Here is a 1,096,376-nt window from a genome sequence, read left to right on the forward strand (position 1 = left end):
CCTGCCTGGTTCTCAGCATTGCCTCTTTGACCACTCGCAGGCTCCTGGAAATGCAAACACAGCCCGTGCGTGATCCGCGCGCTACCAAAAGCCGAGCGCACACCTCCCGCCCCCGCCCCACTTGCCATCGCTCACACTAACACGCACACATGCTCGTGCAAACGCGCACGCACGGAACCGCGCGCCCCCTCACATCCAGCCGCGCTCCCGGCCCGGCTCAGCCAGGTGCCCCCACGCGGCAGCGCCCGGTCGGCCCGCCAGCCCCCTGCGAACCCCTCGCCTCACGCCCGCCTGCCTGCGCGCACGCACGCGCACGCACGCATTCCCCACGCCCCCGCGCGGGGGCGCAGGCCTCGGGTGGCGGGGTTTGGCCGGGAGCCGGCCGGGCCGGGGAGCAGCGAGCAGAGTCCCGGGTGCATCCCGCGCTTGGCTTCCGTGCGCAGCCTCCCCGCGCGGAGGCACCTGGCTCCCCCTCGGCTCTAGAACGCAAACAGTTGGCGTTGAGCACACAACTCCTCCTCCTTCTCCCCCGAGACCCCTGTACCCTCCCCGCGCGCCATCTCCCGCCCCTCATAATAGGCCCGAAGAGTAAACCCCCAAACGCGTCCAGAAGCGGCTCCCAACTCTTCGCCGGGAGCACGTTGGAGGCTGGATTTCGGAGAGACTCGGGATTGGGGTCTATTGCCGGCCCCTCCTGGATCCGGCTTGATTTTCATATTTTAAGAAGATTTTCTTATTACCTTTGATTACTCCTTTTTACCAAATTTCTGGAGGAACTCAGTGGGGAGGAATGGGGGGAATCTGATTTTAAGAAAGAAAGCACCGAAGGGGCAATTATTAATTTTCCTCGGGTTTGGAATCACCCTCTGGACGAGAGAACGGGCGAGCGGGAGCTAGGAGGGAAGACTGGAGAGGACCGGCGAGGCGCGCCAGCCGGAGCCACCTCCTTCCCGGCCGCCCCCTCCCCACTCCCCCTACACACGCTCGCTCGCTCGCCGGCGCGCGCACACCCCCCGCGCCGGACCCGCACCTCGGCGGGCGCCACACACTCGGCAGCCCGAGCCGCGGTAGCCGCAGCGGGATGGAGGCGGCGCGCACGGAGCGCCCCGCAGGCTGGCCGGGGACGCCGCTTGTCCGGACGGGGCTCCTACTCTTGTCGACGTGGGTCCTGGCAGGCGCCGAGATCACTTGGGACGCGACAGGCGGTCCCGGACGCCCGGCGGCCCCGGCTTCCCGGCCACCGGCGTTGTCTCCACTCTCGCCGCGGGCAGTGGCCAGCCAGTGGCCGGAGGAGCTGGCGACGGCGCGGAGAGCCGCCGTGCTGGGGCGCCGGGCCGGACCAGAGCTGCTGCCCCAGCAGGGCGGCGGCAGAGGCGGTGAGATGCAGGTTGAAGCCGGAGAGACATCGCCGGCAGGCGAGCGGCGGGGCCGGGGCATCCCAGCTCCTGCCAAGCTTGGCGGCGCGAGGAGGAGTCGCCGGGCGCAGCCCCCAAGCACCCAGGAACGCGGGGACGCCTGGGCCACTGCTCCGGCAGATGGTTCCAGAGGAAGCCGTCCCCTGGCTAAGGGTTCCCGGGAGGAGGTGAAGGCGCCGCGGGCTGGGGGGTCGGCGACTGAAGACCTCCGGCTGCCCAGCACCTCCTTCGCGCTGACCGGCGACTCGGCCCACAACCAAGCCATGGTGCACTGGTCGGGACACAACAGCAGCGTGAGTACCCACCCGGCGGCGGGTCCACCTGTTTCCTGACACCGAAGGGGAATCGCGGGGGGCGGGTGGGAGCGAGGGACAGATAGTTGCTCGGGGGTCGAGGCGGGGGACGACTCGACTTTTCGAGATAACAGGTTTGTCCGATTCCCCCCACGCCCCCAACAGGTTAACGGAGTTTGTTGTTAGACGCTGTGTGCGTTTATTTACTGGAGACCCTAGGCTTCGGGCCCCCGGGAGGGGAGTGGAGGAAGGGGCTTCTTAAAGATGAGTGGGGGAGGGATCTATGCTCGCTTTCTCCCATACTTGGCTTGGAGGGTCAGTTTTCCTCTTTGCGGGGTGCCTGAATTCTTGGATGAGAAAAAGGGCTGACTTGGGGCGGAAGCCGCAGAACAGACCGATTCCTGCGACTGCCCGGGCTCCCCCTACCCCCACCCCCCCTCCCCCGCTCCCGTCACGCGAAAGGGAACCCGGAAGGCCATTCGAACTCGCGGCCTCCTGCTCGCCTCGGGGTCGCTGCTTTCCGCTCCAGGCGCGCAGTCCTCCAGCCCAAGAGGGAGGCTCGGCCAAGTCGGCCCCCAGCCTTGGCCTTCAGGTAACCCCGGTTCCTCCTTCAAAGTCCAGGGAGCGGCCCTGGAAAGCCGTAGCAGAGGCCGTAAAAAAAAGTTTAAAGCGTGAAGCGAAATTCCACACCCATCCAGCGCCCATGCCACACCGCTCGCCCTCACGCACGCACAGGCACACGGAAGTCGCTGAGCAGAAAACTCTCGCCTTCAACATTGCGTCCTGCGCCACAAACGGCTCCCTGAGCGGAGTTGGGTGCCTGAGCTTCCTGCACACCTCTCCCCCCGCTTTTCCCCGCCACCGGGTTCTCCTGGACAAGGATGTACCGAGAGGTGGCGTCGTTGAGCCCGGTCTGGCAGACTCCGGCGTTCCGGACTGGGCGCCCGACTGAGCATCGCGCCTGCCTGGCAGCAGCAGCGGCCCGCAGCGCGTGCCCGGAGGGGCTCCCCCTACCTCGCCTGCACCCAGCGCTGTGCAGCCAAGCAAAGAAAAGGCGGGGGACAGGTTTCCACCATCTCCCCCACTTCCCTCCTTCCCCCGGTCCCTACCTGAGCCAGATTTGGAAAATCTTTTCCTCTTCTCTGGCTCCATGGTTCGGATCAGAACCTGGCGTTGGGTAGGGTGCACGCTCCAGGCGGAGGATGACGGGTGTCTGTACAAGCAGCCTTGGGGAATTGATTTGATAGGAACTCACCCCGCAACTCCCTGCCGTTTTGTATTTCTCTTCATGACCGGTGTTTGACAAAATTTCTCTGGGAAATTTTTGCCTTATTTTAACAGAGCCTGGGATGTCCAGGATTGGGTATCTAATAAGAGGAAAGCGAGGGGTCCACAGAAGGTAGCACATAAGCAATACCAAAGTGCAGATTTCTTGGTTTCTAATGATGCACAGCTCGGGCAGCCCAGCCTGGGTAGCCCATGCTGGGCTTGAAGGACCAGTGAAGACCAGCTTCGCAGCAGCGCGATGGCGGGCTTCATCTGCCTTGGATGAAGACCCCCATAGCCTCGGGCTGACAGCTCTGGCGAGAGGGGTGGACAATGTGTGCCTTTGCAGGGCTGGGTGGTTGAAGACTTCAAGTCCCTTCCAAGAGGACTTGGATATGTGTGTGCTGGGGGGAGATTCTCTGACCTCAGGGTTGATTCTCTGACAGCAGGGGTTGTGAATCCCAACTTCATTTTAGTTTGATAATTAGGGTGTGTGTGTGTGTGTGTGTGTGTGTGTGTTGGGGTTCTTACTTGGTGAGGAGGATGGATGGATGGATAGGATGTGTGGAAGTAAATATATCCTAGGAAGAGGAGGATGTAATGTCTTTACATCTGTGGCTTCACTACTGCCTCATTAGGACAATATAAATTCACCCTCCCTGAAGAGTTTTTCTGTGTCTCTGCTTTTATTTTAAGGATTATTTTTGAGTATTTACAAAGCCTCTGAAGATGGGACTTTAGAGAAAATGCTTCCTGCAAATAGCAGTTAACTGTGCATGGCCTTCTTTGCTCATCTTCAAAGCAGTTGTGCAGCAGAAGAGGTGAGGGGCAGGTCTGGCCTGTGCTCCCTGGGGAAATGACTCTTCAGTCAAATGACGGCCAAAGGGGCTTGGGGACTGGAGCAGTTGGGCTTGGAGACCTTGGTGACAGCAATGAGATTGGACAATGTATGAACAGCCCACAGGGACTTATTGGTTGTGCTCTTGGCCAGCCTTACTGCCCGTGCAAGAGCACCACAGGTGGATGTAGGGCCACACACTGTCCTCTCTCTCCAATCTGGGGAAGAACTGCCTCTTTAGCCCCTAGGCTGGACCTGTCTTTTCTGACCACATTTTGTAGGCAATACGAGAGAGACATCCTTGATTATCAGGTCTGTGAGCCTCTGTAAAGAAGATGGAGAGGCATACTCACATGGCCCTGTCTTTGAGACTTTAAGGAAATCTCCTGGAGAGTCACTGGGAAACCAGTTTCAGCAACATTTACCCAGTTGGTTTTTCTCCTGTCCCCCTTTCCTGATGGCAGGAAAAGAAGGTGTTGTAAATAAGACAGGGTGAAGAGTGATGGGGATGAGAACACTTTGGGAAGATTCTTTCATCGTTGGTTTCAAAGTGGAGGGAAATGTCCATAAAACAGAGAACATGGGGCCTAGCTCCAGGCTCTTCTGACATGGAAAGAGAATTTTATCTTTTCTTCTGGCTTCTGGAGTATTAGACATGTCCTTCTTCAGGAGGCCACCAGTTTAATTTTTAACACAATGAGGGTTTCCTTGCTCTTCTTCCAAGTGTCTCTGATGCACCTGATTACTTGATATGAGTTCCCTTTTGGGGAGCGTTTTCAGTAACCCTATGAAATTGAAAATTGAACTCCATTCTGACTGAGTTTACAGTCAGAGATGCAGGGTGGGACATGAAGGAGAAGGGCCCTCAGCCCACCCCATTGGTCCAGTGTGTGCCCCAGGTGGTTGAAGGTACAGGAGGAGACCCTTGACCAAGGCTTCGGGTGGGTATTTGCCTTGGTCCCAGGACTGAGAAGAGATGGCTTTGGGGGCAAAGGAGAAGGAGTGCAACTGGCTTTGGGCAAAGGAATCAGGAGGGCATGGGGTCTGGGCACCACCTCTGACCATGTTGCCTGCCAGGTGTTCTGGCTGGAAAGTGAGTGGACTTGGCCTTGGAGCCTTTACTCTGGAGGAGCGATTTGCTATTTTTTCTCTCCAGTTGCCTCCAGCTGGAATCCTGGTGATTAATGGGTTAGAGAGTGTTTCACAAACACCCAGAGGGAGCCCAGTCCCCGTGGCTTACAGGGAAACAGAAAAACACATTATTCTGTCCTTTTCCTTCAAATGAAAGAAGAAGCCTCCCTGCTTGCTCAGTGAGTTGGCAAATGGCTCTGGAGAGTGGAAAGTTGTGAAGGCACAGTCCACTTCTCCACACCCCCTCCTCCTTGGATTAACCCTTCATGGGGCCCCCCATTCCTGGTGCCGAGGTGAAAACACTGCATCTGCCCTAACATTGATCTTCATTTCCTTCCAGCAGCGCACTCGAAGTGGCAGCAGTTTGCAGGCTGCTGCCCCTGCAGTGTGTCTGCTTGGAATACTTGCCAGGTAGTTCTCAATTAATGTGCCCAACACTGCATCTTGGTGAAGAGAAATGGGGAGATGCTGATATTCCTAGGCCCTCCCAGATCACCCTGCCCTGAGCATACCAGTAGGTGTAACACAGAGATTATCCCAGGCAGGATTTCCTACCCTTAACTAATTCAGCTGGACTGTGTTCTAAAATATTTACTCCTAATGTGCAAAATAGTGACAGATTTGATCACATTAATTGTATTTCACTCACTGGATCATCTAATTGTGGCTCCCAAACAGATTTTTCAAATAGCTTTTGGCTGGATTGCCTTGTCTTCATCGTCCCTGCTCACAGTTCCTGTGTCACAATATCTTAATGCATTCTGCCTTTTTCGAGGCTTAATAAAGAAGCCTGCCACAGAAGCCATTCTTCAGGGTTTTGCCAAAAAAAATTGTTTTCAATTAGTATTACATGGGGAAACCATCTCACTTGAGATGTAGCTGGGAAATGCATGGGGACATAACAGCACTAATTGCTCCTGGTCATTGTTGGTCTGAGGGGCCGTGGGGAGAGGAGGAGCTGGGCACAGGTTATTTATCTGCTCTGTGATTTCTCTGATGGCTGGATTACAGGGTGTGATTTCCTTCTCAGATCCTTCAGTGATTTCCAAGGTGAGCAGAAGTTGCAGACTCCTTAATTGGGAGGTCTGATTTAGTGATTACAGAGATGCAGTGGCTGGAACTTGCTTTGTAGCTGGCAAAGAAGGAATGCCCAGAAGCAGCTTCTCCAGTGGTGCTGGATTTAAGGGAAAGGGAGTTGGTGACTTCAGTGGCAGGAAGGCTCAGTGGACAGAAGGGAAAATTGCTTTTTCCTTGGACTGTGTAAATCTATTGTCAGTGAAGGAATCCTGGAACTGGATGATCTGTGGGCCCTGAATCATCTCATAAGGAGCAGAGAGGTGCGACAAAGCAGACACTCTGTGATAGAAAGATTTGGCTGGAGACTAGTGGTTTATCCAAGGCTAGGTACAGATTGGCTAAGTCACTTAAGGCCTGTGGCTTGACCTACCTGTTGATTTCCTGCTTTCTGCCTTTTTTGGCCTCTTGGCTGGTTTGAGATACTTCCCTTAAAGGGAGAAAATGTCAAAGGATGATTCTGCAGTAAGTTTGAAGGAGAAAAGAGGCCTTGTGGAGGAGGAGGTGGGAAATATAGAATGTGAATGCCTAGTGGGTCACTAGGCAGTTCTGGTAAGCAGAACTGGCTCTGTGGGATGGATCGAATTTGGCTAACCAAGTTTATTCTCCTGGTGTTGTGGGTAACTGAGAAAAGGCTCTGGATAGGGCTCTGACTTTGTTGGTAGTCACTGGAGATGAGGGAGCTTTGCCTTACACATGGTTGGCACTTGATAATGTTTGACTGAGTGAATGAAAGACAGTCTCAAGTCTCATCAAGCAGAAGCTATAAAGGAATTAGAAATTGTTGTTGCCTGGGATAGCAATGATTTCAGAACTTGACAGCTACTGTAGCCAGGAGTGTTTCATCTGGTGTGTCTGCATTCTGGCTTGAGGAACTTTGGTTTCTTAAATTCAGATCCAGAGTCCATTAGCCTGGCATTCAAGGCTATGTATGTCCCGGGTCTACTTCTCCAACTTTGGATTTGACTCTTCCCTGATTGAGTCCTGCATTCTGGCCGGGGCAGCGCCTTCATTGTCCCAAGCACCTTGAGGTCTGTTCCACTTGGGGTACCCTTCTTTCTTGATGAAAGGGCACCTGTTATTCATAGCTCAGTTCAACATTCAGACTCAGTGGCTCTGTGAAACTTTCCTTGGAAGCATTTATTTCTCTTTTCCCCTACTTGTTTATAGAATTTGCAGAATGCACCACACATTTGGTCATATTTAGTTTAGTACTTACTTTAGTCTTATATTATTTGGTGAGTGTTTTGAGGGTAAGAGCTGAAATAATTAAAACAGCACCCCCTCCCTCCAATCACCATCAAGTGTGAGTTCTGTTCTTCTCATCCATGCCTGGCAGCATGTGCCGTAGGGTAGTACATAGCTCAGTAATACTGAACTCACCTGGGGAGTTGGACCGTGCCTTAGCTGCAGGGTAAGAGGAGAGGAAAGAAGATCATTTTGCCCTAAGATAAGTAGCAGGTTAACACTGTCTCTTAATAACACTGAGTTTAGACAACTGGTGTATTATTTAATGTATGAATGTTACCATAAGATTCAGAGGGATCTCTATGCTACTTAGTAAGAGGATAGAAATAAGGACTAGTTAACAATCCTGGCTTCTCATGCACTTCAAAGATCAGATGGACACCCCCATAAGACATTCATCCATTTTCTGAGTGTTTCCTATGTATGTGGCATTCTCCTAGAAACTGTGGGGTTGGTAGAAGTGTGATGGAGAGGAGACAAAGAAGGATGAGACAGCATTTGCCTCGTAGTCGTGCTGACATGCTTTGGATGTGAGACTGCTCTTCTGTAAAGTTAAATAACACATGACAAGACGACAGATGCCATGGGGTGATATGTGGTTAATTGTCAAGTGATCGTTTCAGGCTATGAGCTCACAGAAGAGAGGATCCCTGTGGGACATACTACAGGAATTTGAGACTTGCAGAATGTCAAGGCTGGAAGTGCACTTGGGAATTGTCTTCATCAAATCACTCATGATAGAGATGAGGATATGAGGCTCAGACAGAAACGTGGCAGCCGACCTTGGACCCTGCTTATGTTTTTTCTCTTGGAAGAGCCATCCCCTCTTCCCACCCATTTTTCTCCTTTCTTCTCAGGTTAATAGAGCATTTTCCTTCTAAGAGGATTTGTGTGTTTTCACTCTGGTGAGGTGCCCATTTTATAGGTAGGGTAGACTGAGGCCCCAGGATGGGTATCATATGAGGCTAGTCAGAGAGATTTAGGAATAGATTCTTTCCTTCTGTTCTGGGGCCATGCTCTATAGTCACCCTGCCCATCCACCGCGGTGGCTGCAGACAATGAATAACAAGCTAGTTAATGTTGGACAAGCTGTATCTTACTAACCATTGTTAATGGGGGCCTCTTGTGAGTCACCTTGTTATTTGAGTTAGTGAGTGAATCAAGCCTGGTTACATCACAACCAGGAATATTTTGCTCATTTATTTTGATCAGTGTAGTTTGGATTTAATTATTTATGGAAATACTGTTGTTTATAGTACACTAATAAATGTTCTATAGTAAATTTGGAAAAAATAATGGAGTCTAAGAACCTCAGGATTGCACAGATTGTTTTCTGCTATTGAGTGCATGCAGGGAATCAGAGGAAGCCATCCCTGCTTGGTTGAGATGAGAGGGACCTGCAGCAGAGTGGGGCCAGCAGGGTTCTTGGTCAGTAAAACTGTGCCCTTGGCTAGGTAGGGGACTGTTACTTGGCATGCATTGGAGAGAGAAAAAACCTAATTAGGGGAAAAACTGGAAATAAAGCTATGTAGGATAATCAAGGATTCTATTGGGTTGTGGGATTATTTAGTATGGGTGTATGGTACAACTTGTGTGAATTCGTATTTGTGGAGAGATTTCATCATGAATGCAATCCTCTTCCGGATTTGTTGAGAACAGATAGACTGGGAACCTGAAACAGGCCACATACTAAATAAGATCATGGATTTTGCAGCCAGGTGCCTGGGTTCAAGTCCTGCCTCTGTTTCTTAATAGCTGTGTGACATTGGGCAAGTTGTTACCCTCTCTGCTGTTTCTTCATCTGAAAAAAGGGGGTGATGATATAGTATCTCTACCTTGGGCTGTTGTAAGAATTAAGTGAGACTGTACAGGGCAGAGCGCTTAAAAGAAGTGCCTGACCCATTTGTAGCAAGCACTCAAGATACTTTAGTTTAGTTATTATTTTTATATCTGGAAGGGGCCTTCCCTTAATTTTCAGATGGAAATGTTGAAGCAGAGGAAGGAGGCACTTGCTCAAAGTTTCCCAGTGAGCTGATGGCAAGGCCTTGGCTAGAACCCAGTTCTCATCAAGATGCTCATTTCAACCACCTCCCATAGTTCATGTCCCCAGTCAATGAGTTTTTGCCATGTCTACCTTTTATGTCATGCTAAAGTAGATGTTGAAAAGGATCTAGAATTGAATAACTGGGGACCTGTATTCTTGAAATTCATACTCAGAATTTGTAATAGAAACAGAATCATATTCGTTAGATGATTACACTAATAAGCTATGAATAAGTTTAACATTATTACAGGGCTTTTATTGCATGGAGAGTTAAGGGATCCAGAAAGATGAAGAGTAGCTTCTCTCAGATTGGGCATCCATGATACAACTCACAGCTAATCAAGGGAGACTTCTTGAGGGAAGTGAGTAAAGTGTGTAGCTTCTAGAACATTGGAGAACACTGGGTTGCTGGGGCTGGTTGACAAGCAGATCCCATTGTGCCAAAAACTCATCTATGCCAAAGTCATGGCCTAGACCTCAATGTTACATTTTTCCTCTCCTCTTCTGTATTTGTGCCTGCTGTGAAATGGGCATATCACATGGATTGGAGCTATCTGTAGAATATCTGCAGCCTGTTCCCCAGAATTATCACACTGGTACAATCCACTACTTTGTGGTGATCTATACCCATAGAGTTGTAGGCTTGAGTTCCCTTTTTGCCTTCACCCTATGTACCAAGACTGGAACCTGAGAGCCCTACGTAGACACTAGAGGGAGTGTTGCCCTGGGAAAGAAGTGAAAATAAATAGGATGAAATAACAAGACAATGCTGTACCAGGAATTGTTCTGAAGGAGGGAAGATGAAAAGTAGCCTGTAAGTGAATTGTGTAGGGGTTGTATGATGATCCATAGATGAATAGTCATTTGGCAGCAGGACAGTTTTCAATCCTTGGGGGCTGATCATTCAGCCTCTTCCTACAGAAAAAAGGGGAGTAGATACAAACACGTTCATTCAGCAGTTAGATACTCAGACCATTAATGACTGAACTAACACTCTACAAATAGATTCAGCTGGAAGTGATGCTTAGGCTGGGTTCTCACATCTCTTCTGTATTTCCTTCCTTGCTCTCTTGTTTCTGGTGGTTAGTCAATATGTGCTTATTGAGTTGAACAGAATAAATACTTGCTTAAATACTTAAAAGTGCCTGGGTAAAGAACAGGTGTCTTGGGGATGGAGTAGTGTCTGGCCTGCTGTTGCTGGCCTGGGGTCTGCACCCTGGGACATTGCAGTTGTCTCTCACAGGCTCTCAGGTCCCACATGCCTGACATCCTCCCAAAAGCCTTTTTGACATCTATGGTGAGGTAGGCAGTTTCTCATTCAGATGGTTAGAATCAGGTTAAAGATTACACTGCTGCATAAGAAATAAACTTTTTCTTTTAAAAATCTGTTCTCAGTGGGAGATGAAGAACAATTACTGAGTTGAACATTTTCAAGACTAGAAAAATAGCTCAAGCTGCCATATCTGAATGTGATTACACATAGTGGGGGAACTTGTCTACAATAAGAGTTCTGAGACAATGAAGCTGGTGACACAGAGAAACTTGTTTTCCAGAGTGGTGGTGGAAGAGGAGGGTATCCTTACTGGTGAAAGAGTTGCTTATCTCACTGTGTTGCTTTCAGTGTTATTCATGCTTGAAAGCAAACTTTTGTTTGAAAGATTTCTCAAAACTCTAAAGCGTCTTTTCTGTCATGAGAAGGTCCCTAAGCCACAGCAACCTTGAACAAGTCTCTAAGCCTTAGTTTCACTGCCTGTAAAATGATGATAATACTGGACTTGCAGGATTGTTGTGAATCTTAGAGATGATGCCTATAAAGGGCCTAGCATAATAGGCTATTTTAACATAAGAATGTTAATTTTTGTAATTCCAGTACTTTGGGAGGCTGAGGCGGGCAGATCACTTGAGGTCAGGAGTTCGAGACCAGCCTGGCCAACACAGTGAAACCTCTGGGCTCTACTAAAAAAAAAAATACAAAAATTAGCTGGTGGCACATGCCTTTAATCCCAGCTACACGGGAGGCTGAGGCTGGAGAATCTCTTGAACTCAGGAGGCAGGGGTTGCAGTGAGCCAAGATGGTGCCACTGCATTCCCCAGCCTGGGTGACAGAGTGAGACTCCGTCTCAAAAAAAAAGAATGTTAATTCTTATTTGGAGATCTGTTGGTACTCTATCCGCATTCCCGGGATGTTCCTTTGCTCTGCATGCTGGCTTGATTTCCAACCACCAGCACCAGGGACCAGCTTTCCCTGGCCACTGTAGCTTGCTTTGATCACACAAGCTACAGGCTGGAAGAGTCAAGGAATTAGTGCCTGTGAGGGTGCAGGGAGCAGCCACTACCAATGACTGGTAGGAGTTGATGGATAAATATCCAGCCCCCTTGACCACTGGGGTTGGCTAACTCTGAGACATGTTTCTTTCATGGTTTCCCAGAGCTCCCCGTGGGATTAAACCCCAGTTTTAAATATATTTTAAATGTGTGTGTTTGTGTTTTAAATGGGTGCATTATTAGTAAGGAGAGAGCCTGCAAGTATGATTTTAAAAAATGGAAAATGCTTCTTTCAAGCATGCCTAGATTTGGTCTTACTTCAAGCACATGTATTTTCATTCATTCTTTCACTCATTCATTCAATAATTTGTTTGCTTAGTATGATGCCAGTTAAGTTATTTGAATTTTCTGGGATTCAGTTTCCTCACCTGTAAAATGAAAAAGTTGCAAAAATTGGTGCAGCCCATCTCACCACAAAGTAGATGTGGTATTAGGTCAGTCATTTCTTGGTGGGTGAAATGGGCATAATCCTATTTGCTCCCTTTATGTCACAGTTAAAAAATGAGATGGTGCACATGGAAGCATTTTGAAAAGAATAGGGGGTGATATGAACTCAAGTTGTTAGTTTACCTCACCTCTCCTTTATTCCTTAAGGAGCTAGAGACCCTTTGACAACAGATTTGAGACCAGGTGCAGCTCTTGCCTTCTTCTGCCTTCTCTCAGTACAAATGAACACTTCCATTAACACGCATACCATGGTAGTAAACCCAAGATTCTTATTCCAGGCATGATGTGCAATTTATTTCAAGGCACGTCTGATATAATAAAATTCTCAGATGGGAGGGTAATTTGGATGTTTTAACAGAACATTTGCCCCAGGTCATGACCTGTATTGATTGCTGTGCCTTACTCTTTTCAGATCATGTGAAGTGTTTAGAGAGCACCTAGTATATGCCTAGTGAGGCAGCATGTGCAAAAAAATCTATGTGATGCAGACTAGACACCCAAGAAAACTTACAATTTTGTGTGTGGTAAACATATATTGGACAGCTATTGCAGAGAACAGTGTGAGATAGCATAAGACGTGCTAATTGGAGCATGCTTAGGAAATAACTTGAACATAAGACCACAGTGAATGAAAATTAATGAAATTATTAAAAAATTCTGGTTGTTTTTATTATCTGCAACAAAATCTACTAGCACAATAAGAAATAGATGTCGTACTCTATCACCAAACCTGGGTCACTTGACAAGGAATGTTCTGAGCTTTGAGGTCAAATAGATTACCTGTTGTTCTAGCAATTGTTCAGAATTCTGCTATGTCAGTGTGGTGTGTAAATTTCTTGTAGAGAACTCTGTTTTACCATGTGTTTCTACTTGTTTTATTTTTTTTTATAGGAAGATAAAGAATATGCTATTTCACCATAGTACTATGATATTCCAACTTTTTAGTTGTATTATTATTAGATATTCTAATTTGTACTGATTTCTTTCTTTCTAGGCCTGTTTCCCTTCTGTCATCTTGAGATTTCTATTTATTTTACTCTTGGATTAGTGCCTCTGTTTTTTGGATCCCATTCCTCTGTTGTGGGCTGCTTTTCATTTTTCTGTGGCATATCCTCAAGTAATCTTTCTCAGAGAATGCATGGGAATGTCTTGGTTTATACCTCTTGTCCTGATAGAATATGAATAGATGTATTTTGACTCTCAAAAGATCCAGGCTTAGATGATGAATCATATGATCACCCAGTGCTTGGGAGATATTAATGCTTTAAAAATTTTTAATTAAAAAAATTTTTTGTGGGTGCATAGTAGGTGTATATATTTATGGGGTACATGAGATGTTTTGGTACAGATATGCATTGCATAATAATCACATCATGGAAGATGGGATATCTATCCATTCAAGCACTTATCATTTGTGTTACAAATAATCCAGATTATACTCTTTTAGTTATTTTAAAATGTACAATTAAAATTATTATTGACCCTAGTCACCCTTTTGTGCTATCAAATACTAGGCGTTATTCATTCATCTTACTTTTTGTACCCATTAATAATCCCCACCTCCCCCTCTCCCCCACTACCCTTCCTGCCTCTGGTAATCATTCTTTTACTCTATGCCCATGGGTTCAGTTGTTTTCATTTTTAGATCCCACAAATAAGTGAGAACCTGCCATGTGTGTCTTTTGGTGCCTGGCTTATTTCACTTAACATAATGACCTCTACTTCCATCCATGTTTTTGCAAATGACTGAATCTCATTCGTTTTTATGGCTGAATAGTACTCCATTGTGTATATGTACCACATTTTCTTTATCCATTCATCTGTTGATGGACAGTTAGGTTGCTTCCAAATCTTGGCTATTGTGAATAGTACTGCAGCAAACATGGGAGTGCAGATATCTCTTTGATATATTGATTTCCTTTCTTTGAGTATATACCCAGCAGTGGGATTGCTGGATTGTATGATAGCTCTATTTTTAGTTTTTTGAGAAACCTCCAAACTGTTCTCCATAGTAGTTGCACTAATTTACATTCCCACCAACAGTGTACAAGGGTTCCCTTTTCTCCATGTCCTCACCAGCATTTGTTATTGCCTGTCTTTTGGATATAAGCCATTATAACTGGGGTGAGATGATATGTTATTGTAGTTTTGATTTGCATTTCTCTGATGATCAGGAGATCCACTTTTTAAAAAGATTCTTGGCATGTCTAAAATTTTGTTTTGCTCTCACATTGGCATGGTGGTTCCTCTGGACATAGAAATCTAGGGTCAAAAAAAGTTTTTCTTGGATTTGGGAAGTACTTAGGTTACTTGATGATTTTGTATCATGTGCTATTTGGCATTATATGTGTCTCCCCTTCTACTCATGGACTGATGAAGGTGGGAAAAGGAGGTACATAACATCAGATACCTGTGACTTTGTTCAAATTAGTGATGTGCAACCCTTGAGGAAGCCTGATGCATTAAAACTGGATTTACACAAAATCGGTAGTATAAGGTGGGGGATTAAACGCTCTGCAGAACCATTTGCTATTGACACTCATTATACAAATACCTTCAATGTAAAACTCAACCAAAAGAAGTAGTTTTAGGCAGGGTGTGGTGGCTCATGCCTGTAATCCCAGCACTTTGGGAGACCGAGGCAGGCAGATTACCTGAGGTTGGGAGTTTGAGACCAGCCTGACCAACATGGTGGAACCTTGTCTCTAGTAAAAATTCAAAAATTAGCCAGGTGTGGTGGCACACACCTGTAGTCCCAGCTACTTGGGAGGCTGAGGCAGGAGAATCACTTGAACCGGGGAGGCAGAGGTTGCAGTGAGCAGAGATCACATCACTGCACTCCAGCTTGGTTAACAGAGCTCTGTCTCAAAAAAAAAAAAAAAAGGAGTAGTTTTATTTATTTAATTTTAGCTTCGGGGGTACATGTGAAGGTTTGTTATGTAGGTAAACTCATTTCATGGGGGCTTGTTGTACAGATTATTTTGTCACTCAGGTATTTAAGCCTAGTACTCAATAGTTATTTTTTCTGCTGCTGCCATCCTCCACTCTCAAATAGCCCCCAGTGTCTGTTGTTCCTTCCTTTGTGTTCATGAGTTCTCATCATTTAGCTCCCACTTGTAAGTGAGGACATGTGATATTTGGTTTCTTTTTATTTAAAAAAATTTAAAATCATTTTTAAAAACCACAGCAATAGCCAATTAATATGGTTTGGAACTGTGTTCTTGCCCAAATCTCATGTTAAATTGTAATCCCCATTGTTGGAGGTGAGGCATGGTGGGAGGTGATGGGATTGTGGAGACAGATTTCTCATGAGTGGTTTAGCACCATCCTCTTGGTACTGTCCTTGTGACAGTGAGTGAGTTCTCATAAGATCTGGTTGGTTAAAAGTGTGCCGTGCCTCCTGCCCCCACCCCGCCTTGCTCCTGCTCCTGCCGTGTAAGACATCTGCTCCCCCTTTGCCTTCTGCCATGATTGGAAGTTTCCTGAGGTCTCCCCAGAAGCAGAAGCCAATGTGTTTCCTGTACAGCCTGCAGAACCATGAGCCAATTAAACTTCTTTTATTAAATATAAAATACACTGTCCTAGGTATTTCTTTATAGCAATGTGAGAATGGACTAACACATCAGTATTCAATATATATTTGTGGAGTCCCCTCTATGTGCCAGGTGCTGCTGGATTCTGAGTCTGTAATGGTGAGCAGTGCATGACAACACTAGGGACATTTAACTTAGGAAGGGCAGAGAGGGAGATGCAGATGAGTGGAGATTGCAAAGATGTGTGGGGTGGATTAGGTGCAGAGGAGAGGGCATAGTGTTCTGGGCATAGGGCTTCTGTGGCAGGGAGGAGCAAGTGGAAAGGAAGGACAGTGTGGCTGGAGCAGAGAGGCTGGGGGATGGTGAGAGATGAGATGAAGCTAGACAGGCAGGCATGGGCAGGACTAAGCAAGGGTTTAGTTCTTTATCCCAACAGCAAAGGGATGGCCTGTCTTGGTGGCTTATGCGTGCAATTCTAGCACTTTGGGAGGCTGAGGAAGGCAGATCCCCTGAGCCCAGGAGTTTGAAAGGCAACATGGAGAAACTCCGTCTCTACAAAAAATACACACACAAACAAAATTAGCTGGGCATGGTGGCATGCACCTGTGGTCCCAGCTACTCAGGTGGCTGAGGCTGAGGTGGGAGGATCACTTGAGCCCAGGAGATTGAGGCTGCAGTGAGCTGTGATCATGCCACTGCACTCTAACCTGGATGACAGAGTGAGACCTTGTCAAAAAAAAAAAAAAAAAGAAAAAGAAAAAAAAGAGGTGAGCCATGAAAAGTTTTATAGTAGGAGAGTGATAAAATGATAAAATTAAATGTATATTAAAAAATCACTCTGATCACCCTGTGGGTTAAAGGGAAAAAAGGATGAATGCTAAGAGGATGTAGCTGAAGAGGATGATGGCTTGGATGGTGGCAGTGGGGGTAGATAAGAAGGAGTCCACTGAAGAAATATTTGGCAGATGTAGTTGATTGTGTCGTTAGCTCCTGTTCTTAATTTCTCTTTATAACTCCCTTTGTATGGGACCTTTGCAGTGCCCTCTCTCTGAATGGGACCTTCTTCCCCATCTTCTAACTTTTGGTTTGGCCTTGTGACTTGCTTGGCCAATAGAGAGTTGGAAGTGATAGTGTGCCAGTTCTAAGCTCAGTTATCAAGAAGGATGTGTGTTTCTACCTGTTTTCTTGTGCCTTTGGGGTGGCCATGAGAAAAACATAGCCTATTGGTCTCAGGAAGAGGATGAGAGACAACTAGTACATAGCCATTCCCAGCCAAGCCCACGCTAGACCAGCCCAACCCAGCTAGAACCACCTAGCTGAGCCCAGTTATGATCAGCCAACCCCAAGCTGCCCTGAATATTTCTGAGAATAAAGTGATTGATTGTTGTGAGAATAAGTGATTGAGATTTAGGTGGTTTATTTTGCAGCATTTTTGCAGCAGGTAAAATCAATAGAACTTGAGAGATTGGATGTAGCAAATTTGTGGGAACATAATTATAGTATAAAGTGAGGTTCACCTATATTTCGAGATCATTAGCCTGCTACATACATGCTCAGGGATGGACTTAGGAGTGTTTTTTTGGTGGTTGCCTGCCCCTTGCCTCTCTTTACAATTCATGGTTTCTTTTTCTGGAGCTGAATGCGGTAGGCCAGATTTATAGTCCGAAAGAATTAATTGTCTACTCTTTTTCCTTCTCACTCTCCTTCTGGCAGGCTAATCAGATTCCAGCAGAGCCTGAGAGCTGAGTAATCCTCAGTTCCCTCAATAGGGGCCTTCAGACCCTAACATTTAGTGTATTCTTGTTGGAGTTGAAATCAATTTTAGCTCTAACTGTGAAGATGGAATTTCACTTGAAGGGGTGAGAAATACAGGGCCAGGGATTTTCTTGGTTTTGACTGATTATTTAAAATATATTAGTTCTGATAAAATATTGAGCTTTTAAACAACAAATTTAATATAGGGAATTGTACTTTATTTGTTAATGGAAGTTGCAGGGAGATTGGTAGGAGTTGTGCTAAAGGGCACTGTGGTGATTTTGCAAAGTATAGTAATTACTGTAATATTTTGTTGAATTATTAATATCTACTATGCCTACAGGAACATAAGATTCTGCAGTCGAATTCATTTTAAAATTGCCTTTCTCCCTTCTGGTTTTGTTTTGTGTTTTGTTTCTTGTGCACTTACTAATTTTTAAAGAAATGGGGTAGGGCAGTGTTAATTATATTGTATGAAACACTGTTGTCACATGCTAACTGAATATATGCTTCTTCCAAACCGGTTTGCAGTGGCAGATTGAGGGATGCTGAAAGAATCATGTCTGGGGAGAAAGGGCTCATCCGTGTGTTTTTTTCAGGAGCTGAGATGAGGAGAGAAAAATAGCAGAGAGGTCACATGTATGCACATGAGTATTTTGTCTTCATGCTTCTAAGCAGAGCTGGTCCTACCTGTAGATGAAATTGGTAGGTGTTTAGGCATGTGTGATGAAACAGCACAAGTCTCCTTTTTTATTTTGAGATGGAGTTCACTCTTGTTGCTCAGGCTGGAGTATGCAATGGCATGATCTTGGCTCACTTGGCTCAGTTTGTATTTGTATTTTTAGTATAGGCAACATTTCATTATGTTGGCCATGGTGGTCTCGAACTCCTGACTTCAGGTGATCCACCCACCTTGGCCTCCCAAAGTGGTGGGATTACAGGTGTGAGCCACAGCGCCTGACCTCAAGTCCCCTTTCTTAATTGCCTTGACAGTGATTACTTAGTGTCTATTATGTGCTCAAATGAGATTATTGTGCATGATGATGATGATGATGATGATGATGGTCATAGCTTACAGGTTGTTACCTGAGTGGGCTCATGCTGCAATAGGACTCTGGATGGAGTGCAGGGTTATAAATAAGCACTTTTTTTGTTGTTGTTGTTTGTTTGTTTTTTGGTTGTGGCTAAATTGAAATTGCAGGACTAGACTTCACATGAATATCTGCCAGCTTTATGAAATGGTGTAAGTCAGTCAACATCTGAGACTTAAGTTTCCTCATCTGTTTAATAGTTGCAAGGATCAAAATGAAATCATGTTTTGAAAGGGCATTATAAACTATAAATGTACAGATATTTTTAAGGAAATATCATTGTAATTAAATTGTGGAAGAAGTTGCTCATACTCATGTTGTGATTTTGAAGGGGAGCAAGGAGGACTTTTTTCTTGATTTTATTTTTTCCTTTCCAGAATCTTCACAATTAGAGGACCATTTTTCATGTTGAACGTTGTTCCCTCTGAGGTCCTCTTAAAATATAAATAATTCAGAGACAATATTTAGAGCTGGAAAGAACACATAATGACCTAACTACATCTTTTTTCTGACGTAGAAAATGTGGGCAAGAGAGATTGTATAGTGCCCAAATTCATCCAGATAGTAGAAACACCCGCATCAATGTCCAGTTCTCTGACTTTTAGTCCAGTGCTCTTTCTGTAACACTCTGATGCCCATTAGTATTCCATTAGTCCAGAGAATTTCCCCCCAGAATGTAGCCTTGGGAAGAATAAATAAATAGATGACTAGTGGGGAGATATCAGGTTTGGGATCCCTTTAGGTGGAAGAGTAGTGCTTGGGTCGGAAGGACCTGGTCTTGAATCTTAGCTCCACCCCTGACTAGGTAGCTGTGACCTGGGCAAGGTACTTTTCTGAGACCTACTTCTCTCCTTTATAAAATCAGGATATAATCCCATTTTGCCTGGTCTTTGTGAGGATTTAGTGAGTTTAAAGTGCTTGCCAAGGTGCCTGTCCTGTGGTAGAAGATACTCTAAAATGAGTAGGAAATGGTTATTGTTAGATAAGAGGTCCTGGAGATTAGCTTGATCTCCCTCACAGCTGGTCTGCCTTCTGCCAGCCATTCTTTCACCCCCCTGTGAGGGTGTGTGTTTTTTAAGAGGAGAGGAAGCTGCACCCTCCAACATTGCTGGTTCCCTTCCCCAGGATGGGGGAGGGAGGACTATGTGAAAGGCCCCTGCAGAGATGCCTGCACAGTGGGGGACACTCCTGCACTGGCCAGAGGATGAGCTGGGACTTAGTAATAGCCCTTCCTTTCTCTTTTTTTCTCAGACAGCAGCAGCTCCAGCCTGATTTAAATTTCCTTTAAAGGAGCTGAGGATGATAGGAGGGTGGAGATGTGCGTCTTCAAAGAACGGCAGGTGACTCTAAAAATGAGACAAATCAAAGCACCTGCATCTATAGCTGCACATTGCTGTGTCTTAGGTGGCTCTGCTTCTTATTTTAAGTTACTAAGGTGGCTTCCTGAAAAGTGGGTTTCAATTTTTTAACTGAGAGTTTATTATCCTGCATGTAACTGTGCGTGCTGCCGATCTGTGAGCTGGGTAGGACCTATTGTTTCTAGTGAACTTACAGCAAGTAAAGCATGACCACCTATGGGTTAACATTTAGGTAGAGGAGGAACTTCTAGGAACAGAAGAAAACAGGAAACACCCCAGAGTCTGAGTCCCTTCTCAGGTATGGGGGCTGGGTCAGCCTTTACCTGAAATAAAATAAGAGCAAGGGATGAAGGGAAGCGAGCTCCTGTGGCCCTCACTCTCCCCTCTACCCAGCACCCTCCACTTTCCTTCTGACCTAGGGAAAATGGTCTAATACTGGTCCTTTGTGTCTTCACTTTTTTTTCTGAGCACTTCACATTTTAAATCTGATATCCTAATGGTGAATGAGTTGGGGATGGTTTGGGAAGGCGTTTTAGGGATGGTGACTCTTGAAATCAGAGCCTGTGCTGTTTGCCTAATTTTTCCAATTTTTAGGGCTGGCATCAGGGAGAGGTAGGCCAGTCCAGACATCTTTCTGGTCCAGAGACGCCTATTTCCTGTCTGACTCATGCCTGAGCCTCAAAAAGCTCCCATGAGATGAGAGCCATGGGCTCTGGCCAAAGACTGGCTCTTCTCTCTGTGTTGGTCAAGTACTTACAGTGATGGATTTTTCTTGGTTTAAGCGGAGGGGCAATTGGGGAGAGCTTTGCTCTGTACCTTTTTTTTCCTTTTTAAATTTTATTTATTTATTTAAAATACATATGACATGAAATTTGCCATTAGAATCATTTTTACTGCTACAACTCAGTGCATATTAATGAAGAACCACTTAAACAGTGACTTCCTCTTGCTCTGTTCTTCACACAATTAAATTCTCTTCTTCAGCATCTGAGCAAATATGGGGATTTCTAGTTTATTCCCCTCTTCTGCCTTCTCCTGTCCCATCTCTAACAATTTTCTCTTCTTTCTTCCCAGAACAGGGGCCCATGGAGTTGGGAATGAGGACAAGTCTTGTAATCTTCAGGGATAAGAAATACGGGAGTATTTTTCATCTCCCCCTTGACAGCTATGTTATTTATTTGTAAAGATAATCATACCTGCTATCACCCAGAGAAAGATATGTGTCTTGCTCCACCACCCTAACTTGTTCTCCTGAAGCAGGGATGGTAATGCCAAATTATCTGCTCCTTGACCATCATGGGCATCCTAGCAATCAGTGACATACCTCAACAGGCAAGCTGCCTTTGTCCAGTACAGTCTTGACATTGTGACTTAGTCTTGGCTAAGCCTTTTTAAGAGGAGACTTGCTTGTACATAGCTGAGATCAAACACACTTCATAGTTGAGTTGTTATTACCTATATATTTATTAATATCATTGTTGTTTAAGGTAGTATGATTTGGGAATATAGATAGATAGATAGATAGATACATATCATCCTGCAATAAATAGTTTTAAAAATATCTTGAACAAATTCCTGATTGCACTTCAGTACTGTGATTGATGATGAACAAGAAACAGTTCAGACTTGATCTCGGCCTTCTGGGAACTTAAAATCTAAGAGAAGTATGTGTAGGTGGAAGGATGGAAATCCAAATCAATATTGGAATCAAAAGTGAAGCCTCTGGGGATGGGATCCAGCATTTACTGAAGATCTGCTGTGTGCCGGGTGCCAGTCTTGGGTGCTTTATTTGTGTCATTTCATTTTCCCCTCATAACTTTATGAGTTGGAGGTTATTATTATCTCTCTTTAACAGAAAACTGTGATGAAGAGAAGTTAGATTATCAAGCTCACATGGCTAATAAGCTTCGGAGTGGGTAATGAAATAGAGGAAAATACAGATATAAGGTAGTTGAGTCTACTGTATTATTAATGTTGAAATCAGGATATTACAGAGTTTGTGAGTGCGGATAGGCTGAGAGTATCACAGCAAAAGGGTGGGAGAAGGTAAAGACATCAGCTTTTATTTCATTTTAAAATTACATAATTTTGCAAAAATAATAGACCACAATTAGGATACTCTTACTGTGTGCCAAACACTGAGCTGTAACCTTTGCATTCAGCATCTTGTTTAATCTTCATGGTGACTTGATGAAGTTTCTACTATTACGAGCCACATTGTAAAGATGAGTAAATAAAAGCATGATGGGGTTCAATACCTGACCCAGGTCACAAAGCTGGTGAGTGACAGATCTGCAAGTCCCACGTGGACCATCTGACTTGAGAGCTCCTCACTTGATGAGTTACAGAGCCCACTTCTCCAATTCATACCAGCAAGGGAAGCAAGGCCTCAGCAATACAAGGTTGAACTGCTGACCCCATGAGGGCTAAGATGGGTTTTCAACTTCTGGGCCTTTTTTCAATTAGGCTGGCATGTTCTTTTCTAGAAGCCTTCATTGAATATTTGTACTTAAGCTCTGGTGTTTCCAGGCAAAGAGCAAGATGAGTAAAGGCTTGGAGATGAGAAGTAATAGGGTGTTTTTGGGAACTAGGAGAGGCAGGAAGAGATAGGTCCAGATCACACAGGCATTGCATAGCCCACTGGCAAACTTGCATGCTATTTTTATAGGCACTGGGAACCCTTAGTAATTTTGAGCAAGAGAAACATGTAATTAGCAATGGCATCAATTGTCCTCAAAACACCACAAAATCCATTCTCCCTACTTCATGGGAGGAAAAAGAAAGGCTCAGAGAGGCTGAGTTTTTGCCTGGAGTCACTCAGCAACTTGTTAGTGGAAGGAGCAGCAGAAGCCCACACTGCCGTCTCTCCTTCCAGCTCTGGGAGCTGCCGGCTGCCTTCCTTTCACTCTGCCTGTTCCCTTCCCACCTCTTGCCTGCTCCCTCCTGGCACAGTGGAGTCCTCTCCATCATTAGAGCAGCCAGTGGGGTTCTGTTGTAATTAAAGGAAGCCAACAGGGAGAAGGAAAACAGAGCAAGGGAAAAAAGCAACCACCAACACCACACAAACTCCCTAACAAGTGCTGTCTATCGCCTTTCATGGGCACTTGCTTGCTTTAAATACAGCAGAGGGAAACCCCATAGGATGGTGTGGGAAAGCAGGTTATTAAGTTGCCTTCAGGCTGGCAGAGTGGGGATTTACTCCTTTTCTTGTCCTCCCTACCCTGCAGTGCAAAACTGATCAAATATTAAAAGTTGAAAGAGACTTCGAAGGCCATTTAGTTCAACTTTTCCTCTAAGGCAGGGCTTCCTCCATTGCTTTCCTCTCTCCACATAGCACCTCTGATATGTTGTTACGTGGTGGCTCCCTCGCTCCCCAGCTCCCCACATTTTCTGGATCAAAGCTCAGGTAGGGATGGGAAGACATTTTCACTAGCAAAATACTGGCCGCACAAGCCTGTTATCATTTACGGCAATGACTTCAGAAATGTCTAATTAATTCATTTATCCAATTAGCCTCTTGCTCTCTGAAATGCTTTTTCTGGGTTGCTGAGCAACTAGGACAGACTTCGAACACATGCATGCTGCTGCTGAATGAACCAGGAGCTTTTTCCTTCACCCTGGTAGCCCCCCACTCCTCTTTCTTCTTTTATTTTTCTGACGCACAGTAAAGAACATCTCTATCATCCCCCATCCTTCTCGACTTCCCCCCCGCCGGCCTCTCTGAATGTGCATGCTGCCTGCCTTAACACATTTCCAAAGGTAACTTTTATGCCAAGCATTTGTCATGGACAAGGAGAATGACAGGATATATGGGCACACAGAGATGCCTTTGTAAAATAATGAAATTATCTGGGCTCAGGCATGACTTGGGAAGAGCTTTGCTGGTTGTTGGGGGAGGCAGGGGTGAGGGCTGGCTAAGGGTAGGCTCAGACGCATTGGGGAAGAGGGTGCAGTCTGTCTTGGGGTGACGTTGCATTAAGTGCAGCTTGACTAGGCAGCAGTTCCATCTGTTTTTATAGTGTGTCCTTCATGGGGGAATTGTCAGCCATCCCCAGTCTGGAGTGCATTGTGAGCAATAAACAGGAGCGGGGCTTAAGGTGAAAATGAAAGGAAAAATATCAACCCAGGAGGGCAGCAAAGTGCCTTGAGGAATCATCCTTGAAGTGTAACACATTTCCGTTTAAGGATGTGAAAATGCCACAGGCTGCTTCACTGAGTTAGAATGTTAGAGATGGACTTTGAGCTCAAACTTCCACCATTCTTCATTTTTACAGATGAGAAAATTGAAGCTCAGGGAGGATAAACTGTTTACTCAGTGTCTCACAGCCCTGTCCTGCTTATGTCACCACATTCCTCCTAGATTTCATTAAGGGTTCCTTGTCCATAAAATTAGTCACTTGAGTCATCAAAGCTTACTTTTAAAATTTTGACTTTATTTTGGAGTAGTTGAAGTTGGCAGTGAAGATTTGCAGCGCTCAAGGATCTTGGCATCTGTCTCCCCATTCACCTTGACATGTGTGTATTGCAGATGCTAGGGGCACGTGCTTGGGCCCAGTATTCAAATATGAATGAGGAAGAGTCCCTTGTCTTCAAAGAGCTCCCCCAAACCCCTCATGTGGTGGAAGAGATGGACAGTAAAGGAGGAAGGAACTTCTCAGAGACATAAAAGAAGCATTCAGAGAAGAGGAGCTGGGCAATTTGCTGGGCCCAGACCTTACAGTGAAGGGGGCTATGGGGATGGGATGGGGGTGGAGGACATTCCTGGGCAAGGGGACAGCATGGGCCCAGTAAGGAGGCATGAGAGATGGTGACATGTTTGGGGACTGGAGAGTGGGCTGGGAATGGAGCCTTCTAGCTGTCTGGCTTTTCTCTGATACATGGTGGATGGTTTGGTGCTGCCCGCACCAACTTCTGGAAGATACTGCGTCTTGCTCTCTGGAATAATAAGAAAGCACAGTTATCTCTACGTATGTGTCAGTATGAAAAAGCATATGCCAGGTTTCCTGGATGGAAATGACTTCCCTTTTAAGTTAGTTCATAAATAATGATGAAGACCATAAAAGTACACATGCACTGCACACATTTAGCTACTGCTGTGGACTGTGCTCGCTGGGAGCAGAGCCTTTAGGAAAACCAGCTGCCCAGAGAAAGAATGAGGGACTATACATTCGCTAAAGCATGGGCTCCCAGAGCCTCCTGCAGGACCAAGGGAGACCTTTTATGGAACAGGGTCTATTCCATGGCACTCACAATTGTAGCAATCACTTAGTCACTCTGAAATTCCAAGAGATAGTCAGAGAAAAAAAGTGGCCTGTGACAATGATTGCCCTGACCAAGCCTTTCCAAGGCAGCAGATGCTTCTTTACTTCCAAGCATTGCCCGTCATGATCAAGTTCTTCCTCCAGCAGTGCAGCCACGTTTCCCTGGTGGCAGACATTCCTTTTCCAAGGTTGGGCTTGCTTTTAGAGGGCCCAGAGATGGCAAACAGCATTGTGCAGTGCTCCTTAGTATAAACTCTTCTCTGGGAATGTTCTTAACAAGGTGGTTTGAGTTTCTCTAGGAATTAAGCTGGGGCTGGCTATTATTTTTCTGGTAAGACTTGTTACTCTAAAATGCATACAGGGTCGAAATCACAATAGTCTGTCTTTGGAGCAATCAGACACACATGGCAATCTAAGGCTCTGGTAAGGAAAAGTCCGTGGGTTCTTATTCAATAAGTATTTGATACACTGGGCTTTGATGGATGTAGACACTGCCTGCTTGGGTTTTCCTAGACCAAAAGGTGAAGTCTCCGGTGGTCACTGCCTCTTGTTTGTTCCTTTGATTTCCTTTGACGAAAAACAATTCTTGTCTTGGTGAGGTCTATTAAATCTGTTCTTTTCCAAAATGGGGCTGGTAGTGCATGGTGGACAGAACTGGAACTTTCCCTCTGGTCATTCCTTGCCATCCCCTGGGTGATTCGGTTTCCCATTTTCTGGGATGTGCTGATAGGGCTTGTCTCCCGCCCCCTCTTATATAAGGAGGCAGGGTGCATCTAGTGCCAGATTTTATTCAACCCTGTAACAATCCCCCCTTTATGACATCATTGCTCATCACCATGGAAACATTTCCTCCGAGTCACAGAGACTGGATTGTGGCATCATAGCATCAGGCAGGAGGAGGAGAAGAGGAAAGGGGAGAGGATTGAAACTGCCTGGAGGGATGAAATACCAATAAAATAGGATGCAGTCACAGAAATAGGATTTTTCTGTCTGGATCCTTGAATGGAGAATCTAACCATGGGCCGCAGGAATAAACCTTATCTAGCATAAGGAGGAAGAGCTTTTGTGGAATGTAGACCTGGGACCTTTTGTTCCTGTGCAGTATTTCTTCAGGGAAATGGAATAATTTTAATGAGAGCTATCCTGTATTTTGTTTTATTTTAGAGACAGGGTCTTGCTCTGATGCCCAGACTGGAGTGCAGTGATGTGATCATAGCTCATTGTAACCTCAAACTCCTGGGCTCAAGTGATCCTTCTGCCTCAGTTTCCTAAGTAGCTGGGACTATAGGTGCATGCCTCCATACCCAACTATTTTTTTAAATTTTTTATAGAGATGGGGTCTCACTGTGTTTCTCAGGCTGGTCTATCCTGTATTTTATAAGCATTTCTTATTTGATCCTCACAAAGTCTCTTTGGACTATTGGATCAGAGAGGTTAAATAACCTGCCTAAGGTAACACGGCTAGAAAATGGCAGAGCTGAAAATTATTAGGGGCATAAGATGTAAACTGTGTTCTCTTGCAGCTTAGCGTTGGGAGAGAGAGAGAGAGAGAAGAGAGAAGAGAGAGAGTATGTTGGAGACAATTATCAAGTTAATAACATATACATAGTTAAAACTGTGGTAGGTGTCATGAAGAGAACAGACATGATGCTTTCAGTAAGGAGATACTGGAGTGTGCATAGGAACTACTTGTGTTTGTATGTTATTAAATTTGAGACAAGGCTCTGAACCTAGTTGGTATGGACTTAGCCAGGCAAAGTGCTGTGCTCACATAGGTACTGACTTTCCCGAGCTCACCTGCTGGGCCCCACAACCAATACCCTTCTCCTCAGCTGCTTTTCTCTGCCTATGCCCCATCTTCTTGCTTCTCCATTTGTCTTCTCCCTTCTCCTGAGATCTTCCTGCCTGCCCTCCTCTCTTGATCCTGTTTCTTCCTACTGATCTCTGATCTTCTCTTTCTCTAGACTATAAACTCCTCAAGAGAGAGAAAACTGTTCCCCTGTTTTATATCTTGGTTTACCCAAGGATCAGGCTGTAGCCTGATCTAGGTCTGCTTCTATGGTCTGCTACAGAAATAAATGAGCAATGTCCCTTTTTAAAGAAAAAAAAATGACTACATTTTTCACAGTTAAAAAATATTGTCTAGTAGACTTTTCTTAACAAACGCCGGCTGATAAATGAATGAACAAGTAACAAGTGAGCATTAAAAGGGAACAAAACCCCAGAGTAAATGGCCAATCCTGTGTTGTTCTACAGCTTGTTTGCCATTGTTGTTTGCATAGGTTCATTCTGATTGTGATTTCAAGTTGTATTCATGTGATCTAGCCACCTTTTCTCTTAATACAACTGGTCCTAGTCTGTAGGATGGTGTCAGCTTAGTGCTTCACAGGGTTCTAAGAGCTGGGGGTGCTTAGCCACGGACCTCCTCTGGGAGCTGCTGTCCTGGTGCCCCATCTGGCAATAGATGGACGTAAGGAAGCCTCATACTTTCCATTTGTGTCACCTTGCTGAGCTTTCCTTGATTCATCTGAGTTTCAGGAGTGTTTGCCACTTGAGTTCAAGGCGCCTTCATGGCACTCCTAGGATTTAAAGTGGGCAGGTTGGTCTCAATTTGGTCTCCAGTGTCTGGGCTGCCCAACTCAGATGAGCACCTTACTGGTTGGAGGTCTGGAATTAAACTTTATTGGAACAGCTGTGTGTGTGTGCGCGCACGTGCGTGTGTGTGCACACGCATTAGTAAACCATATAAAGTGCCTTTACTATCCAACCTTGTTCTTTCCAGGGCCTACAGTAACTTGATCTGACTTCTAAGGGGGCCCTTCTGGACCTGCTTTGTTGATTCTGTCAGAACCATTTATGACGGGCACATCTAGAACTACTAAGTGCCTTTTTTTCCTCTTTTTCTTTGTTGAATGTTACATGGGGAGTGAATAGTGAATTAATTAAGATCACAGGGTTTGGAGTGAGAGAGACAAGAGTTTGATCCTGGTTTAGCCTCTTACTAGCTATATGGTCTTGGGCAAGTTACTTATATTCCCTACATTTAAATGTCTTCATTTACAAAATAGGTATGAATATATATTAGTACCTACTTCATAATGTTGATGTTCAGATTCAGTGAGATACACTTGTATTGTCTTACCATGATGTCTGTCTCACCAAAGTTAACTATGATTAAGTGGGCCAAATGTACCATTTGCATATTTTCCCCCAAAATTATGCAAATACTTTTTGAACTCAGCATAAAACTTTAACTATAGCACAGATCATATCTAGACTTTCTCATGTTTGAATTAGAAGGGTCAGAATAATTGGCATTTTAATTGTTCACCATTTACAGGCACCATAGGTGAAGGGAGTCTAGGAAGAATAACTCTTAGTTGGAACTAATTCCCGAGAGCTTTATCAGATATTAGAGATATTTTCCCCAAGTGTGATTCTGACATTAGGACTGTTAAAGCAAATTAAACAGGTGCAGTCCCCTCCCTCTGAGAGCAAAGAGTTATCTTGCAGCGGGGAAGTTAGTTCAGCTGGACATGTGTCTGTGTTCATATGCAATACACTTCAGCAGAGAGAAGTGTTAAGAACAAGCACTGCCACTCAAAAGTGGCTCTGTGACTTTAGGAAGTCAGTTCATCTTTCTGGGCCTCCAAATCTTTAGTATAGAAGGAGAAAGGTTAGTAGCTACTATATCCTTTTTCCCTTCAGCATGTTTATTGATATATAATATACATGTACTAGAGTGCACAGGTTTAAAACATTTATTATTTTTATTGTGGCAAAATACACATAACATAAAAGTTTACCATCTTAACCATTTTAAAGTGTACAGTTCAGTAGCTTTAAGTACATTCATAATGTTGTACCAGCGTCACTGCCATTCATCTCCAGAACACTTTTCAGGTTGCAAAACAAACTCCGCACCCATTAAATAATTACTCCCCATTCTACCCTGCTTCCAGCCCTGACAACTGTCGTTCTACTTTGTGTCTCTATGATGTTGATTACTCTAGCTACCTTAATAAGTGGAATCATATAGCATTTGCCTTTGGAATATTTCACTTAGCGTGATGTCCTCAAGGTTCATCCATGTTGTAATATGCGTCAGAATGTCCTCCCTTTTCAAAGCTGAATAATATTCCATTGTATGTATTTACCATGTTTTGTTTATCCATTCGTCTGTTGATGAACGCTTGGGTTGCTTTCATATTTCAGCTATTTGGAATAATGTTGCTATGAACATGGGTATATGGTATACCAGTATCTCTTTGAGATCCTGCTTTCACTTCTTTTGGGGAAATGCCCATAAGTGGAATTGCTATATTATGTTGTAATTCTACGTTTAGTTTTTTGAGGAAACATCACATTGTTTTCAATAGTAGCTGTACCAATAGAACACAAGTCTTCCAATTTCTCCATGTCCTCACCAACACTTTGTTTTTTTTTTTATAGTAGTCATCTGAATGGAAGAAGTAGTAGCTCATCGTAGTTTTTATTTTTATTCCTCTAGTGATTAGTGATATTGAACATCTTTTCATGTGCTTATTAGTCATTTGTATATCTCCTTTGGAGAAATGTTTATTCAAGTCCTTTGCCCATTTTTGAAATTGAGTTGCTTGTTTTGTTGTTGAGTTTTGGGAGTTCTCTATATATTCTGCATGCCAACTCCTTATCAGATGTATGATTTGCAAATATTTTCTTCCATTCTGCAGGTTGCCTTTTTACTTGGCTGATGGAATCTTTTGATATATAAAATTTTTTAATTTTCATGAACTCCAATTTTTCTCTTTTGTTGGCTATGCCTTTGGTGTTGTATCTAAGAAATCCAATGTAGTGAAACTTTTCCCATAAATTTTCTTCTAAGAGCATTATGGTTTTAGGTCTTACATTTAGGTCTTTTATTCATTTTGAGTTAATTTTTATATATGGTGTTAGGTATTTAATTGTTTTCTATCAAGTTTTCTCAGCACCGTTTATTGAAAAGACCGTCCTTTCTCCATTGAATGGTCTTGGCACCTTTGTCAAAATTCATTTGACCATTTATATGAAGGTTTATTTCTGGGTTCTATTCTATTGGTTTATGCATCTGTCTTTAGGCTAGTGCCACACTGTTTTGATTACTGTAGCTTTGTAGTAAGATTTTATTCAGGAAGTATAAGTCTTCTAGATTTGTTTTGCTTTTTCAGGGCCATTTTAGCTATTCAGGCTCCCTTGAGATTCCATATGAATTTTAGGATGGGCCTTTCTATTTCTGCAAAAAACATCATTGGGATTTTGATAGAGATTGCATTGAATCTGTAAGTTGCTTTGGATAGTATTGACATTTTGACAATATTAAGTCTCTCGTTCATGAACATGGGGTGTTTCCATTTATTTATGTCTTTAATTTCTTTCAGCAGTATTTTATAATTTTCATTGACAACTCTTTTCTGTCCTTTGATAATTCCTAAGTATTTTATTATTTTTACTGCTATTATAAATGAAATTATTTTTATAATTTTCTTTTCCAATTGTTCCTTGTTAATGTAATGATATGCAACTGATTATTGTCTGTATCCTGCTACTTTGCTGAATTTATTAGTTCCAATCTTTTTTTAAACTTTAGAGTGTTCTACATACTACATCATATCATCTGTAAATGAAATAATTTACTTCTTTCTTTCCAATTTGTATGCCTTTTTTTTTCTTGCCTAATTGCTCTGGTCAGAACTTTCAGTACTGTGTTGAACAGTATTGGTAAAAGCCAGCTTCCTTGACTTGTTCCTGATCCTAGAGGAAAAGTTTTCAGTCTTTTATGATTGAGTATGATGTTAACTGTGGGGTTTTTTTTTTTTATATGGCTCCTATTGTGTTAAGGTAGTTTCATTCTTTTACTTTTTTTTTTTTTCTTTTTTTCGAGACAGAGTCTTGTTCTGTTGCCCAGGCTGGAGTACAGTGGCACAATCTCAGCTCATTGCAGCCTCCGCCTTCCAGGTTCAAGCAATCCTCCTACCTCAGTCTCCCAAGTATCTGGGACTACAGGTGTGTGCCACCATGCTTGGCTAACTTAAATATATATATATATTTTTTTTTTGTAGAGATGAGGTCTTACTATATTGCCCATGATCTTGAACTCCTGGGCTCATTTTTTCTGCCTCAGGCTCTCAAAGTGCTGGGATCACAGGTGTGAGCCACCATGCCTGGCTAGGGTAGTTTCCTTCTATTCCTAGTTTGTTGAGTGTTTTTATCATGAAAGGGTTGGTGGATTTTGTCAAATGCTTTTTCTGCATCAACTAAGATGATCATGTGTTTTTTTCTGTTTCATTCTGTTAATGTGGTATACTGGTCAATTTTCATATGTTGAACCATCCTTGTATTCCAGGAATAAATACCACTTGTCATGGCGTATAATCCTGCTAAGATGCTGCCAAATTTGGTTTACTTGTATTTTGTTGAGGATTTTTCCAGCTGTGTCAATAAGGAATACTGGTCTATAGTTTTCTTTTCTTATAGTGTCTTTGACTGGCTTTGGTATCAAGGTAATTAATACTGGCTTCATAAAATGAGTTAAAGAGCTTCTCCTCCTCTTCAGTTTTTTGGAAAAGTTTAAGAAGGATTGGTGATTGTTCTTTAAATATTTGGTAGAATTCACTGGTGAAACCATCAGGTCCAGGGTTTTTATTTTTTGGAAGATTTTTGGCTACTTAATTTCCTTACTGTTATAGGTCTATTCTGATTATCTACTTCTTCATCATTTGGTGTTGGTAGGTTTTGTGTTTCTAGGAATTTGTCCATTTTATCTAAGTTTTCCAACTTGTTGGCATACAATTGTTCATAGTACTCATTTATAGTCCTTTTTATTTCTGTAGAATCAATAGTAATGTTTCCAGTTTCATTTTTTATTTTAGTGATTTGAGTCTTCTCTCTTTTTTTCTTAGTCTAGTGAGGTAAATATTTGTCAATCTCATTGATCTTTTCAAATAACCAACTTTTGGTTTCATTGATTTTCTCTAGTGTTTTTCTGTTCTCTGATCTCTGTTCTGACCTTTTTTTTTTCCTGTCTGCTAGCTTTGGGTTTAGTTTTCTTATTTTTCTAGATTCTTAAGTTAGGTTATTGATTTGAGATCTTTCCTGTTTTTTAATTGTAAGTGTTTATAGCTATAAATTTCCCCCTTAGGACTGCTTTTGCTGCATCCCATAAGATTTGGTATTTTGTGTTTTTGTTTTCATTCATCTCTAAGTATTTTCTAATTTCTGTTTTGATGTTTTCTTTGCTGCATTGTTTGTTTAAGAGTGTGCTGTTTAATTTTCATTGTTGCTGAATAGAATGTTCTGTATATGTTTATATCTAAGTGGTTTATTGTATTAATTCTTTTATTTCCTTATATTTGGTCTAGTTGTTTTATCCATTTTTTGAGGGTAAAGTATTAAAATCTTCAACTGTTATTATGAAGCTATTTCTCCCTTCAATTTTGTAATGCTTTTACTTGATATATTTTCATGGTCTGTCATTAAGTATTCATAACTGTTGCATTTTCCTGCTGTTTTGAACCTTTTATTAATGTATATTGTCCTTCTTTGTCTCTTGTTTGCAACTTTTTTTGATTTAAAGTCGATTTTGTTAGATATTAGTATAGTCACCTTTGTTCGCTTTTGGTTAATGTTTGCATGGAATATTTTTCTCATCTTTTCACTTTCAATGTGTTTGCATGTTTGGATCTAAACTGAGTCTCTTATAGACAGCATATAATTGGATCATGTCTTTTAACAATCCATTCTTCCAATCTCTGCTTTTGACTGGAGAATTTAGTCCATTTACATTTATAGTTAATTACTGATAAGGAGGTACTTACTTCTGACGTGTTGATATTTGTTTTCTATATATGCCTTACAGTCTTTTTGTCCCCCATTTCCTGCATTACTGTTCTCTTTTGTGTGTGTTTAGTTGATATTTTTTGTAGTAAAAAAATGTAAGTTTATTTCTTATTTCCTTTTGTGTGTGTGTGTGTGTGTGTGTGTGTGTGTATTTTTTGATGTTGTTGTTTGTTCATGTGTTTTTGAGGCAGAGTCTCACTGTGTTGCCCAGGCTGGAGTGCAGTGGTGTGATCATAGCTCACTGCAGCCTTGAATTCCTGGGGACAAGTGATCCTCCTGCCTCAACCTCCTAGGTGCGTGCCACGATGCCCAGCTAATTTTTAAATTTTTTTGGTAGACACAGGGTCTTGCTATGTTGCCCAGGCTGATCTCAAATTCCTGGGCTCAAGCAGTCCTCCTGCCTTGGCCTCTATAGTGTTGAGACTACAGGCATGAGCCACTGCACCCAGTCTCCTTTTGTATATATTCTATAGCTATTTTCTTTGTGGTTACCATAGGGATTATATTTAACATCTTAAAGTTATAACAACTAACTTAAATTTATACCAGCCTAACTTCAATAACATAAAAAACTCTGCTCCTTTAACAGCTCTATCTTCATCCCTTTTGGTTGGTGATGCCATAATTACATCTTTATACATCGTGTGCCCAAAAATGTAAATTAATAATTCTTTGAAATACATTAGCTAGCTAGCATACATTTTCAGTGTCCATTTCAATGAAGTTTCAACACATGATTACACTGATGTTACTCACCACCCAAACAAGATCAAGACATAGAACATTTATAGCACCGCAGAAAGCTCCTTTATGTTCCCTGTAGACCAGTAGTCTCTCCCCCTGGGAATAATCAATGTTCTTACTTCTATTAAGTTTTGCCTGTTCTTGAAAATCATATAAATGGAATAAGATAGCATGGTAGATGGCCACTATATGCAGCTCTAATGTGGTTCTAGCAGCCTTTGCCTTCTAATATTCCTATCCTTGTACAGTCTCCTCCCCTGGGGTGTGGACTGGACTCAGTAACTTGCTTGTAGTGAATAGTATTCGGCAAAAGTGATGGGGTATCACTTCTAAGATTAGGTTACAAAAGACTTTGGCTATCATTTTGATTTCGTGGTCTCTGGCTCTCCTCATTTGCTCTGATGAAAAGCCTTTGTGTTTTTAGCTGCCTTATTGGCAACAACCAATGAAGAATTAAGGCCCTTGGCCCTATATCTGTAGTGAGTGAGGGAAGCAAATCTTCCCTCAGTTGAGCCTTGAGATTACTGTAGCCTGGCTGACATCTTTTGTAATGCCTTGTGAAAAATTGTGAGGTGGAAGACCCAGGTAAGATGTACCTGCATTCCTGACCCACAAAAATTGTGAAACAATAAATATCTGTTGTTTTAAACTGTTCAGTTTTGGAATAATTTGTTACACAGCAATAGATAGCTAATATGTGTAATCCTTGTATTCTCTTTTTTGTTAAGGTTTTTTTTTTCAGTTAACATTATGTCTGTGAGATTTAACACTGTGGATATATGTAACTTTAGTTTGTTCTTTTTATTTCTCCATAGTACAGGAATATATCCAAATTATCTATCTATTCTGTAATTCATGGACATCTGACTTGTTTCCAGTTTTTGGCTATATGAACATTCCTGTGTATTTTTTGGATATATGTACTCATTTCTTTGGCGTATATACCCAAGGGTAGACTAGCTGGGTCACAAAGTAGATTTTAGTAGATACCACCAAGTAATTTTCCAGAGTGGTTGTACCGATTCTACTCCCTCCAGCAATGGATGAGATTTCTAATCATTTCACTTCCTTGCCAATGCCTAATTTTTTTTTAACATTTTTCATTTTAGTCATTCTGTTGGGTATGGTGATAAATCCCATTGTGGTTTTTAATTCAATTACTGAGATGCTGAGCATTTTTCATATGCCTAATGGCCATTTGGATATATTCTTTAGTAAAATGCCTGTTCAAGTATTTTGTCCATTTTATATTGCATTGTGTATTTTTAAGTTAGATTTGTAAGTTCCTTATTTTCTGGACTTGACTTCTTTGTCAGATATATTTATTGTAGATATCTTCTTACAGTCTGTTCTTAATTTTAATGAAATACAATTGAGTATTTTTTTCTTTTAAGATTATAAAATCTTTGTCTATCAAAGGGCTAATATCCAGAATCTACAATGAACTCCAACAAATTTACAAGAAAAAAACAAACAACCCCGTCAAAAAGTGGGCGAAGGACATGAACAGACACTTCTCAAAAGAAGACATTTATGCAGCCAAAAAACACATGAAAAAATGCTCACCATCACTGGCCATCAGAGAAATGCAAATCAAAACCACAATGAGATACCATCTCACACCAGTTAGAATGGCAATCATTCAAAAGTCAGGAAACAACAGGTGCTGGAGAGGATATGGAGAAATAGGAACACTTTTACACTGTTGGTGGGACTGTAAACTAGTTCAACCATTGTGGAAGTCAGTGTGGCGATTCCTCAGGGATCTAGAACTAGAAATACCATTTGACCCAGCCATCCCATTACTGGGTATATACCCAAAGGACTATAAATCATGCTGCTATAAAGACACATGCACACGTATGTTTATTGCGGCATTATTCACAATAGCAAAAGATTTGGAACCAACTCAAATGTCCAACAATGATAGACTGGATTAAGAAAATGTGGCACATATACACCATGGAATACTATGCAGCCATAAAAAATGATGAGTTCATGTCCTTTGTAGGGACATGGATGAAATTGGAAATCATCATTCTCAGTAAACTATTGCAAGAACAAAAAACCAAACACCGCATATTCTCTCTCATAGGTGGGAAGTGAACAATGAGAACACATGGACACAGGAAGGGGAACATCACACTCTGGGGACTGTTGTGGGGTAGGGGGAGGGGGGAGGGATAGCATTGGGAGATATACCTAAAGTATAATAATAATAAATAAATAAAATAAATAAAATCTTTGTCTATTCCAAGGTCAGGGAGATAGTCTCCTATGTTTTATTCTAGAAGTTTTATTGTTTTAATGTTCACATTTAGGCCTGTGATTCTTCCAGAATTTGTTTTATGTGTTGAGTATCTGGTGTGACGAAGGGGGCCAATTTCATTTTCTTTTCTCATATAGAATTCCAAATGGCCCAGCACTATTTACTGGAAAGATGTCTTTGTTGCAAATCAGGCGTCTTACTTGTGTGTCCATTTGTGAACTTTCTATTTGGTTCCATTGGTCTATTTTCCTATCCTAATACCAACATCACACTGTATTAATACTGTAGCTTTATAATCAATCTTATTATTTGGTAATCTAAGTTTGCCAATCTTATCTTTTTTTCCCTCATGATTGTCTTAGCTCTTTTGGACTGTTTGTGTTTTCATAAACATTTTAGAATCACTTGCCAGTTTCCACAAAAAATCCTGCTAGGATTTTAGGGTAGGATTATATCAGTCAGTAAGCTTGAGGAAGATGAACCTTTTAAAATTTTCCTTAATTTCTCTCAGCAGTGTTTCATACTTTTCAGTTGAAAGGTCTTGTACATCTTTCAATAGATTTATTCCCAGGGATCTGATGCTTTGTGATACCTTAAGTGGGAATTTAAAATTTTTCATTTTCTAATTTTTGTTCCTAGTATAATCTTTAAATTGGATTTTCATTATGTCATCTGTGAACAAAGGTGTTTTGTGTCTTCATATCTTTTATTTAATACCTTTTATTTCATTTTCTTGCCTTATTGCACAGGTTATGACCTACCCACAGTGTTGAATAGAAGTGGTGGTAGACATAATTCTCTTGTTCCTGAGTTCAGGTGAAAACATTCAATATTTCTCTATGAATCATCGTGTTTGCTATAGGTGGTTACGGATACTTTTTACTAGGTTATGGATAAAAGCCTCTTTTTCAAGTCTAACTTTCGTTGACATCCTCTAATTGTATGGAAAAAAGGAAAAGCTAATATGTAGAAGGAATAATGATGATAACATGGGTAAGAACAAGAGAAGCAAGAGAGAAAATGAGGTAAAGGAGTATGTAAAACAGGAGAATAAAAGAAGAATTTCTTGGGTGCCTCCTATGTTCCAGGTGCTCTGAGAGCCAAGTTAACTTGTGATAGGGCACAGGGCTAGTGAGGACTGGCGGCTGGAGGAGAACCCAGATCTTCTGAGAATCAGGGCTTATTCTTTCTACTGCACTCAGAGGGAGAGTAAACAAAGGGGAAGATTTGTAAGGAAGAGAACAGTTACTCCCAAATCCTCCTGTAAGCCTAGGGAATTGTGTCTTTTTTCTGTCTCTTTCATCCCTTTTTTTTAATGTTTCTTTCTCAGTCACGTGATTTCTAGGTCTTGACCTTGATCTTGAATTTTAACTTGATTTCATTCTGTCTCCAGTGGCCGAATGGTAGTGTGTGCCTTCTCTCCACTTCCATCCAGATCATATGAGGTTCTTGTGCTCTGAGACATCTCTTATTTTAATTCAGCTTTTGAGACACCCATTACATAATGCCAGTTGACCCTGGTCACTCAGATCGCAATGGCTGGGGCATGAGATTAATGGTCATGTCTGGATCCTCTTTGGTGTCATTGTTAGCACTCTGCAAATCATGGTTATCCAGTGGTCACTGGGACACACAGAATAAGCGGGTTGAGCAAGGTTCAGGCTGCAGTGAAGGCTGTAACTACCCCTGAGAAGTCCAACCTTTTGTGGTGACAAGTGACATTTATCTCCTGTGGCTGTGGCCTCCATTTCAAACCCAATCTGGGCATGTTTGGGAGAGAGGCTGCTCCCCTGTTGCCTGAGCTTTTGGCAGCTGGGCCAGCTCCCCTGTCGGGTTTGCTTTCTCTTTTGCAAAGTCTATCCTGAGGCTATTATTTGGTTTTCTAGTCTTGACTGAATTAGGATGGTTCCATTTAAAGTGAAAACAATATAACACAACCTTAAAAAAGGACTGAAGAAGAAACAGAATAAAGAGAGGTTGAATGCAAATGTGTTTTGCAGTGTTTTAATGTATTCGGGATGTTCCTCTAACATTAGCCAGCCTGTCGCAGCCTGCCCAGGAACCTGGTGCATTTGTTGTGTGGCAGAAAAGGTTGCTGAAGAAGAGGCTGAGGTTTGGGCTGAGAAGTTGCCTGAGGCCTCCTGAACCATCATCTTCATTATTGAAACATTAAACACCCTTTTGTCCCCAGGGCTTGCTATCAGAGCAGTTGGCTCAGAGGATGAAATGTGGCAGGAATGAGGCCATTATCTGCCATTATCCTGTTGTTCTGTAAGATATCCCTATATCCCACCTATATCCCACCCCAGTAGCCAGTTGTTTCTGAGTGTGACTTTCTGGAGAAAGTGTGGATAAATCAAGATCATCCATCTTCATTCCTTGAAACATAGGGGGTGGGGAGAGAGAGAGAGAGAGACTGACTGCATATGCTTAGCAAAGAGGACCAATCTCATTATTACATTTAAAATATTTGTTTCCTCTCTTTTGCAGTGTTTTAAAGTATGAAGGATGATGACCAGACATTTGTTTAAAGCAGGAGGCACACCCACTTCCCAGGAGCTTGCATTCTAGTGATGACAGAGTCCATGTCAATATTAGACACATGTGTGCATGGTCTGGCCTTCAAACAATTAAACAATTGTGAGGATGCCAAAGTTAAATTTCTTTTTTTCTTTATTATTATTATTATTATTATTATTATTATTATCATACTTTAGGCTCTATGGTACATATGCGCAACGTGCCGGTAAGTTACATATGTATACATGTGCCATGCTGGTGCGCTGCACCCACCAACTCGTCATCTAGCATTAGGTATATCTCCCAATGCTATCCCTCCCCCCTCCCCCCACCCCACAACAGTCCCCAAAGTGTGATGTTCCCCTTCCTGTGTCCATGTGTTCTCATTGTTCAATTCCCACCTATGAGTGAGAATATGCGGTGTTTGGTTTTTTGTTCTTGCGATAGTTTACTGAGAATGATGATTTCCAATTTCATCCATGTCCCTACAAAGGACATGAACTCATCATTTTTTATGGCTGCATAGTATTCCATGGTGTATATGTGCCACATTTTCTTAATCCAGTCTATCATTGTTGGACATTTGGGTTGGTTCCAAGTCTTTGCTATTGTGAATAATGCCGCAATAAACATACGTGTGCATGTGTCTTTATAGCAGCATGATTTATAGTCCTTTGGGTATATACCCAGTAATGGGATGGCTGGGTCAAATGGAATTTCTAGTTCTAGATCCCTGAGGAATCGCCACACTGACTTCCACAATGGTTGAACTAGTTTACAGTCCCACCAACAGTGTAAAAGTGTTCCTATTTCTCCACATCCTCTCCAGCACCTGTTGTTTCCTGACTTTTGAATGATTGCCATTCTAACTGGTGTGAGATGGTATCTCATTGTGGTTTTGATTTGCATTTCTCTGATGGCCAGTGATGGTGAGCATTTTTTCATGTGTTTTTCGGCTGCATAAATGTCTTCTTTTGAGAAGTGTCTGTTCATGTCCTTCGCCCACTTTTTGATGGGGTTGTTTGTTTTTTTCTTGTAAATTTGTTTGAGTTCATTGTAGATTCTGGATATTAGCCCTTTGTCAGATGAGTAGGTTGCGAAAATTTTCTCCCATTTTGTAGGTTGCCTGTTCACTCTGATGGTAGTTTCCTTTGCTGTGCAGAAGCTCTTTAGTTTAATGAGATCCCATTTGTCAATTTTGGCTTTTGTTGCCATTGCTTTTGGTGTTTTAGACATGAAGTCTTTGCCCATGCCTATGTCCTGAATGGTAATGCCTAGGTTTTCTTCTAGGGTTTTTATGGTTTTAGGTCTAACATTTAAGTCTTTAATCCATCTTGAATTAATTTTTGTATAAGGTGTAAGGAAGGGATCCAGTTTCAGCTTTCTACATATGGCTAGCCAGTTTTCCCAGCACCATTTATTAAATAGGGAATCCTTTCCCCATTTCTTGTTTTTGTCAGGTTTGTCAAAGATCAGATAGTTGTAGATATGTGGCATTATTTCTGACAGCTCTGTTCTGTTCCATTGATCTATATCTCTGTTTTGGTACCAGTACCATGCTGTTTTGGTTACTGTAGCCTTGTAGTATAGTTTGAAGTCAGGTAGTGTGATGCCTCCAGCTTTGTTCTTTTGGCTTAGGATTGACTTGGCAATGCGGGCTCTTTTTTGGTTCCATATGAACTTGAAAGTAGTTTTTTTCAATTCTGTGAAGAAAGTCATTGGTAGCTTGATGGGGATGGCATTGAATCTGTAAATGACCTTGGGAAGGATGGCCATTTTCACGATATTGATTCTTCCTACCCATGAGCATGGAATGTTCTTCCATTTGTTTGTATCCTCTTTTATTTACTTGAGCAGTGGTTTGTAGTTCTCCTTGAAGAGGTCCTTCACATCCCTTGTAAGTTGGATTCCTAGGTATTTTTTTCTCTTTGAAGCAATTGTGAATGGGAGTTCACTCATGATTTGGCTCTCTGTTTGTCTGTTATTGATGTATAAGAATGCTTGTGATTTTTGTACATTGATTTTGTATCCTGAGACTTTGCTGAAGTTGCTTATCAGCTTAAGGAGATTTTGGGCTGAGACAATGGGGTTTTCTAGATATACTATCATGTCATCTGCAAACAGGGACAATTTGACTTCCTCTTTTCCTACTTGAATACCCTTGATTTCCTTCTCCTGCCTAATTGCCCTGGCCAGAACTTCCAACACTATGTTGAATAGAAGTGGTGAGAGAGGGCATCCCTGTCTTGTGCCAGTTTTCAAAGGGAATGCTTCCAGTTTTTGCCCATTCAGTATGATATTGGCTGTGGGTTTGTCATAGATAGCTCTTATTATTTTGAGATACGTCCCATTAATACCTAATTTATTGAGAGTTTTTAGCATGAAGGTTGCTGAATTTTGTCAAAGGCCTTTTCTGCATCTATTGAGATAATCATGTGGTTTTTTTCTTTGGTCCTGTTTATATGCTGGATTACATTTATTGATTTGTGTATATTGAACCAGCCTTGCATCCCAGGGATGAAGCCCACTTGATCATGGTGGATAAGCTTTTTGATGTGCTGCTGGATTCAGTTTGCCAGTATTTTATTGAGGATTTTTGCATTGACGTTCATCAGGGATATTGGTCTAAAATTCTCTTTTTTTGTTGTGTCTCTGCCAGGCTTTGGTATCAGGATGATGCTGGCCTCATAAAATGAGTTAGGGAGGATTCCCTCTTTTTCTATTGATTGGAATAGTTTCAGAAGGAATGGTACCAGCTCCTCCTTGTACCTCTGGTAGAATTCGGCTGTGAACCCATCTGGTCCTGGACTTTTTTTGGTTGGTAAGCTATTGATTATTGCCACAATTTCAGCTCCTGTTATTGGTCTATTCAGAGATTCAACTTCTTCCTGGTTTAGTCTTGGGAGGGTGTATGTGTTCAGGAATATATCCATTTCTTCTAGATTTTCTAGTTTATTTGCGTAGAGGTGTTTGTAATATTCTCTGATGGTAGTTTGTATTTCTGTGGGATCGGTGGTGATATCCCCTTTATCATTTTTTATTGCATCTATTTGATTCTTCTCTCTTTTTTTCTTTATTAATCTTGCTAGCAGTCTATCAATTTTGTTGATCCTTTCAAAAAACCAGCTCCTGGATTCATTTATTTTTTGAAGGGTTTTTTGTGTCTCTATTTCCTTCAGTTCTGCTCTGATTTTAGTTATTTCTTGCCTTCTGCTAGCTTTTGAATGTGTTTGCTCTTGCTTTTCTAGTTCTTTTAATTGTGATGTTAGGGTGTCAATTTTGGATCTTTCCTGCTTTCTCTTGTGGGCATTTAGTGCTATAAATTTCCCTCTACACACTGCTTTGAATGCATCCCAGAGATTCTGGTATGTTGTGTCTTGGTTCTCATTGGTTTCAAAGAACATCTTTATTTCTGCCTTCATTTCGTTATGTACCCAGTAGTCATTCAGGAGCAGGTTGTTCAGTTTCCATGTAGTTGAGTGGTTTTGAGTGAGATTCTTAATCCTGAGTTCTAGCTTGATTGCACTGTGATCTGAGAGATAGTTTGTTATAATTTCTGTTCTTTTACATTTATTGAGGAGAGCTTTACTTCCAAGTATATGGTCAATTTTGGAATAGGTGTGGTGTGGTGCTGAAAAAAATGTATATTCTGTTGATTTGGGGTGGAGAGTTCTGTAGATGTCTATTAGGTCCGCTTGGTGCAGAGCTGAGTTTAATTCCTGGGTATCCTTGTTGACTTTCTGTCTTGTTGATCTGTCTAATGTTGACAGTGGGGTGTTAAAGTCTCCCATTATTAATGTGTGGGAGTCTAAGTCTCTTTGTAGTCACTCAGGACTTGCTTTATGAATCTGGGTGCTCCTGTATTGGGTGCATATATATTTAGGATAGTTAGCTCTTCTTGTTGAATTAATCCCTTTACCATTATGTAATGGCCTTCTTTGTCTCTTTTGATCTTTGTTGGTTTAAAGTCTGTTTTATCAGAGACTAGGATTGCAACCCCTGCCTTTTTTTGTTTTCCATTTGCTTGGTAGATCTTCCTCCATCCTTTTATTTTGAGCCTATGTGTGTCTCTGCATGTGAGATGGGTTTCCTGAATACAGCACACTGATGGGTCTTGAGTCTTTATCCAATTTGCCAGTCTGTGTCTTTTAATTGGAGCATTTAGTCCATTTACATTTAAAGTTAATATTGTTATGTGTGCATTTGATCCTGTCATTATGATGTTAGCTGGATATTTTGCTCGTTAGTTGATGCAGTCTCTTCCTAGTCTCGATGGTCTTTACATTTCGGTATGATTTTGCAGTGGCTGGTACCGGTTGTGCCTTTCCATGTTTAGCGCTTCCTTCAGGAGCTCTTTTAGGGCAGGCCTGGTGGTGACAAAATCTCTCAGCATTTGCTTGTCTGTAAAGTATTTTATTTTTCCTTCACTTATGAAGCTTAGTTTGGCTGGATATGAAATTCTGGGTTGAAAATTCTTTTCTTTAAGAATGTTGAATATTGGCCCCCACTCTCTTCTGGCTTGTAGGGTTTCTGCCGAGAGATCCGCTGTTAGTCTGATGGGCTTCCCTTTGATGGTAACCCGACCTTTCTCTCTGGCTGCCCTGAACATTTTTTCCTTCATTTCAACTTTGGTGAATCTGACAATTATGTGTCTTGGAGTTGCTCTTCTCGAGGAGTATCTTTGTGGCGTTCTCTGTATTTCCTGAATCTGAATGTTGGCCTGCCTTGCTAGATTGGGGAAGTTCTCCTGGATAATATCCTGCAGAGTGTTTTCCAACTTGTTTCCATTCTCCCCGTCACTTTCAGGTACACCAATAAGACGTAGATTTGGTCTTTTCACATAGTCCCACATTTCTTGGAGGCTTTGCTCGTTTCTTTTTATTCTTTTTTCTCTAAACTTCCCTTCTCGCTTCATTTCATTCATTTCATCTTCCAGGGCTGATACCCTTTCTTCCATTTGATCGCATCGGCTCCTGAGGCTTCTGCATTCTTCACGTAGTTCTCGAGCCTTGGTTTTCAGCTCCATCAGCTCCTTTAAGCACTTCTCTGTATTGGTTATTCTAGTTATACATTCTTCTAAATTTTTTTCAAAGTTTTCAACTTCTTTGCCTTTGGTTTGAATATCCTCCCGTAGCTCGGAGTAATTTGATCGTCTGAAGCCTTCTTCTCTCAGCTCGTCAAAGTCATTCTCCGTCCAGCTTTGTTCCGTTGCTGGTGAGGAACTGCGTTCCTTTGGAGGAGGAGAGGTATTCTGCTTTTTAGAGCTTCCAGTTTTTCTGCTCTGTTTTTTCCCCATCTTTGTGGTTTTATCTACTTTTGGTCTTTGATGATGGTGATGTACAGATGGGTTTTGGGTATGGATGTCCTTTCTGTTAGTTTTCCTTCTAACAGACAGGACCCTCAGCTGCAGGTCTGTTGGAGTACCTGGCCGGCTGTGTGAGGTGTCAGTCTGCCCCTGCTGGGGGGTGCCTCCCTGTTAGGCTGCTCGGGGGTCAGGGGTCGGGGACCCACTTGAGGAGGCAGTCAGCCCGTTCTCAGATCTCCAGCTGCGTGCTGGGAGAACCACTGCTCTCAAAGCTGTCAGACAGGGACATTTAAGTCTGCAGAGGTTACTGCTGTCTTTTTGTTTGTCTGTGCCCTGCCCCCAGAGGTGGAGCCTACAGAGGCAGGCAGGCCTCCTTGAGCTGTGGTGGCCTCCACCCAGTTCAAGCTTCCACGCTGCTTTGTTTACCTAAGCGAGCCTGGGCAATGGCGGGCGCCCCTCCCCCAGCCTCGCTGCCGACTTGCTGTTTGATCTCAGACTGCTGTGCTAGCAATCAGCGAGACTCCGTGGGCGTAGGACCCTCTGAGCCAGGTGTGGGCTATACTCTCCTGGGGCACCATTTCCTAAGCCCGTCGGAAAAGCACAGTATTCGGGTGGGAGTGTCCCGATTTTCCAGGTGCCGTCTGTCACCCCTGGAAAGGGAACTCCCTGACCCCTTGCGCTTCCCGAGTGAGGCAATGCCTCGCCCCTGCTTCGGCTGGCGCACGGTGCACTCACCCACTGACCTGCGCCCACTGTCTGGCACTCCCTAGTGAGATGAACACGGTACCTCAGATGGAAATGCAGAAATCACCCGTCTTCTCCGTCCCTCGCGCTGGGAGCTGTAGACCGGAGCTGTTCCTATTCGGCCATCTTGGCTCCTCCGCCAAAGTTAAATTTCTTACCTGGGCATAGACCCATTGAATCAACAATAAAGAGAGTGTACTTTAAGAATACACATGGAAGACATCTTTAGGCTTTAGTAATAAAAAGCCCTGTTTAATCAAGGAGGTTCTCGTTATTTGGTATTGACTGGTTGGGTGAACTAGACCCAGTTCACACACGTGACTTATAGAGAGTTCAGAGCTGAGAAAGCAGCTGTTAAGTGTATTCCTATGTGTAAGCACATACACATCCCTGACACACAGTAAGTGTTCTGTCAATATTAGTGAATATGACTATTATTGATGAAACAGAAGTAAAGATTAAAAACCATCTGAGTCTGGTAACCAAATCCCTAGGGTCAGAGTTTCTTTCATTTAGGATAAAAGACACTGGCCAGTGCTGGAAAGTGAGTTAGACTGGATGTGTCCACATGTTTGTAAATGTTTTACCTGCCTCTTTGATTATTCTTCTTGGCCTAACCTAATGGGGCATGTGCTCAGGACTTGCTGCCCCTACTGTTAGCCTCCTGAGGGCAGGGACCACATCTGTCCCAGTAGTTCCTAGCCAGTAGAGTATGATATGCTCAAAATATATTGTTGCAATAATTGAATGATATTTTCAAAATGAGTCAGCGACATCTGTGGTATCCCTCATAGTTGATACTATGGAGGTTTAAAGAAATAATAGGAACATGCCCATCACAAAGCCCTGCTCTGTTTCCTCCCCTCCCAGTGTTATGTTCAGGTCTTGGAGCCCAAGCCAAACAAGAGAATCATTCACTGAGGGAGAGCAGGATAGGGAAGGATACTGGCACCCTATTGTAAAATAAACCATTACAAATATAGGTTCATTTTCTCTGGAGGAGAGAAGACTTTGGGAATGAAAGTTCTAAACATTTGAAGGGCTTTTATACAGAAGAAGGATAGAAATTGTTCTCTCTGGCCTCAGAGGACAAAAGTTAGAATGTGGATGAGAAGTTGCAAGGAGGTAGACTTTCTTGCACCATAAAGAGGAACTATGCCATGGAGAGAAGTGGTTGGCAGAGTCCTGGGATCTGTTTGGGCACCTGCTGAGTGGTTAATGTGTGTGCAGGACTTTGGAATCTACCTTCAGAATTTCTTATAAAGTAGAAATTAAATAAGATGAGAACTGGGGTCTCTTTCTTGTGGGGAGGGAAGTAAAAGCTGTTGTAGTGGCCCAGGTAGACCAATTAGGGCTGCTGAGAACGTTGTCCACTTTGAAAGAGAAATGAAGGGACCCACCAGTTACTATGAATCAGGAATATTACCAGATGCTTTCTTTACATAGAGTTACTCATCTCATAACACTGGGAGGTTAGTATTGAAGGAAACATACTCACAGAGATAGAGTAACCAGTCCAGGGCTCACTTTTCCTGTCTTAATCCTCTCCTGAAACACTGTGTTGTCAATTGGATCCCCTTTACACCAAATCCACTTTTTCTTCATCTAAATAAATGACTTGTGGGTAGAACAACCCTGCCTCAAACTGTTCTGGAACTTTCTTCAGGGACTTGGATGGCCTTCTAAGCACTGGATTTTGCCTTGTCAGTCAAGACCTTCTTCTCTTTCCTGCAGAGTCCTTGCCGAGGGCTCTTGATTGCAGCATTCCATTTCTTTCCCTCTGCCTTGGTGGAGGGTTTCAGAGAGCCTTCTGTTGACCTTCTTTTAATTGCTAATAATTATACAATTTTATATAGCCCACAGTGATAAATATTCATGAAAAGTACAGTGTATCAAGATCCAACACTTTAAGCTATTGTGTTTTTTTATTTAAACTGAAACATGGGATTAAATGCAATAAAACGAAAAAAAGAGAGAGCATATATTGTTATCTATTTCAGTCCTGCTGTGAGACTGCATGGGAGGCAGATAGGAAACCTTGACCTGGGTGCTGCAGTGTTCTGTCCTAAAGTATGTAAAGGAGACCTCTAAAACATCTGGACCGGCTGGATTTATTCATTCATTCACACATTTATTCATTAATTCACTCAACACACGTTTACTGATTGCTACCATGAGCCTTCCTAGTGCCTCTTAGAGGGATACAAATAGACTAGAACAGGGACCCCAAGGAGCTCACTGTTGAGTCCTAGATGAGGCAGCTACATGAATCAGCCATGCCAGAGTTGCATAGTAAATACAAGTAAGCACATAAAACAGCATTCACATGGGGTCAGTCATCAGCTGCCTGGGGTGGTAGATGTGGTGTTGCAGAGGTGGTGGTCCCCATCAGGACTTAATACTTTATTAGTCCTGCCTTCAGTGCATCTTTTCTCAACCTAGTGAGTCTCATCTCTAGGCGTGTGCCAGAAGCAGGCCACCGACCTTCTCCTCTTCCCCTGGAGAGGCTGTCGCCCGTGTGGACTCTGAAGTCAGGCTGCATGGGTTCAAATCCCAGCTCTGCCACTTCCCAACTGCATAACCTTGGGTGAGTCATTTAACCTCTCCATGCCTTAGTTTCCTTATCTGTAAAATGGGGATAATTCATAGAACCTAGTGTACAGGATTGTTGTGAGGGCTAAACTAGTAACAGCACGTGAGGGGCACAGACCAGTGTCTGGCACACTCGAAGTGCCAAAATGCTGACACGCGTTATTATTATTTGTGCCGAGGCCTTGGCCCATGACTTCCAGGTTCTCTGGAGGGCTCTTGTGAGGTTTTGCTCTGTAGGAAGCAGGCAAGCTGCAGGTGTGCCCTTGTGGAGAGTTCTGAATCGCTCCTGAGAGCTTCTCTCAAGCACCAGCAAGAAGGAGGGTAGGAAAAGCCTTAGCAAATACCTCCCAGACCACCAGCCTTCAGAAGGAGCAGGAGGCCAGGCAGGCCCTGCGGGGAACAGAGAGCAGGAGGGACAGGCACCAGGGCAGAGGGCAAACTCCCTACGACCCCACCTTCCGCAGAGCTCCGCCTTGGTTCCCTTCTCTCCTGGGAAGCAGACGAGCTCGCGCATGCGCCGGTCTCCCTGCTTTCCCACTTTAAAACGGGAAATGTATGTTATTTATTTGCAGCGCAGGCATGGGGAGACGCTCATGAATCAGCATGGGAATTTTCTCCAAGTAAACAAACCCACTTTCTGGAGAGGCGGTTGCTTTTTCCAGCCTGAGAGATGAGGGAGAGCTGGAGAGCGCAGCAGCGCCGCAGGGTTCCTGGCACCCTGGAGTCCCTTCCCGGGCCGACTCCGTCATCCTCCCCCGCCCTTGCCTGCAGTGTGGGGGCTGCTGAGCGAACCCAGGCCCCAGCCCTCCCACGGAACACCACCAGGCTCGTCTTTTTGCGTCAGTTCACCCCGTAGCTGTTTGAAGTCCAAGATGGGCTGCCAGGGGCTGTGGGCTGAGGAAGAGGCTCTGGGGCACTGCTTGCTGGGATGAACAGTTCAGGTTGATTTTGCTTAGGGGCCTTGGTTTGCACTTTAGCCCTGTGCGGCTTTTAGGGAATCACCAGCCCTTTCTGAGCCTAGGTTCTTTCTCCATCACTAGGGGATTGATCAGAGTTGAAGCCAGAGTCTTTCCCATGGCCAGTTGCACCCTCACCTCATTCCTGTCTGCTCCTTTAGCTTCCTGGGTCCATCTACACCAGCCTCTCTGTTCTCCAATACCCCAGTGAAGCTCCTGCCCCAGGCCTTTGCATGGACGGCTCCCTTTCTTGGAATGCTCTGTCGCCTGATAGCTGCATGGTTCATTCTCTCCTCTTCTGGTTTTTACTTAAATGTGTCTTCTCAGTCCTGTCCTGGCCACCCAGTCTAATATTGTGTTCCCCTCCACATAACTTCCCTTTTTTCCCTGCCTTAGTTTTCCTTCTGTAAATGTCCTTCATATTGTATATTTTAATGATTTATCTATTGATTGCTTGTCCTCTGGTGGGAATGCAGTCTCCATGAAGACAGATTTTGTCTGTTTTGTTTCCACGCTGCCATGTGATACTGTGAAGGGGCTGGTGGAGGGAGTATTATAGAGGGGGGAAACTTAGCAAGGCAAGGTTGTAGAAACATTTTGCGATTGTGTGCTTTCTGGCTCTCTTTTATTTCCAGAGCTGTGAAATTTAGTGGCCTCTCCAGAAAGCAGTTTGTTTACTTGGAAGAAATCTTCATGCTAGTTCATGAGCATCTCACCTGGCACACCTGGCCCAAAGTAGGTGTCTAATAGTTGGTGAATGAATGAATATGAGGCCAGGTCCTGGGGCTGCATGGCCTGGACTCTTGCACCTATCACCTTTGTGAAGCTGGGCCAGTTTCTTAGCCTCTCTGGCTTTGGCTCCCTTTCCTGCAGAAAGGGGTTAATGATGTAACTACCTTGTAAGGTTGTTGGAGGAGTCTGTGTGAATCTGAATAAGGCCTGAACCTTATAAGTCCTCAGCAGGTTAGCTTTTATTTTTAAAAGTACTTTCAGCTCTAATATTCTAATTCCAGGCAGAGGGGTGCCTCCTATGGAACTTGGGTCAAGTCCTTAAGGAATGACTTCTGTAGGCAATAGGATGGTTAATGCATCCTGCCTCCCAGGCTGCTCTGGAAGAGGTTGGGGGCTGCTGGTCAAATTGCAGGAGATGCAGCTTTCTCCAGCATATTTATTTGCTAAAATCATTGAAGAAACACATCTAGGCAGAAAAGTATTCCAAAATGACACCTGCGTTAGGAAACTTGGAGGCTGTGGGTCTGGTACCAGGAGGAAGGTTGGGATGGATGGGTCTGGTCCTGGCTCCTGAAGCAAACCATGAACTGCTCTTGAGGGCAGATGCGGCAGCCTCTGAAGCTCTCTGCTTTCTGCTCCTGAGTCTTGCTTAGTCCTGGTCCAGGATTTTATCTAGTTATTCAGCTCTTCCCTAGCATCATGGCCATTGTGGGGGCCATTGGCTTTTAGCCAGTACTCTGGGACCTCTACCTACCCTTGATATCTAAGCGTGCTTTGGCTCAGGGCCTCACAGACCTCAGAAGCAGGCCCTAAATGTCCTAGGAGTAGGGACACTTGTCCTCAACCTGGTGCATCCCCAGCCAACTTTACTGTGGACCATTCAAGTCAAGGTAACATTGGACTTGGGTCGTGAAGAGTCCAGGGAACAAAAGAAGACTTTGAGAAGGAGAAAGCCTTTTTAAATTTGGGGCACAGTACTCAAATAGGAAGTATGAGTACAAGTCTGTGTTTGCCTCTTGGTCTTAGAGACAGGATACACTTCTCAGGGCTAGAGTGCCCAAGACTCCGGGTACTTTGGATTCAGAGAAAGCAGATGCTTGGAAATGAATCCTCACTGCCCACTTCTGTTCCTCATAATTGTTCTTTATGGGGAAGATAAAAGAAGTTGCCAGCTAAGACCTATCTGGTGAGTCAGTGTATCTTCCAGGATGATTTTTGCCCTCAGCATGAAGCCTTGAGTAAGAGAGGCGTGAGCAGGAGAGAAAGGTATTTTTACTCTCTTGCCTTGATGCTATCTTGATGGCTCATTGTATAGATGCTGTGGGTAATTTTTAGTGCCAGGTGGTATTTGTCACCTGATTTTTGTCCCAGCCAAACAGCAGCTTGGAGAGGGGAAGCTAGGTATGGGAGGGATTGGCCTTAGGACTTAGAAGTGACAGGCTCGCTGGTTGGCTCACTGGCAGCACCAGTGGCTGGCAAGGCCTGGAATGGGTCCCACCACATCCATGAAAAGTCTTATTGTCCAGCCAACCAAACAATTTGCTTATTCCTGCTGCATGTGTTTGATGAGCACCTTCTATATGCTGGGCTCAGGGCTCTATGCTGGGGAAACAAGATAGTAAGACCAAGGCCCTCTCATTGAGTTATAACCATCTCAGAGGAGAGCCTTAGAAAGCCTGCAGAGCTCTCTAATAGGGGTCTATAGAAAGTTCTATAGTAACAGAGAATGTTGTCTACATTTACATGCTATCACCTCCACCAGGAGAGTTCACAGAAGTGACACAGGAACTGTATCTTGAAGGTTCCAGGAATCAAGGTGGTAATTCTGCTATGGCTCAGGAATGGCTCTGGCACGAGGCACCCCTGGTCTTGACACTCTCCAGGGATGTGACCCTGGACTGGTAAAGGGCTGTGAGTCTCAGCTTCCTCAGCTCTAACCCAGGAAGCATGGTACCACCTTATAGGGTGGCTGCGAGGATTAAAGGAGGTGCCATTCATAAAGCATGCCTGGCATGTGGCAGGGAATGGAGCTGTTATCATTCTCTAAGCACTATGGTGCTTTGCTTCATTTCTTGTTCCTGTCTTTAGTTGGTGATTTGGTTGCATTCTCTGGAATAGTGACACACAGAATAGGGGAATCCCATTCATTCATTCAGTTAATTCCTCCAATTGTTCAACAGTTTTTGAGCACCCACTGTGTGCCCGGCACGGGAGCCACCCCTGGGACACAGATGTAGGTAAGGCTGACTCCTTGCCCTTGAACATTGGCAGGGGCTGCGGTGTGTTTGTGGCTCCTCACTGGACCCTGCTGTTGCTCAGGCCTGTTCCACCACTGGCCCACTCGTGGGATCTGTGGGCAGTTTTTTTTCACTGCTTCTGTTCTTCAGGTATCTCAACTGAAGAATGAGGATAATGATAATATCAGTTTTATGATATAGTTGAGGGGATTAAATGAGCTACTAAATATAAAGAACACAATGTCAGGCATTGGTTGGAAAGTCCTCAGTGTTGTTTTTTTTTTTTTTTTGTGAGACAGAGTCTCACTCTGTCACCCAGGCTGCAGTGCAGTGGCATGATCTCAGCTCACTGCAACCTCTGCCTCCTGGGTTTCAGCAATTCTCCTGCCTCAGCCTCCTGAGTAGCTGGAACTACAGGTGGCTATCACCACACCTGGCTAATTTTTGTATTTTTAGTAGAGACAGGGTTTTGTCATATTGGCAAGGCTAGTCTCAAACTCCTGGCCTCAAGTGATCCACCTGCCTTGGCCTCCAAAAGTGCTGGGATTACAGGTGTGTACCACCAAGCCTGGCCTGAAAGTACTCAATAGATATTGATGTTGATGAATAGTTGGAATACAGACAAATAAATAGATAGCAGACATGCAATGCAAAAAGCCCTGAAAGAAGACTGAACTAAGCATTGTAGGAGCACAGAGGAAGCACAGACCCTTCCTACAAGGCAGAGAGAAAGGATGCTGCTCTGTGTCCAAGAATGAGCTCATTGGTCACCCTGGGTTGCTTCTAACACCCAGGCTGCTACTCCCTGGTTCCGCTGGAATCCTGCAGTGGGCAGGAGCTCCTAGGACCATCTACCAGTGTTCTTCTGGAGTGAGATCATGGGGCCACGAAGCTGGGATCAGCTCTCCCTGCCCATCCAGGAGGAAGAGGCAGCAGCTGCAAACGTTGCCTGCATGAGGTGCCCTAGCATATCCTGACCCAGGTCACATCCCTCCTGTCTGTTTGAACAGTTTCTAAACCCCTCAGCCAAGCAGTGCCTCTCCCAGTTTATTGAATTGCGTTAGTTTTCTGGCCCAAGCCCTGGCCCACGTGCCCATCTTTAAGCCCTTAAAAAAAAACTTACATATGCTTGGAACTAAGGCCCAGTTCTGTATGGTGATTTCCAGTAGGAGCAACGATTAGTGTTTTGGGAAGGTAGAACATTCTTTGTGGTGCATGACTATCATGTGCATTGTAGGACTTAGCATCCCTAGTTCTACCCTTTAAATGTCATTGGTTCCGTCTTCCCTTTTTCCCCACAAATGTTTTCTAGGGAGTGGAACATCCCCTGGTGAGACCCAGTAGAGCTGAGATAGGATAAGTTTTTGTGTCTATTCTGAGTTTCTTTGCTGACATTCCTTCCACTTTGGGATTGCCTGGCTCCCTCTTGCCTAACCCTTTTGTCTGCCCCTTACTGGCAGTAAGATCCTGCAGTCCTGGGGTGGGAGAGAGGGAACTCATGGGAGGAATGGTGTGGTAGGGGAAGTGAGTGAAGTGGAATGAAAATAGGTAGCACAGGCATCTCTTTAGGGACATCTACTGTAATTTCTCTTGCAGGCCACCATCAGTATCTCTGTGGTGGCAGAAGGTCAGGTTGGAAGGTATGGCCTGTTCTTTGGAAGTGAGGCTCTGAGCAGGGGTTTGGCTTTCCTTGAGGCAACCAGGAGCTCTGTAGGTATGTTCTCTGGTCTTGGTTTTGGGAGGGTGGTAATTTTTGTTGGGGGAGTGGGACAACAGGAGCAGTGGTGACCAGCTGGGGCATGGGGGCGGGAGCACAGGGAATGGTGGAAGGGAGTCACCAACTGCTGCAGGCTCAGACTGGAGTGACTTCAGCCTCCTGACTCACCCCTGCACCAGCCTCCTGGATAAATAAAGTAACAAATAACCAATCGTCGTGAGCTCTGGACACCCACAGTTGGTAAATTGCAGATTTGAAAAGCCAGGGTCCCTGTGAGACCATTTCTACTCTGAGGTAATAGCCAGGAAGACTCACGAACCCTGGGGGAGAGCCATTTGGATTCAGAAGTCCACACGACTCTTCCCTCTCCCCCATTTTTTCCTCCTTTGCTCTTTCTCCTTACCCATTCCTATCTGTCCAGTACCCATCCTTCCCTCTTCCCTCCTTGTCATCAAAATCTCTCACTCCACATGATGGAAAAGATCCAGGATCCTGGGAGGAGCCCTGTGTAGTTGGTGGTCCCTCTTAGAACCACAAACCCACCCCTTCTCAGGATCCTCATACATCTGTTTGTCCATGTATCCATTCATTCGTCCATGTACCCATCCCTGCATCCATTTGTCAGTCCACCCATGCATCCATCCATGCATCTGTCTTTCCATCTGTCAATCCATCTATCAATCCATCTATCCATCCATCCATCCATCCATCCATCCATCCATCCATGTATCCATGCATTCATCTTTCCATTCATCTATCCATCCATCCATGTACCCATCCTTCCATCTATCTATTCATCCATCCATGCATCCATGCATGAATTCATCCATCCATCTATGCATCCATCCAGTCATCCATCCGTGCATCCATGCATTCATCTTTCCATCCATTTATCCACCCATCCATACATCCATGCATTCATCCATGCATCCATCCATTCCAGCCCTGCCTTACATCCCCTGTCCACCAAGGTGGCCTTGTCTTTCCAGCTGGACAGTAAGCTCCTTAGATCAGGGCTCGTGACTCAGACTTTTAAAAAATCATCCAACCAATCTGGCTTGGAGAATGGGATGCTGCCTAATATACTTTGATGCTTTCTGAGCTCCTTACCTCTTGCAGCTGCCTCCATGCAGAGGGCAACTGGATGAATGGAAAAACCCTTTCCTGATACCAAATACCAGTGACTGAGCTTCCTTTAATGATGAGCAATGTCTTTATTCTCTAAAATAAGACAACCCCACATTCAAATGCCTGGGAGAGGCCACCCCAAACATAAATACACACTAAGGTGTAAATGATCTATGTGAATTTCTTCCCTGAGTGTGTTTGTGCACTGGGGGTAGGGGATAGGAGAGAGCCTGAAGTGTGGGTGAGTACCATGCAGGAGCAGGGTAGAAGAGAAGAAGCCCTCAGGTTTCAAGCTGAAGGGCAATAATTTGAGCATGAGAACTCTGTTGCACTGGTATGTCTGGATCCACTGCCTGTTTTGAGAGGGTGGTGGGGAGTGGAGGGCTGGAAGGCACAGGCTCTGCAGTCAGACTCTGGTGGTTCCAGTCTCAGTCCCCGCTTCCTAACTGTGTGCCCTAAGTTCTAAGCCTCAACTTCTTCATCTGTAAAGGGGGGACAATAATAGTACTGAAAACATGTGGTTTTCATGAGGATTTGCTGAAATAAAGCCTGTGCTTTGCTTTCACAGTGCCTGGCACGTAACAGCCCAAGACTTTAGTGATCATCATCATCCACATCTCTAGCTTTGAGAGAAGGATTTGGAGCAAAAAGAAGAGGGATTTTCATACTTTGACCATAAATCATAGCATTGTCAGATTTAGCAAATGAAAATACAAATACATTTATGTGTTGTTTATCTGAAATTCAAATTTAACTGGGTCTCCTGCACTTAGTATGGCAACCCTATGGAGTCTCCCAGAAGCGGGTCTGGATTGCCTCCTCCATCTTGGTCCCAAACTAGAACAGTTGCAGGGTCAGGGAGGTCTCCAAGGAAGCAGGGTTGCGGGGGCAAGGAAGCCCTGCACCCTGGCTGGCCACTCGCCCAGTAGCCTGGAGGCTGAAAGCTCTGAAGGAGGGACGATTCAGGTGAAGGGAGCTGCCCAGGCAGAGGCTACATGTGTGTGGGGGCAGTTGGAGGGGGGAACCCAGCCATGGTGCAGAAGCTTTGAGCTTGGTGGATGCAGAGGGCGTTGTGAATCAGAGCACGTTGACTCCAGCGCCTGCCAGCCAGCCGTGGGCAGAGAGAGTAGCAGCGTGTGTGGATACGTGCAGGAGCGCAGCGGTGGGGACCGCTTCTGTTTTCTTCTTGAAAGAAGCAGCCTGCGGAGCTCTGAGCATTCTCACCCCTAATGGGTGGATTGTTCGGCCTCAACTCCAGTTTTCTCCCTTTCTTGCTCTTTTTCTCTACTCTCTTTCCTCTTTTTTTCCTCCCCTATCATTTTCTTCTCTTCTTTTCACCCTCTCTCTCAGATTCCTTCCACACCAGCCATTCAGGAAGTGCCTCTGTGGGTGGGATTCTGACGCATCCTTAGTTACCTGCTGTTCCATACCCGCAGGCTCTATTCCCTCCACGTGCCGTCTCCCAGGAACCTGCCCAACGTGGCCAGTTATTGGCAGTAAGTCCTTGAGTCCTCACTGACAAGGAGATGCCCAGGGCAGGTTCTGTGTGACCCGTGGGAGATGAGCCCTGGCCCCTTCAGATGGGCATGCATGCCAAGGAAGTGAGAATGTGCCACCCAGAAGTGCCTGAGGTAGAGTATAGCTCAGAGTGGCCTCTTACTCAGTTAACACCCTGCTGCTCCACCTACTTAGGGCACTCACACTTTGGCTCCTGTTCTTCTTGCCTTGGCATATGAGGCCCTGCATGACTTGCCCTCTTTAGGCATTCTTGCTTCACTTTCTATCACTCCTCTCCTCCCACCTAGAGCTCCAGGTAAATAAAACTGCTTGTAGTTTCAAGAAAGCTCTGTGCCCTGCACACCTCCAGGACTGTGTACCTTCTGTGTCTCTCCTGACTCAGCAAGATCCACTCATCCTTCAGTGTGCAGCTCAGATACCTCTTCCTCCAGGAAGCCCTCCTGACAGCCACTGGCCAACTTCGCCTTCAGGACTCTTTCTCTTAAGTTCTGCTTACTTTGTCCGTGTTGCCATTCACATTCCACGATGTGTGGACTTGTGGTTGTTTGTTTGCTTGTCTGTCTCTTCATGTAGACTAGAAGTTCCATGAATTATATCTTTTAATCATTCATGCCTCAGGGCCTTTGCACAAGCTGTTGGTTCTACATGGGACACTTTCATCTTCTCACTGTTCACGAGATCTCAGCTTAAATGTCACCTTTTCAGAGTAGCCCTCCTTGACTCCCCTTACACTGGAAAACTACTTTATTTATATTAGCACCTGTTTTATCTCTCAGTGGTTTATTACAACTTGACATTTTTTTCATTTTGTCAGTCTTCACCACTGGATCATAACATCTTGGAGGGCAGGTGGCTTATCAGCTGCTTCATCATCATATACCCAACACCTGTCCCAGTGCCATTTCCTGATGGGCTGGACAGTGAGGCATGGAGAACAGAAACACTGAAGGCCTGGATAAAAGGAATTCCAGCTCGGGATTTTCTGAACTTGCAGACTGATTTCTCTGTAAACTGTACCATCCCATCTTGTCTGTGGCTAACTGGTTAATTACAGAGCAGGTACTTCCATTGTGTAGCATCATCAGCCTCTCTTTTGGCATGCTTTAATCTTAATGTATGTTTATATTTGAAATTCTTCAGTTTGGTTGCTGTCCAACCAACAGGAGGGTTCATTTTCTGGAAGCATGAGGGATGTTTAAGGGAGAGCGGCTGCAGTGCCTGGGTCGGCTCTGGGTCTGGCTCACCGAGGAACTGAAGTTTTCTTTATCCCTTGCCTGTAGCTGGGAAGCTGGGAGACTCCCTTATGCATAGATCTGGCCTGCGTGGCAGTACCTGCAAAGGCAAATTCTTGGGGTTGAAGCACTTCTCTGGACCCTGGGACTCCTCAAGGTGGGGGAGTGGGATGTGGATTTGAGGGTTCAGTCCTCAGTAACCCATATTCTGCTGCTGTGCTCCTCTCAGGAGTGATGACTCAGAAGTCCCCATCCCTGGAGTCTCCCACTGAGCGGTGAAGAATGTCAGTTTGGAAACAGCCTGGAGAGATGATCTTCTCAGAGCCCCATACTTTACAGATGAGAAAACCAAGGCTCATGGAGAAGAAATGCTTTGCCCAAAGTCACAGGGTCGAGGCAAGACTGGAACCCAGGTTTCCTACCACTTCACCTGGAGTGCTTCACCCTCAGGCATAGGCAGACCTTCATGTAATCCAGAAGGTAGATTCAGAGGTGTGGACTTTTGTGTTGCAGGAACCTTTATATTTATGTTCACTGTACAAACAGAAGCCCTCTTTTTTTTCACTTCCTCCTTTTCCCTCCTTGTTCATCATCATGAGAACATTGAGTTGATGAGGACAAGGTCTTGGGTTTCAGGGTAGTGGACAACAGGCATTCTCCTATGGATCCATGATCCAAAGAAGGTCTGCTGACCCCTGACTGTGCATCGAGGGACCAGGCAAGACCCTGATAGCAATAACTCAGTGCTTCCTTTATGGAAGAGAGCCCCCATGTGTGTTCAGAGCACTTTGTGTTTGGATACAGATTTTACAAAGCTGTTTCTATGTGTTTGACCTTTTGAAGGGTCCACTGGAAAACTCTTCTGCAGCTTGGCTTAGTTCAGGTGTGTGATTACAGCTGGCTCAGGCTCAGACCATTGCATACTTTAGGACAGTGTCCAGGGGGATGGGCTTTGCCAGCACCCGTGGGCAGCTTGTCCTGCAGTGCTGTTGCCCTCCTGACATGCAATAAAAGATGGGGAAGGAAGGATTCCATGGTAACAAGGCTGAAGAGCTCTAGCACCATGGTGTCATAGCAACCAAATGGAGGAATTCCATCCACATGGTGACAAGGAGACCCCTGGACCTATCAGACTCAGACCAGCCCACTGCATTAGCAACCAGGCTGGGCCCCCTATGATGGGGGTGAGGGTGGGAGGAAAATGAAAAAGACTACCGTGGGAGGATTGGAAGAAGTTGTTTGTGAGGGTTTAGAAAACTTAAAAACAAAATTATTAAAAGAGACAGAAATAGAGAAGTCTTTGCTGGATTAGCACCAACTAAAGAGAAAAAAAATCAGGCCAAGCTTTAAATCACCTCTTCTGGGAAGTGTTTCCGGATTCATTCTCCCAGTGTGGGCCATTTAGTTTTCATCTTCCCTGTCTGGTCTGGACCATTTGACCCTGGCTCTGGGGACAACATTCACTTCCAGTTCTCCTCCTTTGTTTTTCTCTGTTCCTTTTGCTAACTCAAGACATGGAGCAGATGCTAAAATAATAATTGGCTGCTCTGTCCCTCCCTCACCATCTATATTCTTATTGTGTGGCATGTAATTGTTTATGTGTCCATTTTGGTTAATTAAATGAACTATATAATGTGTGTTTGATTTCCTTTTTTCTTTTTCTTTTTTGAGGCAGGGTCTTGCTCTGCCACCCAGGCTGGAGTGCAGTAGTGTGATCATAGCTCACCATAACTTCAAACTCCTGGGCTCAAGTGATCCTCCCACCTCAGCCTCCTGAGTAGCTAGGACTATAGGTGTGGACCACCACACCTGGCTAATTTTTTGTTATTGTTGAGATGAGATCTTGCTATGTTGTCCAAGCTTGATTTCCTTTTATATTTTACCTTCCACCCCAGACAAGGGTATGTTTTTTTTTACCCTGCAATGTGGACACATACAGGTATTCATGAGCTGATCAGGACTTGATTTGGGGTTAGGTAACTGTCTATAGGCTCTTGTGGCTGGTGTCTGTCAGCAACCTGGCAGCCTTTCTGAGATGGGATCATCTCAACAAGGATCCGGGGAAGGGATTGAGCCTTTTTCCTCCTCCCTTCTCAGTTGGGGAAGGGAAGGGAAGGGGGGATGCAGAGTGTGGGAGGCCTTGGGGAGAAGTAACAGAGGGAAGAATGGATGAGGGAGATCTGTGCCTGCAGCAGCAGAGGAAAGAAACTGGCTGTCAGCCTTCTCGTCATGTGTCTGTGCCACAGTGCCTCAGTGGTCAAGGGCAGCTTTAGATGCAGAATGTCTCTGAGGCTTTGGGGCAAAAGATGGACTGAGTTTTCTGTATATACACAATCAGTTCCTACAAAGTTGGACCATGGCTTATATTACTTTCAATGGCAAAAACTGCAATTACTCTTGCACCAGCCTAATACTTCTCTATCCTCCATGGTGCCTGCACTGGGATGGGCATACAGTAGGTGCTCCATATTTGTTGAATAAGTCATCATTCTTGTCTTTGTCCAGCTTACACTCTAACTGGGAAAATGAAATATTTCTCCATGGATCACCAAACTTCAGAGACATTAATAGACTACACATTTTCGAGTGTTACATAAGAATTTATTGACCATTGAGTAAATATTTGGCAGTAGGGCTTGGGGTTGGGGAAGTTCAGAAACAATTCATGGTAGCCAAGGTTGGTGGTCTAGGCTATAAAGAAAAAGCATGTCTGTCTTCTCTAAGCAGGGCTGTCATTGCAGCCCAGTGAGAAAACTCTGTATCTCTGGGGGCCTCAAACTTCAGTTGAATCAGAATCATCTGGAAATCTGTTTAAATCTGCAGCTGCTGAGGGCTGGCCCAAAGATCTGATTCAGCAGTCCTGGAAATCTGCATTTTTAACAAGCTACCCATATACTTTTGATGGGAGTCCCTTGGGGACTACACACTTAGAAACACTAGTCTACCCCAGGGGCATTCCTCATACAGTGAAGACTCTTTGAGCCACATAAGCTTCAGGGATTGCAATTCTTAGGGGATTCACAACTAGTTTTAATAGCAGTGAGGTAGCCTCTGTGGGGCTGGCAGATCCAGGAACCTTGCTTTCCCCAGCAGAAGAGAAAGCATCAATCTAGTCTTTCGTTATCCTTCACTTGTGCAGCCAGGAGGCAGATTGGCTGAGCTCCAGTGTATGGAATGGAAAGTGAGGATGCCCTCACGGATGTGTGAGGTTTACACACAGGTGATGAGGGTGAGCTGGCATTTCAGCAAGCCACACCATGGGAGCTGTGAAATGCACCAGAGGATAGAGAGTATCCGAGAGATGACTTGCCATGTTAGGGGATGTCTTTAAAGACAGGAAAGCAAAACTATTTATAAGCCAACATACTTTGCAGAGAATTCAGAAAAACCCAACCAATATACTGCACTTTCTTTCATTCTGACTTTTCCTGCTGCGTTTTGGCTCTTGGGTGGGTGTTGAGGATTATGACAGCAACCCTGACAGTAATAACCAAGAGCTGACTCCATACGGACACAGTGCTAAGCCCTGAATACTCCTTGTCTCATCTAATCTTCGCAAGGACCCTGTGATGTCTGTGTACCACCACTCTCCATTTAACAATTGAGGAAACTGAGGCTTCAGGAATAACATGTCCAGGGATCTATAGCTGGTAATTGATGGATCCAAGATTTGCTCTCAGTCCCTAGGTTGGAAACATTATCCAAGGAGGAGATTCTTTTATTTACCTCCCTTCTCTCTCTCTTGTTCTCTTCCCCCATGTGCCAAAATGTGCACTCCTCTCTCATCCAATTTATCCTATATAGCTTCTATTTTTGGTAGTTTGTTATAGGACATGGGGAGTGGAAATGTAATAGAAAATAGATTTTTTTAAAGCATCCATTTGAAACCAAACCTCTCTTCAGCAAGACACATAGGATGAGTACAGGTTTCTATGCAGGACACTTGATAGCTGACATCATTACAGAACAACAGAGCCTTGATTTGTGTGGTTGTTAGCAAAGCCCCTCTCCTGTGATTGTGAGAGATGTCTTCTGCTTGATAGATTCCTTTTCACATTAGATTCAAGAATTCTTTTCTCCCCTTCTTCTTGGTGGACAGAGGGACATGCTTACCAACATAAAATTTAGCCCAAGTTTTAAAGGTGAGATGCAGAGCCAGAAACTGCCCTTCTCTGAGACAGGCCCCCGAGTGAGCTGTTGTTGGTTTGGGGAAGTGACAGGTTATTAGGGAAGGAGCTTTGGAAGCAGATGGTTCAAATCCTACCTCTCCAGCTCACCTTGGGCCAGTTACTTTATTTCTCTCAGTTGCTGTGTCCTGATTCCTAGAACATGGATATTAGGGTTTTGAAGGTAGTGGATGCTGAGGTACATCCCCAGGATCCCTTCCTCAGGACGAGCCTTCATTCCCCAGCTGCTTTAAGTATTGGCAGCTAAGCTTCTCCCTAGGAATTGCACTCAGATATAAAGGGTTGCGTAGCCCAAAGTTATCCCACTCCCTGGGGCAGCCTGTGTCCATGTCAAAGGTGAAAAGGCCTGGCCATCTTGTCTTAAGGCAGGATGGATGCAGAGCTCCCCATAGGTGGGCATGTGCCTCTGTTATGGCTGCATCATAGCTTAACTCCTTCTGCCTAGCCTTCATTCCCACACAGGAGTTTGTCCTTCAGATACTCCCACACTAATTTACCTCCTACATGCACATTTCTGTCTCAGAGTCCTGCATACGCAACTGAAGACACCTCACTTACAAGATTTTGTGATGATTATATGAGATTATTGATATAAGTGCCTACTGTAGGTCTTGGAATACAGTAGTCCTCTGAAAATGTAGCTTGTATTTTATTAGTTTTAAAATTTCATAGAAACTCTTAGACCAAACAGCTTTTCTGTATTTTGGGAAAGTATTGAGTATGCAGTCATGATCAGGGCTCGATAAATTTCAGCGAAAATAGGAATCTTTTGGAGCTATGATGGAAGGCCTCCTGTCGATTCATGTCAAACTTCATTATCAGAAGTGGTTTGGGACATTCAGATCAGCTTTGTGTAATGGAATTTTATCATGATGATTTTTGTCTATTTTACAAGAAATCATATACTCTCTGAAGGAGAATCTTCCCAGAGATATTTTCACTTATAGGAGGAGATTAAGCAAACTCAATCTTTTAGTGAGGAATTAATGGGGAGAAGAAATGTTGTAAATCCAGTAGTGGGGAGGGGTGTGTGTGTGTCCCTAAGGATGTATTGGTGGTTTTTTATTTGCTGGGGGGTTAGGAAACTTAGTCAATGGTTACCAGTGGGAGTGGTCAGGATATTGGAGGCTCCATGGAGGGAAGAGGATCTAGTATACCATTTAAAAAGAACATTTCTTGTAGGTGGTTATAAAAGAAGTAGAAAAGAAATGGGAAGAAATGCACATATTACTGAAATGGATAAGATAAAAAATGAAAGGCCATTCTTTATCCCTGCCTCCCAACATGAGTTCCATTCCTCAGAGGTAACCACCCTCACAAGTTTAGTGCTTATCTCCCTCAGCTTTCCTCTCTACATGTGTGATCATATGCATGCAAATTTGTAATATGGGTATGTACATATATACCTTTTTGAAAATAAATGGGTTCCATCATGCATTCTACTGTGTAATTTGCTTTTTTTTCACCCACTGTATTGGATATTTTTCTAGATCCGTATATATAGATCAACTTCATCCTTTTTAATATTTGTGCATAATACTCCATTAAATAGCTGCACTCAAATTTATTCAAAATGACCACCATTGCATTAATTCACAATAGTCAAAATATTGAAACAGCTTCAGTGTCCAATGGTGGCTGAATGGATAAAGAAATTGTGATGTATATATATCATATATATATATATATAAAATGGAATATTATTCAGCTATAAAATGGAAGGAAATCCTGCTATTTGTGACAGCATGGATAACCTGGAGGACGTTATACCGAGTGAAATAAGCTGGACACAGAAAGACAAATACTGCATAATCTCACTTACATGTGGAATCTAAAAAAGTTGAACTCATAGAAGCAAGGAGTACCAGGGACTGGCGGGTGGAGGATATGGAGATACGTTGCACAAAGTATACAAAATTTCAGTTATAAGCTGAACGATTTCTGGGGATCTAATGTCCAGCATGGGTGGTGATGGATGTATTAATTTGATTTTGGTAATCATCACATTGAATACCTTGAAAATATTCAATTTTTGTTTGACAAGTATTTTAAAATAAATAAATGAATAAATAAATAAACTATCCCTGATAGATATCCACGTTGTTTCCAGCTGTTTGATGTTGTAAACAATGCTGCAAGTGAATATCCTTGTTCACACATCCATGATACCATTTAAACATATGACCGTGACTTGCATAGGGTTGGATGCACAGTAGGTGTGGAGTCAATAATTGTTAAATTGGATTGAAGGCTATGTGCATGCAGCTTGCTGAGAGACCAAAGAGGCATATCTCTGCTTAGCACACCACTAGAGGCTAATTTTTCAGGAGAGATTGACTATCATGTAGATTTGGACGAGGAAAGGGCCTGGTGCACTGAAGTTCTCCTGGGTGAGAAATTGCTTAGGTCTGATGGTGTACTTACTGGGTCTTCTTGTCATTCTTCATGTCACAGAAGACCTTTTCTTTACATCGGAGTTAGCCTGTGCACTGATGCTAGGAGAGTTGGTGTTTTCTTCCTTTGTAGTTTTGGGGCATGGGCTTTGAGCTGAGTGCATTTATGGATGATCACAGGGCTGTCGCCCAAGCCTGTTAAAATGTTCGCAGGTGCTTCTGGCTTTACATGACAAGGGGGCCTATTCAAAGATAACATTTGGCTGGTGCTGAGCCTCCAACATGTAAATAAGCATTGAATATGATCACTTATGAATAGTTAATTTTATGTTGCATCTAGAACATGCTCTATGACATAGTAGTTGATCCACAGACCCATTAATGCATCTAAGTGAAGGGTCTGGTTTAATGAGGCTATTCAGCATATTCATGGTCCTGCCTCTGATTTAATTCTGTCACTCAGGAATCCAAGCAAGCCCAGCACCATGGATGCTGCCTGCACCTGTTGTGCTTTATTAAAGAGTGACTTTAAAGTTTTTTGTACTATATTACCAAATGTTCAGAGAAGGAAGTTTTCATGAGGGCCGTGGAATAATTGGAACAACTCTTTCTAGGAAGTCATGGACCACGTGAGTTCATTCTGTAGCATTCTTATTTTTTCAAAGCACTCTCTCATTTCTTTTGTATAGCATTCTTGTGAAGTAAGGAAGGCAGGCATTCCCAGTCCCATTTTACAGATGTGGAATCTGAGAATCAGAGTTTAGTGGCTTGTACAGAGTCACATGGGCCCTGAGACCCAAGGCCTGAGACCCAAGCCCAGATTTCCTGTTTTGTGGTCATTGCACTCTTTTTTGCAAATAACAACTCAATGGACATGTCAAAGTGGTGTACACACAGACTGAGTACACTTACATATAGCACACTGAGCACACAATGAGTTTAATATGTGCAAATTCCTGAGTAAGAGTTGTTAGGATTTAGTTTTGATTTGATACTCAACAGCCCTCTTTACTGCCACACCCATGTTTCAACCTGTTGCTGACCGTTCTCTTTAACAGAGGCACACACACACAAATATGCATTTAAGGATGATCACAGCGCTCCCACAAATTAAATAAAAAGTTATTTTGGAAGAAAGAGGGATGATTTCATTCATAATTAGACCCATTATTGAACAAATGGCTATCTTGTGTAACTCTAGGCTGGACATAGAGAAGGACAGAACTTTGCAAAAGAATTGTCCCTACCCTGAGAAGCTGGCATTATAGTTGGGGAGATGAGAAGATGCAATTAGATAACACAGGGAAGTGTCTAATCAGTTGTCCATCATGAGCTATGAAAACCTTTATTTCCCTAGGATTTTGGGGAAAGTAGTCACTGTCACTGCGGGATGGAGGAGTCAAGGAAGCAGCATGGGTCCTTAAGTTCTCGTAACAAAGGATCTTAGGTGCTAGGTGGAATTTGGATGAAGGGAATGGGAAAAGGAAGACGATTCTATCACACTATAAGCTCAAAAAATTTGGGTTCAGAGAGGAAACATCAGATAGCTGTAAACAGAAGGGATCCATCATCTTCTGATTATATTTGTTAGTTTCCAGAGGAACTTACAGAGTGCCCAAATCACTGATTCCTGGGACGTTTTGCAAAGAAAAGTCCCAAGGGTTTAGGTATAAAAGGATAAAAGCCTGGACCACCAAATGTCTTGCAGACTCAATACTTTGGACGTTAGCTGTGGGTGTCCCAGATTTCCTAGTTGTCATTGCTATGTCATCACCATCATCATTATCCCCATGTGACATGTTTGCAGAGCTCTTGACGGGGGAGGTTCTGGTGGTATTAGAAAACTTGTTTCCCTGGAGTCTCCTTAAGAATATAAAACTGATCCTAAATATGAATCAGTATTTTACCAAGTAATTGCCAAACAGAAGACAAGTATGAGCTCAGAGGGAAGAGTTAACTTTGGGCTAAGATATCTAGGATGGTTTCAAAGATGAGATGGGACCCAACTGGCTTTTGACAAGTATGTGGGCTCAGCATGTTAGATGAATGAGTAGAAGATGAATGGCAAGACCATTGCAGATCTTTGAAAAGACCTTAGAAAACTACCTTTGGAGATGTGTGGAAGTAGGAATATGATGGCATGTTTGGGAAAGGGTAGACCAGCTTTTTTGAAGAGCCGGGTCCTTGTGGGTTATTAGGTAAAAGGAGGAGAAAGGGGCTATGATATGGGGTCTTTAATGTCAGTTTGAAATCTCTAAGAATTTAGATACAAAGTATTAAAAAACCACAAAAGTAATCAGGAAATTCTAGATTGTCGGAAAATCATAGGAGCTAATAGATTTTTTAAAATATGAATGATTTTAAAAGATGGATGATTTGCTGTTACCCGTTATGGTAACTGCATCTGGATGCAATGTGAGCTTTGTTCTAGTAGCAATTCATTATGAGATACTTACAGATTATTTTCTCACCTAGTCTCAAATAAAAATGTAATAAATACCCATCCAAGGGGCTGTTGACAAATTGCAAACGTAATATGCCACAGACCAGAATTAAGTCAAAGCATTGCCTAAGGTTGGGCTTCAGAGTCACAAGTGGTTGCTTGGACACTGAGCTGTGATTTTAGGAGTGGTTGGTTTGCCCTGAGCCATCGGCATTCTGCTTCCTGATCACTTTGTGTAGGAAAATAAGGTGGCCTGAGGTGTGCATTCCCTGTACTGGTCAGGAAGCTTTGAGTGACAAGTGAAAGAAATGAAACTCAAACCTTAACCAAATGAAAAACTTAACTAAAAATCCAGCATGGAAGTAGCTTCAGTCATGGCTGGAGCCAGAGGCTCAGTGTGGTTATGAGTCTGGCTTTTTCTCTCTCTGTTTCCAATGCTGCTTTCCTCATTGTTAGATTCATGTTCCAGCAGACTCCATGTGATGGGAAACGTGTGTTCTGGCAATTTAGAGCTTGCATTGACCAAAGGAGAGTAGGTATCTCTTCTCTTTCTCTTCCTTTCTTCATTTTATCCCTGAAATTGTTGACCCCACTTGGATCATGTGTGTACCCCACCTCTGGACCAATTACTGGTCAGCTTGAGGAGGCAGAACTCTCTAATTGACAGCCTCATCAGAATAAAATGGAGTCAGGAGAGCAGTTTCCGAAGGAAGGGACATGGGCCAGACTAAAGTGGGGGTGGGTAGGGAGGGAGAGATCAAAGTGTGATACCAACTGATGCTGACTGTCACAGGGTGGGGCTTTATGGTCTTTTGGCTTTAGGTGCTCTCCGGTCCACACAGCCAGCCTCATGCCTAGAATAAAAGGCAGGGGCTCAGCCTTAGCGTGGAGTACAACAAAGGATGTGAATATCAGAGACAGGGACCTATTGGATCTCACAGCCAACCATAACCCAAGCTTTTTAAGTCTGTAGAAAGTGACTTACCTCTTTGAGTTTTTATTCCAAATTCCAGTTAAAGTTATTCATACTGATAGAAGACTATTATTGCTTAGCCTTCAGAAGAAGAGGTTGAAGTTCTTCCCTTAGAAGTTACCAGAATTTAATTCGTGGAAAGTTTTCCATCTTGCATTTGCTGTACTTGGACTAAGGCTCTTGTAGGAGATAAAATCCCTGGCTTTTGTTCCTATTTACTGTGAGTTCCACCTCTCTGGAAAACAATCTGGGCTTGGAGAAAATATACATAAGCAATGTTTAGCATTTACCTGTTAGGGTCTTATAAAAATCTCATAGCAAGTGTGGTTAATACATCCTTTCCAAATCATTGGTTTGGAGAAAGAGGACAAGGGGTAGGAGATGGATCCGATTTTCTCCATTTGGTCTATACAGGAAGTAGTACATAAGAGGGTTAAGAGATTTTCAAAGGAATATTAGTGGCAAAACTGAAAGACAGAAAATGGCACTCTTAATTACAAATCAGTTTTCTTAACAATCGGTCTTTGTCTTTTCTGATTCTAGTATGTTATTTCCTTTCAAAACGGTGGCGCCTTCAACAGTCACTTTCACTGGAGAGCCCATTCAAATCCATTGGTGAGCTGAATGGATCGTAGCCTAGAAATCATTTAATGAGATCTAGACCATTTTACAAGGCATGCTGAGTTTCCATTTATTGTAGCACAGCATTCAATGTGCATTTCTCTGATTTTTCTTTCAAAATAGAGTGAAAAAACTTTGTTTTCTGTAGCTTTCTCACTGATTGCTAATCCTAAGTGCAGTGGTAATGAAGGGAGTAGCTGTCTGGTTCAAGAGTTCAGGCAAGAGTAGATATTATTGACAAGAGGCTTCTAAGCAGGTATCAAGTATTGAATAAATTTGTTTTGTGATTTTTTTTCGGTATTGGGTAGAAAAATTATCCTTTCCAGCTTTCTGAACATCAGTAATATTTTATTTAATTTCGGCTGCTATTGTTGATGCTCATGTTGTTATTATGTGAGTTTGTGCGAGGAGCTGGTAAATTTCTTTTGTAAAAGGGCATATTGTAAATATTTTGGTTTTGTGAGCCACCGGGTGAGCTACTGGACTCTGCTATTGTGTGAAAGCAACCATACACAATGCATACATGAATGAGTGGGCCTGTGTTCCAATAAAGCTTTATTTACTGAAACAGATGGAGGGTCAGACTTGGCTCATGGGCAGTAGTGTGCAGACTGCTGGTGTATACAGGCTATTGGATTCTGACTGCTCTGTTTGAGCACAATGGAAACACACTGTGTTTTCATATGGTTTCTGCAGCTGCCATCAGTTCCTTTCCATTTCCCTTCAGACCTGTGTTACAGGATACAATTAATATCACTATTGCTTTTTGAGACCTAGTCTCTCTTTGTCGCCCAGGCTAGAGTTCAGTGGCACGATTTCAGCTCACTGCAACCTCTGCCTCCCAAGTTAAAGTGATTCTGCTGCCTCAGCTTCCTGAGTAGCTGGGAATACAGGTACTTGCCCACCACCATGCCCGGCAAATTTTTATATTTTTAGTAGAGACGGGGTTTTACCATGTTGGCCAGGCTGGTCTTAAACTCCTGACCTCAAGTGATCCGCCTGCCTTGGCCTTCCAAAGTGTTGGAATTACAAGTGTGAGCCACTGCGCCTGGCAGGATACAATTTTTAAGTGGTGTTTCCAAGAGCTCCATTTCCAATGTTTGCATTTTCATCTTAAGAGCTATGGACCTTGGACTCTACTCAGGGGCCTGATTTTAGTTCTTCAGAAGCAAAGACTGTAAAAATCTTCCTGTTCTGGTGCTGGGATTCAGGTACATGGTCTAGTGAAATGGCACTAGACAAACGATAATAGAGTGCTAGACTGGGTGACCCTGAGCAAACCACTTAATCTCACTGAGTCTGGTCTCAACTGTAAGAATATCTAGCTTGCTCATTCCACAGGGTTGTTGTGAGGATCATTCATTCATTCAGTTTCTCTTTAGTGAGCACCTACTTCCTACCCTGGCTTTTGCTAGGCATTGGAGAAATAATGGCAAACAAAACAGGGAAAGGCCTACCCTTATAGAGCTTACTTTCAAGTGATCAAATTTGTTGACGTAAGGGAGAGAACACTTCAAATTGATTGATTATACAAGAGATTAGATTTCCTGACCATTTTAAACAAATAGCATCCCAAAGTCCAAAGGAAATTTTGGTCATTTTATTAAGAAGTTGAATTCTCAAGAAAGCCAGTTGGATGGCAGCTTAGATAAAATGATTAGGGTTGAGGGCCAGGGCAGGGAAGGAATGAAAACCAAGTTTAAAAGTGGCCTGATAGGTCAAATGGTATTTCTGGTTCTAGATCCTCGAGGAATCATCATACTATCTTCCACAATGGTTGAACTAATTTACATTCCCAACAACAGTGTACAAGCATTCCTATTTCTACACAGCCTCGCCAGCATCTATTGTTTCCTGAATTTTTAATAATGGCCATTCTGACTGGTGTGAGATCGTATCTCATTGTGTTTTTGATTTGCATTTCTCTGATGATCAGTGCCATCATCCTCAGCAAACTAACACAGGAACAGAAAACCAAACACCGCATGTTCTCACTCATAAGTAGGAGTTGAACATTGAAAACACATGGACACAGAGAGAAGAACAATACACCGGGCCCTGCTGGAGGGTGGGGGGTGAGGGGAGGGAACTTAGAGGATGGGTAAATAGGTGCATCAAATCACCATGGCAAACGTATACCTATGTAACAAACCTGCACATTCTGCACATGTATCCTGTTTTTTTTTTTTAAGAAGAAATAAAGAAAAAAAAGTGGCCTTATAGAGCTGCTTTCTACTGAAGTTCACTTCTGAAAGAAATCAGAGAGGTTTTTGTCTCCATCAGGGTTCCAAACCTGAGGAGATTACCATTAAAGTCAGCTAGTCAAGGGTAAAAATTAGAGTGTAGGAGGATTCATTTTGAAACATTGTCAGCAACCAGCTGGAAAAAAATAGCAGCGACTGTGATTACTAGGAAATTTCTTGGAGGGTGTAGAAGTGTATCAGGTAATCTGTCACCTACTTCAGTGGCCTTTGGGTGGTTGGATAAGCATTTCAGTTTAGAAGTAAATATCACTGAACAGGAGGGAGAATAACATGGTTATTTAAAACTCTGAGGCCTTTTGGCCAGTTTTGGATTTGTTGTCAGCCAGACCTGATAGCTCATCCCAGTTTCCTTCTATGACTTTTTTTTTTGGACGAGGTCTCTCACTGTCGCCCAGGCTGGAGTGCAGTGGCAATGATCCTGGCTCAGTGCAGCCTTGACTTCCTAGACTCAAGTGATCCTCCCACCTCAGCTTACTGAGTTGCTGAGACCACAGGTGTGCACCACCATGCCCAGCTATTTTTGTTTGTTTGTTTTAATTTTTGTAGGCATGATATCTCCCTATGTTGCCCAGGCTAGTCTCAAACTCCTGGGCTCAAGCAATCCTCTGGCTTCAGCCTCCCAAAAAGCTGGGATTACAGGAATGAGTCACCATGCCCCAGCTGACTTCTACAGGTTCAACTACAATATTTACAGAGGGAGATCTTTGGGTCCTGGGTGAGGAGGGAAACTGGGGATGGGGTAGGGATGGGTAAAGGGGTCAACAAATCAGAGGCAGACCTGCTTACGGCCTTCTGAAGGTAGACTTTCTGCAGAATGAATGTGAAAAGGTTTTGTAAAGTGTAATGGACCAATTTTTCCCTAGTGCTCTAGGGAATGTGTGTTCTATCCATGCAGATCCTTGCATGGTGACTGTAAAATAGCAAACATGCAAGTAGCTGTGGAAAGGATCACCTTTGCCATACGTTCAGTGTCCCAGCCATACCAACTCATTTGCAGATCCCCAAATGCACTATGTGCCTTTATAGATGCTGTTTTGGTGCTTGGCCTACTCTCCCCCTCTACTTTGCCTTGCTAGCTCTTGCATCCTCTCTAAGAGTGTACACAGGTGCCCTTTCCTTCCTGGAGGTTTTATTCTCTCCTCCTCCACCACAAGTCTGGTTCAAATGCTCCACCTTAACCCCCTCTTCCCTCATTTCCCAACGCCAGATATGTCTATTATAGCCCATGTCTCAATAAATTGTAGTCGTTTGTATTTTATGATGGAGACCAATTCTTGGTAATTGAAAAATTTGTCTGAACTTTAGGGGAATCATTAAAAAATACATAATGCCCTGGACATGTTATTTTAACTTAAAGTTTAGAGATGTGTATTTATTTGCTCATCTTTTGATATGGGCAGGCCCTAGGTTGTTTTTTTTTTTTTTTTTTTTCCATATTGGTCTGCTGATTAGAGTTCCGGATTATCTTTCTTGTTTAACTCACATCCGTAATACATCATCTATGGTTTCCAGTGCCTGATTTTTTTTTTCATGGAGTAGAAACCAACTGGGAAAGCAATTTAAAGACTCTAGATTCTCCCTACTCCCTGTATTTTATACTTTTCCCACTCACACCGAATTAGGTTCAACTACATTTTTAAGTGACTTACCTTTATCAGGTCTTTGCAAAACATTTAACTAAACTTTGACAAACTTTTTTTGGTACTCATCTTCTGTTGATTTACATATTACTTAATTAAACAATGTAACTATAATGACATGTAATGACAATGATAAATGGTTTTGAGAATGGACACTGTTGGCTCCTGTAAACACATACCTCAGCTGTGGGAGAAGCAGTGCTTGTGTATACGAGAATGGAATAACAGGTGACCCGACTGGTAGGAGTAGCATGGAGTAGGCATCAGAAGCAATGGAGAATCCCAGTTAATCCAGCAGCTCAGTGGAGCACAAGTTAAGGGAGCAACATAGATTGAGCTAGCCCAGTGCCTGTTCGAGTGGATGTTCAATAATTTGTTAAATAAATGTGAGAACTATCCAGGAAGTCGAGAACTTTTGGGGATATGAGCTTCAGGACCACTGGAGTTGAACTCATAATTGGCCATCTCCTCTACCTAGAGGGGTGCTGGGCCCGAGTGAAAAGAGTAGAACTTAACCACTGTCTGCAAAATGAGACTGTGAAGAGAAATCTCTCTCCAATAACAGGGCGCAGATTTCTTGCCGAGGCTGCCAGCTGTTGCTGACGAGTGAGTATGAAAGTCTCCCTCCTTGCTCCCTGGGTGACCTCTTTGCCATTCCGTCTTGTTTAAGCTCCCCTTCTTTGGCTCTGAAACCTGTGAAATGTTTGGAGACTAGAGTTTCTTTTCTTCTTTTTTTTTTTCTGAGAAGGAGTCTTGCTCTGTGGCCAGGCTGGAGTGCAGTGGCACCATCTCAGCTCACTGCAACCCCTGCCTCCCGGGTTCAGGTGATTCTCCTGTCTCAGCCTCCGGAGTAGCTGGGACTACATGCGTGCACCACCATGCCCAGGTAATTTTTGTATTTTTAGTAGAGACGGGCTTTCACCATTTTGGCCGGGATGGTCTCCATCTCTTGACCTCGTGATCCGCCCACCTCGGCCTCCCAAAGTGCTGGGATTACAGGTGTGAGCCACTGTGCCCGGGCCAGAGACTAGAGTTTCTTGAGAGATATACGACTGAAAGAAGCTATCTGTATTAAAATTCAGTATGTGTAAACTACTTTAATGAACCCGGTTCCACCATAGCATATGGGAAGTCAGATGGTAAGGGGTGCAATGTATGCATCAGTGTCCCTCTCCTGGTATAGTCCCACTTCCCTGTGGATAATTTTACCTTACCTATAGGGAGGCACTCACAAGAAGCTTATACACACACACATACACATATGTACATTTATGTGTTTATACCTACATAAACATGTATATGCACACATACATAATGTATACATGTACATCTATAAGCTATAGGTCTATAATGACTTTTTCTTCTAAACGTGAGAAGAAAAATGATCTTTTCTTTTAAACGTTAAGTGTGGGCATGTGGAAGATTGCTGTGGTTACCAGGTCAGCTCTTGCAATCTAGGAACTGTGGAGAGAGACAGAGACTAAAGTTTTTCGTGTGTGTGTGGTATTGGAGTGGGGGTTGCTTAAATTAATAAGTTAATGGAGAGAAGTGTGAGCTATCTGAGGCATCGCACAGAGACAGGGCAGTCAGGCTTATCCGCAAGAAGGAGCAGTGGGAATTGAGTCCAAGAGCCAGAAAAACATACTGATGTAGTGGCTAAGAGCACGTTTCCTAGTTTCAAATAGTTCTGGGTACAAAATCTGGCTCTGCTACTTACTAGCTGTATATCTAGGCAACTTGCCTTAGGGCTTCATACTTTAGTCCATAAGAAAGAGAATAATAGGACTTCCTTCACAGGGCTGGTATGATAATTAGATTTTATATGTAAAGTAATATACACAGTGCCAGCCATTCAGTAAGACACTTAAAAATGTGATATTCTTATAAATATAATTGTATCTGGGGACAGCACAGGAACCTGCTATGGGGGTACTTTTCGGCACTAATTGAGATCAAAAGACCTTCACTGAACCAGACTCTCTGATTAACACTGTGTAGTAAAGTGTATTTCTAGGTACTTTGGGGCAAGGGGGAATCAACAAAGTAGATTTCTGGACCACCGCAATGCAGGTTTGCATATAATAGGAGAGAGGTGGCCAACATCCATGGAGGAGGACCTGAGTCACATTCGAGGAAAATATATAAATGAATATCAGTGATGAGATCCTATCCCATGCAGGGGTTGAGATACCCTGGGCAGTTTGTTTCACCTGCCTTTAATCACTGCAATTAACACTCAAAGGCTGAGAGCTAGTTAAAGTGTATCTGCCTCCTGCCTATTTCGGAAACCAGAATAGAATGCCTGTTGCTTCCCTTCCTCCATCACCAGCCCACTCCAAGCCTGCTCTTCTTTATCCCTTATATTAGGAAGGATTTGCCCATGACAGTCTTGAGACCTAATGTCAGAAACACTTGGGATGCAGATCTTTTATTGCAGAGAAGGCTGGACTTGACACGTGAGAGGGGTTGAGATGAATGAGTTTCCATTGTATTTATAGAAACTCAGTGCAATATCTCTCAAGGTATAAATAGAACAATGGAGTGTTGACAAAGGGGCTGGTTTTCTGTAACTGTGGAAACCCTGCAATTATTCCTGGAACTACACTCATTGTTTATCTGCATCTGAATTTTAATAAACAGGGCTCTTGCTGTTTATTCATGAATTTTCAAATGGAAATATCTCTCCCATTATTATCCCCTTCTTGTGAGTCAGGCCCCATCTTGCAAATTTGCAGCTGAGTAAATATACGGAACATTAGCAGCAATTAGATAATTGGTGCCCCGGATCAGCCCACCCACAGCTGTGAATGAATATGGGCTGCATGAATGTCACCTGGTGCAGCCTTCCTGATGGCACTGCATGCCACCACAGTCTTGCAATTAAGCGCAGAATTTTACCAGCCCTAGTCCTGGCCCTTCTTTCTCCCAAGAGACCCAGACTAGCAAGGTAAGTGAGGTTCCCTGTTCTTCCAGCTGTCATTGTACAATGAGAGATGTTAGGCCAAAGAAGTTGGTAAAGAAGAGAAAGTCCATGTATCTTCGCTTAGCTGATTGCTAAATTGCCTCTGATAAATTGTTTGGTGCATATAGCCAGCAAAAATTCATGTTTGGATCTGGGCTGGGGAGTTGGGTCATAAATCCTGTTTTTCTGTACATCTCCCGAAACTTGCTAACTCTGGGCTGGCCACATTTTTTCCCCCCATCATCAGTTTTTTGGCCTCCGGCATTAACTTGGGATTCCTTTTAGCAGCCATATTTTAATCTCTCTTTCCTTTGGATAATATTTCTTCCAGGCCTCAGGCTGCATTGGGTGCCTTTGCCAGCTCATGCGTTGCTCCTGTTCCTCAGGCAATCACAAAGCCCTTTTGAGGCATATAGATTTTGTTTTTTAATTGCTAGAGACTTCAGGAAAACAGAGTACTATTGCAAAAGGGAAAGTGGCAAGAGGGCTGCGCCTGCTATTATGCCATTATGATGGAGGCTCATTAGCGTGCAGTGGAGCCACTTCTTTTCCTCCTCTGCCTTGGCCACCTGGCCCATCTCCTTGCTTTTGCTTTTGGTTACACAGCAATTCTGTCTAGCCCTCCAGTCTCTCACACTCATTCTCCAGCCTCACACTCCCTGGAAGCTTTCCCAGGTTACTTCTTTCCTTTTTTATTGCATCCACCTTCTGTGTGTTTGGGAGGAGGCGGGTAGAGAGGGAGTTGGAAATAGTGAGGTAGAGGGGGAGATTTGGGTTGGGTGTTTGGATCTGGGAATGCGTCACATGGAATTCATTCATCTCCTGGAGATCCTTCCAGGCCACCTCACTGTGTCCCTGCATAGCAGGAGTGTCATATTGGGCATTGAACAGAGGTCTCCAAGGAAAGCTCCAGAAGAAGTTGAAGTCTGGGTGGGATTTTGTGCCAATTCTCCCCTGTTTTTTTGATATGTACTATCCCTTTATAGGCATGGGATACATTATCTTTTATATTTATTATTAGTATTTTTTTACATTAATATTTAACATCATTCATATAATAATAAAAGTACATTTCCTATACTGAGCACCTACTCTGCTTTATGTACAATTATATATCTTTTCAGCACCCCATGAGATTAATCTTATGATGTCCATTTGACAGCTGAGGAACTCAGATTCAGAGAAGTTTAGGAAACATTACAAGGTCACAACAGCTAGTATGTGGCAAAGATGGAGCCACACCTAGGCTTAACTAATTGCAAAGCCCATACTCTGAAACTCTGTGCTAAATTGCAGGACTCAAGTAATTTTGGGATACAATTAATGTCTGAATTGTTCTTTGCTTGAGAGTGAGATGTTATCTGTATAGCCTGCACTCTGGTTCTTTAAATAATGTGTCCAATTTGGTGAAGGCATTAAAAACACAAACTCAGGCAGCGGTGTTGGTTGTTTTTTTTTTTTTAATTAAAAAAATTGTTTTTAACCAAAAAAATTGTTTTTAACCTTTGCTGAATTTTCCCTTCTAGCTAGAAACTAGTTTTCCCAGTACTGTCTTGGTTCTTACTGCTGCCAACACATCAGATGTATCAACCACCTGAAACTGGGCTGCAGGGGTAGAATTTATTTGCAAACATTTTAATTTCCCTGGTGATAAGCAAATTAATTTTGTTGCAACTCTTTAACATTCTAATTGAATGATGGAATGTCACTGAGTGTATTTTACAGATCAAAGACAGCCAACATCTTCCCATCTTTCAGAAAAAACAGAGCTGAGACCTGAGTCTGCATTTTCCTTTGCCCTATAGCCCAACCCAGCTCATCCTCCTGAGCTTGAGAAAAGTCATTTGGCTGAGGCTGTCAAACCTGCAATCCAGCCAAAGTGCTGGCAGTCGCCTGTGCTGGGGAAAGACCTTTGCTTCATTTATTCATGTATCACATATTTCTTAGGTGTCTACTATGTATGTCCCAGGCACTGTTCTGGCTCAGTAGTGAACAAAACGGGCAAGTTTCTTTGCTGTTCTCTCGGGGGAGGCAGAGGATAAACTAATGAACAAATGCAATGTACAATCCTATGAAGAAAAGCAAAGCAACATAATACATACAGAATGCTGGGGTTGCTGTTTGAGAGGGCTTCTCTGGGGAGGTGATATTTGAGAAAAGCCAGAATGAAGTGAGGAAGAACATTTCAGCCAGAGGGAACAGCACATCCATGAGGTTTATGCTCATCTTCAGATCAAACCCCCACCCCCACCCCATCTAGAGCAATGAACTGTCCTGAACTGAATATTCTGTAGTTGTCCATTCTTGTGGCACATAAGAGCTTCCTCCAGACCAACTCCTTTGGAAAATGCTTATTTCATCTGCGTTCCTCTCTCATTAAGAAGTTTAGGGAAAAGTAGACAGCATCACCATAAAAAGGCAACATGTGAAGCATGAGGAGGAGGGGACAGTAACATGGATTTGCGATTTCTGCCTCTGTTGGCCAAGTAGCGGCATTTGTGAGTAGATGGAACAAAATGTTGGGAGATTAGATGGAAATTTCCAGGATCATCCATTGCAAATATTTATCAATTTCTTATTATGTGCTAGAGCCTGTGAGATGGGGTGGAACCACTTTGGTATACAAATCCCTTCATCAATAATTTATTATTGTTATTTATTTTTATTGAACAAATCTTAGCTATCATTATTCTTGAGCACTTACAATACGCCAGGTACTGTTCTAACCACTTTACATGAATTAACTAATTTAATCCTCACAACAAGCCTAGCTTCTTTTATTGTCCATGTTTTATGATTGAGAAAGAGGAAGCACAGAGAGGTTGATAATTGCCCAGGGCTGCACATTGATGTCTGATCCAGGTTTTAAACTTGGACAGTCTGGGAATGAATATCTGTAATTTACTGTGGGCCATGCACTGTGGTGAGAGCTGTCAGCTTAGTGCTTTTAAGTGGTAACAGCTGTCAGCTTAGTGCGCTTATCTTTACATGAGAAAACTGAGGCTGGAAGGGTCAAGCGTCTTACTGGAGGCCACATAGTTGGGCAGCTGCAGAATCCAGAATCTGACATGAAATCTAATCTTTCTGGCCATAAGGCTGTGTTTTAAGGGCTCTGTTAAGCTACCCTTCCTAGCAATCCAGCTCAGGCCACACTCACTTTCTGGGAGTGCAGGGAGGACCAGAGCTAGCTCCTGCCTTGGGCAGTTTCCCAGCACCAAGTTGTGGCCCTTCCTCTGCCTTGCATTTCTGTAGAGACAGATTCAAGGTGAGAACTGGCCTCTGGGGGTGATGGTGAAGTTGTACTGGAAGGACTTTTGGAAGCATCACAGGCTACTGAGTCCAGGGTATTGTGGCTCTGGGATACCTTGAGGAAAGTTCAGAGTTGGGGATATTTGAGCTAAGGGTGTTGTCCTGTGAGTTCTGTGCCTGGAGGACATGGGAAGGGAAGGGAAGGGAAGGGAAGGGAAGGGAAGGGAAGGGAAGGGAAGGGAAGGAGGACGGAACTAGTTTAGGCCAAGTTAATCACCACTGCCTGCCCTGCTTTTCCATATCTCTCATGATGTTTCTATGGCACCCTTCCAATAACCAAGTTACCATTAGTTTTTAGGTTTTTGTTCTTAATGTACTGCATCCTCAACACGCAAGTTTCTCTCCTTTCCTACTCTCATGATTCTTCCAGATAATAACAACAATCAAAAGTAGCAACAAATAATTTGGCTCATTCTTCCCACTTTACAAAGTACTTTATGTATGCATCATCTCCTTGAATCCAGTTAACAACCTTGTGATATATCATTATTTCAGACCTGTACCAGTATGAGGAAATGGGGATTCAGAAAGGTTCCTTGACCTGCCTGTTGCCACACAGCTACTAAGTAACTGCCAGAGCCCAATTCTAGTTGCTTAACTCTTCCCCTCTCTGCCATGCAGCCTCTCCAAATAATTTCCTAATTAGTCTATTTAATGATTCTCTGTCAAGCTGGCTTCAGTTGCCCTTGCAAAGACAAGCTTGAGTGAAATCAAATGATTTTACTGCTGAATGAAAACATTTGCATGATGCTGTTTTCTAAGCCATCCTCACATATGGGTCTCTTGGCTCGGGAAGCCAATCCAGGTTGGGGGAGAGCTGTAGAAGCTGAGGAGGGATGGGATTCCTTTCTTGTCGTAGGTGAGCTAGTTAGAATTCCCAGAGCCTGGCAGCGTGTTCCTTGAAGGGCCAGTATGTCTAGGGAAGGAAGAGACAGAGGAGGCCTCCATCTTGTAACAACAGTAAGTGTCCCTCTTGCTGAGAAAATGCTCACAGCTGAAGGATAGCTGTGGACCTACTGCTTCCAACATAGGAACCCTCTTTCCAAGTGTTCTTGGCCCCTAAGTAACCCAGATGAGAACAAACTGGATAATTCAGTCAAGGAAAATTAACAAGCACCTACTGTGTGATGGGGATCTAGCAATTTATAACCTATGGTCTTAAGGGGTTTGCTTTCCAGTGGGTGATAGTCAGTAAACAAAATAAATTATTCAGTATGTTAGAAAATGCTATGGAGAAAAATAAAACAGGGTATGGGATGTGCTATGGGTGGGATTTCAGATAAACAGGATTTAAAGTAACTGGGCAGATTTTATTTATTTTCAAGATGTGCATTCAGTTTATTAAAAAACCCCAAACACCAAAATTTGCACAGGGCCAGGCAGTGCAATATACCAGCCTTTCTCAAGTGTGTGTGTGTGTGTGTGTGTGTGTGTGTGTAGTGTGTGTGCATGCGTGCATATAAAATGAAACTTCAAAGTGACAAGAAAGCTTTTACTCCAGGCAGGTGCTATGTCACCTTTCCTCATCTGTGCTCTTAACACAAGGTTGTCATCTTTGTTGCATGTGGGTGGTGATAACAAAGAAGAAGTCCCAACCCTCCTCAACCTCAGCAGCCTCCTGTAAACCTGAGGGAAAAATCAGCTTTCACCTTTTGTCCTGTTCTGTAGGATGTTTCTCTTTTTCTTAGCTCATGTCATATGCTAGCTGTACGTTTTTTGGGTGGATATTCTTTACTAAACTGAGGAAGTTCCCCTCTGTTTCTAGTTTGCTGAGAGTTTTTATCATGGTAGATGTTGGATTTTGTCAAGTCCTTTTCCCCCATTGATTAATGTGATCACAGGGGTTTTCTTCTATAGTCTGTTGATGTAGCGGCTTACACTGGTTGATTTTCATATTGAACCAACCTTGCATATCTGGGATAAATCCCATTTGGTTGCATTATATAATTCTTTTTATATATTGTTGGGTTTGATTTGCTAATATTGGTTGAGGATTTTTACATGTGTGTTCATGAGAGATAATTCGTCTGTAGTTTTCCTGTCTTACAATGCTGTTATCTGGTTTGGGGATATTATGGAATGCTTCTGTTTTCTAGAAGAGATTGTAGAAAATTGGAATCATTTCTTTCTTCAGTGATTGGTAGAATTCATAGGTGAAAGCATGAGGCCTGGTGATTTCTTTTTTGGAAGGTTTATTATTGACTCAATTTCTTTAACAGAAATAGGGATATTCAAGTTATTTATTTCTCCTTGTGTGAGTTATGCTAGTTTGTGTCGTTCAATGAATTGGTCCATTTTATATGAAGTATCAAATTTGTAAGCATAGTTATCTGTAGTAGTAATTTATTATCCTTTTAATGTCAGCAGAATCCATAATGATGACTAGTCTTTTATTTCCGATATTGGTAATTCGTGTCTTTTTTCTTTTTTTCCTGGTTATCTTCATGAGATATTTGTCATTTTTATTGATCTTTTCAAAGAACCAGCATTAGGTTTAATTAATTTTCTCTATTTTTTTTTCTGTTTTCAAGTTCACTGAATTTTGCTCAAATTTTTTTTCTTTCTTTTTTTCTCACCTGCTTTAAGCTTAAATTACTATTTTTCCTCTAGTTCCCTAAGGTGTAATCTTAGGTTTATTGATTTTATAGCTTTCTTATTTTCTAACATATGCATTTAATGCTATACTTTTCCTGTTAGGCACTATTTTTCTGCATCTGACATATTTTGATAAGTTGTGTTTTAATTTTAATTTTGTTAGAAATATTTAAAAACTTGTCTTCATTTTTGACCCAAAGTTATTTAGAAATGTGTTGTTTAATTTCCAAATATTTGGGAATTTTTACAACTATGTTTTTTTGGTTATTGGTTTCTAGTCTAATTCCATTGTGGTCTGAGGACATACTTTGAAGGATTTCTATTCTTTTAAACTTGTGAAGATGTATTTTATTGCTCAAAATGTGGTCTATCTTGGTGAATATTCCATGCCAGCTTGAGAAGAAACACATATTCTGCTGTTGTTAGATGGTGGATTTTGGAGTTTCATGGCGGTTTTAGATTCAGATCAAGACCACAGACTTCCCCACCTTTCTCTCTGAGCCCATACAATGCTGCCTTCCCAGTAGGGAAGCTTCCAGCATGGCTGAAAGTTAAATGAGGGTAACTTTCAATCAGACAAGCAACCACGTTACAGGCATTATTAGGAAGACCAGAGTCAAGAGGACAGGGAGGAGCTGGGTGATGGGTCATAGGCTAAATTATATGTGGGGTTGGCAGGAATGAGTATAATTTAAGCTCGTGTTGTATTACCACCTGTGCTTGGTACTCTACACCAATTATTTTGTGTAAGCTACCTTAGTACACTCCAAAGTAGGTGGGATGGCTAATTTTGTGTGTCAACTTGACTGGGTTAAGGGATGCCCAGATAGCTGGGAAAACATTATTTCTGGGTGTGTCTGTGAGGGTGTTTCTGGAAGGGACCAGCATTTGAATCAGTAGACTGAGTAAGGAAGATCCACCCTCACCACGGTGGATGGGCATCATCCAATCTGTTGCAGGCCCAAATAGAACAAAAAGGAGGAGGAAGGGAGAATTCACTCTCTCTCTTCTTAAAGCTGGGACATCCATCTTCTCCTGTCTTTGGACGTTGGAGTTTCTGGTTCTCGAGCCTTTGGATTCCAGGAGTTACACCATCAGCTCCCCTGGTTATCAGGCCATCAGACTTGGACTGAATTACCTATTGGCTTTCCTGGTTCTTCATCTTGCAGACGGCAGATCATGGGACTTCTCAGCCTCCATAATTGCGTGAGCCAATTCTCATAATAAATCTCTTTTTGTATATCTCTGTATATCCTATTGTTTCTGTTTGTCTGGAGAACTCTAATACAGTACAGTACATCGAAGGGGTAGGTGAAATACTAGATCTTCTGTTTTTGTTTTTGAATCACATCTTTTTACTATTCCTGTTTCTAGGTGTATTTTAAAATGTATGGAACATAGTAGTAGAAAACTATAAAGCAGATAAGGACTAGTTCTTATCACCTCCACTGGTAAAACCCTGGTGTAGTCACCTTGATCTCTCACTAGTATTATTGCAGTAGCCTTAGATCTATTCTCCCTGATTTCAGCCTTCTTGCAGTGTGATCACACCAGGTGATTCTCTTACACACAGGTCAGGCCATGCCACCCTCTTCTCTGGCTTTCTGGTGTATGCCAAGTAGAGCCAAAGTTCTTACTGCTTATCTTTTCCCGTGCTGCTCTCACCTCTCTCCTGACCACCCATTTACAGGAGTCTCCTTGCTGCTTCCACCTCAGAGCTCTTGCAGTGGAGTTCCCTCTGCCTGAATCCTCTTTCCCCAAATCTATTCAACTTGCTTCCTCAATTTCTTCAAGTCTTTTAAATTTGTACCCTGCTGCATTTCCCAGTCCCCCTTCCTGCATGATTTTTTTCTCATAACATTTTCACTGTCGGACACGTAATTTACTTATTTATTTTATGTATTGATTATCTTTCCCGAACTAGAATATAAGATACACGAGGACAAGGTTTTTGTTTTGGTACTGCTGCATTTCTGGAGTCTGATATCTACACGGAAGGTCCTCAGTGAACATTTGTTGACTACATGAAAGAATAAATATTGCAGGAGATGTTAAACTTTGTTGAGTGATGGGGTGCATAATGAAAACATTAGGTAGTCTCAGAGAAGTAAGGCTGAGTTCATGCTGCTGCTAGAAAAGAGGGAGAGCTGAGTTTCAAATTCAGGGCTTCCTGATGCCAAAGCTCACACTAACCCAAGATGCCAGGGGGGTGGGGGGGGGCAAGAGAGAGAGAGAGAGAGACAGGGAGACAAGGAGAGGGGGAGAGAGAAGAATGAGGATGAGAATATGAATGAGAATAAGAATTGAACTTAAAAGAAATCATTAGAACCAAGGAGAGCAAATAGGACCCACATTTAGTCAGCAGGCAGTCCTTTTGGGACAAGAAGTCATCATAATTCCTCCAGGACCTTTAAGATCTGGTTGTCTGTGGAATGTTTTGGGGTTGAGGGAGAGTTTCTTTATCTCCCCCAAGTTCCCTGAAGTTGAGTCTCAGGTCAGTGGAGACAGATCTCCCTCCATGGTGGACCATTGTCATCTCTATTTGTAGGGTTTCACTTAGTGAGTTAGATGTCAGCTGGCACTGCAGTTCTGACTGGAAGAGAGAAAGCACTTGAAGAGCTTCCCTACCATTGAAGGAGAAATCATCTTTCTAATTGTCTTCTCCACCAAAAAAGAAGTATATTCTAGCCTTGAAAATGGCAGCATGGGCCAGGCACAGTGGCTCATGCCTGTAATTCCCACCTTTGGAAGGCCAAGGCAGAAGAATATCTTGAGACCAAGATTTCAGGACCAGCCCAGGCAGCATAGCAAGGCCTCTTCTCTATAAAAAACAAATGAGTCAGGCATGGTGGCTCACACTTGTAATCCCAGTTTCTTAGAAGGCTGAGATGGGAGTATCACTTGAGCCTAGGAGTTTGAGGCTGCATTGAATTGTGATTGTATGTACCACTGCAGTCCAGCCTGGGTGACAGAGGGGAGACCCTACCTGTAAGAAAAGAAAATGTAAAAAAAAAGAAAAAAAAAAGAAAAAGAAAATGATGTCAGCATGCAGTAAAACAAAAAGAAAGATGGTCTGTTTTGACCTCCTTCAGGTGTCCTTCTGTTCTCCAGTTCCTATTCCTACTCAGAGCATTATTTCTTCCTTTCCAGTCCTGGACACCTAGAGCTCACCCACAAAGCGCCCAGCATTGTTGCCTGCTGTCTGTGAGAGCTGATCCTCTCCATGGGCTCTTTGTGGGTCCTTCTCTTTTTCCCTTTCAGTTGCTACCTTTGTTTATGAGTGTCTTCTACCTGATGATCACATACAAAACCCTGGGGCAGTGACAAGTAGGAGACCTCTGAGGGCACCACTTGCATATTGTGCTTGTGAGATAGTCACATCATCCAAGGAAAACAATTATAGCAGAAAACAGAGGGTCAGAGCTGGGCAGTTTGATGAAATTTAAGATTTAAAAAGCCTCAGGATATTGAATTGTGTTAATCATAAGTCTTAGTCCATTTGGGCTGCTATAACAGTATACCACAGACTGAGTAATTTATAAAAAAGCAAAAAAAGTGTATTTGGGCCGGGCATGGTGGCTCACGCCTGTAATCCCAGCACTTTGAGAGGCTGAGGCAGGTGGATCATCTGAGGTCAGGAGTTCGAGACCAACCTGTCCAACATGGTGAAACCCTATCTCTATTAAAAACACAAAAATAAAATTAGCCAGGCATGGTGGCAGGTGCCTGTAATCCCAGCTACTCAGGAGACTGAGGCAGGAGAATTGCTTGAACCTGGGAGGCAGAAGTTGTGGTGAGCTGAGATTGCACCACTGCATTCCAGCCTGGGCGACAGAGTGAGACTCCGTCCTCAAAAAAAAAAAATAAATAAAATAAAAATAAATAAATAAATAAATAAATAAATAAATAAGAGAAAGAAGTGTATTTGGCTCAAGTTTTGGAGGCTGAAAAGCTCAAGATCAAGGGGCCCCTACCTGGTGTGGGCCTTTTTGCTGTGTCATCCTATGGCAGAAGGTGGAAAGGCAAGATAGCATGAGAGAGCAAGAGAGGGCGAAACTTGCCTTTATAACAAACTCACCCTTACAGTGATGAACCCGTTCCCTCCATAACGACATTCATCCATTCATGAGGGCTCTGACCTTCATGACATAATCACCTCTTAAAGATAACCACCTCTCAACACTGTCGTATTGGGGGTTAAGTTTCCAACACATGTGCTTTGGGAGACACGTTCAAACTGCAGCACTGTAGAAGAAAGATTTGTGTAGGGGGGTGCCTCTGAAGTATAATTAGAGTCTGAGAAATCTGATCCCACCCTGACCCTTCCCTGTGGCATCTACTGCAGGAAATAAATCTGGAGGCTATCCAAGGAGGAATAGACTTCAGTAATGGGCCCCTGCTTTGAGGAATTAGGTGTGTTGAGTGTGAGAATTTCGGTAAAGACCATAACAGAAGGAAACTCAGTTCTGAGGTCAATGTGATAAGCAAAGTAGGCCCGAGGGACTGGGGGAAGTCCAGGAAAGTGGGAGAAATGTCAGGAATATGCCATTATGGAAATGACTATTTATCTACAGTTATTAAGAATGTTGGAAAAAAGAAAAAGTCTAGTTTTATTTCATAAAAATAAAGAAGGAAACTAAGACAGTGCTGTACAATTGAAATATAACATGAGCCACATCTGCAATTTAAAGTTTCTCATAGCCAAGTTAAAAAAGGAAAAAGAAACAAGTGAAATTAATTTGAATGATATATTTTAATTTATTCAGTATATCCAAATCTTATTTGAATGTGTAATTACTATAAAAATAATAATATATATATTTTCCATACTAAGTATTTGAAATCCTGTATTTGACACCTAAGCCCATCTCAATTCTGACTAGCCACCTTCCAAGTGCTCCGTAATTACACGTAGCTAATGGCTGCCGTATTGGACAGCACGGGTCTAGAAGGTCCTTTTTTCTTTTCTAAAATTCTGATTATTTTATTCCTTCCTCATTATAAGCATACCCTGGTTTTTCTTGTCCTTCATGCTTCAGTGTCTAGCGTGTCTGTGCTGCATGTGTCTTTGGTTAATGGTTTTAGGGGTATAGGTTTGTCAATGTGATTGAATATAAGTAATTCGAGAATGGAGCTATGTCTTTTTACTTCCGTATTCCTTGACTCTGAAAGAATTCCTCGACTTCTGTATTCCTCTGAAAGAATGGAAAGGTTGTGGAGAATGGATGGTGGATGCCCAGGGAAAGACATTACTCCGTATCTCTATCTGATCTTAGACTAAATTGCTTCGCTTCTCTGCTCCTCTCCTTCTCCGTTAAATGGGAATCGTGGGATCATTTATACCTGCCTCCAGAATTGTTTTGAGGCTAAAGGAACACTGAATATAAAAGACACTTGGAAAAACACCATGCATGTATGTGAGGATGTATTTATTACTTTAAGATCATTGAAATCAGCTGGTTTGTCTGTCTCTCTTCATGTGACGGTAATTTATTTGCCAGCAGGAAACCATGAGAATTATGTGAATGAGAATTATGCTCTTGCCGAGATTGGAAGGGTGTGTTTATATATGTGTTGGGGTGAGGGGGAACAAATGGATATGGATCTGAAAGTTGTCTGATGAAAGATTTCCCCACTTTGTGTGTAAGTCCATGTTGGAAAGCTAATTAGAAAGCCAGGTGAGCTTTCTGCTTATAGGTTTTTTTTTGTGTTTTTTTTTTTATACTTTAAGTTTTAGGGTAAATGTGCACAACGTGCAGGTTTGTTACATATGTATACATGTGCCATGTTGGTGTGCTGCACCAATTAACTGGTCATTTAACGATAGGTATATCTCCTAATGCTATCCCTCCCCACTCCCCCCACCCCACAACGGGCCCCGGTGTGTGATGTTCCCCTTCCTGTGTCCATGTGTTCTCATTGTTCAATTCCCACCTATGAGTGAGAACATGGGGTGTTTGGTTTTTTGTCCTTGAGATAGTTTGCTGAGAATGGTGATTTCCAGCTTCATCCATGCCCTACAAAGGATATGAACTCATCATTTTTTCTGGCTGCATAGTATTCCATGGTGTATATGTGCCACATTTTCTTAATCCAGTCTATCATTGTTGGACATTTGGGTTGGTTCCAAGTCTTTGCTATTATGAATAGTGCCGCAATAAACATATGTGTGCATGTGTCTTTATAGCAGCATGATTTATAATCCTTTGGGTATATACCGAGTAATGGGATGGCTGGGTCAAATGGTATTTCTAGTTCTAGATCCCTGAGGAATGGCCACACTGACTTCCACAATGGTTGAACTAGTTTACAGTCCCACCAACATTGTAAAAGTGTTCCTATTTCTCCACATCCTCTCCAGCACCTGTTGTTTCCTGACTTTTTAATGATCGCCATTCTAACTGGTGTGAGATGGTATCTCATTGTGGTTTTGATTTGCATTTCTCTGATGGCCAGTGATGGTGAGCATTTTTTCATGTGTCTTTTGGCTGCATAAATGTCTTCTTTTGAGAAATGTCCGTTCATATCCTTTGCCCACTTGTTGATGGGGTTATTTGTTTTTTTCTTGTAAATTTGTTTGAGTTCATTGTAGATTCTGGATATTAGCCCTTTGTCAGATGAGTAGGCTGCGAAAATTTTCTCCCATTTTGTAGGTTGCCTGTTCACTCTGATGGTAGTTTCTTTTGCTGTGCAGAAGCTCTTTAGTTTAATTAGATCCCATTTGTCAATTTTGGCTTTTGTTGCCATTGCTTTTGGTGTTTTAGACAGGAAGTCTTTGCCCATGCCTATGTCCTGAATGGTATTGCCTAGGTTTTCTTCTAGGGTTTTTATGGTTTTAGGTCTAACATTTAAGTCTTTAATCCATCTTGAATTAATTTTTGTGTAAGGTGTAAGGAAGGGATCCAGTTTCAGCTTTCTACATATGGCTAGCCAGTTTTCCCAGCACCATTTATTAAATAGGGAATCCTTTCCCCATTGCTTGTTTTTCTCAGGTTTCTCAAAGATGAGATAGTTGTGGATATGCGGCGTTATTTCTGAGGGCTCTGTTCTGTTCCATTGATCTATATCTCTGTTTTGGTACCAGTACCATGCTGTTTTGGTTACTGTAGCCTTGTAGTATAGTTTGAAGTCAGGTAGTGTGATGCCTCCAGCTTTGTTCTTTTGGCTTAGGATTGACTTGGCGATGCGGGCTCTTTTTTGGTTCCATATGAACTTGAAAGTAGTTTTTTCCAATTCTGTGAAGAAAGTCATTGGTAGCTTGATGGGGATGGCATTGAATCTATAAATTACCCTGGGCAGTATGGCCATTTTCACGATATTGATTCTTCCTACCCATGAGCATGGAATGTTCTTCCATTTGTTTGTATCCTCTTTTATTTCATTGAGCAGTGGTTTGTAGTTCTCCTTGAAGAGATCCTTCACGTCCCTTGTTAAGTTGGATTCCTAGGTATTTTATTCTCTTTGAAGCAATTGTGAATGGGAGTTCACTCGTGATTTGGCTCTGTGTTTGTCTGTTATTGGTGTATAAGAATGCTTGTGATTTTTGCACATTGATTTTGTATCCTGAGACTTCGCTGAAGTTGCTTATCAGCTTAAGGAGATTTTGGGCTGAGACTGGGTTTTCTAGACATACAGTCATGTCATCTACAAACAGGAACAATTTGACTTCCTCTTTTCCTAATTGAATACCCTTTATTTCCTTCTCCTTCCTGATTGCCCTGGCCAGAACTTCCAACACTATGTTGAATAGGAGTGGTGAGAGAGGGCATCCCTGTCTTGTGCCAGTTTTCAAAGGGAATGCTTCCAGTTTTTGCCCATTCAGTATGATATTGGCTGTGGGTCTGTCATAGATAGCTCTTAGGAGATACGTCCTATCAATACCTAATTTATTGAGAGTTTTTAGTGTGAAGTGTTGTTGAATTTTGTCAAAGGCCTTTTCTGCATCTATTGAGATAATCATGTGGTTTTTGTCCTTGGTTGTGTTTATATGCTGGATTATGTTTATTGATTTGTGTATGTTGAACCAGCCTTGCATCCCAGGGATGAAGCCCACTTGATCATGGTGGATAAGCTTTTTGATGTGCTGCTGGATTCAGTTTGCCAGTATTTTATTGAGGATTTTTGCATTGACGTTCATCAGGGATATTGGTCTAAAATTATCTTTTTTTGTTGTGTCTCTGCCAGGCTTTGGTATCAGGATGATGCTGGCATCATAAAATGAGTTAGGGAGGATTCCCTCTTTTTCTGTTGATTGGAATAGTTTCAGAAGGAATGGTACCAGCTCCTCCTTGTACCTCTGGTAGAATTCAGCTGTGAATCCATCTGGTCCTGGACTTTTTTTGGTTGGTAAGCTATTAATTATTGCCTCAATTTCAGCTCCTGTTATTGGTCTATTCAGAGATTCAACTTCTTCCTGGTTTAGTCTTGGGAGGGTGTATGTTTCTAGGAATTTATCCATTTCTTCTAGGTTTTCTGGTTTATTTGCATAGAGGTGTTTATAGTATTTTCTGATGGTAGTTTGTATTTCTGTGGGATTGGTGGTGATATCCCCTTTATCATTTTTTATTGCATCTATTTGATTCTTCTCTCTTTTCTTCTTTATTAATCTTGCTAGCAGTCTATCAATTTTGTTGATCTTTTCAAAAAACCAGCTCCTGGATTCATTTATTTTTTGAAGGGTTTTTTGTGTCTCTATTTCCTTCAGTTCTGCTCTGATCTTAGTTATTTCTTGCCTTCTGCTAGCTTTTAAATGTGATTGCTCATTCTTCTCTACTTCTTTTAATGGTGATGTTAGGGTATCAATTTTAGATCTTTCCTGCTTTCTCTTGTGGGCATTCAGTGCTATAAATTTCCCTCTACACATTGCTTTGAATGTGTCCCAGAGATTCTGGTATGTTGTGTCTTTGTTCTCGTTGGTTTCAAAGAACATCTTTATTTCTGCCTTCATTTCATTATGTACCCAGTAGTCATTCAGGAGCAGGTTGTTCAGTTTCTATGTAGTTCAGCGGTTTTGAGTGAGTTTCTTAATCCTGAGTTCTAGTTTGATTGCACTGTGGTCTGACAGATAGTTAGTTATAATTTCTTTTCTTTTACATTTGCTGAGGAGTGTTTTACTTCCCACTATATGGTCAGTTTTGGAATAGGTGTGGTGTGGTGCTGAGAAGAATGTATATTCTGTTGATTTGGGGTGGAGAGTTCTGTAGATGTCTATTAGGTCCGCTTGGTGCAGAGCTGAGTTCAATTCCTGTATATCCTTGTTAACTTTCTGTCTCATTGATCTGTCTAATGTTGACAGTGGGATGTTAAAATCTCCCATTATTATTGTGTGGGAGTCTAAGTCTCTTTGTAGGTCTCTAAAGACTTGCTTTATGAATCTGGGTGTTTCTGTATTAGGTGGATATATATTTAGGATAGTTAGCGCTTCTTGTTGAATTGATCCCTTTACCATTGTGTAATGGCTTTCTTTGTCTCTTTTGATCTTTGTTTGTTTAAAGTCTGTTTTATCAGAGACTAGGATTGCAACCCCTGCCTTTTTTTGTTTTCCATTTGCTTGGTAGATCTTCCTCCATCCCTTTATTTGGAGCCTATGTGTGTCTGTGAACGTGAGATGTGTTTCCTGAATACAGCATACTGATGGGTCTTGACTCTATCCAATTTGCCAGTCTATGTCTTTTAATTGGAGCATTTAGTCCATTTACATTTAAGGTTAATATTGTTATGTGTGAATTTGATCCTGTCATTATCGTGTTAGCTGGTTATTTTGCTCGTTAGTTGATGCAGTTTCTTCCTAGCCTCGATAGTCTTTACAATTTGGCATGTTTTTGCAGTGGCTGGTACCGGTTGTTCCTTTCCATGTTTAGTGCCTCCTTCAGGAGCTCCTTTAGGGCAGGCCTGGTGGTGACAGAATCTCTCAGCATTTGCTTGTCTGTAAAGGATTTTATTTCTCCTTCACTTCTGAAGCTTAGTTTGGCTGGATATGAAATTCTGGTTTGAAAATTCTTTTCTTTAAGAATGTTGAATATTGACCCCTACTCTTTTGTGGCTTGTAGAGTTTCTGCTGAGAGATCAACTGTTAGTCTGATGGGCTTCCCTTTGTGGGTAACCCGACCTTTCTCTCTGGCTGCCCTTAACACTTTTTCCTTCATTACGACTTTGGTGAATCTGACAATTATGTGTCTTGGAGTTGCCGTTCTCGAGGAGTATCTTTGTGGCATTCTCTGTATTTCCTGAATTTGAATGTTGGCCTGCCTTGCTAGATTGGGGAAGTTCTCCTGGATAATATCCTGCAGAGTGTTTTCCAAGTTGGTTCCATTCTCCCCATCACTTTCAGGTACACCAATCAGACGTAGATTTGGTCTTTTCACATAGTCCCATATTTCTTGGAAGTTTTGTTCATTTCTTTTTATTCTTTTTTCTCTAAGCTTCTTGCTTCATTTCATTTATTTGATCTTCCATCACTGATACCCTTTCTTCCAGTTGATCGAATCAGCTACTGAGGCTTGTGCATTCATCCCGTAGTTCTCGTGCCATGGTTTTCAGCTCCATCAGGTCCTTTAAGGACTTCTTTGCATTGGTTATTCTAGTTAGCCATTCGTCTAATTTTTTTTCAAGGTTTTTAACTTCTTTGCCATGAATTCGAACTTCCTCCTTTAGCTCGGAGTAGTTTGATCGTCTGAAGCCTTCTTCTCTCAACTCGTCAAAGTCATTCTCCATCCAGCTTTGTTCCGTTGCTGTTGAGGAGCTGCGTTCCTTTGGAGGAGGAGAGGTGCTCTGCTTTTTAGTTTCCAGTTTTTCTGCTCTGTTTTTTTCCCCATCTTTGTGGTTTTATCTACCTTTGGTCTTTGGTGATGGTGACGTACAGATGGAGTTTTGGTGTGGATGTCCTTTCTGTTTGTTAGTTTCCTTTCTAACAGTCAGGACCCTCAGCTGCAGGTCTGTTGGAGTTTGCTAGAGGTCCACTCCAGACCCTGTTTGCCTGGGTATCAGCAGCGGAGGCTGCAGAACAGCAGATATTGGTGAACAGCAAATGTTGCTGCCTGATCATTCCTGTGGAAGTTTTGTCTCAGAGGAGTACCCGGCCATGTGAGGTGTCAGTCTGCCCCTACTGGGGGTTGCCTCCCAGTTAGGCTACTTGGGGATCGGGGACCCACTTGAGGAGGCAGTCTGTCCGTTCTCAGATCTCCAGCTGCATGCTGGGAGTACCACTACTCTCTTCAAAGCTGTCAGACAGGGACATTTAAGTCTGCAGAGGTTTCTGCTGCCTTTTTTTGGCTATGCCCTGCCCCCAGAGGTGGAGTCTACAGAGGCAGGCAGGCCTCCTTGAGCTGAGGTGTGCTCCACCCAGTTCGAGCTTCCTGGCTGCTTTGTTTACCTACTCAAGCCTTGGCAATGGTGGGCGCCCCTCCCCCAGCCTCGCTGCCACCTTGCAGTTTGATCTCAGACTGCTGTGCTAGCAATGAGTGAGGCTCCATGGGCATAGGACCCTCTGAGCCAGGCGTGGGATATAATCTGGTGTGCCGTTTGCTAAGACCTTTGGAAAAGCGCAGTATTAGGGTAGGAGTGACCCGGTTTTCCAGGTGCTGGCTGTCACCCCTTTCTTTGACTAGGAAAGGGAATTCCCTGACCCCTTGTGCTTCCCGGGTGAGGCGATGCCTCGCCCTGCTTCAGCTCATGCTCAGTGCACTGCACCCACTGTCCTGCACCCATTGTCCGACACTCCCCAGTGAGATGAACCCAGTACCTCAGTTGGAAATGCAGAATCACCCGTCTTCTGTGTCGCTCACGCTGGGTGCTGTAGACTGGAGCTGTTCCTATTCGGCCATCTTGGATCCACCCCACTCTGCTCATAGGTCTTTAAAGTAAACAAGTCTGGCATCAGAGGCAAATTCCCCTTATCCAAGTGTTCAGTGGCTCTGAATTCCAAGAGCTCACGGCATTGTGTTATTAACCTGTACCCAGGAGAACGGACGCCTTCCCCTCTGGGAGCCTTAGAGGAACATCTGGTCTTGTCTTCTCCTGAGTGTTCATGCTTGGCCTTTCTTCCTGACTATGAGGGCACTTGTTTATAGATGGTTTTACACTTTATTAAACAATCAGTTTTTGCTTGGAACTAAACTTGTGCTAATTTACCTGGATTAATGCTGTAGGCTGACATGGTGGGTGATGAGGGTTGGGTAGAGCCTGCGTGTGCCATGAGAGTGGGGAAGTCTGACCTAAACCCCAGGACCAACCCAAGCTTCTCCTGTCTCATGCATGTTCCATGTGGAAGGCATTTGTGCCATCCCACCATATCACGGCCCCCAGGGGTCTCTCCCTTGGACACCCCTTTATTCCTTTTCTCCCCATCTAGTTTGCTCAATTGCTGTTCCAAAGTTGCTCCTCCTCTGAAATCTTCAATAGCTCTCTGTTGTCACTGGGACTTCAGAGGCATCTGTAGTCTGGTTCCTATTTATACATCCTGTGGGTAAAAAACTGCCCTCTTCCCACTGAATGAGCCTTGCCTGCCCCATCTCCATTCCTCTACCCTTTTCCCTCCAGTGCTTCTTCCCCAGAATAGGACCAGCAGTCCCAGTTGACCTGGGACTAGTGCTGCTTGGGATGCAAGACTTCCAGTGTTCAATCTGGTATGTTCCCTGCTCCAATACCATCTCTAGTTATTGACATTTGCCTGTTTTTAGGGTACTGCTGAACTCCCTGTTGGGCCTCTGAGCTTTAGCTCTGATTGTCTGTCCATCCATATGGTGCAGGCATTGCCTGTTGCCATAAGTATTTGTGTTCACTTATTGTCTCCCAATCTGAATTGTAATTAATTTGAGGATGAGGATCATGTCATATTCTGTGGATCCTTTCAAACACCTAGCACAGGCCTTTCATGTGGTAGATGTTGAGATATTATTTGCAGCATGAAGGAATGGTGAATAAATCACCATTGAATAAATTACATAGTTGTAATGAGAGAATGTATTGTAACTATGTTGATGGATTTTTATTGTTTTATTGATTGCAAAAGAATAAACATTCATTGTACTTTTGTGGAAAGTTTGGGAAAAATAGAAAAGCATGCATATATCTCTTGTAAACCCACTATCCAGAAATACATAACTACTATTAATATCTTTGTGTGCGTCCCTCCAACATCTTCCCTCCTTCCTATCTAGCTGTCTGTCCAGTCATCATCTGCATATTTCCATGTCTTTAAAAAAACTTGGATCTTATAGTACATATAGTTTTGTATATTCTTAGAAGGGATATATGTGTGTGTGTATATATATATGTAAAAGATGCACACACGCTCACCTATATATGCATATACTTATATATATACATATATCCCTTCTAAGAATATACGTGTGTGTGTGTGTGTGTGTGTATGTGTGTGTGTGTATCTCCTTTTTAGGGGACTCCAACCCCTGGGCTGTAGACCAGTATCAGTTCGTGGCCTGTTAGGAACTGGGCCAGATAGCAGGAGGTAGGTGAGCAGTGTGCAAGAGAGCATTACTGCCTGAGCTCTGCCTTCAGTCAGATCAGCAGTGGCATTAGATTATTATAGGAGCATGAACCTCATTGTGAACTGTGCAGGCAAGGGATTTAGGTTGCATCCTTCTTATGAGAATCTAATGCCTAATGATCTGAGATGGACTAGTTTCATCCTGAAACCATCCGCCACCCCACCTCCCCATCGATGGAAAAATTGTCTTCCACAAAACCGGTCCCTGGTGCCAAAAAGACTGGGGACCACTGCTTTATATATATAACAGTTCTATCTATCTATCTATCTATCTATCTATCTATCTATCTATCTATCTATCATCTATCTAATCTATCTGTCATCTATTTTTTTCCATTTGTGTCCATACCATCAGGTTTTTTTCTTTTTTAACCAATCCACCATTGTTGAACATTTAAGTTTGTTTCAGAAATTTTGCTCTTATGGCTCTTTATTCCATCCCTCATTATTTCCTTAAGATAAATTCTTAGAAGTAGAATTTCTGCTTCTAAGATTAAAGGCTTCTGAGTGATTTTTAAGAGTCAGGATGCTGCTTGTATTTTGCAGGTCAGCTTAACCTGTGATCTTGCAATTCTGGTGCTGTTCTAAGACTTGGGCAGTGGAGGTTTGAGGAGACTTAGTTCTACTGCAGGGCTGAGAAAACCTAGGCAAGACTGAGAATTAACTTGGTTTATGGTTGATCTGGATTCTGGGAGTTTGTCTGTGTCAGGGATGATAATAGGAAGTTGATTGAAGCCAAGAAAATGGTTGGGAACCAGGTTAGGGCAGTGGGAGTAGAAAGATTAGGTGATGTCAGGACAAAGACCTGGGGATATACTGCACTAAATATGAGGACCTTGAAGCTGGGATAAATCCTGCCTCAGTCTCAAGGCCTTTTACACTTGACCTACCAGAAATCAAAGGCTAATTTCTGTGATGGGGCTCTCCTAGGGCCTGCAGACCCAAAGAGCATCTCTATATAACCCCTGGAAAAATCCTAGTATCTGGCTAATCTTTTCTAGCTCTAGATTTTCTGAGTTCAGCAAATGATGGTGGAAGTCCAGGCTCACTGGGAGACTAGTTCTATAAGTCACAAACCTGGGGTAGATTAGGAATAATGAGTACAAATGACCAGTTCTGGTGACCCAGTTATAAGAGGACTCCATCTGCCTTAAGTCTCTTAATCTCAACAATTACATCCCAGGCCAGATGTCACACCATAATGTAATATAATATTGCTAGTAATATTTGAGGAAATCATTGCAGAGTGGGAATGTTCTGGAAGCCTGGAGACAAGCAATTATTCCTATTTTCAAAATAGTTTTATGAACTCAGATTCATGAGCTGGTTTAAAATCCTGGGCGAAAGATTCTATAATAGATTATTTAAAAAATGGTATGTGTAACTTTGGAAAAGCAAATAGTAGTCACTAGGAATCATCATGGGATAAACAAGAAGCACATGTTGTTCAGCTAACCTCATTTTCTGTTTTGTGGTACACGTGTGTATCCTACTTTCAGCAAGGCATTTGAAAAGTCTCTCTAGATTACCCCAGGCTCAAGACTGAGACCTTTGGGCTGGATCAGTTATTCATGGAATGATATGCCCAGAGTACATTTTTAATGAAGCATTCTTAAGCCAGCTACAGGTTTCCAGAGTTATAAAGTTCTATTCTTGATCCTGCATTGTTAACATTTCCTTTAATCAGTGACAAAGAAAGAAATATGTAGGTGACATGAAGATGGGAGAGACAATGGATATGCTGGATGAAAGACTTCAGATCCAAAATGATTAGTTCAGGCTTGAAGAAATGAACTTAATTTATCAAAACGGTGGTTAATAGGGTCATATGCTAGGTTTTATCCTTGCGTTAAAAAAGTAAAACAACCACACAAATGTGTGATAGGGAGGTTTGGCGTATCCATATTTCAGAAAATATTAAGTGTCAAGTGCTGTATGTGTCAGGCTGCACGAGTGGAACTATAGAACCTGTCATGATAGAGAGTCCTGCCCTGGCACTGCTTCTACCGCCCCTGTCAGGAGGTGACTCGTTTTGGGCCCAGAACTTGGAGATAAAACAAAAGGCAGACAGTGTGCTGTAGGGGAAAGCACATGACAACTTCCAAATCTGCCAACAGACTATGTGTAGCTTGGGGAGTGAGTGTACTTAATCTCTCTGAGCATCAGTTTTCTTATCAGTAAAATGGGCCAAGAGAACTTGACTTTATCAAGTTTTCTGAGAATTATGTAATTTATGAGCATTGCTTAGAAAATCACCTTGCTCAGACTTGGTGCTCAGCAAATCTTGAATTTCTTTTGGTTGTCCCTGCTATCGGGAATGAACAAGATTCTAAGAAGAGTCGAAATTCATGTTAAGTGAAGATTTGCAGTCTGGAGAAGAGTGGACGTCGGAGCATGTGAGATGTATGCATATACTCTGCCAGACATTGTTCTGAACAATTTATGTGATTCTCTCATTTACCTTTCTGAATAGTCCAATGAAGTAGATACTGTTTGTGTCGGCATTTTACGGATTAGGAAACTGAGGCTCAGGGAATCTGTGTGTAGAACAAGGCATCACAGCTAATCAGGGACACAGCTGGGACCAGAACCTGATCTTCTGCCTCCCCATCTGTACTACTACGCTGCATCTCTTGCATTCTAGAAGAATATTGAAAATTGGCAAGTGTTAGAGGAGGTGTTTGTGGTGAATGGAGGGCTCCAACTGGGTTGGTTCCTAGGAGCTGTCAGTGTAAGTCCTATACCAGCCACTGACCAGATGGGACATCTCTTTTCATTCCCTGCTTCTATCTCCCACTTTTCTCTCCATGTTGTCCTCAGCTGGGCCCTTAGGGCATTTTTGTGAACAACTGCTATATTAGTCTTTTCTCACGCTGCTATGAACAGAAAAGAGGTTTAATTGACTCACAGTTCCACGTGGCTGGGGAGGCCTCAGGAAACTTATAATCATGTTAGAAGGCACCTCTTCACAGGGCAGGCAGGAGAGATAATGAGAGCCAAGCGAAGGGGGAATCCCCCTATAAAACCACCAGATCTCTTGAGAACTCACTCACTATTGCCAGAACAATTTGGGGGAAACCGACCCCATGATTCCATTATCTCCACCTGGTCCTGCCCTTGATACATGGGGATTATTACAATTCGAGGTGAGGTTTGGGTGGGGACACAGAGCCAAATGCTGAGTTTAGGCTTTCTGTTCTACCCTGTGTATCACCCTATGGTCTGGGGCCAGGGGGCCGAGGTTGAATTGGATGCAGAGTGTATTTATCATGGTTGGAAGGGCAGGGACTGAGTAGGGTTTAACTGTGTGAGTGAATGCATTTCCAAAGAGAGCCAGAATCTGTCTGGTTGTCTGGTGTCTCCGCTGAGCCCACATTCCCTTGCCTAGTTTCTGCTGACATGACCTTCTTCTGAGGACCCTGGAGGGAACTTTTGAGAAACACCATCACTCTCCATTCATTCACATCTGCTCCAGACGGCTACTTCTCTGGCATGGGGCAAAATAAATGATCTTTGGGGATATCATGGCTATCTTTTCAAAGGTTTTTCTTAGATCCCAGCCCGAGGCAGAGATGCAAATTGATGTGTCTTCTTAATCTGCATCTTCATTTACTGAGTCATGTTCCTTCTGGGAGAAAGAGCAGGGCTTGTGATTTAACTCTAAATCATCTCTATCCCAGAAGTCACTGCTGGGGACACTTCCAGAAGAGGCTACCTAATCCCTGACTGTCCCCACTCTGACATTCCCCTTCAACTTTCTTGGGACCCTCAGTTTCCCTGTCACGTTTAGTCTACCTTCCAGACTCTAGGCTTTGGATCACACTGCGTTGCCCACTGTGATGTGTCTGTATGTCCTCTGTACATCTGGAACTTACATGCTTTTCCAGTTTACAAATCAACCCTGCTCCACGGAGCTGCCCAGGTTATTGAGCCTGTGTAGATTTACCGAGCTGTGAGTAACTTAAGGACAGGAACACTCATCCCTGTATCTAGAATTTGCCTGATGCTCAGTAGACACTGTTCAAAGCATGAGTGAGGACAAATGAAGGGAGGAACATCAGTTGGCACCATTTAGCCCTTCATTCATCTCTGGTTGTTTCATGGTGGTGACTTATTGATCCCACCTTCCAGCTATGGGCTCAGAAGTCAGAGGCCTGGTTTCAAATCTCAGCCCTTCCAATAACTTGGGAACACTTGGTAAATTCTCTAAACTTCAGTTTCTTTAACACTGAGGAATGTCTCATAGGGTTAGAAGGAATAAATGAGATTATGGACACAGTACTCTTACTGATCACAACAAACATTCCAGAAATATGCGTTAGCTCTCATGTAAATATCTGGAGGACAGAACATCATCTTATATTACTGCTGCTGGTTTGGTGTTTAATTGGCCCTCAGTTAAGTCCATCTTGAGTGCTTATTGGATAAGAGCTCCAACATGTGCAAAGTAAGCAAGAAGGGGCTTAGGCAAGGGGGCTGCCACATTTATAATAAAACAGGATCGTGCTAGCTTGGAGGCTTAATAGCAGACATTTTGTGTACAAAATGAGAAACAGAAGTACGAGGTCAGGGCCATTGTTACATCAGTGTTCTCTGTTGTCTTTGAACACGATGTTCCTAAACCGTGGTGCTTGCGTTTGAAAGGCAGGTCACTCTAGGACGACACTGCTTTTAAAGATTATAATAGATACTGGCAAGAGAAGAACACTCAGAACCAGGCTCTGCTGCAGAAAGTTAAAAATGCCAAATGCCAGTGCCTTTGCTGTGCCCCCAAGGGGGTGGGGGCAGTATGAAATTTACTAGAAAGATGAACTCCCATGTCAGTCTCCTTAAATGGGATGAGCTTCTGCTCTTGCACGCGTGCATGCTGCTGCTGCTGTTTAAAAGCCTTTATCTTGGGCTAAAATGTGCATATTGTGGGCAGAGCTATCTCCACTTCGCTGAAAAAAATCACCATGCTAACAGGCAGGGATGGGAAAGGGGTCTGCCACATCTGTGCTTTAACATCTAGATGGCCTGTTTAGCTGGGGAGCTTGTGTATGTGTGCTGGGTATAGCCTGGTGTATCTAGAATGAGGGTCAGCCTAGGGGTGGGGGTAGCTGGACCCATGTAGGCTCAGTCCTCAGGGGAGAAGGAGGGCCTCTTTCAGGCTCCATTCATGGTCTCTGGTATCTGAAGGTCAAGGGGCTGAGCAAACAGTGGAGGTGGGAGCCCAGAGGCAGAGTCGGGGCAATCAGCTTGCAGTACATAAGCTGATAAATCAGTGATAGATTTGATTTCCATGCAAGAACTGATGTCATGGGCATAAGCAAAAAAATAATAACCCGTGAACTTACAGAATGCTTTATGCTGCTGAAAATGCTCTGGGGCCCATGAGTTCCTCTGATGCCCCCAGGAGCCCCGAGAAGTGGGGAAGGCAGGTACTACTCTCCCTTAGCAGAGGTGCAGAGGGTCAAGGGACCTGCACAAGGCCACCAAGCTAGTTCTCAAATAGCTGGACCTGATGTCCATACTAATTTCTGTGATTTCTTCATTTGTGCATTCACTCATTCATCAAATCTTTGAGAAATTTTTTTTTATTTTTTAGAGACAGGGTCTTACTCTTGCCCAGACTGGAGTACAGTGGCGAGATCAGAGCTCACTGCAGCCTTGAACTCCTAGGTTGAAGTGGTCTTCCTGCCACAGCATCCCAAGTAGCTGGGACTACAGATGCGCATCACCATGCCCTGATGATTAAATTTTTTTTTTTTTTTGTAGAAATAAGGTCTCGCTATGTTGACCAAACGCTTTGAGCCATTATTTTTGATGCCAAGCACTGAGTTAGGTTTAAGAAATACAGAGATCAGAGACTTGCCTTCAAAGTGATCCCTATAGTTTATGTGTTTAAATAAAGCAGCTTTGGAGTGTTTTTCCCTCAGCTTTCCTCTGGGAAGCTCCAGGTTTTTTTTTTGTTTTATTTTTTTTATTTTTTTTATTTTTTATTTTTTTAATTTATGAAGTATTTATTGATCGTTCTTGGGTGTTTCTCGGAGAGGGGGATATGGGAGGGTCATAGGATAATAGCGGAGAGAAGGTCAGGAGATAAACACATGAACAAAGGTCTCTGGTTTTCCTAGGCAGAGGTCCCTGCGGCCTTCTGCAGTGTTTGTGTCCCTGGGTACTTGAGATTAGGGAGTGGTGATGACTCTTAAAGAGCATGCTGCCTTCAAGCATCTGTTTAACAAAGCACATCTTGCACCGCCCTTAATCCATTTAACCCTAAGTTGACACAGCATATGTTTCAGAGAGCATGGGGCTGGGGGAAAGGCCATAGATCAACAGCACCCCAAGGCAGAAGAATTTCTCCTAGTCAGAACAAAATGGAGTCTCCTATGCCCACCCCATTCTACACAGACACAGCAACAATCTGATCTCTCCTTCCTTTCCCCACACTTCCTCCCCTTCTCTTCAACAAAACCGCCATCGTCCTCATGGCCCGCTCCCGATGGTCGCTGTCTCTTTGGAGCTGTTGGGTACACCTCCCAGACAGGGCAGCCGGGCAGAGGCGCTCCTCGCTTCCCAGACGGGGCCGCCCGGGCAGAGGCGCTCCTCTCCTCCCAGACGGAGCGGCCGGGCAGAGGCGCTCCTCACTTCCCCGACGGGGCCGCCCGGGCAGAGGCGCTCCTCGTTTCCCAGAAGGGGCCGCCCGGGCAGAGGCGCTCCTCGCTTCCCAGACGGGGCTGCCCGGGCAGAGGTGCTCCTCACTTCCCAGACGGGGCCGCCCGGGCAGAGGCGCTCCTCACTTCCTCCCAGACCGGGTGGCAGCCGGGCAGAGGTGCTCCTCACTTCCTCCCAGACGGGGTGGCAGCCGGGCAGAGGCACTCCTCACCTCCCAGACGGGGCAGCCGGGCAGAGGTGCTCCTCATCTCCCAGACGGGGCGGCCGGGCAGAGGTGCTCCTCATCTCCCAGACAGGGCAGCCGGGCAGAGGTGCTCCACACTTCCTCCCAGACGGGGTGACGGCCGGGCAGAGGCACTCCTCACCTCCCAGACGGGGCGGCCGGGCAGAGGTGCTCCTCACCTCCCAGACGGAGTGGTCAGGCAGAGGCGCTCCTCACTTCCCATATGGGGTGGCGGCCGGGCAGAGGCGCTCCTCACTTCCCAGATGGGGCAGCCGGGCAGAGGCGCTCCTCACTTCCTCCCAGATGGGGTGGCGGCCAGGCAGAGGCACTCCTCACCTCCCAGACGGGGCGGCCGGGCAGAGGTGCTCCTCATCTCCCAGACGGGGCAGCCGGGCAGAGGTGCTCCTCACTTCCTCCCAGATGGGGTGGCAGCCGGACAGAGGCACTCCTCACCTCCCAGACGGGGCGGCCGGGCAGAGGCGCTCCTCACTTCCCATACGGGGTGGCAGCCGGGCAGAGGCGCTCCTCACTTCCTCCCAGACGGGGTGGCAGCCAGGCAGAGGCGCTCCTCACTTCCCAGACGGGGTGGCCGGGCAGAGGCGCTCCTCACTACCCAGACGGGGTGGCCAGGCAGAGGCACTCCTCACCTCCCAGACGGGGCGGCCGGGCAGAGGTGCTCCTCACTTCCTCCCAGACGGGGTGGCGGCCGGGCAGAGGTGCTCCTCACCTCCCAGACGGGGCGGCCGGGCAGAGGCGCTCCTCCCTTCCCAGACGGAGTGGCCAGGCAGAGGCGCTCCTCACCTCCCAGAGTGGGCGGCCGGGCAGAGGCGCTCCTCACTTCCCAGAGTGGGCGGCCGGGCAGAGGCGCTCCTCACTTCCTCCCAGACGGGGTGGCGGCCAGGCAGAGGCGCTCCTCACCTCCCAGACGGGGCGGCCGGGCAGAGGCACTCCTCACCTCCCAGAGTGGGAGGCCGGGCAGAGGCGCTCCTCACTTCCCATAGGGGGTGGCAGCCGGGCAGAGGCGCTCCTCACTTCCCAGATGGGGCAGCTGGGCAGAGATGCTCCTCACTTCCTCCCAGATGGGGTGGCGGCCAGGCAGAGGCGCTCCTCACCACCCTGACGGGGCGGCCGGGCAGAGGCACTCCTCACCTCCCAGAGTGGGCGGCCGGGCAGAGGCGCTCCTCACTTCCCAGAGTGGGCGGCCAGGCAGAGGCGCTCCTCACTTCCCAGAGTGGGCGGCCGGGCAGAGGCGCTCATCACTTCCCATAGGGGGTGGCAGCCGGGCAGAGGCGCTCCTCACTTCCCAGATGGGGCAGCTGGGCAGAGGTGCTCCTCACTTCCTCCCAGACGGGGTGGTGGCCAGGCAGAGGCGCTCCTCACCTCCCAGGCGGGGCGGCCGGGCAGAGGCACTCCTCACCTCCCAGACGGGGCGGCTGGGCAGAGGCGCTCCTCACCTCCCAGAAGGGGTGGCTGGGCAGAGGCGCTCCTCACTTCCCACATGGGGTGGCAGCCGGGCAGAGGCGCTCCTCACTTCCCAGACGGGGTGGCGGCCAGGCAGAGGCGCTCCTTACTTCCCAGATGGGGCAACCGGGCAGAGGCGCTCCTCACTTCCTCCCAGACGGGGTGGCGGCCAGGCAGAGGCGCTCCTCACCTCCCAGACGGGGCGGCCGGGCAGAGGTGCTCCTCATCTCCCAGACGGGGCAGCCGGGCAGAGGCGCTCCTCACTTCCTCCCAGACGGGGTGGCAGCCGGGCAGAGGTGCTCCTCACATCCCAGACGATGAGCGGCCGGGCAGAGGCGCTCCTCACTTCCCAGATAGGGCGGCCGGGCAGACGGGCTCCTCACATCCCAGACGATGGGCGGCCAGGCAGAGACGCTCCTCACTTCCTAGACGGGGTGGCGGCGGGGCAGAGGCTGTAATTTTAGCACTTTAAGAGGCCAAGGCAGGAGGCTGGTAGGTGGAGGTTGCAGCGAGCCGAGATCACACCACTGCACTCCAGCCTGAGCACCATTGAGCGTTGAGTTAGCGAGACTCCGTCTGCAATGCCAGCACCTCGGGAGGCCGAGGCAGGCAGATCACTAGAGGCCGGGAGCTGGAGACCAGCCCGGTCAACACGGCGAAACCCCGTCTCCACCAAAAATACAAAAACCATTCAGGCGTGGCGGCGCTCGCCTGCAATCCCAGGCACTCGGCAGGCCGAGGCAGGAGAATCACAGGAGCCCGAGGCAGGGAGGTTGCAGCGAGCCGAGATCATGGCAGTACAGTCCAGCTTGGGCAACAGAGGGAGACCGAAAAAAGTGGGAGAGGGAGACCGAAGAAAGGGGAGAGGGAGACCGAAGAAAGGGGAGAGGGAGAGGGAGAGGGAGAGGGAGAGGGAGAGGGAGAGGGAGAGCGAGAGCCATCTGTACCACTTTTTAGTTCATGGATACTTTTTTTTAACCTCCTCAAATTTATTTACATACTTTTTTTTTTTTTTTTAAGACAGAGTCTTGCTCTGTCACCCAGGCTGGAGTACAGTGGCATGATCACAACTCACTGCAGCCTCAACTTCCTAAGCTCAAAAAATCCTCTTGCTTCAGCCTCCTGAGTATCTGGGGCTACAGGCACGTGCCACCATGCTTGGCTAATTATCTTTTATTTTTTGTAGAGATGGGATCTCACTGTGTTGCCCAGGCTAATTTCAAACTCCTGGCTAACTACTGGGATTACAGGTGTGAGCCACCTCACCCAACCTATTTACATACCTTTTTTGTTGTTGTTTTTTGAGACATGGTCTCACTCTGTCACCCAGGCTGGAGTGCAGTGGTGCAATCTCAGCTCACTGCAACCTCTGCCTCCTGGGTTCAAGTGATTCTCCTGCGTCAGCCTCCTGAGTAGCTGGGATTACAGGCATGTACCACCATGCCCAGCTACCTTTTGTATTTTTAGTAGAGATGGGGTTTCACCATGTTGGCCAGGCTGGTCTTGAACTCCTGACCTCAGGTGATCTGCCTGCCTCAGCTTCCTAAAGTGCTGGGATTAAAGGCATGAGCCACTGTGCCCAGCCCCTATTTACATACTTTTTGACTCCTCTACATAACTTTCAGCATCTTAAGAATCTGAGGTTCATTTTATGTTGTGCACGCCTTGACTATAACACATGCTAAGTACACATTTATTGACTATCTGACATAAGACAGTGGGGTTAGCTGGGAAGGGTCCAGAGTTCTGCATCAGGTAGACTGAGGTTGAATCTTGAACACTGATCATGGGATCTTGGGAAAACTATGAAACTTATCCAAGACTCGGTGTAGTAACCTATAAAACAGGAATATTATCTTAGGATCAATGAGAGGAACTGCAAACTGCCTAGCTTTTGATAGTTATTCTATAAGTACTTTTTTATTGTCCTGGTTGTTTTAAAAAATGAAGTGAATGATCACTGTAACTGTCATCACCTTGTAAGTGCATCTTTAAAACAGGTTGTAAAGATTCTGATGGATGGTTTCAGTATTTTAGGTGGAGTTTACAGGCTGTAGATGAGCTTGGCTTGTTCTCTATAGTGTGATTAGACATGTCTGCCTGTTTTGGCCATTGGTAGACTGAGAGTCTATTGGAAGGAGAGCTCATTACTGGCTAGTGGTGATGCAGGGAAGTTGGATTCAGGCAGGCATCAACAAAGATGTTGCTCAAGATAACTCATTAAGACATAAAGTTGCTTTGTGTAATTTTTGGTATCTGTGTTTTACTTAACAATAGAAAACAAAATAAAAGAAGCAATCTGAAAACCAAGACAAAATAAAACTCCAAGTCTAACTAGGATGTGGCAGGCTGAATCCAGGCTGTGCCCCTGAGCCTGAGGGGCAACCAATCAGAAGAGGAAGATAAAGACAAAGCAGGAGGTGGCAGGGACCAATTGCTGGCCAGGTTGATGACATAGGTCAGATCTAGGCTTGCCAGGCCTGTGAAGGGGACCATAATATGTCACCCTGAAATATGCCTTTTGGACTAAGGGTTATTGTGAGCTGAAGGCAATTAAGAAACATCAGATGCAGAAAGAAAAAAAAAAGGCTTACTGTCCTTCCCCTATCTGGCTAAAAACAGAACATAAATTTCCATTTGTAAAAGTGTCTCCCTCTCCCATACCAGAAAAAGCAAAATAACTCTTCGTCACCTAAGATGACTAGAGTCTTATCAGCCCAGAGCACTGAGTGGAGCCTGCATGACAAGCCTTACAAAAGCAGCCTTATCTTCCATTAATTTCCCCACATATTTACCCTCCCCCAATTTACTGCCCTTAGAAGCCTTCCCTTTTCCTTTGTCTTGTCATGGCTTCACAATTTATCATTCTTTGTTGAAGTAGTATGTAAGCTCTCTAGCCTATGTACTTCTTTGGGTCTCTCTATATATACATACAAAGATTCTATGTCTTCCTAAAACTATGACCATCAAATAAAATTTGCATGTCTTTTCTTCTCTTCATTTGTCTTTTGTCAGTTTGATTAGCAGGGCCCTTGCTGCTGAACCTAGGATAGTAGAGGGGCAGGGTTTTTCACCCACTATTGGCATCTTCTGGTCATCCCTCAGTAGGCTGCTGGTCCATCTGCAATGTGTCCACTTAGTTACCAAAGCCAGAGATCTTGTCTTAGGCCTGAGAGGGCTTCTGTCTTTTTAAAAAAAGGCCTTGAGACTCTGCTTGTCATCCTCACCTTCAGTTCTGTGGCTTGTAGGTGTCAAGGGAAAGCTTTCCCTTCGCCCTCTGAAAGTTTGCTGAAAAAATCTACTCAGAAAAGCCAGATTACTTGGAGAAAAGGCATACACATTTATTAACGTATACATGGGAGCCTTGAGAATAAAGACCAAAAGACAAAGGAAAATTGTCCATTTTTATGCTTAGGTTTAACAAAGTATGGAGAGCCAGGAACAGATGATTGGACAGAAAAGGTGTAATCATAGCTCACTGCAGCCTTGAACTCCTGGGCTCAAACGATCCTCCCAGCTCAGTCTACTGAGTAGCTAGAACTACAGGCATGTGCCACCATGCTTGGCTGATTTTTGAATTTTTTTGTAGAGATGAGGTCTTGCTATGTTGCTCAGGGGTGTCTCAAACCCCTGGCCTCAAGTGATCGCCCTGCCTCAGTCTTCAAAAGTGCTAGAATTACAGGCAGGAGCCACTGTGTCTGGCTGATCCAATTTTTCTTTCTTTTTTTTTGACGGAGTCTCACTCAGTCCCCAGGCTGGAGTGCAGTGTCGTAATCTCAGCTCACTGCTACCTCCATCTCCTGGGTTCAAGAGATTTTCCTGCCTCAGCTTCCTGAGTAGCTGGGACTACAGGTGTGCATCATCATGCCCAGCTAATTTTTTTATTTTTAGTAGAGAGGGGGTTTCACCATGTTGGCCAGGATGGTCTTGATCTCCTGACCTCGTGGCCTGCCTGCCTTGGCCTCCCAAAGTGCTGAGATTACAGGCGTGAGCCACTGTGCCCAGCCCTGATCCAATGTTAACAGACTGAGTGGGGGAAACCCAGCAAGGCCTGTCTCTCTGGATTCTTCTCGGCCTCTTGGAGCAGCCTATCTTCCTTCTTGGTGTGGAGTGGGATCCTCTCTGCAATGAGGAACTTAGGGCCTACAGTCAAACAAGGTAGGTCAGATAACTTTTTTATGGCCAGTTTTTACACAGAAAGAGGAAAAGTTATTAGAGTGCTTTTTTTAGGTTTTATGGCTGGCCTTGGGGAAAAGGGGTTCTAATTTCTATGACCTGCCTTGAAGAAGAGGGATTCTAGTTTTTATGGCTAGCCTGGGGGATAATGGGACTGAGAGACAATAGGGCAAAAGAAGGTCAGAGAGAAACTTTTGCTTCTGAGGCCTTGATTTTAGGGTATTGTTTTCTCAGTCCCAGCCAGCTTCTGTCCTCTTGCCTCTAGGAACATGGCCTAATTTGCCCTTGACTCCGGGTAGCCTGCAATCATGAGGATGCTCTTGGGGGCATTATTATCTTCATGTTCCCAATCTTTGCTCTCACGAACTCTATTTTGGGGCTGGAAATTTCATGTTTTTAACACTGACTCTTAGTTGTCGATGAGCGCCTGCCACTAGCAAGTATGCATTTCCTTTCCTTTCTACTTTCAGGCTTCTCAGACACATCTATCGTGGGGAGGACTCTAAAAACTTTGCCAATATATGCAATGTTATCAATCCACTGGCATGACTGTGGTGAGACAGAACACTCACACAGCAAGCTTTCAGCAAAGCAGCTTTATTACTCACAGATAGGCAGCAAGAGATGGTAGAAGCCTGGGCCCATGGCGGGCCAGTCCCTCACGGTTCAGGAAAGCGGCCCAAGGCAGATGGAGTCTTGTCTTTGGCACCAAAGGTGTGCTCCTTGGTGGGGGTGGGGGTGGCTGATTTCACTGGGTTAAATAAAGCCTTGCTGGACATCCTGTTCCAGGAAGATGGGAACAGAGCCTAGGCTGTTATGGTCAGTGCCTCCTTATCTCAGGTTGTCACATTCCCAGCACATTCTCCAGTTGTCCTTAGGAACTACCAGTGAGAAGGAGGGGAAGAGGTGGGTCTCCAAGGCCCTCCAGACAGTTGTCCTATAGCACCTTAGAAAAAGGCTTGTCTCCTTCTTATAGGACCTTGTGAAAGTCCACTTGAATTATCAAAACCATCAATATACTGATATTTTTCTATCAAGTCATAAAACACCAGCCTCTATGAACAAGTGGTTGAAATCCTGTGATGCTCAGGTCCCTTTCAGCCTGCCTACTCTGCTGCCGCTGGCCCATGACCACAACTTCCTAATAAGGTGTGGAGGGGTCCTCTCTGCTCCTCACCCACCTTGACTCAGTGCATAGTCACACTCCAGGACCGGCCGCTTGCAATATGGGTCCATTTCTGGGGAACAATTTTTCTCTTCATTGGGAAACCCTGAGAATTTTCCTTTACTATTAGTCATTATACTTTGTTGAGGAAAAAAGCCAGACTCTAAAATATTTGAAAAGGTTTATTCTGAGCCAAATGTGAGGATCATGACCTGTGACAGCCTCATCAGGTCCTGAGAACATGTGCCCAAGGTGGCTGGGTTACAGCTTGATTTTATGCATTTTAGGGAGCTAGAAGATATAGGCAAAGGCATAAACCAATACATATAAGGTGTACATCGGTTTGGCCAAGAAAGCTGGGACATCTCAAAGTGGGGGCTTCCAAGTCATAGGTGGATTCAAAGATTTCCTGATTGGCAATTGGTTGAAAGAGTTAAGCTTTGCCTGAACTGTTGAAGGCAGCAGGAAGAAATGCATGGGTTAAGATAAGGGGGATCGTGGAAGCCAAGGTCCTGTTATGTAGATGAAGCCTCCAGGTAGCAGCCTTCAGGGAGAATAGATGGTAAATGTCTCTTATCAGAACTTAAAAGGTGTCAGACTCTTAGTTAATCTCTTGGATCAGGAAAAGACCTGGAAATGGAAGGAGATTCCTTACAGAATGTAAATTTTCCCCACATGAGATGGCTTTGCAGGGCCATTCCAAAATATGTCAAATAAACACATTTTGGGGTAAATACTTTGATTTCCTTTAGAGCCTGTTATCTGTCATGTGATGCTACACCAGAGCAGACCGGAGTTGGGGTCTTATTGCTACAAAGAGTCTATTTTGTCAGTCTTCGGATCTCTACTTTAATGTTAATGATGGTCAATTGCGCCTAAACATCAAAAGAGAGAATGTATAATGAGGTATGTCTGACCCCTCTCCTTCCTATTGTGGCCTGAGCTAGTTTTTCAGGACTTCTTTGGAATCCCCTTGGTTTGGAGGGGATCCATTCAGTCGGTCGGGGAACTTATAATTTTATTTTGGGGTTACAGCTTTCATATGTACAATTACCCAGTTGTCATCACTGTGGGCCATCTGGTACGTGGGGGCAGCCCTTGCCCCCTCTGGCTCACTGCTGTGTCCCTAGTGCTAGACATACAGTAGATGCTAATAAACATCGTTGACTACATGCCCTGTGCTAAAACTTCTGGAAACACAAATTTGAATGAGACTTAGTCCCTGTCCTTGAGGAACTCAGGAGGGGAGGAAGGTGTCTGCAGAATTATTTCCAATACAACATGATAAGCTCTGTTAAGAGCTATGAGTGAGATTGAGAAGTGGCAGGAAAGAGAAGAGCATCCTTCTCACCAGGTATGAGGGTGACCAAGAAAGACTTCATGAGAGAAAAGGGTGCTGTCTGCCATAAAATGTGCATCCATAACTGAAGTAATGCATATGAAAAAAAATAAGACAGGTGGCAGACATTATAAATTTCAGGCTCTGTACATACGTATAATAAGATATTTTTACTATTATTACTCTTTTCCTCTACTTGAAAATTTGCTGCAATTTACAACAGTGATCACCAAATGCCAATTTGTGGACTGGCAGAGGCACGATCCCAGAAGGCAGAACCTGGGTATCTAATCTGCATGTGTAACCAGCTCTCAGGAGGATGTGATATACCACCCAGTGTGGGGACTGCTGGGCATGGCAGTGGTTCTTACACTGAAGCATGCACTGGAGTCACTTGGAGGCTTATTAACATGCAGGTGGCTGTTTCCCACCCTCAGAAGTTCTGATTCAGGAAGTCTGGGATGGGACCAAGAATTCGCATTTCTCACAAATTCTCAGGGGATGCTGCTGCTACTGTTGCTGGTCTGTGGCACACTTTGAGAATCACTGGTGTATAGTAAGATCCTGATTTCTTAGTGGTTCTTCTTTTTCTTGTCCTTCCTCTTCCTCCTTCTCCTCTTCCTCCTTCTCTTCCTCCTCCTCCTCTTTTTCTTCTTCTTGTTCTCCTTCTTCTCCTTCTTCTTCTTCTTCTTCCCCTTCCTCCCCCCCTCCTTCTCCCTCCTCTTCCTTCTCCTTTTCTCCTTCTTCTTCTTCTTTCTTCTTCTCTTTCTTACTCTTCCTCTTCTTCTCTTTCTTCCCCCTCCTCCTTCATCTTCTTCTTCTTCCTCTTCCTCCTCCTCTTATTCTTCTCCTCCTTCTTCTTCTCCTCCTTTTTCTTCTTCCTTTTCTCCTTCTTCTTCTCTTTCTCCTTTTTCCTTTTCTTCTTTCTTCTTCCTTTTTTGAGACTGGATCTTGCTCTTTCAGCCAGGCTGGAGTGCAGTGGTGCCACCACAGCTCACTGCAGCATTGAACTCTTGAGCTTAAGCCATCCTCCCACCTCAGCCTCCCAAGTAGCTGGGTCTACAGGCACACACTGCCACGCCCAGCTAATTTTAATTTTTCTGTAGAGATAGGGTGTTCCTATGTTGCCCAGGATAGTGTGTGAACTCCTGGGCTCAAGAGATTCTCCCACGTCAGCCTCCCAAAGTGGCTGGGATGAGAGGTGTGAGCCACCACACCTGGTTTCTTGGTGCTTCTGAGGAACACAGCAGTCCACATAAATGACTTATCTGGATAACTAAAGGTTATCTCTCCAAATGCCAAATCTTTGTTTCTTCGGGTCATATTAAAAGAACATTTACTGAAATAAATTTTCCACTTCTTTGCTTTCTTTTTTTCTTTTATTGATACATAATATTTTACATATTTATGGGGTACATGCGAGTGTTTGTTACTTGCATAGAATGTGTGATGATCTCTGTTTGGAACTAACCCAAATGTCCAACAATGATAGACTGGATTAAGAAAATGTGGCACATATACACCATGGAATACTATGCAGCCATAAAAAACGATGAGTTCATGTCCTTTGTAGGGACATGGATGAAATTGGAAATCATCATTCTCAGTAAACTATTGCAAGAACAAAAAACCAAACACCGCATATTCTCACTCATAGGTGGGAATTGAACAACGAGAACACATGGACACAGGAAGGGGAACATCACACTCTGGGGACTGTTGTGGGGTGGGGGGAGGGGAGAGGGATAGCATTAGGAGATATATCTAATGCTAAATGACGAGTTAATGGGTGCAGCACACCAGCATGGCACATGTATACATATGTAACTAACCTGCACATTGTGCACATGTGCCCTAAAACTTAAAGTATAATAATAATTAAAAAAAAAAAAGAATGTGTAATGATCAAGTCAGGGCATTTGGGTTCTTCAACACCTTGAATGTTTGTCATTTCTATGTGTTAGTATCATTTCAAGTCCTCTCTAGTTATTTTGAAATATACACAATATTGTTGCTAACACTTCTTTGCTTTCTTAACCAGAGGATTCTGAACACCATTGAATCCTTTCCCGATGACTCTGGATTATTCTAATGCACATCCATTATGGTTCTGCACAGTAATACATAGGGTGGGTATTTAAACCATTTAACACCAGACAGCATGAGGTCACACCAGTGAACACAGACTCTTGCTGTAATGGTGCAGAAAGGTTCTTGGGCCTCCTATGCTGTGGCAGTTGCTGGCTTACAGGAAGGCCTTGAGGGTTGTGGGAAAGGGTCTGAGAAGGCCGGCATTGTGGGGCCACAGAAGGCCTTGGGACAGTGGCTATTTATCACTAAGTGGAAGCATTTTGATATTTCAACAACAGGAAGGATGTATTATGGATGTCAACCCTGAATACACATCGGTTCTGTGACTGCCCACTTAACAGGAAGTTTTTGTCTAGTGTTTCTTTATTACCAAGTCCTGGGGAATCACTTATAGCTAACTTCTTCTCTTCATTCATAGAATAACTGCCAGGCACTCTGGGTTTAGAGGAAAATGAACCAGATGTGCAGTGAGTGTGCGGCACAGCTCGGAAATGAGACACGGTCCTTAACTCCTCCGAGACGCAGCACTCTCAGTAAAATTTGAATACATTCTTGTCCTTCCAATATTGCAGCATAGTGCGGATAGAAGTGAAAGACGATGCAAAAGCCCTTTAAAATGTGCCATTTAAAATGAGTATTGGGCAAATGGAAAGGATTGTTATGATTTTTGCTGAAGGTGTTAAAAAGAAGTGGCATTTCTTAAGTATTTTCAACCTGAAATAGTATACTGTAGCAAATGCTGATATCAATCGAGTTATAAATTGAATCTGAAGAAAGAGCTAGCAGCAAGATTACTAATAAATGTTTGTTCTCGGGCTGTGGTAAGAAGGCTCTTGTTTCCTTTGAGTGGCAGCCAAAACTTTTTTTCTCTGAAAATAACCATTTTTCATTATTATTCTCCTGCTTCAAGCTGTTCTTTTTTTTAGCAATGAATACGATCAGGCTAGGTTGTGAGTGACAGAAATAAGTGCTTGTTTGTTCAGGAGGGAAAAAGCAGTAGATGTGTCCAGTATTCATGGGGTGCACATTCCAAGACACTCAGTAGGTACCGGAAACCTCGGATGGTACCGAAATCTATAAACACTATGCTTTTTCCTGTACATACATACCTATGATAAAGTTTAATTTATAAATTAGGCACATTAAGAGATTAATAACAACAATAATAAAATAGAACAATGATAATAATATACCAGCATCACTACTGTTGTACTTTGGGGCTATTATTATTATTTAGAGAAATAATAATTAAGAGATTAATAATAATAAGAGAGTAATAATAATTAAGAGATTAATAACAAGAAATAATAATTAAGAGATTAATAATAATAAGAGATTAATAATAATTAACCAACATCACTACTGTTGTGCTTTGGGGCTATTATTATTATTTCACTCTGTCGCCCAGGCTGGAGTGCAGTGGCATGATCATAGCTCTCTGTAGCCTTGAACTCCTGGGCTCAAACAATCCTCCCTCCTCAGCCTCCCAAAATACAGAATACGAACATGAGCCACTGCACCCAGCCTGGGGCCATTAGTAAGTCAAATAAGGGCTACTTGAATCCGAGCACTGTGATACCACGACACTCAATCCGCCAAGAAGACTCCTAAGTGACTAAATGGGCTGGCTGGGAGCATCCTTATGGTGAATTCGCTGGATAAAGGGATGATTCACACCCTAGGTGGGAAGGAGCAGGATGGTGCGAGGTTTCATCATGCCACTCAGAACAGCATGCAGTTTAAAACTTATGAGTTGTTTATTTCTGGCATTTTTCATTTAATAGTTTCAGACCATGGTTTACTGCAAGGAACTGAAACTGCAGAAAGCAAAACGGTGGGTCAAGGAGGCTCTTGTATATGAGAACAAGGTGTCAGACACAAACAGGCTTCATGGACACCTGGCCCTGCGTGTGTTAGGGTGTGAGTGTCTTTCTGCATGGATGAAAGGACAGGATGATTTTAAAGGTCCTTTAAAAATAGCATCGTTTCTTTTATTCTGTGCTGGTGGGCCCTGGCACTGGCTCCTGGGTCAGCACCAAATCAAACATATGATTTATTCGTTCAGTCTAATTCTTTTTTTGCCTGTTCAGCAGGGTATAGCTGAGTCAGGCTGGGCTCCAGTGAAAAAGACCCTCATGGAAATATGGTTGCTATAGTTTGAATATTTGTGTCCCCAGTGCAACAGTATTAAGAGGTGGGATATTTAGGAGATGATTTGGCCCTGAAGGCTCCACCTTTGAGAATGGGATTAGTGCCCTTATGAAATGGCTTGAGGGAGCAAGTTTGCCCTGTCTTAGTCTGGTTGAGCTGCTATAATGAAATACCTTAGACTAAGTAATTTATAAGTAATAGAAATTAATTTCCCACAGTTCTGGAAGCTAGGAAGTCCCAGATCAAGGCACAGCCAGATTCAGTTTCCGATGAGGTCCCTGTGTCTGCTTCAAAGATGGTGCCTCATTGCCATGTCATCACATGAAAGAGATAGAAAGGAAAATAGGATGGACTCATTCCCTGAATCCCTTTTATAAGGGCACCAATCCTCTCCATGAGAACAGAGACCTCATGACCTAACTATCTCCTACAGGCCCCACCTTTTAATACTGCTGCATTGGGGATTACATTTCAATATGAATTGTGGAGGGGACACAAACATTCCAACCACAGCACCTCTTTTTGCCTTTCCATCATGAGAGGATGTGGCAAACAAGGCACCACCTTGGAAGCAGAGAGCAGCCCTCACCAGACACTGAATCTGCAGGTGCCTTGATCTTGATCTTCCCTGCCTCCATTACTGTGAGACCTAGGTTTCTATTTGTAAATTACCCAGCCTGTGGTATTTTGTTAGAGCAGGAGGAAGAGACTAAGACAAAGGTCCCAGATGGGTTTGCCTGGGAAAATGGTTGTTCCCAGGCCAGCCCAGCTTAGTTTATAATATTGAGTTAAATCAGGCTTGGAAAGTACAGTAACGTACTGTGCTAGAGAAAAGTACAGAAAATTCTTTAAAAAGAGAATCCAAGTTGAGTTGTGGATCCTATCTCCAGCTTCACTGGGACCTCAGTGAATGACCTCAAATACATTTTCAATTCCTCTGCATCCAGACTTTTCATTCTAGGCCAGCTTTCCAGATCAGGAGATTAGGTGGTTGCCTCTATCTGTGTGGCAGCCATACTTTTTCTAGAATACAATAGGAACATATGGTCTTGAAATATTTTTTCTAACGTATATTTATTTTGAATGGAATGTTGCCTGCCAACTTAATTCCTTGGTCCCTCGTTGCAGCTATGGCACTTGGAGATCAGTGGTTTAAAAGAGTAGATGACTTGAAGTTGGGACTGTCCATGAAAATCCAATGCAGATAGTTGCTATAATCAATACAAAAATTATCAGTTTGCTTTATTTATCCCAGGTAAGATAAATCCTAGAAGTATGAAGGAGGGAGGGGGCTGCAGGAAGGGATCCATGCATTCATTCACTCATCCATCCATTTGAATGTTTATTGAATACCTGTTCTATGCCAGGCACCGTGTTAAGTGCTGAAGATGTACTGGTGCATTAGGTATAATCCTTGCTCTCATGGAACTTATGGCTCAGTGGGAGACATAGGCTGATTGGTAAGTGCTTCGGTAGGGAAAGTAGAAGAAGCACATAGGAAAATCACCCAGACTCAGAGGCCAGAGCAGGCTTCTTGAGGGGAGTGGTCTTAAGACTGAAGCCTCAGTTATGCAGATAAGGAAGCTGGGGGTGGCAAGCATGACCAAAGCCAAGGTGACCAGAAGCCTGGAGATGTGTGAGAGCTGGGGAGGAGAGCTGGAAGCATCCACCTGGCTGGCATTTGTGGAGCGAGGCAGAATTGACTGAAAAGCTCAGCCTGGTTAAAGGATTTGAACTTCACCTGCAGGGTGGTGGAGATCCTTTGGAGGATGTGACTATGCCACAGTGAGATTCACACTTGAGGATTTTGGCCCTGGTTCACTGTGGAGAGTGGCTTGGAGAGGAGAGTGGTCACAGTGAGGAAAGCATTCGAGGAGAGGAATAAGCGGGGAAACACCCAGGGGAGTGGCAGTGAGGGTGTTGGGCAGTGGATGTGCATCTGAGAAACTTGATCCATGTAGAAAGGAGGGAGAAAGAGGAGGCGAGTGTGCTGCTCAGATTTCTGGTTTGCGCAACTGGGTGGGTGCAGAACGTGGGAGGAAGAGCAGGGTTGTGTAGGGATAATCATTTTTCTTTTTTGGCTGTGTTGATTGAGGTGTCTGTGTGGGGGAGGGCAGGTGCCCAGCAGGCAGCTGGATCTGAGGGTGTGGTGCTGGAAGGTGAGAGACTGGAGAGTCATCAATGGGCACTCGTGGGAACTGATGTTCTAGTGATGGAGGAGTAGTTCTGGGAACAGGGGAGGCGAGGAAAAAGTGCCCTGACCAGAATTCGGTGAAACGTCAACATCTAGGGGACAAGCAGAGAGCGGAGGAGAAAGCTAGAAATGCCACTGAGAAGTGGCCAGAGCGCTGGGGGAAAGCAGAAGAGGGTTGTCTCTCGGAAGCACAGGGATGGCCGAATTTCAAGTCGATTGTGCTCAGCAGGGCCAAATGCTGCTGGGCTCGTCAGATGAAGTCTGGCAAAGGGTGTTTGGGTTCAGCAGCAAGAGGCTGTTGGAGACCTTGACGAGAGCAGCTCCATGGAAGGCTCAGGACAGAGGCCTGATTGCAGTGCAGAAGGAGAAGAGGAGGGAAGGCGCAGACGCGAAAGTGTAGACAGCACTTTCCAAAAGCTCAGCTTCAAGGAGAGGGGTGGGAAGAGGCTGCTGAAAAGTTGATCTGAGTCCAGCAAATGGAATCCTGAAGAGAAATGTGATCTACCGTATATGATGAGTCATGGATGCCCTTACGTATCCAGTTAAATTAGAATACACAGACATTTAGCATTAAAGCCCATCTCCCTTCATTCATTTTTTTCTAGGACTCCCCCAGGTCTTCTTTCTGAGTATGGCCCACATATCTCAGCTTCCCAGCAAGTGTATCCTCCTTTGCTTCGGACCTCTCTCCTTGGGGCACTCCCAGCGTGCTCTCTTGAGACCCTAAAGAGCTTATACAGGACCGGCTCCCTGGGCAGTGAGGTACTGCCCAAACTTGTAACCTGCCACTCCAGGAGAGTTTGACAAACCAACAAATAAAGCTCATTCAGCACCACACCTTCCAGATCATGAGTTTTGAAAAAATGGACAAAATCCTAGATATCATGTATTAGATAGAAATGAAGCGTTAAGATATAGCATTATATACACTATCGTGCTATGTTTTTAGGCTAGACAGTGCCTTGCACTTCAAAGTGCACGTCCTAGGCAGGAACATTCTGGGGGAAATGGAAAAAGTGATTTATCCACAGGCACACAGCCTTCTCTGCTTCACCTTTAACTCTTTTTTTATTCTCCTACCCCGTCTTCTCTCAACCTAGCTTCTGGCATGTTGAGTCATTCGTCCATTCACTCATTCATTTATTCATTCATCAAACATATTTTGAGGACTCACCTTCCAGGACGTGATTGGCACTAAGAACTCAAAGATGGGTAAACCAAGAGTTTTGCCTGATAAGGGCAATATGACCTGTTCCAGTGGTCAGGTCTATGCAAACCTACCCCCAAATTCTGAGGAAGCAGAGAGGCTGAAGAAAGAGGCTGACATACACAGTTTCTCAGAAAGAAACATTTCACAGGGACTTACGAACAGGAGCCATGCCTCTGTCTCAGCTGGCAGAGAGATGGTGGAATCCTGGTGCTATTACCCTTCAAATCCAGGGCTTACACACTATAGGGGAGTGGTGGTTCAGAAGGGAGGTGTAGACAATTGAAGTATGATAACATAAGGTTGCTTTGACTTAAGGGCAAGATTTATGGTAACTACCTGCTCTTACAGAAGAAACAACAGGTAAACTGGAAATCTTAGAGGCCTTGCCTGAACAGGAGTTAATCAAAAGCCAACATGGTAGGTTAGCTCCCAAGGTGGAGTTGGAGTTGCTTTTGCTTCCATAAATGGCCAATGCTCTCACAGGACTGTGCATATACTACAGTGAGAGCCCAACAGAGGGCACTCATATATCTGCCTGGGAATGCAGAAAGGACAAGGAGGGCTCACAGAGGAGGTGACATCTGAGTCTAGCCTGGAGTTGGCTCTCTCCAGGTGGCTGGCATTGAGACCATGTTTGGGGTTGGAATCTCCTGCCTCATCTCCCTCCTGGGGACCCACCTCACTTCCAGAAGGCCAGCTCTTGGTTAGGGATTGCTGAACCAGTTTTGTTACTCTTCCCAGAAAATATGTTATCTCTTCCAGGTCAGATATTTTTATTTCACAAACCACTGTATAGCTAATGCCTCAGCCCAAGTGGTGGCTTTCATGTGGGCCACGTTCTTAGGCTGGCAGATGGCCATGTCTCTCAGATCATCAGGACACCAAGATAGCGTCCCCTCTCCATTGGCTCCAGCCTGTTACCGCTGCTTCCAGATTCTGGAGACAGCAACAGCATTGCTGAGAAAGGACACTTACCTGGCAGTGGTGATTTTAAGGGCCACTTAAAGATACCATGATTGGGTTGAATTAAGAACCACAGAAGAGACTGCCTAGATCTCAGATGTTGTGATGAGAGTCTCAGTGTCCACCCAAGGTTTCATGAAAGAAAAGATTCTATCATTAAATGTAATCAAACTAGGAAAACTGCTGACTTGAGAAGAGAATGGATGTCCTATCATCCTGAATATATATTTTTCCTTACAGGGTAATTTAAAGAGAAAACAAAACTTAGGCATTCTTTCTGGATGGTATATTTCAGATAAAAGGAAGAATGTCTTTGAATTCTGATATAGGGGCTTGTTTCTAGACTATATTTTGCGTGTTTGTTTCAATGAGGAGAGAAATGGATTTTCACAAAAGGTAATTTGTAAGCCGTTGCATTGCCCATGCGTGTAAGGATTTCAGGACATAACAGGTGCACGATAAATATTCGTTATACGCATAAATGAAGGAAAGAATAAACAGAAGTTTCCCTCTGATTGCAATGACCACATTACTGTGAAAGTTTAAGGTTACTGTAGCAGTTGCAGTTTTCTGCTTTTGAGTTAAGGCTGGGGACTGTCTCTCTCAATTAGTACTTACAAAAGTACAATAAATAAACTGAGCAGCAGCTGCTGATGTCCCCTCTTCTTCAATTTTAACTATTCTTCTCATCTTAGGACTTAGTGAAATCTGTCTTTGTAGACAGGATTGATTATTTTCACTACCCAGAAATATCTGGAAATCGTACATCCTCAAGTAACCGAAGGAAACCCCCAGTGAGAAATCTAGACTGTCTTCCTGTCCATTTAGATGCAACTCTGGCTTCTTCTTTCAGGCTGTATTTGCCTGGTGTGCACGCTGATAGTTTAGGAACTGGTCCCCATGAAGAGAGGAAACACCCTGTTTCACAAGAAGCTTTGGGGGACGCTGATGTCCAGACAGGCCAATGTCCTGATCAAGCGTTGGTGTGGCCAGAGGACAGGCTGGGCTTCTTCTCAGCATTCTTTTAGATCCAGGGTTTCTTATGGAAATGCAAGTACTTCTGAAAGAATCGGTCCCACTTCAGCACAGATCAGTTGGTTGTAACTCAGAGGACTCTCCGGGAATGTGTCGCACTGGTAAGTACCAAGGCCTGCAAGCCAAGGAGGAAAGCTGTGCAGTTTGGGGGAGGCAAGACAGATGAATTCTTAAAGCTTCATCATTTGGCTTCTTTCCCAGCCTGTACCCAGAATCTTGAGGAAGAAAAAGGCTAATTGAATTTTTGCTCCCTATGAAGACCCTTCCTCACTAGTAAGAGTTAAAACCCAGCAGACAAGGAAGCAATTTTAAAAAGCCAAACTCTTCCAACTGTATGTATTTTGGAAAGTGCAATTTGCATCAGTTATGGTAATAATGAAACATAATCTAAATGAGAAACTCATATCCCAAATATTCAGTGAAGTCAGTAAAAAGTAAGTAAAAAGTTCTATCATCTCACTGCCTAGAATTTTCCTCCATATTGAGGCCTAGGGAAGTGGTTATGAGCTTGACAAGTAGGGATTATTTGATTTTTAGGAGGATTATAAAAGAGCTTTATGAGGAAAATGATGAGCAGCTATTAAGAGACTGCACATGAGGAAACAATGGAAAGACCTAGAAGAAAGTGGATTAAAACTGAAGAGGATATTTGAGGGGTTAAGAAAGACTCCCTCCCTGGGTTTTGCTGGGGAGATCTACATGGGTTTCCAAAGGCGATTGCAGTCTGTCCTCCTGTAAGTTGAATAAATCAGCAAACATGCCTTGGATGGCATCACATCAGTTCTGTGGGAGATGCCAGGGAGCATAAGACATGAACTCCCACCTACGGGAGGCAAGGGGAGGGACAGCATTAGGACAAATACATAATGCATGTGGGGCTTAAAACCTAGATGATGGGTTGGTCAGTGCAGCAAACCACCACAGCACATGTATACCTATGTAACAAGCCTGCACATTCTGCACATGTGTCCTGGAACTTAAAGTAAAAAAAAAAAAAGTATATTTGACATTTAAAAAAAAAATGTGGCTGGGCGCAGTGGCTCATGCCTGTAATCCCAGCACTTTGGGAGGCCAAGGCAGGCAGATGACGAAGTCAGGAGACCAAGACAATTCTGGCCAACATGGTGAAACCCCGTCTCTATTAAAATACAAAAAATTAACCGGGCATGGTGGCTCGCTCCTGCAGTCCTAGCTACTTGGGAGGCTGAGGCAGGGGGTTTGCTTGAACCCAGGAGGCGGAGGTTGCAGTGAGCCGAGATTGTGCCACTGCACTCCAGCCTGGTGACAGAGCAAGACTCCATCTAAAAAAAAAAAAACTTGTGCAGGATCCCAGGTGAGTTGGCCCTGCCCTTCTGGGTTCCCACAGACAGGATGGTGAGCAGTGAAGAATCGTACACAGTTCACTGTGGCAGGCTCATGCACAGTGTTGTGTTAATCTTGTTGAAAGATGCTTTTCTTCTGTCTTCTGACAGTGGGTGTTTATTCGGTAACTAGGTTTTAATATAATGAGGTAAAAATTTGCAAAGTATCGTAGTAATGTCTTATTAATGAGTTCTATTTATAGGTGATCTACACTAAGCCCTTACCTTCAACTCTTTACTTTCCCAAAATAATCTTGGCCTTATTTTAAAAGACTGTTTATAGTTAGACTCCTCAGATCTCTTATGCTTTGGGACCACTTTCTTGGTTCCTTGCTCAGCTAGTTTAAGGAAACTAATTTTACATCCAATAATTTTAATTTCTGGTTGTAGATGCAGAACAATATTATGATCCTCTTGGAATGCTGCGAAAGGAGCAGCTTAAATATGGAAATAATGAGTGTTCTGCAAACATGCAAAGAATTATAATAATACTTAGAGAAATAAAGCATTGTTGTGATGCTTGATTTTAGTACCTTCAATTATAGTTTGCAAATTCATAGGTCATTTCATGGAATTGTTATTTGAACATCTTTCTTCTTTATTTTTCTGTATTAGTGTATGCCCTTTTCTATTTTGATCTTTCTGTAAAGCCCTCTTTTTCTGCAAACAACAACTTCTGAAAATAACACTATTGGTAAGACCAGCAGGCCTGCTTTCATCTCTTCTCAGCCCTGGTACATGCTGTCTACTGAGTATTGACTTAAAGTCTGCAGGCTCAGTAATAATGTCTATTGTGTCTATTTATGGAAAATGAATTTTCTCGACCTCATTTCCTTTCAGGGAGAAAGGGAATAATTATGGACATTTATATATCACCCTGAGCATAATTGTGTTGAAGCAGGAAAAATAGAAAACAAAAAGACGAGATCCTGGACATCCAGGGCTCAAGATCTAAGATGTAATATTCCAAATATCACAGCAAATAGCCAAGCCAAAATACGAAAGACTGGGCAAAACAGGTAACTTGGAAGAGTACATGGAAAAAGTGATTCAAGAGAATGATAATATCTTCTTTCAGATTCTTCTATGGATTCATCATGAGCTTCAGACAGAGCAAAAACACTGTATCAGGCACCATGAAGCTTAGTCAAGTGTGGTACCTCCCCAGTGAGGATAACTAGGGAAAATATTGAGAATCTTTAAAAAGTTGATGTACATCAATGAAACAGGAGATACAGCCTTGCAGTCAGAAAGGATCACCTGCCTTTCAAGTTTTGCCAGTAGAGGTAATAGAATTTTTGTATTGCAATGACACCTAATTTTGTACTGCAATGACACCATAATTACTTTTATGGCCGGTAGTCGTATTTAGGGTGTAGTCTGACTCCAATCAGCCATTAGAGAAATGTAGATATCAGAAATGAGATGAAATGATATTAACTCTCCAATGACATTGCACTCACAGTTGTGTGTGCTGCCTTCCAGTATCAGTCGCTTTTTAATGTTTGTATGTATATATAAATATATATGTGCATGTATTTGTATACACAAATATACATATTTTTGTATGTCATGTATTCAGAAAATCATTCTCCTAATGGGGTCAGCCCATACAACGTGTGCTCAGCCTTCTGCACGGCTCTTGCTGTAGTGGTTTGGTTTACCACATAAACCCCATTAGCTTCTCCCATCAGCCATGGCACTTACAAGTGTAAATGAATTTGTGTAGACAGTCCTTAGTGGTTTTTTTTCCCCTTATGGTAAAATGTTCTCCCTCCGGTTTCTGATTATTGAATTCATGTTTGTCTTTAAGACCTTCATCAAATGCTATTTGTTCTGGGAAGGTTTTCACCTTGTGTTCTGTCAGAATGAATTTAACATTTCCTCAAAGCCCCAGTGGTGTCTATTCCTACACAGAAGTTAATTCACTTTCTTCTGCTGTCATTACATACCTGCTTCTCTCACTGAATTTTAAGTTATTTGAACTCAGTGACCATATCTTATTCTTATTTGTAATCTCAGTGCACAACACTGTGCATGGTGCATGTCAATTCATTCTAAACAAAGTAAAAGGATTAGTACCTTGTACAGCAGATCTCTTTAAATCAACACAGTTTTTCAGCACTCCTGTGAGCAAGGCCCTGCATAAGGGTCAGGTGTTCTGCTAAGCTTTGCAGTAAGGGCTGGAAGAACGTGCACAGAAAGCTTCCTCATCCGTAAATGGGATGGTCTGAAGATCAAGTCACTTGTATGTTCAGTGTCTAATGTGGGATAGGTGCTCAGTCTACAGTAACCATAGCTATCACTTGGAAATTTCTCTGTTGGCTGTTGACTGAGCCAACATCATCCCTGGAATTTCACTTTGAGAGTTTCTCTGAACTGGTTCTACTCCCTTCTAGGCCTGCAGCCTGCTTCCAAGTTTTCACAACCACTCCTTTAACCATTTTCCTTTGTTCTTGCTATCAAAACCTTCATATAACCAATCCTGTTATGTTCATCCAGTTTTTCTGCTCTGTTTTTAACATCTCTGTTCTCCTACTAACTGTACTCCAGGAGTTCTGGGCTCTTAATCTCTCAGGTAGATCCTTCCCTCTTCCTTTCTCCTGGAAGCAATTCATTACGACAATATTAGCAAAAGATGATGGTTTATTTATAATGTTGTCAAACTTATACAATTTTTACAATCTTCTTTTAAAACTAGCTCTATACTAGGGATATACCATACTATTCATAAGTTTTAAGGAGGGTGATCTCTTTTGCAAAGACTAAAGGTTTTTCCCCTGCGGCAGCTCGTGCTTTGTCCTACTCAGCCAGAAGGAGACTATCAGGTGTGTTTCCACATGGTTGCTGGTTCCTGAGAGGTGGCTAGTACTGTGAGAGGAGACCTGGATGAAGAGGGAGAATCTAATGTTTGCTTCATGGCTCCCCACTTATCAGATTACATGAGTTTTCACAAATCACTTAGCTTTCTCAGAGCCTTAATTTTCTGATACATAAAGCAGGAATAATAGTCCCTGCCAATCTCAGAGAGTTGTCTATCTTGTCAGCAAAAATGTTTTATACTGTTATCAGGAGACTGAGAAGACTGGCTTAACAAATTAAGTGTAGCCATATAATGAGGTGGCATAGCTCTGTAGTTCACTGCTCTGGGAAGATGCTCAGAATGTAATATTTTAAAAAAATACTGCATAATTCCATTTTATGTTAAGTGCATGTTTATTTGTGTATACATATACATATACATATTTATATATACGTACATGCATTAAAAAGTGGCTGATACTGGAAGGCAGCACACATAACTGTGGGTGCAATGTAATTGGAGAGTTAATATCATTTCATCTCATTTCTGATATCTACATTTCTCTAAGTGGTGGGATTCTGGGTGACTTTTACTTTTTCTTTTGCAGTATTGAAAACAAATTAATAAAAAGAACTTTAAATCTTCCTGTCCAAACTCTTTTCCTCCTAAAACTATCTAAATAAAAATGCAGTTTTTGTCTGCCTGTAGTTCTGTCTCTTCCTGCATCAGACCCGTACAGATTTCTTTTTAGCTGTAAAGATTTGTAGGGAATGTTGGCAATAGTCTGGATGAAAATACAGACTACTTTGTAAACAGAAAGTTCCTTTGGCAGGGGGTGGTGGGTGCCCCTCTCAGAGACAGGCAGGCATCCTCCAGGAGGGGGACAGGTATAGGCTGGGTTGAGCTGCTTGGATCATGTAAATGAACAACTTTATATAGGGATGCTTCAGTGGCAGAAGTACCAGGGAGTTATTTAATGATGGGCAGCAGTTTATCTAATGATTCCTGCAGGACACCTAGGATGCCATAAAGCAGTGTTCAAGAGTGAGAAATTGCTTATTCTGTAAGGTCTACAGCTTAGGCGACCATATTTGGGGACAGGAGGCTAAAGGGATTTATCTTCCAAGCAATAACTTTGTTTCTGATGGAGGGCACACATCTGATTGTTTGGAGATCATCTGTCTTCTATAGCCACAGGCTGTGCTCAAACTATATTAGATGCTAAAATAATCCAGTTAAGGAAAGCAGAGCTCAAAACACCTGCTATCCACAGAACCACTGGCCAGGTGGCTGCCGAAGGACTTATAAGAAGGGCCTTCAGTCTTCTTGGAAGACTTCTTTGGGAGCAAAAGGTGGAGAACATCTCCCCTTAGGCCTCGTGCATCTAGTTATAATGGTAAGAAGGAGGTAGGGGCCTAGGAAATAGGGGAATCATAGATTCATCACAGAACAGCAAAGCCAGCTTGTCACCCACCAGCCTGTTCCTTATCTGACCCCACAGTGTCCAGGTAGGACCTACATGGGCATGCCCCAGTAATACCAAATGGATCAGTTTTTTTTGGTTTTTTTTTTTTTGAGATGGAGTCTTGCTCTGTTGCCCAGGCTGGAGTGCAGTAGCATGATCTTGGCTCACTGCAACCTCCACCTCCCAGGTTCAAGCAATTCTGCCTCAGCCTCCTGAGTAGCTGGGAATACAGGTGTGTGCCACCACACCTGAATAATTTTTGTATTTTCAGTGGAGACGGGGTTTCACCATGTTGGCCAGGCTGGTCTTGAACTTCTTACCTCAAGTGATCCACCCACCTCGATCTCCCAAAGTGCTGGGATTACAGGCGTGAGCCACCGTGCTGGCCCCAAAGGGATCAGTTTGTAAATTCAGTAAACCAAAACAAAAATCTAATTTTGTGCTTAATTTTTTGTTGCAGTACTGCAATAGAAGTAATTCTTCTATTAGTTTTGGTTAGAACATCTTTTATACTTGTAGTCAGACTTCTTTTTCTTTTTCTTTCTCTTTTTTTTTTTTTTTTTTTTTTTTGAGATGGAGTTTCACTCTTGTCGCCTTGGCTGGAGTACATTGGCACGGTCTTGACTCACTGCAATGTCCACCTCCCAGGTTCAAGTGATTCTCCTGCCTCAGCCTCCCGGGTAGCTGGGATTATAGGCACCCGCCCCCACACCTGGCTAATTTTTGTATTTCTAGTAGAGATGGGGTTTTGCCATGTTGGCCAGGCTGGTCTCGAACTCCTGACCTCAGGTGATCTGCCCGCCTCAGCCTCCCAAAGTGTTATCTTTCCAAAGGCTTACAACCTTTATTGATAATATGATAACCTAAGTTAAAATCTAAGTGAGCCTAGTTGCTATTTCTGATTCTAATTTATGCTTAAGTGTAGTGTGGAGTTCAAGCCATTCTGTTTTTTCCTTTTTAATGGGAATCTAGAGGCCAGAAGGGTAAGTTACCAGTGATTTAGAGGCCAAGCAGGTGCAGGGCAAAGGTCTTCTTCTCTGGAGTCTGTCTTCCATCGCTGGCCAAAGAACTTGTCATCATTTCAGGAGGGCTCTTTATTCCCTTAAAAGCTGCTCTGTTTTATTCTTTAACAATCCCCTGTTTTTTTATTTCTTTGATGACTAATGAGGTTTATCATTTTTCCATGGATTGACTGAAAATCTTTAATAGTTGGTGGCTCTTTTCTTGCCTTCATGAGGGGAGCAGAGCGAGCATGAGGCGTGGTCAGTATCTGCCATGTGGGGTGATGATGATCAGAGAGTAGAACCATGGAGGAACCTTGGTGATCCCTAAGCCTGACTTTCATTCCCAGATTAGGAAACTGGGACCCACAGAGATCAGATGACTTGTCAATAACTAGAACCGTGATTACAACTTGGCACTTGACTCCGTGACTATCTTATCACAAGGGCTGTGGTTTTGTTTTGCTTTTTTTTGGTTTGTTTGTTTTTTTTTTTTGAGTCGGAGTCTCGCTCTGTCACCCAGGCTGGAGTGCAGTGATGCAATCTCAGCTCACTGCAATCTCTGCCTCCTGGGTTCAAGCGATTTTCCTGCCCCAGCCTCCCGAGCAGCTGGGATTACAAGTATGTGCCACCACACTCAGCTAATTTTTTGTATTTTTAGTAGAGATAGGGTTTCACCATGTTGGCCAGGCTGGTCTTGAACTCCTTGGCCTCCCAAAGTGCTGGGATTACAGGTCTGAGCCACCGTGCCCAGCCAGGCTGTGTTTCTTAAACAGAAGTACCCATCATAATAAACTATATAAGTAAATGTAATAAATTTTAGGAGATTAAGTTGGCTGTTCTCAACTAGAGGACCTAGTCTGGAACGTCATACTAACCAGTCCCTGGATGTACTTTATGTGTGTGTCACTTTCCCACAAGTTGAGTGCCTTCATCTATTCAACTGAGGCTTCTTACATATTAATAATCCCACTCATAGTATTAATTCCAAGCTGCAAAGTCTCAGAAGCACACATGATGCTGAATTTCATTGCCCAAGTTGTGGTTAATTACCTAATGTATACTTCATTCTGAGAGAATTGCCCTTCATTGCTATTTGCTTATTTTCCCTTCTTTTGTGCTCGCCCCATAACCCAGCTATCATTCATCTCTTCATTAGTTCCTGTCCCGTGCTTGTGGCACAGGGTCATGCAGAGCAGGTGCTGGATAAATACTTTACCAGGGGAGCACACACGTTGCCCATTTGCCAGAGAAGAAGCAAAAGAGCATGGTGCTTTTGCTCAGGGAGATGGTATAGAGAGATGGTTTCGGAGAAAAGTGGCACTGAAAGCCAACTGAGACTGTGACAGCTATGAGAGTTTCTAAGCTTTTGCATTAGAATAACATTTTCACCACTACAGATCCAATAGCACAGAATGTTATTCACTGTCACGTTTGCCTATGAACATTGTTGGATGTCTTGTGGGTATATTACAGTTAGCATATCCTCCTCCCCATGTACTCTCCATGCATCCAGTATGTGGCCCCAAATCTTGGGGCAATGCTTGACTGCCCTTTCTCTCACCTCGTCCTTCAGCAAATCCTGCTGCCTCTGCCTTTGAAACAGGTCCCCAATAGAACCACTTCCCACCATCTGCACAACTAAGGCCCTGGGCCAAGCCACTGTCATCACTCAACTGGAGTCTGCACTGATCCTCTACCCTGCTCCCTTCCTCAACCGTTTATTCTCTAGCCTACAGCAGATTGAGCCTTTGAAGATTTCATCAGATCAAATGACACTCCCACTGGAATTGCAAAGTGGCTTTTTTAGTTCTATGTAGACATAAACCAGAGCTCAACAGGGTAAATGCTCTATGTGGTCCAGCTCTTGAGCCCTAACTGACATCCTGAGTCTCTACCTCTTGACTTGCACACACGCACACTGGCTTCCTGCTGTTCTTCAAAAGCAGTGAGCACATCCCTGTCTCAGTACTCTCATTGGGTTTGTCTCCTCATCTCAATCAATTATCTGATCAAATGTCACCTCTTCAGAAATGCCTACTTGGCCTCCACATCTAAAGGTGATCTCCTTAATCACTTGGTCCCTCTCTATCCCCCTATGTTTTTTTTCTGAGACAGGATCTCGCTCTGCCACCCAGGCTGGAGTGTAGAGGCCCAATTGTAGCTCACTGCAGCCTCAGACTCCTGGGCTCAAGGGATCCTCCTGCTTCAGCCTCTCAAGTAGTTGAGACCACAGGTGTTCACCACCACTCTGGCTATTTTTAAAATTTTTTGTAGAGATGGGGTCTCACAAAGTTGAGTTGCCTGGGCTCGTCTCAAACTTCCAGCCTCAAGCAGTCCTCCTTCCTTGGACTCCCAAAGTGTTGGGATAGCAGGCATGAGCCACTACACCTGGCCTCTTTTTCTTTGTTGAATACGTTATACATTCATTCATTTATCATGCGCCCACCCCCACCCACCCCCTAGACTGCAGCCTCCATGAGACAGGCATTGGGTTTCACTGTTTCTACTATAGAAAATAAACATTTGTTGTATGAATTACTGGGATTGTCTGAGAACTGTATTTCAGTGATTAAAATTCCTGTTAAAACCCATAAAACTGAAAGGGCATTGGCAGCCTGCAGATGGTAAGACACTAGGGCTTGTCCTGTCATTGCCATTGGACTTGTTTGTGCTGCTGTTCCCCTGCTCTCACCCCTACCCCCATTTAAAATAAAATGTTATCAATAGATTTCACTTGAAAGTCTCTTGGAAGACTCCAGATTAGTCCTGGCACCAGGGTTAGAAGATGAGAGCCCTAGATGATGTGTTTTCAGGGCAAGCGCAGACAGTGTGCATAGACTCTGGACGGCATTAATGTCTGCATATTTATCTCCTTTACAGAAATTCAAGAATCCGTGTTACTCTCCCACCCAGTCCTCTCAAAATGGACAAATTCCAAAGCCCTCAGGAAACATTAGCTGTAATTTGTTGTATCACATGACTTATAAATTGCCCAGGAGAAGCATAAATTGTCAATACTACTTCCAGAAGGATTAACTTTATTAATATTTATGATTAGCCTCTGAATGGTATCGTTCAGCTTTTTGACTTTCTTTTATTCATGGGAGATACACAAAGCAACTTCTTTTCAGGTTGAAAATACTAAGGCATATACAAAGTAAAGATATTTGAATGGAGCAATAAGCCAAACCATATTTTGTGCTTGTGACTTGTGTTTCTTCATGAGTGACGTACAGTCTTGAGCACTTTTGCTGCTTGAAATTGCCATGTGGTTGAAAACTTGGGCTATCTCGGGGGTGGTTTAGAACACTGGATTCCAGATCAAGTCAAGCCATTTATCAGAACTTTAATTATGAAGTACTGAGGTATTGAGTTTCTTTCACTTGCTTGTCATCTTTGCATCCTGAGACCTTCTTTTGTTCCCAGTTTCCCATTAATTCTTGGCCATTTATGGAGACAGGTGTGGTTTAGTTTCCCCCAGTTTAGGCTGAGCCAGGTGTTTCATTCCTCTTCAGCCTGTTGGTGTAACTGAGTCCCTACCCTCTACAAAGTTGGGTCCTAACTACCCAGGAACGTTTGCTCTTATTTGACTTCATTTCTCCCATTTCCCCAAATGCCTGGCTTCTAAGTCCTGCCTTTTTGGTCTGGGCTTGACACTGGCCAGTTTCTTTACCATTTTGGGTTCCGTCTTCTTCATCCATAGATGAGATAGTTGTATTGGACAACCTGTAAGTCTATTCATTTATGAGCTGATACTTATGGACTGTCATCTCAGATGCTGGATAAGTTTTCATTGATTCATGGACCCATACTCTAATTTGTTTCAGAAAGAATTTAAGACAGCTGGATAATTTTTTACTTCATTAGCTTACAAAGCACTTTAGCATGTATTATACCATTTGATTATCCTAATAGTCCTGTGAGACAGGTGAAAGTCTGATATTATTAACTTCATGGTACAGATGGGATTAAAGCCTCTTTAACACTCCAAATTTGATAATTCTGTAGCCCAGTTGTTCAATTTAGACTTGTTAGGATAATTATTCTAGCTCACTGATTCTGAAACTTCGGTGCATAGGACTGGAAATTTGTTTACAGTAGAGATTTCTGACTCACTATATTTGGGGTGGAGCCCAGGAATCTGCATTTCTCACAAGCAATAGCACGATTCTGATCAGGAGGCTGCTGTCTACGCCTCTGTGCTTACACAGTGCCTGCCTCAGCAGGGATGTTCACCAAATGTTCATTGACTTAACTTATGCGTAGCAAATCTCACGTCAGTATTAAAACCTTTAAGCATAAACAGATATACAATGGACACAATATGCAGTCAGTTTTACTGTGGAATCGGTTGATTGGCACTCAAGTGTCTGAAAGTAAAATTAACTGGTGCTCTATATACCATGCTCCCAGGTCTCCTTGTTAATGCTGTAAGCTTCAAATTTTACCTCTTACACTTCTCATACCCATATGTCCAATAAACTCTCATTTCCCCCTGTTAACAGACTCTCTCAACCCACCTTTTCCTTCAGTGGCTTGCTTCAGGAAGCCCATTAATTCTCCCATTAGCAATTAGGGAGCCAAGGTGTCTCCCTGACCAGGACATAGCTCCCAATGAATACATACCCTCAGATGTGGAATATCGGGACCCTGTGTCAAAAGATCCCCACTGTCCTGTAATAATGCCCCTAACATTTGCACGGAACTAGGAGAGGCTCTGTGTTAAAGCGGCATCAGCTGACGTTTTCTTGCAGTCTTTTAAAGTCTATGGATAAATGGCAGTACCCTATAGAAGGTAACAAATAGGGTTTTAAGCCTTGCAGTACCCTATAGAAGGTAACAAATAGGGTTTTAAGCCTTGCAGTGCCAGACCTTCACTGAGAAACTGTGGTCTCCTTGGGGACAAGGCTACTCTGCCTCCTCTAGATCTAGTACCATGTTAAAGGATTTTTTTTTTTCAAAAAGTTAAATCATAACTCTCATAGACATAGTGTTAAAGAGAGAACTGGGAAGATGTTACAATCGATTCCAGGCAGAATGCAAAGAGCAGATGCATTTGTAGATCAAAAAGAATGAAATGAATGTGCAAATAGAGGCCGAACTGGCATCTTCCATAGTATGGTGGGAGCAATGAGCTGAGCTGCTACCTGACAGCATTTCCATGTCTACAGACAAGGATGATTTTGTATCGCCTTCCGAGATCCACAATTCACAGAGCTCAGACAATGAAATGCTAGAATCAAATATCTCAGAAGGGTGTGAGTTCAACAGTTCATCATTTTCTTTTGAAGCACCAATTTTCCTTGCCTTGACTGTATGTACTTGTGTTTAACAGTCAGTTTGTAAGAAGGAATTCATCCTAAGTTCGGCTGCTCTGAGATTTCTCATCTGGGTCTTTGTATCAAAAACAGAACCACATCCTCAAATGAAGGGATTCTTAAGGTAGTTGGCTGGAAGAGGGGGAAAAAGGAAGAGAAGGGAGGGGGAAGAAGGATGTGTCAGAATCATCTTAGAACCAGGGCCATATGTGTGCGTGTGTGTGTGTGTCTGCGTGCATGTGTGTGCACGCATGTGTTTAGGAAAAGCTCCACATACCCTTTCTGAGATATATGACTGCTCTGAAGTTTTAGGTTCCCATCGTCATCATTCAGTGCAGTGACTCCAGGCACTTGGCCCTGGAAACTTTAGTTCTAGTCTTGGTCAGTGACTTGCACCCTTGGGGCTTTGGTCTAATCACTTAACTCCAAATACCCTCATCTAAAACATGGAGAAATACTGATGTTGCTATTGTAGGAGAGTAAATCTACTTTCTTTTCCTCCCCCATCACTAGGCTCATGGCTGAGGCCCCTATCTGTAACGAAAGGCAGATTAATAAGAGAAAAGCATACAGGTTTCATGTAAGTTTTCTGTAACCTGGGAACTTTCAGGAGTGAAGACCCAAAGAAACAAGGAAATATATTTTTATGCTGTTTTAGCATTTTTTATGCTATTTTTAGGCCATTTTGACTAATGCCCAATGCACTCACTCACTGGGCAGCTGGAGTTTCCAGGAACACAAGAAGTGCCATGATGCAAACAGGGAAGAGCCCCTGAGAACCAGCAGTGAGGTTTTTATTTGTTTTCATCAACCATAATGTTTTAGTACAAGTGTTGATTCTGTGCAGGCATCTAAAGAATTGATATAATATCTTGCTTTAGGGAATTTATATCAAATTGGAAATATAAGATTAATGATTAGGAAACAGCAAGTGTGAGAGTGAAATATAATCAAGGGCTATTAAGTGGTGCAATGTGAATAGATGATCATTGCTCTAAGTCGTCAGGAAACAGTGCTCTGCAAAGAACCCTGGCCCTTAATTTATATTTTCTGACAATGCACATGCAGGCAGTTGTGGCTCTGATTCTGCTGACAATTGAAAGGAACAGAGAATTGAGGCAGGTGGATGAATAGTTCTAGAAAGGAATACGATACGTACTTCATGGAAAAATGTGTATACTGATGGTGGGTACATTATCTTCCCAGAACTCTAGGCGCTTTTATTGAAGGGTTTCTGTGTAAAATCAGTCACAGACTCAGCGTTCAGACTTAAGATTGGGAGCATCTCAGATTTTGATTTCGTTTGGAAAGATAGGGAGAGGGCCCAAAGGGAATCCTCCTTGTCCTTTCAGGCTTATTTCTTTCTGTAATTTACAAATTCTTCACTTGTATTTTTTTAAAAAACCACTTGAAAAGAACCATTTTAGAATGAATTGGCCAGAAGAAGGTTAATACAGACAGGAAGGTGGCACAGCGGGGCTCTGTTGCCATCAAAGACAAAGATGAAGTGGGACCAGGTGGCCAGGAGTGGTTTTGGCTAGAGCAGACTCAAAGCTTTGGAAGAGGCTATGCCTCCCTGGTTAGCATTTTAAAAACTGTTCTCTGGGAAATGTGACATCCTTGAGCTTATTACATTGAACAATAGACAGGCTTTTAGATGCAATTTGGTGACTACAAAATAAAATTTTTGGTGATAATTGAAATGAGCTTCATATTTGATTTGTAAAATTCAATGCTTTCAATAGCTAATGCATGCAGGGCTTAATACCTAGGTGATGGGTTGATCTGTGCAGCAAAACATCATGGCACATGTTTACCTGTGTAACAAGCCTGCACATCCTGCACATGTATCGCAGAACTTAAAAAAGAAAAGAGTTCAATGCTCTCATTCGCATGGTCACAGATAGTTACCTATAAATATTTCCGGAATATTGATGGCAGGAATCGATATCCAAGCAGACAACTTGAACACAAGAAGCTCAGCTTGATTTGAAGACCCTGTTCTGTTCTTCGTAAGCTCAAGCATTAAATGACAAATTTAACTGGTGTGGCTATAAACAGCTCTGTACAAACCTCCACCTACTTTAAAAAATTACTTCCATGGGATGTCTTCCCGAGGTTATTTTGCTTCAACCATGCCTTCCCTTTATTTCTAAAGCTTTGATTGAGGTTCTAAGACTGCACATGAAATATTTAGGATTTTGTCTGTTGTGTAAAGTGTGACATAACTCTAGATCAACAGAGAGCTCACATTCTTTAGAAATATTACTAATCACTTTGACATAGAAAGCACAGATTAAAAATCATTTCTCATAGAGTATTCCCATAGTGGTTCTAGCATTGCAGTGGATATCCAGATACTTACTTAAGAGTACATTTTGTTTTCTAGGTCCTTCCAGAGCTCCATTCTTTACTATGTGTGAGACACAGAAACTGTCCTTTTCACATTTTTAAACATGTTTCTCTAAAACTTGTAGTCTCTCCTCTTTTAAATTTTTTTTAGAGTCAGGGTCTCTCTCTGTTGCCCAGGCTCAAGTGCGGTGGCATGATCATAGCTCACTGTAGCCTCGAACTTCTGGACTCAAATCATCCTCCCACCTCAGCCCCCCAAGTAGCTAGGACTACATGCCCATGCCACTGCACCTGGGTATTTTAAAAATTTTTTGTAGAGACAGGGTCTCAATGTGTTGCCCAGGCTGGTCTTGAACTCCAGGGCTCAAGTGATTCTCCTGCCTCAGCCTCCCAAGGACTGGGATTACAGGGATGAACCACCGTGCCTGGCCCTTTTCTCCTTTTAAAAGAGAAGTAAACTATATGGAAACTTGAAAATTACACAAGCAACTATTAGTTTTTACTTGTACAGGACTGGAAGTAGACACTAGAGAAAAGAAAACAAACATGGAGTTTGATCTATATAGCCTGCAGTGGCTCTACATGGTGCCATGCAAATTGCTGCAGATGAAGCAACCGTGTGTATGTATTTGATGCCAAATTCCGCAGCTTGGCAGGACTGATAAAGGCAACATCTGATGAAAGTTCCGTTTGAGGATATTTCCATTTCTTTCCTTTTTTTGCTTCTCCTAAATTCATCAGCATTTTTCCATATCGTGCAGTACCTAGAACAGATCTGCTCGTTACATCCTCTCTACCTCAGTTCCACCAGTTATGAAATGGTGATAAGAAACAACGCTTGAAAGTGATAAAAAGAGGCATAGGGCTCAAACCCTGAGCTCTGGTTTTCAGAAAAGACAAAGCAGTATCATTGCCCCCTCTTTTTTTTCTGGCTTGTTCCTATAGTATTGTTTAAACAGACAAAAACACTTATGAATCAAGAGTAATAATATAAATAATTTCTTAAGGACTTAGTAAATACATACAGAGGCATTTTTGAAAGCAAGTATGATTGATCTTAGTAATATATTTTGGCACAAGCATTTGCTTAATAGACTAAGAAGTGTTTATTTTTAAATCATTGACCTGTTTGTAAGGCTTCATGTCAGGCCAAATGTGAGGTTTGAGAGCACACACTTGGAAGGCTCCACTGGCTCTATTTAGAGATTTTTAAAAGGTCCCCATTAGACCAATGAGTTAAAATCCCCATTGTCATTGTAGTCTTCTGTCAATAAACATCCTTGCCTTCCCTGTTTTGTTCTCAGTACAGCCTTTTTAAAAAATTACCAAAAGATACTTGCATATATTGTCATAAGAAACTCCCATTACTATTCATGCTTTTAATAAAACAATGAACTTGACTTTCACACGAGTCAACCTGCATAACACACACAGAGAGGCTCTCTACAAGGAAGGATGTTTATTTAGAAATAGGCATTGCAGTGGGGATGTACATGCCATAGTGAAAACTGTGTGTGTATTCAGAGAGGTAAAGGGAAACCAAAGTTTTTAAAGGAAAAAATGAGGAGGATTACATAATTGTTTGAAATAGTTATCCTTGGCTACAAAGATCAGTAACAAGAGTGCTACCAGTCTGAGGTTGCACAGGCTGTTGCTGGGGCAAATGTCCTTACAAAAGTATTTGTTGTGTCAGGTTTTGATAGCCTTTGTGCATGGTTGTGGTTTTTACAGTTTTTGGTAATCATTTTTGTTATCAGGCGTACATGAATGACAGCCCTCTCTTCATGGCCTTCCTTGGCTCTATTTGTCAGGGTTATCTTAACATTAGTGACTCCATTTTGGTTCCGACAACTTTCACTCATCTTGTTTCACTCCTCTACCCCCACCATAGCATTGTGACAGAAGGCATCAACTTCCACCCTCTGACTCTTGGACAGATGGGCACTGGCATCACTTGAGCTTCACTTTCAGTGCTCTTTCTAGGCCTTTTTACCCACACATAGCCTTCCTTCCTTTTTTAAAAAAAAAATAATTAGATCAGATTAAACATTATTAGCAACTTCCTTTTTCTCTTAATGTATCTTCGATAGCTTTCCTTATTTGTATAAGTCTACCCTATCTTAAAGCAGTGTAATATATCTCATAGTATGTGTGTACCAAGGCAATGAAATGAATCTGCATTAATAAACTTTTAGGATGTCTGGCTTTTACAAAGCTTGCTGAGTGATCCTTGGCCATGTGCATTTTTGTGTACATTTTCGAATATTTTTGTATGATAGAATTCTAAGGGTGGAATCGGGTTTTGAATTTTGTAGTACACTTCCATGTGATTTTTTTCTAAAAGCTGTACCAGTCTATATTTACATGACAATCTATGAGAGTACCCATTTCCACTTAGACAAAGCAGCAATGAATATCATCAGTCTTTTTAGGTTGTGCAATCTAAAGGATGTCAAATGTGTTTTTAATTCTTATAATTTGTGTATTACTGACTACTATTAAGTTGTGCATCTTTTTATAAGTTCTTGGTCAATTTTATTAGTTGGAGATCAGATGTTTGGCACAGATCTTTCCTTACAACAATATAATTTAAAGTCTACTAAGGACTAGTCAGTGCTTGGGATTTAGAGATTAAGGAGGTTAAATGTCTCCCTTTAAGGAATCAACAAGCTAGTGAACAGCAGTGAGGTGTGCACAAATAATCCTAACAATGTGAGTTGTGTCCGTTGACGGCGTGGGCAAAGTTTAAAGAGGGATGTGAGGATGAGGATTTCAGAGGGTCAGGTTTGAGCCAGGTTTGAAGATTTCCCCAGGTGGCAGATGGGGAGGGCCATCAATAATGTGAAATTGTTGGCACACGGTGTCTTAGAAAGGCAAGTTGTCCTGCAGGGCTTGGTGTGGGAAATGGAGCTGGGAAGGGGATCGTGGACCTTCTGTGACATGCTCAGAAGAAACCTCTTCCATGGGCCCAGCAGAGGGTCTGGGAATCCTGTTCTCACTGCATAAAATGCTTATTATTATCTGTTATAAATATGTGTTGACTGAAGGTAATGGTTCCATGTTTTCACTCACCTGCTTGGCCCAATATCCTTTCTTCCCATTCTTGTGACCTTTCTTCTGTAGAAGATCATTCTAACACGTGGCAATGTTGTTTCAGCCTTAGGTTCTCTGTAATCACATCATCAACACAGGTGGGTTGGCGTTCCAGCCACCTTCCAATATAGAAGGAAGTTAATTGGTGATTCCCTTCTTCTCTTCTCTGAGTACTGCTCATGATCTCTGCAGGGACCTCTGAGCAGGATGTCTCAGTCATAGGCATATATTTAAGTCTAACTGCCGTTATGCTTAATAGAAAGTGGCTTGTAAAACACATTAAAATATTCACAGGGTTCCTTTGAAACATAGTGATAAAACACTCAGCCAAACTTCTTTTTGGAAACAAGTTCACTTAAGCTATTCAATAAAGATGGCTTGGCCAGGTGTGGTGGCTCATGCCTATAATCCCAGCATTTTGGGAAGTGCAGGTGAGCAGATCACCTGAGGTCAGGAGTTCAAGACCATCCTGGCCAACATGGTGAAACCCTGTCTCTACTAAAAATACAAAAATTAGCCAGGCGTGGTGGTGGGTGCCTGTAGTCCCAGCTACTTGGGAAGCTGAGGCAGGAGAACTGCTTGAACATGGGAGGCAGAGGTTGTAGTGAGCCAAGATTACACCATTACACTCCAGCCTGGGCGACAAGAGCAAAACTTGTTCTCAAATAAATAAATAAATAAAGATGGCTTGATTTATGTCATTAAAGATGTTTCCTGCAAGTTTTCCTGATAGATCATGTGCATTTCAGTGATGATAGTGGAGATTCATTTTGTTTTCTAGCTACTAGTGGTTTTTTAAAGAGGTAACGACATGGCACCTGACTTAAAAATGAAGCAATTGACTGAAGTACACACCCTGAAATATATACTCTGTGTGTAAGTCTCAGCACATGGGCTACCACTATCATTAGAGCACTTGGGTTCCATTACTCCTGTGTTTTGTATATACATTTTGCTTTTTACAGTGCCTCCAACTACTGCTCAAGATCAATTTGCTCCTATTTTAATGCTAGAAGCTCCCCCCAGCAACCCCCAACGCCTGACAAAAATTAACTAGGAAACAACATCAGCTTCTAGTACTAGATCTCTAGTACTTGCAAGATGTCATACATTTGAAATCATACAGTATGCAGCCTTTTCAGATTGGCTTCTTTCACTTAGCACCATGCATTTAAGGTTCCCCTATGTCTTTTCATAGCTTGATAGCTCAGTCTTTTTATTGTGGACTAGTACTTCTTTGTCTGAATGGATGACAGTTTGTTTATCCATTCACCTACTGAAGGACATCTTGCAAGAAGCAACACCATGTAGACTGTAGAAAGATCAGTGGTTGCCAGGGGTTGGGGGAGGGAGAGACGAATGGGTGGAGCATTGTGTTAGGCTGTTCTGGTGTTGCTATAAAGAAACACCTGAGACTGGGTAATTTATAGATAAAAGAGGTTTAACTGGCTCACAGATCTGCACACAGTACTAGAAGCATGGTGCCAGCATCTGCTTCTGGTGAGGCCTCAGGGATCTGTGACTCACGGCAGAAGGAGGAGCAGGAGCTTGCCCATCACATGACAAGAGTAGGAGCAAGAGACAGAGTGGTGGGGGAGGTGCCACACACGTTTAAACGACTAGTTTCACATGAACTCGCTCATTAGCATGAGGGCAGCACCAAGCTATGAGAGATCCGCACCCCCAGACCCAAAGACTTCCCACCAGGCCCCACCTCCAGCACTGGGGATTGTATTTCAACATGAGATTTGAGGGGACAAATATCCAAACTTTATCAAGCATGGAGGATTTTGAGAGCAGTAGAACTACTCTGTGTGATACCATTATGGTGGCTACATGTCATTATACACTTGTTCAGACCATAGCCTGTAAAACATAGAGTGAACCCTAATGCCAACTGTGGACTTCAGTTAATAATAATGTATCAGGGCCAGGCATGGTGGCTCATGCCTGTAATCCCAGTACTTTGGGAGGCTGATGTGGGTGGATCACCTGAGGTCAAGAGTTTGAGACCAGCCTGGCCAACATGGTGAAGCCCTGTCTCTACCAAAAATATAAAAAAAATTAGCTGGGCACAATGGCACATGCCTGTAATCCCAGCTACTCGGGAGGCTGAGAGAGGAGAATCGATTGAATCTGGGAGGCAGAGGTTGCAATGAGGTGAGATCACTCCACTGCACTCTAGCCTGGGCGACAGAGCCAGACTCCCTCTAGGAAAATAATAATAATAACAATAATAATATATCAGTATCAGTTCATCACTTGTAACAAATGTAAAACACCAGTGCAAGATGTTAATAAAGGGGGAAAGCCAGAGGGGGTGTGAGGGAGTATGTGGGAACTCTCTACACCAGGGGTTCCCCCAACATAGGAACCAGGCTGCAGAGCAGGAGGTGAGCAGTGGGCGAGCTAGCAAGTGAAGCTTTATCTGTATTTACAGCCACTCCCCATAGCTCCCCATTACTGCCTGAGCTCCGCCTCCTGTCAGATCAGCAGCAGCATTAGACTGTGCATGTGAGGGATCTAGGTTGTGTGCACCTTATGAAAATCTAATGCCTGATGATCTGTCACTGTCTCCCATCACTGCCAGATGGGACCATCTAGTTGCAGGAAAGCAAGCTCAAGGCTCCCACTGATTCTACATTATGGTGATTTGTATAATTAATTCATTATATAGCACAATGTAATAATAATAGAAATAAGGTGCACAATAAATGTAATGTGCTTGAATCATCCTGAAACTATCCCTCCACCCCTGGGCCATGGGAAAATTGTCTTCCATGAAACTGGTCCCTGGTGCCAAAAAGGTGGGCAACTACTACTCTACACTAACTGCTCATTTTCCTGGGAGCCTAAAAGTTCTCTAAAAAAAAAAACAGCTGAGCTCAGTGGCTCATGCCTGTAATCCCAGCACTTTGGGAGGCTAAGGCAGGTGGAACATGAGGTCAAGAGATCGAGACCATGCTGGCCAACATGGTGAAACCCCATCTCTGCTAAAAATGTGAAAATTAGTTGAGTGTGGTGGTGGGCGCCTGTAGTCCCAGCTACTTGGGAGACTGAGGCAGGTGAATCGTTTGAACCTGAGAGGCAGAGGTTGCAGTGAGCCGAGATCGAGCCACTGCACTCCAGCCTGATGACAGAGTGAGGCTCTGTCTCAAAAAAAAAAGAAAAAGCAAGTTGGCAGGGTGCAGTGGCTCATGCCTGTAATTCCAGCACTTGAGGGGCAGAGGAAAGCAAATCACTTCAGCCTAGTCCTTGGCAGCATGGCAAAACCCCATCTCTACAAAAATTACAAAAATTAGCCAGGCATGGTGATGGGCGACTGTAGTCCCAGCTACTCAGCAGGCTTAGGTGGGAGGATCGCTTGAACCTGGGAGGTTGAGCCTGCAGTCAGCTGTGATGGTACCACTGCACTTCAGCCTGGGTGACAGAGTAAGACCCCATCTCAAGAAAAAAAAGTCTGTTAATTAACAAAATTAAAACTTAAAAGAAGTGGGCACATTTAACTGGTCCTGTGACAAAAATATTTATGAAGCATGCCTCAGTTTCCAATCTTTACTTCCTACAGAGTTCTGCACACTTGGTGCCACCATTTACGACACCGACCACTACTTCTTGGTGTTAACTTGTTCTTTCAGTAAATGCGAATGGAGCACCTAATGCTAGATGTGCTGGGTTCGAGGATGAGCCATAGTGTCTACTCCTTGAGATCTTAGTCTATTGTGGGAAAGAGACATATGAACAGATGAATGGCACTTAAACCCCTGGGTGTGATATTTAAAGATATGAACAAAGTGCTGTGGGACCACAGGGAACACTGTCTCACCCTCCCTGCAGGAGTCAAGAGGAGCCTCTGAGAGGAGGGCATGTCTGACCTAGGTGTGTTTTAAGTGTGAGGAGGTGGCAAGGTGTGTGTTTGTTGGGGCACTGCTCGCAAGTATAACAAACTCCCAAATATATAATGGCTCAAACACGGCAGCCTTACATGTTGCTCATAGAATGGCTCAGCAGGCAGCCCACTTGCAAGAAGGATTTGGGACCCCAGGGTCCTTCCAATGTTGCCTCATTTCTCTGCATCAGCTGGAGAAAAAGGGAGAGAAGTGGAGGCAGCACAGAGGCTTGATGGCCTCTGTCCAGCCTGGACACGTGCCACTTCTGCTCAAGTCCCCTTAGCAAGAGCTCATAGCATGACACCAGAACAGGTCTGGGAAATGCCCCCCAGCTAGGCAGCTGGTGACACTGCTCCAGGCCATGGAAAGGGAGGCTGAAGGTTCTTAAGAGATAGTGAGTGCTCCCTGCCATACCAGGGGAAGTAGAGAGTTAAGTCTAAAGAAATAATCTAGTGGCCGGGCACCGTGGCTCATGCCTGTAATCCCAGCACTTTGGGAGGCCGAGGCGGTTGGATCACCTGAGGTCACGTGTTCGAGACCAGGCTGGCCAACATAGTGAAACCTCGTCTCTACTAAAAATACAAAAAAATTAGTCCGGTGTGGTGGCGGGTATCTGTAATCTTAGCAATTCGGGAGGCTGAGGCAGGAGAATTGCTGGAACCTGGGAGGCGGAGGTTGCAGTGTGCCGAGATTGAGCCATTGCACTCCAGCCTGAGCCCATAACAGTGTGACTCCATCTTAAAAAAAAAAAAGAAAAAAAAAGAAGTAATCTTGCATGTTCACTCTTTGGAAGGACTCTCCCAATTCTGGGGGATTCACCCCATTCTCCCCAAGAAGGAAAATGGTCAGCTGGATGGCTGGGTGGGTGGAGTGGGATAGTTCTTCATGCTGCAGTCATTTGTACCCTTGAATGTTTCCCTTTCAAGTGTATTAATTATTAAATAAATGAGTCACCTTAATAGACTGCCACATAACGTGTGGGAAACCTGGTGGTTCCTCAGGCACGGGGTACCAGTGGGGAGATACATATTCCTCACAAGCTTGGGTGAAATTGTTATTTCAGGAGGCAGGAGATGCCCCTTTGAGCCTGGCTAGGAAAGGCCTTGTCTGATGCACTGAGGCATTTAGGCTTCCTCGTGTGGGCCAGGAGGAGGCCACAGCACTGGGCAGGGAGCACTCTCCAGGGCTTGGAGCCAGGGGTAAGGCATTGGTGACAGGGAGGTGGCCTGGGCAGGAGTCAGCAGGGTGCAGTGGTCCAGGCTGGGAGGATGAGGTTCTGGAGGAGAGGGATGGCTGTGGGGATTTTGAGGAGGGGTTGGGTGTTTAGACAGTTTGGCAGTGAAACAAGGAAGGTTTAGGAGCCAGTTATCACAGAGGGAGAAAATTAGTCATCGCTCTGATGTTTGGGTTTTGAGCCCTTAGATAAATAGTAGATTTGCAGAAAGGTAAACAATTCCATTCCAGTTTTAGAGAGCTGGAGAAGCAGTCAGGACCTCCAGGTGGAGATGTCTAGTAAACAGCTATAAATGTGGGCTCGGGTCCATGAGAGAGGTCCAGGCCCCAGCCTACCTCAGAAAAGGAGGCTGTGACCTTGGGCGAATGTGCAGCCTGAGCAGGGGGCTGAAATGCAACTGTGGGGGGGTCTCCGGTAAGGGATAGACATGGGGGAGCCTGTGTGGAGGCACAGGAAGGAAACAACCATAGCGTGAATTCCTAGAAGCCCAAATAGGGATTGCTGCAAGAATGGGGGATGCCAGATGCTGCAGGAGTTTTGTAGGAGCAGGAGTGGTTGTGCACGGCTGGATTTGGCAAAGACTTTTCATTGACCTCGGCAGAGCAATTTCAGAAGATGGTAGCAGAAGGCCACTGTAATCGACTGAGGAATGAATGATGATCAGACTAGAGGACAGTTTGAGATGTTTTGAGAGGCAAATGAGGGGATAGGTTTTTGTTGTTGTTGTTTCTTTGTTTTGTTTGTTTTTTTGAGACATAGTCTCACTGTTGCCCAGACTGGAGTGAAGCAGCAAAATCTTGGCTCACTGTAACCTCCGCCTCCCGGGTTCAAGCGATTCTCCTACCTCAGCCTCCTGAGTAGCTGGGATTACAGGCGCCCACCACCATGCCCAGTAAATTTTTGTATTTTTAGTAGAGACAGGGTTTCACCATGTTGGTAAGGCTGGTCTCAAACTCCTGACCTTAGATGATCCATCCGCCTCGGCCTCCCAAAGTGCTGGGATTACAGTCATGAGACACTACACCCTGCCAAGGTAGTTTATAATGGTCTCTTAAGCATGATTATAAGTCAAGAGAAGAAACTGGTTAATATTGTCACTCCTTGTTTAAGTGGCTATTGCTTCCTAAAACACACACATACACACACACACACACACACACACATACACACACACATAATGAGTGTGTGTATATGGTCTGTCTTCTGGTTATTTTGATAACATAGCCTTTGAATGGATTAGAAAACCTCAGCATTGTTAAGTACATATGCTTTCTCTAAACAGATTTTATTTTATTTTATTTATTTATTTTTTTTTGAGACTGAGTTTCACTCTTGTTGCCCAGGCTAGAGTGCAATGGCGTGATCTCAGCTCACCGCAACCTCTGCCTCCCAGATTCAAGTGATTCTTCTGCCTCAGCCTCCCGAGTAGCTGGGATTAGAGGCATGCGCCACCATGCCTGGCTAATTTTATATTTTTTAGTAGAGATGGGGTTTCTCCATGTTGGTCAGGCTGGTCTCGAACTCCCGACCTCAAGTGATCTGCTCGCCTTGGCCTCCCAAAGTGCTGGGATTACAGGCGTGAGCCACCGCACCCGGCTTCTCTTAACAGATTTTAATTGATGAATTCTAATAGTAACTTTTACTTTGGCGTGGGGGGGAATCTCATACAATTATGATGGAATGGAAATTGATTTTCTTTCCCCTGAGCTCTGGAAAACAATTTGAGATTATAAAGTTCTAGTACTAGCTTGATTTCTTCTAACTAAGCAAACTTTTTTTTTTAATATGAAAAAATTAATATGAATTCTTCTCTGTAAAGTGTGGGCTTGTATTATTTTTTAAAGCTTACCTCTTGATTAAAATATAAGCTACATACAGAAAATTACAAGAATTATTTTTTTTTGTTTACTGAGCTATAAATTATATACATTAAATTCATTTTAGTATATTCACAAAGTTGTGCAGCCATCACAATTATCTAATTCCAGAACATTTTCCTCACCCCTCAAAATAACCCCATACCTGTTAACAGTCACTCTCCTTCTCCCTGTCTCCCAGCTCCTGAAAATCACTAACCAACTGTCTGTCTCTAAGGATTTACCTATTCTGGGCATTTCCTTTGAATTGAGTCATATGCTGTGTGGCCTTTGTGCTTGGTTTCTTTTACTAGCACAATCTTTTCAGGGATCATCTGTGTAGTAGCTTGCATTAGAACCTTATTCTTTTATTTACTTCTGAATAATATTCCATTTTACAAATATCCCACATTTTTTTAATCCATGCATCAATTAATGACCATAATTGCTTTTTAACATTTTCATTTTAAAGATCTGGGGCTTGATTTGTGCATGAAGAACGCTATGGTAGCCAGTATGAGCCCACCTCATTCAGCACAGGAGCCAGGGCAGGGACGGCACTGGGGAGTTTGCCAGTTTACCTCGGAGGTCCTTGTGTGTCCACGTGTTTGGGTGCTCATGGCCAGAAGACAACTTTTGTGCCTCATCTACAGTGCTCCCCTAGGGAATAGGATGTCTCTGGGGACCCCAGCATAGAACAGAAACCCCAGCCACTGCATGTCAGGTGACATTCTTTCCTTGGGGATCTTTAGATTTGCATAAACATGGAGTGAGCGTTTTCTTCTTCTAAAACCTGACTTCTTTAGTTTGGGGGCTTTGATGGTTTCTACCAAAATCCTAGGGGTGTGCTTGTGGGCTAGTGAGAGGGCTCAGAGCTCCTAGGCAGGGCACCCCAGTTTTGTGATGTTCCACGAATTGCTGCAAGCATCTAGCCTGCTCATTTTCTTCCTGTCATTTTTTTTTCTGCAGATGATACAACCATGTTTACACTTCTCAAAGGGAAGCAGTCCCAGAAAAAACTCCCTTAGGATGCATAACTAGGTGAACTCCTGGATGTTTACATGTTCTTAAGTGGTAGATGTTCTTTCATGGAGCCTGGCTGTTTTTTTCAATGTATGCGTTTTATTTCTACTAGAACAGAGTTCATGAGTGGGTCAGTCTGTGACCCGTGCACATGTGTTGTCTAAAGAGACACAGCCACACATGGGGTTTTCTTGGTTCTGTGTGGAATGGGGAGTAGTTAGCTTCAGTGAGGCTCCTTATGTACTTTTCCACAGTTTGGAGAAATCTGAGTTAGTCTGCAGAATGGCTTCTATTTCTTTTAAATCTGATCTGTGGGAGTTGAGTTGTTGCAAGGTCTGTCTGTGCTCGTAAGCCTTGGCAGTGTGTCTTTCCACGATCACAAGTCAAAGGCATTTTCCCACAGGTTTCTTCCTGGATGAGTAGGGGATGGGAAAGGAGAGAAGGAAGTGTTACGGACTATCTCTGAAAATCACAGTTGTGTCCTGAAATTCATTTCAGGTCTGTTTTTCTTTTCCTTTTGTTTTGTTTTGTTTTTGAGACAGGCTTTCTTTCTGTCTCCCAGGCTGGAGTGCAGTGGTGTGATCATAGCTCACTGCAACCTTGAATTCCTGGGCTCAACTGATCTTCTCACCTCAGCTTCCCAAGTAGCTGGGACTGCAGGCGTGTGCCACCACTCCTGGCTAATTTTTGTATTTTCTGTAGAGACGGGGGTCTTGCTTTGTTGCTGAGGCTGGTCTTGAGCTTCTGGGCTCGAGCAATCCTCCTGCCTCAGCCTCCCAAAATGTTGGGATTACAGGTGTGAGCCACGGATCCTGACCTCAGGTCTGTTTTTCAAGTGTTGTTTGTATACATGGAAGTGAGTGCACATACTTCATTCTTGTGTTTCAGATGAAATGCTTAGTTCCACACATGACTATCCTGCATTAGAAATCACATGCTTCTTGTTCACAGTAGCAAAGTCATAGAACCAACCTAAGTGCCCATCAGCGGTTGACTGGAAAAGGAAATGTGGTATTTATACACCATGGAATACTACACAGCCATAAAACACAATGACATCATGTCTTTTGCAGCAACATGAATGGAGCTGGAAACCATTATCCTAAGCAAACTAACTCAGAAACAGAAAATATTGCATGTTCTCACTGACAAGCGGGAGCTAAACAGTGGGTACGCATGGACATAAAGATGGAAATAATAGATTCTGGGGGCTCCAAAAGAGTGGGAGTGCTGAGGCTTGAGAGAGTTCCTGTCAAGTACAATGTTTACTATTTGGGTAATGGGTATACTAGGAACCCAGTCCCCACCAGGATGCAATATACCCATGTAACAGACAAGCACATGTACCCCCGAATCTAAAAAAGAAGAAATCTCGTGCTTGTTTGGAGCAGAAGGGGAATATTGGTCATCCACTCTGTGGTGCAAGGAATTCTTCAGAGATGGTTAGCACTGAGGCTCTTGGTGCCTGTAGGTTGCATTCAGGACACGACCCACAGTTTGTCATTTATTCAGGACTCATACCTGGGCTCCCTGCCTAAGGTGTGATGAGAAGCATGAGCCTCTTTTTCTTAACCACTTTTTTCTTTTCTCTTTTTTTTTTTTTTTTTTTTGAGACAGTGTCTCTCTGTGTTGCCCAGGTTGGAATGCAAAGGCATTATCTTGGCTCACTGCAACCTCTGCCTCCCAGGTTCAAGTGTTTCTCGTGCCTCAGCCATCCAAGTAGTTGGGATTACAGGCAAGTGTCACCACACCTGGCTAATTTTTGTATTTTTAGTAGAGGTAGGGTTTTGCCATGTTGGCCAGTCTGGTCTCGAACTCCTGGCCTCAAGTGATCCACCTGCTTCAGCCTTCCAAAGTGCTGGGATTACAGGCATGAGCCACTGTGCCTGGCCCCACTTTCTTTTCAAGCACAGTAGCTGCCCCATCACAGAATTAAAATACAATTGTTTTTTATTTTCCCCTATGTTCCTCAGCACCCAGCCCCGTGCATTTTATTGATGACTTGTCTCTCACTCCTTTTTCATTTTTGCACCACATGCAATAAGAGGTATGAAGTGCAAATGGGCTTGCTGCATACTTGGTATTTTCTCCAGCATGCACGTGTTCTATTGGTATGGACATATCACTGCATTACTGACGCAAGTATGGCTTGTGTAGCATTTTACACCTCATCTTGTCTCATCCCTGGGTGATGATGGCGTTAATCAGAAAGAAACCACAGAAGTGCTTCTTGCCCTCTGCTTTTCTTGGGATCTATGCATCCATTCTGTGCTGGGGCACCTTGAGTTCTTCTGTGTTCATCTGCTGGAGCCTGATAGAAAACAGCAGAAGCCTTCTGAACTCTAGGAGTTCCTGAGCATAGGAAAACTTTTTTTTTTTTTTTTTTTGAGATGGAATTTTGCTCTTTTGCCCAGTCCGGAGTGCAGTGGCACAATCTCGGCTCACTGCAACCTCCACCTCCCAGTTTCAAGTGATTCTCCTGCCTCAACCTCCCAAGTAGCTGGGATTACAGGCACCCGCCACCATACCTGGGTAATTTTTGTATTTTCAGTAGAGACGGAGTTTCACCATGTTGGTCAGGCTGGTCTCGAACTCCTAACTTCGTGATCTGCTTGCCTCGGCCTCCCGAAGTCCTGAGATTACAGGCATGAGCCACTGTGCCCGGCTGGAAATCTTTGATTATACAATCAATTAAATGATGTGGGCTATATCTGCAGGGAGAGAAAGCCAGTAAAGCTTAAGTTTTGTTTTTATCAACATAATCTTCGTAGGTTCTTTCTTCTGGAATCATCTAGCCTCAAGTGCAATGTAGTACTTCTTGGGTGTAAATGTCACTGGAATTGATGGCATAAGTTACTTCTTGTTTTTTGTTGGGTTTTACTTGTTGTTCCTTTTATTTTCTTTCTTTTTTTTTTTTGCCTTATTTGCACAGTTAACGGATCTTGTGGTTTTTTTTCTCCACTGAGATATACAGTTATTGTATTATATTGATTTATGTCCCTGCTCTTCTTCAAGAGGCCTGCATAAGGAAAATATAATGTAGACTATTAATTTTAGAAGCAATCATGGAACAAGAATCTTATTTATGCTTCCCCTAAATTTTATTTTAAACTGTAGACTGAAAAGATCTTATGAAAAATGTTGCACAGTTAAGAAAAAGCAGCGTGTGTGTGTGTGTGTATGTGTCTTTCGGACTAAATTTAAGCCACTGGCAATCTTTTTATTGGGTTATAGCCATAAAGCTTTATCTTTTTTTTTTTGGCTTGTTAATAGATTTTACTTTTATTTTTTATTTAAAAAAATAATTTCAACTTTTATTTTAGACTCAGGGGGTATATGTGCAGGTCTGTCACATGGGAACACTGTGTGAAGCTGAGGTTTGGGGTATGGATGATCCTGTTACCCAGACAGTGAGCACAGCACCCATTAGGCAGTCCCTCAGCCCCTACCCCATCCCCCATCCAGCAGTCCCAGTATCCATTGCTCCCATATTTATGTCCACGTGTACTCAATGTTTAGCTCTCCCTTATAAATGAGAAGGTATGGTAATTGGTTTTCTGTTCCTGGTTAATTCACTTCAGATAAGGGCCTCCAGCTGCATCCATGTTGCTGCAAAGAACATTATCTCATTCTTTTTTATGGCTACGTAGTATTCCGTGGTGTATATGTATCACATTTTCTTTATCCAGGCCACCGTTGATGGGCATTTAGGTTGATTCCATGTCTTTGCTGGAAATTATTCCATGTTATAAAACTATTTCCATGTAAATAGTACTGTGATGAACATAAGTGTGTATGTGTCTGTTTGGTAGAATGATTTATTTTCCTTGGGGTATATACTCACTAATGGGATTGTTGGGTTGAATGGTAGTTCTGTTTTAAGCTCTTTGAGAAATCTCCAAACTGCTTTCCATAGTGGCTGAACTAATTTACATTCCCTCCAGCAGTGTATAAGCACTCCCCTTTTTCTGCAGCCTTGCCAACATCTGTTGTTTTTTGACTGTTTTTTTTTTTTTTGGAACAGAGTCTCACTCTGTCACCTAGGCTGGAGTCCAGTGGCACAATCACAGCTCCACTGCAGCCTTGGCCTCTGAGGGTTAGGTGATCCTCCCACCTCAGCCTCCTGAGTAGCTGGGATTACAGGTGCCCACCACCACGCCCAGCTAATTTTTGTATTTTTTGTAGAGATGAGGTTTCACCGTGTTGCCCAGGCTGGTCTTTAATTCCTAAGCTCAAGTGACTCACCAGCCTTGGCTTCCCAAAGTGCTGGAATTATAGGAGTGAGCCACCATGCCCAGCTGTTTTTTGCCTCTTTAGTAATAGCCATTCTGACTAGTGTGAGATAGTATCTTATTGTGGTTTTGATTTGCATTTCTCTGATGATTAGTGATAATGAGCATTTTTTCATATGCTCGTTTGCTACTTATATGTCTTCTTTTGAGAAGTTTCTGTTCATGTTCTTTGACCACTTTTTAATGAGGTTATTTGGAATACTTCATCTTAGCACCAGAGCTTTCAAAGATGCCTTAAGTCAAATTCCAAGATGACTTGGAAGGTGTGCCCATAACCTTCTCAATCAGATTCAGAATTAATCAATTGATGGATTCGGAACGAGGTTTCCATGGTCTTGACATTGCTACTTCAATAGAAACCCTAATGTTTACATATTTTGCTCCCTCCTCCTCCAGGGATATGTTCTTGCTAGGAAATCTGATGACTTTTCAACAGATCAAAGCTCTTATATAAAGTCAGTTTTCAAAGCTTTTGAAGCTGTGTTAGGTTCAGGAAATCAATGTAAATAAAATCAATATGACTATTTTAAAATAAAGCTTTTCCTTGTATTGCTGGAGATTGTATTTAGCATTTCTAAAAGATTCTTGATGGTAACACCTTACCATCAAACAGACTTAAAGAGTCATGTATCTTTTAGAGTCAGTATTACAAATGGATTTTAAATAAAATATGTTAAGGGAAGCTCCTGCTTTATCTGAAGTCTAAAGAATAAGTAGGGAGAAAGGGTGAGAGCATGTATACGCTGCTTTGGAGAAGGAGTCAGACAAGTTTTAAACAAATTGATATCCTGGAATCTTTATAATACCCAAAAGGATTCTTTGCCACTGGACAACCTCCAGTTTAGATATAATACTATATGTTGATGATTAGATAAGGCAGCCTTATTTATTAAGGCTTTAGAAAACAAGCTTTAGAAAACAACCCTTTCCCTTTTAGTCTTTTTCTAATTACAAACTATGTTCATAATTATTTTTATTGTGTTTGTATTGTTTTAAAGTCTTAAATCAGTGAATGTCCTTAGGGCGTTCTGTGACCTTTAGTAGATTTTTAATTGTGAGATGGTTCAACTATGAGGGCAGAGGAGAAATGAGGAAGGGTCTGGGTAGGAGGTTGACAAGCCAGAGATGTCCAGTGAATGTGAGAGAGGAGCCTACCTCTAAAAACCGCCCTCTCTTATTTTCAAAAAAGCTTTAAAATATATTATCAACCATTCATGATGATTTCCATAGAAAGATTTTCACTTTCTACAAATGATCAAAGACAGTAAGAGATGAATTAGAAAATGTAATCTCTGCTGGGCACCGTGGCTCACTCTTGCAATCCCAGCACTTTGAGAGGCCAAGGAGGGAGGATTGCTTGAGGCCAGGAGTTTAGATGAGCCTGAGCAACAGAGACCTGCATCTCTACAAAAAAATACAAAAATTAGCTTGGCATGGTGGTGTGCACCTGTAGTCCTAGCTACTCTGGAGGCTGAGGTGGGCGGTTCACTTGAGCCCAGGATTTGGAGGCTACAATGAGCTATGGTTGCACCAGTGCACTCCAGCCTGGGCAACAGAGCAAGATCCTGTCTCCAAAAGAAAAGAAAAAAAAAAGAGAGATAAGAAAAGAAGAAAAGAAAAGAGAAAGAAAAGAACATACAATCCCCATTTCCCAGCTTTGAACCAAGTTTGTTAGTAAATTCAGCCTAGTTGGCTGGGTTTTTATTTCTATGTTACTTGTTTTATTTTATTTCACTCTAGACCTTTTTATGGAAGAATTTTTTACCCCATATACCTGTGTGACACAGTATGTCATAAATGAAAATAAATGAGAAAACAAAGGATAGGAGAAAATAGGAGTAAAGGACAGGAAGACAAAATCAGAGGTCAGAGAGAATATATTTGGCTCAGACCCTTTAAGAATTCAAAATGGAAAGGAGGCATGATCCCTCACGAGAATTAGTGTCCATTAGAGGAGATAAATTCTGCTCCAGAGACATCGAGCTATTTCTGATACTGAGCCCAGTATTGAACTTCTCCCTTAGGAATCCAAAAAGGTGCCGTGATACAGGACCACATCTCCCACAACATCCCTGAAGAAAACCTAGCGACAGCCTGCCTGGGGCGTGCCACAGGACCTGGCAAGGGCAGTTCCGGGCAATTCCTGCCAGTGTTTCAACTCAGGGGCTGTCAGCCAGGCTGGTGGCCTTGGTGCCTGCAGGGTCTCCCTAATAGGGAGGCGCCTGAAATCTTCCCAGGAGGCAGGAAATGCTTCAGGATGAAAAAAAGGACATCATGGAGCTTTGCTCACCCTCCTGTAGATCTCCATAAATGTCTTTGTATGGGGGCTCCAGACTCTATTAGGGCATTTTAAAAGAAAAAAGAGTCTGTTATTTTGCCATCACGTTCAAGGATAATGTATGTCGTCAGCTTTGCACACCTCTTTGCTGCTTGTCAGACTTTTAAAGTTTCTACCACTTGTTTTGTTGGTTTTAACTAGACACATTTGCCACATATGGTTTTGTTAAACATACTGAGTTTGGGGACTTATATATGTTTTCTATGTAAATGTTAACCAAGGCCAGGCACAGCGGCTCATGCCTGTAATCCCAGTGCTCTGAGAGGCCAAGGGCAGAAGGGTCGCTTGAGCCCAGAAGTTTGAGATCAGCCTGGGAAACATTGTGAGACTTTGTCTAATTTTTTTCAAAAATTAGCCGGTCATGATGGTGTGCACCTGTAGTCCTCAGCTACTTGGGAAGCTGAGGCAGGAGGATTGCTTGGGCCCAGGAGTTTGTGGTTATGGTAAGCTATGATTGTGCCACTGTACTCCAGCCTGGGCAGTAGAGCAAAACCCTGTCTCTAAAAAAAAAAAAATTAAAAGTTAACCAAAAGTTATCATATTGAGAGGTCATTGCAGTCTATGGAGTTTGAGTATTAAAATCCAAAGGTCATTTTATGAGAGAAGGTTAGCAAGGGAGAAGTTATGTGGGGTGCATGTGCCATCCATCTGTCCTTCTTCTTATATGATCTGGAGGGGGTTGCTAGTGTTGGCGTAACTTAATTCTGCATGAAGATGCGGGTCAGCAGAAAGAGCTCTACACAGATGCTGGGGAAGCCTGGCTCTCAGAGGTGGTTCTCTCCAGTAATTTTCTCACAGGCTCTAGGAATGAATCATCTGGTGTTACTGGGAAAGTAAGCAAGCCAAGGAGAGGTCCCATTAGTTTAGAAATTGTGCTGTCAGGATATACCACTGAGTGTTTCTTCCTTCCCCTTTTTCCTTTGCTAATTTGGTAGGTGAAAGCCCCTCCCTGCCATTAGACATTGCTCTCCCTCGTCCTGTATAACTCTCTACCATCCATCCTATGTTACTTGTACTCAAGAACTATGCCAGGTGAACTAGAACAGGGCAGTCGCAGGGCATAATATAATTCCCCCAGATTATCACAGGATCAGCCTTCAGATCTCTTAATACTTAGAAACATCACTGCTGCTTTGTCTTCATGTAAAGGGTGTAAAGGACCGAACACCATGCCTCTCACCCACGGCTGGAGAAGATATTGCACCACAGGTAATAGACACGTCTACAAAGTTTTAAAAAATATATAGATGCAACCCACACAAGGCATGGGTGAAAGAGGATAATGTGACAAGCAGTGATTTTTTTGAGCAGATAGTTACCTATAGCTAACAATTTTTCAATCCGATGCATTCTAGATATGGATTATAGGTCATATAGCTTAGAAAAAAGCAAAAACAGCCTAGATGATTATTTATGGAGTTCTTTTTCAGTTTGTAAATGTTAGCCAGATATATTTTCAATATGTTGAGACCCTTGACGTAGCTTTTGGCATTAAAATTATTTAGAAGAATACTTAAAAGGATTAAATGATATGTAGACAGCAGGAAATCCAGCAATTATATGTGAAAATGGTCTAATAGTATTCTATGGTCTTGGAAAAGGTTCTCTGCCTCAGGAGTCATCAAAAGGAAAACTATAAGCTCCTGATTGGCGATCAGGATGTTTCTGTTACTTTAAAATTATTTTTCTCCCCCCCAGTTTGTTTTCAGGCTATTTATTTCAGTTTAAATACCCCGCTTAATTTTTGTTAGGTATTTAATTTGCTCTTACAGCTTAGAACAGTGATAAAATGGCTGCTAAAGTATAGAAATCCAAAGAACATAAATGGAATTCTGAATTTCTAGACAACTTCTTGTACTTGGTGAAAGTCGTAACTGATGAAAATTCTAGTTAGGAGAAAAATCTAAAGCACTGTGTGTCAAGAGGTATTGCTTTTGGCGATTGAATGCTTTTGTCCCAACCTTACCGTTGGAAAAACAATGTCACAGACTTGAGCACAGAAGAACTGACAGTGATTTATATCAAATCCATGTCATGAGAGGAAGGCTTGAGGAAGTCAGTGCGGCGTGGACTGTGAAATACTTGACCGTTCTGGGCTTCTCCTGGCCTCTCAATTCATTCATTTATCAACCTACCTATAACTTGAGGCTCAGGTTTTTGCAATCTAGATACAAATTATGATTCTTTTAGATATACTTTTTATAAACATTGTTGTATTTCCAGGAAAATTGCCATAGTAAACAAACACCCAACCCTACAACATCCTGATTTGCATATATAGTTTAACAATTAGACTGTTTGCTTTTTCCTCAAATTTTTATTGCAGTAAAATACACATAACATAGAATTTACTCTCTCATCATTTTCAGGTATACAGTTCAGTGGACTGAAGTACCTTCCCATTGTTGTGTAACTATCACCACCATCCACCTCCAGGACTTTTTTCATCTGTAAAACTAAAACTCTGTGCCCATTTAACACCAGCTCTCCATTCCTGTCTTCTCCCAGCCTTTGCCAACCAGAATTCCACTTTCTGTCTCTAAGATTTTGACTACTCTAAGTACCTCTTAGAAGTGGAATCACTTTTTGCTTGTTTCACTTAGCACAATGTCCTCCAGCTTCATCCATGTGGAAGCATTTGTCAGAATTTCTTTTCCTTTAAGGCTGAATAATGTTTCATTGTATGTATAGACCACATTTTGCTTATCCATTTATCCATGGATAAGCAAACCAACTTGGGTTGCTTCCACGTCGTAGCTGCTGTTTGAATAGTGCTGCTCTAAACATGGGTGTACAAATGTATCTTTGAACCCTGCTTTCAATTCTTTTGGGTACATATATACTCAGAAGTGAAATTGCTGGATCAGATGATAACTCTACTTTTATTTTTTTAAGGAACTGCCATACTGTTTTCCATAGCAGCTGCACCATTTTATATTCCCACCAACAATGCCCAAAGGTTCCACTCTCACCACATCCTACACAACACTTGTTGTTTTCTATTTTTTTCTTTTTGACAGAGTCTTGCTCTGTCACCCACGTTGAAGTGCAGCGGTGCAATTATAACTGGCTGCAGCCTCAAACTCCTGGGCTCATGTGATCTCCCTGCCTCAGCCTCCTGAGTAGCTGGGACTACAGGTGCACACCACCATACCTGCCTAATTAAATAATTTTTTTGTAGAGATGGGAGGAGTCTTGCTATGTTGTCCAGACTGTTCTTGAACTCCTAGGCTCAAGTGGTCCTCCAGCCTCGGCGTCCCTAAGTGCTGTGGGTGTGAGGTGGTATCTCATTGTAGTTTTGACTTGCATTTCCCTGATTATTAGTTCATGTTGAGCATCTTTTCATGTGCCTTTTGGCCATTTACTTGCATATCTTCTTTGGAAAAATGTCTATGCAAGTCCTTTGCCCATTTTAAAATCTACTGTGAAATATTTGACCATTCAAGTATTGTGACAGAGCAAGATTCTGCCAATTTGTTGTTGTTGTTGTTACTTTTTAGGAGTTCTCTGTATAGTCTAGATACTAATCCTTTATCAGATGTGGGATTTGCAAATATTTTCTCTCATTCTGGGGTTGCCTTTTTCTTCTGTTTATAGTATTAATCGATGCACAATTTTTTGAACTTTGATGAAGTCCAATTTGTCTATTTTTCTTTTGTTGACTGTGCCTTTTGTATCATATCTAAGAAATCATTGCCAAATTCAATAGACTATTTTTTACAGTTTAATTTCATCCTTATAACTATGAGATGGATTATTTTTCTTGTCGTGCCATTATGTATAGCAAATGAAACCTACTGAATAAAAGTTGAGTTTGAAGTGATAGCAATCTATGGTGATTAATCTTAACTTCAGATGGAATTTTATATTTACTTTAACATGAAAAGTTTCCTAGGAAGAAGTATTGACATCTCCTTGAGATATGGTGAAGGGTAAACATGAGCTTTATTGGATTTTTCCTCCCTTGAGTGCTTCATAAATAATAGAAACTCTGTCTTACAAAGTAAAAAAGAAAGAAGGATAGTAAGTTAGTTTTAGATAAAGGTAATATGGAACGTGAGACAACTGCTGTTCTAAGTATATAATGTGAGTGGATCATATTTCACAATGGTCAAATAGAAATGCAATTTTAAAAAGCAAACTACACGTGGAATGTGTTGTACGCGCCTATCATGATTCAAGTTAAACAGCCATTTACGTGGGCAATGCTGAGATTGCAGTCTACATTCCCTATCCCCATTCCCTTTTGGGATTTTTTGTTCTTTACTTTTCTCTTTATAAAATACTGCATAAATTATTTGTTTATTTTGTTTATTGTCTCTCTTTCCTCCCTAAAACATAAGCTATATGAGGGCAGGGAATTATATCTGTTTTGTTGCCTGCTGTAGCTCTCATGCCTAGAAGGGTGCCTGGCACCCAGTAGGTGATTAACAAATATCCATTGAGTGATAGACTATTGTAAGTAAAATAAGCCACTTAAATGACAAATGCATTTGACATATTTTATTTTTATTTTTAAATGTCTTTTATTTTTGAGATTAGCATAAAATATATAAATGTAAGGTACATACTTGAATGAATTTTTATATACCTGTGACTAACACCCAAATAAAAATATAGCCTAGTTCCATTTATCCCTTCTAGGTTAGATCTTCTAGATCTCTCTTGCTCCTTCACAGACAATCCCCTTCCTGCCAAGTGCAATCACTGTTCCGATTTTTCTCATCCATAGATTAGTTTTCCTTTGAACGTCATATAAATGGAATTGTACAATATGCACTTTTTTGGTCTGACTTCTTTTGGTCAGCAGATTCATTCTGTGAGATCAGTGGCATGTGGTATTCTGCTGCGTGATTGATCCCCACCTGTTTATCCATTCCCCTGCTGATGGACATGTAGGTTGCTTCCTTTTTTTTTTCTTTGCTAATGTGAATAAAGTTCTTGTATGAATTTTTGTGGATGTAACTTTTAGTTTACCTTGGATAAAACACCTAGAAGTAGAATTAACTCAATCATAAGGTAGATGTACACTTTACTCTTAGAAACTGCCAAAGAGTGTTCTAAAGTGGCTGAACTAATTTATATTCTCTCCAGCATCTGTTGCACATTCTGGAGAACGTGAGGAGTTGCTCTTCTTTTTAAGCCATATTTATGGGTATGCAGTGGTATCTCTTTATAGCTTCAACTTGCATTTTTTTTTTTTGAGACAGAGTCTCGCTCTGTTGCCCAGGCTGCAGTGCAATGCTGTGATCTCAGCTCACTGCAACATCTGTCTCCTGGGTTCAAGCATTTCTCCTGTCTCAGCCTCCCAAGTAGCTTGGATTACAGGCACCTGCCACCATAACTGGCTAATTTTTGTATTTTTAGTAAAGATGGGGTTTCACCATATTGGTCAGGCTGGTCTCGAACTCCTGAACTCAGATGATCCACCTGCCTTGGCCTCCCAAAGTGCTGGGATTACAGGTGTGAGCCACCACACCTGGCCCCGAGCATCTTTTCATGTGTTTGTTGGTCATTTGGCTATCTTCTTGTGAAGAACACGTTGAACCCTTTTGCACATTTGCTTTTCACATTCTTTATTGTTTTACATGTGTTCTTTATTGTGGATGCAAGCATCAGATACATATATTGCAAATATCTTTTTCCAGCCTGTGATTTCCCTACTCCTCTTCCTACTATCTTTCAACAAACAGAAGTTTTTGATTTTAATGAAGTCAAATGTATCAAATATTCTTTCTTTATTGCTTTTGTGTTGTGTTTAAGAAAACTTTGCCTCCCTTGGAATGATTTTAAAGGCATCAATACAGTTAGCTCAATTAAAATAGGTTGAATTAAATGCTTTTATTTGAAAGAATAAAAGCATTAAGTCTAAACAACTTTGAAATCTAAACCCCTCCTGTGGTACCTAAGCTCCTGGTAGCACCTGGCATTCTCTTTGGAAATTACTTGCAGCCTTGTCTCCTTTATCCCTGCCCTGAAGGATCGGTGAAGGACAGCAGCCGTCTCATTCATCTTTGTCTTCAGGCGCTACACTATTCCTAGCACAAAGTAGCCAGTGGTTTTATTGACTGAATTCAGGAATGCTGACTTTACTCAAATATTGATTTTTTAAAAAAATTTTAGCCAAAATATACCTCTTTATGTCGTGATGTAAACTCTTACTATGCTTCTTAAATAGAGACTATGTGAGAAAAATACCATTTGAATTTTACAGGGGCTGCAGAGAAGGTTATAGAGGAGGACTCATTGGCATCAAATAATGATGAAGATTCTTATAGTTGGTGGCTGGGTGTGGGGAGGAGACTTTGGGCAGACTAGGAGTAAATGCATGCACGGGCTTGGTGGATTAGCGAAGACCAAGAAGTGTAATGGGGTGAGATTGATGCCTGCAGATGAGAACCCAGTGGTGGTCATCCAATGAGGGTACAAGACAGGCAGTGATGAGGAGCTTGAAGACTGACCTCCTTCACAGCACTACTACTTATTGGGAACCTGGACCGGTTAATCAACTTACAGATTCCTATCTATGAAATGAAGTTTATGTGTACACCATGGGATTGCTGTAAATGATAGCTTGTGTGGAGTGTGCGTGAGAGAAACAGGGAGACAGAGAGAGATATGGGACGTGGAATTATCCATAGAGTGCCGTAAGTGCTCTGAATGTCAGTGATGGTCTTCCTGAGACTTCAGTTTCACCCTTTGGGGCTGTCCTATCAGTCTCTGCTCCCCTGGCTGTCCATCCAGGCCTGCCATCATTGTCTCCTGTCCACCCCCAATTCAGAGAAAGACCAGCTGTGCTATTTCTGAATGCATGGCTCATAACTCTAATGGTGCTTGGAATGCCACAAATAATGTATATTTACGTATACCACTTATCTTTCACCTAGCCCCCTCTTCCCCAAATGAGCGCAGAATTTGTTTTAAATATCTTTATGTATCTGTTCCTCAGACTGCTGCCTGCCCCTCCCTCACCCTCAAATGAGAGGATTAGTTCACTGTCATAGGCATTCAGATATGCTGAGTAAGTTAATTTATAACTTGTGTAACTGATCAGGACAAATGCTTCTGCCTAGGGTTCCAAAGCCTGGAACCACGCCCGCAGTACATTGAGTTTTTTGTTCATTCCATTATCTTTTTTGGAACTAAATCACTTTGCCAACCCCAGATCTTCTTCTAATGAGACTGCAGTACTGAATCATTTGGTATTTTTATGAAGTTTCTCATTGAATGAAATATTTATTGTGAGAAGAACATTACAAATCCAAAGTTTATCTAAAATAAATCTGGCTACAGCTGAGCAAAATATTTTTTGCTAAGCGGAAAAGAATAATAAAAATTTCCCGTAAATGTCATACAGAAGTCTTAGAGGTTTATATAAGAGAACTTTGATTTTTATAAACCTAGCATTTTGTTTTGTTTTGTTTTGTTGAGGCAAGGTCTTGCTCTGTCACCCAGGCTGGAGTGCAATGGCACAATCATGGCTCATGGCACCCTTGACCTCCCATGCTCAAGCAGTCTTCCCACCTCAGCCACCCAAAGTGTTGGGATTACAGGCGTGAACCACCACACCTGGCCTTAAACCTAGTTCTTAAGAACAATAAAACAATTAGAACATTACTAATTGTGTTAAATGTTAACTTCAAATTGCTTTTTAGACTAAGCAAACAAACTAAAATTTTCATCTTTGTTCTAAATAATATCTTTCTTTCTCAGTAAAATAGCAGAGATATTTAGATTTTGACAAATAAATAATTTTTGGGGGGTTAACCTGGAGTTTGCACGCTAGATCATCTCACCTTAATGGTTAAAACTTTTTTTCTTTTTTTAATCGATACATAATTGTACGTATTTATGGGGTACATGTTATTTTGATATATGCACACAATGGGTAATGAACAAATCATGGTAATTAACATATCTATCACCTCTAACATTTATCATTTCTCTGTGTTGGTGAGATGGGAGAGCTCCCTTGACCCCCTCATGGGACTTGTGATGGGGGTGGCTCATTTACTTGGCTGCCATGCTGAAGCCCCTTGCAGAATGGGAAGCACACAGGGAGCAGGTGCAGGAGCTGGGGTGAGTACCTTTGGGCACCAGTAGGAACAAATCCAGTACCAGCCATGGCAGTGTCTAGGGGTCACCTGCAACCTCTGGAGCACCAGAGGGCGTGTGTTACAATCAGTGCTCTTTTAGCACTTGCTGTCCACAGATGGCTAAGTGTTAAATCAGCTCAGTGGAGGATCAGGGTGACAGCCTTTTATACCCTGCCATTTCAGTACATGGGTTCTTGTCCAGTGTCCAGGAAGAATCAGGTCACATGAACTCGAAGGATGGTGAATGTGGAGATTTTACTGAGCAGTGGAAGTGGCTCTCAGTGGTATGGGGAGCTGGAGAGGGGATGGAGTGGGAAGATAATTTTCCCCTGGAGAGGGAAGAAGTCCTCTCAGACTATCCCTAGCCAAACTCCTCTCCAACCGTAGTCTTTGATGTCCAGCTGCCTCTCAACGTTCAGATGCTTCTTTTCTTGCCTTCTCTGCCATGCTGTTTTGTTCCTCTACCAGTGGATCTTGGGGACTTTATGGGCACAGGATGGGGTGTGGTGTGCCAAAAGATGACATTTGGGCTGGAAAACGGGTATGTGAAGCCCTCATTTAGGGCCACGGGTCCAGGCTTGAGGGTGGAACCCTTGCCAGGGACTCTGTCCTTTTCTACCTAGTATTCCCCTGCTTCCTGTCCGTATTATTGGGAACCTTCAAAATCTACTCTTCTAGCTATTTTGAAATATACAATAAATTATTGTTAACTATAGTCACCCTACTGTGCTGTCAAACACTAGAGCTCATTTTAATGGAACACTTCAGAGGGAAACTTAAAGCTTAGTTTTTGTTTGAAGAGTTTTGACTAATATTTAGAGTAAAGTTAATTTTGTAATTTAAAAATACACATAAAGTCAACAGAAAAAAACTGAGGGAGATACACATAAGGAAAATAAATCACTCTGAATAAGCCTAGATCATTCTGATATTTAATCTGCCCAAATAACCTTTTTGTAAAAGTGGGGGAAATGGTGTCATATTTTATAACCTGTTTTATTTGTCTACAGTCTCATGAATATTTTCCAAGTTTATTACATATTCTTTTGTAACATTTTAAATAGCTGCATAGTAGTCTCATGAAGACAGAGGATAATTTAATAAAGTTCTTTTTATTTTATTTATTTTTTTGAGACAGAGTCTCACTCTGTTACCCAGGCTGGAGTGCAGTGGCATGATCTTGGCTCACTGCCACCTCTGCCTCCCAGGTTCAAGTGATTGTCCTTTCTCAGCCTCCTGAGTAGCCGGGAATACAGGCACCTGCCACCACCCCTGGCTAATTTTTGTATTTTTTTAATTTTTATTTTTAGTAGAGAAGGGATTTCACCATGTTGGTCAGGCTGGTCTCAAATTCCTGACCTCAGGTGAGCCACCTGCTTCAGCCTCCCAAAGTGCTGGGACTACAGGCATGAGCCACCGTGCCCAGCCAATAAAGTTCTTAAAGTTCTTAGTAATTTCTGCCTTTTTGCTATTATAAACAATACTGCCAAAAAAATCCTCATGATTTCCCTAAGATAAATCTATTTAGAAAGATCTTTTCAAAGAACCAATTCTGACTTTAATTTTCTTGTTTGCTCCTTTTCTTACTGGCTTCCCTTCTCATCTTTCTCTCTTTTTGCTCTCCTTTGTGTTTATAATTTGTTCTTCTTTTTCTAGTTTTTAAAGAAAGCATCTTTATTTTAGACCTTTCTATTTCTCTAATGTAAGCATTTAAGCTATAGATTTCTAAGTTATATCACACAAAATTTTGATATTTATTTTTACTCAGTTCGAAATATTTCCTGATTTTTAAAAATCCTCTTTGTTTACCCTACAGTTTAGAAACGTGTTGTTTAATTTTCAAAGGACGGAGATTCCCCAGAGAGCTTTCTACTATTGATTTGTGATTGTGGTTAGAGGCCATATGTTATTTCAGTTCCTTTAAATGTGCTGAGACTTGCTGTATGCTATAGATTGTGGTGTATCTTGTGGAGGGGTCCATGTGCATCTTCACTTGTGGGATGGAGTGTTCCCTAAGTGTCAGCTGTGTCCAGGGGCTTCAGAGTCTTGCTCACATCTTGTATATCATTATTTTCTTTCTCCGTGTTGTATCAATTACTGAGAAAGAAGTATTGAAGTCTCCAAGTATAATTGCAGATTTTTCTATTTCAGCTTGCAGATCTGTTAGTTTTCCATTATATATCTGTTATTAAATGCATAAATGCTTAGGGTTGTCAATTCCTGTTGGTGAGTTGACCCCTTTATCATTATGAAATGTGCTTTTTTACCCTTGTAATATTTCTGTTTTTTTAAACTTTTATTTTAAATTCAGGGGTACAAGTGCAGGTTTGTTACATAGGTAAACTTGTGTCATGGGAGTTTGTTGTACAGATTATTTTATCACCCAGGTATTAAGCCTGGTACCCACTAGCTATTTTTCCTGATCCTGTCTCTCCTCCCACCCTCCACCCTCCTAAAGGCCCCAGTGTGTGCTGTTCCTCTCTGTGTCCATGTGTTCTCATCATTTAGCTCCCACTTATAAGTGAGAACATGCAGTATTTGGTTTTCTGTTCTTGTGTTAGTCTGCTAAGGATAATGGCCTCAAGCTCTATCCATGTTCCTGCAAAAGACATGATCTAATTTTTTGGTGGTGCATAGTATTTCATGGTATATATGTACCACATTTTCTTTATCCATTCTACTATTGATAAGCATTTAGGTTGATTCCATATCTTTACTATTGTGAACAGTGCTGCATGTGTCTTTCTAATGCGTGAACATGCGTGCATGTGTCTTCATAATAAAATGATATGAATTCCTTTGGGTATATACCCAGTAATGGGATTTCTTGGTTGAATGGTATTTCTGTCTTTAGTTCTTTGAGGAATCACGACACTGGCTTCCACAATGGCTGAACTAATTTACACTTCAACCAAAAGTGTATAAGTGTTCCTTCTTCTCCACAACTTTGCAAGGATCTGTTATTTTTTTACTTTTTACCAAGAGCCATTCTGACTGGTCCTTTTTTTTTTTTTTTTTTGAGACGGAGTCTTGCTCTGTTGCCCAGGCTGGAGTGCAGTGGCATGATCTCGGCTCACTGCAAGCTCCGCCTCCTGGGTTCATGCCATTCTCCTGCCTCAGCCTCCCAAGTAGCTGGGACTACAGGTGCCAGCCACCACACCCAGCTAATTTTTTGTATTTTTAGTAGAGACGGGGTTTCACCGTGTTAGCCAGGACGGTCTCAATCTCCTGACCTCGTAATCTGCCCACCTCGGCCTCCCAAAGTGCTAGGATTACAGGCTTGAGCCACCGCGCCCGGCCCTGACTGGTCTTAAACCCCTGGGCTCAAGTGATCCTCCTGCCTCAGCCTCCCAAAGTGCTGAGATTATAGGTTTGAGCCACTGTGCTGGGCCTTGATGTGTTTTTAAAAAATATTTTGTTTGGTGATCATTGAGCTTCTGGACCTTTGGGTTTATGGTTTTCAGCAAATTTGGAAGTATTTTTCCACATTTCTTCTTCAGATATTTATATCCTTTTCCTCTTGGAGCTTCTGGACCTTTGGGTTTATGGGTTTCAGCAAATTTGGAAATATTTTTCCACATTGCTTCTTCAGATATTTATGTCCTTTTCCTCTCTAACCCCTTTTTCCCTTGGGACTTCAATTATGTAATGCATTAGACCCCCATGAGGTTGTCTCATAGGTCACGGATGCTCTGTTACTATTTTTCTTCTTGTGCTTCTTTTTGGAGAGTTTCTATTGCTGTCTTCAAATTCATGCATCCTTCCCTTTGCAGTGCCTAATCTGCTATTAATCCCACCTAGTGTCATTTTCATTTCAGGTGTTCTAGTTTCCATTACAAATTCAATTCAGCAAGACTGCGAGGCTTTTGTTTGAGTTTCCTGCTCACTGTACTTTGGCTCAGAAATCATTTTCAGCTAGAAAGAGAGTGCAATCCTAGTGGTCATTTTGTTTGTTTCTCCTATCGGGGATTGCTTTTCTATCCTGCCTATTGTTTGATATCAGAAAATAGTTGTTTCCTATCCCTTTTTGTGTTTTCTGGTTGTTAGAGTGGAATGGCTAGTCTATACCTCCTTACACCCTCATGGTCAGAAACAGAAATCCAATCAGTATTTACTTTGTCGATTTGTGTGGTAAGATCATGTCATTTTAATTCTATTTCCTTGGTAATTGATGTGCAATTTTTTTTTGTCTTTTAAGTTAGCTTAGACTTCGTAGGTTCACCACAGTATAGGTTGAGGGAGTCAGTTGCTTGGATGTCACCTAACATGGAGTTTTGTTTTGTTTTGTTTTGTTTTACAATAGCGAAAAGTCACCCCAGACCAAAACCACAGGTGTCCCACTGAGTTCAGTTTTCAGAATCTCAATGTAGAGTTTAAAAGGGGAAAAGATATCCTTTCCTAAAAGCAAATATACCTTCGTGGTTTGTTTTTTTGTTTTGTTTTGTTTTGTTTTTTGAGATGGAGTCTCACTCTTTTGCCCAGGCTGGAGTGCAGTGGCGCGATCTCGGCTCACTGCAACCTCCGCCTCCTGGGTTCACGCCATTCTCCTGCCTCAGCCTCCCAAGTAGCTGGGATTACAGGCACCCACCACCACACCTGGTTATTTTTTGTATTTTTAGTAGAGATGGGGTTTTACCGTGTTAGCCAGGATGGTCTCGATCTCCTGACCTCGTGATCCGCCCACCTCAGCCTCCCAAAGTGCTGGGATTACAGGCGTGAGCCACTGTGTCCGGCCTAACCTCCATGAGTTTAAAAAAGTCCACAGGTTTGAGTGAGAGAACTTGGAGAGCAGGAAGGTCACAACCCAGCTCAGATGGTGGACACAGGGAATGGAAAAGCGGGTGACCATCCACATTCCCCTCCGGCATCGTCCCACCACCACGGGCTGAGCGCACACCGAGAGGAAGTCATGTTCTGTTCCTTAGGTGCAACAGGGTTGAAGGATTCTCAATCTCTCCTTCACCAAAATACTTCTTTTTCTATTTAGATGCTTTCCCCTCCTTGTAACATTATGACTGTTTTTTATTTCCACTTGGCTGTGATATTTTTGTGTAAGTCAAATATCAATATAGTTTTCTTGAGAAAAGCGCTGTTAAAGATTGATACCCCGTTTCAGGCTGTAGTAAGTATACATTAGTAATTCACTGGCTATAAAAGCACTTATAGACACAGATGTATTTAAGATACATCATTGTATGTTATATCAGACATTTTATATTTCTGGGAAGATCTCAAATATTTGAAACAGTAAATATATTTTTTAGCTTCATCAATAGGTACTGAATTAAGTAGGTAAGGTTGAGGCTTGAAAATGCAACTTTAAACTTTTGAAATTAAATGTTTAATTTTTAAAAACATAAGAGGAAACTTTTGAATTAAAAATAACTTAGGGTAGGCTGGGAGGATCGCTCACATCTGTAATCCCAGCACTTTGGGAGGCTGAGGCAGGAGGTTCACTTGAGGCCAGGTGTTTGAGACCAGCCTGGGCAACAGGGGGAAACCTTGTCTGTACTAAAAATACAAAAATTAGCCATGCATGGTGGTGGGTGCCGGTAATTCCAGCTACTCAAGAGGCTGAGGCAGGAGAATCGCTTGAACCCAGGAGGCGGAGGTTGCAGTAGCCGAGATCATGCCACTGCACTCCAGCCTGGGTGACAGAGTGAGACTCTGTCTTTAAAAAACAAAAAATGATGTTATATGAACTTTTCTTTTCTTTTCTTTCTGAGACAGAGTTTTCGCTCTTGTTGCCCAGGCTGGAGTGCAATGGTGTGATCTCGGCTCACTGCAACCTCCACCTCCTGGGTTCAAATGATTCTCCTGCCTCAGCCTCCCGAGTAGCTGGGATTACAGGCGCCTGCCACCACGCCCAGCTAATTTTTGTATTTTTAGTAGACAGGGGTTTCCTTACGTTGGCCAGACTGGTCTCAAACTCCTGACCTCAAGCGATCCATCCGCCTCGGCCTCCCAAAGTACTGGGAGAACTTTTCTTAATGACTCAAGATGGTAAGTGTGAATGCCAGGGATTACATTGTGTCTAAGCAGGGCTGCCTTCATGGCTGGGGTTTTAGGGCTTATGGCCTCGGGATTTGCTTGTGCGCTTTTGTTCTTCTGTGCTGGTTCTTGCCTGAGTTGTCATTTCTGACTAGTGACTAGTGTGCCTGCCTGCAGCCGTTTATTTTCCTCTATTCATCCCTAATCTGAGGTGGGGTTGTATCTAGCCTGTTAATCTTATTAGAAACAAGTGTAAACTAAATATGTGCTTTGCTTCTAAAGAAAGACTAATGTTCTATAAGAAAGTGTTTTGATTTTGTGAAGAACTTTCTGAAATGAACTAAATTTCTCTACAGGGTTTTTGATTCCTAAGTCCCAGGAGGTTGGGGAAAGTTTGCCAGAGGGCTAAGAAATAGGCAGGTGAGGTGTTAATACTTAGCTTTAGGGTACAGTGAATTTGGGTACGGATCTGTGTTTTTTGATAGATTTTCCTGAAGCTGGTACTGAAATTCTGTTTCCTTGTTTAGGTACAAGCTATGGGTTTCACTGATGAGTGGGGAGGGCTGTGGCGGGAGGAAAGGAACTGGTTTGGTAGTTGGCAGCAAAGAAATAGATGAACGGTAGGATGGTTAGTCATAATGAGGTTGCGACTGCTAAACTGGCACTGTGGAATGTGTCACTCAGGGGTGAACTGCGTGGTCTCTTTGCGTCTGGCTCCCTGTGTTGTTTGTGGCTGGGCTCTCTCTTGGCAGAAGTGATGTGTACTTTACTTGCTTTGCCATCGGCATGGCTGTCATCAACCCACCATCTAGCAGTTGCTCAAGTGCTGTTGTCATTATTCAAATCAAACTAGAAACTGTCTTTTCATGAATGTGAACATGTCAGCCGGAGCTAGAGGAGAAGCATCAACTCAGGTCCTCTGCCGAGCAGACAGAGATGGAGTTAGGAGTAAGAGAGGTTTACTGGGGACAACCTCTCTGAACGACGAAGACGGGGAGGGGCTGGGATTGGGCCCAGAAAGCCTTCATGTGGCGATGTGGATCTGACGGCTGTGACAGAAACGAGAGAAGCAAGCAGAGCTGGGCAGGGCAGGTCTCAGACCGCACTGCCCATCGGATGGGACCCTCTCATACTGGGGTTGGCAGCGTAGAGCCAGTGGCCCAGTTGCCTTCTTAACAATGGCTTTGGCTGGGCGCGGTGGCTTATGCCTGTAATCCCAGCACTTTGGGAGGCCGAGGTGGGTGAATCACGAGGTCATGAGATCGAGACCAGCCTGACCAACATGGTGAAACCCCGTCTCTACTAAAAATACAAAAATTAGCCAGGCGTGGTGGCACATACCTGTAATCCCAGCTACTCGGGAGGCTGAGGCAGGAGAATCGCTTGAAGGTTGCAGTGAGCCGAGATCACGCCACTGTACTCCAGCCTGGCCGACAGAGTGAGACTCCATCTCAAAAAACAAAAACGAACAAAACAATGGCTTTAACTACTTGTAGAATTTTAAGAGATACTCTGGTCTTAGGAGCATCACATTTACTGATCTTCTGTTAGAGTGGCTGGTGTTTCGCATTTTATAAGCAAATCCATTTTGTCTGTTGTTTGCATGGAGTTCAGTTTCAGAGGGTGTTCCTAAACTCTGGAGGGATATGATCCCTTGATTACTGCTTCTCCCCCTCACTGTCCCCCACAGCAATGTCTCCTGATACAGGGGTGTGGCCCAGCATCTGACTGTCAGCACAGAAAAAGGGAGCTCTGGACCTAGTATGAGACTCCTTGATTGTGGCCCTCCTTGCTGCTAGTGCGTTGGCAGCATGTGTACAGTCGAGTGTGCCATAGACACTCAGCTATGATTCAAGATTGTATGTCAGACATTACTGAGAGCTTGGCACAGTTCCATGAGGGTTCTGTAATACTTGGCTCATTTGTAAGCAGTGCCTTTGGCAGAATGGTGAGCTCTGCCCAGGAGCAGCACAATGCTTTTATTACTTAGGCCTATAATACCTTATCTTCACGGAATTATGGGTCATAAGGATATCACACTGTACAGGTAGTATATTTGGTTGTATTAACTTATACATTTCATTTCATAGCTCATTGATATTAAAAGCCTTTCATTCAAGGGGAGAGCTAATAATTTAGACAGCTAGAAATTCAATAAATTCAGGAAGAGTGCCAAGAATGCCAGGCCTCTTGTCTTTCCTATCCCTGCCAAGCAGTCACCTGCCAGACTCCGTTCGTTCATTCCTTTGATCTGCCTCTGAGGTCAATTGCTGCCCCCTTGGCATCCCAGACCCTCTGACTCATAATTAGAGACCCTTCCTTTGTGGGAACACCTTACCTGATTTGTATCTGTTATAACACATCTTATTCTACTTTCTTGTAATTTTGTACAAGTTTCCACTACTAGATCATTTTGGCTTGTTATAGTTGGTCTATCAATATAGTTTTTCCATTCTCTACTCTTTGCGCTCCTCTTCAGAGAAGTGTCATGCAGGGAAGCAGAGCTAGGAGGGTTTGTCTTTATTGTGTGTCTATCTGGCTATGGGGTGGAGGAGAGCACAAACTCAAAGGAGGGGGCACTCTGGGAAGTCCAGACCATAGCTGTTCATGTTGCAGCATATGTGCTCACGGCTTTGTCTCACTGCACGGGATGTTCTTCTCCATCTTTACCCTCTGCTTTGGAAGCTTTTAGATGAATCCCAGCTGCTGACTTTACAGAGGAAGGCATCTTAAATCTCTCCAACCAATCACCCTTTTCCCCAGCTGGAAGTACTCGTCTTTCTCTTAGACTCTGAACATCCATAGCTCTCACTGTCTCCACTTCTTCCACTCTCACAGGTGCTGAGAATGGTAATATCAGTAGGGCACGGTCCACCCTTACACAAGTGGACACCTTGTTAACTGGGAAGGCAGACACAAAAGCAGAATAATTCTAATGTGGAAAATGCACAGACTGGACCACTGCACGTGGTTACGTTGGTCGTGTGAGACTAAGAAATGTGCTTTCTGGAATTGCTGTCTACCCACCTGTGCCTGGGGGCCCTATGCATAGAGGAGGGGGATCTAACTCAACCCGAGAGTGTGCGACGAGGGAAGACATCTCAGAGGAGAGAAAGCCTGGGCTGTGTCTTAAGGGGTGAGTAGTAGGCAGGCAGAGAACTGGCGGAGAGGAAGCAAGTCCAGGTGAAAGGAAACACTCCACATTCGAAGCTGTCTTAGTTATTTCCACATTGGTCTGTTTCCTCTCCAGACTACAGGTGCTTTGAAGGCAGGGAGAGGGTTTTTTAACTTCTGCGTTATGCACACAGAATGCCCAAAATTTTTGGTGATGGAATGACTTCCTGTCTGCTTTAGCCTTTTTGCCTGCCTCCTTGACTTACTGAATTCTTATACATGTTCCTATCTTAAACTGGGGTGTCCAATCTTTTGGCTTCCCTGGGCCACATTGGAAAGAGAAGGACCATCTTGGGCCACCCATAAAATACACTAACACTAACGGTAGCTGATGAGCTGAAAAAAGAAAATAATCCCCCAAAAACTCATCATGTTTTAAGAAAGTTTACAAATTTGTGTAGGGCCACGTTCAAAGCCATTCTGGGCTGCATGTGGCTTGTGGGCCACGAGTTGGACAAGCTTGCTCTAGAATATGTTAATCTTTAGTATTTGGGACTTGGCTTTTCCTGGCTTAAGCACCCGGTACCATCACTGCTACCACCGCTAAAGCCTGTGAGTCTGGAATGGCTATTGGGATTTCTTTTTAATGCATAGACTCTAGGAGTATACTTTTATTTTTAACAACCCCACAAAACCTAATAAAGATAAAAGATTCAGTTAGTCAACAGATATTTTATTGTCTATTTCAGGAAACTCTTTGAAATGCCACTCTCATTTATATAAAGGTCAGATAGATGATTTATGTAGGTAAAAGGTCATATCGATGATCATATAGATAAGGGTTATATTAATGATTCTTATAGTAACAAACAAAAAAAAAATGCACCTGTGGGCATTGAGCTGGTTGCTTAATTACTCCTTGCCCCATTTTTATTATCTTTAAAAAATTATCTGTAAAAATAAGCATGCTCCTCATATGATTGTTCTGAGGATTGGATGGATTTACACATACAGAATGCTTAGAACAGTGGTAGGCTCAACAATAGTTGTGCTTTTTATCACACTTGTCTATGGCACCTTAGTGACATGGCAAAGACAACAAATCGACCTGGCAACCCTGAGTCGGTTGTGGAGGCCTTGGATTCAGATGATTGCATATGCATCTCTTTGGCAGTGCTCTTGCTTTTTAAAGATTTTCTCATATTTTAAACTTTCTCATTTCTGTGTCTGAGAAGAAAACATGATACACAAAATGTCAACTCAACAAGAGAGTCAGGAAAAGCCATCCTACTGGGGAAGTCTATTTTGTGTCAGTGGAGTTGGGAACAAAAGTGAATGAGCTGGCCTCCGTAGTGACTTGCTCAAATCTGACTGCATGTATTTAGTGGGTTAAGACTGCTGATGGAAGTAGAGCATTGGGTTCATATGACCAGTGATTGTAAGCAAACAGGACAGGCTGATTGGCATGAGAAACTGGGGCGATAGTTGAAGCAAATGAATGTGTTTTTCTCTTGTACTTAACTGCTGACTTCCATCTGCTTGGAGCCTCCACCTCCCCAAGAAAGATTAGAAGGAATGTCAAGAGAAACATCAAGACGTTTTCATTGTTTGTCTTTCAAAAATAGCAGGATTAGGCAAGCCAGCCTTTTGTTTACTAGGAGACTTTGTAGACTAATTCTTCTTTGTAATACATACAATACTTAATTGTATATATTAATCTGCATTATATAGTTATATTATAAATATCTCACACTTACAAGAGTTGGATGGCTTGACTCTCAATATTTTCCACATTGAAGAAGAGATACCTGAGCAGGTTTTTTGATTTTGAGATGAGGGTCTTGCTATGTTGCCCATGCTGGCCTTAAACTCTTGGGCTCAAGCAATCCTCCCGCCTCAGCCTCCTGAGTAGCTGGAATTTATAGGTGCACTCACCATGCCCTGCAGAAGCTGCATGTGTTGGGGTGCACCTGCAATTCCAGCCACTGTAATTTTAAGGAGTGTTTGGAATCCGGAAGAATGGCATGAGGGAAGTGCATTAAAACACTTGCCTGTTTTTGATTTCCAGAAGATGGAGTGGAAGGCAGGAGGAGGAAAGAAAGCAATGTAATGAGATACGCCTTGATGTTTCTCTCCCTGGGGAAAGTTTTCCCAGTCGGAGAGATGAGGTGTGTGGGATAAGTGACGATAATACTGAGGAGCAACAGGGAGGTCCCGTTTTTTTGAACTGCCCACTTGTGCTTCCCATGTGGTCTAGGAGCTAATCTGAAAGCTCCTGGGGCCTCTCTGGGGCCTGGCTTGGTAGGGTTGTGGAATGAGGCTGACAGAAGGTGGCAGAGAGAGCACAGCAGATGCTGTAGTCTCTGCAGAGGGAGCCCAGGTGAGGCAGAGCCATCTAGGGAACACAGATGCCCTTTGACAAAGCCAAGCCAGACCAGTCACAGACATAACCCAAATGCCAGCAAGGGGACTAGGGATGTCATTCTGCAGACCAGTGGAGGCAGAAGGCATTTATGTGTAAGGATCCCAACTATTCCCCATGCCCCCATCTCTACCCTCCATGGATCCAGCACCATTTTCAAGAGAGAAGCCAGAGGAGGATGAAGTGATTTGGGAGCTAAAGTGTCCTTATTCAAGGAAGACTGAATACCCCTTACTTAAACTTTTCACATTGGACTGAGCTGCAAACAAAACTGGACATTTCCATTTTTTCCCAGCTATCTATACAGGATGATGCCTTAAGAGGTGGGTCAGATTAGTTGCAGACTAAATTTAAAGAATTGCATTTTTCTCTGTCCACTTAAGACAGAATGTGAAATTTTGTGTTCGCTTGATTCACTCATCAAACATGTTTACTGAATGACTTCTGCATCCCATTTCCTGGGGATACAGAGGTGATGAAGATGAGCATGGGTCCTGCCCTCCTGGAGCTCCTAGAGAATGCTGGAAGACAGAAAATGAACAGACACATTTTATGGAGTGGTATGTGCCATGGAAGAAATAATGTGTGGTGTTAGGGAATAAGTGAGAAGGGGAATGCTGTAGCTAGGGCGTGGTCACAAAGTGCTTCTGTGGGGAAGTGACATTTAAGCTGATGCCTGAGTGACAGGAAGAAGTGAGTTAGCAAAGACTAGGGAATGACAGTCTAGGTGAAGGAAAAGCAAGTACCAGGTCTCTGGAGAAGGAACAGAGCTGACATCTTGAGGAAAGAAGGTCATCATGGGTGGGGTTCAGGAGCAGCAGGAGAGGGGTCACTGATGTCACTGAGGAGGTGGGCTGGCTATGGGGTTGGTTGCAGTGAAGCCATGTGCCTTTGGCCAAGCTGTGTGGGTCTTCAAAATGCTTAGGACAAGGCTGGATGCAGTGGCTCATGCCTGTAATCCCAGCACTTTGGGAAGCTGAGGTGGGCGGATCACCTGAGGTCAGGAGTTCAAGACCAGCCTGGCCAATATGGTGAAACCCCATCTCTACAAAAATACAAAAATTAGCCGGGCATGATGGTGGGTGCCTATAATCCCAGCTACTTGGGAGGCTGAGGTGGGAGAATTGCTTGAATCTGGGAGGCAGAGGTTGCAGTGAGCCTAGATTGCACCATTGCACTCTAGCCTGGGCAACGGGGCGAGACTCTGTCTCAAACAAACAAAAACAAACAAAATATGCTTAGGACAGGCAAACCACAACTTCAAAGGAAATCGCGCCTCTCCTAGATTAGCTGTTCAAAGATGGTGTTCATGCATATTGAATCAGCAATGAGATTTTAAAATTGGTGTCCCTAACTTGGGCCAGTGTTGGGGTCCTAGGAGCAATGGAGAATGTCTATCCTAGCAACAGAGGAAGTTGCTAAGGAGAAGTAACTGGACTTGTATTTTTAAACCTTGACCAATCCAATTCACATGAAAAATTACTCTGAGTTGAGTGTTTGAGACATAGCTTTTCTTTTTTTTGGTTTTAGATATGAAATACATTTCCTTAAAAGCACATTTGTCTTCATTTAATTTACAGGATAAATTTAATACATCTAAGGTATAAAATGGGTTTTGAGGAACAGAAGCCAGTGTATATTGCTGTACTTATTGGAAACAAGGCTTCAAATTACAGTGGCTCAACTTTCACCCACTATGCTAGAGCCAACTAGGTTGTAAATAAAGTATCACCAGCACGTGTCCCTGCTCACACACAATTACACCTGCAATGCTCTGCTCTTTCTCTGCACAGCCAAATCATAATCATTCTTATAAGCCTACTTCAAATGGCTTCCTGAATGAAATCGCCCTGTTTCTTTGGCCCCCATTGAGACTGGCAGCCATCTTTTGTGCTTTGAATTTCCACATTTCTTGCTCTCTGTTGCTGTAAAAATGGAAGCTTATGCCCCTCTCCCTACCCACTACTTCACAAAATGCCTTCTATCTAGGAGGTGCTCAATAACTGAATGCATTCCATACCCAACAATATTTTAAATCATAAAGAATCCATGGCCTGTTACTTCTCTTTTCATCTTCTCTGATCTGAAAAAAAGAAAGAAACCAACAAGTATTTGCAGTAATAAGAAATCTTGACCCATCAGTGTCACTTTCCCTTTGTGTTTATTTCTTTTGAATTCTTGGATAGAAGTGGATTGCAGATGCTATATTTGGAGAGATGCGGTTTGTGCAAAGGAGGGTCTTGAAAAGGCCTTCAAAATGTGTCTGCCAAGGCTAAAATAATCACATTTTGCATTTACACAGCATTTTCATTGTGTCTGTTTGATTAGGAGAAATAATCAGCCCAGTGCTTCCCCAGTGGCTGAACTGCTTTTGATGTGCCTGTGTTCTGAAGGATTATAAAACATCTTTGTAAATATGGGGTAGAGGCCATAGTTGAACTTGAAACTCTTGAGGAGCAGAACGTATGGGTATATGCATGCACACGTGCTTCATGTTATGAAGGTTTTGCAATGACTGCACTGTTTTCCTAGAGATTTTTCTGGGGGCAAGGAGAAAACTACCTTTACATACTTTTCAAGTACCTAAAACATTGGAAAAAGACATAACTAACTTCTTAACTCATGTAGTAACAGTTTGAATACCTATGTTTACCAGGAAATTTCAGCTAATAGAAATTTAAGTGATTATTTCCTTGAGATGGGAGTTGGGATATAATCAGGTTGTGAACTGCAAAAGAACTTCGTTTATATAAGGGCTCAGCAAACCATGGCCTGTAAAGTAAGACTGGTTTTTACGTTTTTAAAGATGTGTGAGGAAGGAGAAGAAGGAGAAGAAGAAGAGGAAGAGGAAGAGGAAGAAGAAGAAGAAGAAGAAGAAGACGAAGAGGAGGAGGAGGAGGAGGGGAAAGAAGAAGGAGACTATGAGACAGAGACCATATGTGGCCCACAAAGCCTAAAATATTAACCAACTGACACTTTACAGAAAAATTTGCCAACCCTTGATTTATGTAATCGATTTCTATTTTGCAGATGAAGAAACCAAGGCTCAGATGGTAGCCTGCTTACCTAAGCTCACAAGAAGCAGCCTGTTCTATTAAAGGAGAATCGGATTCAAGTTTCTGCAGATCTGGCTTCTAATCATATCTTTCATTTGAGCTAATATGGTTTTGTGACTGATAATAAGGTTTCCCTTTTGGCTCTATCGTTCTAGAGTTCACAGAGAAATGTGTGCAATGCAGTTCTAACACCAACTACCTGGAGTGAGGTCAGACTTTACAGGTTAAGGGCGCAGTCCTCTAGAAGACTGTCCATGCTTCAACAACCAGCTGCAGGCTGTGGGGTTCCCAGACCACCTGCACATCTGACCAACTGGCTACACATTCAAAGGTTCCTACTACTCCTCAAAGAACTCAGAAAAAATGCTACACTTATGGTTACAGTTTTATTACAAAGGATACAAGTCAGGACCAGCCAATTGGAGACACAGAGGTTGAGATCTGGGAAGGTCCTGAACATGAAGCTTCTGTGTCTTCAAGATGTGTCACTTCCTGGCATATTGATGTGAATCACCAACCTGGGAGGCTCCCCTGAGTTTCAGTGTCCACAAGTTTTTTATTGGGGTTTCATTATGTAGGCATTATTAATTGGATCATCAGTCACATGAATTCAACCTCCATCCCCCTTTCCCCTCCCCAGAGGTTGGAAGGTCAGGCTGAATCACCCGGCTGAAACCCCCAACCCTCTAACCACATGATTGGCCTTTCTGGGATGGCTGGACCCCATTCTTAAACCATCTAGCAATCCACCATGAGTCATCATCTTAGCAGGAACTCAGGAGCGCACAGAGGGACCCACCATGAATAGCAAAGATGCTCCTATCACTGCGAAATTCCAGGGATTTAGAGGCTCCCTTACAGAAACTGAAGACAAAGACCAGACATATTATTGCACAAGTGTCCGAGCCGGGTCTGACTCCACCTTGACTTTTCATTCTGTGCGTATGGAGCACAGTTACAGACTGACTGACGTGGGACGGCCTGTGTGACTGGCGTTGGGAGGAAGACGAGGGTGGCCTGTGTGACTGGCATTGGGAAGAAGATGAAGGTGGCCTGTGTGACTGGTGTCGAGAGGAAGATGAGGGTGGCCTGTGTGACTGGCATTGGGAGGATGATGAGGGTGGCCTGTGTGGCTGGTGTAAGAAGGAAGATGAAGGTATTTCTTTCCGAAGTTGTTTTTTTTTTTTTTTTTGAGATAGTGAAACTTCTTTGCCAGGGAAATGGACTAGATATGTCTCAAGCATCTTTTGGAGTTTTAAACATTTTGAATTAAGTTAGGGTGAAAATACTGCAGTTTGGAGTGAAGGATTTTGTTTCTGTGTTACTTAAGGCAATGAAACAATAATAATTTGCCCTTATGTTAACCCTTCTTTCGTGTTTACTCCCTTATTTGAAGTTCTTAACTCCCTGACCTTTTTAGTTTATGCTTTTATTTATGTATGTTACATAAAAGTTATCATAAATAAATACATACATATTATTATAATATTTAATATATTGAAACAAATTTCAAAAACCTGTCAGCATTTTTCATTTTCTTCCCCAAAACCATCTCCATGGAATTTGTTTATGTAATGGATAGAAATTAGGTGTTGTCCTCACTTTTACCTGCTCCCCTGACAATGTGAGGTCCATCATTGTCCTTGCTTCCTCACCAGTGACTTCCACATTCTTATTGCCACACACACATTCCAAGTGAGTGAAACGATGAGGAATTTGAGTCATTCAGTAAAATGAAAAACATGACCAATCATGTGGTTAGAGGGTTGAAAATATGAAAATATACGTTTTGTACAATGAAGTGAACAAAGTGCATGGAGGAGACATCAACCAGAGAGCTAGAGCTGGCGGAAGGTGAGCTGCTGAGTGCGTGTCCCTCCCCTTCCACCCCCTCATGCTTCTGTGGGTCACTGGTGTATCTACTGTAACTGATCTGCTCTCCTCTGCCCTTCCCTGTTCTTCACCTGTCCTCTTATTGCTGGTCTCTGGTGGGCATTCTCTACCATCTCTCTTCATTTCCTAACATTCTGTTCTTTCTCCAACCCTGGGCAGAAACTCTGAAGGCAGGAGGAGGAGGACAGGGGTGCTTATCTCATTAGTCCTGCACTTCCCACCCACTTTGGGGCTTCATCAAAACCTACTGGCCCAGATGTTGCTGTGAAGACTTTCCTCTGCCAGATTCAGCCTCCTGGGTCTGGGTTGTAGCATTTAACAGCATCTGTGCTAGATTATCTAAAATCCTGGGCACCTGGTGGTGATCTACAGATGAATAGGAGTTTGTCCCTCCTCTTTAACCCTTCTTGCTTTTCCATCTTATAGGGAAAAACAGGTTCTCTGCATACTGCTTTACCATACTAGTTAAGATACGTGGTTATGAGAAGTTTATAGAATGATCCAGTGGTGGCTCATGGAACCCAAACCCCCTAATGCAGCTGGGATCTCGGAGAGGACTGGACCTAGGACCCAAAAAACTGCTGCCTCATCTCTATCTCAAAAAAAAAAAAAAAAAATCCTTTCTCTGTCTCCTGGTCCACTCAGAGGGTAGAAGACGGCCATCTAGAGACCTGGTGTGTATATGTTAATAGGCCAGCCACATGCAGAAATGGTCCCTACTAGTTCCCATGTCAAAGTTCCCAGAAGAGAGACCCTTGGTGGCCCAATTTGGACCAAGTAACCATCCCTGGTCCAAAGAGCTGTAACAAGTAGATGGGATTGCACGGTATGACCCAGCTGATGGGCTCCCTGGCTTGTATGAGGAAAGAGGTCTGGTTCAAGGGAGACAGACAAGGGAGCAGCTGGTTCAGCGGCTGGGTAGGTGCCTTTAAAAGGCACCTACTACATTAGCCTCTTATGTATTCATTTGACATATTCTTTCAGACTGTCTACTGTGTGCTAGGCATGATCCAGGGCACTCTATCCAGGGATAGAGCTGTGAACAAGAGGAAGTCTCTGCCCTCACGGCCTTGACCTTCCACTGTCTTGTCTGCATTTCCACTTTGCAGGGTGGGGGCAAATTTAGTGCTTTTCTCTTTGCTTACTCTTGTTCTCTCAGTTCTTTCCCTTCCCTTTGGTTTCTTTCTCAACTAATAGATATTTATTGAACTCCCACTCTCTGCTGACACAGCGCCTGTTTAAATGGTGGAGGTGTAAGCATATACTCATTTTCTGTGGTAGTATTTGCAAAATGCATTAACTCACAATTATCTCATGAAACCTTAGTCATAATGTGCTTTGCTGTAGATGGTATAATGTTTCCTTAGGCAATATGTTTTCCACAAATTTTTTTGGAAAATATTTTTTTTCTAATACAGGGTTAGGTCGAGATGAGGCCACTGAGGTAGAAAAAATTTATCTGAATCTTAGGGACAGGTGCGGGGTGGTATAACTATTTCTACCCAGGAAGAAAATCCCAAGGTTTTCCCTGTTGTGGTATAGAAAGCTGTGTTGGCCTGAAGCATGCTAGGTAGGTAAGTGGGAGACATTATTCCACTTCATTCTGTCATCACTATTTACTCGTGTCAATAATTTTTTTCACTCCAATATTTGTTATCCAACATCTAAATTCTTGTTTGGAAAAGTTATTGTTCTGGTTATTATTTCTATCAGTGATTTTTTTTTTCTGTCCCAGTCTTCTTCAAACCTCAGTGGTCTCGTGTTTCTTCCTTTTCTGGTGCACACATTTAAACCTCACCTCCCCAGAAATCTTGCAGAGTTTTCTTTCTTTCTTTTTTTTTTTTTTTTTTTGGTAGGGCTGAGGTCTTGCTATGTTGCCTAGGCTGGACTCGAACTCCTGGGCTCAAGGCATCCTCCCAACTTGGCCTCCCAAAGTGTTGGGATTACAGGCATGAGCCACCATGCCCAGCTCAGGGTTTTCTCTTCAGATGTTTCTCATGTCCATCCTTTTATCCCAACTTCCATTTAATTCAGGCTTTTATCATCTTGCTTCTAGATTGTAGAATTAATTTCCTACCTGGTCCCCTTATCTAAAAATTCTCTCCTGCTGTTGCCCCTTTGCCGTCACTGTCAGATGCTCTTCTCTCCTGCTCAGAAACTTCCTGCGACCTCCTGTGACCTTCAGGATGAAGTTCAAGCTTCTTTGCTTGGCATAGTCATCCACAGTCTGGCCACAGGCTATTTTTTTGGTGAACTTTTTTTCTACTTTTTCCCAATTTGGACCCTCAGGGTTGATTCGTTTTTTTAGTTGGCCCCGATACAATTTTGTCTGCTTGGGCCTTTGCTTAAGCTCTTCTTGCCCTTGCCCACAATGCCCTTCCCTTTCCTCCAATGCCCTTCCCTTTCCTAGTCCACACCTCACCCACATTGCCAGGCTCTTCTGTCTGTACTCAGAATCTATTCCACCACCTGCCCTCCCAGCACAAAGAGGCTGCTGACCTCTGAGCCTCCTTAGCACCTTTGGGCCCACTCTTAGTCACACACTGGTAAGTAACCATGGTTACACCTTCATGCCTTAATTGAGGGAACATTTTCAAGGGCAGGAACCTGATCTTTTGTTTTTGTGTTCTCAGTGGCATCTAACAAGTGATCCTGACTGGGTGCTCATCAGCATCACTTAGTGAGCTTTAGAAACAAAACACAGTGACCACAGAATCCGAGAGGGTAGGGCCCAGGAACTAATACATTGTGAAAGTTGCATTGGTAATACTAATGCACAGGGGAACTGAGAGCCACTAGGTGAGCAATGAACCACTTTGACCATGCACTGTTCAGTGAACCCAGCCTGTCCCTACTGTGCTGGAGCTTGGGCTCCTGGGTGCAGTGAGACAGAGCCTCCATAAATAAAATCAGGTAATGATGATATCTGGTACTGTGGAGGACGACAAGGCAGGGTAAGTGGGCAGAGAGAAAAGCAGTACTTCCATATAGGCTAGTTTCAAAAATATTCTCCATCTGTCTTACATCAGCAAATGCTCCAACACCTGGCCTTCCCTGATTGAAGTCCGGGAGCCCCAGCTGGCGGGCCAGACAGTCTGGAAGAAGGGATTCTGGCTCTCTGCTGCCGCTTGTTGTTGAGTAGACGACCAAGCAGTGTCCCATGGAGCCAGAAAGACCCCAGAGAGTGGGAGGTTGGAGGGAAGGAGATGAGGGATCCTGTCTGAGTGAGGAATAGCCAGGGTGCTGTGGGCACACGCAAAAAGCAAGAGGAAAACTGGAGTGTGCCTGACCTGTGACCAGGGACCTGGCTTGAGCCCCGGAGCCTGCACCCACTAGGCGTCCCCATCTAGGTGAAGGGAGAAGCCTTAGCCCACTTCAGACTTAACTCTTACTTAATATTCAGAATAATATGTCAGCTTTCAGTAAACCAGTTTACATTTTGCTTGTCCCTTTCTTAGGATAAGGATTATCATCCTTCTAATCACTTTAAAAAGATGATGTAGCCAAAACTTTCTCTTTAAAAGTGTTTCTCTATGACAGTGAAAAGTATTCTTTGTAAGAGGGAAGTGAAGGTTTACTTGCGTAAGATGTTAGTTTTTTTTTTGTTTTTTTTTTTGAGACGAGTCTCGCTGTCGCCCAGGCTGGAGTGCAGTGGCGCGATCTCAGCTCACTGCAGGCTCCAACCCCCGGGGTTCTCGCCATTCTCCTGCCTCAGCTTCCCGCGTAGCTGGGCCTACAGGCGCCCTCCACCTTGCCCGGCTAATTTTTTGTATTTTTAGTAGAGATGGGGTTTCACCGTGTTAGCCAGGATGGTCTCGATCTCCTGACCTCGTGATCCGCCCGCCTTGGCCTCCCAGAGTGCTGGGATTACAGGCGTGAGCCACCGTGCCCGGCCAAGACGTCAGTTTTTTAATGATGTGCAACGTCCGTTTCTTTGATAGTTGGAAAGCGCGGCAGGTATTAGAGGGCGAATGTATATTTAAGAAAAACAAGATAAGGCTTCATCTGTAGAGTATTAATTTTTCTGTGATCTTTTACCTCAGACGCCTCTCCTCTGAAGGTCACTTCTCAAGCTGGGCAGCCCCTTCTAACAAGGGATGCTGCCTTGGAGTTGGAGATGAGGTTAAGATCTATGTGCGGGTACCAGTTTCAGTAATAACTGGATCCTTCTCTAGGTCTAGGCTGGAATGTCTCAAGTGAAGGTTATTGGGGGGCAGGGGTTTGGGTCCACCCAAAAAGTCTTGACCCATAGGACTGAAATCAAATCTTGAGCTAGGCTGGCTTGCCACGTAACCACTGAAACAGTAATTTAAGCAATAAAACGAAAGCTCGCGCGCTGGTCCAGAGCTGGGTTTGGGACAGCTACTGCACTCAGGTCTCCAGGTGCATGTAGGGAGAAGAGCGGCGGATCCCTTGCAGACAATGGTGGGAGCGAGCTCTTCACCCTGGGGTCTGGGAAGCCCATTTTTAGCGCCCAGAGGTGTGCTTTCGCCATCTCCTTCTGCGGTGGCTGCTTGCAGGGCGCATTCCCATTGCTGCTGTCTCTGTTCCTAAGGAAGATCAAAGGATCCCAGAAAACCCAGTTCCAGAGCTCAGTTCCCGGGACTAGAGGGTACGCTCGGCCAGATGGCTGGGGGTGCCGCTGGCCTTTGCGACCCCGCCGTCCCCGCGCGGTCGCCCTCCCCAGCCCGGCAAGCAGCTTGGGCGTCCAGCCCGGCCCAGTCCCTGCAGGGAGGGAGCGCAGGAGCTGGGGGCCGCTCTCCCGGGGCGGGGCTCGCTCCACAAGCGCCGGGGCGGCGCGGGGCGTGGACGTGGGCGTGGGCGGGGCCGGGGGCGGGGCCGGCCGTGGCTGCGGCGGGGGCGGCGGCGGCGTCTCCAGGGGGAGCCAAGGTACGTAGGCGGCGCCCGCCTCACCCGAGCATCCTTCCCCGCCGGTGGCCGCCCGCCCGCGGCCGGCGCTCGCAGCCTCCCGCCTGGCGGTTGACTTCTTTGTGTCGTATTCTCTGCCTGCGCCCTGTCTCTGCAGGACCTGTTCGTTCTTCTTTGGGCTATAAGAAGGCAGAGGATGAGATGTCCCGGGCCACGTCTGTTGGAGACCAGCTGGAGGCACCCGCCCGCACCATTTACCTCAACCAACCGCATCTCAACAAATTCCGCGACAACCAGATCAGGTAGGAGAAGGCGGCCGCTCGCGCGGAAGGCGGTGGAGTCACAGCTGGGAAGGGGCTCGTCCTCGTGCGCGGGGCTTGGCCGCGCACCTGGCCGGCCCCCATCCATCTCCCCCAGAGCCTTCGCCTGCCCCCTCCCCACCCCACTAGCCCGCGGTGCAGCCCCGCGCTTCCAGTAGGGTCATGCGAATGCAGCCCTCACCATCCTCTCCTGCGCATCCGTTCTGCGCCCAGCCTGCCTCTGAGCCCTGAGAAGTTTTCACTCTAATGTCACCAACAAAAATGAGGTCTCTGCTCTTTTCATCCCTGGGCTTCCTTCCTGGAACCCCCTTCTAGCCTTGTTTTAAGCCAGTTGATAGCCCTCTTTAGCAATTTTTAGACCATATTATGGGGGACGTGCTTCATAAGGGAATCCCACAAGTCACAAGGACTCACATTCAGTTCTCAGTGGTCCACAATTGTTAAGAGGTCTTCATTTGCTGGGAAATTTTGCCCAGAGTTAGCAGAAAGATGGACAGAAGCTAGCGTTTAAATGTCTACTTTTGCTGGCCGCTATGTCACACACCCTAACTATAGCAGCTTAGTGAATCTTCATAACCTCTTGAAGCAGGCCAGGAGACTGGAATATAGAGATGCTAAATAATGTACCTATCGTCATACAGCTCCTAAATGGCAGGGCTGGAAATTGAACCCAGCCCATCTGACTACTAAGGGTAAAATTTTTTTCTGCTGTGCAAAGCTAGTTCTTTAGCACGGGTGTTCGTACATTTTCAAATTTCATTAAACTTTCAGGCTTAAACAACTTTGTATCTGGGAGAGACTTCAGAGGATGTAGTTCTGTGAGCTGCTCAGAACACCATGCTTGGGTATAGAGAAGTTCAGTGATTTATCAGGTTACACATAGATTATTGACAAACCTGAGTTCCAATCCAGTGTTCTTTTTTGGAAGACAAAAACTTTGTTGTTATATGTTTAAGTATTCCACTACTGCACTAACACTTGTACAAATGACTTAGCCTGACATCTTTATTTAGAAAGGTCAGGCTGTTGGACATTATTGGGGTATAATAATGGTGCATATTATATGGAGGTGGAATTTTCACTTATTAAAGGAGTGTTAGATTATGCAGCTTTATTTTGGGTTTTAAGAATGACAGTTGGGCATATTTTATACTTAAAAGTGTAACTTGGAAGAATAGCTGAGTCCCCATTTCAGAATGTGTGGGCTTCGTTTAAGATACAGAGCATCAGCCACAGTGAGTTACCACTTCACAAACTAGGATGGCTCCAATCAAAAAGACAAATAACAAGTATTGGCAATGATTTAGAGAACTTGGTACCCTCATGCATTGCTGATGGGGATGAAAAACGATGGAGCTGCTTTGGAAAACAGTAAAAATGATGGAGCTGCCTTGGGAAACAGTTTGATAGTTCTTCAAAAGGTTCAATGTAAAGTTACCATATGACCTAGCCGTTCTACTCCTGGGTATATCTCCCCAAGAGAAATGAAAACCTACCTCCACACAAAAACTTGTACACATATATTTCACAGCAGCATTATTATGAATAGCCCCAAAGTAGAAATAATCTAAATGTCCATCAGCTGATGAATGAATAAATAAGATGAAGTATATCCATACAGTGGAATATTATTGGGCCATAAAAAGGAATGAAATATTGACACATTCTACAACATGGATGAGACTTGAAAGCATTATGCTAAGTGGAAGAAGCCAGTCACAAAAGGCCTCACAGTACATGATTCCATTTATATGAAGTATCCAGAAGAGGCAAATTTATAGAGTTATGAGGTAGATTAGTGGTTCCTGGGGCTGAGGAAGAGAGAAAAGGTTGGAGGGAAATGGGGAATGACTGTGAATGTGGATGGGGTTTCATTTGGGGTGATGGTTGCACAACTGTGAATTTACCTAAACCATTTGGAATCCTGCACTGCTCATGTAGTTCCATTTCTTCACACCTTCTCATATGTGTTTCTATTGAATTGCTTTCAAAAAGATGATTTTCTAAAAGATATGTACTGTATAAGGATATGGGATTTGAAGAGCTACTTTTCTTTTTAAACTTTAGTGTGTTTTCAAGTTGTATTTTTGCTTAATTTCTATTAATTCCTTTAATTTTGTTATCCATTTGTGCATGCTTAAGACTGGGAGAAAAAAAATAGAGGCCTTTGTTTTTCTCTAAATTCTTTTGTTTTAATGGAAGGTAAAGTTTTTTTTTTTTTTGGAGATGGAGTCTTGCTCTGTCCCCCAGGCTGGAGTGCAGTGGTATGATCTTGGCTAACTGCACCCTCCGCCTCCTGGGTTCAAGTGATTCTCCTGCTTCAGCCTCCCAGATAGCTGGGATTACAGGCGCCTGCCCAGCTAATTTTTGTATTTTTAGTAGAGACGGGGCTTTGCCATGTTGGCCAGGCTGGTCTCAAACTACTGACCTCAGGCGATCCACCTGCCTCAGCCTCCCAAAATGCTGGAATTACAGGCATGAACCACCATGCCCAGCTGGAAGGTAAAGATTTTTAAGAGCACTGATAATGGAGCTTTACTACCTGTTCTGTAATCAAGACTGAAAGCTGACCCAGACTGATTGTATTATTAGTCAGAGGGATTCCGAGTAGCTGCCTGCTGTGCAGTTTCATCTGTACTGTTTTGAGAGAGGCAGAGTAAGTTGGGGATGTACAGTGGGTTGGTGAGGAATAAAGTAGGCAGTTACCAACTATTGTATTTAAAGCTTTATATAAGTATATAATTGAATTAGTTGAAATACATTAAAATTCATATAATTTCTGAGTTCATGGCTTATACTGTGAGTGTAAGTTTCCGCATGCACTGGATAGGGTCTAAAAAATTAAAATGTGGTCCTTGATGTTCTTTAAAATGGCCTTTGAGTATTTGGTTCGCCTTGACTCTGTGTCTAAATAGGAATTACTAATGGTTATCAGTGACTTGTAGTTCATTAAAAAATTGATTATAGGCCAGATGCAGTGGCTAACACCTATAATCCCAGCACTTTGGGAGGCCAAGGTGGGTGGATCACTTGAGGCCAGGAGTTTGAGACCAGCCTGGCCAACATGGCAAAACCCCATCTCTACCAAAAATACAAAAATCAGCCAGGCGTGGTGGTGCTTGCCTGTAGTCCCAGCTACTCGAGAGACTGAGGCACAAGAATCGCTTGAGTCCAGGAGGCAGAGATTGCAATGAGCCCAAATCACACCACTGCACTCTAGCCTGGGTGACAGAGCAAGACTCCGTCTCAAAAAAAAAATTGATTGTAAAGCTTCTTAGCATTATGGTTTAAGGATTTTAGAAAACGTCAAGCCATGTTATTTTAGCACTTTAATGTTACCAAACTCAAGTTTTATGACAATATTGATTTTTAAAAATAAGGCCTTTTATCTTGGCCATGAATGTTTGCTAAAAGTTAGTGAAGCTATTCAAAGGAATATTTTTATAAAAGGATAAATAATTTGTTTTTTAATATAATTTTTCTGGAGAAAAGGTTAATGGTTTTGTTAGAGTCAGGGGCATGGAGAGTTTATCCCAGTTCCTTTGCCCCTAAATTGAGCTTTTGGAAAAGAAGGGACCACATGGGATAGATGAGGCTCAGACTAGTCTGCTGACTCAAGGCTGTCTGACTTACCTTGTTGTACCCCTTGGCAGGCCTGTCCTCTCTGGAACAGAGTTCTCTCCCCTACTTTCCTCAACCCTAAGCCAGTTTTGGTTTGAAACCCTCTGGATTATAGCAGTTGCTCTGCGCTTGCCTTTCTGGGCAGCTGGCGTTTGACTAGGAGTGGGAGTTTGAAGCAGAGGAAGGGAGGGCAGTGAGGGGCGGCATGCTATCATTCAGGACAGGAATTCTATGGGCCAAGGTTACTGGAATGGAATTGACGTGACTGAAGAAAGAGGGTGGGTCTGGGGAAATGCCTAGAAAGCAGGAGTGAGGTCCCCTCTGGGGTCCACTGTGGCCTTAGCACCCCCAGGGGAATGCACTACATGAGAACTCCAAATTCTGGCCAATTCGTTGAATTTTTGGGAGGGACTGTGCTATGTATATAGATGTCTCACCAAACCTTGTTCTTGTTCTTGACACTGAAAATACCACCAGTGTTTGATCTGAAGTCTGTGGTAGGTTTATTAAGTCTTTCATTATTGAAGTCAATGAATTCAGATTACCATCATGATGGAGAATTATGAAGTAGTCTTTTTCTACTAGGGATTGATTTTCTAGGACCTTAACAATGAGGATAATAACTTCCTTCATCCTCTAGAAATGAATAGTAATTAATGGGATTCAATGTTTATATACATATGTAAGATTATGTATGTGTCCACCTAACAAGATCTCCTTTTCCTGAAGTGTACAATCTTATCTCCTTTCAAATGTTTTAAAGGTTTTAGTGCATAATTCAGCCATCTAAAGTATACAATTCAGTGATTTTTAATATATTCATAGAGTTGTGCAACTATTATCACAGTCAATTTTGGAACATTTTCATCGCCTCCAAAAGAAATATTATACTCTAGCTATCATCTCCCATCCCTTCCTCCCCCCACCCCTAAGGAACCACAAATTTACTTTGTATTTCTGTAGATTTCCCTGGACATTTTGTATAAATAGCCTCATATCCTTTTAAGTTAAATATTAAATACTTACAAAAGCTCACTATTTAGAGGAAACTGGTGGTGAATTTTTAATTTTATATATCTAAATTTTCAAAAATGTTTAAAGTTATAATGTTTTTTTCCCCCAGAAAAATCTTGAAATAATGTGCTGATCAAAGGAATGAGCAATACTTATGTCATCACTATCAGACATATGTAATCTTTCTATGTGATTATCAGCATACCATTTGAAATAGTGAATTTCAAAGCCATAAGGCAGTTTTCTTCAATATTTGAAATGAGATCTTCAAAGCTAGTTAGGAATGTTTACAGTTACTCAGTTTTGAATGACTCATTCATTTCAGGTGGGCGTTTTAGCTAGCAAAAACTTCATTACAGTGATAACTCGAGCTTTGTCAAGTTACTGCATTTCTTCAGGTTGGTTTGCCTTAAAGGAAAATTACTTCATATAAATTTTTGATAAATTTTTGTTGGCTTTGCCAAGGTACATTTTAAATAGAATATTACCTTTACAGGGCCGGGCGCGGTGGCTCACGCCTGTAATCCCAGCACTTTGGGAGGCCGAGGTGGGCAGATCACGAGGTCAGGAGATCGAGACTGTCCTGGCTAACACGGTGAAACCCCGTCTCTACTAAAAATACAAAAAATTAGCTGGGCGTGGTGGTGGGCGCCTGTAGTCCCAGCTACTCAGGACGCTGAGGCAGGAGAATGGTGTGAACCCGGGAGGCGGAGCTTGCAGTGAGCCGAGATCGTGCCACTGCACTCCAGCCTGGGCGACAGAGCAAGACTCTGTCTCAAAAAAAAAAAAAAAGAATATTACCTTTACAGAAAAAGGAATTGAGCACTGTATGCTAGGTTGGTACAGTATCATTGTTTATAATATTAATGCTGAGATCCTAATTTTTTTTAACCTTGTTTTTTGGTTGTTTTGTTTTAACTTATATTTTAGGTTCGGGGTGTGTGTTCAGGTTTGTTATATAGGTAAACTCATGTCATAGGGGTTTGTTGTACAGATTATTTCATCACCCAGATACTAAGCCTAGTACTCAATAGTTATCATTATTATTATTATTATCTGAGACATAGTCTCACTCTGTCGCCCAGCCTGGAGTGCAGTGGTGCAATCTCAGCTCACTGCAACCTCTGCCTCCTGGGTTCAAGCCTCAGCCTCCTGAGTAGCTAGGATTGCAGGCATGTGCCACCATGCCTGGCTAATTTTTGTATTTTTAGTAGAGATGGGGTTTCACCATGTTCGCCAGGCTGGTCTCAAACTCCTGACCTCAGGTGATCCACCCGCCTTGGCCTCCCAAAGTGCTGAGATTACAGGTGTGAGCCACTGTGCCCGGCCTCAGTAGTTGTTTTTTCTGCACCTCTTCCTTCTCCCACCCTCCACCCTCAAGTAGGCCTCAGTGTCTGTTGTTTCCTTCTTTGTGTTCGTGAGTTCTCATCATTTAGCTCCCTCTTGTAAGTGAGAATGTGCGGTATTTGATTTTCTGTTCCTGTTAGTTTGCTAAGGATAATGGTCTCCCCCTCATTCCATGTTCCCACAAAAGACATGATCTCATTCTTTTTTATGGCTGCATAGTATTCCATAGTGTATATGTACATTTTCTTTATCCAGTCTGTTGTTGATGGACATTTAGGTTGATTCCATGTCATTGCTATTGTGAATAGTGCTTCAGTGAGCATTCGAGTCCATATGCCTTTATGGTAGTAGGACTTATGTTCCTCTTGGTGTATACCCAGTAATAGGATTGCTGAGTTGAATGGTAGTTCGGTTATTAGCTCTTTGAAAAACTTCCAAACTGCTTTTCACCATAGTTGAACTAATTTACGCTCTCACCAACAGTGTTTAATTGTTCCCTTTTCTCTGCAACCTCACCAGCGTATGTTATATTTTGGCTTTTTAAATAGCCATGGTGGTGGTGTGAGATAGTATCTCATTGTGGTTTTAATTTGCGTTTCTCTAATGATTAGTGATAGTGAGCATTTTTTTCATATGTTTGTTGGCGGCATGTGTGTCTTCTTTAGAAAAGTGTTTGTTCATATCTTTTGTCCACTTTTTAATGTGGTTGTTAGTATTTTGTTCTTATAAATTTGTTTCAGTTCCTTATAGGTGCTGGATATTAGACCTTTGTCAGATGCATAGTTTGCATGTATTTTCTCCCATTCTGCAGGTTGTCTGTTCACTCTGTTGATAGTTTATTTTGCTGTGCAGAAGCCCTTAAGTTTAATTAGATGGGATCATAATTCTAAAAGAATATTTTTGTCTTAAAGAATAAAAAGAACAAAATAATCTTCAATAACCAATTTGTCCATGAATAGTGGGGAGAGATTATATATGTGGTACTAGATCCAATGTCATTGAGTACTGTGAGGATGAAGAATTCTCCTCTAAATGTTTTAATGCTACAGAATTTATGTAGGATCTGGTCTTAATGCACAAGCTGCTTACAATTTAGCAAACAAGCAATACCAGCATCCTAGCTAGAATCATAACTTTTTTTTTTTTTGAGATGGAGTCTCACTCTATTGGCCAGGCTAGAGTGCAGTGGCGTGAACTCCACTCACTGCAAACCTCTGCCTCCTGGGTTCAAGCGATTCTCCTGCCCCTCAGACTCTCGAGTAGCTGGGATTATAGGCACCCGCCACCACGGCCAGCTAATTTTTGAATTTTTGGTAGAGAACGGGGTTTCACCACGTGGGCCAGGTGGTCTTGAACTCCTGACCTCAAGTGATCCATCTGCCCTGGCCTCCCAAAGTGCTGGGATTATAGGCATCAGCCATGACACCTGGCAGAATCATAACTTTTTTTGGTTTATGTAAAGATCATTATCTTAAAAACCAAGGTTACATAATCTCTGATTTGAGACTGCTGTCTTTATCAAGTTTGGCAAAGGTAAAAGTATTCCTTATCAAGAGTAATTGCTGATGTTGAAAACAATCTCAAGATTTTCCTTCTGGGTGTGCTGCTTTTTGTTTAGAAGCAGATATACTTGGTTAATTTCCAAGCCAGGCACTGTATTTTCTGAACGTGAATGGCACAACAATCCTGAGTTCTTATTTTCGATGTACCAGCAGCAATTAATGCCATAGAAGAGTCTTGTAATGAGAACTGTTATCAGCTTTACACCCCTGGACAAGTCTTTTGAGGAATCCTGCAGACGAAAATATTGGAATTGGGGGAGCTTTGGCATAGTACATTCCAGGTAACCATTGAATGTGTGAGCTTTCTTGAAGAGTATTTTTAGAAACAGAAAAGCCTGTCAGCATTGGGCCAGTTTTATATTTGGTGTTTCTAAGGAAACGGCAAATGTCTAAGAGGACAGACTTTCATGGTGATTTCTTTATCAAGTTGACCCCTGTGTGGGTGGATAATGGAGCCCAGTTTGAATTTGACCAAAAAAACATCTGTGCCATTCCCCCTGTTTAAAGTAGGTAAAGGCATTTGGTTTGAGAATTTTGGTCAGTAATTTATTTCTCCTCTCTCCTCTTCCCAAATTCTGTTAACTCTTATTGTCTGCTGTGAACTTGGAAGCATTGATGATTCTTTGATTAAAAAGAATTAAGCATCAGGATTTGTGAGACAAATTAAAATTCAACCAGAATTGGAAGAGACCCAAGACGTGACAAGTAAGTACTGTGTTGGTCCCTGAATTGGATTCTGGAACAGAAAAGATACATTGGTGGAAAAACTGGTGAATCTTGAATAAAGTCTGTAATTGGATTAGTGTTGTGCCAGTGTTACTTTCTTAGTTTTGAGAATTGTGCTGTGGTGATGTAAGATGCTAATATTGTGGGGAAACTGGGTGAAGGATAGATGTCAACTCTATTATTTTTGCAACTCTTCTATAAGTATACAATTTTTGGCCAAGTGTGGTGGCTCACACCTGTAATCCCAGCACTTTGGGAGGCCAAGGCAGGCAGATCACCTGAGGTCAGGAGTTCCAGACCAGCCTGGCGAACATGCTGAAACCCCATCTCTACTAAAAATACAAAAGTTAGCCAGGCACGGTGGCGGGTGCCTGTAATCCCAGCTACTCAGGAGGCTGAGGATGGAGAATCGCTTGAACCCAGGAGGCGGAGGTTGCAATCAGCAGAGATCGCACCATTGCGCTCCAGCCTGGGTGAAGAGAGTGAAACTCCATCTCAAAAAAGAAATAAGTATACTATTTTCTCAAAATTAAACAAATCTTAAAATCAACTAGAAGTATCTGAGAATAGGAACAAAATGCTAAACTCTTGTTTTTCTGTTGAGTACTTTAGTAAATGTTTGGGTCTTTAATTGGAAACAGACATGATTTTGAAGGGAGGATGGTCAGAGGAAAAAAGGATCAATATCTTCATATGTTTGTTGTAATGAGTAGATGGGAAAACCCTTGCTCTCGGGGCATCAAAGAACATTCCCTATGCTCACAAACAGCACCAAGGGTTTGTTTGCATAATGTCTGATCTAGTTGCTTAAATTGAAAAAGTAGGTAGCTGTTTCTGCTCAGTTTAGTCATGTGAACTTCTGTGTCCTTATCCAGAAAGTTGCATCTAAGTGTTTGTTCTACTACTTATAGCTGAGTCACTCAACAGACAGCAAAAGCTTACTCAGAAATGCTAATCAGCAACCCTTTCAAGAGGAACAATGCTTAGAGAGAACAAAAGGAGAGGTCTGACCATTGTGGGGATGTAGGGATGTTTAACAAAGAAATTTCCTGAAATCCATGAGGTTGGGTTTGGTCATTCAAATGCTGACCCATTCTTTTCTCTTAAATGAAAGCCAGCTCTTCAAAACTGAAATCACAGGTTTTAAGCCTTTACTATTTTCTATTAGATGTCATTAAAAATGATTTGGGTTGAGTTTGGGATGGTGTTAGTCACTCTGATGGATTATTCTATGTATCTTCAGTCTATGTATAACGTATACCATATGAAAGGCTTTTGGAGAGTGTTGGCAGGTTTCAGCTTAGAAAAGACTTCGGCTTGAGAGTGGACCTAACTCTCATGTAAGTTCTCTGTCTATATCAGTGGTCTCCAAAACTTTTTCATTGGATGTCCCATTTGTAACACTTTTTTTTTTTTTTTCTTTTTGGAGTCTTGCTGTGTCGCCAGGCTGGAGTGTAGTGGCGTGATCTCGGCTCACTGCAACCTCTGCCTCCTGGGTTCAAGTGATTCCCCTGCCTCAGCCTCCCAAGTAGCTGGGACTACAGGCACGTGCCACCATGCCCGGCTAATTTTTTGTATTTTAGTAGAGACAGGGTTTCACCATTTTGGCCAGGATGGTCTCGATCTCCTGACCCCATGATCTGCCCTCCTCGGCCTCCCAAAGTGCTGGGGTTACAGGCATGAGCCACCACACTCAGCCCATAAAATTTTTTAGCGTGAACCTTTGATATGTATATTTAAAACATTCGTATACATGTGCTATCATTGTTAGTTATTATCTGAAGACCCAGTATGTATTTACCAAGATTCTCCGTTAAGAGTTGTGGATGTAAGTACATATTGTTCACAGTCTTCTCTATTATTTTGAATGCTTTTGGCCGATTTGTCAGATTTGATTAAATTACCCTAATGTTTAACCTAGTAAAATGGTTTTAAAGAGCTTTTACTAGGAATGTGTCAATTCTGCTGCTTTTTATTCTCTTGTAATTGCATTATTAATAAGTATAATTTCCAATTTGTGGTTTTGTTGTATGATTCTTAAGCCATTTTTTTCTTTTGGGAGGGTTAATTTAGTTTAAATTAGATAAAGTGATCCATGACTCCACCTAGCTGGGACCTGGAAATTGAAATGTGTAGTAGTAAGGAGAGAGACAGACAGGGAGGGTACCACTGTTATCCCTGTATTAGCTCAGGCTGCCATAGCAAAATACGTAGACCAGTGGGCATAAGCAGGTGTTCATCTTCTCATAGTTCTAGAGGCTGGAAGTCCAAGATCAGGGTGCCAGCATGATCCGGTTCTGGTGTGGGCTCTCCCCTGGCTTGCAGATAGCTGCCTTCTTGCTATGTCCTCCCAGAACAGAGAGAGTGAGCAAGAGCAAGAGCAAGAGCGAGAGTGAGGGAGTGACAGAGTGAGAGCTCTCTGTCTCTAATAAGGGCACTAATCCCATCTTGAGGGTCCCACCCTCATGACCTCATCTGATCCTAATTATCTGCAAAAGGGCCCAACAGTGGCATCCCATCACATTGGGGGTTAGGGCTTCAACATATGAATTTTAGGAAGGACACAGTTCAGTCCATAGCACCACCCACCCTTCCCATTTAAGGAGGTTCCTCTCCAGCCACATTACGTAGAATTATGTTGGGACACCAGTGTCAGTGCATTTAATAAATGTTTCTGAAAGCTTATTTTTTGGAGGTATATATAAATATAAGCTCTGATAGTGTCTTCCCAAACCCCACTTGGGAGCTACCTGCTTTAAATTCAGTTGATTAGGGCCCGCCTTAGAGGAAAGCCATCTGGTCAGACCCAGTCTGACTTTTACTTTAGGCCCTAGGAACTCTGAGACTGATCGTGATCAGTACTATTCATAATCGTATATTTGGTATATGTGAGGTAAGCATTGCAGTCCCTCTCTGTCAAGAATTGGGGGTGCGTGGTTAGTGGCAGCACTGCAGGAAAAGTAGAAGGATGGGGCAAAGCTGCTGGTAGAGACCAATAAGCTGGGCCTGAAAGATGAGTAGGAGTCAGCCTGGAAACTTGGGTGAGGCTTGGTGGGGAGGGCAGGCCAGACATGGGGAACCCCATGTGCAGAGGTGCAGAAGAGTGTAATGGCCAGGTGTGTGTCTTTCCAGAAAAGATGTGGAAGAAGAAAGTGATGTGGTTTGGCTCTGGGTCCCTACCCAAATCTCATCTTGAATTGTAGCTCCCATAATTCCCATGTGTTGTGGGAGGGACCTGGTGGGAGATGATTGGTTTCCCCCATACTGTTCTTGTGGCAGTGAATAAATCTTATGAGAGCTGATGGTTTTATCAGGGGTTCCAGTTTTGCATCTTCCTCATTCTCTCTTTGCCTGCTGCCGTCCGTGTAAGACGGGACTTGCTCCTCCTTGCCTTCCACCATGATTGTGAGGCTTCCTCAGCCATGTGGAACTGTAATCCAATTAAATCTCTTTCTTTTGTAAATTGCCCAGTCTGGGGTATGTCTTTATCAGCAGCGTGAAAACGGACTAATACAGAAGGGGGATGATGGACAAAGTGCTGTGAAAGGCCAGGCTACTGGAGACGGGCTGCTGTAGTCGGGAAAAGCTTTTATGGGCCAAGTGACAAAGGCATAGTACTTGGGTTTGATGTGCACAGCCACCTGCTCTGCATTTAGAATAAGCACATGAGGCTGCCGTCATTGCCCAGGAAGAGGTGCAGGGCTATACTGCTGCAGGAGAAGAGAAGCACTTGGGATGGTTAGCAGTGGAGCTGTAAGTGGACAGAGCACTAGGCAAGTGTGATTTCCAGGTTCCAGTGTTAGTGACGGAGAAGGTGTTGATGCTATTTCTTGAGTTTTGTTTTGAACTATTTTGAACTGTGGATTGGGGCAAGGTGATTGACCTCAGAATAGCAGAAAGCCCCTTTCACCCCAGTATGAGACCACCCCAGAGGAGCAGAGATACACATGTAGGGGGTGATCTTTGTTGGTTGCGTCATGATGGAGCTCCTTCCTCCAGCAAGGTGGGGGCAACACTGGCTCTCTTGGAGAGACACCAAACTTTTGACAGATCTTTCCCTACCTCTAGATCTGTTTGGTTTCAAGATACTGCAGTTAGTAAACTGGAAGTAGAATAATGTCATAGCTTATAGCATGATGAGAATTAGATGAGAACAGCTGGGCACAGTGGCTCATGCCTGTAATCCCAGCACTTTGGGAGGCCAAGGCAGGAAGATTGTTTGAGGCCAGGAGTTTGAAACCAGCCTGGGCAACATAGTGAGACCCTATCTCTACAAGAAAAAAATAATTAGATGAGAATGTACCTGTTTAAGGCCACACTGTATAAGAGCTCACAGACTCACACAGAGTTGCTCATTGACACCAGTTATCTGGTTATTACGGATGTTGTTCTTCTTTGCCACTCATTTTGCTTTCTAATTCTTTGATAACCAAAACAATCAATTATAAGCTGTAACTTGGGGAAAAGGGAAGTGGACTTGTGTATTACTCTGCCCAAGAGTTACACATTGCCAAGGGGAGAAATGTGCAGGCTGAAGAATCACAAGGTACGTTTTGGGCATTAGGGTCTTTTGTACATATATGTTTTCTAGCCTGTAACTGCTAGGGACAAGCAGGCTGGACTGCGAGCATAAGACGAGTCTAAAACGTGTTTGAGAGTGTGCATGTGTGGATTGGTGTTAAATCAAGAAACTGGCTTCTCCTTTTGGTGTCGTGAAAGAACACAGTTGCATATAAATTCACATTAAATTCACTGACACCTCCTCCTGCAAACAAACACCAAGATTCTTTACCATAGAATGGTTAAAACGTTAAACTTGGTCCACATGTGTGACTAGAGTTGTACTGAATTGTGACTATAAAGTCTGCATCTGTATCTTTCTACCCTCCCTCCTTTTTTCCCTTCCATCTTGTTTGAGACCATCAACTTTTTGGCTCTGTGGGGCTCTGCTTTGAATATCTCTGAGGAACTTGGCACTGTGCATAATATGGAAACTGAATACTTAACTGTAGATTCAATGATATAAAGGAATATTTCTTATTTATTTATTTTTAAAAATTTTTTCTTTTTTTGAGACAGAGTCTCGCCGTTGCCCAGGCTGGAGTGCAGTGGCGTGATCTTGGCTTACTGCAACCTCGCACTCCCAGGTTCAGGTGATTCTCCTGCCTCAGCTTCCTGTGTAGCTGGGACTACAGGCACCCACCAGCAGGCCTGGCTAATTTTTTTTGTATTTTTAGTAGAGATGGGATTTCGCTATGTTGGCCAGGCTAGTCTCGAACTCCTGACCTCAAGTGATCCGCTTGCCTCAGCCTCCCAAAGTGTTGGGATTACAGGCATGAGCCACTGCACCCGGCAGGAATATTCTTTAAATTATTGAATAAAAAATATGACTCTTTTGTTTTTATTCCAGTGAAAGGTGGAAGTTCTGAAAGTATTGCTGTCTAGCATATGAAACATGTTACCAAGCTCTGATAGTTTAAAAATAGAGCTCTTTATTTTAAAACAGTAAGGCCATTTGCTGAATAGTGTCACAATTATTTCTCTAATACTCAGCTTTGTTAAAACTGCCTCATAGTCATTTTTTACTGTTACCTTTACAAATTAGAATGCATTAACCGTTCTAACATCGATGTACCAGAGTAAATTGAATAATTTCACATAATGACGATGCCTTGGTAAGGCAGAAACGTGAACTTCTCTCAGTATCACTGTTTTGACTGTCAGCTGTCATGCAGTTTCAACACTACACCTATTTCAACAAAGTTTTGTTCACTGTATAAGATTAGACATAGCAGAGGAAGTAATTTTAAGTACAGGATAGTGCATGTGTGTGTGTGTGTGTTGGGGAGGTACCACCATTATTCTCTGTACATGGGTTAGTCATATTTGTAAGCCAAACATTGTGGACATTGGAAAGTCAAAAAACTCCAAGACAGAAAATAACATAAGGGAAGATTTCTTTTCGTACTTTTACCAGCCTCCTTCCACTGCTTGTCTAAATGTGTACACACATAGGCGCATGCCATATATTTTAACGCTTATAATTCACTGGGCCTACACATGAACATCTGTCTTCCTGGGGGACACACCATTTCACCTGGAAACCATTCTAGTCCACAGTGAGCTGGTGTTGAAAGTTCTTCCTCTGAATCGAGGCTTCCTGTGAGTCCCAGACAATGGTTCTAGACTGTGGCCAACACATAAGCGGCAGTCGACCCATAACAACTGCAAACATGTTTAATCACTATAACAAAACGTTAATTCTCACATTATATTTGAGTTAGTATTGGACTGTCAGGAATTTAGTAGTTCTCTTCATGTTTAGTTTGATAGTCACAGACCCATTTATAGAGATGACTCTTCAGGGCTGTCCCAGGGAGCATATGTGGCCTCTTCATATGTTGTTGGGTCTTCTATCACATCGTTGGGAAAGAGTGAATTTTCTTATTTCACCAATTGACAACATTGCTCCTATACTCAACAAAAATTTAAATGAGGGTCGGAAAAGCTTTCAATTTTTTGCCCCTAAAATTGTACCCCCAAACTCCAATACTCCATATTAGTATGTACGAACTCTGAGGAAATGCGGAGAAAGCTGGGGACTATCTGTTACCTGCTGACAGTCTTTTCCTGTGTCTAGTTCACTTTCTGAGGTCCTTCTATGTCTAGTTTTATGGTCCCTTTGCTAGTATTTTGTATGGATGGTTGATGGGTGCAATGTGCAATGCAGTATTCCAAACATTTTTTTTTTATCATGTGTCATGCACTTAAGTAGACAAGAAGCTATTCTCAATTCAGTGCTGGTGTTTGCTATAGAGTTAAATACTTTTTTAATAGAAATCAACCTGTGATATTTTTAAAGATTTAGAATAGTAGATTATAAGACATTTAACTGACTTGGATTTTAAACCATAGTACTTTTTATATAAATAGTTTAAAGATATTGATTTAGCATTCTTCACAGCCAAGTATGTTTTCTTATATACCCTGAAGATAAATTGATTATGCGTCATTTTTTTGAACTATTATGTTAAGGGGCATGATGAATTTTGATATTTTGAGATACTACCATTAGAAAAAAATGAAGACGTCAGAATATGTAGCCCTTTAAAAGAAACTTATGTGCTGCTTACTGTTTGAAATACATTGAATATTTTAAAATTAGGACAGCATCAACATGGCTGCACATATACCCGTGGAATAATTGTTACAACAAATAGAGGCTGAGCGTGGTAGCTCACACCTGTAATTCCATCACTTTGGGAGGCTGAGGCAGGTGCTTCGCCTGAGCTCAGGAGTTTGAGACCAGCGGGGGGCAGCATGGTGAAACCCCATCTCTATCAAAAGTGCAAAAAATTAGCTGAGCATGGTGATGCATGCCTGTGGTCCCAGCTACTTGGGAAGCTGAGGTGGAGGATCGCTTGAGCCTGGGAGGTGGAGGTTAAAGTGAGCTGAGATTGCACCGCCGCACTCCAGCCTGTGTGATGGAGCAACACCCTGTCTCAATTAAAAATATTAATAGTAATAATATAACGAATAGAGCTGTGGTTGAGTTCTGCAGAAGTCATGAGCTAAGATGTATGATCTGCTTAGTAAGACTTGAAAGACAGTCTCTAACTAAAAAGGTGAATTGTTTTGTAAAACCTTTTTGCCAAGGTTTATGTTCTCCGTAAAATTCTCAAATACAATTTTGCGGAGTCTTTGCAGAATGATGTCAGTGGTAGTATTTACTTGTGCTTTCCAGTTCTCATTCTTGGCATGTTTGTATTCCACAGGCTGTCATGTACCTCTCATTTCCTGTTTTGTGCATATAAAGGTAACTTGGTTGGCGAATCCATGATATATAGGTCAGGTATTTTAGTTTTAGCCTTACATTGCATAAGAAAAATCTAGGTTCATTTCATCTGGGGCAGGCTCTGATTTCTGTTTGCAGCCAGCACTCCTGGGGATTTTGTTGAAGATGGTCCTCATTTGTCACCCTCATGCAACAATGTATAGTTCATAGGAATTTTTTGAAGATTAAATGAGTTAATATGCATGAGGCACTTTAAACAGCACCTCACTGAGTGATTTATAAATTTTGCGTTGCTGTTGTTGCATTTTAGATAGTGTGTTTGACAATAACTCTCCCATCAATTTTGGAATGTACCACTTGGGTTTTACAAAAAAAAAAACAACAGGTTTTGACTTGCATTAGTAGAGATTAAAAGGTAAGGTGCATATCGAATAGGAAGAATGCGTTTTAGGAACAAACTAGAAATGTTTTCTTTTTGCACTAACCTGATTTTGAAGATTAATTCTAGTTTGCCTGAGGTTATCATGGAGAACTTTAAATTATTAAACATGTAATGGAAAAAACTTGCAGTGTAATCTTTCTCTTTCTTTTTTATTTTTTTTGTAATAGCCTGAGTGGGAGGGTAATTAGCTATAGTATAAGGAACAAAACATAACAAGTACACGAGTCTTGGCTCTACCAGGGACCAACTGAATGACCTTAGGTCAAGTACATGATTTCGCTGAGCCTGACTTTCCTTGTTTGTTTGATGGAAACACACTTCCCTAGAAAGCATGTCGGGAAGCTAAATGAGATTTCAGATGCAAAAATGCCTAGGACACAGTACAGTGGCCGTAGACATCATATATCCCATCCTGTTTGACAGGTTGGGTAGGCTTGTTGCTCTTTTTTCTTTCTTTTTTCTCTTTTTTTGTGGTAAAATACACAACATGAAATTTATCTTCTTTATTATATTTAAGTATACGAGTCAGTAGTGTTAAGGATAGTCACACTGGTGTGCAACCAGTCTCCAGAAAGCTTTTCATCTTGCAAAACTGAAACTCTGTCCCTGTTAAACAACTCCCTGTTCTTCCTGCCCCTGCCCCTGAGAATCACCATTCTACTTTCTGTCCCTGTGTATTTGACTTCTCCAGGTCCCTCATGTAATAGTCTTATTGCTCGTTGATATAGTAATTACAACTTTACCATTACAAGGAGTCTTGCCTGGGCATGGTGGCTCATGCCTGTAATCCCAGCACTCTGGGAGGCTGAGGTGGGAGGATTGCTTGAGCTCAGGAGTTTGAGACCAGGGCAACATGGCAAAACCCTTTCTTTATGAAAAATACAAAAATTAGCCAGATGTGGTGGCATGCGCCTGTAGTCCCAGCTACTTGGGAGGTGGAGGTTGCAGTGAGCCAAAATCATGCCACTGCACTCCAGCCTGGGCATCAGAGCCATACCCGTCTCAAGAAGAAAAAAACCAAAAGGAGTCTTAGTACTCTATCACACGGTCATTTTTGGTGGTGTTTTTGTCCTTTTTCTATGCTTTATCTCATGTCTTGCTGTGTACCACAGTAAGCACCACTTTTTAAAAAATAGGTATAAACGTTTAAAGGAAATTCAGATGACTCCCCCACCCCCCACCCCCCATTTTTGCTGTCTGGTTGACTTTACCATTTGCATCTTTCCCTGACAACCCTGGCTAGGTTGGGATACACCAGGACCAGGGTACAGAGTCATAGTGCCCAGGAGGATGCTTGGTGGGGTGGGTATAGATTTTAAACCAGATCTACTTTTTTGTTGAGTGGATCATTTTCATGGCACTGGTGCTGGTTCAGTCTCTCTTGTCTCCACCTGTAACAGGGTTTCCCTTTCACCTTCCCGATTGCTGGTGGTTATCGTTCTAAAACAGCCAAGGCACTGTGATTCTCCCTGTTGAGGGACCATCGCTACTTCTCTTTTGTCTCCAGTAAGATACACAAGGCCACTCTCGTTCTATTCCCGGCTTACCGCACCATCTCCCCAGGCTCCTCTTCCTGTGTCTGGCTGCAGCCTTTAATCATGGCACTTTCCCTGGAACACTGTCTCCTAACCTACTCAAGTTTGTCCTCCTGGAGGGCCCTGTTTTTCAGGCTCAGGTCGCATCTCTGTAAGCAAGCATTTTCTTCCTCATCCTGCATCTCCACCATTTGCAGGCGGAGGCAACCCCTCTGTGCCGCAGCATTTCTCAGACTCTTTTGCTCTGGAACTTAGCATGCTGCACCACATCTATTTTTATCCATCTCTGACTCTCCTACTCTGCTGTGTCATCCTTGATGACAAAGTCTGTCTGTTTCCCCTCGCATCCTCCCCAGCACGACGCACAATTCCTGCCAATGGGAAGTGGAAAACCTTTGCTGAAGGACTGCGCTCTGCAAGCGAAGGTCAGAATTGAACAGAAAATGCGAATTGGCTTAATGTGTTGTTCTCAGATATCCCTTCACACTTAATTGCTTATTGAACAAAGTAGAACCTCCATGGTGATGTGCAGTTACTTATGCCTCGGAAATTGATGTATTGTGTAGTGTTGATATTGTACTTTCATATGTAAACTACTCCTAAAAGGGGGCTGCCGAGGTAAATGCTTTTAATGCCAATTTCTTCAGACTTGGCAGATGGATGTCTGCCCTCAAATGGAGGTACATTTGGGATTTAATGTGACAGCTGGCATCCTTAGTCATTTATGTTGGTCAAGGTTTAAAACTTGTGTGTCAGACAAATTCATTTGTAGTAGCTGGTGTATACTGTCTTGGTGCTTGGTGTTGCGGCACAGTGGTGGAAAATCGAGGGCTCTGCCTGCAAGGTTACTCCTTAGCTTTTCGGGTATATTTGAGCAAGGGAAGTGTAGTAGAACACACATGTTGAACGATCCATTTCCATGGCTAAGTTCGTGGCCCCTTTTTCCTCCCTGCTCTCTGGCTCATGTCCTTAGCCTCTTAAAGAAGAGCTACGGGAGAGAAACTCTGAGCAGCCTCCTGACCTGTTTTTCCTGAGCCATAAGGTGGGTGCTTCACTCTTCATAGGGCTGCCACCGTATAGCTTTAATTCCCACAGCACTTTCCTTAGAAGCTCTCCTCGCAGAGCACACCACGGACGGACCAGGAGCCGGGGCTCCCACACCTGAGGCTGCAGTCCTCCAGGAGCCTCAGATGTGAGGCAGAGCCAGTCCCAGCTGGCATCTCCATGGCACAGATAAGGACACACACCAGAGAGAGTTACATAACTTGCCTGAGTTCGTACAGTCGGTGAGCATCACAGGCTGTGTGGGATGCATTGGGGAGTGATCTGCCTGAGGTGCAGGCAATAAGAAGGTCCACACAATTAAACCCACTAAAAGTCCATCTGCTTTTAATCATCCCCATGTACCAGCAGTAACATTCTCTTCCCTGCAAAAGCCTTCATTTGGACTAAATTCTAAATAATTGCCATGACTACTATTTAGTTGTTGTTGTTGTTGTTTTTTTTTTTTTTTAGAGCGGAGGTCTTACTCTGTGGGCCAGGCTGGAGTGCAGTGGTACAATCATAGTTCATTACAGCCTCAGATTCTCCCACCTCAGCCTCGCAAGTAGCTGGGAATATAGGCACACGTCACCATGCGTGACTAATTAAAAAAAAATTTAGAGACAGGGTCTTGCTGTGTTGCTGTGTTGCCCAGGCTGGTCTCAAACTCCTGCCCCTAAGTGATCCTCCCACCTCAGCCTCCCAAGTTGCTGGGATTACAGTCACAAGCCTGGCTACTTTTAAAGATTTCACATATGTATATAGCAGATATAGTGTGTATATATATAAAATATACACATATTCTTCAATGTAGCACATATTTATTTTATTTACGTTTTCTTTTTTTTTAAAGTGCTGTTGGACTTGATTTATTTCTTTTAAGTGACCATTATATTCTACATGGAAATTCATTAGGAGCACTCCCAGTTAACCCTCTGTCTCCATTGCCCACAACCAACTGAACTGTATGTGTGCATTTTGAGAGCAAGGTCCTAAGAGTTAGGACAGCTCCGGAGTTCCCTTTGGACACAGTGCTCTCCAGGAGCCCCATGGTGCTACATATTCTGGAGTTAGTTAGTTTATGTACTTATTTATGATTATTTCGTAGAGATGGGGTCTCGCTATGTTGCCCAGGCTGGTCTTGAACTCCTGGCCTCAAGTGATCCTTCCAGCAGAGACTCTCAAAGTGCCGGGATTACAAGTGTGAGTCACCATGCCCAGTGCTTGAGTTTAAATAATAGCGATGAAATAGTGACAGTACAGCGTTTATAAACACTAAGAAAGTAGAACTTGAGTGACTTCGATTCTGTCATTTTATGTGACCACGTGGGGGTTTTTACATCTAACATTTAAGACAGCAAAACAGAATATGAACTGCAGGGTATGATATTTTGTTTGGTAAGCTCACATTTTAGTTTGGTAAATTTTTCCTAGATTCTTAAAATTGAAATTCATTCATAATTATTCATTGTTTTAAAATTGAAGACCAAGTCAAGAAAAGAAAATGTGACATTAGTGGTATGATTTAGTAGATGTTTATACCTTTGACAGAGCATTGGTTTTGTTAAATTTCACTTATTAGTTACTTGCCAATTAATGACATAAATATTGTATCAGTCTGTAACCAAAGGATCAAAATTCAAGTTGTTACATAGATAGATATGAAAACCATTGAATAAATACTTGTGCTTTTTTCTCTTTTTTTTGGACTGTAAAAATTTTTATTATTTTATTTACTGGCATGATTAGATGCAGTTTTATTTTTTTGTTTTTGAGACGGAGTCTCACTCTGTTTTCCAGGCTGGAGTGCCGTAGTGTGATTTCGGCTCACTGCAACCTTTGCCTCCTGGGTTCAAGCGATTCTCCTGCCTCAGCCTCCCAAGTAACTGGGTTTACAGGCACCTGCCACCATGCCTGGCTAATTTTTGTATTTTTGTAGAGATGGGGTTTCACCATGTTGGCCAGGCTGGTCTTGAACTCCTGACTTCAGGTGATCCACCCGCCTCAGCCTCCCAGAGTGCTGGGATTACAGGCATGAGCCACCGTGCCTGGCCTAGATGCAAGTTCAATAAAGACTATTTTTGCTGTTTGTTTCTTTTTTGGTCAATTTTATGTTCTTTATAGTTATCACTGAAAGAAATTTTGCCACATAGAGAAGGGGGTTGCTTACAAAAAAAATTCTCTTGGTGTGAAACACACTGGGGACATCACCGCCCTCAGCCATCATCACAAGATGCCCAGCCTTGACCCCGTCTGGACCCTCCCACTGTTTCTAACCTTTGAGTGCAGCTCCTCCCACCCTGTGTAGTCGTGTTTCTGTAGATGTAGCACTGTGTCTTACAAGCCCTCAGTTTCCTACTGTGTGAAGGGAAGGGCTTTAATGAGAGTTTTCAAGGTTTCCCTCAATTCTGAAATCCTGTGGTTGAATGGACCCTAAGCTGTGCTCTGATCGTGGTGGGGAAAGTGTTTCCATTACCTGTTGGCTCATTATTACAGTGACCGCAGCCCCTGCTGTTTGAAGTGTCTGAGGCAGGTGGGGCCCAGTTTCCTTTGGCAAAAGAAGAAACTGGCAAGACATGGAGGTGGTCCAAGGATGTGGGGTCCATTCCCTGTTGCTTCAGTGCCTGCACGAGGAGCGAGGGACTTATTCCAGGTTTCCCTTTGTGCTTGGAAGGAAGATGTATTCTCCATAGGCTCCAAAATTCATTTGTTTAGACATTTTAATTACATTTTTTGAATCTGTATTTTTAGCCTGTCCAATTAGTCAGTTTGATAATAGCATCAATCTCCTGTTACAGCTTTCTTGGTCCATTTGCTTGTGAATGTTATTTTACATGTTTTCATGTAAAACATAATTTACATTTTGAGTAAAATTTAATTTTATGTAAAATAAAGTGTACCACACTGGTGGTAATGTGGCTGTAATTTTTACTCTGGCCTTATGCTCATTAATTATTTCTGTCTTAAACTTGGTGGTGATGTTACTATTTTAGCCTTTCCTTTCTTTTTGCTCATGTTTGTGTTATATGACTACTCATAACTTTGTTTTTAATTTTTTGAAGTTACATAAGAAAATCCCCACAGAGATCCTTTTTCATTTGATGGGGACGCTTAAACCATTTGTTGGTGTAACTTTTTGGTAGGATATTTTTTGTTTTATGCTTCTTATTTTTGCTTCCTTGGTGTTTTCTCAACTCTTTGGCTTGGTTGAGAAAGCTCATTGTGGGATTACTAAACATACGCAGGAACCGGAAGTGAAGACATCAGTTGTCATCACGTTGATCTTGCAGAGTCTGTGGACATTCAGGTAGGTGTATCCAGAGAAGTTAAATATGTTGGTCTAGACAGAGCTTGTGGTAGACATCCAAGCTGGGGGTGAATTTGATAACCCATTTGATGAGTACACTGGTGCTAATTTCAGCCATACATGGAAAAGATGGTTCAGTGCATTGAATAAAGACCAAAGGCAGAAAACCTCAGGGATGATCTCTGTTTCAGGGTCAGGAAAAGGAATGTGGAGGGGAGGTTGCACAGGGGCCTTGGGAGGTGTAGGGGCTAACCAGGAAAGGAGGGCTGCCAGTAGGTGAGCTCAGGTGCAATGTTTATTGATTTGGGCAAGAATAAGAGAGACTTCTTTGTCAATAGGGTGGAAAGAGCTTTGGGAGTCGGTTTGTGTGTGTGGGTGTCAAGGTGAATCACGTCCACTCTAAAGCTTCAGTGTACCCCATGAAATGGGGAGGAGGCAGAGTGCTCAAAGTGAAGGGGCTGGGGTAGGGTGGAGAGTTTGAGGAGAGAGAAGGGTTAGAAGAGCCAGGGTGGTGCATGGGAGAGGGAGCTGTCCAAGGTCTGTGGCAACGAGAACCTAGGTGACATCAGAAAACACATGTGGGTCAATGTCTGTTAAGGGACCCACTTAGAATTGCTGTGTTGAATAATGTACTTCTGTTTCTTAATCCTTTGGTGATTAAAAAAATTACAAGGAAAAGATCAGTCTGGGTCTGCTGCATTTAATTGTGTGTATAGTAGATGTAATCTCCAAGGCGGGCGGTGGGGGTAGTTGGAGGGATCGCTTTGACCTTTCTGCCACTGCAGAGACTCCTGCTGCCAACTCTGCTGCCAATATTGAAACATTCATAAATATCTTATTAGGTTTCCTGGGAACAAAGCCATGCTGCAAAGTGTATGAAAGCCTGTTTGGCAGGGATGAAGGTAGGAAGGATTATATGAAAAGAGAGGAGACTGTGGGGACACAGCCCGCTTTTCTGTTTGTTTGCCTGCTTGTTTGTTTTTATGAGGGGCAGGCTCTGTGGTATCTGCATCTATATTTTAGAAGTGCTTTGCTGTTGTTCTGATATTCACAGGGCCATCATCTGTGTTTAAAAAACTGAAAACATAAGGATACAAACTGATTTGAAGCTTCTGACATTTTTATAATTGTTTTCAAACGCAGTTAACAGCATCTTCCCTTTTACTGTTTTGGACACCTTCTGTCCGAATCCTTCTAGCTGTGAGCGAATTCGACTTTGTAATAATTTCTTTTTTCACAGTGATGTCAGCAAAATCACACAGACCTAGGGGTCTAGCCCGGAGCTTTGCAATATCCTTCTAGTTCCCTGGAGGCCCTCTGCTGGCTAGCAGCCCTTGGGTGACAGCTTGCTTTCTCTTCACATCTCTTGCCTCTCAAATCTGTTTAAGATTCTGCTTCTTAAACTGTCTGAATTAGGTGTCTCTGCAGATTTCCCTGTGGCCAACTACCTCCCAAACCAAACACCTATGTAAGCCCACCTTGGTTGTTGTTCCTGAGCACGTTGAGGACATTTGGGCAAACGCAACAAGAACAGGAAGTCGACAACGTTCCAGTTATAACCTCCTGCTGCTGTCCTTCCAGGGTGGGGCTGGACTTCTTCCAACCCACTTTACCACCTGTCTTTGTTCAGGAAAGGCCAGAGTGTGCCATTGCCTTGGAAATGGCCTGTGTAAGAGGCTGAGAAGGGGTTTGAATGAGTCCAAGAAGCAGCAGAATTGGATCTGGAAGGGTTGATGAGGACTGGGTGAGGTGTTGTGGGGTTGTGAGTCTTGTGTGGAAAGAGCTGGAAAGCACAGATGGAGGTGGAGGGACCCTTTCTTACCTTTTCTCTGCTCTCTCTTCCCACCTATCTGGTTTTTTGGTTTTATTTTTGCTTTTTAAGAGACAGAGTCTTGCTCTGTTACCCAGGCTGGAGTGCAGTGGCATGATCATAGCTCATTGCAGGCTCCAACTCCTGGCTTCAAGCCCTCCTCCTGCTTCAGCCTCCCAAGAAGCTGGGACCACAGGCATGCACCACCATGCATGCCTTCCTTTTTTTTTTTTTTTTTTTTTTAAGAGATGGGGTCTCACTGTGTTGCCCAGTCTGGTCTCAAACTCCTGACTTCAGGAGATCCTCTTGCCTTGGCCTCTGAAATTGCTGGGATTATAGACATGAGCCACTGCTCTAGACCCCTGTCTATTTTTATAGCTTAAAGTCACTTTTGTACTTCCCATGGCTGTTCTGACAGTTTCATACTGTGTATACCTTGATCTGAGCTGTACACCTCAAGCTGCTTGGTTTGAATATATTTCATCTTTCTGGATTAAAACCCTTTGAACAAAGAGAACAGGATTCTTGTTCATCTTTATACAGGCAGCACTAACTGAGCAGTTTATCCACCAGAACTGTCATCACTGGGGCTCATGCACATTCAGGCTGGATGCTCCAACACTAGATGTTCCCCGTGAAACACCCGAGGGTAACCTGGCTGTATTGTCTGACTTCTTTGAAAGGTGCTGTCCTGTGGAAGGAGTGAGGGTGTGGGCTTTCTTTGCTTGACTATTTTATCAAGTTTAATTGTAGGAAGCCATTCCTGCAATTGATGACTTTATGTAATTATGTAATTAAAATGAATCATTGTTGAAGAGGAGACTGGGTGGGAAAAAAAGGATTGGGAGCATCTTGGCACATGGAAGCAGCTCTTGGGAAACTGAGAGTCTCACACCCCTGGCTCATGTGCCACCTCCAGCTTGGATGTTAGACCACCTGATCATTTTCCTATTGCGTCTGGCTTATTTTGAACCCCTGCATGAAATCTACATTGAAGAGGAGAGAGTACTTTCTTTCTTTTCACATTATAGTTAATTGCTGAAAGAAACAGTTTAGTTAGGAAATTTGAAAAAAATAAATAGTGACTTAATCTAAATGGGCCTCGATTTCCTCACTGGCAAAAAGGAGTGGATATTTGAAGGCTAAATAAAGGATGCAAAAAAACAAAATACATGTGAACAAACACATGATGAGCGTAGTGCCCAGAACACTTCGGGTTTTCAGGAAATGTTGTCTTCCTTATCAGTAAATTGAAAGGTAACAGGGCTTGATGATTATCAGGTGCTCTGATCTCTAATAGCCCAGGATTTTTTAAAAAGTCCTGTTTACTAGAGGAACACTTTGTTCTCTTAGAGAGGCACAGGTGGAGTTGACCTTTGTATGCAGGTCACATTTTGGATTAATGCATTGCTGTGCTTTTGTACTAGAGTATTTAATATTCTTATTAAAATATCAGGAGGAAATGGGAAATCTCAGTATTATAATCTGCTTGCATGGGTTGATGTGTTAATTCAGCCCTTTGGATGTAAAGCTGCTCTGGGCATGGCTTATGTTTGGCTGGCACAGTGCTGAAGTGTTGAGACCATCGTGCTAATGAGACCAAGGTGCAGGGTCTGACTCCCTCGGCAGGCTGCGGGGCCCTCAGAGGACCAGTCACCTCCTGCAGGTGCGTGTTCTTCATGTGAACAGGTGGTGGGGCGTCCACAATATGTGATGTATCATGATCAACACAGGTTAATCACCTGATTTGAGAAATTCTTTGAAGTTTGAGGTGGGCCATTAGTAGTATCAAAAACAGAAGGAATATTATGTGTGATTAAAGTCGTGAAAGGAGCTATTATTTCTGTGAAATTTGTAGGCTTCATATTTTACTCCAACACATTTTAGACTGAGTTAAACACAGAGTAGTTTTTAGGTTTAATTTAACCATTCAAAAGAATGGTTAGTTTTAGGACTGATTGCCTATTAAATTCCTGACTATTGAGGGAAATAAAACGTTTAATAGCTGAATGAAAATTGAGTTTGCACTATCTAATTTGGTTTAGATAACACTTTTTCAGATTTCAGGGGAAAATAAAGGCTGTTTTAATGTATGAATGCGCATGAATGTTTATTTGATTCTGCAGTGTTAGTTTATTTTTCTGTTAATGGGAGAATTTGAAGGTGTTTTAAGCCAACCTAAGCAAATATCTATCATTTAGACCACTGCTTTTTCCTAGTGTATCTCCCTCTTGAAGATAACTATTTAAAAATAGGATTTTCAGCCGGGCACGGTGGCTCACGCCTGTAATTGCAGCACTTTGGGAGGCCGAGGCAGGCGGATCACGAGGTCAGGAGATCGAGACCATCTGGCTAACACGGTGAAACCCCGTCTCTACTAAAAATACAAAAAATATATATATATATTAGCCGGGCATGGTGGCGGGTGCCTGTAGTCCCAGCTACTTGGGAGGCTGAGGCAGGAGAATGGCATGAACCCGGGAGGCAGAGGTTGCAGTGAGCCGAGATCGCGCCACTGCACTCCAGCCTGGGCAACAGAGAGAGAGACTCCGTCTCAAAATAATAATAATAATAATAATAATAATAAAAGTAAGATTTTCATTGTCTAGCACTTGTTCATTATAATTGTTGCCTGTCTCACCTGATCCGTATGCTGTATACCCATATATGTGGACACACGTGCTCCAGATATGAGTTGAAAATTTTGGGCACCCAATACGGGGCAGGTGTCATGCTCGTTGTTAGGATTTAATGGTCAATAGGGTGAGACTTGCAGTGCTGGAGACATGAACAGGTGCTCATACTATGAATGATGCATATTTGTGAGGAAAACATCAGTATCAAGGCAGTAAATACAGCAGCAATATTTGTGTGCCTGCTTGGATTTTCACATAGTGGATTCTCACTAATAGAATTTGATATTTCACCTTTAAAATTTCTCATGATAGAAATAAATCAGTAAGCTCTGCCTTATAAAGGGACTCGAGTCCTTCCATGATCACCCATTCTACAGAATGCTTGTTTTACATGTGCACATCTATTTCTGGTTGTCACAAATTCTCCAATGATACTACACATTCAGTCTGTCAGACGTGGAGTCTACCTTTTTCTTGCTACTGATGATGTGCTTAACAGGTAAGCTCGTCTTTTTGGTCATGGAATTGGCCAATGTGGATAATCCTGTTAATACCCTACCTCCACCAAGCTCATAGGATGATATTAGATAGCATGAATCTAGTCTGAAAAGTTTTTTTTTTAACACCCTGCAGATGTATTCAAGTAAAAATGAAGGTAGGGGTTTAAATAATATTAGGAAGAGCTAACATTTGTTGAGAACATACTATGTCCCCAATGCCATTATAAACATTTTATTTCTATTAACTCAATATTTGACTTCCGTTTTGCAGATGATGAAAGTGAAGCATGGACTGATTAAATAACAAGCCTGGGGCTCATGGCAGACCCAAGAGTGCAGTGGCAGAGCTCATGCTTTAGCCACTGTGCTTCATCTTCGGTGGCAGGATACTGAGTCCTGTACCCGGAGACTGTTTATATACAGAATAGTGCTAATGTGTTTTCCTAATCAGTACATAGGAGGAAATGGACACTTTGGTTAAGGAAAGTAAAACCGAGATTCCTTATATTTGACAATAAAATAGAATCTCCGTGTGGCAGGGGATAACTGCCCCCAAGATCCATTCTCTGTCCTGAGCCCATTGTTGCCCTATATTCTGGCCTAATTACCTGTTAGTACTCCCTCAGGCCAACTATGGGCCCAGACCCTAGTGTATAGTAACCCTCACTAAATTGAGTGCAGCATTTAAGGAAGACTTGGCAAAGGTGAATGTGTTACTCACAGAAACAAACCTAGAGGGAGGTGAGTCTTGAGTGTGACTTGCAGGTAGAGCTATATATAAGACCCTACTTCACAAATAATGCCTAGTTCTGAATCTGTATCCGGTGGAATGTTTCAGAACATGAGATCTGGAGCCAGACACACTTGGCCCTGATGACACAGACACCTTGGTGAACCATGTGTTGTCATGTTTGGGGGGTTGAATCTTGGTTTAGCTATTGCCTAGCTACGTGAGCCTGGGCCGGTCAGCACCTTCTTCGAGAGCGTTTCCACCTCTGTAAGTTGGTGCTTATCTAGCAGATTTGTTTAAAGGTCAATTGCCTGACATATATTAATTACCAGGTTGGATGCCAATAATTTCTCGTTGGGGACATCATATTCTATTCATTCAGGAATGGTGTGGCTATTACCTCAAACTCTGCCAAGACACGTACTGGTTCTCCTCTCCAGTGTACTCTTTTATTTAATATTTGTGGAGTACTTACCTGAGCTGGTTCAGTTAGGAAAACAGACAGTAAACACAAGAACTAGATAACTTCAGATTATAATAAGGGCTGTTAAAATAAACAGGAGACATAAGGAAAAGTTGGGATAGGGTGGGGGAAGACCAACGGGCAACTCACTGTGGAAGTGATGATGTGTTAAGGTGTGAGAAAGAGGAGGTAGAGCAGGGTGGGAGGAAGATACCAGGCAGAGAAGACAGCAAGGGCAGAGGACAGCTATGCTACCCTCTAGTCCTAGGGTAGCACAGCTGAAACTCCCCAAACATGACAACCCCACAGTTCACCAAGGCGTGTGTGTCATGGGGGAAGAGTAGATTATTTCCTCATAAATCCTTCATTTTATAGTTACCAAAGTGCCCTCCATAAATGTATTGCCTGCTCCCTTCTTATCTTGAAGTATGGTATAGATCACTAAGATTCCTGTTTCCCTGGACTTGGAAGGAAGGCACAATAGGGTGAGCGAGGTGCCACACAAGTTATTAGAAACTGCTGGGGAGAGAGGGCTCTTGTTTGCCCTAGAGAATTCAAGTGAACTCAATTATGTTATTGTAGAGCTTTTCTGAAGGTGTAATTGAAACATTCAGGTGTAACATCATAGGATATGCAGGTAAGATTTGTCTCATTAAAATAACACCTTTAAACTTACTGAAGGTTTTAAATGTCTTAGTCAATTAAAACAATGCATTAGTGTTACACTGCAGACATGGATTAACTCCATAATATTGTGTGGAGTGCTCATACAGTGTTAGAGAAATGAACTAAAGTGAAATGAAATTAAAGCAGAATATAAAGACCATGAGATTAATAACAGTGGTAAACTGAGGCCCAATATATAATTTTTTTTTTGAGACAGGGTCTCACTTGTTGCCCAGTCTGGAGTGCAGTGGTGCGATCTTGGCTTACCACAACCTCCACGGCTCAGGTGATCCTCCCACCTCAGCCTCCCGAGTAGCTGGGACCACAGGCATGCATCACCACACTCGACTAATTTTTTTTGTCCTTTTTGTAGAGGTGGGGTTTTGCCACATTGCACCAGCTGTCCTCAAACTCCTGGACTCAAGTGATCCACCTGCCCTAGCCTCTCAAAGTGCTGGGATTACAGGCATGAGCCACCTGGCACCAATATATATAATTTTAAGTTAAAACTTGTTTGTGTATTTTTACATTTTTGAGGCATGTAAATATATTCCCTGTGCATTTTTTTATTTGTACGCCTTATGTATTTTTTCACTTTTGAAAAACTAAACCTGAATGCCTGTCTTCTTCAACCCATGTTTGTATTTCTTTGACATACTTGACTTCTACTCGATGATGTAATACTATTTTAGAAGTATGGTTGGGCAGAAAGCGGGAGGCATGAAAGAGATGCAGAGGTCATGTGTTTAAAAATGTACCTGGGATTGGTTTTAATCAAGGATGGTAAGACCTGCAGACACAGAAAGGAGCATCATCAAGAAGTTTGTACTCACAGTTCCCTAGAAACAGGAGGCTGGCACACCACCCAGGGCCACACACGGAAGCTCCAGGTGGCTTAGGAAGCGTGGACAGTGGCCTTCCCTGTGGTTTCCATGAGAAGGGCAAGGCGGGATGAGCAGGTTTAGAATTGGCTGGTACGGATAATTTCAGTGAGCTCTGGACATAAGGGCTTCTCTGGTTGTCTGGCATCTGGCTCTGGAATGATCAGGGCAGGCTTGATGAGTGAGAGTTTCTTAAGGGAGGCAGCTGGGAGGCACAGCACAGACTGGATTGTTTGGTTTGCATGTGAAAGACATATTCCCTGGCAAGTTGTTTGCTATTTCTAGGAATTAGCCCTAGAAGGGGCAGTGCCCTCCCAGGGTCAGTGAAGCCCCAGGGGCCAGAGTGTAGGGTAGGGAAAATAAGAAAACATAGTTATTACACTATAATATGTTATGGGAAGTCTTCTGTTATTTATAATCAAATGCAGACAAGACACACATCCATGGTTAACTTGTAATGGAAGGTAGCATAAAGCTCAATGCTGAAGGGCGAGGTAATTTTCCCAGACTTCAGGGAAGGGAGGGTTTGTCCCCTGGAGCTCTGAGGAGATGTCTTAGTGGATGGTAGAACAGCCCAGGTTTTCCAGAAATGAGTAGGACTAGAAGAAAGGAGGGTGAGTTCAGGACACAGAAAGACATGCGTGTCTGAAGCAGAGGTTTGCACTGGAGGGGGAGGAACCATTGGAAAGACATGCGTGGAAGCAAATGTTGAACCCTTTAATTACAGGCTGGGGAGCTCAAGAGAGGCATTATGAATTTATTAACAATGCAAGTTCAGATCCCATACCCTGTCTTCGCTTCCTAACTCTTAGTTAGAAAGCAACCCTCTGAAGTAATGTCAAGTGCCTCAAAAATAAATTCTCAAATGCTGGCTATGATTTGGATCACGGGGTGTGTGGCATGTCAGACAGCAGTCATGTGTCATTGTGGATAGATTCAGGCAATTAGGAGGTGTGATGTGGTGAGGATTTCCAATAAGCCATGATGGCACTGGCAATGAAAAAGGAGAAATAAACGGGAGCTATTTGGCTATGTAGTTTAATTCAGAAAAATCCTCATTGAGCCTCATTATAACCTCATCATCATGTCATTGGGAAAATGAATTTACTGTCAAGTATTGAAGCTTAGAATGCTGCCAGTGGGCATATGTTCATTTCTTCTGTGGAGGGTGTCCATTATTGTCATCTGATTCCCACAGGGTACTAGAACCCAACGAAAGTGATTTAGAGTCTGGGGTAGGGCAAACAGGAGTGTGAAGCATGCCTCTGTCACTTGCTTTTTGGGTGATACAGGGCAAGTTAACTTTTTAAGCTGCTAATAGTAAGCTACAAATAGTAACTGCTATGATAATATTCAGAAGAACAGTGGTAGCAGGTGGATCCTCTACCTAGAACACTGACGAATTCACTCCTACTTGTCCTTTGGACTCAGATATGACTGTGTGCGCGTGTCGTATCACCTGCTTGTTATGGCTGTCGTGCTTGGCACTGCACGGTGTCATGGTCTGTGTGCCGTGCTCTAGACTGACACACCTGGAGGCTGGCATTGTGTGGGTTCTGGTTTCTAGTCTGTAGGTATGGTGGGTGTTTCATGGATGTTGTTTTGCTATGTATTTTAAGAGGCATTGTCAAACCCGAGTGGTGGTTTTGTTTATTAGCTTGAGAAGAGACCACTTGGGGAAGACTTGACCGAGCTTTTGGGCATTGAGAGCTGTCCAGGTGAGAGTGCTGTCGTGGAGGTGTCCAAGCGGGGGCAGAATGTCCAGGACTAGGCAGGTGGGATCAGTGTGCTGCTTGGGTGGAAGCGCCTCTCTGATATTGGGTCTAGAAGAGACATGAGCTGCCACTTGGCTTCGCTCCTCACCCCTCACTGTATAGTTGAAACAGGGACTTACGCAAAGTTGTGTGATGAGTTGGTGACTGCTGGTTGCCCTATGCAGCATCGAGACCTAGTCCAAGTCTCCTTCTGTGGAAATGGGTACTGGTTGAGAAGAAATCAATGACATACCCAAGCAGAGAAGCCTATTAGAGAGCTGAATGAAAAGGGAAATAGCCCTACTATTCGTGAGGTTGGAAAGGGTGGTCAGCATGCTGACAAGGAACAAAGCCATGAAGCGGCGTTCATACAGAACTTTCCAGCTGCAGAAGTTGTGCTGAGATGGGAATTTGCATTCTGGGTGAGACGCTTGGCACTGGTGCTACCCTTGGGCATTTGGAGGATCCAAATCCACAAGAACTCAGCCTCCATTTGCACATGGGGCCAGGACAAGACCTCATGTGCTCAGTAGAAAGAAATAACTCCTTCTTGGAAGGAGTAAGATGTTGGAAAAATAATTAAACACTCTGTATATTTTCTCTTGTGGATCTTTCAGTTTGATTAGGTGCCATACACTCTGATGCTGAAAAGGATAGTCATACAGTCATTTGTGAAGAAAATTAAGGTCCTTGGGTTAAAAAAACAAGCCACAGGATAAAGCCTGAATCCTTAATGGCAAGTTTGGTGTGGCATGTGACTCTGAGCCTGTTGCCGGCATTCGGTAGGTAGAGGCATAAAGATGTGTGTGCACACACACTGGGTGCAAGATAGCAGCTCAGAGCCAAACAAGGTATGTAGATCTTTAAATAAAACTTCTCCAGTAGGATTTGGAGATTGTCCTTTGCTAATGGTTATCCAAATGTTTACAAGCACTGTAAAGTAACATTCTATGTCTGAACTCCTCGAGCTGCAAGAGATGATTCTGTCATGTACACGGGTATGCAGTGCACTGGAGAGCACGTTGGAAGGAATCTAGTGGGGGCTTGCAGTCCACTTCCCTCTGCCTCATTCCAGTGGAAAGTTGCACATTGGTATTTTTGTGCCCCACTACCCTGCTACCCCAGTTCAGTTTTGCATTGAATACCGTTAGTATTCAGTATTGTCTATATAAATGGTATGAGGATTAGGTATTATGTTGATAGAATTATTTGTGGATTGGTAATTGGTATAGGATTTTGAAGAGATAGAACTGATTGGTACCCTATTATTTTAAAATCGTTTTTCATCTAACATCTATTTCGTATGTTTTTTTCAGAAGTTGTAGTTAGATTGTTTATTGAGAACAATTTTTAAAAATCCTTTCCTTTTTTTTTTTTTTTAAAAAAAAAAAAAGTATACAGTTCTCAGACAGAGTCACTTTATAGTGTGATGGGAAAGGTCACATATAATGATCTATGGTCCCCTTGCTAGTGAGTGCATACCCCTAAACCAGGCTGTTGTTCTCATTACTTCTAAATCTTTGCTTGGGTCAGCGGGCTTGAGGCCATCGGATGCTATTAACTTTGGTTTGTATTCTCAGAATTGTATTTTTTTAGTGAGAATTTACAGTTATTGTTTAGTTGTTGGGGAAATTACTGCTCTTACCTGTCTTCCTCTTTCTTATGTGAGATATCTTGATAGTAGTCACTTTACCAAAAATAGTGTATGTGTTGGTTTTAGAATTATTGGATTGAATGGGTCTGAAATTGCTTTGACTCCAGTCTCAAGTTTGCTGATGATAAAACTTCTATTAGACTTGTTAAGTAGGATTTGTTTTTTCGGGGGGGGGGGTGGTGGTCACAACTCATTGGAAATACCTGTTAATCAGTCTCTCTCTCTCTCTCTCTCTCTCTCAAGAGATCTATTGACATATACCCTTTATTCTTCCAGTTTCTTTTCTCAAAACCACATAAACCCCCTTGATTTATTTTTCCTTTTATAAGACCATTATTTTCTTTCTTGCTTTTCATATAACCTTAATGTCTGATATTAGTTTTAAAGTCTGATTAGTAAAATCATTTTGTGTTTTATAACTGTTATACGTGTTAAAGTCACCTTCACATGTATAATTTAACTTCATAGACTTCTTAAAACACGACCTGATATAAGTGCCTTCACTTTTTATCACATCCTCAACCCTTTATATTTTTTATTCTCAGTGTATCTGACCTAGAGACTCTATCTCTCTAGAGATATTATAGTTCTGAATCTGTATCCAGAAAGACATACACATCCCTGTTTCGCTCCGCAGGTCTGGTGGACATTACCAGGAGAGCCTGCTCACTTATTTCCCTTTCAAAACTGTTGCCAGCTGGCTACCATGTTGATGTCTCTACATGACTTAACATTATTATTATATACAATATATGCTATATCATATTCTATGATAATATTAAATATTAACGAGGTATTATTAATATCTGACATATTCTTGCCTTCCTTTATATTCTCCTATACAGGCATTCTTTCTTGCTCTAGAATTATAAATTAACTGCAACTTCGCAAGATCTGCGATAGAGAAAGGAAAATGATGGCCTCCACTGCAGAGTGTAGAGCTAGAGGTGTGGAAAGGTCAAGCAGCTTCTCCAAGCTGACACTGGGATTACAAACCAGCTTTCTGTGTCCCCGACCAGGCTTTGGTTATTCTGAGGAAATTGGATCTAACAAGTGTTTGGTTACAGCTTCCTATAAAGACCGTTATGTTTAGCTTTGTTGAAAATCCAATTTTATATTTCTCCTAGATAATACCGAATGATGAGAGAGCTCTTCCGCTCTCCCTGCTGAAAGTTGTTGATTTTCTAGTTGAGCGGGGCTCATTTGAGGGGAGCTGACGGATTTTTAGCTCCTGATTCTAGGTCATTCATTTCTATGGATGCTATAATGGGTACATGCTTTTTTTGTCATGCCTCAGACACAAACCATTAATATTTCTGCTCTTTCCTATTTATGCAAGGTATAGAATAGTCCCAGTTTGACTCCCTTACAGGGGTGGATTAGGGCCAAATGTACCATCTGGCCGACCTCCCGTATGGGAACCAGGAGGCCATGTCTTGGACATTTGCTTATTTCAGAAAAAGCCATCAAGGCAGATATTGCCCACCAATTTTGTTCCAGATGTGCCCAGTTGGAAACCCTTGAAACTAGAAACATTCATGAGATAGAGTTCTGGCCAATGAGACAGGAGCTGAGGGCATCTGAGGAAGCCCCACTTCCCGTATTGAGGTGCCTAGTTCTCTGTTTCTCCTCGTGTGGAACACGGCTGTGGATCTGAAGGGGAGCAGCATCTGTGACACTGTGACGCTATAATCCCAAAATGCTGGGATTATAGGTGTGAGCCACCATGCCTGGCCTGAAGGTTATTTTATACAATATTTTCAATAATTTTGTACATAAAACAAAGTTTGTGTACATTGAACCATCAGAAAGCAGAGGTGTCATGTCAGTGCTCAAAAAGGTTTGGATTTTAGAGCAGTTCAAATTTCAGATTTTTGGATTAGGGATATTTAACCTGCGTGTGTATATATACAGTACAGTATATATATATATATATATGTGTATATATATATATATATCTTATTTTACATATAAAACTTATAAATAGGAAACTAAATGTGAGTGTGTATATCTGTATATCTATATATCTCTATATAAATTTTGGTAAGGAATAATACTGTGTAGAGGGAGATATTACCTTACCAAGAGTCAGAACAGGTATAAAACTACTGTAAATCAATTGGTTGGGAATTGACATAGAACTAAATATATGCCAATATATTGAAGAGTGATATCTCAGTTAAGTGGAGTGGATAATTGTGCTGGTACCATTCTTCGTGTGTGTGTGTGTGTGTGTGTTTTGCTGTTGTTGTTTTTTTGAGAAGGAGTTTTGTTCTGTTACCCAGGCTGGAGTGTAGTGGTGTGATCTTGGCTCACTGCAGCCTCTGCCTCCCAGGTTCCAGTGATTCTCCTGCTCCAGCCTCCTGGGTAGCTGGGATTACAGGCATGTGCCACCATGCCCGGCTAATTTTTGTATTTTTAGTAGAGACAGAGTTTCACCATGTTGGCCAGGCTGGTCACGAACTCCTGACCTGAGGTGATCCTCCCTCCTTGGCCTCCCAAAGTGCTAGGATTACAGGTGTCAGCCACTGCGCCCGGCTATGCTGGTACCATTTTTAAATAAGTGGCTATGTGTCAGGATGAACACAGAACTGAACTCTATCCTTTATCACATGTGAAAATAAATTCTGATTGCAGAAATTAAAGACTGACATAAAAAAGTCAGTAAAGACAATCTTAGCCATTACATATATAATGAGGTTGGTGAAGAACTTCTTAATACTAAACCAAGGTGCTATAAATATTTTGGAACATTTCCAATGTCCAGGACCTCTTTGTATGTCAAAGGTGCCATTAAAAACTTGCTATACAAATGAATAGTCTAGAAAACTACTAAATGTAAACTACATAATATAAAATAGAGTTAACAGACAATTCCAAGAGGCTTTTCAAAGGGACACTGGAAAGATCAACAAACCAGTAGGAAAATGGGCAAAGTATATGAGGAGATGATATGGCTCACAAATGTATGAAAATATATTTAACTTGATTAGCAGTCAAGGAAATGCAAATTAATGTGACAGTGATGTCTTACTTGACATAAGACTGAGTACTGTAAAAAAAAAAAACTGTTAATATCTGTTGCTGGCAGGAATATGCATGCAAATAATACACCAACACATTGCTGGTTGGAATGTGAAGTTTGAAAATCCTTTTAGCATGTTGTCTACTATATATTAAAATTTATGCTCCTCTAGGAACAGAAACAAGACATTAGGTAGGAACTTAGGAAATCTGAATGCAGTGTGGACTTTAGTTTAATTTTTAACAACCACGTGACCCTTAGACTCATTAATTCCACTTCAGGCAATCGATCTCCTAGAATTAAACTCACCAGTATTCATGGACATATGAACATGGGTCTTTATTGTGACATGTCTCATAGCATACAAAGCCTGGAAATAAAGTAAATGCTTATCATAGAAGAATGGCTGAATAAATTATGGAATATTATATCACCATTAAAAAGGATGAATTAGAATTATACAATTGGGTTGCAAGGATTTTGCAATATTATTGAGAAAGAAAAAAAATTCAGAAAATGGCATAATGTCTAATACTTGTGGAACTTTGGCAACCCTCTGATTGTGAATATGTGTGTTGAGACATCTATGTAAGATTGTATAAACTTGGAGAAAAGTTTGGAAACATATATAGGTTGTTATTAAAACAACCATGTGTAAATCACTTACATATTTGTATTAGATGATGCATATATCCACAGAAGCAGATTTTCTGGGAGCTAATGGTATTTACGCTTCAGAACGTCTGCCCCAGGGCCCCAGGGAGGACCCTACCAATGTAGACATGGCCAATTATTTTTGCATAATTTAATAGACTTGAGCCTTGCTTGGGGTAAGAACACAGTGTCTTTTCACCCAAACTTCCACCCTCTCGCCCTTCTTCTGTTAGGAGGCATGTTTTGGGGACCTGGGTAAGGGAAAGTTGAGTTGGAAATAATAGAGATGTATTTACATGGTGTGCAGTCACTTTTGTGAACAGGTAAATTTTTAGCTCTCCCAGCATAGAAATAAGGACCAGAAATATTCTTCCTGGCCACCTCTGCACCTGAGGTTATGATATGGTGTAGCATTTCTAGAAGTATCAAAATATCAGTGTGGTATATTATGCTTGAAGTATGTGAGTCATATTGGAGAGACAGTGTTTGAAATGTGTGGAGCCAGAAGCTAGATTTTAAGTTTCACTTATGAAGGAAATTTCATGGCAATTCCTCTAAATTTGACAACCATCATAAAAATTTACATGACATATATTGATAAGTTGTGGAGCTGAAAGAAGCTTTACCAAAAGATCAATTAAAAATAATTGATCAATTATAGCTAGAGGAAAAATAAATTATCTGTTCTTTCTATACAAACTATTTACAAAACTTTCTAAGAAACTATCCACACAAATAAAATTAAAAATATGGAGGGGAAAGTATTATAGACTGTTAATATTAATATTATAGTATTTAATAAAAATAGTATGTTTTCTGAATAACATGATGTATTTTTCAGCCTTCATGAATTTGTAATATGTTGTGTTTTCTTCATTATAAGTAAACTTCACTTCTGTGCCCAATTTTGTTTTCGTAATACTGTATTTTTCTTAAAGCAAGATTCCCAAATTGTATACGTGTTGTATACAAATTGCATCCAGTCCCCACAAAATTTAATATTCTCCTTCTCTGATTTCTGGGTAAACTAATGAGTAAATTAAATGAAAAGATGACTAAACATTTTAGAATTGCTTAGGAATGAATACTAGTACTTTGTGTTTTTATATTAAATGGATATAAGTGAATATGCAAGAACCAAATGCAATACGGCTATTACAGTTCTTCCTTAGACATCGGTTCTCTGAAGATTCTTATTAGATAATTGATAAAGAACTTGAACTTCATCTGGCACACGCCCCAAATGTTGTTTACTTTGCAGAAAACACTGCTATGCTGGCTGGCCAGTAGAGGGCACTGTGTTGTTGGTGTGAGTTGTACAACGAGCGTTCAACCTGCAAGGCGTGGAGAGGTGGTTAAGATAATAAATATTTTATGTGACCAGCCTAGAGCTCACAGTACAAGACAAGAAATTTCTTTCTCTCTCTGACTCCCTGCCTTTGTCTGTCCCCGTCTCTCTGTCTCTAACACACTCTCTGTCTCTCTCACAAACACACACACACACACACACACACACACACAGAATGTTGAAATAAATGGATGGATTACAGATTGTACACTTTGGGTAGACATGAATAGAGAAAAGCTTGTTAAAGAAGATGACCCCTTGGGCTATTGGCTCAGAAAAGGAGAAGGATGTGGTTTGATGAAAAGAAGAAAGAAAGATGTTCTAGGAATTTGGCAGAGGATGAAAGGAAGCAAGAGAACTTAATAAGAGCAAATACTTTTTAGAATAAAGTGATTTCCATTTAAAGGGGGAGAACTGGACTGTTCGATTTCCCTGTGGGGTGAGTTTTAGGGTAAAGACTCCTGTGCTGAAAGCCAGCCTGCTCATCTCAAAGGAATACATACAAATGTTGCACTCTGAGTGCTGTACTCATGTTTGTTTCTTGTTAGACTCTTACGGGGCAGATGACAGTTTCCCCTTCTTTTATCCATGATCTAGGTGTCAATTGCCGCTGGCAAAAGGAAGTGATCGTGGGGAGTGATATCAGATATGAGCAGTTACTAGCTCTTTTGTGGTGGAAGCAGTATAGAAACAAACTGGGTCTTTAGTCTGATTTCATGTTCTAAAAAAAAGCTCCTTATGTATGACCAGTCCTAAACTTAGCTAAAATAATCAGCTGTCCCTTGACAGTTATATCTGGATACTACTTTTTTATATTAAAGTATTATTACAACAACACATGTAGGTAGTTAAAAGTTCAAATAGTTTAGAAGTTGCTTCTCGTGAAAATCAATACTCTTCTGCCCCTCTCTCCCATCCCAGTCCTGTTCCACCAAAGGCAACTACTTTCAACTCTGTGTGTTTTTCATTCTTTGGAGGTTTCTACCATATTTCAAAATTAAGTTTAGAAATGTGGTTTTCTCGACATTGTGAAATACAGTTTAGAAATGATCTCTCTGAACTCTCTTATAGATGCAGATTTCAGTTATTTACTTCAGGTCCAAGTAGTGAGGCAGTATATCATGTTTGCCTCTTTTCTAGTATAACTTGCTTTTCCTGCCTTGTTCTTCTCCTTAAATAATTTTTTTGCATATTAATTTTTATCGTTTCCGTTAGATCAATACACATTTATATTATATAACCTCTCTATATATTTTAAAATAAATATCCCAGAATAATCTCTTGGTTTTACTCCTTCCCCTCCACACCCCGCCATCTTCTTGCCAGATAAACTGGCTGCCTTGTAGATGTGTTGCTGTAAAGTGGTCATCCCAGAACTTTCTCACTGCTTTCTTGAGTTGTATTCCCTGATATTTAGACACTGTCGGGGAGTGGGGTGGGGGGTTGCTTTCTTGATTACTGTTTTGTATTGTTGAAGAACGTCTTGCAGTAAGAGGCTTCCTAGAAAAGCTTATGTGAAAAGTAGATTTGAGTGTCTGATAGCTTGGCTGGGTATAGAAATCTAAAGTGTCACTTTAGTGGTCTGTGTTGCTATTAAGAGGCTCAATTTCATCTTGATTTTTTTCTCTTTATAAATAGGCTCTTTTTAATATCTTTATGGTTTAGAAATAGCTAGCATTCTATAATGAAAAATATTTAGTATTCTATAATGAAAAATTTTGGTATGTGTCTCATTGTTTTGGGTACTTGGTGTACCCTTTCAATCAGAAATCTTTGTTCTTAGAGTTCTAGCAACTTTTTCTGTATAACTTGTTAATATTATCTTTCTCTGGTTTCTGTGGAACTCTTAATAGTCTTGTATTTTGGTCTTGTATTTGTACTATTAAGTCTCTTTTATTTTGCATCTTGTGTTTTTGGTTTTACTTTTTGGGAAATTTGCTTAGCTTTATTCTTCACTTCCTTTTTTTTTGCAATATTTTAGTTAGGCTAGCATACTTTCAATTGCCAATAGCTATTTTATTCCGTTTCCTTTTTAGAAATACCATCTTATTCTTGTTTCATGTGAATGTGTTATCATCTTATGACTCTGAGGATATTAGCATTAGCATTACTCCAAACTCTAAAATATTCTTTTAAAGTTTGCTGTACTGTTTCCTCAGGTCTCCCCTTTCTTCTGTATTCATTTAAAGTCTCTTTTTCGTGGTGGAGGCTTTCTACACATATTTGGTAATTTTTCAAAGAGGAAGTGTAGCAGGATGATGGGGTGCTCTGTGAGTGCAGGCCAGATAGCAAGACTCACTTCTCGGTGAAGGACTTTTAGACATGAGTGTATGAGGTTTGTATGGGTGCCCTGGGAATACTCCTTGGCTGTGGGTGTAGCAGCCTGGCTGTGTAAGATTTTGGTGTAACCAGAAGAAGGGGGCTTGTGAGAGAGGAACCATGTTTCTTTTATGAAGTCTTTTGCTTTGAACTCTTTATAGTTTATCTTGTGTGGTTCCTCCAGACTCCTAGCCCTGATTTCCTGTGTGAGCTCCTCTGTGTATGGACTTCAAATACCTCCTTTTGCTTTCTATGCTTGCCGCAGACCCTTTTCCATCATTGGTGTCTCATGAGTCTCCTGAACTCTGCAGGCTGAAACTGTTCCCCTCCTGTCCACAGGCTCCCCTGTCTCCAATGCACTGGGCTTGTGCCTGCCTCTGCCCTGCCTAATATATGATTGTGATAGTCAAGTTAATGTGTCAACTCGACAGGGCTATGGGGTGCCCAAGCATCCGGTTGAACATTATTCTGAGTGTCTGAGAGGGCATTTCTGGATGAGGTTAGCATCTGTATCAGTAGAGTGAGGAAAGCAGGTGGCCTTCCTAGTGTGGGCGGCCCCATCAAACAGTTGAAGTCCTGACCAGAACAACCCTCTGCCGAGTAAGAGGTAGCTCCTCCTGCCCGACAAGCTTCAAACTGGCACATTAGCTTTTCCCGCCTTCAGGGCTACTGAAGCAATGTCTCTTCCTGAGTTTCCAACCCGCCGGCCTTTGGACTGGAACCATACCATTGGCCCTCTTGCCCATTCCCACTGCTGGTGTTGGGGTTTGCCAGACTCCATAGTTGTGTGAGCCAATTCCTTATCATAAATATGTCACCTAGTGGCTCTGTTTCTTTGACACAATGACACTTATTACAACTGCATTATTATTTTAAAAATGGATTGACATATCTTCTGAGATACCATTTGTGAAGGTAGAGCCCGTTCTTCCTGCCTCGCAGGCCAGGGCCCTTGCTTAGGCGGCAGCCCCTCTTGTGGGCTTCTCTCTCGCTGCAGCTCATACTCGGAAGGCGTCTTGGAGGCACGTTCAACTTGTCTGGCGAAAGCAGAAAGAAGTCTATTTTAGAAAAAAGACAACCCCACATCTTAGCTAATGATTCAATTCCTAGTTGTGTGTGTGTGTGTGTTTTAAACTGACTGCATATTTTTACATTCCTTTCTAGTATGGTAGTGGTGTCCCTGTAGGCAGAAGCGGTAAATGTGTTTACATTTTACAATTGTCGTCTGAAGCTAGGCAGCCTTTAGATCGGGTCTTTACTGCTGTTAGAATCCTGCACATAACAGACCTATTTAACTCATGTCTCTATGTTGGATTTCAGTTAGACACCTACAGGGATGGGTCCACTTTATGAAAATGTGAGCTGTACACTTTGGTTTTGTGCACTTTGCTCTATATGCGTGATAAACATAAAAATGTCAGTTAGAATTAAACACTTGAATAAAGTTTGACAATTATGTGAGAAATCCAGAAAGATAGAATAATATAGCTCGCCCCAGATTTTTAACTCTACAACATGAGGGACGGATAGATATGGCTTTCTACCCAGACCTAAATCAAACATTTGTGTTTTCCATACTAGAAATCTCTGTGTACCAATCATCTCAGCTCCCGATGTTCTCCCAGCTTGACTACTTTGGTTTAGCTTTCCATCCAGATGTTTGATGTTGTAGTTCCTGAACCTGTCTCCTTGGGAAGTGTCTTTTCTGACAAGGTATGTCCTCCCCAAGAGCCAGTGCACCCTTGACTGAGGGCAGAGGCGTTTGGGACCTGAAAAGGATGGGTTTAGGCCCTTGCATTTGGATAACTCGATCTCAGGGTGGCTGCTGCTCCTTACTTGGTTTGCAGCATGCCAACACTTAGGACAGCCTTAAACCTTTCCTTGTAGTAGGGATTATTTCCCTCTGTTTGGAAAGAATATACTGAGTTCTGAATGAAAGGCCAAATGTGGTATACTTAAATGCAATACGTTTTAGTATTAGAGTTTCACACACTGACCTGTTGCATTTCTTTTGGGGCAATGGCTGCATGGGGCCTGAATTGTAATGATTCCTGTACTTGTTGAGGCCAGATATTTTTATAACAAATAGTTGTTGTTTCTTTTAATTGAAAATTGAGAAGAATCTCATTAAAAATGATCCTTCCCTTGCAGTGCAAAATTAAATAAATCTCATAACTCATTTTTTTTTGTTTTTGTACCATAAAGTTCACATCATTTTTTCTTTCTTTTTTTTTTTTTTTTTTGAGATGGAGTTTCACTCTCTCGCCCAGGCTGAAGTGCAGTGGAGCAATCTCAGCTCACTGCAACCTCTGCTTTCTGGGTTCAAGAGATTCTCCCGCCTCAGCCTTCCAGGTAGCTCGGATTACAGGTGCCTGCTACCACGCTCAGCTAATTTTTGTATTTTATTTATTTATTTATTTATTTATTTTGAGACGGAGTCTTGCTCTGTCACCCAGGCTGGAGTGCAGTGGCACGACCTCGGCTCACTGAAAGCTCCACCTCCTGGGTTCACGCCATTCTCTTGCCTCAGCCTCCCAAGTAGCTGCGACTACAGGCGCCCGCCACCACGCCCGGCTAATTTTTTGTATTTTTAGTAGAGACGGAGTTTCACCATGGTCTCGATCTCCTGACCTCGTGATCCGCCTGCCTCGGCCTCCCAAAGTACTGGGATTACAGGCGTGAGCCACCATGCCTGGCCAATTTTTGTATTTTTAATAGAGACAGGGTTTCACCATGTTGGTCAGGCTGGCATCGAACTGCTGACCTCAAGCAATCCACCCACCTCGCCCTCCCAAAGTTCTGGGATTACAGGCATGAGCCACCGTGCCTGGCCACATTTTTTTTTTTTTTTTCATAAAGCACCTGGGCATGCTTACTTTGGCAGCACACAGACTACAATTGGAATGATACAGAGAAAGTTAGGATGATCCCTCCGCAAGGATGACACACACATTCATGAAGTGTTCTATGTTTTTAAAGTTAAAAAAAAGAAAGAATAAATCACCTGGGTAAAACCTGCTTTTCAATAATGTCACATTTAATTATATTAGCCATAAATATCTGATGTCTTGCATTTGGAATTGGTTATCTAAGAGTTGTTCTCACTAGAAGATCTTCCTGGCAGCATGCTCAGTGGTCAAAATGTTATCTTCTCCTCAGCTCATGTTTCCATCTAGGTGTTGAGATAAAGTGTTTCATGTCCATAGTTATTTATTGAATAATGCATTGAGTAATAGAACAGATTTGGAAATCTGATAGGAGCAGGACAGTTGCACTATTTAATAGGAATTATAGGTAGACTCTAATTTATGAACTTACCTTCAAAGGTGTATTGTAAGTTGATTGGTCAGCAGTCAACTTCTATTTCACTCCTTGGATGTGTTTTGTGACAGATAGTCTAAAAGAGCCTATGTGAGCCATAATAAAGGGCTGTATAGAGTTATAGCACTAATACCTCTCCTGGTCCAATTACTACATTCTGGGAACAGGCTATGAGATAAAGCAGTATCTGACACCCATTTTTCCTGCTGTAGACTAAGAATTAGGAACATGTTTAAAATATAAATGGCAGTGTTTTAAAATGAACTTATTGACCTTTTATTTGTAACTGGTGAGATTTCAGTAGTTTAGCATTAATAAAATGAAGTGAAAATTTCTTGTAAGGTGCTCATATGTTACCACTGACAGGCTCTATTTATCAGTGGGAATTCTTGTATTTAAGGTTATTTCCAGAATACAATTTGGGAGGGATGGTTGGCAAAGCCTCAGGAATTGATGCCAGATGTGGAAGGCCATGGGCTTTGCCATCCATTGGAATGTCCTCTGGGGTGGCTCCCAGGTATGCGATGATGTCCATCAAGAGAAATGGCAGAGGGCCACTGGGGAGGGCTTTTGAATTTGGTGGTGTTGCTCTTGTTCTTTCCCTTGATTGGTTGAATGCACTGCTAAGGAATCAGTGAATTAAACTGCTTAATGTTTAGTGTTATCATCTTGTCCTCAACTTCCAATCATCTAGAACTCCTTGCTGAGTGACTATTTGGGAGGAGGAAGGTGAATGATATCCTATTGGGAGCCTGCTAGGATGGAAGGCTTCCAGAACATGGTCATGGAATGCTGGCCCTGTTCACAAAGTCAGCTTCCAGTGGGGAGGCTTAAAGCCTCCTTTATTCTTTCAGTAAATATTGAATGCTTACTGTATGTTGGGAAGATATAAGAAATTTGTTTTTCCATGGAAAGCAGTAGAATAAGGCAATTGTTTTTAACTGTCTTTACACCTTAACATGGATTTACTGTTTCCATTTTGGTGATGAGTGTTAAGCTTTAGCTTAATTTCTGTGTTTCTGGAGGCTTGCTTGAAGGGGAAGTTACACTTTGAGCAGCTACTGAACTTTGCCTCTTTTAGATCGGTCTCTGGAGAAGAGCTGTCAACTTCAATTTTTCTCATAGCTGGAAAATCAGACTCTGGCGTTGTCTGTGGGTTCTTGCTTTCTGCCACATTTCTGGAGGTCAGACTCCTGTGGTGCCTTGTGATTTGTGAGGATCAGGTAGACCCAGATCCATATTTTGCCAGACCCTATTTTCTAATGGATTGTTTCCCGTATGCGCCTAATTATGAGTTATGGAGTGGAGCGTGTCCAACATACATGTAACAAGATCCACCCCGTGAGTCGGGCTCCTCAGAGGAGCGTTTGCGAATAGATGTTATTGTCAGGTTTTGTCCTCTCCTGGGAAGCCTCCAGATCTTCCCATCTCTCGAAAGGAGAAAGGCCAGTGTGTCAACATGAGTGACAAGGCCAATGCGTTGGCCCTTTGCCATGTTCATTTCAGTTCTCTTCATACTTCTCCACCTCTGTTTGCCCAAATTGGGCTCTTTACTGTCCCTCCTACAGGTGGAGCAACAGGAGCTCTCCCACCTGGGCGTTTCTGCACTTGCTGTCCCCTCCCTCTGCAAAGCTCTTCCCCTGTGTATCTGTGAGACTTGCTCCTGCTCCTTCACCTCCTTTAGGGCTTAGTTCACAGGTCACCTTCTCAGTGAAACTTTCCCTCGCCACTCTGTTGAAAATAATCCTTCTCCCAGCCCCAGCCAGTGTACCCTTCTGTATCCTCCTTCCCTGATCTGTTTTCCTCTGCAGTGTTCATCACCATCTATGCTGGTATGTGTTCTATTTTTTTTTTTAATCTCGTTTCTCCTCTAGAGTGCAATTTCCTTGAGGGTGTGCGTTTTTGACCACCTGGTTCCCTTCAGTATCTCCAGGGCCTGGCACACTGCCCTAGTGCATAATTAGGGCTGAGGAAGTATCTATTGCACATGATGGATGGATGGATGGATGGATGGGTGGATGGATGGATGGATGGATTTTTGATAAATCCCAGTCATCTTCCTGTCACCCAGTTTCAGAAAACACTGGCCTCATGTTTAGAGGAAGACTGAGTGAATCATAGAGAAATGTTCCTGTTTGTTCCTGGTCACTTATCTCCAGCACCCAAGCTCTAAGGTCTTCGGTTTCCATGCAGCTAAAGCCCCTCCTTGCTGTGACTAGCCAGGAGGACAGTGATGCTGGCACATGCATTTCATCCCATGAGTAGGAATGTCTTTAGGGGAGGGGTGGCTTATTTACTTGGGTGAATAAACTCTCCTGTTGGAAAGTTCTGTCATTCACCCATTTACCCCTGGAGATGTTTTTCCCCTGGCAGAGTGAATGGTAAAACATCTCCCATCTTATTACATTTTTAAAAAGTTGCTACATAATAGTTGTATTAACACATATTTTAAAGGTACATGTGATAATTTGATACATTCATATAATGTGTAAGGGTCAAATCAAGGTAATTGGGCTATCCAATGCCTTAAATCTCTTCTAGATATTTTGAAGTGTACAACAGATTATTGTAAACTATAGTCACCCTGCTGATCTTTCAAATACCAGCTCTTATTTTCTCTACCTAACTGTGTATTTGTACCCATTAATCAACCTCTCTTCATCTCTTCCTCCGTGCTACCACTCCTAGCCTCTGGTAACCACCAGTCTGCCCTCTCTCTTCATGAGATCCACTTTTCTGGCTCTCACATATGAGTGAGAACATGTGATATTAGTCTTTTTATGCCTGGCTTATTTCACTTAATATAATGACCTCCAGTTCCATTTATGTTGCTGCAAATGACAGAATCTCATTCATTTTTTGTGGCTGAATAAGTACTCCATTGTGTATATATGACACATTTTCTTTATCCATTCATTCACTGATGGCCACTTAGGTTGATTCTATATTTTGGCTATTGTAAACATTCTGAATAGTGCTGCAATAAATATGACAGTGCAGACAGATATCTCTTTGACATATTGATTTTCTTTCTTTTGGATCTATAGCCAGCAGTGAAATTGCTGGATTATATGGCATTCCTATTTTTAGTTTGTTTTTTTTTTTTGGGGATGGAGTCTTGCTCTGTCTCCCAGGCTGGAGTGCAGTGGCACGATCTCGGCTCACTGCAAGCTCCACCTCTCAGGTTCCACACCATTCTCCTGCCTCAGTCTCCCAAGTAGCTGGGACTACAGGTGCCCGCCACCACGCCTGGCTAATTTTTTGTGTGTATATATATATATATATTTTTTTTTTTTTAGTAGAGATGAGGTTTCACCATGTTAGCCAGGATGGTCTCGATCTCCTGACCTCGTGATTTACCCACCTCGGCCTCCCAAAGTGTTGGGATCACGGGCATGAGCCACCGTGCTGGCCCTATTTTTAATTTTTTGAGGAACCTCCATGCTGTTTTCTATACTGGCTGTACTAATTTACTTTCCCACCATCAGTGTACAAGGCTTCTGCTTTTTGCATATCCTTGCCAACATTCAATCTTTCCTGTCTTTTTTATAATAGCCATTTACACTGCAGTGAGATGATATCTCATTATGGTTTTGATTTACATTTTTCTGATAATTAGTTATGTTGCGCATTTTCCTGTTGGTCATTTGTATGTCTCTTTTGAGAAATGTCTATTCAGATATTTTATGCGTTTTTAAAACATATTATTTTATTTATTTATTTATTTTTGCTGTTGAGTTGTTTGAGATCCTTATTATATTCTGGTTATATTCTCCTTATATATCCCTTGTCAGATGGATAGCTTGTAAGTATTTTCTCCCATTCTCTGGGTTGTCTCTTTGTTGATGTTTTCTTCATTCTGCAGAAGGTTTTTAGCTTGATGTAAAAACCTTGCTTTTAAGGTCTTATACAAAAAAATCTTTGTCTAGACCAATGTCCTGGAGTATTTCCCCAATGTCTTATTTTAATAATTCCCAGTTTCAGGTCTTAGATTTGAGCCTTTAATCTATTTTTATTTGATTTTTGTATAATGAGAGATAGGGGTCTACATTTATTCTTTGATATGTAATTACCAGTTTTCCCAGCATCATTTATTGAAGAAACTGTCCTTTCCCCACTGTATGTTCTTAGCGACTTTGTTAAAATGAATTGACTATAAATGCATGGCTTTATATCTGGGTTCTCTCTATTTCTTTTTTTTTTAAGAGATAGGGGTCTCACAATGTTGCTGATCTCAAACTCCAGGCTTCAAGTGGTTCTCCCACCTTGGCCTCCCAATGACTTCTCTATTCTGTTCCATTGGTCTGTGTGTCTATTTTTATGCCAGTACCATGCTGATTTGATTACTACAGCTTTGTAGTGTGTTTTGAAGTCAGGTAGTGTAATGCCTCCAGCTTTGTTCTTTTTGCTCGGGATTGCTTTGGCTATTCAAGATTTGTGGTTCCATATAAACTTTTTCTGTTTCTGTGAAGAATATCATTGGTATTTTTATAGGGATTATATTGAATCTGTAATTTGCTTTGGGTAGTGTTGTCACTTGAATAATATTAATTCTAATCCATGAGCATGGAATATCTTTCCATTCTTTGGTGTCCTCTTCAATTTATTTCATCAGTGTATTAATAGTTTTTCTTATATAGATCTTTCACTTCTCTGGTGAAATTGATTCCTAGGTATTTTACGTTCTTTGTAGCTATTGTAAATGAGATTGTTTTCTTGATTTCTTTTTTCAGATTGTTTGCTGTTGGCATATAGAAATGCTACTGATTTTTATATGTTGATTTTGTATCCTGCAACTTACAATCATGTCCTTTGTGAACAAGGCTAATTTGACTTTTTCCTTTCCAGTTTGGATGCCCTTTATTTATTTCTCTTGCCTAATTTCACTATCCAGGACTTCCAATACTATGTTTAATAACAGTGGTGAAAGTGGGCATCCTTATCATGTTCCAGATCTTAGAGGAAAGGCTTTCAATTTTTCCCAATTGAGTATGATGTTGGTTGTGGGTTTGTCATGTATGGCCATTATTATTTTGAAGTACGTTCCATCTATATCTAGTTTGTTGAGGATCTTTATCATAAAGAGATATTGAATTTTGTCAAATACTTTTTTCAGCGTCTACTAAAATGATCACATGGTTTTTGTTCTTGGTTCTGTTAATGTCATATATCACATTTATAGATTTGTATATGTTGAACCATCCTTACATCCCTGAGAAGAATTCCACTTGATCATGGTGAATGATCTTTTTAATATGTTGGTGAATTCATTTTGCTAGTATTTGGTTAAGAATTTTTGCATCTACTAGCTGGGCATGGTGGCTCATGCCTGTAATCCCAGCACTTTGGGAGGCCAAGGTGGATGAATCACTTGAGGTCAGGAGTTCAAGACCAGCTTGGCCAACATGGTGAAACCCCATCTCTACTAAAAATACAAAAAGATAGCCAGGCGTAGTGGCACATGCCTGTAATCCCAGTTACTCTGGAGGCTGAGACTACCTTGAACCCAAGAGGCGCAAGTTGTGGTGAGCTGAGATCACAGTACTGCCCTCCAGCCTGGGCAACAGGGCTAGACTCTGTCTCAAAAAAAAAAAAAAAAAAAAAAAGAATTTTTTTATCTATGTTCATCAGTGATATTGGCCTATAATTTTCTTGCCTGGTTTTATTATCAGGGTAATGCTGGCCTCATAGAATGAGTTTGGAAGTATTCCGTGATCTTCAATTTTTTCTCAAGGCTTTAGGGGAACTTTTTTTTTTTTTTTTTTGAGCCAGAGTTTCACTCTCATTGCCCAGGCTGGAGTGCAGTGCCGCAATCTTGGCTCACGGCAACCTTGACTTCTGGGGCTTAGATTCTTCCACCTCAGCAATGTCCTGAGTAGCTAAGACTTCAGGTACACACCACCTTGCCTGGCTAGGTATTAGTTCTTCTTTAAATGTTTCATAGAAATCAGCAGTGAAACCATCTGGTCCTGGACTTTTCTTTAATGGGAGGCTTCTTATTATGGCTTTGATTTAGTTACTTGTTATTGATTGGTTGAGATTTTCTGTCTCTTTACGGTTCAGTCTTGGTAGGTTTTATGTGCCCGAGAATTTTTTCATTTCTTCTTGGTTTCCAATTTGTTGGTGCATAATTGTTCATAGTAGTCTCTAATGATTTTTTTTTTTTTGTATTTCTGTGGTCTTAGTTTTTATGTTGCATTTTCATTCCTGGTTTTATTTGAGTCTTCTCTTTTCTTCCTAGTTAGCTAAGGGTTTGCCAATTTTGCTTATCTTTTCAAAAATTCAAGTTTTTGTTTCATTGATCTTTTGTACTTTTTTTAGTCTCAATTTTATTTCTGCTCTTACCTTTATTATTTCTTTTCTTCTACTAATTTTGGGTTTCATTTGTTCTTGTTTTTCTGATCTCTTAAGGTGCTTTATTAAGTTATTTGAAGTCTTTCTACTTTTTTGATGTAGGTGTTTATTACTACAAACTTTCCCTCTTACCATTGCTTTTGCTGTATCCCATAGATTTTGGTATGTTATATTTCCATATCCATTTGTTTCAAGAAATTTAAAATTTTCCTTCTTAATTTCTTCATTGACCTATCAGTTGTTGAGGAACATATTATTTAATTTCCATGGGTTTGTGTAGTTTCCAGGGTTCTTATTGTTATTGATTTCTAGTTTATTTCATTGTGGTCAGAAAAAAATAGTTGATATGATTTCTACCTTTTTGAATGTGCTGGGACTTGATTTATAGCCTAAGATATGGTCTATTCTAAAGAATGTTCTGTATACCAATGAAAAGAACATGCATTCTGTAGCAGTTGGGTGAAATATTCTGTAAATGTGAGTTAGTCTTGTTTTGTCTAGTATACAATTTAACTCCGGTGTTCTTTGCTGATTTTCTGTCTAGATGATCTGTCCATTACTGACAGTGGGAAGCTGAGGTCCCCTACTACTATTGTATTGCAGTCTATCTCTTGCTTTAGATATATTAATATTTGCTTTATATTTTTGGGTGCTCTGGTGTTGAGTGCATAGATATTTATAATTGCCTTTATCATTATAAAATGACCTTCTTTGTCTTTGACTTGTAGTCTGTTTTGTGTAGTATAAGAATAGACAATCCTACTATTTTTTGGTTTTCACTTGCATGGAATATCTTCTTCCATCTCTTTCATTCTATGTGTGTCTGTATAGGTGATATCAGTTTCTTGTAGGCAGCATATAGCTGAGTCTTGTTTCTTTATCCATTCAGCTATATATATTTTTTAATTAGAGAATTAAGTTCATTTACATGCAGCATTATCATTGATAAGTAAGGACTTACTACTGCCATTTTTCTGCTTGTTTTCTCATTGTTTGGTAACTTCCTTCCTTCTTGCCTTCCTTCTTTCAGTCCTTCTTTTCTTTTTTCCATCTTCCTTTGTGGTTAAGTGATTTTCTCAGGTAATAGGTTTTAATTTGTTGTTTTTTATTTTTAGTGTATCTATTATAGGTTTTTGCATTGTGGTCATCACAAGGCTTGCAAAAACATCTTGTAGATATAACAAGTTATTTTTAAAGAGATGACAACTTATCTTAGATCACAGAAAGGAATAGAAACAATAAACTAAAAAAACCTCTGTGTTTTAACTCCATCTCCCCTACATATTGATTTTTTTGTTACTTCAATTTGGATATATTTATACTGCCTATTTCTTAGCAGGTTGCTGTATGTGTTTTTGTTTTTGATAGATTTGTCTTTTGGGCTTCATACTAGAGTTATGAGTGGATTGCACACCACAATTACAGTATTAGAGTATTCTGGGTATGTCTATATGCTTAATTTTACTCGTGGATTTTATACCTTCAAATGTTTTCTATTTGCATGTTAGTGTTTTTTTTTTCTTTCAAATTGAAGAACCTCTTTTGGTATTTCTTGTAAGATGGATCTGGTGATGGTAAATTCTCTCAGCTTTTGTTTTTCTGGGAAAGCCTTTATTTCTCCTTCATAGTTGAAGGACAGCTTTGCTGGATACAGTATTCTTGGATGAAAATTTTTTTCTTTTAGCACTTTGAAAATTTTGTTCCACTCCCTTCTGGCCTGTTTGGTTTCCATTGATAAGTCTGTTGCCAGATGAATTGGAGGTTCTTTATACGTTATTTGCTTCTTTTCTTTTGCTGCTTTTAGGATCCTCTTTGTCTTTGATCTTTGAGAATGTGATTATTACATGCCTTCGGGAAGTCTTATTTGGGTCAGATCTGTTTGTTGTTCTCTGACATTCCTGTACCTGGATGTTTATCTCTTTCTCAAGTTTTGGAAAGTTTTCTGTTATTTTTTTGAGTAAGCTTTCTACTCCTTGCTCTTGTTTAACTCCCTCTTGAACACCAGTGATTCTTAGACTTTGTCTTTTGAGGTAATTTCCTTTATCTTGTTGACAATCTTTGTTCCTTTTTATTCTTTTTTCTTCTCTGTGTATTTTCAAATTGCCTGTCTTTGAGCTCATTTATTCTTACTTCTGCTTGATTCATTCTCCTACTGACAGCCTCTAATGAGTTTTTCAGTTCCTCAAATACATTTCTCAGTTTGAAGATTTCTGTTTGTTTTTATTATTATTTCAATCTCTTCATGAAATTTCTCTGATACATTTTTGAGTTGCTTTTCTGTGTTATCTTGAAAATCACTGAGTTCCCTTAAAACTGCTATTTTGAATTCTTGTTCAGAGAGCTCACATATCAACATCTTGTTAGGGTTAGTCACTGGATCCTTGCTTCACTTGTTCAGGGAAGTCATGGTTCCCTGTTTGCTGCTGTCACTTATGAATGTATGTATATATGTTTGCATTGGAGAATTAGTTATTTCAGTCTTCTCTGTCTGGATTCTTTTGTTTTTTATTGGATATGTTTGCTTAGAGATTCATTGTAATTTACCTGTTGAATTTCTTTCTTTTCCCATTAGGTCACTGCCTCCTTTTCAGCATTAGATGGTGCCTTAAGCCCAGGTTTGTCTCCACTCTAATAAACGATTGGAGCACTGCCCATCCCAAATAGAAATGGTGCCAAAGGGGATAGCCTAGCAGTGTGGGAAGGTGAATTAGGGGTTTGTGCTCAGGGGACCTGTGGGATGAACCTCCTACAGCATGGTGCTGCTAAGCAGACACTCCAATTTGGTATCTCTTTTGGCCAACTTATAGAGCAAAGTTTCCAGAGTTGGGGATAGTAGTCCTGCCTCCTCACTTTGGCTCTGGCTGTCCCCAGGGATATTTCTTCCTTCAGGCACTCCCCATGCTTCTTGTGAGTTGAGGTAGGAACAGGTATCCTGCCAGGGAACTCAAGATGATGGGGAAGCTGCCTGTCACCTTGATTTCCCTTTTTCCAGTGTTAAACTAAGAGTCGGGGGAGATTTTCCACATGTTTGGTGCCGGCAGATTGGGGAGAGGGGTGTCTTGGCTGTGGATGTCCCCTTCTCTTACCATCTACTTGGAGCTTTTTTACTTCTCTGTGGCACTGAGAACTGTCTCATCCTCATATTTTAGTTTTGGAATATTTGTGGTGATAACCTTAGTGCTGTAAATTTGGTTTTTGTTTTCTGTGTGGGGAATGAAGCCAGCTTGCTTCCATGCCACCATTTTGGAACCAGAAACCTCATTGTATTACACCTTATAGTGCTCTGCTGAATTAAATTCAAATAGGAAGTTTGAACAAATTTACCTCCTCAGCAATTATCCTAAATCCCTGCTACTCAAAGTGTGGTCATTGTACCAGTAGCATTGAACTCACCTGGGAACTTGTTAGAAATGTGGAATCTCAGGCCCACCCCAGACCTACTGAATCAGAATCTGCATTTTAATAAGCTCTCCAGGAGACTGGTGTGTTCGAGAAGTACTGTCCTGCAATATTCTGGTAGACTCATTTTGATAGGTGCTGCCTTTAGCTGTTTGTAGTGTTATATCTTTAATTCTGTAACATGACAGCTAATGGCTATATATTTTGGCAATTATTTTAATGCCACACAATAACCTTTTCCTGGATGAATGTTAATTTCTCTGAATTATTGATCATGCTTACTCTATCTCAGGATGCAAGCATCTGGGCTCATTTTTCTAGTTCTAGTAGAGTAAAAGTTAGCATGCATTTCCCTCTACACTTCTACCCTCTTATATTTCATTTCTTGCCACAAGCAAGATTCCTTTCCTCCTCAACTCTCCATCTTCATGGTTCTCAGGGATATGTAGGTCCTTAAGCACAGTCAGCATTTTGCTCAAGTGGAAAACGTTCATATATAGCTGGGGTAATGTGCCAACTGTGTGCATGTGTATCTGGTTTATACAGATGGAATCTCAGGTTCAAATTTTATAATCAAGCTATCTTGCAAGATAGTTTCTACACTCTTATTTTACAGTATGTGAACTTTCTTTTTGTTTTTTGCTGACAAATGTTGATTGCTTTATTTCAGTGGTCAGGATTGCTATAGAGGTATGCATGATATTCCATTTGATTTTGTCCTCTAAGCCATAGTTAAGAAGACTGTGTATTGTGAGCTATCACATACATGAGTTTTGTGTATTTTCCCTACTTTTTAATGAGCTTAATGTCAGCTGTTGATTCTGGCCAAATTTCACAGTGACATCCTGTTACGCCACAGGTCCATGTAAACAAGGAGGAGATCCATGTCAGCAAATTTCTAGCTAATTCAGGGATAGTCTTTCAAGTTATATATTGTTTAAGTTTTGACTCTTTAAAAAGTGGTCTTTGTATAATATCACATACATTTTTAGCACCTTAGGTAGAAGGTGTATACATATGTATACATATGTAGTGTGCTGCATGTAGTGTGCTGCACCCATTAACTCATCATTTATATTAGGTGTATCTCCTAATGCTATCCCTCCCCCCTTCCCCCACCCCACAATAGGCCCCAGTGTGTGATGTTCCCCTTCCTGTGTCCATGTGTTCTCATTGTTCAATTCCCACCTATGAGTGAGAACATGCGGTGTTTGGTTTTCTGTCCTTGCTATAGTTTGCTCAGAATGATGAAAACCTGCTGGATAATCTTGCTACAATATATTATAATTAAGAATAGGCTCAGAGTGATGTCTTCAGAGGGTGAGCTAGGAATCATATAGGTACTTTTATGGTGCAAACTTGAATGAAACGTGTGAGCAGCCACAGCTGGTTTGGTTCATTTTGCCTTTGGGTTATTTCACTGTTCACTCACTATCTGCTATGTGCTAGGAACATATGGAATTGAAGTAAACATTCTTGTTGTTCCCATAATCTGTTCTGGGGATAGATAAAATACTAAGCAAAGCATTACACCTATATGATATAGGTGTAAACACTGTACTGTAGGCTTGCATGAGGAATGTCATTATAAATTTGACCAGACTTACTGAAAGATGTAAGATTGGGTGGAAAGAAGGACACTTTAGTCATGGAGAGACAGGTAGGGTGTAAGGGAGAGGATGTCCTAGGTGGAAGCAAAAGTGTGAGCAAACATGATCAAATAAAGGGTGTGTGGAAGGAATGGAATTTATTTGGGTGTGGTTGAAGCATGAAACGTCTGTGGTGGGTACCCAGAGGGAACATCGAATTGTTATTCACATGCCTGCTGTTCATAGCATATAGCTCCTAGAAGGTGGGTAGATGTCTCTGCTTATGTTGTGTGAAAATTAAAGAAGCACATGTATATCTTCCAATGTGGAAAACAAAGACCACATTGGAAGATTTTCTCATCGGGGCGCCATTTTACAAACTAAAGCTCTTTAGGAGAAGAGACACAGCAATTTCCTTGTCTCGAGTTTTGAAACATTTTTTTTTAAACCATTTGTAAAACTTTCTAAACTTCTTGTCTTGTTTTTGTGTTTTAGAGTTTAAATCTATAACTGATAGTATTATTTTTCTTTGCACTTACAGTACGGCCAAGTACAGCGTGTTGACATTTCTACCTCCATTCTTGTATGAGCAGATTAGAAGAGCTGCTAATGCCTTCTTTCTCTTCATTGCCTTATTACAGGTAATGGTTTTTTAACAGTTCCTTGGAATTCACTTTAATTACATGTAAAATGAGATTTTGCTAAAAGTTCCTTAACTGCTAAAGTGTTATAATCTTGGAATATAGTTTGTTTCCCTCCTCCAGTCATTGTTTGATAGAGTGAACAAGCCTGACTTTGTATACAGGGAGATTTCTTTTGGTATGGCCTTAAGGATGATTGCAGTGACTGAAAGAGGCATTGAAAAGTGGCCTTAGGGCCATACTTTTAAGCCTTTTTCTGTTCCAAACACATAACCAATGTTGGATAAAATTTTTAAAAATATGTAAAATATATAGCTAGTTTTTAAAGTAAGGTAATTATTTTTGAGTAACAGAAATGGAACAGAACTGCAAAAGTGTGAACCGTGCGTGACTGCCATAATTTTCTGTTCATGGAGAGGATTTTTAATGTGCCAACTTCCTACTTGTGGTCTCTTATCTTCCAGCAAATTCCAGATGTATCTCCAACAGGAAGATATACCACCCTGGTGCCATTGATCATTATTTTAACAATTGCAGGCATCAAAGAGATTGTAGAAGATTTTGTAAGTTTTTGCTTTTGGATAATGAAATCATTGTATGCAGTAGATAATAACTTATGTGTTGCCTCGGGTGATATACTCAAGGCAGGAAATTGGGCTATAGTTTAACCAGCCTCTTTAGATGCCTGATGGTATTTTTGCGGGGAGGGAATGTATACTCAGAGTGTCCTAAATACCTGTACAGTGACACTAAACAGTTCAAACTTTGTTTTCAAATATTAGGTCTCTGGAGGCCCATTGATTTTTATCACTGATGTTCCTTATAGCCTGCTTTAGAGCTTGCCAATTTGGGCAGCAAATGAAGGATTGCTATGTTGTCTAGGATGGCAGCATTGTCTCGCTCTGCCTGAGGCAACTTTACAAGAATCTTCTCCCCTCACAATCATCCTAGTGTATCTCCATGTTCACTGGCTTCAACAACTATATTCCTTTTCCCTCTCTTTCTTGCTCTGTCTCCCCATATATATTTGTGTGTATGTGTGTGTGTGTATATATATATATGTTTGCGTGTGCTGTCTCTCTGTCTCTGGATCTTCCTCTCCTCCCTTACATACACACACACCTTGATTTCACAAACATATATGCATCTTTCTGGGAATAGGTATGTAAATAAATATAATACAAGTTAAGCATCCCTAAATCCAAAAACCCCAAATCTGAAATGCTTCAAAATCCAAAACTTTTTACATGCCGACATGATGCCACAAGTGGAAAACTCCACACCTGACCTCATGTGATGGCTGCACAAAATTATTATAAACACTGTATGAAGTTACCTTCAGGTTATGTGCATAAAGTGAATATGAAACATAAATAAATTTCATGTTTAGACTTCGGTCCCATCCTGGAGATACCTCATTGGGTATATGCAAATACTCCAAGATCTGAAACAATCTGAAATATGAAACACTTCTGGTCCTGAGCATGTCAGATAAGGGATCTTCAACCTGTACACGTCAAAGCGAATTTACTTTATCAGTAAAATGAAGTTGGCTGTTTTTTGCTGGGTTTATCACACTGAATAATCATTTCAGTCTGATCTAAAGCAAGGAGTAAAAAGTTTTGTACTTCCAAGTGCTAGAACCAAAATAAAATAATTGAAACTGGAGGAGACCACTTCTAAACTTAGGGAGTGCTGATAGATCACAAAATTATCTAACTGAATTTTACAGCATGAGCATTATTGGCAGTTAGTTTCCTTGTCCCCTGTAATTTCCTGATTGTTTTGTTTGCTATTTCAATTATTCATGTGGAACTTTTGAATGTTAGAACTTTTTTTTCTTTCTGTAACAGAAGCGACACAAGGCAGACAATGCAGTTAACAAAAAGAAAACAATAGGTAAGCTCCCAGGTTGAATCACTTTTTCCAGTGGAAAACTTAAGAATAAGGCCTGCATTTAAGGAATTTTAAATAAGTAGTGAATGGTATTGAGATAAATTGGCAAGATGATCTATAAAATACTTTAAAGAAATAGTAAAATAACAAAAAAATTGAACGTAATTTTAGTTCTAATAATTAAGTTTGAACAGCATTTGTGCATTTTAGAATGTTAGAAAAGGTTGTAATTTTCAGGAACTAGACAGTTTTTATGTCCATAAAAAGTCTAAGCATTCACGTCCTTCATTTATAATCTCTCCTTACTTCCCTCTTTTAGTTTTCATTGTTTTATTTCTACAACATCAATTTTTTGTTTGTTTGTTTAATTTTTTGAGACAGGGTCTCACTCCTGTTGCCCAGGCTGGAGTGCAGTGGCATGATCATGGCTCACTGTAGCTTTGACCTCCCAGGCTCAGGTGATCCTCCCACCTCAGGCTCTTGAGTAGCTGGGGCTACAGGCACGCACCACCACCCCCGACTAATTTTTGTATTTTTGGTAAAGATAGGTTTCACCTTGTTGCCCAGGCTAGTCTCAAACTTCTGGGCTCAAGCAATCTGCCTGCCTTGGCTTCCCAAAGTGTTAGGATTACAGGTATGAGCCACTGCGCCCAGCTGTTTAGTTTTTTTTAAATTGTGGAACAGCAGGCTTTTTTTTTCTTCTGGACTGAAAATAAGTAGATTTCACTTACATACATACATAAACATTTATGTGTATGCATTAATGTATATATGTTACAGAGGTACATACCATACATTGGTGTTCCATTTTGAGGTAGGGGTGCTGATGTTATGCCATCGTGGCTAAAGATAGGGTATGTTAGAATTAATAAATGGAATTCTAAAAGAAAGCTTTTGGATTTTAGGAAGCTGATTCAATTTATTACCAGTATTAACGAATATTTTATTTTTCTCTTTTTCAGTGTTACGAAATGGTATGTGGCATACCATTATGTGGAAAGAGGTAAAAACTAATTTTAAAGATGTACCAGTACTATTGGTTTGAAGACGTGTAATGAATTGCTGGTCTTGATTGCAGTATAAAGTTTGTGTTAGTCATAGTAGAGTTTTCTATGAGGTCTGCTGAGACCTGATGCATGTTTATTCTGTCCCTTGCCCCTTCTAGTAAGGGCCCAATGTGTCACTTCAAGCTATGAACTTCATTGCTCCTGATTGACATTTCTGAAATCTCAAAGTATTTTCTAGTTTCTAAATCCAATTTGAGAAACATTTTCCCTGGTCCTCTGTTGTCTTAACCTAAGTTAAAGTTTATTTTTGTTTTTAGCATTTGTGATTCTCACTTTTAACATTTTTGGGTGGAAAGGTCATTAACTACAGAGTGGTGGAAAGGGGGTAAGAAACCACCCCGTTTCTTTCTGTTCTAGCACAGCAGTTAGCTGCTCTTAATAGTAGCAAGGAAAGCTTTGCTTCCACGTCCCTGGAAGTATGAGGTTTAGAAGTTTGAAGAATGGTGTGGTTTTTTGGTTGTTTATGGTGATGAGTAGAAAATTTAGAAGAGATCTGCCATACCATCTAGGTATTTTATATCTGATAAAATTAGCTTTTTAAATGAGTGTTTTAGCTGGACCTTCTTAATGGACACAAGATGTGTTGGGGGATGACTCTCATTAGTCCAGCATTCAAAGCTGATTAATATGATTTTAAAAGAAAACGGCTTTTTAGAAGGGTAACTTGAAATAGCTTTTCTTGCTAAACATTTAGTAAACAATGTTTTTAAATGCCTCTTGCAGTCTTTTACATCTGAAAAATGCCCGTGATATGGTAACTGCAGCATTTGCTTTAGTTTTCGTTTTACTTTACTTTGTTTTAGGAGAATCCGCCACCCTTTAAAGAAATTTCTCCTTTACAGTGTTTTACAGTAACGCCTTAACCTTTGCCGCAATCTTAAAGTCCTATGCTGCAAACGTTCATCAACTGCACATTTGGAAAGGTCATGGTTCTTGGTCAGGAGGTTGGGAATTCTTGACTCACAGTGGGAGAAATGGTCCCAATGCTGAAGGAATTCAGGGGTTCTCCCAGTGGGAAATTGCCCCTCTATTTCTCTAGGGTGCCTCTTGTTACTCACTCCCCAGAAAGGTATCAGTATCAGCTAGAGTGAAGAATGATTTGGATTCAGAGGGCCTGACGTTACTTGAAACAGCAGAAAATGGAGTGATGGTCTCTGATTGATGGTCTTCTGTGGTCCAGGAGCTGACGGCTTTGCAGACTCCTAAAACTCATGACTGTTTCCATTGTTCATTTGGGAGAAAAACAACAATAACAAAGAAACACCGGTTATATACTGTACCACACGCATTTTTATTTCCATTTAAAATGTATTTACTTGGTTTATTTCAGTGGAGCTCCTGGCATGTGCCAGGGATTGTACTAGGCATGGGAAGAATGAAGCGCAGCGCTTCCCTGAAGGAGTTTCAAACTTCAGTGGGCATCCCAGTCACCGTCCACAGGGCTGCTAGAACCCAGATGGCTGGGTCCACTCCCAGGCTATCTGATTCACTGGGTCTCAGGTGGGGGCCCTAGAATTTGCACGTTTAAGCAAATTATTAGTTGAGGCTGATGCCGATGGTGTAGGGAGCACTCTCAAGAACCACAGTTGTCCTGGGAGAGAGAGGCAACTAACCTAATACAGTGCAGTTGCTGAGCTTTGTGTAGGAGAAAGCTTCCACTTTGGGAAGAACTGGGAGGGGCCACCTACCTAGACCCAGTGGTTCAGATCAGGAAAGTCTGCCCTCCAGAGATGCTCTATTGCTCTCTTGAAGGGTGAATCGGGGGTAACTAGCTGCGGAACTGTGAGTAGTTCAGTGTGAGGATGAGAATACAGGAGAGGGCAGAGATGTCAGGCAAGGGGAAGCTGGCTGTCCTTAAGGTCCCCAAAATGATAATAATCTAATCTGAAGTGCTGAAGCTCAGATCTGCTGTCCCCTGGGCTGTAGCTGAGTCACTGGTGAGCGCCAAGAGGCAGCTCTCAGGTGGATCTCGGTGGCTTTGATTGACTTCGAGAAGATCTTTCAGCTACTTCTTCAAAATTAAGAGACTTGAGGAACTCTCTGAGGCTAGAGTGGATTCAGGGATCTGGAGAATTTCTGTTCCCACTGTACTAATTCTTTGAGGGAGTATTGCACACACAAGGAACAATCATGTAAGAACATTAAAACCATTTCCAGGCCGGGCACGCTCATGCCTGCAATCCTAGCACTGTGGGAGGCTGAGGCGGCTGGATCACTTTAGCTCAAGTAGCTCAAGATCAGCCTGGGCAACATGGCCAAAACCCATCTCTACAAAAAAATACAAAAATCAGCCGGGCGTGGTGGTGCATGTCTGTAATCCCAGCTACTCAGGAGGATGAGGTGGGAGGATCACTTGAGGGTGGGAGGTGGAGGTTGCAGTGAGCCTTGATCGCGCCACTGCACTCCAGCCTGGGTGACAGAGCGAGACCCTGTCTCAAAAACAGAAAACAAATAACCAAAAAAAAAATTTTTTTTTTCAAGCAAAATCCAAGTAAGTCGTTTCTTATGTACACAAAACTTCTCAGTACTTGGTTACTGGGATAGGAATGTTTCTTTATTTAGAGAGTAAAGATGAGAGAAAGCCATAATTTCTCTTCTCCTCCCACTTTGAATTTAAAAAAATCCACTGCCTTTTTTAATTTGAAAACATGACAAATTTTCTTGTCTAGTGTTTTTTCTTTACTAATTACTTCTTCTGATTTTTATATGTAATTAAACTATTCATATGAAATAGTTTTAATTTAATTTTATTCTTTTTAGATGGAGTCTCGCTCTGTTGCCCAGGCTGGAGTGCAGTGGTGCCATCTTGGCTCACTGCAACCTCTGCCTCCTGGGTTCAAGTGATTCTCCTGCCTCAGCCTCCCAAGTAGCTGGGACTACAGGTACCCACCACCACGCCCCGTTAATTTTTTTTTTTTTTTTTTAGTGAGTTGGGAATTTCACCGTGTTGGCCAGGCTGGTCTTGAACTCCTGACCTCAAGTGATCTGCCTGCTTTGGCCTCCCAAAGTGTTGGGATTATAGGCATGAGCCACTGCACCTGGCCAAAATATTTTTTACTTTTAAAAAACACTTTCAATTCACATAACATCCATTGCTTTTGTACTGGTGGTTGTTAAAACAGCTTTGTGGCATTTTCCCCAGACACTTTAATAAACAACGTAAAGCACCAATAGGATACTTTTCAGTAGATTTACCTTTTTCCCAACAGAAAATTAAACATGGGCACCTGCTAGCTTATAAGATCCGGCAGTTTTTCACAAGTATCGTATCACTTGAAATTCCTGGTTTCTAAGAGAACAGTAACATGGTTAGAATAGGAAATAGAAAGCATAAATGCCCACTTTGAACTTTGCAATTATTACTGTACTAGGAATGGTCTTCTGGTATCATCAGAGAATTCTAATGTCCTTGACCTTCACACTCATGATGTCCTTTCAATTATACTCCCACTGATGGAGACTGACATTTATATGGCCCTGTTTTATGCCAGGTGCCATGTATACTTCCTTAGTCACTGCGTTCACCTTACAAGGCCGGTGGCACTGTTTTCCTGTTTCAGACGTGAGACGCTGGGGCGCTGAGAGGCGAAGCAGCTTGCCGAGATCACAAAGCTAGTACACGGCTATAAAGCTAGGATTGGAGTTAGGCTTGCCTGATTTGAAAGCCCCCGTTCTTTCCACCCTAGTGCTTTCTGCGATGTTACTGAAAGGATCTGTGGACACTTGGCCATGGTGCCATTTTGGAGACTACAGCCCTTTTCCTTGGCTTGAGATCTTCTGTCTAGTGGAGTCTGTTCCCCAAGGTGCTCTCTGACTTTGGCCATGATCCTTTTTCTGGGAATTTCTTGAGGCTGTACAAATCTTCTCCATTTTATGTGGTATATTTCCAGGGGGACTTTTAGGTGCACTTTTCATGGGTGAATTTACTGTTGCCTTTTAATCAGAGGATTGGCCTTCTGTGCAGCTTGCCCAGTTTTGAATCCTGGTTCTAACACTCAGTGGCTGTATTACTGTGATCAAGTTATTTTGTTTTCTGCACCTCAATTTGTGAAACAGAGAAAAATTTATGTGTGTTAACTCAGTTGATATCCTTGTAGTCACTCTATGAAATATGTGCCTTTATCCTCATTATATAGATGAGGAAACTGAGGCACACAGAGTTTACATAACGTTCATCGTTACACAGCTCGTCAGGGGTGCAGTGGGGATTGAGCCCAGGCATTAGGCTGGCTCTGGTGGTGTGTGCATGACCCTTCTACCCTACTGTGTGCAGCTATGGAAATGCTCAAGTATTTGTAAATGGATGGATAACTGTAAGAAAACGAGATCTTTGTAGCTGTTCTGACTTAGCCCTTTTCTCCCTCTCCCTTTCCTTTTTTATTAAACATCATTGCAAAAAAAGGCAACATTACCAGTGTCTGCATGGAAGCACTTTCCTTTTGTTCTTGTCAAGGAAAATAATTTGGGCTTCTCCATCTTAAACTTCATGGCTTAGTTATATAATAATTTTTTCTCCAAATATTTAAGCACCTTTTTCACCATGTGTGTTTTGTTTCTTTTCTTTCGTGCCCCTCTGTCCTCGTCCCTGTCTCTCTAGGTGGCAGTGGGAGACATTGTGAAGGTCGTCAATGGGCAGTATCTTCCAGCAGATGTGGTCCTGCTGTCCTCCAGGTTAGCTGTGCTAGTGGGCACCTTTTTTGCAATCAATGTTAAGAACAATAAAATATTAAGCAGCGCCTGGGGCAATCTTGAGCAGCCTCTTCCCTTCTACCATCTTCTCTCTGTCCCATTCTTCCATTTCTTGTCATTTGCCTTCTCCTGCCGTGACCCTTGGTTTCTTTCTCACATTCATTCCTTTGTGCTTTTTCTGAACTCTTTTATGTGTATTGACTCCACTTACTCTCCTGGCTATTTGGGGGGTTTTTCTTATTTATAGGGATACTGAGTCAAGAGCAGTGGAGTGGTCCATTCATTAATGTCAGGTTGCAGAATATCTGAGATTTCAGAATCTGTATCCTGATGGGCCCTGCCAGCAGTCTGTCCTGCAGAACCCAGTGCTACACGTTGATAGCTGTTCAAGAACCACAGGTGTTTTCTCAGCGTAATCGTGACCAGCAGATGGTGTTTGCTCTTCATCCACCCATGTTTTGCCCCTTTTCTGTCCAAGTATCATTTTCACATTCTCTAGGTAGTTTTATTCTAGGAAGGAATCATCACTCAGTGCAGTTCTTGACTTTTTTTGGGCTTGGTACACGAAAGTACATAGCTAGGAAAGAAAACCAAAATTAGGGCAAGAATTGACATCTATTCTTGAATTCAAGATTAAATTGTATGACGTTAGGACTATAACTTCCTATATTTATACACTGTTGGGAATCATAGATATGCATGCTGTTTGCATTTTCTTTGATTGCAGACAGCGTTTCTTGTATTGAAGTTAATCACTCATTGGATTTTAAGCCTAAGCATTAATTTTCTGCTTGAGATAATAGATTTAAAAATAGGACTCCAGGCCTATGGAGGGGGAAAAAGAACCAATAACACAGGGCAAGATTTATGTTTGTCCATATTGATTGACAACAAAGAAACTCTTAGAAATATTAAAATATTGATCACTTGATAGTTCAGGCTTTAAGTCTTGGCTGTGACCCTAGAAAATTGAGTGTGTGTGTGTGTGTGTGTGTGTGTGTGTGTTGTTTTGGAGACAAGGTCTTACTCTGTCACCCAGGCTGGAGTGCAGTGGCTCAATCATAGCTCACTGTAAGTTCAAACTCCTGGGCTCAAGTGATCCTCCCATCTCAGCCTCCTGAGTAGCTGGGACTACAGGTGCATGCCACCATGCCTGGCTAATTTTTAAAATTTTTTTGTAGAGGCTAATTTTTAAAATTTTTTTGTAGATGTTGCCCAAGCTGGTTCTGGAACTCCTGGCCTCAAGCAATCCTCCCGCCTCGGCGTCTCAAAGTGCTGGGGTTACAAGCGTGAGCCACAGTGCCCAGCCAGTTTTTTTTTTTAACTTGGTCTTAATACCGGATTGCTTTAGCTGACGTCATGTTTCCAGCGTGCTCATTATTAGTGTCTGAGTATGTGCTGTGTGCCGAACAACGTGTTGAGGAGGTTGTCCCACTTAATCTTCCCAATAACCCTGGATAGCCTTCCTTTGTACATGACAAGATTGAGATACGGAGAGACTAAACAATTTGCCAAGGCCATATAGCCCATAAAGGTAGTGCTAGGGGATTTTTACCTAAACTAGTGGTTTTTTAGTTGGAAGAGTCAGGGGGCGGTTAATCACTAACTGTGTGAACTTAGCTAAACTCAAAGATTAGAAATAGGATTATAATATCTGTTATGCTTATTTTTATTCTTCGAGTTTTCTGTCCTTAATGCTAGGTGTTTTGATTAGAAAGTTGGCCTTGAGATTGTAAAAATGGCAGAGAATTAAAGCCTTGCCAAGCCTGTGCCTCGATCCTTCAACTCCTCTGGCTGTTGTTTTCTTCAAAAAATGTGTGTTTCTACTGGCCATGCCTTGGGCAGCCTTTTTGGTCAGGCCCAGCCCCAGACTTGAAGGACTGCCTGAACCCAGTAGTTGGGTCTGAGTGGGGACATCACATGTTTCCCCTTCTCTTTCATCTTCAGTTCATTCCTGTCTTCTTGAGGTTCAGCAGTCATTATGTGGGGCTTACAAAGGCAGATCATCTGGGCAAATCACTCTCTACTGGTGCTGAGTCCCAAAGATGAGTGTGTGTTTCCTTTTTCATCCACTACTCTACTATCGTGGTTATTTATAACAATTTATTTTGAAGGGCCAATCAGCAGACACAGATTCCATAATAGAGATTTTCTAAGCTGTGAACTTGTGGAAAGGACCTTATGAAACTTGGCTCTTTTTTTCTCTCTCCTTAGTGAACCTCAGGCAATGTGTTATGTTGAAACAGCTAATCTGGATGGGGAGACGAACCTTAAAATACGTCAGGTAAAGTCACCTCTGATGACTTGTGTTGTTACGGTAGACACAACTGCAAATGTGGTCCCCACATATCTTTTTCTAGAGAAATAAAATATTCAGCCACAAAGGGTTATGCCTTAGCCCTAATGGAATCTGTGGGAAGAATATGCCATTTATGATGAGGGAGAATGTATCTGGAAAAAGCAGGCTGCAGCAAACTCTAGGTCATGCAGGGTGCCAGGCCTTCATATAGCATCTTATTGTGCTCTCTGCTGTGATGCTGGAGAGAGGGGACATCTTGATGAAGCTGAGTGGCTGGGAAGGACACAGCTTAGCGGACAAATGGAGCAGAAAAGCTCCAGGTACCCCAGTGTACATCATTGTTGTAATAAAGATTCTAATCCTAGAGGGTGATATAATTAGACACAAAACTTCCATGCCTTAAAGAAAACTATTCTTACCATATATTTAATTCTAGGATGAAGAATAGTCTTTTTTGTTTTTTTTGGTTTTTTTTTTTTTTTGTGAGATGGAGCCTTGCTCTGTTGCCCAGGCTGGAGTGCAGTGATGCGATCTCGGCTCACTACAACCTCTGCCTCCCGGGTTCAGGCGATTCTCCCACCTTAGCCTCCCGAGTAGCTGGGACTACAGGTGCATGCTACTACACCTGGCTTAATTTTTATATTTTTAAAGTAGAGATGGGGTTTCACCATGTTGGCCAGGCTGGTCTCAAACTCCTGAACTCAAGTTATCTGCTTGCTTTGGCCTCCCAAAGTGCTGGGATTACAGGCATGAGTCACTGCACCCGGCCAAGAATGAAGAATGGTCTTTAACATATAAACATTTTAAGCATTTTGACACTTAAAAAAATTTTTGCTGCTTAAAGTTGAATTCAGCAATTCTGTCCGTATTCTTTCTTTTCTACTGTAGATATTTGCTTTAGACTTTTTTTCCATTAAAAGAACAGTTACAGCCTGGGCAACATAGCAAGACCCTATCTCTACAAAAAACTTAAAAAATAGCTGGGCATGATGGCACATACCTGTAGTCCCAGCTACTTAGGAGGCTGAGGTGGGAGGATCACTTGAGCTCAGGATTTTGAGGCTTCAGTGAACCATGATTGCACCACTGCACTCCAGCCTGGAGGACGGAGTAAGACCCTGTCTCTTAAAGAAAAAGTGAAGAGCGCTAGATAATGTAAAATATTGAAGGGCTACTCTATTCTATCTTTATGACCAGTGTTAGAGTACAGCTAGTGGATTATGCTTGCTGTAAGGTGCTGGGGTATGTTAATTATTACTTATGCACGGATGTTTCCAGTACAGTGGTGGAATCTTAACTTTTAGCTTCATTACATTCTTTTGCCACTTTCGCATTAGATCGTTGTGGCAAAAGCTACTGGAAAAGTCTGCCTTGAGGGGCTGACAGTTTGACTTGTTAGCCCCCCAAATTATTGTACTAGAGATGCCTTATTTTTCCTTTTGATTAACCATAGGGATGCTGAATGGTGTCCCTAAGCACAGAAGATTGTGTTTGACTTCCTCTTTTGGTTTAATCTTTCAGGGTTTGAGTCACACTGCTGACATGCAAACACGTGAAGTTCTGATGAAGTTATCTGGAACTATAGAGTGTGAAGGGCCCAACCGCCACCTCTATGACTTCACTGGAAACTTGAACTTAGATGGGAAAAGGTATTATATGCCTTTTCTTCACTGTCTTTTAAACTATGTGACTAAGAATTACTGGAGCTTTGGAAAATATGTTTGTTTCCTAGTTTTGTAATATTTTAAAACAGTGAAATTTCATACCCTTTCAATTAATTTAAAGCCTTCCTTAGATTTAAGAAAAAAACCCTGAGCCCAAGGGCCTCAGATGAGGCTCAAAGCATGTGGCATATTCTTTCTGTGCCTACTCTCTGCCAGGCAGGAGAAATGGTTTTAGCTGCATAAAATTGTCCAGAAAAGCAGAGGAGAGTTATCTGAGGTGTATACAAGCTAATACACTTGTTACAGAAATGTGTGCGTGTGTATGTTTTTTTTTTTTTTTTGCTAACCTACTTCTAAGAAGCATTTGTTTGTTTTTAGAAAGTTGAATGAAATGAACACTTATTCTTCCTTTAGAATATTCAGTGCCCTCCTGTCTATATTCTGTTATCTTTGTTCTTCTGGCATTTATTATGTTGTTCTGGAGTTGTCTTTTGTTCTGATGTTGGAGAGCAGTTTCTACCTTCTGGCCATGTTTGTCTTGAGCCTCTTGCCAATGCCCCCTCCAACCCTGTAACCCAGCCTCTTGCAATGTCCTTTATATTTTGACGACCCAAGGCTTGGAAGGACCTGATCATAGGAATCAACCCAAATTATTATAAATATGACAACTAAGTGTGACTGCTTCTTGGTTTCATTTAGCATACATAGCTATACTACAGGCTCCCCATTTTGAATTTCTAAATTGTCACTCAGGTCTTTATTTACTCATTAAGTCATCCTTAAAAAAATTCATATAATAGGTTGCTGCTTTTTAAAATTTTACTCCTTTCTAATAGTCTGTAAAATACACTAGATTTATTTTACAAATAACAATAATAATAATACTTCCAATAATAATACTTACTACAAATGAGTAAGCTTCGGTTGTTATTTTAGCAACTTCCTTTCTGGGTATTTTCATAACAGGATCATGAGAGATATAATCCCCTGTAACATTTTATAGAAAAAGCATTTTTTTCTGTAGTGATGAGTGTAAAATAAAGCTTTCTGTGGGTTCTTTTGGGGTAGATTAAGCCAATGGTAACCTTTGTTGTCTGTGTTTCTCAGTGAAGTAGTTCAAATTGGAGGAAAGGGAACATTTGATTTATTGTGGGTTCGTGTTTAAGGGAAAAACTCATGCTTATTTTCCAGACTATCATTAAATATCATTGTTGTTTTTTATTTTTAGCCTTTTTGCCCTTGGGCCTGACCAGATCTTATTAAGAGGCACACAGCTTAGAAATACTCAGTGGGTCTTTGGCATAGTTGTTTATACTGGACATGACACCAAACTCATGCAGGTAAAACATTTCTATGCTGATTTCAGTCTTTTTTTTCTTTCTGCTTTTATTGACTAGAAGGTGGAAAATGCAGATGTTGCATTTAGGAAGTTCAAGTTTGTCTATGAACCTAAATTTGGAAAGAACTGCCTTTATTTTAGTTCCTTAGGTAGTTTTTTCTAGATTTCTGTTCTGTTATCTGATATTTGTTACCGTATGCCTGAACTACAAATGGCCTTTGTTTTCTGGATTAGGGGAACAATCAATTCTAACTTATTCTATCTTCTGGACTTAAGCGGGAATTAGTTCTAACTTTTAAATTTCTCTTTCTACTTCTCCTCTTTATCCCATTAATTAGGATTTTATAACAAATTATCTTATTTAACTGAACTTTAGACACTTTAAAATCAGTTATTTTTGAACTGTTTAGTTTTCATAGACTGAAGAAAAAAGTGAAGTTAAAATGATTTTGCTCTTTTTCCTGTTAATGTTTTTTAAATAATTGTTTGTGAATTTATAAGTCACATTGCTATTATGACATATTTTGCCAGACAGCTTTTGAAATTCTACAGAAATCAGTGTGCCTGTATGTCATTTCTTACATTTGTTTGGTATCACTTGGCATCTTATTTTTGCTAATGGTGGCTATTAATGAGAATTGGATTTTCAGCTTGTCTGTTCTTTTGTATAACTTCTAAAATGCACATTTGGCTGTATTTCTTGATTTAAAAATATTTAGTGACCACGTACCAAGTCTAGTGCTAGACCACATGGTTGCAATAGTGAAAGGCCCAGGCTTATCCTCAGGGAGCCAGTCAGGCTAAGGAGTAATATAGAATGACAAAATAGAGAGAGAGAGATACTGGAATGTGTGTCATTACTAAGTGCTGTCAGTGTCTATAGGAGGGTCATTCAACCTAGGCTGGAAGCCAGTCGACTACATGCTAAGAATGATTCCCCTGGCAGAAGCACATTTTAGATATTGAGCTAGGGAAAGGAGACTGTTGTGTTGGTCTCCTCTTTGAGGTCAAATGATAGTCAGATGAAAGAGGTAAGTATTAGAGGAGTTGAAGCAGTAGACCTTGGTGGCCATCCCAGCTAGTAAACACATTGGAGACAGAGAGGAGAGATGGGATTAGAAGGGTTGAGAGACTCCCTGAAGTTGAAGAGGATTGTTGGAGTTGCTGAGTGACAGGCTGATCAGTGGGTGGAGTCTCGTCTTTGTATTTCTGGGGTAGAGAGTTTCTAGCATGGGAGACCTGGGAGTGACCCGTGCGAGTAGGAAGACAAAGGCAGAGCTGTTGAAGGCCATTCGACGTTGACAAGTAAGGAACTGAGAGATTAAGGCATTTGATGGGCCAGCGCTGTGATTTTGAAGATACCATAATGGTGAGGCTGGGCCAGAGAGGAATGCCATGAGCCAGTTGTCAAGTCTTCAGTGAGTGACAGGGAGCAACCGAGAGGTCGGTGGCCTGGCTACAGGGGAGGGACAGAAGGTAGTGTAGCCAAAAGGCGTGAATTTTATGAGTGAGTTTTTTTTTTTTTTTTAACATGGCATCCAAGGAATAAAGGTCCAGAAGTATTACCAGGTCTTGAATATACATCCAGTAATGCTACCTTCAGAGGCCAAAGGATGCAGATGTCTACTGGCGCACCCTCTGCTTGGGGGTACTCAAGGGAGTTGTGTCCTTGACTGTGTGAGGCAAGGAGGAGAGAGCTCTTGAGGGAGTGGGAGTACAGAGGGAAGTTCAGGAGCTGGAAAGGTAGGGGCCCAGGTGCAGTGGCCTGTTGCAGAGCTTGTGTGTTGAAGCAAGGTGGGAGGGCTCCATGGCAGCTAGAAAAATGAAGAGTTGGTGAATGCTGAGAGGCAGGTCTTGGGTGGATCAGGATTATTTAGTGTATCTGAGGTGTGCCTTATCCATCCCCCCTGCTAGGTCCTTATCCATTCACAAGGGCTGACTGCAATGCTGTAAGTTTATTGTTTCTGAGCAGCCTGCATATGAAGACTTTATCTTGATGAATAGTTTAGTGCTCTAGCCATGCAAGAACTCAGGAGGCTGAGATGGGTGGATCACTTGGGACCAGGAGTTTGAGACCAGCCTGGGTGACTTAGTGAGACCCCATTTCAAAAAAAAAAAAATAGTTTAGTACCCTGCCACCTAGAAAGTATCCTTTAACTCCCATAGTGCAGTGTCAGTAACCCTTGTTGAACGCTTTGGGAGCTCCACTAACCACAAATCACTACTTCTGGCTTTTGTTTTTTTTTTTTTTTTTTGAGACAGGGTCTGGCTTTGTTGCCCAGGCTGGAGTGTGGTGGTGAACTCTTGGCTCACTGCAACCTCAGCCTCCCAGGCTCAAGCCATCCTCCCACCTCAGCCTCCTGAGTAGCTGGGACTGTAGTCACACGCCACCATGCCCGGCTAATTTTTGTATTTTTTGTAGAGACGGGGTTTCACCATGTTGCCCAGGCTGGTCTTGAACTTCTGAACTCAAGCGATCCACCCACCTCGGCTTCCCAAAGTGTTGGGATTACAGGCATGAGCCACAGTTCCCAGCCTACTTCTGTTTTTTATGATGAAGTGGCAGACAGATCGTGGGTAGCTAGCTCACATTTGGTCAAGGCCCCAAAACTAGTTTTAAGATTGTGCATATTATAAATTTAAGCACTTTCCAATGTTTCTTATACACTGGGTTTTTTTTTTTTTTTTTTACAGATTGTAATATTGTTTTTCTAGAGCATACATTGGTAATATAGCTTTTGCTCTAGAAAACCAATATTACATGAGTTAATTAAACTATCCTTTAAAACGCTCCAGTCTTCTCTTCAGTGAGTAAGGCATGCACTGAGTTTGCATTATGTGAGTGTGAGAGGCACTTTTCCTTGCCCCTAGGTGTGAGAAACCTCTTTGCAAGGCTTCTTGCTTGTTGACTGCTCACGTGTAAAATGATGGAAAACCCCAGAAACATCTGTGCTAGACCTGCTGTGCCTTTAGGGCTGAAACAACAGGTAAAAATAATGAGCTTTCAAAAGGAATATAACACACATAGCTGGAAGCCATCCTGTTTGTGAAATAACATTGTTTGTCTGTGCTTGTGCTGCTTGACCACAGAGAGGAGACTCAATTGCTGTCGGGTTCTTCTACCTTTTTTTTTTTTTTTTTAAAGTCTCTCACCTCAATGCTTTTTGCCCTTCAAGGTTCCTTCAGTTCATGTTTAGTTTACTTGCTTGTAGAAATATTTATGTCTATTATTTCTATTGGTTGATTTAATGGGAAAAAGAGAGATTATCACACTAATTACAGCAAACATAATTACAACAAATCATGCACTATTCTGAGTGATGCACATGTATCAACTCATGATTCCTCACAACGGCTGGGTAGTATGTGCTCATTTTACGGATGAGGAGGTTTGCGGCATAGAGTGTCCTAGTAACCCAAGCTTACAAAACCAGTAGGATTCAAAACACAGGCAGTCCGGCCAGGGGCAGTGGCTCACGCCTGTAATCCCAGCACTTTGGGAGGCCGAGGCGGGTGGATCACTTGAGGTCAGGAGTTTGAGACCAGCCTGGCCAACATGGTGAAACCCCATCTCTACTAAAACTACAAAAATTAGCTGAGCATGGTGATGCACGCCTGTAATCCCAGCTACTCAGGAGGCTGAGGCAGGAGAATTGCCTGAACCCAGGAGGCAGAAGTTGCAGTGAGCCAAGATTGTGCTGCTGCCCTCCAGCCTGGGTGACAGAGCCAGACTCCGTCTCAAAATAAATAAATTAATTAATTAAAAATAAAAAAAAAGAACAAATAAACAAAACACAGGCAGTCAAACTCCAGAGTCAATGTAACCCAGGGGTCCCCAAGCCCCAAGCCACAGACTGGTACCAGTCAGTGGCTGTGAAGAACCAGGCCCTACAGCAGGAGGAGAGAGCCAAGCAAGCTAGCGAAGCTTCATCTGTATTTACAACAGCTCCTCATCCCTCACATTACTGCCTGAGCTCCGCCTCCTGTCAATCAGCGGTGGCATTAGATTCTCATAGGAGCGTGAACTCAGTTGTGAACTGCGCATACAACGGATGTAGGTTGCTCATTCCTTATGAGAATCTAATGCCCAGTGATCTGCCACTGTCTCCCATCACCCGCAGATGGGACTGTCTAGTTGCAGGAAAACAAGGTCAGGGCTCCCACTGATTCTACGTTATGGTGAGTTGTATAATTATTTCATTACACACTACAATGTAAGAGTAATAGAATTAAAGTACACAATAAATGTAATGCACTTGAGTCACCCCAAAACCATCCCCACCCAAGTCTGTGGAAAAATTGTCTTCCACGAAACCATTACCTGGTGCCAAAAAGGTTAGGCACAGCTGCTCTAACTAGAATTCCATGGCCTGTTTTCTCAGGAGGGAATAAAATATCTAAGATACAGGTCTGATTTCAGCTTTTTCAAAATCTGACATTTTGACCTGTTTCTATTTATAAGTCCATTACACTGAAGTAGCTGGGTTCTTTAAGAATTTAATGGAAGAATTTATAATGCCTGTAGGAATTTAACATTAAAAGCTCATCATTGGGCCTGGTGTGGTGGCTCACACCTGTAATCCTAGCACATTGGGAGGCCGAGGTGGGCAGATTGCCTGACCTCAGGAGTTCAGGACCACCCTGGGCAACATGGTGAGACCCCTGTCTCTACTAAAAATACAAAAAATTAGCTGGGCGTGGTGGTGTGCACCTGTGGTTCCAGCTACTATGGAGGCTGAGGCACAAGAATCACTTGAACCTGGGAGTCGGAGGTTGCAGTAAACCAAGATCATGCCACTGCACTCCAGCCCAGGTGACAGAGTGAGACTCTGTCTCCAAAAAACAAACAAACAAACAAAACAAAAGAAAACTCATCATTGATCATTGCAAGTAAAAATGTTCAGGGGGTGGGAGTCAGTAGGCCAAGGTTGGCTTTCCACAAAGTGCACATGTTGAAGTTTGAAGTTTTGGGATTGTTCCTCCTCTGTTAGATGAAAGATAAAGTTTTCTAATCCTCCTAATTGGCCAGAATTCAGCCACTGAAAAAGATCAGAAGTCAATAACAAATGGGGTATAGAAATGAGGTTTATGATAATTTTTTTCCTGCCTGTACATTTAGTGAATATTTATTAAGAATGATGAGATCATGCTTAGTTTTTAAGAGTTAGGATGACCAGTCCTGGACCTGGCCTGCTGGCCCTTACGATGAGGCCAGACCTGGATGTGTCGTCTCAGTTGTCCTTGATACAGTATTTGATTGATGATAAGCTGGCCTTTACTAATGGATTTCCATTTAGACTCCTGAGGATTTTTAAGTCCATAAAGGATGAATAATTTAGAGAAATAAAGTAAAAGGGAAAAAAATGGAAATAAAGGAAAAAGCTGCTGTGTTGTTTAGATATTTAAAGGACTTAGCTTTTCAAAATCACCAGTACAATCCCCCAACTCCTCTGCCCCCAAAGAAAACTGTGGGGAAATAGTATTTTTGGTTTGCCAATAGAATTCAAATAACAATTTCAGTGATGTGGTATAAATTTTTCTTGGAGCTTAGGAGTGAATTGCCTTATGTTTTCATCTCAGTTTTATTTTCACATTGTGACTTTATTTGTATTCTTATCTTTGGAGACATTTTCATCCTAGCTCTTTTAATGATCAGATCAATGGAGACTAGTGAAGGAGAATGCTGACTTAAGTTTGGCACAAGGTACCATTTTTATGGTTAGTGCCTTACAAACTCTCAGATTATCCAAACTTGGCAAATCGGTGTTGTCTCTTAAAAGTCCGGGCCCAGCCGGGCATGGTGGCTCACGCCTGTAATCCTCCCACTTTGGGAGGCCAAGACGGGCAGATCACGAGGTCAGGAGATTGAGACCATCCTGGCTAACATGGTGAAACCCCATCTCTACTAAAAATACAAAAAAATTAGTCAGGCATGGTGGCACACACTTGTAATCCCAGCTACTCGGGAGGCTGAGGCAGGAGAATCACTTGAATCCAGGAGGCAGAGGTTGCAGTGAGCTGAGATCATGCCACTGCACTCCAGCCTGGGCAACACAGTGAGACTCTGTCTGAAAAAAAAAAGCCTGGGCCCATGACTCATGGAAGGAGACCTGCAGGCTGACACTCCTGTGTGAGCCTCTCCCTGTCCAATTCCTGACTTCTGATTTAAGTCAGGAATTATTTCACCTCCAGGAATGGATTACAAATAATTCCCCTGTGGCTTTCCCCTCTTCAGTGTCTCCTTCCCCCACCTGCTGTTATTACTGTACTGGTTTCCTCTGGCTGCTGGGACAGATTTCCACAGTTTTAGTGACTTAAAAAAACATGAGTTATTATGCTGCAGTTCTATAGGTGAGAAGTCTACTATGAGTGGTAGACTCCCTACACTAAAACTCGAGATGTTGGCTGCTCTTTTCTGCAGGCTTCAGAGGGGACTCTGATCATTTCTCTGTCTCCACCTCTCCCTCTGAGCACAATTCGGAAAGGTTCTCCCTTTTGATGACCCTTGTGGTTAGATTGGGTCCATTTGGGTAATCCAGAATAATCTCTCCCTGTCTCACAGTTGTTAATTTAATTTAATCCCATCCGCAAAGTCCCTTTTGCTGTATAAAATAGCACACTCAGGCCAGGCATGGTGGCTCACGCCTGTAATCCCAGCACTTTGGGAGGCCGAGGAGGGTGGATCACCTGAGGTCAGGAGTTTGAGACCAGCCTGGCCAACATGGTGAAACCCCATCTCTACTAAAAATACAAAAAATTAGCCGGGCGTGATGGTGGGCGCCTGTAGTCCCAGCTACTTGGGAGGCGAGGCACGAGAATTGCTTGAACCCGGGCGGAGGTTGCAGTGAGCTGAGATCACGCCACTGGACTCCAGCCTGGGCGAGAGAGTGAGACTCCATCTCAAAAAATAAAATAACATACTTGCAGTGCCCCACAAGTAGGATGTGGGCATTACTGGTTGGGCGGAGGGGTAGTCATTAGTTTGCCCACCATAAGTACCTTCAGATATTTTTTAATAAAATGACTTCAGGTGCATAACTGCCTTGCTCAGACAGTTCTGTTGACTTTCCCATGGCTGAGAGGATCTAGTCCCAAATGTTCCACCTGAACTGGAGTGATTCTTGAATCCAGCTTTAATGAATCTTTCTATACTCTCCTGCTAACACTGGCCTCGGCTCCAGCTGGGCTGGTTTCCCCCCAGCAGTGAGAAGGCAGGTGCTAAGCCTGTGATAAGGTTGCCGTTCTCCTTCCATTTCTCCTTTGCTGTCTCCATCATTCAGGATGCCACTCAGCTTTCTCCTGCCCAGGCCCTTCCTGACTCTTCCTGGTCCTGCTTCTTGTTCACAGTTCTCCAAATGAACTTTTTATCCATCCACTTATTTTGAAACCCATTAATGTTCTGTTTTGCATTATTGATATGTATGTGTTTGTGTATGTCTTTTTTATTCCTCAAATTCTGAGCTCCAGGAGGAAAAATATGTGCTTTAGAAATATCTCTGTATATTTATTGTAGAGCTGTGCTATTACCGTGAAGGTCTTCTCTAGATTTTTATGGTATGGAATGTCTAAGTTTCTCTTGGATTACGAGTGTTCTGATTTCTTTGAAACTGGACTATATTTAGAACCTGTTGTGTTCTAAGATAAGGAGAGTGACAATTTTATGCTAAGATATAATCATAAGAAGGACAGAATGAATCATGTAATGTTGGAATGTGTTCTTTAAACTGGTAGAGTGTGTCATCTTTCTTCATTACTTAAAACTAGCTATTGATTCAGGAGCATGGTACACTTTTGAATTGCATTGATTATTTGGCAAAAAAAATAGTCTTTTACTTGTTGGTTGTTAAATATGGTTGTTTTACCTCCTTCCCCCCAACCCCTTGCCCCAAATCTGTTCTGTGACCCTTACTGACTTTCAATGCTGTTGTGTAGAATTCAACCAAAGCACCTCTCAAGAGATCAAACGTTGAGAAGGTGACTAACGTGCAGATCCTGGTGTTGTTTGTCATCCTCTTGGTCATGGCCTTGGTGAGCTCGGCGGGGGCCCTGTACTGGAACAGGTCTCACAGCGAAAAGAACTGGTACATCAAGAAGATGGGTAAGTGTCGGGGTGAGTTGCTTGTTCCAGTGGAAGAAAACCATTCTTGATACGTTCTTGCAGGCATGGTTGATGTGTGGTGTCCCTGCCGTCCTTCTGTTCCCTTTGGTTACTGTACATAATGCCAGCTTCTCAAGGAGAATTGAGATTAGGATCATGTGATCAAGAGAAGATGGGAACATTTGGGAATTGTTTTATACTCAAATAGTTATTTTTAAACTCTTTGTTAAAGTATTTTCTTAGTGGTTGCCCTAGGAATTACAATGTATTTCCCAATTTATCCAAATCTACTTTTGATTAATACTAACAATTCTAGTCAAACACAGAAATGTCACTCCAGTGTACCTCCATTTCATCTCCTGCTTGGTGCTGTCATTGTTACATTCCATTTATCTGTGTTGTCAGCTCCAAAATACAGTGTTATAATAATCTGTGTCTCTTAAAGAAGCTAAAGGAAAAAAGAAAAAAAGTATATTGATAGTGTTTTTTGTTGTTGTCGTTGTTGTTTTGAGATGGAGTCTTGCTCTGTCGCCCAGGCTGGAGTGCAGTGGCGTGATCTCGGCTCACTGTACCCTCCACCTTCTGGGTTCAAGCAATTCTCCTGCCTCAGCCTCCTGAGTAGCTGGGACTACAGGTATGTGCTAACATGCCTGGCTAATTTTTGTATATTTAGTAGAGACGGGGTTTTACCATGCTGGACAGGCTAGCCTCGAACTCCTGACCTCAGGCAATCCACCCGCCTTGGCCTCCCGAAGTGCTAGGATTACAGGCGTGAGTCACCACGCCTGGCCAGGGTTGTTTTATATTAACATATTTACTTACCATTTCCAGGTCTTGCTCTTCATTTCTTCCTTTGGATTTAACAGCAGTGTCATTTCTTTGCTTCATGTATCTTCATTCTCTCCTCACTCCTTTGCACTGTCGTATATGTTACAAATATATAAGTTCAACAATGCAATTTTATGATGCTTTTAGCAATTGCTTTTTTAAAATTGAGAATATATAATTATACTACCTTTTATAAATCCTACAGAATTATTACTAGTGTCCTTTGTTTACGTGGATTTTAATTACTGTCTGGTATCTCTTTCATCCTGGAGAACTTCTTTAGTATTTCTTGTATTTGTAATTGTCAGGTAGATATTTGTTTGTACCTTAGAGATATTTGTAACTATTGGAACTTAGAGATCCTATGTAGAAACTCCTTAATTCTACAGGAGAACAGGAGAGCAAAGTAATATGTCAGGAAGAAAAGCAACCAACAGGAAAAGTGGAAGGGTTGGTAGTGAGTAGGAAGTGAAGGGATTGTGGAAAGGTAAAATTACTGGCCAGCATATGCCTGCTCCCCCTGTACGTTCCCTGCTTCTTGTCTTTCCATCACAGCCACGCTTCAGAACTCTAAATCGGAATCAGACTACCACCATTTGATGTAATTTCCTGGGAAAAAACCTAATAACTATGGTTTGGAGCCATTACAAATTCTCAATCTCCCTCCAATCCTAGCCTTCTGCTATCTTTATTCTCATTCTGGTTCCCTTCACAGACAGCTTTAATATCAGTTAAACCCTGTTGCAGCCTTCTCCTTAAGCCTCTTGCTGAGTTAAGAAGATCTCACTACTTTACCCTTCAAGCAGAAGATCATGGCTGTCAAGGAAAGAACTTTCCCTTTGATACCCCCAGACCTTGTCCCCCTCTCCCTCCCCCATTCTCTGTTCCTCCTGGAGCTGATGCTTCCTCTGCTGTGGATTTCATCCCCTAGGGTCCTGTTCCATCCTTAGGGATCTTGTTCCCTCCAGATAACCCTTCTCTTATCTTTAGTTGGGCTCAAGCCTTCTCTCTCTTGGTCTGCTTCTCTTGTTCACACTTTTGTCCATCTTTCCAGCTCTTTGGAGTATCCCCAATATACATGTTACCTTAGTGAGCTTGTAAGTGTTCCTTACAACCATTTCAAAGGCCTGTCTTCTTTTCTACATTCTTTAAAGTTTGCTTCTTTTCTCTGTTCTTCAAAACTTGAAACCAGCATTTCTTCTTCTGGATTGCCTTCAATGACCATACTTTCCCATTAGAAAGCCTTCTGTGTTGGTTCCCGCTACGTCTTGTGAGCCTCTCTTTAGTAGACGCATCCTGCTGTGCAGTTGCATTGTGGGGCCTGTGTGCCTCCTACAGAAAGCAGCCTTTGAACTCACAGTTCCTGACATACAGGAGGTGCTCAATAACTATTTTAACATGAATCTCTAAATGAGCCAATAGACTTTGGTTGTGAACACCTTTCAGATACTCTGGTTTCCTTCCACAGACACCACCTCAGATAATTTTGGATACAACCTGCTGACGTTCATCATCTTATACAACAATCTTATTCCCATCAGTCTGCTGGTGACTCTTGAGGTTGTGAAGTATACCCAAGCCCTTTTCATAAACTGGGTGAGTATTAAAGTGAGTTGAATCACTATTTTCCAATGCTATTTCAGAGCCTTTGGCATTTAATTGAGTGCTCAAAAAAGAACTATATTCGGGGGGAGGAGCCAAGATGGCCGAATAGGAACAGCTCCGGTCTACAGCTCCCCGCGTGAGCGACGCAGAAGACGGGTGATTTCTGCATTTCCATCTGAGGTACCGTGTTCATCTCACTAGGGAGTAGCAGACAGTGGGCGCAGGTCAGTGGGCGCAGGTCAGTGGGTGAGTGCACCGCGCACCAGCCAAAGCAGGGGCGAGGCATTGCCTCACTCGGGAAGCGCAAGGGGTCAGGGAGTTCCCTTTCCAGGGGTGACAGACGGCACCTGGAAAATCGGGCCACTCCCACCCAAATACTGTGCTTTTCCGACGGGCTTAGGAAACGGTGCCCCAGGAGATTATAGCCCGCATCTGGCTCAGACGGTCCTACGCCCACGGGGTCTCCCTGTTTGCTAGCACAGCAGTCTGAGATCAAACAGCAAGTCGGCAGCGAGGCTGGGGGAGGGGCGCCCGCCATTGCCCAGGCTCACTTAGGTAAACAAAGCAGCCGGGAAGCTTGAACTGGGTGGAGCCCACCACAGCTCAAGGAGGCCTGCCTGCCTCTGTAGGCTCCACCTCTGGGGGCAGGGCACAGACAAACAAAAAGACAGCAGTAACCTCTGCAGACTTAAATGTCCCTGTCTGACAGCTTTGAGGAGAGCAGTGGTTCTCCCAGCACACAGCTGGAGATCTGAGAACGGGCAGACTGCCTCTTCAAGTGGGTCCCTGACCCCTGACCCCCAAGCAGCCTAACTGGGAGGCACCCCCCAGCAGGGGCAGACTGACACCTCACACGGCCGGCCAGGTACTCCAACAGACCTGCAGCTGAAGATCCTGTCTGTTAGAAGGAAAACTAACAGAAAGGACATCCACACCAAAAACCCATCTGTACATCACCATCATCAAAGACCAAAAGTAGATAAAACCACAAAGATGGGGAAAAAACAGAGCAGAAAAACTGGAAACTCTAAAAAGCAGAGTACCTCTCCTCCTCCAAAGGAACGCAGTTCCTCACCAGCAACGGAACAAAGCTGGACGAAGAATGACTTTGACGAGCTGAGAGAAGAAGGCTTCAGACGATCAAATTACTCCGAGCTACGGGAGGATATTCAAACCAAAGGCAAAGAAGTTGAAAACCTTGAAAAAAAATTTAGAAGATTGTATAACTAGAATAACCAATACAGAGAAGTGCTTAAAGGAGCTGATGGAGCTGAAAACCAAGGCTCGAGAACTACGTGAAGAATGCAGAAGCCTCAGGAGCCCATGCGATCAAATGGAAGAAAGGGTGTCAGCCCTGGAAGATGAAATGAATGAAATGAAGCAAGAAGGGAAGTTTAGAGAGAAAAGAATAGAAAGAAACAAGCAAAGCCTCCAAGAAATGTGGGGCTGTGTGAAAAGACCAAATCTACGTCTGATTGGTGTACCTGAAAGTGAAGGGGAGAATGGAAACAAGTTGGAAAACACTCTGCAGGATATTATCCAGGAGAACTTCCCCAATCTAGCAAGGCAGGCCAACATTCAGATTCAGGAAATACAGAGAACGCCACAAAGATACTCCTCGAGAAGAGCAACTCCAAGACACATAATTGTCAGATTCACCAAAGTTGAAATGAAGGAAAAAATGTTAAGGGCAGCCAGAGAGAAAGGTTGGGTTACCATCAAAGGGAAGCCCATCAGACTAACAGCGGATCTCTCGGCAGAAACCCTACAAGCCAGAAGAGAGTGGGGGCCAATATTCAACATTCTTAAAGAAAAGAATTTTCAATCCAGAATTTCATATCCTGCCAAACTAAGCTTCATAAGTGAAGGAGAAATAAAATCCTTTACAGACAAGCAAATGCTGAGAGATTTTGTCACCACCAGATCTGCCCTAAAAGAGCTCCTGAAGGAAGCTCTAAACATGGAAAGGCACAACCAGTACCAGCCACTGCAAAATCATGCCAAAATGTAAAGACCATCGAGACTAGGAAGAGACTGCATCAACTAATGAGCAAAATAACCAGCTAACATCATAATGACAGGATCAAATTCACACATAACAATATTAAGTTTAAATGTAAATGGACTAAATGCTCCAATTAAAAGACACAGACTGGCAAATTGGATAAAGACTCAAGACCCATCAGTGTGCTGTATTCAGGAAACCCATCTCACGTGCAGAGACACACATAGGCTCAAAATAAAAGGATGGAGGAAGATCTACCAAGAAAATGGAAAACAAAAAAAGGCAGGGGGTGCAATCCTAGTCTCTGATAAAACAGACTTTAAACCAACAAAGACCAAAAGAGACAAAGAAGGCCATTACATAATGGTAAAGGGATTAATTCAACAAGAAGAGCTAACTATCCTAAATATATATGCACCCAATACAGGAGCACCCAGATTCATAAAGCAAGTCCTGAGTGACCTACAAAGAGACTTAGACTCCCACACATTAATAATGGGAGACTTTAACACCCCACTGTCAACATTAGACAGATCAACGAGACAGAAAGTCAACAAGGATACCCAGGAATTGAACTCAGCTCTGCACCAAGCAGACCTAATAGACATCTACAGAACTCTCCACCCCAAATCAACAGAATATACATTTTTTTCAGCACCACACCACACCTATTCCAAAATTGACCACATACTTGGAAGTAAAGCTCTCCTCAGTAAATGTAAAAGAACAGAAATTATAACAAACTATCTCTCAGATCACAGTGCAATCAAGCTAGAACTCAGGATTAAGAATCTCACTCAAAACCACTCAACTACATGGAAACTGAACAACCTGCTCCTGAATGACTACTGGGTACATAACGAAATGAAGGCAGAAATAAAGATGTTCTTTGAAACCAACGAGAACCAAGACACAACATACCAGAATCTCTGGGATGCATTCAAAGCAGTGTGTAGAGGGAAATTTATAGCACTAAATGCCCACAAGAGAAAGCAGGAAAGATCCAAAATTGACACCCTAACATCACAATTAAAAGAACTAGAAAAGCAAGAGCAAACACATTCAAAAGCTAGCAGAAGGCAAGAAATAACTAAAATCAGAGCAGAACTGAAGGAAATAGAGACACAAAAAACCCTTCAAAAAATTAATGAATCCAGGAGCTGGCTTTTTGAAAGGATCAACAAAATTGATAGACTGCTAGCAAGATTAATAAAGAAAAAAAGAGAGAAGAATCAAATAGACGCAATAAAAAATGATAAAGGGGATATCACCACCGATCCCACAGAAATACAAACTACCATCAGAGAATATTACAAACACCTCTATGCAAATAAACTAGAAAATCTAGAAGAAATGGATAAATTCCTCAACACATACACCCTCCCAAGACTAAACCAGGAAGAAGTTGAATCTCTGAATAGACCAATAACAGGAGCTGAAATTGTGGCAATAATCAATAGCTTACCAACCAAAAAAAGTCCAGGACCAGATGGGTTCACAGCCGAATTCTACCAGAGGTGCAAGGAGGAGCTGGTACCATTCCTTCTGAAACTATTCCAATCAATAGAAAAAGAGGGAATCCTCCCTAACTCATTTTATGAGGCCAGCATCATCCTGATACCAAAGCCGGGCAGAGACACAACAAAAAAAGAGAATTTTAGACCAATATCCTTGATGAACATTGATGCAAAAATCCTCAATAAAATACTGGCAAACAGAATCCAGCAGCACATGAAAAAGCTTATCCACCATGATCAAGTGGGCTTCATCCCTGGGATGCAAGGCTGGTTCAATATACGCAAATCAATCAATGTAATCCAGCATATAAACAGAACCAAAGACAAAAACCACATGATTATCTCAATAGATGCAGAAAAGGCCTTTGACAAAATTCAACAACCCTTCATGCTAAAAACTCTCAATAAATTAGGTACTGATGGGACGTATCTCAAAATAATAAGAGCTATCTATGACAAACCCACAGCCAATATCATACTGAATGGGCAAAAACTGGAAGCATTCCCTTTGAAAACTGGCACAAGACAGGGATGCCCTCTCTCACCACTCCTATTCAACATAGTGTTGGAAGTTCTGGCCAGGGCAATCAGGCAGGAGAAGGAAATCAAGGGTATTCAATTAGGAAAAAAGGAAGTCAAATTGTCCCTGTTTGCAGACGACATGATTGTATATCTAGAAAACCCCATTGTCTCAGCCCAAAATCTCCTTAAGCTGATAAGCAACTTCAGCAAAGTCTCAGGATACAAAATCAATGTACAAAAATCACAAGCATTCTTATACATCAATAACAGACAAACAGAGAGCCAAATCATGAGTGAACTCCCATTCACAATTGCTTCAAAGAGAATAAAATACCTAGGAATCCAACTTACAAGGGATGTGAAGGACCTCTTCAAGGAGAACTACAAACCACTGCTCAAGGAAATAAAAGAGGATACAAAGAAATGGAAGAACATTCCATGCTCATGGGTAGGAAGAATCAATATTGTGAAAATGGCCATCCTTCCCAAGGTAATTTACAGATTCAATGCCATCCCCATCAAGCTACCAATGACTTTCTTCACAGAATTGGAAAAAACTACTTTAAAGTTCATATGGAACCAAAAAAGAGCCCGCATCGCCAAGTCAATCCTAAGCCAAAAGAACAAAGCTGGAGGCATCACACTACCTGACTTCAAACTATACTACAAGGCTACAGTAACCAAAACAGCATGATACTGGTACCAAAACAGAGATATAGATCAATGGAACAGAACAGAGCCGTCAGAAATAATGTCACATATCTACAACTATCTGATCTTTGACAAACCTGAGAAAAACAAGAAATAGGGAAAGGATTCCCTATTTAATAAATGGTGCTGGGAAAACTGGCTAGCCATATGGAGAAAGCTGAAACTGGATCCCTTCCTTACACCTCATACAAAAATCAATTCAAGATGGATTAAAGACTTAAATGTTAGACCTAAAACCATAAAAACCCTAGAAGAAAACCTAGGCATTACCATTCAGGACATAGGCATGGGCAAGGACTTCATGTCTAAAACACCAAAAGCAATGGCAACAAAAGCCAAAATTGACAAATGGGATCTAATTAAACTAAAGAGCTTCTGCACAGCAAAGGAAACTACCATCAGAGTGAACAGGCAACCTACAAAATGGGAGAAAATTTTCGCAACCTACTCATCTGAAAAAGGGCTAATATCCAGAATCTACAATGAACTCCAACAAATTTACAAGAAAAAAACAAACAACCCCATCAAAAAGTGGGCGAAGGACATGAACAGACACTTCTCAAAAGAAGACATTTATGCAGCCAAAAAACACATGAAAAAATGCTCACCATCACTGGCCATCAGAGAAATGCAAATCAAAACCACAATGAGATACCATCTCACACCAGTTAGAATGGCAATCATTAAAAAGTCAGGAAACAACAGGTGCTGGAGAGGATGTGGAGAAATAGGAACACTTTTACACTGTTGGTGGGACTGTAAACTAGTTCAACCCTTGTGGAAGTCAGTGTGGCGATTCCTCAGGGATCTGGAACTAGAAATTCCATTCAACCCAGCCATCCCATTACTGGGTATATACCCAAAGGACTATAAATCATGCTGCTATAAAGACACATGCACACGTATGTTTATTGCGGCATTATTCACAATAGCAAAGACTTGGAACCAACCCAAATGTCCAACAATGATAGACTGGATTAAGAAAATGTGGCACATATACACCATGGAATACTATGCAGCCATCAAAAATGATGAGTTCATGTCCTTTGTAGGGACATGGATGAAATTGGAAAGCATCATTCTCAGTAAACTATCACAAGAACAAAAAACCAAACACCTCATATTCTCACTCATAGGTGGGAATTGAACAATGAGAACACATGGACACAGGAAGGGGAACATCACACTCTGGGGACTGTTGTGGGGTGGGGGGAGGGGGGAGGGATAGCATTGGGAGATATACCTAATGCTAGATGACGAGTTAGTGGGTGCAGCGCACCAGCATGGCACATGTATACATATGTAACTTACCTGCACATTGCGCACATGTACCATAAAACCTAAAGTATAATAATAAAAAATAATAATAATAAATAAAAAAATAATAATAATAAAAAGAAAAAAAAAAAAAGAACTATATTCATTTACCGTTAGGTCCAGGGGCTTAAACTGGCCATACAAAGAACTGGCCAGGGATCACCAGTGAGGGTGTTTTTGGGGAATGGAAGGGCAGTGGTACCTATTCAAGGGGTTGTTGTGAGGATTGGTCAGAGAATGGGGTGGAATGCTGAGCCGGTGCCTGTCATCTGGCTGCACCTGCTATTCACGCTTTTAACATCTAATTAGGGCTGAAGAAAAGGCCTCTTGGGTGTGTTTACTATAGTGGTCACTCGCATATGAAAATTCATTGTGATAGTCAACTTGGATTTGATTGTAAGGGTGGAGATAAGATTTTTGAAGGACTGCCATGGCTCTTAAGCGGTAGACTTCAGCAGCCAGTATTTGTAGACCAGGCACTTTGATGTGCATTTTTATTTGATCTTCACAGCAATCCCGTCAGCAAGGTCAGAATCGTGAGTTAGTCTAGGTTGTGAAATGATTATCTTGAAATCAAATCATATATATATAAATATAAATCATGTGTGTGTATGTATATATATATGCGTGTGTATATGTGTGTGTATATATATATTTCTTTTTTGAGATGAAGTCTTGTGCTGTCACCCAGGCTGGAGTGAAGTGATGTGATCTCAGCTCACTGCAACCTCCATCTCTTGGGTTCAAGCGATTCTCATGTCAGCCTCTCTGAGTAGCTGGGATTACAGACATGCACCACCATGCCTGGCTAATTTCTGTATTTTGAGTAAAGACAGGGTTTCACCATGTTGGCCAGGCTGGTCTCGAACTCCTGACTTCAAGTGATCTGCCCACCTCGGCCTCCCAAAATGCTGGGATTACAGGCATGAGCCACTGTGCCCAGCCAATTTTCTGTATATTAATTCTATGCTTCCCCTCAAATCACTGGGCTTCTCTATCCTAGTTGCCACTGTTTTTCACCCAAAATTTAAAATTAGCATTTCTTTTCTTTTCTTGTTTCTTTTCTTTTCTTTTCTTTTTGAGACAGTCTCGCTCTGTCGCCCAGGCTGGAGTGCAGTGGCGCTATCTCAGCTCACTGCAAGCTCCGCCCCCCAGGTTCATGCTGTATATAATCTTTTGGGATTTTCTTTTTCACTTATATTTACAACTAGGGTTTAGAATTTCAAACCCAGTTGTGGTCCCCTAGAGAAGAATGGAGGTGGAAGTGGGGTGAGGGGAGATGTCCTAAGGCTACAAGATGGACATCACCTTTCACCTTGGTTCACACCCCTACAGAGGCATCCTCGTTGCACTTTGAATAAAATCCAGCTCCCACCTTGACGGCCTCACTGACCTTTTCTTTCCCTGCACTCCCCCTCCTCACTATGCCCAGCAAGGGGCTTCTCCTGCCATCCCCAGAACATTCCCTGTGAGCTCTTGCCGTCAAGCCTGGGCTGGCTGTCCCAGTCGACCTGCTCTTAAGTTTCAGCTTCAACGTCACTGCCTCCACAGCCTTTCATGGCCATCCAACCTGAAATAGCCCCTCTGTCACAGTGCACTGCTTTATTTTGGTTACAGCACCCCCGGTGTATTTTATTTATTATCTGTCTTCCACCTTTGCAAGAAAAAAGTCTGGTCTATGTCAAACTGTATATCTAGTGGGGAGTTTTAAAAGACTGTTCTACAGACCTGTGGGGGTCTCCCAAACTCCTTCAGGGATTTGTAAGGTCAAATCATTTTCATACTATTAAGACTTTATTTGCCCCTCTTTGTTGTATTGACACTTATACCTTTGGTGCAAAAGCAACAGTGGGTAAAACTGCGGGTGCCTTAGCCGGGATCAAGGTAGTGGCATCAGCTTATACTGGTAGTCACTGCATTTTCTTTACCATCTCACACTTGCAGGGAAAAAAAGCAATAATTTGTTTCATCCATTAAAGCTGGAAAAAAAGAGAATATTTAAAAAGTCATTAAAAAGCACTAAAAATTATTACCGTTACTAAGTTTCAACCCTTGAGTATGTCTTTTTTATATTCTGTGTGACTCAGTGGGAAACACACACAGAGAACCCATGGTACACACTGAAGCACAAGGTTTTCCCAATGAAATGTGCATCTGAGATTCAACTGTGAGCTGAACCAGCAACTCTTTTTCATGGAACGTTATCTTTACATGAAAGAAGTGCTGACAGACCAAAGATGGCAGAGATAATAAATGCAGTGAGCCTGACGGTTCAAGAACTGACAGTATTTTTGGCCAATGATAAAATTCAAGCAAATTTGGAAAATTCTCAGCGTTGGAAAATGTGTCTACATATTTCCCAGTACTTAAGGCATTCCTGATAGGATTGGTGATGACACTAATGAATGTGGTTTTTTTATCTTAGATAATGAAATGTGTCAACGCTCAAAAGAGTTACATAACTCAGTGAACCAATAGTTCTAATTGAATGATGCATGATTTCACACAATCATGCAAGAGTAAGACTAATGGATTTCAATGTAACAAGTGAAAAATTATATCAGTCATTGATATAATTTCAGATTTCACAATGCAACTAACTTTTAAAAAACTACTACTGGTCCAGTTTTGGTAGAATGTCAAAGAATGAATAGGCACGATTTTCTCCAAAGGCTATTAACACACTTTTTCCTTTTCTAACAAAATATCTGGGGTAACCGAAACAACTTAGAGCATCAGATTGAATACAGAAGCTGATATAAGAAGCTAGCTGTCTTCTTAGACCAGACCCGACAAAAGATTTGCAAAAACGTAAATCAATGCCGTTCCTTTCATAAAAGTTTTTATAGCTATTTTTCATAAAATTATATTAGGTTAACATACAATGGTTTTATTATTGAAGTGTTTAAATAAATTAATAAAATCTTTTAAAATGTTTTACTTAAAACATTTAACTTTATTTTTTTTTAAAGAGACAGGTTTCACTATGTCACCCAGGCTGGAGTGTAGTGGTATAATCACAGCTCACTGCAGCCTTGACCTCCTAGGCTCAACCAATCCTTTCACCTCAGCCTCCTGAGTGACTGGTACTACAGGCGTGTGCTACCATGTTCAGCTAATTAAAAAAATTTTTTTTTATTGATATGGGGGTCTTGCTATGTCGCCCAGGCTGGTCTTGAACTCCTAGCCTCAAGCAGTTCTTCTGCCTCCACCTCCCAAAGTTCTGGGATTATAGGCATGAGCTACTATGCCCAGCCAAAACATTTAAACATTTATATACAGTTTTAATTTTTAATATGGTCAATATCAGTAGATATAACCCCAAATAAACAAAAACTCTCTGGGGTCCTCAATAATTTTTAAGAATGTAAAGGGGATCTTGAGGCTATTTAAATTTAATAATCTTGAGACTATTATGAATGGAAAGGGGATCTAGAAAACTAGTGGTCTGAGAATGCTGCTGTAGTGCCTAGTGCATGCTAGGTACTCACTAAGTGCTGAGTGAATGTTGTAAAGACACATTCTCTTTAACATTTGTCTGCCTTCTGAAGCTTCTGTCTTTCAAAACATCTCCAATTAACATCTGGAAAACTGATCTGTTTGTTTTATTTTCTTGGGAGCCATAGTGCTTTAACTGTGGTTCATACATGTTCGAGTAGCGCTGCTTAGATGAAGACCTAATGACTAGAGTGCAAGCCCCAGAACTCAGACGTTACCCTCAGAATCACTGTGTCTCCAACTATTTTTTATCCTTTCCTTTTTCTTAAGTGCCTACATCAAGATAAAAATTTAAAACTAGTTTGCAGTGTGTTTCATGCAATTGCTTTTATTTTAACTGTTGGTATTGCAGCAGTGTTGTTTTTTTTTTTTTTTTTTTTTTACTGTTAAGCATTGTGAATGCAGGGTGATCTAGCTGCACTGCATACCAAACAGGAGCCTAAACCACCATTTAAACAGTGGTTTTTAATAGGAAAGCACAGGCCAAGTTTTAAAAGTGACTCTTAAGTGTCCTTCTGGAAGACAATAGACGTGGTTATAACAATTTCTGTGGTAAAATAGAGAGTCCACAACGGGTTTGTGTCACACTAAACGGAAGCCACATTGGAAGCTGTCTCATGTTTAAGCAAACACTATGCTTTACAAGATTATTTTTGAATGGGCTGCAATATGTAAAATCAACTACAAGCTTTCAGATGAGCTGAATGATGCTACAGAACCTGAACTTGGAACTACCTTGTCTTGGTAAGATGTACATTCTCTCTGTTAGTGTCACATCAATGACAAATTGGTGACAGCCACAGCTCTTAGCTGGCCACATCCCCAGAACTTCTGGTAAAGTCCACATAAAGCTCATCTTTGTGTGAGGCCCCAGAGATTTGAGGCCTCACGAGGGCATTGAGTTGTGCCCTCGCAACTGCCTTGCCTGAGTTTTCTGAAAAAAGGTCTCCTGCTTTCAAAATTCCACGTTAGCATCTAAGTGCTATCTTTCAGCTACAGCGGGCAGCTCTTTTCTTTTCTTTCCTTCTTCCTTTCTTTTCTTTTCTTTCCTTCTTCCTTTCTTTTCTTTTCTTTCTTTCTTTCTTTCTTTCTTCCTTTCTTTCTTTCTTCTCTTTCTTTCTCTTCTTTCTTTCTCTTTTGCTTCCTTTCTCTCTTTCTTTCCTTTCTTTTTCTTTCTTCTTTCTTCTTTTTTCTTTTTCTGAGACATGATCTTGCCTCACTCTGTCACCCAGGCTGTAGTGCAGTGGTGTGATGACAGCTCACTGCAGCCTTGACAATTCAGCTCAAGAGATCCCCCCACCTCAGCCTCCCAAGTAGCTGGGACCATAGGTGTGTGCCTCCAGGCCCAGCTAATTTTTAAGTTTTTTGTAGAGAGGGGATCTCATCTTGTTGCCGGGGCTGGTCTTGAACTCCTGGGCTCAAGCCGTCCTCTTGCCTCAGCCTCCCAAAGTGCTGGGATTATAGGCATGAGCCACTGCACCCAGTCAGGCAGGCTTTACTTCAGATGAGCATAACTAAATCAGTAGGAGAGGGAGTGAGATGAGAGGTGAATCTCAGATGGTGACTATGATATGAATTGTGATTTTTTCTGCATAAGCTGCAAGCACTCAGGCTCAAAATGGGATTAGAAACATTCCCGCCATCTTCCATAGGAAGACTGGTGAGACACAGTGGCTCAGAAGAACCAAAGATTCAGTATTAGCAGGAAGATGCTAGATAACATTTCCCTGTTTTGCAACACATCTAACCTGAATTTAATAAATCAGGATTAAATAAAAGCATTTTCTTTTCAGATCCAAAATATGAAGCCACACAGCCTTGGGCTGAGAGTCAGATTTCACAAGCTGAGCAGGAACAGGCCCCATCTTCCATTAGCTACTCAGTTAGTCAAGGAGAACTGGAGCTACACATTGGGAGGGAAAAGGGCCACATATTTTCTGGTTCAATTAGGGAAAAGAGGCTTTGTTTAAAAAAAAAAAAAAATGAGCTTGCATTCTGAATTGCCAGGCTTGAATTTGATATTTCAAATGTCTCTTGTGTGTATATCTAAGTTACGGCCTGTTTCACCTAGTTTACTGTTGAACAGTGGCATCGTCTGAAAATAGGGAAGTTGTTGAAAAGCTATAAGCAAAAATGCCACCAACACTTGTATCACAGGAAATCTTCAAAGAGTGTATACTGTAACAAGTTCCTGATAGTCATTCACTTACTGAACAACTGCTTACCAAGATCCTACCATGGACCCAGTTGGGGGTGGGGGGGCACTGAGAACTAGCAAAATAGACTTAGTGCCTGCCCTTGGGAAGTTTTCAGTCTAGCATGGAAGGATTAAGTACCTTATTACATAATTAATACAAAAATAAAATGGCCCTTTAATAGCTGATACTGGCCAGGCAGGGTGGCTCACACCTGTAATCCCAGCACTTTGGGAGGCTGAGGCAGGAGGATCTCTTGAGGTCAGGAGTTCAAGACCAACCTCGCCAACATGGTGAAACCTCATCTTTACTAAAAATACAAAAATTAGCCAGGCGTGGTGGTACACGCTTGTAATCCCATTACTGGGGAGGCTGAGGTGTGAGAATCACTTGAACCTGGGAGATGGAGGTTGCAGTGAGCAGAAATCACATCACTGCACTCCAGCCTGGGTGACAGAGTGAGACTCCGTCTCAAAAAAAAAAATAGCCGATACCTTCTCATTTTCATGACTTTGCAACATGAGGGAAGTAGGGCGTGATAGAAGAAGCACTGTTGCACTCTTAAGAGGCATTTACTAGAGTTATGAGGAAAGCCAGCTCCTTGATGGATAATGGACTTAGGCAGTGCTCATCAATGGCTATGGAATGTATTAGGTAAAAAGCTGATGGGGGAATTTTATAATTATATATATTCAGTTAACAACACCTGAATCTATTGATCAATCTCAATAGCATGAAAGGAGAGACATGTGGAAGTAAGTAGAGGCACCACTCATGAAGTAGTCTTGCCAAAACCCAAACCAAATGAACTTAAATCTGATCAATCCTCTAGATTCAGCTACTAGTTTTCAGGAAATACAGAGGACAGAAGAACATGTTAAATGACACCATGGGGATACAACTGGCAAAATTCCAAACATGGGAAATTGCACAGGGCCAACAACCCAGTTTCTTCAAAAACAACAGAATGACCAGAGAGGGGGTTGTGAGAGAGATATACATAGACACACACACATACACATATGTACATATGTATGTTTCTATCCACAGTTCCTGGCTTATAACTCCCATGACCTTTGTTACACTCTTTTGTTACAACTTTGGGGGCACTTTAGGTCTCAGAAGCAGGCCTCAGAAAACAGAATCTCTTTCTGACCTTCTCCTACCTTCTTTTCCCCTGCTCCTTTTTGTCCCCAATGCAGGACTCTAATCTTCCCCATGTTTCTCTGATCTACCTTGTCTGACGGTAGGTCCTAAGTTCCCCATTTCTGAAGGGGCCCTGCCTCATCCCAGGAGGAAGGAATGCTGTACAGAGAGACCAAGAAGAATCTGAAGAGACAGGACTTGCTGGGTTCCCCACTCAGTCTATTAGTATTAGGTCATACCCTTTTTGTCCAAACACATATCTACATGGTTGTCCATGCTTCAAAATGCCTATCCAATGAAGTCTCCATACAAGCTTTAGGAGAACAGTGTATAGAGAGCCTCCAGAGAGCTGAGCATGTGGAGGCTCCTGGAGGGTAGTGCACCCAGGAAGGGCATGGAAGCCCCATTCCCCCTCCCCCATATTTTTCCCTCTGCACTTCTTCATCTGTATCCTTTGTTATATCCTTCATAATAAATCGGTAGATGTCGGCACATGTTTCTGAGTTCTGTGAGCTGCTCTAGCAAATTAATCAAACCCAAGGAGGGAGTTGTGGGTTCCCTGAATTATAGCTGGCTGAGGCTTGTGAAAGCATCTTAAGTGGAAGCAGTCTGGTGAGATGGAGCCCTCAACCTGTGGGCTCTCCAGGTAGACAGTGTCAGAACTGAATTGGAGGACACCTGCTGGTGTCTGCTGCAGAACTGATTCCTTGCTTGTTGGTGAGGAGAAATCCCTGCACATCTAGCCACAGAAGTCTTCTGTGTTGATTGTTGTGGAATGAGAGCAGAGGAACAACATTTCGGGATTTGTTTTCTTTTTTTCCAGCTCAGGGGAATGGGTCCCCCCATCATCCATTTCCCTGAGCTGGAAAAAAACAAACAAGACCCCCAAGAGAAATATTAACCAAATGTAAGTGTGGGCCTTCTTTGGATCTAGATTAAACCAATTAATTTTTTTAAGCATGAGACAAACATGGAAAACAAGAAAATCTGAGGACTCTATATGTAATAATTAAAGACATTTTTTAGGTAGTGATAGCAATATTGTGGTTATGTTCTTTAAAAGTGTCTTTATCCTGCTATAGGTATACTATATGAGTATTTATTGATGAAATGACATCCCAAATTAGTTTCAAAAGAATAGCTGGAAAAATAAGCACATGAAAAATGCTCAATATTACTGGCCATCAGGGAAATGCAAATCAAAATTAGAATGAGGTAGCACTTTGTACCAACAAGGATGGCTATAAAAAAAAGAGATAATAACAAGTGTTGGTGAGGATGTGGAGAAATTTGAACCCTCATACACTCTAGTACAAATGTACAACGCTGTGGCCACTTTGGAAAACAGTTTGGTAATTCCTTAAATGGTTAAACACAGTTATCATGTGTAACTCAGCAATTGCACTCCTAGGTGTACACCCAAGAGAAATTAAAATGAGTCTACAGAAAAACACATATAAATGTTCATAGCAGAATTATAAATGGCCAAAATGTGAAAGCAGTCCAAATGTCCATCAAATAATGAATGGATAAGTATGGCTTATTCATACAATAAACTACTACACCACAATATAAAGAAATGACATATTGATACACGCTGTAATATAAATGAACCTTGACATCATTATGCTGAGTAAAAGAAACCAGTCACAAGACACCACATATTATATGATTCCTTATATATGAATGTCCAGAACAGGTAAGTTGTAGAAACAGAAAGTAGATCAGGGTTTCCTAGGGCTGCGGTGTCAGGAAAAAGGAGACTGGGGGCAGTGGCAGGGAAAGGACGGTGATTGCTAAGGGGTCTTGGGTTTCTTTTGGGGGTAATGAAAACATTTTAAAATCAGCCGTGGTGATGAATGCACAACTCTGTGACTATACGAAAAGCCAGTGAATTGTATGCTTTGAAAAAAGCACGCTGGGGAGGGTGTGGGCAGGGGTACAGGTGAAATATAACATGCCATGTGTTGAAAGTTTTTAAATGTGTAGGCTTTATCATCAGACCCCCCGGATCAAATCCTCACTCTCAAACTTATGAGCCGTGTGACCTTGGGCAAGATATTTAACGAGTTTGAACCTTAGTTCCCTCAAATGTAACATGAGGATAGTGATATAGGCGTGCACAAGTTAAATGAAGTTGATATATTTAATGCACATAGAACAGTGCCCTGCACATGTAAAATGTCCACTGGACATCAAGTTGTTTTTATTTTTCTATTTTTGAGACAAAATCTCACTCTGTCGCCCAGGCTAGAGTGCAGTGGCGTGATCTCGGCTCACTGCAAACTCTACCTCTTGGGTTCAAGCGACTCTCCCATCTCAGCCTCCCCAGCAGCTGGGATTACAGGTGCCCACCACCACACCCAGCTAATTTTTGTATTTTTAGTAGACACAGGGTTTTACCATGTTAGCCAGAGTGGTCTTGAGCTCCTGACCTCAGGTGATCCACCCACTTCGGCCTCCCAAAGTGTTGGGATTACAGGCATGAGCCACCACATCCGGCCAGATGTGAAGTTTTGTTACTCTCATCTGCTTGCTTTGGCTCGGCTCCTTCAGGAGTGCCCATTTCTTCAGCATCTCCCTCAGAACCACAGTCGTGAGGGACACCTAGTAAGGGCTCACAAAAGTCTTCCTTTGTTGGCTCTGACCTTTTTAGTGTTTATGATGCTCCTTACCAAGGCATTATCTTCAAAAGGTTCTGTTTTTTGTGACTTAGTAAGTTTGTTTTCTCTTTGATTTTAGGCTATAGATGAAAATGTAGGAGCAGCAGCAAGAGATGGAAGAAGGAGACCAACTGAGCCACATTCATGGACTCTGTGCCAGAGGGCCTGACTCCTCCATCCCAGGGCCACACATATGGGGACAGCAAAGGATAATAAATCCCACGGATTGTCCTTCCAGACCCCTCCCATTGGTGATGCCATTGAAGACTGGCTCAACCTGGAGGCAGCTGCATGCTGTTCCTGACATTACCAGACCTGCCCACTCTCCCCTGGATCCCAACATCGCCATCTGCCTGGGTCCTCACTCTTGCAACCCAAGGAGGGCCTCCTAAATTAGGAAAGTGCTTTGGCTCCTTGTCAATAACAAAGGATCTTTTTGAACCTCATCAGTGGAAGCACAGCTCAACACACACATGCTCACACACACACACACAATGGCGTGTTTAGATGCTCACATGTGCTTTCTGCACAGGGCTACATCATTTTCTCCCCTTCAAGTTTGCTCCCAAACAGATTTATTTTCTAATTTTTATTTTGTTGTACTGTATGTATCAACTGCACAAGGCAATCAGCCAAAGAGAGATTTAAACATATGGACTAAATTTCATGTCTTTGGAAAACATGGTAGAGCAAGACAGCAATATGCTCTTCCACTCTGCTCTCTGGGGCTGCCACTTGGCTGGGGAGGGGCCATGTTACACCTGGGCCAAATCATCCCGGGGCTCCCGCTCAAAGCACCACCCTCATGTCTGCAACAGCCTGTGCAAATATGCAAAGCCCTCTTTGAAAGCTCTGCGGTGCTGCTTAGTGGTGTTCTTTGCACCTTGAGCAACGCTCACTCACATGCAAGACCTGCCCATGGACATACCAGGATTAGCAAAGCAATCCATAGCCCTGAATTTCTGTGGGTGCCTGCATTTGCTGTGCTACAAGGGGAAGAGATTGTCATTTACAGTGAAAAATAAAGGTGGTGTTAATTAAATTTATATTTCTAAGTGTCAACGTCTCCAGACCTCTATTCCTTTTGTAAGGTGAGCAAGTATGTCTTACAAAAGAATGAGCCAGAAATGAACTTCATTTTACTGTTATAATATCCAGAATTCACACATTTTTAAGCATTTGCTAAAATAAATAGTGTTTTTACAATTGACTTGCATAGGCTCTTTGTATTCCTCTGGTTTGGAAACTGAAATAGAACTGTGTACTGTATTACTTTGCCCAGATACAACATTGACACTGATGTTTTACAACCAAAATGCTACCACCTCTAGGTACATAGTGTAACCTGACAGACACTGTGTATAACTTGCCTTCTTCCCTGTCAGATGTATCCATTTCCAGGCCAAGTTGAAGAGAGTAAAATTTAAAGACAAAATCACTAATCAGCGGCTCCACCATAATGCCAAATTGCCAGGACCATTAAAGGTTTGTGATTGCACCCTGAAGGCAAAGGTCAGGATAAGCTAGGGCACACACTGTACATTGCAACATAGCTCTTTCTCTTACTTCCAGAAACCTTATCAGATGGAAGGATCACAATGGTGACAGTGAAAGTTCTACAGGTAAGCTTTTTGTACACTCCATTTTACATACAGGTAGGTGCATCTACTGTGTGAGCTTCAGGACTAAGCATTAGTTACAGGTTCCTCTGTGCATGCCTGACTGTGTGTCTGTGTGACCGCAGCAGCTGCAGAGCGGTGATTTGGCAGTGTGAGTGCAGGAGCTCCCTAGGCCAAGCCATTCAGGATTACAAAGCAAGGACGGCAAGGACTGGGACAGGTGGGCAGGGAGCTGGAAGACAGGTGCTGCAGCAGAAAGACTGCGGGCTTTATGATCAGACGTGCCTTAGTTGGAAGCTTGGCTCTGCCGCTTTCCAGCTTTGTGAGTAGGGGAGTGAATTCACTTCTCCTAGTCCTACGTGTCTCACATGAGAAACAGGAACCGTCTACATTTCCGAGTTGCCGAGGAGATGGAAAGTGAACAGCAGGTGCACAGTAGGGGTAACGGTGGTTGTAAAAGGTGGGTGCAGAAGCCGTGGAGGTCCATGCCACGTATCCAGCCCTACCCACTCCATCATGGACACCTGCCACTCACAAGAGACTGGGAGGTCTGGAAAACAGAAGGGTCCTAGACGGGCTGATGGCTTATCTCAAGGGATAGCTCAACCTGAAGGCATTGAGTGGCCTGATTTATTTTTGTAATGAAGTAACTCAGGTTTTTAAATCTAAATTATACACTACATTATGTTACTCTATGAAGCCACTAACATCACTTGTGGTGTCAGGAATGGCTGTCATAGTGAGGATGGGAAGGAGAAGGAGGGAAAGAAGAAGGGGGAAGTAGCTACTTCAGCTGTTCTGGATATTTTGTTTTGGTCCCTTTTTAATATTTAAAATAATCTGGTAAAGTGAACGCTTTAAAAATATGTATTGCCTTTGTTTTAAATATTATGTAATTAAGTTTATATAATTACTTTTTAATAAACTTTTTATTTTAGAAGCTTTAGATTTACAGAAAAATTGTACAAAATTTACAATACTTCAGAGTCCTCATATTCCCCCCACCCAGTTTCCCCTGATATTAACATCACACATTAGCCTGGTACACGAGTATGTTAGTCACAAGGAGTGAACCAATGTCACTGCATTATTTTCACCAGCATCCACACTTTATTCAGATTTCCTTACTTTTCCCCTGCTGTCCTCTTCCTGTCCAGGATCCCACACTGCAATTAGTTGCCATGCCTCCTCGGAATCCCTTGGCTCTGACACTTTCTCAGACTTCTCTTGTTTAGGGTGGCATTGACTACTTTGAGGAGCATTTGTCAGGAATGTTGCATAATGGCCCTCCATTGATGTGTCTGACTTTTCCCCTCATGATTAGAAAGGGGTTACGGTATTCTTTTCTGTGGAAGATCACAGAGATTGAGTACCATTCTCATCACACTATATCAAGGGGACATGCTGTCAGCATGGCTTCACTCTCGACGTTGGCTTTGGTCACGTGGCAGAAGTGGTGATCATTAGCTTCCTCCACCGTGAAGTTATTCTCCTTCCTCCCTTTCCAACCCATCCTCTGGAAGGAAGCTGCTACGTACAGCCCACACCAAAGGGTGGAGAGTTATGTTCCACCTCGCTGAGGGAAGAGCATGAATTACTTGGAATTCCTCTGCATGGAAGATTTCTCCATTCATTCATTCATTTGGGATTCATTTATATCGGTATAAACAAATGGATTTTTATTTTGTACCTTGTGTTGTAATCCAACACCCCATTGTTTATTTTGCTTCTTACATGTTCCAGCTCTGGCTGTTGAAACTCTTTCAGTTGGGTCCTGTTCCCCTTTGACATCCCCCCACCCCCCAACATTGTGGCCTTTTTTGAGCCCTTTCTTATTTTCTGGCATTATATATATATATATATATATATATATATATATATATATATATATATATATATTTTTTTTTTTTTTTTTTTTTTTTTTTTTTTTTTTGAGGCCGAGTCTCACTGTTGCCCAGGCTAGAATGCAGTGATGCGACCTCGGCTCACTGCAGGCTCCGCCCCCCGGGGTTCATGCCATTCTCCTGCCTCAGCCTCACAAGTAGCTGGGACTACAGGTGCCCGCCACCACACCCGGCTAATTTGGCATTATATTATTATTACATTAATTATTGGCTCATGTATTTCCTGGCCCAGTTCTAGAATCAATCAAGTCTCCAAGAAGACTTGTAGACTTGCTTTTTAAGCTGTTAGCAGCTTTCAGTCCAGGGCTGTTTGTTCTCCACCATTGAAGTAATACCCTTCTGAGTATCGTACCCAAAGTTTATCCTCCTGTGGCTGCTGGGAGCACAAACTATTCCCTAATGCACATGAGCTCAGAGACTTTTCTGCCTGTCCTTTCTGGAGTTCTTTCTGCAGCTGCCATGGGAGCCCCTATGCTCACACACATGTGTCCATCAGTGCCCAGCTGAGGACTGGGGCATCCTCTCCGGAATTCCAGAGCTCTCTCTCTGGGCAGCTCTTGCCCGTCTGGCACTCTGCGTTGAGAGTTACAGCTGCTTTGGTGTCCCAGATTCCTATCTCTGTCTCATGAATTTAGAGACTCCTGGGCTTTGTGTGGGGTCCCCTCCCCATGCTGTGGCCTAGGAAGCCCCCAAGGCCGTGAGCGGGGGAAGCTGCAGGGCTCACCTCCACTGCTCTCCCTCTCAGGGACCACCGTCCTGCACGACTCTATGTCCAATGTCTGAAAACCCTTGTTGCATTTATTTTGCCTAGTTTTTTGTTGTTTAAGATAGGAAGGTAAATCTAGTCCTTATGACTCTATCTTGGCCTGAGTAGAACTTCTAATTGACCCCAACATTTACCAAACAAAGGGTCCCATTTAGCAAGGAGATTGACTTTCCTGGGATGCTAAGTAGTCTCGTCATAGTCAGTGACCCACAGTGAATCACCTGACCAAGGGAGGGACGCAGCTTGGACAGTGCAGCTGCGCTCATCTGTCTCTGTCACATATGAGGTTGCTGGTGGTGCAAAATGGGAATGGATTAGACTGAGAGGCTCTGAAAGCCAAAGGCCTTCCTACTTGCTCTACAGGACCATCAGAAGGTGGCTGCAGGGAGGACTGCTGGGCAGGTCCAACCACTCTTCTCAGGAGACAAGGGCCTGCACTGGTCAGCAGCCATCACCACCATTTTAATGAAAATGGCCCATAGAAGTGGTATGCATGGTGGCACAAGTGGCCTCAAGAGCCCAGGAGATTGATTGGTTTCACAGGAGTTCCCCTCATCCTGGGCAAGCTAAGAAGTGCTGCTTAATATGAGCACTCACCAAGAGCTTGAAAACCCACTTGGCTAACAAGGGTGGAAGGTGGAGAAAAGGGCTGCAAATGACCCCCTGGACCTCTGCTCAGCATCTTTCCTTCAGCTCCACTACATCAGAATCACACACACACACATACCCCACAACCCCCCCACATGCATACTCACACACATACACACATCCCCCACAACCCCCCCACATGCACACTCACACACATACACACACACCTCACAACCCCCCCACATGCACACTCACATACCCACCCACACACACACACACACATATCCTCTTGGAACATCAACAGGGGACCATAATTTTCTTCTTGGTCTCAATTTCATTGTCTTCAGATCTTAGAAACTTTCCTTCTAAAACAATGAGGCAGGCTTTAAAGATTTGCAAACAACACTTTTTTTTTTAATCCAGGAATCTTATACTAAATGAAAGAATGCTTTCCACGGGTGAGTGCAAAGGAAATTTTCTTCAGGCAGCTCACTGTATACATCAGAGTTCCTCCAGCTGGGAGATTTACCTGTAGTTTGCAACAAGAACCACAAAGCTATCACCAAGTGAGTTAATGAGACCACATTCTCTGTCTTTCAACCAGCTGTGAGGGCAGGTGCAGCTGGGTTGGAGAAGCTGCCAAGGAGTGGCACTGCCCTCCTCTGCTCGGGCCCACCTGCCAGGCCTCAACTATCCTGAGGGTGAGGTCCACTCTCAGCATCTATGGCCTCACCCCCACCTTTGGTCTCATTCCACACCTCCCACCAACCACAAAGCAAGAAAGCCCTTAGAGAAATGAAAATGTTTCTTCTCATTAAAAAGACTCCTAATTAGTGAAGCAACCATAAATGACCATGGAACTCCTTGTTTCAGACATGGAGCTTCTTCAAGACCTGCTTCTTGTCATTCACAACAAGTGAGGAAGTGTTCCATTAAGACAGATGAGGGCCAGCAACCCTGGCTTTAGAGTTAATTAATATATTCATCTTTAAAAAGGGAAAGGGTCTCAGTGATTTGGGAAGATGAGGCAGGATGATCATGTGAGGTTAGGATTTCAAGACCAGCCTGGGCAACATAGTGAGTCCCTGTCTCTACAAAAAATAATTTAAAAATTAGCTGGGTGTGGTGGTACATGCCTGTAGTCCCAGCTACTCAGGAGGCTGAGGTGGGAGAATGGCTTGAGCCCAGGAGGTCACAGCTACAGTGAGCTATGATAGTGCCACTGTACTCCAGTCTGGGCAACAGAGCAAAACTCTCTCTCTAAAAACCATAAAGTGGGGGAAGGGTGTGTGGGGGTGTAGAAGGATTTGAGGGGATTGGCATGAGCTCAGCTTCAGTATGAAGCCTGCTTTGAGTGGTGTGACCAGAGGCTTTACACTCGGTTGGCACTCACAGATCTGTCCTGGATGAAACTGAAGTAGTTTCCATGAGCGAACCCCCTTTTCACCTGATTCCCTTCAGGACATCTGCCTGGAGCCATAGCTGTGGACTCCTACCGCCTAGGGAACCACAGGACAAACTAGAGCTCACTGACCACCTAGGACTTCCTGAGTAATGGTGTGAGCTGGCCCGTGACAGGTCCCCTTGGATCTCACATCCTGATAAGAGAGTAGAATGAAGCCAAAACAAAGAAAAAAGAAAAATCCATCTAATGCAAAATTTAGGATCAACCCATAAGGAAATCTCATCTCCCCGGCAAATCTAAGGAATGAAAATTTCTCACAAAATTAAGCTGCTATTTTCTACAATAACTGGTCATTACCTCCAGGACAATGTTGGTACAAAGGTCTGCTACCCGGCCCTTCTACCACCCAGACAATTCACTGTTCTACAATCACACCACGACTTTGAGGCCCAAATGTTTTCATTCCACCCACAACAGCCCCCCTAACCTGCTCCACCTGGGGGAATTCTTGCTTATTCTCCAAGGTTCAATTCCAATGGCACCTTCCGTGTGAGGCAGTCCCTAAGATCCCATGATATTTGCCACAGCCATAAGGAATTAGTAGCCAAGCCTTTCTTCTCTGGGCTCTCACAGCTGCACCCCACTGCTTGTCCAACTCCTGCCTTCTGTTTTGGACTGTGAGGCCCCCTGATGGCAGGGTCTGAGATTCATCCTGTCTGGGGCCCCGAGGCTACCCAAGGGCTCTGCGAGATGTGCACCAGGGGATGGACACACGGATGGAAGGACGTGGCTGCTCCACAGTGGCAGTGTAGGGCTTCAGGATTTTCAAAGTAGACTGGCATGTGCACTCTGATTTGCCCTTCCTCTCCTGGGGAGGCAGAAAAAGTATTATTCATGCTCCACTCACAAGGACACGAGTGTTGGAAAATGTGGAACAAGAGGGAGCCTGATGCTGCCCGGAGACCTAAACTAGACCCACAGACTTGGGCTGTAGCTTTGGCTTTTCTCCAGGGTATTCTGAGTGACTGTGAGCAAGTCTGTGGGCCTGGGCTGTAAGGAATTACCTACGTTATCTCTGATCCAGTTGCAATCGTCTACACCTCCCCTTAGGCCATGTGTTCCTAAGTGGTGACACCTGAACTAGCATCAAGGTTTTCAGATGCTTAGCAGCTTGTGAAAGGTCCTGGGGCTACTTCATTCTCAGGTGCTGAATTTGTTTTTCAAATCCATGTAATATTGGAATAATGGCTGGTCCTCAACTGGTAATGAGAAGTTGTTTTTATGGTGAAACCTGCATCGCCAGCACAGCTTGGGGTAGGTCCATGCTGCTAACTCCAGACAGGGATCAACGGGAAACTGCATGGACACATTCATTCCTTTCAGCAAATATGGCAACAAGATGATGATATCCAATAGGTTTCTAATAAAGGAATGCAGGAAAAGCACATACAGAAGAATAGAATTGAGTGAGAACAAGCAAGTGCTTACAGGTTCTGTGCTGATCATGCCTTTGCTAAAACAAAAACAAAACATTTTGGTTCATCAAGGCACACTGGAGAAAGCTGAGCTGCTGCTGCTCAGACTCTATCACAGCTCTGCTGACTGTGACATGGAAACGACAGGAGCCCCATCTACGGATGGAAAGATTGTAATTTCTCAGACCACATCAAAGTCTTACAAAGCCTTGTCTAAATGCTGTTCTGAGTGTTTCATTGAGCAACATTTGGCAAATCTCAAGGCTGGAGATGTAGCAATAGGATTAAAAAAAGGAGGAGTTGCTGAATGCATTTCTCAGTCCAAACACAAGGAGCAACAACACAGAAAGTTAAAATGAGGCCAGTGATTCGCAGCTGGCTTGCTCGGGGTGGCAGCCAAAGGCCTCCTTCAAAAGCTAATATAGTCTTCCTTGTAGAGAACCCAACAGTCGATGTAGTCATGAGTTTAAAAGAACCTCCCTGGGCTACTGTCAGGACTCCCAGGCAGGGTAAGTAGCACCTGCCAGCCAGGCTCAGTGAGCCTCCGGTCCATAAGAAGTCAGCAATGCTGCCATGGAACGGGGAGGGGCCCTGGAGTAATGGGGATAGCACCAGCCAACTTCAACTTTAGAACTACTGCCCACCAGCCTACTATGTGGGAGAGACATGATGGTGATCAAGACATAGCCCCTGCCCTCAGAGAGCTGTCATCTAACACAAAAGTCCCCAACCCCCAGGCAGTGGACCAGGACCAGTCTGTGTCCTGTTAGGAACATGCCAGGCTGCATGGCAGAAAGTGAGTGCTGGGTGAGTGAGCATAACCACCTGAGCTCTGCCTCCTATCGGACCAGTGGAGGCATTCGATTCTCATAGGAGCGAGAACCCTATTGTGAACTGTGCGGGCAAGGGATCTAGGTTGTGTGCTCCTTATGAGAATCCGATGCCTGATGATCTGAGGTGGAACAGTTTCATCCTGAAACCATCCCTACCCACCCCAACCATGGAAAAATGGTCTTCCATGAAACTGGTCCCTGGTGCCAAAAAGGTTGGGGGCTGCTGCTGTAACAGATGGAGTAAAACAAATATGCCACTGCTGAACACAGAGGACTGAGATAATGATCACCAACGAGGAGAAAATGGCAAAGTGAGATTGAGATTGAGGTTCAGAGGAGGTAGGGAGCACAGGCAACTGGGAAAGAAGGGGTGGCTTTGTGTGTGCGGTTGCACTGGAGATGGGCAAGGAAAGACGGGCATGAGCTCAAAAAGTGGAGATGGGGAGACACGGGGGGGTGAGCTGAGGGATGGGTGCATGGAGGTGTTCAAGAAATGGGAACATGCCAGATGGCTCGAGCAAAGACTATGCAACTAGGCAAACAAGAGGAAATAACACTGGGAATAGATGGGACTAAAAGGGCAGTGAGCCACAGGCGAGGCCCCTGGGTTTCAGTGGGGAGACTGGGGAAGCACTGTGCCCTCTTTAGCGGCCAGGTGTCAAGGCTGTCATTGAAGGGGCTGGCTGCACAGCAAGTTCAGGGTGAATCTAGGTAAGGAGGCAGGCACAGGAAACCAGTTACTGGCACTTACTGAGCGCCTCTTCAGGCCCTCAACCCACCTGTGTGAAGAACCATGGTCTGTGGCTTCAGCAGAATGCAGAGCAGGCCATCTGCCAACTCACGCACCGGAACCGCTCTTCACGGCGCATGCAACTCAGGTCGCACAGCCTCCACGCTGTCGCTTAGCAGAGGAATTTTGCCAGCAGCTCACTCTGATTTTCCTCTGAGTATGGAGTCAAGAAGAAACATGGGGGTTTTCTAGTATTTCACTACCTGGGACTATTAAAAGATGGCAATTTCATGGTTTGAACTGTATTTTCCATTTACTTTACGGCTTATTTGGTCAGATTGTAACTTGGACCAACTTTTACAACTATTCATGGTACTGCCACAGTTTTGGTTATTTCTCCACCTTTGATGACAAAACATAGCATTTCTGTAACAAAGCACCGTTATTGTAATTCACTCTGGAAAAACCTAATAGGTTTAGAGAGATGGCTGTGTTTTATGTTAATAATAATAATTTCGATAACTATAATAATGACAGCTCAGACAGCACATAGACATGTACACAAGCATGCCACATGTGTTACCTCATTTATGCCTCACAATCACTCTGAAGTAAGTTCTATTATCACCTCCATTTACAGATGAGGAGACTATTTAATGGAATTCCATAACAGACAACTACCAAAGGCCAGAGTTCAGTGCCTCCGAGTGCAAATAAGTTCAAATTTTCAGATGTTCCTTGTTATACTTCCGATTTGTATTTTCCTTTTTGGGCTGCTTTTATAAAATCATCACACTTGTAGATTCACAATCCACAGGCACAGTAGAAGCTTAATTATTACCACTTGCGTATGTCTTGAGTTCTAGGATTTATGCATTATTTTCACTTTTTTTCGGACATCAATGAACCACTTTGAACTGATCCAATCATTGTTGCAAAGGGAAACCTAGCACATGTATTTATTAACACGTGAATGAGACAAAACACAGTTGCAGAGAATTACACTCTTTTAATTAAATGTTAGCTGAAAAGTGACCAAGACAGTCCTTGTAGCATATGGGCAATATACTTTATCATTACTCTGAAGTGAGTGTTTATGTTATCTCCAAATTCATGTTAAAATCCTAACCCCTGGCTAGGCGCAGTGGCTCACGTCTGCAATCCTAGCACTTTGGGAGCCCTAGATCGGTGGATCCCCTGAGGTCGGGAGTTTGAGACCAGCCTGACCAACATGAAGAAATACTGTCTCTACTAAAAATACAAAATTAGCTGGGTGTGGTGGTGCATGCCTGTAATCCCAGCTACTCGGGAGGCTGAGTCAGGAGAATCACTGGAACCCGGGAGGCGGAGGTTGTGGTGAGCCGAGATCATGCCACTGCACTCCAACCTGGGCAACCAGAGTAAGACTCCATCTGAAAACAAAAGCACACACACACACACAAAAAAAACCTAACCCCCAAGGTGATGGTCTGAGGAGGTGGGTCCTTAGGGAGGTGATTAGGTCAGGAGGGCAGAGCCCTTATGAAGGGATTGGTGTCCTTATAAACAGGCCCTAGAGAGCTGTTGCCCCTGTGACATGTGAAGATGCAGCAAGAAGAAAACCATCTACAAGCAAAGAGGTGGGCCCTCACAGACACCAAATCTGCTGGTGCCTTGACCTTGGCTTTCCCAGGCTCCAGAACTGTGAGGAATATGTTTCTGTTGTTCCAGCCTATGGTGCTTTGTTACAGCAGCCAGCATGGACTAAGATGATCATCATGAAAACTAAGCTGACCAGCGTTGGTATCTCACCCCATCTCCACCACCGTAGGAAGGAGAACCCAGCATTATGTTTCTAAAGCTCACTAAAGGGAGGAGGTGACACAAGAAGCAGGAAGAGGGAGGAAGGAGCTCAGAGAGGGAGGAGAAACAGCTGGATCAGGGGCAGTTTAGGAGGCACAAGCCGGGAAGGCAACAGAGGTTGGAGGATCCTAAGAGAAGGAGAAGCCAGGAACCCAGGCCTGTACAGCATTTTCCAGGGGTGGCAGGGCCTCTGTGGGAGAGCTCTGGGATACAGGGCTGACTGAACATCAAGAGCTGGAGCTTCTGGGGCCCTAGTGAAAAGCCCCCGTGTCCACCTTTTCACAGAAGCAGAGGAGCTGTCTGCCTTGAAGAGACTCTCAGGCCAAGATGGTAGGTTGAGAGGGCATTTTCCCAAATGTTCCCAAGGCCTTCCCCAAATCTGGTCTGTGTGTGGGTGGAGGGAGGAAGAGGTAGTGTGAAGTAGACGAAATCAAATTTAGACAAATAGAAGGTGGCAACACTTCTCACACCCAGAGTTATGGGATAAAATGTATACTTGCTATAAATCTGTTGCTAAGAATACAATGGGATAGCTACAAAAATCACAATTGATCTTATACTTCATATTTCCTCTAAAATTACCAAGCTGCCAGCAGATCCACTAGTTAGCCCACAGAGACCACTAGGGACCCACAAACCTTATTTTCTACAATAATATACTGGATCTTAAGCAACACACAGGCTAGGGCTTTTCAGCACCCAGCGGATAGTAAGCAGTCAGAAGGCACTGAACAGCACTGATTTTGTTTGGTTCTAGTTGTTAAGTTGGTGTCTTCAGAATCACAACAGTGTGAAAATCTCCCATTCCTGGGGCTACCAGAGGTTCATCATTCTTTGGAACCAAAACATATAATCCACAAGGCTTGGAAGCTATATTTGCTTTTGACAAATGTCTGAATTTTACTTAATGAGGATAAAAAAATATTTTGTTTCCATGAAAAGTTTTGCCTATGGAAGTTTTTGAGCTTGAAAATTTCAGACCTAGTTTCACTTTGAAGCAGAAGGATCCCATAACATTGAAAAGCCGATATCCATAAAATCAAAGCAATGCCTGCGGGAGTTCCCTTCATATGAAATTTCCTGGTATCCCCAAAGGTGAACACAGTGACACACCAGGTAGTACAGGAAAGACAAGTGCCCCTCAAGACCCTGTCCAGGAGCCCTCCAGCCTGGGCCTCCCACCTCATTCTCTTAGTCCTAAACATTTGGGGACATCTCTTAGTCCTAAACATTTCCCACATGAAAGGGAAAGGAAAACCAAAATAAAGTCTTAGTTAGCTATAAAACCCAAGTAACCAGAATCCTTGGATGAGTTTTATTTTGCTGCCTTATTTCATTTTTAGGAAATGTGAGATGAATGTTTTTACAAAATAAAACAAAAACTCCCTAAATATGACTTACGGACAAGTTCCAATCTAGCCTGGAGTTCTTATACCTTTTCAAGTTTACAGTTAGAACTGACCTACACTAATCCATTAAATTAGTGAATTGACTTTCCACCAAATTCTAGAAACATTATGGATTACAGCCCATTAGAAAAACATTTTAATTATCCAAGAAAAATTAAAGCTATATTTTATCTATTCTAAACAGGGCAAAAAGTACATAAATCACTTATGGAAGGATAAGAAGAATAGAAAGTAAAAGTTTAAAAAGGTCGCCTTTTTTAAACATTCAAGAAAAGTGCTACTAGAAATCTGGTTGAGTATATGTAGTTTGCTAAAGGAACACTTTGAAATACTTTGCTTTCTGGTATCCTAGTTAAAAAGCACAAAACAATCTCTAACAGGGAGAAAAATACTAAAATGTGTTTTTCCCTTGCTGTTGCTCATTTGCTTACCCTGAATGAAACATCTTAAAAAGATACATATCATTGGCTGTCAAAGTCCTAGCTTTTGGGATTTTGCACTTTTATAAGCCACACCAAAATTTCAATTTGGTGTCGGGGGCGGGGGTGGTGGGAATGTCAAGAACAGCAGTACAGTAAAACAGAAGTCAGAGAAAGGCTTGACAAAGTTTAAAAATAGCCAATATAAATTTGAAAATGGCATGAGAACACATCTGTAAGTATGCTGCTGTATTTTGTATCTGAAAAGCCACCCATCATTTTCTACCTATGTTATCGCTCCCAAGGTCTATTTTAATAGTTACTGTATGTGTTAATAAAAATGAGTAATGGAAAGCATCAAGACTCTGCCACATGCCACAAGCGGCCCATTAAAGCACAAATAACTTACTAATAAAAAGTTCTCATTAGAATACAGAGAATTCCAATTAGCCTTTTTATTTACTAACATTATCTTAGAGTCGACATAAAGTTAACTGCTTTCTGCTTTTAATTTAGTTCATTCTAATGACTATTTCTCTGCATCTCTAAACAAAAGTCCTGCCAGCACTAGCATTGTCAAGCCTTGATATCGGCACTTAAAACAACCGTTTGTGAGAGAAAACCTGGTATCTGGCATCTGACGTTTCAGCACAATCTTCTATTCTGCACCTCGATGACATCACTGTTGTGTGTGAGTCCTCCGTCCCAATAATAGCCCAGCACAGAGGCGCCAGGGCATGCTTTCATATTCACATTCATATGGACATAACAGGACTCCTGAGTTGCATGTTTCCCCCAGTGACACACGTCCCATGCCTCCAGGCTGTGCATAGGCAATGCAGTGGCAGCCCAGAGGGAGAGGTGATTTACGGTGGCTCAGGCAGACACCACTAATACTGGCTTTTCATGTCTTTGAACAACAGCCTTTGCAGAGATGTGCACACAGGGCCCTAACTCTCTGGGAGCTGCTAGGGGCAGAGCCCAGTAATCCCGACGACTTAGTGGATCCTGTGCCTCCCAAGGATGGTGCCCACGGTGACTGCACACTTGTCACAGACTGGCAGGCCATTTGTCTGCTGCAGCCCACCAAATCCCACAGATCCTTCTGGATACTTTGCAGCAGGCTTTTCATACCTTGAGTCTTATTTAATGTTCACATGAAAAAGCAACTACTGTTTGCTGTGCTCATAAAAGTCTTGTTAGAAATTAACATCTTGCGTGAATAAAAACATCAAGTAAGTATTTATCTGAGGTGGTTTGGAAAAAACACTCCCATGGGTAAGGTTTTACAAACATAGGCACTGTAGTGACAGAGGAGTGCTCCCCAAAACGATGGGACTCTGTGAACTGCCAGTGAGCAGCAAAGCGCGGCCCACCTGTGCAGCACAGCGTGGCCCATGGGTGCAACCTCATTCCATTAGGAAAGGTAATAAAGAGGTCAAGGATCCTGACTTCTGTCTCCAAAGCCAGGTGTCTCTCAAACATACGTCACTGATCACAAGTGGAGGAGAAGCAGTGAGAGTAACGAAAAGCAGTTGCAGACAGGCACAGTGGCTCATGCCTATAATCCCAGCACTTTGGGAGGCAGAGGTGGGCAGACCACGAGGTCAGGAGTTCAAGATCAGCCTGGACAACTGGTGAAACGCCGTCTCTACTAAAAACACAGAAATTATCCTGGGCATGGTGGCGTGTGCCTGTAATCCCAGCTACTCGAGAGGCTGAGGCAGGAGAACCTGGGAGGTGGAGGTTGCATTGAGCTGAGATTGCGCCATTGCACTTCAGCCTGGGCAACAGAGCAAGACTTCTCTCAAAAAAAAAAAAAAAAAGAAAAACAGTTGCCACTGCTACTGCAATATATATATCTTTAAAAGCTCCTCAGTTTATAACCCCCAAAGTTAACTCAATGAAACAAGCATATTCTTCCAATTACCCATCATAATGTTGATGTTCAATAAGACTAAAACAGTTAAGATACCTAGTACCATAGTAAGCTGTCATCTGGAGGAATCAGGTCTTACATTTTATTAATCAGGAAAACTAAATGTACAATTGAGTAAATGCGTGTATTTATGTCTCCGTGCCTTGTAGTCATGGCATTTTCAATGATAAATTTATATGCAGTCATCCTAGACCCTCTCCAGTCATGAGAAGAAGGCGTGTACAATGTCTGGTGACTTCTGGTAATAGGCTAAAACACATTATATAAAAGCATAGGGTGTTCGGGGACTGGAGGTCAGCCTGATATAGTTAGAGTGAAAGATGGCACAGGGAAGGTTTGGGAGCCACACTATGGGTGGTTGGGAGTGTCACCTGAGTTCCCAAACTCCAGAGTTCTCAAATTCTCACCCACAATAGTCACCTGAGAGCTTTAAAAGATCTCGGTGCAAGGCGCCATTCCAGACCTGGAAAGTGGGAATTAGCAGTTTTTAAAGCTTTCCAGATAATTCAACTCTGCTGCCAAATTTGAGACCCAATACTAGGCATAAGTGCTTTTCAAACTTTAATATTTGAAATCTCGACCAGCCTGGCCAGCATGTGAAACCTTGTCTCGACTAAAAATACAAAAAATTAGCCTGGTATGGTAACGTGCACCTGAAGTCTCAGCTACTCGGGAGGCTGAGGCAGAATTGCTTGAACCTGGCAGGCAGGGGTTACAGTGAGCTGAGATCGTGCCACTGCACTCCAGCCTGGGTGACAGAGTGAGACTCCAACAAAAAAGAAAAGAAAAGGGAAGAAAAGAAATCTCCTGTGATCCTGTTAAGATGCAGACTCTGATTCTTCAGTTCTCGGGTGGGGCCCGAGAGGCTGCATTTTAGCAAGACCCCAGCTGATGTTGATACTGTTGGTCTACGGACAAGTTTGAGTTGCAAAACTGTAGAGAATGGGAAACCTCCAAACATTTCTGTGTGAGGGAGTGATGTAACCCAAGCTGAACTCTGCAAAGAATCAAGCATCCCTTAGCAGAAGTAGACTTAAAGGGGAAGGAATGAGGTAGGAGACCATTAAAGAAGTTAATGAGAGAGAACAAGAAATGGGCTTGGAGAAGTCTGAATGATTCCTGGTAGCAGGCTCCCTGCGGAGAAGTAACCCTATCACATTCAACGCCACTCTACAGGGGGCTGTTGCTATGGGGTGGGCTTGTAAAAAGCCCTACCAGGATCCCAAAGACCCTGTGAACTGTAGTCTACTTTGATATACAGTCTTTCCCGGCAGTCTGAGTTACCTGCACAACACAGTGCCTTCCCTCTGCTTCCAGGCACATGGGGGAATTGCCTGTGCCCGCCCCTTAGCAGTTGGCAGGGCACGCAGGTGGTGTGGCTTTGTTCCCTGCAGCCCAGCAGCCCCAGGAACAACTGAGAGAGTAGATCCCCCACAGACCAGCTCTGTGTGTGAGAATGATGCAGAGGGCACCCCACCCACACATGGCCAGAGTGAGAAACACACTTCAGTTGGGTGAATTCACAGAGATTCTCAGGTGATTTGTTACTGCAACACAAGCCTGGCTGACCTTGACTGATACACTAATCAGCTGGACCCACACCCTGTGGGCCTGTTCCAGGAACCTGGCAGAGGTGATCTGAGGCCTGGCAAACCTGCTGGAGAACTGCCCAGATTCCATTTATATGGGGGATATTGCTTGAGGATCTTGATCCTAGTAACTCACCTAATCTCCAGGACCACTGGCGAAACTTGGCAAGACCCCACATGTTAGAAGGGTTGCCTCAGCTCCTGAAGCTTTCCTTGTGATACAGTTTGGATACTGGTCCCTGCCCAAATCTCATGCTGAATTATAATCCCCAATGCTGGAGGTGGGGCCTGGTGGGAACTGTTTGGATCATGGGGGTGGATCCGTCCTGGAGCGGTGCTGTTTTCGGGACAGTGAGTTCTCATGAGTTCTGGTGTGTGTGGCTCCTCCCTCCCCCTACTCTCTCTCACTTGCTCCTGCTTTCACCACGTGACTTGCCTGCAGCCCCTCTGCCTTCCACCACGATTGTAAGCTTCCCGAGGCCTCCCTAGAAGCCGAGCAGATGCCAGCATCATGCTTCCTGTACAGCCTGCAGAACTAAGAGCCAATTAAACCTCTTTCTTTGTAAATTATTTAGTCTCAGGTATTTCTTTATAGCAATGCAAGAACAGCCTAATAAACTTTGTGAGTAAGATATTTCCTCAATCAGTGCTGTTGGCTGTGGTGCTTTACCTTTTCTTCCCTTGTCCTCCCATATCACAGCGAGTTGGAATCGGATATCTTTATTTGGCTTTCACTTCTGCTGTCTACTTCAACCCATGCTCCATTTTCTATATTGAGTTCTAACTGAAGAGCATGACACAATCTGTCATTAAGAAAATTGAAATAATATTGGATTTTTTAAATTAAAAAAACAAGTGTTGCTTTTAAGTTGAGCATTTAGCTTGATATTCTTTTCAGACCTCTCACTTCATGCCAAACCAAAGAGAGTTCAGAGGGCTCTACTGTCACTCAGCTAAACTTCACCCTGAAATGAGTTATTTGAAGTCTGCAAATGAATGTAAAACAGGTTCTGTGTGAACAAGGTATTAAAATAATGACCTGAAACTTCTTCAAAAGTGAATCATCAATTTTAGTTATATCTCATGATTTTGCCTTTGTTTGTTGAAAGCCATACTTATTCCTCAAGTGAATAATGAGCAATGTCCTAGAAAAATATTCTTCTTGTATCAGACAAGATCAGGAAGTGGAAAGAGTATTGCATTGGATACTTGTTATTTTAAAATTGAATTAATGAAAAAATTAGACACCAATTTTTCTTTGTAAAATGAAGGAGTAAGAAGTCTTTCATCTCCAAAGTTTTATGCAATGATGGTTTAAGATTCCCTTCAATGGTGGATGAGACTCTATGTTGGCTGGAAATTTGAATATTTTTCAAAAGAATTCTCAGATTCTCTTATACATGGTCAAATTCTCCAGCCATCAGTCTGTTTCCTTTACCTCTTATATAACTCAATTTTAAAAAGACAAAAGTCATTCTAATCAATCATCAGTTCAGCCATCAATTTCCTCTCTTTGCTTAGACATAATCTTGCAATTGCTATCTGTATTTAAATTTGTAGCCTGTTAAAAATAAAGCCCATGTGAGCTTACTGGTATTTTCCAAATTTTGACAATGAATGTGTCACTTCGGTAAATAGAAAAAAAAGGTATTAACATATACAGAGAATTGGATAAGATTTCAGAAACTATCTTTCCAAAAAAACTATTTTCTCCTATTTCTGCTAGGCTGAAGAACTCATCTAGCTAGAGAAACTCACTCCCAAGAGGTTCTAGTTGGTTTTGCTAAAATTTTTATTATCTTTACTGCTTATTAAGTCATTGATATCTGTTCTCTATGGTTGGATAAGTTCTATCTGTCAACATGGGATGATTTACTTATGCTGCTTCCTGCAAATAGGGCCCTAATAAATGAATGTCTTCTACACTGTATTTTTAGAAATTAGCATTTTATTATAAAAGATGATACATGTTCATGGTAAAAAATTTAAATTGTATGCATATGAACTGCAAAGTAGACAATACCCCCAATTCCAGTCCTCAGTAGATAATAATTGTTAACGATTTCCCTTGTATCTTTATAGATATTTCCTATGCACAAAAGTCTACATGTTTATACAAACAAAAAATGGAATAATTTATAGAATATTGTATACCTTAGTTCTTTCAACATATCTTTGTCTTCTTTACTTAAAGGTGTATAGAACACTTTATAATGGCTACTTAGGGGGCATACCTACTGTGGAATATTTAATTTCATATCTCTACTTGCTACACATGAGATCCAGAGCAAAAATAAAAGGAAACAAAACAAAATATATGTGCCATGCCCTATAAAAAAAATCTTAGCTGGGTGATACTCAATGAGACAAGCTGTATAAAGTGCTAAAATAAAAAACAAGATTCAAGTAAAAAATAATAATAATAATGGCTACTAGTGTTCGGTAGTATAAACATTCTACAATTTATTTAATCAGTCTTCTATTGATGAAGTTTCTGGCATGGCAATGAATAGAGCAGTGCCCTTATCTTTGAATACCTATATTAAAATACTTGTGGGATAAATAAATGCTGAATCAAAGAGTATGTGTATTTTCCATTTTAATATAGAGTTGTACCGATTTGCATGTCCACAGATAATGGAGATGGAGGGTACCTGTTGTCCTGCACACTTGACGGCACTGAACATTATCCACTTCTAAAATCCTTGTCAAACCTACAGCTGAAAATGTAATTTGCAGCAAATAATTTGTATTTCTCTAATCACGAGCGAAGCTGAGCATCCTGTCCCATGTTCACAGCAGTCTGTATGTCTCGTGCTCACTGACTGTTAAAAAGTTCTTTGTTATGTTTTAAAAATTGGCCTTTTATCACAGCTTGGCAGTCTCCTTCCCCACCCCACTAGTTTGTTATACATCCCTGATCCAAGTTTTTGGTGCAGTTTGTTGAGCAGAAGCCTTCGATTTTTATGTGGCTAAATTAATCACTCTTTTCCTTTATGGCTTCTGAGTTTCCCATTAGGTTTACTTTTCCAAGAAAGGAAGAACTGCTTCTAATTTAATCTCTATAATCAGCTGAGAGTAGTTGGAGAGGCTGGGTCCATTACTCACATACGGTGTGACCTTCTACAAGTTACTCATCCTCCCAGAACTTCAATTTCCTCATGTGTAAAAGTGGGATAATAAAAGCTCCTTTAAAGGATTATCGTCAAGATGAAATAAAATAATGTGGTTACAAGTGTACAAGTGAGTGCACAGCACACAGGAAGTGTTCAGTAAGTGGTGGCTTTACTTCCCTGAGATTTTAAACCATCATCACTTAACAGCTCCAGCAAATGAGTCACAGATGTGTGGCAAATTCCTGTTTCTCTGGAAGGCAGAGAGAGCACTGGGAATGAGAGCGTACCGCCCATGGGCCAGTCCCTGGCTTGCTGTGGCACTGCCACAAATGCTGCTGTTGTGTAACTTCCTACAAAGCAGGATTAATTCTTAACATGGTTCTTAAGTCACTTTGGGATCTAAGAGATGTTTCAATCATTCTAGGATTTGAGCTTCTTGAAAAGGCTGAGGACAAATGGCAGTGAAGGCTATGTGAATACACAGTTTGTGGGTAATTGTATGTGTATGAACTGCAAAGTAGACAATACCCCCAATTCCAGTCCTCAGTAGATAATAATTGTTAATGATTTCCCTTGTATCTTTATAGATATTTCCTATATCTATAAAATATCATCACCTTAACTTTCATGAGAATGAAAAAAAGAAATTGCTCAAGAAAAAAAACCAGAATTGAGACAAGAAATAAAAGTGTAAAATATTACATGGCACTTACATATATATATCTGTTTTTTTCTTTTAGAGATGGGGTCTTGCTCTATCACCCAAGCTGTAATGCAATGGTGTGATCATAGCTCACTGCGGACTCGAACTCTTCCAGGGCTCAAACGATCCTCACACCTCAGCCTCCCCAGTGACCAGGACTACAGACATGTGCCACCAAGTCTGGCTAATTTTTTTTTTTTTGTAGAGGTGTGTGTGTGTGTGGGGAGGGGTCTCACTATGTTACCAGGCTGGTCTCAAACTCCCGGCCTGAAGCGATCCTCCTGCCTAGGCCACCAAAGGGCTGGGATTATAGGCATGAGCCACCGCGCCTGGCCATTACATGTCATTCCACATAGGAGTCCTCCTCTGTCAAATGAGAACTCATAAGCACTACACATTGCTGAGTCCTTTAGAACATAGAGAGAAATACATACATACACCTGGTTAAAGGTTGTGCTGAATATTCACACTTGTTCTCTTATCTGATTCTATTTATCGTGGCTAAACAGGTAAAAAATATAAAAATTCCTTCAAGGAACCCAATTATTTAAAAAGCTTCTTACTTTAACAGAGAATAGAGTCAAACTTTAATCAATTTTTATATGACAGAATCTACTTTCCGCATAATTTCTAATCAATGTAACCTTCTATTATTCAGGAAAAAAGGTAGCCTAGATCTAAGGTATCATGATGTAACTGATGCAGAGCGACAGTAGCTTTTTTGGTTGAATTTCAGTTTCCAAATAGCTAGAAAACACTCCTTTTGGCTACCTGTTGTTAACTTAGCATCAAGACTACTGCTTAGGTACACTGACCTTAGCTACTACAAGAAATGCTAAGGATTAGCTATATTCCTGTTAACACGTTTTCAGATGTGTTTTCACCAGAGAACTTAGCTTGTTTATTTCCTACAGAAAGCACTACATAGAGCACAGCACAATCTCTCAAATATAGCAGCAATGCTGTCTTCCAACTTACATGATCTTCCAGTGCGGCTTTGACAATCCTCCCTTTGAGAGGTGCAGGCTATGTCCTCTTGCCTTGAAAATGGGTGGGCTTTTATGACTGTTCCCACCAGTAGAGGGCAGTGGAAGTGAGGCTATGTGACTTCTGAGGCTAGGTGACAAAGACAGCAGAGCTTCCACCTGCAGACTCGCACACTTGCTGTCATATAAGGCAGCTAACAATTCAGAGGTCACTGCAATGAGGAAGGCCAGGCCGCTTGGAGAGGTCAAATGTTCTCCAGCCATCACCCCAGCAGGTCCCAGCAGACAGCCAGTGTCCAGTGCCAGATGTGTAAGTAAAGATGCCTCATCCCAGCCCAGCCAAGCAGTCACTCCCAGTCTTTGAGTCTTCCCAGACAAGGCCCCAGTATCACAGAATGGAGACAGGGACACATGAGCATAATAAAATCAGTGCTTTATGTCACAAAGTTTTGAGACAGTTTGTTACCTGGCAATAGCCAGATAACACAGCCCTGCACTCTGATTGGCACAGGACTCTCCCGCTGTTCTCTTGTCCCCACGGCTTCTCCATTGCCCTGAAATGCCATAAGAAATTCATCCTGAGCCTGAATAAAATGGAATCAAACATTTTCCTACAGACTATTTTTTTTAATAACTTCCTACCCAAATAACCCAAGGATTCAAAATGGTTTGCAGAGCCTCACCATTGTCCTCACTTGATAGGAAATATGTAGACATTCTTTGTTCCCATGGAAAGTGTGAAGAACCTGAATCTGACAAACCACACAGGAGGTAACTTCCTCTTGGCAGAGTTTTCCACAGGTGCTGAATTTCTTTAATTTATTTATTTTTGTGGAGAGGGAGGTGGAAGAGGATAGGCATCAAAAGATGACTACTGGCTCATCATTTCAGTTGGAGGGGTTTCTCTGCAACATTTTCTCTAGCTTTCTCTGCTACACCTTCTCTTAGAGGTATCACTTTTTCCCTGCACTGTCAAGATAACTGTTTGCTGGCTACGGTGGAGCGCCTCTGTGTTTGGAAAGGTGGCAACAGAGGCTGAGGGGCGGGAGGTGCGGTTCCTTTCTGGAGGAGCCATGGGGGTAACCTTCCAAGAGACGCGGCTTCGCGTGAGCTGGAAAACCTTGCATGGATACGCTTATTACTCACTCATGGTTGGCAGGATCCTGTCTGTTCTGTCCACCCCTACTCACTTGTTCTGTGTGCTGCTAATGAACCAGAACCATGGCAGTGCTCAGGACGGCTTTGGTCGGCTCACCCTTTCTAGTACTGTGACAAGGAGATAAGACAGAAAGCAGAGATGGGAGGAGGGTGAGGGCCAGAGGGAAGATTTGTGGGATGAAGCAGAGAGAGGAGAAGAGCCGATCGCCTTAAGAGGCTGGGCCAGGAGCAGGCTGCAACCAGGCGCTGTGTGGTCTGGTGTAATGGATGGTTGGTCCCTCACGCCACCAGCTGTGACTTCGAGAGGCCTGGGTACCTGCTAGGTCCTCCTTTCTGGGCTTTTCTCGCTCCGGGCCTGGTGGCAGGCAAGGAGTACTGACTGTGCTGTGAATATGAAACATTTCCTTGCTAAGGGAAAGCAAGGGGAGACAAAGCAGGATATGTCAACATCAGAGACAGTGTCTGCCGTCTTCCCCATTCTTATTGGCTATCGGTTGTTTTGAAATACAGGATCTCTCCAGGTGACTAGCATATGTCCTCTCAGCTCTAAAGCAAAGGCACTAGATAAATCCAATAAACAAAGAAAGAGTCTGGGGTAGAGGGTCAATCTATTTCAGGGTTGGCAGGTTGGTGAATTTTCCACTGTAAGATCACACCACTGTTTTCAAGGGATTTAAAATATTACAAGTGATAATAGAGGCTGTGTCTCTAAAGATTTGAACCAATCAAAGTAAATATGGCAGTGTTGTTTTTCTTGTTGTTGTTTTGGTGGGTTTTTTTTGTTTTTTTTTTTTTTCTATTTTTTTGGAGACAACCTCTCCCTCTGTCACACAAGCTGGAGTACAGTGGTAGTGGATCACGGATCACTACAGCCTCAACCTCCTGGGCTCAACCCCCTGGGCTCAAGTGATTCCCTGACCTCAGCCTCCCAGGTAGCTGGGACTACAAGCATACACCACTATGCCTGGCTAATTTTTGTATTTTTTTTTTAGAGATTTTTTTTTAGAGTTTTTCCATGTTGCCCAGGCTGGTCTCAAACTCCTGAGCTCAAGCAGTCTTCCCACCTTGGCCTCCTAAAGTGCTGGGATTACAGGTGTGAGCCACCATGCCCGGCCAAATATGGCATATTTTAAAAGGCTAGAGCAGCAATATAAAAATATGAGCATCTACAAAATGTATTGTCTGCAAACACTTTGGCATCAATTGACCCATCTTAGACAGTCTTCCTTTTCTCTTCACTCATTCATTCAACAAATATTTATAGTACGCTATGTGCAAAGAAACATGAAAGGCACACAAGATTAGTAAGATAGTCTTTTTCCACAAGACATTTACAAAGTGATGGGGAAGTAAGTATGGGTTAAATACATTTAAATATTTAATTTAAACATCGGTTACACTAAGTTAAGAAATGAAGTACAAACATAGTACTATAGGAATCCAAAGCGCAATCATGATCTGTTGGGAGGATCACAGAGTGAGGGGCTATGTGAATTGATGATTGTATAATGGCAGGAGTGGAAAGGGAAAGGATCCTCAGGGCAAGAAGAAATGGGTCTGGCAACAATATTCCATCAGCAAACCCTGGGAGGTAAAGCTGAGTTTCCTTCAAGCTCCACATGCCATTGTATAGATGAATGAGGTTTAGTATGTCAAATGTGAAACACAACAGGTCATCCCAGTGGACATGCCAGCAGGCACCTGGATTGCCTATATCTCGAGGAGGTGTTCAGGCCAGAGGCAAACCTCGTGAGAGCAGAAGTCACGTCTTGTGTTTCTGTGATCTTCCCCACAGAATCCAACAGAGTGTCACAATTGTGCTCAGAGAGGCTGATGTAAGTTGTGAAGGGGACATAACATTTCTTCTCATATTCAATCAACTCTCAAATACAGAAAACTGACCACCTCATCTAGGACCACTTGGTTCTAGTGTTTTCCCTTGTTCCTGCTGTTACTTGGCCTTAGTGTGACTTTCAGATACCTAAACTTCATTTAAGTATGGTATTCTTTTCTCTAAGTTCCAGGAAATTAATTGATAACTTTGTCATAAAAGATGAAAAGGTATGGTTTTCTTATCCAAGACTCAATGGCATTAACACCAAAAGATTCCCTCATCCATTCCCAAAGGTCCAATAAACAGAAGTCTGGGTTTATTGTGAAAGTGTAATGTACTTTTTTTTTTTTTTTTTTGAGATGAAGTCTCACTCTATCGCCCAGGCTGGAGTGCAATGGCACGATCTCGGCTCACTCCAAGCTATGCCTCCCAGGTTCATGTCATTCTCCTGCCTCAGCCTCCTGGGTAGCTGGGACTACAGGCGCCTGCTACCACACCTGGCTAATTTTTTTGTATTTTTAGTAGAGACTGGGTTTCACCGTGTTAGCCAGGATGGTCTTGATCTCCTGATCTCATGATCCGCCTGCCTTGGCCTCCCAAAGTGCTGGGATTACAGGCATAAGCTACCGTGCCCGGCCTTATTTTCTTAAATCTACATGTTTTTATATGTGATTGCTATGGATAATTTACACCATATCACCAGAATACATTTTCACAGCTCATCTCCATGACTGCTTAGTAATTTCTCATGGTTAATCCATTTCCCAGGAATTTCACTCTAAGCTTGCAATGTGCATAGCAATGAGCCGTTAGGAAATTTAAAATAAGTAAGACGTAGGTATTCTTCAAGAGGAGTTTGAAATTTAGAGAAAGAGAAAGGCCTAGAAATGTTTATAACATAAGACATGATAGGCCAAATGCAAAAATGGAGCAAAATGTCTCTTCCCTCAAAAAGTTAAAGTGCTGGCCAGCTTCAGTACAATGTACAAAGCTGTACTTCCACTCACTAATATAAAGTCTACTGGGATGAGGACTGCACATATGGGATTGAGGGGTAAAAGATGAATGTGAATAATGCGTGAGGCTTATTTCCTACTCAAATCCATATCAACAGATGCTATGTTGGGAATCTTTTTCTCAGAGATGGGGATGGATCTGAATGAATGTTCAGATCCCCAGCCTGTCTCTTCTCAAACAACGAACACCTCTGTGCTAGACGACACCAAGGAACAGCTGGTAGCTATGACCTCAGTAACTGCAGAGCACTGTGCTGGAGCCAGAGGGCTCTCAACCGGGCTGGGTGGGTGCCTGAGACTCTTTTCAAGTGAATCTACATCTCCAGGAATAGTACTGGGCATCAGTCTCCTCTGAAAGCTCCACAGAGAACTTGGATACATATGGAGCATGGGGAAGCCCTGCTCCAGCCTCATGCAATGTGTTTATCTCACTCTATAAAATGCCACTGGTCATCTATGAATCATTCTTCACTCTCACATTTGCCTGCACTGAGATCCAGTCCAGTAGCACCATCAACTTTAAATATATTGTCTAACATTACTGAGCACTTAGAGTATGCCAGGTACTGAACTGAGGGCCTTACATACATTTTCATATATAATCTTCAAAAACCACCTTAGGAGTTAAGTACTATATTGGTTTCCCAATTTATAGATGCAGAAACTGTAACTTGAAGTTAGGTGACTGTGCAGTCACATAGCTATGCAGAATGGAGCTGGGGATGGAAATTCTCTCTGCTCGGCATCCGAGTTTATGCTTCTAATCACTAGGATATAGCAGCTCATTTATATGTATGGAATATTCAGGTTTTTAATGTGCTCTGCACCTATGAACAAAAAGCTAGTTGACACATATTTATCCATAAAATAGAGAAAAATAAAGCATCTACTTGGAAATGATTTACCAAAAGGTTATATATTCAGCATTTATTTTCATAAAATATTTTGCCACTTATCTCTGTCCAATCTCAGCATCCAGACTCTTAGCAGGATACCATTGGCGTTCCCAGATATGGCAGGTTGCAATGTGCTTCATCTAACACTTAAGGAATCAGTGCAGTGAACCTGCTGCATTACAGCACATCGGCAGAAGTAGCCGCACTCAGTGTACAAATCAAGCAGGCTCTGAAAAACATGGCACTGCCAAAGTGAAGCTACGGGGATCTTGCTGTCTTCAAAATAAAAGATGATTCTTATGTCGTTCAAGAGAAGATTACTGCCAAAGACAAACTAGTTTTCTGAGCTCTGTCCTCTGATAAGCATGTACTGCAGTCCTGCCACATGAATACTAACCACTAAGGGTAGCTCTAGCTACCTGCCAAGTGCTGTCTTGGGGCTTTCTGTTAATCCTCACACCAACCCCTCATCAGAGCTGAGGAGACTGAGGCACAGCGAGGCTAAGAAACTTGCCCAGGGTTAAGTTAGGAAGTAGCCGGACTGGGGCTGGGGGACCTGGGTGGGAGGAGCTGGCTCTAGCTACCCCCTTCCTACAGACCAGGCTGTGTGACAGGCCTTGGGAGTAGAATGATATCAGAGATGCAGTTCCTTGAGAAGCGGAGAAACACATCCATCACCGTGGAGCTGGAACATGGAGGGCCAGTTGTCTGTTTAAGTCTAAAGGAGCGACATTGTGAAGACTAACCTAAAACTGTTAAGAAAGACTATCAGGAAAAGTTCCCTTTCATAGGTATTAATTCCTGGAAAATGGTCCGAAAGAGCTGATTGCCTATGGCAATGATGTGAATATAGAGAAAGGCATAGAGAAACAGGCAGGTGTGGCCTTAGGATGAAAACAGAACTGAAGGCTGTAATGTCAGGTTGCCTGGGGATCACAGATGAGGCAGCTGGATCCCCACAAAGAATTGCACGCGAAAGAACCTAGCAAGTCTGGAGCTTGGTGGACAATCAAATAAACAGTGATTACTGGATAGGAAACACTTAGAGAAAGAGTCCTGTGATGGAAACAGGCCTGGAGTGATCTGCCCACCTCGGCCTCCCGAGGTGCTGGGATGGCAGATGGAGTCTCGCTCACTCAATGCTCAATGTTGCTCAGGCTGGAGTGCAGTGGCATGATCTCAGCTCGCTACAACCTCCACCTCCCAGCCGCCTGCCTTGGCCTCCTAAAGTGCTAAGATTACAGCCTCTGCCCCGCCACCACCGAGTCTAGGAAGTGAGGAGCATCTCTGCCTGGCCGCCCATCGTCTGGGATGTGAGGAGCCCCTCTGCCTGGCTGCCCCGTCTGGGAAGTGAGGAGCGCCTCTGCCCGGCCGCCATCCTGTATAGGAAGTGAGGAGCGTCTCTGCCTGGCTGCCCATCGTCTGGGATGTGAGGAGCGCCTCTGCCCGGCTGCCCCGTCGGGGAAGTGAGGAGCACCTTTTTGGCCGCCCCGTCTGGAAAGTGAGGAGCGCTTCTGCCCGGCTGCCTCCTCTGGGAAGTGAGGAGGACCTCTGCCTGGCCGCCCTGTCGGGGAGAAGAGGAGCGCCTCTGCCTGGCCACCCAACGTCTGGGAAGTGAGGAGCGCCTCTGCCCGGCCGCCCTGTCTGGGAGATGAGGAGCACCTCTGTCTGGCCGCCCTGTCTGGGAGATGAGGAGCACCTCTGTCTGGCCGCCCCATCTGGGAGGTGAGGAGCGCCTCTGCCTGGCCACCACCTCATCTGGGAGGAAGTGAGGAGCACCTCTGCCCGGCCACCCCATCTGGGAGGTGAGGGGCGTCTCTGCCCGGCCACCCCATCTGGGAAGTGAGGAGCGCCTCTGCCTGGCTGCCACCCCGTCTGGGAGGAAGTGAGGAGCGCCTCTGTCCGGCTGTCCCGTCTGGGAAGTGAGGAGCGCCTCTGCCTGGCCGCCCATCGTCTGGGAGGTGAGGAGCACCTCTGCCCGGCCACCCCGTTTGGGAATTGAGGAGCGCCTCTGCCCGGCAGCCCCATCTGGGAAGTGAGGAGCGCCTCTGCCTGGCTGCCACCCTGTCTGGGAGGAAGTGAGGAGCGCCTCTGTCCGGCTGCCCCTTCTGGGAAGTGAGGAGCGCCTCTGCCCGGCCGCCCCATCTGGGAAGTGAGGAGTGCCTCTGCCCGGCCGCCTATCATCTGGGAGGTGAGGAGCACCTCTGCCCAGCCACCCCGTCTGGGAAGTGAGGAGTGCCTCTGCCCGGCAGCCCCATCTGGGAGGTGAGGAGCGCCTCTGCCTGGCTGCCACCCCATCTGGGAGGAAGTGAGGAGCGCCTCTGCCCAGCTGCCCCATCTGGGAAGTGAGGAGCACCTCTGCCCGGCCGCCCATCGTCTGGGAGGTGAGGAGCGCCTCTGCCCAGCCACCCTGTCTGGGAAGTGAGGACTGCCTCTGCCCGGCAACCCCATCTGGGAGGTGAGGAGCGCCTCTGCCTGGCTGCCACCCCATCTGGGAGGAAGTGAGGAGCGCCTCTGCCCGGCAGCCCCGTCTGGGAAGTGAGGAGCGCCTCTGCCTGGCTGCCACCCCGTCTGGGAGGAAGTGAGGAGCGCCTCTGCCCGGCCGCCCTGTCTGGGAAGTGAGGAGCGCCTCTGCCCGGCCGCCCCATCTGGGAAGTGAGGAGCGCCTCTGCCCGGCCGCCCTGTCTGGGATGTGAGGAGCGCCTCTACTCGGCCACCCATCATCTGGGATGTGAGGAGCGCCTCTGCCCGGCTGCCCCATCTGGGATGTGAGGAGTGCCTCTACCCGGCCACCCATCATATGGGATGTGAGGAGCGCCTCTGCCCAGCCTCCCCATCTGGGAAGTGAGGAGCCCCTCTGCCCGGCCGCCCTGTCTGGGAGGTGAGGAGCGCCTCTGCCCAGCCACCCTGTCTGGGAGGTGTACCCAACAGCTCCGAAGAGACAGCGAACATCGGGAGCGGGCCATGAGGATGATGGCGGTTTTGTTGAAGAGAAGGGAGGGAAGTGTGGGGAAAGGAAGGAGAGATCAGATTGTTGCTGTGTCTGTGTAGAAAGAGGTGGGCATAGGAGACTCCATTTTGTTCTGACTAGGAGAAATTCTTCTGCCTTGGGATGCTGTTGATCTATGGCCTTTCCCCCAGCCCCCTGCTCTCTGAAACAGGGGTTTCAGAGAGCCCCCTGCTCTATGATCTATGGCCTTTCCCCCAGCCCCCTGCTCTCTGAAACAGCTGTGTCAACTCAGGGTTAAATGGATTAAGGGTGGTGCAAGATGTGCTTTGTTAAACAGATGCTTGAAGGCAGCATGCTCTTTAAGAGTCATCACCACTCCCTAATCTCAAGTACCCAGGGACACAAACACTGCAGAAGGCCGCAGGGACCTCTGCCTAGGAAAACCAGAGACCTTTGTTCATGTGTTTATCTCCTGACCTTCTCTCCACTATCATCCTATGACCCTGCCATATCCCCCTCTCCGAAAAACACCCAAGAATCATCAATAAATACTTCATAAAAAAAAATTTTTTCTGGAATTCACATTTTAAAAGTAAAAAACCAAACAGGTGAATTTAACTTTTATTTAACTCAATATATCCAAAATACCAAATATCATTTCAATATATAATAAATATAAAATTACTAGACTATTTTACAGTTTTTGGCCTTATGGCTTTGAAACGTGGTGTGTAATTTAAGCTTATAGCACATCTCAATTTGGACTATCGCATTTCAAGGCTCGGTAGTCACCTGTCATTAATGGCTACTGTATTGGGCATTAAAAGTCTAAGAACTTGTCTTCTGTAGTTTTCCTACATAGGGAGATAATTTCTGGGCAGTCTGTGGTCAGTATATGGCCCTTTGAAAATGATGCCTAGTTGTTATTGAAACAGAATAAATTGGCCATTGGGCATTTGGTACCAAAAAAAAAAAAAAAAGCTTACTCTATACAGGCATTGGGGGCTAAGCAGTGAAAAAAATCTAAGCACCTACACTAAAGGAGTTTATAGTCAAAGTGACTGAAATACAAATAAACTAGCAGTTCTAACAGTGAGAAAAGCTTAGGGTTCTGGGAGTGGGGGAGTGATGAAAAAATGCGTATCATATGATAGGTGCACAATCAATACTTAAATGAATTTATGTGTTGTAAAAATGATCAATAAATTGAATCAACAACACACCAGGCCCCTTCCTGCCACAGAATAAAAAAAAAAAAAAACAAAAAAACAAAAACAACAAAACAAAACAAAAAACAGTCAAAACAGTCAGGAGGTTTCTTGAGTCTCCTGATATCATCAGCTCGATGAAATGGTACAGGTCTCAGGTGACACTGGACGGGAGGTGTTTGTGGTCTCAGAAAATCATCAACTGGAGAAGGTGGAACAGGTACCAGAAGACACTCGGGAGGTGTCTTGAGGCTCAGAGAATCATCAACTGGAGAAGGTGGAAGGGGTGCGAAAAAACACTCAGGAGGTTCCTTGGGTCTCCTAAAATCATCAGCTTGAGGAAATGCTACAGGTCCCAGGCGACGCTCAATGGGAGGTGCCTGTGGTGTGAGAAAATCATCAACTGGAGAAGGTGGAAGGGGTACCAGAAGACACTTGGGAGGTGTCTTCAGGCTCAGAGAATCATCAACTGGAGAAGGTGGAAGGGGTGCGGAAAGACACTCGGGAGGTTCCTTGGGTCTCCTAAAATCATCAGCTCAAGGAAATGCTACAGGTCCCAGGCGACGACGCTTGATGGGAGGTGCCTGTGGTGTGAGAAAATCATCAACTGGAGGTGGAAGGGGTACCAGAAGACACTCGGGAGGTGTCTTCAGGCTCAGAGAATCATCAACTGGAGAAGGTGGAAGGCGTGCAAAAAAACAGTCAGGAGGTTCCTTGGGTCTCCTAAAATCATCAGCTCGAGGAAATGCTACAGGTCCCAGGCGACAACGCTTGATGGGAGGTGCCTCTGTTGTGAGAAAATCATCAACTGGAGGTGGAAGGGGTACCAGAAGACACTCGGGAGGTGTCTTGAGGCTCAGAGAATCATCAACTGGAGAAGGTGGAAGTGGCACGAAAAAACAGTCGGGAGGTTCCTTGGGTCTCCTAAAATCATCAGCTCGAGGAAATGCTACAGGTCCCAGGCGACGACGCTTGATGGGAGGTGCCTGTGGTGTGAGAAAATCATCAACTGGAGGTGGAAGGGGTACCAGAAGACACTCGGGAGGTGTCTTCAGGCTCAGAGAATCATCAACTGGAGAAGGTGAAAGGCGTGCAAAAAAACAGTCAGGAGGTTCCTTGGGTCTCCTAAAATCATCAGCTCGAGGAAATGCTACAGGTCCCAGGCGACGACGCTTGATGGGAGGTGCCTGTGGTGTGAGAAAATCATCAACTGGAGAAGGTGGGAGGGGTACCAGAAGACATTCGGGAGGTGTCTTGAGGCTCAGAGAATCATCAACTGGAGAAGGTGGAAGGCGTGCAAAAAAACAGTCAGGAGGTTCCTTGGGTCTCCTAAAATCATCAGCTCGAGGAAATGCTACAGGTCCCAGGCGATGACGCTTGATGGGAGGTGCCTGTGGTGTGAGAAAATCATCAACTGGAGAAGGTGGAAGGGGTACCAGAAGACACTCAGGAGGGGTCTTGAGGCTCAGAGAATCATCAACTGGAGAAGGGGAAATTGGTATGAAAAGACCCTCGGGAGGTGTCTTGAGTCTCGGAAAATCATCAGCTCGAGGAAGTGGATCAGGTCCCAGGGCACACTCATCTTGAGGTGTCTCTCTTCTCAGAAAATCATCAGTTGTAGAATGTGGTTGAGGTCCTAGTGGACACTGTAGTCGAGAAAGAGTCAGCGGTCTCAGACATCCTTTAACTGATGGACGTGGTTGACCTCTCAGATCACACTGAATAGGAGGACGTGGCTTGCGGCCTATCCTTTTTCTTAAAGTTTCAGCCGGGAGGTAGGGCCGGTAGCGCAATCCTGAGGAATGATGGTGCTCCACTGCCACCATCCTGACCTGTAGGGCCAAAGGAGGATATATTCACACATATTCATTTGATGGACAAAATTACCGCCACCAACACAGGCTGCATCTTCTGTTGCTGGTGATAGATTTTTGCACCTTTCCACCCTCCAGGTTTCAAAATAGCAGTATCAGTGTCATAATATCACCCTTCCACTGAGTACTGCCCACAGCTGGGGAGTAAAGAAAAGTCATTGGGACACACTGTTGTCTCCACATGCCACTGTGTCTGTTTGCAAATGTAGGCAGGCTGGGGTCCTGCCCCAGGGAAGACAGAGTCATGACAGATTCATAACAGATTAATAAAGAAGCATGTTTGAGACACAGGAGTGTCTATGTCTATCCTCATTCCTCCCTCACAGCCAGCACCAGAGCATGTTTCTTGCACCAGGTCAACAGAGAGTAAGAGAGGCATGAAAAGCCCATTGTCCACACATGTTGCAGCTTCTTTTTGGAGAATGTTTTCCAGGCCTTTTATGTTCTGTCTCTGATTCTCAGAACTCTGCAAGGTCAGTGTGACCACCCTGCTCCAAATCTAAGAAAACAGAGGTTTCCAGAGGAAGGAGAATTTGTGCCCAGGGTCACACAGCTTGCAAGAGGCAGAGTGGAAGTAGATTCCAGCTCTGACTGCGGGACCCTCTCATTTCCCCTCTGTTTCCCTTCTTGACAAAGGATCTTCTTCACTCTGGAGGTGCCACCCATGAGAATAAAGAGCTCTGGAGAGATGTGGATTCCTGAAGAGCTTCAGGGGAGCTGGGAGAGGGATTTCTGACAGAACAATCTTACCTCAAGAAGTCAGTTAGACATGGCTGTAATATTTCTTTTCACTCCCAGGTAATACCAAATTGTAAGTGCACTAGGACATAAAGAATACTTTTTTCCATGGAAAAATGAGTGAGAATTCTAAACAAAGCAAGTTTGAAAACTGTGTTTCACTTCAAGTGTACAAGTCCCATCATGTGGAATCATAGGACTCGGCAGCTTTTCAAGGTACAGAGGCCACAGAAGAACCAGCTTAGCTGAGCATCATTTAAGGCCTTCATTTGGAATTGTCCCTGTAGGTAATAAGTTACATTCACTCTTCACTAATTTACAGTCAGGGCCTATTTGCTATTACAAATATGGAACCTCTGACACTTAGAATATTAGATCAGGGGCCCCATTGGGTGGGTATGAAGGTGTTTTTGCACAACACGGTTACCAACAGGGATGGGACTGTGATGAACTATGGAATTGGCCTTGTCAAAGAGCATTCAAAATTGCACAAAGCACAAATTAATGTTAGATTAATGCGTTTTCACTATTTTCACTTCTGGGAATACAGCAGATATTTCAAACGTTAATCACCTACATTATAGCAGAATGCAAACAAAATCACAGCAAAAGAAAATCCCACATATTTCGGAAATAAGACCCCACAACATCTTGGGTAAGGTGGATCAGTCAGAGTTCACCGCGCCATGAGACCTACAGTACTGGAGGTCAGTGGTGCCTCCTCGTGTTATTTCTGGAAACAGAACAGTAAAAGCCCTTCAGCCCTCGGTCCCTGAGCTTTTATGGATCCTGGAGGTGCCACCAACGATGATCAGCTGGGAATGGAGAAGCCTGAAAGCTCATGGAGAAGATTTTGCTTCTCAAGAAGTCGAGACAGAAAAGACACCACAGAACCCACAGAGCAGAGGCCAGGCCAGGAGAGGGCATTGTCGGAAAAGACCAAAGTGTCCTGATATAAGAAGAGTGAAAACGTCCCCAGCATTTACCTTTGTCTTCTCTGTGTTTTCAGCTGGGACGCCGTTGCTGTTCCTCATGGGAACCGAATGAGGTCCTGAATCTGCTAAGGGCCAGAGAAGGGAATGGGGCTAAATCTGGCTTGCATGTTCTGTGCAGAATAACAAACCCTCCACACCCTCCGCTGCCATCTCACTCTCTGCCACACAGGTCCCTTACCAGAGGCACAGGGTTTATTGACCACATGCCTCAGAGGACTCTGGAGCCCTCTGGACCCTCATCCTTGAGGAAGATAACACAGAGCCCTGGTCCAGGGGTATTCTTAACTCTCAACAGGCTGTGAACAGGTCGGGCTCTAACCAGCTGGAAATGAGCTCTAAATCAGTACATATCAGAGGAAATCACTCATCATGTGAGCACAGACTCAAAATTAAAATAGGAACAGCCATGGTTGGAAGAATATCAATAAACCCTGGACAGGAACAGCACTGCTCCTCTTCTTCAAGCCATAGGGACATTTAAAATTCTGTGGATTCGTAGTTAATCTAACTTTCATACCTGGCCAGGTATTATCAATACTTATGAACAGAAATGGACATAAAGAGATGAACAGTCATGAGAAAAGGTAAGAGCTACAGAAATTAACTGGAAAGTTTTAGGGTTACACTTCAAATGTTAGGGGAGTAGGATTACATAGAAATTTAACTTACTAATGGAGTTATATAGTTGACAATAAACAACTTAAACAAAAAGAATGAAGGAAGTTCCAAGAAGTGTAAATAAATGCTTCTTTTCTTAAAGCAGATCTCAAGCTACAATATTGATCCATGAAGACATGGCCAGAAAATCTCTGCTCTCATCAGCACATGTGGCTCCCATTCTAAAGTGCTATTCTTGTTTTCTCAAGTGAAAGAAAAATAAATCCTTCACACTGAAACAAGGTGGAAATGGGAGCTGGCCCATCTGCCTTCTGGGTTCATCTCCTCAGTTAAAAGTAACCAAGACATCAGGGTGGGGCAATGTCCACAGTCAGTGGAGCGGCCTGAGCTCCACCATTCACAGGGGACTAGCCAAGAGCCATTCAGCTCGGGCACCTGAGAAAAATAGGGTCCTGCCACCCAGCGAGACAACTATTCTCTTTATAAGTGCTTGGAATTGTTTCCAGGAAACATAACAATCACCCCACCCGAGCCCTCATCCCCAAAAGGAGAAGCAGGGTGTGTGGGTTGTGCAGCAGAAATTAAGCGGCTGCCTTCACAGCAAGCTCCTACCCATCCAGAAAGGGTTCTCTAGGCCCAGTCGTCCCTGGACTGGCTCCTGACTCATGTGTCTCTCTGGGACTCTCTGCTTTTGCCTCATTTGACACCTAGAAGACAGAGAAAGAATTGACTTGAAGAATTAAAACACCAAGTTCTTTACTAGATGCTCAAAGCTTTATCTCAAAACAAAAACATCCTTTAAAATGTCCATCACAATGACCTACCTGTGCTGCTTGTAGGCAGCCTTCCTCTCTGCCTTCCCCCTTTGCAAGGCTTGAGCACAGAGCTGTGGGGAGAAAAATACATCCATGTCCTGTCCTGGCAGACTATGTCCAAAAGCAAGGAAAACAAACAAACTTACTGAGTTGGCAAGAGGCTTTCTTGCAGAACGGGTGATCTGAAAAAGCCAACACATGAGAAATTGAATGTTGAGAGAGTCTAAGGGCCATGGCATCATCTGCATCAGCACTGAACTATCGTGCAACTGCGGGGAGGAAGCTCCTTACTTTGCATCTGTAGTAGTCCTCTGCCCGCCGCCGCAACTCTTGCATGCGTTGAAACAGTTTCCTATGGATTACAATCACTTTCATCAGATAAAGCACCACTTTCAGGATGATTTTAAATAATCTGCCATGTTTCTGTTATCCTCACAACTGTACCCTTACACAATCTATCTATACCTAGAAAACGTATTTCAGATGGCTATAAGAGTACAGTCTGAGCCGGTCGCGGTGGCTGACGCCTGTAATCCCAGCACTCTGGGAGGCCGAGGCGGGTGGATCATGAGGTCAGGAGATTGAGAACATCATGGCTAATACAGTGAAACCCCATCTCTACTAAAAATACAAAAAATTAGCCGGGCATGGTGGCAGGCACCTGTCATCCCAGCTACTCGGGAGGCTGAGGCAGGGGAATCACTTGAACCTGGGAGGCGGAGGTTGCAGTGAGCCAAGATCACGTCATTGCACTCCAGGCTGGGTGACAGAGCGAGACTCCACCTCAGAAAAAATAACAAAAACAAAAACAAAAACAAAAACAAAAACAGTAGAGTCTGATCCAAACTGTTGCTGTATTGATTCGTCCTCTTTTGCTTACTGCCTGCTGACTTCTGAGTTGACAATTTCCTTCCCCATTCTCAGTATATCCCTAATTCATCCTTCATTGAGCATCTTTTATCAGAAAGCTCTATTCTCTTTGTATTAATATCCTTGCCGTGTTTCACAGGGCAGAAACAGCTGGGCTTATAAACAGGCATAGTCCTTTTGAAGGATGTGGTTGATCCTACAACAACACACTTTCCTAAGGATGACAACAACTCACTCCACCCCTAGAATGGCTGGTAACCGAGTTTCCACACAGTCTAGCTGGCAATGGGGTCAGGAGATGTTTTGCTACTTCACATCTTTTGGTCACTGGTAAACCTTAAGGTACTTTGTTTTCTGTTTTGTCAACTCTCTCTCTCTCTCTCGATATGTCTTCTGACCATTTGTTTCTATTTCTGCATTTACTGGGTCTAAACATTCTACAAAGGTTAAAAACAACATTCCAATGGGGGTTTCCCAAGAGGGGGGGTTCCCAAGAGGGGGGTTTCCCAAGAGGGTGGGGTTCAGTTTCTGAACTCAAGGTAGGTATGTATTTCTTTCATCTCCAATTTCCCATTCTCCTCTGCCTCTGATAGCTGCCTCTCATTTTCTGCTTGCTCACATTCTTTCATGTTTTGTTTCCTGAGATTAGAAGGGAGGGAAATGCACACTCAAGCTCCACCAGCCCATGTGGGATTCCCTCTGCCCTTCTGGCATCTGAAGGCTGTGATTCAAAGAGCCCCCCTGCAACCTTCCCATAAATGAACCAACTGATTCTCACAACCAAAGGGAGAATTGACACCTCCCATTGAGGGACAAAGAAAAATCACACTCTGGCCTGCTGGCAAGTCACCTGTCATTTCCAGCTCATCTTCATAGTTCTATAGTTAGTCCTATTCTTTAGTAAATAAAGACTATTAAAAGCTTCTATGAGGTGCACTATGTGTGTCTCTGGGGTCAGTCTTGTGCTTGACACAGCAAAAGCTCATTTTACTTCAGTGTGAAAAACCAGACCTCACCAACTCATCACAACTAACTCCATCGGAAGCAGAGGATTGCTCCTCATCTGACTCCTCCTGTGGGAGACCTGATTCTCAGTCAGAGGATGATGGTGGAACTGAGACCATCAGCCATAGAGAGATCCTTCCAGAATATGGTGTCATTAACCCTGCAGTTCACTACTGCACTTTGCCATGATTCAGGACTGGAACTCTTGTCATCGACTTTAAAGATCCTGGTTGAGAGAAAAGGCAATCTGAATGCTGGGCACAGCTATTGAATTAGAAATGATTGGAATGGCTCCTAAGTCAGGGTGTTATGTCCTGAAAATAGATGACAACTGCAAACCATCCACCCTGGTGTTGACCGACTGTAACAAGGTTCCGTTCACAGAGAGTGAGGGCAGAAAAAGGAAATGACCTAAAAAGGCAAGCTTGCTGTGTTGCCCTCACACCACTTGATTCATGGTCCTGATCCTAAGGACCTCACCTGATACTTGGTTTTATAGGAAGGATGTGTAAAATTCCCAGAATGCTAGGAAACAGGGACAAAAACACTTCAAAGAGAAAGTTAATAAACTTGTTTCTGACCACAGGGCATCCTTCAGCACATGCTGTCTGGAGTGGCCTCAAACAAGGAGTGTGTGGTGAGGTGCTGAGAATGCAATGGGAGCAGGGTCCTGTCCCCACGCTAAATGAGCTCACAGATTAATGCAAATGAGAAGCCAGTGAGGACCTCACTACTCCTGCTGTGCACTTGGGAACTACAAACACAAAACCTGACTCTGGAGGGAAGCTAAGGAAGCATTCTAATCTTGAGTTGGCATAAGTGCATCTGAAGCTTCCAATCTCTGATGAGAACAATGGGGGACACCAAACAGAATATAAAACCCATGATTGAATACATCAAATTGCTAACATGGCAGTAAACAGACATGAGGTCAAGATGGAGAAGAAGGAAACCCAGGACGAAAGACATCCTCGCATTTGGAACCCATTTCCCTGAGTTTCATTGCTGAATTCCAGAAGGGACTACTGAGATGCAAAGAAGCAGAGCAGCTTTTGCACACATGCATGCGATTAGATGAAAACCAAGTGGATTGAGGGTCTGCCAATGAAAGCGACCCGTACTGAAGTCCACTGGCTCTGGTTGAGACCCAGAAGAGTCACACATCAGAACAGAGGTGGATAGGAAATACCTGGCCTTTGTAGGGACTGAGCCTGCACTGATGACCTCAATTGCAGCCTGTATGGAGGACCCCTGACCATCCCCCAGAAGTAGACTCCCATCTCTTCTGCAGCAAGATAACATGCTACTAGGTCTCAATTCATTGCTAAATATTTTTTAACAAGTATCTCACATTTAACAAAAAAAGATCAGTCATATGGCAGCAAAATACAATGTAATATGACCAAAATGTGAAAGACTGTGAAAATGAATCTGGAGGTGACCCAAGCATTGAATTCAACAATCCAGGCTGGGTGCGGTGGCTCACGCTGGGAGGCTGAGGCAGGCGGATCACCTGAGGTCAGGAGTTCAAGACTAGCCTGGCCAACATGGTGAACCCCTGTCTCTACTAAAAATACAAAAATTGGGCTGGGCACAGTGGCTCACGCCTGTAATCCCAGCACATTGGGAGGCCGAGGTGTGTGGATCATGACGTCAGGAGTTCTAGACCAGCCTGGCCAATATGGTGAAACTCCGCCTCTACTAAAAATACAAAAATTATCCGGGCGTGGTGGCATATGCCTGTAGTCCCAGCTACTCAAGAGGCTAAGGGATAAGAATCGCTTGAACCTGGGAGGCGGAGGTTGCAGTGAGCCAAGATCACCCCACTGCACTCTAGCCTGGGTGACAGAGTGAGACTCTGTCTCAAAAACAAAAAAAAAAAATTGGCTGAGTGTGGTGGCACACACCTGTAATCCAAGCTACTTGGGAGGCTGAGGCAGAATTGCTTCAACCTGAGAGGCAGAGGTTGCAGTGAGCCAAGATTGTGCCATAGCACTCCAGCCTGGGCAACAGAGCGAGACTCTATCTCAAAATTTAAAAAAAAAAAAAAAAGGCTGGGTGTGGTGGCTCACACCTCTAATCCCAGCACTTTGGGAGGCTGAGGCAGGTGGATCACCTGAGGTCAGAAGTTCGAGACCAGCCTGAACAACATGGCGAAACCCCATCTCTAGTAAAAATACAAAAATTAGCTGGGTGTGGTGGTGGGCTCCTGTAATCCCAGCTACTTGGGAGGCTGAGGCAGGAGAATTGCTTGAACCCAAAAGGCAGTGAGCTGAGATTGTGCCATTGCACTACAGCCTGGGCAACAAGAGCAAAGCTCCGTCTCAGGAAAAAAAAAAAAAAGAGAGAGAAAGGAAAACCAATGCCAGTACTAGCACCTCCTCTTCCCCCGAAAAAATTACAAACAAGAATGTAGGAAGGGAAAGGAATTATACAGATTAAACTAATCAAGCAGAAAGGACAAACTCAATTTTGAACCCACTGAATTTGCCACAAATATTGTAGAAAATATTCTCAAGGACTTTACAGTTGTCTACTTTGATTGGCACATGGTTCATACAACAGTATTTCTGTCAAGGCACATCTTACTTTTTTTTGGCAGTCTTCCTATGTCCATTGATTTTGTAATGACTGTTGACATTCTTTGTCACCTTATGGACTTCAGCTCGAACTTTGGCTTCCATATGTCTCTGTGAAGTAAAGAGGTCTTCTAGGCCAATTTTAATTCCTGGAAAGGAAGAAACCCCTTTCTTTGTGTGCATACAGATGGACCTCAGCCCTTGGTGAGAGTGAGGAGAGGAGAAGGTGAGAAACCTGAGGGCAAGAAGCTGTTCTTTCCCTTTCCAGGGCAAACTCATTTCCACACTATGGGGACTCCAACAGAGCCATACCTTCCTGGCTATGGCTATTGGACCTCCAGGCTTTCCGCTGTACATCCGTGGATCCGTCATGTACATTTTGTGACTTTAAGACAGTCTTGAGGAAAGACACCTAGGAAATAATAATTTAAGAATGATGGCTGGGCACGCTGGCTCATGCCTATAATCCCAGCACTTTGGGAGGCCGAGGCGGGTGGACCACGGGGTCAGGAGTTCAAGACCAGCCTGGCCAAGATGGTGAAACCCCGTCTCTACTAAAAATACCAAAATTAGCTGGGCATGGCAGCTGGCGCCTGTAATCCGAGCTACTCGGGAGGCTGAGGCAGAGAACCATTTGAAGCCAGGAGGCGGAGGTTGCAGTGAGCCGAGATCACCAAGAGGTGGTGCATGCCTGTAATCCCAACTAGTCGGGAGGCTAAGGCAGGAGAATCACTTGAACCCAGGAGGAAAGTGTTGTAGTGAGCTGAGATTGTGCCATTGCACTCCAACCTGGGCAACAAGATTGAAACTCTGTCTCAAAAAAAAAAAAAAAAAAAAAATAGGCCAGGTGCGGTAGCTCACGCCTGTAATCCCAGCACTTTGGGAGGCCGAGGCAGGTGAATCACAAGATCAAGAGATGGTGACCATCCTGGCCAACATGGTGAAACCCCGTCTCTACTAAAAATGCAAAAATTAGCTGAGCATGGTGGTGCATGCCTGTAGTCCCAGCTACTCCGGAGGCTGAGGCAGGAGAACTGCTTGAACCCGGGAGGCAGAGGTTGCAGTAAGTCGAGATCACACCACTGCACTCCAGCCTGGTGACAGAGTGAGACTCCGTCTCAAAAAAAAAAAAAAAAAAAAAAAAAAAGACATGAATATACTTCACACAACTGAACTGTACACTTCAACACGGTTAGATGGTAATTATCATGTTGTAAGTATTTTACCACAGGTTAACATGTTTCACAACTTGAAAAGGAAGTAATTACCTTTAGATCTCCGAGTTCTAGAATTTGTAACATTTCACCCCCTGCTCCTTCCTGATCTGCACTGGAGCATCTTCCTTCTATCCCTGCTCTACTCAGAGTCCACTTTCCCTTCCCTCACATCAGCTTCATTGAGGCTGGTTTGAACCTAACGCAAAACATTCTCAATAACGACTGAATTCCCACCAAGATTTCCATATTATCACAGTATGCTTTTAATCTTCTAAGATATTAAATATTTGTTCTCATCATAGCTAAAATGCAATGAAAATCTCATCTCAGATGTGGGTCAGATACCTATGAATCTCCTGAGGTAGTCATTGAAATAACTTTTTTTTTTTTTGAGACGGAGTGTCACTCTCACCCATGCTGAAGTGCAGTGGCGCTACCTTGGCTCATGGCAACCTCCACCTCCCAGATTCAAGCGGTTCTTGTGCCTCAGCCTCCCAAGTAGCTGGGATTACGGGTGCCCGCTACCATGCCTGGCTAATTTTTGTCTTTTTAGTAGAGATGGGGTTTCACCATGTTGGCCCATCTGGTCTTGAACTCCTGACCTCAAGTGATCCACCTGCCTCAGCCTCCCAAAGTGCTGGGATTACCGGCATGAGCCACCACACCTGGCCTGAAATAATATCTTTCAAATTCTTTGCAGAATTTGTTCTTTTCTGATTTCTGCACATAGGATAAAAAACAAAACATGTACTAGGATTTCGAGAGAAGCATGGGTAATCTAAAAAGATGAAAGAGCAACCACATCTATCCCACAGCTACTGCTAGATTTCATAGGAAAGGTAGCTGGCCCAGTTTGGAGCTAGGAGGAATGTCAAACACATGAAGAAATGAGAAGCAAGGAAATGCCATCATGCATGAATGCTTCATGGCACCCATGATGTCCCTGCTTAGGAGGTAGTGGTATAGATGACTAGATGATAAGGACAAAGATGAGAAGGTGTGAAGTTGTCCAAGTCCAACAGCTCAACTGAACTTTCCTAAATGGAATTTTTAAAAAGTGGTGAATTTAAAAACTTTCCCCGGCTCACGTGGTGGCTGACGCTTGTAATCCCAGCACTTTGGGAGGCTGAGGCGGGCGGATCATTTGAGGTCGGGTTTTGAGACTAGCCTGGCCAACATGGTAAAACCCCGACTCTACTAAAAATACAAAAATTAGCTGGGCATGGTGGTGGGCACCTGTAATCCCAGCTACCTGAGAGGCTGAGGCAGGGGAATCACTTGAAGCCAGGAGGTGGAGGTTGCAGTGAGCCAAGATCACACCATTATACTCCAGCCTGGGCAACACAGGGAGACTCGTCTTGGGGCTGGGGAAAAAAAAAAAAATCTTCCTCCAATTTATACCAAAAATTCCCTCTTCAGGACTAAGTGGCATAGAGAATGTTAAACGTTCCTCGATATCTTCATAACTCATATATTTTCTGTTTTCTACATATCTTGAAAGGCAGTGCCAAATGACGTGTAATTATCTAGGTGGTAAAACTGAAACATACTTCCTCTTCCCTTGAATATAAAAAAGCATTGTGGTATTAGTACTTTTATCTTGGATCATTGTTCAGAAGGAGGTTCAGCCCCCAGACAACCACATTTTTACTGCCATGAATGGCAAGAGGAAATGTAGAGCTCAACTTACCCAATGGAAAAAAGGCTCAAAAGACAAATTATGGCACAACTTAGCAGCCAAATTCTTACCAAGTACAGACTTTTGACATACTGATCTCTCTCCAGTTGCAACTGGGAACATGCACCTTGAATGATGTCATTCAAAATTACCCTGCCCAGACACACTTTTCATTGATTCTCTGGAGGGCAGTTCTAAGAGATTCTCTGGGGCTTTCTCTGCATCATGAGATGCAGTGCAGTTCTGCCCTTCACCTTCTGGCAGTTTGTCACCTCATCCCTATGACCTCAGAGGAACTTTGTCTCAGGCCAATTGTTTGTTCCTTGAGCTCTTCCATTTCCCCTAAAAATCATTTGCTGCCCCTCTAAATGGCCTACATCTCCATCTATCTCCCTCTTCCCTCAGAAGAGGGTGCTCTTTAAGCATCAACCATCCAGCCCTTCTAGCAGTCTCATTTTTCAGCTGGTTCCCATGTTTATGCCTGTTCTATGTTTTTCTTCTCCTGTTAAGCTGTCTGTTGTCAGCTCATTTCTGCAGTGAATCTTCAGAGAGGAGACTGGAAGCTTTCCTTCCACCCTTATGGTAGAACTATAGAGCGGAAGAGTTTAGAAAGAATTTCCTATTTAAGTGATGAAACCTCATACTCCATTTCTGATAAATAACACTAAGGTTAAAAAAAGTTATTTTTGACCAAAAGCTCTGTTGACATTTTATTAAACAAACACCAACCTATTTAATTTTCATAATGTAAATGGCAGATATTTTCATAATTCTTATGCTAATAGATCATTTCCCTGATTTTTTGGGTAAAACCACATATTCATAATGAAGTCCAGAAACGTGAATTGTTTTAAATAATTTCTTCTTATTTTTGATTACAAGTATACCTCTACAGAAAGTTAGTATACTCACACAAAGGCTAGTTTTCCAGAGGAAAATAGCAAGTGTAGAAATTCCCAGAAACACAATAATGATAACTATCCAAGGAATTCCACAAAAGTCAGTCCCAGGATGAAAATGATCAGGTGGAGAATTGATAACCTGGAATAATAATAGTTGAAATAATGAAAAGGTCAATGACACTGACAATATTTCACTCAGAAAGAATCATCCTTAGAAACCGTCAACCTCCTCCAAAAGGTAACCACATCCCTCAGATATCACCGTGGGATTCCATTGCTACAAAAAAGAACAGAAGTTAGAAGTCTCGTGTTTTTCAGATGGCTGGTAGTGTTTTTAGGCATTGCAAATGTGGGGTGTCATCTTTCTTGGTATAAAGCAGGGATATCCAATCTTTTGGCTTCCCTGGCTATATTAAAAGAAGCAAAGTTGTCTTGAGCCACACATAACATACACTAACACTAACAATAGCTGATGATCTAAAAAAATCTCCCGTTTTTTTTTTTTTTTTTTTTGGAGACAGTGTTCCGCTCCGCTCAGTCGTCCAGGCTGGAGTGCAGTGGTGCAATCTCGGCTCACTGCAACCTCCAGCTCCTGGGCTCAAGCCATTCTCCTCCCTCAGCCTCCCGAGTAGCTGAGATTACAGGTCTCTGCCACCATGCCCGACTAATTTTTGTATTTTTAGTAGAGATGAGGTTTCACCATGTTGGCCAGGCTGGTCTCAAACTCCTGACAGGCGATCTGCCTGCCTCGGCCTCCCAAACTGCTGGAGGGAATACAGGTGTGAGCCACCATGCCCGGCCATTTTTTTGCTTTTGTTTTTGTTTGTTGTTTGTTTTTGAGATGGGGTCTCACTCTGTCACCCAGGCTGGAGTGCAGTGGTGTGCTCTCGGCTCATTGCAACCTCTGCCTCTCAGGTTCAAGTGATTCTCCTGCCTCAGCCTCCTGAGTAGCTGGGAGTACAGGTGCCTGACAGTGCACTCAGCAAATTTTTGTATTTTTTGTGGAGATAGGGTTTTGCCATGTTGGCCAGGGTGGTCTCAAACTCCTGACCTCAGGTAATCTGCCCGCCTCAGCCTCCCAAAGTGCTGGGATTACAGGCAAGAGCCACTGCGCCTGGCCAAAATCTCATAATGTTTTAAGAAAGTTTACAAATTTGTGTTGAACTGCATTCAAAACTGTCCTGGGCCACACGCAGCCCATCACTCATGGGTAAGACAAGCTAAGTATAAAGTAATTATCTTATCTTTTCTTTTCTGTTTTGAGACAAAGTCTTGCTCTGTTACCCAGGCTAGATTGCAGTGGCATGATCTCAGGTCACTGCAACCTCTGCCTCCTGGGTTCAAGCGATTCTCCTGCCTCAGCCTACTGAGTAACTGGGATTACAGGTGCCTGCCACCGTGCTTGGCTAATTTTTGTATTTTTAGTAGAGACAGGGTTTCACCATCTTGGCCAGGCTGGTCTCCAACTCCTGACCTCATGATCTACCTGCCTGGGCCTCCCAAAGTGCTGGGAATACAGGTGTGAGCCACTGGGCCTGGCCAGTAGTTATCTTTTCTTTAAAGTTATTTACTTGTTTTTTAAATTGATGTGTAACATTGGATGCATTTATTATATATCACATGATAAAAGAATCTCTCTAAATAATACTTCCCTCTTGGATTATGTGAATCTTTGTCATTTAAAGCTCAGCATAAGTAAAAAAAAAAAAAAAGAAAAAAAAATGAAGGGATTACTTCATTCACAAATAAGTATCAAATTTTAGTGCTTAAAAATTAACAAGGTGGGCCGGGCACAGTGGCTCATGCTTGTAATCCCAGCAATTTGGGAAGCCGAGGTGGGTGGATCATGAGATCAGGAGATTGAGACCATCCTGGCTAACACGGTGAAATCCCATCTCTACTAAAAATACAAAAAATTAGCAGGGCCTGGTTGCACGTGCCTATAGTTCTAGCTATTCAGGAGGCTGAGGCAGAAGAATCACTTGAACCGGGGAGGCAGAGGTTGCAGTGAGCCGAGATCACACCACTGCACTTCAGCCTGGGTGACAGAGTGAGACTCCATCTCAAAAAAAAAAAAAAAATTACCATGGAGATCATGAAAATGGCACGAATAATGTGGGATTTCTCTAAGATTGTTGATATTAATTCCATTAGACTCTTATGTGAGTGAAGACGAAGACTTCCCCTGAGTAAGTTCAGACAGTTTGTGATAGCGTTTCTACATCGATTCCTCAGGATTTAACTATATATTTTTGAAAACATCTCAATTTTAAATGTTTCTTTCAAGATGGTGAATTAAACAGAGATAGCCCTTCAACAGGTTGAACTCAGCATATGCTGAGTCTGAAATGCAAATGATGGAGTTAGAGAACCATACAACAATGGTAATGATTCAGAAACATGGTGTTGAGCAGAATAAGGCAGACACAAAAGAGTACCTATGGCATGGCATGCATCTGTATACGCGAAATTCCAGAATAAACAAGCTAACCCATGATAAGAAAGAGACTGGCCGGGAAGAGTGAGAGTTCACTTTCTGGGGTGACATAATAGTTAGATCTTGGCTGGGCACGGTGGTTTACGCCTGTAATCCCAACGCTTTGGGAGGCGGAGGCGGGCAGATCACCTGAGGTCAGGAGTTCAAAACCAGCCTGACCAACATGGAGAAACCCTATCTCTACTAAAAATACAAAATTAGCTGGGCGTGGTGGCACACGGCTGTAATCCCAGCCACTCGGGAGGCTGAGGCAGGAGAATTGCTCGAACCTGGGAAGCAGAGGTTGCGGTGACCTGATATTGTGCCACTGCACTCCAATGGGCAACAAGGGATATTGTGCCATTGCACTCCAGCCTGGGCAACAAGGGAGAAACTCTGTCTCAAAAATAATAATAAAATAAAAATAAAAATAAAATAATGTAGATCTTGAACGGAGGTTGGGTTATGCTGGGGTATGTACTTTCCAAAGTTAGTAAACTTACACTTAAGGTTACATATTTTGGCCAGGCGCGGTGGCTCACGCCTGTAATCCCAGCACTTTGGGAGACTGAGGCAGGCAGATCACGAGGTCGAGAGATGGAGACTATCCTGGCGAACATGGTGAAACCCTGTCTATACTAAAAATACAAAAATTAGCCAGGCGTGGTGGTCTGTGCTTGTAATCCCAGCTACTCAGGAGGCTGAGGCAGGACAATTGCTTGAACCCCGGAAGCGGAGGTTGCAGTGAGCCGAGATCTTGCCACTGCACTCCAGCCTGGGTGACAGAGTGAGACTCTGTCTTAAAAAAAAAAAAAAAAAAAAAAAGTCAAACCAGATGACACAAATCAAATGATATTTCACTTTGTTTTGGTCCATTTTGTTTTTTTGAGACAAGAGTGCAGCGGGGCCATCTCAGCTAACTGCAACTTCCAGCTCTTAGGCCCAAGCGATCCTCCCACCTCAGCCTCTCCGGTAACTGGGATAACAGGTACGCACCACCAGGCCCGACTAATCTTTTTTGGAATTTTTTGTAGAGATGGGGTTTCGCTATGATGCCCTGGCTAGTCTTCAACTCCTGGACTCAAGTGATCTGCCCACCTCGGCCCCCTAAAGTGCTGGGATTACAGGCCTGAGCTGTGTAATTTCATGCCGTGTGACACAGCCCGGTAACAAGGAAGAAACCCCGCGGGTCCAGCGTCTACTCACATAGGTGGGGTGATGGCTGATAAATCCCAGCAGGAGGAGCCAAAAGAGCAGCCACCACACCGGCATGTCCTGGTCCTCTCAGGGCGCCCTGAGGCGGCCAGGACAGAGGCGGGGGTGGCTTAGGGCAGGGGGAGGGAAGTGGACGGGGATGGGGAGGTGGAGGGAAGGGGGAGGGGAGGGAAGGGAAGGGAAAGGAGGAGAAGGGGGCTGTTGGGCACCTGGAGGTGGAAGAGGAGGAGGAGGAGGAGGAGAAAGGGGTCTGGGAAAGGATCCGGTTCAAATTAAGTTCTCAAGCGCTGGTGAAAGGTTTAGCTACAGGTCACGGAGAAAGTCAATCAGGGAAGCAACAGGACGCGCAGGGCAAGGGAGCGTGAGGCTTAGGAGCAGTTAGTTGGAGACCAAGGTTCTGCTTTCCACCAAACCTTCTTTGGTCTGGGCCCTCTCTTAGCAACCCTGAGATTTTATACTCCCTCTCCACCAATCCCTGATGCCAGTGGTGCGGCCTCACAATGGACATTCCATGAGTGCCCCACCATGCCAATGCCCCCTCCCCCATCTCAGCCCCCAACACTCCTCCCAAGGACAGGTCCTCTCTGGAACCTTCACAAACCTGATTTCTGGTCCTCCCCAACCAGCTCCCAGTCCCTGCTTCTGGGCACTCCTTCCTTCCTGAGCTCACAGGGTTCCTCAAGGTCAAACATGGAGAAACCCTATCTCTACTAAAAATACAAAATTAACTGGGCGTGGTGGCACACGGCTGTAATCCCAGCCACTCAGGAGGCTGAGGCAGGAGAATTGCTCGAACCTGTGAAGCAGAGGTTGCGGTGACCTGATATTGTGCCACTGCACTCCAATGGGCAACAAGGGATATTTTGCCATTGCACTCCACCCTGGGCAACAAGGGAAAAACTCTGTCTCAAAAATAATAATAATAATAAAATAAAAATAAAATAATGTAGATCTTGAACGGGGGTTGGGTTATGCTGGGGTATGTACTTTCCAAAGTTAGTAAACTTACACTTAAGGTTATATATTTTGGCCGGGAGCGGTGGCTCATGCCTGTAATCCCAGGACTTTGGGAGACTGAGGCAGGCGGATCACGAGGTCAAGAGATGGAGACTATCCTGGCGAACATGGTGAAACCCCGTCTATACTAAAAATACTAAAATTAGCCAGGCGTGGTGGTCTGCGCTTGTAATCCCAGCTACTCAGGAGGCTGAGGCAGGACAATTGCTTGAACCCCAGAAGCAGAGGTTGCAGTGAGCCGAGATCTTGCCACTGCACTCCAGCCTGGGCGACAGAGTGAGACTCTGTCTTAAAAAAAAAAAAAAAAAAAAAAAAAAGTCGTCAAACCAGATGACACAAATCAAATGATATTTCACTTTGTTTTGGTCCATTTTGTTTTTTTGAGACAAGAGTGCAGGGGGCCATCTCGGCTAACTGCAACTTCCAGCTCTTAGGCCCAAGTGATCCTCCCACCTCAGCCTCTCCAGTAACTGGGATAACAGGTACGCACCACCAGGCCCGACTAATCTTTTTTGGAATTTTTTGTAGAGATGGGGTTTCGCTATGATGCCCCGGCTAGTCTTCAACTCCTGGACTCAAGTGATCTGCCCACCTCGGCCCCCTAAAGTGCTGGGATTACAGGCCTGAGCTGTGTAATTTCATGCCGTGTGACACAGCCCAGTAACAAGGAAGAAACCCCGCGGGTCCAGCGTCTACTCACATAGGTGGGGTGATGGCTGATAAATCCCAGCAGGAGGAGCCAAAAGAGCAGCCACCACACCGGCATGTCCTGGTCCTCTCAGGGCGCCCTGAGGCGGCCAGGACAGAGGCGGGGGTGGCTTAGGGTGGGGGGAGGGAAGGGGATGGGGAGGCGGAGGGAAGGGGGAGGGGAGGGGAGGGAAGGGAAGGGAAGGGAAAGGAGGAGAAGGGGGCTGTTGGGCACCTGGAGGTGGAAGAGGAGGAGGAGGAGGAGGAGAAAGGGGTCTGGGAAAGGATCCGGTTCAAATTAAGTTCTCAAGCGCTGGTGGAAGGTTTAGCTACAGGTCACGGAGAAGGTCAATCAGGGAAGCAACAGGATGCGCAGGGCAAGGGAACGTGAGGCTTAGGAGCAGTTAGATGGAGACCAAGGTTCTGCTTTCCACCAAACCTTCTTCGGTATGGGCCCTCTCTTAGCAACCCCGGGATTTTGTACTCCCTCTCCACCAATCCCTGATGCCGGTGGTGCGGCCTCACAATGGACATCCCATGAGTGCCCCAACATGCCAATGCCCCCTCCCCCATCTCAGCCCCCAACACTCCTCCCAAGGACAGGTCCTCTCTGGAACCTTCACAAACCTGATTTCTGGTCCTCCCCAACCAGCTCCCTGTCCCTGCTTCTGGGCACTCCTTCCTTCCTGAGCTCCCAGGATTCCTCAAGGTCACTCTTGGCGACAAAACATAAAAAACAAATGATGGCAGGATGGCAGGAAGAACCTCATACCCAAGCAGAGTGCTAGGTTTTACAACCCCCGCTCAGCCATTCATATCCTAAGCAACAAAACATCAGCAGGATGTGGAAGGTCCCAATAGTAAACCATCTCCATCACATCCATGTAGCCATCAGGCCATCAACCTGTATCTCAGGGACAAATGTTGTAGATACACTCATTTTAAGCATGCATGGTACATTTACAAAAATTAACCTGACTTATTTTGTTCCAGCAAATCTCAATATATTTTAGAGCAATTAAATCACACAGCATGTTTCTGATCATATAACTGTGCTAGAAGTCAATGATTAAAAGCTAACTCAAAATTATTATTTGCTTGGAAATTCAAAGTGCCCTTATAAGATATAAATATAAGAAAGAATCCAAAATGAAACAAGATTGCCTTTAAACTCAATGATAAGATCATAACATGGCAAGAAAATGTCTCCCTCTGGCCTGGGAATTCCACTTTGTGGCACAAGGTTGTGTGATCTCACATCACCCCTAACCCACCTAGACATGTTAACATCTGAAACAGAGTGATGATGTCACTTATCTATATCATCTTACTGCCTGTGTGCGTGGACTTTAAATTCTGAACCCAAATGAGGGGGAGAAAACCAAGTTGACTTTCATGATTGACCTTTCAGGGATGTCCAAGAAATCTGCATTTCAAGAAACAAAGTTCATCAGCTTCTCTCCTAGGGTATTTGGCCACAATACCCAGTGGGCTTGGCAGCATCATGAGTGATGGGTGGGGAGCACCAAGCAGGTGGGCAGGACCCAGGGCCTGGTGACCAGGACAGACCCCCACTATCCGTCACCTTTGCAGGCCCTGTCCTCAGCTAAACTTCCCAAAGGCCTTCTTCTGCCCAATCACACAGAGTGTGCCCAAACTCACTCAGGCCTCTGGCAGTTGGACACAATGGCTCATGCCTGTAATCACAGCACTTTGAGAGGCCGAGGCGGGTGGATTATGAGGTCAGGAGTTCAAGACCAGCCTGGCCAAGATAGTGAAACCCCATCTCTACTAAAAATGCAAAATTAGCCAGCGTAGTGGCAGACGCCTGTAATTCCAGCTACTCAGGAGGCTGAGACAGAGAATTGCTTGAACCCAGGAGGCAAAGGTTTCAGTGAGCTGAGATCGTGCCACTACAATCCAGTCTGGGTGACAGAGCAAAATTCAAAAAAATAAATAAATAAAATAAGGGGCCGGGCACCATGACTCATGCCTATAATCCCAGCAATTTGGGAAGCTGTAGTAGGTGGATCATCTGAGGTCAGGAGTTGGAGACCAGCCTGAGCAACAGGGTGAAACCCTGTCTCTACTAAAAAGACAAAAAATAAATCAGGCATGGTGGTGCACACCTGTAATCCCAGCTACTCGTGAGGCTGAGGCAGGAGAAGCGCTTGAACCTGGGAGGCGGAGGTTGCAGTGAGCTGAGATCGCACCATTGCACTTCAGCCTGGGCAACAAGAGCGATCACTTTGGGATTGTGATTTTTGAGATTTTAGATGTGAGGGATTTTGATCTTTCAGGATTTAACCTATTTTACAGTTGAGCAGACTGAGCCACAGAGAGGGGATGTGAACTGCCCAAGGTCTCACAGGTGGTGAATGTTTGTAGCTGGAACCTGAACTAAGGAAGGAGACCACTACTACTGCTGCCCTCCTTCCACCATCTTGCCTAGTTCACAAGACAGGAGGAAAGAGAGAAAGCAAAAATTTAGAAACAAAAGTGAGATAAACAGCCAGACAACCTTGGCACCACCACCTGCCATAGGAGTTAAAAATAATAATAATGACATCAACCCCGGACCTAAACTACTTGTGTTATCTGTAAATTCCAGACATTGTATGAAAAAGCATTGCAAAACTTTCTGTTCTGTTAGCTGATGCATGTAGCCCCCAGTCATGTTCACCATGCTTGCTCGATTTATCATGACCCTTTCACGTGGATCCTTTAAAGTTGTAAGCCTTTAAAAAGGCCAAGAATTTCTTTTTCAGGGAGCTTGGCTCTTAAGACACAAATCTGCCAGTGCTCCCGGACAAATAAGCCTTTTGCTTCTTTAATCCGGTGTCTGAGGAGATTTGTCTGTGGCTCGTCCTGCTACAGAACCAGGGTCTACCTTGGCAAGGGATTCCACACTGAGTCTCCTCCTGAGAAGCCTGCTCTCAGGGGTTTTGAGGAAATTCATGGTCAGTAAACTGTGTCTCAGGAAATTGTTCCTCTCATGCCATTAGTACCTCTAATGCATCAGTCAGGATAAACAAGATTATGATGCAATAACAAGCAACCTCCATTCTCCCTCACTTTGTTTTGTTTTGTTTTTTGGAGATAAGAATCTTGCTCTGTTGCCCAGGCAGGAGGGCAGTGGTGTGACCTTGGCTCACTACAACCTCTGCCTCTTGGTTCAAGCAATTTTCCTGCCTCAGCCTCCTGAGTAGCTGGGATTACAGGCATGCCCCACCACACCTGGCTAATTTTTGTATTTTTAGTAGAGACGGGGTTTCACTATGTTAGCCAGGCTGGTCTTGAACTCCTGGCCTGAAGTGATCCACCAGCCTTGGGCTCCCAAAGTGCTGGAATTACAGGCATGAGTCATTCTGCCTGGTGCACCCCCCGTTCTCCATAGAGAAATCAACACAACGCATCCACAACAGCCTTGGATTAGTCTGCACTGGAAACATCCAGAGTCCTGTGGCACAAAGAAAAGAGACATGCCCGGCCACTTACTGACTCTGAAAGTTTCTGCTAAATAATGACACGGGTTCAGGCTGGTCGTGGTGGCTCACGCCTGTAATCCCAGCACTTTGGGAGGCCGAGGTGGAGAGATCACGAGATCAGGAGATCGAGATCATCCTGGCTAACACAGTGAAACCCCGTCTCTACGAAAAATACAAAAAATCAGCCAGGCGCGGTGGCAGATGCCTGTAGTCCCAGCTACTCAGGAGGCTGAGGCAGAAGAATGGCATGAACCTGGGAGGTAGAGCTTGCAGTGAGCTGAGATCGCGCCACTGCACTCCAGCCTGGGTGACAGAGCAAGACTCCCGTCTCCGAAAAAACAAAAACAAAAATTAGCCGGGCGTGTTGGCATGTGCCTGTAGTCCCAGCTACTCGAGAGGCTGAGGCAAGAGAATCACTTGAACCAGGGGGACGGAGGTTGCGGTGAGCTGAGACTGCGCTACTGCACTTCAGCCTGGGAGGCAGAATGAGACTCCATCTCAGAAAAAATGCTTTCTTCCAACTTACACAAGCCGGAAGAAGAAAATGTCATTTATTTTCATGGTAGGAGATTTATGCCAAGATTTTACACCAGGTGGAGACCTGTACCAGCTCCCTCTGCTCCCATCTCCCAGAGTTCTAGGAATTTACTCTTGCACACTGGCTCTTTCATGTCTCTTGGACTTTGCCTACGGAGGTCTCTCTGCCTAGCACTCCTTCTCTCCATGTCTCACTGTTATCCTCCCACTTTATTTATTTATTTATTTATTTATTTTTATTGTTTGAGAAAGTGTCTGACTTTGCCACCCAGGCTGGAGTGCAGTGGCGTGGTCACTGTTGAGTGCAGCCTCAAATTCCTGGGCTCAAGAAATCCTCCCGTCTCAGCCTCCCAAGTAGGTATGCGTCACCACACCCAACTAGTTTTTTAATTTGTGTGTGTGTGTTTGGTAGAGATGGTAGAGATGTTGCCCAGGCTGGTCTCAAACTCCTGGGCTCCACTGATCCTCCCACCTAAGCCTCCCAAAGTGCAGAGATTACAGGTATGAGCCACCACACACACCCAGCCTCTCCATCTATTTTATTTATTTATTTATTTCTGAGACACAGTCTCCCTCTGTGCCCCACACTGGTGTGCAGTGGCGCAATCTTGGATTCACCGCAACCTTTGACTCCTGGGTTCAAGTGATTCTCCTGCCTCAGCTTCCAGAGTAGCTGAGATTACAGGCGTGCACCATCACGCCCAGCTAATTTTTGTATTTTTAGTAGAGATGGGGTTTTGCCATATTGGCCAGGCTGGTCTCAAACTCCTGACCTCAAGGGATGCACCTGCCTCAGCCTCCCAAAGTGCTGAGATTACAGGCCTGAGCCACCATGCCCTGCTACTGCACCCAGCTACTCAAGGCAAATATGGAGCCAACATACTTGACTATCTGCAAGGGTCCACCCAGGGTAGGGGAGATGTGAGCACTGGCGTCGGAGGGAGCCCAGCTTATTGGCCCAACTCAGAGATAGACCCATTTCCTGGTGGGCATAGCACTCCAAGGCTTGTCACTCACAGCCTCTGCAACTCCAAGTCTTGGTATGCCTGAAACCCATACTCCACAAGAGCAAGCCTTCACTGAGCACCTAGGGTGGGACAGATAGGCCAGGGCTGAGCACGCAAGAGGAAGGAGACCCAGACCTTGCCTTGAGGAGATCACATTCAGCCAGGGACAGAATTACTCCAGAGTGTCGCAGACAAAGGGACCAAAGCCTCTGATTTTCTTTTCTTTTGTTTTTCTAATTTTTTGGAGGTGGAGTTTCACTCTTTTTCCCAGGCTGGAGTGCAATGGCATGATCTCAGCTCACTGCAACCTCTGCCTCCTGGATTCAAGCGATTCTCCTGCCTCAGCCTCCCATGTAGCTGGGATTACAGGCACCCGCCACCACACTCAGCTAATTTTTTGTATTTTGAGTAGAGACAGGGTTTCACCATATTGCCCAGGCTGGTCTCAAACTCCTGACCTCAGGTGATCCACCCACCTAGGCCTCCTAAAGTGCTGGGATCACAGGTGTGAGCCACCGTGCCTAGCCGTCTCCAATAGAAGGAGGCAGAGAGAGGTTTGGCACCCAACAGAAATGAGTTTAAATCTTGGTTCCCCTGGTTCTTGGCTCAAGCTTCTTTGGTGCCCAGTGTCTTCCTATGAAAGGGAATGAGAGGGGTCTGGGGTTGTGACAAAATCATGTTTCTAGTGCTGGGCAAGGTGATATGCACCTGTAATATCAGCAACTCAGGAGCCTGAGGAGGGAGGATTGCTTGAGGTCAGAAATTCCAGCCCAGGCCGGGCGCAGTGGCACACGACTGTAATCCTAGCACTTTGGGAGGCCGAGGTGGGCAGATCACCTAAGGTCAGGAGTTTGAGACCAGCCTGGCCAACGTGGTGAAATTCCGGCTCTACTAAACATACAAAAAGTAGCTGGGCATAGTGGCGGGCAGCTGTAGTCCCAGCTACTCCCAACCTGGGAGGCAGAGGTTGCAGTGAGCCGAGATCGTGCCACTGCACTGCAGCCTGGGCGACAAGAGCAAAACTCCATCTCAAAAAATAAAAAAATAAATAAAATAAATGAAAAAATAAAATAAAAATAAAAATAAAAATAAATTCAAGCTTAGCCTGGGCAACATAGGGAGACCCCATCTCAAAAAAAAAAAAAAGGCCAGGCACGGTGGCTCACACCTGTAATCCCAGCACTTTGGGAAGCCAAGGCGGGTGGATCACCTGAGGTCAGGAGTTCGAGACGAGCCTGGCCAACATGGTAAAATCCTATCTCTACTAAAAATACAAAAACTGGCTGGACGTGGTGGCACATGCCTGTAGTCCCAGCTACTTGGGAGGCTGAGGCAGGAGAATTGCTTGAACCTGGAGGCAGAGGTTGCAATGAGCTGAGATCACACCACTGCACTCCAGCCTGGGCATCAGAGTGAGACTCTTATCTCCAAAAAAAAAAAAAGTAGTCAGGAAGAGACATCAACAAAAATTGGTGATGAATGGGGTAGCAGTGGCACTGGGGAACAAAAGGGAACAGATATTTTGCACTGCAATTGTCATCTCATTTCTTTTCTTTTTTTTTTTTGAGATGGAGTCTCCTTCTGTTGCCAGGCTGGAATACAGTGGTGTGATCTCGGCTCACTGCAACCTCTGCCTCCCGGGTTCAAGCGATTCTCCTGCCTTAGCCTCCCAAATAGCTGACACTACAAGCACATGCCACCATGTCCAGCTAATTTTTTTATTTTTAGTAGACACAGGGTTTCACCATTTCAGTTAGGATTGTCTTGATCTCTTGACCTTCTGATCTGCCCACTTCATCCTCCCAAAGTGCTGGGATTACAGGTGTGAGCCATCATGCCTGGCCAATTGTCATCTCTTTTCAATATTGAGCACATATGGGTATGCTGTAAAGGAAATTTTAAAATCTCAGGATCCCAGCCCCCCATCTTCTTATGCAAAAGAGAAAGTCATTGCAACACCCTTTTCCAAATGAATAGCTGTTCCTAAGATCATGTAACAGCCAGATAGATGTCTACTCAGCAAGAAAAGGCCTCAGGCATCTGGGAAGGGCTGCACCCCATAGATCATTCATAAGTAAATTATGTGCTGGCCTCCTATAATCAAGGACATGACAATGTTAATGTTAGGTCTACAAACTTTTTTTTCTTTCAGATGGAGTCTCCCTCTGTCACCCAGGCTGGAGTGTAGTTGCGCAATCTGGGCTCACTGCAAACTCTGCCTCTCAGGCTCAAGCAATTCTCTTGCCTCAGCCACCCGAGTAGCTGGGATTATGGGCGTGTGCCTCCACACTGGGCTAATTTTTGTATTTTTAGTACAGATGGGGTTTTGCCATGTTGGCCAGGCTGTTTTTGAACTCCTGACCTCAGGTGATCCACCCGCCTTGGCCTCCCAAAGTGCTGCAATTACAGGTGTGAGCCACTGCACCCAGCTGAGTAAATTTCTTGATTGCACAGAATGTATGGTGATATTGGTGGACTTAAGGACATTGAATTGTTTATCAGGAATAAAGTATTATTGTGTTTTCTGGGGTCCTGGATAATGCTGTAGCATTCAGGGTAGATTGAGTAAAAAAAATGTAGAAATGGTTTCCTAGTTACTTGTTTTTGCTTCTAATTTTCATTCGTTTGCTATTTATTCTCTTCTGGCTTTGCTTGTGTATGCATATATATAAAATCATTATGATTATTATTATTTTTAGTTTCTAGTGGAAGGCTTTTATTTGGTTCTGTGAATAGTCATTTTATTTCCTATGTATTTCTAGCAAGTTGTATTCATTCCATTGATCTAGAATTCCTAGGCTGCCTTTGTTGGGCCTGCAGGAATTAATGGAGCATAGCAGCTTTTTATTTTTTATATTTATTTTTTGAGACAGAGTCTCACTCTGCCACCCAGGCTGGAGTGCAATGGTGCAATCTCAGCTCACTGCAGCCTCTGCCTCAGAGGTTCAAGTGATTCTCTTGCCTCAGCCTCTGGAACAGCTGGGACTACAGGTGCCCACTACCACACCTGGCTAACTTTTTGTATTTTTAGTGGAGATGGGGTTTCATCATGTTGGCCAAGCTGGTCTCAAACTCCTGACCTCAGGTGATCCATCTGCCTTGGCCTCCCAAAGTGCTGGGAGTACAGGCATGAGCCACCCCATCCAGCAAGCATACTTTCATAAATAGAATTTGAGTCATATTTCTGTCTCTGCCTAATTTCTCCAAAATTTGTAAACTATTTGTGAATATTCTTAATTCATGACAATGTGTTTGTTGGCATACAGTTGAACAGGGTCCCCAGGGCCGATCAGGGAGAGAGAGCCCAGAAACTTGACATGTTAGCACTACTGTAACTGCTCAAGGGGTTGACATTGCCCACTGCCTAGACAGAGCCGATTCATGAAGACAGGTGAATTGTAATTGACCAACATGGTGAAATCCTGTCTCTACTAAAAAAATACAAAATTAGCTGAGCATGGTGGCGGGCACCTCTAATCCCAGCTACTTGGGAGCCTGAGGCAGGAGAACCAGTTGAACTCGGGAGGCGGAGATTGCAGTGAGCCAGGATCGTGCCATTGCACTTCAGCCTGGGTGACAGAAAGAAATAAAGAAAGAAAGAAAGAAGAAAGGAAGGAAGGAAGGGGAGAAAGAGAGAAAGAAAGAAAAGTATCAGTGCTAACCCAAGCGGGACAAAAAATTAATTGAATACCAAAAAAATACTTTGCTAAATTTTTATGTTAAAACAGCTGATACCGAAATTGTTTAGATAAACAGTTTGGTTTTTGTTGTTGTTGTTTGTTTTTGTTATTTGCTTATTGCTTTTTTGAGACGGAGTCTCAATCTGTCACCCAGGCTGGAGTGCAATGGCGTGATTTTGGCTCACTGCAACCTCTGCCTCCCGGGTTCAAGTGATTCTCGTACCTCAGCCTTCTAAGTAGCTGGGATTACAGGCGCCCACCACTATGCCTGGCTAATTTTTTTGAATTTTTAGTAGAGACGGGGTTTCACCATGTTGGTAAGGCTGTTCTTGAACTCCCAACCTCAGGTGATCCACCTGCCTCAGCCTCCCAAAGTGCTGGGATTACAGGCATGAGCCACCATTCCCTGCTAATTTTGTATTTTTTAGTAGAGACAGGGTTTCTCCATGTTGGTCAGGCTGCTCTGGAAATCCCCACCTCAGTTGATCTGCCAGCCTCGGCCTCCCAAAGTGCTGGGATTACAGGCATGAGCCACCACGCCTTTTTTGTTGTTTTTGAAACAGGGTCTCACTCTGTCGCCCAGGCTGGAGTGCAGTGGAGCAATCTCCCCTCACTGCAACCTCCTCCTCCTGGGTTCAAGGGATTCTCCCATCTCCTCCCAAGTAACTGGGATTGCAGGCTTGTGCCACCATCCCCAGCTAATTTTTTGTGGGCTCGCCCAGCCTAGATATACAATTTGAATGAACTCCAAGGTCTAAGTCAAATTACCTATGATTACCCATTAGGTATCAGTGCTATGTACGTAAACTGGAGAAACAACTGATATTCAACAGCACGTAAGTCCGATGTTAACCATGGACTCATGGAGAATCAAGATGGTCACCTTGTCCTTCCTGACTCCTTAAAGTGTTTGTTATTAAAGGTTCTGCAGTTGGGCGTGATGGCTCACACCTGTAATCCCAGCACTTTGGGAGGCCGAGGCGGGTGAATCACCTGAGGTCGGGAGTTCGATATCAGCCTCACCAACATGGAGAAACCCCATCTCTACTAAAAATACAAAAAATTAGCCGGGTGTGGTGGCTCATGCCTGTAATCCCAGCTACTCGGGAGCCTGAAGCAGGAGAGTCGCTTGAACCCAGGAGGCGGAGGTTGTGGTGAGCCGAGATAGCATCATTGCACTCCAACCTGGGCAACAAGAATGAAACTCTGTCTAAAAACAAAAAACAAAGGGCTCTGCCTTCCATGACTCATCATGGAAAAGATAAAATGATCTAAATTAAGTATGTATTGGTGTGCTGACTTATAAATTGCTAAAATAGTTCACAACCAATGTTTCGTTTGTCAAATCCATGTTCCTGGGAAGACAATCAAAGCTTCAGGTGCATTTGGCTACCTCATGGGCCGTTTGAACATTTCAGTTGTCAATTGTCATTTTCGATGCATGTTTTCTGGTTGCTTTCCCATGCAGGAGGGCTGATATTACAACAGTAGATCATTATGGTACAGAGTATTTTCACCAGGTACTGAAAGCTTTTTATGGCTCACTGACTGGGGACAATCAATTCCTTCACAATCTAGAACCTGAAGATTGGATCTTCTGAGAACATCAGAGAAAGAATGTCCTTGCCATCCACACTACAGCAAAACTTTAGGACCTTGAACTTTGGGTTCATAATCTCACAAAAGGGAAGTTTTTCACCGGAAGAAGATGGCATCCTTGATGTGAGCAGCTTTTCCCAAGATCACAGATCAAGACTTCTCGTTTTTTTTTTTTGAGACAGAGTCTTTTTTTTTTTTTTTTTGAGACAGAGTCTCGGTCTTGTTGCTCAGGTTGGAGTGGAATAGCGCGATCTTGGCTCAATGCAACCTCCACCTCCTGGGTTCAAATAATTCTGCTGACTCAGCCTCCTGAGTAGCTGGGATTACAGGTGCCCACCACCATGCCCGGCTAATTTTTTTGTATTTTTAGTGGAGACAGTGTTTCACCATGTTGGCCAGGCTGGTTTCGAACTCCTGACCTCAGGTGATCCACCTACCTCGGCCTCCCAAATCGCTAGGATTACAGGCATGCGTCACCGTGCCCGGCCTTGTGATAGTGTCTTACACTGTCACCCAGGCTGGAGTGCAGTGGTGCAATCTTGGCTCACTGCAACCTTTGCCTCCCAGATTCAAGCGATTCTTGTACCTCAGCCTCCTGAGCCGCTGAGACTACAGGCACGTGCCACCGTGCCTGGTTAATTTTTTTTTTGTGTGTGTGTGTGTATGTGTTTGTGTGTGATGGAGTTTCGCTCTTGTTGCCCAGGCTGGAGTGCAGTGGTGCAATCTTCGCTCACTGCAACATCTGCCTCCTGGGTTCAAGCGATTCTCCTGCCTCGGGCTCCTGAGTAGTTGGGATTATAGGCACCCAACACCATACCCGGGGAATTTTTTGTATTTTTAGTAGAGACGGAGTTTCATCATGTTGGCCAGGCTGGTCTCGAACTCCTGACCTCAGGTGATCCACCCGCCTCGGTGTCCCAAAGTGCTGGGATTACAGGCGTGAGACCTGTGCCCAGCCTCTGTCTCTCTCTCTCTCTCTCTCTCGACTAGAGAGACTGACCGGGGACAATCAACCCTCTCCAGACTGACAGAGAGAGAGAGGGAGAGAGAGAGAGAGCGAGAAAGAGACAGAGTCTGGCTCTCACCCAGGCTGGAATGCAGTGGTGTGATCTTGGCTCACTGCAACCTCCGCCTTCCGTGTTCAAGCGATTCCTGTGTCTCAGCCTCCCAAGTAGCTGGGATTGTAGGTCCGCACCACCATGCCCGGCTAATTTTTGTATTTTTAGTAGAGAGGGCTTTGCCATATTGGCCAGGCTGGTTTTGAACTCCTGACCTCAGGTGATCCGCCAGCCTGCGCCTTCCAAAGTGCTGGGATTACAGGCGTGAGTCACCGCGCCCGGCCAAATAAAATAAAATGTTAAAGTAAATTCAGGACTACCCCTCCTCCAAGTCTTCTGTCCCCTTTGGGCGCCCACGTGAGCGGGGGAGGGGCTGGGGGAATAATAACATCAAAAGAGCGCCTTTTCCTCCCTTATTCCGAGGAGACTTCCCTGGGCCTGACTCCCGGTCCTGTCCTCAGCGCCCCGCGGCCTCTCCAGCCCCTTCAGTGGCCAAGATGCAGAGATCAGGACGCCTTTGCGCCGCCCCAGGTGCCCGCCCCTAGCTGCCTCCGCCTGGGCCCCGACGGAAGGTGAAGTCGGGGGCCGGGCCGGGGCGTGGCAGCCGGGGTGTGTGTACCCTGGGCTTGGTGCCTCCGGTGGCCCGGCAGCACCGTCCCACCTCTGCCACCCTCCGATGGGTCCACTACCTGTGTGCCTGCCAATCATGCTGCTCCTGCTGCTGCCGTCGCTGCTGCTGCTGCTGCTTCGACCTGGCCCCCGGTCCGGCGAGGGTGAGTGAGGAAGGGGCTTTCCCGGAACTCAGGCGTTCCGGGATTCCTCCAGCCCTTCCTAGGGACCCAGCAGCCCTGCCTCCCATCCCTCTCCAAGTTCCTAGTTGCCCTAGAGCCCCCAGCTCGCTCTTCTAATGCTCACCCACACTGTGCGCCCCAGCCTTCTGCAGGGCGCCCCACTCACTCCTCCCAGGGACCCAGAACTAGCCCAGTCCTTCCCCAGGGGTGCAGAGTCCTCTCCTGGCTCCCTCCCCTAACCGGCTGTGACCCTCTCCGGCAGCCCGGGACCCTCCCGGTTGTCCTGATCTGGGGTCCGCGAACTTATCCTTCATTTCACCTGTCCCTGAGATGTGAGACACCAGAGGGTGGGAGGAGCAGGGGCAGAAAGGCCCGGCTTGGTGGTGGGAGAAGAATATATCGTGCCCCTGTACAAGAAACCCCTGTGACAAAAAAAAAAAAAAAAAAAAAATAGAACATACTGCCCCTATCTCACTATCCATCCTTTGGGGTCACTGTAGAGAGGTCCCCTGGGTGACTGCCTATTTCTGGGGTGCACAGATACATGTACCTGCAGAGTACTATGCAGACACTGCCAGCACACAGATGCGGAGGCACAGCACCAGCCCCAGACTCACCTGGCCCTCAGGTGTGCAGCTCGCCGTGTGCGGCTCCCACAGGCAAAAATACTGAGATACCGCTAGGGGGACACAAGCACACACAGCTCAAGGATACCCGGGACCGCACTCAGGACAATTCAGATGAGCCGTGTACACACACACACACACACACACAGAGCCGCACAGACACACATATGTGCACATAGACCCAGGGGCTCACAGGATGCACAGACAACCCTGGCCCTCCCCGAGGAGGCTGCAGCGGGCAGACAGGGCAAACAGACCCTAGCGTGACCTGCCCCACCTATGTTGGCACAGAGGGAGTGTTTGGCTTGGTTATAAGCACAGTGCTGGATGCCCGCCCCGTGCCTAGAACCCTCCCTCTATAGGGCTGTTGCTAGGGCTCTGAGATACCAGAGAGTGGTCAGGGAGGGTGGCAGGGGAACCTTTGGGGACAGCTTCAGGGTATGGTGTTGGGACTGGGACATTGTCAGGGTGCTCAGAGAGGGTGTGTTCCCTGGGTCTTGATGGATTTAGAGGTCAAGGGACCATTTCTGGAAGCTCACTGTGTGCCAGGGCAGCTTATATCAGAGCTCAGCATTTTTTTTTTTTTTTTTTGAGACAGAGTCTCACTCTTGCCCAGGCTGGAGTGCAGTGGCACGATTTCGGCTCACTGCAACCTCCACCTCCCGGGTTCAAGAGATTCTCCTGCCTCAGCCTCCTGAGTAGCTGGGACTACAGGCATGCGCCACCACACCTGGCTAATTTTTGTATTTTTAGTAGAGACAGGGTTTCACCATGTTAGCAAGGCTGGTCTCGAACTCCTGACCTCAGGTGATCCACCTGCCTTGGCCTCCGATTGTGCTGAGATTACAGGCATGAGCCACTGCGCTTGGCCAGAGATCTGCTCTGGAAGACACCCCATGCCGGAGGGCACTGCCACAAGCAGACAGTATGGCGAGGGTCCCTATGGCCACCTGGCAGGCAAGGTGGATTCTGAAGGGAGGTGGCCTGGGAGCAGGCTGAGGATGGGGTGAGGGCATTTGAGCAGCAGAGTGTCTGCATGAGGGGGCATAACTGGAGGAAGAGTAAATGACTCTTGTGTGAGAGGATGAGGGAGGGGTGAGAGGGGCTGACTACCCCCAGGACTTGGGGTGCATTGAGACTCCTTAGCTTTATCCAGACTCGTGGGAGCCATGGAGGTTTGAGGCAGAGGCGTGGGCTGCTGGGAGAGTGACGATCCAGAGAGGAAGGCAAAGCTTTCAACTGCAAATGCCATTTTATTTTCATGTGTTTTTTTTGTTTTTGTTTTTGTTTTTTGAGACGGAGTTTCACTCTTGTTGCCCAGGCTGGAGTGCAACGGCACCATCTCGGCTCACTGCAACCTCTGCCTCCCGGGTTCAAGCGAGTCTCCTGCCTCAGCCTCCCAAGTAGCTGGGATTACAGGCATGCACCACCGTGCCCAGCTAATTTTGTATTTTTAGTAGAAAAAGGTTTCTCCATGTTGGTCAGGTTGGTCTGGAACTGCTCACTTCAGGTGATCTGCCTGCCTCAGCCTCCCAAAGTGCTGGGATTAGAGGCATGAGCCACCGCGCCTGGCCCCAAATGTGTTTTACATTTTCTTCCTCTTTGATTCATCTTTGTCCTCCAACATAAATATGCCACTTTTTCCACTGATTAAAAAACAAAATGGAATTTAAATCTGGCCTGGACTTCTCAAAAAAGTCAGTGTGATGAAAACTGTTCAAGATAAAACAGAAATGAGACTGGGCATGGTGGTTCATGCCTGGAATCCCAGCACCTTGGGAGGCCAAGGCAGGAGAATCACTTGAGGCCAGGAGTTTGTGAACAGCCTGGGCAACATAGTGAGACCCCGTATCTACTAAAAATTTAAAAATTAGCTGGGCATGGTGGTGCATGCCCGTATGTCTGGAGGCTGAGGCAGGAGGATCGCTTGAGCCCAGGATTTGGAGGCTGCAGTGAACTATGATTGTGCCACGGCCCTCCAGTGTTGGTGACAAAGTAAGACCCTGTCTCTAAAAAAAAAGAGAGACAAGATGATCAGGATGAGCGTAGAGGCTCATGCCTATAATCCTAGCACTTTGGGAGGCCAAAGCAGGTGGATCATATGAGGTCAGGAGTTTGAGACCAGCCTGGCCAAGATGGTGAAACCCCGTTTCTACTAAAAATACAAAAATTAGCTGGGCGTGGTAGTGCACGCCTGTGATCCCAGCTACTTGGGAGGCTAAGGCAGGAGAATTGCTTGAACCTGGGAGGCAGAAGTTGCTGCGAGCAAGATTACACCACTATGCTCCAGCCTGGGCAACAAGAATGAGACTCTGCCTAAAAAAAAAAAAAAAAAAAAAAAAAAGATCAAACACAATGCATCAACTTCCCGGAGCCGTATAAACCCTAACCCTAACCCAGGAAGCAGGCAAGCCTGTGTGTGAGTGTTTCCACTCTATTGCTGGTACCACTCAGCTCTGGCAACCCCGAAGGCCACCTTCCCCTAATGTTACTGTGTAAGGAGGAAGAAGCACTGGTTTGCAAGTCAGAAACCTGGGTTGAAGCCTCTGCTTGAGATCCTGCTGGCTGTGGGAATGTGGGGTTACATTTCCCGGCTGGCCTCCTTTCCTACATGTCCAGTGCAGGGGTTCCAGTCACATGCATTAGGCACCATTACATGTCCGAGCTGTGCCAAGATCTAGAAAAATGGCTGGGCTCAGGCCAAGGGGCCTTCTTGTCTGGCAGTGAAAATAAGAGGAGATACCAAGGGCCCTGAGCCTGAGTCTGGAGGGGAAGTCATGAGCACAGGGCAGTGCCAGGGCCCGGGAGCTGCCACAGAGGAGCCCACCTTGGTGACAGACACCTGTAGGGTCATCCGTGATGCCCAGTGCCCAACACAGGGAACTGGACAAACGTTTCATGCATGACTCTTTTTTCCCTTCTTGGCTACCTTGAGGACGTTGATTATAATAGTTAGCCTTTTTTTTTTTCTTTTTTTGAAAGTCTTGCTCTGTCGCCCAGGTTGGAATGCAGTGGCAAAATCTTGGCTCACTGCAACCTTCCCCTCTCAGGTTCAAGTGACTCTTCTTCCTCAGCCTCCCTAGTAGCTGGGATTACAGGAGTGCACCACTATGCTCGGCTAATTTTTGTATTTTTACTACAGGCGGGGTTTCACCATGTTGGCCAGGCTGATCTTGAACTCCTGACCTCAGGTGATCTGCCCGCCTGGGCCTCCCAAAATGTTGGGATTACAGGTGTGAGCCACTGAGCCCAGCTGGATTATAATAGCCTTTTCATGCACCAGGGGCTTTATACTCATTATCTCATTTCGTTCATATGAGTTGAAGTCAGCTTATCTGCCATTTCACAGGTGAGGAAACCAAGGCCCAGAGAGGTTAGGAATTTGTCCAAGGTCACACAGCTAGGAAGTAGGATTCAAACCCAGACAGCCAGGCTGTAACACCTAGGCTCTTCTCACGCTAATGCCCTTCCCAGGGGTCTGGGAAGCCCTGACCTGCAGCCTGTCACCTTTGTTTACCCCCCAGCCTCCAGGATATTACATGTGTACCGGCGTGGGATCCTGGAACTGGCAGGAACTGTGGGTTGTGTTGGTCCCCGAACCCCCATCGCCTATATGAAATATGGTTGCTTTTGTGGCTTGGGAGGCCATGGCCAGCCCCGTGATGCCATTGACTGGTGAGTGCATGCCTGGGACCAGGCCACAAAATCCCTCACACTCTGGGGTAGTCAACGCTTATGAGGAAGTACCCAAAACTGAAGCTGGGATTTGGTCCAGGGAGATCCCAGTGTGCAGTACTACTTTGCAGGCAGGCAGAGGCCTCTTGGATAACATGGCCAATGAGGCCAGATCTTGGTACCAGCTGCCCCTTGCCCTGGACTTGGGCTGATTACATTGCCTTAAAAAATTGGCCAGGAGCGGTGGCTTACTCCTCTAATCCCAGCACTTCAGGAGGCCGAGGCGGGCAGATCACTTGAGGTCAGGAGTTCAAGACCAGCCTGGCCAATATGGTGAAACCCCATCTCTACTAAAAATGCAAAAATTAGCTGTGTGTGGTGGCAGGCATCTGTAATCCCAGCTACTCGGGAGACTGAGGCAGGAGAATTGCTTGAACCCAGGAGGCGGAGTTTGCAGTGAGTTGAGATTGCACCACTGCATTCCAACCTGGGCGACAGTGCGAGACCCTGTCTCAAAAGAAAAAAATAATAATAATATAAAGTGACCAGGTGTGGTGACTCACACCTGTAATGCCACCACTTTGGGCCGAAGCAGGAGGATCACTGGAGACCAGGAGTTTGAAACCAGCCTAGGCAACATAGTGAGACCCTGTCTCTATATTAAACACACACACAAACACACACACAAAGGCAGCCAAACTATGCACTAGGAACTGCCCTGGGAATCCCTTTGCATTCTCACAAGAATCCCATTTCGCAGATGAAGAAACCAAGGCACAGAAATATTAAGTAATGTGTCCAGGTGTGGGGGCTCACGCCTGTAATCCCAGTACTTTGGGAGGCTGAGGCAGGCAGATCATGAGGTCAGGAGTTCGAGACCATCCTGGCCAACATGGTGAAACCCTGTCTCTACCAAAAATACAAAAATTAGCTGGGTGTGGTGGCAGGCACCTGTAGTCCCAGCTACTCAGGAAGCTGAGGCAGGAGAATCGCTTGAACCTGGGAGGCGGAGGTTGCAGTAACCTGAAATCACGCCACTGCACTCTAGCCTGGGGTCTCACTTTTGCCCAGGTTAGAGTGCAGTGGCATAATCATAGTGGCTCACTGCAGCCTCAAATTCTTGGGCTGAAGGGAATCCTCCCACCTCAGCCTCCCAAGTAGCTAGGACTATAGGCATGTGCCATCATGGTGAGCTAATTTTTTGTGTGTTTTTATTTTCTCGAGACAGAGTCTTGCTCTGTTGCTCAGGCTGGAGTGCAATGGCACAAACTTGGCTCACTGCAACCTCCATCTCCTGGGTTCAAGTGATTCTCCTGCCTCAGCCTCCCAAGTAGCTGGGATTACAGGCATGCACCACCATGCCTGGCTAATTTTGTATTTTTAGTAGAGACAGGGTTTTGCCGTGTTGGCCAGGCTGTTCTCGAACTCCTGACCTTGTGATCCACCTGCCTCGGCCTCTCAAAGTGTTGGGATTACAGGCATGAGCCACTGAGCCTGGCCTGGTGAGCTAATTTTTAAATTTGTTATAGAGACAAGAGAGACAAGAGTCTCCTTATGTTGCCCAGGCTGGTCTCGACCCCCTGGCCTCAAGTGATCATCCACCTCAGCCTCCCAAAGTGCTGGGATTACAGATGGGTGTCACCGCACCTGGCCTTTAAGGAGGGTTTCATTATAAACCTACCCTGAAGGGAGGGAATCTGATTTTACGAGAGGGTATAGCCTGGTGAGGCCTGGATGACCTCTGGAGGTAGGGGCTTGTGCCTGGGCTGAGACCTAAGGGACAAAGGGCAGACATGAAGTTGCCCCAGGCAGAGGGCACAGTGTGGGCAAAGTCAGGAAGTGGCAGGGCTTGGATCACTCCAGGAAGAGAGAGGAGTCATGTCACAGGAGCTCGAGACCCAGACAGTGAGGCAGGCAGGCAGGGACCAAGTTTGGGCACAGCCAGGGAGGCAGGACAGGGCATGGTGGGGCCAATGGAATCATTACCCAAGACGGGGATTTTCAGAGAAACAGCTTAGATAAGGCCAGGCGTACAGTAGCTCCCACCTGTAATCCCAGCATTTGGGGAGGCTGAGGTAGGAGGACTGCTTGAGCCTGGGAGTTCAAGACCAGCCTAGGCAACATAGTGAGACCCCATATCTACAAAAACTTTAAAAAAGGAGTTTGTGTTCCTGTAGTAGCATATTTGGGAGGTTGAGGTGGCAGTATCATTTGAGCCCGGGAGTTCAAGGCTAAAGTGAGATGATTGAGCCATTGCACTCCAGCCTGAGTGGCAGAGAGATATGCTGTCTCAAAGGAAATATAAATTAAAAATCCAGCTGGGCTTGCTGGAGTGTGCCTGTAGTCTCAGCTACTTGGGACACTGAGGTGGGAGGATCGCTTGAGCCCAGGATTTCAAGGCTGCCGTGAGCTATGAATGTGCCACTGCACTCCAACCTGGGTGGCAAAGAAAGACCCTGTCCCTTAAATAAAAAAGGTATTGCTAGCAGTACCAAAGCAGGCTGGGATCCTGCACATAACCAAGACTTCATTGTTCCGGAGGCTCAGGATAAAGTCAAGACAGGAAGAACCCTCCAACTGTAGTCTTATCTGTATTTTGGATATCTGCTGTTAACCACCACCAGAAATTACCTGTGTGAAGTCACCCGGTAAAAGGGAGCTCTTAGCAGAAGGTAGTAAAAAGGAATTGAGTTTTAGTCCTGATTCAGTTACAGCCTCTCTCTCTGACCTAGGGCAAGAAATGCCCTTCTGCTAAAACTCAGTGTAGTTCTCTGCAAAAAGAGGGAGTTGGCCAGCTGGGCCTTTTTTGATCTTTTTTTTTTTTTTTTTTTTTTAGGAGACAGGGTCTTGCTCTGTTGCTCAGGCTGGAGGGCAGTGGCATGATCATAGCTCACTGCAGCCTCGGACTCACAGGCTCAAGTGATCCTTTTGCCTCAGCCTCCTGAGTAGCTGGGACTACAGGCATGCACCACCACACCCAGCTTGCTCATACCTTTTTACTGCAAAGGTGAAATCTACACCATTCAGGGGCGAGAACTGCTGCTGCCCCATGCTGTGCATTTGTTGTGTCTACTATGATTGTCTTGGTTGTGTGTGTTGCATGCATGTGAAGTTATACGACATGATGAAGGTAGGAAAGTTATACCAAAGCTTCTGGAAGCCAAGTGAGTAGGAAGAGCTAGAAAACAAAGTTCCAGCTCTTCTCTCTGGATGCCTGAAATACCCTTGCATGGGGCCTGAGATGCGGCTTAGAGGTAGGGATAGACCTGCAACCATTCCTGTACCATTTTCTCTGGCCTCTTACGTTTCCTGTACATACATGATCAGCTCTAGAGAAGGAGGCACAACTCTGTTAAGCCTTCCTGCTGTTAGCACCATGTTTCGCTGCACCTGGTTGGAGGATGTTTTCCTTGGATAGAGGTGAGAAAATGGTGGAGATTTCTGCAGGTTTGTGCCTGAAGAGTGCTCAGGAAGGATGAGCTTGAGGTTCCTTGGCCCAATGGGGACCTCGATGTTCAGGGCAGAGGGAGTCCCTGCAGTCTTCAGTTGTAGGATGGGGATAACAGAGATACAGATGTACCTGTATACTCTTACCTTACAAAGAATGACTCCAATTTCAGGAACAGTGAACCAACTAGATCATCCACCTACCTTGAAATTCTTTCTAGAATCTTCTTGCCTTCTTGTATTGAATTAGAAAGAGGATTGTCCATGGAGTTGGGCACTCAGGATTCTCTCCTCATTCAATTTAAAAACACCTAACGGCCTGATCTATAACTGTTCCTGAAATTCCATTGCTCTTGCCTTAATCTCTTTTTGTTGAGGCATTGCTAGCTTTAGGTTCCTTTTTAAAGACAAAATATTCTGTACCTCAAAAGGAATATAGACATTTATAAGTCTATAACACTTCCACATAAATTAGATTATCAAGTACTTTTTTCTGGCTTGCTGAGAATGTGCCCCAAGAGAATAGTAATTGTAAAGAGTCAAATGTCAGAGGGCACCGATCTCTTTGCAGCATGAAATGCTGCTCTGTACCAGGCCTGGTGGTATTCATGGAGAATCTGGGCAACTAGTGGCAACATTAATTGTGTGGGCATGGGGGAGAGATGTGCAGTGGATGGGCCATGAAGGTAAGGTGGGTAATTGCTGACATTTATTGAATATGTAATGTGTCTAGGAACTAAACCACACACTCATATATACATTCGCTCATTTAATTCCCAGAGCACTTCTGTGACAGAAGCAGTACTACTATTATCTCCATTTTATTAATGCATATCGTGAGGCATGGAGAAATTAAATAACTTGCTCAAGGTCATACAACTAAAAAGTGCCAGGGTCAGGATTCAAACACAGGCACTGTCACCCCAGAGCCTGCACTATCTTTTTCTGCAAAGTTCACAAATGCAGGACTGTGTGAATAAATAAATGTATGGAAAATACCTATGACTATAATATTCTATTTGAGGCTTTCCTTCATACAGTAATGATGATACCTTGCATTTCACATCTCTTTAAAGTATTTCCACATTCACTGACTTTGTGGGATGGGCTGGGAGTGGGTAGGGTCTACAGAACTTGCTGGACCCTTTGAATCCTTTGGGCCTTTGAATTCTGTACTATCAGAAGGAACATCTTCACTAAAGGACAGCTGACCCTCCAGAGGGAGTGTTACCCCTGTCCCATAGCATTTTAGGAGGCCTCCACATGCTTTCCCCAAGCCTCATCATCCATTTCTCTCCCTCTGGGGTTCAGCTATGCATGTGGACCAGAGCCTAGAGAGTTTCCTTCCAGGATAAAGGGACCCCAGATGATTAGCAGCCAAGCCAGAGCTAAGGGAGGTTTGGGATTTTAGGTTAAGTGTTCATTTTAAAAAAGTCATAGTCTGATCATTTTGGTACCAGCCTAAATTCCACTGGGTCAAGTTGGAGTGGCAACTTGATGGAGAGGGGCGGAATGGAGCTGGCCTCTGTGTTCTTACCGCCCTGGCTTCAGTCATTTCTTGCTGAAATCATTCATCACATCAATCACTCATGTATTCAAAAATGTTTTGAGTGGTCCTTACAAGCCTTATCCTGTGTGGATAGGTACAGGAATCAGGACAGGGAGAAGATGCCATTTCTGGCCTCGAAGAGCTTACAGGCCTGTTGGGGAGAGAAGACTCACAGCAGAAGCAATGGATTGATGTCCAGAGCTGTGTCAGGGCAGAGAGTGAGAGACAGCAGGCTCTTGGGGTGAGAGAAAGCTGCTGGAGAGTGGCAGGTGCCTTTCTGTCCATTCTACCAGTCTGCTAGGACCTGACCCATAGGCCTCCTGATTTCCAAAGCCTTCTGTGCTTTTGCACGTATGTGGATCTCTCTACTTTCTGGCAGCAGACGTTTCTGTCTCTTACATGCCTTAGCATTGTTCTTTGCTTGATTTCCCCCCATGTATTCCTCATTTGGATTGTGGCAGAGCTTACTGCTATTCCCATCTTCTGTCTACTTTCTAGCAGCACTTTTCAAGGTCATTGTAAAAACGAATCACCTGGGGAACTTGTTAAAATGCAGACTTGGATTCAATAAGTCTTGTGTGGAGTCTGAGGTTCTGAATTTCTAACAATATTCCAGCAGATGCTGACCCTGTTGGTCTGTGGACCTCACTTTGTGTGGCAAGGTTCTGTAGTATTAAACACAAATCAAATCTTCTAAGCTAACTTGTGGATTTATTGAACTGGTTAATGGGCACATCATGTCCTTTCTCTGGGTCTTTTTTTCTCATAGTCCAGATGAGGAAATTTTTTTTAGGACTGACAAATGCTAGGCTTCTGTATCATCATTTCTCTCTTCTTCTCCCTGAGCTAACATTGATAATTGAGCATGGTATTTTTTCCCACTGAGCTTGGACATGACCTGTTGAGAAGGATTTCTCAATACAGTACCGTGAGGACCCACTTCTGGCCCAACAGAGTTGGCTTGGAAGATGAATCCTATTTGCTACTCTGGACAAAATATACCTTAAGCTCTTTTCTAATGGAATAATTGGGGGGTTGGCAGGGAGCCATCCTTGGCACTGCATAGAGATGCCCCCAAACCTGGCACCTGCCCTGAGAGATGAAGGGTGCCTCCAGAACCTCTTGTGCTAGAAAAGCCCCTTGGTCTAGGTCTGGGAAATGAGAGGAGAGGCAGGAAGATTGAGAACAGGTGCTGGAATGGAGTGATTAGCTCAGTGGTTCTCAACCATGTCTGCGCTTTAGAATTACCAGAAAGTTTTAATGAATAGTAATGCTTGAAGCCACCCCTAGATATTACATTCAATTGGGCTGGGGAATGACCAGGCATTAACATTTAAAAATCTCCCAGGTGAATCTAATGTGCAATTGGGGATGAGAACCAGTCATTTGGCCCATCCAGACACACTTAGCAAGTGGTGAGGCACTGAGGTGCTTGCTTCATTTTTCAATTCACAGGGCTCAGAGAGAAGCAGAGCCCTTACTCCCTTCCCCTAACTGGCCACTTCCATGGCTGAGATAAGCACTTGGAAGTAGCTCCTGCTGAAAGAGTTTTCTGGCTAGAACTGATTCTATCTCTAGGGACCAAGTTAAAGGTAGAAGGTTTGAAGAAGGACAGCAACCCCCAGCCATTTTTTGCTCAAAATGGCTTCACCTTCAAAAAAAAAAAAAAATAGGTAAGGCAACCTCTTTTTGAACATGATAATTTCTTGGAGGGATGTTATTGGCTCTGTCAATCTAGATTGGTTTTTTCACATTGTCTAGCTTTTGTGTTGGGGGGCGGGGATCTCCTCTCCTTCCTGGTTGAGGGGTTGGAGCAGGGCAGCAGCCCTGTTCACATTTATGTTCCCTTGATTCTCAGTCTTCAATATGGCCCTTCTCCTCTCATTTGCTTTTTTGAAATGCACACCTCCTGCCCTCCAGGTTCCAGTTCTGCAGAGCTCAGCTAGTTCAGACAAAAAGTTTTGATCAAACTGATTCCCATTAAGGCGTGGACAACTGACACTTGCCCCTACCCTAGTCCTCTTGGATTTAAAAAGAGGCTGCTTGTTGTCCAAGTATCTTTAGTATATAGAATTCCAGGTAATAGATGAAGAGAATTGAACCATTCTCCTGATCACAGCTGGGGGAGTTTGGTGGGGCTTTTTAAAGGGAGAAGGGGGGGAAGGAGTGGCTATTCCTATGCTCACTTGTAATGTCTCCTCAAACGGTGAGAACAGGGCATTGTTCAAGAACAAGCCAGATACCTGATGAAGAGCAGTCTATGCCTCTTCCCTCCTAAAAAAAAAGACAAAGGGTAGGGAGAGGGGTCTGCTTTAGGCAGCTTCAGTATATTTCTAATTATAGTGCCCATTTGTAACCAATACTTTGGCCTTCCAAGAAGGCTTGATTATGACATTCATAATTCATTGGCAGTCAGTCTATTACAGATTCAATGATTCCTCCAGCCAGGGAGAGAATCTTGATCCTTTAAAAACTGATTTCTCACATTAGAATAGCAAAAGCAATTAGTTTTATTTTTAGCTCAGTTAAGCAAGAGCTCTAATGAAGCCAAAAGGAAGGTTTTTCCCTTCTTTCTTTCTCCCATTCTTTTCCTTGAGAGAATTTGCCCTGGGTGTTTGTCTCCTGCTGCCACTGGGTCTTTGTAGGATGCCTCTGGCTGCTTTAGGAAACCTGCATGATGAGGGCTTTGTGAAGGCTGAGGGTGGCTTTCAGAACTTTGTACTTAGCCTTGTATTTCCTGAGGCCTAGATCTTCACTCCAACTCCTGTTATGAAGGTGAGGGTGGAAGTGTATGCAGGGATGAGCTTGGCAGCCTTAGTCCCTAAACCCCACATTACATCTGGAGTTTCTGGTGTGAAAGCAGAGAAAAATATTACCTGGCATTGAGGGCCCTTCTTCCCACAGTTTGAGCTCAACTTACCATTCTCAGCCTTGTCCCCACCAGTTCACCTGCACAAACTCGCACTCTAGCCAGAAAGGTTTACTCATGGGCCCGCAGTAGGACTACACACATTTCTCACTCACTTCCTGAACAGCTTCCTTCCCAATGCCCTGGAGCTCTCTTTCCTCTGGATTCTTGGGTTCCATCTTGTGCCTATACCTGTAAATCTCACAGCACTGTCGGGCACACGCTGCCTTGGACCACTGGTTAACCTGGTCAGGTTTATTAACCAGCCAGATGCCTACAGGCTCCAGAGAGTTGGCCTAAATGAGGAAAGCTGGTTATGGTAGGAACTGTGGTGACCAGAGAGCACAGGCCCAGTCTAAAGGATGCAGCCAATCTTCAATGGCGAAAGACTGTTTTCATGTTCAGCTTCTGATCCAGCATTGTCAGATTTTCTGATAGTTTTCAAAGGGAGCTGGACATCTAGATTTTAAAATGTATATAGTATCCTAATTTTTAAAAATTGGAATGAATTCAATTTTCTTTAAAACCGTATGTGGGCCAAAACCCATGTCTGGGGGCCACCATTTTGTTTCCTCTGTTGTAGACTTTGAGAGCTGAACCCACAGATCCCAGCTCAGAACCCTGATTTTAAAGCCTCATGGAGCTCTTGCTGCCTCTCGGGTCCTGATCTGTCAGGTAGAGGAGCCAGCTTTACGTGGCACCAGGATCAGAGAGGCCCAGGGGCCTCACAATCACACAGTGACCTAGGAGAGAGCCAGCATGAACTTGTAGCCTCTGGCCCAGAATCCGTTTTGCTAGTTCCACACAATGAATGGTGATACTGACTAAGGGCATGGTGCCAATTTCTATTGATCTTTACTGTTGTCCAAGCTTAATGAAAAATGAGGAAAACACCATTCCCTTCAGAATGGATTAGATAAGGGAAAAGAATAAAAAAATTCACTCCTGTTGGTTTCCACATCATTTTTGTATGAAAGATGCTTGTGAAATTTAGATCTGAAAAGACAGTTCTTGAGAAGCTGTATACCAGCCACTGTGGAACCCATGACCTAGTTCCTATCCTTGGTAGGCTTATAGTCACAGGCTCAAGACTATGAGCTCCTAGAGAAGGAACTCAGCCATACTCTGCATTGAGTGTCTCCCAGCCCTCAGCAATCTGCCCAGCATGTAACCGGGACTTAACAAATTGAATATAAACATGGCAACACAGGTGACACAAAATGAAGGAGAGGCAATACAGACCTTCCAACTAAACCATTCAAAAGTTTCATCTCAATGTAAGAATTTTATTCCTCATATGAATCTCGTCTTGCATGTCATGGCATCATTTTCTCTCGGTGAGCATTTTCTCTTGTGATAGAGCAGTATCCTGAACTGATACTAAATAATATACCATTATTCAAGGTGATATTGCCTAGAAACCTGGCATGGGGCTGGGGGGAGTGATGGCATGAGCAAGAATGGTAGAAAATAGGTAAAAGACTGTAGTTAATGCATTCCTTCTAAATCCTCCTCTCTGTTTCCCTCTTCTTAGTTTATTCTGCCTCCAACCTCTAAGAAATTCCCAGGAAAAATGGAGCATTAGGGTGTGTCTTCCCATTTCCAGGACCTGAAAGATTGCTTGCCATTCTCAGAGAGAGGGTATAAAAATTAGACCCTGGTGGAGGCCAGCTTGGGGTGTTGGATGAGCCTCTGACAGAGGATATGAATCTTGGCTGCAGGTGCTGGTGAAGGATGGTGGGGTTGACAAACCTACATCAAACAAGCCTCCATTCTAGGGGAGCCATCACTCACCTCTCTGCACTCTGGTGGCCAATGCTAATGAGATCCCAGGTCATATACAACCCCTGTCCAAAAGCTGGGGCCCAGCCTTTCAGCAGACAGAGACAGAGTAGTCCTTGGAGGAACTATGAAGGAGACCGCGCTCAGCTGTATCTCCTCTCTACTCTCCAGTCCTCATTTGGAGTGGCGCTTCTGCTATCTTCCTCTGCCTCTGCATCATCTTCTTAATTCCTTGCCTAGGGTATGGCCTCTCTCAAATAACTAAATGAATGTGGTTGAGTATTGCATCATGTGTTCTTCATTCCTCCTGGTGGCTGTTATATTTACAAGGAGACCCCAGGCATAAGACAAATGCCTGGGAAAAACCTAAGGAATAAATGTTTGATTGTCATGTTTCAAGCACCTACTAGGAGGTGGTTTGGAAGGCGTCTTGACAGCCCTTTTGAAAATGGAAGTTCCATCATCCATTTATCGATAAGTGGTCCTGACCATCAGCTGAAAGGAAACTGAGTATAGATGATGATGATGAGGATGATGATGATGATGATGAAGAAACAGTGACAGCAATGATGATGACGAGATGATGATACAAGCTAACGTCTGACAAGTGCTTGCCAAACACCAGGCACGACATTAAGAGTTTACATCTACATGGGCGCAGTGGTTCACGCCTGTAATCCCAGCAATTTGGGAGGCCAAGGCGGGTGGATCATGAGATCAAGAGATTGAGACCATCCTGGCTAACACGGTGAAACCCCATCTCTACTAAAAATACAAAAAATTAGCCGGGCGTGGTGGCGGGCGCCTGTAGTCCCAGCTACTCGGGAGGCTGAGGCAGGAGAATGGCATGAACCCAAGAGGTGGAGCTTGCTGTGAGCTGAGATTGCGCCATTGCACTCCAGCCTGGGCAACAGAGTGAGACTTCATCTCAGAAACAAACAAACAAAAACAGTTTACATCTACAAGCTCATCTACTCCCATCAGCTCTGTTGGTGGGCACTCTTGTTATTCAGAAATGAAGACACCTCAGAGTCTTCAGAGAGGTTCAATAACTTACATGGAGTTAAGAGCAATGACTTAAGTCCCGGGTTTGAATCCTGTCTCTGCCACTTAGAAGCTATGAGATTGAAGGCAGATTCTCTGAGACTGCTTCCCACTTTATAAAGTGGGATCAGCCTCATGGGCGGCTGTAATGATTCCATGGGGAACGCAGGCAGAGCCCTTTGCACATCCTCTGGCACATGCTGAACACATGGTATCATCACTCACTTCTGTTACACAGTGCATCACAGGCAGCCCCCACTTTCCTCTCCCCAATATTTTATGCATGTATTCATCTTCCCCATAAGTCTGTATCTGGGGGAAATTTTCATGTTTTATTCCTCTTTGAAAATACTTCCCTAGGAACTTTAAATATAGTCAGTTAGATGGCTAGAATTGGAATAATAACAACAAACAGGTATTGAATGCATACAACATGCTATGCACAGTTCTAAGTCCTTCCAACAACTGTGTTGTGTAGGTACTATTATGCTTGCTTTGCAATTGAGAGTATCATGGCATAGACAGATTAAGTAACTCTCCTGAGTTCCTGCTACTGGCAAGCAGTGGATTCAGGAGTGGCTCCAGGAGGTCTGGATCCTGAGCCTGTGCCTATGATCTGTATTCCATAAATATCCTCTTTGCCAATTCTCATTGCCATTTAAATGTTTCAAAGCAGTAGGAGCTTGAGGCTCCCACAGGGTGGGCCACTTGCTCTACGTCACACAGTTAATTTAGTAGTGGAGCTGGGGCTGAAACTGAGCTCCCTGGACTGCCAGCCCGGTGCTCCTGATACGAGGTGTGCCCTGTCATATGGTATGGTGATTCACTGGGAGAGAAGCTGTAGGAGGCTGACATTTTCCCAGCCTCATCTGTGTTTGCTGCCCACACGTCAAGCCCTGAATGTCAAAGTCCCCCACGCTGCTATGCTGGAGGGGAGGAGGGAAGCCCACTCACTATTATTAAGCAATTAAAAATATGAGCAGAGCGAATGTGGGACAGTCCCACTTCTCTGACGTGTTGGGCAACAAGGTAGCTGGCTGCGTCTCACTCACACAGAGAGACATTTAAGGGACTAAATGAAAAATAGCTGTCTTGGCTCCCAGGGAAAGTGGTTTTGAGTGCTGTGGATCATCACTGTCCCAGCTCTGCAACCCAAACGGTCTGGGGGACAGTGGAGGAGTGGGGATGAAAGAGTGGTCCATGACCTCTGAAGCACCATGGTTATATCACAAAAGTGGGGTGAGATCTGACAGCTTTCTCTGGGTCCATGGGTCTGTCTCTAAGCTGATGTGTTCCTCATTCTTCTCTCCTACAGAAATAAAAAAAAGTTACATGTCAGGTTGGACCCAAATCATTGCTATTTTTAATCTCTACCTATGGATGGGTACAAGATTTAATCTCTTACAGGAAGAAACAGGAACTGAGTTTGGTTGGTGAAAAGGCCTCCTTGGTGTCAGATCTGGGGTTCCTGCTGGAATCTGAACTCAGGTATTTAAAAGCAGGACCAGAGGATGGACTCCATGATTCTCTCCTATTCTCCTTCCAGACACCTTATCTGGAATATCCGATTAATAACTATGTTTTTGTTCATTCCTCTAAAATCTCTCTGACATCAGTCCTAACCTTTGCTCTCCGTGTATCTGTGCGTGCACAGTAATCCTGTGGGTTGAGAGTAAAACCAGATGCCTTGATGGGTCATGGAATGGCATCAAAGACGGTTCACCTACTCTGTGCCATAGAAGGCAGGATTGGAAATAAATCATTTGCATTGCTCCACATTGCCTGACACACAGAAGTTTTCAATACGTATTTATTGAATGAATGAGATGTGGGAGATAGGAGTTTGTTGGAAGTCCCTTGCTTTTTGCTACCCACAATTAACTTGATTTCAACTTAACAAATATCATCAAAACATTAGCTTGAATATGGCTTGTTGATATAAAAATTGAACAGTCTAAGTAGAAAATTACTTGTATTGGTGCATGCATGCACACACGTGTGCACACGCACACATGTGGTACACAAAGTACACCACTGCCATCTGGGATGACGGCAGAAAATGTCAAGCTTAAGTTCGGCAGTGTTAGGGTTGGAACAGGAAGGAGGAATAAGTCTTCTGAAACACTAAGAACTGTGTGCCTAGTAGGGCCCCTGCATACAGAGAGGATGAGTGATTGGCTATGTAGACAGACAGGAGAGCAAGGGCTCCCCACGTGCATGGCGAGTTTGACCAATGAGACCAATTGTCCATGTTCCTATATCAGGATACAGCTAAATCCATGGGAACGTGAATTTCAGCCAACTATTCAAGATGGAGCATCTTGGAATTCCAAGAAGAGCTCACTCTCTGCTGGTCATCTGGCTCTGAGCCCCTAAAGCTACTTGGAGCTGTCCAGATCCACTTTGCTTTAGGGTTGGTTGCTTCTATCTTTGTAACTCTAAAGGAGCTAGAAAGATTCTGTGTCTTTTCCTCTCTCCCTTTCCAGGTAAATAGAGGTGGGGAGAACAAGGAAAACACACATCATTTTTTTAACCTTTAATTTTAAACTAACTTTAGACTTACAGAAAAAATTACAAAAATAGTAGAGTTTTTCTGTACTCTTATAGTTTTTTTAATATCAACAAATTTCATAGTCATAGAACAATTATCACAACTAAGAAACTAACATTGATATAATACTATTAACTAAACTATAGACTTTGAATGTTGTTTTTTCACTAATGTTCTTTCTTTTTTTATTCCCCAACTTTTATTTTAGAATCAGTGGTACATGTGCAGGTTTGTTACAAAGGTATATTGTGTGATACTCAAGTTTGGAGTACGAATGAATTTTTTATCCAGGTACTGAGCATAGAACCTGATAAAGCAGTTTTTCAATCCTTGCGCTCCTCCTTCCCTCCCTCTTTTTGTATCCCTCAGTGTCTATTGTTCCCGTCTTTATGTCCATGTGTACCCAATATTTAACTCCCACTTTTAAGTGAGAACATGCAGTATTTGGTTTTCTGTTTCTGTGCTAGTTCGCTTAGCATGATGACCTCTAGCTGCATACATGTTGGTGCAAAAGACATAATTTCATTCCTTTTTTATAGCTGTGTAGTATTCCATGGTATATATGTCCCACATTTTCTTTATCCAACCCACTGTTGGATAAAGGCACCTGGGTCAATTCCATGTCTTAGCTATTGTGAATAGTGCTGTGATGAAGATATGGGTGCAAGTGACTTTTTAGTAGGACTATTAATTTTCCTTTGGGTACATACCCAGTAATGGCATTGCTGGGTCAAATGGTAGTCCTGCTCTTAGTTCTTTGAGAAATCTGCAAACTGCTCTTCATAGTGGCTGAACTAATTTACATTCCCACTAACAGTATTAATATTCTTTCTCAGTTCCAGCACTCTATCCAGGGTCCCATATTATATTTAGTTGTTATTTCTTCATCTTCTGCAGTCTCTAACAATTCCTTAGTCTTTTCTTGTCTTTTATGACCATGACACTTTTAAAGATTATTGCACTAAGAATACAACTTCACAGCTGTGGTATTTTTCCCCCAAAATGCATAACTTCAGTTCAGTCATGAGAAAACATCAGACAAACCCAAATAGAGGGACATTCAACAAAACGGCTGATCAACCAACATTTTTTGAAGAAAACTCGAGCATCTGCTTTTGTATTCTATTGTTCCTAAAATAGCTTGGGGAAAACTGCCTGCTGAGGTAGAAAATTAGGGTTTTAAAATGTAACCTCATGAGGGAAAAATGGTGCTTCTCTCTGGCCATGGAGACAGTCTTGAGCAAGCAGTTGAAGACATGAATTCTGATCTCAGCTCCCTCATGTCACACAGAGGGCTCCCCAATGCCTTCCTGTAAAATGGAATGACCCTTTCTTATCTCTCCCAAAGGATGGCCTAAGGACCCGGTGATGCTGTGTGGAGGGGCTTAGTGATTCTCAAGGGGTGATGCTCATGGAGGGTCTTATCTCTCAACTCCACCAGCGATCCAACAAGATGAGAAGCTGGGAGACCCAGGCAAGCCAGAGCCTTGTTGGTCAATCAACTCCCCATCCCTCTTAATTAGCTGTCATCTTCATGAGAAACCAGGAAGGAGAGGAGAGAGAAAAAATGTTCCAGATTTCTACCCCAGCCTTATCTAAAAGCCTAAAAGAAAAGATCTTGTAGAATTTCATTCAACAAGTATTTTTGACCACCCGCTGTGTACCACGCACATTCAAGGGCTGGGCACCTGTGAGTGAAGGAATAGACCAAAATCTCTGGCCCTTGGAGGTAATATGTTAGTGAAGGAGGCAGACAGTAAACAAAATAAGTACATAAATTAAGTAAATATTTGAAGGTGATGAAATTCCATCTTTGAACTGGTAAAAGTTGAAATGCTTTCTGATAAAATCCCTGCTGGGAGGCAGATGGTCTCTGCTGATGAATGGGGATGGTTACAAAATAACACATAGCATACATTAGGGGCGGGAGTATGGGTGTTGCCAAATGTCTCACCCACTGAAGCTTTCTCATTTTAAGTTTCAAATCAAACTCCTACTCTTTGTAATTAGACAATGCATATAGCAGTTGAAATGTCATTCCTTTAACCTGGGAAAATGCCTCTTAATCATGCCCTCTGGCCCCCAGCATCTCAGGGGAGAATATCAAAGAGTAAAAACACATGGGAGTAATTCACCTTAGGAATACTAATTGTGGGATAGTAACCACGAGGTGGATTGCACACATCATTTGGAGGATATTTGAATAAGTATGAAAAAAAGAGGGAAAAGATACACACCAGACTGTTAATCTGTTAATATCGGAACCTCAGTTGTGAGAGTGCAGCGGTGTGGCGTTGGGAGTGGAGAGGGCAGTTGCTGGGAATTCTTTGTCTACTTGTCTGCTACTGGCTTGTAGGAAGTAGTGAGTATTGCTTTTCTAGTTGGAAAAAGAAAATCCAAGGAAGCATTTAAAGAAACAATAGGGGCGAATGAAAGATGAAGATCTTCTAGGATTTCTAAATCCCTCAAATTTATATGTAGCTTTTCTTTAGATGTATGGGTTTATTTCTGGATTCTCAATTCTATTCCACTGGCAAGTATGTCTTTCCTTATACAAGTTCCATACTATTTTGATGACTGTACTTTTGTAGCAAGTTTTGAAATTGGAAAATGTGAGTACACCAACTTTGCTCTTGTTTTTCAATATAATTTTGGCTATTCAAGGACCTTGGAAAATTTCATATGAGTTTGAGGACTGGCTTTTTCTTCTCTTTGAGATGGAGTCTCACTCTGTTGCCCAGGCTGCTGGAGTGTGGTGTCATGATCTCAGCTCACTGCAACCTCTGCCTCCCAGGTTCAAGCAATTCTCATGCCTCAGCTTCCCGAGTAGCTGGGACTACAGGCGTGCCACCATGCCCAGCTATTTTTTTTGTGTGTGTGTGTTTTTAGTAGAGACAGGGTTTCACCATGTTGCCCAGGCTGTTCTCAAATTCCTGAACTCAGGCAATCTGCTTGCCTTGGCCTCCCAAAGTGTTAGGATTACAGGCGTGAGCCACCACCCCAGCTGACATTTTCGTTTCTGTAAAAAAGGCTGTTAGAATTTTGATAAGGATTGCATTTGTAGATCACTTTGGGTAGGTTATTCATCCATCCAGGCAAACACTATTCATTTTCTGTCTTTATGTGTCATCCTGTGCTAAAGGTCATGGGAGCAAGGGTGTATAAGGATGATTGACATTTGATTTCTATTTCCAGGTAACTTCGTTTTTTAACAAACTTCTTTTTTTTTTTTTTTTTAAGTGGCTTTTCTGGTTTATTCTTTCTTTTTAATTGAGATGAAATCCACATGACATAAAATTAACCATTTTAAAGTGAACAATTCACTGGCATTTAGTACATTCACAATGTTGTGTAAACACCGCCTACCTCTGCCTAGTTCTAAAACATTTGCCTCATCCCCTATGAAAGTAAAGTAAAGAAAGTAGTTACTCCCTATTCCTCCCTCCCCCAGCCCTTGGCAACCACCAATGTGCTTTCTGTTTCTATGGATTTACCTATTCTAGATATTTCATATAAATGGAATCATACAATAAGCTACTGTGCCTGGCCGGCATTTTCATTTCTGTGAAAAAGCTGCTAGAATTTCGATAAAGATTTCATTTGTAGATCACTTCGAGTAGTATTGCCATCTTAACAATATTAAGTCTTCCAGCTCATGAACATGAGGTATCTTAACACTTATTTAGGTCTTTCAACAATGTTTTGTGGTTTTCAGCATACAGGTTATCCGTCCTGGTTAAATTTATTTGTAGGTATTTTATTCTTTTCACACTATAGTAAATGAAATTGTTTTTCTTAATTCACTTTTCAGATTGTTTATTGCTGGTGTATCAAAGCACAACTGATTTTTGTATCTTATACTTTGAAATTGTTGAATTGGTTTATTAGCTCTACTAGTTTATTTTGTGGATTCTCTGAGATTTCTTATATGTAAGATAATGTCACCTGTGAATAGAACTAGGTTTACTTCTTTTTTCCAATTTGGATACTTTTTTTAAAGATTCAAATTTATCTATTTATTTTAATTGACAAATAAAAATTATATGTATTTATTGTGTACAACATGACATGTAAAAATATGTATACATGGTGGAATGGCTCAGTTGAGCTAATTAGTGTATGCAGTACTATACAAACTTATTTTTTTATGGTAAGAACACTTAAAATTTACTCTCTTGGGAAGTTTCAAGGGTACATTATTATTCATTATGATCACCATGTGGTACAATAAATCTCTTGAACTTATTTCTCCCATCTAACTGACATTTTGTATGTTTTGACCAACATCTCCTCAATCCCTACCCCACAGCACCTGGTAGCTACCATTCTACTCTTTGCTTCTATGAGTTTAACTTTTTTAGATTCTACATGTAAGTGAGATTATGCCGTATTTGTCTTTCTGTGCCTGGCTTATTTCACTTAACATAATATCCTCCGGATTCATTCATGTCATCACAAATGACAGGATTTTTTTCTTTTTAAAGGCTGAATAGTATTCCATCATGTATATATATACCACATTTTATTTATCCGTTGATGAACATGTAGGTTAATTCCATATCTTGGCTGTTGTGAATAATGCTGCAGTGAACATAGGAGTACAGATATCTCTTCAACATACTGATTTTATTTCCTTTGGATATATACCTGGCAGTGGAGTGGTTGGATTATAGAGTAATTCTATTTTTAATTTTTTGGGGAACCTCCATACTATTTTCCATAATATCTGTACTAATGTACATTCTTACCAGCAGTATACAGAGGTTTTCTTTTCTCCACATCCTTGCCAGCACTTGTTATCTTTTATCTTTTTGATATAATCATTCTAACAGGTGTGAGGTGATACCTCATTGTGGTTTTAATTTGTATTTTGCTGATGCTATGGTCTGAATGTTCATGTGTGCCCCAACATTTATATGTTAGAATCTAAAACCCACTGTGATAGTATTAAGAAGTGGGGTTTTTGGGAAATGAGTAAGTCATGAGGGCTTCACCCTCATGAATGGGATTAGTGGCCTCATAAAAGAGAATCAAAGGACCGCCCTTACCCCTTTCTTCATGTGAGCACACAGCAAGAAAAGGTGCCATTTTTGAAGCAGAGAACAAGTCTTCATCAGACACAGAATTTGCTGGCACCAGGATTTTGGACTTTCCAGTCTTATGAACTGTGAGCCATACATTTCTGTTGTTTATAAATTATTCAGTCTAAGGTATTCTGTTACAGCAGTAGGAACAGACTAAGACATCTAATGATTACTGATGTTGAACATGTTTTTCATATACATGTTGACCATTCATATGTCTTATTTTGAGAAATGTCTATTTAGGTCCTTTGGCTCACTTTAAAATCAGTCACTGGTTCTCTTACTATAGAGTTGTTTGAGTTTTTTATATATTTGGGATGTCAATTCCTTATCAGGTGTACGGTTTGCAAATACATTCTTCCAATTCATGGGTTGTCTCATCATTCTGTTGATTGTTTCCTTAGCTGTGCAGAAACTTTTTAGTTTGATGTAATCCTGTCTATTTTTGCTTTTGTTGCCTGTGCTTTTAGGGTCATATGTAAAATATAATTGCCCATGCTGATGTCATGAAATTCTACCCCTATGTTTTCATCTAGTAGTCTTACAGTTTCAAGTCTTATGATTAAGTCTTAATCCATTTTCAGTTAGTTTTTATATATGGTATAAGATAGGATCTAATTTCATTCTTCTGCATGTGGCTATGCTCTTGTGACAACACCACTTATTGAAAGGTCTGTCGTTTCCCACTGTGTGTTCTTGGCACCTTTGTCAAAAATTAATTGACCATACATATGTGGATTTATTTCTGGATTATCTAATTCTGCTTCAGTTATCTATTTGTCAGTTTTTACACTAGTACTATGCTGTTTTGACTACTATAGCTTTGTAGTATATTTTAAAGTCAGGTAGTGTGATGCCTCCAGCTTTGTTTATTGTGCTCAACATTGCTTTGGTTATTCAGGCTCTTTTGTGGTTCAATATACATTTTAGAACTTTTGTTTCTATTCCTGTGAAGAATGTCATTGGTATTTTGATATGAACTGCACTAAATCTGTAGATTGCTTTGGGTATTACAGCATGCACATTTTAACAATATTAATTCTTCCAATCCATGGACATAGGATATCTTTCCATTTATTTGTGCCTTCTTCAATTTCTTTCATCAATGTTTGATAGTTTTCAGTGAATAATTCACTTCTTTGGTGAAATTTTTTCTTAGGTATTATATTTTATTTTGTAACTATTATAAAGGGGATTGCCCTCTTGATTTATTTCTTGGAAAGTTCATTGTTAGTGTATAGAACTGCTATTGATGGTTATGCTTTATTTCTTTTATAATTGGTGTGTATAGAACTTCCAGTACAATATCAAATGACAGTAGTAAAAGTAGGAGTCTTTGTATTGTTCTTGATCTTAGGAGTAAAGATTTCAGTTTCTCGTCATTGAGTATGATGTTAGCTGTGGTTTTCTCATAAATGCCCTTTATTATGTTGAGGATGTTCTTTCTATTCCTACCTTTCTGTGAGTATTTTCTTAAAAATCAAAAATGTTAGATTTTGTCAACTACTTTTTCTGCATCAGTTAGGATGACTAAATGGTTCAGTTTTTTTGTTGTTGTTCTATTAATGTGTATTACATTGATTGATTTTCTTATGTTGAATCACCTTTGTATTCCTGGGATAAATCCCATTTGGTCATGGAATTTTTATAATTATTTAAATATGCTATTTGATTCAGTTTGATAGTATCTTAAAGATTTTTGAATCTATGTTCATAAGAGTTATTAGTCTATAGTTTTCTTGTGGTGTCTTTCTGACTTTGGTATAAGGGTAATGCTAGCCTCATAGAATGAGTTAGAAAGTGGTCTCTCCTCTTGTATTTTCTATAGATGTTTGAGAAAGATTGCTGTTAATTCTTTTTTAAATGTTTGATTGAATTGACAAGCAAAGCCCATCTGGTCCTGAATTTTTCTTCTGGGGAGTATTGTTTTATTTATTCCTTTAAAATTACTGATTCAATTTTTACTTTTTATAGGTCTGATTAGATTCTATTTCTTCTGGAGTCAGTTTTGGCAATTTGTGTGTTTCTAAGAATTTGTCCTTTATGTTAAGTTTATCTATTTGTTGGTATCAAATTGTTCATAGTATTTTTTTTTATTTCCATAAGGTCTGTGGTAATGTCTTTACTTTCTATTTTCAGTTATTTGGGTCTTCTCTTCTTTCCTTTTAGTTGGTCTAGCTGAAAGATTGTCAATTTTGTTGATGTTTTCAAAAACCAATTTTTGGTTTTGCTGATTCTCTCTTATTTTTCTATTCTCTATGTTGTTTATCTTAACTTTAATCTTTACTTCTTTCTGGTTTGGGGTTTAGTGTTCTCTTCTTTTTCTAGTTACTTAAGATGTAAATTTAGGTTATTGATTTGAGATGTTTCTTTTTTTAATGTAAACACTTACAGCTATAAATTTCCTGTTGAGCACTGCTTAACTATATCCTATAAGTTTGGGTAAGTTGTCTTTCCATTTTAATTTAACTGTAAGTGTTTTCTAATTTCTCTTGTTATTTCTTCTTTGGCCTATTGGTTAAGGGTATGTTGTTTTCCACGTATTTGTGAATTTTCCAGGTTTCTTTCTGTTATTCTGGCATCATTTCATTGTGGTTAGAAACAATATTTTGTATGATTTCAATCCTTATAAATTTATTGAGACTTGTTTTGTGGCCCAACATGTGGTCTATACTTGAGAATTTTCTATGTGCACTTGAGAAGATGATACATTTTGCTGTTGTTGAGGGAAGCGTTCTATCCGCGTCTATTCAGTCGAGCTCTTTGTAGTTTTGTTTAAGCCCCCTATTTTCTTACTGATTTTATGTCTAGCTGTTCCATTCACTACTGAAAATGGTATATTGATGTCTCCTACTATTATTGTAGGATTGTCTATTTCTTCTCATTCTGTCAATGCTTGGTCATGTATTTTGGAGCTCTGTTGTTTGGTGTGTGTATGTTTATAATTGCTACGTATTCTTGATGCATTGACTCCTTTATCAATATATAATGTCCTTCTTTGTCTCTTGTAATGGTTTTTGACTTAAAATCTATTTTGTTAGATATTAGTATAACCTCCTTAACTTTCTTTTGGTTACTATTTGCTTAAAATATTATTTTTCCATCCTTTCACTTTCAAGCTATTTGTGTCTTTGAATCTAAAGTGAGTCACTTGTAGACAGCATATAGTTGGATTTTTTTAAAAAAATCTATTTGGTCAATCTCTGCCTTTTGATTATAGAATTTAACCCATTTATATTTAAAGTAATTAACTACAAGGGAGGACCTACTTCTGCCAATTTGCTATTTTTCTGTATGTCTTATGTCTTTGTGGTTCCTCATTTTCTTTATTACTGTCTTCTTTTGTGTTTAATTGATTCTTTACACTGTAACATTTTGATCCCCTTCACATTTCTTTTTGTGTATTTTAAAAAAGATATTTTCTGAGTGATTACCATAGAATTATGATTAACATTATACATTTATAAAAATATAGTAACAGTATGGTTAAAATTGATATCAACTTAGCTTCAATAGAATATAAAATCTCTGCTTCTAAACATCTCTGTCCCCACCTTATGTTGTTGTTGTCATTAAATACATTTTTTATTCATTACATTCATTTGGTGTGTTCAATAATGTAGATTTATAATTATTGTTTTATGCGTTTGTCTTTTAAATTATGTAGGAAATAAAAAGAGGGGTTATAAACCAAAATCCAGTATATTGGCTTTTATATTTACTTTCTAGTTAACTTTTCTGCAGTTCCTTACATTTTCATACTGCTTTGAGTTACTGTCTAGTGCCCTTTCATTTAAGCCTCAAGATCTACCTTCATCATTTCTTAAAGGGCAACTCTGCTAGCAACAAACCCTCTCAGATTTTGGTTATCAGAGAATGCCTTAATTTTTCATTGCTGGATATAGAATTCTTGGTTGATAGGGGATTTTTTTTTTTTTTTTTCCTTTCAGCATTAAAAAAAAGTTATTTCATTCCCTTCTGATCTCCCTAGCTTCTAATAAGAAATTATGTGTTAATTCTACTGAGGATATATTGTACATGATGAGTCACTTTTCTCTTTCTGCTTTTAAGATTCTCTCCTTGTCTATCTTTGGCAATTTGATTATAGTGTATCTTAGTGGGAATCTCTTTGCATTTATCCTTCTTAGATTCACCGAGCTTCTTAAACATGTAGATTTTTGTCTTTTTACCAATTTTGGAATGTTTTGGGATGTTATTTCCTTAAATATACTTTCAGCTGCCTTTTTTTCTCTTTTCTCGTGGAATTTCTATTTTGTGTATATTGTTGCACTTGAATATTTCTCTTAGGCTCTGTTAATTTTTTTTTCCAATTTTTTTCTTGCTTTTTAAACTAGATAATTTCAAATGATCTATCTTCAAGTTTGCTAATTCTTCCTTTTGCTTGCTGAAACCTGCTATTGAAACCCTCTAGTATGTTTTTTGTTTTAATTATTGCACTTTTCAGCTCCAGAATTTCTTTTTGGTTCCTTTTTATAATTTCTGTCTCTATTGATTTCTCTTTCATGCATTGTTCTCCTAGTTTCCTTTAGCTCTTTGTCTATTAATTCCTTTAGTTCTTTGAGCATATTTAACACAGTTGCTTTAAAGTCTTTGTCTAATAAGTTCAATGTCTTTGCCTCAGGGAAAGTTGCTGCTCATTTCTTTTGTAAGTGGGCCATACTTGTTTCCTTAAATGTCTCATAATTTTTAGTTAAAACTGGACAATTTGAATACTGTAATCTGGTAATTCTGGAAATCTCAATCTTAATTCTCCTTAGAATTTGTTTTTATTGCTTGTTGTAGGCTTTAGCTATTTGTTCAGTGATTTTTCTAAACTATTTTTGTAAAGTTTGTATTCTTTGTCATGTATGGTCTCTGAAGTCTTTGTTCCTTGCTTGCATTGAGCTAGTGTTTTGATAAAGATTTCCTTGAATGCCAGGAGCCAAAAGGTGTGAAGGGAGGGGCAAGAGAGAAGGAGAGAAAGGGCATGAGGGAGAGACAGGGAGCGGGAGAGAAGAGAAAAGCAAAGAAACAAAAAATAAAAAATATCTCTCCTATTCTTTGCAGATTGTTTCTGTACTAGGACATTCCTTCAATGTTTAGTCAGGCCATTTAAAATTTTACATTAGCCTTAAGTACTTGCCTGCACTGATCTTAAGAGACTGGCCAAAATAAAAACTTAGGGTCTTCTCAGGTTTTTTCTGAGCATGAGTTTTACTCTGGGAACGTGTGTGGTTTTCTTAAATACCCAATACGCATGGAGCTTTTGAATGTCCTAATTTCCCAGAGAAATGCTCTCCCCAGCTTTTCTTTCCAGGCTTTAGGCACTCTGTTGTATGCATCAACTGAAATCTTTTGCCCCAGGTGGCTGCAGGTTCTTCATTTGTCTTACAATATTTCCAGTAAATGACCACTGTCTTTTCCACACTGAGTGAGTTCCAAGTTAGGCTAAACAAAGACAAGCACCTTGCTTCAGTCCTTCATGTAGCTCCGAGACAGGATAGAAGAGACAAACACGGTTCTTTGTGAGTAAGGTCTGCTCTCCTCCCTCAGAACCAGGGACTAGGGCCCCATACCGGGAACACAGAACTAATGTCTTCAGGATCGCTGCCAAGCTGGGGAGAGGGTGGAGCAAGCACAAGTAAAAAGTCACAAAGCTGGCTAGGTGTGGTGGCTCATGCCTGTAATCCTAGCACTTTGGGAGGCTGAGGCAGGCACATCACCCGAGGTCAGGAGCTTGAGACCAGCATGGCCAACATGGCGAAACCCTGTCTCTACTAAAAATACAAAAATTAGCCAGGTGTGGTGGCATGTGCCTGTATTCCCACTACTCGGGAGGCTGAGGCAAGAGAATCGCTTGAACCCTCCAGCCTGGGCAACAGAGTGAGGCTCCGTCTCAAAAAAAAAAAAAATCACAAGGCCTTTCTGCAACTTTAAAATTGCCTTTCTCTTTATTCCACATTTACCTGGTTGCTATAAAGTTTGGATTGTTTTTCAACTTTCTAACAAAATAACTCTGATGGTTTTTCCTTGATTTTTTTGATATTTCTGTAGAGGGATGAGCTCTTAGAGATACCTACTCCATCAGTTTTGCTTTTTAATAAATGTTTAAATTGAAGTATAACATGCATTCATAAAGGTATATAATTCATAAGTGTGTAGCTGTATGAATTTCTGCATTTCATAAGGCATACACACTTTGTGACCACTCTCTAAATATTTTTATTTTTTAAAACATTTGTATCTCATTTCAAAAATTACTTGTTGTGACTTACAAAAATGCATATTATGCCAATAAGAGAAAAAATATTTTAAGTGAGGAAAGTAGGGGTAGGAGGAGGGAAGTAATAAAAGTAAAAAGAAAAACCAGTTTTCTATTTTTGTTACATGGCAATTACATGGCAGAATGTCTTGCACACTTTGCTAGAAGAAGTGGGATAGAAGTTTATCCCTAAGTTTCCTAGCTGCTAATGCAAAAAGGAAAATCTCATCAGTTTTAGGTTTTTGTAATTCTGAAGATAAAAAAGAAACTAATTGCTCAATAGACATGCAGCTATATTAGGTACTGAGGCTGGAAAGAATTTCTCCTATTCTTACTATAAAGAAGGCCTTACTGAAGGTAGTGGGAGATGTGACTTTTAACTTCTCCTGTAGCAGATAAATACCACAGCAGAGTCCAGGTCTTCCTATCTGCATATATCATGGGATGCCACTGCCACAGTGATCCAAATGAAGAGTAGTGACAGCAAGTCTAAGAGTGGCTGAAGCACTGCTATTTGAGTGGGTCAGGGAGAGGGCTATGAAAATAAGGGTGAATAAATTAACTGCCCTAAACCTCAGCTTTTCTACCAGTAAAATAAGAATAAAAGCAATTACCCTAGGATACTACCAATAAAGGAGAGATTGTGTATGTGTCTCGTGTGTAATAAGTGCTTGCTAAATCTAGTGATTATTATAATTCCAAGGTTTGTATAGAGACTATTGATGGCCTCTAGTTCCTTAGTTGAGTAAGCCTGTTTCTTTTTGCCTGTTCTATTTCTAACCCTGGGTCATACCACCAAGGCTTTCAAATGGTTAAAATGTACTCACTGCATTTTGATCCTGTGAACCAAGGTGGAGTGGGGGGGTGTGTGAAACTTAGGATCTTCCTAGTTCTGGAGAACCCAGGCCTGTGATGGATCACTCCCAGGACTCACAGGGGGCAATATGCACGCTTGATAGGGAAGAGGAGAAGGTGACTATGTCTGTCCTACTCCACCCTGCTACCCTAACACCAGGCCCAGCTGCTTGAGGTCTGCATCCCACCTAGTATACAAATCAGGCTTAAAACAAAACAGAATGACAATATATGTACTGAGTGCTGTTACACTAAGAAAGCAGGTCTTTATTCAGCAGCACAGCCCATGGTTGCTTTCAGGTTTTGATAAATGCACATGGCATTGTACTTTTCCTTGGATGCTGACCACTGTCCAGATGGTCATGACTTCTGTGGCCCTGATGTGGTACGGCCTGAAGGACAGCAAGGTGCCCTCCGACGTCTGGTAGGATGAGCATCCATCTACAATTACAGTGAAACCCTTGCTAGTGTCTCAGGAAGAAGCACCTCTTTATAGCCAGTCATGAGTCTTTAATATATTACCCTTAAATCATTTAAAACTGGACTAGCCTGAGCAGCAGTGAATATGCCAATGCAGCTGGGAGAAATCTTAGGCAGGCCCAGTGAAATGGCCAAGATGATCTAATAGATCTTGCTTCATCTCTAGAAGTCTGTCACCCTGCCTCTCTCCTCCTTATTAAACCAAAGCTCCCCACTCCCAGGAAATAAAACTGCTACCTGATATTTATATATCTTCAGAGAGTAGTGTGATTCAGAAACCAGGGAGAATGGTTTAAAACTATTTATTGAAAAGGAGACTGTTTCTTGCATGGAATAATCTTATTGGAAAAGTTACCTTATTTCTTCTACTGCACTTGAAAAATCTAGATCGTTTGTAAAAAGCAAAGGGCAAAAGAGAAATTGATTTTTGTCAGCATGAGGTCGTTTTTTTGTACTCTGATTAGTGGCTTGAAGCTGGTGGTGAGTCATGTGACAGTGCTGGTGTTTTGGGGCAGGGTATTCAGACTGAGATCATAATAGCTATTTCTGACCTTGACTTTGAGCAGAACGTTGCAGGAAGTCTTATGTCACCCTGAAGTCTCCAGCTATTTGCAACCTTCTGATATCTCTGATTGACTGCTTGTATTAAGCAGTCCCCTTCTCCTCCCTCACTGTGCCATCCCTAGACTCTAAAGTTCTGAATGTATTAACAATATCTACATGGTGAAGCCCATGCTCCCTGCTCTAGCATTGGAGGCCTTCTAAGGACTGACCCAATCCAACTTTGCCTCCAGCCAATCTGTCTCCTGCTTCCACGGTATGAACGCTCTGCTGCTATCAGTAGCTCTAGCTTCTGAGCACACACACACCTGGGCACATCCCAGGCACTCAATAATTTCTGCTCCTCTATGCACTGTCCACTGTGGTAGGAGGTCTACACCTTTCTCATATGTGCCCCCAGAAGTCACACCTGCCATTGTGCCTACCAGTCGGCCTTCTCGGTTCTCTGTGCACTCACCGTCCTCTGAATGTGAGCCATTTACCATACCTGCCGTCTAGTCAGCATGGGCCTTGTGCCTTGAAATAGCCCATATTTTTGGTGTGTGCATTGACCTTTCAGCAATGCAATGCTACCTGCTGGAGAGAGAGAAGAGGGAGAGGGAAGAGGAGAGGGGGAGAGAGAGATTTTTGCCTATCTCCCCAAAATTTGTAAATTGAAACCCTAACCTCAGTATATTAGAATGTGACTCCATTTGGAGGCAAGGCATTAAAGAGGCAATTCAGTTAAAATGAGGTCCTTAGGGTGAGCTCTAATGCACCCTGACAGGTGCCCTTATAAGAAGAGGATATTTGGACACACAAAGAGATACCAGGGATGCATGTGGACAGACAAAAGACCAGGTGAGCACACAGTGAGAGGGCAGCTGTCTGCAAGCCAAGGAGAGAGGCCTCAGGAGAAACAAACCCTGCTGACACCTTTGTCTTAGGCTTCCAGAATGGTGAAAGAAGAGATTTCTGTTGTGTAAGCCACCCAGTCCTGGCATTTTGTGATGACAGCCCAAGCCGATTAATGCACTCACAGAGAATGTACCCTGCAGTGAATGTGAAATCAAAGGTGTGAATCTGCTGTTCCTTGCTCAGGCTTGGTTCCCACAGCCTTCCAGGCGGGGGATCATCTCTCCAAGCTGGATGAGAACCAAGTGTTCAACCATTAGCTAGCTAGCTTATCTAATCTATATCTTACAACCTCGACCCCAAACGCAGATACCTTAATCGGGGGCTCCATCAAAGAATCGGTGATCGATTCCAATGCTGGCTGGCCTGGGCCTACTGGAGATGTCACTTTACTGATTTTTAATGGCTAAGGAATTTTTGAGGATAATGTTAATTTTTTTTTTTTTTTTTTTTTTTTTTTTTTTTTTTGATGTGAAAGACCTCTTCAAGGAGAACTACAAACCACTGCTCAAGGAAATAAAAGAGGATACAAACAAATGGAAGAACATTCCATGCTCATGGGTAGGAAGAATCAATATCATGAAAATGGCCATCCTTCCCAAGGTAATTTACAGATTCAATGCCATCCCCATCAAGCTACCAATGACTTTCTTCACAGAATTGGAAAAAACTACTTTAAAGTTCATATGGAACCAAAAAAGAGCCCGCATCGCCAAGTCAATCCTAAGCCAAAAGAACAAAGCTGGAGGCATCACAGTACCTGACTTCAAACTATACTACAAGGCTACAGTAACCAAAACAGCATGGTACTGGTACCAAAACAGAGATATAGATCAATGGAACAGAACAGAGCCGTCAGAAATAATGCCACATATCTACAACTATCTGATCTTTGACAAACCTGACAAAAACAAGAAATGGGGAAAGGATTCCCTATTTAATAAATGGTGCTGGGAAAACTGGCTAGCCATATGTAGAAAGCTGAAACTTGATCCCTTCCTTACACCTTATACAAAAATCAATTCAAGATGGATTAAAGACTTAAATGTTAGACCTAAAACCATAAAAACCCTAGAAGAAAACCTAGGCATTACCATTCAGGACATAGGCATGGGCAAGGACTTCATGTCTAAAACACCAAAAGCAATGGCAACAAAAGCCAAAATTGACAAATGGGATCTCATTAAACTAAAGAGCTTCTGCACAGCAAAGGAAACTACCATCAGAGTGAACAGGCAACCTACAAAATGGGAGAAAATTTTCGCAACCTACTCATCTGACAAAGGGCTAATATCCAGAATCTACAATGAACTCCAACAAATTTACAAGAAAAAAACAAACAACCCCGTCAAAAAGTGGGCGAAGGACATGAACAGACACTTCTCAAAAGAAGACATTTATGCAGCCAAAAAACACATGAAAAAATGCTCACCATCACTGGCCATCAGAGAAATGCAAATCAAAACCACAATGAGATACCATCTCACACCAGTTAGAATGGCGATCATTAAAAAGTCAGGAAACAACAGGTGCTGGAGAGGATGTGGAGAAATAGGAACACTTTTACACTGTTGGTGGGACTGTAAACTAGTTCAACCCTTGTGGAAGTCAGTGTGGCGATTCCTCAGGGATCTAGAACTAGAAATTCCATTCGACCCAGCCATCCCATTACTGGGTATATACCCAAAGGACTATAAATCATGCTGCTATAAAGACACATGCACACGTATGTTTATTGCCGCATTATTCACAATAGCAAAGACTTGGAACCAACCCAAATGTCCAACAATGATAGACTGGATTAAGAAAATGTGGCACATATACACCATGGAATACTATGCAGCCATAAAAAATGATGAGTTCACGTCCTTTGTAGGGACATGGATGAAATTGGAAATCATCATTCTCAGTAAACTATCGCAAGAACAAAAAACCAAACACCGCATATTCTCACTCATAGGTGGGAATTGAACAATGAGAACACATGGACACAGGAAGGGGAACATCACACTTCGGGGACTGTTGTGGGGTGGGGGGAGGGGGGAGGGATAGCATTGGGAGATATACCTAATGCTAGATGACAAGTTGGTGGGTGCAGCGCACCAGCATGGCACATGTATACATATGTAACTTACCTGCACATTGCGCACATGTACCATAAAACCTAAAGTATAATAATGATGATAATAATAATAATAATAATAAAAGAAAAAAAAAAAAAAAAAGTTTTTCATCAAATTCTACAAAAAAAAAAAAAAAAAAAAAAAAGGATAATGTTAATTATGTGTGATTTTCATCTTCAGTGATTACCTAAAAGGCCAGCTCCCAACTCCACTTAATGGTTACATAAATGGAACCCCTGTCCTGGCTGGCCCACATCATTGTGGCCTCTTCCCATCCACTCTCCAAGCAGCAGAGTCATCTTTTCTAAAAACAGTTCTGATTAGGTTACCTCCAATACCCACTTCTGCACCTTTTCCCCAATAAAAACCTAACGTTATTCCCTTAGGAGAGAATCCCCAACTACTTTTACAAGACTTGTAAGGGCCTTCGGGGTCCGGGTCTCACCAGCTTTCCTTGCCTCACTGGCGGCCCCTCTGCATAGTGCCCCAAGTTCCGGTGTAGATGGTTCCCACTGCCTGGAACATCGTCTCAACCCCTCTCACCATATTATCTCCATTTCATCCTTTAGACCTTTGTTCAAGTGTCCTTTGCCTGGGGTTCTGCTGAGCGCCTGGCCAGGCCCCATGTCCGTGTCATGGGCACCTCTCACTGGGCCCCAGCTCCGTGTCATGGACACTTCTTACCTGGCTCCATCTGCCTGTCATGGGCGCTTCTAACCGGGTGCATCTCCCTTTTCACATTTGCCTCGGAAGCAGTTTCACAGTTGTCTGTGAGATGAGTGGATTCCTTTGTGTTTCCATAAATTCTAAATTTGATGTGGTAGAGACCGTGTCTGTTTTGTGCCTGGCACACAGCAGATATTCGGTAGGTGCTTTATTGAGCAAATAAACAAACACCCATCTTTTCCATCTCCACGTTAGTTCTTCCAAAGTAGAGACCACCTCCTGTTCATCTTTGTCTTCCTGTCTTAGAGATTTCTTCACTAAATCCCATTCTTTGGTAGAAGAAGGAAGTGGAAGAATTACCAGGACTTACACATAGGAGGCTTTCACTCACTGAACCGTTTAATCACAAGGGCGGTGCCAAGACTCCTGCTCCCCACTCTGGGGCCTCAGGGCCATTCAGCCATGTGCAGACAGTGCTTCAGCAATGCCTGTTTTCTTCACTCTTTAGGGAGTTTGTGATTGTTTAAGATTGAGTGCTTACAGTGAGTAAAAGCGTTCTGGACAAAAAATCTTCCCATAAAAGAAGAGAATGTATGCTGCATTTCTTTCTCTCTTGTTTTATGGGTTAGATTTCTTTCTTTTTTTATTTTAAAACAGGGTCTCTGTCTCCCAGGCTGGAGTGCAGTGGCACCATCACAACTCACTGTGGCTTTGACCTCCTGGGCTCAAACGATCCTCTCACCTCAGTCTACTGAGTAGTCGGTGTGCACCACCACGCCTGGCTAATTTTTGTATTTTTTGAAGAGACAGAGTCTTGACATGTTGCCCAGGCTGGTCTTGAACTCCTGGTTTCAAGCAATCTGCCCTCCTTGGCCTCCCAAAGTGCTGGGATTACAGGTGTGAACCACCGCACCCTGTCTGGGTTAGCTTTCTAATGGAGGGTTGTTTATTTGCGATTTGGGAACTTTGCTACAAATGTTTATTGAGTGTCCTCTATGTGTCAGGCACTTGTGAAGGACAGAGGGGGAAGTAGGTGAGGATGGGGAGTTGAGGGTGAGACAGAGGGAAGTGATGCTTTTTGAAAGCCCAGGCTATTTTGCAGTAGATCCCAGTGACGAGCTCTCAGAAAATCAGTGTTAGTGACTGTAACTTACTCTTCGCTGTGGTCAAAAGTTCGTCTGAAGGCCTTGCCCTGTGTGGGACACTCAGGCTCAGAGCACTTGCTTGGATCTGGCTGATGCAATCACAAGAAACTCCAGTCAGCGTTCTCTCCCTTTGAGCCAGTGCCTCCACTTCCGTGAGCCTGTCTCCTTCATGTTTCCATCAGACACAAAGGACCGGTCTGTCGATACTCCTGTCTGTCAGTGACAAGCAATTGGTACCCGAGCCTGGGGTGGGACTTTTGATCTCGGCTTGGGGCTTGTTGATGAAGCGGGGACTGCTGTTCTTTCGGAGCACCACCAGGACGCCGCTCAGATCACTGAGCACAGTAAAGGGATGAATCGTGCTCATGTTTATTCTGCAATTTCAAAGGCTGCCATCTAATGTTTAAGAGCACAGAGACTTTAAATGAACAAACGGTTTGGTGGAAAATAGGAGATGGACGTTGCCATGATTTGCTACCTGGTAGATGGACTTTATTTTATGTGGTTCAGGTGCAGAGCTTAGAAGGCTCTTCAAGTACAGGTAAGATTTGGAAAGTCACCACTGGGCTCTAAATTTGGGGAGCAGTGCCTTATGCTAATGATGTTTTTGTAAAAAGATGGTCTCCTCTTCATCACCAGATTGTCCCTTAAATTAGCTAAAGCCCCGAGGCCCTAAATTAAAAGCAAGAAATTACAATGTAGCAGATTGAATTTAGGTTTATGTGCCATGTGTGAAATATATGAGTGGCTTTTGAAAGCATAATTGTAAATGAACAGTGGGTTCCTTATGCACAGGCAGCATACCCTGAATGTCTGGCTATTTGCGTTGAAAGCCCAGTCTCCACCCAGTTAGTGCCCCCACACCCACCCTCCCTTCCCCATCGCCATGACGCAAGCCAGACTGCACTGTCACGACCACACTGAAGCCTATGCTGACGCCATCACATCTGCTGGAACCTGCTCCCAAATTACTGTCTCTGTTCAACCTGGTCAAGGCAGATCCAGCTTTTTGGGGTCCCCTCCCCTTCTTGGCCATTAACAAGCAAGATATCCAAGAAGGAGTGAACACCGAACTCTTTATCACTCCTGGGATAGAGAATCTTCCTTTTTTTCTTTGCTTGGGCCTGAGGTTGCCTAGGAGGCAACATAAAATCTTGCTTTTGTTTCATTTATAATTGGTGAGTCTGTGCTCTCTGGGCAAAGGCCAGCGCATTCTTGGAAGGGGTTTTTAATCCTGGATGCACATTAGAACAAGCTAAGGAGATTTCAAAAATGCCGATGCCCAGGTCCTGAGCCATAGAGATTTTAATTTAATAGGTCTGGGATGGGGCCTGGCTGTTGGGGTGTGTGTGTGTGTGTGTGTGTGTGTGTGTGTGTATGTGTGTGTGTGTTTATGTGGTACAAGCTTTCCAGCCCATTGTAACGGTCGGCCAGAGTTAAGAACTACTTATTTGGAAGAAAAAGTTGTCCATTTTCACTGTTACTGTTAGGCAGATTTCTTTAATCAGATTAAAACCATGTGATAGGCAGACAATGCAAAATTAGCTATGCAGAGAGAGGGATTTAAAGGTTCCAGGCATTTATGACAAAATCAGTCATGATCCTTTTTTTACTGTACTCAAAATAAGACATATAGAAAAAGCTGAGCCTTACAGGAGACAGATACAGTGTCCTTGGGCTTGGGTAGGGCTAGAAAGTAAGCAGCTTCAGGGCCAGGTGCAGTAGCTCACGCCTGTAATCCCAGAACTTTGGGAGGCCAAGGCAGGCAGATCACTTCAGGTCAGGAGTTCGAGGCCAGCCTGGCCAACATGGTGAAACCCCATCTCTATTAAAAATACAAAAATTAGCCAGGTGTGATGGCAAGTGCCTGTAATCCCAGCTTCTTGGGAGGTTGAGGCAGGAGAATTGCTTGAACCCTGGAGCCGGAAGTTGCAGTGAGCTGAGATCATGCCACTGCACTCCAGACTGGGTGACAGAGACTCCAAAAAAAAAAAAAAAAAAAAAAAAGAAAAAAAGAAAGAAAAAGAAATAAGCAGCTTCAGAGTGGGAGGCTGTAGACATCGCCAACCTTTCCTTGAAATCAGGTTTATACACTCATTTATTAACTCATTCATTCACACATTGCCTCTTTATTAAGTACCTCTTTGGTACAAACACTTCGGTAGGCTTGGGTGCAAAGGTGAATATGTCTTCCAGATAGGAATTCTAAAAGAGTTGGAAACTCAGGAGATTAGGGTTAATTTTCGTAATCACAGATACTTGACTTTTCACCCGGCCTCCCATTCCTTTGTCGATGCCAGAAGCCAGTGTCTGCTCTCGAGCTTTCCGGCGCGGTGTGAGGGAGGAGGAGATGGCAGCACCCCCACTTTCTGCCTCATCACTTGCCGAGTCTTGCTGCTGACATTTTCTCCGGTACATTTTCGTATGACGCCGAGCAGCATATGGCACCTCTTTGTCAGACACATTATCTCAAGCACGTCCTCACTCCCATCCTGCCTGACTCATTTGGGGATTACAGAAAGTTCGTAGGAACAGACAAGGGTGCAGAGGCAGGAGAAACATTGTAGAATTTGTGAAGACTGAGTACTGGAATACACTTTTTTTTTTTTTTAAAGCAACAGAAAAAGTACAGATCTCATGGTATAGCTTCACAATACCCTTCCTCGGATGGCTGGGCAGGAATCATTATACTCATTTTAACAATCAGGAATCTGAGACTTAGAGAAGTTGACTGTCAAGCATTTCTACCTGGATGCCTCTTCCTGGGTGTGGAGGATGTACATCTCTAAGACTGGCACCTGGAAGGACTTCTTTTTCCAGCTTCAGGCACCGCTCTGCAGAGACCCTAGAGCAGCCTACAGTCCCGTCTCCGCAGGCTAACTAGACATGACCACAAGGGGGCACCAAAGAGTTTTCATTACTTCCGCAGGTCTTGCTTTGCCTGCTTTTTCTGCGGTGTGGTGGCACATAGGTGCACAATGAAAAGAAAACAGTGTGAACTTAGAAGAACGGACGATGTTGGAAGACAAAGCTTAAGCCCTAGGTAGAAAACTGTGACTAGCAGTGGTGGCGATGACCCTAATTTTTCCATTGATCAGGGAGGTGGGGAAGTGTCGCAGGGTGGGATAAACTTCAGATCCCTATCAGGACAACCCTGAGGTGCCATATGAATGTTTTCATTTTTCTTCGAGAAAGCAAAGGAAGATGGAAACTAATGCGTGTTAGGCAGGCATTTGTTTAATCAGTCCTTCACGGAGTGTGTGGCAGGACATCAAGTCTGGAAGTTAGGCTGAGGCTTAGTAGGACCTCGGTAGGACTGTGGAGGTCACGGAAGGGGGTCTGGGTTTTATTCCAAGTGCCATGAGGAGTCCAAGCCAGCGGGTAGTGTTACCTGTCTTACATTGGGATGCTCTGTGAGAAACAGGCCATGGAGCATAGGTGTGGGTGCAGTAGAGGGAGGGGCCATTGCAAAGTCCAGAGAGCCTAGGGTGGCCTTGGTGGAGATGGAAGGAAGCAAATGGACTTAGGACATCATTGGAGTTGGGACTGGCAGGGCTACTAGTGGACTGATACTGGCAATGTGGGTGAGAAAGGGGGGAATCAAAGGACCCTCAGGTTTGGGGTGTGGATGGTGATGAGACTGAATGAGAGGAGAAGGGTTGTGGGAGGACCAGGCTCAGAAGGAAACTGGCATCTCTTTTGGCCATGGCAAGTGTGTGATGCTGCAGGCTCCCACCTGGGGAGGCCTGGCAGGCAGCTGGATTTACCAGTCAGAGCTCAGGGGAGAGGCCAGGGCTACAGGTAGGAATTTGGCACTTTCATTTTTTTTTTCATTTAATACTCACATCAGCCCTATGTTTCAGATATTGTTGCTCCCATTTCATAGTCAGGGAAACTGAGACTTAGGAAAGAGGAGGTAACGTGGCTCGAAAGTAGTAGAGCTGAAATTTAAACTGGGTCTGTGTGATTCAGTCGCTGTTTCCAAGGTGTCTCCCACATTCTTAACTGATTACCATTAGGGAAAAATCTAGGTCTTATCCTGCCTCATACAGGCATTCATTAAGTATTGGTCATCCCTGGTTACCCCATTATACTTTAGCCTTCCTTCTCTTATGAAAAAAAAAGCATTAGTCAACCCAAGTGTCTAGTTCTTTAAAAAATCATTTTAATCCAATAGATCTTGTTTTTTTTTTTTTCCAACTAAATAATAGATTCTCTGAGGGAAGAAAAAAAATCATGCAGATCCCAGGCAACATATGGTAGAGCACCTCACACCCAGGCAGGGAGGCCAGTGAGGTCACCCACTGAGTGCCAGCCACCGTCATAGCGGCTGCCAGGAGTGCAGTGCCGGAAAGAATACTGAGCTAGGAGAATGTGCTGAGATCCATTAGTGATGTCTGTTTCAGGCACTGGAGGGGTGAGAGGCAGCCTCTGAATCCTATACTCGCCATTCCTGAGACAGATCCTTCAGTCAAAGGAGAAATCAGGGCTCCAATTAGAACCTGATCAATAAGACCCTCCCCATTCACAACTCACCAGTCAATGGAGACTCCACAGCAAGGGCTTGAGGTCTTCCTTTCATAATTACTCAGAACCCAATGAAACCAGGGGAGTGCAGAGGCTCAATTAGCGGGAGTTATGGGTGAGTCAGCCTCCCCTGCACCTGCTGTGAGAATGGGCCTTCAGGGCAGACCCGTCTTGAGCGATTGCAGGTGCTGGCTACAAACCACTCTCCAGGAGTTGCTGAGGCAGCTGCAGGAACAGACAGCAGCTCCCCAGAAGGGGAGACCTGAGAGGGAGGCAGAGGGCTATGAGTGAGCTGGTCCACGGCTGGCTGGAAGTGGAAGGCATGAGGGAGACTGGTAGGGCATGCTCAGATCACCCTGGGCTTTGTTCTAAGCTGTTCTGGAGGAGAGCTGAGATGATGAGACGCTGAAGGAAAACTGCTCACTGTGCTCACTGCTTGTGTGACTGGAGGGCCTCCTCCAGCCTGCTGAGAACCCAGACAGGTACTCCTTGGTGGTACCAGGGTGATGGGGTAATGGGCACACTCTCAACAAGGGTAGGAGCTGTTTTGGACACCTGAACATCAGATGGGGCTGTCATCAGTTTGGAGAAAGCAGGTGATATGGTTTGGCTGTGTCCCCACCCAAATCTCATCTTGAATTGTAGCTCCCATAATTCCCTTGTGTTGTGGGAGGGATCCAGTGAGAGATAATTGCATCATGGGGGCAGTTTCCCCCATACTGTTCTCGTGGTAGTGAATAAATCTCATGAGATCTGATGGTTTTATAAGGGGAAACCCCTTTCACTTTGTTCTCATTCTTTGCTTGCCTGCCACCATGTAAAACATTCCTTTCCCTCTCCGCTGTGATTGTCAGGCCTCCCTAGCCATGTGGAACTGTGAGTCCATTAAACCTGTTTTTCTTTATAAATACCCAGTCTCAGGTATGTCTTTATCAGCAGCATGAAAATGGACTAATACAGCAGGGGTGCAGGACTGGCCCCTGGTATTCCAGAGATGGTTGCCATGCCTCCCAGTCAGAGGGTTCTGGGTAATGGGGATGGAGGCATGGAGCTGGAGGTATCAACAAAGGCAGAAAAGCCCTAGTTAGAGGGCACAGAGGCCAGAAACTCCTTAGACACTTATTCTCATTATGGGCTAACAATTAGGTGGAGAGGGGGTTTGTTGGGAAGAGAGCCCTGGCTGGAGGGAGAAGAGGAGGATCAGACAGAGGTCTATAGGAGATAGGTGTCCATTCATCAAGAAGTCACACAGGGAAGGAAACTTTAGACAGAATCCGGGAGAAGTTTCCTAGGCTCTTTCTATTTGCAATGTTGGGTTGGTGATTTTCCTTTGCCTTGTGTTATATTCGCTGATGGGGCTGTTAAAAAAACCCCAGCAAGAAACTACCTTGTTTATCCTGAGAACACTCAGTAGGACACAAGCAAGGAGCAAAGCTGTGGGAAGTGGGAATTGGAGTCCAGGGTACAATTTGAATGCAAGGGAGAGGACCTGTAGTGGGGTTCCCGAGTAGAGAGCAGAGCCATGGGCAGCTTTTAGAAAGGTGGGAAGGTTGGTGTGTCCTCTGCAAATACCTAGGAGGGCTGTCTTCTCTTTCCATTTATGGTCACCTTGATACAAGCTGGTTTGCGCCCACCTCAGTGGGTCAGTGATGGAGACTGAAGAGGGAGCAGAGACACTCTGCACCTGAAAGATGACTTGGGGATGTCAAAGAGCCATCTTGCAGCCACATCCAGATGTCTGCTGCTCTCAAAAGAATGGGAGCAGCAAACATCACAGCAAATGGCATTTTTTTCAAGAGAATGTCATCTCCATTACTGCTAACTGGGGCCCATCGTGCACCCAAAGAAGAAGTAAGGAGGATAAATATTTTGGAGGAATGAGTGTGTGGGAGATAAGTGGGCAGGTCACACAAACATTGGGTAAAATGGACCTTGTGTTGCTCATGGTTCTCCCCCAACTCAGTAACAAGACCCAAGTCTGAGTTTCATGAAACTCCCCAGCTCATCCATGTCCACTGAGTTCCTGCTAATCAATGTCACCTGGGGAGGGAAAGGTGAGCCAGAGCAGGATAGCAGATTTCCTCTGTTGAGGGAGACGAGGTGGGTCTCCTGCTTTACGAGTCTCGATGGGCTGTCCCATCTAAGGGACACAGAGCAGAAGGGTTAAGGGAGATAAGCAGACATATCAGGTGGCCTTTGTATAGAAGATATGGGCTGGGTGCGATGGCTCACACCTGTAATCCCAGCACTTTGGGAGCCGAGGTGGGTGGATCGAGGTCAGGAGATTGAGACCATCCTGGCTAACATGGTGAAACCCCGTCTCTACTTAAAAAAAAGAAAATTAGCCAGGGAGGTAGAGCTTGCAGTGAGCTGAGATCGTGCCACTGCACTCCAGCCTGGGCGACAGAGCGAGACTCTGTCTCAAAAAAAAAAAAAAAAAAAAAAGGAGCAGTCAAGAATGGGGGATTTCAACCCATTTGTTAATTTTTATCAACTAATCTCTTCGAATCTTTGCAACTTTCCGTTTTCTGTTCTTATTTTTAATGAGGTATACTTCACATACCCATAAAATTCCTCCACTGTGCATGTACGATTCAGCGAGTTTTAGTAAAGGTATAGAATTATACAACCCATGACTCCAATCCTATTTTAGAACAGTTGTTATTATTGTTTCTCTTCTCCAAAGGATTAGCTCAAATTCTTCTTGGAAGGGCTTACAAGGTTTGCAGGAGGGTGCACAGTCAATCTGGGAGAGAAGTAAACACAAGCAATGAAGATAGTGGAGTGGCCTGGATGGGAAGCTTCTTTTACAAAGGAAGGATGACAAGAGCCCGCAGTTCTTATTGTGTAGGTAAAATGAGTCAGGGGCCATGCCAACCCCATCACATGGATTATCACCTTGGATTTTAACAGTAAGCCAAAGTGACAGGTAAACATGTTATTCCCATTTTACAGATGGAAAAATGGAAGTTTACAGAGGTGCAGTGGCTTCTACAAGGTCTCTCTGAACCCATACCTTTCCAACTGCAGAATTTGCATGCTCAAACCATTACACTAGGATACGTTTGACAACTTTGCTCCAGAGTCTAGACTGTACTGTAAGATGACTTACAATGCAGCAGCTCCTGACTGCATGCTCAAGACCTTGATTTCTGCAACTCTGAATCCATTTGAGTTTATAAAATGAAAAATGAGCCCCTACTCCCTATTGATCCTAATCCTCACTCATCCCTAGTTTCGCTCATTTTGGCTTAGGCTCCACCTGGAAAACAAAACATTAACCACTGGGCTTTGTTTGCTCTGATGATCCTGCTCTGACCCTCACATAGCACGAGGCACCAAATGTCTGGCGCCCTCCCTTGTGCAGAGGAATAAAGAAACCTGAAAACACACTATCATTTCAAAAAGAGCCTGCCTGCCACGAAAGTAACAGTGTTCGATGATGCCATTGTATTTCTTCCTCCCTTTCAAAATCAATCTTTAGATTTTAGGCCTGAAAAGTAGGTGCCACTATCTTCTAATGATCTGCCAGGGGTTAGAAACGGAATGCTACACACCACTTAACATGTGAAATATGATTTATCTGTCAGGGCATATATGAAAAAAATGAAGAGAAATATCTAACAACAACCCTTCTGTTGAGTTTTGAAATGTAAATGTTTGCTAATGCTTTGCCGAAGACAGCTTCACTTGGGCTGAGAGCTATGTGTAAAGAAACATTAAAATGCATCATTTGCTCAGGGCTAAAAGTCATCAGCCTGCAATATTAATGCCCTTTAAAAAATAATTTGACGGCATGAAATCAGAGCATGCCTTGTGCAAAGGATTGGCTCTTGTCAATTTTCTTGTGGATCTACTGAGCTATAATTGCATTTAGATCTTGCCAAAAATGAAAGTGTTCTTTTTTTAAATTTTCTCCATCTCTTTCATTTGCTGGAAGAAAGGTAAGGGGGTTAACTTTGATTTCATCTAGTGTGAAAGACCCCTGCCCTATAGGCTGGAACACGCTGGTCAGCTAGAGGTCATGGGTTGTTGTTGTTGTCTTTTCCTCCATCCTCAGCTCACAGGCTCCCAGCAGGGCTCATCTGGCTTAGGGGACCTGGGAGAGCCCAGTAACTAGATTAAGGCCACTTTGGCTGCAAGTGACAAAACCCTTCTCAAATTGGCTTAAGCAACAAATAGGAAATGTTTAAGGACACAAAGGATATCTTACAGAGTCAGGGGATGGGAATGAGGTCGAACCTTAGCCCACCTGGAAGCAGGGGCTGCCATGCATGTGTGCCTCCCGGGTGTGTCTGGGGTGGGCTGTGGCTGCTAGTGGCTCCTGGGATGGGGCTGGGCCTAGTGGGGAGACGGGGAAGATGAGGAGGAGGTGGATTCTATCCAGCTCTGGTCTTCTCTTCCTGCCTCATCTAGGGCAAGACCTCACTTTCTCCTGCAAGGGTGTAAGGGTTCCATTTGAAATAATGGTTTTGTGGTGAAGAAAGAAATTGGAAATAACTAGATAATTTCTTGGCCTCTTCACAAATTGTATAGCTTTGAGGATTACAGCCACTTGATAGTCACAAGTGACAGGAGCGGTGCTTGAAGAATAAGCTATTTCTTCACTCTGTGATCATTTACCCAACAAAGGGGAGCAGCTGAGGGTCGCAAGGGTAACAGATGAGCAAGGTACAGCAATGGCTGTGAAGGTGCCGCCTGTCTGGTTGCTATTCTGGAGGCTGGGTGTTCCAGGATGTAGTTTTTCACTCAAGGTCTCTGTACTTTCCTTTTATCTTTCTATTAAAATTTTTTTGATAGAATCTTTATATATTCATACATACACACACACACACACACACACACACACACACACAGATATACATTGATGCATTTATTTCAGCCATTTGTTCGACACATACTTATTGAGTGCCTACCAGGGGTTCCAGGCTCTGGAGATAGAGCAGTGAACAAAACAGAATTGGTGCGCTGTTCTCCTGGAACTAACTGGTGGGGATGGGGTGTGATTGCTTCTGCTTGATGCCGGTATTCCCACTTTCTCATCAGCAGTAAAGTGCCATGGCCATTTGACTCCTCAACAAGCTCAGCCCTGATCTTTAACAGGCTTGTCAGTCCTTTAAATTAGTTTGGAAGGTTTCAAGTAGTGATTCTTAAAGTGTGTTCTGGAAACTCATATGGGTTATTTTTTATCATAATGCCAAAACACTTGTCTTTTAAAAATCTCTGTCATGAGTGAAGAGTGGAGTTATCCAAAGGCTACACGATGTGTGAAATCAAAACAGATTGAATGGAGAAGCAGGCATATGACTCCAATTGACTTCTATTAAGCCAGCCAATAAAGAGATTTGCAAATAACAAAACAATGCTACTCAATTCACTAGTTTTTTAAATTTTTGAAAATATAGTTATTTTTTAAAAAAACACCTAATTTATATTAACATGTTACATGTTTATGTTAAGGTACAATAAGTTTATTGTTTTTAATGAATTAATGTCTTCTAAAAATGCTTCAGTTTTAATTTCAAATATGGTAAATATCAATAGATATAATCCACACAAAATTCTTTGAGGTTCTTAATTTTTAAGAGTGTAAAGGGGCCTGGGCACAGTAGCTCATGGCTGTGATCCCAGCACTTTGGGAAGCCAAGGCAGGTGGATCACCTGAGGTCAGGAGTTTGAGACTAGCCTGGCCAACATGGTGAAACACCGTCTCTACTAAAAAAACAAAAATTAGCCAGGCGTGGTGGCGGGTGCCTGTAATCCCAGCTACTCAGGAGGCTGAGGCAGGAGGATCGCTGGAAACCAGGAGGTGGAGGTTGCAGTGAGATTGCGCCACTGCACTCCAGCCTGGGCGACAGAGCCAGATTATGTCTCAAAAAAACAAGAGTGTAAAGGGGTCTTGAGACCAAAAAGTTTGACAACTGCTAATTTAGAGGCAATGGGTATTGCATGTGATGGGAGTCAGCATTCTCAGTAGCAATGAAATTGATTTAAGGCATATTAGAGAAAGAACTGTAAGGAGGCTCTAGAACCAGCCTCAGAAAGCTACCAGGATCTAGGAAAACTAGGAGGTCAGTTGCTGCCAATGTCACAGAACCAGGCTGGTGAGGAAACCACTGTGCACTGCTGAGCACAGGACACCACAGTTTCTCCTCGCTAACCCTGGAGGCACCACCACCCCGGAAACTAGAGGCTGCTCCTGCCGCCAAACCCTCTGCCAGTCCTGATTCTTTTTGTTCCCGGCTCACGTATGAGGTCTGGGATGGATACATCTCACTGTGGGCCTAGGTCATGGTCCAAGGCCTGGCAGCCACAGAGCCGAGGGAAATCAGTGTGACTGTGTGGGCTCCTGCAGAGGGAGGTGGGCCCAATCTCTCACCCAGAGCCAGATGTAGAAAGTGATGGGCAGCCTGACAAAGTTCCCTTCAACCTGGTATGTTTCAGAGAATGTCCTGGGGCTCTGTTTGCCCTTTCTAACCACATCCCTTGAGAAATCAGGGGAGCTAGAGATGGAGGGCAGTCAGTGTTACTGCTTCTGGCTCAGTCTCCTGTGTACTTTTGTTGCTAAGCCTCGGAAGCTTAGGGATCTTTTGTGGCTGGATGATGGCAAGGTGCATGGAATATAGAAAGAGGTAAGGAGAGTCTGTTATACTCCTGGGTCTGCCTCCTTCCTCAGTGAGGGGGAGGATGGAACTTAAGAGTATAGTGCAGCAATTAAGAGCTCAGTTTCTGGAATCAGACAGTTTAGGGGTCCCAATCTTGGAGGTGCATTCTGCCTCCCTGGAGACAGCTGTTTCTGGACAGGGGCCAGCGGGCCACGTCAGGGAGACATGAGAGAGGGAGGAAGGAGACAGGAGGCAGCAGGAGCAGAGCTGGCTGGACAGAGCTTTGTCCACTTGATAAAGCAGGCATGTTCCTTGCAGCTGTCCCTGTGATGCTCGCCTATGTCTGGTTTTCTCATGACTCAGAGCCACAGGGCAGGCCCCTCCAGCAGTAGGGAGAATTTGGATTTGGACATGGTTTGAGATGAAATGAGGTAGAAGACTCTCTCCCTTTGCTGCCACCCACCACAACTCCCCAGGCCAGTGCTGTATCCCTTCTGGTGATCAGTGAGCCTGGGGACAGCCCGCCAGTTAGAGCTGGTGACCACTTTGGCTGGAGGTATGCAGGAGTTTACAGGACCCAAGAGCCAGAGAATCATCCCCTTCTCCTAGGAAGAGGCAATGAGAAGCCAGAGAGAAAAATCATAGACAACAGCGTGGGCAATGGGATCCTGGGACCAAATGACTCCTGACAAGAGTAAGTGAGGCTTTGAGCTCCTGGAGGGCAGGGAGAATACTCATCTCTGACTCATTTCCCTGGCGTCTGGTGGACTGCCTCTCAGGATGGATAACCGCAGCTTGCAGGGAGCCCAATCAGGTTCTGGCTCCCCCTTCCCTTCCCAGTACCCTCTTCCTCACCCAGTGTGCTCCTGCTAACACGTGGCCCTCCGATCTGCAAGAAATTGCCTCCTAAACAAGTTCCTACGAAGGTGTCAGGCTGAATGTGCTCCTGTGTTAAGGATACTTGAATTTTAAAGGAAACAATAAGGAGGGCAATGCTTTATCCAAATTGGCGATTCTCTAATGCGTGTTTTTACCTGTTTCCCCAAGAATGTAACAGATGTTTTGTAAAATTCTTTATTAAATTCTTTGTCAAGTGAATTTGGGAAATCTTGGATGTTATAGCTCCTCCTCAAAGATTTAAAATGCACAATGTTGGCCAAGCATGGTGGCTCATGCCTGTAATCCCAGCACTTTGGGAGGCTGAAGCAGGCAGATCACTTGAAGTCAGGAGTTCGAGACAATCCTGGCCAACATGGAGAAACACTGTCTCTACTAAAAATACAAAAATTAGCTGGACGTGGTAGGTGCCTGTAGTCCCACCTACTTGGGAGGCTGAAGCATGAGAATCGCTTGAACCTGGGAGGTGGAGATTGCAGTGGGCCAATCTCATGCCACTGCACTCCAGCCTGGGCAATAGAGTGAGACTCTGTCTCAAAATAAATATAAATAAATAATTAAATAAGTAAAATGCATAATGTCATATTAAAGGCCCTAGGAGGTCCTGTGAGTTTTAACCTGTTGGATTTTTAAAAAATAAGTCTTATTGAGGTATGGTTTACATACAATAAAACTTGCTCATTTTAATGGTGCAGTCTAATCAGTTTTGATGTACACACTCAGGTAACCAACATGACAATTGAGGTCTAGGACATTTCTATCAGCTCAAAAACTCCCTCATGACCCTTCATAGTCAATTCTCTTTCTCAACGTGCAACCTCTGGCAGCCACTGATCTGTATCCTATAACTAGAGTTGAGCCTTTTCTAGAATTTCACAACAATTGGAGTCATCCAGGAGGTTGTCTTTTGTGTCTCTGGTTTCTTTCCTTAGCATGATGTTTTCTGAAGTTGAGCTGTGTTGTGTTTATCAGTAGTTTCTTCCTTTTTATTGCCAAGTAGTATTTCACTGCACGGATGTGTCACTGTGAATCCACTCCCCAAGTCTGAGTGGTTTCCAGTTTTAGGTGATCAAGAATAAAACCACTATGAATATTTGTGTACAAGTGCTTGTGTGGCTGTGTATTTTCGTTTCCCTTGGGTAAACAAGTATGAGTGGAATTGCTTAATTTTATTTGATCAAGGGACACTTAAACTGAACATCTGTTAATGAATATTCTGAAAAACACAATTTGGAAAACATGGCTAAAATATTGGGCCTGTCAACAGCATCCAGGCCGCCACCCTCACTGTCCTTGGGCAAATGCCAAGCTTATGGTGCCAGGCCCCTTGCTCTGCAGACATTTGAAAGGGGGAATGGGGTGGCCATGGCCTTGTCAGACAGAGCTCAGCTGGAGAGGGGACTCAGGAGCTGAAGCCAGTGAGTGGAGTTGGCCTCAGGACTGTGGTATCTTTTCTTATATAATAGTAAAACCCCAGATGCTAGTTAGCCCGGGTCCCCTATGGTGAAGAAGCAGTGAGTCTGGTCTGGAGCCCAGGTCCTACATCTCCTTCTCATTGGTTTTAAGTAAAGAGGGAAAAGAGGCTATGTAGCTGCTTTTCACAAATGTCGTCATTCTCATCAGCAGATGGTAGAGGAGAGAGGCTAATTGAGAACTCCTGTAGCATATAAAACAAAAACCAGCCAAAGGAACCCGCAAGGTAAATGTTATCATTATAAGGGAGGTAAAGGAAACAGCATCTGTCCCTGCTGTGGCAGGAACCAGAGCTAGGATGCTGGAGAGGTGCCTGCTCCCTGGGCCTTGCGGGGAAGTGGTTCTCACTCAGTGGCAAGCGGAGCTGACGGCTCAGCAAATGCTCTATTAATCCCACCTGAAGAGAAGAACAGTTCGGGAGGACTGGGCTAGGTCCCGATTTTAAATGTTTAATGCACATCTTAATCTTCCTTTTATTTGTTGTTGGACTGTCTGGACAGACTCTTGTGATTTTCCAGGTTTGTTGATCAATTAAAGTTGGAGAAGACACATGGTTTATCCCACCGCATGCCTTCTGATAGGGCATAGTATGTTGAAACATCCAGGGATAAGTTTATCTGATTGTGGGCTTAGCTGATGTAGGGGCTGAGGGTGCGGAAGGTACCTGCCTTTTGCAGCAGCCTGAACAAATAATTTAAAAACTCCGTTCCTTGCCTTTAGCTCCACTGGGCTCTCAGGCCCCACTGGAGAAGAACAGGGAAGAAACAGCTCTTTTCTGCAGCCACCTTCCTAGGCATTCCGTGGTTTTGCTGAAAGAGCAAAGGCTTCTGGAAACAGACCCATGTTCCCGATCCTGGCTCTGACACTGACGAGCTAAGGCCAGAGCCCTCTCTTATGTCTTAGTCTCCTTGTCTGTAAAATGAGGGCATGTACCTACTTCAGAGGTGTTAGGAGGAGTATATACACATGATGCCTTGTGTGGGTACAGTAGTGCCTAGCACAGTATTAGCTGTAGAATAAATGGGAATTCATAACCCCTCATTCCTGGATCAACCCCTGTAAGTCCACCCAAGAACACTGTGTGCCTGAATAAAAGGCAGGTAGGAGGAAGGCAGGGAGGAGAGTGCTTGGGTAAAAAGACACTGTGGTGAAGCATTCCTCTACTGGAGCCCCTCTCTCAGAATCCTAGACTCCTAAAACACCAGGCTTGGAAGTTTCTTTGGAGGTCTTTTATTCAACTGTTCACTTCATGCAGGGGATAACTTTCCAAAGTCCTTGCCAAATGTCATCCAATTTTCCCTGGAACATCTTCAAAATAGTGTAGTGGGTGCAGAAATAGTCTCCACCACTTCCTAACCCTAACCCTGGGCTAGTTCCTTAGCCTCTCCCTGCCTCAGTTCCCTCAACTGTAAAGTGAGAACAATGATAGTAGGATTACTCTAAGGACGAGTTAATACCTGTGCCTAAAGTGGTCTTTGGAAAGTGCAACCTCTCAAAAAAAATACCAACTTTAAACATGATTATTATTGCTATAACCTTTTCAGGGCCGAGGACAAAGCTATGGCTGGTTACACCCTGTAACCTCCCTGGCACCTCAGGGCAGCTTTGGTCCAGAAAAGGAAGCTCTCTCTGTCTTCATGAAATTTCCACTTGGGCATCCATTGATTATCCTTCTGTTCAGATTTTAATTTTTTTTTTTTTTTGGAGAGCTATCATCTCTTCCCTGGATCTCTTCCTCTTTCATACTTAGTGCTTTATACCCAAGAGAATATTATTGCATCGAATATGAAATTGTGGTTTTGGAGGTCAAAAACTGTCAGGTGTTTCATACGATTCAACCTGCACAGAAGCAGTGTCATCTTTGGGTCCCTGGAGTCACAATCACCACAGTTACTTTGGGCACCTGATTCCAGGTCCCTAAAGAAGATCTGAGAGGAGTGCCTAGAAATCTGCATTTCTAACAAGGTCTCCACTGACACAGTAGAAAGAACACCGGCCTGGGAACAGGAAACCCAAGTTTGAGGACCAGTCCTGTTTCTAGCTGGCCACATAATCTTGGGAAAGTCACTTCAGTCTCTAGGTCTCTGCTCTCTTTTATCGCCACAATAGGAATTGTGAGAAAGTGATCTCTAAGATTACCCCCAAGCCTGAATTTGTATGGTTTATAAAACACTTACTGGGTGCCTACTAGGAACTGAAGGTCACAAAAGATATAGTTCAAGCCTGCAAGGAGATTACTCTTGTTGGGAAGATTCAAACCAGATGAAGAGGCAGAGCAATACAACGTGGAAGATAATACAGTACGGTGGCATCAGTGATATCACCGTGGAGAAAACAGTTAACTGCAAATGTGTATTACTGCTATAGAAGCAGTGAAGTGAAGCCTCTGTGGATAGCATAAGCTTCCTGAGGGAAAGGGCAAATTTGAGCAGCGTCTTAGGTTGAGAGAAGGAAGAGTCAGCTTATCATCTTTTCTCTTTGATAGTCCCAGCACTGGCTCCTACAATTTCAGCAGTCTTTAAGGTACTACCTATGTTCATTTGCTCATTCATTCATTCATTCATTATCTATCCATGAACATATATTGGGTGCTTACATATGGTGAACAAGATCAAATTAGTCCCTACTCTTAGAGAGCTTAACATTGTAATGAAGGATATGACAAATATTAAACAGATTAAACAAAGTGATGTAATGCTATGAAGAGAATTAAAGCAGGATGAAATAGGAACTGTGGTTTCTTCGGTTTGGGGGTGATGGTCAGAAAAGATCTCTCAGAAGACTGAGAAGCTGTGACCTGAAAGTCAAGAAGAAGCCAAACAGGGCACGATCAGGGAAAGAATGCTTCAGGTAGAGGAAACTGCCAGTGCTGAGTATCTACGGTGGGAATTTACAGGAATGAAAGGAACGCAGGAGAAGAAGGGAGAAAGGCAGGAGAGGGTACAAGATATATCTGGTACAGTAGGCAGGGGTAAGATTGTAAAACGCTTCATAAACCAGAATAAGGATTTTATATTTTATGCTTAATTCTATGTGCAATAGGGAACCATTGAATGGCTTTAAGAAGAGGAACAACATGATTTGACTTAGGTTTTTGAGGGATCGCTCCATCTACAGAATGAAGAATGATTGTAAAGAGGGTGAGTGGAAATAGGAGGCCTGGAGGATGTTATTGCAGAATGGTCCAATGAGAGACAGTGATGGAGCAGACTAGTGAGGGAGCAGGTAGGGAACAGGCACAGGTGTTTAATCACTCAGGGTAGAGAGGGTGGGGGAGAGGCACACAAGGAGATAAGGGAAGGGCTCAATATTTAAAGCAAAGTTTCTTAAACATTTTTTCCTGCTCTAGTGGGAAAATCATGCACTAGCAAGAACAGTGTATCAATTCAATGGTGATTCTCAATGGGGGTTCTCCTGGAAGGTGTGACAGCATATTGTTGCTGGAGGAATGTGGGGGGCATGCCCTACGCATGCACCCCAGCAATTGCCACAAGGTTTATGTCATGACTATGACACAAATCCTAATTTTGAGAGAGGACCCAGGGTAGCTGCTCGAAATGATAGGAAACATTGACAAATCCCAGCCCACTTTGACTTATTGAAAGCTTGTTCCTTGCTATTTTGACCCCAAGTACATTTTGATTTCAGGTTTGTAAATAAAATTATTTGTATTAGAATAATAAAAACATTTTTTTTTGTTAAGATGATTTTATAGAGCAAATTCTAATAAGTAAATTTAATTCTTTGATCATTTTTTATCTGATGCACCTAAAAATTTCCAGCCAAAACTGGACCTGGTGGCTCATGCCTGCAATCTCAGCACTTTGGGAGGCTGAGGTGGGAGAATCTCTTGAGGCCAGGAGTTTGAGACTAGCCTGGGCAACATAGTGAGACCCCATGACTGCAAAAATTTTAAAAATTAGCTGGGTACAGTGGCATGAGCCTGTAGTCCCAGCTACTCAGAAGGCTGAGGTAGGAGGATTGCTTGAGTCCAGAAGTTGGAGGCTACAGTGAGCTATGATTGTGCCACTGCACTCCAGCTTGGGTGACAGAACAAGACCCTGTCTCTTAAAAAAAATTCAATCATTTTGGTTTTCATTTCCATTTTCATTATGAGAAATTCTATTCCATATAACCAGTTTTTTTTGGAAGAGTTTGAGAAGGATTAGTTCTTCAAATTTTTGGTAGAATTCAGTCATCACTCAAGGTATTTTTTTTTCCATAATGACGTTTTTAAGTTCAATTTCCTTAGGCTTGATTTTGCAAATTTAAATTTTTTCAGACATATGATTCTTTAGTAAGTTTTACTGATAATGATAATGAATATGTTTGAGGTTCACCCTCTCAACTCTCTGTGTCCAGTCAAAATTTGCAATGCCAACAACACAATAGTTTCTAGTCCCATGATCCACTGAGAAAAACACGGATTCTTTAAAAGGTAAAATACATATTCAACATGATGCTGCACTCTCTTCCCCTCCCCCCTCAAAGGCTGACAGTACTAATTCACTGCTGGCACTTCCCATGGATTGGGAGACAGCTGTAGCTGATATTGAGCTTAGAATCAGATGGTTCAGACATCGAACCATTTCTGCATCAGTTGGTAAACAGCTGTGGCCTGGTGGGCTCCTTTTGGACCTCCCTACGCTGACCCAGCAACTAAAGAGTTAACACCCAAACCATCAGGGCACCTGGAAGATCCCAGAAGAGTTGGGGTGAGGGTGAGGGTTGGGCAGGGCAGGGTTGGCCAGCACTGCAGCTGGCCATTTGTGCTGATTGGTGGATTGTTAACCGTTTTGAATATCACTCTGGGGAACAGTTTAAGAATCTTTCTCAGTACAAGGCTCCAGGCAGACATTACTGAATTGATCAAAGTTGGTAGTTTAGATGAAACCTATTTATCACCCCTGGATTAAGGTCTTATCTCCCTTAGGGATATTTGGTTATAAACAGTGTGCTCTGAAGGTTAAAGAACCTCCAGGGCTCCAGGAACTGGACTTCTACTGCTGTAACTTCAAGTACCCTCCTTGGACAGAACTGGGGGCTGAGGCCAAATCACAGTTCGTGATCTGGATTGGCCCTGACCTTTGAACATGAGATAGGGCAATCAATGGGGATAGGCACTAAAATGAACCCTAAGACCCTCCCCGCATTGCCAAGGCTTCTAGCACAACAGGGATGGCTTGTTCAGGCCTGCATTCAGTCTTGACATTCTGCAGTGTAGAAGCCAGGGGCGTCAATGGTTTCTCTGCTACATGTTTTCATTTTTGTAGAAATCACGTTGCCTATAGATGGCAAAACTAGCTTAGTATAAAAACAGCATGACTTGTGCCCTTAAAAATATTAAGTAAAAATAATTTGCCAGCCAGGTGCTGTGGCTCACTCCTGTAATCCCAGCATTTTGGGAGGCCGAGGTGGGTGGATCACCTGAAGTCAGGAGTTTGAGACCAGCCTGGCCAACCATGGCGAAACCCCGTCTCTATTTAAAATACAAAAAAATTAGCCAAGTGTGGTGGTGCATGCCTGTGATCCCAGCTACTTGGGAGGCTGAGGCAGGGGAGTTGCTTGAACCTGGGAGGTGGAGGTTGCAGTGAGCCGAGGTTGCGCCATTGCACTCCAGCCTGGGCAACAAGAGGGAAACTCTATCTAAAAAAAAAAATAATAATTCTCATAGTAATATATATTTTTCCTTTTTAGTAAGTGGCAAAGTACCCCTGATTTTGAAACATGTATGGTCATGATATCAAGAGTGACAACCTGGGCAAAAGAGAGCTATTGCAAAGAAGAAGGGCCTTTAGGGAAATGGAGCAGAAAGAGGAAGCAGTAAGATATTGTCTTTAGAGCCTACAACCATATATGGATTGGGTGGTCCAGAAGGAAGAATGTGGCAACCTTCCACAAGGGCTGTCGGCACTGCTGTGGTGGGATGGGCAGGAATGATTTCTCCCTCCAGGATCACTCTGTTTCCAATGAAAGACTTTTAGACTTGTCACAGCTCTTATTTTTTCAGTGAGGTGATTGAAGTCCAGAGGAATTAACTGACTTGTGCAAGACCACACAGCTAGCCCAAGATCCATTCAGAACCAAGAAAGAGAGTCCTGACAGTACATTCTAGTTACCTTAGACAACATGTCAGTGCAATTCATCAATTTCTTGATAATCCAGAAGTATCATTAGAAACACTAACCATATAACACTGTAATATGGGGCTGGGTGAGGATATAGATCTATTTGCTTCTACACTAAGTGGCCTCATTTAGTGCTATTTTGGGGTCTGCTCTTGGTACTTCCTAGGCTGTCTTTATCATCGTCAATCACCTACTGTGCCTGCTTCAAACAAATCTTCCAACATCTGCTTCCCCACACACTGTTGAAAGTACATTAGTAATTTAATTTTATGTAACACTTCTTCCAACTTGCTAGAAATCTTGCCAATGCAGTCTTGCCCGCTCCCCCTGAGGAGCCACTTTCTCTTCCGCATTCTCTGGACCTTCTGTATCCCTTGTGGACAATGCATTGTTCTAGGAGGAAGCCACCTACTGTTTTGCAAAGAGCAGGGCCCAAATCCTGTTACTAACAGTGTGGCTGTGGACAAAGTCCTTTGCCTCTCTGAGCCTGAGTTAACTCTTTGCGCTAACATGTGTCTTTCAGGGAGAGTGGGAGTCTTAAATGCCTGCATAGAGCTGTCTTTTAACAAATGCTAGTTTCCTGTCTTTGTTTAGAGGCATGCTCCACCTTCTGCCTTACATTGTGGTTGGTTCCAGGCATGTTTGTGCTCTTCAGTAGGATCCAGAATCCTTAGGTTGGTGACTATGTTTCCTAATTCGGGATCCCCCTGTGCCAGGCATAGGCTTGCTGCAGGCTCTCCATTAGTGCTTGTAAAGTAGATAATATTGTAAGTCATTAAGTTCTGGTCTGAGGCAGGTGTGTAATGGCCATGTACTCTCTTGCAGGCTCAAGGTTACAGGTCCTCGGGGCCTTTTTTCTTCTGTGTCCTGGGAGGCATAGTGACTGCAGCTCTGACCTCCATACAGGTGGACTTTTTTTTTTTTGAGACGGAGTCTCACTTTGTCACTCAGGCTGGAGTGCAGTGGCATGATCTCTGCTCACTGCAACCTCCGCCTCCCAGGTTCAAGTGATTCTCCTGCCTCAGCCTCCTGAGTAGCTAGGATTACGGGCGCACGCCAGCACACCCGGCTAATTTGTGTATTTTTAGTAGAGACAGGGTTCTCCATGTTGGCCAGGCTGGTCTCAAATTCCTGATCTTGTGACTCTCCTGCCTCAGCCTCCCAAAGCACTGGGATTACAGGCATGAGCCATCGCGCCTGGCCTGACATTTCTATAAATGATGATCCCTCTTTGGAAAGTAGCCTCTTTGCAGAAGGCCCTTCTCCCAAGAGGGAATAAGATTCAGGGAACCAACTTCAAAGCCCATGCAAAATGAGCCAGTCTGCTCCATCCCTGTGGGCACAGTCAATGGGGCAAGAGCCCCCAGGGCTGCATCTCCTTCCTTCCCAGGGAAGCCATAATTTTGAGTGACTTTCAGTGTTTCTTAGCATTTGGGCAGTCTCTTGATTCCTTTGCAGAAGGTTTTGTTGTCAGATCAAGAGCACCTGCTCCCTTTATGCCCAATTGGTTGTATTGATGCAGAGGGGGCAGGTGGAGGGAGAAAGAAGTGGTGAGAGAAGCCTTGAGAATGGAGATGAGGGTGCTCCCAGAGAGAGGGAAAAGTGGATAAAAGCCTGGCTGTGCTCCCTGCACCTAAGTTCCTTAAGATTCTTCCCTTCCTGACAACAAATCTTCTTTCTCCTTGAATCAATTGGGGTGGGCCTTGGTGCCTGTCAATAAATAGGCTCCAACTAACTTCTGTTTTAAATCCATTGGGGTCACATGGTAAGTTTTTTGAGAGTGGAACCACATTTCTGTTCTTATCTTCCCCTGAACACACAAGTAATGCTGGAGGCATAGTATTTGTTGATTTAATGAATAATGTGCCTGAGTAGCACTGCGCTGGGTGCAAGGAGAGTGTCTGCCCCCAGAAATTTCAAGAATTGCCAGAATATTGGAAGCAGAAAGGCTGGTCCTTTAAATATGTCATAAGCCCCATTTATGGTGTGTTCTGCAGCAGTTTTGCAAACACAGAAAAATCCATTTGAATCCAATATTCTCAGATTGCCCTGTTCATTTGGTAGTTAGAATATATTATCCTCATAGATTATTTGAGCTCCTGGTTTTTAGCCGTCTCTGAACCTCCTTCAGATCACTGCTAGTGAGACATTTGGGTAAAGTTGTAAATGCATTTGCTGTATCTTTTTGCCTAAGTATTTCCAGCAGGCTTTATGGAGCTTGTAAATATGAACTGATTTTCTTTTACATATGTGAGTCAGCCTTATTTTTGTCTAAAGTGGACTTTATGAACCTGCACGAATTAGAATAAACACTGAACCCAGTAATCAGTTCTATATTTAGTTCTTAATAGCTAGGCCGTGTGTGTGTGTGCGCGCTCACGCGCATGTATGCGCATACAGAATATTAAGAAAAAAATTAAAGGTGAGTGCTTCTGTGATGTGTGAAGCTGGTTAACCCATATATGTGGCCTGGAGAGAATTCCTGGTCAGGTAGAACTAGGGCCAATGGCTGAGGGATCTCTTTCTCTGCTGAAAGTCACTGTTTCTTTATTTGAATATAGGGGAAAATAATACTAAATCTCAGGATAAATGTGCAGATCAAAGGAAGCAGGGAATGTGGAAGGACCCTGCATAGTTACTAGGGTCTAGCTGGTATTCAGTAGACATGTAGCACTTACAGAATCTCAGCCCTGAATGGACTTTAAGGTTCTAAAAGGCTAAGGTACCTGTCTCCTGCTATGTCCCTGACAATTCCTACGAAGCCATGGACCAAATAAGTAATAGTAAAATAAGAGTTTATTACATTGAATGAAAGACAGTGTCTGCTTGAATGTTAATTTGATCAGAGTCCTGCCAGAGAATTCCCAGCCAAACAATGTTGTCTTGGTTCATCATAAGTAACAGAGCAGCAAGGTTGAGAGACAGCAGAAGGGTGGCATAGGATGAGTCTCCAAACCCAACTGCTTGGGTTGGTATCTCACTCAGGTATTTAAGAGTTGTGTGACCTTGGACATGTCAATTAGCCTCTCTGAGCTGTGGTCTCTTCACCTGTAAAGGGGATAGAATGGTAACACTAATGCCCCAGGGACAATATAGGTCTATAGAATATATATAAAATGCTTGGAACTGTGCCTGGTGCACAGTGTTTGTTGTTGTTGTTATTATTGTCATTACCATTTACTTATTATTGTTCTTAGTGGTTAAAAGTGTAGACTTTGGTTTGAGTCTTGGCGTTGCCACTTACCACTAACTTTGTCACCTTGGACAGTCTCTCAACTTTTCAAAGCCTCTATTTCCTCATCTGTTATTTGAGGATGTCTCTTACTTCCTGGGGTTACTGTGAGGATCAAATGAGACAATATGTGCAAAGCACTTAGCATGGTATCCATCACAGAGAAAGCACTTCATCGACGTTATCTGTTTTATGATCTTGAGAACACTATTCATTCATCAAATATTTCTGAAGCCTGTGCTGAGTGTAGGCTTGGTACCGGAATAAAATTTCTTCCTTCTTTAATGAGGAAATGTTCACATCTTTTCTGTTTGGGAGGAACATTTACTTCCTCTATCATAATCAAAAGCATTGTAATATTGTACAAAAATCTGGAGGAGGGTAAGGGGTGGGGAATCCCCTACAGGGATTTGGCTCTAGGAGTCACCACACTCATGAAGAAGCCCCAGCAACAAAGCATTTGCATACCCAGGACCTGGGACTGCAGCTGATGGACAAGTGGCCACAATCACCTCTGGGGTAGCCACCCATCCCAGTCTTTGAATGCCATCTGGCAATATTCTTAACTGTGCCCCCCTTTCCCCTGAAAACTGTCCTGGGCTAGATGTTAAATTATATGGTTCCTGATACTTGATTTCCTTAAGACAAACACTCCCCTCTAGCTCAAAGGAATGTGGCTGCAAGTGCCATTTGGCTACGTCTCGCATTTGGGAAGGGTGCCTGGCACCTTGTGGATTGAGAAGGCAAGGGGGCCTCTCTGGTGTTGTCAGGGGGTGTCACACAGGGAAGGCCAGGGAGAAAACTCTCCTTCCTTCTCCTGGAAAAGTTATAGGTGTTTATTTCTTTCTGTCTTTTTCCAGGTCATCACACTTTATAGAAACTTTGTCATCTTTGAAGACTCTGAAAGTGAGTGGCTATTTACTGAGAGAGAGCAGCACAGAGAGGCCAAATTAAAACAACAACAACCACCCCCGCCCCAGAAAACAAGCAACCAACCAGTGCCACAGAAAAAACTCTCACCTTAATTTCAATTCTGTTCTCCGTTGGTTGTGTGTTGTTGTTGATGGAGAAGTGTGTATCTGTCCCTGTGTTCTAACTTGTACAACTTTATGACAGCCTGGTGAGAGGGAGCATGGTACTATTGAGAGGAGGCATTGGTTGAATATTTTAGAGCTGTGTTCACTATAACTCATTAAAAAAACAATTAACTAGAAAGGGAAAGATAGAGATTTCCCAGGATTTCTACAATGCTGATGTGTTAATTTTATTAGCAGATCAAAAAATATATTTTTAGAAATAATGACTATCACAGTAAAACTTACACAGTGATTATTGCATGCCAGATTTTTAAAAAAAATTCTTCCTACATATTAACTTCTTTAATCCTAACAACCAGATTCTGGTTAAAAGATACTATCATTATCTCCAGTTTTCAGATATGGATACTGTGGCACAGAAATGTTGACTATTAATAACTTGCCCAAGATCAATGTCTGGCCAATGGTAGAGATTCTGCCCAAGAAGTCACGTGCTAGAGTCTAATTCTTTTTAGCCAAATTCCGTATCTCTTTCTAGACTTAAAGCCTGGGATAGGGAGATTGAGACACAGAAAGGTTAAGTAACTTGCTGAAGTCACACAGCTAAGAAGCAAGGGAGCAGGGAATCAAACTCAGCTCTTTCTAGGTCCAATGACTGTACCCTTAGGAGTTATTCATGTTTTTTCTCTTTCCTCATTGAGTTTCCTAAAAGATTATCATGAAGGCTCAGTGAGACAAGGTATGTGGGTATGTTTAGCAAACTATAAAGCACCATACAAGCTGTCGTTTGTAAATTAGATTCAAGAACTAGAGGGGAAACTGGAAGAACCTCACCTTGCATTTGAGGTGCAGAAGACAGACCCACACCCTTGCAGTGAGGAGATAAAACAGTAGAGATGCAAAGGAAAATCAGGTGGGATCTTAAAACCAGACAGAGTGGAAGAAGGGAACATTTATCTTTTAGTGCTAAATGTGCTAAGTGATAAAAGCAACAGACCCAGCACTTTGTTCTCTGTGACCACGGCTCAGAACCCAATGCTGTTAAAATGTCTTCAGCAACAACAGTAGCAACTTCATTTTAGCCAAAGACATTTTACCTCCTTCCTCTCACCGAACTTTCCTTTCTTCAAACAGTTTCCGAGCACTTCTCCAAGTGATTGGCTCTTTTCAGACACCTCTGCAGAAGGGTTTTAATTTGCATCACCATATGGAAATCTTCATCTTGAGCTACATGGCTCCTCTGGGCTGTAATAAGCCCACAGAATCGCACTTACTGATGATCTGAAAGTGGTACAAAGACTGACAGCTCTTCCCTCCCAATTTTAGCCCCTCTTTCCCAAAATACTGGCATCTGCCAAAGGCCCAGTTGTTTTCCATGGGGGCAAAATTGCCTGTCTCTCTCTTCAAGCTAACTTTAATTGTACATTCCTTTCATCTGTTCAAAATCTGATTTAAATATGAATTCCTAGAACAGAAATATCCAGCACTCAAAAGATTGTAACCTTGTTACAGTTTGTCCAGCTACACAGTGGTCATATTGTTCTCCTCTATTTGGTGATGTCCCGGCAAAAGAGACTAAATGACAACGTTTGGTAAAATAGCAACATTAATCACAGTGAAAGTGATTTATTATTAATCTACCATTCTGTGGCTGTCCCTTGGTTATTTGTGAATACGTATCAAGCCCAAACTTTGAAAATTTGATGATTGGTTTCTTGCAGTTTCATTATTTCTCCCTTCTCTATGAGTTTGATGTGTGTGGAAAGTTTCTCAAATACGTGTCCAGTAAATGAATCTTGGACTCAAAAACAGGCAGAGCAAGAAAAAAAGTCTGGTTATTAATTTAACAAATAGTTACTGAATGTCTTAACTGTCTTAGGTATAGCCCAATGTGCTGAGAGTATAGCAGTGAACAAGGACATAGTCTTTGTCCTCACAAACTTACATGCTAGTGGGGCAAAAGCCAATGAAAGAACAAGAAAAGACATATACATTTTATACATTGCAATAAATGCTTAGAATGAAAAAAGCAGGGGTATTGCAAAAGAAAATTATGGAGGAAAAACTTAGAGAATGCTCCATGATGACTCAACTCCAAAACTTAGTGTTGTGGATGAAAAAAAACGTCAGACATAACGCCCACGTGTTTGGCCAACCCACAGTTGAAGCAGGTGCTGCTTCTTCAACAATATGCTAGTAGATATAGCAGTAAAATATACCGTACTCTTGTAGTGAATTTTCTGAGAGAATTTGTCTTGAAGATATGTGATATGTATACAGTTAATATGTGTACAGAATACGTTCCTGGGAAAATGCTAAAAAACATTCTGGTACTCTTTTTTGGATTGCTATGGCCAGGATGCTGTGGAAGCATGGAGTTCTTCTCCCTTCTCCTAGACGCTAACTCCGAATTCTTACAGTGAAACTCATTTTCATGCATTGGGTAGATAAGTCCCCTAAACTTGCGATCTGATGCCTCTTAGACTCAATATCCAGGAGAAGAAATATCCATAGATGTAGAAAAGTAGGATAGCATGCTCCTGACAAAGTAGGAAGAAGTGCTCCATCACTTTCCTCAGCAGGTACACTAGCTCAGTGACTAGTCTCAATTCACTAGTGAAGACTCACCCACAATTTCCCTACGTTTCCTGTTTCTGCTCATGATTCTCTTTCCATGAGGGAATCCCTAAGGATGGAGCTCACTTCTATTATCTTTGTGGTTTGGTCTTATTTTGCAGGTGGTAGTTTCTAGCAGCTTGTTACAAAACTTTGAGGTGTCATCCCTGAACTGACTCAGGTGCCACAAACCCCTCATAAATCCCATGTTGTATTGTCAGAGTGCTTATCACACAAGAGCAATGGTTATTCTCTTACATAAAACCCCATCAAGGGTCTCCTATAACTTGTTATACTAAGATCAAGCTAGATATAACAAGAGTTTCAATTTTCTACTGCTCTGTAACAAACTATCCTAAAACTCAGTAACTTAAAATAATGATTTATTATTATATCTCATGATTCTGGAATTGATGGGCTCAGCTGGGTTGTTCTTGTTTGTAATCCTTTATATGGGTCCACCCAGAAGTTGTCATCTGAAAGCTTCTTCACTCACACGTCTGGTGCCTGGACTAGGATGGCTGGATCATCTGGGGCTGGTCAGACATCAGTTACTTTATGCAGCACCTCTATGTGGCTAGCATAGGCATCCTCATAGCATGGTGGTCATAGTGTAGGCAGGCTTCTAATATGGCCACTGGCTGCATCAGAATTGGTGTTGCCAGTGAATATGGAATATGGAATATGGAAGCTGCCAGTCTCTTAAGGCCTGGGCCTGGAAACTGGCATAAGGTCACTTGTGTCACAGTCTGTTGATCAGAGACCATTCACATTCAAAGGGAGGGGATATATATTCTCACCTTTTAAGGGAATGAGTGTCAAAGAATTTGTGGCCATCGTCAATCTGTCACAAACCTATTGCTCCTTTTATACGAGAGCCTTTAATGCATATGAAGAAAGCAAATGTAGACCATTATATTTTTTCTTTACAGGCCATACTCACCAGTTCCTTTAACCTTCAGATCCTTCACATCCTTGCCAACTCCCATATGCGTTCCAAATTGTCAAAGTCCCATGTAAAACATGGTTTTCAGGTCTTGATTCATTATCCCTGATGTAGTTGTTCTAGTACAGAGGAATGAACTGATCAACATCTCTTTTCTGGAAAATATAATTCTATGTATGCAGCCTAAGTTTGCATTTCTTTTGTTTTTATTAGCTATGTTATAGTTTTGATCCATATCAAGCTAAAATGACATTTTAATTATAAAAAGTAATTGCAGCAAACATGTAAAATATGAAACAACACAAAGAAAAATAAGATCATCTGTATTCTCACCACTGAGAATTAACCACTGCTACCTCTCTGGCCTTTTTTCCTATTAATATCTGTGCATAAGTGTGTGTATTCTGTGCCCTGGTTGTTATCCACTTAACAAAATAGTATGGGCATTTTCCTCACATGAGTAAATCTACATTGTCCTCTGTAGTGGCGGCATTATATCATATTTTGCGGTCAAGTGAAACACTTACATCTTTTTTGGTTGAAATGCAGTTAATCCAGATTGTCTTCATTCTGTACTTGTGTAGTTTTAAAAATTAACCTAAATGTATGACTTTACCTTTTTTTTTGTTAAAAATTATATTGTTGCTTTTAAGGTAAATTATTACAGCCGGTTATAACCTTTTAAGTTCTGATTTTATCAACAAAGCTTTCCCAGATTTATGTAATTTAAAAATCAGTAAGTATTATAATCACTGCTATATAATTAAAAATAGGATAGAGCCTCCTAGCATTTCCCTGGAGACTGCCCTCCAAGTTTCATTACTCCATTGATCAAACACTCTTTGGCTCTGATCAATTAATCATCTGAGTAGTACTATCATGTGACTTGTTTCTCCATTTGAAAACGAGAATTTTCAACACTAGGAGAAAAGACTGCCAACCATTTTGCCATTTGAATACATTCTATCTGTCACGTTCCCTTTTATGTCCATCTCATAATTTTATTAAAGAAAACAGATTGGAGTGGTTTGTCCTAACTTCTTTTTGGATCCATGCTGTTGTCTTTTTCTATTGTGTTTAACAACCAACAGTTTAATTTTTCAATGATTAAATATATATCCTTGGACTATAGATAACAAAACCTATTTTTAAAAATCCAGATGCATTTCCAATTACCCATAATCCTTCAAAGTGTACCCCCTGTGGCTTGACATTCTCATCCTTAAGTCCTTTAAGTTCACTTCAATGTGGCTCAGTCAAGCGATTTGGACTCACTCAAAGCAGTGATGAGCTTTCTTCTATCTTATTTATCTCAGATTTCTGAACCCTGCAAAAACATTTGTTCTACCCTCTTTGTATGAAGGTTATTTTCACTGAAAGGGTCAAGGCAAAATAGAAGTTGAAGAAGTAGAGTAGTTGTGTTTTCTCTCTATCTCCTGTTCCTATTACACCCTCTGCTTCAAGTAATGGATCCATTTTTTTCCCTCTCTATACTACCTGAGAGCTCACACATCTTGAGATTCTCCAGAGTGACTAACATCTTGCCTTACTTGTTATAGGTGTATTAGAACTCTTTTTGTTGCAAGGGACAGAAATCCAACTCAAACTTGCTGAAACCAGAAAACCTTTTAGAAACAGAAGTATACAGCAACTTGATTCAATATCAGACAAGCTTTCAATCCAGCTAGCTGTAGAGATGCAAATAACACCATCAGGACTTGGATTCTCTCTCTCCATCTCTCTAAAGTGCATCTCCCTCTGATTTCACTTGGAGAAAGTCTCCCTCCACATAGGAGCTCCAGAATTATATCTTCACAGTGCCAAGCCCTGGGAAAAACAAAATTATTCTTACTTGGTTGCCCAAGCACAAGTCCCAGGGTCAGCTCTATTTGACTCCATTGGCTTGAATTATGTCATGTGGCCATTCCTGAGCCAATCACCATGACCCTGAGCTTGTTACTCTCTGATTGGCCTGACCTTGGTCACTTGCCTACCATAGTGCTTGGGCTACAATGAACTCCACAATAAAGAATAGTGAGAGAGTGAACTGGATGAACAACAAAGAGGAACTGGATGGACAACAGAAACTGCCTACTGTGAACTAGGACCATGGAGGAGATGCCAATCAAAGCAGAAATAAGGGGAGAAATTCCCTGACTGCTGTCTCTTAGTCCTCCAATCTCCCAATATTGCCTCTCATTGGCTAGTCCAGAAGGCAGCTGGCAAGAAGTCTGGAAAATGTCATATTCAGGACAAAAGAGAGGAATGTATCTGACACCAAGGAGGCAAATGAATGACACCCTCCTTGTAGCAAGAAATAAAGATTGAGATTACTTTCCCATGGAAAATTAACAGCTTCATCTTGATCCTTTTCTTTGCTATAGTAGAAGAATTTGAAGCCTTTCTGCTATTGAGGAAACGGAGGCTCAGTTTTCCAGATTTTGGCCATAGGTCCTAGAGGCTACTGAGACAGCCAGGTGGGAGGGGGTCCCCAGAGAAACTCCAGCCAGCTTGTGCACTGCGATGGAGCCTCAGGAAGTTCGCAGCTTGCAGCAGGAAGGAGCCTGGCTGCTCCTCTTCCTGTGTGGAACCTGGGATTAGAACAGCTGACAGGAAGTGCTCTAGCAGGGACTCTGGCCTAGTGAGAGTCCTTGTTTCCCCCTTTCTTCCTTTTCACTCAATAAAGCCCTGTCTTACTCACCATTCAAATTGTCTGCAAGCCTGAATTTTCATGGCTGTGGGACAAAGAACCCTATTTTTAGCTGAACTAAGGAAAAGTCCTGCAACATTTTTGGCACCCAATGTGGGACTCGAGAAGCGGTGAGTGAAATGGGGACTCAAAACCTCTCACTGTTGCTTCTAAACCTTTTCATCCTCAGACTTCTGAACGTGAGGGAACCATGCCCCCACCCCCTGTCATTCCTGGGCCTTTTCATGGCCTTTTCCTTCCTTTTTCAGGAGCTAACCAGCAAGCAGCAGCTCCCCGCCACTTCCCACTCCCTGCCAGTGCAGGGACACATGGCCCAAGGGTCCCACACAGTTGGCTGGCTGGTTCCCAGCCACAAGCTGCCAGAGCCTACCCCTTCCCCAGTCAACAGGTTTTACTCCATCAGACAGTAATTAAGCTTAAACTTTTCTCCCTGGTGGAGGAACCTGTTGCATAAGTATAAGAGGTTCTTCCCCAGGCATTTTTAAACTGTTTCTTTTCTTTCCTCTTTTCCACCCTGTCGGCAGTTAACTTTTAGATTTTTTTTTAGGAGATGTTTTACTGGCCAGCTCTCATCAACTATCACTGTGTGTAGTCTCTGCAAAGTTTTGGTTGTGAAATCAAGCCTCCATCTTGTTTTACATCCTGAGGGCATGGCTTGTAATTCCTGTGGCAAGGCTTTGTTTAGCAATTCTGCCTTAGGGAATAAGTTTCTTTCTGGTTCGATATCTGCATGTTTTCCTAGCTCTGTCTCTTAAGGGAACCCACCCAGTGACTGGGTTTTCTTCTGCCTGACTGTGTATGTACTGTGTGTGATGTCTGTGAAAAGAGCTTTAATAATTTGGCCTAAAGGAAAAAAAGTGCTTGGATCTAATATTTTTTAAAGGGAATATAAAATATGTGGTACCTTTCAGTTCATGTGACTTTAAATTTTGAGAAATAAAAGCAGCACTAAAGACTATCGGTAAAACGCAGGTCAGATGCAAGGTTTTGAGGTTACAAACTGCTTTTTGGGTTTTGAGAACTATTTGACTTGTGGACTTCACAGATGGTAAGGCTTGGGGACATATGGAATTAACCATGCCCTTAACTAAGAAGGCAAACCTTGGCTGCAGTTAGCACACAATTAAAGCAACTTACCAAGTTTTACCTCAAAGTTAAAAATTGCTAGGAGTTAATTAAAACTACTAGAAATAGATTTACATGCAAGGTGTGTAAGAGCAGTAAAATGTGTTTTTTAGTAAACAGTTATAAGAAGGCATGGAAATGTAAACTATTGCCTAGGGTTAAAGGATTGTTTTGAGTTAAATTAGGAAAAAGCTGAAGGTTCAAAGAAGTAGTGGAAGAATTGTGGAAATTAATCTTACGGAAGAGGTTCTCTGTGTGAAGATATTGACTAAATTCAAAAAGGGCTATTATATGGTTTTTCTGTTAATTGAACATTAAAGTAAACGCATAATGAGGTTTTCTTAAGGTGCTAACCTGCTCTTTGGCAAAATTTGTAAAGGGTTATAAAAGGTTTTTTCTTCTTTAAAATTTCTGAGTCATCATTTTGGCAAAATAAATAACTTATGGTAATCTGTAATTCTATTTCATAATATCAAGTGTTTTAAACTTCAAAGATATTTAACAGGCTTCCCCAAATCAAACTTCAGTTTCAAAATTGTCTTTCCTGATGCCTGGCTGTTTGGATGTTTCAGAGGGCCCCTGAAACATTCAGAAAAAAGAGGTAAACAGGATTATTTGACATGTTTAGGTACACGGGATTGCCAAAATGATGCTCAATCTTCTTTAGGCTGTATTTTTGTGAGTAAGGCTAATATATGTTCCAAAATTTTATGGGATTTAAAAAATTCTAATGTCCAAAGTATGTGCTGTCAATCATAATTAAGGTTGTTATGTTAAGTTATTGTAAACCATGGAGATAACCAAACTTCTTTGTCAATTGTGTTTCTAACTGTAACTACCCTGGACATTTTGCTATTCATATACAATTGTTGTCTTGTTTTAATCCTTTTTGAAGATGGTTTATAATGAGCTATAGAACTTTAACAGGTGCTGTCAAGTACAGGCTTCTGATAACTTTAGAGATTGTAACATTGGAATAAAGGAAAATGTACAGGCCTCATAAAGAGCTGAAATGTTCACAAATATCAAGCAAAACAAGATTTAACTAAATGGACTGAACTCAGGAAGCTGAAGCAAATCTTTTTGACTTTTGCTTAGAATATTGCTGATCCTTGTTTTGTTTTTCAGAGTCAAAGAAACCTATTTTGAATTATTTATGGCCTTTAATAAGTAATGTATATACACTCCTGCAATTAAAATTTGGAGCATCTTTCTTTCTCTCTTCCTGGTTTCTCTAGAATTTGGAAACTATTTGTGAGTATTCTTATGGCAATGTAGTTGTTTGCCTCAGTGCAATAAGAATCCATTTTTCTTTTGCAACAGAACACAGTTGGAGAAAGTGGTTATTTTGCCAAGGCTTTTACTGGAAGGGTATGCTTCCCTTTAAGGAGTCAAGCTTGACTTTCAGAGCTGATAAAAGCCCTGTGGGGAAATTGACCTCATACTCTTGCCTACAGAGTCCCTGTACAGGGTTCCTGACCTGTGAGCTGTAAAGAATGTCACTTTCTAACAGGTCTAGGAGCTCCAATTTTATCTTGGGACCTTAAGAGAAGAGAAACACCCACTCATAGGTGTTTGAGGATGCAAACCCATGGTTGGGCTCAGCTTTAAAAGGTCTTATCTGAGATTCCTTGTGGAACAAATTTCCATTAAAGCCAATCCAAAAGGCCTATGTAGAAATAATTGTTCTTGCTGCACTTTATTCAAATAATCAGGCCAAGTATAAGACTAATGTCTATTTTTCAAACCACTCAGTTCTATGATGATTTGTGTTTTTAACAAACATGAGGACTGTAGAGAGAGAAATTATGTTCCAAAACTTACCACACATTTGTCATTAAATCCTAAACTAATTAGTTGTTTGTAAGTTTTCACCTACATTTTAGCCTAACCCTGCTTGTCCTGTGAACCAACCAGCAATCCCTGGCTGCAGCTCAAAAATAACAAAAAGGATGGGTAATGCAAAAATCTGGGTCAATATTCTAGTTCTGAGCAATTATCATGCAAATCCTGCCAGGTGATGGGAATAAATAGGATACCCATCACTCGGAGGTTTCCTTTTTCGGAAAGTAAGACCAAGGGAGCTAATCAAAGCCAAGCACCATGCACCCAAATCTTAGCAAGCATAACTATAGCCACCAATTATCTGGGTATATCACAAGGCATCCTTTCCTCTCCCTTGTTGGAGGAGGACTCACTTCCACAGTTTCACCTTCGCATTTGGCTTATGACAAGGAGTCCACGCAACCCCCTTAGAGGCACATTTTTGTCCCAAACTTAATTCCAAGCTTCGGGTCAAAACCCTAGGAAGGATAACTGGATCTAAGGGATCCAGAGGCAGATGACAACAGAGGTTAAAAGGCACAGTGCAGGTGAGTGTGGCTGATTGCTGCCGATTAAGCCAAGCCCAAGCTTCCTGCTTCATGGCTAAAGGCCATGTTAATATCCATGGCATAAATGAGGTCTAGGGAACTCCAAGGCTACTGACAGTAGGCGGGATAGAGGCACAGGTGAGAGCCAATAATTCCTATTCTCAAGGCCCTCCCTGCTTCATGAGTGCAAGCCACTTTAGCACTCATGACGGGACCAGCCAAGGTCACCAGGACTCAGGGATGCAAAGATGGGAGAGTGAAAGAGGATGCTCTTTCCTCTCTCCCTCATGTACCCTGGGTATCTGCTAGGAGTATCTGCTAGGGAGAAAAGGAAACCAGGGACGCCTGCCCCCCTCTTTCTAGATAGGTAGCCATTCATCTTCAGTCTGTACCCCTTTAGAATGCATCCTGAACCCCTGGGGCTCCTTTGAAAAAATACCCTTTTTCCCCTCTCTCTTCCTCTGTCCTCTCTTCACAGATAGGTAATTGTGTCTCTATACTATGGGACACTCCCCTCAGATGCATCCTCCAAATTGGAAAGAGTTAATTTTCCAAACCTTAAACTGATTGGCTTAGGATTTGGCTCAGAGGAAGGGAATCTGGAAGCCCAACATTCCAGCAAAAGGGTAAAGTTTTTTTTGACAGTCAGGCTTTTGGCTGCCCTCTCCCTGTGCAAACTGGTAAAAGGCCTCAGAATTTTTGAGCTGTCTTTACCCTGCTCCTTGTTTCATTTTGATACATGTGTTCTAATAACCTGGTTTGTCTGTCCTTGCCTTCAGGCCATCAAACTCTGAACAGTCATGCAACTGGAGCCTCTGATGATGGCCCCTTCTGCTGGGAACCCTTAGATAGGCCTCTAGGGAAGCTCTGACTGCCATTTCCCCAAAACAGAGCCCTCTATCAGCAGGAAGCAGTTAAGATTGGACTTCATCCTTATCCTTAATCTAACAGCAGTTAGATGTACTTCTTTAGGGTGGGTAATGAGACAGCCAGGTGGGAGGGGGTCCCCAGAGAAACTCCAGCCAGCCTGAGCACTGGGGTGGAGCTTCACGAAGTTTATGCTGTTTGCAGTGGGAAGGAGCATAGCCCCTCCTCTTCCTGTGTGGAACCTGGGATTTGAAAGGCTGGTGGGAAGTGCTCTAGCAGGGTCTCTGGCCTAGTGAGAGTCCCTGTTTCCCCGTTTCTTCCTTTTCACCTAGTAAAACCCTGTCTTACTCACCATTCAAATTGTCTGAGAGCCTGAATTTTCACGGCTGTGGGACAAAGAACCCTGTCTTTAGCTGAACTAAGGAAAAGTCCTGCAACACTACTGGTGGTCCAGGAGTGACTGTTTTGTTTCTTAGAGCATGGAAAGGTCTGAGGGGTCCTGAAGGAAAGGTCAAGCCAGCTGTGGTGATGGAGGTCTACTTGGGGTGCTCAGGGAAGGGGCATTTTATCTTCTAAAACAGAAGTGCAAGTCTTGACTTGGTTCCTGAGTGTGAATAGTGTGAGTTATATAGTGGGTTCAGGTAACGAGGGGGAACAGAATTGTCTTTTTTATTTTTGAGTGCAGTATAGCAAGAGTCTGAACAGTGAAAGAATCCTGTAATTCAACATTTCAATAGCTGGCATCACCAAACTGGTATGTTTTAATTGAGTGTCAGCTCTGCTCATAATCCTCCTTCTCCAGGAATTCTTCAGACATTTTGGCGACCCACAGACATTCTACTAGATCCAAGGCTGCTCTGTGAAATCACTTGTGTTGGGATTATTTACTGAGAGTTCAATTTGTGCTTCATGTTGTAGTTATATCTTACCACAGAGCATCCAAAAACCTCTTTCAAGAACACATAGCCAACTCTTTGAGTTCCTTTGCCTCAGGAACTTTTGTGTTGCCAAAATAAAGCAGACTCTTGTATTGGAAAGCCCAGGCTCTCTGAAAGGGGAATGTTAGAGGTGCCTCACAAGCAGCCCAGGGCTGAAAGCAGAAAAGAGATGTGTCTGGTTTGGTCTTGAACAGTATTAGTCAGTACAGAGTTTAAGTCTAAATGTTGCTAACATTTAAAAATGAAGACATTCGACAAATAAACCCAGATTTCAGGGTTTTACCAGAAAATTGAATGCTTAGTCAATACTGGTTCCACATTGCAGTGCCAACAATGGTGTTGTCCCCTTTAGAAAGCATGCATTTGGCCAGGCGTGGTGGCTCACACCTGTAATTCCAACACTTTGGGAGGATGAGACCGGCAGATCACGAGGTCAGGAGTTCAAGACCAGCCTGACCAATATGGTGAAACCCCATCTCTACTAAAAATACAAAAATTAGCCGGGCATGGTGGCGTGCACCTGTAGTCCCAGCTACTTGGGAGGCTGAGGCAGGAGAACCACTTGAACCCAGGAGGCAGAGGTTGCAGTGAGCTGAGATTGCGCCACTGCACTCAGCCTGGACAACAGAGCAAGACTCAAAAAAAAAAAAAAAAAAAGCATGCATTTCTGGTTAGCCACAGTCTTTACCACTCTCTCTTGTCTTGCTGACCCAGACTTGAGAGTCAGTTGCCATTTAATCATGTTGTCCAGTGGGCAGGTGCTGCTCATTGGCACCACCTGCTGGGCATCTTAGGTATTTAAGTTTCTGACTCAGGCTAGACGCAGCTAGGGAGAAAATAGCCACTATTTTTCTACAAGCCACTGATTTTTGTGGGCCCTGTGAGGGGAAGAGTCCAACTCCCCACTTTGGTACTTCTGTGAGGTGACTTGTGGATGACTGGGAGACCAGATACTGCGCTCTTGGTTGTTGTGATAGAAGATCTCTGGGCTCAAGCCTGGATCGTCTCCCTCAAAGGACCAGACTAGCTTAGACCAGGATCACTCAGCTGTAATAAATGAAGACAGAAGACATGGGGATTTCTCTCTAAAAATTTAGGGTGTGCAAGAACCCTAGTGCTTTTGAACAGCATTAGAAGGCAGGCTTATAGGATTATAGAACTGAATATCCCTCCTGCAATGTGGGAGAGAGTTCAGAGAAAAGTATTGATTAAGAGACATAATATTAATATACAGACACAGTTATATAATAGCTGGAAAGATGTTTGGCTGTGCCTTCAGCTATTAGTCACAGTTCTTCTGGGAAACAGAACCAACAGAATCAGTCAATCTATCTAGGTATCTGTGTCTATCTATCTACCTATCTGTCTATCTATCTATCCATCCATCCATCCAGTCTTTCTGTCTAGAGAGATGCCGGAGACCTGGGAGAGACAATGAATAACTACTGTCTGAGTCTGAGTTGGAGCTAGAGTCTACAGCCAAAAGCAGAAGACCCATGTCCTATCTCAAAGACCATTAGGCATAGAGAGCGAATTCTTTCTTACTCAGCCTTTTGTTATATTCAGGCCTTCAATGAATTGAATGAGGCCCACCTACTTTGGGGAAGAAACTGCTTTACTCAGTCTACTGATTTAAATGTTAATCTCATCCAGAAACACTCTCACAGACACACCCAGAATAATGCTTCACCACATATCTTGGGCTCCCTGTGGCCCAGTCAAGTTGACATATGAAATTAACCATCACTCCTCATGCCTACCTATAGCAAGAGCTGGGATGAATCCCATCCTCCCATCTGAAGGGCTGGCTGCATGTGTTTGCTTATGTGCTGTCACCAAGGAACAGTTTCTCTTTGTTTTGTCATCGTATGAAGCTGCATGTCTGAAATGATCTGATGATGATTTTTCAAAAAGCCTTCAGTACAGAGCTGCTTTTTTTGTTGTTGTTGTTTTTATGTTTGTTAAGAGCAGATGCTCTAATAGCCTGTCTCTTATTGCATGGGAAAGTACAAAGGAAGTGATGGAGCCACCATATATTTCCAAATTTCTGCTGACATTCCTGGGGGATGCTGCAGTAACTCCTAAGGCTGCCTTTATTTTATCTGCATAGCCCAGCCCATGCACTACCTTCAGAGTTATTTTCCCAGATCCTGAGCCTAATCATGCTTCACTCATTTATAGTCTATCTCTGGGTCCCATGCCTTCCTCTGGAGCCTGGACTCTTTGACAGGGCATTCTGGCATTCGAGACTCTTCCTGCATTGCCAGCTTCATCTCTCCATCACCATGTGCTCTGTCCAATTTCCCAAATATTCTGTTCCCTGCTTCTTTCCAGGTCTCTGTTTACCCTGCTCCTCCAGCCTGAGTTCCTTTTCTTTTTCTGTTCTGCTTGTTGAACTCCTGCCAAACTCCGATTTTGACATCAAAGCCCACCTTGAATGCTGCTTGTCTCTAAAGCCATCACTGGCATTTCCAGTAGGTATTGCAGTACTTTGGATCTCTATCCTAGCACCTTCCCTGAATTACTGTGTGCATGCTCCACTTCCCCGACTAGAACCAATACTTCTCAAGGGCCACAGAGCCATCCCCTACAAGAGAATTTGGACAAGAGGAAAATGAGGTGAATCTTCTCAGTGTTAAATTATCAAATCAACCCAATAGGCCAGAAAAGTCATATACAAAGACCACTTAAGTAGTCAGAATAATTCTTGGTTCAGAGTGCAACTTGATTTAAGTTGTTTTTAAAGCAGCATTCATCACCCTGTAATCTAGAGGTGAGGGAGGTGTGTTTGTTTGGAAGAGTTCATTATCCTGTCATATCTTCCCTTTGTTGGTTTGCATGATGAGTTAGCATATTCAAGTCTCTGAGAAGTGCTGTAATAATGAGCCCTTTTCACTTTTTTGAATCTAATATTTCTTAAATTTATGACATTCTTTTATTTTTCATAGAACACTGTGAAACTTTTATTTTTTTCATAGGACATTGTCAATATCTACTGGACTAAAGAAATTCTCTACTAAGCAGAAAAGGAATTGGTCTGTATTGAAGCTGGAAAAAAGAAAATCAGAGGAGCCAATGCTGTCAGAGTCCATCCAAGGGCCATTTAAAGATGTCCTGGAAGGAGGTCTGGGCTGTCAGGTCCTGCCAGCAGGTAGATTCCTTCCAGAGACATTCCTTGACCTGATACCATCAAATCACTTTAGTAGGACAAGTAACTTTCCTTATTCTCATTTCATGCTTGCTAGACAACCTGATTATACTTTAGTTTTGGAAGTAAATTTCTTACATGAAGGAAATAATCTGGCCTCAGGATGGGATGTTTAAACCCCTTGCAGTTCTAGTAAGGTAATAAATTGGCATTCTGGGCTGTACATCAGTCCCCTGTGACCTTGATTAGTGAGACTCCATCCCTGAGATCCTTATTCATTCTTAGTGGAACAAAACAAAATCATATTTCACAACCTGTGAGGCTGTGAATGATATCCTATTACTGTGGCGAATAATAATAATGGCAATAACTAGCATTCATAAAGCATTGCTTTGGTTATCTGTTGCTGGATAGCAAATCACCACTTAGTGGCCTAAATCAGAAACAATCATTTTATTATTTCCCACTGTTTCTGTGGATCAGGAGTTTGAGAAGGGCTGTGGCTGAGCACTTCTGGCTTGGGTTGCAGTCAGACAATGACTGGAGCAGCTGAGGGCTACTGGCATCTCTCTCTCCATTGTAGACTTGAGGCCTCCATATGTTCCCTCCATGTGAGCTGGTTAGGGCTTCCTCCAAATATGACGGCCCTAAGACTCCAAAAGCAAGATTCCAAGTGAACCAGGTGTAAGATCTATCAAATTTTCTGGTTTATCCTCAGCTTCAAAGGGAAGGGAAATAGACTTCACCTCTTGGCAAGAAAATGCCAAAGTTTTAAAGAACGTATGGGATGGGAGATAATGTTTTGGAGTTTGGAAATACAACCTGCTGCAAGCACTGCTTATATGCAATGCCTTTACTAAATCTCTCTCTCTCTCCCTCACACACACAGACCTTATTAATTCCTCACGACAGATCAGTGAGGTAATTCTTATCATTCCCCATTTTTACAGATGATGAAACTGAGGCTCAGAGAGGTTAGGTCATTTGTCCAGGGACTTGCAGTCCTCTAGTTGTAAGGTTGGGTTTCGAAATCAATGTACATTCTTAAACAGTACACTCCACTGCCTCCTGACACACCGAGGTAAATGCCACGCTGGGAAGTTACTGGAAGCCTGTCAGTCAGTCTTCTTAGTGACTCCCACGTTACCATACATAGTAAGTGTGGTGGGAGAATATTTCAAAGTATTAACCAGCATGCCTTCCTCCTTAAACCATCACATTCTTTTACTTGTGCCCCGAGGGTCTTTCCCTCATGGATACCCTGCCTGCTTCCTGCCTCCTCTGGTCCAGATAATGAGACATGAGCCACCAATTTATAAAACCAGAAAGCAAAGGCCAAAGCTACTTGTTTATTAAGTGTCTAAACTGCTTTTTGACTCCATAAAACTGTCCTAGTGAGACTGACACTTGGACAGTCTCTTGATGCTTTGCCCAGGTGCCCCTGGATCCCTTGTCACCATTGTATGCCCCAACCCCATCAGTGTTCCTGAGCTTCTAACAGGCAGCACCTGTGGCTCCTTTTTGCATATGTTTGAGTCCACTCTGCCCAACCACATGAGAAGATAAGGAGCCTGGGCACTTAGGCCTCCCTGGCTGGTCCTTAGCCAGTGCGTGAGGGTGTGGGAGTGTGAGGGTTCAGCTGCCCATCGTCTGGTTGGGACAACTCTGTGGGTGACACCCTCCAGAGCATTCCTGTGGGATTGGGAGAAGCTCCCCTCTGTGGGACTTTTCATGAAACTGCACCTTTGATCAGCTTCCTCCCCTTCTTTCCCGTGATTCCCTGCCTCCCTTATGGGTTTCTCTGGTTGCACCATCTTTGGCAAGCCACTTAGAGCCTGCTTCTGAGGAGCCTGAGCTAAGACATCAAGGATGGGAAAAGAGAGGAGGGAGGTGCTGGAGAAACTTCTTCAGTACAGGCCAGGTCCTGTGCCAGATCAGGGGGCTACAGGGAAGTCGAGCCAGCCTGGCCATTCTCACTGTGCGTCAGAGAGTAGAACCACTTCCTGCCCTTATAACAGCAGTGGCCAGTCACCTGTCAGCCTCAATTGAGGAGTCTCTCCTCAATTTTCAGTGTAACCTTCCTTCTATGGACACACTTGCCTCCCACCCTGTTAGTGGTACCGGCTCCCTGGAATGGAGATTGGACCCAAGCTACTTAAAGGAGGGCGGTGGTCTGAGGGTAAGTCCCCCACAACTTACTCCTCCTAACACTCTCTCACTCATGCCTGACTAAAATGATACTTGATAGAACTCATTCAAAATCTCCCAGAGCAGATGCAGAAGCTCACACCTGTAATCCTAGTGTTTTGGGAGACCAGTGCAGGAGGATCACTCCAGGATAGGAGTTCAATACCAGCCTGGGAAACATAATGAGACCCTGTCTCTACCAAAAAAAAAAAAAAAAAAAAAAAAAGCAAGGCATGGTGGCCTGCACCTGTAGTCCTAACTACTTGGGAGGCTGTGGCAACAGGATTGCTTGAGCCCAGGAATTTGAGGCTGCAGTGAGCCAGGATTGCACCTCCAGACTGGGGAACAAAACAACACCCTGTCTCTACAAAAATAAAAAAACAAACAAAATCATCAACAACAACAACAACAACAATTCCACAGACCTGGGACAGGGTTGGAACCCACAATGAACTAAGAGTTAGAATTCTTGAGCACTAGTGCCAGCTTAGCCCCCGACTAGCTGTGTAACCTGTTTTCTCATCTGCAGTATAGTATCTGAGATCCCTCCAGCTCTAAATGGCTGCGCTTTCATATCACATGTTCAGTGCCTCCTGAGAGCTTATAATCTTGTTAGGGGGACACAACACAATTAGAAGGCTGTATATGACAGACCGGAGCACAAAGCTGAAATCAGTCCAATTAAGAGAGAAAACACTTGGTGCAGAAAACAAGTACTGTACAGTGGCTGATTAGGATGGGAGGATTTCTGTGGGACAGAGTCTTCAGGAAAGGATTCAAAGAATAATTTGAGAAGAGCTTTGGAGGATGACTATTGCTTATGGGGAATGGGGAAAGCCACCATAGTCTTGTGCATACAATTGTTACCTGGGCGTGAAATGAGGGCAGAGACAAGGGAGAGCAGAGAATGGAATCCTGGTTATCATTTAATTGCTGCTCTAACTCTAAGTGAATACAAGAGCACACACTGCTCCAGTTATAATATGCTACTTATTTACAGGGCTGTATTTCTATTCTCCCAGGCTTCACACACGTCACTGGAAATCTGACATTCAGAACTAACATTTCCAACCCCCTAAATTTTAATTAAAGTAATTATGTTACTAACAGAAGCTATAATTTATCTTCTCCTTGTGTTCACAAACAGGAAAAGGCAACTTTGGCCAAGCATGTTTTCCCTGACTCTTATTCCTGGTTTGTTTCTTTTGGTGGTGGAGATGGGGGCGTCTTTCTTTGGTCTGGGTGGTCCAGAGATCACACTGCTTATTGCACTGCACTTTCTATAGTGCAGAGGCCTGTTCTGGCTATTTGGAATAACTGTGGTACTGAGACCCAAATGGGTTGTCTTTCCATTCAGGAGCAGCCATGAGCTAAGGGAAAGTCCTTCTGGCAAAGCTCTTATTGGCATAAGACAGTTTATGTGTGTGTGTGTGTGTGTGTGTGTGTGTGTGTGTGTGTGTGTGTGTGTTTTCCTGGCATTGTTGGGGATAAGAAACTCAGTGATTTAGATGAAAACTTTCCATGCAATTAACTTCTTCCAGACTAAAGCAGGTGCTGAAGGGAACTACTGGGCCAGTCTGCTTAGTAAATAAATATCTGTCCCCAGATGTAGAGCAATTCAATGGAAATAATTACACCAGGTCAATTAAGCAGAACTCAGACCTCCTCCTGTTAGCCCTTCTGAATTTTTTATTTCCATGAGCCAGATTTCCTCAGGATTTAAACTGCTTTACCTCTAGAAAGAGGGTGTCTCTGGGGAAATCTTATTGATTTGTGTGGTGGTGGTTGCTGCTGAAGAAGGTGGCCCCACTCCCCAGGCAAGAGCCCTGGGCTGGGCCTCCAACAGGCCTGGGTTGGAATGCTGGCTCCAACACAGTGTAGCCTTATAACCTTAATCAAGTTATGGAATTCTCTAAACCTTAGTTTTCTCATTAGAAAAATGGGAATAGTGAGAGGGCCTGTATGTCAGCTCTTTCATAAGGATTAATTGAGAAAATGCTGGTAAAGCTTTGGAAAAAGGGCCGGTATATAGTAAATGCTCCACAAACAGACACTTTTGTTATTATTATGATGATAGTTATCAACAGAGAAAAGGGATATTATTATACCTGTGCCACCTACAATGATCCAATGGAAAGCTTGTATAAAATGTAGCATGTAGATGTAAGAGCTAATTATGCTCAATTCCAAACATGCAGAATTCAAGAAACAAATATGTGAGTTTATAAAATGGAACAATTAGGGGGTGATGTAAGTGCTGAACAAAAGAAAGAACAACAGAATTCAATGAATTCTAAAGACCCTTAGCTGCACCAACTGCCAGTCCATTTGTAGATTACCGATGGCTTGTCACAAAGGCCATGAGGAAGGCTGAGAAACTAAGCATTGGGGACCATGCTAAGTTGAAAATGAGTCAGAAATGAAGTGACATCACCTCTAGAATGATAAGACAAATCAGTAAGAAATGGAATCCAACTGACAAAAATTCAGCTTTTTGTACAATAATGGTATTTATTGAGAGCTTACAACTTGACAGAGGTATTTCCAAGTGCTTATGTGGATTCCTTATTTAATCCTTACCACAACCTATGATGTTGGTTCTATGATTGCCTCAACTTGACAGATACACAAATCTTCAGGGATGCACCTGCTACAGAAAATGAAAGTCACTTAATTCTTAAAGGAGCCCCTTTATAGACTAGGAGAGAGCCTAGATCCACCAAAAAGCTTACATGCGGAAGAGGCTTACTTAAATCCTGGGAGAATTTGGATTTAGTTGTGTTCATTGATTCTAATGAATCTAACAACTATTTACACAGGGTCTTCTACTCTGCACCAGAAACTTGGTTTGCTGTTGAAGATATAATGGTAAACAAAAATAGATATGATCAGTTCTGGGAAGATGGAATAGATGTACTTTTCTTTACTCCTTCTGCTATGTACAATAAACCCCCGGACATTGTCTATAAAACAAACATAAAAGGACTCTGAAAAATGGAAAGAAGGCAGATTTTCTGGGGACCTTAAGACCCAATGAAATGACACAGTGGTGAGTTCCCTGGGTTTTCTTAGAGATGAAGAAACCAGTGACCAAGAAATGCCAATGGGTGCAGACAATACAATTCCTGCTCTCTGTAGCCAAAGGACCAGGAAAGAGGCAGCCTAACAAGACAGGGGACTTTCAGACACTAATGGCTCTACTCTAGCCAAACACCACAGAAAAAACTGTGGCTACCCCCAACCCCCATACTTGCAATGGCTACATGGGAGGCTAGACCTCCACCCTCTTGAGGCTGTAAGGAGGTGCTGCACTCCTCTGCAGGAATGGTGTCAGAGAGGACCAGGTAGAAAGCTGAGACTTTCTTCTGCTCCAGGTGGTGATGAGGCATCCCTGCCTGCAGTGTCAGTAGAAAGCTCCTGTACTCCCACCCAGCAATAATGAAGCCACCCTGTGCATCCCTGCTGGGGTGGTGTCAGAGGAGGCCTGGTGGAGAGTCAGGACATTCACACCTGCCCAGTGGTAATGAAACCAACGCCCCCTGCCACTTTCTACCCGTTTGTGTCAGTGCCCCCCCAGCCCCCACTTCTACCCATTTGTGTCAGTGGAGGCCAATTGGGAAGCAGTAATGAGCACCTTTCTACCCCTCCCAGCCAGAAAGTTATGAATGGAGGTTTGGTGGGGACAGAGGACTCTCACCTCTGTCCAGCCCCACCTACCTAGGTGCCAATGGAGGCCCAGGAGGCAATGTGGACATATACCCCCACCTGGTGGTAACAAGGTGACACCCTCCCCTTCCCCTGCCAGAGCTGAACAGAATTCAGCTGAAACAGAAGGCTCAAATAAGATCCAGCATCTTATATACTAAGTATATCCAGGTTTTAACCAGAACCCATTTGACACACTAAGAGCCAGGAAGATACCTAATGAAATGCAAAAAGACAATTAATAGATACCAACACCGAGAAGACAGAGATGTTAGAAATACCTGATGAAGAGTTTTAAGCAGTTATTGTAAAAATACTTCAAAGAGTAATTACAAATGTGCTTGAAACAAATGAAAATATAGAAAGTTCAAGCAAGAAAATTAAAGATATAAAGAAGAGCCAAATGGAAGTTTTAGACATGAAAAGCGTAATCACTGAAAATAAAAATCTCAGAGGATATATTCAACAACAAAACAGAGGGACAGAGGAAAGATTCATTGAACTTGCAGGTTGAAAAGTAGAAATTACCCAATTTGAAAAACAGAGAGAAAGTTGACTGAAACCAATAAAGAGAACAGTCTCAGGTGCTTGTGGGATTGTAACAATGATCTAGCATAAATGTTCTAGGAGTCCCAGAAGAAGAAAGAGAAAGGACAGGAATGGAAAAGTACTTGGAAAAATAATGGCTGAAACCTTCCCAAATTTGGCAAACCACATACCTACAAAAAAGAAAGACAGGGGTAACTATCTGAAATGAGGAATATGTTAATTAGTTTAAGGTGAATTTATATATATATACACACATATATATTAAATCCTTAAATGTATACAGTCTTTGTCAAATATACTTCAATTTGAAAAATTAGTTTAAAAAAGACATACTTACATATTCAAGAAGCTGAGTTAATAATAGAAATCATCTCCCCCAAAATCTATAAATCTCCAAAATAGAATAATCTCTCCAAAAATCTATAGCAAGGCATGTCACAAGCAAACTTCTGAAAACTTAACACAGAAGATCTCCTTTTTTTTGTTTGCTTTTGTTTTGAAGAGACAGAGTCTCACTCTGTTGCCCAGGTTGGAGTACAGTGATGTATCATAGCTCACTGTAACCTCAAACTCTTGGACTCAAGCCATCCTCCTGCCCCAGCCTCCTGAGTAGCAAGGACCACAGGCACACACAACCACACCCAGCTGATTTTTTTTTTTTTTTGTGGAGACAGGATCTCACTGCTGGTCTCGAACTCCTGGATGCAAGCAATCTTCCCAACTTGGCCTCCCAAGGTGCTGGGATTATAGCCGTGAGCCACCGCAACTGGCCAGAAATATCTTTAAAGCAGGAAGAAGGAAATGATGCATTACCTATGGGAAGAAAATGATTCAAATGACAACTGATTTCTCATTGTCTGCACATAAGAAACCAGCACAATGTATTTCAAGTGCTGAATACAAAGAAATGCCAAGCTAGAATTCCATCATCAATAAAAATATCCTTCAAGAATGAAGGGGATAAGCCAGACACAGAAATACAACTACTGCATATTCTCATTTATATGTGGAATCTAAAACAATTAAAATAATAGGAATAGAGAGCAGAATGATAGTTATCAGAGTCTGCGGTTTGGGAATATGGGAAGATGTTGGTTAAAACATACAATGGTTCAGTTAGGAGGAATAAATAATAAGTATTTGAGGTGATGAATATATTAATTAGCTTAACTCAATCATTCCATATTGTATACATACATCATAGCATCACTTTGTACTTCATAAATATATACAATTATAATTTGTCAATATTCAATTAAAAACAGAATGAAGAGGACATGGAGGCATTTTCAGATGAAGAGAAACTAACAGGATTTGCCAGCAGACTTACTCTAAATAAATGGCTACAGGAAATACTATACAAATAAAGGAAATGATAAAAGAAGAAACTTTGTAACATCAAGAAAGAAGGAAGAACACCAGTAAACAAAAATATGGGTAAATAAAATAAATTTTTTTATCTTCTTTAGTTTTCTCTATTATCTTTGTTGGTTGAAACAAAAATTGTAACACTATCTGATGCGGTTCTAAACGTATGTACAGGAAATACTCAAGATAACTATATCATAAGTGGGGGAGGGTAAAAGAACATAAAGGAAAGTAAGGTTTCTGTACTTTACTCAAACTGGTAAATGAAAAACTGGCAGGTTGTGATAAATTACATGTATTTAATGCGATACCCAGAGCAATCACTAAAAAAAAAAAAGCTATGCAAAGAGATACACTCAAATGCTATGGAAAAATAAAAATGAAATTTAAAAAATGTTCAAGAAAGCCATAGGGAGGTAAGAAAAACCAAACAGAAAAATGGAAAGCAAAGAGGATAAATAGAAAACAAAAAAGAAAATGGCAGAACTAAGCTCTAACACACAATTAATTACATTAACTATAAATGGTCTAGATATACAAAATAAAAGAGATTGGCAGGGTTGTTTAACAAACATTACTAAACTATATTCTATCTGAAGGAAACTCTCTTCAAATAGAATTGTAAATGTATGATAAAGGATATATTATGCAAATATTAATCAAAAGAAAACAAGAGTAACTATATCAATGGTAGATAAAGTATACTTCAGAACAAAGACAATTACCAGAGATCGAGATATTATATAATGACAAAAGGGTCAATCTATTAAGAATAGCAATTTTAAATGTGTATGCATCAAACAAAAAAGCTGCAAAGCATGTGAAGCAAAAACTGATACAATTGAAGGGAGAAATTTTAAAAAGTCCACAAGTATAGTTAGACACATCAACCCCTCTCTTGACAAATAATAGAATAACTAGACAGAAAATTAGCAAGAATATAGAGGAACTCAACACCACCATCAACCAACAGGATCTAGTCAATACTTACAGAATATCCAAACCAACAATAGTAGAATATATTTTGTTTCCAAGTGCTCACAGAACATATGCAAGATAGACCATATCCTCAGCTACACAACAAACCTCAACACATTAAAAAACGGAAAGCATACAAAATTTATTCTCCCATAGCAATGGAATCACACTAGAAATCAATAACAGAAAGACAATAGGAAAATCTCTAAACACTTGGCAACAAAAAGACATACTCCAAAATAATTCATGGGTCAAAGAGGGAGTCTCATGGGAAATTAAAAAAAAGTTTCAGCTGAATGAAAGTGAAAACAACGTATCAAAATTTGTGGGATACAGCTAAAGTAATGCTGGGAGAGCAATTTATAGCACAAAATGCATATGTTAGAAAAGAGGAAAGGTCTCAAGTCAATAATTTAAGCTCCTACCTTCAGAATCTAGAAAAAGAAGAGCAAAATAAACCTAAAGCAAGCAGGAGGAAAGAAATAATAAAGAAAACAGCTGAAATCAATGAAACTGAAAACAGAAAAACAAATGAGAAAATCATTGAAATGAAGAGCTGGTTCTTTGAAATGAGAAATAAAGTTGACAAACTTCTAGCATGACTGACAAAATAAAAAGAAGATAGCAATATTTGGAATGGAGGATATCACTGCACATTCTGCAGACATCAAAAGGATAATTAGGGCATTTTACACCACAGATTTGACAACATACACAAAATAGACCAATTTTCTTTAAAAAAAAAAACACCAGTGACTTCAACTTACCCAATATGAAATGGATAATTTGAATAGTAGTATAATGATTAAAAAATTAAATTGATAACTGAAAAAACCCACAAAACAAATTTCCAGGCCCAAATGGTTTCACTGGAGAATTTTATAAAATATTTAATGAATTAAGACCAATTCTTTTGGGAGGCTGAGGTGGGCAGATCACAAGGTCAGGAGATCGAGACCATCCTGGCCAACATGGTGAAACCCCATCTCTACTAAAAAAAAACACAAAAATTAGCTGGGCGTTGTGGCATGCGCCTGTAATCCCAGCCACTTGGGACGCTGAGGCAGGAGAATCACTTGAACCCGGGAGTCAGAAGTTGCAGTGGGCCGGGATCGCGCCACTGCACTCCAGCCTGGAGACAATCGCGCCAGTGCACTCCAGCCTGGCGACAGAGTGAGACTCCGTCTGAAAACAAACAAACAAACAAACAAACAAAAATTCTATGCAATCTCTTGCAGACAGAATAAGAGGAGGGAATATAATATAGCCCAATTCATTTTATGATGTTTGGATTATCATAATAGTAAAACTGCATAGATAGGAAAGGAAAGAAAGAAAGAAGGAAAGCAGGGAAAGATGGCAGGCAGGCAGGAAGGAAACCACAGGCCAATATTACTCATGAATATAGACACAAAAATCTTTAACAAAATATTAGCAAATAGAATTCAGCAATATATGAAAAGGATTTTATATACCATGACTAAGTGGGGTTTATTGCAGGAATGCAAGGCTGGTGTAATATTAGGAAGCCAATCCATATCAATAAGTTAAAGAATAACAATCAACTGATATGTCAATTGGAGCAGAAAAATAATTTGACAAAATTTAACACCAATTTATGGTAAAAAAAATCAGAAAAATAGGAATAGAGGAGACCTTTATTACTTAGTAAAGAGTACCTACGAAAAAGCAACAATTTACATGATACCTACTGGTGAAAAACTGAGTGCTTTCCCCCTAAGATCAGGAACAATGCAAAGATATCCACTCACTACTTTTATTCAACGTATTTTGGAATTTCTTGCTAGTGCAATTTAGAAAGTAAGGTAAATAATACGGATACAGTTTGAAAAGGAAGAGATAAAACTGTCCCTATTTGCAGAGGACATGACCATTACATACAAAATCCCAAAATGTTATACAAAAATAATCCTGGAATAAGTGAGTTCAGCAAGGTCACAGGATACAAGATATAAAAGATAAATATATAAAATTCAATTGTATTTCTATATGCTAGTGATGAACTCGTGGGCACAAAAATTTAAAACTATAATACCATTTACAATCACTCAAAAAATGAAATGCTTAGGTGTAAATCTAACAAAACATGTATAGGATTTGCATGTTAAAAATCACACCACACTGATAAAAAACACAACAGAGCTATAAATATTTAAGAGACATACTTTGTTCATGGAATGGTAGATTCATCATAGTAAATAAGTCAGTTCTCTCCAAATTGATGTACAGGTTCAACACAACTCTTATCAAAACAACAACAAGATTTTCTTTATAGGTATTGACAAGTTTACTCTAAAATTTATATCAAAAGGCAAAACATTTATTTCAAAAGAATTAAAATAGCCAAAACAATTTTGAAAAGAGAAATAAAGTGGAAGGAACTAGTCTACCCAATTTCAAGATTTAATATATAGCTACTATAATGAAATCTGTGTTGTCTTGGTAGAGGGGCAGAACTATAGATCAAGGCAACAGAAAGGGGAACTCAGGCATAAACTCACACAAAATCACAAATATGTCCAACTGATTGTTGATGAAGGTACAAATGCAATTCAACGGACAAAAGATAGCTTGTTCAACAAATGGTACTGGAGTAATTGGAAATCTATAGGCCAAGAAAATAAACCTTGACCTGACTTACACCTAATATAAAAATTAAGTCAAAATGGTTCATGGGCTTAAATGTAAAATGTAAACTCTAAAACGTATAGAAAAAAATCATAGGTGAAAATTGTCGAGATTTAGAGCTAGGCAAAATGGTTTTTGTTTTGTTTTGTTTTGTTTGAGACGGAGTCTCGCTCTGTTGTCCAGGCTGGAGTGTAGTGGCATGATCTCGGCTTAGTGCAAGCTCTGCCTCCTGGGTTTATGCCATTCTCCTGCCTCAGCCTCCCTAGTAGCTAGGACTACAGGCACCTACCACCATGCCCAGCTAATTTTTTTTTTTAATTTTTAGTAAAGACGGGGTTTCACCATGTTAGCCAGGATGGTCTCGATCTCCTAACCTTGTGATCTGCCTGCCTCAGCCTCCCAAAGTGCTGGGATTACAGGTGTGAGCCACCGTGCCAGGCCGCAAAATGTACTTAATGACACCCAAACATTGATCTATAAAAGGTAAAATTTATAAATTGGACTTCATCACAATTAAAAAATTCTGCTCTGTGAGAAACCCCATTAAGAGGAAGAAGAAACAAGTTATCACCTGGAGAAAATATTTTCAAACCAAAAACCCAACAAGGACTATTTTTTAGAATATATAAAGCACTGTCAAACTCAACAGAAAAAACAACCCAATCAGAACATTGGTCAAATATATGAAGAGGCATTTTACTCTAAGAGGATATATGGATGGCAAATAGACATGAAAAGACGTTCAACTTCATTAGCCAATGGGACAATGCAAATTAAAGCCACAATGAAATTTCACTACACACCTATCAGAATGGCTAAAATTGAAGAAAAGTAATAACACTAAATTCTGAAGACGATTCAGAGAAATTTGACCACTAATACTTTGCTGATGGGAATGCAAAATGGTACAGCCACTCTGAAAAAAATAGTTTGGCAGTTTGTTAAAAAAACTAAACAGGGAACTACCATATCACCTAGCAATTACACTCTTGGATATTTATGCTAGAGAAATAAAAACATATTCATGGAAACACCTGTCTGTAAATGTTTATGGCAACTTTGTTCATAACAGTTAAAAACTGGAAACATCTCAGATGTCCCTCAACAGGTAAACATCTGTACCATAAAATCCAGCTCAGCAATAGCGTAGAACAGATTAATGATACACGCAACCTAGATGAATCTCCAGAGAATTATGCTGAGCGAGAAAAGCCAACGCCAAAAGGTTATAAACTGTATGATTCTTTTTATATAACATTCTTGAAATGGCAAAATTATAGAAATGGAGAACAGATTAGTGGTTGCCAGAGATTAAGGAGAAGGGGAAAGGTGGGAAGTGGGCATGGCTATAAAAGGGTCATATGAGGGATTCTTGAAATGATGGGAGGGCTCTGTAGCTTTGTCAATATTCTGGTTGTGACATTGTGCTGTATTTCTGCAAGATGTTACCACTGGAGGAAATGATAAATGGTACATCTGATCTCTTTGTTTCTTTTCTTTTCTTTTCCTTTCCTTTCTCTCTCTCTCTCTCTCTCTCTCTCTCTTTCTTTCTTTCTTTCTTCCCTTTCTTTCCCTTTAAGAGACACGGTCTTGCTCTGTTGCTGAGGCTGGAGTGCAGTGGCACCATCGTAGCTCATTGCAACCTTGAACTCCTGAGCTCAAGCCATACTCCCACCTAGTCTCCAAGTAGCTAGAACTACAGGCATGCATCAGCACGTCTGGCTAATTTTTTAATTTTATTTTTTGTAGAGATGGGGACTTGCTAGGTTGTCTAGGCTGATCTCCAACTCCTGGACTCAAGCGATCCTCCTGTCTTGGACTCCCAAAGGGCTGAGATTAAGGTGTGAGCCACCATGCCTGGCCTTTTTGTATTTCTTTATTTTATTTTATTTTATTATTATTATACTTTAAGTTTTAGGGTACATGTGCACAATGTGCAGGTTAGTTACATATGTATACATGTGCCATGCTTGTGTGCTGCACCCATTAACTCGTCATTTAGCATTAGGTATATCTCCTAATGCTATCCCTCCCCCCTCCCCCAACCCCACAACAGTCCCCAGAGTGTGATGTTCCCCTTCCTGTGACCATGAGTTCTCATTGTTCAATTCCCTCCTATGAGTGAGAATATGCAGTGTTTGGTTTTTTGTTCTTGTGATAGTTTACTGAGAATGATGATTTCCAATTTCATCCATGTCCCTACAAAGGACATGAACTCATCATTTTTTTCTGGCTGCATAGTATTCCATGGTGTATATGTGCCACATTTTCTTAATCCAGTCTATCATTGTTGGACATTTGAGTTGGTTCCAAGTCTTTGCTATTGTGAATAATGCCGCAATAAACATACGTGTGCATGTGTCTTTATAGCAGCATGATTTATAGTCCTTTGGGTATATACCCAGTAATGGGATGGCTGGGTCAAATAGTATTTCTAGTTCTAGATCCCTGAGGAATGGCCACACTGACTTCCACAATGGTTGAACTAGTTTACAGTCCCACCAACAGTGTAAAAGTGTTCCTATTTCTCCACATCCTCTCCAGCACCTGTTGTTTCCTGACTTTTGAATGATTGCCATTCTAACTGGTGTGAGATGGTATCTCATTGTGGTTTTGATTTGCATTTCTCTGATGGCCAGTGATGGTGAGCATTTGTTCATGTGTTTTTTGGCTGCATAAATGTCTTCTTTTGAGAAGTGTCTGTTCATGTCCTTTGCCCACTTTTTGATGGGGTTGTTTGTTTTTTTCTTGTAAGTTTGTTGGAGTTCATTGTAGATTCTGGATATTAGCCCTTTGTCAGATAAGTAGGTTGCGAAGATTTTCTCCCATTTTGTAGGTTGCCTGTTCACTCTGATGGTAGTTTCTTTTGCTGTGCAGAAGCTCTTTAGTTTAATTAGATCCCATTTGTCAATTTTGGCTTTTGTTGCCATTGCTTTTGGTGTTTTAGACATGAAGTCCTTGCCCATGCCTATGTCCTGAATGGTAATGCCTAGGTTCTCTTCTAGGGTTTTTATGATTTTAGGTCTAATGTTTAAGTCTTTAATCCATCTTGAATTAATTTTTGTATAAGGTGTAAGGAAGGGATCCAGTTTCAGCTTTCTACATATGGCTAGCCAGTTTTCCCAGCACCATTTATTAAACAGGGAATCCTTTCCCCATTGCTTGTTTTTCTCAGGTTTGTCAAAGATCAGATAGTTGTAGATATAAGGCATTATTTCTGACGGCTCTGTTCTGTTCCATTGATCTATATCTCTGTTTGGGTACCAGTACCATGCTGTTTTGGTTACTATAGCCTTGTGGTATAGTTTGAAGTCAGGTAGCGTGACACCTCCAGCTTTGTTCTTTTGGCTTAGGATTGACTTGGTGATGCGGGCTCTTTTCTGGTTCCATATGAACTTTAAAGTAGTTTTTTCCAATTCTGTGAAGAAAGTCATTGGTAGCTTGATGGGGATGGCATTGAATCTATAAATTACCTTGGGCAGTATGGCCATTTTCACGATATTGATTCTTCCTACCCATGAGCATGGAATGTTCTTCCATTTGTTTGTATCCTCTTTTATTTCATTGAGCAGTGGTTTGTTGTTCTCCGTGAAGAGGTCCTTCACGTCCCTTGTAAGTTGGATTCCTAGGTATTTTATTCTCTTTGAAGCAATTGTGAATGGGAGTTCACTCATGATTTGGCTCTCTGTTTGTCTGTTATTGGTGTATAAGAATGCTTGTGATTTTTGTACATTGATTTTGTATCCTGAGACTTTGCTGAAGTTGCTTATCAGCTTAAGGAGATTTTTGGCTGAGACAATGGGGTTTTCTAGATATAAACTGCATGTGAATCAACAATTATTTCAAAATAAGAAGTTTAATTAAAATAGGTATGACCTCTTTGCCGATGAAGTTTATAATAGACTGGAGGAGAGAGGCATTAATTAAACCTCTAGGCAAACATATTTAGAAATTCAACTATAAGAATGCTTTTAAGAAGAAGTGTATGGTACCAGGAGAACATATAGTAGATGGGGTGATCACATGATTTAGTGCTCAAAATGGGATACTGTTGAGAGTGAAAGGGGATGCCATTAGTAAGTACACTGGGAAAATGAACCTAAACTGGGACATGCAGTCACCTTAATAACAGGGGAGGAGAATGCGTCCTGACTCATTCAGTGGGGCCAAGGGAGGCTCCCTGAAGGAGGTGAAGATAGACTGAGGACGGGAAGGAAGATAACAGTGAATCAGGCAAGGTGGAGGAGAAGAGCAATACAAGCAAAAGTCCCATGCCAGAGGGGCACCCGGACCTGTGGAAAGAGGAGTTTGGAGTTGGAGCTGCTGATGGATTCTGCCCGACTCCCAGGGCCGAGAAGCCCCTGCGTGGTTTCCAGCAGGAAAGCCCTCATCCGGGCTCTGGCTCTGATTTCTGTGACCTGGCCGCACTCTCCCTTCTGCTGCCCTGACTAGGGGGTGTTCCGTCGTAGACCGCGTGTTTGTTTTGAGGCTATATTTAGTTTCCTCTTTGCTCTCTCTGCCACGCTTGAACAACTTGCCAAGGATGCCGTCTCTCTTAGGTCCGCCATGGTGCTCCAGATGCTGACTCATTCGGGCGAACGGGTCCGGGTCGCGGAACCTGCGTGAGCGGCTGGTCACAGACGCGTCCACGATACATCTTCCTCTCCATCCTGCAGCTGCTGAAGTGGCCTCGGGCCATTCCTGAAGGTTTTCTCCTGTTCCTTTGCCCAGTCCCACGCTTCTTCTGAGCTGCAGCCCCATCTTTACTTGGCTGTTCTTGCTCCTCTGGGGAGCTCCTCCTTCCTCTTGGTTTCTCGACCCCGGGTCCTCTTTCTTGCTCTTAGGAACGTCCCCTGCCACATCATTCGCCCTGGACGGTGGGTTTAACTCTCTGAGCATCAGAGTCTCAGCCTGTAGAATAGAGATACTGGCCCGGGCGCTGCGCTTCTCCAGGACACTGGGAAGATTAAATGGAGGAGATGGACACATATTCACCTCTTGTTCAGAGCCATAGCATTGAAGCCAGGCATCAAGGCGATTTCTATGAAGTTATTTGCTCTTGAAGGCTAATCCCACCTGGGGAAATTAAAAGCTTTGCTCTCTCATGAAGGAAATCCTGCATCATTGGGCAGAGGAAGACACTTCTTTTGGGGGGTGGTGGAGTTAGGGATGGATGGTAAAAGGGGGTCTAATAATTATTTATTAAGTCTTTCTTATGTACCAGACACTATTCAAACATTCTGTCATTGGATCCTCAAAAAACTCTTTGAGAGAGGGACAACCGATATCTTCATTTTACAGGTGGGGAAACTGACGCTCAGATGGGTTAGACACCAGGTAACATAGCTGGTAAGGCAGAACTAGGATTTGAACACCACTCTTTCTGAATCCAGAATCTTTGTGTTTGACCACTAGGCTCTGCAGTCTCCCTGGAGATCATGTCTCATTTCTACTCCCTGAAAACACATCTGTCTGCATTTTCTCTCTTCTGCCCGACACAACTATAACTACCACCTAGGCACCTCTACTCTTTCTCCTTCTCTCATCCCTCTCTCTTCTTCCTTTTGCTTTAACCACTTTTCCCCCCAGTTGTATTTTCTTCTCTGTTATGCAGGCCTTAACCTGCCACTGGCACCTGGGGGGAAGAGGTCAATTCTGCTTGGGTCTCACTGTCATTGCTGCCTGGAGTTGCCCATGGTTGTCTAATCTCTTTGTTAAACTTGGTGTAGCAAGTTGGTGATGCCTTTTTAAATGCAAATATTGTACTCCTGGGGAAGGGTACATTAAGGCGTCACCATTTAGGTATGAATTAGATGCTTCCTTGTCTATGAACTTCAATGGGGAAGCACAGAATAAAGAGTGTGAACAGGAAAGGGAGATTGGGTGCAACAGACTCACTTTCAGTGTATACTGGCTTCTAGAAATCAGAACTGTAGCTTGCTTGGGTTAGGAAGATGCCAAATCAAAGGAGATGAAATGTGTAACTATACTGATGGCAACTAAAACAACACACCCATGCCTTCTTTTATGTAGCTCTTTAAAGTTTGCTTAGCGTTTCCTTGTAAACTGCCTCCTTTAATCCTCAAGCCCAGTTACAACCCTGTTACAACAATAAGACTTGTTAGAACCTCTCAAGTAACACCGGTGAAGCCAGGACTAGACTTCCCTCTCTTCATATTCACCTCTTCTAGATAACCTCCTGCTTTTTATTAAGGATATTCTAACTAAATTGCCCAAATCTTCTTTCTGTTTTCTGTACAAGTTCATTCTTTCCATTACTCTTTCATTCAGTTGACAAGCACTTATTGAGGATCTGTCATTAGGTTAAGCTTTTGCATATATTCTTCATTTACTTCTTGAAAACGACATTATGGGGAAGATGTTACAATGCTTTCTTTTAGTATGGGAAAATGGAATAATGTATCTCTCTCTGCCTGACTGACCAATGTCTCCCACTGTGAACCTCTGAAGACCATCACCATTAGTATCAAGGCCATGCTTTCCTTAGCCAGCGATGGAGTGTAGTAGGGATACCAGGAAGGCCCATTCGTGGAGGACAGGGGACTTTTCCGATAGTGACTTTGACTCAGAAGGGGACTCCTTGGATAGTAAATGACTTTGACTCAAGAACTTCCCGTTAGCTTTGCCAAACTTTCTTAGAACTTCCTGGAAATCCATTATAATTTAAGAGCCATGCTGTAAAAGACAGACTTTTCTCTAAGAAATGCGGCTTTGCATTGTGAATCATTAGGGAGAAGAATAAAATGAAAAACTATTTTCCTGCAAAACTTCTTTCCCAACTACCTCCACCTCATTAGATTGATGTCTTCCTTTTCTTTTGGAGATGTGACTAGAGGGAAAATGTCAACTAAGTTGCTGATGACTTTCGGCAGCTTAATGAGTATGTTCTTTCCCAGAGCTTGTTAAGTTTCCATTGTTGACTTTACTTCTTTAGCCCAACCTCGCAACTTGAACACAGGTCTGGAATTCACCAACCATAATTTTCTTTTCTTTAGGAGGTAAATGGCATCTAAAGAGAAGGATGTCACCAACTAAATCATCAACCTCTTCCCAAATTGTAAGGCATGTTGTGGAAGCCATGTGCCCAGCGAGGACCAGCCATCAGCATTAGTCCTGGTGATAAGTTCCTGGGTGGCAAGACAGAGGATGCAGCAGGAAGAACTCTGACTTCAGAGCCAAATAGACCAAAATGTAAATATTACCTGGGGCATGCTGTGGGATGTAGGTCAGGAAGACAGTGTAGACCACTGTGTGAGAGCTGTCTGTCTGGATCAGACAGATCCTTTAGTTTGGTTACTCGCAAGCTATGCAATCCAACCTCTCTCACTCAAAGTTTCCTTATCTGTAAAATGGGGACAAAGTACTAGCCTCCACAGGACTGTTCAGGAGAATAAGAACATTTGTAGCCAAATTTATCTAGCACTTAATCTTCGCTAGACCTTGTTCCAAGTGCTTTATGCCATTGATTCATTTAATCTTAATTGTGACCCCCTATATTAAGTATTGTCACCATCTCCATTTACCCATGAGGAATTGAAGTATAGAGAGATTGATTTATCGAAGGTCACACAACTGGTAGTTGGTAGGGCTGGAATTGAAACATAGGTAATTTTTCTCTAAAGTATGGACTCTCAGTCACTCCAATAGCATGATGGTGGGTCCTTACCATATTTCTAGTCAAGAGTTAGTGCACAGCATAAATTATCACTCATCATTATCTCCTACATTATCTCCCCTAGCATCACTGCTTCAACTGTATATATTTGTTTCTTAATCTACTGATTGGAACCAAGAAATGACTTTGTCTGGATTAAGTGATGCAATGGCCATAGAAGACGTATTGCCTGACTTAAAGGAAGTCCTTATTAAGTGTGTTTTCCAGGTAGCTATTTCCTGCTCTCCTCTTCTTTCTGCTGCCTTTTTTTCTTCCACTTTTCCTTCATCATGAAGTATTTGGCGCCTTGTGGACAGGATTCTTAATGTTACTTCCTATACCTATAACCACTGGGCAGATGGTCACCCCTCCCCTATTCTCCCCTTCTCCATGGGAGAAGTGTTTCCCTAGTTAAGCATCCAATTCCACATAGGTGTTGTGTGAAATGTTGCCTCGTCAGGATTTTGTTTTAGTTTGGTTTTCTACAAGAAGTTCAAGATGAAGGCAAACAGTGTCGCTTTCTTTCTCTAAGAAATATTTTTTTTGGTGATGGGTGTAGTGGACATTTATCTTGCTTCATCCTGTGGCTACCCAACATCTGAACTCCCTTCTGTGTGTGTGGGAGACTTTCCCACCTCAGGAGGCAGATCTGCTTCCTCATTGCATCTCTAGAGTAGGGGTTAGTGATCTAGGCTTGGCCAATCAATGCTAGTGATACAAAAAAGCAAGCAGAAGGCTAGCTGGTGACAATGGAGGTGGCAGCAACATTCAGCATTCAACTCTTGTGGTGCTTGTTAAAGCTGTAGCATCTAGGCTTAGTGATGCTGGTAATAGGGTCCTTATAGGACCAATTCCGTGGTGTGATTTCAGGAGTCATTCTGCCTGCAGAACCCCTGAGCCTAGCTTTCCAGCCCGCCCAGCAATTTTGAGAGTTACTCAATATCATTTTCATAAGATAATTTTCTTTTTTTTTTTTGACACAGAGTCTCACTCTGTCACCCAGGCTGTAGTGCAGTAGTGTGATCTTGGCTCACTGCAGCCTCTGCCTCCTGGGTTCAAGCAATTCTCCTACCTCAGCCTCCTGAGTAGCTGGGATTACAGGCGCTCACCACAACATCTGGCTAATTTTTTGTATTTTTAGTAGAGACTGGGTTTCGCCATGTTGGCCAGGCTGGTCTGGAACTCCTGAGTTCAAGTGATCTGCCTGCCTTGACCTTCCAAAGTGCTGGGATTACAGGCATGAGCCATCATGCCCGGCTGCTTTTCATAAGATAATTTTCTCCAAATTTGTGTTGGAGAATTGTTTTCTGTGGCTTACAATAAGAACATTGATACCATGCAATAAGGTGTGGTGGAAAGTAGTGTCAATCAAGTCCTAGAGCTTTTGCCTCTTTAGAAAGTTGACATGCTAAAAAGAACAGGTGGTTAGTAGCTGCAGCGGAGGTATTATTATTTACATTCATCTGTTTTGTTTTTTATTGCACATTTATTGAGGGTCATCGCTGTGCCAGGCATTGGGCCAGGTGCTAAGGATACAGTATTGAGCAAAACAGACACTTCACGGACACACAGTGACAGGAAGTCCTAATTGCAGTGATCATCTGGCTGGTTTTGTCCGCATTTCAGGTTTTGTTTCATAATCATTTGCCTCCTTAGAAATTCAGAGAGTTACAATGTAGACTGTTGTTTGATGTTAATCAATTAATTAATTTCCTATTTAGTTCTAAAAAGAATGTGAAGTGGCTTATCAAAAATATACAGATATAGTAAGATCAAAGAGTATCAAACAATGAAAACAGCATTTAGTAAAAAGGGAGCAGAGGATAAAAATCTTGACTGAAGACCATTAGAACAAGTTAACTCGGTACTCAGCGTGACTATTGAGACAAGAGGAAGACAAAGTGAGAAGACAGAGCCAGTTAAAAGAGCCTTTAAGAAAGGATGTCAGTTTCACAGGAGAAATACAAGTTTTAAGAGAAATTTGCTTTTAGGTCCTCATGTAAGAGGTGCTGAACATTTTATAAAATATGGAAATAGGGCTGGGCGTGGTGGCTCACACCTGTAATCCCAGCACTTTGGGAGGCCGAGGGGGTCGGATCATCTGAGATCAGGAGTTTGAGACCAGCCTGACCAACATGGGGAAATCCCGCCTTTACTAAAAAAAAAATACAAAAATTAGCTGGGCATGGTGGCGTGCACCTGTAATCCCAGCTACTCAGGAGGCTGAGGCAGGAGAATCGATTGAACCCGGGAGGCGGAAGTTGCAGTGAGCCGAGATTGCACCACTGCACTCCAGCGTGGGCGACAGAGCGAGACTCCATCTCAAAAAAAAAAGGAAAGGAAATAGGCATCATTTGAATGCTTCTCTATCTGTGCCTGCTGTGAGTGCTGATGGCAAAATATCTATTAGATTATTGAGGGTCTGGAAGGGTAAGGGGGTGGGTGGGTGTGTGTGTGTGTGTGTGTGTGTGTGTGTGTGTGTGTGTGTCTGTCTGTGTCTGTGTGTATTTGTGATGTCAGGGAGAAGAAGCAGTTTCCCAAAGTGTTATTTCACTGTGATGGTAAAAAAAAAAAAAAAAAAAGCAACCGGAAAGATTTATTTGGGTGACATTTAGTGTAATCTCATGGATAACTTACAGTATACAGTTTGCTTTCTCCAGTTGTTTTTAACAGGGACAGAAGCCCTGGTGAGAAAATGCATTCCCAGTGGGCATTTGTTGCCAACCCTATGGGGACTGTGTGAGGGCTAATCCTCACTCTCAACCTGCCTTTCCCAGCTGAAGTAGGTATTATGTCAGCAAGGGAAATCGAAGCCCCCTTTAACCTTAGTCCTCTCTTTTAAGTTCCAAATTGACATGGGACAGCTCCTATCTTATAGGAAAACAAAGAATTTGATGATGACATGATGATGGTGATAATAATGATATAATAACAAGTACTACGAGGCTGTGGAGGCAAGCTCCATGGAAGAGGATTCTTCCATGAAGAAGGGTTCTTACCATGAAGCTCCTTCCATGTTGAAAACTGTGGCAGAGGACACATTCAAGGCTTAAGAAATACAGTAAGAAAGTTCATGGAGGTGGGGCAAGTACATGGAGCTTTGGATACCATTCTGTTTGGATTTTATAAAAATGGTAGGTCGTTGAAAAATTTTGAGGAGGGCAATTCATGATATAATCTTCCTTATGTTCTAAGAGGCTATTTCTGTCAACAGTGTGGAGCTGTGTTGTTTAAAACAGTAGCCACTAGTCACATGTGGTTGTGAAATGTGGTAGTGAAAAAATGTGGGTGGTCTGAATGGAAATGTGCTGTAAGTATAAAATACACACTGGATTTTGAAGACTTGGTGCAAAAATATGTAAAAATACATCAATAATTTTTATGTTGATTACAAATTGAAACTATTTTTGGTATCTTCAGTTCAATAAAAATTAAAGTTAATTTCATTGGTTCCTTTTTATTTCAATAAAGCTACTAGAAAGTTTAAAATTTCCTATGTGGCTTACATTACATTTCTATTTGAAGGTGCCAGTGTGGAGGCTGGCTAGGAGAAGGAAAGAAACGAAGACCAGGAGAAGAGAGGAAACTATTGCAAAACCTTAGGCAAGAGATGTTGAGGGTCAGATCTAAGGCAGTGGCTCTAGGAATGAACAGGAGAGGAGTGGTAACAAAAAAAAAAAAAAAAAAAAAAAAAGGCTTTTAAAAATAGGACGAGACAAGAGTTTTTAGGGGTGTGTGGATCCAAAAGAGGGAGTCAAGCTTGCAAGTCAAGTGTCTAGGTGACTAAGAAGATGTTGGGGTGATGGTTTTAGGTTTTGCTGCATATGGGTTTCAAGGTGAACACATAACACGTATGAAGCAATGAGGAAGTCAGGTGTGAAGCTCAAGAGGGGATGTGGTGAAGGTGTAGATCCAGGAGTCAACAGCAGGAAACGGTATAGAAGGACAGAAATGGGCCTGATCACTGGGCTCATTCAGACAAGGAGAAAGGGAAAACAGAATGAGAGCCAAGCACGGAGAACTGGGGGAAATGATGGAGGTTGGGGCTCAGAATTTAAGATGTGGATAAAAGAAGACAAGCTTGACTGAGGCTGGCCAGGGAGGACCCAGAAGATCCTGGTACCATGTAGACCAAAGGAGACCTTTTCAGATGGGACAAGTTTACACATGCAGGAAGAAGAGGTTGTTGAGTGAGGCTGTCAGGCGTGTTGGGGTAGGCCTTTGACTGAGTCGCCTAAAAGCAGATGTCAAATTGCAAAAAGTCCAGGAGTGAGGAAGAGGATACTGTGGGTACAGGTGAGAACTACTGGGAGAAGTTTGGGCACTAGAGAAGGCTAATGGGGACTCAGAAGCAGGGGGTTGGAGGCAGGGGGCTGGGGGTGGGGGCGGGGACAGAGGCAGCTCAGGGCTGAGGGCAAGGATTTTCAGGCAAAGGGTAAAGGAGGGAGAGGCTGCAGGTGGAAGAAGACTATAATTGATGGGAGCAAGGCCACGAAAACGGACTGGTGCAGGAGGCATGTGAAAATGTCACACTTGCGGGAGTCTTTCCTTTTTTGTTTGTTTTCAAACAAAAGCTTTTAAGCTACATCTCCTCAAGCCCATCCCAAGGATCCAGCTCTGCCCGGGTTCCATCTGGGTAGGGCCTTCTTCAGACAGGAGAGAGAGAAGGAGGCCCCTCTCAGAGCGTCTGCCTCTTTTGCACCCGACTGCTCCTGCTCAGAGGCCGCGGGAAGCTGCGGAGACCGGATGGTGCACCTCCCCAGGGCGCATAGGACTTGGGAGACCACACTCCTCCGGGCTGTGTGAGCCTCGGGTCCGCCCAGATCTCTAATACTGTGGCACCTCCGCCCAGAGCCTGAAGAGAAGAGCAGCACCGCGTCCCTCCCGAATCCCGAGCTTCGGCTCGGGCTGCAGCGCCAGGCCTCCTCCGGCAGGGGCGCTGGGAACTCGCGGATAGCCGGCTCTCGTCCAGCGCCCGGTCCCGCGCCCACCTGGGCCTGCGGCGCTGGAACTTTTCTTGGGACTACCCGCTACGCCCTGTCTTTGGAAACCCACAGATGCCAGGACCCGCCCCATTCTGGGCCGGACGTTGTCGCTGGCTTGGTTCTTCGGCCCAGCCTTCCCCGCTGCTAATTGCCATTTTGGCACCGGGTGGAAAGGCAAGTTCAAGAGGGCGGGGGCTCTCGGGAATCGCTGGATGTCTTCCTCTTTGGCCAGCTTAGATTCTCAGGCGCCTCTTCTGCCTCCTCCAGCCCTCTTGGCTCTTACCTGGCGCCCTTTCGCCTCCTCTTCTATCTCCCTCTTCCTTTTGCACCATTCTCTCGCCCCTTTTCTCCTTCATCTTGTCTTTCCTCTCTTCTCCCTCTCCCCCTTTCCCTCTATTTTCTCCTTCATTCCTTCCTCTCACCTTTCTTTCCTCTCCGCGCATTCCCCTCACTCTCGATCCACTTTAACCATCTTCCAGAGAGGAGGAACTCTATCTACTCCCGAAGGGGAAGAGCAGGGCTGGAGGCTGTCTCTCTCTCCCTAAGCCTCCTCCCTCCTGCCTGCTCCTTTCTTAATAGCTCCTCCTCTAGCTCCTCTAGTCTCAGACTTTTCAACCCCCAGAAATCCCAGGGGCTTCTCGGAGGCGGCGGGCTACACCACATGTCCTGGGGCCTGTAAACCGCAGCTGGAGGTCGTCTTTGGGTTTAGCTCACTTCCCTTCAGCCCACCTAAAGTCTTCGTCTTCCTACGGTCACGAAGGGTCTCAGCTGCAGCAAGCGCGCAGGCTACACTCCTGCAGTCGCGGATTGGGGACCAGATAAGCCCACGCGGCTCCCGCCCGAGTACCCTCTTAACTGGCGGCCGACACTTTGAAACAATTGAGTCCGTTCAGAAACGGACTGGGGAGAGTGAGGGCACGACCTCAAAATCCTAGCAGCAAAATGAGGTCCGGATCCTCCCTGGAAGAGCAGACATCTCGACTACTCTCTCGCCCCACCTCTGGTCGGGAGGTCCGGGCAAGGAGCATCCCTCAACCGAGAAGATCTGGCAAGTCCCCGATCCCACCGGGGCCTTCCGCCTCTTTTCCCTCATCCCCTAGGAGGCTTTATCAGGTTCTAACCGCTAGTAGTGGGGGCCGTGGGTGCTCGGGGCGCCAAGAGGAGGGGGCTGCCGAGAGCGGCCTGCCTGGTTCTCAGCATTGCCTCTTTGACCACTCGCAGGCTCCTGGAAATGCAAACACAGCCCGTGCGTGATCCGCGCGCTACCAAAAGCCGAGCGCACACCTCCCGCCCCCGCCCCACTTGCCATCGCTCACACTAACACGCACACATGCTCGTGCAAACGCGCACGCACGGAACCGCGCGCCCCCTCACATCCAGCCGCGCTCCCGGCCCGGCTCAGCCAGGTGCCCCCACGCGGCAGCGCCCGGTCGGCCCGCCAGCCCCCTGCGAACCCCTCGCCTCACGCCCGCCTGCCTGCGCGCACGCACGCGCACGCACGCATTCCCCACGCCCCCGCGCGGGGGCGCAGGCCTCGGGTGGCGGGGTTTGGCCGGGAGCCGGCCGGGCCGGGGAGCAGCGAGCAGAGTCCCGGGTGCATCCCGCGCTTGGCTTCCGTGCGCAGCCTCCCCGCGCGGAGGCACCTGGCTCCCCCTCGGCTCTAGAACGCAAACAGTTGGCGTTGAGCACACAACTCCTCCTCCTTCTCCCCCGAGACCCCTGTACCCTCCCCGCGCGCCATCTCCCGCCCCTCATAATAGGCCCGAAGAGTAAACCCCCAAACGCGTCCAGAAGCGGCTCCCAACTCTTCGCCGGGAGCACGTTGGAGGCTGGATTTCGGAGAGACTCGGGATTGGGGTCTATTGCCGGCCCCTCCTGGATCCGGCTTGATTTTCATATTTTAAGAAGATTTTCTTATTACCTTTGATTACTCCTTTTTACCAAATTTCTGGAGGAACTCAGTGGGGAGGAATGGGGGGAATCTGATTTTAAGAAAGAAAGCACCGAAGGGGCAATTATTAATTTTCCTCGGGTTTGGAATCACCCTCTGGACGAGAGAACGGGCGAGCGGGAGCTAGGAGGGAAGACTGGAGAGGACCGGCGAGGCGCGCCAGCCGGAGCCACCTCCTTCCCGGCCGCCCCCTCCCCACTCCCCCTACACACGCTCGCTCGCTCGCCGGCGCGCGCACACCCCCCGCGCCGGACCCGCACCTCGGCGGGCGCCACACACTCGGCAGCCCGAGCCGCGGTAGCCGCAGCGGGATGGAGGCGGCGCGCACGGAGCGCCCCGCAGGCTGGCCGGGGACGCCGCTTGTCCGGACGGGGCTCCTACTCTTGTCGACGTGGGTCCTGGCAGGCGCCGAGATCACTTGGGACGCGACAGGCGGTCCCGGACGCCCGGCGGCCCCGGCTTCCCGGCCACCGGCGTTGTCTCCACTCTCGCCGCGGGCAGTGGCCAGCCAGTGGCCGGAGGAGCTGGCGACGGCGCGGAGAGCCGCCGTGCTGGGGCGCCGGGCCGGACCAGAGCTGCTGCCCCAGCAGGGCGGCGGCAGAGGCGGTGAGATGCAGGTTGAAGCCGGAGAGACATCGCCGGCAGGCGAGCGGCGGGGCCGGGGCATCCCAGCTCCTGCCAAGCTTGGCGGCGCGAGGAGGAGTCGCCGGGCGCAGCCCCCAAGCACCCAGGAACGCGGGGACGCCTGGGCCACTGCTCCGGCAGATGGTTCCAGAGGAAGCCGTCCCCTGGCTAAGGGTTCCCGGGAGGAGGTGAAGGCGCCGCGGGCTGGGGGGTCGGCGACTGAAGACCTCCGGCTGCCCAGCACCTCCTTCGCGCTGACCGGCGACTCGGCCCACAACCAAGCCATGGTGCACTGGTCGGGACACAACAGCAGCGTGAGTACCCACCCGGCGGCGGGTCCACCTGTTTCCTGACACCGAAGGGGAATCGCGGGGGGCGGGTGGGAGCGAGGGACAGATAGTTGCTCGGGGGTCGAGGCGGGGGACGACTCGACTTTTCGAGATAACAGGTTTGTCCGATTCCCCCCACGCCCCCAACAGGTTAACGGAGTTTGTTGTTAGACGCTGTGTGCGTTTATTTACTGGAGACCCTAGGCTTCGGGCCCCCGGGAGGGGAGTGGAGGAAGGGGCTTCTTAAAGATGAGTGGGGGAGGGATCTATGCTCGCTTTCTCCCATACTTGGCTTGGAGGGTCAGTTTTCCTCTTTGCGGGGTGCCTGAATTCTTGGATGAGAAAAAGGGCTGACTTGGGGCGGAAGCCGCAGAACAGACCGATTCCTGCGACTGCCCGGGCTCCCCCTACCCCCACCCCCCCTCCCCCGCTCCCGTCACGCGAAAGGGAACCCGGAAGGCCATTCGAACTCGCAGCCTCCTGCTCGCCTCGGGGTCGCTGCTTTCCGCTCCAGGCGCGCAGTCCTCCAGCCCAAGAGGGAGGCTCGGCCAAGTCGGCCCCCAGCCTTGGCCTTCAGGTAACCCCGGTTCCTCCTTCAAAGTCCAGGGAGCGGCCCTGGAAAGCCGTAGCAGAGGCCGTAAAAAAAAGTTTAAAGCGTGAAGCGAAATTCCACACCCATCCAGCGCCCATGCCACACCGCTCGCCCTCACGCACGCACAGGCACACGGAAGTCGCTGAGCAGAAAACTCTCGCCTTCAACATTGCGTCCTGCGCCACAAACGGCTCCCTGAGCGGAGTTGGGTGCCTGAGCTTCCTGCACACCTCTCCCCCCGCTTTTCCCCGCCACCGGGTTCTCCTGGACAAGGATGTACCGAGAGGTGGCGTCGTTGAGCCCGGTCTGGCAGACTCCGGCGTTCCGGACTGGGCGCCCGACTGAGCATCGCGCCTGCCTGGCAGCAGCAGCGGCCCGCAGCGCGTGCCCGGAGGGGCTCCCCCTACCTCGCCTGCACCCAGCGCTGTGCAGCCAAGCAAAGAAAAGGCGGGGGACAGGTTTCCACCATCTCCCCCACTTCCCTCCTTCCCCCGGTCCCTACCTGAGCCAGATTTGGAAAATCTTTTCCTCTTCTCTGGCTCCATGGTTCGGATCAGAACCTGGCGTTGGGTAGGGTGCACGCTCCAGGCGGAGGATGACGGGTGTCTGTACAAGCAGCCTTGGGGAATTGATTTGATAGGAACTCACCCCGCAACTCCCTGCCGTTTTGTATTTCTCTTCATGACCGGTGTTTGACAAAATTTCTCTGGGAAATTTTTGCCTTATTTTAACAGAGCCTGGGATGTCCAGGATTGGGTATCTAATAAGAGGAAAGCGAGGGGTCCACAGAAGGTAGCACATAAGCAATACCAAAGTGCAGATTTCTTGGTTTCTAATGATGCACAGCTCGGGCAGCCCAGCCTGGGTAGCCCATGCTGGGCTTGAAGGACCAGTGAAGACCAGCTTCGCAGCAGCGCGATGGCGGGCTTCATCTGCCTTGGATGAAGACCCCCATAGCCTCGGGCTGACAGCTCTGGCGAGAGGGGTGGACAATGTGTGCCTTTGCAGGGCTGGGTGGTTGAAGACTTCAAGTCCCTTCCAAGAGGACTTGGATATGTGTGTGCTGGGGGGAGATTCTCTGACCTCAGGGTTGATTCTCTGACAGCAGGGGTTGTGAATCCCAACTTCATTTTAGTTTGATAATTAGGGTGTGTGTGTGTGTGTGTGTGTGTGTGTGTTGGGGTTCTTACTTGGTGAGGAGGATGGATGGATGGATAGGATGTGTGGAAGTAAATATATCCTAGGAAGAGGAGGATGTAATGTCTTTACATCTGTGGCTTCACTACTGCCTCATTAGGACAATATAAATTCACCCTCCCTGAAGAGTTTTTCTGTGTCTCTGCTTTTATTTTAAGGATTATTTTTGAGTATTTACAAAGCCTCTGAAGATGGGACTTTAGAGAAAATGCTTCCTGCAAATAGCAGTTAACTGTGCATGGCCTTCTTTGCTCATCTTCAAAGCAGTTGTGCAGCAGAAGAGGTGAGGGGCAGGTCTGGCCTGTGCTCCCTGGGGAAATGACTCTTCAGTCAAATGACGGCCAAAGGGGCTTGGGGACTGGAGCAGTTGGGCTTGGAGACCTTGGTGACAGCAATGAGATTGGACAATGTATGAACAGCCCACAGGGACTTATTGGTTGTGCTCTTGGCCAGCCTTACTGCCCGTGCAAGAGCACCACAGGTGGATGTAGGGCCACACACTGTCCTCTCTCTCCAATCTGGGGAAGAACTGCCTCTTTAGCCCCTAGGCTGGACCTGTCTTTTCTGACCACATTTTGTAGGCAATACGAGAGAGACATCCTTGATTATCAGGTCTGTGAGCCTCTGTAAAGAAGATGGAGAGGCATACTCACATGGCCCTGTCTTTGAGACTTTAAGGAAATCTCCTGGAGAGTCACTGGGAAACCAGTTTCAGCAACATTTACCCAGTTGGTTTTTCTCCTGTCCCCCTTTCCTGATGGCAGGAAAAGAAGGTGTTGTAAATAAGACAGGGTGAAGAGTGATGGGGATGAGAACACTTTGGGAAGATTCTTTCATCGTTGGTTTCAAAGTGGAGGGAAATGTCCATAAAACAGAGAACATGGGGCCTAGCTCCAGGCTCTTCTGACATGGAAAGAGAATTTTATCTTTTCTTCTGGCTTCTGGAGTATTAGACATGTCCTTCTTCAGGAGGCCACCAGTTTAATTTTTAACACAATGAGGGTTTCCTTGCTCTTCTTCCAAGTGTCTCTGATGCACCTGATTACTTGATATGAGTTCCCTTTTGGGGAGCGTTTTCAGTAACCCTATGAAATTGAAAATTGAACTCCATTCTGACTGAGTTTACAGTCAGAGATGCAGGGTGGGACATGAAGGAGAAGGGCCCTCAGCCCACCCCATTGGTCCAGTGTGTGCCCCAGGTGGTTGAAGGTACAGGAGGAGACCCTTGACCAAGGCTTCGGGTGGGTATTTGCCTTGGTCCCAGGACTGAGAAGAGATGGCTTTGGAGGCAAAGGAGAAGGAGTGCAACTGGCTTTGGGCAAAGGAATCAGGAGGGCATGGGGTCTGGGCACCACCTCTGACCATGTTGCCTGCCAGGTGTTCTGGCTGGAAAGTGAGTGGACTTGGCCTTGGAGCCTTTACTCTGGAGGAGCGATTTGCTATTTTTTCTCTCCAGTTGCCTGCAGCTGGAATCCTGGTGATTAATGGGTTAGAGAGTGTTTCACAAACACCCAGAGGGAGCCCAGTCCCCGTGGCTTACAGGGAAACAGAAAAACACATTATTCTGTCCTTTTCCTTCAAATGAAAGAAGAAGCCTCCCTGCTTGCTCAGTGAGTTGGCAAATGGCTCTGGAGAGTGGAAAGTTGTGAAGGCACAGTCCACTTCTCCACACCCCCTCCTCCTTGGATTAACCCTTCATGGGGCCCCCCATTCCTGGTGCCGAGGTGAAAACACTGCATCTGCCCTAACATTGATCTTCATTTCCTTCCAGCAGCGCACTCGAAGTGGCAGCAGTTTGCAGGCTGCTGCCCCTGCAGTGTGTCTGCTTGGAATACTTGCCAGGTAGTTCTCAATTAATGTGCCCAACACTGCATCTTGGTGAAGAGAAATGGGGAGATGCTGATATTTCTAGGCCCTCCCAGATCACCCTGCCCTGAGCATACCAGTAGGTGTAACACAGAGATTATCCCAGGCAGGATTTCCTACCCTTAACTAATTCAGCTGGACTGTGTTCTAAAATATTTACTCCTAATGTGCAAAATAGTGACAGATTTGATCACATTAATTGTATTTCACTCACTGGATCATCTAATTGTGGCTCCCAAACAGATTTTTCAAATAGCTTTTGGCTGGATTGCCTTGTCTTCATCGTCCCTGCTCACAGTTCCTGTGTCACAATATCTTAATGCATTCTGCCTTTTTCGAGGCTTAATAAAGAAGCCTGCCACAGAAGCCATTCTTCAGGGTTTTGCAAAAAAAAATTGTTTTCAATTAGTATTACATGGGGAAACCATCTCACTTGAGATGTAGCTGGGAAATGCATGGGGACATAACAGCACTAATTGCTCCTGGTCATTGTTGGTCTGAGGGGCCGTGGGGAGAGGAGGAGCTGGGCACAGGTTATTTATCTGCTCTGTGATTTCTCTGATGGCTGGATTACAGGGTGTGATTTCCTTCTCAGATCCTTCAGTGATTTCCAAGGTGAGCAGAAGTTGCAGACTCCTTAATTGGGAGGTCTGATTTAGTGATTACAGAGATGCAGTGGCTGGAACTTGCTTTGTAGCTGGCAAAGAAGGAATGCCCAGAAGCAGCTTCTCCAGTGGTGCTGGATTTAAGGGAAAGGGAGTTGGTGACTTCAGTGGCAGGAAGGCTCAGTGGACAGAAGGGAAAATTGCTTTTTCCTTGGACTGTGTAAATCTATTGTCAGTGAAGGAATCCTGGAACTGGATGATCTGTGGGCCCTGAATCATCTCATAAGGAGCAGAGAGGTGCGACAAAGCAGACACTCTGTGATAGAAAGATTTGGCTGGAGACTAGTGGTTTATCCAAGGCTAGGTACAGATTGGCTAAGTCACTTAAGGCCTGTGGCTTGACCTACCTGTTGATTTCCTGCTTTCTGCCTTTTTTGGCCTCTTGGCTGGTTTGAGATACTTCCCTTAAAGGGAGAAAATGTCAAAGGATGATTCTGCAGTAAGTTTGAAGGAGAAAAGAGGCCTTGTGGAGGAGGAGGTGGGAAATATAGAATGTGAATGCCTAGTGGATCACTAGGCAGTTCTGGTAAGCAGAACTGGCTCTGTGGGATGGATCGAATTTGGCTAACCAAGTTTATTCTCCTGGTGTTGTGGGTAACTGAGAAAAGGCTCTGGATAGGGCTCTGACTTTGTTGGTAGTCACTGGAGATGAGGGAGCTTTGCCTTACACATGGTTGGCACTTGATAATGTTTGACTGAGTGAATGAAAGACAGTCTCAAGTCTCATCAAGCAGAAGCTATAAAGGAATTAGAAATTGTTGTTGCCTGGGATAGCAATGATTTCAGAACTTGACAGCTACTGTAGCCAGGAGTGTTTCATCTGGTGTGTCTGCATTCTGGCTTGAGGAACTTTGGTTTCTTAAATTCAGATCCAGAGTCCATTAGCCTGGCATTCAAGGCTATGTATGTCCCGGGTCTACTTCTCCAACTTTGGATTTGACTCTTCCCTGATTGAGTCCTGCATTCTGGCCGGGGCAGCGCCTTCATTGTCCCAAGCACCTTGAGGTCTGTTCCACTTGGGGTACCCTTCTTTCTTGATGAAAGGGCACCTGTTATTCATAGCTCAGTTCAACATTCAGACTCAGTGGCTCTGTGAAACTTTCCTTGGAAGCATTTATTTCTCTTTTCCCCTACTTGTTTATAGAATTTGCAGAATGCACCACACATTTGGTCATATTTAGTTTAGTACTTACTTTAGTCTTATATTATTTGGTGAGTGTTTTGAGGGTAAGAGCTGAAATAATTAAAACAGCACCCCCTCCCTCCAATCACCATCAAGTGTGAGTTCTGTTCTTCTCATCCATGCCTGGCAGCATGTGCCGTAGGGTAGTACATAGCTCAGTAATACTGAACTCACCTGGGGAGTTGGACCGTGCCTTAGCTGCAGGGTAAGAGGAGAGGAAAGAAGATCATTTTGCCCTAAGATAAGTAGCAGGTTAACACTGTCTCTTAATAACACTGAGTTTAGACAACTGGTGTATTATTTAATGTATGAATGTTACCATAAGATTCAGAGGGATCTCTATGCTACTTAGTAAGAGGATAGAAATAAGGACTAGTTAACAATCCTGGCTTCTCATGCACTTCAAAGATCAGATGGACACCCCCATAAGACATTCATCCATTTTCTGAGTGTTTCCTATGTATGTGGCATTCTCCTAGAAACTGTGGGGTTGGTAGAAGTGTGATGGAGAGGAGACAAAGAAGGATGAGACAGCATTTGCCTCGTAGTCGTGCTGACATGCTTTGGATGTGAGACTGCTCTTCTGTAAAGTTAAATAACACATGACAAGACGACAGATGCCATGGGGTGATATGTGGTTAATTGTCAAGTGATCGTTTCAGGCTATGAGCTCACAGAAGAGAGGATCCCTGTGGGACATACTACAGGAATTTGAGACTTGCAGAATGTCAAGGCTGGAAGTGCACTTGGGAATTGTCTTCATCAAATCACTCATGATAGAGATGAGGATATGAGGCTCAGACAGAAACGTGGCAGCCGACCTTGGACCCTGCTTATGTTTTTTCTCTTGGAAGAGCCATCCCCTCTTCCCACCCATTTTTCTCCTTTCTTCTCAGGTTAATAGAGCATTTTCCTTCTAAGAGGATTTGTGTGTTTTCACTCTGGTGAGGTGCCCATTTTATAGGTAGGGTAGACTGAGGCCCCAGGATGGGTATCATATGAGGCTAGTCAGAGAGATTTAGGAATAGATTCTTTCCTTCTGTTCTGGGGCCATGCTCTATAGTCACCCTGCCCATCCACCGCGGTGGCTGCAGACAATGAATAACAAGCTAGTTAATGTTGGACAAGCTGTATCTTACTAACCATTGTTAATGGGGGCCTCTTGTGAGTCACCTTGTTATTTGAGTTAGTGAGTGAATCAAGCCTGGTTACATCACAACCAGGAATATTTTGCTCATTTATTTTGATCAGTGTAGTTTGGATTTAATTATTTATGGAAATACTGTTGTTTATAGTACACTAATAAATGTTCTATAGTAAATTTGGAAAAAATAATGGAGTCTAAGAACCTCAGGATTGCACAGATTGTTTTCTGCTATTGAGTGCATGCAGGGAATCAGAGGAAGCCATCCCTGCTTGGTTGAGATGAGAGGGACCTGCAGCAGAGTGGGGCCAGCAGGGTTCTTGGTCAGTAAAACTGTGCCCTTGGCTAGGTAGGGGACTGTTACTTGGCATGCATTGGAGAGAGAAAAAACCTAATTAGGGGAAAAACTGGAAATAAAGCTATGTAGGATAATCAAGGATTCTATTGGGTTGTGGGATTATTTAGTATGGGTGTATGGTACAACTTGTGTGAATTCGTATTTGTGGAGAGATTTCATCATGAATGCAATCCTCTTCCGGATTTGTTGAGAACAGATAGACTGGGAACCTGAAACAGGCCACATACTAAATAAGATCATGGATTTTGCAGCCAGGTGCCTGGGTTCAAGTCCTGCCTCTGTTTCTTAATAGCTGTGTGACATTGGGCAAGTTGTTACCCTCTCTGCTGTTTCTTCATCTGAAAAAAGGGGGTGATGATATAGTATCTCTACCTTGGGCTGTTGTAAGAATTAAGTGAGACTGTACAGGGCAGAGCGCTTAAAAGAAGTGCCTGACCCATTTGTAGCAAGCACTCAAGATACTTTAGTTTAGTTATTATTTTTATATCTGGAAGGGGCCTTCCCTTAATTTTCAGATGGAAATGTTGAAGCAGAGGAAGGAGGCACTTGCTCAAAGTTTCCCAGTGAGCTGATGGCAAGGCCTTGGCTAGAACCCAGTTCTCATCAAGATGCTCATTTCAACCACCTCCCATAGTTCATGTCCCCAGTCAATGAGTTTTTGCCATGTCTACCTTTTATGTCATGCTAAAGTAGATGTTGAAAAGGATCTAGAATTGAATAACTGGGGACCTGTATTCTTGAAATTCATACTCAGAATTTGTAATAGAAACAGAATCATATTCGTTAGATGATTACACTAATAAGCTATGAATAAGTTTAACATTATTACAGGGCTTTTATTGCATGGAGAGTTAAGGGATCCAGAAAGATGAAGAGTAGCTTCTCTCAGATTGGGCATCCATGATACAACTCACAGCTAATCAAGGGAGACTTCTTGAGGGAAGTGAGTAAAGTGTGTAGCTTCTAGAACATTGGAGAACACTGGGTTGCTGGGGCTGGTTGACAAGCAGATCCCATTGTGCCAAAAACTCATCTATGCCAAAGTCATGGCCTAGACCTCAATGTTACATTTTTCCTCTCCTCTTCTGTATTTGTGCCTGCTGTGAAATGGGCATATCACATGGATTGGAGCTATCTGTAGAATATCTGCAGCCTGTTCCCCAGAATTATCACACTGGTACAATCCACTACTTTGTGGTGATCTATACCCATAGAGTTGTAGGCTTGAGTTCCCTTTTTGCCTTCACCCTATGTACCAAGACTGGAACCTGAGAGCCCTACGTAGACACTAGAGGGAGTGTTGCCCTGGGAAAGAAGTGAAAATAAATAGGATGAAATAACAAGACAATGCTGTACCAGGAATTGTTCTGAAGGAGGGAAGATGAAAAGTAGCCTGTAAGTGAATTGTGTAGGGGTTGTATGATGATCCATAGATGAATAGTCATTTGGCAGCAGGACAGTTTTCAATCCTTGGGGGCTGATCATTCAGCCTCTTCCTACAGAAAAAAAGGGGAGTAGATACAAACACGTTCATTCAGCAGTTAGATACTCAGACCATTAATGACTGAACTAACACTCTACAAATAGATTCAGCTGGAAGTGATGCTTAGGCTGGGTTCTCACATCTCTTCTGTATTTCCTTCCTTGCTCTCTTGTTTCTGGTGGTTAGTCAATATGTGCTTATTGAGTTGAACAGAATAAATACTTGCTTAAATACTTAAAAGTGCCTGGGTAAAGAACAGGTGTCTTGGGGATGGAGTAGTGTCTGGCCTGCTGTTGCTGGCCTGGGGTCTGCACCCTGGGACATTGCAGTTGTCTCTCACAGGCTCTCAGGTCCCACATGCCTGACATCCTCCCAAAAGCCTTTTTGACATCTATGGTGAGGTAGGCAGTTTCTCATTCAGATGGTTAGAATCAGGTTAAAGATTACACTGCTGCATAAGAAATAAACTTTTTCTTTTAAAAATCTGTTCTCAGTGGGAGATGAAGAACAATTACTGAGTTGAACATTTTCAAGACTAGAAAAATAGCTCAAGCTGCCATATCTGAATGTGATTACACATAGTGGGGGAACTTGTCTACAATAAGAGTTCTGAGACAATGAAGCTGGTGACACAGAGAAACTTGTTTTCCAGAGTGGTGGTGGAAGAGGAGGGTATCCTTACTGGTGAAAGAGTTGCTTATCTCACTGTGTTGCTTTCAGTGTTATTCATGCTTGAAAGCAAACTTTTGTTTGAAAGATTTCTCAAAACTCTAAAGCGTCTTTTCTGTCATGAGAAGGTCCCTAAGCCACAGCAACCTTGAACAAGTCTCTAAGCCTTAGTTTCACTGCCTGTAAAATGATGATAATACTGGACTTGCAGGATTGTTGTGAATCTTAGAGATGATGCCTATAAAGGGCCTAGCATAATAGGCTATTTTAACATAAGAATGTTAATTTTTGTAATTCCAGTACTTTGGGAGGCTGAGGCGGGCAGATCACTTGAGGTCAGGAGTTCGAGACCAGCCTGGCCAACACAGTGAAACCTCTGGGCTCTACTAAAAAAAAAAATACAAAAATTAGCTGGTGGCACATGCCTTTAATCCCAGCTACACGGGAGGCTGAGGCTGGAGAATCTCTTGAACTCAGGAGGCAGGGGTTGCAGTGAGCCAAGATGGTGCCACTGCATTCCCCAGCCTGGGTGACAGAGTGAGACTCCGTCTCAAAAAAAAAGAATGTTAATTCTTATTTGGAGATCTGTTGGTACTCTATCCGCATTCCCGGGATGTTCCTTTGCTCTGCATGCTGGCTTGATTTCCAACCACCAGCACCAGGGACCAGCTTTCCCTGGCCACTGTAGCTTGCTTTGATCACACAAGCTACAGGCTGGAAGAGTCAAGGAATTAGTGCCTGTGAGGGTGCAGGGAGCAGCCACTACCAATGACTGGTAGGAGTTGATGGATAAATATCCAGCCCCCTTGACCACTGGGGTTGGCTAACTCTGAGACATGTTTCTTTCATGGTTTCCCAGAGCTCCCCGTGGGATTAAACCCCAGTTTTAAATATATTTTAAATGTGTGTGTTTGTGTTTTAAATGGGTGCATTATTAGTAAGGAGAGAGCCTGCAAGTATGATTTTAAAAAATGGAAAATGCTTCTTTCAAGCATGCCTAGATTTGGTCTTACTTCAAGCACATGTATTTTCATTCATTCTTTCACTCATTCATTCAATAATTTGTTTGCTTAGTATGATGCCAGTTAAGTTATTTGAATTTTCTGGGATTCAGTTTCCTCACCTGTAAAATGAAAAAGTTGCAAAAATTGGTGCAGCCCATCTCACCACAAAGTAGATGTGGTATTAGGTCAGTCATTTCTTGGTGGGTGAAATGGGCATAATCCTATTTGCTCCCTTTATGTCACAGTTAAAAAATGAGATGGTGCACATGGAAGCATTTTGAAAAGAATAGGGGGTGATATGAACTCAAGTTGTTAGTTTACCTCACCTCTCCTTTATTCCTTAAGGAGCTAGAGACCCTTTGACAACAGATTTGAGACCAGGTGCAGCTCTTGCCTTCTTCTGCCTTCTCTCAGTACAAATGAACACTTCCATTAACACGCATACCATGGTAGTAAACCCAAGATTCTTATTCCAGGCATGATGTGCAATTTATTTCAAGGCACGTCTGATATAATAAAATTCTCAGATGGGAGGGTAATTTGGATGTTTTAACAGAACATTTGCCCCAGGTCATGACCTGTATTGATTGCTGTGCCTTACTCTTTTCAGATCATGTGAAGTGTTTAGAGAGCACCTAGTATATGCCTAGTGAGGCAGCATGTGCAAAAAAATCTATGTGATGCAGACTAGACACCCAAGAAAACTTACAATTTTGTGTGTGGTAAACATATATTGGACAGCTATTGCAGAGAACAGTGTGAGATAGCATAAGACGTGCTAATTGGAGCATGCTTAGGAAATAACTTGAACATAAGACCACAGTGAATGAAAATTAATGAAATTATTAAAAAATTCTGGTTGTTTTTATTATCTGCAACAAAATCTACTAGCACAATAAGAAATAGATGTCGTACTCTATCACCAAACCTGGGTCACTTGACAAGGAATGTTCTGAGCTTTGAGGTCAAATAGATTACCTGTTGTTCTAGCAATTGTTCAGAATTCTGCTATGTCAGTGTGGTGTGTAAATTTCTTGTAGAGAACTCTGTTTTACCATGTGTTTCTACTTGTTTTATTTTTTTTTATAGGAAGATAAAGAATATGCTATTTCACCATAGTACTATGATATTCCAACTTTTTAGTTGTATTATTATTAGATATTCTAATTTGTACTGATTTCTTTCTTTCTAGGCCTGTTTCCCTTCTGTCATCTTGAGATTTCTATTTATTTTACTCTTGGATTAGTGCCTCTGTTTTTTGGATCCCATTCCTCTGTTGTGGGCTGCTTTTCATTTTTCTGTGGCATATCCTCAAGTAATCTTTCTCAGAGAATGCATGGGAATGTCTTGGTTTATACCTCTTGTCCTGATAGAATATGAATAGATGTATTTTGACTCTCAAAAGATCCAGGCTTAGATGATGAATCATATGATCACCCAGTGCTTGGGAGATATTAATGCTTTAAAAATTTTTAATTTAAAAAATTTTTTGTGGGTGCATAGTAGGTGTATATATTTATGGGGTACATGAGATGTTTTGGTACAGATATGCATTGCATAATAATCACATCATGGAAGATGGGATATCTATCCATTCAAGCACTTATCATTTGTGTTACAAATAATCCAGATTATACTCTTTTAGTTATTTTAAAATGTACAATTAAAATTATTATTGACCCTAGTCACCCTTTTGTGCTTTCAAATACTAGGCGTTATTCATTCATCTTACTTTTTGTACCCATTAATAATCCCCACCTCCCCCTCTCCCCCACTACCCTTCCTGCCTCTGGTAATCATTCTTTTACTCTATGCCCATGGGTTCAGTTGTTTTCATTTTTAGATCCCACAAATAAGTGAGAACCTGCCATGTGTGTCTTTTGGTGCCTGGCTTATTTCACTTAACATAATGACCTCTACTTCCATCCATGTTTTTGCAAATGACTGAATCTCATTCGTTTTTATGGCTGAATAGTACTCCATTGTGTATATGTACCACATTTTCTTTATCCATTCATCTGTTGATGGACAGTTAGGTTGCTTCCAAATCTTGGCTATTGTGAATAGTACTGCAGCAAACATGGGAGTGCAGATATCTCTTTGATATATTGATTTCCTTTCTTTGAGTATATACCCAGCAGTGGGATTGCTGGATTGTATGATAGCTCTATTTTTAGTTTTTTGAGAAACCTCCAAACTGTTCTCCATAGTAGTTGCACTAATTTACATTCCCACCAACAGTGTACAAGGGTTCCCTTTTCTCCATGTCCTCACCAGCATTTGTTATTGCCTGTCTTTTGGATATAAGCCATTATAACTGGGGTGAGATGATATGTTATTGTAGTTTTGATTTGCATTTCTCTGATGATCAGGAGATCCACTTTTTAAAAAGATTCTTGGCATGTCTAAAATTTTGTTTTGCTCTCACATTGGCATGGTGGTTCCTCTGGACATAGAAATCTAGGGTCAAAAAAAGTTTTTCTTGGATTTGGGAAGTACTTAGGTTACTTGATGATTTTGTATCATGTGCTATTTGGCATTATATGTGTCTCCCCTTCTACTCATGGACTGATGAAGGTGGGAAAAGGAGGTACATAACATCAGATACCTGTGACTTTGTTCAAATTAGTGATGTGCAACCCTTGAGGAAGCCTGATGCATTAAAACTGGATTTACACAAAATCGGTAGTATAAGGTGGGGGATTAAACGCTCTGCAGAACCATTTGCTATTGACACTCATTATACAAATACCTTCAATGTAAAACTCAACCAAAAGAAGTAGTTTTAGGCAGGGTGCGGTGGCTCATGCCTGTAATCCCAGCACTTTGGGAGACCGAGGCAGGCAGATTACCTGAGGTTGGGAGTTTGAGACCAGCCTGACCAACATGGTGGAACCTTGTCTCTAGTAAAAATTCAAAAATTAGCCAGGTGTGGTGGCACACACCTGTAGTCCCAGCTACTTGGGAGGCTGAGGCAGGAGAATCACTTGAACCGGGGAGGCAGAGGTTGCAGTGAGCAGAGATCACATCACTGCACTCCAGCTTGGTTAACAGAGCTCTGTCTCAAAAAAAAAAAAAAAAGGAGTAGTTTTATTTATTTAATTTTAGCTTCGGGGGTACATGTGAAGGTTTGTTATGTAGGTAAACTCATTTCATGGGGACTTGTTGTACAGATTATTTTGTCACTCAGGTATTTAAGCCTAGTACTCAATAGTTATTTTTTCTGCTGCTGCCATCCTCCACTCTCAAATAGCCCCCAGTGTCTGTTGTTCCTTCCTTTGTGTTCATGAGTTCTCATCATTTAGCTCCCACTTGTAAGTGAGGACATGTGATATTTGGTTTCTTTTTATTTAAAAAAATTTAAAATCATTTTTAAAAACCACAGCAATAGCCAATTAATATGGTTTGGAACTGTGTTCTTGCCCAAATCTCATGTTAAATTGTAATCCCCATTGTTGGAGGTGAGGCATGGTGGGAGGTGATGGGATTGTGGAGACAGATTTCTCATGAGTGGTTTAGCACCATCCTCTTGGTACTGTCCTTGTGACAGTGAGTGAGTTCTCATAAGATCTGGTTGGTTAAAAGTGTGCCGTGCCTCCTGCCCCCACCCCGCCTTGCTCCTGCTCCTGCCGTGTAAGACATCTGCTCCCCCTTTGCCTTCTGCCATGATTGGAAGTTTCCTGAGGTCTCCCCAGAAGCAGAAGCCAATGTGTTTCCTGTACAGCCTGCAGAACCATGAGCCAATTAAACTTCTTTTATTAAATATAAAATACACTGTCCTAGGTATTTCTTTATAGCAATGTGAGAATGGACTAACACATCAGTATTCAATATATATTTGTGGAGTCCCCTCTATGTGCCAGGTGCTGCTGGATTCTGAGTCTGTAATGGTGAGCAGTACATGACAACACTAGGGACATTTAACTTAGGAAGGGCAGAGAGGGAGATGCAGATGAGTGGAGATTGCAAAGATGTGTGGGGTGGATTAGGTGCAGAGGAGAGGGCATAGTGTTCTGGGCATAGGGCTTCTGTGGCAGGGAGGAGCAAGTGGAAAGGAAGGACAGTGTGGCTGGAGCAGAGAGGCTGGGGGATGGTGAGAGATGAGATGAAGCTAGACAGGCAGGCATGGGCAGGACTAAGCAAGGGTTTAGTTCTTTATCCCAACAGCAAAGGGATGGCCTGTCTTGGTGGCTTATGCGTGCAATTCTAGCACTTTGGGAGGCTGAGGAAGGCAGATCCCCTGAGCCCAGGAGTTTGAAAGGCAACATGGAGAAACTCCGTCTCTACAAAAAATACACACACAAACAAAATTAGCTGGGCATGGTGGCATGCACCTGTGGTCCCAGCTACTCAGGTGGCTGAGGCTGAGGTGGGAGGATCACTTGAGCCCAGGAGATTGAGGCTGCAGTGAGCTGTGATCATGCCACTGCACTCTAACCTGGATGACAGAGTGAGACCTTGTCAAAAAAAAAAAAAAAAAGAAAAAGAAAAAAAAGAGGTGAGCCATGAAAAGTTTTATAGTAGGAGAGTGATAAAATGATAAAATTAAATGTATATTAAAAAATCACTCTGATCACCCTGTGGGTTAAAGGGAAAAAAGGATGAATGCTAAGAGGATGTAGCTGAAGAGGATGATGGCTTGGATGGTGGCAGTGGGGGTAGATAAGAAGGAGTCCACTGAAGAAATATTTGGCAGATGTAGTTGATTGTGTCGTTAGCTCCTGTTCTTAATTTCTCTTTATAACTCCCTTTGTATGGGACCTTTGCAGTGCCCTTTCTCTGAATGGGACCTTCTTCCCCATCTTCTAACTTTTGGTTTGGCCTTGTGACTTGCTTGGCCAATAGAGAGTTGGAAGTGATAGTGTGCCAGTTCTAAGCTCAGTTATCAAGAAGGATGTGTGTTTCTACCTGTTTTCTTGTGCCTTTGGGGTGGCCATGAGAAAAACATAGCCTATTGGTCTCAGGAAGAGGATGAGAGACAACTAGTACATAGCCATTCCCAGCCAAGCCCACGCTAGACCAGCCCAGCCCAGCTAGAACCACCTAGCTGAGCCCAGTTATGATCAGCCAACCCCAAGCTGCCCTGAATATTTCTGAGAATAAAGTGATTGATTGTTGTGAGAATAAGTGATTGAGATTTAGGTGGTTTATTTTGCAGCATTTTTGCAGCAGGTAAAATCAATAGAACTTGAGAGATTGGATGTAGCAAATTTGTGGGAACATAATTATAGTATAAAGTGAGGTTCACCTATATTTCGAGATCATTAGCCTGCTACATACATGCTCAGGGATGGACTTAGGAGTGTTTTTTTGGTGGTTGCCTGCCCCTTGCCTCTCTTTACAATTCATGGTTTCTTTTTCTGGAGCTGAATGCGGTAGGCCAGATTTATAGTCTGAAAGAATTAATTGTCTACTCTTTTTCCTTCTCACTCTCCTTCTGGCAGGCTAATCAGATTCCAGCAGAGCCTGAGAGCTGAGTAATCCTCAGTTCCCTCAATAGGGGCCTTCAGACCCTAACATTTAGTGTATTCTTGTTGGAGTTGAAATCAATTTTAGCTCTAACTGTGAAGATGGAATTTCACTTGAAGGGGTGAGAAATACAGGGCCAGGGATTTTCTTGGTTTTGACTGATTATTTAAAATATATTAGTTCTGATAAAATATTGAGCTTTTAAACAACAAATTTAATATAGGGAATTGTACTTTATTTGTTAATGGAAGTTGCAGGGAGATTGGTAGGAGTTGTGCTAAAGGGCACTGTGGTGATTTTGCAAAGTATAGTAATTACTGTAATATTTTGTTGAATTATTAATATCTACTATGCCTACAGGAACATAAGATTCTGCAGTCGAATTCATTTTAAAATTGCCTTTCTCCCTTCTGGTTTTGTTTTGTGTTTTGTTTCTTGTGCACTTACTAATTTTTAAAGAAATGGGGTAGGGCAGTGTTAATTATATTGTATGAAACACTGTTGTCACATGCTAACTGAATATATGCTTCTTCCAAACCGGTTTGCAGTGGCAGATTGAGGGATGCTGAAAGAATCATGTCTGGGGAGAAAGGGCTCATCCGTGTGTTTTTTTCAGGAGCTGAGATGAGGAGAGAAAAATAGCAGAGAGGTCACATGTATGCACATGAGTATTTTGTCTTCATGCTTCTAAGCAGAGCTGGTCCTACCTGTAGATGAAATTGGTAGGTGTTTAGGCATGTGTGATGAAACAGCACAAGTCTCCTTTTTTATTTTGAGATGGAGTTCACTCTTGTTGCTCAGGCTGGAGTATGCAATGGCATGATCTTGGCTCACTTGGCTCAGTTTGTATTTGTATTTTTAGTATAGGCAACATTTCATTATGTTGGCCATGGTGGTCTCGAACTCCTGACTTCAGGTGATCCACCCACCTTGGCCTCCCAAAGTGGTGGGATTACAGGTGTGAGCCACAGCGCCTGACCTCAAGTCCCCTTTCTTAATTGCCTTGACAGTGATTACTTAGTGTCTATTATGTGCTCAAATGAGATTATTGTGCATGATGATGATGATGATGATGATGATGGTCATAGCTTACAGGTTGTTACCTGAGTGGGCTCATGCTGCAATAGGACTCTGGATGGAGTGCAGGGTTATAAATAAGCACTTTTTTTTGTTGTTGTTGTTTGTTTGTTTTTTGGTTGTGGCTAAATTGAAATTGCAGGACTAGACTTCACATGAATATCTGCCAGCTTTATGAAATGGTGTAAGTCAGTCAACATCTGAGACTTAAGTTTCCTCATCTGTTTAATAGTTGCAAGGATCAAAATGAAATCATGTTTTGAAAGGGCATTATAAACTATAAATGTACAGATATTTTTAAGGAAATATCATTGTAATTAAATTGTGGAAGAAGTTGCTCATACTCATGTTGTGATTTTGAAGGGGAGCAAGGAGGACTTTTTTCTTGATTTTATTTTTTCCTTTCCAGAATCTTCACAATTAGAGGACCATTTTTCATGTTGAACGTTGTTCCCTCTGAGGTCCTCTTAAAATATAAATAATTCAGAGACAATATTTAGAGCTGGAAAGAACACATAATGACCTAACTACATCTTTTTTCTGACGTAGAAAATGTGGGCAAGAGAGATTGTATAGTGCCCAAATTCATCCAGATAGTAGAAACACCCGCATCAATGTCCAGTTCTCTGACTTTTAGTCCAGTGCTCTTTCTGTAACACTCTGATGCCCATTAGTATTCCATTAGTCCAGAGAATTTCCCCCCAGAATGTAGCCTTGGGAAGAATAAATAAATAGATGACTAGTGGGGAGATATCAGGTTTGGGATCCCTTTAGGTGGAAGAGTAGTGCTTGGGTCGGAAGGACCTGGTCTTGAATCTTAGCTCCACCCCTGACTAGGTAGCTGTGACCTGGGCAAGGTACTTTTCTGAGACCTACTTCTCTCCTTTATAAAATCAGGATATAATCCCATTTTGCCTGGTCTTTGTGAGGATTTAGTGAGTTTAAAGTGCTTGCCAAGGTGCCTGTCCTGTGGTAGAAGATACTCTAAAATGAGTAGGAAATGGTTATTGTTAGATAAGAGGTCCTGGAGATTAGCTTGATCTCCCTCACAGCTGGTCTGCCTTCTGCCAGCCATTCTTTCACCCCCCTGTGAGGGTGTGTGTTTTTTAAGAGGAGAGGAAGCTGCACCCTCCAACATTGCTGGTTCCCTTCCCCAGGATGGGGGAGGGAGGACTATGTGAAAGGCTCCTGCAGAGATGCCTGCACAGTGGGGGACACTCCTGCACTGGCCAGAGGATGAGCTGGGACTTAGTAATAGCCCTTCCTTTCTCTTTTTTTCTCAGACAGCAGCAGCTCCAGCCTGATTTAAATTTCCTTTAAAGGAGCTGAGGATGATAGGAGGGTGGAGATGTGCGTCTTCAAAGAACGGCAGGTGACTCTAAAAATGAGACAAATCAAAGCACCTGCATCTATAGCTGCACATTGCTGTGTCTTAGGTGGCTCTGCTTCTTATTTTAAGTTACTAAGGTGGCTTCCTGAAAAGTGGGTTTCAATTTTTTAACTGAGAGTTTATTATCCTGCATGTAACTGTGCGTGCTGCCGATCTGTGAGCTGGGTAGGACCTATTGTTTCTAGTGAACTTACAGCAAGTAAAGCATGACCACCTATGGGTTAACATTTAGGTAGAGGAGGAACTTCTAGGAACAGAAGAAAACAGGAAACACCCCAGAGTCTGAGTCCCTTCTCAGGTATGGGGGCTGGGTCAGCCTTTACCTGAAATAAAATAAGAGCAAGGGATGAAGGGAAGCAAGCTCCTGTGGCCCTCACTCTCCCCTCTACCCAGCACCCTCCACTTTCCTTCTGACCTAGGGAAAATGGTCTAATACTGGTCCTTTGTGTCTTCACTTTTTTTTCTGAGCACTTCACATTTTAAATCTGATATCCTAATGGTGAATGAGTTGGGGATGGTTTGGGAAGGCGTTTTAGGGATGGTGACTCTTGAAATCAGAGCCTGTGCTGTTTGCCTAATTTTTCCAATTTTTAGGGCTGGCATCAGGGAGAGGTAGGCCAGTCCAGACATCTTTCTGGTCCAGAGACGCCTATTTCCTGTCTGACTCATGCCTGAGCCTCAAAAAGCTCCCATGAGATGAGAGCCATGGGCTCTGGCCAAAGACTGGCTCTTCTCTCTGTGTTGGTCAAGTACTTACAGTGATGGATTTTTCTTGGTTTAAGCGGAGGGGCAATTGGGGAGAGCTTTGCTCTGTACCTTTTTTTTCCTTTTTAAATTTTATTTATTTATTTAAAATACATATGACATGAAATTTGCCATTAGAATCATTTTTACTGCTACAACTCAGTGCATATTAATGAAGAACCACTTAAACAGTGACTTCCTCTTGCTCTGTTCTTCACACAATTAAATTCTCTTCTTCAGCATCTGAGCAAATATGGGGATTTCTAGTTTATTCCCCTCTTCTGCCTTCTCCTGTCCCATCTCTAACAATTTTCTCTTCTTTCTTCCCAGAACAGGGGCCCATGGAGTTGGGAATGAGGACGAGTCTTGTAATCTTCAGGGATAAGAAATACGGGAGTATTTTTCATCTCCCCCTTGACAGCTATGTTATTTATTTGTAAAGATAATCATACCTGCTATCACCCAGAGAAAGATATGTGTCTTGCTCCACCACCCTAACTTGTTCTCCTGAAGCAGGGATGGTAATGCCAAATTATCTGCTCCTTGACCATCATGGGCATCCTAGCAATCAGTGACATACCTCAACAGGCAAGCTGCCTTTGTCCAGTACAGTCTTGACATTGTGACTTAGTCTTGGCTAAGCCTTTTTAAGAGGAGACTTGCTTGTACATAGCTGAGATCAAACACACTTCATAGTTGAGTTGTTATTACCTATATATTTATTAATATCATTGTTATTTAAGGTAGTATGATTTGGGAATATAGATAGATAGATAGATAGATACATATCATCCTGCAATAAATAGTTTTAAAAATATCTTGAACAAATTCCTGATTGCACTTCAGTACTGTGATTGATGATGAACAAGAAACAGTTCAGACTTGATCTCGGCCTTCTGGGAACTTAAAATCTAAGAGAAGTATGTGTAGGTGGAAGGATGGAAATCCAAATCAATATTGGAATCAAAAGTGAAGCCTCTGGGGATGGGATCCAGCATTTACTGAAGATCTGCTGTGTGCCGGGTGCCAGTCTTGGGTGCTTTATTTGTGTCATTTCATTTTCCCCTCATAACTTTATGAGTTGGAGGTTATTATTATCTCTCTTTAACAGAAAACTGTGATGAAGAGAAGTTAGATTATCAAGCTCACATGGCTAATAAGCTTCGGAGTGGGTAATGAAATAGAGGAAAATACAGATATAAGGTAGTTGAGTCTACTGTATTATTAATGTTGAAATCAGGATATTACAGAGTTTGTGAGTGCGGATAGGCTGAGAGTATCACAGCAAAAGGGTGGGAGAAGGTAAAGACATCAGCTTTTATTTCATTTTAAAATTACATAATTTTGCAAAAATAATAGACCACAATTAGGATACTCTTACTGTGTGCCAAACACTGAGCTGTAACCTTTGCATTCAGCATCTTGTTTAATCTTCATGGTGACTTGATGAAGTTTCTACTATTACGAGCCACATTGTAAAGATGAGTAAATAAAAGCATGGTGGGGTTCAATACCTGACCCAGGTCACAAAGCTGGTGAGTGACAGATCTGCAAGTCCCACGTGGACCATCTGACTTGAGAGCTCCTCACTTGATGAGTTACAGAGCCCACTTCTCCAATTCATACCAGCAAGGGAAGCAAGGCCTCAGCAATACAAGGTTGAACTGCTGACCCCATAAGGGCTAAGATGGGTTTTCAACTTCTGGGCCTTTTTTCAATTAGGCTGGCACGTTCTTTTCTAGAAGCCTTCATTGAATATTTGTACTTAAGCTCTGGTGTTTCCAGGCAAAGAGCAAGATGAGTAAAGGCTTGGAGATGAGAAGTAATAGGGTGTTTTTGGGAACTAGGAGAGGCAGGAAGAGATAGGTCCAGATCACACAGGCATTGCATAGCCCACTGGCAAACTTGCATGCTATTTTTATAGGCACTGGGAACCCTTAGTAATTTTGAGCAAGAGAAACATGTAATTAGCAATGGCATCAATTGTCCTCAAAACACCACAAAATCCATTCTCCCTACTTCATGGGAGGAAAAAGAAAGGCTCAGAGAGGCTGAGTTTTTGCCTGGAGTCACTCAGCAACTTGTTAGTGGAAGGAGCAGCAGAAGCCCACACTGCCGTCTCTCCTTCCAGCTCTGGGAGCTGCCGGCTGCCTTCCTTTCACTCTGCCTGTTCCCTTCCCACCTCTTGCCTGCTCCCTCCTGGCACAGTGGAGTCCTCTCCATCATTAGAGCAGCCAGTGGGGTTCTGTTGTAATTAAAGGAAGCCAACAGGGAGAAGGAAAACAGAGCAAGGGAAAAAAGCAACCACCAACACCACACAAACTCCCTAACAAGTGCTGTCTATCGCCTTTCATGGGCACTTGCTTGCTTTAAATACAGCAGAGGGAAACCCCATAGGATGGTGTGGGAAAGCAGGTTATTAAGTTGCCTTCAGGCTGGCAGAGTGGGGATTTACTCCTTTTCTTGTCCTCCCTACCCTGCAGTGCAAAACTGATCAAATATTAAAAGTTGAAAGAGACTTCGAAGGCCATTTAGTTCAACTTTTCCTCTAAGGCAGGGCTTCCTCCATTGCTTTCCTCTCTCCACATAGCACCTCTGATATGTTGTTACGTGGTGGCTCCCTCGCTCCCCAGCTCCCCACATTTTCTGGATCAAAGCTCAGGTAGGGATGGGAAGACATTTTCACTAGCAAAATACTGGCCGCACAAGCCTGTTATCATTTACGGCAATGACTTCAGAAATGTCTAATTAATTCATTTATCCAATTAGCCTCTTGCTCTCTGAAATGCTTTTTCTGGGTTGCTGAGCAACTAGGACAGACTTCGAACACATGCATGCTGCTGCTGAATGAACCAGGAGCTTTTTCCTTCACCCTGGTAGCCCCCCACTCCTCTTTCTTCTTTTATTTTTCTGACGCACAGTAAAGAACATCTCTATCATCCCCCATCCTTCTCGACTTCCCCCCCGCCGGCCTCTCTGAATGTGCATGCTGCCTGCCTTAACACATTTCCAAAGGTAACTTTTATGCCAAGCATTTGTCATGGACAAGGAGAATGACAGGATATATGGGCACACAGAGATGCCTTTGTAAAATAATGAAATTATCTGGGCTCAGGCATGACTTGGGAAGAGCTTTGCTGGTTGTTGGGGGAGGCAGGGGTGAGGGCTGGCTAAGGGTAGGCTCAGACGCATTGGGGAAGAGGGTGCAGTCTGTCTTGGGGTGACGTTGCATTAAGTGCAGCTTGACTAGGCAGCAGTTCCATCTGTTTTTATAGTGTGTCCTTCATGGGGGAATTGTCAGCCATCCCCAGTCTGGAGTGCATTGTGAGCAATAAACAGGAGCGGGGCTTAAGGTGAAAATGAAAGGAAAAATATCAACCCAGGAGGGCAGCAAAGTGCCTTGAGGAATCATCCTTGAAGTGTAACACATTTCCGTTTAAGGATGTGAAAATGCCACAGGCTGCTTCACTGAGTTAGAATGTTAGAGATGGACTTTGAGCTCAAACTTCCACCATTCTTCATTTTTACAGATGAGAAAATTGAAGCTCAGGGAGGATAAACTGTTTGCTCAGTGTCTCACAGCCCTGTCCTGCTTATGTCACCACATTCCTCCTAGATTTCATTAAGGGTTCCTTGTCCATAAAATTAGTCACTTGAGTCATCAAAGCTTACTTTTAAAATTTTGACTTTATTTTGGAGTAGTTGAAGTTGGCAGTGAAGATTTGCAGCGCTCAAGGATCTTGGCATCTGTCTCCCCATTCACCTTGACATGTGTGTATTGCAGATGCTAGGGGCACGTGCTTGGGCCCAGTATTCAAATATGAATGAGGAAGAGTCCCTTGTCTTCAAAGAGCTCCCCCAAACCCCTCATGTGGTGGAAGAGATGGACAGTAAAGGAGGAAGGAACTCCTTCTCAGAGACATAAAAGAAGCATTCAGAGAAGAGGAGCTGGGCAATTTGCTGGGCCCAGACCTTACAGTGAAGGGGGCTATGGGGATGGGATGGGGGTGGAGGACATTCCTGGGCAAGGGGACAGCATGGGCCCAGTAAGGAGGCATGAGAGATGGTGACATGTTTGGGGACTGGAGAGTGGGCTGGGAATGGAGCCTTCTAGCTGTCTGGCTTTTCTCTGATACATGGTGGATGGTTTGGTGCTGCCCACACCAACTTCTGGAAGATACTGCGTCTTGCTCTCTGGAATAATAAGAAAGCACAGTTATCTCTACGTATGTGTCAGTATGAAAAAGCATATGCCAGGTTTCCTGGATGGAAATGACTTCCCTTTTAAGTTAGTTCATAAATAATGATGAAGACCATAAAAGTACACATGCACTGCACACATTTAGCTACTGCTGTGGACTGTGCTCGCTGGGAGCAGAGCCTTTAGGAAAACCAGCTGCCCAGAGAAAGAATGAGGGACTATACATTCGCTAAAGCATGGGCTCCCAGAGCCTCCTGCAGGACCAAGGGAGACCTTTTATGGAACAGGGTCTATTCCATGGCACTCACAATTGTAGCAATCACTTAGTCACTCTGAAATTCCAAGAGATAGTCAGAGAAAAAAAGTGGCCTGTGACAATGATTGCCCTGACCAAGCCTTTCCAAGGCAGCAGATGCTTCTTTACTTCCAAGCATTGCCCGTCATGATCAAGTTCTTCCTCCAGCAGTGCAGCCACGTTTCCCTGGTGGCAGACATTCCTTTTCCAAGGTTGGGCTTGCTTTTAGAGGGCCCAGAGATGGCAAACAGCATTGTGCAGTGCTCCTTAGTATAAACTCTTCTCTGGGAATGTTCTTAACAAGGTGGTTTGAGTTTCTCTAGGAATTAAGCTGGGGCTGGCTATTATTTTTCTGGTAAGACTTGTTACTCTAAAATGCATACAGGGTCGAAATCACAATAGTCTGTCTTTGGAGCAGTCAGACACACATGGCAATCTAAGGCTCTGGTAAGGAAAAGTCCGTGGGTTCTTATTCAATAAGTATTTGATACACTGGGCTTTGATGGATGTAGACACTGCCTGCTTGGGTTTTCCTAGACCAAAAGGTGAAGTCTCCGGTGGTCACTGCCTCTTGTTTGTTCCTTTGATTTCCTTTGACGAAAAACAATTCTTGTCTTGGTGAGGTCTATTAAATCTGTTCTTTTCCAAAATGGGGCTGGTAGTGCATGGTGGACAGAACTGGAACTTTCCCTCTGGTCATTCCTTGCCATCCCCTGGGTGATTCGGTTTCCCATTTTCTGGGATGTGCTGATAGGGCTTGTCTCCCGCCCCCTCTTATATAAGGAGGCAGGGTGCATCTAGTGCCAGATTTTATTCAACCCTGTAACAATCCCCCCTTTATGACATCATTGCTCATCACCATGGAAACATTTCCTCCGAGTCACAGAGACTGGATTGTGGCATCATAGCATCAGGCAGGAGGAGGAGAAGAGGAAAGGGGAGAGGATTGAAACTGCCTGGAGGGATGAAATACCAATAAAATAGGATGCAGTCACAGAAATAGGATTTTTCTGTCTGGATCCTTGAATGGAGAATCTAACCATGGGCCGCAGGAATAAACCTTATCTAGCATAAGGAGGAAGAGCTTTTGTGGAATGTAGACCTGGGACCTTTTGTTCCTGTGCAGTATTTCTTCAGGGAAATGGAATAATTTTAATGAGAGCTATCCTGTATTTTGTTTTATTTTAGAGACAGGGTCTTGCTCTGATGCCCAGACTGGAGTGCAGTGATGTGATCATAGCTCATTGTAACCTCAAACTCCTGGGCTCAAGTGATCCTTCTGCCTCAGTTTCCTAAGTAGCTGGGACTATAGGTGCATGCCTCCATACCCAACTATTTTTTTTAATTTTTTATAGAGATGGGGTCTCACTGTGTTTCTCAGGCTGGTCTATCCTGTATTTTATAAGCATTTCTTATTTGATCCTCACAAAGTCTCTTTGGACTATTGGATCAGAGAGGTTAAATAACCTGCCTAAGGTAACACGGCTAGAAAATGGCAGAGCTGAAAATTATTAGGGGCATAAGATGTAAACTGTGTTCTCTTGCAGCTTAGCGTTGGGAGAGAGAGAGAGAGAGAAGAGAGAAGAGAGAGAGTATGTTGGAGACAATTATCAAGTTAATAACATATACATAGTTAAAACTGTGGTAGGTGTCATGAAGAGAACAGACATGATGCTTTCAGTAAGGAGATACTGGAGTGTGCATAGGAACTACTTGTGTTTGTATGTTATTAAATTTGAGACAAGGCTCTGAACCTAGTTGGTATGGACTTAGCCAGGCAAAGCGCTGTGCTCACATAGGTACTGACTTTCCCGAGCTCACCTGCTGGGCCCCACAACCAATACCCTTCTCCTCAGCTGCTTTTCTCTGCCTATGCCCCATCTTCTTGCTTCTCCATTTGTCTTCTCCCTTCTCCTGAGATCTTCCTGCCTGCCCTCCTCTCTTGATCCTGTTTCTTCCTACTGATCTCTGATCTTCTCTTTCTCTAGACTATAAACTCCTCAAGAGAGAGAAAACTGTTCCCCTGTTTTATATCTTGGTTTACCCAAGGATCAGGCTGTAGCCTGATCTAGGTCTGCTTCTATGGTCTGCTACAGAAATAAATGAGCAATGTCCCTTTTTAAAGAAAAAAAAATGACTACATTTTTCACAGTTAAAAAATATTGTCTAGTAGACTTTTCTTAACAAACGCCGGCTGATAAATGAATGAACAAGTAACAAGTGAGCATTAAAAGGGAACAAAACCCCAGAGTAAATGGCCAATCCGGTGTTGTTCTACAGCTTGTTTGCCATTGTTGTTTGCATAGGTTCATTCTGATTGTGATTTCAAGTTGTATTCATGTGATCTAGCCACCTTTTCTCTTAATACAACTGGTCCTAGTCTGTAGGATGGTGTCAGCTTAGTGCTTCACAGGGTTCTAAGAGCTGGGGGTGCTTAGCCACGGACCTCCTCTGGGAGCTGCTGTCCTGGTGCCCCATCTGGCAATAGATGGACGTAAGGAAGCCTCATACTTTCCATTTGTGTCACCTTGCTGAGCTTTCCTTGATTCATCTGAGTTTCAGGAGTGTTTGCCACTTGAGTTCAAGGCGCCTTCATGGCACTCCTAGGATTTAAAGTGGGCAGGTTGGTCTCAATTTGGTCTCCAGTGTCTGGGCTGCCCAACTCAGATGAGCACCTTACTGGTTGGAGGTCTGGAATTAGACTTTATTGGAACAGCTGTGTGTGTGTGCGCGCACGTGCGTGTGTGTGCACACGCATTAGTAAACCATATAAAGTGCCTTTACTATCCAACCTTGTTCTTTCCAGGGCCTACAGTAACTTGATCTGACTTCTAAGGGGGCCCTTCTGGACCTGCTTTGTTGATTCTGTCAGAACCATTTATGACGGGCACATCTAGAACTACTAAGTGCCTTTTTTTCCTCTTTTTCTTTGTTGAATGTTACATGGGGAGTGAATAGTGAATTAATTAAGATCACAGGGTTTGGAGTGAGAGAGACAAGAGTTTGATCCTGGTTTAGCCTCTTACTAGCTATATGGTCTTGGGCAAGTTACTTATATTCCCTACATTTAAATGTCTTCATTTACAAAATAGGTATGAATATATATTAGTACCTACTTCATAATGTTGATGTTCAGATTCAGTGAGATACACTTGTATTGTCTTACCATGATGTCTGTCTCACCAAAGTTAACTATGATTAAGTGGGCCAAATGTACCATTTGCATATTTTCCCCCAAAATTATGCAAATACTTTTTGAACTCAGCATAAAACTTTAACTATAGCACAGATCATATCTAGACTTTCTCATGTTTGAATTAGAAGGGTCAGAATAATTGGCATTTTAATTGTTCACCATTTACAGGCACCATAGGTGAAGGGAGTCTAGGAAGAATAACTCTTAGTTGGAACTAATTCCCGAGAGCTTTATCAGATATTAGAGATATTTTCCCCAAGTGTGATTCTGACATTAGGACTGTTAAAGCAAATTAAACAGGTGCAGTCCCCTCCCTCTGAGAGCAAAGAGTTATCTTGCAGCGGGGAAGTTAGTTCAGCTGGACATGTGTCTGTGTTCATATGCAATACACTTCAGCAGAGAGAAGTATTAAGAACAAGCACTGCCACTCAAAAGTGGCTCTGTGACTTTAGGAAGTCAGTTCATCTTTCTGGGCCTCCAAATCTTTAGTATAGAAGGAGAAAGGTTAGTAGCTACTATATCCTTTTTCCCTTCAGCATGTTTATTGATATATAATATACATGTACTAGAGTGCACAGGTTTAAAACATTTATTATTTTTATTGTGGCAAAATACACATAACATAAAAGTTTACCATCTTAACCATTTTAAAGTGTACAGTTCAGTAGCTTTAAGTACATTCATAATGTTGTACCAGCGTCACTGCCATTCATCTCCAGAACACTTTTCAGGTTGCAAAACAAACTCCGCACCCATTAAATAATTACTCCCCATTCTACCCTGCTTCCAGCCCTGACAACTGTCGTTCTACTTTGTGTCTCTATGATGTTGATTACTCTAGCTACCTTAATAAGTGGAATCATATAGCATTTGCCTTTGGAATATTTCACTTAGCGTGATGTCCTCAAGGTTCATCCATGTTGTAATATGCGTCAGAATGTCCTCCCTTTTCAAAGCTGAATAATATTCCATTGTATGTATTTACCATGTTTTGTTTATCCATTCGTCTGTTGATGAACGCTTGGGTTGCTTTCATATTTCAGCTATTTGGAATAATGTTGCTATGAACATGGGTATATGGTATACCAGTATCTCTTTGAGATCCTGCTTTCACTTCTTTTGGGGAAATGCCCATAAGTGGAATTGCTATATTATGTTGTAATTCTACGTTTAGTTTTTTGAGGAAACATCACATTGTTTTCAATAGTAGCTGTACCAATAGAACACAAGTCTTCCAATTTCTCCATGTCCTCACCAACACTTTGTTTTTTTTTTTTATAGTAGTCATCTGAATGGAAGAAGTAGTAGCTCATCGTAGTTTTTATTTTTATTCCTCTAGTGATTAGTGATATTGAACATCTTTTCATGTGCTTATTAGTCATTTGTATATCTCCTTTGGAGAAATGTTTATTCAAGTCCTTTGCCCATTTTTGAAATTGAGTTGCTTGTTTTGTTGTTGAGTTTTGGGAGTTCTCTATATATTCTGCATGCCAACTCCTTATCAGATGTATGATTTGCAAATATTTTCTTCCATTCTGCAGGTTGCCTTTTTACTTGGCTGATGGAATCTTTTGATATATAAAATTTTTTAATTTTCATGAACTCCAATTTTTCTCTTTTGTTGGCTATGCCTTTGGTGTTGTATCTAAGAAATCCAATGTAGTGAAACTTTTCCCATAAATTTTCTTCTAAGAGCATTATGGTTTTAGGTCTTACATTTAGGTCTTTTATTCATTTTGAGTTAATTTTTATATATGGTGTTAGGTATTTAATTGTTTTCTATCAAGTTTTCTCAGCACTGTTTATTGAAAAGACCGTCCTTTCTCCATTGAATGGTCTTGGCACCTTTGTCAAAATTCATTTGACCATTTATATGAAGGTTTATTTCTGGGTTCTATTCTATTGGTTTATGCATCTGTCTTTAGGCTAGTGCCACACTGTTTTGATTACTGTAGCTTTGTAGTAAGATTTTATTCAGGAAGTATAAGTCTTCTAGATTTGTTTTGCTTTTTCAGGGCCATTTTAGCTATTCAGGCTCCCTTGAGATTCCATATGAATTTTAGGATGGGCCTTTCTATTTCTGCAAAAAACATCATTGGGATTTTGATAGAGATTGCATTGAATCTGTAGGTTGCTTTGGATAGTATTGACATTTTGACAATATTAAGTCTCTCGTTCATGAACATGGGGTGTTTCCATTTATTTATGTCTTTAATTTCTTTCAGCAGTATTTTATAATTTTCATTGACAACTCTTTTCTGTCCTTTGATAATTCCTAAGTATTTTATTATTTTTACTGCTATTATAAATGAAATTATTTTTATAATTTTCTTTTCCAATTGTTCCTTGTTAATGTAATGATATGCAACTGATTATTGTCTGTATCCTGCTACTTTGCTGAATTTATTAGTTCCAATCTTTTTTTAAACTTTAGAGTGTTCTACATACTACATCATATCATCTGTAAATGAAATAATTTACTTCTTTCTTTCCAATTTGTATGCCTTTTTTTTTCTTGCCTAATTGCTCTGGTCAGAACTTTCAGTACTGTGTTGAACAGTATTGGTAAAAGCCAGCTTCCTTGACTTGTTCCTGATCCTAGAGGAAAAGTTTTCAGTCTTTTATGATTGAGTATGATGTTAACTGTGGGGTTTTTTTTTTTTATATGGCTCCTATTGTGTTAAGGTAGTTTCATTCTTTTACTTTTTTTTTTTTTCTTTTTTTCGAGACAGAGTCTTGTTCTGTTGCCCAGGCTGGAGTACAGTGGCACAATCTCAGCTCATTGCAGCCTCCGCCTTCCAGGTTCAAGCAATCCTCCTACCTCAGTCTCCCAAGTATCTGGGACTACAGGTGTGTGCCACCATGCTTGGCTAACTTAAATATATATATATATATTTTTTTGTAGAGATGAGGTCTTACTATATTGCCCATGATCTTGAACTCCTGGGCTCATTTTTTCTGCCTCAGGCTCTCAAAGTGCTGGGATCACAGGTGTGAGCCACCATGCCTGGCTAGGGTAGTTTCCTTCTATTCCTAGTTTGTTGAGTGTTTTTATCATGAAAGGGTTGGTGGATTTTGTCAAATGCTTTTTCTGCATCAACTAAGATGATCATGTGTTTTTTTCTGTTTCATTCTGTTAATGTGGTATACTGGTCAATTTTCATATGTTGAACCATCCTTGTATTCCAGGAATAAATACCACTTGTCATGGCGTATAATCCTGCTAAGATGCTGCCAAATTTGGTTTACTTGTATTTTGTTGAGGATTTTTCCAGCTGTGTCAATAAGGAATACTGGTCTATAGTTTTCTTTTCTTATAGTGTCTTTGACTGGCTTTGGTATCAAGGTAATTAATACTGGCTTCATAAAATGAGTTAAAGAGCTTCTCCTCCTCTTCAGTTTTTTGGAAAAGTTTAAGAAGGATTGGTGATTGTTCTTTAAATATTTGGTAGAATTCACTGGTGAAACCATCAGGTCCAGGGTTTTTATTTTTTGGAAGATTTTTGGCTACTTAATTTCCTTACTGTTATAGGTCTATTCTGATTATCTACTTCTTCATCATTTGGTGTTGGTAGGTTTTGTGTTTCTAGGAATTTGTCCATTTTATCTAAGTTTTCCAACTTGTTGGCATACAATTGTTCATAGTACTCATTTATAGTCCTTTTTATTTCTGTAGAATCAATAGTAATGTTTCCAGTTTCATTTTTTATTTTAGTGATTTGAGTCTTCTCTCTTTTTTTCTTAGTCTAGTGAGGTAAATATTTGTCAATCTCATTGATCTTTTCAAATAACCAACTTTTGGTTTCATTGATTTTCTCTAGTGTTTTTCTGTTCTCTGATCTCTGTTCTGACCTTTTTTTTTTCCTGTCTGCTAGCTTTGGGTTTAGTTTTCTTATTTTTCTAGATTCTTAAGTTAGGTTATTGATTTGAGATCTTTCCTGTTTTTTAATTGTAAGTGTTTATAGCTATAAATTTCCCCCTTAGGACTGCTTTTGCTGCATCCCATAAGATTTGGTATTTTGTGTTTTTGTTTTCATTCATCTCTAAGTATTTTCTAATTTCTGTTTTGATGTTTTCTTTGCTGCATTGTTTGTTTAAGAGTGTGCTGTTTAATTTTCATTGTTGCTGAATAGAATGTTCTGTATATGTTTATATCTAAGTGGTTTATTGTATTAATTCTTTTATTTCCTTATATTTGGTCTAGTTGTTTTATCCATTTTTTGAGGGTAAAGTATTAAAATCTTCAACTGTTATTATGAAGCTATTTCTCCCTTCAATTTTGTAATGCTTTTACTTGATATATTTTCGTGGTCTGTCATTAAGTATTCATAACTGTTGCATTTTCCTGCTGTTTTGAACCTTTTATTAATGTATATTGTCCTTCTTTGTCTCTTGTTTGCAACTTTTTTTGATTTAAAGTCGATTTTGTTAGATATTAGTATAGTCACCTTTGTTCGCTTTTGGTTAATGTTTGCATGGAATATTTTTCTCATCTTTTCACTTTCAATGTGTTTGCATGTTTGGATCTAAACTGAGTCTCTTATAGACAGCATATAATTGGATCATGTCTTTTAACAATCCATTCTTCCAATCTCTGCTTTTGATTGGAGAATTTAGTCCATTTACATTTATAGTTAATTACTGATAAGGAGGTACTTACTTCTGACGTGTTGATATTTGTTTTCTATATATGCCTTACAGTCTTTTTGTCCCCCATTTCCTGCATTACTGTTCTCTTTTGTGTGTGTTTAGTTGATATTTTTTGTAGTAAAAAAATGTAAGTTTATTTCTTATTTCCTTTTGTGTGTGTGTGTGTGTGTGTGTGTGTGTGTATTTTTTGATGTTGTTGTTTGTTCATGTGTTTTTGAGGCAGAGTCTCACTGTGTTGCCCAGGCTGGAGTGCAGTGGTGTGATCATAGCTCACTGCAGCCTTGAATTCCTGGGGACAAGTGATCCTCCTGCCTCAACCTCCTAGGTGCGTGCCACGATGCCCAGCTAATTTTTAAATTTTTTTGGTAGACACAGGGTCTTGCTATGTTGCCCAGGCTGATCTCAAATTCCTGGGCTCAAGCAGTCCTCCTGCCTTGGCCTCTATAGTGTTGAGACTACAGGCATGAGCCACTGCACCCAGTCTCCTTTTGTATATATTCTATAGCTATTTTCTTTGTGGTTACCATAGGGATTATATTTAACATCTTAAAGTTATAACAACTAACTTAAATTTATACCAGCCTAACTTCAATAACAGAAAAAACTCTGCTCCTTTAACAGCTCTATCTTCATCCCTTTTGGTTGGTGATGCCATAATTACATCTTTATACATCGTGTGCCCAAAAATGTAAATTAATAATTCTTTGAAATACATTAGCTAGCTAGCATACATTTTCAGTGTCCATTTCAATGAAGTTTCAACACATGATTACACTGATGTTACTCACCACCCAAACAAGATCAAGACATAGAACATTTATAGCACCGCAGAAAGCTCCTTTATGTTCCCTGTAGACCAGTAGTCTCTCCCCCTGGGAATAATCAATGTTCTTACTTCTATTAAGTTTTGCCTGTTCTTGAAAATCATATAAATGGAATAAGATAGCATGGTAGATGGCCACTATATGCAGCTCTAATGTGGTTCTAGCAGCCTTTGCCTTCTAATATTCCTATCCTTGTACAGTCTCCTCCCCTGGGGTGTGGACTGGACTCAGTAACTTGCTTGTAGTGAATAGTATTCGGCAAAAGTGATGGGGTATCACTTCTAAGATTAGGTTACAAAAGACTTTGGCTATCATTTTGATTTCGTGGTCTCTGGCTCTCCTCATTTGCTCTGATGAAAAGCCTTTGTGTTTTTAGCTGCCTTATTGGCAACAACCAATGAAGAATTAAGGCCCTTGGCCCTATATCTGTAGTGAGTGAGGGAAGCAAATCTTCCCTCAGTTGAGCCTTGAGATTACTGTAGCCTGGCTGACATCTTTTGTAATGCCTTGTGAAAAATTGTGAGGTGGAAGACCCAGGTAAGATGTACCTGCATTCCTGACCCACAAAAATTGTGAAACAATAAATATCTGTTGTTTTAAACTGTTCAGTTTTGGAATAATTTGTTACACAGCAATAGATAGCTAATATGTGTAATCCTTGTATTCTCTTTTTTGTTAAGGTTTTTTTTTTCAGTTAACATTATGTCTGTGAGATTTAACACTGTGGATATATGTAACTTTAGTTTGTTCTTTTTATTTCTCCATAGTACAGGAATATATCCAAATTATCTATCTATTCTGTAATTCATGGACATCTGACTTGTTTCCAGTTTTTGGCTATATGAACATTCCTGTGTATTTTTTGGATATATGTACTCATTTCTTTGGCGTATATACCCAAGGGTAGACTAGCTGGGTCACAAAGTAGATTTTAGTAGATACCACCAAGTAATTTTCCAGAGTGGTTGTACCGATTCTACTCCCTCCAGCAATGGATGAGATTTCTAATCATTTCACTTCCTTGCCAATGCCTAATTTTTTTTTAACATTTTTCATTTTAGTCATTCTGTTGGGTATGGTGATAAATCCCATTGTGGTTTTTAATTCAATTACTGAGATGCTGAGCATTTTTCATATGCCTAATGGCCATTTGGATATATTCTTTAGTAAAATGCCTGTTCAAGTATTTTGTCCATTTTATATTGCATTGTGTATTTTTAAGTTAGATTTGTAAGTTCCTTATTTTCTGGACTTGACTTCTTTGTCAGATATATTTATTGTAGATATCTTCTTACAGTCTGTTCTTAATTTTAATGAAATACAATTGAGTATTTTTTTCTTTTAAGATTATAAAATCTTTGTCTATCAAAGGGCTAATATCCAGAATCTACAATGAACTCCAACAAATTTACAAGAAAAAAACAAACAACCCCGTCAAAAAGTGGGCGAAGGACATGAACAGACACTTCTCAAAAGAAGACATTTATGCAGCCAAAAAACACATGAAAAAATGCTCACCATCACTGGCCATCAGAGAAATGCAAATCAAAACCACAATGAGATACCATCTCACACCAGTTAGAATGGCAATCATTCAAAAGTCAGGAAACAACAGGTGCTGGAGAGGATATGGAGAAATAGGAACACTTTTACACTGTTGGTGGGACTGTAAACTAGTTCAACCATTGTGGAAGTCAGTGTGGCGATTCCTCAGGGATCTAGAACTAGAAATACCATTTGACCCAGCCATCCCATTACTGGGTATATACCCAAAGGACTATAAATCATGCTGCTATAAAGACACATGCACACGTATGTTTATTGCGGCATTATTCACAATAGCAAAAGATTTGGAACCAACTCAAATGTCCAACAATGATAGACTGGATTAAGAAAATGTGGCACATATACACCATGGAATACTATGCAGCCATAAAAAATGATGAGTTCATGTCCTTTGTAGGGACATGGATGAAATTGGAAATCATCATTCTCAGTAAACTATTGCAAGAACAAAAAACCAAACACCGCATATTCTCTCTCATAGGTGGGAAGTGAACAATGAGAACACATGGACACAGGAAGGGGAACATCACACTCTGGGGACTGTTGTGGGGTAGGGGGAGGGGGGAGGGATAGCATTGGGAGATATACCTAAAGTATAATAATAATAAATAAATAAAATAAATAAAATCTTTGTCTATTCCAAGGTCAGGGAGATAGTCTCCTATGTTTTATTCTAGAAGTTTTATTGTTTTAATGTTCACATTTAGGCCTGTGATTCTTCCAGAATTTGTTTTATGTGTTGAGTATCTGGTGTGACGAAGGGGGCCAATTTCATTTTCTTTTCTCATATAGAATTCCAAATGGCCCAGCACTATTTACTGGAAAGATGTCTTTGTTGCAAATCAGGCGTCTTACTTGTGTGTCCATTTGTGAACTTTCTATTTGGTTCCATTGGTCTATTTTCCTATCCTAATACCAACATCACACTGTATTAATACTGTAGCTTTATAATCAATCTTATTATTTGGTAATCTAAGTTTGCCAATCTTATCTTTTTTTCCCTCATGATTGTCTTAGCTCTTTTGGACTGTTTGTGTTTTCATAAACATTTTAGAATCACTTGCCAGTTTCCACAAAAAATCCTGCTAGGATTTTAGGGTAGGATTATATCAGTCAGTAAGCTTGAGGAAGATGAACCTTTTAAAATTTTCCTTAATTTCTCTCAGCAGTGTTTCATACTTTTCAGTTGAAAGGTCTTGTACATCTTTCAATAGATTTATTCCCAGGGATCTGATGCTTTGTGATACCTTAAGTGGGAATTTAAAATTTTTCATTTTCTAATTTTTGTTCCTAGTATAATCTTTAAATTGGATTTTCATTATGTCATCTGTGAACAAAGGTGTTTTGTGTCTTCATATCTTTTATTTAATACCTTTTATTTCATTTTCTTGCCTTATTGCACAGGTTATGACCTACCCACAGTGTTGAATAGAAGTGGTGGTAGACATAATTCTCTTGTTCCTGAGTTCAGGTGAAAACATTCAATATTTCTCTATGAATCATCGTGTTTGCTATAGGTGGTTACGGATACTTTTTACTAGGTTATGGATAAAAGCCTCTTTTTCAAGTCTAACTTTCGTTGACATCCTCTAATTGTATGGAAAAAAGGAAAAGCTAATATGTAGAAGGAATAATGATGATAACATGGGTAAGAACAAGAGAAGCAAGAGAGAAAATGAGGTAAAGGAGTATGTAAAACAGGAGAATAAAAGAAGAATTTCTTGGGTGCCTCCTATGTTCCAGGTGCTCTGAGAGCCAAGTTAACTTGTGATAGGGCACAGGGCTAGTGAGGACTGGCGGCTGGAGGAGAACCCAGATCTTCTGAGAATCAGGGCTTATTCTTTCTACTGCACTCAGAGGGAGAGTAAACAAAGGGGAAGATTTGTAAGGAAGAGAACAGTTACTCCCAAATCCTCCTGTAAGCCTAGGGAATTGTGTCTTTTTTCTGTCTCTTTCATCCCTTTTTTTTAATGTTTCTTTCTCAGTCACGTGATTTCTAGGTCTTGACCTTGATCTTGAATTTTAACTTGATTTCATTCTGTCTCCAGTGGCCGAATGGTAGTGTGTGCCTTCTCTCCACTTCCATCCAGATCATATGAGGTTCTTGTGCTCTGAGACATCTCTTATTTTAATTCAGCTTTTGAGACACCCATTACATAATGCCAGTTGACCCTGGTCACTCAGATCGCAATGGCTGGGGCATGAGATTAATGGTCATGTCTGGATCCTCTTTGGTGTCATTGTTAGCACTCTGCAAATCATGGTTATCCAGTGGTCACTGGGACACACAGAATAAGCGGGTTGAGCAAGGTTCAGGCTGCAGTGAAGGCTGTAACTACCCCTGAGAAGTCCAACCTTTTGTGGTGACAAGTGACATTTATCTCCTGTGGCTGTGGCCTCCATTTCAAACCCAATCTGGGCATGTTTGGGAGAGAGGCTGCTCCCCTGTTGCCTGAGCTTTTGGCAGCTGGGCCAGCTCCCCTGTCGGGTTTGCTTTCTCTTTTGCAAAGTCTATCCTGAGGCTATTATTTGGTTTTCTAGTCTTGACTGAATTAGGATGGTTCCATTTAAAGTGAAAACAATATAACACAACCTTAAAAAAGGACTGAAGAAGAAACAGAATAAAGAGAGGTTGAATGCAAATGTGTTTTGCAGTGTTTTAATGTATTCGGGATGTTCCTCTAACATTAGCCAGCCTGTCGCAGCCTGCCCAGGAACCTGGTGCATTTGTTGTGTGGCAGAAAAGGTTGCTGAAGAAGAGGCTGAGGTTTGGGCTGAGAAGTTGCCTGAGGCCTCCTGAACCATCATCTTCATTATTGAAACATTAAACACCCTTTTGTCCCCAGGGCTTGCTATCAGAGCAGTTGGCTCAGAGGATGAAATGTGGCAGGAATGAGGCCATTATCTGCCATTATCCTGTTGTTCTGTAAGATATCCCTATATCCCACCTATATCCCACCCCAGTAGCCAGTTGTTTCTGAGTGTGACTTTCTGGAGAAAGTGTGGATAAATCAAGATCATCCATCTTCATTCCTTGAAACATAGGGGGTGGGGAGAGAGAGAGAGAGAGACTGACTGCATATGCTTAGCAAAGAGGACCAATCTCATTATTACATTTAAAATATTTGTTTCCTCTCTTTTGCAGTGTTTTAAAGTATGAAGGATGATGACCAGACATTTGTTTAAAGCAGGAGGCACACCCACTTCCCAGGAGCTTGCATTCTAGTGATGACAGAGTCCATGTCAATATTAGACACATGTGTGCATGGTCTGGCCTTCAAACAATTAAACAATTGTGAGGATGCCAAAGTTAAATTTCTTTTTTTTCTTTATTATTATTATTATTATTATTATTATTATTATCATACTTTAGGCTCTATGGTACATATGCGCAACGTGCCGGTAAGTTACATATGTATACATGTGCCATGCTGGTGCGTGCACCCACCAACTCGTCATCTAGCATTAGGTATATCTCCCAATGCTATCCCTCCCCCCTCCCCCCACCCCACAACAGTCCCCAAAGTGTGATGTTCCCCTTCCTGTGTCCATGTGTTCTCATTGTTCAATTCCCACCTATGAGTGAGAATATGCGGTGTTTGGTTTTTTGTTCTTGCGATAGTTTACTGAGAATGATGATTTCCAATTTCATCCATGTCCCTACAAAGGACATGAACTCATCATTTTTTATGGCTGCATAGTATTCCATGGTGTATATGTGCCACATTTTCTTAATCCAGTCTATCATTGTTGGACATTTGGGTTGGTTCCAAGTCTTTGCTATTGTGAATAATGCCGCAATAAACATACGTGTGCATGTGTCTTTATAGCAGCATGATTTATAGTCCTTTGGGTATATACCCAGTAATGGGATGGCTGGGTCAAATGGAATTTCTAGTTCTAGATCCCTGAGGAATCGCCACACTGACTTCCACAATGGTTGAACTAGTTTACAGTCCCACCAACAGTGTAAAAGTGTTCCTATTTCTCCACATCCTCTCCAGCACCTGTTGTTTCCTGACTTTTGAATGATTGCCATTCTAACTGGTGTGAGATGGTATCTCATTGTGGTTTTGATTTGCATTTCTCTGATGGCCAGTGATGGTGAGCATTTTTTCATGTGTTTTTTGGCTGCATAAATGTTTTCTTTTGAGAAGTGTCTGTTCATGTCCTTCGCCCACTTTTTGATGGGGTTGTTTGTTTTTTTCTTGTAAATTTGTTTGAGTTCATTGTAGATTCTGGATATTAGCCCTTTGTCAGATGAGTAGGTTGCGAAAATTTTCTCCCATTTTGTAGGTTGCCTGTTCACTCTGATGGTAGTTTCCTTTGCTGTGCAGAAGCTCTTTAGTTTAATGAGATCCCATTTGTCAATTTTGGCTTTTGTTGCCATTGCTTTTGGTGTTTTAGACATGAAGTCTTTGCCCATGCCTATGTCCTGAATGGTAATGCCTAGGTTTTCTTCTAGGGTTTTTATGGTTTTAGGTCTAACATTTAAGTCTTTAATCCATCTTGAATTAATTTTTGTATAAGGTGTAAGGAAGGGATCCAGTTTCAGCTTTCTACATATGGCTAGCCAGTTTTCCCAGCACCATTTATTAAATAGGGAATCCTTTCCCCATTTCTTGTTTTTGTCAGGTTTGTCAAAGATCAGATAGTTGTAGATATGTGGCATTATTTCTGACAGCTCTGTTCTGTTCCATTGATCTATATCTCTGTTTTGGTACCAGTACCATGCTGTTTTGGTTACTGTAGCCTTGTAGTATAGTTTGAAGTCAGGTAGTGTGATGCCTCCAGCTTTGTTCTTTTGGCTTAGGATTGACTTGGCAATGCGGGCTCTTTTTTGGTTCCATATGAACTTGAAAGTAGTTTTTTTCAATTCTGTGAAGAAAGTCATTGGTAGCTTGATGGGGATGGCATTGAATCTGTAAATGACCTTGGGCAGTATGGCCATTTTCACGATATTGATTCTTCCTACCCATGAGCATGGAATGTTCTTCCATTTGTTTGTATCCTCTTTTATTTACTTGAGCAGTGGTTTGTAGTTCTCCTTGAAGAGGTCCTTCACATCCCTTGTAAGTTGGATTCCTAGGTATTTTTTTCTCTTTGAAGCAATTGTGAATGGGAGTTCACTCATGATTTGGCTCTCTGTTTGTCTGTTATTGATGTATAAGAATGCTTGTGATTTTTGTACATTGATTTTGTATCCTGAGACTTTGCTGAAGTTGCTTATCAGCTTAAGGAGATTTTGGGCTGAGACAATGGGGTTTTCTAGATATACTATCATGTCATCTGCAAACAGGGACAATTTGACTTCCTCTTTTCCTACTTGAATACCCTTGATTTCCTTCTCCTGCCTAATTGCCCTGGCCAGAACTTCCAACACTATGTTGAATAGGAGTGGTGAGAGAGGGCATCCCTGTCTTGTGCCAGTTTTCAAAGGGAATGCTTCCAGTTTTTGCCCATTCAGTATGATATTGGCTGTGGGTTTGTCATAGATAGCTCTTATTATTTTGAGATACGTCCCATTAATACCTAATTTATTGAGAGTTTTTAGCATGAAGGTTGCTGAATTTTGTCAAAGGCCTTTTCTGCATCTATTGAGATAATCATGTGGTTTTTTTCTTTGGTCCTGTTTATATGCTGGATTACATTTATTGATTTGTGTATATTGAACCAGCCTTGCATCCCAGGGATGAAGCCCACTTGATCATGGTGGATAAGCTTTTTGATGTGCTGCTGGATTCAGTTTGCCAGTATTTTATTGAGGATTTTTGCATTGACGTTCATCAGGGATATTGGTCTAAAATTCTCTTTTTTTGTTGTGTCTCTGCCAGGCTTTGGTATCAGGATGATGCTGGCCTCATAAAATGAGTTAGGGAGGATTCCCTCTTTTTCTATTGATTGGAATAGTTTCAGAAGGAATGGTACCAGCTCCTCCTTGTACCTCTGGTAGAATTCGGCTGTGAACCCATCTGGTCCTGGACTTTTTTTGGTTGGTAAGCTATTGATTATTGCCACAATTTCAGCTCCTGTTATTGGTCTATTCAGAGATTCAACTTCTTCCTGGTTTAGTCTTGGGAGGGTGTATGTGTTCAGGAATATATCCATTTCTTCTAGATTTTCTAGTTTATTTGCGTAGAGGTGTTTGTAATATTCTCTGATGGTAGTTTGTATTTCTGTGGGATCGGTGGTGATATCCCCTTTATCATTTTTTATTGCATCTATTTGATTCTTCTCTCTTTTTTTCTTTATTAATCTTGCTAGCAGTCTATCAATTTTGTTGATCCTTTCAAAAAACCAGCTCCTGGATTCATTTATTTTTTGAAGGGTTTTTTGTGTCTCTATTTCCTTCAGTTCTGCTCTGATTTTAGTTATTTCTTGCCTTCTGCTAGCTTTTGAATGTGTTTGCTCTTGCTTTTCTAGTTCTTTTAATTGTGATGTTAGGGTGTCAGTTTTGGATCTTTCCTGCTTTCTCTTGTGGGCATTTAGTGCTATAAATTTCCCTCTACACACTGCTTTGAATGCATCCCAGAGATTCTGGTATGTTGTGTCTTGGTTCTCATTGGTTTCAAAGAACATCTTTATTTCTGCCTTCATTTCGTTATGTACCCAGTAGTCATTCAGGAGCAGGTTGTTCAGTTTCCATGTAGTTGAGTGGTTTTGAGTGAGATTCTTAATCCTGAGTTCTAGCTTGATTGCACTGTGATCTGAGAGATAGTTTGTTATAATTTCTGTTCTTTTACATTTATTGAGGAGAGCTTTACTTCCAAGTATATGGTCAATTTTGGAATAGGTGTGGTGTGGTGCTGAAAAAAATGTATATTCTGTTGATTTGGGGTGGAGAGTTCTGTAGATGTCTATTAGGTCCGCTTGGTGCAGAGCTGAGTTTAATTCCTGGGTATCCTTGTTGACTTTCTGTCTTGTTGATCTGTCTAATGTTGACAGTGGGGTGTTAAAGTCTCCCATTATTAATGTGTGGGAGTCTAAGTCTCTTTGTAGTCACTCAGGACTTGCTTTATGAATCTGGGTGCTCCTGTATTGGGTGCATATATATTTAGGATAGTTAGCTCTTCTTGTTGAATTAATCCCTTTACCATTATGTAATGGCCTTCTTTGTCTCTTTTGATCTTTGTTGGTTTAAAGTCTGTTTTATCAGAGACTAGGATTGCAACCCCTGCCTTTTTTTGTTTTCCATTTGCTTGGTAGATCTTCCTCCATCCTTTTATTTTGAGCCTATGTGTGTCTCTGCATGTGAGATGGGTTTCCTGAATACAGCACACTGATGGGTCTTGAGTCTTTATCCAATTTGCCAGTCTGTGTCTTTTAATTGGAGCATTTAGTCCATTTACATTTAAAGTTAATATTGTTATGTGTGCATTTGATCCTGTCATTATCATGTTAGCTGGATATTTTGCTCGTTAGTTGATGCAGTCTCTTCCTAGTCTCGATGGTCTTTACATTTCGGTATGATTTTGCAGTGGCTGGTACCGGTTGTGCCTTTCCATGTTTAGCGCTTCCTTCAGGAGCTCTTTTAGGGCAGGCCTGGTGGTGACAAAATCTCTCAGCATTTGCTTGTCTGTAAAGTATTTTATTTTTCCTTCACTTATGAAGCTTAGTTTGGCTGGATATGAAATTCTGGGTTGAAAATTCTTTTCTTTAAGAATGTTGAATATTGGCCCCCACTCTCTTCTGGCTTGTAGGGTTTCTGCCGAGAGATCCGCTGTTAGTCTGATGGGCTTCCCTTTGATGGTAACCCGACCTTTCTCTCTGGCTGCCCTGAACATTTTTTCCTTCATTTCAACTTTGGTGAATCTGACAATTATGTGTCTTGGAGTTGCTCTTCTCGAGGAGTATCTTTGTGGCGTTCTCTGTATTTCCTGAATCTGAATGTTGGCCTGCCTTGCTAGATTGGGGAAGTTCTCCTGGATAATATCCTGCAGAGTGTTTTCCAACTTGTTTCCATTCTCCCCGTCACTTTCAGGTACACCAATAAGACGTAGATTTGGTCTTTTCACATAGTCCCACATTTCTTGGAGGCTTTGCTCGTTTCTTTTTATTCTTTTTTCTCTAAACTTCCCTTCTCGCTTCATTTCATTCATTTCATCTTCCAGGGCTGATACCCTTTCTTCCATTTGATCGCATCGGCTCCTGAGGCTTCTGCATTCTTCACGTAGTTCTCGAGCCTTGGTTTTCAGCTCCATCAGCTCCTTTAAGCACTTCTCTGTATTGGTTATTCTAGTTATACATTCTTCTAAATTTTTTTCAAAGTTTTCAACTTCTTTGCCTTTGGTTTGAATATCCTCCCGTAGCTCGGAGTAATTTGATCGTCTGAAGCCTTCTTCTCTCAGCTCGTCAAAGTCATTCTCCGTCCAGCTTTGTTCCGTTGCTGGTGAGGAACTGCGTTCCTTTGGAGGAGGAGAGGTATTCTGCTTTTTAGAGCTTCCAGTTTTTCTGCTCTGTTTTTTCCCCATCTTTGTGGTTTTATCTACTTTTGGTCTTTGATGATGGTGATGTACAGATGGGTTTTTGGTGTGGATGTCCTTTCTGTTAGTTTTCCTTCTAACAGACAGGACCCTCAGCTGCAGGTCTGTTGGAGTACCTGGCCGGCTGTGTGAGGTGTCAGTCTGCCCCTGCTGGGGGGTGCCTCCCTGTTAGGCTGCTCGGGGGTCAGGGGTCGGGGACCCACTTGAGGAGGCAGTCAGCCCGTTCTCAGATCTCCAGCTGCGTGCTGGGAGAACCACTGCTCTCAAAGCTGTCAGACAGGGACATTTAAGTCTGCAGAGGTTACTGCTGTCTTTTTGTTTGTCTGTGCCCTGCCCCCAGAGGTGGAGCCTACAGAGGCAGGCAGGCCTCCTTGAGCTGTGGTGGCCTCCACCCAGTTCAAGCTTCCACGCTGCTTTGTTTACCTAAGCGAGCCTGGGCAATGGCGGGCGCCCCTCCCCCAGCCTCGCTGCCGACTTGCTGTTTGATCTCAGACTGCTGTGCTAGCAATCAGCGAGACTCCGTGGGCGTAGGACCCTCTGAGCCAGGTGTGGGCTATACTCTCCTGGGGCACCATTTCCTAAGCCCGTCGGAAAAGCACAGTATTCGGGTGGGAGTGTCCCGATTTTCCAGGTGCCGTCTGTCACCCCTGGAAAGGGAACTCCCTGACCCCTTGCGCTTCCCGAGTGAGGCAATGCCTCGCCCCTGCTTCGGCTGGCGCACGGTGCACTCACCCACTGACCTGCGCCCACTGTCTGGCACTCCCTAGTGAGATGAACACGGTACCTCAGATGGAAATGCAGAAATCACCCGTCTTCTCCGTCCCTCGCGCTGGGAGCTGTAGACCGGAGCTGTTCCTATTCGGCCATCTTGGCTCCTCCGCCAAAGTTAAATTTCTTACCTGGGCATAGACCCATTGAATCAACAATAAAGAGAGTGTACTTTAAGAATACACATGGAAGACATCTTTAGGCTTTAGTAATAAAAAGCCCTGTTTAATCAAGGAGGTTCTCGTTATTTGGTATTGACTGGTTGGGTGAACTAGACCCAGTTCACACACGTGACTTATAGAGAGTTCAGAGCTGAGAAAGCAGCTGTTAAGTGTATTCCTATGTGTAAGCACATACACATCCCTGACACACAGTAAGTGTTCTGTCAATATTAGTGAATATGACTATTATTGATGAAACAGAAGTAAAGATTAAAAACCATCTGAGTCTGGTAACCAAATCCCTAGGGTCAGAGTTTCTTTCATTTAGGATAAAAGACACTGGCCAGTGCTGGAAAGTGAGTTAGACTGGATGTGTCCACATGTTTGTAAATGTTTTACCTGCCTCTTTGATTATTCTTCTTGGCCTAACCTAATGGGGCATGTGCTCAGGACTTGCTGCCCCTACTGTTAGCCTCCTGAGGGCAGGGACCACATCTGTCCCAGTAGTTCCTAGCCAGTAGAGTATGATATGCTCAAAATATATTGTTGCAATAATTGAATGATATTTTCAAAATGAGTCAGCGACATCTGTGGTATCCCTCATAGTTGATACTATGGAGGTTTAAAGAAATAATAGGAACATGCCCATCACAAAGCCCTGCTCTGTTTCCTCCCCTCCCAGTGTTATGTTCAGGTCTTGGAGCCCAAGCCAAACAAGAGAATCATTCACTGAGGGAGAGCAGGATAGGGAAGGATACTGGCACCCTATTGTAAAATAAACCATTACAAATATAGGTTCATTTTCTCTGGAGGAGAGAAGACTTTGGGAATGAAAGTTCTAAACATTTGAAGGGCTTTTATACAGAAGAAGGATAGAAATTGTTCTCTCTGGCCTCAGAGGACAAAAGTTAGAATGTGGATGAGAAGTTGCAAGGAGGTAGACTTTCTTGCACCATAAAGAGGAACTATGCCATGGAGAGAAGTGGTTGGCAGAGTCCTGGGATCTGTTTGGGCACCTGCTGAGTGGTTAATGTGTGTGCAGGACTTTGGAATCTACCTTCAGAATTTCTTATAAAGTAGAAATTAAATAAGATGAGAACTGGGGTCTCTTTCTTGTGGGGAGGGAAGTAAAAGCTGTTGTAGTGGCCCAGGTAGACCAATTAGGGCTGCTGAGAACGTTGTCCACTTTGAAAGAGAAATGAAGGGACCCACCAGTTACTATGAATCAGGAATATTACCAGATGCTTTCTTTACATAGAGTTACTCATCTCATAACACTGGGAGGTTAGTATTGAAGGAAACATACTCACAGAGGTAGAGTAACCAGTCCAGGGCTCACTTTTCCTGTCTTAATCCTCTCCTGAAACACTGTGTTGTCAATTGGATCCCCTTTACACCAAATCCACTTTTTCTTCATCTAAATAAATGACTTGTGGGTAGAACAACCCTGCCTCAAACTGTTCTGGAACTTTCTTCAGGGACTTGGATGGCCTTCTAAGCACTGGATTTTGCCTTGTCAGTCAAGACCTTCTTCTCTTTCCTGCAGAGTCCTTGCCGAGGGCTCTTGATTGCAGCATTCCATTTCTTTCCCTCTGCCTTGGTGGAGGGTTTCAGAGAGCCTTCTGTTGACCTTCTTTTAATTGCTAATAATTATACAATTTTATATAGCCCACAGTGATAAATATTCATGAAAAGTACAGTGTATCAAGATCCAACACTTTAAGCTATTGTGTTTTTTTATTTAAACTGAAACATGGGATTAAATGCAATAAAACGAAAAAAAGAGAGAGCATATATTGTTATCTATTTCAGTCCTGCTGTGAGACTGCATGGGAGGCAGATAGGAAACCTTGACCTGGGTGCTGCAGTGTTCTGTCCTAAAGTATGTAAAGGAGACCTCTAAAACATCTGGACCGGCTGGATTTATTCATTCATTCACACATTTATTCATTAATTCACTCAACACACGTTTACTGATTGCTACCATGAGCCTTCCTAGTGCCTCTTAGAGGGATACAAATAGACTAGAACAGGGACCCCAAGGAGCTCACTGTTGAGTCCTAGATGAGGCAGCTACATGAATCAGCCATGCCAGAGTTGCATAGTAAATACAAGTAAGCACATAAAACAGCATTCACATGGGGTCAGTCATCAGCTGCCTGGGGTGGTAGATGTGGTGTTGCAGAGGTGGTGGTCCCCATCAGGACTTAATACTTTATTAGTCCTGCCTTCAGTGCATCTTTTCTCAACCTAGTGAGTCTCATCTCTAGGCGTGTGCCAGAAGCAGGCCACCGACCTTCTCCTCTTCCCCTGGAGAGGCTGTCGCCCGTGTGGACTCTGAAGTCAGGCTGCATGGGTTCAAATCCCAGCTCTGCCACTTCCCAACTGCATAACCTTGGGTGAGTCATTTAACCTCTCCATGCCTTAGTTTCCTTATCTGTAAAATGGGGATAATTCATAGAACCTAGTGTACAGGATTGTTGTGAGGGCTAAACTAGTAACAGCACGTGAGGGGCACAGACCAGTGTCTGGCACACTCGAAGTGCCAAAATGCTGACACGCGTTATTATTATTTGTGCCGAGGCCTTGGCCCATGACTTCCAGGTTCTCTGGAGGGCTCTTGTGAGGTTTTGCTCTGTAGGAAGCAGGCAAGCTGCAGGTGTGCCCTTGTGGAGAGTTCTGAATCGCTCCTGAGAGCTTCTCTCAAGCACCAGCAAGAAGGAGGGTAGGAAAAGCCTTAGCAAATACCTCCCAGACCACCAGCCTTCAGAAGGAGCAGGAGGCCAGGCAGGCCCTGCGGGGAACAGAGAGCAGGAGGGACAGGCACCAGGGCAGAGGGCAAACTCCCTACGACCCCACCTTCCGCAGAGCTCCGCCTTGGTTCCCTTCTCTCCTGGGAAGCAGACGAGCTCGCGCATGCGCCGGTCTCCCTGCTTTCCCACTTTAAAACGGGAAATGTACGTTATTTATTTGCAGCGCAGGCATGGGGAGACGCTCATGAATCAGCATGGGAATTTTCTCCAAGTAAACAAACCCACTTTCTGGAGAGGCGGTTGCTTTTTCCAGCCTGAGAGATGAGGGAGAGCTGGAGAGCGCAGCAGCGCCGCAGGGTTCCTGGCACCCTGGAGTCCCTTCCCGGGCCGACTCCGTCATCCTCCCCCGCCCTTGCCTGCAGTGTGGGGGCTGCTGAGCGAACCCAGGCCCCAGCCCTCCCACGGAACACCACCAGGCTCGTCTTTTTGCGTCAGTTCACCCCGTAGCTGTTTGAAGTCCAAGATGGGCTGCCAGGGGCTGTGGGCTGAGGAAGAGGCTCTGGGGCACTGCTTGCTGGGATGAACAGTTCAGGTTGATTTTGCTTAGGGGCCTTGGTTTGCACTTTAGCCCTGTGCGGCTTTTAGGGAATCACCAGCCCTTTCTGAGCCTAGGTTCTTTCTCCATCACTAGGGGATTGATCAGAGTTGAAGCCAGAGTCTTTCCCATGGCCAGTTGCACCCTCACCTCATTCCTGTCTGCTCCTTTAGCTTCCTGGGTCCATCTACACCAGCCTCTCTGTTCTCCAATACCCCAGTGAAGCTCCTGCCCCAGGCCTTTGCATGGACGGCTCCCTTTCTTGGAATGCTCTGTCGCCTGATAGCTGCATGGTTCATTCTCTCCTCTTCTGGTTTTTACTTAAATGTGTCTTCTCAGTCCTGTCCTGGCCACCCAGTCTAATATTGTGTTCCCCTCCACATAACTTCCCTTTTTTCCCTGCCTTAGTTTTCCTTCTGTAAATGTCCTTCATATTGTATATTTTAATGATTTATCTATTGATTGCCTGTCCTCTGGTGGGAATGCAGTCTCCATGAAGACAGATTTTGTCTGTTTTGTTTCCACGCTGCCATGTGATACTGTGAAGGGGCTGGTGGAGGGAGTATTATAGAGGGGGGAAACTTAGCAAGGCAAGGTTGTAGAAACATTTTGCGATTGTGTGCTTTCTGGCTCTCTTTTATTTCCAGAGCTGTGAAATTTAGTGGCCTCTCCAGAAAGCAGTTTGTTTACTTGGAAGAAATCTTCATGCTAGTTCATGAGCATCTCACCTGGCACACCTGGCCCAAAGTAGGTGTCTAATAGTTGGTGAATGAATGAATATGAGGCCAGGTCCTGGGGCTGCATGGCCTGGACTCTTGCACCTATCACCTTTGTGAAGCTGGGCCAGTTTCTTAGCCTCTCTGGCTTTGGCTCCCTTTCCTGCAGAAAGGGGTTAATGATGTAACTACCTTGTAAGGTTGTTGGAGGAGTCTGTGTGAATCTGAATAAGGCCTGAACCTTATAAGTCCTCAGCAGGTTAGCTTTTATTTTTAAAAGTACTTTCAGCTCTAATATTCTAATTCCAGGCAGAGGGGTGCCTCCTATGGAACTTGGGTCAAGTCCTTAAGGAATGACTTCTGTAGGCAATAGGATGGTTAATGCATCCTGCCTCCCAGGCTGCTCTGGAAGAGGTTGGGGGCTGCTGGTCAAATTGCAGGAGATGCAGCTTTCTCCAGCATATTTATTTGCTAAAATCATTGAAGAAACACATCTAGGCAGAAAAGTATTCCAAAATGACACCTGCGTTAGGAAACTTGGAGGCTGTGGGTCTGGTACCAGGAGGAAGGTTGGGATGGATGGGTCTGGTCCTGGCTCCTGAAGCAAACCATGAACTGCTCTTGAGGGCAGATGCGGCAGCCTCTGAAGCTCTCTGCTTTCTGCTCCTGAGTCTTGCTTAGTCCTGGTCCAGGATTTTATCTAGTTATTCAGCTCTTCCCTAGCATCATGGCCATTGTGGGGGCCACTGGCTTTTAGCCAGTACTCTGGGACCTCTACCTACCCTTGATATCTAAGCGTGCTTTGGCTCAGGGCCTCACAGACCTCAGAAGCAGGCCCTAAATGTCCTAGGAGTAGGGACACTTGTCCTCAACCTGGTGCATCCCCAGCCAACTTTACTGTGGACCATTCAAGTCAAGGTAACATTGGACTTGGGTCGTGAAGAGTCCAGGGAACAAAAGAAGACTTTGAGAAGGAGAAAGCCTTTTTAAATTTGGGGCACAGTACTCAAATAGGAAGTATGAGTACAAGTCTGTGTTTGCCTCTTGGTCTTAGAGACAGGATACACTTCTCAGGGCTAGAGTGCCCAAGACTCCGGGTACTTTGGATTCAGAGAAAGCAGATGCTTGGAAATGAATCCTCACTGCCCACTTCTGTTCCTCATAATTGTTCTTTATGGGGAAGATAAAAGAAGTTGCCAGCTAAGACCTATCTGGTGAGTCAGTGTATCTTCCAGGATGATTTTTGCCCTCAGCATGAAGCCTTGAGTAAGAGAGGCGTGAGCAGGAGAGAAAGGTATTTTTACTCTCTTGCCTTGATGCTATCTTGATGGCTCATTGTATAGATGCTGTGGGTAATTTTTAGTGCCAGGTGGTATTTGTCACCTGATTTTTGTCCCAGCCAAACAGCAGCTTGGAGAGGGGAAGCTAGGTATGGGAGGGATTGGCCTTAGGACTTAGAAGTGACAGGCTCGCTGGTTGGCTCACTGGCAGCACCAGTGGCTGGCAAGGCCTGGAATGGGTCCCACCACATCCATGAAAAGTCTTATTGTCCAGCCAACCAAACAATTTGCTTATTCCTGCTGCATGTGTTTGATGAGCACCTTCTATATGCTGGGCTCAGGGCTCTATGCTGGGGAAACAAGATAGTAAGACCAAGGCCCTCTCATTGAGTTATAACCATCTCAGAGGAGAGCCTTAGAAAGCCTGCAGAGCTCTCTAATAGGGGTCTATAGAAAGTTCTATAGTAACAGAGAATGTTGTCTACATTTACATGCTATCACCTCCACCAGGAGAGTTCACAGAAGTGACACAGGAACTGTATCTTGAAGGTTCCAGGAATCAAGGTGGTAATTCTGCTATGGCTCAGGAATGGCTCTGGCACGAGGCACCCCTGGTCTTGACACTCTCCAGGGATGTGACCCTGGACTGGTAAAGGGCTGTGAGTCTCAGCTTCCTCAGCTCTAACCCAGGAAGCATGGTACCACCTTATAGGGTGGCTGCGAGGATTAAAGGAGGTGCCATTCATAAAGCATGCCTGGCATGTGGCAGGGAATGGAGCTGTTATCATTCTCTAAGCACTATGGTGCTTTGCTTCATTTCTTGTTCCTATCTTTAGTTGGTGATTTGGTTGCATTCTCTGGAATAGTGACACACAGAATAGGGGAATCCCATTCATTCATTCAGTTAATTCCTCCAATTGTTCAACAGTTTTTGAGCACCCACTGTGTGCCCGGCACGGGAGCCACCCCTGGGACACAGATGTAGGTAAGGCTGACTCCTTGCCCTTGAACATTGGCAGGGGCTGCGGTGTGTTTGTGGCTCCTCACTGGACCCTGCTGTTGCTCAGGCCTGTTCCACCACTGGCCCACTCGTGGGATCTGTGGGCAGTTTTTTTTCACTGCTTCTGTTCTTCAGGTATCTCAACTGAAGAATGAGGATAATGATAATATCAGTTTTATGATATAGTTGAGGGGATTAAATGAGCTACTAAATATAAAGAACACAATGTCAGGCATTGGTTGGAAAGTCCTCAGTGTTGTTGTTTTTTTTTTTTTTTTTTGTGAGACAGAGTCTCACTCTGTCACCCAGGCTGCAGTGCAGTGGCATGATCTCAGCTCACTGCAACCTCTGCCTCCTGGGTTTCAGCAATTCTCCTGCCTCAGCCTCCTGAGTAGCTGGAACTACAGGTGGCTATCACCACACCTGGCTAATTTTTGTATTTTTAGTAGAGACAGGGTTTTGTCATATTGGCAAGGCTAGTCTCAAACTCCTGGCCTCAAGTGATCCACCTGCCTTGGCCTCCAAAAGTGCTGGGATTACAGGTGTGTACCACCAAGCCTGGCCTGAAAGTACTCAATAGATATTGATGTTGATGAATAGTTGGAATACAGACAAATAAATAGATAGCAGACATGCAATGCAAAAAGCCCTGAAAGAAGACTGAACTAAGCATTGTAGGAGCACAGAGGAAGCACAGACCCTTCCTACAAGGCAGAGAGAAAGGATGCTGCTCTGTGTCCAAGAATGAGCTCATTGGTCACCCTGGGTTGCTTCTAACACCCAGGCTGCTACTCCCTGGTTCCACTGGAATCCTGCAGTGGGCAGGAGCTCCTAGGACCATCTACCAGTGTTCTTCTGGAGTGAGATCATGGGGCCACGAAGCTGGGATCAGCTCTCCCTGCCCATCCAGGAGGAAGAGGCAGCAGCTGCAAACGTTGCCTGCATGAGGTGCCCTAGCATATCCTGACCCAGGTCACATCCCTCCTGTCTGTTTGAACAGTTTCTAAACCCCTCAGCCAAGCAGTGCCTCTCCCAGTTTATTGAATTGCGTTAGTTTTCTGGCCCAAGCCCTGGCCCACGTGCCCATCTTTAAGCCCTTAAAAAAAAACTTACATATGCTTGGAACTAAGGCCCAGTTCTGTATGGTGATTTCCAGTAGGAGCAACGATTAGTGTTTTGGGAAGGTAGAACATTCTTTGTGGTGCATGACTATCATGTGCATTGTAGGACTTAGCATCCCTAGTTCTACCCTTTAAATGTCATTGGTTCCGTCTTCCCTTTTTCCCCACAAATGTTTTCTAGGGAGTGGAACATCCCCTGGTGAGACCCAGTAGAGCTGAGATAGGATAAGTTTTTGTGTCTATTCTGAGTTTCTTTGCTGACATTCCTTCCACTTTGGGATTGCCTGGCTCCCTCTTGCCTAACCCTTTTGTCTGCCCCTTACTGGCAGTAAGATCCTGCAGTCCTGGGGTGGGAGAGAGGGAACTCATGGGAGGAATGGTGTGGTAGGGGAAGTGAGTGAAGTGGAATGAAAATAGGTAGCACAGGCATCTCTTTAGGGACATCTACTGTAATTTCTCTTGCAGGCCACCATCAGTATCTCTGTGGTGGCAGAAGGTCAGGTTGGAAGGTATGGCCTGTTCTTTGGAAGTGAGGCTCTGAGCAGGGGTTTGGCTTTCCTTGAGGCAACCAGGAGCTCTGTAGGTATGTTCTCTGGTCTTGGTTTTGGGAGGGTGGTAATTTTTGTTGGGGGAGTGGGACAACAGGAGCAGTGGTGACCAGCTGGGGCATGGGGGCGGGAGCACAGGGAATGGTGGAAGGGAGTCACCAACTGCTGCAGGCTCAGACTGGAGTGACTTCAGCCTCCTGACTCACCCCTGCACCAGTCTCCTGGATAAATAAAGTAACAAATAACCAATCGTCGTGAGCTCTGGACACCCACAGTTGGTAAATTGCAGATTTGAAAAGCCAGGGTCCCTGTGAGACCATTTCTACTCTGAGGTAATAGCCAGGAAGACTCACGAACCCTGGGGGAGAGCCATTTGGATTCAGAAGTCCACACGACTCTTCCCTCTCCCCCATTTTTTCCTCCTTTGCTCTTTCTCCTTACCCATTCCTATCTGTCCAGTACCCATCCTTCCCTCTTCCCTCCTTGTCATCAAAATCTCTCACTCCACATGATGGAAAAGATCCAGGATCCTGGGAGGAGCCCTGTGTAGTTGGTGGTCCCTCTTAGAACCACAAACCCACCCCTTCTCAGGATCCTCATACATCTGTTTGTCCATGTATCCATTCATTCGTCCATGTACCCATCCCTGCATCCATTTGTCAGTCCACCCATGCATCCATCCATGCATCTGTCTTTCCATCTGTCAATCCATCTATCAATCCATCTATCCATCCATCCATCCATCCATCCATCCATCCATCCATCCATGTATCCATGCATTCATCTTTCCATTCATCTATCCATCCATCCATGTACCCATCCTTCCATCTATCTATTCATCCATCCATGCATCCATGCATGAATTCATCCATCCATCTATGCATCCATCCAGTCATCCATCCGTGCATCCATGCATTCATCTTTCCATCCATTTATCCACCCATCCATACATCCATGCATTCATCCATGCATCCATCCATTCCAGCCCTGCCTTACATCCCCTGTCCACCAAGGTGGCCTTGTCTTTCCAGCTGGACAGTAAGCTCCTTAGATCAGGGCTCATGACTCAGACTTTTAAAAAATCATCCAACCAATCTGGCTTGGAGAATGGGATGCTGCCTAATATACTTTGATGCTTTCTGAGCTCCTTACCTCTTGCAGCTGCCTCCATGCAGAGGGCAACTGGATGAATGGAAAAACCCTTTCCTGATACCAAATACCAGTGACTGAGCTTCCTTTAATGATGAGCAATGTCTTTATTCTCTAAAATAAGACAACCCCACATTCAAATGCCTGGGAGAGGCCACCCCAAACATAAATACACACTAAGGTGTAAATGATCTATGTGAATTTCTTCCCTGAGTGTGTTTGTGCACTGGGGGTAGGGGATAGGAGAGAGCCTGAAGTGTGGGTGAGTACCATGCAGGAGCAGGGTAGAAGAGAAGAAGCCCTCAGGTTTCAAGCTGAAGGGCAATAATTTGAGCATGAGAACTCTGTTGCACTGGTATGTCTGGATCCACTGCCTGTTTTGAGAGGGTGGCGGGGAGTGGAGGGCTGGAAGGCACAGGCTCTGCAGTCAGACTCTGGTGGTTCCAGTCTCAGTCCCCGCTTCCTAACTGTGTGCCCTAAGTTCTAAGCCTCAACTTCTTCATCTGTAAAGGGGGGACAATAATAGTACTGAAAACATGTGGTTTTCATGAGGATTTGCTGAAATAAAGCCTGTGCTTTGCTTTCACAGTGCCTGGCACGTAACAGCCCAAGACTTTAGTGATCATCATCATCCACATCTCTAGCTTTGAGAGAAGGATTTGGAGCAAAAAGAAGAGGGATTTTCATACTTTGACCATAAATCATAGCATTGTCAGATTTAGCAAATGAAAATACAAATACATTTATGTGTTGTTTATCTGAAATTCAAATTTAACTGGGTCTCCTGCACTTAGTATGGCAACCCTATGGAGTCTCCCAGAAGCGGGTCTGGATTGCCTCCTCCATCTTGGTCCCAAACTAGAACAGTTGCAGGGTCAGGGAGGTCTCCAAGGAAGCAGGGTTGCGGGGGCAAGGAAGCCCTGCACCCTGGCTGGCCACTCGCCCAGTAGCCTGGAGGCTGAAAGCTCTGAAGGAGGGACGATTCAGGTGAAGGGAGCTGCCCAGGCAGAGGCTACATGTGTGTGGGGGCAGTTGGAGGGGGGAACCCAGCCATGGTGCAGAAGCTTTGAGCTTGGTGGATGCAGAGGGCATTGTGAATCAGAGCACGTTGACTCCAGCGCCTGCCAGCCAGCCGTGGGCAGAGAGAGTAGCAGCGTGTGTGGATACGTGCAGGAGCGCAGCGGTGGGGACCGCTTCTGTTTTCTTCTTGAAAGAAGCAGCCTGCGGAGCTCTGAGCATTCTCACCCCTAATGGGTGGATTGTTCGGCCTCAACTCCAGTTTTCTCCCTTTCTTGCTCTTTTTCTCTACTCTCTTTCCTCTTTTTTTCCTCCCCTATCATTTTCTTCTCTTCTTTTCACCCTCTCTCTCAGATTCCTTCCACACCAGCCATTCAGGAAGTGCCTCTGTGGGTGGGATTCTGACGCATCCTTAGTTACCTGCTGTTCCATACCCGCAGGCTCTATTCCCTCCACGTGCCGTCTCCCAGGAACCTGCCCAACGTGGCCAGTTATTGGCAGTAAGTCCTTGAGTCCTCACTGACAAGGAGATGCCCAGGGCAGGTTCTGTGTGACCCGTGGGAGATGAGCCCTGGCCCCTTCAGATGGGCATGCATGCCAAGGAAGTGAGAATGTGCCACCCAGAAGTGCCTGAGGTAGAGTATAGCTCAGAGTGGCCTCTTACTCAGTTAACACCCTGCTGCTCCACCTACTTAGGGCACTCACACTTTGGCTCCTGTTCTTCTTGCCTTGGCATATGAGGCCCTGCATGACTTGCCCTCTTTAGGCATTCTTGCTTCACTTTCTATCACTCCTCTCCTCCCACCTAGAGCTCCAAGTAAATAAAACTGCTTGTAGTTTCAAGAAAGCTCTGTGCCCTGCACACCTCCAGGACTGTGTACCTTCTGTGTCTCTCCTGACTCAGCAAGATCCACTCATCCTTCAGTGTGCAGCTCAGATACCTCTTCCTCCAGGAAGCCCTCCTGACAGCCACTGGCCAACTTCGCCTTCAGGACTCTTTCTCTTAAGTTCTGCTTACTTTGTCCGTGTTGCCATTCACATTCCACGATGTGTGGACTTGTGGTTGTTTGTTTGCTTGTCTGTCTCTTCATGTAGACTAGAAGTTCCATGAATTATATCTTTTAATCATTCATGCCTCAGGGCCTTTGCACAAGCTGTTGGTTCTACATGGGACACTTTCATCTTCTCACTGTTCACGAGATCTCAGCTTAAATGTCACCTTTTCAGAGTAGCCCTCCTTGACTCCCCTTACACTGGAAAACTACTTTATTTATATTAGCACCTGTTTTATCTCTCAGTGGTTTATTACAACTTGACATTTTTTTCATTTTGTCAGTCTTCACCACTGGATCATAACATCTTGGAGGGCAGGTGGCTTATCAGCTGCTTCATCATCATATACCCAACACCTGTCCCAGTGCCATTTCCTGATGGGCTGGACAGTGAGGCATGGAGAACAGAAACACTGAAGGCCTGGATAAAAGGAATTCCAGCTCGGGATTTTCTGAACTTGCAGACTGATTTCTCTGTAAACTGTACCATCCCATCTTGTCTGTGGCTAACTGGTTAATTACAGAGCAGGTACTTCCATTGTGTAGCATCATCAGCCTCTCTTTTGGCATGCTTTAATCTTAATGTATGTTTATATTTGAAATTCTTCAGTTTGGTTGCTGTCCAACCAACAGGAGGGTTCATTTTCTGGAAGCATGAGGGATGTTTAAGGGAGAGCGGCTGCAGTGCCTGGGTCGGCTCTGGGTCTGGCTCACCGAGGAACTGAAGTTTTCTTTATCCCTTGCCTGTAGCTGGGAAGCTGGGAGACTCCCTTATGCATAGATCTGGCCTGCGTGGCAGTACCTGCAAAGGCAAATTCTTGGGGTTGAAGCACTTCTCTGGACCCTGGGACTCCTCAAGGTGGGGGAGTGGGATGTGGATTTGAGGGTTCAGTCCTCAGTAACCCATATTCTGCTGCTGTGCTCCTCTCAGGAGTGATGACTCAGAAGTCCCCATCCCTGGAGTCTCCCACTGAGCGGTGAAGAATGTCAGTTTGGAAACAGCCTGGAGAGATGATCTTCTCAGAGCCCCATACTTTACAGATGAGAAAACCAAGGCTCATGGAGAAGAAATGCTTTGCCCAAAGTCACAGGGTCGAGGCAAGACTGGAACCCAGGTTTCCTACCACTTCACCTGGAGTGCTTCACCCTCAGGCATAGGCAGACCTTCATGTAATCCAGAAGGTAGATTCAGAGGTGTGGACTTTTGTGTTGCAGGAACCTTTATATTTATGTTCACTGTACAAACAGAAGCCCTCTTTTTTTTCACTTCCTCCTTTTCCCTCCTTGTTCATCATCATGAGAACATTGAGTTGATGAGGACAAGGTCTTGGGTTTCAGGGTAGTGGACAACAGGCATTCTCCTATGGATCCATGATCCAAAGAAGGTCTGCTGACCCCTGACTGTGCATCGAGGGACCAGGCAAGACCCTGATAGCAATAACTCAGTGCTTCCTTTATGGAAGAGAGCCCCCATGTGTGTTCAGAGCACTTTGTGTTTGGATACAGATTTTACAAAGCTGTTTCTATGTGTTTGACCTTTTGAAGGGTCCACTGGAAAACTCTTCTGCAGCTTGGCTTAGTTCAGGTGTGTGATTACAGCTGGCTCAGGCTCAGACCATTGCATGCTTTAGGACAGTGTCCAGGGGGATGGGCTTTGCCAGCACCCGTGGGCAGCTTGTCCTGCAGTGCTGTTGCCCTCCTGACATGCAATAAAAGATGGGGAAGGAAGGATTCCATGGTAACAAGGCTGAAGAGCTCTAGCACCATGGTGTCATAGCAACCAAATGGAGGAATTCCATCCACATGGTGACAAGGAGACCCCTGGACCTATCAGACTCAGACCAGCCCACTGCATTAGCAACCAGGCTGGGCCCCCTATGATGGGGGTGAGGGTGGGAGGAAAATGAAAAAGACTACCGTGGGAGGATTGGAAGAAGTTGTTTGTGAGGGTTTAGAAAACTTAAAAACAAAATTATTAAAAGAGACAGAAATAGAGAAGTCTTTGCTGGATTAGCACCAACTAAAGAGAAAAAAAATCAGGCCAAGCTTTAAATCACCTCTTCTGGGAAGTGTTTCCGGATTCATTCTCCCAGTGTGGGCCATTTAGTTTTCATCTTCCCTGTCTGGTCTGGACCATTTGACCCTGGCTCTGGGGACAACATTCACTTCCAGTTCTCCTCCTTTGTTTTTCTCTGTTCCTTTTGCTAACTCAAGACATGGAGCAGATGCTAAAATAATAATTGGCTGCTCTGTCCCTCCCTCACCATCTATATTCTTATTGTGTGGCATGTAATTGTTTATGTGTCCATTTTGGTTAATTAAATGAACTATATAATGTGTGTTTGATTTCCTTTTTTCTTTTTCTTTTTTGAGGCAGGGTCTTGCTCTGCCACCCAGGCTGGAGTGCAGTAGTGTGATCATAGCTCACCATAACTTCAAACTCCTGGGCTCAAGTGATCCTCCCACCTCAGCCTCCTGAGTAGCTAGGACTATAGGTGTGGACCACCACACCTGGCTAATTTTTTGTTATTGTTGAGATGAGATCTTGCTATGTTGTCCAAGCTTGATTTCCTTTTATATTTTACCTTCCACCCCAGACAAGGGTATGTTTTTTTTTACCCTGCAATGTGGACACATACAGGTATTCATGAGCTGATCAGGACTTGATTTGGGGTTAGGTAACTGTCTATAGGCTCTTGTGGCTGGTGTCTGTCAGCAACCTGGCAGCCTTTCTGAGATGGGATCATCTCAACAAGGATCCGGGGAAGGGATTGAGCCTTTTTCCTCCTCCCTTCTCAGTTGGGGAAGGGAAGGGAAGGGGGGATGCAGAGTGTGGGAGGCCTTGGGGAGAAGTAACAGAGGGAAGAATGGATGAGGGAGATCTGTGCCTGCAGCAGCAGAGGAAAGAAACTGGCTGTCAGCCTTCTCGTCATGTGTCTGTGCCACAGTGCCTCAGTGGTCAAGGGCAGCTTTAGATGCAGAATGTCTCTGAGGCTTTGGGGCAAAAGATGGACTGAGTTTTCTGTATATACACAATCAGTTCCTACAAAGTTGGACCATGGCTTATATTACTTTCAATGGCAAAAACTGCAATTACTCTTGCACCAGCCTAATACTTCTCTATCCTCCATGGTGCCTGCACTGGGATGGGCATACAGTAGGTGCTCCATATTTGTTGAATAAGTCATCATTCTTGTCTTTGTCCAGCTTACACTCTAACTGGGAAAATGAAATATTTCTCCATGGATCACCAAACTTCAGAGACATTAATAGACTACACATTTTCGAGTGTTACATAAGAATTTATTGACCATTGAGTAAATATTTGGCAGTAGGGCTTAGGGTTGGGGAAGTTCAGAAACAATTCATGGTAGCCAAGGTTGGTGGTCTAGGCTATAAAGAAAAAGCATGTCTGTCTTCTCTAAGCAGGGCTGTCATTGCAGCCCAGTGAGAAAACTCTGTATCTCTGGGGGCCTCAAACTTCAGTTGAATCAGAATCATCTGGAAATCTGTTTAAATCTGCAGCTGCTGAGGGCTGGCCCAAAGATCTGATTCAGCAGTCCTGGAAATCTGCATTTTTAACAAGCTACCCATATACTTTTGATGGGAGTCCCTTGGGGACTACACACTTAGAAACACTAGTCTACCCCAGGGGCATTCCTCATGCAGTGAAGACTCTTTGAGCCACATAAGCTTCAGGGATTGCAATTCTTAGGGGATTCACAACTAGTTTTAATAGCAGTGAGGTAGCCTCTGTGGGGCTGGCAGATCCAGGAACCTTGCTTTCCCCAGCAGAAGAGAAAGCATCAATCTAGTCTTTCGTTATCCTTCACTTGTGCAGCCAGGAGGCAGATTGGCTGAGCTCCAGTGTATGGAATGGAAAGTGAGGATGCCCTCACGGATGTGTGAGGTTTACACACAGGTGATGAGGGTGAGCTGGCATTTCAGCAAGCCACACCATGGGAGCTGTGAAATGCACCAGAGGATAGAGAGTATCCGAGAGATGACTTGCCATGTTAGGGGATGTCTTTAAAGACAGGAAAGCAAAACTATTTATAAGCCAACATACTTTGCAGAGAATTCAGAAAAACCCAACCAATATACTGCACTTTCTTTCATTCTGACTTTTCCTGCTGCGTTTTGGCTCTTGGGTGGGTGTTGAGGATTATGACAGCAACCCTGACAGTAATAACCAAGAGCTGACTCCATACGGACACAGTGCTAAGCCCTGAATACTCCTTGTCTCATCTAATCTTCGCAAGGACCCTGTGATGTCTGTGTACCACCACTCTCCATTTAACAATTGAGGAAACTGAGGCTTCAGGAATAACATGTCCAGGGATCTATAGCTGGTAATTGATGGATCCAAGATTTGCTCTCAGTCCCTAGGTTGGAAACATTATCCAAGGAGGAGATTCTTTTATTTACCTCCCTTCTCTCTCTCTTGTTCTCTTCCCCCATGTGCCAAAATGTGCACTCCTCTCTCATCCAATTTATCCTATATAGCTTCTATTTTTGGTAGTTTGTTATAGGACATGGGGAGTGGAAATGTAATAGAAAATAGATTTTTTTAAAGCATCCATTTGAAACCAAACCTCTCTTCAGCAAGACACATAGGATGAGTACAGGTTTCTATGCAGGACACTTGATAGCTGACATCATTACAGAACAACAGAGCCTTGATTTGTGTGGTTGTTAGCAAAGCCCCTCTCCTGTGATTGTGACAGATGTCTTCTGCTTGATAGATTCCTTTTCACATTAGATTCAAGAATTCTTTTCTCCCCTTCTTCTTGGTGGACAGAGGGACATGCTTACCAACATAAAATTTAGCCCAAGTTTTAAAGGTGAGATGCAGAGCCAGAAACTGCCCTTCTCTGAGACAGGCCCCCGAGTGAGCTGTTGTTGGTTTGGGGAAGTGACAGGTTATTAGGGAAGGAGCTTTGGAAGCAGATGGTTCAAATCCTACCTCTCCAGCTCACCTTGGGCCAGTTACTTTATTTCTCTCAGTTGCTGTGTCCTGATTCCTAGAACATGGATATTAGGGTTTTGAAGGTAGTGGATGCTGAGGTACATCCCCAGGATCCCTTCCTCAGGACGAGCCTTCATTCCCCAGCTGCTTTAAGTATTGGCAGCTAAGCTTCTCCCTAGGAATTGCACTCAGATATAAAGGGTTGCGTAGCCCAAAGTTATCCCACTCCCTGGGGCAGCCTGTGTCCATGTCAAAGGTGAAAAGGCCTGGCCATCTTGTCTTAAGGCAGGATGGATGCAGAGCTCCCCATAGGTGGGCATGTGCCTCTGTTATGGCTGCATCATAGCTTAACTCCTTCTGCCTAGCCTTCATTCCCACACAGGAGTTTGTCCTTCAGATACTCCCACACTAATTTACCTCCTACATGCACATTTCTGTCTCAGAGTCCTGCATACGCAACTGAAGACACCTCACTTACAAGATTTTGTGATGATTATATGAGATTATTGATATAAGTGCCTACTGTAGGTCTTGGAATACAGTAGTCCTCTGAAAATGTAGCTTGTATTTTATTAGTTTTAAAATTTCATAGAAACTCTTAGACCAAACAGCTTTTCTGTATTTTGGGAAAGTATTGAGTATGCAGTCATGATCAGGGCTCGATAAATTTCAGCGAAAATAGGAATCTTTTGGAGCTATGATGGAAGGCCTCCTGTCGATTCATGTCAAACTTCATTATCAGAAGTGGTTTGGGACATTCAGATCAGCTTTGTGTAATGGAATTTTATCATGATGATTTTTGTCTATTTTACAAGAAATCATATACTCTCTGAAGGAGAATCTTCCCAGAGATATTTTCACTTATAGGAGGAGATTAAGCAAACTCAATCTTTTAGTGAGGAATTAATGGGGAGAAGAAATGTTGTAAATCCAGTAGTGGGGAGGGGTGTGTGTGTGTCCCTAAGGATGTATTGGTGGTTTGTTATTTGCTGGGGGGTTAGGAAACTTAGTCAATGGTTACCAGTGGGAGTGGTCAGGATATTGGAGGCTCCATGGAGGGAAGAGGATCTAGTATACCATTTAAAAAGAACATTTCTTGTAGGTGGTTATAAAAGAAGTAGAAAAGAAATGGGAAGAAATGCACATATTACTGAAATGGATAAGATAAAAAATGAAAGGCCATTCTTTATCCCTGCCTCCCAACATGAGTTCCATTCCTCAGAGGTAACCACCCTCACAAGTTTAGTGCTTATCTCCCTCAGCTTTCCTCTCTACATGTGTGATCATATGCATGCAAATTTGTAATATGGGTATGTACATATATACCTTTTTGAAAATAAATGGGTTCCATCATGCATTCTACTGTGTAATTTGCTTTTTTTTCACCCACTGTATTGGATATTTTTCTAGATCCGTATATATAGATCAACTTCATCCTTTTTAATATTTGTGCATAATACTCCATTAAATAGCTGCACTCAAATTTATTCAAAATGACCACCATTGCATTAATTCACAATAGTCAAAATATTGAAACAGCTTCAGTGTCCAATGGTGGCTGAATGGATAAAGAAATTGTGATGTATATATATCATATATATATATATATAAAATGGAATATTATTCAGCTATAAAATGGAAGGAAATCCTGCTATTTGTGACAGCATGGATAACCTGGAGGACGTTATACCGAGTGAAATAAGCTGGACACAGAAAGACAAATACTGCATAATCTCACTTACATGTGGAATCTAAAAAAGTTGAACTCATAGAAGCAAGGAGTACCAGGGACTGGCGGGTGGAGGATATGGAGATACGTTGCACAAAGTATACAAAATTTCAGTTATAAGCTGAACGATTTCTGGGGATCTAATGTCCAGCATGGGTGGTGATGGATGTATTAATTTGATTTTGGTAATCATCACATTGAACACCTTGAAAATATTCAATTTTTGTTTGACAAGTATTTTAAAATAAATAAATGAATAAATAAATAAATAAACTATCCCTGATAGATATCCACGTTGTTTCCAGCTGTTTGATGTTGTAAACAATGCTGCAAGTGAATATCCTTGTTCACACATCCATGATACCATTTAAACATATGACCGTGACTTGCATAGGGTTGGATGCACAGTAGGTGTGGAGTCAATAATTGTTAAATTGGATTGAAGGCTATGTGCATGCAGCTTGCTGAGAGACCAAAGAGGCATATCTCTGCTTAGCACACCACTAGAGGCTAATTTTTCAGGAGAGATTGACTATCATGTAGATTTGGACGAGGAAAGGGCCTGGTGCACTGAAGTTCTCCTGGGTGAGAAATTGCTTAGGTCTGATGGTGTACTTACTGGGTCTTCTTGTCATTCTTCATGTCACAGAAGACCTTTTCTTTACATCGGAGTTAGCCTGTGCACTGATGCTAGGAGAGTTGGTGTTTTCTTCCTTTGTAGTTTTGGGGCATGGGCTTTGATCTGAGTGCATTTATGGATGATCACAGGGCTGTCGCCCAAGCCTGTTAAAATGTTCGCAGGTGCTTCTGGCTTTACATGACAAGGGGGCCTATTCAAAGATAACATTTGGCTGGTGCTGAGCCTCCAACATGTAAATAAGCATTGAATATGATCACTTATGAATAGTTAATTTTATGTTGCATCTAGAACATGCTCTATGACATAGTAGTTGATCCACAGACCCATTAATGCATCTAAGTGAAGGGTCTGGTTTAATGAGGCTATTCAGCATATTCATGGTCCTGCCTCTGATTTAATTCTGTCACTCAGGAATCCAAGCAAGCCCAGCACCATGGATGCTGCCTGCACCTGTTGTGCTTTATTAAAGAGTGACTTTAAAGTTTTTTGTACTATATTACCAAATGTTCAGAGAAGGAAGTTTTCATGAGGGCCGTGGAATAATTGGAACAACTCTTTCTAGGAAGTCATGGACCACGTGAGTTCATTCTGTAGCATTCTTATTTTTTCAAAGCACTCTCTCATTTCTTTTGTATAGCATTCTTGTGAAGTAAGGAAGGCAGGCATTCCCAGTCCCATTTTACAGATGTGGAATCTGAGAATCAGAGTTTAGTGGCTTGTACAGAGTCACATGGGCCCTGAGACCCAAGGCCTGAGACCCAAGCCCAGATTTCCTGTTTTGTGGTCATTGCACTCTTTTTTGCAAATAACAACTCAATGGACATGTCAAAGTGGTGTACACACAGACTGAGTACACTTACATATAGCACACTGAGCACACAATGAGTTTAATATGTGCAAATTCCTGAGTAAGAGTTGTTAGGATTTAGTTTTGATTTGATACTCAACAGCCCTCTTTACTGCCACACCCATGTTTCAACCTGTTGCTGACCGTTCTCTTTAACAGAGGCACACACACACAAATATGCATTTAAGGATGATCACAGCGCTCCCACAAATTAAATAAAAAGTTATTTTGGAAGAAAGAGGGATGATTTCATTCATAATTAGACCCATTATTGAACAAATGGCTATCTTGTGTAACTCTAGGCTGGACATAGAGAAGGACAGAACTTTGCAAAAGAATTGTCCCTACCCTGAGAAGCTGGCATTATAGTTGGGGAGATGAGAAGATGCAATTAGATAACACAGGGAAGTGTCTAATCAGTTGTCCATCATGAGCTATGAAAACCTTTATTTCCCTAGGATTTTGGGGAAAGTAGTCACTGTCACTGCGGGATGGAGGAGTCAAGGAAGCAGCATGGGTCCTTAAGTTCTCGTAACAAAGGATCTTAGGTGCTAGGTGGAATTTGGATGAAGGGAATGGGAAAAGGAAGACGATTCTATCACACTATAAGCTCAAAAAATTTGGGTTCAGAGAGGAAACATCAGATAGCTGTAAACAGAAGGGATCCATCATCTTCTGATTATATTTGTTAGTTTCCAGAGGAACTTACAGAGTGCCCAAATCACTGATTCCTGGGACGTTTTGCAAAGAAAAGTCCCAAGGGTTTAGGTATAAAAGGATAAAAGCCTGGACCACCAAATGTCTTGCAGACTCAATACTTTGGACGTTAGCTGTGGGTGTCCCAGATTTCCTAGTTGTCATTGCTATGTCATCACCATCATCATTATCCCCTTGTGACATGTTTGCAGAGCTCTTGACGGGGGAGGTTCTGGTGGTATTAGAAAACTTGTTTCCCTGGAGTCTCCTTAAGAATATAAAACTGATCCTAAATATGAATCAGTATTTTACCAAGTAATTGCCAAACAGAAGACAAGTATGAGCTCAGAGGGAAGAGTTAACTTTGGGCTAAGATATCTAGGATGGTTTCAAAGATGAGATGGGACCCAACTGGCTTTTGACAAGTATGTGGGCTCAGCATGTTAGATGAATGAGTAGAAGATGAATGGCAAGACCATTGCAGATCTTTGAAAAGACCTTAGAAAACTACCTTTGGAGATGTGTGGAAGTAGGAATATGATGGCATGTTTGGGAAAGGGTAGACCAGCTTTTTTGAAGAGCCGGGTCCTTGTGGGTTATTAGGTAAAAGGAGGAGAAAGGGGCTATGATATGGGGTCTTTAATGTCAGTTTGAAATCTCTAAGAATTTAGATACAAAGTATTAAAAAACCACAAAAGTAATCAGGAAATTCTAGATTGTCGGAAAATCATAGGAGCTAATAGATTTTTTAAAATATGAATGATTTTAAAAGATGGATGATTTGCTGTTACCCGTTATGGTAACTGCATCTGGATGCAATGTGAGCTTTGTTCTAGTAGCAATTCATTATGAGATACTTACAGATTATTTTCTCACCTAGTCTCGAATAAAAATGTAATAAATACCCATCCAAGGGGCTGTTGACAAATTGCAAACGTAATATGCCACAGACCAGAATTAAGTCAAAGCATTGCCTAAGGTTGGGCTTCAGAGTCACAAGTGGTTGCTTGGACACTGAGCTGTGATTTTAGGAGTGGTTGGTTTGCCCTGAGCCATCGGCATTCTGCTTCCTGATCACTTTGTGTAGGAAAATAAGGTGGCCTGAGGTGTGCATTCCCTGTACTGGTCAGGAAGCTTTGAGTGACAAGTGAAAGAAATGAAACTCAAACCTTAACCAAATGAAAAACTTAACTAAAAATCCAGCATGGAAGTAGCTTCAGTCATGGCTGGAGCCAGAGGCTCAGTGTGGTTATGAGTCTGGCTTTTTCTCTCTCTGTTTCCAATGCTGCTTTCCTCATTGTTAGATTCATGTTCCAGCAGACTCCATGTGATGGGAAACGTGTGTTCTGGCAATTTAGAGCTTGCATTGACCAAAGGAGAGTAGGTATCTCTTCTCTTTCTCTTCCTTTCTTCATTTTATCCCTGAAATTGTTGACCCCACTTGGATCATGTGTGTACCCCACCTCTGGACCAATTACTGGTCAGCTTGAGGAGGCAGAACTCTCTAATTGACAGCCTCATCAGAATAAAATGGAGTCAGGAGAGCAGTTTCCGAAGGAAGGGACATGGGCCAGACTAAAGTGGGGGTGGGTAGGGAGGGAGAGATCAAAGTGTGATACCAACTGATGCTGACTGTCACAGGGTGGGGCTTTATGGTCTTTTGGCTTTAGGTGCTCTCCGGTCCACACAGCCAGCCTTATGCCTAGAATAAAAGGCAGGGGCTCAGCCTTAGCGTGGAGTACAACAAAGGATGTGAATATCAGAGACAGGGACCTATTGGATCTCACAGCCAACCATAACCCAAGCTTTTTAAGTCTGTAGAAAGTGACTTACCTCTTTGAGTTTTTATTCCAAATTCCAGTTAAAGTTATTCATACTGATAGAAGACTATTATTGCTTAGCCTTCAGAAGAAGAGGTTGAAGTTCTTCCCTTAGAAGTTACCAGAATTTAATTCGTGGAAAGTTTTCCATCTTGCATTTGCTGTACTTGGACTAAGGCTCTTGTAGGAGATAAAACCCCTGGCTTTTGTTCCTATTTACTGTGAGTTCCACCTCTCTGGAAAACAATCTGGGCTTGGAGAAAATATACATAAGCAATGTTTAGCATTTACCTGTTAGGGTCTTATAAAAATCTCATAGCAAGTGTGGTTAATACATCCTTTCCAAATCATTGGTTTGGAGAAAGAGGACAAGGGGTAGGAGATGGATCCGATTTTCTCCATTTGGTCTATACAGGAAGTAGTACATAAGAGGGTTAAGAGATTTTCAAAGGAATATTAGTGGCAAAACTGAAAGACAGAAAATGGCACTCTTAATTACAAATCAGTTTTCTTAACAATCGGTCTTTGTCTTTTCTGATTCTAGTATGTTATTTCCTTTCAAAACGGTGGCGCCTTCAACAGTCACTTTCACTGGAGAGCCCATTCAAATCCATTGGTGAGCTGAATGGATCGTAGCCTAGAAATCATTTAATGAGATCTAGACCATTTTACAAGGCATGCTGAGTTTCCATTTATTGTAGCACAGCATTCAATGTGCATTTCTCTGATTTTTCTTTCAAAATAGAGTGAAAAAACTTTGTTTTCTGTAGCTTTCTCACTGATTGCTAATCCTAAGTGCAGTGGTAATGAAGGGAGTAGCTGTCTGGTTCAAGAGTTCAGGCAAGAGTAGATATTATTGACAAGAGGCTTCTAAGCAGGTATCAAGTATTGAATAAATTTGTTTTGTGATTTTTTTTCGGTATTGGGTAGAAAAATTATCCTTTCCAGCTTTCTGAACATCAGTAATATTTTATTTAATTTCGGCTGCTATTGTTGATGCTCATGTTGTTATTATGTGAGTTTGTGCGAGGAGCTGGTAAATTTCTTTTGTAAAAGGGCATATTGTAAATATTTTGGTTTTGTGAGCCACCGGGTGAGCTACTGGACTCTGCTATTGTGTGAAAGCAACCATACACAATGCATACATGAATGAGTGGGCCTGTGTTCCAATAAAGCTTTATTTACTGAAACAGATGGAGGGTCAGACTTGGCTCATGGGCAGTAGTGTGCAGACTGCTGGTGTATACAGGCTATTGGATTCTGACTGCTCTGTTTGAGCACAATGGAAACACACTGTGTTTTCATATGGTTTCTGCAGCTGCCATCAGTTCCTTTCCATTTCCCTTCAGACCTGTGTTACAGGATACAATTAATATCACTATTGCTTTTTGAGACCTAGTCTCTCTTTGTCGCCCAGGCTAGAGTTCAGTGGCACGATTTCAGCTCACTGCAACCTCTGCCTCCCAAGTTAAAGTGATTCTGCTGCCTCAGCTTCCTGAGTAGCTGGGAATACAGGTACTTGCCCACCACCATGCCCGGCAAATTTTTATATTTTTAGTAGAGACGGGGTTTTACCATGTTGGCCAGGCTGGTCTTAAACTCCTGACCTCAAGTGATCCGCCTGCCTTGGCCTTCCAAAGTGTTGGAATTACAAGTGTGAGCCACTGCGCCTGGCAGGATACAATTTTTAAGTGGTGTTTCCAAGAGCTCCATTTCCAATGTTTGCATTTTCATCTTAAGAGCTATGGACCTTGGACTCTACTCAGGGGCCTGATTTTAGTTCTTCAGAAGCAAAGACTGTAAAAATCTTCCTGTTCTGGTGCTGGGATTCAGGTACATGGTCTAGTGAAATGGCACTAGACAAACGATAATAGAGTGCTAGACTGGGTGACCCTGAGCAAACCACTTAATCTCACTGAGTCTGGTCTCAACTGTAAGAATATCTAGCTTGCTCATTCCACAGGGTTGTTGTGAGGATCATTCATTCATTCAGTTTCTCTTTAGTGAGCACCTACTTCCTACCCTGGCTTTTGCTAGGCATTGGAGAAATAATGGCAAACAAAACAGGGAAAGGCCTACCCTTATAGAGCTTACTTTCAAGTGATCAAATTTGTTGACGTAAGGGAGAGAACACTTCAAATTGATTGATTATACAAGAGATTAGATTTCCTGACCATTTTAAACAAATAGCATCCCAAAGTCCAAAGGAAATTTTGGTCATTTTATTAAGAAGTTGAATTCTCAAGAAAGCCAGTTGGATGGCAGTTTAGATAAAATGATTAGGGTTGAGGGCCAGGGCAGGGAAGGAATGAAAACCAAGTTTAAAAGTGGCCTGATAGGTCAAATGGTATTTCTGGTTCTAGATCCTCGAGGAATCATCATACTATCTTCCACAATGGTTGAACTAATTTACATTCCCAACAACAGTGTACAAGCATTCCTATTTCTACACAGCCTCGCCAGCATCTATTGTTTCCTGAATTTTTAATAATGGCCATTCTGACTGGTGTGAGATCGTATCTCATTGTGTTTTTGATTTGCATTTCTCTGATGATCAGTGCCATCATCCTCAGCAAACTAACACAGGAACAGAAAACCAAACACCGCATGTTCTCACTCATAAGTAGGAGTTGAACATTGAAAACACATGGACACAGAGAGAAGAACAATACACCGGGCCCTGCTGGAGGGTGGGGGGTGAGGGGAGGGAACTTAGAGGATGGGTAAATAGGTGCATCAAATCACCATGGCAAACGTATACCTATGTAACAAACCTGCACATTCTGCACATGTATCCTGTTTTTTTTTTTTAAGAAGAAATAAAGAAAAAAAAGTGGCCTTATAGAGCTGCTTTCTACTGAAGTTCACCTCTGAAAGAAATCAGAGAGGTTTTTGTCTCCATCAGGGTTCCAAACCTGAGGAGATTACCATTAAAGTCAGCTAGTCAAGGGTAAAAATTAGAGTGTAGGAGGATTCATTTTGAAACATTGTCAGCAACCAGCTGGAAAAAAATAGCAGCGACTGTGATTACTAGGAAATTTCTTGGAGGGTGTAGAAGTGTATCAGGTAATCTGTCACCTACTTCAGTGGCCTTTGGGTGGTTGGATAAGCATTTCAGTTTAGAAGTAAATATCACTGAACAGGAGGGAGAATAACATGGTTATTTAAAACTCTGAGGCCTTTTGGCCAGTTTTGGATTTGTTGTCAGCCAGACCTGATAGCTCATCCCAGTTTCCTTCTATGACTTTTTTTTTTGGACGAGGTCTCTCACTGTCGCCCAGGCTGGAGTGCAGTGGCAATGATCCTGGCTCAGTGCAGCCTTGACTTCCTAGACTCAAGTGATCCTCCCACCTCAGCTTACTGAGTTGCTGAGACCACAGGTGTGCACCACCATGCCCAGCTATTTTTGTTTGTTTGTTTTAATTTTTGTAGGCATGATATCTCCCTATGTTGCCCAGGCTAGTCTCAAACTCCTGGGCTCAAGCAATCCTCTGGCTTCAGCCTCCCAAAAAGCTGGGATTACAGGAATGAGTCACCATGCCCCAGCTGACTTCTACAGGTTCAACTACAATATTTACAGAGGGAGATCTTTGGGTCCTGGGTGAGGAGGGAAACTGGGGATGGGGTAGGGATGGGTAAAGGGGTCAACAAATCAGAGGCAGACCTGCTTACGGCCTTCTGAAGGTAGACTTTCTGCAGAATGAATGTGAAAAGGTTTTGTAAAGTGTAATGGACCAATTTTTCCCTAGTGCTCTAGGGAATGTGTGTTCTATCCATGCAGATCCTTGCATGGTGACTGTAAAATAGCAAACATGCAAGTAGCTGTGGAAAGGATCACCTTTGCCATACGTTCAGTGTCCCAGCCATACCAACTCATTTGCAGATCCCCAAATGCACTATGTGCCTTTATAGATGCTGTTTTGGTGCTTGGCCTACTCTCCCCCTCTACTTTGCCTTGCTAGCTCTTGCATCCTCTCTAAGAGTGTACACAGGTGCCCTTTCCTTCCTGGAGGTTTTATTCTCTCCTCCTCCACCACAAGTCTGGTTCAAATGCTCCACCTTAACCCCCTCTTCCCTCATTTCCCAACGCCAGATATGTCTATTATAGCCCATGTCTCAATAAATTGTAGTCGTTTGTATTTTATGATGGAGACCAATTCTTGGTAATTGAAAAATTTGTCTGAACTTTAGGGGAATCATTAAAAAATACATAATGCCCTGGACATGTTATTTTAACTTAAAGTTTAGAGATGTGTATTTATTTGCTCATCTTTTGATATGGGCAGGCCCTAGGTTGTTTTTTTTTTTTTTTTTTTTTTCCATATTGGTCTGCTGATTAGAGTTCCGGATTATCTTTCTTGTTTAACTCACATCCGTAATACATCATCTATGATTTCCAGTGCCTGATTTTTTTTTTCATGGAGTAGAAACCAACTGGGAAAGCAATTTAAAGACTCTAGATTCTCCCTACTCCCTGTATTTTATACTTTTCCCACTCACACCGAATTAGGTTCAACTACATTTTTAAGTGACTTACCTTTATCAGGTCTTTGCAAAACATTTAACTAAACTTTGACAAACTTTTTTTGGTACTCATCTTCTGTTGATTTACATATTACTTAATTAAACAATGTAACTATAATGACATGTAATGACAATGATAAATGGTTTTGAGAATGGACACTGTTGGCTCCTGTAAACACATACCTCAGCTGTGGGAGAAGCAGTGCTTGTGTATACGAGAATGGAATAACAGGTGACCCGACTGGTAGGAGTAGCATGGAGTAGGCATCAGAAGCAATGGAGAATCCCAGTTAATCCAGCAGCTCAGTGGAGCACAAGTTAAGGGAGCAACATAGATTGAGCTAGCCCAGTGCCTGTTCGAGTGGATGTTCAATAATTTGTTAAATAAATGTGAGAACTATCCAGGAAGTCGAGAACTTTTGGGGATATGAGCTTCAGGACCACTGGAGTTGAACTCATAATTGGCCATCTCCTCTACCTAGAGGGGTGCTGGGCCCGAGTGAAAAGAGTAGAACTTAACCACTGTCTGCAAAATGAGACTGTGAAGAGAAATCTCTCTCCAATAACAGGGCGCAGATTTCTTGCCGAGGCTGCCAGCTGTTGCTGACGAGTGAGTATGAAAGTCTCCCTCCTTGCTCCCTGGGTGACCTCTTTGCCATTCCGTCTTGTTTAAGCTCCCCTTCTTTGGCTCTGAAACCTGTGAAATGTTTGGAGACTAGAGTTTCTTTTCTTCTTTTTTTTTTTCTGAGAAGGAGTCTTGCTCTGTGGCCAGGCTGGAGTGCAGTGGCACCATCTCAGCTCACTGCAACCCCTGCCTCCCGGGTTCAGGTGATTCTCCTGTCTCAGCCTCCGGAGTAGCTGGGACTACAGGCGTGCACCACCATGCCCAGGTAATTTTTGTATTTTTAGTAGAGACGGGCTTTCACCATTTTGGCCGGGATGGTCTCCATCTCTTGACCTCGTGATCCGCCCACCTCGGCCTCCCAAAGTGCTGGGATTACAGGTGTGAGCCACTGTGCCCGGGCCAGAGACTAGAGTTTCTTGAGAGATATACGACTGAAAGAAGCTATCTGTATTAAAATTCAGTATGTGTAAACTACTTTAATGAACCCGGTTCCACCATAGCATATGGGAAGTCAGATGGTAAGGGGTGCAATGTATGCATCAGTGTCCCTCTCCTGGTATAGTCCCACTTCCCTGTGGATAATTTTACCTTACCTATAGGGAGGCACTCACAAGAAGCTTATACACACACACATACACATATGTACATTTATGTGTTTATACCTACATAAACATGTATATGCACACATACATAATGTATACATGTACATCTATAAGCTATAGGTCTATAATGACTTTTTCTTCTAAACGTGAGAAGAAAAATGATCTTTTCTTTTAAACGTTAAGTGTGGGCATGTGGAAGATTGCTGTGGTTACCAGGTCAGCTCTTGCAATCTAGGAACTGTGGAGAGAGACAGAGACTAAAGTTTTTCGTGTGTGTGTGGTATTGGAGTGGGGGTTGCTTAAATTAATAAGTTAATGGAGAGAAGTGTGAGCTATCTGAGGCATCGCACAGAGACAGGGCAGTCAGGCTTATCCGCAAGAAGGAGCAGTGGGAATTGAGTCCAAGAGCCAGAAAAACATACTGATGTAGTGGCTAAGAGCACGTTTCCTAGTTTCAAATAGTTCTGGGTACAAAATCTGGCTCTGCTACTTACTAGCTGTATATCTAGGCAACTTGCCTTAGGGCTTCATACTTTAGTCCATAAGAAAGAGAATAATAGGACTTCCTTCACAGGGCTGGTATGATAATTAGATTTTATATGTAAAGTAATATACACAGTGCCAGCCATTCAGTAAGACACTTAAAAATGTGATATTCTTATAAATATAATTGTATCTGGGGACAGCACAGGAACCTGCTATGGGGGTACTTTTCGGCACTAATTGAGATCAAAAGACCTTCACTGAACCAGACTCTCTGATTAACACTGTGTAGTAAAGTGTATTTCTAGGTACTTTGGGGCAAGGGGGAATCAACGAAGTAGATTTCTGGACCACCGCAATGCAGGTTTGCATATAATAGGAGAGAGGTGGCCAACATCCATGGAGGAGGACCTGAGTCACATTCGAGGAAAATATATAAATGAATATCAGTGATGAGATCCTATCCCATGCAGGGGTTGAGATACCCTGGGCAGTTTGTTTCACCTGCCTTTAATCACTGCAATTAACACTCAAAGGCTGAGAGCTAGTTAAAGTGTATCTGCCTCCTGCCTATTTCGGAAACCAGAATAGAATGCCTGTTGCTTCCCTTCCCCCATCACCAGCCCACTCCAAGCCTGCTCTTCTTTATCCCTTATATTAGGAAGGATTTGCCCATGACAGTCTTGAGACCTAATGTCAGAAACACTTGGGATGCAGATCTTTTATTGCAGAGAAGGCTGGACTTGACACGTGAGAGGGGTTGAGATGAATGAGTTTCCATTGTATTTATAGAAACTCAGTGCAATATCTCTCAAGGTATAAATAGAACAATGGAGTGTTGACAAAGGGGCTGGTTTTCTGTAACTGTGGAAACCCTGCAATTATTCCTGGAACTACACTCATTGTTTATCTGCATCTGAATTTTAATAAACAGGGCTCTTGCTGTTTATTCATGAATTTTCAAATGGAAATATCTCTCCCATTATTATCCCCTTCTTGTGAGTCAGGCCCCATCTTGCAAATTTGCAGCTGAGTAAATATACGGAACATTAGCAGCAATTAGATAATTGGTGCCCCGGATCAGCCCACCCACAGCTGTGAATGAATATGGGCTGCATGAATGTCACCTGGTGCAGCCTTCCTGATGGCACTGCATGCCACCACAGTCTTGCAATTAAGCGCAGAATTTTACCAGCCCTAGTCCTGGCCCTTCTTTCTCCCAAGAGACCCAGACTAGCAAGGTAAGTGAGGTTCCCTGTTCTTCCAGCTGTCATTGTACAATGAGAGATGTTAGGCCAAAGAAGTTGGTAAAGAAGAGAAAGTCCATGTATCTTCGCTTAGCTGATTGCTAAATTGCCTCTGATAAATTGTTTGGTGCATATAGCCAGCAAAAATTCATGTTTGGATCTGGGCTGGGGAGTTGGGTCATAAATCCTGTTTTTCTGTACATCTCCCGAAACTTGCTAACTCTGGGCTGGCCACATTTTTTCCCCCCATCATCAGTTTTTTGGCCTCCGGCATTAACTTGGGATTCCTTTTAGCAGCCATATTTTAATCTCTCTTTCCTTTGGATAATATTTCTTCCAGGCCTCAGGCTGCATTGGGTGCCTTTGCCAGCTCATGCGTTGCTCCTGTTCCTCAGGCAATCACAAAGCCCTTTTGAGGCATATAGATTTTGTTTTTTAATTGCTAGAGACTTCAGGAAAACAGAGTACTATTGCAAAAGGGAAAGTGGCAAGAGGGCTGCGCCTGCTATTATGCCATTATGATGGAGGCTCATTAGCGTGCAGTGGAGCCACTTCTTTTCCTCCTCTGCCTTGGCCACCTGGCCCATCTCCTTGCTTTTGCTTTTGGTTACACAGCAATTCTGTCTAGCCCTCCAGTCTCTCACACTCATTCTCCAGCCTCACACTCCCTGGAAGCTTTCCCAGGTTACTTCTTTCCTTTTTTATTGCATCCACCTTCTGTGTGTTTGGGAGGAGGCGGGTAGAGAGGGAGTTGGAAATAGTGAGGTAGAGGGGGAGATTTGGGTTGGGTGTTTGGATCTGGGAATGCGTCACATGGAATTCATTCATCTCCTGGAGATCCTTCCAGGCCACCTCACTGTGTCCCTGCATAGCAGGAGTGTCATATTGGGCATTGAACAGAGGTCTCCAAGGAAAGCTCCAGAAGAAGTTGAAGTCTGGGTGGGATTTTGTGCCAATTCTCCCCTGTTTTTTTGATATGTACCATCCCTTTATAGGCATGGGATACATTATCTTTTATATTTATTGTTAGTATTTTTTTACATTAATATTTAACATCATTCATATAATAATAAAAGTACATTTCCTATACTGAGCACCTACTCTGCTTTATGTACAATTATATATCTTTTCAGCACCCCATGAGATTAATCTTATGATGTCCATTTGACAGCTGAGGAACTCAGATTCAGAGAAGTTTAGGAAACATTACAAGGTCACAACAGCTAGTATGTGGCAAAGATGGAGCCACACCTAGGCTTAACTAATTGCAAAGCCCATACTCTGAAACTCTGTGCTAAATTGCAGGACTCAAGTAATTTTGGGATACAATTAATGTCTGAATTGTTCTTTGCTTGAGAGTGAGATGTTATCTGTATAGCCTGCACTCTGGTTCTTTAAATAATGTGTCCAATTTGGTGAAGGCATTAAAAACACAAACTCAGGCAGCGGTGTTGGTTGTTTTTTTTTTTTTAATTAAAAAAATTGTTTTTAACCAAAAAAATTGTTTTTAACCTTTGCTGAATTTTCCCTTCTAGCTAGAAACTAGTTTTCCCAGTACTGTCTTGGTTCTTACTGCTGCCAACACATCAGATGTATCAACCACCTGAAACTGGGCTGCAGGGGTAGAATTTATTTGCAAACATTTTAATTTCCCTGGTGATAAGCAAATTAATTTTGTTGCAACTCTTTAACATTCTAATTGAATGATGGAATGTCACTGAGTGTATTTTACAGATCAAAGACAGCCAACATCTTCCCATCTTTCAGAAAAAACAGAGCTGAGACCTGAGTCTGCATTTTCCTTTGCCCTATAGCCCAACCCAGCTCATCCTCCTGAGCTTGAGAAAAGTCATTTGGCTGAGGCTGTCAAACCTGCAATCCAGCCAAAGTGCTGGCAGTCGCCTGTGCTGGGGAAAGACCTTTGCTTCATTTATTCATGTATCACATATTTCTTAGGTGTCTACTATGTATGTCCCAGGCACTGTTCTGGCTCAGTAGTGAACAAAACGGGCAAGTTTCTTTGCTGTTCTCTCGGGGGAGGCAGAGGATAAACTAATGAACAAATGCAATGTACAATCCTATGAAGAAAAGCAAAGCAACATAATACATACAGAACGCTGGGGTTGCTGTTTGAGAGGGCTTCTCTGGGGAGGTGATATTTGAGAAAAGCCAGAATGAAGTGAGGAAGAACATTTCAGCCAGAGGGAACAGCACATCCATGAGGTTTATGCTCATCTTCAGATCAAACCCCCACCCCCACCCCATCTAGAGCAATGAACTGTCCTGAACTGAATATTCTGTAGTTGTCCATTCTTGTGGCACATAAGAGCTTCCTCCAGACCAACTCCTTTGGAAAATGCTTATTTCATCTGCGTTCCTCTCTCATTAAGAAGTTTAGGGAAAAGTAGACAGCATCACCATAAAAAGGCAACATGTGAAGCATGAGGAGGAGGGGACAGTAACATGGATTTGCGATTTCTGCCTCTGTTGGCCAAGTAGCGGCATTTGTGAGTAGATGGAACAAAATGTTGGGAGATTAGATGGAAATTTCCAGGATCATCCATTGCAAATATTTATCAATTTCTTATTATGTGCTAGAGCCTGTGAGATGGGGTGGAACCACTTTGGTATACAAATCCCTTCATCAATAATTTATTATTGTTATTTATTTTTATTGAACAAATCTTAGCTATCATTATTCTTGAGCACTTACAATACGCCAGGTACTGTTCTAACCACTTTACATGAATTAACTAATTTAATCCTCACAACAAGCCTAGCTTCTTTTATTGTCCATGTTTTATGATTGAGAAAGAGGAAGCACAGAGAGGTTGATAATTGCCCAGGGCTGCACATTGATGTCTGATCCAGGTTTTAAACTTGGACAGTCTGGGAATGAATATCTGTAATTTACTGTGGGCCATGCACTGTGGTGAGAGCTGTCAGCTTAGTGCTTTTAAGTGGTAACAGCTGTCAGCTTAGTGCGCTTATCTTTACATGAGAAAACTGAGGCTGGAAGGGTCAAGCGTCTTACTGGAGGCCACATAGTTGGGCAGCTGCAGAATCCAGAATCTGACATGAAATCTAATCTTTCTGGCCATAAGGCTGTGTTTTAAGGGCTCTGTTAAGCTACCCTTCCTAGCAATCCAGCTCAGGCCACACTCACTTTCTGGGAGTGCAGGGAGGACCAGAGCTAGCTCCTGCCTTGGGCAGTTTCCCAGCACCAAGTTGTGGCCCTTCCTCTGCCTTGCATTTCTGTAGAGACAGATTCAAGGTGAGAACTGGCCTCTGGGGGTGATGGTGAAGTTGTACTGGAAGGACTTTTGGAAGCATCACAGGCTACTGAGTCCAGGGTATTGTGGCTCTGGGATACCTTGAGGAAAGTTCAGAGTTGGGGATATTTGAGCTAAGGGTGTTGTCCTGTGAGTTCTGTGCCTGGAGGACATGGGAAGGGAAGGGAAGGGAAGGGAAGGGAAGGGAAGGGAAGGGAAGGGAAGGAGGACGGAACTAGTTTAGGCCAAGTTAATCACCACTGCCTGCCCTGCTTTTCCATATCTCTCATGATGTTTCTATGGCACCCTTCCAATAACCAAGTTACCATTAGTTTTTAGGTTTTTGTTCTTAATGTACTGCATCCTCAACACGCAAGTTTCTCTCCTTTCCTACTCTCATGATTCTTCCAGATAATAACAACAATCAAAAGTAGCAACAAATAATTTGGCTCATTCTTCCCACTTTACAAAGTACTTTATGTATGCATCATCTCCTTGAATCCAGTTAACAACCTTGTGATATATCATTATTTCAGACCTGTACCAGTATGAGGAAATGGGGATTCAGAAAGGTTCCTTGACCTGCCTGTTGCCACACAGCTACTAAGTAACTGCCAGAGCCCAATTCTAGTTGCTTAACTCTTCCCCTCTCTGCCATGCAGCCTCTCCAAATAATTTCCTAATTAGTCTATTTAATGATTCTCTGTCAAGCTGGCTTCAGTTGCCCTTGCAAAGACAAGCTTGAGTGAAATCAAATGATTTTACTGCTGAATGAAAACATTTGCATGATGCTATTTTCTAAGCCATCCTCACATATGGGTCTCTTGGCTCGGGAAGCCAATCCAGGTTGGGGGAGAGCTGTAGAAGCTGAGGAGGGATGGGATTCCTTTCTTGTCGTAGGTGAGCTAGTTAGAATTCCCAGAGCCTGGCAGCGTGTTCCTTGAAGGGCCAGTATGTCTAGGGAAGGAAGAGACAGAGGAGGCCTCCATCTTGTAACAACAGTAAGTGTCCCTCTTGCTGAGAAAATGCTCACAGCTGAAGGATAGCTGTGGACCTACTGCTTCCAACATAGGAACCCTCTTTCCAAGTGTTCTTGGCCCCTAAGTAACCCAGATGAGAACAAACTGGATAATTCAGTCAAGGAAAATTAACAAGCACCTACTGTGTGATGGGGATCTAGCAATTTATAACCTATGGTCTTAAGGGGTTTGCTTTCCAGTGGGTGATAGTCAGTAAACAAAATAAATTATTCAGTATGTTAGAAAATGCTATGGAGAAAAATAAAACAGGGTATGGGATGTGCTATGGGTGGGATTTCAGATAAACAGGATTTAAAGTAACTGGGCAGATTTTATTTATTTTCAAGATGTGCATTCAGTTTATTAAAAAACCCCAAACACCAAAATTTGCACAGGGCCAGGCAGTGCAATATACCAGCCTTTCTCAAGTGTGTGTGTGTGTGTGTGTGTGTGTGTGTAGTGTGTGTGCATGCGTGCATATAAAATGAAACTTCAAAGTGACAAGAAAGCTTTTACTCCAGGCAGGTGCTATGTCACCTTTCCTCATCTGTGCTCTTAACACAAGGTTGTCATCTTTGTTGCATGTGGGTGGTGATAACAAAGAAGAAGTCCCAACCCTCCTCAACCTCAGCAGCCTCCTGTAAACCTGAGGGAAAAATCAGCTTTCACCTTTTGTCCTGTTCTGTAGGATGTTTCTCTTTTTCTTAGCTCATGTCATATGCTAGCTGTACGTTTTTTGGGTGGATATTCTTTACTAAACTGAGGAAGTTCCCCTCTGTTTCTAGTTTGCTGAGAGTTTTTATCATGGTAGATGTTGGATTTTGTCAAGTCCTTTTCCCCCATTGATTAATGTGATCACAGGGGTTTTCTTCTATAGTCTGTTGATGTAGCGGCTTACACTGGTTGATTTTCATATTGAACCAACCTTGCATATCTGGGATAAATCCCATTTGGTTGCATTATATAATTCTTTTTATATATTGTTGGGTTTGATTTGCTAATATTGGTTGAGGATTTTTACATGTGTGTTCATGAGAGATAATTCGTCTGTAGTTTTCCTGTCTTACAATGCTGTTCTCTGGTTTGGGGATATTATGGAATGCTTCTGTTTTCTAGAAGAGATTGTAGAAAATTGGAATCATTTCTTTCTTCAGTGATTGGTAGAATTCATAGGTGAAAGCATGAGGCCTGGTGATTTCTTTTTTGGAAGGTTTATTATTGACTCAATTTCTTTAACAGAAATAGGGATATTCAAGTTATTTATTTCTCCTTGTGTGAGTTATGCTAGTTTGTGTCGTTCAATGAATTGGTCCATTTTATATGAAGTATCAAATTTGTAAGCATAGTTATCTGTAGTAGTAATTTATTATCCTTTTAATGTCAGCAGAATCCATAATGATGACTAGTCTTTTATTTCCGATATTGGTAATTCGTGTCTTTTTTCTTTTTTTCCTGGTTATCTTCATGAGATATTTGTCATTTTTATTGATCTTTTCAAAGAACCAGCATTAGGTTTAATTAATTTTCTCTATTTTTTTTCTGTTTTCAAGTTCACTGAATTTTGCTCAAATTTTTTTTCTTTCTTTTTTTCTCACCTGCTTTAAGCTTAAATTACTATTTTTCCTCTAGTTCCCTAAGGTGTAATCTTAGGTTTATTGATTTTATAGCTTTCTTATTTTCTAACATATGCATTTAATGCTATACTTTTCCTGTTAGGCACTATTTTTCTGCATCTGACATATTTTGATAAGTTGTGTTTTAATTTTAATTTTGTTAGAAATATTTAAAAACTTGTCTTCATTTTTGACCCAAAGTTATTTAGAAATGTGTTGTTTAATTTCCAAATATTTGGGAATTTTTACAACTATGTTTTTTTGGTTATTGGTTTCTAGTCTAATTCCATTGTGGTCTGAGGACATACTTTGAAGGATTTCTATTCTTTTAAACTTGTGAAGATGTATTTTATTGCTCAAAATGTGGTCTATCTTGGTGAATATTCCATGCCAGCTTGAGAAGAAACACATATTCTGCTGTTGTTAGATGGTGGATTTTGGAGTTTCATGGCGGTTTTAGATTCAGATCAAGACCACAGACTTCCCCACCTTTCTCTCTGAGCCCATACAATGCTGCCTTCCCAGTAGGGAAGCTTCCAGCATGGCTGAAAGTTAAATGAGGGTAACTTTCAATCAGACAAGCAACCACGTTACAGGCATTATTAGGAAGACCAGAGTCAAGAGGACAGGGAGGAGCTGGGTGATGGGTCATAGGCTAAATTATATGTGGGGTTGGCAGGAATGAGTATAATTTAAGCTCGTGTTGTATTACCACCTGTGCTTGGTACTCTACACCAATTATTTTGTGTAAGCTACCTTAGTACACTCCAAAGTAGGTGGGATGGCTAATTTTGTGTGTCAACTTGACTGGGTTAAGGGATGCCCAGATAGCTGGGAAAACATTATTTCTGGGTGTGTCTGTGAGGGTGTTTCTGGAAGGGACCAGCATTTGAATCAGTAGACTGAGTAAGGAAGATCCACCCTCACCACGGTGGATGGGCATCATCCAATCTGTTGCAGGCCCAAATAGAACAAAAAGGAGGAGGAAGGGAGAATTCACTCTCTCTCTTCTTAAAGCTGGGACATCCATCTTCTCCTGTCTTTGGACGTTGGAGTTTCTGGTTCTCGAGCCTTTGGATTCCAGGAGTTACACCATCAGCTCCCCTGGTTATCAGGCCATCAGACTTGGACTGAATTACCTATTGGCTTTCCTGGTTCTTCATCTTGCAGACGGCAGATCATGGGACTTCTCAGCCTCCATAATTGCGTGAGCCAATTCTCATAATAAATCTCTTTTTGTATATCTCTGTATATCCTATTGTTTCTGTTTGTCTGGAGAACTCTAATACAGTACAGTACATCGAAGGGGTAGGTGAAATACTAGATCTTCTGTTTTTGTTTTTGAATCACATCTTTTTACTATTCCTGTTTCTAGGTGTATTTTAAAATGTATGGAACATAGTAGTAGAAAACTATAAAGCAGATAAGGACTAGTTCTTATCACCTCCACTGGTAAAACCCTGGTGTAGTCACCTTGATCTCTCACTAGTATTATTGCAGTAGCCTTAGATCTATTCTCCCTGATTTCAGCCTTCTTGCAGTGTGATCACACCAGGTGATTCTCTTACACACAGGTCAGGCCATGCCACCCTCTTCTCTGGCTTTCTGGTGTATGCCAAGTAGAGCCAAAGTTCTTACTGCTTATCTTTTCCCGTGCTGCTCTCACCTCTCTCCTGACCACCCATTTACAGGAGTCTCCTTGCTGCTTCCACCTCAGAGCTCTTGCAGTGGAGTTCCCTCTGCCTGAATCCTCTTTCCCCAAATCTATTCAACTTGCTTCCTCAATTTCTTCAAGTCTTTTAAATTTGTACCCTGCTGCATTTCCCAGTCCCCCTTCCTGCATGATTTTTTTCTCATAACATTTTCACTGTCGGACACGTAATTTACTTATTTATTTTATGTATTGATTATCTTTCCCGAACTAGAATATAAGATACACGAGGACAAGGTTTTTGTTTTGGTACTGCTGCATTTCTGGAGTCTGATATCTACACGGAAGGTCCTCAGTGAACATTTGTTGACTACATGAAAGAATAAATATTGCAGGAGATGTTAAACTTTGTTGAGTGATGGGGTGCATAATGAAAACATTAGGTAGTCTCAGAGAAGTAAGGCTGAGTTCATGCTGCTGCTAGAAAAGAGGGAGAGCTGAGTTTCAAATTCAGGGCTTCCTGATGCCAAAGCTCACACTAACCCAAGATGCCAGGGGGGTGGGGGGGGGCAAGAGAGAGAGAGAGAGAGACAGGGAGACAAGGAGAGGGGGAGAGAGAAGAATGAGGATGAGAATATGAATGAGAATAAGAATTGAACTTAAAAGAAATCATTAGAACCAAGGAGAGCAAATAGGACCCACATTTAGTCAGCAGGCAGTCCTTTTGGGACAAGAAGTCATCATAATTCCTCCAGGACCTTTAAGATCTGGTTGTCTGTGGAATGTTTTGGGGTTGAGGGAGAGTTTCTTTATCTCCCCCAAGTTCCCTGAAGTTGAGTCTCAGGTCAGTGGAGACAGATCTCCCTCCATGGTGGACCATTGTCATCTCTATTTGTAGGGTTTCACTTAGTGAGTTAGATGTCAGCTGGCACTGCAGTTCTGACTGGAAGAGAGAAAGCACTTGAAGAGCTTCCCTACCATTGAAGGAGAAATCATCTTTCTAATTGTCTTCTCCACCAAAAAAGAAGTATATTCTAGCCTTGAAAATGGCAGCATGGGCCAGGCACAGTGGCTCATGCCTGTAATTCCCACCTTTGGAAGGCCAAGGCAGAAGAATATCTTGAGACCAAGATTTCAGGACCAGCCCAGGCAGCATAGCAAGGCCTCTTCTCTATAAAAAACAAATGAGTCAGGCATGGTGGCTCACACTTGTAATCCCAGTTTCTTAGAAGGCTGAGATGGGAGTATCACTTGAGCCTAGGAGTTTGAGGCTGCATTGAATTGTGATTGTATGTACCACTGCAGTCCAGCCTGGGTGACAGAGGGGAGACCCTACCTGTAAGAAAAGAAAATGTAAAAAAAAAGAAAAAAAAAAGAAAAAGAAAATGATGTCAGCATGCAGTAAAACAAAAAGAAAGATGGTCTGTTTTGACCTCCTTCAGGTGTCCTTCTGTTCTCCAGTTCCTATTCCTACTCAGAGCATTATTTCTTCCTTTCCAGTCCTGGACACCTAGAGCTCACCCACAAAGCGCCCAGCATTGTTGCCTGCTGTCTGTGAGAGCTGATCCTCTCCATGGGCTCTTTGTGGGTCCTTCTCTTTTTCCCTTTCAGTTGCTACCTTTGTTTATGAGTGTCTTCTACCTGATGATCACATACAAAACCCTGGGGCAGTGACAAGTAGGAGACCTCTGAGGGCACCACTTGCATATTGTGCTTGTGAGATAGTCACATCATCCAAGGAAAACAATTATAGCAGAAAACAGAGGGTCAGAGCTGGGCAGTTTGATGAAATTTAAGATTTAAAAAGCCTCAGGATATTGAATTGTGTTAATCATAAGTCTTAGTCCATTTGGGCTGCTATAACAGTATACCACAGACTGAGTAATTTATAAAAAAGCAAAAAAAGTGTATTTGGGCCGGGCATGGTGGCTCACGCCTGTAATCCCAGCACTTTGAGAGGCTGAGGCAGGTGGATCATCTGAGGTCAGGAGTTCGAGACCAACCTGTCCAACATGGTGAAACCCTATCTCTATTAAAAACACAAAAATAAAATTAGCCAGGCATGGTGGCAGGTGCCTGTAATCCCAGCTACTCAGGAGACTGAGGCAGGAGAATTGCTTGAACCTGGGAGGCAGAAGTTGTGGTGAGCTGAGATTGCACCACTGCATTCCAGCCTGGGCGACAGAGTGAGACTCCGTCCTCAAAAAAAAAAAATAAATAAAATAAAAATAAATAAATAAATAAATAAATAAATAAGAGAAAGAAGTGTATTTGGCTCAAGTTTTGGAGGCTGAAAAGCTCAAGATCAAGGGGCCCCTACCTGGTGTGGGCCTTTTTGCTGTGTCATCCTATGGCAGAAGGTGGAAAGGCAAGATAGCATGAGAGAGCAAGAGAGGGCGAAACTTGCCTTTATAACAAACTCACCCTTACAGTGATGAACCCGTTCCCTCCATAACGACATTCATCCATTCATGAGGGCTCTGACCTTCATGACATAATCACCTCTTAAAGATAACCACCTCTCAACACTGTCGTATTGGGGGTTAAGTTTCCAACACATGTGCTTTGGGAGACACGTTCAAACTGCAGCACTGTAGAAGAAAGATTTGTGTAGGGGGGTGCCTCTGAAGTATAATTAGAGTCTGAGAAATCTGATCCCACCCTGACCCTTCCCTGTGGCATCTACTGCAGGAAATAAATCTGGAGGCTATCCAAGGAGGAATAGACTTCAGTAATGGGCCCCTGCTTTGAGGAATTAGGTGTGTTGAGTGTGAGAATTTCGGTAAAGACCATAACAGAAGGAAACTCAGTTCTGAGGTCAATGTGATAAGCAAAGTAGGCCCGAGGGACTGGGGGAAGTCCAGGAAAGTGGGAGAAATGTCAGGAATATGCCATTATGGAAATGACTATTTATCTACAGTTATTAAGAATGTTGGAAAAAAGAAAAAGTCTAGTTTTATTTCATAAAAATAAAGAAGGAAACTAAGACAGTGCTGTACAATTGAAATATAACATGAGCCACATCTGCAATTTAAAGTTTCTCATAGCCAAGTTAAAAAAGGAAAAAGAAACAAGTGAAATTAATTTGAATGATATATTTTAATTTATTCAGTATATCCAAATCTTATTTGAATGTGTAATTACTATAAAAATAATAATATATATATTTTCCATACTAAGTATTTGAAATCCTGTATTTGACACCTAAGCCCATCTCAATTCTGACTAGCCACCTTCCAAGTGCTCCGTAATTACACGTAGCTAATGGCTGCCGTATTGGACAGCACGGGTCTAGAAGGTCCTTTTTTCTTTTCTAAAATTCTGATTATTTTATTCCTTCCTCATTATAAGCATACCCTGGTTTTTCTTGTCCTTCATGCTTCAGTGTCTAGCGTGTCTGTGCTGCATGTGTCTTTGGTTAATGGTTTTAGGGGTATAGGTTTGTCAATGTGATTGAATATAAGTAATTCGAGAATGGAGCTATGTCTTTTTACTTCCGTATTCCTTGACTCTGAAAGAATTCCTCGACTTCTGTATTCCTCTGAAAGAATGGAAAGGTTGTGGAGAATGGATGGTGGATGCCCAGGGAAAGACATTACTCCGTATCTCTATCTGATCTTAGACTAAATTGCTTCGCTTCTCTGCTCCTCTCCTTCTCCGTTAAATGGGAATCGTGGGATCATTTATACCTGCCTCCAGAATTGTTTTGAGGCTAAAGGAACACTGAATATAAAAGACACTTGGAAAAACACCATGCATGTATGTGAGGATGTATTTATTACTTTAAGATCATTGAAATCAGCTGGTTTGTCTGTCTCTCTTCATGTGACGGTAATTTATTTGCCAGCAGGAAACCATGAGAATTATGTGAATGAGAATTATGCTCTTGCCGAGATTGGAAGGGTGTGTTTATATATGTGTTGGGGTGAGGGGGAACAAATGGATATGGATCTGAAAGTTGTCTGATGAAAGATTTCCCCACTTTGTGTGTAAGTCCATGTTGGAAAGCTAATTAGAAAGCCAGGTGAGCTTTCTGCTTATAGGTTTTTTTTTGTGTTTTTTTTTTTATACTTTAAGTTTTAGGGTAAATGTGCACAACGTGCAGGTTTGTTACATATGTATACATGTGCCATGTTGGTGTGCTGCACCAATTAACTGGTCATTTAACGATAGGTATATCTCCTAATGCTATCCCTCCCCACTCCCCCCACCCCACAACGGGCCCCGGTGTGTGATGTTCCCCTTCCTGTGTCCATGTGTTCTCATTGTTCAATTCCCACCTATGAGTGAGAACATGGGGTGTTTGGTTTTTTGTCCTTGAGATAGTTTGCTGAGAATGGTGATTTCCAGCTTCATCCATGCCCTACAAAGGATATGAACTCATCATTTTTTCTGGCTGCATAGTATTCCATGGTGTATATGTGCCACATTTTCTTAATCCAGTCTATCATTGTTGGACATTTGGGTTGGTTCCAAGTCTTTGCTATTATGAATAGTGCCGCAATAAACATATGTGTGCATGTGTCTTTATAGCAGCATGATTTATAATCCTTTGGGTATATACCGAGTAATGGGATGGCTGGGTCAAATGGTATTTCTAGTTCTAGATCCCTGAGGAATGGCCACACTGACTTCCACAATGGTTGAACTAGTTTACAGTCCCACCAACATTGTAAAAGTGTTCCTATTTCTCCACATCCTCTCCAGCACCTGTTGTTTCCTGACTTTTTAATGATCGCCATTCTAACTGGTGTGAGATGGTATCTCATTGTGGTTTTGATTTGCATTTCTCTGATGGCCAGTGATGGTGAGCATTTTTTCATGTGTCTTTTGGCTGCATAAATGTCTTCTTTTGAGAAATGTCCGTTCATATCCTTTGCCCACTTGTTGATGGGGTTATTTGTTTTTTTCTTGTAAATTTGTTTGAGTTCATTGTAGATTCTGGATATTAGCCCTTTGTCAGATGAGTAGGCTGCGAAAATTTTCTCCCATTTTGTAGGTTGCCTGTTCACTCTGATGGTAGTTTCTTTTGCTGTGCAGAAGCTCTTTAGTTTAATTAGATCCCATTTGTCAATTTTGGCTTTTGTTGCCATTGCTTTTGGTGTTTTAGACAGGAAGTCTTTGCCCATGCCTATGTCCTGAATGGTATTGCCTAGGTTTTCTTCTAGGGTTTTTATGGTTTTAGGTCTAACATTTAAGTCTTTAATCCATCTTGAATTAATTTTTGTGTAAGGTGTAAGGAAGGGATCCAGTTTCAGCTTTCTACATATGGCTAGCCAGTTTTCCCAGCACCATTTATTAAATAGGGAATCCTTTCCCCATTGCTTGTTTTTCTCAGGTTTCTCAAAGATGAGATAGTTGTGGATATGCGGCGTTATTTCTGAGGGCTCTGTTCTGTTCCATTGATCTATATCTCTGTTTTGGTACCAGTACCATGCTGTTTTGGTTACTGTAGCCTTGTAGTATAGTTTGAAGTCAGGTAGTGTGATGCCTCCAGCTTTGTTCTTTTGGCTTAGGATTGACTTGGCGATGCGGGCTCTTTTTTGGTTCCATATGAACTTGAAAGTAGTTTTTTCCAATTCTGTGAAGAAAGTCATTGGTAGCTTGATGGGGATGGCATTGAATCTATAAATTACCCTGGGCAGTATGGCCATTTTCACGATATTGATTCTTCCTACCCATGAGCATGGAATGTTCTTCCATTTGTTTGTATCCTCTTTTATTTCATTGAGCAGTGGTTTGTAGTTCTCCTTGAAGAGATCCTTCACGTCCCTTGTTAAGTTGGATTCCTAGGTATTTTATTCTCTTTGAAGCAATTGTGAATGGGAGTTCACTCGTGATTTGGCTCTGTGTTTGTCTGTTATTGGTGTATAAGAATGCTTGTGATTTTTGCACATTGATTTTGTATCCTGAGACTTCGCTGAAGTTGCTTATCAGCTTAAGGAGATTTTGGGCTGAGACTGGGTTTTCTAGACATACAGTCATGTCATCTACAAACAGGAACAATTTGACTTCCTCTTTTCCTAATTGAATACCCTTTATTTCCTTCTCCTTCCTGATTGCCCTGGCCAGAACTTCCAACACTATGTTGAATAGGAGTGGTGAGAGAGGGCATCCCTGTCTTGTGCCAGTTTTCAAAGGGAATGCTTCCAGTTTTTGCCCATTCAGTATGATATTGGCTGTGGGTCTGTCATAGATAGCTCTTAGGAGATACGTCCTATCAATACCTAATTTATTGAGAGTTTTTAGTGTGAAGTGTTGTTGAATTTTGTCAAAGGCCTTTTCTGCATCTATTGAGATAATCATGTGGTTTTTGTCCTTGGTTGTGTTTATATGCTGGATTATGTTTATTGATTTGTGTATGTTGAACCAGCCTTGCATCCCAGGGATGAAGCCCACTTGATCATGGTGGATAAGCTTTTTGATGTGCTGCTGGATTCAGTTTGCCAGTATTTTATTGAGGATTTTTGCATTGACGTTCATCAGGGATATTGGTCTAAAATTATCTTTTTTTGTTGTGTCTCTGCCAGGCTTTGGTATCAGGATGATGCTGGCATCATAAAATGAGTTAGGGAGGATTCCCTCTTTTTCTGTTGATTGGAATAGTTTCAGAAGGAATGGTACCAGCTCCTCCTTGTACCTCTGGTAGAATTCAGCTGTGAATCCATCTGGTCCTGGACTTTTTTTGGTTGGTAAGCTATTAATTATTGCCTCAATTTCAGCTCCTGTTATTGGTCTATTCAGAGATTCAACTTCTTCCTGGTTTAGTCTTGGGAGGGTGTATGTTTCTAGGAATTTATCCATTTCTTCTAGGTTTTCTGGTTTATTTGCATAGAGGTGTTTATAGTATTTTCTGATGGTAGTTTGTATTTCTGTGGGATTGGTGGTGATATCCCCTTTATCATTTTTTATTGCATCTATTTGATTCTTCTCTCTTTTCTTCTTTATTAATCTTGCTAGCAGTCTATCAATTTTGTTGATCTTTTCAAAAAACCAGCTCCTGGATTCATTTATTTTTTGAAGGGTTTTTTGTGTCTCTATTTCCTTCAGTTCTGCTCTGATCTTAGTTATTTCTTGCCTTCTGCTAGCTTTTAAATGTGATTGCTCATTCTTCTCTACTTCTTTTAATGGTGATGTTAGGGTATCAATTTTAGATCTTTCCTGCTTTCTCTTGTGGGCATTCAGTGCTATAAATTTCCCTCTACACACTGCTTTGAATGTGTCCCAGAGATTCTGGTATGTTGTGTCTTTGTTCTCGTTGGTTTCAAAGAACATCTTTATTTCTGCCTTCATTTCATTATGTACCCAGTAGTCATTCAGGAGCAGGTTGTTCAGTTTCTATGTAGTTCAGCGGTTTTGAGTGAGTTTCTTAATCCTGAGTTCTAGTTTGATTGCACTGTGGTCTGACAGATAGTTAGTTATAATTTCTTTTCTTTTACATTTGCTGAGGAGTGTTTTACTTCCCACTATATGGTCAGTTTTGGAATAGGTGTGGTGTGGTGCTGAGAAGAATGTATATTCTGTTGATTTGGGGTGGAGAGTTCTGTAGATGTCTATTAGGTCCGCTTGGTGCAGAGCTGAGTTCAATTCCTGTATATCCTTGTTAACTTTCTGTCTCATTGATCTGTCTAATGTTGACAGTGGGATGTTAAAATCTCCCATTATTATTGTGTGGGAGTCTAAGTCTCTTTGTAGGTCTCTAAAGACTTGCTTTATGAATCTGGGTGTTTCTGTATTAGGTGGATATATATTTAGGATAGTTAGCGCTTCTTGTTGAATTGATCCCTTTACCATTGTGTAATGGCTTTCTTTGTCTCTTTTGATCTTTGTTTGTTTAAAGTCTGTTTTATCAGAGACTAGGATTGCAACCCCTGCCTTTTTTTGTTTTCCATTTGCTTGGTAGATCTTCCTCCATCCCTTTATTTGGAGCCTATGTGTGTCTGTGAACGTGAGATGTGTTTCCTGAATACAGCATACTGATGGGTCTTGACTCTATCCAATTTGCCAGTCTATGTCTTTTAATTGGAGCATTTAGTCCATTTACATTTAAGGTTAATATTGTTATGTGTGAATTTGATCCTGTCATTATCGTGTTAGCTGGTTATTTTGCTCGTTAGTTGATGCAGTTTCTTCCTAGCCTCGATAGTCTTTACAATTTGGCATGTTTTTGCAGTGGCTGGTACCGGTTGTTCCTTTCCATGTTTAGTGCCTCCTTCAGGAGCTCCTTTAGGGCAGGCCTGGTGGTGACAGAATCTCTCAGCATTTGCTTGTCTGTAAAGGATTTTATTTCTCCTTCACTTCTGAAGCTTAGTTTGGCTGGATATGAAATTCTGGTTTGAAAATTCTTTTCTTTAAGAATGTTGAATATTGACCCCTACTCTTTTGTGGCTTGTAGAGTTTCTGCTGAGAGATCAACTGTTAGTCTGATGGGCTTCCCTTTGTGGGTAACCCGACCTTTCTCTCTGGCTGCCCTTAACACTTTTTCCTTCATTACGACTTTGGTGAATCTGACAATTATGTGTCTTGGAGTTGCCGTTCTCGAGGAGTATCTTTGTGGCATTCTCTGTATTTCCTGAATTTGAATGTTGGCCTGCCTTGCTAGATTGGGGAAGTTCTCCTGGATAATATCCTGCAGAGTGTTTTCCAAGTTGGTTCCATTCTCCCCATCACTTTCAGGTACACCAATCAGACGTAGATTTGGTCTTTTCACATAGTCCCATATTTCTTGGAAGTTTTGTTCATTTCTTTTTATTCTTTTTTCTCTAAGCTTCTTGCTTCATTTCATTTATTTGATCTTCCATCACTGATACCCTTTCTTCCAGTTGATCGAATCAGCTACTGAGGCTTGTGCATTCATCCCGTAGTTCTCGTGCCATGGTTTTCAGCTCCATCAGGTCCTTTAAGGACTTCTTTGCATTGGTTATTCTAGTTAGCCATTCGTCTAATTTTTTTTCAAGGTTTTTAACTTCTTTGCCATGAATTCGAACTTCCTCCTTTAGCTCGGAGTAGTTTGATCGTCTGAAGCCTTCTTCTCTCAACTCGTCAAAGTCATTCTCCATCCAGCTTTGTTCCGTTGCTGGTGAGGAGCTGCGTTCCTTTGGAGGAGGAGAGGTGCTCTGCTTTTTAGTTTCCAGTTTTTCTGCTCTGTTTTTTTCCCCATCTTTGTGGTTTTATCTACCTTTGGTCTTTGATGATGGTGACGTACAGATGGAGTTTTGGTGTGGATGTCCTTTCTGTTTGTTAGTTTCCTTTCTAACAGTCAGGACCCTCAGCTGCAGGTCTGTTGGAGTTTGCTAGAGGTCCACTCCAGACCCTGTTTGCCTGGGTATCAGCAGCGGAGGCTGCAGAACAGCAGATATTGGTGAACAGCAAATGTTGCTGCCTGATCATTCCTGTGGAAGTTTTGTCTCAGAGGAGTACCCGGCCATGTGAGGTGTCAGTCTGCCCCTACTGGGGGTTGCCTCCCAGTTAGGCTACTTGGGGATCGGGGACCCACTTGAGGAGGCAGTCTGTCCGTTCTCAGATCTCCAGCTGCATGCTGGGAGTACCACTACTCTCTTCAAAGCTGTCAGACAGGGACATTTAAGTCTGCAGAGGTTTCTGCTGCCTTTTTTTGGCTATGCCCTGCCCCCAGAGGTGGAGTCTACAGAGGCAGGCAGGCCTCCTTGAGCTGAGGTGTGCTCCACCCAGTTCGAGCTTCCTGGCTGCTTTGTTTACCTACTCAAGCCTTGGCAATGGTGGGCGCCCCTCCCCCAGCCTCGCTGCCACCTTGCAGTTTGATCTCAGACTGCTGTGCTAGCAATGAGTGAGGCTCCATGGGCATAGGACCCTCTGAGCCAGGCGTGGGATATAATCTGGTGTGCCGTTTGCTAAGACCTTTGGAAAAGCGCAGTATTAGGGTAGGAGTGACCCGGTTTTCCAGGTGCTGGCTGTCACCCCTTTCTTTGACTAGGAAAGGGAATTCCCTGACCCCTTGTGCTTCCCGGGTGAGGCGATGCCTCGCCCTGCTTCAGCTCATGCTCAGTGCACTGCACCCACTGTCCTGCACCCATTGTCCGACACTCCCCAGTGAGATGAACCCAGTACCTCAGTTGGAAATGCAGAATCACCCGTCTTCTGTGTCGCTCACGCTGGGTGCTGTAGACTGGAGCTGTTCCTATTCGGCCATCTTGGATCCACCCCACTCTGCTCATAGGTCTTTAAAGTAAACAAGTCTGGCATCAGAGGCAAATTCCCCTTATCCAAGTGTTCAGTGGCTCTGAATTCCAAGAGCTCACGGCATTGTGTTATTAACCTGTACCCAGGAGAACGGACGCCTTCCCCTCTGGGAGCCTTAGAGGAACATCTGGTCTTGTCTTCTCCTGAGTGTTCATGCTTGGCCTTTCTTCCTGACTATGAGGGCACTTGTTTATAGATGGTTTTACACTTTATTAAACAATCAGTTTTTGCTTGGAACTAAACTTGTGCTAATTTACCTGGATTAATGCTGTAGGCTGACATGGTGGGTGATGAGGGTTGGGTAGAGCCTGCGTGTGCCATGAGAGTGGGGAAGTCTGACCTAAACCCCAGGACCAACCCAAGCTTCTCCTGTCTCATGCATGTTCCATGTGGAAGGCATTTGTGCCATCCCACCATATCACGGCCCCCAGGGGTCTCTCCCTTGGACACCCCTTTATTCCTTTTCTCCCCATCTAGTTTGCTCAATTGCTGTTCCAAAGTTGCTCCTCCTCTGAAATCTTCAATAGCTCTCTGTTGTCACTGGGACTTCAGAGGCATCTGTAGTCTGGTTCCTATTTATACATCCTGTGGGTAAAAAACTGCCCTCTTCCCACTGAATGAGCCTTGCCTGCCCCATCTCCATTCCTCTACCCTTTTCCCTCCAGTGCTTCTTCCCCAGAATAGGACCAGCAGTCCCAGTTGACCTGGGACTAGTGCTGCTTGGGATGCAAGACTTCCAGTGTTCAATCTGGTATGTTCCCTGCTCCAATACCATCTCTAGTTATTGACATTTGCCTGTTTTTAGGGTACTGCTGAACTCCCTGTTGGGCCTCTGAGCTTTAGCTCTGATTGTCTGTCCATCCATATGGTGCAGGCATTGCCTGTTGCCATAAGTATTTGTGTTCACTTATTGTCTCCCAATCTGAATTGTAATTAATTTGAGGATGAGGATCATGTCATATTCTGTGGATCCTTTCAAACACCTAGCACAGGCCTTTCATGTGGTAGATGTTGAGATATTATTTGCAGCATGAAGGAATGGTGAATAAATCACCATTGAATAAATTACATAGTTGTAATGAGAGAATGTATTGTAACTATGTTGATGGATTTTTATTGTTTTATTGATTGCAAAAGAATAAACATTCATTGTACTTTTGTGGAAAGTTTGGGAAAAATAGAAAAGCATACATATATCTCTTGTAAACCCACTATCCAGAAATACATAACTACTATTAATATCTTTGTGTGCGTCCCTCCAACATCTTCCCTCCTTCCTATCTAGCTGTCTGTCCAGTCATCATCTGCATATTTCCATGTCTTTAAAAAAACTTGGATCTTATAGTACATATAGTTTTGTATATTCTTAGAAGGGATATATGTGTGTGTGTATATATATATGTAAAAGATGCACACACGCTCACCTATATATGCATATACTTATATATATACATATATCCCTTCTAAGAATATACGTGTGTGTGTGTGTGTGTGTGTATGTGTGTGTGTGTATCTCCTTTTTAGGGGACTCCAACCCCTGGGCTGTAGACCAGTATCAGTCCGTGGCCTGTTAGGAACTGGGCCAGATAGCAGGAGGTAGGTGAGCAGTGTGCAAGAGAGCATTACTGCCTGAGCTCTGCCTTCAGTCAGATCAGCAGTGGCATTAGATTATTATAGGAGCATGAACCTCATTGTGAACTGTGCAGGCAAGGGATTTAGGTTGCATCCTTCTTATGAGAATCTAATGCCTAATGATCTGAGATGGACTAGTTTCATCCTGAAACCATCCGCCACCCCACCTCCCCATCGATGGAAAAATTGTCTTCCACAAAACCGGTCCCTGGTGCCAAAAAGACTGGGGACCACTGCTTTATATATATAACAGTTCTATCTATCTATCTATCTATCTATCTATCTATCTATCTATCTATCTATCATCTATCTAATCTATCTGTCATCTATTTTTTTCCATTTGTGTCCATACCATCAGGTTTTTTTCTTTTTTAACCAATCCACCATTGTTGAACATTTAAGTTTGTTTCAGAAATTTTGCTCTTATGGCTCTTTATTCCATCCCTCATTATTTCCTTAAGATAAATTCTTAGAAGTAGAATTTCTGCTTCTAAGATTAAAGGCTTCTGAGTGATTTTTAAGAGTCAGGATGCTGCTTGTATTTTGCAGGTCAGCTTAACCTGTGATCTTGCAATTCTGGTGCTGTTCTAAGACTTGGGCAGTGGAGGTTTGAGGAGACTTAGTTCTACTGCAGGGCTGAGAAAACCTAGGCAAGACTGAGAATTAACTTGGTTTATGGTTGATCTGGATTCTGGGAGTTTGTCTGTGTCAGGGATGATAATAGGAAGTTGATTGAAGCCAAGAAAATGGTTGGGAACCAGGTTAGGGCAGTGGGAGTAGAAAGATTAGGTGATGTCAGGACAAAGACCTGGGGATATACTGCACTAAATATGAGGACCTTGAAGCTGGGATAAATCCTGCCTCAGTCTCAAGGCCTTTTACACTTGACCTACCAGAAATCAAAGGCTAATTTCTGTGATGGGGCTCTCCTAGGGCCTGCAGACCCAAAGAGCATCTCTATATAACCCCTGGAAAAATCCTAGTATCTGGCTAATCTTTTCTAGCTCTAGATTTTCTGAGTTCAGCAAATGATGGTGGAAGTCCAGGCTCACTGGGAGACTAGTTCTATAAGTCACAAACCTGGGGTAGATTAGGAATAATGAGTACAAATGACCAGTTCTGGTGACCCAGTTATAAGAGGACTCCATCTGCCTTAAGTCTCTTAATCTCAACAATTACATCCCAGGCCAGATGTCACACCATAATGTAATATAATATTGCTAGTAATATTTGAGGAAATCATTGCAGAGTGGGAATGTTCTGGAAGCCTGGAGACAAGCAATTATTCCTATTTTCAAAATAGTTTTATGAACTCAGATTCATGAGCTGGTTTAAAATCCTGGGCGAAAGATTCTATAATAGATTATTTAAAAAATGGTATGTGTAACTTTGGAAAAGCAAATAGTAGTCACTAGGAATCATCATGGGATAAACAAGAAGCACATGTTGTTCAGCTAACCTCATTTTCTGTTTTGTGGTACACGTGTGTATCCTACTTTCAGCAAGGCATTTGAAAAGTCTCTCTAGATTACCCCAGGCTCAAGACTGAGACCTTTGGGCTGGATCAGTTATTCATGGAATGATATGCCCAGAGTACATTTTTAATGAAGCATTCTTAAGCCAGCTACAGGTTTCCAGAGTTATAAAGTTCTATTCTTGATCCTGCATTGTTAACATTTCCTTTAATCAGTGACAAAGAAAGAAATATGTAGGTGACATGAAGATGGGAGAGACAATGGATATGCTGGATGAAAGACTTCAGATCCAAAATGATTAGTTCAGGCTTGAAGAAATGAACTTAATTTATCAAAACGGTGGTTAATAGGGTCATATGCTAGGTTTTATCCTTGCGTTAAAAAAGTAAAACAACCACACAAATGTGTGATAGGGAGGTTTGGCGTATCCATATTTCAGAAAATATTAAGTGTCAAGTGCTGTATGTGTCAGGCTGCACGAGTGGAACTATAGAACCTGTCATGATAGAGAGTCCTGCCCTGGCACTGCTTCTACCGCCCCTGTCAGGAGGTGACTCGTTTTGGGCCCAGAACTTGGAGATAAAACAAAAGGCAGACAGTGTGCTGTAGGGGAAAGCACATGACAACTTCCAAATCTGCCAACAGACTATGTGTAGCTTGGGGAGTGAGTGTACTTAATCTCTCTGAGCATCAGTTTTCTTATCAGTAAAATGGGCCAAGAGAACTTGACTTTATCAAGTTTTCTGAGAATTATGTAATTTATGAGCATTGCTTAGAAAATCACCTTGCTCAGACTTGGTGCTCAGCAAATCTTGAATTTCTTTTGGTTGTCCCTGCTATCGGGAATGAACAAGATTCTAAGAAGAGTCGAAATTCATGTTAAGTGAAGATTTGCAGTCTGGAGAAGAGTGGACGTCGGAGCATGTGAGATGTATGCATATACTCTGCCAGACATTGTTCTGAACAATTTATGTGATTCTCTCATTTACCTTTCTGAATAGTCCAATGAAGTAGATACTGTTTGTGTCGGCATTTTACGGATTAGGAAACTGAGGCTCAGGGAATCTGTGTGTAGAACAAGGCATCACAGCTAATCAGGGACACAGCTGGGACCAGAACCTGATCTTCTGCCTCCCCGTCTGTACTACTATGCTGCATCTCTTGCATTCTAGAAGAATATTGAAAATTGGCAAGTGTTAGAGGAGGTGTTTGTGGTGAATGGAGGGCTCCATCTGGGTTGGTTCCTAGGAGCTGTCAGTGTAAGTCTTATACCAGCCACTGACCAGATGGGACATCTCTTTTCATTCCCTGCTTCTATCTCCCACTTTTCTCTCCATGTTGTCCTCAGCTGGGCCCTTAGGGCATTTTTGTGAACAACTGCTATATTAGTCTTTTCTCACGCTGCTATGAAGAAATACCCAAGACTGAGTAATTTATACAGAAAAGAGGTTTAATTGACTCACAGTTCCACGTGGCTGGGGAGGCCTCAGGAAACTTATAATCATGTTAGAAGGCACCTCTTCACAGGGCAGGCAGGAGAGATAATGAGAGCCAAGCGAAGGGGGAATCCCCCTATAAAACCACCAGATCTCTTGAGAACTCACTCACTATTGCCAGAACAATTTGGGGGAAACCGACCCCATGATTCCATTATCTCCACCTGGTCCTGCCCTTGATACATGGGGATTATTACAATTCGAGGTGAGGTTTGGGTGGGGACACAGAGCCAAATGCTGAGTTTAGGCTTTCTGTTCTACCCTGTGTATCACCCTATGGTCTGGGGCCAGGGGGCCGAGGTTGAATTGGATGCAGAGTGTATTTATCATGGTTGGAAGGGCAGGGACTGAGTAGGGTTTAACTGTGTGAGTGAATGCATTTCCAAAGAGAGCCAGAATCTGTCTGGTTGTCTGGTGTCTCCGCTGAGCCCACATTCCCTTGCCTAGTTTCTGCTGACATGACCTTCTTCTGAGGACCCTGGAGGGAACTTTTGAGAAACACCATCACTCTCCATTCATTCACATCTGCTCCAGACGGCTACTTCTCTGGCATGGGGCAAAATAAATGATCTTTGGGGATATCATGGCTATCTTTTCAAAGGTTTTTCTTAGATCCCAGCCCGAGGCAGAGATGCAAATTGATGTGTCTTCTTAATCTGCATCTTCATTTACTGAGTCATGTTCCTTCTGGGAGAAAGAGCAGGGCTTGTGATTTAACTCTAAATCATCTCTATCCCAGAAGTCACTGCTGGGGACACTTCCAGAAGAGGCTACCTAATCCCTGACTGTCCCCACTCTGACATTCCCCTTCAACTTTCTTGGGACCCTCAGTTTCCCTGTCACGTTTAGTCTACCTTCCAGACTCTAGGCTTTGGATCACACTGCGTTGCCCACTGTGATGTGTCTGTATGTCCTCTGTACATCTGGAACTTACATGCTTTTCCAGTTTACAAATCAACCCTGCTCCACGGAGCTGCCCAGGTTATTGAGCCTGTGTAGATTTACCGAGCTGTGAGTAACTTAAGGACAGGAACACTCATCCCTGTATCTAGAATTTGCCTGATGCTCAGTAGACACTGTTCAAAGCATGAGTGAGGACAAATGAAGGGAGGAACATCAGTTGGCACCATTTAGCCCTTCATTCATCTCTGGTTGTTTCATGGTGGTGACTTATTGATCCCACCTTCCAGCTATGGGCTCAGAAGTCAGAGGCCTGGTTTCAAATCTCAGCCCTTCCAATAACTTGGGAACACTTGGTAAATTCTCTAAACTTCAGTTTCTTTAACACTGAGGAATGTCTCATAGGGTTAGAAGGAATAAATGAGATTATGGACACAGTACTCTTACTGATCACAACAAACATTCCAGAAATATGCGTTAGCTCTCATGTAAATATCTGGAGGACAGAACATCATCTTATATTACTGCTGCTGGTTTGGTGTTTAATTGGCCCTCAGTTAAGTCCATCTTGAGTGCTTATTGGATAAGAGCTCCAACATGTGCAAAGTAAGCAAGAAGGGGCTTAGGCAAGGGGGCTGCCACATTTATAATAAAACAGGATCGTGCTAGCTTGGAGGCTTAATAGCAGACATTTTGTGTACAAAATGAGAAACAGAAGTACGAGGTCAGGGCCATTGTTACATCAGTGTTCTCTGTTGTCTTTGAACACGATGTTCCTAAACCGTGGTGCTTGCGTTTGAAAGGCAGGTCACTCTAGGACGACACTGCTTTTAAAGATTATAATAGATGCTGGCAAGAGAAGAACACTCAGAACCAGGCTCTGCTGCAGAAAGTTAAAAATGCCAAATGCCAGTGCCTTTGCTGTGCCCCCAAGGGGGTGGGGGCAGTATGAAATTTACTAGAAAGATGAACTCCCATGTCAGTCTCCTTAAATGGGATGAGCTTCTGCTCTTGCACGTGTGCATGCTGCTGCTGCTGTTTAAAAGCCTTTATCTTGGGCTAAAATGTGCATATTGTGGGCAGAGCTATCTCCACTTCGCTGAAAAAAATCACCATGCTAACAGGCAGGGATGGGAAAGGGGTCTGCCACATCTGTGCTTTAACATCTAGATGGCCTGTTTAGCTGGGGAGCTTGTGTATGTGTGCTGGGTATAGCCTGGTGTATCTAGAATGAGGGTCAGCCTAGGGGTGGGGGTAGCTGGACCCATGTAGGCTCAGTCCTCAGGGGAGAAGGAGGGCCTCTTTCAGGCTCCATTCATGGTCTCTGGTATCTGAAGGTCAAGGGGCTGAGCAAACAGTGGAGGTGGGAGCCCAGAGGCAGAGTCGGGGCAATCAGCTTGCAGTACATAAGCTGATAAATCAGTGATAGATTTGATTTCCATGCAAGAACTGATGTCATGGGCATAAGCAAAAAAATAATAACCCGTGAACTTACAGAATGCTTTATGCTGCTGAAAATGCTCTGGGGCCCATGAGTTCCTCTGATGCCCCCAGGAGCCCCGAGAAGTGGGGAAGGCAGGTACTACTCTCCCTTAGCAGAGGTGCAGAGGGTCAAGGGACCTGCACAAGGCCACCAAGCTAGTTCTCAAATAGCTGGACCTGATGTCCATACTAATTTCTGTGATTTCTTCATTTGTGCATTCACTCATTCATCAAATCTTTGAGAAATTTTTTTTTATTTTTTAGAGACAGGGTCTTACTCTTGCCCAGACTGGAGTACAGTGGCGAGATCAGAGCTCACTGCAGCCTTGAACTCCTAGGTTGAAGTGGTCTTCCTGCCACAGCATCCCAAGTAGCTGGGACTACAGATGCACATCACCATGCCCTGATGATTAAATTTTTTTTTTTTTTTGTAGAAATAAGGTCTCGCTATGTTGACCAAACGCTTTGAGCCATTATTTTTGATGCCAAGCACTGAGTTAGGTTTAAGAAATACAGAGATCAGAGACTTGCCTTCAAAGTGATCCCTATAGTTTATGTGTTTAAATAAAGCAGCTTTGGAGTGTTTTTCCCTCAGCTTTCCTCTGGGAAGCTCCAGGTTTTTTTTTTTTTTTTTTTTTTTTAATTTATGAAGTATTTATTGATCGTTCTTGGGTGTTTCTCGGAGAGGGGGATATGGGAGGGTCATAGGATAATAGCGGAGAGAAGGTCAGGAGATAAACACATGAACAAAGTCTCTGGTTTTCCTAGGCAGAGGTCCCTGCGGCCTTCTGCAGTGTTTGTGCCCCTGGGTACTTGAGATTAGGGAGTGGTGATGACTCTTAAAGGGCATGCTGCCTTCAAGCATCTGTTTAACAAAGCACATCTTGCACCGCCCTTAATCCATTTAACCCTAAGTTGACACAGCATATGTTTCAGAGAGCATGGGGCTGGGGGAAAGGCCATAGATCAACAGCACCCCAAGGCAGAAGAATTTCTCCTAGTCAGAACAAAATGGAGTCTCCTATGCCCACCCCATTCTACACAGACACAGCAACAATCTGATCTCTCCTTCCTTTCCCCACACTTCCTCCCCTTCTCTTCAACAAAACCGCCATCGTCCTCATGGCCCGCTCCCGATGGTCGCTGTCTCTTTGGAGCTGTTGGGTACACCTCCCAGACAGGGCAGCCGGGCAGAGGCGCTCCTCACGTCCCAGACAGGGCGGCCGGGCAGAGGCGCTCCTCGCTTCCCAGACGGGGCCGCCCGGGCAGAGGCGCTCCTCTCCTCCCAGACGGGGCGGCCGGGCAGAGGCGCTCCTCACTTCCCCGACGGGGCCGCCCGGGCAGAGGCGCTCCTCGTTTCCCAGAAGGGGCCGCCCGGGCAGAGGCGCTCCTCGCTTCCCAGACGGGGCTGCCCGGGCAGAGGTGCTCCTCACTTCCCAGACGGGGCCGCCCGGGCAGAGGCGCTCCTCACTTCCTCCCAGACCGGGTGGCAGCCGGGCAGAGGTGCTCCTCACCTCCCAGACGGGGCGGCCGGGCAGAGGCGCTCCTCACCTCCCAGAGGGGGCGGCCGGGCAGAGGCGCTCCTCACTTCCCAGACGGTGTGGCGGCTGGGCAGAGGCGCTCCTCCCTTCCCAGATGGGGCAGCCAGGCAGAGGGGCTCCCCACTTCCTCCCAGACGGGGTGGCGGCCAGGCAGAGGCGCTCCTCACTTCCCAGAGGGGGCGGCCGGGCAGAGGTGCTCCTCACTTCCTCCCAGACGGGGTGGCAGCCGGGCAGAGGCACTCCTCACCTCCCAGACGGGGCAGCCGGGCAGAGGTGCTCCTCATCTCCCAGACGGGGCGGCCGGGCAGAGGTGCTCCTCATCTCCCAGACAGGGCAGCCGGGCAGAGGTGCTCCACACTTCCTCCCAGACGGGGTGACGGCCGGGCAGAGGCACTCCTCACCTCCCAGACGGGGCGGCCGGGCAGAGGTGCTCCTCACCTCCCAGACGGAGTGGTCAGGCAGAGGCGCTCCTCACTTCCCATATGGGGTGGCGGCCGGGCAGAGGCGCTCCTCACTTCCCAGATGGGGCAGCCGGGCAGAGGCGCTCCTCACTTCCTCCCAGATGGGGTGGCGGCCAGGCAGAGGCACTCCTCACCTCCCAGACGGGGCGGCCGGGCAGAGGTGCTCCTCATCTCCCAGACGGGGCAGCCGGGCAGAGGTGCTCCTCACTTCCTCCCAGACGGGGTGGCAGCCGGACAGAGGCACTCCTCACCTCCCAGACGGGGCGGCCGGGCAGAGGCGCTCCTCACTTCCCATACGGGGTGGCAGCCGGGCAGAGGCGCTCCTCACTTCCTCCCAGACGGGGTGGCAGCCAGGCAGAGGCGCTCCTCACTTCCCAGACGGGGTGGCCGGGCAGAGGCGCTCCTCACTACCCAGACGGGGTGGCCAGGCAGAGGCACTCCTCACCTCCCAGACGGGGCGGCCGGGCAGAGGTGCTCCTCACTTCCTCCCAGACGGGGTGGCGGCCGGGCAGAGGTGCTCCTCACCTCCCAGACGGGGCGGCCGGGCAGAGGCGCTCCTCCCTTCCCAGACGGAGTGGCCAGGCAGAGGCGCTCCTCACCTCCCAGAGTGGGCGGCCGGGCAGAGGCGCTCCTCACTTCCCAGAGTGGGCGGCCGGGCAGAGGCGCTCCTCACTTCCTCCCAGACGGGGTGGCGGCCAGGCAGAGGCGCTCCTCACCTCCCAGACGGGGCGGCCGGGCAGAGGCACTCCTCACCTCCCAGAGTGGGAGGCCGGGCAGAGGCGCTCCTCACTTCCCATAGGGGGTGGCAGCCGGGCAGAGGCGCTCCTCACTTCCCAGATGGGGCAGCTGGGCAGAGATGCTCCTCACTTCCTCCCAGATGGGGTGGCGGCCAGGCAGAGGCGCTCCTCACCACCCTGACGGGGCGGCCGGGCAGAGGCACTCCTCACCTCCCAGAGTGGGCGGCCGGGCAGAGGCGCTCCTCACTTCCCAGAGTGGGCGGCCAGGCAGAGGCGCTCCTCACTTCCCAGAGTGGGCGGCCGGGCAGAGGCGCTCATCACTTCCCATAGGGGGTGGCAGCCGGGCAGAGGCGCTCCTCACTTCCCAGATGGGGCAGCTGGGCAGAGGTGCTCCTCACTTCCTCCCAGACGGGGTGGTGGCCAGGCAGAGGCGCTCCTCACCTCCCAGGCGGGGCGGCCGGGCAGAGGCACTCCTCACCTCCCAGACGGGGCGGCTGGGCAGAGGCGCTCCTCACCTCCCAGAAGGGGTGGCTGGGCAGAGGCGCTCCTCACTTCCCACATGGGGTGGCAGCCGGGCAGAGGCGCTCCTCACTTCCCAGACGGGGTGGCGGCCAGGCAGAGGCGCTCCTTACTTCCCAGATGGGGCAACCGGGCAGAGGCGCTCCTCACTTCCTCCCAGACGGGGTGGCGGCCAGGCAGAGGCGCTCCTCACCTCCCAGACGGGGCGGCCGGGCAGAGGTGCTCCTCATCTCCCAGACGGGGCAGCCGGGCAGAGGCGCTCCTCACTTCCTCCCATACGGGCTGGCAGCCGGGCAGAGGTGCTCCTCACATCCCAGACGATGAGCGGCCGGGCAGAGGCGCTCCTCACTTCCCAGATAGGGCGGCCGGGCAGACGGGCTCCTCACATCCCAGACGATGGGCGGCCAGGCAGAGACGCTCCTCACTTCCTAGACGGGGTGGCGGCGGGGCAGAGGCTGTAATTTTAGCACTTTAAGAGGCCAAGGCAGGAGGCTGGTAGGTGGAGGTTGCAGCGAGCCGAGATCACACCACTGCACTCCAGCCTGAGCACCATTGAGCGTTGAGTTAGCGAGACTCCGTCTGCAATCCCAGCACCTCGGGAGGCCGAGGCAGGCAGATCACTAGAGGCCGGGAGCTGGAGACCAGCCCGGTCAACACGGCAAAACCCCGTCTCCACCAAAAATACAAAAACCATTCAGGCGTGGCGGCGCTCGCCTGCAATCCCAGGCACTCGGCAGGCCGAGGCAGGAGAATCACAGGAGCCCGAGGCAGGGAGGTTGCAGCGAGCCGAGATCATGGCAGTACAGTCCAGCTTGGGCAACAGAGGGAGACCGAAAAAAGTGGGAGAGGGAGACCGAAGAAAGGGGAGAGGGAGACCGAAGAAAGGGGAGAGGGAGAGGGAGAGGGAGAGGGAGAGGGAGAGGGAGAGGGAGAGGGAGAGCCATCTGTACCACTTTTTAGTTCATGGATACTTTTTTTTAACCTCCTCAAATTTATTTACATACTTTTTTTTTTTTTTTAAGACAGAGTCTTGCTCTGTCACCCAGGCTGGAGTACAGTGGCATGATCACAACTCACTGCAGCCTCAACTTCCTAAGCTCAAAAAATCCTCTTGCTTCAGCCTCCTGAGTATCTGGGGCTACAGGCACGTGCCACCATGCTTGGCTAATTATCTTTTATTTTTTGTAGAGATGGGATCTCACTGTGTTGCCCAGGCTAATTTCAAACTCCTGGCTAACTACTGGGATTACAGGTGTGAGCCACCTCACCCAACCTATTTACATACCTTTTTTGTTGTTGTTTTTTGAGACATGGTCTCACTCTGTCACCCAGGCTGGAGTGCAGTGGTGCAATCTCAGCTCACTGCAACCTCTGCCTCCTGGGTTCAAGTGATTCTCCTGCGTCAGCCTCCTGAGTAGCTGGGATTACAGGCATGTACCACCATGCCCAGCTACCTTTTGTATTTTTAGTAGAGATGGGGTTTCACCATGTTGGCCAGGCTGGTCTTGAACTCCTGACCTCAGGTGATCTGCCTGCCTCAGCTTCCTAAAGTGCTGGGATTAAAGGCATGAGCCACTGTGCCCAGCCCCTATTTACATACTTTTTGACTCCTCTACATAACTTTCAGCATCTTAAGAATCTGAGGTTCATTTTATGTTGTGCACGCCTTGACTATAACACATGCTAAGTACACATTTATTGACTATCTGACATAAGACAGTGGGGTTAGCTGGGAAGGGTCCAGAGTTCTGCATCAGGTAGACTGAGGTTGAATCTTGAACACTGATCATGGGATCTTGGGAAAACTATGAAACTTATCCAAGACTCGGTGTAGTAACCTATAAAACAGGAATATTATCTTAGGATCAATGAGAGGAACTGCAAACTGCCTAGCTTTTGATAGTTATTCTATAAGTACTTTTTTATTGTCCTGGTTGTTTTAAAAAATGAAGTGAATGATCACTGTAACTGTCATCACCTTGTAAGTGCATCTTTAAAACAGGTTGTAAAGATTCTGATGGATGGTTTCAGTATTTTAGGTGGAGTTTACAGGCTGTAGATGAGCTTGGCTTGTTCTCTATAGTGTGATTAGACATGTCTGCCTGTTTTGGCCATTGGTAGACTGAGAGTCTATTGGAAGGAGAGCTCATTACTGGCTAGTGGTGATGCAGGGAAGTTGGATTCAGGCAGGCATCAACAAAGATGTTGCTCAAGATAACTCATTAAGACATAAAGTTGCTTTGTGTAATTTTTGGTATCTGTGTTTTACTTAACAATAGAAAACAAAATAAAAGAAGCAATCTGAAAACCAAGACAAAATAAAACTCCAAGTCTAACTAGGATGTGGCAGGCTGAATCCAGGCTGTGCCCCTGAGCCTGAGGGGCAACCAATCAGAAGAGGAAGATAAAGACAAAGCAGGAGGTGGCAGGGACCAATTGCTGGCCAGGTTGATGACATAGGTCAGATCTAGGCTTGCCAGGCCTGTGAAGGGGACCATAATATGTCACCCTGAAATATGCCTTTTGGACTAAGGGTTATTGTGAGCTGAAGGCAATTAAGAAACATCAGATGCAGAAAGAAAAAAAAAAGGCTTACTGTCCTTCCCCTATCTGGCTAAAAACAGAACATAAATTTCCATTTGTAAAAGTGTCTCCCTCTCCCATACCAGAAAAAGCAAAATAACTCTTCGTCACCTAAGATGACTAGAGTCTTATCAGCCCAGAGCACTGAGTGGAGCCTGCATGACAAGCCTTACAAAAGCAGCCTTATCTTCCATTAATTTCCCCACATATTTACCCTCCCGCAATTTACTGCCCTTAGAAGCCTTCCCTTTTCCTTTGTCTTGTCATGGCTTCACAATTTATCATTCTTTGTTGAAGTAGTATGTAAGCTCTCTAGCCTATGTACTTCTTTGGGTCTCTCTATATATACATACAAAGATTCTATGTCTTCCTAAAACTATGACCATCAAATAAAATTTGCATGTCTTTTCTTCTCTTCATTTGTCTTTTGTCAGTTTGATTAGCAGGGCCCTTGCTGCTGAACCTAGGATAGTAGAGGGGCAGGGTTTTTCACCCACTATTGGCATCTTCTGGTCATCCCTCAGTAGGCTGCTGGTCCATCTGCAATGTGTCCACTTAGTTACCAAAGCCAGAGATCTTGTCTTAGGCCTGAGAGGGCTTCTGTCTTTTTAAAAAAAGGCCTTGAGACTCTGCTTGTCATCCTCACCTTCAGTTCTGTGGCTTGTAGGTGTCAAGGGAAAGCTTTCCCTTCGCCCTCTGAAAGTTTGCTGAAAAAATCTACTCAGAAAAGCCAGATTACTTGGAGAAAAGGCATACACATTTATTAACGTATACATGGGAGCCTTGAGAATAAAGACCAAAAGACAAAGGAAAATTGTCCATTTTTATGCTTAGGTTTAACAAAGTATGGAGAGCCAGGAACAGATGATTGGACAGAAAAGGTGTAATCATAGCTCACTGCAGCCTTGAACTCCTGGACTCAAACGATCCTCCCAGCTCAGTCTACTGAGTAGCTAGAACTACAGGCATGTGCCACCATGCTTGGCTGATTTTTGAATTTTTTTGTAGAGATGAGGTCTTGCTATGTTGCTCAGGGGTGTCTCAAACCCCTGGCCTCAAGTGATCGCCCTGCCTCAGTCTTCAAAAGTGCTAGAATTACAGGCAGGAGCCACTGTGTCTGGCTGATCCAATTTTTCTTTCTTTTTTTTTGACGGAGTCTCACTCAGTCCCCAGGCTGGAGTGCAGTGTCGTAATCTCAGCTCACTGCTACTTCCATCTCCTGGGTTCAAGAGATTTTCCTGCCTCAGCTTCCTGAGTAGCTGGGACTACAGGTGTGCATCATCATGCCCAGCTAATTTTTTTATTTTTAGTAGAGAGGGGGTTTCACCATGTTGGCCAGGATGGTCTTGATCTCCTGACCTCGTGGCCTGCCTGCCTTGGCCTCCCAAAGTGCTGAGATTACAGGCGTGAGCCACTGTGCCCAGCCCTGATCCAATGTTAACAGACTGAGTGGGGGAAACCCAGCAAGGCCTGTCTCTCTGGATTCTTCTCGGCCTCTTGGAGCAGCCTATCTTCCTTCTTGGTGTGGAGTGGGATCCTCTCTGCAATGAGGAACTTAGGGCCTACAGTCAAACAAGGTAGGTCAGATAACTTTTTTATGGCCAGTTTTTACACAGAAAGAGGAAAAGTTATTAGAGTGCTTTTTTTAGGTTTTATGGCTGGCCTTGGGGAAAAGGGGTTCTAATTTCTATGACCTGCCTTGAAGAAGAGGGATTCTAGTTTTTATGGCTAGCCTGGGGGATAATGGGACTGAGAGACAATAGGGCAAAAGAAGGTCAGAGAGAAACTTTTGCTTCTGAGGCCTTGATTTTAGGGTATTGTTTTCTCAGTCCCAGCCAGCTTCTGTCCTCTTGCCTCTAGGAACATGGCCTAATTTGCCCTTGACTCCGGGTAGCCTGCAATCATGAGGATGCTCTTGGGGGCATTATTATCTTCATGTTCCCAATCTTTGCTCTCACGAACTCTATTTTGGGGCTGGAAATTTCATGTTTTTAACACTGACTCTTAGTTGTCGATGAGCGCCTGCCACTAGCAAGTATGCATTTCCTTTCCTTTCTACTTTCAGGCTTCTCAGACACATCTATCGTGGGGAGGACTCTAAAAACTTTGCCAATATATGCAATGTTATCAATCCACTGGCATGACTGTGGTGAGACAGAACACTCACACAGCAAGCTTTCAGCAAAGCAGCTTTATTACTCACAGATAGGCAGCAAGAGATGGTAGAAGCCTGGGCCCATGGCGGGCCAGTCCCTCACGGTTCAGGAAAGCGGCCCAAGGCAGATGGAGTCTTGTCTTTGACACCAAAGGTGTGCTCCTTGGTGGCGGTGGGGGTGGCTGATTTCACTGGGTTAAATAAAGCCTTGCTGGACATCCTGTTCCAGGAAGATGGGAACAGAGCCTAGGCTGTTATGGTCAGTGCCTCCTTATCTCAGGTTGTCACATTCCCAGCACATTCTCCAGTTGTCCTTAGGAACTACCAGTGAGAAGGAGGGGAAGAGGTGGGTCTCCAAGGCCCTCCAGACAGTTGTCCTATAGCACCTTAGAAAAAGGCTTGTCTCCTTCTTATAGGACCTTGTGAAAGTCCACTTGAATTATCAAAACCATCAATATACTGATATTTTTCTATCAAGTCATAAAACACCAGCCTCTATGAACAAGTGGTTGAAATCCTGTGATGCTCAGGTCCCTTTCAGCCTGCCTACTCTGCTGCCGCTGGCCCATGACCGCAACTTCCTAATAAGGTGTGGAGGGGTCCTCTCTGCTCCTCACCCACCTTGACTCAGTGCATAGTCACACTCCAGGACCGGCCGCTTGCAATATGGGTCCATTTCTGGGGAACAATTTTTCTCTTCATTGGGAAACCCTGAGAATTTTCCTTTACTATTAGTCATTATACTTTGTTGAGGAAAAAAGCCAGACTCTAAAATATTTGAAAAGGTTTATTCTGAGCCAAATGTGAGGATCATGACCTGTGACAGCCTCATCAGGTCCTGAGAACATGTGCCCAAGGTGGCTGGGTTACAGCTTGATTTTATGCATTTTAGGGAGCTAGAAGATATAGGCAAAGGCATAAACCAATACATATAAGGTGTACATCGGTTTGGCCAAGAAAGCTGGGACATCTCAAAGTGGGGGCTTCCAAGTCATAGGTGGATTCAAAGATTTCCTGATTGGCAATTGGTTGAAAGAGTTAAGCTTTGCCTGAACTGTTGAAGGCAGCAGGAAGAAATGCATGGGTTAAGATAAGGGGGATCGTGGAAGCCAAGGTCCTGTTATGTAGATGAAGCCTCCAGGTAGCAGCCTTCAGGGAGAATAGATGGTAAATGTCTCTTATCAGAACTTAAAAGGTGTCAGACTCTTAGTTAATCTCTTGGATCAGGAAAAGACCTGGAAATGGAAGGAGATTCCTTACAGAATGTAAATTTTCCCCACATGAGATGGCTTTGCAGGGCCATTCCAAAATATGTCAAATAAACACATTTTGGGGTAAATACTTTGATTTCCTTTAGAGCCTGTTATCTGTCATGTGATGCTACACTAGAGCAGACCGGAGTTGGGGTCTTATTGCTACAAAGAGTCTATTTTGTCAGTCTTCGGATCTCTACTTTAATGTTAATGATGGTCAATTGCGCCTAAACATCAAAAGAGAGAATGTATAATGAGGTATGTCTGACCCCTCTCCTTCCTATTGTGGCCTGAGCTAGTTTTTCAGGACTTCTTTGGAATCCCCTTGGTTTGGAGGGGATCCATTCAGTCGGTCGGGGAACTTATAATTTTATTTTGGGGTTACAGCTTTCATATGTACAATTACCCAGTTGTCATCACTGTGGGCCATCTGGTACATGGGGGCAGCCCTTGCCCCCTCTGGCTCACTGCTGTGTCCCTAGTGCTAGACATACAGTAGATGCTAATAAACATCGTTGACTACATGCCCTGTGCTAAAACTTCTGGAAACACAAATTTGAATGAGACTTAGTCCCTGTCCTTGAGGAACTCAGGAGGGGAGGAAGGTGTCTGCAGAATTATTTCCAATACAACATGATAAGCTCTGTTAAGAGCTATGAGTGAGATTGAGAAGTGGCAGGAAAGAAAAGAGCATCCTTCTCACCAGGTATGAGGGTGACCAAGAAAGACTTCATGAGAGAAAAGGGTGCTGTCTGCCATAAAATGTGCATCCATAACTGAAGTAATGCATATGAAAAAAAATAAGACAGGTGGCAGACATTATAAATTTCAGGCTCTGTACATACGTATAATAAGATATTTTTACTATTATTACTCTTTTCCTCTACTTGAAAATTTGCTGCAGTTTACAACAGTGATCACCAAATGCCAATTTGTGGACTGGCAGAGGCACGATCCCAGAAGGCAGAACCTGGGTATCTAATCTGCATGTGTAACCAGCTCTCAGGAGGATGTGATATACCACCCAGTGTGGGGACTGCTGGGCATGGCAGTGGTTCTTACACTGAAGCATGCACTGGAGTCACTTGGAGGCTTATTAACATGCAGGTGGCTGTTTCCCACCCTCAGAAGTTCTGATTCAGGAAGTCTGGGATGGGACCAAGAATTCGCATTTCTCACAAATTCTCAGGGGATGCTGCTGCTACTGTTGCTGGTCTGTGGCACACTTTGAGAATCACTGGTGTATAGTAAGATCCTGATTTCTTAGTGGTTCTTCTTTTTCTTGTCCTTCCTCTTCCTCCTTCTCCTCTTCCTCCTTCTCTTCCTCCTCCTCCTCTTTTTCTTCTTCTTGTTCTCCTTCTTCTCCTTCTTCTTCTTCCCCTTCCTCCCCCCCTCCTTCTCCCTCCTCTTCCTTCTCCTTTTCTCCTTCTTCTTCTTCTTTCTTCTTCTCTTTCTTACTCTTCCTCTTCTTCTCTTTCTTCCCCCTCCTCCTTCATCTTCTTCTTCTTCCTCTTCCTCCTCCTCTTATTCTTCTCCTCCTTCTTCTTCTCCTCCTTTTTCTTCTTCCTTTTCTCCTTCTTCTTCTCTTTCTCCTTTTTCCTTTTCTTCTTTCTTCTTCCTTTTTTGAGACTGGATCTTGCTCTTTCAGCCAGGCTGGAGTGCAGTGGTGCCACCACAGCTCACTGCAGCATTGAACTCTTAAGCTTAAGCCATCCTCCCACCTCAGCCTCCCAAGTAGCTGGGTCTACAGGCACACACTGCCACGCCCAGCTAATTTTAATTTTTCTGTAGAGATAGGGTGTTCCTATGTTGCCCAGGATAGTGTGTGAACTCCTGGGCTCAAGAGATTCTCCCACGTCAGCCTCCCAAAGTGGCTGGGATGAGAGGTGTGAGCCACCACACCTGGTTTCTTGGTGCTTCTGAGGAACACAGCATTCCACATAAATGACTTATCTGGATAACTAAAGGTTATCTCTCCAAATGCCAAATCTTTGTTTCTTCGGGTCATATTAAAAGAACATTTACTGAAATAAATTTTCCACTTCTTTGCTTTCTTTTTTTCTTTTATTGATACATAATATTTTACATATTTATGGGGTACATGCGAGTGTTTGTTACTTGCATAGAATGTGTGATGATCTCTGTTTGGAACTAACCCAAATGTCCAACAATGATAGACTGGATTAAGAAAATGTGGCACATATACACCATGGAATACTATGCAGCCATAAAAAACGATGAGTTCATGTCCTTTGTAGGGACATGGATGAAATTGGAAATCATCATTCTCAGTAAACTATTGCAAGAACAAAAAACCAAACACCGCATATTCTCACTCATAGGTGGGAATTGAACAACGAGAACACATGGACACAGGAAGGGGAACATCACACTCTGGTGACTGTTGTGGGGTGGGGGGAGGGGAGAGGGATAGCATTAGGAGATATATCTAATGCTAAATGACGAGTTAATGGGTGCAGCACACCAGCATGGCACATGTATACATATGTAACTAACCTGCACATTGTGCACATGTGCCCTAAAACTTAAAGTATAATAATAATTAAAAAAAAAAAAGAATGTGTAATGATCAAGTCAGGGCATTTGGGTTCTTCAACACCTTGAATGTTTGTCATTTCTATGTGTTAGTATCATTTCAAGTCCTCTCTAGTTATTTTGAAATATACACAATATTGTTGCTAACACTTCTTTGCTTTCTTAACCAGAGGATTCTGAACACCATTGAATCCTTTCCCGATGACTCTGGATTATTCTAATGCACATCCATTATGGTTCTGCACAGTAATACATAGGGTGGGTATTTAAACCATTTAACACCAGACAGCATGAGGTCACACCAGTGAACACAGACTCTTGCTGTAATGGTGCAGAAAGGTTCTCGGGCCTCCTATGCTGTGGCAGTTACTGGCTTACAGGAAGGCCTTGAGGGTTGTGGGAAAGGGTCTGAGAAGGCCGGCATTGTGGGGCCACAGAAGGCCTTGGGACAGTGGCTATTTATCACTAAGTGGAAGCATTTTGATATTTCAACAACAGGAAGGATGTATTATGGATGTCAACCCTGAATACACATCGGTTCTGTGACTGCCCACTTAACAGGAAGTTTTTGTCTAGTGTTTCTTTATTACCAAGTCCTGGGGAATCACTTATAGCTAACTTCTTCTCTTCATTCATAGAATAACTGCCAGGCACTCTGGGTTTAGAGGAAAATGAACCAGATGTGCAGTGAGTGTGCGGCACAGCTTGGAAATGAGACACGGTCCTTAACTCCTCCGAGACGCAGCACTCTCAGTAAAATTTGAATACATTCTTGTCCTTCCAATATTGCAGCATAGTGCGGATAGAAGTGAAAGACGATGCAAAAGCCCTTTAAAATGTGCCATTTAAAATGAGTATTGGGCAAATGGAAAGGATTGTTATGATTTTTGCTGAAGGTGTTAAAAAGAAGTGGCATTTCTTAAGTATTTTCAACCTGAAATAGTATACTGTAGCAAATGCTGATATCAATCGAGTTATAAATTGAATCTGAAGAAAGAGCTAGCAGCAAGATTACTAATAAATGTTTGTTCTCGGGCTGTGGTAAGAAGGCTCTTGTTTCCTTTGAGTGGCAGCCAAAACTTTTTTTCTCTGAAAATAACCATTTTTCATTATTATTCTCCTGCTTCAAGCTGTTCTTTTTTTTAGCAATGAATACGATCAGGCTAGGTTGTGAGTGACAGAAATAAGTGCTTGTTTGTTCAGGAGGGAAAAAGCAGTAGATGTGTCCAGTATTCATGGGGTGCACATTCCAAGACACTCAGTAGGTACCGGAAACCTCGGATGGTACCGAAATCTATAAACACTATGCTTTTTCCTGTACATACATACCTATGATAAAGTTTAATTTATAAATTAGGCACATTAAGAGATTAATAACAACAATAATAAAATAGAACAATGATAATATACCAGCATCACTACTGTTGTACTTTGGGGTTATTATTATTATTTAGAGAAATAATAATTAAGAGATTAATAATAATAAGAGAGTAATAATAATTAAGAGATTAATAACAAGAAATAATAATTAAGAGATTAATAATAATAAGAGATTAATAATAATTAACCAACATCACTACTGTTGTGCTTTGGGGCTATTATTATTATTTCACTCTGTCGCCCAGGCTGGAGTGCAGTGGCATGATCATAGCTCTCTGTAGCCTTGAACTCCTGGGCTCAAACAATCCTCCCTCCTCAGCCTCCCAAAATACAGAATACGAACATGAGCCACTGCACCCAGCCTGGGGCCATTAGTAAGTCAAATAAGGGCTACTTGAATCCGAGCACTGTGATACCACGACACTCAATCCGCCAAGAAGACTCCTAAGTGACTAAATGGGCTGGCTGGGAGCATCCTTATGGTGAATTCGCTGGATAAAGGGATGATTCACACCCTAGGTGGGAAGGAGCAGGATGGTGCGAGGTTTCATCATGCCACTCAGAACAGCATGCAGTTTAAAACTTATGAGTTGTTTATTTCTGGCATTTTTCACTTAATAGTTTCAGACCATGGTTTACTGCAAGGAACTGAAACTGCAGAAAGCAAAACGGTGGGTCAAGGAGGCTCTTGTATATGAGAACAAGGTGTCAGACACAAACAGGCTTCATGGACACCTGGCCCTGCGTGTGTTAGGGTGTGAGTGTCTTTCTGCATGGATGAAAGGACAGGATGATTTTAAAGGTCCTTTAAAAATAGCATCGTTTCTTTTATTCTGTGCTGGTGGGCCCTGGCACTGGCTCCTGGGTCAGCACCAAATCAAACATATGATTTATTCGTTCAGTCTAATTCTTTTTTTGCCTGTTCAGCAGGGTATAGCTGAGTCAGGCTGGGCTCCAGTGAAAAAGACCCTCATGGAAATATGGTTGCTATAGTTTGAATATTTGTGTCCCCAGTGCAACAGTATTAAGAGGTGGGATATTTAGGAGATGATTTGGCCCTGAAGGCTCCACCTTTGAGAATGGGATTAGTGCCCTTATGAAATGGCTTGAGGGAGCAAGTTTGCCCTGTCTTAGTCTGGTTGAGCTGCTATAATGAAATACCTTAGACTAAGTAATTTATAAGTAATAGAAATTAATTTCCCACAGTTCTGGAAGCTAGGAAGTCCCAGATCAAGGCACAGCCAGATTCAGTTTCCGATGAGGTCCCTGTGTCTGCTTCAAAGATGGTGCCTCATTGCCATGTCATCACATGAAAGAGATAGAAAGGAAAATAGGATGGACTCATTCCCTGAATCCCTTTTATAAGGGCACCAATCCTCTCCATGAGAACAGAGACCTCATGACCTAACTATCTCCTACAGGCCCCACCTTTTAATACTGCTGCATTGGGGATTACATTTCAATATGAATTGTGGAGGGGACACAAACATTCCAACCACAGCACCTCTTTTTGCCTTTCCATCATGAGAGGATGTGGCAAACAAGGCACCACCTTGGAAGCAGAGAGCAGCCCTCACCAGACACTGAATCTGCAGGTGCCTTGATCTTGATCTTCCCTGCCTCCATTACTGTGAGACCTAGGTTTCTATTTGTAAATTACCCAGCCTGTGGTATTTTGTTAGAGCAGGAGGAAGAGACTAAGACAAAGGTCCCAGATGGGTTTGCCTGGGAAAATGGTTGTTCCCAGGCCAGCCCAGCTTAGTTTATAATATTGAGTTAAATCAGGCTTGGAAAGTACAGTAACGTACTGTGCTAGAGAAAAGTACAGAAAATTCTTTAAAAAGAGAATCCAAGTTGAGTTGTGGATCCTATCTCCAGCTTCACTGGGACCTCAGTGAATGACCTCAAATACATTTTCAATTCCTCTGCATCCAGACTTTTCATTCTAGGCCAGCTTTCCAGATCAGGAGATTAGGTGGTTGCCTCTATCTGTGTGGCAGCCATACTTTTTCTAGAATACAATAGGAACATATGGTCTTGAAATATTTTTTCTAACGTATATTTATTTTGAATGGAATGTTGCCTGCCAACTTAATTCCTTGGTCCCTCGTTGCAGCTATGGCACTTGGAGATCAGTGGTTTAAAAGAGTAGATGACTTGAAGTTGGGACTGTCCATGAAAATCCAATGCAGATAGTTGCTATAATCAATACAAAAATTATCAGTTTGCTTTATTTATCCCAGGTAAGATAAATCCTAGAAGTATGAAGGAGGGAGGGGGCTGCAGGAAGGGATCCATGCATTCATTCACTCATCCATCCATTTGAATGTTTATTGAATACCTGTTCTATGCCAGGCACCGTGTTAAGTGCTGAAGATGTACTGGTGCATTAGGTATAATCCTTGCTCTCATGGAACTTATGGCTCAGTGGGAGACATAGGCTGATTGGTAAGTGCTTCGGTAGGGAAAGTAGAAGAAGCACATAGGAAAATCACCCAGACTCAGAGGCCAGAGCAGGCTTCTTGAGGGGAGTGGTCTTAAGACTGAAGCCTCAGTTATGCAGATAAGGAAGCTGGGGGTGGCAAGCATGACCAAAGCCAAGGTGACCAGAAGCCTGGAGATGTGTGAGAGCTGGGGAGGAGAGCTGGAAGCATCCACCTGGCTGGCATTTGTGGAGCGAGGCAGAATTGACTGAAAAGCTCAGCCTGGTTAAAGGATTTGAACTTCACCTGCAGGGTGGTGGAGATCCTTTGGAGGATGTGACTATGCCACAGTGAGATTCACACTTGAGGATTTTGGCCCTGGTTCACTGTGGAGAGTGGCTTGGAGAGGAGAGTGGTCACAGTGAGGAAAGCATTCGAGGAGAGGAATAAGCGGGGAAACACCCAGGGGAGTGGCAGTGAGGGTGTTGGGCAGTGGATGTGCATCTGAGAAACTTGATCCATGTAGAAAGGAGGGAGAAAGAGGAGGCGAGTGTGCTGCTCAGATTTCTGGTTTGCGCAACTGGGTGGGTGCAGAACGTGGGAGGAAGAGCAGGGTTGTGTAGGGATAATCATTTTTCTTTTTTGGCTGTGTTGATTGAGGTGTCTGTGTGGGGGAGGGCAGGTGCCCAGCAGGCAGCTGGATCTGAGGGTGTGGTGCTGGAAGGTGAGAGACTGGAGAGTCATCAATGGGCACTCGTGGGAACTGATGTTCTAGTGATGGAGGAGTAGTTCTGGGAACAGGGGAGGCGAGGAAAAAGTGCCCTGACCAGAATTCGGTGAAACGTCAACATCTAGGGGACAAGCAGAGAGCGGAGGAGAAAGCTAGAAATGCCACTGAGAAGTGGCCAGAGCGCTGGGGGAAAGCAGAAGAGGGTTGTCTCTCGGAAGCACAGGGATGGCCGAATTTCAAGTCGATTGTGCTCAGCAGGGCCAAATGCTGCTGGGCTCGTCAGATGAAGTCTGGCAAAGGGTGTTTGGGTTCAGCAGCAAGAGGCTGTTGGAGACCTTGACGAGAGCAGCTCCATGGAAGGCTCAGGACAGAGGCCTGATTGCAGTGCAGAAGGAGAAGAGGAGGGAAGGCGCAGACGCGAAAGTGTAGACAGCACTTTCCAAAAGCTCAGCTTCAAGGAGAGGGGTGGGAAGAGGCTGCTGAAAAGTTGATCTGAGTCCAGCAAATGGAATCCTGAAGAGAAATGTGATCTACCGTATATGATGAGTCATGGATGCCCTTACGTATCCAGTTAAATTAGAATACACAGACATTTAGCATTAAAGCCCATCTCCCTTCATTCATTTTTTTCTAGGACTCCCCCAGGTCTTCTTTCTGAGTATGGCCCACATATCTCAGCTTCCCAGCAAGTGTATCCTCCTTTGCTTCGGACCTCTCTCCTTGGGGCACTCCCAGCGTGCTCTCTTGAGACCCTAAAGAGCTTATACAGGACCGGCTCCCTGGGCAGTGAGGTACTGCCCAAACTTGTAACCTGCCACTCCAGGAGAGTTTGACAAACCAACAAATAAAGCTCATTCAGCACCACACCTTCCAGATCATGAGTTTTGAAAAAATGGACAAAATCCTAGATATCATGTATTAGATAGAAATGAAGCGTTAAGATATAGCATTATATACACTATCGTGCTATGTTTTTAGGCTAGACAGTGCCTTGCACTTCAAAGTGCACGTCCTAGGCAGGAACATTCTGGGGGAAATGGAAAAAGTGATTTATCCACAGGCACACAGCCTTCTCTGCTTCACCTTTAACTCTTTTTTTATTCTCCTACCCCGTCTTCTCTCAACCTAGCTTCTGGCATGTTGAGTCATTCGTCCATTCACTCATTCATTTATTCATTCATCAAACATATTTTGAGGACTCACCTTCCAGGACGTGATTGGCACTAAGAACTCAAAGATGGGTAAACCAAGAGTTTTGCCTGATAAGGGCAATATGACCTGTTCCAGTGGTCAGGTCTATGCAAACCTACCCCCAAATTCTGAGGAAGCAGAGAGGCTGAAGAAAGAGGCTGACATACACAGTTTCTCAGAAAGAAACATTTCACAGGGACTTACGAACAGGAGCCATGCCTCTGTCTCAGCTGGCAGAGAGATGGTGGAATCCTGGTGCTATTACCCTTCAAATCCAGGGCTTACACACTATAGGGGAGTGGTGGTTCAGAAGGGAGGTGTAGACAATTGAAGTATGATAACATAAGGTTGCTTTGACCTAAGGGCAAGATTTATGGTAACTACCTGCTCTTACAGAAGAAACAACAGGTAAACTGGAAATCTTAGAGGCCTTGCCTGAACAGGAGTTAATCAAAAGCCAACATGGTAGGTTAGCTCCCAAGGTGGAGTTGGAGTTGCTTTTGCTTCCATAAATGGCCAATGCTCTCACAGGACTGTGCATATACTACAGTGAGAGCCCAACAGAGGGCACTCATATATCTGCCTGGGAATGCAGAAAGGACAAGGAGGGCTCACAGAGGAGGTGACATCTGAGTCTAGCCTGGAGTTGGCTCTCTCCAGGTGGCTGGCATTGAGACCATGTTTGGGGTTGGAATCTCCTGCCTCATCTCCCTCCTGGGGACCCACCTCACTTCCAGAAGGCCAGCTCTTGGTTAGGGATTGCTGAACCAGTTTTGTTACTCTTCCCAGAAAATATGTTATCTCTTCCAGGTCAGATATTTTTATTTCACAAACCACTGTATAGCTAATGCCTCAGCCCAAGTGGTGGCTTTCATGTGGGCCACGTTCTTAGGCTGGCAGATGGCCATGTCTCTCAGATCATCAGGACACCAAGATAGCGTCCCCTCTCCATTGGCTCCAGCCTGTTACCGCTGCTTCCAGATTCTGGAGACAGCAACAGCATTGCTGAGAAAGGACACTTACCTGGCAGTGGTGATTTTAAGGGCCACTTAAAGATACCATGATTGGGTTGAATTAAGAACCACAGAAGAGACTGCCTAGATCTCAGATGTTGTGATGAGAGTCTCAGTGTCCACCCAAGGTTTCATGAAAGAAAAGATTCTATCATTAAATGTAATCAAACTAGGAAAACTGCTGACTTGAGAAGAGAATGGATGTCCTATCATCCTGAATATATATTTTTCCTTACAGGGTAATTTAAAGAGAAAACAAAACTTAGGCATTCTTTCTGGATGGTATATTTCAGATAAAAGGAAGAATGTCTTTGAATTCTGATATAGGGGCTTGTTTCTAGACTATATTTTGCGTGTTTGTTTCAATGAGGAGAGAAATGGATTTTCACAAAAGGTAATTTGTAAGCCGTTGCATTGCCCATGCGTGTAAGGATTTCAGGACATAACAGGTGCACGATAAATATTCGTTATACGCATAAATGAAGGAAAGAATAAACAGAAGTTTCCCTCTGATTGCAATGACCACATTACTGTGAAAGTTTAAGGTTACTGTAGCAGTTGCAGTTTTCTGCTTTTGAGTTAAGGCTGGGGACTGTCTCTCTCAATTAGTACTTACAAAAGTACAATAAATAAACTGAGCAGCAGCTGCTGATGTCCCCTCTTCTTCAATTTTAACTATTCTTCTCATCTTAGGACTTAGTGAAATCTGTCTTTGTAGACAGGATTGATTATTTTCACTACCCAGAAATATCTGGAAATCGTACATCCTCAAGTAACCGAAGGAAACCCCCAGTGAGAAATCTAGACTCTCTTCCTGTCCATTTAGATGCAACTCTGGCTTCTTCTTTCAGGCTGTATTTGCCTGGTGTGCACGCTGATAGTTTAGGAACTGGTCCCCATGAAGAGAGGAAACACCCTGTTTCACAAGAAGCTTTGGGGGACGCTGATGTCCAGACAGGCCAATGTCCTGATCAAGCGTTGGTGTGGCCAGAGGACAGGCTGGGCTTCTTCTCAGCATTCTTTTAGATCCAGGGTTTCTTATGGAAATGCAAGTACTTCTGAAAGAATCGGTCCCACTTCAGCACAGATCAGTTGGTTGTAACTCAGAGGACTCTCCGGGAATGTGTCGCACTGGTAAGTACCAAGGCCTGCAAGCCAAGGAGGAAAGCTGTGCAGTTTGGGGGAGGCAAGACAGATGAATTCTTAAAGCTTCATCATTTGGCTTCTTTCCCAGCCTGTACCCAGAATCTTGAGGAAGAAAAAGGCTAATTGAATTTTTGCTCCCTATGAAGACCCTTCCTCACTAGTAAGAGTTAAAACCCAGCAGACAAGGAAGCAATTTTAAAAAGCCAAACTCTTCCAACTGTATGTATTTTGGAAAGTGCAATTTGCATCAGTTATGGTAATAATGAAACATAATCTAAATGAGAAACTCATATCCCAAATATTCAGTGAAGTCAGTAAAAAGTAAGTAAAAAGTTCTATCATCTCACTGCCTAGAATTTTCCTCCATATTGAGGCCTAGGGAAGTGGTTATGAGCTTGACAAGTAGGGATTATTTGATTTTTAGGAGGATTATAAAAGAGCTTTATGAGGAAAATGATGAGCAGCTATTAAGAGACTGCACATGAGGAAACAATGGAAAGACCTAGAAGAAAGTGGATTAAAACTGAAGAGGATATTTGAGGGGTTAAGAAAGACTCCCTCCCTGGGTTTTGCTGGGGAGATCTACATGGGTTTCCAAAGGCGATTGCAGTCTGTCCTCCTGTAAGTTGAATAAATCAGCAAACATGCCTTGGATGGCATCACATCAGTTCTGTGGGAGATGCCAGGGAGCATAAGACATGAACTCCCACCTACGGGAGGCAAAGGGAGGGACAGCATTAGGACAAATACATAATGCATGTGGGGCTTAAAACCTAGATGATGGGTTGGTCAGTGCAGCAAACCACCACAGCACATGTATACCTATGTAACAAGCCTGCACATTCTGCACATGTGTCCTGGAACTTAAAGTAAAAAAAAAAAAAGTATATTTGACATTTAAAAAAAAAATGTGGCTGGGCGCAGTGGCTCATGCCTGTAATCCCAGCACTTTGGGAGGCCAAGGCAGGCAGATGACGAAGTCAGGAGACCAAGACAATTCTGGCCAACATGGTGAAACCCCGTCTCTATTAAAATACAAAAAATTAACCGGGCATGGTGGCTCGCTCCTGCAGTCCTAGCTACTTGGGAGGCTGAGGCAGGGGGTTTGCTTGAACCCAGGAGGCGGAGGTTGCAGTGAGCCGAGATTGTGCCACTGCACTCCAGCCTGGTGACAGAGCAAGACTCCATCTAAAAAAAAAAAAACTTGTGCAGGATCCCAGGTGAGTTGGCCCTGCCCTTCTGGGTTCCCACAGACAGGATGGTGAGCAGTGAAGACTCGTACACAGTTCACTGTGGCAGGCTCATGCACAGTGTTGTGTTAATCTTGTTGAAAGATGCTTTTCTTCTGTCTTCTGACAGTGGGTGTTTATTCGGTAACTAGGTTTTAATATAATGAGGTAAAAATTTGCAAAGTATCGTAGTAATGTCTTATTAATGAGTTCTATTTATAGGTGATCTACACTAAGCCCTTACCTTCAACTCTTTACTTTCCCAAAATAATCTTGGCCTTATTTTAAAAGACTGTTTATAGTTAGAGACTCCTCAGATCTCTTATGCTTTGGGACCACTTTCTTGGTTCCTTGCTCAGCTAGTTTAAGGAAACTAATTTTACATCCAATAATTTTAATTTCTGGTTGTAGATGCAGAACAATATTATGATCCTCTTGGAATGCTGCGAAAGGAGCAGCTTAAATATGGAAATAATGAGTGTTCTGCAAACATGCAAAGAATTATAATAATACTTAGAGAAATAAAGCATTGTTGTGATGCTTGATTTTAGTACCTTCAATTATAGTTTGCAAATTCATAGGTCATTTCATGGAATTGTTATTTGAACATCTTTCTTCTTTATTTTTCTGTATTAGTGTATGCCCTTTTCTATTTTGATCTTTCTGTAAAGCCCTCTTTTTCTGCAAACAACAACTTCTGAAAATAACACTATTGGTGAGACCAGCAGGCCTGCTTTCATCTCTTCTCAGCCCTGGTACATGCTGTCTACTGAGTATTGACTTAAAGTCTGCAGGCTCAGTAATAATGTCTATTGTGTCTATTTATGGAAAATGAATTTTCTCGACCTCATTTCCTTTCAGGGAGAAAGGGAATAATTATGGACATTTATATATCACCCTGAGCATAATTGTGTTGAAGCAGGAAAAATAGAAAACAAAAAGACGAGATCCTGGACATCCAGGGCTCAAGATCTAAGATGTAATATTCCAAATATCACAGCAAATAGCCAAGCCAAAATACGAAAGACTGGGCAAAACAGGTAACTTGGAAGAGTACATGGAAAAAGTGATTCAAGAGAATGATAATATCTTCTTTCAGATTCTTCTATGGATTCATCATGAGCTTCAGACAGAGCAAAAACACTGTATCAGGCACCATGAAGCTTAGTCAAGTGTGGTACCTCCCCAGTGAGGATAACTAGGGAAAATATTGAGAATCTTTAAAAAGTTGATGTACATCAATGAAACAGGAGATACAGCCTTGCAGTCAGAAAGGATCACCTGCCTTTCAAGTTTTGCCAGTAGAGGTAATAGAATTTTTGTATTGCAATGACACCTAATTTTGTACTGCAATGACACCATAATTACTTTTATGGCCGGTAGTCGTATTTAGGGTGTAGTCTGACTCCAATCAGCCATTAGAGAAATGTAGATATCAGAAATGAGATGAAATGATATTAACTCTCCAATGACATTGCACTCACAGTTGTGTGTGCTGCCTTCCAGTATCAGTCGCTTTTTAATGTTTGTATGTATATATAAATATATATGTGCATGTATTTGTATACACAAATATACATATTTTTGTATGTCATGTATTCAGAAAATCATTCTCCTAATGGGGTCAGCCCATACAACGTGTGCTCAGCCTTCTGCACGGCTCTTGCTGTAGTGGTTTGGTTTACCACATAAACCCCATTAGCTTCTCCCATCAGCCATGGCACTTACAAGTGTAAATGAATTTGTGTAGACAGTCCTTAGTGGTTTTTTTTCCCCTTATGGTAAAATGTTCTCCCTCCGGTTTCTGATTATTGAATTCATGTTTGTCTTTAAGACCTTCATCAAATGCTATTTGTTCTGGGAAGGTTTTCACCTTGTGTTCTGTCAGAATGAATTTAACATTTCCTCAAAGCCCCAGTGGTGTCTATTCCTACACAGAAGTTAATTCACTTTCTTCTGCTGTCATTACATACCTGCTTCTCTCACTGAATTTTAAGTTATTTGAACTCAGTGACCATATCTTATTCTTATTTGTAATCTCAGTGCACAACACTGTGCATGGTGCATGTCAATTCATTCTAAACAAAGTAAAAGGATTAGTACCTTGTACAGCAGATCTCTTTAAATCAACACAGTTTTTCAGCACTCCTGTGAGCAAGGCCCTGCATAAGGGTCAGGTGTTCTGCTAAGCTTTGCAGTAAGGGCTGGAAGAACGTGCACAGAAAGCTTCCTCATCCGTAAATGGGATGGTCTGAAGATCAAGTCACTTGTATGTTCAGTGTCTAATGTGGGATAGGTGCTCAGTCTACAGTAACCATAGCTATCACTTGGAAATTTCTCTGTTGGCTGTTGACTGAGCCAACATCATCCCTGGAATTTCACTTTGAGAGTTTCTCTGAACTGGTTCTACTCCCTTCTAGGCCTGCAGCCTGCTTCCAAGTTTTCACAACCACTCCTTTAACCATTTTCCTTTGTTCTTGCTATCAAAACCTTCATATAACCAATCCTGTTATGTTCATCCAGTTTTTCTGCTCTGTTTTTAACATCTCTGTTCTCCTACTAACTGTACTCCAGGAGTTCTGGGCTCTTAATCTCTCAGGTAGATCCTTCCCTCTTCCTTTCTCCTGGAAGCAATTCATTACGACAATATTAGCAAAAGATGATGGTTTATTTATAATGTTGTCAAACTTATACAATTTTTACAATCTTCTTTTAAAACTAGCTCTATACTAGGGATATACCATACTATTCATAAGTTTTAAGGAGGGTGATCTCTTTTGCAAAGACTAAAGGTTTTTCCCCTGCGGCAGCTCGTGCTTTGTCCTACTCAGCCAGAAGGAGACTATCAGGTGTGTTTCCACATGGTTGCTGGTTCCTGAGAGGTGGCTAGTACTGTGAGAGGAGACCTGGATGAAGAGGGAGAATCTAATGTTTGCTTCATGGCTCCCCACTTATCAGATTACATGAGTTTTCACAAATCACTTAGCTTTCTCAGAGCCTTAATTTTCTGATACATAAAGCAGGAATAATAGTCCCTGCCAATCTCAGAGAGTTGTCTATCTTGTCAGCAAAAATGTTTTATACTGTTATCAGGAGACTGAGAAGACTGGCTTAACAAATTAAGTGTAGCCATATAATGAGGTGGCATAGCTCTGTAGTTCACTGCTCTGGGAAGATGCTCAGAATGTAATATTTTAAAAAAATACTGCATAATTCCATTTTATGTTAAGTGCATGTTTATTTGTGTATACATATACATATTTATATATACGTACATGCATTAAAAAGTGGCTGATACTGGAAGGCAGCACACATAACTGTGGGTGCAATGTAATTGGAGAGTTAATATCATTTCATCTCATTTCTGATATCTACATTTCTCTAAGTGGTGGGATTCTGGGTGACTTTTACTTTTTCTTTTGCAGTATTGAAAACAAATTAATAAAAAGAACTTTAAATCTTCCTGTCCAAACTCTTTTCCTCCTAAAACTATCTAAATAAAAATGCAGTTTTTGTCTGCCTGTAGTTCTGTCTCTTCCTGCATCAGACCCGTACAGATTTCTTTTTAGCTGTAAAGATTTGTAGGGAATGTTGGCAATAGTCTGGATGAAAATACAGACTACTTTGTAAACAGAAAGTTCCTTTGGCAGGGGGTGGTGGGTGCCCCTCTCAGAGACAGGCAGGCATCCTCCAGGAGGGGGACAGGTATAGGCTGGGTTGAGCTGCTTGGATCATGTAAATGAACAACTTTATATAGGGATGCTTCAGTGGCAGAAGTACCAGGGAGTTATTTAATGATGGGCAGCAGTTTATCTAATGATTCCTGCAGGACACCTAGGATGCCATAAAGCAGTGTTCAAGAGTGAGAAATTGCTTATTCTGTAAGGTCTACAGCTTAGGCGACCATATTTGGGGACAGGAGGCTAAAGGGATTTATCTTCCAAGCAATAACTTTGTTTCTGATGGAGGGCACACATCTGATTGTTTGGAGATCATCTGTCTTCTATAGCCACAGGCTGTGCTCAAACTATATTAGATGCTAAAATAATCCAGTTAAGGAAAGCAGAGCTCAAAACACCTGCTATCCACAGAACCACTGGCCAGGTGGCTGCCGAAGGACTTATAAGAAGGGCCTTCAGTCTTCTTGGAAGACTTCTTTGGGAGCAAAAGGTGGAGAACATCTCCCCTTAGGCCTCGTGCATCTAGTTATAATGGTAAGAAGGAGGTAGGGGCCTAGGAAATAGGGGAATCATAGATTCATCACAGAACAGCAAAGCCAGCTTGTCACCCACCAGCCTGTTCCTTATCTGACCCCACAGTGTCCAGGTAGGACCTACATGGGCATGCCCCAGTAATACCAAATGGATCAGTTTTTTTTGGTTTTTTTTTTTTTGAGATGGAGTCTTGCTCTGTTGCCCAGGCTGGAGTGCAGTAGCATGATCTTGGCTCACTGCAACCTCCACCTCCCAGGTTCAAGCAATTCTGCCTCAGCCTCCTGAGTAGCTGGGAATACAGGTGTGTGCCACCACACCTGAATAATTTTTGTATTTTCAGTGGAGACGGGGTTTCACCATGTTGGCCAGGCTGGTCTTGAACTTCTTACCTCAAGTGATCCACCCACCTCGATCTCCCAAAGTGCTGGGATTACAGGCGTGAGCCACCGTGCTGGCCCCAAAGGGATCAGTTTGTAAATTCAGTAAACCAAAACAAAAATCTAATTTTGTGCTTAATTTTTTGTTGCAGTACTGCAATAGAAGTAATTCTTCTATTAGTTTTGGTTAGAACATCTTTTATACTTGTAGTCAGACTTCTTTTTCTTTTTCTTTCTCTTTTTTTTTTTTTTTTTTTTTTTTGAGATGGAGTTTCACTCTTGTCGCCTTGGCTGGAGTACATTGGCACGGTCTTGACTCACTGCAATGTCCACCTCCCAGGTTCAAGTGATTCTCCTGCCTCAGCCTCCCGGGTAGCTGGGATTATAGGCACCCGCCCCCACACCTGGCTAATTTTTGTATTTCTAGTAGAGATGGGGTTTTGCCATGTTGGCCAGGCTGGTCTCGAACTCCTGACCTCAGGTGATCTGCCCGCCTCAGCCTCCCAAAGTGTTATCTTTCCAAAGGCTTACAACCTTTATTGATAATATGATAACCTAAGTTAAAATCTAAGTGAGCCTAGTTGCTATTTCTGATTCTAATTTATGCTTAAGTGTAGTGTGGAGTTCAAGCCATTCTGTTTTTTCCTTTTTAATGGGAATCTAGAGGCCAGAAGGGTAAGTTACCAGTGATTTAGAGGCCAAGCAGGTGCAGGGCAAAGGTCTTCTTCTCTGGAGTCTGTCTTCCATCGCTGGCCAAAGAACTTGTCATCATTTCAGGAGGGCTCTTTATTCCCTTAAAAGCTGCTCTGTTTTATTCTTTAACAATCCCCTGTTTTTTTATTTCTTTGATGACTAATGAGGTTTATCATTTTTCCATGGATTGACTGAAAATCTTTAATAGTTGGTGGCTCTTTTCTTGCCTTCATGAGGGGAGCAGAGCGAGCATGAGGCGTGGTCAGTATCTGCCATGTGGGGTGATGATGATCAGAGAGTAGAACCATGGAGGAACCTTGGTGATCCCTAAGCCTGACTTTCATTCCCAGATTAGGAAACTGGGACCCACAGAGATCAGATGACTTGTCAATAACTAGAACCGTGATTACAACTTGGCACTTGACTCCGTGACTATCTTATCACAAGGGCTGTGGTTTTGTTTTGCTTTTTTTTGGTTTGTTTGTTTTTTTTTTTTGAGTCGGAGTCTCGCTCTGTCACCCAGGCTGGAGTGCAGTGATGCAATCTCAGCTCACTGCAATCTCTGCCTCCTGGGTTCAAGCGATTTTCCTGCCCCAGCCTCCCGAGCAGCTGGGATTACAAGTATGTGCCACCACACTCAGCTAATTTTTTGTATTTTTAGTAGAGATAGGGTTTCACCATGTTGGCCAGGCTGGTCTTGAACTCCTTGGCCTCCCAAAGTGCTGGGATTACAGGTCTGAGCCACCGTGCCCAGCCAGGCTGTGTTTCTTAAACAGAAGTACCCATCATAATAAACTATATAAGTAAATGTAATAAATTTTAGGAGATTAAGTTGGCTGTTCTCAACTAGAGGACCTAGTCTGGAACGTCATACTAACCAGTCCCTGGATGTACTTTATGTGTGTGTCACTTTCCCACAAGTTGAGTGCCTTCATCTATTCAACTGAGGCTTCTTACATATTAATAATCCCACTCATAGTATTAATTCCAAGCTGCAAAGTCTCAGAAGCACACATGATGCTGAATTTCATTGCCCAAGTTGTGGTTAATTACCTAATGTATACTTCATTCTGAGAGAATTGCCCTTCATTGCTATTTGCTTATTTTCCCTTCTTTTGTGCTCGCCCCATAACCCAGCTATCATTCATCTCTTCATTAGTTCCTGTCCCGTGCTTGTGGCACAGGGTCATGCAGAGCAGGTGCTGGATAAATACTTTACCAGGGGAGCACACACGTTGCCCATTTGCCAGAGAAGAAGCAAAAGAGCATGGTGCTTTTGCTCAGGGAGATGGTATAGAGAGATGGTTTCGGAGAAAAGTGGCACTGAAAGCCAACTGAGACTGTGACAGCTATGAGAGTTTCTAAGCTTTTGCATTAGAATAACATTTTCACCACTACAGATCCAATAGCACAGAATGTTATTCACTGTCACGTTTGCCTATGAACATTGTTGGATGTCTTGTGGGTATATTACAGTTAGCATATCCTCCTCCCCATGTACTCTCCATGCATCCAGTATGTGGCCCCAAATCTTGGGGCAATGCTTGACTGCCCTTTCTCTCACCTCGTCCTTCAGCAAATCCTGCTGCCTCTGCCTTTGAAACAGGTCCCCAATAGAACCACTTCCCACCATCTGCACAACTAAGGCCCTGGGCCAAGCCACTGTCATCACTCAACTGGAGTCTGCACTGATCCTCTACCCTGCTCCCTTCCTCAACCGTTTATTCTCTAGCCTACAGCAGATTGAGCCTTTGAAGATTTCATCAGATCAAATGACACTCCCACTGGAATTGCAAAGTGGCTTTTTTAGTTCTATGTAGACATAAACCAGAGCTCAACAGGGTAAATGCTCTATGTGGTCCAGCTCTTGAGCCCTAACTGACATCCTGAGTCTCTACCTCTTGACTTGCACACACGCACACTGGCTTCCTGCTGTTCTTCAAAAGCAGTGAGCACATCCCTGTCTCAGTACTCTCATTGGGTTTGTCTCCTCATCTCAATCAATTATCTGATCAAATGTCACCTCTTCAGAAATGCCTACTTGGCCTCCACATCTAAAGGTGATCTCCTTAATCACTTGGTCCCTCTCTATCCCCCTATGTTTTTTTTCTGAGACAGGATCTCGCTCTGCCACCCAGGCTGGAGTGTAGAGGCCCAATTGTAGCTCACTGCAGCCTCAGACTCCTGGGCTCAAGGGATCCTCCTGCTTCAGCCTCTCAAGTAGTTGAGACCACAGGTGTTCACCACCACTCTGGCTATTTTTAAAATTTTTTGTAGAGATGGGGTCTCACAAAGTTGAGTTGCCTGGGCTCGTCTCAAACTTCCAGCCTCAAGCAGTCCTCCTTCCTTGGACTCCCAAAGTGTTGGGATAGCAGGCATGAGCCACTACACCTGGCCTCTTTTTCTTTGTTGAATACGTTATACATTCATTCATTTATCATGCGCCCACCCCCACCCACCCCCTAGACTGCAGCCTCCATGAGACAGGCATTGGGTTTCACTGTTTCTACTATAGAAAATAAACATTTGTTGTATGAATTACTGGGATTGTCTGAGAACTGTATTTCAGTGATTAAAATTCCTGTTAAAACCCATAAAACTGAAAGGGCATTGGCAGCCTGCAGATGGTAAGACACTAGGGCTTGTCCTGTCATTGCCATTGGACTTGTTTGTGCTGCTGTTCCCCTGCTCTCACCCCTACCCCCATTTAAAATAAAATGTTATCAATAGATTTCACTTGAAAGTCTCTTGGAAGACTCCAGATTAGTCCTGGCACCAGGGTTAGAAGATGAGAGCCCTAGATGATGTGTTTTCAGGGCAAGCGCAGACAGTGTGCATAGACTCTGGACGGCATTAATGTCTGCATATTTATCTCCTTTACAGAAATTCAAGAATCCGTGTTACTCTCCCACCCAGTCCTCTCAAAATGGACAAATTCCAAAGCCCTCAGGAAACATTAGCTGTAATTTGTTGTATCACATGACTTATAAATTGCCCAGGAGAAGCATAAATTGTCAATACTACTTCCAGAAGGATTAACTTTATTAATATTTATGATTAGCCTCTGAATGGTATCGTTCAGCTTTTTGACTTTCTTTTATTCATGGGAGATACACAAAGCAACTTCTTTTCAGGTTGAAAATACTAAGGCATATACAAAGTAAAGATATTTGAATGGAGCAATAAGCCAAACCATATTTTGTGCTTGTGACTTGTGTTTCTTCATGAGTGACGTACAGTCTTGAGCACTTTTGCTGCTTGAAATTGCCATGTGGTTGAAAACTTGGGCTATCTCGGGGGTGGTTTAGAACACTGGATTCCAGATCAAGTCAAGCCATTTATCAGAACTTTAATTATGAAGTACTGAGGTATTGAGTTTCTTTCACTTGCTTGTCATCTTTGCATCCTGAGACCTTCTTTTGTTCCCAGTTTCCCATTAATTCTTGGCCATTTATGGAGACAGGTGTGGTTTAGTTTCCCCCAGTTTAGGCTGAGCCAGGTGTTTCATTCCTCTTCAGCCTGTTGGTGTAACTGAGTCCCTACCCTCTACAAAGTTGGGTCCTAACTACCCAGGAACGTTTGCTCTTATTTGACTTCATTTCTCCCATTTCCCCAAATGCCTGGCTTCTAAGTCCTGCCTTTTTGGTCTGGGCTTGACACTGGCCAGTTTCTTTACCATTTTGGGTTCCGTCTTCTTCATCCATAGATGAGATAGTTGTATTGGACAACCTGTAAGTCTATTCATTTATGAGCTGATACTTATGGACTGTCATCTCAGATGCTGGATAAGTTTTCATTGATTCATGGACCCATACTCTAATTTGTTTCAGAAAGAATTTAAGACAGCTGGATAATTTTTTACTTCATTAGCTTACAAAGCACTTTAGCATGTATTATACCATTTGATTATCCTAATAGTCCTGTGAGACAGGTGAAAGTCTGATATTATTAACTTCATGGTACAGATGGGATTAAAGCCTCTTTAACACTCCAAATTTGATAATTCTGTAGCCCAGTTGTTCAATTTAGACTTGTTAGGATAATTATTCTAGCTCACTGATTCTGAAACTTCGGTGCATAGGACTGGAAATTTGTTTACAGTAGAGATTTCTGACTCACTATATTTGGGGTGGAGCCCAGGAATCTGCATTTCTCACAAGCAATAGCACGATTCTGATCAGGAGGCTGCTGTCTACGCCTCTGTGCTTACACAGTGCCTGCCTCAGCAGGGATGTTCACCAAATGTTCATTGACTTAACTTATGCGTAGCAAATCTCAAGTCAGTATTAAAACCTTTAAGCATAAACAGATATACAATGGACACAATATGCAGTCAGTTTTACTGTGGAATCGGTTGATTGGCACTCAAGTGTCTGAAAGTAAAATTAACTGGTGCTCTATGTACCATGCTCCCAGGTCTCCTTGTTAATGCTGTAAGCTTCAAATTTTACCTCTTACACTTCTCATACCCATATGTCCAATAAACTCTCATTTCCCCCTGTTAACAGACTCTCTCAACCCACCTTTTCCTTCAGTGGCTTGCTTCCGGAAGCCCATTAATTCTCCCATTAGCAATTAGGGAGCCAAGGTGTCTCCCTGACCAGGACATAGCTCCCAATGAATACATACCCTCAGATGTGGAATATCGGGACCCTGTGTCAAAAGATCCCCACTGTCCTGTAATAATGCCCCTAACATTTGCACGGAACTAGGAGAGGCTCTGTGTTAAAGCGGCATCAGCTGACGTTTTCTTGCAGTCTTTTAAAGTCTATGGATAAATGGCAGTACCCTATAGAAGGTAACAAATAGGGTTTTAAGCCTTGCAGTACCCTATAGAAGGTAACAAATAGGGTTTTAAGCCTTGCAGTGCCAGACCTTCACTGAGAAACTGTGGTCTCCTTGGGGACAAGGCTACTCTGCCTCCTCTAGATCTAGTACCATGTTAAAGGATTTTTTTTTTTCAAAAAGTTAAATCATAACTCTCATAGACATAGTGTTAAAGAGAGAACTGGGAAGATGTTACAATCGATTCCAGGCAGAATGCAAAGAGCAGATGCATTTGTAGATCAAAAAGAATGAAATGAATGTGCAAATAGAGGCCGAACTGGCATCTTCCATAGTATGGTGGGAGCAATGAGCTGAGCTGCTACCTGACAGCATTTCCATTCTACAGACAAGGATGATTTTGTATCGCCTTCCGAGATCCACAATTCACAGAGCTCAGACAATGAAATGCTAGAATCAAATATCTCAGAAGGGTGTGAGTTCAACAGTTCATCATTTTCTTTTGAAGCACCAATTTTCCTTGCCTTGACTGTATGTACTTGTGTTTAACAGTCAGTTTGTAAGAAGGAATTCATCCTAAGTTCGGCTGCTCTGAGATTTCTCATCTGGGTCTTTGTATCAAAAACAGAACCACATCCTCAAATGAAGGGATTCTTAAGGTAGTTGGCTGGAAGAGGGGGAAAAAGGAAGAGAAGGGAGGGGGAAGAAGGATGTGTCAGAATCATCTTAGAACCAGGGCCATATGTGTGCGTGTGTGTGTGTGTCTGCGTGCATGTGTGTGCACGCATGTGTTTAGGAAAAGCTCCACATACCCTTTCTGAGATATATGACTGCTCTGAAGTTTTAGGTTCCCATCGTCATCATTCAGTGCAGTGACTCCAGGCACTTGGCCCTGGAAACTTTAGTTCTAGTCTTGGTCAGTGACTTGCACCCTTGGGGCTTTGGTCTAATCACTTAACTCCAAATACCCTCATCTAAAACATGGAGAAATACTGATGTTGCTATTGTAGGGGAGTAAATCTACTTTCTTTTCCTCCCCCATCACTAGGCTCATGGCTGAGGCCCCTATCTGTAATGAAAGGCAGATTAATAAGAGAAAAGCATACAGGTTTCATGTAAGTTTTCTGTAACCTGGGAACTTTCAGGAGTGAAGACCCAAAGAAACAAGGAAATATATTTTTATGCTGTTTTAGCATTTTTTATGCTATTTTTAGGCCATTTTGACTAATGCCCAATGCACTCACTCACTGGGCAGCTGGAGTTTCCAGGAACACAAGAAGTGCCATGATGCAAACAGGGAAGAGCCCCTGAGAACCAGCAGTGAAGTTTTTATTTGTTTTCATCAACCATAATGTTTTAGTACAAGTGTTGATTCTGTGCAGGCATCTAAAGAATTGATATAATATCTTGCTTTAGGGAATTTATATCAAATTGGAAATATAAGATTAATGATTAGGAAACAGCAATTGTGAGAGTGAAATATAATCAAGGGCTATTAAGTGGTGCAATGTGAATAGATGATCATTGCTCTAAGTCGTCAGGAAACAGTGCTCTGCAAAGAACCCTGGCCCTTAATTTATATTTTCTGACAATGCACATGCAGGCAGTTGTGGCTCTGATTCTGCTGACAATTGAAAGGAACAGAGAATTGAGGCAGGTGGATGAATAGTTCTAGAAAGGAATACGATACGTACTTCATGGAAAAATGTGTATACTGATGGTGGGTACATTATCTTCCCAGAACTCTAGGCGCTTTTATTGAAGGGTTTCTGTGTAAAATCAGTCACAGACTCAGCGTTCAGACTTAAGATTGGGAGCATCTCAGATTTTGATTTCGTTTGGAAAGATAGGGAGAGGGCCCAAAGGGAATCCTCCTTGTCCTTTCAGGCTTATTTCTTTCTGTAATTTACAAATTCTTCACTTGTATTTTTTTAAAAAACCACTTGAAAAGAACCATTTTAGAATGAATTGGCCAGAAGAAGGTTAATACAGACAGGAAGGTGGCACAGCGGGGCTCTGTTGCCATCAAAGACAAAGATGAAGTGGGACCAGGTGGCCAGGAGTGGTTTTGGCTAGAGCAGACTCAAAGCTTTGGAAGAGGCTATGCCTCCCTGGTTAGCATTTTAAAAACTGTTCTCTGGGAAATGTGACATCCTTGAGCTTATTACATTGAACAATAGACAGGCTTTTAGATGCAATTTGGTGACTACAAAATAAAATTTTTGGTGATAATTGAAATGAGCTTCATATTTGATTTGTAAAATTCAATGCTTTCAATAGCTAATGCATGCAGGGCTTAATACCTAGGTGATGGGTTGATCTGTGCAGCAAAACATCATGGCACATGTTTACCTGTGTAACAAGCCTGCACATCCTGCACATGTATCGCAGAACTTAAAAAAGAAAAGAGTTCAATGCTCTCATTCGCATGGTCACAGATAGTTACCTATAAATATTTCCGGAATATTGATGGCAGGAATCGATATCCAAGCAGACAACTTGAACACAAGAAGCTCAGCTTGATTTGAAGACCCTGTTCTGTTCTTCGTAAGCTCAAGCATTAAATGACAAATTTAACTGGTGTGGCTATAAACAGCTCTGTACAAACCTCCACCTACTTTAAAAAATTACTTCCATGGGATGTCTTCCCGAGGTTATTTTGCTTCAACCATGCCTTCCCTTTATTTCTAAAGCTTTGATTGAGGTTCTAAGACTGCACATGAAATATTTAGGATTTTGTCTGTTGTGTAAAGTGTGACATAACTCTAGATCAACAGAGAGCTCACATTCTTTAGAAATATTACTAATCACTTTGACATAGAAAGCACAGATTAAAAATCATTTCTCATAGAGTATTCCCATAGTGGTTCTAGCATTGCAGTGGATATCCAGATACTTACTTAAGAGTACATTTTGTTTTCTAGGTCCTTCCAGAGCTCCATTCTTTACTATGTGTGAGACACAGAAACTGTCCTTTTCACATTTTTAAACATGTTTCTCTAAAACTTGTAGTCTCTCCTCTTTTAAATTTTTTTTAGAGTCAGGGTCTCTCTCTGTTGCCCAGGCTCAAGTGCGGTGGCATGATCATAGCTCACTGTAGCCTCGAACTTCTGGACTCAAATCATCCTCCCACCTCAGCCCCCCAAGTAGCTAGGACTACATGCCCGTGCCACTGCACCTGGGTATTTTAAAAATTTTTTGTAGAGACAGGGTCTCAATGTGTTGCCCAGGCTGGTCTTGAACTCCAGGGCTCAAGTGATTCTCCTGCCTCAGCCTCCCAAGGACTGGGATTACAGGGATGAACCACCGTGCCTGGCCCTTTTCTCCTTTTAAAAGAGAAGTAAACTATATGGAAACTTGAAAATTACACAAGCAACTATTAGTTTTTACTTGTACAGGACTGGAAGTAGACACTAGAGAAAAGAAAACAAACATGGAGTTTGATCTATATAGCCTGCAGTGGCTCTACATGGTGCCATGCAAATTGCTGCAGATGAAGCAACCGTGTGTATGTATTTGATGCCAAATTCCGCAGCTTGGCAGGACTGATAAAGGCAACATCTGATGAAAGTTCCGTTTGAGGATATTTCCATTTCTTTCCTTTTTTTGCTTCTCCTAAATTCATCAGCATTTTTCCATATCGTGCAGTACCTAGAACAGATCTGCTCGTTACATCCTCTCTACCTCAGTTCCACCAGTTATGAAATGGTGATAAGAAACAACGCTTGAAAGTGATAAAAAGAGGCATAGGGCTCAAACCCTGAGCTCTGGTTTTCAGAAAAGACAAAGCAGTATCATTGCCCCCTCTTTTTTTTCTGGCTTGTTCCTATAGTATTGTTTAAACAGACAAAAACACTTATGAATCAAGAGTAATAATATAAATAATTTCTTAAGGACTTAGTAAATACAGAGGCATTTTTGAAAGCAAGTATGATTGATCTTAGTAATATATTTTGGCACAAGCATTTGCTTAATAGACTAAGAAGTGTTTATTTTTAAATCATTGACCTGTTTGTAAGGCTTCATGTCAGGCCAAATGTGAGGTTTGAGAGCACACACTTGGAAGGCTCCACTGGCTCTATTTAGAGATTTTTAAAAGGTCCCCATTAGACCAATGAGTTAAAATCCCCATTGTCATTGTAGTCTTCTGTCAATAAACATCCTTGCCTTCCCTGTTTTGTTCTCAGTACAGCCTTTTTAAAAAATTACCAAAAGATACTTGCATATATTGTCATAAGAAACTCCCATTACTATTCATGCTTTTAATAAAACAATGAACTTGACTTTCACACGAGTCAACCTGCATAACACACACAGAGAGGCTCTCTACAAGGAAGGATGTTTATTTAGAAATAGGCATTGCAGTGGGGATGTACATGCCATAGTGAAAACTGTGTGTGTATTCAGAGAGGTAAAGGGAAACCAAAGTTTTTAAAGGAAAAAATGAGGAGGATTACATAATTGTTTGAAATAGTTATCCTTGGCTACAAAGATCAGTAACAAGAGTGCTACCAGTCTGAGGTTGCACAGGCTGTTGCTGGGGCAAATGTCCTTACAAAAGTATTTGTTGTGTCAGGTTTTGATAGCCTTTGTGCATGGTTGTGGTTTTTACAGTTTTTGGTAATCATTTTTGTTATCAGGCGTACATGAATGACAGCCCTCTCTTCATGGCCTTCCTTGGCTCTATTTGTCAGGGTTATCTTAACATTAGTGACTCCATTTTGGTTCCGACAACTTTCACTCATCTTCTTTCACTCCTCTACCCCCACCATAGCATTGTGACAGAAGGCATCAACTTCCACCCTCTGACTCTTGGACAGATGGGCACTGGCATCACTTGAGCTTCACTTTCAGTGCTCTTTCTAGGCCTTTTTACCCACACATAGCCTTCCTTCCTTTTTTAAAAAAAAAATAATTAGATCAGATTAAACATTATTAGCAACTTCCTTTTTCTCTTAATGTATCTTCGATAGCTTTCCTTATTTGTATAAGTCTACCCTATCTTAAAGCAGTGTAATATATCTCATAGTATGTGTGTACCAAGGCAATGAAATGAATCTGCATTAATAAACTTTTAGGATGTCTGGCTTTTACAAAGCTTGCTGAGTGATCCTTGGCCATGTGCATTTTTGTGTACATTTTCGAATATTTTTGTATGATAGAATTCTAAGGGTGGAATCGGGTTTTGAATTTTGTAGTACACTTCCATGTGATTTTTTTCTAAAAGCTGTACCAGTCTATATTTACATGACAATCTATGAGAGTACCCATTTCCACTTAGACAAAGCAGCAATGAATATCATCAGTCTTTTTAGGTTGTGCAATCTAAAGGATGTCAAATGTGTTTTTAATTCTTATAATTTGTGTATTACTGACTACTATTAAGTTGTGCATCTTTTTATAAGTTCTTGGTCAATTTTATTAGTTGGAGATCAGATGTTTGGCACAGATCTTTCCTTACAACAATATAATTTAAAGTCTACTAAGGACTAGTCAGTGCTTGGGATTTAGAGATTAAGGAGGTTAAATGTCTCCCTTTAAGGAATCAACAAGCTAGTGAACAGCAGTGAGGTGTGCACAAATAATCCTAACAATGTGAGTTGTGTCCGTTGACGGCGTGGGCAAAGTTTAAAGAGGGATGTGAGGATGAGGATTTCAGAGGGTCAGGTTTGAGCCAGGTTTGAAGATTTCCCCGGGTGGCAGATGGGGAGGGCCATCAATAATGTGAAATTGTTGGCACACGGTGTCTTAGAAAGGCAAGTTGTCCTGCAGGGCTTGGTGTGGGAAATGGAGCTGGGAAGGGGATCGTGGACCTTCTGTGACATGCTCAGAAGAAACCTCTTCCATGGGCCCAGCAGAGGGTCCGGGAATCCTGTTCTCACTGCATAAAATGCTTATTATTATCTGTTATAAATATGTGTTGACTGAAGGTAATGGTTCCATGTTTTCACTCACCTGCTTGGCCCAATATCCTTTCTTCCCATTCTTGTGACCTTTCTTCTGTAGAAGATCATTCTAACACGTGGCAATGTTGTTTCAGCCTTAGGTTCTCTGTAATCACATCATCAACACAGGTGGGTTGGCGTTCCAGCCACCTTCCAATATAGGAGGAAGTTAATTGGTGATTCCCTTCTTCTCTTCTCTGAGTACTGCTCATGATCTCTGCAGGGACCTCTGAGCAGGATGTCCCAGTCATAGGCATATATTTAAGTCTAACTGCCATTACGCTTAATAGAAAGTGGCTTGTAAAACACATTAAAATATTCACAGGGTTCCTTTGAAACATAGTGATAAAACACTCAGCCAAACTTCTTTTTGGAAACAAGTTCACTTAAGCTATTCAATAAAGATGGCTTGGCCAGGTGTGGTGGCTCATGCCTATAATCCCAGCATTTTGGGAAGCGCAGGTGAGCAGATCACCTGAGGTCAGGAGTTCAAGACCATCCTGGCCAACATGGTGAAACCCTGTCTCTACTAAAAATACAAAAATTAGCCAGGCGTGGTGGTGGGTGCCTGTAGTCCCAGCTACTTGGGAAGCTGAGGCAGGAGAACTGCTTGAACATGGGAGGCAGAGGTTGTAGTGAGCCAAGATTACACCATTACACTCCAGCCTGGGCGACAAGAGCAAAACTTGTTCTCAAATAAATAAATAAATAAAGATGGCTTGATTTATGTCATTAAAGATGTTTCCTGCAAGTTTTCCTGATAGATCATGTGCATTTCAGTGATGATAGTGGAGATTCATTTTGTTTTCTAGCTACTAGTGGTTTTTTAAAGAGGTAACGACATGGCACCTGACTTAAAAATGAAGAAATTGACTGAAGTACACACCCTGAAATATATACTCTGTGTGTAAGTCTCAGCACATGTGCTACCACTATCATTAGAGCACTTGGGTTCCATTACTCCTGTGTTTTGTATATACATTTTGCTTTTTACAGTGCCTCCAACTACTGCTCAAGATCAATTTGCTCCTATTTTAATGCTAGAAGCTCCCCCCAGCAACCCCCAACACCTGACAAAAATTAACTAGGAAACAACATCAGCTTCTAGTACTAGATCTCTAGTACTTGCAAGATGTCATACATTTGAAATCATACAGTATGCAGCCTTTTCAGATTGGCTTCTTTCACTTAGCACCATGCATTTAAGGTTCCCCTATGTCTTTTCATAGCTTGATAGCTCAGTCTTTTTATTGTGGACTAGTACTTCTTTGTCTGAATGGATGACAGTTTGTTTATCCATTCACCTACTGAAGGACATCTTGCAAGAAGCAACACCATGTAGACTGTAGAAAGATCAGTGGTTGCCAGGGGTTGGGGGAGGGAGAGACGAATGGGTGGAGCATTGTGTTAGGCTGTTCTGGTGTTGCTATAAAGAAACACCTGAGACTGGGTAATTTATAGATAAAAGAGGTTTAACTGGCTCACAGATCTGCACACAGTACTAGAAGCATGGTGCCAGCATCTGCTTCTGGTGAGGCCTCAGGGATCTGTGACTCACGGCAGAAGGAGGAGCAGGAGCTTGCCCATCACATGACAAGAGTAGGAGCAAGAGACAGAGTGGTGGGGGAGGTGCCACACACGTTTAAACGACTAGTTTCACATGAACTCACTCATTAGCATGAGGGCAGCACCAAGCTATGAGAGATCCGCACCCCCAGACCCAAAGACTTCCCACCAGGCCCCACCTCCAGCACTGGGGATTGTATTTCAACATGAGATTTGAGGGGACAAATATCCAAACTATATCAAGCATGGAGGATTTTGAGAGCAGTAGAACTACTCTGTGTGATACCATTATGGTGGCTACATGTCATTATACACTTGTTCAGACCATAGCCTGTAAAACATAGAGTGAACCCTAATGCCAACTGTGGACTTCAGTTAATAATAATGTATCAGGGCCAGGCATGGTGGCTCATGCCTGTAATCCCAGTACTTTGGGAGGCTGATGTGGGTGGATCACCTGAGGTCAAGAGTTTGAGACCAGCCTGGCCAACATGGTGAAGCCCTGTCTCTACCAAAAATATAAAAAAAATTAGCTGGGCACAATGGCACATGCCTGTAATCCCAGCTACTCGGGAGGCTGAGAGAGGAGAATCGATTGAATCTGGGAGGCAGAGGTTGCAATGAGGTGAGATCACTCCACTGCACTCTAGCCTGGGCGACAGAGCCAGACTCCCTCTAGGAAAATAATAATAATAACAATAATAATATATCAGTATCAGTTCATCACTTGTAACAAATGTAAAACACCAGTGCAAGATGTTAATAAAGGGGGAAAGCCAGAGGGGGTGTGAGGGAGTATGTGGGAACTCTCTACACCAGGGGTTCCCCCAACATAGGAACCAGGCTGCAGAGCAGGAGGTGAGCAGTGGGCGAGCTAGCAAGTGAAGCTTTATCTGTATTTACAGCCACTCCCCATAGCTCCCCATTACTGCCTGAGCTCCGCCTCCTGTCAGATCAGCAGCAGCATTAGACTGTGCATGTGAGGGATCTAGGTTGTGTGCACCTTATGAAAATCTAATGCCTGATGATCTGTCACTGTCTCCCATCACTGCCAGATGGGACCATCTAGTTGCAGGAAAGCAAGCTCAAGGCTCCCACTGATTCTACATTATGGTGATTTGTATAATTAATTCATTATATAGCACAATGTAATAATAATAGAAATAAGGTGCACAATAAATGTAATGTGCTTGAATCATCCTGAAACTATCCCTCCACCCCTGGGCCATGGGAAAATTGTCTTCCATGAAACTCGTCCCTGGTGCCAAAAAGGTGGGCAACTACTACTCTACACTAACTGCTCATTTTCCTGGGAGCCTAAAAGTTCTCTAAAAAAAAAAACAGCTGAGCTCAGTGGCTCATGCCTGTAATCCCAGCACTTTGGGAGGCTAAGGCAGGTGGAACATGAGGTCAAGAGATCGAGACCATGCTGGCCAACATGGTGAAACCCTATCTCTGCTAAAAATGTGAAAATTAGTTGAGTGTGGTGGTGGGCGCCTGTAGTCCCAGCTACTTGGGAGACTGAGGCAGGTGAATCGTTTGAACCTGAGAGGCAGAGGTTGCAGTGAGCCGAGATCGAGCCACTGCACTCCAGCCTGATGACAGAGTGAGGCTCTGTCTCAAAAAAAAAAGAAAAAGAAAGTTGGCAGGGTGCAGTGGCTCATGCCTGTAATTCCAGCACTTGAGGGGCAGAGGAAAGCAAATCACTTCAGCCTAGTCCTTGGCAGCATGGCAAAACCCCATCTCTACAAAAATTACAAAAATTAGCCAGGCATGGTGATGGGCGACTGTAGTCCCAGCTACTCAGCAGGCTTAGGTGGGAGGATCGCTTGAACCTGGGAGGTTGAGCCTGCAGTCAGCTGTGATGGTACCACTGCACTTCAGCCTGGGTGACAGAGTAAGACCCCGTCTCAAAAAAAAAAAGTCTGTTAATTAACAAAATTAAAACTTAAAAGAAGTGGGCACATTTAACTGGTCCTGTGACAAAAATATTTATGAAGCATGCCTCAGTTTCCAATCTTTACTTCCTACAGAGTTCTGCACACTTGGTGCCACCATTTACGACACCGACCACGACTTCTTGGTGTTAACTTGTTCTTTCAGTAAATGCGAATGGAGCACCTAATGCTAGATGTGCTGGGTTCGAGGATGAGCCATAGTGTCTACTCCTTGAGATCTTAGTCTATTGTGGGAAAGAGACATATGAACAGATGAATGGCACTTAAACCCCTGGGTGTGATATTTAAAGATATGAACAAAGTGCTGTGGGACCACAGGGAACACTGTCTCACCCTCCCTGCAGGAGTCAAGAGGAGCCTCTGAGAGGAGGGCATGTCTGACCTAGGTGTGTTTTAAGTGTGAGGAGGTGGCAAGGTGTGTGTTTGTTGGGGCACTGCTCGCAAGTATAACAAACCCCCAAATATATAATGGCTCAAACACGGCAGCCTTACATGTTGCTCATAGAATGGCTCAGCAGGCAGCCCACTTGCAAGAAGGATTTGGGACCCCAGGGTCCTTCCAATGTTGCCTCATTTCTCTGCATCAGCTGGAGAAAAAGGGAGAGAAGTGGAGGCAGCACAGAGGCTTGATGGCCTCTGTCCAGCCTGGACACGTGCCACTTCTGCTCAAGTCCCCTTAGCAAGAGCTCATAGCATGACACCAGAACAGGTCTGGGAAATGCCCCCCAGCTAGGCAGCTGGTGACACTGCTCCAGGCCATGGAAAGGGAGGCTGAAGGTTCTTAAGAGATAGTGAGTGCTCCCTGCCATACCAGGGGAAGTAGAGAGTTAAGTCTAAAGAAATAATCTAGTGGCCGGGCACCGTGGCTCATGCCTGTAATCCCAGCACTTTGGGAGGCCGAGGCGGTTGGATCACCTGAGGTCATGTGTTCGAGACCAGGCTGGCCAACATAGTGAAACCTCGTCTCTACTAAAAATACAAAAAAATTAGTCCGGTGTGGTGGCGGGTATCTGTAATCTTAGCAATTCGGGAGGCTGAGGCAGGAGAATTGCTGGAACCTGGGAGGCGGAGGTTGCAGTGTGCCGAGATTGAGCCATTGCACTCCAGCCTGAGCCCATAACAGTGTGACTCCATCTTAAAAAAAAAAAGAAAAAAAAAGAAGTAATCTTGCATGTTCACTCTTTGGAAGGACTCTCCCAATTCTGGGGGATTCACCCCATTCTCCCCAAGAAGGAAAATGGTCAGCTGGATGGCTGGGTGGGTGGAGTGGGATAGTTCTTCATGCTGCAGTCATTTGTACCCTTGAATGTTTCCCTTTCAAGTGTATTAATTATTAAAGAAATGAGTCACCTTAATAGACTGCCACATAACGTGTGGGAAACCTGGTGGTTCCTCAGGCACGGGGTACCAGTGGGGAGATACATATTCCTCACAAGCTTGGGTGAAATTGTTATTTCAGGAGGCAGGAGATGCCCCTTTGAGCCTGGCTGGGAAAGGCCTTGTCTGATGCACTGAGGCATTTAGGCTTCCTCGTGTGGGCCAGGAGGAGGCCACAGCACTGGGCAGGGAGCACTCTCCAGGGCTTGGAGCCAGGGGTAAGGCATTGGTGACAGGGAGGTGGCCTGGGCAGGAGTCAGCAGGGTGCAGTGGTCCAGGCTGGGAGGATGAGGTTCTGGAGGAGAGGGATGGCTGTGGGGATTTTGAGGAGGGGTTGGGTGTTTAGACAGTTTGGCAGTGAAACAAGGAAGGTTTAGGAGCCAGTTATCACAGAGGGAGAAAATTAGTCATCACTCTGATGTTTGGGTTTTGAGCCCTTAGATAAATAGAAGATTTGCAGAAAGGTAAACAATTCCATTCCAGTTTTAGAGAGCTGGAGAAGCAGTCAGGACCTCCAGGTGGAGATGTCTAGTAAACAGCTATAAATGTGGGCTTGGGTCCATGAGAGAGGTCCAGGCCCCAGCCTACCTCAGAAAAGGAGGCTGTGACCTTGGGCGAATGTGCAGCCTGAGCAGGGGGCTGAAATGCAACTGTGGGGGGGTCTCCGGTAAGGGATAGACATGGGGGAGCCTGTGTGGAGGCACAGGAAGGAAACAACCATAGCGTGAATTCCTAGAAGCCCAAATAGGGATTGCTGCAAGAATGGGGGATGCCAGATGCTGCAGGAGTTTTGTAGGAGCAGGAGTGGTTGTGCACGGCTGGATTTGGCAAAGACTTTTCATTGACCTCGGCAGAGCAATTTCAGAAGATGGTAGCAGAAGGCCACTGTAATCGACTGAGGAATGAATGATGATCAGACTAGAGGACAGTTTGAGATGTTTTGAGAGGCAAATGAGGGGATAGGTTTTTGTTGTTGTTGTTTCTTTGTTTTGTTTGTTTTTTTGAGACATTGTCTCACTGTTGCCCAGACTGGAGTGAAGCAGCAAAATCTTGGCTCACTGTAGCCTCCGCCTCCCGGGTTCAAGCGATTCTCCTACCTCAGCCTCCTGAGTAGCTGGGATTACAGGCGCCCACCACCATGCCCAGTAAATTTTTGTATTTTTAGTAGAGACAGGGTTTCACCATGTTGGTAAGGCTGGTCTCAAACTCCTGACCTTAGATGATCCATCCGCCTCGGCCTCCCAAAGTGCTGGGATTACAGTCATGAGACACTACACCCTGCCAAGGTAGTTTATAATGGTCTCTTAAGCATGATTATAAGTCAAGAGAAGAAACTGGTTAATATTGTCACTCCTTGTTTAAGTGGCTATTGCTTCCTAAAACACACACATACACACACACACACACACACACATACACACACACATAATGAGTGTGTGTATATGGTCTGTCTTCTGGTTATTTTGATAACATAGCCTTTGAATGGATTAGAAAACCTCAGCATTGTTAAGTACATATGCTTTCTCTAAACAGATTTTATTTTATTTTATTTATTTTTTTTTTTTTTGAGACTGAGTTTCACTCTTGTTGCCCAGGCTAGAGTGCAATGGCGTGATCTCAGCTCACCACAACCTCTGCCTCCCAGATTCAAGTGATTCTTCTGCCTCAGCCTCCCGAGTAGCTGGGATTAGAGGCATGCGCCACCATGCCTGGCTAATTTTATATTTTTTAGTAGAGATGGGGTTTCTCCATGTTGGTCAGGCTGGTCTCGAACTCCCGACCTCAAGTGATCTGCTCGCCTCGGCCTCCCAAAGTGCTGGGATTACAGGCGTGAGCCACCGCACCCGGCTTCTCTTAACAGATTTTAATTGATGAATTCTAATAGTAACTTTTACTTTGGCGTGGGGGGGAATCTCATACAATTATGATGGAATGGAAATTGATTTTCTTTCCCCTGAGCTCTGGAAAACAATTTGAGATTATAAAGTTCTAGTACTAGCTTGATTTCTTCTAACTAAGCAAACTTTTTTTTTTAATATGAAAAAATTAATATGAATTCTTCTCTGTAAAGTGTGGGCTTGTATTATTTTTTAAAGCTTACCTCTTGATTAAAATATAAGCTACATACAGAAAATTACAAGAATTATTTTTTTTTGTTTACTGAGCTATAAATTATATACATTAAATTCATTTTAGTATATTCACAAAGTTGTGCAGCCATCACAATTATCTAATTCCAGAACATTTTCCTCACCCCTCAAAATAACCCCATACCTGTTAACAGTCACTCTCCTTCTCCCTGTCTCCCAGCTCCTGAAAATCACTAACCAACTGTCTGTCTCTAAGGATTTACCTATTCTGGGCATTTCCTTTGAATTGAGTCATATGCTGTGTGGCCTTTGTGCTTGGTTTCTTTTACTAGCACAATCTTTTCAGGGATCATCTGTGTAGTAGCTTGCATTAGAACCTTATTCTTTTATTTACTTCTGAATAATATTCCATTTTACAAATATCCCACATTTTTTTAATCCATGCATCAATTAATGACCATAATTGCTTTTTAACATTTTCATTTTAAAGATCTGGGGCTTGATTTGTGCATGAAGAACGCTATGGTAGCCAGTATGAGCCCACCTCATTCAGCACAGGAGCCAGGGCAGGGACGGCACTGGGGAGTTTGCCAGTTTACCTCGGAGGTCCTTGTGTGTCCACGTGTTTGGGTGCTCATGGCCAGAAGACAACTTTTGTGCCTCATCTACAGTGCTCCCCTAGGGAATAGGATGTCTCTGGGGACTCCAGCATAGAACAGAAACCCCAGCCACTGCATGTCAGGTGACATTCTTTCCTTGGGGATCTTTAGATTTGCATAAACATGGAGTGAGCGTTTTCTTCTTCTAAAACCTGACTTCTTTAGTTTGGGGGCTTTGATGGTTTCTACCAAAATCCTAGGGGTGTGCTTGTGGGCTAGTGAGAGGGCTCAGAGCTCCTAGGCAGGGCACCCCAGTTTTGTGATGTTCCACGAATTGCTGCAAGCATCTAGCCTGCTCATTTTCTTCCTGTCATTTTTTTTTCTGCAGATGATACAACCATGTTTACACTTCTCAAAGGGAAGCAGTCCCAGAAAAAAGTCCCTTAGGATGCATAACTAGGTGAACTCCTGGATGTTTACATGTTCTTAAGTGGTAGATGTTCTTTCATGGAGCCTGGCTGTTTTTTTCAATGTATGCGTTTTATTTCTACTAGAACAGAGTTCATGAGTGGGTCAGTCTGTGACCCGTGCACATGTGTTGTCTAAAGAGACACAGCCACACATGGGGTTTTCTTGGTTCTGTGTGGAATGGGGAGTAGTTAGCTTCAGTGAGGCTCCTTATGTACTTTTCCACAGTTTGGAGAAATCTGAGTTAGTCTGCAGAATGGCTTCTATTTCTTTTAAATCTGATCTGTGGGAGTTGAGTTGTTGCAAGGTCTGTCTGTGCTCGTAAGCCTTGGCAGTGTGTCTTTCCACGATCACAAGTCAAAGGCATTTTCCCACAGGTTTCTTCCTGGATGAGTAGGGGATGGGAAAGGAGAGAAGGAAGTGTTACGGACTATCTCTGAAAATCACAGTTGTGTCCTGAAATTCATTTCAGGTCTGTTTTTCTTTTCCTTTTGTTTTGTTTTGTTTTTGAGACAGGCTTTCTTTCTGTCTCCCAGGCTGGAGTGCAGTGGTGTGATCATAGCTCACTGCAACCTTGAATTCCTGGGCTCAACTGATCTTCTCACCTCAGCTTCCCAAGTAGCTGGGACTGCAGGCGTGTGCCACCACTCCTGGCTAATTTTTGTATTTTCTGTAGAGACGGGGGTCTTGCTTTGTTGCTGAGGCTGGTCTTGAGCTTCTGGGCTCGAGCAATCCTCCTGCCTCAGCCTCCCAAAATGTTGGGATTACAGGTGTGAGCCACGGATCCTGACCTCAGGTCTGTTTTTCAAGTGTTGTTTGTATACATGGAAGTGAGTGCACATACTTCATTCTTGTGTTTCAGATGAAATGCTTAGTTCCACACACGACTATCCTGCATTAGAAATCACATGCTTCTTGTTCACAGTAGCAAAGTCATAGAACCAACCTAAGTGCCCATCAGCGGTTGACTGGAAAAGGAAATGTGGTATTTATACACCATGGAATACTACACAGCCATAAAACACAATGACATCATGTCTTTTGCAGCAACATGAATGGAGCTGGAAACCATTATCCTAAGCAAACTAACTCAGAAACAGAAAATATTGCATGTTCTCACTGACAAGCGGGAGCTAAACAGTGGGTACGCATGGACATAAAGATGGAAATAATAGATTCTGGGGGCTCCAAAAGAGTGGGAGTGCTGAGGCTTGAGAGATTTCCTGTCAAGTACAATGTTTACTATTTGGGTAATGGGTATACTAGGAACCCAGTCCCCACCAGGATGCAATATACCCATGTAACAGACAAGCACATGTACCCCCGAATCTAAAAAAGAAGAAATCTCGTGCTTGTTGGGAGCAGAAGGGGAATATTGGTCATCCACTCTGTGGTGCAAGGAATTCTTCAGAGATGGTTAGCACTGAGGCTTTTGGTGCCTGTAGGTTGCATTCAGGACACGACCCACAGTTTGTCATTTATTCAGGACTCATACCTGGGCTCCCTGCCTAAGGTGTGATGAGAAGCATGAGCCTCTTTTTCTTAACCACTTTTTTCTTTTCTCTTTTTTTTTTTTTTTTGAGACAGTGTCTCTCTGTGTTGCCCAGGTTGGAATGCAAAGGCATTATCTTGGCTCACTGCAACCTCTGCCTCCCAGGTTCAAGTGTTTCTCGTGCCTCAGCCATCCAAGTAGTTGGGATTACAGGCAAGTGTCACCACACCTGGCTAATTTTTGTATTTTTAGTAGAGGTAGGGTTTTGCCATGTTGGCCAGTCTGGTCTCGAACTCCTGGCCTCAAGTGATCCACCTGCTTCAGCCTTCCAAAGTGCTGGGATTACAGGCATGAGCCACTGTGCCTGGCCCCTCTTTCTTTTCAAGCACAGTAGCTGCCCCATCACAGAATTAAAATACAATTGTTTTTTATTTTCCCCTATGTTCCTCAGCACCCAGCCCCGTGCATTTTATTGATGACTTGTCTCTCACTCCTTTTTCATTTTTGCACCACATGCAATAAGAGGTATGAAGTGCAAATGGGCTTGCTGCATACTTGGTATTTTCTCCAGCATGCACGTGTTCTATTGGTATGGACATATCACTGCATTACTGACGCAAGTATGGCTTGTGTAGCATTTTACACCTCATCTTGTCTCATCCCTGGGTGATGATGGCGTTAATCAGAAAGAAACCACAGAAGTGCTTCTTGCCCTCTGCTTTTCTTGGGATCTATGCATCCATTCTGTGCTGGGGCACCTTGAGTTCTTATGTGTTCATCTGCTGGAGCCTGATAGAAAACAGCAGAAGCCTTCTGAACTCTAGGAGTTCCTGAGCATAGGAAAACTTTTTTTTTTTTTTTTTTTTTTGAGATGGAATTTTGCTCTTTTGCCCAGTCCGGAGTGCAGTGGCACAATCTCGGCTCACTGCAACCTCCACCTCCCGGTTTCAAGTGATTCTCCTGCCTCAACCTCCCAAGTAGCTGGGATTACAGGCACCCGCCACCATACCTGGGTAATTTTTGTATTTTCAGTAGAGACGGAGTTTCACCATGTTGGTCAGGCTGGTCTCGAACTCCTAACTTCGTGATCTGCTTGCCTCGGCCTCCCGAAGTCCTGAGATTACAGGCATGAGCCACTGTGCCCGGCTGGAAATCTTTGATTATACAATCAATTAAATGATGTGGGCTATATCTGCAGGGAGAGAAAGCCAGTAAAGCTTAAGTTTTGTTTTTATCAACATAATCTTCGTAGGTTCTTTCTTCTGGAATCATCTAGCCTCAAGTGCAATGTAGTACTTCTTGGGTGTAAATGTCACTGGAATTGATGGCATAAGTTACTTCTTGTTTTTTGTTGGGTTTTACTTGTTGTTCTTTTTATTTTCTTTCTTTTTTTTTTTTTGCCTTATTTGCACAGTTAACGGATCTTGTGGTTTTTTTTCTCCACTGAGATATACAGTTATTGTATTATATTGATTTATGTCCCTGCTCTTCTTCAAGAGGCCTGCATAAGGAAAATATAATGTAGACTATTAATTTTAGAAGCAATCATGGAACAAGAATCTTATTTATGCTTCCCCTAAATTTTATTTTAAACTGTAGACTGAAAAGATCTTATGAAAAATGTTGCACAGTTAAGAAAAAGCAGCGTGTGTGTGTGTGTGTATGTGTCTTTCGGACTAAATTTAAGCCACTGGCAATCTTTTTATTGGGTTATAGCCATAAAGCTTTATCTTTTTTTTTTTGGCTTGTTAATAGATTTTACTTTTATTTTTTATTTAAAAAAATAATTTCAACTTTTATTTTAGACTCAGGGGGTATATGTGCAGGTCTGTCACATGGGAACACTGTGTGAAGCTGAGGTTTAGGGTATGGATGATCCTGTTACCCAGACAGTGAGCACAGCACCCATTAGGCAGTCCCTCAGCCCCTACCCCATCCCCCATCCAGCAGTCCCAGTATCCATTGCTCCCATATTTATGTCCACGTGTACTCAATGTTTAGCTCTCCCTTATAAATGAGAAGGTATGGTAATTGGTTTTCTGTTCCTGGTTAATTCACTTCAGATAAGGGCCTCCAGCTGCATCCATGTTGCTGCAAAGAACATTATCTCATTCTTTTTTATGGCTACGTAGTATTCCGTGGTGTATATGTATCACATTTTCTTTATCCAGGCCACCGTTGATGGGCATTTAGGTTGATTCCATGTCTTTGCTGGAAATTATTCCATGTTATAAAACTATTTCCATGTAAATAGTACTGTGATGAACATAAGTGTGTATGTGTCTGTTTGGTAGAATGATTTATTTTCCTTGGGGTATATACTCACTAATGGGATTGTTGGGTTGAATGGTAGTTCTGTTTTAAGCTCTTTGAGAAATCTCCAAACTGCTTTCCATAGTGGCTGAACTAATTTACATTCCCTCCAGCAGTGTATAAGCACTCCCCTTTTTCTGCAGCCTTGCCAACATCTGTTGTTTTTTGACTGTTTTTTTTTTTTTTGGAACAGAGTCTCACTCTGTCACCTAGGCTGGAGTCCAGTGGCACAATCACAGCTCCACTGCAGCCTTGGCCTCTGAGGGTTAGGTGATCCTCCCACCTCAGCCTCCTGAGTAGCTGGGATTACAGGTGCCCACCACCACGCCCAGCTAATTTTTGTATTTTTTGTAGAGATGAGGTTTCACCGTGTTGCCCAGGCTGGTCTTTAATTCCTAAGCTCAAGTGACTCACCAGCCTTGGCTTCCCAAAGTGCTGGAATTATAGGAGTGAGCCACCATGCCCAGCTGTTTTTTGCCTCTTTAGTAATAGCCATTCTGACTAGTGTGAGATAGTATCTTATTGTGGTTTTGATTTGCATTTCTCTGATGATTAGTGATAATGAGCATTTTTTCATATGCTCGTTTGCTACTTATATGTCTTCTTTTGAGAAGTTTCTGTTCATGTTCTTTGACCACTTTTTAATGAGGTTATTTGGAATACTTCATCTTAGCACCAGAGCTTTCAAAGATGCCTTAAGTCAAATTCCAAGATGACTTGGAAGGTGTGCCCATAACCTTCTCAATCAGATTCAGAATTAATCAATTGATGGATTCGGAACGAGGTTTCCATGGTCTTGACATTGCTACTTCAATAGAAACCCTAATGTTTACATATTTTGCTCCCTCCTCCTCCAGGGATATGTTCTTGCTAGGAAATCTGATGACTTTTCAACAGATCAAAGCTCTTATATAAAGTCAGTTTTCAAAGCTTTTGAAGCTGTGTTAGGTTCAGGAAATCAATGTAAATAAAATCAATATGACTATTTTAAAATAAAGCTTTTCCTTGTATTGCTGGAGATTGTATTTAGCATTTCTAAAAGATTCTTGATGGTAACACCTTACCATCAAACAGACTTAAAGAGTCATGTATCTTTTAGAGTCAGTATTACAAATGGATTTTAAATAAAATATGTTAAGGGAAGCTCCTGCTTTATCTGAAGTCTAAAGAATAAGTAGGGAGAAAGGGTGAGAGCATGTATACGCTGCTTTGGAGAAGGAGTCAGACAAGTTTTAAACAAATTGATATCCTGGAATCTTTATAATACCCAAAAGGATTCTTTGCCACTGGACAACCTCCAGTTTAGATATAATACTATATGTTGATGATTAGATAAGGCAGCCTTATTTATTAAGGCTTTAGAAAACAAGCTTTAGAAAACAACCCTTTCCCTTTTAGTCTTTTTCTAATTACAAACTATGTTCATAATTATTTTTATTGTGTTTGTATTGTTTTAAAGTCTTAAATCAGTGAATGTCCTTAGGGCGTTCTGTGACCTTTAGTAGATTTTTAATTGTGAGATGGTTCAACTATGAGGGCAGAGGAGAAATGAGGAAGGGTCTGGGTAGGAGGTTGACAAGCCAGAGATGTCCAGTGAATGTGAGAGAGGAGCCTACCTCTAAAAACCGCCTTCTCTTATTTTCAAAAAAGCTTTAAAATATATTATCAACCATTCATGATGATTTCCATAGAAAGATTTTCACTTTCTACAAATGATCAAAGACAGTAAGAGATGAATTAGAAAATGTAATCTCTGCTGGGCACCGTGGCTCACTCTTGCAATCCCAGCACTTTGAGAGGCCAAGGAGGGAGGATTGCTTGAGGCCAGGAGTTTAGATGAGCCTGAGCAACAGAGACCTGCATCTCTACAAAAAAATACAAAAATTAGCTTGGCATGGTGGTGTGCACCTGTAGTCCTAGCTACTCTGGAGGCTGAGGTGGGCGGTTCACTTGAGCCCAGGATTTGGAGGCTACAATGAGCTATGGTTGCACCAGTGCACTCCAGCCTGGGCAACAGAGCAAGATCCTGTCTCCAAAAGAAAAGAAAAAAAAAAGAGAGATAAGAAAAGAAGAAAAGAAAAGAGAAAGAAAAGAACATACAATCCCCATTTCCCAGCTTTGAACCAAGTTTGTTAGTAAATTCAGCCTAGTTGGCTGGGTTTTTATTTCTATGTTACTTGTTTTATTTTATTTCACTCTAGACCTTTTTATGGAAGAATTTTTTACCCCATATACCTGTGTGACACAGTATGTCATAAATGAAAATAAATGAGAAAACAAAGGATAGGAGAAAATAGGAGTAAAGGACAGGAAGACAAAATCAGAGGTCAGAGAGAATATATTTGGCTCAGACCCTTTAAGAATTCAAAATGGAAAGGAGGCATGATCCCTCACGAGAATTAGTGTCCATTAGAGGAGATAAATTCTGCTCCAGAGACATCGAGCTATTTCTGATACTGAGCCCAGTATTGAACTTCTCCCTTAGGAATCCAAAAAGGTGCCGTGATACAGGACCACATCTCCCACAACATCCCTGAAGAAAACCTAGCGACAGCCTGCCTGGGGCGTGCCACAGGACCTGGCAAGGGCAGTTCCGGGCAATTCCTGCCAGTGTTTCAACTCAGGGGCTGTCAGCCAGGCTGGTGGCCTTGGTGCCTGCAGGGTCTCCCTAATAGGGAGGCGCCTGAAATCTTCCCAGGAGGCAGGAAATGCTTCAGGATGAAAAAAAGGACATCATGGAGCTTTGCTCACCCTCCTGTAGATCTCCATAAATGTCTTTGTATGGGGGCTCCAGACTCTATTAGGGCATTTTAAAAGAAAAAAGAGTCTGTTATTTTGCCATCACGTTCAAGGATAATGTATGTCGTCAGCTTTGCACACCTCTTTGCTGCTTGTCAGACTTTTAAAGTTTCTACCACTTGTTTTGTTGGTTTTAACTAGACACATTTGCCACATATGGTTTTGTTAAACATACTGAGTTTGGGGACTTATATATGTTTTCTATGTAAATGTTAACCAAGGCCAGGCACAGCGGCTCATGCCTGTAATCCCAGTGCTCTGAGAGGCCAAGGGCAGAAGGGTCGCTTGAGCCCAGAAGTTTGAGATCAGCCTGGGAAACATTGTGAGACTTTGTCTAATTTTTTTCAAAAATTAGCCGGTCATGATGGTGTGCACCTGTAGTCCTCAGCTACTTGGGAAGCTGAGGCAGGAGGATTGCTTGGGCCCAGGAGTTTGTGGTTATGGTAAGCTATGATTGTGCCACTGTACTCCAGCCTGGGCAGTAGAGCAAAACCCTGTCTCTAAAAAAAAAAAAATTAAAAGTTAACCAAAAGTTATCATATTGAGAGGTCATTGCAGTCTATGGAGTTTGAGTATTAAAATCCAAAGGTCATTTTATGAGAGAAGGTTAGCAAGGGAGAAGTTATGTGGGGTGCATGTGCCATCCATCTGTCCTTCTTCTTATATGATCTGGAGGGGGTTGCTAGTGTTGGCGTAACTTAATTCTGCATGAAGATGCGGGTCAGCAGAAAGAGCTCTACACAGATGCTGGGGAAGCCTGGCTCTCAGAGGTGGTTCTCTCCAGTAATTTTCTCACAGGCTCTAGGAATGAATCATCTGGTGTTACTGGGAAAGTAAGCAAGCCAAGGAGAGGTCCCATTAGTTTAGAAATTGTGCTGTCAGGATATACCACTGAGTGTTTCTTCCTTCCCCTTTTTCCTTTGCTAATTTGGTAGGTGAAAGCCCCTCCCTGCCATTAGACATTGCTCTCCCTCGTCCTGTATAACTCTCTACCATCCATCCTATGTTACTTGTACTCAAGAACTATGCCAGGTGAACTAGAACAGGGCAGTCGCAGGGCATAATATAATTCCCCCAGATTATCACAGGATCAGCCTTCAGATCTCTTAATACTTAGAAACATCACTGCTGCTTTGTCTTCATGTAAAGGGTGTAAAGGACCGAACACCATGCCTCTCACCCACGGCTGGAGAAGATATTGCACCACAGGTAATAGACACGTCTACAAAGTTTTAAAAAATATATAGATGCAACCCACACAAGGCATGGGTGAAAGAGGATAATGTGACAAGCAGTGATTTTTTTGAGCAGATAGTTACCTATAGCTAACAATTTTTCAATCCGATGCATTCTAGATATGGATTATAGGTCATATAGCTTAGAAAAAAGCAAAAACAGCCTAGATGATTATTTATGGAGTTCTTTTTCAGTTTGTAAATGTTAGCCAGATATATTTTCAATATGTTGAGACCCTTGACGTAGCTTTTGGCATTAAAATTATTTAGAAGAATACTTAAAAGGATTAAATGATATGTAGACAGCAGGAAATCCAGCAATTATATGTGAAAATGGTCTAATAGTATTCTATGGTCTTGGAAAAGGTTCTCTGCCTCAGGAGTCATCAAAAGGAAAACTATAAGCTCCTGATTGGCGATCAGGATGTTTCTGTTACTTTAAAATTATTTTTCTCCCCCCCAGTTTGTTTTCAGGCTATTTATTTCAGTTTAAATACCCCGCTTAATTTTTGTTAGGTATTTAATTTGCTCTTACAGCTTAGAACAGTGATAAAATGGCTGCTAAAGTATAGAAATCCAAAGAACATAAATGGAATTCTGAATTTCTAGACAACTTCTTGTACTTGGTGAAAGTCGTAACTGATGAAAATTCTAGTTAGGAGAAAAATCTAAAGCACTGTGTGTCAAGAGGTATTGCTTTTGGCGATTGAATGCTTTTGTCCCAACCTTACCGTTGGAAAAACAATGTCACAGACTTGAGCACAGAAGAACTGACAGTGATTTATATCAAATCCATGTCATGAGAGGAAGGCTTGAGGAAGTCAGTGCGGCGTGGACTGTGAAATACTTGACCGTTCTGGGCTTCTCCTGGCCTCTCAATTCATTCATTTATCAACCTACCTATAACTTGAGGCTCAGGTTTTTGCAATCTAGATACAAATTATGATTCTTTTAGATATACTTTTTATAAACATTGTTGTATTTCCAGGAAAATTGCCATAGTAAACAAACACCCAACCCTACAACATCCTGATTTGCATATATAGTTTAACAATTAGACTGTTTGCTTTTTCCTCAAATTTTTATTGCAGTAAAATACACATAACATAGAATTTACTCTCTCATCATTTTCAGGTATACAGTTCAGTGGACTGAAGTACCTTCCCATTGTTGTGTAACTATCACCACCATCCACCTCCAGGACTTTTTTCATCTGTAAAACTAAAACTCTGTGCCCATTTAACACCAGCTCTCCATTCCTGTCTTCTCCCAGCCTTTGCCAACCAGAATTCCACTTTCTGTCTCTAAGATTTTGACTACTCTAAGTACCTCTTAGAAGTGGAATCACTTTTTGCTTGTTTCACTTAGCACAATGTCCTCCAGCTTCATCCATGTGGAAGCATTTGTCAGAATTTCTTTTCCTTTAAGGCTGAATAATGTTTCATTGTATGTATAGACCACATTTTGCTTATCCATTTATCCATGGATAAGCAAACCAACTTGGGTTGCTTCCACGTCGTAGCTGCTGTTTGAATAGTGCTGCTCTAAACATGGGTGTACAAATGTATCTTTGAACCCTGCTTTCAATTCTTTTGGGTACATATATACTCAGAAGTGAAATTGCTGGATCAGATGATAACTCTACTTTTATTTTTTTAAGGAACTGCCATACTGTTTTCCATAGCAGCTGCACCATTTTATATTCCCACCAACAATGCCCAAAGGTTCCACTCTCACCACATCCTACACAACACTTGTTGTTTTCTATTTTTTTCTTTTTGACAGAGTCTTGCTCTGTCACCCACGTTGAAGTGCAGCGGTGCAATTATAACTGGCTGCAGCCTCAAACTCCTGGGCTCATGTGATCTCCCTGCCTCAGCCTCCTGAGTAGCTGGGACTACAGGTGCACACCACCATACCTGCCTAATTAAATAATTTTTTTGTAGAGATGGGAGGAGTCTTGCTATGTTGTCCAGACTGTTCTTGAACTCCTAGGCTCAAGTGGTCCTCCAGCCTCGGCGTCCCTAAGTGCTGTGGGTGTGAGGTGGTATCTCATTGTAGTTTTGACTTGCATTTCCCTGATTATTAGTTCATGTTGAGCATCTTTTCATGTGCCTTTTGGCCATTTACTTGCATATCTTCTTTGGAAAAATGTCTATGCAAGTCCTTTGCCCATTTTAAAATCTACTGTGAAATATTTGACCATTCAAGTATTGTGACAGAGCAAGATTCTGCCAATTTGTTGTTGTTGTTGTTACTTTTTAGGAGTTCTCTGTATAGTCTAGATACTAATCCTTTATCAGATGTGGGATTTGCAAATATTTTCTCTCATTCTGGGGTTGCCTTTTTCTTCTGTTTATAGTATTAATCGATGCACAATTTTTTGAACTTTGATGAAGTCCAATTTGTCTATTTTTCTTTTGTTGACTGTGCCTTTTGTATCATATCTAAGAAATCATTGCCAAATTCAATAGACTATTTTTTACAGTTTAATTTCATCCTTATAACTATGAGATGGATTATTTTTCTTGTCGTGCCATTATGTATAGCAAATGAAACCTACTGAATAAAAGTTGAGTTTGAAGTGATAGCAATCTATGGTGATTAATCTTAACTTCAGATGGAATTTTATATTTACTTTAACATGAAAAGTTTCCTAGGAAGAAGTATTGACATCTCCTTGAGATATGGTGAAGGGTAAACATGAGCTTTATTGGATTTTTCCTCCCTTGAGTGCTTCATAAATAATAGAAACTCTGTCTTACAAAGTAAAAAAGAAAGAAGGATAGTAAGTTAGTTTTAGATAAAGGTAATATGGAACGTGAGACAACTGCTGTTCTAAGTATATAATGTGAGTGGATCATATTTCACAATGGTCAAATAGAAATGCAATTTTAAAAAGCAAACTACACGTGGAATGTGTTGTACGCGCCTATCATGATTCAAGTTAAACAGCCATTTACGTGGGCAATGCTGAGATTGCAGTCTACATTCCCTATCCCCATTCCCTTTTGGGATTTTTTGTTCTTTACTTTTCTCTTTATAAAATACTGCATAAATTATTTGTTTATTTTGTTTATTGTCTCTCTTTCCTCCCTAAAACATAAGCTATATGAGGGCAGGGAATTATATCTGTTTTGTTGCCTGCTGTAGCTCTCATGCCTAGAAGGGTGCCTGGCACCCAGTAGGTGATTAACAAATATCCATTGAGTGATAGACTATTGTAAGTAAAATAAGCCACTTAAATGACAAATGCATTTGACATATTTTATTTTTATTTTTAAATGTCTTTTATTTTTGAGATTAGCATAAAATATATAAATGTAAGGTACATACTTGAATGAATTTTTATATACCTGTGACTAACACCCAAATAAAAATATAGCCTAGTTCCATTTATCCCTTCTAGGTTAGATCTTCTAGATCTCTCTTGCTCCTTCACAGACAATCCCCTTCCTGCCAAGTGCAATCACTGTTCCGATTTTTCTCATCCATAGATTAGTTTTCCTTTGAACGTCATATAAATGGAATTGTACAATATGCACTTTTTTGGTCTGACTTCTTTTGGTCAGCAGATTCATTCTGTGAGATCAGTGGCATGTGGTATTCTGCTGCGTGATTGATCCCCACCTGTTTATCCATTCCCCTGCTGATGGACATGTAGGTTGCTTCCTTTTTTTTTTCTTTGCTAATGTGAATAAAGTTCTTGTATGAATTTTTGTGGATGTAACTTTTAGTTTACCTTGGATAAAACACCTAGAAGTAGAATTAACTCAATCATAAGGTAGATGTACACTTTACTCTTAGAAACTGCCAAAGAGTGTTCTAAAGTGGCTGAACTAATTTATATTCTCTCCAGCATCTGTTGCACATTCTGGAGAACGTGAGGAGTTGCTCTTCTTTTTAAGCCATATTTATGGGTATGCAGTGGTATCTCTTTATAGCTTCAACTTGCATTTTTTTTTTTTGAGACAGAGTCTCGCTCTGTTGCCCAGGCTGCAGTGCAATGCTGTGATCTCAGCTCACTGCAACATCTGTCTCCTGGGTTCAAGCATTTCTCCTGTCTCAGCCTCCCAAGTAGCTTGGATTACAGGCACCTGCCACCATAACTGGCTAATTTTTGTATTTTTAGTAAAGATGGGGTTTCACCATATTGGTCAGGCTGGTCTCGAACTCCTGAACTCAGATGATCCACCTGCCTTGGCCTCCCAAAGTGCTGGGATTACAGGTGTGAGCCACCACACCTGGCCCCGAGCATCTTTTCATGTGTTTGTTGGTCATTTGGCTATCTTCTTGTGAAGAACACGTTGAACCCTTTTGCACATTTGCTTTTCACATTCTTTATTGTTTTACATGTGTTCTTTATTGTGGATGCAAGCATCAGATACATATATTGCAAATATCTTTTTCCAGCCTGTGATTTCCCTACTCCTCTTCCTACTATCTTTCAACAAACAGAAGTTTTTGATTTTAATGAAGTCAAATGTATCAAATATTCTTTCTTTATTGCTTTTGTGTTGTGTTTAAGAAAACTTTGCCTCCCTTGGAATGATTTTAAAGGCATCAATACAGTTAGCTCAATTAAAATAGGTTGAATTAAATGCTTTTATTTGAAAGAATAAAAGCATTAAGTCTAAACAACTTTGAAATCTAAACCCCTCCTGTGGTACCTAAGCTCCTGGTAGCACCTGGCATTCTCTTTGGAAATTACTTGCAGCCTTGTCTCCTTTATCCCTGCCCTGAAGGATCGGTGAAGGACAGCAGCCGTCTCATTCATCTTTGTCTTCAGGCGCTACACTATTCCTAGCACAAAGTAGCCAGTGGTTTTATTGACTGAATTCAGGAATGCTGACTTTACTCAAATATTGATTTTTTAAAAAAATTTTAGCCAAAATATACCTCTTTATGTCGTGATGTAAACTCTTACTATGCTTCTTAAATAGAGACTATGTGAGAAAAATACCATTTGAATTTTACAGGGGCTGCAGAGAAGGTTATAGAGGAGGACTCATTGGCATCAAATAATGATGAAGATTCTTATAGTTGGTGGCTGGGTGTGGGGAGGAGACTTTGGGCAGACTAGGAGTAAATGCATGCACGGGCTTGGTGGATTAGCGAAGACCAAGAAGTGTAATGGGGTGAGATTGATGCCTGCAGATGAGAACCCAGTGGTGGTCATCCAATGAGGGTACAAGACAGGCAGTGATGAGGAGCTTGAAGACTGACCTCCTTCACAGCACTACTACTTATTGGGAACCTGGACCGGTTAATCAACTTACAGATTCCTATCTATGAAATGAAGTTTATGTGTACACCATGGGATTGCTGTAAATGATAGCTTGTGTGGAGTGTGCGTGAGAGAAACAGGGAGACAGAGAGAGATATGGGACGTGGAATTATCCATAGAGTGCCGTAAGTGCTCTGAATGTCAGTGATGGTCTTCCTGAGACTTCAGTTTCACCCTTTGGGGCTGTCCTATCAGTCTCTGCTCCCCTGGCTGTCCATCCAGGCCTGCCATCATTGTCTCCTGTCCACCCCCAATTCAGAGAAAGACCAGCTGTGCTATTTCTGAATGCATGGCTCATAACTCTAATGGTGCTTGGAATGCCACAAATAATGTATATTTACGTATACCACTTATCTTTCACCTAGCCCCCTCTTCCCCAAATGAGCGCAGAATTTGTTTTAAATATCTTTATGTATCTGTTCCTCAGACTGCTGCCTGCCCCTCCCTCACCCTCAAATGAGAGGATTAGTTCACTGTCATAGGCATTCAGATATGCTGAGTAAGTTAATTTATAACTTGTGTAACTGATCAGGACAAATGCTTCTGCCTAGGGTTCCAAAGCCTGGAACCACGCCTGCAGTACATTGAGTTTTTTGTTCATTCCATTATCTTTTTTGGAACTAAATCACTTTGCCAACCCCAGATCTTCTTCTAATGAGACTGCAGTACTGAATCATTTGGTATTTTTATGAAGTTTCTCATTGAATGAAATATTTATTGTGAGAAGAACATTACAAATCCAAAGTTTATCTAAAATAAATCTGGCTACAGCTGAGCAAAATATTTTTTGCTAAGCGGAAAAGAATAATAAAAATTTCCCGTAAATGTCATACAGAAGTCTTAGAGGTTTATATAAGAGAACTTTGATTTTTATAAACCTAGCATTTTGTTTTGTTTTGTTTTGTTGAGGCAAGGTCTTGCTCTGTCACCCAGGCTGGAGTGCAATGGCACAATCATGGCTCATGGCACCCTTGACCTCCCATGCTCAAGCAGTCTTCCCACCTCAGCCACCCAAAGTGTTGGGATTACAGGCGTGAACCACCACACCTGGCCTTAAACCTAGTTCTTAAGAACAATAAAACAATTAGAACATTACTAATTGTGTTAAATGTTAACTTCAAATTGCTTTTTAGACTAAGCAAACAAACTAAAATTTTCATCTTTGTTCTAAATAATATCTTTCCTTCTCAGTAAAATAGCAGAGATATTTAGATTTTGACAAATAAATAATTTTTGGGGGGTTAACCTGGAGTTTGCACGCTAGATCATCTCACCTTAATGGTTAAAACTTTTTTTCTTTTTTTAATCGATACATAATTGTACGTATTTATGGGGTACATGTTATTTTGATATATGCACACAATGGGTAATGAACAAATCATGGTAATTAACATATCTATCACCTCTAACATTTATCATTTCTCTGTGTTGGTGAGATGGGAGAGCTCCCTTGACCCCCTCATGGGACTTGTGATGGGGGTGGCTCATTTACTTGGCTGCCATGCTGAAGCCCCTTGCAGAATGGGAAGCACACAGGGAGCAGGTGCAGGAGCTGGGGTGAGTACCTTTGGGCACCAGTAGGAACAAATCCAGTACCAGCCATGGCAGTGTCTAGGGGTCACCTGCAACCTCTGGAGCACCAGAGGGCGTGTGTTACAATCAGTGCTCTTTTAGCACTTGCTGTCCACAGATGGCTAAGTGTTAAATCAGCTCAGTGGAGGATCAGGGTGACAGCCTTTTATACCCTGCCATTTCAGTACATGGGTTCTTGTCCAGTGTCCAGGAAGAATCAGGTCACATGAACTCGAAGGATGGTGAATGTGGAGATTTTACTGAGCAGTGGAAGTGGCTCTCAGTGGTATGGGGAGCTGGAGAGGGGATGGAGTGGGAAGATAATTTTCCCCTGGAGAGGGAAGAAGTCCTCTCAGACTATCCCTAGCCAAACTCCTCTCCAACCGTAGTCTTTGATGTCCAGCTGCCTCTCAACGTTCAGATGCTTCTTTTCTTGCCTTCTCTGCCATGCTGTTTTGTTCCTCTACCAGTGGATCTTGGGGACTTTATGGGCACAGGATGGGGTGTGGTGTGCCAAAAGATGACATTTGGGCTGGAAAACGGGTATGTGAAGCCCTCATTTAGGGCCACGGGTCCAGGCTTGAGGGTGGAACCCTTGCCAGGGACTCTGTCCTTTTCTACCTAGTATTCCCCTGCTTCCTGTCCGTATTATTGGGAACCTTCAAAATCTACTCTTCTAGCTATTTTGAAATATACAATAAATTATTGTTAACTATAGTCACCCTACTGTGCTGTCAAACACTAGAGCTCATTTTAATGGAACACTTCAGAGGGAAACTTAAAGCTTAGTTTTTGTTTGAAGAGTTTTGACTAATATTTAGAGTAAAGTTAATTTTGTAATTTAAAAATACACATAAAGTCAACAGAAAAAAACTGAGGGAGATACACATAAGGAAAATAAATCACTCTGAATAAGCCTAGATCATTCTGATATTTAATCTGCCCAAATAACCTTTTTGTAAAAGTGGGGGAAATGGTGTCATATTTTATAACCTGTTTTATTTGTCTACAGTCTCATGAATATTTTCCAAGTTTATTACATATTCTTTTGTAACATTTTAAATAGCTGCATAGTAGTCTCATGAAGACAGAGGATAATTTAATAAAGTTCTTTTTATTTTATTTATTTTTTTGAGACAGAGTCTCACTCTGTTACCCAGGCTGGAGTGCAGTGGCATGATCTTGGCTCACTGCCACCTCTGCCTCCCAGGTTCAAGTGATTGTCCTTTCTCAGCCTCCTGAGTAGCCGGGAATACAGGCACCTGCCACCACCCCTGGCTAATTTTTGTATTTTTTTAATTTTTATTTTTAGTAGAGAAGGGATTTCACCATGTTGGTCAGGCTGGTCTCAAATTCCTGACCTCAGGTGAGCCACCTGCTTCAGCCTCCCAAAGTGCTGGGACTACAGGCATGAGCCACCGTGCCCAGCCAATAAAGTTCTTAAAGTTCTTAGTAATTTCTGCCTTTTTGCTATTATAAACAATACTGCCAAAAAAATCCTCATGATTTCCCTAAGATAAATCTATTTAGAAAGATCTTTTCAAAGAACCAATTCTGACTTTAATTTTCTTGTTTGCTCCTTTTCTTACTGGCTTCCCTTCTCATCTTTCTCTCTTTTTGCTCTCCTTTGTGTTTATAATTTGTTCTTCTTTTTCTAGTTTTTAAAGAAAGCATCTTTATTTTAGACCTTTCTATTTCTCTAATGTAAGCATTTAAGCTATAGATTTCTAAGTTATATCACACAAAATTTTGATATTTATTTTTACTCAGTTCGAAATATTTCCTGATTTTTAAAAATCCTCTTTGTTTACCCTACAGTTTAGAAACGTGTTGTTTAATTTTCAAAGGACGGAGATTCCCCAGAGAGCTTTCTACTATTGATTTGTGATTGTGGTTAGAGGCCATATGTTATTTCAGTTCCTTTAAATGTGCTGAGACTTGCTGTATGCTATAGATTGTGGTGTATCTTGTGGAGGGGTCCATGTGCATCTTCACTTGTGGGATGGAGTGTTCCCTAAGTGTCAGCTGTGTCCAGGGGCTTCAGAGTCTTGCTCACATCTTGTATATCATTATTTTCTTTCTCCGTGTTGTATCAATTACTGAGAAAGAAGTATTGAAGTCTCCAAGTATAATTGCAGATTTTTCTATTTCAGCTTGCAGATCTGTTAGTTTTCCATTATATATCTGTTATTAAATGCATAAATGCTTAGGGTTGTCAATTCCTGTTGGTGAGTTGACCCCTTTATCATTATGAAATGTGCTTTTTTACCCTTGTAATATTTCTGTTTTTTTAAACTTTTATTTTAAATTCAGGGGTACAAGTGCAGGTTTGTTACATAGGTAAACTTGTGTCATGGGAGTTTGTTGTACAGATTATTTTATCACCCAGGTATTAAGCCTGGTACCCACTAGCTATTTTTCCTGATCCTGTCTCTCCTCCCACCCTCCACCCTCCTAAAGGCCCCAGTGTGTGCTGTTCCTCTCTGTGTCCATGTGTTCTCATCATTTAGCTCCCACTTATAAGTGAGAACATGCAGTATTTGGTTTTCTGTTCTTGTGTTAGTTTGCTAAGGATAATGGCCTCAAGCTCTATCCATGTTCCTGCAAAAGACATGATCTAATTTTTTGGTGGTGCATAGTATTTCATGGTATATATGTACCACATTTTCTTTATCCATTCTACTATTGATGAGCATTTAGGTTGATTCCATATCTTTACTATTGTGAACAGTGCTGCATGTGTCTTTCTAATGCGTGAACATGCGTGCATATGTCTTCATAATAAAATGATATGAATTCCTTTGGGTATATACCCAGTAATGGGATTTCTTGGTTGAATGGTATTTCTGTCTTTAGTTCTTTGAGGAATCACGACACTGGCTTCCACAATGGCTGAACTAATTTACACTTCAACCAAAAGTGTATAAGTATTCCTTCTTCTCCACAACTTTGCAAGGATCTGTTATTTTTTTACTTTTTACCAAGAGCCATTCTGACTGGTCCTTTTTTTTTTTTTTTTTTGAGACGGAGTCTTGCTCTGTCGCCCAGGCTGGAGTGCAGTGGCATGATCTCGGCTCACTGCAAGCTCCGCCTCCTGGGTTCATGCCATTCTCCTGCCTCAGCCTCCCAAGTAGCTGGGACTACAGGTGCCAGCCACCACACCCAGCTAATTTTTTGTATTTTTAGTAGAGACGGGGTTTCACCGTGTTAGCCAGGACGGTCTCAATCTCCTGACCTCGTAATCTGCCCACCTCGGCCTCCCAAAGTGCTAGGATTACAGGCTTGAGCCACCGCACCCGGCCCTGACTGGTCTTAAACCCCTGGGCTCAAGTGATCCTCCTGCCTCAGCCTCCCAAAGTGCTGAGATTATAGGTTTGAGCCACTGTGCTGGGCCTTGATGTGTTTTTAAAAAATATTTTGTTTGGTGATCATTGAGCTTCTGGACCTTTGGGTTTATGGTTTTCAGCAAATTTGGAAGTATTTTTCCACATTTCTTCTTCAGATATTTATATCCTTTTCCTCTTGGAGCTTCTGGACCTTTGGGTTTATGGGTTTCAGCAAATTTGGAAATATTTTTCCACATTGCTTCTTCAGATATTTATGTCCTTTTCCTCTCTAACCCCTTTTTCCCTTGGGACTTCAATTATGTAATGCATTAGACCCCCATGAGGTTGTCTCATAGGTCACGGATGCTCTGTTACTATTTTTCTTCTTGTGCTTCTTTTTGGAGAGTTTCTATTGCTGTCTTCAAATTCATGCATCCTTCCCTTTGCAGTGCCTAATCTGCTATTAATCCCACCTAGTGTCATTTTCATTTCAGGTGTTCTAGTTTCCATTACAAATTCAATTCAGCAAGACTGCGAGGCTTTTGTTTGAGTTTCCTGCTCACTGTACTTTGGCTCAGAAATCATTTTCAGCTAGAAAGAGAGTGCAATCCTAGTGGTCATTTTGTTTGTTTCTCCTATCGGGGATTGCTTTTCTATCCTGCCTATTGTTTGATATCAGAAAATAGTTGTTTCCTATCCCTTTTTGTGTTTTCTGGTTGTTAGAGTGGAATGGCTAGTCTATACCTCCTTACACCCTCATGGTCAGAAACAGAAATCCAATCAGTATTTACTTTGTCGATTTGTGTGGTAAGATCATGTCATTTTAATTTCTATTTCCTTGGTAATTGATGTGCAATTTTTTTTTGTCTTTTAAGTTAGCTTAGACTTCGTAGGTTCACCACAGTATAGGTTGAGGGAGTCAGTTGCTTGGATGTCACCTAACATGGAGTTTTGTTTTGTTTTGTTTTGTTTTACAATAGCGAAAAGTCACCCCAGACCAAAACCACAGGTGTCCCACTGAGTTCAGTTTTCAGAATCTCAATGTAGAGTTTAAAAGGGGAAAAGATATCCTTTCCTAAAAGCAAATATACCTTCGTGGTTTGTTTTTTTGTTTTGTTTTGTTTTGTTTTTTGAGATGGAGTCTCACTCTTTTGCCCAGGCTGGAGTGCAGTGGCGCGATCTCGGCTCACTGCAACCTCCGCCTCCTGGGTTCACGCCATTCTCCTGCCTCAGCCTCCCAAGTAGCTGGGATTACAGGCACCCACCACCACACCTGGTTATTTTTTGTATTTTTAGTAGAGATGGGGTTTTACCGTGTTAGCCAGGATGGTCTCGATCTCCTGACCTCGTGATCCGCCCACCTCAGCCTCCCAAAGTGCTGGGATTACAGGCATGAGCCACTGTGTCCGGCCTAACCTCCATGAGTTTAAAAAAGTCCACAGGTTTGAGTGAGAGAACTTGGAGAGCAGGAAGGTCACAACCCAGCTCAGATGGTGGACACAGGGAATGGAAAAGCGGGTGACCATCCACATTCCCCTCCGGCATCGTCCCACCACCACGGGCTGAGCGCACACCGAGAGGAAGTCATGTTCTGTTCCTTAGGTGCAACAGGGTTGAAGGATTCTCAATCTCTCCTTCACCAAAATACTTCTTTTTCTATTTAGATGCTTTCCCCTCCTTGTAACATTATGACTGTTTTTTATTTCCACTTGGCTGTGATATTTTTGTGTAAGTCAAATATCAATATAGTTTTCTTGAGAAAAGCGCTGTTAAAGATTGATACCCCGTTTCAGGCTGTAGTAAGTATACATTAGTAATTCACTGGCTATAAAAGCACTTATAGACACAGATGTATTTAAGATACATCATTGTATGTTATATCAGACATTTTATATTTCTGGGAAGATCTCAAATATTTGAAACAGTAAATATATTTTTTAGCTTCATCAATAGGTACTGAATTAAGTAGGTAAGGTTGAGGCTTGAAAATGCAACTTTAAACTTTTGAAATTAAATGTTTAATTTTTAAAAACATAAGAGGAAACTTTTGAATTAAAAATAACTTAGGGTAGGCTGGGAGGATCGCTCACATCTGTAATCCCAGCACTTTGGGAGGCTGAGGCAGGAGGTTCACTTGAGGCCAGGTGTTTGAGACCAGCCTGGGCAACAGGGGGAAACCTTGTCTGTACTAAAAATACAAAAATTAGCCATGCATGGTGGTGGGTGCCGGTAATTCCAGCTACTCAAGAGGCTGAGGCAGGAGAATCGCTTGAACCCAGGAGGCGGAGGTTGCAGTAGCCGAGATCATGCCACTGCACTCCAGCCTGGGTGACAGAGTGAGACTCTGTCTTTAAAAAACAAAAAATGATGTTATATGAACTTTTCTTTTCTTTTCTTTCTGAGACAGAGTTTTCGCTCTTGTTGCCCAGGCTGGAGTGCAATGGTGTGATCTCGGCTCACTGCAACCTCCACCTCCTGGGTTCAAATGATTCTCCTGCCTCAGCCTCCCGAGTAGCTGGGATTACAGGCGCCTGCCACCACGCCCAGCTAATTTTTGTATTTTTAGTAGACAGGGGTTTCCTTACGTTGGCCAGACTGGTCTCAAACTCCTGACCTCAAGCGATCCATCCGCCTCGGCCTCCCAAAGTACTGGGAGAACTTTTCTTAATGACTCAAGATGGTAAGTGTGAATGCCAGGGATTACATTGTGTCTAAGCAGGGCTGCCTTCATGGCTGGGGTTTTAGGGCTTATGGCCTCGGGATTTGCTTGTGCGCTTTTGTTCTTCTGTGCTGGTTCTTGCCTGAGTTGTCATTTCTGACTAGTGACTAGTGTGCCTGCCTGCAGCCGTTTATTTTCCTCTATTCATCCCTAATCTGAGGTGGGGTTGTATCTAGCCTGTTAATCTTATTAGAAACAAGTGTAAACTAAATATGTGCTTTGCTTCTAAAGAAAGACTAATGTTCTATAAGAAAGTGTTTTGATTTTGTGAAGAACTTTCTGAAATGAACTAAATTTCTCTACAGGGTTTTTGATTCCTAAGTCCCAGGAGGTTGGGGAAAGTTTGCCAGAGGGCTAAGAAATAGGCAGGTGAGGTGTTAATACTTAGCTTTAGGGTACAGTGAATTTGGGTACGGATCTGTGTTTTTTGATAGATTTTCCTGAAGCTGGTATTGAAATTCTGTTTCCTTGATTAGGTACAAGCTATGGGTTTCACTGATGAGTGGGGAGGGCTGTGGCGGGAGGAAAGGAACTGGTTTGGTAGTTGGCAGCAAAGAAATAGATGAGCGGTAGGATGGTTAGTCATAATGAGGTTGCGACTGCTAAACTGGCACTGTGGAATGTGTCACTCAGGGGTGAACTGCGTGGTCTCTTTGCGTCTGGCTCCCTGTGTTGTTTGTGGCTGGGCTCTCTCTTGGCAGAAGTGATGTGTACTTTACTTGCTTTGCCATCGGCATGGCTGTCATCAACCCACCATCTAGCAGTTGCTCAAGTGCTGTTGTCATTATTCAAATCAAACTAGAAACTGTCTTTTCATGAATGTGAACATGTCAGCCGGAGCTAGAGGAGAAGCATCAACTCAGGTCCTCTGCCGAGCAGACAGAGATGGAGTTAGGAGTAAGAGAGGTTTACTGGGGACAACCTCTCTGAACGACGAAGACGGGGAGGGGCTGGGATTGGGCCCAGAAAGCCTTCATGTGGCGATGTGGATCTGACGGCTGTGACAGAAACGAGAGAAGCAAGCAGAGCTGGGCAGGGCAGGTCTCAGACCGCACTGCCCATCGGATGGGACCCTCTCATACTGGGGTTGGCAGCGTAGAGCCAGTGGCCCAGTTGCCTTCTTAACAATGGCTTTGGCTGGGCGCGGTGGCTCATGCCTGTAATCCCAGCACTTTGGGAGGCCGAGGTGGGTGAATCACGAGGTCATGAGATCGAGACCAGCCTGACCAACATGGTGAAACCCCGTCTCTACTAAAAATACAAAAATTAGCCAGGCGTGGTGGCACATACCTGTAATCCCAGCTACTCGGGAGGCTGAGGCAGGAGAATCGCTTGAAGGTTGCAGTGAGCCGAGATCACGCCACTGTACTCCAGCCTGGCCGACAGAGTGAGACTCCATCTCAAAAAACAAAAACGAACAAAACAATGGCTTTAACTACTTGTAGAATTTTAAGAGATACTCTGGTCTTAGGAGCATCACATTTACTGATCTTCTGTTAGAGTGGCTGGTGTTTCGCATTTTATAAGCAAATCCATTTTGTCTGTTGTTTGCATGGAGTTCAGTTTCAGAGGGTGTTCCTAAACTCTGGAGGGATATAATCCCTTGATTACTGCTTCTCCCCCTCACTGTCCCCCACAGCAATGTCTCCTGATACAGGGGTGTGGCCCAGCATCTGACTGTCAGCACAGAAAAAGGGAGCTCTGGACCTAGTATGAGACTCCTTGATTGTGGCCCTCCTTGCTGCTAGTGCGTTGGCAGCATGTGTACAGTCGAGTGTGCCATAGACACTCAGCTATGATTCAAGATTGTATGTCAGACATTACTGAGAGCTTGGCACAGTTCCATGAGGGTTCTGTAATACTTGGCTCATTTGTAAGCAGTGCCTTTGGCAGAATGGTGAGCTCTGCCCAGGAGCAGCACAATGCTTTTATTACTTAGGCCTATAATACCTTATCTTCACGGAATTATGGGTCATAAGGATATCACACTGTACAGGTAGTATATTTGGTTGTATTAACTTATACATTTCATTTCATAGCTCATTGATATTAAAAGCCTTTCATTCAAGGGGAGAGCTAATAATTTAGACAGCTAGAAATTCAATAAATTCAGGAAGAGTGCCAAGAATGCCAGGCCTCTTGTCTTTCCTATCCCTGCCAAGCAGTCACCTGCCAGACTCCGTTCGTTCATTCCTTTGATCTGCCTCTGAGGTCAATTGCTGCCCCCTTGGCATCCCAGACCCTCTGACTCATAATTAGAGACCCTTCCTTTGTGGGAACACCTTACCTGATTTGTATCTGTTATAACACATCTTATTCTACTTTCTTGTAATTTTGTACAAGTTTCCACTACTAGATCATTTTGGCTTGTTATAGTTGGTCTATCAATATAGTTTTTCCATTCTCTACTCTTTGCGCTCCTCTTCAGAGAAGTGTCATGCAGGGAAGCAGAGCTAGGAGGGTTTGTCTTTATTGTGTGTCTATCTGGCTATGGGGTGGAGGAGAGCACAAACTCAAAGGAGGGGGCACTCTGGGAAGTCCAGACCATAGCTGTTCATGTTGCAGCATATGTGCTCACGGCTTTGTCTCACTGCACGGGATGTTCTTCTCCATCTTTACCCTCTGCTTTGGAAGCTTTTAGATGAATCCCAGCTGCTGACTTTACAGAGGAAGGCATCTTAAATCTCTCCAACCAATCACCCTTTTCCCCAGCTGGAAGTACTCGTCTTTCTCTTAGACTCTGAACATCCATAGCTCTCACTGTCTCCACTTCTTCCACTCTCACAGGTGCTGAGAATGGTAATATCAGTAGGGCACGGTCCACACTTACACAAGTGGACACCTTGTTAACTGGGAAGGCAGACACAAAAGCAGAATAATTCTAATGTGGAAAATGCACAGACTGGACCACTGCACGTGGTTACGTTGGTCGTGTGAGACTAAGAAATGTGCTTTCTGGAATTGCTGTCTACCCACCTGTGCCTGGGGGCCCTATGCATAGAGGAGGGGGATCTAACTCAACCCGAGAGTGTGCGACGAGGGAAGACATCTCAGAGGAGAGAAAGCCTGGGCTGTGTCTTAAGGGGTGAGTAGTAGGCAGGCAGAGAACTGGCGGAGAGGAAGCAAGTCCAGGTGAAAGGAAACACTCCACATTCGAAGCTGTCTTAGTTATTTCCACATTGGTCTGTTTCCTCTCCAGACTACAGGTGCTTTGAAGGCAGGGAGAGGGTTTTTTAACTTCTGCGTTATGCACACAGAATGCCCAAAATTTTTGGTGATGGAATGACTTCCTGTCTGCTTTAGCCTTTTTGCCTGCCTCCTTGACTTACTGAATTCTTATACATGTTCCTATCTTAAACTGGGGTGTCCAATCTTTTGGCTTCCCTGGGCCACATTGGAAAGAGAAGGACCATCTTGGGCCACCCATAAAATACACTAACACTAACGGTAGCTGATGAGCTGAAAAAAGAAAATAATCCCCCAAAAACTCATCATGTTTTAAGAAAGTTTACAAATTTGTGTAGGGCCACGTTCAAAGCCATTCTGGGCTGCATGTGGCTTGTGGGCCACGAGTTGGACAAGCTTGCTCTAGAATATGTTAATCTTTAGTATTTGGGACTTGGCTTTTCCTGGCTTAAGCACCCGGTACCATCACTGCTACCACCGCTAAAGCCTGTGAGTCTGGAATGGCTATTGGGATTTCTTTTTAATGCATAGACTCTAGGAGTATACTTTTATTTTTAACAACCCCACAAAACCTAATAAAGATAAAAGATTCAGTTAGTCAACAGATATTTTATTGTCTATTTCAGGAAACTCTTTGAAATGCCACTCTCATTTATATAAAGGTCAGATAGATGATTTATGTAGGTAAAAGGTCATATCGATGATCATATAGATAAGGGTTATATTAATGATTCTTATAGTAACAAACAAAAAAAAAATGCACCTGTGGGCATTGAGCTGGTTGCTTAATTACTCCTTGCCCCATTTTTATTATCTTTAAAAAATTATCTGTAAAAATAAGCATGCTCCTCATATGATTGTTCTGAGGATTGGATGGATTTACACATACAGAATGCTTAGAACAGTGGTAGGCTCAACAATAGTTGTGCTTTTTATCACACTTGTCTATGGCACCTTAGTGACATGGCAAAGACAACAAATCGACCTGGCAACCCTGAGTCGGTTGTGGAGGCCTTGGATTCAGATGATTGCATATGCATCTCTTTGGCAGTGCTCTTGCTTTTTAAAGATTTTCTCATATTTTAAACTTTCTCATTTCTGTGTCTGAGAAGAAAACATGATACACAAAATGTCAACTCAACAAGAGAGTCAGGAAAAGCCATCCTACTGGGGAAGTCTATTTTGTGTCAGTGGAGTTGGGAACAAAAGTGAATGAGCTGGCCTCCGTAGTGACTTGCTCAAATCTGACTGCATGTATTTAGTGGGTTAAGACTGCTGATGGAAGTAGAGCATTGGGTTCATATGACCAGTGATTGTAAGCAAACAGGACAGGCTGATTGGCATGAGAAACTGGGGCGATAGTTGAAGCAAATGAATGTGTTTTTCTCTTGTACTTAACTGCTGACTTCCATCTGCTTGGAGCCTCCACCTCCCCAAGAAAGATTAGAAGGAATGTCAAGAGAAACATCAAGACGTTTTCATTGTTTGTCTTTCAAAAATAGCAGGATTAGGCAAGCCAGCCTTTTGTTTACTAGGAGACTTTGTAGACTAATTCTTCTTTGTAATACATACAATACTTAATTGTATATATTAATCTGCATTATATAGTTATATTATAAATATCTCACACTTACAAGAGTTGGATGGCTTGACTCTCAATATTTTCCACATTGAAGAAGAGATACCTGAGCAGGTTTTTTGATTTTGAGATGAGGGTCTTGCTATGTTGCCCATGCTGGCCTTAAACTCTTGGGCTCAAGCAATCCTCCCGCCTCAGCCTCCTGAGTAGCTGGAATTTATAGGTGCACTCACCATGCCCTGCAGAAGCTGCATGTGTTGGGGTGCACCTGCAATTCCAGCCACTGTAATTTTAAGGAGTGTTTGGAATCCGGAAGAATGGCATGAGGGAAGTGCATTAAAACACTTGCCTGTTTTTGATTTCCAGAAGATGGAGTGGAAGGCAGGAGGAGGAAAGAAAGCAATGTAATGAGATACGCCTTGATGTTTCTCTCCCTGGGGAAAGTTTTCCCAGTCGGAGAGATGAGGTGTGTGGGATAAGTGACGATAATACTGAGGAGCAACAGGGAGGTCCCGTTTTTTTGAACTGCCCACTTGTGCTTCCCATGTGGTCTAGGAGCTAATCTGAAAGCTCCTGGGGCCTCTCTGGGGCCTGGCTTGGTAGGGTTGTGGAATGAGGCTGACAGAAGGTGGCAGAGAGAGCACAGCAGATGCTGTAGTCTCTGCAGAGGGAGCCCAGGTGAGGCAGAGCCATCTAGGGAACACAGATGCCCTTTGACAAAGCCAAGCCAGACCAGTCACAGACATAACCCAAATGCCAGCAAGGGGACTAGGGATGTCATTCTGCAGACCAGTGGAGGCAGAAGGCATTTATGTGTAAGGATCCCAACTATTCCCCATGCCCCCATCTCTACCCTCCATGGATCCAGCACCATTTTCAAGAGAGAAGCCAGAGGAGGATGAAGTGATTTGGGAGCTAAAGTGTCCTTATTCAAGGAAGACTGAATACCCCTTACTTAAACTTTTCACATTGGACTGAGCTGCAAACAAAACTGGACATTTCCATTTTTTCCCAGCTATCTATACAGGATGATGCCTTAAGAGGTGGGTCAGATTAGTTGCAGACTAAATTTAAAGAATTGCATTTTTCTCTGTCCACTTAAGACAGAATGTGAAATTTTGTGTTCGCTTGATTCACTCATCAAACATGTTTACTGAATGACTTCTGCATCCCATTTCCTGGGGATACAGAGGTGATGAAGATGAGCATGGGTCCTGCCCTCCTGGAGCTCCTAGAGAATGCTGGAAGACAGAAAATGAACAGACACATTTTATGGAGTGGTATGTGCCATGGAAGAAATAATGTGTGGTGTTAGGGAATAAGTGAGAAGGGGAATGCTGTAGCTAGGGCGTGGTCACAAAGTGCTTCTGTGGGGAAGTGACATTTAAGCTGATGCCTGAGTGACAGGAAGAAGTGAGTTAGCAAAGACTAGGGAATGACAGTCTAGGTGAAGGAAAAGCAAGTACCAGGTCTCTGGAGAAGGAACAGAGCTGACATCTTGAGGAAAGAAGGTCATCATGGGTGGGGTTCAGGAGCAGCAGGAGAGGGGTCACTGATGTCACTGAGGAGGTGGGCTGGCTATGGGGTTGGTTGCAGTGAAGCCATGTGCCTTTGGCCAAGCTGTGTGGGTCTTCAAAATGCTTAGGACAAGGCTGGATGCAGTGGCTCATGCCTGTAATCCCAGCACTTTGGGAAGCTGAGGTGGGCGGATCACCTGAGGTCAGGAGTTCAAGACCAGCCTGGCCAATATGGTGAAACCCCATCTCTACAAAAATACAAAAATTAGCCGGGCATGATGGTGGGTGCCTATAATCCCAGCTACTTGGGAGGCTGAGGTGGGAGAATTGCTTGAATCTGGGAGGCAGAGGTTGCAGTGAGCCTAGATTGCACCATTGCACTCTAGCCTGGGCAACGGGGCGAGACTCTGTCTCAAACAAACAAAAACAAACAAACAAAATATGCTTAGGACAGGCAAACCACAACTTCAAAGGAAATCGCGCCTCTCCTAGATTAGCTGTTCAAAGATGGTGTTCATGCATATTGAATCAGCAATGAGATTTTAAAATTGGTGTCCCTAACTTGGGCCAGTGTTGGGGTCCTAGGAGCAATGGAGAATGTCTATCCTAGCAACAGAGGAAGTTGCTAAGGAGAAGTAACTGGACTTGTATTTTTAAACCTTGACCAATCCAATTCACATGAAAAATTACTCTGAGTTGAGTGTTTGAGACATAGCTTTTCTTTTTTTTGGTTTTAGATATGAAATACATTTCCTTAAAAGCACATTTGTCTTCATTTAATTTACAGGATAAATTTAATACATCTAAGGTATAAAATGGGTTTTGAGGAACAGAAGCCAGTGTATATTGCTGTACTTATTGGAAACAAGGCTTCAAATTACAGTGGCTCAACTTTCACCCACTATGCTAGAGCCAACTAGGTTGTAAATAAAGTATCACCAGCACGTGTCCCTGCTCACACACAATTACACCTGCAATGCTCTGCTCTTTCTCTGCACAGCCAAATCATAATCATTCTTATAAGCCTACTTCAAATGGCTTCCTGAATGAAATCGCCCTGTTTCTTTGGCCCCCATTGAGACTGGCAGCCATCTTTTGTGCTTTGAATTTCCACATTTCTTGCTCTCTGTTGCTGTAAAAATGGAAGCTTATGCCCCTCTCCCTACCCACTACTTCACAAAATGCCTTCTATCTAGGAGGTGCTCAATAACTGAATGCATTCCATACCCAACAATATTTTAAATCATAAAGAATCCATGGCCTGTTACTTCTCTTTTCATCTTCTCTGATCTGAAAAAAAGAAAGAAACCAACAAGTATTTGCAGTAATAAGAAATCTTGACCCATCAGTGTCGCTTTCCCTTTGTGTTTATTTCTTTTGAATTCTTGGATAGAAGTGGATTGCAGATGCTATATTTGGAGAGATGCGGTTTGTGCAAAGGAGGGTCTTGAAAAGGCCTTCAAAATGTGTCTGCCAAGGCTAAAATAATCACATTTTGCATTTACACAGCATTTTCACTGTGTCTGTTTGATTAGGAGAAATAATCAGCCCAGTGCTTCCCCAGTGGCTGAACTGCTTTTGATGTGCCTGTGTTCTGAAGGATTATAAAACATCTTTGTAAATATGGGGTAGAGGCCATAGTTGAACTTGAAACTCTTGAGGAGCAGAACGTATGGGTATATGCATGCACACGTGCTTCATGTTATGAAGGTTTTGCAATGACTGCACTGTTTTCCTAGAGATTTTTCTGGGGGCAAGGAGAAAACTACCTTTACATACTTTTCAAGTACCTAAAACATTGGAAAAAGACATAACTAACTTCTTAACTCATGTAGTAACAGTTTGAATACCTATGTTTACCAGGAAATTTCAGCTAATAGAAATTTAAGTGATTATTTCCTTGAGATGGGAGTTGGGATATAATCAGGTTGTGAACTGCAAAAGAACTTCGTTTATATAAGGGCTCAGCAAACCATGGCCTGTAAAGTAAGACTGGTTTTTACGTTTTTAAAGATGTGTGAGGAAGGAGAAGAAGGAGAAGAAGAAGAGGAAGAGGAAGAGGAAGAAGAAGAAGAAGAAGAAGAAGAAGACGAAGAGGAGGAGGAGGAGGAGGGGAAAGAAGAAGGAGACTATGAGACAGAGACCATATGTGGCCCACAAAGCCTAAAATATTAACCAACTGACACTTTACAGAAAAATTTGCCAACCCTTGATTTATGTAATCGATTTCTATTTTGCAGATGAAGAAACCAAGGCTCAGATGGTAGCCTGCTTACCTAAGCTCACAAGAAGCAGCCTGTTCTATTAAAGGAGAATCGGATTCAAGTTTCTGCAGATCTGGCTTCTAATCATATCTTTCATTTGAGCTAATATGGTTTTGTGACTGATAATAAGGTTTCCCTTTTGGCTCTATCGTTCTAGAGTTCACAGAGAAATGTGTGCAATGCAGTTCTAACACCAACTACCTGGAGTGAGGTCAGACTTTACAGGTTAAGGGCGCAGTCCTCTAGAAGACTGTCCATGCTTCAACAACCAGCTGCAGGCTGTGGGGTTCCCAGACCACCTGCACATCTGACCAACTGGCTACACATTCAAAGGTTCCTACTACTCCTCAAAGAACTCAGAAAAAATGCTACACTTATGGTTACAGTTTTATTACAAAGGATACAAGTCAGGACCAGCCAATTGGAGACACAGAGGTTGAGATCTGGGAAGGTCCTGAACATGAAGCTTCTGTGTCTTCAAGATGTGTCACTTCCTGGCATATTGATGTGAATCACCAACCTGGGAGGCTCCCCTGAGTTTCAGTGTCCACAAGTTTTTTATTGGGGTTTCATTATGTAGGCATTATTAATTGGATCATCAGTCACATGAATTCAACCTCCATCCCCCTTTCCCCTCCCCAGAGGTTGGAAGGTCAGGCTGAATCACCCGGCTGAAACCCCCAACCCTCTAACCACATGATTGGCCTTTCTGGGATGGCTGGACCCCATTCTTAAACCATCTAGCAATCCACCATGAGTCATCATCTTAGCAGGAACTCAGGAGCGCACAGAGGGACCCACCATGAATAGCAAAGATGCTCCTATCACTGCGAAATTCCAGGGATTTAGAGGCTCCCTTACAGAAACTGAAGACAAAGACCAGACATATTATTGCACAAGTGTCCGAGCCGGGTCTGACTCCACCTTGACTTTTCATTCTGTGCGTATGGAGCACAGTTACAGACTGACTGACATGGGACGGCCTGTGTGACTGGCGTTGGGAGGAAGACGAGGGTGGCCTGTGTGACTGGCATTGGGAAGAAGATGAAGGTGGCCTGTGTGACTGGTGTCGAGAGGAAGATGAGGGTGGCCTGTGTGACTGGCATTGGGAGGATGATGAGGGTGGCCTGTGTGGCTGGTGTAAGAAGGAAGATGAAGGTATTTCTTTCCGAAGTTGTTTTTTTTTTTTTTTTGAGATAGTGAAACTTCTTTGCCAGGGAAATGGACTAGATATGTCTCAAGCATCTTTTGGAGTTTTAAACATTTTGAATTAAGTTAGGGTGAAAATACTGCAGTTTGGAGTGAAGGATTTTGTTTCTGTGTTACTTAAGGCAATGAAACAATAATAATTTGCCCTTATGTTAACCCTTCTTTCGTGTTTACTCCCTTATTTGAAGTTCTTAACTCCCTGACCTTTTTAGTTTATGCTTTTATTTATGTATGTTACATAAAAGTTATCATAAATAAATACATACATATTATTATAATATTTAATATATTGGAACAAATTTCAAAAACCTGTCAGCATTTTTCATTTTCTTCCCCAAAACCATCTCCATGGAATTTGTTTATGTAATGGATAGAAATTAGGTGTTGTCCTCACTTTTACCTGCTCCCCTGACAATGTGAGGTCCATCATTGTCCTTGCTTCCTCACCAGTGACTTCCACATTCTTATTGCCACACACACATTCCAAGTGAGTGAAACGATGAGGAATTTGAGTCATTCAGTAAAATGAAAAACATGACCAATCATGTGGTTAGAGGGTTGAAAATATGAAAATATACGTTTTGTACAATGAAGTGAACAAAGTGCATGGAGGAGACATCAACCAGAGAGCTAGAGCTGGCGGAAGGTGAGCTGCTGAGTGCGTGTCCCTCCCCTTCCACCCCCTCATGCTTCTGTGGGTCACTGGTGTATCTACTGTAACTGATCTGCTCTCCTCTGCCCTTCCCTGTTCTTCACCTGTCCTCTTATTGCTGGTCTCTGGTGGGCGTTCTCTACCATCTCTCTTCATTTCCTAACATTCTGTTCTTTCTCCAACCCTGGGCAGAAACTCTGAAGGCAGGAGGAGGAGGACAGGGGTGCTTATCTCATTAGTCCTGCACTTCCCACCCACTTTGGGGCTTCATCAAAACCTACTGGCCCAGATGTTGCTGTGAAGACTTTCCTCTGCCAGATTCAGCCTCCTGGGTCTGGGTTGTAGCATTTAACAGCATCTGTGCTAGATTATCTAAAATCCTGGGCACCTGGTGGTGATCTACAGATGAATAGGAGTTTGTCCCTCCTCTTTAACCCTTCTTGCTTTTCCATCTTATAGGGAAAAACAGGTTCTCTGCATACTGCTTTACCATACTAGTTAAGATACGTGGTTATGAGAAGTTTATAGAATGATCCAGTGGTGGCTCATGGAACCCAAACCCCCTAATGCAGCTGGGATCTCGGAGAGGACTGGACCTAGGACCCAAAAAACTGCTGCCTCATCTCTATCTCAAAAAAAAAAAAAAAAATCCTTTCTCTGTCTCCTGGTCCACTCAGAGGGTAGAAGACGGCCATCTAGAGACCTGGTGTGTATATGTTAATAGGCCAGCCACATGCAGAAATGGTCCCTACTAGTTCCCATGTCAAAGTTCCCAGAAGAGAGACCCTTGGTGGCCCAATTTGGACCAAGTAACCATCCCTGGTCCAAAGAGCTGTAACAAGTAGATGGGATTGCACGGTATGACCCAGCTGATGGGCTCCCTGGCTTGTATGAGGAAAGAGGTCTGGTTCAAGGGAGACAGACAAGGGAGCAGCTGGTTCAGCGGCTGGGTAGGTGCCTTTAAAAGGCACCTACTACATTAGCCTCTTATGTATTCATTTGACATATTCTTTCAGACTGTCTACTGTGTGCTAGGCATGATCCAGGGCACTCTATCCAGGGATAGAGCTGTGAACAAGAGGAAGTCTCTGCCCTCACGGCCTTGACCTTCCACTGTCTTGTCTGCATTTCCACTTTGCAGGGTGGGGGCAAATTTAGTGCTTTTCTCTTTGCTTACTCTTGTTCTCTCAGTTCTTTCCCTTCCCTTTGGTTTCTTTCTCAACTAATAGATATTTATTGAACTCCCACTCTCTGCTGACACAGCGCCTGTTTAAATGGTGGAGGTGTAAGCATATACTCATTTTCTGTGGTAGTATTTGCAAAATGCATTAACTCACAATTATCTCATGAAACCTTAGTCATAATGTGCTTTGCTGTAGATGGTATAATGTTTCCTTAGGCAATATGTTTTCCACAAATTTTTTTGGAAAATATTTTTTTTCTAATACAGGGTTAGGTCGAGATGAGGCCACTGAGGTAGAAAAAATTTATCTGAATCTTAGGGACAGGTGCGGGGTGGTATAACTATTTCTACCCAGGAAGAAAATCCCAAGGTTTTCCCTGTTGTGGTATAGAAAGCTGTGTTGGCCTGAAGCATGCTAGGTAGGTAAGTGGGAGACATTATTCCACTTCATTCTGTCATCACTATTTACTCGTGTCAATAATTTTTTTCACTCCAATATTTGTTATCCAACATCTAAATTCTTGTTTGGAAAAGTTATTGTTCTGGTTATTATTTCTATCAGTGATTTTTTTTTTCTGTCCCAGTCTTCTTCAAACCTCAGTGGTCTCGTGTTTCTTCCTTTTCTGGTGCACACATTTAAACCTCACCTCCCCAGAAATCTTGCAGAGTTTTCTTTCTTTCTTTTTTTTTTTTTTTTTTTGGTAGGGCTGAGGTCTTGCTATGTTGCCTAGGCTGGACTCGAACTCCTGGGCTCAAGGCATTCTCCCAACTTGGCCTCCCAAAGTGTTGGGATTACAGGCATGAGCCACCATGCCCAGCTCAGGGTTTTCTCTTCAGATGTTTCTCATGTCCATCCTTTTATCCCAACTTCCATTTAATTCAGGCTTTTATCATCTTGCTTCTAGATTGTAGAATTAATTTCCTACCTGGTCCCCTTATCTAAAAATTCTCTCCTGCTGTTGCCCCTTTGCCGTCACTGTCAGATGCTCTTCTCTCCTGCTCAGAAACTTCCTGCGACCTCCTGTGACCTTCAGGATGAAGTTCAAGCTTCTTTGCTTGGCATAGTCATCCACAGTCTGGCCACAGGCTATTTTTTTGGTGAACTTTTTTTCTACTTTTTCCCAATTTGGACCCTCAGGGTTGATTCGTTTTTTTAGTTGGCCCCGATACAATTTTGTCTGCTTGGGCCTTTGCTTAAGCTCTTCTTGCCCTTGCCCACAATGCCCTTCCCTTTCCTCCAATGCCCTTCCCTTTCCTAGTCCACACCTCACCCACATTGCCAGGCTCTTCTGTCTGTACTCAGAATCTATTCCACCACCTGCCCTCCCAGCACAAAGAGGCTGCTGACCTCTGAGCCTCCTTAGCACCTTTGGGCCCACTCTTAGTCACACACTGGTAAGTAACCATGGTTACACCTTCATGCCTTAATTGAGGGAACATTTTCAAGGGCAGGAACCTGATCTTTTGTTTTTGTGTTCTCAGTGGCATCTAACAAGTGATCCTGACTGGGTGCTCATCAGCATCACTTAGTGAGCTTTAGAAACAAAACACAGTGACCACAGAATCCGAGAGGGTAGGGCCCAGGAACTAATACATTGTGAAAGTTGCATTGGTAATACTAATGCACAGGGGAACTGAGAGCCACTAGGTGAGCAATGAACCACTTTGACCATGCACTGTTCAGTGAACCCAGCCTGTCCCTACTGTGCTGGAGCTTGGGCTCCTGGGTGCAGTGAGACAGAGCCTCCATAAATAAAATCAGGTAATGATGATATCTGGTACTGTGGAGGACGACAAGGCAGGGTAAGTGGGCAGAGAGAAAAGCAGTACTTCCATATAGGCTAGTTTCAAAAATATTCTCCATCTGTCTTACATCAGCAAATGCTCCAACACCTGGCCTTCCCTGATTGAAGTCCGGGAGCCCCAGCTGGCGGGCCAGACAGTCTGGAAGAAGGGATTCTGGCTCTCTGCTGCCGCTTGTTGTTGAGTAGACGACCAAGCAGTGTCCCATGGAGCCAGAAAGACCCCAGAGAGTGGGAGGTTGGAGGGAAGGAGATGAGGGATCCTGTCTGAGTGAGGAATAGCCAGGGTGCTGTGGGCACACGCAAAAAGCAAGAGGAAAACTGGAGTGTGCCTGACCTGTGACCAGGGACCTGGCTTGAGCCCCGGAGCCTGCACCCACTAGGCGTCCCCATCTAGGTGAAGGGAGAAGCCTTAGCCCACTTCAGACTTAACTCTTACTTAATATTCAGAATAATATGTCAGCTTTCAGTAAACCAGTTTACATTTTGCTTGTCCCTTTCTTAGGATAAGGATTATCATCCTTCTAATCACTTTAAAAAGATGATGTAGCCAAAACTTTCTCTTTAAAAGTGTTTCTCTATGACAGTGAAAAGTATTCTTTGTAAGAGGGAAGTGAATGTTTACTTGCGTAAGATGTTAGTTTTTTTTTTGTTTTTTTTTTGAGACGAGTCTCGCTGTCGCCCAGGCTGGAGTGCAGTGGCGCGATCTCAGCTCACTGCAGGCTCCAACCCCCGGGGTTCTCGCCATTCTCCTGCCTCAGCTTCCCGCGTAGCTGGGCCTACAGGCGCCCTCCACCTTGCCCGGCTAATTTTTTGTATTTTTAGTAGAGATGGGGTTTCACCGTGTTAGCCAGGATGGTCTCGATCTCCTGACCTCGTGATCCGCCCGCCTTGGCCTCCCAGAGTGCTGGGATTACAGGCGTGAGCCACCGTGCCCGGCCAAGACGTCAGTTTTTTAATGATGTGCAACGTCCGTTTCTTTGATAGTTGGAAAGCGCGGCAGGTATTAGAGGGCGAATGTATATTTAAGAAAAACAAGATAAGGCTTCATCTGTAGAGTATTAATTTTTCTGTGATCTTTTACCTCAGACGCCTCTCCTCTGAAGGTCACTTCTCAAGCTGGGCAGCCCCTTCTAACAAGGGATGCTGCCTTGGAGTTGGAGATGAGGTTAAGATCTATGTGCGGGTACCAGTTTCAGTAATAACTGGATCCTTCTCTAGGTCTAGGCTGGAATGTCTCAAGTGAAGGTTATTGGGGGGCAGGGGTTTGGGTCCACCCAAAAAGTCTTGACCCATAGGACTGAAATCAAATCTTGAGCTAGGCTGGCTTGCCACGTAACCACTGAAACAGTAATTTAAGCAATAAAACGAAAGCTCGCGCGCTGGTCCAGAGCTGGGGTTGGGACAGCTACTGCACTCAGGTCTCCAGGTGCATGTAGGGAGAAGAGCGGCGGATCCCTTGCAGACAATGGTGGGAGCGAGCTCTTCACCCTGGGGTCTGGGAAGCCCATTTTTAGCGCCCAGAGGTGTGCTTTCGCCATCTCCTTCTGCGGTGGCTGCTTGCAGGGCGCATTCCCATTGCTGCTGTCTCTGTTCCTAAGGAAGATCAAAGGATCCCAGAAAACCCAGTTCCAGAGCTCAGTTCCCGGGACTAGAGGGTACGCTCGGCCAGATGGCTGGGGGTGCCGCTGGCCTTGGCGACCCCGCTGTCCCCGCGCGGTCGCCCTCCCCAGCCCGGCAAGCAGCTTGGGCGTCCAGCCCGGCCCAGTCCCTGCAGGGAGGGAGCGCAGGAGCTGGGGGCCGCTCTCCCGGGGCGGGGCTCGCTCCACAAGCGCCGGGGCGGCGCGGGGCGTGGACGTGGGCGTGGGCGGGGCCGGGGGCGGGGCCGGCCGTGGCTGCGGCGGGGGCGGCGGCGGCGTCTCCAGGGGGAGCCAAGGTACGTAGGCGGCGCCCGCCTCACCCGAGCATCCTTCCCCGCCGGTGGCCGCCCGCCCGCGGCCCGCGCTCGCAGCCTCCCGCCTGGCGGTTGACTTCTTTGTGTCGTATTCTCTGCCTGCGCCCTGTCTCTGCAGGACCTGTTCGTTCTTCTTTGGGCTATAAGAAGGCAGAGGATGAGATGTCCCGGGCCACGTCTGTTGGAGACCAGCTGGAGGCACCCGCCCGCACCATTTACCTCAACCAACCGCATCTCAACAAATTCCGCGACAACCAGATCAGGTAGGAGAAGGCGGCCGCTCGCGCGGAAGGCGGTGGAGTCACAGCTGGGAAGGGGCTCGTCCTCGTGCGCGGGGCTTGGCCGCGCACCTGGCCGGCCCCCATCCATCTCCCCCAGAGCCTTCGCCTGCCCCCTCCCCACCCCACTAGCCCGCGGTGCAGCCCCGCGCTTCCAGTAGGGTCATGCGAATGCAGCCCTCACCATCCTCTCCTGCGCATCCGTTCTGCGCCCAGCCTGCCTCTGAGCCCTGAGAAGTTTTCACTCTAATGTCACCAACAAAAATGAGGTCTCTGCTCTTTTCATCCCTGGGCTTCCTTCCTGGAACCCCCTTCTAGCCTTGTTTTAAGCCAGTTGATAGCCCTCTTTAGCAATTTTTAGACCATATTATGGGGGACGTGCTTCATAAGGGAATCCCACAAGTCACAAGGACTCACATTCAGTTCTCAGTGGTCCACAATTGTTAAGAGGTCTTCATTTGCTGGGAAATTTTGCCCAGAGTTAGCAGAAAGATGGACAGAAGCTAGCGTTTAAATGTCTACTTTTGCTGGCCGCTATGTCACACACCCTAACTATAGCAGCTTAGTGAATCTTCATAACCTCTTGAAGCAGGCCAGGAGACTGGAATATAGAGATGCTAAATAATGTACCTATCGTCATACAGCTCCTAAATGGCAGGGCTGGAAATTGAACCCAGCCCATCTGACTACTAAGGGTAAAATTTTTTTCTGCTGTGCAAAGCTAGTTCTTTAGCACGGGTGTTCGTACATTTTCAAATTTCATTAAACTTTCAGGCTTAAACAACTTTGTATCTGGGAGAGACTTCAGAGGATGTAGTTCTGTGAGCTGCTCAGAACACCATGCTTGGGTATAGAGAAGTTCAGTGATTTATCAGGTTACACATAGATTATTGACAAACCTGAGTTCCAATCCAGTGTTCTTTTTTGGAAGACAAAAACTTTGTTGTTATATGTTTAAGTATTCCACTACTGCACTAACACTTGTACAAATGACTTAGCCTGACATCTTTATTTAGAAAGGTCAGGCTGTTGGACATTATTGGGGTATAATAATGGTGCATATTATATGGAGGTGGAATTTTCACTTATTAAAGGAGTGTTAGATTATGCAGCTTTATTTTGGGTTTTAAGAATGACAGTTGGGCATATTTTATACTTAAAAGTGTAACTTGGAAGAATAGCTGAGTCCCCATTTCAGAATGTGTGGGCTTCGTTTAAGATACAGAGCATCAGCCACAGTGAGTTACCACTTCACAAACTAGGGTGGCTCCAATCAAAAAGACAAATAACAAGTATTGGCAATGATTTAGAGAACTTGGTACCCTCATGCATTGCTGATGGGGATGAAAAACGATGGAGCTGCTTTGGAAAACAGTAAAAATGATGGAGCTGCCTTGGGAAACAGTTTGATAGTTCTTCAAAAAGTTCAATGTAAAGTTACCATATGACCTAGCCATTCTACTCCTGGGTATATCTCCCCAAGAGAAATGAAAACCTACCTCCACACAAAAACTTGTACACATATATTTCACAGCAGCATTATTATGAATAGCCCCAAAGTAGAAATAATCTAAATGTCCATCAGCTGATGAATGAATAAATAAGATGAAGTATATCCATACAGTGGAATATTATTGGGCCATAAAAAGGAATGAAATATTGACACATTCTACAACATGGATGAGACTTGAAAGCATTATGCTAAGTGGAAGAAGCCAGTCACAAAAGGCCTCACAGTACATGATTCCATTTATATGAAGTATCCAGAAGAGGCAAATTTATAGAGTTATGAGGTAGATTAGTGGTTCCTGGGGCTGAGGAAGAGAGAAAAGGTTGGAGGGAAATGGGGAATGACTGTGAATGTGGATGGGGTTTCATTTGGGGTGATGGTTGCACAACTGTGAATTTACCTAAACCATTTGGAATCCTGCACTGCTCATGTAGTTCCATTTCTTCACACCTTCTCATATGTGTTTCTATTGAATTGCTTTCAAAAAGATGATTTTCTAAAAGATATGTACTGTATAAGGATATGGGATTTGAAGAGCTACTTTTCTTTTTAAACTTTAGTGTGTTTTCAAGTTGTATTTTTGCTTAATTTCTATTAATTCCTTTAATTTTGTTATCCATTTGTGCATGCTTAAGACTGGGAGAAAAAAAATAGAGGCCTTTGTTTTTCTCTAAATTCTTTTGTTTTAATGGAAGGTAAAGTTTTTTTTTTTTTTGGAGATGGAGTCTTGCTCTGTCCCCCAGGCTGGAGTGCAGTGGTATGATCTTGGCTAACTGCACCCTCCGCCTCCTGGGTTCAAGTGATTCTCCTGCTTCAGCCTCCCAGATAGCTGGGATTACAGGCGCCTGCCCAGCTAATTTTTGTATTTTTAGTAGAGACGGGGCTTTGCCATGTTGGCCAGGCTGGTCTCAAACTACTGACCTCAGGCGATCCACCTGCCTCAGCCTCCCAAAATGCTGGAATTACAGGCATGAACCACCATGCCCAGCTGGAAGGTAAAGATTTTTAAGAGCACTGATAATGGAGCTTTACTACCTGTTCTGTAATCAAGACTGAAAGCTGACCCAGACTGATTGTATTATTAGTCAGAGGGATTCCGAGTAGCTGCCTGCTGTGCAGTTTCATCTGTACTGTTTTGAGAGAGGCAGAGTAAGTTGGGGATGTACAGTGGGTTGGTGAGGAATAAAGTAGGCAGTTACCAACTATTGTATTTAAAGCTTTATATAAGTATATAATTGAATTAGTTGAAATACATTAAAATTCATATAATTTCTGAGTTCATGGCTTATACTGTGAGTGTAAGTTTCCGCATGCACTGGATAGGGTCTAAAAAATTAAAATGTGGTCCTTGATGTTCTTTAAAATGGCCTTTGAGTATTTGGTTCGCCTTGACTCTGTGTCTAAATAGGAATTACTAATGGTTATCAGTGACTTGTAGTTCATTAAAAAATTGATTATAGGCCAGATGCAGTGGCTAACACCTATAATCCCAGCACTTTGGGAGGCCAAGGTGGGTGGATCACTTGAGGCCAGGAGTTTGAGACCAGCCTGGCCAACATGGCAAAACCCCATCTCTACCAAAAATACAAAAATTAGCCAGGCGTGGTGGTGCTTGCCTGTAGTCCCAGCTACTCGAGAGACTGAGGCACAAGAATCGCTTGAGTCCAGGAGGCAGAGATTGCAATGAGCCCAAATCACACCACTGCACTCTAGCCTGGGTGACAGAGCAAGACTCCGTCTCAAAAAAAAAATTGATTGTAAAGCTTCTTAGCATTATGGTTTAAGGATTTTAGAAAACGTCAAGCCATGTTATTTTAGCACTTTAATGTTACCAAACTCAAGTTTTATGACAATATTGATTTTTAAAAATAAGGCCTTTTATCTTGGCCATGAATGTTTGCTAAAAGTTAGTGAAGCTATTCAAAGGAATATTTTTATAAAAGGATAAATAATTTGTTTTTTAATATAATTTTTCTGGAGAAAAGGTTAATGGTTTTGTTAGAGTCAGGGGCATGGAGAGTTTATCCCAGTTCCTTTGCCCCTAAATTGAGCTTTTGGAAAAGAAGGGACCACATGGGATAGATGAGGCTCAGACTAGTCTGCTGACTCAAGGCTGTCTGACTTACCTTGTTGTACCCCTTGGCAGGCCTGTCCTCTCTGGAACAGAGTTCTCTCCCCTACTTTCCTCAACCCTAAGCCAGTTTTGGTTTGAAACCCTCTGGATTATAGCAGTTGCTCTGCGCTTGCCTTTCTGGGCAGCTGGCGTTTGACTAGGAGTGGGAGTTTGAAGCAGAGGAAGGGAGGGCAGTGAGGGGCGGCATGCTATCATTCAGGACAGGAATTCTATGGGCCAAGGTTACTGGAATGGAATTGACGTGACTGAAGAAAGAGGGTGGGTCTGGGGAAATGCCTAGAAAGCAGGAGTGAGGTCCCCTCTGGGGTCCACTGTGGCCTTAGCACCCCCAGGGGAATGCACTACATGAGAACTCCAAATTCTGGCCAATTCGTTGAATTTTTGGGAGGGACTGTGCTATGTATATAGATGTCTCACCAAACCTTGTTCTTGTTCTTGACACTGAAAATACCACCAGTGTTTGATCTGAAGTCTGTGGTAGGTTTATTAAGTCTTTCATTATTGAAGTCAATGAATTCAGATTACCATCATGATGGAGAATTATGAAGTAGTCTTTTTCTACTAGGGATTGATTTTCTAGGACCTTAACAATGAGGATAATAACTTCCTTCATCTTCTAGAAATGAATAGTAATTAATGGGATTCAATGTTTATATACATATGTAAGATTATGTATGTGTCCACCTAACAAGATCTCCTTTTCCTGAAGTGTACAATCTTATCTCCTTTCAAATGTTTTAAAGGTTTTAGTGCATAATTCAGCCATCTAAAGTATACAATTCAGTGATTTTTAATATATTCATAGAGTTGTGCAACTATTATCACAGTCAATTTTGGAACATTTTCATCGCCTCCAAAAGAAATATTATACTCTAGCTATCATCTCCCATCCCTTCCTCCCCCCACCCCTAAGGAACCACAAATTTACTTTGTATTTCTGTAGATTTCCCTGGACATTTTGTATAAATAGCCTCATATCCTTTTAAGTTAAATATTAAATACTTACAAAAGCTCACTATTTAGAGGAAACTGGTGGTGAATTTTTAATTTTATATATCTAAATTTTCAAAAATGTTTAAAGTTATAATGTTTTTTTCCCCCAGAAAAATCTTGAAATAATGTGCTGATCAAAGGAATGAGCAATACTTATGTCATCACTATCAGACATATGTAATCTTTCTATGTGATTATCAGCATACCATTTGAAATAGTGAATTTCAAAGCCATAAGGCAGTTTTCTTCAATATTTGAAATGAGATCTTCAAAGCTAGTTAGGAATGTTTACAGTTACTCAGTTTTGAATGACTCATTCATTTCAGGTGGGCATTTTAGCTAGCAAAAACTTCATTACAGTGATAACTCGAGCTTTGTCAAGTTACTGCATTTCTTCAGGTTGGTTTGCCTTAAAGGAAAATTACTTCATATAAATTTTTGATAAATTTTTGTTGGCTTTGCCAAGGTAAATTTTAAATAGAATATTACCTTTACAGGGCCGGGCGCGGTGGCTCACGCCTGTAATCCCAGCACTTTGGGAGGCCGAGGTGGGCAGATCACGAGGTCAGGAGATCGAGACTGTCCTGGCTAACACGGTGAAACCCCGTCTCTACTAAAAATACAAAAAATTAGCTGGGCGTGGTGGTGGGCGCCTGTAGTCCCAGCTACTCAGGACGCTGAGGCAGGAGAATGGCGTGAACCCGGGAGGCGGAGCTTGCAGTGAGCCGAGATCGTGCCACTGCACTCCAGCCTGGGCGACAGAGCAAGACTCTGTCTCAAAAAAAAAAAAAAAGAATATTACCTTTACAGAAAAAGGAATTGAGCACTGTATGCTAGGTTGGTACAGTATCATTGTTTATAATATTAATGCTGAGATCCTAATTTTTTTTAACCTTGTTTTTTGGTTGTTTTGTTTTAACTTATATTTTAGGTTCGGGGTGTGTGTTCAGGTTTGTTATATAGGTAAACTCATGTCATAGGGGTTTGTTGTACAGATTATTTCATCACCCAGATACTAAGCCTAGTACTCAATAGTTATCATTATTATTATTATTATTATCTGAGACATAGTCTCACTCTGTCGCCCAGCCTGGAGTGCAGTGGTGCAATCTCAGCTCACTGCAACCTCTGCCTCCTGGGTTCAAGCCTCAGCCTCCTGAGTAGCTAGGATTGCAGGCATGTGCCACCATGCCTGGCTAATTTTTGTATTTTTAGTAGAGATGGGGTTTCACCATGTTCGCCAGGCTGGTCTCAAACTCCTGACCTCAGGTGATCCACCCGCCTTGGCCTCCCAAAGTGCTGAGATTACAGGTGTGAGCCACTGTGCCCGGCCTCAGTAGTTGTTTTTTCTGCACCTCTTCCTTCTCCCACCCTCCACCCTCAAGTAGGCCTCAGTGTCTGTTGTTTCCTTCTTTGTGTTCGTGAGTTCTCATCATTTAGCTCCCTCTTGTAAGTGAGAATGTGCGGTATTTGATTTTCTGTTCCTGTTAGTTTGCTAAGGATAATGGTCTCCCCCTCATTCCATGTTCCCACAAAAGACATGATCTCATTCTTTTTTATGGCTGCATAGTATTCCATAGTGTATATGTACATTTTCTTTATCCAGTCTGTTGTTGATGGACATTTAGGTTGATTCCATGTCATTGCTATTGTGAATAGTGCTTCAGTGAGCATTCGAGTCCATATGCCTTTATGGTAGTAGGACTTATGTTCCTCTTGGTGTATACCCAGTAATAGGATTGCTGAGTTGAATGGTAGTTCGGTTATTAGCTCTTTGAAAAACTTCCAAACTGCTTTTCACCATAGTTGAACTAATTTACGCTCTCACCAACAGTGTTTAATTGTTCCCTTTTCTCTGCAACCTCACCAGCGTATGTTATATTTTGGCTTTTTAAATAGCCATGGTGGTGGTGTGAGATAGTATCTCATTGTGGTTTTAATTTGCGTTTCTCTAATGATTAGTGATAGTGAGCATTTTTTTCATATGTTTGTTGGCGGCATGTGTGTCTTCTTTAGAAAAGTGTTTGTTCATATCTTTTGTCCACTTTTTAATGTGGTTGTTAGTATTTTGTTCTTATAAATTTGTTTCAGTTCCTTATAGGTGCTGGATATTAGACCTTTGTCAGATGCATAGTTTGCATGTATTTTCTCCCATTCTGCAGGTTGTCTGTTCACTCTGTTGATAGTTTATTTTGCTGTGCAGAAGCCCTTAAGTTTAATTAGATGGGATCATAATTCTAAAAGAATATTTTTGTCTTAAAGAATAAAAAGAACAAAATAATCTTCAATAACCAATTTGTCCATGAATAGTGGGGAGAGATTATATATGTGGTACTAGATCCAATGTCATTGAGTACTGTGAGGATGAAGAATTCTCCTCTAAATGTTTTAATGCTACAGAATTTATGTAGGATCTGGTCTTAATGCACAAGCTGCTTACAATTTAGCAAACAAGCAATACCAGCATCCTAGCTAGAATCATAACTTTTTTTTTTTTGAGATGGAGTCTCACTCTATTGGCCAGGCTAGAGTGCAGTGGCGTGAACTCCACTCACTGCAAACCTCTGCCTCCTGGGTTCAAGCGATTCTCCTGCCCCTCAGACTCTCGAGTAGCTGGGATTATAGGCACCCGCCACCACGGCCAGCTAATTTTTGAATTTTTGGTAGAGAACGGGGTTTCACCACGTGGGCCAGGTGGTCTTGAACTCCTGACCTCAAGTGATCCATCTGCCCTGGCCTCCCAAAGTGCTGGGATTATAGGCATCAGCCATGACGCCTGGCAGAATCATAACTTTTTTTGGTTTATGTAAAGATCATTATCTTAAAAACCAAGGTTACATAATCTCTGATTTGAGACTGCTGTCTTTATCAAGTTTGGCAAAGGTAAAAGTATTCCTTATCAAGAGTAATTGCTGATGTTGAAAACAATCTCAAGATTTTCCTTCTGGGTGTGCTGCTTTTTGTTTAGAAGCAGATATACTTGGTTAATTTCCAAGCCAGGCACTGTATTTTCTGAACGTGAATGGCACAACAATCCTGAGTTCTTATTTTCGATGTACCAGCAGCAATTAATGCCATAGAAGAGTCTTGTAATGAGAACTGTTATCAGCTTTACACCCCTGGACAAGTCTTTTGAGGAATCCTGCAGACGAAAATATTGGAATTGGGGGAGCTTTGGCATAGTACATTCCAGGTAACCATTGAATGTGTGAGCTTTCTTGAAGAGTATTTTTAGAAACAGAAAAGCCTGTCAGCATTGGGCCAGTTTTATATTTGGTGTTTCTAAGGAAACGGCAAATGTCTAAGAGGACAGACTTTCATGGTGATTTCTTTATCAAGTTGACCCCTGTGTGGGTGGATAATGGAGCCCAGTTTGAATTTGACCAAAAAAACATCTGTGCCATTCCCCCTGTTTAAAGTAGGTAAAGGCATTTGGTTTGAGAATTTTGGTCAGTAATTTATTTCTCCTCTCTCCTCTTCCCAAATTCTGTTAACTCTTATTGTCTGCTGTGAACTTGGAAGCATTGATGATTCTTTGATTAAAAAGAATTAAGCATCAGGATTTGTGAGACAAATTAAAATTCAACCAGAATTGGAAGAGACCCAAGACGTGACAAGTAAGTACTGTGTTGGTCCCTGAATTGGATTCTGGAACAGAAAAGATACATTGGTGGAAAAACTGGTGAATCTTGAATAAAGTCTGTAATTGGATTGGTGTTGTGCCAGTATTACTTTCTTAGTTTTGAGAATTGTGCTGTGGTGATGTAAGATGCTAACATTGTGGGGAAACTGGGTGAAGGATAGATGTCAACTCTATTATTTTTGCAACTCTTCTATAAGTATACAATTTTTGGCCAAGTGTGGTGGCTCACACCTGTAATCCCAGCACTTTGGGAGGCCAAGGCAGGCAGATCACCTGAGGTCAGGAGTTCCAGACCAGCCTGGCGAACATGCTGAAACCCCATCTCTACTAAAAATACAAAAGTTAGCCAGGCGCGGTGGCGGGTGCCTGTAATCCCAGCTACTCAGGAGGCTGAGGATGGAGAATCGCTTGAACCCAGGAGGTGGAGGTTGCAATCAGCAGAGATCGCACCATTGCGCTCCAGCCTGGGTGAAGAGAGTGAAACTCCATCTCAAAAAAGAAATAAGTATACTATTTTCTCAAAATTAAACAAATCTTAAAATCAACTAGAAGTATCTGGGAATAGGAACGAAATGCTAAACTCTTGTTTTTCTGTTGAGTACTTTAGTAAATGTTTGGGTCTTTAATTGGAAACAGACATGATTTTGAAGGGAGGATGGTCAGAGGAAAAAAGGATCAATATCTTCATATGTTTGTTGTAATGAGTAGATGGGAAAACCCTTGCTCTCGGGGCATCAAAGAACATTCCCTATGCTCACAAACAGCACCAAGGGTTTGTTTGCATAATGTCTGATCTAGTTGCTTAAATTGAAAAAGTAGGTAGCTGTTTCTGCTCAGTTTAGTCATGTGAACTTCTGTGTCCTTATCCAGAAAGTTGCATCTAAGTGTTTGTTCTACTACTTATAGCTGAGTCACTCAACAGACAGCAAAAGCTTACTCAGAAATGCTAATCAGCAACCCTTTCAAGAGGAACAATGCTTAGAGAGAACAAAAGGAGAGGTCTGACCATTGTGGGGATGTAGGGATGTTTAACAAAGAAATTTCCTGAAATCCATGAGGTTGGGTTTGGTCATTCAAATGCTGACCCATTCTTTTCTCTTAAATGAAAGCCAGCTCTTCAAAACTGAAATCACAGGTTTTAAGCCTTTACTATTTTCTATTAGATGTCATTAAAAATGATTTGGGTTGAGTTTGGGATGGTGTTAGTCACTCTGATGGATTATTCTATGTATCTTCAGTCTATGTATAACGTATACCATATGAAAGGCTTTTGGAGAGTGTTGGCAGGTTTCAGCTTAGAAAAGACTTCAGCTTGAGAGTGGACCTAACTCTCATGTAAGTTCTCTGTCTATATCAGTGGTCTCCAAAACTTTTTCATTGGATGTCCCATTTGTAACACTTTTTTTTTTTTTTCTTTTTGGAGTCTTGCTGTGTCGCCAGGCTGGAGTGTAGTGGCGTGATCTCGGCTCACTGCAACCTCTGCCTCCTGGGTTCAAGTGATTCCCCTGCCTCAGCCTCCCAAGTAGCTGGGACTACAGGCACGTGCCACCATGCCCGGCTAATTTTTTGTATTTTAGTAGAGACAGGGTTTCACCATTTTGGCCAGGATGGTCTCGATCTCCTGACCCCATGATCTGCCCTCCTCGGCCTCCCAAAGTGCTGGGGTTACAGGCATGAGCCACCACACTCAGCCCATAAAATTTTTTAGCGTGAACCTTTGATATGTATATTTAAAACATTCGTATACATGTGCTATCATTGTTAGTTATTATCTGAAGACCCAGTATGTATTTACCAAGATTCTCCGTTAAGAGTTGTGGATGTAAGTACATATTGTTCACAGTCTTCTCTATTATTTTGAATGCTTTTGGCCGATTTGTCAGATTTGATTAAATTACCCTAATGTTTAACCTAGTAAAATGGTTTTAAAGAGCTTTTACTAGGAATGTGTCAATTCTGCTGCTTTTTATTCTCTTGTAATTGCATTATTAATAAGTATAATTTCCAATTTGTGGTTTTGTTGTATGATTCTTAAGCCATTTTTTTCTTTTGGGAGGGTTAATTTAGTTTAAATTAGATAAAGTGATCCATGACTCCACCTAGCTGGGACCTGGAAATTGAAATGTGTAGTAGTAAGGAGAGAGACAGACAGGGAGGGTACCACTGTTATCCCTGTATTAGCTCAGGCTGCCATAGCAAAATACGTAGACCAGTGGGCATAAGCAGGTGTTCATCTTCTCATAGTTCTAGAGGCTGGAAGTCCAAGATCGGGGTGCCAGCATGATCCGGTTCTGGTGTGGGCTCTCCCCTGGCTTGCAGATAGCTGTCTTCTTGCTATGTCCTCCCAGAACAGAGAGAGTGAGCAAGAGCAAGAGCAAGAGCGAGAGTGAGGGAGTGACAGAGTGAGAGCTCTCTGTCTCTAATAAGGGCACTAATCCCATCTTGAGGGTCCCACCCTCATGACCTCATCTGATCCTAATTATCTGCAAAAGGGCCCAACAGTGGCATCCCATCACATTGGGGGTTAGGGCTTCAACATATGAATTTTAGGAAGGACACAGTTCAGTCCATAGCACCACCCACCCTTCCCATTTAAGGAGGTTCCTCTCCAGCCACATTACGTAGAATTATGTTGGGACACCAGTGTCAGTGCATTTAATAAATGTTTCTGAAAGCTTATTTTTTGGAGGTATATATAAATATAAGCTCTGATAGTGTCTTCCCAAACCCCACTTGGGAGCTACCTGCTTTAAATTCAGTTGATTAGGGCCCGCCTTAGAGGAAAGCCATCTGGTCAGACCCAGTCTGACTTTTACTTTAGGCCCTAGGAACTCTGAGACTGATCGTGATCAGTACTATTCATAATCGTATATTTGGTATATGTGAGGTAAGCATTGCAGTCCCTCTCTGTCAAGAATTGGGGGTGCGTGGTTAGTGGCAGCACTGCAGGAAAAGTAGAAGGATGGGGCAAAGCTGCTGGTAGAGACCAATAAGCTGGGCCTGAAAGATGAGTAGGAGTCAGCCTGGAAACTTGGGTGAGGCTTGGTGGGGAGGGCAGGCCAGACATGGGGAACCCCATGTGCAGAGGTGCAGAAGAGTGTAATGGCCAGGTGTGTGTCTTTCCAGAAAAGATGTGGAAGAAGAAAGTGATGTGGTTTGGCTCTGGGTCCCTACCCAAATCTCATCTTGAATTGTAGCTCCCATAATTCCCATGTGTTGTGGGAGGGACCTGGTGGGAGATGATTGGTTTCCCCCATACTGTTCTTGTGGCAGTGAATAAATCTTATGAGAGCTGATGGTTTTATCAGGGGTTCCAGTTTTGCATCTTCCTCATTCTCTCTTTGCCTGCTGCCGTCCGTGTAAGATGGGACTTGCTCCTCCTTGCCTTCCACCATGATTGTGAGGCTTCCTCAGCCATGTGGAACTGTAATCCAATTAAATCTCTTTCTTTTGTAAATTGCCCAGTCTGGGGTATGTCTTTATCAGCAGCGTGAAAACGGACTAATACAGAAGGGGGATGATGGACAAAGTGCTGTGAAAGGCCAGGCTACTGGAGACGGGCTGCTGTAGTCGGGAAAAGCTTTTATGGGCCAAGTGACAAAGGCATAGTACTTGGGTTTGATGTGCACAGCCACCTGCTCTGCATTTAGAATAAGCACATGAGGCTGCCGTCATTGCCCAGGAAGAGGTGCAGGGCTATACTGCTGCAGGAGAAGAGAAGCACTTGGGATGGTTAGCAGTGGAGCTGTAAGTGGACAGAGCACTAGGCAAGTGTGATTTCCAGGTTCCAGTGTTAGTGACGGAGAAGGTGTTGATGCTATTTCTTGAGTTTTGTTTTGAACTATTTTGAACTGTGGATTGGGGCAAGGTGATTGACCTCAGAATAGCAGAAAGCCCCTTTCACCCCAGTATGAGACCACCCCAGAGGAGCAGAGATACACATGTAGGGGGTGATCTCTGTTGGTTGTGTCATGATGGAGCTCCTTCCTCCAGCAAGGTGGGGGCAACACTGGCTCTCTTGGAGAGACACCAAACTTTTGACAGATCTTTCCCTACCTCTAGATCTGTTTGGTTTCAAGATACTGCAGTTAGTAAACTGGAAGTAGAATAATGTCATAGCTTATAGCATGATGAGAATTAGATGAGAACAGCTGGGCACAGTGGCTCATGCCTGTAATCCCAGCACTTTGGGAGGCCAAGGCAGGAAGATTGTTTGAGGCCAGGAGTTTGAAACCAGCCTGGGCAACATAGTGAGACCCTATCTCTACAAGAAAAAAATAATTAGATGAGAATGTACCTGTTTAAGGCCACACTGTATAAGAGCTCACAGACTCACACAGAGTTGCTCATTGACACCAGTTATCTGGTTATTACGGATGTTGTTCTTCTTTGCCACTCATTTTGCTTTCTAATTCTTTGATAACCAAAACAATCAATTATAAGCTGTAACTTGGGGAAAAGGGAAGTGGACTTGTGTATTACTCTGCCCAAGAGTTACACATTGCCAAGGGGAGAAATGTGCAGGCTGAAGAATCACAAGGTACGTTTTGGGCATTAGGGTCTTTTGTACATATATGTTTTCTAGCCTGTAACTGCTAGGGACAAGCAGGCTGGACTGCGAGCATAAGACGAGTCTAAAACGTGTTTGAGAGTGTGCATGTGTGGATTGGTGTTAAATCAAGAAACTGGCTTCTCCTTTTGGTGTCGTGAAAGAACACAGTTGCATATAAATTCACATTAAATTCACTGACACCTCCTCCTGCAAACAAACACCAAGATTCTTTACCATAGAATGGTTAAAACGTTAAACTTGGTCCACATGTGTGACTAGAGTTGTACTGAATTGTGACTATAAAGTCTGCATCTGTATCTTTCTACCCTCCCTCCTTTTTTCCCTTCCATCTTGTTTGAGACCATCAACTTTTTGGCTCTGTGGGGCTCTGCTTTGAATATCTCTGAGGAACTTGGCACTGTGCATAATATGGAAACTGAATACTTAACTGTAGATTCAATGATATAAAGGAATATTTCTTATTTATTTATTTTTAAAAATTTTTTCTTTTTTTGAGACAGAGTCTCGCCGTTGCCCAGGCTGGAGTGCAGTGGCGTGATCTTGGCTTACTGCAACCTCGCACTCCCAGGTTCAGGTGATTCTCCTGCCTCAGCTTCCTGTGTAGCTGGGACTACAGGCACCCACCAGCAGGCCTGGCTAATTTTTTGTGTGTTTTTAGTAGAGATGGGATTTCGCTATGTTGGCCAGGCTAGTCTCGAACTCCTGACCTCAAGTGATCCGCTTGCCTCAGCCTCCCAAAGTGTTGGGATTACAGGCATGAGCCACTGCACCCGGCAGGAATATTCTTTAAATTATTGAATAAAAAATATGACTCTTTTGTTTTTATTCCAGTGAAAGGTGGAAGTTCTGAAAGTATTGCTGTCTAGCATATGAAACATGTTACCAAGCTCTGATAGTTTAAAAATAGAGCTCTTTATTTTAAAACAGTAAGGCCATTTGCTGAATAGTGTCACAATTATTTCTCTAATACTCAGCTTTGTTAAAACTGCCTCATAGTCATTTTTTACTGTTACCTTTACAAATTAGAATGCATTAACCGTTCTAACATCGATGTACCAGAGTAAATTGAATAATTTCACATAATGACGATGCCTTGGTAAGGCAGAAACGTGAACTTCTCTCAGTATCACTGTTTTGACTGTCAGCTGTCATGCAGTTTCAACACTACACCTATTTCAACAAAGTTTTGTTCACTGTATAAGATTAGACATAGCAGAGGAAGTAATTTTAAGTACAGGATAGTGCATGTGTGTGTGTGTGTGTTGGGGAGGTACCACCATTATTCTCTGTACATGGGTTAGTCATATTTGTAAGCCAAACATTGTGGACATTGGAAAGTCAAAAAACTCCAAGACAGAAAATAACATAAGGGAAGATTTCTTTTCGTACTTTTACCAGCCTCCTTCCACTGCTTGTCTAAATGTGTACACACATAGGCGCATGCCATATATTTTAACGCTTATAATTCACTGGGCCTACACATGAACATCTGTCTTCCTGGGGGACACACCATTTCACCTGGAAACCATTCTAGTCCACAGTGAGCTGGTGTTGAAAGTTCTTCCTCTGAATCGAGGCTTCCTGTGAGTCCCAGACAATGGTTCTAGACTGTGGCCAACACATAAGCGGCAGTCGACCCATAACAACTGCAAACATGTTTAATCACTATAACAAAACGTTAATTCTCACATTATATTTGAGTTAGTATTGGACTGTCAGGAATTTAGTAGTTCTCTTCATGTTTAGTTTGATAGTCACAGACCCATTTATAGAGATGACTCTTCAGGGCTGTCCCAGGGAGCATATGTGGCCTCTTCATATGTTGTTGGGTCTTCTATCACATCGTTGGGAAAGAGTGAATTTTCTTATTTCACCAATTGACAACATTGCTCCTATACTCAACAAAAATTTAAATGAGGGTCGGAAAAGCTTTCAATTTTTTGCCCCTAAAATTGTACCCCCAAACTCCAATACTCCATATTAGTATGTACGAACTCTGAGGAAATGCGGAGAAAGCTGGGGACTATCTGTTACCTGCTGACAGTCTTTTCCTGTGTCTAGTTCACTTTCTGAGGTCCTTCTATGTCTAGTTTTATGGTCCCTTTGCTAGTATTTTGTATGGATGGTTGATGGGTGCAATGTGCAATGCAGTATTCCAAACATTTTTTTTTTTATCGTGTGTCATGCACTTAAGTAGACAAGAAGCTATTCTCAATTCAGTGCTGGTGTTTGCTATAGAGTTAAATACTTTTTTTATAGAAATCAACCTGTGATATTTTTAAAGATTTAGAATAGTAGATTATAAGACATTTAACTGACTTGGATTTTAAACCATAGTACTTTTTATATAAATAGTTTAAAGATATTGATTTAGCATTCTTCACAGCCAAGTATGTTTTCTTATATACCCTGAAGATAAATTGATTATGCGTCATTTTTTTGAACTATTATGTTAAGGGGCATGATGAATTTTGATATTTTGAGATACTACCATTAGAAAAAAATGAAGACGTCAGAATATGTAGCCCTTTAAAAGAAACTTATGTGCTGCTTACTGTTTGAAATACATTGAATATTTTAAAATTAGGACAGCATCAACATGGCTGCACATATACCCGTGGAATAATTGTTACAACAAATAGAGGCTGAGCGTGGTAGCTCACACCTGTAATTCCATCACTTTGGGAGGCTGAGGCAGGTGCTTCGCCTGAGCTCAGGAGTTTGAGACCAGCGGGGGGCAGCATGGTGAAACCCCATCTCTATCAAAAGTGCAAAAAATTAGCTGAGCATGGTGATGCATGCCTGTGGTCCCAGCTACTTGGGAAGCTGAGGTGGAGGATCGCTTGAGCCTGGGAGGTGGAGGTTAAAGTGAGCTGAGATTGCACCGCCGCACTCCAGCCTGTGTGATGGAGCAACACCCTGTCTCAATTAAAAATATTAATAGTAATAATATAACGAATAGAGCTGTGGTTGAGTTCTGCAGAAGTGATGAGCTAAGATGTATGATCTGCTTAGTAAGACTTGAAAGACAGTCTCTAACTAAAAAGGTGAATTGTTTTGTAAAACCTTTTTGCCAAGGTTTATGTTCTCCGTAAAATTCTCAAATACAATTTTGCGGAGTCTTTGCAGAATGATGTCAGTGGTAGTATTTACTTGTGCTTTCCAGTTCTCGTTCTTGGCATGTTTGTATTCCACAGGCTGTCATGTACCTCTCATTTCCTGTTTTGTGCATATAAAGGTAACTTGGTTGGCGAATCCATGATATATAGGTCAGGTATTTTAGTTTTAGCCTTACATTGCATAAGAAAAATCTAGGTTCATTTCGTCTGGGGCAGGCTCTGATTTCTGTTTGCAGCCAGCACTCCTGGGGATTTTGTTGAAGATGGTCCTCATTTGTCACCCTCATGCAACAATGTATAGTTCATAGGAATTTTTTGAAGATTAAATGAGTTAATATGCATGAGGCACTTTAAACAGCACCTCACTGAGTGATTTATAAATTTTGCGTTGCTGTTGTTGCATTTTAGATAGTGTGTTTGACAATAACTCTCCCATCAATTTTGGAATGTACCACTTGGGTTTTACAAAAAAAAAAACAACAGGTTTTGACTTGCATTAGTAGAGATTAAAAGGTAAGGTGCATATCGAATAGGAAGAATGCGTTTTAGGAACAAACTAGAAATGTTTTCTTTTTGCACTAACCTGATTTTGAAGATTAATTCTAGTTTGCCTGAGGTTATCATGGAGAACTTTAAATTATTAAACATGTAATGGAAAAAACTTGCAGTGTAATCTTTCTCTTTCTTTTTTATTTTTTTTGTAATAGCCTGAGTGGGAGGGTAATTAGCTATAGTATAAGGAACAAAACATAACAAGTACACGAGTCTTGGCTCTACCAGGGACCAACTGAATGACCTTAGGTCAAGTACATGATTTCGCTGAGCCTGACTTTCCTTGTTTGTTTGATGGAAACACACTTCCCTAGAAAGCATGTCGGGAAGCTAAATGAGATTTCAGATGCAAAAATGCCTAGGACACAGTACAGTGGCCGTAGACATCATATATCCCATCCTGTTTGACAGGTTGGGTAGGCTTGTTGCTCTTTTTTCTTTCTTTTTTCTCTTTTTTTGTGGTAAAATACACAACATGAAATTTATCTTCTTTATTATATTTAAGTATACGAGTCAGTAGTGTTAAGGATAGTCACACTGGTGTGCAACCAGTCTCCAGAAAGCTTTTCATCTTGCAAAACTGAAACTCTGTCCCTGTTAAACAACTCCCTGTTCTTCCTGCCCCTGCCCCTGAGAATCACCATTCTACTTTCTGTCCCTGTGTATTTGACTTCTCCAGGTCCCTCATGTAATACTCTTATTGCTCGTTGATATAGTAATTACAACTTTACCATTACAAGGAGTCTTGCCTGGGCATGGTGGCTCATGCCTGTAATCCCAGCACTCTGGGAGGCTGAGGTGGGAGGATTGCTTGAGCTCAGGAGTTTGAGACCAGGGCAACATGGCAAAACCCTTTCTTTATGAAAAATACAAAAATTAGCCAGGTGTGGTGACATGCGCCTGTAGTCCCAGCTACTTGGGAGGTGGAGGTTGCAGTGAGCCAAAATCATGCCACTGCACTCCAGCCTGGGCATCAGAGCCATACCCGTCTCAAGAAGAAAAAAACCAAAAGGAGTCTTAGTACTCTATCACACGGTCATTTTTGGTGGTGTTTTTGTCCTTTTTCTATGCTTTATCTCATGTCTTGCTGTGTACCACAGTAAGCACCACTTTTTAAAAAATAGGTATAAACGTTTAAAGGAAATTCAGATGACTCCCCCACCCCCCACCCCCCATTTTTGCTGTCTGGTTGACTTTACCATTTGCATCTTTCCCTGACAACCCTGGCTAGGTTGGGATACACCAGGACCAGGGTACAGAGTCATAGTGCCCAGGGGGATGCTTGGTGGGGTGGGTATAGATTTTAAACCAGATCTACTTTTTTGTTGAGTGGATCATTTTCATGGCACTGGTGCTGGTTCAGTCTCTCTTGTCTCCACCTGTAACAGGGTTTCCCTTTCACCTTCCTGATTGCTGGTGGTTATCGTTCTAAAACAGCCAAGGCACTGTGATTCTCCCTGTTGAGGGACCATCGCTACTTCTCTTTTGTCTCCAGTAAGATACACAAGGCCACTCTCGTTCTATTCCCGGCTTACCGCACCATCTCCCCAGGCTCCTCTTCCTGTGTCTGGCTGCAGCCTTTAATCATGGCACTTTCCCTGGAACACTGTCTCCTAACCTACTCAAGTTTGTCCTCCTGGAGGGCCCTGTTTTTCAGGCTCAGGTCGCATCTCTGTAAGCAAGCATTTTCTTCCTCATCCTGCATCTCCACCGTTTGCAGGCGGAGGCAACCCCTCTGTGCCGCAGCATTTCTCAGACTCTTTTGCTCTGGAACTTAGCATGCTGCACCACATCTATTTTTATCCATCTCTGACTCTCCTACTCTGCTGTGTCATCCTTGATGACAAAGTCTGTCTGTTTCCCCTCGCATCCTCCCCAGCACGACGCACAATTCCTGCCAATGGGAAGTGGAAAACCTTTGCTGAAGGACTGCGCTCTGCAAGCGAAGGTCAGAATTGAACAGAAAATGCGAATTGGCTTAATGTGTTGTTCTCAGATATCCCTTCACACTTAATTGCTTATTGAACAAAGTAGAACCTCCATGGTGATGTGCAGTTACTTATGCCTCGGAAATTGATGTATTGTGTAGTGTTGATATTGTACTTTCATATGTAAACTACTCCTAAAAGGGGGCTGCCGAGGTAAATGCTTTTAATGCCAATTTCTTCAGACTTGGCAGATGGATGTCTGCCCTCAAATGGAGGTACATTTGGGATTTAATGTGACAGCTGGCATCCTTAGTCATTTATGTTGGTCAAGGTTTAAAACTTGTGTGTCAGACAAATTCATTTGTAGTAGCTAGTGTATACTGTCTTGGTGCTTGGTGTTGCGGCACAGTGGTAGAAAATCGAGGGCTCTGCCTGCAAGGTTACTCCTTAGCTTTTCGGGTATATTTGAGTAAGGGAAGTGTAGTAGAACACACATGTTGAACGATCCATTTCCATGGCTAAGTTCGTGGCCCCTTTTTCCTCCCTGCTCTCTGGCTCATGTCCTTAGCCTCTTAAAGAAGAGCTACGGGAGAGAAACTCTGAGCAGCCTCCTGACCTGTTTTTCCTGAGCCATAAGGTGGGTGCTTCACTCTTCATAGGGCTGCCGCCGTATAGCTTTAATTCCCACAGCACTTTCCTTAGAAGCTCTCCTCGCAGAGCACACCACGGACGGACCAGGAGCCGGGGCTCCCACACCTGAGGCTGCAGTCCTCCAGGAGCCTCAGATGTGAGGCAGAGCCAGTCCCAGCTGGCATCTCCATGGCACAGATAAGGACACACACCAGAAAGAGTTACATAACTTGCCTGAGTTCGTACAGTCGGTGAGCATCACAGGCTGTGTGGGATGCATTGGGGAGTGATCTGCCTGAGGTGCAGGCAATAAGAAGGTCCACACAATTAAACCCACTAAAAGTCCATCTGCTTTTAATCATCCCCATGTACCAGCAGTAACATTCTCTTCCCTGCAAAAGCCTTCATTTGGACTAAATTCTAAATAATTGCCATGACTACTATTTAGTTGTTGTTGTTGTTGTTGTTTTTTTTTTTTAGAGCGGAGGTCTTACTCTGTGGGCCAGGCTGGAGTGCAGTGGTACAATCATAGTTCATTACAGCCTCAGATTCTCCCACCTCAGCCTCGCAAGTAGCTGGGAATATAGGCACATGTCACCATGCGTGACTAATTAAAAAAAAATTTAGAGACAGGGTCTTGCTGTGTTGCTGTGTTGCCCAGGCTGGTCTCAAACTCCTGCCCCTAAGTGATCCTCCCACCTCAGCCTCCCAAGTTGCTGGGATTACAGTCACAAGCCTGGCTACTTTTAAAGATTTCACATATGTATATAGCAGATATAGTGTGTATATATATAAAATATACACATATTCTTCAATGTAGCACATATTTATTTTATTTACGTTTTCTTTTTTTTTAAAGTGCTGTTGGACTTGATTTATTTCTTTTAAGTGACCATTATATTCTACATGGAAATTCATTAGGAGCACTCCCAGTTAACGCTCTGTCTCCATTGCCCACAACCAACTGAACTGTATGTGTGCATTTTGAGAGCAAGGTCCTAAGAGTTAGGACAGCTCCAGAGTTCCCTTTGGACACAGTGCTCTCCAGGAGCCCCATGGTGCTACATATTCTGGAGTTAGTTAGTTTATGTACTTATTTATGATTATTTCGTAGAGATGGGGTCTCGCTATGTTGCCCAGGCTGGTCTTGAACTCCTGGCCTCAAGTGATCCTTCCAGCAGAGACTCTCAAAGTGCCGGGATTACAAGTGTGAGTCACCATGCCCAGTGCTTGAGTTTAAATAATAGCGATGAAATAGTGACAGTACAGCGTTTATAAACACTAAGAAAGTAGAACTTGAGTGACTTCGATTCTGTCATTTTATGTGACCACGTGGGGGTTTTTACATCTAACATTTAAGACAGCAAAACAGAATATGAACTGCAGGGTATGATATTTTGTTTGGTAAGCTCACATTTTAGTTTGGTAAATTTTTCCTAGATTCTTAAAATTGAAATTCATTCATAATTATTCATTGTTTTAAAATTGAAGACCAAGTCAAGAAAAGAAAATGTGACATTAGTGGTATGATTTAGTAGATGTTTATACCTTTGACAGAGCATTGGTTTTGTTAAATTTCACTTATTAGTTACTTGCCAATTAATGACATAAATATTGTATCAGTCTGTAACCAAAGGATCAAAATTCAAGTTGTTACATAGATAGATATGAAAACCATTGAATAAATACTTGTGCTTTTTTCTCTTTTTTTTGGACTATAAAAATTTTTATTATTTTATTTACTGGCATGATTAGATGCAGTTTTATTTTTTTGTTTTTGAGACGGAGTCTCACTCTGTTTTCCAGGCTGGAGTGCCGTAGTGTGATTTCGGCTCACTGCAACCTTTGCCTCCTGGGTTCAAGCGATTCTCCTGCCTCAGCCTCCCAAGTAACTGGGTTTACAGGCACCTGCCACCATGCCTGGCTAATTTTTGTATTTTTGTAGAGATGGGGTTTCACCATGTTGGCCAGGCTGGTCTTGAACTCCTGACTTCAGGTGATCCACCCGCCTCAGCCTCCCAGAGTGCTGGGATTACAGGCATGAGCCACCGTGCCTGGCCTAGATGCAAGTTCAATAAAGACTATTTTTGCTGTTTGTTTCTTTTTTGGTCAATTTTATGTTCTTTATAGTTATCACTGACAGAAATTTTGCCACATAGAGAAGGGGGTTGCTTACAAAAAAAATTCTCTTGGTGTGAAACACACTGGGGACATCACCGCCCTCAGCCATCATCACAAGATGCCCAGCCTTGACCCCGTCTGGACCCTCCCACTGTTTCTAACCTTTGAGTGCAGCTCCTCCCACCCTGTGTAGTCGTGTTTCTGTAGATGTAGCACTGTGTCTTACAAGCCCTCAGTTTCCTACTGTGTGAAGGGAAGGGCTTTAATGAGAGTTTTCAAGGTTTCCCTCAATTCTGAAATCCTGTGGTTGAATGGACCCTAAGCTGTGCTCTGATCGTGGTGGGGAAAGTGTTTCCATTACCTGTTGGCTCATTATTACAGTGACCGCAGCCCCTGCTGTTTGAAGTGTCTGAGGCAGGTGGGGCCCAGTTTCCTTTGGCAAAAGAAGAAACTGGCAAGACATGGAGGTGGTCCAAGGATGTGGGGTCCATTCCCTGTTGCTTCAGTGCCTGCACGAGGAGCGAGGGACTTATTCCAGGTTTCCCTTTGTGCTTGGAAGGAAGATGTGTTCTCCATAGGCTCCAAAATTCATTTGTTTAGACATTTTAATTACATTTTTTGAATCTGTATTTTTAGCCTGTCCAATTAGTCAGTTTGATAATAGCATCAATCTCCTGTTACAGCTTTCTTGGTCCATTTGCTTGTGAATGTTGTTTTACATGTTTTCATGTAAAACATAATTTACATTTTGAGTAAAATTTAATTTTATGTAAAATAAAGTGTACCACACTGGTGGTAATGTGGCTGTAATTTTTACTCTGGCCTTATGCTCATTAATTATTTCTGTCTTAAACTTGGTGGTGATGTTACTATTTTAGCCTTTCCTTTCTTTTTGCTCATGTTTGTGTTATATGACTACTCATAACTTTGTTTTTAATTTTTTGAAGTTACATAAGAAAATCCCCACAGAGATCCTTTTTCATTTGATGGGGACGCTTAAACCATTTGTTGGTGTAACTTTTTGGTAGGATATTTTTTGTTTTATGCTTCTTATTTTTGCTTCCTTGGTGTTTTCTCAACTCTTTGGCTTGGTTGAGAAAGCTCATTGTGGGATTACTAAACATACGCAGGAACCGGAAGTGAAGACATCAGTTGTCATCACGTTGATCTTGCAGAGTCTGTGGACATTCAGGTAGGTGTATCCAGAGAAGTTAAATATGTTGGTCTAGACAGAGCTTGTGGTAGACATCCAAGCTGGGGGTGAATTTGATAACCATTTGATGAGTACACTGGTGCTAATTTCAGCCATACATGGAAAAGATGGTTCAGTGCATTGAATAAAGACCAAAGGCAGAAAACCTCAGGGATGATCTCTGTTTCAGGGTCAGGAAAAGGAATGTGGAGGGGAGGTTGCACAGGGGCCTTGGGAGGTGTAGGGGCTAACCAGGAAAGGAGGGCTGCCAGTAGGTGAGCTCAGGTGCAATGTTTATTGATTTGGGCAAGAATAAGAGAGACTTCTTTGTCAATAGGGTGGAAAGAGCTTTGGGAGTCGGTTTGTGTGTGTGGGTGTCAAGGTGAATCACGTCCACTCTAAAGCTTCAGTGTACCCCATGAAATGGGGAGGAGGCAGAGTGCTCAAAGTGAAGGGGCTGGGGTAGGGTGGAGAGTTTGAGGAGAGAGAAGGGTTGGAAGAGCCAGGGTGGTGCATGGGAGAGGGAGCTGTCCAAGGTCTGTGGCAACGAGAACCTAGGTGACATCAGAAAACACATGTGAGTCAATGTCTGTTAAGGGACCCACTTAGAATTGCTGTGTTGAATAATGTACTTCTGTTTCTTAATCCTTTGGTGATTAAAAAAATTACAAGGAAAAGATCAGTCTGGGTCTGCTGCATTTAATTGTGTGTATAGTAGATGTAATCTCCAAGGCGGGCGGTGGGGGTAGTTGGAGGGATCGCTTTGACCTTTCTGCCACTGCAGAGACTCCTGCTGCCAACTCTGCTGCCAATATTGAAACATTCATAAATATCTTATTAGGTTTCCTGGGAACAAAGACATGCTGCAAAGGGTATGAAAGCCTGTTTGGCAGGGATGAAGGTAGGAAGGATTATATGAAAAGAGAGGAGACTGTGGGGACACAGCCCGCTTTTCTGTTTGTTTGCCTGCTTGTTTGTTTTTATGAGGGGCAGGCTCTGTGGTATCTGCATCTATATTTTAGAAGTGCTTTGCTGTTGTTCTGATATTCACAGGGCCATCATCTGTGTTTAAAAAACTGAAAACATAAGGATAAAAACTGATTTGAAGCTTCTGACATTTTTATAATTGTTTTCAAACGCAGTTAACAGCATCTTCCCTTTTACTGTTTTGGACACCTTCTGTCCGAATCCTTCTAGCTGTGAGCGAATTCGACTTTGTAATGATTTCTTTTTTCACAGTGATGTCAGCAAAATCACACAGACCTAGGGGTCTAGCCCGGAGCTTTGCAATGTCCTTCTAGTTCCCTGGAGGCCCTCTGCTGGCTAGCAGCCCTTGGGTGACAGCTTGCTTTCTCTTCACATCTCTTGCCTCTCAAATCTGTTTAAGATTCTGCTTCTTAAACTGTCTGAATTAGGTGTCTCTGCAGATTTCCCTGTGGCCAACTACCTCCCAAACCAAACACCTATGTAAGCCCACCTTGGTGGTTGTTCCTGAGCACGTTGAGGACATTTGGGCAAACGCAACAAGAACAGGAAGTCGATAACGTTCCAGTTATAACCTCCTGCTGCTGTCCTTCCAGGGTGGGGCTGGACTTCTTCCAACCTACTTTACCACCTGTCTTTGTTCAGGAAAGGCCAGAGTGTGCCATTGCCTTGGAAATGGCCTGTGTAAGAGGCTGAGAAGGGGTTTGAATGAGTCCAAGAAGCAGCAGAATTGGATCTGGAAGGGTTGATGAGGACTGGGTGAGGTGTTGTGGGGTTGTGAGTCTTGTGTGGAAAGAGCTGGAAAGCACAGATGGAGGTGGAGGGACCCTTTCTTACCTTTTCTCTGCTCTCTCTTCCCACCTATCTGGTTTTTTGGTTTTATTTTTGCTTTTTAAGAGACAGAGTCTTGCTCTGTTACCCAGGCTGGAGTGCAGTGGCATGATCATAGCTCATTGCAGGCTCCAACTCCTGGCTTCAAGCCCTCCTCCTGCTTCAGCCTCCCAAGAAGCTGGGACCACAGGCATGCACCACCATGCATGCCTTCCTTTTTTTTTTTTTTTTTTTTTTAAGAGATGGGGTCTCACTGTGTTGCCCAGTCTGGTCTCAAACTCCTGACTTCAGGAGATCCTCTTGCCTTGGCCTCTGAAAGTGCTGGGATTATAGACATGAGCCACTGCTCTAGACCCCTGTCTATTTTTATAGCTTAAAGTCACTTTTGTACTTCCCATGGCTGTTCTGACAGTTTCATACTGTGTATACCTTGATCTGAGCTGTACACCTCAAGCTGCTTGGTTTGAATATATTTCATCTTTCTGGATTAAAACCCTTTGAACAAAGAGAACAGGATTCTTGTTCATCTTTATACAGGCAGCACTAACTGAGCAGTTTATCCACCAGAACTGTCATCACTGGGGCTCATGCACATTCAGGCTGGATGCTCCAACACTAGATGTTCCCCGTGAAACACCCGAGGGTAACCTGGCTGTATTGTCTGACTTCTTTGAAAGGTGCTGTCCTGTGGAAGGAGTGAGGGTGTGGGCTTTCTTTGCTTGACTATTTTATCAAGTTTAATTGTAGGAAGCCATTCCTGCAATTGATGACTTTATGTAATTATGTAATTAAAATGAATCATTGTTGAAGAGGAGACTGGGTGGGAAAAAAAGGATTGGGAGCATCTTGGCACATGGAAGCAGCTCTTGGGAAACTGAGAGTCTCACACCCCTGGCTCATGTGCCACCTCCAGCTTGGATGTTAGACCACCTGATCATTTTCCTATTGCGTCTGGCTTATTTTGAACCCCTGCATGAAATCTACATTGAAGAGGAGACAGTACTTTCTTTCTTTTCACATTATAGTTAATTGCTGAAAGAAACAGTTTAGTTAGGAAATTTGAAAAAAATAAATAGTGACTTAATCTAAATGGGCCTCGATTTCCTCACTGGCAAAAAGGAGTGGATATTTGAAGGCTAAATAAAGGATGCAAAAAAACAAAATACATGTGAACAAACACATGATGAGCGTAGTGCCCAGAACACTTCGGGTTTTCAGGAAATGTTGTCTTCCTTATCAGTAAATTGAAAGGTAACAGGGCTTGATGATTATCAGGTGCTCTGATCTCTAATAGCCCAGGATTTTAAAAAAAAGTCCTGTTTACTAGAGGAACACTTTGTTCTCTTAGAGAGGCACAGGTGGAGTTGACCTTTGTATGCAGGTCACATTTGGGATTAATGCATTGCTGTGCTTTTGTACTAGAGTATTTAATATTCTTATTAAAATATCAGGAGGAAATGGGAAATCTCAGTATTATAATCTGCTTGCATGGGTTGATGTGTTAATTCAGCCCTTTGGATGTAAAGCTGCTCTGGGCACGGCTTATGTTTGGCTGGCACAGTGCTGAAGTGTTGAGACCATCGTGCTAATGAGACCAAGGTGCAGGGTCTGACTCCCTCGGCAGGCTGCGGGGCCCTCAGAGGACCAGTCACCTCCTGCAGGTGCGTGTTCTTCATGTGAACAGGTGGTGGGGCGTCCACAATATGTGATGTATCATGATCAACACAGGTTAATCACCTGATTTGAGAAATTCTTTGAAGTTTGAGGTGGGCCATTAGTAGTATCAAAAACAGAAGGAATATTATGTGTGATTAAAGTCGTGAAAGGAGCTATTATTTCTGTGAAATTTGTAGGCTTCATATTTTACTCCAACACATTTTAGACTGAGTTAAACACAGAGTAGTTTTTAGGTTTAATTTAACCATTCAAAAGAATGGTTAGTTTTAGGACTGATTGCCTATTAAATTCCTGACTATTGAGGGAAATAAAACGTTTAATAGCTGAATGAAAATTGAGTTTGCACTATCTAATTTGGTTTAGATAACACTTTTTCAGATTTCAGGGGAAAATAAAGGCTGTTTTAATGTATGAATGCGCATGAATGTTTATTTGATTCTGCAGTGTTAGTTTATTTTTCTGTTAATGGGAGAATTTGAAGGTGTTTTAAGCCAACCTAAGCAAATATCTATCATTTAGACCACTGCTTTTTCCTAGTGTATCTCCCTCTTGAAGATAACTATTTAAAAATAGGATTTTCAGCCGGGCACGGTGGCTCACGCCTGTAATTGCAGCACTTTGGGAGGCCGAGGCAGGTGGATCACGAGGTCAGGAGATCGAGACCATCTGGCTAACACGGTGAAACCCCGTCTCTACTAAAAATACAAAAAATATATATATATATTAGCCGGGCATGGTGGCGGGTGCCTGTAGTCCCAGCTACTTGGGAGGCTGAGGCAGGAGAATGGCATGAACCCGGGAGGCAGAGGTTGCAGTGAGCCGAGATCGCGCCACTGCACTCCAGCCTGGGCAACAGAGAGAGAGACTCCGTCTCAAAATAATAATAATAATAATAATAATAAAAGTAAGATTTTCATTGTCTAGCACTTGTTCATTATAATTGTTGCCTGTCTCACCTGATCCGTATGCTGTATACCCATATATGTGGACACACGTGCTCCAGATATGAGTTGAAAATTTTGGGCACCCAATACGGGGCAGGTGTCATGCTCGTTGTTAGGATTTAATGGTCAATAGGGTGAGACTTGCAGTGCTGGAGACATGAACAGGTGCTCATACTATGAATGATGCATATTTGTGAGGAAAACATCAGTATCAAGGCAGTAAATACAGCAGCAATATTTGTGTGCCTGCTTGGATTTTCACATAGTGGATTCTCACTAATAGAATTTGATATTTCACCTTTAAAATTTCTCATGATAGAAATAAATCAGTAAGCTCTGCCTTATAAAGGGACTCGAGTCCTTCCTTGATCACCCATTCTACAGAATGCTTGTTTTACATGTGCACATCTATTTCTGGTTGTCACAAATTCTCCAATGATACTACAGATTCAGTCTGTCAGATGTGGAGTCTACCTTTTTCTTGCTACTGATGATGTGCTTAACAGGTAAGCTCGTCTTTTTGGTCATGGAATTGGCCAATGTGGATAATCCTGTTAATACCCTACCTCCGCCAAGCTCATAGGATGATATTAGATAGCATGAATCTAGTCTGAAAAGTTTTTTTTTTAACACCCTGCAGATGTATTCAAGTAAAAATGAAGGTAGGGGTTTAAATAATATTAGGAAGAGCTAACATTTGTTGAGAACATACTATGTCCCCAATGCCATTATAAACATTTTATTTCTATTAACTCAATATTTGACTTCCGTTTTGCAGATGATGAAAGTGAAGCATGGACTGATTAAATAACAAGCCTGGGGCTCATGGCAGACCCAAGAGTGCAGTGGCAGAGCTCATGCCTTTAGCCACTGTGCTTCATCTTCGGTGGCAGGATACTGAGTCCTGTACCCGGAGACTGTTTATATACAGAATAGTGCTAATGTGTTTTCCTAATCAGTACATAGGAGGAAATGGACACTTTGGTTAAGGAAAGTAAAACCGAGATTCCTTATATTTGACAATAAAATAGAATCTCCGTGTGGCAGGGGATAACTGCCCCCAAGATCCATTCTCTGTCCTGAGCCCATTGTTGCCCTATATTCTGGCCTAATTACCTGTTAGTACTCCCTCAGGCCAACTATGGGCCCAGACCCTAGTGTATAGTAACCCTCACTAAATTGAGTGCAGCATTTAAGGAAGACTTGGCAAAGGTGAATGTGTTACTCACAGAAACAAACCTAGAGGGAGGTGAGTCTTGAGTGTGACTTGCAGGTAGAGCTATATATAAGACCCTACTTCACAAATAATGCCTAGTTCTGAATCTGTATCCGGTGGAATGTTTCAGAACATGAGATCTGGAGCCAGACACACTTGGCCCTGATGACACAGACACCTTGGTGAACCATGTGTTGTCATGTTTGGGGGGTTGAATCTTGGTTTAGCTATTGCCTAGCTACGTGAGCCTGGGCCAGTCAGCACCTTCTTCGAGAGCGTTTCCACCTCTGTAAGTTGGTGCTTATCTAGCCAATTTGTTTAAAGGTCAATTGCCTGACATATATTAATTACCAGGTTGGATGCCAGTAATTTCTCGTTGGGGACATCATATTCTATTCTTTCAGGAATGGTGCGGCTATTACCTCAAACTCTGCCAAGACACGTACTGGTTCTCCTCTCCAGTGTACTCTTTTATTTAATATTTGTGGAGTACTTACCTGAGCTGGTTCAGTTAGGAAAACAGACAGTAAACACAAGAACTACATAACTTCAGATTATAATAAGGGCTGTTAAAATAAACAGGAGACATAAGGAAAAGTTGGGATAGGGTGGGGGAAGACCAACGGGCAACTCACTGTGGAAGTGATGATGTGTTAAGGTGTGAGAAAGAGGAGGTAGAGCAGGGTGGGAGGAAGATACCAGGCAGAGAAGACAGCAAGGGCAGAGGACAGCTATGCTACCCTCTAGTCCTAGGGTAGCACAGCTGAAACTCCCCAAACATGACAACCCCACAGTTCACCAAGGCGTGTGTGTCATGGGGGAAGAGTAGATTATTTCCTCATAAATCCTTCATTTTATAGTTACCAAAGTGCCCTCCATAAATGTATTGCCTGCTCCCTTCTTATCTTGAAGTATGGTATAGATCACTAAGATTCCTGTTTCCCTGGACTTGGAAGGAAGGCACAATAGGGTGAGCGAGGTGCCACACAAGTTATTAGAAACTGCTGGGGAGAGAGGGCTCTTGTTTGCCCTAGAGAATTCAAGTGAACTCAATTATGTTATTGTAGAGCTTTTCTGAAGGTGTAATTGAAACATTCAGGTGTAACATCATAGGATATGCAGGTAAGATTTGTCTCATTAAAATAACACCTTTAAACTTACTGAAGGTTTTAAATGTCTTAGTCAATTAAAACATGCATTAGTGTTACACTGCAGACATGGATTAACTCCATAATATTGTGTGGAGTGCTCATACAGTGTTAGAGAAATGAACTAAAGTGAAATGAAATTAAAGCAGGATATAAAGACCATGAGATTAATAACAGTGGTAAATTGAGGCCCAATATATAATTTTTTTTTTGAGACAGGGTCTCACTTGTTGCCCAGTCTGGAGTGCAGTGGTGCGATCTTGGCTTACCACAACCTCCACGGCTCAGGTGATCCTCCCACCTCAGCCTCCCGAGTAGCTGGGACCACAGGCATGCATCACCACACTCGACTAATTTTTTTTGTCCTTTTTGTAGAGGTGGGGTTTTGCCACATTGCACCAGCTGTCCTCAAACTCCTGGACTCAAGTGATCCACCTGCCCTAGCCTCTCAAAGTGCTGGGATTACAGGCATGAGCCACCTGGCACCAATATATATAATTTTAAGTTAAAACTTTTTTGTGTATTTTTACATTTTTGAGGCATGTAAATATATTCCCTGTGCATTTTTTTTATTTGTACGCCTTATGTATTTTTTCACTTTTGAAAAACTAAACCTGAATGCCTGTCTTCTTCAACCCATGTTTGTATTTCTTTGACATACTTGACTTCTACTCGATGATGTGATACTATTTTAGAAGTATGGTTGGGCAGAAAGCGGGAGGCATGAAAGAGATGCAAAGGTCATGTGTTTAAAAATGTACCTGGGATTGGTTTTAATCAAGGATGGTAAGACCTGCAGACACAGAAAGGAGCATCATCAAGAAGTTTGTACTCACAGTTCCCTAGAAACAGGAGGCTGGCACACCACCCAGGGCCATAGGAAGCGTGGACAGTGGCCTTCCCTGTGGTTTCCATGAGAAGGGCAAGGCGGGATGAGCAGGTTTAGAATTGGCTGGTACGGATAATTTCAGTGAGCTCTGGACATAAGGGCTTCTCTGGTTGTCTGGCATCTGGCTCTGGAATGATCAGGGCAGGCTTGATGAGTGAGAGTTTCTTAAGGGAGGCAGCTGGGAGGCACAGCACAGACTGGATTGTTTGGTTTGCATGTGAAAGACATATTCCCTGGCAAGTTGTTTGCTATTTCTAGGAATTAGCCCTAGAAGGGGCAGTGCCCTCCCAGGGTCAGTGAAGCCCCAGGGGCCAGAGTGTAGGGTAGGGAAAATAAGAAAACATAGTTATTACACTATAATATGTTATGGGAAGTCTTCTGTTATTTATAATCAAATGCAGACAAGACACACATCCATGGTTAACTTGTAATGGAAGGTAGCATAAAGCTCAATGCTGAAGGGCGAGGTAATTTTCCCAGACTTCAGGGAAGGGAGGGTTTGTCCCCTGGAGCTCTGAGGAGATGTCTTAGTGGATGGTAGAACAGCCCAGGTTTTCCAGAAAGGAGTAGGACTAGAAGAAAGGAGGGTGAGTTCAGGACACAGAAAGACATGCGTGTCTGAAGCAGAGGTTTGCACTGGAGGGGGAGCAACCATTGGAAAGACATGCGTGGAAGCAAATGTTGAACCCTTTAATTACAGGCTGGGGAGCTCAAGAGAGGCATTATGAATTTATTAACAATGCAAGTTCAGATCCCATACCCTGTCTTCGCTTCCTAACTCTTAGTTAGAAAGCAACCCTCTGAAGTAATGTCAAGTGCCTCAAAAATAAATTCTCAAATGCTGGCTATGATTTGGATCACGGGGTGTGTGGCATGTCAGACAGCAGTCATGTGTCATTGTGGATAGATTCAGGCAATTAGGAGGTGTGATGTGGTGAGGATTTCCAATAAGCCATGATGGCACTGGCAATGAAAAAGGAGAAATAAACGGGAGCTATTTGGCTATGTAGTTTAATTCAGAAAAATCCTCATTGAGCCTCATTATAACCTCATCATCATGTCATTGGGAAAATGAATTTACTGTCAAGTATTGAAGCTTAGAATGCTGCCAGTGGGCATATGTTCATTTCTTCTGTGGAGGGTGTCCATTATTGTCATCTGATTCCCACAGGGTACTAGAACCCAACGAAAATGATTTAGAGTCTGGGGTAGGGCAAACAGGAGTGTGAAGCATGCCTCTGTCACTTGCTTTTTGGGTGATACAGGGCAAGTTAACTTTTTAAGCTGCTAATAGTAAGCTACAAATAGTAACTGCTATGATAATATTCAGAAGAACAGTGGTAGCAGGTGGATCCTCTACCTAGAACACTGACGAATTCACTCCTACTTGTCCTTTGGACTCAGATATGACTGTGTGCGCGTGTCGTATCACCTGCTTGTTATGGCTGTCGTGCTTGGCACTGCACAGTGTCATGGTCTGTGTGCCGTGCTCTAGACTGACACACCTGGAGGCTGGCATTGTGTGGGTTCTGGTTTCTAGTCTGTAGGTATGGTGGGTGTTTCATGGATGTTGTTTTGCTATGTATTTTAAGAGGCATTGTCAAACCCGAGTGGTGGTTTTGTTTATTAGCTTGAGAAGAGACCACTTGGGGAAGACTTGACCGAGCTTTTGGGCATTGAGAGCTGTCCAGGTGAGAGTGCTGTCGTGGAGGTGTCCAAGCGGGGGCAGAATGTCCAGGACTAGGCAGGTGGGATCAGTGTGCTGCTTGGGTGGAAGCGCCTCTCTGATATTGGGTCTAGAAGAGACATGAGCTGCCACTTGGCTTCGCTCCTCACCCCTCACTGTATAGTTGAAACAGGGACTTACGCAAAGTTGTGTGATGAGTTGGTGACTGCTGGTTGCCCTGTGCAGCATCGAGACCTAGTCCAAGTCTCCTTCTGTGGAAATGGGTACTGGTTGAGAAGAAATCAATGACATACCCAAGCAGAGAAGCCTATTAGAGAGCTGAATGAAAAGGGAAATAGCCCTACTATTCGTGAGGTTGGAAAGGGTGGTCGGCATGCTGACAAGGAACAAAGCCATGAAGCGGCGTTCATACAGAACTTTCCAGCTGCAGAAGTTGTGCTGAGATGGGAATTTGCGTTCTGGGTGAGACGCTTGGCACTGGTGCTACCCTTGGGCATTTGGAGGATCCAAATCCACAAGAACTCAGCCTCCATTTGCACATGGGGCCAGGACAAGACCTCATGTGCTCAGTAGAAAGAAATAACTCCTTCTTGGAAGGAGTAAGATGTTGGAAAAATAATTAAACACTCTGTATATTTTCTCTTGTGGATCTTTCAGTTTGATTAGGTGCCATACACTCTGATGCTGAAAAGGATAGTCATACAGTCATTTGTGAAGAAAATTAAGGTCCTTGGGTTAAAAAAACAAGCCACAGGATAAAGCCTGAATCCTTAATGGCAAGTTTGGTGTGGCATGTGACTCTGAGCCTGTTGCCGGCATTCGGTAGGTAGAGGCATAAAGATGTGTGTGCACACACACTGGGTGCAAGATAGCAGCTCAGAGCCAAACAAGGTATGTAGATCTTTAAATAAAACTTCTCCAGTAGGATTTGGAGATTGTCCTTTGCTAATGGTTATCCAAATGTTTACAAGCACTGTGAAGTAACATTCTATGTCTGAACTCCTCGAGCTGCAAGAGATGATTCTGTCATGTACACGGGTATGCAGTGCACTGGAGAGCACGTTGGAAGGAATCTAGTGGGGGCTTGCAGTCCACTTCCCTCTGCCTCATTCCAGTGGAAAGTTGCACATTGGTATTTTTGTGCCCCACTACCCTGCTACCCCAGTTCAGTTTTGCATTGAATACCGTTAGTATTCAGTATTGTCTATATAAATGGTATGAGGATTAGGTATTATGTTGATAGAATTATTTGTGGATTGGTAATTGGTATAGGATTTTGAAGAGATAGAACTGATTGGTACCCTATTATTTTAAAATCGTTTTTCATCTAACATCTATTTCGTATGTTTTTTTCGGAAGTTGTAGTTAGATTGTTTATTGAGAACAATTTTTAAAAATCTTTCCTTTCCTTTTTTTTTTTTTTTTAAAAAAAAAAAGTATACAGTTCTCAGACAGAGTCACTTTATAGTGTGATGGGAAAGGTCACATATAATGATCTATGGTCCCCTTGCTAGTGAGTGCATACCCCTAAACCAGGCTGTTGTTCTCATTACTTCTAAATCTTTGCTTGGGTCAGCGGGCTTGAGGCCATCGGATGCTATTAACTTTGGTTTGTATTCTCAGAATTGTATTTTTTTAGTGAGAATTTACAGTTATTGTTTAGTTGTTGGGGAAATTACTGCTCTTACCTGTCTTCCTCTTTCTTATGTGAGATATCTTGATAGTAGTCACTTTACCAAAAATAGTGTATGTGTTGGTTTTAGAATTATTGGATTGAATGGGTCTGAAATTGCTTTGACTCCAGTCTCAAGTTTGCTGATGATAAAACTTCTATTAGACTTGTTAAGTAGGATTTGTTTTTTCGGGGGGGGGGGATGGTGGTCACAACTCATTGGAAATACCTGTTAATCAGTCTCTCTCTCTCTCTCTCTCTCTCAAGAGATCTATTGACATATACCCTTTATTCTTCCAGTTTCTTTTCTCAAAACCACATAAACCCCCTTGATTTATTTTTCCTTTTATAAGACCATTATTTTCTTTCTTGCTTTTCATATAACCTTAATGTCTGATATTAGTTTTAAAGTCTGATTAGTAAAATCATTTTGTGTTTTATAACTGTTATACGTGTTAAAGTCACCTTCACATGTATAATTTAACTTCATAGACTTCTTAAAACACGACCTGATATAAGTGCCTTCACTTTTTATCACATCCTCAACCCTTTATATTTTTTATTCTCAGTGTATCTGACCTAGAGACTCTATCTCTCTAGAGATATTATAGTTCTGAATCTGTATCCAGAAAGACATACACATCCCTGTTTCGCTCCGCAGGTCTGGTGGACATTACCAGGAGAGCCTGCTCACTTATTTCCCTTTCAAAACTGTTGCCAGCTGGCTACCATGTTGATGTCTCTACATGACTTAACATTATTATTATATACAATATATGCTATATCATATTCTATGATAATATTAAATATTAACGAGGTATTATTAATATCTGACATATTCTTGCCTTCCTTTATATTCTCCTATACAGGCATTCTTTCTTGCTCTAGAATTATAAATTAACTGCAACTTCGCAAGATCTGCGATAGAGAAAGGAAAATGATGGCCTCCACTGCAGAGTGTAGAGCTAGAGGTGTGGAAAGGTCAAGCAGCTTCTCCAAGCTGACACTGGGATTACAAACCAGCTTTCTGTGTCCCCGACCAGGCTTTGGTTATTCTGAGGAAATTGGATCTAACAAGTGTTTGGTTACAGCTTCCTATAAAGACCGTTATGTTTAGCTTTGTTGAAAATCCAATTTTAGATTTCTCCTAGATAATACCGAATGATGAGAGAGCTCTTCCGCTCTCCCTGCTGAAAGTTGTTGATTTTCTAGTTGAGCGGGGCTCATTTGAGGGGAGCTGACGGATTTTTAGCTCCTGATTCTAGGTCATTCATTTCTATGGATGCTATAATGGGTACATGCTTTTTTTGTCATGCCTCAGACACAAACCATTAATATTTCTGCTCTTTCCTATTTATGCAAGGTATAGAATAGTCCCAGTTTGACTCCCTTACAGGGGTGGATTAGGGCCAAATGTACCATCTGGCCGACCTCCCGTATGGGAACCAGGAGGCCATGTCTTGGACATTTGCTTATTTCAGAAAAAGCCATCAAGGCAGATATTGCCCACCAATTTTGTTCCAGATGTGCCCAGTTGGAAACCCTTGAAACTAGAAACATTCATGAGATAGAGTTCTGGCCAATGAGACAGGAGCTGAGGGCATCTGAGGAAGCCCCACTTCCCGTATTGAGGTGCCTAGTTCTCTGTTTCTCCTCGTGTGGAACACGGCTGTGGATCTGAAGGGGAGCAGCATCTGTGACACTGTGACGCTATAATCCCAAAATGCTGGGATTATAGGTGTGAGCCACCATGCCTGGCCTGAAGGTTATTTTATACAATATTTTCAATAATTTTGTACATAAAACAAAGTTTGTGTACATTGAACCATCAGAAAGCAGAGGTGTCATGTCAGTGCTCAAAAAGGTTTGGATTTTAGAGCATTTCAAATTTCAGATTTTTGGATTAGGGATATTTAACCTGCGTGTGTATATATACAGTACAGTATATATATATATATATATATATATATCTTATTTTACATATAAAACTTATAAATAGGAAACTAAATGTGAGTGTGTATATCTGTATATCTATATATCTCTATATAAATTTTGGTAAGGAATAATACTGTGTAGAGGGAGATATTACCTTACCAAGAGTCAGAACAGGTATAAAACTACTGTAAATCAATTGGTTGGGAATTGACATAGAACTAAATATATGCCAATATATTGAAGAGTGATATCTCAGTTAAGTGGAGTGGATAATTGTGCTGGTACCATTCTTCGTGTGTGTGTGTGTGTGTGTGTGTTTTGCTGTTGTTGTTTTTTTGAGAAGGAGTTTTGTTCTGTTACCCAGGCTGGAGTGTAGTGGTGTGATCTTGGCTCACTGCAGCCTCTGCCTCCCAGGTTCCAGTGATTCTCCTGCTCCAGCCTCCTGGGTAGCTGGGATTACAGGCATGTGCCACCATGCCCGGCTAATTTTTGTATTTTTATTAGAGACAGAGTTTCACCATGTTGGCCAGGCTGGTCACGAACTCCTGACCTGAGGTGATCCTCCCTCCTTGGCCTCCCAAAGTGCTAGGATTACAGGTGTCAGCCACTGCGCCCGGCTATGCTGGTACCATTTTTAAATAAGTGGCTATGTGTCAGGATGAACACAGAACTGAACTCTATCCTTTATCACATGTGAAAATAAATTCTGATTGCAGAAATTAAAGACTGACATAAAAAAGTCAGTAAAGACAATCTTAGCCATTACATATATAATGAGGTTGGTGAAGAACTTCTTAATACTAAACCAAGGTGCTATAAATATTTTGGAACATTTCCAATGTCCAGGACCTCTTTGTATGTCAAAGGTGCCATTAAAAACTTGCTATACAAATGAATAGTCTAGAAAACTACTAAATGTAAACTACATAATATAAAATAGAGTTAACAGACAATTCCAAGAGGCTTTGCAAAGGGACACTGGAAAGATCAACAAACCAGTAGGAAAATGGGCAAAGTATATGAGGAGATGATATGGCTCACAAATGTATGAAAATATATTTAACTTGATTAGCAGTCAAGGAAATGCAAATTAATGTGACAGTGATGTCTTACTTGACATAAGACTGAGTACTGTAAAAAAAAAAAACTGTTAATATCTGTTGCTGGCAGGAATATGCGTGCAAATAATACACCAACACATTGCTGGTTGGAATGTGAAGTTTGAAAATCCTTTTAGCATGTTGTCTACTATATATTAAAATTTATGCTCCTCTAGGAACAGAAACAAGACATTAGGTAGGAACTTAGGAAATCTGAATGCAGTGTGGACTTTAGTTTAATTTTTAACAACCACGTGACCCTTAGACTCATTAATTCCACTTCAGGCAATCGATCTCCTAGAATTAAACTCACCAGTATTCATGGACATATGAACATGGGTCTTTATTGTGACATGTCTCATAGCATACAAAGCCTGGAAATAAAGTAAATGCTTATCATAGAAGAATGGCTGAATAAATTATGGAATATTATATCACCATTAAAAAGGATGAATTAGAATTATACAATTGGGTTGCAAGGATTTTGCAATATTATTGAGAAAGAAAAAAAATTCAGAAAATGGCATAATGTCTAATACTTGTGGAACTTTGGCAACCCTCTGATTGTGAATATGTGTGTTGAGACATCTATGTAAGATTGTATAAACTTGGAGAAAAGTTTGGAAACGTATATAGGTTGTTATTAAAACAACCATGTGTAAATCACTTACATATTTGTATTAGATGATGCATATATCCACAGAAGCAGATTTTCTGGGAGCTAATGGTATTTATGCTTCAGAACGTCTGCCCCAGGGCCCCAGGGAGGACCCTACCAATGTAGACATGGCCAATTATTTTTGCATAATTTAATAGACTTGAGCCTTGCTTGGGGTAAGAACACAGTGTCTTTTCACCCAAACTTCCACCCTCTCGCCCTTCTTCTGTTAGGAGGCATGTTTTGGGGACCTGGGTAAGGGAAAGTTGAGTTGGAAATAATAGAGATGTATTTACATGGTGTACAGTCACTTTTGTGAACAGGTAAATTTTTAGCTCTCCCAGCATAGAAATAAGGACCAGAAATATTCTTCCTGGCCACCTCTGCACCTGAGGTTATGATATGGTGTAGCATTTCTAGAAGTATCAAAATATCAGTGTGGTATATTATGCTTGAAGTATGTGAGTCATATTGGAGAGACAGTGTTTGAAATGTGTGGAGCCAGAAGCTAGATTTTAAGTTTCACTTATGAAGGAAATTTCATGGCAATTCCTCTAAATTTGACAACCATCATAAAAATTTACATGACATATATTGATAAGTTGTGGAGCTGAAAGAAGCTTTACCAAAAGATCAATTAAAAATAATTGATCAATTATAGCTAGAGGAAAAATAAATTATCTGTTCTTTCTATACAAACTATTTACAAAATTTTCTAAGAAACTATCCACACAAATAAAATTAAAAATATGGAGGGGAAAGTATTATAGACTGTTAATATTAATATTATAGTATTTAATAAAAATAGTATGTTTTCTGAATAACGATGTATTTTTCAGCCTTCATGAATTTGTAATATGTTGTGTTTTCTTCATTATAAGTAAACTTCACTTCTGTGCCCAATTTTGTTTTCGTAATACTGTATTTTTCTTAAAGCAAGATTCCCAAATTGTATACATGTTGTATACAAATTGCATCCAGTCCCCACAAAATTTAATATTCTCCTTCTCTGATTTCTGGGTAAACTAATGAGTAAATTAAATGAAAAGATGACTAAACATTTTAGAATTGCTTAGGAATGAATACTAGTACTTTGTGTTTTTATATTAAATGGATATAAGTGAATATGCAAGAACCAAATGCAATACGGCTATTACAGTTCTTCCTTAGACATCGGTTCTCTGAGGATTCTTATTAGATAATTGATAAAGAACTTGAACTTCATCTGGCACACGCCCCAAATGTTGTTTACTTTGCAGAAAACACTGCTATGCTGGCTGGCCAGTAGAGGGCACTGTGTTGTTGGTGTGAGTTGTACAACGAGCGTTCAACCTGCAAGGCGTGGAGAGGTGGTTAAGATAATAAATATTTTATGTGACCAGCCTAGAGCTCACAGTACAAGACAAGAAATTTCTTTCTCTCTCTGACTCCCTGCCTTTGTCTGTCCCCGTCTCTCTGTCTCTAACACACTCTCTGTCTCTCTCACAAACACACACACACACACACACACACACACACACAGAATGTTGAAATAAATGGATGGATTACAGATTGTACACTTTGGGTAGACATGAATAGAGAAAAGCTTGTTAAAGAAGATGACCCCTTGGGCTATTGGCTCAGAAAAGGAGAAGGATGTGGTTTGATGAAAAGAAGAAAGAAAGATGTTCTAGGAATTTGGCAGAGGATGAAAGGAAGCAAGAGAACTTAATAAGAGCAAATACTTTTTAGAATAAAGTGATTTCCATTTAAAGGGGGAGAACTGGACTGTTCGATTTCCCTGTGGGGTGAGTTTTAGGGTAAAGACTCCTGTGCTGAAAGCCAGCCTGCTCATCTCAAAGGAATACATACAAATGTTGCACTCTGAGTGCTGTACTCATGTTTGTTTCTTGTTAGACTCTTACGGGGCAGATGACAGTTTCCCCTTCTTTTATCCATGATCTAGGTGTCAATTGCCGCTGGCAAAAGGAAGTGATCGTGGGGAGTGATATCAGATATGAGCAGTTACTAGCTCTTTTGTGGTGGAAGCAGTATAGAAACAAACTGGGTCTTTAGTCTGATTTCATGTTCTAAAAAAAAGCTCCTTATGTATGACCAGTCCTAAACTTAGCTAAAATAATCAGCTGTCCCTTGACAGTTATATCTGGATACTACTTTTTTATATTAAAGTATTATTACAACAACACATGTAGGTAGTTAAAAGTTCAAATAGTTTAGAAGTTGCTTCTCGTGAAAATCAATACTCTTCTGCCCCTCTCTCCCATCCCAGTCCTGTTCCACCAAAGGCAACTACTTTCAACTCTGTGTGTTTTTCATTCTTTGGAGGTTTCTACCATATTTCAAAATTAAGTTTAGAAATGTGGTTTTCTCGACATTGTGAAATACAGTTTAGAAATGATCTCTCTGAACTCTCTTATAGATGCAGATTTCAGTTATTTACTTCAGGTCCAAGTAGTGAGGCAGTATATCATGTTTGCCTCTTTTCTAGTATAACTTGCTTTTCCTGCCTTGTTCTTCTCCTTAAATAATTTTTTTGCATATTAATTTTTATCGTTTCCGTTAGATCAATACACATTTATATTATATAACCTCTCTATATATTTTAAAATAAATATCCCAGAATAATCTCTTGGTTTTACCCCTTCCCCTCCACACCCCGCCATCTTGTTGCCAGATAAACTGGCTGCCTTGTAGATGTGTTGCTGTAAAGTGGTCATCCCAGAACTTTCTCACTGCTTTCTTGAGTTGTATTCCCTGATATTTAGACACTGTCGGGGAGTGGGGTGGGGGGTTGCTTTCTTGATTACTGTTTTGTATTGTTGAAGAACGTCTTGCAGTAAGAGGCTTCCTAGAAAAGCTTATGTGAAAAGTAGATTTGAGTGTCTGATAGCTTGGCTGGGTATAGAAATCTAAAGTGTCACTTTAGTGGTCTGTGTTGCTATTAAGAGGCTCAATTTCATCTTGATTTTTTTCTCTTTATAAATAGGCTCTTTTTAATATCTTTATGGTTTAGAAATAGCTAGCATTCTATAATGAAAAATATTTAGTATTCTATAATGAAAAATTTTGGTATGTGTCTCATTGTTTTGGGTACTTGGTGTACCCTTTCAATCAGAAATCTTTGTTCTTAGAGTTCTAGCAACTTTTTCTGTATAACTTGTTAATATTATCTTTCTCTGGTTTCTGTGGAACTCTTAATAGTCTTGTATTTTGGTCTTGTATTTGTACTATTAAGTCTCTTTTATTTTGCATCTTGTGTTTTTGGTTTTACTTTTTGGGAAATTTGCTTAGCTTTATTCTTCACTTCCTTTTTTTTTGCAATATTTTAGTTAGGCTAGCATACTTTCAATTGCCAATAGCTATTTTATTCCGTTTCCTTTTTAGAAATACCATCTTATTCTTGTTTCATGTGAATGTGTTATCATCTTATGACTCTGAGGATATTAGCATTAGCATTACTCCAAACTCTAAAATATTCTTTTAAAGTTTGCTGTACTGTTTCCTCAGGTCTCCCCTTTCTTCTGTATTCATTTAAAGTCTCTTTTTCGTGGTGGAGGCTTTCTACACATATTTGGTAATTTTTCAAAGAGGAAGTGTAGCAGGATGATGGGGTGCTCTGTGAGTGCAGGCCAGATAGCAAGACTCACTTCTCGGTGAAGGACTTTTAGACATGAGTGTATGAGGTTTGTATGGGTGCCCTGGGAATACTCCTTGGCTGTGGGTGTAGCAGCCTGGCTGTGTAAGATTTTGGTGTAACCAGAAGAAGGGGGCTTGTGAGAGAGGAACCATGTTTCTTTTATGAAGCCTTTTGCTTTGAACTCTTTATAGTTTATCTTGTGTGGTTCCTCCAGACTCCTAGCCCTGATTTCCTGTGTGAGCTCCTCTGTGTATGGACTTCAAATACCTCCTTTTGCTTTCTATGCTTGCCGCAGACCCTTTTCCATCATTGGTGTCTCATGAGTCTCCTGAACTCTGCAGGCTGAAACTGTTCCCCTCCTGTCCACAGGCTCCCCTGTCTCCAATGCACTGGGCTTGTGCCTGCCTCTGCCCTGCCTAATATATGATTGTGATAGTCAAGTTAATGTGTCAACTCGACAGGGCTATGGGGTGCCCAAGCATCCGGTTGAACATTATTCTGAGTGTCTGAGAGGGCATTTCTGGATGAGGTTAGCATCTGTATCAGTAGAGTGAGGAAAGCAGGTGGCCTTCCTAGTGTGGGCGGCCCCATCAAACAGTTGAAGTCCTGACCAGAACAACCCTCTGCCGAGTAAGAGGTAGCTCCTCCTGCCCGACAAGCTTCAAACTGGCACATTAGCTTTTCCCGCCTTCAGAGCTACTGAAGCAATGTCTCTTCCTGAGTTTCCAACCCGCCGGCCTTTGGACTGGAACCATACCATTGGCCCTCTTGCCCATTCCCACTGCTGGTGTTGGGGTTTGCCAGACTCCATAGTTGTGTGAGCCAATTCCTTATCATAAATATGTCACCTAGTGGCTCTGTTTCTTTGACACAATGACACTTATTACAACTGCATTATTATTTTAAAAATGGATTGACATATCTTCTGAGATACCATTTGTGAAGGTAGAGCCCGTTCTTCCTGCCTCGCAGGCCAGGGCCCTTGCTTAGGCGGCAGCCCCTCTTGTGGGCTTCTCTCTCGCTGCAGCTCATACTCGGAAGGCGTCTTGGAGGCACGTTCAACTTGTCTGGCGAAAGCAGAAAGAAGTCTATTTTAGAAAAAAGACAACCCCACATCTTAGCTAATGATTCAATTCCTAGTTGTGTGTGTGTGTGTGTGTTTTAAACTGACTGCATATTTTTACATTCCTTTCTAGTATGGTAGTGGTGTCCCTGTAGGCAGAAGCGGTAAATGTGTTTACATTTTACAATTGTCGTCTGAAGCTAGGCAGCCTTTAGATCGGGTCTTTACTGCTGTTAGAATCCTGCACATAACAGACCTATTTAACTCATGTCTCTATGTTGGATTTCAGTTAGACACCTACAGGGATGGGTCCACTTGATGAAAATGTGAGCTGTACACTTTGGTTTTGTGCACTTTGCTCTATATGCGTGATAAACATAAAAATGTCAGTTAGAATTAAACACTTGAATAAAGTTTGACAATTATGTGAGAAATCCAGAAAGATAGAATAATATAGCTCGCCCCAGATTTTTAACTCTACAACATGAGGGACGGATAGATATGGCTTTCTACCCAGACCTAAATCAAACATTTGTGTTTTCCATACTAGAAATCTCTGTGTACCAATCATCTCAGCTCCCGATGTTCTCCCAGCTTGACTACTTCGGTTTAGCTTTCCATCCAGATGTTTGATGTTGTAGTTCCTGAACCTGTCTCCTTGGGAAGTGTCTTTTCTGACAAGGTATGTCCTCCCCAAGAGCCAGTGCACCCTTGACTGAGGGCAGAGGCGTTTGGGACCTGAAAAGGATGGGTTTAGGCCCTTGCATTTGGATAACTCGATCTCAGGGTGGCTGCTGCTCCTTACTTGGTTTGCAGCATGCCAACACTTAGGACAGCCTTAAACCTTTCCTTGTAGTAGGGATTACTTCCCTCTGTTTGGAAAGAATATACTGAGTTCTGAATGAAAGGCCAAATGTGGTATACTTAAATGCAATACGTTTTAGTATTAGAGTTTCACACACTGACCTGTTGCATTTCTTTTGGGGCAATGGCTGCATGGGGCCTGAATTGTAATGATTCCTGTACTTGTTGAGGCCAGATATTTTTATAACAAATAGTTGTTGTTTCTTTTAATTGAAAATTGAGAAGAATCTCATTAAAAATGATCCTTCCCTTGCAGTGCAAAATTAAATAAATCTCATAACTCATTTTTTTTTGTTTTTGTACCATAAAGTTCACATCATTTTTTCTTTCTTTTTTTTTTTTTTTTTTTGAGATGGAGTTTCACTCTCTCGCCCAGGCTGAAATGCAGTGGAGCAATCTCAGCTCACTGCAACCTCCGCTTTCTGGGTTCAAGAGATTCTCCCGCCTCAGCCTTCCAGGTAGCTCGGATTACAGGTGCCTGCTACCACGCTCAGCTAATTTTTGTATTTTATTTATTTATTTATTTATTTATTTTGAGACGGAGTCTTGCTCTGTCACCCAGGCTGGAGTGCAGTGGCACGACCTCGGCTCACTGAAAGCTCCGCCTCCTGGGTTCACGCCATTCTCTTGCCTCAGCCTCCCGAGTAGCTGCGACTACAGGCGCCCGCCACCACGCCCGGCTAATTTTTTGTATTTTTAGTAGAGACGGAGTTTCACCATGGTCTCGATCTCCTGACCTCGTGATCCGCCTGCCTCGGCCTCCCAAAGTACTGGGATTACAGGCGTGAGCCACCATGCCTGGCCAATTTTTGTATTTTTAATAGAGACAGGGTTTCACCATGTTGGTCAGGCTGGCATCGAACTGCTGACCTCAAGCAATCCACCCACCTCGCCCTCCCAAAGTTCTGGGATTACAGGCATGAGCCACCGTGCCTGGCCACATTTTTTTTTTTTTTTTTCATAAAGCACCTGGGCATGCTCACTTTGGCAGCACACAGACTACAATTGGAATGATACAGAGAAAGTTAGGATGATCCCTCCGCAAGGATGACACACACATTCATGAAGTGTTCTATGTTTTTAAAGTTAAAAAAAAGAAAGAATAAATCACTTGGGTAAAACCTGCTTTTCAATAATGTCACACTTAATTATATTAGCCATAAATATCTGATGTCTTGCATTTGGAATTGGTTATCTAAGAGTTGTTCTCACTAGAAGATCTTCCTGGCAGCATGCTCAGTGGTCAAAATGTTATCTTCTCCTCAGCTCATGTTTCCATTTAGGTGTTGAGATAAAGTGTTTCATGTCCATAGTTATTTATTGAATAATGCATTGAGTAATAGAACAGATTTGGAAATCTGATAGGAGCAGGACAGTTGCACTATTTAATAGGAATTATAGGTAGACTCTAATTTATGAACTTACCTTCAAAGGTGTATTGTAAGTTGATTGGTCAGCAGTCAACTTCTATTTCACTCCTTGGATGTGTTTTGTGACAGATAGTCTAAAAGAGCCTATGTGAGCCATAATAAAGGGCTGTATAGAGTTATAGCACTAATACCTCTCCTGGTCCAATTACTACATTCTGGGAACAGGCTATGAGATAAAGCAGTATCTGACACCCATTTTTCCTGCTGTAGACTAAGAATTAGGAACATGTTTAAAATATAAATGGCAGTGTTTTAAAATGAACTTATTGACCTTTTATTTGTAACTGGTGAGATTTCAGTAGTTTAGCATTAATAAAATGAAGTGAAAATTTCTTGTAAGGTGCTCATATGTTACCACTGACAGGCTCTATTTATCAGTGGGAATTCTTGTATTTAAGGTTATTTCCAGAATACAATTTGGGAGGGATGGTTGGCAAAGCCTCAGGAATTGATGCCAGATGTGGAAGGCCATGGGCTTTGCCATCCATTGGAATGTCCTCTGGGGTGGCTCCCAGGTATGCAATGATGTCCATCAAGAGAAATGGCAGAGGGCCACTGGGGAGGGCTTTTGAATTTGGTGGTGTTGCTCTTGTTCTTTCCCTTGATTGGTTGAATGCACTGCTAAGGAATCAGTGAATTAAACTGCTTAATGTTTAGTGTTATCATCTTGTCCTCAACTTCCAATCATCTAGAACTCCTTGCTGAGTGACTATTTGGGAGGAGGAAGGTGAATGATATCCTATTGGGAGCCTGCTAGGATGGAAGGCTTCCAGAACATGGTCATGGAATGCTGGCCCTGTTCACAAAGTCAGCTTCCAGTGGGGAGGCTTAAAGCCTCCTTTATTCTTTCAGTAAATATTGAATGCTTACTGTATGTTGGGAAGATATAAGAAATTTGTTTTTCCATGGAAAGCAGTAGAATAAGGCAATTGTTTTTAACTGTCTTTACACCTTAACATGGATTTACTGTTTCCATTTTGGTGATGAGTGTTAAGCTTTAGCTTAATTTCTGTGTTTCTGGAGGCTTGCTTGAAGGGGAAGTTACACTTTGAGCAGCTACTGAACTTTGCCTCTTTTAGATCGGTCTCTGGAGAAGAGCTGTCAACTTCAATTTTTCTCATAGCTGGAAAATCAGACTCTGGCGTTGTCTGTGGGTTCTTGCTTTCTGCCACATTTCTGGAGGTCAGACTCCTGTGGTGCCTTGTGATTTGTGAGGATCAGGTAGACCCAGATCCATATTTTGCCAGACCCTATTTTCTAATGGATTGTTTCCCGTATGCGCCTAATTATGAGTTATGGAGTGGAGCGTGTCCAACATACATGTAACAAGATCCACCCCGTGAGTCGGGCTCCTCAGAGGAGCGTTTGCGAATAGATATTATTGTCAGGTTTTGTCCTCTCCTGGGAAGCCTCCAGATCTTCCCATCTCTCGAAAGGAAAAAGGCCAGTGTGTCAACATGAGTGACAAGGCCAATGCGTTGGCCCTTTGCCATGTTCATTTCAGTTCTCTTCATACTTCTCCACCTCTGTTTGCCCAAATTGGGCTCTTTACTGTCCCTCCTACAGGTGGAGCAACAGGAGCTCTCCCACCTGGGCGTTTCTGCACTTGCTGTCCCCTCCCTCTGCAAAGCTCTTCCCCTGTGTATCCGTGAGACTTGCTCCTGCTCCTTCACCTCCTTTAGGGCTTAGTTCACAGGTCACCTTCTCAGTGAAACTTTCCCTCGCCACTCTGTTGAAAATAATCCTTCTCCCAGCCCCAGCCAGTGTACCCTTCTGTATCCTCCTTCCCTGATCTGTTTTCCTCTGCAGTGTTCATCACCATCTATGCTGGTATGTGTTCTATTTTTTTTTTTTTAATCTCGTTTCTCCTCTAGAGTGCAATTTCCTTGAGGGTGTGCGTTTTTGACCACCTGGTTCCCTTCAGTATCTCCAGGGCCTGGCACACTGCCCTAGTGCATAATTAGGGCTGAGGAAGTATCTATTGCACATGATGGATGGATGGATGGATGGATTTTTGATAAATCCCAGTCATCTTCCTGTCACCCAGTTTCAGAAAACACTGGCCTCATGTTTAGAGGAAGACTGAGTGAATCATAGAGAAATGTTCCTGTTTGTTCCTGGTCACTTATCTCCAGCACCCAAGCTCTAAGGTCTTCGGTTTCCATGCAGCTAAAGCCCCTCCTTGCTGTGACTAGCCAGGAGGACAGTGATGCTGGCACATGCATTTCATCCCACGAGTGGGAATGTCTTTAGGGGAGGGGTGGCTTATTTACTTGGGTGAATAAACTCTCCTGTTGGAAAGTTCTGTCATTCACCCATTTACCCCTGGAGATGTTTTTCCCCTGGCAGAGTGAATGGTAAAACATCTCCCATCTTATTACATTTTTAAAAAGTTGCTACATAATAGTTGTATTAACACATATTTTAAAGGTACATGTGATAATTTGATACATTGATATAATGTGTAAGGGTCAAATCAAGGTAATTGGGCTATCCAATGCCTTAAATCTCTTCTAGATATTTTGAAGTGTACAACAGATTATTGTAAACTATAGTCACCCTGCTGATCTTTCAAATACCAGCTCTTATTTTCTCTACCTAACTGTGTATTTGTACCCATTAATCAACCTCTCTTCATCTCTTCCTCCGTGCTACCACTCCTAGCCTCTGGTAACCACCAGTCTGCCCTCTCTCTTCATGAGATCCACTTTTCTGGCTCTCACATATGAGTGAGAACATGTGATATTAGTCTTTTTATGCCTGGCTTATTTCACTTAATATAATGACCTCCAGTTCCATTTATGTTGCTGCAAATGACAGAATCTCATTCATTTTTTGTGGCTGAATAAGTACTCCATTGTGTATATATGACACATTTTCTTTATCCATTCATTCACTGATGGCCACTTAGGTTGATTCTATATTTTGGCTATTGTAAATATTCTGAATAGTGCTGCAATAAATATGACAGTGCAGACAGATATCTCTTTGACATATTGATTTTCTTTCTTTTGGATCTATAGCCAGCAGTGAAATTGCTGGATTATATGGCATTCCTATTTTTAGTTTGTTTTTTTTTTGGGGGGATGGAGTCTTGCTCTGTCTCCCAGGCTGGAGTGCAGTGGCACGATCTCGGCTCACTGCAAGCTCCACCTCTCAGGTTCCACACCATTCTCCTGCCTCAGTCTCCCAAGTAGCTGGGACTACAGGTGCCCGCCACCACGCCTGGCTAATTTTTTGTGTGTATATATATATATATATTTTTTTTTTTTAGTAGAGATGAGGTTTCACCATGTTAGCCAGGATGGTCTCGATCTCCTGACCTCGTGATTTACCCACCTCGGCCTCCCAAAGTGTTGGGATCACAGGCATGAGCCACCGTGCTGGCCCTATTTTTAATTTTTTGAGGAACCTCCATGCTGTTTTCTATACTGGCTGTACTAATTTACTTTCCCACCATCAGTGTACAAGGGTTCTGCTTTTTGCATATCCTTGCCAACATTCAATCTTTCCTGTCTTTTTTATAATAGCCATTTACACTGCAGTGAGATGATATCTCATTATAGTTTTGATTTACATTTTTCTGATAATTAGTTATGTTGCGCATTTTCCTGTTGGCCATTTGTATGTCTCTTTTGAGAAATGTCTATTCAGATATTTTATGCGTTTTTAAAACATATTATTTTATTTATTTATTTATTTTTGCTGTTGAGTTGTTTGAGATCCTTATTATATTCTGGTTATATTCTCCTTATATATCCCTTGTCAGATGGATAGCTTGTAAGTATTTTCTCCCATTCTCTGGGTTGTCTCTTTGTTGATGTTTTCTTCATTCTGCAGAAGGTTTTTAGCTTGATGTAACCTTATTTGTCTATTCTTGCTTTGGTTGCCTATGCTTTTAAGGTCTTATACAAAAAAATCTTTGTCTAGACCAATGTCCTGGAGTATTTCCCCAATGTCTTATTTTAGTAATTCCCAGTTTCAGGTCTTAGATTTGAGCCTTTAATCTATTTTTATTTGATTTTTGTATAATGAGAGATAGGGGTCTACATTTATTCTTTGATATGTAATTACCAGTTTTCCCAGCATCATTTATTGAAGAAACTGTCCTTTCCCCACTGTATGTTCTTAGCGCCTTTGTTAAAATGAATTGACTATAAATGCATGGCTTTATATCTGGGTTCTCTCTATTTCTTTTTTTTTTAAGAGATAGGGGTCTCACAATGTTGCTGATCTCAAACTCCAGGCTTCAAGTGGTTCTCCCACCTTGGCCTCCCAATGACTTCTCTATTCTGTTCCATTGGTCTGTGTGTCTATTTTTATGCCAGTACCATGCTGATTTGATTACTACAGCTTTGTAGTGTGTTTTGAAGTCAGGTAGTGTAATGCCTCCAGCTTTGTTCTTTTTGCTCGGGATTGCTTTGGCTATTCAAGATTTGTGGTTCCATATAAACTTTTTCTGTTTCTGTGAAGAATATCATTGGTATTTTTATAGGGATTATATTGAATCTGTAATTTGCTTTGGGTAGTGTTGTCACTTGAATAATATTAATTCTAATCCATGAGCATGGAATATCTTTCCATTCTTTGGTGTCCTCTTCAATTTATTTCATCAGTGTATTAATAGTTTTTCTTATATAGATCTTTCACTTCTCTGGTGAAATTGATTCCTAGGTATTTTACGTTCTTTGTAGCTATTGTAAATGAGATTGTTTTCTTGATTTCTTTTTTCAGATTGTTTGCTGTTGGCATATAGAAATGCTACTGATTTTTATATGTTGATTTTGTATCCTGCAACTTACAATCATGTCCTTTGTGAACAAGGCTAATTTGACTTTTTCCTTTCCAGTTTGGATGCCCTTTATTTATTTCTCTTGCCTAATTTCACTATCCAGGACTTCCAATACTATGTTTAATAACAGTGGTGAAAGTGGGCATCCTTATCATGTTCCAGATCTTAGAGGAAAGGCTTTCAATTTTTCCCAATTGAGTATGATGTTGGTTGTGGGTTTGTCATGTATGGCCATTATTATTTTGAAGTACGTTCCATCTATATCTAGTTTGTTGAGGATCTTTATCATAAAGAGATATTGAATTTTGTCAAATACTTTTTTCAGCGTCTACTAAAATGATCACATGGTTTTTGTTCTTGGTTCTGTTAATGTCATATATCACATTTATAGATTTGTATATGTTGAACCATCCTTACATCCCTGAGAAGAATTCCACTTGATCATGGTGAATGATCTTTTTAATATGTTGGTGAATTCATTTTGCTAGTATTTGGTTAAGAATTTTTGCATCTACTAGCTGGGCATGGTGGCTCATGCCTGTAATCCCAGCACTTTGGGAGGCCAAGGTGGATGAATCACTTGAGGTCAGGAGTTCAAGACCAGCTTGGCCAACATGGTGAAACCCCATCTCTACTAAAAATACAAAAAGATAGCCAGGCGTAGTGGCACATGCCTGTAATCCCAGTTACTCTGGAGGCTGAGACTACCTTGAACCCAAGAGGCACAAGTTGTGGTGAGCTGAGATCACAGTACTGCCCTCCAGCCTGGGCAACAGGGCTAGACTCTGTCTCAAAAAAAAAAAAAAAAAAAAAGAATTTTTTTATCTATGTTCATCAGTGATATTGGCCTATAATTTTCTTGCCTGGTTTTATTATCAGGGTAATGCTGGCCTCATAGAATGAGTTTGGAAGTATTCCGTGATCTTCAATTTTTTCTCAAGGCTTTAGGGGAACTTTTTTTTTTTTTTTTTTTGAGCCAGAGTTTCACTCTCATTGCCCAGGCTGGAGTGCAGTGCCGCAATCTTGGCTCACGGCAACCTTGACTTCTGGGGCTTAGATTCTCCCACCTCAGCAATGTCCTGAGTAGCTAAGACTTCAGGTACACACCACCTTGCCTGGCTAGGTATTAGTTCTTCTTTAAATGTTTCATAGAAATCAGCAGTGAAACCATCTGGTCCTGGACTTTTCTTTAATGGGAGGCTTCTTATTATGGCTTTGATTTAGTTACTTGTTATTGATTGGTTGAGGTTTTCTGTCTCTTTACGGTTCAGTCTTGGTAGGTTTTATGTGCCCGAGAATTTTTTCATTTCTTCTTGGTTTCCAATTTGTTGGTGCATAATTGTTCATAGTAGTCTCTAATGATTTTTTTTTTTTTTGTATTTCTGTGGTCTTAGTTTTTATGTTGCATTTTCATTTCTGGTTTTATTTGAGTCTTCTCTTTTCTTCCTAGTTAGCTAAGGGTTTGCCAATTTTGCTTATCTTTTCAAAAATTCAAGTTTTTGTTTCATTGATCTTTTGTACTTTTTTTAGTCTCAATTTTATTTCTGCTCTTACCTTTATTATTTCTTTTCTTCTACTAATTTTGGGTTTCATTTGTTCTTGTTTTTCTGATCTCTTAAGGTGCTTTATTAAGTTATTTGAAGTCTTTCTACTTTTTTGATGTAGGTGTTTATTACTACAAACTTTCCCTCTTACCATTGCTTTTGCTGTATCCCATAGATTTTGGTATGTTATATTTCCATATCCATTTGTTTCAAGAAATTTAAAATTTTCCTTCTTAATTTCTTCATTGACCTATCAGTTGTTGAGGAACATATTATTTAATTTCCATGGGTTTGTGTAGTTTCCAGGGTTCTTATTGTTATTGATTTCTAGTTTATTTCATTGTGGTCAGAAAAAAATAGTTGATATGATTTCTACCTTTTTGAATGTGCTGGGACTTGATTTATAGCCTAAGATATGGTCTATTCTAAAGAATGTTCTGTATACCAATGAAAAGAACATGCATTCTGTAGCAGTTGGGTGAAATATTCTGTAAATGTGAGTTAGTCTTGTTTTGTCTAGTATACAATTTAACTCTGGTGTTCCTTTGCTGATTTTCTGTCTAGATGATCTGTCCATTACTGACAGTGGGAAGCTGAGGTCCCCTACTACTATTGTATTGCAGTCTATCTCTTGCTTTAGATATATTAATATTTGCTTTATATTTTTGGGTGCTCTGGTGTTGAGTGCATAGATATTTATAATTGCCTTTATCATTATAAAGTGACCTTCTTTGTCTTTGACTTGTAGTCTGTTTTGTGTAGTATAAGAATAGACAATCCTACTATTTTTTGGTTTTCACTTGCATGGAATATCTTCTTCCATCTCTTTCATTCTATGTGTGTCTGTATAGGTGATATCAGTTTCTTGTAGGCAGCATATAGCTGAGTCTTGTTTCTTTATCCATTCAGCTATATATATTTTTTAATTAGAGAATTAAGTTCATTTACATGCAGCATTATCATTGATAAGTAAGGACTTACTACTGCCATTTTTCTGCTTGTTTTCTCATTGTTTGGTAACTTCCTTCCTTCTTGCCTTCCTTCTTTCAGTCCTTCTTTTCTTTTTTCCATCTTCCTTTGTGGTTAAGTGATTTTCTCAGGTAATAGGTTTTAATTTGTTGTTTTTTATTTTTAGTGTATCTATTATAGGTTTTTGCATTGTGGTCATCACAAGGCTTGCAAAAACATCTTGTAGATATAACAAGTTATTTTTAAAGAGATGACAACTTATCTTAGATCACAGAAAGGAATAGAAACAATAAACTAAAAAAACCTCTGTGTTTTAACTCCATCTCCCCTACATATTGATTTTTTTGTTACTTCAATTTGGATATATTTATACTGCCTATTTCTTAGCAGGTTGCTGTATGTGTTTTTGTTTTTGATAGATTTGTCTTTTGGGCTTCATACTAGAGTTATGAGTGGATTGCACACCACAATTACAGTATTAGAGTATTCTGGGTATGTCTATATGCTTAATTTTACTCGTGGATTTTATACCTTCAAATGTTTTCTATTTGCATGTTAGTGTTTTTTTTTCTTTCAAATTGAAGAACCTCTTTTGGTATTTCTTGTAAGATGGATCTGGTGATGGTAAATTCTCTCAGCTTTTGTTTTTCTGGGAAAGCCTTTATTTCTCCTTCATAGTTGAAGGACAGCTTTGCTGGATACAGTATTCTTGGATGAAAATTTTTTTCTTTTAGCACTTTGAAAATTTTGTTCCACTCCCTTCTGGCCTGTTTGGTTTCCATTGATAAGTCTGTTGCCAGATGAATTGGAGGTTCTTTATACGTTATTTGCTTCTTTTCTTTTGCTGCTTTTAGGATCCTCTTTGTCTTTGATCTTTGAGAATGTGATTATTACATGCCTTCGGGAAGTCTTATTTGGGTCAGATCTGTTTGTTGTTCTCTGACATTCCTGTACCTGGATGTTTATCTCTTTCTCAAGTTTTGGAAAGTTTTCTGTTATTTTTTTGAGTAAGCTTTCTACTCCTTGCTCTTGTTTAACTCCCTCTTGAACACCAGTGATTCTTAGACTTTGTCTTTTGAGGTAATTTCCTTTATCTTGTTGACAATCTTTGTTCCTTTTTATTCTTTTTTCTTCTCTGTGTATTTTCAAATTGCCTGTCTTTGAGCTCATTTATTCTTTCTTCTGCTTGATTCATTCTCCTACTGACAGCCTCTAATGAGTTTTTCAGTTCCTCAAATACATTTCTCAGTTTGAAGATTTCTGTTTGTTTTTATTATTATTTCAATCTCTTCATGAAATTTCTCTGATACATTTTTGAGTTGCTTTTCTGTGTTATCTTGAAAATCACTGAGTTCCCTTAAAACTGCTATTTTGAATTCTTGTTCAGAGAGCTCACATATCAACATCTTGTTAGGGTTAGTCACTGGATCCTTGCTTCACTTGTTCAGGGAAGTCATGGTTCCCTGTTTGCTGCTGTCACTTATGAATGTATGTATATATGTTTGCATTGGAGAATTAGTTATTTCAGTCTTCTCTGTCTGGATTCTTTTGTTTTTTATTGGATATGTTTGCTTAGAGATTCATTGTAATTTACCTGTTGAATTTCTTTCTTTTCCCATTAGGTCACTGCCTCCTTTTCAGCATTAGATGGTGCCTTAAGCCCAGGTTTGTCTCCACTCTAATAAACGATTGGAGCACTGCCCATCCCAAATAGAAATGGTGCCAAAGGGGATAGCCTAGCAGTGTGGGAAGGTGAATTAGGGGTTTGTGCTCAGGGGACCTGTGGGATGAACCTCCTACAGCATGGTGCTGCTAAGCAGACACTCCAATTTGGTATCTCTTTTGGCCAACTTATAGAGCAAAGTTTCCAGAGTTGGGGATAGTAGTCCTGCCTCCTCACTTTGGCTCTGGCTGTCCCCAGGGATATTTCTTCCTTCAGGCACTCCCCATGCTTCTTGTGAGTTGAGGTAGGAACAGGTATCCTGCCAGGGAACTCAAGATGATGGGGAAGCTGCCTGTCACCTTGATTTCCCTTTTTCCAGTGTTAAACTAAGAGTCGGGGGAGATTTTCCACATGTTTGGTGCCGGCAGATTGGGGAGAGGGGTGTCTTGGCTGTGGATGTCCCCTTCTCTTACCATCTACTTGGAGCTTTTTTACTTCTCTGTGGCACTGAGAACTGTCTCATCCTCATATTTTAGTTTTGGAATATTTGTGGTGATAACCTTAGTGCTGTAAATTTGGTTTTTGTTTTCTGTGTGGGGAATGAAGCCAGCTTGCTTCCATGCCACCATTTTGGAACCAGAAACCTCATTGTATTACACCTTATAGTGCTCTGCTGAATTAAATTCAAATAGGAAGTTTGAACAAATTTACCTCCTCAGCAATTATCCTAAATCCCTGCTACTCAAAGTGTGGTCATTGTACCAGTAGCATTGAACTCACCTGGGAACTTGTTAGAAATGTGGAATCTCAGGCCCACCCCAGACCTACTGAATCAGAATCTGCATTTTAATAAGCTCTCCAGGAGACTGGTGTGTTCGAGAAGTACTGTCCTGCAATATTCTGGTAGACTCATTTTGATAGGTGCTGCCTTTAGCTGTTTGTAGTGTTATATCTTTAATTCTGTAACATGACAGCTAATGGCTATATATTTTGGCAATTATTTTAATGCCACACAATAACCTTTTCCTGGATGAATGTTAATTTCTCTGAATTATTGATCATGCTTACTCTATCTCAGATGCAAGCATCTGGGCTCATTTTTCTAGTTCTAGTAGAGTAAAAGTTAGCATGCATTTCCCTCTACACTTCTACCCTCTTATATTTCATTTCTTGCCACAAGCAAGATTCCTTTCCTCCTCAACTCTCCATCTTCATGGTTCTCAGGGATATGTAGGTCCTTAAGCACAGTCAGCATTTTGCTCAAGTGGAAAATGTTCATATATAGCTGGGGTAATGTGCCAACTGTGTGCATGTGTATCTGGTTTATACAGATGGAATCTCAGGTTCAAATTTTATAATCAAGCTATCTTGCAAGATAGTTTCTACACTCTTATTTTACAGTATGTGTGAACTTTCTTTTTGTTTTTTGCTGACAAATGTTGATTGCTTTATTTCAGTGGTCAGGATTGCTATAGAGGTATGCATGATATTCCATTTGATTTTGTCCTCTAAGCCATAGTTAAGAAGACTTTGTATTGTGAGCTATCACATACATGAGTTTTGTGTATTTTCCCTACTTTTTAATGAGCTTAATGTCAGCTGTTGATTCTGGCCAAATTTCACAGTGACATCCTGTTATGCCACAGGTCCATGTAAACAAGGAGGAGATCCATGTCAGCAAATTTCTAGCTAATTCAGGGATAGTCTTTCAAGTTATATATTGTTTAAGTTTTGACTCTTTAAAAAGTGGTCTTTGTATAATATCACATACATTTTTAGCACCTTAGGTAGAAGGTGTATACATATGTATACATATGTAGTGTGCTGCATGTAGTGTGCTGCACCCATTAACTCATCATTTATATTAGGTGTATCTCCTAATGCTATCCCTCCCCCCTTCCCCCACCCCACAATAGGCCCCAGTGTGTGATGTTCCCCTTCCTGTGTCCATGTGTTCTCATTGTTCAATTCCCACCTATGAGTGAGAACATGCGGTGTTTGGTTTTCTGTCCTTGCTATAGTTTGCTCAGAATGATGAAAACCTGCTGGATAATCTTGCTACAATATATTATAATTAAGAATAGGCTCAGAGTGATGTCTTCAGAGGGTGAGCTAGGAATCATATAGGTACTTTTATGGTGCAAACTTGAATGAAACGTGTGAGCAGCCACAGCTGGTTTGGTTCATTTTGCCTTTGGGTTATTTCACTGTTCACTCACTATCTGCTATGTGCTAGGAACATATGGAATTGAAGTAAACATTCTTGTTGTTCCCATAATCTGTTCTGGGGATAGATAAAATACTAAGCAAAGCATTACACCTATATAATATAGGTGTAAACACTGTACTGTAGGCTTGCATGAGGAATGTCATTATAAATTTGACCAGACTTACTGAAAGATGTAAGATTGGGTGGAAAGAAGGACACTTTAGTCATGGAGAGACAGGTAGGGTGTAAGGGAGAGGATGTCCTATGTGGAAGCAAAAGTGTGAGCAAACATGATCAAATAAAGGGTGTGTGGAAGGAATGGAATTTATTTGGGTGTGGTTGAAGCATGAAACGTCTGTGGTGGGTACCCAGAGGGAACATCGAATTGTTATTCACATGCCTGCTGTTCATAGCATATAGCTCTTAGAAGGTGGGTAGATGTCTCTGCTTATGTTGTGTGAAAATTAAAGAAGCACATGTATATCTTCCAATGTGGAAAACAAAGACCACATTGGAAGATTTTCTCATCGGGGCGCCATTTTACAAACTAAAGCTCTTTAGAAGAAGAGACACAGCAATTTCCTTGTCTCGAGTTTTGAAACATTTTTTTTTTAAACCATTTGTAAAACTTTCTAAACTTCTTGTCTTGTTTTTGTGTTTTAGAGTTTAAATCTATAACTGATAGTATTATTTTTCTTTGCACTTACAGTACGGCCAAGTACAGCGTGTTGACATTTCTACCTCCATTCTTGTATGAGCAGATTAGAAGAGCTGCTAATGCCTTCTTTCTCTTCATTGCCTTATTACAGGTAATGGTTTTTTAACAGTTCCTTGGAATTCACTTTAATTACATGTAAAATGAGATTTTGCTAAAAGTTCCTTAGCTGCTAAAGTGTTATAATCTTGGAATATAGTTTGTTTCCCTCCTCCAGTCATTGTTTGATAGAGTGAACAAGCCTGACTTTGTATACAGGGAGATTTCTTTTGGTATGGCCTTAAGGATGATTGCAGTGACTGAAAGAGGCATTGAAAAGTGGCCTTAGGGCCATACTTTTAAGCCTTTTTCTGTTCCAAACACATAACCAATGTTGGATAAAATTTTTAAAAATATGTAAAATATATAGCTAGTTTTTAAAGTAAGGTAATTATTTTTGAGTAACAGAAATGGAACAGAACTGCAAAAGTGTGAACCGTGCGTGACTGCCATAATTTTCTGTTCATGGAGAGGATTTTTAATGTGCCAACTTCCTACTTGTGGTCTCTTATCTTCCAGCAAATTCCAGATGTATCACCAACAGGAAGATATACCACCCTGGTGCCATTGATCATTATTTTAACAATTGCAGGCATCAAAGAGATTGTAGAAGATTTTGTAAGTTTTTGCTTTTGGATAATGAAATCATTGTATGCAGTAGATAATAACTTATGTGTTGCCTCGGGTGATATACTCAAGGCAGGAAATTGGGCTATAGTTTAACCAGCCTCTTTAGATGACTGATGGTATTTTTGCGGGGAGGGAAGGTATACTCAGAGTGTCCTAAATACCTGTACAGTGACACTAAACAGTTCAAACTTTGTTTTCAAATATTAGGTCTCTGGAGGCCCATTGATTTTTATCACTGATGTTCCTTATAGCCTGCTTTAGAGCTTGCCAATTTGGGCAGCAAATGAAGGATTGCTATGTTGTCTAGGATGGCAGCATTGTCTCGCTCTGCCTGAGGCAACTTTACAAGAATCTTCTCCCCTCACAATCATCCTAGTGTATCTCCATGTTCACTGGCTTCAACAACTATATTCCTTTTCCCTCTCTTTCTTGCTCTGTCTCCCCATATATATTTGTGTGTATGTGTGTGTGTATATATATATATGTTTGCGTGTGCTGTCTCTCTGTCTCTGGATCTTCCTCTCCTCCCTTACATACACACACACCTTGATTTCACAAACATATATGCATCTTTCTGGGAATAGGTATGTAAATAAATATAATACAAGTTAAGCATCCCTAAATCCAAAAACCCCAAATCTGAAATGCTTCAAAATCCAAAACTTTTTACATGCCGACATGATGCCACAAGTGGAAAACTCCACACCTGACCTCATGTGATGGCTGCACAAAATTATTATAAACACTGTATGAAGTTACCTTCAGGTTATGTGCATAAAGTGAATATGAAACATAAATAAATTTCATGTTTAGACTTCGGTCCCATCCTGGAGATACCTCATTGGGTATATGCAAATACTCCAAGATCTGAAACAATCTGAAATATGAAACACTTCTGGTCCTGAGCATGTCAGATAAGGGATCTTCAACCTGTACACGTCAAAGCGAATTTACTTTATCAGTAAAATGAAGTTGGCTGTTTTTTGCTGGGTTTATCACACTGAATAATCATTTCAGTCTGATCTAAAGCAAGGAGTAAAAAGTTTTGTACTTCCAAGTGCTAGAACCAAAGTAAAATAATTGAAACTGGAGGAGACCACTTCTAAACTTAGGGAGTGCTGATAGATCACAAAATTATCTAACTGAATTTTACAGCATGAGCATTATTGGCAGTTAGTTTCCTTGTCCCCTGTAATTTCCTGATTGTTTTGTTTGCTATTTCAATTATTCATGTGGAACTTTTGAATGTTAGAACTTTTTTTTCTTTCTGTAACAGAAGCGACACAAGGCAGACAATGCAGTTAACAAAAAGAAAACAATAGGTAAGCTCCCAGGTTGAATCACTTTTTCCAGTGGAAAACTTAAGAATAAGGCCTGCATTTAAGGAATTTTAAATAAGTAGTGAATGGTATTGAGATAAATTGGCAAGATGATCTATAAAATACTTTAAAGAAATAGTAAAATAACAAAAAAATTGAACGTAATTTTAGTTCTAATAATTAAGTTTGAACAGCATTTGTGCATTTTAGAATGTTAGAAAAGGTTGTAATTTTCAGGAACTAGACAGTTTTTATGTCCATAAAAAGTCTAAGCATTCACGTCCTTCATTTATAATCTCTCCTTACTTCCCTCTTTTAGTTTTCATTGTTTTATTTCTACAACATCAATTTTTTGTTTGTTTGTTTAATTTTTTGAGACAGGGTCTCACTCCTGTTGCCCAGGCTGGAGTGCAGTGGCATGATCATGGCTCACTGTAGCTTTGACCTCCCAGGCTCAGGTGATCCTCCCACCTCAGGCTCTTGAGTAGCTGGGGCTACAGGCACGCACCACCACCCCCGACTAATTTTTGTATTTTTGGTAAAGATAGGTTTCACCTTGTTGCCCAGGCTAGTCTCAAACTTCTGGGCTCAAGCAATCTGCCTGCCTTGGCTTCCCAAAGTGTTAGGATTACAGGTATGAGCCACTGCGCCCAGCTGTTCAGTTTTTTTTTAATTGTGGAACAGCAGGCTTTTTTTTTCTTCTGGACTGAAAATAAGTAGATTTCACTTACATACATACATAAACATTTATGTGTATGCATTAATGTATATATGTTACAGAGGTACGTACCATACATTGGTGTTCCATTTTGAGGTAGGGGTGCTGATGTTATGCCATCGTGGCTAAAGATAGGGTATGTTAGAATTAATAAATGGAATTCTAAAAGAAAGCTTTTGGATTTTAGGAAGCTGATTCAATTTATTACCAGTATTAACGAATATTTTATTTTTCTCTTTTTCAGTGTTAAGAAATGGTATGTGGCATACCATTATGTGGAAAGAGGTAAAAACTAATTTTAAAGATGTACCAGTACTATTGGTTTGAAGACGTGTAATGAATTGCTGGTCTTGATTGCAGTATAAAGTTTGTGTTAGTCATAGTAGAGTTTTCTATGAGGTCTACTGAGACCTGATGCATGTTTATTCTGTCCCTTGCCCCTTCTAGTAAGGGCCCAATGTGTCACTTCAAGCTATGAACTTCATTGCTCCTGATTGACATTTCTGAAATCTCAAAGTATTTTCTAGTTTCTAAATCCAATTTGAGAAACATTTTCCCTGGTCCTCTGTTGTCTTAACCTAAGTTAAAGTTTATTTTTGTTTTTAGCATTTGTGATTCTCACTTTTAACATTTTTGGGTGGAAAGGTCATTAACTACAGAGTGGTGGAAAGGGGGTAAGAAACCACCCCGTTTCTTTCTGTTCTAGCACAGCAGTTAGCTGCTCTTAATAGTAGCAAGGAAAGCTTTGCTTCCACGTCCCTGGAAGTATGAGGTTTAGAAGTTTGAAGAATGGTGTGGTTTTTTGGTTGTTTATGGTGATGAGTAGAAAATTTAGAAGAGATCTGCCATACCATCTAGGTATTTTATATCTGATAAAATTAGCTTTTTAAATGAGTGTTTTAGCTGGACCTTCTTAATGGACACAAGATGTGTTGGGGGATGACTCTCATTAGTCCAGCATTCAAAGCTGATTAATATGATTTTAAAAGAAAACGGCTTTTTAGAAGGGTAACTTGAAATAGCTTTTCTTGCTAAACATTTAGTAAACAATGTTTTTAAATGCCTCTTGCAGTCTTTTACATCTGAAAAATGCCCGTGATATGGTAACTGCAGCATTTGCTTTAGTTTTCGTTTTACTTTACTTTGTTTTAGGAGAATCCGCCACCCTTTAAAGAAATTTCTCCTTTACAGTGTTTTACAGTAACGCCTTAACCTTTGCCGCAATCTTAAAGTCCTATGCTGCAAACGTTCATCAACTGCACATTTGGAAAGGTCATGGTTCTTGGTCAGGAGGTTGGGAATTCTTGACTCACAGTGGGAGAAATGGTCCCAGTGCTGAAGGAATTCAGGGGTTCTCCCAGGTGGAAATTGCCCCTCTATTTCTCTAGGGTTCCTCTTGTTACTCACTCCCCAGAAAGGTATCAGTATCAGCTAGAGTGAAGAATGATTTGGATTCAGAGGGCCTGACGTTACTTGAAACAGCAGAAAATGGAGTGATGGTCTCTGATTGATGGTCTTCTGTGGTCCAGGAGCTGACGGCTTTGCAGACTCCTAAAACTCATGACTGTTTCCATTGTTCATTTGGGAGAAAAACAACAATAACAAAGAAACACCGGTTATATACTGTACCACACGCATTTTTATTTCCATTTAAAATGTATTTACTTGGTTTATTTCAGTGGAGCTCCTGGCATGTGCCAGGGATTGTACTAGGCATGGGAAGAATGAAGCGCAGCGCTTCCCTGAAGGAGTTTCAAACTTCAGTGGGCATCCCAGTCACCGTCCACAGGGCTGCTAGAACCCAGATGGCTGGGCCCACTCCCAGGCTATCTGATTCACTGGGTCTCAGGTGGGGGCCCTAGAATTTGCACGTTTAAGCAAATTATTAGTTGAGGCTGATGCCGATGGTGTAGGGAGCACTCTCAAGAACCACAGTTGTCCTGGGAGAGAGAGGCAACTAACCTAATACAGTGCAGTTGCTGAGCTTTGTGTAGGAGAAAGCTTCCACTTTGGGAAGAACTGGGAGGGGCCACCTACCTAGACCCAGTGGTTCAGATCAGGAAAGTCTGCCCTCCAGAGATGCTCTATTGCTCTCTTGAAGGGTGAATCGGGGGTAACTAGCTGCGGAACTGTGAGTAGTTCAGTGTGAGGATGAGAATACAGGAGAGGGCAGAGATGTCAGGCAAGGGGAAGCTGGCTGTCCTTAAGGTCCCCAAAATGATAATAATCTAATCTGAAGTGCTGAAGCTCAGATCTGCTGTCCCCTGGGCTGTAGCTGAGTCACTGGTGAGCGCCAAGAGGCAGCTCTCAGGTGGATCTCGGTGGCTTTGATTGACTTCGAGAAGATCTTTCAGCTACTTCTTCAAAATTAAGAGACTTGAGGAACTCTCTGAGGCTAGAGTGGATTCAGGGATCTGGAGAATTTCTGTTCCCACTGTACTAATTCTTTGAGGGAGTATTGCACACACAAGGAACAATCATGTAAGAACATTAAAACCATTTCCAGGCCGGGCACGCTCATGCCTGCAATCCTAGCACTGTGGGAGGCTGAGGCGGCTGGATCACTTTAGCTCAAGTAGCTCAAGATCAGCCTGGGCAACATGGCCAAAACCCATCTCTACAAAAAAATACAAAAATCAGCCGGGCGTGGTGGTGCATGTCTGTAATCCCAGCTACTCAGGAGGATGAGGTGGGAGGATCACTTGAGGGTGGGAGGTGGAGGTTGCAGTGAGCCTTGATCGCGCCACTGCACTCCAGCCTGGGTGACAGAGCGAGACCCTGTCTCAAAAACAGAAAACAAACAACCAAAAAAAAATTTTTTTTTTCAAGCAAAATCCAAGTAAGTCGTTTCTTATGTACACAAAACTTCTCAGTACTTGGTTACTGGGATAGGAATGTTTCTTTATTTAGAGAGTAAAGATGAGAGAAAGCCATAATTTCTCTTCTCCTCCCACTTTGAATTTAAAAAAATCCACTGCCTTTTTTAATTTGAAAACATGACAAATTTTCTTGTCTAGTGTTTTTTCTTTACTAATTACTTCTTCTGATTTTTATATGTAATTAAACTATTCATATGAAATAGTTTTAATTTAATTTTATTCTTTTTAGATGGAGTCTCGCTCTGTTGCCCAGGCTGGAGTGCAGTGGTGCCATCTTGGCTCACTGCAACCTCTGCCTCCTGGGTTCAAGTGATTCTCCTGCCTCAGCCTCCCAAGTAGCTGGGACTACAGGTACCCACCACCACGCCCCGTTAATTTTTTTTTTTTTTTTTTAGTGAGTTGGGAATTTCACTGTGTTGGCCAGGCTGGTCTTGAACTCCTGACCTCAAGTGATCTGCCTGCTTTGGCCTCCCAAAGTGTTGGGATTATAGGCATGAGCCACTGCACCTGGCCAAAATATTTTTTACTTTTAAAAAACACTTTCAATTCACATAACATCCATTCCTTTTGTACTGGTGGTTGTTAAAACAGCTTTGTGGCATTTTCCCCAGACACTTTAATAAACAACGTAAAGCACCAATAGGATACTTTTCAGTAGATTTACCTTTTTCCCAACAGAAAATTAAACATGGGCACCTGCTAGCTTATAAGATCCGGCAGTTTTTCACAAGTATCGTATCACTTGAAATTCCTGGTTTCTAAGAGAACAGTAACATGGTTAGAATAGGAAATAGAAAGCATAAATGCCCACTTTGAACTTTGCAATTATTACTGTACTAGGAATGGTCTTCTGGTATCATCAGAGAATTCTAATGTCCTTGACCTTCACACTCATGATGTCCTTTCAATTATACTCCCACTGATGGAGACTGACATTTATATGGCCCTGTTTTATGCCAGGTGCCATGTATACTTCCTTAGTCACTGCGTTCACCTTACAAGGCCGGTGGCACTGTTTTCCTGTTTCAGACGTGAGACGCTGGGGCGCTGAGAGGCGAAGCAGCTTGCCGAGATCACAAAGCTAGTACACGGCTATAAAGCTAGGATTGGAGTTAGGCTTGCCTGATTTGAAAGCCCCCGTTCTTTCCACCCTAGTGCTTTCTGCGATGTTACTGAAAGGATCTGTGGACACTTGGCCATGGTGCCATTTTGGAGACTACAGCCCTTTTCCTTGGCTTGAGATCTTCTGTCTAGTGGAGTCTGTTCCCCAAGGTGCTCTCTGACTTTGGCCATGATCCTTTTTCTGGGAATTTCTTGAGGCTGTACAAATCTTCTCCATTTTATGTGGTATATTTCCAGGGGGACTTTTAGGTGCACTTTTCATGTGTGAATTTACTGTTGCCTTTTAATCAGAGGATTGGCCTTCTGTGCAGCTTGCCCAGTTTTGAATCCTGGTTCTAACACTCAGTGGCTGTATTACTGTGATCAAGTTATTTTGTTTTCTGCACCTCAATTTGTGAAACAGAGAAAAATTTATGTGTGTTAACTCAGTTGATCCTTGTAGTCACTCTATGAAATATGTGCCTTTATCCTCATTATATAGATGAGGAAACTGAGGCACACAGAGTTTACATAACGTTCATCATTACACAGCTCGTCAGGGGTGCAGTGGGGATTGAGCCCAGGCATTAGGCTGGCTCTGGTGGTGTGTGCATGACCCTTCTACCCTACTGTGTGCAGCTATGGAAATGCTCAAGTATTTGTAAATGGATGGATAACTGTAAGAAAACGAGATCTTTGTAGCTGTTCTGACTTAGCCCTTTTCTCCCTCTCCCTTTCCTTTTTTATTAAACATCATTGCAAAAAAAGGCAACATTACCAGTGTCTGCATGGAAGCACTTTCCTTTTGTTCTTGTCAAGGAAAATAATTTGGGCTTCTCCATCTTAAACTTCATGGCTTAGTTATATAATAATTTTTTCTCCAAATATTTAAGCACCTTTTTCACCATGTGTGTTTTGTTTCTTTTCTTTCGTGCCCCTCTGTCCTCGTCCCTGTCTCTCTAGGTGGCAGTGGGAGACATTGTGAAGGTCGTCAATGGGCAGTATCTTCCAGCAGATGTGGTCCTGCTGTCCTCCAGGTTAGCTGTGCTAGTGGGCACCTTTTTTGCAATCAATGTTAAGAACAATAAAATATTAAGCAGCGCCTGGGGCAATCTTGAGCAGCCTCTTCCCTTCTACCATCTTCTCTCTGTCCCATTCTTCCATTTCTTGTCATTTGCCTTCTCCTGCCGTGACCCTTGGTTTCTTTCTCACATTCATTCCTTTGTGCTTTTTCTGAACTCTTTTATGTGTATTGACTCCACTTACTCTCCTGGCTATTTGGGGGGTTTTTCTTATTTATAGGGATACTGAGTCAAGAGCAGTGGAGTGGTCCATTCATTAATGTCAGGTTGCAGAATATCTGAGATTTCAGAATCTGTATCCTGATGGGCCCTGCCAGCAGTCTGTCCTGCAGAACCCAGTGCTACACGTTGATAGCTGTTCAAGAACCACAGGTGTTTTCTCAGCGTAATCGTGACCAGCAGATGGTGTTTGCTCTTCATCCACCCATGTTTTGCCCCTTTTCTGTCCAAGTATCATTTTCACATTCTCTAGGTAGTTTTATTCTAGGAAGGAATCATCACTCAGTGCAGTTCTTGACTTTTTTTGGGCTTGGTACACGAAAGTACATAGCTAGGAAAGAAAACCAAAATTAGGGCAAGAATTGACATCTATTCTTGAATTCAAGATTAAATTGTATGACGTTAGGACTATAACTTCCTATATTTATACACTGTTGGGAATCATAGATATGCATGCTGTTTGCATTTTCTTTGATTGCAGACAGCGTTTCTTGTATTGAAGTTAATCACTCATTGGATTTTAAGCCTAAGCATTAATTTTCTGCTTGAGATAATAGATTTAAAAATAGGACTCCAGGCCTATGGAGGGGGAAAAAGAACCAATAACACAGGGCAAGATTTATGTTTGTCCATATTGATTGACAACAAAGAAACTCTTAGAAATATTAAAATATTGATCACTTGATAGTTCAGGCTTTAAGTCTTGGCTGTGACCCTAGAAAATTGAGTGTGTGTGTGTGTGTGTGTGTGTGTGTGTGTGTTTTGTTTTGGAGACAAGGTCTTACTCTGTCACCCAGGCTGGAGTGCAGTGGCTCAATCATAGCTCACTGTAAGTTCAAACTCCTGGGCTCAAGTGATCCTCCCATCTCAGCCTCCTGAGTAGCTGGGACTACAGGTGCATGCCACCATGCCTGGCTAATTTTTAAAATTGTTTTGTAGAGGCTAATTTTTAAAATTTTTTTGTAGATGTTGCCCAAGCTGGTTCTGGAACTCCTGGCCTCAAGCAATCCTCCCGCCTCGGCGTCTCAAAGTGCTGGGGTTACAAGCGTGAGCCACAGTGCCCAGCCAGTTTTTTTTTTTAACTTGGTCTTAATACCGGATTGCTTTAGCTGACGTCATGTTTCCAGCGTGCTCATTATTAGTGTCTGAGTGTGTGCTGTGTGCCGAACAACGTGTTGAGGAGGTTGTCCCACTTAATCTTCCCAATAACCTTGGATAGCCTTCCTTTGTACATGACAAGATTGAGATACAGAGAGACTAAACAATTTGCCAAGGCCATATAGCCCATAAAGGTAGTGCTAGGGGATTTTTACCTAAACTAGTGGTTTTTTAGTTGGAAGAGTCAGGGGGCGGTTAATCACTAACTGTGTGAACTTAGCTAAACTCAAAGATTAGAAATAGGATTATAATATCTGTTATGCTTATTTTTATTCTTCGAGTTTTCTGTCCTTAATGCTAGGTGTTTTGATTAGAAAGTTGGCCTTGAGATTGTAAAAATGGCAGAGAATTAAAGCCTTGCCAAGCCTGTGCCTCGATCCTTCAACTCCTCTGGCTGTTGTTTTCTTCAAAAAATGTGTGTTTCTACTGGCCATGCCTTGGGCAGCCTTTTTGGTCAGGCCCAGCCCCAGACTTGAAGGACTGCCTGAACCCAGTAGTTGGGTCTGAGTGGGGACATCACATGTTTCCCCTTCTCTTTCATCTTCAGTTCATTCCTGTCTTCTTGAGGTTCAGCAGTCATTATGTGGGGCTTACAAAGGCAGATCATCTGGGCAAATCACTCTCTACTGGTGCTGAGTCCCAAAGATGAGTGTGTGTTTCCTTTTTCATCCACTACTCTACTATCGTGGTTATTTATAACAATTTATTTTGAAGGGCCAATCAGCAGACACAGATTCCATAATAGAGATTTTCTAAGCTGTGAACTTGTGGAAAGGACCTTATGAAACTTGGCTCTTTTTTTCTCTCTCCTTAGTGAACCTCAGGCAATGTGTTATGTTGAAACAGCTAATCTGGATGGGGAGACGAACCTTAAAATACGTCAGGTAAAGTCACCTCTGATGACTTGTGTTGTTACGGTAGACACAACTGCAAATGTGGTCCCCACATATCTTTTTCTAGAGAAATAAAATATTCAGCCACAAAGGGTTATGCCTTAGCCCTAAGGGAATCTGTGGGAAGAATATGCCATTTATGATGAGGGAGAATGTATCTGGAAAAAGCAGGCTGCAGCAAACTCTAGGTCATGCAGGGTGCCAGGCCTTCATATAGCATCTTATTGTGCTCTCTGCTGTGATGCTGGAGAGAGGGGACATCTTGATGAAGCTGAGTGGCTGGGAAGGACACAGCTTAGCGGACAAATGGAGCAGAAAAGCTCCAGGTACCCCAGTTTACATCATTGTTGTAATAAAGATTCTAATCCTAGAGGGTGATATAATTAGACACAAAACTTCCATGCCTTAAAGAAAACTATTCTTACCATATATTTAATTCTAGGATGAAGAATAGTCTTTTTTGGTTTTTTTGGTTTTTTTTTTTTTTTTTTTGAGATGGAGCCTTGCTCTGTTGCCCAGGCTGGAGTGCAGTGATGCGATCTCGGCTCACTACAACCTCTGCCTCCCGGGTTCAGGCGATTCTCCCACCTTAGCCTCCCGAGTAGCTGGGACTACAGGTGCATGCTACTACACCTGGCTTAATTTTTATATTTTTAAAGTAGAGATGGGGTTTCACCATGTTGGCCAGGCTGGTCTCGAACTCCTGAACTCAAGTTATCTGCTTGCTTTGGCCTCCCAAAGTGCTGGGATTACAGGCATGAGTCACTGCACCCGGCCAAGAATGAAGAATGGTCTTTAACATATAAACATTTTAAGCATTTTGACACTTAAAAAAAATTTTGCTGCTTAAAGTTGAATTCAGCAATTCTGTCCGTATTCTTTCTTTTCTACTGTAGATATTTGCTTTAGACTTTTTTTCCATTAAAAGAACAGTTACAGCCTGGGCAACATAGCAAGACCCTATCTCTACAAAAAACTTAAAAAATAGCTGGGCATGATGGCACATACCTGTAGTCCCAGCTACTTAGGAGGCTGAGGTGGGAGGATCACTTGAGCTCAGGATTTTGAGGCTTCAGTGAACCATGATTGCACCACTGCACTCCAGCCTGGAGGACGGAGTAAGACCCTGTCTCTTAAAGAAAAAGTGAAGAGCGCTAGATAATGTAAAATATTGAAGGGCTACTCTATTCTATCTTTATGACCAGTGTTAGAGTACAGCTAGTGGATTATGCTTGCTGTAAGGTGCTGGGGTATGTTAATTATTACTTATGCACGGATGTTTCCAGTACAGTGGTGGAATCTTAACTTTTAGCTTCATTACATTCTTTTGCCACTCTCGCATTAGATCGTTGTGGCAAAAGCTACTGGAAAAGTCTGCCTTGAGGGGCTGACAGTTTGACTTGTTAGCCCCCCAAATTATTGTACTAGAGATGCCTTATTTTTCCTTTTGATTAACCATAGGGATGCTGAATGGTGTCCCTAAGCACAGAAGATTGTGTTTGACTTCCTCTTTTGGTTTAATCTTTCAGGGTTTGAGTCACACTGCTGACATGCAAACACGTGAAGTTCTGATGAAGTTATCTGGAACTATAGAGTGTGAAGGGCCCAACCGCCACCTCTATGACTTCACTGGAAACTTGAACTTAGATGGGAAAAGGTATTATATGCCTTTTCTTCACTGTCTTTTAAACTATGTGACTAAGAATTACTGGAGCTTTGGAAAATATGTTTGTTTCCTAGTTTTGTAATATTTTAAAACAGTGAAATTTCATACCCTTTCAATTAATTTAAAGCCTTCCTTAGATTTAAGAAAAAAACCCTGAGCCCAAGGGCCTCAGATGAGGCTCAAAGCATGTGGCATATTCTTTCTGTGCCTACTCTCTGCCAGGCAGGAGAAATGGTTTTAGCTGCATAAAATTGTCCAGAAAAGCAGAGGAGAGTTATCTGAGGTGTATACAAGCTAATACACTTGTTACAGAAATGTGTGCGTGTGTATGTTTTTTTTTTTTTTTTTTGCTAACCTACTTCTAAGAAGCATTTGTTTGTTTTTAGAAAGTTGAATGAAATGAACACTTATTCTTCCTTTAGAATATTCAGTGCCCTCCTGTCTATATTCTGTTATCTTTGTTCTTCTGGCATTTATTATGTTGTTCTGGAGTTGTCTTTTGTTCTGATGTTGGAGAGCAGTTTCTACCTTCTGGCCATGTTTGTCTTGAGCCTCTTGCCAATGCCCCCTCCAACCCTGTAACCCAGCCTCTTGCAATGTCCTTTATATTTTGACGACCCAAGGCTTGGAAGGACCTGATCATAGGAATCAACCCAAATTATTATAAATATGACAACTAAGTGTGACTGCTTCTTGGTTTCATTTAGCATACATAGCTATACTACAGGCTCCCCATTTTGAATTTCTAAATTGTCACTCAGGTCTTTATTTACTCATTAAGTCATCCTTAAAAAAATTCATATAATAGGTTGCTGCTTTTTAAAATTTTACTCCTTTCTAATAGTCTGTAAAATACACTAGATTTATTTTACAAATAACAATAACAATAATACTTCCAATAATAATACTTACTACAAATGAGTAAGCTTCGGTTGTTATTTTAGCAACTTCCTTTCTGGGTATTTTCATAACAGGATCATGAGAGATATAATCCCCTGTAACATTTTATAGAAAAAGCATTTTTTTCTGTAGTGATGAGTGTAAAATAAAGCTTTCTGTGGGTTCTTTTGGGGTAGATTAAGCCAATGGTAACCTTTGTTGTCTGTGTTTCTCAGTGAAGTAGTTCAAATTGGAGGAAAGGGAACATTTGATTTATTGTGGGTTCGTGTTTAAGGGAAAAACTCATGCTTATTTTCCAGACTATCATTAAATATCATTGTTGTTTTTTATTTTTAGCCTTTTTGCCCTTGGGCCTGACCAGATCTTATTAAGAGGTACACAGCTTAGAAATACTCAGTGGGTCTTTGGCATAGTTGTTTATACTGGACATGACACCAAACTCATGCAGGTAAAACATTTCTATGCTGATTTCAGTCTTTTTTTTCTTTCTGCTTTTATTGACTAGAAGGTGGAAAATGCAGATGTTGCATTTAGGAAGTTCAAGTTTGTCTATGAACCTAAATTTGGAAAGAACTGCCTTTATTTTAGTTCCTTAGGTAGTTTTTTCTAGATTTCTGTTCTGTTATCTGATATTTGTTACCGTATGCCTGAACTACAAATGGCCTTTGTTTTCTGGATTAGGGGAACAATCAATTCTAACTTATTCTATCTTCTGGACTTAAGCGGGAATTAGTTCTAACTTTTAAATTTCTCTTTCTACTTCTCCTCTTTATCCCATTAATTAGGATTTTATAACAAATTATCTTATTTAACTGAACTTTAGACACTTTAAAATCAGTTATTTTTGAACTGTTTAGTTTTCATAGACTGAAGAAAAAAGTGAAGTTAAAATGATTTTGCTCTTTTTCCTGTTAATGTTTTTTAAATAATTGTTTGTGAATTTATAAGTCACATTGCTATTATGACATATTTTGCCAGACAGCTTTTGAAATTCTACAGAAATCAGTGTGCCTGTATGTCATTTCTTACATTTGTTTGGTATCACTTGGCATCTTATTTTTGCTAATGGTGGCTATTAATGAGAATTGGATTTTCAGCTTGTCTGTTATTTTGTATAACTTCTAAAATGCACATTTGGCTGTATTTCTTGATTTAAAAATATTCAGTGACCACGTACCAAGTCTAGTGCTAGACCACATGGGTGCAATAGTGAAAGGCCCAGGCTTATCCTCGGGGAGCCAGTCAGGCTAAGGAGTAATATAGAATGACAAAATAGAGAGAGAGAGATACTGGAATGTGTGTCATTACTAAGTGCTGTCAGTGTCTATAGGAGGGTCATTCAACCTAGGCTGGAAGCCAGTCGACTACATGCTAAGAATGATTCCCCTGGCAGAAGCACATTTTAGATATTGAGCTAGGGAAAGGAGACTGTTGTGTTGGTCTCCTCTTTGAGGTCAAATGATAGTCAGATGAAAGAGGTAAGTATTAGAGGAGTTGAAGCAGTAGACCTTGGTGGCCATCCCAGCTAGTAAACACATTGGAGACAGAGAGGAGAGATGGGATTAGAAGGGTTGAGAGACTCCCTGAAGTTGAAGAGGATTGTTGGAGTTGCTGAGTGACAGGCTGATCAGTGGGTGGAGTCTCGTCTTTGTATTTCTGGGGTAGAGAGTTTCTAGCATGGGAGACCTGGGAGTGACCCGTGCGAGTAGGAAGACAAAGGCAGAGCTGTTGAAGGCCATTCGACGTTGACAAGTAAGGAACTGAGAGATTAAGGCATTTGATGGGCCAGCGCTGTGATTTTGAAGATACCATAATGGTGAGGCTGGGCCAGAGAGGAATGCCATGAGCCAGTTGTCAAGTCTTCAGTGAGTGACAGGGAGCAACCGAGAGGTCGGTGGCCTGGCTACAGGGGAGGGACAGAAGGTAGTGTAGCCAAAAGGCGTGAATTTTATGAGTGAGTTTTTTTTTTTTTTTAACATGGCATCCAAGGAATAAAGGTCCAGAAGTATTACCAGGTCTTGAATATACATCCAGTAATGCTACCTTCAGAGGCCAAAGGATGCAGATGTCTACTGGCGCACCCTCTGCTTGGGGGTACTCAAGGGAGTTGTGTCCTTGACTGTGTGAGGCAAGGAGGAGAGAGCTCTTGAGGGAGTGGGAGTACAGAGGGAAGTTCAGGAGCTGGAAAGGTAGGGGCCCAGGTGCAGTGGCCTGTTGCAGAGCTTGTGTGTTGAAGCAAGGTGGGAGGGCTCCATGGCAGCTAGAAAAATGAAGAGTTGGTGAATGCTGAGAGGCAGCTCTTGGGTGGATCAGGATTATTTAGTGTATCTGAGGTGTGCCTTATCCATCCCATTCACAAGGGCTGACTGGAATGCTGTAAGTTTATTGTTTCTGAGCAGCCTGCATATGAAGACTTTATCTTGATGAATAGTTTAGTGCTCTAGCCATGCAAGAACTCAGGAGGCTGAGATGGGTGGATCACTTGGGACCAGGAGTTTGAGACCAGCCTGGGTGACATAGTGAGACCCCATTTCAAAAAAAAAAAAATAGTTTAGTACCCTGCCACCTAGAAAGTATCCTTTAACTCCCATAGTGCAGTGTCAGTAACCCTTGTTGAACGCTTTGGGAGCTCCACTAACCACAAATCACTACTTCTGGCTTTTGTTTTTGTTTTTTTTTTTGAGACAGGGTCTGGCTTTGTTGCCCAGGCTGGAGTGTGGTGGTGAACTCTTGGCTCACTGCAACCTCAGCCTCCCAGGCTCAAGCCATCCTCCCACCTCAGCCTCCTGAGTAGCTGGGACTGTAGTCACACGCCACCATGCCCGGCTAATTTTTGTATTTTTTGTAGAGACGGGGTTTCACCATGTTGCCCAGGCTGGTCTTGAACTTCTGAACTCAAGCGATCCACCCACCTCGGCTTCCCAAAGTGTTGGGATTACAGGCATGAGCCACAGTTCCCAGCCTACTTCTGTTTTTTATGATGAAGTGGCAGACAGATCATGGGTAGCTAGCTCACATTTGGTCAAGGCCCCAAAACTAGTTTTAAGATTGTGCATATTATAAATTTAAGCACTTTCCAATGTTTCTTATACACTGGGTTTTTTTTTTTTTTTTTTTTTTTTTTACAGATTGTAATATTGTTTTTCTAGAGCATACATTGGTAATATAGCTTTTGCTCTAGAAAACCAATATTACATGAGTTAATTAAACTATCCTTTAAAACGCTCCAGTCTTCTCTTCAGTGAGTAAGGCATGCACTGAGTTTGCATTATGTGAGTGTGAGAGGCACTTTTCCTTGCCCCTAGGTGTGAGAAACCTCTTTGCAAGGCTTCTTGCTTGTTGACTGCTCACGTGTAAAATGATGGAAAACCCCAGAAACATCTGTGCTAGACCTGCTGTGCCTTTAGGGCTGAAACAACAGGTAAAAATAATGAGCTTTCAAAAGGAATATAACACACATAGCTGGAAGCCATCCTGTTTGTGAAATAACATTGTTTGTCTGTGCTTGTGCTGCTTGACCACAGAGAGGAGACTCAATTGCTGTCGGGTTCTTCTACCTTTTTTTTTTTTTTTTTAAAGTCTCTCACCTCAGAGCTTTTTGCCCTTCAAGGTTCCTTCAGTTCATGTTTAGTTTACTTGCTTGTAGAAATATTTATGTCTATTATTTCTATTGGTTGATTTAATGGGAAAAAGAGAGATTATCACACTAATTACAGCAAACATAATTACAAGAAATCATGCACTATTCTGAGTGATGCACATGTATCAACTCATGATTCCTCACAACGGCTGGGTAGTGTGTGCTCATTTTACGGATGAGGAGGCTTGCGGCATAGAGTGTCCTAGTAACCCAAGCTTACAAAACCAGTAGGATTCAAAACACAGCCAGTCCCGCCAGGTGCAGTGGCTCACGCCTGTAATCCCAGCACTCTGGGAGGCCGAGGCGGGTGGATCACTTGAGGTCAGGAGTTTGAGACCAGCCTGGCCAACATGGTGAAACCCCATCTCTACTAAAACTACAAAAATTAGCTGAGCATGGTGATGCACGCCTGTTATCCCAGCTACTCAGGAGGCTGAGGCAGGAGAATTGCCTGAACCCAGGAGGCAGAAGTTGCAGTGAGCCAAGATTGTGCTGCTGCCCTCCAGCCTGGGTGACAGAGCCAGACTCCGTCTCAAAATAAATAAATTAATTAATTAAAAATAAAAAAAAAGAACAAATAAACAAAACACAGGCAGTCAAACTCCAGAGTCAATGTAACCCAGGGGTCCCCAAGCCCCAAGCCACAGACTGGTACCAGTCTGTGGCTGTGAAGAACCAGGCCCTACAGCAGGAGGAGAGAGCCAAGCAAGCTAGTGAAGCTTCATCTGTATTTACAACAGCTCCTCATCCCTCACATTACTGCCTGAGCTCCGCCTCCTGTCAATCAGCGGTGGCATTAGATTCTCATAGGAGCGTGAACTCAGTTGTGAACTGCGCATACAACGGATGTAGGTTGCTCATTCCTTATGAGAATCTAATGCCCAGTGATCTGCCACTGTCTCCCATCACCCGCAGATGGGACTGTCTAGTTGCAGGAAAACAAGGTCAGGGCTCCCACTGATTCTACGTTATGGTGAGTTGTATAATTATTTCATTACACACTACAATGTAAGAGTAATAGAATTAAAGTACACAATAAATGTAATGCACTTGAGTCACCCCAAAACCATCCCCACCCAAGTCTGTGGAAAAATTGTCTTCCACGAAACCATTACCTGGTGCCAAAAAGGTTAGGCACAGCTGCTCTAACTAGAATTCCATGGCCTGTTTTCTCAGGAGGGAATAAAATATCTAAGATACAGGTCTGATTTCAGCTTTTTCAAAATCTGACATTTTGACCTGTTTCTATTTATAAGTCCATTACACTGAAGTAGCTGGGTTCTTTAAGAATTTAATGGAAGAATTTATAATGCCTGTAGGAATTTAACATTAAAAGCTCATCATTGGGCCTGGTGTGGTGGCTCACACCTGTAATCCTAGCACATTGGGAGGCCGAGGTGGGCAGATTGCCTGACCTCAGGAGTTCAGGACCACCCTGGGCAACATGGTGAGACCCCTGTCTCTACTAAAAATACAAAAAATTAGCTGGGCGTGGTGGTGTGCACCTGTGGTTCCAGCTACTATGGAGGCTGAGGCACAAGAATCACTTGAACCTGGGAGTCGGAGGTTGCAGTAAACCAAGATCATGCCACTGCACTCCAGCCCAGGTGACAGAGTGAGACTCTGTCTCCAAAAAACAAACAAACAAACAAACAAAACAAAAGAAAACTCATCATTGATCATTGCAAGTAAAAATGTTCAGGGGGTGGGAGTCGGTAGGCCAAGGTTGGCTTTCCACAAAGTGCACATGTTGAAGTTTGAAGTTTTGGGATTGTTCCTCCTCTGTTAGATGAAAGATAAAGTTTTCTAATCCTCCTAATTGGCCAGAATTCAGCCACTGAAAAAGATCAGAAGTCAATAACAAATGGGGTATAGAAATGAGGTTTATGATAATTTTTTTCCTGCCTGTACATTTAGTGAATATTTATTAAGAATGATGAGATCATGCTTAGTTTTTAAGAGTTAGGATGACCAGTCCTGGACCTGGCCTGCTGGCCCTTACGATGAGGCCAGACCTGGATGTGTCGTCTCAGTTGTCCTTGATACAGTATTTGATTGATGATAAGCTGGCCTTTACTAATGGATTTCCATTTAGACTCCTGAGGATTTTTAAGTCCATAAAGGATGAATAATTTAGAGAAATAAAGTAAAAGGGAAAAAAATGGAAATAAAGGAAAAAGCTGCTGTGTTGTTTAGATATTTAAAGGACTTAGCTTTTCAAAATCACCAGTACAATCCCCCAACTCCTCTGCCCCCAAAGAAAACTGTGGGGAAATAGTATTTTTGGTTTGCCAATAGAATTCAAATAACAATTTCAGTGATGTGGTATAAATTTTTCTTGGAGCTTAGGAGTGAATTGCCTTATGTTTTCATCTCAGTTTTATTTTCACATTGTGACTTTATTTGTATTCTTATCTTTGGAGACATTTTCATCCTAGCTCTTTTAATGATCAGATCAATGGAGATTAGTGAAGGAGAATGCTGACTTAACTTTGGCACAAGGTACCATTTTTATGGTTAGTGCCTTACAAACTCTCAGATTATCCAAACTTGGCAAATCGGTGTTGTCTCTTAAAAGTCCGGGCCCAGCCGGGCATGGTGGCTCACGCCTGTAATCCTCCCACTTTGGGAGGCCAAGACGGGCAGATCACGAGGTCAGGAGATTGAGACCATCCTGGCTAACATGGTGAAACCCCATCTCTACTAAAAATACAAAAAAATTAGTCAGGCATGGTGGCACACACTTGTAATCCCAGCTACTCGGGAGGCTGAGGCAGGAGAATCACTTGAATCCAGGAGGCAGAGGTTGCAGTGAGCTGAGATCGTGCCACTGCACTCCAGCCTGGGCAACACAGTGAGACTCCGTCTGAAAAAAAAAAAGCCTGGGCCCATGACTCATGGAAGGAGACCTGCAGGCTGACACTCCTGTGTGAGCCTCTCCCTGTCCAATTCCTGACTTCTGATTTAAGTCAGGAATTATTTCACCTCCAGGAATGGATTACAAATAATTCCCCTGTGGCTTTCCCCTCTTCAGTGTCTCCTTCCCCCACCTGCTGTTATTACTGTACTGGTTTCCTCTGGCTGCTGGGACAGATTTCCACAGTTTTAGTGACTTAAAAAAACATGAGTTATTATGCTGCAGTTCTATAGGTGAGAAGTCTACTATGAGTGGTAGACTCCCTACACTAAAACTCGAGATGTTGGCTGCTCTTTTCTGCAGGCTTCAGAGGGGACTCTGATCATTTCTCTGTCTCCACCTCTCCCTCTGAGCACAATTCGGAAAGGTTCTCCCTTTTGATGACCCTTGTGGTTAGATTGGGTCCATTTGGGTAATCCAGAATAATCTCTCCCTGTCTCACAGTTGTTAATTTAATTTAATCCCATCCGCAAAGTCCCTTTTGCTGTATAAAATAGCACACTCAGGCCAGGCATGGTGTCTCACGCCTGTAATCCCAGCACTTTGGGAGGCCGAGGAGGGTGGATCACCTGAGGTCAGGAGTTTGAGACCAGCCTGGCCAACATGGTGAAACCCCATCTCTACTAAAAATACAAAAAATTAGCCGGGCGTGATGTTGGGCGCCTGTAGTCCCAGCTACTTGGGAGGCGAGGCACGAGAATTGCTTGAACCCGGGCGGAGGTTGCAGTGAGCTGAGATCACGCCACTGGACTCCAGCCTGGGCGAGAGAGTGAGACTCCATCTCAAAAAATAAAATAACATACTTGCAGTGCCCCACAAGTAGGATGTGGGCATTACTGGTTGGGCGGAGGGGTAGTCATTAGTTTGCCCACCATAAGTACCTTCAGATATTTTTTAATAAAATGACTTCAGGTGCATAACTGCCTTGCTCAGACAGTTCTGTTGACTTTCCCATGGCTGAGAGGATCTAGTCCCAAATGTTCCACCTGAACTGGAGTGATTCTTGAATCCAGCTTTAATGAATCTTTCTATACTCTCCTGCTAACACTGGCCTCGGCTCCAGCTGGGCTGGTTTCCCCCCAGCAGTGAGAAGGCAGGTGCTAAGCCTGTGATAAGGTTGCCGTTCTCCTTCCATTTCTCCTTTGCTGTCTCCATCATTCAGGATGCCACTCAGCTTTCTCCTGCCCAGGCCCTTCCTGACTCTTCCTGGTCCTGCTTCTTGTTCACAGTTCTCCAAATGAACTTTTTGTCCATCCACTTATTTTGAAACCCATTAATGTTCTGTTTTGCATTATTGATATGTATGTGTTTGTGTATGTCTTTTTTATTCCTCAAATTCTGAGCTCCAGGAGGAAAAATATGTGCTTTAGAAATATCTCTGTATATTTATTGTAGAGCTGTGCTATTACCGTGAAGGTCTTCTCTAGATTTTTATGGTATGGAATGTCTAAGTTTCTCTTGGATTACGAGTGTTCTGATTTCTTTGAAACTGGACTATATTTAGAACCTGTTGTGTTCTAAGATAAGGAGAGTGACAATTTTATGCTAAGATATAATCATAAGAAGGACAGAATGAATCATGTAATGTTGGAATGTGTTCTTTAAACTGGTAGAGTGTGTCATCTTTCTTCATTACTTAAAACTAGCTATTGATTCAGGAGCATGGTACACTTTTGAATTGCATTGATTATTTGGCAAAAAAAATAGTCTTTTACTTGTTGGTTGTTAAATATGGTTGTTTTACCTCCTTCCCCCCAACCCCTTGCCCCAAATCTGTTCTGTGACCCTTACTGACTTTCAATGCTGTTGTGTAGAATTCAACCAAAGCGCCTCTCAAGAGATCAAACGTTGAGAAGGTGACTAACGTGCAGATCCTGGTGTTGTTTGTCATCCTCTTGGTCATGGCCTTGGTGAGCTCGGCGGGGGCCCTGTACTGGAACAGGTCTCACGGCGAAAAGAACTGGTACATCAAGAAGATGGGTAAGTGTCGGGGTGAGTTGCTTGTTCCAGTGGAAGAAAACCATTCTTGATACGTTCTTGCAGGCATGGTTGATGTGTGGTGTCCCTGCCGTCCTTCTGTTCCCTTTGGTTACTGTACATAATGCCAGCTTCTCAAGGAGAATTGAGATTAGGATCATGTGATCAAGCGAAGATGGGAACATTTGGGAATTGTTTTATACTCAAATAGTTATTTTTAAACTCTTTGTTAAAGTATTTTCTTAGTGGTTGCCCTAGGAATTACAATGTATTTCCCAATTTATCCAAATCTACTTTTGATTAATACTAACAATTCTAGTCAAACGCAGAAATGTCACTCCAGTGTACCTCCATTTCGTCTCCTGCTTGGTGCTGTCATTGTTACATTCCATTTATCTGTGTTGTCAGCTCCAAAATACAGTGTTATAATAATCTGTGTCTCTTAAAGAAGCTAAAGGAAAAAAGAAAAAAAGTATATTGATAGTGTTTTTTGTTGTTGTCGTTGTTGTTTTGAGATGGAGTCTTGCTCTGTCGCCCAGGCTGGAGTGCAGTGGCGTGATCTCGGCTCACTGCACCCTCCACCTTCTGGGTTCAAGCAATTCTCCTGCCTCAGCCTCCTGAGTAGCTGGGACTACAGGTATGTGCTAACATGCCTGGCTAATTTTTGTATATTTAGTAGAGACGGGGTTTCACCATGCTGGACAGGCTAGCCTCGAACTCCTGACCTCAGGCAATCCACCCGCCTTGGCCTCCCGAAGTGCTAGGATTACAGGCGTGAGTCACCACGCCTGGCCAGGGTTGTTTTATATTAACATATTTACTTACCATTTCCAGGTCTTGCTCTTCATTTCTTCCTTTGGATTTAACAGCAGTGTCATTTCTTTGCTTCATGTATCTTCATTCTCTCCTCACTCCTTTGCACTGTCGTATATGTTACAAGTATATAAGTTCAACAATGCAATTTTATGATGCTTTTAGCAATTGCTTTTTTAAAATTGAGAATATATAATTATACTATCTTTTATAAATCCTACAGAATTATTACTAGTGTCCTTTGTTTATGTGGATTTTAATTACTGTCTGGTATCTCTTTCATCCTGGAGAACTTCTTTAGTATTTCTTGTATTTGTAATTGTCAGGTAGATATTTGTTTGTACCTTAGAGATATTTGTAACTATTGGAACTTAGAGATCCTATGTAGAAACTCCTTAATTCTACAGGAGAACAGGAGAGCAAAGTAATATGTCAGGAAGAAAAGCAACCAACAGGAAAAGTGGAAGGGTTGGTAGTGAGTAGGAAGTGAAGGGATTGTGGAAAGGTAAAATTACTGGCCAGCATATGCCTGCTCCCCCTGTACGTTCCCTGCTTCTTGTCTTTCCATCACAGCCACGCTTCAGAACTCTAAATCGGAATCAGACTACCACCATTTGATGTAATTTCCTGGGAAAAAACCTAATAACTATGGTTTGGAGCCATTACAAATTCTCAATCTCCCTCCAATCCTAGCCTTCTGCTATCTTTATTCTCATTCTGGTTCCCTTCACAGACAGCTTTAATATCAGTTAAACCCTGTTGCAGCCTTCTCCTTAAGCCTCTTGCTGAGTTAAGAAGATCTCACTACTTTACCCTTCAAGCAGAAGATCATGGCTGTCAAGGAAAGAACTTTCCCTTTGATACCCCCAGACCTTGTCCCCCTCTCCCTCCCCCATTCTCTGTTCCTCCTGGAGCTGATGCTTCCTCTGCTGTGGATTTCATCCCCTAGGGTCCTGTTCCATCCTTAGGGATCTTGTTCCCTCCAGATAACCCTTCTCTTATCTTTAGTTGGGCTCAAGCCTTCTCTCTCTTGGTCTGCTTCTCTTGTTCACACTTTTGTCCATCTTTCCAGCTCTTTGGAGTATCCCCAATATACATGTTACCTTAGTGAGCTTGTAAGTGTTCCTTACAACCATTTCAAAGGCCTGTCTTCTTTTCTACATTCTTTAAAGTTTGCTTCTTTTCTCTGTTCTTCAAAACTTGAAACCAGCATTTCTTCTTCTGGATTGCCTTCAATGACCATACTTTCCCATTAGAAAGCCTTCTGTGTTGGTTCCCGCTACGTCTTGTGAGCCTCTCTTTAGTAGACGCATCCTGCTGTGCAGTTGCATTGTGGGGCCTGTGTGCCTCCTACAGAAAGCAGCCTTTGAACTCACAGTTCCTGACATACAGGAGGTGCTCAATAACTATTTTAACATGAATCTCTAAATGAGCCAATAGACTTTGGTTGTGAACACCTTTCAGATACTCTGGTTTCCTTCCACAGACACCACCTCAGATAATTTTGGATACAACCTGCTGACGTTCATCATCTTATACAACAATCTTATTCCCATCAGTCTGCTGGTGACTCTTGAGGTTGTGAAGTATACCCAAGCCCTTTTCATAAACTGGGTGAGTATTAAAGTGAGTTGAATCACTATTTTCCAATGCTATTTCAGAGCCTTTGGCATTTAATTGAGTGCTCAAAAAAGAACTATATTCGGGGGGAGGAGCCAAGATGGCCGAATAGGAACAGCTCCGGTCTACAGCTCCCCGCGTGAGCGACGCAGAAGACGGGTGATTTCTGCATTTCCATCTGAGGTACCGTGTTCATCTCACTAGGGAGTAGCAGACAGTGGGCGCAGGTCAGTGGGTGAGTGCACCGTGCGCCAGCCAAAGCAGGGGCGAGGCATTGCCTCACTCGGGAAGCGCAAGGGGTCAGGGAGTTCCCTTTCCAGGGGTGACAGACGGCACCTGGAAAATCGGGCCACTCCCACCCAAATACTGTGCTTTTCCGACGGGCTTAGGAAACGGTGCCCCAGGAGATTATAGCCCGCATCTGGCTCAGACGGTCCTGCGCCCACGGGGTCTCCCTGTTTGCTAGCACAGCAGTCTGAGATCAAACAGCAAGTCGGCAGCGAGGCTGGGGGAGGGGCGCCCGCCATTGCCCAGGCTCGCTTAGGTAAACAAAGCAGCCGGGAAGCTTGAACTGGGTGGAGCCCACCACAGCTCAAGGAGGCCTGCCTGCCTCTGTAGGCTCCACCTCTGGGGGCAGGGCACAGACAAACAAAAAGACAGCAGTAACCTCTGCAGACTTAAATGTCCCTGTCTGACAGCTTTGAGGAGAGCAGTGGTTCTCCCAGCACACAGCTGGAGATCTGAGAACGGGCAGACTGCCTCTTCAAGTGGGTCCCTGACCCCTGACCCCCAAGCAGCCTAACTGGGAGGCACCCCCCAGCAGGGGCAGACTGACACCTCACACGGCCGGCCAGGTACTCCAACAGACCTGCAGCTGAAGATCCTGTCTGTTAGAAGGAAAACTAACAGAAAGGACATCCACACCAAAAACCCATCTGTACATCAGCATCATCAAAGACCAAAAGTAGATAAAACCACAAAGATGGGGAAAAAACAGAGCAGAAAAACTGGAAACTCTAAAAAGCAGAGTACCTCTCCTCCTCCAAAGGAACGCAGTTCCTCACCAGCAACGGAACAAAGCTGGACGAAGAATGACTTTGACGAGCTGAGAGAAGAAGGCTTCAGACGATCAAATTACTCCGAGCTACGGGAGGATATTCAAACCAAAGGCAAAGAAGTTGAAAACCTTGAAAAAAAATTTAGAAGATTGTATAACTAGAATAACCAATACAGAGAAGTGCTTAAAGGAGCTGATGGAGCTGAAAACCAAGGCTCGAGAACTACGTGAAGAATGCAGAAGCCTCAGGAGCCCATGCGATCAAATGGAAGAAAGGGTGTCAGCCCTGGAAGATGAAATGAATGAAATGAAGCAAGAAGGGAAGTTTAGAGAGAAAAGAATAGAAAGAAACGAGCAAAGCCTCCAAGAAATGTGGGACTGTGTGAAAAGACCAAATCTACGTCTGATTGGTGTACCTGAAAGTGAAGGGGAGAATGAAAACAAGTTGGAAAACACTCTGCAGGATATTATCCAGGAGAACTTCCCCAATCTAGCAAGGCAGGCCAACATTCAGATTCAGGAAATACAGAGAACGCCACAAAGATACTCCTCGAGAAGAGCAACTCCAAGACACATAATTGTCAGATTCACCAAAGTTGAAATGAAGGAAAAAATGTTAAGGGCAGCCAGAGAGAAAGGTTGGGTTACCATCAAAGGGAAGCCCATCAGACTAACAGCGGATCTCTCGGCAGAAACCCTACAAGCCAGAAGAGAGTGGGGGCCAATATTCAACATTCTTAAAGAAAAGAATTTTCAATCCAGAATTTCATATCCAGCCAAACTAAGCTTCATAAGTGAAGGAGAAATAAAATCCTTTACAGACAAGCAAATGCTGAGAGATTTTGTCACCACCAGATCTGCCCTAAAAGAGCTCCTGAAGGAAGCTCTAAACATGGAAAGGCACAACCAGTACCAGCCACTGCAAAATCATGCCAAAATGTAAAGACCATCGAGACTAGGAAGAGACTGCATCAACTAATGAGCAAAATAACCAGCTAACATCATAATGACAGGATCAAATTCACACATAACAATATTAAGTTTAAATGTAAATGGACTAAATGCTCCAATTAAAAGACACAGACTGGCAAATTGGATAAAGACTCAAGACCCATCAGTGTGCTGTATTCAGGAAACCCATCTCACGTGCAGAGACACACATAGGCTCAAAATAAAAGGATGGAGGAAGATCTACCAAGAAAATGGAAAACAAAAAAAGGCAGGGGGTGCAATCCTAGTCTCTGATAAAACAGACTTTAAACCAACAAAGACCAAAAGAGACAAAGAAGGCCATTACATAATGGTAAAGGGATTAATTCAACAAGAAGAGCTAACTATCCTAAATATATATGCACCCAATACAGGAGCACCCAGATTCATAAAGCAAGTCCTGAGTGACCTACAAAGAGACTTAGACTCCCACACATTAATAATGGGAGACTTTAACACCCCACTGTCAACATTAGACAGATCAACGAGACAGAAAGTCAACAAGGATACCCAGGAATTGAACTCAGCTCTGCACCAAGCAGACCTAATAGACATCTACAGAACTCTCCACCCCAAATCAACAGAATATACATTTTTTTCAGCACCACACCACACCTATTCCAAAATTGACCACATACTTGGAAGTAAAGCTCTCCTCAGTAAATGTAAAAGAACAGAAATTATAACAAACTATCTCTCAGATCACAGTGCAATCAAGCTAGAACTCAGGATTAAGAATCTCACTCAAAACCACTCAACTACATGGAAACTGAACAACCTGCTCCTGAATGACTACTGGGTACATAACGAAATGAAGGCAGAAATAAAGATGTTCTTTGAAACCAACGAGAACCAAGACACAACATACCAGAATCTCTGGGATGCATTCAAAGCAGTGTGTAGAGGGAAATTTATAGCACTAAATGCCCACAAGAGAAAGCAGGAAAGATCCAAAATTGACACCCTAACATCACAATTAAAAGAACTAGAAAAGCAAGAGCAAACACATTCAAAAGCTAGCAGAAGGCAAGAAATAACTAAAATCAGAGCAGAACTGAAGGAAATAGAGACACAAAAAACCCTTCAAAAAATTAATGAATCCAGGAGCTGGCTTTTTGAAAGGATCAACAAAATTGATAGACTGCTAGCAAGATTAATAAAGAAAAAAAGAGAGAAGAATCAAATAGACGCAATAAAAAATGATAAAGGGGATATCACCACCGATCCCACAGAAATACAAACTACCATCAGAGAATATTACAAACACCTCTATGCAAATAAACTAGAAAATCTAGAAGAAATGGATAAATTCCTCAACACATACACCCTCCCAAGACTAAACCAGGAAGAAGTTGAATCTCTGAATAGACCAATAACAGGAGCTGAAATTGTGGCAATAATCAATAGCTTACCAACCAAAAAAAGTCCAGGACCAGATGGGTTCACAGCCGAATTCTACCAGAGGTGCAAGGAGGAGCTGGTACCATTCCTTCTGAAACTATTCCAATCAATAGAAAAAGAGGGAATCCTCCCTAACTCATTTTATGAGGCCAGCATCATCCTGATACCAAAGCCGGGCAGAGACACAACAAAAAAAGAGAATTTTAGACCAATATCCTTGATGAACATTGATGCAAAAATCCTCAATAAAATACTGGCAAACAGAATCCAGCAGCACATGAAAAAGCTTATCCACCATGATCAAGTGGGCTTCATCCCTGGGATGCAAGGCTGGTTCAATATACGCAAATCAATCAATGTAATCCAGCATATAAACAGAACCAAAGACAAAAACCACATGATTATCTCAATAGATGCAGAAAAGGCCTTTGACAAAATTCAACAACCCTTCATGCTAAAAACTCTCAATAAATTAGGTACTGATGGGACGTATCTCAAAATAATAAGAGCTATCTATGACAAACCCACAGCCAATATCATACTGAATGGGCAAAAACTGGAAGCATTCCCTTTGAAAACTGGCACAAGACAGGGATGCCCTCTCTCACCACTCCTATTCAACATAGTGTTGGAAGTTCTGGCCAGGGCAATCAGGCAGGAGAAGGAAATCAAGGGTATTCAATTAGGAAAAAAGGAAGTCAAATTGTCCCTGTTTGCAGACGACATGATTGTATATCTAGAAAACCCCATTGTCTCAGCCCAAAATCTCCTTAAGCTGATAAGCAACTTCAGCAAAGTCTCAGGATACAAAATCAATGTACAAAAATCACAAGCATTCTTATACATCAATAACAGACAAACAGAGAGCCAAATCATGAGTGAACTCCCATTCACAATTGCTTCAAAGAGAATAAAATACCTAGGAATCCAACTTACAAGGGATGTGAAGGACCTCTTCAAGGAGAACTACAAACCACTGCTCAAGGAAATAAAAGAGGATACAAAGAAATGGAAGAACATTCCCTGCTCATGGGTAGGAAGAATCAATATCGTGAAAATGGCCATCCTTCCCAAGGTAATTTACAGATTCAATGCCATCCCCATCAAGCTACCAATGACTTTCTTCACAGAATTGGAAAAAACTACTTTAAAGTTCATATGGAACCAAAAAAGAGCCCGCATCGCCAAGTCAATCCTAAGCCAAAAGAACAAAGCTGGAGGCATCACACTACCTGACTTCAAACTATACTACAAGGCTACAGTAACCAAAACAGCATGATACTGGTACCAAAACAGAGATATAGATCAATGGAACAGAACAGAGCCGTCAGAAATAATGTCACATATCTACAACTATCTGATCTTTGACAAACCTGAGAAAAACAAGAAATAGGGAAAGGATTCCCTATTTAATAAATGGTGCTGGGAAAACTGGCTAGCCATATGGAGAAAGCTGAAACTGGATCCCTTCCTTACACCTCATACAAAAATCAATTCAAGATGGATTAAAGACTTAAATGTTAGACCTAAAACCATAAAAACCCTAGAAGAAAACCTAGGCATTACCATTCAGGACATAGGCATGGGCAAGGACTTCATGTCTAAAACACCAAAAGCAATGGCAACAAAAGCCAAAATTGACAAATGGGATCTAATTAAACTAAAGAGCTTCTGCACAGCAAAGGAAACTACCATCAGAGTGAACAGGCAACCTACAAAATGGGAGAAAATTTTCGCAACCTACTCATCTGAAAAAGGGCTAATATCCAGAATCTACAATGAACTCCAACAAATTTACAAGAAAAAAAACAAACAACCCCATCAAAAAGTGGGCGAAGGACATGAACAGACACTTCTCAAAAGAAGACATTTATGCAGCCAAAAAACACATGAAAAAATGCTCACCATCACTGGCCATCAGAGAAATGCAAATCAAAACCACAATGAGATACCATCTCACACCAGTTAGAATGGCAATCATTAAAAAGTCAGGAAACAACAGGTGCTGGAGAGAATGTGGAGAAATAGGAACACTTTTACACTGTTGGTGGGACTGTAAACTAGTTCAACCCTTGTGGAAGTCAGTGTGGCGATTCCTCAGGGATCTGGAACTAGAAATTCCATTCAACCCAGCCATCCCATTGCTGGGTATATACCCAAAGGACTATAAATCATGCTGCTATAAAGACACATGCACACGTATGTTTATTGCGGCATTATTCACAATAGCAAAGACTTGGAACCAACCCAAATGTCCAACAATGATAGACTGGATTAAGAAAATGTGGCACATATACACCATGGAATACTATGCAGCCATCAAAAATGATGAGTTCATGTCCTTTGTAGGGACATGGATGAAATTGGAAAGCATCATTCTCAGTAAACTATCGCAAGAACAAAAAACCAAACACCTCATATTCTCACTCATAGGTGGGAATTGAACAATGAGAACACATGGACACAGGAAGGGGAACATCACACTTCGGGGACTGTTGTGGGGTGGGGGGAGGGGGGAGGGATAGCATTGGGAGATATACCTAATGCTAGATGACGAGTTAGTGGGTGCAGCGCACCAGCATGGCACATGTATACATATGTAACTTGCCTGCACATTGTGCACATGTACCATAAAACCTAAAGTATAATAATAAAAAATAATAATAAAAAATAAAAAAATAATAATAATAAAAGAAAAAAAAAAAAGAACTATATTCATTTACCGTTAGGTCCAGGGGCTTAAACTGGCCATACAAAGAACTGGCCAGGGATCACCAGTGAGGGTGTTTTTGGGGAATGGAAGGGCAGTGGTACCTATTCAAGGGGTTGTTGTGAGGATTGGTCAGAGAATGGGGTGGAATGCTGAGCCGGTGCCTGTCATCTGGCTGCACCTGCTATTCACGCTTTTAACATCTAATTAGGGCTGAAGAAAAGGCCTCTTTGGTGTGTTTACTATAGTGGTCACTCGCATATGAAAATTCATTGTGATAGTCAACTTGGATTTGATTGTAAGGGTGGAGATAAGATTTTTGAAGGACTGCCATGGCTCTTAAGCGGTGGACTTCAGCAGCCAGTATTTGTAGACCAGGCACTTTGATGTGCATTTTTATTTGATCTTCACAGCAATCCCGTCAGCAAGGTCAGAATCGTGAGTTAGTCTAGGTTGTGAAATGATTATCTTGAAATCAAATCATATATATATAAATATAAATCGTGTGTGTGTATGTATATATATATGCGTGTGTATATGTGTGTGTATATATATATTTCTTTTTTGAGATGAAGTCTTGTGCTGTCACCCAGGCTGGAGTGAAGTGATGTGATCTCAGCTCACTGCAACCTCCATCTCTTGGGTTCAAGCGATTCTCATGTCAGCCTCTCTGAGTAGCTGGGATTACAGACATGCACCACCATGGCTGGCTAATTTCTGTATTTTGAGTAAAGACAGGGTTTCACCATGTTGGCCAGGCTGGTCTCGAACTCCTGACTTCAAGTGATCTGCCCACCTCGGCCTCCCAAAATGCTGGGATTACAGGCATGAGCCACTGTGCCCAGCCAATTTTCTGTATATTAATTCTATGCTTCCCCTCAAATCACTGGGCTTCTCTATCCTAGTTGCCACTGTTTTTCACCCAAAATTTAAAATTAGCATTTCTTTTCTTTTCTTGTTTCTTTTCTTTTCTTTTCTTTTTGAGACAGTCTCGCTCTGTCGCCCAGGCTGGAGTGCAGTGGCGCTATCTCAGCTCACTACAAGCTCCGCCCCCCAGGTTCATGCTGTATATAATCTTTTGGGATTTTCTTTTTCACTTATATTTACAACTAGGGTTTAGAATTTCAAACCCAGTTGTGGTCCCCTAGAGAAGAATGGAGGTGGAAGTGGGGTGAGGGGAGATGTCCTAAGGCTACAAGATGGACATCACCTTTCACCTTGGTTCACACCCCTACAGAGGCATCCTCGTTGCACTTTGAATAAAATCCAGCTCCCACCTTGACGGCCTCACTGACCTTTTCTTTCCCTGCACTCCCCCTCCTCACTATGCCCAGCAAGGGGCTTCTCCTGCCATCCCCAGAACATTCCCTGTGAGCTCTTGCCGTCAAGCCTGGGCTGGCTATCCCAGTCGACCTGCTCTTAAGTTTCAGCTTCAACGTCACTGCCTCCACAGCCTTTCATGGCCATCCAACCTGAAATAGCCCCTCTGTCACAGTGCACTGCTTTATTTTGGTTACAGCACCCCCGGTGTATTTTATTTATTATCTGTCTTCCACCTTTGCAAGAAAAAAGTCTGGTCTATGTCAAACTGTATATCTAGTGGGGAGTTTTAAAAGACTGTTCTACAGACCTGTGGGGGTCTCCCAAACTCCTTCAGGGATTTGTAAGGTCAAATCATTTTCATACTATTAAGACTTTATTTGCCCCTCTTTGTTGTATTGACACTTATACCTTTGGTGCAAAAGCAACAGTGGGTAAAACTGCGGGTGCCTTAGCCGGGATCAAGGTAGTGGCATCAGCTTATACTGGTAGTCACTGCGTTTTCTTTACCATCTCACACTTGCAGGGAAAAAAGCAATAATTTGTTTCATCCATTAAAGCTGGAAAAAAAGATAATATTTAAAAAGTCATTAAAAAGCACTAAAAATTATTACCGTTACTAAGTTTCAACCCTTGAGTATGTCTTTTTTATATTCTGTGTGACTCAGTGGGAAACACACACAGAGAACCCATGGTACACACTGAAGCACAAGGTTTTCCCAATGAAATGTGCATCTGAGATTCAACTGTGAGCTGAACCAGCAACTCTTTTTCATGGAACGTTATCTTTACATGAAAGAAGTGCTGACAGACCAAAGATGGCAGAGATAATAAATGCAGTGAGCCTGACGGTTCAAGAACTGACAGTATTTTTGGCCAATGATAAAATTCAAGCAAATTTGGAAAATTCTCAGCGTTGGAAAATGTGTCTACCTATTTCCCAGTACTTAAGGCATTCCTGATAGGATTGGTGATGACACTAATGAATGTGGTTTTTTTATCTTAGATAATGAAATGTGTCAACGCTCAAAAGAGTTACATAACTCAGTGAACCAATAGTTCTAATTGAATGATGCATGATTTCACACAATCATGCAAGAGTAAGACTAATGGATTTCAATGTAACAAGTGAAAAATTATATCAGTCATTGATATAATTTCAGATTTCACAATGCAACTAACTTTTAAAAAACTACTACTGGTCCAGTTTTGGTAGAATGTCAAAGAATGAATAGGCACGATTTTCTCCAAAGGCTATTAACACACTTTTTCCTTTTCTAACAAAATATCTGGGGTAACCGAAACAACTTAGAGCATCAGATTGAATACAGAAGCTGATATAAGAAGCTAGCTGTCTTCTTAGACCAGACCCGACAAAAGATTTGCAAAAACGTAAATCAATGCCGTTCCTTTCATAAAAGTTTTTATAGCTATTTTTCATAAAATTATATTAGGTTAACATACAATGGTTTTATTATTGAAGTGTTTAAATAAATTAATAAAATCTTTTAAAATGTTTTACTTAAAACATTTAACTTTATTTTTTTTTTAAAGAGACAGGTTTCACTATGTCACCCAGGCTGGAGTGTAGTGGTATAATCACAGCTCACTGCAGCCTTGACCTCCTAGGCTCAACCAATCCTTTCACCTCAGCCTCCTGAGTGACTGGTACTACAGGCGTGTGCTACCATGTTCAGCTAATTAAAAAAATTTTTTTTTATTGATATGGGGGTCTTGCTATGTCGCCCAGGCTGGTCTTGAACTCCTAGCCTCAAGCAGTTCTTCTGCCTCCACCTCCCAAAGTTCTGGGATTATAGGCATGAGCTACTATGCCCAGCCAAAACATTTAAACATTTATATACAGTTTTAATTTTTAATATGGTCAATATCAGTAGATATAACCCCAAATAAACAAAAACTCTCTGGGGTCCTCAATAATTTTTAAGAATGTAAAGGGGATCTTGAGGCTATTTAAATTTAATAATCTTGAGACTATTATGAATGGAAAGGGGATCTAGAAAACTAGTGGTCTGAGAATGCTGCTGTAGTGCCTAGTGCATGCTAGGTACTCACTAAATGCTGAGTGAATGTTGTAAAGACACATTCTCTTTAACATTTGTCTGCCTTCTGAAGCTTCTGTCTTTCAAAACATCTCCAATTAACATCTGGAAAACTGATCTGTTTGTTTTATTTTCTTGGGAGCCATAGTGCTTTAACTGTGGTTCATACATGTTCGAGTAGCGCTGCTTAGATGAAGACCTAATGACTAGAGTGCAAGCCCCAGAACTCAGACATTACCCTCAGAATCACTGTGTCTCCAACTATTTTTTATCCTTTCCTTTTTCTTAAGTGCCTACATCAAGATAAAAATTTAAAACTAGTTTGCAGTGTGTTTCATGCAATTGCTTTTATTTTAACTGTTGGTATTGCAGCAGTGTTGTTTTTTTTTTTTTTTTTTTTTTACTGTTAAGCATTGTGAATGCAGGGTGATCTAGCTGCACTGCATACCAAACAGGAGCCTAAACCACCATTTAAACAGTGGTTTTTAATAGGAAAGCACAGGCCAAGTTTTAAAAGTGACTCTTAAGTGTCCTTCTGGAAGACAATAGACGTGGTTATAACAATTTCTGTGGTAAAATAGAGAGTCCACAACGGGTTTGTGTCACACTAAACGGAAGCCACATTGGAAGCTGTCTCATGTTTAAGCAAACACTATGCTTTACAAGATTATTTTTGAATGGGCTGCAATATATAAAATCAACTACAAGCTTTCAGATGAGCTGAATGATGCTACAGAACCTGAACTTGGAACTACCTTGTCTTGGTAAGATGTACATTCTCTCTGTTAGTGTCACATCAATGACAAATTGGTGACAGCCACAGCTCTTAGCTGGCCACATCCCCAGAACTTCTGGTAAAGTCCACATAAAGCTCATCTTTGTGTGAGGCCCCAGAGATTTGAGGCCTCACGAGGGCATTGAGTTGTGCCCTCGCAACTGCCTTGCCTGAGTTTTCTGAAAAAAGGTCTCCTGCTTTCAAAATTCCACGTTAGCATCTAAGTGCTATCTTTCAGCTACAGCGGGCAGCTCTTTTCTTTTCTTTCCTTCTTCCTTTCTTTTCTTTTCTTTCCTTCTTCCTTTCTTTTCTTTTCTTTCTTTCTTTCTTCCTTTCTTTCTTTCTTCTCTTTCTTTCTCTTCTTTCTTTCTCTTTTGCTTCCTTTCTCTCTTTCTTTCCTTTCTTTTTCTTTCTTCTTTCTTCTTTTTTCTTTTTCTGAGACATGATCTTGCCTCACTCTGTCACCCAGGCTGTAGTGCAGTGGTGTGATGACAGCTCACTGCAGCCTTGACAATTCAGCTCAAGAGATCCCCCCACCTCAGCCTCCCAAGTAGCTGGGACCATAGGTGTGTGCCTCCAGGCCCAGCTAATTTTTAAGTTTTTTGTAGAGAGGGGATCTCATCTTGTTGCCGGGGCTGGTCTTGAACTCCTGGGCTCAAGCCGTCCTCTTGCCTCAGCCTCCCAAAGTGCTGGGATTATAGGCATGAGCCACTGCACCCAGTCAGGCAGGCTTTACTTCAGATGAGCATAACTAAATCAGTAGGAGAGGGAGTGAGATGAGAGGTGAATCTCAGATGGTGACTATGATATGAATTGTGATTTTTTCTGCAAAAGCTGCAAGCACTCAGGCTCAAAATGGGATTAGAAACATTCCCGCCATCTTCCATAGGAAGACTGGTGAGACACAGTGGCTCAGAAGAACCAAAGATTCAGTATTAGCAGGAAGATGCTAGATAACATTTCCCTGTTTTGCAACACATCTAACCTGAATTTAATAAATCAGGATTAAATAAAAGCATTTTCTTTTCAGATCCAAAATATGAAGCCACACAGCCTTGGACTGAGAGTCAGATTTCACAAGCTGAGCAGGAACAGGCCCCATCTTCCATTAGCTACTCAGTTAGTCAAGGAGAACTGGAGCTACACATTGGGAGGGAAAAGGGCCACATATTTTCTGGTTCAATTAGGGAAAAGAGGCTTTGTTTAAAAAAAAAAAAAAATGAGCTTGCATTCTGAATTGCCAGGCTTGAATTTGATATTTCAAATGTCTCTTGTGTGTATATCTAAGTTACGGCCTGTTTCACCTAGTTTACTGTTGAACAGTGGCATCGTCTGAAAATAGGGAAGTTGTTGAAAAGCTATAAGCAAAAATGCCACCAACACTTGTATCACAGGAAATCTTCAAAGAGTGTATACTGTAACAAGTTCCTGATAGTCATTCACTTACTGAACAACTGCTTACCAAGATCCTACCATGGACCCAGTTGGGGGTGGGGGGGCACTGAGAACTAGCAAAATAGACTTAGTGCCTGCCCTTGGGAAGTTTTCAGTCTAGCATGGAAGGATTAAGTACCTTATTACATAATTAATACAAAAATAAAATGGCCCTTTAATAGCTGATACTGGCCAGGCAGGGTGGCTCACACCTGTAATCCCAGCACTTTGGGAGGCTGAGGCAGGAGGATCTCTTGAGGTCAGGAGTTCAAGACCAACCTCGCCAACATGGTGAAACCTCATCTTTACTAAAAATACAAAAATTAGCCAGGCGTGGTGGCACACGCTTGTAATCCCATTACTGGGGAGGCTGAGGTGTGAGAATCACTTGAACCTGGGAGATGGAGGTTGCAGTGAGCAGAAATCGCATCACTGCACTCCAGCCTGGGTGACAGAGTGAGACTCCGTCTCAAAAAAAAAAATAGCCGATACCTTCTCATTTTCATGACTTTGCAACATGAGGGAAGTAGGGCGTGATAGAAGAAGCACTGTTGCACTCTTAAGAGGCATTTACTAGAGTTATGAGGAAAGCCAGCTCCTTGATGGATAATGGACTTAGGCAGTGCTCATCAATGGCTATGGAATGTATTAGGTAAAAAGCTGATGGGGGAATTTTATAATTATATATATTCAGTTAACAACACCTGAATCTATTGATCAATCTCAATAGCATGAAAGGAGAGACATGTGGAAGTAAGTAGAGGCACCACTCATGAAGTAGTCTTGCCAAAACCCAAACCAAATGAACTTAAATCTGATCAATCCTCTAGATTCAGCTACTAGTTTTCAGGAAATACAGAGGACAGAAGAACATGTTAAATGACACCATGGGGATACAACTGGCAAAATTCCAAACATGGGAAATTGCACAGGGCCAACAACCCAGTTTCTTCAAAAACAACAGAATGACCAGAGAGGGGGTTGTGAGAGAGATATACATAGACACACACACATACACATATGTACATATGTATGTTTCTATCCACAGTTCCTGGCTCATAACTCCCATGACCTTTGTTACACTCTTTTGTTACAACTTTGGGGGCACTTTAGGTCTCAGAAGCAGGCCTCAGAAAACAGAATCTCTTTCTGACCTTCTCCTACCTTCTTTTCCCCTGCTCCTTTTTGTCCCCAATGCAGGACTCTAATCTTCCCCCACGTTTCTCTGATCTACCTTGTCTGACGGTAGGTCCTAAGTTCCCCATTTCTGAAGGGGCCCTGCCTCATCCCAGGAGGAAGGAATGCTGTACAGAGAGACCAAGAAGAATCTGAAGAGACAGGACTTGCTGGGTTCCCCACTCAGTCTATTAGTATTAGATCATACCCTTTTTGTCCAAACACATATCTACATGGTTGTCCATGCTTCAAAATGCCTATCCAATGAAGTCTCCATACAAGCTTTAGGAGAACAGTGTATAGAGAGCCTCCAGAGAGCTGAGCATGTGGAGGCTCCTGGAGGGTAGTGCACCCAGGAAGGGCATGGAAGCCCCATTCCCCCTCCCCCATATTTTTCCCTCTGCACTTCTTCATCTGTATCCTTTGTTATATCCTTCATAATAAATCGGTAGATGTCGGCACATGTTTCTGAGTTCTGTGAGCTGCTCTAGCAAATTAATCAAACCCAAGGAGGGAGTTGTGGGTTCCCTGAATTATAGCTGGCTGAGGCTTGTGAAAGCATCTTAAGTGGAAGCAGTCTGGTGAGATGGAGCCCTCAACCTGTGGGCTCTCCAGGTAGACAGTGTCAGAACTGAATTGGAGGACACCTGCTGGTGTCTGCTGCAGAACTGATTCCTTGCTTGTTGGTGAGGAGAAATCCCTGCACATCTAGCCACAGAAGTCTTCTGTGTTGATTGTTGTGGAATGAGAGCAGAGGAACAACATTTCGGGATTTGTTTTCTTTTTTTCCAGCTCAGGGGAATGGGTCCCCCCATCATCCATTTCCCTGAGCTGGAAAAAAACAAACAAGACCCCCAAGAGAAATATTAACCAAATGTAAGTGTGGGCCTTCTTTGGATCTAGATTAAACCAATTAATTTTTTTAAGCATGAGACAAACACGGAAAACAAGAAAATCTGAGGACTCTATATGTAATAACTAAAGACATTTTTTAGGTAGTGATAGCAATATTGTGGTTATGTTCTTTAAAAGTGTCTTTATCCTGCTATAGGTATACTCTATGAGTATTTATTGATGAAATGACATCCCAAATTAGTTTCAAAAGAATAGCTGGAAAAATAAGCACATGAAAAATGCTCAATATTACTGGCCATCAGGGAAATGCAAATCAAAATTAGAATGAGGTAGCACTTTGTACCAACAAGGATGGCTATAAAAAAAAGAGATAATAACAAGTGTTGGTGAGGATGTGGAGAAATTTGAACCCTCATACACTCTAGTACAAATGTACAACGCTGTGGCCACTTTGGAAAACAGTTTGGTAATTCCTTAAATGGTTAAACACAGTTATCATGTGTAACTCAGCAATTGCACTCCTAGGTGTACACCCAAGAGAAATTAAAATGAGTCTACAGAAAAACACATATAAATGTTCATAGCAGAATTATAAATGGCCAAAATGTGAAAGCAGTCCAAATGTCCATCAAATAATGAATGGATAAGTATGGCTTATTCATACAATAAACTACTACACCACAATATAAAGAAATGACATATTGATACACGCTGTAATATAAATGAACCTTGACATCATTATGCTGAGTAAAAGAAACCAGTCACAAGACACCACATATTATATGATTCCTTATATATGAATGTCCAGAACAGGTAAGTTGTAGAAACAGAAAGTAGATCAGGGTTTCCTAGGGCTGCGGTGTCAGGAAAAAGGAGACTGGGGGCAGTGGCAGGGAAAGGACGGTGATTGCTAAGGGGTCTTGGGTTTCTTTTGGGGGTAATGAAAACATTTTAAAATCAGCCGTGGTGATGAATGCACAACTCTGTGACTATACGAAAAGCCAGTGAATTGTATGCTTTGAAAAAAGCATGCTGGGGAGGGTGTGGGCAGGGGTACAGGTGAAATATAACATGCCATGTGTTGAAAGTTTTTAAATGTGTAGGCTTTATCATCAGACCCCCCGGATCAAATCCTCACTCTCAAACTTATGAGCCGTGTGACCTTGGGCAAGATATTTAACGAGTTTGAACCTTAGTTCCCTCAAATGTAACATGAGGATAGTGATATAGGCGTGCACAAGTTAAATGAAGTTGATATATTTAATGCACATAGAACAGTGCCCTGCACATGTAAAATGTCCACTGGACATCAAGTTGTTTTTATTTTTCTATTTTTGAGACAAAATCTCACTCTGTCGCCCAGGCTAGAGTGCAGTGGCGTGATCTCGGCTCACTGCAAACTCTACCTCTTGGGTTCAAGCGACTCTCCCATCTCAGCCTCCCCAGCAGCTGGGATTACAGGTGCCCACCACCACACCCAGCTAATTTTTGTATTTTTAGTAGACACAGGGTTTTACCATGTTAGCCAGAGTGGTCTTGAGCTCCTGACCTCAGGTGATCCACCCACTTCGGCCTCCCAAAGTGTTGGGATTACAGGCATGAGCCACCACACCCGGCCAGATGTGAAGTTTTGTTACTCTCATCTGCTTGCTTTGGCTCGGCTCCTTCAGGAGTGCCCATTTCTTCAGCATCTCCCTCAGAACCACAGTCGTGAGGGACACCTAGTAAGGGCTCACAAAAGTCTTCCTTTGTTGGCTCTGACCTTTTTAGTGTTTATGATGCTCCTTACCAAGGCATTATCTTCAAAAGGTTCTGTTTTTTGTGACTTAGTAAGTTTGTTTTCTCTTTGATTTTAGGCTATAGATGAAAATGTAGGAGCAGCAGCAAGAGATGGAAGAAGGAGACCAACTGAGCCACATTCATGGACTCTGTGCCAGAGGGCCTGACTCCTCCATCCCAGGGCCACACATATGGGGACAGCAAAGGATAATAAATCCCACGGATTGTCCTTCCAGACCCCTCCCATTGGTGATGCCATTGAAGACTGGCTCAACCTGGAGGCAGCTGCATGCTGTTCCTGACATTACCAGACCTGCCCACTCTCCCCTGGATCCCAACATCGCCATCTGCCTGGGTCCTCACTCTTGCAACCCAAGGAGGGCCTCCTAAATTAGGAAAGTGCTTTGGCTCCTTGTCAATAACAAAGGATCTTTTTGAACCTCATCAGTGGAAGCACAGCTCGACACACACATGCTCACACACACACACACAATGGCATGTTTAGATGCTCACATGTGCTTTCTGCACAGGGCTACATCATTTTCTCCCCTTCAAGTTTGCTCCCAAACAGATTTATTTTCTAATTTTTATTTTGTTGTACTGTATGTATCAACTGCACAAGGCAATCAGCCAAAGAGAGATTTAAACATATGGACTAAATTTCATGTCTTTGGAAAACATGGTAGAGCAAGACAGCAATATGCTCTTCCACTCTGCTCTCTGGGGCTGCCACTTGGCTGGGGAGGGGCCATGTTACACCTGGGCCAAATCATCCCGGGGCTCCCGCTCAAAGCACCACCCTCATGTCTGCAACAGCCTGTGCAAATATGCAAAGCCCTCTTTGAAAGCTCTGCGGTGCTGCTTAGTGGTGTTCTTTGCACCTTGAGCAATGCTCACTCACATGCAAGACCTGCCCATGGACATACCAGGATTAGCAAAGCAATCCATAGGCCTGAATTTCTGTGGGTGCCTGCATTTGCTGTGCTACAAGGGGAAGAGATTGTCATTTACAGTGAAAAATAAAGGTGGTGTTAATTAAATTTATATTCCTAAGTGTCAACGTCTCCAGACCTCTATTCCTTTTGTAAGGTGAGCAAGTATGTCCTACAAAAGAATGAGCCAGAAATGAACTTCATTTTACTGTTATAATATCCAGAATTCACACATTTTTAAGCATTTGCTAAAATAAGTAGTGTTTTTACAATTGACTTGCATAGGCTCTTTGTATTCCTCTGGTTTGGAAACTGAAATAGAACTGTGTACTGTATTACTTTGCCCAGATACAACATTGACACTGATGTTTTACAACCAAAATGCTACCACCTCTAGGTACATAGTGTAACCTGACAGACACTGTGTATAACTTGCCTTCTTCCCTGTCAGATGTATCCATTTCCAGGCCAAGTTGAAGAGAGTAAAATTTAAAGACAAAATCACTAATCAGCGGCTCCACCATAATGCCAAATTGCCAGGACCATTAAAGGTTTGTGATTGCACACTGAAGGCAAAGGTCAGGATAAGCTAGGGCACACACTGTACATTGCAACATAGCTCTTTCTCTTACTTCCAGAAACCTTATCAGATGGAAGGATCACAATGGTGACAGTGAAAGTTCTACAGGTAAGCTTTTTGTACACTCCATTTTACATACAGGTAGGTGCATCTACTGTGTGAGCTTCAGGACTAAGCATTAGTTACAGGTTCCTCTGTGCATGCCTGACTGTGTGTCTGTGTGACCGCAGCAGCTGCAGAGCAGTGATTTGGCAGTGTGAGTGCAGGAGCTCCCTAGGCCAAGCCATTCAGGATTACAAAGCAAGGACGGCAAGGACTGGGACAGGTGGGCAGGGAGCTGGAAGACAGGTGCTGCAGCAGAAAGACTGTGGGCTTTATGATCAGACGTGCCTTAGTTGGAAGCTTGGCTCTGCCGCTTTCCAGCTTTGTGAGTAGGGGAGTGAATTCACTTCTCCTAGTCCTACGTGTCTCACATGAGAAACAGGAACCGTCTACATTTCCGAGTTGCTGAGGAGATGGAAAGTGAACAGCAGGTGCACAGTAGGGGTAACGGTGGTTGTAAAAGATGGGTGCAGAAGCCGTGGAGGTCCATGCCACGTATCCAGCCCTACCCACTCCATCATGGACACCTGCCACTCACAAGAGACTGGGAGGTCTGGAAACCAGAAGGGTCCTAGACGGGCTGATGGCTTATCTCAAGGGATAGCTCAACCTGAAGGCATTGAGTGGCCTGATTTATTTTTGTAATGAAGTAACTCAGGTTTTTAAATCTAAATTATACACTACATTATGTTACTCTATGGAGCCACTAACATCACTTGTGATGTCAGGAATGGCTGTCATAGTGAGGATGGGAAGGAGAAGGAGGGAAAGAAGAAGGGGGAAGTAGCTACTTCAGCTGTTCTGGATATTTTGTTTTGGTCCCTTTTTAATATTTAAAATAATCTGGTAAAGTGAACGCTTTAAAAATATGTATTGCCTTTGTTTTAAATATTATGTAATTAAGTTTATATAATTACTTTTTAATAAACTTTTTATTTTAGAAGCTTTAGATTTACAGAAAAATTGTACAAAATTTACAATACTTCAGAGTCCTCATATTCCCCCCACCCAGTTTCCCCTGATATTAACATCACACATTAGCCTGGTACACGAGTATGTTAGTCACAAGGAGTGAACCAATGTCACTACATTATTTTCACCAGCATCCACACTTTATTCAGATTTCCTTACTTTTCCCCTGCTGTCCTCTTCCTGTCCAGGATCCCACACTGCAATTAGTTGCCATGCCTCCTCGGAATCCCTTGGCTGTGACACTTTCTCAGACTTCTCTTGTTTAGGGTGGCATTGACTACTTTGAGGAGCATTTGTCAGGAATGTTGCATAATGGCCCTCCATTGATGTGTCTGACTTTTTCCCCTCATGATTAGAAAGGGGTTACGGGATTCTTTTCTGTGGAAGATCACAGAGATTGAGTACCATTCTCATCACACCATATCAAGGGGACATGCTGTCAGCATGGCTTCACTCTCGACGTTGGCTTTGGTCACGTGGCAGAAGTGGTGATCATTAGCTTCCTCCACCGTGAAGTTATTCTCCTTCCTCCCTTTCCAACCCATCCTCTGGAAGGAAGCTGCTACGTACAGCCCACACCAAAGGGTGGAGAGTTATGTTCCACCTCGCTGAGGGAAGAGCATGAATTACTTGGAATTCCTCTGCATGGAAGATTTCTCCATTCATTCATTCATTTGGGATTCATTTATATCAGTATAAACAAATGGATTTTTATTTTGTACCTTGTGTTGTAATCCAACACCCCATTGTTTATTTTGCTTCTTACATGTTCCAGCTCTGGCTGTTGAAACTCTTTCAGTTGGGTCCTGTTCCCCTTTGACATCCCCCCACCCCCCAACATTGTGGCCTTTTTTGAGCCCTTTCTTATTTTCTGGCATTTTTTATATATATATATATTTTTTTTTTTTTTTTTTTTTTTTTTTGAGGCCGAGTCTCACTGTCGCCCAGGCTAGAATGCAGTGGTGCGACCTCGGCTCACTGCAGGCTCCGCCCCCCGGGGTTCATGCCATTCTCCTGCCTCAGCCTCACAAGTAGCTGGGACTACAGGTGCCCGCCACCACACCCGGCTAATTTGGCATTATATTATTATTGCATTAATTATTGGCTCATGTATTTCCTGGCCCAGTTCTAGAATCAATCAAGTCTCCAAGAAGACTTGTAGACTTGCTTTTTAAGCTGTTAGCAGCTTTCAGTCCAGGGCTGTTTGTTCTCCACCATTGAAGTAATACCCTTCTGAGTATCGTACCCAAAGTTTATCCTCCTGTGGCTGCTGGGAGCACAAACTATTCCCTAATGCACATGAGCTCAGAGACTTTTCTGCCTGTCCTTTCTGGAGTTCTTTCCGCAGCTGCCATGGGAGCCCCTATGCTCACACACATGTGTCCATCAGTGCCCAGCTGAGGACTGGGGCATCCTCTCCGGAATTCCAGAGCTCTCTCTCTGGGCAGCTCTTGCCCGTCTGGCACTCTGCGTTGAGAGTTACAGCTGCTTTGGTGTCCCAGATTCCTATCTCTGTCTCATGAATTTAGAGACTCCTGGGCTTTGTGTGGGGTCCCCTCCCCATGCTGTGGCCTAGGAAGCCCCCAAGGCCGTGAGCGGGGGAAGCTGCAGGGCTCACCTCCACTGCTCTCCCTCTCAGGGACCACCGTCCTGCACGACTCTATGTCCAATGTCTGAAAACCCTTGTTGCATTTATTTTGCCTAGTTTTTTGTTGTTTAAGATGGGAAGGTAAATCTAGTCCTTATGACTCTATCTTGGCCTGAGTAGAACTTCTAATTGACCCCAACATTTACCAAACAAAGGGTCCCATTTAGCAAGGAGATTGACTTTCCTGGGATGCTAAGTAGTCTCGTCATAGTCAGTGACCCACAGTGAATCACCTGACCAAGGGAGGGACGCAGCTTGGACAGTGCAGCTGCGCTCATCTGTCTCTGTCACATATGAGGTTGCTGGTGGTGCAAAATGGGAATGGATTAGACTGAGAGGCTCTGAAAGCCAAAGGCCTTCCTACTTGCTCTACAGGACCATCAGAAGGTGGCTGCAGGGAGGACTGCTGGGCAGGTCCAACCACTCTTCTCAGGAGACAAGGGCCTGCACTGGTCAGCAGCCATCACCACCATTTTAATGAAAATGGCCCATAGAAGTGGTATGCATGGTGGCACAAGTGGCCTCAAGAGCCCAGGAGATTGATTGGTTTCACAGGAGTTCCCCTCATCCTGGGCAAGCTAAGAAGTGCTGCTTAATATGAGCACTCACCAAGAGCTTGAAAACCCACTTGGCTAACAAGGGTGGAAGGTGGAGAAAAGGGCTGCAAATGACCCCCTGGACCTCTGCTCAGCATCTTTCCTTCAGCTCCACTACATCAGAATCACACACACACACATACCCCACAACCCCCCCACATGCATACTCACACACATACACACATCCCCCACAACCCCCCCACATGCACACTCACACACATACACACACACCTCACAACCCCCCCACATGCACACTCACACACATACCCCCCCCCACACACACACACACACATATCCTCTTGGAACATCAACAGGGGACCATAATTTTCTTCTTGGTCTCAATTTCATTGTCTTCAGATCTTAGAAACTTTCCTTCTAAAACAATGAGGCAGGCTTTAAAGATTTGCAAACAACACTTTTTTTTTTTAATCCAGGAATCTTATACTAAATGAAAGAATGCTTTCCACGGGTGAGTGCAAAGGAAATTTTCTTCAGGCAGCTCACTGTATACATCAGAGTTCCTCCAACTGGGAGATTTACCTGTAGTTTGCAACAAGAACCACAAAGCTATCACCAAGTGAGTTAATGAGACCACATTCTCTGTCTTTCAACCAGCTGTGAGGGCAGGTGCAGCTGGGTTGGAGAAGCTGCCAAGGAGTGGCACTGCCCTCCTCTACTCGGGCCCACCTGCCAGGCCTCAACTATCCTGAGGGTGAGGTCCACTCTCAGCATCTATGGCCTCACCCCCACCTTTGGTCTCATTCCACACCTCCCACCAACCACAAAGCAAGAAAGCCCTTAGAGAAATGAAAATGTTTCTTCTCATTAAAAAGACTCCTAATTAGTGAAGCAACCATAAATGACCATGGAACTCCTTGTTTCAGACATGGAGCTTCTTCAAGACCTGCTTCTTGTCATTCACAACAAGTGAGGAAGTGTTCCATTAAGACAGATGAGGGCCAGCAACCCTGGCTTTAGAGTTAATTAATATATTCATCTTTAAAAAGGGAAAGGGTCTCAGTGATTTGGGAAGATGAGGCAGGATGATCATGTGAGGTTAGGATTTCAAGACCAGCCTGGGCAACATAGTGAGTCCCTGTCTCTACAAAAAATAATTTAAAAATTAGCTAGGTGTGGTGGTACATGCCTGTAGTCCCAGCTACTCAGGAGGCTGAGGTGGGAGAATGGCTTGAGCCCAGGAGGTCACAGCTACAGTGAGCTATGATAGTGCCACTGTACTCCAGTCTGGGCAACAGAGCAAAACTCTCTCTCTAAAAACCATAAAGTCGGGGAAGGGTGTGTGGGGGTGTAGAAGGATTTGAGGGGATTGGCATGAGCTCAGCTTCAGTATGAAGCCTGCTTTGAGTGGTGTGACCAGAGGCTTTACACTCGGTTGGCACTCACAGGTCTGTCCTGGATGAAACTGAAGTAGTTTCCATGAGCGAACCCCCTTTTCACCTGATTCCCTTCAGGACATCTGCCTGGAGCCATAGCTGTGGACTCCTACCGCCTAGGGAACCACAGGACAAACTAGAGCTCACTGACCACGTAGGACTTCCTGAGTAATGGTGTGAGCTGGCCCGTGACAGGTCCCCTTGGATCTCACATCCTGATAAGAGAGTAGAATGAAGCCAAAACAAAGAAAAAAGAAAAATCCATCTAATGCAAAATTTAGGATCAACCCATAAGGAAATCTCATCTCCCCGGCAAATCTAAGGAATGAAAATTTCTCACAAAATTAAGCTGCTATTTTCTACAATAACTGGTCATTACCTCCAGGACAATGTTGGTACAAAAGTCTGCTACCCGGCCCTTCTACCACCCAGACAATTCACTGTTCTACAATCACACCACGACTTTGAGGCCCAAATGTTTTCATTCCACCCACAACAGCCCCCCTGACCTGCTCCACCTGGGGGAATTCTTGCTTATTCTCCAAGGTTCAATTCCAATGGCACCTTCCATGTGAGGCAGTCCCTAAGATCCCATGATATTTGCCACAGCCATAAGGAATTAGTAGCCAAGCCTTTCTTCTCTGGGCTCTCACAGCTGCACCCCACTGCTTGTCCAACTCCTACCTTCTGTTTTGGACTGTGAGGCCCCCTGATGGCAGGGTCTGAGATTCATCCTGTCTGGGGCCCCGAGGCTACCCAAGGGCTCTGCGAGATGTGCACCAGGGGATGGACACACGGATGGAAGGACGTGGCTGCTCCACAGTGGCAGTGTAGGGCTTCAGGATTTTCAAAGTAGACTGGCATGTGCACTCTGATTTGCCCTTCCTCTCCTGGGGAGGCAGAAAAAGTATTATTCATGCTCCACTCACAAGGACACGAGTGTTGGAAAATGTGGAACAAGAGGGAGCCTGATGCTGCCCGGAGACCTAAACTAGACCCACAGACTTGGGCTGTAGCTTTGGCTTTCCTCCAGGGTATTCTGAGTGACTGTGAGCAAGTCTGTGGGCCTGGGCTGTAAGGAATTACCTACGTTATCTCTGATCCAGTTGCAATCGTCTACACCTCCCCTTAGGCCATGTGTTCCTAAGTGGTGACGCCTGAACTAGCATCAAGGTTTTCAGATGCTTAGCAGCTTGTGAAAGGTCCTGGGGCTACTTCATTCTCAGGTGCTGAATTTGTTTTTCAAATCCATGTAATATTGGAATAATGGCTGGTCCTCAACTGGTAATGAGAAGTTGTTTTTATGGTGAAACCTGCATCGCCAGCACAGCTTGGGATAGGTCCATGCTGCTAACTCCAGACAGGGATCAACGGGAAACTGCATGGACACATTCATTCCTTTCAGCAAATATGGCAACAAGATGATGATATCCAATAGGTTTCTAATAAAGGAATGCAGGAAAAGCACATACAGAAGAATAGAATTGAGTGAGAACAAGCAAGTGCTTACAGGTTCTGTGCTGATCATGCCTTTGCTAAAACAAAAACAAAACATTTTGGTTCATCAAGGCACACTGGAGAAAGCTGAGCTGCTGCTGCTCAGACTCTATCACAGCTCTGCTGACTGTGACATGGAAACGACAGGAGCCCCATCTACGGATGGAAAGATCGTAATTTCTCAGACCGCATCAAAGTCTTACAAAGCCTTGTCTAAATGCTGTTCTGAGTGTTTCATTGAGCAACATTTGGCAAATCTCAAGGCTGGAGATGTAGCAATAGGATTAAAAAAAGGAGGAGTTGCTGAATGCATTTCTCAGTCCAAACACAAGGAGCAACAACACAGAAAGTTAAAATGAGGCCAGTGATTCGCAGCTGGCTTGCTCGGGGTGGCAGCCAAAGGCCTCCTTCAAAAGCTAATATAGTCTTCCTTGTAGAGAACCCAACAGTCGATGTAGTCATGAGTTTAAAAGAACCTCCCTGGGCTACTGTCAGGACTCCCAGGCAGGGTAAGTAGCACCTGCCAGCCAGGCTCAGTGAGCCTCCGGTCCATAAGAGGTCAGCAATGCTGCCATGGAACGGGGAGGGGCCCTGGAGTAATGGGGATAGCACCAGCCAACTTCAACTTTAGAACTACTGCCCACCAGCCTACTATGTGGGAGAGACATGATGGTGATCAAGACATAGCCCCTGCCCTCAGAGAGCTGTCATCTAACACAAAAGTCCCCAACCCCCAGGCAGTGGACCAGTACCAGTCTGTGTCCTGTTAGGAACCAGGCTGCATGGCAGAAAGTGAGTGCTGGGTGAGTGAGCATAACCACCTGAGCTCTGCCTCCTATCGGACCAGTGGAGGCATTCGATTCTCATAGGAGCGAGAACCCTATTGTGAACTGTGCGGGCAAGGGATCTAGGTTGTGTGCTCCTTATGAGAATCCGATGCCTGATGATCTGAGGTGGAACAGTTTCATCCTGAAACCATCCCTACCCACCCCAACCATGGAAAAATGGTCTTCCATGAAACTGGTCCCTGGTGCCAAAAAGGTTGGGGGCTGCTGCTGTAACAGATGGAGTAAAACAAATATGCCACTGCTGAACACAGAGGACTGAGATAATGATCACCAACGAGGAGAAAATGGCAAAGTGAGATTGAGATTGAGGTTCAGAGGAGGTAGGGAGCACAGGCAACTGGGAAAGAAGGGGTGGCTTTGTGTGTGCGGTTGCACTGGAGATGGGCAAGGAAAGACGGGCATGAGCTCAAAAAGTGGAGATGGGGAGACACGGGGGGGTGAGCTGAGGGATGGGTGCATGGAGGTGTTCAAGAAATGGGAACATGCCAAATGGCTCGAGCAAAGACTATGCAACTAGGCAAACAAGAGGAAATAACACTGGGAATAGATGGGACTAAAAGGGTAGTGAGCCACAGGCGAGGCCCCTGGGTTTCAGTGGGGAGACTGGGGAAGCACTGTGCCCTCTTTAGCGGCCAGGTGTCAAGGCTGTCATTGAAGGGGCTGGCTGCACAGCAAGTTCAGGGTGAATCTAGGTAAGGAGGCAGGCACAGGAAACCAGTTACTGGCACTTACTGAGCGCCTCTTCAGACCCTCAACCCACCTGTGTGAAGAACCATGGTCTGTGGCTTCAGCAGAATGCAGAGCAGGCCATCTGCCAACTCACGCACCGGAACCGCTCTTCACGGCGCATGCAACTCAGGTCGCACAGCCTCCACGCTGTCGCTTAGCAGAGGAATTTTGCCAGCAGCTCACTCTGATTTTCCTCTGAGTATGGAGTCAAGAAGAAACATGGGGGTTTTCTAGTATTTCACTACCTGGGACTATTAAAAGATGGCAATTTCATGGTTCGAACTGTATTTTCCATTTACTTTACGGCTTATTTGGTCAGATTGTAACTTGGAGCAACTTTTACAACTATTCATGGTACTGCCACAATTTTGGTTATTTCTCCACCTTTGATGACAAAACATAGCATTTCTGTAACAAAGCACCGTTATTGTAATTCACTCTGGAAAAACCTAATAGGTTTAGAGAGATGGCTGTGTTTTATGTTAATAATAATAATTTCGATAACTATAATAATGACAGCTCAGACAGCACATAGACATGTACACAAGCATGCCACATGTGTTACCTCATTTATGCCTCACAATCACTCTGAAGTAAGTTCTATTATCACCTCCATTTACAGATGAGGAGACTATTTAATGGAATTCCATAACAGACAACTACAAAAGGCCAGAGTTCAGTGCCTCCGAGTGCAAATAAGTTCAAATTTTCAGATGTTCCTTGTTATACTTCCGATTTGTATTTTCCTTTTTGGGCTGCTTTTATAAAATCATCACACTTGTAGATTCACAATCCACAGGCACAGTAGAAGCTTAATTATTACCACTTGCGTATGTCTTGAGTTCTAGGATTTATGCATTATTTTCACTTTTTTTCGGACATCAATGAACCACTTTGAACTGATCCAATCATTGTTGCAAAGGGAAACCTAGCACATGTATTTATTAACACGTGAATGAGACAAAACACAGTTGCAGAGAATTACACTCTTTTAATTAAATGTTAGCTGAAAAGTGACCAAGACAGTCCTTGTAGCATATGGGCAATATACTTTATCATTACTCTGAAGTGAGTGTTTATGTTACCTCCAAATTCATGTTAAAATCCTAACCCCTGGCTAGGCGCAGTGGCTCACGTCTGCAATCCTAGCACTTTGGGAGCCCTAGATCGGTGGATCCCCTGAGGTCGGGAGTTTGAGACCAGCCTGACCAACATGAAGAAATACTGTCTCTACTAAAAATACAAAATTAGCTGGGTGTGGTGGCGCATGCCTGTAATCCCAGCTACTCGGGAGGCTGAGTCAGGAGAATCACTGGAACCCGGGAGGTGGAGGTTGTGGTGAGCCGAGATCATGCCACTGCACTCCAACCTGGGCAACCAGAGTAAGACTCCATCTGAAAACAAAAACACACACACACACACAAAAAAAACCTAACCCCCAAGGTGATGGTCTGAGGAGGTGGGTCCTTAGGGAGGTGATTAGGTCAGGAGTGCAGAGCCCTTATGAAGGGATTGGTGTCCTTATAAACAGGCCCTGGAGAGCTGTTGCCCCTGTGACATGTGAAGATGCAGCAAGGAGAAAACCATCTACAAGCAAAGAGGTGGGCCCTCACAGACACCAAATCTGCTGGTGCCTTGACCTTGGCTTTCCCAGGCTCCAGAACTGTGAGGAATATGTTTCTGTTGTTCCAGCCTATGGTGCTTTGTTACAGCAGCCAGCATGGACTAAGATGATCATCAAGAAAACTAAGCTGACCAGCGTTGGTATCTCACCCCATCTCCACCACCGTAGGAAGGAGAACCCAGCATTATGTTTCTAAAGCTCACTAAAGGGAGGAGGTGACACAAGAAGCAGGAAGAGGGAGGAAGGAGCTCAGAGAGGGAGGAGAAACAGCTGGATCAGGGGCAGTTTAGGAGGCACAAGCCGGGAAGGCAACAGAGGTTGGAGGATCCTAAGAGAAGGAGAAGCCAGGAACCCAGGCCTGTACAGCATTTTCCAGGGGTGGCAGGGCCTCTGTGGGAGAGCTCTGGGATACAGGGCTGACTGAACATCAAGAGCTGGAGCTTCTGGGGCCCTAGTGAAAAGCCCCCGTGTCCACCTTTTCACAGAAGCAGAGGAGCTGTCTGCCTTGAAGAGACTCTCAGGCCAAGATGGTAGGTTGAGAGGGCATTTTCCCAAATGTTCCCAAGGCCTTCCCCAAATCTGGTCTGTGTGTGGGTGGAGGGAGGAAGAGGTAGTGTGAAGTAGACGAAATCAAATTTAGACAAATAGAAGGTGGCAACACTTCTCACACCCAGAGTTATGGGATAAAATGTATACTTGCTATAAATCTGTTGCTAAGAATACAATGGGATAGCTACAAAAATCACAATTGATCTTATACTTCATATTTCCTCTAAAATTACCAAGCTGCCAGCAGATCCACTAGTTAGCCCACAGAGACCACTAGGGACCCACAAACCTTATTTTCTACAATAATATACTGGATCTTAAGCAACACACAGGCTAGGGCTTTTCAGCACCCAGCGGATAGTAAGCAGTCAGAAGGCACTGAACAGCACTGATTTTGTTTGGTTCTAGTTGTTAAGTTGGTGACTTCAGAATCACAACAGTGTGAAAATCTCCCATTCCTGGGGCTACCAGAGGTTCATCATTCTTTGGAACCAAAACATATAATCCACAAGGCTTGGAAGCTATATTTGCTTTTGACAAATGTCTGAATTTTACTTAATGAGGATAAAAAAAATTTTGTTTCCATGAAAAGTTTTGCCTATGGAAGTTTTTGAGCTTGAAAATTTCAGACCTAGTTTCACTTTGAAGCAGAAGGATCCCATAACACTGAAAAGCCGATATCCATAAAATCAAAGCAATGCCTGTGGGAGTTCCCTTCATATGAAATTTCCTGGTATCCCCAAAGGTGAACACAGTGACACACCAGGTAATACAGGAAAGACAAGTGCCCCTCAAGACCCTGTCCAGGAGCCCTCCAGCCTGGGCCTCCCACCTCATTCTCTTAGTCCTAAACATTTGGGGACATCTCTTAGTCCTAAACATTTCCCACATGAAAGGGAAAGGAAAACCAAAATAAAGTCTTAGTTAGCTATAAAACCCAAGTAACCAGAATCCTTGGATGAGTTTTATTTTGCTGCCTTATTTCATTTTTAGGAAATGTGAGATGAATGTTTTTACAAAATAAAACAAAAACTCCCTAAATATGACTTACGGACAAGTTCTAATCTAGCCTGGAGTTCTTATACCTTTTCAAGTTTACAGTTAGAACTGACCTACACTAATCCATTAAATTAGTGAATTGACTTTCCACCAAATTCTAGAAACATTATGGATTACAGCCCATTAGAAAAACATTTTAATTATCCAAGAAAAATTAAAGCTATATTTTATCTATTCTAAACAGGGCAAAAAGTACATAAATCACTTACGGAAGGATAAGAAGAATAGAAAGTAAAAGTTTAAAAAGGTCGCCTTTTTTAAACATTCAAGAAAAGTGCTACTAGAAATCTGGTTGAGTATATGTAGTTTGCTAAAGGAACACTTTGAAATACTTTGCTTTCTGGTATCCTAGTTAAAAAGCACAAAACAATCTCTAACAGGGAGAAAAATACTAAAATGTGTTTTTCCCTTGCTGTTGCTCATTTGCTTACCCTGAATGAAACATCTTAAAAAGATACATATCATTGGCTGTCAAAGTCCTAGCTTTTGGGATTTTGCACTTTTATAAGCCACACCAAAATTTCAATTTGGTGTCGGGGGCGGGGGTGGTGGGAATGTCAAGAACAGCAGTACAGTAAAACAGAAGTCAGAGAAAGGCTTGACAAAGTTTAAAAATAGCCAATATAAATTTGAAAATGGCATGAGAACACATCTGTAAGTATGCTGCTGTATTTTGTATCTGAAAAGCCACCCATCATTTTCTACCTATGTTATCGCTCCCAAGGTCTATTTTAATATTTACTGTATGTGTTAATAAAAATGAGTAATGGAAAGCATCAAGACTCTGCCACATGCCACAAGCGGCCCATTAAAGCACAAATAACTTACTAATAAAAAGTTCTCATTAGAATACAGAGAATTCCAATTAGCCTTTTTATTTACTAACATTATCTTAGAGTCGACATAAAGTTAACTGCTTTCTGCTTTTAATTTAGTTCATTCTAATGACTACTTCTCTGCATCTCTAAACAAAAGTCCTGCCAGCACTAGCATTGTCAAGCCTTGATATCGGCACTTAAAACAACGGTTTGTGAGAGAAAACCTGGTATCTGGCATCTGACGTTTCAGCACAATCTTCTATTCTGCACCTGGATGACATCACTGTTGTGTGTGAGTCCTCCGTCCCAATAATAGCCCAGCACAGAGGCGCCAGGGCATGCTTTCATATTCACATTCATATGGACATAACAGGACTCCTGAGTTGCATGTTTCCCCCAGTGACACACGTCCCATGCCTCCAGGCTGTGCATAGGCAATGCAGTGGCAGCCCAGAGGGAGAGGTGATTTACGGTGGCTCAGGCAGACACCACTAATACTGGCTTTTCATGTCTTTGAACAACAGCCTTTGCAGAGATGTGCACACAGGGCCCTAACTCTCTGGGAGCTGCTAGGGGCAGAGCCCAGTAATCCCGACGACTTAGTGGATCCTGTGCCTCCCAAGGATGGTGCCCACGGTGACTGCACACTTGTCACAGACTGGCAGGCCATTTGTCTGCTGCAGCCCACCAAATCCCACAGATCCTTCTGGATACTTTGCAGCAGGCTTTTCATACCTTGAGTCTTATTTAATGTTCACATGAAAAAGCAACTACTGTTTGCTGTGCTCATAAAAGTCTTGTTAGAAATTAACATCTTGCGTGAATAAAAACATCAAGTAAGTATTTATCTGAGGTGGTTTGGAAAAAACACTCCCATGGGTAAGGTTTTACAAACATAGGCACTGTAGTGACAGAGGAGTGCTCCCCAAAATGATGGGACTCTGTGAACTGCCAGTGAGCAGCAAAGCGTGGCCCACATGTGCAGCGCAGCGTGGCCCATGGGTGCAACCTCATTCCATTAGGAAAGGTAATAAAGAGGTCAAGGATCCTGACTTCTGTCTCCAAAGCCAGGTGTCTCTCAAACATACGTCACTGATCACAAGTGGAGGAGAAGCAGTGAGAGTAACGAAAAGCAGTTGCAGACAGGCACAGTGGCTCATGCCTATAATCCCAGCACTTTGGGAGGCAGAGGTGGGCAGACCACGAGGTCAGGAGTTCAAGATCAGCCTGGACAACTGGTGAAACGCCGTCTCTACTAAAAACACAAAAATTATCCTGGGCATGGTGGCGTGTGCCTGTAATCCCAGCTACTCGAGAGGCTGAGGCAGGAGAACCTGGGAGGTGGAGGTTGCAGTGAGCTGAGATTGCGCCATTGCACTTCAGCCTGGGCAACAGAGCAAGACTTCTCTCAAAAAAAAAAAAAAAAAAAAGAAAAACAGTTGCCACTGCTACTGCAATATATATATCTTTAAAAGCTCCTCAGTTTATAACCCCCAAAGTTAACTCAATGAAACAAGCATATTCTTCCAATTACCCATCATAATATTGATGTTCAATAAGACTAAAACAGTTAAGATACGTAGTACCATAGTAAGCTGTCATCTGGAGGAATCAGGTCTTACATTTTATTAATCAGGAAAACTAAATGTACAATTGAGTAAATGCGTGTATTTATGTCTCCGTGCCTTGTAGTCATGGCATTTTCAATGATAAATTTATATGCAGTCATCCTAGACCCTCTCCAGTCATGAGAAGAAGGTGTGTACAATGTCTGGTGACTTCTGGTAATAGGCTAAAACACATTATATAAAAGCATAGGGTGTTCGGGGACTGGAGGTCAGCCTGATATAGTTAGAGTGAAAGATGGCACAGGGAAGGTTTGGGAGCCACACTATGGGTGGTTGGGAGTGTCACCTGAGTTCCCAAACTCCAGAGTTCTCAAATTCTCACCCACAATAGTCACCTGAGAGCTTTAAAAGATCTCGGTGCAAGGCGCCATTCCAGACCTGGAAAGTGGGAATTAGCAGTTTTTAAAGCTTTCCAGATAATTCAACTGAATTTCCAGATAATTCAAAATGCTGCCAAATTTGAGACCCAATACTAGGCATAAGTGCTTTTCAAACTTTAATATTTGAAATCTCGACCAGCCTGGCCAGCATGTGAAACCTTGTCTCGACTAAAAATACAAAAAATTAGCCTGGTATGGTAACGTGAACCTGAAGTCTCAGCTACTCAGAAGGCTGAGGCAGAATTGCTTGAACCTGGCAGGCAGGGGTTACAGTGAGCTGAGATCGTGCCACTGCACTCCAGCCTGGGTGACAGAGTGAGACTCCAACAAAAAAGAAAAGAAAAGGGAAGAAAAGAAATCTCCTGTGATCCTGTTAAGATGCAGACTCTGATTCTTCAGTTCTCGGGTGGGGCCCGAGAGGCTGCATTTTAGCAAGACCCCAGCTGATGTTGATACTGTTGGTCTACGGACAAGTTTGAGTTGCAAAACTGTAGAGAATGGGAAACCTCCAAACATTTCTGTGTGAGGGAGTGATGTAACCCAAGCTGAACTCTGCAAAGAATCAAGCATCCCTTAGCAGAAGTAGACTTAAAGGGGAAGGAATGAGGTAGGAGACCATTAAAGAAGTTAATGAGAGAGAACAAGAAATGGGCTTGGAGAAGTCTGAATGATTCCTGGTAGCAGGCTCCCTGCGGAGAAGTAACCCTATCACATTCAACGCCACTCTACAGGGGGCTGTTGCTATGGGGTGGGCTTGTAAAAAGCCCTACCAGGATCCCAAAGACCCTGTGAACTGTAGTCTTCTTTGATATACAGTCTTTCCCGGCAGTCTGAGTTACCTGCACAACACAGTGCCTTCCCTCTGCTTCCAGGCACATGGGGGAATTGCCTGTGCCCGCCCCTTAGCAGTTGGCAGGGCACGCAGGTGGTGTGGCTTCGTTCCCTGCAGCCCAGCAGCCCCAGGAACAACTGAGAGAGTAGATCCCCCACAGACCAGCTCTGTGTGTGAGAATGATGCAGAGGGCACCCCACCCACACATGGCCAGAGTGAGAAACACACTTCAGTTGGGTGAATTCACAGAGATTCTCAGGTGATTTGTTACTGCAACACAAGCCTGGCTGACCTTGACTGATACACTAATCAGCTGGACCCACACCCTGTGGGCCTGTTCCAGGAACCTGGCAGAGGTGATCTGAGGCCTGGCAAACCTGCTGGAGAACTGCCCAGATTCCATTTATATGGGGGATATTGCTTGAGGATCTTGATCCTAGTAACTCACCTAATCTCCAGGACCACTGGCAAAACTTGGCAAGACCCCACATGTTAGAAGGGTTGCCTCAGCTCCTGAAGCTTTCCTTGTGATACAGTTTGGATACTGGTCCCTGCCCAAATCTCATGCTGAATTATAATCCCCAATGCTGGAGGTGGGGCCTGGTGGGAACTGTTTGGATCATGGGGGTGGATCCGTCCTGGAGCGGTGCTGTTTTCGGGACAGTGAGTTCTCATGAGTTCTGGTGTGTGTGGCTCCTCCCTCCCCCTACTCTCTCTCACTTGCTCCTGCTTTCACCACGTGACTTGCCTGCAGCCCCTCTGCCTTCCACCACGATTGTAAGCTTCCCGAGGCCTCCCTAGAAGCCGAGCAGATGCCAGCATCATGCTTCCTGTACAGCCTGCAGAACTAAGAGCCAATTAAACCTCTTTCTTTATAAATTATTTAGTCTCAGGTATTTCTTTATAGCAATGCAAGAACAGCCTAATAAACTTTGTGAGTAAGATATTTCCTCAATCAGTGCTGTTGGCTGCGGTGCTTTACCTTTTCTTCCCTTGTCCTCCCATATCACAGCGAGTTGGAATCGGATATCTTTATTTAGCTTTCACTTCTGCTGTCTACTTCAACCCATGCTCCATTTTCTATATTGAGTTCTAACTAAAGAGCATGACACAATCTGTCATTAAGAAAATTGAAATAATATTGGATTTTTTAAATTAAAAAAACAAGTGTTGCTTTTAAGTTGAGCATTTAGCTTGATATTCTTTTCAGACCTCTCACTTCATGCCAAACCAAAGAGAGTTCAGAGGGCTCTACTGTCACTCAGCTAAACTTCACCCTGAAATGAGTTATTTGAAGTCTGCAAATGAACGTAAAACAGGTTCTGTGTGAACAAGGTATTAAAATAATGACCTGAAACTTCTTCAAAAGTGAATCATCAATTTTAGTTATATCTCATGATTTTGCCTTTGTTTGTTGAAAGCCATACTTATTCCTCAAGTGAATAATGAGCAATGTCCTAGAAAAATATTCTTCTTGTATCAGACAAGATCAGGAAGTGGAAAGAGTATTGCATTGGATACTTGTTATTTTAAAATTGAATTAATGAAAAAATTAGACCCCAATTTTTCTTTGTAAAATGAAGGAGTAAGAAGTCTTTCATCTCCAAAGTTTTATGCAATGATGGTTTAAGATTCCCTTCAATGGTGGATGAGACTCTATGTTGGCTGGAAATTTGAATATTTTTCAAAAGAATTCTCAGATTCTCTTATACCTGGTCAAATTCTCCAGCCATCAGTCTGTTTCCTTTACCTCTTATATAACTCAATTTTAAAAAGACAAAAGTCATTCTAATCAATCATCAGTTCAGCCATCAATTTCCTCTCTTTGCTTAGACATAATCTTGCAATTGCTATCTGTATTTAAATTTGTAGCCTGTTAAAAATAAAGCCCATGTGAGCTTACTGGTATTTTCCAAATTTTGACAATGAATGTGTCACTTCGGTAAATAGAAAAAAAAGGTATTAACATATACAGAGAATTGGATAAGATTTCAGAAACTATCTTTCCAAAAAAACTATTTTCTCCTATTTCTGCTAGGCTGAAGAACTCATCTAGCTAGAGAAACTCACTCCCAAGAGGTTCTAGTTGGTTTTGCTAAAATTTTTATTATCTTTACTGCTTATTAAGTCATTGATATCTGTTCTCTATGGTTGGATAAGTTCTATCTGTCAACATGGGATGATTTACTTATGCTGCTTCCTGCAAATAGGGCCCTAATAAATGAATGTCTTCTACACTGTATTTTTAGAAATTAGCATTTTATTATAAAAGATGATACATGTTCATGGTAAAAAATTTAAATTGTATGCATATGAACTGCAAAGTAGACAATACCCCCAATTCCAGTCCTCAGTAGATAATAATTGTTAACGATTTCCCTTGTATCTTTATAGATATTTCCTATGCACAAAAGTCTACATGTTTATACAAACAAAAAATGGAATAATTTATAGAATATTGTATACCTTAGTTCTTTCAACATATCTTTGTCTTCTTTACTTAAAGGTGTATAGAACACTTTATAATGGCTACTTAGGGGGCATACCTACTGTGGAATATTTAATTTCATATCTCTACTTGCTACACATGAGATCCAGAGCAAAAATAAAAGGAAACAAAACAAAATATATGTGCCATGCCCTATAAAAAAAATCTTAGCTGGGTGATACTCAATGAGACAAGCTGTATAAAGTGCTAAAATAAAAAACAAGATTCAAGTAAAAAATAATAATAATAATGGCTACTAGTGTTCGGTAGTATAAACATTCTACAATTTATTTAATCAGTCTTCTATTGATGAAGTTTCTGGCATGGCAATGAATAGAGCAGTGCCCTTATCTTTGAATACCTATATTAAAATACTTGTGGGATAAATAAATGCTGAATCAAAGAGTATGTGTATTTTCCATTTTAATATAGAGTTGTACCGATTTGCATGTCCACAGATAATGGAGATGGAGGGTACCTGTTGTCCTGCACACTTGACGGCACTGAACATTATCCACTTCTAAAATCCTTGTCAAACCTACAGCTGAAAATGTAATTTGCAGCAAATAATTTGTATTTCTCTAATCACGAGCGAAGCTGAGCATCCTGTCCCATGTTCACAGCAGTCTGTATGTCTCGTGCTCACTGACTGTTAAAAAGTTCTTTGTTATGTTTTAAAAATTGGCCTTTTATCACAGCTTGGCAGTCTCCTTCCCCACCCCACTAGTTTGTTATACATCCCTGATCCAAGTTTTTGGTGCAGTTTGTTGAGCAGAAGCCTTCGATTTTTATGTGGCTAAATTAATCACTCTTTTCCTTTATGGCTTCTGAGTTTCCCATTAGGTTTACTTTTCCAAGAAAGGAAGAACTGCTTCTAATTTAATCTCTATAATCAGCTGAGAGTAGTTGGAGAGGCTGGGTCCGTTACTCACATACGGTGTGACCTTCTACAAGTTACTCATCCTCCCAGAACTTCAATTTCCTCATGTGTAAAAGTGGGATAATAAAAGCTCCTTTAAAGGATTATCGTCAAGATGAAATAAAATAATGTGGTTACAAGTGTACAAGTGAGTGCACAGCACACAGGAAGTGTTCAGTAAGTGGTGGCTTTACTTCCCTGAGATTTTAAACCATCATCACTTAACAGCTCCAGCAAATGAGTCACAGATGTGTGGCAAATTCCTGTTTCTCTGGAAGGCAGAGAGAGCACTGGGAATGAGAGCGTACCGCCCATGGGCCAGTCCCTGGCTTGCTGTGGCACTGCCACAAATGCTGCTGTTGTGTAACTTCCTACAAAGCAGGATTAATTCTTAACATGGTTCTTAAGTCACTTTGGGATCTAAGAGATGTTTCAATCATTCTAGGATTTGAGCTTCTTGAAAAGGCTGAGGACAAATGGCAGTGAAGGCTATGTGAATACACAGTTTGTGGGTAATTGTATGTGTATGAACTGCAAAGTAGACAATACCCCCAATTCCAGTCCTCAGTAGATAATAATTGTTAATGATTTCCCTTGTATCTTTATAGATATTTCCTATATCTATAAAATATCATCACCTTAACTTTCATGAGAATGAAAAAAAGAAATTGCTCAAGAAAAAAAACCAGAATTGAGACAAGAAATAAAAGTGTAAAATATTACATGGCACTTACATATATATATCTGTTTTTTTCTTTTAGAGATGGGGTCTTGCTCTATCACCCAAGCTGTAATGCAATGGTGTGATCATAGCTCACTGCGGACTCGAACTCTTCCAGGGCTCAAACGATCCTCACACCTCAGCCTCCCCAGTGACCAGGACTACAGACATGTGCCACCAAGTCTGGCTAATTTTTTTTTTTTGTAGAGGTGTGTGTGTGTGTGGGGAGGGGTCTCACTATGTTACCAGGCTGGTCTCAAACTCCCGGCCTGAAGCGATCCTCCTGCCTAGGCCACCAAAGGGCTGGGATTATAGGCATGAGCCACCGCGCCTGGCCATTACATGTCATTCCACATAGGAGTCCTCCTCTGTCAAATGAGAACTCATAAGCACTACACATTGCTGAGTCCTTTAGAACATAGAGAGAAATACATACATACACCTGGTTAAAGGTTGTGCTGAATATTCACACTTGTTCTCTTATCTGATTCTATTTATCGTGGCTAAACAGGTAAAAAATATAAAAATTCCTTCAAGGAACCCAATTATTTAAAAAGCTTCTTACTTTAACAGAGAATAGAGTCAAACTTTAATCAATTTTTATATGACGGAATCTACTTTCCGCATAATTTCTAATCAATGTAACCTTCTATTATTCAGGAAAAAAGGTAGCCTAGATCTAAGGTATCATGATGTAACTGATGCAGAGCGACAGTAGCTTTTTTGGTTGAATTTCAGTTTCCAAATAGCTAGAAAACACTCCTTTTGGCTACCTGTTGTTAACTTAGCATCAAGACTACTGCTTAGGTACACTGACCTTAGCTACTACAAGAAATGCTAAGGATTAGCTATATTCCTGTTAACACGTTTTCAGATGTGTTTTCACCAGAGAACTTAGCTTGTTTATTTCCTACAGAAAGCACTACATAGAGCACAGCACAATCTCTCAAATATAGCAGCAATGCTGTCTTCCAACTTACATGATCTTCCAGTGCGGCTTTGACAATCCTCCCTTTGAGAGGCGCAGGCTATGTCCTCTTGCCTTGAAAATGGGTGGGCTTTTATGACTGTTCCCACCAGTAGAGGGCAGTGGAAGTGAGGCTATGTGACTTCTGAGGCTAGGTGACAAAGACAGCAGAGCTTCCACCTGCAGACTCGCACACTTGCTGTCATATAAGGCAGCTAACAATTCAGAGGTCACTGCAATGAGGAAGGCCAGGCCGCTTGGAGAGGTCAAATGTTCTCCAGCCATCACCCCAGCAGGTCCCAGCAGACAGCCAGTGTCCAGTGCCAGATGTGTAAGTAAAGATGCCTCATCCCAGCCCAGCCAAGCAGTCACTCCCAGTCTTTGAGTCTTCCCAGACAAGGCCCCAGTATCACAGAATGGAGACAGGGACACATGAGCATAATAAAATCAGTGCTTTATGTCACAAAGTTTTGAGACAGTTTGTTACCTGGCAATAGCCAGATAACACAGCCCTGCACTCTGATTGGCACAGGACTCTCCCGCTGTTCTCTTGTCCCCACGGCTTCTCCATTGCCCTGAAATGCCATAAGAAATTCATCCTGAGCCTGAATAAAATGGAATCAAACATTTTCCTACAGACTATTTTTTTTAATAACTTCCTACCCAAATAACCCAAGGATTCAAAATGGTTTGCAGAGCCTCACCATTGTCCTCACTTGATAGGAAATATGTAGACATTCTTTGTTCCCATGGAAAGTGTGAAGAACCTGAATCTGACAAACCACACAGGAGGTAACTTCCTCTTGGCAGAGTTTTCCACAGGTGCTGAATTTCTTTAATTTATTTATTTTTGTGGAGAGGGAGGTGGAAGAGGATAGGCATCAAAAGATGACTACTGGCTCATCATTTCAGTTGGAGGGGTTTCTCTGCAACATTTTCTCTAGCTTTCTCTGCTACACCTTCTCTTAGAGGTATCACTTTTTCCCTGCACTGTCAAGATAACTGTTTGCTGGCTACGGTGGAGCGCCTCTGTGTTTGGAAAGGTGGCAACAGAGGCTGAGGGGCGGGAGGTGCGGTTCCTTTCTGGAGGAGCCATGGGGGTAACCTTCCAAGAGACGCGGCTTCGCGTGAGCTGGAAAACCTTGCATGGATACGCTTATTACTCACTCATGGTTGGCAGGATCCTGTCTGTTCTGTCCACCCCTACTCACTTGTTCTGTGTGCTGCTAATGAACCAGAACCATGGCAGTGCTCAGGACGGCTTTGGTCGGCTCACCCTTTCTAGTACTGTGACAAGGAGATAAGACAGAAAGCAGAGATGGGAGGAGGGTGAGGGCCAGAGGGAAGATTTGTGGGATGAAGCAGAGAGAGGAGAAGAGCCGATCGCCTTAAGAGGCTGGGCCAGGAGCAGGCTGCAACCAGGCGCTGTGTGGTCTGGTGTAATGGATGGTTGGTCCCTCACGCCACCAGCTGTGACTTCGAGAGGCCTGGGTACCTGCTAGGTCCTCCTTTCTGGGCTTTTCTCGCTCTGGGCCTGGTGGCAGGCAAGGAGTACTGACTGTGCTGTGAATATGAAACATTTCCTTGCTAAGGGAAAGCGAGGGGAGACAAAGCAGGATATGTCAACATCAGAGACAGTGTCTGCCGTCTTCCCCATTCTTATTGGCTATCGGTTGTTTTGAAATACAGGATCTCTCCAGGTGACTAGCATATGTCCTCTCAGCTCTAAAGCAAAGGCACTAGATAAATCCAATAAACAAAGAAAGAGTCTGGGGTAGAGGGTCAATCTATTTCAGGGTTGGCAGGTTGGTGAATTTTCCACTGTAAGATCACACCACTGTTTTCAAGGGATTTAAAATATTACAAGTGATAATAGAGGCTGTGTCTCTAAAGATTTGAACCAATCAAAGTAAATATGGCAGTGTTGTTTTTCTTGTTGTTGTTTTGGTGGGTTTTTTTTGTTTTTTTTTTTTTCTATTTTTTTGGAGACAACCTCTCCCTCTGTCACACAAGCTGGAGTACAGTGGTAGTGGATCACGGATCACTACAGCCTCAACCTCCTGGGCTCAACCCCCTGGGCTCAAGTGATTCCCTGACCTCAGCCTCCCAGGTAGCTGGGACTACAAGCATACACCACTATGCCTGGCTAATTTTTGTATTTTTTTTTTAGAGTTTTTTTTTAGAGTTTTTCCATGTTGCCCAGGCTGGTCTCAAACTCCTGAGCTCAAGCAGTCTTCCCACCTTGGCCTCCTAAAGTGCTGGGATTACAGGTGTGAGCCACCATGCCCAGCCAAATATGGCATATTTTAAAAGGCTAGAGCAGCAATATAAAAATATGAGCATCTACAAAATGTATTGTCTGCAAACACTTTGGCATCAATTGACCCATCTTAGACAGTCTTCCTTTTCTCTTCACTCATTCATTCAACAAATATTTATAGTATGCTATGTGCAAAGAAACATGAAAGGCACACAAGATTAGTAAGATAGTCTTTTTCCACAAGACATTTACAAAGTGATGGGGAAGTAAGTATGGGTTAAATACATTTAAATATTTAATTTAAACATCGGTTACACTAAGTTAAGAAATGAAGTACAAACATAGTACTATAGGAATCCAAAGCGCAATCATGATCTGTTGGGAGGATCACAGAGTGAGGGGCTATGTGAATTGATGATTGTATAATGGCAGGAGTGGAAAGGGAAAGGATCCTCAGGGCAAGAAGAAATGGGTCTGGCAACAATATTCCATCAGCAAACCCTGGGAGGTAAAGCTGAGTTTCCTTCAAGCTCCACATGCCATTGTATAGATGAATGAGGTTTAGTATGTCAAATGTGAAACACAACAGGTCATCCCAGTGGACATGCCAGCAGGCACCTGGATTGCCTATATCTCGAGGAGGTGTTCAGGCCAGAGGCAAACCTCGTGAGAGCAGAAGTCACGTCTTGTGTTTCTGTGATCTTCCCCACAGAATCCAACAGAGTGTCACAATTGTGCTCAGAGAGGCTGATGTAAGTTGTGAAGGGGACATAACATTTCTTCTCATATTCAATCAACTCTCAAATACAGAAAACTGACCACCTCATCTAGGACCACTTGGTTCTAGTGTTTTCCCTTGTTCCTGCTGTTACTTGGCCTTAGTGTGACTTTCAGATACCTAAACTTCATTTAAGTATGGTATTCTTTTCTCTAAGTTCCAGGAAATTAATTGATAACTTTGTCATAAAAGATGAAAAGGTATGGTTTTCTTATCCAAGACTCAATGGCATTAACACCAAAAGATTCCCTCATCCATTCCCAAAGGTCCAATAAACAGAAGTCTGGGTTTATTGTGAAAGTGTAATGTACTTTTTTTTTTTTTTTTTGAGATGAAGTCTCACTCTATCGCCCAGGCTGGAGTGCAATGGCACGATCTCGGCTCACTCCAAGCTATGCCTCCCAGGTTCATGTCATTCTCCTGCCTCAGCCTCCTGGGTAGCTGGGACTACAGGCGCCTGCTACCACACCTGGCTAATTTTTTTGTATTTTTAGTAGAGACTGGGTTTCACCGTGTTAGCCAGGATGGTCTTGATCTCCTGATCTCATGATCCGCCTGCCTTGGCCTCCCAAAGTGCTGGGATTACAGGCATAAGCTACTGTGCCCGGCCTTATTTTCTTAAATCTACATGTTTTTATATGTGATTGCTATGGATAATTTACACCATATCACCAGAATACATTTTCACAGCTCATCTCCATGACTGCTTAGTAATTTCTCATGGTTAATCCATTTCCCAGGAATTTCACTCTAAGCTTGCAATGTGCATAGCAATGAGCCGTTAGGAAATTTAAAATAAGTAAGACGTAGGTATTCTTCAAGAGGAGTTTGAAATTTAGAGAAAGAGAAAGGCCTAGAAATGTTTATAACATAAGACATGATAGGCCAAATGCAAAAATGGAGCAAAATGTCTCTTCCCTCAAAAAGTTAAAGTGCTGGCCAGCTTCAGTACAATGTACAAAGCTGTACTTCCACTCACTAATATAAAGTCTACTGGGATGAGGACTGCACATATGGGATTGAGGGGTAAAAGATGAATGTGAATAATGCGTGAGGCTTATTTCCTACTCAAATCCATATCAACAGATGCTATGTTGGGAATCTTTTTCTCAGAGATGGGGATGGATCTGAATGAATGTTCAGATCCCCAGCCTGTCTCTTCTCAAACAACGAACACCTCTGTGCTAGACGACACCAAGGAACAGCTGGTAGCTACGACCTCAGTAACTGCAGAGCACTGTGCTGGAGCCAGAGGGCTCTCAACCGGGCTGGGTGGGTGCCTGAGACTCTTTTCAAGTGAATCTACATCTCCAGGAATAGTACTGGGCATCAGTCTCCTCTGAAAGCTCCACAGAGAACTTGGATACATATGGAGCATGGGGAAGCCCTGCTCCAGCCTCATGCAATGTGTTTATCTCACTCTATAAAATGCCACTGGTCATCTATGAATCATTCTTCACTCTCATATTTGCCTGCACTGAGATCCAGTCCAGTAGCACCATCAACTTTAAATATATTGTCTAACATTACTGAGCACTTAGAGTATGCCAGGTACTGAACTGAGGGCCTTACATACATTTTCATATATAATCTTCAAAAACCACCTTAGGAGTTAAGTACTATATTGGTTTCCCAATTTATAGATGGAGAAACTGTAACTTGAAGTTAAGTGACTGTGCAGTCACATAGCTATGCAGAATGGAGCTGGGGATGGAAATTCTCTCTGCTCGGCATCCGAGTTTATGCTTCTAATCACTAGGATATAGCAGCTCATTTATATGTATGGAATATTCAGGTTTTTAATGTGCTCTGCATCTATGAACAAAAAGCTAGTTGACACATATTTATCCATAAAATAGAGAAAAATAAAGCATCTACTTGGAAATGATTTACCAAAAGGTTATATATTCAGCATTTATTTTCATAAAATATTTTGCCACTTATCTCTGTCCAATCTCAGCATCCAGACTCTTAGCAGGATACCATTGGCGTTCCCAGATATGGCAGGTTGCAATGTGCTTCATCTAACACTTAAGGAATCAGTGCAGTGAACCTGCTGCATTACAGCACATCTGCAGAAGTAGCCGCACTCAGTGTACAAATCAAGCAGGCTCTGAAAAACATGGCACTGCCAAAGTGAAGCTACGGGGATCTTGCTGTCTTCAAAATAAAAGATGATTCTTATGTCGTTCAAGAGAAGATTACTGCCAAAGACAAACTAGTTTTCTGAGCTCTGTCCTCTGATAAGCATGTACTGCAGTCCTGCCACATGAATACTAACCACTAAGGGTAGCTCTAGCTACCTGCCAAGTGCTGTCTTGGGGCTTTCTGTTAATCCTCACACCAACCCCTCATCAGAGCTGAGGAGACTGAGGCACAGCGAGGCTAAGAAACTTGCCCAGGGTTAAGTTAGGAAGTAGCCGGACTGGGGCTGGGGGACCTGGGTGGGAGGAGCTGGCTCTAGCTACCCCCTTCCTACAGACCAGGCTGTGTGACAGGCCTTGGGAGTAGAACGATATCAGAGATGCAGTTCCTTGAGAAGCGGAGAAACACATCCATCACCGTGGAGCTGGAACATGGAGGGCCAGTTGTCTGTTTAAGTCTAAAGGAGCGACATTGTGAAGACTAACCTAAAACTGTTAAGATAGACTATCAGGAAAAGTTCCCTTTCATAGGTATTAATTCCTGGAAAATGGTCCGAAAGAGCTGATTGCCTATGGCAATGATGTGAATATAGAGAAAGGCATAGAGAAACAGGCAGGTGTGGCCTTAGGATGAAAACAGAACTGAAGGCTGTAATGTCAGGTTGCCTGGGGATCACAGATGAGGCAGCTGGATCCCCACAAAGAATTGCACGCGAAAGAACCTAGCAAGTCTGGAGCTTGGTGGACAATCAAATAAACAGTGATTACTGGATAGGAAACACTTAGAGAAAGAGTCCTGTGATGGAAACAGGCCTGGAGTGATCTGCCCACCTCGGCCTCCCGAGGTGCTGGGATTGCAGATGGAGTCTCGCTCACTCAATGCTCAATGTTGCTCAGGCTGGAGTGCAGTGGCATGATCTCAGCTCGCTACAACCTCCACCTCCCAGCCGCCTGCCTTGGCCTCCTAAAGTGCTAAGATTACAGCCTCTGCCCCGCCGCCACCGAGTCTAGGAAGTGAGGAGCATCTCTGCCTGGCCGCCCATCGTCTGGGATGTGAGGAGCCCCTCTGCCTGGCTGCCCCGTCTGGGAAGTGAGGAGCGCCTCTGCCCGGCCGCCATCCTGTATAGGAAGTGAGGAGCGTCTCTGCCTGGCTGCCCATCGTCTGGGATGTGAGGAGCGCCTCTGCCCGGCCGCCCCGTCGGGGAAGTGAGGAGCACCTCTACCTGGCCGCCCCGTCTGGAAAGTGAGGAGCGCTTCTGCCCGGCTGCCTCCTCTGGGAAGTGAGGAGGACCTCTGCCTGGCCGCCCTGTCGGGGAGAAGAGGAGCGCCTCTGCCTGGCCGCCCAACGTCTGGGAAGTGAGGAGCGCCTCTGCCCGGCCGCCCTGTCTGGGAGATGAGGAGCACCTCTGTCTGGCCGCCCTGTCTGGGAGATGAGGAGCACCTCTGTCTGGCCGCCCCATCTGGGAGGTGAGGAGCGCCTCTGCCTGGCCACCACCTCATCTGGGAGGAAGTGAGGAGCACCTCTGCCCGGCCGCCCCATCTGGGAGGTGAGGGGCGTCTCTGCCCGGCCACCCCATCTGGGAAGTGAGGAGCGCCTCTGCCTGGCTGCCACCCCGTCTGGGAGGAAGTGAGGAGCGCCACTGTCCGGCTGTCCCGTCTGGGAAGTGAGGAGCGCCTCTGCCTGGCCGCCCATCGTCTGGGAGGTGAGGAGCACCTCTGCCAGGCCACCCCGTTTGGGAATTGAGGAGCGCCTCTGCCCGGCAGCCCCATCTGGGAAGTGAGGAGCGCCTCTGCCTGGCTGCCACCCTGTCTGGGAGGAAGTGAGGAGCGCCTCTGTCCGGCTGCCCCTTCTGGGAAGTGAGGAGCGCCTCTGCCCGGCCGCCCCGTCTGGGAAGTGAGGAGTGCCTCTGCCCGGCCGCCTATCATCTGGGAGGTGAGGAGCACCTCTGCCCAGCCACCCCGTCTGGGAAGTGAGGAGTGCCTCTGCCCGGCAGCCCCATCTGGGAGGTGAGGAGCGCCTCTGCCTGGCTGCCACCCCATCTGGGAGGAAGTGAGGAGCGCCTCTGCCCAGCTGCCCCATCTGGGAAGTGAGGAGCACCTCTGCCCGGCCGCCCATCATCTGGGAGGTGAGGAGCGCCTCTGCCCAGCCACCCTGTCTGGGAAGTGAGGACTGCCTCTGCCCGGCAACCCCATCTGGGAGGTGAGGAGCGCCTCTGCCTGGCTGCCACCCCATCTGGGAGGAAGTGAGGAGTGCCTCTGCCCGGCAGCCCCGTCTGGGAAGTGAGGAGCGCCTCTGCCTGGCTGCCACCCCGTCTGGGAGGAAGTGAGGAGCGCCTCTGCCCGGCCGCCCTGTCTGGGAAGTGAGGAGCGCCTCTGCCCGGCCGCCCCATCTGGGAAGTGAGGAGCGCCTCTGCCCGGCCGCCCTGTCTGGGATGTGAGGAGCGCCTCTACTCGGCCACCCATCATCTGGGATGTGAGGAGCGCCTCTGCCCGGCTGCCCCATCTGGGATGTGAGGAGTGCCTCTACCCGGCCACCCATCATCTGGGATGTGAGGAGCGCCTCTGCCCAGCCTCCCCATCTGGGAAGTGAGGAGCCCCTCTGCCCGGCCGCCCTGTCTGGGAGGTGAGGAGCGCCTCTGCCCAGCCACCCTGTCTGGGAGGTGTACCCAACAGCTCCGAAGAGACAGCGAACATCGGGAGCGGGCCATGAGGATGATGGCGGTTTTGTTGAAGAGAAGGGAGGGAAGTGTGGGGAAAGGAAGGAGAGATCAGATTGTTGCTGTGTCTGTGTAGAAAGAGGTGGGCATAGGAGACTCCATTTTGTTCTGACTAGGAGAAATTCTTCTGCCTTGGGATGCTGTTGATCTATGGCCTTTCCCCCAGCCCCCTGCTCTCTGAAACAGGGGTTTCAGAGAGCCCCCTGCTCTATGATCTATGGCCTTTCCCCCAGCCCCCTGCTCTCTGAAACAGCTGTGTCAACTCAGGGTTAAATGGATTAAGGGTGGTGCAAGATGTGCTTTGTTAAACAGATGCTTGAAGGCAGCATGCTCTTTAAGAGTCATCACCACTCCCTAATCTCAAGTACCCAGGGACACAAACACTGCAGAAGGCCGCAGGGACCTCTGCCTAGGAAAACCAGAGACCTTTGTTCATGTGTTTATCTCCTGACCTTCTCTCCACTATCATCCTATGACCCTGCCATATCCCCCCTCTCCGAAAAACACCCAAGAATCATCAATAAATACTTCATAAAAAAAAAATTTTTTCTGGAATTCACATTTTAAAAGTAAAAAACCAAACAGGTGAATTTAACTTTTATTTAACTCAATATATCCAAAATACCAAATATCATTTCAATATATAATAAATATAAAATTACTAGACTATTTTACAGTTTTTGGCCTTATGGCTTTGAAACGTGGTGTGTAATTTAAGCTTATAGCACATCTCAATTTGGACTATCGCATTTCAAGGCTCGGTAGTCACCTGTCATTAATGGCTACTGTATTGGGCATTAAAAGTCTAAGAACTTGTCTTCTGTAGTTTTCCTACATAGGGAGATAATTTCTGGGCAGTCTGTTGTCAGTATATGGCCCTTTGAAAATGATGCCTAGTTGTTATTGAAACAGAATAAATTGGCCATTGGGCATTTGGTACCAAAAAAAAAAAAAAAAAAAAGCTTACTCTATACAGGCATTGGGGGCTAAGCAGTGAAAAAAATCTAAGCACCTACACTAAAGGAGTTTATAGTCAAAGTGACTGAAATACAAATAAACTAGCAGTTCTAACAGTGAGAAAAGCTTAGGGTTCTGGGAGTGGGGGAGTGATGAAAAAATGCGTATCATATGATAGGTGCACAATCAATACTTAAATGAATTTATGTGTTGTAAAAATGATCAATAAATTGAATCAACAACACACCAGGCCCCTTCCTGCCACAGAATAAAAAAAAACAAAAACAAAAAAACAAAAACAACAAAACAAAACAAAAAACAGTCAAAACAGTCAGGAGGTTTCTTGAGTTTCCTGATATCATCAGCTCGATGAAATGGTACAGGTCTCAGGTGACACTGGACGGGAGGTGTTTGTGGTCTCAGAAAATCATCAACTGGAGAAGGTGGAAAAGGTACCAGAAGACACTCAGGAGGTGTCTTGAGGCTCAGAGAATCATCAACTGGAGAAGGTGGAAGGGGTGCGAAAAAACACTCAGGAGGTTCCTTGGGTCTCCTAAAATCATCAGCTTGAGGAAATGCTACAGGTCCCAGGCGACGCTCAATGGGAGGTGCCTGTGGTGTGAGAAAATCATCAACTGGAGAAGGTGGAAGGGGTACCAGAAGACACTCGGGAGGTGTCTTCAGGCTCAGAGAATCATCAACTGGAGAAGGTGGAAGGGGTGCGGAAAGACACTCGGGAGGTTCCTTGGGTCTCCTAAAATCATCAGCTCAAGGAAATGCTACAGGTCCCAGGCGACGACGCTTGATGGGAGGTGCCTGTGGTGTGAGAAAATCATCAACTGGAGGTGGAAGGGGTACCAGAAGACACTCGGGAGGTGTCTTCAGGCTCAGAGAATCATCAACTGGAGAAGGTGGAAGGCGTGCAAAAAAACAGTCAGGAGGTTCCTTGGGTCTCCTAAAATCATCAGCTCGAGGAAATGCTACAGGTCCCAGGCGACGACGCTTGATGGGAGGTGCCTCTGTTGTGAGAAAATCATCAACTGGAGGTGGAAGGGGTACCAGAAGACACTTGGGAGGTGTCTTGAGGCTCAGAGAATCATCAACTGGAGAAGGTGGAAGTGGTACGAAAAAACAGTCGGGAGGTTCCTTGGGTCTCCTAAAATCATCAGCTCGAGGAAATGCTACAGGTCCCAGGCGACGACGCTTGATGGGAGGTGCCTGTGGTGTGAGAAAATCATCAACTGGAGGTGGAAGGGGTACCAGAAGACACTCGGGAGGTGTCTTCAGGCTCAGAGAATCATCAACTGGAGAAGGTGGAAGGCGTGCAAAAAAACAGTCAGGAGGTTCCTTGGGTCTCCTAAAATCATCAGCTCGAGGAAATGCTACAGGTCCCAGGCGACGACGCTTGATGGGAGGTGCCTGTGGTGTGAGAAAATCATCAACTGGAGAAGGTGGGAGGGGTACCAGAAGACATTCGGGAGGTGTCTTGAGGCTCAGAGAATCATCAACTGGAGAAGGTGGAAGGCGTGCAAAAAAACAGTCAGGAGGTTCCTTGGGTCTCCTAAAATCATCAGCTCGAGGAAATGCTACAGGTCCCAGGCGATGACGCTTGATGGGAGGTGCCTGTGGTGTGAGAAAATCATCAACTGGAGAAGGTGGAAGGGGTACCAGAAGACACTCAGGAGGTGTCTTGAGGCTCAGAGAATCATCAACTGGAGAAGGGGAAATTGGTATGAAAAGACCCTCGGGAGGTGTCTTGAGTCTCGGAAAATCATCAGCTCGAGGAAGTGGATCAGGTCCCAGGGCACACTCGTCTTGAGGTGTCTCTCTTCTCAGAAAATCATCAGTTGTAGAATGTGGTTGAGGTCCTAGTGGACACTGTAGTCGAGAAAGAGTCAGCGGTCTCAGACATCCTTTAACTGATGGACGTGGTTGACCTCTCAGATCACACTGAATAGGAGGACGTGGCTTGCGGCCTATCCTTTTTCTTAAAGTTTCAGCCGGGAGGTAGGGCCGGTAGCGCAATCCTGAGGAATGATGGTGCTCCACTGCCACCATCCTGACCTGTAGGGCCAAAGGAGGATATATTCACACATATTCATTTGATGGACAAAATTACCGCCACCAACACAGGCTGCATCTTCTGTTGCTGGTGATAGATTTTTGCACCCTTCCACCCTCCAGGTTTCAAAATAGCAGTATCAGTGTCATAATATCACCCTTCCACTGAGTACTGCCCACAGCTGGGGAGTAAAGAAAAGTCATTGGGACACACTGTTGTCTCCACATGCCACTGTGTCTGTTTGCAAATGTAGGCAGGCTGGGGTCCTGCCCCAGGGAAGACAGAGTCATGACAGATTCATAACAGATTAATAAAGAAGCATGTTTGAGACACAGGAGTGTCTATGTCTATCCTCATTCCTCCCTCACAGCCAGCACAAGAGCATGTTTCTTGCACCAGGTCAACAGAGAGTAAGAGAGGCATGAAAAGCCCATTGTCCACACATGTTGCAGCTTCTTTTTGGAGAATGTTTTCCAGGCCTTTTATGTTCTGTCTCTGATTCTCAGAACTCTGCAAGGTCAGTGTGACCACCCTGCTCCAAATCTAAGAAAACAGAGGTTTCCAGAGGAAGGAGAATTTGTGCCCAGGGTCACACAGCTTGCAAGAGGCAGAGTGGAAGTAGATTCCAGCTCTGACTGCGGGACCCTCTCATTTCCCCTCTGTTTCCCTTCTTGACAAAGGATCTTCTTCACTCTGGAGGTGCCACCCATGAGAATAAAGAGCTCTGGAGAGATGTGGATTCCTGAAGAGCTTCAGGGGAGCTGGGAGAGGGATTTCTGACAGAACAATCTTACCTCAAGAAGTCAGTTAGACATGGCTGTAATATTTCTTTTCACTCCCAGGTAATACCAAATTGTAAGTGCACTAGGACATAAAGAATACTTTTTTCCATGGAAAAATGAGTGAGAATTCTAAACAAAGCAAGTTTGAAAACTGTGTTTCACTTCAAGTGTACAAGTCCCATCATGTGGAATCATAGGACTCGGCAGCTTTTCAAGGTACAGAGGCCACAGAAGAACCAGCTTAGCTGAGCATCATTTAAGGCCTTCATTTGGAATTGTCCCTGTAGGTAATAAGTTACATTCACTCTTCACTAATTTACAGTCAGGGCCTATTTGCTATTACAAATATGGAACCTCTGACACTTAGAATATTAGATCAGGGGCCCCATTGGGTGGGTATGAAGGTGTTTTTGCACAACACGGTTACCAACAGGGATGGGACTGTGATGAACTATGGAATTGGCCTTGTCAAAGAGCATTCAAAATTGCACAAAGCACAAATTAATGTTAGATTAATGCGTTTTCACTATTTTCACTTCTGGGAATACAGCAGATATTTCAAACGTTAATCACCTACATTATAGCAGAATGCAAACAAAATCACAGCAAAAGAAAATCCCACATATTTCGGAAATAAGACCCCACAACATCTTGGGTAAGGTGGATCAGTCAGAGTTCACCGCGCCATGAGACCTACAGTACTGGAGGTCAGTGGTGCCTCCTCGTGTTATTTCTGGAAACAGAACAGTAAAAGCCCTTCAGCCCTCGGTCCCTGAGCTTTTATGGATCCTGGAGGTGCCACCAACGATGATCAGCTGGGAATGGAGAAGCCTGAAAGCTCATGGAGAAGATTTTGCTTCTCAAGAAGTCGAGACAGAAAAGACACCACAGAACCCACAGAGCAGAGGCCAGGCCAGGAGAGGGCATTGTCGGAAAAGACCAAAGTGTCCTGATATAAGAAGAGTGAAAACGTCCCCAGCATTTACCTTTGTCTTCTCTGTGTTTTCAGCTGGGACGCCGTTGCTGTTCCTCATGGGAACCGAATGAGGTCCTGAATCTGCTAAGGGCCAGAGAAGGGAATGGGGCTAAATCTGGCTTGCATGTTCTGTGCAGAATAACAAACCCTCCACACCCTCCGCTGCCATCTCACTCTCTGCCACACAGGTCCCTTACCAGAGGCACAGGGTTTATTGACCACATGCCTCAGAGGACTCTGGAGCCCTCTGGACCCTCATCCTTGAGGAAGATAACACAGAGCCCTGGTCCAGGGGTATTCTTAACTCTCAACAGGCTGTGAACAGGTCGGGCTCTAACCAGCTGGAAATGAGCTCTAAATCAGTACATATCAGAGGAAATCACTCATCATGTGAGCACAGACTCAAAATTAAAATAGGAACAGCCATGGTTGGAAGAATATCAATAAACCCTGGACAGGAACAGCACTGCTCCTCTTCTTCAAGCCATAGGGACATTTAAAATTCTGTGGATTCATAGTTAATCTAACTTTCATACCTGGCCAGGTATTATCAATACTTATGAACAGAAATGGACATAAAGAGATGAACAGTCATGAGAAAAGGTAAGAGCTACAGAAATTAAATGGAAAGTTTTAGGGTTACACTTCAAATGTTAGGGGAGTAGGATTACATAGAAATTTAACTTACTAATGGAGTTATATAGTTGACAATAAACAACTTAAACAAAAAGAATGAAGGAAGTTCCAAGAAGTGTAAATAAATGCTTCTTTTCTTAAAGCAGATCTCAAGCTACAATATTGATCCATGAAGACATGGCCAGAAAATCTCTGCTCTCATCAGCACATGTGGCTCCCATTCTAAAGTGCTATTCTTGTTTTCTCAAGTGAAAGAAAAATAAATCCTTCACACTGAAACAAGGTGGAAATGGGAGCTGGCCCATCTGCCTTCTGGGTTCATCTCCTCAGTTAAAAGTAACCAAGACATCAGGGTGGGGCAATGTCCACAGTCAGTGGAGCGGCCTGAGCTCCACCATTCACAGGGGACTAGCCAAGAGCCATTCAGCTCAGGCACCTGAGAAAAATAGGGTCCTGCCACCCAGCGAGACAACTATTCTCTTTATAAGTGCTTGGAATTGTTTCCAGGAAACATAACAATCACCCCACCCGAGCCCTCATCCCCAAAAGGAGAAGCAGGGTGTGTGGGTTGTGCAGCAGAAATTAAGCGGCTGCCTTCACAGCAAGCTCCTACCCATCCAGAAAGGGTTCTCTAGGCCCAGTCGTCCCTGGACTGGCTCCTGACTCATGTGTCTCTCTGGGACTCTCTGCTTTTGCCTCATTTGACACCTAGAAGACAGAGAAAGAATTGACTTGAAGAATTAAAACACCAAGTTCTTTACTAGATGCTCAAAGCTTTATCTCAAAACAAAAACATCCTTTAAAATGTCCATCACAATGACCTACCTGTGCTGCTTGTAGGCAGCCTTCCTCTCTGCCTTCCCCCTTTGCAAGGCTTGAGCACAGAGCTGTGGGGAGAAAAATACATCCATGTCCTATCCTGGCAGACTATGTCCAAAAGCAAGGAAAACAAACAAACTTACTGAGTTGGCAAGAGGCTTTCTTGCAGAACGGGTGATCTGAAAAAGCCAACACATGAGAAATTGAATGTTGAGAGAGTCTAAGGGCCATGGCATCATCTGCATCAGCACTGAACTATCGTGCAACTGCGGGGAGGAAGCTCCTTACTTTGCATCTGTAGTAGTCCTCTGCCCGCCGCCGCAACTCTTGCATGCATTGAAACAGTTTCCTATGGATTACAATCACTTTCATCAGATAAAGCACCACTTTCAGGATGATTTTAAATAATCTGCCATGTTTCTGTTATCCTCACAACTGTACCCTTACACAATCTATCTATACCTAGAAAACGTATTTCAGATGGCTATAAGAGTACAGTCTGAGCCGGTCGCGGTGGCTGACGCCTGTAATCCCAGCACTCTGGGAGGCCGAGGCGGGTGGATCATGAGGTCAGGAGATTGAGAACATCATGGCTAATACAGTGAAACCCCATCTCTACTAAAAATACAAAAAATTAGCCGGGCATGGTGGCAGGCACCTGTCATCCCAGCTACTCGGGAGGCTGAGGCAGGGGAATCACTTGAACCTGGGAGGCGGAGGTTGCAGTGAGCCAAGATCACGTCATTGCACTCCAGGCTGGGTGACAGAGCGAGACTCCACCTCAGAAAAAATAACAAAAACAAAAACAAAAACAAAAACAAAAACAGTACAGTCTGATCCAAACTGTTGCTGTATTGATTCGTCCTCTTTTGCTTACTGCCTGCTGACTTCTGAGTTGACAATTTCCTTCCCCATTCTCAGTATATCCCTAATTCGTCCTTCATTGAGCATCTTTTATCAGAAAGCTCTATTCTCTTTGTATTAATATCCTTGCCGTGTTTCACAGGGCAGAAACAGCTGGGCTTATAAACAGGCATAGTCCTTTTGAAGGATGTGGTTGATCCTACAACAACACACTTTCCTAAGGATGACAACAACTCACTCCACCCCTAGAATGGCTGGTAACCGAGTTTCCACACAGTCTAGCTGGCAATGGGGTCAGGAGATGTTTTGCTACTTCACATCTTTTGGTCACTGGTAAACCTTAAGGTACTTTGTTTTCTGTTTTGTCAACTCTCTCTCTCTCTCTCGATATGTCTTCTGACCATTTGTTTCTATTTCTGCATTTACTGGGTCTAAACATTCTACAAAGGTTAAAAACAACATTCCAATGGGGGTTTCCCAAGAGGGGGGGTTCCCAAGAGGGGGGTTTCCCAAGAGGGTGGGGTTCAGTTTCTGAACTCAAGGTAGGTATGTATTTCTTTCATCTCCAATTTCCCATTCTCCTCTGCCTCTGATAGCTGCCTCTCATTTTCTGCTTGCTCACATTCTTTCATGTTTTGTTTCCTGAGATTAGAAGGGAGGGAAATGCACACTCAAGCTCCACCAGCCCATGTGGGATTCCCTCTGCCCTTCTGGCATCTGAAGGCTGTGATTCAAAGAGCCCCCCTGCAACCTTCCCATAAATGAACCAACTGATTCTCACAACCAAAGGGAGAATTGACACCTCCCATTGAGGGACAAAGAAAAATCACACTCTGGCCTGCTGGCAAGTCACCTGTCATTTCCAGCTCATCTTCATAGTTCTATAGTTAGTCCTATTCTTTAGTAAATAAAGACTATTAAAAGCTTCTATGAGGTGCACTATGTGTGTCTCTGGGGTCAGTCTTGTGCTTGACACAGCAAAAGCTCATTTTACTTCAGTGTGAAAAACCAGACCTCACCAACTCATCACAACTAACTCCATCGGAAGCAGAGGATTGCTCCTCATCTGACTCCTCCTGTGGGAGACCTGATTCTCAGTCAGAGGATGATGGTGGAACTGAGACCATCAGCCATAGAGAGATCCTTCCAGAATATGGTGTCATTAACCCTGCAGTTCACTACTGCACTTTGCCATGATTCAGGACTGGAACTCTTGTCATCGACTTTAAAGATCCTGGTTGAGAGAAAAGGCAATCTGAATGCTGGGCACAGCTATTGAATTAGAAATGATTGGAATGGCTCCTAAGTCAGGGTGTTATGTCCTGAAAATAGATGACAACTGCAAACCATCCACCCTGGTGTTGACCGACTGTAACAAGGTTCCGTTCACAGAGAGTGAGGGCAGAAAAAGGAAATGACCTAAAAAGGCAAGCTTGCTGTGTTGCCCTCACACCACTTGATTCATGGTCCTGATCCTAAGGACCTCACCTGATACTTGGTTTTATAGGAAGGATGTGTAAAATTCCCAGAATGCTAGGAAACAGGGACAAAAACACTTCAAAGAGAAAGTTAATAAACTTGTTTCTGACCACAGGGCATCCTTCAGCACATGCTGTCTGGAGTGGCCTCAAACAAGGAGTGTGTGGTGAGGTGCTGAGAATGCAATGGGAGCAGGGTCCTGTCCCCACGCTAAATGAGCTCACAGATTAATGCAAATGAGAAGCCAGTGAGGACCTCACTACTCCTGCTGTGCACTTGGGAACTACAAACACAAAACCTGACTCTGGAGGGAAGCTAAGGAAGCATTCTAATCTTGAGTTGGCATAAGTGCATCTGAAGCTTCCAATCTCCGATGAGAACAATGGGGGACACCAAACAGAATATAAAACCCATGATTGAATACATCAAATTGCTAACATGGCAGTAAACAGACATGAGGTCAAGATGGAGAAGAAGGAAACCCAGGACGAAAGACATCCTCGCATTTGGAACCCATTTCCCTGAGTTTCATTGCTGAATTCCAGAAGGGACTACTGAGATGCAAAGAAGCAGAGCAGCTTTTGCACACATGCATGCGATTAGATGAAAACCAAGTGAATTGAGGGTCTGCCAATGAAAGCAACCCGTACTGAAGTCCACTGGCTCTGGTTGAGACCCAGAAGAGTCACACATCAGAACAGAGGTGGATAGGAAATACCTGGCCTTTGTAGGGACTGAGCCTGCACTGATGACCTCAATTGCAGCCTGTATGGAGGACCCCTGACCATCCCCCAGAAGTAGACTCCCATCTCTTCTGCAGCAAGATAACATGCTACTAGGTCTCAATTCATTGCTAAATATTTTTTAACAAGTATCTCACATTTAACAAAAAAAGATCAGTCATATGGCAGCAAAATACAATGTAATATGACCAAAATGTGAAAGACTGTGAAAATGAATCTGGAGGTGACCCAAGCATTGAATTCAACAATCCAGGCTGGGTGCGGTGGCTCACGCTGGGAGGCTGAGGCAGGCGGATCACCTGAGGTCAGGAGTTCAAGACTAGCCTGGCCAACATGGTGAACCCCTGTCTCTACTAAAAATACAAAAATTGGGCTGGGCACAGTGGCTCACGCCTGTAATCCCAGCACATTGGGAGGCCGAGGTGTGTGGATCATGACGTCAGGAGTTCTAGACCAGCCTGGCCAATATGGTGAAACTCCGCCTCTACTAAAAATACAAAAATTATCCGGGCGTGGTGGCATATGCCTGTAGTCCCAGCTACTCAAGAGGCTAGGGATAAGAATCGCTTGAACCTGGGAGGCGGAGGTTGCAGTGAGCCAAGATCACCCCACTGCACTCTAGCCTGGGTGACAGAGTGAGACTCTGTCTCAAAAACAAAAAAAAAAATTGGCTGAGTGTGGTGGCACACACCTGTAATCCAAGCTACTTGGGAGGCTGAGGCAGAATTGCTTCAACCTGAGAGGCAGAGGTTGCAGTGAGCCAAGATTGTGCCATAGCACTCCAGCCTGGGCAACAGAGCGAGACTCTATCTCAAAATTTAAAAAAAAAAAAAAAAGGCTGGGTGTGGTGGCTCACACCTCTAATCCCAGCACTTTGGGAGGCTGAGGCAGGTGGATCACCTGAGGTCAGAAGTTCGAGACCAGCCTGAACAACATGGCGAAACCCCATCTCTAGTAAAAATACAAAAATTAGCTGGGTGTGGTGGTGGGCTCCTGTAATCCCAGCTACTTGGGAGGCTGAGGCAGGAGAATTGCTTGAACCCAAAAGGCAGTGAGCTGAGATTGTGCCATTGCACTACAGCCTGGGCAACAAGAGCAAAGCTCCGTCTCAGGAAAAAAAAAAAAAGAGAGAGAAAGGAAAACCAATGCCAGTACTAGCACCTCCTCTTCCCCCGAAAAAATTACAAACAAGAATGTAGGAAGGGAAAGGAATTATACAGATTAAACTAATCAAGCAGAAAGGACAAACTCAATTTTGAACCCACTGAATTTGCCACAAATATTGTAGAAAATATTCTCAAGGACTTTACAGTTGTCTACTTTGATTGGCACATGGTTCATACAACAGTATTTCTGTCAAGGCACATCTTACTTTTTTTTGGCAGTCTTCCTATGTCCATTGATTTTGTAATGACTGTTGACATTCTTTGTCACCTTATGGACTTCAGCTCGAACTTTGGCTTCCATATGTCTCTGTGAAGTAAAGAGGTCTTCTAGGCCAATTTTAATTCCTGGAAAGGAAGAAACCCCTTTCTTTGTGTGCATACAGATGGACCTCGGCCCTTGGTGAGAGTGAGGAGAGGAGAAGGTGAGAAACCTGAGGGCAAGAAGCTGTTCTTTCCCTTTCCAGGGCAAACTCATTTCCACACTATGGGGACACCAACAGAGCCATACCTTCCTGGCTATGGCTATTGGACCTCCAGGCTTTCCGCTGTACATCCGTGGATCCGTCATGTACATTTTGTGACTTTAAGACAGTCTTGAGGAAAGACACCTAGGAAATAATAATTTAAGAATGATGGCTGGGCACGCTGGCTCATGCCTATAATCCCAGCACTTTGGGAGGCCAAGGCGGGTGGACCACAGGGTCAGGAGTTCAAGACCAGCCTGGCCAAGATGGTGAAACCCCGTCTCTACTAAAAATACCAAAATTAGCTGGGCATGGCAGCTGGCGCCTGTAATCCGAGCTACTAGGGAGGCTGAGGCAGAGAACCATTTGAAGCCGGGAGGCGGAGGTTGCAGTGAGCCGAGATCACCAAGAGGTGGTGCATGCCTGTAATCCCAACTAGTCGGGAGGCTAAGGCAGGAGAATCACTTGAACCCAGGAGGAAAGTGTTGTAGTTAGCTGAGATTGTGCCATTGCACTCCAACCTGGGCAACAAGATTGAAACTCTGTCTCAAAAAAAAAAAAAAAAAAAAATAGGCCAGGTGCGGTAGCTCACGCCTGTAATCCCAGCACTTTGGGAGGCCGAGGCAGGTGAATCACAAGATCAAGAGATGGTGACCATCCTGGCCAACATGGTGAAACCCCGTCTCTACTAAAAATGCAAAAATTAGCTGAGCATGGTGGTGCATGCCTGTAGTCCCAGCTACTCCGCAGGCTGAGGCAGGAGAACTGCTTGAACCCGGGAGGCAGAGGTTGCAGTAAGTCGAGATCACACCACTGCACTCCAGCCTGGTGACAGAGTGAGACTCCGTCTCAAAAAAAAAAAAAAAAAAAAAAAAAAGACATGAATATACTTCACACAACTGAACTGTACACTTCAACACGGTTAGATGGTAATTATCATGTTGTAAGTATTTTACCACAGGTTAACATGTTTCACAACTTGAAAAGGAAGTAATTACCTTTAGATCTCCGAGTTCTAGAATTTGTAACATTTCACCCCCTGCTCCTTCCTGATCTGCACTGGAGCATCTTCCTTCTATCCCTGCTCTACTCAGAGTCCACTTTCCCTTCCCTCACATCAGCTTCATTGAGGCTGGTTTGAACCTAACGCAAAACATTCTCAATAACGACTGAATTCCCACGAAGATTTCCATATTATCACAGTATGCTTTTAATCTTCTAAGATATTAAATATTTGTTCTCATCATAGCTAAAATGCAATGAAAATCTCATCTCAGATGTGGGTCAGATACCTATGAATCTCCTGAGGTAGTCATTGAAATAACTTTTTTTTTTTTTGAGACGGAGTGTCACTCTCACCCATGCTGAAGTGCAGTGGCGCTACCTTGGCTCATGGCAACCTCCACCTCCCAGATTCAAGCGGTTCTTGTGCCTCAGCCTCCCAAGTAGCTGGGATTACGCGTGCCCGCTACCATGCCTGGCTAATTTTTGTCTTTTTAGTAGAGATGGGGTTTCACCATGTTGGCCCATCTGGTCTTGAACTCCTGACCTCAAGTGATCCACCTGCCTCAGCCTCCCAAAGTGCTGGGATTACAGGCATGAGCCACCACACCTGGCCTGAAATAATATCTTTCAAATTCTTTGCAGAATTTGTTCTTTTCTGATTTCTGCACATAGGATAAAAAACAAAACATGTACTAGGATTTCGAGAGAAGCATGGGTAATCTAAAAAGATGAAAGAGCAACCACATCTATCCCACAGCTACTGCTAGATTTCATAGGAAAGGTAGCTGGCCCAGTTTGGAGCTAGGAGGAATGTCAAACACATGAAGAAATGAGAAGCAAGGAAATGCCATCATGCATGAATGCTTCATGGCACCCATGATGTCCCTGCTTAGGAGGTAGTGGTATAGATGACTAGATGATAAGGACAAAGATGAGAAGGTGTGAAGTTGTCCAAGTCCAACAGCTCAACTGAACTTTCCTAAATGGAATTTTTAAAAAGTGGTGAATTTAAAAACTTTCCCCGGCTCACGTGGTGGCTGACGCTTGTAATCCCAGCACTTTGGGAGGCTGAGGCGGGCGGATCATTTGAGGTCGGGTTTTGAGACTAGCCTGGCCAACATGGTAAAACCCCGACTCTACTAAAAATACAAAAATTAGCTGGGCATGGTGGTGGGCACCTGTAATCCCAGCTACCTGAGAGGCTGAGGCAGGGGAATCACTTGAAGCCAGGAGGTGGAGGTTGCAGTGAGCCAAGATCACACCATTATACTCCAGCCTGGGCAACACAGGGAGACTCATCTTGGGGCTGGGGGAAAAAAAAAATCTTCCTCCAATTTATACCAAAAATTCCCTCTTCAGGACTAAGTGGCATAGAGAATGTTAAACGTTCCTCGATATCTTCATAACTCATATATTTTCTGTTTTCTACATATCTTGAAAGGCAGTGCCAAATGACGTGTAATTATCTAGGTGGTAAAACTGAAACATACTTCCTCTTCCCTTGAATATAAAAAAGCATTGTGGTATTAGTACTTTTATCTTGGATCATTGTTCAGAAGGAGGTTCAGCCCCCAGACAACCACATTTTTACTGCCATGAATGGCAAGAGAAAATGTAGAGCTCAACTTACCCAATGGAAAAAAGGCTCAAAAGACAAATTATGGCACAACTTAGCAGCCAAATTCTTACCAAGTACAGACTTTTGACATACTGATCTCTCTCCAGTTGCAACTGGGAACATGCACCTTGAATGATGTCATTCAAAATTACCCTGCCCAGACACACTTTTCATTGATTCTCTGGAGGGCAGTTCTAAGAGATTCTCTGGGGCTTTCTCTGCATCATGAGATGCAGTGCAGTTCTGCCCTTCACCTTCTGGCAGTTTGTCACCTCATCCCTATGACCTCAGAGGAACTTTGTCTCAGGCCAATTGTTTGTTCCTTGAGCTCTTCCATTTCCCCTAAAAATCATTTGCTGCCCCTCTAAATGGCCTACATCTCCATCTATCTCCCTCTTCCCTCAGAAGAGGGTGCTCTTTAAGCATCAACCATCCAGCCCTTCTAGCAGTCTCATTTTTCAGCTGGTTCCCATGTTTATGCCTGTTCTATGTTTTTCTTCTCCTGTTAAGCTGTCTGTTGTCAGCTCATTTCTGCAGTGAATCTTCAGAGAGGAGACTGGAAGCTTTCCTTCCACCCTTATGGTAGAACTATAGAGCGGAAGAGTTTAGAAAGAATTTCCTATTTAAGTGATGAAACCTCATACTCCATTTCTGATAAATAACACTAAGGTTAAAAAAAGTTATTTTTGACCAAAAGCTCTGTTGACATTTTATTAAACAAACACCAACCTATTTAATTTTCGTAATGTAAATGGCAGATATTTTCATAATTCTTATGCTAATAGATCATTTCCCTGATTTTTTGGGTAAAACCACATATTCATAATGAAGTCCAGAAACGTGAATTGTTTTAAATAATTTCTTCTTATTTTTGATTACAAGTATACCTCTACAGAAAGTTAGTATACTCACACAAAGGCTAGTTTTCCAGAGGAAAATAGCAAGTGTAGAAATTCCCAGAAACACAATAATGATAACTATCCAAGGAATTCCACAAAAGTTAGTCCCAGGATGAAAATGATCAGGTGGAGAATTGATAACCTGGAATAATAATAGTTGAAATAATGAAAAGGTCAATGACACTGACAATATTTCACTCAGAAAGAATCATCCTTAGAAACCGTCAACCTCCTCCAAAAGGTAACCACATCCCTCAGATATCACCGTGGGATTCCATTGCTACAAAAAAGAACAGAAGTTAGAAGTCTTGTGTTTTTCAGATGACTGGTAGTGTTTTTAGGCATTGCAAATGTGGGGTGTCATCTTTCTTGGTATAAAGCAGGGATATCCAATCTTTTGGCTTCCCTGGCTATATTAAAAGAAGCAAAGTTGTCTTGAGCCACACATAACATACACTAACACTAACAATAGCTGATGATCTAAAAAAATCTCCCTTTTTTTTTTTTTTTTTTTTTGGAGACAGTGTTCCGCTCCGCTCAGTCGTCCAGGCTGGAGTGCAGTGGTGCAATCTCGGCTCACTGCAACCTCCAGCTCCTGGGCTCAAGCCATTCTCCTCCCTCAGCCTCCCGAGTAGCTGAGATTACAGGTCTCTGCCACCATGCCCGACTAATTTTTGTATTTTTAGTAGAGATGAGGTTTCACCATGTTGGCCAGGCTGGTCTCAAACTCCTGACAGGCGATCTGCCTGCCTCGGCCTCCCAAAGTGCTGGAGGGAATACAGGTGTGAGCCACCATGCCCGGCCATTTTTTTGCTTTTGTTTTTGTTTGTTGTTTGTTTTTGAGATGGGGTCTCACTCTGTCACCCAGGCTGGAGTGCAGTGGTGTGCTCTCGGCTCATTGCAACCTCTGCCTCTCAGGTTCAAGTGATTCTCCTGCCTCAGCCTCCTGAGTAGCTGGGAGTACAGGTGCCTGACAGTGCACTCAGCAAATTTTTGTATTTTTTGTGGAGATAGGGTTTTGCCATGTTGGCCAGGGTGGTCTCAAACTCCTGACCTCAGGTAATCTGCCCGCCTCAGCCTCCCAAAGTGCTGGGATTACAGGCAAGAGCCACTGCGCCTGGCCAAAATCTCATAATGTTTTAAGAAAGTTTACAAATTTGTGTTGAACTGCATTCAAAACTGTCCTGGGCCACACGCAGCCCATCACTCATGGGTAAGACAAGCTAAGTATAAAGTAATTATCTTATCTTTTCTTTTCTGTTTTGAGACAAAGTCTTGCTCTGTTACCCAGGCTAGATTGCAGTGGCATGATCTCAGGTCACTGCAACCTCTGCCTCCCGGGTTCAAGCGATTCTCCTGCCTCAGCCTACTGAGTAACTGGGATTACAGGTGCCTGCCACCGTGCTTGGCTAATTTTTGTATTTTTAGTAGAGACAGGGTTTCACCATCTTGGCCAGGCTGGTCTCCAACTCCTGACCTCATGATCTACCTGCCTGGGCCTCCCAAAGTGCTGGGAATACAGGTGTGAGCCACTGGGCCTGGCCAGTAGTTATCTTTTCTTTAAAGTTATTTACTTGTTTTTTAAATTGATGTGTAACATTGGATGCATTTATTATATATCACATGATAAAAGAATCTCTCTAAATAATACTTCCCTCTTGGATTATGTGAATCTTTGTCATTTAAAGCTCAGCATAAGTAAAAAAAAAAAAAAGAAAAAAAAATGAAGGGATTACTTCATTCACAAATAAGTATCAAATTTTAGTGCTTAAAAATTAACAAGGTGGGCCGGGCACAGTGGCTCATGCTTGTAATCCCAGCAATTTGGGAAGCCGAGGTGGGTGGATCATGAGATCAGGAGATTGAGACCATCCTGGCTAACACGGTGAAACCCCATCTCTACTAAAAATACAAAAAATTAGCAGGGCCTGGTTGCACGTGCCTATAGTTCTAGCTATTCAGGAGGCTGAGGCAGAAGAATCACTTGAACCGGGGAGGCAGAGGTTGCAGTGAGCCGAGATCACACCACTGCACTTCAGCCTGGGTGACAGAGTGAGACTCCATCTCAAAAAAAAAAAAAAAATTACCATGGAGATCATGAAAATGGCACGAATAATGTGGGATTTCTCTAAGATTGTTGATATTAATTCCATTAGACTCTTATGTGAGTGAAGACGAAGACTTCCCCTGAGTAAGTTCAGACAGTTTGTGATAGCGTTTCTACATCGATTCCTCAGGATTTAACTATATATTTTTGAAAACATCTCAATTTTAAATGTTTCTTTCAAGATGGTGAATTAAACAGAGATAGCCCTTCAACAGGTTGAACTCAGCATATGCTGAGTCTGAAATGCAAATGATGGAGTTAGAGAACCATACAACAATGGTAATGATTCAGAAACATGGTGTTGAGCAGAATAAGGCAGACACAAAAGAGTACCTATGGCATGGCATGCATCTGTATACGCGAAATTCCAGAATAAACAAGCTAACCCATGATAAGAAAGAGACTGGCCGGGAAGAGTGAGAGTTCACTTTCTGGGGTGACATAATAGTTAGATCTTGGCTGGGCACGGTGGTTTACGCCTGTAATCCCAACGCTTTGGGAGGCGGAGGCGGGCAGATCACCTGAGGTCAGGAGTTCAAAACCAGCCTGACCAACATGGAGAAACCCTATCTCTACTAAAAATACAAAATTAGCTGGGCGTGGTGGCACACGGCTGTAATCCCAGCCACTCGGGAGGCTGAGGCAGGAGAATTGCTCGAACCTGGGAAGCAGAGGTTGCGGTGACCTGATATTGTGCCACTGCACTCCAATGGGCAACAAGGGATATTGTGCCATTGCACTCCAGCCTGGGCAACAAGGGAGAAACTCTGTCTCAAAAATAATAATAAAATAAAAATAAAAATAAAATAATGTAGATCTTGAACGGGGGTTGGGTTATGCTGGGGTATGTACTTTCCAAAGTTAGTAAACTTACACTTAAGGTTACATATTTTGGCCAGGCGCGGTGGCTCACGCCTGTAATCCCAGCACTTTGGGAGACTGAGGCAGGCAGATCACGAGGTCGAGAGATGGAGACTATCCTGGCGAACATGGTGAAACCCTGTCTATACTAAAAATACAAAAATTAGCCAGGCGTGGTGGTCTGTGCTTGTAATCCCAGCTACTCAGGAGGCTGAGGCAGGACAATTGCTTGAACCCCGGAAGCGGAGGTTGCAGTGAGCCGAGATCTTGCCACTGCACTCCAGCCTGGGTGACAGAGTGAGACTCTGTCTTAAAAAAAAAAAAAAAAAAAAAAAAGTCAAACCAGATGACACAAATCAAATGATATTTCACTTTGTTTTGGTCCATTTTGTTTTTTTGAGACAAGAGTGCAGCGGGGCCATCTCAGCTAACTGCAACTTCCAGCTCTTAGGCCCAAGCGATCCTCCCACCTCAGCCTCTCCGGTAACTGGGATAACAGGTACGCACCACCAGGCCCGACTAATCTTTTTTGGAATTTTTTGTAGAGATGGGGTTTCGCTATGATGCCCTGGCTAGTCTTCAACTCCTGGACTCAAGTGATCTGCCCACCTCGGCCCCCTAAAGTGCTGGGATTACAGGCCTGAGCTGTGTAATTTCATGCCGCATGACACAGCCCGGTAACAAGGAAGAAACCCCGCGGGTCCAGCGTCTACTCACATAGGTGGGGTGATGGCTGATAAATCCCAGCAGGAGGAGCCAAAAGAGCGGCCACCACACCGGCATGTCCTGGTCCTCTCAGGGCGCCCTGAGGCGGCCAGGACAGAGGCGGGGGTGGCTTAGGGCAGGGGGAGGGAAGTGGACGGGGATGGGGAGGTGGAGGGAAGGGGGAGGGGAGGGAAGGGAAGGGAAAGGAGGAGAAGGGGGCTGTTGGGCACCTGGAGGTGGAAGAGGAGGAGGAGGAGGAGGAGAAAGGGGTCTGGGAAAGGATCCGGTTCAAATTAAGTTCTCAAGTGCTGGTGAAAGGTTTAGCTACAGGTCACGGAGAAAGTCAATCAGGGAAGCAACAGGACGCGCAGGGCAAGGGAGCGTGAGGCTTAGGAGCAGTTAGTTGGAGACCAAGGTTCTGCTTTCCACCAAACCTTCTTTGGTCTGGGCCCTCTCTTAGCAACCCTGAGATTTTATACTCCCTCTCCACCAATCCCTGATGCCAGTGGTGCGGCCTCACAATGGACATTCCATGAGTGCCCCACCATGCCAATGCCCCCTCCCCCATCTCAGCCCCCAACACTCCTCCCAAGGACAGGTCCTCTCTGGAACCTTCACAAACCTGATTTCTGGTCCTCCCCAACCAGCTCCCAGTCCCTGCTTCTGGGCACTCCTTCCTTCCTGAGCTCACAGGGTTCCTCAAGGTCAAACATGGAGAAACCCTATCTCTACTAAAAATACAAAATTAACTGGGCGTGGTGGCACACGGCTGTAATCCCAGCCACTCGGGAGGCTGAGGCAGGAGAATTGCTCGAACCTGTGAAGCAGAGGTTGCGGTGACCTGATATTGTGCCACTGCACTCCAATGGGCAACAAGGGATATTTTGCCATTGCACTCCACCCTGGGCAACAAGGGAAAAACTCTGTCTCAAAAATAATAATAATAATAAAATAAAAATAAAATAATGTAGATCTTGAACGGGGGTTGGGTTATGCTGGGGTATGTACTTTCCAAAGTTAGTAAACTTACACTTAAGGTTATATATTTTGGCCGGGAGCGGTGGCTCATGCCTGTAATCCCAGGACTTTGGGAGACTGAGGCAGGCGGATCACGAGGTCAAGAGATGGAGACTATCCTGGCGAACATGGTGAAACCCCGTCTATACTAAAAATACTAAAATTAGCCAGGCGTGGTGGTCTGCGCTTGTAATCCCAGCTACTCAGGAGGCTGAGGCAGGACAATTGCTTGAACCCCAGAAGCAGAGGTTGCAGTGAGCCGAGATCTTGCCACTGCACTCCAGCCTGGGCGACAGAGTGAGACTCTGTCTTAAAAAAAAAAAAAAAAAAAAAAAAGTCGTCAAACCAGATGACACAAATCAAATGATATTTCACTTTGTTTTGGTCCATTTTGTTTTTTTGAGACAAGAGTGCAGCGGGGCCATCTCGGCTAACTGCAACTTCCAGCTCTTAGGCCCAAGTGATCCTCCCACCTCAGCCTCTCCAGTAACTGGGATAACAGGTACGCACCACCAGGCCCGACTAATCTTTTTTGGAATTTTTTGTAGAGATGGGGTTTCGCTATGATGCCCCGGCTAGTCTTCAACTCCTGGACTCAAGTGATCTGCCCACCTTGGCCCCCTAAAGTGCTGGGATTACAGGCCTGAGCTGTGTAATTTCATGCCGTGTGACACAGCCCGGTAACAAGGAAGAAACCCCGCGGGTCCAGCGTCTACTCACATAGGTGGGGTGATGGCTGATAAATCCCAGCAGGAGGAGCCAAAAGAGCAGCCACCACACCGGCATGTCCTGGTCCTCTCAGGGCGCCCTGAGGCGGCCAGGACAGAGGCGGGGGTGGCTTAGGGTGGGGGGAGGGAAGGGGATGGGGAGGCGGAGGGAAGGGGGAGGGGAGGGGAGGGAAGGGAAGGGAAGGGAAAGGAGGAGAAGGGGGCTGTTGGGCACCTGGAGGTGGAAGAGGAGGAGGAGGAGGAGGAGAAAGGGGTCTGGGAAAGGATCCGGTTCAAATTAAGTTCTCAAGCGCTGGTGGAAGGTTTAGCTACAGGTCACGGAGAAGGTCAATCAGGGAAGCAACAGGATGCGCAGGGCAAGGGAACGTGAGGCTTAGGAGCAGTTAGATGGAGACCAAGGTTCTGCTTTCCACCAAACCTTCTTCGGTCTGGGCCCTCTCTTAGCAACCCCGGGATTTTGTACTCCCTCTCCACCAATCCCTGATGCCGGTGGTGCGGCCTCACAATGGACATCCCATGAGTGCCCCAACATGCCAATGCCCCCTCCCCCATCTCAGCCCCCAACACTCCTCCCAAGGACAGGTCCTCTCTGGAACCTTCACAAACCTGATTTCTGGTCCTCCCCAACCAGCTCCCTGTCCCTGCTTCTGGGCACTCCTTCCTTCCTGAGCTCCCAGGATTCCCCAAGGTCACTCTTGGCGACAAAACATAAAAAACAAATGATGGCAGGATGGCAGGAAGAACCTCATACCCAAGCAGAGTGCTAGGTTTTACAACCCCCGCTCAGCCATTCATATCCTAAGCAACAAAACATCAGCAGGATGTGGAAGGTCCCAATAGTAAACCATCTCCATCACATCCATGTAGCCATCAGGCCATCAACCTGTATCTCAGGGACAAATGTTGTAGATACACTCATTTTAAGCATGCATGGTACATTTACAAAAATTAACCTGACTTATTTTGTTCCAGCAAATCTCAATATATTTTAGAGCAATTAAATCACACAGCATGTTTCTGATCATATAACTGTGCTAGAAGTCAATGATTAAAAGCTAACTCAAAATTATTATTTGCTTGGAAATTCAAAGTGCCCTTATAAGATATAAATATAAGAAAGAATCCAAAATGAAACAAGATTGCCTTTAAACTCAATGATAAGATCATAACATGGCAAGAAAATGTCTCCCTCTGGCCTGGGAATTCCACTTTGTGGCACAAGGTTGTGTGATCTCACATCACCCCTAACCCACCTAGACATGTTAACATCTGAAACAGAGTGATGATGTCACTTATCTATATCATCTTACTGCCTGTGTGCGTGGACTTTAAATTCTGAATCCAAATGAGGGGGAGAAAACCAAGTTGACTTTCATGATTGACCTTTCAGGGATGTCCAAGAAATCTGCATTTCAAGAAACAAAGTTCATCAGCTTCTCTCCTAGGGTATTTGGCCACAATACCCAGTGGGCTTGGCAGCATCATGAGTGATGGGTGGGGAGCACCAAGCAGGTGGGCAGGACCCAGGGCCTGGTGACCAGGACAGACCCCCACTATCCATCACCTTTGCAGGCCCTGTCCTCAGCTAAACTTCCCAAAGGCCTTCTTCTGCCCAATCACACAGAGTGTGCCCAAACTCACTCAGGCCTCTGGCAGTTGGACACAATGGCTCATGCCTGTAATCACAGCACTTTGAGAGGCCGAGGCGGGTGGATTATGAGGTCAGGAGTTCAAGACCAGCCTGGCCAAGATAGTGAAACCCCATCTCTACTAAAAATGCAAAATTAGCCAGCGTAGTGGCAGACGCCTGTAATTCCAGCTACTCAGGAGGCTGAGACAGAGAATTGCTTGAACCCAGGAGGCAAAGGTTTCAGTGAGCTGAGATCGTGCCACTACAATCCAGTCTGGGTGACAGAGCAAAATTCAAAAAAATAAATAAATAAAATAAGGGGCCGGGCACCATGACTCATGCCTATAATCCCAGCAATTTGGGAAGCTGTAGTAGGTGGATCATCTGAGGTCAGGAGTTGGAGACCAGCCTGAGCAACAGGGTGAAACCCTGTCTCTACTAAAAAGACAAAAAATAAATCAGGCATGGTGGTGCACACCTGTAATCCCAGCTACTCGTGAGGCTGAGGCAGGAGAAGCGCTTGAACCTGGGAGGCGGAGGTTGCAGTGAGCTGAGATCGCACCATTGCACTTCAGCCTGGGCAACAAGAGCGATCACTTTGGGATTGTGATTTTTGAGATTTTAGATGTGAGGGATTTTGATCTTTCAGGATTTAACCTATTTTACAGTTGAGCAGACTGAGCCACAGAGAGGGGATGTGAACTGCCCAAGGTCTCACAGGTGGTGAATGTTTGTAGCTGGAACCTGAACTAAGGAAGGAGACCACTACTACTGCTGCCCTCCTTCCACCATCTTGCCTAGTTCACAAGACAGGAGGAAAGAGAGAAAGCAAAAATTTAGAAACAAAAGTGAGATAAACAGCCAGACAACCTTGGCACCACCACCTGCCATAGGAGTTAAAAATAATAATAATGACATCAACCCCGGACCTAAACTACTTGTGTTATCTGTAAATTCCAGACATTGTATGAAAAAGCATTGCAAAACTTTCTGTTCTGTTAGCTGATGCATGCAGCCCCCAGTCACGTTCCCCATGCTTGCTCGATTTATCATGACCCTTTCACGTGGATCCTTTAAAGTTGTAAGCCTTTAAAAAGGCCAAGAATTTCTTTTTCGGGGAGCTTGGCTCTTAAGACACAAATCTGCCAGTGCTCCCGGACAAATAAGCCTTTTGCTTCTTTAATCCGGTGTCTGAGGAGATTTGTCTGTGGCTCGTCCTGCTACAGAACCAGGATCTACCTTGGCAAGGGATTCCACACTGAGTCTCCTCCTGAGAAGCCTGCTTTCAGGGGTTTTGAGGAAATTCATGGTCAGTAAACTGTGTCTCAGGAAATTGTTCCTCTCATGCCATTAGTACCTCTAATGCATCAGTCAGGATAAACAAGATTATGATGCAATAACAAGCAACCTCCATTCTCCCTCTCTTTGTTTTGTTTTGTTTTGTTTTTTGGAGATAAGAATCTTGCTCTGTTGCCCAGGCAGGAGGGCAGTGGTGTGACCTTGGCTCACTACAACCTCTGCCTCTTGGTTCAAGCAATTTTCCTGCCTCAGCCTCCTGAGTAGCTGGGATTACAGGCATGCCCACCACACCTGGCTAATTTTTGTATTTTTAGTAGAGACGGGGTTTCGCTATGTTAGCCAGGCTGGTCTTGAACTCCTGGCCTGAAGTGATCCACCAGCCTTGGGCTCCCAAAGTGCTGGAATTACAGGCATGAGTCATTCTGCCTGGTGCACTCCCCGTTCTCCATAGAGAAATCAACACAACGCATCCACAACAGCCTTGGATTAGTCTGCACTGGAAACATCCAGAGTCCTGTGGCACAAAGAAAAGAGACATGCCCAGCCACTTACTGACTCTGAAAGTTTCTGCTAAATAATGACACGGGTTCAGGCTGGTCGTGGTGGCTCACGCCTGTAATCCCAGCACTTTGGGAGGCCGAGGTGGAGAGATCACGAGGTCAGGAGATCGAGATCATCCTGGCTAACACAGTGAAACCCCGTCTCTACTAAAAATACAAAAAATTAGCCAGGCGCGGTGGCAGATGCCTGTAGTCCCAGCTACTCAGGAGGCTGAGGCAGGAGAATGGCATGAACCCGGGAGGTAGAGCTTGCAGTGAGCTGAGATCGCGCCACTGCACTCCAGCCTGGGTGACAGAGCAAGACTCCCGTCTCCGAAAAAACAAAAACAAAAATTAGCCGGGCGTGTTGGCATGTGCCTGTAGTCCCAGCTACTCGAGAGGCTGAGGCAAGAGAATCGCTTGAACCAGGGGGACGGAGGTTCCGGTGAGCCGAGACTGCGCTACTGCACTTCAGCCTGGGAGGCAGAATGAGACTCCATCTCAGAAAAAATGCTTTCTTCCAACTTACACAAGCCGGAAGAAGAAAATGTCATTTATTTTCATGGTAGGAGATTTATGCCAAGATTTTACACCAGGTGGAGACCTGTACCAGCTCCCTCTGCTCCCATCTCCCAGAGTTCTAGGAATTTACTCTTGCACACTGGCTCTTTCATGTCTCTTGGACTTTGCCTACGGAGGTCTCTCTGCCTAGCACGCCTTCTCTCCATGTCTCACCGTTATCCTCCCGCTTTATTTATTTATTTATTTATTTTTATTGTTTGAGAAAGTGTCTGACTTTGCCACCCAGGCTGGAGTGCAGTGGCATGGTCACTGTTGAGTGCAGCCTCAAATTCCTGGGCTCAAGAAATCCTCCCGTCTCAGCCTCCCAAGCAGGTATGCGTCACCACACCCAACTAGTTTTTTAATTTGTGTGTGTGTGTTTGGTAGAGATGGTAGAGATGTTGCCCAGGCTGGTCTCAAACTCCTGGGCTCCACTGATCCTCCCACCTAAGCCTCCCAAAGTGCAGAGATTACAGGTATGAGCCACCACACACACCCAGCCTCTCCATCTATTTTATTTATTTATTTCTGAGACACAGTCTGCCTCTGTGCCCCACACTGGTGTGCAGTGGCGCAATCTTGGGTTCACCGCAACCTTTGACTCCCGGGTTCAAGTGATTCTCCTGCCTCAGCTTCCAGAGTAGCTGAGATTACAGGCGTGCACCATCACGCCCAGCTAATTTTTGTATTTTTAGTAGAGATGGGGTTTTGCCATATTGGCCAGGCTGGTCTCAAACTCCTGACCTCAAGGGATGCACCTGCCTCAGCCTCCCAAAGTGCTGAGATTACAGGCCTGAGCCACCATGCCCTGCTACTGCACCCAGCTACTCAAGGCAAATATGGAGCCAACATACTTGACTATCTGCAGGGGTCCACCCCGGGTAGGGGAGATGTGAGCACTGGCGTCGGAGGGAGCCCAGCTTATTGGCCCAACTCAGAGATAGACCCATTTCCTGGTGGGCATAGCACTCCAAGGCTTGTCACTCACAGCCTCTGCAACTCCAAGTCTTGGTATGCCTGAAACCCATACTCCACAAGAGCAAGCCTTCACTGAGCACCTAGGGTGGGACAGATAGGCCAGGGCTGAGCACGCAAGAGGAAGGAGACCCAGACTTTGCCTTGAGGAGATCACATTCAGCCAGGGACAGAATTACTCCAGAGTGTCGCAGACAAAGGGACCAAAGCCTCTGATTTTCTTTTCTTTTGTTTTTCTAATTTTTTTGAGGTGGAGTTTCACTCTTGTTTCCCAGGCTGGAGTGCAATGGCATGATCTCAGCTCACTGCAACCTCCGCCTCCTGGATTCAAGCGATTCTCCTGCCTCAGCCTCCCATGTAGCTGGGATTACAGGCACCCGCCACCACACTCAGCTAATTTTTTGTATTTTGAGTAGAGACAGGGTTTCACCATATTGCCCAGGCTGGTCTCAAACTCCTGACCTCAGGTGATCCACCCACCTAGGCCTCCTAAAGTGCTGGGATCACAGGTGTGAGCCACTGTGCCTAGCCGTCTCCAATAGAAGGAGGCAGAGAGAGGTTTGGCACCCAACAGAAATGAGTTTAAATCTTGGTTCCCCTGGTTCTTGGCTCAAGCTTCTCTGGTGCCCAGTGTCTTCCTATGAAAGGGAATGAGAGGGGTCTGGGGTTGTGACAAAATCATGTTTCTAGTGCTGGGCAAGGTGATATGCACCTGTAATATCAGCAACTCAGGAGCCTGAGGAGGGAGGATTGCTTGAGGTCAGAAATTCCAGCCCAGGCCGGGCGCAGTGGCACACGACTGTAATCCTAGCACTTTGGGAGGCCGAGGTGGGCAGATCACCTAAGGTCAGGAGTTTGAGACCAGCCTGGCCAACGTGGTGAAATTCCAGCTCTACTAAACATACAAAAAGTAGCTGCGCATAGTGGCGGGCAGCTGTAGTCCCAGCTACTCCCAACCTGGGAGGCAGAGGTTGCAGTGAGCCGAGATCGTGCCACTGCACTGCAGCCTGGGCGACAAGAGCAAAACTCCATCTCAAAAAATAAAAAAAATAAATAAAATAAATGAAAAAATAAAATAAAAATAAAAATAAAAATAAATTCAAGCTTAGCCTGGGCAACATAGGGAGACCCCATCTCAAAAAAAAAAAAAAGGCCAGGCACGGTGGCTCACACCTATAATCCCAGCACTTTGGGAAGCCAAGGCGGGTGGATCACCTGAGGTCAGGAGTTCGAGACGAGCCTGGCCAACATGGTAAAATCCTATCTCTACTAAAAATACAAAAACTGGCTGGACATGGTGGCACGTGCCTGTAGTCCCAGCTACTTGGGAGGCTGAGGCAGGAGAATTGCTTGAACCTGGAGGCAGAGGTTGCAATGAGCTGAGATCACACCACTGCACTCTAGCCTGGGCATCAGAGTGAGACTCTTATCTCCAAAAAAAAAAAAAAGTAGTCAGGAAGAGACATCAACAAAAATTGGTGATGAATGGGGTAGCAGTGGCACTGGGGAACAAAAGGGAACAGATATTTTGCACTGCAATTGTCATCTCATTTCTTTTCTTTTTTTTTTTTTTTGAGATGGAATCTCCTTCTGTTGCCAGGCTGGAATACAGTGGTGTGATCTCGGCTCACTGCAACCTCTGCCTCCCGGGTTCAAGCGATTCTCCTGCCTTAGCCTCCCAAATAGCTGACACTACAAGCACATGCCACCATGTCCAGCTAATTTTTTTATTTTTAGTAGACACAGGGTTTCGCCATTTCAGTTAGGATTGTCTTGATCTCTTGACCTTCTGATCTGCCCACTTCATCCTCCCAAAGTGCTGGGATTACAGGTGTGAGCCATCATGCCTGGCCAATTGTCATCTCTTTTCAATATTGAGCACATATGGGTATGCTGTAAAGGAAATTTTAAAATCTCAGGATCCCAGCCCCCCATCTTCTTATGCAAAAGAGAAAGTCATTGCAACACCCTTTTCCAAATGAATAGCTGTTCCTAAGATCATGTAACAGCCAGATAGATGTCTACTCAGCAAGAAAAGGCCTCAGGCATCTGGGAAAGGCTGTACCCCATAGATCATTCATAAGTAAATTATGTGTTGGCCTCCTATAATCAAGGACATGACAATGTTAATGTTAGGTCTACAAACTTTTTTTTTCTTTCAGATGGAGTCTCCCTCTGTCACCCAGGCTGGAGTGTAGTTGCGCAATCTGGGCTCACTGCAAACTCTGCCTCTCAGGCTCAAGCAATTCTCTTGCCTCAGCCACCCGAGTAGCTGGGATTATGGGCATGTGCCTCCACACTGGGCTAATTTTTGTATTTTTAGTACAGATGGGGTTTTGCCATGTTGGCCAGGCTGTTTTTGAACTCCTGACCTCAGGTGATCCACCCGCCTTGGCCTCCCAAAGTGCTGGAATTACAGGTGTGAGCCACTGCACCCAGCTGAGTAAATTTCTTGATTGCACAGAATGTATGGTGATATTGGTGGACTTAAGGACATTGAATTGTTTATCAGGAATAAAGTATTATTGTGTTTTCTGGGGTCCTGAATAATGCTGTAGCATTCAGGGTAGATTGAGTAAAAAAAATGTAGAGATGGTTTCCTAGTTACTTGTTTTTGCTTCTAATTTTCATTCATTTGCTATTTATTCTCTTCTGGCTTTGCTTGTGTATGCATATATATAAAATCATTATGATTATTATTATTTTTAGTTTCTAGTGGAAGGCTTTTATTTGGTTCTGTGAATAGTCATTTTATTTCCTATGTATTTCTAGCAAGTTGTATTCATTCCATTGATCTAGAATTCCTAGGCTGCCTTTGTTGGGCCTGCAGGAATAAATGGAGCATAGCAGCTTTTTATTTTTTATATTTATTTTTTGAGACAGAGTCTCACTCTGCCGCCCAGGCTGGAGTGCAATGGTGCGATCTCAGCTCACTGCAGCCTCTGCCTCAGAGGTTCAAGTGATTCTCTTGCCTCAGCCTCTGGAACAGCTGGGACTACAGGTGCCCACTACCACACCTGGCTAACTTTTTGTATTTTTAGTGGAGATGGGGTTTCATCATGTTGGCCAAGCTGGTCTCAAACTCCTGACCTCAGGTGATCCATCTGCCTTGGCCTCCCAAAGTGCTGGGAGTACAGGCATGAGCCACCCCATCCAGCGAGTATACTTTCATAAATAGAATTTGAGTCATATTTCTGTCTCCGCCTAATTTCTCCAAAATTTGTAAACTATTTGTGAATATTCTTAATTCATGACAATGTGTTTGTTGGCATACAGTTGAACAGGGTCCCCAGGGCCAATCAGGGAGAGAGAGCCCAGAAACTTGACATGTTAGCACTACTGTAACTGCTCAAGGGGTTGACATTGCCCACTGCCTAGACAGAGCCGATTCATGAAGACAGGTGAATTGTAATTGACCAACATGGTGAAATCCTGTCTCTACTAAAAAAATACAAAATTAGCTGAGCATGGTGGCGGGCACCTCTAATCCCAGCTACTTGGGAGCCTGAGGCAGGAGAACCAGTTGAACTCGGGAGGCGGAGATTGCAGTGAGCCAGGATCGTGCCATTGCACTTCAGCCTGGGTGACAGAAAGAAATAAAGAAAGAAAGAAAGAAGAAAGGAAGGAAGGAAGGGGAGAAAGAGAGAAAGAAAGAAAAGTATCAGTGCTAACCCAAGCGAGACAAAAAATTAATTGAATACCAAAAAAATACTTTGCTAAATTTTTATGTTAAAACAGCTGATACCGAAATTGTTTAGATAAACAGTTTGGTTTTTGTTGTTGTTGTTTGTTTTTGTTATTTGCTTATTGCTTTTTTGAGACGGAGTCTCAATCTGTCACCCAGGCTGGAGTGCAATGGCGTGATTTTGGCTCACTGCAACCTCTGCCTCCCGGGTTCAAGTGATTCTCGTACCTCAGCCTTCTAAGTAGCTGGGATTACAGGCGCCCACCACTATGCCTGGCTAATTTTTTTGAATTTTTAGTAGAGACGGGGTTTCACCATGTTGGTAAGGCTGGTCTTGAACTCCCAACCTCAGGTGATCCACCTGCCTCAGCCTCCCAAAGTGCTGGGATTACAGGCATGAGCCACCATTCCCTGCTAATTTTGTATTTTTTAGTAGAGACAGGGTTTCTCCATGTTGGTCAGGCTGCTCTGGAAATCCCCACCTCAGTTGATCTGCCAGCCTCGGCCTCCCAAAGTGCTGGGATTACAGGCATGAGCCACCACGCCTTTTTTGTTGTTTTTGAAACAGGGTCTCACTCTGTCACCCAGGCTGGAGTGCAGTGGAGCAATCTCCCCTCACTGCAACCTCCTCCTCCTGGGTTCAAGGGATTCTCCCATCTCCTCCCAAGTAACTGGGATTACAGGCTTGTGCCACCATGCCCAGCTAATTTTTTGTGGGCTTGCCCAGCCTAGATATACAATTTGAATGAACTCCAAGGTCTAAGTCAAATTACCTATGATTACCCATTAGGTATCAGTGCTATGTACGTAAACTGGAGAAACAACTGATATTCAAGAGCACGTAAGTCCGATGTTAACCATGGACTCATGGAGAATCAAGATGGTCACCTTGTCCTTCCTGACTCCTTAAAGTGTTTGTTATTAAAGGTTCTGCAGTTGGGCGTGATGGCTCACACCTGTAATCCCAGCACTTTGGGAGGCCGAGGCGGGTGAATCACCTGAGGTCGGGAGTTCGATATCAGCCTCACCAACATGGAGAAACCCCATCTCTACTAAAAATACAAAAAATTAGCCGGTTGTGGTGGCTCAAGCCTGTAATCCCAGCTACTCAGGAGCCTGAAGCAGGAGAGTCGCTTGAACCCAGGAGGCGGAGGTTTTGGTGAGCCGAGATAGCATCATTGCACTCCAACCTGGGCAACAAGAATGAAACTCTGTCTAAAAACAAAAAACAAAGGGCTCTGCCTTCCATGACTCATCATGGAAAAGATAAAATGATCTAAATTAAGTATGTATCAGTGTGCTGACTTATAAATTGCTAAAATAGTTCACAACCAATGTTTCGTTTGTCAAATCCATGTTCCTGGGAAGACAATCAAAGCTTCAGGTGCATTTGGCTACCTCATGGGCCGTTTGAACATTTCAGTTGTCAATTGTCATTTTCGATGCATGTTTTCTGGTTGCTTTCCCATGCAGGAGGGCTGATATTACAACAGTAGATCATTATGGTACAGAGTATTTTCACCAGGTACTGAAAGCTTTTTATGGCTCACTGACTGGGGACAATCAATTCCTTCACAATCTAGAACCTGAAGATTGGATCTTCTGAGAACATCAGAGAAAGAATGTCCTTGCCATCCACACTACAGCAAAACTTTAGGACCTTGAACTTTGGGTTCATAATCTCACAAAAGGGAAGTTTTTCACCGGAAGAAGATGGCATCCTTGATGTGAGCAGCTTTTCCCAAGATCACAGATGAAGACTTCTCGTTTTTTTTTTTGAGACAGAGTCTTTTTTTTTTTTTTTTTGAGACAGAGTCTCGGTCTTGTTGCTCAGGTTGGAGTGGAATAGCGCGATCTTGGCTCAATGCAACCTCCACCTCCTGGGTTCAAATAATTCTGCTGACTCAGCCTCCTGAGTAGCTGGGATTACAGGTGCCCACCACCATGCCCAGCTAATTTTTTTGTATTTTTAGTGGAGACAGGGTTTCACCATGTTGGCCAGGCTGGTTTTGAACTCCTGACCTCAGGTGATCCACCTACCTCGGCCTCCCAAATCGCTAGGATTACAGGCATGCGTCACCGTGCCCGGCCTTGTGATAGTGTCTTACTCTGTCACCCAGGCTGGAGTGCAGTGGTGCAATCTTGGCTCACTGCAACCTTCGCCTCCCAGATTCAAGCGATTCTTGTACCTCAGCCTCCTGAGCCACTGAGACTACAGGCACGTGCCACCGTGCCTGGTTAATTTTGTGTGTGTGTGTGTGTGTGTATGTGTTTGTGTGTGATGGAGTTTCGCTCTTGTTGCCCAGGCTGGAGTGCAGTGGTGCAATCTTCGCTCACTGCAACATCTGCCTCCTGGGTTCAAGCGATTCTCCTGCCTCGGGCTCCTGAGTAGTTGGGATTATAGGCACCCAACACCATACCCGGGGAATTTTTTGTATTTTTAGTAGAGACGGAGTTTCATCATGTTGGCCAGGCTGGTCTTGAACTCCTGACCTCAGGTGATCCACCCGCCTCGGTGTCCCAAAGTGCTGGGATTACAGGCGTGAGACCTGTGCCCAGCCTCTGTCTCTCTCTCTCTCTCTCGACTAGAGAGACTGACCGGGGACAATCAACTCTCTCCAGACTGACAGAGAGAGAGAGGGAGAGAGAGAGAGAGCGAGAAAGAGACAGAGTCTGGCTCTCACCCAGGCTGGAATGCAGTGGTGTGATCTTGGCTCACTGCAACCTCCGCCTTCCGTGTTCAAGCGATTCCTGTGTCTCAGCCTCCCAAGTAGCTGGGATTGTAGGTCCGCACCACCATGCCCGGCTAATTTTTGTATTTTTAGTAGAGACGGCTTTGCCATATTGGCCAGGCTGGTTTTGAACTCCTGACCTCAGGTGATCCGCCAGCCTGTGCCTTCCAAAGTGCTGGGATTACAGGCGTGAGTCACCGCGCCCGGCCAAATAAAATAAAATGTTAAAGTAAATTCAGGACTACCCCTCCTCCAAGTCTTCTGTCCCCTTTGGGCGCCCACGTGAGCGGGGGAGGGGCTGGGGGAATAATAACATCAAAAGAGCGCCTTTTCCTCCCTTATTCCGAGGAGACTTCCCTGAGCCTGACTCCCGGTCCTGTCCTCAGCGCCCCGCGGCCTCTCCAGCCCCTTCAGTGGCCAAGATGCAGAGATCAGGACGCCTTTGCGCGGCCCCAGGTGCCCGCCCCTAGCTGCCTCCGCCTGGGCCCCGACGGAAGGTGAGGTCGGGGGCCGGGCCAGGGCGTGGCAGCCGGGGTGTGTGTACCCTGAGCTTGGTGCCTCCGGTGGCCCGGCAGCACCGTCCCACCTCTGCCACCCTCCGATGGGGCCGCTACCTGTGTGCCTGCCAATCATGCTGCTCCTGCTGCTGCCGTCGCTGCTGCTGCTGCTGCTTCGACCTGGCCCCGGGTCCGGCGAGGGTGAGTGAGGAAGGGGCTTTCCCGGAACTCAGGCGTTCCGGGATTCCTCCAGCCCTTCCTAGGGACCCAGCAGCCCTGCCTCCCATCCCTCTCCAAGTTCCTAGTTGCCCTAGAGCCCCCAGCTCGCTCTTCTAATGCTCACCCACACTGTGCGCCCCAGCCTTCTGCAGGGCGCCCCACTCACTCCTCCCAGGGACCCAGAACTAGCCCAGTCCTTCCCCAGGGGTGCAGAGTCCTCTCCTGGCTCCCTCCCCTAACCGGCTGTGACCCTCTCCGGCAGCCCGGAAGCCTCCCGGTTGTCCTGATCTGGGGTCCGTGAACTTATCCTTCATTTCACCTGTCCCTGAGATGTGAGACACCAGAGGGTGGGAGGAGCAGGGGCAGAAAGGCCCGGCTTGGTGGTGGGAGAATATATCGTGCCCCTGTACAAGAAACCCCTGTGACAAAAAAAAAAAAAAAAAAAATAGAACATACTGCCCCTATCTCACTATCCATCCTTTGGGGTCACTGTAGAGAGGTCCCCTGGGTGACTGCCTATTTCTGGGGTGCACAGATACATGTACCTGCAGAGTACTATGCAGACACTGCCAGCACACAGATGCGGAGGCACAGCACCAGCCCCAGACTCACCTGGCCCTCAGGTGTGCAGCTCGCTGTGTGCGGCTCCCACAGGCAAAAATACTGAGATACCGCTAGGGGGACACAAGCACACACAGCTCAAGGATACCCGGGACCGCACTCAGGACAATTCAGATGAGCCGTGTACACACACGCACACACACACACACACAGAGCCGCACAGACACACATATGTGCACATAGACCCAGGGGCTCACAGGATGCACAGACAACCCTGGCCCTCCCCGAGGAGGCTGCAGCGGGCAGACAGGGCAAACAGACCCTAGCGTGACCTGCCCCACCTATGTTGGCACAGAGGGAGTGTTTGGCTTGGTTATAAGCACAGTGCTGGATGCCCGCCCCGTGCCTAGAACCCTCCCTCTATAGGGCTGTTGCTAGGGCTCTGAGATACCAGAGAGTGGTCAGGGAGGGTGGCAGGGGAACCTTTGGGGACAGCTTCAGGGTACAGTGTTGGGACTGGGACATTGTCAGGGTGCTCAGAGAGGGTGTGTTCCCTGGGTCTTGATGGATTTAGAGGTCAAGGGACCATTTCTGGAAGCTCACTGTGTGCCAGGGCAGCTTATATCAGAGCTCAGCATTTTTTTTTTTTTTTTTTTTTTTTTGAGACAGAGTCTCACTCTTGCCCAGGCTGGAGTGCAGTGGCACGATTTCGGCTCACTGCAACCTCCACCTCCCGGGTTCAAGAGATTCTCCTGCCTCAGCCTCCTGAGTAGCTGGGACTACAGGCATGCGCCACCACACCTGGCTAATTTTTGTATTTTTAGTAGAGACAGGGTTTCACCATGTTAGCAAGACTGGTCTCGAACTCCTGACCTCAGGTGATCCACCTGCCTTGGCCTCCGATTGTGCTGAGATTACAGGCATGAGCCACTGCGCTTGGCCAGAGATCTGCTCTGGAAGACACCCCATGCCGGAGGGCACTGCCACAAGCAGACAGTATGGCGAGGGTCCCTATGGCCACCTGGCAGGCAAGGTGGATTCTGAAGGGAGGTGGCCTGGGAGCAGGCTGAGGATGGGGTGAGGGCATTTGAGCAGCAGAGTGTCTGCGTGAGGGGGCATAACTGGAGGAAGAGTAAATGACTCTTGTGTGAGAGGATGAGGGAGGGGTGAGAGGGGCTGACTACCCCCAGGACTTGGGGTGCATTGAGACTCCTTAGCTTTATCCAGACTCGTGGGAGCCATGGAGGTTTGAGGCAGAGGCGTGGGCTGCTGAGAGAGTGACGATCCAGAGAGGAAGGCAAAGCTTTCAACTGCAAATGCCATTTTATTTTCATGTGTTTTTTTTGTTTTTGTTTTTGTTTTTGTTTTTTGAGACGGAGTTTCACTCTTGTTGCCCAGGCTGGAGTGCAACGGCACGATCTCGGCTCACTGCAACCTCTGCCTCCCGGGTTCAAGCGAGTCTCCTGCCTCAGCCTCCCAAGTAGCTGGGATTACAGGCATGCACCACCGTGCCCAGCTAATTTTGTATTTTTAGTAGAAAAAGGTTTCTCCATGTTGGTCAGGTTGGTCTGGAACTGCTCACTTCAGGTGATCTGCCTGCCTCAGCCTCCCAAAGTGCTGGGATTAGAGGCATGAGCCACCGCGCCTGGCCCCAAATGTGTTTTACATTTTCTTCCTCTTTGATTCATCTTTGTCCTCCAACATAAATATGCTACTTTTTCCACTGATTAAAAAACAAAATGGAATTTAAATCTGGCCTGGACTTCTCAAAAAAGTCAGTGTGATGAAAACTGTTCAAGATAAAACAGAAATGAGACTGGGCATGGTGGTTCATGCCTGGAATCCCAGCACCTTGGGAGGCCAAGGCAGGAGAATCACTTGAGGCCAGGAGTTTGTGAACAGCCTGGGCAACATAGTGAGACCCCGTATCTACTAAAAATTTAAAAATTAGCTGGGCATGGTGGTGCATGCCCGTATGTCTGGAGGCTGAGGCAGGAGGATCGCTTGCGCCCAGGATTTGGAGGCTGCAGTGAACTATGATTGTGCCACTGCCCTCCAGTGTTGGTGACAAAGTAAGACCCTGTCTCTAAAAAAAAAGAGAGACAAGATGATCAGGATGAGCGTAGAGGCTCATGCCTATAATCCTAGCACTTTGGGAGGCCAAAGCAGTGGATCATATGAGGTCAGGAGTTTGAGACCAGCCTGGCCAAGATGCTGAAACCCCGTTTCTACTAAAAATACAAAAATTAGCTGGGCGTGGTGGTGCACGCCTGTGATCCCAGCTACTTGGGAGGCTAAGGCAGGAGAATTGCTTGAACCTGGGAGGCGGAAGTTGCTGCGAGCAAGATTACACCACTATGCTCCAGCCTGAGCAACAAGAATGAGACTCTGCCTAAAAAAAAAAAAAAAAAAAAAAAAAATGATCAAACACAATGCATCAACTTCCCGGAGCCGTATAAACCCTAACCCTAACCCAGGAAGCAGGCAAGCCTGTGTGTGAGTGTTTCCACTCTATTGCTGGTACCACTCGGCTCTGGCAACCCCGAAGGCCACCTTCCCCTAATGTTACTGTGTAAGGAGGAAGAAGCACTGGTTTGCAAGTCAGAAGCCTGGGTTGAAGCCTCTGCTTGAGATCCTGCTGGCTGTGGGAATGTGGGGTTACATTTCCCGGCTGGCCTCCTTTCCTACATGTCCAGTGCAGGGGTTCCAGTCACATGCATTAGGCACCATTACATGTCCGAGCTGTGCCAAGATCTAGAAAAATGGCTGGGCTCAGGCCAAGGGGCCTTCTTGTCTGGCAGTGAAAATAAGAGGAGATACCAAGGGCCCTGAGCCTGAGTCTGGAGGGGAAGTCATGAGCACAGGGCAGTGCCAGGGCCCGGGAGCTGCCACAGAGGAGCCCACCTTGGTGACAGACACCTGTAGGCTCATCCGTGATGCCCAGTGCCCAACACAGGGAACTGGACAAACGTTTCATGCATGACTCTTTTTTCCCTTCTTGGCTACCTTGAGGACGTTGATTATAATAGTTAGCCTTTTTTTTTTTTCTTTTTTTGAAAGTCTTGCTCTGTCGCCCAGGTTGGAATGCAGTGGCAAAATCTTGGCTCACTGCAACCTTCCCCTCTCAGGTTCAAGTGACTCTTCTTCCTCAGCCTCCCTAGTAGCTGGGATTACAGGAGTGCACCACTATGCTCGGCTAATTTTTGTATTTTTCCTACAGGCAGGGTTTCACCATGTTGGCCAGGCTGATCTTGAACTCCTGACCTCAGGTGATCTGCCCGCCTGGGCCTCCCAAAATGTTGGGATTACAGGTGTGAGCCACTGAGCCCAGCTGGATTATAATAGCCTTTTCATGCACCAGGGGCTTTATACTCAATTATCTCATTTCGTTCATATGAGTTGAAGTCAGCTTATCTGCCATTTCACAGGTGAGGAAACCAAGGCCCAGAGAGGTTAGGAATTTGTCCAAGGTCACACAGCTAGGAAGTAGGATTCAAACCCAGACAGCCAGGCTGTAACACCTAGGCTCGTCTCAGGCTAATGCCCTTCCCAGGGGTCTGGGAAGCCCTGACCTGCAGCCTGTCACCTTTGTTTACCCCCCAGCCTCCAGGACATTACATGTGTACCGGCGTGGGATCCTGGAACTGGCAGGAACTGTGGGTTGTGTTGGTCCCCGAACCCCCATCGCCTATATGAAATATGGTTGCTTTTGTGGCTTGGGAGGCCATGGCCAGCCCCGTGATGCCATTGACTGGTGAGTGCATGCCTGGGACCAGGCCACAAAATCCCTCACACTCTGGGGTAGTCAACGCTTATGAGGAAGTACCCAAAACTGAAGCTGGGATTTGGTCCAGGGAGATCCCAGTGTGCAGTACTACTTTGCAGGCAGGCAGAGGCCTCTTGGATAACATGGCCAATGAGGCCAGATCTTGGTACCAGCTGCCCCTTACCCTGGACTTAGGCTGATTACATTGCCTTAAAAAATTGGCCAGGAGCGGTGGCTTACTCCTCTAATCCCAGCACTTCAGGAGGCCGAGGCGGGCAGATCACTTGAGGTCAGGAGTTCAAGACCAGCCTGGCCAATATGGTGAAACCCCATCTCTACTAAAAATGCAAAAATTAGCTGTGTGTGGTGGCAGGCATCTGTAATCCCAGCTACTCGGGAGACTGAGGCAGGAGAATTGCTTGAACCCAGGAGGTGGAGTTTGCAGTGAGTTGAGATTGCACCACTGCATTCCAACCTGGGCGACAGTGCGAGACCCTGTCTCAAAAGAAAAAAATAATAATAATATAAAGTGACCAGGTGTGGTGACTCACACCTGTAATCCCACCACTGTGGGCCGAAGCAGGAGGATCACTGGAGACCAGGAGTTTGAAACCAGCCTAGGCAACATAGTGAGACCCTGTCTCTATATTAAACACACACACAAACACACACACAAAGGCAGCCAGACTATGCACTAGGAACTGCCCTGGGAATCCCTTTGCATTCTCACAAGAATCCCATTTCGCAGATGAAGAAACCAAGGCACAGAAATATTAAGTAATGTGTCCAGGTGTGGGGGCTCACGCCTGTAATCCCAGTACTTTGGGAGGCTGAGGCAGGCAGATCATGAGGTCAGGAGTTCGAGACCATCCTGGCCAACATGGTGAAACCCTGTCTCTACCAAAAATACAAAAATTAGCTGGGTGTGGTGGCAGGCACCTGTAGTCCCAGCTACTCAGGAAGCTGAGGCAGGAGAATCGCTTGAACCTGGGAGGCGGAGGTTGCAGTAACCTGAAATCACGCCACTGCACTCTAGCCTGGGGTCTCACTTTTGCCCAGGTTAGAGTGCAGTGGCATAATCATAGTGGCTCACTGCAGCCTCAAATTCTTGGGCTGAAGGGAATCCTCCCACCTCAGCCTCCCAAGTAGCTAGGACTATAGGCATGTGCCATCATGGTGAGCTAATTTTTTGTGTGTTTTTATTTTCTCGAGACAGAGTCTTGCTCTGTTGCTCAGGCTGGAGTGCAATGGCACAAACTTGGCTCACTGCAACCTCCATCTCCTGGGTTCAAGTGATTCTCCTGCCTCAGCCTCCCAAGTAGCTGGGATTACAGGCATGCACCACCATGCCTGGCTAATTTTGTATTTTTAGTAGAGACAGGGTTTTGCCGTGTTGGCCAGGCTGTTCTCGAACTCCTGACCTTGTGATCCACCTGCCTTGGCCTCTCAAAGTGTTGGGATTACAGGCATGAGCCACTGAGCCTGGCCTGGTGAGCTAATTTTTAAATTTGTTATAGAGACAAGAGAGACAAGAGTCTCCTTATGTTGCCCAGGCTGGTCTCGACCCCCTGGCCTCAAGTGATCATCCACCTCAGCCTCCCAAAGTGCTGGGATTACAGATGGGTGTCACCGCACCTGGCCTTTAAGGAGGGTTTCATTATAAACCTACCCTGAAGGGAGGGAATCTGATTTTACGAGAGGGTATAGCCTGGTGAGGCCTGGATGACCTCTGGAGGTAGGGGCTTGTGCCTGGGCTGAGACCTAAGGGACAAAGGGCAGACATGAAGTTGCCCCAGGCAGAGGGCACAGTGTGGGCAAAGTCAGGAAGTGGCAGGGCTTGGATCACTCCAGGAAGAGAGAGGAGTCGTGTCACAGGAGCTCAAGACCCAGACAGTGAGGCAGGCAGGCAGGGACCAAGTTTGGGCACAGCCAGGGAGGCAGGACAGGGCATGGTGGGGCCAATGGAATCATTACCCAAGACGGGGATTTTCAGGGAAACAGCTTAGATAAGGCCAGGCGTACAGTAGCTCCCGCCTGTAATCCCAGCATTTGGGGAGGCTGAGGTAGGAGGACTGCTTGAGCCTGGGAGTTCGAGACCAGCCTAGGCAACATAGTGAGACCCCATATCTACAAAAACTTTAAAAAAGGAGTTTGTGTTCCTGTAGTAGCATACTTGGGAGGTTGAGGTGGCAGTATCATTTGAGCCCGGGAGTTCAAGGCTAAAGTGAGATGATTGAGCCATTGCACTCCAGCCTGAGCGGCAGAGAGATATGCTGTCTCAAAGGAAATACAAATTAAAAATCCAGCTGGGCTTGCTGGCGTGTGCCTACAGTCTCAGCTACTTGGGACACTGAGGCGGGAGGATCGCTTGAGCCCAGGAGTTCAAGGCTGCCGTGAGCTATGATTGTGCCACTGCACTCCAGCCTGGGAGGCAAAGAAAGACCCTGTCCATTAAAAAAAAAAAAAAAGAAAAAAAGCTTAGATAAGAGGGTGCTGTGCCTCCCCGGGGGTCTTCAGTCACCCATGGTCCTGGCAAGAGAGGAGGCCCAGGAGAGAGCTTCACCCGCCTGCTGTCCTGCCCATGTGACATCCGCAGGTGCTGCCATCGCCACGACTGTTGTTACACTCGAGCTGAGGAGGCCGGCTGCAGCCCCAAGACAGAGCACTACTCCTGGCAGTGTGTCAATCAGAGCGTCCTGTGCGGTGAGTCCCCAGCACCACCATGCCACACACCCCGAGTATCCCCTGGGCATCCTGGCATAGCCAGATGATTTCTGTGCCCCTGTTGCAATAACCACTGCTTCCAACTCTCTATAGACCACCCCTTGGGTATATCTAATGTAAGTGACATTTATTTTATTTATTTTTTGAGTCAGAGTCTCGCTCTGTCACCCAGGTTAGAGTGTGGTGGTGTGATCTTGGCTCACTACAACCTCTGCCTCCTGGGTTCAAGCGATTCTCATGCCTCAGCCTCCCAAGTGGCTGGGACTACAGGCATGCACCACCATGCCCAGATAATTTTTGTGTTTTTTTCAGTAGAGGTGGGGTTTCACCAAGTTGGCCAGGCTGATCTCAAACTCCCCACCTCAAGTGCTCTGCCCGCCTCGGCCTCCCAAAGTGCTGGGATTACAGGCATGAGGCATGGTGTCCGGCCCTAATGTGAGTGATCTTTAACACTGAGCACTTGAAAAAGAAAACCCTAAAGAAACCTAATTCTTTGATGTCTGGATGACAAGGAAGAAGACAGAAATGGCATCAGATAATAAACAATGTAAATGTTTATCAGAAAGGGGCTGGGGGTGGGGACCAGAAGGAGGATCGCTTGAGGCCAGGAGTGCATCTCTACAAAGAAGTTAAAGGATTTTTTAACATTGGCCAGGCGTGGTGGCACACATCTGTGATCTCAGCTACTTGGGAGGCTGAGATGGGAGGATCGCTTGAAGCCCAGGAGGTTGAGGCTGCAGTGAGCTGTGATCGAGCCACAGCACTCCAGCCTGTGTAACAGGGCAAAACCAGTCTCAAAAAAAAAAAAAAAAAAAAAAAAATTTTACCTAACCAACCACTTCTAAAGATATTAAAAAAAAACCCTGCAATTAAAAACCTCAGGTCCCTCAGGGCAATCTTACCAGATTTTGAAACAAAGCAATAACATAAGGACTGTAGTGTTTTATGTTCATATTATTTATTGTTTGTTTGTTTGTTTTTGGAGTGTGGGTTTTTTTGTTTGTTTTTTGATATTTTTGTTTGTTTTTTTTTGAGACAGAGTTTTACTCCTATTGCCCAGGCTGGAGTGCAATGGCGTGTTCTTGGCTTACTGCAACCTCCGCCTCGGGTTCAAGTGATTCTCCTGTCTCAGCCTCCTGAGTAGCTGAGATTACAGGTGCCCGCCACTACACCTGGCTAATATTTTTGTATTTTTAGTAGAGATGAGGTTTCGCCATGTTGGCCAGGCTGGTCTTGTACTCCTGACCTCAAGCAATCCACCTGCCTCAGCCTCTCAAAGTGCTGGAATTACAGGCGTGAGCCACTGCATCTGGCCGTGGTATTTATTTTTAAGATTCCATTTTGGGCCGGGTGCTGTGGCTCACACCTACAGTTCCAGCACTTTGGGAGGCCAAGGCAGATGGATCACTTGAGGCCAGGAGTTTGAGAGCAGCCTCAATGGTGAAACCCCACCTCTACTAAAAATACAAAATTACCCTGGTATGTTGGTGCATGCTTGTAATCCCAGTTACTCGAGAGTCTGATGCAGGAGAATCACTTGAATCCAAGAGGCACAGGTTGCAGTGAGCCGAGATCGCACCACTGTACTCCAGCCTGGGCAACAGAGTGAGACTCTATCTCAAACAATAACAAAAAGAAATAGATTCCATTCTGATGTATGGCATTTTCCATTTATAGTTTCCCTTCAAATAAATAAGAAAGCTAAAACAATGAAAAAACTAGGAAGTGAGTAATGGTACAGGGAGAATGTAGATAAGGCTTGAGTTTCGGCAGCGAGACTCAAAAGTTATCTGAAGAGCTAGTTGTGATCCAGACCACTAGTTCCATCCCTTTTTTTCTATTTTCTGTTACTTGAAAATAGACATAACAGGCTCGGTGCTGTGGCTCACTCCTGTAATCTCAAGACGGACAGACGGCTTGAGCCTAGGAATTCAAGACCAGCCTGGGCAACATGGTGAAACCCTATCTCTACAAATAATACGAAAACTAGCACGGTGTGGTGGTTTGCACCTGCAGTCTCAGCTACTTGGAAGGCTGAGGTAGGAGGATCACCTGAGCCCAGGGAGGCTGAGGCTGTAGTGAGCCAAGATTGCACCACTGCACTTCAGCCTGGGCAACAGAGTGAGATCCCGTCTCAAAAAAAAAAAAAAAAGAGTAAAGAAGAAAAGAGGCTGGGCGCGGTGGCTCACACCAGTAATCCCAACACTTTGGGAGGCTGAGGTGGGTGGATCACGAGGTCAGGAGTTCCAGACCAGCCTGGCCAACATGGTGAAACCATGTCTCTACTAAAATATAGGTGGGTGCTTTTAATCCCAGCTACTCAGAAGGCTGAGGCAGGAGAATTGCTTGAATCCAGGAGGTGGAGGTTGCAGTGAGCCGAGACTGCACCAATGCACTCCAGCCTGGGCGACAGAGTGGGACTCTGTCTCAAAAACAACAACAACAACAAAAAAGAAAATAGACATAACATAAAATTAACTATGTTAAAGTGTATAATTCAGTGATACTTAGTATATTCACGATGTCATCCAACCACCACCTAAACATTTTCATCACTCCGCCTCGAAAAATCCCTTTCCCCTTAAGCAATCTGTTCCCATTCCTCCCTACCACCAACACCTGGTAAACTTACCAGGTTACCAGTTTTCTATCTCTGGATTTACCCTGTCTAGATATTTCATATAAATAGAATCATACACTATGTTTCTGGCTTCTTCACTTAGTATAATGTTTTTGAGGTTTGCTCATTTTCTTTCGTTCTTTATTTTTGACATGAAATCTCGCTCTGTCACCCAGGCTGGAGTGCAGTGGTGCCATCTCGGCTTACTGCAACCTCCGCCTCCCGGGTTCAAGCGATTCTCCTGCCTCAGCCTCCTGAGTAGCTGGGATTACAGATGTGCACCACCATGCCTGGGTAATTTTGGTATTTTTAGCAGAGATGGAGTTTTACCACGTTGGCCAGGCTGGTCTTGAACTCCTGACCTCAAGTGTTCTGCCTGCCTCAGCCTCCCAAAGTGCTGCAATTACAGGCGTGAGCCACCACACCCATCCTGTTCATGTTGTATTAATAGCATGTGTCAGTACGTCATTCCTTTTATGGCTGAATAACATCTGCTGCATGGATAGATCACATTTCATTTATCCATTCATTCAATGATGGGCATTTGGGTTGTTTCCACCTTTTGGCTTATGTGAATAGTGCTGCTATGAACATTCATGAACAAATACTTATTTGAGTACCTGGTTTCAATATTTTGGAGTATATACCTAGGAGTGGAATTGCTGGGTCATACGGTAATCCTGATTTACTTCTCTTGTTGAGACAGGGTCTCGCTCTGTCACCCAGGCTGGAGTACAGTGGCATGATCATGGCTCACTGCAGCCTCAAACTCCTGGGCTCAAACTATCCTCTTGGCTCACCCTCCTGAGTAGCTGGGACTATAGGTGTGTGGCACGATGCTGGGGTAATTTTTTTGAGACAAAGTCTCACTTTGTCACCCAGGCTGGAGTGCAGTGGCACGATCACGGCTCACTACAACCTCTGCCTCCCAGGTTTTAGCGAATCTCCTGCCTCAGCCTCCTGAGTAGCTGGGATTACAGGTGCCCGCTACCACGCCCAGCTAATTTTTGTATTTTTAGTAGAGACTGGGTTTCAACCGGTTGGTCAGGCTGGTCTCAAATTCCTGACCTCAAGCAATCCACCCGCCATGGCCTCCCAAAGTGCTGGAATTACAGGCATAAGCCACTGTGCCTGGCCAAGTGCCCAGCTAATTTTTAGCCTTTTTTTTTTTTTTTTTTTTTTTTGAGATGGAGTCTCACTCTTTTCGTCCAGTCTGGAGTGCAATGGCGTGATCTCAGCTCACTTCAGCCTCCGCCTCCTGAATTCAAGCGATTCTCCTGTCTCAGGCATGCGCCACCATGCCCGGCTAATTTTTATATATTTTTTAGTAGAGATGGGGTTTCACCATGTTGGCCAGGCTGGTCTCAAACTGCTGACCTCATGATCCATCTGCCTTGGCCTCCCAAAGTGCTGGGATTACAGGTGTGAGCCACCACGCCTGGCCATTTTTAAACTTTTTGTAGAGATAAGGTCTCCCTATGTTGCCCAGGCTGGTCTCAAAATCTTAGCTTCAAGCAATCCTTCTGCCTCTCTGCCTCTGAAAGTGCTGGGATTACAGGCATGAATCACCATGCCCAGTTAAGAGTTCTTTATATGTTGTGGATACTGACTCTTACCAGATATGTGATTTGCAAATATTTTCTCCCATTATGTAAGTTGTCTTTTCTCTTCCTTGATAGTTTCTTTGCACAAAAGTGTTTAAGTTTGATGAAGTTCAATTAATCTGTTGTCTTTTGTTGCTCATGTTTTTGGTGTCCTTAGAATCCACTGCCAAATCCAAAGTTATAAATATTTACCCTTAAGTTTTCTTCTAATAGGTTTATCATATTTAACTCTAATATTTAGGTCATTGATCCATTTTGAGTTAATTTTTGTCTACAGAGTGAGGTAGGGGGTTGAACTTTATTGTTTTGCATGTTGTTATCCAGTTATCTCAGCCCTCTTGGTTGAAGAGACTCTTCCCCATTGAATCATCCTGCTACCTTTGCTGAAAATCACAGCCAGGAGTGGTGGCTCACACCTGTAATCCTAGCATTTTGGGAGGCTGAGGCAGAGGGATTGCCTGAACTCAGGAGTTCGAGACTAGCCGGGGCAGCATGGTGAAACCCCATCTCTACAAAATACAAAAAAAAATTAGCCGGGTGTGGCAGCATGCACCTGTAGTCCCAGCTACTCGGGAGGCTGAGGCAGGAGAATTGCTTGAACCTGGGAGGTGGAGATTGCAGTGAGCAGAGATTGCACCACTGCACTCCAGCCTGTGCAACAGAGCAAGACTCCATCTCAAAAAAAAAAAAAAAAAGAAAGAAAGAAAGAAAAAGAAAATCACTTGGCTCTAGATGGAGGAGGGTTTCATCACTTTGAGCTAATAACTTGACTTCTCTTAACCTCAGCTTCCTTACCTGTAAGATAGGTGTTGTGAAGATGAGAAAAGGTTTGTAAGATGAGAAACAGATTTTGTTTTTGTTTTCAGATGGAGTCTTGCTCTGTCACCCAGGCTGAAGTGCAGTGGCGCGATCTCTGCCCACTGCAAACTCTGCCTCCTGGGTTCGAGTGATTATCTTGCCTCAGCCTCCCGAGTAGCTGGGATTACAGGCCCCTGCCACCACACCCAGTTGATTTTGGTATTTTTAGTAGAGGTGGGGTTTCACCATGTTAGCCTGGCTGGTCTCAAACTCTTAACCTCAGGTGATCTGCCCACCTCAGCCTCCCAAAGTGCTGGGATTACAGGCATGAGCCACCGTGTCCAGCTGAGAAACAGATTGGATGGGAATTTTTCTTCAATCTCTTCCTCCCATCCTTATCTGAACTTCTCTCTGACCCCTGCTAACTCCTAGAGAGAATCAAAGATCTGTTCCAACTCTAAAACTCCAGGTTCTGCTGACTTGGTCTGCTCTGGTGGCAAAGAGGCTATTGTAAGCATTATTAGAAGTATGTTTTTATTTTTATTTATTTTTTGAGACAGAGTCTTACTCTGTAGCCCAGGCAGGAGTACAGTGGAATGATCTCAACTCATTGCAACCTCTGCCTCCCGGGTTCAAGTGATTCTCGTGCCTCAGTCTCCTGAGTAGCTGGGACTAGAGGTGCGCGCCACCATGCCCGGCTAATTTTTTTGTATTTTTAGTAGAGACAGGGTTTCACCATGTTAGCCAGGCTGGTCTTGAACTCCTGATCCATCCTCCTCGGTCTCCCAAAGTTTTGGGATTACAGGCATGAGCCACCGCGCCCGGCCTACTTGAAGTATGTTTTTTTAGATCTTCAGCTATATCTTCTTACTACGGATTAGAACTTGGCATAAGATCAAAGCTGAGTTAATATGATGATATAATCAATTTTTAGGCCTGAACATGCCCCAGGTATCATCTCATCCAACCCTCTCATTTAGAGTTGGGGAAAACTTGTAATTATGGGTTGAGCAATGTGGATTTTCTAAGCCAAATCAATTATTTGCAAACCTTATATTTTTGGAAATGGTACCTCAGGTATAGAAAACTATTAGCTTATGATCCCACCTTTTCCTCACTAACCTAAAATCTCAATTAAAATAAATCCTGTTGTTATGATTCTATTAATCTGAAATTCTATTAACTGTGACTCTAAAACTTTAACCATAGCAAGATAACAAAAAATAATCCCATATATGTATAGGATATTTTGACATTTACTGTTTTACATATTCCTTAATATAACCTTTATGAACTAGAAATGATTTTGTTTCCATTTTATAGATGAAGAAAATTAGGCCCAAAAAGGTTAAATGAATTGACAAAGGTCAAAGAGCAACCCAGTAAGTGACAGTACATCTTTAAGTGTTGCCAGATATTAATGTGCTGACTAAATACTAATACAGTTTTTAATAATAAAAGCATTTAGTTGTCTTATCAGGAGATGATTCATATTATTAAGTCATATAGCTTCCATTAGCCACACATTTTGATAATTCCATTCCTCAACCTTGGTAGTTTATAGAGAATATATTATAAGTCTTCTAAGTAATGTGGCTTAGCATATCAGGATTACGAGGACTTTAACACACGAAAAAGCCAATCCTAAGTGCCAATACTCTTTAAAACAGAAACATGGCTACCAAGAATTTAAGGAAGAATCAACAACAACCCTTCGCAAACTATCCCAAACATTTACAGAGGAAGGAGCACTTCCAAACTCATTTTATGAGACAAGCATTATCTCATTCCTAAGTTAGATAAGGGTACTACAAAAAAAGAAAGAAAATTACAGACCACTATTTTTTTTTCCCATCTTACAATATATTCTGATCATCTTTCCAGGTAATCAAATATCCTGCAACATCATTTTAATGGTTGTTTGGCATCATTAGGGCATGAATTAATTGCCGGGCATATACACAGTGCCATTCATTTCATTAGAAAGAGAAGTGTCTCTATTTTTTTTTAAATTTTATTATTATTATACTTTAAGTTTTAGGGTACATGTGCACAATGTGCAGGCTAGTTACATATGTATACATGTGCCATGTTGGTGTGCTGCACCCATTAACTCATCATTTAGCATTAGATATATCTCCTAATGCTATCCCTCCCCACTCCCCCCACCCCACAACAGTCCCCAGAGTGTGATGTTCCCCTTCCTGTGTCCATGTGTTCTCATTGTTCAATTCCCATCTATGAGTGAGAACATGCAGTGTTTGGTTTTTTGTCCTTGCGATAGTTTGCTGAGAATGATGGTTTCCAGTTTCATCCATGTCCCTACAAAGGACATGAACTCATCATTTTTTTATGGCTGCATAGTATTCCATGGTGTATATGTGCCACATTTTCTTAATCCAGTCTATCATTGTTGGACATTTGGGATGGTTCCAAGTCTTTGCTATTGTGAATAGTGCCACAATAAACATACGTGTTCATGTGTCTTTATAGCAGCATGATTTATAGTCCTTTGGGTATATACCCAGTAATGGAATGGCTGGGTCAAATGGTATTTCTAGTTCTAGATCCCTGAGGAATCGCCACACTGACTTCCACAGGGGTTGAACTAGTTTACAGTCCCACCAACAGTGTAAAGGTGTTCCTATTTTTCCACATCCTCTCCAGCACCTGTTGTTTCCTGACTTTTTAATGATTGCTATTCTAACTGGTGTGAGACGGTATCTCATTGTGGTTTTGATTTGCATTTCTCTGATGGCCAGTGATGACGAGCATTTTTTTCATGTGTTTTTTGGCTGCATAAATGTCTTCTTTTGAGAAGTGTCTGTTCATATCCTTTGCCCACTTTTTGATGGGGTTGTTTGTTTTTTTCTTGTAAATTTGTTTGAGTTCATTGTAGATTCTGGATATTAGCCCTTTGCCCTTTATCAGATGAGTAGGTTGCAAAAATTTTCCCCCATTTTGTAGGTTGCCTGTTCACTCTGATGGTAGTTTCTTTTGCTGTGCAGAAGCTCTTTAGTTTAATTAGATCCCATTTGTCAATTTTGGCTTTTGTTGCCATTGCTTTTGGTGTTTTAGACATGAAGTCCTTGCCCATGCCTATGTCCTGAATGGTAATGCCTAGGTTTTCTTCTAGGGTTTTTATGGTTTTAGGTCTAATGTTTAAGTCTTTAATCCATCTTGAATTAATTTTTGTATAAGGTGTAAGGAAGGGATCCAGTTTCAGCTGTCTACATATGGCTATCCAGTTTTCCCAGCACCATTGATTAAATAGGGAATCCTTTCCCCATTTCTTGTTTTTGTCAGGTTTGTCAAAGATCAGATGGTTGTAGATATGCAGCATTATTTCTGAGGGCTCTGTTCTGTTCCATTGATCTATATCTCTGTTTTGGTACCAGTACCATGCTGTTTTGGTTACTGTAGCCTTGTAGTATAGTTTGAAGTCAGGTAGTGTGATGCCTCCAGCTTTGTTCTTTTGGCTTAGGATTGACTTGGTGATGCGGGCTCTTTTTTGGGTCCATATGAACTTTAAAGTAGTTTTTTCCAATACAGGCCAGTATTTCTAATGAACATGATGCCAACATTCTCAGCAAAATACTAGTAAACTGAATTCAGTTGCACGTTAAAAAGATCATACACCACGATGACGTGGAATTTCTCCCTGGGACGCAAGAATTGTTTAACATGCAGAAATAAATAAATGTGATTCACCACATTAACAGAATGAAGAATAAAAATCATGCGATCATCTCAAAAGATGTAGAAAAAGTATTTGACAAAATGCAACTCTTTCATGATAAAAATGCTCAATAAATTAAACACAGTAAAAGCCATATATGACAAGCCCATGGTAAACATCACACTCAAAGTTGAAAGGCTGAAAGCTTTTCCTCTAAGTTTAAGGAAAAGATAAAGATGCCTACTCTTGCCACTTCTATCTGACATAGTACTAGAGGGGCTAGCCAGAACAATTAAGCAGGAAAAAGAAGTAAAATGCATCCAAATATGGCAGGAAGATAAATTGTCTGTTTGAAGATAATATGATCTTACTTATAGAAAACTCTAAAGATCCCACCAAATATCTGTTAGAACTAATAGACAAATTCAGTATAGTTGCAGGAAACAAAAATCAACAAACATCAGTTGTGTTTCTATACACTAATAATAAACTACCTAAAAAAAATCATTATGGAAAATAGTATGGCGGTTCCTCTGTAAATTGAAAACAGAACTACCATATGATCTAGCAATATCGCTTCTAGGTATGTATTCAAAGGAAATGAAATCAGTATTTAGAAGAGAGATCTGTACCCCATGTTCATTGCAGGATTACTTATACTAGCTAATATATTGAAACAGCCTAAGTGTCATTGATGAACGAATAAAGAAATTGACATATATGTATGTGTATATAAGTGTGTGTATGTAAATATAAGTAAATATGTGTGTATATATTCTATATATAATGGATTATGATATTGAAATATTATATGTATAATGGAATATTATACATATAATATATTGGAATATTATTCAGCCACAAAAAGGAAGGAAATCCTTCCATTTGTGAAAACATAGATGAACTTGGAAGACATTATGCTAAGTGAAATAAGCCAGACATTTAAAGACAAATACTACATGATCTCATTTATATGTGAAATCTTTAAAAAGTCGAACTAATTGAAGCAAAGAGTAGAAAGGTGGTTGCCAGGGGCTAGGGGTGGGGGAATGGGGAGGTGTTGGTCAAAGGGCACAAACTTCTAGTTATAAGATTAATAAGTTCTGGGGATCAAATATACAGTATGGTGACTATAGTTAATAATACCGTATTGTTTACTTGAAATTTGATGAGAGTACACTTTAATTGTCCTTACTATTACACACTCACACACACTCAAAAATGATAACTGACTGGTGATGGATATGTTAATTAATTTGATTGTAGTAATCATTACACAAGGTATGCAGACATCACATCATCCCATTGTATACCTTGAATATATAAATGTTTGTCAATTAAATCTTTTAAAATAAAAACCAGTAAAACAGAAATATGAAGATTTTTACTTTTAGTCTACAGAAAAGTAAATATTTACTTTCCCCACATAATTCTGCTTTCTTTTCATATATACCTTACATATATGAATCTTAAAGACCTTTAGCACCATGTTTTGGTATGAAAAAGAATATGGGAAGAAGGATACTACAATTTAAAAAAATGCATTTTTCTTCTCTATGCTGCCTCTTGTCATTCAGTTTCTGTGTAACCTAATTCTTATTCTGATCAGAGAAGAAGGAACTGAAAATCAGGATTTTACTAACACCATCGATATCTCCCCACTCTCCGGCAAATGCACAAACACAGTCCTCTGGTTCCTAACGATGCATTTCACAGATGAGTTTCCCTGGCTGCTCTCCATGCAGATGATGAATAAAGAAGCTTTTGTTTTGAGAGATTTATTTGGAAGACCTCTTCATTAAACGCTATTTGGGGGCAGATGCGTATCTATGGAAGGTGAAGAAAAACATGCTGATAAAATAGCCATCAAGGAAATGTGCCACTGACAAAATCTAACATGGTCTGTCTTCAAAGATCACATTTAAAATACAGAAACACACACACATGCACAGGCACACATGGGAAGGAGAGAGGGAAGAGGGGAGAGAAAAAGACAGAGGAAGGCTGGAAAGAGGAATTAATTTTAAAAAGACCTTTGAAACCACATTTAAAATATATGAAATTCCTAACCAGAGTAATCATCACTTCAAATATGGCTGAGTGTTGAAAAGTCAAACCAAGAGGTCTGCCTGTTTGTTCTGATGGTGGGATGCTGGGGTGGGGAAGAGATGATGATGTTGCAAAAATTACCCAATTCTTTAAGGGGGTCTAGTAATTTTGCTTTTTTTAATCTTACAGCTTGGATGAATGGGTTTATAAAATGAAAAGGAAGAAAGTAGAATTCTGACAGGCAGTGGGAAGGGGCTGACTCTACTCCAACTTCTTATGTTGTCAGGCAGGAACTCACAGCCCACAGGGTCCTCATCGGAACAGTCAAGGGGTGTGTGTGTGTGCGTGAGAGAGAGAGAGAATGTCGGAGGGGGGCTAGCTAAGGGGAGAAACTAGAACTAATGGCTATTCCATTACAGAAACAGAGATACCTCCTGGAAAAATCCTTCCTTCTGTTTTTGAATCCATCACAAATTGGATAAAAAAGGCTATTGAACCTTTAAGAAACAGCAATAGTCTCCTCAGGAAATAAGTGAAAAATGCATCATATTTAGGGACACAAAGAAGGAGTCTTCCAAAACAGACTTCCACAGTGAGAATAGCCACTTGCCTGTGCCCGGGATGGAACAGACTGCAGGGTTATCACATTCAGGAAGGGTATGAACCAGACTGCCTGGGTTTAACCTGGCTTCCTCACTTACTTTCAGAGTCCTGTGGCCTTAGGACTGTTATCTAACCTTTCTAGGTCTCAGCTTCCTCACCTGTAAAATGTGAACAGTAACAATATCTATGTAACAGGATTTTTAAAAATACGTAAAATGCTTAAAACAGTACCTGGAAGTAAGGCTTAAGGATCTGTTAAACAAACAAACCACTCTAATTGTAAACATAGACAGGTTGACTGAGCTGGTTTCTGTTACGGAACAATTTGATTTATTAATAATGTAAATGACAGCCATGTTTCTCTGGAAGATTTTAAGCTGCCATACAAATGAAATCTCTTGGAAGTAGAGCTGTCTTTATTCATTTCATAAATAGGGAGACTGGGACACAGTAGGGAACACTTATGTACGAATCTTCCACAAATTCTGCAGAATGCTTCTCACCTGGCTGCAGGTGCTCAATAAACACTGGTGGACTGAGCTGAATTTCCAGAGGTCCAAGACCCATCTGCCCATGCAACCAAGATAGAAATGTTCTTCTTTATTCTAATTTCACTCATTTTACAGATTCTAATTGCTAAGGAAGAACAGTGATGTATTAGGCATACTGACCATTTTGTTTTTACAATTACTTTTTAAGGATGAGAATTATGTATTGGACACAGAGAGCACTCATCCATCGACTGGTAAGATGTTTGTTTAGAGAATGTCACTGGTCTAACAATGAATGAATGAGGGCTGGAAATCACCAGACACACTGCCACAGCACATTTATTTCTTACAGCCCATTAGGCCTTGGCTCCATTTTAATACAACTCAGATGTCTCTATGTGAGCGTCACAGCTCACCCTGCGGGCAGGGCAACACACTCAAGCAGTCAAAAATCAACCATCATGGAATCTGCAAGTTCAACACTGTTGCAACCACAATGATATCATAAACTTTAGTATTCCATGTCTCAGAGTTTAACATAAAGAGCTATTTTGCTGAAAGTGCAAACAAAATTTTTTTAACTTTGTAGAAGGTTAGTTTTTTAATTTGGTGAAATCTGACTAAAAGTTACCCCAGCCATGGAGAGTTTTACATTGATATTTACACACAAACTTAGAGTTATCTGGTAGCAATGGCTCTGCCAGAAATTGTCAGCATAAAGTACATGAAATTTTTAATAAGTGACTGGTTTTTGATACCTAAAAAAGCAATTTCATATGGGCCACCTGATAGTTGTGTAACGTAGGACAGATTTCAAAATTCTCTAAACATCAGTTTCCTCACCTGCAAAATGGGACACTCTTAGTACTTTCTTTATGGTGTTATTGTAAAGATTCTAAGAAATACATGAAAAGTTTAGCGTAGTCACTTTGGGTCCATAAGTACTAAGTCATTATTTGTAGTCATAATATTAGCATCTGGTTCTGATGCTAAACTGAAAGTATGTTAATGTGACCATTTTTAAAAGTGCATCAGGAATTAAGGGCCTGGCTCCTCAGAAAGAACCACTCCATGCGCCAACCTGCAGAGGCAGGACACCTCACGATGCCCTTCTTTCTTTTCACTCCCTCTTCAGCATTTACAGTAGTTTCAACAAAGCAGCTGCCAGCTGGAGGGGGGTGCCAGGGCTCAGAGCAAACAAGCATATGCAGCAACTGGCACACACCTGGCTGGAAACTGCCTGTGTGAGATGCTGAGGGTTCTGCTGCCCTCTGGGATGATGTTCAGCTTCTTCAGCAGCAGCACTAGCTGACATATGACAGATTTTGTTTTTTTAAGAAAAAGCAAGATATAACTCATCTAAAGGCTTTCTGAAATCCCCTTTCTGCCCACTATGGCCGACCCTCATTTTTCTATGTGTGTGCGTGGGTTTTGTTTTTAACTTCTTTTTGTATTCCTAGTCAAGAGAGCACTAAATGTTCTGAAACTGTTTCTTAGGTGTTGCTTTTCTCTCCTCAGCTGCACTTGGTGCTAAGGCAGGAGCCATCCCCGGTGCTGGGCACATACCAGGCTCTCAGTAAACAGATGCTGCAAATCCAGTTGTGAAAATGGCTTCCTGTCCTCTGTAATTTTGCACGCCTTTAAGGCTGCAAGCCTTCAAAATAACAATCATGGGCCTTTTCAGCTTCCTGTAAACTCTGTCATGCTGCTGTGAATTCCAAATTCTTAATTTTATGCACACAGAGGGAAAACTTTCCAGAACCAATGAATAGACAACTTTCCCAAAGGTTCTGTTTATCTTTCATACTGAACAAATATGGTTTTTGGCAACCTATGTCTTCCACTAATTGTACATATTGACAGATAGATATTTATATCCACAGATAGTAACAGAGGACAGGAATCAGTATCCAATATGGATGTGAAGAGGGCTGCCTGGACTGGGAAGGGTGAGGCCTCTGCCTGAGAATGGTTTCCCAACTTTCATCTCATGAATGGCGGTGTCCAGAGCATGACGATCAATCACATCTTCCTAGCACTGTCTAGCACTACCCCTTCACACAAAGCCATCTCTCAGGCAAGGTCTCAGTTACCCTTGTGATATGAGTGAGGGAGGCATTATACCCACTTTACAGAGAGAAACTGAGGCAAATGTGGCTGCAGAGACATATGGGGGCTACTGCTGCTGGCCATGTGGGTATCTGGGTTTTAGGTGGGTGCAGCTGTTAGGACAGGGGCACCTTGTTTCTGTGTGGTTGTTTTTCTGGTTGACCAGACTACAGTATAATAAATATGCCCCAGAGTGCCTCCATTTCTTCAAATGAAAAATGAGAGTAACACAATCTAGAGAATCAAACCATCTTAAACTCTACCCTTTCTTTCTTTCCTTTTTTTTTTTCTTGAGATGGAGTCTTGCTCTGTTGCCCAGGCTGGAGTGCAGTGGCATGCTCTCGGCTCACTGCAACCTCCACCTCCTGGGTTCAAATGATTCTCCTGCCTCAGTCTCCTGAGTAGCTGGTATTACAGGCACACGCCACCATGCCTGGCTAATTTTCGTATTTTTAGTAGAGACGGGGTTTCACCATGTTGATCAGGCTGCTCTTGAACTCTTGACCTTGTGATCCACCTGCCTAGGCCTCCCAAAGTGCTGGGATTACAGGCCCGAGCCACCGCACCTGGCCTACGCTTTCTTTCTATAGGCCCTATGTTCTGACAAAGCAAAAGCAGGCAAAACTAAAGGCAGAAAACAACAATAACAACAAACAAACAAACAAACAAAACACAAGATAGGATGAGTAATTGATACAAATGTGAGGGCATTATTTTTTAAAGCTATTTTATTTTTAAGTAGATTTGCAGAGATGCGTAAAGTCTTAATTGCATCATTAATAAGTGACAGCATTGCCATGGTGATTACTTATTTTCAGAAAAGAAATAACCATAGAGAAATCATTAATAACTCAACAAGATACAAGGCACTGGTCAGGGACTGTCAGGCTCACACATCCCTCCACATGCAGTATAAAGCATGTTCTAATGGACAAAGAAAAATCCTGGTTTTGGGGGAAAACAACTTGGTCCTTCTGCTAAACCCAGAGAATAGGCATTACAACCTCGTAACAGTCTGGGCACAGTGGCTCATGCCTATAATCCCAGCGCTTTGGGAGGCTGAGGCAGGCAGATCACCTGAGGTCAAGAGGTCAAGACCAGCCTGGCCAACACGGTGAACTCCCATCTCTACTAAAAATACAAAAATTAGTTGGGCATGGTGGTGTGCACCTGTAATCCCAGCTAGCTGGTGTGGTGGTGGGCGCCTGTAATCCCAGCTACTTGGGAGGCTGAGGCAGGAGAATTGCTTAAACCCAGGAGGCAGAGGTTGCAGTGAGCCGAGATCGCACCACTGCACTCCAGCCTGGGTGACAGAGCAAGACTCCATCTAAAAAAAAAAAAAAAAGAAAAAGAAAAAGATAGGCAAAGTCATTGGTAAAATGTAAGAGCAGTGAAAAACATGTTTTGAAACATTTATTTACACCTTTAAGTACATACAGCAACTCCTAGCAAGGCAAGAAGAAGTTTATACACAAGCCCTAATATACTCATTTAAATACATGTAAAGCATTTATTTAATACACTAACATGGACATTTATAGCTATAATAGTTAAGGCAATGTTTTCTTTTTTTAACGGAGTTTCGCTTTTGTTGCCCAGGCTGGAGTGCAATGGCACAATCTCGGCTCACTGCAACCTCCGCCTCCCAGGTTCAAGCGATTCTCCTGCCTCAGCCTCGGGCATATGCCACCACGCCCGGCTAATTTTTGTATTTTTCAGTAGAGACAGGGTTTCTCCATGTTGGCCAGGCTGATCTTGAATTCTTGACCTCAGGTGATCCGCCCACCTCAGCCTCTCAAAGTGCTGGGATTACAGGCATGAGCCACCGCGCCCGGCTTAAGGCAATGTTTTCTATATGTCAGGTACTGTGCTAAGAATTTTGTGTGTACTGAAACTCACTAATCTTCACAAAACCTTATCCTCCACATAAGCATTAATATTATTCCCATTTTAAAAATGAGAAAACAGGCCAGAGAAATATCATAAGGCAGTGGAGTTGGGACGTGAATTCAGGCAGTCTGGCTCTAGAGCTCATGTCTTGCCACTATTTTCTTTTTGCTTAGTTGTCTTTTTATTGGAAAATAACTTTCTAATACAAACTGAAAAGGTACTAATTCCACCTTCCAGCCCCCACCCCATGAATTCAGGCTTTTTCATGGCCAGTCACACATGGAGCGAGACACAAGCTGGGTACCGTGAAGAGGAGTTTGGTTGAGCATAACCTCAGCGCAGCCCAGAGTTCACTCCCTGCCCAGTGAGAAGGAGCCACTGTCTGAGCTGCTATGGGGGGTGGCTAGGGAGCAGTGGCTGGGGGCCCTGGCTGATAACTCCCTTTTGGACACCAGCACCAAACAGGTGCTGAGGAAGAAGGTATTGGGGCAGACCCAAGAGGACTTAACTATTATTCATTATTATCCAAATGAAATGGAAGTATTATCATATTTCAGGAAACATTAAGATTAATATTTGCAAGAGAACACAATAAAAGATACAACGGCAATCTAATTACTTTTTGGTCCAACGCTACTGTTAGATATTGGTATATCCTACTTTCTGCCACCGCGCCCTGTCACTTAGTTCTTGAAATTGTGTAATGCGGCGGCAGGGAGGCAGGCGGGGCAGGCTGCAGGCGGGGTCCGGCTCTGGGGCCAGTCTGGGCCACGGTCGGGACCCAGTCGAGGGCAGGACTGGTCAGGGTTCAGGCGGGATCTGGCGTCCGAGTCCTGGTGGGCCGGCCTGGGGCAGGATCTGGCTCTGGCTGCGGGTCCTGGCCCGGGTCAGGGTTGGGCCTCCGATCCAGCCCGCCCCTGGGCAGGGTTCAATCCCGCCCTTGCCGAAGTCCGTGGGGCTGGCCTTGGTGGAAGACGCCGAGGGCTCTATGTCGGGGAAGGGGCTCTGAAGACCACGTGGGGGCGCTCGAAGGGGCCTCGGGCCACCCTCCTCTCTGGGTCAAAGGTCATCGCAACGGCGGGGAGAACTTCCTTTTCCTTGGCTCCCCCCACTCACTTCCTGATAACCCGGTAGCGTCTCCCGCTGGCGTCGGGGCTGGGGGGAGGCCTAGCAACTTTAGGCAACTTCCCAAAGATGTGCGCAGGTTCGGGGCGGGGTGCGGCGCCCCGGAGGTGGCGGTCTCTGCGACAGCGGAAGTGTAAGAGTGGACCTGCAGGCCGGTCGCGAGGAGGTGGAGCGGGCGGCCCCCGCCGTGTGCCTGGGATCGGCGTGCTGTGGCAGGAGGGCAGCCGCGTGTCAGGTGACCAGCGCCATGTCCAGCCAGGTTTTGGGCGTTGAGCCTCTGTACGTCATGGCAGAGCCGGCCAGGCCTGACAGTCCAGAGGGTTCCTCGGAGACGGAGACCCGAGCCTCCTGTGACCCTGGCCCCTGGTCCAGCTCCCACCCACTGCCTCCCAGGCCACAAGGAAGAGGAGGATGGGGAGGGGGCTGGGCCTGGCGAGCAGGGCGGTGGGAAGCTGGTGCTCAGCTCCCTGCCCAAGCGCCTCTGCCTGGTCTGTGGGGATGTGGCCTCCGGCTACCACAACGGTGTGTCATCCTGTGAGGACTGCAAAGCCTTCTTCAAGAGGACCATCCAGGGGAGCATCAAGTACAGCTGTCCGGCCTCCAACGAGTGTGAGATCACCAAGCAGAGACGCAAGGCCTGTCAGGCCTGCCGCTTCACCAAGAGCCTGCGGGAGTGCGCCTGGACCGCGCCCCGGCTGCGCGGCAGAAATACAAGCGGTGCCAGAGGTGGACCCGCTGCCCTTCCCGTGCCCCTTCCCTGCTGGGCCCCTGGCAGTCGCTGGAGGCCCCCGGAAGACAGGCCCAGTGAATGCACTGGTGTCTCATCTGCTGGTGGTTGAGCCTGAGAAGCTCTATGCCATGCCCGACCTCGTGGGCCCTGATGGGCACCTTACAGCCGTGGCTACCCTCTGTGACCTCTTTGACTGAGAGATCGTGGTCACCATCAGCTGGGCCAAGAGCATCCCAGGCTTCTCATCGCTGTCGCTGTCTGACCAGATGTCAGTACTGCAGAGCGTGTGGATGGAGGTGCTGGTGCCGGGCGTGGCCCAGCGCTCACTGCCACTGCAGGATGAGCTGGCCTTCGCTGAGGACTGAGTCCTGGATGAAGAGGGGGCACAGGCAGCTGGCCTAGGGGAACGGGGGTTTGCCCTGCTGCAACTGGTGCGGCGGCTGCAGGCCCTGCGGCTGGAGCGAGGGGAGTACGTTCTACTGAAGGCCCTGGCCCTTGCCGATTCAGACTCTGTGCACATCGAAGATGCCGAGGCTGTGGAGCAGCTGCCAGAAGCTCCGCACGAGGCCCTGCTGGAGTACGAAGCTGGCTGGGCTGGCACCGGAGGGGGTACTGAGCGGCGGCGACCAGGCAGGCTGCTGCTCACGCTACCGCTCCTCCGCCAGACAGCGGGCAAAGTGCTGGCCCATTTCTATGGGGTGAAGCTGGAGGGCAAGGTGCCCATGCACAAGCTGTTCTTGGAGATGCTCGAGGCCATGATGGACTGAGGCAAGGGGTGGGACTGGTGGGGGTTCTGGCAGGACCTGCCTAGCATGGGGTCAGCCCCAAGGGCTGGGGTGGATTTAGGGTCTGGGCAGTGCCACAGCCTGCTGGCAGGGCCAGGGCAATGCCATCAGCCCCTGGGAGCAGGCCCCATACCCTCCCCTCCCTCCTCCTAGGGGGTTTCAGAAGCTGGGAACGTGTGTCCAGGCTCTGGGCACAGTGCTGCCCCTTGCAAGCCATAGCGTGCCCCCAGAGTGTAGGGGGCCTTGCGGAAGCCATAGGGGGCTGCAGGGGATGTGTGGGAGGCAGAAGCCTATCTCAGGGAGGGAAGGAGATGCAGGCCACAGTCTCCCAGTGGGTGATGCTTTTGCTGCTGCTTAATCCTACCCCCTCTTCAGAGCAGAGTGGGACTTGGAGAGCAAAGGCCCATGCCCCCTTTGCTCCTCCTCTCATCATTTGCATTGGGCATTAGTGCCCCCCCTTGAAGCAATAACTCCAAGCAGGCTCCAGCTCCTGGACCCCTGGGGTGGCCAGGGCTTCCCCATCAGCTCCCACCCAGCCTCCTCGGGGGTAGGAGAGCACTGCCTCTATGCCCTGCAGAGCAGTAACACTATATTTTTGGGTTTGGCCAGGGAGGTGCAGGGATATGGGGCAGCCAGAGCCCAGAGCCCTTGGCTGTACAGAGACTCTATTTTAATGTATATTTGCTGCAAAGAGAAACCGCTTTTGGTTTTGAACCTTTAATGAGAAAAAATATATATACTATCAAGCTCAAAAAAAAAAAACTGTGGAATGCATGATTGACAATATATTTTTTGTTTTTATTTTTTCAAGTAATACCAGTATTGTTTAACTATAGCCAGCACTGACTAAAATTTTTATATTTTCAGAGTTGAAGTCGGTGAAGACATTCATGATTTAAACACCAGATCCTGAAAGGCATTAAATCTACTTTGAAATGAATCTGCAATCAGTATTTCAAAGCTTTTCTGGTAATTTTAGTGATCTTATTTGACTAGACTTTTTCAGAAGTGCTAAATAAGGAATTTTAACAGGTTTTTATTAATGCACAGATAAATAGAAGTATAGTGAGGTCTTTAGCCATTTTATTAAAATAGCTTAAAAGTTTGTAAAAAAAATGAATCTTTGTAATTACTTAATATGTTAGTTAAGAACCCATCAAGCTTATATTTGTTGGACTTACAACTTATTTTAAATGCATTTATCTTTTTTGACACTATTCAGTGGGAATGTGTAAGCTAGCTAATTCTTGTTTTCTGATTTAAAGCACTTTTAAATCTTATCCTGCTCCCTAAAAACAAAAGGTTTTGATCACAAGGGGAAATGTAAGAATGTTAACCCTGTTTTTCAGAAGGGCTACTGTTAATTGCACATAAACATGAAATGTGTTTTCCCACTGTCTCACGGAATGCAATATTTCATGGGAGAAACCTGACCAAAATTAGCACTATCGACAACTCTAACAGATTCCAGACAAAATTCAAACTTAATAGTGGTAAAGAAACAGGTTGTTCACTTGTCGTGGTGCAACAATTCTTAAGACTTCTGTTTGAAATTGCTCAATGACTAGAAAAAGATGTAGTAGTTTACCAAAATTGTTCTTCCACCATATGAAAGTAAACAATTCATGCCTTTATAGGGTCAGGCCCACAGTGAATAGGTATGGCGGTTCACAGAATTTTAAAAATAGAGTGAAAGGGAAGTGGTGTACATTCTGGGGGCATTAGGGTAGGGAGATGAATCAAAAAATGCCCTTAGTAATACTTTATATTTAATACTGCAGAAGCTTTACAAATAGAAACCATGTAGTTACCTACCCTAGTTCTTTTGTCATAAAAACAATCACTTGCTTGGTTGGATTGTAGCTATTACTTATACAGCAACACTTCTTCAATTAGCAGTCTAGACATTTTATAAACAGAAATCTTGGACCAACTGAAAATATTTCTGACTGTATTAATATTTTAGTGCTATAAAATACTATGTGAATCTCTTAAAAATCTGACATTTTACAGTCTGTATTAGACACACTGTTTTTATAGTGTTTTACTTCTGCCTTAAGATTTAGGTTTTTTAAGTGTATTTTTGCCCTGAATTAAGTGTTAATTTGGTAGAAACTCTGCTTTTAAAAATCATCATTTACTGGGTTCTAATAAATTAAAAATTAAACTTGAAAAAAGAAAGAATAACACTATTTCTCAGGTGGAGAAACATTCCATCTTTCCAAGATGTCCTTCCTTAGTGTTCTGACAGTATAATAGTTGAATATTTTAATATTCCAGCCTGTCATTGGCCTGGATCCTGCTTACGAATGTGGTGGTTGGGACTGTAACATCCCCCCAAACTGGGAAGGCGTCGAGAGACCAAAGAATAATTTGGGCAAGTCCAACTTGATGAATATATGAGGTTACTAGGACTTACATACTGGACATTCCTGAGCAGCTCTAGAGTCACCCTGCCTCCCATCTCTAAGCTGCCTTTCAGCTAATGTTCTGACTGTTTGCTTACTCTGTGTGCACGATGACAGTGTTTTCTTTGACATGTTCTCAGGTATGCCCTGGGATGTTTGGGTTCTCAGGGATCCCTGCTCCTCAGCTGGGCACCAGGGCCTTGGCTCCCTGCCTAGCCTTCAGGATCCAAGCAACACACATACACTCTTAAGTAACCTGGTGGGGGACACATCACACTACAGTTGTCAATATTGCTAGTTTTGGTCAGGTTTCCCCCATGAAGTGTTGCATTCTGTGAGACAGTGGGAGGTAAGTACTACCAATTACCGAATCTAGAGGTTCAGATTAGCTACTAATTTGGGTTAGAACATTAATAATCAACTACCATTTACAGTGTATCTCTATGCTATTACATAAAGATATACTGGTTCCTGCCCTTAGGCAGCTTACTGCCTAGAAGAGGAGATAGCATTTATAAAAAAAACTTACTGAAGTGACTTAGTGGTTGTTCAGTAGATGGGAAGAACATTCAAGGAATATATTTAACAGACTTGTAGTGTTTTCTTTGGGTAAGAAATTTGCCATTTTAAGTCTAAAAGAGAAATAAGAGTGTCCTCTTGCTTGACATTAAATTTGGTTTACTAGTAAAATCAATGAAGAAACTCAATACAAATTGTCTCCAGCATATAAGTGATGAACATTTCTAAAGAATAGAAGTTAGTTTTTTGGATCTTGTAGAAATAATGTTGTGTATGGACTTGGGAGGCTGAGACAACAGGATGGCTTGTGACTAGGAGTTCAAGACCAGCCTGAGCAACATAGTGAGCCCCTTTCTCTAAAAAGTAGAAAAAAATTATCCAGGCTTGGTGGTACATGCCTGTAATCCTAGCGACTTGGGAGGTTGAGGTGGCAGGATCACTGGAGCCCAGAATTTGAGGCTGCAGTGAGCCATGATTATGCCATAACACTCCATCCTAAGCAACAGAGTGAGATTCCAACTCAAAGGCGGGGGAAAAAAAGAATGTTGTATATGATAGATAAGTTCCTAGGCTGGCCTCCAAGGGCTCATTTAATCTTTCTACCAGTTACTTATACAAACTTTTGATTTTCCCCCTATTTAATATACCATTAGGGGCTGTATCTCATTCACGTAGCACCTACTCATGTGGCTTACAGATCATAGGAACTAGTTATCTTAAATCTTAAATTCTTTTTTTGAACAAATTGTACTATAAAATATACATCTATAGAGGAAAGAAGTTAATTCAGTGTTTGTTCATTTCAACTGAAAGTGAAGCTGAAAGAACAACCCCCTTCTTGTTACGAAGGGAATGCGAAAACTGCATTCTCTTGTGTATGATAAAAAGGAAGTAAGTGCAAAATGCATAGGGACAATGACTCGCCTCTCCCCAGCTCAAATGGTTAAGCATGCATCGGAAAGGAGTTTGTTGGCTGGGCGCAGTGGTTCACGCCTGTATTCCCAGCACTTTGGGAGGCTGAGGTAGGTGGATTACCTGAGGTCAGGAGTTCAAGACCAGCTTGACCAACATGGTGAAACCCCGTCTCTATTAAAAATACAAAAATTCGCTGTGCGTAGTGGCGGGCGCCTGTAGCCTCCCAGCTACTTGAGAGGCTGAGGCAGGAGAATCACTTGAACCTGGGAGGTGGAGGTTGCAGTGAGCCAAAATTGCACCATTACACTCCAGCCTGGGCAACCAGCAAAACTCCGTCCCGCCCCACAAAAAAAAAAAAAGAAAGAAAGAAATTTGTTGTTGTCAGGGCAGCTGCTGTTGTCCAGCCAAAAGAGATGCTTGAAGATTCTTGAGATTCTTGAAGGAGCCAGCTTACTTTTTAAAATAAAAAAATCTTATTTCTAAAACTGAAGTTAGTTGGCAAGGAAGCACTGAAGTTTTATGTATTCTATCAAACAGTATCAAATGATTATACTCTAGTATTTCCTCTAGTGAGGAAAATAGCACACAAGTTTATGTAATAATTTACTCTAATGAAGGTACTGTTTGAATATGCTATACTTGCATGAGTCTAAAGAATGGTTTTTGTTCCCAATTAAGTACAAGAATAGCAAAATGTGGAAATGTAAATTTAGCAATTGTTCACTGTTGTTTTCTCACCACATCAAATAATGCTGGAAATATAGTTGGCATTCAGTAATTTTTTTTAATTGACTGATTGAGTGAGTTATTCTGTTCCATGATTCCCATGTCTTGTTCCACACTAAGTTCTTACCACTGCTACAGAGGATATAGTCATAGGCCCTACTGGTTATCCTAGAGTCGACAGGCAGTATAGCTTAATAGAAAGAGTGTTGGTGTTGTGTAGAACTGGATTCAAATTCAGGTTCTGCCACACTAACCTTTCCCCACCTATAAAATGAGGGCTAGTACATACATCTCAAGGATTAAATGAGGTAATCTGAGAAAGTGTCAGGCATAGTGCTTGGAACATAGTATATATTTAATAAATGCTTGAGGTGCCTGGAACATAGTACATATTTAATAAATGCTTGCAACTATTAGCAAGTGTAAAAATATAGTGATGATCCTAATGATGGTGGAAAAGGCATAGATCAGTCAGTGACCACCAAGTAAAAGATAACTGAGATAATTAAGTTTTTTTAGTGGTGTGATTGCTCTGTAAATGTGGCTAGTTAAGGCTAACAACTGATTGTTTCCCAGTATCAGATGATCTAGGCCAAAATACTTAAAATCTAGCAGTCAGTGTGTGGTTAGACACATTTCTGCACATGAAGGCTCAGAAACAGATTCAGAAAAGCAAAACAGATAAAATAAGGCTTACACAGTTAGAAGAGTAAATGAGCTACTTGTTGATATGCTTTAGTGGGCTTGGCAAGAGTGAGTAAAGAGGTAAGCTGGAGGATAGATCATATGAATCTATGCCTCTAACCCAGAAATTGTGTTCCTAGGAATTTGTTCTAAGGACATATTACAGATAGGCACAAAAGTGTAACTACAAGGTTATTTGTCATTATAGTATTTAAAAGAGAAAATATAAATGATCAAAATATTCAACAGTAGGGGATTGTGAGATATATATATATATATAAAATGGGATACTGATGCAAGCATTCAGTGAAAAAAGTATATTACCAAACCATACAATCCTCATTTATTTTATTTTATTTTATTTATTTATTTATTTATTTATTTTTTGAGACAGAATCTTGCTCTGTCGCCTAGGTTGGAGTGCAGTGGCATGATCTTGGCTCACTGCAAGCTCCGCCTCCTGGGTTCATGCCATTCTCCTGCCTCAGCCTCCCGAGTAGCTGGGACTACAGGCCCCCGCCACAACACCCAGCTAATTTTTTGTATTTTTAGTAGAGACGAGGTTTCACTGTGTTAGCCAGGATGGTCTCGATCTCCTGACCTTGTGATCCACCTGCCTCGGCCTCCCAAAGTGCTGGGATTACAGGCGTGAGCCACCACGCCCGGCTGATCCTCATTTATTTTAAAAAGTGAGATCACACAGAAAAAAATAAGAAAGATCAAAAATGTTGGTAAAAATAACTAAAGAATAAAAATATAGGGAAAAAGGTAGCCAAGGGATAGATATTGTTATTCATTTTCTTTTTACAACTTTATTAAGGTATAATTTGTGTGCAACAAACTGCACATATTTAAAGTATATAACTTGACTAGTTTTGACAAATATATACACCCATGATACTGCCAGTTATAATTTTGAACATTTTCATGACCTTCCAAAGTTTTCTTGTGTCCATTTGCAATACACACACACACACACACACAGTATGCAGGCAACCATTGATCTACTGTTACAGTAGATTAGTTTGTATCTTTTAGAATTGCATGTAACTGAAATCACACAGTATGTACTACTCCTTTGCATCTGGCTTCTTTCACTCAGCATAATGATTTGAGATTCATCCATGCTGTTACATGTACTAGTAACACATTTTATTACTGAGTAGTATACAATTGTATGAATGTATCACATTTTTGTACTTATTCACCTGTTAGTGGACATTTGGGTTGTTTCCCAGATTACAATCCACATTTGGCTATTACAAAGAAAGCTGCCATTAACTTTTGTGTACAAATCTTTGTGTGGGCATGTATTATCTCTTGAGTGAGTATCCAGGAATGAAATGCCTATGTTGAATAATAGATATATTTTTAACTTTTTAAGAAGCCACCAAACTGTTTTCCAAGGTGATTGTACCATTTTACATTCCCAGCAGCAGTAACTGGTGGGAATATGGCTCATTCTCCAAAGATGATCTGAAGTTTCAAAAGTAAATAAGTTACTGAAACATGTAATATGATGGTGGTAATTAGCCAACATGATAATACGTTACTCATAGGGTTGGTTGTGAGGATGACATGCACTAATGCATAAAAAGCATTTAAGCACAGAGGAAGTACTCAGTATTCATTAGCAGTTTTATCGTCATTCTGTTAATTTAACTTTTTTGGTTGTTAACAGTAGTACATTAGTGACTAATTTTGATAGACTAAAAATAAGATAAACAGGCTAGACTTTAAAAACCAGAGTCACATATTGTACAACAAACATTCACATTCATAAAAATACCCTGAAACAAAATACAAATTTATTTTTTTCTTTCCAGTAGAGGGGGCAGTGATTACCTGGCATTGTTGTAAAACAAAAGTTAAGCTTGCCATTATTGTAGTTACAATTTTTAATATAATTTTTGCAGTTATCTCTTAGTAACTTTTTATTATATACTATTTAATTATGAGTGTCAAGGTCTGAAAAATACATGATCAATTCAGGATTGGTTATAACTTTTTTAAGAAAGATATTTACATTGAGTTGTTCTTACTTAAAATGTCTTTGTTATACAGACACATCACCTTCACTTTGGGATGTGGAATTTGCTAAGCAGTTAGCCACAGTCAATGAACAACCCCTTCAGAATGGGTTTGAAGAGCTGATCCCGTGGACAAAAGAGGGGAAACTGTGGGAGTCCCCCGTTAACAATGAAGCAGGTAAGTGTTAATTTCAGGGGGTTATAAAATTTATTGATTGAAATTATTTCTGCCAGATATTCAGTTTCAGAGTGTAGATACTTACATGAATTTCAAAACACTTTGTAGATATCTTCATGGTGTCCTAAAAGAAATCTGACAAGATTTTTTAAAAAGATGTTAGAATTTCACTTATTTTTAGATGCTTGATAAGGAAAATGAAGAAGTAAAACTATATGGCAAAAATGCGTCATGAATTTCTATGACATAAAAGGACCGAGAACTGCAAATGATTGCAGTTTTCTAATCGCTCAACAGGATATTACTTGGTGAATCTTCTATATATTAAATAAGGGGTATGAGATTATTCTTCAATTTTGGAGAACATTACAACTCCTAAAGTCTCATGCTGGTGTCCTTTAGTCATAAAACCAGTGCATTAATGAGGTGCAGGGAACTTGTATGAGCCACTCAAAGCAAAAACATTAGTAGGCTTTGGAAATCTTTGCCAGCATAATATAGATGCTTTGAACTGGCAACAGAATAGCATCTACTTCACTGGGTAGTTGGTGGAGATGTTACTTCTTCCTAAATCAAAAGGAAAACAGTATTACTATGCTATTTATTTTTTATGATACCCATGTTGTCATCAGTTAAACATTTTAATTGAATTTATAGAAGTATTTTGAATTAGAAAAGATTGATTTACTTTTAGGGTAAGATTAGCTAGAAGTTGGAAGAGCCTGAATAAGTCTTAGGAAAATGTAGTCCATATTTTAACCTTTATAATGTTGTGGTTTCATTGTAATATCTTAATTTTTGATAATCTTTAATTTGTTGGATTAATAGGTGGAACAGAAGCTTAAATATCAGAAATATTTAGTCTTATATGTAAATAATATAATTAATATAAAGTGTTGCTTTTTATAGGAAAACTTTAGAAACTTACAGATTCTTTTAGCAAATTCTTAATGTTTTGTATATTCATATTTTTGTTTTTGTTTTTTGAGAGGGATTCTCTCTCTGTCGCCCAGGCTGGAGTGCAGTGGCGCGATCTCGGCTCACTGCAATCTCTACCTCCCGGGTTCAAGCAATTCTCATCCCCCAGCCGAGTAGCTGGGATCACAGGCGTGCGTCACCACACCCAGCTAATTTTTGTATTTTTAGTAGAGATGGGGTTTCGCAGTGTTGGCCAGGCTGGTCTCAAATTCCTGACCTCAGGTAATCCGCCTGCCTTGGCCTCCCAAAGTGCTGGGATTACAGGCGTGAACCACCATACCCGGCCTGTATATTCATATTGTACCTGCAATAATACAGCATACCGTGTTTCATGTATTACATAACGTATGTATTGCTTAAAGGATGGTTCTGTGTTCTGGAAGTTACCAGGGTAAGGTAAAAAGACCAACGCCTTTTTAAGTTGTACCAACCTGAGTACCAGTTCTGTCCATTATTGGCCGTTTGCCTTTGAGGAAATTATTTAAGCACCTGGGCCTTAGTTTCCTCTTCTGTAAAATAATATCCGATATTAAGGAAAGATTTGGTCTACTCTTACAACATGTTTGGATTTCATTATTTGAAGAAACTTGGATGTTCCAAGTCCTCATGGTTAAAAACTTGATTTGAAAACCCAGTATTAGGCCGGGCACGGTGGCTCATGCCTGTAATCCTAGTTACTTGGGAGGCTGAGGCAGGAGAATCACTTGAACCCAGGAGGCAGAGGTTGCAGCCAAGATTGCGCCACTGCACTCTAGCCAGGGCGACAGAGTGAAACTCCGTCTCAAGAAAAAAATAAATAAATAAATAAAAAAGGAAGAAAGAAAAAAAAACAGTATTGAGGTATAATAATGTGACTTTACTCAGGAGAGTCAGTGAAGCATAGTGGTTAGAAGTTGAAGATCCTGAGTGAGTTACAGAATTGATCTCTCCAAGCCTCACTTCCTTCATCTCTAAAATGATGGGAATAATAATAATAGGACTTATTGTATGAGATTGGTGCGAGGAGTAAGTGAGGTTAACCAGTAAAGCATCATCACCATCATCATCCCTGTTTCTACAGCAACAACATTGTGAGGGGGTTTGCTTCTGTAACTATTTTCTGTTGTATACAGTAAAATTTTATTTTTCAAAATTTTACTTTATACTGGAACATTTTAAATCTTAGAATATTAACAAGGATAGTATGTATTATCCGGGAACCACCAAACAGGGTGCTGGGAAAGCACGAACTCCTCGTATATTGTCATCAGCAGTGAAACGCTTAAGAGCATCAAAATCATGAGTGATCAAACTCCAATGGAATTTATCTTAAATTTGACCTGGTTTCTGAGAAAATTTAATTTCTAAATAGCTAAATTTTCACTTTTTAATTTATGTCTTCTTTTTAAAACTCTCATTTATTTGTGTCTCTAATTTTTGTTTTCTTCCTTTTTTTTATTTCTGACTTTTAGGTTCAGGGGTACATGTGCAAGTTTGTTACATGGGTAACTTGAGTGTCATGGGAGTTTGGTGTACAGATAATTTTGTCACCCAGGTAATCAGCATAATACCTGATAGGTAGTTTCCCAATATTCATTCTCCTCCCACCCTCTACCCTCAAATAGGCCCCAGTGCCTGTTGTTCCCTTCTTTGTGTCTGTATATACTCCGTGTTTAGCTCCCACTTATAAGTGAGGACATGCAGTATTTGGTTTTCTGTTTCTGCATTAATTCACTTAAGATAATGGCCTCCAGCTCCATCCCTGTTGTAGCAAAGGCCATTATCTCATTATTTTTGTAGCTGCATAGTATTCCATGGTGTATATGTCCCCCATTTTCCTTATCCAATCCACCATTCATGGGCACCTAGATTGATTCCATGTCTTTGTGATTGTGAATAGTGCTGCAGTGAACATACATATGCATGTATCTTTATGATAGAATAATTTATATTCATGTGGGCATATACCCAGTAATGGGGTTGCTGGGTCAAATGGTAGTCCTGTTTTAAGTTCTTTGAGAAATCTCCAGACTGCTTTCCACAGTGGCTGAACTGATTTACATTTCCACCAACAGTGTGTAAGCATTCCCCTTCTTCTGCAACCTCACCAGCATCTGTTGTTTTCGATTTTTTAATAATAGTCATTCAGACTGGTGTGAGGTGGTATCTCGTTGTGGTTTTGATTTGTATTTCCCGGATGATTCATGACATTGAGCATTTTTCATATGTTTGCGGGCCATGTGTATGTCTTCTTTTGAGAAGCATCTGTTCATGTCCTTTGCCCATTTTTTAATAGGGTTGATTGTTTTTGCTTCTTCAGTTGTTTGAGTTATAGATTCTGGATATTAGACCTTTGTTGGTTGCATAGTTTGCAGATATTTTCTCTCATTCTGTAGATTGTCTGTTTATTGAAATTTCTTTTGTTGTGCAGAAGCTCATTAGTTTTATTAGATCGCACTTGTCAATTTTTATTTTTATTACAGTTGCTTTTTTTTTTTTTTTTGAGACAGAGTTTTTGCTCTTTTTGTAGAGAGGAGTGCAGTGGGGCGATCTCAGCTCACTGAAACCTCTGCCTCCTGGGCTTAAGTGATTCTCCTGCCTCAGCCTCCCAAGTAGCTGGGATACAGGTGCCCGCCACCATGCCCAGCTAATTTTTTTTGTATTTTTCATATAGACAGGGTTTTGCCATGTTGGCCAGGCTGGTCTTGAACTCCTGATCTCAGGTGATTTGCCTGCCTGGGCCTCCCAAAGTGCTGGGATTACAGGAGTAAGTCACCGCACCTGGCCTACAGTTGCATTTTGACTTTGTCATGAAGTCTTTGCCTGGGCTGTTGTCTAGAATGGTATTTCCTAGATCTTCTTCAGGGTTTTTATAGTTTTAGGTTTCACATTTAACCCTTTAATCCATCTTGAGTTGATTTTTGTATATGGTCAAAGGTGGGGGTCCAATTTCAATCTTCTGCATATGGCTAGTCTAAGGCTATTTTTGATATGCTTTCCTAGAGTAACTCTCAATTTAGAGGCTTCAGTGGCAAAAGAAGGTCAGGATGGTGTTAATCACACTTTTGTTTCTATTCTTTAGTTGGTTTAAACCTTTTCACTTCTTACATATCCTCTATGATATCTGGAATATATGCTGTAATATGAGGCAAGAAGAACAGTGAGATAAGTTCAAATTACCATAAAACCCTAAAGAAGGGCTCTGTTATTTGGGCAAGTATAGTGTGGAGAAAATTAGGGGAAGTGTAAAGATTATTAGGCATGTGCTAACTGAAAGGTAGCAGGATCTGTTTGCTGTTTTAGATGAGATTATGGCCTGTGAACAAGAGCCTTAAAGTACTGACAGAAAAAGAATAATAGTTTTGATAATACATAGAAGTGGAAACAACAATTCAAAGTGAAAATGACTGAATTTGGTTCAGTGCTCTACTATGCCCTTCTCAAAAAGAATTGGTCATTGCTATTAACTGCAATTCACCCTTTATTTGTTGTACCATATTTTAAAAGTATTCAATATTTAAAGCAGAATTAGACATAATTAACCTGTCACCTTATTTGATTGTGCATCATATAGAATTTCCTTCTTATGTTTAATGTTTTACTATCTCTTATGTTTTCTTTACTGTATTGTGCTTCTTTGGTTTATTAAACATATTTTAAATTATATAAATAATAATGAAAGTTTACTTGCAAAAAAGTCAAATGGTGTAAAAGAATATCATACTTTACCCCTCATTTCTCTTCTTTTTTTCTGAAATAACCATTGTTGATAGTTTGATATATGTTCTCTCAATCCACATTAAATGGCAGTTACACATTTATCTGCTGTTTTATTTGACTTCCATGGGACCATACTATACATATATTGTCCTGCAGTGTGAGTATATATATATATATATATATATATATATATATATATATATATATATGTATATATACGTATATTTATTACTTATCAGTATGTCTTGAAAGCATTTCCTTGTCAGTACATAGAGATAGACCTTATTCATTTTATAGTTCTATATGTCCCATTGTTATGAACACAGACCATAATTTCTTTTAATTTACACATGTTCTTGTGTACATGCTTGAATAGTTTCAATTCCTAGAAGGGTCAAAGAATAGGTGTATTTTAAATTGCCATAAATACTTACAAATTCTCTTCTGAAATGATAGCCAGTTGACCCACTCCAACCAATTATGTAAAAATCCTATTTCTTCACAGTCTAATACTGGATATTGTTAATCTTTCAATGTTCTGGATAAAAACTGATATCAATGGTGTTTTCATTTGCATTTTGCTGATTGATAACCAGATTACACGTCTTTTCATATGTTTATTGGCTATTTGTACTTCCTCTTTGACTTATCTTTTTATGTCCTTTGACTTTCTGTTGGGATCTTTGTTATGTGTTTGCAGGAACTCAATATATTATAGGCTTTAATTCTTAAACTCTTACATGTGTTGGAAATATGTTTCCCAGTCTGTCTCTTTGCCTTCTTTTAAAATAATTTGACTTTAAAATCATAGTAAGCATTTGGTTTAATATAAAAGGTGATAATATAAAGCACAAGGCTTATGAAGCAGTTCTTTTTATCACCTATTAGGCCTGTTCTCAGAGCCAACGTCTTTTAATCTTTTAGATGTATTTTACTTTTTATATTTCTAAATTATATGCTTCTATCTATTTTAGATATCATCTAGTGTGTATATCTTCTCCTCATCCTTCCAATATAGATACATCACAATTTTTTGTTAGACCTGTATTCATTGTTTATACTAATATGACTATGGACAAATGTGTGGGTGTTTTTTTGTTTTGTTTTTTGGTGTTTTTTGAGACAGAGTCTCACTCTGTCACCTGGGCTGGAGTGCAGTGGCAGGATCATGGCTCACTGCAGCCTTGAATTCCTGGGCTCAAGTGCTCTTCCCATGTCATCCTTTCTAGTAAGGAGGACCACAGGCACGTTTTTTTTTTTCTTTCTTTCTTTTTTTTTTTTTTTTTTTTGGAGATGAGGTGTCACTATGTTGCCCAGGCTGGCCTCAAACTTCTGGGCTCAAGTGATCTTCCCACCTTGGCCTCCCAAAGTGCTGGGATTACAGGTGTGAGCCAGTGTGCCCAGCCTGCAAAATTGTTTAATGGTAAGACAAAAAATATTCTATGAGTATATATTCTTTTTTTCTTTCTTTTCTTTTCTTTTTTTTCTTTTTTTTTTTTTTTTTTTTTGAGACAGAGTCTGCTCTGTCACCCAGGCTAGAGTGTAGTGGCACGATCTTGGCTCACTGCAACCTCCACCTCCCAGGTTCAAGCAATTCTCCTGCCTCAGCCTCCCAAGTAGCTGGGATTATAGGCGCCCACCACTATGCCCAGCTAATTTTTGTATTTTTAGTAGAGATGGGGTTTTACCATCTTTGCCAGGCTGGTCTCGAACTCTTGACCTTGTGATCTACCCGCCTTGGCCTCCCAAAATGCTGGGATTACAGGCGTGAGCCACTGCACCTGGCTGAGTATATTTTCTTTCCTGTTCCCGTGTTCCCACCCAAAGTTAACAGTTGCTTTATTTTTTTTCCTATTTGTTTTTCCTATATTTCATATAGCCTTTCAAATTCACATGCACAAAAATATTGGATTACCTGTTAATTTCATTTTTGATCCATGGGTACCAGGAGCTCTCTGTCTGTAGCTGTCATCTATACCTAGGTTTTCTGGCACAACTGTCTTCCTATCATTTTGCCCTCCTCCTGGGACTTTCGTCTCTTCTATGTTGGATACCCTTTCTTTTTGGACCACACATTTTCTTCTCTATCTCATTTTGTTGGAGCACATGCTTTGAGATCCTTGATCTATAAAAACATCTTTCCTCTGCCTTGTTACTTTTTTAATGGTTTACTTGAGGATAAAATTCAAGATTGGAAATAGTTTTATTTCACATTAAGCCTTTGCTCCATTGTCTTTCTTGCTCTGTCACCCAGGCTGGAGTGCAGTGGCATGATCTCAGCTCACTGCAACCCTCACCTCTCAGGTTCAAGTGATTCTCCTGCCTCATCCTCCCAAGTAGCTGGAATTACAGACGTGAGCCACTGTGCCTGGCCTTTTTTTTTTTTTTTTTTTTTTTGAGACAGAGTCTCACTCTGGTTGTCCAGGCTGGGGTGTGGTGGTGCGTTCTCGGCTCACTGTAGGCTCGACCTCCCAGGTTCAGGTGATTCTCCCACCTCGGCCTCCCATACAGGCACTCACCACCATGCCTGGCTAATTTTTTATATTTTTATTAGGGATAGGATTTCTCTATGTTGCCCAGGCTGGTCTTGAACTCCTGGACTCAAGCAATCCACCCACCTTAGCCTCCCAGAATGTTGGGATAATAGGAGTGAGCCATGTTCCTGGCTACGCCACTGTCTTATGTTGTTGAGAATGCTTTTGCCATTTTTTTCCATTCTTATCCTAGATTCATTGTATGTGATCTGTCTCTTTTTTTTTTTTTTTTTTTTGGTAACTTTTAGCATCTTCTCTTCATAATATTAATAAGTTTCGGGAGAGCTATCCTTGGTAAGGGATTTTATTTGTTTACAATCATTGTTCTAGGCATTATTAGGTAATTTTAAGTAACTTCATTTTTCGATTCTGGCTAAATTTTCTTGTTTTATTTGATAATTTCAGCCTCCCATTTTTTTTTTTGTTTGTTTTTCTCCTGTTGTTCTATGCTCTGGGGACATTCCTTAACTATTATCTTACAACCTCTCCATTGGGTTTTTTGTTTCTTCCACATGCTTCGTTGGGCTGGGTGTGGTGGCTCATGCCTGTAGTCCCAGCACTTTGGGAGGCTGAGACGAGTGGATCACCTGAGGTCAGGAGCTCAAGACCAGCCTGGCCAACATGTCGAAACCCCATCTCTACTAAAAATACAAAAATTAGCCGGATGTGGTGGTGCATGCCTGTAATCCCAGCTAGCTGGGAGGCTGAGGCAGGATAATTGCTTGAACCCAGGAGGCAGAGGTTGCAGTGAGCCGAGATTGTGCTATTGCACTCCAGCCTGGGCAATGAGAGTGAAACTCCCTCTCAAAAAAACAAAAACAAAAACAAAAACAAACTAACTAAATGCTTTGTTGTTGTTCTTTTTAGTATTATATTTTTTTCCCCAAAGTGTTGGGATTACAGGAGTGAGCTACTGTGCCTGGCCCAGTTTCACTCTCTTGAAGGCTCTGGGCTATAAATGTCACACACCACCTCTGTTTAGGTTCTGCTGGTGTTAATTTAAACATATGCCCATGCCTAACCCAATAGGGGCTGGGAAATGTAATGTTGCTGAACAACTGTGCACAGGTTTTTTTTTCTTTTAAGAGGTGTGGTGTCACTCTGTCTTCCAGGCTGGAGTGCAGTGGTGTGATCACAGCTTATTGCAGCCTCAAACTCCTGGGCTCAAGCGATTGATCCTCCTTCCCCCAGCCTTTCAGGTACTAAGACTACAGGTGCATGCCACAACACCTGGCTACTTTTTAAATGTTCTGTAGAGACGAGGTCTCACTTTGTTGCTCAGGCTGGTCTTAAACTCCAGGCTTCAAACTATCCTCCTGCCTCAGCCTCCCAAAGTGCTGAGATTACAGACATGAGCCACCATCCCCTGCCCATGGACAGATTTTTAATTCATTTGCCAAGATAAAAAGCAAGAGTAGATTTTGAGAGATAGGTATGAGTTCCTGCCAAGGAGTCTGTCACTTACGTTAGACACTTTCTTAAAATACCTACTGTTCTTTGAATGTTTATTAATACTTGAGAAGAAGGCCATGAAAAGCTGTTTGTTAGATGCATGAATGGACGGGACTAGTTAACTGGTAGCTTCATTTAAGAGGAATCGGGAAGGAATCTCTTCATGTAGGGACTTCTGTGACACCCTATTTATAATTTTTCTCACTGAGTTTCTCCAATGAGAGCTCTTCCAACCACCTGACTTGAGGCTATAGGCTTTGGCTGCGTGCTGAGAACTGGGTGGGGGAAAAGGATTGGGGTGAGGGGGCTGTCTCACCATTCAGCATAAAGACTTTCACTTAATTCTCCTCTTATAAATCCAACAACTTATTTCCTCTTTCCATTTTAATTTCTCCAAAAAGTAAACTGCCCGTCTTCTTCAGGAATGGAGGAGGATACACATCTAGAGGTACATGTGGGAGATGGGACACGGGAGATCTAACTGTTCCCTAAACCTATTTTCAATTAATCCTCCTGTTTTTTGTTCCTTATCCCCACTCATAACTTCAATGGTACCTGATTCCTCTCTTCTTAAGGCTTTTTGAAGCCTTTTTGCTTCTTGTCTTCCCCTTTTACAGATAGTTTTAGTATCTTCTCCTCTGCTAAGTCAGTTACTACTCATTTGTGCACTTTTCATCTTTTACAGTTTTACTCCCATCTCTTGTCTGTTCTTTTTCTTTTCATCTTTGTGCTTTTGTACTTTTTCCTCTTGTCTGGCCATTTGGTAGGTGTTACAAGGGAGCAGAGATTTAAGCACGGATTCAATTTGCCACAGTTTAAGTCCTTGCTGCCTATCATGTGTGTGTGTGTGTGTGTGAGTGTGCATGTGTGTGTTTTGCTTTTTGTTTTTGAGACAGAGTCTCACTCTATCACCTGGGCTGGACTGCAGTAGCACAATCACAGTTCACCACAGCCTTGAAGTCCAGGCGTAGATGATCCTGTCACCTCAGCCTCTTAAGTATGATAGCTGGGGTGACAGGCGCATGCCACCATGCCCAATTAATTTTTTTTATATATTTGGTAGAGATGGGGTTTTGTCAGGTTGCCCAGGCTGGTCTTGAACTGCTGGGCTCAAGCAGTCTACCTGCCTTGGCCTCCCAAATTCCTGGAATTACAGGCATGAGCCACCGTGCCTGGCCTGGCTGCTTATTTTTTAATATGATAACTTACAATGTTTAGAATGTTTTTAATGAATAGAGATTTAATTTGTACATAGCTCCATAGCCTTTTTCTATTTAATCTATTTAGAACTTATTTTTGTATATAGTATATCCTCTTTATTGCTCTCTTTTTTTCCTTTGCATCATATGTGCCAGTACCACTTGGCTGTCATTCATTCATTGATTCATTCAGGAAGGATCTATTCATTCTGCCCTCCTGGAGCATTCTAAGTTAAAAAGACTGTTGATCTACATTATCTTATATTCATATAGCCAATTATACTTTTGAAAAAAATATAATGTTACCAAGATAACATTAACCATCCTTTTTACTTTCAATCTACCTATGTTGTGTTTAAGGTGAATTTCTTATGAACAGCATATAGTTGGTTCATGTTTTTATATCCACTGTACCAGTCTCTCTCTTTTAATTGGTATACTTAGATTATTTACATTTAAAGTATTATTTTCTATTCATTTTCTCTACTTCTCATTTCTCTGTCTTTTCTTGGCTTTTTTTTGTTTTTTGAGACAGGTTCTCACCGTTCACCCAGGCTGGAGTGCGGTGGTGTGATCACAGCTCACTACAGCCTCGATCTCCCAGGCTCAGGTTGATCCTCCCACTTCAGCCTTTCAAGTAGCCGGGACTATGGGCATTGCCATCACACCTAGATAAATTTTGTATATTTTATAGAGACAGGGTTTTGCCATATTGCCCAGTCTGGTCTTGAACTCCTGGGCTCAAGCAATCCTTCTGTCTCAGCCTCCCAAAGTGCTGGGATTATAGGTGTGAGCCATGGCGCCTGGCCTCTTGGCTTCTTGTCAGCTGCCTGAACGTTTTTCACAATTCCATCTTGTTTCATTTATATATTTAAAAATATGATTTGTATGGTATTCTTGATGGTTGCGATTATTTATGAAAATATTCATTAGTGGCCAGGCGTGGTGGCTTACACCTGTAATCCCAGCACTTTGGGAGGCCAAGGGAGGTGGATCACCTGAGGTCAGGAGTTCGAGACAGCCTGACCAACATGGTGAAACGCTGTCTCTACTAAAAATACAAAAATTAGCCGGAGTGCTGGCAGGTGCTTGTAGTCTCAGCTACACAGGGGCCTGAGGCAGGAGATCACTTGAACCCGGGTGCAGAGGTTGCAGTGAGCCTAGATGGCCTATCGCACTCTAGCCTAGAAGACAAGAGTGAAACTCTCTCTCTTAAAAAAACAAAAAAAGAGGCTGGGTGTGGTGGCTCATGCCTGTAATCCCAGCACTTTGGGAGGTTGAGGCAGGCAGATCACCTGAGGTCAGGAGTTCGAGACCAGCCTGGCCAATGTGGTGAAACCTTGTCTCTACTAAAAATTACAAAAATTAGCCAGGTGTGGTGGCACACTCCTGTAGTCCCAGCTACTTGGGAGGTGGGACGATCGCTGGAGCCCAGAAGGTGGAGGTTGCAGTGAGCTGAGATCATGCCACTGCACTCTAGCCTGGGTGACAGAGCAAGACTCTGTCTTAATTTAAAAAAAAAAAGAAAAAGAAAGACTGAAAATCAATGAAGTAAGTTTATAATCCTAAGATACGAGAAAAGCAACAAGTGTTTTTGTTTTGTTTTGTTTTGTTTTTTTGAGACAGAGTCTTGCCCAGGCTAGAGTACAGTGGCACATAGCTCACTGCTGCCTTGACCTCCTGGGCTCAAGTGATCCTCCCACCTCAGCCTCCCATGTAGCTGGGACCACAGGCTCACACCACCATGCCTAGCTAATGTTTTTATTTGTAGAGACAGGGTCTCACCGTGTTGCCCAGGCTGGTCTTGAACTCCTGGGCTCAAGCTATTGTCCTGCTCAGCCCCTCAAAGTGTTGGGATTACAGGCATGAGCCACCATGCCTGGCCTACATGAAATATATGCTTATTTGGTTTTGATTTTTACACTTTTATGAGGCCAAGATGAACCCCCATTACCTCCCAAAAAGGAACATCCTGCTAGCTTCACATTAGAAATGGAATATTTACACAATATAAACAGAGAAAACTGAGATGGGGTGATTAGGAGATTTAATAAGTCAGAGTAAATATTAAAGGGAAATAGAATGAAATGTCTAAGGTAAAGGCAGAAATTAATAGAAATAGTATAATAGGATCCATAAAGTCAAACACTAATTCATTTAAAAAAACTAATAAATTTCTGTCCAGATTTATTTTTTTAAAAAGCTAAGTTTTAAAAAGGACCACAGTATGGCTGTCACCTTGATTACAGCCTTGTGAGACCCTCAGCAGGAGACTCTCAGAAACTGTGAGAGTTGCTCACATCTGTAATCCCAGTGACTTGGGAGGGAAATGGAAGGATTGCCTAAGCCCAGGAATTGGAGGCTGCAGTGAGCTATGATCATGCCACTGTATTCCATCCTGAGTGACAGAGCAAGACCCGTATCTAAAAAAAATTTAAAATGTGAATAACTATTGATGTGGTAAAGATTAAGAGATTTATTTTTAAAGAAGCTATTATGAACAATTTCATGGCAACAAATTGGAAAATTTCATGGGCAAATTACTCAAAACTATGTTATCAAAATAATTTTAAAGGAAAAACTGAATAATCATTAAAGAAATTTGATTGGGATTTTAAAATCTTCCCAGAAAACAAATCCTAAACTCAGAGAAGTTTTCATGAATGTTCTACTGAACATTCAGGAAAAAAATAATTCCAATCTTATATAAATTATTCCAAAACATAGAAAAAGAGGAAGCACTCCCCAATTAATCTCAATCATGGAGACAAATTTGAAAAATCCAAAGCAAGATAGTAAAGCAAATTCAGCAATGACTAGAAATATTATCAAGTTGAGTTTGTTCCACAATGTCAGGGCAATTTAACAATGGAGGAAAAAGATCACACATTATCTCAAAAGATGCAGAAAAAAAAGTTTGGTAAACCTTGGCAGCCATTTATAATTTTAAAAAAAATAAATCTTAGAAAACTTGGAGTAGAAGAGAACTTTTTAAACCTGATAAGTGGCATTTACAGAAAGCCTACAGCAAATATCTTACTTTATGCTGAAGTACTAAATGATTTCCTTTAAGACGATAAATAAGAGCAGGATAATCACTATCATGATTTCAGCGTTGTACTGGGGGCCTAGCCTGTGCAGTATAGCAAGAAAAAAAGTGATTAGGATTGGAAATCCACCCTATAGTAACCCCAAGTAAATCACAACCTCTCTTTGAGTGTGGCTGAGACCTGAGACATGCTTCCAACAACAGAATATGGCTAAGGTGATGGGGGTAGTCACTCCTTTGATTGGTTCATGTTATATGGCAAAAGTAATGAAATAGTTACTCTTGTGATTATGTTATGTTACAGAAGACTGCTTGTTAGCAGACTAGAGTGCGCTATCATGTTGTAAGAAGGCCTGTGAATGAGCCACCTGGCAAGAAACCTTGGGGACCACTAGGAGCTGATGGAAAACCCCCAGCTGACAGCCAGAACAAGGCAGGGACCTCCATCCTACGGCTTCAGATAACTGAATCCTGCCAACAACCACCTGAGCTTAGAAGAGGATGCTAAGTTTTAAAAAGGACCACAGTCTGGCTGTCACCTTGATTACAGCCTTGGGAGACCCTGAGCAGGAGACTCTTGAGAAAATAAGTGCATGTTTTAAGCCACTAAGTGTGAGGTTATTCATTATGCACCAGTAGACAGCTAATAAAGGAAGAAAGAAACAAACCTGTTATTAGAGACTATTACATAGAAAACAAAAGAATCTATGGCTAAATCATAAGAATTAACAGAATTTATTTGGCACTTTTGCAGTTGCATTTCTATATGCTAGCAACAAACATGTAAAAATATAATTTATAAAAAGTTAACATTTACAGTAGCATCAAAAATATAAATAAATAAAATCTTAATAAAATATATGCAAGAAGATTTTGAGTAAGATGTTTTAAAACTTTAATGAAACACAGATTAGTAATAAAAATAATAAAGAGATATAGGCTGGGCGCAGTGGCTCACGACTGTAATCCCAGTGCCTTGGAAAGCTAAAGCCGACAGATCACCTGAGGTCAAGAGTTCGAGACCAGACTGGCCAACATGGCAAAACCCCATCTCTACTAAAAATACAAAAGTTAGTTGGGTGTGGTGGCACACGCCTGTAGTCACAGCTACTTGAGAGGCTGGGGTGGGAGGATCACTTGAACCTGGGAGGTTGAGGTTGCAATGAGCTGAGATTATGCCACTGCACTGCAGCCTGGGTGACAGAGCTAGACTTTGTCTCAAAAAAAAAAAAAAACCATAATAATAATAATAAAGAGATTTAATTGGGTAGATAAGTTCTAGAATAAAGAGGCTCAACATCATGAAAGTGTGAATTCTTTCCATATTAATCTCTAGATTTAATGCAGTTTCGTACAAAATTCCAATAGGATTTATTTTATTTTATTTTTTGAGATGACGTTTTGCTCTTGCTGCTCAGGCTGTAGTGCAATGGCACAAGCTCAGCTCACTGCAAACTCCACCTCCTGGGTTCAAGTGATTCTCCTGCCTCAGCCTCCTGAGTAGTGGGGATTACAGGTACTCGCCATCACACCTGGCTAATTTTGCACTTTTAGTAGAGATGGGGTTTCAGCATGTTGGTCAGGCTGGTCTTGAACTCCTGACCTTAGGTGATTCACCCACTTTGGCTTCCCGAACTGCTGGGATTACAGGCGTGAGCCACCATGCCTGGCCCCAATAGGATTTGTCATGGAACTTCATAAATGTATTGTAAAATCATCATAGGGAGAAGCAAAGAACCAAGAAGAGCCAAAATACTCTTGAAAAATAGGACAAGGTGAGGGAGTTGCCCTAATTTGGAAGCTATCAAGATTTATTATAAAGCTATAATAATTAGACATGATACATACAGATAGTTAAATGGACTGATGGAACAGAATAGAGAACACAGAAATAGAACATTAGTATATGGAAATTTGACATGTGATAAAATCAGTGCTATGGTTTTGTGTTAGTCCATTTTCATACTGCTATGAAGAAATACCCAAGACTGGGTAATTTATAAAGAAAAAGAGGTTTAATGGACTCACAGTTCCACATGGCTGGGGAGGCCTCACAATCAGAAAGCAAAGGAGAAGCAAAGGCACATCTTACACAGTGGCAGGCAAGAGAGCGTGTGCAGGGGAACTGCCCTTTATAAAACCATCAGATCTCATAAGACTTATTCACTATCACAAGAATAGCATGGGAAAAACTCACCCCCATGATTCAGTTACCTCCCATCCGGTCCCTCCTACTTCATGTGGGGATTATGGGAGCTACAACTCAAGGTGAGATTTGGATGGGGACACAGCCAAACCATATCAAGTTTGAATGTCCCCTCCAAAACTCATGTTGACCCTTAATCCCCAATGTGGCAGTGTTGAGAGGTGGGGCCTTTAAGAGTTGATTGGATCATGAGGGCTCTGCCCTCAATGGATTAATCCACACATGGATTAATGGATTAATGGGCTATCATGGGGGGGCACTGGTGGCTTTATAAGAGGGAGAATCTAGCATAGTACCTGAGCATGCTCAGCCACTTCAGAACTCTGTAGAGAGTCCCCACCAGCAAGCAGTCTCTCACCAGACATGCCCCTTGACCTTGACATCTCAGCTTCCATAGCTAAGAAATAAATTCATTTCTTTATAAATTCCCTGCTTCATACCATACATACAAAAAATCCAATTCTGTCAGATTTATGATCTAAATGACAAACAAAATTTAAAATGTTTGAAGCAGGCTGGGTGCATTGGCTCATACCTGTAATCCCAGCACTTTGGGAGGTCGAGGTGGGCGGATCACTTGAGGTCAGGAGTTCAAGACCAGCTTAGCCAACATGGTGAAACCCTGTCTCCACTAAAAATACAAAAAATTAGCCAGGTGTGGTGGCACACACCTGTAATCCCAGTTATTCGGGAGGCTGAGGCAGGAGAATCACTTGAACCTGGGAGGTGGAGGTTGCAGTGAGCCAAGATCACGCCACTGCACTCCATCCTGGGCAATAGAGGGAGACTCCATCTCAAAAAATAAAGAAAAAAGGAAAAAAAAAGGCCGGGCGCAGTGGCTCACACCTGCAATCTCAGCACTTTGGGAGGCCGAGGCGGGTGGATCACAAGGTCAGGAGACTGAGACCATCCTGGCTAACATGGTGAAACCCTGTCTCTACTAAAAATACAACAAATTAGCCGGGCATGGTGGCGGGCGCTTGTAGTCCCACCTACTCAGGAGGCTGAGGCAGGAGAATGGCGTGAACCCGGGAGGCGGAGCTTGCAGTGAGCTGGGCTGGCGCCACTGCACTCCAGCCTGGGTGACAGAGTGAGACTCCATCTCAAAAAAAAAAAAAAGTTTGAAGCAAAATATAGGAGAATAGCTTTATTGCTCTGGTGTAGGCAAGGATTTAAGATATCAGAAGCATAATCTCTGAATAAATTTGACTATGTTAAAATTTAGAACTTCTTTTAAGCAAAAAGGCAAAACCAAGAGTGAAAAGATAAGCATCAAACTTGGAGAAATATTCACATATAATCACTAAATTGTTAGTATTCAGAAAATATAAAGAATTCCTGTAGCCAAAAGTACCATTTATGAATCTACTTATTGATGGATGTTTTCTGAAGGTCTTTTGCCCAGAGGAAAAATAGTGCATTAAAAAGCTTCTGTCCGGCCGGGTGTGGTGGCTCACACCTGTAATCCCAGCACTTTGGGAGGCCGAGATGGATGGATCACCTGAGGTCAGGAGTTTGAGACCAGCCTGGCCAACATGGTGAAACCCCATCTCTACTAAAAATATTAAAAACCTAGCTGGGCATGGTGGTGGGCACCTGTAATCCCAGCTACTTGGGAGGCTGAGGCAGGAGAATTGCTTGAACCCAGGAGACAGAGTTTGCAGTGAGCCAACACAGTGCCACTGCACTCCAGCCTCGGCGACAGAGTGAGACCCTGTCTCAAAAAAAAAAAAAAAAAAGCTTCTGTTGCAAACAAACAAACTTCTAAAAATCAAATAGAAGGCCTGGGCACAGTGGCTCACGCCTGTAATCCCAGCACTTTGGGAGGCTGAGGTGGGCAGATCACCTGAGGTCAGAAGTTTGAGACCAGCCTGGCCAACAAGGTGAAACCCTGTCTCTACTAAAAATAAAAATTTAGCTGAGCATGGTGGCAGGTGCCTGTAATCCCAGCTACTTGGGAGGCTGAGGCAGGAGAATAGCTTGAACCTGGCAAGTGGAGGTTGCAGTGAGCCAAGATCGCGCTCCAGCCTGGGTGACAAGAGCAAAACTCCATCTCAAAAAAAAAAAAAAAAATCAAGTAGAAGACAACCCCCAAAAATAGTGGGCAAATGCCATAGCATTTCATACATTTCATAGAAGAAAAAATATAAGTGGCTAATAAAGATATAAAAGAATGCCCAGGGAAATGCAAATTAAAACCATATTGAGGTAGCATTTGTACCCCTTAGATGGCCAAAAAATTAAAAGTTAGGTGGTATTACTTTTACACTGTTGGTGGCAGTGTAAATTGGCAACCCCTTTTTGGAATTACATAATTATACTTATAATATATGTTCTATATAATTATATAACATATTTCATATTCATATTAAACAAGTATATTTATGAATATATTCATAATTGTGTATATGTATTATATATATTTATATATGTAATTACATAATTTATGAAAATCAATCCTGTTCCTGGAGAACATACCCCCCAAAAAAACCTCTTGCAGATAAGGACTGGGAAGCAAGTACAGAAATGATCGAAACAGTACAAATCAGGGGAGAATGTGCCCAAGACCTGGAGAACTGATAATAAATTGTGGTTTATCCTTGCAATGGAACACTATATGGCAGTGAAATGATTGAAATAGAGCTATACACATCATCATAGACTAATTTCAGAAACAACGCTGAGTGAAAAAGTAAGTTTCAGCAGAATACATGCAATATAATAGTATTTTATAAAATTCAGAAGCCAAATTTTGAATATACTTTCTTAGCTATAAATGTGATAAAACTATAAAGAAAAGCACAGGAATGATCAACATAACACGGTGATTGAGGAGGGACACACAGGGGCTTCGACAGTACTGTCATTCTGTTCCTCAAGTTGGATGGCAGGTTCACAGGTGGTCATTTCCTCATGCTTTCATGTTATACTCATTATATGATGACTATATTATAATTATACTATAATATATGTTATGCATATTATACATTATATTATACATATTTTGTATGTAACAGTGTTTCATAATATTTTAAGGAATGAGTGGAAATGGGCACATAATGTAGATATGCAGTGCCTAGCCATCAGTAGAGTCTCAGAATTACCAGATTCCAAGATAATTCCTACACAAAAACAAGCAAACAAAGCGCATGTTACCTAGAATGAAAAGACCATCCATATTCTAATAAACGGAGACAATCAAATAGGGAATCCCTCTTTTAAGGTTGGCATTTGCTATATGCTTGGAAGTGATTTGAAGCAGAAATTGGTTATGAATAAATCTTCTTCTTAATAAAACAGAAGCTTGTTTTTAATGTCATATTATCCCTGCCGAGAAATTAAAAATCCTGGAGGTAGGCTGGGCATGGTGGCTAACATCTGTAATCCCAGCACTTTGGGAGGCCAAGGCAGGCAGATCACTTGAGGCCAGGAGTTCGAGACCAACCTGGCCAACATAGCAAAACCTTGTCTCTACTAAAAATACAAAAAATAGCTGGGCATAATGGCAGGCAGCTGTATGTAGTCCCAGGTACTTGGGAGGCTGAGGCAGGAGAATCACTTGAACCCGGTAGGTGGAAGTTGCAGTGAGCTGAGGTCACATCATTGCACTCCAGCCTGGGCGACAGAGTGAGACTCCATCTCAAAAAATAAAAAAATTAAAAAAAATATTAAAATCCTGGAGATAGTATTACTTATAACCTCAATCACTTATTAATCAACCTAAATTTAATCCTTGATTTTATAATATCTTTCTATAGAGTTTTGTTTTGGTTTTGCTTTGTTTTTAGAAAAGACAGGTGCATTTACCCTCTTAGGGGATGACCGTTGGTATTTTAAAAAATATGACATTTGCTGAGAATTCCTTAAATTTTTCTAATTTTCACTAGCCAGTGATGACATTGTCCCTTTTTTTGCAGATAGCTTTGGAAGAAGATGATACCTCCACAGTTCACACCATGTTGTTAAAAACATCCTTCGTTTGACCATTTATACATTTGGTTCTAAAGAAGGTGTTATCCTTAGATTCTTGGATCTAAAGAATGTTTTTTTTTTTTTTTTTTTGAGGAGTCTCACTCTGTCACCCAGGCTGGAGTGCAGTCTGTGATCTCGGCTCACTGCAACCTCCGCCTTCTGGGTTCCAGTGATTCTCCTGCCTCAGCCTCCTGAGTAGTTGGGACTACATGTGCCCACCACCACGCCTGGCTAATTTCTGTATTTTTGGTAGAGATGGGGCTTCACGATGTTGGCCAGGCTGGTCTCGAACTCCTGACCTCAAGTGACAACGCCTGTCTCAGCCTCCCAAAGTTCTGAGATTGCAGGCATAAGCCACTGTGCCCAGCAAGAGTATATTAAGATTCTTGTCTCATTACTATTCTTAAAATTGCTCTAAAACTTGCTTAAGTAATCAGATTTAAATTATGTAAATACAGACAACAAAACTCTTAATCCTAAAGGTGCTTTTAAAATTCAGGCATTCATACATGGCATGCAAATTGGCTACAAATTGGGAAGATTTTATTCGAAGTAACCAAATCTTAAGGAGCTAAAGCAAACCTGCTTTATAAAATACACTAATTCAAGGACTAAGCAATTCCTGAAGACAGACTGATTTACTGTGCTTCTTAATATTTCCTCAAACTAGAATATGAGTGATGGTGGTAGAGGGAGGAAGTAGCTCATACTTGGAGGGACAAACAGTTGCTGGAATATGCTTGTGGTTTAGAGCTGCTTTCAAAAATCCTGTTAACTGCAAAAGAAAGGAAGGACTAATATTTTCTATGATTTCAGTAACATCTTTATGAAGATGCTCCTTTTGAATGTGGTACAGAAAGTTAGAAAACACTTAGGCATGGTATCTGGCATAGTGCCCCCAAGGGAGTGTTTCATATACAGGCAGTCTGGGGCTTATGATGCTTTGACTTAAAATTTTTCAACTTTATGATGGTTCCAAAGGCGATGCACATTCAGTAGAAACCATACTTCAAGTCCCCATACAACTATTCTGTTTTTCATGTTCAGAATGTTGTTCCCATAAATTACATGAGCTATTCAACACTTCATAATAAAATAGGATTTGTGTTAGATGATTTTGCCCAACTGTAGGCTGATGTAGTGTTCTGAGTATGTTTAAGGTATGCTAGGCTAAGCTCTGATGTTCAATAGGTTAGGTGTATTAAAGGCACTTGACTTATGTTTCCCCTTCCTAATAAACCCATCGTAAGTCAAGAAGCACCTGTATCTGATAGAGGTCTACCTTTACCAATTTAAATTGACAAATTTAACATTCCTGTCTTGTTTTTGAATTGAAGAGCAACAGCAGATCTGAAATAAATACCGCAGTTAGCTTTGCATTCTTCACTATTTATTGAACAGTTCAGAGGGCAAGGAGGCAAAGAGAAATGCTCTGAGTGTGTCTTTGCTTGCCAGCTCCTTAATTGTCAACAATTCTATGGTGACTTTCCTATATTTTTCTGTGCTTTTTTCTGTTGTCTTCTCTGCTTTGGAGTCAGAAACTTCCATTCAAATCCCTGCCATGACAACATAACAATCTGTCAGCCTGTTTCCTCCTTCATAAATGATGGGTATAATTTCCATCTCACAAGATTTGTAAGTGTTAGAATTGAATGAGGTAATGTGTTAATACATACCGCATGCTTCAAAAATAATATCCGTCTCTTTCCACATGCTTGTCAGAACTCCAGTGCCACGATGGATACAGAGTGAGCCACTTTCTTCACTGTCCAATATCAATTTGGGAATGGCAGCTTGCTGCATTTATATTTTCAGATTTAGTTAACATTACCTTCCATCAGTGAAATGGAATACTTAATCTTTATTATGTATTTCTCTCATTTTCCAATATCTTTAAAGTCATTTTATCACTATTTTAAAAATCAATTTTGTGAACTCTTGCTTTTGCATGGAGGAAAATGGGATTGGTCAAACATTGAAATGGGATGATTGGTTCTCTAATTTCTCTGTATTTAGTCCTACACCTAATAGCTTCAAGCTCTCTCCTAGGAAGACAGGACTCTGGGTATGTCTAAATGAGTCGACACTCTTAATGAGTTTTCTCTGTTGTATGCTATAATATCTTTTTGAGAGTTCCAGAGAACTGAATAAAAGTAGATCTCTCCATATTAACTAAATGATAATGGCTAACATCTGTGGGGTACTTTGCATATATAGTGTTTTCACATATAACATTCATTAATTGGTAAGCATTTACTGAGCTCTGCTACGTGCTATGCCTCTACTAGACATCAGAGTATAGTATACTGAAGTACTCCTTGACCTTGAGGTGTCATCATAAATTGGCTTCCCAAGAAAGCCTTCTCCTCCTGCTTTGTTAAGTCACTCCGCCCTTCTTATTGTCTAGTACCATACTCTGTCTCCTTTACAATATTTTATGTGCTGATCTCCTTAAAGGTAGGGATTGTGTCAGTTTCTGTCACTTCTGTGAGGTCCTGACTGTAAAACCTAGCTATTTCTAGGCCCAGAATGGGCACTCAATAAAACCAATTGAGTGAGTGGAAGAATGGATGAAAGCAACATGCTCATAGGAAAGAGACAGGCTACAGATTCATTGCTACAGAATGTGATGGATACCAAGGCAGAGAGGTGGGTTGAGGGCATTGTGTTCATCTGTTTTGAGCTGCTATAACAGAATACCACAGACTGGGTAATGTATAAAGAACAGGAATTTGTTTTCTCACAGGTCTGGATGCTAGGAAGTCCAAGATGAAGGCACTGGCAGGTTCATTTATCTGGTGAGGGTCTAGTCTCTGCTTCCAAGATGGCGCCTTGACTGTTGCATCCTTGAGGAGTGGGGGAAGAATGCTGTGTCCTCATAACAGAAGGCAGAAGAAAAAAGGGGATGAACTCCCTCTTTCAAGCCCTTTTATAAGGGCACCTAATCCCATTCACAAGATAGGAGCCCTCGTGGCCTAATCACCTTTTAAAGGCCTCACCTCTTAATACCATCACATTAGCAACACCTAAGTTTTGGAGGAGACACATTCAAACCATAGCAGGTATAAAAGACAAGCATTTAATTAGACTGTCAGTTGATAATTTTTCCTTCCCTGCAGGAGACCTGTCTATGAGTGGCTGGGAGACCTGTTTAATTCTGAGGTTTAGAATTAAAATGGCCATCTGCCTGCAAGTAGAGATAAGCTGCATTCTCCCAAATCAGCTTTGTTCATAATAAAAGTAGTATTTTGGCCTCCATATGCTATACTCTTTATTGTCTATTTCTTAAACAATTGACAGCTTGGTTAGAGAAGAGGCAGGCTATCTATTGCCCCATCCTCTACTTTTTTTTTCTTTTTTTGAGATAGAGTCTTGCTCTGTCACCCAGGCTGGAGTGCAATGGCACGATCTTGGCTCATTGCAACCTCTGTCTCCCAGGTTCAATCAATTCTTCTGCCTCAGCCTCCCAAGTAGCTGGGATTGCAGGCGTGTGCCACCATGCCTGGCTAATTTTTATATTTTTAGTAGAGATGGGGTTTTACCATGTTGGCTAGGCTGGTCTTGAACTCCTGACCTCAGGTGATCTGTCTGCGTTGGCCTCCCAAAGTGCTGGGATTACAGGCGTGAGCCACTGCACCTGGCTTACTTTTTTTTTTTTTTAACTAAATACCTAATCGTTATATTATGTTATTATTTTGTCTATTATTGCTCTCCTTAACATATGTAAAAATAGACCAAACTGACATGATCATATTTTAGAAAAATACTATTTTCTTTCTTTGAAAAGGAAACAGAAAAAAAGATAAATGACTTAAATTGTCTACTTATCATAACATAGAATTAGAAATCCCAGTCTTTGTGGCTGCCAAAAAAAAAAAGGATAAATGACCAAAAAATGAAATCAAATAAAAATCTTCCATGACTCTTTTCTTATGAGTATTAATGTGAGGAAACTTAATAGTTCTGAAAATAAAGATGTAAATTGCTGCAGAATGTAAAACAGGATAAAGTCACAATAGCCAAAATGTGGAACCCAAATGTTCATCCATGGATGAATGGATAAACAAAATGAGGTATAGATGTACAATGGAATATGGTTCAGCCTTGAAAGAAGTGCAATTCTTATATATGCTGCAACACAGATGAACCTTGAGGACATAATACTAAGTGCAGTAAGCCAGTCACAGAAGGACAAATATTATATGATTCCACTTATGTGAGACACCTAGAATAGGCAAATTCATAGACACAGAAAGTAGTTTCCAGGGGTTGGGGGTGGGGAGAATAGAGAGTTAGTGTTTAATGGGTATAGACTTTCTGTTTGGGATGATTTTTTTTAAAGTTCAGAGGATGGATAGTAGTGATGGCTACATAACAATGTGAATGTACTTCACACCACTGAATTGCACTCTTAAACATCGTTACGATGGTACATTTTTTGTGTATTTTACCATAAGAAAAAAAAAATTTAGGGCTGGGCAAGGTGGCCTACATCTGTAATCCCAACACATTGGGATGCCGAGGCGGGAGGATCACTTGAGCCCAGGAGTTTGAGACCAGCCTGGGCAACATAGTGAGACCCCATCTCTTAAAAACAAATGGTGTGCGCCTATGGTCCCAGCTACTCCGGAGGCTGAGGTGGGAGGATCACTTGAGCCCCTGAGTTCAAGGCTGCAGTGATCTGTGATCATGCCCACTGCACTCCAACCTGGACAACAGAGTGAGACCCTGCCTCAAAAAAAATTAGTATGATAAAGCACAGACCATGTATATAATAAAGATACTTCAGCCATTTGAAGGAGTGTTCTGTTTTCAAGCCAAAGAGAAAAGCACATATTATCCCCAAAAAACGCACAGTTAGCAAAGCATCCAGGGAAGCTGGAAGGGCTGGTGTTTGGTGGCTGAGGTCAGTAGATGTGACTGCTCTGTTCTTGGCACCCCATGGGTACTTATCATCATCTTCTTAGCCACCACTGACAGGGTCCTGCTTGACAGACTGACCCTGTGCTGTGTATATCACATACATTATCACTGAATTTTTGAAACACCTTATAAAGTAGACATTATTCCCATTTATAGGAATTTAATACCTCTCTGAAATTTGCTAAGTAAGTGGTGCAGCCAGCACTTAAACCCTAGATCAGCAGACTCCAATAGTGAAGTACCTTCCTCAGTATATCCCAAGGATGGCTTTTAAGAATAATTGTATGGATAATCTGGAGTAAAAGGAATAGGAATTTCTTCATTTAGGTTCAGCAAAATGTGTGGACAAGATGACCACAAATGCAGGAATGTTGGAGTGGTAGTTAATATTTAGATGAGAAATCATTAAAGGGTGGAATAGCAATGTGAGTTTCTGGGGCTACTTCAGTAGGGCTTTTTGGAGCTGATTGAGGGGGCAAAAATTAAAGCCAGAAAGCTCAGTGGAGCAAATGTCATAGTGGCCACAGAGAAACAAAGTTTCAAAATGAGATGCTAAGTGAGAAACAGCAACTGAGGAGAGAAGTAATGTTTCCAGGATCACAAAGGGCATAAGGAGAATTGTTCTTTTAGACTCTAGGTGAGCTTGTAGTAATCCAAGGATTGGTGATTTAGGCCAGTGAATTCTGGCTCTGGGTACATCTCTAATCCCTAAACCTTCACCAAGAGGGATCAGGAGAAGAAAGGGGAGGAAGGGAGTCAGGTGTGCCACATATCTGCTATTGAAAAATGCCTAGATGGGAAAGGAGTTTGAAATGTTGTCCTAAAATGAAGTTTCTGAGTGAGATGGGCTGAATTTTGCCATGTGTTCACTGTTACTACTGTATAAAATTAAGAGATTTAAATGAGATTAAGATCTAATTGGCTTTCTGAGATATTGAAAACTAAGAACCCGGCTGGGCATGGTGGGCTCACACCTGTAATCTCAGCACTTTGGGAGGCTGAGGCGGGTGGATCACCTGAGGTCAGGAGTTGGAGACCAGCCTGGCTAACATGGTGAAACTCTGTCTCTCTTATCAGTGAGAACCAAACCTGAGTCTGCAGGCTTAGGGCAGGGGCCCAGACAATGAGAGGGGCTCTTCTCTTTGAGACTTGTCATCTAGAACTCATTGTCACTGGAAGCCAGAGCCTAAATGAGCCTATCAGTTGCCTTGGGTTACAAGAACAAGTTTTCATTGATTAATTAATTATTTATTTATTTTGAGACAGACTCTTGCTGTGTTGCCCAGGGGCTGGAGTACAGTGGCACGATCTTGGCTCACTGAACCCGCCTCTGGGTTCAAGAGATTCTCCTGCCTCAGCCTCCCGAGTAGCTGGTACTATAGGCACATGCCACCATACCTGGCTAATTTTTTTATTTTTAGTAGAGACAGGGTTTCGCCATGTTTCCAGGCTGGTCTTGAACTCCTGACCTCAGGTGATCCGCCCACCTCAGCCTCCCAAAGTGCTGGGATTACAGGTGTGAGCCACCACGCCTGGGCAAGTCTGAGTTTTTACTGGGGAAGCCAAGTAGCAGTTCAGGGACTTGTGGCCACCAACCGTCTCTGAGATTCAAGGTCTGTTCTTTCTACTGGGGACTGAGATGGGCGGATAACCATGCAGATGTAAGGAGGAGTCATATCAATCATTCAGCCTGGGAGGAAGTCTGAGCTAGCAAGAACTGGAGGAATAATTTCCCTCTGTAGGAATTCCTGCTCTACCTACTTACTATAGGAGTAAAGTGGTCATGATTTAAACAGTCTTGTCTGTACCTGTTATGTTATAAGGATGTGTTCATGGCCCTATCTGCTAAGAGTGAGTTGTTCTTACAAATAAAATAAAAATTAGTAAATTTATACACACACTATTTGTTATGTAAATCCTAAGAGTGATGTTCCAAAAAAACAAATTTTGAAAGTAAATAAGTATATAAATAGGCTTTTTTTTTTTTTTTTTTTTTTGAGATGGAGTTTCGCTCTTGTTGCCCAGGCTGGAGTGCAGTCATGCAATCTTGGCTCACTGCAGCCTCCGCCTCTTGGGTTCAAGCGATTCTCCTGCCTCAGCCTCCTCAGTAGCTGGGTTTACAGGTGTCCATCACCACGCCCAGCTAATTTTTTGTATTTTTTTTTTTTTTTTTAGTAGAGAAGGGGTTTACCACGTAGGCTAGGCTGGTCTCGAACTCCTGACCTCAGGTAATCCACCTGCCTCAGCCTCCCAAAGTGCTGAGATGGCAGGCGTGAGCCACCGCGCCCGGCCAAGAAAGTTACTTTAGACAGTGCCAAAGTTGAGGATTTGGCCTGCGACTTCCTGCAGTTGCCACACTGCAGTTTCCACACTGTGGCCTTAGAACAGTCTTATCCAGTCCTGAAACCCCAGTACCTTGGAAACATCAGGACTGGTCAGAAGGACAGTAAGTCCTCAAGGCGTCAGCCTCTGCTCCTCCCCACAGATTGAGGGGTAAGTATTCCAAGCTCTCTGCGGGACCCATAACCTGGATGTGGACACCAAGTCCTGCTAGGACCTGCTCCCAGAAGAGTTGATCCCAGCCATGAAACTGCCCTGATGCCTTCATCCTGTATCAGCCTCGTGAGTAGCCAGTAGCTGGGACCACAGGGGCGCACCACCACACCTGCCTAATTTTTTTTGTTGAGACGGGTTTTGTCATGTTGCCCAGGCTGGTCTGGAACTCTTGAGCTCAAGTGATGTGCCTGCCTCGGTCTCCCAAAGTGCTGGGATTACAGGTGAGCCACCACGTGCAGCCCAATTTGTGATCTTTTATGCATTGTTTCTCTCATGTAGCATGTTTTCAAGGTTTACCCAACTTGCAGTGTATTAATGCTGAATAATACTCCATTGTGTAGATATACTGTATTTTTATTTTTTAATTTTATTTTTAATTGGTACACAACAAATATTTGTACATATTTATGGAGTACAGAGGATATGTTGTTACATGCATAGAATGTGTAATGACCAATCAGGGTATTAAAGGTATCTGCCACTTTCAGTATTTGTCATTTCTGTATGTTGGGAACATCTCAAGTCCTCTCTTAGAGCTATTTTGAAATACACAATACATTGTTAACTGTAGTCACCCTACTCTGCTATAGAACATTAGAACTTATTCCTTCTGTCTAACTGTATTAACCAACCACTCTTCCCTGCTAACCCACACACACTTCCCAGCCTCTGATATCTGGTATTTTTGTAGAGATGGGGTTTTGCCACATTGGCCAGGCTGGTCTTGAACTCCTGACCTCAGGCAATCCACCTGCTTCAGCCTCCCAAAGTGCGGGGATTACAGGCACGAGCCACCACGCCCGGTCTTTTTTTAATGTTTATTCCACATTGTGTCAGTCCTCACACGTCTCCTGCGATCCATCTGACATGTAATCTGTTGGTTTTCCAGCAGTGATAATTTCATGTAAAATCCTAAATCTGACCTGAAATATTTTCTCTTCTCTTATTGATTATCTTTACATCGATATTAGCCATTTTGATATACTGAGATAGAATTCAGTTGGTTAATGACTGTGCCAATAGCTCCATTTTTATACACAAATAGACATGCCTAAATCCAGTTTATTTTTATATACAAATAGACATGCCTAAATCCAGTTTATGTTTATACACAAATAGACATGCCTAAATCCAGCTTATTTTTTTGTAGCACATTTTATTTAATTATTTTTTAACTTTTATTTTAGGTTCAAGTGTACATGTGCAGGTTTGTTATATATGTAAATTTTGTGTCATGGGGGTTTGATGTACAGATTATTTTGTCACTCAGGTGATAAGCATAGCACCTGATAGGTAGATTTTTGATACTCACCCTCCTCCCAGCCTCCAACCCTCAAGTAGGACCCAATGTCTGTTGTTCCCATATTTGTGCCCATGTGTACTCAATGTTTAACTCTCACTTATAAGTGAGAACATGAGGTATTTGGTTTCCTGTTCCTGTGTTAGTTTGCTTAGAATAATTTTTAAGCTGGAGCTGGATGGCCTCCAGCTCCATCCGTATTGCTGCAAAGCGCACGATCTTGTTTTTGTTTTATGGCTGCGTAGTATTCCACGGTATATGTGTGCCACATTTTTTCTATTCAGTTCACCATTGATGGGCACCTAGGTCAATTCTGTGTCTTTGCTACTGTGAATAGTGCTGCGATGGACATACGTGTGCGTGTGTCTTCATGGTAGAATGATATTGATATTCCTGTGGGTATATACTCAGTAATAGGATTGCTGGGTCACAGGGTAATTCTCAAGTTCTTTCAGAAATCACCAAACTGCTTTCCATAATGGCTGAACTAATTTACATATCCGCCAGTAGTGTATAAGCATTCCCTTTCCTCTGCAACTTTGCCAGCATCTATTTTTTGGCTTTTTAATAATAGCCATTGTGACTGGTATGAGATGGTATCACATTGTAGTTTTGATTTGCATTTCTCTAGGATCAGTGATGTTGAGCACTTTTTCATGTTTGTTAGCTGTGTGTGTGTCTTCTTTTGAGAAGTGTCTGTTCATGTCCTTTGCCCCTCCCTTTTTTTTTAATGAGGTTGTTTGTTTTTTGCTTGTAAATTTCTTTAAGTTCCTTATACATTCTGGATATTAGACCTTTGTCAGATGCATAATTTGCAAATATTTTTTCCCATTCTGTAGGCTGTCTGTTTAATCTGCTGATAGTTTCTTTTGCTGTGTAGAAACTCTAATTAGGTTCCACTTGTCTGTTTTTGGTTTTGTTGCAATTGCTTTTGGCATCTTCATCATGAAATCTCCACAAGGTCCTACGTCAGAATGGTATTTCCTAGGTTATCTTCCAGGGATTTTATGGTTTTAGGTTTTACATTTAAGTCTTTTAACCATCATGGGTTGATTTTTGTTTGTGGTGAAAGGAAGGGGTCCAGTTTCAATCTTCTGCATATGGCTAGTCAGTTATCCCATCACCATTTGTTGAGTAGCAAGTCCTTTCTCCATTGCTTGTTTTTGTTGGCTTTGTCGAAGATCAGACAGTTGTAGCTGTGCAGCTTTATTTCTGAGTTCTCTAACCTGTTCCATTGGCCTGTGTGTCTGTTTTTGTACCAGTGCATGCTGTTTTGCTCACTGTAGCCTTGTAGATGGTTTGAAGTTGGGTAGTGTGGCATCTCCAGCTTCGTTCTTTTTGTGTAGGACTGCTTTTGCTATCCTCCACATAGCTAGTCAATCACAAGTTGTGCTAATTTTTTCTGCTGTTTCTCCAATCTGTCTCTCCTCTCAATTCTCACTACCACCCTGGTTTTCCAGGCCCTCAACGTCTCTCACCCAAGCTGTGTAGTAGCCTCCTGACTGATCCCCGACACTTCAATGTTACCCTCTCTCCTAAGCTGTGTAGTAGCCTCCGAACTGATCCCTGACACTTCAATGTTACCCTCTCTCCTAAGCTGTGTAGTAGCCTCCTAACTGATCCCCGACACTTCAATGTTGCCCTCTCTCCTAAGCTGTGTGTTAGCCTCCTAACTGATCCCTGACACTTCAATGTTACCCTCTCTCCTAAGCTGTGTAGTAGCCTCCTGACTGATCCCCGACACTTCAATGTTGCCCTCTCTCCTAAGCTGTGTAGTAGCCTCCTGACTGATCCCCGACACTTCAGTGTTACCCTCTCTCCTAAGCTGTGTAGTAGCCTCCTAACTGATCCCTGACACTTCAATGTTGCCCTCTCTCCCAAGCTGTGTAGTAGCCTCCTGACTGATCCCTGACACTTCAATGTTGCCCTCTCTCCTCACCACTGAAAGACAGCCTACCTGAAACAAAATTATCCTGAGACTTCCCTTCTTAAAATCCCTTTTTGACTCCCTATTGCCTATGAAATAATGTCTGTACTTCTTAATATACTGTGCAGGCATCTCCTGTTACTCCCTGCTCTACATTTGTTACAGCAGTAATAGGTAAATGTTTATAATTTCCCCTGAAGTCCCTGTGCTATTCAATGCTTCCATGTATTTATTCATTATGATCTTTTTCTCTGAAACTCCCTCACCACTTTTTCTCCTGGTTTATTATTTATTGTCCTTCACGCCCAAGCTCAAGCATTATCTTTTTCAGAAAACCTACTTTGAAGTTCCAGAGTGGACCAATGGCCACTTTTAATGCTCCCCATAGTGTTAATCTCTATCTTTTCACTTTAAACATACTTTAAACCTGCTTCCTGAGTATAAAGTTTGTTATAATTTTAATATTTGTATTTTTCTATGTCTTTTTCTTCCCTTTGTGGTTTCTGTTAACTCCTGCTTAAGGTAGTTTGACTCTTCACGTCTTTGTTAAATTTTAGAAATAGCTCATATTTGTCTAAACTTTAACTTTGGGTATCCTGAGAGACCGGAATTGAGATGATTTGCCTGGTTTGTGCTTGGTTCTGGAAGTAGTACCAATCAGGAACCATTCTAGTTAGATTTATTGGTTTGAGGTTTCTTGGACTATGAGTATGGTGTAAATTCAAATTCCAGCGTAAGAGTAAAGCTGGTTAGAAAACATTAGGGAAGACTTAAAATTATTAATGTTTTAAAATCCACTGCCTGCAGACTGATTTGCTTATTGGTTCACTTGTCATATCCTTCCAACTTTGTCTTTTCTACTAAATCTATAACCCATTTTGGTGCCTGGGTTTATGTGAAGGTCTCAGACTCAGTTCCCTACTTTGTCAGGTTCAAATCCTATTAGTCAGTTAACCAGAAAAATTCTAGATCCCCAGGATTGCTGAACAGATTCCCAGGAATGTGTCAGAGCATTTCACAGTCCCCTATTGACATCTCATTCCCAGCTTTTTAAAAAAGAAAATATTTTGATTTTCCTATTGATTGCTGCAATTCCTATTTACTACCTCAGGCAGCCACGATGTTAACTAACAAAGCTCTAGGTTTTTGGTTTTGGCACACTTCCATGGCATCTCTGGCTTCTGTGTTGACTGATGACTTTAGTTTCACCTCTGGATTGTGTGTGCGTGTGTGTAATCATTTTGTACTTCCTTTACATTTTGTGAGTTCAGAAATATATTTAAAAGTGTATTTGGAGCTGGGCACAGTGGCTCATGCCTGTAATCCCTTTGGGAGGCCGAGGTGGAAGGATAACCTGAGGTCAGGATTTCGAGACTAGCCTGGCTAACATGGCGAAACCCGTCTCTACTAAAAATACATAAGTTAGCCGGGCATGGTGGCATGCACCTGTAATCCCAGCTATTAGGGAGGCTGAGGCAGGAGAATCACTTGAACTTGGGAGGTGGAGGTTGCCGTGAGCCAAGATCACATCACTGCACTCCAGCCTGGACAACAGAGTGAGACTCTGTTTCAAAAAAATGAATACAAAATAAAAAAATAAAAGTGTATTTGGAAGTGATGTCAGTAAAAATGGCAAGCTAGGAACCTTCAAAAATTTCTTATTCATAAAAGCAGCTGGGAACAAAGGAAGCAACTTTTTCAGAACTCTGGAAAATATCCAAAGGGTTGCCTCAATCTTGGGAGCATTTATTGAAGAATGTAGGCTGAATTTTGGTGAGAATACTGCACTTTGTAGTGTTGTTACTTTATGCTCAGCACATCCTCCCACCTCCATGGTAGCCTTGAAAACCAACATCCTACAATCTTGGTGAAAAACAAGCTCCTGGGAACCATAGAAAGGAACAAAAGGGGGTTGGGACTCATTCAAAGCCTTATTCCCAGAGAAACGTCATGATGTGACCTGACTAGGAGGTCCCAGGAAGACCCCACGCACAAAACTATCTTTGTTTGGCCTGACTTAGGCTCCCCCAGCCTTTGTTCAGGGGATATTTGTTAAAGACAATCAGAGGCAATTTTTGAACATCATGGCTACCTGTGGTACAGATAAGTTGAGATACACAATATGCTAACAAAAATGTAAACAAAGGCCGGGTGCAGTGGCTCATGCCTGTAATCCCAGCACTTTGGGAGGCCAAGGCGGGCAGGTCATGAGTTCAGGAGATTGAGACCATCCTGGCTAACATGGTGAAACCCTGTCTCTACTAAAAAAAAATAAAAAAAAATTAGCCAGACGTAGTGGCGGGCGCCTGTAGTCCCAGCTACTAGGGAGGCTGAGGCAGGAGAATGGCATGAACCCAGGAGGTGGAGCTTGCAGTGAGCCAAGATCACACCACTGCAGTCCAGCCTGGATGACAGAGCGAGACTCTATCTCAAAAAAAAAAAGAAAAGTAAACAAAAGAAAACAGAAAAAAACAAATGCTGAGAGTACTAAACCTAATTGCTGTCAGAAGACATTTCTGTTCATGTCTTCCACCTACAAATTTAACATCTTTTCCATCTCAACTAAGTACTTATCATGCACTGTAGCTGTAACTTTTGTAGCTTGAGGTTTGACAGCAAAACTGACACAAATTTCTTTGTTCTTCTTCACAATTTTATAGGTAGAGGATTTGTCCTTACTGTAAATCTTAGCAACCTCAGCCTATAATATTTTTCTTTTCTTATGATGTCAGAGACTTTCATCTTTTCACTTAAAGGAAGCACATTGTGGCTTCTCTCTGGCATATCCAAATTGCCAGGATAATTACCACTGCATATTGGGGCAAATATGAAGTGAAATAAAGGTTACTTGTATACAACCCCTGTGATGCCATGATAGTTGGTGTGATAATCAGGATGGCTACTAAGGGTCTAATGAGACTTATTAATCAAGAGTTCTACATGTAGCAAAAATATCCTTCAATGTTGAAGGAGAAATGTAAGACATTAAGCATCTTAAGACATTTAAGACATTCCTTGGTAAACAAAACTAAAAAAATTTGTTGCTTGAAGACATCTCTATGAGAAATACTAATGGGAGTCATTTAGGCTGAAATGAAAGAATACTACGTAGTAACTCAAATCCACATGAGGAAATAAAGAGCTGAGAAAGATAACTATATGAGTAAGTATAAAAGGCAGTATAAGCATAAAGCAGTTCTCATAAATGGGTTGATGAACATAAAGCATATGAAGATATGTTTTATATGACATTAACAGCACAATGGAAGAGAGAGGGAATGGATTGACATAGGAAAAAGTTTATGTATACTATTGTAATTAAGTTGGTATTAATATGAACTACATAGTTATAAATCAACATGTTAATTGCAATATCCAGGGCAACAACTAAGAAAACAACTCAAAAATGTAGTAAAGGAAATGACAAAGAAATAAAAATTGTACACTCTAAAACTATTTAGCATAAATCTTACTTTATCAATGATTGTATTAAATGGAAATTTCTCTCAATTTAAAAGGAAGAAATTTGCAGAATGAATTCAAGGATATGATCCTACTACACGCTGTCTATAAGAGACATGCTTTAGACCAAGACTCAAATAGATTGAAAGTAAAAATATAGAAAAAGATATAACAAGCAAACAGTAACCAAAAAACTAAATAAATAAATAAGGAGATGGAATCATGATACAAAATTAGAAAAAAAAACAGACTTAAAGGGAAAAATTTTAATTAACAACAAAGGAGATTTTATAATAATGAGAATCAATCCATCAAAAATACATAACAGAGCCCCAAAGTGTCCATGAAGAAAAAAATGACAGAATTGAAGGGAGAAACAATTCAGCAATCATAGTTGAGGACTTCAATTCCCCACTTTCGTTAACAGCTAGACAATTGGGCAGAAAATCAATAAGAAAATATAAGACTTGAATAATACTATAAACCAACTAGATTTAACAGATATCTGTAGCATTCTCCATCCAACAACAGAGTATACAGTCTCTATAAGTGCACATGGAACATTCTCCAGGAAAGACCATATGCTGGGCAATAAAACAACTCTCAATAAAAGATTTAAATCATACAAAACATGTTCTCAACTGCAATAAAATGAAGTTAGAATAGTAAGAGAAGGAAATTTGGGAAGTTCACAAATATATGGAAATGAAACAATGTACTCTTAATCAATTGGTCATAGGAGAAATCCAAGAGAAATCAGAACATATTTTGAGATGAATGAAAACAATGATTCCACATCTCAAAATTTGTGGAATGCAGCTAATTCCATGCTTAAACGCAAAATTATAGGTGTAAATTCTTACATTAGAGTGGAAGAAAGATATCAATGAATAATTCAACTTTCCACCTAAAGAAACTAGAAAAAGAAGAGCAAACTGAAACCAAAGCAAATAAAGCAAGGATATAATAAATTTTAGAGTGAAAATAAATAAAATAGCAAGCAGAAAAACAATAGAGAAAATAAACAAAACCAAAAGTTATTTGAAAAGATCAACAAAATTGATAGCTTAGCTAGCCGGATCAAGAAAAAAAAGAAAAGAACCCAAAAATGTGGTAAATAGGTTAGGTACATAATAACCATAAAAACCCTAAACCCTTAGATAATCTAGTAAAAATTACGAAAAACCAACAGCTAACATTAAACTTAGTGGTGAAAGTCTTAAAGCTTTTCTCCTAAGATGAGGAACAAGACATGCTTTTTCTTTTTTTTTTTAAGTTTTTTTTTTTTTAATTATTATACTTTAAGTTTTAGGGTACATGTGCACAATGTGCAGGTTAGTTACATATGTATACATGTGCCATGCTGGTGTGCTGCACCCATTAACTTGCCATTTAGCATTAGGTATATCTCCTAATGCTATCCCTCCCCCCTCCCCCGACCCCACAACAGTCCCCAAGAGTGTGATGTTCCCCTTCCTGTGTCCATGTGTTCTCATTGTTCAGTTCCCATCTATGAGTGAGAACATGCGGTGTTTGGTTTTTTCTCCTTGTGATAGTTTACTGAGAATGATGATTTCCAATTTCATCCATGTCCCTACAAAAAACATGAACTCATCATTTTTTATGGCTGCATAGTATTCCATGGTGTATATGTGCCACATTTTCTTAATCCAGTCTATCATTGTTGGACATTTGGGTTGGTTCCAAGTCTTTGCTATTGTGAATAGTGCCGCAATAAACATACGTGTGCATGTGTCTTTATAGCAGCATGATTTATAGTCCTTTGGGTATATACCCACTAATGGGATGGCTGGGTCAAATGGTATTTCTAGTTCTAGATCCCTGAGGAATCGCCACACTGACTTCCACAAGGGATGAACTAGTTTACAGTCCCACCAACAGTGTAAAAGTGTTCCTATTTCTCCACATCCTCTCCAGCACCTGTTGTTCCCTGACTTTTTAATGATTGCCATTCTAACTGGTGTGAGATATTATCTCATTGTGGTTTTGATTTGCATTTCTCTGATGGCCAGTGATGATGAGCATTTTTTCATGTGTCTTTTGGCTGCATAAATGTCTTCTTTTGAGAAGTGTCTGTTCATATCCTTCGCCCACTTTTTGATGGGTTTTTTTTTTTTCTTGTAAATTTGTTTGAGTTAATTGTAGATTCTGGATATTGGCCCTTTGTCAGATGAGTAGGTTGAGAAAATTTTCTCCCATTTTGTAGGTTGCCTGTTCACTCTGATGGTAGTTTCTTTTGCTGTGCAGAAGCTCTTTAGTTTAATTAGATCCCATTTGTCAATTTTGTCTTTTGTTGCCATTGCTTTTGGTGTTTTAGACATGAAGTCCTTGCCCATGCCTATGTCCTGAATGGTAATGCCTAGGTTTTCTTCTAGGGTTTTTATGGTTTTAGTTCTAACATTGAAGTCTTTAATCCATCTTGAATTAATTTTTGTATAAGGTGTAAGGAAGGGATCCAGTTTCAGCTTTCTACATATGGCTAGCCAGTTTTCCCAGCACCATTTATTAAATAGGGAATCCTTTCCCCATTGCTTGTTTTTCTCAGGTTTGTCAAAGATCAGATAGTTGTAGATATGCGGCCTTATTTCTGAGGGCTCTGTTCTGTTCCATTGATCTATATCTCTGTTTTGGTACCAGTACCATGCTGTTTTGGTTACTGTAGCTTTGTAGTATAGTTTGAAGTCAGGTAGCGTGATGCCTCCAGCTTTGTTCTTTTGGCTTAGGATTGACTTGGTGATGCAGGCTCTTTTTTTGTTCCATATGAACTTTAAAGTAGTTTTTTCCAATTCTGTGAAGAAAGTCATTGGTAGCTTGATGGGGATGGCATTGAATCTATAAATTACCTTGGGCAGTATGGCCATTTTCATGATATTGATTCTTCCTACCCATGAGCATGGAACGTTCTTCCATTTGTTTGTATCCTCTTTTATTTCCTTGAGCAGTGGTTTATAGTTCTCCTTGAAGAGGTCCTTCACGTCCCTTGTAAGTTGGATTCCTAAGTATTTTATTCTCTTTGAAGCAATTGTGAATGGGAGTTCACTCATGATTTGGCTCTCTGTTTGTCTGTTATTGGTGTATAAAAATGCTTGTGATTTTTGTACATTGATTTTGTATCCTGAGACTTTGCTGAAGTTGCTTATCAGCTTAAGGAGATTTTGGGCTGAGACAATGGGGTTTTCTAGATATACATCATGTCATCTGCAAACAGGGACAATTTGATTTCCTCTTTTCCTAATTGAATACCCTTTATTTCCTTCTCCTGCCTAATTGCCCTGGCCAGAACTTCCAACACTATGTTGAACAGGAGTGGTGAGAGAGGGCATCCCCATCTTGTGCCAGTTTTCAAAAGGAATGCTTCCAGTTTTTGCCCATTCAGTATGATATTGGCTGTGGGTTTGTCATAGATAGCTGTTATTATTTTGAGATACGTCCCATCAATACCTAATTTATTGAGAGTTTTTAGCATGAAGTGTTGTTGAATTTTGTCAAAGGCCTTTTCTGCATCAATTGAGATAATCACATGGTTTTGTCTTTGGTTCTGTTTATATGCTGGATTACGTTTATTGATTTGCATATGTTGAACCAGCCTTGCATCCCAGGGATGAAGCCCACTTGATCATGGTGGATAAGCTTTTTGATGTGCTGCTGGATTCGGTTTGCCAGTATTTTATTGAGGATTTTTGCATCGATGTTCATCAAGGATATTGGTCTAAAATTCTCTTTTTTGGTTGTGTCTCTGCCAGGCTTTGGTATCAGGATGATGCTGGCCTCATAAAATGAGTTAGGGAGGATTCCCTCTTTTTCTATTGATTGGAATAGTTTCAGAAGGAATGGTACCAGCTCCTCCTTGTACCTCTGGTAGAATTTGGCTGTGAATCCATCTGGTCCTGGACTCTTTTTTGTTAGTAAGCTATTGATTATTGCCACAATTTCAGATCCTGTTATTGGTCTATTCAGAGATTCAACTTCTTCCTGGTTTAGTCTTGGGAGAGTGTATGTGTCCAGGAATTTATCCATTTCTTCTAGATTTTCTAGTTTATTTGCATAGAGGTGTTTGTAGTATTCTCTGATGGTGGTTTGTATTTCTGTGGGATCGGTGGTGATATCCCCTTTATCATTTTTTATTGCGTCTATTTGATTCTTCTCTCTTTTTTTCTTTATTAGTCTTGCTAGCGATCTATCAATTTTCTTGATCCTTTCAAAAAACCAGCTCCTGGATTCATTAATTTTTTGAAGGGTTTTTTGTGTCTCTATTTCCTTCAGTTCTGCTCTGATTTTAGTTATTTCTTGCCTTCTGCTAGCTTTTGAATGTGTTTGCTCTTGCTTTTCTAGTTCTTTTAATTGTGATGTTAGGGTGTCAATTTTGGATCTTTCCTGCTTTCTCTTGTGGGCATTTAGTGCTATAAATTTCCCTCTACACACTGCTTTGAATGTGTCCCAGAGATTCTGGTATGTTGTGTCTTTGTTCTCATTGGTTTCAAAGAACATCTTTATTTCTGCCTTCATTTCGTTATGTACCCAGTAGTCATTCAGGAGCAGGTTGTTCTGTTTCCATGTAGTTGAGCAGTTTTGAGTGAGTTTCTTAATCCTGAGTTCTAGTTTGATTGCACTGTGGTCTGAGAGACAGTTTGTTATAATTTCTGTTCTTTTACATTTGCTGAGGAGAGCTTTACTTCCAACTATGTGGTCAATTTTGGAGTAGGTGTGGTGTGGTGCTGAAAAAAATGTATATTCTGTTGATTTGGGGTGAAGAGTTCTGTAGATGTCTATTAGATCCGCTTGGTGCAGAGCTGAGTTCAATTCCTGGGTATCCTTGTTAACTTTCTGTCTCGTTGATCTGTCTAATGTTGACAGTGGGGTGTTAAACTCTCCCATTATTATTGTGTGGGAGTCTAAGTCTCTTTGTAGGTCACTCAGGACTTGCTTTATGAATCTGGGTGCTCCTGTATTGGGTGCATATATATTTAGGATAGTTAGCTCTTGTCAAATTGATCCCTTTACCATTATGTAATGGCCTTCTTTGTCTCTTTTGATCTTTGTTGGTTTAAAGTCTGTTTTATCAGAGACTAGGATTGCAACCCCTGCCTTTTTTTGTTTTCCATTTGCTTGGTAGATCTTCCTCCATCCTTTTGTTTTGAGCCTATGTGTGTCTCTGCACATGAGATGGGTTTCCTGAATACAGCACACTGATGGGTCTTGAGTCTTTATCCAATTTGCCATTCTGTGTCTTTTAATTGGAGCATTTAGTCCATTTACATTTAAAGTTAATATTCTTATGTGTGAATTTGATTGTGTCATTATGATGTTAGCTGGTTATTTTGCTCGTTAGTTGATGCAGTTTCTTCCTAGTCTCCACGGTCTTTACATTTTGGCATGATTTTGCAGCGGCTGGTACCGGTTGTGCCTTTCCATGTTTAGGGTTTCCTTCGGGAGCTCTTTTAGGGCAGGCCTGGTGGTGACAAAATCTCTCAGCATTTGCTTGTCTGTAAAGTATTTTATTTCTCCTTCACTTATGAAGCTTAGTTTGGCTGGATATGAAATTCTGGCTTGAAAATTCTTTTCTTTAAGAATGTTGAATATTGGCCCCCACTCTCTTCTGGCTTGTAGAGTTTCTGCCGAGAGATCCGCTGTTAGTCTGATGGGCTTCCCTTTGTGGGTAACCCGATCTTTCTCTCTGGCTGCCCTTAACATTTTTTCCTTCATTTCAACTTTGGTGAATCTGACAATTATGTGTCTTGGAGTTGCTCTTCTCGAGGAGTATCTTTGTGGTGTTCTCTGTATTTCCTGAATCTGAATGTTGGCCTGCCTTGCTAGATTGCGGAAGTTCTCCTGGATAATATCTTGCAGAGTGTTTTCCAACTTGGTTCCATTCTCCCCGTCACTTTCAGGTACACCAATCAGATGCAGATTTGGTCTTTTCACATAGTCCCATATTTCTTGGAGGCTGTGTTCGTTTCTTTTTATTCTTTTTTTCTCTAAACTTCCCTTCTTGCTTCATTTCATTCATTTCATCTTCCATCACTGATACCCTTTCTTCCAGTTGGTCACATCGGCTCTTGAGGCTTCTGCATTCTTCACATAGTTCTCGAGCCTTGGCTTTCAGCTCCGTCAGCTCCTTTAAGCGCTTCTCTGTATTGGTTATTCTAGTTATACATTTGTCTAAAGTTTTTTCAAAGTTTTCAACTTCTTTGCCTTTGGTTTGAATTTCCTCCTGTAGCTCGGAGTAGTTTGATCGTCTGAAGCCTTCTTCTCTCAACTCATCAAAGTCATTCTCCGTCCAGCTTTGTTCCATTGCTGGTGAGGAACTGCGTTCCTTTGGAGGAAGAGAGGCGCTCTGCTTTTTAGAGTTTCCAGTTTTTCTGCTCTGTTTTTTCCCCATCTTTGTGGTTTTAACTACTTTTGGTCTTTGATGATGGTGTTGTACAGATGGGTTCTTGGTGTGGATGTCCTTTCTGTTTGTTCGTTTTCCTTCTAACAGACAGGACCCTCAGCTGCAGGTCTGTTGGAGTTTGCTAGAGGTCCACTCCAGACCCTGTTTGCCTGGGTATCAGCAGCGGTGTCTGCAGAACCACGGATTTTCATGATCTGCGAATGCTGCTGTCTGATTGTTCCTCTGGAAGTTTTGTCTCAGAGGAGTACCAGGCTGTGTGAGGTGTCAGTCTGCCCCTACTGGGGGGTCCTCCCAGTTAGGCTGCTCGGGGGTCAGGGGTCAGGGACCCTCTTGAAGAGGCATTCTGCCTGTTCTCACATCTCCAGCTGCGTGCTGGGAGAACCACTGCTCTCCTCAAAGCTGTCAGACAGGGACATTTAAGTCTGCAGAGGTTACTGCTGTCTTTTTGTTTGTCTGTGCCCTGCCCCCAGAGGTGGAGCCTACAGAGGCAGGCAGGCCTCCTTGAGCTGTGGTGGGCTCCACCCAGTTCAAGCTTCCCGGCTGCTTTGTTTACCTAAGCGAGCCTGGGCAATGGCGGGCGCCCCTCCCCCAGCCTCGCTGCCGCCTTGCAGTTTGATCTCAGACTGCTGTGCTAGCAATCAGCAAGACTCCGTGGGCGTAGGACCCTCCGCGCCAGGTGCCGGATATAATCTCCTGGTAGGCCGTTTCCTAAGCCCGTCGGGAAAGCACAGTATTCGGGTGGGAGTGGCCCGATTTTTTAGTTGCCGTCTGTCACCCCTTTCCTTGAGCAGGAAAGGGAACTCCCTGACCCCTTGCGCTTCCCAAGTGAGGCAATGCCTCGCCCTGCTTCGGCTGGCGCCCGGTGCGCTGCACCCACTGTCCTGTGCCCACTGTCTGGCACTCCCTAGTGAGATGAACCGCGTACCTCAGATGGAAATGCAGAAATCACCCATCTTCTGCGTCGCTCACGCTGGGAGCTGTAGACTGGAGGTCTTCCTCAAGACATGCTTTCTCTATTCAACTTTGTACTGGAGATTCTAGCCAGGACAAGTAGACAAAAAAAAAAAAAAAAACCAACAACAAAAAAGAAATAAAAAATAAAAAACATCTAGATTGGAATGGAAAAAGGGAAACTCTATTTTTTGCAGATAAATAATGTTGTATATAGAAAATCTAAGGAACCCACAACAACAACAAACCTGCTGGAGCAACAACTGAGTTCACAAAAGATATAAGATCAGTGTGCAAAAAAATCAGTTATATTTAGAAACATTAGCAATGAGTAGGCTCAAAATGAAATTCAGAAAGTAATTTTATTTACAATAGCATTAAAAAATAAGACAAAAACAAAAGAAATGTAAGACTACAAAACATTATTGAAAGTGATTAAGACCTAAATAAATGGATACACATTCTGTATTTATTGAATGGAAGACATTACTATTAAGATGACAGTACTCCACAAATTGATATACATATTCAACTCAGTTCCTATCAAAATCCTAGCCTCTCTTTTTGCAGAAATTGACTTGCTGATCTAAGATTCGTTGGAAAATGCAAGGGACTCTGAATAACCAAAACAATCTTGAAGAAGAACAATGAAGTTGCAGAGTCCACACTTTATTATTTCAAAACTTACTATAAAGCTATAGTGGTTAAAGTTGCATAGTACTAGAATAAGGATAGACATGTAGATCAATGGAATAGAATTGAGAGTCCAGAAGTAAATCCATACATTTAAGGTCAATTGATTTTCCACAAGGGTACCAAGACTATTGAGTGGAAAAGAACAGTCTCTTCAGCAAATGGTGCTGGAACAACTGGATATCCACATACAAATGAATGAAGTTAGATCTCTTTCTCACATCATACAGAAAAATTAACCTCAAATGGAAGAAGTATCTAAATGTAAGATCCCAAACTATGCTCTTAGACAAAAACATAGGTATACATTTTTTTATGATATTAGTAATGATTTCTTTTTCTTCCTCTCCTTTTATGTGGAACAGGAAAGCTAGAGGGGTTTAGAGTGGTCTTATTGCTTTTCCCCTATGTCAGACAAGGCCCTGATAAAGCAGTTTTTCTTTAGAGCAGGTCTTTCACACAGAGAATAGAATGCTCTGGGCATATTTCAAAATGGTTGCTATACCCACTCACTCTCTCTATCCCCCAATTAGGGCATATTTTGAAATGGTTGCTTTTCCCTTTTCCTTGTGTAAAGAGCCTGAGGAAATTTTCTTCAGCCTTCATCATGAGAACCTGGTGGGGTTTCTGGAAGTAAAATTCATGAAAGTCTAAGGGGCTCCCAAGACGGGACTCCAACAAGCTTTTAACTCTCAAGCGAGTCCACACTCAGCCACCAGTAATTTATTGATTACCATTGAAGTGTTCCTACCAATTACTGGCTCTGTGGCTTCTGCTCTCAGGTAAACTGTGATTTTCTATAGTCACCCATCTCTCTAGTTTTTGAGGAAGTGGTTTGCCCTGTGACCTGTATTCTCCGACAGATCTAAGAAAAGTTGTTGATTTTCAGTTTGATTATCTTTTTTTCTGTTGTGAAGATGAGAGTGATGACTTCCAAGTTCTCTACGTGTTGGAGTGGGAACTGGAAGACCTAATTAACTTCTTAAGAAACAGTCAAACTGTTTTCCACAGTGGATCTAGCACTTTACATTCGTGGCATTGTATGAGAGTTTCAGTTTCTCTCTATCTTTGTCAACACGCCATCTTTCTAATTTTAGATATTCTAATAGGTATCTAGTGGTTTCTTATTGTAGTTTTAATCTGCAGTTCTCTAATAGCTAGTGATGATGACCATTTTTTCATTTGCTTATTTGCCAGTTGCAAATCTTTATTAGTGAAGTATCTGTGCACGTTTTGCCCATTTTTAAAAAGTTGGGTTGTTTTCTTACAATTGAAGTTTATTTTTTCTTATACTCAAAATTTTAATTGACACATAATAAATTGTACATATTTATGAAGTATAATGTGATGTTTCAGTACATTTTACATTGTATAATGATCAAATCATGGTAATTAGCATATCCATCGCCTTAAACATTTACCATTTCTTTGATGTAAGAACATTCAAAATCCTCTCTTCTAGCTAGAATATGAATGTATTTTAAATGTACAACTATTTGTTTTCTCACAATCCTATAAAATGATAGCTTGAGTCAATGAAGTATCCCCCCAAGTCCTATCAACCTTGTCTATTTTAGTGAAATTTAATATTGTCTAGACAACACTAGACAAACATAGTTATTCAGAGAGGATACCTGAGCCCTCTGGTTATTCTTTCTAACCCACAAAGGAAGCTGAACACTTGATGTAAACTTCTTCATCAGAGTAAATAGGAAGAATCCTCTCCATTACGTACAAAAGAAAAAATAACTGGAGAGATAGTCTCTGCTCTGAGGTTATTATCCTGTGGTCTTTGGTTTTGGTACATTCTCCCTCACCCCATGCCCTTCTCCCTCATCTTTAATGAGTATCTGTATGTATGGCAGAAGAGCATGTTTTTAAGTCTCTGCAGTCTGGGGCCAAGCTCGTTCTATTCCCCACTCTACAAGAATCACAAGAGCACCAGGATTCTGTTTGGGGTTGCCATGGACACAGAGTTCTTATTACAGAACTGACTTATTCTCAATACAAGGTAAAGACCTAGAGGTGAGGTCTCTGATCAGGGGAGTCCCATCCCATCCTCTGCCCTCTCTGTTGGCTAATGCTGTCCTCTCATCCTCATCAGGAGAATTAAAATCATGTAAAGTTTTGGCGGGGGAACTAGAAGGTGGTCTCTGGGGCCCATAGACAGGAAAGTTTGCTTATACCCAGCTGGGGGGACCACTAATTGACATTCCTTTCCCCTCCCAGGGACCTTACAGAGTCCCCTCATCCTCAGGGTACTGGGGGACAACCAGTGGGTGTAAGGCCAAACAGCAACAACCTTGTTACTTGCCAGGAATTGGGTCAAGATTTGATTTAACAAGCTTGGTTTTGGGAACTAAAAAATGAAAAAAGAAAAGCCATAATCTTGAAAGGCAACAAGAGAGAAAACTGCTAACAGGATCTTGATTAAATTTCTCCCTCTTAGAGAATGTTGTGCTGAAGACACAAGACCTCAGACTTGTGTTATTCTAGCAGCTGAACAGACCCCAGGCTCTTCTGACTGGCAATGGCACTGGAAGCAGTCTGATCTGTAGGTAAGCAGGTCCAGGGCTTACAGGGAGAAACTCCCAGAAATCCAGCTCTGCCTTGAGTTGCCCTGGTTCACGTCCAAAGACGTGCTTAGGCCACATCTCTGGAGCACAAGGTGGTAGACTGAGAGCTTTGATATTTCTACTCCTACTGCAGATGAGCTGGTATAACTCCGAAGGTATGGAATTTGCTGTTGTCTGTGACCCAGCAAATAGAAATAGAAAAATAATTAGATAGAAAAATAATAGAAATAGAAAAAATTTAAAAAACAAACCAAGCCTCATTCTATGCCTGTTAATGTCCTTAAAAATATGACATTTTAGGCAGTGTGATAATATGCATATACTGGTCACTTTAATCTTTCCTACAGGGGCAGCTGGTTGCCCTAATGGTGGATGCTGTGTTCAAGGATGGTGAGCTAGTGTTCAGCTCAGGAAGCCACTCCACAGAGATGGCCACCAAAAGGGCTTCAGTGGTCCCATCTCAATTAACACCTGAAGCATTGTCAATTATTACAGTGAAGGTCACAAATGGGTTATTATTAGTGAGATTGGTGGCTTACAAAGCAGCATGATGGATGTTACAATTATATGACATTTTAAGATCTGTGAATCAACTAACGTGTTTTGGAGACAGCCCATCCTCGCATAAACAGGATACAGGTGTATGAGGGTGGCCTGTAGTGTATATCTAGAGACGACACCCAAGGCTTGATCCTCATATGGTCCTATCTCCAGGAAGGTTTAGGAAGATTTTGGCCTCTGGAACATTAGGAATCTGTTGAGAATGAAGCTTTCATGCTTGGAGCACCTAAAGTACAGAAAGCTTACAAAAGCTTATGTACTGTGCCTGCTTGCTACTGAATGTTTTGTTAAATGAATATCTGTATGTGTGGCAGATTTGGTCAGAGACCTACTTTTCATTATAACCTGTAGCATGATTATAAAGGTGTAGCTAACCTTCACCTAACTCAAACTTCTGTGGTTGCTCCTATCTACCAAAAAGCATTTAAGAATTCTGCATGACCACTTTAGTTTAGGACAGTTTGCAATTCTCCCCTTCCTTAGAGGGCAATTTAGCTAGCTACTTATTCATGTCCCATGAGGGAAGTCATTCTGTGCCCCAAAGCAGCTTATCAAAGTATTATTTCAGACTTCATGCAATACTCTCCCTGAAAGGAGTTCAAGTAACATCTATGGATGTCTCGTGCCCTTTTTGGAGATTAGTTTCCCAAGGAACTTGCCTAGCAATCCTGGCTTGTCACCTGAATCTGGAGTAGTTTGAGTGTCTTCCAGTTCTCTTCCTCATTAGAGGATGTCTGAAAAATCCAGTAATCGTTTAATAAGGCTGCTTATGTCAGAAACTCAAATTCTTATCTTTTTGGTGTTTTGAACATTTTCCCGTTATGATTTATTAGTGTATTCTGCATAGACAATCCAATTATTCATCCTGCTGAAAAGTGGTGGATGCCTGTAGATGCCTTTCTTTTTGTAAAAGGTATTGTTTTTCCTGAGACCTGGATGAATTTCCGGGAGCCATTCAAGGACATGAGAACACCCACTTAGAACTTGAAAGGTTCCCCTCATGGCCCTCAGACCAGGCTAACGAGATTTGATAATTTGAACTCTGGCATTCCTTTCCTCACAGGCTGAAAGAATAGCACAATATTAATGTCTATCTGTGCTTAAAGATTTGAGCTATTGATCAGAGTCCAAAATTAGTGTGTGTAGGAAAACTTTTCTTAAAGACATAAAAAGATACCATTTAATATATTGTTTCCAAGATGTGTTTCTCACACATTTCCACTGTGAGAAAGAGGTTCTGTGGTCAAATAAGTTAAGAAACCTCAGCACACTCTTAGAGAATCCCAATTTTTAGCAGCAGCAAAAAAATGTGTGTGATCAGTTTCTTAAACTTATTTAAACGTTTGAAAAGTTAGAAAATTGTGGCGAAGAGCATTAATTCTTGAATCTTGGGAGTGTATTACCTTGATGAGAATGTTTGTGTATTTGAAACTGAAAATATGTATCCGTTTATATTGCCACATACTGATTTTTATGGCATAATATATGGTGTAGAGAGCAGGTTGTCTAAAAACCAATATTTGCAAAATGCTGAATATTCAGCATGGTTTTATGAAGTTGACAGATGTGGAGTGTATTTTGCATGTGTCTTGACTTACAGATGAGGAAATGAAGTTGCAGAGAGATTAAATTAGCCAAGCCAGGGGTTTCGGTGCTAGGAAGTCTTGATATTGTAAAATATAGCCATATAACTTTAAAAAAATGAATCCAGACAAAAAGAAAACAAAATCATTGTAAACACATAATCCACTTAAAGTTCACAAAATGTTTTAAACATAATTAAGGCTATGCTTGACTTACCTACTTGTTTATTTCCTACCAAGGATGACCAGGAACTAGCCATTGATATGGAAACATTCATTATTCTTACATTTTCTTTCTTTTTTCTGTGTCTTTTCTCTCTGTCTGTCTCTCTCTCTCTCTCTCACACACACATACACACAGTCTCAGAAGTACTAGTGCTATATCCTGAAATTGTTTCTTTAGTTCAAAATTCCTCTGATTTTATTTTTTGTGTCCTGAAATACTGTTGAGATTAACATCCTGATTGCCTTCCAAAATATCTGACTTTATTTTTTGTATGTGCTTTTTACTCTTTGGTAGAGTTATGGATTCACTAACAGATTCTACTGTATGCTCTGACAACTATAACCACAATGGGTGAGTTGACTGATCTAAGTGGTGAAAAATACTGGGAGCATCAATGGCAATAACAGCTTTCTATCAGAGACTTTAAGCATCTTTAGGTAACATTGTTTTTGAACCAGAGTGGAAAAAATAAGATCAGGTCAGAAGAGGGATGCTTGGTACTCAAAGATTGTTTGTGACCCCAAGTAATTAGCAGCCAAAACCTTAGAAAACTATCAGAATGCCTGTGTATGAGACTCTCTGAAGAGTGATCCAAAAGAGGAGAGAATCCTACTTGGAGAAAGAAGGTGTTAGCATTGGACAGGCAGCAGAGGAGCCCTCAGCAGAAAGAAAGGAACTAAGAGACCCTGTATTTGTCCCTCACCCTTCAGAGCTGGTGCCCCAAACTCAAAGCCATCATCATATTGGATGGAGCCCCTGCCTCAGGTTTGTCACTTGATCCTATTTGAGGGGAAGCAAAGATATCTGTGACTCATGAAGAGCATAAAGGTAGTGGAGGGACTTGATAATTAGGAAATCAAAATGGGCAAGAATAATGTGTGCCTACAAATATAACATGAATTTGAAGCAAATTTAAGTTAAATTTGCTGCCACACATGATGATCAGGTTCAGTAATAAAGAGCTGTATTTAAATCTTGATTCATTAAACTTTTTTGAGAGTCCTAAACAATTTTTATTACCAACACATAAAGACTTCTTTCTAGAGAAAAATGAAGTACCAGGTGCCAAATAACAGATTTACATGAGAATTTTTAGGGACAACACATTGTAATTTGTAGTGCAATCATAGCCAATTTGAACCAAAAAAAAAAAGTCGTGTATGCATTTATGTTGTTTCTTACTATTTACCTTTCAATCCTTTGCACTGACCCCAATGAATTGGCATCAGAAATCTGTGCTGGAGTCAACAATGAAAGGTGATGTCATAATATATATTGGGGATGGGAGGAATTCAGGTTTGTGAAATTCAGTCTCAGAATTATTCATGGGAAAATAGTTTTCTGGACACTGATTCTAAAATTCTTTCTAAAAAGTTAGGTCTTCAGTAAGTCATATTTACCATATCTTTTAGATTCAAGGAATTTTGTTGTTCAAATAAATTGTCATATCACCACTCCATGTGGCAAATCTCTAATATATTTTTGCATTTGATGTTTAAAGTAAAATACAGCAACCTTACATAGAGCTTTATAGCAAGCTTCGTGTGTTCAAATATAATTGGTACTTTTATAACCAATGCTGTTTGTGTTATACTCAGAAAGTTATTTCTTATCGTAAGATTACAAATATAGTCACCAAAATTTCTTTTATATTTTGAATTAATTTTCTACATTTAAATAATATAAGTGCTGCTGCTGTTGTTACTATTCCCTTTTAACATCTCCCCAAATTAGTGTTTTATTCTATACACTTTATGAGATGCCAGCTTAACAATACCCTTAATATGGCCCAAGGATTCTACAAAAGGAAATGCTTGTGTGTTTGTCAAAAGTGTTTTCTGACTGGGCATGATGGCTCAAGCCTGTAATCCCAGCACTTTGGGAGGCTGAGTCAGGAGGACCACGAGGTCACGAGTTTGAGACCAGCCTGGCCAATATGGTAAAACCCCGTCTCTACTAAAAATACAAAAATTAGCTGGGCATGGTGGTGCACGCCTGTAGTCCCAGCTACTCGGGAGGCTGAGGCAGAAGAATCACTTGAATCCGGGAGGCAGAAGTTGCAGTGAGCTGAGACAGCACCACTGCACTGCAGCCTGGGCGACAGAGTGAAACTCTGTCTCAAAAAAAAAAAAAAGTGTTTCCCGTGCAGATTATCTATTCACCACTTGCAGATTTGAAGTTTACTAAGCATATGTGATATCTAAAATTCATTTGAAGAATAATTTTCAATGCCAAAAATGTTTAAAAGTGGGATATAGGAAGATGATGCAAAGATGGAATCTCCAAATATTTCCATTTTCACCAGGAGGACTTAATAGAATGTCTAACAGCTATTTTTAGATATTTTTGAAATGTGAGAGGGGTGAGTTAGTTAACAAAAAGTAGACTATGAGATTAAAATGTCTATTCACTCTAAAATCTCAGCATTCACTTTCTTATTGTCAAGTTATTCATCAGACTCTTTTCAGAGACAACCTAAATGCAAGCTCGTAGAATATTACAACTTCTTTTATATGAGATGGCAGGAAATAATTTCTTGGCCTTTTAAAGGATAGATGAGGGATTTGAATACCACTTTCAGATTAAGTAACTCCTCTGTTGAATATTACACTGTTTTATGGTTCATATCTCTAGTGTGGTTGAGAGGTATTGCCAGATTTATTCACTGACAAGTAAATATTATTCAGTTTATAATTAGTATCCACTTTAGGGGGAGATACTTTCAGTCTATGTTAAAACTATCTTCAATGTTCAGTATCCTGTTCCACATAAAACTTTCATGCACTAGTTTTAGCATTCATTGATTTTTATGTGAATCAGTTATAACTGATTGTTACAAAATGGTGATTTTTTTTAAAAAAAGTAGTTTTTCTGTGTTTAATAAGTATCATTCTATTATAAGGAGAACTATTCCTACCCCTATTTATTCACTATTACTATGAACTTATAAATTCTTACATTATTTCAATGAATTACAATCCTTTCTGTCATTATTTATTTTGTTGTTTAAATGGTCCCATATTTGGCCAGTGGGACTCCCTAAAAACTCGCCCCTGTGTCCTTTTGACTTGACATGTTCCCATCACTTTTTGAGCATTTCCTCAGCCCTGGAATCAGCCATTTACCCAAAGAACCTGATGCCCTTTAGAAACCAATATTTTGCATTTGGTATGCTCATTGCCATTGGCTCATTGCTACTTGTAGGCCTTTTTAATACATAGATGAGAGTACAGATATACATATTGACATATACAGATATATGCATATATGCAACAATTTTAATATGTTTAATATACAGTATATACATTTATATGTGTTCTGGTAAACTATGTATTATTGTTTTGCCTGGACAATGTGTGTTTGTTTTTAAATTTACTTAAATGGTATTAAGCGGTATCTCATTTTATTAGTTTTTTGCTCAGGAACATAAGATTATTCTTCTTGTGTATACCTTTAGTTGTTGCTTTTAACTGGTATGAAAAATTCCACAGCATGCATCCCCTAGTGAGGAACACATATATTGCTTCCTACCATTTGCCTTCACAAAGACTGCCGCCAAATGATTATCCTTATGCCAGACCCCTACAAGCCTGTTTGAGTATTTCTGTGGGAACATGAAACAGGACTTGATGGGCCATGGGACTGCATATTTTGAATTTGACTGAATACTGCCTATTGCTCTCACAATGATTATACCAGTCTGCATGTCATCAACAATGCATGATGGTTCCTACACATACACATTCACAACAACACTTGACATAATCAAACTTTCTAATTTATATAATCAAATAGATGGTAACATATTGCATTATGTTTTACTTTGCATTTATGTGATAACTCATGAGTTTGAGCATCATTTTATGTTCTTATAGCATTTGGGATTTCTTCTGTAATGGTCCATTCATGAACTTAGCCCATTTTTCCACTAGTGTTCCTATCTTTGTCTTGTTAATTTACATGTGCTCTTTTTGAATATTTTATATTTTAGAATAAGTTAATCAAATTTATTTTAAAATTATGTTTAATTTTCAAAGTGATTATATTGCATTTGTAAACAATTTAGCAAGTAACAAAACATGGTGCTATTGTTTGGAGGTTTGTACCCCCAAACCTCATGTTAAAATTCGATCCCCAGTGTTGGAGATGGGGCCTAATGGAAGGTGTTTGGAAGATGAATAGATTAATTCCCTCCCTGGGAGTGAGGGTGAGTGAGTACTCACTCTATTAGTTCTTGCAAGAGCTGGTGGTTTAAAAAGAGACCGGCAGCTTCCCCCACGTCGCTTCCCCTCTTGCCATTTGATCTCTGCACATGTCAGTTCCCCTTCATCTTTCACCGTAAATGAGAGCAGCCTCAGAAGCAGATGTTGGTGTCAGGCTTCTTGTGCAGCACACAACTGTGAGCCAAAGAAACCTCTCTTCTTTGTAAATTACCCAGCCTCAGGTATCCCTTATGGCAACACTAAACAGACTCAGATGCATGCAATCCTATTCAAAAGTTTGGACTATCGCTTTATGTATTCAAATCATCCTTCATGTCAGTTTTAGACATTGAAGTTATGTTCTCCAATAGGTCATCTGCCTGTTAGCTTTGGCATTGTTGTTCTTCATTCTCTTCATGACGGAACTTTTTGCCTTATTATTTTACTTTTGAAGTTTGAAATTTTCCCACTTTCAGTCTACAAAAGTAATTTCTAATCCTCATAGTTTTAATTTACACATTTAATGCTTTAATCTACTTAGAGTCTACCCTTAAATATGGTGTTAGGTAGGGATTTGGTTTCATTTTTCTCCCAATGGTAGGACGATTTTCCAAATACCATCTATGAAACAGTTCATTCTTTTTCCTTGTTTATATAATCATCATCAATGACATCTATCTACATAGGTTTATCTCTGAGCTCAATATTTTCCTCCATTGATACTTATGGCATCCCTACACCTTTTTTTATTACCATGATTAGTTAAGTTATTAATGGAGCCTTTATATGTTGACATAGATTTTGTAGTAAGTATGTCAATATTCTAAAAAATTTTGAAAAATACCTATGTGGGCCCTGTGGTGCTTGGGAGAGGGAAGGACTTTAAATTCTAGGTTGATTTCTTTGTTACTTACTTGAGTATTCTACTTCTATGTAAATATCTTTTCTTGCACTAATGTTAGTGTTTTATATTTGTCTAGGAATTTTTCCATTCCATCTAAGTTTTCACATTTATTAGCATATAATAGAATAATCTCATTTTAAAAAATTTTAGTTGTGTTCTAGTTATGCTCCCTTCTTGTACATTTTATTTGGATATTCACTCTTTTTGTTCTTGATTATTATTGCCACAGCTCTATTGTAGTAATCTTTTCAAAAAGACATATTTTTGTTTTCTTAATCTTCTCCATGGTTTTTTCTTCTCCAGTTCACTGATTTATGCTTACCTTATGTTTTGCTTCCTTGTTACTTCATAGGGTTTGCCCTGTGCCCCTTTTCCAACCTCTGTACTTAAATGTGTACTCTTTGCTTTTAACCATCTCGACTTCTTATTTATGTTTATATATCAGTAAATGTTCTTCTAAATATTGCTTCATTGTATCCTACAAACTTTGTCATGTTATTATCAATCAGTTCTTTTTTTTTTTTTTTTTTTTTTTTTTCTGAGACAGAGTCTCGCTCGGTCACCCAGCCTGGAGTGCAGCGGTGTGATCTCGGTTCACTGCAAGCTCTGCCTCCTGGGTTCACGCCATTCTCCTGCCTCAGCCTCCTGAGTAGCTGGGACTACAGGCGCCCGCCACCATGCCCAGCTAACTTTTTTGTATTTTTAGTAGAGACGGGGTTTCACTGTGTTAACCAGGACAGTCTCGATCTCCTGACCTGGCGATCCACCCGCCTCGGTCTCCCAAAGTGCTGGGATTACAGGCGTGAGCCACCGTGCCCGGCCAATCAGTTATCTTAGTATTTAAAATATTTTGTGATTTCCCTTTTAACACAACAGTTATTCAGTAATGTGTAATTTAGTTTCAAATGTGGATTTTTTAAAAATAATCATATTACAGTATATTCAGAGAACACCAATATGATATTGATCCTGTGGACTTTATCCTGTGGAAGCTTTCTTTATGGGATAGAGAGCTATGATGTTGGTCTGTCGTTGTGCCTTCATAGGTCTTTTGCTCTTTCTAGAAGGTGTTAGAATTTTCTCTTTATCTCCATTAGTTACTTAAAGTTGATTTATTTCTTCTTTCTTGAATTCTGGGGAATTTATCATCATAAATTTTCACATTTTATTTTGCATTTTTAGTTTTCATTTCTTCTTAGATTTCCATATTCTAGATGTTAGATGGCTGTTTTTATCCTCCATAACATTTGTCTTTTCTTTAGTATGTTCTCTTTATTCTTTTCTACTATTTTCTGGGTAAGTTTCTAATCTTCTAACACTAAATTAATTAGCTTTTCACATGTATCCAAACTACTATTTTTCCCTCAACAATTTATATGTTTTGGCAGTTATACTTTTACAGTTAAGGCTTTCTCTTTTATTCTTTCTTATGACTCCCATTCTCATTTCATGTTTCATCATCTTCCTTTGTGTCCTCATATCCTTAAGAATATTTGTCATGCTTACTTTAAAATCTCGGTCAGTGTGTTCCAGTAGTTTTGCTACAGTTGGTATGCTGTTGTTCAGCTTGTTGTATTTCTTTTTCAGTAGTTGTATTACTCAGGTATCTAGTCATGTTGGCTTGTGAACTCAGATTTCTTGTGGCTGTTAACTACTCTGGTCATTTGTATCGGGGAAGGACTGAAGGACAATCTCAGTCTGCTGCTGTTCTGGCAACATAATTATAAATAGCACCTACTTTTTGCTTTCAAAAGTGTCCTGGTTTGAGCAGGAATTATATAGTCAGTCTCACCGAAATCTAGGACGTAAGCTGTGTCATTGTCAGTAAGTTTAAAATGAAGGGAAGTGATGTGCCCCAGGGTAGAGAGTCTCAGGAACCATGAAACACTGACCAGGCAACTCCTCTGGGTTGTGAAAAGGAAAAACTTTAGACAAGGTAAATTTAACAGAGTTTAATAGTGCAAGAATGATTCGTGAGTTGGGAAGCTTTTAGAACCAGAACAAGTTGGAAGAACTGCAAGCTGGCAATGTGGCCAGACAGCATTATGGACAGAAAACGGAAATGAGGTCCAGAAACAGCTTTGTTGGTTACAACTGGTTACAGCTGGATGTTTTGTCTTGTTCGAATCTGTCAGCCACCCGCAATTGACTGAAGCTCAGCTGCTGTAATTGACTGAGACACAGCTATCTGTTACAAGTGTATATTCTATTCATAATTATGCTGTTAGTTTACACACTAGGTTAGCTTGCAGTTTGTTGCATAAGGACTCAAGTACAGAGGCAACCTCAGGGAAAATTTCGTTTAATTAAACAACTATATCACCTTGAAGCGCCTGAACAAAGCAGCATTGGAGGAGACAGTCTCTCTGGTTTGTAACCTGGGCTTCGGAGATGGAGGCAGGTGGAGGAGTGAAGGCCCAAGGATGGCTCTTCAGCCCTTCCCTGTTTTCATCAGCCAGCCTAATGCTCTCCTAATTTTACCGTAACTACTCCTGGTTAGTTGCTGTTGTTGTCTACGGAGACAGGCAAGGATGGTTACTATTGTTTCCAAATGGCTAAATTGCATGTTTGTTTGTTTGTTTGTTTTCTTCAGAACGGCTAATTTATTAGTTGTAGGGTTATTGTAGCTAATTTGAATAAAAATTAAGCCTACACATTCACATGGTATTTGATTGTATACAACTTAGTTTAGTTCTTTAGCTCTGACCCCATGGGATATCACTAACCCATGATGGAGTCATCAGTGAAAGTGAAATGATATCACTAGCCTATAATGGAGTCATCAGTAAAAGGTATTGTGCATGTGTATGTTCATAAAGATACACACAAATGTTAACTATAGAGTTTCTTGGACACTGTTTCTAAAGTACTGGTAGTTTCAGCTTCTGTATGTAACATCCTGTTCTTTCTGGGTCTAGTTGGATACAAAATAAATAGGTCACAAGAAGTCTACTTCTTCCTAGCTGAGTTGACTAGTAGCCAAAACTTTTAGAAAACTGTTGGATTGCCTGTGTATGAGACTGTACCAGGTTGGGCTATATTAGTTTCTAGGGCTGCTTTAACAAAGTATCACAAACCAAGTGGCTTAAGCAAAAATTAATCATCTCATAGTCCTAGAGACTAGAAATCTGAAATTGAGGTTGTCAGTAGGGTTGGCTTTTTATGAGGGCTGTAAGAGAATCTGTTTGATACCTCTTTGCTAGCTTTTGCTGGTTGCTGGTAATCTTTGGCATTCCTTGGCAGATAGACTCATCACCCAGATCTCTGCCTTCTACTTACCATAGCTTTCTTCCTGTGTGTGTTGCTGTGTGCAAGTTTTTCCTTTTTATGATGGTAACAGTTATATCGGATTATGCCTACACCAGTATGACCTCATCTTAATCACATTGGTGGCAGTGACTTCATTTCAAAATACTGTCACATCATGAGTTACAGGAATTAAAACTTCAAATACTGGATTTTCAGAAGCCATTCAATCTATAACAAGGAACAAGCGAGGAAAAGTGCTATTTGGAATAAAGGAGGAGGTAAAAGCAGAAATGGAGCAGTGAAGACCTACACAGAAAAGATGAAGCTAACACCTCTGGATATGTCCTTCACCAGTGAGCTCTGCTACCACGTAAGACTGGTGTCCCAAACCCACAGCCACTCTTATGCTGGTTGAAGCCCCTGACTCAGGCCTGCAGCTACGTGACTGTATTTGATGGGCAAAAGGACAACTCTTATGATGGGTGAAAGTAAAGAGGTGATGGAGGGACTTGAGATTCAGGAATTTAGAGGGGTGAGTGCAATATGTACCTACAACTGAAGTGGAATTTTAAATAAAGGCCACCACAAAAGGCTATCACACATTAGAACTAGGGTAATAAAGAGCTTTAACCTCAATCTGGAAGCACTGCTATTTTCACAGGCCTAAGATATTCACTACCAGCATGGAAAACCTCATACTTAATGAAAAATGACATGCCAGGTTCAAATAGTGATCTATACAGGAATATGTTAAGATCAGCAAGCTTATGTCTAGAGTAACTGCAGCTATTTGACCAAAAATGTAAGTCCAAATTATGTTTGTATCTGAATAATATGCTTTTATAATTCCTCAGCCCACAGCCAATTGATTTGATGGTACTAACCTCTGATAGAGCCACCCATGAAATGTGAGTTAAAAACAAAGATTTATATACACTTAAGTGTATATATACATATATACACATAAATACATACTTCTGTCAACATACACACATGCATACACATACACACACAGAAACATAAAACAATGAAGGAGAAAGAGAAGTTGATATTTGTAAAATTCACTTTCAGGCATATCCTTGGAAATACAGAGTATCTTTGACACTATGTCAAAATCTTCTCACCATAGGATCTATAGATAACTTTCTATTTTTTTTCAGACCATATTGGATAAAAGAGGAAGAAGTCATAAAAGAGATGCTTCTTCCTCTTAGTATATTCGTCACTCTAAGTTAGTAGTATCCAATCCCTTAGGAACCTCTCAGGTTTCCCTGTGAGACATTTCATAAATATGAGACTCTACTACTACTAGAGTGGGCCAAAGGGAGAGAGAATCCTATTTGGAGCAATGGGGAGGTAACAGGCGACAAGGAGGAGTGAAGCACTCAGCGAAAAGAACAGAGTTCATGAAACCGTAAGGGGTTCCTCACCCTCTACAGTTCTACCATCATGTGGGGCTGGTGCCCCAAACCAAACCCAAACTCGCAATCATTTTGTAGGGAGTTCCTAACTCAGGCCTACAGCTACATGGTCATATCTTCTGGGCAGGACAGACAGCCATGATGGGTGAAAGTAAGGAAGTGACAGAGGGACTTAGGAATCAAGAATTTAGAGGGGATAAGAGGCATGTTTCCTTACAGACTGCAGTTACATTAGAAATAAATGCCACTGGCCAGGCATGGTGGCTCATATCTGTAATCCCAGCACTTTGAGCAGCCAAGACAGCTAGATCACTTGAGGCTGGGAATTTGAGACCAGCCTGACCAACATGGGAAAACCCTGTCACTACTAAAAATACAAAAATTAGCCAGGTGTAGTGGTGCACGCCTGTAATCCCATCTACTCAGGAGGCTGAGGCAGGAGAATTGCTTGAACCCAGGAGGCGGAGGTTGCAGTGAGCCAAGATCGCACCACTGCACTCCAGCCTCGGTGACATTGAGACTCCGCCAAAAAAAAAAAAAAGATACACGTAGTTCGAATGAGTGATATACACATGAATATTTAAATATCAACCAGATAGTACATTACAGAGTAACTGTAGCTGTTTGATCCAAAAAGTAAGTTTAGAATTACATGTGTGTCCAACTATCTACTTTTATGTTCCTTTAGCCTGCATACAGAATTGACATCAGTGACCTATGATAGAACCACCAGTGAAATGTGAATTATAAAATATATATACACAAATATTTAAAGAAATATATATGCAGATATACATACTTCTGTCTATCTAGACACACAAACACAGGGAGAGAGAGAGAGAGAAAGAGGGAGAGAGAAGAGAGAGAGAAAGAGGGAGAGAGAAAAGAGAGAGAAACAACAGAAAGATGAAGATTATGTGCTTACTCTCAGGATCATCCATGGCCATACAGAATGTCTTTTACTCCATTTATAAATCTCCTCACTATAGGCCCTGCAGGCCCCTTATCCAACTTTTTGATTAATTGGATAAAAAGGAACAGGTCAAAAAAGGGAAACTTCTTGTTATTGTCTTGTCACCCTTAGTAGCAGGCACATACTTAGGAAAGTCAGATTTCCTGTGTATGAGACATACTAGAGTGGACCAAGGGAAGAAAACCCTACGCAGAGCAACAAGCGAGTAGCAGTGGACAAGGAGCAGTGGAGCCCTTAGGGAAAAAAAAAAGAGCTAATGGCCCTGGCAGGGTTCCTCACACCCAGAGCTCTACCACCATGTGAGGCTAACACTACAAGCCCACACCCATCATCACATTGTATGGGGCAGTTTCTTGACCCTGTATGAGAGCAGAGAAGACACCTATAATGGCGAAAACAAGGCACTGATGAAGGGATTTTAGTGTCAGGAAATGAGATGCGGTCAAGGGGATTTGTATATAGAAACTGCAGCTGAATTTGAAATAAAGTAAACCACCAAATGCTTACTTTGTGCTTCATTCAGTTGTAAAGAACTAAACATCACTTGTGAGTAACTCAAACCAGAACGTGAAGTCTAGGATGTCATATTGGTGTTGGACTGTACATATATATATTTAAATTCGGTAGCACTGCCAAGTCTAAATTCAAATCAGTACCTTGGAATGGAGCTATTAGTGAACTGTGAGACAAATAAATCAATATGGATATAAGGATATATGAGCACAGGAGGAAACAATTATATACCATTTATATATACCTATAGGCACTCATATTAAATCAAGGCATGCACCCACAGGTACTGCAGAGAAATGTAAAAGTTGAGATTAGGGACGTTCCCATTCAAGGGCATTAGTAGAAAAACAAAAAACTTTGACACATCTATCTCCGTGATCTCACTATAGGATATGAAGGTGCCTTTATGTCTTGTTGAATGAATTTAGATAAAAGAAGACCACAAAATAAGAATGACTTTTCTAACTAGTCTGTTTGATACTCTGAGTAACAATCAAAAATAATTTTCAGACTCCCTATGTGTGAGACTTTATGACAATGGCTGAGGACAGCAGAGAATCCTCTTTGGAAACAGGAAAGGACAGCAGGGGACAGAAAGTAGTGAAGTCCTCAGGAGAAGAGAAAAAAGCTAACAACCTTAGAAATGTTTTCGACCCTGCAGAACTCTGCCACAATACAGGGTGGTACTCCAAACCTCAAATACCATCATATTGGATTGTGTCTTTGACTCAGACCTGCAGTGACTTTACCCTACTTGTGGACCAAGAGAGACGACCAAGAAAAGAAGTAATGGATGGCCTTACAGGCAGCCCATTTAGTGGAATAAGAGGGCTGATGACCTCCATACAAAAGTTTAGTTTTAGAAATAACAGCCACCACAAAGGCTGTCACGCATTGGGACTGAGGTCATAATAAAGAGGTTTATTGAAATCTGGAAGCATTACTATTTTCCCCAGGCTAAGACATTGGTTGCCATCATATAAATCCTCCTCTCTAATAAAAAAATGACATTTCAGAACCAAATAGTGCTATACACATGAATAGTCAGAACTTAACTGGTTTATGTGCAGAGTAATGAAAGCTAGTTTTACGAGAAAAGTAAATTTTGAATTGTGTCTCCTGTCTGACTGTATTCATTTATCATCCTCTAGTCCACCCACAACTGAGTTATCGGGCAAGAACCTGGAGGCACGTATCAATGGAAGGTGAGTTGTGCATACCTGTGTCTTTATTTATCTAACTATAACTGAGCATACAAGTATTCACACACACAGGCACATAAACAAATATATCCATCCATCCATCCATGCATCCATCCGTACACACTTCTCTCAAACACATCCACTAACAAACCCATGCACACAGTGGAAACATACAACAAGGAGACAGATGGACGGACATTTGTGGAGTTTATTCTGAGAAGCCTGCATGGCCATAGAGAGTGGTTTTTAACAGGGTTTCCAATTCTTCTCCACGTAGCCTGTGTAGGTAACATTGCATTTTTTTCTAATGGAGTCGTGAAAAGGAGCAAGTCACAGGAGAGCTGCTGCTTCCTGTTAGTGTATTTGTCACCCTTAGTTCTTAGTAAGCAGCTTCTTAAAGGACTCAGATTTCCTGAGTTTGAGAGCCTACCAGATTGACAGAAGGGAGGAGAAAATCCTATTTGCAACATGGAGGAGATAGCAGCTGACAAGGAGCAGGGAAGCCCTGGGCAGAAAAGAATGGAGCTAATGGAACATGGAATTGTCCCTCACACTCCAGAGCTCTGTTGACATAGGAGATTGATGCTAAAACACAAACACAAGCACAGCACCTCATTGGATGCAGCCTTTCCTTAGGCCCACAGCTACTTGCCTGTGCCTCATGGACAGGAAAGTCTAGCATGATGGGTGAAAGGAAAGACGTGATGGAGAGATGCAGGAAGTGGGCCATAGATGGGATTAGGAGGAATGCCTACACAGCGGAGCTGAATTTAAAAGAAATTCACCCACAAAAGGCTATCATGCATTGGCCAGCTCCAGTGGTAGAGAGTTTCGGTGAACTCTTGAGTCAGTGAGTCATAGATAGGTGTAAAATATGTGCTGCAATCATATAAAGTATGATGTGTAGGGTAAATGGCATGGCAGATTCCAAAGAACCAAATACACACATGACTTGTGTAAGGGTAAGGCAGCTTACAGGTTGAAAAGTAGTTGGAATGTCAGGCGCGGTGGCTCACGCCTGTAATCCCAGCACTTTGGGAGGCCAGGATGGGTGGATAACGAGATCAGGAGTTCAAGGCCAGCCTGGCCAACGTTATGAAACCACATCTCTACTAAAAATTCAAAATTAGCCGGGCATGTTGGTGGCGCCTGTAGTCTCTGCTACTTGGGAAGCTGACGCAGGAGAATTGCTAGAACCTGGGAGGCAGAGGTTGCAGTGAGCTGAGATCGTGCCACTGCACTCCAGCTTGGGTGACACAGGGACATGCTGTCTCAAAAAACAAACAACAACAATAACAGAAAGAAACAAAAACAAAAAAACAAAACAAAAGCAATTGGAACTATTTTTAACTGAAAATATTAGATCTAGGAAGCTATGTGTTGTCTTACTATGTACATTTTAAGTTCTTTGGCACTGCCCTGTGTTGAATTGAGAGTACCTTTTAGGAGGCTGTCCAATGCAACATGTGATATCAAGGAATACAGTTATACATGTATCTATGCATATACAACAACATACATGCATTCATACAAACAAGAGAGACTGAGTAGGGCTATTCAGTGTGACAAACATCCATGGGAACAGGGAGTTCCCTTGAAACTATTTCTAGAGTCCTCTCAGAATGAGCTTTGTATGCAATATTCTTTTGTTTTTTGGATGGAGGTAGGCAAATGGGGAGGAACTCATAGAGGGAGGCTTTTTATGTTAGTGTTTGTCACATTACCTTTCTGTGAGAATGAGAATGTGCTAGTAGTGTGGACCAAGGGAGAAGTGAATCCTGCTTGCAGCGAGAAGGAGATAGGAGTGGACAAAGATCAGAGAAATCCCAGCCAAAACAAAGAACAGAGCTAATAATCCTGGAATTATTTCACCCCCTCCAGAGCTCTGCTGTTATGTGAGGCTGACTGCCTTTGCCCATACCCATCCTCACATGGGATGGAGCCCTTGCTTGAGTCCTCCAGCTACTTGGCCACAACTCTTGGGCAGGAAAGATAACTAGGATGGGTGAAAAGTGAGGAAGTGATTGGAGGTGATAGAGAATGAGGAACTCAGATGGGATTATAGGAAGGGGGACTTAGAAAGTCAATTTGAACTGGAATTAAATGCTCTCCAACAATGCTGATACACATTGAGGTGTAGATACCCTAACTTAATCTGGATGCATCTCTATGTTCACAGCCTAAGATACTCACTGTTGGCATAAAAACTTCATTTCTAATAAAAAACAAATACCATCCCATGTCAATTTAGTGATACACATACATGTGGATAATTAAAGTGTAACTGGGGAATAACGCATAGACTAACTGTAGCTATTTGTTGCAAAACATTAGAATTACACATTGTATCTTACTCTGACCACATTTGTCCTTTAGTCCCGATCTGAATGACCTGGCGGGAGTCATCATTGAGAGAGGCCCCAGTGACAGGTGAGTTATAAAAGATGTATACATGGCCAGGTGCAATGGCTCATACCTGTAATCTGAGCACTTAGGGAGGCCGAGGCAGGCAGATACCCTGAGGTCAGGAGTTCGAGACCAGGCTGGCAAACATGGTGAAACCCTGTCTCTACTAAAACTACAACAACTAGCCAGGTGTGGTGGCAGGCGTCTCTAATCCCAGCTACTCGGGAGGCTGAGCAGGATAATTGCTTGAACCTGGGGAGGTGGAGGTTACAGTGAGCCGAGACCATGCCACTGCATTCCACCCGGGGCAGCAGGAGCGAAATTTTGTCGCAATAATAAATAAATAAATAAATAAAAAGATGTGCACACACACACACACACAAACACACAACACAAAACAGTGACTGAGAAAGAGTCTGAGATTAGTGGGATTCTCTCTCAGAAGTGTTCACGATAATACAGTGTCTTTGACACAGTTTCTTTATCATCTCACTGTATCACGTATAAATAACTTCCACAGTTTTACAGTTGTTTATGAAAAAAGAAACAGAGTGTAGAGAGAGGCTTCTGTCTATTACTGTGTTTTCACCATTTGTTAGTAGCAGTCAAATGCCTTGGAAACTCTGATTTTCTGTGTATGAGACCTACTAGTGTGGGCCGAGGGAAGAGGGAATCCTGTTTGGAGCGAGGAGGAGGTAGGAGTGCTCCGGGAACTGTGCAGCCTTCAGCAGAAAGCAACAGAGCTAAGAGCCTTGGAGGTGTTCTCCACCCTCCAGAACTCTGCCACAATGGAGGCTGGTGCTCCAAACCTCAAATAACCATCCTATTGGATTGTGCTTCTGTGTCAGACCTCTAGTTACTTGACTCTTTTTGTGGGGCTGGGGAGCCACCCATTCTGGGTGAAAGTAAGGAGGTAATGGAGGGCCTTGGGAACAGGACATTCAATGAAATAAGAGGGCTGACTACCTCCACACAAGAGTTTAGTTTGAAATAACTGCCACCACAAAGGCTGTCACGCATTGGGACTGAGGTCATAATAAAGAGGTTTATTGAAATCTGGAAGCATTACTATTTTCCCCAGCCTAAGATGTTGGTTGCCATCATATCAATCCTGCTTTCTAATAAAAAAAAATGACATTTCAGAACCAAGTAGTGCTGTACACATGAACAGTCAGAACTTAACTGGTTTATGTGCAGAGTAATGAAAGCTAGTTTTACGAGAAAAGTAAATTTTGAATTGTGTCTCCTGTCTGACTGTATTCATTTATCATGCTCTAGTCCACCCACAACTGAGTTATCAGGCAAGAACCTGGAGGCACGTATCAATGAAAGGTGAGTTGTGCATACCTGTGTCTTTATTTATCTAACTATAACTGAGCATACAAGTATTCACACACACAGGCACATAAACAAATATATCCATCCATCCATCCATGCATCCATCCGTACACACTTCTCTCAAACACATCCACTAACAAACCCATGCACACAGTGGAAACATACAACAAGGAGACAGATGGACGGACATTTGTGGAGTTTATTCTGAGAAGCCTGCATGGCCATAGAGAGTGGTTTTTAACAGGGTTTCCAATTCTTCTCCACGTAGCCTGTGTAGGTAACATTGCATCCTTTTCTAATGGAGTGATATAAAAAGGAGCAAGTCACAGGAGAGCTGCTGCTTCCTGTTAGTGTATTTGTCACCCTTAGTTCCTAGTAAGCAGCTTCTTAAAGGACTCAGATTTCCTGAGTTTGAGAGCCTACCAGACTGACAGAAGGGAGGAGAAAATCCTATTTGCAACATGGAGGAGATAGCAGCTGACAAGGAGCAGGGAAGCCCTGGGCAGAAAAGAATGGAGCTAATGGAACATGGACTTGTCCCTCACACTCCAGAGCTCTGTCAACATAGGAGGTTGGTGCTAAAACACAAACACAAGCACAGCACCTCATTGGATGCAGCCCTTCCTCAGGCCCACAGCTACTTGCCTGTGTCTCATGGACAGGAAAGACGAGCATGATGGGTGAAGGAAAAGACGTGATGGGGAGATCCAGGAAGTGGGCCATAGATGGGATTAGAGGGAGGAATGCCTACACAGTGGAGTTGAATGTAAAAGAAATTCACCCACAAAAGGCTGTCATGTATTGGCCAGCTCCAGTGTTAGAGAGTTTCAGTGAACTCTTGAGTCAGTGGGTCACAGATAGGTGTAAAATATGTGCTGCAATCATATAAAGTATGCTGTGTAGGGTAAATGGCATGGCAGATTCCAAAGAACCAAATACACACATGACTTGTGTAAGGGTAAGGCAGCTTACATGTTGAAAAGTAGTTGGAAGGTCAGGCACGGTGGCTCACGGTGGCTCAGCACTTTGGGAGGCCAGGGCGGGTGGATAACGAGATCAGGAGTTCAAGGCCAGCCTGGCCAACGTGGTGAAACCCCGTCAATACTAAAAATACCAAACTAGCCAGGCGTGGTGCTGGGCGCCTGTAGTCCCTGCTACTCGGGAGGCTGAGGCAGGAGAATTGCTTGAACCTGGGAGGCAGAGGTTGCAGTGAGCCGAGATGATGCCACTGCACTCCAGCTTGGGTGACAGAGTGAGACTCTGTCTCAAAAAACCAACAACAACAATAACAAAAAACAAACAAACAAAACCAAATAGAAACAAAAGCAATTGGAACTATTTTTAACTGAAATTATTACATCTAGGAAGTTACGTGTTGTCTTACTATATACATTTTAAGTTGTTTGGTACGGCCCTGTGTTGAATTGAGAGCACCTTCTAATAGGCTGGCCAATGCAATCTGTGGTATAAAGGAATACAGTTATACATGTATCTATGCATATACAAACACATGCATACATGCATTCATACACACAAGAGAGAGTTGGGCTATTGAGTGTGACAAGCATCCATGGGAACAAGGAGTTCCCTTGAAACTATTTCTAGAGTCCTCTCAGAATGAGCTTTGTATGCAATATTCTTTTGTTTTTTGGATGGAGGTAGGCAAATGGGGAGGAACTCATAGAGGGAGGCTTTTTATGTTAGTGTTTGTCACATTACCTTTCTGTGAGAATGAGAATGTGCTAGTAGTGTGGACCAAGGGAGAAGTGAATCCTGCTTGCAGCGAGAAGGAGATAGGAGTGGACAAAGATCAGAGAAATCCCAGCCAAAACAAAGAACAGAACTAATAACCCTGGAATTATTTCACCCCCTCCAGAGCTCTGCCGTTATGTGAGGCTGACTGCCTTTGCCCATACCCATCCTCACATGGGATGGAGCCCTTGCTTGAGTCCTCCAGCTACTTGGCCACAACTCTTGGGCAGGAAAGACAACTAGGATGGGTGAAAAGTGAAGAGGTGATTGGAGGTGATAGAGAATGAGGAACTCAGATGGGATTATAGGAAGGGGGACTTAGAAAGTCAATTTGAACTGGAATTAAATGCTCTCCAAGAATGCTGATACACATTGAGGTGTAGATACCCTTACTTGATCTGTATGCATCGCTATGTCCACAGCCTAAGATACTCACTGTTGGCATATGAAACCTCATTTCTAATAAAAAACAAACACCATCCCAGGTCAATTTAGTGATGTAAATACTTGTGAATAATTAAAGTGTTACTGGGGAATAACACATAGACTAACTGTAGCTATTTGTTGCAAAACACAATGTGTCTGACTCTGACCACATTTGTCCTTTAGTCCCAATCCAAATGACCTGGCGGGAGTCATCATTGAGCGCTGCCCCAGTGATAGGTAAGTTATAAAATAGGTACACATGCACACATATAAAATATGTAAATATGGCCAGGTAAAATGGTTCACACCTGTAATCTGAGCACTTTGGGAGGTCAAGGCAGGCGGATACCCTGAGGTCAGGAGTTCGAGACCAGGTCGGCAAACATGGTGAAACCCTCTGTCTACTAAAACTACAACAACTAGCTAGGTGTGGTGGCAGGCGCCTCTAATCCCAGCTACTTGGGAGGCTGAGGCCAGAGAATTGCTTGAACTTGGGGAGGTGGAGGTTGCAGTGAGCCAAGACCATGCCACTGCATTCCACCCGGGACAGCTGGAGCGAAACTTTGTCACATGAAAAAAAAACAAAAAACATGTACACACACACACACACACACACCACACAGAAAACAGTGACAGAGAAAGAGACTGAGATTAGTGGAATTCACTCTCAGAAGTGTTCACGATAATACAGAGTGTCTTGACACAGTTTCTTTATCATCTCACGGTATCACGTAGAGATAACTTCCACATTTTTACAGTTGTTTAGAAAAAAACAAACAGACTATAGAGAGAGGCTTCTGTTACTGTCTTTTCACCATTTGTTAGTAGCAGTCAAATGCCTTGGAAACCCCTGGTCTCTCCATCTGTTACCACATGAGGCTACTGCCCCAAAGGTAAATCCACCCTCAGATTGTATGGAGGCCCTGCCTTGGGTCTGTAGTTACTTAACCCTATCTGAGGGGCAGGAGAGACATCCATGATTGGTGAAGAGTTACTGGTGGTATTTGAACGTGAGAAGGCAGAAAATTACAAGTTCAAGCAAGGTGGGTATTTACAAACTGAAGTTGAATTTATGTAAATTTTGCCAGAAACAGTAACTTGGGGATTAGGTTTAGGAGTAAAGAAATGTATGCAAACTTGATTCATTAAGTTTTTTCCACAGGCCAAAAAATTTCATTACAAACATCTAAAACCTCATTTGCAGAGAAAAATTAAATACCAGGTTTCAAATAAATAACTCATTAATGTCAATTTTTCAGGGTAACTAGATTATGAATTGTAGAATAATTTTTGCTAATTTGTATCAGAAAATTAAGTCTAAAATGACATGTGGAGTCTTGCTATCTTCATTTTTAATCCTTTAGCTATTACCCCATTGAATCAAAAAGAGTAATATGTGCTAGAGTCATCAATGATGGGTGAGATTTCAAAATATAGAGAGAAAGAAGAGAGGGATATATTGAGATTGGTAAAATTCACTCACAAATGAAGTAATAAACAACTGCACTTAAATTGTGATTCATTAGACTGTTTGTTAAGGCCCAAGAGCACCTTTACATAATATAAGGTTTTCTCGTAGGAAAAAATGATATATTAATAGTAGATTCCAAATCATTGACATATACATTTTCAGAATTCAACCAGTTTATAAATGTAGAGCAATTGTACATAACTTCAACTAGAAAAGTATGTCTCTGAAGTCACTTGACCTGACGTGTACATTTTTAATCCTTAGCACTGGCCCAGATAAAATGACGTCAGTAGTCTTTCACGACTTCGATATATCTCTGATACAACTCACCTTTCAATGGTGGTGTCACTGAAAACTACTGATGTTATTAATTTGGGTCAGTGCTAAAGGATATGTTTACACACACAGACACATATAACACACACGTATAAATGTGTCTGTGTGTATATATATACAGATATATCTTTTATCTATATATGTAGTATATAGAGATACATAAATATGTATTTGTGTATATATATACACATATCTATATACATATGTCTATATATGTGCATATTTAAATGTGTATATATAGATCTATATATACATATCTATATATATAGATATATTCTTTAGCACTGACCCAAATTAATAACATCAGTAGTCATATATATATCCTTTAATATATATGAGCATGTGTGTATGTATATATGTAAACATATATGTATATATCCTTTAGCATATATATGTGTATATATACATATATAGTTTATATATACATATGTGTGTATGTATGCAGGTATATCTTGTTTTATTGTGCTTTACTTTATTGCCCCTCAGATATTACTTTTTTATAAACTGAAGGTTTGTAGCAACCCTGCATTGAGCAAGTCTCCTGGTATTATTTTTCCAACAGCATGTTCTCACTTTGTGTCTCTGTCACATTTTAATAATTCTTGCAATATTCCAAACTTTTTATTATCATATCTGTTATGGTGATCTGTGATCAGTGATCTTTGATGTTGCTATTGTAATTGTATTGGGGCAATACAAACCATGTCCATATTAAGATGACAAGCCTAATCAATGACATGTTTGTTCCGACTGCTCCACTGACTAGCCATTCCCCCATCTCTCTCCTTCTCCTTGGGCCTCCCTATTCCCTGAGACACAACAATATTGAAAGTAGGCCATTTAATAAGCCTATGATGGTCTCTGAGTGTCCTAGTGAAAGGAAGAGTCACATGGCTCTCACTTTAAACCAAAAGCTAGAAATGATTGTGAGGAAGGCTAGACTTCTTGCACCAGTTCAGCCAAGTTGTGAATGTAAAACAAAAACAAAACAAAAAAGCCAAAAAACTTCTTGAGGAAAATTAAGACTGCTACTCCAGTGAACATACAAATGTTGAGAAAGCAAAACAGTCTGATTGCTAATATGGAGAATGTTTTAGTGGTCTGGATAAAAGATCAAACCAGCCACAGCATTCCCTTAAGCCAAAGCCTAATCCAGGACAAGGCCCTCACTCTCTTTGATTCAATGAAAGCTGGGAGAGGTAAGGAAGCTGCAGAAGAAAAGCTTGAAGCTAAAAGGTTGGTTCATGAGGTTTAAGGAAAGAAGCCATCTCCATAACATAAAAGTGCAAGGTAAACAGCAAGTGCTGATGCAGAAGCAGCAGCAAGTTATCCAGAAGATCTAGCTGAGATAATTGATGAAGGTGGCCACACTAAACAACGGATTTTCAGTGTAGACAAGATGGTCTTTTATTGGAAGAAGATGCCATCTAGGACTTTTATATTTAGAGAGGAGAAGTCAACGCATGGTTTCAAAGCTTCAAAGCACAGGCCAATTCTCTTATTAGGGGCTAATGAAGCTGGTGACTTTATGTTGACGCCAACAATCATTGACTATTCTGAAAATCCTAGGGCCCTTACGAATTATGCTAAATCAAGCAAGATGGGTGACTAGAGATGCCTGGTGCTCATCTCCCCTACAAGAAAGAACCGAGGCAAGAAATACACATCTAACATTTGATTGGAGTATCAAAGGCATAGTCCTGGAGTGCAGCAAAGGAGTGGAGACACACCTTTGGTGACTGGAAGTCCCCACAGAATGGAAGCACTCAGCTTCTGCAGCCCCTTCTCCCCCATCTGAATTGAATTGGCCTAGAGACAGGAGGTACTTCTCATTGCAGGGTGAAGGTAAGCAGAAGATCCCCACCAGCCCTACTGCCATCGCAAACACAAAGTCTTTACAACAGGAGAATCTCACAGTCTTTGCAAGCCCTCAGGCCAATTTGGAGTATTACCAAGAATTGACACAGCTGCATGCACTGGACTAGGAGTACAAGGTGAAAACTTCCCACCCCTAGAGACGTAAGCTGCAGCAACACAGCACCATCTTGAGACCAGAGTCATCTCTTGAGTGTGCCCTCCTCTGGGGGCCAGTAGCCACTGTGCCTCTCCAGCGCTGGAGCTTTATCTTCAGTACACCAAGCCCACATGGGTGGGTTAAAGCCACAATCCCAGCTGTGTGGAGATTGGTCCCAGGACTGGCTGTAACTCAAGTACTGCAGAGCAGGGAAATCAACCCCCACCACCACACTTCCAGACAGAGGAATAATCTGCAGTCCCATCCAGGGTAAACTCACTCTTAAGACAGCCAAACCACTACATGCCCTCTCCCAAGTGGGAGAGGCCCCTAAGCCTCTGAGCAGCTGATACACCCCCAGGTCAGCAGAGTATGAGCCCATGCTCAGGACCTGAGAAACAGCCCTGCAGGCCCCATCCACCACAGACATGCTCCTGGCCTGCCCAGGAGCCCTCTGCCATTAATAAGGGCCTGAGCAACAGTCCCACAGGCTGTCCCCAGCAGGCACACCGCCGAGTGGGCCTTGCACCTGTGTCTCAGACCTGAGAGACAAGCAGCTGTGTATGCCCAAGTCTCAGGGCCGAGAAACAACCCTGGGAGTTTACTCTGGCCAGCAGACTGTCAGGCCAACTAAGCAGCCACATACCTACGTCCCAGCTTGAGGAACAGCCCTATAGGCCACCCCTAACAGAAACACTCCCAAGCCAACTAAGCAGCTGTGCAACCTTTCATGAGCCTGAGAAACAGTCCTGTGTCCATTCCCAGCAGATGCACCTCCAGACCAGCCAATCAGCCATGAATGCCCATGTCCTGGACCTAAGAAAGAGCCCCATGGGCTACTCCCAGAAGACATGCCCCTAGGCCAGCCGAGCAGCCTCGTGCCCACATCCTGGCTCATAGAAGCAGTCCCCTGGGCTTCCCCTGGCAGGCACCACCCAGGCCAGCTGAGCAGCAGTGTGCCCACATCCTGAGCTAGACTAGCCCTATGGACTACCCCCAGCAGTCACACATCCAGGACAGCTGAGAAGTCATTTGACTATATCCCAGGCCTGAGAAACACCCCCTCTTGGCCAGCCCTGGCAAGGAGATCTTCAGTCTAGCTTAGCAGCCATGTGGCAATATATTTGGCCCATGAGATTCCCCCAGCAGATTGGCCCCAGGCCAGATGAGCAGCTGTGTACCCACATACCAGGTATGGGAAACAGCCCTTCAGGCCACTCCTGGAGTGCATGCTTCCAGGCCAAGCAAACAGCTGTGTGCCAGCATCCTGGGCCTGAGAAACTGTCCTGCAAGGCACATCTGGCAGGCATGCCCTGGTTGAGCAACTGCATCCCCATGCTCCTGGCTAGAGTGACAGCACCATGGCCAGCCGCATAAAGCCATACTCCAAGTTTTCTGACCCACTGTATGCCTGCACACACCCCTACCCTGAGAAACAGCCTAGTGAGCCCGCCTCTGGCAAAGCTGCACCACCATCACCACAAACTTCCTTAGCCTAGGCCACTGAGTAACTTGCAAACGTTACTAGTGTGGATCACAGCTGAATAAACTACATGGAGACTACACTTACTGCATCCATGTAGAAGCAAGGCCAACATACCCCAGCGAACTGACACCCAAGACCCATTCATACAAATAAATTCATACAAGTAAACCTACTCCATAAGTGACTTTTTCACCAGATGCATAGAACTCAACATAGAAACACATCAACCATGAAAATGCAAGAAAACATGTCACCTACAAAGGGAAATAATAATTATCCAGTAATAGACCCCAATCATAAACATAGGAAATGATAGAAAAAAGAATAGTCTTAAGGAAACTCAGTGAGATGTAAGGTAATACAGATAGACAAGTCAATCAGGAAAACATGATTTGAAAGAGAAATTCAGTAAAGATACAGATACCATAAAAAGAACCAAACAGAAGCCCTAAGAGCTAAACAGTTCAATGGATGAAAGGAAAAAATGCAATCAATGGCTTTACAGACAAGAACAAGCTGAAGAAATAATTTCTGAACTTGAAGACAAGTCTTTTGAAATAACACAGGCAGGCAAAAAAGAATAAAAAAGAATGAAAAAAGCCTACAGGATTTATGGAACACCATTAATTTGATCAAATATTCATATTATGGGCATTCCAGAAGGAAAAGTGAAGAGAAAATGTGAGGAAAACATATTTAATAAAATGAGAACATAAAACTTCCTAACTCTTGAGAGAGAGCTAGACATCTAGTTCCAGGAAGATCAAAGAACCCCAAATACATTCAACCCAGACATTATAGTCAAATTGTGAAAAACCAAAGACAAAAATTTTTTAAAATAGCAAGAGAAAAGTAACACACTTATAATGGAATCCCCATTAGACTAACAGCTGATTTCCCAGCAGAAACCTTAGGCTAGAAGAGAATGGGATGATATAGTCGAAGTTCTGAAAGAAAAAACAATCTTTCAGCCAAGAATATTATACCCAGCACAGCTATCCTTTACAAATGAAGAAGACATAAAATCTGTCACAGATAAACAAAAACCAAGATAATTCATCACCACTAGACCAGCCTTACAAGAAATGCCCAAGGGAGTCTTACATCTGGAAGTAAAAAGATGATAACCACCATCATAAAAACATGCAAAACTTTAAAAGTCACTGTTAGAGTCAATATTTAAAGGAGAAAGAGAAAGAGATGAAACCTTATCACTGCAGAAAACTACCCAACTTCAAAAGTAAACAGAGAGGAAAAAAGGAACAAAACATATACAAAACAACCAGAAAACAATAAAATGTCGGAAGTAACTCCTCACCTACCAATAATAACTTTGAATGTTAATAGATTAAATACCCCATGAAGGATATAGACTTGCTGAGTGGATTAAAAAAAAAGACCCAACTATATTTTATCTAAAAGAAACTCACCTTACCTGTAAAGAAACATAGACTGATAAGGGATGAAAAAAGATATTCCATGCAAATGGAAGCCAAAAGTGAACAAGAATAGCTATATTTGTATCAGACAAAACAGACTGCAAGTTAAAAACCATAAAAAGTGACAAACAAGATGATTATGTAATAATAAAGGGTTCAATTCAAGAAATATAACATAATTGTAATATGTGTATAATTATAAATATGTATGCACTCAAACACCAGAGCACCTAGATATATGAAGCGAATATTACTAGATCTAAAGAGTGAGACAGACCCCATTACAATAAGAGTTGGGCACTTCAGTATCCCACTCTCAGCATTGGACAAATCATCTAGACAGAAAATCAACAAAGAAACATCAGACTTAAACTCCACCATAGACCAAATGGACATAACAAACATATACAGAAGATCTCACCTAACAGCTACAGAATGCACATTCTTTTCATCAGCACGTGAAACATTATCCAAGATAGACCATATGTTAGGCTACAAAACAAGTCTCAACAAATTTTTAAAAATTGAAATTATATCCGGTATCTTATCTTACCACAATGGAATAAAATTAGACATTCATAACGAGAGGAACATTCAAAACTATGCAGACATATGGAAATTAAACAACATGCCCTTGAGTTGCAATGAGTGAAGAAAGAAATTAAGAATGAAATTTAAAAATTCCTTGAAACAAATATAACTAGAAACACAACATACCAAAACATAAGGGACACAGCAAAAGCAGTTATTAAGAAGTATGTTTTTAGCAATAAATGCCTGGATCAGAAAAACTAGAAAACTTTCAAATAAAAATTCTACCTCAAGAAAGTAGAATAGTAAGGACAAACCAAACCCCAAATTAGTAAAAGGAAATAAATAATGAAGACCAAACAGAAATAAACAAATTGAGGCAAAAATTACAAGAGGTTAACAACAAAAAGCAGGTTTAAAAATATCAACAAACCATTAGCTAGACTAGTTAAGAAAAAGAGGAGACCCAAATAAGTAAAATTAGAAACAAAAAAAGAGACCTCATAACAGATATGACAGAAATAAAAAGAATTATTAGAGACTGTTATGAACAACTCTACAATAAATTTGAAAACCTAGAGGAAGTGGACAAACTCCTTGACCCATACGACCTACCAAGACTAAACCAAGAAGAAACAGAAAACCTGAACAGACCAGAAACAAGTAACGAGATTGAATCAGTAATAAAAAGGCTTTCAACAAAGTCCAGGACCTGATGGCTTCACCACTTAATTCTCACTTGTGAAAAGAAGAGTCATTTGCTACAGCAAACTTCATTGTTGTCCTATTTTAAGAAATTGCCTCAGCCACTCCAACCATTGGCAACCAACACTCTGATCAGTCAGCAGCCATGAACATGGAGGCAACGCCCTCCACCAGCAAAAAGACTATGACTTGCTAAAGGCTCAGGTGATCATTAGCATTTTTTAACCAATAAAGTAATTTTTAATTAAGGTATGTACATAAGTTTTTTGAACATAATGCCATTGCAAACTTAACAGGCTACAGTGTAAGGTAAACATAACTTTTATATGCACAGGGGAACCAAAACATTTGTGTGAGTTGCTTAATGCAGTTTTTGCTTTATTGCAGTGGTCTGGAATGAAACCCACAATGTCTTTGAGATATGTCTATACACATTTATGTATTATATATCTGTGTACATATTCTTTTATATATCTTCATATGCATGTATATAGAAAGAGACAGAGAGAGAAAAGAAGCTAAAAATATGCAAAATTCAGTGTTAGGAGTATCCATGAGGAAAGAGTTTCTGGTTAATGATTGTAATTTTCTTTCTTAAATTTTAGGTCTTCCAGTGAGCTAAGTCATGTTTACTATATCCTTTAGATTCATGGGATTCTTGTTATTCAAATATATTTTTCATCACTATTTTGTGTAGCAAATATCTAATGATATATTTTTGCTTTTTTTTTTCTGGTGGCTAAAGTATGTTAGAACAACTTTCCAAGTTTGAAGTTGAAGATGCTGAAAATGTTGCTTCGTATGAGTAAGTCAGTTTGAAGTTTGAAAGGAGGGAGCCATTGATGGATCTCTTATCTTTAGTTAAACAGGGCTTACACTGAGACAAGAAGGACAAAGGGAAACTATGGAAAGATATCAAAATATATGGGTGGGAGGGTACACCTTATTTACTCCAGTTGAATTCTTAGACAAGTATTATTTTGAAAAAAAATTCCATCCATTCAGAAATAAATGTTCTTCTAGTTTGAAAATGTAAAAAGTATTCTTAGAAGAAATTAATTCCATTAAAAGTTTTTTCTTAAAAAAACAGGAATGCAGAATGCTACTTAACTCATCAATAATGAACGTTTCTCATTTTTACTGGATATTGTGTGATTCCCAATTTTGTAGATTTTGCCTATGAGCAAATAGTATTGATAGCAAAAGCAAACATGTTTTGCTGACTAAAGACCTCTTTATGCTCATTGGGATTTTATTCTTATTTGTTTCTAATCTCACTAGAGTACTTCCTGTTGCACTGACCTGAAGGCATTTTATCATGTACTCACTGTAATGAAACAATACATTCTTAAACTGGCTTGTGTCTGAACTGCAGACATATTCGGGAGATTTTTCTTCTGCTTCTTTCTTGCCCAGTTGTATAACCATTCTCCAGCTTGTGTCAATGCTGGAGAGGAAGTACTGCCATAGAGGAAGTTAACTCACCGTGGTTGTAAGCTGTTGGTGTCTAAACAAAGATTGGAAGCAAAGAGGGCAAATACAAATAGTTCTTCAAATTACCCTGAATTTGCCACTGAATTAAACTGTGTGTCTGCAAATTAGCTATACGTTTTCTGTAATGGAGCTGCCCAGGGCTGAAGCAAAATTAGACAGATTAAGCAAGGCAAGCATTTCATTCTTTCCCCACTCCAAAAAAAATAAAGCAGGTTTTCGTTTTATTTTATTTTTAAGTTACAAAGTCTCATTACATAGGTATCGGAGGAATTTGCAGTAGTCCCTGTGAGAAATGCTGGTGTTTCATACCAGGGGGATGATATTGGATTTATAGTAAAAGCTGGAATCAGTGCTTGGCTTTGACATCATATATTCATTCACCTGATACTCAGCAAGTCACTAACCCTCTTTAACTTTCAGATTATTCAGATGTAAACTGGTTATAATGCTATCTATGTACTGGATATTGTATTGTAAAAAATTAGTAATAAAACTAAAATAACATGCAAAAGTACTTTGAAAACTCTGTAGCTCCGTAATAGGTTTTATTCTAAAAACTGAAAATAACATAAGAGTTCATTAAAGGAAAATCAGAAAATACAATCAACAAATCTACCCACATATAGTCATTCTTAAACTTTGATGCATGCACTTCTAAGTTCTTTAAGCATATACTTGTTTTGTTTACAGATATGAGACCATACTTATTATTATTCTTTTGTAAATAACTTTATTACTTAATGACATCATGACTATATTTTTTGTTAATATATATTCATGTGCACTTACAACATTATTTGTAACTGTTATGTAATACTTCATGATGTGAATGTGCCATAATTTATTTAATAGTCAGATATTGCTGAACAATTAAGTTTTTTACAAGTTTTTAACTGTTACAAAAAATGAATATATTTGAGGCTAAATCTCTGTATATTGTTGGTTATTTGCTTGTTATAAATTCTCAGAAGTGGAAATTCTGTGTCAAAGGGAATGATTGTGACACTATTGGTATTGATATGTGCTTTAACATCAAGATGCAAAGTGTACATTTCTCCCCTCCCACACTTTACACTAGCTATCATTGGTTTCTTTGATATTAGTAAATATATTTGTTCTAATGCACATTCTTTGAAACACCTTCATTTACCCTTTTCTGTCTTTGGACTAAAAAGTTAAATCTGTTGATCCTTTTTCTATTTTATGTAATATAAGTAATTTCTCTCAGGTTGTCTTGCTTTTCACTATATAAAACTATTTAATCTTCATGTAATCAAATGTATCTGTACTTTTCTTTGTGATTTTGCCTTTAATGTTATTCTCAGAAAGTCCTTCTTACCCCAAGATTTTAAATATATTCACCAAAATTTCTGTTTTGAATTTATTTTCTTCATTTAAATAAAATATCTGCCCTGAATTTACTTTGTCTTAAGGTATAAAGTGTAGAAATTTACTTTTCTCCTAAGTGACTCATAGTTTTCTCAGCATGAGCATGTCATCCCCCTGTATTGTCCTTACCCTGTTTTAGTGATCTAGAGTGAGCAGGAAGACCAGAGTCACTACAGTGTTTTTCGTGCGTTGTATCATGGCCACCTCCCTACCCCCAGAGTCTGTACCAGAGAAAAATGTGTCCAGTGGGAGAGATAGCACCTGCCTTCAATACAAATCCCATTTCATTAAACATGGTCTTGTTAGTGTCATGTAGCTTCCACCTTCTATTGATAAAAAATGAGTCATGTTCATAGTTAATATTTGTGCTTTTAATTCAACTTTGATATTAATATTGGAACTTTTAGTGTTTTAAGGTTTAGTATCTCATATCTTTTTTTCTCTCTCTTTTTTTTTTTGAGCCAGAGTCTCATTCTGTCACCAGGCTGGAGTGCAGTGGCACCATCTCAGCTCACTGCAACCTCCGCCTCCCAGGTTCAAGCGATTCTCCTGCCTCAGCCTCCTGAGTAGCTGGGACTACAGGCACGCACCACCACGCCCAGCTAATTTTTTGTATTTTTAGTAGGGACGGAGTTTCACCATGTTGCTCAAGGATGGTCTCTATCTCTTGACCTCGTGATCTGCCTGCCTCGGCCACCCAAAGTGCTGGGATTACAGGCGTGAGCCACCGTGCCTGGCCCCTATCTCTTTATTTTTAAACTGCCATTTAAATTTAGATTTTGTCTCTCGTGTATAGCATGTAATGCCTTTAATTTCAAAATTATCTGAGAGTATTTCTCAATATGCAATATGAGAGTAATATGTTTGTATTTGTGATTTCTGGTATGTTTGGTTTTATTTATCATCTTTTTCTTTATTAAAAACACTTTGATATTTTCTTTTTAAATTTGTCTATATTTTGCTATTACTTGATTTGTTTTTATCCCTTGCATTTTTTATTGATATGCAAGTCAGAAGCCCGTTTCTAGTCTATCAATGTTTATATTTAAATGTTTAAAAAACATAATTATACCATTTTTCTCCATCAATATCGAGAATAAAACTGGACTTGCACCTGTGAAAGATAAGAAATGCGACCTGCCTTTACTTCTATCTTCTTCCACACCTTGAATCCTAGTGTAAGAATGCCTAAAAATTCAAATCAATACTATTATTCATGATTTTATATTATTTATCTTTATTTTTAGAATCATTTATTTACATTTTCACCTGCTACATTTTTATCCTACATTAACAATTATTATTTAGACCTAACTAATTCTGAGTTTTTATTATTTACCATCTTTTCTCTGTAAGTCATCTTCCTTATTTCTGTGTTCTTCATTTTGATTCATTGCTCAGCTGACTCAAGCACTTTGAGTAACTGTTTTCAGGAAAGGTACATGGAGAATATGCTTTGAGTTGCTGCATGTTGGAGTGTCTGTCTGTTGCTCCTGAGTGTGAACAGTACTTTTCCTGGAAATTGATTTATTGAGTCATAGTTACTTCCCTGCAAACTCTGCACATAACTGCTTGAAGCTGCATTTACATAGTACACTTTTTTTAACCAAAAAAGTCTCAATTGTATTTACTTGGTATAGTTTCAGAGGACACTGAAACAGATTAAGGGGCTAAAGCCACCCAAGCCACTCCTTCATGCCTTCGTAAACTGTCAGGCTTGGTTCTGTATGCTGACATTGTCAAGTGAGTTCAGATTTATGACATTTCCTTGATACCCAGAGATCCAGTAGACTGTGGGATCGGAGGTTCTTGTAGTAAGAGAATGGCAACTTGAGGAGAGAATTCACCTCTTTTGGCCAATTGATCCTCCATCTACGTCAGCCTTAACTCTCCAAGCCTGGGTGGAGGTGGTGGGTCCAGGTGGAGGAGGGGAAGGTTAGAAGGATTGGGGATTTCCCTTATCTCAGGTTAACCTAACATCATTCATCAAAGGCCAATTTTGTTTTTTTAGCTTTTATTTTAGGTTTGGATGTACATGTGAGGTTTGTTACATAGGTAAACATGTGTCAGGAGGTTTTCTTTTTACATATTATTTCATCATCCAGGTATTAAGCTTAGTACCCAAATAGTTATCTTTTCTGCTGCTCTCTCTCCTCCTACCCTCCCCACTTAAGTAGACCCCAGTGTCTATTTCCTTCTTTGTGTTCATAAGTCCTTATGATTTAGCTACCACTGATAGGTGAGAACATTCAGTATTTGGTTTTCTGTTTCTGCACTAGTTTGCTAAGGATAATAGCCTCCAGCTCCATCCATGTTCCCACAAAAGACATTATCTCATTCTTTTTTTATGGCTGCATGGTATTCCATGGTATATACGTACCACATTTTCTTTACCCAATCTGTCATTGATGGGTACCTAGGTTGATTGCATGTCTTTGCTATTGTAAATACTGCTGCAGTGAACATTCATATGCATGTATCTTTATAGTAGAATGATTTATATTCTTCTGGGTATCTACTCAGTAATGGGATTGCTCAGTCAAATAGTTCTGCTTTTAGCTCTTCAAAGTATTGCCATACTGCTTTTTACAGTGGTTGAACTAATTTACACTCCCATCAACAATGTATAAGTATTCCCTTTTCTCTGCAACCTTGCCAGCATCTGTTATTTTTTGGCTTTTTAGTAATAGCCATTCTATTACTAAATAGCATGTGAAATAGTATCTCATTGTAGTTTTGATTTGCATTTCTCTAATCTGTGATATTGAGCTTTTCTTCATATGCTTGTTGGCCACATGTATGTCTTCTTTTGAGAAATGTCTGTTCATGTCAAAGGCCAATTTTGTCAGTGCCCCAGTTCTGCTCAGTATCTGCCCTCTTTGTTCTCTAGTCTTAGGCACAGGCTGTGAGCATTGTCTCAGGATTCATGGCTCTTGGGGTGGAATTTGAGTCCTGTGTTGGAGGCTTCAGTATGACAGAAACTTCCTGAAGACTTCTCCTACTGAAGCCTCCTTTGTTGGAGGCTTCTCCTCCTGAAGAGCCTCCAACACAGGAGACTTCAGTAGGACAAAAAAATTGTTCCTCATCAGCTACCTTGTCTCCAGCCATAAGGTAAAATGAGGCATTACTGGAGGCTCCATCAAACAGGTTCTCCTTCCTTTGACTAATGGAAGCAGCCTGGTCTTTCGGGTGTTTCTCCTTTGAAGTATATCTTACTAAAATGCCTTACCTCTGAAGTTCATTTGCAACCTCATATGCAACTCTTGCTAATGTGTATCTGTTCACTAGGTGTCTAGTCTGAGGAGATGACAAGAGCATCATTTACTCCCTGTGCTCATTCCTGAAACACCTTATTTTATGGCAGTGGAAACTGAGATCTGGTCAAAGTTTGATGACTTGCCCAGGCTGGCATTAAAATACAGTTCTCTTCTATCACCCTTTTCTGTCTTCATGCTATACTCCTTGAGTTGATGACCACAAGTTTAAGTTTAGTATTGCCATAAAGTTGGGGTTGGGGCTTTGTATGCAATGGAAATGTTACTAAACATCCAAAGTTTACTGTCTTATTTGCATATATTCTGGATAGCAAAGTAAAAAGGTAAAGTACTCATGGAGCAGGAAGAATAAAATTTTAGCAATTAGTAAAAAGTATTTTGTTATACAACTTCTGAATAATTTTATTTTAAAATTATATTTATAAAGGCCTTTGTTTTTTGGTTAAATTTACAATATAGGTTAGAAGAAATCTGATTAATTTTATTTTTACTTCTTTTTGCAGCAACAAGATTAAGGAAATTGTGCGTTCAATTGTATCATCCTTTGCATTTGGGTATGTGAGACATAGAAAACACCATGTATTAAATATATGAGACTTGGCTGGGCACAGTGGCTCACGCCTGTAATCCCAGCACTCTGGGAGGCCGAGGCGGGTGGATCACCTGAAGTCAGGAGTTCAAGAACAGCCTGGCTAACATGGTGAAACCACATCTCTACTAAAAATACAAAAATTAGCCAAGCATAATGGTGGGTGCCTGGAATCCCAGCTACTCAGGAGGCTGAGGCAGAAGAATCGCTTGAACCTAGGAGGCATAGGTTGCAGTGAGCTGAAATTGCACCATTGCATTGCAGCCTGGGTGACAGAGCAAGACTCCATGTAAAAAAAAAAAGAAAAAAAAATATATGAGTCTCATATATGTGAGACTTAATACTTCAATGAGGAACACTGAAATCAAATAACAAAAAACCATTTTTTGTTATATATATATGTCTCATATATATGTTATATAACATGTTATATATGTTTTGTTTTGTTACATATATAACATGTTATATATATAATATATAATATATGATATATATTTATTATGTATAATTAATATATAATTATAAATAATTATATATTAATTATAAATATATAATATTATATATAACATGTTACATATATTTTGTTATATATGTCTCATATATGTTATATACATATATAAGTCTCATATATATCTTTGTTATATATATATGGGTCTTAATACTTCAATGAGAAACACTGAAATCAAATAAGAAAAAAGCATTTCCACTGTCCATCAGTTGCTAAGTAGCCATGTGCCCCATCTAATGTAATCTAATTTATCATGGAATTTTGGTTTAAACTGGACATTCAGACTTGCAAATAAATGGCTTTTGCCTAAGATTAATAGTAACATATTAATATTGTTTTTCTTCCATCTGCAAAGTAGAAAACAATATAATATTGTTTTTCTTCCATCTGCAAAAGTGACGTTAATGAAAATCAAATGTTAAAATTCTATAATTATAAGTAAAGTGTTTTATTAAGTACCTTATACATCTAGAATTACTCTTTAATTCCGGAAACAATTTACTTAGACTCTTCTCTACATAAGAGTAAGATTTCATACTATGATATAGATTTATGCAATATAATTGTTTCCTTTTGAATTAATAATATTTGAATTTCAGCTGCAAGTTTTTAAAAAAGTACTTCGAAGACTAATTCATCTTCATAGATTAGGCAAATAGTCTAATCAGTTTATGGAGAAAGTATTTAGAATATGTAACAGGAAGTGGCAGGAGGTACTGTAGAGTTCAAGACTCATATGCCCATCACTATGCTAGAAGTACCCATAAATATGGAATCATGTACTTGTTGAAAATGTCACTGATGGGCTGGGCGCAGTGGCTCACGCCTGTAATCCCAGCACTTTGGGAGGCCAAGGCGGGTGGATCACGAGGTCAGGAGATTGAGACCATCCTGGCTAACACGGTGAAACCCCGTCTCTACTAAAAATACAAAAAATTAGCCAGGCGTGGTGGCGGGTGCCTGTAGTCCCTGCTTCTCTGGAGGCTGAGGCAGGAGAATGGCCTGAACCCAGGAGGCGGAGCTTGCAGTGAGCAGAGATCGCGCCACTGCACTCCGGCCTGGGGGACAGAGCAAGACTCCATCTCAAAAAAAAAAAAAAAAAAAAAAAAAAGAAAATGTCACTGATGAAAAATCTTGGTCTTTTAAGAGCTTATGTTACTCATGCTTTCATTTGGTTTTTATTAATAAATTCTTTAGAATTATCCAGATTAATGAGGGTTTATTTTTTATGAGAAATTGGTATAAACTTCTTAGGAAATTCTCAAATTTTAAGAAGAGTTTGCAAACAGACACAGGTGATTTTAATTCAGTTTTACTTTTCTCTCTTGAGGTGTTGGTCTGATGTGTCTACTATAAAAGGGCATGATAATATCTTGTGAAGTGGTTTGGTGAGAATTTTGTTTATTAAGAACTGCTTCTGTTGGGTGAAAACAGTGATTTTTCTGAGATTCTAAGACATTACAGTTTTTCCTGCCACTGGGCAGCTTGATACTAAATAATAACATTTTGGTACCTGATCAGTGGCCTAAATATAGTATAGCTATAGAGACAAACGCCCCTTTATCTTTGCATTTATTTATTTATTTATTTTAGAATATTTGGAGTTTTCCTGGTCTTACTGGATGTCACTCTCCTCCTTGCCGACCTAATTTTCACTGATAGCAAACTTTATATTCCTTTGGAGTATCGTTCTATTTCTCCAGCTATTGCCTTATTTTTTCTCATGGATGTTCTTCTTCGAATGTTTGTAGAAAGGTAAGTTTGATTATTTTTATAATGCATTAAGCTATTTTGTACTTTTATAAGAAGCACTTTGGGAGGCTGAGGTGGGAGGATCCCAAGGTCAGGAGTTCAAGACAATCCTGGCCAACATGGTGAAACCCCGTCTCTACTAAAAATACAAAAATTAACTGGGCGTGGTGGTGGTTGCCTGGAATCCCAGCTGCTTGGGAGGCTGAGGCAGGAGAATCGTTTGAACCTGGGAGGCAGAAGTTGCAGTGAGCCGAGATCACGCCATTGCACTCTAGCCTGGGTGACAGGGCAAGACTCCATCTCAAAAAAAAAAAAAAAAAAGAAGCATTTTAAAATAATTAACAGGAGCATTCACCACAAACTGACTTAAGGGCCTTTGGGCCTTATGAGAACATTGGCGGTAGTCTGGCGGTACCCCCCTTGGCCTGTGTTTGAGGTGGCCATGGATTGATGCTCCTCTGCCTTTGGACAGGGGTGGAAAGAGTGGGAGGGACTGCATCTTGTGGTTTGAGTGACAGCTCAGCCATAGCACAATAAAACACTAGGTAGACTTTTAAAGTTTTTGATCTAGGCCCTGATTCCCAGACAGCACCTTTGGATCCACCTGGAGGCTAGGAGAACTTGCCATCCTGAAGAGAAGGACACAGGCCTGGCTGTTTTTACCATGTGATGACTGTAGAGCCCCAGGGCCTTCAGCAAACTTCTGCAATAGCTAAGGAGTGGTTACAGCAGGTCTTGGGCAAGACCCAGTGCTGTGCTGGCCTCAGGTCTGACCCAATGCAGTCACAGTAATGGTGGCCGCAGGGGTGCTTGTGTCACTCAACCCCAAGCTTTAGGTGCCTCAGAACAGAGAGAGAGAGACTCTGTTTGTTTGGGAGAAAGTAAGGGAAGAAAACAAGAGTCTCTTTTTGGTAATGCAGAGAATTATCCTGGCTCTTGTCCAAGACGATTAAGGCAGTACCACTATGAGTCTGCAAGAACCACAGAGTTTAGGAGGCTTGGGGTGCCCCCTAAAGCAGATACAGTTTAGATCACAATATCCAAGTTCTTCAAATATCTGGAAAGCCTTCCCGAGAAAGATGGGTACAAACAAGCCCTGACAGTGAAAACTACAATAAATACAGTGAAAACTACAATAAATACCTAACTCTTCAATGCCCAGACACCAAAGAACATCTGCTAGCATCAACACTCTCCAGGAAAACATGACCTCACCAAATGAACTAAATAAGACACCAGGGGCCAATCCTGTAGAAACAGAGATATGTGACCTTTTAGACAAAGAACTCAAAATAGCTGTGTTGAGGAAACTCAAAGAAATTCAAGATAACACAGAGAAGGAATTCATAATTCTATTAGATAAGTTTAACAAAGAGATTGAAATAATTTAAAAGAATCAAGCAGAAATTCTGGAGCCAAAAAATGTAATTGGCACGCCAGAGAATGCATTAGAGTCTTTTAATGGCAGAATTCATAAACCAAGAGAAAGAATTAATGAGCTTGAAGACAGGCTATTTCAAAATACATAGAGGAAACAAAGGAAAGAATAAAAAACAATGATGCATGCCTACAGGATCTAGAAAATAGCCTCAAAAGGACAAATCTAAGTGGTATTGGCCTTAAAGAGGAGGTGGGGAGTGTAGAAAGTTTATTCAAAGGGATAGTAACAGAACGTCCCAAACCTACAGAAAGATATCAATATCCAAGTACAAGAAAGTTACAAAACATCAAGCAGATGTAACTCAAGACTACCTCAAGGAATTTAATAATCACAGTCCCAAAGATCAAGGATAAAGAAAGAATCTTAAAAGCAGCAAGAGAAAAGAAACCAATAATATACATTGGAGCTACAATATATCTGGCAGCAGACTCTTTAGTAGAAATGTTTCAGGCCAGGAGAGAGTGGCATGACATATTGAAAGTGCTGAAGGAAAAAAACATTTACCCTAGAACAGTGTATCCAGTGAAAATATCCTTCAAAGTGAAGGGGAAATAAAGACTTTTCCACACAAAAGCTGAGCGATTTTGTCAACACCAGACCTGTCCTAGAAGAAATGCTAAAGGGAGTATTTCAATCAGAAAGATAAGGACATTAATGATCAATAAGTAACAACCTGAAGGTATAAAACTCACTGGTAATAGTAGGTATACAGAAAAATGCAGAATGTTATAACACTGTAACTATGATGTATAAACTACTCTTATTCTAAGTAGAGAGACTAAATTATGAGCCAATCAAAAATATTAACTACAACTTTTCAAGACATAGTGGTATAATAAGATATAAATAGAAATAACAAAAAGTTAAAAAATAGGGAGACAAAGTTAAGTTGTAGAGTTTTTATTAGTTTTCTTTTTACCTGTTTATGAAAACAGTGTTATTATAAGATTAAAATAATGGATTATAAGATAATATTTACAAGCCTCATGGTAACCTCAAACCAAAAAACATAACAATGGATACACGAAAAATAAAAAACAAGAAACTAGATTATATCACCAGAGAAAATTACCTTCACTAATGGAAGACAGGAAGGAAAGAAGGAAGAGAAGACCCCAAAACAACCAGAAAACAAATAACAAAATGACAGGAGTAAGTCCTTACTTATCAATAATAACATTGAGTGTCAGCAGACTAAACTTTTCAATGAAAAGACAGAGTGGATGAATGGATGAAAGAACAAGACCCATCCAGGCATGGTGGCTCACGCCTGTAATCCCAGCACTTTGGGAGGCCGAGGCAGGCAGATCACAAGGTCAAGAGCTAGAGACCATCCTGGCAAACATGGTGAAACCCTGTCTCTACTAAAAATACAAAAATTAGCTGGGTGTGGTGGTGGGCACCTGTAGTCCCAGCTACTCAGGAGGCTGAGGCAGGAGAATCGCTTGAACCCGGGAGGCAGAAGTTGCAGTGAGCCGAGATGGTGCCACTGCACTCCAGCCTGGTGACAGAGCAAGACTCCATCTCAAAAATAAATAAATAAATAAATAAACTAAAAAGACCCATTGATGTGTTGCCTACAGGAAACACTCTTCTCTCATAAAGACACACGTAGGCTGGAAGTGGTGGCTCACTCCTATAATCCCAGCACTTTGGGAGGCAGAGGCGGGTGGTTTACTGGAGGTCAGGGGTTCAAGACCAGCCTGGCCAATATGGTGAAACCCCGTCTCTACTAAAAATACAAAAATTAGCTGGGTGTGGTGCCGGGTGCCTGTAATTTCAGCTACTGATGAGGCCGAGGCAGGAGAATCACTTGAACCTGGGAGGCAGAGGTTGCAGTGAGCTGAGATCACGCCACTGCACTCCAGCCTGGGTGACAGAGTGAGACTCAGTCTCAAAAAAAAAAAAAAACCCTAAACCAAAAACATGCTAATATATCTGACAAATATTGATGCAAAAATCCTCAACAAGATACTAGAAACTGAATTCAACAATATATGGGAAAGATCATTCATCATGACAAGTGGGATGTCTCTCTGGGATGCAAGAATGGTTCAACATTTGCAAATCAACCAATGCGATATATTATATCCACACAATAAAGGATAAAAACCGTAAGATCATTTCAGTTGATGCTGAAAAAGCATTTGATAAAATTCAACATCCCTTCATGGTAAGCACCCTAAAAAAACTGAGTATAGATGTAACACACCTCAACATAATAAAAACCATATATGACAGACCCACAGTCAGTACCATAATGAATGGGGAAAAACTGAAAAGCTTTCCTCTGCCATCTAGAACACAATGAGGATGCCCACTTTTACCACTGTTATTCAACATAGTACCGGAAGTCCTAGCTAGCACCATTATAGAAGAGAAAGAAAGGGAATAAAAAAAGAAATCCAAATTGGGATGGAAGAAGTAAAATTATCCTTGTGTTTGCAGATGATACATTTTATTTGGAAAATACTAAAGACTCCACAGAAAAAACTATTAGAATTGATAAATTCGATAAAGTTGCAGGACACAAAATCAATATACAAAAATCAGTAGCATTTCTACATATCAACAGTGAACCATTTGGAAAGGACATTTAAAAAGTGGTCCTATATACAGTAGCCACAAATAAAATTAAATACCTAGAAATTAACCTAACCAAAGAAGTGTAAGATCTTTATAATGAAAATGGTAAAACACTGATGAAAGAAATGGAAGAGGACACCAAAAAATGGAAAGAGATTCCACGTTCATGGATTGGAAGAATCAATATTGTTAAAATGTCCATACTATCCAAAGCAATTTACAGATTCAATGCACTTCCTGTCAAAATATGAATGACATTCTTCACAGAAATAGAAGAAACAATCTTAAAATTTATATGGAGCCACAAAAGACCCAGAATAGCCAAAGCTATTCTAAGCAAAAAGAACAAAGCTGGAGGAATCACATTACCTGACTTCAAATTATACTACAGAACTATACAACCAAAACACCATGGCACTGGCATAAAAACAGACACATAGACCACTGGAACAGAATAGAGAACCCAGAAACAAATCCACACACACTTACAGTGAACTCATTTTTAATAAATGTGCCAAGAACATACATTGAACAAAAGGCATCTCTTCAACAAATGGTTCTGGGAAAACTGGATATACACATACAGAAGAATGCACCTAGACCCCTACCTCTCACCATATACAAAAATCAAATCAACATGGATTAAAGACTTAAATCTAAGACCTCAATGAAACTACTATACTATAAGAGAACATTGGGAAGAATCTCCAGGACATTGGTCTGAGCAAAAATTACTTGGGCTATACCCGATAAGCACAGGCAACCAAAGCAAAAATGGGCAAATGGGATCACATCAAGTTAAAAAGCTGCTTCATATCAGAGGAAACAATTAACAAAGTGAAGAGACAGCCCACAGAATGGGAGAAAATAATTGCAAACTACCCATCTGAAAAGGGATTAATAACAAGAGTATGTAAGGAGCTCAAACAACTCTCTAGGAAAAAATCTAATAATCTAATTTTTTAAATGAGCATAAGATTTGAATAGGCATTTCTCAAAAGAAAACATACAGGTGGTAAACAGGCATATCAAGAGATGCTTAACATCATTGATCATTAGAGAAATTCGCAGTGTAGAAAACTACAATGAGATATCATCTCACCCCAGCTAAAATGGTTTATATCCAAAAGTCAGGCAATAACAAATCCTGACAAAGATGTGAAGATAAGAGAACCCTCATACACTGTTGATGGAAATGTAAATTAGTAGAACCAACTGGAGAACAGTTTGGAGGTTACTCAAAAAACTAAAACTAGAACTACCATATGATCCAGCAATCCCACTGCTGGGTAGATACTCACAAGAAAGGAAATCAGTATATAGAAGAGATATCTGCATTCCCTGTTTGTTGCAGCACTGTTCGTAATGGCTAAGATTTGGAAGCAATCTAAGTGTCCATCAACAGATGAATGGATAAAGAAAATATAGTACATATACACAAGAGAGTATTATTTAGCCATAAAAAACAATAAGATCCTGGCCAAGTGCAGTGGCTCACGCCTGTAATCCCAGCACTTTGGGAGGCTGAGGTGGGCAGATCACCTGAAGTCGGGAGTTTGAGACCAGCCTGACCAACATGGAGAAACCCCATCTCTACTAAAAATACAAAAATTAGCTGGGTGTGGTGCCGGGCGCCTGTAATCTCAGCTACTCTTGAGGCTGAGGCAGGAGAATCGCTTGAACCCGGGAGGTGGAGGTTGCAGTGATCTGAGATCACGCCATTGCACTCCAGCCTGGGCAACAAGAACAAAACTCCATCTCAAAAAAAAAAGAGATCCTGTCATCTGGAGCAACATGGATGGAACTGGAGATCACTATGTTTGTTAAGTGAAATAAGCCAGGCACAGAAGGATAAACATCACATGTTCTCACTTATTATGGGGCTCTTAAAAAAAAAAAAGACAATTGAACTCATAGACCTAGAGAGTAGAAGGATGGTCATCAGAGGCTGGGAATGGTAGTAGGGGCTTGGGGGTGGGGAGGTGGGGATGGTTAATAGGTACAAAAAAATAGACTGAGTAATGCCTACTATTTGATAGCACAACAGATTGACCATAGTCAACAATAACTTGATTGTATATTTTTAAATGACTGAAAGAGTGTAATTGACTGAAAGACAAATGCTTGAGGGGATAGATACCCCATTGTCCACAATAAGGGTGATTATTACACATTTAGTTATATCTCTTATTATACTTGAATTGCCATGTTGGTGTTTTAGTCACATATAAGTGTCAAATGATGAATATAATTTTATTGTTTGAAAAATTCCCATGAATGTTATATTTTTCCCTTAGTCTACTCTAGAAAATACATTTTAAATAATTCATGATAGTAGAATTCTTAATGGGGATGAGTCAATAGTTTGTGGTCTTTAAATATTCCTATCTCTTCTTGCAGGGGAGAATGAACTTTTTTTTTGTTTTATATTACAGGAGACAGCAGTATTTTTCTGACTTATTTAACATTTTAGATACCGCCATTATTGTGATTCCTCTGCTGGTTGATGTCGTTTACATTTTTTTCGACATTAAGTTTCTTAGGAATATTCCCAGGTATGAAACGTAAGACTTACCTCTCTTAAAGTTTTTCATTAACTTTAGCATTTTCTGTGGCTTTTATTCTATATAATCTTTTCAACTTCAAATGTTCTCATTCTATACCAAATACATTGCTTTAAAATGAAATGTTTAGGTAAATTCCCACATACTTTGAAACTAAAAGATTGCGATATTTAGGGACCAGTGAAGAGTATACACACTAAGTACCATTAATTGAATAAAGAAGATGCAGTACCCAAAGAAGGACTTCTACTAACTTTAACTTCTCTACATTTTGAAGTTCTCATCAAATTCCCATTTGTATCATTTTTTGGCCTTTTGGCTAAGATCAAGTATAATATTCTTATCAGTTTAATATCTGCTATATCAAAAAAATTTATACTGAAAACAATTCCCCTCTGTGCTTTAATTACAAATCCCTTACACATAGTGTTCTGTCTGGATTTTTCCTACAGCCAAGAGGGAATTTATTTGAGCATAGGCAAAATTTGAGTGACTTCAATCATGAGTTTCTAAAAATTAGCAAACAGAACAGAAACTAGGAGATGACACATGTAGCAACACAATGGTAGAGTTTTGCAGTATAGTTGTGGTAGAAACAAAGCTTAGGCAAAGTTAGAACTGTTAGGGATTAGGAAACTAAAGAGTGTATGAGGCCCTGATGACTTTTTTTTCTTTTTTTACTGTGACAATGAGGAAAATGAAAGAGCAAATGTATACTGGGATGTAGATGGTGGCTTCCTAAGCTTGTTCATGGGTCAAATAGCTGATTTCTTTTCGTACCCTAGCTTCCCTGGACTACAGCTCAGGCCCCAACTAAAAGCATGTTAAGTGATAGGCTTTTGGAGTTATTTGAAAATAACCTCAGCCAATGTGGTCCTCTGACTAGAAACCTCAGCATCACTTGACAGCTTGCTAGAAATATAAGAAAAAAAATACCTTAGGCCCCACCCTGGACCCACTGAATTGGTATCTCTGGGACCCAGCAATCTGCAGCTTAACAAGCTTTTCCAGATGGCTCTTATTGACATGTGCCCAAATCAGAGAAGCACTAGTCCATACCATCAGTTCTCTGCTTTGGTGTTTCTGATGGTAGGAGAGATACCAGCTAGCACACTTTGGAAGTATCTCAATCTGTTGCCTGCCTGATGTGCATTAGCAGCTGTAGTGAACATCTGTTACTCATGGGAATAACAAAGATGAACAAGAATAATCGATTTGTTTTGATGTGGAAAAATTGAAAATGCTAGTCTTAAATCCCAAAATTAAATTTACAAATGCTAAGAGTCTATTGTATCACTATTTCTCTAGACCAGAATTTCTCAGCCTCAGCATTACTGACATTTTGGGCCAGATCATTGTCATAAGAGGGTGATGAGCAGTTATATTAATTGCAGGATGTTTTAGCAAAATTCCTGGCCTCTATTCACTAGATGTAAGTAACACACAGACACACACACACGCACGCACGCCAGTTGTGAAAACCTAAATGCCTCCAGACATTGCCAAATATCCCCCAGGTAGGTAATTGGAGAGAGGAGGGAAAATTGCCTCTGGTTAACAACTGCTGCTCTAGACATAGTTTATATTGATAAAATTCTGTTTCTGAAGCAAAAATTGATCTTTTTAATTTATTGTTAGATGGACATATTTAGTTCGACTTCTACAACTTATTATTCTGATAAGAATTTTTCGTCTGGTTCATCAAAAAAGACAACTTGAAAAGCTGATGAGAAGGCTGGTAAGTGAGCAAAACATGCTTATGATTCAGAAAAATATTTTGTATTTTGGGACCCATTGGCAAGCGTTGATATCTATACTGTATAATGTTTCTTATTTTTATGTTGATGAATGTTTCACAAACTAATGATGATTTTAAACTCTCAGGTTTCAGAAAACAAAAGGCGATACACAAGGGATGGATTTGACCTAGACCTCACTTACGTTACAGGTTTGTGACACTTAACTGTTGATTTACTTGTATTACTTCACTTTTTCTTGTAATTGTATTTTTTTTTGCCTCATCTAAGACACATTCATTCAAAATATTCTTTATTCAAGAGGATATATGCCACTGTGATAGTGTGACATATTTGTGGTTTAGCCCTGGCAATGGAAGATCTGCATGTCTTCTCAATTCAGGACTACTCAGTTGCAGCATAGGAACTTGAATGGATTTTCAGCTGACTCCATTTGAGTTTCAATTTATTAACTTCTAGTAGTTATTTCTGAGTCCCAAGGATCCTACAGAGACCTCTTCTCATCCTAGAGCCCCAGAGAATGAGGTCAGTGCTTTGTAGATCTCAGGTTTTCTGAGTCAGAGGGCTGCAAAGCACCTTGGGAGTTCCCACCTTCACTGGTGCCCAGAACTCTTGGATTTTTTCAGGTATTTAAGATAAGAAATAAATTCTAAGAACAGGGGGAACTTCAGACTGAGGCCATCATAAGTACATGGCATACAGTTAGAACTAGTGGAGACTTAAGAACGCCATGCCAGTTTAATGGTCATTGTGCTGGATAATTTAATATGTTATTTGATTATCCTGAGTATTAGCTTTTTTCTGTCAACCTCAATCTTAAAAGGTTTTTTCTGTGAAAATGGAGTCTGATCATGTATAAATTAATTTTTTGTGTGTTATATGAAATCTATAATAATGTTTGTAATAGTGATGATTTTGACTTTCAGAACGTATTATTGCTATGTCATTTCCATCTTCTGGAAGGCAGTCTTTCTATAGAAATCCAATCGAGGTAAGGGTCTTTATCTGACAAATACTCATTTCTCAGTGAATGTAGACTGTGTAGTCATAAGTTTAATATTGACCCAGATATGGCAGTATTCTTTTAAAAATGTATTCTTTCAAGTAAAAAAATCATAATGGATTGATACCAGTTACAATTGTGCCAGTAGTTACAAACCACCCCAAAACTTACTGGCTTATAACAGCAACTATTTATTTGGCTCATGATACTATGGTTTGTGAATTTGGGATGGGCTTAACTGTCCAATTCAGGTGCTTGCAGAAAGGATTTCCTGTCTCAACTAAGCTCATTCATGTATCTGTGGGCAGCTACTGGGTCATCTGAGGACTGGCTAGTCTAAAATGACTTGGATATCCTCAGCTGACAGAGCCACTGCATGCTACATGCACCCCCCAAGGCCCAAGGCCCATCCCATCTGGCACCCACTGCTGCCAACAGCCCCACCCCCTTCACCAGCAGAGCCACCATATGCTGCATGCACTTCTAAGGCACTGAGGACTGGCCTGCCTGGTGCCCACCCTGCTGTTGGCAATACCCCACAACTAGCAAAGCCACTGCAGCTAGCATGCATATGCCTAAGGCCTGAGAACTAATCTGAATGATGGCTCTCACACCAAGAAAAGCCATACCACTGTCTCCACAAACACTCACCGTCAGGACACTGAGGCACTCATGACACCACTGAATGCTGATTACAGCCAAAAAAGTCACCTGAAGACTATATTACTGCACCCACCCAGAACCAAAGTCAAATTACCCTACTCAGTGAACACTATAGGAGACAACTATTGGAAAAACTATTTATCTATGAAAGCTCCCTAACATTGGAAGAGGCAACTGTTCCCCCAGATGTGCAAAAATCAGTTTAGGACCACAAGAAACATGAAAAGCAAGGAAACATTACACCTCCAAAGAAACACAATAATTCCCCATTAACAGACCCTAAATTTAAAGAGTATATCAAATGGCTAAGAAGGAATTCAAAATAATGATCTTAGGGAAACTCTATGAGATACAGAGAATACAGATAGACAAATCAATGAAATTAGAAAAACAATTTATGATCTTATGAGAAATTCAACAAGGATATATATGTCATTAAAAACCAGACAGAGATCATGGAGCTGAAGAATTTAAGGAATAAAATAAAAATACAATCAAGAGTCCAGGTGCAGTGTTTCCCACCTGTTATCCCAGCACTTTGGGAGGCCAAGGCAGTGGATCACTTGAGGCCAGGAATTCAAGACAAGCCTGATGAACATGGCGTAATCCTGTCTCTAAAAAATACAAAAATTAGTTGGGTTTGGTGGCGCATGCCTGCAATCCAAGCTACTTGGGAGGCTGAGACACCAGAATTGCTTGAATCCAGGAGGTGGAGGTTGCAGTGAGCCAAGATTGTGCCACTGCACTCCAGCCTGGGTGGCAGAGTGATACCCTGCCTCAAAAAAAAAAAAAAAAAAATACAATCAAGAGCTTTAAAAACAGACGTGGGAGAGATATGGCCAAAATCTAGGAAGCTCAAAGGTTCTCAAATAGATTCAACCCGAAAAGGTCTTCTCAGAGGTGAATAGTAGTCAAACTGTCAAAAGTCAAAAAGAGGGAATATTCATCAGGTGCGGTGGCTCACACCTGTAATCCCAGCACTTCAGGAGGCTGAGGCGGGTGGATCACTTGAGGCCAGGAGTTCAAGGTGAGCATGGCCAACATGAAGAAACTCCATTTCTACTAATAATACAAAAAAATTAGCTGGGTGTGGTGGCGTGAACCTGTAGTTGCAGTTACTTGGGAGGCTGAATCACGAGAATTGCTTAAACTCAGGAGGTGGAGGTTGCAGTAGGCCAAGATCACACCACTGCACTACAGCCTGGGTGACAGAGTGAGACTGTATCCAAAAAAAAAGGAAATGTTAAAAACAGCAAGAAAAAAGCATTAAGTCACATATAAGGGAACCTCCATTTGATTAACAGCCACTCCAGCCTGCCAGCTATGGAGAATACAGACAGTCTGGACAAGGAAGAGTTCCCCACAACACAGCACAACTGGCTTGCCAGATCATGACCAGACTGCTTCTTTAAGCAGGACCCCAATCCATTCCTCCTCACTGGGCAGGAATCCCTGCAGGGGCTTTAACCACTCCAGCAACGGTTCTATGGACAGAGCTTTGATCCCTCCCTGAAATGGAGCTCCTGGCGGGAGGGGCAGCTGCCATCTCTGCAATTTGGTCAACTCAGCCACTCCAACCTGCTGGCTTTGGAGAATACAGGTGGTCCGGAGGAGGAAGGATCCCCCACAATGCAGCACACCTGCTCTACCCCAAAGCAGCCAGACTGTTTCTTTGGATGGGTCCCTGATCCCATGCCTCCTGACTGGGTGAGAATGCCCAACAGGGGTCTCCAGCCACCTCCTGCAGGTATGTGCGGGCTGGCGACAGGTCAGTATCCCCCTGGGATGGAGCTTCCAAAGGAAGGAGCTGGCTGCCATCTTTGCTGTTTCTCAGGCTTCACTGGTAATACCTCATTCAGAGTCTATGAGGAACTTAAATTTACAAGAAAAAAACAACCCCATTAAAAAGGGGCAAAGGATCTGAACAACACTTCCCAAAAGAGACATGCTTGCAGGCAACAAAAATATGAAAAAAAAAAGCTCACCATCACTCATCATTAAAGAAATGCAAACAAAACCACAGTGAGATACCATCTCATGCCAGTCAGAATGGCTATTATTAAAAAGCCAAAAAATAACAGATGCTGGGAAGGTTGTGGAGAAAAAGGAATGCTTTTACACTGTTGGTGGGTGTGTAAATTAGTTCAACCCCTGTGGAAGACAGTGTGGCAATTCCTCAAAGACCTAGAGGCAGAAATACCATCAGACCCAGCAATCCCATTATGGGGTATATACCCAAAGGAATATAAATCATTGTCTTATAAAAATACATGCATGCACACATATGTTCATTGCAGCAGTATTCACAATAGCAAAGACATGGAATCAACCTAAATGCCAGTCAATGATAGATTGGATAAAGAAAATATGGTACATAGAGCGGGACGTCTGGCTTCTGAGCGGGAACCTTTGTAGTGCCAATGATGGAAGAGAGAATTAAATATGGGTGATGTTGAGAAAGGCAAGAAAATTTTTGTTCAGAAGTGTGCCCGGTGCCACACCATGGAAATGGGAGGCAAGCACAAGACTGAGCCTAATCTCCATGGTCTCTTCCAGTGGAAGACAGGTCAGGCCATTGGATTATCTTACATAGACACCGATAAGAACAAAGGCATCACCTGAGGAGAGGATACACTGATAGAGTATTTTGAGAATCCCAGCAACTACATTCCTGGAACAAAAATGATCTTTTCCAGCATTAAGAAGAAGGCAGAAAGGGCAGACTTGATAGTTATTTCAAAAAAGCTACTAGGGAGTAATAATTGGCCACTGCCTTATATTACAAGACACAAGTATCTCATGACTTTTTTATGTGTACCATAATTTAATAGATCTCATACACCAGAATTCAGATTATGAATGACTGTCAGAATATTTTGTTGGGCAGTCCTGACTTAAAACTAAGACTGGCTTGTGGTTAAATGAATAAGTTTGGTTTTTGAATATTAATAGTAATTCCAATTCAGTAAATGCTATCACTATTTACCCCTTCTAAAGATATGATTAGACTTTGTTAATAATGTTCAACTTTTCACAAAGATGGTGAGTACTATCTTAAAACTTATTGAAGATTGGTTTTATATTTATATTTATATTGGTTTATATTTAGACTTATATGACTGGTTATGTGAATATATTTAAATATTGGGGAAATTCCTTCACTGTCTCAGAACCAAGCAAGATTCACCTGTATTTTGTGTTTATTTGCCTCTTAAAGGCAAGGGTTGAAGATAAGGTAGCAATGTCTACTTTGTATTTTTGGCCTTAACTGTGCCAATGTAATTAGAATTCCCTGTATTTAAGATGGTTCCTTTTATTTATTCAAAGGCATTTTATGTGGTTTATGTGTAATATCAAAGATTATTTAACACTTAAAAAAACAACAAAAACAGAAAATGTGGTACATAAATACCATGGAAAACTGTGCAGCCATAAAAAGGAACAAGATTACATCCTTTGCAGAGACATGGATGGAGCTGGAAGCTGATATCCTCAGCAAACTAACACGGGAACAGAAAACCAAACACCGCATGTTCTCACTTATATGTGGGAGCTGACAATGAGAACACATGGGCACACGATGGGGAACAACACACACTGGGGCCTGTGGGGAGGGAGGGGATGGGGGAAGGAGAGCATCAGGAAGAATACTTAATGGATACTGGGCTTAATACCTAGGGATGGGATGATCTGTGCAGCAAACCACCATGGCACACATCTACCTGTGTAACACACCTGCACATCCTCCACATGTACCCCTGAACCTAAAAGAAAGTTGAAGTAAAAAAGATATATAAAATTATCTGTATATACATAGGCCCCGATGTAAGTATACATTATATATGCATGCGTCTATAACCACATTTTTATTGAGGTATACCACATATGGTAGGTTGCACTAATCAAGTATATATCTTGATGATATTATACCTAAGTATATATGCATGTAACCAACACCTCTATCAATATATTGGTCCATGACTGACCTCCAATTAATTGTTGTAAAGATATAGAGTATCAAGGTTCGTGTTTTTTACATAGCTCTCAATTCCTCCTGTACTGTTTATTGTAAAGAGCATGATTTTCCCCAATGAATTGCAGAGGTGCGTTTATTGCAAACAAAGTGAACATATATGTATAGGTCTGTTTCTGGGCTTTTTGTCCTTTCGTTATGACTGTCTATACTTAAGTCCAGACCATAGTTTTAATTATTATGGCTTTATAGTGACTCTTGAGAACTTGTGTATAAGTCCTCCAACTTTGTACTTCTTTGTTTAAAAACTATCTTGGCTCTCCTAGATTTTTTGAATTTCCATATAAATTTTAGAATCATCTTGGCAGTTTCATACACACACACACACACACACACACACACTCAAACCCACACAAACACACCCCCACACCCTGTTAGTATTTTGACTTGAGCATTGACTACATAGCTTAATTTGGAGAGAATTGACATCTAAAAATACTGAGATTTCCAACTCATGAACATAATACATCTCTCTACTGATGTCTTCTTTGATTTCTTTTAGCAATGTTTGTAGTGTATAGGTTTTACACATCGTTTGTTAGTTTTATTTCTATGTAGTTGATAAGTTTTTATGCTATTTTAAATGATATTTGAATATCTTCATTTTCTAAATATTTGCTCTTGGTATGTAAGAACATAACTAATTTTTGTATATTGACTTTTGTTTATTTGTTTCTCTTAAGACAGGCCCTTGCTCTGTCACCACAGGCTGGAGTGCAGTGGCACCTGGGCTCAAGCATTTCTCCCACCTCAGTCTCCCATATAGCTGGGACTACAAGCAGGCATCACCACACTTGGCTAATTTTTTTAATTAATTTTTGTAGAGAAGGAGTCTCTCTGGTCTCACTGACCTAGGCTGGTCTTGAACTCCTGGATTCAAGCAATCCTCCCACCTCAGCCTCCCAAAGTGCTGGGATTACAGGTGTGAGCCACCACACCTGGCCTTTTATGTTGATTTTACATCTAGCATCCTTCATAAATTCACATATTCATTTTAATAATGAATGTGTAGATTCCCTGGGATTTTTTAAATGTATACAATCATATAAAGTTACTACTTTCTTCCCACTTTTTATACTTTTTTCTTTCTTTATTGAATTATCTAGGACTTTCATGGTAATATTGAATAGAAATGGTAAAAGGAGGCAGCCTTGCCTTGTTCCCAAACTCAGGTGGAAAGAATTTCATGCTTCACTATTTGAAATGATGTTTGCTATAGGCTTTTGTAGTCATTCTTTACTAGATTAAGACAGTCCATTTTATTTCTAGTTTGCTAAAAGTTTTGAATCATGAATTGGTATTGAATATATCAGATATTTTTTCTGCATCTATCAAGGTAATCAAAATGTTTTTCTGTTATTCCATTAATGAGATTTTCAAATGTTAAACCAACATTTTTTATTTTTGGAATAAACTCCTTTTGGTCTTAATGTATTATCTTTTTTATGTATCACTAGATTCTATTTGCTAATATTTTATTTAGAACTTTTCATCTGTGTTCATGAGGGATATGTAGTTTTCTTTCCTGAAATGTCTTTATCAGCTGGTCTACAATTACCTTAGCTTAGGTGTCTTGGGTAACTCCTACCTGCTCAACTCATCTTCATCCTCCATCAGGATGAATATGATGGGTATGTTTCAAGGTAATGGCAAAAGGAAAGAGCTAGAGTGGAATCTTACAAATGCTTTTGCAAGCCTCTCCTTTGTGGCATCCCAGTGACCAAATCAACTCACATAATGGAACACAAAATTAGAGTGAAAGGGCACTACGAGGTGAAATGTGAGGGCTTGGATTCAGGAAAAGTTGAAGAATTGAGACCATTGATGGAATGATTCTACCTTATTCTCAGGCAGGGAAGCATTTTTATATATGCAGATAGTTCACAAGAAATAACTACTATATAGTCAGAGACTCAAGACTTTAGCAATTGTATAAAAATACATTTGTAAATACCTAAAGACCTTGAAGAGAATGGTCTGAACCACATCTCACCCAGGTTATGCTATTTACGGCTAAGACATGACTCTACCACTCCCTTGGCCAATTTTGAAAATTGTTTCAAACTATTTATTTGAGGTGGAAGTACTTTCTGTCGCTCCTAATGGGCACAGTCACGGAGTAATGTGACCAGGGTCCACTGGATGGGTCATGGCACTTGAGGGCAGACATCCCAAAATTTCCAAATTCCATCTTTATGGGGAAAACATCTCTTGATTGCTAATATTGTTTTTTAAAGCAAGTAAAGTTAATAACTCTGAGTTAATTATAGCATGTCTAAATTGAGCCAATTTTCTTTTAGTAGATTTGGTGGTGACTAATATAAATTTGACAATACTTAATATTAGCTGGGGTGTTTTTCAAAAGCCAAAAACTTTTAGCATGTAAATCAAAACAAAGACATTACTATTTTTTTCTTGGGTGATCTCTAGACTCTTGGTTTCTATCAGTTATTAAACTGTTATCTCAACTGTTAATCTCCTTGGGGCATTGACAAAGTACTAATAAGTCGTTGATTCCTTTACCATTTTTAATCAGAGTATCCCAAAAGGAGGTAATCATGTGTTTTAATAAATTCCACAAATCATAAACCACCCAGAAAGCAAATCTACCATCCATATTAATATTTAGTCTTTAATCTTTGCCAGAGTGCAGCCCCAAACCCAAGCTACTAGTTCAGCTACCTGGGCAGGCTGGGAATCAGGCCATGAAGCCCTTCAGTGATTGCATGTTCAATGATAACATGTCCTGCACTGGGAGTGTCTCTGTCATATTTGAGAAGCATTTACAAAGTATATTAAATCAAAGTTGTCTAAAAGGGAGAAGATTCAAATCCAGGCATACTTAACTCCTGAGAGGATGCTAAACAGTCATGTGATTCCCCTTTATTCTTAAAAGTGAATAAAGTTGCAGGGTTACATTTTGAACAACAGCAAATAAGCAAAGCAGACATTACAATTTCATAAGTGGTAAATTTGCCAGTGGAGAAATGTCAGATGCTGCCTTGAAGTAGCAAAAACTTTAGAGATGCAGGACCCATAGAGTTAGTGGAGAAACAAGCACTATGGTGGAAGCATCAACAAGTCTGGCCACTGCTACCACCTCATGCAAGTATGGAAGGTATACCTTTGCCTCCAAATCAAGGAATGTACTAAGATAGGCAGAGAGAAGAGTGTGGTAGATTTAGGAAAACCCATAGGTGGAAGTTGTTGCAAGAGGCTTTCAAAGAGGACACAGCATTTTTTTCTACTTTTGCATCACAAGGAAGAGTTTCAGAAATTATAAACTTTGTAAGCCCATGCAAAGGCTGAGCTATTGAGGAAAATCAGGTATATAATTACCTACATTCCTACAATCTTCTTAGCCATCTTTTAATTTCTGTTCTTGGTAGAATTGAATGTGCTTTATTCTGGCTGAAAACAGAAACTGTCCATCTGGTGACAGACTGTGACCAGAAAAATGTAGATTCTTGGCAGAGTTGAAATTTTTTCTAGACTCTTTATGTCCTTTTTCACCTACTTTGGATAAGAGGTATTTGGAGTCTTCGGTAAACTACTTAGACCAGAAAACACAGCAGTAAATCATCTAAATGTTGAGTTGCTCTCTCTCTCTCTCTCTCTCTCTCTCTCTATATATATATATATATGATTATAAAAATGATATATATGTATATCATTTTTTAGACATTGAGAGAACTAGGAAGTGTATTTAGAAAAATCCCTAAAGCTTAACTGTCCAGGTATATTTGTTTTCCCATGAAAAAGCAAATATTGACTGTTTTTCTATATATGTATACTAAGGAAGGCTGCACAAAAATTACCAGTGTGAGATATTTACTTGTTGAGAGAATGAAGGACAGGGATGGGCGCGGTGGCTCACACCTATAATTCCAGCACTTGGGGAGGCTGAGGAGGGTGGATCACCTGAGGTCAGGAGTTCAAAACAGCCTGGCCAGCATGGTGAAACCCTGTCTCTACTAAAAATACAAAAAATTATCCAGGCGTGGTGGCAGGTGCCTGTAATCCCAGCTACTCAGAAGGCTGAGGCAGGAGAATTGCTTGAACCTGGGAGGCAGAGGTTACAGTGAGCTGATATCGCACCATTGCACTCCAAACTGGGCAACAAGAGTGAAACTCCATCTCAAAATAAAACAAAATGAGACAAAATAAAATAAAATATAAAATAAAATGAAGGACAGGACGGTATTCTAATGGTTGCATGATATTTCATTAGTGCTATGATTAACCTCTAATGTTGGACATTTAAGTGTCATTATAATCAATAATACAGCAACAGACATCTTTGCGCATAAGGCTTTTTCTGTATAGATTGCTAGGAGTGAAATTACCTAGCTAAGAGTATGAATATTTTTAGGGTTCTTAATATATATTGCCAAATCCAAGAGCAATTGTATTCTTGTATCAACAATAAATCAAAGTTTTAAATTTCATGCCTTATTTTGCCAGCATTGGATTTTCTCATTAAAAGAGAAAGGGCTAATTGCATGGGTGCAAATGGCATTTCATTGTTGTTTTGACTTCGTTATTGGTGACACTGAATGTTTACCTAGGTTGTTAATCAGTTAGATTTTCTCTTTTACGGATTGTTTATGTCCTTGGCCCATTTATCTATAAGGTGAGTGAGTAATATTTAAGTTGTTGTTAATGAATTATTAATTTATCATACTAGGCGTAGTCCCCATTCAGTCAATTTTTCTGAAAAATCATTTCCCCTGTTATTCATTATAGCATTTTTAAGCAGAAATTTCAGATTTTTATGAAGTCAAACCTGAGCCTATTGATCTTCCATTGATTCAACACCTTTACTTCTTCCTCATCCAAAGAATTGATTAAAATTTGCTTAAATTTCTCATAGGTATTTATAGTTTTTTATGTGATTTCTAAACCCGTATGGATTTTATGTAAGAAATTCCATGAATTCTGAAGTATATAAAACTATTTATCCTTGCCTCCCCCACTATGCAGATTCAGAGTGTTCATCTTTTTGACTTATGATTTCCTCCTAACAGAGATAGCCAATTTAATAAATGGATGACTTTGATATGTTCATTTTATTTTTCTCAGTATTAAGCCAGTAAACATTTCTCTGAGGGTACCATACTAATCAGTTTTAAATTTTGTGTCATTTTTGTTGTTGCACAGAGATATATGCATATGTGTGTGTATGTTTCAGAAAGATATATTTACTAAAAGTTGGATTCATATAGTGGTATTGATTGTATTTTAAATAATAACTACTATTTGTTTTTCATTTTAAAGGTTGTACATATATACATATATATATACACACTTATAGATACACATATATCTTCATTTAAAAAAATAAAGAGAACAAATGAGCCAAAAAAGTCTCCATATTGTTACCAGTTATTTAAAATTTGATATATTTATCTTTTTCTATCACGCATACACACAATCATACTATATACTTTTTGCATTTATTTGTTTACATAGTGCTTAGGTAGACTGTAATATGCAGATCACTCTCTAAAGATGTATCTATTCAGAATTAAATTTAAATAAGAACCAATATAAATTAGATTTAAACAAGAACCACATTAACTGTGAATTGATTTAGAACAAATTACTTAAAGTTAGTTAACCAGCTAATTTACTTATCTGATAGCTTTAAACAGGGTGTATTTACAATAGAGACTCAACTGTGTAGCCAAACACACTTTGTGGACTATTTGAAAAATCACAGTGGATTAGAACTTGAAATTTGCATACCCTCTTATTCCCTGAATCTCCCCTAGAAGATGCTAGTGAGAGACAAATTAATGAAAATAATAACCATTTTAGGTTCCCCCTAGGAAATAGCTTATGTTGGTGCCATGTAAATATGTAAGATATGTGTTTGTCTTTTTTAGGAAGTTGTGCAGTTTCTAGAAAATAAACATCCAAACCACTATCGAGTCTACAATCTATGCAGTATGTACATTACTCTATATTTTGCTACTGTAGATAGAAAACAGATTACTGCATGTAAGAAGATGACTTTGTTTTTTATATTGCATTTAATCATAAGTATTTGGTGGTGGTGAGGAATGAATTTAAAAATCCCCATCTTGGACTGGCCCCATTTAGTAGAAGGAGTTAGCCCAGCAGCACAAAGTACCCTATGAAGGATGTGGCTTTGGCAGGACCAATGAGGCTGGAGTGGAAGCAAACCATTTTAGGGAAGATCTGTTCTAGCGATATTAGGTTTAGGAAAATCTTTCTGTTTTTCCTGCCAGATTGTGTTATGAGGACATAGACAATTTAACAAATGAGTCTTCTGACCCATCAGCAGTGGCATGTGATGAGAGCAGAGCTCTAGATGGGAAAAAAGCAAAAAACTCTGTAGAAAATAGGTTGTTACCCAGCTTAATACTGTGTCTCTCTTGATTTTTTCCTCTACCTGTATACTCAATAGACATGTTCAGGGGGCAAACATTTTGGTCAGCTACATTTGCCTCTTGTGTGGTTTCTAACTACCCTGCAATAATATAATGAATAGTCTGCTAGAAAGTTAAAAATTATACCTATTAAACAAAAATAAGTTGAGTTTAGGTTACATGAGATGGATAAACCACTACCATCCTTATGTTTTTGAAACCCTTGTGTTTATTTTAGAGCAGGAGGAGCAACTTGGAAAGCTCTTTTTGAAGATAGATAAGGAATTCTAATAAGATATGTTAACTTATTCATAACTTCATCATTTATCGTGTTATTCCCTATAGAGATATGACATACCTATTATTTATTTTAGGTGAAACAGCTTATGATCCTAAGCACTTCCATAATAGGGTCGGTAGAATCATGATTGATGATCATAATGTCCCCACTCTACAGTAAGTTCTATGCTAAGCTGACTATCAGAAGAGGGCTAAATATATTGGGCTTGATTTTTTGAAAATATTTTAACTAAAAATCTTCAACTTGAAGTCAGTGAGATGGTGGTTTTCACCAAGAAATTAAATGAGTGGATGGCTCAAGATCTTGAAAACATCACAGCAATTCACTGTAAAGGAGGCAAAGGTAATAACATTTTCCTTTTTATTTCTCCCTTTCTAAAGACATGTAAATATAGATAAAGTACAAGAACAAGATACATATTGTTATTGATATGTATTAATAATTGTTAGCATTTTTAAATATTAGCTCCAAGGCTGCAAGAAGGGAAGGAGAAAGGAAAGAGGAGAGGAGGAAGGGTAGGAGATAGGGAGAGGATAAGGAAGGGAAGAAAGTAGGAAAAAGGAACTAAAGAAGGTTGAGCATATTTTCCCTTGTTTTCCTAGTATTTGGATTTCTTTATTTTTGGTTTGCCAGTTTATATCTCTCAAAATACCAACAGTCTTTAATTTTAGAATGTCAGAGTACTTTTATTTTATTTAAGGCTGATCTTTTTCATTTTTAAATTAACAAATAAAAAATCAATATATTTATGGTGTACAACATGATGTTTTGATATATGTAAACATTGTGAAATGGCTAAATCAAGCTAATTAACATATGCATTACTCCACATATTTTTGTGTGAGAACATTTAAAATCTACTGTCACAGCAATTTTCAAGTATACGTTATTATTAACTATGGTCACTATGTTGTACAATAAATTTCCTGAACTTATTCTTCCTGTCTAACTGAAATTTTGCATCCTTTAATCAACATCTCAGGCTGGGCACAGTGGCTCACATCTGTAATCCCAGCACTTTGGGAGGCTGAGGCAGGTGGATCACATGGTGAAGCCCCATCTCTACTAAAAATACAAAACATTAGCCAGCTGTGGTGGCATGCACCTGTAATCCCAGCTACTCAGGAGGCTGAGGCAGAAGAATTGCTTGAACCTGGGAGGCAGAGGTTGCAGTGAGCCGAGATCACCATTGCACTCCAGCCTGAGCAACAAGAACAAAACTCCATCTAAAAAAATAATAATAATAAAGTAAAAACCAACATCTCCACAATCTCCCCAATTTTGTCCCCCCAGTCCCTGGTAACCACCATTCTACTCTCTGCTTCTATGAATCTGACTTTTTTAGATTCCACAAATAAGTGAGACATGCAGTATTTGTCTTTCTATGCCTGGCTTATTTCACTTAGCGTAATGTTCTCCAGGTTCATCCATATTATCTCGAGTGACAGGATATCCTCTAAGGCTGAACAGTATGCCTTTATTTATATATACCACATATTCTTTATCCATTCATCCACTGATGACATTTAGATTGACTCCATAGCTTGGGTATTACGAATAATGCTGCAGTGAACACGGGAGTGCAGATTTCATTTCCTTTGGATATATACCCAGAAGTGGACTCTCCAAATCATATGGTAGTTCTATTTTTGGTTTTTTGAGGAATCTCAGTGCTGTTTTCCATAATAACTACTAATTTACATTCACACCAACAGTGTACAAGGGGGATCCCTTTTCTCTTCATCCTCACCAACTCTTCTTTCGTCTTTTTGTTAATGACCATCCTAACAGGTGTGAGGATGTCTCTTTGTGGTTTTAATTTGCTTTTCCCTAATGATTAATGATGTTTAGCATTTTTTCATTATACCTCTTGGCCATTTGTGTGTCTTCTGTTGGGAAATATCTTTTCAGGTTCTTTGCCCATTTTCTAGAGAAGTAGCTTGTTCCCTTGCTATTGTGTTGTCTGAGTTCCTTTTTTAAAAAAACTGTTAACCTATTATCGAATGTATGCTTTGTAGATATTTTCTCCCATTCTGTAGGTTGTCTCTTTACCCTATAAATGTTTCCTTTGCTGTGCAAAAGCGTTTTAGTTTGATACAGTATCATTTGCCTACTTTTTCTTTTGTTGCCTGTGCTTTTCAGTCATATCCAAAAATATCTTGGCCCAGACCAATGTCAAGAAGATTTTCACCTATGTTTTCTTCTAGTAGTTTTCCAATTTCAGGTTTCACAGTTAAGCATTTACTTTGAGTTGATTTTTGTATATTGGGTGAGATAGGTTGCAATTTCCTTCTTCTGAAAGTGGATATTCAGTTTCCCCAGTATTGTTTATTGAAGAGATTGTCCTTTCCCCATCTTGCATTCTTGGCACCTTTGTTGAACATCAGCTGAGTATAAATGCATGAATTTATTCTGGGCTTTCTATTCTGTTCCATGGGTCTAGATGTCTGTTTTTGTTCCAGTAATATTTAAGGTTGTTCTTAAACTTTGTGAGAAACTTTTAGAGTAAGGAAGCCAACAGAGATGCTATTTCAAAAATTATACTGGAATTTTTATAGTGTAATGATACGAAGAAGTTGACATTGGTGGAGTTAAAATGGGGAAAAAGCCATTTGTAAATCCAACCAATTTAAGTTCAGTTAGGTTTTCTCTCATTCAGGTTTAGGCTTTAAATAATCATCTAAGCATATTTCACAAATTTTGACAAACACAAATAATTACATTTTTAGTGGGCTCTAAATGAATTTTTATATCAAATTCCAGGAAAACATAACACTGTAAACTGACTTATATAATTCAGTAAAATCAAGTTTTAGTCTTATTGGCTAGTTTCAAGCCCGTTAGTTAATATACAGGTTCTGTGTTTAGCTGTATATTAGTTAATATACAGGTTCTGTGTTTAGCTCTACAGGTTGGAATATTGTATATAAACTGGCAATTTACAATACCGTAGTTAAGTATATAGCGGTTGAATCATTTGAAATTGCCAGTTTTTAACCATCTTTTGCTTTAAAAATGGCCATTTCACATTGCCCAACCTAAAATGTTATTATTCAAGAAGTTAGCATCAGTTTTCTATTAACTAATGCTAATTCCTTGCTTGAAGGAAAACATTCATTTCAAATTTGACTTTTTTCTTTTTTGCTGAGAGGGGGTTTACATTATTCTGTGTTCACATAATATTTTGTTGATTTTGTTAAAGGTTGTTTAGAGGGCTAATATTCAGCTGGTATGTACCAGAGCAGCCTCTTTTTTGTGTGTTCATTCATATTAGTCTTGCTGTCTTCTGGTTGGTTGCTGCCTGCAGGTTACCAGTAGTATCATGATAGTAAAAATAGTTTATATTGATTTATAGGAGTTCTTTAAAGAATCTGAATGCCAATTTTTCTTAGTATTGCAATTATATTCTCCCCACATGTTGCCTTTTAAATTTGATTGTGATTTATTTTGTTGTACAAAAGTTTGTAAATTTTTGTTTTGTTTTGAGACATGATCTCGCTCTGTCACTCAGGCTGGAGTGCAGTGGCACGATCTCGGCTCATTACAGCCTGAACTTCCTGGGGCTCAAGCCCCTCTGAGTAAGTGGGACTACAGGTGAGTGTCACCATGCCTGGCTAATTTTTGTATTTTTTATAGAGACAGGGTCTCACTGTGTTGCCCAGACTGGTCTCGAATTCCTGGACTCAAGTGATCCACCCACCTCAGCTTCCCAAAGTGCTGGGATTACAGGCATGAGCCATCATGCCCGGAGAGAAGTTTGTAATTTTGAATATGGTAAAATTTGTTTATCTATGTGTGTGTATGTATTTCATGCTTTTCTGTCATGTTTATGAAATTCACCCCTACACTGATATAGTAAAGATATTCCACATTTCTTCAAAAATATTCAAGTTCCATTTTTAATATTTGGGTCTTTGATCTAATTGGAAGTTGGGGGAAGTGTTTTTTTCATATAGATAGCCAATTGTCCTAACACCATCAATTGCATGCTATTTTGTTCTCCATTAATTTGTAATCCCTCTCAGTAATATACTAAGTTTCTATAAATATTCAAAACTGTTTCTAAGTTCTCTCTACCACACTTTTGTAATTATTGTAGCTTTATAATATGGTTTGATAAAGACAGAATTGTCTTGCTCTTCTTGGAACGTTATTATTACATTCAATTTTAAAATCATTTTATGAAGTGCCATAATAAAACACTTTTAGGATTTTTATTGGAACTACATTGAATTTATAGATTAACTTGAGAGAACTGACAACTTTGCGATATTGAGTTGTACATGTGAATCATCTTGTTCATTCTTTAATAATATTTTATACTTTTTTTCATCATGTCTTTGCACATCTTTTCAAAACTTCATTCCTACACAAATTGTGACTGAAAATGGAATCTCTTTTTTTCTATTACATTTGGGTTGTTTCCAGTTTTTACTGTGATAAATTATGTTTTTTGTTTTTTGTTTAGAGATGAGGTCTCACTCTGTCACCCAGGCTGGAGTGCAGTGGCATGATCTCAGTTCATTGCAACCTCCGCCTCCTGGGTTCAAGCAATTCTCGCGCCTGAGCCTCCAGAGTAGCTGGGATTACAGGCGTCCACCACCATATCCAGCTAATTTTGTATTTTTAATAGCGATGGGGTTTTGCCATGTTGTGCAGGCTGGTCTCTAACTCCTGACCTCAAGTGATATGCCTGCCTCTGCCTCCCAAAGTGCTGGGATTACAGGCATGAGCCCCCATGCCCAGCCCAATAATACTGCTTTTAAAAATACATGTTTCTTGTTGCACCTGTGGCCACATTTTTGTTGAGTGTATACCTCAGACTAAAATTGTTCTGTCTTAGGGTAATGAATCTTGAACTTTACTTGATAATGTCACCTGTTTTCTAAAACAGTTGTACCAATTTTTACTCCACTGGTATTGTACACTTCAAGCATTCCATATCTTCCCCAATACTTGCAATTCTGAGTATTTTTATTTTTAGCCTTTGGGTGTTTGTGTGATGGCATCTTATGGTGGTGATCATTTGCATTTCTATAATTACTAATAAGATTGAGGAAGTTTTCTTAAGATTATTAAATATTTGGATATCCTTTATGTAAAGTAACTTTTTAATTTTCTTAACCATTTTTCTCCTGGATTATTCATCTTTTTTCTCCTGATTGTAGGAGTTCTTTATGTATTCTGATTTCAATTCTGTTATTGGTCATAAATGTATTAAAGAAAACTTTTCTGCTCTGTGATTTGCCTTTTCTCTCTCTCAGGAGTATCTTTTGGTTAACAGAAGTTCTTAGTTGTCTTACCATCATAGGTATCATGCCTTCCCTTTATAAAGTTTGTGTTTTTGTGTCCTGATTAAGACAATTTTCCTTGAGTTTAAAGGACATTTTACTACTATATTTTCTTCGAGAAGGTTCATTCCTTTTAAAATTGATTTATGTGTGTGGTGTGAGGAAGACATCAGGTTTCATCTTTTTCCATGTATGGCTATCCAGTTATTCCAGCACACTGGTTCAGAAGATTTTCATTTCTTTACTACCCTGAAGAACGTGAATCTGTTTCTGACCTTTCTATTCTGTTCATTGATTTTTCATCTGTGTGCCAATAGCACAACTATCTTACTGTAGCTTTCTAATACGTCCTCATCATCTTTTTCTTTTTCTTCACAATCGTTTGGGTATTTTAGGTCATCTATATTTCCATATAAATTTGGGAATCAACTAGTCAAATTACACACACTGGATAGAAATTTGTTTGGAATTGCATTGAATTTATAGACTGGGGAGAATTGAATCTTTACAATATTGACTCATCCAACCCATGAACAGAGGTATTCTCTCATTTAGTTAGGTCCTCTTCAATTTCTCTTTATAATGCTTTCTCATTTTCTGTATAGAAAGCTTGCATATTTTTGGTGAGATTTATTCTTGGATGTTTTTGTGGTTATTTAAATGATATCCCTTTAAAATGTTTATTTTCTAAATGTTTTTTATTGTTTTAAATGCAGTTCATTTTATTTATTAATCTTGCAATTAGCAACTTTCCTAACTCGCTTTTTTTTTTTTTTTTTTTTTTTTTTTTTTGAGGTAGCGTCTCATTCTGTCACCCAGGCAGGAGTGCAGTGGCATGATCACGGCTCAGTACAGCCTCAACCTCCCTGGGCTCAGGTGATCCTCCTATATCAGCCTCTTGAGTAGCTAGCACTGCAGGCAGGTGCCACCATGCCCAGCTATTTTTTTCATTTTTTTGTAGAGATGGGGTTTCGCTATGTTGTCCAGGTTGGTCTCAAACTCCTGCACTCAAGTGATCTGCCAGCCTCAGCCTCCGCCTCCCAAAGTGCTAGGACTGCAGGCCTGAGCCACCATGCCCAGCCTAAACTCACTTATTAGTTCTACTAATTCATCTATAGATTCTTTTGGATTTTATGGTACATGATTACATCATATGAAAATAATAAATTGTATTTTTTCCATTTCAGTCATTTATCTCCCCTAGCACTGGCTAGAACCTTCAGTACAGTGTAGAATTAGAAGTGGCAATAGCAGCCATCAACATACAGTTCCATTCTCAAAGGAAAAGCTTTCAACATCTCTCCAATTGCTTTATGACTCTGTGTGTGTGTGTGTGTGTGTGTGTGTGTGTGTATTAACTACCATTTATCGATTAAGAAATTCCTTCCTTGGCTGGGCGCCATGGCTTGCACCTGTAATCCCAGTACTTTGGGAGGCCCAGTGGGGGCAGATCACTTGAGGCCAGGAGTTTAAGACCAGCCTAGGCAACATGGTGAAACCCTGTCTCTACTAAAAAATACAAAAATTTGCCAGGTGTGGTGGCACATGCCTGTAATGCCAGCTACTCTGGCTGAGGCACGGGAATCACTTGAACCCAGGAAGCAGAGGTTGCAGTGAGCCAAGATCACACCACTGCTCTCCAGCCTGGATGACAGAGTGAGACTCTGTCTCAAAAAGCGAAACAAAAAAAAAAAAAAAAAGAAAGAAAAAAGAAATTCGTTTAGCTTGCTAAGTGTTTTTTTTTTTTTTAATCATGAATGGATGTTGAATTCTTAAAGATTTTTCTGAATCTTTGAGATGATAATTTTTCTACTTTATCCTATAAATAAATGTGGTTAATTACATTGATTAAGTGGTAAACAAACATATTTCTGGAATAAACGTAATTTAGTTGTGCTGTATTATTTTGTTAAATATTTATTAAATTATTTTATTATTAAATTGCTGGATTCTGTTTGTTAATATTTTGTTTAGGATTTTGAAATTCATGTCATCCAGGCGATTGGTTATAATTTTCCTTTCTCATAGTTTTTTCAAATCTTGGCTTCGTAAAATGAGTTAGATTTCATTTTCTCTGTTTTTAATCTCTGGGTAAATTTATGCATGCTGATTTTTTTCCTTCTTAAGTGTAAAGTGAAATTCACCAGTGAACGCACATTGGCCTAGAGTTTTCTCTGGAGAGAAGTCTTTAAATTATGGCTCAATTCCATATATAGAATGTTTTTATAATTTTATTTCTTTTGCCCATTTTGGTAGATTATAGTTTTCCCAGCATTTGTCCATTTAATCTAACTCTGCAAATGTCTGGACATCAAATTGTTCACAATATCATTTTACCATTTTAATGTCTACAGAGGTGTTCCCTTTTTTATTCCTGACATTGCTTTCTTGGTGCCTTCTCCCCTTTTTTTCTTTTGATTAGTCTCACCAGGGATTTATCAATTTTACTGGTCTTTTAAAAGTACCAAATTTTTGGCCTTATTGGTGGTCTCTATTTTTTATTTATTTTTTATTTCCTCAATTACTATGATATTTAGTATTTTCTTCTGTAGGGTTAATTTTTTCTTTTCCTGACTTCTTGACATGGATAATTCTTAGAGTGTCAACCACTCTCTTTTCTATTTACCATTTAAGGCTACAAGTTTTCCTCTAAGAATTGCTTTAGCTTCATCCCATAAATTTTTATTTGTAGTGTTTTTATTTTACTTAGTTCAAACTATTTTCCAACTTTGTGCTTGTTTTTTTTTTGACCCATGAGTAATGTAGAAGTATACTTCCTTATTTCCAAACATATGAGAATTTTGTATTTATCTTTAAATTTTTGATTTCTGATTATATTGTGTTGTGGACACAGAACATACTATGTATTTTTTTCTTTTTTAGTTATTTGAAATTTGTTTAGACTTGCTTTATGGCCCAGAATTGGTCGATATTGTCAAATGTTTTCTGTACATTTGAAAAGAACATGTATTATGCATTGTTGAGAACAGCGTTCTATGTACATCTATTTTATTTAACTCTTCTATTTTCCTACTGACATTCTGTTTTCATTTGATTGAATTTTAATAATATAATTCTTTCCTTCTCACCCTCTGTCATTACCTTGGAAGTCATATACTCCTTTTCTGTGTTTTTATTAATTACTGTAAATATTTCAACCTGCATCCTTGATTTAGCTATTAATTTTTGTTTATGTTGAGCCTGCATCTAGAAATCTTCCTAAACTCTCTCATTAGATTAAGGAGTTATTCTAAAGATTTACTTACTACACTGACTTTCTACACTGGTTAGGCTCTGCAGTATACTGTTAAATGGAAGCAGTGAAGAGAGGGCATTTTTGTTTAATTCCAGGCTTTAAAGAAAATGCTGTCAATATGATGTCATTAATATGATGTTCCTGGTAGGTATTTTGGTAGATTCTCTTTGTTGAGTTAAGGAAGTTTCCTAGTTGTTGTTAATTTTTGAAGTCACAGGTGCAGGCTGAATTTTAGTGAATGCTTTTTCCTGCATTAATTGAGATAATTGTAAGGTATGTCTTCTTTAATCAATGAATATGGTAAATTGCATTAATATAGATTTCTGATATAGGATGATTCTTGTATTTTTTATTATTTGATTTTAATGGGCAAAAGACTTTTTTTTCTTTTTGAGCTTAGATTTTTGGTATAACTTAACTTTTAGATTTGGAAGTACATATGCAGGTTTATTGGTAATATTGTGTGATGCTGAGGTTTGGGGTGTGATTGATTGCATCACCCAGGTACTGAGCACAGGACCCAATAGTTAGTTTTTCACCCTGTGCCCTTTTCTGCTGTGCCCCCTCTAGAACTCCCCAGGGTCCATTATTGCCACCTTGGTGTCCATGAGCACCCATTGTTTAGCTTTCACTTATGAGTGACAACATATGGTATTTGGTTTTTTATTCCTGCATTAATTTGCTCAGGATAATGACTTCCAGCTGCATCCATGATGCTGCAAAGGAAATGATTTCTTTTTTTTTTTTTTTTTTTGAGATGGAGTTTCACTCTTCTTGCCCAGGCTGGAGTGCAATGGCGCAATCTTGGCTCACTGCAACCTCCACCTCCCAGATTCAAGTGATTCTCCTGCCTCAGCCTCCCAAGTAGCTGGGATTACAAGCACCTGCCACCACGCCCAGCTAATTTTTGTATTTTTAGTAGAGATGGGGTTTCACTAAGTTGGCCAGGCTGCTCTCGAACTCCTAACCTCAGGTGATCTACCCACCTCAGCCTCCCAAAGTGCTGGGACTACAGGCATGAGCCACCACGCCCAGCATGTTTTTTTGTTTGTTTGTTTGTTTTTTGAGATGGAGTCTTGCTCTGTCACCCATGCTGGAATGCAGTGGTGCAATCTCGGTCACTGCAACCTCTGCCTCCTGGGTTCAAGCAATTCTCCTGCCTCAGCCTTCTGAGTCACTGGGATTACAGGTATGTGCCACCACGCCTGGCTAATTTTTGTATTTTTAGTAAAGACGGAGTTTCAGTATGTTGGCCAGGCTAGTCTTGAACTCCTGACCTCAACTGATCTGCCTGCCTTGGCCTCCCAAAGTGCTGGGATTACAGATGTGAGCCACTGCACCTGGCCCATGGCTCTATTTTGAAATATGTTCCTTTGATTCCTAGTTTCTTGAGTGTTTTTTTTAATCAAGAAAGATGTTGAATTTTATCAAAAGCTTTTTTTTCTGCATCTATTGAGATGATCATGTGGTTTCTGTTTAATTCTGTTTGTGTGGTGAATCACATTTATTGGTTTGCATGTGCTGAACCTTGTATCCTTGGAATGAAGCTTACTTGATCATGAACTTTTTGACATGCTGTTGGATTTGGTTTGCCAGTATTTTGTTAAGGATTTTTGTGGCTGTCTTCATCGTTGAGATTACCCTTTAGTTTTCTTTTTTTTACTGTGTCTTCGCCAGGTTTTGGTTTCAGGGTGATGCAGGATTCATGCAATGAATTAGGGAAGAGTCCCTCCTCAATTTTTTGGAATAGTTTCAGTAGAACTGGTACCAGTTCTTCTTTGTATAGTAGATAGAATTCAGCTATGAATACATCTGATCTGGGCTTTTTTGGTTCATAGGTGTTTTATTTTTCTTTTTTTTCGAGATGGAGTCTTACTCTGTTGTCCAGGCTGGAGTGCAGTGGCATGATCTTGGCTCACTGCAACCTCCACCTCCTGGGTTCAAGCAATTCTCCTGCCTCAGCCTCCCGAGTAGCTAGGATTACAGGCACCTGCCACCACACCTGGCTAATTTTTGTATTTTTAGTAGCAACGGGTTTTCACCATATTGGCCAGGCTGGTCTCAAACTCCTGACCTTGTGATCTGCCCATCTGCCTCAGCTTCCCAAAATGCTGGGAGTTCTTTAGGTTTCTATTAGGTCCAATTGGTCAAGTGTTGAATTTAAGTCCAGAATTTCTGTGTTAGTTTTCAGTCTTTATGATCTGTGTAATGTTATCAGTGGGGTGTTGAAGTCCCCTGACTATTGTTGTGTGGCTGTCTTTTCATAGGTCTAGAAGTATCTGTTTTATTAACCTGGGTGAGCCAATGTTGGGTACATATATATTTAGGATAGTTAAGGCTTCTTGTTGAATTGAACTCCATATCATTATGTAATGCTCTTCTTTGTCCTTTTTTGCTATTGTTGGTTTAAAGCCTTTTTTTATCTGTTTTAGGAATAGTGACTCCTGATCTTTTTTGTGTTTTCTCTGTGTGATAGATCTTTCTTCAACCCTTTACGTTGAACCTATTGGTATTGTTACATGTGAGATGGGTCTCTTGAAGACAGCAGACAGATGGGTTTTGTTTTTTTAATCCAACTTGCCACTCTGTGACTTTTCTTTCTTTCTTTCTTTTTTTTTTTTTTTTTTTTTTTCAGAATCTCGCTCTGTCATCAGGCTAAAGTGCAGTGGCATGATATTGGCTCACTGCAACCTCTGACTCCCGGGTTCAAGTGATTCTCCTGCCTCAGCCTCCTGAGTAGCTGGGATTATAGGCATGTGCCATTACGCCTGGCTAATTTTTATATTTTTAGTAAAGACAGGGTTTTACCACATCGGGCAGGATGGTCTCGATCTCCTGACCTCGTGATCTGCCCGCCTTGGCCTCCCAAAGTGCTGGGATTACAGGAATAGCCACCGCACCCAGCCCACTCTGTGACTTTTAAGTGGTGTGTTTACATTCAAGGTTACTATTGACATGTGAGCTTTTCACCCTATCATGAAATTGTTAGCTGGTTTTTTTGTACTTTCTATTGTGTGGTTGTTTTATAGGGTCTGTGAGCGGTGTACTTCAGTGTGTTTTTATGATAGCAGGTATCATTCTTTCATTTCCACGTTTAGAACTCCCTTAGGCATCTCTTGTAAGACTGGTCTAGTGGTAATGAACTCTCTTGGCATTTGCTTCTCTAGAAAAATGTTTTTATTTCTCCTTCACTCATGAAGCTTAGTTTGGCAGGATGTGAATCTCTTGATTATAATTTATTTTAAGAATTCTGAAAATAGATCCCTCAATCTCTCCTGGCTTGTAAGGTTTCTGCTGAGAAGTCTGCTGTTATCCTGATGGGGCTACCTTTGTATGTGATCTGGCCTTTTTCTCCAGTGCCTTTAGGGCTTTTTCTTTGACAGTGACCTTGGACAGTCTGGTGAGTTTATGCCTTGGTAATGCTCATTTTTTATAGTATCTCACAGGCACTGTCTGGCTTTACTGTACTTAGATGTCTGTCTAGCAAGATTCAAGAAATTTTCTTGAATTATTCCATCAACTATGTTTTCCAGGTTGTTTTCTTTTTCTCTTTCTCTCTAGGGCATGCCAGTAATTCCTAGGTTTGATCACTTTACATAATCTCATATTTCTGACTTTCTTCACTTTTAAAAAATCTTTTTTCTTTATTTTTGTCTGACTGGATTAGTTCAAAAGACCAGTCTTCAAGCTCTGAAATTATGTTTTCTGCTTTGTCCAGTCTATTGGATAAAGCTTTCAGTTGTATTTTGAAATTCCTTAAGTGAGTTTTTTTAATTCTAGAAGTTCTGATTGATTTCCTATTAAGATGTTTATCTCTTCCTTCATTTCCCAGATTGATGTAGAAGTTTCTTTTTGTTGATTTCAACCTTGAATCTCATTGAGCTTCCTCACAACCCAAGCTTTGAATTGCTTATTGTCATTTCTGAGTTTTCATTTGGGTAGGAAGCATTGCCAGAGAGCTAGTGTGATCCTTTGGTAGTGTCACTACATTCAGATTTCTCATGGTGCCAGAATTCTTGCTTGGGTCCTTCTCATCTGGAGATGCTAGCACTTCTAATTTGTGTAATTATTTTTGTTTGAGTAGGATTTTTCTTTTTCTTTCCTTTCCTATAATATTATTGTTTTTTTTTCTTCTTTCCCTTTCCCTGCTCCCTAGGGGGTGTGACTGTAGAGCATGCTGGGTAGGGTCTTTTGGCTTTGCTTCTGTAGCCCCATGCACTTCCGTCGGCAGGTTTTATATTGGGTGTGTGGTTTGACCGACAAGCCAGTAGATGGCGCCATGGGTAAGAGCTGGCTGTTGGCAGTGCCGCTGGCTATGTACTTGATCCTTGTCTATTGGGAGGAGCTCTCTGTTTCCCCAGGCAATGGGCTGATTTCCTGAGTACACATTAATCTGAGCTCCCTCAGCCCTAGGGGTAGGGGGATTGGGGGCACAAGATGGGTGGGGCCAGATAGGGAAGATTTCCCCAGTGTTGTCCTGCTCCCAGTCCAAGTTTGGGAAAATGCCGGCAGCGTTTCCCTGTGTCGTTCCCCCACAAAGTCTCCAAGTCTCTCCTCAAATGAGCTCCAAGGCTTGGGAGAAACAATCTCTTCCTCTGCCCGGGTTGCGTGGATCTCCAGTGGAAAGGTGAGACAGAGGGATGCTGTCTGCCTCTCCCACATACTGAGGCTTCACTCACTTTTATCAGTCGAATGCTGTCCTGAGGGCTGCTTGCCTGCATTGTCCTCCCCAGGATCTGGGATGTCCTTCGTAATTCCGGGGAATTGCCATTTTCTTTCTTGAATTAAAGCCCACAGAGTTGGTCTTTATGTACTTGCTTGCTATTTCCAAATGACTGAGGCATGCTAAAAGCCTGTAATCTGCCACCTTGGAAAAAACATCCTTGCATCCTTAAGCAAAATGGCACTTGGTGTTGATACATGGTGTTTCTACATTGCTGAATTCACTTTGAAAATATATGTATATTTTTAAATCTACATTTATATGTGAGACTGGTGTAAAATTATCTTTTCTTCTACTATATTTGTGCAATTTTGGAATCAGTTATATTAATCTACTAAATGAGTTGGGAATTTTTCTTTTTTCTATTATCCAAAAAAATTATAAAAGACATAATTGTTGCTTTCTTACAGATTTAGTAAAAACCTCATCGTGTCCTTTTGTGGAGAGATGGTGAGAGATATTTTTACTGTAAATGTAATTTGCGTAGTTTTCACCTGTGAGGCGGAGGTTGCAATGAGCCAAGATTGTGCCACTGCACTCCAGCCTGCGTGACACAGCAAGACCCTGTCTCAAAAAAAAGAAAGAAAATCAACTTAAAATGCACTCCTTGAATATTTCTGAGTGTATTTTTATACCACGTATGTTCCTTGAACTAACTTCTTTTCTTTTCTAGGAAGAACCGGAACTATGGTTTACGCCTGCCTTGTTGCCTCTGAAATATTTTTAACTGCAGAGGTATGAAAGATGTTCTACAAACTTTGTCTTATGATGATTGAGTTTGCTAGTTCTGAAACATCACTGGTAGGACATTAAGATGATTATTTTAGTCATGGTGCTTAGTAAAATTATAATTAGAGAAGCAGTTTTTAGAAAGTCTGTTTTTGATACTTTCTTGTTTAACGTGCACTAGTTAGTAGCTGACTTCAGAATCTCTTTGGGCCAGGACTAGAGTGAGGTCAATGAGGTGCAAAATTTAAGGGAATGCTAAAAATTGTAATGATTAAAATAAATAATTTTAATGCAATATTTTAATAAAAATTAATGCAAAAAATCTATGATGTATACAATAGCAACATTTTAAATAAAGACAAGACCTGATGGGGCAGGATTAAGGTGAGGGGAGTAAAGCTAACAATTTCATGATAGGGTGAAAAGCTCACCTTTTACACAGAAAAAAACATTCAGTAATCAAGATGCTTCCCTCACTTCACCTGGCCCTGCTCTTACTCCTGCCGGTACCATGACTTCTTCCTTCCTCGTGAGAATAGTATCAAGCTTAATTAGATAAATTCTCCAAAGAGCCTTGCCCATCCTCACAACTCTTAGGTAGATAAAAAGCAACATTTCGCAACTCAAAACAAAGCCTCTCCTGAATGTAAATATCTTTGCTTAGTCAATACATGTGGAGTCTGTGACCTCTAGAAATTTCTGATAAGACGAGGTGGGCTGTTTCCACTTAAAGCAGAGTTCTCAGTCATTTTTCTTTCTGCCATTTTCTTGCTGAGATGCTACCATTTCCAGCAGCTGTGCTGGAGTTGTTTGGCCTGCAGTCTAGGTAAGAGGTGGTGGTTGTGCACAGTGCCCAAACTCCAATTCCACCACCTTTGCTTTCTCTCATTTGAGATACACAGATTTTGAAAATGGGTGTTCTAGGATGGTGTTTTTCAAGCTATGGATCATGATTTATCAGTGAGTTTTAAAGTTACTGGGTTGTAACTGACATCTTTTAAAAATAAAATGGAATAGAGCAGAATAGAAAATATCAAAAGGCTTAAATATTGGGGGGGGTGTGTGTGTGTGTGTGTGTGTGTGTGTGTGTGTGTGTGTGTGTGTGTGTCTCCTAGGTTTATTAATGTGGATTGCAGCTTAAAAAACAAAAGGTTTGAAAGTCATTGACAGCCATTGATCCAGAGCCCTAGACTGAGATCCAGGGACCTGTATTCCAGGCCTGTGCTGCTTCTAAGTGGCTGCAGCATCTCCATGGCAGATTGCTTGGCTTTCTTTTGGTCTCAGTGTTGTCATTTGTCATATGGAAAGAAGGGTTGGACCAAATGCTTTTTAAGGTCTTTCCAGCTCTAAAATTTTATGAGTGTATGAATCCTTGAATGAGAGAAGTCCTAATTTTGTTATTTTCGGTAGCCTCTGCCCAAAGATCACTCGGCTGGGCACGGGTGGCTCACGCCTGTAATCCCAGCACTTTGGGAGGCTGAGGCAGGCGGATCATGAGGTCAGGAGTTTGAGAGCAGCCTGGCCAACATGGTGAAACCCCTATCTCTACTAAAAATACAAAAAATAGCTGGGCGTGGTGGTACACACCTGTAGTCCTAGCTACTCAGAAGGCTGAGGCAGCAGAATCATTTGAACCCAGGAGGCAGAGGTTGCAGTGACTTAGATCCTGCCACTGTACTCCAGTCTGGGTTACAGAGCAAGACTCTACCAAAAAACAAACAAACAAACAAAATCACTGACTTTAGGAAAGAAGGTGGGTGTAGAAACACTAAAGTACCTAATGTAGGAAAGGAAAGAGTGCAGATGAACCATGGTTGGATTGTACCCTTTTTTGTAGGAAAGCCTGTATTATTTTGGAGAAAGGCGAACAGATAAAACCCACAGCAGTAAATTTCAGGAACTAGAAACTCCTTCTCAGGTAAGTTTTCTTTTTTAAAATGGGAGTTTTTTTAGGGGAGTGGGTTCAGATTGCCACCTGTTATTTGGTTTCATTTTACACTCTTCTCCTTTGGTGATCAGGCAGCAGCAGTTGGGTGCCCTGCAACAGGCCTTGGTCCCTCCGTGAGTCTGAGGGTCACGCTTCAGTTGCTGCCCACATGCTGGGGACTCTGGCTTCTCCTCAGAGAATCCTGCTTTCTATTCTATACTGGTTATTGTTTATGGAGCTCAGGAGTTGATTATTTTCCCGAAGTAGGAAGGTCCAGTACCCAAGGCTTCAGGACCCTGAAGTGTATCTGAAATCACCACCCTTTGATTTCAAAGTAAAAAAGATCCAAGTCTTTCACAAACCCTCACTAGGGCAATTCAGCCCTTACAGAACATCACAAAGAACTGTTTTTTGGATGACTCCTGGTGTGTGTGTGTGTGTGTGTGTGTGTGTGTCTTTTCTGTGTGTTGTGGGGGAGGTGTATTTTAAAAGAGAAAATAAAAGGGGAAATAAACTTTTCAAAACCCCTTCTGCATACCAGACAGTATTACACTTTTACATATCTCATTTAATACCCATAACACCTATATGAAATATACACTGTTACTCTCTTTTTTCTTTTAGAAACATTTTGTTATGGAAAATTTGAATCATATACAAAAGTCCAGAGAATCATACAATATATCCTCGTATAGTCATCACATTGCTACAGCAGCCATTTCAGCCAGCAGCCAGCCACATTTCATCCATTCTTTTCCCACTCCACTCACACCCCCCAACCCCACTCTCCACTCTTGCTTTCCCTAAATCTGAGTTATTGTAAAGGAAATTTCAGTCGTCAGATCATTTTATCCCACAGCATTTTAGTATGACATTTAAGTACTCTTAAAACAGCAACAAAAAACCTTAATACTTTCTATCATATCTAAAAATATTATACCTTAAAAATCCTTCATATCAAATTTGTAGTCCATGTTTGTTTCCAAAATTGTCTTAAAATCTTTGAAAATTTAGTTTGTTTAATCAGAATTCAAACAAAGTCCACACATTTCATTTGGTTACTGTGTCTCCTAAGTCTCTTTTAAGAATCTAAGTTCATAGATTTCTCACCATTTTTTATTACTTGTAATTTGTTTATTGCAGAAACCAGGATGTTTATCCTATAGCATTTACAACATTCTAGACTTTGCTGAACTATTCTAAGAGTTCTATATTCACTATCTCATTTAATATTCTCGGTAACTCTATGAGTAGGCACTACTATGATTCTCATCTTATAAATTAGAAAATTGAGGTTCAGAGAAAGTAACTTTTGAACCAAGGACTGAAATCTAGATGTCAGTCTCTGAAGCCCTTGCTGTGCACAGCTTCTCATTTATATTGCCTTTTTTATATTGCTCCTGAAACCGAAGTGAGAGCAGGTTGGGAATTCCTAAATGGATTTGGATGTGGCTGTAAATGAGTTTTTCTTTAAGTGGTGGGAGCTGAGTGAGTACTCTTGGCCCCGTTAGAAGAACACTCTAACTACTGGCCCTAAACCTTTAGTTTGGGCCAGAAGAACTCAGCCTTATCCACTGATACTTTTCTCCCACACCCAAGCACAAAACAAAACAAAGCAAAACAAAATAAAGATAGTCATAGACCCTAAGCTAAAAGTGATAGGTGAATTTACTGAAGTGCAGCCCTAATCATGCCATTTCCATGCTCAAAATCCATACTGTGTCCCCACTGCCAATGGCAAGAAACTAAACATTTCAACCTGGCACTCAAGAGCCACACTTTGACTTTTCCAACCTTCTCTTCCGCTATGTGCATGCACACATCCCATACTCCAACACATTTAGACTGTGTGCCCTTTCCCAGCCTATGGACACTTGATACCCTCATGCCATTGCTCATTCCCCTTTTCCTAGAATCCCTTTCCCTTCTCAGCCTGAAGTAGTCTCTTGCTTTTTCAATTCTTGGAGCCCTTTGTGTTTCTTTTAGGGACTGTGTCACTGCATCATTCTCTAGTTATTTGAAGTGGTGACTTCTGTATCCCCTTTAAAGGCAAAGCCCATGGCTTACCCATCTTTCCACCCTTTTCTCATAATATCTTTTTGTTTGTAGTGAGTGCCTCCTATGTGTTGGTTATATTAATTTCTACTACAAATCCATGTTGTTTTAAGTTGTAGGAGAAGGAAGCGTGGGAGCACAAGCAGCTTGAGGGCCCTGGTGGTTTACAGCCCTTAGGGAAAGGTGGAGAATCTAGTGGCAGAAGCTAAGGGAATGCTAGATGGAGCTCCTTCAACAACTCTCCCCACACGTCTCCTCATCCCCATTTCTTCTGCAGTCGTGCATAGTTTCCCTAATTTTAGTCCAGAACTAGCACACCAAAGGCTGCAACTGAATCTCTTCTGATTCACTGAAAAAGCAACAAAGGGACTCAGCTGCACGTTTGAGAGCTGTGTTGGCAAGACCTCAGGACAGAGTGCCCTCTGTGTCTGGTGGTGATTCTCAGACACCATCACATTCTGATCCTGCATTGTGGGCCATTCTACTGACTACATCTACTCCTAAGTTAAGGACTTTCATGAGCCTGTCTCATGACTGGCCCTTTCTAAAGGGAAGTATGGCAGTTAGTTACTTTAATGAGCATTTCCCAATGGGTAAGGAACAGTCTGTGAACCTGTGAGTTTTGTTTTGTTTTTAATTTTTGAGACAGAGTCTCGCTCTGTCGCCCAGACTAGAGTGCAATGGTGCAATCTCAGCTCACTGCAACCTCGACCTCTTGGGTTCAAGCGATTCTCCTGCCTCAGCCTCCCGAGTGACTGGGATTATAGGTGCTCATCAGCACGCATGGCCTATTTTTGTACTTTTAGTAGAAACAGGGTTTCACCCTGTTGGCGAGGCTGGTCTCAAACTCCTGACGCCTGGTGATCTGCCCACCTCGGCCTCCCAAAGTGCTGGGATTATAGGCGGGAGCCACCATGATGGCCAACTTTTGAATTCTGAACCAGTTGATTGAGTACCAGAGCTCTTCAATACCTTGAAGAAAGATTCAGGGGACAGCCGTTGTGAACAGCTTGCCCCAGGGAAAGGACAAGGCTAAGAGAATTCCAGGGCTTCCTTGAGAAAACAGAATTGAGGAAATGCAAAGTGAAGAAATTCTAGCTGTCAGGAACAAGAGAAGAATGACGGGAAACCTGCTACTGAGGTTTGGAGATATTCCTCTGGAGTTTTCACTTATACCATTCCCCAGGAAGCTGCTCTTCACCAAACCACAAGCCTTCCTCTAACTCAATCACAACTAAGCTTCTATCTGGACACTGATGATGCTGTAACCGTTTTGTTGTGCTTCTGATTAGTTGCCCTCTCAACCATAAGCAGCCTATAAACAGGGCCTGGCTCCATCCTTGTTACTTCCCCATTGCACTGAATTCAGTATTTTTCCCTCAAGGTACATAGTTGTGGGGCAGCATCCCTAAAAATGTCTAGTTATATAATGGCATCCAGTAAATGTTTTCTTAATTACTTACCTCCATTAACAAGCATTATGCAACAAAAAAAATAAAAGGAATGCTGACTTTAGACTTTTCATCTCCACTTAAAGGAAGATTTCTGTTGCTTTTCAGAATAGATATGTTGGATATTTTGCACAAGTGAAACATCTCTACAACTGGAATCTCCCTCCAAGACGGATACTCTTTATTAAAAGATTCATTATTTATTCGATTCGTGGTAAGTGCTTTATGCATAATTGAAGAATTGGGCAGGAGGGCCAATGTCCCCACTCTGGGAGAGTTTTGCTCATAGTTATATATGCAAATGAGCCTAACTCATACCTGTCTTTTTACATATCCTCACACAGGAACTCCTCCTCACGTATGTCCCTCCTCCTGCAGTTGCCCATGGATTGCCAGCCCTTCGATGTTCTTCACTTTTTCTTTTCCATCACCAATTTGGGGGACTTCATCCCTTTCCCATCTCTCCTGTTCTCATTGCTCCTCTGGTCTCAACCCAGGGTGGACTTTTCCAGGCAGAGGGAGCCTCTGATGAGGGAGGAGGAGGACCCATGTGCCCTCAAGCCTGCTTATTTCTCAGAACCACCTCTAGTTCAGAGTTTGCCTTGGTGGAGGTGTCTCCGTATCGTATCATTTTCTCACCTTCTTTTAGAGGCATATTTTTTTCTCATCACCCTGCGCTCTCCCTTTCCCCTCTCTCCTCCATCTGTAACCCTCTCACTCCCAGCTTACACTCAGGGGAGGCGGGAAAGCAGGATGTGTCTGTGTGGAAGGGATGGGGCCTCACCACTCCCACTGCCGGAGAGGTAGCAGGGAGGCGATGCTTCGGAACCCCTAAAGCAAACCTCTTCTAGCAGCCAGCTTGTGGACCTGAGATGGTGCCAGTGCTGGGTGCTCTAGGTGCCATGGGGCCAGGATGCTGGTGTCCACACAGACAGCCTGGTATTTTTAGCCTTCTGAGTTTAGTTCTACATTTCACTGATTTCTGGCAGACATCAATAGAAAGTTCTGCACCTGGAATGGGAAAGAGGGAACTGAGGCAAGAAACTGTGATTTCTAATGACAAATGAATATCATGGTGTTAGTGAAAACAAAATTAAATGAAAAGAAAACAAACAGCATATGAGATGAGCAATCAAAGATAATTAATACATTAGTTTATTAAAATATCTGTTTTAATTTTCTACCTTTAGTTTTGTACATATTTGAATTAAAATTAATGTAGAGTTGAGAGAAAAGCAATAAATTAATTGGTTGAGAAACCAAGTCTTTGAGGAAATGCTAAGGGAAGTGGGTCATTTGAATTGAAAAAAAGGAACAAAAGAGCCTTTGTCTATAAATATATACTGAACACCACGGGAATTTTTGGATATAACTATCCTATATTTTTATAGAGTTTGCATCAGGAACTGGCCTTAAAGTAGGGCCCAAGTAGTTAAACTACAGTATTTATTATTAAGAATCATTATGATTAGAAGTCTGAAGAAAGCAACATATTAGCAAGAAAGGTTGCAAGTCACCTTCCCTGAATTTTCTTTTTCTTTCTTTTTTTTTTTTTGGAGACACAGTCTTGTTCTGTCGCCCAGGCTGGAGTGCAGTAGTGTGATCTCAGCTCACTGCAACTTCCGCCTCCCGGGTTCAAGCAATTCTCCTGTCTCAGCCTCCTGAGTAGCTAGGATTACAGGTATGTGCCACCATGCCTGGCTAATTTTTGTATTTTTAGTAGAGATGTGGTTTCACCATCTTGGCCAGGCTGGTTTAGAATTCTGAACCTCAAGTAATCCTCTGCCCACCTCAGTCTCCCAAAGTGCTAGGATTACAGACGTGAGCCACCATGCCCGGCCTACCTTCCCTAAATATTTTTTCTGGAAAGATAAAGTGATGGGATTCTAAGTCTTTGAAGCCAAACTATATATATATTTTTTCACTTCTCTAGTCTTATAAAATCTGCTTTAGGAGACAGAACTAGGCTTGAGGCCTTGTCTTTCAAAGACAAAATCCGTGCAAGACCAAATAAGTAACTATTGATACATTGTTAGCTTGGATAATTTTTTCTCTTTTTAATCCATGATGTTAATTGGTGAGACATATTGATGTTCATGCTAACCAACCTAACTTTTTTATTTCATTTAGGTGTTGGAACAGGTGATGTATGTGATCTAAAATTCCAAATAGTAATGGAGAAGAAGGTTGTCTTTTCCGGTACTTCATTAGGAAATTGTTCGGTAAGAGAAAACATGTGAATTGAAAAACTCTGATGTTTGTTTTAAGGCTGAATGTCAAACCAGCAATGTTCACCTCCCTAAACTATGACTCACCATAAAGAGATTCCATAACGCTTTCTGGTTACCATCCAACTTGGTGTCACTGGGTTTGGATGCAAACCAGAGATAAATTAACCTGTTTGTTCAAAACAGTTTTTTCAGGGTGCTTTCCAGAATGTATTTCTGGTCAGTGTTGCTTTGCCTTTCACACTTCCACAAACACTGAGCATGTTCCCAGGAATGTATTAAGGATTTTAATTTACATATCTGGTCATTTTTAGGCATATTCTCTTCTTCTCAGTCATTTGATCTTTTATTATATAGCACTGATTCTAAAAGTTTAGTGTGCATGAAAACCACTGAGGAGCTTGTAAAGATTTACATTCCTAGGCTGTACCCCTGAAGTATGATTCGGGAAATCTGGAATGGGGCCCGAGAATCTATAGACTTAGCAATGTCCCAAGTGATTCTAAGTCAGAGGTTCTGTGGGCTGACCGTGTGAGAAACAATGCAAGAGTGAATGAACTGGGGAAGAACTTCTTTATCCAAAGCAAAAGGGACCTGGTAGTCAATGTTTTGCTACAATGAAGAAATGCCTAAAACTATATACCTTTTCTGAAACAGTAAGAAAGCATCCTTCATGGTCTAATAACCATAAACTTTTAGAATTCCTACCTAGGCCTTTGTCTCAAATTCTCCTATTACTAACCCTATTCCCTGCCACCCCCTCCCCACTCTGCCCCCGGCTTTTTTGGCCTCTCCCGACTGAGGGCATTCACCCAGGCCTGACCCTTGGCTTTCTGTTCTTAGCAAATGCTTTATTCTTAAAGGATGACCCATTCCCCTTACTTCAACTATTATTTGTTCATTTACTGAACAGATATTTATGAGCACCCACTGAGTTGCAGATGCAGGAGCTGCCACATGAACGGTTTCCAGTCCAGCTCAAATGCATTCACCAGTCTGAATTATCAAGGAGCTTTCTCCCTGCCTCTGCAAATGGCACCAGCATTCTTCCACTCACGCCTTGGGCTTTGATTCTCTTTGCCTCGACCCGTAAATCCAGTTGGTCATCAATCTCTGTTGATTATGCCTTTGACAGTTTTCTATGTTCTCCTTCCTTTCTGTTCTCACTGCCACTAATTGTCCAGAATCTCCTTTGCTCATGCCTAGATTTCTGCAGTGGTCTCCTTACCCTTTCTGTCTGCTTATATAATGCAATGTATAGAATCCTGAAATATGCATCCTGAAATATTGCTCTCATTGTGAAAAATTGTAGGGAGAGCAGAAGACACACTGTGTGCCCATGGTCAGAGCCAGTTAACACCTTTGGCTCAACATCCTTATCTGTAAAATAAATATCACATCCAAGTATAATGGGAATTAAATTAGATAATACATATAAAGTTTCTTTGTAAACTATAAATCACTAAATAAGTGTTATATGTGATAATTATCAGGCCTCTTTGTCACATAGGAAATGCCCCACCATATTTTTCAACAACTTCTCTCTTATTTCCTTGGCTCTTGAGCTCTTAAGATATAATAGCCCTAACGTAATACCTGAGCTTTTTTCCATCAGCAGCTTGACCAGCAGACTTCATTCCAAATAAACTGGGTCATCCCTTTTGGCTCTTGGAACACAACTCTAATTTAATTGGTTAGTTAGTTAGTTGGTTCTTTCTTTCCTTCTTTTCTTCCTTTCCTTTTTTTTTTCTTGAGCCAGGGTCTCATTCTGTCACCCAGGCTGTAGCGCAGTGGCATGATCATGGCCCACTGTAGCCTCAACCTCTCGAGCTCAAGCAATCCCCCAATTGTTTTTTTTTTTTTATGTTTTGAAGAGGCTGGGACTTGCTATGTTGCCCAGGCTGGTCTCAGACTCCTGGGCTTAAGCAACCTGTCCACCTCAGCCTCACAGTGTGCTGGGATTATAAACATGAGCCACACTGCCTGACATTGTTTGTTGTTGTTTTTCCAATTTTTTTTCTTTTTTTTTTTTTTTTTTTTTGAGACAGAGTTTTGCTCTTGTTGCCCATGCTGGAGTGCATTGGCACAATCTCGGCTCACCACAACCTCTGCCTCCTGGGTTCAAGCAATTCTCCTGCCTCAGCCTCCCAAGTAGCTGGGATTACAGGCATGCACTACCACACCTGGCTAATTTTGTATTTTTAGTAGAGATGGGGTTTCTCCATGTTGGTCAGGCTTGTGGGGAAAAGAAAGAGAGATCAGACTGTTACTGTGTCTATGTAGAAAGAAGTAGACATAAGAGACTCCATTTTGTTCTGCACTAAGAAAAATTCTTCTGCCTTGAGATGCTGTGCTTGCAGAAACATGCGCTGTGTTGACTCAAGGTTTAATGGATTTAGGGCTATGCAGGATATGCTTTGTTAAACAAATGCTTGAAGGCAGCATGCTTGTTAAAAGTCATCACCACTCCCTCATCTCAAGTACCCAGGGACACAAAACACTGAGGAAGGCTGCAGGAACCTCTGCCTAGGAAAGCCAGGTATTGTCCAAGGTTTCTCCCCAGGTGATAGTCTGAAATATGGCCTCGTGGGAAGGGAAAGATCTGACCGTCCCCCTAGCCCGACACCGATAAACGGTCTGTGCTGCAGAGGATTAGTAAAAGAGGAAGGCCTCTTTGCAGTTGAGATAAGAGGAAGGCATCTGTCTCCTGCTCCGGTAAAACCCGATTGTATATTCCATCTACTGAGATAGGAGAAAACTGCCTTAGGGCTGGAGGTGAGACATGCTGGCAGCAATACTGCTCTTTAATGCACTGAGATGTTTATGTATGTGCACATCAAAGCACAACACCTTTTTCTTAACCTTGTTTATGATACAGAGACATTTGTTCACATGTTTTCCTGCTGACTCTCTCCCCACTATTACCCTATTGTCCTGCCACATCCCCCTCTCTGAGATGGTAGAGATAATGATCAATAAATACTGAGGGAACTCAGAGACTGGTGCCAGCGTGGGTCCTCCCTTTGCTGAGCGCTGGTCCCCTGGGCCCACTTTTCTTTCTCTATACTTTGTCTCTGTGTCTCTTTCTTTTCTCAGTCTCTCATCCCACCCAATGAGAAACACCCACAGGTGCGGAGAGGCAGGCCACCCCTTCAAGGCTGGTCTCAAACTCCCGACCTCAGGTGATCTGCCCACCTCAGCCTCCCAAAGTGCTGGGATTACAGGCGTGAGCCACCGTGCCTGGCCATTTTTCTAATTTCTACTTTGTGTTATTGCTGGTCTTTTTCCCTCCATTTGGACTAGAGTCTATTTTCGGAGCTCTTCTTCCTTTATCTAAACTGCTTCATGCCCAATTCAATTTCTACTTCCTTAATGAAATTTTTGCATTCTATACCTTCTGTTAACTAGCCCCCAATAGTGCATAACAGCACACCCAGTCTTTATCGTACAGATTAAGTTATGTACCATTCTACTATTGTTTCTTATGTGTACAGCTCCCAAAAGGGGCCAACTGAGTCTGCACCTCCTTTTGTGTTTTCCACAGGGCCTAGCATAGACCTTTCTTATTGTGGGTGCCTTTATTTATATGAGAGTGAGTCAAAGAAATAGTATAGCCTCAAAGTCATTCATACCAAAACTTGAGCTATTAAATATGTATAGATAAAATGTCAGTGTTTTTCTTTTTCTTTTTTGAAGGCACATACTTCACAGTTTCCATCTTATATTTACATAAATTTGGAACACAGTATGCAGGAACATCAGGCATCATTTTGAAGAACTTTGAAATAGAACTTTCGTATCAAAAACTTGAGATATTTAAAAATTGTGATTCCCCAACACCCACTTACTTACATATTTTTGGTCAAGTATTTATTCCCTGCTTTGGTTCACATCTATAATTTCATATTTATTAGAAAGCTAATTTATATTTTTTTCTTCCACTTCATTTACAAACTGTCTGTTAACAGATTGGCAACAAAGACTAAGTTTTAAATCCAGAAGAGAGAAATGTTTCACACAAGCAGTCCCCCAACTCCCAACCCACACTCTCTCTCATTCCCACCACTAAATAGGTAGCTTACTGACAAGCTTCCTTTAATTACACACAGACATGGGGGTTGGGGTAAGAAGATTGTGGTAAATATGAAAGATAAGTAATCTTTGGTAACTTCTGCTTTTGTTTAAAATTGTAAGTGAAGTCAAAAGAAATATTTGTTCTTAGAGTAATCTAGGTGTATTATTTTGAAATTCACTACTCCTGCTCACAATTCACCTAAGCTTGGGGAGACTCTGAAAGGAGGTTATCTTTGCATTATAAACACTGATTAGCCTTATGTCTACAGGAAATCATTATTATTTCCTCTTTGGTGCTGGGTGCTACTTTTTTTTTTAACAAATTTTTTATTTGTATTTTTTATTTCTTGAGACAGCATCTCACTCTGGTTGTCGAGACTGGAGTGCAGTGGTGTGATCTTGGTTCACTGCAGTCTCAACCTCCCAGGCTCAGGTGATTCTCCCACCTCAGCCTCCCGAGTAACTGGGACTATAGGCGCATGCCAGCACACCCAGCTAATTTTTTGTATTTTTAGTAGAGACGAGGTTTTGCCGTTGTTGCCCAGGCTAAGCTCAAATTCCTGAACTCAAGCAATCTTCCTGCCTCAGCCTCCCAGAGTGCTGGTATTAAGGCATGAGCCACCACGCCCAGTCCGTGGGTGTTACTTTATTCAAAATACCTTTATTGCCACTGTATCTTCAGGCCATGATTGTCCTTGAAAACATTCTATCTTGGCCTTATTGAAATTATTCTTATTTGAATGATTTTCCTTTTATTGGCCAGGCCCTCAACAATCTAGACCAAGATGAGTTCATCAGGAAATGAAAGGGAACAACTAGTAAGACAAGTGTCACTGCTAAAACACGATATACTCATTCCTGAAAAACCTGGCACTCTACAGAAAGGACTAAAAAAAGCAGCAGTTCATGAAAATACAGGGTTTGAGAGTCCAGGGCAAACCTGTCCGGCATAGCAACTTTCTAACCAGCACACTAACCGCTCGGACCACCCACATCAGCAGCTCAATGTCGGGAGTTTGCCATAGAGCTTTTTAATTTTTGAGTGGAAATAGAAAAATACTTGCTAGAAGGGCTGTGGGTACCCGAGTGGCACAGATGAAAGGAGAGCCCGGAGCCATGCTGGGCATGGACGGCAGCAACCTGCCAGGAGCCAAGAGCCCCACTAGGCTGGTGAGCCGCCTTGCTGCGGGTGACTTTTTCTCCTCTAAATAGTCCAAAAAAGTTCCAACTGCCCGTGCAGCAGCCCAACTAAAGGCCTTTTTCCTTTACTCCCCCTGATCTGGCTCCCCCTTTGAGGAAAAGATCATAGAACATGCTTTCAAATTCCTTTCATGTTAATATTGTACCCTGCCATTCATATGACAGAAACGTGTAGGCACAACATAGGTTATACTATTTCCTTTAAAATTCACACAGCAATAATCTACAGAGGGCAGATCATGTCCTGGGTTTAGGTGAATAGGGAGGAAAATACTTAGCTGGCTCAGTGAAGAATAAGATCTGTCTTTTTCAGTACTAGAAATACAGTAGGGAAGGAAACCCCATTTTTTATTTTAAGAATTCCCCTTTTTGAACTAAGGAGATTACCATTAAGGTTTCTCTTCCCTAGACCTCCAAGACCCACCAAAATTTCTGGAAATTATGAGTTGTCACACTATTCTGCTTTTGCGTATTCAAAGAAAACTCTTTTAAGGCCTCTTTGGGTATTGCTTTCTTAGAATGCAAAATGAATGATTCTTTGAACAACTCAAGAAACAGATCAGAATAATACTCATGTCTTAAAATTTTAGCTTTAATTTTAAATATAGGGGGTATGTGTGCAAGTTTGTTACATCAGTATATTGCACCCTGGTAGTGAGCATAGTACCCAATAGGTAGTTTTTCAACCCACACCCCTCTCCCTCCATCCACCTCTAGTAGTCCACAGTGTCTATTGTTCCCAACCTTATGTCCAAGGGTACCTGTTGTTTAGCTCTCATAAGTGAGAATATGTGGTATTTGGTTTTCTGTTCCTGCATTAATTTGCTTAGGATAATGACCTCCAGCTCCATCTATGTTGCTGCAAAAGACATGATTTCCCTCATTTTTATGGCTGTGTAGAATTCCATCGTGTATATGTACCACATTTTCTTTATCCAATCCACCACTGATGGGCAACTAGGTTGATTCCATATCTTTGCTATTGTGAATAGCACAGCAATGGACATATCAGTGTGTGTGTCTTTTGGTAGAATGGTCTTTTTTCCATTGGGTATATATCCAATAATGGAGTTGCTGGGTCAAATGGTAGCTCGTTTTAAGTTCTTTGAGAAATCTCCAGACTGCTTTCCACAGTGGCTGAACTAATTTACACTCCCACCAACAATGTATAAATGTTCCCTTTTCTCTGCAGCCTTGCCAGCATCTGTTGTTTTTGACTTTTTATTAATCGCCATTCTGACTAGCGTGAGAGGGTATCTCATTGTGGTTTTGATTTGCACTTCTCTGACAATTCGTGATGTGAAGCATTTTTTCAGATGCTCATTGGTCACTTGTATGTCTTCTTTTGAGAAGTATGTGTCATGTTCTTTCCACATTTTTAATGTGGCTGTTTGGTTTCTGCGTGTGGATTTGTGTAAGTTCCTTATAGATTCTGGATATTAGACCTTTGTTGGATGCATAGTTTGCAAATGTTTCCTCCTGTTCTGTGTGTTATCTGTTTGCTCTGTCGATCATTTCTCTTGCTGTGTCAAAGCGCTTTAGTTTTATTAGGTCCCACTTGTCAATCTTTGTTGTTATTGCAATTGCTTTTGGGGACTTAGTTAAAAATTCTTTCCCAACCAGGTGCGGTGGCTCACACCTGTAATCCCAGCACTTTAGGAGGCTAAGGCGGGTGGATCACGAGGTCAGGAGATTGAGACCATCCTGGCTAACAGGGTGAAACCCTGTCTCTACTAAAAATACAAAAAATTAGCAGGGCGTGGTGGTGGGCACTTGTAGTCCCAGCTACTCAGGAGGCTGAGGCAGGAGAATGGTGTGAATCCAGGAGGCGGAGCTTGCAGTGAGCTGAGATCGCCTCAGTGCACTCCAGCCTGGGAGACAGAGCAAGACCCCATCTCAAAAAAAAAAAAAAAAAAAATCTTTCCCAAGGCTAATGTCAAGAAGGGCATTTCTGAGGTTTTCTTCTAGGATTTTTATCACTTGAGGTCTTACATTTAAATCTTTAATCTATCTCCAGTTAATTTTTGTATATGATGAAAGGTATGGGTCCAGTATCATTATTCTGCATATTGCTAGCCAGTACCCCAACACCATTTATTGAATAGGGAGTCCTTCCCCTATTGCTTGTTTTTGTCAGCCTTGCAATATCAGGTGATTGTAAGTGTAAGGCTTTATTCTGGGTTTTCTATTCTGTTCCATTGGTCTATATGTCTGCTTTTGTACCAGTACCATGCTGTTTTGGGTACTATAGCCTTATAGTTTGAAGCCTCTGGCTTTGCCCATTTGCTTAGATTTGCTTTGGCTATTGAGGCCCCCTTTTGGTTTCATATGAATTTTAGAATACTTTTTTTCTAATTCTGTGAAGAATTACATTGGTAGTTTGATAGAAATAGCACTGAATCTGTCAATTGCTTTGGGCAGTATGGTCATTTGAATGATACTGATTCTTCCAATCCATGAGCATAGAATGTTTTTCCATTTAATTGTGTTATCTCTGATTTCTTTCTGCAATGTTTTATAGTTCTTGTAGAGATCTTTCACATCCTTTGTTAGCTGTATTCCCAGGTATTTCATTTTCTTTGTGGCTACTGTAAATGGGATTCTGTTCTTGATTTAACTGTCAGCCTGGACATTATTGGTGTATAGAAATGCTGTTGATTTTTATACGTTGATTTTTTATCCTGAAACTTTGCTAAAGTTGTTTATCAGTTCTAGTAGCTTTTTGGCAGAGTCTTTGGTTTTCTGGGTATAGAATCATATCACCAGCAAAGAGAGATAGTTTGACTTCTTCTTTTCCTATTTGGATGCCTATTCTTTCTTTCTCCTGCCTGAGTTCTCTAGGTAGGACTTCCAGTGCTATGTTGAATAGGAGTGGTGAGAGTGTGCATCATTGTCTTGTTCCATTTCTCATGGGGATTGGTTCCAGCTTTTGCCCATTCAGTAGGTTGGTGGCTGTGAGTTTGTCATAGATGGCTGTTATTATTTTGAGGTATGTTCCCTTGATGCCTAGTCTGTTGAGGTTTTTAATGTGAAGGGATGTTGGATTTTATCAAAAGCTGTTTCTGCATCTATTGAGATGATGATATGGTTTTTGCTTTTAGTTCTGTTTATGTGGTGAATCACATTTATTGATTTGCGTATGTTGAACCAGCCTTGCATCCCTGTACTGAAGCCTTCTTGATTGTGGTGTATTAACTTACTGATGTGCTGCTGGATTCTGTTTCCTAGTATTTGGTTAAGAATTTTTGTGTCTATGTTAATCAGAGTAATTGGCCTGAAGTTTTCTTTTTGTGTGTTTCTCTGGCAGATTTTGGTATTAGGCTGATGCTGGCTTCATAGACTGAGTTAGGGAGGAGCCCCTCATCCTCAGTTCTTCGGAATAGTTTCAATAGAACTAGTATCAGTTCTTTTTTTTTTTTTTTTTAGACGGAGTCTCACTCTGTCACCCAGGCTGGAGTGCAGTGGTGAGATCTCGGCTTACTACAAGCTCCGCCTCCCGGGTTCACGCCGTTCTCTCGCCTCAGCCTCCCGAGTAGCTGGAACAACAGGCATCCGCCACCATGCCTGGCTAATTTTTAGTTTTTGTATTTTTAGTAGAGACGGGGTTTCACCATGTTAGCCAGGATGGTCTCAATCTCCTGACCTTGTGATCTGCATGCCATGGCCTCCCAAAGTGCTGGGATTACAGGCATGAGCCACTGCGCCCAGCCTCAGTTCTTTGTACATCTGGTCGAATTCAGCTGTGGCTTCATCTGGTCCAGGGCTTTTCCTTGTTTGTAGATTTTTTATTAATGATTTGATTTCTGAACTTGATATTTGTCTATTTAAGGTTTCAGTCTATTTCTAGTTCAATCTTGGGAGACTGTATGTTTCCAGGAATTTATCCATTTCCTCTAGATTATCTAATTTGTGTGCATAGAGTTGTTTATAGTATTCTCTGAGGATCTTTTGTATTTCTGTGGGATTGGTTGTAATGTCATCTTTGTCATTTATGATTGTACTTATTTGGCTCTTCTCTTTTTTTCTTTGTTTAGCTATCACACTATCCACCTTCTATATTTTTTGAAAAACTAATTATTGGTTTCATTGATCTTTTGTGTGGATTTTTGCATCTAGTCTCAAAAAAAAACAGCACTTCAAAAAGCACTTCATTCAGTGCTTTTCTAATTTTAGTTATTTCTCTTCTGCCAGCTTTGGGGTCAGTTTATTCTTTTTTTCTAGTTCCCTTAAGTGCAAAGTAGGAATGTTAATTTGAGATATTTCTAACTTCTTGATGAAGGCATTTAGTGCTATAAACTTTCCTCTTAACACTGCTTTAGCTGCATCCCAGAGATTCTGGTATGTTGTGTCCCTATTTTCATTAATTGCAAAGATTTTTTTTATTTCTGCCTTAATTTAGATTTTTACCCAGGAGTTATTCAGGAGCAAATTATGTAATTACCATGTATTTATGTAGTTTTGAGAGATCTTCTTGATACTGATTTCTATTTTTGTCACACTGTGGTCAGAGTGTGTGCCTGCTATGATTTCAAACTTTTTGAATTTATTGAGGCTTGCTTTGTGGCCAAGCATGTGGTGGATCTTAGAATATGTTCTGTGTGCACATGAGAATGTATCTTCTGTGTTTGTTGGGCAAAGTGTTCTGTAGATGTCTATCAGGTCCAATTGGTCAACTGTCAAGTGCAAGTAAAGAGTTTGTTAGTTTTCTGCCTCAGTGATCTGTCTGTTGCTGTCAGTGGGTTGTTGAAGCTCCTGCTATTATTGTGTGTCTAAATCTTTTTGTAGGCCAAGAAAAACTTGTTTTATGAATTTGGGTGCTCCAATGTTGGGTGTGTACATATTTAGGCTAAGTCTTCTGGTTGGATTGTGCCCTTTATCATTCTATAATGATTGCCCTTCTTTGTCCTTAATTTTTATTGGTGAAAAATATGTTTTATTTGGCCGGGAGTGGTGGCTCACGCCTCTACTCCCAGCACTTTAGGAGGCCGAGGTGGGCAGATCACAGGTCAGGAGATCGAGACCATCCTGGCTAACACGGTGAAACCCCGTCTCTACTAAAAATACAAAAAAATTAGCCGGGCATGGTGGTGGGCACCTGTAGTCCCAGCTACTCGGGAGGCTGAGGCAGGAGAATGGCGTGAACCTGGGAGGCAGAGCTTGCAGTAAGCCAAAATCGCGCCACTGAACTCCAGCCTGGGCGACAGAGCGAGACTCCGTCTCAAAAAAAATTAATTAATTAATTAATTTTAAAATATATATATTTATATACAGTTATGTTTTATTTAACATAAGAATAGCAACTCCTGGTCTTTTTTGTTTTCCATTTGCATGACAGATCTTTCTTTATCCCTTTACTTTCAGCCTGTGGATGTCATTAGGAGTGAGATGGGTTTCTTAAAGACAGCAGATGGTTGAGTCTTGTCTTTTGATCCAGCCTGATTTTTTTGCCTTTTAAGTGGGGTGTTTAGCCCATTTACATTCAGGGTTAGTATTGATATGTGAGATTTTCATCCTGTCATCATGTTGTTAGCTGGTTGTTGTTACAGACTTGTTTGTGTGGTTGCTCTGTTTTGCCTATGGGCTGTGTCCTTAAATGTGTTTTTGTGGTAGCAGGTTCTTTCAATTCCATGTTTAACACTTTCTAAAGGATCTCTTATAAGGCTGGTCTAGTTGAAATGAATTCCCTCAGTGTTTGTTTCTCTGAGGATTTTATTTCTCCATCACTTATGAAGCCTTTTGATGAGATATAAAATTCTTAATAGGAATTTATTTTCTTTAAGGACACTGAAAACAGATCCCCAATCTCTTCTGGCTTGTAAGGTTTCTGCTGAAAGGTCTGCTGCTAGCCTGATGGGCTTCCCCATGTACATAACCTGGCCCTTCTCTTCTTTTTCCTTCAAGATTTTTTCCTTTTGCATTGACCTTGGTGAATCTGCTGACTATGTGCCTTGAGGATGATCATCTTTTATAGTATCTAGCCTGGGTTCTCTTTATTTCTTGGATTTGCATGTCAACCTTTCTAGCAAAATTAGGGAACATTACATGAATTGTATTCTCAAATATATTTTCCAAATTGTTTATTCTCTCTCTTTTTCTCTCAGGAATGCCAATGAGTCATAGACTTGGTCTCTTTACATAATCCCATATTTCCCGCAAGTTTTGCTCATTTTTAAAAATTCTTTATTTTTGTCTGAGTTGGTTAGAAAAGCTCTGAGATTCTTTCCTCAGCTTGGTCTGTTCTGTAGTTAATACTTTCAATTGTATTATAAAATCTTATAGTGAATTTTTCAGCTGTAGAAGTTCAGTTTGGTTCTTTCTTAAAATGGCTATTTCATCTTTCTGCTCTTGGATCCCTTTATCTTTATCTAGGACCACTAATCTTTGGATTAGTTTTCAACTTTCTTCCAAATCTTGATGAGCTTCCTTGCTATCCAGATTCTGTATTCTACATCTGTCATTTCAGTCATTTCCAACTGGTTAAGAACCATTGCTAGGGAGCTAGTGGACTCATTAGGAGGTAAGGGGACACTGGCTCTTTGAATTGCCAGATTTATTATGCTGATTCTTTCTCATCTGAGAGAGTTGGTATTCCTTTAACTGTGGCGTAAGTTGAGTGTAGTCAGTTGGCTGCATTTTTCTGAGGGCCAAGGTTCTGTGCACGGTCTTTATTTGTGGCTGAATTCTCACCTTGGTTTTATAGGAAGGTATATTAGCAAACTATTTTTGTAGTTTGGGCTGAGTTCCAGTAGATGATGCTTAAGAGTAATGGTTGGTAGATAGAGCTTAGCCACATGGCTCCTTTGTATTTCCTGGTGTTTCCGGCTGTGCTCTGCAGTACAGTGGGAAGAGAGGTGACCACCTATCAGGTCCGCTCCTGGGCACTGGGGAAGCCCCTTCCAACCAATGGCACTGTGCCCATGTTTCTTTTGTCAGGTGCGCTCTCTCAGGCAGAGGCTATGGTAGGGAGATAGGCCACCCCTTTCCCAGTCAGCTGGCCCTGCAGAGGGAGACATGCCCACTGCTGTGGTAGCCCACAGGTTCATGTAACTCAGCCTTCTCAGTACTCTGAGAGTGTGGGCTCCTGTCCTGCTCTAATGCCTGCTACAGATCTCGCCTTGGCACTCCCAGGCTTCAACACTGCAGCCCCAGGGAAAGCTCAGGCTTTTTGTTCCCTCCTCAGCTTAGGGACAGCAGGGATAGGGACCCCAGCAGTGGTACTGGCAGAGGGCCTATCAGTTGCCTCTGGGACTCTACCCCAGACAAATGCAAAACCGCAGCCAATTGGAGTGATCAGCCAAGGTTAGGGCAGCTGTGCTGCTGGGCCCAAGCTGGGGGCCCTGCCTGAAGAGCAGGGAGGTCAGGCAACCCAACCCTGAAGATAGCCTGGCCTCCTCTCTGTAGGATGCTGTGAGAAAGTAATCAGGCTCTTTGTTCCCTCCCTAGCCTGGGGGAAGCAAGGGCGAGTACTGTGGTGGCAGCAATGGCAGAGGCCTGTCAGTTGTCTCTGGGAGCTCCATCCCAGAGAAACACAGCCATCACCAACTGAAGTGATCAGGCAGGAGCTGTGCTGGGGGCCCAAGCCAGGAGGCACCCTGCGCAGTGAGGAGCAGCAGGGCCAGGGACCCGTGTGGAAAACTGTCTGGCTGCCTTTCCATATGGCAGCTGTGGCATGCTAGAGGCCCATGACAGCTGTCGGGGCTTTTTGCTCCCTCTCCAGCCTGAGGGCAGTAGGGGCACAGGCTGCAGCAGTGCAGAGGGCCTGTTGGTTACCTCTGGGAGCTCCATGCCAGAGAAATGAGGGCTGTGACCAGCTGGAGTGCTTAGGTAAGGGAGTGGATGGCTGCGATGGAGGCCCAGGCCAGTGGGCCTTGCCTGGCAAGATGCAGTGGAGGCGAGGCCTGCAGTCTGTCTGCTCCCCAGCATCATGGATATGGCCCCTATCCTAGGGACACATGAGAGAGCCTGGCCTACCTTGTTGGCCGGGCTGTGGCAGCTGGTGCTGGGGTGCTCAGGGATCCACACTGGCTTGAGCAGTGGCTCTGCCCAGACTCCAAGTAGCTCTTCATGTCAGTCTAGAGCCCCAGGGTGTGTGTGTGGGGTGGGTGGAGTCATGGAGGATCTCCTGTGCCTGGGAATTGCAAAGGTCCATGGCAGAAGTATGGGTCCCCAGGAGCCTTCACTCACTCACCCTTTCCCTGCTGTAGGGAGCTTCCCCTTGCTCTGCACCCAGGTTGGCAGCTGTCCTGCCTTACTCCCCTCTGCTCTCCGTTAGTCACCACTGCTTCCTTGATGAATCCCAACACAGCCTGCTGGACAATCAGCCTGAGGAGCTCATGTTCACTCACCACTCTCATCTCTTGTGAGAGCTGCACACACTAGCTGCTTCTAGTCAGCCATCTTGGCGCTTCAGATACTTGTTTTCTTAAGTAGAATTTACTAACTTGGAATAGAATCATCCAAAACTTAAGAGCAGATAGTTTAACTATTTTTAAAAACAGAAGGATAGAAAGAGATGGAGGGAGAAAGTAATTCTAGTGGGCCGAGTTCCATAACTGCAGTGCATAGAAATGTTTTTGTCGCTGGGCGTGGTGGCTCGCACCTGTGATCCCAGCACTTTGGGAGGCTGAGGCGGGCAGATCACAAGGTCAGGAGATCGAGACCATCCTGGCCAACACAGTGAAACCCCGTCTCTACTAAAAATACAAAAAAATTAGCTGGGCGTGGTGGTGGGCACTTGTAGTCCCAGCTACTCGGGAGACTGAGGCAGGAGAATGGCGTGAGTGAACCCGGGAGGCAGAGCTTGCGGTGAGCCAAGATTGTGCCACTGCAATCCAGCCTGGGAGACAGAGCGAGACTCCTTCTCAAAAAAAAAAAAAAGAAAAAGAAATGTTTTTGTCACCTTACCTATAGTGAAATTATTTTTCATTAGGTGTCTTGTTGATGGAAAACAATGCTTGTTGCAATAAAACCACTGTCTTGAAACACTACTATACATAACTCTTTAACATTCCTGACAGTTGCTTCCCAGGATGGATGTAAAGAACTTCAACGAAATTCATCAGACTCAAATATTACCATGTTAGTCAGGCTGGTCTCAAACTCCTGACCTCAAATGATCTGCCTGCCTTGCCCTCCCAAAGTGCTGGGATTACTGGTGTGAGCCCACCATGGCTGGCCAGTGGTTGAATTTTTTAAAAAGTGTTAATGGAGTGCTTGAAAACTAGAATATCCATCTAGATTTGTAAGACAGTATACCTGCATACTGGTGTGGCTTCCATACTTGAGTAAAAGCTTCAGAGTAGGCATCCTAGATTTCCCCAAGATACTCTACTTTTTTTTTTTTTTTTGAGATGGAGTCTCGCTCTGTTGCCCAGGCTGGAGTGCAGTGGCACAATCTCAGCTCACTGCAACCTCCACCTTCCGGGTTCAAGCAGTTATCCTTCCTCAGCCTCCTGAGTAACCAGGATTATAGGCACACGCTACCACACCTGGCTAATTTTTGTATTTTTAGTAGAGATGGGATTTCTCTGTGTTGGTCAGGCTGGCCTCGAACTCCTGACCTCATGATCTGCCCACCTTGACCTCCCAAAGTGCTGGGATTACAGGTGTGAGCCACTGTGCCCGGCCAATGCTCTACTCTTAAAATAGTGCCATTCATTTTCTAGGTGGGATCATATTCCACACTGACTATATTGCTAGGGGTGGCCTAGAGGGTCAGGCCTTTGGGAAATGGCACGGCCTTTACCAGCTTCCCTTCTCTCCCAAAGAACTTCCCCTCTTGGACTTTAGATTGAGGAATGGGGCAGAGTAGTAGGCGGTACTGCTGTGCTTTGATGAAGACCCATGTGGCTGGCAACAGCTCTTACCTTTTGTCTCTGGGTCCTGGTGTGGGTGGAATTCCTGGGTGTTCTGTTGGCTCATCTGGGGCCATCAGTCCACTTTGAACTACTCACTGTCTCCTCTGCCTCCACCAATTAGAAACCCTTCCAAGGAACAGTGAGAGCCAAAGCCAAGAAAAGCCTTGTTCCCTATTTGGTGATTGAGTGACAGTGGGTGAAATCCTCTCTCAGAAAGAACTAGAAAGAACACAGTGCTTGTACTCCACAGTGAATAATGTCAGGGCTGACCCATCCTGACGCCAATCTTGCCATGCTTTTACCGTGTTGGAGGCTTCTACATTTGGTACTGGCAGTCAGTAAGTCTTAATGATGACTGTATATGGAATGTGAGTTTATAAAGCAATGGAACATAATTGTACTTAACTATGCCATATGTACATATTCACTGATCAAAACTTCACTGACCAACCAACCAAACCCCATACTTCATCCAATCCCCCATAGACTTGGGGATGGGCAGGTATTCTTTGGCCATATGGTATAAGAGGGTCATTCTTGTCACTACTAAAGTTAGCCTCATCATTTTGTGCTGCCCCAAGACCAACAGGGCCTCTCCTGTAAACTGAGTGCAAGCAGGCTGACGATTTTAATAACAGTCCATACCATGTATGTGCTTCTGTCAGCAGAATGTACATGTTATGCAAAACCTCCAGGCTCCTTAAGCTTTTTGCTGTCCATGAATCCTCTGTGGCAACTGTAGTCGTAGAGCCAGAAGCCAGAGGGTCAGGGATATGAGAGGCTGACAAATAGCTGGCAACATCTGGGGAGGAGATCCCTGTCATGTCTCTTGTGCCACAGAGCTATTATGGCTGGTCTTCCATTTGCTATTTCTTTCTTTAAGAGAAAACCATTTTTCTACTTTTCTTTTCTCTCCATACTTAAATGGTCAGTAGCTACTGAGTGGTGCTTTATCTGAACAGGCCTGGGTTGAAGCAAAATAGAAATGGGACTGGCTTTCCACAGGAAGTAAACTGCTTCGGAGCCCACAGTCCCCTGCTCAGTGCTCGGAAACTAGTCAGTCATCCCTGTTGGCAGTAAGTCTTCCCATAGCCCGTCCATTAGAGGTTTAACTAGATATCTTCAATAGAAGTCTGAGACAAGTGGGAGTGAGGAATGGAGGCCTAGATTGGGAGAATTTTTTTTTTCATTCTGTTTGCTTAATTCATGGTACAGTTTGTGCTATTTCATATCTGTACTCCAGGAAAAAATATAACTTGAAAATACTGTGTCTAAAGAAATTTCAGTGCTCTATCATCATTAAATTATTTACTTACATGCTTATATGACAGTCATGCTCAGATGTCACTATCATTGGTTTCTTGGGTGTGTTTTCGATCTGTCTGCTGCTGACTCTCACATCACTGGGTTTCCTTGCAGGTTTTGTATTTCAGCTCTGAGCTTGACTTCAGTGGGATTGTTCTCTGTGCAGACCTCCCTGTGTTGCCACTGTGTTTGTCTCTACTCACACTCCGTGGGGTTGGCTGTCCCATAGCACAGTCCTGTTTGTAGGTCCTGGCCTCCCGTGGTGTGCAGCCAAGTGCTACCAGTTCCTCACCCTGATACTGTTCCAACCACAGCCCTGAGAAAGAAGCCTACTCAGCAACAGAGCCATGTCCACAGGCTGGATAGAGGCTTTTCATCTGAGTTCAGAGAGGCAGCCACTTCTTGGGTCCAAGTTTTTCTCAGGCAGCCTGAGTTCAGTTCCCCCACATAAAGGTTGCTCACGGCCTCAACACCTTTCCAGGGTGGGAATTCACAACTCAGCCTCTGAGGGAGGAAGACCCACATGCCTTCACCTCCTCCTCCACCTGGCTCATCTCTTCAGCTGTGGCATCAGGTGAGTTCTGCTTCAAACATGACTCTGCGTTTGTATTTTTATTTTCTCTGCCATTTCATATTTGGAGCAAGAAGTGGGCTTTTCATGGCGGCTGGCCTCACTGTGCAATCATTAGCTTATGGGAGGCTCCACAGATAGCCGAAAGTTAGCATATTCAAAAGCAAAGCCATCAGCACCCATGATCCTTCTTTCTGTTTCACAAACCCTGGCACACACCTTCTTCCATCTTTACAGTCACTTGTTACAAGACAGCTGCTCAAAGGGCAGGAAGGCAAAATGGGAACTTAATCAGGTTCCCTTTTTAAAGAGGTTTTCCAGAATTCACCTCCTCAACAATATTCTTTTATGTCTGATCTACCTTTCTTGACAGACTGTAAACTCCATGGAAGTTGGAGTCTCAGAAATGATCACTGGCTTGACACCTACTGGGTGCCTAATAAGTCTTTCTTTAATTACGGATGGATGGGTGAAGAGATGGGTGGACAGTTGGGTATATGGATGGATGGATGGACAGGTGAATGAATGGATGGATAGACAGCTAGATGAATGAACGTTCCCTACGCTCTCATATCTCTGTTTTCCCACAGGCTGTTCCCTTTGCCTGGAACATGCTTCTTCCATTCACCACTCAGCTAACTCCTGAGCATCCTTCAAGATTCAGCTGAGATGTGCCCTCTTCCAGAAAGCTCTCCCTGATGACTGTACCTGGGTGAGGTGTCCTAGGTGTCCTGCTGTTTGCTGATGTCGTGCCAGGTGTCTCTCTCCACAATAAGTTTTCCTGTTTTCCTGTGCGGGACTGTCTGGCTCACCTTGCCTGCAGGCTCTGAGGCCCCTGAGAGCAGCCCCCAGCTTTGACTCTGTGTATCTAGCACTGGCCCCACTGCCTGTCATGGAGCAGGAGCACAAGAAATGTTTCATGAAATTTGAATAAAAGTAAAAGTAATGAAGACCATCTGTGCTTCATTTACAGAGAAAGACATGGCAGATAGAAGACACTGTGGATGAGCTGAGTGAGGAGTTCTCATAGACTGCTCAGGCACTAGAGCTCCAGAAAGAGAAAGACAAGACAGACCCACAGGCCCCTGATGAAGGCTGCACATTTGCTGTAAGCCCAGCAAATGTGCTTAGGTCTCAGCTCCTAAGGTGTTCACAGAGGTGGGGCCCACAGGGTCATAGCCCCTTCCACAGCGAGGGGGTTGGGATCAGAACAGCCAGCTCAGAAGAGACTATCCACCCAAGTCAGGTTCTGCACATTTGGTTTGGCAAGTGGAAGACTACACCAGGAAGCCTTAGACCTGGGGCTGGACACAGGGAAGCCCACACCATCAGCTTGGGGCTGCAGCTCTCTAAGTAAATCCACAGCCTGGAAAGATTGAGGAACGGCATGGAGAGGGAGTAATGAAAATAGCTGTTAGCAATGTAGCCTGATGGACAGGGCATGCCTCTGGAAGCAGGAGCTTTTCATGAGCTGCATCTCTAGCCCACTGCCCTCCATCCTAGCTCCAGTCCCCAGCTGTGCAGATACAGAGGAGGCTGGAGGGGAGAAAGATGAGATAGAGGTGATCACACAGCTGTGTCTCCACTGAGCTCAAGACACCTTTATTTACTAAAGCTTGCAGCTGGCCTGTGAGCCTTAGGTTGCCAGTGTGATTAACACGGCATAAAATACTATTTGTCTTGACTTGAGGTTCCCCTCACATCACGTTGTCTCCAGAGTGTCTGGTTTCCACTTTGGTCATCGTGTCATGTTTAACCTTCCCTTCTAGTCTGTAAGTCCCCCTGGGCTTTTGCACCCAAGTCCAGGGCCTCCCTCGCCCCATCCTATCCTGAGTTTCTAAAAATGAGTGACACCCTGGGTGGTGGAAGGGTGTGGGTCAGCACCAGCCTTCTCAGAGTAGGTATCTGGACTGGGATACCCTGAGATGCCATGGAATCCTTTGTGTCCAGCCCGAGAAGACCCCCTGCCACAATGACCACAAGAGCAGGCCAAGGAGGGGCAACAGGGTGTGTCCTTCTCATTGTACACACATCAGGGATAGCCAGGATATGCCCTGAATATGAAGAATTCCATGAGAACATTGCATTGGCTCAGGCCTTGATGTCGGGAGGTCTGGAATATCAAGTTTTCTTCATCAGACTGGACTCTCTTTTGAGACAAAAGTGACAAGAAAGGGCACTGTGGTCTCAAACAGCTAAAGGAAAACATAGCCTCTGAGCCAGCAAGGCAGTGTGGGGCCCCAGTAATGCCCATAAAATGCACAGATGCCTTCCCAGCAGGGATGCCGGAAGCACACGTTCCATGGCCCTACAGGGGCCCCCAGAGGTGGGCTCTCCAAAGGCAGATGCCAGCCTCCCGCCATGTTCTCAACACACTCATCACTCTCACCCTGAGCTTTGTCCAGACTCCTTCCGAAGAGTTTGCGCTCAGCTATGGGGCCGGTTCCTCTCTTATCACTGGTACTAAGGAAGGAAGGAAAAAACAGGATGAGGTGAAGGGCTATAACATGTGGTGAAGTTTAATTATTCAATAATGGTTCCAATTATTAAACATGACTATTGCATAATGACATAATTGGCTATGGATGTGCTTTTGTGTGGCCACATAAACTCCAGGAAACTGTGTCTTCATTAGTTTCATTAGTCCTCATGAGGTCAGGCCTAGGGGCAGCTCATTTGACTCTTCCCAAGTGTGGGGTGGGTTTTGATGCCTCGAGAGTGCCAGAGTGACACAGGTCATGACCCACGCCAGGGTGAAGTGAGAACTCTCGGGGGTCACCTCTCCTCATTCCACATCCGTCCTTTCCAGGTGGCTCCCAGTGTCTTCCCTCGTGAGTCGCAGGAAGACAGACCTAACCCATGGGAGGCAGGTGACCCAGCCAGAGAGAAACGGGAACATGGGTCCTGAAGAGACCCCAGGCACTGGAGCTGGTGGTGACGAGAGTCCACCTGGCCCAGTGGATCGAGGACCTGGAGTGGGAGCTGTCCCTGGCTGAAGGCAGCTCGAGTGCGGGAGGGAGAAGGCCCAGCAGACACGCCAGCCCAGGGGCCACTAAGTCACACCGGATGCTGCTGTGGTGGCCACCTGCTGGAGGTACCTTCTCCACCAAGAACATGGCCAGGTTCCCCTGGTAGGAAGGAGTGGGCGTCTGAGGCCTGGGGTGTGTGCTGGGTTTATGACGTGCTCCTTTTACAGGGGAACAAACACCTGGATTTCTTTCAGAGCCTGGACCTTGACTTATGCTGAATTTTGCCTTGGTTCTTTGGAGTGGGAGAAAATAGAGCCACAGGTATTGAGAAAATCAATGTGCTCTCCCATCACTGAGTCTGTCCTTCAGTTCCTCACTCAGGTGTGGACTCTCAGTGTCCCCAAAAGCTTCACTTGGGGCTGCTGGTTTGAGGGGTGAGAAGTGCTTGGAGTGACAGCCATAAGAATGTCAGTGCAGCCGCAGCACGTTCATGTCCCATCTTCCATCACGCCCCATCTTCCATCACGCCTCTCAGCGGAGTCTCCAAGGCCCTGACGTGGCTCCACCTGACCTCGTGGACAGACAGAGGCAGGTGGTGTCTGTGGGCCAGGCCTCCGAGCCACACTGAGGACCCCCAACACCTGAGAGGACTCCCTGAGCATAGCCAGAGCCAGCCCCCAGTCAAATTGGAGCTCTCCACACACACCCCCCCGACACACACACCTGTACTCCCTCCTCGGAAGGGAAGGGACCTCTCTCAATCCTCCCTTCTTTCCACTAAGGCCCCAAGTGGAACTCACTTCACTTCGCAGACCCACTCCAGAGGCCACTCACTCCTTGAAGGTCTTTCCCAGCCCTTCTCTGATGTCTCCCTCCTTTGCCTCCCATCTTAGTCATTTGTGCCACGGTTTACCCTCCCTTCTAGACTGAGCTCCTCAGAGCAGGATGTGTGGGTCGTTAACCTCGATGTGTCCCACACACAGATGCACACGCTTTACATTTACAGGTATTAGATGCACACGTTTTGCTTCACACACACACACACCCAAGCACACCGCTTTGCAGATACAGGTATTAGATGACCCATAAATGCTTTGTGCATGTAATTGACTACAGGGACATGGCCTCTAACCCGGAGATCACACAGGCATGTGGGGAGGCCACATCGGCACACGGGAAGCTGCACAGAAGACAGTGCAGAACCGAGTGCCCAACACTCTGGACAAACTAGAACGGAGGGAGGACCCCCAGGCCAGTGAGATGGTGCTCAGGCCAGAGCCCTTAGGGATACCTTCAAGGCGGGGCCGGGACTGACCTAGCCCTTGGGGTGTGGAATGTGGATGCGGAAGAGAGGCAGGGAGAGGGAGCTTTTCAGGTGTTTAGAATGAGAGCAAGGCCAGAGAACAACATGCAAAGTATTGGCCACGCGGAATTTGAGAGGCATCCATTTAGGAAGAAGAACCAATGGGTGGAAGTGGAGTGGAGAGGGTGTCCTGGGCATTACCTGCTTCTCCAGCGGTTTGTCTGAGAGACAAAAACACCACAGGGGTCTCAGCAGCTCTGCTAACCTCCAGGTGGCTTCTGCTCTTCAGCCTGCTAAAACCTTTTCAGAAATGTTCCTCACTAGACAGAGGTCAGCGACCCAGTCCCTTTGAGTAGCAGCAAGTCTCTGGGCCAAGATAGAAGGAAGTCACATCCTACTTAAAAAAAAAAAAAAAAGGCTGAGGATGCAGTTCCTGCTGCCTGGGGCCTCCAGGCAGCAATCTGTGCATTCACACTGCTGCTCTGTGGCCTCTGGGTTGACGCTGCTGACCCTGAGTGTCTAGAAGTCCCATCCCCACCACCATCAGATGCCAAAACAAAGCCCAATATGTATCCATCTGTCCTCACTCACTGATGGACACACAGCGCAGGGTGGGCCAAGGCCCAGAAAGGAGGTGTGAGGGGAGGAGGCCCTGGTTCCTGGAGCAGCTTCTCATTCAGGGCTGGGGGTGAGAGGCCTTGGGGCCCCCGGGACCCCTGGTAGTCATGCCTTTACTGGGGGCCTAGGCCTGTGGGTCTGTATGGTCATTCTGGAAAGGGCCAACATGGGGCTCACTCTCTGGAGTGGGAGACACGCCCACCCAGGCCTGAGCCCAGGGCTGCCTCTCATGGTTCCCAAATCCACCATCTGCCCAGTCACACCTGGCAAACCCAGAGGCCACTGTGCATGTCCCAGAAAGGGACTGAGCACGGGGAGCAGCTGGTCCAGGCTCCATAACCACTCACTGCCGAGCCCCCACTGGACTCCAGGCCTCCTGGCTCATGGCCAGCGACATGACAGCAAGGCTTCCAGGTGCAAAGGCTCCTGGGGGAAGCTCGAGGGCTCCAAGACTGAGGTCCTTCCCCCAAGATGAGAGTGACCCTGAGAAGTTTAGAGCTGGAAGAGGGTTGTCGAGTCTCAAACTCCTTGTGCAGAACAGCCAGCATCTTGTTCAAATGCAGTCTCTGATCCTGTGGGCCTGAGCATCTGCTCCACCAAGCCCAGGAGGTGCTCAGACTGTGGACCTCACTTTGATGCCAGGTCATAGGCCTTGGTAAGAAAGGTGGATTTCATTTTAAGGTTAATGAATAGTGATTGGAGGGTTTCACCAGGAGAATAATTTGGTCTGGGAGTACACCAGTTTGGGGGAGCCGGGGGGAAGGTCACAGATTCTGTTTGTTCCTGAGCTTGAGCCTCCTACTAGACACCCAAATCTGGTGAAAGGTGGGCAGCTGTATCAATGAACCCAGAGCTCAGGGTGACGTAGCAGGTGGACAGGAGAGAGTCTCCAGGGAGCCCTTCATCTCCAAATCCACCCAGTGCCAGCCTCGGGCACAGTGTCAGTCCACGCAGCTGCCAGTTGCTCCCACTCCTTCTTAGTACAGATGGTCCTGGACTTACCTTCTTTTGGCTTTACAGTGGGCTTATTGGAATATTAAATGCATTTTTGAGCCTGTAATCCCAGCATTTTGGGAGGCCAAGGCGGGCAGATCACCTGAGGTCAGGAGTTCAAGACCATGGTGAAACCACATCTCTACTAAAAATACAAAAATTAGCCAGGTATGGTGGCGGGCACCTGTAATCCCAGCTACTTGGGAGGCTGAGGCAGGAGAATTCCTGGAACTCAGGAGGTGGAGCTTGCAGTGAATTGAGATCACACCACCGCACTCCAGCCTGGGCGACAGAGTGAGACTTCATCTCAAAAAAAAAAAAAGAAAGAAAAAAGAAAGAAAAGAAAACACATTTGAAGATACAGCCCTAGTCAACATATAAATACACTGGAGATCACTGAAAATTTAACTTCGGTTGTTAAGTTAATGTGTTCTTACTTAGACTTAAAAATAAATCTGTCCTGGTTAAGTTTAAAATATCCCAAGGCAGGAAATCAAGACATTTTTTAATTTCTGGCATTTATACAGTTGATCTACAGGAATCTGGATTTTTGTCAATCACGTGCTGCCAAGTAACAAAGAGCCTCGGGATGCAGATGCACCTGCGTCTGGGACGCTGCCTGGCCTCCATTTCAAATGTTAGTATTTCCCAGAGGAGCCTGCTGCTCCCACTGACTCCTACATTATAGGTTAAAAGGTGGCTTATTTCCTGTTTCACACATCTCTAAAAGGATCATGCTGGCACTAATATTTCCCTACTGACAAGAACCTCTAGGAGCCTCTGTGGCCTGCAGAGTAGGGGGCAGGGCCCTGCCTGCTCCTCACAGGGAAGCCCCGGCCTCCACATATCCGTAAGGTGGGCCCATGACCCACCTTGTGTGGGCAGCAGCTCTGGGACAAATGCCTCAGCATTTCCGTGTTTGGGGCCCTCCCTAACCTGATCCTTCCCATTCTTCCCCAGCATGGAAGAATAGGACAGACAGCGGAATTCAGTAGAGCCTCGGGCCATTGCCCCGCCGACATTCCTTCCTTCCAGTCTCTTGACACACACCACATTGTAGTTCCCTGACAGTCAGCCAGGACAGCAGCACTCACTTGCCAAGAACGGTGCAACCTCTGTGAACACCCTCCCCCATCACACACTGACCACCAAGGACGGCCCAGGTTCCACAAGGAAACCCTCCACCACCACACACCCAACACCAAGGATGGCCCAGCCCCCACAGGACATTCTCCACCACCACACACCCGCCACCCAAGCCCCTAGAACTTCCCAAGCACATTTGATGCAGGAGGAAGATGAGACAATCGACGCAAAGATGTCTCCACCGTGGTTTTGATGATTGCTGGGCCTTCTCACCTAGGAAAGAGTCATACACTCATGTCACTCCTGCAGAGGGCTTCAACCTGCCACAGAAAGGGACGTAATGGGACTGTGCTTTGAAGGACACTTATGCCCCAACCCGGACAGTGGTGAAATACGTGAACTGTTTCCATTACACACACAGGGGAGGCCAGGGCCTAATGAAAACTCCCTGCCAAGGAGAAGTTCTGCGGGGTCCTGGCTGCCTCTTTCATAACAAAGGCAGCCTGAGAAGTACACAGGGCTCACCACTGGCTCTGCCACTTCCTGGCTGAGGGGCCCTGACCAAGTCTTCGAAGTCTCTGCACCTCAGTTTCTGTGTTAGTACAACAACCGTGATTCATGCACGTGCTTGAAGGGCTGCAGTTAGAATAAGAAATCCCACGGAGGAAGCTCTGCCGTGTGGCTGGGATCCCGAAAGTGACAGGCTTATTAGTTGATTATTTGCATTTTGAGGCAGTTCTGAGGTCACAGATAGTGAGGGATCCCACCCTTAATATGAAAGGTGGGGACAATACAGCCAGCAGGCAGCTGCAGAACGCCGCTGAGGTGACACCTGAGTCCTCCGTGAAGTCCCCTTTTCTCCCCAGGCGTGCGCAGAGGCCTGGGGGTGTCTGTTGTTGATCTGGGGCCTGAAGAAGCCTCATCTAGACACAGGCCTGGCCCCACACCCCAGCTCCACATACGTGAGCTGTCCCGCCAGAGACCAGGAGGACTAAAACAAGGCCACCTCCGTTCTCCTGGGAGCTAAAAATTAAAAGAGGCCCTGGGCAAAAGCACTTGTTTTTGTGATAGCAACACTTGTGCACAATTTTGAATCAATAACAAACATGTTCACAGCCAAAAACATGCCCGAATGCATCAACCCTTCATTACCTATGTGTGGATTGCCTATTTTGTTAAGTAGTATGTGTTTTTAACTTTAAAATTGTATTCAAATTTTACTGTATAGTATTCTCTACCTAAACTTCTTTACACAGCATTAAAGTTTCATAACTTCAAAATGCCCACCATTCATATCTTAGTATGTTCTTTTGTTTCTCTTTAGTGGTCAGCATGAGCATATCTTGTGTTCTGATGTTCTTTTCTTCTTTTTTTTTTCTTTACTTTTTGAGACAAGTCTCACTCCGTTGCCCAGGCTGGAGTGAAGTTGCACAATCATAGCTCACTACAGCCTCTATCTCCTGCACTCAAGCAATCCTTCTGCCTCCGCTTCAGGAGTAACTGAGACTACAGGCAGGTGCCACCACACCTAGCTAATTGTTTTCTTTTTCTTCCTTTTTTTTTGAGAAATGAGTTCTCGCGATGTTGCCTAGTTCTCAAGCTCCTGGCCTCCAGCAATCCTCCTGTCTTGGTCTCCCTAAGTTCTGGGATTACAGGCGTGAACCACCATACCCGGCCTGTTTTGTTTTGTTTTATTTTTACACTTTTTCCCTATAATAACTTTTCCCCATATCCAAACAGGAGAATATTAGTTTTTACTTAGACTTTTTAACTATATATTATTGGATTATAGGGAAATGTTTTTTCTTGTCAGTTATTTCATTGTAATATATTTTTTATAGGTGGCATTATTATGTTATAGGGTTTGAGTGAATTGTGGGTTTTGGTTATATTTTCAGGTTGCTTTCCAAAATTATCATGCCAGATGTGTCTGACCCTGGAGCCTAGATTGGGTTCCCCACCCCAAGGCCACACACAGCTGAGAGGGCCTCAGCCTCCCAAGTAGCTGGGACTACAGGCACCCACCACCACACCTGGTTAATTTTTTATATTTTTTAGTAGAGACGGGGTTTCACCGTGTCAGCCAGGATGGTCTCCATCTCCTGACCGCAAGATCCGCCCACCTCAGCCTCCCAAAGTGCTGGGATTACAGGCGTGGGCAACCACGCCCGGCCTATTTATCCATATTCTTATGCCCATTTACCAACCTTTCTTCATCTCCCTGCTTTGCTACCCTTTCCCAGGCTGTAGTAACCACCAATCTACTCTCACCCTCTATGAGATGAACATTTAGTTCCCACAAATGAGTGAGAACGTGTGATATTTGTCTTTCTGTGCCTGGCTTGTTTCACCTAAGATAATGACGTCCAGTTCCATCCATGTGGCTGCAAATGACAGGGTCTCTTTCTTTCTTCTGGCTGAATAGTTATTGCATCGCATATATGTACCAGATTCTCTTTATTAATTCATCCATTGATGAATACCAAGGTTGATTCCATGTCTTGCCTATTGTGAATAGTGCTGCAATGAACACGGCGGTGCAGATATCTCAGGGAGAGAATTTTGGTCATTCCGGGAAGCAGGCAGGAGGCAAATAATTGAAGGAATTTGGATCATAATCCAAAAGACACAAAAATCCCAAGTGCCATAATCCAGAATTTTAAAATCCAGAAGGACCAAAATTCCTAAAGATCAAAATCCTTAACTTCTAAGTCCCTAAAGTCTAAAATCCCTAACATCTAAAATTCCAGTCATGGGATAGCCACACCACAGTGCCTTGTGCAGACTGTGCAGGAGGCGTGTATGAGTGCCAAATTGACAAGGGGCGACCATTTTACGCATCAATGTGACTGAATTAAGGAATACCTAGAAACCTCGTAAAGCATTATTTTGGGTGCATCTGTGACAGTGTTTCCAGAGGGGATTAGGGTGTGAGCATGAGTGGACTAGGTAGGAAAGATCCACTCTCAATGTTGGCGAGCACTATCCCGTCAGTTGGGGTCCAGAGAGAACAAATTCGGAAGGAGAATTGGTCTCACCCTGAGAGCTGGGAAAGGATTTTCTTCTATTGCCTGGGACACCGGAACTCCAGGCTTGCCAGCCTTTGGACTTCAAGACTCAAACACTAGCCACCCCTTGGGTCCTGAGGCTTTCAGCCTGAGCCAGGCTACCAGCACCCCAGGTTGACTCTGTATGGCATATATACACAAAAACTTTGAAACTTCATCAATAATGAAGATATTTTGTTTTTGTACATCTGCATTTGGGAAAAGGTGAAATTTCTCAAGATCTCAGCTCTTTGGGAGACTGCAGTGGTGACCTATTATGTTTTTAATTGATTTCATCATAAAATTTCTCAAGATTTCAGCTCTGTGCAGGACTGTGGTAGTGAGCTACTGTGGTTCTTGATTAAACTCATCAAGGCTTAGATTGTCTGTCACGGTTGTTTGTTTGTTGTTTTTTGAGACAGAGTTGCGCTCTTGTCGCCCAGGCTGGAGTGCAATGGTGTGATCTCGGCTCACTGCAACCTTCACCTTCTGGGTTCAAGCAGTTCTCCTGCCTCAGCCTCCCTAGTTGCTGGGATTATGGGTGCCCACCACCAGACCCGGCTGATTTTTTGTATTTTTAGTAGAGATGGGGTTTCATCATGTTGGCCAGGCTGGTCAACTCCTGACCTCAGGTGATCCACCCGCCTCGGCCTCCAAAAGTGCTGGGATTACAGGCATGAGCCACTGTTCCTGGCCTGTCACAGTATTTCCCTTACAAACCTGGGTGCACACAGTTAGCAACCATAGTGATAAATGTTTGTATATTTCCCTTTTTGACGTTTTTCGTTTTTTTTTTTGAGATGGAGTCTTGCTCTGTCGCCCAGGCTGGAGTGCAATGGCTCGATCTTGGCTCACTGCAAGCTCCGCCTCCCAGGTTCATGCCATTCTCCTGCCTCAGCCTCCCGAGTAGCTGGGACTACCGGCGCCCGCCACCACGCCCAGCTAATTTTTTGTATTTTTTAGTACAGATGGGGTTTCACCATGTTAGCCAGGATGGACTCCATCTCCTGACTTCGTGATCCACTTGCCTTGACATCCCAAAGTGCAGGGAATACAGGCGTGAGCCACTGCGCCCAGCCTGGCCTATTTCTTTATGAACACAGTTCATCTGTTAACAACTGTTACACCTCTGAGACTGCCATTACCATGCGTGATACTTGCAAAAATATGCATATTATTGTCTATTTTATTGTGTAAAGTGGCCTAAGACATGTTCTGTCACGTTTTTATATGATTCTCAGATAAATTCCCTTTTAAAAAATGTAAATAAGCTGGATGAAGTGGCATGTGCTTGTAGTCCTGTGTCCGGAATTGGTGGGTTCTTGGTCTCACTGACTTTAAGAATTAAGCCACGGACCTTTGCAGTCAGTGTTACAACTCTTAAAGGCAGTGTGTCCGGAGTTTGTTCCTTCTGATGTTCGGACGTGTTCGGAGTTTCTTCCATTCTGGTGGGTTCGTGTCCTCTCTGGCCACAGGAGTGAAGCCACAGACTTTCGCGGTGAGTGCTACAGCTCACAAAGGTGGCTGCCTCCGAAGTTTTTCGTTCCTCTCATCCGGAGTTGTTCTTGTCCCTCCCGGTGGGTTCGTGGTCTCGCTGGCCTCAGGAGTGAAGCTGCAGACCTTCGCGGTGAGTGTTACAGCTCATAAAGGGGGTAGCAACCCAAAGAATAAGCAACAGCAAGATTGATTGTGAACGAACAAAGCTTCCACAGTGTGGAAGGGGACCCCAGTGGATTGCCACTGCTGCCTTGGGCAGCATGCTTTTATTCCCTTATGTGATCCCACCCACATCCTGCTGATTGGTCCATTTTACAGAGAGCTGATTGGTCCATTTTACAGAAAGCTGATTGGTCCATTTTACAGAGAGATAATTGGTCCGTTTATAATCCTTTAGCTAGACATGAAAGTTCTCCAAGTCCCCACTAGATTAGCTAGACACAGAGCACCGATTGGTGCCTTTACAAACATTGAGCTAGACACAGGTTTGCTGATTGGTGCGTTTACAAACCTTGAGCTAGACACAGAGTGCTGATTGGTGCATTTACAATCCTCCAGCTAGACATAAAAGTTCTCCAAGTCCCCACCCGACTCAGGAGCCCAGCTGGCTTTGTCTAGTGGATCTGGTGCCAGGGCCGCAGCATGCTCTGGCCTCAGAGTCTGCTCTGGCCACGCTTGAGGAGCCCTTCAGCTCACTGCTGCACTGTGGGAGCCCCTCTCTGGCCTGGCCTAGGCTGGAGCTAGCTCCCTCTGCTTGCAGGGAGGTGTGGAGGGAGAGGCGCGGGGGGGAACACGGCAGGAACCAGGGCTGCATGTGGCGCTCTTGGGCCAGCGCGAGTTCCAGGTGGGTGCGGACTCAGCGGGTTGCACTCAGAGCGGCCTGCCGGCGCAGCTGGCCCCACGCAGTGAGGGGCTTAGCACCTGGGCCAGCAGCTGCGGAGGGGGCACCTGGTCCCCCAGCACTGCCGGCCTGCCTGGGCCTGCTCAAATTCCCGCTGGGCCTCAGCCGCCTCCCTGTGGGGCAGGGCTTGGGACCTGCAGCCCGCCATACCGGAGCCCCCCACACCCCCTCCCCCGTGGTGGGCTCCCGCGCAGCCCGAGCCTCCCCAATGAGCGCCACCCCCTGCTCTGTGGTGCCCGGTCCCCTCAACTGCCCAATGGCTGAGGAGTGCAGGCGTGCGGTGCAGGATGGCCCCAGTGCAGGATCCACTAGGCAAAGCCAGCTGGGCTTTTGAGTCAGGTGGGGACTTGCAGAACTTTTATGTCTAGCTGGAGGATTGTATATGCACCAATCAGCACTCTGTGTCTAGCTCCGGGTTTGTGGATGCACCAATCAACACTCTGTGTCTAGCTAATCTGGTGGGGACTTGGAGAACTTTTACGTCTAGCTAAAGGATTGTAAATACACCAATCAGCACTCTGTGTCTTGCTAAATGTTTGTAAATGCACCAATCAGTGCTCTGTGTCTAGCTAATCTGGTGGGGACTTGAAGAACTTTCATGTCTAGCCAGAGGATTGTAAATGCACCAATCAGCACTCTGTGTCTAGCTCAAGGTTTGTAAATGCACCAATCAGCACCCTGTCAAAATGGACCAATCGGCTCTCTCTAAAATGGACCAATCAGCTTCTGTAAAATGGACCAATCAGCAGGATGTAGGTGGGGTCAGATAAGGGAATAAAAGCAGGCTGCCTGAGACAGCAGTGGCAACCCAGTGGGGTCCACTTCCACACTGTGGAAGCTTTGTTATTGTGCCTTTGCAAGAAATTTTGCTGTTGCTCACTCTTTGGATCTGCACTGCCTTTATGAGCTGTAAACACTCACCGGGAAGGTCTGCAGTTTCACTCCTGAGGCTAGCAAGACCACGAACCCACCGGGAGGAATGAACAACTCCAGAAGTGCTGCCTTAAGAGTTGTAACACTCACCACGAAAGTCTGTGGCTTCACTCTTGAAGCCAGCGAGACCACGAACCCACCAGAATGGAAGAAACTCCGAACACGTCCGAACATCAGAAGGAACAAACTCCGGACACACCGCCTTTAAGAGCTGTAACACTGACTGCAAGGGTCCGTGGCTTCATTCTTGAAGTCAGTGAGACCAAGAACCCATCAATTGTGGACACACAGTGGCCTGTGGGGGGTTCCACCAGGGTTCAGCCCCCGGAATGGGGCTGGATGAATAGATCCCATCAGGTCCCTCCCTGGGGGCCAGCATCCAGAGAGAGAGAGAATCATTAACCAAGCACACCAAGGGGGGTGAATTTGCCACTGTGATCAGGGCTGTGAAAGAAAGGAATATGGGGTCTGAAATCGGGGCAGTGGGGCAGTGGGGCAGTGGGGCAGTGGGGCGGGCCGGCTGCCATCTCCCAAGGAAGGGAGTTGAGCTGAGCTCCCACAGCTGAGCAGCTGAACAGGTGGAGGGAAGCCCTGCGTTGGGGGCAGAGCACCAGGCCTGGCCCAGCCAGAGAGTGGCAAGTAAGTCCTTGGGGAGGGAGTGGAGTCCAGGCTGGACCAGGTCAGGTCAGTGAGCGGGACCTCAGGGGGCCTGAGAGTGAGGAAGGCGGGAGAGGCTGGGGAGCTTGGAGGCTGCTCAGCCCAGGAGGGGTGAGGGGGTTGGGGAGGCTCTCCAGAGCCACAGGAAGCGGGGCAGAGAGCTTATGTTTGGTGGGGAGAACAAACAGTATCAGATCCACGCTTCTGAAAAGACCCTTCTGGCTTCACATAAAGATGGCACAGGCTTTCCACATCTCACTTGGTTGTTTCCTTCTTAAATGAACCAGCTTGTGTGAGAGAGGATGACAGCTTATTTGATTTCCTAGCACTTACCACCAACAGCCAAATAATTTATTTTCTATCTTCTTCCACTAGAAAATAAGTTCCAAGATTTATGTGTGCTTTGTTCACTGTTATATCTCCAGCACCTAGGACAAAGTCTGAGATTTGTTAAATGAACTTATAGGAAGTCATTGGTTTGGGCTGAGCTCCTGCAATAGACCCAACAGAGCAAACCAAGATGGAGTTACTCCTGCCAAATTTTCATGACACCAAACTGAAACTAAGTTGTTTATTTGACCTTCCAAGGGATCAGGAGAGAGAGATAATAGCCAAATCCCCAAACAGGCCAGTTTTAACAAGCAGGAAGAAGTCCCCTCTTCTTTAACCTTTACAAGAAAAGTTAGTTTCTAATAACCAACCCGCCTTCTGCTTCCTGTTTCGGTTTTCCTCAGCCTTTTTCTGTTTAAAAAGTCAACCCCCTCTGCTGGCCTTATCAAAACACTCCTATTTTATGGAATGGATTGTTGCTCAATTCTAGAATCACAAATAAAGGCCAATTAGGATCTTTAAACTGCATTTGTTGTAATTTTTGTCTTTTGACAAATGTAATAAGCAGTCAGTAAACATGTGAAAAGAGAGGGAGAGCAAGAGAAAGAGAGAGGGAGAGAGGAAGAGAGAGAGGCCTCATGGAGGAAGGAGGGAGACTTCTCTGCACCTTCAGAGGCAGGCAGCCCCCACAGTGCAGGTGCAAGCACTGAGTAGATTTTGTGGGATACGTGTTGCTGTAGCGAGAAAGACAAGGCCTGTATCCAAAGAGCTGGGTTTGAGAATGAGTTTTGCCACTTACTAGAATGAGACCTTTGTCAAGTTACTGAACATCTGAACTTCCAACTCCTCAAATGTAAAATGGGTGTGACAACACCCACCTCACCGGGTTATTGCAGAGGCTGAACGTGTAGCTGTGATTAAGAAGGGCTGTGTACGCTGCAGAGCACTATGCAAATACTGGTAGTCTCTACTTTGTGGGCCCTCCCAGGAGTCAGAAAAAGACAGGACCAGGTGGCTTTTTGGGCATCCATTGCAACATTAGGGAGAGGAGTGAAGCCACAAGGATGACACGGTCTATGGCAGGTCCTGCTGCTACTGCTGCTGCCCATGACACACTCCTGGAGCCCAGGCAGAGTCTGTGTTTGTCATCTGAATTTCCCAGCTAGTTTAGAGTTTATGACATCAGAGAAGACAGCAAAATCCCAGAAAAAACTTGGGTCAAGTGCACTGCAGACAAATGGATTTCAAATTTGGTTTCTCCTTGCCCTGAGAATACATTTATTTAAAAAAACCTTTCTAGCAAAGGATACTACTACAGAGGAGAGAAACCTTTCTTCCACAGCGCCCTTGCACATTTGATCTGATTTGCACAGTGCGGGGTGGGGAAGGAAACTGACACCCTGGAAGGTTAATGGCTTCTAGGAAGTCCATTACAGATTCTGAATTTAAACCTGGGTCTACTAATGATTGTTCTCCAATCACTTAGCTGCCACTTGTGAGTGTTCACTATGGAAACCAGTGATTTTTCACAGAAAATTAGTGAAGCAAATGGAATGATTTTTAAAAGCATAGGGTTTGAAGTTGGAAGGCTGGAGTCCAGAGCCCTGGTTCTGACACCTACTGGCCTGTCATTTTCACCTCCTAACGTCTGAGGAGCCCGGGTTCTCCTTAGCAAAGTGGGGATGATAATTCCTAGGGCACCGGGCTGTTGAAGGTTTAACTGGGATAATGGGAACTCACAGGCCATAAACTGCCCAACCAGTGATGAGTACTCACTACACTTTGGCCGCAGCTGGTTTTGATTTTAAATAAGTAACCTGCAAGTCTGTATCCATCGCTAGGCACTCCGGGGAAAAGGGGTGGGTACAAAGGAGGGATGAACCCCCAGCGCTGGCTGCAATGGAGCCAGCATCCTGTCAGAAAAGGGGAGCCCTGACCTTCCTCCCCTTCCCCTGGGACTGTTCTCGGGCAACGTGGGCTCCAGCCTGCAGGTGCCCAGCTCCACCGCCAGACAGCACCGTGGCACGGGACACCGCACAGGGCGCTGGGCTCCTGGAAGAGGGGAGGAGGCCGGCAAAGGTTTCAGAGGCAAAGTTGTTGGTTACAGGCCAGCCGCGGGAGCGGGGCACGGAGCAGGGAATAAGCAGGAGCATTCCGTGTCAGCATGGTTCTCTAAAGAGCGGATAGTTCAAGGAAAGACACCGAATCAGGCATCCAACAACTGGGGAACAGGACAGCGCTAGCCAAAAGAAGTTCCAGTTGGCCCAAGCCCGGGAGGCCTCACCCTTGCAGGTGGAGCTGGACCGGCTTCAAGAATGTGAGGTCCAGTGGTGGGGCAGATCATGGTGGTGCAGACACCCCACTAGGGCAGGATCGATTCCCCGTGGGGGAGCAAAGGGACATGAGAGATAAGCTTGGCCCAAGGAGTAGGGGCCACATTACACTTGGTATTAAGCAAAAGGCAAAAGGGTGTCCGTGGTGCAGCAAGGAGTCCCCAGGAGTTCCCAGCAAGGCAGGGACTGATGAAAACAGCGTTTGAGGAAAACAGGCCGAAGCCTGAACCAATAACCTTTAGGCTACCAGCCTGGTTTAGGGGAGAGAAGCAAAACAGATTTCCTTTTAGCAAAGTGCGCGTCCTCACTGGCTACACTGTTAGCTCTCTGGGAGCTGATGCCATGCGCATAGTAGGTGTGTGGCAGAGACAGCTAGGCATAGCCACCAAAGAGCCTGCTCTCCCGTAGAAGGCAGGGCTATTGCAGGAAAGCATCTGCCTGGAGGCTCTGCTTCCCCATTTCCTCACACATTGAGCTAGCCAGAACCATGTGAGTCTGCACCAGCAACAGCAGGCACCATGACTGCCCCGTGGCTCTCTCCTAAAAGATGGCTCCACTCTGTCTCCCTCCTCCTTCCCCAGGCTGGGCGTTGACACACAGGGCGACGCCACATGGCAGAGCCTCCCCTGGGCCCTATTCCGGAACAGCTGTGAGGAAACCCCTCCTCTGCCACTCTACTGCGCCTCCCCTGGACCTCACTTGAGAAAGCAACTTCCATTGTGTTGAGCCACTGACATTTAGGACATTAGCAAATATAGTAACCAGTTTTACCTGCCATAATGCAAGGTTTTGCTATACATCTGTTGAATTGATGTGAATTTAACTGAACTCCTTAGGCCTGGGCGTTTAATACGATTTTAGGTTTAGCTGGAGGAAGAGGCTGGAGCTCCAGTCCTGAGTGTCAGGCCTCCGGGTCCAAGCTAAGCCATCGTATCCCCTGTGACCTGCACGTATACATCCAGATGGCTTGAAGCAACTGAAGATCCACAAAAGAAGTGAAAATAGCTTTAACTGATGACCTTCCACAATTGTGATTTGTTTCTGCCCCACCCTAACAATCAATGTACTTTGTAATCTCCCCCACCCTTAAGAAGGTTCTTTGTAATTCTCCCCACCCTTGAGAATGTACTTTGTGAGATCCACCCGCTGCCCACAAAACATTGCTCCTAACTCCACCGCCTATCCCAAAACCTGTAAGAACTAATGATAATCCCACCACCCTTGGCTGACTCTCTTTTCAGACTCAGCCCGCCTACACCCAGGTGAAATACAGCCTTGTTGCTCACACAAAGCCTGTTTGGTGGTCTCTTCACACGGACGTGCGTGACATTAAGAGCTCTTCAGTCTCTGCATTTCCACAAAGTGTGAACTTGGAAGGTTCCAGGGTCCCCACTGCCGCCATGGGGATTGCCAAGACTGGGTGGTTTGGGCCTCTTCAAACAACTTCTTGTAATTTTCTTTCTTTTTTGAGACTGAGTTTAGCTCTTGCTGCCCAGGCTGGAGTGCAATGGGGCAATCTCTGCTCACTGCAACCTCTGCCCCCTGGGTTCAAACGATTCTCTGGCCTCAGCCTCCCAAGTAGCTGGGATTACAGGTGCCTGCCACCACACCCGGCTAATTTTTTCTAATTTTAGTAGAGACAGGGTTTCACCATGTTGGCTAGTCTGGTCTCAAACTCCTGACCTTAGGTGATCCACCTTCCTAGGCCTCCCAAAGTGCTGGAATTATACGAGTGAGCCACCGTGCCCGGCCCCATAATTTTCTTAAAGTCTAGTATCTAAGACTTCAAAACAAGATTTAAGTCAGTAAAATCAAGTGGGCAAGGTTTTGAATTGCCAGTGCTGCTTTAAAGCATTTACAGGCCAAGGGTATCCTTCTGGACCTGACATTCTTCTAGAGACAATGAGTCATCCATAGAGCTCTGACCCTGAATTAAGCATTAAAAGTGATTGTTGAGCAGGACAGTCCTGCACAGCCAAAAGTTTCCTGTAAAGTCACAGAAAGTAGCAGGAAAGATCTTTTTATCCCTGACCAGAAAAAAGAGCTAAGGTTTCACAGCGCTGGAGGTCCCCAAAATGGTCCAAGTTAATGAACAGTCAGAAACAATCTCCAAACCTTTTGAGAGAAAATCATCCAAGGTCATTCTTTTTAAGATGACCTTCCTACCCTGCCTTCTTCTCTGCAGCTTCTTAACAAAAACTCAGCACAGTAGGGCATTCCTGTGGGGGCCACTGAAGGTAAGTCATTCTTGCTCAAGTTCTCCGGGGGGAGAGAAAAGCATTCTAGACATAAGGAGTGGACAGATAGTAATCCTAGAATAAAGAAGGGTTTATAAATACCAAGAATTCAAAGGAAATTAGTATCAGGCCTAACGAAGATCCGGAACACTGATGAACAGCTTCCAGCTGGGGCAAATTAGATTTTAATAAATATAAGGTCCCTATATCATCTTTCCATCTGCTCCTTTTCCTGAGACTTTCAGGAGAGGCACGTGAGGTGATGAGACATGAAAGATGGGCCAGCAGAGATCTGTATTCCCTTAAGTCCTGGAGCATCACAGAAGCTTGGGTCTCAAAGCAAATCTAATTAACTCCCCCAGCTTAATAGAGGAAGAAGCCAAGCCACAAGGGAGGAACTGACTTCCTGAGCCCCTACAGTTTGTTAGTGAGAGATGGAAGAGAGCCTGGAGCACAGATCTCCTAAATGGGCTCTGCCTGAGCAGCACGCGGTGAATAGGAAGCCACACACAAGAGATGATGGACAGAGCTTCGCACCAATCACCCCCATGTGTTGATGTCTCCTCCTCCTCGGGCAAACCCCTTAGTTTCTCTGACCTCAGCTTTCCATTTATAAAAATGGGCACAATAGTACCTCTGGTGCAGAGAAGCTGGGGGTAAGGGGGCTTTCAGCACAGCGCAGGTGCACACGGCTGTTAGAAGCAGAGAGGAAATGCTGAATGGGTGGCCAATGGACAAAGCAAGAGAAACTGACCGACCAAAAAACCTTGCCCACTGTTTATACACCTTGGATCAATGTCCAAGTGAGTTTGTCCTGGCTTTATGTGAACAGTTTTGTCCACTGTCCAAGTGAAACTCAAGCCACTTGAGGAGGAAGAACTGCTTTACCTCTCATTATACTGTATTTTCCCCTCCTATTGACATGGAAATGTCAAGTTCAAAATTCTTATGCAAGGTAGGAAGAGAATCAAGTCAGTTCTTTCAAGAGCTCCACGCCCTTCACCCGAAACACAGCCCAGGAGTCTTTCCCCTATCAGCCCAGCAGTGACTCAGCTTGCCTCTGAACCTTTCCACCCACCTCTGGGCGGTCCTTGAGTCAGGAATTCAGCATCAGTGACAGGTCCTTTGTCCAGGGCCTGCTTTGCACACTTTGGAAATACAAAGAAGTTGAAGACAATGTCCCTATTCTGAGACACACAAACACACAGCAAAACCATGACCACTAAAACGTAAACACTCAAGTTCTCACTTCCTGTTGCCACACTGTCAGAGGCGTGTGAACCAGAGCAACTCCATCTTGAGTAGGAGCTGGATAAAATGAGGCCAAGACCTACTGGGCTGCATTCCCAGATGGTTAAAGCATTCTAAGACACAGAATGAGATAGGAGTTCAGTACAAGAATACAGCCCATAAAAACCTTGCTGATAAAACAAGCTGCAGTAAAGAATCTGGCCCAAACCCACCAAAATCAAGATGGCTGTCACAAGAGTGACCTCTGGTCTTCCTCACTGCTACACTCCCACCAGTGCCATAAGAGTTTACAAATGCCATAGCAACGTCAGGAAGTTACCCTATATGATCTAAAAAAAGGGAGCAGCCGGGGGCAATGGCTCACACCTATAATCCCAGCACTTTGGAAAGCTGAGACAGGCAGATCACAAGATTAGGAGTTCAAGACCAGCCTGACAAACATGGTGAAACCCCATCTCTACTAAAAATACAAAAATTAGCCAGGCATGGTGGTGTGTGCCTGTAATTGCAACTACGTGGGAGGCTGAGGCAGGAGAATCACTTGAACCCGGGAGGTGGAGGTTGCAGTGAGCCAAGATGGCGCCACTGCACTGCAGCCTGGGCAACAAAGCAAGACTCCACCTCAAAAAAAAAAAATGGTGGTGGGGAGGCATCCCCTTGTTTAGCATATCATCAAGAAATAACTATAAAAATGGCCACCAGCAGCCCTGGGGTTGCTCTGTCTATGGAGTAGCCATTCTTTATTCCTTTACTTTCCTAATAAACTTGCTTTCACTTTACTCTATGGACACACCCTGAATTCTTTCTTGCACGAAATCCAAGTACCCTCCCTTCGGGTCTAGATTGGGGCCTCTTTCCTGTAACAGCATGGAGTTATGTCCTTCAGGCTGGACCACTGTTACCTACCCTACTATATTCGAGTCTCGTTCCTCCTTCATCTACATCTGGGCTTTCATCCCAGCTCTGTAACTAATCTAGTGGTGAGATCACGGGCCAATTAGTCTATGAACTTCAGTCCTCCCAGATATAAAATTGGGACAGTAATACCTGCTTTGCCTGATCATAGTAAGGATTAAATGAGATATTTCATATAAAGTGTTTAGTGTGTATACAGTCCCTGGCACAGAGTAACAGCTGCCAGTAAACAGTCACTGTTCCACGGGCATTTCATTTGTTCTACAAGCCTTTGCTGAGCAGGCACCGCGAGTGCCTGAAGGATGCACAGGCCCTGCTTGCAGAGGGCTCCCTGTCCTTCTGTACTTTGATTCAGACTTCCTGAAAATCAAGTGGTTGCTGTGTGCCACACTTTCATTTATCCTTCACAATTGCCCCATGTGTAGGGGGTATCCCATCTCACAGCAGAGGAAAATGAGTCTCAGAGAGGCTGTCACATGCCCACAGCCAGCAGGACACAGCTGATCTGGACCCAGGGCTCTGCACCAAAAACCTGGGCCACCTCATCCTCCCGCATGATTCACCCTGGATGGCTCAGACCACAGGGAGCAAGAGGAGAGTCAGGAAATTGGGTTCTAGAACCAAGGAGTTGGGTGGCTGAGCTTAGAAATGCTTCCTCACTCTTCTTAGTCTCAAGGGAGGTGATGGAATAACGACAGGAACACTTGCCATTTATTGGAAGCTGTTACTCAGTGCCAGGCACTGTATATACACTAAGCACTTTATATGCAGTATCTCATTTAATTCTCACTCTAATCAATCAATGCAGGTATTATTGTCAACTTTATATCTGGGAATACCAAAGTTCATAAAATAACTGGCCCATGATCTCACTACTAGTCAGTGACAGAACTGGGACAGAAGTCCAGATGCAGATGAGGCCAAAGCTCGGGCTCTGAATGGCTAGAATATACTGCTCCCTTCTATGGGAACAGCAGAGGCTGAGGGGAGGTCACCCTCACACTTCCAAAGAGCTTGCTATGGATTGGCATCTAGACCTGACTACACAGTGCACATATACAGTCTACATAGCATAGAGTGCTGCAAAACGTGTTGTTAAAACACCAGCAGCCTCTGCTTGTTATTCAGTCAACACTGATAAGCAGAAACAACCAAAGAAGGACCATAGTTAGTTTATCCTCTTTTATTAGTGATGATTTCTCTTTCTGGCAATATGGCTGATTAACATGGCCTGACGTCCCTAGAACTGTTAAAATAGAACATCTTTTTTATGCAAGGCTGATCTTTAAAGAGAAGGGAGGACGGGAGCAGTAGTTCTCAGGTGTCAAAAACCAGGAGGGAGGTGAAAATGGTGCCATACGTGTGTGAACTGATGCTGCGGCTGCCCCCGTCCCCTGGGAGCTTGCACAGAAGATAAGATGAAGCTTCATAGGGAGGATGATTGGGACTGAAAACACACTTAGTTCCAAAACCCCTCCTCATGTGAGAGAATGTACTAGGAAAACTTCCCCACTGGAACAAGCTGCTGAAAGGAAGTTTACCCGCTCTAGGCACTGGGTGACGATTCAGAACCCCAGGCCTGCTCTTCAAGCAGGGATGGAGCTTGAATTTCCTTTACCCTACTATCCCCAAGCCAAAAAAAATTTTTCTTTTAAATTTTTGTTTTTGTAGAGACAGGGTCTTGCTATGTTTCTCAGCTTGGTCTCAATCTCCTAAACTCAAGCAGTCCTCCCACTTCAGCCTCCCAGAAGGCTGGGATTACAGACGTGAGCCACCATGCCCAGCCCCCAAGCCAAAATATCATAAAATTGACTGCAAAACTGGTGTGAAAGGACTTTCACAAGGAAGCCACAAGAGATCCTTGAGGAGGAAGCAAGCCCAACTAAACACGAGCTCATAATCAAAAATGACAAAACCTAAAGGAGACTGTCAACAATGAGTGGAAGTCAGCAAACACAGTCAACAGCAAAATTACAGCCTCAAACATTTGCAATAATAGAGGTATGTTAAATCAGTTAAAATATGCAAGAGAAGTTAGACACACAAACTAGAATAAGAAAGTCTCTCACACTAAGAGATGTTTCAGAAAGAGATGGGTGAGGGGCAATAGTCAAAGAGTTACTGGCTAAGAATTTTCAAAAGCCTTCAGATTGAAGATGTTTAAGTTCCAAACAGTACAAACAAATAGAAATCTACGTTTTTTTTGTTTTGTTTTGTTTTTGAGACTAGAGTCTCGCTCTGTTGCCCAGGCTGGAATGCAGTGGTGCGATCTTGACTCACTGCAAGCTCTGCCTCCCAGGTTCATGCCATTCTCCTGCCTCAGCCTCCTGAGTAGCTGGGACTACAGGCGCCCGCCACCACGCCCTGATAATTTTTTTTTTTTTTTTTTTTTTTTTTTTGTATTTTTAGTAGAGACAGGGTTTCACCATGTTAGCCAGGATGGCCTCGATCTCCTGACCTCGTGATCCACCTGCTTCGGCCTCCCAAAGTGCCGGGATTACAGGCGTGAGCCACCACATCCAGCCCAGATTTTTTAAAAGACTGAAAAGTGAAGAAAAGTGGAGGGGACATGTTAAATTGCAGTCAATTGTATTATTGCAAAGATGTGTCTCTGTTTCCATGCACTAGGGATGAATTCCCTTTTCGTCATCAGCAGCACACAATTAAGAAATAGTGAGACTCTTAAAAAGGCGGTGGCTCACAGCTGTAATCCCAGCACTTCGGGAGGCCGAAGCAGGTGGATCACTTGAGGTCAGGAGTTTGAGAGCAGCCTGGTCAACATGGCGAAACCCTATCTCTACTAAAAATACAAAAATTAACCAGGTGTGGTGTCGGGCACCTGTAATCCCAGCTACTTGAGAGGCTGAGTCAGGAGAACCACTTGAACCTGAGAGGCGGAAGTTGCAGTGAGCCAAGATTGTGCCATTGCACTCTAGCCTGAGACAGACTCTGTCTAAAAAAAAAAGGAAAAAATAGTAGTGGAACTGAGCAGAGTTCAGTGGCTCAAGCCTGTAATCCCAGCACTTTGGGTGACCAGGGCAGGAGGATTGCTTGAGGCCAGGAGTATGAGACCAGCCTGGACAACATAAAGAGATCTTGTCTCTAGAAAAAAAAAAATAGTGAACCTGGCAAGGAGTACAGAATGTAAAGGGAAGCTTTGTAAAGGCAGATGGGGATAGAAAAGGAGGGAGAGAAAAGAAGGTGGGAAAGAGGAGGCCTTACTGAGGGGAAGGAATTAGAAGAAGTTCGAGGCTTTATGAACAGAAGGAGGGGCTTTCTCTGAATTTGCTGCTGAAACTGGGTGCAAGGGGAGGATAGGGCAAAGTAGCATAGTTTAACTGGGGGAAAAAAATTGCATGTTGCATTAGCATTTACCAAATCTTTATTACTAGGAAGGTGGCTTTCCTCTTTGACGATACTTCCTGCATCCCTGTTATGATCACTAAAGGCTTTTAATGCCTATGTGTCTGCAGGAAGAGGCTGGAAACATTGCCCCATCCACCCTTTACACCACCATTTCATATAGAAGAAAGTGTGTTTTCTTCACTCAAGCTTTAGCAAAATTCACAAGTACAATTTCCCACAGAATGGGTATATGGGCACAACTATTTGTCATCATTCTGCCACTACTCCTGTTTGGGCTATGAACACAGGGCAGTTTTCACATTCAAAATTATCCTCACATTCCCTCGCAAAATTTTTTTTGATCTTTTCAATACAATGAATCAAAGAAATATTTTTCTCACTGACTTCATGTGTTCTATTGACTTTTTCTTACTTAAAAGTAATAAGCATATATTTCTTTTTTGTTTGTTTGTTTTGAGACAGGGTCTGTCTCTGTCGCCCAGGCTGGAGTGCAGTGGCAAAATTACTGCCCCCTGCAAACTCAGCCTCCCAGGCTCAAGCAATCTTCCTGCCTCAGCTTCCCAAGTAGCTAGGACTACAGATGCACTCCACCACACCCAGCAAATGTTTGTATTTTTTGTAGAGATGGGGTTTCAGTATGCCACCCAGGCTTGTCTCAAACTCCTGGGCACAAGAGATCCAGCTGCCTTGGCCTCCCAAAATGCTAGGATTACAGGCATGTGTGCCATTAAGCCAGGCCTAAGCATATATTTTAAACACATCTAGCTTTTGTCTTGCTATTTTAAAAAAGGGTGTAAATATATAATCACCCTCATCCCAAAAATGGCCTGAATAGATTTTGTTGTTTTTTTTTTTTTAGGTGAGGGCTCACTATGTTGTCCAGGCTGTTCTCTAACACCTGGGCTCAAGCAGTCCTCCCACCTTGGCCTCCCAAAGTGCTGGGATTACAGGCACCCGCCACACTGGGTTCTAGAATTCTTAAATTATTTTTCAATGACTACACATACATGTTTTCCATTTATACACAGGGTTTCAGTAAGAGAAAGCATTTCTTTCTGAAATCAGTTCATAAACTGACATCACTTTCTTATATAAAGTAATTGCCACCCTCTTGACACACCTCTTTGGAGATGTACATATTTTCATCAATGCCTCTCCTGCAGCATATATTAAGGTATGTTCAATAGAGGCATCTATTCCATAAACGACATAAGAATAGATACATTGCCTGAGTGTTCAGCGTCTCCCAGCCCCCGTGTTGAGAGCTTCCTTCCAGGTGAATCTGTTGTCCCCCACCCTCCAGGTGAGGAAATTAAGGCTGTGAAAGGGCTGCGAACCCTCACTCCATGCTGCCTCTTCATGGAGCTCAGCCAGTAGCAGTCCAATTTCTGCATCTGAATCATTTGGGGCTAGAAAGAATTTTTATAGGATAAAATACACAGAATCCAAAAGAGTACTGAAGACTCTTCCCCACCTCACCACAGCTGGAGGATTTGACTGAGATGAGTGTCACATGCATACGGTAAGTCAAGGTCTGGAGAGCTGAGCTGAAGGGGCACCCTGGAGCCTCGCAGGGCGCCTGCGTGGCAGCTGAGGGAAGAGGATGCTGAATGGGAGGTCAATGTTGCTCCAGCAAAGCTCCAGACAAATGAGGAGGAAGTCACTGAGGCACCGTGGGAAAGCCCACCCTGGAGTCTTTTCACCCACGGAAGCTCATTACCCAGTCCCCAACCCACTTGAAGGCCCAGTAGCCCAGGTCAGGGTTTCCATACCCTCCCCTCCCCTGCAGGGGCATTGCATGACAATCGGCGCCAACTCTGATATTCCGAGGCTGAACCACACATTAGGCTTCTATGCACTGACCATTCATAGGGTCAAAGTTATTTTTGTAAAAACTGAGAGTAGGCCCGGTGCGGTGGCTCACGCCTGTAATCCCAGCACTTTGGGAGGCGGAGACGGGCGGATCACGAGGTCAGGAGATCGAGACCATCCTGGCTAACACGGTGAAACCCCGTCTCTACTAAAAATACAAAAAATTAGCCGGGCGCCTGTAGTCCCAGCTACTCGGGAGGCTGAGGCAGGAGAATGGCGTGAACCCCGGGGGGCGGAGTCTGCAGTGAGCCGAGATTGCGCCACTGCACTCCAACCTGGGCGACAGGTAGACTCCGTCTCAAAAAAAAACAAAAACAAAAAAAACTGAGAGTAAAGCAATGCACAAGAGTATTTAATTCTGTAAATTTAACGGATGAGAACTGGGGAGGAAAACCGGTGTCGGTAAATAGTCCTTCTTGACCACTAGGCAAATATTTCATCTCCCAAGCCCGGAAGTGGGGTAGAGCGGGAAGCACCGTGTGTCACCTGAGGTGAGGGCTGAGGGACAAGGGGGAAACCACAAAGACCCCTGCAGCTTAGGTTCGCGCGTGCCTGGGGCTGGCAGGTGTGCCAGACACTGGCTCTGGAGGCGCAGCTCCACCGTGTCTGTGGAGTGGACTCTCTCTAAACCAGTGAGTTCCTGTAAAAGCGGCTTTTATTAACTTAACAGGTAGATCCAGCAGGCTCCAGTCCTCTTTGCAATCGTTCGCCTCTGGCCCCCAGCGGGAGGGAAGAGGAGGGTGAAAGGCGAAGCCCCCCGGGCTGTCCCCAAGGGAGTGCTCCCTGTCAGAGTGCGCTGGGCCCTCCCCTCCTGACGAGGGAGCGCCCCTAGACTAGTGCATATTTTCCATATAGACCTTGGATAGGACCCACCATCCAGAGAGGGGAGGGTGGCCCCCAGCGCCATCCCCAACCGACAGGAGACCCTGGCTCAGTGAGCGCTGTCCCCAGCCCGCCAGGCTCGCCTTTCTGTCTGCACAGTGCAGCCCTGACCACCTGGCGTGAGCCTCCTTCCCGAGCGCCATCTGTCTGCGCCCCTGGAAAGCCATTGGGCCTGCGACCGCCAGGGAGCCCCTCAGCTCGCTGGTATCCTTCGGGGGCGCGGGGGGCACGCAGAGCGGACTTCCCTCAGCCACATGCCCAGGGCTGCACGCACCCAGGACAGCTGCGGACACCCCCTCTCCACCCTCCCCAGACCATTAGGACGCACAAGGTGCCTGCTTTTCAAAAACTCCCATGTGTCCTTCAGTGTTCCCCCAGCTCTGCGGAGGGGACAGGGGCTGATTCTGATGCAACTTTCCTAAACAACTGTCAATGAAAAGGGACAAACTCTGTAAAATATTTGAAGAGATTTATTCTGAGCCAAATGTGAGTGATTATGGCCGGTGACACAGCCCTCAGGAGATCCTGAGACATGTGCTCAAGGTGGTCCGGGTGCAGCTTGTTTTTATACATTTTAGGGAGGCATGAGCCATCAATCAAATACAGTTGAGAAATACATTGGTTTGGTCCAGAAATGAGGAATTTGGGCATGATAAAAAAAAAAAAATCAGAGCTTAGTCCTCATTCCTTTCTCTTGGCCAAAAGCATTCCACAGAATGTATGTACAGCAGCAGGTCCCACTGAGCTAAAAAGGCTCATTCCTAGAATTGTCTGACTTGATGGTAATAGTTTTAAATATTAGCGATTTGGATCATGGCGGGAGGACATGGTCTGACCTGATATAATAGCCAATAGTTTAAGAAGTGAGACGGAGTCAGGCCTAGAGTTTAGTCTTAAAAAAATCCCAGGTCAGGTCTATTTTGTGAGCTATCATGGTCCAGGTCTTCGATTGTGCCTTTTTCCTTTGCTGTGTCTGGCGTAACATTTACAAGTGATGTAGTAAAAAATATCAAAAAGACAGTGAAGATTAAGCATCCAAGAAGGTTATAGGTAGAATCAGAGGGCAGTAAAACTCAACCAGCAAAAAAGAAAAAAAAAACAAAAAACCCTGCATGTATCATCATACTTTTTTAGTAGACTTACAGTGCATTTACTCTTCTTATCAAGGGTTATTTGAACTTTATGATAAACCTTATTTGAAGATTGTAAGACCGACATTAAATCAGAGTCCCATAAATTTAATCCCTCTTCCGGCTAATTTATCTCCATAGTGTTTTAGGACTTTCTCCTTAGGGTTCTTGTCACACAACCAGGAAAGATTAGGCTTGCAGACACATAGAAGGATGAGAAAAATGGAATTTATTGGGTAAAAAGGGAAAAAAGGGAAACAGGGACTCTCAGCAAAGGGAGAGTCCTGCTAGCAGGGTTCCCACCCCACAGATTGAATCCCAGGACACCACCCAGGAATAGAAGAGGCCAGGGTCCTCCCCACTGCAAACTTGCAAACTTCCAGAGGCTCCAGCCCCGTGCGCCCTCCTCCCAGTGTGCAGGCCATTTAGAGATTCTCCGGGGAGCCCTTTTTACTTGGCTGTCTTAATAGGTATGACATCCTGAGGAGGGTATAGATCAAATGCAAAAAACGCCTGGTCCTCTGTGTCTAAATTGTCATAGAACATAGGACCTGTTGGCCGGGCGTGGTGGCTCACGCCTGTAATCCCAACACTTTGGGAGGCTGAGGCAGGTGGATCACGAAGTCAGGAGATTGAGACCATCCTGGCTAACACGGTGAAACCCTGTCTCTACTAAAAATACAAAAAAAAAAATTAGCTGGGCATGGTGGCTGGCGCCTGTAGTCCCAGCTACTCGGGAAGCTGAGGTAGGAGAATGGCGTCAACCCAGGAGGCGGAGCTTGCAGTGAGCGGAGATCATGCCACGGCACTCCAGCCTGGGCGACAGAGCGAGACTCCATCTCAGAAAAAAGAGGAAAAAAAAAAAACAAAAGAACACAGGACCTATTAACAGTGGACAAATCTATTTTTCCCACCGCTTTTGTATTGCGCCATCTACTGATGGTATTTGGGAAAGAAAAGGAAATTTTGTCACAGAAGTCATATAATTCTATGGCGTCATTTTCTTGTCCCTCAGCGGGACTCCCTGTGGCTGAGGGCCTAAAAGTCAAAAGACTTATAGCCAATTAATTGTTCTAGGCCAGATAGGAGTGGATGTGGACAGGCATTCATTACTTCTAAAAATTATTATTTTAAGTTAAAAAAAAAAAGCTGACAAAACTGAAAGGCAAAGTTACAAGACTGACTTATTTTTAACTTGTATGTGTTGAGTTACTGTAAGCTTGGTTTTTGTTACAGACTTATAGCAATCAGCTATACAAAACCTAAGCCTTGTTCTGAAAAATAATTGAAAATATGTATATAGATATAGATATATTTACAATTCATAATTGGAAGTATTATACCCAGCAGGCTTTGTTATGAGGTATTTTTATCCTGTTAGTAAATATTTTTCTTTAATTCTATCATAAGCAGAAAATTTTTATGGTTGGGGTGGATGCAAAAGTAGCACATCATAGTTTGGAAGGCAACTAAACTTGTTTTACCAGCTGTTTAGGCATTTTTGTACCCCTTGTTGATTTGGAGGGTTTGACCTTGACCTAATTTTATCCCTCAAAACCAGCCCTTACAGTCTAATGCACCCGTCTCCTCCATGATAGTACCTGGGCCTAAAGGGAGGCTGCTTGTCTATAGTCTTAGCAGCAGAGCATTAGCAGTGAAACAGATTCCGGCCCAGTGGGGTGCCAAATGAGGGAGATTCATATCGCTGGTCTTCAGAATACCATGATTTTGGTTTCTGCGGAAGTAAAACAAGGAAAGATAAATAACACTTATAGTTTGACAATTATAAGAGTAATTTGCGGCCGGACGCAGTGGCTCATGCCTGTAATCCCAACAGTTTGGGAGGCTGAGGCGGGTGGATCACCTGAGATCAGGAGTTCAAGACCAGCCTGGCCAACATGGTGAAACTCCGTCTCTACAAAAATACAAAAATTAGGTAAGCATGATGGTGAGTGCCTGTAGTCCCAGCTGCTCAGGAGGCTGAGGTAGGAGACTCGCTTGAACCCAGGAGGCAAAGGTTGCCGTGAGCTGAGATCACGCCATTGCACTTCAGCCTGGGTGACAGAGCGAGGCTCCATCTTAAAAAAAAAAAAAAAATATTTTTATGTCAGAACAGAAAAAGAAACCTCTTCCATTAGGGTACCGACTAAAAATATGAAGAAAAATTATAATCTGGTACTCTCTATAGGATTATTGTAGCCAAGAAATAATGATTTAATCTGCATTCAAAAAAAGTTAGGGCTGAAATCTAGTATTAAGTGTTACGCTTTGCCCTTGAAACAAGCTTCTCTAGCGGCTTTTTTTTTTTTTTTTTTTTTTTTTTTAATTAAAGAGAAACTATAGCAAGGCCAATTTGTGTGCCAGGCAAGTTTTAGGTTTATTATGCTTACATGGTTATTTGCATAAAATACAGCAAGAATTCATTGGCCATATATACTCCTTTTAAGTTGGCTTTGCTGGAACTATACCTAACAATAGGCTATTTTAGTTTAAGTCTTGGAAAAATAACCGGTGCCTCCAATTTGTTGTTGTTTTTTTTTTTTTTAACTCTTATTGAACTTATGCAGACAACTATATCATCACAAAATTACGATCTGAATTTTGGTGAACCCAAAAGGTAAATCTGCTTATAAAAACACACTTTATTCCTCCCCCAAAAAAGACAAAAATAAAAAATAAACATACTTTAGCCAAATAGCTTAAAAGAAAAAGATTTTCTTAACCCTTCTTTAACCAGGGCAGCAACTTTAAAACCAGATGCTTGTTTATCTTGGAAATGCCACTTACAAACCAAACAGCTCAATGAGCTGTCTATCAGGCACTTTAGCATTTAGTAGCTCCTCACAATTAGTTGTAGAAAAGAGAATCTCTTATTAGGTGGCAAGATTTTATGTAAACCATTTTTATTTTATCACAGAACTCTTTGGGGAAATATTATTTCTATTAGCATAGGGGTAGCTTCAGTTAATATTTCATAGCAAGGCAATAAATGCCAAGTGGAAATTCTCTAATTCAGTCATTGTCATTGAAAAGTACTCACGATCTTTGTCATCAGCCCCGATAAATGTTCCACACAAAGGGCTACGCAGTGGAGGATTTGTCCCAATTAGCACTCCAGCTCCTACCCTATACTTTGTGGGCTTAGACGATTTTACTAGTTCCTATTTAGTGTGTTCAAATAACATTTCCTAGAAGAGCAGATTTACATACCCTCAGTTTTATAGTACTAGGAAAAGGAAAACATCCCTCAGTTAGACATAGTACCCATTTTCATAAGACATTTAGGTAAAAGGGGTTACAACTACCTTACATAAAGCTTGTTTAAACATCATAAATTGTATAATTCTATTAAACTCTATGTTTTTATGTTTGGGTCCCAAGAACCCTTTTTCACCCCCAGTCTATTTTACCTTTTCTGGTGTAAAGAGTTTGGGTTCCCAGAAGGGAGTTGCGTCTGTAAGACCTATGAGGGACAGCAAATTGGATAAGTCTTCTTAAACAGTCCTATGACTCTGTGCAAGGGGCACTCATGTAAAAGGGGGCCCCTTAACCCCCGAATTTACCATGACCTTGAGTAGTAGGCATATTTGGTGGGAAGATACCTCAGTTATCATAAAGCCAGTCCAACATGGCTTGCATATGAAGCATGTTAATGCTTCACCTGGGGTGCTTCACTTGGTATTTTGTAGAGAGAGTTGGGCAGTCCCCTTCTCAGGGCAAACAGACCTTATGGTGGCATTTATCCAGTCCACTAGGCTGATTCTTTTCTGAGGAATAACCTTCTGTTCATTTGGATCACATATGCTCATCAGTGATTGTTCAGTAGTGAGCTGTGCGTCCTGTATTAATCCAAACAAGCTCTTAAATTCTGTAGCATTTAAAACGAAGAATTTTGTCCTTAAAGTGGTGGCTTTTACAATCCACTAAAGATTTTTTAAAGAAGCCGAATGATATCAGTCTACAAAATGGAACAATTTACATTATGCCCTCTGGTTTTGAATGATTACTTGGCTTTACCACAGGGTTCAGAGTTAACTTTTGTTGCCCTGGCTTGCTTTCTTTTTTAATCCACTTAGTTTTATCTGTGTAATTCTCTTTCATTATAAAGCTACTCTTAGTTTCTTAACCAAAAAACTTACATTTTTTGAAAATTGACATCCTTGTGTTCTATAAAATTTTGCCAAAAGCATATTTTACGCTCCAACTATTTTAAATTTTAGTAACCCAAATTTCCAGTGGGGGAAGAAAACAGGTTTTTAACATGACTTTAAAATTTTAAATTACTGGGGAGAGTTTTAAGATTAAATTTACCAAATTTATTTTACCGAAGATTACCAAGGTCATGTGAATTAAAAGGCATCTGAGCTAGCTTCTACCAATGTGATAAGCACTTAACATTTTTTAAGTTACTTGATTAGAGCTCTTTCATGTAGTTTGGTAGTAAAATATCACTTCCCCATGACAAAAATAAAGATAGAGATATAAAAAGCATGCAGAATAAAAAGGCAGGTTCAAAAGATATTTTATTTGCCTGTTTTCAAGAAAATTATCTCACTTATTTTAGACAATTAATAGAAGTAACAGGAGCCAACAAAAGGTAAAGAAGAAAGCTACCATTCAAGGCCTTGCCTTTTCACAATAGAAAGAGCTGAACTTCTGAGCTATCAATCTGAAGAATGTTAGAGACAGATGATAGAATGTTAAAGTTTAAAAACTTCATGCATTAAAAGTCAAATATTTGTAATAAAATCTTGATTTGACTATTTAGTTTTGTATTAGTGTACTTTTAAATATCAAAGACACATCTCTACAAAGACTATTATAATTTCCTTTTCATTATAACCAACTGAATTACACAACTGTCAGAGGCATGTGAACCAGAGCAACTCTATCTTGAATAAGAGCTGGGTAAAATGAGGCCAAGACCTACTTGGCTGGGTTCCCAGACAGTTAAGGCATTCTAAGTCACAGGATGAAACAGGAGATCAGTACAAGGTACAGGTTATAAAGACCCTGCTGATAAAACAGTTTGCAGTAAAGAAGCCAGTTAAAACCCATCAAAACCAAGATGGCCATGAGAGTGACCTCTGGTCATCCTCACTGCTACACTTCCCCCGGCGCCATGACAGTTTACAAATGCCATGGCAATGTCAGGAAGTTGCCCCATATGGTCTAAAAGGGGAAGGCGTGAATAATCCACCCCTTATTTAGCATTTAACCAAGAAATAACCATAAAAATGGGCAACCAGCAGCCCTCGGGGCTGCTCTGCCTTATGGAGTAGCCATTCTTTATTCCTTTACCTTCCCAATAAATTGCTTTCGCTTTACTCTATGGGCTCGCTCTGAATTCTTTCTTGCACAAGATTCAAGAACCCTTTCTGGAGTATAGTGCCGCAAGCACAGCTCACTGTAGCTTTAACCTCTCAGCCTTAAGCAATTCCTCCTGCCTCAGCCTCCTGAGTGGCTGGGGACTACAGGTGCATGCCACCATGCCCAGCTAAGCTAATTTTTTCTATTTTTTGTAGAGACAAGGTGTCACTATGTTGCCCAGGCTGGTCTCAAACTCCTGGGCTCAAACAATCCTCCTGCCTTGGACTCCCAAAGTGTTGGGATTTCAGGCATGAGCCACCACACTGAGCCAGGTGAGTTTTGACAAGCATATACACCCATATGGCCCAGCACCTCAGTCACAATACAGAATGTCTCCATCACCACACATGGTTCCCAACTCCACTTCGAACCCAAGTGCTACGGAGTCACTGATTCTGATTTTAATATGCTGTATTATTTGCTATAATACAGCATATACATTTCATGTACATTTTTGTGACAAATGATATGTTTTTATTTTCATTTTTATTGGTACAAAATACTTTCTAATTTCCCTTGTGGTGTCTTCTTTTACCCATGGTTACATAAGAAATGTGTTACTTAATTTAAAAATATTTGGGGATTTTCCAAATATCTTTTATTGTTGAATTTATAAAGGATCTATCCAACAAACTGTTGAGCTCACTTAATAGTAGTTACAGTTCATAATGAGATTCTCTTGGATTTTCCTTATAGATATTTCATCTGACGGTATAAATTTTACATCGGTCAGAATCCCCAGTGTAATATTAAACTGTGGAGGTGATAACAGGGATGTTTGTGTCTGATTTTAATGAACCTCTTTTAAGATTTCACTGTTCAGTGGGAAGTTTGCTATAGTTTTTGAGGCAATACACTTTTAATAAATTAAAGATTATTTATCATAAGCAGAGTTGGGATATTTGAGTGAATTTTCTAAATCTACTGATATAACAACATGATTTTTTTCTTTTAATTTGCCAGTGCGATGGATTACATTGAAGATTTTTTTGCACTCCTTAGATAAACTCTATTGCTCTTTTTATTTTGAATAAAATTCTGGATTTATTTTGCTTGCTATGTTGTATTTTGATAGTGATTTTAACATATCTGAAATATGTTTGGGCAGAAGTGAGGTGAGAATCAAAATATGGTTTATTCTACAGCTGTTTTTTCTTGTACCATTTATTGAATGATTCATGTTTCCTATTACAGTATGTTCTAAATAATTTTTTTATCTTTCCTTTCTTATTGTTATTTAATTTTTATTTTTTGAGACAAAGTCTCATTCTTTCACCCAGACTGGAGTGCAGTGGCATGATCTCGGCTCACTGAAACTTCTGCCTCCTGGGCTCAAGCAATCCTCCCACCTCGGCCTCCTGAGTAGCTGGGACTCAGGTCCAGCTCAGTAACTGGGACAGGTATGCACCACCATGCCCAGCTAATTTTTTTTTTTTGTAGGGATGGGGTTTTGCCATGTTGCCCAGGCTGGTCTTGAACTCCTGGGCTCAAGCCATCCTCCCATCTCAGCCTTCCAAAGTGCTGGGATTATAGGCATGAGCCACTACACCCAGCATGGTCTTTTTTTTTTTTTTCAATATTTTCATTGTCATGTGTAGGGAGAACCCCTGAAACTATTGCTATGGAATAAAAGATGAAACGCTTCTGATTATTGTAAATACAAAATTGCATGCAGGACTGTGTAAAGACAATGCCAGGTTGGGCTGCCAGAACAAGCCAACAGCGTGATGTGCTTCCCCCGTAGAGAGCCTATAAACGGAAGTGCAGTCAGGGAGGTTTCACATCACCAACATTCCTATCCCAGAAAAGCAGATGTTCATAGCTCTGGGAATGGAATGCGACCCTTGTGGAGAGCCTGTAAACAGACACATGAGGGGCGCCAGTTCATATGGATAAGATAGGGCTATAAACGCCCTCATCTTGCCACAGCTCTTCCAGGTCTGTTTAGGGTTAAGGCATAATCCCTTCTGAGAATTTTTGGTCTAACTGGTTATCTAGCTTCACGTCCTGTTTCTATTGATTGTTTGCAACCAGCTTTTGCTGCAACTGTTACTGCTGATTAATATCTTGCTAATCATAGGTTACGGATAGACTGTGTTTCTGTTTTAAGGCTCTGTTAGAAATTGCTGATGCACACACTATATTGTAAATTCTGATCTCTGTATACTGTACTTCTGAATACCAATGTTATGTTAAAGAATTACTTCATCCCCATGTGACCATCTCACCTCATAATCAAACGACCCTAAATCCCTCACTAACCGACCCCTGCCCTCACTAAACTTAGTAATAAATGCTGGTATATCCAGTGCATTGGCGGCATTGCAGGACTAGAAGGTGGTGACCCCCCTGGACCCAGCTTTCACTATCTCGTGTGTGTCTTTTATTTCTCAACCTGCCGATCCACCTGGGAACAAAGAAAGAGCCCTGTTGCACTGTGGGCTGCTGGCCAGATCCTGCAATATCCTGTAGTTTTAATAAATGTATTTTAATGTTACTGGCCACTTCAGATTTTTCTTGATTGTTTAATCCAATGAAGGTTTTAAAGATTTTCTCATACAGGGAAATGTTAAAATATCACTCTCAAAAGGATGTCTATGTCTTGGCCAGAAATATTACTCAGTGAGAAATGATTTTAGGCCATAGGGAGATCTCTTTATCTTTGCAAGGGCATTTACTGCCTTAAATGCATTTTAATTGATAGGAAAGAGAGAAAGTCCAATGTAGGTCCACCTGCATGATAACTAAGGCTGAAATCCAGTTCAAGCTGGGCCTGGGGACAGCAGCAGGCTCAGGTGACCAGGGAGGAACCTGGTTCAGCTTCATTCCCTTCAGAATTCTCCAAGGACAAGGCTCCCACCTTTCTGAGCAGGCAGGACTGTGGTCAAGCCCATGCCTTTGCCCGCACATTAACAACTGTCATGAGTTTATGTGTTTTCTTTTCGAAGGAGGATGCATTCAGACACATATGTGTGTGTCTCTACAGACGTACATTCAGGAATATGGAGCATCGCAGCTGGGAGTGTACGCCTGCTCCTCACAGTGATGTGACCTATCCTGACGTGTTTTCCCTCGACGATGTCTTGGAGAGCTTTCCATGTGAGTGCATGTAGGTCCAACTTGGTCTTCATAACTGCTGCGTGGTGTGTCACGGTACGCAAGCACCACAACATATTTAGCCAGTCCCTGACTGATGGGCATCTAGGTTGTTGCCAATTATCCACTATTCCATTGACATAGGAATCTTGCAAGATAAAGTTGAAAGGTAATTCAGTGGCATTTGAGGCTCTCTGTAGTGTTCTGAAGTCTTACCTTCAGGTAACATGCCTTTTCCCAAATAGTACATCCAGTCAAACTAGTCTAACATGATTTTCTAGCTCAAAGTCTGCACAGGTCAATCCTTCCACCCAGAAGACCCACTTCTCTTCTTTTCCTCTTTCTCAGTTTGGCCTGTCTTAGAAGGCTGTCTTCTATTCCCACTCTTCTGTGAAAACTTTCCTCTTCTCTGGGCTCCCAGCCTACGGTAGTCTTTCTTTCACCAAATGTCTATTGTATTCTGTACGGCTCATTCAATATTTGTACATTTTTTTGTATTATAATGTTTCATTATATTAACAGTCCTCATGTCTTCAACTAGAAGCTAATTTATTGAAGTAAGATAAATTTTCTTGCCTTTTAGCTAAAGTCTCAGGTCTATTTTCTTTCTTCTCTCTAGGCATCCCTTGCCCTAAAGCTAGATAATTCTGTCCACATTATTTCTCTGCTCACAAACCAATATGATGATGATGATGTTGATGATGATGATGTCATCCTCAACAACTCCCTCATGAGTGGCATCACCAGCCTTCCTCAGCTTAAGTATCACAACAAGGAGAGCATCTTCGAAGGTGACTCCTGCCTTAGGCCTACAAAAGCCCTCCCTTTTCCATTCCTCCACTCCAGGCAGGGCCCCTCCCCATTCCATGAGCCTGTTAGTTGGGAGAAGCTAGACTACATGGTCACAGGTAAATCCCAAAGTGTTAGAAGCGCAACCCAGGCCGGGCGCGGTGGCTCACACCTGTCATCCCAGCACTTTGGGAGGCCAAGGCAGGTGGAACATTTGAGGTCAGGAGTTTGAGACCAGCCTGGCCAACATGGTGAAACCCTGTCTCTACTAGAAAAAATACAAGAAGTAGCTTGGCGTGGTGGTACACGCCTGTAATCTCAGCTACTCAGGAGGCTGAGGCAGGAGAATTGCTTGAACCTGGGAGGCAGAGGTTGCAGTGAGCCGAGATAGTGCTACTGCACTCCAGCCCGGGTGACAGAGCAAGACTCCATCTCAAAAAAAAAAAAAAAAAAAAAAAAAGAAGAGCAACCCAATATGGGTCTTCCTCACTCACCTCACACCCCGCCATGGGTCAGAACGGCCTCCTTGGCAGCTCCCGCTCCTCTAGCAGCCCTGCCATCCCCAATCTTCACTTGTAGCTGCACAGCTGGAAGGAAGCTTGTGCCCAGGACTCACACTTCCTCCTGACAGCCTCCAGCCAGGCAAGCACCGCACTTCCGCTCACCGCCTACAGCCTCTATTTGTCCCACCGCCCCACATAACTGGAAGAGAGACTGGGAAGGGCAGGGCACACGGAACACCTGAAGATCACTCCTGTCTGTGCCCCGGAGCTGCTGGGATCAACTGGGGGCTCCAAGAAGTGGAGGCAGCAGGAAGCTAGGAAAGGCAGGGAGTGCCTGGAGGTATTGATCCAGGGATGGGGCCTCAACCAAAAACATCTGCCCCAGTACCCTCTGAGAATGCCGACTCAGTCACCCTGCCTCCAGTTCTACCAATGGCAGAGGCATCTGGCTTACTGATTTTTCTTTTTGAAAATCGCAGGTCTTCTGAGAAGTCTAAGTGGCCTCCTCTCTCTCTCTCTCTCTCTCCGAATAATTCAAAGAGGGTTTTCCCCACAACCCCTAGGTGAGGTCAATGAAAGAAGAGGCACTTTGTTTGGAGAAAATAGAGAGGAGTCTTGGAGGATGGATAACTGTAGAAAGTGGGCATGCCTGGGCAAGGTACAGCCACTCTGAAGGTGCCTCAGGTGACATAAAGTGGACAGCAGCAACTTGGGAGGAGCAGGAAGCCCCTCAGCCAGCCCTGGAGAGGAGTAAACCCTCCTCCCCTCCTCCCCCCTTCTCCCTCCTCCTCTCTTCCCCCCCTCCCCTCCACCCTTCCTCCCCCCTCCTCCTCTCTTCCCCCTCCTCTCCTCCACCCTTCCTCCCCACCTTCTCCCTTCTCCCTCACCTCCTTGCCCCTTCCTCATCGCCCTGCTGCTGGAGCACAGGTTTCAGGTTGGCTTCATATTTAGCTGTAAATCCCAAGAGAAACATGGCAGAGTTAAAAATTAATTCGATTGGCACATTTCAACTACTTTGTGGATTATATAGGCTTTTCTAACTCTGCCTGAGGATTCAAACAGCAACTTCAACTCTTTCTATGGAACAAAATAATAATGTTCTAAGTTCCAAAGTCCAGGATTATGTTTTTTTAAATAAAGCCTATTTTCTTTTTTCTGATTATAAAAATAATACATGTAAAAATGGACTTTGAAAAATATGGGTAAATATACAGAAACCAATATAAATCATCCACGGTTTCACTTTAGAACCACAACTCATTCCTTAACTGGGACAGGGCACACTGCCAGCTATCAGGAAAAATTCATGTTTTCAGCTCCCTGGGTCCACAGCTGGAACTGATTTCCAGCATCTATTGCCATCAGATCCAGCTAAGGACTGCCTCCTAGCCAGTGAATTTGAATAGTGGTTGTACAGGCCCCTTCTAGGCCTGGCCTAAGGAGAGCCTCCATGCCTTCCCTTCACAGGCCCTTCTCCTCCAGCCAGCTGGGTGGAAGGTGCTCTCTGAGGCAACCTTGGAAGCCACATATTGAAGATGGAAGTGCCCTTCAGCCTGGGTCCTGCCATAGGTCTGTGGAGGAGGCCCCGTGCTGAGCAGCTCATCCACTCTTAGTGCAGAGTAAGAAAATGCTCTTCTGGCTGGCCATTGTGGCTCACGCCTGTAATCCCAGCACTTTGGGAGGCCAAAGCAGGTGGATCACTTGAGGCCAGGAGTTCAAGACCAGCCTGACAAACATGGCGAAACTCCACATCTACTAAAAAATAAATAAATAAAATAACTGGCCCTGGTGGCATGCGTCTGTAGTCCCAGCTACTCAGGAGGGTGAAGCAGGGGAATCATTTGAACCAGAGAGGTGGAGGTTGCAGTGAGTGGAGATCTTGCCACCATACTCCAGCCTGGTGACAGAGCAAGACTCCATCTCAAAAAAAAAAAAAGAAAAGGAAAGTGCTCTTCTCCCGCATGACAGTTGTCCTGCATTTGGGGTCTGCTCCTTTCTACATTACCCTGTCCTGCCAACATGGCTAAGGACTGCCTCAATTTCTCTCCTAAACTGCACACTGTCTACTGCAGGCCTAGCATGCACAGCAAGCCCTCAGCAAACTCAGTTTTTCACAGTGAAATGGTTCCTGTAGGATCCTTTCCCTTTGACAGCTGCAGAAGCGTCAGTGCTAGAGCCGAGGCTTTGCTGTCCAAGAGCCCTACTGCCAGCCTCACTGGGAAGCCTTTGGTGGCTTCTGGAGTTTTCCCTTTCCTCCTTTCCTCCACTAAGAACAAGACCATAAACATTTCAAAAACACAGTGAGGCCTAACAGAAAAGGAGTTTAATACTTATTTCACAATTCCAGAGCCTCTGGGGAAATGTCCCATCAGCATATCTAAATCCTAACCAGTATCTTCTAGCAGAAGTTTTGGTGCCACAAGCAGACATTAATGGGTTGATTGAGACACAACATCCTTGTCTGCAGCACACACTAGTTCCAAGCATGTGGACAGGGGGCTTGGAACACGTGCAAAAGCAAATGCTCCACAAGAAAAAGAACAACAGGAAAGTGAACCTAGAGGATTGAGAATGAAGAGTGAGACAATATAAGAAAGAAAATGTTTCCACCATTAGGAAAAAAAAAACAAAACAGAAACATTGACTTTGATCTCCATTGTTAGAAAGAAAAAGAAAAAATCAGAGACAAATATATATTAAGGAAACAGTAAAAAGATAAGACCAAAAACATGAAAGGAAAGCTGAAGATCCAGGTAGAAACTCAAAGGTTTTGCAGCCTTCCCATCACCACTGGCTGGGAGGGCCGGGCAAGGCTGGATTCTCCACAGTTGCTGGAGGTAATGAGCCTCCTGGGACCTTTCACCCACTTTCTCATCAGTGAACATACCTGGGCCTGGGATTATGGTAACTATTCTGGAATTGCCTCTTCAAACCAGTCTAACAGCTTGCTCAAGGCACAGTGATGCAGGACCAAGATGAAAGGAAACAGAAGTATGTTAGGATCATTGCTAGGGTCATTGAAATACACCCTGAAACTGCACCTTCTGCCACCAAACAGACGAACAGATTGAGGGTTGCCTGCCAAGGGGACTTATCGCCTGAGGCCCCAGCCCTCCCGCTGCAAGTCAGACCCTGACAAGGGCAGTGTGGGGCCAGGTGGGATCTCAGCAACCATGTTAATATGAGAGGCAGGAGCTGGTTTGGGACAGGTCCTAAGCCCTCACCACCACACACCAGTTTCCTAGAACCACAGGGTTCTGTCAGTGTCAGAGCAAACAGTAGGACGAGACAGGGCTGTGAAAAGGGTCTAGAATCAAGCCCATCACCCTGCACATCTTGGAGGAGAGCTACTGTTCACTGTAGAAGACACCCCTCCCTGGGCATGATCAGCGTCTACTTGGGCAATGCTGTGCTGTCCCAGAGTCTTGCCCTGCAAAGCACACTTCAGGGCAGGGCAGGGCAGGGCCCCTTCCCGGTAAGTCTCATGCCTGCCAGGCCACCAAGAATCTGCCAGCCCCCATCAGGCTGGCTCCTGCACTTACTCCCCCGGCTATGTGTCTCAGAACTGTTTTGTGTTAACACAGTGGGAAGTACCTTACATGATGTAAAATAACACCAGGACCAGCCTTCAACAAAACTGTGAGGTAGGCGCAGTTTACGTTGCCCATCTCCCGCTTCTGTGTCTCCATCATCCAGCCCTCCATTCCCATCACGGCCCTGCCTTTGGCCACTGGCATCTCTCTAAAACGACCAGCTGCTGCAGGCTGAGGATGTGTATGTCCTAAATGAGTCTCTTAGAAATAAAAAATCTACAAGGAGGAAACAAGAATAATAGTATTTCAGGCCTTTGAAAGATGTTGAAGACATACAGACAGGTACCTGCTAGATCCTTCCCAAACTAAGTTGTATGAACAACTTAGTACATGTTTTAGACTTTTTGTGCCCAAGGACATGAGTCTTCAAAGCTGACACACTTTCCTGGGTCTGGAAAGTTTTGACAGTCCAGCTGTGGAAGTAGTTGTGGTGCATCACCCTGGAAGTGCAAACCGTTAACTCCATCTGCTGCTGCAGCCCCCGTCAGTCCAAGCCTGACAGCTGACCTGGACACTCCATGCAAAAAGCTGCTAATGCAACCATAAAGAAACCAAATTTGAAGAAAACCCAGGTGATTTTTAACAATTTTTTTTGTAGACAAGATCTTGCTATGTTGTCCAGGCTGGTCTTGAACTCCTGGCTTCAAGCGATCTGCCTGCCTCAGCCTCCCAAAGTGCTGGAATTACAGGTATGAGCCACCACGCCCGGACAACCCAAGTGATTTTTATGAAAGGCTTCCACTTCCTCCTTCACCTGCTTAGCGCATTCCCAGCATTATGCCAGCCTGGCAAAGCCAACAGATCTGTGTTGCCCTCCACCTTCCGGCCCCTTCCACATTCTGCAGGAGACCCTATCAAAAGAAACAGCAGGAATCAAGGAGGAAAACCAGGAGGGAAACAAGGGCTGGATGGTCTGTGTGCTGGCATGTCAGCCCTGAAGACCAGGAAGCCACCACAGGCAAAGCCCTGGATGGAGCGCCTCTCCCCACAGCCTGCCCACCAACCAGACGAGGGGGCCTGGCTCCATGAGGAAACCAGGCGGGACTAACAGCTGCCATTTGGCAGCTTTCCCGTTCTTTATCCAGAGTTCTTTTCCCTATGCTGGACTACCCCTTGGGCAAGCATGCCTGATTCCAGGCAACTACTTTCTTAACTGAGCAGTATAAAGATGCCCATTGAGAGACAGAGATTCCTCAGTCCCCATTCAACCACTGACACCAAGGCCACTGGAGGAAGTCACCATCCTACATTGTCCTTCTCATTGCCTATTTCTTGGGTGAAATGGGTCTCCATGAGCACGGATCCCAGGAGTCTGGGTCTCAGTCGATACAGGATGAGGTGCACCACCAAAATAAGAAGCTGGACAAAACACAGATCATTATAAATGGGCTAAATCCACCTATTAAAAGACTGAAACACCTGTAATCCCAATGCTTTGGCAGGCCGAGGAGAGAGGATCATTTGAAGCCAAGAGTTTGAGACAAGCCTGGGCAACATAGCAAGACCCCATCTCAAAAAAAAAAATTAGCTGGGTGTGGTGGCACACTCCTATAGTCCCAGTTACTTGGAAGGATGGCTTGAGCCCAGGAGTCGGAGGCTGCAATGAGCTATGATCACACTACTGCAATCTAGCCTGGATGACAAAGACTCTCTCAAAACAACAACAACAACAAAAACCCTTCAGTTTGTGTTGTTTTTCAAATCCACCTGTAAATTACTTACAAAAGGCAAATCTTAAAAGAAACCATCATGGAAAGATTGAAAATAAATTAGTGGAAAGCTGTCTATCAAATACGAATCAAAAGAAAGTATGTGTCACTATACCAATACCAGAAAAATAGAAGATAAGACAAAAAAATTATTAAGAGAGTTAGAGGGACACTACCTAATAATAACAGAAGAAACTCATCAGGGTGACCTAATGACATAATATATCAAATTATAGAGCCTCGAAACCATAAAGCAAAAGCTAACATAAATTACAAGAAGAAATTCACAAATCCACAATTATAACGGGAGATTTTAAGCCGCCCTAAATGAGAAACTAAAAGATCAAATGTAAAATTAATTAAATGATAGAATGATGGAACAATGGCATTCAGAGCCAATCCAAAGGTTCACAAACTCTACACTGAGGCACCCCAGAGTGCCGAAGTGGAGACATGGGAAGCTGCCGGAGACTTCAGCTGCAGAAGACTTTAAGTTTCCACGGAAAGAGCTGCACAAAACATCTGGTCAGGAACCACGCAAGCTTTGAGTTTGAGAGTTCATAGGTTTAACATCAGATCACACTACATTCTTTTCATAATTTCATATCTTTGTGAAGCTGGGGTTTCAGCCATTGCTGTGATAAACAGCAAGTAGCCTGGGAAAATCACAATGGAACAAGAAACGAGCGTGGCAGGAGCCTCCAATCTGCTTCCAAGAGTTGAGAAGTGATACAGTACCCAACACACACATACATCTCATGAAGAGGCAACTGTAGTTATGTAAGAAGCTAAAAATATTTTTTCTTTCAATTACTGTACATGTATTATTTTTTCAAACAGCTACAAGTTGTTAGGATGCAAATACTAATTAAGTCACTTGGATCTAACTACTTAATAAACAAAACCATTAGGTATTTCTTTTCATCTAAGGGTACCACACAAATAATTACTGAGTCACTAAGGGTGACGTGAGCAGAGAAAGTTTGGGAATCTCTGGCCTAATCGAATAATGTATATAGAAACATACACTCCAAAACTGAAAATACCTAGCACTTTGGGAGGCCAAGACCAGGGGATTGCTTCAGCCCAGGAGTTTGAGACCAGCTTGGGCAACATAGAAAGACCTTGCCTCTACCAAGAATTAAAAAACAAACAAACAAACAAAAAAACACAAAAAAAAAACTAGCCAGGCATGATGGTGTGCACCTATAGACCCAGCTACTTGGGAAGGAGGGGGCTGAAGTGGGAGGACTGCTTGAGCCCAGGAGGTCGAGGCTGCAGTGAGCCGTGACCACGCCACTGCACTCCAGCCTGGGTGACAGGGTGAGACCCTGGCTCAAAAAATAAAAAAAGAAAAAACAAAATTGGAAGTATACATTATTTTCAAGCATACAGGAAACTTTTTAGAAAATTTTAGAAAAGGCTGGGCGCGGTGGCTCACTCCTGTAATCCCAGCACTTTGGGAGGCCGAGGCAGGCGGATCACGAGGTCAGGAGATCGAGACCATCTTGGCTAACACAGTGAAACCCCATCTCTACTAAAAATACAAAAAATTAGCTGGATGTGGTGGCAGGCGCCTGTAGTCCCAGCTACTCGGGAGGCTGAGGCAGCAGAATCACTTGAACCCAGGAGACTGAGTTTGCAGTGAGCTGAGATCGCACCACTGCACTCCAGCCTGGGCGACAGGGTAAGACTCTGTCGTAAATAAATAAATAAACAATAAAATAAAATAGACTAACCCTGCCCCACCCTCCTGAAAGATTGAGCAGCAAAAAAGAAAAACAAGTTACAAATAAGCAAACAAGCAAATTTAGAATGAGAAGGGGGCATGTTTACATACTCAGCAGAGATTTTTAGATCGGTAAGGGAATGTTACAAACAAGTTTTATGTCAATAAATTTGGAATCTTTAATGAAATAGAAAAATTCCTAGTAAAATGTAACTTGCCAAATTTGGTCAAAGAATGAATAGAAAGAGTAGAAGAATAGAAAGAAATGGATTCCGCACTCAAAAATATCCCACCTTAAAGAAAAATCAGGGAATAACGAATAAATTAGGAAAATACATGAATCTCCCATGCAAAAGAATTCTAGATAATTTATGTAGCCACTTTGCCCTCAGGAAAATGAAGCATAACTTCCCACTCCATAGATGTGGCTTTCTTTCAAAGAGTGCAGTACAGATTAGGGGTGTGAGGAGGAGAGCGACCTCACAGTGGAGAAACCGACAAACACTACCTCAGCCAGATGTTCAAGGCCAGTATTGATGGTGATAAGTCATACGGATACTACCTGCCCTGATATAGTGTGATGAGAACAGCACTTCACCTCTGTGGCCTTCTTCCCCAAAACCCATAAACCCAGTCTAATAATGAGGGAAGAAAACACCAATCCCAACTGAGGGGCATTCTACAAAATACCTGATCAGTACTCCTCACAACTGCAGAGGTCATCAAAAACAAAGTCGGACAAGCTGTCACAGCCAAGAGGAGCCAAAGGGGACACGACAACTAAAGGTGATGTGGCATTTTGTAGAACACTCTGGGACAGAAAAAGGGCGTTAGGGAAAAACAAAGTAAATCCAATAAAATATGGACTTTAGTGAATAATAACATCTCAATATTCATTCATTAATTGTAACAAATGTACCCATGCTAATATAAAGTGTTAATAATAGGGGAAAGTGTATGTTGGGGGGAGGAGAAGATGGAAATTCTCTGTATTCTCTATCTGCTTACTTTCTCTGTAAATCTAAAACTTCTAAAAAATAGCCTAGTAATTAAAAAGCCATGATTGCTTCATACAGATGCAAAAATTAAAATCCAACAATTGTTCATTATTTGTAAAATAGTAGGTTCTATTGATTGACTTTATTATTGAATAAATACATTAATTATTTTTAAAAAGCTCTTGGCAGGCCAAGCACAGTGGCTCATGCCTGTAATCCCAGCACTTTGGAAGGCCAAGGCAGAAGGATTGCTTGAGCCCAGGAGTTCAAGACCAGCCTGGGCAAGAGAGTAAAACCCCACCTCTACAAAAAATACAAAAATTGGCCAGGTGTGGTGGTGTGTGACTATAGTCGCAGCTGCTGTGTAGGCTGAGGCTGGAGGATCACTGGAGCCCAGAAGGTCAAGGCTGCAGTGAGCTGAGATCACATCACTGCACCCCAGCCTGGGTGACAGAGTGAGACCCTGTCTTAAAAAATAAATAAATAGGCCAGGGGCAGTGGCTCACGCCTGTAATCCCAGCACTTTGGGAGGCCGAGGCAGGGGCATCACGAGGTCAGGAGATCGAGACCATCCTAGCTAACACGGTAAAACCCCGTCTCTACTAAAAAATACAAAAAAATTAGCTGGGCGTGGTGGCAAGCACCTGTAGTCCCAGCTACTTGGGAGGCTGAGGCAGGAGAATGGCGTGAACCCGGGAGGCAGAACTTGCAGTGAGCCGAGATTGCGCCACTGCACTCCAGCCTGGGCGACAGAGCAAGACTCCAACTCAAAAAAAGTAAATAAAAATAAAAATAAATAAATAAAATAAAATAAATAATAAAAGCTCTTAGCAAATGTGGAATTAAAAAGAATTTCCCCAACCTGGTAAAGGATATCTACCAAAACCATCAAACTTAATTGTGAAACATCAGAAGTATTCCATTTAAAGTCAGCAGCAAGACACGCGTCCCTGCTCTCACCACCTGATTCAACATTATACTGAAGGTTAACTCAGTGCAATAAGATAAAGAAGCAAAATATGTTAGGATTGGAGACAAGTGGGGAAAACTCATTATTTACAAATGACATGCTTGTTTACCAACTAAATCAAAGCAAACCCACAGAGTAGCTATGGATTGCAACTCCACTGCCTGCCTCTGGCCTCAAAAGAACAGAGGCTGTGGCTCAGGTCCTTCTTTACAGTTTCTCAAGCCATCTCCTACTGCTTTTCCTTCTCCTTTCTACCAAGGGGATCCTCTGTCTACCTCTCCACTGTAGAGGAGAAGGGAAGTGGAGAATTCAGTAGGTCCTTCTGCAAGTTCCTTAGGATGCACTGGCTCTGCAGTTTGGGGAGAAGAACTAAAAGGTTTGTGTCATTCACAACCCAAACCAGACTTCATGACATACAGTACCAAACAATCCTGTAGTGCGATTGTGCCCATCAGCTCTGTATTCCCCAAACACCTCCCCCAAACCCCCAACGCACCATGTCCTATAGTTAGGGCTTCCTTCCCCCACGTCACAACCACAGCAGCTTTGTCCATCTAGGGGACAGAAAATTCTGGAAACAGGTCTCTCCCAATACACCTTGAACCCCATAACTCCCTCTGTACCACCCAGTCCCAATACTAGGGAAAGCTGGGGTGACACCCAATATACCAACCAATACTGACTTTCTACCATCTGGCAAATGGATTTTGAAATAGAAATTAAACATAGTTATTCAAAAAATAAAGAAAGTTCTACTTCTCACACACCCAAGCTTGTGGTCTGAGTCTCATCCTTGCTACTTGAACACTATAAACATTCAGGATTCATGACCCTTAACTTAAGCCCTGGGCTCCACAGCCTGGACGATCTCCATAAGTGATGACCTCCCCAGCAAGCTGACGGCTTCTCAGAACAAGGATGGTGGGAGGGGAGGTAGAAACTTTCATGGTTACATTACACAGTATGAAAAGATTACATAAGGAAACCAAATCTTGTGTGCAACACACACACTTTACACATCTGGCCTTGAAGATGTAAAAATTTACAACCTATATTAGAATCCATATTTATGCAGACTTTATGAAAACACAAATAAAAATCTATTTTAAGGATATGGTAAACTCATAAAGAAAATACAAAGTTCAAATCTCAGTGGATATATTTCTGAGAAACTTTCTCTTCCTCCTTATACCCAGGAGTTTTATCTGGTTTGGGAGGAGCCATGCCTCTGATCTAGAAAGTTTTTTTAAATTGATACAGGATACTCATACATACTTATGGGATGTATGTGATATTTTGATACATGCATACAATGTGTAATGATCAAATCAAAGTAATTAGGGTCTCCCTATCACCACAAACTTTTATTTCTTTGTGTTAGAAATATTTCAAATCTTCTCTTGTAGCTATTTAAAAATATACAATAAACTATGGATAACTATAGTCACCCTACTATGCTACCAAACACTAGAACTTATTCTTTCTATCTGTTTGTTTGTACCAATTAATCAACCTCTCTCCATCCCCTACACCCTTCCCAGCCCCTAGTTACCATCAATCTACTCTCTACCTCCATGAGATGAAATTTTTTAGCTTCCACATATGAGTCAGAATATGTGAGCTTTGTCTTTCTGTGCCTGGCTTATTTTACTTAACATACTCTCCTCTAAGCTCATCCACGTTGCCACAAATGACAGGATTTCATTCTTCTTTTTATGGCTGAATAATATTCCTTTGTATATATATATTTTATTTATATATATATAAAAAACACACATATATACATACACACACATATATATAACACACATATACACACATACACACACACACATATATATATATCATATTTTCTTTTTTTTTTTTGAGATGAAGTCTTGCTCTGTCGCCCAGGCTGGAGTGCAGTGGCCCAATCTCGGCTCACTGCAAGCTCCACCTCCCGAGTTCACACCATTCTCCTGCCTCAGCCTCCCGAGTAGCTGGGACTACAGGTGCCCGCCACCACGCCAGGCTAATTTTTTGAATTTTTTTAGTAGAGACGGGGTTTCACCGTGTTAACCAGAATGCTCTCGATCTCCTGACCTCGTGATCTACTCTACTCGGCCTCCCAAAGTGCTGGGATTACAGGCGTGAGCCACCGCACCCGGCCATGTATCACATTTTCTTTATCCATTCATCCCTTGATGGGCACTTAGGTTGATTCCATACCTTGGCTATTGTGAATAGTGCTGGGATAAACATGGAAATGCAGAGACTTCTTCAATATACTAGCTTCCTTTCTTTTGGATACATACTCAGTCATGGGATCGCTGGGTCATATGGTAGTTCTATTTTCCATTTTTTGGGAAACATTCCTAGTGTTTTCCATAATGGCTGTACTACTTTGTATTCCCACCAACAGGGTATGAGAGTTCCTTTTCTCTGCAATCTTGCCAGCATATGTTACTTTTTGTCTTTTCGAAAGCAGCCTGGGGTGAGATATCTCATTGTGGTTTTGATTTGCATTTCCCCGATGATGATTGATGTTGAGCATTTTTCATATACCTGTTGGCCATTTGTATGTCTTCTTTTGAGAAATATCTATTCAGATCATTTGCCATTTTTAACTCAGATTATTTAGGTTCATTTGCTGTTGAGTTGTTTGAGTTCTGGTTATTAACTGTTTGTTGGATGAATCATTTGTGAATGATTTCTTCTGTTTTGTAGGTTGTCTCTCACTCTGCTGACTGTTTCCTCTGCTGTGCAGAAGCTTTTTAGCTTGATGTGATCCCATTTGTCTATTTTTTAGAATGATGAATTTTGTACTTCATTACTTACTAACTCATTTTTCCTGGAAGGAGCTTTCCAAGACCTTCTAATTCATCTGCCTATCTCCAGAGTTGATTAACTGAGTTTTCCAGGCTTCCAAGAAAAGCATGTTGCATATCACCTGTCTGAAAGTGTTCTACCATCTACCTTCACCTTGTCTGCTTTGTTATCTCCAGCCCAGTCATACACTTGGACTGTGGGACTGAAATTTCCCCATAACTAGGAGATGGGAATCACGTTCACTCAGCTATAATTGCCACTTCCTGGGAAACCCTTTCTCTCTCCTGTTCTTGGGGCACTGCCAGCCAAGTTTCCCATCCCTGAGCCCTCAGTGGGGCTACCTGCCATCTATCTTCAGCTCCAGGTCACCAACACCAGCACTTTATCTGTGAGCAGCAATAAAATGAATTCATCTCCTATAATGATTTTAAAGGGCCTGTGCTATTCTTGGAGTGTGGAGAAGGGAGAGGCTGGGCAAATAGTTCTTTAGGATCTTAAACAAAGGCTTCTTGCTTCTATTAGTTCTCATAAAATTTTTCATGGAACTTTATAAAGAATATTGAATAAATCCTCCCTTCCCTTTTGCCCAGAGTCAAGCTATGGAGCAGAATGAACTCCAGGTTGCAGGCCTGGAATTGGTCCTTGTGTTGTCACTCACTTGCTCTGAGATATTGTGAAAGCCACTCCACCCCGCTGAATTTCCATTTTCCCATCTGTAGAGCACTTAGAGCAATTGTATCTGTCAGAGTGCAACCAGAGAAACAGAACCAAGGGAGATATACAGTTAGGGACTGACTGCACAGAATTGGCTGATACAGTTCTGGGGGCTGCCAGGGGCAGGCTGGAGCTCAGGGCGTGAGCCCAGGCTGCCGTCACAGTGGCAGTTGTGCCGTCTTCTTCAGGAAGCCTCAGCTCTGCTCTTACAGGTTTTCACCTGTTTGGATCAGGCCCACCCAGGTCAGCCAGGACAATCTCCTTTGCCTAAGGTCAACTGATTATGGACATTAGTCACATTTTCAAAATACCTCACAGCAACCTCTATGACTGTTTGGTTGAATAACCCGGGACTGTAGCCTCACCAGGTGGATGCATCACGGTGACCCTCACAGCAATGTTTGTTCCTGCCAACCCCGAATAATGGGAAGTGATACTTGGGAGGTTTTAAACATGCTCTTTTAGAAGCTTCAGAAATGGTTGAAAAGAACCTAAGAATATTAATTTCTAAACTGTGAACATTCAAATGCTCCTATATTAATTAGCATACATACATATAATTCCACATAGTTGTAATCAGTGTACGCAGCACGTAACTTTCTGCTCTTTTCCCCTAACTTCATTTGGTGTAAGCGTGTCCTGATATTGATATTTTCTACATATTGAGGTCACTTTTCCCAATTATTTTATAGCGTTTATTCATGTTAATGTACTATAGTTTTGAGCACTAACCCCTCTTTTGGCCATTTGAACAGTTCTAAATGTCTGCAACTTAAAAAGCACTATTGTGAACATATTTACACAAATCAGTGTTTAACTTTTGAGTCATTTCACTAAAGTATAATTGGTCCCAAATGTGGAATTACTGGACCAAAAGATGTAAAGAAGCTTGTAGCCACCATTCTGTACAGCTGGATTGCTTTACAGAAGGGCAGGACTGATTCATAATGCATCTAAAAATGTATAAGAACATTTGTTATCCTAAAGCTCTGCTATCATTTCAATGGCTGTTTTCCTAAAATTTATTTAACTTCAAAAAGCACATGTTGATCTTAAAAGATGCAGCCCCTTAACCATCAGAAAACATCTTTTCCCAAATACAGTCATGTGCCACACAATGTTTCAGTCAATGACAGTGGTCCCATGAGATTTTAATGGAGCTGAAAAATTCCTATCATCTAGTGAGGTCCGTCTCATAACACCACAGCATTAAAGCACATCACTCGTGTCGGGCGCGGTGGCTCACGCCTGTAATCCCAGCACTTTGGGAGGCCGAGGCAGGCAATCACAAGGTCAGGAGATCGAGACCATCCTGGCTAACATGGTGAAACCCTGTCTCTACTAAAAATACAAAAAACTACCCCGGGGTGGTGGCGGGCGCCTGTAGTCCCAGCTACTCAGGAGGCTAAGGCAGGAGAATGGCGTGAACCTGGGAGGTGAAGCTTGCAGTGAGCAGAGATTGCACCACTGCACTCCAGCCTGGGTGACAGAGCGAGACTCTGTCTCCAAAAAAAAAAAAAAAAAAAAAATCACTCGTATGTTTGTGGTGATGCTATTGTGAATAAACCTAGTTTGCTGCCAGTCATTTAAAAAGCAAAATAAATAAAATTTTAAAATAAGAAAAATCTTATAGATTATGGATATAAAGAAAGAAAATATTTTTATACTGCTGTACAGTGTGTGTTTTAAGTGTTATTGCAAAAGAATCAGAAAGTTTTAAAAAGAGCCTGGCATGGTGGGCTTATGACCGTAATTCCAGCTACTGGGGAGGCTGAGGCTGGGGGATTGCTTGAGATGAGGAATTCAAGACCAGCCCAGGCAACATAGGGAGACTTTATCTCTTAAAAAATATAGCTAAGTTTAATTTATTGAAGAAAGAAAAATATTTTGTATCAATTTAGTGTAGCCGAAGTATACAGCTTTGTTGAGTCTACAGGAGTGTACAGTAATGACCTAGGCCTTCACGTCCACCCACCGCTTACTCACTGACTCACCCAAAGCAACTTCCAGTCCTGCAAACTGCATTCATAGTAAGTGTGCTATGCAGGCATGCCACTTTTTATCTTTTACCCTCTATTTTTACTCTACCTTTTCTACCTTTAGATATGTTTAGATACAGAAATACTTATCATTGTGCAGTGATTACCTACAATATTTAGTACAGTAACATGTGGTACAGGTTTGTAGCCTAGGAGCAACAGGCTATACAATACAGCCTGGTATGTAGTAGGCTATAGCACCTGGGTTTGTGTGAGTACATGCTATGGTATTCGCAGGACAACAAAATTGCCCAACGATGCATTTCTCAGACTGTATCCCCGCCCTTACGCAAGCCATGACTGTAGTGATGTTCTGTCCTGGTTTCCTCCTGTGTAAACCCCCACAGCATGTCCCGCACTCACTATACGCTGCCTCCTAACTAGCATCTCTTCAGCTAGATCAGAAGCTACTGGAGAATAAAAGCCATTCTTACTACTCCTTCAGAGCCTCCAAAGTATCAAGGCCGTTGCAGGCACTGCAATTACAGTGGGCCCTTGAAGAACACAGGGATTGGGGTGCCGATCCCCTGCACAGTTAAAAACCTATGTATAACTTTTGACTCTCCTAAAACTTAACTGCTAATAGCCTACGGTTGACTGGAAGACTTACTGATAACATAAACAGTCCATTCACACATATTGTGTATGTTATATGTACTATCTGCTGTATTCTCTTACAATATAGCAAGCTAGAGAAAAGAAAGTGTTATTAAGAAAATTATAAGAAAGAGAAAATACATTTATAGTACTATACTGTATTTATCAATATTGTGAATTTGCATGGTCTGTTTACAAGATGAGTTGTCCGAAATGATGGCAACCGCAGCTGCAGACCTCAATCTATGGTACATAGCAAGAAATTCAACTGTTTCTTGTAACGTCATTATTTTTCTCTGTTTTTCAGGAGTACTTCCAGCATCACTAGTCACACTTTGTATGGGTCCCATGGTGTTAACCAAGGTATTGCACTCAACACGATGAAAAATACACAGGAACCCTGAGAGACCACATTTTACCAACGGTAATTTGCAATTTACTAGAGAGATGAACTGCTCATGTGGAGACGATGAGCGTCACACAGCGTTTTTTTTTTTTTTTTGAGACGGAGTCTCGCTCTGTCGCCCAGGCTGGAGTGCAGTGGCGCGATCTCGGTTTACTGCAAGCTCCGCCTCCCGGGTTCACGCCATTCTCCTGCCACAGCCTCCCCAGCAGCTGGGACTACAAGCGCCCGCCACCCTGCGCGGCTAATTTTTTGTATTTTTAGTAGAGACGGGGTTTCACCATGTTAGCCGGGATGGTCTTGATCTCCTGACCTCGTGATCCGCCCACCTCTGCCTCCCAAAGTGCTGGGATTACAGGCATGAGCCACCGCGCCCGGCCCCACACAGCGTTTTAGGCAGATACACACTTGAAGTCACATTGAGCTCACCACTGGCAATGAAATGATTACAGCATTACAGTAAGCACTGTAGTTGATTTTATGCACTTATGATTTAACTGCATCTTTATATTTGTTTACATGCTCCTGACTGCAAATGGCCCCATATACTCTGTGTTATAAGTTTTGATAAATTTTAACTTTTTATTATAGATTTCTATATATTGTGTGGGAGTAAACGATAAAATAAACTAGTATCTACATATATTTTATGCATTCATGACATATCCAACTTTTTCTTAATTTTTTTGATATTTCTAGGCTATGCAATTCATCACTGAGTTTTTTCTAATTGTCACAAACCTCAAAAAAATTTTCCAATATATTTATTGGAAAAAATTTCTGTATAAGTGGACCCAGGCAGTTCAAACTGATGTTGTTCAAGGGCCAACTGCATACCTGCCTGAGGGGCGCGTGGCAAGGGTGAGATGAAGGTCCTCCTCGGCTTCCTGGCGTGTATATAATATCGGGTCTCCACCGAGTTCCCAAAGCAGGCCAACTATGAAAGAACCTTCAGGCTTGAAAGGACAGAAAACGTTTTCATAATTTATTGGTTAGATACTGTATATGCTAATGCTGTACTTACTGTTATTAATTATAGCTGGACTAATTAACATCTTCTTTCGGATTTAACATGAACTTAACAAAGCCAAGCTTGATTTTCCAAATCAAAAACAAAGTGGTCTTCTAGAGTGGGCACTTCTGTTTGAGAAAATGGTCTTTTGAGGGAGAGTAGGGGGCCCTAGAAGGGCTAACAATAGCAGGCAGCTCTCCAAGTAGGAGGAGAAGACCATCATATACAACTTTGTGGAATGTGTCTGTCTTTATGACCATGTTGCAGGGCTAAGAATTCATGGCACACAGTTGCAGCATCATTGACAAGGTAAGTCGAAACCTCAATAAATCACCTTTTTTGTGTGTCTCCCTTCTTATGCATTAATAGTCCTAGTCAAATAATCTGATTCCATGTGGCTGAGACCAAAGAGGCCAACAAAACAAGGGTGTTTAGATCTTTCCTGTTCCCCAACCTCCAAATCTAGGTGATCCCATGAGCTGCAGATGTCTTGTCTTTGCTGATCACATCCAGTAGAGAATTGCTGAATATCCTGCTTCCTTTTATTTTACAGAAGGAGTTTACGTGCTGCATTTAAAAACAGAGTTCATAACCAATATGAAATTTAGCGGAAGTAACTTGACCTCATGGGGTTTCTGGGAAAACTCAGAATTCAAATCACTTCCTTGCAGCCTCTCAAGTGAGTCGAAAGCAGAACCCCCTACTTCGTGCTTCTCTCGCCTAGAACTCACTGTCACTGTCTGCTGGTCCACTGCTCCCAGTCACTCCAACGTGAGGAAGCTGGCTTCAGAACAAACCACAAGGAATCTGGTTTATGAAAATGGAGCAGTCTCCTGATAACATCTGGCCGTTCATCACTAGCTTCTTCATGTAAAACCCACTCTAAAAAGAAATGGATCCTACAGGTCTCCTACTGGATGCACACAAATGGCTGAAAACTGCCATTTGATTTGATTTATTCTCTATATGCTAGAAGTTCTCTATGTGGTTTGTTGGGCTAATGACCCTAAGGAGATTGTATTAGGGTTCTCCAGAGACAAAACCAATAGGATGTTGAGACAGAGAAAAAAAAGAAAGAGAGAAAGATTTGAAGGAATTGGCTCACATGATTGTGAGACTGGCAAATCCAGTCTACAGGAGAGGCTGGAGACCAAGGCACAGTTGATGTAGCTAAAGGCCAAGGGCAGTCTGAAGGCAGAATTCCCTCCTCCTCGGGGGACCCCAATGTTTTAACTTCTTTAACTGATTGGGTAAAGCCCACCCCCATTATGGAGTGGACTCTGCTTTACTCACATCTACTGATTCAACTGCTAATCACATCTGAAAAACACCTTCACAGAGACTTCTAGATTGGTGTTTGGACAACTGGGTGCCGTGAGTTAGCCACATTGACACATAAAATAAATCATCCCAGAGATTCATGTAGACTTCCCAGAGAAGGGAAAGGTTGCACCAAAAGTGAGTGGAGTGGCTGAGCTGAGACAAGTGTGTTCACTTCCACAGGGTGTGCCTTTTTCACTGCTTGCTGGGGCCGAGGGGATGATGCTCTTGGCACAGGAGCTCAGGGCAGAGCCCCCAGCCTGACTCCTCCTGACTAGCCTAAACTCTACCCACACTAGTCTGTCCCAGGCATGGAGGCAGGTAAAGGAGAAGAAAGATGCCCCTATGTTGCCACTCAAGTGCTGATAAGCTTCACAGGCATTTTGTGAGAAAACGTGTGTGATCTTGGAGATCTGAGCAACTGCGATTGTCTAGACTGGGACCAACGCTGGCCCTGCAGCTGAACAGAGCAGCCCTCCCACATGTTGATGACAGCCTCAGGCCAAACAACCTGCCACAGAGGGTAGAGAGCAATGGACAAAGCCCAGGATTCAGTGAACTGAACTGGAAAATCTTTCACAGAGATGACAGGTGCCCAGACCCGAGATGGGGGTCTCTGGAATTGGAAACTGACAAAGTGGATGTAAACTGTGTCCTGCTGGCCTCATTCTCCTCTGCTAATTCAGAATCCTGATGCCTACAAGGCCCTCAGCAGCCTCGACACGAGGAGAGGTGGAGTCTCTCTCTTTCCTCTCCTGGGATCCAGCCCTGGCCACACCCCACAGCTCACTCCACATCACCAGACACAAGGGTTTGCGGCCACTCCCTGCAGGTTCCTGCTGAACAGCTCACTTTTCCAGGCACCACCCACAGCCTGCAGGTGCCAAAACCTCAGCACTGACAGAGGTCTGTGAAACAGGCATTGAAGCTTTCCTGTCAGCATCCCCGGGCCAGGGACATGGTTCATGAGCTAGGCTGTGAGACCATACACATTACAACATACTCTCCTGTCCTCCCAGGGACTAAGGATTTGGCCTGGACCAACCTTTGTGTGCCTGGCACCTTCTTCTCTGTGAGGGGGTGCCTCCACCGGCTGCCTTCCTTTTGGTTCACTCTGGTAGTTAACCAGACATGCCTGGACAGCGCTTAATCCCGGTGCTGGACATAGTTAGGCTCAAGCTGGAAACCCTGCCATGCTGATAATGTGTTCCTCTGTCCTTGTGTAAAACACACACATGCTAGTTACATTTAAGAATGTAGAAATGGCCAGGCATGATGGCTCACACCTGTAATCCCAGCACTCTGGGAGGCCAAGGTGGGCGGATCATGAGGTCAGGAGTTCGAGACCAGCCTGGCCAATATGGTGAAACCCTGTCTCTACTAAAAATACAAAAATTAGCCAGGTGTGGTGGCACGAGCCTGCAGTCCCAGCTACTAGGGAGGCTGAGGCAGAAGAACCATTTGAATCCGGGAGGTGGAGGTTGCAGTGAGCCAAGATCGTGTCACTGCATTCTAGCCTGGGCGACAGGGCAAGACTCTGTCTCAAAAAAAAAAAAAGAATGTAGAAATAATTGGAACTGTCATGACTGTGGGGTCATCCTAATTCGATATATTGCTTATAGAATGAAATCTACATCTTTATTTATGAAAAGTTTTCTGTGGATGACAACAATACACAAGAACCAGAAGCCAGCACTCGCTGGGACGCTTGAACTTGCCTTTGGTGAGCCGTGCACCTCATCTCGGGCTGCCCCTGCTGGTGTAACTGGCTGTGCGGGCTCACCCACACTCCCACACCCCCCTTTTTCTTTAACAAGTGAGATCCTTTCTCAGGGGGTGGCTAGGAGATGTTTGCCCCTTAGTCCACAGGTAGGAGCTATAAGAGCACAGCACCCCATTTTAATTAAATGCAATAAAACTACCACATGAGTACATAAAGGCAAGGCAAAGTGACAGTGTCCAGACCAGCAAGTGCTAGAGTCAACAGAGATCTTAAATGGCATCTAATCCAGGGCCCCTGACCTTAGAACACACCCCCAGGGAGCGGCCTCAGTTCCCTCTAACCACTGCAGTTAGATTCTCGGGGCCGCCCCGGCCTCCATACGGGCAGGCTGAGGACCAGTGATGTGATGTGGTCCGGGGGTTCTCAAGCCCACTGGTTCATAAGAAGCACCTGGGGAGCTTCATAAAGATAAACCTCAAGGACTTGTCTCAGAATTACTTGGACGTGGGGTCTGGAAATCTGTATTTTTAAAGCTCCCCAGGAGATTGTTTCAGGTTTGGGACCCATTGATCTTCTCAGCTCCAACACTGTCTGAGGCCACAGAAAGGCGAAATGTTCATTCCGTTCTCAGCAAATTCAGTGAGCAAACAAGAAAGCAGGACTAGAATTCAGGTCTACAGAACTCGCAGTTCAGCATCATTTATGAAAAATTATTATATCTCTCTCTCAAGCTAGGAAGAAATATATGTTAGTGGTCACAAAAAACTAAAACGTGTTGTTTCTACTTCATCAAGGAACACCCCCTCATCTAGAAATAAACTCCAGCCCCAAATTGAGTGTTTTCAGTTGCTTATAAGGAAGACCTTCCTAACTGCAAAAGTCAATTACTGGAATCAAGGGTGACATGGGAGGGCTCCTTGTAAAATGATATTTGTAAAACATTCTTTCACTTCTCCAAGAGAATTGAGATGCAGAAGCCACTTTGACACGCCTGTCACTGTGGCGGTGTCTTTGAAAGACCTGAAGGAAGTACAAGACGTGGCCTCCAGGAGCACACCTCCTTCCCAAATGATATGGAGCCCTCAGAGGGTGGCAGGGCAAACACAATGATGCCTCAGTCCTTGGGAGAGTAGGGAGAGCGTTGCTCAGACAATGCTCCTTTAGCAAAACAAGGCTGAAAGGCAGAATACGGCTCCAAGCCCATCCAACCCTAGAAGAAGGGAAACAGTCACTGTTTGATTTTTCTTTTACATTTTCTAGTTCCTCGTTACTTGGTGCTGTCATTGTTGGAGTGTTTTGTTGTTTCTTTTGATTTTTGTTAGTTTGCTTGGGGTTTTCACCCAAGCAATCCTTTGCTCAGTCAGAAATGAAGTATTTGACACATGGTTGCAAAGCCTGGGGCTGTTCTATAAATTCCTGGTGCTTGAGTGATTCCAGGTGTCCTGCATGAATGAGGATCTCATCCCTGTGTCTGGAGCCCCGAGTGTTGTAGAATGTGCTCCCTCTGCTGGTTCCCTCTGAAAACGAAAACTTGGTTTTGAAATGGACTTGAATTCCCACAGTGCTCTCTCCTCAGATCCAAGAATCTGACCTCTGCAGAGTGATTAGAATTTTCTGGCTAAAGTGATTTTTTTGTTTAAAACAACAACAACCTGACTCCTAGACTCATTCAGGCTGACCACCTTAGACAAATCCGGCTCACATGGGCCCTTGGAAGAGAATGATATGGTGAAAAGAGAAAATCAGAATGTGTTTATTTTCATAGTTGGCCCAGCAACGAGCAGAGCAGGGCAGCTTGGGCAATGTCCCAGATGTGCCCATGGACAAGCTGTAAAGGACTCACACCTAAGGTATCTAGGAGGACGAGGGCCACTGGAGTCAGCAAATAAAAACATCAGAGGGCCAGTTAAATATGCATTTCAGTGAAGTCCTGGTTACTCATGAGGATGAGGCGGGAGGATCACTTGAGCCCAGGAATTTGATGATTGCACCACCGCACTCCAGCCTGGGCTGCAGAGCAAGACTGTCTCAAAAAAAAAAAAAAAAAAAAAAAAGTACATTTCAGTTAACCAACAAACAATGTGTAAAGTATAAGTATGTCCCATTTAATACTTGAGACATAGTAATAAATCTCACAAGGCTCCCTGCGTTTTATCAGGCAACCCTAAAGGTGAGGAAAGAGGAACTAGGAGGAGGAGAAAGCTCAGTCTAGAGGCTTAAAAGGCTCTTGGATGCCAACTGCTCAAACGTGCTGGTGCCTGGAAGCTGGTGACATCTGAGCCACTAGACCGAAGATGATAGACCGCCCCACTGAGACCCCGGCATAAGTTTTCTGTGTAGGGTGCTATTGCAAGAGCTCAGACTGGGACTGTTCTCTGCCATTTTTGCAGGGCTGATTTAAATCTCACCATCTTGTCTTTTTTACACAACCTATTTATTACGAGACACTTTAAAGAACCTTAGTAAAATACTTTGGTCTTATCATCTTCAAAGTCTTGGTTTCAATCCCAGTGTCATGGAGCTCTTCCCTGCAGTTTTACCTCCTCCTGCGGCTGCAGGCAGCCAGGCCCTGCTCCTCCATTTATCAACTGATTAATCAAATGCCGCTGGTCCTGCTTGTCTGACTTTGCCTGTTTCCCAGGCTATACTCATGCTGGTTGCATATTAACACATACTGTGCTTCGGCAGCCAGTGGCTTTATTTCCTAAGGGGACATTTCACAGGCACAAAAAGATCACCCATAAATTTACCTTTTTTCCCTCACATGAACCAGTAGAGGGTGTCCTGAGGTTAAGCTGGGCCTTTCCCACTTCCATCTCCCTGCACCCAAGTCCACTTTAGGAGCTGGCCTGGCACCACCCAACCTGCGTGAGTGGTGGATGAGACCTCAGGGCCTCAGCCACCACCACCTCTCAGGCAGACTTTCCAGGAGAACCTGCAGCCAAGCAGCTACTGGTTTTCTCCTGGTCATCCCATGACAGCACAGTTGTTTTTTCATTCTCTTTACTTGTTTTTTTTTTCATGCCTAAAGTCTCTAGGTGTGTTTTTAAACCCTTCACTGGCAGTGGCCAGCCCACTCTGTGTGCCTTTCTGGGTTAGCAAGGACTAAGTCAGCGCCTGGCATGTGTGAGACTGGGATGTGGGCTGTGCTCCTTCTCTTTTTTTCCCACTTCTTCCAAGAGTAAATGTCTTGTCTTTGTGAAGAGCTGATCCCAAGATAGATGTGTTCACAGAGCTAGACCAGCTTGTTTCATGCTGACTTAGATGTTGGGTTACCGTAGACAATTATTTAAAGCACCTCAGAGAGAAAGAAAGGCAGACAAGATAATGAAGTAATCATTATCATCTGCCCCTGCCCTGGAGGGACACTGGCCCCAAAAGGACAAGGTCATTCTAATGCACCCCAAAACCCAGCCTGGCATCTCACAAGGAACAGATCTGGCATGAAAATGTGGGGGGATGAACACAGCTCTATTAACTAGAAAAAGAACCATGCCGGGCGCAGTGGCTCACACCTGTAATCCCAGCACTTTGGGAGGCCAAGGCGGGTGGATCACCTGAAGTCACAAGTTTGAGACCAGCCTGACCAACATGGGGTGAAACCCCATCTCTACTAAATACAAAAAATTAGCCGGGCATGGTCGCAGGTGCCTGTAATCCCAGCTACTTGGGAGGCCGAGGTAGGAGAATCGCTTGAACCAGGGAGGTGGAGGTTGCAGTGAGCTGAGATTGTGCCACTGCACTCCAGCCTGGGCAACAAGAGCGAAAAAACTCTGTCTTAAAAAAAAAGCCATGATCTCAAATCCTACTTTTTAAAAAATTAATTTAGATCATCGTTTAAGAATGACAGCCCCATCATTATTAGATTGAAGCTAATCTTTATGACCAAGGCAGCCAGGTCTTTGTGACCTTCTCTCATTCCCTAGCTCCCGCTTCCCTATGCAACTCTTAGAGCAGCTTGGTTCACCCTGGAAACACGGATAAATATCCATGTATCAGGGGCGTGGAGAGGGGAGGAGACATAGAAATTTCTCTAACTTAGATTGGGTGACTGGCATTTGTCCTTTTCCTGGTTTCATCTCAAAGACTCTTGATAGGGCAAATAAATAGTGTCTGAAATGGTCTCAGGGAAATTGGCAGGGTGGAGGGCTCAACTGCATCTGCCAGAAGCAGGAGCCTCCTGGTACAGATCTGCTCCTGGCAGGAGCCAGCACAGGGGAACCCAGGCCGGAGTCTCAGGCTGGAACAGTTGCAGGCCAAGCAACTTCACAAAGTCAGGAGGGCTCTTGTTTTTTGCGACAGACCCTCTCATCTTCTCCTAAATGTTGTTTCCATCATGTTGCTCTCATTCTCAAGGGCCTCAAAGCACAAGGATAAAGCCCAGTGTCTGCAAAGCCTACCTGGCTTGACAGCCAGACTCCTGCTGTGCTCTGATGGGACTGTCTGCTGGGCCAACGTATTCCTTCCTACACCTACCCTGGACTCTGCAGGAGCCAGTCTCCTCCTGCCTCCTTTTCTCCCACATCACACACTGCCCTCCTCTTCAGCTTACCCAGCCTTCAGAATCCACTTGAACTTGAGGCCCTTCCAGAATTGCTCCTCTTTCCTTGCCTAGAGCTCATCTCTTCCTCGCTGCTCTGAACAACAGGTCTGACCTGTTGAGCCAGCACTGGACTTGGGCTGGCTTCGGACTCCTCTTACGTCAATATTCTCATCTAAGTGTGATGTCTTATCTCCCCAGACAGGTTGAAAGCTCTTTCAGGGGATGGGCCCGGTATGATGCTGCACACATATCACAAGCCTCCAATCAATAGTTCAGGAATAAATAAATGTTTGTGTGTCTGTGTTTGTCCCCCCAGCTCTGGAAAGCGTGGGAGCCAATGACCAAGAGGGCAGCCTCTCACTTATCAAAGAGCCACATTCCTCCCGAATTAACGAGCAGGGATTTGTGTGAATAATGGTTTTTTTGTTATATACAGTTTACATACATGTATGTGTTGTGTATATGTTATATGTGTTATAACTTTTTTTTTTTTTTTGAGATGGAGTTTCGCTCTGTCCCCATGCTGGAGTGCAGTGGCACGAACTTGGCTCACTGCAACCTCTGCTTCCTGGGTTCAGGTGATTCTCCTGCCTCAGCCTCCTGAATAGCTGGGACTACAGGTGTCCACCACCACGCCTGGCTAATTTTTGTATTTTTAGTAGAGACGGGGTTTCACAATGTTGGCCAGGATGGTCTCCATCTCTTGTCCTCATGATCCACCTGCCTCGGCCTCCCAAAGTGCTGGGATTACAAGCATGAGCCACCTCGCCCGGGCTTATATGTGTTACAACTTTCTATGATAAAAGTAGAGATGATTCACATGGGGTGAACCTGTTTTCATTCTAAGATTGAAAAACAAAAATAAAAAAACTCAGAATGAAGTTTGTTTTTCAATCACCTATTAAATGGAAAATGGTAATTTTTCTGAAAAAGCATCTCATTATGGGGGACTTAGGGGAATGGAGAGATGTAGGGCAAAGGACCCAAAGCCGCAGATATGTGGGGTGAGAAGTCTAGAGATCCGAGGCCCAGCATGAGCCCTATAGTGGCAACATTGTATTAGATCCAGGAAATGTGCACAGAGTAGATTTTCCATGCTCCTATCACACAGGCCCTCTCCCCCCAACCCCACACAAAGGTAACTGTGGGAGGGGATGGATATGTGAATTTGCTTGAGAATCATAACTATCTCACTGTGCATAAGTATATCAAAATATCATGTTGTACACTTTAAATACAATAAAAAGCATCTTGTTACACAACATAAGTCACAGAGAATGAACACTGTGGGAACCTAAAGTACCCCAGCCATTTTGACATTTCGGGGGAGTTGTACCCACTGGAGGAGAAGGTGTACCTGTCTGAGCCCCTCACAGGCCCGCACCTGCTTCTGGAAACACCACTGCTGATTCCCATCAGTCATGGTGTTTACAGCTCCAGGCAGGATCATCGCTGTAGCTGACTTGCTAATTTCTGAAAAGCCAGTATTTCTTTTCTGGAGGATGTTCATATGCCAATCTCAGGATTTCCTGTGCATGAGGAAATGAGGACACAGTGTGGAAGCGTGCGTGCCTGAAGCTTTCTTTTGTTTTCTCATCCTGGCTCCAACCCCAGGCGGCCCTCCTCTCGTCGGGAGAGGAACACTGGCCGAGTCACAGCCAGGCGTGCTGAGTAGATACAGGTGCGTAGGGAGGGCTCCAGGTGGGGACTGTCCCATGTGTAGGAGAGAATTCCAGGGACAGGGAGAGGCCGAGTGGGCAGCAGAGGGACAGGCCAGTCGGACGCAAAGCAGGAAGTGGAGCTTCCTCTTCCCATTGTCATCTGGATCCTCCTCCTCCGTGTGGGGATCCTCACAGTCACACCTCGTTGAGCCAGCTGGTGGCCAGCCTGCGCACAGGAGGGACCTCCTGGGGCCCTCAAGGGAAGCCACACACACAAGGCCCCAACTCAGCTGCTCTCCCAGACTCTTCCCCACTTTCTTGGCGGGTGCAAACGGATGGAAAAAATCTGAATAACTAATCCTAAGTAGTATAAGTTATGCCATTTCCCCCAGAGAAACCTCTTTCCTCTAAACTCTGAAGGCACTTAGAGCCCATACCAGTTAGTGCTAAATTATTTTCCCTTTTGGCCTGTTTACTATTGGTTCTTCACTAATCTGGTCTCTCCAACTCAAGTCCAACTTTCTAGAGGGCAGAGGATGGCATGATTTTAGTACCATATCTCCCCACCACCCCCTGTATCTAGTACAGCTTAAATACATGAAGTATATAATTTAATTAAAACAAGCTGAAAATACCTATATCATGACATCCTATCCCAAATATATAATGTTCGTCAATATGAGCAGGTATAATAGAGAACCTTGTCGTGGACAGGCTTATTTTGAAACGCAGCAAAACCTCAAGCAGAAGCTGCTACTAGCACATGTGGGCTGAGGAAGTCTCCCAGCTGCAGCCTGACCTCTATGGCCAACCCTCTAGGAGCCATTTGCAGTAGGTGGGATCAGGGTACATTGCTCAGAACATTGTGGGTGATGGCCCTGGGACTGAACGTGTCTCAGGAGAAATCCAATTCCTGGTTCTATAGGCGAGTGCCTCCAGATGCCTGCGTCACAGTTACCCAGGGCCTACTCACCTCAAGGCAGAGTGGGGTATCCAGATGACTAGAGGCAGCAAAGGACACGATTCTGGAGTTAGGGTTGGGGGATGGCCCCATTTTCCTTCTTTGGTAGAAGTCAACACTCCAGGACACCTGAATGGCACCAGAGGCTGCCACAAGGGCCATAGCAGTGACAGCTGAGACTGGTCCCTGGCAGAAGCCAAGAACTCTGCAGGATCAGAGAGGTGCCAGAGAACCTGATCATGGAAATGTTTTCGTCCAGGCTGGTGGTAATAAACGGTCTTCCACCCTTGATACCAAAAGGAATAAGCAGCAATCCTGGGCTCAATGGCTCACACCTGTAATCCCAGTATTTCTGGGGCAGAGGTGAGCAGATCGCTTGAGCCCAGGAGTTGGAGGCCAGCCTGGGCAACATGGTGAAACCCCTTCTGTACCAAAAAAAACCCACAAAAATTAGCTGTGCCTGTAGTCCCAGCTACTCAGGAGGCTGAGATGGGAGAATGGCTTGAGCCCAGGAGGCAGAAGTTGCAGTGAGCTGTAATCACACTGCACTCCATCCTGGGCAACAGAACAAGACTGTCTTAAAAAAAAAAAAAAAAAGTGGCAATCTTCTCTAAGGATCAAGTGAGGGTGCCATCAGTTAGTACTTTCTAAAGCTGTGTCATCATCTCTTTTTAGCCCACTTCCCCTCCCCCCTCCCCATCCCTCAGTCAAGTCCCTAGGATCTGAGTTTGCTTTTGGAGCTTGAACTGGCCTTGAGCTCAGAGACATCTCTCTGGAGACCCTGCTTCTCTACTCTACATCTGTCCCAATAGTTGGAGCAGGGGCTGGAACAGCTTAAGGTGAGCAGCAGCCATCTGTTCCCAAAAAAACCCTTAGCTTGGATTCTCAGCAGACAGTGGAACATCAGTTTCGTACACATTTTGTATTTCTCACCCCATCTGCAAACCTTTCCTTTGAAGAGTATTCCGAGAATGGAACGCAGAACTCCCCAAAAGCACACTGTTGCTTGGGTTTGGACTAGAATTTAATGTTCCCTCCGACTCTAGAGAATCCATGATGTGTATCTTTACACCAGATGCCACTAGGAGTGTTCCTGCCCCTTATCATTTTAGTTAAGAAGTGACTCATTGCTGTCATCCTTGCTTCACAGAGGGAGGAACCCAGGCTTCAGATTCTGCCCTTTTGGAAAGAAAGAAGGAGGGAGAGCGGGGAAAGACCTGTGTGTGCAGCACTATGGAGACAGTTCACTATGTCGAGTACAACACATTCCCTTAGTCTCATTTGAAAGCCATGATGAACAGAGGTGTGGAAAATCTAAGATCACAAATATGTCATGAGAAAGTATCTTTGTTCCTACTGCTACTTTACAAAACCACATCTCTAACTGCTAACACTTCAAATTCCCTCAAAATAAGCTTCTTTTCCCAATTGTCCCTCACTACCAACTATAGTCATGCTCTGAAATTATTATGGAAATTTAGCATCTGAAAGAAAAGGGAAATTATAATTAATTCCTAATTAGAATCGAGCACAAGCTTTTTTTGTTGGTTTGTTTATTGTGACGGAGTCTCGCTCTGTCGCCCAGGCTGGAGTGCAGTGGGGCGATCTCCGTTCACCGCAAGCTCCGCCGTCTCCCGGGTTCACACCATTCTCCTGCCTCAGCCTCCTGAGCAGCTGGGACTACAGGTGCCCGCCACCACGCCAGGCTAATTTTTTTGTATTTTTAGTAGAGACAGGGTTTCACCGTGTTAGCCAGGATGATCTCAATCTCCTGACCTCGTGATCCGCCTGCCTCGGCCTCCCAAAGCGTTGGGATTACAGGCATGAGCCACCGTGCCTGGCCGGGCACAAGCTTATTGTTTTTCTTCTACCTTTTCTAAATGTACCCAATGCTCTTCATGTTTTCTGCCAGATGTTCTAGTCACTGCATGATGGGATTGTTACTCTTGCCGCTTCTCTGGACTCCTCACTCTTAGTCATTTTAAATATGGTCAAAATGACAATCTTTCTTACCATATTTGATATATAACTTTCAAAAAGAATAAAACTTAGCACCCTCCTATTAGTCCTTATCTAAATGGAAACTTATTAGCAGAGCATCAAGGGCCCAATAAAGTGCCCCCTCTTTTGAAACTTATCTCTACTCCCTTTCATATATTTCAATCATGTCAATTTCTTATTGTTCTTCTAAATAGGTGCTGATTACTAAACTCTGTTCGTGGGTTTTATTTTTTATGATCCTCTCCATTAATTAATATTCTTCACTGACTTTAAGACTTCACGATTCATTCTTTTAAAAGAACGTGTTTGATTTCCTCCACTGTTAACTGTTAAATATCTCTCTAATAATATTGTTTTCAGGCTATCTTTCTCATCTGGAGTAATTATGTTTCAAGTGTCAGGGGGAAAATACCTTTTCTATCCTGTGCAAAAACTCATGCTGGGCACTAAGAGCATGGAGCATGTCCCAGTTATCTACTGCTGCATAACAAACCAACCCAAACTTAGCAGTATAAAACAACCACTGCTTTAGTATGCACATCAACTGTCAGGGTCAGAAATTCTCTTCTCCTTCATGTATAGAGTCTCAGCTGGGAGTGACATAAATAGGTGGAGACAGATCTCTCCAGCCCAGTCCAGCCAACAACAGCCTCCGCTCCTGCGCACCCGCAGCCTGGGGCCCCAGGTTCCTGCGGTCTCGCCGACCCTAATCCTCCCATCTCTCCTCCCCACTCCCTCTCTAAATTGTTTCAGAATTCCAAATTCTTATCTGGATCCGGCAAATTAATTCAGCTACTCTTCAGAGTCTCTCAGTTATTCCCAAATTCTCTCGGAAGCTTGAATTTACCTATCTAAATCCATTCTCAAAAACACATTGGCCTTTTCTAGCCGGGACATCTCCAACAGCAGTTGCTGTTAGAAACTGCAATTTCCCCTTCTCTGCATACACATTTTTATAAATTGATTTATTGGTAGGCAAATTACATTTTTTAAAAAAGGCGTGTGTGGGTTTTCAGGGAAGCCTGGACAGGACGTGGGCGCGCCGGGAGCTCGCCGGAGCAGCTGGTCTGGCTCTGGGAGCCCAGCGGGCACCAGGGCTGTACTCACCTGGACGCCGGACCCGCCCCCTGGAGACCCCGCCCCCTGGCGTTCGGCTACTAAAGGGAAGGGGATTCCCAGGGGGTCCCCAATCCTGGACTCTCCCGACCCCTAGCTGTGGGTCCCGCTCCCTGCGCGCGCGCCGGCGGGTTTCCTACCCTCCGAGGCGTCCGCTGGCCTGCGCCCTGACGAGGACCTGGGCGGGGCGGGCGGCATTTAAGGCTGGTGGCACCTCCCGGGTGCAGCGGCTGGCGATCGGCCGTGGAGGTGCTTGCAGGGCCCGCGCCGCCGCAGGTATCTCCACCGCCACCACCTCAGCCACTGCCACTGCCACAGCCACACGAGGCCCCCCACCGTGCGCTCCGCCACTGCGGTCCCGGATCCGCGCTCCACGCCCGCAGCCCGCGGCGCCACCAGCCCAGCATGCACCAGGTGCGTGCAGCCCCCGCGCCGGCCGAGGACGCGAGACCCTGGGCCAAGGCCCCCGGGGACCGGAGCAGGCTGACAGGAAGCGAGGAAAAGGCGAAAAGAAGAAACGCCCCGTCCCGGGGCAAGAGGAGGCCGCCTTTCCTCTGAGCGCCCCCCGGCCTGGGCACCGCTTCTCTGACTCCCCGCCACGGCTCCGTGCGGCCGCTGGGGCTGGCTGGGGAAAGAAGCCAGTCCAGAGGTGCGAGGAGGGGCCAAGGGGTCCTAGGCCCGCTCCATGGCACCTGCGGGCTCCGACTCGGAGGATGGGGTGACATGGATGCGTTGCGGTCTGAAAAGCCCTCCGGTTAGGGCCCCCTGATCAGAACCGAGGGTCGTAAGCTTAGTGGGTGCCCCCTCCCCAAGAAACAGGACGCACAGCTGTTGTGTCCTCTGGGAGGCACACCTCAGAGGAAACCTCGAGGTTCCTTAGGCACCTCGAGGTTCTAAGGAAACCTCACAGCTCCTTGGAGGCATCAGTCAGAAGTTGGGGGGATAACTTCCCACCTGCTCCACCCAGAGAAGGGTCACCCTGAGGAGCTGCTGGCTGGCCTGTGTCCACCCCGCCTCCTCTCTACACGGGCGGAGAGGAAGCCAAGGTCAGCGGGAGGTGGGGGAGAGACTCCCCTGTCCGACTCCTTCCGGCCTCCCCAGAGGAGGGAAGGAAAGGGAGAAGGGGCTCCTGACTTCTGCAGGTCCTGACCCCGCAGAGGGGCGCTCAGCACCTCTTTGGAAACTCCATTTGGGGCCAAAATTGCACCTGGGCTTCTCTTTCAGAAAACCCCGGAAATCTACTCCGTGGAGCTCAGCGGAACTAAGGACATCGTGAAAACAGACAAGGGGGATGGCAAGGAGAAGTACAGGGGTCTGAAGAACAACTGCCTGGAACTCAAAAAGAAAAATCACAAAGAGGAGTTTCAGAAAGAACTCCATCTGGTCAGTAGCCTTAAGCCACAGGGGTCCTGCCGGCTATGGCCCTTCCTGGCAAGAGCTTGCCCCTAGAACCCACCTCTTACCACAGACATTCAGTCTGAGGGATTTGAAATCCCCTTGAGATTGGTTTCCTTGTGTGTGCTGTGTGGTGTCTGCGTGGTGTGTCTGTGTGGTGTATGTGTGGTGTGTGTGTATGGTGTGTATGTGTGGTGTGTGGTGTATGGTGTGTGGTGTGTGTGTATGGTGTGTGGTGTGTGTATATGGTGTGTGTGTGTAGTGTGTGGTGTGTGTATGTGTGTGGTGTGTGTGTACGGTGCGTGTATGTTGGTGTGTGTGTGGTGTGTGTATGTGTCTGGTGTGTGTGTATGGTGTGTGTATGTGTGTGGTGTGTGTGTGTGGTGTGTGTATGTGTGTGGTATATATGTGTGTGGTGTGTGTGTGGTGTGTGTATGTGCGTGGTACGTGTGGTGTGTGTGTGTAGCGTGTGGTGTGTGTGTAGTGTGTGGTGTGTATGTGTGGTGTGTGCTGTGTGTGTGGTGTGTGTATGTGTGTGGTGTGTGTGTGTGCGTGCACGCGTGTGTGTGTGTGTGTGTGTGTGTGTGTTTTGAATGGTGTGATAGTATCCACCCAGAGGTCAGGGCCTCTGCAGGATTCCTGCATTCTGGTTGGAGGCAGGCCCTGTAGAACTCAGAAGGAAGAGCCTCTGATTCCAGGCCCCACAGGCATGGCCAGACCTCTCTCCCCGCAGCTGCTTCAGTTGAGAGTTAAGTAACCACTTGCCAGTTTTCAATTGATTAGTAAAACTATCTGAGCTGTAACTTCTGAGGAGGAAAACTGAAGCCCCTAGGCCATGCTAGATTGCAGGTATGAAACCACATGGAAAAGCAATTTCAGTGGTAAAAATGTGGAGCTTGGATTGGGAGGACCTCAGGCCCCATCAGAGTCCCACTTCTCCACTGAGCTGAAACTGGCAACAAATGACTGACCCTCACTGAAGGTCCATTTTCTTTATGTAAAATGGGAAATAAATAATTTGTTGGGGTTCTATGAGGGGAAAAATGAGATGAGGATTTTGTAATTCGCGTGCTTTAGGGGAGTACAATATTATTATTATTAAGGAAGAGCTCTGGAGTTATTAAAACTAGCCTTTTTTTGTTTTTGAGACAGAGTTTCGCTCTTGTTGCCCAGGCTGGAGTGTAATGGTGCTATCTCGGCTCACTGCAACCTCCGCCTCCTGGGTTCAAGCGATTCTCTTGCCTCAGCCTCCTGAGTCACTGGGATTACAGGCGCCCGCCATCATACCCAGCTAATTTTTGTTGTTTTTAGTAGAGACGGGGTTTCCCCATGTTGGCCAGGCTGCTCTCGAACTCCTGACCTCAGATGATCCATCCGCCTCGGCCTCCCAAAATGCTGGGATTACAGGCATGAGCCACTGTGTCCAGCCCAAACTGGCCACTTTAATAATAAAACTGCCTTGGGTCTGAAATGTGACAGATTTTATCTTGGGAACACCGAAGGGGAAACTTCTACACGAAGCTTGAGATGGGCTGGATTGTCCCCACCGTCCTTGGCAGATCTTAAAGCTCTGTGACTCCCGAGGGGAGTCTCTTTTGTGCTAGAGAGCCATTTGTTAAGTATTCAGAAACTTGACAGGCTGACTGACATCCTGTTAGCAGCTTCAAATTTGGTTCTAGTGAGAAATCAGCAAACTCTACTAATCCGAGCTTTGTATTTATCTTTCCTGGAGAGTTTGTTAAACATTTCACAGCACACCACTGGGCATTTGTCCGTATCTATCATGACAGACATTTAAGAACACATCCCTGAAATTGGACTGACCTCAATTCAAATCCCAGTGTAACTGAAGTTCAGTTTCCTATTTTGAAAAATACAAGAATTTTTTTTCTACCTCTTAGGGTTACTAGGAGGATTAAATGAGATAAAAGGGGGAAAAGACAGCACAGCACCAGACGATAGATAGTTCTTATTATTTCCCATTATCTCTAGCATTTAAGATTGAAGACATATCTGTTTTTCCCTTGACATTACAAGGGTCCTGTAATTCTCAGCAGCATATTGAATGCTTTTGCCTCCCAACGTTTCTTGGCAAATTAGTGCCTAATGACAACTGAAGTATCCCGGCCTTTGGATAAAAGGGCCAGGCAATGACCCGAGGGGTGGGTGGGGTGCTGCCCTGTGCTAGTCCAGTGCTGGCCAGCAGAGGGCACCCCAGATACACACCACCACCTCGACCCACCCCTCCCCATGCTCTCATCCCCAAGCCCATGGTGAAGGGACTTTAAAGTCTGAGGTCCATGCATGCAAACAATGGCTCCGATCATCCACTACCTGTATCTGCCCAAAACTTAGTGGGTTGTGCTGTGCTCTGTGCAGAACACAGCCTTAATCTTCTGAATCCCCAGCAATATCACACTCAATCAGTATTAGTAGAAGGGATGAAGGAGCAAAACAGAATCTGGCTGAGAAGAGGGCTAGAAGCAAGATAATAATGATAATAATGAATTCTGTTTTATTGGAAGGCCTAGTCTCTTACTGCAACGTGGAACTATTTTTTGCATGTACTTAAGAAAAGAGATGATGTAAGCACCAGTCAACAGTATCAATCTTTGTTTCAGACAATGAGGGTTTAAAAAACCCTGAGTGCTGGACTTTCTAGGGGGAGCGAGGAAGACTTACCCTAGGTTTTCTGCTACAGGAAGAGACTTCTTGTCCTTTAGCCCAGTGGTTCTCAAAGGAAGAGGAGAAGAGGATTCCCCCACCCCTCTCCCAGGGGAAAAATGGAAACATTTTTGGTTACCACGACTGAGTGGAGGATGTTAGTGGGTGGAGCCCACAACAAATAATTATTTGCCCAAAATAGCAGCAGGGCCACAGGTGAGAAACCCTGCTGTAGTCTAATGATTCTGTAGCAGAATTCACAAGTGGCAGCCACAATGGTGTGGGTTTACTCAGCAGAACTTTTACCTGCAGGATTTCTCTGCCCAGTGAGCTCCCTGAGCATCACAGCTTGAGTGAGGGAAGCTGCTCTTCCCTGCCAGAGCCCACACAGCGAAGGAGGAGGAGTTGTGCCAGCCTAGGAAGCGGTTCTAGTGTGGTTTTGCCATCAGCCCCAGCCAATCCTAGGGTTCAGGCCTGAGGGAAGCCTCCAGCTCACTGACACCTGGAAGACGAGGGTGCCAGAACCTGTATGCCCTGGAGTTCAGATTGAAGCAAGGTGCATGGCTTTGTTCAGAAAAGCTGCAGGCAGCTTCTGGGTAGTAACAGCAAGTGCAGGATTGTGCTGACTCAGGGACAATCACTCCTGAGGCAGTGCCATCCTTTGCTGGGCAGCTGCCTGGCACAGGGGTTCTTTCTCTCCCGTCCCCCACACTCCTTGATCCCCTCCCAGCCTCAGGGCTGCTACTCCCAGATTCCATGGCTGGTCAAAGCTTGGGGCTTGAGTCTTTTGGAATTATCTAATTCACTCTGTTCTTCCTTTCATGGACTTCAGGATGACCACAAACTCAGCAATAGGGAATTGGAAGAGAAATATGGCACAGATATCATTATGGTGAGTCATGGGAACGAAGGATTTGGAAGAGAAGCCTCCCAACTCTACAGAGGGAAGGCTGTGTGTGGCGTGGGGGGGTGTGGAAGAGTAGCGGCACCTTCAGGAGGAGGGGCCCCTGCAGCACCTTTGAGACTGCAGTTATTTGCATCTGGACACAGTTCAAGTCAACAGAAAAACCTGCTCTGGGGGCTCACACTGGCCTGGCAGTGAGGGGGACCAAGAGGGACAGATGACCCCTGGCCTCAAGGAGAAAGTGGCCGGGTAGGGGAGGCAAATGTGTACGGAAGTGTCCTGAGAGTCACTCTATCCCCCTGGGATGGCCACAAGAAGTAGGAACGCTATGCTGGGAGAAAGGTGGATTCTGACGGAAGGGGCCAGAGCTGGCTCTCGGGCTGCTGCCATGTTTGCACTGGGACTCAAAATGCTTCTGATTTAAGCTGGTGGGGGACCCCAGGGCCAGTAAGCACAGAGTCTGCTTGGAGAGAATCTGGGCTTGCCGGAAGCTAGTATATGTGGAGAGGGGACAGGTGCAGCAGGAGTGAAGCCAGGAAGGGTGAACCTGTCAAAGTATTCACATTAAACTAATGAGTAGGAGCTGTCTTAGAGGCAGAAGGGACATAGTTTCCACACAGGGAGGTGATTTCATTGGTTTTCAAAAGGCAGTTCTCGTAGAAGATTCTTTTTTTAAAGTGAGAAATGGAAGGGTCTAGAAGAATGGAACAATAGCCCAGGACTGTGAAATGAGGATCTGAAATAGTGTCGAAAGACCTTACAGGGGCGGGACGTGGTGGCTCACGCCTGTAATCCCAGCACTTTGGAAGACTGAGATGGACAGATCACCTGAGGTCGGGAGTTTGAGACCAGCCTGACCAACATAGTGAAACCCCGTTTCTACTAAAAATACAAACAATTGGCAGGGCGTGGCGGCACATGCCTGTAATCTCAGCTACTCGGGAGGCTGAGGCAGGAGAATCTCTGAAACCCAGGAGGCGGAGGTTGCGGTGAGCCGAGATCATGCCATTGCACTCCAGCCTGGGCAACAAGAGCAAAACTCCATCTCAAAAAAAAAAAAAAGGGCTGGGCGCGGTGGCTCACGCCTGTAATCCCAGCACTTTGGGAGGCCAAGACGGGCAGATCACGAGGTCAGGAGATCGAGACCATCCTGGCTAACACGGTGAAACCCCGTCTCTACTAAAAATACAAAAATTAGCCGGGCGTGGTGGTGGGCGCCTGTAGTCCCAGCTACTCGGGAGGCTGAGGCAGTAGAATGGTGTGAACCTGGGAGGCGGAGCTTGCAGTGAGTGGAGATCGCACCACTGTACTCCAGCCTGGGCGACAGCGCGAGACTCTGTCTCAAAAAGAAAGAAAGAAAGGAAGGAAGGAGGGAGGGAGGGAGGGAAGGAAGGAAGGAAGGAAGGAAAGAAAGAAAGATATTGCAGAGAGACACAACCAGCAGGACTTGCGGGGATTTTTATTGAGCCCCTCATCTCGCTAGTCACGTCATAGCAGCAGGAGGAGGAGAGCTGGTCAGGTGATGGGCTGGGGTGGGGGCAGGGAGGTGACAGCAGGGAAGGCAGGAGGGTGGAGGCGATGATGAACTTATTGTGAGTTATACCAGAAGTCTCTCCGGAACACCCCTGAGGAAATGTTCCGCAGTTATTCGGAAAGATGAGTCTGGGGTTCTGGAAAAGGAATTGAAGTGGAGGGACATGGGATCGAGGTGGTGAGCCTGAATCTGGCCATTCAATAGATATTTGAATCACTACCACAGAAAAAGCATGAGACCCAGGAGAGAACACAAAAATGACCAAGACTGGCCTGTCATGGTGGCTCAGGCCTGTAATCATAGCACTTTGGGAGGCCAAGGTGGGCAGATCACTTGAGGTCAGGAGTTCGAAACCAGCCTGGCCAACATGGTGAAACCCTGTCTCTACTAAAAATATTTTTAAAATTAGCCAAGTGTGGTGGCGGCTGCCTGTAATCCCAGCTATTTGGGAGGCTGAGGCAGGAGAATCGCTTGAACCCAGGAGGAGGAGGTTGCAGTGAGCCGAGATCGCACCATTGCACTCCAGCCTGGGCAACAGAGCGAGACTCTGTCTCAAAAAAAAAAGACCAAGACAGAGTCCTGCCCTTTAAGTAGCTTACAACGTAATTAGGGAGAAGAGCTGTCTACAGACTTGTCCACCAAAGATCGTTTGTGGGGGGAGATTCCTGTGAACATGTAGGGTTTCAAAGGTGAGGGTGCCTCATGGATGGCAGGCCCCCCAGGGCAGGGGCTGCTCACATGGGCTCAGGGCTTGGGTAGGACTTATGCCTGTCAAGATGAATGAGAACTTAGGCTGGATGTGTAGAAAGGTAGAAAAGGAGCAGGTGTAAGGATGGAAACTAAAGCCACATGCTCTCTATGCAGAATTCCAGAAGCTTCCCTATTTCCTGGGGAGTTACTGCATTGCCCTTAGCCCTGGTGAGCAGCTTCTTCATTCCAAGTCCTCCTTCATCAAATTAGTCCCCTCGCCAGATAAACCTCTAAGAAACTAAAACCCCTTAGCAGAGCAGAGTGCAGTGGCTCTGAACCCAGTCACCACGTTGAACCTGGTCGCTACCATTGACAGGCCAGGTCCCTCCAGCAGGTTATGTAATTTCTCTGTGCCTCAAATTCCACCTCTGCGAATGATGAGACCAAGGAATAATGGCCCCTGCCTCAAGGGTTATTTTAAAGACTAAATGAGTGAATATACAGAGCACAGTGCCTGGCTGGTATTAAGCATTACATAGTCTTTCAAAAAAGCTGGGCAGCTGGAGAAGTGAGGCACGGTCTGCTTTTCTCGGGACCTTCTTTGGGCATGTTAATGCCTCACCCCAAGCTGCAAAAATATGCAGCCCAGCCCCTGAGGGAGGAGGAATGTCTAATTCATATTTGTTTTGGTTGTGCATGTGCTTTGTTTGGCTTTCCCAGGGTCTCTCCAGCACCAGAGCTGCTGAGCTCCTGGCCCGGGATGGGCCCAACTCCCTCACCCCTCCCAAGCAGACACCTGAGATCGTCAAGTTCCTGAAGCAGATGGTGGGGGGGTTCTCTATCCTCCTGTGGGTGGGCGCCTTTCTCTGTTGGATTGCATATGGGATTCAGTACTCCAGCGACAAGTCTGCATCCCTGAACAACGTAAGGCTGTGGGGTGTCCCCTCCTGGTTTTGCTGGCAGAGCCATCCAGTGAGGCCTCGGGGACACAGCTGGGGGCTGGATGCCACTGCCTAGGTGTGGGAAAGTCAGGCATTTTCCCAGCTGTAAAACAGAAATTCTATCTGGCTTTCTGATGTTCCAGAGGCAGTGTGGGCATGAAGAGGGATACACAAGACACCTTGAATTTTTAAGGGGGAGAAAATCTGCATCCATATGAAGTAGTGTGGGGCTCTGTCTCCCCCAAGCTAACCTCTTCCTTTAACACGGAGAGCGGCTGTGCCTGCCGAGACATGAGTACCAAATCCACAGAACTGAATTGGCCGACGTGATGCCAAGAGACAGAAGCCAGAGGCAACAGGCTACATGTCATAGGATTGGATTGACATGAAATGTGCAGAACAGGCACATCCTTGAAAGCAGGAACCAGATCCATGATGCCAGAGCACGGGACAGGAGCAGGGAGTGACAGCAGAGGGACCAGGGGGATCTCCAAGCAGGATGGAGATGCTCTGAGGCTGCGGTGGAGGGTGGTTTCACGGCTCTGTAAACTTAGAAAAAAAAATCAATAAGTTGCGCACTTAACATAGGTGAATTCCATGGCCTGTAAATTATACCAGGTTATAACTGCCAGCGTTGCATCCTCCCGTGGAGAGCTCTAGCCCCAGGGCCTGGCTGCTTCCCGCTGCCGGTTTCTCTGACTGACGCCCTCCTTCTCATGCAGGTGTACTTGGGCTGTGTGCTTGGCCTGGTGGTCATTTTAACGGGGATCTTTGCTTATTACCAAGAGGCAAAAAGCACCAACATCATGTCCAGCTTCAATAAGATGATCCCTCAGGTGAGTGGCAGCCACCTATCCTCTGGCCTCTGGTGACTCCTGGGTGAGGAAGCCTCAGCTGGGAGGGGCACAGGGCCCTGAGGGCTACGGGTTCCCACTTCCTTCCCTGTCGGAGCAATCGTGGGCGAATTAACCCATCTGTCAGAACCCCAGTTCCTCACAGGATTTTGATGGTCAAATGAGGCACCACCCAGGGCAGTGCTGGTTAGCGCAAGGCATCTTCTGTTCCTGCTCCTCAGTGTTTGTGGATAGTCCTTCTGGGTTCTGGAAGGGACCTGTGGAAGGTCAGGGAGTGTTCTTTCACTGGCAGCCAAGGAGGCCAGCCTGCAATTGTTTATCTGTGACCATTTTTGCTCCTGAGCCCCAGAATGCATTTGGCAGGGAAGCCCAGTGCTCTCTTCTTCCCCAAAAACCCCTGTCAGGTGTCCACACTGTCTCTGGCCCAGAGAACTGTGGGCTAGAGGAGAAATTCTGGGTGGAAAAGACGCCTCCTGCCAAGCTTGAAGCAGGAGATCACCTTGTTAAAGTTTCCCTGACACTCGCAAGATTATCACCCTCCCCAGCCCCATCTTCAGTGTTCTGCCCAAACGCCCAGCCAGGATTGCTCACCCTTAGTGGTCTCCTTTTCCAGGAGGCCCAGGTCTCTGGCTTGGCCAGATCTGGCCAACAGCGACTCTTCTGTTCCAAGAACATCTCCATGAGCTCAAGAAAAAGTAATTCTTAGAGTCTTTAGGCCTCAGGTGAAGCAGTCTTCTGTTTCATTCTTGCTATTCTGACAGCCTCAGGCTCCAGCAGCAATACTTTGTCCACAGGGCCAGATGCAGGCTGCTTAACAGCATGGACTCAACAGTGACAGTGACCAGGAAGTTCCAAGGCCTCTGTCCTGGGGTTCGGTGCAGCACAGACTTGGGAGGAGGGCCGGTGTCCTTCCAGGATCTGAGGCATCTGTCATGGTTTTCTTCTGCAGCAAGCTCTCGTCATCCGAGATTCTGAGAAGAAGACCATCCCTTCAGAGCAGCTGGTGGTGGGGGACATTGTGGAGGTCAAAGGAGGAGACCAGATCCCCGCAGACATCAGGGTGCTGTCTTCTCAAGGGTGTCGGGTAAGCATCAGGGGGCATCCATCCCAAGGACCATGTTCTAAACTCGCTGGCTCTGTGGTCTTTCCCAGCATCAGTATAAGAGGCAGGGAATGAGGTACCCAGCTGTGAACCATTTTCAACGTTTCTTTTAGGTGGATAACTCATCTCTCACGGGGGAGTCTGAGCCCCAGCCCCGCTCCTCTGAGTTTACCCATGAAAACCCCCTGGAAACGAAGAACATCTGCTTCTATTCCACAACGTGTCTGGAAGGTAAAACGCCTCTGGCTCTCAGCCCACATGTCCACCTGTGTCCTTTCTCCCTCCTGGGCTCTCAGGTCTGTCCTTTGCCACACCCTGTTACAAAGCTCATCCCAGAGGAATCGTGGAACTGAAGGGCCTAGAGGACGATGCTTTGCCTCTGGAATGTGGTGTGCCTATTGATTGTGCCAGCCCCCAGAGAGGGCTGCAAGCTGGCTGCACTCCCCTCCTAGCTGAGGACCCCTGGAATAAAATGTCTACTTCCCCTGTAGGCACTGTCACCGGCATGGTCATCAACACGGGTGACCGCACCATCATTGGCCATATTGCCTCCTTGGCCTCAGGAGTTGGAAATGAGAAGACGCCCATTGCCATTGAGATCGAGCACTTTGTTCATATTGTGGCAGGAGTGGCTGTCTCCATTGGCGTCCTTTTCTTCATCATCGCTGTGTCCCTGAAGTATCGAGTCCTGGACTCCATCATCTTCCTCATTGGCATCATTGTGGCCAATGTGCCTGAGGGCCTCCTGGCCACTGTCACTGTGAGTCCATGCCGTTAGACAGCCTGCACCCGGCTCTGTGGACAAAGCATTGGTGCTGGGGAGGCGCCCACACAAACTGCAATCTCCCCTAACTCCAGAGCACCACGCCCTCCCCACCAGGGACAACCGTGGAACATTCTGAATAGACTGTTCCTTACAGAGACAAAAAAAAAAATGGTCATATTTTTAATATTTGACTGCGTTTTCCTTGAAAACATTATGCTTTCAATCTGCAATTCACACAGCTTACTCTGCCCCTTAAGATCTAGATAAGACAGACTCCACCATTCACAGGTTTTCTAGAAGCCTGATGCCTTCCCCACATTTCTTTGGCAGTTTCTACAACTTAGGCATTTAGGCACATTGCCACACTCCACTTACCTCTCTTAGGGAAAAAAAAAAATTCCTCCAATTTTTTCCTGCTGAGGACTCCAGCCCTTTCCTGGCCAACCCTAGACCCAGCTGTTTGTATGGGCCCATGTCATTCAGTCCCTAGAGAAGAGCGCCCTCCTCCTCAGTCTCTCCTGTGGGGGTCCCAAGAGGTAGGAGAGGAGGGGGTTTATGTTTCCAGTTTTGTGACTACATGATCATTGGCCTGCTATTGTCCTGACCAAAGAAAAGAGAAGAAGTTTTTGAAGTCCAGGTCTCTTCTGACTCCAGGAGATAGTAATTTGGGGAAATTGGAGCCAAAAGAACCCTTTGAGATCTGGGGGTTTAAAAGCATCTTTAAAATATGGAGCTTTTAAAATGAAACAACATAAAGGCTGCTGAATTCCTCAAAGCAATAAGTGTGTCCTTTGGGACAACCTCTTTGGCATGCACTGGTCAGTCTCTTACACACTCCTGCTTAGGGACCACAGGAAGTGTCATGATTGTACATGAGCACCAGCCACAGCAGCGTGTCCGTGTTTGCTGCCCGTGGGTCCCTTGTTTTCTTCAAGTCATGAAGGAACAAGAACAGTGTCTCATATTTAATCTTTAAAAAAGGATTGTGGCATAGAGGGCTCTTGGTGGTGTATAAGTCACCAGGTCAGCTTAGCTGCACCAGCAACCACACCTCTCCCCTAGAACTAGTCCAGCTGTCTCCTAAAATTCAATCACAGCTCACATTGGCTCTTTCTGTATTATTGGACCTGAGTTCAAATGAAGATTTTTCCCAAAGCGTCCTTCCCTCTCCTGCTAGGTGACCCTGTCACTGACAGCAAAACGGATGGCCAAGAAGAACTGCCTGGTGAAGAACCTGGAGGCTGTGGAGACCCTCGGCTCCACCTCCATCATCTGCTCGGACAAGACTGGGACACTGACCCAGAACAGGATGACAGTGGCCCATCTGTGGTTTGACAATCAGATATTCGTGGCTGACACCAGTGAAGACCATTCAAGTAAGTCTTATGGAGAGCTCGGTCTGGCCAAAGCTGTGGACTCCATCCTGGGGCTGAGCTGAGCACACAGCAGGGTCTGTAGCCGGAGGATTGCTGGACAGTGACTCATGGACAGCCAGCTCAACCCACAGCAGCCACCGTTCTTTCTCTGTCTTCCAGACCAAGTCTTTGACCAAAGCTCTAGGACTTGGGCCTCCTTATCCAAGATAATAACATTATGTAACCGAGCGGAGTTCAAGCCAGGACAGGAAAATGTCCCCATCATGAAGGTAATGCTTCTGCAGCACTCGGTCTTAAATCACAGGCAGTTTGTAGTCGCTTGCTGGGGTCTGATTGGGTGCTTGATTTCGTCTCTCCAGTTGCTTAAAGTTTGTTCAGTGCTTGCAAGAGCAAGTTGGACTCACAAGACATACAGAAAGTTTTCTTTATGCACACTAGCTTTGAGAATACAAAGATGCTTAAAAGGTTTCAGAATATTGCTTTAGGGTCTTTGGAAAATTCTGGAAATGAATGCACCTCTAAGTTACTTTCCTGACTTTTCTGTCAGCTAAGTGGATGTAATCAAAGTTCCTTTTAATATACATGCCATTCATGGAAATTTAAAATGTGATTGGATAAAAATAAAAGGACTCCTGTTAACTAGAATATGGCTGCAGACAAAGCTCTAAGGGGTCTTGGAATATCGGAACATACAATAAACTCTCCCCCCTCCGCTTCCCTTCCTCCCTTTTCCTCTCCATCTCAATGAGTCAGTGAATCTCGGTTCTACTGGCTTTTCTATTTGCCATCTGTTTCCTTCCCTGACTCTTTTTCTTTCTTACTTTTTTGTTTGTTTGTTTGCTTTTCTCTCCGTCAGACAGCTCATGAATGCTCTTTTTGGCCAATTGCTTCTTTGTCAATATCTTCCAAATCTTTATGTCCAGTTCTAATTTCTTACCTAAACTCCAACCTGAATGTCCGGCTGGCTGTGTGCTTCCACTAGGAAGTTGCACAAATCATGCTCGTTAACTTCCACCCGTACCCAGCCTAGCTGCACATCAGTGCCTTGCCCCAATTTTCTAATTTTCTATGATATAACCATTCTATTTGTCATTGGAACAGAACATTTGGCAGTCATCTTTGACTTTATCCTTTCCTTATATCCAGTGAGTCACCAAGTTCTATCATTCTTGCTTCAAAATATACATAACTTCACTATTTGTCAGCAGTACCTTCCATCTAAATAGCTGATTACCGGTTGATTGGAATTAAACCTCCTTGATTCCAGTTTATCCCTCCTGGAGTCTTTCTCAAATGCCACTAATTTCCCTTAAGGGTGCTTTTATAGTCACTTAACTTTGCTCAAAATCTTTTTGTACTTCCCTGTTTTCTGCTTCTCAAGTCTAGACCTCAGGCTACCTTTCAGGGCCTTCCAGGTCTTGCCACACCCTCCACGTCCGCTTTTACCTTGAACACTCACAGACGAGCCTGCCCCTCATGCCCCTGCACCCGCATCCTGGTTTCTGGAAGACTTTCTTCTCTGTGTATCGGTAACCCACCTATCTATCAAGATCTAGTTCGTAGCTGCTTTTTTCCACGAAATCTTCAGTCTTCACAGAGGTCCAGCTTCTCCAAATATCCCTAATGCCAGTAGGTGGCACTATTGTTTACACGCTTACCAGGGTCTTGCAGCCCTCCCTGATCACGTGATAATGTCTCTCCAACTAGATGGTAATGGGATCAGGAGGTGTGTTTTGGGTCCTATGCTGAGGGCATGTTGGTTCATTAAATATGTGCTGCAAATATTTTTCTTCTTTGATTCCCAGAAAGCTGTGATTGGAGATGCCTCAGAAACTGCTCTTTTAAAATTCTCAGAGGTCATTTTGGGTGATGTGATGGAAATTAGAAAAAGAAACCGCAAAGTAGCTGAAATCCCTTTTAACTCTACTAATAAATTTCAGGTGAGTTTTTCCTCACAACCGGTAATCTCTGTCATCGGCAGCATGACCTTTCTACTTGCATGTATCCTTTGCTTACCTCATATTTTGAAGGATACCTGACTTCAAAGACAGTCGTCAGGGATACAGCACCCGGGCATCTGGTCCCCAAGGTCAAGCTCGCTTGCTGGCCTCCTTCCTAGCCCTGAAGCAGGGCAGAGAAAGAAAGAAAGGCAAGGACCTCATCAGGGCCTGGCTGCTCCTATGAATGAGCTATCTCTGTCACAGGCACACACTTTCTCTCTCTCTCACACACACATACACACACATACAAACACACTCACACCACCACTATTAGGTACCTTCTGCCATGAGGAGCAGCAGCCACACTCCAAAGCATAAATGCCAAGTGGGCAGTGGGGAGGCTGAACACCTGCTCCTCTCACCTCTACTGCATCAGGCCCTTGACCTACGTGGCCTCGTTCCATGTTCGCATCCAGCCTGTGAGGTAGGACTGACGAATCCTGACTCATAGAGGGAGAAGCAGGCCCTTAGAAAGTGTGGAGAGACCAGAGTCACACAGCTCCCAGTGTTCCCAAGCCTGACACAAAGTCCACGATTCTTCCACCATCACACAGAGGGAGTGCGGCGCAGTTCAGGCCATGGGAGAAAGCCCTGCCCTTTGGGGAGACCGGTGAGCGGCCCCTCAGGTGACAGCCCCGTCGTTTTCCGGGGCCAGCCCCTGTGCTGTGGTAGAAGACGGCCCTCCTTGCCTGGTTATCTCAGCAAGCAGGGCTGGCCCACAGTCAGCCATCACAGCCTCCCCATGTTAAGACAAATGACAGTTGGGAGCCCCAGGTCCCCATGCAGATGGGATTTTCCACAGAGCCCACACTGGATCTGGACTTGGGCTTTGCACAACAGTGAAGTATAGAAATAGAATAACCACAACTGTATGTGTGGAGATTTCTGGTGATTATCCACCCCTCTTAGTTCAGATGGAATTTAGGGTTAGAGAAGAACTCTTTTTTTTTTTGAGAAGGAGTTTCACTCTTGTCACCCAGGCTGGAGTGCAGTGGCACGATCTTGGCTCACTGCAATCTCCACCTCCCAGGTATAAGCAATTCTCTTGCCTCAGCCTCCTGAGTAGCTGGGACTACAGGAATGCACCCCCATGCCCAGCTAATTTTTTTGTATTTTTAGTAGAGACAGAGTTTCACCTTGTTGGCCGGGCTGATCTCGAACTCCTGACCTCTGGTGATCTATCCACCTTGGCCTCCCAAAGTGCTGGGATTACAGGCATGAGCCACCAAGCCCAGCCTAGAGAAGAACTCCTGTGTTGCAAATGTCTTCTTTGTGGATAGTGAGCCAACAGAGAATCACAGTTAGCTAAATAGACAACTAACCAGAAACATATGATGTAAAATACTCAAGCCAAGAAATCACATCTCTTACATAAAACCTCAGTGAAAATAGAGTGGGCAACAGTCCTAAAAGACTGTTTTAGGACGAGTATTATTATACTAATAATACTAGTAATAATAGGAGCTGTTCTGTGCTAATTTCCACACGTATTAAATCATTCATTCTCACGACGATGCTGTGGGGTGGCTAGAGGATGAGGAGGTTGAGGTGCCACGCATCAGTGCACAGTGTGAAGATGGGGTTAGATGATGCCTCCATCAGCAGCAGGACTTGGAGCCCTGCTGAAGCTCCGTCTCCCAGGGTAAAGGCATGCCCTGTTGCAAAAGGGAGAAAAAGCAGGTTCCATGAGGCCTCATGTACAAGTTGGAGGACAAAGTGGCTACATAGAGTGGGACTAGAAAGGGGAGAGGGGCCTGTGTGAGTTCCTGCTGAAGAGGTCGGAGGTGCTGTCTGGATGCTGTTAGGGTCATTTTATATCTACACATGAGCAGTGCTCAGCCTCACATGAGCAGTGCTAAGCCTTGGAAGGAGACGTCTCTGCGGGAAGGAAATAAAATGGAAAGCCTATGTCTTATTGATTAGAATGGTGATGCCCCAAACACACTGGTCTGTTAAGACATTTAAAACAGTTTATGGCAAATTGGAAAATGTTTTATAAAGTTTTATATAAAGATGAATGTATTTAACTTAAAAGATTATCCTTTGTAGCCTCCATGATTAAGGGCAGGGACTCTGGAGCCTGCCAGCCTGGGCTCAAATCCCAACTCAGCCACCAGATAGCCACCTGTTGCTCAGTAACCTTGAGTGAAGCATTGAACCTCTGTGCCTCAGTTTCCTCCTTTGTAAAAGGGAATAATAATAGTACCCATGGCCTTAAAGTTGTTTTGAGGATAAATAAGTCAATGTGGACAGCACTTAGACCAGTGCCTGGCATGTGGTACACACCATAAAAGTTTTTCATATTATCCCTATGTTTTAAATGTAAAAAGCCTTATCTTGGCCAGGTACAGTGGCTCACACCTGTAATCACAGCACTTTGGGAGACCGAGGAAGGCAGATTGCTTGAGCCCAGGAGTTCAAGACCAGCCTGGGCAATATACCAAGACCTTATCTCTACAAAAAACCAAAAAACGAAATTAGCTGGGCATGGCGGCACATGCCTGTAGTCCCAGCTACTTAGGAGGCTGAGGTGGGAGGATTGCTTGAGCCTGGGAGGTCGAGGCTGCAGTGAGCTGTGATTGTGCCACTGCACTCCAGCCTGGGCGACAGAGTGGGACCCCGTCTCAAAAAAAAAAAAAAAAAATTAAGAGAGAAAGAAAAAGAAAAGTCCTATGTTTTAGAAAGCGATAGGGATAGTAAATGGGAGGTTTTTTGTTGGTTTGGTTTTTGTTGGTTGGTTGGTTTTCTCAGTGTCTTTACTTGATCATTAAAAAGAGCAGCAGCAGCAGCTGGTAACCCTATTTGCCCTATACTTCTTTTTGTACTCATCTTTGATACCCAAAAGTCTAAGAAATACTGATTTGTAAAGAATTGTTATACCCAAAATTGTAGCACTTTTCTTTGCAACATATTTTCTCCCAAACACTCCAGCTTCCTGAGATTCATCTTGAGTGCTTAGAAGAGTACCTGGCTTATCAGAAGGGCTAGATAAGAGTTAGTCATTTTATTCTTGTATATCGATTTTTTTGCATATCTTATTAGGATGGATCTAGAATTAGAATTGCTGGGCCAAGAGCATTCCTATTAAAATGGAGACTCCTGTGACTCGGCTGTCTTCGTGAAACACTATACGTGGAAGTGTCCACTTCCTCACACCCCGCCATTTTCTATGACATCCAAGCAGGAAAACTGGATGGACAATGAGGTGAAGGGGTGCAGAAATTCCTGTTGCCTCCTGCCCTCCTGAGCTCAGAATAGTTTGGGTCTGAAAGATGGCTGCTCCCCACAGGGAGGTAGAGGAGGTGAGATGCAGAGGCTCGCAGCCCCCTAACTCTCACGGGCACCCTGGGAGATCTTGTTCAAGGCACAAGATTTCACACGCTGACGGCCACATCTAGCCTGCCCAAAGCAGCCAATTTTGCTTGAAAGATGAGCTCCGCTTATCCAGAGTGGGTGCCCCACTCTGGGCTGGGGCCAAGTCTAGAGCTCTTTGTCTTACTTGGCCACAGAAAGAAAAAGGGCGGAACATGCTGAGGATGCCATTGTGCCTCTTCCTCCTTTACATTTAATGGAGCAGTAGAGAAGAAGGAATGCGTTTTTCTGTAAGTAACACGCTCGGTTCATTCCTTCCCAGCTCTCCATCCACGAGACAGATGACCCCCACGACAAGCGTCTCCTCATGGTGATGAAGGGGGCCCCTGAGCGCATCCTAGAGAAATGCAGCACCATCATGATCAATGGCGAGGAGCACCCACTGGACAAGAGCACCGCCAAGACCTTCCACACAGCCTACATGGAGCTGGGCGGGTTGGGCGAGCGTGTGCTGGGTGAGTGCGGCGGCAGGGCCCTGCCCATCACCTGGTGGGCACAGAGATGAGGCAGGCGCCTTGAGGACTTGTGACCTAGCCGAGTGGCCATGGCATCCGCGTGAAGCGTGTAAAGGAGAACATGATAAGCAGGATGGGAACAAGGAGAGGACGCTGTGTGACAGCACCAAGCAGGGTGGGGTGGCCTCCAGAGAGGCAAGCTCAGGGAAGACTTTATGGAAGGAGTTAAATTTCAAACTGGGCCTTAAGTGACTGCATTTGAGGGGAGATAGGGGAAAGTATCCAGGGCCCAGGGAACAGCACAGGCCAATACAGAGGCAGAACGGCGTAGGGCACATTGGGTGTTGCCAGCAGGTGAGATGGCACCGTCACAGAAACAGGGTTCAAGGGCTACACTGGAGGTCATGAGATGGAGGTCTTGAACATCTGGGTGAGGAGCCAGGTTTCATCCTGCAGTCAGTAGAGAGCACCGAGGGCTGTGCCGCTAGAGTGAGCTGGGCAGTCGCAGGGCTGGAGAAGACTTTATGGAAGGAGTTAAATTTCTTTAACTCCTTTAAATGTCTTTGGTGGCAGCAGGGAGAGGAGAGATGCACACTCCATAGGAAGTGGCTGCCCTTGCTCAGGCAAAAGGGATGGGAATTTTATCAGGGTGATGGGAATGGGAAGGAGACATCAGGGCAAGAGAATTCATAGAGGTAGAGTTGGTAAGATTTAGAACCGATTAGAGGAGGATAGTCAGTTTAAAAATGATTAAGCTTCCCATTTAACAACTAGGAAGAGAGTGATGCCAGTGATGCAGACGAAGTGTCAGGAAGAAAGGAACCTTAGAAATGCAACAGGAGGAGGACCCAATGGGGGTGCCTGCGGTGTTGTCAAAGGGGACAGTGTGTCCTGTTGTCAGCACCAGGGCTGGCGGAATGGTGCCCCATCAGGACCACAGAATGACAAATTCAAGGAAACAGAAGTGTATGGTTGACGATCCGGCTCATTAAACACCATGGAAGTCCTCACCAATATAGATGCAGTCTGTGGAATGTGTGTTTCTAAAGGCTATTGGAGTTAGCAAAGCAGATAAAGCATATAAATGAGATGGTGATGCTTTAGGCATCCAATAACCCACGGCACCAGGTATTCTACACGGGATCGATGCCCACTTGCGTTTGATTTCTCAAAGCCTGCTCCACTGACATTTGCAAAGCAGTGGGCCAGGCTGAAAATAAATTGGATGTGAAAGCTGATCACACAATCTTGGAGGTCCCACCAGACACAAGAGTCCCTTCCACCTTGGCCTATGAGAGGCTGATGCCTTCTGAGAAAAGGATAGCTCGGCCCCATTCCTGCTGGCCTTTCTCTTGGGCTTATCTTGATCTAATACTGAACTTTGTGCCTCTCCACTGAACCCCCTTGTTCCTTCACATGCTGTTTTCTCTGCTGAAAGTGGCCTTCCCACCGCCACCCTCCCTTTTTTCCCTAGAAATCATCTGTGCCCCTCTCAAGCTTCAGCTCACATGTGACCTCCTTGGGGAAGTCTCTCCTGACCCTCCAGGCAGCTGAAGTCTGTCTCTGCCCTGAGATGTACCCTGTGCTTGATCCCTTTAACTCTGTGCCCTGCTAAGCTTCAGAAGTTGAGACTGTGTACGCCCTAGAACTCGGCAATATAGCAAGATATATTTCCAGAACACAGAGCCTAATGAACACACAGTGAATTATATTTGGATGAAATATGTCTTTCCTAAAAAAATTGCATTATGGAGTTGAAGAAATTAAATAATTCTGGCTTATTCTGATGTATTGGTAAAAAAGTAGAGGACAGAGGTTTATCAGCATGTTCTCCTCTTATTTTTTTTTCATTTCCTATTCTAGTTTCACTGACTCCCTAATTCGTCTGTATTACAGGTTTCTGTCATCTCTACCTGCCAGCAGATGAGTTTCCAGAAACCTACTCATTTGACATAGACGCTATGAACTTTCCGACCTCCAGCCTCTGTTTTGTGGGACTCCTGTCAATGATCGATCCGCCTCGGTCCACCGTGCCAGATGCAGTCACCAAATGCCGGAGTGCAGGGATCAAGGTGGGAGTTATTTTTCTGACTCAAGAAGTTCTCTCTTTATGTCGTTTTCCTTTCTAATAATGTTTTTCATAGCAGACGGTCAGTATTTAGGTGTCTTAAAGTAAATATCATAATTCCTATTCTATTTCTAGTTTCACTGTGCTAAGTTTACTGAAACTGTCCCACAAAAATGAAATGATTGTGTCTATGTGGAATGAACCACATAAACAGTAAATGCAATGAGAAGAATCTTCTAGTGCCTTGAAGTGACCATATCTCGCCCTAGTCCGTGGTAGATACTAAAAGGCTTTATTGGCTGGGCGCGGTGGCTCACGCCTGTAATCCCAGCACTTTGGGAGGCAGAGGCAGAGGCAGGTGGATCATCTGAGGTCAGGAGTTCCAGACCAGCCTTGGCCAACATGGCAAAACCCTGTTTCTACTAAAAATACAAAAAATTAGCCAGGCGTGGTGGCACACACCTGTAATCCCAGCTACGCGGGAGGCTGAGGCAGGAGAATCGCTTGAACCCAGGAAGCGGAGGTTGCAGTGAGCCGAGATCATGCCATTGCACTCCAGCTTGGGCAACAAGAGTGAAACTCTGTCTCAAAAAAAAAAAAAAAAAAAGAAAAGAAAAAAAGAAAGAAAAAAGGCTTTATTACTCAATCTTGAGGCTCAGCCCCCATAATCCATGTTCATCATTACTAGGTTAATATTAAGACTGTTGAAGTAACATGGGGCTACCCCGAAGTAGACACTCACCAGCCCTTTCACAAATAAAGTGGTATCAAAGGGGAAGGGCTTCCTTTCATGTCAGAGGAGGAAGCGTATGAAGCTTAGGAGCAAGGGTAGACCCAATGGGATTAGTGTTTCCTCCAAAGACAGTTGTCTTGTAGAGCCAGAGCTGCCACTGTAATCACCAACCACATTCTCCCAGGGCACTACGGAGTAGGTAATACTGAACCATACCCACTGTGGCCAACCGAGTTCTTCATTATCCATGGGCCTTCTCGTTGTCTGTGCTCTAGGTTATTATGGTTACTGGTGATCATCCCATCACAGCCAAAGCTATCGCCAAGAGTGTGGGGATCATTTCAGCCAACAGTGAAACAGTGGAAGACATTGCACATCGCCTCAACATTGCTGTGGAGCAAGTTAACAAACAGTAAGCACAGGAGCAGCATAGCAAAAATTCCAGTTCATACCCATGGGGCCCCACTGGCTCTAAAGAGCTGCACTACTTGGAACAAATCAGCTTTTTGCTCTCAGAGTGATGCTGGGCTGGTTTGAGCTATAATTTGCATATCCATCTATTCACTCTAATTTCACTGAGCAGCTAATATGTGCCAGGCACAGTATTGACACCATGAAATAACCCTTTATGTGTTCCTTGTTTGAAATTTCAAAATCCAGTTGTGCCCTGGGCACAAAACCTATGTGCCCAATTTAGAATAAGAAAAACTGAAACAAAGGGTTTATGTGAAATTACTTGCCATAGATGCAGTTGCATAATTTGGAATCATAGGAACCCTGTGGGTTGTTTCATGCACCCCCCTTGGTAAGCATCTTGGGTATTTATCCACCCGGTTTCATAACGTGTAGCTATGTAAACACACCCTTCTTTTTTATTTGGTAATAAATAGAATGGAAGCTTCCTAAGGAAAGTTTTTTTTCCTTGTTTCTCCTAATTCTTTTAATCATGTTTATCCTTATTCTTTTAATCATGTTCATCCAACTGTACATTCACTCATGTATTTATCCTTTCAACAAGTATTTACTGCGTGCCAACTACATACCAGGCAAGACCTGGAACTACAGTAGCAAACTGAACAATACTATCCACACCCTTGGGGATCTTTCCACTGAGCCAAGGAGACACAAACAAAGCTAACAATGATGTGCTCAGTGTAATGAGGGAGACACACAGGGCTAGGGAGCTGGGCGTGCGGGAGAGTGGCCTGGACTGTGCCTGGTCTCCATGAGTCAAAGACTCCAAATTCTCAGGTTGAGAAGAAATGTTCATTAGCTGGGTTACGCTTTCACGCATGCGGGAGATGAGGGAAAGACCAATGCACCTCTTCAGTTTCTCCAAGCACTTAGGTCTTTTAGGGACACACAGCTGTCAGGTCATAACAAATTACCAAGTTAGACAACCAACCAGGGTTCCCGCCTCTGGGCACAGCAACAGTACCTGAAGTCTAAGAGTCTTGCAGTGCCCTTTAGTATACATAACATCTCTCTATGAAAACAAATTTGGAGCTTGTTTATTTGTTTGGTTTTGTAAGATAATCGGATTATACTTTTTTTCACTTTAGAATTTTAAACAAATTTTTGTTTGTTTGTTTGTTTGTTTAGACAGAGTCTCTCTCTGTCACATAGGCTGGAGTGCAGTGGTGTGATCTCTTAGCTCACTGCAATCTCCACCTCCTGGGTTCAAGTGATTCTCCTGCCTCAGCCTCGTGAATAGCTGGGACCACAGGCACCCACCACCATGCCTGGCTAATTTTGTATTTTTAGTAGAGGCAGGGCTTTGCCATGTTGGCCAGGCTGGTCTCGAACTCCTGACCTCAAGTGATCCACCCACCTTAGCCTCTCAAAGTGCTGGGCTTACAGGTGTGAGCCACCACACCCGGCCTAAAAGAAATTTTTTAAAGAGTAGTCAAGTGCAGTAGTGAGAAGAGGGGAAAGAGTAGAAGAGTTTGATCTGTAACTGACTGTGAACAATCAGTTGAGCTAATTCACTACTACCTTCAGACCAGCCAAGTCTTCTTTTTTTAGATACAAGGTGTCCTGTCAGATCACCCAGGCTGGAGTGCAATGGTGTGATCGTAGCTCACTGCAGCCTCGACCTCCTGGGTTCAAGGGATCCTCCCCTCTCAGCCTCCCAGGTAGCTGGGACTACAGGCTTGTGCCACTGCACCCAGCTTCATTTTAGCAGATTTTTTTTTTTTTTTTTTTTTTTGAGATGGAGTGTTTCTCTGTTGCCTAGGCTGGAGTGTGGAGTGTAGTGGTGAAATCTCGGCTCATTGCAGCCTCCACCTCCTGGGTTCAAGCAATTCTCCTGCCTCAGCCTCCTGAGTAGCTGGGATTACAGGCACGTGCCACCATACCCGGCTAGTTTTTGTACTTTTAATAGAGACGGGGTTTCACCATGTTGGCCAGGCTGGTCTTTAACTCCTGACTGCAAGGGTTCTGCTCGCCTTGGCCTCCCAGAGTGTAGGGATTACAGGCGTGAGCCACTGCGCCTGGCCCATTTTAGCAATTTTTAATGAAAGTTGTATATAAGATATCTTATTCCTGCATCTTCTCAATTGCTTCTTTTTTATATTTGCCTTTCCTTCCCTACTTAGGAAGATTTGTTTGGCCTTCCATTCAAGGATCTGTTGTGGTTTTTGTCCAGTTTTAGCCTGGTGTTGGCCACGTGCTGGGTGATGTGCACATGATGGTCTTGCCCTTAGCCTCCTCCTGTGCTCCTGTTCAGTATAGATGGCACATTTATTCCTATAAACCTGGACCGCTTAGCCAATGTGCTGACCTGCATAGTGTCCTTGTGCAACCTCAACATCCTCATCCTTTCGGATGGGCATGGATGGAACTGTGCTTGGAGCAGACCCCAGAATGTGCTTCTGTCTCAGCTCTTTGGAACGAGAGAAAGACATAATCTTCCCACGAATGTGGGAAGGTGCATTGAAATGCCTTTTACGATTCTTGCCTCAGTCAAAAGTCACAAAGGGACTGAACTTCCTCTTGGCCACTGCCACTCCGTTCATGGCCACAAAAGGGAAGAGTGGATTACACATTTTTGTACAAATCACCACATTGAGTGAAGTAGATGCTTTTGTGGATGTTTTCAGTTATTCACTTCATCAGCTCTAGTTTCATGACCATATAAAAATTGCATCTTAGCACGTGTAAGGGGAAAGGAAACACCCCTTCTTTCTTCTCTTACTTTGTTTTTTTGTTGTTGTTTTTTTTTTTTGCCAGCAGTTAAGAAGACCTGTAGTTTGAGTCAAGTGCTAGAATTCCAATATTTAGCACCAAGAGGTAAAACAGACCTAGAAAGCTCAAAACTTGCAAATTGTAGAGAAAAAGACCTGCAGTGGTTTGTACCTACATTGTTTAAGCTGAGATTTGAAGGCTGAAATGTAGTGTTAGCCACAAGAAGCTGAGGTGAGAGATGCCCATTCCTGGTCAGGGAGCCAGACCCATGAAGGCCTTAGGGTATGGGGGATGGAGGACGTCAGAACTGAGAGCATCCAGCGGGCAGGAGGGAGAGCCCAAGGTGAGGCGAAGCTTGACAACGCAGGCCCCACCTGGGCTCACTGGCTAAAGTTAGGGATTCTGGGGTCTGCTCCAAGCACAGTGGGAAGCCCCTGAAGAGTTTTAGCAGGGGAGTGGCTCAGGCAGCTCTGCATAACCAATAGGCCCTAGAACCTTACTTTTATAGTCAGCAGGCAATAGCACTGCTCAAAGACTTCAGTAAACTTCTGCCTACATAGCACATTGCACAAAGATGACACTCTGTGAATCTGAAATACCCAACAGCAAGTAATTATTACCCCTTGTTTGGGCATAAAAGAATTCTAGGACCCAAAACACATGAACAGGCAGTTTGGGGGTTTTATTTTTATTTTTGTTTTTGAGACAGGGTCTCACTTTGTCACCTAAGCTTGAGTGTAGTGGCATGATCGTGGCTCACTGCAGCCTCAACCCCCCAGGCTTAAGCAATCCTCCTGCCTCAGCCTGCTGAGTAGCTGGGACCACAGGCACATGCCACCATACCTGGATAATTTTTAAAAATTTTTTGTATAGACAGGGGCTCTCACTATGTTGCCCAGGCTGGTCTTGAACTCTTGGCCTCAAGTGATCCTCCTACTCAGCCTCCCACAGTGCTGAGATTACAGGCATGAGCCACTGCGTTTGGCCATGAATGGGCAGTTTTTTAACTTCCTTTTACTTCTGAAGTAAAGTGATGCTCTGGGAAATACCACTCTCACCTGTTCTAGTAGGGATAAGGCTGCCTGGTTTTTTATTCCTATTGTTATATGGTACCAAGAAATGGTGTTATATTTTAGCCTCAGTTTGCCCTCTTGAAATGGAGACTAAGGTGTTCCCAGGACTCCTGTTCCCTCACTAGAGCATTAGGTATCAAGGACACTGGGTTCCATCCAGGTCAAGTCAGAAAGGCTTCAGCCAGCATCCTGCCTGGAACAGTGTTTCAACCTAAGATCTGCCCTTGGGCCTCACCCAGTTTCTTCTGGCTCTTCTAGGGATGCCAAGGCCGCTGTGGTGACTGGCATGGAGCTGAAGGACATGAGCTCGGAACAGCTGGATGAGATCTTAGCCAACTACCAGGAGATTGTCTTTGCCCGGACATCCCCCCAGCAGAAGCTGATCATTGTGGAGGGTTGTCAGAGGCAGGTGGGTGGACAGCAGTGTCCAGAGGACTGACAGGCCCATCACTGTCCATGGGCAAGTGCAGAGGTCTGGATCTTACATCAGGCTATGGTGCCTTTGAAACTTCAAGAGAGAGTTCTTGGCTCATCCTCATCACTTGACCTCTCCACCCTCTCAGGTGGGCTGGCCCCTGTCCTCCTTTGAGACCCCCACCACATGTTCCCCGAAAGGCTCACCCCAGCTCTCTGCATTTTGTCATGAGAGCCTGGTGAAGCATTTGCCACTGTGGTAGTTGTGAGTAAAGAAAGATTTAAAATGCAAAGATTTAAAACAAAAAATGTGAAGACATAAGATATAAAACACCTGCACATTAGGTTTTCCTCATTTGCACACATCTTGTTTGGAGACACTTGTTCCTGCTTCTAAGATTTCTCATCTTTATCTTTTCCCCTAAATGGGCCTTTCCGTTCAGCCATAATCATCCTCGCAACCTCAAGAGAAAGGGAGGTCGCGTTGCTCTTGCCAGGCCTGCAACCCATTGGGCCTGCTCACTCCCACTTTCTCCCTGGGTCTCCCGCCATAGGATGCTGTTGTTGCTGTGACAGGGGATGGAGTTAATGACTCTCCGGCTCTAAAGAAGGCAGACATTGGGATTGCCATGGGGATAGCAGGTTCTGATGCAGCCAAAAATGCAGCCGACATGGTCTTGCTGGACGACAACTTCGCATCCATCATCACAGGGGTGGAGGAAGGTGAGTGAGCCTCAGGGGGTCTTCCCAAGGGCTAGGGTGGTCTGGGGGACTAGAAGTAAGTTCTGAAGGAGAAACCTCTCTGCCTAGGTCGCCTGATCTTTGACAACCTCAAGAAGACTATTGCTTACACCCTGACCAAGAACATTGCCGAGCTGTGCCCCTTTCTGATCTACATCATTGTCGGGCTCCCCCTGCCCATTGGCACCATCACCATTCTGTTCATTGACTTGGGGACAGACATTGTAAGTGACACTGAAGGGAACAGGGCGTGATGCCTGCCCCAGGGGAGGTCAAGTTCAGGGTCACTACCTTCAAGGGCCGGGGATGGACTAACTCAATGCTTCTCAGCTTCGATGTGATGGGGCCTGTAGCTCTGCATTTCTCACGGGTTCTCAGGTGGTGCCCATTCTACCGGTCCACATGCCACTCCTCAAAGCAAGGGACCAGAGGCATCTGCCAAATGTTTGGAAATTAAAAACCCTCTATAGTGAGCTTTTTTTTCTTGAGAGAGAGTTTCACTCTCATCGCCCAGGCTAGAGTGCAGTGGTGCTATCTTGGCTCACTGCAACCTCCACCTCCCAGGCTCAAGAGTTTCTCCCACCTCAGCCTCCCAAGTAGTTGGGACTACAGGCTTGTGCCACCACACCTGGCTAATTTTTGTATTTTTAGTAGAGATGGGGTTTCCTGGCCTCAAGTGATCCACCTGCCTCGGCCTCCCAAAGTGCCGGGATTGCAGGCGTGAGTCACTGCACCTGAGCTACAGCAAGCTTTTCAAGACGTGAGTCTTCATCCTCAAAAAAAAAGAAATGCCATTGGTCAGTTTCAGCCTATGTGCCTCCCTTTTCTTTTGGGAAGATGAAGCTGTCACTCAAATTAATCACCCAAATAACCACTGGGGGCCCAGTGACTAAAGTGATAATCTCACAGCCACCCCTTGTTAAGTAAGAGAGTCTGACATGAAAGACCTTTACCTAAACACAGTAAGAAGTAACAGTTATGAAGACTTTATAAAGCCTTGCCCTACAGTAATGTCACCTAAACCTTCCCCTTTTCCAGTATCCATTTAAAGAAAGCCCCGTCTGAGCTGCCCATGTGGCTGGGGCTTACATGGGCAAGCAGGGAAAGCAACAGACAGTAAGCTGAATTCTTAGCAGGAAACTGGCCCTTCAAATTGCCCCCTTCCCCTCTCTTGTTTTCTACAACACCCAGGTAATCCCTAATTCCTAGAGAGACTGGAGATGGCTTTCCCTTTGAGGGGTATTGAGGTCCCCAAAGTTGATGGATCATTTTCCAAGCCCTTCAGATTTGCTTGCTTTGCTCTGCTGCAGTGTTTCTCCAAGCCTGGTATGGGCATCACCTGGGAACTTGTTAGACATGCACACTCTGGGCACTGGTGGACACCTGTAGCCTAGCTACTCAGGAGGCCAATGCAGGAGGATTGCTTCAGCTCAGGAGTTTGAGTCCAGCCTGGTAAACACAGAGAGATCTAGTCTCTTAAAAAATAAAAATTAAGAACAAATAAAATAAAAATGTTATTCCAGATAACTGGACTAGGAATGGAAATAGGTTGTACACCCATTGTCTTTTAAAAAAGACAAAGAAAGAAAGAGAGAGAGAAAGAGAGAAAGAGAAGGAAAGAGAGAGAGAAAGAGAGAGAAAAAGAAAGAGAAAGAAAGAAATAAGGAAAGAAGGAAGGAAAGAAAGAGGGAAAGAAAGAAAGAAGAAAGAAAGAAAGAAGGAAGGAAGGAAGAAAGAAAGAAAGAAGGAAGGAAGGAAGGAAGGAAGGAAGGAAGGAAGGAAGGAAGGAAGGAAGGAAGGAAAGAAGGAAAGAAATGCAAATTCTCTGGCCCCAGCCCAGTCCCCCTGAATCGGAAGTCTGGAGGTGGGGCGCAATGATCTGTCTTTTAGCAGGTCCTCCCACCTGGAGGGAGAGGATGGCACAAGAAATTCTCCCTGTAGGGGAAGAGTGTTTTATAACCAGCATCCTTCAGAACTGCCAGCACAGGGTGATAAAAAGCAGCTGATTTCTAAAGGCACTATTCTTAAATTCCCATACAGACAACACGCCCTCTACTACCTATAGCCTGGATGGGCCAGCTCCGTGCCCCCACCCCATCCAGCAGGTACCCCACCCACCCCAGCTCCCCTCCCCTACTGTGAGTAGAGCAGAGCATCCTGGGGTTAGACCTCACCAGCCTCTTCCCCTCTAGATCCCCTCCATTGCCTTGGCATATGAGAAAGCTGAAAGTGACATCATGAACAGGAAGCCTCGCCACAAGAAGAAGGACAGGCTGGTGAACCAGCCGCTCGCTGTGTACTCATACCTGCACATTGGTACGATGAGGGCGCATCTTCCCCATCACACCAGGGACTGCCCCGAGAATTGAATTCACTGGAGTCAGGGGCACAGCCAGAAAGTGTGGTTTTCCTGTGGGGTCAGGGTTGAGGAGGGAGGGGAACCGAGAGCAGACAGGACGAGGCAGTTCCCTGAGGCCATCATAGAACCTGTGTCCTATCTCTCTTGTTCTTTCAGGCCTCATGCAAGCCCTGGGAGCTTTCCTTGTGTATTTCACCGTCTATGCACAGGAGGGCTTTCTGCCCTGCACTCTCATGAACCTGCGGGTAGAATGGGAGAAGGACTACGTGAATGACTTGGAAGACAGCTATGGGCAGGAATGGGTGAGTGGCAGGAGCCCTGCCGCAGAGTCCACCTGATTCTCTCCATGCTCATTGCCCTGCCCAGACTTACATAGAACCTCCATGTCCCTGAACAGCCTGGGAAAGCTTCAGTTAATAGGGCTCAGGGCCCCCTTGCTGACACGTGTTTGGCCTTTGCCGGGTCTCATGGCGCAGCCTCCTCTCTTGGACTAGACGCCAAGAGGTCCCTTTTTTTACTTTAGCTTTGCCATTGGTATAGAAGAGTGACCAGCCCAGCCACACCCACAGTGGGGCCACATAAATTTACATCTTTCAGGCCAGGTGCAGTGGCTCATGCCTGTAATCTCAGCACTTTGGGAGGCTGAGGAGGGAGGATCACTTGAGCCCAGGAGTTTGAGACCAGCCTGGCCAACATAGTGAGACGCTGTCTGTGTTAAAAATAATAGTAATGACAATTTTTAAAAAATTAACATTTTTCTGTACTCAGCTGGTTCAAGAAAGAAAAATGTTTCTTTCCAAACACTAGGAGGTGGTCCACTCTCAGTCCGGGTGAGGTGCGGAAAGAACATGAAGCTTTGGAGAACTGCATTGCAATTTCCTAAAAGTTTTCCTTTAGGCCTCAAAGTCTCTTCCTTCTCTGCCCGTTAACAGACAAAGTACCAGAGGGAATATCTAGAATGGACGGGCTACACGGCTTTCTTTGTTGGCATCCTAGTCCAGCAAATAGCAGATCTGATCATCAGGAAAACCCGGAGGAATTCCATCTTCCAGCAAGGTCTCTTCAGGTACTGCCCGTGCCCGGCCTCCTGGGGCAGCCCTGGGCCTGCCATGCAAGGATGACGATGATTTGTTTTTCACAAGACCGAGTTCTGGCCACACTTGTAACCCCAGAGGCACTGACTCTTCTGGTGGCATGGTCTGCTGGGTGTATGATCATGAAGCCACAAGAATCCCAAGTCTGTCTGCTTTTGTGTGTCTTGCAGAAATAAAGTCATCTGGGTGGGGATCGCCTCACAGATCATCATTGGTCTGATCCTCTCCTATGGCCTCGGAAGTGTCACAGCCTTGAGTTTCACCATGCTTAGGTGAGTTCGCCCTCAACAGCATGGAGGAAAGAGCCAGCCTCTGCTTTGAGCTGTCGCAGCCTAAATAAACCTGAGGATTCCCAGGGTTCTTCCCCAAGTCTTTCAAAAGACATCAAACTGATCCCATGCTCTATGAGCCCAAAGCTTTGATCTGCATTTTCCAGAAGTGGAAATGGGTTTTCTAGACCTCACCAACCCGCCTTCATCCTCGTCCAACAGGTTGCTTCAAAGGCAGACATTGCTTCTAGCAGTCACAGTGCAGGTTAAACAAGGAGCTTTCCACCTTTATGTTGTGGGACCTCGTGGATTTGTTGTTCTTTGCAGTAAAGCAGGACAAATGAACGAGAACCCCCATTCCCACTGGGCAGGGTTAGGCTATCCCTGTGGATGAGTCAGGGCTCACCCTCCACCTCTCTGCTTCCAGGGCTCAGTACTGGTTTGTGGCTGTGCCGCACGCCATCCTGATCTGGGTGTATGATGAGGTGCGGAAGCTCTTCATCAGGCTCTACCCTGGAAGTGAGTAGCCTATGATTTTAGAGGCTCTGTGTACCCACTTCAACAGACTCTCCATTTCTGATGTGCTTTTCTCTACCTCTACAGGCTGGTGGGATAAGAACATGTATTATTAAGACCACCTCACTTCCTATGTCTCTCAGCGGCACGTTGGGGCACACTTGTTCATCTTCTGACCGTTTGCTGGGCTATTCCCCTGCAGGGCAGACATCATCAAAATTCATACAAGAGGAAATTTTCATGCAGCAAGCTGTATGCAGGATGCTCACTGATGTTTTGCACTTTAAAACTGAAATTCAACTCTTTATATAGGATTTTTATTTTCTATCTCCATCTCCTCATTAAAAAATATGTACATTTCAAGGTAATGATATAGGGAAGAATGTGTTTATATGTATTTGAAACTCCTTGATGTTAATAGTCTTGTGTAACCCTGGCATCTACTGGGGCCTGCATTAAGCTCTAGCTAGGATTGCTCAGAACTCCTTTCCACACCCTATTAAAGGCCCCATGACCTCCCTAAGATTTCTGCAAATCCCCCGAGAAGGTATGTTTTCATGGTCTCCTTGCTCAAAAAAGGCCAATTCATCCAAGGGTCTGCAGGAGATGGAAGTGGCGGCAGGTTTACATCACAGCAGCACGCATGACCTCAGCTTTGACTTGTTTAACTCTGAGACGTCCTTCTTGAAGGCTCTTGCCACAGTTTCCCTGGCCACGTCACCCCGTCCCACCTCTGGTCATCTCCCCAGCCCTTTATGCCCCTGTCGCCCTCCACCCCTACATCAGCTCCTCCAAAACTGAGCTCCCAGTTCATTCTGCATATCCTAACTCAAAATGCTCATTTTATCCAAGGGGGCTTTCTTCACCAGGATTCAACCCTAGTAGAGAGCTGTTGTGGTTTCAATAGTAATATTTATTTCTTGTAAAACAGTTGCCAGGTGCTCTCCAGCAATTACGTTTTGTCAGTCATGTTTCATGTTTTAACTTAGGTGTATTCAAGGGTGGCACACCCATGTTGACAGGCCCGGAAAGGCCTCATTTGTAACTAAAAGATGTTTTATAAACCAGGTTTAATTGTGGTGTTCTAATTGATTCACATTTTTCTAGAATGACAAGCATGGGACAAAAAAATAAGATATGATTTCTTATTTTCTTTTCCTTGCTCCTTCTGGTCATTTTACTTATCTGTGGAACATCTGGGAATGTAGGATTTTTCTTCTGAACTCTTCCTCATGGCCCCAGGGCTCCAGCTGGGGCCTCTGATGCGCCTGCGATTCTTGGTCGGACGCCTGTGGGAGGGCCCGTCTTTCTGCAGCAGCACTCGAGAGAAGGGTTCTACAGCCTTTCCATCAACTGCACACCTCACACTAACTCATTTGACAGAACCTGAGAATTATGTTTGGTTAAGCTTTCCTCATCCAGTAGCCTGCCCGGTCACCTCTCTCTCTCCATTAACAGTCTTTCACTCCGGGGCATCTGGGGCTCTAGGTTGGCATCTCCGGGACAGGAAAAGGCAGGCTTAGAGTCACCATGCCCTTGGGGTCACATGTAGGAGCAGGAAAGAGGGAAGGAGACTATCCTTGTAATTTTATGTATATAGATTCCAGTGCATATTGTGTGCAGCCATGCAAGCTAGAATAATGTTGCTGTCCTCAGGAGATTTGTAATCTATGTTCAGCCACAATTATCATTGGACTAATCTCCTATCAGTAGTTCCAGTGAACTGGAAACACTTCCCAGAGTGGTTTGGGCAGTGTGGTCACGGCTTTCTCGTTCCAGTCTCGACAAGGCAGCTAATGCTTTCTAGACTTCAGCTAAGAATAACCTTACTTACTCTTTCCTGAGAGGCTGCGTGAATGCTCATGGCTGCAATGCTTGGCAGCTCTTGGTCCTGCCAATGCCAGCAGGACAAGGCCATCAATTTAGCACAAAGCTGCAAGGTTTAACTTGGGGTTGGATTAGGGTTGAAAGGAGTTAACTTGGAATTAGAAGCGTCTTCATAGCAGGAACTATGTATGAAATAATGTTCGTATTTGTGCTTATTTACTCTTGCAAAGAGTTGACACTCAAATATTTATAAAATTAACAAATAACTAACTTAAGAAATCCCAGAAAAGACACTAGCATTATCGAGTAGCTTTATTAAGTTGTAGACAGAAAAAGGCAATAAAATCCCATTTCAGAGGGTGTTTTTGAAGGAACTATTTAATTGACCCACTGAAGCCTAGATAGCTTTTATTATAGGAAAAAAACGATGTCAATTTAAATCTAATTGATGTGGTAGAGTATCTCAGAGACATAAACATGACGCTGAATTCCTAGAGTCTTTGCTTTTTAAAACAATCTAATTTATTCTGATTGTAAAATTACAGCTCTAAATGAGCTATTTTCTTAAATAGAAAATTTAGAATAAATGAGATTAAAAAGTAAATTAAAATCACCCTGAATCTCACTATGTAGTCATATACCTAAATGAAAGAGTAATTATTTCTTTGGAGTTTTTCCGCACATATATTTATTTTTAGGTAAAATTAAATGAAGTTTTCAATTCTGCCTTTTTTATTTAACATCAAAAACATGGTGTTAATGACTGCACAGTATTCTAGATTGAGAGTGCTTTCGCTAACTATATCTGCCCTGTGAGATAGCTCATTAATTTCCTACTAGGCATCTTTCTCAAAAAGGCTGCATCTTATCCTCAATATTATATCACACATCTCCATTTTATAAAAGATTCCTCAAATTGAAATTAACGCATTCAGAGCATTCTTAAGGCTCTGGCTACACATTGCCTAATTTATCTTTAGATAAGCTGTATCAGTTTACACCCCCACCAGCAATAGAAAAATAATATTTATCTTGCCTATCATTAAGATATGAATGCTCAGTCAGCCATAGAGCTTTCTATAATTTGACAAAGATGTAGGAAGTGCTCCTGTATGGCTTGAGAACATAGCCCAGAACAAGATAGAGCATGGAGCCAGTACACCAGTAGAGGGGTGAAAGGAAAATACAAATTGTGATAAGGTCTTGAAAGGCATAATGGGGCTTAGATAATCAGGTGATAGGATTGAGGGCGGTCAGCTAAGTCCTTTTAAATAGGGTAGTCAGCAAAGTCCTTTTTGTTGTTGAGTGTGAGATGAAGTCTCACACTGTCGCCCAGGCTGGAGTGCAGTGGCACAATCTCGGCTCACTGCAACCTCCGCCTCCTGGATTCAAGTGATTCTCCAGCCTCGGCCTCCCCAGTAGCTGGGACTACAGGCACCCACCACCACGCCGGGCTAATTTTTGTATTTTTAGTAGAGACGGGGTTTCACCATGTTAGCCAGGCTGGTCTTGAACTCCTGACCTCAGGTGATCCGTCCACCTTGGCCTCTCAAAGTGCTGAGATTACAGGCGTGAGCCACCATGCCCAGCCTAGCAAAGTCCTTTTTGAGGAGATGAATGCAAAGAAGCAGACAGGATGACAGGAAGAGGGAACAGCATGAGCAAAACTCTGAGAAGTCAGAGGGGCCTACCAGGAACACACAGCCAGGGAAGACCTGGCAATGGGGAACTGGAGGGACAGGCAAGAATCTCACCCTAGAAGGGTTCAGAGACCAAATGAAGGAGGTTGCATTTAATTTCCAAACAAGCTATTAGGCCCAGTGCAGTGGCTCACATCTTTAATCTCAGCACTTTGGGAGGCTGAGGCAGGAGAATCACTTGAGACCAGGAGTTTGAGACCAGCCTGGGCAACACAGGGAGACCCCATCTCTACAAAAACGAATAAACAAGCTATTGAAGACAATTAATAAAAGAGGTGACCTGATCCAGTTCACATGTTCAGATCACTTTGGCTTCTGTGTAGACGATGGGAGGCAGACCAGGCTGTGGTAACTGGTGTGAGTGTACCTTCAACGGAATACACAGACTCAATGGAGGAGTTTCTTAAGCGGGGTTGCCGCTAGGTGACTCAAGACATAAATGTTCAACTCAGGCTCCTAGAAAGGCTCACAACTGCCCTGACTGCCCACATCACAATCAAGATAGAGACAGAAGAGATGCTCAAGCAGGTGTCATCTCGCCAGGAGTCTAGAACAAGATACATGTCTCAATGCACATGGCTGCACTCCTTAAGAGCCTGGGCAGGTGCTTCTGACTCTACAAAGATCATGAGTTCTCCACATTTGTTCGTTCTGCTATCATCGTTCCACTAGTGGCATCTGATGTCTCTTAAAAAGACAGTGGCCGGCCGGGCGGGTGACTCACACCTGTAATCCCAACAATGGGAGGCCGAGGCGGGTGGATCACAAGGTCAGGAGATCGAGACCATCCCAGCTAACACAATGATACCGCATCTCTACTAAAAATACAAAAAATTAGCTGGGCATGGTGGCGGGCACCTGTAGTCCCAGCTACTCAGGAGGCTGAGGCAGGAGAATGGCGTGAACTCAGGAGGCAGAGGTTGCAGTGAGCCGAGATCACACCACTGCACTACAGCCTGGGTGAAAGAGCAAGACTCCGTCTGAAAAAAAAAAAAAAAAAAAAGACAGTGGCAATCACTCATGTTTATTAAGTATCTATTATGTTCTGGGTTCCTAACAGCATGATCTTATTAACGCTCGCAACGGCCCCGTCTGCTGTGGCATCAGCCATGCTTTACACTCAGGAAGCTAAGCCTAGAGGCCCAGTGACTTCCTGGCACTATGATCTCTCTTGCCCAGTTAGAGGCTCCGCTGTAGAATCTGGAAAGTGGTTTAGGGACAGTTTGCCCTTGGATGGAATATAGATGCCTCTAGAGCATAGCCTGCAGGTGCTGAGTTCTGTCTTACAGCTCGGCAGGTTACTGATAACTGAGAGCAACGCAAAGTATTTCTGTAGATATGCAAATGAATCCTACCCAGTGGGTGAAGATCTTTCCTCCCTGGAAAAGCCAGTTTTGCTCCCTTTGCACAATCAACCAACATTCCTGATTCCAGATAAACGTGTGCCTCTTTGCTCCTCTCAGTAGATTTTAACAACTGCCTAGTTTCCTATTTAAGTGGCGAGCTTTAAAAAAAACTTTAATATGTGTTCACTCATATCTGTATGAAAAAAATTATCCTTACACAATGATAAAGGAGGAAGAAAAGCACGATTCTCTCCTCATTTAGGGTCCTTCTCAGCCCCTCCGTGGAGCCAGGCACCCAGCCAGTCCAAGCTCCTGAACCCCCGCACGCTCCGGGGCCATTCTGCTATTGGGCAGGGATGCTGTTTTTTTCTGCTTCAGACCAGTTCTCTCAGCAAGCTCCTTCTTCCCCATCCCCATTCCTACTTTCCCACCCTCCCCTCTGACATACCAGAACCCAGCTTGGGGGATTTTATCTTCTTGGTCCAGAGGTTCTAAGATAAAGTTAACTGGAAATTTAAGGTAAAAGCCTGATTAATTTTAAAGGGATAGAAGCTGCCCTCCTCAGACTTGCTGTGCAGGTAAATGGAGATTTGGTGGAGTGAAGCATTTCAATGCAAGAGTTTATTTGCAGTTTGGGGGATTTCTTTTTTTCTAATTTTTTTTTTTTTCTATTTACACAAAGGGATTTCTTCCACTCCACCCGCCCCCGCCGCCTCTGCTTTCAATCTTCTTTTCTTTCTTTTTTTTTTTTTTCGAGACAGGGTCTCGCTCAGTCACCCAGGCTGGAGTGCTAGAGTGAGTGCAATGGTGTGATCTCAGTTGCAACCTCTACCTCTCGGGCTCAAGCAGTTCTCTTGCCTCAGCCTCTTGAGTAGCTGGGACTACAGGTGCACTCCATCATGCCCAGCTAATTTTTGTATTTTTTGTAGAAATGGGGTTTGGCCATACTGCCCAGGCTGGTCTTGAACTCCTGGGCTCAAGTGATCTACCCACCTTGGCCTCCCAAAGTGCTGGGACTACAGGTGTGAACCACCACACCCAACCACTTTCGTTGTTTCAAATTAAGCACCTGCTAGGTACACAGCACAGTGCGGAACAATGCTGTGCTGGTCTGAGAGGACAAAATGATGCAATAGGGAAGACCAGGCATGTTTGCAAATAAACTGTCAATCGGGGGCAGGATTTGGCCCAGGCCTTGAGAGGTATACAGTGCTGTGGGTGTCCAGGGAGACCATCTTTGGTGGGCAATAGTGGAGGGTGCCAGGAGGCAAGGCACCCAACTCAGCCTTGAGGAGTAGGGTTCCATTTGCAGAGGTGAAGCAGAGGAAGGGGCAGGGGCCAAAGATGTGCCCAGGTGGGTCACAGCCATGTCCCTGTGAGCTGGCTCCCTCCAGGACAAAGTCAATGTGGGGCAGAGACCCCATGACCTGGGTCTAGCATTCCACCTGGTATTCCTAGGGGGCCTGCAGTATCCATTGACCAAATCCCTACAGACAGAAATAAGATTGCCTGTGGGAGGAGAACTCTAATCAGCCCATCAAGGGCTACATTAGAGATCTGCAGAAAGCCACCTTACACAGGAGCCAGGATGCTAAAGGCTGTCTATCAGAAAGGGGCTTATGTAGCCATAGAAAAAGATGTCCTTCCCAGCAACACGGATGCAGCTGAAACTATTACCTTCAGCAAATTAATGCAAAAACAGAAGATCAAATACCGCATGCTCTCACTTACAAGTAGCAGCTAAACACTGGGTACCCACGAACACAAAGATAAGAGCAACAGACACTGAAGACTCCAAAAGGGGGGTGGAGGGAGGGAGGAAGGGAGGCAGGTATTGAACAACTACCTACTGAGCACTATGTTTACCCCTTGGGGGACAGGATCATTAGAAACCCAAACTTCAGCACCACGAAATAGATCCAAGTAACAAACCTGCACATCTCAACCTAAAATAAAAATAAAAAATAAATTTAAAAAAAGAAGAAAAGGGCCCATAGCAGAGACCAAGAAAAGGGTCAGGCCCTGAGGCCCGTTGGTGTGTCCCCAAACCCTTGGCACGGGAGGGGCCTGGTCATGCTGAGGCATGAGGATGGCATCCCAGGCAGGCCTGGGCTTAATTTGGGAACCGGGTATCAGGACGCAAAGCCACATCTGCTGACTCTAACTCCGCACTGGCCTGCCAGCCTTCTGACTTGTGACCCAACCCGGGGAAGAGGCCGGCTGGGGGATGTGAAGACCCCTAGCCCTGGGCAATGTCACCGAGACTGTATGAATGCACCTAGTCGTGGTGGAATCAGCCTCTGTGAGCCATCAACGCCCCGGAGGCCACGGCCCCGGCAGACCCCGGCGTGGGAAGGCAGGGCTGGTGCTGGCCTGCAGCGCGGCTGTAAGGGCACGAGGGCGCAGGGGGTGAGTCAGAACCACGTTCCCGGGCAGCGGAGGACACAAAGCGCCAGCTCCTGTGGGCTTGTGAGGATGGAACAAGCGTGGACGCGTTGAGTGCCTTGGAAGAGTCCCTGGGCCCTCCAAGAGGCTCGGAAGGTGTTCGCAGCGTCCTCACATTGGCGCTCCCCGCCGCATCGCGCGCCTCTGACGCTGCGCGCGCCTCTGACAGGCTTGGAACCTGCCGCTAGGACCTCAGCAGCCTCTGCAACGGCCTCCGCGTGCTGCTTGCTTGCTGGGAATGCTTCTGCCAACGGTCTCAGCTCTTCCCCCACCTTCCCACATCTGCCCACCCTACTAACACCCGGGTACCCTGCCCCCTCACTCCCTGCCCCCTCCACCTTTGCTTTTCTGCACAGTTTTCTCAGCCTCTGACACCGCGTATCTTCACGGCTTTCCTATTGCCACCTCCCGACCTACAAGCCCTGGACGCTAGCTCCAGGAGGATGGGACCTCGCCTCCTGGAGTCCCCACTGGAGCCACAGGAGTGCCTGGCACTCAGAATCGCTCAGTGAATGTTTGATGAAGGATCCTGGGGGAGTGGAACAGATTGTCAACGAGGGAACGAGTCAAGAAAAGAGGCTTAGAACCGTGGAAAGACCTGCACTCAGAAGGCAGGAGGAGCCCCGGGGTGATGGCTCATGCCTGTAATCCCAGCAATTTGGGAGGCCAAGGCGGGAGGATTGCATGGGCTCAGAGTTTGAGATGGACTCTGGCAACATCGTGAGATTCCATCTCTACAAAAAATTTAAAAATTAGCTGAGTGTGGTGGCCCACGCCTTTACTCCCAGCTACCTGGAAGACTGACGCAGAGGGATTGCTTGAGCCCAGGAGTTCAAGGAGGCAGTGAGCTATGATTGTGCCACTGTACTCTAGCCTGAGTGACAGAACAAGACCCTGTCTACAAAATAAGAAAAGAGGAAGAAGAAGAAGAAGAAGAAGAGGAAGAGGAAGAGGAAGAGGAAGAGGAAGAGGAAGAAGAGGAGGAAGAAGAAGAAGAAGAAGAAGAAGAAGAAGAAGAGGAAGGGGAAGGGGAAGAAGAAGAAGGGGAAGGGGAAGAAGAAGGGGAAGAAGAAGGGGAAGAAGAAGAAGAAGAAGAGGAGGAGGAGGAGGAGGAAGGAGGAGGAGGAGGAGGAGGAAGAAGAAGAAGAAGAAGAAGAGGAAGAGGAAGAGGAAGAAGAAGAAGGAGACGAAGAGGAGGAGGAGGAGGAAACGGAGGAGGAGGAAGAAGAAGAAGGAGGAGGAGGAGGAGGAGGAAAAGGAAGGAAGGAAGAAAGAAAAACAAAGAAAGAAAGAGAGAAAGAAAACAGATTTATTCAACTGCTAGACTTAGGGATAGCGTCCTCTAGTTCTTTTATATTCTTCATGGAACTGAGTCTAGTTTTAGACAAATAAAAAGCTCTCAGTACTCATCCAAAAAACAAATTAGCAAGCAAGCTAAGCCCAGGCTGGGGGCAGGTTATGTCCAAAGGGTACATTAGTAAAAGGTCACTAATGGCCATTATAGTTTGTAGTTTGAGCTCAGAGAGAAGTGATCTCTGTCCCCTGCATTCTCAAACTTCATTGGCAAAGTAGGGTCCCCAGCTGCACCTGCTCCCCTGTCCTTGGGATCTGACTTCTTTCTTCACCGTGGCTACTCTCACTAGCTCCAGCAGCCCTTCTTCAGTCCTCATGGTGCTTGGCCTCTCAGCAGCATTTTACACCATGTCCTAGAAATTCCTCTCTCTATGGTTTCCCAGGTTCTGCACCCTCACTGGGTAGAAGGAGAGTAGGCCATGTTGATGTGACATTGCCAAACACCTGTGACACTTCACTGGAAGTCGGAGTAGCATAAGGAAAAGCTAACCCTGGAGTGAGACCACTTGGGTTTTGTCAGAGCCACCAACCAAGACTACCAGGAACACACCTGTGGTCAGAGTTAGGTTTAATTAACTTGTGCTTCAACGGAGAGAGTGCACCAAGAAAACCATGGGGTTCTGGGTAAGATGGCGTTGTGAGGGACGTATGATAGGATTTGGCTTGTGCTGGGAGATCCTGAGGAGGGTCTCAGGAAGCAAGAGCCAGGGATGGATTGGGTGCCATTGAGAAGTGAGGGCAAACTGGGGGTAGGGCAAAGGAGGACAGAGCTGTCACGTTTTCTCAGGGGAAACTTACCTCCTCTAACCACCACCCATTGAACCTGCTTCTACAAAGGCAGGTCTAGCAAATTGCTTTAATCTTCAGACACTAAAACCCAATGCTCGGGCTACCTTAAGGATGGCTGCATCCCAGTATGTGTCCTGTTTGTCTCTAAAAAGCTGTACTTTACCACCAAAAATGGAAGATTTAGGGCAACAGGACAAATTTGTGTCATCTTTCCCTTGTGATTAGACTGGAGTCTCCAGAAGCTAGCAGCCATTCCATTTATGTTATACATTAGTTCATCTAGCTCCTTCATAAGCAGTTATTGGCCTTTTCACATATTGCATTATCAGAGAGAAACCATTGTAGCCACTCTGTAGAAAAAGAATAGACTCCACCCAAAATTTGGTTCAGATGCCAAGACTATTGATGCCACACACACACACCAAGAAGGTGTTAAAAGGTTTATTACTCACATAACGAAACTTTCTCCCAAGGTGGTTCCCAAGCTACTCCAAAAATGGCTTGTCTGAGCGCGGTGGCTCACGCCTGTAATCCCAGCACTTTGGGAGGCCAAGGCGGGCGGATCACGAGGTCAGGAGATTGAGACCATCCTGGCTAACACAGTGAAACACTGTCTCTACTAAAAAAATACAAAAAAAATTAGCCAGGTGTGGTGGTGGGTGCCTGTAGTCCCAGCTACCCGGGAGGCTGAGGCAGGAGAATGGTGTGAACCCGGGAGGTGGAGCTTGCAGTGAGCCGAGATCTTGCCACTGCACTCCAGCCTGGGTGACAGAGCAAGACTCCATCTAAAAAAATGGCTTGAGAGAGCAGGGAGAGAAGACTGGCATGCAGTTTTTAAAGAGGTGTCCGAAAGAGAGAACATCCAGGCTTTCTGATCACCTTGCCCAGATGTGGGGCAATTCACAGGTGAGGAGAATGAATCTCAGAAAGGGAAAGGAAGGAGTGATGCTTAAAAGCTATTAGCAGCAGACATCAAAAAAATGGAGTCAGGCTGGGCATGGTGGCTCACGCCTGTAATCCTAGCAGTTTGGGAGGCTGAGGCAGGCAGATCACTGGAGGCCAGGAGTTCGAGACCAGCCTGGACAACATAGTGAAACCCCATCTCTAATAAAAATACCAAAAAATTAGCCCGGCCTGGTGGCATGCGTGTGTAATCCCAGCTACTCAGGTGGCTAAGGCACAAGAATTGCTTGAACTTGAGAGGTGGAAGTTGCAGTGAGCCGAGATCGCGCCACTGCACTCCAGCCTAGGCAATGGAGTCAGCCTCTGTCTAAAAAAAGAAAAAAAAATTGGGTCAGACTCTATTACACAGGGCATGTCTGAGTTCAGTCTGCTCAGTGGGAGAAGAGAACAAGTGTAAAGAAACTATGGTACAGGTTACAGAGCCCCTGTGGCGTGCCCAGAATCATGCTAGGCACTCACTGCAGGGCCTTCCATGGTGCTTATTATTTGCCAGACACTCTTCAAAGCACTTTGATACAGGTTAACTCATTGAATTCTCATAATAACCTTAAGAGGTGGGTACTATACAGTCAGCCCTCCGAATCCATGGATTAAACCAACTGGGGATTGAAAGTATTTGGAAAAAAATATGGATGGCCAGGGGCAGCGGCTCATGCCTGTAATCCCAGCACTTTGGGAGGCCCAGACAGGTGTATCACTTGAGGTCAGAAGTTTGAGAGCAGCCTGGCCAACATGGTGAAACCCTGTCTCTACTAAAACTCAAAAATTAGCTGGGCATGCTGGCAGGCACCTATAATGCCAGCTACTTGGGAGACTGAGGCAGGAGAATCACTTGAACCCAGGAGGCGGAGGCTGCGGTGAGCCGAGATAATGCCACTGCACTCCAGCCTGCGACAGAGTGAGACTCCATCTCAGGAAAAAAAAAAAAAATGGATGGTTTGCTTCTGTACTGAATATATAGACTATTTTTCCTTGTCATTATTCCTTAAACAATACAATACAACAACAATTTACATAGCATTTACATTGTATGAGTTATTATGAGTAATCTAGAGGTTATTTAACATATATGGGAGGATGTGTGTAGGTTATATACAAATACACCATTTTACATCAGGGCCTTAAGCATCAGTGGATTTTGGTATCCAAGGGGAATACTAGAACCAATTCCCCACGAATACTGAGGGGCAACTATATTATCAACCCATCTTGCAGATTAGAATACTGGGATGCAGAGAGGCTAAGTTGCCCAGGCATGCAAAATTAGCTTTAAACAGCAAAGTCAGGAATCAAGCCTGATCAGCCTGACTCCAAAGTCTGTGCTTTTAGTCATTGTGTGACACCATTTCTCATAAACAGGAGCTTAACTAATGCCTGGGAAATCCAAAAATATTTAGTTGAGTCTCTTCTACTTGAAGAGCTCACATTCCCCAAGAATACTTTCCATAGTGAAAGTATTGCATTATTGTACTGTATTATATTAATACAGCTATATATTAACATAAAATATAAAACCTCAAAAGCATTTGAATGGTCTTATACAATTTTCAAAATTTCATTTAGTTTTACAGCATCATTGGAAATTAAATGAGGTGGCAGGTTTATGACTACAACTCCATTTGTAAAATGCAGGAAAACCAAGGCTCCAAGCAGTCAGCCCTGGATCCCTCCTCGGCCCCTCCTTGCTTCAACTGCAGGTTCTGGGTGGGAAGTAGTGGTTCCACCCAAGAGCAGAGCTGGTGAAACTGTGGCTTGATGACAGCTCGCTTCCCGCGGCTCCCTGTCCACTGTGGACGCTGCTGCAGCCTGGCGTGTGCTTCGGGACACAGAGTCCAGGGAGCAGGCTGCCACTGTCGCCGTGGCACTGGTCATCATTGCCAGTGTGTGCCACCTGCCACGGCCCCAGACTCTGTCCACACATTAGTAGCTCTGGGAACATGGGAGGTCAAATGTCAATTAAGAACAACACAAACACCTCACACTTGTTCGCAGCAGATGTTTGCAAAGCCCTTTCAAGTTGATCCTCATACCCAACCTGAGAAATGATCTGGGCAGTTCACAGGGGAAGAGAATGAGTTCCTGAGAGAACAATTTGCCTGAAGTTGCTCAGATAGTCAGTGACTGACTCGCACCTACCTGCCTCCCTTCATGACTCCAGTGCACACCTCACTCAAAGTCTTTAAAGGTGAAGAGACTAAACCAGAGACTGAGCAAGCTGGGAATGAGGAGCTCCTGTTCTTGTTCCTGTGTTCACTGGATCCCTCCGTGGGGCAGGTGCTGGTGGGCACCATTATCATCCCCATCCTGGGCAGGTTGTCCAGGTGGGCACCATTATCATCCCCATTTTGCAGATGAGGAAACAGAGTCTCAGAGAGGACACAACTTGCCCCAAGGTCACATAGCTCATAGGTGTCCATAGAGTCGAGTTTGCTGGACCTGAGCCTTCCTACTACACTGCCCTGCCCAGTGGTGGAGGCCCATTTCCCTTCTTCTCCTCCTCCTGAACAAGATCCTGGGTAGAAGAGTCTCCCAGCTATAATAGCTCCTTGTCAAAAGACAGAATTAGAATGAATTTGAAGATCTTAATTGGCTTTGTGATTCTAGAATCAGGCAACACTCCATTCCGTAAAATAGAATAAGTGTTCCAATAAACTGAGCAGAAGGAGTTGGTTTTATAGACAAAAAAGGGTAGAAGAAAGCAGAAACAAACAAGAAAAAGAGTATTGATCATTTCAAAGTTACTTTCCTTGTAGGGTGGAAACGGGAAAACAGAACAATAGAAAGATAACTGATTGGTTAACATCAAGTTATTTCAGGTTACTTTTTGTTTTGTTTTGTTTTGTTTATTGAGACAGAGTCTTGCTCTGTTGCCCAGGCTGGAGTGCAGTGGCACAATCTCGGCTTCACAGCAGCCTCCACCTCCTGGGTTCAAGCAATTCTCTGGCCTCAGCCTCCCGATTGGCTGGGACTGCAGATGCCCACCACCATGCCGGCTAATTTTTGTATTTTTAGTAGAGACAGGGTTTCACCATGTTGGCCAGGCTGGTCTTGAACTCCTGACCTCAGGTGATCGACCCACCTCGGCCTCCCAAAAGGCTGGGATTACAGGCATGAGCCACTATGCCTGGCCTATTTCATGTTACTTTTTGTTGTGCAGATTAAAGGCAGAGGGAACTTTATTATCATGTTGACTGAAAATGGCCTGTTTGGGGATTTGGCTATTATCTCTATCTCCTGATTTCTCCAAGGGTCAGATGATTTGGTTTGGTGACATGGAACTTTAGTATAAGTGGCTCCATCTTGGCTTCTGCTCTGGTGAGCTGGAGCCCAGTGCAGGAGCTTAGTCCAAAATAATGACCTCATAATTTTTATAACATCCTTATCCTGGAGCTAAAAAAACAAAACTGCAGCTCTTGTATTCATTGCTACCAACTGCTTCTTACAGCATGAAAGAGAGAAAAAGCAGTTAGATTACATCATTCCCCTGCATGATAAAGGCCAATGTTTCATCACACCTGCCACACTCTGCCAGGCCTGCCTTTGCCCACCTCCCCAGCATCACTGGGTATCACTCTCTTCCTTATCCACCAGCTTCCAGACCCACCACCAATTGGAAGAGAGTCAATATTACATTAAAGGGGAACATATAGGGTGACATCGGATGGTGGCCATCTTTAGGAACATGCAATTAGCCTCAAAAACAAGACTAACCCAGGTGAAACAGTTAAAGACCAGTAAAAGAGCATGCATAATTGTGCTCCGAGATGGAGGGTGCTGATAAGGACAGGGATCTGAAGAGCGGATGGTGCTGGTGAGTGGGAAAGTCTGAAGGAGGCACTGGGGATTTGGAAGCAGCTTAAGGTGTCAGTGCAGTGGTGTCATTCGACATTTCAGATACTGTTTCACTAAAACAGATAGGCTCATGTATGTGGAATAAGTATTTTCAGAAATACTTGTCAATTCAGATGGGAGTTTTACTTGCCTGTATGATGAAAGAAGAGGGAGTGGGGAGAAATAAGAAGAGAAGCTCTGAGAGGGGAAAGAAGGCTCAGAATTGCTTTCCCCTTGTGAGCGTGCTGTGTCTCGGGGTGCCCACTCCACTGGGCTGCCATTCTTTTTTTCTTTTTTCTTTTCTTTTTTTTGAGATGGAGTCTCTGTCGCCAGGCTGAAGTACAGTGGCACGATCTTGGCTCACTGAAACCTCCGCCTCCCGGGTTGAAGAGATTCTTCTGCCTCAGCCTCCCCAGTAGCTGGGATTACAGGCACCTGCCACCACACTCGGCTAATTTTAAAAATATTTTTAGTAGAGATGGGGTTTCACCATGTCGGCCAGGATGATCTCGATCTCTCGACCTCATGATCCGGCTGCCATTCTTCCACAATCTCGAATTCCCCTTACCCCATTAGGCTTCAACCGGCCCTCATTTGTTTCTTCATCTTCTCTCTGAAGCCATTGTTGAAATGGATCCATCTCCATTGGAATCATAACCAGGGTTGGTGAACTGCATGGAATGCACATCCAACTAGAGAATGAGAGGGTAGGAAGGCATGCAGGACAGACAGTGCTAGCCCAAAACTGCTGTGATGAGCCCATGAGAGCTGAGACAGGACTTTGCTTCGGGATCTATTCAACTTCTTATTCTATTATGACACTGGAAGGAGGGATGGAGAGTCTTCCCACCACAAAGGAGGCCAGATCAGAGTTTGGCCACACAGGAGGAGCAGCTGCAGGTGTGTGGACCCCCACAACTCCACCCCAGCCAGGTGCCTGTGGTAGCTCCCAGGAAACGCCCTGGAGCCGGCACCCAGCAGCCAGCGGCAGGTACCGTCACTGACTTACATGGATCCATTCTGTAGCCATCTAAAACAACAGGCTGCATTTTGCTCTTAAAAGTCAGCCCCTCCCAGCTACTGGGGAGGCTGAAGCAGGAGGATCACTTGAACCCAGGAGCTGGAGGCCAGTCTGGGCAACATAGGGAGATTCGGACTCAAAAAAAAAAAAGAAAAAAGAAAGAAAACTCAATCCCAAACTTGCTTCCCTTGGCCAGCCTCACAGTAGAGTAGGCGCAGGGCATGGGCTAGGACTGGTGCCCTTCTGAGGTTTCCTAAGCATAATAACTTGCCTCAGGGCAAGCAAACGCAATCCCTGGAAACATAGATATTGTTTCACAGTGTCTACAGCTTCATGTTTTCGGAAGGAGAAACCCTGATGCATGCAGCAGTGAATGTATGCCGGGGAATGGAAGGAACTAGAGAAATGCACGTGAACCACCGAGGAGTCAGAAGATGCAGCCTCAACTCTGTAAGGCAAGGCAAGCTCTCTCTCAATGCAGGATGCAGTCCAGGCACATCCAGCACCAGGACAGCTATAAAAGGACACTGGCCTGGGCTCCATCTCCAACCTCCTGAATCAGAACCTCCAGGGCTGGGACATCTGCAGCCTCTCCAAGAAAGGGATTTTTAAGCTGGAGGTGTCTGAGCTCTCTACCTGTCACCCACACCCTGCTTGGTCAGGAGAGCAGTCCTCCACCCTGACAGGCAGATGGAGAAGTCTCCCGATGAATGGATGGAGGAAGGGTCAGTGACGGCTAGTGTTGGAGTCCTGAAGGAGTGAGGGAGAGGACAGTGGGTGGGCCCTAATGCTCTGCCCCCTGTAGGGAGGCTCACAGGGCACATGTCCTCAGGCTCTGCAGGTCACCTACCCAACTTTTAGTTATAATGCCCCAGAGCTCAATATGGGGCTATTTCTCAAGAAAAAATAGTAGCCCCATCTTGTCCCCTAACTCCTCATAGCAGAAAGTTTGAACTTTGCTGATTGCTACAAAAGGTCCTCAAATCTGGCCTGAAGCAGCAATAGTATCTCTCCATTTATCCAAAAATTCATGTTTGTGTAGTCCTTCTCTGTTGTAATTCCCAAAGCAAGAGTTTTTAAGTGCAGGAGCATGTCTGAAAATCAGGACCCTCAGGGCTCTTGCTCAATCCCAAGAAGGTTAGAGTGGTTCTTAGCTTCAGCTGTCCCATCCTAAACGAGGAGGTGGGATTCTGGAATTTCTAAAAGTCATTCCTACTCCACTGCCCTATAATTTCTAAGAAAAAAGCCAGCCACTTCGTCCTAGAGTTGAGTATTCCACCTCCTCTGAAACATGTATGGAGAACAGCTTGAATCTTTTCACTGCTCACCTCTGCTTTTAGTGACTAAGGATAGAAAGGTCAGAGGCAAAGTGGCAAAAGACTTGAAAACTACCTTCAAAAACTAACTGCAAAAACCAAACTACTAATATCATTTGGTGGCTGGGCGCGGTGGCTCACGCCTGCAATCCCACCACTGTGGGAGGCCAAGGCGGGCGAATTGCCTGAGCTCAGGAGTTTGAAACCAGCCTGTGCAACACAGTGAAACCTCGTCTCTACTAAAATACAAAAAACTAGCTGGGCTTGGCAGAGTGTACCTGTAGTCCCAGATACTCAGGAGGCTGAGGCAGGAGAACTGCTTGAACCCAGGAGGTGGAGTTTGCAGTGAGCCACTGCACTCCACTGCACTCCAGCCTGGCAACTGCGCCACTGCATGCACTCCAGCCTGGCAACAGAGACTTTGTCTCAAAAAAAAAAAAAAAAAAAAAAAATCGTTTGGTGTGGGTCTGGCGCCCTCTGGTGTGTTTTGAGACTGTATCATGCTGGCTGGTGCTATGTTCTCCCTGCTGCCATCTGTGATCTGACATGTGAGCACATGCTGTATATGCTGAGAGTGCTGTATTATAAATTATTATTATTATTATTGTTATTATTTTGAGACGGAGTTTCGTTCTTGTTGCCCAGGCTGGAGTGCAATGGCACGATCTTGGCTCACTGCAATCTCCACCTCCCGGGTTCAAACGATTATCCTGTCTCAGTCTTCCGAGTGGCTGGGATTACAGGTGCCTGCCACCACACCCGGCTAATTTTTTGTTTTTTTTTTTTTTTTTTTTTTTTAGTATAGATGGGGTTTCACCAGGTTGGCCAGGTTTCTCTCAAACTCTACACCTCAGGTGATCCACTCGCCTCGGCCTCCCAAAATGCTGGGATCACAGGCATGAGCCACCACACCCAGACTATAAATTATTTTAATTACCACCTGATACTTTCAGTAAATCTAGAAGAACAATGGTAAATGCAAGGTTTTATTAAAACAAAAACAGGCTCAAAGTTAAAATATACTTCAGCCTTTATTAAAAACCACAATAAAATGGCCAGGCACGGTGGCTCATGCCTGTAATCCCAGCACTTTGGGAGGCTGAGGCGGACGGATCACAAGGTCAGGAGATTGAGACCATCCTGGCTAACATGGTGAAACCCCGTCTCTATTAAAAACACAAAAAAATTAACCGGGCATGGTGGCGGGCACCTATAGTCCCAGCTACTCGGGAGGCTGAGGCAGGAGAATGGCGTGAACCTAGGAGGCAGAGGTGGCAGTGAGCCGAGATTGCGCCACTGCACTCCAGCCTGGGTGACAGAGTGAGACTCCATCTCAAAAAAAAACCACAATAAAATGCCATCATAGAATATCTATGTTTGTCTGTCTGTCTCTCTCTCTCCCTCCATGTTTTAAGATGGCACTACAGCAACATGTAAAAGGTAAATCAAGGTTCATGACCCTGTCTGTATCAATTAGTGGGCTCTTGAGTTTTCTATTGCACCCAACAGCACCCCACTCCTGCAAAAATACTAACAACAACAAAGCTGAATTTTAAACAGGAAAAGAAGGTAATGAAGCTTATGGAAGAGAAGAAATATGGAAGGTATTTATGGAATAAACATGGAATGGAATACAAAACAAATTATGGAAAATAAATACAATGAATCAGAAAGGATTTCCCAAACCATACTTGAAAATCATAAATCTTAATGAAAATATCATAGAAAATAAAACATCTTTCGACAATAAGAGATATAAACAAAGTTAAAAAGCAAGTCATAGCCTGGAAGAGTATATTTGCAATGGGATCTAAAATAAATAAATAATAGCTACAAAACTATAAGAGACAACCCAAAAGGCAAGTAATAATACAAAAGCCTAAATTACCAATAAACATGAAAAAGATGTTAGGTTCCTTAGTCATTAGAGAAATGCAAACTAAAGCCACAAGGAGCTCTCATAGTGCCTTCAATGAGTTAGCAAAAATAAGACCAAAAAAAACCAAAAAACAGCTGCCAAGTATTTTTCTAAGTATTTTCATAGAAGATTCATATACTGCAGGTGGGAGTGAACAGGGAGGCTAAAAAGCAAAAAAGTTTTCTATCTTGTATACATTTGAGTGCAGAAAAAACCCCAGAAAACTCCCCTGATAATCTAAGCACACCTGCCCTCAGGTGGGCTTAGGATTCAATATAATGATCTTCAAGTAGTCCAGGAAAATACAAGCCAAGAAATTATAGTAGCTCTAGACTCACAGTGCCTTGGAGCACCTTAACAAAACAAAAACAAAATCTGGAGAAATGTACCCTTAATACATGCCTCACAGTATTCCCACAAGTCAACCCTTTCAAACATGAGTTTATAATCTAAAATTACAAAATACATGAGGAAATAAATCATCATGCATAAGAATAAGTAAAAGTAATAAATTGCAGAATTAGACCCTTCAAGAATGTCAGAGAAAGAAATTTTGGGAGACATAAATGTATTTAAAATATTAAAGAAATAAAAGATGAAATCAAAAACATGAGAAACGACCAAACATGACCAAAAAATTGGTCAGATTTGGATTTTTTTTTTTTTTTTTTGAGAAAGAGTTTCGCTCTTCTTGTCCAGGCTGGAGTGCAATGGCACAATCTTGGTTTACCACAACCTCCACCTCCCAGGTTCAAGTGATTCTTGTGCCTCAGCCTCCCAAGTAGCTGGGATTACAGGCATGTGCCACGATGCCCAGCTAATTTTGTATTTTTGGTAGAGACAGGGTTTCTCCATGTTGGTCAGGCTGGTCTTGAACTCCCAACCTCAGGTGATCCGCCCTTCTGGGTCTCCCAAAGTGCTGGGATTACAGGTATGAGCCACTGAGCCTGGCCTGGATTTTTTTTTTTTTAAAAAGAACATCTAGTCATTTAAATTTTAAAACTTAATGGTTATGTTAAATAGTAGATTCAATCCAGTTAAAGAGAAAATTAATTAACTGAAATAAATATTTGAAAAAATTATTCAGAATGCAGCACAGAGAGAGAAATGGAAAATATAAAACAGAGGTTAACAGAAACAAAGTGTAGAGTGAGAAGGTCCAATTTACTGCCTAATAGGTGTTCTAGAAGAAAATGACAAGGAAGAGGTAAAATTTAAAGAGACAAATGACTAACAATTTCCCAGACCAATAAGACAAGAGTGCTCAAATCCAAGAATTATAATCAATCCCAAACAGGGTGAATGAATATCTACACCTTAATATTATAATGAATGCATATAATACCAAAGAAAAATAATAACTTACCTATATGGAAAGACAATTTGACTGTAAGAAAATTTCTCAATAGCAGTAATAGAAGTCAGAAATCAATAAAATTATATTTTCAAGTTTAGAAAAACAAAAAAAACCCTGTCAACCTAGACTTTCATGTTACTAAACAATTACTCGAGAATGAGGGTGAGATAAAAATACATTTTTATCCAATTAAAAACTGACATCATTCACCAATAGCATACCCTCAGCTAAAGGCACTTCTTCAGGATGTCCTTGAAGAACAAAAATTACTGTAGAAAGAAGGTACGAAACACAAGGAAGAATAAAGAATTGGCCAACCCGTGAATAAAACTAGATTTATTAATAAAACTAGATTATTTATTAAATTGGTTGGAAGGTACATGGGCACAGATACTTCTTTATACTTTTTCATGTGGCTAAAATACTTGATAGTATTTTTTAAGTAGTGCAGGGAAAAGAGTTCTAGACAGAAGATTCTGAGGCTAGAAAGAGCTTGACCTACTTATAGAACTGAAAGAGAGCTAGCATATCTGGAACAGGATAAAGAGAAGTGGTACAAAATGAGGGTGGAGGGGAGTAGGCAAGAGACATGAATAGACACTTTTCAAAAGAAGACATGCATGTGGCTAACAAGTATATGAAAAAATGCTCAACATCACTAACCATTAGACAAATGCAAATCAAAACCACAATGAGATACCATCTCTTACCAGATGGAATGACTATTATTAAATAGTCAGAAAATTGCAGATGCTGTTGAGGTTCTGGGAAAAAAGGGAACACTTGTGGGAATGTAAATTAGTTCAACTATTATTATTGAGGGAACCCGCCCCCAATATTTCAACGTAAGTTCTTTATATTTTCCATAAGTGTCAGCCGGCTGAGAAATAAAGAGAGACAGTACAAAGAGAGGAATTTTACAACTGGGCCACTGGGGATAACATCACATATCGGTAGGACCGTGATGCCCTCCTGAGTCTCAGAACAGCAAGTTTTTATTAAGGGTTTCAAAAGGGGAGGGGGTGTAAGAACAGGGAGTGGGTGCAAAGATCACATGCTTCAAAAGGCAAAAAGCAGAACTACTAGTAAGGGTCTAACAAAGATCACATGCTTCTGAGGGAACAGGACAAAGGGCAAAAGCAGAACTACTGATAAGCGTCCAACAAAGATCTCAAGGCAAAGGGCAAAAGCAGAACTACTGATAAGGGTCTATGTTCAGCGGTGCATGTATTGTCTTGATAAACATCTTAAATAACAGAAAACAGGGTTCGAGAGCAGAGAGCCAGTCTGACCACAAATTTGCCAGGGCAGAGTTTTTCCCCACCCTAGTAAGCCTGAGGGTACTGCAGGAGACCAGGGCATATCTCAGTCCTTATCTCAACCGCATAAGACAGACATTCCCAGAGCGGCCGTTTATAGACCTCCCCCGAGGAATACATTCCTTTCCCAGGGTATTAATATTAATATTCCTTGCTAGGAAAAGAATTTAGCAATATCTCTCCTACTTGCACACCCGTTTATAGGCTCTCTGCAAGAAGAAAAATATGGCTCTTTTTGCCCAACCCCACAGGCAGTCAGACCTTATGGTTGTCTTCCCTTATTCCCTAAAAATCGCTGTTATTCTGTTCTTTTTCAAGGTGCACTGATTTCATATTGTTCAAACACACATGTTTTACAATCAATTTGTACAGTTAACACAATTATTACAGTGGTCCTGAGATGACGTACATCCTTAGCTTACAAAGATAACAGGATTAAGAGATTAAAGTAAAGACAGGCATAAGAAATTATGAAAGTATTATTTGGGAACTGATAAATGTCCATGAAATCTTCACAATTTTTGTTCCTCTGCCGTGGCTCCAGCTGGTCCCTCCATTTGGGGTCCATGACTTCCTGCAACGCATTATGGAAGACAGTGTGGTAATTCCTCAAAGACCTAAAGACAGAAATACCATTCAACCCTGCAATCCCATTGGCTATCTATCCAAAGGAATATAAATCATTCTATTATGAGTACACATGCACATGTATGTTCAATCTGGTACTATTCACAATAGGAAAGACATAGATTCAACCTAAATGCCCATCAATGATAGAGTAGATAAAGAAAATGCAGTATATATACACCATGGAATACTATGCAGCCATAAAAACACAATGAGATCATGTCCTTTTCAGGGACATGGATGGAGCTGGAAGCCATTATCCTTAGCAAACTAACAGAGGAACAGAAAACCAAATACCACATGTTCTTACTCATAAGTGGGAGCTAAATGATGAGAACACATGGACATATAGAGGGGAACAACACACACTCGGACCTAGTGGAGGTGGAGGTGCACTGAGGGAGAGGGTTAGGAAAAATACTATATGTATTTTGTATAACAGACCCCCATGTCATACATTTACCTATGTAACAAACCTGCACATGTACCCCTGAACTTAAAATAAAAGTAAAACAAATAAACAAACAAAATGTTAATCACTAGGAAAACAGATGAACAAACTGTAGAGCATTCATGCAACAGAAGACTCTTCAACCATAGAAAGGAACAAACTACTGAAGAACACACCATAGACGAATCTCCTAAACCTGCTACATGAGACAAGCTGGACGCAAAACAATACATATTGTGTGATTTCAGGCAAAATGAACTTATAGTGAAAAAAGTCAGAATAAAAATAGCCCCTGGGGAAAGAAAAATTTGCCTGGGAAGGAATATGAGAAAATTCCTGGGGATAATGGAATTATTCCATTCTTTTTTTTTTTTTTTTTTTTTGAGACGGAGTCTCGCTCTGTAGCCCGGGCTGGAGTACAGTGGCATGATCTCGGCTCACTGCAAGCTCTGCCTCCCAGGTTCACCCCATTCTCGTGCCTCAGCCTCCTGAGTAGCTGGGATTACAGGCGCCCGCCACCACGCCCAGCTAATTTTTTGTATTTTTAGTAGAGACGTTGTTTCATCATGTTAGCCAGGATGGTCTCGATCTCCTGACCTCATGATCTGCCCACCTTGGCCTCCCAAAGTGCTAGGATTACAGGCATGAGCCCCCGCGCCCAGCCAGAATTATTCTATTCTTAGTGCAATGGCACAATTTCAGCTCACTGCAACCTCTGCCTCCCGGGTTCAAGCAATTCTCCTGCTTCAGCCTCCCGAGTAGCTGAGATTATAGGCACCCGCCACCACGAGTGGCTAATTTTTGTATTTTTAGTAGAGATGGAATTTTGCCATGTTGGTCAGGCTGGTCTCGAACTCCAGACTTCAGGTGATCCACCCACTTTGGCCTCCCAAAGTGCTGAGATTACAGGCGTGAGCCATGGTGCCCTGCCTAATTATTCTATTCTTAAAATGGGTGAAGTTTATGTGGGTGTATTTAATTGTCAAAAATATACAGTTAATTTTTGTGCCTATGAATATATGTACATTTGAACTCATTTTTTTAAAAACAGAACTAAAAGAAATAATGGGATGGACAATGGGTTGAAATATAGATGAAATAAAAATGGCACATGAATAGTAGTTTTTGAGGCTGGGTGACAGGTCTATTATACTATTTTGTCTACTTTGTGTTTAAAATTTTCTATAATAAAACACTGGTCTAAAAAGACGTTATCTACAACGTTCTTAAAATTGTGGTTATCTTTGCAGGGGAGGACAAGAAAAAGTGATTTTCAGACATGATAGAGGCTGATTCTATTTCTTGGTCACACAGGTTTATCCACTTTGTAATCATGCACTGAGCTTTACATGGATGCTTTGTGCATGCATTTCTGTATGCATGTTACAATATCAATAACAATTTTAAATATTACATTTAAACACAAAAATCCTAACAGCACCTCAGAACAATGGCAGCACTGTTGTTTGTTTTAAAACAGGGTATGTTCACTCATGGCATTATCAGATGACTTTTAATATTTTGAGATATTTATTCATGTTCTAACCCTTGGTAAGTGGCATGGTTTTTATTTTGCATGATGTAGTTTTTTTCAGTAAAGTCCTCCCCCGACTGTGCTGCTCACCAAGGCCCTGGCACCTAGCACAGTGCCCTGGAAAACTTGTAAAACTGGGTTAAATTTGGGACAAAACATGAAGTAGAGGTCAGTTCCTTCCAAGACAATGACTAGGTAATGCAAGGAAGATTGAAAGACCACAACTCTGCAGCAAATGTTTTTACATTCATTTGAGAAACACTTGCAAAGAGTTTACCAAAAAATGTTGGTTTAAAGCAGCAGTTTTGAGGACTGGCTGCACACTATGGAAAGCTGTTGTTTATTTATTTATTTATTTTTAAGATGAAATCGGGCTCTGTCACCATCACCTAGGCTGGAGTGCAGTGTTGCAATCATAGCTAACTACATCCTCCAACTCGTGGGCTCAAAGTATCCTCCACCTCAACCACCAAAAGTGCTGAAATTAGAGGTGTGAACCACCACCCCTCTCCATTCCTGGGGAGCTTTTAACAATACTGATGTCTTGGTTTCACTCCAGGAATTCTGGGTTCATTGGTCTGTTGTAACTTGGGTTTAGGGGGATTTTTAAAAGCCCCCACGTGATTCTGATGTGCAGCCAGAGGTGAGAACTACTGGTTCATGGTGAGAGGTGCATTAGCTGTGCCTCATTTCCACGTGTGCTGTAGCAATTTGCCCCATGGTCATTGCTGCATTTGGATTTTTGGAAAAAAGCTTTGCTCTGTTAAAAATTAGAGAACAACTTCAAGATGTACTCAACTGTGTGGTTCAGTGGCAGCAGAAGGAAGAGTCTCCCAGCAGATCTATCTTTATGTCACTTGCTTTCAGAATAGAGGTTGTTTCTGGCACAGTAGTTTATGTTGAAAATCATAAACAGTCGCCAAGCACGGTGGCTCACGCCTGTAATCCCAGCACTTTGGGAGGCCGAGGTGGGTGGATCACGAGGTCAAGAGTTTGAGACCAGCCTGGCCAACATAGTGAAACCCCATCTCTACTAAGAATACAAAAATTAGCTGGGCTTGGTGGCGTGTTCCTATAATGCCAGCTACTCAGGAGGCTGAGGCAGGAAAATTGCTTGAAACTGGGAGGTGGAGGTTGCAGTGATCCAAGACTGAGCCACTGCACTCCAGCCCGGGCAACAGAGCAAGACTCCATCTTGGGAAAAAAAAAAAAGAAAAGACAATCCTAAATAGTCTACAAATACCAAAAAGAGATCAAAAGAATTTGCACATAATACTTTGGCCGGGCGCGGTGGCTCATGCCTGTAATCCCAGCACTTTGGGAGGCCGAGATGGGCAGATCATGAGGTCAGGAGATTGAGACCACCCTGGCTAACAGTGAAACCCCATCTCTACTAAAAATACAAAAAAATTAGCCGGGCGTGGTGGTGGGCGCCTGTAGTTCCAGCTACTCACAGCTACTCGGGAGGCTGAGGCAGGAGAATGGCATGAACCTGGGAGGTGGAGCTTGCAGTGAGCCGAGATTGCGCCACTGCCCTCCAGCCTGGGCAAAAGAGCGAGACTCCATCTCAAAAAAAAAAAAGAGGATTTGCACACATGTGGAGTGCATTATCATGCTTTCAAATTTCTCCTATGATGAGGAATGAAAAATATAATATTGGGCCTTGATTTCCTAAACGGCCCTCAGCCATTTCCCCAAATTATTCCAACTTTTCCCAAGACACTTCAGAAACATTCTCTGGAGGGAACTATTGCGAATGGTGAAGAGTACTAGATGGATGAGAATCCCATGGGATTCTCGCTTAAACTGCAGAAGAGTCACCCTCTAGGACTTCAGAAATTTATGGAAGCTGCATGAGTAGTGTGGGCTATGGAGGTCATGGGCGTCAAAGTCAGGCAGACTTGGTCCTGAGTCCCCGTCCAGCCTCTTAGTCACTGTGGGGCTTTGGACAAGTTCCCTGACTTGAAACACTTACATAAACCTCACCTGCAAGAAAATGCATAGTGATACTGATTGTGAAAATGGCATCAATTCATCAGCCTTCCCTGTATCCAGACCTTTTGCAATGTGCCTGTACAGATGTTCTCATTGAGAAGCAGACTCTGTTTCCCAAACCTTGGATCTCAGCTGGCCTTATTTGCTGTGGCCAATAGAAGACTGCAAACATAACAGTGTGCCAGCTTGGGGCTTAGGCTCAAAAAGTCTTGAATGCTTTGTTTTTCTTTCAGAATTCTACCATCTCCATAAGAGCAAGTCTGTGCTAGCCTGTTGGAGGACGAGAAACCACGAGAAGCAAAGTGCCACAGTTGACAGCCAACTCACCCCCAGAAGCAGAGATGCCTAGTCAACCAAAAGTTGAGCACACATGTCCAAAGGGGCCCAGCTGGGTCCAGAAGAATGGCCCAGCTGAGCCCAGCCCAAATGGCTGAACAGCTCAATCATGAGTGAATAAGTTTTGGGTGATTTGTTATACAGCAATAGCTAAATAATACATGCACCCAGTGCAGATAGGATGCCAGGATTCCAGGACAGGTTGATTACAAGTTACCTGCAAACAGAAGACACCCTACAGTTGCTGATTTTCTTTTCCCCTTATTTAAAGTTGGGCCTCTTGCTTGATGGCATCGAGTTATACAGAAATGCATGTAGACATGTCTGCTTGTAATTGGCGCTTAAACTACGCAGTCCTCCACAGCGTGCGAGGAAACAAATGGCCACAACCTGACCTTTAGGGTCAAGGCCAAATAGCAAAGTAAGTGTGCCTTTAATCTATTCCCTCCATATCTAAACTTTGTAGGTCAAGGCTGTGGACAGATCTGAAGACACTGAGTTTCCCCCTTTTGGGGGCCCCATCATCTTTTGTTCATTTTCTGATCTCTGGAAAGACGATGGGCAGCAGGTGCGCAGCAGGGGAACCTGCGGACACTTTGTTCTTGTAGCCCCTGCCCTCTAGAGGCACCATCTCTCACTCTTGGGCCTGAAGAGAGATGTTGGGAGGGAGAAGGTGTCTCCTAACTTCTGGCAGAAAAGAGTGTTTCAGATAGGTCACCTCCCTCAGCTCAGGGCAGTCAGAGTCCTCTGAGCTGCGCTTCAGTGTGGCGGCCACTGGCCACGTGGGGCTGCTGGGCACCTGGAATTGGCTGCTCTGCACTCACATGTGCTGGAAACTTAAAAATCCAGGGAGTTGCCAAAATTAGTACCAAAACTTATACACTTTATTAACAATTATATATTGATCTCATATTAAAATGATAATATTTTGGCTATATTGGGTCAAATAAATTATTACAGTCAATTTCACCTGTTTCTTTAATATGTGGCTATTAGAAAATTTAAAATACACATATGGTTCACATTTTATTTCTTAGAAGACTGTCTCCTTTTTGAAATCTCAGGCTGCCTGCTCAAAGGACCAGAGGCCAGAAAGGTCATAAAATCCAAAATTCTAAAATAATTGTCATTATGTTGTTTCTACTTGTGAATGATATATATATATATATATATATATATATATATATATATATATATATATAAACTTATAAATGAATATAATCTTATACACAAGGTTAAACGTAAATGCCCCCAGGGCAGGGCCAGGCCCAGTGCCAGGAGAAGCCCTGCCTGAAAAACCTTCTGCCAGGGGCCTGTGGTTCTTGCTTCATCCAACCCAGTATCTGATGGCATCTCCTGTCTTCGGTCTCATCGTGGCTTGCATGTGTGGGGCCTTTTCTCCATTTCTCCCAGGCCCCTTCTGTTCTCTCTGTTCCCTCCATCATGTCTCATACTCTGGCCTCGGGGCTAGAAGCCCCTTCCTAGACCTAACTCAGTTGTCATTTCCCCAAATCTTTCGCAGAGGTTGAGGACTGGACTGCGGTCCTCTCTGCCCTGGGGGGCAGTGGGAGCGCAGCACCACCCACATCTCCTGCTCCCCTGACTCCCTCAGGAGAGATTTGTGGTCTTAGCTTGTCATCATCCTTTCTTTCCCCAGCTTCAGTGAGCAGGCCAGGGCTGCCTTGGGGAATCAGGATGGCGACAGTGTTAGGGGGGTTCTCTGACCACGTGCACATCACAGAGGAGTTACCTTGTTGTGAGAGACAGGTACTGGGGCAGCTCTGCTGATGACCTAACCAAGGCCAAGGTTTGGGCAGAGCAACAAATGTTGGCAGCCTCCACCTACCAGGCTTTGTGCTGCTGTGGTTCTGAGTCAGTGGGGCAGGTTAGATAGGAGGAGATTGGGGCTGGCTGACTTCCCCCTAGCAAAGATTGGGGAAAAAAGTTGAAGTAGGCCGTGCGCAGTGGCTCACGCCTGTAGTCCCAGTACTTTGGGAGGCCGAGACGGGTGGATCATGAGGTCAGGAGATCGAGACCATCCTGGCTAACACAGTGAAACCCTGTTTCTACTAAAAATACAAAAAATTAGCCGGGCATGGTGGCGGGCACCTATAGTCCCAGCTACTTGGGAGGCTGAGGCAGGAGAATGGCGTGAACCTGGGAGTTGGAGCTTGCAGTGAGCCAAGATCACGCCACTGCACTCCAGCCTGGGCGACAGAGCGAGACTCCGTCTCAAAAAAAACAAAAACAAAAAAACAAAACTTAGCCGGGCGTGGTGGTGGGCCCCTATAGTCCCAGCTACTTGGGAGGCTGAGGCAGGAGAATGGCGTGAACCTGGGAGGTGGAGCTTGCAGTGAGCCGAGATCACGCCACTGCACTCCAGCCTGGGCGACAGAGCGAGACTCCATCTCAAAAAAAAAAAAAAAAAAAAAAGAAGAAGAGTTGAAGCAACTTGCCCAAGGTCACACCATGACCAAGTTGTTTAGGGGAGCACTTGGATTTCCACCTCATGGCCAGCAAGCCAAAGTTGCCTGGTCTGGCCGGGAGGAAACGGGGACCGGCGTGTTGTTCTGAATCTCATGCTGAGAATGAGGGGCTGCGCAGAGTCTGTTGGAGAATTTCCGGGACAGCATCAGTGAAGCCCCTTCTCAACTGAGGGCCTCTATCTGGGGTGAACTGGGTCAGGGGAGGGCACAGCTGTTCATTTTGGGGAAACTGGGAGCATACTAGTGGGTAGGACATCAGCGTCTATGTCCCTGGGAAGCTGGTGTAGATGGCTGGGGCTTCCATTACAGCAGTCCTGGATCTATTCAAGGAAGCCCTAATTAAGATCCTCAGCAGGCTCCCACATGAGCATCTAAAGTGAGGCTCCTGACCCCAGGACCCAGCTCTATAAAACTCTCCAGTCCACTCAAGGATGAGATGATGAAAGCCATTGGGGGTGGGGCAAGGGTCAGTTACCTTCTTGGGAATAAAGCAGCTGGTAGGGGTTAAGAGAACAGGCAAGATTTTCCGAGTTCATAGGGGAGTGTCCAGTTCCTTCTGCCTAGGGGAAGGCTCCCTAGAGCTGAGGCCCAGAGGGGAAGACAAGGGGGCTGGCAGATGTGGGGGGCTTCAGGGAGCTCCCCAACAGGATGCTGAAGCTCTCTGGGATGAGATCTGGGGAGAGTAACTAGAGGAGCTCTGGGTGATCCTCGGGCCCTGAAGACCTGCCTCTGGCCTGGGCGGGACAGGGAGGAGGCAAACAGAGGTGCCCACCTCTTTTGGGGCTTCCACAGGCTGCCTGCTTGCTTCATTCTCTTTTCTTGAAGCTCTAGGTTGCTGTGATGGGATGGGGTGATGTGCCTTTTGGGGCCCTACTTCCTGCTGGGGCTTCACCTGCTGAGGCCTGGGCTGGGGTGCAGCCTGGCCCTGGCATAGTCTCCCAAGTGGGTCTATGCCAAGCTGGGGAGGCACACAGGCCACCTGGGGTGGCCTAAGTGTCTTTTCTCGCTCCTATCTGTTGTCTGGGCTTTCTGTGCTCCCAGGCCAGGACAAGGGTGTGCTTCATCTCTTCACCCTAATTTCTTTCATTAAGGCTGGGGAGGCATGTGTTCGAGCTGCATGTGGGCAGAGTGCTACGAGGGCAGCCCTGGCCTGTTCTCCAGAGGATCTCTTTTTTCCCTTTCCCTAAAGCTCAGATCCTCAGAGGTGGCCCTGGAACATGAGAGGAGGGGGTACTGGCCCAAGGCGTAGAGGCCTCTGCAGGTCCTATGACTGGGCTAGATCTTCCCCTGGGCAGGTCCTGAGGCCTGGAGGAGGAAAGGAGTTCTGCTGACATGTGGGTGCTGCAGTCTGGCCCCAGGGAGCAGGACCGCCTGGCCTGTGCTCAGTGAGGGTGGCACTCAAAGGCATGGGCTTGGCCTTCGGACATATCTGAATGTTTCTTGACCTGGCTTGGCTGCCCCTTGCCTCTGTGACCTTGGGCAGCTGCTTCCTTGCCCTGTGGAGCCCATTTCCTTGGGTGAGATGGGATGATTGAGCCGATTTAGGGACCAGCTATGGTCTGGGCCTAGTGTGATATTGACTGTAGGGTAACCAGAATGGGGGCAGTTGTCAATACTCTTCTGGGTCACTGTCTGGCCGCCCTGTGCCACTTCTCTCTCTGTAAGGTGAGGGTGTGTTTGGGGAGGGTTTGGGAGAGGGGTTCTGCCTAGGCCTGGCCCTTCTTCCCTATGATCATTGTGTGAAGTCCAGAACGCTGCATGAAGCTATGTAGAGACACAGGTTCTGCCTGGGTCTCTGGGCCTGAAGGGGCAGGGATGGAGGGAGAGCCTGGCTTCTCTCACCCTGGTGAGGGTGGAAGTGGAGCCATCCTGACTGGGCCCTGACCACATGGCAGAGGCCCTGGGGAGACACCCTGGTAAGCTGGGCATGCTCCTTCCCCCCCAGCCACACAACCCTCAGCCTCTTGCTGCCAGCTCTGTTCCCCCTGGAGAGACTTGATTCCCTCCTGGCAGGGCAGGGGCTGTGAGGACGGAAAGGTAGAGCCTGCTAGCTTCTTAGTGGAGTTCAGAGGACTGGGGCACGGGAGCAGTTGTCCTCTGGGAGATGGGGTGGGGGTGTCTATCTCCCTCCCTCCCACCAGAATGAGTGACTCGCGGGAAGGAGGTGCCTGCCGGGCCACCTACAGGGGGCAGCAGGAGCCAGAGTCCCCAGTCAGCCATTTAGCCCAGGAAGCAGACTGGGGTAGCGCCTCGTGGCCTTGGACTGGGTCTGCACCAGCTGTTGCCAGCAGCTAGCCAAAGCAGCTGCCCATCCCCCTGGGGTGGGAGCTGAGGAGAGGACCCCCTTGCTGGGCCTGCCCCTGTCAGCCAATCTCCTAGGCCCTCGATCTTTGCAGGTCCATGTACCCCAAATGCTGGGCTCTCCTGCCTTCCAGCATCCTTACCAGCAGCAGCCCCCTTTTTGAGGCTATAGGCAGGTGGGCCTGAGTGCAGGGAGCAGGTCCCCCTGGTATCCTGGAGCCACTGAGGCCTCCTGGCCCACAGCCGTCCTTTGGACTAACCTAGAGCTAGATGCAAGTCACGGGGAGTGTACCCTTCCTGGGGCCACCCCAGCAGGCCTGGTCCCACTGAAACCCAAAGTCAGCTGGAGCTCCAGCCCGGGGACCAACGACTGCATTAGGGCAAGGGTAGTGGCAGAGACTGGAATGAGGGACACAGGCGGTGCCAGGCCTGGGCCAGAAAGCTGGCTACTTTGCTACCGTGGCCATCCTGAGACTCCAGAGTCCAGGAGAGGGTGGCACCAGTTGGGCAGTGGGAGCCTCGTGAACCCGTTGGCTACCCTCTTGCTGGGGAGGTCGCTTGGCCTTCATCCAGAGATAGGAAGACGTTCAGGGTTCTTTGGAGGAAGAAGGAGGGGCAGGACAGGAGGTCTCAGTGATAGGAGGTCCCTGGGGGACCAGCCATATTACTTTGAAATCTTACCCATGGGGGTGGAGGATTCCCTGGGCTGGGGAGGAAGAATGGGGGCTACCTTTCCTTGTCTTCCCTCCCCTCCCCCATGCCTCCCATCCCAGACATGCCAAGGACAGGCTGTCCATCTAGGTCCAGATCTCTGGCTCCCTGCTTCTGGGATCTGAGCTCAAAACTGCTGCTGGACATTAGGCGGAAGCCCTTCCTGCTTCTCCCCTCACTCCGGTCTTGGCAGCCAGCATAGCTTTTCTCAGGGACCCAGTGGGGGAAGTTCCTCCCACCTGCCCTTCCTCTTGCTGCTTCTTGAAAGCTGATCCACCTCTGCCCCTCCTGCTCCTGTCTGCTCTGTCGTTAGAGTCAGGCAGGTTTTCACAATGTGATGGGGCTTCTCAGTTGCTAGGGGATTGGGGTTGCCATGACATTTTCTCCAGCTTGGGCTTTGACATCTGGTACTACTGTAAGGATTTTGGCAGGGATGTGGTGGCCTCCACAGCACCCACCACCTACCTGAATGGCATGCACACATACAAGGTGGTGCATCTGGAGGGGCTGTGCACGCTGGGCACAGTGATGGTGAGTAACTGTGGCTACCGGGTCATGGCCCAGTCCATCATCTTCCCAGCGTCTTGGAGTGGAACCAGAAGCAGAGCTTCATTTACGGTTCCACTGACTTTGGCAAGAGGATGGTGTCACAGCCACAGTACCTGGAGCTGCTGGGGCACTCAAGTTGGACCTCAAGATTCTGAGGCACTGTGTGTTCAATGACTGAGATGAGGAGGTAGAGCTCTGCTTCTTGGTGGATGTCATTGGCAAAACAGGCACCACTACACCCTCCACCTGCTGTGTGTCTTCCCCCAACCACAGCTTCCTGCACATGCCCAGTATGCAGATGCTGTGCCAGCTTCCCCCATGCCCACCGGCAGGGGCTGTGCTGCCTGCACCATGAGCTAGTGAGTGGCTTGGTGGAGTACAGGTGAGAAGCAGCCCTGGAAGGCTGTAGCTGGGGCAGGCTACATCCTGCCAGAGAGCATGGCCACCCTGGGTTGTTCTGGGGCTGGATCCTTGAAAAGAGTTCTGGAAAGTGAAGAAGCCACACTCACTAGAGCCCCCTTCCCATCTCCCACCCACCCTGTGGTCAGTCTCCCAAATGCAGAGATCTATGTTGGTTGCAAACTAGGGAGCAGCCAAACCAGTGACCCTACTGAGGCAGTACTGTTCCCTTAAGGAGCATGTGGAAATCTGCTGGGTGGCTGTGAATGTCACCATGTCAGGGGTGGGCAGGTGGGACACTGGGTGTTGGTGCCACTGGTGTTTCGTGCTTAGGAGTTGGCCATGTCAAATGTCCCAAGCCACAAATAACTCTCTTTCTCAAATGCCAGTGGCATTCCTGTCACTGTTGAGAGCCCCAGCCTGAATGGGGAGCCCCTCTCTGCCCCCTTCATACTATAACTGTCTTCTTTCTGGCTGGGTAGATGTTGGGTTTTGCTGTGACCTGCTGCTGTAGGGTGTGTGCACGCCCATGTTGATACTTGCACACTGGGCAGGATATGTCCCCATGCCTGCAGGTTGTGCAGACCCACATTCCTCAGCCACAGCAGGCCAGGACGCTGCCAAGCCAGCAAAGCTTCCGAATCCCCCTCTACCATCTCCTGCCCCACCCTGTCTGGTGTACTCCAAGTGCTTCCTCTTCATGAAGCTGCTGCCCTGCAGCCTGATGCAGCAGAAAGCCAGCAGGCTGGAGCACCCTACCTTCCTGGAAAATAGCACTCTTCCTTCCGTGGAGTCTTAGCTTGAAGACCCTCTGGGACACAAGGCAGGAATTGAGAAGGGCAGCAGTGCTAGCAGCCTGGCCAAGGGGAAGGGGCTGGCTAAGAGCATTGCTGCAGAGGACAGCACAGGTGGGGTTGCTCTGGATGCCAGGGGAGAGCACCCAGCCTGTCCTGACAGCTGATCACTGTCAGGCATCGCTCATGACCCAGCCTCTGAGAGAGGCAGGGAGATGTCTCCACAAGGAGCTGTGGGGTGAGATTCAGGCAGCCACTCCTCCAATGGTGGAGTGTGGCCACCTCCCAATGTGCCCTGTCTTCACAGTAGACCCTCAACACCAGGAAGTGATCTTCAACGTGTGCAAGGGAGTCAGCTCCATCAGCAGCCTGGCCTTCCACAGAAGGCCCTCCAACCCCGACATCTAACCAGGCAACTGGTGGGGGTTGGTCAGCACTGGAGCCCTGTGGGGTGAGATAGGGCCTCTTTGGGGGAGCATCTGGGGCCCTCGGTGCTGGTGGGCCTGTCCAGCCATGTGAGTGTGGCTCCTGCTAGCCCCAGGCAGCATCTGTCTTACCACCCCCTGCCTACCTTCTGCCTGGTTCAAGCTTCTCTGCTCCTCTTCCAGGCAGGGGTTCACTTCCCCGAGTCCTGCCAAGATGACGTTTTGGAACCAGGAACAGCTGCTGAAAGATGTGGCTGCCTTTTGGTCTCCTGCCAAACCTCTGGCTTGGTGAGGGAGGGGTCAAGGGGTGGGTGGGGGCTTGCAAGCTTTATCACCCTCGTTGAAACCTTTTTTTCATCTCCTAGTGTAAGATAAGCTTGGAAAGACGGGTCTCTTGAGATGTTGTTAATGGGGACCAAGGGTGGCCTAGGGAGCATGTAGGGAGCAGAACTCCTGCATGCTCTTCTGGAGAGGTGTGGTTTTGGGAACTTTTCTAGAGTGGGGGGGAAAAATAAGATCTCCATGGTCAGTGAAAGGGCAGTTCTTGGAGTCAGCTAGTGGTTCTGATTCCCCTTTTCCCACAGCAGTGGACTGGGGTGGGTGGGGTGAGAGGGCTTCCTGCTCTAGGAAGCAGAACAGGGCCCTGCAAAGCGCCAAGGAGGCCCCCTCTAGTTCACAGGCGGGTGCTCCTGACTTTCCCAGCTTCAGGGACTCATATCTTACTCTCTCTCTTTTTCTCTCTCTCCACCTCTCTCCTATCTCTCCTCTCTGGCTCTGCCCTGTGGCTGAAGGGCTCGCAGGATAAACTCAAGGGCAACCCTGGGGTGCACCCTGCCACCTTCTCGGCCCACACTGCACCGGCTCATTGTCCCTATGGCCAGTTCGAGTAAGGGGATCTCCAGGTGACCCGAGAAAGCCACGTGCGAGAGCACAGGCACTCTCAAGGCCTGGCTCAAGGGGCACCACAAGAACCCCTTCCCCACCAAAGGCAAGGAGAGAATGCTGGCCACCATCACCAAGATGACTCTCACGCCAGTCTCCACCAGCTTCACCAACGCCCACCGGCGCCTCAAGTAGAGCACGGTGAAGTGGGGCGCGCACAGCAAGGACCAGGAGCACGCAGGCTTCTTCGACAGCGACACTGAGGGCGACCCCGAGAAGGCAAAGATTGACCTGGAGAGCATCCATCTCCATAAGACCAACACCCACGATGGCGACCAGAGCAACGAGGGCGACGAAGACAGGGCTGAGGAACATGCGTCCCTGCCGCCCTCACCCGGAACCAGGGCTCCCCGCTGGCAGCGCCAACGTGCTCAACCCCAAGGCTCGCTCTTGGGTCTGGCCAAGGAGGTCCCAGAGCCTGGCTGCAGGAGCCGGTTAGCTCCAGCGCTGCAGCGGGCGGCCTGCAGGGTGAGCCACGCGGGGAAGTCCAAGATCTGGTGGCTGCCTAGGGCAGCCTCTCGCCCGCAGGGCCCGCCCACCGCTTTGCTTACGCCACTGCCCGCCGGCCACCCCGGCGCGCAGGGTCCCCAGCCCGCGCCTCCGCCACAGCCGGCTTTCCCGCGCAGCCACGGACTGCACTCCCGCCACGCCGGCAAGGGCTCCAGCTGGGCGGAGGCGGCCTTCCTCGCTCCGGGATCCCTCTCCCCCTGTGTGGCGCCCCGAGGCCTCCCCTTCCTGCGCCACCACCACCGCAGCCGCCCGTCGCGGTGGTCAGGGGCGCTCCGCGGAGACTAGGCCCCGGTCCGCAGCGCCGCGCGCTCCCAGGCACAGCTCCGGATGCCAAGTTCACCTGGACCCCGGCTGAGATTAGAGAGGCCTGGCGAGGTGTGGGGGTGCGCAAGGAGCATGGGCTGTGGTAGCCATGGTGCGTGTTGGTCTTGTGGAGATGGATGCTCCTTCCGGTCAATCTCTGTCTTCTCGGGGTCGCCCTCAGTGTCGCTGCTGAAGAGGCCTCCGTTCTCCTGGTCCTTGCTGTGCGCGCCCCACGTCACCGCGTTCTCCTTGAGAGGCCGGCGGGCGTTGGCGAAGGTGGTGGGGACTGTCGTGAGGGTCATCATGGGCAGGGAAGGGCGCGCGGCAGTGGCCTCGAGCCCTTGGTCTTCTCCTTCCTGAATTTGGAAAGCCAGGCGAGGGCCCTCGTGCTCTCCCAGAGAGCTGCTCTCCACCCGCGGGCCTGCCTGCGCGTGGGGAGAGCGGGGAGGCGGGGACAGGAGACCTGAGCCCCTGGGCGCCCCTCCCACCTGTCCCCCTGTCCCAACACTGGACCTCTTCAGATTCCTCGCCGAGAGGCCTCGTCTCAAGGCTGGATGCGCCGCGCAGCGGTGAAAGCCGCCCTCGCAGCCCGCAGGCGACCAATGGGTGCCGTTGGCTTTCGCCCCGGGGAGGGGACGGGCGCGGGGGCACTGGCGGCGGCGGAGCGCGGCGGGGAAGCTGTGGGGGTCGTGCGGTGGTTATGGAGGGGGCTCCATCCGCCAGCCCTGGGCTCTGGGCGAGCTGAGGAGACTGGAGTTTTTCCCCCGCAGGGAGCCGCGCAGGCCGGCGACGTCTTCCCAAGGCTCTACTGCTGGGACCGTGCCCGCTGCGCCGCTCCCGCCCCCCTTCAGCGCAGTCTGCACCTCTCGCTGGGTCTCGCCAGCTCGCAGTGCGCGTTTATGCTGCGGTAAACGCATTGAAGGAACTCACAGCTTATCTAATAGGGGTTTGAAATAATTTTCAGTATGCCAGCTGGGGTGTGGTTTGCCCAATTCTGATCCTGTTTCCAGAGAACACAGCTGCTTAGACAATCTGTTATCTTCGCGTCCTGTCTTCCTTTTGACACCAGAACATCCTAGAGATCAGGGGCCTCTCCCATGCCTTGGAACCATCCTCTCACGGTGCTGCTCTTCACTGGTGCCAACAACAGAGCTCCCGCAGGCAGGCCTGGATCAGTGGGGACTGGGGCCCTGAAGTGAGATGGAGCAAGGCAGAGCGGCCCTTGGGAGAGGGGCATGGGGCGGCCCTGTGCTTTAGACTCGGCACCCTATGGCTTGAGGAGGTGACCCTGTGTCGACGTGCGTTTGAAGGGAGGACGGCGGAAGGTACATGCAGTCTCCCGGACGTCATAAACTCCGCGGACGCGGGTCACACCCGCGCGCACGCGCAGCAGGGGTCTTAGCCACACAGGCGCACGGCGGGGCACGGCGGGGCACGGCGGGGCACGGCGGGGCACGGCGGGGCACGGCGGGGCACGGCGGGGCACGGGCCCTGCAGCAAACGGGCGCGCTCCCTTCTGGGCAAGCAGGTGCGAGGCGCGCGCCATGGAACAGCCCTTAGCTGAGTTTCGGTTTGCGCGCAAACGGCCGGCCTGGCTGCCCAACGCAGCATTTCCAGCCAGGGCTCACAAACCTCGGGAGAGAAGGTGGAAGCCGCAGCGGCTCTAAAGGCAGTCCCAGGCTGGCTAAAGCGGTTCCTGGTACGGAAACCGAGGCCCCAGTGCTCGGGCCCTACCCAGCCTGGTTCAGGTGAGAGGAGGGAAGCCTCGGCCCGGTACCGGCGTCGGAACCACAGTCGGGCCTGGCCCTGCTGCCGGGGCGGGGCTGCTGGGCTTCCCTCCCGCTCCGGGCTGGACCTGACATCTGCCTCTCGCATCCGCACTGATCCGAGCTTTAACATTTCCTTTCCAGCCCACGAACCACGCAGCTCCGGATTCCAGGCAGGAAGCGAGGGTCAGGGTCCTGGAAGAAAGAACCTCTGTCCTTGAATTTTTCACCCCTAATTGAGTTATCGTGACACCCTGTGGCTTTGGGAAACCTCTCCACAACCAAATGGAGCCACAGCCCTCTGCTAATGAGGGTAGAAGGTCGAATTAGATACAGATCAAAAGTGGCAGTAATTAAGGCTTCATTTGATTTACACCTGGGGCACATGCGGCTCATGGCCCAGATAGCCTGTGACTTAGAAATGGGTTTAAATAGAAAATCTACAAAAGTGTGTTAGCTGTAACTGCCGGTGGTGGCAGAAGCTTGTTCAAGTTCAATAGTGAATGTTCAAGACAAAAACAACAAAAAGGATTTAATGTAACCTTTTCACACGTAATTTATTTTGGTAATCTCTTATTTTGCAGATTTAATTTGCATCCTTTTGTGTTTTCATTTTGTTTTAACCAACGAGTAAAATGGTAAGGTGACTTGCAGTGAGACTGAAATGTCTATGTGGAGATACAGGATAAAACATATTCAGGGATAAGTGTTTTGCAACAATCTGTGCCAAGGGTTTGTTCCTCATAAGTGTAATAAGAACTAAAAGGTTTTTTTTTTGTTGTTGTTGTTGTTTTGAGACAGGGTCTCACTCTGTCGCCCAGGCTGGAGTGCAACGAATGGCATGATCTTGGCTCACTGCAACCTCCGCCTCCCAGGTCCAAGCGATTCTCCTGCCTCAGCCTCCTGAGTAGCTGGGATTACAGGCATGTGCCACCATGCCCGGCTAATTTTTTTGTACTTTTTTAGTAGAAACAGGATTTCACCATATTGGCCAGGCTGGTGGTGAACTCCTGACCTCAAATGATCCACCCACCTCGGCCTCCCAAAGTGCTGGGATTACAGGCCTGAGTCACTGCGCCCGGCCATGATTCCTTTTAAAATTAAAATGTACTGGAAGAGAAGTGTACCTTGCTCACCTTAAAATTATTTCCCTTGAGTTCATCTATTTTTGCACAACATTTGATTTGAGGGAATTTTTTAAAATTACGGAACCTATTGTTACTCAATTTTGATTTGATATTCTCAGCGATATACAGGATTCCAGCTGACTTGCAGAAAGATGAAGAGTGCAGCAGCACAGTTCAAACATTAGAACTTTCTTTTTTCTTTTTCTTTCTTTCTTTCTTTCTTTTTTTTTTTTTTTTTGAGACAGAGTCTCACTCTGTTGTCCAGGCTGGAGTGCTGTGGTGCGATCTCGGCTCACTGCAACCTCCCCTCCCGGGTTCAAGCAATTCTCCTGCCTCAGCCTCCCAAGTAGCTGGGACTACAGGTGTGCAAAACCACACCCAGCTGGCCTAGAACTTTCTGAGTAAAACAATTGCTTAAGATTTTAGAATCAATTTCCCTTATTCTTTTTCTCTCTGCAGTTAAAAAACAATGTCTAACCCATGCAATGAGCTTTTGACTATATGCCTCATTTCAAAAGGAATATGAGATCATTGAGTTGGACCCAGAGAAACTGAACTCAGAGAAAACTTCCGTTATTGAGAACCCAAAAGCTAATGGCCAGACAAAAGGATGAGAGGAAATGCTGGACCTCCAGTTTGTTATTAATTGCTCTTTTTTGTTTTGTTTTGTTTCGCTTTTTATTGAGATGGAGTCTCTCTCTGTTGCCCAGGCTGGAGTGCAGTGGTGCGATGTCGGCTCACTGCAACCTCTGCTGTCCAGGTTCAAATGATCCTTGTGCCTCAGGCTCCCGAGTAGCTAGGACTACAGGCATGTGACACCACGCCCAGCTAATTTTTTTGTATTTTTAGTAGAGACGGGGTTTCGCCGTGTTGGTCAGGCTAGTCTCAAACTCCTTACCTCAAGTGATCCACCTGCCTTGGCCTCCCGAAGTGCTGGGATTACAGGCGTGAGTCACTGTGCGTGGCCAATTGCTCTGTTTTTCATAAGGGACTCTGCCTTAAGCTCATTTTCATTGACTTATCATTTCTGGGTTTGCTCTGGTGTGAAAATTCTCATTAAATTTTTTTCTTCAGATTATCTCTAGTTCAGAAAAAATAAAATTAAAAAATACATAATTTATAATTCATGTCACAAAATTTTGATGGCACACTGTGGCCTGTCAGAGATTTCTTTAACATTCGTTTTTGTTTGTTTAGTTTTGGCTTTTGGTTTTTTATTGAAACATGATTTATATACTATAGAATTTATCTGTTTTAACATACAGTTCAAAGATTATTAGGAAATTTACTGAGTCATGCAACCATCACTACAGTCCAACTTTAGAACATTTTCATCACTCCAAGAAGATGCCTCATGCCCATTAGCAGTCACTACACATTTCCAGCCCCAGCCCTATGCAAACATTAATCTACTTTCTGTCTGTATACATTTGTCTATTCCAGATGTTTCATGTAAATGGAATTATACAGTATGGTAAACATCTTTTTCATCTACTTATTTTTATATTCAACTAAGTTTAACATGTAGCCATAACCAAATATTTAATTTTCTCTCCAGAAGCTTGAAAATATTTATTTTTCTTGATACTTACTTCGCCTTCTGATTTCTGTTTTTTATAACGAAACAGTCTTTTAAATGATTGCAATTATTGATTAATTATTTTCCTCTTCTAGCAGACCTTCTTTTTCACTCTTGAAACAGCAGCCTTGGATATTAATTACTATTTGTTCATTATCCCCTTTCTTATGAGCACCATCTAGTTGCTGTTCAAGCTACAGATTTTCATGTTGTAGTTGAGATATCCGCTCCTCTGCATAGTCTTGCTTTCTTTATCTGATGCTGTGTTTGGCTTAGGTCCTTTGGCACACTTTTTTTTTTTTTTTTTTTTTTTTTTTTTTGAGGTAAAAGATAACAGTGAGTTACTGAACAACTTTCTAAAGCTGGAATTAAATTCAATACCCTAAAAAGTAAACTCCATGAGACAAGAAGTTCTCTCAGAGAATTTTGTATTGTTCAGATGGCCAAATTAAGTCATCAAGGCCATCCTTAAAATGTGTTTGCTTTTTGACCTTTTTCTTTTGATGCTTTCTTTGCAGGCCTGTCATACTCGTCTTTCTCCTTCCTGGGAAATTGCTGATGGTAAGTTTTCACACCTTGATTTTGTTGTATTGATCCATCATCATCGTCAGCAGATGTACTATTATATAGGTTTTCTGATACTTGTGTATGTATATATATATATATATATTTTTTTTTTTTTTTTTTTTTTTTTTTTTTACTTTTGTGCTTCTTCCTCCTTCAACCTGTGGTTATTTATTTTCACTTTTCTCAGGCCTTTCTTGTTCTTCCTCTGAAGTCACTTCTAAGTCTTGTTCTGCTCTGGATGTTTATACATCCTTTCTTTTTACTGCATTCTTCACAACAGACTCTTCCATTTCAGTGGTAGGCTTCAAGGAAAGATGTTTTACAGGAGGCCCTTCTCCTTTTACCATATTTTTTTTCTTTTTTAAATGAAGGTTCAAGTAAAGACTCTGAAGCAGTCTCAGGGATATACTGCTTGGTAGTAAAAGTCAAGTCTTCGTCATCTAGTTTACGGCATGAATCAACACACAGTTCTTTGAAAATACTGAATGCAGATTCGTCAGAACTCCCTGAATCTTCTGCACTTGCTCCTCCTTTTTTCAAACTTGCATTCTTTTGATGCTTCTGGATTGTCATTTTGAAGACCATTTTCAAGTATCTTTTTTTTTATGTTGCAAAATTTGTTGTTGAATGCTAGTCAAAACACCACAAATAGCATAATCGTTTGCTGTCTGTCCATACATATCTTGAATAAAGACAGTAATATTTTGTTGAAGAATGCCGACTATACCTAACGAGCCATAATGTACGGCAGGCGTGAAGGCTGTTCCTCTCAACCTATCAACAGCATGTGCATTTGCTTGTTTCTTCACTAAAAATTCCAGCATTTGCTGTCTTTTGCAAACTGCAGCAAGTAAAAGTGGTATGTGTCCATCGTTGTTCAGCACTTCAATATCCGTATCATAGGAAAGTAGTTTTTCTACCAGGAATGTACTCTCATTATAGGACAGCATAGTGGAGAGCAGTGTTGCCGTAGACATCCACGTTCCAGCAGAACGATGCCACAAATCTCTTCCTGGCAATGTACAGCCTCCTCAAAGGCATCCCATTTTGTTTATCAGCAATGTCAATGTGGCATTTTCAGTTCACCAGGAGAGTCCCCACTTCCACGTGGCCATGGGCACAGGCCAAATGTACAGCATCCCTGTCCATCCACAGCTGAAGGGATAGAGAAACTGCCATGCGGATACACACAGAATATGCTTCAGCCATAAAGCTTTGGGAAATCCTGTCATCCGCAGCCACATGGAGAAACCCAGAGGACATTAGGTCCAAGAAAATGAGCCTGGTGGAGAAAGTCCCACACTGCGTGATCTCAGGCATGTGGACTCCAAAAAGCTTTATCTCCTGCCCATCCACAGATGAAGGGATCAAGAAACTCTAATATATATACACAAAGGAATGTTCTTTGGCCATCAGGATAATTAAAAGATGTCATTTGGAGGAACACAGATGGCCCGCCGAGGCTGCGGCTGCCTCATCCTGCACTGTGGATGGAAGCCGCTGATCTGACAGGAGGTGGAGCTCAGGTGGTAATGCTCACTCTTGCTGTGCTGCCAGGTTCTTAACAGGCCAGGGACGATACTGGTCCAGGGCTGGGGGAGCCCTGCTCCAGATGACAGCCAGAGTAGTCTTAAATGTAAGTTGGATTGTTAGTTCCCTGCTTAGACCTTTAGCCATTTCCCATTTCCAGAATCTTTGGCGTGGCCTGCCTGGCCCTACTTGATCTGGCTTCTGTTCTCCCATCCTCCCTCGTTAGCCCCCATCATCTCATGCTACTCCCCCTCGCCCAGGACACTGCCCAGATATGTTCTTCTCCTTGGGCAAGAAGTTCTGTGCATGCAGGTCAAATCTGAAAGGGATATTTCTTTCTTTAATGAGTGTCAGGGATGGGGGATGTGGCTGATGATATAAGGGGCCCTCCAATCAGACTTTCTAATCTAACGGAAAAGATAATTACAATGTTGATGCTAAAAAAGAAGGTTCTGGCAAAATAGAACTTCTGAAGCATCATAAATCAGATGACTAACATTTGTGATCCCTTTCTAAATTTTCATGTGAAGAAGAATAGGGGATGTAACTGAAGAAATGAACTAAAAGTTCTTCTATGTATTGATAACCTAAGTGTGGGATGCTGTTTGGCTCTGGAAACACGTGGCCTCCTGGTACTTAATAAACAATCTAGCATCACACATGACCTGTATTAAAAGAGACACTTCAGTGCTGAATTGTTTGGTGCTCCGAGGGCAGGAGAGCCAGTTAGTGCTTGGGGAGGCAGAGGGGGAACCTTACCTGATGGCCAGGGATGTTGGGACTGACTCAGTCCACGAACTGTCCTTGCCTGGAAGAAAGGCAAGGAGTTGAGGAAGAGAGAGGAGATGGAGGCAATTCTAGGCCTGAGATGGTTCTGAGAATATCTGTGGGTAATAAACCAATTAAGCTAGAGTAGAAGGGTCATTTGTGGAGCAAAAGGTTGTGGATTGTGTTGTACATGGAATTTCTTAGGCCACTGTGGCTCTTTAGTAGATAGTGAAATCAATATAGAGGATCTTGTCCCCCATTAAAAATGTTTTGTTTTGTTTTGTTTTGTTTTGTTTTTTGAGACAGAGTCTTGCTCTGTCGCACATGCTGGAGTACAGTGGAGTACAGATTCTTTTTAAAAATACAAGTTAAAGATTGTGATAGAAATATGAAAACTGGCCGGGCGCGGTGGCTCATTCCTGTAATCCCAGCACTTTGGGAGCCCGAGGTGGGTGGCTCACCTGAGGTCAGGAGTTCAAGACCAGCCTAGCCAACATGGTAAAACCCCCGACTCTACTAAAAATACAAAAGTTAGCCAGGTGTCTTGGTGGGTGCCTGTAATCCCAGCTACTTGGGAGGCTGAGGCAGGAGAATCACTTGAACCTGGGAGGTGGAGGTTGCAGTGAGCCCAGATCGCACCATTGCACTCCAGCCTGGGCAACAGAGCAAGACTGTCTCAAAAATAAAATAAAAAGAAAAAAAAGAAAAAAGAAATTATTAAAACTGTCTTAGTTTTGGTTTTTGGTTTAATCCAGTTCAAAATGGTCTAAAACAAACTAAAGGAATTTATAATAAGGACACAAGAGTTTTGTTTTTGCTTTTGTTTTTTTCAGACTCCAGGAGTAGACATACAGGCCAGGTCTCACATGTAAAGAATCAGAACACCTTTAGAAAGGCAAGCAGCACCTCTCTGTTTCTTGCCTCTGCATCTCTCTGTGCTTCTGTTTCATTTTCTTTCAGGACCTTCTGCTTTGCACAAAGGTGGTATGCAATTAGAAGACGTCTGAGGAGACAAGTATGCATCTCCCACCACAACATTATATGATGCTTGGAGTAAAAACAGTCCTCCCTGTTCCTACCCACGATTGTATTATTCAATAAAGATTGCTGCCAGGCATGGTGGCTCATACCTGTAGTCCCAGCACTTTGGGAGGCCGAGGCTGGGCAGATCGCTTGAGACCAGGGTTTGAGACTAGCCTGGACAACATGGTGAGCCACCATCTCTGCAGAAATAAAATAAAATAAAATTAGCCAGGTGTGGTGGCCTGTGCCTATAGCCTCAGCTACTTGGGAGGCTGAGGCAGGAGAATAGCTTGAGCCCTGGAGGTCCAGGCAACAGTAAGCCATGATGGCGGCACTGCACTCCAAACTGGGTGACAGAGTGAGACCCTGTCTTAAAAAAAAAAAAGATTGCATTATTCAATCTTTTTTTCCCATATATAATTTATATAGTTACATAATTACATTCTAGTTTTTACATATGCCAAGAACTACATATAATTTAGTATTATGCTGTTTTCACTTATATATCATGTACATTTTCCTATATAGATATATAATATCTATATTTGTCCTTTTCCACTTGACTGCTGTGTTTCTTAAATTGATATACTGTGATCTAAGCCAGTTACAGATTGGTATGGATTTAAATTACTTCCTATTTTCTGTTTTATTAACAATAAACACTGTTATGATATAGTTTTCATTTTTGTTTGTTTGGTTTTTGATCATTTCCTGTGGAAGTATTCTCAAAGCTGAAATTACTGAATTAGTGGGAATGAACATGGCTGTCTTTTTAAATGTTTTGGCAGCTTACTCTCCAAAAGGATTACACCAATAGGTATTGCCACTAGCAGTAGTTAAGAGTTTGTCTCACCATGATTACAAATTTTTCAAAATTGGTAGCTTATTCACAGATTGGAACATATGAATTGTTCAATATTTTATAATATGTATATGGGAAAACCCTTAAATAGATTAATCAAGAACATATAAGTATGTAATAAATTCCATACTGGATTACATCAATGATCCTTCTGTCTCTGCATCTTGAAACCTAGTTAAGCTCTTTTATGTTAAATTCACCCTGACAGAGTTTTGGAAAATACTTGCTTTTTATTTCTGAAAGTTTTTGCAAAGGATGAGGTTTGGTTTTATGAAAAGTTTTGTCTCTGAAATTATCTGCCTAGACTTTGGACAAGGTGTTCTATTAATTGTCAAATACAATTGAATTGAATCACATTTTTCTTTCTAGGTTACTTTATAAGATGTTCCTACAGGTCCTAAAAAAAAATGCCCACAAGGAGCCAAATTACTTTCTTCATGGATCTAATATTGCTTTATAGTATTGCTATATAGGTTTAGATAATTATGTTGTTTCACCTTCAGCAGTCATATTTTAGTTGTAGGTAAAGTCATTTCTAGTTAAAATAGTATGTAAAGCAAACACATTTGAAATCACCATTATTCGACATGTTTTGCTATTACTTACAAGTAACAATTTACATTATTTTAATGTTGTAAATAGTTGTGGAATTTAGTCATTTTCTGTATATTGAATTAATTACTGGCATTAAATAAGTGTCTTCTCTCTTTAGTAGCTTAACTCATTTCCTGAATCTACCCATTTGATATCATACTTTTGATTGGTAAAGTCACACATAAATATCTATTTTACTTTTTATAAAATAATGTCATAAAAATATGGAAGATTTTCTGGCAGACATTATTAGCTAACTGATGACATTTTCAGTTAGTGCCAAAAAGTAATATATGAATATATAAAACATCAAATGTTTAGCGTAAACTTTATAAATAGCAGAAATGATTAGAAGAAATTACTCACATATTGTCTGCTAAAATAAATACTAAAATTTGACAACATGAAAAAATATAGTTTCTTGAGCTGATCAAATAAATTGATCATAATTCTTCCTCGTTTTGTTTTCTGTGTCTGTGGAAGTCATAGCGAATCCAGAAAATGTATAGCTTGAATTCTGTTGGGTTTTTTTTTCTTTATTACTTAGTTTACATACATTTTTGTCCTCCTTTGAACTTACTTTCTCCAGATTTGGGTATGTCATGGGCATAAATCAAACCACTCAGATCCACTTCTGGAGGTTGATGTTGGTTTTAAAGCAGGTCCTTGTGGCATCCGTTCCCTTTCCATTGCTAGTCAGTACAGAGCTCACCTAAAAGCTATCAACCAGATAAAAGGTTCTGATGCAAATAATTTGACAACCCATTAGCTAGAAAACTATTTCCTGAATAACTTAAAATCGACTGAAGCCTTCCCCCATATGTGACATTGTTCTGCCATTCCCTTCACTTTTGCAGTCCTCCTTTGTATAGCCTTGGAAAACAGATCAGCAAGGTAGCAGTGAAAGACATCATGATACCAAATAGAAACAAGGACTTGGAAGACACATTGGACCTCTTAATTTTCAGGCTACTTGATAGTAGATACAGTTCCTTACAAAAGAACATGGCTTGATCTTGGGAAAAGAGGGTGCTGGAGGTGAGGGAAGACGAATTAGCCACCAAGACAGTTCACCTTGCAATTCAATCATTTAGATCTAACTGGAGAATGATTGCTGCCATGTTCCAGAACAAGAATGAAAGCCTCGTTCCACAATGAAAAGGTGAATTTATATCTTCTGTGTTAGATTCTAGGAAAAAAGGAAGTAAAAGAAATACAGAACGGTCCTTGATTCACACCTTTCATCCCTCCCCATCAGAACTTTATTCTTCCTAACTACAAATCCCATGCTGAAATTCTACTGTACTTGATAAGCATACAATCATATTCAGGGCTCTGCCAGGACAATATTCTTTTTTTTTTTTTTTTCTTCAGACGGAGTTTCACTCTGTCACCCAGGCTGGAGTGCAGTGGCGTGTTCTTGGCTCACTGCAACCTCCACCTCCCGGGTTGAAGTGAGTCTCCTGCCTCAGCCTCCTGAGTAGGTGGGACTACGGGTGTGTGCCACCATGCCTGGCTAATTTTTGTATTTTTAATAGAGACGGGGTTTCACCATGTTAGCCAGGCTGGTCTCAAATTCCTGACCTCAGGCAATCCGCCAGCCTCAGCCTCCCAAGGTGCTGTGATTACAGGCGTGAGACACCGTGCCCGGCCAACAATATTCTTAAGTATAAAGAACATATAATAGTTGGAAAAATCTATGAGCAGAAATATTTTAGGGGATATTTTGTTATATATTCAGTATTTCTATAAATGTTTTCAAAATATACAAACTTTTGAATGACATAATGCTTTCTGTATTTCTCTTCTCCACTTGGGCAGTTCTGTGAACACAAAACATCTCCTCCTGCTCTGATGTTTCACTTTTTATATGGTTTTGATTGGTATCCCCACCCAAATCTCATGTCAAATTGTAATCCCCAATGTTGGAGGTGGGGTCTGGTGCAGGTGATTGGATCATGGGGGTGGATCCTTCATGAATGGTGCACCACCCCTTTGGTGCTGTCTCCTGATAGTGTTCTCATGAGATCTTCCTCCTGCTCCTACCATGTAAGACACGCCAGCTTCCCCTCACTTTCCACCATGATTGTAAGTTGCCTGAGGCCTCCCCAGAAGAATCCACTATGCTTTCTGTAAAGCCTGCAGAACCATGAACCAATTAAACCTCTTTTATTTGTAAATTACCCAGTTTCAGGTATTTCTTTATAGCAGTGTGAGAATGGATTAATAAAACTTTCCAGGAAGATCATTTCATTCCCCATTCTTTGTCCCCTTTCCATCTGCCCTTTATTCTTTATTGATTCCCCGGTCTCTGACCACCCACCTCAAATTTTTACCTTATCTATTTTATAATCAATTGTTCCATGTGTTATCATGCTAAATATAAACCCTTTTTATGATGATAGACATCATGACTAATAACTTCTGTAATAGTGATGAGGATATCTGAAAAACATATATTTTAAAAATAGATACACAATAGATATGACATCTATGACTGGTGTAAGAAGAAGGTTCTAATTGGAAGCTGATACAGAAGGAGATCAGTTTGTTTCAGAGCACTTAATAACCTGAATCTCACCCAATACAAAGCACAAAGGTTGAAAAAGTGATAGCCCTTTTTAAGTGAGCTACCAGGGATTAACCACTAAATTTTAGTACCATTGCATATAGTATTTGTATATTGTATCTCTGAGTTCTGTGAACCAAAGAAGAAAAGGTTGATTTTTGGAGCAAGCATCTTTACCATGACTAGGCAAAATAAAAAAGAAATAGAAGTCAGAGTTGATAGATGTCCACTATCAAAAACAACTTACATTCAGCTGGGCGCGGTGGCTCACGCTTGTAATCCCAGTACTTCGGGAGGCCAAGGTGGGCGGATCACGAGGTCAGGAGATCCAAGACCATCCTGGCCAACATCGTGAAACCCCGTCTCTACTAAAATACAAAAAATTAGCCGGGCATGGTGGTGCGTGCCTGTAGTCCCAGCTACTTACTCGGGAGGCTGAGCCAGGGGAATCACTTGAACCTGGGCAGCAGAGGTTGCAGTGAACCGAGATCGTGCCACTGCACTCCAGCCTGGCAACAGAGCAAGACTCTGTCTCCAAAAAAAAAAAAAAAAAACACTTACATTCTAAATTAGAATTGAGTAGCTGAGTAGCTGTGGAATAAAAAGAGATCTGGATTGCCCATGAATGTGAGGACACATGACATACATCTCTGGAGTTATGGAGACAGCAGAGGTCAAGATTGTAACTTCTGAGTGAATACTTCTCATGGGGAAAACTAAGCTGAGAGAAAAGCTAGTATTACATTGTTGGTAGCATAACCCACAAACACAATTTAAAAATTCCTTTGGGACATAAAATATATTAATGTAGCATATGGAACCAAGACATAATAACTGTAGTAGTTCCTTCTGGACCAAAATAAATTGCTAACCACATACATAATTTATTTTCAGAACCCTCAAGGTATTATGCCTCCAATATGCACATTCTGAATTAGTTAAACAGAGGAATCAAGAAATGGTCAAAATAAGGGTGAGGGAAGCAAGAGTTTCTAAAGCTATCACAAGATGTTGTAGTTGTCATCTCTAGAAATTTAAACAGCAGGGTAAACTTTCTCAAAAAGATGTATCATAGGACTATCTCTAGTCAAAAATGATTGCAGAATGGGCAGAAATCTCAGAAGCCTACCAAAAAGGTAATTTAAACAAAGAAAGAAAAAAAGGAAGGGAGTGAAGGAATGAGAGAGGGAGAGAGAAGAATTTCCTACCACCAAGTTAAAAAGAAAACAATAACAAAACTTTAGGAGACTGTAAAGTCATTGTGTCTCAGACCCAAGACTGGTTTCTATAAGAATAAATGTAGTCGCAGCCAGGCGCAGTGGCTCACACCTGTAATCCCAGCACTTTGGGAGGCTGAGGCGGGTGGATAACCTGAGGTCAGGAGTTTGAGACCAGCCTGGCCAACATGGTAAAACCCCTTCTCTACTAAAAATACAAAAAATTAGCCAGGCGTGGGGAGTGCGCCTGTAATCCCAGCTATTTGGGAGGCTGAGGCAGGAGAATTGCTTGAACCCGGGAGGCAGAGGTTGCAGCGAGCCGAGATCACGCCACTGCACTCCAGCCTGGGCGACAGAGCAAGACTCCATCTCAAAAAATATATATATAGTCTTAGTTTTACACAGAGATGCATGCACATATACACAAGATGTAGTGATTGAGAATCTTAAAGAGTAAAACAAAATGTATGTTAACTGGATATCTGAGAAAAATGATTATGATAAAAAGGGCCTAGTCACATTATCCAATGGGGAAAATGAACTTGAAAGAATGTGAATATAAATACAAGTAATACAAGTTTTCCAGAAAGAAATGTTAACAGAGAATGAATACCTTTTAAAAGTCATTCCAATACTGGGAAAACTAGATATCCACATGCAGAAGAATGAAATTAGATCATTATCTCACATTATATACAAAAATCAACTCAAAATAGATTAAAGATTTAAAAGACCTGAAACTGTAAAACTGCTAGAAGAAAATAGGGGGAAAGCTCTACGTCACTGGTCTGGACAATGATTTTTTTGGATATGACAACAAAAGCACAGGCAACAAAAGCAAAAATAGACAAACAGGATTACATCAAACTGTTAATAGAAAACTCTGCATAGCAAAGGAAACAGTCAGCAGAGTAAAGAGCCTATGGAATAGGAGAAAATATTTGCAAACTATACATCTGGTAAGGGTTAATATCCAAAATACATAAGGAACATAAACAACTCAGTAGGAAGAAAACAACTCAAACAGAAAGTGAGCAAAGGACCTAAATAGACATTTCTCAAAAGATGACATACAAATGGCTAATAGGTATATGAAAGCATGCTCAATGTCACTAATCATCAGGGAAATGCAAATTAAAACCACAATGAGATATTACAGAAGGTATTAGAATGGAGATTATTTAAAAAAAAAGACAAAAGATAACAAATGTTGGCAAGGATATGGAGAAAAGGGAACCCTTATACAGTTAGTGGGAATGTAAATTAGTACAGCCATTATGGGAAACAGTATAAATTATTTGTTGTGAATATTTTCGAGAAGGTAACTGAATGGGTTAACTCAGTTAAATGCTGAAATACGTCTATTCAATAGATTAATTTGGTTTTAGAATATTAAAATTCTGGCTTGGTGTTATTCTATTAATCCCACTCTTATGTTGGGAATAAATATGTTATATGTTTCTATTCAATAATTTGGTTTTAGAATATTAATATTTTGGCTTGGTGTTATTCTATTAATCCCACTCTTATGTTGGGAATAAATATGTTATATGCTTAACAACAACAAAGAAACCTAACTTTGACCATGGATTTGATTTCAGGTGCACAGGGCTAAGGGCAGCTTGCAGGTTAGCTCTGTGACTGCGTAGTTCTACATTCTTTCTCTGATCTGCTGCTGCTATTTGATCTCTGAATTTCTCTTTAGTTTTGGTGAAACTTTCTAAAAGACATTCACTGTGGGTCAGATGCAATTTATAAAAATTGTGTATTCAAGAAGGGAGCCCTGTTTATCTCATTTCTCATCTGTTTAGATGATTTTAGAGCACTAGAAAGGCACTGGTAGAGAGGCAGGCAGAGGGCAAACCTCCAAAGCCATTAAGGTTTTGTTGTAATTCATAGGAAGCTATTAAAGGGTTCCAAACAAAGGATTTAAACAACCTAAATTGAATGTTAAGAAGCCATTTCTGGCTGCTCTATTTGCGGGTTCTTGGTAAGTGCTAAGAAATGAACAAATGTGGTATAATCATCTGTCAGTGTATTTCTCACTGGCCCTGATTTATCCAAGATTAATTCAATTTCTGGGATTACCAAAGGCATCTCTGATGAAACTCAAGACCCACATTAAATATCCACATTATGGCCCAAGATGAACACCTATGCAACGA

At 43.2% G+C, this 1,096,376-nt stretch overlaps 8 protein-coding genes, 5 long non-coding RNA genes, 2 other non-coding genes and 2 pseudogenes across 21 annotated transcripts; 11 read left to right on the top strand and 6 right to left on the bottom strand.

Moving 5' to 3' along the window:
• The first annotated feature begins 364 nt into the window (after positions 1–364).
• Positions 365–174,380, top strand: LOC134759827 (VPS10 domain-containing receptor SorCS3-like). Its single transcript, XM_063714749.1, has 2 exons — positions 365–1,708; positions 172,645–174,380. Exons 1-2 carry the CDS (start codon positions 1,082–1,084, stop codon positions 172,801–172,803), a joined length of 786 nt encoding a protein of 261 aa, XP_063570819.1. The 5' UTR covers positions 365–1,081; the 3' UTR covers positions 172,804–174,380.
• LOC103891722 (uncharacterized) lies at positions 24,231–25,936 on the bottom strand. The gene is made up of 2 exons (XR_655963.4): positions 25,069–25,936; positions 24,231–24,753 (listed from the first exon to the last, which is right to left on the bottom strand). It is a non-coding gene; the product is annotated as an uncharacterized LOC103891722 (long non-coding RNA).
• Positions 174,381–177,706: 3,326 nt separating the features above from the next.
• Positions 177,707–712,391, top strand: LOC100453345 (phospholipid-transporting ATPase IB). The gene is made up of 21 exons (XM_063715074.1): positions 177,707–177,741; positions 179,343–179,677; positions 179,814–179,958; positions 236,011–236,110; positions 236,575–236,673; positions 237,964–238,009; positions 238,969–239,009; positions 243,671–243,744; positions 245,977–246,046; positions 247,583–247,710; positions 672,202–672,301; positions 672,766–672,864; positions 674,153–674,198; positions 675,158–675,198; positions 679,857–679,930; positions 682,167–682,236; positions 683,775–683,902; positions 685,148–685,259; positions 693,183–693,348; positions 695,645–695,772; positions 711,413–712,391. The coding sequence occupies exons 1-21, from the start codon at positions 177,707–177,709 to the stop codon at positions 711,500–711,502; spliced, it is 2,127 nt and encodes a 708-aa protein (XP_063571144.1). The 3' UTR covers positions 711,503–712,391.
• On the top strand, positions 223,675–223,781 carry LOC134759927 (U6 spliceosomal RNA). The gene has a single exon (XR_010136848.1). It is a non-coding gene; the product is annotated as a U6 spliceosomal RNA (small nuclear RNA).
• On the bottom strand, positions 304,956–323,819 carry LOC112128616 (nuclear pore complex-interacting protein family member B3-like). 4 transcript variants are annotated; one of them, XM_063714739.1, is made up of 10 exons: positions 322,528–323,817; positions 318,856–318,984; positions 315,361–315,460; positions 315,059–315,197; positions 310,886–310,946; positions 310,741–310,776; positions 310,604–310,665; positions 310,392–310,486; positions 309,153–309,226; positions 304,956–307,386 (listed from the first exon to the last, which is right to left on the bottom strand). In XM_063714739.1, the coding sequence occupies exons 1-10, from the start codon at positions 322,591–322,593 to the stop codon at positions 306,091–306,093; spliced, it is 2,058 nt and encodes a 685-aa protein (XP_063570809.1). In that variant the 5' UTR covers positions 322,594–323,817; the 3' UTR covers positions 304,956–306,090. The 4 variants fall into 4 exon arrangements, with proteins under 4 accessions (XP_063570809.1, XP_063570810.1, XP_063570807.1 ...); XM_063714740.1 differs by having other exon boundaries at positions 309,153–309,223; positions 322,528–323,816; XM_063714737.1 differs by having other exon boundaries at positions 310,604–310,776; positions 322,528–323,819.
• LOC129049655 (uncharacterized) lies at positions 371,684–432,567 on the top strand. 2 transcript variants are annotated; one of them, XR_010136655.1, is made up of 5 exons: positions 371,684–372,593; positions 410,504–410,676; positions 418,380–418,551; positions 426,669–426,816; positions 429,126–429,542. It is a non-coding gene; the product is annotated as an uncharacterized LOC129049655 (long non-coding RNA). The 2 variants fall into 2 exon arrangements; XR_010136654.1 differs by lacking the exons at positions 410,504–410,676; positions 426,669–426,816 and having other exon boundaries at positions 429,126–432,567.
• Positions 394,462–409,342, bottom strand: LOC129049654 (uncharacterized). The gene is made up of 5 exons (XR_008512889.1): positions 409,286–409,342; positions 399,511–399,632; positions 395,935–396,031; positions 394,927–395,019; positions 394,462–394,730 (listed from the first exon to the last, which is right to left on the bottom strand). It is a non-coding gene; the product is annotated as an uncharacterized LOC129049654 (long non-coding RNA).
• Positions 436,315–610,563, top strand: LOC134759826 (VPS10 domain-containing receptor SorCS3-like). The gene is made up of 2 exons (XM_063714748.1): positions 436,315–437,658; positions 608,857–610,563. Exons 1-2 carry the CDS (start codon positions 437,032–437,034, stop codon positions 609,016–609,018), a joined length of 789 nt encoding a protein of 262 aa, XP_063570818.1. The 5' UTR covers positions 436,315–437,031; the 3' UTR covers positions 609,019–610,563.
• On the bottom strand, positions 460,183–461,839 carry LOC134759829 (uncharacterized). The gene is made up of 2 exons (XR_010136653.1): positions 461,024–461,839; positions 460,183–460,708 (listed from the first exon to the last, which is right to left on the bottom strand). It is a non-coding gene; the product is annotated as an uncharacterized LOC134759829 (long non-coding RNA).
• LOC112128702 (U6 spliceosomal RNA) lies at positions 659,861–659,967 on the top strand. Its single transcript, XR_002911178.1, has one exon. It is a non-coding gene; the product is annotated as a U6 spliceosomal RNA (small nuclear RNA).
• Positions 712,392–741,103: 28,712 nt separating the features above from the next.
• LOC129049638 (nuclear pore complex-interacting protein family member B4-like) lies at positions 741,104–759,492 on the bottom strand. 2 transcript variants are annotated; one of them, XM_054529410.2, is made up of 10 exons: positions 758,673–759,492; positions 755,001–755,129; positions 751,510–751,609; positions 751,208–751,346; positions 747,038–747,098; positions 746,893–746,928; positions 746,756–746,817; positions 746,544–746,638; positions 745,305–745,375; positions 741,104–743,538 (listed from the first exon to the last, which is right to left on the bottom strand). In XM_054529410.2, exons 1-10 carry the CDS (start codon positions 758,736–758,738, stop codon positions 742,243–742,245), a joined length of 2,055 nt encoding a protein of 684 aa, XP_054385385.2. In that variant the 5' UTR covers positions 758,739–759,492; the 3' UTR covers positions 741,104–742,242. The 2 variants fall into 2 exon arrangements, with proteins under 2 accessions (XP_054385385.2, XP_063570811.1); XM_063714741.1 differs by having other exon boundaries at positions 745,305–745,378.
• A 12,703-nt stretch (positions 759,493–772,195) lies between these two features.
• On the top strand, positions 772,196–780,144 carry LOC134759828 (group 10 secretory phospholipase A2-like). The gene is made up of 3 exons (XM_063714750.1): positions 772,196–772,524; positions 776,707–776,857; positions 779,466–780,144. The coding sequence occupies exons 1-3, from the start codon at positions 772,428–772,430 to the stop codon at positions 779,638–779,640; spliced, it is 423 nt and encodes a 140-aa protein (XP_063570820.1). The 5' UTR covers positions 772,196–772,427; the 3' UTR covers positions 779,641–780,144.
• A 16,658-nt stretch (positions 780,145–796,802) lies between these two features.
• Positions 796,803–819,701, top strand: LOC100434676 (steroid hormone receptor ERR1-like; annotated as a pseudogene).
• Positions 819,702–845,099: 25,398 nt separating this feature from the next.
• On the top strand, positions 845,100–950,287 carry LOC100434948 (phosphatidylinositol 3,4,5-trisphosphate 3-phosphatase TPTE2-like). The gene is made up of 24 exons (XM_063714751.1): positions 845,100–848,860; positions 849,299–849,407; positions 852,090–852,146; positions 864,209–864,262; positions 866,636–866,689; positions 867,944–867,997; positions 870,365–870,418; positions 878,909–878,968; positions 884,825–884,875; positions 887,012–887,173; positions 893,633–893,752; positions 895,400–895,499; positions 895,646–895,709; positions 896,445–896,509; positions 907,106–907,166; positions 907,987–908,068; positions 908,167–908,255; positions 921,857–921,918; positions 923,750–923,830; positions 927,454–927,559; positions 929,476–929,567; positions 946,124–946,583; positions 947,171–947,688; positions 949,390–950,287. Exons 3-22 carry the CDS (start codon positions 852,094–852,096, stop codon positions 946,253–946,255), a joined length of 1,596 nt encoding a protein of 531 aa, XP_063570821.1. The 5' UTR covers positions 845,100–848,860; positions 849,299–849,407; positions 852,090–852,093; the 3' UTR covers positions 946,256–946,583; positions 947,171–947,688; positions 949,390–950,287.
• LOC112128676 (U2 spliceosomal RNA) lies at positions 894,061–894,155 on the top strand (annotated as a pseudogene).
• A 65,491-nt stretch (positions 950,288–1,015,778) lies between the features above and the next one.
• Positions 1,015,779–1,046,128, top strand: LOC129047301 (potassium-transporting ATPase alpha chain 2). 2 transcript variants are annotated; one of them, XM_024230904.3, is made up of 22 exons: positions 1,015,779–1,015,938; positions 1,019,447–1,019,506; positions 1,022,463–1,022,666; positions 1,023,406–1,023,519; positions 1,024,487–1,024,621; positions 1,024,753–1,024,870; positions 1,025,131–1,025,399; positions 1,026,583–1,026,781; positions 1,026,941–1,027,050; positions 1,028,587–1,028,721; positions 1,032,416–1,032,608; positions 1,034,505–1,034,680; positions 1,035,685–1,035,821; positions 1,039,927–1,040,077; positions 1,040,637–1,040,805; positions 1,040,893–1,041,047; positions 1,043,016–1,043,139; positions 1,043,339–1,043,484; positions 1,044,115–1,044,248; positions 1,044,447–1,044,548; positions 1,044,973–1,045,064; positions 1,045,149–1,046,128. In XM_024230904.3, the coding sequence occupies exons 2-22, from the start codon at positions 1,019,504–1,019,506 to the stop codon at positions 1,045,175–1,045,177; spliced, it is 2,895 nt and encodes a 964-aa protein (XP_024086672.3). In that variant the 5' UTR covers positions 1,015,779–1,015,938; positions 1,019,447–1,019,503; the 3' UTR covers positions 1,045,178–1,046,128. The 2 variants fall into 2 exon arrangements, with proteins under 2 accessions (XP_024086672.3, XP_063570885.1); XM_063714815.1 differs by lacking the exons at positions 1,015,779–1,015,938; positions 1,019,447–1,019,506 and having other exon boundaries at positions 1,022,232–1,022,666.
• Positions 1,046,129–1,087,065: 40,937 nt separating this feature from the next.
• LOC134759831 (uncharacterized) lies at positions 1,087,066–1,093,069 on the bottom strand. The gene is made up of 2 exons (XR_010136658.1): positions 1,091,006–1,093,069; positions 1,087,066–1,089,169 (listed from the first exon to the last, which is right to left on the bottom strand). It is a non-coding gene; the product is annotated as an uncharacterized LOC134759831 (long non-coding RNA).
• Positions 1,093,070–1,096,376: the final 3,307 nt, after the last annotated feature.

This window comes from Pongo abelii, chromosome 14, assembly GCF_028885655.2.
Source record: "Pongo abelii isolate AG06213 chromosome 14, NHGRI_mPonAbe1-v2.0_pri, whole genome shotgun sequence".
Classification (NCBI taxonomy): Eukaryota; Metazoa; Chordata; class Mammalia; order Primates; family Hominidae; genus Pongo; species Pongo abelii.

Coding starts and splice junctions, on each gene's coding strand:
- LOC134759827 (XM_063714749.1), top strand. CDS start 1,082: ATGGAGGCGGCGCGCACGGAGCGCCCCGCAGGCTGGCCGGGGACGCCG. Junction 1,709..172,644: donor GGTCGGGACACAACAGCAGC/GTGAGTACCCAC, acceptor ACGTTTTTAAAG/ATGTGTGAGGAAGGAGAAGA.
- LOC100453345 (XM_063715074.1), top strand. CDS start 177,707: ATGATATCTGGTACTGTGGAGGACGACAAGGCAGG. Junction 243,745..245,976: donor GTGGTCCTGCTGTCCTCCAG/GTTAGCTGTGCT, acceptor CTCTCTCCTTAG/TGAACCTCAGGCAATGTGTT. Junction 695,773..711,412: donor AAGCCCTTTTCATAAACTGG/GTGAGTATTAAA, acceptor CTTTGATTTTAG/GCTATAGATGAAAATGTAGG.
- LOC112128616 (XM_063714737.1), bottom strand. CDS start 322,593: ATGCCGGTGTGGTGGCTGCTCTTTTGGCTCCTCCTGCTGGGATTTATC. Junction 318,985..322,527: donor TCAGCCATCACCCCACCTAT/GTGAGTAGACGC, acceptor TTATTATTCCAG/GTTATCAATTCTCCACCTGA. Junction 310,947..315,058: donor AGGAAGACTGCCAAAAAAAA/GTAAGATGTGCC, acceptor TGTAATCCATAG/GAAACTGTTTCAACGCATGC.
- LOC134759826 (XM_063714748.1), top strand. CDS start 437,032: ATGGAGGCGGCGCGCACGGAGCGCCCCGCAGGCTGGCCGGGGACGCCG. Junction 437,659..608,856: donor GGTCGGGACACAACAGCAGC/GTGAGTACCCAC, acceptor ACGTTTTTAAAG/ATGTGTGAGGAAGGAGAAGA.
- LOC129049638 (XM_063714741.1), bottom strand. CDS start 758,738: ATGCCGGTGTGGTGGCCGCTCTTTTGGCTCCTCCTGCTGGGATTTATC. Junction 751,610..755,000: donor TCTGGAAAACTAGCCTTTGT/GTGAGTATACTA, acceptor ATTATTTCCTAG/GTGTCTTTCCTCAAGACTGT. Junction 751,347..751,509: donor CAATAGCCATAGCCAGGAAG/GTATGGCTCTGT, acceptor CTTCCTTTCCAG/GAATTAAAATTGGCCTAGAA.
- LOC134759828 (XM_063714750.1), top strand. CDS start 772,428: ATGGGGCCGCTACCTGTGTGCCTGCCAATCATGCTGCTCCTGCTGCTG. Junction 772,525..776,706: donor TGGCCCCGGGTCCGGCGAGG/GTGAGTGAGGAA, acceptor TTTACCCCCCAG/CCTCCAGGACATTACATGTG. Junction 776,858..779,465: donor CCCCGTGATGCCATTGACTG/GTGAGTGCATGC, acceptor TGACATCCGCAG/GTGCTGCCATCGCCACGACT.
- LOC100434948 (XM_063714751.1), top strand. CDS start 852,094: ATGGATTCACTAACAGATTCTACTGTATGCTCTGACAACTATAACCAC. Junction 884,876..887,011: donor GTATCATCCTTTGCATTTGG/GTATGTGAGACA, acceptor TATTTATTTTAG/AATATTTGGAGTTTTCCTGG. Junction 893,753..895,399: donor TTTCTTAGGAATATTCCCAG/GTATGAAACGTA, acceptor ATTTATTGTTAG/ATGGACATATTTAGTTCGAC.
- LOC129047301 (XM_063714815.1), top strand. CDS start 1,022,409: ATGTCTAATTCATATTTGTTTTGGTTGTGCATGTGCTTTGTTTGGCTT. Junction 1,024,871..1,025,130: donor TTCCACAACGTGTCTGGAAG/GTAAAACGCCTC, acceptor CTTCCCCTGTAG/GCACTGTCACCGGCATGGTC. Junction 1,032,609..1,034,504: donor GTTGGGCGAGCGTGTGCTGG/GTGAGTGCGGCG, acceptor TCTGTATTACAG/GTTTCTGTCATCTCTACCTG.